General features: G+C 43.0%; 19 protein-coding genes, 1 long non-coding RNA gene, 7 other non-coding genes and 13 pseudogenes across 89 annotated transcripts; 22 read left to right on the forward strand and 18 right to left on the reverse strand.

Moving 5' to 3' along the window:
- Positions 1-4,854: 4,854 nt before the first annotated feature.
- Positions 4,855-5,385, reverse strand: LOC105725262 (large ribosomal subunit protein uL5-like; annotated as a pseudogene).
- Positions 5,386-103,841: 98,456 nt separating this feature from the next.
- Positions 103,842-185,351, forward strand: LARP4 (La ribonucleoprotein 4). 17 transcript variants are annotated; one of them, XM_012441396.2, is made up of 18 exons: positions 106,895-107,029; positions 119,680-119,728; positions 130,196-130,239; positions 132,510-132,657; positions 134,077-134,232; positions 135,833-135,908; positions 142,087-142,223; positions 144,916-145,019; positions 148,043-148,153; positions 149,543-149,596; positions 160,692-160,904; positions 161,555-161,658; positions 169,978-170,190; positions 171,116-171,164; positions 173,176-173,337; positions 178,876-178,997; positions 179,587-179,755; positions 180,848-185,351. In XM_012441396.2, exons 5-18 carry the CDS (start codon positions 134,121-134,123, stop codon positions 181,184-181,186), a joined length of 1,965 nt encoding a protein of 654 aa, XP_012296819.2. In that variant the 5' UTR covers positions 106,895-107,029; positions 119,680-119,728; positions 130,196-130,239; positions 132,510-132,657; positions 134,077-134,120; the 3' UTR covers positions 181,187-185,351. The 17 variants fall into 17 exon arrangements, with proteins under 17 accessions (XP_012296812.2, XP_012296818.2, XP_012296816.2 ...); XM_012441395.2 differs by lacking the exons at positions 106,895-107,029; positions 130,196-130,239 and adding an exon at positions 104,137-104,155; XM_012441393.2 differs by lacking the exon at positions 130,196-130,239 and having other exon boundaries at positions 106,886-107,029.
- Positions 140,620-141,012, reverse strand: LOC105709487 (small ribosomal subunit protein uS8-like; annotated as a pseudogene).
- Positions 149,605-160,684, forward strand: LOC135275382 (ATP synthase subunit g, mitochondrial-like). The gene has a single exon (XM_064377070.1). It carries the CDS (start codon positions 152,916-152,918, stop codon positions 153,225-153,227), a length of 312 nt encoding a protein of 103 aa, XP_064233140.1. The 5' UTR covers positions 149,605-152,915; the 3' UTR covers positions 153,228-160,684.
- LOC135275381 (ribosomal protein uL30-like) lies at positions 161,687-169,984 on the forward strand (annotated as a pseudogene). Its single transcript, XR_010342976.1, has one exon. The product of XR_010342976.1 is annotated as a ribosomal protein uL30-like (transcript).
- Positions 185,352-198,637: 13,286 nt separating the features above from the next.
- On the forward strand, positions 198,638-468,632 carry DIP2B (disco interacting protein 2 homolog B). Of its 5 annotated transcripts, none has more exons than XM_064377072.1 (38): positions 198,638-198,737; positions 334,900-334,971; positions 354,198-354,326; positions 375,377-375,502; positions 388,231-388,443; positions 391,502-391,657; positions 392,170-392,292; positions 395,669-395,866; positions 397,797-397,888; positions 399,996-400,106; positions 402,342-402,465; positions 403,082-403,191; positions 407,540-407,642; positions 409,731-409,795; positions 412,570-412,663; positions 413,138-413,257; positions 414,496-414,610; positions 415,785-415,924; positions 416,504-416,640; positions 422,770-422,850; positions 425,595-425,722; positions 427,495-427,609; positions 433,363-433,564; positions 437,310-437,419; positions 437,566-437,646; positions 439,657-439,780; positions 441,358-441,479; positions 442,918-443,029; positions 446,581-446,690; positions 448,012-448,142; positions 451,213-451,381; positions 452,225-452,395; positions 453,941-454,002; positions 455,019-455,076; positions 456,941-457,015; positions 459,205-459,382; positions 461,880-462,003; positions 464,540-468,632. In XM_064377072.1, exons 1-38 carry the CDS (start codon positions 198,638-198,640, stop codon positions 464,790-464,792), a joined length of 4,734 nt encoding a protein of 1,577 aa, XP_064233142.1. In that variant the 3' UTR covers positions 464,793-468,632. The 5 variants fall into 5 exon arrangements, with proteins under 5 accessions (XP_064233142.1, XP_064233143.1, XP_064233144.1 ...); XM_064377073.1 differs by having other exon boundaries at positions 392,170-392,289; XM_064377074.1 differs by having other exon boundaries at positions 392,170-392,289; positions 399,996-400,088.
- Positions 233,101-234,501, reverse strand: LOC105709422 (protein LSM14 homolog A-like; annotated as a pseudogene).
- LOC105709426 (large ribosomal subunit protein eL39-like) lies at positions 239,715-239,879 on the reverse strand (annotated as a pseudogene).
- On the reverse strand, positions 275,024-275,590 carry LOC135275383 (large ribosomal subunit protein uL22-like). Its single transcript, XM_064377071.1, has one exon. It carries the CDS (start codon positions 275,576-275,578, stop codon positions 275,024-275,026), a length of 555 nt encoding a protein of 184 aa, XP_064233141.1. The 5' UTR covers positions 275,579-275,590.
- On the forward strand, positions 372,102-372,213 carry LOC135275495 (U6 spliceosomal RNA). Its single transcript, XR_010343124.1, has one exon. It is a non-coding gene; the product is annotated as a U6 spliceosomal RNA (small nuclear RNA).
- On the reverse strand, positions 434,095-434,235 carry LOC135275574 (U4 spliceosomal RNA). The gene has a single exon (XR_010343187.1). It is a non-coding gene; the product is annotated as a U4 spliceosomal RNA (small nuclear RNA).
- Positions 466,562-674,534, reverse strand: SLC11A2 (solute carrier family 11 member 2). 11 transcript variants are annotated; one of them, XM_064377078.1, is made up of 24 exons: positions 674,479-674,534; positions 657,550-657,621; positions 655,693-655,841; positions 652,222-652,347; positions 651,707-651,826; positions 647,684-647,790; positions 646,708-646,778; positions 646,533-646,600; positions 644,164-644,319; positions 642,990-643,148; positions 641,892-641,978; positions 639,876-639,995; positions 639,268-639,417; positions 638,675-638,748; positions 637,894-638,047; positions 635,397-635,450; positions 628,811-628,974; positions 569,018-569,069; positions 527,008-527,134; positions 522,372-524,245; positions 510,067-510,138; positions 505,763-505,990; positions 479,593-479,745; positions 466,562-467,420 (listed from the first exon to the last, which is right to left on the reverse strand). In XM_064377078.1, the coding sequence occupies exons 1-17, from the start codon at positions 674,525-674,527 to the stop codon at positions 628,897-628,899; spliced, it is 1,794 nt and encodes a 597-aa protein (XP_064233148.1). In that variant the 5' UTR covers positions 674,528-674,534; the 3' UTR covers positions 466,562-467,420; positions 479,593-479,745; positions 505,763-505,990; positions 510,067-510,138; positions 522,372-524,245; positions 527,008-527,134; positions 569,018-569,069; positions 628,811-628,896. The 11 variants fall into 11 exon arrangements, with proteins under 11 accessions (XP_064233148.1, XP_064233149.1, XP_064233151.1 ...); XM_064377081.1 differs by lacking the exons at positions 466,562-467,420; positions 479,593-479,745; positions 505,763-505,990; positions 510,067-510,138; positions 674,479-674,534 and adding exons at positions 669,320-669,378; positions 670,559-670,596; positions 672,424-672,485 and having other exon boundaries at positions 522,688-524,245; XM_064377082.1 differs by lacking the exons at positions 466,562-467,420; positions 479,593-479,745; positions 505,763-505,990; positions 510,067-510,138; positions 674,479-674,534 and adding exons at positions 669,320-669,378; positions 670,559-670,596; positions 672,419-672,476 and having other exon boundaries at positions 522,688-524,245.
- Positions 467,423-537,975, forward strand: ATF1 (activating transcription factor 1). Of its 6 annotated transcripts, XM_012441283.3 has the most exons (8): positions 488,797-489,369; positions 491,914-492,040; positions 496,104-496,202; positions 508,938-509,038; positions 524,064-524,194; positions 530,666-530,848; positions 530,936-531,095; positions 536,272-537,975. In XM_012441283.3, exons 3-8 carry the CDS (start codon positions 496,110-496,112, stop codon positions 536,414-536,416), a joined length of 813 nt encoding a protein of 270 aa, XP_012296706.1. In that variant the 5' UTR covers positions 488,797-489,369; positions 491,914-492,040; positions 496,104-496,109; the 3' UTR covers positions 536,417-537,975. The 6 variants fall into 6 exon arrangements, with proteins under 6 accessions (XP_012296703.1, XP_012296705.1, XP_012296706.1 ...); XM_012441280.3 differs by lacking the exons at positions 488,797-489,369; positions 491,914-492,040 and adding an exon at positions 467,423-467,510; XM_012441282.3 differs by lacking the exons at positions 488,797-489,369; positions 491,914-492,040 and adding an exon at positions 488,232-488,449.
- Positions 470,258-479,856, forward strand: LOC105709424 (MICOS complex subunit MIC10-like; annotated as a pseudogene).
- TMPRSS12 (transmembrane serine protease 12) lies at positions 560,654-595,566 on the forward strand. Its single transcript, XM_064377088.1, is given in 6 exon segments — positions 560,654-560,789; positions 560,792-560,839; positions 561,514-561,709; positions 568,824-569,092; positions 591,826-591,968; positions 595,157-595,566. Coding segments are annotated over 6 exon segments (1,044 nt in total). The 3' UTR covers positions 595,409-595,566.
- On the reverse strand, positions 592,487-595,749 carry LOC135275384 (ER membrane protein complex subunit 2-like; annotated as a pseudogene).
- LOC105709370 (large ribosomal subunit protein eL33-like) lies at positions 608,439-608,779 on the forward strand (annotated as a pseudogene).
- On the forward strand, positions 611,793-622,017 carry HIGD1C (HIG1 hypoxia inducible domain family member 1C). Its single transcript, XM_021665955.2, has 3 exons — positions 611,793-611,886; positions 616,631-616,765; positions 621,953-622,017. Exons 1-3 carry the CDS (start codon positions 611,793-611,795, stop codon positions 622,015-622,017), a joined length of 294 nt encoding a protein of 97 aa, XP_021521630.2.
- On the reverse strand, positions 662,068-662,171 carry LOC135275500 (U6 spliceosomal RNA). Its single transcript, XR_010343128.1, has one exon. It is a non-coding gene; the product is annotated as a U6 spliceosomal RNA (small nuclear RNA).
- Positions 664,751-664,812, forward strand: LOC135275509 (U7 small nuclear RNA). The gene has a single exon (XR_010343134.1). It is a non-coding gene; the product is annotated as a U7 small nuclear RNA (small nuclear RNA).
- Positions 674,535-690,109: 15,575 nt separating the features above from the next.
- On the forward strand, positions 690,110-690,213 carry LOC135275490 (U6 spliceosomal RNA). The gene has a single exon (XR_010343121.1). It is a non-coding gene; the product is annotated as a U6 spliceosomal RNA (small nuclear RNA).
- An 8,663-nt stretch (positions 690,214-698,876) lies between these two features.
- On the forward strand, positions 698,877-715,747 carry LOC135275386 (LETM1 domain-containing protein 1-like). 8 transcript variants are annotated; one of them, XR_010342977.1, is made up of 5 exons: positions 698,877-699,702; positions 705,996-706,390; positions 706,495-706,647; positions 710,175-710,369; positions 712,193-715,747. XR_010342977.1 is itself a non-coding variant. In XM_064377091.1 (5 exons), exons 2-5 carry the CDS (start codon positions 699,631-699,633, stop codon positions 710,223-710,225), a joined length of 378 nt encoding a protein of 125 aa, XP_064233161.1. In that variant the 5' UTR covers positions 698,877-699,034; positions 699,579-699,630; the 3' UTR covers positions 710,226-712,177. The 8 variants fall into 8 exon arrangements, 4 of the variants coding, with proteins under 4 accessions (XP_064233161.1, XP_064233160.1, XP_064233162.1 ...); XR_010342979.1 differs by lacking the exon at positions 712,193-715,747 and having other exon boundaries at positions 705,996-706,167; positions 706,289-706,390; positions 710,175-712,177; XR_010342978.1 differs by lacking the exon at positions 712,193-715,747 and having other exon boundaries at positions 698,877-699,034; positions 699,469-699,702; positions 710,175-712,177.
- Positions 715,748-715,978: 231 nt separating this feature from the next.
- Positions 715,979-743,283, forward strand: LOC135275387 (uncharacterized). The gene is made up of 4 exons (XR_010342982.1): positions 715,979-716,068; positions 717,691-717,783; positions 739,122-739,232; positions 742,459-743,283. It is a non-coding gene; the product is annotated as an uncharacterized LOC135275387 (long non-coding RNA).
- On the reverse strand, positions 741,139-742,283 carry LOC135275385 (ER membrane protein complex subunit 2-like; annotated as a pseudogene).
- Positions 743,284-755,933: 12,650 nt separating the features above from the next.
- On the forward strand, positions 755,934-795,444 carry TMT1A (thiol methyltransferase 1A). 3 transcript variants are annotated; one of them, XM_064377093.1, is made up of 4 exons: positions 755,934-756,010; positions 757,150-757,249; positions 758,105-758,708; positions 793,463-795,444. In XM_064377093.1, the coding sequence occupies exons 3-4, from the start codon at positions 758,211-758,213 to the stop codon at positions 794,816-794,818; spliced, it is 1,854 nt and encodes a 617-aa protein (XP_064233163.1). In that variant the 5' UTR covers positions 755,934-756,010; positions 757,150-757,249; positions 758,105-758,210; the 3' UTR covers positions 794,819-795,444. The 3 variants fall into 3 exon arrangements, with proteins under 3 accessions (XP_064233163.1, XP_064233164.1, XP_064233165.1); XM_064377094.1 differs by lacking the exon at positions 755,934-756,010 and having other exon boundaries at positions 757,145-757,249; XM_064377095.1 differs by lacking the exons at positions 755,934-756,010; positions 757,150-757,249; positions 793,463-795,444 and adding an exon at positions 763,609-766,093 and having other exon boundaries at positions 757,831-758,708.
- LOC110567206 (large ribosomal subunit protein eL33-like) lies at positions 778,924-779,965 on the forward strand (annotated as a pseudogene).
- Positions 795,445-797,941: 2,497 nt separating the features above from the next.
- On the forward strand, positions 797,942-798,047 carry LOC135275468 (U6 spliceosomal RNA). Its single transcript, XR_010343101.1, has one exon. It is a non-coding gene; the product is annotated as a U6 spliceosomal RNA (small nuclear RNA).
- A 5,327-nt stretch (positions 798,048-803,374) lies between these two features.
- On the forward strand, positions 803,375-803,478 carry LOC135275488 (U6 spliceosomal RNA). The gene has a single exon (XR_010343119.1). It is a non-coding gene; the product is annotated as a U6 spliceosomal RNA (small nuclear RNA).
- A 10,237-nt stretch (positions 803,479-813,715) lies between these two features.
- Positions 813,716-816,396, forward strand: LOC105715975 (mitogen-activated protein kinase kinase kinase 2-like; annotated as a pseudogene).
- A 7,761-nt stretch (positions 816,397-824,157) lies between these two features.
- Positions 824,158-835,587, forward strand: LETMD1 (LETM1 domain containing 1). Of its 8 annotated transcripts, none has more exons than XM_064377097.1 (9): positions 824,172-824,321; positions 824,872-825,023; positions 827,603-827,718; positions 828,969-829,051; positions 831,339-831,525; positions 831,647-831,748; positions 831,853-832,005; positions 833,559-833,655; positions 834,624-835,587. In XM_064377097.1, exons 1-9 carry the CDS (start codon positions 824,200-824,202, stop codon positions 834,692-834,694), a joined length of 1,083 nt encoding a protein of 360 aa, XP_064233167.1. In that variant the 5' UTR covers positions 824,172-824,199; the 3' UTR covers positions 834,695-835,587. The 8 variants fall into 8 exon arrangements, with proteins under 8 accessions (XP_064233175.1, XP_064233173.1, XP_064233169.1 ...); XM_064377098.1 differs by having other exon boundaries at positions 824,174-824,279; XM_064377099.1 differs by lacking the exon at positions 827,603-827,718 and having other exon boundaries at positions 824,168-824,321; positions 829,003-829,051.
- An 857-nt stretch (positions 835,588-836,444) lies between these two features.
- CSRNP2 (cysteine and serine rich nuclear protein 2) lies at positions 836,445-857,676 on the reverse strand. Of its 2 annotated transcripts, XM_012450213.3 has the most exons (5): positions 857,617-857,676; positions 851,366-851,602; positions 848,432-848,691; positions 842,903-843,199; positions 836,445-840,223 (listed from the first exon to the last, which is right to left on the reverse strand). In XM_012450213.3, the coding sequence occupies exons 2-5, from the start codon at positions 851,514-851,516 to the stop codon at positions 839,300-839,302; spliced, it is 1,632 nt and encodes a 543-aa protein (XP_012305636.1). In that variant the 5' UTR covers positions 851,517-851,602; positions 857,617-857,676; the 3' UTR covers positions 836,445-839,299. The 2 variants fall into 2 exon arrangements, with proteins under 2 accessions (XP_012305636.1, XP_064233166.1); XM_064377096.1 differs by lacking the exon at positions 857,617-857,676 and having other exon boundaries at positions 851,366-853,650.
- A 12,419-nt stretch (positions 857,677-870,095) lies between these two features.
- TFCP2 (transcription factor CP2) lies at positions 870,096-928,718 on the reverse strand. 3 transcript variants are annotated; one of them, XM_012450217.3, is made up of 15 exons: positions 927,883-928,718; positions 894,135-894,286; positions 893,488-893,564; positions 892,166-892,271; positions 887,466-887,572; positions 885,686-885,838; positions 883,795-883,905; positions 883,002-883,090; positions 880,330-880,378; positions 879,841-879,934; positions 878,372-878,462; positions 875,789-875,913; positions 874,903-875,045; positions 872,733-872,784; positions 870,096-871,591 (listed from the first exon to the last, which is right to left on the reverse strand). In XM_012450217.3, the coding sequence occupies exons 1-15, from the start codon at positions 928,002-928,004 to the stop codon at positions 871,557-871,559; spliced, it is 1,506 nt and encodes a 501-aa protein (XP_012305640.1). In that variant the 5' UTR covers positions 928,005-928,718; the 3' UTR covers positions 870,096-871,556. The 3 variants fall into 3 exon arrangements, with proteins under 3 accessions (XP_012305640.1, XP_012305639.1, XP_012305638.1); XM_012450216.3 differs by having other exon boundaries at positions 870,096-871,594; XM_012450215.3 differs by having other exon boundaries at positions 870,096-871,594; positions 872,727-872,784; positions 927,883-928,692.
- Positions 897,272-900,702, reverse strand: LOC105715974 (prohibitin 1-like; annotated as a pseudogene).
- Positions 914,293-914,454, forward strand: LOC135275570 (U2 spliceosomal RNA; annotated as a pseudogene).
- Positions 928,719-936,649: 7,931 nt separating the features above from the next.
- Positions 936,650-968,354, reverse strand: POU6F1 (POU class 6 homeobox 1). Of its 3 annotated transcripts, XM_012450218.2 has the most exons (12): positions 968,290-968,354; positions 959,815-959,912; positions 957,398-957,492; positions 955,431-955,650; positions 949,830-949,951; positions 948,724-948,949; positions 947,942-948,195; positions 947,171-947,299; positions 946,063-946,266; positions 942,429-942,570; positions 941,373-941,541; positions 936,650-940,411 (listed from the first exon to the last, which is right to left on the reverse strand). In XM_012450218.2, exons 3-12 carry the CDS (start codon positions 957,443-957,445, stop codon positions 940,066-940,068), a joined length of 1,860 nt encoding a protein of 619 aa, XP_012305641.2. In that variant the 5' UTR covers positions 957,446-957,492; positions 959,815-959,912; positions 968,290-968,354; the 3' UTR covers positions 936,650-940,065. The 3 variants fall into 3 exon arrangements, with proteins under 3 accessions (XP_012305641.2, XP_012305644.2, XP_012305643.2); XM_012450221.3 differs by lacking the exon at positions 968,290-968,354 and having other exon boundaries at positions 955,455-955,650; positions 959,815-963,136; XM_012450220.3 differs by lacking the exon at positions 968,290-968,354 and having other exon boundaries at positions 947,942-948,192; positions 959,815-963,136.
- A 19,800-nt stretch (positions 968,355-988,154) lies between these two features.
- On the forward strand, positions 988,155-993,439 carry DAZAP2 (DAZ associated protein 2). Of its 2 annotated transcripts, none has more exons than XM_012450222.2 (4): positions 988,155-988,262; positions 989,416-989,534; positions 990,005-990,250; positions 991,975-993,439. In XM_012450222.2, exons 1-4 carry the CDS (start codon positions 988,250-988,252, stop codon positions 992,101-992,103), a joined length of 507 nt encoding a protein of 168 aa, XP_012305645.1. In that variant the 5' UTR covers positions 988,155-988,249; the 3' UTR covers positions 992,104-993,439. The 2 variants fall into 2 exon arrangements, with proteins under 2 accessions (XP_012305645.1, XP_012305646.1); XM_012450223.2 differs by having other exon boundaries at positions 988,163-988,262; positions 990,005-990,173.
- Positions 992,493-1,022,564, reverse strand: SMAGP (small cell adhesion glycoprotein). Its single transcript, XM_064376785.1, has 4 exons — positions 1,022,081-1,022,564; positions 1,021,263-1,021,334; positions 996,247-996,324; positions 992,493-995,437 (listed from the first exon to the last, which is right to left on the reverse strand). Exons 1-4 carry the CDS (start codon positions 1,022,562-1,022,564, stop codon positions 995,259-995,261), a joined length of 813 nt encoding a protein of 270 aa, XP_064232855.1. The 3' UTR covers positions 992,493-995,258.
- A 7,047-nt stretch (positions 1,022,565-1,029,611) lies between these two features.
- On the reverse strand, positions 1,029,612-1,075,193 carry BIN2 (bridging integrator 2). Of its 2 annotated transcripts, XM_012450226.3 has the most exons (13): positions 1,075,042-1,075,193; positions 1,065,875-1,065,955; positions 1,049,892-1,049,946; positions 1,049,497-1,049,591; positions 1,048,689-1,048,784; positions 1,045,993-1,046,100; positions 1,045,589-1,045,674; positions 1,044,121-1,044,196; positions 1,043,190-1,043,272; positions 1,039,996-1,040,743; positions 1,037,434-1,037,514; positions 1,034,387-1,034,458; positions 1,029,612-1,030,093 (listed from the first exon to the last, which is right to left on the reverse strand). In XM_012450226.3, exons 1-13 carry the CDS (start codon positions 1,075,120-1,075,122, stop codon positions 1,030,064-1,030,066), a joined length of 1,692 nt encoding a protein of 563 aa, XP_012305649.3. In that variant the 5' UTR covers positions 1,075,123-1,075,193; the 3' UTR covers positions 1,029,612-1,030,063. The 2 variants fall into 2 exon arrangements, 1 of the variants encoding a protein (XP_012305649.3); XR_010342984.1 differs by lacking the exons at positions 1,029,612-1,030,093; positions 1,034,387-1,034,458 and adding an exon at positions 1,038,504-1,038,614 and having other exon boundaries at positions 1,037,444-1,037,514; positions 1,075,042-1,075,132.
- A 4,227-nt stretch (positions 1,075,194-1,079,420) lies between these two features.
- CELA1 (chymotrypsin like elastase 1) lies at positions 1,079,421-1,099,077 on the reverse strand. 2 transcript variants are annotated; one of them, XM_012450231.1, is made up of 8 exons: positions 1,099,007-1,099,077; positions 1,098,202-1,098,284; positions 1,096,340-1,096,440; positions 1,094,831-1,094,956; positions 1,093,308-1,093,444; positions 1,091,247-1,091,392; positions 1,080,686-1,080,835; positions 1,079,421-1,079,601 (listed from the first exon to the last, which is right to left on the reverse strand). In XM_012450231.1, exons 1-8 carry the CDS (start codon positions 1,099,044-1,099,046, stop codon positions 1,079,584-1,079,586), a joined length of 801 nt encoding a protein of 266 aa, XP_012305654.1. In that variant the 5' UTR covers positions 1,099,047-1,099,077; the 3' UTR covers positions 1,079,421-1,079,583. The 2 variants fall into 2 exon arrangements, with proteins under 2 accessions (XP_012305654.1, XP_064233177.1); XM_064377107.1 differs by lacking the exon at positions 1,079,421-1,079,601 and having other exon boundaries at positions 1,080,499-1,080,835.
- Positions 1,099,078-1,104,219: 5,142 nt separating this feature from the next.
- On the reverse strand, positions 1,104,220-1,145,255 carry GALNT6 (polypeptide N-acetylgalactosaminyltransferase 6). Of its 3 annotated transcripts, none has more exons than XM_012450230.2 (12): positions 1,145,202-1,145,255; positions 1,136,321-1,136,443; positions 1,131,642-1,132,235; positions 1,129,264-1,129,436; positions 1,119,048-1,119,197; positions 1,117,783-1,118,017; positions 1,113,619-1,113,736; positions 1,112,048-1,112,248; positions 1,111,036-1,111,167; positions 1,110,256-1,110,357; positions 1,108,636-1,108,788; positions 1,104,220-1,107,046 (listed from the first exon to the last, which is right to left on the reverse strand). In XM_012450230.2, the coding sequence occupies exons 3-12, from the start codon at positions 1,132,130-1,132,132 to the stop codon at positions 1,106,933-1,106,935; spliced, it is 1,869 nt and encodes a 622-aa protein (XP_012305653.2). In that variant the 5' UTR covers positions 1,132,133-1,132,235; positions 1,136,321-1,136,443; positions 1,145,202-1,145,255; the 3' UTR covers positions 1,104,220-1,106,932. The 3 variants fall into 3 exon arrangements, with proteins under 3 accessions (XP_012305653.2, XP_012305651.2, XP_012305652.2); XM_012450228.2 differs by lacking the exon at positions 1,104,220-1,107,046 and adding an exon at positions 1,107,067-1,107,949; XM_012450229.2 differs by lacking the exons at positions 1,104,220-1,107,046; positions 1,145,202-1,145,255 and adding exons at positions 1,107,067-1,107,949; positions 1,138,584-1,138,718.
- Between the last annotated feature and the right edge of the window lie 8,178 nt (positions 1,145,256-1,153,433).

A 1,153,433-nucleotide genomic window follows, 5' to 3' on the forward strand; every position in this document is an offset into this window, starting at 1 on the left:
AAAAAGAAAACAAACAAGTTTTGTATATGGTGAGAGGTAGGGGTTAAGTTTCATTCTTCTGCATATTGGATATCCAGTTTTCCCAGCACCATCTATTGAAGAGACTGTCTTTTCAGTTTACTATATATGTACAGATTTGTTTCTGGATTCTCTATTCTGTTCCATTGGTCTATGTGCCTTGTTTTATGCAAGTACCAGCTGTTTTGGTTACTATAGTTCTGTAGTATAATTCAAGGTCAGGTAATGTGATTCTTCCAGTTTTTTTTTTTTTTCTTTTTGCTCAAGATAGCTTTGGCTATTCTGGGTCTTTTGTGGTTCCATATGAATGTCATTGGTATTTTCATAGCATTGGATTGATCTGTAGGTTGCTTTGAGTAGTATGGACATTTAAACAATATTGATTCTTCCAATTCATGAACATGGAATATATTTCCTTTTTTAATATATATTTCCATTCTTTCGTGTTCTCTTCAATTTCTTGCTTCAGTGTTTTATGATTTTCATTATAGAGCTCTTTTAATTCTTTGGTTAAATTAATTCCTGGGTATTTTATATGTAGCTATTGTAAATAGGATTACTTTCTTTTCTTTTCTCTGTTTTTTTTTTTTGTTTTGGAGACAGAGTCTCACTCTGTGGCCCAGACTGGAGTGCAGTGGCGCCATCTTGGCTCACTGCAACCTCTGTCTCCTGGTTGAAGCAATTCTCCTATCTCAGCCTCCCAAGTAGCTGAGATTACAGGCACCCACCACCATGCCCAGCTAACTTTTTTGTATTTTTAGTAGTGACGAGGTTTCACCATGTTGGCCAGGCTAGTCTCGAACTCCTGACCTCAAGTAATCCACCAGCCTCAGCTTCCCAAAGTGCTGGGATTACAGGCGTGAGCCGCCGCCCCTGGCAGGATTACTTTCTTGATATCTTTTTCAGATTGTTTGCTGTTAGCATATAGAAATGCTACTCATTTTTGTATGTCGATTTTGTTTTTGTTTTTATTTTTTTATTTGTCTTAAGGTTATACCTGAATGTATGTTGATTTTGTATCCTATAACTTAGTTTATCACTTTTAAGAGGTTTTTGGTGGAGTCCCTGGGTTTTTCCATATGTAAATTCATATCATTTGCGAATAGTGATAATTTTATTTCTTCCTTTCCAATTTGGATGCCCTTTATTTCTTTCTTTTGTCTGAATGCTCTTACTAGGACTTCTAGTACTATGTTGAATAACAGTGGTGACAGCAGGTATCCTTGTCATGTTCCAGATCTTAAAGGAAAGGCTTTCAGTTTTTCCCCATTCAGTATGATGCTAGCTATAGGCTAGCTATGGCTTTTACTGTGTTAAGGTATGTTCCTTCTATACCCAGTGTTTTTAGGGTTTTTATGATGAAGGGATGTTGAATTTTATTAAATGCTCTTTCAGCATCAATTGAAATAATCATATGGTTTTTGTCCTTCATTCTGTTGATTCTTTAAATGTTTAGTAGAATTCAGTGGTGAATTGGGTCTTGGACTTTTCTTTGATGAGAGACTTGGCTGGCACAGTGGCTCATGCCTGAAATCCCAGCACTTTGGGAGGCCAAGGCGGGGGAATCGCCTGAGGTCAGGAGTTCAAGACCAGCCGGCCAACATGGCGAAATCCCATCTCTATTAAAAATACAAAAATTAGCTGGATGTGGTGGCACGCACCTATAATCCCAGCTACTCAAGAGGCTGAGGCAGGAGAATAGATTGAACCCAGGAGGCAGAGGTTGCAGTGAGCCAAGATCATGCCACTGCACTCCAGCCTAGGTGACAGAGCAACACTGTCCCAAAAAAAAAAAAAAAAAAATTAGCTGTACATGGTGGTGCACGCCTGTAGTCTCAGCTGCTCAGGAGACTGAAGCAGGAGAATCACTTGTACCTGGGAGGCAGAGGCTGCAGTGAGCTGAGATCAAACCACTGCACTCCTGGGCAACAGAGTGACACTCTGTCTCAAATGAATGAATGAATGAATGAATGAGACTTATTACAGCTTCAATCTCGTTTTGGATTTCTTCATGGTTTAATTTTGGAAGGTTGTTTGTGTTGAGGAACTTACCTATTTCATCTAGATTTTCCAACTTATTGGACATGTAGTTGCTCATTGTAGCCACTAAGCATCTTTTGAATTTCTGGGATATCAGTTGTCTCCTTTTTAATCTCTGATTTTATTTGAGTCTTCTCCCTTTGTTTCTTAGTCTGCCTAAAGCTTTGTCAGTTTTGTTTATCATTTCAAAAAACCAACTTTTCATTTTGTTGATATTTTTATTTTCTTTGTTTCCATTTTGTTTATTTCTGCTCTGATCTTTATTATTTCTTTTCTTCTACTAACTTGGAGTTTAATTTGCTCTTGATTTTCTTTTCTTTTCTTTTCTTGCTGGAGTGCAGTGAAGCAATCTCAGTTCACTGCAACCTCTGCCACCCGGGTTCAAGCCAGTCTCCTGCCTCAGCCTTCCAACTAACTGAGATCATAGGCACCTGCCACCATACTTGGCTAATTTTTTGTATTTTTAGTAGAGACAAGGTTTCATTATGTTGGCCAGGCTGGTCTCAAACTCCTGACCTCAGGTGATTAGCCTGCCAGGTTGGATTGCAGTGGCTTGATTCTGGCTTACTGCAACCTCTGCCTCCTGGGCTCAAGCAATCTTCCCACCTCAGGCCCCTGCCCCCTCTGCCCCAAGTAGCTGTGACTACAGGCATATGCCACTATGCCTGGCTAATTTTTTTTGTGTTTTTGGTAGAGACAGAGCACCGTGTTGTCCAGGCTGGTCTCAAACACTTGTGCTCAAGTGATCCACCCACCTCAGCCTCCCAAAGTGCTGGAATTACAGGCGTGAGCCACTGTGCCCTGCCTGTTTTTCTAGTTCTTTAAGATATTTCATGTCCACAGAGGAGAGCTAAAGAAAAAAAAGATGTTTCATTAGGTTATTTATTTGAAGTTTTTCTCCTCTTCCTCCTCCTCTTCTTCCTTCTTCCTTCTTCTTCAATCTTCTTCTTCTTCCTTTGTTCTTCTTCTTTTTTAATTTGAGACAGGGTCTCACTATGTTGTCCAGGCTGGTCTTGAACTCCTACCTCAAGTGATCCTCCCACCTCAGCCTCCCCAAGTGCTACGATTACAGGAGTGAGCCACCATGCCTGGCCTTTTTTTCATATATATATATATATACACATATACATTTTTTTTTAATTATACTTTAAGTTCTGGGGTACATGTGCAGAATGTGCAGGTTAGTTACATAAGTATGCACGTGCCATGGTGGTTTGCTGCATCCATCCCTTGTCATCTACATTAGGTATTTCTCCTAATGTTAGCCCTCCCCAATCCTCCCACCCCCTGCTATCCCTTCCCTAGTCTCCCCACCCCTCAACAGGCCCCAGTGTGTGATGTTCCCCTCCCTGGGTCCATGTGTTCTCATTCTTCAACACTCACTTATGAGTGAGAACATGCAGTGTTTGGTTTTCTGTTCTTGTGTCAGTTTGCTGAGAATGATGGTTTCCAGCTACATCCATGTCCCTTCAGAGGACATGAACTCATCCTTTTTTATGGCTGCATAGTATTCCATGGTGTATATGTGCCACATTTTCTTTATCCAGTCTATCATTGATAGGCATTTGGGTTGGTTCCAAGTCTTTGCTGTTGCAAACAGTGCTGCAATAAACATACATGTGCATGTGTCTTTATAATTGAATGTTTTATAATCCTTTGGGTATATACCCAGTAATGGGATTGCTGGGTCAAAAATGGTATTTCTAGTTCTAGATCCTTGAGGAATTGCGACACTGTCTTCCACAATGGTTGAACTAATTTACACTCCCACCAACAGTGTAAAAGCTTTCCTGTTTCTCCACATCCTCTCCAGCATCTGTTGTCTCCTGATTTTTTAATGATCGCCATTCTAACTGGCATGAGATGGTATCTCAATGTGATTTTGATTTGCATTTCTCTAATGACCAGTGATGATGAGCTTTTTTTCACGTTTGTTGGCTGTATAAATGTCTTCTTTTGAGAAGTGTCTGTTCATATACTTCACCCACTTTTTGATGGGGTTGTTTGTTTTTTCTTGTAAATTTGTTTAAGTTTTTTGCAGATTCTGCTTATTAGCCCTTTGTCAGATGGGTAGATTTCAAAAATTTTTCCCTATTCTGTTGATTGCTGGTTCACTCTAATGATAGTTTCTTCTGCTGTGCAGAAGCTCTTAAGTTTAATTAGATCCCATTTGTTTATTTTGCCTTTTGTTGCCATTGCTTTTGGTACTTTAGTCATGAAGTCCTTGCCTATGCCTGTGTCCTGAATGGTTTTGCCTAGGTTTTCTTCTAGGGTTTTTATGGTGTTGGGTCTTATGTTTAAGTCTTTAATCCATCTGGAGTTAATTATCACTTATTGCTATCAAGTTCTCTCTTAGTATTGCCTTTGCTGTAGCCCATGGATTTTGGTATATTGTGTTTCCATTATCATTTTTTAAAATAAAATTTTCAATTTCCTTCTTAGTTTCTGTGTTGACCCAGTGGTCATTCAGGAACATACTGTTTAATTTCCATGTGTTTGTATAGTTTCCAAAATTCCTGTTATTTGATTTCTAATTTTATTCCATTGTGGTCAGAAAAGATGCTTGATATTCATTTTTTTGGAGTGTTTTAAGATTTGTTTTGTGATCTAGCATATGGTCTCATGTATTGTGGAGAATGTGTATTCTGCAGCTGTTGGATGAAATGTTCTGTAAATATCAGGTCCATTTGGTCTATTATGCAGATTGTTTGTTGTTTCTTTGTTGATTTTCTTTTCTTTTCTTTTTTAACATTTCACTGAACACTTTTTATTGGCCTTTTGGATAGAAATGGAAATTTATTTGCCAGGAAGGATGATCCCATCATACTGCTGCTGGAACCAGCATATGGCCTCCTCTTTGCTGATTCTGTGTTTGGCCCCATGCAGCCTGTCCTGTGCTTATTGTTTGCGATGCTGAAACCTGGCCTACCCAGCACACATAGAAGTCCAGGCCGTAGATACAATGCTTGGGTCATATTTGATACCCAAATTGATGTGTTCCTGGATCCCAAAACCAAAGTTTCCAGTATCGGAGGAGTTTTTTTTTTTTAAACGCATACTCCCATACCTTTAGACCCTTCTCTAAGATTTCCTTTGCCTTGGCCCCTTGAACTGTGCAGTGGACAGCAATCTTTTCATTTCTCCAGATGCCAAAGGATCTGGCAGTGTATCTCGCTTTGGAAAATGTGGGGGTCTGCCCTGTGAGCTGCTCCAACACTTGGCTGCTCGGGTCAGTCTGTCTCCACTCTCCCCAACACAGATGTTGAGACAGAGCTTGCGGATGCAAAGTTCCTGCATGGGGTTCTCCTTTTCACCTTGATCTGCCATGGTAGAGAACATGAAGAGCTCTTTGTTGATCTTCTATCTGGAAAATTTGTTCTATGCTGTAAGTGGGGTGTTGAAGTCTTCAGCTTTTACTGAATTGGGGTCTTTCTCTTTAGCTCTACTAATATTTGCTTTATATATCTGAGTACATATATATTTACAACTGTTACATCCTCTTGCTAAATTGACTTTTTTCTTTTTTTTTTTTTTTGTGGTGGCGGCTGGGAAGAACTAGAGGTATTCCTCGGGCGGCTGGAGGACTGAGTCAAGCCGGGACCCGAGTCCTCCGGTATCCCATTAGCCACCGCAACTTCTTTTTTTGTTGTTGTTGTTGTTGAGATGGAGTCTTGCTCTGTTGCCCAGGCTGGAGTGCAGTGGCACAGTCTCAGCGCACTGCAACCTCTGCCTCCCGGGTTCAAGCGATCCTCCTGCCTCAGTTTCCCTAGTAGCTAGGATTACAGGCACGTGCCACCATGCCCGGCTAATTTTTGTATTTTTGGTAGAGACAGGGTTTCACCACGTTGGCCAGGCTGGCCTCAAACTCCTGACCTCAGAAGATCCACCCGCCTCAGCTTCCCAAAATGCTTGGATTACAGGCGTGAACCATCGCGCTGGGCCGCTGAATTGACTTATCATTATTTAATGACCTTTATCTCCTCTTACAGTTTTATTTTTCTGGAAATCTGTTTTGTCTAATATAAGTATAGCTACTCCTGCTCTTTTTTGGTTTTCATTGACATGGAATATCTTTTTCCTTTTTTTTTCTTTTCAGTCTATTTGTGTCTCTATAGGTGAAGTGTGTTTCATGTGGGAAACAGATCATTGTTTTTTTAATCCATGCAGCCACTCTAGGTCTTTTTATCGGAGAGTTTAGTTCATTTACATTCAATAATATGTAAGGACTTACTCCTGCCATTTTATTATTTGTTTTTTGGCTGTTTGTGGTCTTCTCTCCCTCCCTTCCTTCCTTCCTTCCTATCTTCCTTTTAGTGAAGGTGGTTTTCTCTGGTGGTATGATTTAACTTACTCCTTTTTATTTTTGTGTGCGTGTTTGTTTTTTTTTTGAAACAGGATCTTGCTCTGTTGTCCTGCTGGAGTGTGGTGGTGTGATCATGGCTCACTGAAGCCTTGACCTCCAGGGTTCAAGCCATTCTCTTACCTCAGCCTCCCAAGTAGCTGGGACTACAGGCACACTGTTATCTTTTTCAATTTGAGGTTACTATGAGGCTTGTAAAATACTGTCTTATAACCCGTTATTTTAAACTGAAGACAACACTGATTGCATAAAGAAACAAGCAAAAGGAAAACTAATAAAAACTCTATAGTTTAACTTCATCCACCCCCCCTTTTTAACTTTTTGTTTCTATTTATATCTTATTGTACTGTCGATATGTCTTGAAAAGTCATTGTAGTATTTATTTATTTATTGAGACGGAGTCTCACTCTGATGCCCAGGCTGGAGTGCAGTGGCACAACTTGGCTCACTGCAACTTCTACCTCCCGGGTTCAAGAGATTCTCTTGCCTCAGCCTCCCGAGTAGCTGGAATTACAGATGTGAGCCACCACAGCCAGCCTATATTTGATTGGTTCATCTTTTAGTCTTTCTACTTAAGAGAAGAGTAGTTTATATACCACAGTTACAATGTTATAATATTCTGTGCTTTTCTGAGTACTTACTATTATCATTGAGTTTTATACCTTCAAGTGATTTCTTCTTACTCATTAACACCCTTTGCTTCCTGCCTGAAGAACTCCCTTTAGCATTTCTTTTAGGACAGGTCTAGTGTTGAAAAATTCCTTGGCTTTTGTTTGTCTGGGAAAGTCTTATTTCTCCTTCATGTTTGAAGGATATTTGCTGGACATACTAAGGTAAAAGTTATTTTCCTTCAGTACATTAAATTTTCATGCCACCTCTCCTGGCCTGTAAGGTTTCCACTGAAAAGTCTGCTGCCAGACATACTGGAGCTCCATTGTATGTTACTTGTTTCTTTTCTCTTGTGGCTTTTAGGATCCTTTCTTTATCCTTGACCTTTGGGGGTTTGGTTTTTAAATGCTTTGAGGTAGTCTTATTTGGGTTAAATAAGTGTTCTGTAACCTTCTTGTTGTTCTATAATCTTCTTGTACTTGAGTATCTTTCCCTAGGTTTGGGAAGTTCTCTATTATAATCTCTTTGAATAAACTTTCTTTATCTCTTTCTCTACCTTCTCTTTAAGGCCAATAACTCTTAGATTTACCCTTTTGAAGCTATTTTCTAGATCTTGTAGGCATGCTTTATTTATTAATTTATTTATTTTTGACAGAGTTTTACTCTTGTTGCCCAGGCTGGAGCATAATGGCACGATCTCAGCTTACCGCAACCTCTGCCTGCTGGGTTCAAGCAATTCTCCTGCCTCAGCCTCCTGAGTAACTGGGATTACAGCCTACCACCACCACACTTGGCTAATTTTGTATTTTTAGTAGAGACGGGGTTTCTCCATTATGGTCAGGCTGGTCTCAAACTCCTGACCTCAGGTGATCCACCCGCCTCAGCCTCCCAAAGTGCTGGGATTACAGGCATGAGCCACCACGCCCAGCAGTTTATTCTTTTTTTGTTTTTTATTTTATCTCCTCTGATTGTATATTTTCAAATAGCCCATCTTCAAACTCGCTAATTCTTTCTTCTGCTTGATCAGTTCTGCTATTAAGAGACTCTAATCCTTTCTTCAGTATGTCAGTTGCAGAATTCTCAACTCCAGAATTTCTGCTTGATTCTTTTTAATCATTTCAATCTGTGTTAAGTTTATCTGATAGAATTCTGATTTCTTGTCTGTATTATCTTGGAGTTCTTTGAGCTTCCTTAAAACAGCTATTTTGAATAATGTCTCTGAAAGACTACATATCTCTCTGTGTTTTCAGGATTGGTCCCTGGTACCTTATTTAGTTTGGTGAGGTCATGTTTTCTTGGATGGTCTCGATGCTTGTGGATGTTTGTTGGTGTCTAGGCATTGAAGAGTTATGTATTTATTGTAGTCTTCACAGTCTGGGTTTGTTTGTATTCATCTTTTTTGGCAAGGCTCTCCAGGTATTCAAAGGGACTTGAATGTTATGATCTAAGCTATATCTGCATTAGGGACCACCACAAGCCTAGTAATGTTATGATTCTTGTAGACTCATAGAGGTACCACCTTGGCGATCTTGGATAAGATCCAAAAGAATTATCTGAATTGCCAGACAGGGACTCTTGTTCTGTTCCCTTAATTTCTTCCAAAGAAATCGAGTCTTTCTGTCTTTGCTGAGGCTGCCTGGAGCTGGGAGTGGGTGGCACAAGAATATCTTTTGATGCTTATTCACCATTTGGATTTTCTTTTTTGTAAATCGCTTATTCAAATCCATTGCTCATTGTCTTTCTAGTTTGTTTGCTATGGTGGTTTTTCTGTAGTCCTTCCTGGTACTTGTTCATTGGTATACATATTTTCCATAGCATAAGGACAACTTTTTTTTTTTTTTTCTGTAACAGAGTCACACTCTGTTGCCCAGGCTGGAGTGCAATAGCTCGATCTCAGCTCACTACAACCTCTGCCTCCCAGGTTCAAGCTATTCTCCTGCCTCAGCCTCCAGAGCAGCTGGGATTACAGGCATGCGCTACCATGCCTGGCTAATTTTGGTATTTTTAGTAGAGACAAGGTTCCACCATGTTGGCCAGGCTGGAGTAAGTATAATTTTTAAATTCTGCTTCTCTTACTTCATACTTCTATAAGTAAAAGTCATTAATTTTTAAAATACAATAAATATTTATTGAGTACATACAATATGCCAGGTGCAGTGCTAAGCAGTGAGGATTCGCTGGAGAACAAGATAGTGATTCAGTGGGATGAATAATTAAATAGTGGAATACTTTAGATAAGTGTTATGGTAAGGGAAATACAGGAGGCTAGTAGCCATTAGGAGGGATACTTAAACTGGGGTTGGGAATCAAGGATGTCTTCATAGTAGGGAATTGATGTCTAAATTGAATGGTAAATAGATATTATTAATGCAAGACAGAGGTGTGTATGTGTGCGTGTGTGTGTTTGTGTGTGTGTGTGTTTGGTTGGCTCACTGAAAGGGTTAGATGGGATAGGACCAACAGGGGAGAACAAAGCATTATAGGGCTATGTTTACATGAAAAATGGGAAAATAGGTTGGGCACTGTGGCTCACGCTTGTAATCCCAGGACTTTGGGAGGCTGAGGTGGGCAGATCACAAGGTCAGGAGATCAAGACGATCCCGGCTAACACAGTGAAACCCTATCTCTACTAAAAATACAAACAGGCCGGGCACAGTGGCTCACACCTTTAATCGCAGTACTTTGGGAGGCTGGTGGGTGGATAGCAAAATCAGGAGTTCAAGACCAGCTTGGCCAACATGGTGAAACCCCATCTCTACTAAAAATCCAAAAAAAATTAGCTAGGCGTAGTGGTGTGCACCTGTAATCCCAGCTACTCAGGAGGCTGAGGCAGGAGAATCGCTTGAAGCCAGGAGGTAGAGGTTACAGTGAGCCGAGATCGCATCACTACACTCCAGACTTGGTGACAGAGCAGAACTCCTTCACAAAAAAAAAAAAAATACAAGTTACTCAGGAAGCTGAGGCAGGAGAATCGCTTGAATCTGGGAGGTGGAAGATGCAGTGAGCTGAAATCACGCCAGTGCACTCCAGCCTGGGCGACAGAGTGAGACTCTGCCAAAAAAAAAAGGGGGAAAATACAGTATAGCTTAAGTCTAAGGTGTAGGAGGTGGTACTCATGGATGAGGCTGAAAAGCTAAGCAGAGGCTGGATCTTACAAGGCGTTGAAAGACATGTTAAGGAGTTTGAGCTCTATCCTAGGAGAACTGGGAAGCTCTTAACCCTGTGCCTTAAAGCTAAACACTACCTATATCAGAATCACTTAGAGGTCTTATTAAAAAATGCTCACTTCTGTTTTCTGCCCCACATCTATTAAATCAGCATCACTGGAGTGAAGTCCCCAAATCTATATTTTTTAACAATGCTCCCAAGTAATTTTTTTTTTTGAGATGGAATTTTGCTATTTTCACCCAGGCTGGAGTGCAATGGTGTGATCTTGGCTCACTGAAACCTCTGCCTCCTGGGTTCAAGCGATTCTCCTGACTCAGCCTCTTTAGTAGCTGTGATCATAGGCGTGTGCCACCACACCCAGCTAATTTTTGTATTTTTAGTAGAGATGGGGTTTCGCCATGTAGGCCAGACTGGTCTCAAACTCATGACCTCAGGTGATTCGCCCGCCTCAGCCTCCCAAAGTGCTGGGATTACAGATGCGAGCCACCAAGCCTGGCCCCAGTTAATTTTTTTATTTTTGTAGAGATGGGGTATCAGTATGTTGCCCAGGCCAGTCTTGAATTCCTGGGCTCAAGTGATCCTCCTGCCCTGGCCTCCCAAAGCACTGGGATTATAGGCATGGGCCACGATGCTCAGCCAATTCATCCCTTTTTAATGCTAAGTAATATATTCCGTTGTAGACACATACCACAATTTATTAATTCACCAGTTGATGGACATTAGGATTGTTTCTAGTTTGGTGCTATTTATTAATAAAGCTGCTGTGAACATTTACATAACAGTCTTCATATGGACGTGTTTTTTTGTTGTTGTTGTGTTTTGAGATGGAGTCTCCTCTGTCACCAGGCTGGAGTGCAGTGGCACAATCTCGGCTAACTGCAACCTCTACCTCCCAGGTTCAAGTGATTCTCCTGCCTGTGCCTCCCTAGTAGCTGGGATTACAGTCCTTGCCAGCATGCCCAGCTAAGTTTTGTATTTTGCGCACCCAGCAACAGTGTGTTTCAAAAAGCAGAAGCTTAGGCTGGGTGCAGTGGCTCACCCCTGTAATCCCAGCACTTTGGGAGGCCAAGGCGGGCAGATTGCCTGAGGTCAGGAGTTCCAGACCAACCTGGCCAACATGGTGAAACCGTTTCTACTAAAAATACAAAAAATTGCCGGGCACAGTGGCTCATGCCTGTAATCCCAGCACTTGGGGAGGCCAAGGCAGGCGGATCACGGGGTCAGGAGATTGAGACCATCTGGCTAACACGGTATAACCCTGTCTCTGCTAAAAATAAAAAAAAAAAGCAGGGCCGGGTGGCACGCACCTGTAATCCCAGCTACTCGGGAGGCTGGGGCAGGAGAATCACTTGAATCCAGGGGGCGGAGGTTGCAGTGAGCCGAGATCCTGCCACTGCACTCCAGCCTGGGCGACAGAGCAAAACTCTGTCTCAAAAAAAAAAAAAAAAGTTAGCCGGGCATGGTGGCGCACTTCTGTAATCCCAGCTACCCAGGAGGCTGAGGCAGGACAATCGCTTGAACCCAGGAGGCAAAGATTGCAGTGAGCCGAGCTCATGCCACTGCACTCCAGCCTGAGCAACAGAGTGAGACTCCATCTCAAAAAAAAAAAAAACAGTTTAAAATTTTCAAGTACAACTTACTTTTTTTTATGGCTTATGCTTTTTGCATCCTATCTTATTTTATTTTATTTACTTGATTTTATTTTAAGACATGGTTTCATCCTGTTGCCCAGGCTGGAGTGCAGTGGTATGATATGGGTCACTGCAATCTTAAATACCCAGGCTCAAGCAATCCTTCCACCTGAGCACCTCAAGTAGCTGGGACTCCTGGTGTACACCATCACACCCAGATAATTTTTGTATTTTTTGTACAGCCTCCCAAAGTGCTGGGATTACAGCATCCTACCTAGGAAGTCCCAGATACTCAGGAGGCTGAGACAGGAGAATCGCTTGAACCCAGGAGGCAGAGCTTGCAGTGAGCCAAGATTGAACTACTGCACTCCAGCCTGGATGATGGAGCAAGATTCCATCTCAAAAAAAAAAAAAGAAAAAGTTAAATAAATATATTTGTGTGGGTCCATTTTCAGAAATTCTATTCGATTCCATTTTATTCTATGTCTATGGTAATCATTTTAATAGAGAAAACAATTATTTAACATGCCATTGTTCTTTAGAGAAGAAAAAAGTAAGAAAACAGTTATTTTACTTTGGTGAAAATAACTCTGAAATTATTCTTAGGTATTATGAAAAAAGGCTGAATCTTTTTTTTTTTTTTTTTTTTTTTTGAGATAGGGTCTCACTCTGTCGCCCAGGCTGGAGTGCAATGGCTTGGTCTTGGCTTACTGCAACCTCCGCCTTCCAGGTTCAAGTGATTTTCCTGCCTTAGCCTCCGGGGTAGCGGGGATTACAGGTATGTGCCAACACGCCTGGCTAATTTTTGTATTTTTTAGTAGAGATAGGGTTTCACCATGGTCTTGAACTCCTGACCTCAGGTGATCTGCCTGCCTCTGCTTCCCAAAGTGCTAGGGTTACAGGCTAGAGCCACAGCGCCCAGCCAGGCTGAATGTTATACATGAGAATAATTTGCATTCTTCCCAAATATCTCTTACTCTAACTAGGAATATATGTGTATCTTAAAGGTATTTCCTGTAACTAATTTCTAGGGTGTAAGTTATCATTGTATCGAACATGCATTTTTTGTGCATAGGGAGTAATTAGGCATTCTTTGCTTGTAGTTTCATTGTTCTCCAAATAAAAAAGAGAGTAAAACAAACTCATCATGTGGAAATCTTTAAAATAACCTAAACCAGGTCCTATTAAAGAATAATGAAAAAAAAAAAAGAAAATTTCAAAGGCTAAATCAAAATAAATTCTGTTCTTTGGGAACAACAGCCACTTAAATACCACAAATCAAGGAAGGGGATTTCCTGACTTCTGCTTCCAAGCAATTCCAATAAATGAAGGAGGAAGTGATTTTCCTTTTTAAAAAACTTACTGTTGGCAGGATTAGTGTACTTCCTTTCACTCTTTTAGGATGTTAAACACATGTACACTAATATTCGCATACTTCATAAATCTTTGGGATTTTGTCAGATTCTAAGTAAAATGCAGATTTTTAATTTTTATTTCTATTTATTTTATTTATTCATTTATTTTTGAGACAGTGTTTCACTCTTGTTGCCCAGGCTGGAGTGCAGTGGCGCAATCTTGGCTCACTGCAACCTCAACCTATTGGGTTCAAGTGATTCTCCTGCCTCAACCTCCCAAGTAGTTGGAGGCATGTGCCACCACACCCAACTAATTTTGTATTTTTAGTAGAGACAGGGTTTCACCTTGTTGGTCAGGCTGATCTCGGACTCCTGACCTCAGGTGATCCACCCGCCTCGGCCTCCCAAAGTGCTGGGATTACAGGTGTGAGCCACGGCACCTGGCTTTATTTATTTATTTATTTTTTTTTGAGATGGAGTCTCACTCTGTCACCCAGGCTGGAGTGTAGTGGCATGATCTTGGCTCACTGCAACCTCTGCCTACTGGGTGCAAGCAGTTCTCTGCCTCAACCTCCCAAGTAGCTGGGATTACCGCCACTATGCCCGGCTGATTTTTGTATTTTTAGTAGAGACGGGGTTTCATCATCTTGGCCAGGCTGGTCTTGAACTCCTGACTAAGTGATCGACCCACCTTGGCCTTCCAAAGTGCTGGGATTACAGGCATGAGCCACCACACCCGGTCTTTTATTTTTTTTGAGACGGAGTTTTGCTCTTGTCACCCAGGATGGAGTGCGGTGGTGAGATCTCGGCTCACTGCAACTTCTGTCTCCCAGGTTCAAGTGATTCTCCTGCCTCAGCCTCCCTGCAGCTGGTATTACAGGCACCCACCATCATGCCTGACTAACTTAGATTTTTAGTAGAGACAGGGTTTTGCTATGTTGGCCAGGCTGGTCTCAAACTCCTGACCTCAGGTGACCTATGCACCTCAACCTCCCATTGCTGGGGTTATAGGTGTGAGCAACCACACCCAGCCTATTTTTATTTTTATTTTTATTTTCAGACGAAGTCTCGCTCTGTTGCCCAGGCTAGAGTGCAGTGGCACGATGTGGGCTCACTGCAACCTCCGCCTCCCAGGTTCAAGCAATCCTCCTGCCTCAGCCCCCCAGTAGCTAGGATTACAGGCACACACCATCATGCTTGGCTAATTTTTGTATTTTTAATAGAGACAGGGTTTCACCATGTTGGCTAGGCCGGTCTTGAACTCCTGACCTCAGGTAATTCACTCACCTTGGCCTCCCAAAGTGCTGGGATTATAGGCGTGAGCCACTGGGCCTAGCCTATTTTTATTTTTTATTTATTGAGATGGAGTCTCACTGTCACCCAGGCTGGAGTGCAATGTCTCAGTCTCAGCTCACCGCAACCTCTGCCTCAAGTTCAGGTGATTCTCCTGCCTCAGCCTCTTGGCTAATTTTTGTATATTTAGTAGAGACAGGGTTTCACATGTTGGCCAGGCTAGTCTCGAACTCCAGCCTCAAGTGATCCACTGGCCTTATCCTCTCAAAGTGCTGGGATTATAGGCACGAGCCATGGTTCCAAGCTCAGAATGTTAAATTGTTTCAGTAAAAAGTCATTCTGTTATGGAAATGTTACAGATGCATTACTAAAAGGGAGAGAAACATCAAGGCATCAACACTTACTGTCAGGGATCTCTTATCATGGTGGAATAAACATAAGCTTTGGAGTCAGAATAAATTTGCATTCTCTTTGACTTATTATGAGTCAGGGGGCAAGTTTCTTACCTTCTCTAAGCCTCAGCTTCTTCCTTTGCAATAATAACACTTGACTGACAGTGTTATGAGGGTTAAATTAAAAGACATTTAGTATTCTGCTTGGCCTAGAGTAAACACTCAGTAAATACTTTCTCACTTCTCCCAGACTGAGAAGTTTTCTGGAAGTAAATTGCATAGCCCACAGCAGAAGTTAATCTTTTGGTTCTTCCTCATTCTTTTTTAGTAACAGAATGTTAGAAGTTTGAAAAGTACTGGAGGACAGGAGAACACCTGAGCTCAGGGATCAGACTCTAGGATAAGAAACTAGTTCAGCAGGAAGTGTGCACTGTCAGCCCCTTAAGGATCATATGCTCAAGGTGTCCAATCCCATCGCACATGTTTAATACCTCAAATGTCACTTGATGGTAGAAGACTCTCTGGGGAACTCTTTGAGAACAGTACCCAGCTGTAGTGGAAGGCTCACCTGAGAGCACCTTTTAGTCTTTCTCTATCCGTCTTTGTCCTCAGTGTAATTTAATTATGTCCTTTCTTGCTGCAGCTTTTAAATTCAGACCCTTGTTATTAGTGTCTGTCACCTTAAATTACCAGATTTGGGCTCTCTTCACCTCCTCCCATCTTTATCCTGCGAAAGAGATAGTGGTACTGCCTAATTTGTTTCTGCTTGTTCTTCCCATCTCCCCAACACACCTGATGTTTAACAATTAATTTTATTCCAAAAAGCAGAAAAAAAAATTTCCCAATGCCCTGGCTATTTATTGGGGAACTCTCCACATTCATATTAGCAAAAAACAGATTCTCAATTATGTGTGCAAATATCTTAATGTACTTTAGGGATCATGCAGACTAATTGTCAATTTCTGTTTTCAGAATATTGGCCAAAACATGAAATAGTCTCAATTGGACTGGTCATACTAATTTATTTTTATATCTGTATCACTATTCACATTTTATTGAAGAACAAAATGAAGATCAGACTTTCTATATACTGTTTATGTACTATATACTAAGTATATACTTAGTATATACTATACTAAGCCAGGTGCCGTGGCTCACACCTGTAATCCCAGCACTTTGGGAGGCCGAGGCGGGTGGATCACCTGAGGTCAGGAGTTCGAGATCAGCCTGACCAACAAGGTGAAACCCTGTCTCTACTATATATATACTATATACATTAAGTATAATGCCCTGAGAATGTAAGAAGTACAATATTTGGACTTTATACCTAAGTTTCAAGGAAGGCAAAGTAGTGTTAGAACTTAAAGTTCCTAATTCTGCTTTTTTGCATGTACAAAAATTTTGTCCTATAGTGCATTGGAGCTATCTCAAGCATAAAAATGCGCAGAACTCTTTCTCTGATTCTATGTATATAAAATATATTCATATGTATGTATGTACATCCACCTTACACTGTAACACCTAACAGTATTTCATTGGCCAAGTGTGGTGGCTCAAGCCTGTAATCCCAGCACTTTGGGAGGCCAAGGTGGGTGGATCACTTGAGGTCAGGAATTCGAGACCAGCCTGGCCAACATGGTGAAACCCCATCTCTACTAAAAGTACAAAAATTAGCTGGGCATGGTGGCATGGGCCTGTAATCCCTGCTACTCTGGAGACTGAGGCAGGAGAATCCCTAGAACCCAGGAGGTGGAGGTTGCAGTGAGCTGAGATCACGCCAGTGCACTCCAGCCTAGATGACAGAGTGAGACTCTGTCTCAAAAAAAAATCAACATACAGGATCAGATACATTTCTTCAGCCACAAATGGTGAGAAAACTTAATTTTAAATGTCATTTAAGGTAACATTAAGGCCAGGTGCAGTGTCTCACAATTATAATTCTAGCACTTTGGGAGGCTGAGGTGGGCAGATCACTTGAGGCCAGGAGTTCAAGACCAACCTGGCCAACATGGTGAAACCCAGTCTCTACTAAAAATACAAAAAATTAGCCAGCAGTAGAGGTGGGTGCCTGTAATTCTAGCTACTTGGGAGGCTGAGGCGGAAGGATTGCTTGAACCTGGGAGGCCAAGGTTGCAGTAAGCTGAGATCGTGCCACTGCACTCCAGCCTGGTAACATAGCAAGACTCCATCTCAAAAAAAAAAAAATGGTTGTTGAGAAAATTGGCTATTTGTATGGAAAAATAGGAAATACCATCTCTATCTTACATCAAAATAAATTCCTGATATAGGCCAGGTGTGGTGGCTCACACCTGTAATCCCAGCACTTTGGGAGGCCAAGGCGGGCGGATCACTTGAGGTCAGGAGTTTGAAACTAGCCTGGCTAACATGGTGAAACCTCATCTCTACTGAAAATACAAAAATATAATTAGCCAGGCATGGTGGCTGCTGCCTGTAATCCCAGCTACTTGGAAGGCTGAGGCAGGAGAACTGCTTGAACCCAGGAGATGGAGGTTGTAGTGAGCCAAGATTGCACCACTACACTCCAGCCTGGGTGACGGAGCAAGACTGTTTTTTTTTTTTAAAAAAAAAACCTGATATAGTAAAGTCCTAATAAACACAGCACCACAAAGCAGTGTATAGAAGGATTTGAAGGTTAAAAAAAAGAAAGTTATTTTTAAGAGACAGGGCCTTGCTGTGTTCCCCAGGCTGGAATATAGTGATTGTTCATATTCACAGTTACAGCTCACTGCAACCTCAAATTCCTGGACTCAAGCGATCCTCCTGCCTCAGCCTCCTGAGTAGCTGGGACTACAGGCATGTGCTGCTGTGCTCAGCTTCAAATATTAAAGGAATAATTTCTAATGCAAATTCCTCATTCTTTTTCTTTCTCTTTTAACTGCCCATAAAATAGCTGAATGCACTAGTACAAGGGTCAGCAAATTATTTCTGTAAAGGACCAGTTATTAAGTATTTTAGACTCTTATGGCCACATATAGTGTCCGTACACCCCCTACTCCTTTCTTTTTCTACTCTTATACCTTCTCTTTTCGCTTTATAATCCTTTAAAAATATAAAAACTATTTTAGCTTTTGGGCCACACAAAATAGGTCATGGGCCAGATTCACTCACAAGCTACAGGTTGCCAACCCCTGCACTAGAACATATGCTCTGAGCTCTGTAGATTTTGTTGAAATGAGCTCAGCCAACATTAAATCATTAATTACTTAATGTAACCTGAGAGTGCTGATTAAATATTACCGTTGCCATTTTAGAAATTGGAAAATTGAAACAAAGAGAAGCTAGATGACTTACCTAAGACTATACTCTGTAGTAGACAACAGACTTGTTACTCTTTTATGTATATATATATATATATGGGCCAATTTAAAACACGTGTGTGTGTGTGTGTGTATACACACATATGACATAAAAGAAAAAATACAAGATCAAATACATTTCTTCAGCCACAAATGGCAAGAAAATTTAGTTTTAATTATGAATTAATTATAAATGTTTATATATATAATTTTACTTATAAATGTTTTATATAACTATATATGGGCCAATTTTATATATACATATATATATATATATATATATATATATATTTTTTTTTTTTTTTTTTTAGGTGAGACCTTGCTCTGTCACCCAGGCTGAAGTGCTATGGCACAATCATGCCCCACTGCAGCCTCAACCTGCTGGGCTCAAGCAATCCTCCCCACTCAGACTCCTGAGTAGCTGGGACTAGTCTATCTTGGTAAAGAAACTGGGAAAGGTAGTGTGAAAATAACTAAAAGTTTTAGTTATTGTAGTTGTCAAAAAAATCGTTAACATTTTCCAGATCCTAACATTAAAAGAACACCAGGCCGGGCGCGGTGGCTCAAGCCTGTAATCCCAGCACTTTGGGAGGCCGAGGCGGGTGGATCCCGAGGTCAAGAGATCGAGACCATCCTGGTCACCATGGTGAAACCCCGTCTCTACTAATACAAAAAATTAGCTGGGCACGGTGGCGTGTGCCTGTAATCCCAGCTACTCAGGAGGCTGAGGCAGGAGAATTGCCTGAACCCAGGAGGCGGAGGTTGCGGTGAGCCGAGATCGCGCCATTGCACTCCAACCTGGGTAACAAGAGCGAAACTCCGTCTCAAAAAAAAAAAAAAAAAAAAAAAAGAACACCAAAGAATTAGGTCCACTGGGTAAGAGGATTGTGTGGAACACTGGACCATTTTAAAGAATTTTGACAGTCAGGTGCAGTGGCTCATGCCTGTAATCCCAGCACTTTGGGAGGCCAAGGCAGGCAGATCACCTGAGGTCAGGAGTTCGAGACCAGCCAGGCCAACATGGTGAAACCCCATCTCTACTAAAAATACAAAAATTAGCCAGGCATGGTGGCGGGTGCCTGTAATTCCAGCTGCTCAGGAGGCTAAGGCAGGAGAATCGCCTGAACCCAGGAGGTGGAGGTTGTAGTGAGACAAGATTAAGCCATTGCACTCCAGCCTGGGCAACAAGAGTGAAACTTCATCTGAAAAAAATTTTAAAAAATAAAAAAGAATGTTGGAGTGAATATGTACAATGCCTTCCCAAGGAGTGAGAAAAGGTCAGCAATTTCATCCAGGCCACATCCTTTTAGGAACTGACCTCATCTGGAAAGCAAATTGTTTATTCCAATCATTTAAATGTGATGGAAGTTCATAATAAATGAGCTCTGGCAATTGGTTCTAAAAGAGTCATTCCTAGATTCTTTACTCTGAAAAGAGTCCCAGATGTGTTCAATTTCTCTCCTTTCATTGGGATTTTTTTTGTTAGATTTATTAGGGAAGTATAGTATTGTGTTTTAGGGTTGCTTGATTTGTTTTGTGTTTATAACTACTAGACAATGTCAGCAGCCACTAAACCTGGGGGTTTTTTATAGCCAGTGAATAGAATTAGAACCAAGGCCAGACATGGTGGCTTACACCTGTAATCCCAGCACATTAGGAGGCTGAGGCAGGCAGATTGCTTGAATCCAGGAGTTTGAGACCGACCTGGGCATGTGGCAAAACCCCCAACTCTACAAAACATGCAAAAAGTAGACAGGCATGGTGGTGCATGCCTGTAGTTCCAGCTACTTGGGAAGCTGAGGCAAGAGGATTTTTTGAGACTAGAATATGGAGGTTGCAGTGAGCTGAGATTGCCCCATTGCACCCTGGCCTGGATGACAAAGTGAGACCCTGTCACAAAAAAAGAAAAGGAATTACGAACTCTAATTAGTTCATTTACATAGCAGAATTGGAAGCTAGGGCTTTAGTTTTAGCACTCTTGCAATTATAAGTTACTACTTGAAATAAAGGCTGACCATATTTTTAAAATCTTTATTTCTGTTAGGCAGTTTACTTATTATTATTATTCTTTTTTTAATTTTGAGACAGAGTCTTGCTCTGTTACCCAGGCTGGAGTGAAATGGTACAGTCTCAGCTCACTGCAGCTTCTGTCTCCCACATTCAAGCAATTCTCCTACCTCAGCTTCCTCAGTAGCTGGGATTACAGGCTATAGGCGTGTACCACCACACAGGGTAATTTTTGTATTTTTCATAGAGACAAGGTTTCACAATGTTGACCAGGCTGGTCTCAAACTCCTGACCTCAAGTGGTCCACCTGCCTTGGCCTCCTAAAATGTTGGGATTACCGGTGTGCGTCACTGTGCCTGCCCAAGCAGTTCATTTATGGAGCAGCTAAAGTAAATAAAAGACGAAAAGATAGGGCCAGGTGCGGTGGCTCATGCCTGTAATCCCAGCACTTTGGGAGGCCGAGGTGGGTGGATCACCTGAGGTCAGGCATTTGAGACCAGTCTGACCAATATGGTGAAATCCCGTCTCTATAAAAAAAAAAAAAAAGAAAGAAAGAAAAAAGAAGAAAAGACACCATCTTCTATAAGTAGTTTTCATCCTAGTCAGAGGTAATCACCAGACTCTAGCCTGAGCAACAGAATGAGACCCTGACTTAAAAAAAAAAAATTGACTGGGTGAGGTGGCTCATGCCTGTAATCCCAACACTGCGGGAGGCCAAGGCAATTAGATCACCTGAAGTCAGGAGTTCGAGACCACCCTGGCCAATATGATGAAACACCGTCTCTACTAAAAATATAAAAATTAGTCGGGTGTGATGGTGCATGCCTGTAATCCTAGCTCTGAGATCATGCCACTGCACTCCAGCCTGGGCAACAGAGTGAATGGTGCATGCCTGTAATCCCAGCTCTGAGATCATGCCACTGCACTCCAGCCTGGGCAACAGAGTGAGACTTCATCTTCCAAAAAAAAAAAATTAGTCAGGCATGGTGGCATGAACCTGTGGTCCAGCTTCTTGGGAGGCTGAGGTAGGAGAATCGCTTCAGCCTGGAAAGTTGAGGCGGCAGTGGGCCACGATTGTACCACTGCACTGTAACCTGGGTGACAGAGCGAGACCCTGTCTTAAAAAAAATAAAGGACTTAAGAATAATAATTTTCTAGGATATATCTTAGAGTTGACCAATGTAGGTTTATTTAATTTGGTACATGGTTTGCTCTTCCAGTATGTAGATTCATGTCTTTTCCCACCTCCACCTAAAGTATTAACTGAATTACAGTTTTAAATATTAATTCTATTCCATTACTTTTGTTTTCTTCTTCATGGCATTCAGAAATATGTATGTTGGATCTGGTTTGATTACTTTATCACTTTGTTTTTAATCTTTTTAATCTCTTTAATTTTTCTCGGCCTTTCTTGTTCCCAACCTCTATATCTCAAATTATATATTTGGTCCTTACTGTTCTTTTTTTTTGTTTTAGGTCACATTCCTTGGGACACAGACTCTAAGAGATGTGTATGTATGAATATTGGCAAGTACCCTTGGGATCAGCAGTTGTGACAAAGTGAAAGGATTGGACAGAGGAGCTGCTGAACTATAATCGGTGATGTGCTAATAAATAGTTAACGACTGACTGTTGAGAGGGGAAAGTTTTGATTTGTAACATTTGACAATTTCCAGTGTGTAAATATTTTTTTTTTCTTTTTCTCTTTTTTGAGATGAAGTTTCACTCTTTTGCCTAGGCTACAGTGAAGTGGTGTGATCTCAGCTCACTGCAACCTCTGCCCCCTAGGTTCAAGCAATTCTCCTGCCCCAGCCTCTTGAGTAGCTGGGATTACAAGTGCCCACCACCATGCCCGGCTAATTTTTTTTTGTGACAGGGTCTTGCTCTATCGCCCAGGCTGGAGTGCAATGGCAAGACCTCTGCTCGCTGCAGTCTCCGCCTCCTGGGTTCAAGTGACTCTACTGCCCCAGCCTCCCAAGCAGTTGAGATTACAGGCACCTGCCACCACAACCAGCTAATGTTTGTATTTTTAGTAGAGACAGAGTTTCACCATATTGGCCAGGCTGGTCTCGAACTCCTGACCTCATGATCCACCCAACTCGGCCTCCCAAAGTGCTGGGAATACAGGTGTGAGCCACTGCGCTCGGCCAGTGTGTAAATATTTCTATCATGGTTAACTGAAAGTTAACAACATGATGTTACCGAACATGGAGCTGGAAAGAAATGCTTAGTAGCTAATCCCAGCACTTTGGGAGGCTAAGACAGATGGATCAGCTGTGCTCAGGGGTTTCAGACCAGCCTGAGCAACATGTCGACACCCTGTCTCTACAGAAAATCAAAACATTTGGTCTGGTGTGGTGGCTCACTCCTGTAATCCCAGCACTTGGGGAGGCCGAGGCAGGCAGATCACCTGAGGTCAGGAGTTCAAGACCAGCCTGGCCAACGTGCTGAAACCCCCATCTCTACTAAAAATAAAAAAAATTAGCTGGGTGTGATGGTGCATGCCTGTAATCCCAGCTACTCAGGAGGCTGAGGCAGCTTGAACCTGGGAGGCAGAGGTTGCAGTGAGCCAAGGTCGTGTCACTGCACTCCAGGCTGGGCATCAGAGTGAGATTCCATCTCAAAAAATAAATAAATAAAATTTTAAAAATAAAATAAAATAAAATAATTAGCCAAGCATGGTAGTGCCTGCCTGTAGTCCCAGCTACTTGGGAGCCTTGAGGTGGGAGGATTGCTTGAGCCTGGGAGGAGGGGATTGCAGTGAGCCATGACTGTGCCACTACACTCCATCCTGGGCAACAAAGCAGGAACTCATCTCAAAAAGAAAAAAAATTCATAATAGCACCCGTTCAGATACATAATGGACAATCTCTAAAGAATAGATAATAGTATAGTAAAATTAGAAAGAAATGAGTATTAAGTGTTTATGACTTTGGTTTTGAATATAATTTATTTAGTTTTAAGTATATATACTTTAAGTTTTAATAATGGCTGTGTTTAACAACCTGCTTACAAAATTCCTAAAAATGTAACAGTTGGCTCTCACAGGCCAGTAGGAGCCAGTTCCAGCACACCACTGGCCATGATGCAGTTGCAACAAAGGTCTCAGCCAGTCCCATGGGGAACTTTCAAGTCAGAATGGCCCTTCAGAATTGTCTCACCCCAAGGCAAGTGCCTTGGTATGGACCTGTCACTACAGGAAGGTAGATCTTCAGGAGAAGGTGTTGTCTTGGGTGAAGGGGTTCTCTTTGAGTCCTAGAGAAGGATTCAGCCACTACTTCCAGCAACTTGAAGTATGAGTGCTCCAGTCCTGAAGTGGGTATTTAGGGAACATACCATAGCATCCACTGTACTTATGTATCCTGTAGTTTAGTCTTGGTTCTAAAAAAAATACTATGCTTTGGGATAGTATTTTTTTCCAGTATAGTTTCATCTGTCAAAACTTGTGATTCTTGTTTCTGTGGGGTTTCTTTTGTTATAGTAACTTTGTATGGATACTGAATTTTTGTTTGTTGTTTTGAGACAGAGTCATGCTCTGTCACCCAGGCTGAATGCAGTGGCGTAATCTCGGCTCACTGCAACCTCCGCCTCCCAGGTTCAAGCGACTCTCCTGCCTTAGCCTCCTGAGTAGCTGGAATTTCAGGTGCGCACCACCACATCTGGCTAATTTCTTTTGTACTTTTAGTAGAGATGGGATTTCGCCATGTTGGCCAGGCTGGTCTTGAACTCCTGTCCTCAGGTGAAACCCGCCTCAGCCTCCCAAAGTGCTGGGATTACAGCTGTGTGCCACCATGCCTGGCCAGGATACTGAATTTTGGTTGTGATTGTTATTCAGATTTGAGCTTGTTTGATTATTTATTTATTTATTTATTTTTGAGACAGTGTCTTGCTCTGTTGCCCAGGCTGGGGTGCAGTGGCAGTAATCTCGGCTCACTGCAACCTCCATCTCTCAGGTTCAGGCGATTCTCCTGCCTAAGCCTCCCAAGTAGCTGGGATTACAGGCACCCACAACCACACCTGGCTAATTTTGTATTTTTAGTAGAGACGGGGTTTTACCATGTTGGCCAGGCTGGGCTGGAACTCCTGGCCTCAAGTGATCTTCCTGCCTTGGCCTTCCAAAGTGCTAGGATTACAGGTGTAAACCACCATGGCTGGCCTCATTTTTAATATGTTGGGTTTTTCTGGACCGGCTTTTAACAGATGGCTCTTTTGGAGAGTTTTGAGGGTCTTTCCTGGTTTTTCAGCTCGAGAGCTCCCTCTTCTGTTGTTATAGTTTTCTTAATTATAGGGTGCCTTTCTTGTAGTCAAACTTCCTGATTTTCCTAGTGTTTTTTTTTTTTCAGTGGGATACTTATTACCAGGAACAATTATTTTATTTTCCAAAGTGCCTCTTTATCCCCAAAGACACACTTTCTCAAGACTGCCACCATCATTCCTATGAATTCTCCAAGCCCTTCTGACTTCTGTTGCCAGTGCTGATATGCCAGGTTTCAGACCAGTTCTCGGCTGTTCCCACTAAAGGTTGGGCACCTTCTTTCTGGGAGTGAACACTTGTTGATGTTATCAGGTTCCATTAATGTTTAAGACCCTCCATATTTCCTACTCTTTCAAGCAGCTTCAGTGATGTCTACACTCTTGTGGGGGTTCTGGCAGGTTGTCAGGGTATTTTTTCCAACTTGTATATAAATTGCGTATTGTAGCATTTTTCTGTTGTAGGAAGTTTTATTTGCTGTTCTTTTTGCTCTGTGTAGTTTTTAGAAAGAAATTGGGGAGAGTTACAGGAACCCAGAAGGTATATTTCTTTTCTTTTTTTTTTTTTTTTGAGACTGAGTCTCACTCTGTTGCCTAGCCTGAGTGCAGTGGCCCAATTTTGGTTCACTGCAGCCTCCCCCTCCCAGATTCAAGCGATTCTCCTACCTCATCCCCCTGAGTAGCTGGAATTACAGATGTGCACCACCACACCCGGCTAATTGTGTGTTTTTAGTAGAACGGGTTTTTGTCATGTTGGCCAGGCTGGTCTTGAACTCCTGACCTCAGGTGATCTGCCCGCCTCAGCTTCCCAAAGGGCTGGGATTACAGGTGTAAGTCACCGTGCCTGGCCTTTCTTTTTAATATGTATAAATAATTGAGTCTCACTCTGTCACCCAGACTGGAATGCAGGGCAGTGATCTTGGCTCATTGCAGCCTCCCTGTCCCAGGTTCAAGCAGTTCTCCTGCCTCAGCCTCCTGAGTAGTTGAGACTGCCCTCATGCACCACCACGCCCAGCTAATGTTTGTATTTTTAGTAGAAATAGGGTTTTACCACATTGGCCAGGCTGGTCTCAAACTCCTGACCTCAAGTGATCTGCCTGCCTTGGCCTCCCAAAGTGCTGGGATTACAGACATGAGTCACCATGCCACCATGCCCGGCTTTTTTTTTTTTTTAGACAAAGCCTTGCTTTGTCACCCAAGCTGGAGTGCATTGGCACAATCATAGCTGACTGCAATCCCCTCTTCCCAGTCTCAAGTGATCCTTTCACCTCTGGCTCCTGAGTAGCTGGGATTTCAGGTGAGCGCCACCACATCTGGTTTGTTTTTTGATTTTTTGTAGAGACAGGATCTTGCCATGTTATCCATACTGGTCTTGAACTCTTGGACTCAAGCAGCCTCCCAAAGTACTGGGATTACAGGCGTGAAACACCACACCCAGCCTGTTTTCATTTAACATTTGTGTTTATATCTGTGCTCGATGTATACACCTAGTTTGTTGCTTTTAGTTGTTACGTTTTTTTTTTTCACAGTTTGCATCTACCTATTTTAGGTACCCATTCCTGTGGTTAAAACACTTGGGCTGGGCCAGGCACGGTGATTCACACCTGTAATCCCAGCACTTTGGGAGGCTGAGGTGGGTGGATCACTTGAGCCCAGGAATTTGAGACCAGCCTGGGCAACATGGTGAAATACCATCTCCATCTCCACAAAAAATTTTAAAAAATTAGCCTAGTATGCTGGTGCATGCCTGTAGTCCCAGCTATTTAAGAGGCTGAGGTGGGAGGATTGCCAGGAAGTCAAGGCTGCAGTGAGCCAATATCGTGCTACTGCACTGTAGCCTGGGAGACAGAGGAAGACCCTCTTTCAAAAAACAAACAAACAACCCATGGGTTGCTTCCACCTCCCTGCTATCATTGGGAGAGCTGGATAAACACTTGTATGTGTTACTGTGGTAAACCACATGACAATTTTTCTAGGACGTATATCCAGGAGATGGGATCTTGAGGTGACAGAGCGCGCGTGCACACACACACACACACACACACACAGACAGACACACACAGTCTCTTAACTTTACCAAGCACATCCAGAGTGTTTCCCAGAACAATTAAGACAGTTTACAGTTTCCTCTGCTGTGCACAAGAGGTCAGTCTCCTCCCAAATTCATGCTAAAATTTGATATTAACTACCTCTTAAATTTGCCATGCTGGTGAATAATTCATTAACTTTCAGCATTAAAGTTTGTATTTCGATACCTTGTTTAAGAAACCTTTCCTAGGCCGGGCGCGGTGGCTCAAGCCTGTAATCCCAGCACTTTGGGAGGCCGAGGCGGGTGGATCACGAGGTCAAGAGATCGAGACCATCCTGGTCAACATGGTGAAACCCCGTCTCTACTAATACAAAAAATGAGCTGGGCACGGTGGCGCGTGCCTGTAATCCCAGCTACTCAGGAGGCTGAGGCAGGAGAATTGCCTGAACCCAGGAGGCGGAGATTGCGGTGAGCCGAGATCGCGCCATTGCGCTCCAGCCTGGGTAACAAGAGCGAAACTCCGTCTCAAAAAAAAAAAAAAAAAAAAAAAAAAAAAAAAGAAACCTTTCCTCATGCTAAGTCACAAAGATATTCTACTTTTTTTTTCCTTACCCACTTCCTTACTGGAGTGCAATGGCAAGATCTTGGCTCACTGGAACCTCCACCTCCCAGGTTGAAGCAATTCTCCTGCCTCAGCCTCCTGAGTAGGTGGGATTATAGGCGCCCGCCACCATGGCAAGCTAATTTTTTGTATTTTTAGAAGAGAAGGGGTTTCATCATGTTGGCCAGGCTGGTCTTGAACTCCTGACCTCAGGTGATCCATCTATATTGACCTTCCAGAGTGCTGGGATTATAGGCATGAGCCACCGCTCCTAGCCTCTGTTTTTATTATTATTATTATTTTTTTATTTTTTATTTTTTTTAAAGACGGGGTTTCACTATGTTGGTCAGGCTGGTCTTGAACTCCCGACCTCATATGATCCACCCACCTTGGCCTCCCAGAGTGCTGGGATTACAGGCGTGGGCCACTGCCCCTGGCCCATAGCCTCTGTTTTTTATATCTTAAACCCATCTGAAGTTCACCTTTAGTGTGAGGTAAGGATCTAACTTAATTTTCTTTATATCATGAACCAGTTTTATCAACATAATTTCTTTTCTTTTTTCTTTTCTTTTTTTGCAGTGGAGTCACACTCTATCACTTGGGCTGGAGTAAAGTGGCCCAATCTCGGCTCACTGCAACCTCCACCTCCTGGATTCTCCTGCCTCAGCCTCTGGAGTAGCTGGGATAACAGGCAAGAGCCACCACACCCAGTTAATTTTTGTATTTTTAATGGAAACAGGATTTCACCCTGTTGGCCAGGCTGGTTTTGAACTCTTGACCTCGGTGATCCACCTGCCTTGGCCTCCCAAAGTGCTGGGATTACAGGCCTGAGCCACTGCGCCCAGCCAAGTTTTTTTTGTTTTTGTTTTTTGTATTTTTAGTAGAGATGAGGTTTCACCATGTTGGCCAAACTGGTCTCGAACTCCTGACCTTAGGTGATCAACTGGCCTTGGCCTCTCAAAGTGCTGGAATTACAGGCATGAGCCACCTCACCCAGCCTATTAACATAATTTCTAAATAATGTGTCTTTTCCTTATAAAGATGCTGTTGCCACCTTTATGGTGCCATGTTTTTCATGTCAAGTTCTATGTATCATGGATCTATCCTGAGCTTTCTATCTGTTCCACTGATTTATTTGTCCTTGTGTGTATCTCACTGGGTTTTTAAAAATTTCTATGGTATGTTAGGTCTTAATAATTGTTATTATTACCCCCTCTTTTTATTTTTTTACTTTTTGAGATGGAGTTTCGCTCTTGTTGCCCAGGCTGGAGTGCAGTGGCACAATCTCGGCTCACTGCAACCTCTGCCTCCCGGGTTGAAGTGATTCTCCTGCCTCAGCCTCCGGAGTAGCTGGGATTACAGGTGCGCACTACCACACCCAGCTAATTTTTTGTATTTTTATAGAGACAGGGTTTCACTAAGTTAGCCAGGCTGATCTTGAACTCCTGACCTCAGGCGATCCACCCGACTCAGCCTCCCAAAGTGCTGGGATTATAGGCATGAGCCACTGCGCAAGGCCATTATTACCCCACTTTTAACCTCCTTTTTCAAATTTGACTTAGTCTTTTCATTGACTACTTTTCCATAATCATTTTAGAAAGAGTTTGTTACATTTATAGAAAAAGTTCCAGCTAACATTTTTAACATTTAAAAACATTTTCTGAGGCCGGGTGTGGTGGCTCACGCCTGTAATCTCAGCACGTTGGGAGGCCAAAGCGGGTGGATCACCTGAGGTCAGGAGTTTGAGGCCAGCCTGGCCAACATGGTGAAACCCCATCCCTACTAAAAATATAAAAATTAGCTGGGCATGGTGTAGGGCACCTGGAGGCTGAGGCAGGAGAATCACTTGAACCCGAGAGGCAGAGGTTGCAGTAAGCCGAGATTGAGCCATTGCATTCCAGCCTGGTCAACAAGAGCAAAACTCCATCTCAAAAAAAAAAAAAAGGTGAGATGAAAATAATCAAATTACATAATGAAATAATGAAATTAAGAGAACTACTGCAGATACAACAGAAATAGAAAACAATATGATGGTCGATTATAGACTAATACATTTAATAATAATAGGTGAAGCTGGGCGTGGTGGCTCACTTTGTAATCTCAACACTTTGGTAGGCTGAGGCAGGTGGATCATCTGAGGTCAGGAGTTTGAGACCAGCCTGGCCAACAGGGTGAAACACTGTCTCCACTAAAAATACAAAATTAGCCGGGTGTGGTGGCACATGCTTATAATCCTAGCTACAAAGGAGGCTGAGGCAGGAGAATCGCAGGAGAGTACAGTGTCGCCATCTTGACTCACTGCAACCTCCGACTCTCTGGTTCAAGGGATTCTCCTGCCTCAGTTTCTCAAGTAGCTGGTATTACAGGAATGCACCACCATGCTTGTCTAATTTTTGTATTTTTGGTAGAGATGGGGTTTCACCATGTTACCCAGGGAGCTGTGGCCTGCAGTCCAACTTTGAATATCTTCATTTGTATTGTTCTCATCAGGGGTCTATGCCCCTTAAGGAACCTTTCTATACCTTACTCTAGGCTTTGTTCCTTTCTAAGAATGTATTTATCTAGACCTCTGGCTGAAAAGGAGGCCTAGAAAGGGAAGATAGAATGATACCTTTAGCTGCTTGTTGGTTGAGCGAGGATTTATTTATTATTATTTTTTCATTCTACAACCTAAGAGTTTCTCTATGAGCTTCTTGGTTTTCCTGTGTTTCGGTTTTGCAGTAGGGCTGAGGGAGAAGGCAGTGATCTACAGTGGGCAATGTGGTGGATAGAAGAGTCAAAACTTCTCCCATATCTATCCCTGTGGGGGTTAATACTGAGTGTCAACTTGATTGGATTAAAGGATGCAATATTGATCCTGGGTGTGTCTGTGAGGGTGTTGCCAAAGGAGATTAACATTTGAGTCAGTGGGCTGGGGAAAGCAGACCCACCCTTAATTGGGTGGGCACAATCTAATTAGCTTCCAGTGAATATAAAGCAGGTAGAAAAATGTAAAAAGGAGAGAGATGGCCTAGCCTTCAAGCCTACATTTTTCTCCCGTGCTGGATGCTTCCTGCCCTTGAACATCAGACTCCAAGTTCTTCAGTTTTGTGACTGAGACTGGCTCTCCTTGCTTCTCAGCTTTCAGACAGCCTATTGTGGGAGCTTGTGATCATGTATGTTAATGCTTAACAAACTCCCCTTTATATATCCTATTACTTCTGTCCCTCTAAGGGAGCCCTAATACAAATTTTGGTACCAGGAGTGATTCTAGAGAAATAGAATATTAAGGATGGAGTTCTTTGTTCTTTTTTCTTTTCTTTTTTTTCCTCCAAGACAACGTCTTGCTCTGTCACCCAGTCTGGAGTGTAGTGGCGCGATCTTGGCTCACTGCAACCTCCGCCTCCCAGGTTCAAGCAATTCTCCTGCCTCAGTCTCTTGAGTAGCTGGGATTACAGGCACATGCCACCATGCCTGGCTAATTTTTGTATTCTTAGTAGAGACGGGGTTTCACCACGTTGGCCAGGCTGGTGTTGAACTCTTGACCTCGTGAACCCCTTGGCTCAGCCTCCCAAAGTGCTGGGATTACAGGCATGAGCCACAGCGCCCATCCTGGATGGAGTTCTTTCATTGGTTTTGGGGTTTCTGGAGTTGGCTGTTTAATATGATTAGACCCCAAAATGCTAAAGACTCTATTCCAATAGTATGGAGAACACTGATGGTCCTTGGTGTGAACTGTTTAGAGAATTATTGAAAATAAATATATTTATAACACTCCTGTTTCACTGCTCATGAGAGGCAAGGAGTTTAGTGACTCTATTCATAATACCTTTTATCATATATGGAGAACCAAGGAACATAATGAAGCTGGTTGGTTGCCTAAATTCAGTGGACAAAGTGATGAAAAAAAAAATGATGAACTCAGGGATTCTGTCTCCCAGCTTCAGAAGCAGATACTGAGCCTCAAATCTGCTAAGACTGCCCTTAATGAGAGTCTTGTCTTCTAAAGAGCTAAAATTGTGGCAAAACAGACAGAAGCTCTTATCATGCAAGTGGCTGACCTGCAACAAAAGGTGCATACACAGCCTCGCCAGGTGTCTACTGTTAAAGTGAAGGCATTGATCGGAAAAGAATGGGACCCTGCAACTTGGAATAGGGACATATGGGAGGACCCTGATGAAGCTGGGGACACTGAGTTTGTAAACTCTGATGAACCTTCTTTGGCAGAAGGAACAACTTCTCCATCCACTGTAGTGGCAATATCCCCTCCCTGACCCATGCTGCCATCAGGCTTTCTACCTTTGTCTGAGGAGATAAACCCTATGCTGCCTCAGGCAATAATGATGGCTTCCCCTGAGGCAGTTGCCAGGCAAGATAATGTTGATTCTTCTCAGAAGCCACCCCCAATACCCCTGTTTGCTTCTACACCTATAACTAGACTAAAGCCCTGCCTGGCCCCTGGAGGTGAGGTTGAGGGTGTGACCCATGAGGAGGTGCACTACACTCAGAAAGAACTGTTTGAGTTCTCAAATTGATATAAACAGAAGTCTGGAGAACAGGCATGGGAATGGATATTAAGGGTATGGGATAATGGTGGAAGGAACATAAGAGTTGAATCTGGCTGAATTTATTGATTTGGGCCCACTAAGTGGGGACTCTACTTTTAATGTTGCAGTTCAGGAAGTTTAAAAAGATTCTAATAGTTTGTTTGCTTGGTTAGCTGAAATATGGATTAAAAGACGGCCCACTGTGATTGAGCTGGGAATACCTGATCTCCCTTGGTTTAATGTAGAGGCAGGGATCCAAAGGCTTAGGGAGATTGGGATGGTGGAATTAGTCACTTTGGACCTACTCCTCCCAGTTGGGAGGGTCCAGAAGATATACCCTTGACCAATGCCTAGGGAGATAGATTTGTGAGGGCAGCACCTGCATTTTTGAAGAGACCTGTAATTGCTCTTCTTTGTATGTCAGATCTAATGGTGGGAACCACAGTCACTCAACTACAAAATTTAAATACAATGGGAATAATTGAATCCCAAGGTGACAGGGGCCAAGTGGCAGCACTCAACCATCAAAGGGAAGGTGGGTGTAGCTACTGTAATGGACAGCAGAGGCAAAGTGGCAATTAGAATAGTCTGAATAGTCTTACTCATGTTTAGCTCTGGCATTGGCTGATTAATCAAGGTGTTCCTAGAAGTGAAATTGATAGGAAGCCTACTGCATTCCTGCTTAATTTATACAAACAGAAAACTTCTGATTGAATGGACAGTGGACTAATTTGAATTATAAAAACAGAATCACAGCCTCTCAATCAATTTCCAGACTTGAGCCAGTTTACAGACCCAGAACCCTTTGAATGAAGGGGCGGCCAGGTCCCCTTGAGGAAGGACCCCACTACATTGCCGACAATTTATGCAGTGAATCTTTCTCCCATTCTTCCCCAAGGAGACTACTGACTTTTTACCAGGGTAACTGTGCTTTGGGGAAAGGGAAATGATCAGACATTTTGGGGACTGCTGGACACTGGCTCTGAGCTGACATTGATTCCAGGGGACCCAAAATGTCATTTTGGTCCTCCAATTAAAGTAGGGGCTTATGAAGGTCAGGTAATTAATGGAGTTATAGCTCAGGTCCAACTTACAGTGGGTCCCCAGACTCATCCTGTGGTCATTTTCCCAGTGTCAGAATACATAATTGGCATAAGCATACTTAGCAGATGGCAAAACTCCCACATTGGCTCCTTGACTGGTAAGGTGAGGGCTATATGGTAGAAAAGGCCAAATGGAAGCCGTAAGAGCTGCCTCTACCTAGGAAAATAGTAAATCAAAAACAATATTGCATTTCTGGAGGGATTGTGGAGATTAGTGCCACCATCAAGTACTTGAAAAACACAGGGGTGGTGATTCCCACCACATCCCCATTCAACTCTCCCATTTGGCCTGTGCAGAAAACAGATGGATCATGGAGAATGACAGTTGATTATCATAAGCTTAACCAAGTGGTGACTCCAGTTGCAGCTCCTGTACCAGATGTGGTTTCATTGCTTGAGCAAATTAACACATCTCCTGATACCTGGTATGCAGCCATTGACTTAGCAAATGCCTTTTTCTCCATTCCTGTCCATAAAGCCCAGCAGAAGCAATTTGCGTTCAGCTGGCAAGGCTGATAATATACCTTTACTGTCCAACCTTAGGGGTACATGAACTCTCTGGCTTTGTTTCATAATCTTATTTGGAGAGAACTTGATCAATTTTCACTTCTGCAGGATGGCATGATGGTCCATTACATTGATGACATTATGCTGATTGGATCTAGTGAGCAAGAAGTAGCAAACAAACTGGACTTATTGGTGAGACATTTTCGTGCCAGAGGATAGGAAATAAATCTGACTGAAATTCAGGGACCTTCTACCTCAGTAAAATTTCTGGGGGTCCAGTGGTGTGGGACCTGTCGAGATAGTCCTTTTTTTTTTTTTTTTTTTGAGTGGCTGAAAAGTTTACTTTTGAGTTTTAAACTGCACTTTGAAAACTACTGTGCACTGTGCTGGCATGCAGAAAGGCTGGGCTCCCTGAAAACATCCAGTTCCACCACAGGGCAGGCTCAAGCTGAGCCAACCCCCAGGCGACGCAGGGCAGCATCCCACCTGGTATAATATGGGCAGAGGCAGAACTAGGCCAAATTGAGGGACTGTGCTGGGGCCCTACTGGCCCAGACTTCCTACCTGACACCAGCACAGAAGTGCTCTGTAGGGCTGGCCAAGGACCCTGGTTTGCTGAGGGTACTTCACAGAAAGTCCCTATCTGGCAGGAAGTCAGCTCTGCAGGTTCCACCCCAAGGCCACACACAGCCTTCCCCACCTGCAGATTCTGCCAAGCCTCAGTCTGCAGTAGTGACAGGCAACCCCATCAGGACAGGGTGCTTCCAAAGGCCAATCCGAGTCCACACCAGGCATCCACTAAATCTACCTCTCCCTCTCCAGCAAGCTGGGTGCAGCCCTCAACCCCTGCGGACATGGGGAAAGGGGACAGGGCCTGTAGGCTCGGGACACACCCTGGTCCTGATTTTTACAGTGGTCTTGAGAAGGCAAGCCCAGCAGACAGGCGGCTGGAGAGGCATGTCCCTGGCCCCAACATAGGTCCACTGCACTGACTCCCACAGTGGCCTCACTGAAGCGGCAGAAACACAGAAGTGCCAAATCCATCACTCTTTTCCTGTAGGAAGTCCCCAGAGGTAGCCCTCAGGAGGATGGCCCTGTTGGCTGAAGATAGGACCATAACACCTGTGCTTGCCCAGGGCCACCTTCGACTTGGCTACAGGAACTCTATAGACCAGCATCCTGGACACACAAGGAAAAAAAAGTTCCCTCTAAGGGAGTATCTGGCCCAGCCTCAGCCCCAGCAAGCGGAGGTCAGCAAAGCCCCCGAGTGACTCCGCTACCCCCCACCCACTGTCCCTGCTGGGCAGACAGGCACACCCTGTCCATGGGGGCACCTCCGCCCCACAGTGTCTGGCTGCCCTCGTGTCCCCGTGTGCCCAGTCGCCTGCCCGCCAAACCCAGGTCACGGGGCCAGGAGGGTCTCACTGCCCAGGCACAGAGAGATAGTCCTTCTAAGGTGAAGGATAAGTTGTTGCATTTGGTCTCTCCTACAACCAAGAAAGAACTACAAAACCTAGTTTCAGATTTTGGAGGCAACACATTCCTCATTTGGGTGTGTTACTCTGGCCCATTTATTGAGTGACCCAAAAGGCTACCAGTTTTGAATGGGGTCCAGAACAGGAGAAGGCTCTGCAACAAGTCCAGGCAGCTGTGCAAGCTGCTCTGCCACTTGGGCCATATGACCCAGCAGATCCAATGGTGCCCAAGGTGTCTGTGGCAGATAGGGATGCTGTTTGGAGCCTTTGGCAGGCCCCCATAGGTGAATCACAGAGGAGGCCTTTAGGATTTTGGAGCAAGGCCCTGCCATCTTCTGCAGATAACTACTTTCCTTTTGAGAGACAGCTCTTGGCCTGTTACTGGGCTTTGGTGGAAATTGAATGTTTAACTACAGGCCATTAAGTCACCATGGCACCCGAACTGCCTATCATGAACTGGGTGCTTTCTGACCTATCTAGCCTTAAATTGGGTCATGCACAGCAGCATTCCATTATCAGAGGGAGGAACACTGCCACCAGGAGACACAACAATTCCATTAAACCGGAAGTTAAGATTGTCACCTGGACACTTTAGGCTCCTCCTATCTTTAAGTCAACAGGCTATGAGGCAAGCTGCAGTGTTGGCTAGGGTGACTGACCCAGACTATCAAGATGAAATCAGTTTACTACTCCACAACGGAGGTAAGGAAGAATATACATGGAATACCGGAGATTCATTAGGGCATCTCTTAGTATTACCATGCCCTGTGATTAAGGTCAATGGAAAACTACAACAGTCCAATCCACACAGGACACAAATAGTCTAGAGCCTTCAGGAATGAAGATTTGGGTCCTCTACCAGGAAAGAAACCACGGCCTGCTAATGTGCTTGCTGAAGGCAAAGAGAATACAGAATGGGTAGTAGAAGAAGATAGTCATTAATACCAGCTATGACCACGTGACCAACTGCAGAAGCAAGGACTGTAATTGTCATGAGTATTTCCTTCTTCTTTTATTAAAAACACGTTTGTGCATGTGTACACTTGTACTAAGAAAATATCTTCATTTTATTTACTTTTCCTTTATCATATGACATAAGATTTATTGACTTCATATCAGCATTTAAGTATCCTTAACTTTATATAATAGCATTTGGATTGGGGATTGATGTGTTTCTGGTTGTACAAAGGATAGTTGTATTATATTAGGTATAATTATGACATTATTATTTTTATTTGAAGATTATGTATGATATCAGGAGATGTGTATGGGTTCAAGTTAACAAGGGGTGGACTTGTGATGGTTAATACTGAGTGTCAACTTGATTGGATTAAAGGATGCCAAGTACTAATCCTGCATGTGTCTGTGAGGAGATTAACAGTTGAGTCAGTGGGCTGAGGAAGGCAAACCCACCCTTAACTGCATGGGCAGAATCTAATCAGCTTCCAGTGAATATAAAGCGGGCAGAAAAATGAAAAAAGGAGAGAGATGGGCCTAGCCTCCAAGCCTACATCTTTCTCCTGTGGCGGATGCCTCCTGCCCTTGAACCATCGGACTCCAAGTTCTTCAGTTTTGGGACTGAGATTGGCTCTCCTTGCTCCTCAGCTTGCAGACAGCCTATTGTGGGACCTTGTTATCATGTATGTTAATACTTAATAAACTCCCCTTTATATATCCTATTAGTTCTGTCCCTCTAAGAGAACCCTGACTAATACAATCCCCATGCTGGAAGCCTGGCCCTCTGCAGTACGGAGTTATTGAGGCAGGAGAATAGGATCTGGAGGTAGCAAACATGAGGCTGCATGCCAACCTCCTAGAACTAAATTGAAAGGAAAACCTAACTTTCCATGTCTAAGTAACAGAAGGACCAGAGTCTACTCCCTTTGACCTTTTCTGGAAGGACTAGAGGCTACTCCTTTTGATCTTTTCTGTGCGGCAGATGGGAAATTGGCTGTTCACAAGGAATCAGAGTGATTGCAGGCCAGTCTTTGCATAGAAGTATAATTTTGTAACTTCACCCTAGCCTCTGATTGGTTGCTCTCTGCAATGTTTGCACAGGAGTGTGACCTTTGTATCTTCACTTCAGCCTCTGGTTGGCTGCTTTCTACAACCAATCAGACCAATCGCAAGCTACCATTTTATTTACATGAGGTGAACATGAAATGACCACTGGGAAACTTCTAGGGGTCTTTGGACCGAAGAAGATTTTGTGTCTAGGCTCTTGAGCAGCTGCTCGGGCCACTCCCACACTATGGAGTGTGCTTTCATTTTCAATAAATCCTTGCTTTCGTTCTTTTGTTGCTTCATTCTTTCTTTGCTGGGCATTTTGCCCTACTCTTTGTTCAAAATGCCAAGAACTTGGACAACTTGCATTCACAGCCCTCAACTGGTAACATTATGATTCCCCTTCTTTACCAATCATAACCACCTTCTAATTCTTCAGGGGTTTCTGCTGGTTTTTAGTTTCCTTCATTATACTCATTTATTTCTTCCTTCTGAGGCATCTTCGGGTTTAGACTGGGGGAGGCAGACTGTGGCACTTTGCCATCATGTTAGGGGCCCATAATGATATGCCTTTCATGACTCAGCCTACCCCAGGGGTATTGAAGCTTTGTGTCTCCAGTAATCTAGGGCAGAAGATATTCTTTCTTGATTGGTCATAGTAGTAGTCCAGAAATGAAGATGTTCAAGCTGAAGAACCACAGGCAGAATATAAAAGCAAAGGAAAGACAAAGCAATATATACACGAAAGAGAACAAAATAGCCGTTTCCTGAAAGATACGTACTTTCAACATGCTTGTATTTAATTTTACAGTGATTTGGGAATCTTCTTAACCCTGGAAATGAGACAAGAAAATTAACCTCATTATAAATTGCTTTAAACACATTTGTGGGAATATAGGTGAGTCATAGGGAAAAGCGCCTCCAGAACTCACAAAGATAAACTAGTAAAATCAGTATGTAGGCCAGGCACGGTGGCTCACGCCTGTAATCCTAGCACTTTGGGAGGCCGAGGTGGGTGGATCACCTGAGGTCAGGAGTTCAAGACCAGCCTGGCCATCGTGGTGAAACCCCATACTTAAAAAAAAAAATCAGTATGTAATCTTTTTTTTTTTTTTTTTTTTTGAGGCAGGGTCTCGCACTGTCGCCTAGGCTGGAGTGCAGTGATACCATCTCAGCTCACTGTAACCTCTGCTCCCCAAGCTCAAGCAGTCTTCCCACCTCAGCCTCCCAAGTAGCTGGGATTACAGGTGTGAGCCACTGTGCCTGGCCTATAATCCATATTTACAAAAGTCACATAAAGGTGGCAGAATGTCATGCAGCCCCAAAATCAGGAAGAAAAGGACTTGGCAATAGCTTATTACTTATTAGACAGTATTCTTATACCTAAAGTTAGAACATGGCTTAAATATTGATAATGATTGTTATTTCTGAGGATAGACCTGTGTGTATTTTTAAAATTTTCAGTGAACATGCATTACTTTTGTAATTGGTAAAAACTGAATATTATTTTAATGGAATTTTCATAGAGAAATAATTATATAAACATACAAAGTATTGTAAAGATATTTGGTGTAGCATTGTTTGCAATGTTGAAAAATATCCAAATTTCTATCAGTAGGAGAACAATTGAATACATTATGATATGTCTATACAATGGGTCAGGTTTCCCTGTAATCCCAGCTACTTGGGAGACTGAAGCAGGAGGATCACTCCACCCCAGAAGTTAGAGGTTACAGTGAGTTACAATTGTGCCACTGCACTCTAGCCTGAATGACAGAGTAAGACCCCCATCTCTAAAAACAAACAAAAAATACAGATATGCAATGGATATCATGCAACCAATAAAATGATGTAGCTCTATATTTATTATAATAGAAAAATTTTGAAGCTATACTATTAAATGTAACACAAAATAGGTTTTTATTTTTTTATTTTTTTTGAGACAGAGTCTTGCCTTGTTGCCCAGGCTGGAGTACAGTGGTATAATCTCGGCTCACTGCAACCTCTGCCTCCCAGGCTCAAGCCATTCTCATTCCTCAGCCTCCTGAGTAGCTGGGACTACAGGTGTGTGCCAGCATGCCCAGCTAATTTTTTGTATTTTTAGTAGAGACAGGGTTTCAGCATGTTGGCCAAGCTGGTCTTGAACTCCTGGCCTCAGGTGATCCACCTGCCTCAGCTTCTCAAAGCGCTGGATTATAGGCAAGAGCCACCACTCCTGGCCTCAAAGTAGATTTTAAAACATGTCCAATATGAGCTTGCTTTTGCAACAAAACAAGCTTGTTTTAGAGACTCCGTCTCTTAAAAAATAATAAAAATAAAATAGTAGGGCCGGGCCTAGTGGCTTACACCTATAATCCCAGCACTTTGGGAAACCAAGGCAGGCTGATCACTTGAGGTTAGGAGTTTGAGACCAGCCTGGCCAACATGGTGAAACCCTGTTTCTACTAAAAATACAAAAATTAGCCAGGTGTCATGGTGGATCCCTGTAGTCCCAGCTACTCAGGAAGCTGAGGCAAGAGAATCACTTGAATCCAGGAGATGGAGGTTACAGTGAGCTGAGATCATGCCACTGCACTCCAGCCTTGGTGACAGACGGAGACTCCATCTCAAAAATAAACAAAATTAATTAATTAAAATAAAACAGGTAACTGGAAATAAGAGTCTTCAGGGATTTAGCATAAGTAATAAGAGGTTAGGTCGGAAGGATATCTGACACTTGAAGTCAGTAATGGAATGGAGATAAGGAAAATGAAACTTAAAGAAAAATTTATGTATTTTGTTCCAAGGCCCTATAAATAACTAAATTAGAATATTTTCCCTCAAAATAAACTAAATTCATCAATTTAATTGCTGTAAAGTAAAAGGGAAAATGGGACACCAGAAAAAATGTTGCTTTGTGATTATAACCTATGAGTCATGCTTATTCAACTTAATGGTTATATTTGGTTTAATAACTTTTTTCAAAAACACATGCTTATGATATGTGACTTTGTATACACCAAATAGCAATATTTTTGCTATTATTTTGCTGTATTGTAGAATTTTAAATGTCTTATTTTATGGTGTCTGCCACCTGGACAAATTTGTGAGTTAACCCTACTTTTTTTTTTTTTTTTTTTGAGACCAAGTCTTACTCTATCTCCCAGGCTGCTGCACAGTGGCGCAATCTTGGCTCACTGCAACCTCTGCCTCCTGGGTTCAAGCAATTCTCCTGCCTCAGCCTCCGAGTAGCTGGGATTACAGATGTGCACCACCACACCTGGATAATTTTGTATTTTTAGTAGAGATGGGGTTTCCCCATGTTGGCCAGGCTGGTCTCGAACTCCCCACCTCAGGTGATCCACCTGCCTTGGCCTCCCAAAGTGCCGGGATTACAGGCATAAGCCACTGCGCCCGGCCTAACACTACTTCTTCAGGACTTAGACTTCACCAAAATAAATCCAACTGCTCCCATGAACTCTTTCAGATTAACAAAAGTTCAATTTTCTAAATTCTTGATTTAGAATATTAAATAATTATTTGCCCTGAAAGAGTTAATGCAGACTCCAAAGCCCTTATTTCCACTGGAATAATTTCCAGTGGTTTAAGTAAGAATCTGGTTCAACAGGTTTTGGAAATGTGGAGTCATCTCTTCAGTGTATCCTAGAAAATAAACACCTAATTTACTCAGATTGGGTCAAGATATGACAACTGCACTTAAGGTCATGTCACTGAACCATAATATGAAAAAAGCATTCTACAATGGTTTTTCTGTTACTTTTTTTTTTTTTTTTTGAGATGGAGTCTCACTCTGTCACCCAGGCTGGAGTGTAGTGGTGTAATCTTGGCTTACTGCAACCTCTGCCAGGATCCTGGGTTCAAGCAATTCTCCTGTCTCAGCCTGGGACTACAGGTGCCTGCTACCATACCCAGCTAATTTTTTTGTATTCTCGGTAGAGACAAGGTTTCAACATATTGACCAGGCTGGTCTTGAATTCCTGACCTTGTGATCTACCTGCCTTGGCCTCCCAAAGTGCTAGGATTACAGGTGTGAGCTACTGCACCTGGCCCTTTCTGGTACTTCTATTAACAGATTTCTAAGGACGGAATTAAAAGTAGACCTATCTAGTGTTAGATTAGGTTCATGGTATAACTGGTTTTTTGCTTGTTTTATGTTATTCAATGGTGACATCTACAGGCCTATGATGAGAAACACAGACTAACGCTGAATTTACCTGTACTATTTTATGGCAGGTGCGAGTCCTAACCTCGTACTGAACAATACTTTTGGTAACTCCTTGGTGCTACAGGAGAAAGTCAAGTTAGGGAAACAAAAAGTATATGATCAAAGGCCCAATTACCAGAGTGCTTCCAGTCCATAACTTACTGTGATTGGAGGGATGCAAGAGATTTTCGGAAGGTAGACTGCACATCTAACTGAAGCAGCCTAGGAATATCTGGGTACCAACCCAGCTGGGCCCAGAGTGAATGCATAGATGTCTTCTCTGCTATTGGGTAGCTTGTAGTGGACAGATCAACATTCCAGATGGCCTCTGTCTGGTCCTCTTGTCTACAGAATCAGAGCATAAATTGGAAGCACCAAATTTTTCTGAGCTCCATAGCCCATTAATATATATCTTATTCACCCCTCTTCACCACCACCTAGTCCTATAATGCCCTCCCCTTGCACTGACCAGCATTAGCTCTGCCCACTTTGACAGACAGATGGATGAAAAAGCAGAATTTGCTGAGTTACTAAAGCTGCATTTTCATGACTTCACCTAGTAATCCATTTTAAAACTACCACTTTAGCTTCATGGCTTATAGAGACCACATAACTTTCCTCCTTCCTTCCTAAAGCTCCTTCCTCCTTAAAAAAAAAAAAAAGAAAAGAAAAGAAAAAGAGAAGATAATGCTTCTAAGTTTCTTTATTAAAAGAATTTGTTTTTTTTTAGTAAGAAAGAATCAGCTTTATTTTTAGAGGAACTCAAAATCCAGTGTTAAATATTTAAGTAGAAATATATGTAAATTAACCTCTTGCAAAATTAGGTAAGGGAATTAATACTCCTTTAGACTTTCCATTGCACCATTTGATAATTGTGGGGCAAAGGAAGCTCTTGGGCAGATTAGGTCCCACATATCGTCCAAACGAAGTTTAATATCTGTCTTTCTAGAACATACCTAAATTTCTTGAATATGTCAGAGGTTCTTTCCTCTTCCATTAGTAATTTTAAGAATGGCTTTTGAACAAATATGGTAGAACCAGGTATCTCCTTTTCTTCGATGATTAAGGGGATAGGTTGATTAAGATTTAATTCATATATCTTTTTGAGCTATAAAAAAATTAGATCAGAAAAAGGAAACCATGAAAAGAGAATCTTTAGAAGGGTCTTCAGAGCTGTCCCTAGACTAAACTGTGACTCCTCCTTTTCCATGGGATTTGCAAATCCTCTCCCTACTCCACCCACTTCCAACATTCATAATTTCAGAGGTGGCAGCTCTGCTATGTAAAAACCTTAGTCCTACTTAAGCTCACTGGTCCTCTCATTTTCTTGAGACGTTGGAATAGTTGCTGAATTTATCTGCACTTCTTTCTCCTCATTTCTAAAACAGGGATAATAACACAGGGTTGTTGGGAGAATTGTAAAACAGTATATATGGAAGCACTTTACAAATTGTGAAGCAGTATGCAACTGTAATGATAGCCAGCATTTATTGAATACTTACTGAATGTCAGACACTGAACTAAGCACTTTCCATGTATTAGCTGATTTGGCATTTATAACAACCTTATGAAATACGTATTATTATTACCCTTGTCTTACATATGGAGAATCTGAGGCTCAGAAAATGTAAGCAGCTTGCATAAAGTCACTTAGCTAGTATGTAGCTAGGCTGATTTGAACCCACACAATCTGGTAGCAGAACTAACTCTCTTGACCACCATGCTGATTCAGTGCAAGGTATTTATTCATATCTAACCTCTTAGCCCTTTTGCTTTGTCTCCTTTCTCTAAGACTTGATACCCATACCTCATCCTCTGGATTCTGGCTTCCCTGACCCCAGACCCTTATTCCTCCTCTGAAATGCCCTAGGCATTGTGATTCCTGTTAGATAACCCATGTTGCTGTCAACCCTATCTACATTGGCTATATTTGCCAAATAAGAAAAAGGAGCATATTCATTTTTTTGACAAAGAGCTGTAATATTTAAAATATAACTGTTCTGGGCCAGGTGCAGTGGCTCATACTTGTAATCCCAGCACTTTGGGAGGCCGAGACCAGTGAATCACTTGAGGTCAGGAGTCCAAGACCAGCCTGGCCAATGTGGTGAAACCCTGTCTTTACTAAAAATACAAAAATTACCCGGGCATGGTCGTGGGCACCTATAATCCCAGCTACTCAGGAGGCAGAGTCAGGAGAATCACTTGAACCCATGAGGCGAAGATTGCAGTGAGCTGAGATCACGCACCTGCACTCCAGCCTGGGTGACAGAGTGAGACCCCATCTCAAAAAAATAAATGAATAAATAAAAAATAAAATATGGCCAGCGCAGTGGCTCACGCCTGTAATCCAAACACTTTGGAGGCCAAGGCGGGTGGATCACCTGAGGTCAGGAGTTCAAGACCAGCCTGACCAACATGGTGAAACCCCATCTTTAAAAAATAAATCAATAAATAAAATAATAAAATAAAAATATAATGGTTTTGGAAAATTTACAATATATATTTGACTTGGATTAGGCTCTGTCTGATGAGAAGTCTCTCTCTACCTTCCAAAGTAGCAAGTAAATTAGTCTTACAAATTAATCGATGTCGACTGGGTGTGGTGGCTCACGCCTGTAATCCCAGCACTTTGGGAGGCCGAGGCAGGCGGATCATGAGGTCAGGAGTTTGAGACCAGTCTGGCCAATATGGTGAAACCCTGTCTTTACTAAAAATACAAAAATTAGTCAGGCGTGGTGGCATGCACCTGTAGTCCCAGCTACTTGGGAGGCTCAGGCAGAAGAATCACTTGAATGCAAGAGGTGGAGGTTGCAGTAAGCTGAGATTGCACCACTGCATTCCGGCCTGGGCAACAGAGCAAGACTCTGTCTCAAAATTAAAAAAAACCTGATGTTAATGAGAGAGAAGGCTATATAGTTATAAAATGTCTCTAGAACCCCAGCTTGTAACATTTATCATTAGAACTCAGGCCGGGCTTGGTGGCTCATGGCTGTAATCCCAACACTTTGGGAGTCCGAGGCAGGTGGATCACCTGAGGTCAGGAATTCGAAACCACCTAGCCAACATGGTGAAACCCCATCTCTACTAAAAATATAAAACTTAGCTGGGTGTGGTGGTGAGCACCTGTAATCCCAGGTACTCAGTACCTGAGTCAGGAGAATTGCTTGAACCCGGGAAGTGGAGGTTGCAGTGAGCCGAGATACTGCCACTGCGCTCCAGCCTGGATGACAGAGCAAAACTCAAAAAAGAAGAAGAAGAAGGCCATTTGAAAGACAGAGGCAGAGATTGGAATTATGTGGCTACAAACAGGAATGCTAAGGATTGCCCATAGCCATCACAATCTAGGACAGAAGCGTACAACAGAATGCCCACTCAGAGCTTCTAGAAGGAACCAACCCAGCAGACACCCTGATTTCACTAATTTCTGGCCTCTAGAACTATAAGAGAGTAAATTTCTGTTGTTTCAAGCTATGAAGTTTGTGGTAATTTGTTACAGCAAGGAAAGTAATATAGCATGGTGTCTCCAGGTAAATGTCATTTTCAAAGCTTACCACTTTCGTGTTTTTACAACATGCTGGAGAGAGGGAGTGGAAAGCAGGTTACCTCGTCAAATACATGTATCATTTTCTTCAAGCGTTTCTGCCCTAGAGACTTCTGCTTCTCAGTCCAGACCTGCATCACCTTTTTCTGGTAGTCATCAAGTCTGCTCAGCATCACGTAAAGGTTCCTGGCCTTATAGCCTTTCCCAGTATTCTGGATGGCTTTTAGTCGTTTCATTATGTTGTTTCTTGAAAAGATAAATAAGAATTAGAATGATGGCTGAGTGTGGTGGCTCATGCCTATAATCCCAGCACTTTGGGAGGCCAAGGCAGGTGGATAGCCTGAGGTCAGGAGTTTGAGACCAGCCTGGCCAACATGGTGAAACCCCATGTCTACTAAAAATACGAAAACTAGGCCAGTTGCGGTGGCTCAGGACTGTAATCCCAGCTACTCAGGAGACTGACACAGGAGAATTGCTTGAATCCAGGAGGCAGAGGTTGCAGTGAGCCGAGATTGTGTCACTGCACTGCAGCCTGGGCAACAAGAGAGAAACTTAATCTCAAAAAAAAAAAAAGAAGGCTGGGCGAGGTGGCTCAAGCCTGTAATCCCAGCACTTTAGGAGGCCAAGGCGGGCAGATCACAAGATCATGAGGTCAAGAGATCAAGACCATCCTGACCAACATGGTGAAACCCTGTCTCTACTAAAAATACAAAAAAAATTAGCTGAGCGTGGCGACGTGCACCTGTAGTCCCAGCTACTCGGGAGGCTGAGGCAGGAGAATTGCTTGAACCTGGGAGGCGGAGGTTGCAGTGAGCCGAGATCGCGCCACTGCACTCCAGCCTGGCGCCTGGTGACAGAGCGAGACTCTGTCTAAAAAAAAAAAAAAAAAAAAAAAGAGAATGATAACAGTTTATTACCCTACTTCATCAAACTTGTCCTCAGTTTCTTTCTTTCTTTTTTTTTTTTTTTTTTTTTTGAGACAGAGTCTTGCTCTGTTGCCCAGGCTGGAGTGCAGTGGCATGATCGTGACTCATTGCAATCTCTGCTCCCCAGGTTCAAGCAGTTCTCATACTTCAGCCTCCCAAGTAGCTGGGAATACAGATGCACACCACCATGCCCAGCTAATTTTTGTATTTTTAGTAGAGATGGTGTTTTGCCATGTTGGCCAGGCTGGTCTCAAACTCCTGACCTCAAGTGATCCTCCCGCCACAGCCTCCCAAAATGTTAGGATTACAGAAATGAGCCACTGTGCCCCAACTGTCGTTAGTTTCTTTCAATTCTCCCATCATACCCAGTAAGTAGAGAAGGATGGGAACCTTACTTCATCAGACTTTAATCCAGTTCCTTTATGAACGAACCTTCAAAAATCTATATGATAACCAAAATTTTCATTAAGTCTTCACAAAGTTTTTAGTGTTACAATAGTGTTGCTTATTATCATTTTAATATATTTTAAAAGTTAGGCCAGATAAGGTAGCTCATGTCTGTAATCCCAGCACTTTGGGAGGCTGAGGTGGAAAGATTGCTTGAGGCGAGGAGTCTGAGACCAGCCTGGGCAATATAGTAAGACTCCGTCTCTACAAAAAAATAAAAATAGCTGGGCATGGCCGGGAGAGGTGGCTCACGCCTGTAATCCCAGCACTTTGGGAGGCCAAGTCAGGCAGATCACAAGGTCAGGAGTTCGAGACCAGCCTGACCAACATGGTGAAACCCTGTCGCTACTAAAAATACAAAAATTAGCCGGGTACAGTGGCACATGCCTGTAGTCCCAGCTACTCAGGAGGCTGAGGCAGGAGAATTGCTTGAACCCGGGAGGTGGAGGTTGCAGTGAGCTAAGATCACGCTACTGCACTCCAGCCTGGACAACATAGCGAGACTCCATCTCAGAAACAAAAACTAAAACAAACCACCACCACTACCACCACAAGAAATCTTCAAACTACTTTCCACGGTGTCTCAACTAATTTACATTCCCATTAACAGTAGATAAGCATTCCTTTTCTCTGCAGCCTTGCTAACATCTGTTATTTTTTACTTTTAATTTTTATTGTTATTATTTTGAGACAGAGTCTCGCTCTGTGACCCAGGCTGGAATGCAGTGGAGAAATCTTGGCTCACTGCAACCTCTGCCACCTGGGTTCAAGCAATTCTCCTGCCTCAGCCTCCCAAGTAGCTGGGACTACAAGTGTGTGCAGCCACACCGGCTAATTTTTGTATTTTTAGTAAAGACAGCGTTTTACCATGTTGGTCAGGATAGTCTCGAACTCCTGACCTCAGGTGATGCCTTGGCCTCCCAAAGTACTGGGATTACAGACATGAGCCACCACACCTGGCCTCCTGACTTTTTGATAATAGTCATTCTAACTGTTGTAAAATGGTATCTCATTGTGATGATTAATTTTGTTGACCATTTTTTCATGAGTTTGTCAGCTGCTTATTTGAGATACTTTTGAGAAGTGTATGTGTATGTCCTTGACCCACTTTTTAATGGGTTTTTTATTTGTTTTTTTTTTTTGCTTGTTGAATTGTTTTTAAGTTCCCTTTAGATTCTAGATATCAGACTGTTGGATGCATAGTTTGCGAATATTTTCTCACATTCCGTAGGTTGTCTGTCTACTCTGTTGATAGCATCTTTGGCTGTGCAGAAGCTCTTTAATTAGGTTTCACTTGTCAATTTTTGCTTTTGTTGCAATTACTTTTGAGGACTTAGTCATAAATTCTTTGCCAATGTTGATGTCCAGAATGGTATTTCCAGAAGACACAAAATTTTAAATAAAGAAACAGTGGGAGTTTGAGACCAGCCTGGCCAACATGATGAAACCCTGTCTCTACTTAAAATCCAAAAATTAGCCGGGCTTGGTGGCAGGCGCCTGTTATCCCAGCTACTCAGGAGACTGAGGCAGGAGAATCATTTGAACCTGGGAGGCAGAGGTTGCAGTGAGTGAGATCGCACCACTGCACTGCAGCCTGGGCAACAGAGCAAAAACTTTATCTCTAAATAAATAAATAAATAAAATTTAAAAAGAAACAGAATGGTACTTCCTAGGTTTTCTTCTAGGATTTGTATAGTTTGAGGTCTTACATCTAAATCTTTAGTCCATCTTGAGTTACACTTTTGTATATGATGAAAGGTAGGGATGCAATTTCATTCTTCTGCATATGACCAGCTAGCTGTCCCAGCATCATTTAATGGATAGAGAGTCCTTTCCCCATTGCTTATTTTTGTTGACTTTGTCCACGATCAGATGGTTTGGACATGGGGCTTTATTTCTGGGTTCTCTATTCTTTTCTATTGGTCTATGTGTCTGTTTTTGTACCAGTACAATGTTGTTTTGGTTACTGTAGCCTTATAGTATAGTTTGAAGTTGGATAATGTGATGCCTCCAGCTTTGTTGTTTTTGCATAGGATGGCTTTGGCTATTTGGGCTCTTTTTTGGTTCCATATGAATTTTAGAATAGTTTTTTCTCATGTAGTGAAAAATGGTGTTGTAGTTTAATAGGAATAATATTGAATCTGTAGATTGCTTTGAGCAGTATAATCATTTTAATGATATTGATTCTTCCTATCCACAAGCATGGAATATTTTTTCATTTGTATCATTTATGATTTCTTTCAGCAGTGTTTTGTAATTCTCTTTGTAGTGATCTTTCCTCTCTTTGGTTAGAAGTAGTCCTAAACATATTAAATTTTTGGTGGATATTGTAAATGGGATTATGTTCTTGATTTGTCTCTCAGCTTGAACATTATTGATGTATAGAAATGCTACTGATGGCCAGACACAGTGGCTCAGGCCTGTAATTCCAGCATTTTGGGAGGCCGGGGCAGGTGGGTCTCCTGAGGTCAGGAGTTTGAGACCAGCCTGACCAACATGGAGAAACCCTGTCTCTACTAAAAATACAAAATTAGCCAGGCGTAGTGGCACACACGTGTAATCCCAGCTACTCAGGAGGCTGAGGCAAGAGAATCGCTTGAACCCCAGAGCCGGAGGTTGTGGTGAGCCAGGATTATGCCATTCACTCTGGCCTGGGCAACAAGAGTAAAACTCTGTCTCAAAAAAAAAAAAGAAAGAAAGAAATACTACTAAACTTTTGTACATTAATTTGTATTCTGAAACTTTGCCAGGCAGGCAGGCAGGGCACAGTGGCTCATGCCTGTAATCCTAGCACTTAGGGAGGCTGAGATGGGTAGATCTCCTGAGGTCAGGAGTTTGAGACCAGCCTGGCCAACATGGTGAAACCCCATCTACTAAAAATACAAAAATTAGCTAGAGGTGGTGGTGCGGGCCGTAGTCCCAGCTACTCGGGAGGCTGAGGCAGGGGAATCTCTTGAACCTGGGAGGTAGAGGTTGCAGTGAGCCAAGATCACACCATTGCACTCCAGCCTGGGCAACAAGAGCAAAACTCTGTCAAAGAAAGAGAGAGAGAGAGAGAGAGAGAAACTTTATTGAAGTCATTTATCAGTCCTAGGAGCCTTTTCGTGGATGGAGTCTTTAGGATTTTCTAGGTGTGGAATTCATCAGCAGAGACAGACAATTTGACTTCTTTTCCTGTTTGGATGCCTATTATTTCTTTCTCTTGGGTGACTAATCTGGCTAGGACTTCCAGTAGTATATTAGACAGGAATGGTGACAGTGGACATCCTTGTCTTATTCCTGTTCTGTTTTGTTTTGTTTTTTAAGGTCTTAACTACTTCAGTTTTCTGTGGACTATTCCTGTTCTTTAACAGAATGCTTCCAGCTTTTGCCTGTTTAGTATGATGTTGGCTGTAGATTTGTCATAAATGTCTGTTATTTTGAAGTATGTTCCTCCAATGCCTCATTTGTTGGGGATTTTTATCATGAAGTGATGTTAGATTTTATCGAAAGTTTTTTCCACATCTATTGAGATGATCATGTGGTTTTTATTTATTTGTTTATGTTTATTTCTTTGAGATGGGAGTTTTGCTCTTGTTGCCCAGGCTGGAGTGCAATGATGCGATCTCAGCTCACTGCTCCCTCCGCCTGCTGGGTTCAAGCAATTCTCCTGCCTTAGCCTCCCAAGTAGCTGGGACTATAGGTATGTGCCACCATGCCCATCTAATTTTGTGTTTTCAGTAGTGACAGGGTTTCTCTATGTTGGTCAGGCTTGAACTCCCGACCTCAGGTGATCCACTCGACTTGACCTCCCAAAGTGCTGGGATTACAGGCATTAGCCACTGCGCCTGGCCTATTTTTAATTCATAAACCCTACTTGATTGTGGTGAATTAAGTTTTTGATGTGCTCTTGGATTCAATTTGCTAGCATTTTTTGAGGATTTCTGCATCTTGGACATCCATTCTTTTTTTTTTTTTTTTTTTGAGATAGATTTTCACTCTTGTTGCCAGGTTAGAGTACAATGACGGTCTCGGCTCACTGCAGCCTTCACCTCCCAGGTTCAAGCAATTCTCCCTCAGCCGCCCAAGTAGCTGGGATTACAGGAGTGTGCCACCACACCGGCTAACGTTTTTTGTATTTTTAGTAGAGACGGAGTTTAACATGTTGGCCAGTCTGGTCTCAAACTCCCAGCCTCAGGTGATCTCCCCGCCTTGGCATACCAAAGTGCTGGGATTACAGGCATAAGCCATTGCACTGACCAGACAGCCATTCTTTTTTTAAAAAATTTTTTTATTTTTTTTTAAAGACAGGGTTTCACCATGTTGGTCAGGCTGCTCTTGAACTCCCGACCTCAGGTGATTCACTCGCCTTGGCCTCCAAAGTGCTTGGAATACAGGCGTGAGCCACCACGCCCGGCCAATATCCATTCTTAATTTAAAAAAAAGAACAGGAACAGATGGATACTTCTTTAATATGATCAAATGTATTTCGACTGGCCAGGCTTGGTTGCTCAGGCCTGTAATCCCAGCACTTTTGGGAGGCCAAGGTGAGAGGACTGCTTGAGCCCAGGAGCTTGATACCAACCTGGGCAACATAGGGAGGGATCCTGTCTACAAAACAAATACACAAAAAAACAAACCCAGGAGTAGTGGCTTGTACTTGTAGTCCTAGCTACTCAGGAAGCTGAGGCAGGAGGATGGCTTAAACCCAGGAGTTTAAGGCTGCAGTAAGTCATGATCGTGCCACTGAACTCCAGCCTGGATGACAGAGCAAGACCCTGTCTCAAAAAAAAAACAACAAAAAAAGTATTTCAACCCAAAAGTGAGCATTTTTCTTAATGACAATTACTAGAAAGATATTTGCTATCTCTAATACACACATATGTATATATATACGTATATATGTATGTGTGTGTGTGTGTGTGTGTGTATATATATATATATTTTTTTTTTTTTTTTGAGACCGAGGCTTGTTCTGTCACCCAAGTTGGAGTGCAATGGTGTAATCTTGGCTCACTACAACCTCTGCCTCCCAGGTTCAAGCAGTTCTCCTGCCTCAGCCTCCCTAGTAGCTGAGATTACAGGTGCATACCACCACACCTGGCTAATTTTTGTATTTTTAGTAGAGATGGGGTTTTGCCATGTTGACCAGGCTGGTCTCAAACTCCTGAACTTAAGTGATCCTCCTGCCTTGGCCTCCCAAAGTGCTGGGATTACAGGTGTGAGCCAACGCACCTGGCCGTATCACTACTATCTTAAAACCAATTAATAGTTATATTGTAATAATTAGCAATAAAGAACAACTCACATTTTGGCAATTTGAGTTACATAAGACTGGAGGAAATAACAAAAATATGAAATTGACTAAGACTGAGAATGTTTTGCAGTTTTTCAGAAGTGAGAATATAAATGTAAGTGATACTTTAATATCCCCCCCTTTTTTTGTTAAGGGTCAGGGCCTTGCTCTGTTGCCTAAGTGGGAGTGCAGTAGTCCAGTCATAGCTTTTTGCAGCCTGGAACTCCTGTCTCCAAGTGATCTTTCTGCCTTGGCCTCCCAAAGTGCTGAGATTACAGGTGTGAGCCACTGCACCCAGCCTCTAAATTACTCTTTTTTTTTTTTTTAAGACAGAGTAGCAGGGCACGGTGGCTCACTCCTGTAATCCCAGCACTTTGGGAGGCCGAGGCGGGTGGATCACGAGGTCAAGAGATCGAGACCATCCTGGTCAACATGGTGAAACCCCGTCTCTACTAAAAATACAAAAAAAAATTAGCTGGGCATGGTGGTGCATGCCTGTAATCCCAGCTACTCAGGAGGCTGAGGCAGGAGAATTGCGTCAACCCAGGAGGTGGAGGTTGCAGTGAGCCGAGATCGCACCATTGCACTCCAGCCTGGGTAACAAGAGCGAAACTCCATCTCAAGGAAAAAAAAAAAAAAAGGACAGAGTGAAATATTCTTAAAGATTAAATTGTATTTTTAGTAGAGATAGGGTTTCACCATGTTGACCAGGTTGCTCTTGAATTCCTGACCTCAGGTGATCCACCCACTTCAGCCTCCTAAAGTGCTAGGATTACAGGCATGAGCCACCATGCCTGGACCTATATCTGTTTTATATATTTATTTAAACATATAAAAATTAAAATTTTGTGCTTATGTGGTCACGCATGCACACACACACACACACACACACACGCAAAAAAAAAAACCTGAACAATAAAAAGATGTAGAAGAAAATAACGTGGGGCCATGGAAAGGCATTCCTAGCTCTTCCTCAGAGCAAGTCAAATGAACATAGCCTTATAGTCTTATCTTCGCTATTTTTTGACATTGTTCTGGTGGTAGTTACCAATATATAGGCAAGAAACAGAAATCAGATGTTTAAAAATTGAAAAATCTAGGCCAAGTGTGGTGGTTTATGACTATAATCCCAGGACTTTGGGAGTCCAAGGCAGGTGGATCACTTGAGGTCAGGAGTTTGAGACCAGCCTGGCCAACATGGCAAAACCCCGTCTCTACTAAAAATACAAAAATTAGCCAGGTGGCGCGTGCCTGTAATCCCAGCCTCTGGGAGGATGGGGGCTGAGGCAGGAGAATCACTTGAACCCTGGAGGCGGTGGTTGCAGTGAGCCGAGATCATACCTCTGCACTCCAGCCTGGGCAACAGAGTAAGACTGTCTCAAAAAAAAAAAAAAAAAGTTGGAAAATCTAGATAGAAAAAATCATTTACAAGTAAGATGATTATATATCTGGAAAACTCAAGAAAATCAATTGAGGCTGTACATGGTGTTTCACACCTGTAAACCCAGCACTTTGGGAGGTTGAGGTGGGTAAATCACTTGAGCTCAGGAGTTGGAGATCAGCCTGGGCAACATGGTGAAACTCTGTCTCTATAAAAAATACAAAAGTTAGCCAGGTATGGTGGCATATGCCTATAGGCCTAGCTACTCAAAAGGCTGAGGTGTAAGGATTGCTTGAGCCTGGGAGGCAGAGGTTGCAGTGAGCCAAGATTGCACCACTGCATTCCAGCTTGGGTGACAAAGCCAGACCCTGCAAAAGAAAAAAGAGAGAGAGGGGAGGGGAGGGGAGGGGAAGGGAGGGAAGGGGAGAGAGAGAAAGAAAGAAGAAAGAAAGACAACAAACAGAAGGTTCACATGCTTTAATATAGCAAGATGGCCGCATACAAAATTGAGTCTCCATTTACCATAGCACCAACAACACAAATAAAAGAAACACTTAGAATATGCAAGAGCTAGATGAAAACTTTAAGATGCTCTTTTTTTTTTTTCTTTTTTTGAGACCGAGTCTTGCTCTGTCATAAAGGATGGAGTGCAGTGGTGGCTCGATCTCAGTTCACTGAAACGTCTGCCTCCTGGGTTCAAGTGATTCTCCTGCCTCAGCTACCTGAGTATCTGGGATTACAGGCAGCTGCCACCATGCTCAGCTAATAATTGTATTTTTAGTAGAGATAGGGTTTCACCATGTTGACCAGGTTGCTCTTGAATTCCTGACCTCAGGTGATCCACCCACTTCAGCCTCCTAAAGTACTAGGATTACAGGCATGAGCCACCATGCCTGGACCTATATCTGTTTTATATATTTATTTAAACATATAAAAATTAAAATTTTGTGCATATGTGGTCACGCATGCACACACACACACAAACGTGAACAAAAAAAAGATGTATGCTTGGCCTCGATGACAACATGAAACTCTGTCTCAAAAAAAAAAAAAAAGATATACCATATTCTTGGATAGGAAGACTATATTCGTGAAGATAAGCTAGGTTTTACTCTTTTAGCAAAACTCACAAGCCTTGGTGGCTTAAAACAACAAAAATTTACTTGTTGCTCATACTATGAATCCATCATGGCTTGGCAGGGAGTGAACTTCACTGTATTCTCTCAGGGACATGTCTAAAGGAACAGCCATCACCTTGAACATTGTGGGTTATTATGCCAGAGGAAAAGGAAACTCTGTAGGTCATCAAACCAGTTGACAAGCTCAGCACAGAAATAACATATCAATTCTGCTCACATCTCATTGACAAGTGCTGGCAAACAGTACCAACAATGACCTCAAAGACTCAGCATCATAAAAATAAAACTAACAGAGAATGGAAGTGACTTATCAATACGCAGTTCAACAGAAAATAATAGCGAGGCATGGTGGCTCCCACCTGTAATCCCAGTACTTTGGGAAGCTAAGGCGGGTGGATCACCTGAGGTCAGGAGTTCGAGACCAGCCTGGCCAATGTGGTGATACTCCATCTCTACTAAAAATACACAAATTAGCTGGATGTAGTGGTACACATCTGTAATCCCAGCTACTCAGGAGGCTGAAGCCAGGAGAATCGCTTGAACTTGGGAGGCGAAGGTTGCAGTGAGCTGAGATCACACCACGCACTCTACCCTGGGTGAAAGAGGGAGACTCCATAAAAAAAAAAAAAAAAAAAAGGCCGGGCGCGGTGGCTCACACCTGTAATCCCAGCACTTTGGGAGGCCGAGGCGGGTGGATCACGAGGTCAAGAGATCGAGACCATCCTGGTCAACATGGTGAAACCCCGTCTCTACTAAAAATACAAAAAAATTAGCTGGGCACGGTGGTGCGTGCCTGTAATCCCAGCTATTCAGGAGGTTGAGGCAGGAGATTTGCCTGAACCCAGGAGGCGGAGGTTGCGGTGAGCCGAGATCGTGCCATTGCACTCCAGCCTGGGTAACGAGCGAAACTCCATCTCAAAAAAAAAAAAAAAAAATCCCCAAAATAATAGGTTGATAACCTCAAATGCAGATGTTAAGAATGGCAGGAAAATTGTCACCTGCCCTAACCCATTTCTGATATTTGCAACTTTTAAAAATCAGGACCAGGACCTGCTGCCTCCAGGTCACCCCAACAGCAAATTTGCTATGGCAACACCTCCTACATAATCTGCCATCTCCCTTTGTATTTACTTTTTTTTTTTTTTTTTTGGAAACAAAGGCACAGTCTTGCCTCACTGCAACCTCTGCCTCCTGGGTTCAAGCAATTCTTCTGCCTCAGCCTCCTAAGTAGCTGGGAGTACAGGTGTGCTTCACCATGCCTGGGTAATTTTTTGTATTTTTTTAGTAGAGATGGGGTTTCACCATGTTGGCCAGGGTGGTCTCAAACTTCTGACCTCAAGTGATCCACCCACCTTGGCTTCTCAAAGTGCTGGGATTATAGGCATGAGCCACCACCCACTGCCTGTATTTACTTTCATTTTTTTCTTTTTTTTTTCTTTTTTTCTGAGACAGAGTCTTGCTCTGTCACCCAGGTTGAAGTGTAGTGGCTCCATCTCAGCTCACTGCAGCCTCCGCCTCCTGGGTTCAAGCAATTCTCCTGCCTCAACCTCCTGAGTAGCTGGGATTACAGGTGCCCACCACCAAGCCCGGCTAATTTTTGTATTTTTAGAAAAGACGGGGTTTCACCGTGTTAGCCAGCTGGTCTCAAACTCTTGACCTCGTGATCTGCCTGCCTCAGCCTCTCAAAGTATTGGGATTACAGGCATGAGCCACCTCAACTGACCTATTTTTTTTTTTTTCATTAAAAAAGATTTTGGGGGGGCACATAGGTGTACATATTTTGGGGTTACAGGAGATATTTTGATACAGGCATACAATGTATAATAATCACATCAGGGTAAATGGGGTATCCATTGCCTCAAGCATTTAACCTTTGTGTTACAAAAGATCCAATTATACCTTTTTAGATATTTTCAAATGTACATTATTGACTATAATCACCTTGTTATGCTTTCAAATGCTAGCTCTTATTCATTCTATTTTTTTGTACCCATTAACCATCCCTATTTTTCCCCCACCCCCACTACCCTTTCTAGCCTCTGGTAACCATCCTTCTCTCTTTTTTTTTTTTTTCCTGAGACTGGGTCTCTCTCTGTCACCCAGGCTGGAGTGTAGCAGTGTGATCTTGGCTTACTACAGCCTCGACCTCCTGGGACTTGAGTGATCCATCAAGCTCAGCTTCCTGAATAGCTGGTACTACAGGCCTGCACCATCACGCCCAGCTAATTTTTTTGTATTTTTTGTAGAGACAGGGTCTCACTTTGTTGTCCAGGCTGGTCTCACACTCCTGGGCTCAAGCGATCCTCCTTCCTCAGCTTCCAAAGTGCTGGAAATACAGACGTGAGTCACGGCACCCATCCTGTCCTTCTACTCTCTGTGTTCATGAGTTCAATCATTTTAATTTTTAGCTCCCACAAATAAGTGAGAACACGTGAAGTTTGTCTTTCTGTGCCTGGCTTATTTCACTTAACGTAATGACCTCAGTTTTGTCCATGTTGTTGCAAATGGCAGGTTCTCATTCTTTTTGTTTGTTTGTTTTGAGACAATCTGACTCCCAAACCCAGGCTGGAGGACAGTGGTGCTATTGACTCATTGCAACCTCCACCTCCCGGTTTCAAGAGATTCTCCTGCCCTAGCCTCCCAAGTAATCCTGGGATCATGCCTGGGTAATTTTTGTATTTTTTGCAGAGACAGGGTTTCACCATGTTGGCCAGACTGGTCTTGAACTCCTGGCCTCAAGTGATCCACCTGCCTCAGCCTCCCAAAGTGCTGGAATTATAGGCATGAGCCACCATGCCTGGTCTCATTCTTTGTTATGCCATCTTCCATTTTGAAAATCATATATTTCTGGTGAACCAAAAATGATGAAAGAAATTCACAGCCAGACACGATGGCTCATGCCTGTAATCCCAGCATTTTGGGAGGTCGAGGTGGGTGGATCACGAGGTCAGGAGTTCGAGACCATCCTGATCAACATGGTGAAACCCTGTCTCTACTAAAATTACAAAAATTAGCCAGCCGTGGTGCCCTGTTCCTGTAATCCCAGATACTCGGGAAGCTGAGGCAGGGGAATCGCTTGAACCCGGGAGGCAGAGGTTGCAGTGAGCCAAAATCACGCCATTGCACTCTAGCCTGGGTGACAGAGCAAGACTCTGTCTCAAAAAAAAAAAAAATTTCAAAATAACTGGAAAGCATCTCTAAACTTTTGAAATTGATATTTTGGAGACTAACCATGATCCACAAAATACACTTGGCATATCTGCTGGAGATATATATGAATGAAATGGATTATGTTATATGTCATTTCTTATTTTCTAAAAAATAGATCTTTTGCTATCTTAAACAGGCTTCCATCCCATAGATTTTATATAAGACAGTCTTTTAGAACATATGACAAACATGAGTACACATCTAAGGCAATGACAGAGAATATTTGAAATCAGAACTAAACCAGAAAACTAGACATATAATAATTAGATCTACCTGGCATACTGGATCAGCCTATAGGCAGTGTACTTGCGGAATAGGTATCCCAACTGAACCGTGTCCATATGAAGTATCTCAATTATGAGAGTCCTAGCTGTTGTGTGTAGCTGTGAAGGGAATTCACAAGTTTTTATAGCCTGATTTAATAATACCAGGTTCTTCTTCTGAGCCTCCACATCAACAAAATACCTCTTCTCTTCAAATTCTTTAGGAGAGGAAGGAGGCACCATTATCTTGGGTTTCTTGGTACCTAAAACTGAACTCAGTATCCAGGGCTTGTCTATAGGAGGGAATCGGGATTTCTGGTACCATTCAGGAGGTGAAATCTGTGATGTTTTGAGTAGAGTAGTAAGAGAAGATAGTGATGTTGTAGGCTTCATGAGAGTGGGAAGGGCCCCTTCATCAGTGTAAGGGGTTTGCGATACTGGTGTCCTGTATTTGGTGAGATTGGACTGAAATGTTCTAAATGATTCTATAGCAAAAGGATCTCGAAGTATCTGGGTTTCTTCAGAAGTATCAGAGACCTCTGACATTTGGAACTTCTTAGTGGTGAAAGGAACTTGAGATACCTTGAAATCTGGAGCACTAGGATGGATCAGTGCTGATTTAGATTTCAGAGAAGAAATAATTGCCAGTCTCTTCTTAGCAAAAGAAGGGGACCAAACTCTCTGGGGCTTTCCAGGGGTTGGGGATGGCCAGAGTGTGGGAGTATGTCTAGGGGTGGGAGGGATCCATAATGAAGAAGCTTGCCCAGAAAGGGTCCATGGTGCCAGATGCTGCCCAGGAGTAGAAGGAGCCTGCAGATAGGGAGATTGCTCAGCAGTGGCAGGAGTCTGGAATTCCTGGAGCTGCTCAGAGAAGGTTAAGGATCCAGATTGCAGGCGGTCCCCATGGATGGAAGAGGATCCAGGAACTAAGGGCTGCCCAGGAAAGAGAGGAGCCCAGAGACTGGGAATCTGTCCAGAAGCGGGTGGGACTGCAGCTATAAGTTGCTGCCTGGGGGCAAGAGGGGCTTTTGACATATGAGGTGGTGGAGGAGTCAGAGAGGCCCCAGTTTTGAAAAGCTCCCTAGAGCTAAGGGCCTTCTGTTCAAAGGGCTGCCCTGGAGTGGGAGGGGCCCCAGATGTTGGGAGCTGCCCAGGAGTGGGAAAGGCCTGTGGTGCTGGTAACTGCACAGAAGTGGATTGACCTCCGTATACCAGGGTCTGTCCAGAGGAACGAAGAGTCCCAAGCGTCCTAGCCTCAGGTAGAATCCCCATTTCTAGGGGCTTCCCAGGGGCAAAGGTGCCTTGATTGAGGGGAAGCCTTGACATCTGCAAAGGAGTAGAAGAGACCCCAAATATAGAGGACTTCTCAGCAGTAGGAGCAGATGATGCCAGGGACAGCCTAAGGCTTGGAGATAATCTTGATATGATGGATTGCCCAGTAGGGAGAGAAGCCTTCGATTCCTGAAATGGTCTATGGGTAGGAGTAGCCAATATGGCCTGCTGCTTAGGAATGTGAGGCACTCTTGGTGTGACAGAAGCTCTTGATTTAGGATCATGCTCAGACATGAGAGTAATACGCACAGGCTGGACCTGTCCTGGGGTGAAGGGGAAGCCCAAAGGTTGGACTTGGTTAAGGGTGAGGAGCGATCCCAAGGTATGGGCTTTATCTAAGGTGAGAGGAACCCCTAATTTCAATGACTGTTCTTGAGCCTGTTCTAAGTTGATAGGAGACTCCAAAGCCTGGGTTTGCACAGGGTTAAGAGTGACAGCTGACACCCAGGCATTTGCTGAGTTGACAGAGACTCCCAGTGCCTGGGCCTGCTGAAGGGTGAGAGTGATCCCCTGAGCCTGTGCCTGCTGAGGGGTGAGAGGGATCCCCAGGGCCTGGGCCTGCTGAGGGGTGAGAGGGATCCCCAGGGCCTGGGCCTGCTGAGGGGTGAGAGTGATCCCCTGAGCCTGTGCCTGCTGAGGGGTGAGAGGGATCCCCAGGGCCTGGGCCTGCTGAGGGGTGAGAGGGATCCCCAGGGCCTGGGCCTGCTGAGGGGTGAGAGTGATCCCCTGAGCCTGGGCCTGCTGAGGGGTGAGAGGGATCCCCAGGGCCTGGGCCTGCTGAGGGGTGAGAGTGATCCCCTGAGCCTGGGCCTGCTGAGGGGTGAGAGGGATCCCCTGAGCCTGGGCCTGCTGAGGGGTGAGAGGGATCCCCAGGGCCTGGGCCTGCTGAGGGGTGAGAGGGATCCCCAGTTCCTGGGCCTGCTGAGGGGTGAGAGTGATCCCCTGAGCCTGGGCCTGCTGAGGGGTGAGGGTGATCCCCACTTCCTGGGCCTGCTGAGGTGTGAGATGAATGCATTTACTGAGAGGCTGTCCAGAAATAGGAAGAGCTCCAGGTGGGGAGGATTGTGGGGAGGGACGTGTGACTGGTATGGGCTTCTTTTCATCAGGAAGATTTTCTAATGTCTTCAGATTCCTATGAAACTCTTCTTGATATAACTGCTGTACATCCTTCACTGTGCTCTTCCACCTGGGAGATACTGTCATTGGAGTTTGGATGACCACTTTTTCTAGCTTTTTAGGTTTTGTCTTCTTCATCTGCATCCGATCCTTTGTTTCGGTCTGCCTTTACCTTTCAAGGTCCTCTAGCCCTCTCTCTGGCTTCTGCTTTTTCTTCTCTTTCTCCTGTTTTATGATTGGCCCCAGATGTTTCACTTCCTTCTGAATCTGCCTCATCTGTCCATTCTCCTTTTCCAAGAGCAATCCTTGTGGCTTCATTTCTTGCATCCCTTTTTCCAGCCACCGCAGGCTTGATTCTGGAAGCTCTTCTTCCTCCTGTCCTCTTTGCTTTTGCTTCTCCTCTTGCTCAGTCTGCTTTGGAGTCCTCTGTTTTTGCTCTGTCTTCCATATCTCTTCTTCCTGCCACTGTTTCTGTCTCTGTTGTTCTTGCTTTCCCTCCTTCATCTGGCGATATGCCTTTTTCTCTTCCCAGTTCTCACTTATCTTCTTATAGTCCTCCTTTAAGAGATTTCTTTCTTCCAGCAACTGCTGTTTGAGACTCATGCCAGACATTTGTTCTTGATCCTCTTGCAAATATTGCTCCTGCCTTTGTTCTTCCCTCTCCTTGTGGTCTTTCTGTACTGTTGAGACTGTTGAAACATCACTTTCACTTTCAATTTCAGCCAAGATCATTTGTATTAAATTGTTAATTACTGGATCTGTGCTCTCATGTGAGAGAAAGGTACTGCTTTCAGACTTCTGAAAATGCAATCCTGGAATAAATGAGACTACCTTTTTTTGTTTTTTAGGTTTCCCAACTTGTTCTTCCTTTTCTTTATCTTTGTATTTTCTCAAGATTTTAGTCACAGTTTCAGCCACTTTTTGGAAATATTCCTCCATTTTTGCCTTTATGATTCCTAATTTTTCAACTTCTGCTCTTTTTAATAACTCCTCTTCCTTCAGAACAGTATTTTTGTCAAAAGGCTTTCTGATGTTATCGATTTTCTGTTTTAGGAAAGCCATTACGGCGTTCTGAAATTCTTCGAGGTTACTCTGTTCACTTTTGCCATCTGGACTTTCTAGAACTCTGGTAGATTCTGAAATCTCTTTAGCTACCCTTGAGAGTGATTTAACAAGTTGATGAGATTTGACTTGTTTGGTTAACACTTCCTTCTCTTCAGTTTTTTCTTCTTTGCTTGTAGTAGTTCCTGAAGAGAGATGGTGTTTTTTCCTTTTATTTTTCCTTTCTGTGGCTCAGCGGTATAATCAGATTGGATTGTACTGAGCGGCTCCACTAGGCTTCTGATTTCACCTTTGCTCTCTTTGTGCAATGCCTCAGTGTTTGGTTCCACTTTAATCTCTGGTGCAGTTGGTCTTCTGTCAAATGGGGACTCACGTTTTACCTTCCTAAATTGCTCCAACATAATACTTGTTCTACTTCTGCCACCTTGGCTCTTTGTTTCAGTGAAAAAGAGATGTTGGCCTTTTGCTTCAATGGGTGACTTTGATTTGACTTCAGAAAAGGATTTCTTTTCTTTTCTTTTCTTTTCCAGTAGCTCATAGTATTGACTAGGTTTGGCCTCTGAGACTTTCTGTCCACCTTTATTATCACTCAGATTTGGTTCAGAGGTCTCATCTACATATGTGCCTTTTGTGTGCTTTTTTTTCCATGCTTGATACTCGTCACCTTTCTTTAGTGATACGTAATCTTTAGTGCCATCTTCAGAAATATCTTTGGAAGCCACAGGTTGCTGTTGCTGTTCAGTTAAATCTGGAGTTGTTTCAGCTTGGGCTGTATATGAAATGGTGGAGTCCCATTTTATCCCAGAGCCCTTGGTCCCTTTTCTTTGGACTTCATCTACAATATTTTCAAGTTCCTTGTCTAAAATATTGTCTATATTGTCCTCAATATCACCAGCTTTGATAATGGCCTTGGATGACTGCGGAGAAGATCCAGGTAACGCTTTCACAGTTGATGATGTGGACAATGTTTTATACACCTGTTCTGTAACAATTTTGGATCGAAGAAGTTGTTCATATTTTTCTTCTGCATCATGAAGTTTCCGCTGAAGCATTTCATTTTCGTTACTGAGATCTTGTATTATCTTCAGAGAGAGCTCCTTTCCTGCTTCACTTGTTTCATGTTCATACATAGTGGAATTTTGGAAGTTAATACCTTTTAATTCATCACTTAGTGTACTCAAAGCTTTAGAAAGGTTTACTATTGTTGATGATATATATTTAATAGCATTGTTTTCCAATGTACTGAACATTGTGGTGGCTATGAGTTCCTGTAGTATACCTTGGATTTCTGAAACCTTTGTATTTGTTGCAAATTGATCACTAATCATCTGATCTGGTCTTAAAGCATGGGCTGTTGCAGGTCGTTTCATAACTCTTTCTTTCCAAGATTTCCACAGCGTACCTCTAGACACTGAAGAAAAAAACATAAAACTGTGAAATTGCACTTTCTCTTTTGCATTGTGTTAATCTATGTTTAAACCTAAGGAATTTAGCATAGATTAACTATAACTAATTAACTATAAGATAAAGATTAATCTGAAAACTTTAGCTCTAAAATAAACAGTATTATTTTTAAAAGAATGACTCTTTTCACATAATCACCTAGAACTTTTTCTTTCTTTTTTGTTGAGAGGGATCTCCCTGTTTCCCAGGCTGGAGTGCAGCAGTATGATCACTACAGCCTCAACTTGGGCTCAAACAATCCTCCTGCCTCAGCCTCCCTGCCTCTCTGAGTTGCTGGTGTTATAGGTGCAAGCCACAGGACCTGCCAACCACCTAAAACTTCTGCTTCCAGAGTTTAGGACATGAACTCAGCTGTGACCTCAACTTAATTTTAGTTACAAGTTTGGGGTTAGATATAATGTAAGACAGGGCCAGGCTTGGTGGCTCACGCCTGTAATCCCTGCACTTTCAGAGGCCAAGGCAGGCGGATCACCTAAGGTCAGGAGTTTAAGACCAGCCTAGCCAACATGGTGAAATCCCATCTCTACTAAAAATACAAAATTAGCCGGGCATGGTGGCACATGCCTGTAATCCCAGCTACTCAGGAGGCTGAGGCAGGAGAATTGCTTGAACCTGGGAGGCAGAGGTTGCGGTGAGCCGAGATCGTGCCATTGCACTCCAGCCTGGGCAACAAGAGCAAAACTGTCTCAAAAAAAACAAAAAAATGGGAGAGTATTTGAATAGATATTTCGCTAAAAAATATATAGAAAGGCTTAATAAGCACATGAAACATGCTTAGCATCATTTGCCTAGAAAAATGCAAACAGGGCCAGGTGCGGTGGCTCACGCCTGTAATCCCAACTCTTTGGGAGGCTGAGGCAGGCAGATCACCTGAGGTCAGGAGTTCAAGACCAGCCTAGCCAACATGGAGAAACCCCCTCTCTAGTAAAAATACAAAATTAGCTGGGCGTGGTGGTGCATGCCTGTAATCCCAGCTACGTGGGAGGCTGAGGCAGGAGAATCATTTGATCTTGGGAGGCAGAGGTGGCAGTGAGCGAAGATCGTGCCATTGCACTCCAGCCTGGGCAACAAGAGTGAAACTCTGTCTAAAAAAAAAAAAAGAAAAGGAAATGCATGCAAACCGAAACCACAGCGAGATACCACTTCACATATACTAGGGTGGCGATAATAAAAAAAGACAATAACAAGTGTTGTTGAGGAAATGGAGAAATTGGAATCTGCATACATTGCCGATGAGAATGTAAAATGGTACAGTCATTTTGGAAAACATTTGAGAGTTTCTTTAAAAGTTAAACATAGGCCGGCTGCGGAGGCTTACGACTGTAATCCCAGCACTGTTGGAGGCCAAGGTGGGTGGATCATAAGGTCAGGAGATCGAGACCATCCTGGCCAATATGGTGAAACCCCATCTCTACTAAAAAAAATACAAAAAATTAGCTGGGCATGGTGGCACGTGCTTGTAGTCCCAGCTACTCTGGAGGCTGAGCAGGAGAATCGCTTGAACCTGGGAAGCAGAGGTTGTAGTGAGCCGAGATCCTGCCACTGCACTCTGGCCTGGTGACAGAGCTAGACTCTGTCTCAAAAAATAAAAAAAAAGTTAAACATAAACTTACCATATGTCCTAGCAATTCTACTCCTAGCTATCTACCCAAAATAAATGGGTAAATAATGGCACTCCTGGCTATCTGCCCAAAAAATGGGTAAATAATGGCATTATTCATAAAAGCCCCAAAGTAGAAACAGTTCAAATGTGTATCAACTGGTGAATGGGTAAACAAAACGTGGTATATCTAAACAACTGTGTAAACTAGCAATGAAAAGAAATTACCAAAATGTCCTATAACGTAACTGAATCTCAAAAACATTGTGCTAGTTGAAAGAAAACAGAAAAAATACCACATATAATATGATTCTGTTTGTGTGAAATATCCAGAAAAAGCAAATGTAGTGGGAGAGAAAATACATGAGTGACTGTCTGGCGCTGCTGATGGGTATGAGATTGACTACAAATTAGCATGAAGGATCTTTTTGGGATAATGGAAATGTTCTCAAAGTAGATTGTTGGCCGGGTGCAGTAACTCACACCTGTAATCCTAGCACTTTTTGAGGCCAAGGTTGGTGGATCACTTGTTCGAAACCAGCCTGTCCAACATGATGAAACCCCTGTCTCTACTAAAAATACAAAGAAATTAGCTAGGCATGGTGGCAGGTGCCTGTAATCCCAGCTACTCAAGAGGCTGAGGCAAGAGAATTGCTTGAACCCAAGAGGCAGAGGTGGCAGTGGGCCGAAATTGTGCCACTACACTCCAGCCTGGGTGACAGAGTGAGACTCCATCTCAGAAAAAATAAAAATTTAAAAAATAAATTAAAAATAAAATTAAATTGTGATAATTGCACAACTCTGTAAATATACAGAAAATTACTTAATTGTACACTTCACATGTATGCAAATTATACCTCAATAAAGCTGTTTTTTTTAGCTAGGCATGGTGGCTCACGCCTGTAATCAATGTGGATCACTTGAGGTCAGGAGTTTGAGACCAGCCTGGCCAACACGGTGAAACCCTGTCTCTACTAAAAATACAAAAATTAGCCCGGCATGGTGGTACACATTTGTAGTTCCAGCTACTCTGAAGGCTGAGTGAGGAGAATCACTTGAACCCTGGAGGTGGAGGTTGCTGTGAGCTGAGATCAGGCCACTGCACTCCAGCCTGGGTAATAGAGTGAGACTATCTCAAAATTAAAAAAGAAAAAGAAAAAGAAAAATAAGCTGTTTCTTTAAGAAAAAGTCAAACTCCATCTCCAAAATCATAAAGCACTCTTACATATTTTTTTCTTTTGTTTCTTCTTTTCGTCGAGGAAAAATATACTAAATCTGCTTAGTATCTTGACATTGTTGTCAATAGCTTTTAATGTTTCCGGTAACATCTCCATTTGTGCTATCCAGTGGTGGTTTTCATCAACATCCATTAGAGTCATCTCAGACAAAATGGCATCTTGAAGAGAGAAAAAAACATCATTTTTGTGCAGCAAAATAAATAACTATATATAAGCTTACAATATTGGGTAACTACTCAATATAGTTGTATTGGGGAATATAGGTATCTCACACTTATTGCCATTCTGAAGCTTTTCTCAATGAAGAAATTAAAAAGAGACTGGCCGGGTGCAGTGGCTTACACCTGTAATCCCAGCACTTCAGGAGGCCAAGGCGGGCAGATCATGAGGTCAGGAATTCGAGACCAGCCTGACCAACATGGTGAAACCTCGTCTCTACTAAAAATACAAAAATTAGCCGGGCGTGGTGGCAGGTGCCTGTAGTTCCAGCTACTTGGGAGGCTGAGGCAGGAAAATCGTTTGAACCTGGGAGGTAGAGGTTGCAGTGAGCCAAGATCGAGCCACTGCACTCCAGCCTGGGTGACAGAGCGAGACTCTGTCTCAAAAAAGAAAAAGAAAAAAAAAAAATATATATATATATATATATATGAAATAAATGAAAAGGAAGAGACCTAGAAGGCTAAACAGTAAGTCTTAGACAAGAAGACATGAATCAGGTTAAAAAGTGTCTATTTGGTTTGGTGCCTAAAATGTGTGTGTGTGTTTTAATATTGGAGATCTAAGCCCCAATTAACTCGTTTGGCAAGTTATCCAGTATTTTTCTTTTTTTTAAGACCAAGTCTCGCTCTGTTACCCAGGCTGGAGTGTAGTGGTGCCATCTCAGCTCAATGCAACCTCCACCTCCCAGGTGAAAGCGATTCTCCTGCCTCAGCCTCCCAAGTAGCTGGGACCACAGGTGCATGCCACCACATCTGGCTAATTTTTGTATTTTTAGTAGAGACAGAGTTTCACCATGTGTTGGCCAGGCTGGTCTCGAACTCCTGACCTCGGGTGATCTGCCTGCCTCAGCCTTCCAAAATGGTGGGATTATAGGTATGAGCCACCACGCCCAGCCGTTATCCAGTATTTATAACCCTTGTTGCATGAAATTTCTAGCAACAAAATAAAATTCCATTTTTTGGTATTCTTAGCTTATTCCTTCTTTCATTCCACCAGTGTCTACTCTGACTTGTGCTATTCTAGATGTGTGGATGCAACATTAAGTAAAACAAGTTCCCTGACTTCATACTGCTTACCTTCTGGTGAAAGGAGAGAGAGAAAAAGTTAATTATATAGGAAGTCAGATACTAATGCTATAGACAAAAATAAAGAAAGGTAGTCCTGGTGCAGTGGCTCATGCCTGTAATCCCAGCACTTTGGGAAGCTGAGGCAGGTGGATCATTTGAGGTCAGGAGTTCAAGACCAGCCTGGCCAACATGGTGCAACCCTGTCTCCACTAAAAATACAAAAATTACCTGGGTGGTAGTGGTGCATGCCTGTAGTCCCAACTACTTGGGAGGCTGAGGCAGGAGAATCACTTGATCCTAGGAGGCAGGGGTTGCAGTGAGCCAAGATCGCACCACAGCACTCCTGTCTGGGTGAAGTGAGACCTTGTCTCAAAAAAAAAAAACAACGCCAGGTGTGGTGGCTCACGCCTGTAATGCCAGTACTTTGGGAGGCCAAAGTGGGTGGATCACAAGGTCAGGAGAGTTCAAAACCAGCCTGGCCAACATAGTGAAACTCCATCTCTACTAAAAAATACAAAAAAATTAGCTGGACATGGTGGCCTATGCCTGTAGTCCCAGCTACTTGGCAGGCTGAGGCAGGAGAATCACTTGAACCCAGGAGGTGGAGGTTGCAGTGAGCCAAGATTGTGCCATTGCACTCCAGCTTGGGCAACAGAGTGAGACTTCATCTAAACAAACAACCAAAAAAAAAGGTAAAGTGTAAGAAAAGTGCCAAGTGGTAGGGAATGGGGATGGTCAGAGAACATCTCATTTTAAAGTGGAATTTAAGCAGGGAATGAGCCATGTGTCCATCTGGTGGAAGATGCTCCAGATAAGGGAATAGTATGCATAAAGACACTGCTGGCATGCTTTTAAAAAAGCAAAGAGGCCAGCAGAGCTGGTACTAAGTGAATAAGCCTATATTTTTCCTATTTTATTCCTACTGGAATAGAGGATAACTACTCTCTGAATAACTTCCTTAGTCTTTTCTTCTTTAGTCTAATTAATCCTTCAAATTTTACTTATATATTCTCTTCTCGATCTTTTTCATTAACTTTGTGGTTTTCCTCTGAACCACTTCTGTAAACTTACTCCATTCTTCCAACCAGACCAGAATGTTGACAAGAGTCTTTTCTCTAACTTCAACAGTCTTAGCGTAAGTAGCCATTTTCTCAAGAAAACTGGTTCTTTGTTTTCTCTTATGTTCTGTAAGGGAAACATTCCTTTCAGAGGGCGAGTTAAAAACAAGAGTATAGCGAGTCATTATTTGATGCACCTTGTTCATTATTTCACTCAGCTGCATATCAATGTCCTGTAAGAATAAGAAGGGGGAATGTATTAATCTTCAGTATGAAAAGAAGCTTTGGTCACCTTTCTTCTCAGAATGTCAGTGATAGTTCATTTAAAGCTATCCAATTAAAGTCTTGCTAATTCTAGCTTTATTGTGAGTCTCAAATTTTCCCTATTAAAAAAAATTCTTTTTTCTGCCTTCATCATCCTAACAATGCTATGATATAATGGAAAGAGCATTGGGTTTGAACGCATATCTGGATCTTAACTCTAGGTCTTTCATTATCATAACTTTTTTTTTTTTTTTTTTTGAGACAAAATCTTGCTCTGTTTTGAGGTGCCAGGCTGGAGTGCAGTGGCACAATCTCAGCTCACTGCAGTCTCCGCCTCCTGGGTTCAAGCAATTCTCCTGTCTCAGCCTCCCAAGTAGCTGGGACTACAGGCACACGCCACCACACCCAGCTAATTTTTGTATTTTTTATCAGAGACGGAGTTTCACCATGTTAGCCAGGATGGTCTCGATCTCTTGACCTCGTGATCCGCCCGCCTTGGCCTCCCAAAGTGCTGGGATTACAGGCGTGAGCCACCGCGCCTGGCCTATCATAACTTTTTAACTTTTTTTTGAGACAAAGTCTTGCTCTTGTCCTCCAGGCTGGAGTGCAATCTTGGCTCAACCTCTGCCTCCGGGGTTCAAGCAATTATCCTGCCTCAGCCTCCTGAGTAGCTGAGATTACAGGCGCCTGCCACCACACCTGGCTAATTTTTGTATTTTTAGTAGAGATGGGATTTCACCATGTTGACCAGGCTGATCTGGAACTCCTGACCTCAGGTGATCCACCCACCTCTGCCTCCCAAAGTGCTGGGATTACAGGCATGAGCCACCTCACCCGGCCTAAAATGACTTTTAATAAATCACAGCATTTCTGAGCTCCCTCTGCAGCCTCTGTAAAATGATGGAGATACTAAATTCACAGTTGATGTGTAGTGTATAACATTTGTGAATGTGCTTTATAAGCTGTAGCTGCTAAAAAAACCAAAACAGACAAACCAAAAAACCATGGTGGCTCGCCTTGTAATATCAGCACTTTGGGAGGCCGAGGCAGGCAGATCACAAGGTCAGGAGTTCAAGAACAGCCTGGCCAACATGGTGAAATCCTGTCTCTACTAAAAATACAACAACAAAAAAATTAGCCTGGTGTTGTGTCAGGCACCTGTAATCCCAGCTACTCGGGAGGCTGAGGCAGGAGAATTGCTTGAACCTGGGAGGCAGAGGTTGCAACGAGCCAAGATGGCGCCACTGCACTCCAGCCTGGGTAACAGAGCAAGACTCTGTCTCAAAAAAAAAAAAAAAAAAAGAGAGAAAACTAAAAAATGCAAGTTGCTTCTTTTTTGCTTTTTTACCTGGAAAGCAGTTATCAGAATATTCCTCAAACATACTTTTCTTTTTCTTTTATTTTTAATTTTTATTTTTTAAAGATGGGGTTTCACCATATTGGTCAGGCTGGTCTCGAACTCCTGACCTCAGGTGATCCGCCCACCTCAGCCTCCCAAAGTGCTGGGATTACAGGCGTGAGCCACCGCCCCGGCCAAACATACTTTTCTTTCGTTATCTCCTTTGCTTATCACTTAATCAGCTTAGTACATTGAGTATGTAGGGAAGAAAAAGAATCTTACTAGCAAATCTCTTTTCTTCATCACTCTATCCTAGAAATTTTTTATGGATAATTACTACCTCATATATGGCATTTGGAAATTTGTGAAATCATTTTTGGTTGTCAATAATTGTGCGGGTGGAATACTGCCATTTAGTAAATGGTACTAAGAATGCTAGTCCATCCTACAGTGCAGTGGACAGTATCACACAATGAAGAATTGTCTCAAATCCTGTGTGAATTTGAATGTCTCATAGGACATTGATGTAGATTTTTAAAAAATCTATATATACTTATCCAAGCCTAAAACCAAACTCTTTAAAAATATAAACAGGCCGGATGTGGTGGCTCATGCCTGTAATCCAAGCACTTTGGAGGCCAAGGTGGGCGGATCACCTGAGGTCGGGAGTTCAAGACCAGCCTGACCAACATGGTGAAACCCCGTCTTAAAATAAATATATATATATATATATATATATATATATATATATATATATATATATATATATATGTCAGACCAAAAGTAGTGTCTCACACCTGTAATCCAAGTGCTTTGGGAGGCCAAAATGGGAGGATCTCTTGAGGTCATGCATTCAAGACTAGCCTGGGTGACAGAGTGAGATCCTGTCTCTAAAAAAAAAAATTTTTTTTTGCGGGGCACAGTGGCTCACGCCTGTAATCCCAGCACTCTGGGAGGCCGAGGCAGGTGGATCATTTCAGGTCAGGAGTTCGAGACCAGCCTGGCGAACATGGTGAAACCCTGTCTCTACTAAAAGCACAAAAAAATTTGCTGGGCATGATGGTGGATGCCTGTAATTCCAACTACTCAGGAGGTTGAGGCAGGAGAATCTCTTGAACCCGGGAGGCAGAGGTTGCAGTGAGTCAAGATCACACCATTGCACTCCAGCCTAGGCAACAAGAGTGAAACTCCATTTCAAAAAAAAAATTTTTTTTTAATTCAAAGTGGTTTTTGCCCAATTTAATGATACACTACAATTTCCAGGAATACAAATAATATATAAATCAAGAAAAAATGTTCTTTAAAATTTCTTCAAGAAGTTAGTGTTAGTAGTATTAAGTGCTAGTACAGTAAAGCTGAATTTGTATCAGCCTCCATTTGTATCTTTCTTATTTAATTATTTATTTATTTATTTTGAGATGGAGTCTTGCTGTCATTTAGGCTGGAGAGCAGTGGCATGATCTTGGCTCACCGCAACCTCTGCTTTCCGGGTTCTTGCAATTCTCATGCCTCAGCCTCCCTAGTAGCTGGGATTACAGACTTCTGCCACCAGGTCTGACTAATTTTTGTATTTTTAGTAGAGACAGAATTTCACCATTTTGGACAGGCTGATCTCAAATTCCTGACCCTAAGTGATCCACCCACCTCAGCCTCCCAAAGTGCTGGGACTACAGGCATGAGCCACCATGCCTGGCCCAGATTTAATTTAATTCTACATATAGATGCAAGCCTCTGTCTACTTCTAGGGAAGTTTGACCTATGACTTACACACTGAAATGCATGTTATTATAAATTGCTTTACTTTTACTTATTCTCACATTTATATTTTTGAAGTAAAGGTAGTGTTTTGTCTTGTTTTGTTTTGTTTTTATAGAGACAGGGTTTCACCTTGTTGGTCAGGGTGGTTTTGAACTCCTGACCTCAGGTGATCCATCCATCTCGGCCTCCCAAAATGCTGGGATTATAGGCATGAGCCCCCACACCCGACCAAAGTATAGGTAGTGTATCTATGAATATCATTTTAGAGGAATAAAGGGAATGTTAAAAATATTTTTAGAGGCACAGTAAATCTGACAGTTAAGAACCACTTCCAACTTTTTTATTCTTTCATTTTGTCTTCAGAAAAACCGAACTCTCTCTGCACTCCTTATAATAAGAGTAAGATTTGGATTTTGCCAACCAAATCATCATACAAAATAAGTATTCTGATGTTAGGTGTATTTGCTCTTACAGCAAATAATAATTTAAGTCAGGAACACAGGAGAGTCAAGGCAAAGTTTGCTAAGCCAAGTGATGAAGAATAACATTACAAGCTAACACACAGCACAGTGATCAAGGAAAAAATACTACCAACTCCTCATAAAGTCTCCTAGAAAAGTGAAGAGGAAAAAATACTTCCCAACTCATCCTTTGAGGCCAACATATATCAAAGCCAGACAAAAGCACTACAAAATAAGAAAACTAAATACAAACATGCCTGATGAATATTGATACAGAAAACCTTAGCAAAATACTAGTGAACAGAATTCAACAGCACATTAAAAGGATTATACACCATGATCAAGTGAAATTTATTTCTGGAATCCAAGGATGGTTAAATATATGTAAATCAATCAATGCAATGCACGAAATTAACAGAATGACAGGAAGAAACCACACGTGGTCATCTCAATTGATGCAGAAAAAGCATATGACAAAATGTAACACCCTTTCATAATAAAAATACACAAGAACCTGGGCACAGTAGCTCATGCCTGTAATCCCAGCACTTTGAGAGGCCAAGGCAGAGGGATCACTTGAGTCCAGGAGTTCAAGACCAGCCTGAGCAACATGGTGAAACCCTGTCTCTACAAAAAATAAAAAATATCAGCCAGGTATGGTAGCATGTGCTTATAGTTCCAGCTAGTCAGGAGGCTGAGGTAGGAGGATTGCTTGAACCCAGGAGGTCGAAGCTGCAGTGAGCCATGATTGTGCCACTGCAGTCCAGCCTTGGTGACAGAGTGAGCCCCTGTCTTAACATAAGCAAAAAATACACACAAAAGAAACTACAAATAGAAGAAAACTTCAACATAATAAAGGCCATATATGAAAAGCCCACAGATAGTAATATACTCAATAGTGAAAGACTGAAAGCTTTTCCTCCAAGATTAGGAACAAGTCAAGGATGCCCACTTTCACCATCTGTCTAACCTAGTACTGAAAGTTCTAGACACCACAATTAGGCAAGAGAAAGAAATAAAAGGCACACAATTTGGAAAGGAAAAACTAAAATTATTCCTGTTCACAGATAACATGATCTTAAATTGTAGAAACCCTATATATGTAGAAAACTCTAAGGATTACCCCTGCATACATACACACACACACATACACACACACACACACAATTAGAATAAATTTAGCAAATTTGCAGGGTAAAAAATACAAATCAGTCACATTGCTATGCACTAACTGAGCAATCTGAAAAAGAATGAAAAAGAAATTAAGAAAATATTGCCATTTATAATAGCATCAAAAATAATAATATATTTAAGTATTGCTGGGTGCAGTGGCTTACGCCTATAATCCCAGCACTTTGGGAGGCCGAGGTGGGTGGATCACCTGAGGTCAGAAATTTAAGACCACCTTGGCCGACATGGTGAAACCTCATCTCTACAAAAATACAAAAATTAGCCAGGCATGATGGGTACTGTAATCCCAGCTACTCTGGAGGCTGAGGCAGGAGAATCGCTTGAACCTGGGAGGCGGGAGTTACAGTGAGCTGAGATCGCACCATCGCACTCCAGCCTGGGTGACAGAGACTCTGTCTCAAAAATAATAATAATAATATTGGGAGGCCAAGACAGGCAGATCACTTGAGGTCAGGATCATGATCAGCCTGGCTAACGTGATATCCCATCTCTACTAAAAATACAAAAATTAGCCTGGCGTGGTGGCGGTCACCTGTAATCCCAGCTATTCAGGAGGCTGAGGCAGGATAACTGCTTGAACTCAGGAGGCGGAGGTTGCAGTGAGCCAAGATCACACCACTGCACTCCAGCCTGGGCAACAGAGCAAGACTCTGTCTCAAAAATAAATAATAATTAAAAATAGTAATGTATTTAGGAATAAACTTATCCAAGGAGGCAAAAGACTTGTACGCTTGTCGTTTTCACTACAAAATGTTACTGAGAGAAATTGAAGAAAACACGAGCAACTGGAGAGATATTACACGTTTATAGATTGGAATATTTAATATTGTTAAGATGTTAATACTACTCAAAATGATCTACTAATTAATGCAATCTCTATCAAAATACCAATGGCACTTTTTTTGCAGCAATAGAAAAATTCATCCTAAAATTACGTGGACTCTCAAGGGACCCTGAATGGCTGAAGCAATCTTGAAAAAGAATAAGAAAGTTGGAGATCCCACATTTTCTGATTTCAAACCTATTCCAAGGCTACATTAATTAAAATAACATGGTACAGTTCTAAAGACAGATGTGTAAACTGATGGAACAGAATAGAGAGCCCATAAATAAACACCAAGTTAACGGTATGTATATAGTATAGTATATTCATAGCATAAAGTCAAATTATTTTCTGGAAGGATGCTAAGGCCATCCAATGAAGAAAGAACAAGTCTTTAAAAAAAAAAAAAACTAAAACAAAAACAAAATACAAATGGTGGGAAAACTGAACATCTACACATTAAAGAATAAAGTTGGATTCTTATATGGTTTAACTCAAAATGGATCAAATAGCTAACTCTAAGACCTAACACTGTAAAATACTCAGGAGAAAACATAGGAGAAAGCCTTCAGAAGGGCATTGGACTTGGCAGTGATTTCTTGGACATGGCAAAAATCACATGCAACAAAAGTGAAAATAGATAAATAGACTATATCAAAGTTAAAAACATTTGTTTGTAAAAGGACGAAATCAACAGATTGAAAAATCAACCTAGGAAATGAGAGAAAATATTTGCAAATTGTATATCCAGTAAGGGTTAATATCCACAATATATAAATAACTTGCACAAACTCAACATCAAAAAAAAATTTTTTTTAATAGGCTGGGCACTGGTGGCTCACCCCTGCAATCCCAGGACTTTGGGAGGCTGAGGTGCGCAGATCAGTTGAAGTCAGGAGTTTGAGACTAGCCTGGCCAACATGGTGAAACCCTGTCTCTACTAAAAATACAAAAATTAGCCAGGCATGGTGGCACATGCCTGTAATCCCAGCTACTTGGGAGGCTGAGACACAGGAATCACTTGAGCCTGGGAGGTAGAAGTTGCAATGAGCCAAGATTACACCACTGCACTCCAGCCTAGGTGACAGAACAAGACTCCATACCCCCCCAAAATGAAATAAACCAATAAACCCAAATAAACCAATTTTAAAATGGGCAAAGGATTCAAAAAAGATATACAAATGGCTCAAAAATATATGAAAATATATTCAACATAACTAGTCATTAGGAAAATGTAAATCAAAACCACAATGGTATACTACTTCATACCCATTAAGAAGGTACTATGACAAAAACAGAAACTAACAAGTGTGGGTGAGGCTGTGCAAAATTGGAACCCTGTGCACTGTTGTTAGGAATGTAATATGCAGCTGCTGTGGAAAAAAGGATGACAGTTCCTCCAGAAATTAAAAATAGAATCACCATATGATCCAGCAATTGTCCTCTATGTATATATCCAAAAGAACTATAAGCAGATTCCCTAAGAAATATTTGTACACTCATGCTCATAGTGTTGTTATTCAGGATAACCAAGAGGTAGAAGTAACCAGAGTGTCCATTGACAGATAAATGGATAACAAATGTGGTATATATTGATATATATACACAATGGAGGCAGGCCGAGGCTAGCAGATCACTTGAGATCAAGAGTTTGAGACCACCCTGGCCAACATGGTGAAACCTCATGTTGCACTAAAAAATACAAAAGTTAGCCAGGCATGTTGGCAGGTGCCTATAATCCCAGGTACTTGGGAGGCTGAGGCAGAATAATCGCTTGAACCCGGGAGAAGGAAGTTGCAGTGAGCCAAGATCGCACCACTGCACTCCAGACTGGGTGACGGAGTGAGACTTTGTCTCAAAAAAATAAAATTTAATTTAATTTTTAAATATACAAAATAGAATGTTATTCAGCCTTTAAATTGAAGGATATTTTGACATGCACTACAATATGGATGAACCTTGAAAATATTAGGCTAAGTGAATAAGCCAGTCATAAAAAGACAAATACTTTATGATTCCACTTAAATGAGGTGTCTAGAATAGTTGAATTCATAGAAACAAAGTACAGTACAGTGCCTGTAATCCAGCTACTCGGGAGGCTGAGGCAGGAGAATCACTTGAACTGGTTAGGCAGAGGTTGCAGTGAGCTGAAATCACGCTACTGCACTCCAGCCTGGGTGACAGAGTTAGACTTTGTCGCAAAAAAAAAAAGATGAAATAGTTCTGGACATTGGTTGCAAAATAATGTGTAGCAATGTATATTCATGCTTAAAACTATTGTACTATATACTTAAAAATAATTAAGATGGTAAATTTTATGTGTATTTTACCACAATTTTTTTTTAATTTAAAAAGGAATAATTAAATGTTAAGTGATAGAAATAATGCAATCAGAAAAAGAGGTTATGCAGTTGTAGCAAATCTAACTTAAGTCAAAAACACAAGAGACTGGAGACAAAGTTGGCCAAGCCAGGTGATAAAGAGTAACTCAGAGCCGACACATAGTATGGTGGTTAAGAAAGAAATAATGCTATTGCTCACAAACTTTTCCAAAAAGTTGAAGAGGAAGGAAAAATTCCTCACTCATTCTTTGATGTCAGCATTACCCTGATATCAAAATCAGACAGATGTAAGAGAAGAAAACTGTAAACCAGTATCCCTCACCTCTTGAAAATAGTCACAAAAAATGCTTCGTAAGATTTTCAAAAACTCTAGAACAGATAGGTAACCAATAAAATAAAATAGAAAATAAAATCAAACAATATCTTTTAAAAAATAGGATCATGAACAATTGGGATTTACCCTGGCATGCAGGGCTATTTCAAAATTTGATAATTTCTAAATGTAATTCACTATGTCAATTGATTAAAGGAAAACCATGTATTGCCCCAGTAGATACAGAAAAAGCAATTGATGAAATTCAACATTCATTCATGATTTCTTTTTTTTTAAATTATTTTTTATTTTTTTTAGGCCCTAGGTAAGAGATTCTTTTTTCTTTCTTTCTTTTTTCTAATGAAAAGCGACTTTTTAATTTTTTTGTTTATTTTTTCCAATGAAAAGTGGTGGGGTTTTTTTTGTTTTTTGTTTGAAATGGAGTTTCATGCTTGTTGCCCAGGCTGGAGTGAAATGGCAGGACCTTGGCTTACCACAACCTCCACCTCCAGGTTCAAGCGATTCTCCTGCCTCAGCTTCCCACATAGCTGGGATTACAGGCATGCACCACCATGCCCGGCTAATTTTGTATTTTTAGTAGAGACGGGGTTTCTCCATGTTGGTCAGGCTGATCTCGAACTCTCAACCTCAGGTGATCCCCACCCCTCCACCCTTGGCCTCCCAAAGTGCTGGGATTACAGGTATGAGCCACCACACCTGGCCTCATTCATGATTTCTAAAAGAAGCTCAATAATAAACTAGGAATAGAGGGTAATTTCCTCAACCTGATAAAAAGCATTTACAAAACGTTTATAGCTAGCATCATACTTAATGGTGAAAGTCTAAAGTGCTCTAAAGGTTGTTGTAATCACTTCTACTCAACATTGTACAAATGTCCTAACCAATTCAATAAGGTCAGAAAAAGAAATACAAGAAAATGGATTGGAAAGAGAGAAGTAACATGGTTTCTGTTTACAGACAAAAGTTTGTCCATATAAAAAGTCCCAAAGAATTTACCAAAGAGGCCGGGTGCAGTGTCTCATACCTGTAATCCCAGCACTTTGGGAGGCCAAGGCTGGCAGATGACTTGAGACCAGGAGTTCAGGACCATCCTGGCCAACATGACGAAACTCTGTTTCTACCAAAAATACAAAAATTAGCTAGGCATGGGGTCATGTGCCTGTAATCCCATCTACTTGGGAGGCTGAGGCAAGAGAATCGCTTGAACCGAGGAGGTGGAGGTTGCAGTGAGCCAAGATTGAACCACTGCACTTCAGCTTGGGTGACAGAGCAAGACTCCATCTCAAAAATAAATAAATACATAGGGGGAAGGAATGGAAAAAATAAAAGTAAAAAATAAATACATACATACAAATAAAACAAACCAAAAACCATTTATTTACACTAGCGATATACAATTAGAAGTTGAAATTTGGCTGAGCGCAGTGGCTCATGCCTGTAATCCCAGCATTTTGGGAAGCCGAGGCAGGTGGATCACCTGAGGTCAGGAGTTTGAGACCAGCCTGGCTGACATGGTGAAACCCCATCTCTACTAAAAATATAAAATTAGGCCGGTACGATGGTTAATGCCTGTAATCCCAGCACTTTGGGAGGTACAGGTGGGTAGATCATCTGAGTTCAGAAATTCAAGACCAGCCTGGCCAATGTGGTGAAACCCTGTCTCTACTAAAAATACGAAAAATTAGCTGGGTGTGGTGGTGCACGCCTGTAGTCCCAGCTACCCAGGAGGCTGAGGCAGGAGAATCACTTGAAGCCAGGAGGTGGAGGTTGCAGTGACCCGAGATCACACCATTGCACTCCAGCCTGGGCAACACAGCAAGACTCCGTCTCAAAAAAAAAAGAAAAAGAAATTTAAATTTAATAAAACAGTGTCTAGGATTTTTTGGTTGTCACTTTGCCAACCAGTAACCTCTGTGGCCACTGATGCCTCTGCTTGAGTTTTGCTCCTGCCCACTGGGCTCATTCCACCTACCAGGCGCAGCAGGCTGCCCTCAGATCATGATATTGGCCCAGATCCCATGCCTGCCAAGGATGAGCCAGGCATGGAGCGGCGAGGGGTGTGTAAGCAAGCAAGTCCAGGGTCTGCCCGCTGCAGCACCAAAACAGGCTGCTCCAGGTGCCAGCACAAGCACCAGCTCCGGGAGAGGCTGTGACTGGACCAGACATACCGCAAGCAGCGTCTGCTTCAGGCACCAGTGTCTGGATGAGGGAAACTCAGTGGTACCCAAAAGCTCAGAGGTCTGGACCTTAGAAGGATCACCACTCTTCATTTGCACAGTCCAGGAGCATGTCACAACCCACAGCTCAGTAAGCCAGCTGAGGATGTGTTACAGCTCCTTTAGCTCCCACCGTTCAGTCCTGAGTTCCTGCCCCATGTCCACGAAGAATGAGGTTACATGGACTGAAGGGTGAGCAAGGTGCAGAGGAGCTTTTACTGAGCAACAGAACAGTTCTCAGCGGAGAGGATACCTGAAGTGGGTAGCTCCTATCCACAGGCAAGTCATCCCGACAAGTGTAGAGGAGACTTGAAGTGGGTCCTGCTATCCAAAGGCAGGTAGGCCTGATGAGTGTAGGCCACTCAAAGTGGATAGCTCCTGTCTGCAGGCAGGTAGTCCCTAGGAGTCTCTGAGTCGGGCTCAGTCTGGGGTTTTTATGGGCTCAAAAGGGAGGAAATCCATGCTGATTATGGGCAGCCATGAGTGGGCCTGGAAAAAGTACCATCTGATTGGCCAAAAGGCATCAAGGAAGTTCTCACTCTAGTTCCAGACTCCACCCTAAACTGGCAGCCAGGAAGCAGTGGGCCAGCCCTGCCACTGCTTCCTATTGTATGGGGTGGCCACTTGGTGCTGGCAAAGGGCAGGAGGGCTGTAGAATTACAGCAGCTCTGGCTCAGGGAATCCCAGTCCTCAGGCTTCAGGCCTCCCTGGCTTGAAGGTGGGGTTTCACTGGGGACCTGCCATTTACAGCTTAGGAACAAGTCTGCATCCTGCCGCCATCAACATGCTGTCCACGGCAACCTGGCTGTCCAGCTGAGGGGAGCCTTCAGGCCTCTAAGGAGGGGCATTCAGCCCCCTGGCCTCCCTCCCATGTTCATCGATGACCAAAGTTCAGAGGGACTGAGGCAGCGGGAGACAGGCGTGTCAATGCCACCCCAACCATATGCACACCTGACTGTGACAGTGGCTGGGCTTGACCACAGCTTTGCTCTGCACTGTAGCAGGCACTGGGAGCAGGGAGAGGACAGGGAGCGGGATCAGGCACATCCCTGAGGGCGCAGGGATGCCTCAGTCCAGAGCTGTGGCTGGGTGGCTGCTGCTGCTCCCGGGAGTGTGGGGCTCCTCCTGGACAACTCAGTAGGGTTCAGGGCTCCAACTGGGATCACTTGTCCCCAGACCCTGCTTGGGTCCACAGAGCGAAAAGCCCCAGCTGCACCTCTCTTGCTGAAACTGGTATCCTCACTGCCACCATCAACAGTATTTGCATAACACTAAAAACATGAAATAGTTATAAATCTAGTAAAATAGGTACAAGATCTTTACATTGAAAAATACAAAATACCAAGATCTGAGAGCGATACTCTAGTAATAAAAAAATAAAAATAAAAAAAAAAAAAAACAGAAAAATATGGCCGGGCGCGGTGGCTCAAGCCTGTAATCCCAGCACTTTGGGAGGCCGAGGTGGGCGGATCACGAGGTCAAGAGATCGAGACCATCCTGACCAACATGGTGAAACCCCATCTCTACTGAAAATAGAGCTGGGCGTGGTGGCATGCGCCTGTAGTCCCAACTACTTGGGAGGCTGAGGCAGGAGAATTGCTTGAACCCAGGAGATGGAGTTTGCAGTAAGCCGAGATTGTGCCACTGCACTCCAGCCCGGCACCTGGTGACAGAGTAAGACTCTGTCTCCAAAAAAAAAAAAAAAAAAAACAGAAAAATATAAAATATTAGTTTAAAAAAATCAAAGCACTAAATAAATGGAGAGATATACCTATGGATTGAAAGACCCAGTATTGGCCAGGCGCAGTGGCTCATGCTGTAAGTCCAGCACTTTGAGAGGCCAAGTCAGGAGGATCATTTGAGGTCAGAGGCTCGAGACCAGTTTGAGCAACATGGTGAAACGTTGTCTGTACTAAAATTACAAAAATTAGGTAGGCGTCTGTGATCCCAGCTGCTCAGGAGGCTGAGGCAGGAGAATCACTTGAACCTGGGAGGCAGAGATTACAGTGAATTAAAATCATACCACTGAATGCCAGCCTGGGTGACAGAGTGAGACTCTGTCTCAAAAAAAAAAAAAAAAAAGACCCAATATTGTTAAATGCCAATTGATATGTTAGATCACAAATCTAGTAATTTATCAATATCACATATTACAAATCATATATCTGTTAAAGAGCTAGTATCCAGGCCGAGCTGAGTGGTCATGCCTGTTATCTCAGTACTTTGGGAGGCCATAGTAGGCGGATCACAAGGTCAGGAGTTCAACACCATCCTAGCCAACATGGTGAAACCCCATCTCTACTAAAAATACAAAAAATTAGTCGAGCATGGTGGCACGTGCCTGTAATCCCAGCTACTCAAGAGGCTGAGGCAGGAGAATCTCTCGAACCGGGGAGGCGGAGGTTGCAGAGCCGAGATCGGACCATTGCACTCCAACCTGGGTGACAGAGAAAGATTGTCTCTTTTTTTTTTTTTTTTTAATTTTTTTTTTTTAAAGACAGGGTTTCACCATATTGGTCAGGCTGGTCTTGAACTCCCAACCTCAGGTGATCCACCCGCCTTGGCCTCCAAAGTGCTTGGATTACAGGCGTGAGCCACCACGCCCGGCAGATAACTCTGTCTCAAAAAAAAAAAAAAAAAAAAAAAAAAAAGTGGTTATATCCAGTATTTAGGATATACAAAGAACTCCCAAAATTCAGTAATAAGACAATACCCAATTTTCTTTTTTTTTTTAAGGAAGAAATAAAGAAAAAAAAAAAAGAATGAAGAAGAAGAAGAAAAAGGAAGAGAAAGAGGGAGAGAGACCAGGACTATTGCTTTATCGCCCAGGCTAGAATGCAGTCTAAAAATGGGAATTGAAAACCTCTTTTATGCCAATAATTGTGCTTAACAATGGAGACAGGAAGGAATAAGGGAAGAAAATAACAAACAAGCAGCCAACCAATATTTCATTTAAACCTATGAAATGCTGTGCAATTATTGAGGAGTGATTTACTTCCAATTATGTAGTCACTTTTGGAATAGGTGTGATATGGTACTGATAAGAATGTATGTTTTGTGTATTTGAAATGGAGAGTTCTATAAATGTTTATTAAGTTTACTTGCTCCGGGTCTGAATTCAAGTCCTGGATATCCTTGTTAATTTTGTATCTCGTTGATCAGTCTAATATTGACAATGTGATGTTACAGTCTCCCACTATTATTGTGTGGGAGGCTAAGTCTCTTTATAAGTCATTAAGAACTTGTCTTATGTATCTGGGTGCTCCTGTATTGGGTGTGTGAATATATAGGATCGTTAGCTCTTCTTGTTGCATTGATCCTTTTACCATTATGTAATGTCCTTCTTTGCCTCTTTTGATCTTTGTTGCTTTAAGGTCTATTTTATCAGAGGTGAGAATTGCAACTCCTGCTTTTTATTTATTTATTTATGTTTGCTCTCCATTTGGTTGATAAATCTTCCTCTGTCCCTTTGAGTCTTTGTGTATCGTTGCATGTGAGATGGGTCTGGATACAGCGTACCGATGGGTTTTGGCTTTTTATCCAGTTAATAATATATATGAGTTTAATACTGCCATTTGATGCTAGCTGGATATATTTTTGGAAAGGCTGATACTGGTTGTTCGTTTATATGTGTAGTGCTTCTTTCAGAAGCTTCTGCAAAGCAGGCCTGGTGATGGTAAAATCTCTAAGTACTTGCTTGTTTGCAAAAGATTTTATTTTTCCTTCGCTTTTGAAGCTCAGTTTGGCTGGATATGAAATTCTGGGTTGAAAGTTCTTTTCTTTAAGGATGTTGAATATCGGCCCCCACTCTTTTCTGGCCTGTAGGGTTTCTGCTGAGAGGTCTGCTGTAAGTCTGATAGGCTTCCCTTTGTGGGTAACCTGACCTTTCTCTCTAGCTGCTCTTAGTATTTTTTCCTTCATTTCAACCCTAGTGAATCTGACGATTATGTGCCTTGGGGTTGGTCTTCTTGAGGAATATCTTTGTGGTGTTCTCTGTATTACCTGGAGTTGAATATTGTCCTGTCTTACTAGGTTGGGAAAGTTTTCCTGAATAATCTCCTGAAGAGTATTTTCCAACTTGGATTCATTCTCTTCGTCACATTCAGGTACACCTATCAAACGTAGATTAGGTCTTTTCACATAGTCCTGTATTTCTTGGAGACTTAGCTCATTCTTTTTTATCCTTTTTTCTCTAATCTTGACTTCTCATTTTATTTCGTTAAGTTGGTCTTCGAACTCTGATATCCTTTCTTCTGCTTGATCAATTCAACTGTTAAAACTTGTGCATTCTTCGCGAAGTTCTCGTGTTGTTTTTCAGCTCCATTAATTCACGTATATTCCTCTCCAAATTGTCTATTCTCGTTAGCATTTCATCAAACCTTTTTTCAAAGTTCTTAGTTTCTTTGCATTGGGTTAGAACAAGTTCTTTTAATTCACAGAAGTTTCTTATCATCCACCTTCTAAAGTCTACATCTGTTAATGGAACGCACTCCTTCTCCATCAGGGCTTGATCAGTTGCTGATGAGGAACTGTGATCACCTGTAGAGGGAGAGGCATTCTGATTTTGGGTATTCTCAGCCTTTTTATGCTGGTTTCTTCCCATCATTGTAAATTTATCCACCTGTCGTCTTTGTGATTTCCGACTTTCAAATTAGGTTTCTGAGTGGACGTCGAACTTGTTGATTCCCAGCGCCGAAATCTGAGCAATCCACTGCACTGGCCAAAACAGCGGTGTTAAGATTGATGGTGCTTTTCTGCCTGGGAATCGGCCAAAAGGGGACCCAGTCTCGCTCACTGTACACCAAGAACTGCCGTGCTGAGGTGCCAACAAAACCACTGCGCTGGCCACAAGAGTCGCGCTAGCGACCCATGGGGCTCCTCCACTGGGAATCTCCTGGTCCGTGAGCAACAAAAATTCGCCTGAAAGTGTGGCATCCTCTCGTTCTCTGCACTTTCACTAGGACCTACTATCCCGAGCTGCTAGTGGTCAGCCATCTTGGATCTCTCTCCCCCAATTTTCTTAATGGATAAAATATTTGGACAGTTCACCAAAGAAGACAAACAAATGGCAAACAAGCACACAAAAAGATGTCAACATAATTAGTCATTAGGGAAATGTAGATTACAACCACAGTGAGACACACACACCCATTAGGATGTCTAAAATTAAAAAGCCTGACCATATCAAGCAATGTTGGCCAACAATGTAAGGAAACTGGAATTTTCGTGCACTGCTGATGTCAATGTAAAATAGTACAATCTCTTTCAAAAACAGTTGACAGGCCAGGCACAGTGGCTCCTCCCTGTAATCCCAGCACTTTGGGAGGCCAAGGTGGGTGGATCACTTGAGGTCAGGAGTTCAAGACTGGTCTGGTCAACATGATGAAACCTTGTCTCTACTAAAAATACAAAAATTAACCGAGCATGGTGGTGGGTACCTGTAGTCCCAGCTACTCGGGAGGCTGAGGCAGGAAAATGGCTTGAACTTAGGAGGTGGAGGTTGCAGTGAGCTGAGATCACGCCACTGAACTCCAGCCTGAGCAACAGAGTGAGACTCTGTCTCAAAAAAAAAAGCAGTTGACAGTTTTTTAGAAAGTTGAACATGCACCTACCATATGATCCAGCCATTCTTCATTTAGTATTCACCCAAGTGAAATGAGGGCATATGTCTATACAAAGACTTTATATCAATGTTCATGGCAGCCTTATTTATTACAGACAAAATCTGGAAACAATCCAAATTTCTATCAATGGATACATAATTTGTGAAATATCCATACAATGGAATACTACACTCAGCAAAAAATAAAAGGATCAGGCATGGTGACTCATGCCTGCAACTCTAACACCAACTTGGGAGGCCAAGATGGGAGGATTGCTTGAGCCCAGGACATGATGAACCATGTGTCTACAATTTTTTTTTTTTTTTTTGAGACAGAGTCTCACTCTGTCACCCTAGCTGGAGTTCAGTGGCATGATCTAGGCTCACTCCAAACTCTGCCTCCTGGATTCAAGTGATCCGCCTGCCTCAGCCTTCTGAGTAGCTCGGATTACAGGCACATGCCACTATGCCCAGCTAATTCTTGTATTTTTAGTAGAGATGGGGTTTCACCATGTTGGTAGGCTGGTCTCAAACTCCTGACTTCGTGATCTTCCCTCCTTGGACTCCCAAAGTATTGGGATTACAGGCGTGAGCCACTGCGCCTAGCCGTGTCTACAAAAAATTTAAAAAATAACCGAGTGTGATGGCCCATGCCTGTGGTCCCAGCTCCTAAGGAGGCAAAGACAGGAGAACTGCTTGAGCCTAGGAGGTCAAGGCTGCAGTGAGCTGCATTCTAGATGGGCAACAGAGGAAGACTGTCTAAAAATAAATAATAAGGGGCCAGGTACAGCGGCTCATGCTGTACCTGTGTAATCCCAGCACTTCGGGAGGCTGAGGCAGGCAGATCACAAGGTCAGGAGTTCAAGACCAGCCTGGCCAACATAGTGAAACCCCATCTCAGGCCAGGTGCACCAATTTTCTTTCTTTTTTTTTTTCTTTTGAGACAAGTTTCGCTCTTGTTACCCAGGCTGGAGTGCAATGGTGCGATCTCGGCTCACCGCAACCTCCGCCTCCTGGGTTCAGGCAATTCTCCTGCCTCAGCCTCCTGAGTAGCTGGGATTACAGGCACGCGCCACCATGCCCAGCTAATTTTTTTTTGTATTTTTAGTAGAGACGGGGTTTCACCATGTTGACCAGGATGGTCTCGATCTCTTGACCTCGTGATCCGACCGCCTTGGCCTCCCAAAGTGCTGGGATTACAGCCGTGAGCCACCACGCCTGGCCCGGTGCACCAATTTTCATACAAAAAATATGAAAATTGTCCAGGCGCGGTGGCTCGAGGCAGGCGGATCACGAGGTCAGGAGTTCGAGACCAGACTGGCCAACATGGTGAAACCCCATTTTTTAGTCTCCACTAAAAAGCCATTTATTAGTCTCTACTAAAAAATACAAAAATAGCTGGGCATGGTGGCTCATGCCTGTAATCCCTGCTACTTGGGAGGCTGAGGTAGGAGAATTGCTTGAACCGGGACCCGGGAGGTAGAGGTTGCAGTGAGCTGAGATTGCACCACTGCATTCCAGCCTGGGCTACAGAGCAAGACTCCATCTCAAAAAAAAAAAAAAAAAAAATGAAAACTAGCCGGTCATGGTGGCACGCACCTGTAGTCCCATCTGCTCAGAAGGCTGAGACAGAAGAATTGCTTGAACCCAGGAGGCAGAGGTTGCAGTGAGCTGAGATTGTGCCACTGCACTCCAGCGCAGCCTGGATAACAGAGCAAGACTCCATCTCAAAAAAAAACAAACAATAAAAAGAAACCCTGTCTCTACTAAAAATACCAAAGAAAAAAAATTAGCCAGGCTTGGTGGCAGGCACCTGTAGTCCCGGCTACTTGAGTGGCTGAGGCAGGAGAATCACTTGAACCCAGGAGGTGAAGGTTGCAGTAAGCCGAGATCATACCACTGCACTCCAGCCTGGGAGGCAGAGTGAGACAGTTTTTAAATAAATATAAGTATAAATTAAAAAATAACAAAGCCAATGTGTAAATAGCATAATACCAAGACAAATAGACAATACCAAGTGCAGCCAAAGATGTGAAGCAACAGCAATTCACATATGTTGCCGGTGGGAATGCAAAATAGTAATGCCCTTTCAGATAAGTTTGGCAGTTTCTCATAAATGTATGGCTACCAGATGACCCAGCGATACCATTCATAGGTCTTTACTTGAGAAATGATAGAAACAAAAAGAAAGAAAAAGGGAAAAAACTCAAGAGAAATGAAAACTTATGTTTATACAAAACCCTATATGTGAATGTTTGGAGTGGCTTTATTCAAAATTGCCCCATACTGAAAACTACCCAAATGTTTTTCAATTGGTGAATAAATGCTTTTTGCTAAGTAAAAGGAGACAGACTCAAAAGACTACATAGGGTATGATCCCATTTATATGGCATTCTGGAAAGGAGAAAACTATTACTAATAGAAAACTAATGGCTGGGTGCAGTGGCTCACACCTGTAATACCAGCAGTTTGGAAGGCTGAGGTGGGCAGATCACATGAGCTTAGGAATTTGAGACCAGCCTGGGCAACATGGTGAAACCCAATCTCTACAACGTAATAAAAAAATTAGTCAGATGGTGGTGTGCACCTGTAATCCCAGCTACTCAAGAGGCTGAGACGGGAGGCTGTGATGGTGCCATTCCAGCCTGACTGACAACGAGAAAACCATCCAGGTCAAAGAGCACCAAATTTGAGGCAAACAGAAATCAAGTACCCCCTTTTGAGTAGGGAGTGAGGGAAGAAGTGCTTGGAAAGTTGGTGATTTGGGGTTAGTCCCTCAAAACCATTTTAGGGTTTCTCTGCTCTGCTTACCCTCTGGAGAAGGTGGACACTGGTCAGTTAACAGATGATGTTACTAGCAATCACTTGATCCCCATGGCTTTGGTTTAAAAGACACATACACTTGTCGACACATGCTTAGAGATAAGAGTGGGCTGTCAACTGAAACATGTTACTGACGGAGGGGATATAGGGGTTATTTTCTAGGGAGAATAGTATGTCACTAAAGCATGCCTTTTAATATATTTAAAAAAAAAAAAAAAGCAAAATACAGCCGGGTGTGATGGCTCACACTTGTAATCCCAGCAATTTGGGAGGCTGAGGCAGGAGGATCACTTGAGGCCAGGAGTTTGAGACCAGCCTAGCCAACATGGTGAAACCCCATCTCTACTAAAAATACAAAAATTAGCTTAGCGTGGTGGCACGCGTCTGTAATCCCAGATACTTAGGAGGCTGAGGCAGGAGAATCTCTTGAACCTGGGAGTCGGAGGTTGCAGTGAGCTGAGATTGTACCACTGCACTCCAGCCCGGGCAACAAAGCAAGACTGCATCTCAAAAAAAAAAAAAAAAAAAAATTGCCCAGTGTGGTGGTGTGTGCCTGTGATCCCAACTACTCGGAAGGCTGAGGTGGGAGGATCACTTGAGCCTGGGAAGTGATGGTTGCAGTGACCTGACATTGCAGCCACTGCACTCCAGACTGGGTGACACAGTGAGACTTTGTCTCAAAAAAGAAGGAAGCAAGGAAGGGAGGGAGGGAAGAACCCCACCTTTATCCCTACATTTCCCCTACTGTTCCGTGGTTGTTTTTATGTTTATTCCAACAGGCTGGCTGTGGTTTTTCTCTTGCCATGACTTCTTTTTTTTTTTTGAGATAGAGTTTCGCTGTTGTCTCCCAGGCTAGAGTGCAATGGTGCAGTCTCAGCTCACTGTAACCTCTGCCTCCCAGGTTCCAGTGATTCTCTTGCCTCAGCCTCCCAAGTAGCTGGGATTACAGGCACCTCCCACTATGCATGGCTAATTTTCATATATATATATTTTTAGTAGAGACAGGGTTTCGCCATGTTGGCCCGGCTGTCTCGAACTCCTGACCTTGTGTGATCCACCCGCCTTGGCCTCCCAAAGTGCAGGGATTACAGGTGTGAACCACCATGCCCAGCCAGGACAACTTCTAATTGCCATGTGCAGTATGTTCAAAGCCAGGTAACTCCTCATTGTAGACAAACTATGTAACTGCCCAGAGCAGCACTTATAAACTAGCCTAATGTAAAAAAGAAAGAAAGAAATCCTAAGATATGTATGGAGGCCAGGTGTGGTGGCTCACACCTAGAATCCCAGCACTTTGAGAGACCAAGGCAGAAGGATCACTTGAGACCTATAGTTCAAGACCAGCCCAGACAACATAGGGAGACCCTGTCTCTACAAAGAAATTTTTTTTTTAAATTAGCTGGGTCCAGTAGTCCTAGATGTTTGGGAAGCTGGGGCTTGAGGCTCACTTGAGCCCAGGAGTCCAAGGTTTTATTGAGCTCTTATTGCATCACTGCACTTTAGCCTGGGTGACAGACCCAGACCATGTCTCTAAAGAAAAATAAACTAAAACACTTATGGAGCCACAACAGACCCTGAATATTGAAAGCAATCTTGAGTAAAAAGAACAAAGCAGGAGGCATCACAGTACCTGATTTCAAAATCGAGTACAAAGCCGTAGTAATCAAGACAGCATGGTAGCAGCATAAAAACAGACACGTTCGACCAATGGAACAGAGTAGAGGGCACAGAAATAAATTCACACGTTTCACAGTCGATTGATTTTCAGCAAAGATACCAAAAACAATGTGGAATGGAGAGTCTCTTCAATGAATGGTATTAGAAAAACTGGATATCCACATACAGAAGAATGAAATTAGACTATCAGCTTATACCATATACAAAAATCAACTCAAAATGGACTAGATTTTTTTTTTTGAGACTGAGTCTCACTCTATTGCCCAGGCTGGAGTGCATTGGCAGCATGTCGGCTCACTGCAATCTCCGCCTCCGGGGTTCAAGTAATTCTCCTGCCTCAGCCTCCCAAGTAGCTGGGATTACAGGTGCCCACCACCATGCCCAGTTAATTTTTGTATTTTTAGTGGAGACAGGGTTTCACCATGTTGGCTGGGCTGGTCTTGAACTCCTGACCTCAGGTGATCCACCTCCCAAAGTGCTGGGATTACAGGCATGAGCCACCATGCCTGGGCTGGATTAGGTTTAAACATAAAACCTAAAATTATAAAATTACTAGACGAAAACATAGGGGAAAAGGTCCATGACATTGTTCTAGACAATAATTTTTGTATATGATTCCAAAAGTACAGGCAACAAAAACAAAAATAGACAAATGGTATTACATCAAACTAAAAGGCTTCTTCACGATTTCACTCATACGTGGAATCCAAAGAAGTCAAACTCATAGATGCAGAGTGTAGAATGGTGGTTAGTAGAGGCTGGGGATGGATAGATTGGGGAGATATTGGTCAAAGTGTACAATTTTTCAGTTAGACGGGAGAAATAAGTTCAAGAGCTCTGTTATACATCACGATGACTATAATTAATAACACATTATATACTTGAGGACTGCTGAGAGCAGACTTTAAGTATTCTCACCACACACACAAAAAAAATGATATATGAGGTGACTGGGCACAGCCACTCACGCCTGTAATCCCAGCACTTTGGGAGGCTGTTGGAAATGGGTTTATAACAGCGGGAAAAATGCACACCGAGACAATGGGTCACTCAGCAAGGCTAGCTTACTTCCTACAGGAAGGGTGCAACTTGGCAGCAGTCTTGCCACAAGAACACACCTGAACAAAGGAGTCAGGGACATTTATAACTTTCATAACCTGGTGCAATCGCCCTACTGCTTTGTCCAGTCTCCATTGGCCGGACCAGGACCTCACATTCAAGCTTGACCTGATTGGCTAAAAACTTGGAAGTTTTCTGAAGAGGTAAAGGCAGAGGAGAACAAAGGAAAAGAGGAAGTAACTTGAGGAATGCTTAGAGAAGCAATAACATTTCCAAATACGGAAGGGGAATAAGCTATGACCTAAGTCTTGCCTGGGCTTGTCCAGGAATGTCAGGGCAACTATCTAGGTTAAAGTGTAAGGACTAAGAACACGGGATGCACTTGTTTCTTTATTATGACCAGCAGCTACTTTAAGATTATTAGCAAAAGCGTTAAAGTAAATTAACCTTTGAAGAAACTATTATTTATTCATAATGAACTAAGAGAAAAGCTTTAAAAGGGAAAGTTTTATTTATTTTTATTTCTTACAGAGGCCACAGTGGGTGGATCACCTGAGTTCAGGAGTTCAAGATCAGCCTGGCCAATGTGGCAAAACCCTGTCTCTACTTAAAAATACAATTAGCCAGGCGTTGTGGTGCGCACCTGTAATCCCAGCTACTAAGAGGAACTGAGGCAGGAAAATTGCTTGACACCTGGGAGGTGAGGTTGCAGTGAGCCAAGCTCATGCACTATACTCCAGCCTGAGAGAGTGAGACCATTACAAAAATATATGTGTGTGTGTGTGTGTGTGTGTGTGTGTGTGTGGAAATGCATGCTTTAATTAGTTGGATCTAGCCATCCACAATGTATAAATATATCAAAACATCATTTTGTACACCACACATACACAGTTTTGATCAACTCAATGTTATAAGTAGAATTTTCAATGCTGCAAAAGAAGTAGCACACGAATATAAATTTCTTCAGCAAGGCAATTTACTTCTATAGAAGGCTGCAGCTCACAGATGGAACAATGGCAAGCACACACCTGGACAAGGAGGGGAAGGGGTACTTATGCCTGACGGGGGTCGCCCCTACTGCTGTGTCATTCCCCTATTGGCTAGGGTTAGACAGCACAAGCTAGACTAATCCCGATTGGCTACTTTAAAGAGAGCAGGGGTCAGAGCTGGAGTGGCGTGGTGGGTGGTTTGGCGAGAAGAACGGTTACGGGCAGGTCAGAGCAGGTAGCCAGGGGTGACCTAGGTCAAAGAAGGTGACCAGAGCAGGTGACTAGAGCAGGTGACCAGAGCAGGTGACTCGGATGAGTCAGGACAGAGCTGGGGGCTGGGGGAACAGATGTGAACTACTGATTAGAACCAGAGGAGAAGGTTGTTTACTGGAACTACAAAGAGGTTAAACTTTAAAATAAAAAATTAAAGAATAAGAGAGCTGAACATACTGACATAGTGATTCTTTGAAGATAAACTTAGGGTTCACTATATCTAACATCAATTAAGAAAAAGAGCATTTTGGCCGGCGTGGTGGCTTATGCCTGTAATCCCAGGACTTTGGGGGTCCCAGGTGGGCAGATCACTTGAGGTCAGGAATTTGAGATCAGCCTGGCTAACATGGCAAAACCCCGTCTTTACTAAAATACAAAAATTAGGCCAGGCGTGGCGGCTCATGCCCATAATCCCAGCACTTTGGGACACCGAGGCAGGCGAATCACAAGATCAGGAGTTTGAAACCAGCCTGACCAACATGGTGAAACCTCGTCTCTACTAAAAATACAAAAATTAGCTGGGCGTGGAGGTGCATGCCTGTAATCCCAACTACTCAGGAGGCTAAGGGCAGGAGAATTGCTTGAACCCAGGAGGTGGAGGTTGCAGTGAGCCAAGATCGTGTCACTGCAGTCCAGCCTGGGCAACAGAGTGAGCCTCCTCTCAAAAAAAAGAAAGTCCCAACTGTCTAATCAGGCATTTGTCTTTCTAACGACCAGTTCCATCCTGAAGCACTCTGTCAATCTTCAGCATACGAAAAGATATAACTTTGGAGATTCCAAAGATTTTAAGAGTTGTTATATTTTACAATATCACAATGGAGTAACAGGGTCAAGATTTATCCTCTGGGCCAGATATGGTGGCTCACGACTGTAATCCTACCACTTTGGGAGGCCAAGGAGGGTGGATCACTTGAAGTCAGGAGTTCAAGACCAGCCTGGCCAACATGGTGAAACCCTATCTCTACTAAAAATACAAAAATTAGCCAGGCGCGGTGGCATGTGCTTGTATTCCCAGCTACTTGGGAGGCTGAGGCAAGAGAAACGCTTGAACCCAGGAGGCAAAGGTTGCAGTGAGCCAAGATTGCGTGCCACTGCACTCCAGCCTAGGCAACAGAGTGAGACTCTGTTTCAAAATATATATATATATATATATTTATCCTCTTATCCAAAACAACGACAGCTACCTTTTCCTAAAAGGATTATCGAGAACAATTCACAGAGCTCACCTAGGGAGGGGCAGTAGTTTCTCCCTAGGAAAAATTAATTTCTTAAAATTCAGTGCCTGGGCGAAGTGGCTCATGCCTGTAATTCTAGCACTTCAGGAGGTCAAAAAGGGCAGATCACTTGACATCAGGAGTTTGAGACCAGCCTGGCCAACATGGGGAAAACCCATTTCTACCAAAAATACAAAAATTAGCTGACGCATACCTGTGGTCACAGCTACTTGGAAGTGGGAAGTGGGAGGATCACTTGAGCATGGGAGGCGGAGGCTGCAGTGAGCCTAGATCGAGCCACTGTACTCCAGCCTGGGCAACAGAAAGAGGGAGACTCTGTCTTAAAAAAAAAAAAAAAGAACAGGTGACAGGTGTGATGCCTCATGCCTGTGATCATAGCACTTTCGGAGACTGAGGTGGGAGGAATGCTTGAGTTCAGGAGTTCAAGACCAGCTTGAGCAAAATAACAAGACCTTAGCTCTACTAAAAATTAAAAAAATAGGCCTGGCATGGTGGCTCACGCCTGTAATTCAAGCACTTTGGAGGCCAAGGCGGGCAGATCACCTGAGGTTGGGAGTTCAAGACCAGCCTGACCAACATGGTGAAACCCCGTCATTAAATTAAAAAAAAAATTTTTAAATAAGGCTAAGGTGGGTGGATCACAAGGTCAGGAGTTTGAGACTAGCCTGGCCAACATAGTGAAACCCCATCTCTACTAAAAATAAAAAAATTAGCCAGGCGTGGTGGCATGCACCTATAGTCCCAGCTACTTGGGAGTCTGAGGCAAGAGAATTGAACCTGGGAGGCGGAGGTTGCAATGAGCTGAGACTGTGCCACTGCACTCCAGCCTGGGTGACAGAGTAAGACTCTGTCTCAGTAATAATAACAATAATAAGCTGGATGTGGTGATGCGTGTTTGTAGTTCCAACTACTTGGGATGCTGAGGCAGAAGGATTGCTTAAGGCCGAGAGATCGAGGCTGCAGTGAGCTATGATTGCACCATTGCATTCTAGCCCTGGGTGACAGAATGAGATTCTGACTCAAAAAAAAGAAAGAAAAATCTTAAATCAACAACCTAACTTTGCAACTTGAGGAACTTGAAAAAGGATAAACTATACCCAGCCAGGCGTGGTGGCTCATGTCTGTAATCCAAGCACTTTGGGAGGCCAAGGTGGGCGGATCACCTGAGGTCAGAAGTTCAAGACTAGCCTGACCAACACAGATAAACCCTGTCTCTACTAAAAATACCAAATTAGCCACGCGTGGTGACACACGCCTGTAATCCCAGCTACTCAGGAGGCTGAGGCAGGAGAATCGTTTGAACCTGGGAGGCAGAGGTTTTGGTGAGCCGAGGTCACGCCACTGCACTCCAGCCTCAGCAACGAGAGTGAAACTCCCTCTCAAAAAAAAAAAAGAATAGGCTGGGCACAGTGGCTCACGCCTGTAATCCCAGCATTTTGGGAAGCCAAGGTGGGCAGATCACGAGCTCAGGAGTTCGAGACCAGCCTAACCATCATGGTGAAACCCTATCTCTACTAAAAATACCAAAATTAGGCAGGCATGGTGGTGCTTGCCTGTAATCCCAGCTGCTCGGGAAGGCTGAGACAGGAGAATCACTTGAACCAGGGAGGCAGAGGTTGCAGTGAGCTGAAATCATGCCACTGCACTCAGCGTGGGGGACAGAGTGAGATTCTGTCTTTAAAAAAAAAAAAAAAAAAAGATTAGAGCAGGTTGGGTGCAGTGGCTCATGCCTATAATCCCAGCACTTTGGGAGGTTGAGGAGGGAGGATTGTTTTGAGCCCAGGAGTTCGAGACCAGCCTGGGCAACAAAGTGAGACCCTGTCTCTACAAAAAATAAAAGAATTATCCGAATGTGATGGTGTGCACCTTTAGTCCCAGCTATTCAGGAGGCTGAGGCAGGCGGATCTCTCAAGCTGGGAGGTTGAACTATGATAGTGCCATGACACTCTAGCCTGAGCAACAGAGCAAGACATTCTCTCAAAAAAAAAACAAAAAAAAAAAGGACATAAGTAAAAAATAAGTAGGGGGTGGGGTGGCAGCAAAAAAAAAAACAAGAAAAAAATAAGTAAGTAAAATAGAGCAAATAAATAGAGCAAATCAGCAAAACAAAAAATTGGTTCTTCCAAAAAAATCAAATTAGCAAAACTTTCCCTAGATTGACTAAGAAAAAAAGAGAAGACTCAAATCTCTAACATCAGAAATGAAAGGGAGGGCATTACTGCCAATTCTACAGAAATAAAAAGGAGTATAAGAGGGTATTCTGAATTATATGCCACCAAATTGGATAAGCTAGATGAGATGGAAAAAGTCCTAGAAACACAAAAGCTACTAAGACCAAATCACAAATAAATGGAAAATCTGAATAGACTCTAGCTAGTAAGGAGAATGAATCAATAATAAAAAGAAACTTCCCAGCTGGACGTAGTGGCTCACACCTATAATCCCAGCACTTTGGGAGGCCAAGGTGGGCGGATCACCTACAGTCATGAGTCCAAGACCAGCCTGGCCAACATGTGAAACCCTGTCTCTGCTAAAAATACAAAATTAGCCGAGAATGATGGTGCATACCTGTAATCCCAGCTACTTGGGAGGCTGAGGCAGGAGAATGGCTTGAACCCGGGAAGGCAGAGGTTGCACTGAGCCAAGATGGCACCACTGCACTCCAGCCTGGGCAACAAGAGCGAAACGCCATCTCAAAAAAAGAAACTTTCTTGGGCCAGGTGGTTTTGCAGGTAAATTCTACCAAACTGGAGAGCTGATATACTCTTTTGAGATAGAAGAGTGAAGCTATCTTGCTGGCCTTGCCAGCCAGAAGCAAACTACTTCAGGTGGGTCTTATTGACAGGTTTGAAGAAATAATCATTTGCCAGATCATAGCTGCATTCCGAAAACCAGGCAATGTGTTAATTTGTTCAAGCAACGAAACCACTTCTGGTACAGAAGCTGTGATTGGAGTTAGTACCTAGTTAAGCTTATAATAATCCACTATCATTCTCCAAAATTCGCCTGTATTCTTCACAGGCCAAAGAGGCGAGTTGAATGAGGATATGCTCGAAATCACCACCACGGCATCTTTGAAGTACTTGATGATGGCGTTAATTCCTCCATGAATGGGATATTTGGTTTTTACTATTTTCCTAGGTAGAGGCAGTAGTGGCTCCTATTTGGCCTTCCCATCATAGTATCCTTCACTCCACAGGTCAGGGAGCCAGTATGGGGATTCTTCCAGCTGCCGAGTGTGTATATTCCAATTATACATTTTGGAACTTGTGAAATAACCACAGTAAACACGCTGGGTTCACTGTGAGGTGGGCCTGAGCTAAAGCTTTTTTGATTAATGGGTAGACCAGAATAATGTTTTGGTCTCCTGGAATTAATGTCAGCTCAGAGCCAGTGTCCAGCAGTCCCCTAAAAGGTCTGATTATTTTCTTTTTCCAAGTGCAGTTACTCTAGTACAAGGTCATAGGTCCCTTTGGGGAAGGTCAGGAAAAAAGGTAATAGTATAAATGTAGGCCAGGCACGGTGGCTCACACCTGTAATCCCAGCACTTTGGGAGGCTGAGGTGGGTGGATCACCTGAGATCAGGAGTTCGAGATCAGCCATGGTCAACATGGTGAAACTCTGTCTCTACTACAGATACAAAAAATTAGCTAGACCTGGAGGCAGGTGCCTGTAATCCCAGCTACTCAGGAGGCTGAGGCAGGAGAATCGCTTTAATGAAGGAGCTAAAGGTTGCAGTGAGCCAAAATCACACTACTGCACTCCATCTTGAGTGACAGAGCAAGGCTTGTCTAAAAAAAAAAAAAAAAAAAAGGATCATAGACCTAAATGTAAAGTCTAAAAGTCTAAAACTCCTATAAGAACACATAAGAGAAAAGAAAAAGAAAAAAATGAATAAAAAATAAAAATAATACACAGGAGAAAATGTTTATGACCTAAGGATAGACAGTTTGCTTATACATCACACCAAAATCACGATCCACAAAAGAAAATAGTAAATTGGACTTAGAACTTCTATTCTTTGAAAGACATTATTAGTAGAAGAAAAATACAAGCTATAGAATGGAAGAATATTCTTGCAAATCACTTATTTCATAAAGTTGTATTCAGCATATAGAAGAATACTCACAACTGAATAATGAGAAAATGTAACACTCAATTTCAAACATATAGGCAGGCCAGGAGCAGTGTCTAATGCCTATAATCCTAGCACTTTGGGAGGCTGAGGCAGATGGATCAAGTGAGGTCAGGAGTTCAAGACCAGCCTGGCCAATATGATGAAACCCTATCTCTACTAAAAATACAAAATTAACTGGGCGTAGTGGCGCATGCCTGTAATTCCAGCTACTAGGAGGCTGAGGCAGGAGAATTGCTTGAACCCAGGAGATGGAGGTTGCTGTAAGACAAGATCTCACCACTGCACTCCAGCTTGAGCAACATAGCAAGACTCTGTCTCAAAAAAAAAAGTAAAAATAATAAATGAATATCTACTCCAATAGTGCTTCTAGCTGTACAGAAATAAATAAATAAAATAGAACATATGGGCAAATTATCTGAACCACAATGTCATATCAGTGCAATTATTTTCCCCTTATGCTATCTAGTTGATTTGTTTTTGTTTTTGTTTTTTGAGATGGAGTCTTGCTCTGTCACCTAGATTGGAGTGCAGTGGTGCAATCTTGGCTCACTGCAACCTCTGCCTTCCAGTTCAAGCAGTTCTTCTGCCTCAGCCACCCAAGTAGCTGGGACTACAGGTGAGCACCACCATGCCCAGCTAATTTTTGTATTTTGTATTTTTCACCATATTGGCCAGGCTAGTCTTGAACTCCTGACCTCGTGATCCACCCACCTCAGCCTCCCAAAGTGCTGAGATTACAGGCATGAGCCACGGAGCTTGGCCTTAATTGATTTTTTTTTTTTTTTTTTTTGAGACAGGGTCTCACTCTGCTGCCCAGGCTGGAGTGCAGTGGCAGACTCATGGCTCACTATAGCCTCCACCACCAAGGCTCAAGCCTCACCTCATCCTCCCACCTCACCCTCCCAAGTAGCTAGGATTACAGGCTCATGCCACCATTCCCAGCTAATTAATTTTTTTTTTTTTTTTTTGCGGTGACAGGTTTGGTCATGTTGCCTAGGTTGGTATTGAACTCCTGGGCTCAAGTGATTTGCCATCCTCAGCCTCCAAAGGTGCTGTGATTACAGATGTGAACCACTTTGCCTGGCAGATCAGTGCAAATTAACCCATGAAAAGATGTTCAAAATCATTAGTCATTATGAAAGTGCAAATTAAAACCACAATGAGATTGTTGCATACCTTTTGGAATGGCTAAAATTTAAACGATTGAGTGCATCAAATGTTGATAAAGATTCGGGGTAACTGAAAGTCTCATATCCTGCTTGTGGGAATGTAAGTAGTATACCCACTTCCAAAAACAGTTTGGTATTTTATTTTATTTTATTGAGACCAAGTTTCACTCTTGTTGCCCAGGCTAGAGTACAATGCTGCGATCATGGCTCATAGCAACCTCTCCATCCCAGGTTCAAGCAATTCTCATGCCTCAGCCTCCCAAGTAGCTGGGATTACAGGCATGGGCCACCATGCCTGGCTAATATTGTAGTTTTAGTAGAGACAGGGTTCTCCATGTTGGTCAGGCTGGTCTTGAACTCCCGACCTCAGGTGATCTGCCACCTCAGCCTCCCAAAGTGCTGGGGTTACAGGTGTGAGCCACCGCACCCAGCCTGGTAGTTTATTTTTTAAATTGAACATTTACTACCTTTAGACTTAGCCATTCCAAACTTAGGTATTTATTCCAGAGAAATGAAAGCATATGTCTGTATAATAACTTATACATGAATGTTTATAGCAGCTTTATTTGTAATAACCCAAAACCAGAAACAGTCCATACCATGTCACAGAAAAACACTCAATGATAAAAAAGCATCAACTATTTATATATGCAAAAGTGTGGATGAATCTCAAAACAATCATGCTAAGTGAAAGATGTGAGACAGAAGAAAGTAGATGCTGTTGGCTCCACTTATATAAAATCTAAAATACGCAAACTAATATACAGTGACAGAAGCAGATTGGTGGTTAGTGGAGATTGAGGTAGGGGGTACGGAACAGCATGTGGGAGGGATTATAAAGCTACATGAAGAAACTTTCGGAGGGGGAGGTGGGTAAATTCATTATGTTGAAGTGGTGAAGGTTTCACACGTATTTATGTATATTGATACTTATATACTTTAAAAATGTACATTTTAGGCCGAGCACGGTGGCTCACGCCTGTAATCCCAACATTTTGGGAGGCTGATGCAGACGCATCATGAGGTCAGGAGACTGAGAGCATCCTGGCCAACATGGTGAAGTCCCTTCTCTACTAAAAATTTTTTTAAAATTAGCTGGGTGAGGTGGCATGTGCCTGGAGTTCCAGCTACTTGGGAGGCTGAGGCAGGAGAAGAGCTTGAACCTAGAAGGCGGAGGTTGCAGTGAGCTGAGATTGTGTCACTGCACCCCAGCCTGGTGACAAAGCGAGACTCCCATTTCAAAAAACAAATAAATAAAATAAAATAAAACAAAAAAAATACAATAAAATGTACATTTTAGGACAGGTGTGGTGGCTCCAGCCTGTGATCTTAACACTCTAGGAGGCTGAGGAGTCCAAGACCAGCCAGGGCAACATGGTGAAACCCCATCTCTACGAAAAATGCAAAAATTAGCCGGCCATGGTGGTGTGCGTGCCTGTAGTCTCAGCTACTTGGAAGACTGAGGTGGGAGGATGGCTTGAGCCCGGGAGGCAGAGGTTGCATACATTTTATTGTATGCTAACTATGCCTCAATAAAGCTGTTAAAAGCAAGCACTGTGGGTCCGGTGGCGGTGGCTCACACCTGTAATGCTAGCACTTTGAGAGGCTAAGGTGAGCAGATCACGAGGTCAGGAGTTTGAGACCAATGGTGAAATCCCATCTGTACTGAAAAATACAAGAATAAGGCTGGATGGAGCCTTATATACATATTTTATATATATAATTATTCATATATAAAAACTTTTATGTATAAAATTCTCATTATATATATGAGTATATATGAGTATATATATGTATATACATGTATATGTGTGTGTATATATACATATATAATGAGACTATACATATATACATATATATGTATATGTGTGTATACATATATATGTATACATTTATATATATATGTATATATATATGGAGAGGGAGAGAGAGAGACTGGGGTCTCAATATGTTGTCCGGACTGGTCTTGAACTCCTGGGCTCAAGTGATCTTCCTGTGTTGGCCTCCCAAAGTGCTGGGATTACAGGAGTGAGCCACTGTGTGTGACTAGCACTCTTTTTTTTTTTTTTAGACAGAGTCTCCCTCTGTCACCAGGCTGGAATGCAGTGGCACAATCCATAGCTCACTGTAACCTCGAACTCCTAGTCTCAAGGGACCCTCCCGAGTAGCTGGGACTAAAAGCATGCATCACCACTCCCCAGCTATTTTGTAGAGACAGGGTCTTTCTTTGTTGCCTGGGCTGGTCTCAAACTCTTGGGGTCAAGTGAGCCTCTCTCCTTGGCCTCCCAAATTGCCAGGATTACAGATGTGAGCCATTGTGACCAGTTTAGCTTTCCTTATACATAAGAAAGCTCTCCCTCTTAATCAATTTTGTCTAACATGATTGATTTTTTTTTAAGACCTTGCTCTGTCACCCATGGTGGGTGGGGTGCAGTAGTGCAGGCTCAGTGCTCACTGCAGTCTCCTGGGTTCAAGGGATCCTCTGTAGCTGGGACTACAGGCTTGAGCTCCCATGCCTGGCTAATTTTTTTATTTTTAGTAGACAGGAGATCTCCTTATGTTGGCCAAACTAGTCTGGAACTCCTGAACTCAAGAGATCCTCCTGCCTTGGCCTCCCAAAGCATTGGGATTACAGGCATGAGTCACTGTGCCTAGCCTGATTTTGTACTTTGAGAGAATAAAATGCAGTATAACCATAATTGTTTGGGGTCTATTTGATTCTTACATTATTTATTTATTTGTTTATTTATTTATTTATTTCATTTTCTGAAAATATAGAGATGGGGTCTCACTATGTTCACCAGGCTGGTCTCTAACTCCTGGCCTCAAGAGATCCTCCCATCTCAGCCTCCCAAAGTATGGGGATTACAGACATGAGCCACCACACCGGGCCAATGTTATTTAAACACTCTACTTAATGTCCTTCAATTTCTCTTAGACAATTTCTCCCTTGAAGTGTACAGGGAAAATGAAAGGAACTAGAATTCAAAGCAATCTAAATTCCATCTGGTTAATAGCTGTTTGATAAAACTCCATAGGGAACAAATGAAAACTATTGGCTGAAATTAGATATTGGTAGTAGCTACAAATTTAAAACTGTTTTTCTATCCCAATCATTCGGTAGCACATGATTTCTCTCTTTCTCTCTCTCTCTCTTTCTTTTTTTTTTCTCCAAGTCTCACTCTTGTTGCCCAGGCTGGAGTGCACTGGCACGATCTCAGCTCACAGCAACCTCTGCCTCTGAAGTTCAAGAGATTCTTCTGCCTCAGTCTCCTGATTAACTGGGATTACAGGTGCCCACCACTGGCTAATTTTTGTATTTTTAGTAGAGACAGGGTTTCACCAGGTTGGCCAGGCTGGTCTCAAACTCCTGACCTCAGGTGATCCACCCATCTCGGTCTCCCAAAGTGCTGGGATTACAGGTGTGAGCCACCAGGCATGGCCTTGATTTATTTCTCAAATGGCTTTATTAATCCTGATATAAAGAGATTAATGTCAAATTGGAGCTTGTTATATCCACAGTCAGTGTCAGGTGAAATTGTCATTTGAAGTCAAAGCTACCTTAAATACAGTCAAATATTGTGAAAATGATTTCTAAAACAAACAAAAATGTACTTGGTCACAGAAAGTTTAAAAAGAAAATTGCAGCCTCTAAATTTTGAATTCACTACTTAACTCTCTGGCTCGATGGAGCTGTACTCGCTCAATCCTGGAGATGATATCCTTTACTGAGAATGGGATCTCAAGTTTAGGGAGCACCAAAGGACCAAGAACATTTTGGGGATCTCTTCTCATGATGGTGGAATCCTTGATGTATTTTTCTGATTCATGGTCATGGTCTATTTCATTTTGCATTTTGATAAACATTTTGAAAATGTGGGTGATTTCCTTTTATTTCTTCTTTTTCACAGAATCTAGGAAAATGGGAATAAAGATATTCAGTAGGAATCTAAGAGAGGTCTTTTCTGCTCCCAGAAGTTGTGGCATACTCAGCTACTAATTGATGGCTACCATGGTATTCCAGTCCTGTTGATGTCACAATAGATCCATTGTGACATTATCATTGATCAAACATGTAAAGAGTGCTTACTATGTGCAGAGAACTGGGCATTCTATATGCTGCCATGGTAGAAGGGTGAAGGGGGGAAGGAGGGTAGGAAATAACGAGAACCCTTAAATAAACAGAAGATAAAGCCCTGCTTAAATGAGCTTAAAATCTTGGTGTGTCAAATGCAATTCCTGGTTCTTCTCTCTTCCTGGGCTTTTGCTCAGGCTTTTTTCTTTTTTTTTTGAGATGGAGTTTCACTCTTGTCGCCCAGGCTGGAGTGCAATGGCCTGATCTCAGTTCACTGCAACCTCCCACTCTTGGGTTCAAGCAATTCCCCCGCCTCAGCCTCCCGAGTAACTGGGTTATAGACGTGTACTACCACGCCCGGCTAATTTTTGTATTATTCGTAAAGATGGGGTCTCACCATGTCAGTAAGGCTGGTCTCAAACTCCTGAGCTCAGGTGATCTACCCATCTCGGCCTTCCAAAGTGCTGGGATTACAGGCGTGAGCCACCACACCCAGCTACTTAAGTATTTTTAAACCTGTGGCCGGGCGCGGTGGCTCACGCCTGTAATCCCAGCACTTTGGGAGGCCGAGGCGGGTGGATCACGAGGTCAAGAGATGGAGACCATCCTGGTCAACACGGTGAAACCCCGTCTCTACTAAAAATACGAAAAATTAGCTGGGCATGGTGGCGCGTGCCTGTAATCCCAGCTACTCAGGAGGCTGAGGCAGGAGAATTGCCTGAACCCAGGAGGCGGAGGTTGCGGTGAGCCGAGATTGCGCCATTGCACTCCAGCCTGGGTAACAAGAGCGAAACTCCGTCTCAAAAAAAAAAAAAAAGAAAAAAGAAAAAGAAAAACAAACAAAAAAAAAACTTGTAATGGAATAAGGGTTTACAACTGCTTCCTTAGGTGCCCCTTAACTTTTCCTAGACATATGGTAACTTGGATGATATCATTTGGATGTAGATCATACTCTGTACTGCTTACTCTTTTTCTTTTCTTTTCTTCTTTTTTTTTTTCAAGACAGATTCTCACTCTGTCACCCAGGCTGGAATGCAGTGGCACGATCTCAGCTCACTGCAACCTCCGCCTCCTGGGTTCAAGCGATTCTTCTGCCTCAGCCTCCCAAGTACCTGGGAATACAGGCATGCACCACCACGCCCAGCTAATTTTTTGTATCTTTAGTAGAGGCAGGGTTTCACCGTGTTAGCCAGGATGGTCTCCATCTCCTGACCTTGTGATCCACCTGCCTCAGTCTCCCAAATAATTTTTTTTTTTTTGAGATGGTGTCTTGCTCTGTCATCCAGGCTGGAGTGCAGTGGTACCATCTCAGCTCACTGCAACCTCTGCCTCCTGGGTACAAGCAATTCTACCTCAGCCTCCTGAGTAGCTGGGATTACAGGAGCACACCACCACACCAGGATAATTTTTGTATTTTTAGTAGAGACAGGGTTTCACCATGTTGATCAGGCTGGTCTCAAACTCCTGACCTTATGATCCTCCTGCCTTAGTCTCCCAAAGTGCTGGGATTACAGGTGTGAGCCACCTTGCCCAGCCTAATTTTTGTATTTTTAGTAGAGACAGTGTTTTACCATGTTGGCCAGGCTGGTCTTGAACTCTTGACCTCAGGTGATCCACCCATCTCAGTCTCCCAAAGTGCTGGGATTACAGGTGTGAGCCACGCACATGGCCAGGTGTATGTATTATTAATAATAAGCTATATAGTATAATTTTATAGCTTTTACATTCTATATAGATTATGGATGCAATTTCTTTTTTTTTTTTTCATTTTTATTATTTATTTATTTAAAGATGGGGTTTCACCATGATGGCCAGGCTGGTCTTGAACTCCTGACCTCAGGTGATACACCCACCTCGGCCTCCCAAAGTGCTAGGATTACAGGCGTTAGCCACTGCGCCTGGCCTGCAATTTCTTTATGTCTCTGCAAGAACTTCCTATGTTGAGTCCTTGTAAACTTATTAGTCCTATGTTAAGTCCTTGTTGTAAACTTGTAAAATTAAACAATTTATGTGTTTCAGTCCTACAGAGAAAGGGAGGCTAGGGATCATTAAGTAGCAGTCTTTTTTTTTCTTTTTCCTTTTTCTTTTTTAGATGGTGTCTCGCTCTGTTGCCCAGGTTGGAGTGCAGTGGCAGGATCTCAGCTCACTGAAACCTCCGCCTTCCAGGTTCAAGCAGTTCTCCTGTCTCAGCCTCCCAAGTAGTTGGGATTACAGGCGTCTGCCACCACGCCTGGCTAATTATTTTGTAGTTTTAGTAGAGACAGGGTTTCACTATGTTGGCCAGGCTGGTCTCAAACTCCTAACCTCAAGTGATCCACCTTCCTCGGCCTCCCAAAGTGCTGGGATTACAGGCGTGAGCCACCATGCCCAGCTATAATGTTAGATCGTGACATCCTTAAATAAATTTTATGGCTGAATGGGGTGGCTCATGCCTGTAATCCCAGCACTTTGGGAGGCAGAGGCAGGTGGATTACTTGAGGTCAGGAGTTCAATACCAGCCTGGCCAACATGGTGAAACCCTGTCTCTACTAAAAATACGAAAAACTAGCTGGGCATGGTGGTGGGCACTTGTGGTCCCAGCTACTTAGGAGGCTGAGGCAGGAGAATCGCTTGAACCTGGGAGGTGGAGGGTGCAGTGATCTGAGATCATGCCACTGCACTCCAGCCTGAGTGACAAGAGGAACTCCATCTCAAAAATAAATAAATAAGTAAATAAATAATTTTATTTGTCATGCATTGCTTACCCCAGTAGGCATTCACAAAGCAGCCTAAATGCTTGTCAACTACACTAACTGTGTGTTATTTCTCTCTCTCTCTCACTTGCATCTTTTATGCAGCATGGAATTCATCAATCAGCAAGTGGACATGAAGGCATCTTAAAGTCAGTTTTTAAGTCCCACTTTCCTTTCAATCTGAGAAACATTTGTTGAAACACTATGCAGCTGCCATTATCCTGAACTGAAGAATATAAACAAAAACAAAAACAAAAAACAGAAAAAGAAAAAAATTTAAGATAGAATATAACAATCAAGTGCTAACAAGGGACACGAAGAAATCTGTAGGAAGCAGAGTCTGTGAAAAACCTTACGGAGAGAGAAGGTTGATTGACAAATGGAGGCAATACAGATAGGGAAGATACCTTGAGCCATGGCTTTGGAGGTGAGTGCTAATGAGTTTGTATCTTGGGCAGAAAGTAAGGAGATTGGTTTAATCACTGAAATAACCTAACCGGAGTTTACTGAGGACCAGATTAGGTGGATCTGAGATAGATTTCAGCAGTTTGGTGGTGGAATGAATTTAGTATCTGAGGAGATTCCGTTTGCGGCAAAGCAAGGAAGATTACATGAGATCAGAATGGCAAGTCTTGAAATCAAGTAACAGCTGTTTTGTGAAAATGGAACCTTCACTTTAGGAAGATTTTTTAAATAATAGAATAGAAAAATCTATTGGAAAAATCAAGACATGATTATTTATTTATTCTTATTTATTTATTTTTGAGACAAGAGTTTCGCTCCTGCTACCCAGATTAAGGTGCAATGGCGCAATCTCAGCTCACTGCAAACTCTGCCTCCCAGGTTCAAGTGATTCTTCTGCCTCAGCCTCCCAAGTAGCTGGGATTGTAGTCATGCACCACCATACCCAGCTAATTTTGTTTTTTTAGTAGAGACTGGATTTCTCCATTATGGTCAGGCTGGTCTCGAACTCTTGACCTCAGGTGATCCGCCCGCTTCAGCCTCCCAAAGTGCTAGGATTACAGGCATGAGCCACCGAGAGCAGCCTATTTATTTATTTTTTAGAGACAGAGTCTTTCTCTGTCGCTCAGACTGGAGTGTAGTGGCAGGATCTCGGCTCACTGCAACCTCTGGCTCCCAGGTTCAAGCGAATCTCCTGCCTCAGCTTCCTGTGTAGCTGGGACAAAGGTGCACTCTGCCATGCCCAGATAATTTTTTTGTATTTTAGTAGAGACAGCGTTTCACCATGTTGCTCAGGCTGGTCTCAAACTCCTGAGCTCAGGCAATCCACCCGCCTTGCTCTCCCAAAGTGCTAGGATTACAAGCATGAGCCACAACTCCTGGCCAATTTTTATTTATTATTATTAATTTTTTTTTTTTTTTTGAGACAGAGTCTCTATTGCCTGGGCTGGAATGCAGTGGCATGATGTTGGTTCACTGCAATCTCTGCCTCCTGGGTCAAGCGATTCTCCTGCCTCAGCCTCCCAAGTAGCGGAGATTACAGGTGTGCACCACCACATCCGGCTAATTTTGTATTTTTAGTAGAGAAGGGGTTTTACCATGTTGGCCAGGCTGATCTTGAACTCCTGACCTCAAGTGATTGGCTTGCCTTAGCCTACCAAAGTGCTGAGATTATAGGCGTGAGCCACCCCTCCCTGCCAAGACATGATTATTTCAAAAGATGAGTGTTTGAACTAGTATGTAGAAGTGGGAGTATTAAGGGAGGGATAGATGCTACTCTATATTGCTAAAGATAATAAGGAATTTGGACCATCTCATAAAAAATTATAGCTCACGCCTGTAATCCAAGCACTTTGGAGGCCAAGGCGGGCGGATCACCTGTGATCGGGAGTTCAAGACCAGCCTGACCAACATGGTGAAACCCCGTCGAATTAAAAAAATTATAAAGCTAATTTTAAAAATTAATTTTGTTTTTATTGTATTTCATTTGAATTAATGGCAGAACATTAATGAAGAGACTATTCAGACTAAGTGTTATTACTAGTAGCATATATATATATATATATATATTTTTTTTTTTTTTTTTTTTTGGAGACAGAGTCTTGCTCTGTCACCCAGGCTGGAGTGCAGTGGCTCGATCTCTGCTCACTGCAACCTCCGCCTACTGGGTTCAAGCAATTCTCTGCCTTAGCCTCCCGAAGAGCTGGAATTACAGGCACACGCCACCACGCCCAGCTAATTTTTGTATTTTCAGTAGAGACAGGGGTTTCGTCATCTTGGCCAGGCTGGTTTTGAACTCCTGACCTCGTGATCCACCCTCCTTGGTCTTCCAAAGTACTGGGATTACGGCACCAGCCACAGCGCTGTGTCTATTACGAGTATATCAAGCAGAGATATGGGTAACTAATTCAAGTGAGCCCGGGGCAAAGTTCTTTAAAAGTGTGCTTAAGGGGGCCAGGCGGGGTGGCTCACGCCTATAATCTCAGCACTTTGGGAGGGCTAGGTGGACGGATAACGAGGTCAGAAGATCGAGACCATCCTGGGCAACATGGTGAAACCCGTCTTAAAAAAAAAAAAAAGTTAAAAAAAAAAAGGTGTGCTTAAGGGAAATCCAACCTCCTAGAGGGCTCCTTCAACTGTGAAATGGGAATGATAATGGTAGTATTTATTGCATAAGATTGTTTTAAGATTAATTAACATAAAACGCTTAGTATAGTGCCAAACGCAATGTAAGCATTTAATATACAGCAGTACAGTAGAGGCTATTAATATATTTACTACTCTCACAGTTTTTTTTTTTTTTTGGTCTACTTTTTTTCTGTGAGCCACCACGTTTTCGGCAGGGTTGGACGTTTGTTCAGTGCACTTTGACAAGGTCGTATTTTAAAATCAAATCTTGAACTATGAAAACTGCGGAATTATGAGTGTTGTGTAGCTATCTGGCAAGTGATAAAATGTATCATTAAGATTTTTACACATCCCCGTGCCACAGAATGATGTCTCCTTCTAATCGTCCCCGACCCCGGACAGATGATAGTACTTCCTACACTGCTGCTGGAAAAGATAGGGCAAAAGTTGAGCGCGCCGAGAGATCTGTTCTCCCGGAAACAATTTTTCCCTAGACCCGGAAGCAGTTGTTGTTTTAAGGGAGGTGGAACTGGGCGGGTCAGGCCGCAGCGGCTGACGGCGGGGGAGGAGCCGGGTCCACTGCCGGGTGGAGGGGCAAGGCGAGTGTGTGTCCTTATCCTAGCAATTGGGGCGCAGGCCTGTGAGCCAGTTGGAGTTGCGGCGGCGGGAACGATTGGGCCGAGCGGAGGACGACATGTTGCTTTTCGTGGAGGTGAGTGGGTTTGCTAGTCTCGTCCTGCTCTTAGGAGAGTAGGAGTGTGGAGGCGCCGGCTGGTCCCACCGCCATGTGACTTTCCGGGCCGTACACGCCGCGGAACCGGCAGACAGGCTGACACAGCACCTGGGCCGAGCAGGCCTGCAGCTCCCCTGTGCGCGCTCACCACACTCTAGGAAGCTGTGGGAGGTGAGGCCCGTCGTGGAGGAGAATTGAAGGAGAAGAACGGAGGACTGGTCTAGTGTGGCGTGAGGATCAGAGGAAGGGGAAAGTGTCCCATACGGATCGCCTAAAGGAGGGAGCATGGGGGGTTGGGGGCGGAGTCTGAGGGAGGAGAGGGTAATCAGGTGGGCACGTTCCGGGGGCCGAGTGCGGCCTCGCGGGGCCCTCTGGGAGGGAGGCGAGCAACATGTGGGGACGCGGAGGGAGGAAGGTGAAATGCGGTAAGTGTTTTGAAAATAAAATTGAAAACTTCCTTTGAGCCACCTCCACCAAATTCTGTCCGGGCCAGGTCCCTAGGTCTCCGGAACGTTCTCTGGGTGAAAGCGAGTTACTTTGAATCGAGGAAAAGCCAATAGGGTTTAGAAGCCTTGAAAGGCACCGCTTTGACCTTTTGTAAAAGTTACTCAAGCAGCAGCTGCGTGATGAGGGGTTGGTTCTGCGAGCCGATTAAAAGCCCTTTACAGGGAAAATTGCAAGAATGAGAGAAACTTCTTCCGGGAAAAGCCGTTTTTGTAATGTTGTTTGAACAACGAGATACTTTTATTACTTTAACTAGAACGTCTGCTGTTGGCCTATTTTAATTTTCAAGTTGGATACCTGCCTTACAGAAATACGAAATTTAATTTTCCTTAATTCTGTCCTCTTGTGTGCAGTGAGCGTCAGCTGACTGCCTGGCTAATGTTTGAGTAGATTCCAGATCATATTCTTACATTGTGAAAACGTCAAACCAGCAAAGCTGCAACTTCGCAACTTGGCATTTGTTAACTATGCCCATAAAAATCTTTTCAATGAGGGAAGAAATTTACAGGTTGTATAATGGATCTAGGAGCCGGGGCCAGCTTATGGCAGAATTTTTTTTTTTTTCCCCCCGGGTTGTGGGAAAATCTTACTTCGTAATATTTCAACGTAAAGTAAGTAAATGATTTGACGTTTTTTTTTCTTTAACTTTGTGTCGCCGATAAGTTTGAGATATTTAAATTAGTTTTTAAAAAGACTACTACCTTAGAGTATATCTAACATTTATAACATTCATTGGAACATTCCAGAGAAATCATGAAAAGATTTAAAATTACTGAACTCATTCCGTTTATTGTTTTTTTATCCTCATTGTTGTTTTCCTTAGGCAGAATAAGAAATCAGATAAGATTTTTAGCCATGCCAGCCAGTTTGTTTTAGGACTGTTATGCTATGCAGATACTACAGGTATTTGTGTATGTGTTTTGCTGGGCAGAGGAAAGATTGTGAAGTTTATATAGACAAATTCCACGACAAACTTTTGACTTCCAAATTGATTCCTTTGGCTTTATTAAAATGTAGGTTTTAATAACAGCTCCATTTATTGTTTATGCTAGGTCCTGTCCTGTCTCTAAAACAATACTTACAATGTTTTACAGATGACAAAACTAAGGCCCAGAGGTTAAAGTAACTTTACTTAGTAAAAGTAAAGTAGTGTAACTGGGATTTAGATCCAGGCCATGCTGACGTCAAATCATGGACAGGCTGTTAGCAATTCAGGCCTGTTCAACTCCCCAGTTTAGACAAACTATACCATATGTCTTGCCAAACTATTGTTTAAAGTTGTATCTTTATTAATCATTTTCGTTGTGAATCATTATGTCGTTCTTATATGAGTTTTATTGAAAATTAACTGTCTTTAAATATTTGGGGCTGAATATGTGGTACTAAAATCAGTCAAAAACAACATATTGGTCATTTGGCGTTGTGTTAACTAATATTTGATCTCTATAACCTCATGATAGAGGAATTGTTCTCAGTGAGAGAACCAAAGCTCAGAAGTTAGATGTCTAAGGTCATTCGAGTGTAAATAATGTAGGGACTAAAGTCTGAAGTCTGGCTTCTAGTACATAAATTTCTGGCTCCAAAATTATTTTTGCATTTTCCTGTAAGTCAAAGGTTCTTAATCTAGGTTTTTGGATAGAATTGAGGAAGTAAGTACCTGAGCTTGGTTGAGGAAAATATTTGCCTATTTTCACTAGTTTCTAACTGAAACCTAAATGGAAACAAAGTGAAAATTCTTTAAATGTCAACGGCAGCAACAGTGTCTGTGACATTGTCACCAGGATAAATCACTTTTTTTCATATATTATAGTTTTTGCAGATATCTTGAAATATTCATGCTCATTACTTGCTGTATATAAAAATATTATTTACTATATTGCTATATTAGACATTTAAAAATATTTTGGCAACTGTGTTTCAATATAATTTGGTTACTTAGTGATTCTATATATTTTAGAAATTTAAAAAAACTCTGAGAAGAGATCCATAGATTAATTGGGCTACTAAAGAATTCTGTGTCACAAAAGAGGTTAAGAGCGGTTTTACTAAACCAAGTTGCTTATGGATCATCTTTGCCAGGGTTAATCTGAGATCCGTGGGTCCTCTGCAGTTGTGTTCAATACCTTTTACTTATGTGCATTTTTCTGGAGAGATTCCAGCTTAACTATCCTACCAGAATCAGTAGAATAGATAATAACAATATAACAATAATAGTAGTATATGCTTATATGGTACTTTGTGTCAGGAACTTTAGATGTTTTTGCATATCTAGGTATCTGTACATCCATTTAAGTCTCAATGTCTCTATAAGGTGTTAGTATCCCCATTTTAGTGATAAACTAAGGCAGCCAGGTGTGATGGCTCATGCCTGTAATCCCAGCACTTTGGGAAGCCAAGGCTGGCAGTGGATCACCTGAGGTCAGGAGTTTGAGACCAGCCTGGCCAATATGGCGAAACTCTATCTTTACTAAAAATACAAAAATTAGCCAGATGTGGTGGCACATGCCTATAAACCCAGCTGTTTGGGAGGCTGAGGTAGGAGAATCACTTGAACCTGGGAGGCAGAGGTTGCAGTGAGCTGAGATTGTGCCTCTACGCTGCAGCCTGGACAACCAGAGTGAGACTGTCTCAAAAACAAACAAACTAAGCCATAGATAATTTAAACTTGCTTAAGTTTATACAGTAAGTGAATGTGGAAGCTTGTTTAGAACTCATCAGCCACCTAGTTGTATTGGAGTAGAATATATTGCAGACAAGGAATCCTATGTAAATAATACTTAGATGCAACTTTTAAAACCCAAGGGTCCAGTGTGGTGCCATGCGCCTGTAGTCCCAGCTGCCAGGAAGGCTGAGGCAGGAGTGCCACTTTGAGTATGGAAGGTCAAGGCTGCAATGAGCAGTGATTGTGCCACTGTATTCCAGGAATGGGTGACAAAGCAAGACCCACTATATTGATTTCAGTAGGTTGTTGGTTCTCCCCCTCTCTCCCCCCAGACAGAGTCTCGCTTTGTCACCCAGGCTAGAGAGTGGCTCAGCTCACTGCAACCTCTGCCTCCCAGGTTCAACCAATTCTCCTGCCTCAGCCTCCTGAGTAGCTGGACTTCAGGCATGTGCCACCATGCCTGGCTAGTTTTTTTTTATTTTTTTGAGACGGAGTTTCGCTCTTGTTACCCAGGCTGGAGTGCAATGGCGCAATCTCGGCTGACCGCAACCTCCGCCTCCTGGGTTCAGGCAATTCTCCTGCCTCAGCCTCCTGAATAGCTGGGATTACAGGCACGCGCCACCATGCCCAGCTAATTTTTTGTATTTTTAGTAGAGACGGGGTTTCACCATGTTTACCAGGATAGTCTCGATCTCTTGACCTCGTGATCCACCTGCCTTGGCCTCCCAAAGTGCTGGGATTACAGGCGTAAGCCACCGCGCCTGGCCTCCTTTTTTTTTTTTTTTTTTGGTAATTTTAGTAGACGCGGGTTTCGCCATGTTGGCCAGGCTGGTCTTGAACTCTAGACGTCAAGTGTTCCACCTGCCTCAGCCTCCCAAAGCGCTGGGATTACAGGCGTGAGCCACCGTACCTAGCTGACTATTTTTTTTTTTTTTTAATCACCTCTGTTCTGAAGGAGAAACAAACAGTGTCCCTCTCTGGGAAGAGATAGAAATTTGGATGATTCACAAGTCATCAATCATGACCTGCCTGAAATTCTTTTATGACATGTTTTTTGTAAGTTTGAAAATGCAATGTACTACCTTCATCTGAATGCTGTCAAGTTACTTAAAACTTTTCAACCCTGAGGAGGCAGATTGTAATTTTTTTATTTTTTCATTTCTCTCTCTTATTCAAAATTTTTATTTTTATTTTGAGACAGAGTCTTGCTTGCTGCAGCCTCCACCTCCCAGCTCAAGTGATCCTCCTGCCTCAGCTTCAAAGGAGCTGGGACTGTAGGCACTCACCACCATGCCTGGCTATTTTTTTTAATCTTTTTTTTTTTTTTTTTTTTTTTTAGAGACAGGGTTTCACCATGTTGGCCGGGCTGGTCTCGAACTCCTGACCTCAGGTGATCCACCTGCCTTGGCCTCCCAAAGTGCTGGGATTATGGGCGTGAGCCACCATGCCCTGCCTAATTTTTTTCTTTTTTTTCCTTTTTTTGTAGCGACAGGGTTTTACTCTTTTGCTCAGGCTGAAAATTTTTTTAAATTAAAAAAATTAAAACTAGATGCCAGGAAGGGTGGGTGTGGAGTGACTATTAAAATTGAGTTTCTGTCTTTGAGTTTTTCCCTGAAAATGAAGACAGTTGTCCCGCAGTATCTGTTGAGGGTTTGGTTCCAGGACCCTCTGTAGATACCAGAAACCGTGATTGCTTGTCTTTCTTTCTTTCTTTTTTTTTTTTTTTTTAAAAAAAAGACGGGGTTTCACCATGTTGGTCAGGCTGGTCTTGAAATCCCAACCTCAGGTGATCCTCCTGCCTTGGCCTTCAAAGTGCTTGGATTATAGACCTGAGCTACCACGCCCTGCCAGCTCAAGTCTTATATAAAAAGGCTTAGTATTTGCATATAACCTATGCACATCTTCCTGTATATCTTAAATCATCTCTAGATTATTTATAAAACCTAATACAATGTAAATGCTATATAAATAGTTGCTATACTGTATTATTTTCAGAGTGATAAGAAAAGTATCTGCATGGTCAGTACAGATGCAATGATTCTTTTTTCCTGAATTTTATTTTATTTTCTATTATTTATTTATTTTTGAGACGGAGTCTCACTCTGTCACCCAGGCTGGAGTGCAGTGGCGAGATCTTGGCTCACTGCAACCTCTGCCTCCTGGGTTCAAGAGATTCTCCTGCCTCAGCCTCCCGAGTAGCTGGGACTACAGGTGCACTCTACCACAGCTGGCTAAATTTTTTGTATTTTTAGCAGAGATGGGGTTTCACCATGCTGGTAAGGCTGGTATCAAACTTCTGAACTTGTGATCTGCCCGCTTCAGCCTCCCAAAGTGCTGCGATTACAGGCGTGAGCCACCCCACCCGGCCTATTTTTTATTTTTTTTAGCGATAGGGTTTCTTTTTCTTTCTTTCTTTTTTTTTTTAAATAGAAACCTGGTTTCTCTGTATTGGTCAGGCTGGTCTGAAACTCCTGACCTCAGGTGATCCACTCGCCGCAGCCTCCCAAAGTGCTGGGATTACAGGCATGAGCCACCTTGACTGGCCTTTTTTTTTTTCCCATTTCCCGAGACTCTGTCTCACTCTTTCCGCCAGGCTAGAGTGCAATGGCGCAATCTCAGCTCACTGCAACCCCCACCTCCCAGGTTCAAGCAATGCTCCTGCCTCAGCCTTCTGAGTAGCTGGGATTCCACGTGCCTGCCACCACATTTTGCTAATAGTAGGTGTGAAACCCCATCTCTCTACTAAAGAGTAGACCAGGCTACTCTTATGTTGACCAGGCTGGTCTTGAACTAATAGTAGGTATGAAACCCCATCTCTCTACTAAAGAGTAGACCAGGCTACTCTCATGTTGACCAGGCTGGTCTTGAACTCCTGACCTCAGGTGCTCCGCCCGCCTCAGCCTTCCAAAGTGCTGGGATTACAGACGTGAGCCGCCGCTTCACCTGACCTTTTAATATTTTTAATCTGTGATTGATTGCTCCACTGATATAGAACCTGTAGATATGGAACCCATGGATATGAAGGGCCAACTGTACTTACAGCTACTTACTTAGGTAGCAGTAATTTTCATACACCCTAGGATGCTTTAATAACTCTTAAATAATTAAAACATGTTTTAAGTTGGATAATGTGGCTCATACCTGTAATCTCAACACTGTGGGAGGATAGCTTGGGCCTAGTAGTTCAAGACCAGCCTGGGCAACAACGTGAGACCCGCCCCCCAACTCCCTGCAACCTCTACAAAAAAATTTAAAAAATTAGCCAGGCCTGGTGGCATGTGCTGTGGTCCCAGCTACACTGACAGTTGAGGTGGGAGGATTGCTTGAGCCAGGAGATCGAGGCTGCAGTGAGTCATGTTCATGCCCCAGCCTGGGTGACAGAGCGAGACCCTGTCTCAAAAAAAATTTTTTTTTAATTGTTATTTTTTTAGAGACAGGATCTCGCTGTGTTGTCCAGGCTGGAGTACAGTGACTATGCACAGGTACAATCATGACACACCACAGCCTCAAATTCCTGGGCTCAAGCAATCATGCCTCAGCCTCTTAAGTAGCTAGGACGACAGGCTTATGCCGCCAATTAAAAAAAAAATTTTTTTTTTTTTTTGAGACGAAGTCTTGCACATCACCCAGCCTGGAGTGCCGTGGCCGGATCTGGGCTCACTGCAACCTCTGCCTCCCGGGTTCTAGCAATTCTGCCTCAGCCTCCTGAGTAGTTGGGATTATAGGTGCACACTACCACGCCTAGCTAATTTTTGTATTTTTAATAGAGACAGGGTTTCACTGTGTTGGTGCGGCTGGTCTCGTACTCCTGACCTTGCACCCGACCTTTAAAAACTATTTTTAATTGTGAAATACATATAACATAAAAAGCATCATCTAACAGTTTTTTTATGGTGGTTTTGTTTTGTTTTGTTTTGTTTTTTTGAGACGGAGTTTCGCTCTTGTTACCCAGGCTGGAGTGCAATGGCGCAATCTCGGCTGACCGCAACCTCCGCCTCCTGGGTTCAGGCAATTCTCCTGCCTCAGTCTCCTGAGTAGCTGGGATTACAGGCACGTGCCACCATGCCCAGCTAATTTTTTTTTTTGTATTTTTAGTAGAGACGGGGTTTCACCATGTTGACCAGGATGGTCTCGATCTCTTGACCTCGTGATCCACCCGTCTCAGCCTCCCAAAGTGCTGGGATTACAGGCTTGAGCCACCACGCCCGGCCTGTGTTTTGTTTTGTTTTGAGAAGGAGTCTGCTCTGTTGCCCAGGCTGGAGTACAGTTGCATGATCTCAGCTTACTGCAATCTGTGCCTCCTGAGTTCAAGCTCTTCTTTCACCTCAGCCTTTCTAGTAGCTGGGATTACAGGCCTGTGCCACCATGCCCGGCTAATTTTTGTGTTTTTAATAGAGATGGTGTTTCACCATATTGGCTAGGGTGGTCTTGAGCTCCTGACTCCAGGTGATCTGCCCTCAGCCTCCCAAAGTTCTGGGATTATGGTTGTGAGCTACCGCATGAAGCCTTCCATTAATTTTATAGTCATTATTAGGTAGTGTTGTGCCTTTCACTCCAACTAGAGTACTCAGTTTTTCCTCAGTCTAAAAAATCATTTATATTTATTAGATATCACTGACTGAAAGTGAATTTTTAAAACAGAATGATGTAGAGGCTGGGCACAGTGGCTCACATCTGTAATCCCAACACTTTGGGAGGCAGAGGCAGACGGATCGCCTGATGTCGGGAGTTTGAGACCAGCCTGACCAAGATGGAGAAACCCTGTCTACTAAAAAAAACAAAAAATTAGCCGGGTGTGATGGCACACACCTGTAATCTCAGCTACTTGGGAGAATCACTGGAACCCAGGAGGCAAAGGTTGCAGTGAGCCTAGATCGCGCCATTGCACTCCAGCCTGGTCAACAAGAGCGAAACTCTTGTCTAAACAAAAAAAATGATTCAGAAGAAAAAGGTACATAAATTGTGAAATGATTACCCAGAAAAATTATGAATGAGTGAATAGCTGAGCGGTTTTTGAATGGTTTGATTTTGGAATACTTATTGGTGCTTGATATAGAATTTAAAAATGAATAAAAGCGTTGCCAAATGATAGATACAATGGACTGCAAATGGAGTAGAAAAAGAGGGTGAAAAGTGGAATAAAATGCATATAAGTTAACATAAAGATGTAAAAGCACCCCCACAAGGCTTTAGATTACAGTGTATAAAATCCTAGTAGCTAGAAATACTTACACTGGGCTATTTTGTATTTTGATCAATTTTGGTTTGTTTGGGCTATCTTGCCAGCTCCTTATTACTTCCTAGCTAGTGGAAGTAATTCTTAATATTAGACACGAACATTTCAAATCTATGTTTGGTTTTCTACGCTAAGAGCTTAAAACAAGATTTTGATGCTGTAGTTTGAGTCTGTATCGCAGGGTAGTAAAAAGTTGAGAAACTCATTAATCCATCTATAACTGTGAAGTTACGAAAAAGATTTCTAACCTTCTCTTTGACTATCCTTTTGAAAATGAAAAATGACCCTTTGGCTCTGGTAGTGTTCATTGCATTTTGATTTGTCATTCCTATAGTCTTTGGTTTGCTGAAGCTTTGTTTTCTTTAAGGCTTAATATTTCAGGTAGGTTTCCAATCTTGAAAACATTGTAAATGTTTTGTATTATAAACCATGATTTTCTATAATGGTTTTAGAATCTTGAGTTCAAACGTATGACCTGAGGCAGGCAACATAACTTCTCTGAACCTGAAGTTCTTATTTGTAATTTGAGAATAATGATGTCTTCTGACAGTTAGGTTGTGTTAGGTAATGGCTTGGCATACTATCATTTAATCCTCAAAACCAACTATATTGTGATGTAAAGGTATTGGTGCCTTCCAAAAACCTCCAAAATTTGTACTTTATATAGTAAATATTTCTGGAAAGCTTACTGAACTACGTGATCATAGCACTGATAATTGTAAAAATTACTGTGAGATAGCACTAATTAAGAGATGTATAACTTCTAAGTTTTCATCTCAGCCTTCTTATTAATTTAATCTGATTTAGGGCAAACCAGATTAATTATTTAAAGTTTTTTTTTTATAGTTGGAGAGTATACTTTTGGTTGGGCAAATAAAAGTTTTAAAAGAAGAATGAAGATGGCAGTATGTTAAAATACACGTTTTTATATGTGAGGTTTAAAGGAATACAGCTGGGCATGGTGATTCACATCTGTAATCCCAGAACTTAGGGAGGCCGACGCAAGTGAATCACTTGAGGCATATGCCTGTAGTTCCAGCTACTCGGGATACTGAGGCACACCCTGAAGCAGAGGTTGCAGTGAGCCAAGATCATGTTACTGTACTCCAGCCTGGGTGACAGCAAGACTGTGTCAAAAAAATGAAGATTAATTAAAGGAATACAAATGTTACAATGCAAATAGGCACTTTACTCTTTTGAAAAAAATTCTAATGTAGAAGTGTAAGTAAATGTAAGAAAGAGAAATGTTTAAATGTATACTCATCTTTCCTGTCTTACCTGTGTCCTTGTCCGACCACTTGAACCAATCTTTGGTTCACAGACTGGCTCTAAACCAAAGACAGAAGAGTACTATAGATGAATATTATTAGGGATGGGATGTGGACTGCATTCGTAAAAGTCAAACTCCAGAGGTGAGGATTTTAGTTCTTTTGGGTTTGTACGTTATTGAGAGAAGAGAAGAGGATTTTCTTCTCAGGGTGGAAAAGTCAGCAGTAATTCAGGGTTTGTGTAGCAAATAGCCGGATAGTATTTCATCTGCTAACTAACAGGTAAGATGACCATACCTGCCATTGTGCCCTGGAGGGTCACAGCATACACCTATTTTCTGGGACAGATGTTTTACCCGTTTTCCTTCTCAAAAGTATTTGGGTTTGTATAATAACTTGTAAATTTTCAGAAGAGGTTAGAGGTTTACTGTGTGCTTATTGGCAAGACTTTTTTTTTCCTTCCATATTAATAAAGTAACAGTGCACATAAGTGGGCACTAAAATATATTATATTGGCTGTGGCAGGCCAGGTGGGGTGGCTCATAGCTGTAATTCCAGCACTTTGGGAGGATGACGTGGGAGGATTGCTTGAATCCAGGAGTTCGAGGCCAGTCAGGGCAACATAGTGACATCCTATGTCTTAAAAATTAAAAGAAAAAAATATATATATTAGCTATGGGAAATGTAAGTTTATAGGGCACAGAGTTGCAGTTCAGCAAGATAATGAAAATAGGATTATTTTTGCCTTTTAACTTGGAGGAAGAAAAAAATAGGAGGGCAGTGACTGAATAAAATTAAGATACATTCATATACAAGATTGCATCAAAGATTCTTTTTTTTCTTTGATGATCAGGCAAGAAAATAATATCTAAAAATATGGACTCTTCTGCCACCCTGCCTGCGTCTAAATCTCTCCTGAGACTGAGCCACTTTTTGGTTGTATTGACCTTGGGCAAGTTGTTTAACGTCTTTCTCAGTTTCCTTAGCTATAAATTGAGGACAATAACATAGGAGGGTAGGCCCAGCATGGTGGCTCACCCCTGTAATCCCAGCACTTTGGGAGGCAGAGGCGGGTGGATCACCTGAGGTTGGGAGTTCCAGATGAGCCTAACCGACGTCAAGGAACCCCATCTCTACTAAAAACACAAAATTAGCCAGGCATGGTGGCACATACCTGTAATCCCAGCCTCTCAGGAGTCTGAGGCAAGAGAATCACTTGAACCCAGGAGGCAGAGGTTGTGGTGAGCTGAGATTGCGCCATTGCACTCCAGCTTAGGCAATAAGAGTGAAACTTTGTCCTAAGAAAAAAAAATAATATAGGAGGATGATATTAATATCTATCTCATAGGGGTGTTAAGAGGATTGACAGAATAAAACACTTAAAGAGTTGTAAGCTGGGCGTAGTGGCTCACACCTGTAATCCTAGCACTTTGGGAGGCAGGCAAGAGGATGGCTTGAGGCCAGGAGTTCAAGACCCAACCAGGGCCAGGTACAGTGGCTCCTGCCTGTCATCCCAGCACTTTGGGAGGCCGAGGCAGGTGGATCACTTGAGGTCAGGAGTTTGAGACCAGCCTGGCCAACATAGTAAAACCCCATCTCTACTAAATAAATAAATAAAAATTAGGTAGGTGTGGTGGCACATGCCTGTAATCCCAGCTGCTTAGGAGGCTGAGGCAGGAGAATTGCTGGAACCCAGGAGGTGGAGGTTGCAGTGAGCTGAGATTGCACTGCTGCACTTCAGCCTGGGTGACAGAGCAAGACTCTGTCTCAGGAAAAAAAAAAAAAAAAGACCCAAACAGGTTAACATAGGAAGATCCCTTTGCTATATAAAAAATTAAAATTGAGCCAGGTGTAATGGGTCACACCTGTAATCCCAGAACTTTGGGAGGCCGAGGTGGGAGGATCCTTTGAACCCAGAAGTTCAAGACCAACCTGGGCAACATGGGAAAACCCATTTTTACAAAAAATATAAGAAGTAGCCAGGTTTAGTGGCACGTACCTGTGGTCCCAGCTACTTGGGAGGTTGAGGTGGGAAAATGCAGGCACCTGGGAGGTGGGAGGTGGAGATGGAGGCTACAGTGAGCCAAGATTGCCTCCTGGGCAAAAATAAAATAATTCTTTTCTTCTTTCTTTTCCTTTCCTTTCCTTTTCCTTTCCTTTCCTTTCCTTTCCTTTCCTTTTCCTTTTCCTTTTCCTTCCTTCCTTTCTTTCTTTCTTCTCTTTCTTTGTTTTTTCTTTTCGAGACTGAGTTTCACTCTTGTTGCCTAGGCTGGAGTGCAGTGACACCATCTCAGTTTACTGCTACCTCTGCCTTCTGGGTTCAAGCGATTCTTCTGCCTCAGCTTCCTGAGTAACTGGAATTACAGGTGCCCACCACCACACCTGGCTGGTTTTTGTATTTTTTGTAGAGACGGGGTTTCCATGTTGGCCAGGCTGGTCTTGAACTCCTGACCTCAAGTGATCCACTGGCCTCATCCTCCCAAACTGCTGGGATTACAGGCGTGAGCCACCATGCCCGGCCCCTAGATTCCTTAGATTTAAATCCTGATTTTGTCTTAATAGCTATGTAACTGTGAGCAGGTTACTTTACCTTGAAGTAAAGTAACTTTTTCCTTGTCTGTAAAAAAAAAAGTGGTTGATAATAGGACTTAACTGAGATTGTTAAGAAGATGAATTAAGTGTTCCATAAATGTTATTTCTATTCTCTGAATGAGTGAAGAATTCCCACTTTAATTTTCATTTTTACTTTTTGTAAAATAGCCCTATGCATCTTCTGGTAGGATTCTGAAGTTATATGGGAGGAAATGACAGGTTTTGTTTGTTTGTTTTTTTCCCTAAGTACTTGTAACTTAGTAGTAGCCCTCTCAGTATGGGAGATGTGAAATTGAACCTGGATGATTGATCTGCCATGGGGCAAAATACATTTAATCAATTTATACATTTTATTTCTGTTTTACAGCATTTATGGGGTTAAGTGGCATGGGATTTCTGTTTCTGATAGTAAATAGGTAAGTAAAACAAAAGGTTATGTATGTCCAAAGAGATGGTTGTACCATATTTATGGTTATTTTTTCCCTAACTGTTGGTTCTGTTTCTTTAGATCTATAGCATTTTAGGACAGGAAGATACCATTTTTACAAGAATTTGGTGGTTCTCTTTTTTCCTTTCCTTTTTATCTCTCTGAAAGTAGAATTTAGCATTAAATGGGCCAATAATCCGGACTGCCTTTGGCTTATTTGGGGATGACGTATTGCTTAGAAATAAGGGTGTTGATTAACTGTCAGTTTTACAGATAGTTTGGATATTTTTGTTGTGTATCCATGTGCTTGCATACTATGTATATGTTGGCAGATAGTTTAGCATGCATTTGGACAATTTACATTGTTTAGTAGATACTTTTTGCAACTATGTAAACTCAAGGGCTTTTGTGGAAGTGATCAAGATTGTGATGGCTGTCTTTGTTAAACTGTGGTGAGAAGATGAATAAAACTTGGCTATTGTCTGGGCAGGTGGCTCACGCCTGTAATCTCATCACTTTGGAGGCAGAAGTGGGCGGATCATGAGGTCAGGAGTTCGAGACCAGCCTGACCAACATGATGAAACCCCATCTTTATTAAAAATACAAAAATTAGCCAGGTGTGGTGGTGGGCGCCTGCAATCCCAGTTACTGAGGAGACTGAGGCAGGAGAATCGCTTGAACCCAGGAGGCGGAGGTTGCAGTGAGCTGAGATCATGCCATTGCACTCTAGCCTGGGTGACAGAGTGAGACTCCATCTCAAAAACAAAAAAAACAAACAAAAAAAACCAACTTGGCTCTCTAGAATTGAAATGAAAAGATAGATTTTATTCTAGTTAAACTGACTTAGGGGCTACCAGCCATCAGTTAACTCAGTAGCATGCAAAAACACATTACTTTGGAGATGGTAAGGATTTTAGTTGTATATGGATACTATCATATACAACTAAAATATGCTATAATATGTATATTTTACAGTATTATAGTGAACATTTCCCATGCTTTCTGGATTTTTTCCTGCATTTTTCAAAACTTTTTAAATTCAATTTTGCCTTGGTCAGGGATACATCCTGAGGGATGTGTTGTGGATTTTATTATGTGAACATCAGAAAATATTTATACAAATCTAGATGGTATAGCCTTCTACACACTAGGCTATATGGTATCACCATTATAATCTTATGGGACCACTGTTATATGTGCAGTTTGTCCTTGATCAAAATATCATTAACGCAGCACATTCTGGATTCAAGCGATTCTCCCATCTCAGCCTCACGAGTAGCTGGTATTACAGGCACCTGCCATTATGCCTGGCTAATTTTTGTATTTTAGTAGAAATGGTGTTTCACCATGTTGGCCAGGCTGGTCTTGAATTCCTGACCTCAGGTGATCTGCCCGCCTCGGCCTTCCAAAGTGGTAGGATTGCAGGTGTGAGCCACTGTGCCTGGACTGATTTTTACTTTTTATGCTTATCAAAATAGTCTTGAATCTGGGCTGTTCAATAGGGTAAAAATGATATCTTATCATAAACTATTTCAGTCTGTCCTTTGCACAGTTTTCATGTTCAGCAAACAATCTTAGTAATTTGTAATTCTGTCGTTAACAGTACTGTAACCTTTCAGGTCTTCTCTGGGTTTTTTGTTGTTGTGGTGGTGGGGATTTGTTTTGTTGAGACAGACTCTTGCTCTGTCATCCAGGCTGGAGTGCAGTGGCATTATCTTGGCTTACTGCAATCTCCTCCCATGCTCAAGCCATCCTCTCACCTCAGCTTCCCAAGTACCTGGGACTAGAGGTGCATGCCACCATGCCTGGCTAATTTGTGTGATTTTGTAGAGACAGGGTTGCATTGTGTTGCCCAGGCTGATCTTGAATTCCTGGGGTCAAGCGATCCGCTAGCCTCAGCCTTCAGAAGCTCTGGGATTACAGACATGCACCACCGTGCGTAGCCTATATCTATATATTTATCTGTATGGTGATTCTGTTTGTTTATAGAAATGATGATATAAAGTGCTTATTGTTTTGCAACTTGACTTTTTTCACTGAACAATATGCACTGGAACAATTTCCATATTAGTAAATGGCCCAAGATACACCATATTTAACTATTCACCAATAGGTGGACATTGAGGTAGTTTTCAGTTTTTTACTTGTGGTATCAATACTTCACTATACAACCTTTTATATGTCTTTTTGCATGTATCAATGGCTTTTAAAATGTGTAGTCTTAGCCGGGCGCGATGGCTCATGCCTGTAATCCCAGCATTTGGAAGGCTGAGGTGGGCAGATCATGAGGTCAGGAGTTCAAGACCAGCCTAGCCAACATGGTGAAACCCTATCTCTACTAAAAATACAAAAATTAGCTTGGTGTGGTGGTGTGCGCATGTAATCCTAGCTACTCAGGAGGCTGAGGTAGGAAAATCACTTGAACCTGGGAGGTGGAGGTTGTAGTGAGCCAAGATTGCACCACTGCACTCCAGCCTGAGCAACAGAGTGAGACTCCATCTCAAAAATAAATAAAATAAAATATATATAGGCTGATGAAAAATATTAATATGCCCAGAAGTACTGCTTGTCTATATGCCATAGACCTTACACTTTGAGTATTCCTAGCACCATTAATCATCAGGGACACATCAGATTTTGGGGTAGTATACTGCTGAAGGGAATATATTTATTAATTATTTCAATCAGTTATTAAATATTTAATGAAATAGTATACCCTATCAGGAGAAAACGTTTTTTCTCCTGATCGTAATCCTCCAACTTTGTATGTTAAACATTGGCCTTAGTCCCTTATGGTGACTATTTGTCATATCCGAAGCCTTCCAATTTTTGGTTGAGTGTCTATATTTGCAAAATTGCACATGTTATGGGTCAGGCCTCCTCATTATGTGTGCTAGTGAAAACTCAAATTCCCAGCTTCTCTCTCTCTCTTTTTTTTTTTTTTTGAGACAGACTCACTTTGTCACCCATGCTGGAGTGCAGTGGCACGATCTCAGCTTACTGCAGCCTCCACCTCCCAGGTTCAAGCGGTCTTCTTGTCTCAGCCCTCCAAGTAGCTGGGACTACAGACATGAGTCATCATGCCCAGCTAATTCTTGTTTTTTTTTTTTTCTGTAGTGATGGGGTTTTGCCACGTAGCCCAGGCTGGTCTCAAATGCCTAATCTCAAGTGATCCACTCGTCTTGGACTTCCAAAGTGTTAGGATTATAGGCGTGAGCCACGGCCTCTGTCCTCCATGTTCTCTTGGATGCAGGCATGTGACCTACAGACACACTCAGATGATTTCTCTTTGAAAGTACACAATATAAGGAAGTGAAGGTTCTATTTATAACTTCCATTTTGCAGTTAGGAATGGCAGCAGGGTTGTTCAGTTTTAAGTGGAGGTGATAGTTGCAGATTGAGTTCCCAATAGAGAGATGTGGCTTTGGTGCTGGCAGTAGTAAAGGTTATAATGGATTTGAATCTTGTTATTTAGTGCCTGGTGGTGACAGGGATAGTGGTTTCCTCACCAGACCACTTGTGCAACATTATTTTGGGTGATATTATCTTTGCATCTATTTTTTTAGCCCTCCCAGTGACAATAGGAGTAGTGATACTCTTCTTTAATCATTACCTTTCAGGGCTGGGCACGGTAGCTCACACCTGTAATCCTAGCACTTTGGGAGGCTGAGGTAGGTGGATGATGAGGTCAAGAGATCAAGACCATCCTGGCCAACATGGTGAAACCCTGTCTCTACTAAAAATACAAACAAATGAGCTGGGCATGGTTGTGCGTGCCTGTAGTCCCGGCTACTCAGGAGGCTGAAACTGGAAAACGGAAGTTGCAGTGAGCCAGGATCATGCCTCACTGCACTCCAGCCTGGCGATAGAGTGAGACTCTGTCTCAAAAAAAAAAAAAACAAACCTTTCAGGTGAACCGGCTTCAGTGACTCAGCACCTGTAATACCAGCATTTTGTTTGGGAGGCTAAGGTGGGTGAATCGCTTGAGCTCAAGAGTTTGAGATCAGCCTGGGCCACATGGTGAAACCCTGTCTGTACTGAAGAAAACAGAAAAATTACCTGGGCATGGTGGCACGTGCCTGTGGTCCTAGCTACTCAAGACGCTGAGGTAGGAGGATCCCTTAGAGCCTGGGAGGCAGAGGTTGCAATGGGCCAAGGTCGCACCACTGCAGTCCAGCTTAGGCAATGGAGTGAGACCCCATCTCAAAAAATAATTACCTTTCAGGCTGGGCGTGCTGGCACACTCCTGTAATCCCAGAACTTTGGGAGTCTGAGGTGGGCTGATAGGTTGAAATCAGGAGTTCGAGACCAGCCTGCACAACATGATGAAATCCTGTCTCTACAAAAAAGGACAAAAATTAGCCAGATGTGGTGGCATGTACCTAAAGTCCCAGCTAGTTGGGAGGCTGAGGTGGGAGTATTGCTTGATCCCGGGAGGTTGAAGCTGCAGTGAGCTTAAGTGGTGCTACTGCTACAGCCTGGACAAAAGAGTGAGACCCTGTCTCACAAAAGCAAAACAAAACTCTTCTGCTTAATTTAGCCAGAGTGGATTTGAATAGTGATTGTTTAAAAAATTTTATAAGATACTTTTCGTACAACGAGCACTATTTGCATTTCTATATAGTGGCAAATATGAAAGTGTCTTGCTTTTGAAAATTCCTGCTTATAAGTTCTTAAATAATACCTTATTACCTCTCTTGGTGGGGCTGTTTGAAAACTAGTTGGTTTCCTCCCTGAGCTAATTAAGTTATGAGGAAGTTGTGAATTAACATCTATAATCTAAGATGTTGCTATAGTTATTCATTATGCTTCTGTAAAGATGCTTTAGCTCCCTTTCTAAGGGTTATTTTGTTACTGGTTTTGCTATTATTGTAAAAGCTTCTAGCAGCTTGAAACCAAAAGCCAAGAAGCACTACGTAATAAAAGACATCTATTTTAAATTAATTAATTAATTTTTTGAGACGGAGTCTCACTCTGTTACCCAGGCTGGAGTGCAGTGGCACAGTCTTGGCTCACTGTAGCCTCTGCCTCCCAGGTTTAAGTGATTTTCCTGCCTCAGCCTCCCAAGTGGCTGGGACTACAGCTACATGCCAACACGCCTGGCTAAGTTTTGTATTTTTAGTAGAGATGGTGTTTCACCATATTGGCCAGGCTGGTCTTAAACTCCTGACTTCAAGTGATCCACCAACCTTGTCTTCCCTTTGGGATTACAGGCATGAGCCACTGTGCCTGGCCTAGGTGTTATGTTCTTAAAGATAGAGAAACGAGATGCTTACATAATTATTGGGTGGCAGAATAAAGTTAATTTTTTTTTCTGTTATACCATAATTGTCTCAATTGTTGGAATTACTCTTTAATATAGCTTTAAGAAGAAAATACTGATATTCTTGAAATACTGTGAATTAGCTAGTTTGAGAATACCTCATGGCTCTTTTCAGCCTTGACCTCCTGAACGCAAGTGATCTTCTTGCTTCAGTCTCTCAAGTAGTTGGGACTGTAGGCACGTACCCCTACGCCTGGCTAGGTTTCTTTAAATATTATAAAAATTAATTAAAATATTTAATTTATTTATGTAAATTAATTGAAATATTTAAAAATCCTTGTAGAAACAGGATTTTGCCAAGTTGCCCAGTCAACCCCATTCAGGCATTCTAAAGACATTCCTGTACTTTCTGGTTTACACTATTGCTAAGAAGCAATCAGCCATCAGGTTAGCAACCTTGGCTCTGGGTTGGTGCAAGAGAGGTCTTTGATAATTGTAAACACAAATCCTCTTTGATACCAAAATATGGCTAGAATTTGCACTACCTATTGTTTCAAAAAAAAAACACTCAAATTGAAAATTTAAATCTAGTCCAGATTGATAGTCTTCCTAGGCAGACATCTAGCAAAAGTAAAACAAATTCTCTCCTTAAGTGCCCATTTAGTCCTATTGTGGTGGGTCATGCCTATAATTCCAGCACTTTGGGAGGCCAAGGTGAGATGATCCTTTGAGGCTAGGAGTTCACGACTGGCCAGACAGCATAGCCATACCCCATCTCTACAAAAATGAAAACAACCTATCCATGTGGTGGCTCAAACCTGTAGTCCCAGCCGGTCACCAGGCTGAAGTGGGAGGATCGCTTGATCCTAGGAGTTCAAGACTGCAGTGAGCTGTGATCACGCCCCTGCACTCCAGCCTGGGCAACAGAGTGAGACTCTGTTTAAAAACAAGCTCATTTAAACATAATCTTTAATAAAATTCTTACAAAGTTCTAAGAAAAATGGCCTTACAGTGTGATATTATGAAGCATGTAGGTCATTAGGATCATGATTAGCAGAAAAAACAAGTCTCAAAATTACAAATATTGGAATTATCAAGTGTAAATTATAAAATTAAAATGTTTCATATGCTTAAAAGAAGAAAAAAGATGATCCAGAGACAAAAAAATTGATCACATAGATTTGAGGAAAGAACTAAAAGGAACTTTAAGAAATAAAAAATGTAAAAAGGGAGCTTAGAAACTTACTAGACAAGTTGAACAGCAAGTTGGAAACAGCTTGAGAAAATTGGTAAACTGGAAGAAAGATCATAAGAAATTGTTCAGAATGCAGCTAGAGAAAGACAACAAAATGGAAAATAGGAAAGAACTTAATACGTGGAACATATGATGACAAGGTTGTGTGTGCGTGTGTGTGTGTGTATTTTTTTTTTTTTTTTTTTTGAGATGGAGTTTTGCTCTTGTTGCCCAGGCTGGAGTGCAATGGCGTGATTTTAGCTTGTTGCAACCTCTGCCTCCTGCCTCAGCCTCCTGAGTTAGCTGGGACTACAGGCATGCGCCACCACGCCTGGCTAATTTTGTATTTTTAGTAGAGACAAGATTTCTCCATGTTGGTCAGGCAGTTCTCAAACTCACGACCTCAGGTGATCTATACACCTAGGCCTCCCATAGTGCTGGGATAACAGGCGTGAGCCACCACACTGGCCAGTAGTGTATATTTTATTGGGGTTTCAAAAGGAAATAATAGAGCGGTTGATGAAGAGTGAACATTTTAAGAGAGAATGGCTGAGAATTTTGCAGAACTGATGAAAGATGTCAGGGAGTTCAGTGGATTCCATTTATATCAAATAAAAAACAATTCCACACTTAGACTTTTAATGATTGTAAAACACCATTAACAAAGATTTAAGCAATCAGAGAGTAAAGAGAGATTAACAAAGGCTGCTAACCTGATGGCTGATTGCTTGTTAGCAATAGTGTAAACCAGAAAGTACAGGAATGTCTTTAGAATGCCTGAATGGGGTTGTATGCCTATTGAGAATTCTTTATATGGCAAGGGTGGAGGGAAAATAAGTATCTTCAGAGAAAGCACAACTTGAGATAATTTACTAAGAAGTTCTAAAAGGCCAGACGTGGTGGCTCATGCCTGTAATCCCAGCACTTAGGGAGACTGAGGTGGGCGGATCACCTGAGGTCAGGAGTTCGAGACTAGCCTGACCAATGTGGCAAAACCCCATCTCTACTAAAAATACAAAAAAATTAGCTGGGTGTGGTGGCGTGTGCCTGTAATCCCAGCTAATTGGGAGACTAAGGCAGGAAAATCACTTGAACCTGGGAGGCAGAGGTTGCAGTGACCTGAGATCTCGCCACTGCACTCCAGCCTGGGCGACAGAGTGAGACTCCATCTCAAGAAAATAAATAAATAAATAAAAAGATGCAACTCATATTTCCACATATATTAGCATTAGTTAAGAATGCTAAGAAATGCAAATACCCCTGTTTAAACAGGTGAGGAATACAGGAAATTATGATAGACTCACTACATAAAGTATTACACAGCAATCCAAAATTATAGATACCAATTAACAAATTTTATAAATCTGATGGGATACTGCTATCTCAAAGAAAAAATTACTGTTTATTCAGCTGTGACACACCAAATATTTTAAGATGTTTCCCAATTTTCAAAATTAAAATGTGCAAAAATATGCATCTTTGGGTTGATTAAATATGGAAAAGTATGAAAACTGGAAAATGCAGCTGAGTGCGGTGGCTCACACCTGTAATGCCAACACTTTGGGAGGCCGAGGCAGGTGGATCATGAGGTCAAGAGATTGAGACCATCCTGGCCAACATGGTGAAACCCCATCTCTACTAAAAATACAAAAACCAGCTGGATGTGGTGGTGCATACCTGTAGTCTCAGCTACTCGAGAAGCCAAGGCAGGAAAATCCCTTGAACCTGGGAGACAGAGGTTGCAGTGTGCCAAGGTCGTGGCTACTGTGCTCCAGCCTGGTGACAGAGCAAGACTCGTCTAAAAAAAAAAAAAAGAAAACTGGAAAATGCTTTCACATAATGGAGAGGAAAAGAAAGCTATAATTGCCATAATAAAAGCAAATGTGTTAAACAATTCTGTGGGTTAGACACTGTACAGATGCTTTATATGCATCATCTCACCTACTTCTTAAAACAGTGTAAGTACTAGTATCTCTCTTTTATAGATTATCCCTTCATGAGAGGCACAGAGAAATAACATACCCAATTAAAGACATATAACAATGAAATATGAAGGAAGGATTCAAACAGGCAGCCTGACTCTAGAAACAGGATTAACCACACAATGATTACAACTCACAGATTATTACAATTGCAAGAAGTACCTAAGCATGTGGTTATAGACTGGAAGGAAACATGATCTACTACAGTAGCTAGACCAGGTTACAGGCATGAACCACCGCACCTGGCTGGGAAATTATTCTTAAGCACTTTGCCAAACTCATAAATATAAATAGTACTTTATTTTCCTATTTACATGCATGCACGTGTACTTAAAAAATTTTTTTTCTTAGTCTTTTTTTGTTTTGTTTTTGATATGGAGTCTTGCTCTATTGCCCAAGCTGGAGTGCAGTGGCACCGTCTCGGCTCACTGCAACCTCTGCCTCCCAAGCTCAAGTGATTCTCCTGCCTCAACCTCCAAGTAGCTGGGATTACAGGTACCTGCCACCGTGGTGCCCAGATTATTTTTGTATTTTGTTAGAGACAGGGTCTCACCATGTTGGCCAGGCTGTCTTGAACTCCTGTCCTCAGGTGATCCACCTGTCTCAGCCTCCCAAAGTGCTGGGATTACAGGCGGGAGCCACTGTGCCCGGCCTATTTTCTTAGTCTTTTTAGGTTTTTTAGGTTTCAGTTTTATAGCATCCTATAGTCATCTTTTGTCATTTTATGTTTTTTTTTCAAAGCTAATTTTCTATGACATAATAGTTTACATTTAACTTCACCATGCAGTTATACCATGCAGTTATTTTGATAGAATGCATTGGTGTTTGTGTAGTCTACTCTTGAGGTGAGACAGCAGAATTGCCTTCCATTCAAAACCAACATGCTTTATAAAAGAGGATATGCAGTGGTTTGCTGTTGTTGTTGTTTGGAGGCGGAGCCTCGCTCTCTGGCCTAGGCTGGAGTGCAGTGGCGCAATCTCGACTCACTGCAATCTCCACCTCCCAGGTTCAAGCAATTCTCCTCCCTCAGCCTCCTGAGTACCTGAGTTTACAGGCATGTGCCACCACGCCTGGCTAGTTTTTGTGTTTTCAGTAGAGATGGGGTTTCACCATATTGGTCAAGCTGGTCTTGAACTCCTGACCTTGTGATCCGCCTGCCTCTGCCTCCCAAAGTGCTGGGATTACAGGCGTGAGCCACTGCACCCGGCCGAGGCAGTGTTTATACTGATTATTAATTTCAAGCATTAATGTAATGTAATTTTTAAAATAAGGACTTTGGCACAGTGCAGTGGCTCATGCCTATAATCCCAGTGATTTGGGAGGCTGATGTTGAGAGGTTCTGTTGGGGCCAGGAGTTTGAGACTAGCCTGGGCAACTTAATGAGAACCCAACTCTGCCAAAAAAATTTTTTTACTTAGCAGGGCATGGTGTTCCATGCCTGTAGTCCTAGCTACTCAGGAGGTTAAAGCAAGAGCATCATGTGAACCCTGGAGTTTGAGGCTGCAGTGAGCTGTGAGCATACCACTGCACTCCAGCCTAGGCGACAGAGGAGACCTTGTCTCTGGAAATAATAAAAATAAAAATAAGGATGTTTTACCTCAATTTACAGTGACAAAAATTGAGACTCAGAAGAGTGAAGAAATTTTGCCAAGATCACACAATAATAAAAAGTTTGTATTAGAGCTGTTACTGGATTCAGGAGTGATTCCAGCATCTCAATCATTGTGTGTTTAGACAGTGATTATTAAACTACCTTGTAATGATGATTTTGCGTTACTTAATCCACATACTACTCTGCATAGCAACTCCATGAGTTAGGGGTATTTCTAATAGGTATATGGTTCTTTCACTGTGTCTTTTTCATGTACAGATCTTATTTACTAAATGAATATTGTACTCTTTGTATTTATCGGGATTCAAAAGTTTGATCTCTGTGTCTGAGAGCTGTACCTTTACCATCTGCCATCTTCTTGGTAGGCACATATTTGGTATTCTCAGAATGGAGGAAAGAAGGAGAATAGGTATGTAAATACATGCATTTTTCTCCTATTGAAAAATAATTAATGTCAAATATTGTTGACATGGCAGGAGAGCTGGGCTATCACAAGCTCCTCAGAGTTCTATTTTGCTATCAGTCAAAAATTATGCTGTACCTAAAGAGTTTGAATTTATCACCCTTAGGGGTGGGCTTTGGCATCTTCATCATCTCTCTTATTGTCACCTACGGCATCAGTGCGAAAGCTCACTTGGAGCCAGGAACTGGGTCTTACTGAGGTGGATCCCAGCTTTTCCTGCCAGCTCTGCAATTCACTTCCTAGATTATTTGTCCCCCCTGGGACACAAACTACCAGTTAGTCCCTGGAAACTCTCTGGTCCTGTCTCAGACTGGGATTAACATAAAGGAGTGGAACTTTTCAAAAGAGGCAGGGAGAAATAAGTAAGTTATCTCCTCCTCAGCTTCTCCTTCCCACCTCCCCTTGCCTGTTTACTCCTTCTTCCCCTGCAGGATTCCAAGGTTACAAATAGAGGCTTCTTTCTTCTGTTTAATTCCATAGTTATCCACCCTAGTTTGCCCTTCTCTAGAATCTCTCTACTCGAATATTGCACCCCGTTCTGTACCTCCTCCTCCCTGCCTCCACCCACTATACCCAACCATCTTCCTGACCAGGAAGGAGGACATGAAGGGTTGAATGTCAGGATCAAACTACATTGAACCCCTGAGGGAGGTGGATAGGGTGATCTCTGGACTGAGGCTGCTGTCTCCTTCCTCACTGTCCTTTCTGCAGGTCCTCAGATGGCACATTAGGGTGGGCTTGCTGGGTGGGTATCCCACCTCCAGTCCACAGTGCTTAGTTGTACTTCTTCTTATGCTGTAATGATTATTTTTTAGGGCATACATATGAGTAGCAAATTTCATTAAAATAGATTATCCCCTTCTCAACACACAAATTATTTGGTACCTAAATTCCAACACCACATTCACCAGTCAACTCAGCTTCAAATCAGTGGCTACCAAAGGCAGAGAGGTGGGAGAGTACTGCCCTCCTGTGGGTAGAAAACACATGTATTTTCTATAGGGAATTTTGAGACAATAATAAAAATGATTAAAAGGTCTATACTTAACTATCTTACACTTGGAAATTCTAGGTGACAAAATATTCCTCACTACCACCACCATTTTGAGGCTCTGCCCTTGCTCCCAAGATATGAATGAACCTAGACATGGAACAGGGCATTATATTTGTTTTGTGTGTGTTTTTTTGTTTTGTTTTGTTTTGAGACAGAGTCTCACTCTGTCTCCCAGGCTGGAGTACAGTTATGCAAACTTGGCTCACTGCAACCTCTGTCTCCCAGGCTCAAGCCATCTTTCCACCTCAGCCTCCCTGGGACTACAGGCGCCTACCACCACGTGTGCTAATTTTGTATTTTTTGTAGAGACAGGGTTTCGCCATGTTGCTCAGGCTGGTCTTGAACTCATGCGCTCAAGCGATCCGCCTGCCTTGGCCTCCCAAAGTGCTGGGATTACAGGAATGAGCCATTGCACCCTGCCTCAAGAGATTACTTTAAATGGTACTATTTAAAATAGTTACGCTATGGACATTAAGAACATACACTTTGAGGACAGATGGAAAAAAAATTCCAATATAAAGCACATCACTGCTTTTAACTTGGGATAAAATTTCCAGTGTTAGAATTGTTCAGACTCCGAAGTCTCCGTCACAGCTCAGATGACAATAAAAATTCATAATATTCTGGAAAGTTACTGTTAAAAAAAAAAAACAAAAAATTTGCCATAGATGCACAAATACACAAGTGTCTCAGGAGTTATGTAAATAGTTTAAGTAAATTTTGTGACACTTGTAAGTAGGTTGGGGTAAAGCAGTATTTCTATTTTATATCTTTTTCTGAGACAGGGTCTCCCTCTGTCTCCTGACTGGAGTGTAGTGGTATGTTTATAGCTGACTGTAGCCTTGAACTTTCTGGGCTCATGCTATCCTCCTGGCTCAGCCTCTTAAAGTGGTGGGTTTACAGGCATGAGCCATTGCACCTGGGCAGTATTTCTATTTTAATGTTTTATAGAGATACTTATTTTTTATTATATAGGAAGCTAAATTTTATATAGCTATTTCAAACTTTCAAGTTGATCAAAAACAATATTATTTGCTATTTGTTAAATAGAATTATTGGGTTTCTCCCTCACTTTTAAGTAATGGAAAAGCAATTTTATCTAAATTTGTAATTTTCATGCTCTAATTTTTAAAATTTACAAATAGATCCTTCGATTATTTAGCAGGTAACATCTAAAGGAACTGGTTTAAATCCTAATGCCAAAGTATGGCAAGAAATTGCCCCTGGAAATACTGATGCCACCCCAGTAACTCATGGAGCCGGAAGTTGTTGGCATGAAACAACAGCTACATCAGGTGCTCATCCTGAGGGTAAGTCTTAAATATTTGATCATAAAAATTACAGTTTGGTTAAACATATGGCCAAGTATGGCCAAGCAAGTTTATTGAACTTGAGATACATTCTCCCCACTTTTTTTTTTTTGAGACGGAGTCTTGCTCTATCACTCAGGCTGGAGTACAGTGGAACGATCTTCGCTCACTGCAACTTCTGCCTCGCAGGTTCAGGCAATTCTCCTACCTCAGCCTCCAAATTAGCTGGGATTACAGGTGCCCGCCACCACGCCGGGTAATTTTTGTATTTTTATTAGAGACAGGGTTTCACGATGTTGTCTGGGCTGGTGATCCACCCGCCTTGGCCTCCTAAAATGCTGAGATATAGGCATGAGCCACTGCGCCCAGCTGAACTTTTGTATTTTTAGTAGAGATAGGGTTTTACCACGTTGGCCAGGCTGATCTTGAACTCCTGACCTCAAATGATCCACCAGCCTTGGCCTCCCAAAGTGCTGGGATTACAGATGTGAGCCACTGTACCTGGCCAGGATACATCCTTTGAGTATTTGATGAAGTATATTCATAAAATTTTTTTCCCTTAAACATACAGCATCCAGCATTTATAAATGTTTAACATGTAGTTTGTATAAAATTCTCATTTACATCTAACATGAATAGATTGCCACTAATTTCAAGTAGTAGCTGTGTCTTTGGGTTCACCATGCAGCCCATCTATAAAAGTGATATTTATAAATTAGCTTTTATCTACCATCATTGACTGTGCTATTTACTCACTGTTCGTCCTTGGGCAAATAACTTAATTTCTCTGTGCTTTTTGCCTCCATCTGTAAAACAATAATAATTACAGCATAGGATTTTATGAGAATTAAATGAATAAAGTACATGGAGTAGTCTGATACATGGATAATGCTGTGTACATTTTAGCAATTAATCATTTTAGTTTATCGGTAAATGTTAAAACTTAACTCTCTCGGAATGATAGCTCTTGCTTAAAACCATGTGAACAGCCAGGCATGGTGGCTCATGCCTGTAATCCCAGCACTTTGGGAGGCCAAGGCAGGTGGATCACGAGGTCAGGAGTTCAAGACCACCCTGGCCAACATGGGGAGACCCCATCTCTACTAAAAATACAAAAATTAGCCCGGCATGATGATGGGTGCCTGTAATCCCAGGTACTAAGGAGGCTGATGCAGGAGAATTGCTTGAACTTGGGAGGTGGAATTTTCAGTGAGCTGAGATCATGCCACTGCACTCCAGCATGGGTGACAGAGCAAGACTCTGTCTCGGAAAAACAAACAAACAAACAAAAACCATTCGAACATATTCCCAACTGGTAGAATTCCTTAAAATCTTTTTATAGGTGAGTTACTGCCCAAAGTTCCTGAAAATGGAATTTAAAGAATTCCTATTTACTTTCAGTGTCTGTCTTTAATACAGGTAATGCAGAGCTCTCAGAAGATATATGTAAAGAATACGAAGTAATGTATTCTTCGTCTTGTGAAACCGCAAGAAGTACTACAGGCATTGAAGAGTCAACTGATGGGATGATTTTAGGACCAGAAGATCTGAGTTACCAAATATATGATGTTTCTGGTAAACTTGATGGTTTTATTGTTAAAATGAGAGAGTACAGCACATCCCCCACATGCACAGTCTCTATATCCTTGTTCTGATAAACCTATGGCATTATTTTTTTATTTGAAAAGAAGATTATTTTATTTTTTTTATTTTTTTGAGATGCAGTTTCGCTCTTGTTACCCAGGCTGGAGTGCAATGGCGTGATCTTGGCTCACCGCAACCTCTGCCTACTGGGTTCAGGCAATTCTCCTGCCTCAGCCTCCTGAGTAGCTGGGATTACAGGCACGCACCACCATGCCCCGCTAATTTTTTGTATTTTTAGTAGAGACGGGGTTTCACCATGTTGACCAGGATGGTCTCGATCTCTTGACCTCGTGATTCACCCACCTCGGCCTCCCAAAGTGCTGGGATTACAGGCGTGAGCCACTGCGCCTGGCCCCAGATTATTTTATTTTATTTGTTTTTTGAGACGAAGTCTCACTCAAGTATAGATCACTTGAGGTCAGGAGTTCAAGACCAGCCTGGTCAACATGGTGAAACACTGTATCATACTGGGGAAAAAAAAAAGGCAACGTGGTGGCATGCTCCTATAATCCTGAGATAGCGCCACTGCACTCCAGCCTGGGTAACAGAGTGAAACTGTGCCTGAAAAAAAAAATTATGTGTATATATATGTGTGTGTGTATGTATGCCTAACAACTGCCAACTTTGAACACAGAGTTGAAGTGAGATGGCAAGCAGTTGGTGTTTTAATGAGTTTTCTATAAATGACATTGGAACGTTAAATGAATTTGATTGCTTATTTAGCATTTAGGTGGATGAGTTTTGTTTGTTTGTTTGTTTTGAGACGGAGTCTTGCTCTGTTGCCCAAGCTGGAGTACAGTGGCACGATCTTGGTTCACTGCATCCTCTACCTTTCAGGTCCAAGCGATCCTGCCTTAGCCTCCTGAGTAGCTGGGATTACAAGCAGGAGCCACTCGGCTAATTTTTATATTTTTAGTAGAGACGGGGTTTCACCATGTTGGCCAGGATGGTTTCAATCTCTTAACCTTGTGATCTATCCACCTCAGCCTCTCAAAGTGCTGGGATTACAGGCGTGAGCCACTGCGCCCGGCCAAAAATAACTCTTAAACTATTATGAAATGTGTCTGATGAAAGAATATCTAGCTTGAGAGAAATTAGTTAGTCTTTGAACTGTCCAAATAATAAATACAGTTTGGGCCAGACACAGTGGCTTACACCTATGGTAGGAGGCCAAGGTGGGAGATTTGCTTGAACCCAGGAGTTTACAGTCTGGACAACATAGTGAGATCCTATCTCTACACAAAAATAAAAATTTAGCTGGGTGTGGTGGCACAAGTTTGTGGTCTTAGCTACTCAAGAAGCTGAGGTGAGAGGACCATTTGAACCCAGGAAGTTGAGGCTATATTGAGCCATGATTACACCACTGTACTCCTTAGAGAAAAGGAAGACCCTGTTTCTCTCTCTCTCAAAAAAATATTTTTGTTGTGAATTTTGATTTTAGACTTTGTGGCTTCTGAGCACAACAATATGTCAGATTTATCACTTCAGATAACATGCTATTAACTTTTTTCCTCTTCTTTTCTACCATCAGGAGAAAGCAATTCAGCAATTTCTACAGAAGACCTAAAAGAATGTCTGAAGAAACAATTAGAATTCTGTTTTTCACGGTACTTCGTTTTATATTGCTGTTTCTCCTTTATTGAATTTGATTAGTAGATGTAAAATATGTGTGAAATAGAGTGCAAGGAGAGTGATTATTATTTTCTTTTAATGATGTGTTTTGTATTATTGTTCAGTATATTGAACTAGATTTTTTTTTTTTGAGACACAGTCTTGCACTGTCGCCTGAATTGGAGTACAGTGGTGCAATCTCAGCTCATTGTAACTTCCCCCTCCTAGCTTTAAGAGATTCTCGTGCCTCAGCCTCCCAAGTATCTGGAATTACAGGCGTGCAGCCTTCATGCCTGGCTAATTTTTGTATTTTTAGTAGAGATGGGGTTTCACCATGTTGACCAGGCTGGTTTCATATTCACAACCTCCAGTGACCCACACTCCTCTGCCTTCCAGAATGTTGGGATTACAGGCATGAGCCACCACACTTGGCCTCTTAACTAGATTTAAAAGTGTAGTCTTCAATTTGATATGCAGAGGCTCTATTCTTTATATAAAGATAATGACATTTCCATTGGTTGTTTTTTCTGTGAACATTATCAGTCTTGGAGTTGTCAAAAAAAAAGCAGCTATTTCTTAATTTATGTTTTAATAGTTGATTCTTATAATATTAATCATAGAGTTATTTTTGGCAAAATAGTAAGGAGTTGGACAGAGAATTTATATTGCCAATGTCTTCTATTAAATAAGGAGTCGTTTCAGGCAAACTTTTGGAGAAGTTTTTTTTTTTTTTTTGCGTTAGGCTGGAGTGCAGTGGCTGATTTCGGCTCACGGCAACCTCTGCCTCCTGCGTTCAAGTAATTCTCCTGCCTCAGCCTCCCGAGTAGCTGGGACTACAGGCGTGCACCACCACGCCCAGCTAATTTTTGTATTTTAGTAGAGACAGGGTTTCACTGTGTTGGCCAGGATGGTCTCGATCTCTTAACCTTGTGATCCTCCTGCCTCAGCCTCCCAAAGTGCTGGGATTACAGGCATGAGTCACTGCACCCGGCTTGGAAAAGTCTTATTTATAGATAAGAATTATTGGGAAGGGGGCAAAAAAAAAAAAATTATTGGCTGGGTGCAGTGGCTCATGCCTATAATCCAGCACTTTGGGACTCCGAGGTAGGCGGATAACTGGAGGTCAGTAGTTTGAGACCAACCTGGCCAAGATGGTGAATCTGTCTCTACTAAAAATACAAAAATTGGCCAGGCGCAGTGGCTCACACCTGTAATCCCAGCACTTTGGGAGACCGAGGCGGGTGGATCACGAGGTCAAGAGATCGAGACCATCCTGGTCAACATGGTGAAACCCCGTCTCTACTAAAAATACAAAAAATTAGCTGGGCATGGTGGTGCATGCCTGTAATCCCAGCTACTCAGGAGGCTGAGGCAGGAGAATTGCCTGAACCCAGGAGGCGGAGGTTGTGGTGAGCCAAGATTGCGCCATTGCACTCCAGCCTGGGTAACAAGAGCAAAACTCTGTCTCAAAAAAAAAAAAAAAATACAAAAATTAGCCAGGCATGGTGACAGGCGCCTGTAATTGCAGCTACTGAGCAGGCTGAGGCAGAAGAATCACTTGAACCCGGGAGGCAGAAGTTGCAGTGAGTTGAGATCATGGCTGGCCTCCAGCCTGGGCAACAAGAACGAAACTCCGTCTCAAAAAAAAAAAAGGTAATAGTTACTTTAGCCTATACTTTGGGAGGCCAAGGTGCATGGATCATCTGAGATCAAGAGTCCGAGACCAATCTGGCCAAGATAGCAAAACCCCATCTCTACTAAAAATACAAAAATTAGCTGGGTGTGGTAGTGGGTTCCTCTAATCCCAGCCACTTGGGAGGCTGAGCCAGGAGAATCACTTGAACCCAGGAGGTAGAGGTTGCAGTGACCTGAGATCACGGCTAGTCTCTAGCCTGGGCGATAAGAATGAGGCTCCATCTCAAAAAAAAAAAAAAAAAAAAACACAGTAACAATAAAATATATGTAATAGTTGCTTTAGCCTGTACTTTGGGAGGCCAAGGTGTGTGGATCACCTGAGGTCAGGAGTCCAAGACTAGCCTGGCCAAAACTTCGTCTCTAGTAAAAATACAAAAATTAGCTGGGTATGGTGGCATGCACCTGTAGTCCCAGCTACTGGGAGGCTGAGGTGGGAAAATTGCTTCAACCCAGGAGGTGGAGTTTTCAGTAAGCTGAGATCACACCACTGCACTCCAGCCTGGGTGAATTTTACACCTACGAACTGGATCGTTTATGGGTCTGCTTGTATTGTCAGGGCTTCTTCTCTTGAATTATCTGTCATGATTTACTGCCTTTTTGTATGTCTTGTAAATTTTGATTGTATGCTGTACATTACATACAAAAGAAGCATAGAAGCTGCAGGTGATATAACTAGACAGAGTCTGAGCTTTTTTTCTGTCAGGCAGAGAGTGAAATGTTAATTGCTTCAATCCAATGAGGAATTGAGCTAGGTCAGGGCTGAGCAACCATTTTAATTAGACTCAATTCACCTTTGATTTAGTTCTATTCCTTCTACATGGGCCTTTCTTTCAGGCTTTTGATTTAGAGCTTGGCAGTCACCCTCATCTTAGAAAATAAAAGAGATTTAGATCTCTAATATAGAGGTTTGAGATTTAGATGTTTTAACTTCTTACCCCATACTACTTGAAAATTGGCAATGTCTTAAGGGGGAGACTGCATTTGCAGCATTTTTGCTTGCATCTTTTCAGCCTATCTCCCATCTTTCCCCTTAAAACTCAGGGAACATTGTATTGAGAAAATCAGCTGTATTGGTGGCTCCCATAATTTTAATTCATAATTTTAGTTCTGTGCCCATTACACATACCACATATTTACACACAACTGCCTAGAGATCTGCTGGTTTCTCTATTGTCCAGTAGAGTCTGAGTTAAGATCTGCAAATGCTCTTGGGAAAGAAAGATCTTCTTTTCGGGCATTTTAGTCCTTTTGTGATTGAAGCTTCCGCAGTTCTTCCACATCTCCAAACACATGATTTTTTGTAGTTTATCCAAGCTTTTTTAGTTGTTGCAGTGGGAGTTCCTACTGATCATGATCCAACACATCCTACTCAGGACTGTGATCTGGTCTGAACCAGTTGGGTAATTGACATTTATAGCTCAGCAAAATTGCCTTTAATACATATCAGGTATTAAAAAATAAATAAATAAATAATAAAATAAAATATAATTTAAAAAAGTGGAAAAAACATATCAGGTATTATTCATGAATAGTCAAATCTTAGATGTTATGTCCATTAATTTGATTTATTTCTGACAAGGTACAGTTTCTTTAGCTAAGAGTTTTGAATCACTGTATAAAAATAGATCTGCTAAATTTCAGAGTTCATTTAGGCTATAGCTTTTTAGTTTTGTAAAGATCATGTCTACAGTTGTCTTATTTTCAGATTCTTTTCTTTTTTGGCTCACTGCAACCTCCACCTCTCGGGTTGAAATGATTCTCCTGCCTCGGCTTCCCGAGTAGCTGGGCTTACAGGCACCTGCCATGACACCCAGCTAATTTTTTGTATTTTTAGTAGAGACAGGTTTCACCATGTTGGTCAGGCTGGTCTTGAACTCCTGACCTCAGGTGATCTGCCCGCCTTGGCCTCCCAGAGTGCTGGGATTACAGGCATGAGCCACAGTGTCTGGCCAACACATTATTGATGGAACAACGAAGATCCTCCATAGTACCTATATTCTGACTGGGGGAACACAAAACAAACATCATAAATAAACAACTCAGAAGTATGTTAGGTGATAAGCGCTATGGGAAAAAATTAAATGCAAGTACAGAAATCAGGAGTGCCTGGGTGGTTGCAGTTTTAAATAGGGTGGTCAGTTCAGTACTCTTTGAGAAGGGGGCTTATAAGCAAAAACTTCCAGCTATTTATAGCCAGACTGCTTCAAAGGATATTTGATGTGAATAGCAAGGTGTGAATTTGATTTTACTTAAGTTTATTAAACAAGGTTTTGTGTGTAAGATGCAAGTGTTTGCATCTTTTTTAAAAATGCACCTTAAAGAATCTTTTGTGTTAATATTAAATATGTATTTTTTTATTTTTATTTATTGAGATGGAGTTTCACAATGGCGTGATCTTGGCTCACTGCAACTTCCGACTCCCCGGTTCAAGTGATTCTCCTGCCTTAGCCTCCTGAGTAGCTGTGATTACAGGCCCCTGCCACCAAGCCTGACTAATTTTTTTTGTTGAGGCGGAGTCTTTGTCGCCCAGGCTGGAGTGCAGTGGCTCCATCTTGGCTCACTGCAACCTCTGCCTCCTGGGTTCAGGCAGTTTTCCTGCCTCAGCCTCCAAGTCGCCGGGATTACATGTGTGCACCATCACGCCCAGCTAGTTTTTGTATTTTTAGTAGAGATAGGGTTTTGCCAAGTTGCCCAGGCTGGTCTCAAACTGACCTCTGGTGATCCGCCCACCTCGGCCTCCCAAGGTGCTGGATTACAGGCCTAAGCCACCGCGCTTGGCCAATTTTTTGTATTGTTAGTAGAGGTGGGGGATTTCACCGTGTTGGCCAGATTGGTCTTGAATTCTTGACCTCAAATTATTCACCCGCCTCAGCCTTCCAAAGTGCTGGGATCACAGACCTGAGCCACGTCGCCCAGCCAATGTGTGCATTTTTATAAGCGTGTTTGACTTACGTAATTTTTTTTTTTCAGAGTCCATGAGGCATTTTATTTGTTAATATATGTATTACATCCCTAGAAAAATAATCCCAGGATTTTCCCTCCTTTGTGTTTTCGTCTTGCTTTGTCATGGTCCATGATGCCAGCTGAGGTTGTCAGTACTATGAAACCAAACTAGCGGGATGGAAGCAGATTATTCTGCCATTTTTCTAGGTCTTTGAGTTGCGCATCAAATCTGGGGCTGATCACTCCACACTTGTTTAGCCTGCGTGTGAGGTTCATAACAATTTTCTCAGGTCTGTGATTATCAGTGATTTCAAATTCACCAATGTAACCTTGCTTCATCATCACAGTGAGAAACCGGATGATGACTTTGGAGCATGGCCTAATAAGCATCTGGCGTTTGCTTTTCTTTTCGGCATTGTTGATGTTCTTGAGAGCATCAGCAAGGACATTCATGTGCACCATTGTGGTGGCGCATGAGGACTTAAATAATTTAAAATATATATTTTGGCGAGGTGCAGTGGGTCACACCTGTAATCCCAGAATTTTGGGAGGCTGAGACAGGTGGATCACCTGAGGTCAGGAGTTTTGAGACCAGCCTGGCCAAGATGGGAAACCCTTTCTCTACCAAATACAAAAATTAGCTGGGCTTGGTAGTGCATGCCTAATCCCAGCTACTTGGGAGGCTGAGAGAAGAGAACTGCTTGACCGCAGGAGGCAGAGGTTGCAATGAGCTGAGATAGTGCCATTGCACCTCCAACCTGAGCAACAAAAGAGAAACTCTATTTCAAAAAGAAAAATACATACATTAAGAAATAGAAAATCTGACCGAGCGCAGTGACTCACGCTTGTAATGCCAGCACTTTTGGAGGCTGAGGCCTGCGGATCATGAGGTCAGGAATTTGAGACCAGCCTGACCAACATGGAGAAACTCTGTCTCTACTAAAACTACAAAAGTTAGCTGGGCATGGTGGCACGTGCCTGTAATCCCAGCTACTCAGGAGGTTGAGGCAAGAGAATTGCTTGAACCCAGGAGGTGGAGGTTGCAGTGAGCCGAGATCACGCCATTGCACTCCAGCCTGAGCAACAGCAAGACTCTGTCTCAAAAAAAAAAAAGAAGAAATAGAAAATCCTTCATGATTTAGTTCATAGTTGAGCTACAGTTTTTGTCATGCATATTCTAATATCACTGTTGAAGTATTTATAAGATGGGACTGTGCTATATGTAATGTTTTGTTAAAATGCTACTTGTAATAGTAAGCCTATTCATATATCAATATAATTAATTGTCCACTGTTGTGCTAGATGTGTTTGGGAATTTAGATACTGTAAAAGTTATATTAACTAATGTATATATATTACATTAGTGTCTTTTGAACTTTTAACAACTTTTGTGAGTTCACTGAAAAGTTTAGTGTTATTAATCTTATTTCCATGCGTTTAAAAAGTAAGAAAAGTTAATAAGATACCTCTTCTCATTAGGTGCTTTTTAATAATTGCTTGTTTTATAGGACTATTGCTTTTGTTTATTCTTTTCAGAGAAAATTTGTCAAAGGATCTTTACTTGATATCTCAAATGGATAGTGATCAGTTCATCCCAATTTGGACAGTTGCCAACATGGAAGAAATAAAGAAGTTGACTACGGATCCTGATCTAATTCTTGAAGTGTTAAGATGTACGTAAAAATACCTTTTAGCTTTTTTTTTAAATTTTGCACATTACATGTTATTTTGACTTCTGATCATATAGAGAATTGTTTTTTACTGCCCCCAACCCCTTTATTTTATTGTTTTGTTCCAAATTCTCTTTTTTTTATTTTTGGGTGTGGGACAGGGTCTTGCTCTGTCACTCAGGTGGGAGTATGGTGGTGCAAATCGCAGCTCACAACAGCCTCGAACTCCTGGGCTCAAGCCATCCTTCTATCTTTTTTTGCTTGGAGACAGAGTCTTGCACTGTAGCCTGGGCTGGAGTGCAGTGGTGCAGTCTCAGCTCACTGCAGCCTCTGCCTCCTGGGTTCAAGCAATTCTCCTGCCTCAGCCTCCCAAGGAGCTGGGATTACAGGCGCCCATCACCAAGCCCAGCTAATTTTTTTGTATTTTTAGTAGAGAGGAGGTTTCACTATGTTGTTCAGGCTGGTCTCGAACACCTTGACCTCGTGATCCACCTGCCTCGGCTTCCCAAAGTGCTGGTATTACAGGTATGAGCCACCATGCCCAGCCTTTATACGGCTTCTGTCGCAGTTTTGCACCTTGGTTGTTCAGCATCATGCTTACTTAAGAATTAGCCAGGACCTGTAATCCCAGCTACTTGGGAGGCTGAGGCAGGAGAATCACTTGAACCCAGGAGACAGGTTGCAGTTAGCCGAGATGGCGCCACTGCACTCCAGCCTGGGCAACCGAGTGACTCCATCTCAAAAAAAAAGAAAATTTTTTTCTTTTTTTTTTTTTTTTTTTTTTTTGAGACGGAGTTTCGCTCTTGATACCCAGGCTGGAGCGCAATGGCGCGATCTCGGCTCACTGCAACCTCCGCCTCCTGTGTTCAGGCAATTCTCCTGCCTCAGCCTCCTGAGTAGCTGGGATTACAGGCACGCGCCACCGTGCCCAGCTAATTTTTTGTATTAGTAGAGACGGGGTTTCACCATGGTGACCAGGATGGTCTCGATCTCTTGACCTCGTGATCCACCCGCCTCGGCCTCCCAAAGTGCTGGGATTACAGGCTTGAGCCACCGCGCCCGGCCAGAAAATTTTTTTCAATTAAATTTAATTTAAATTAAATCTCATTTTTCTGGACTGTTAGATATTGTTATCACATAACCTTTAAAAAATGTATTTCAAGCTTTTGAACCCAAATAAGAAGTACATTTTACATCATAGTCCAATACACACCATATACCTACCCCCAAATAAAAATATTTGTAATAGACGTGTTGATTTTACAACCTACTAATGAGTTGCGATGGGCAATTTGACAAATACTGCTCTGAAGTTTGGTTATGAATTTTTATTTCTTGATTGAAGCTTTAAACATTTTTGCTGGATTTTGTGTCTTGTATCAGTATTTCTTGATACTAAGTGGGTTTTGTTAATTATTTGAGGGAATAAAGGCAGATCTTCACCTTTTTTTTTGAGAGGGAGTTTTGCTCTTGTTGCCCAGGTTGGAGATCTCAGTTCACCGCAATCTCTGCCTCCCAGGTTTAAGGAATTGTGCTGCAGTCTCCTGAGTAGCTGGGATTACAGACATGCGCCACCATGTCTGGCTAATTTTTGTATTTTTAGTAGAAACGGGTTTTCTTCATGTTGGTCAGGCTGGTTTTGAACTCCTCACCTCAGGCGGTCCGCCTGCCTTGACCTCCCAAAGTGCTCGAATTACAGGTGGGAGCCAGCACACCCCGCCAGATCTTCACTTTTGTATGAGATGTGTTGAAAACGTTTAAAAGTTAAGTGTAGCAAGTCTGATTATAGACTTACATGGGAATAGATTTCCATTCCCAGAGGATTACAAACATTTATAGAATCTCTCATTGATTTGTAAAGACATCATTTCTTAAAATGGCACAGTCTTGTCTACATAAAAGTTGACAAAGAGAGATAGAATTCCCCACCTGTTCAGGCTGGAACCTGGCTCTTATACCCATGCCATCACACTTACTTCTTTTGTTGTATGTACTTACCTACTCAGGGAGATCTGGTATATTCCCTCTATGAAGGGACTAGAAATAAATGTTTTGGCTATTTGGTACTATATTTAGTATAATATTTCCGTATGATCAGCATTTAAAAGATGGCTTTTGGGTCTGTGTAGTATGCAAGATTAAGCTGAAATCAAGACTAGCTTATAATTTGTGTGTAGTTCTTGGTTTAAGGGCTTCTTGAACTTTAATCTTAGGAAGAATTTCTTCATCTCAGATCTTATTACATTCCTTAGAATAGTGTTTTGCTAATGAAAATACGATAATTTCTGTTAATATCCAGTTATCTATCCAGTTGTTATCTCAACGAAGAATTTGGTTATTGTATAAAAGAAATTTGCCTTATTAGATACATGTTTTATGCTCCCTGAAGGCAGTGTCAAAGTTACAGAGTAAGTACTCTGAATATTTTTACAGTGAATAACATTTGACAGTGTTCTTTTTACATATAAATCTCAAAAAAAATTGTCATACCTATAATCTTTGATTCTACAATTTCGTTTCTTTAGAATATTAACACAACATCTGCAGATTTACTCAGTTGGAAAGTAAATTGAATAATTTTTTAATGGCATTAATAATATCACTATTTGTCGCTTTTTTCTTTCTTTTTTTTTTTCCAGTAATGGCTATAAGCAATACTTGTCATTTGAATGATACGCTTTCTTTTAAATTTCAGCTTCTCCCATGGTACAAGTTGATGAGAAGGGTGAGAAAGTGAGACCAAGTCATAAGCGTTGTATTGTAATTCTTAGAGAGATTCCTGAAACAACACCAATAGAGGTAAATTATTAATCATTGTTAACACTAAAAGTTCTCTGTTTAAATTGGAAGAGGTCTCTCCTGCCTTTCGTGGGAAAGAAAAACAAATTGGAAGAGGTACACAAGCAAAATGTAAGCCAGTGCCTTCATCAATTACTGTGTTAATTTGTTTCATTAATCCTGAAATACTAGAATGGTATAGAGGAATGAAAAGATATTATTCTGTTAGAAGGGTGGACTAAATATTGCAGTGAAACTAATTCTGAATTTGCTAGATTCATTTCATGGCAACTAATATATAAATAGACTATTTTGGGATCTTGAGAATTCATCTGTAAGAATGAACGAAAAACTAGATTTTGATTAAGGTTTAAGGAGGCAGGACTAACCCTGTTGTTCAGCAAAATATTATATAAAGCAAATTTGGCAGTCATAAAGATGGTGTGGTACAGGTACCAGAATAAAATAATATTTGATTGAAACATAATAAATTTGACAATTAGGCTCTACTAGCTATTATGTACTTCACAGTTATTTAAAGCCAAAGGCTTTATTATCTGTTTTACTGAGGAAGTAACTGATTGTTAGGATGGTTAAGTAGCTTGCTCAAGGATACATGGGCTCTTAAATTAGGAATTTGAGTGTGAACATGATTGCTCTGATCTGAATCCCATGTCATAATCACTTGCCGCAGAGCTTCATATTAAGTTCCCGTGATATACATTAAAGAAGATGAGGATTAATTAGTAACTGACATTGTAATTTATTAGCCATTTAGAATAGAATTTTATTTTACTTTTTTGAGACAGGATCTCAGTCTGTCACCTGGGGTAGCAGTGGCACAGTCGTGGCTTACTGTAGCCTTGACCTTATGGGCTCAAGCGATCCTTGCACCTCAACCTCCTGAGTAGTTGGGACTACTGACACATGCCACCATGCCTGGCTAATTTTTGTACTTTTTTGTAGAGATGGGGTTTTGCCATGTTGCCCAGGCTGTTCTCAAGCTCCTGGGCTCAAGTGATCTGTGCACCTCAGCCTCCCAAAGTGCTGGGATTACAGACGCGAGCCACTGTGCCCACTTCATTATCATTTTTATAGTTAGAATAATTCATATTCTGAATACACAAAGAGTTCATACACATAAAAACAGATAAGGCTAGGCATGGTGGCTCACGCCTGTAATCCCAGCACTTTGGGAGACTGAGGCGGGTAGATCACCAGGTCAGTAGATCAAGACCACCTTGGCCAACATGGTGAAACCCCGTCTTTTAAAAAAAAAAAAGTTTTAAAAAAAAGGCATCAAATGTTTTGTTGGGTTTTCAAGGGGTTTTTGTTTTTTGCTTCTTTTAAATTTTTTTTCATGTTAAAAAAGAAATTTTTCCTCAATCAATGGTTTTCTGAGACAGGGCCTTGCTGTGTCTCTGAGGGTGGAATACAGTGGTAGGATCATAGCTCATTGCAGCCTCAAACTCTGTTGCTCAAGCCATTCTCCCACCTCAGCATCCAGAATAGCTGTGACTACAGGTGCCCACCATCATGCCCAGCCAACTTTTAATTTTTTTTGTAAAAACGTGTCTAGCTGTGTTGTCCAGGCTCGTCCTGAGCTCAAGTGATTCTCCTACCTTAGTCTCCCAAAGTTCTGGGCTTTATAGGAGTGAGCCACTGAGCTCCCAAGCTACATTTTACCTTTGCTATTTCGGTAGATATTTTCTTTCCTTCTTTTTTTCTTGAGCCTGAGTCTCACTCTGTCACCCAGGCTGGAGTGCAGTTGTGTGAACTAGGCTCACTGCAACCTCCGCCTCCCAGGTTCAGCCAATTCTCTTGCCTCAGCCTCCCAAGTAGCTGGGATTACAGGTGCCTGCCACCGCATCTGGCTAATTTTTTTTTTTGTATTTTTAGTAGAGACCTGGTTTCACCGTGTTAGCCAGGATGGTCTTGAGCTCCTGACCTCATCATCCTCCTGCCTCAGCCTCCCAAAATGCTGGGATTATAGGTGTGAGCCACTGGCACCCGGCTCCTTCTTTTACTTCTTAAGGATACTTAATGTTCACTGTCTTACCTATCTATCTATATTTATATAGATACAGCTATAAATAATTTTTTTTTTGAGAGGGAGTCTGGCTCTGTTGCCCAGGCTGGAGTGCAGTGGTGCCATCTAGGCTCACTGCAACCCCCGCCTCCTGGGTTCAAGCAGTTCTCCTGCCTCAGCCTCCTGGCTGGGATTGCAGGTGCATGCCACCACGCCTGGCTAATTTTTGTATTTTGGGTAGAGATGAGGTTTTACCATGTTGGTCAGGCTAGTCTTAAACGCCTGACCTCATGATCCACCTGCCTCCCAAAGTGGTGGGATTATAGGCCTGAGCCACTCACCCGGACTTTTTTTTTTTTTTTTAAAGTATCTTTCAATCCATTAACTGTTTTACCATCTTGAGTTTTGGTAGTCATCCTTTTTCTGAGTCCATATAACTGTTGGAATTTCTGTGTTTACATTTATACTAATTATGGAAAAGAGAAGATATATTTGCACAGAATTAATGTGTATGTTGTAAGCAAAGTATCTGGCTTAAATGAGAATGCATGAAAATTTTTATTGCCTAGAAAATATTAATGAAGAATATGTCCTGTGGCAGTCCAGGCAGGAGAAGGACTGGGGAGATTTCACTATGAGGAGTATTTAGCTTGCCACTGGAAGTAAAATACTTACGCTTTGCTGATGGTAAAATAAATCATTTCAAAATCATGTACAAAATGCATCTCCTGGCCAAGTGGGGTGGCTTATGCCTAGAATCTCAGCACTTTGGGATGCTCAGGCAGAAGGATTGCTTGCATCCAGAAGTTTGAGACCAGACTCAAATATATCTCCTGTTAACTCTGTATTTGTTTTGAAACACAGTCTATCCTCAGTAGAAAAATGGGCAAAAGTTAACAAGTGGAGTGATAGGAAAGATCAAAGACATGAAGAGATGCTCAACATTACTAGTAAACAAAAAATGCCAATTATTGATGTATTTTTTAGAGTTAACTGATTTTTTTTTTCTTTTTAGGAAGTGAAAGCTTTGTTCAAAAGTGAAAACTGCCCCAAAGTGATAAGCTGTGAGTTTGCACACAATAGCAACTGGTATATCACTTTCCAGTCAGACATAGATGCACAACAGGTAAGAAGAAAACATTTTTCTGATACAAGTCTGTCCCAGTGGCAAAATAAGTAGTGATATATTTTAATTGAGAATATGTGTCTTTACACTGATGTTTATCAAGACTAGTGAGTACCTTGGTTACCCTTTTGCTTTTGCTCAGTTGGTTTCCTTGTTGATGATCTTCCTAAAGTTTTTCAGTTTTGATTTAGGAAGTTTATTTTCTGTTGATGAGAATATTAACATAACAGTTTTAAAATTAACATAGGGATTGAGAACCGTGAACTTAGTAGTATTTTTAGTACATAGTAGTCTGTAATAAACAAAAAATTCTTGGAATTTTGACTTGATGGTTTTACTCTTAATAGTTAACATGTCTTAAAGAGAAATGGTAATCCTTTGAAACAAAAATATACCAATGATAAGAGTGTTGGCCGGGCAAGGTGGCCCACACCTGTAAATCCAGCACTTTGGGGAGGCTTAGGCAGGCAGATCACGAGGTCAGGAGATCGAAACCATCCTGGCCAACATGGTGAAACCCCATCTCTACTAAAAATACAAAAAAAATTAGCTGGGCGTGGTGGCGTACACCTGTAGTCCCAGCTACTTGGGAGGCTTGAGGCAGGAGAATCGCTTGAAGCCAGGGGCGGAGATTGCAGTGAGCTGAGATCTCGTCACTGCACCAGTGCAAGACTTCTCAAAAAAAAAAAAAGTGTTTAAATCACTCAAATACATTTTTTTCTTTTTCTTTTTCTTTTTTTTTTTTTTTTTTGACCAAGCCTCAATTATAGATAGACCAGAAAGATTTTTATTTTTTAAAAAAATGTATTTCTTTTTCTTTTTTTTTTTTGTGGGGAGACAGAGTCTTGCACTGTTGCTCAGGCTGGAGTGCAGTAGTGTGCTCTCGGTTCACTGCAGCCTCTGCCTCCCAAGTTCAAGCAGTTCTCTGCCTCAGCCTCTGGAGTAGTTGGGATTAGAGGCTCATGCCACCACACCCAGCTAATTTTTGTATTTTTAGGTGAGACAGGGTTTCATCATCTTGGCCAGGCTGATCCTTGAACTCCTGACCTCATGATCCACCTGCCTCGCCCTCCCAAAGTGCTGGGATTACAGGCATGACCCACTGCGCCCATCTGATTGATTATTTTCAAATTGGTTTCTAGGGATATTTTGGGTCTGTTTTCAGTCTTAATGCATTTTGTCTGCAGTAATCCATGGGGGCTTTTCTACAATAAAGATGAACCATAGTTGAGAAGGCCTAAAATTTTTACTTTTTCAATCTCTGTCTACCTGCACAGTGAAATTACCTACATAATTTTTTTTATAGTTTAATACTAAACTCTCTTAATAAAGATGACTTTACTGAAATGTTTGGGTGCTAATGAAAGTTTTTTTCTGCTTTGTTAACAGGCTTTTAAATACTTAAGAGAAGAAGTTAAAACATTTCAGGGCAAGCCAATTATGGTAAGAAATAGAGGAGAGCAGTGTGAAATCAGAACAGGTTTTGATTTGTCTGTATGAGAATTTTAAAACTACAGACAGATAATATTTTATAAAAACCTATAGTGACTTTCAGAAAATTTCTGGCTTGGGCCAGGCACAGTGGCTCACGCCTGTAATCCCAGCTCTTTGGAAGTCCAAGTCAGGTGGATCACTTGACATCAGGAGTTCAAGACCAGCCTTGCCAATATGATGAAACCCTGTCTCTACTAAAAATAGAAAAATTAGCCAGGCGTGGTGGCATATGCCTGTAATTCCAGCTACTCAAGAGACTGAGGCAGGAGAATTGCTTCAACCCAGGAGGCATAGGTTGCAGTGAGCAGAGATTGCACCACTGCTCTCCAACCTGGGCAACAGAGCGAGACCTTGTCTCAAAAACAAAACAAAAACAAATTTTTGATTTGTATTATGTGCTACTTCAGAAAATTCTTTGATAAGGCATGACAATACTTTGCATACAGCATTTCTTTACAAAGGGGTAACTCCAAATAGCATGCTGATTTACAACAGATGAGATAATTCCAGATCTCAAAATGAGCAATAGGAATAATTTTTAGTAACAGACATGAAAAATATTCACAGTACTTTCAACCTCATCTCAATTAATTGCATCACTACATTAACATAACAACCATTTGGGAACCTAGGCATTGTCATTGATGACACTTGCTCCTATCTTTACATGTCTAATCTGTTCTGAGGTCCTGTGAAAATGCTTTCTAAAAATCTCCCACTGTTCAGGCTTGAACACTTGGAATAGCCTCTAACTGCTGTGTTATCAGCCTTTTACCCCCTTAACAGTCTGTTCTTTGCTACCAGAGCTAGTGTTCTTAATTATGATCCAGTAACATACATTTAGTTTGACTTGGTCCTCATTCCCCAAGTGCTATAATTCTTCTTCTTCTTTGTAAATGTAATACATTATTCTTACTAATTCCTCTGTGTTGAACTCTTACTGTGTGTCATTTTGTTTTAAGCACTTTACTTGTATTGACTCATTTAATCCTTACAAGAAAGAACCTAATGAGATAGTACTTTTGTTCTCTTCACTTTACTATCGAGGATAATAAGGCATGAGGGTAATAAAACTAGTAAGTGGAAGAACTAGGGTAAAAGTGGCTACATTTATTAAGAGGTTCTATGAACTTAGCCATATTTAAATCTCATTAATGCTGTGATATAGGTGGGATTATTAGTTTCCATATTACAGATGAGGTTATTTTCTAGCTGTCATTCTACTTCCTCTCTGCCTATGATATTCTTCTCCCTGTTATCTTTACCTGCTTTGAGGCTTTTATATTGTCCTGAGTCTTCTTAATAGCTTTAACGTTTTATTGTATTTCAGATGTAGGTCTTTTGTATATCTGTAATTAATGTGATATATAGTATAAGATAGGGATCTAGTTCTATTTTTTCCCCCATATTTGGAAAGACATTTATCTCAACTCTTAATTTCTTGTCATTTCTATTCTTCTGCAACTTGTGTGTAATGCCACAGCTATGAGATTTGTTTCAGATTCTCTGTTTTCTTTGAGTTCTGCTTCCCTGAACCAATATGGCTGTTTGTTTTGTTTTGTTTTTGAGATTGGGTTTCTTTCTCTCTGTCACCTAGGCTTGAGTGCAGTGGCATGATCACGGCTCACTGCTGCCTCGACCTCTTGGGGTCAAGTGATCCTCCTTCCTCAGCCTCCCAAGTAGCTGGGACCACAGGTGCGCACCATCATGCCTGACTAATTTTTAAATTTTTGGTAGAGTTGGGGTCTCACTAAGTTGCCCAGGCTGGTATCAAACTCCTGAACTCAAACAATCCTTCCGTCTCAGCCTCCCAAAGTGCTGGGATTACAAACGCGAGCCACCACACCATGATTGCATTCCTGGATATCACTGTTTTATTTTATTCTATTTTATTTTATTTTATTTTGTTTTTTGAGATGGAGTCTTGCTGTGTTGGCAGGCTGGAGTGCAGTGGCATGATCTCAGCTCACTGCAACCTCTACCTCCTGGGTTCAAACAAGTCTCCTGCCTCAGCCTCCTGAATAGCTGGGATTACAGGCGCCTGCCACCATACCCAGCTAATTTTTGTATTTTTAGTAGACAGGGTTTCAGGCATATTAGCCAAGCTGCTGTCGAACTCCTGACCTCAGGTGATCCGCCCACCTCAGCCTCCCAAAGTGCTGAGATTACAGGCATGAGCCACCACACCTGGCCAGATTTCACTGTTTTAATTACCATCGTTTTACAGTATCCTTATTTACTTCTGCTAGTTCTTTGTCCTTGATCTTATTTTTCAGAATTGTCTTGGCTATTCTTAGATCATTACATTTTCACACAAATTTTAGAATATTTGTCTAGTTTCAACAAACAACCAAACAAAATCTGTAATGGAATTAATGGAATTGTGTTTAATTTATCGGTTAAATTGGGGACAGCTGACTGTTTTAGCCTACATTATACACTGTTGTGGTAACTATTAGGTATTTCAGTGTTAAGTCATTTTAAATTACTACTTTAAAATAATTTTGGTTGCCTTTTCATCTTCTTTGTATCTTACTGATTTTTTAAAAAAAATGTTGTAGTGTCTGCAGCAACCTTGCTGAACTTGTTTTTGGTGGGTCTTTTGGATTATCAGCCTAAGAGATCATATGATCTACAGATAATCACTATTTTGATTATTCTTTATATCTCCCATTTCTTATTTCTATTGCTTTTGCTGGAAGTCTCAAATATAGTAGTAAAAACATAAATATTTTATTATAAGTAATGTTTTTCTCTGCCATTTTAGTTTTTCTTGATGCTTCTTTTGATTAGCCATCACATAGCAACGTAAGTTTCAAGGAAATTCACTTTAACTTTTATACCATTTATTAAAATCAAATGACTTAACACCTGGAAAGACAGGTACAGAAGCAAGGAATAGCTATACTCCAAACCTGGAGATGCTTTCTGCCACCAGCCATTGTATCTTGAGTGTGTCATGCCAACCTGTAAGGTTCTAGTTTGCTTCTTTGTAGTGTGCATGCTACTCATTTCTAAAGTTCTGTGATTCAGAAGTGATTACATTGGAGGAAAGGGGCATTAAGTGGATAATGTTTATCCGTCTGTTTCCTAATTTACTGATGATTTCATTAAGAGGCAGTGCTTTATTCTGTTTTAATTGTGATGTCTATGCCTGACAATAACTGGTATCAGTTCCCTTCAGCCTAAGGAACTTCCATTAGTGTTTCTTAAGAGTACCTATGAGTGATTCAGCCGGCCGTTTGGGGCGACTTTCCATCCCAGAACCATGGCCCAATTTATCCATAACCTTGTGGAGAAGACCCCGGCACTGGTGAACGCTGCTGTGACTTATTCGAAGCCTCAGTTGGCCACATTTTGGTACTATGCCAAGGTTGAACTGATTCCTCCCACCCCTGTTGAGATCCCTAGAGCTATTCAAAGCCTGAAAGAAATAGTCAATAGTGCTCAGACTGGTAGCTTCAAACAACTCACAGTTAAGGAAGCTGTGCTGAATGGTTTGGTGGCCACTGAGGTGTTGATGTGGTTTTATGTCGGAGAGATCATAGGCAAGCTTGGCATCATTGGCTATGATGTTTGAAGACCAATCTTTAACATCTGGTTATATTTGATTTATTATTTGAGTGTTGTTGGACCACGTGTGATCAGACTGCTATCTGAATAAAATAAGATGTGTTAAAAAAAAAAAAAAATAGAGTACCTATGAGCAATGAATTCTCTTAGGTTTTCCTTAACTAAAAATGTCCGATATTTCACACTCCTTTATTTTATTTATTTATTTGTTTGTTGTTGTTGTTGAGACAGGGTCTTGCTCTGTGACCCAGGCTGGAATGCAATCTCAGTTCACTGCAACCTGGCCTCAAGCAATCCTCCCACCTCGGTGCCCACCCCCTGTCCTAATTAGCTGGAACAACAGGTGCATGCCACCATGCCCAGCTAATTTTTCTATTTTTGGTAGAGGCAGAGTTTTGCTACATCGTCCAGGTTGGTCTCAAACTCCTGAGTGCAAGCGATTCCCCTACTTTGACCTCCCAAAGTGCTGGGACTATAGACAGTGAGCCGCTGCGCCCAGCATTTTTGATGGGTATTTTCCATGGAAACAGAATTCAGGTATGACAGCTAAATTTATTTTCCATCCTTTCAAGATATCATTCTGGGCTGGACGAGGGGTTTCATTCCTATAATCCCAGTACTTTGGGAGGCTGTGGCGGGCAGGTCATCTGAGGTCAGGAGTTCAAGACCAGCCTGGCCAGCGTAGTGAAACCCCATCTCTACTAAAAATACACAAATTAGCCGGGCGTGGTGGCAGGTGCCTGTAATCCCAACTACTTGGGAAGCTGAGGCGGGAGAATTGCTTGAACCTGGGAGGCGGAGGTTGCAGTGAGCTGAGATTGCTGTGCCATTGCACACCAGCCTGGGCAACAGAGAGAGACTCTGTCTCCAAAAAAAAAAAAAGATATCATTCTGGACTCTTGTTTCTGTTGAGATATTCATCATCATTTACCTGGCTATTCCCATGTATATGATGTGTCCTTTTCCTTTGCCTGCTGTCAAGATATTTTATTTTTTGTTTTTAGTGGGTTGGCTATGGTGTATATAGTATGGTTTTACTCATCATACTTGGCAAATACTAAACTTCTTGGCTCTGTAGGTTGATACTCTTCAGTGCATTTGGGAAGTTTCCAAATACTTGCCAAATTTTTTTTCTGCCCTCGCTTCTCCTTTCTTTTTATGGGACTCCAATTTTTTATGTTGGACTGATTGATACCAGTGAGATTCTAATCATTTTTCTTAAACCTATTTTTATTGTTGTTGTTGTTCTCCAGATTGGATAATTTCTGTGGATTTGGGTTCATCTTCAAGTTCACTGCTTTTCTTTTGCTATCCCCAATGTGATAAGACTATCCAGTGAATTTTTTTACATGCTGTATTTTAAGAGTTTCTGTTTTTCAAAGCATTTCTTTTCTCTCTGCTGTGATTTCCCCTTAATTTTAATTAATTAGAAAGATAATTAAATTGTTATCTATGAATATATTTACTTGTGAAAGCTGGATTGAAAGCTTAGTCTGCAGTCTAACATCTGGGTCATCTTGGAGTCCTTTTTTCCTCTCCTTTTTTTTTGATTCTTTTTCATTTGCAGTTCTATGCCCTGAAAAGTTTCTTTCATTGCTGTTTTCTTGACTAGTGGACTTTTTTTTTCCTTTTTTTGAGACGGAGTCTCGATCCATTGTCCATGTTGGAGTGCAGTGGCACTATTTTAGCTCACCACATCCTCCACCTCCTGGGTTCAAGGGATTCTCTTGCCTCAGCCTCTGGAGTAGCTGGGACTACAGGTACGCGCCACCATGACTGGCAAATTTTTGTATTTTTAGTAGAGACAGGGTTTCACTCTGTTGGCCAGACTGGTCTCAAACTTGTGACCTCATGATGTGCCTGCCTCGGCCTCCCAAAGTGTTGGGATTATAGGTGTGAGCCACTGCGCCCAGCCTAGTGGACTATATTTTTTAAATAATGCTGTTTACTTGATTTTAGTTCCTCAGGGAACATTTTAACATTAAAGTATACTATAATGTATGACATTACGTTGGTAAAAGCAATAGCCATAATTATTTTTGAGGTTGTGTTAAAGTCCGTTTGTCAAATTTGGCCATAATTCATTTCCTATTGTTTGGTTGCAGTATTAAGAGTGGAGGAGGGTTCCTGCCCTATCGCTATAAGGATCGTAAAACATAGCTTTCATACATCCATTCAAGTGGTAATTTTATGCTTTCACATGTTTTTTCATTTGATATTCGTAGTAACTTGGTGTGCCTGTGCTTCTAATCTAACCTTCACACATCTTCGTATTATATATCTTGAGCATCCCAAATCCTAAATTTGAATTGCTCCAAAGTTGAAGACTTTTTGAGTGCTAACATGCTGCTCAGTGGATATGCTCATTAGAGCATTTTGGATTTTTGGATTTCGGATGCTCAACTGGAAAATACAATGGGAATATTCCAAAATACTAAAAAACTGGTACCAAGCATTTTGGGTAAGGTATAGTCAACCTTTGATTTTATTAAAAGGGTCAGCAAACTTTTTCTTTAAAGAGCCAAACAGTAAATATTATAGATGTTGCTGGCCATGTGATTCCTGTTGCAGCAACTTGTAGGGCAAAAGCAGCCACAAGCAATGTGTAAAATGGTCGGCTTTATAAATTTACCAAGTGTTAGAGCATTTTTTCCTTTTTTAAACTTAATATAGGAATTTGAAGCATATAAATTGATAAAATGGTATAATTACTATTTACCCATTATCCAATTGTTTCCCCAATTTATTTTACTTTATTTTATTTTTTAAAGAGACAGGGTCTCACTTTGTTGCCCAGGCTGGAGTACAGTGTTGTGTGATCATAGCGCACTACCACTTTGAACTCCTGCTGGGCTCAAGGGATCCTTCTGCCTTCATAGTAGCTGACGCAGCTAATTATTTTGTTTGTTTTTGTGGAGACCGGGTCTTTCTGTCTTGCACAGGCTGGTCTCAAACTCCTGACTCAAGCGATCTACCCCCATTGGCCTCCCAAAGTGGTGATGTGATTACAGGCCTGAGCCACTGTGCCCAGCCTCCCATCCCCCACTTTTTTTGAGAAAGAGTCTTGCTCTGTCTCCCAGTCTAGAGTGTAGTGGCATGATCTCGGCTCACTGCAACCTCCACCTCCCCGCTTCAAGCAATTCTCTGCCTCAGCCTCTCAAGTAGTCTCAAATAGCTGGGATTACAGGCTAATTTTTATATTTTTAGTAGAGACAGGGTTTGACCATATTGGCCAGGCTGGTCTTGAACTCCTGACCTCGTGATCCACCTGCCTCGCCCTCCCAAAGTGCTGGGATTATAGGTGTGAGCCACCACACCTGGCCCCATCCCACAATTTTTAAATTTTGGCAAAATACACACAAAATTTACCATCTTAATTGTTCTTATTTTTGTTTTCTTTCTTTTATCTTTTTCCCCCATCTTAACTCTTTTTAAGTGTACAGTTTAGTGGTATTAAATACATTCATAATGATTTACAGCCATCACTGCCATTTATCTCCAGAACTCTTTATCTTATGAAACTGAAACTCTATACTTGTTACCCAATTTTAACAGTTAGTAGAAAATGACCATTCTTGTTTTTTCTGTATTCCCACTCATTTCTCTACAACCTCTGTCATCTTGAAGCAAATCTCAACCTTAATTTCAAATTTCATTCATAAATAAATTAGAATTTGTATCTCTAACAAGAGGAATTCTTTCCTTTTTTTTTTTTTTTTTCTTGTATTTGTTTAGATGATGTCTTGCTCTTTTGCCCAGACTGGAGTGAAGTGGTGCAGTCTCGGCTCATTGCTACCTCCACCTCCCCGGGTTCAAGTAGTTCTGCCTCAGTCTCTCGAGTAGCTGGGATTACAGACACCCATCACCATGTCTTGCTAAATTTTGTATTTTTTCATAGAGACAGGATTTCACCATGTTGGCCAGGCTGGTCTCAAACTCCTGATCTCAGGTGATCCATCCGCTTTGGCCTCCCAAAATGCTGGGATTAGAGGAGTGAGCCACCGCACCCGGCCGGGATTCTTTCTTAAGACACGGTGACAGTATCATCATCAGACTTTTAAAAAATGAACAATGTCTTGAACATTATCGAATACCTAGTCACTGTTCATATTTTCTTGATTCCCCTTCTTTCTTTCTCTTTAAAAATCTGGGCCGGGCATGGTGGCTTATGCCTGTAATCCCAGTACTTTGGCTGGCCCAAGGCAGTTGGATCACATGAGGCCAAGAGTTCCAGACCGGCTTGCCCAACAATGGTGAAACCCTGTCTCTACTGAAAATACAAAATATTTAGCCAGGAATTGTGGTTTATCCCTGTAATCCCAGTTACTTGGGAGGCTGAGGCTCGAGACACAAGTATTTGTGTCTACTGGTTTCGTCATTGTTTCTAAGCTTTTTTAGACAGAACTGTTTAGTTTTTATGTTTTAGGACAAAATAACAGGTTTGTATTGAGGCTTTCAATTTAAATTCAGGCTGTATGTTTTTCTTTCCTCTGCTTCATGTCTGTTTCTCCTTTTTCCCATGTGAAAATCTTGGGAAAAAATCCGCCTCGCAGGTTCAAGGGATTCTCCTGCCTCAGCTTCCCAAGTAGCTGGGATTACAGGTACGCGACACCACACTCAGCTAATTTTTTTTTTTATAGAAATGGGGTTTCACTCTGTTGGCCAGGCTGGTCTCAAACTCCTGACCTCAGGTGATCCATCCGTCTCGGCCTCCCAAAGTGCTGGGATTACAGGCACGAGTCAGTGCGCCCAGCCGCCTTGTCTCTTGTTAATTTTTTTTTTTCACAGTGTATTCTGAAGTCACTCCATAATAGTATTTAGAGCATTTTTTTCAATTATTTTTTACATTCATGATACTCAGTTGTTTGGATGTACATGTTTTATTCAACGGTTGATGGACTGTTGGGTTGTTTCTGGGCCTCATGGGTTTCCTTGCCTTCTACAACTAGTGTTAGCAAATAGTCATGTACTTATATTTCTTTCTCACAGCTTTATTAAGGTATTATGTAATAGGCAAATAAAATTGTATACGTGGTTCTTGGTGTTGCAAACATTTAAAGTCAGCAAATTTGCATTATATAATACATTATTATTAACTATCATCACACTGCTGTACAACGGCTCCCCAGAATTTATTTCTTCTAACTGAAACTTTATACCCTGTGATCAACATTTCCCCAGTCCGTCCCTCCCACAGTCCCTCCTTCCCCCTGTCCTTAGCTTATGATAACCACCATTATACCCTCTCTTTCTTTGAGTTCAACCTTGTTAGATTTCACATACAAATGAGATCATGCAGTGTTTGTCTTTATGTGCCTGCCCCTATTTCACGTGGCATAATGTCTTCTTGGTTCATTCAGATTTTCATTTGTGAAAATGGGTTTTCTTTTTTAAGACTGAATGTGTCTGGGCACGGTGGCTCATGCCTGTAATCCCAGCACTTTGGGAGGCCAGGGGAGGCTGAGGCGGGTGGATCACCTGAGGTCAGGAATTCAAGACCAGCCTGGCTAACATGGTGAAACCTCATCTCTAGTGAAAATACATAATCAGCTGGGTGTGGTGGCAGGCGCCTGTAGTCCCAGCTACTCAAGAGGCTGAGGCAGGAGAATTGCTTGAACCCAGGAGGCAAACGTTGCAAGCCAAGATTGCACTGCTGCACTTCAGCCTGGACAACAGAGAAAGACTGTCTCAAAAAAAAAAAAGAAAAGAAAAAGAATGGTGTTCCAGTGTGTGTGTACACCACATTTTCTCCATCTATTCATTTGCTGTGGACACTATGTTGTTTCCATATGTTAGCCGATATAAATAATGCTACAACACATATAATAGTGCAGATACCCTTCAGCATACTAATTTCATTTCCTTTGGATATACATAGGATTGCTGAATCATAGGGTAGTTCTATTACATTTTTAACTTTTTTGAGGCAGAGTCTCACTCTGTTCCTCAGGTTGGAGTGCAGTGGCACAGTTTCAGCTCAGTGCAATCTCAGCCTCCCAAGTAGCTGGGATTACAGGCATGCACCACCACGCCCAGCTAATTTTTGTATTTTTAATAGAGACGGGGTTTCACCATGTTGGCCAGGCTGGTCTGGAACTCCTGACCTCAAGTGATCCACACGCCTTGGCTTCCCAAAGTGCTGGGAATACAGGCATGAGCCATTGCATCTGGCCAATTTTTAACTTTTTTGAGGAATCTTCATGCTAGTTTCCATAATGGCTGAACTAATTTACCTTCCCACCAACAGTATACAGAAGTTCCTTTTCTCTATGTCTTCTCTAACACTTACTGTTGTTTTTTTGTTAAACTCATTTAAAATAGATGTGACATGCTGTCTGTGATTTCAGTTTACATTTCTTTGATGATTGGTGATTTTGAGTACTTTTACATACGCCTGCATTTATTTTATGAGTGAGTTTAGCATCTGTTTCATATGTTAAAGAGCCATTTGCCTTTTTTTGTTCTATGAACTCTGTTCATTTCTGTAACCCAGTTATATATAGCACTTTTGGGTCCTTTCATGTCTGTTTTTACAATTTGTGTATTAGAGATACTAGTGCCCCTGTCTGTAATGAGCTGCAGTTACTTGGCTGGGCACGGTGGCTCATGCGTGTAATTGCAGCACTTTGGGAGGTGGGCGAATCACAATGTCAGGAGTTCCTGACCAATCTGGGCAACAATGTCTCTACTAAAAATGCAACAACAAAAAAAAATTAGCTGGGTGTGGTGGTGTACGCCTGTAATCCCAGCTAGCTACTCAGGAGTCTGAGGCAGGAGAATCGTGTGAACCCGGGAGGCAGAAGTTGCAGCTAGCTGAGATCATGCCATTGCACTCTAACCTAGGTGACAGTGTGAGACTCCATCTCAAAAAAAAAAAAAAAAATGAGCTACAGTTACTTTTACTATTTTGACCTCATTTTCTGGGAGGTTTTTATTCTGCTTGTTGTTGTTTAGAGACAGGGTGTTGCTCTGATGCCCGGGCTGGAGTGTGGTAGGGCACATAGCTCACTACAGCTTATAACTTCTGGGCTCAAGCAGTCCTCCCCACTCTGCCTCCCAAGTAGCTAGGACTACAGGTTGCATGCCACCATGCCCAGGTTTTTTTGGTTTTTTTTTGTGTGTGTGTTTTTCGGTAAGAGATAGCTTTCGCTGTGGTATCCAGGCTGGCCTCAAACTCCTGGGCTCATGCGAGTCTGCCCGCTATGCTTCTCAAAGTGTTCGGATCACAGGTGTGAGCCAGCACACCTGGTTGTTTTGACGTGTGTGTGTTTACCTTGTTTACTGTGGTTTTTATACCATGAAAACATTGTTTTTATTGATTAAGTTGTCATTTCCTTTTCTTTTGTTCTACTGATTCTACCTTAGGCAGAAGTAGTATAGTCATGTAAAATATATGTTAAAATGTAAATTAAAATGTATTTTTAAAAATATACACTTAATTCTTTGTTGCTATAATGTGTTCCTCTTCTAGGCAAGGATAAAAGCCATCAATACATTTTTTGCTAAGAATGGTTATCGATTAATGGATTCTAGTATCTATAGTCAGCCCATTCAAACTCAAGTACAGTATGCCTCCCCAGTCTTTATGCAGCCTGTATATAATCCTCACCAACAGTACTCGGTCTATAGTATTGTGCCTCAGTCTTGGTCTCCAAATCCTACACCTTACTTTGAAACACCACTGGTAAGTGAGTTCCTTATAATAAAATATAATAATATTTTTAATTTGAGCTGACATTTTGATTAAATCGGTTGGAGTGGGAGTTCATTTGTGTTTACACTGGTTACTTTTGGGCTTCTATTTTATTTTTTGTATTTTTCGTAGAGATGGAGTTTTGCCATGTTGCCCAGGCTGGTCTCAAACTCCTGTGCTCAGGCAGTCCACCCGCCTCAGCCTCCCAAAGTGCTAGGATTGTAGGCATGAGCCACTATGCCCAGCCACTTTTTGGCTTTTAAACAGTGATGTGGATATCTAATAGTCCATACCAAATATATGTATATGACTAACAGTTGAGCTATAGAGCGCATAATTTTATTCCATAAAATTTGCTGAGTGAATTGAAAGAACAGACTGGATGAGTTTTGCGTGATTGTCAGTGCATCTTAGTGTTATGAAATGTCAGACCAGAACATTCTTTATTAAATTATGAACTATTTATTGTTCATAAATCTAGCAGTACTTCAAGTGAATATTGCAGAATTGAATCAGTAAAATGTTTTAAGATATTTCTGGCTTGTAAAAGATAAATTGCTAAGTTCATTAAGGTTCTTGTGACCCTCACACCAGATTTTGCCTTTACCATTAATATTGTTTAAACATACATTTTCTTCTAGGCTCCCTTTCCCAATGGTAGTTTTGTGAATGGCTTTAATTCGCCAGGATCTTATAAAACAAATGCTGCTGCTATGAATATGGGTCGACCATTCCAAAAAAATCGGTAAGATAAAAACCGTAGCTGGCATGTATTTTAAACAATTCCTAATGGATCTTAAGGCGTTAATAGCAGTGCTTGTTGTCCAGCTCAGTAAAAAGGTTTGGTGGGTTTTTTTGTCTGTCTGTTTCGTTTTTACCAAATGTATGTGAACAGTTTAATCCACAATTCAAAAAAGCACTTTGACCTTAGAGTTGGTAATGCATGTAACAGACTTAGGACTCAGATTTTTTTTTTTTAAACAATAAAGAGAATAGAAAAAAATATTTTATGACAGCATTCTCTGACAAATCTGGTGACTAATTGCTGATTAGTATGTTAAATGGGTAGCATTTTAGAGAATGAATTCTTTGAAGATATAAATGTTGTTAACTGAATTGTGTAATAAATATTGGGGTGTATGTTACTTAGGTTTTTAAAGGGTTTTTGAAATGACTTCCAGGAACTACAGTGCACAACAGAGAGTAGCTAACATTTATTGCACACTTAATATCACAAATTGTGTTCCTAAGGGCTTTACATATATTATCAGTTACTTTTCAGAACCCTGTATAGGAGGTGCACCTGTGTCTACTTTACACATAAGAAAATTGAGACATATCATGTCTGAGAACACACAACTAGTAATTGGTAGAACTAGATTTGAACCTAGGCAGTTTGACTCCAAAGCCTGCACTTAAAGCACTATGTTCAGAATGAATTATTAAGAATCATAGAAACTATATGCTATCATAACGAAGATTCACATATATGCCTCAGGTATTTTTCTTTATGTAGACATCAACAGATAATCTAAATATTAGGTGCATGTTATGGCTTTTTGTTGTTCTTGTCGTTGTTGTTTTGGGGATAGAGACGGGGTCTGCTTATGTTGCCTAGGACTGGTCTTGAACTCCTGGGCTCAAGCAATCCTCCCACCTTGGCCTCCCAAAATGCTAGGATTACATGATACTATGGCTTTTAACAGAGTGTTAAGTAACCAAAGAATAAAGGACTGATATATAGTCATTTCAATTTATTTATTTATTTTTATTCTTTTATTTTTTTTTTTTTGAGATGGAGTCTTGCTCTGTCACCCAGGATAGTGCAGTGGCACGATCTTGGCTCACTGCAACCTCTGCCTCCTGGGTTCAGGCAGTTCTCCTGCCTCAGCCTCTTGTGTAGCTGTGATTACAGGTGCATGCCACCACACCTGGCTAATTTTTGTATTTTTAGTAGAGACAGGGTTTCACTATGTTGACTAGGCTGGTCTCAAAATCCAGCCCTTTTGATTTGCCCGCCTCAGCCTCCCAAAATGCTGGGATTATAGGCATGAGCCACCGCACCCAGCCCATTTTAATTTATTTAATAGTTACCATTTATTATTTCTCGTTTGCTGTTTTTGTGAGACCCTTGGTCTTTGAGGGTTTTTCCTAATGATTTATTTTCAGTGATTTTCAGTCTTTTGCCAGCTCTGATTCTCTCAATTATTTCTTTTTGGAAAGGAGATCATCTGGAGTATGGTTTTCCAAGATAAGTTCTAGGAACTTAGCCCTTTTTGGACAGGTTTTTCTTTTTTTGACTTGTTTTATTCAACAGAATGAAAAAATATTCTTCTCAGTGGAAACATTATGTACTACCCTATCGAGTTTTTGGACTACTCTTGACAGACACAATTGGTTAAAGCAATTGAAGATCATTTTCAAGTATTAGAAAAATTTTACTACTAAGAATAAACACAGGCCGAGGTGGGTGGATTACCAGAGCTCAGGAGTTCAAGAGCAGCCTGGGCAACATGACAAAACCCTGTCTTCTACCAAAAGTACAAAAATTAGCTGGGTGTGGTAGTGTAGTGCAAGCCTGAAGTCCCAGCTATTCAGAATGCTGAGGAATGAGAATCACTTGAGCCTGGGCTTGACCCTGCCCCAAAAAAGGTATTGATATTTGCAGTTGCTTGACTGAAAAGACTTTAGATGGGTCCATGGTTATTTCTTTATTATTACCTTTTATCTGTTGCACCTTTTTGGTGACAGGGATGAAATTACAGTAAGAAAGCCAGAAATAACAGTAAAGTTATCTTTACTTATAAGGAAGTATACCTATGGTTTTGAAAATACAAGGTGTGTTCAGTACATTTTTATATGTTACTTTTTTTTTGAGATGGAGTCTTGCTTTGTCGCCCAGGCTGGACTATAGTGGTGTGATCTCAGCTTACTGCAACCTCCGCCTCCTGTGTTCAAACGATTCTCCTGCCTCAGCCTCCAGAATAGCTGGGTTTACAGGCACCCACCAACATGCTTGGCTGGTTTTTGTAGTTTTAGTAGAGGCGGGATTTCACCATATTGGCCATGCTGGTCTTGAACTCCTGATCTTGTAATCCGCCCACCTGGGTCTCCCAAAGTGCTGGGATTATAGGCGTGAGCCACCTCGCCCGGCCAGGTTGTTAATTTTTAATTACAGAAATAATAAGTGAATACTTTCTTTTTCTAAAAATCCAAATAATGACCTTCTGGACCATCAACCCAAATCCTTGTCTCCTTGCTTTTAAAAAAGTGACTGCTGCCAGGCCTTTATTATTATTAATGTCAACAACCAAGGACAAAGTCAGTTTTTGAGAGCCTTTTGCAATTTTTGTGTTAACCTGTGACAGCCCAGTGATGATCATTATTCCTACTTAGAGAGAATAGGACTAACTTTCAGAAATCCAGGCATTTTTCTACCTTTCATACTTTATCTTTCTTTTCCTTTACTTCTCTTTTCTGTCTTTTATCACTTCTTTCTTTCTTCATTCTTTCTCTTTTTGCCTGGATTGAGATTGTAAGTCCCTCTCAGTGAAGGGTAAGATTATGAGATCTGAGGGCTGTATAAATCTTATAACTTATTCCTTAAGCATATTGAAATGCAGTGTGAAAATTGGATGAATGACATTTTCCAAGCATATGTAAATAGCATATCTATCATATAAGGTCATTTTCAGATGTAATGGATAATACAAAATTATTATTATTATTATTATTATTATTTTTTGAGTTAGAGTCTTGCTCTGTCACCAAGCTAGAGTACAGTGGCGCAATCTCAGCTCACTGCAACATCCGTCTCCAGAGTTCAAGTGATTCTTCTGCCTCAGCCTGCCGAGTAGCTGGTACTGCAGGCACCTGCAACCACAACTGGATAATTTTTTTTTTCTTTTTTTTTTTTAAGTACAAACCAGGTTTCACCATGTTAGCCAGGCTGGTCTCCAACTGCTGACCTCAGGTGATTCACCTGTCTCAGCCTCCCAAAGTGCTGGGATTACAGGCGTGAGCCACCATGCCTGGCCTAAGTATTTTTAAAATTACTTTTTGTAACTAGTGGTGGCTAATGCCTGTATTCCCCACACATTGAGAAGCTAAGACAGGCAGATTGCTTGACCTCATGAGTTCGAGACCAACCTACATAACAGTGTGAAACCTGTCTCTACTGAAAATATAAAAATTAGCCAGTCATAGTGATGTGCACCTGTAGTCCCTGCTATTCAGGAGGCCAAGGTAGGAGGATAGCTTGAGCCCAGGAGGTGGAGCCAGGCCTTTCTCAAAAATAAATAAATAAATACTTTTTGTTAGGGGACATACTATTTTTATTGCTATTTAAGAAATCTAGTTTGTAATATAAAGTAATTCTCTGCAAAAGTGTCACTTTATGTGAAACTCAACCTAACTTTTTTTTAAAAAGACAATGTTTTGCCCTGTCACCCAGGCTGCAGTGCAGTGACATAATCATGGCTCACTGCAGTTTTGACCTTCCAGTTCAATTGATCCTCCACCTCAGCTTTCCTAGCAGCAGCTGGGTCTACAGTTGCATACACCCATGCCCAGCTAAGTTTTTTTGTTTGTTTGTTTGTTTGTTTTGTTTTGAGACAGGGTTTTGCCATGTTACTTAGGTTGGTCTCAAAACTCCTGGGGCTCAAATGATCCTCCCATCTCAGCCTCTTAAAGTGCTGGGGTTACAGGTATGAGCCACTGTACCCAACCTGATGATTTTATCTTTAGGTTTTAATAATAGTAATTTTCTATGGTTCATAAAAAATAAAACAGAACAGCTAGAGATGCTGCAGGAATTCACATTTACTTGGTGGGTTTATAATCAAGAGGTTTTAAATCCCTATTCCTAAAGTCAGGAATTGGTAACATGTAATTAATATTGTTGGTTTATAACTATGAAAATAGATTATAGGCCGGGCGCGGTGGCTCAAGCCTGTAATCCCAGCACTTTGGGAGGCCGAGGCGGGTGGATCACGAGGTCGAGAGATCGAGACCATCCTGGTCAACATTGTGAAACCCCGTCTCTATTAATACAAAAAAATTAGCTGGGCACGGTGGCGCGTGCCTGTAATCCCAGCTACTCAGGAGGCTGAGGCAGGAGAATTGCCTGAACCCAGGAGGCGGAGGTTGCGGTGAGCCGAGATCGCGCCATTGCACTCCAGCCTGGGTAACAAGAGCGAGACTCCGTCTCAAAAAAAAAAAAAAAAAAAAAAAAAGAAAATAGATTATAAAAACTGGGATATAGAAACTGCAAATAATGGGCCAAACATAAATCTCACTCTTAATCTGTAGAGCCAAGATCCTCAGTTGTTTGAGTTTTTAGGTGTTTTTGTCACTGATTAAATTGCATTTTTTCTCTGTTAGTCCACCTTAGCTTCACCTGCTTGTATGTTTTTAGGAAGTTGGGTGCTTATACCGATCATCCAAGATAATAACTGCTTTCATTAGAAGCAGATTGGTTTGTTTAACCACATTGCATTCCTTAATTCCTGAAGTCGTGCTATGCTGTTGGGTGCATTGCTGTATTTTGCTACTTTGCAGTCTTTCATGTGGATCTTTCAACAAATTTTATTTGGTGATGGATGCTCAGTAAGAGACTAGAATTTTTTTTTTTATGAATCTATGCAATGCATTTGTGTGTGTGTGTGTGTGTGTGTGTGTGTGTGTGTGTGTGTGTGATGGAGTTTTGCTCTTGTTGCCCAGGCTGGAGTACAATGACATGATCTTGGCTCACTACCACCTCCGCCTCCCAGGTTCAAGTGATTCTCCTGCCTTAGCCTCCTGAATAGCTGGGATTACAGGCACGTGCCACCACGCCTGGCTAATTTTTGTATTTTTACTAGAGATGGAGTTTCACGATGTGGGCCAGGCTGGTCTCGAACTCCTGGCCTCAGGTGATCTATCTGCCTCGCCCTCCCAAATTGCTGAGATTACAGGTGTGAGCCACCAAGCCAGACTGAAGCTAGGATTTTAGTTATATAGTTATATTCCAGTATTTCTTACTCTCCATTGTTACTCACCCAAACAGCATTTTCAGGCATTTTCCTTCTAATTTCATCCTGTGAAAATTTAATACTACAGATTATTATATATCTGTATATATGTAATATGTGTATATTTGTGCTTTATACATAAAATGATTACTTTTTGCCTCTCCTCCTCCTCCCCCCATTTTTACTCCCATTAGCATGGGGTTTTGCTTCCATTAAGAATGCATGGCATAGGCTGGGCGTGATAGCTCACACCTTAATCCCAGTACTTTGGGAGTCTGAGGTCGGTGGTCAGGAGTTCGAGACCAGCCTGGCCAACATGGCGAAACCATGTCTCTACTGAAAATACAAAAATTAGCCAGGCATGGTGGCCCATGCCTGTAGTCCCAGATACTTGGGAGACTGAGGCAGAAGAATTGCTTGCACCTGGGAGGCGGAGGTTGCAGTGAGCCGAGATTGCATCACTGCACTCCAGCCTGGGTGACAGAGTAAGACTCCATCTCAAAAAAAAAAAAAATGCATTGCATAGACTCATTGATAAGCTTAAAACTTGGCTGATTTAAACATATTGAGGGTACAGCCAATGACAGCTACTTCTGAGACACTAGAAAGATGGTGGCACAAGAGCAAAGGAAAATCCCTTTGTTTCCAGAAAATCTCCTGAAAAAGAGGAAAGCTTATCAAGCCCTCAAAGCCGCGCAGGCAAAGCAGGCACTTTTGGCAAAGAAGGAACAAAGGAAAGGAAAAGGGCCCAGGTTTAAGCAACTGGAATCATTCCTACAGATTCATGGCGGCAGAAATGTGACAAGGTGTGTGTCAGACTAGAAGTGAAACCTCACGCCTTGGAATTGCCAGATAAACATTCCTTGGCCTTTGTTGTATGCATCTAAAGGATTGATGGCGTGAGTTTACTGGTACGGAAAACCATTGCAAGACTTTGCCTAAAGAAAATTTTTAGTGGTGTTTTTGTAAAAGTCACCCCCGAGAACCTAAAAATGCTGGGTATATTGGAACCTTATGTGACCTGAGGATTTCCAAATCTGAAGTCTGTCCAGGAACTCGTTTTGAAATGTAGACAAGCCAAGGTCAAGAATAAGACCATTCCTCTGACAAACAACACGGTGATTGAGGAACACCTGGGGAAGTTTGGTGTCATTTGCTTGGAAGACCTCATTTATGAAATTGCCTTCCCAGGGAGGCATTTCCAGGAGATCTCATGGTTCTTGCGCCCTTTCCACCTCTCAGTGGCCCGTCATGCTACCAAAACTAGAGTGTGCTTCCCAAGGAGATGGGCACACCTGGCTATCAGGGTGAATGCATTAATCAGCTTATCCACCAGCTGAACTAGACCCATGTGCCAAACTGCAGTAAATTTTTATCAATGAAGTGTATGCGTGTGTTTTTTGTTTTGGAGATTTTTTTTGTTTGTTTTTTGGAGACAGGGTTTTCGCTCTTGTCGCCTAAGCTGGAGTGTGGTGGCATGGTCTCCGCTCACTGCAACCTCTGCCTCCTGTGTTCAGGCGATTCTCCTGCCTCGGCCTCCTGAGTGGCTGGGATTGCAAGCACCCACCACTACACCTGGCTAGTTTTTTTGTATTTAGTAGAGACGGGGTTTTGCCACATTGGTCAGGCTGTTCTTGAGTTCCCGACCTTGGGTGATCCACCCACCTCAGCTTCCCAAAGTGTTGGGACTACAGGTGTGAGCTCCTGCGCCCGGAATTTTTATCAAGTATCTTCAGAGAAGATTATTTCCTGCTTTATCTTCAGAAACTGGAAAGGAAGGGTCAAAGAAAAGATAGTAGCTGGTCAGGAGCAGTGGCTCACACCTGTAATCCCACCACTCCGAGAGGCTGCGGTGGGCGGATCACCTGAGGTCCGGAGTTCGAGACCCGCCTGGCCAACGTGGCGAAGCCCCATCTCTACTAAAAATGCAAGAATTAGTGGGTGCGGTGGCGCACGCCTGTGGTCCCAGCTGCTCGAGAGGCTGAGGCAGGAGAATCACCTGAACCCTGGAGGCAGAGGTTGCGGTAAGCTGAGATCACGCCATTATACTCTAGCCTGGGCAACAAGAGTGAACCTCTGTCTCAAAAGAAAAAAACCTAGTTTTTGGCAAGCACCATGTTCATGGCAAGCACCTCTCATCACAGTCCAGTTCCAAGGAAAAATTACGGCATTTTCTACATCGGTTGCTGCCACATCTGAAATCAGCACATTACATGGAGGAAGGAGTCCTGCTTTGTTGCATCTTCTTTCCTAGGGTTTCATGTTAGTAAATGAGTAACTCTGGCATTTATACAAGGCTCCCTAAGACTCCTGCAGCAGTAGACCAAGCCGAGACATAATTGAATCTGGAGATTCCTGGGGCCTTGTTGTGAAAAAGACTTGAAATACACATGGCAAGAAAGGTACAAAAATAAATGTTCACTTGTCTCTGCAAAAAAATAAAATAAAATAAAATCCTAATTCTGAGTATTGAAGTAGAAGTAACTTTCTTTCAAAGAACTTTGGATTTCCCCCCATCTCTCCAAACACAACTTTAAAATATGTATATATTTATTATCTTAGAGATAGGGTTTTTTCTGTTGCCTGTGCGTGAATGCAGTGATACAGTCATAGCTTGTTGCAGCCTCAAACTCCTGGACCTAAGCAGACTTCCACCTCAGACTTCCAAGTTGCTAGGAGTACTATAGGTGCATACCACTGCACTTGACAAATGTTTTTTTTTTTGCAGTGATAGGGTCTTGCTGTGTTGCCCCAGCTGGTGTTGAACCCTTTAGCTCAAACAATCCTCCTACCTCAGCCTCCCAAAGTGCTGAGATTATAGGCATGAGCCACTGTGTCTAGCCTTCAGCAGTTTTTTAATGTAAAATTTACTTCACTTTTTAAAATAATGTCTGGGATGTAAAAGGGGCTACACTTTTAGAACATAATGCTTTTATGTTTAACTTAATTTTTCAAAAACCCCAGTACAGCAGAAGCCAATTTTTTTTACATGAAGAAAGATGCTTTTTGTCTCAATTTACTGCTTTATATGTATTATTTTATATTTCCTATAGCATGAAGCCTCCTTTTAGGTCATCCAGTGGTTCAGAACACTCGACAGAGAGCTCTGTATCATTGGGGGATGGACAATTGAATAGATCTAGTTCAAGAAACTTTCCAACTGAACGGCATAACCCTACAATAACTGGGCATCAGGAGCAAACATATCTTCAAAAGGAGACTTCCACTTTGCAAATGGAACAGAATGGGGACTATGGTAGGGGCAGGTAAGGAAATATGGTGCCTGAAAATCTTTGATAATAATATGATTGTCCTGAATAGTTGACGAACATGATCTGGCAGTTGGTTTTATTTCGTTTTAATTTAATTATTGCTATATGGTTATATTAAATACATTATTTTCAGAACATGAATTGGTTGTTTTTTATAATTAAGAAATAGAGTACTCATATAGGATATAGCTATAAATCAGAGGTTTATAAAGCTATTCTGAAGTTCTTTTTAGTTCATATAGGAAAGAATAGCTCGGAAAAATAACATACCCATCTGTCTTATGGTTTTAATTTCTTCCAATTCTAAAGTATAAAAGTGGCTGGGCACGGTGGCTCACACCTGTAATCCCAGCACTTTGGGAGGCTGAGGTGAGTGGATCATTTGAGGTGTCAGTAGTTTAAAACCAGCCCGGCCAACATGATGAAACACCGTCTCTATGAAAAAATGCAAAAATTAGCCAGGCGTAGTGGCAGGCGCCTGTAATCCCAGCTACTCGAGAGGCTGAGGCAGGAGAATCACTTGAACCTGGGAGGCAGAGGTTGCAGTGAGCCAAGATCGCACCACTGCACTCCAGACTGGGTGACAGCGAGACTCTGTCTCAAAATAAATACATAAACTATAGGGGTGAGGTTATATATAGGTTATATATTGCCAATTAAACCAGAGTATGCTTCTTGTTTGAAGGGAGTGCTACTAACAAATGGGTTCAACTAACTATATGGTGTGATAGTAGGTAAAGTTTTTGGTAAATTGGCTCAAGATCCCTTAGAATAACATATTATCTTTTAGTAATAGAGAAGACTAGCCCTAAATGTAGACATATACTTAAAATAGAAATGTATACAGCTTTGATAGAATGTATATATCTGAAGAAACTTATGAGTTGTCCCCACCCCCCTCCTTTTTTGTTATTAAAAGGAGATCTCTTTTCAGAGGTCGAAGACGACGAGAGGATGACAGGATCTCAGTAAGTTTTTTAAAACTTTGAATTATATTGAGATTTTTTTCTCTTCTGTGATTTACTGGAATTGACTTATGGTCTTTCCTTTTTGGGTTTTTGTTTTATTGATTCTAGCCTTCAGCAAAGGCCTCGGCCTCCCAAAGTGCTGGGATTACAGGTGTGTGCCACTGCGCCCAGCCCAACAAATCTTTTTTAGCATTTAATTGTAGCATTCCACATGACTTCTCAAGTGGCCATCAACAATTTGGAATAAGAGATTAGGCCCCAGCCTAATTAAAACCCAGCGTGGTGGTTCACACCTGTAATCCCAGCATTTTGGGAAGCCAAGGCAGAGGTCAGGAGTTTAAGACCATTATGGCCAACATGGTGAAACCTCATCTCTACTAAAAATACAAAAATTAGCTGGGCATGGTGGCTCACGCCTGTAGTCCCAGCTACTCAGGAGGCTGAGTCAGGAGAATCACTTGAACCTGGGAGGCTGAGGTTACAGTGAGCTGAGATCGTACCACTGCACTCCAGCCTGAGCGACAGAGCAAGACTCTGTCTCAAAAAAACAAAAAACAGACATTAGATTTGGGGTTTATTCAATGTGTTGTAAATGTCATGATTGACAACTAAACATTGGGGTGAAAGAAAAGAAAAAGAAACAGGTATGCCTTCCAGTAGGTAGGTCTAGTAGAGGAGCTCTTATACCGGAGGGAGATTTTATCTGGGAATAAAATTTTGGATTTGTAAGCCTTCACATAGTAATTGGAGTGATAAGCTCATGCAGGGTACTCTCCATAGAGTGATGAAAGTGGTCTAATATGGAACTTTGGGGAATAAAGCAGCAGTGTTGGGTTGAAAATAAGTATTCAGCATGCTGGGGGTTTTGTTGTTGTTGTTTGTTTGTTTTGAGACGAGGTCTTGCTCCGTGGCCCAGGCTGGAGTACAGTGGCGTGATCTGAAACCCTGTCTCTACTCAAAATATAAAATTTAGCTGGGCATGGTGGCACATGCCTGTATTCCCAGCTACTCGGGAGGCTGAGGCAGAAGAATCACTTAAACCCAGGAGGCAGAGGTTGCAGTGAGCTGAGGTCATTCCACTGCACTCCAGTCTGGCAACAGAGCAAGACTCTGTTTCAAAAAAAAAAAAGAAAGAAAAATTAGCTCCCAAGGAAAGAATGATTAACATACCAAATGTTGTAGTGAGGTCAGGAAAAAGAGTCTGTCAGGTTTGCATTGTTGAAAGCATTGGTGACACCTAAAATAATTTTAGTGGAGTGATGACAAAGTGGAGGAAATAGAACAAGTAAGAGTGAATATAGAGTGATAGGAGGGAAGCATGAGATTTTTTAAAACATGTTATATAGAGGAAGGACATTGATCACTCTTAAGATACATAGATGGAGAAAGTTGGTGATGGTTGGATGCAGTGGCTTAATCCTGTAATCCCAGCACTTTGGAAGGCCAAGGGGAGAAGATCACTTAAGCTCAAGAGTTCGAGACCAGCATGGATAACTTAGTGAACCCTTGTCACTACTAAAAAACAAAAATTTAACCAGGTGTGGTGGCGTGCACAGCTACTCCAGATGCATAAAAGGCCAGGAGAATTACTTGAACGCAGGCAGTCAAGGCTGTAGTCAGCTATGGTTGTGTCATGGCATTCCAGCCTGGGAAACAGACCAAGACCCTGTCCCAAAAAAAAAGGACTCATAGCAAATTTAGGTAAAGTGGGTGTTTTTTATTAAGAAGATATAGCAAATTATGAAATGAATAGCGGAGATTGATTAGAAGGTTTAAGGAGTTTGGCAAAGTTTACAAAAGAAGCAGGTGAGAGAACTGACTAAAGAAAAGTAGAACTGATAAAGACTGATGAGAGCTCAAGGGAGATGCAAAACCAAGAATTTATATAGGGATACAGTTCTGCACATTATAGAGGTTTTGTTTGCTTCTTTTCTTGCAGCTTTAAGCTCTGTGGCACAGAATTTGAGAATGAGATAGCTATGTTACCTATTTTATTATTTGTCCATTTTAGAGATCTCATCCTTCAACAGCTGAATCAAAGGCTCCAACACCAAAGTTTGACCTACTAGCCTCAAATTTTCCACCTTTACCTGGAAGTTCATCAAGAATGCCAGGGGAACTCGTTTTGGAAAATAGGATGTCTGATGTTGTTAAAGGTGTCTACAAAGAGAAGGTAAACACCCACAATCTAATATGAGTCTTACCTTATGAGACCATATTTAGGCTTTATTTGCAGTGTTATTATTTAAAATTTTATTGCACTTAGTGTACATTTCTATCATAGTTTTTATTTTTAGAGTTTTCAGCATACTTGAGTGTTTTGGTTGTTTTTAAATATTCATCATAAAGCTACACAAAGGCAATAAAATGTTTCTTGGTTTTTGCATGTCCTTTTTTTTTTTTTTTTTGTTTAAAGATGGGATCTCAGCTCACTGCAGTCTCAGTGTCTACCTCCTAGGTTCAAGTGATTCTCCTGCCTTAGCCGCCCAAGTGGCTGGGACTACAGGGGTACGCCACCATGCCTAGCTAATTTTTGTATTTAGTAGAGAAAGGGTTTTGCCCCATTGTCCGGGCTGGTCTTGAATTCCTGACCCCAAGCAACCCAAGTGACCTGCCTGCCTTGGCTTCCCAAAGTGCTGGGATTACGGGTATGAGCCATCATGCCCAGCCTTGTATGTCTTTATGTCAGTCAACTCAGCCTGGTAGAACTGATAACTGATTCATGCAAGCTAAATGGTATCATTTCCATTTATGCACCTAGAATTCACCAGTGATGTAAATGAATTCTTTCAAATAATGGAAAATAGATGTCAAGAGGTTTAGATACCTCATCCTATGATTATTTGGTGTGTAGACCTCGCCATATTAGAAATCCTCATGTCTCACAAGTTTTTCTCATTTTCTACTTTTTAAATTCTAATTCAGTTTTTTTAAAAAAAAAATTATTGTAATAGCACGTCTATAGTATATTTAGGCTTTTAATGAAAAAACACCCCCCTGCAACTACATGCAACTCCTTAACTATTTCTCCCAACTTTTATTCCTTTCTCTTTTTTCTTTTTCTTTTTCTTTTTTTTTTTTTTGAGACGGAGTCTCGCTCTGTTGCCCAGGCTGGAGTGCAGTGGTACAATCTCAGCTCACTGCAACCTCCGCCTCCCGGGTTTAAGCCATTCTTCTGCCTCAGCCTCTGGATGGCTGGGACTATAGGCATGCACCACCACACCTGGCTAATTTTTTTGTATTTTTGGTAGAGATGGGGTTTTACCATATTGGCCAGGTTGGTCTTGAACTCTTGACCTCGTGATCCACCCATCTTGGCCTCCCAAAGTGCTGGGATTACAGGGGTGAGCCACCGTGCCTGGCCTATTCCTTTATTTCTAATTAACATTCTTTTATTGTAACCTTGGCTTTTCCATTTTCCACAGTGTCTGTAAACTTCACATTCTCAAGCTAAAGATTTAGCTCTCTTAAACCAACATACTCACACTTTTCCCATCCTCCTGATACATTGTACTTCATTATATCTAAGATATCATCAATTATAAATCACCCATTATTTTAGTATCTCTAAGAAAGTAAAAGATGTTGCTAGTTACGCTAGGATACACCATCCTTTGTAAGTCACATATCAGTATTACATATTTTTTTCACGGCTGAGACTCAAACAAAATATACTATGATTGTTTTTTTGTACACTCTCAGTGCCCTACTGCATAGCTGTGTTCCTCGGCCTTGTCTTTACCATCACCCTGTGAATTTTCTTTACTCTTCCTTTATCATATCCCCATTTTTTCCTCACTCTTGTTTGACTCTCTTATGTTAAGGTGGTCATCTTCCACAGTAATGAAGTATAAATTTCTTGCATTCTGAAAATATTTTTTTGCTCTCAAATTGATCAGTAGTTCATTTCTGTATTGGAATCTCCATTAGAAATCATTTTCCCTTGGAATTTTGAAGGTATTATTCCACTGTCTTCTTCCTTTAAAAAAATATTGTAACATGTAGTAGTTACTTCATAAATTCTTGGGAGGCCGAGGGTGGGCAGATCACCGGTGGTCAGGAGTTTGAGACCAGCCTGACTAACATGGCGAAACACCAGCTCTACTAAGAATACAAAAAAAATTAGCCAGGCATGGTTGTGGGCGCCTATAATCCCAGCACTTGGGAGGCTGAGGCAGAAGAATTGCCTGAACCCAGGAGACAGAGGTTGCAGTGAGCTGAGCAGAGATAATAATGATAATTAAAAAATAATAACTTACAAACCATTATTAGCTTGTAAGCGATAACAAACCAAGTTGAAGGCTAGATTTCGCCTTGCATGTCTTAGTTTGCCAACCCCTGCCCTAGGTGATAAAACTGTGTGCCTGTTTTTGAATACATTATAAATGGAATTGTACAGTATGTATTCTGTTACTTCTTTCATTTTGTGTGAAATGAAACGATTCATCACTGTTGATACAGATTATTGTTGTTCATTTTGAACTATTGTGTAATATTCTATTGTCGGAAATAAAACATTTATTCATTGTACTGTTAATGGACATTTTGCCATTATAAATCTTCATGTGAGGAAGAACTTTTCTAGGATATATACATCAGCTTGTGTTCTTTTAAAAAATTTTTTCTCCCTAGACTGCTCAGCAGGATCTTTTAAAATTTTAAAGTCTTTCAAGTATTTTTTGAGATAGAGTCTTGCTTTGTTGCCCAGGCTGGAGTGCAGTGGCATGATCTCCGCTTAATGCTACCTCTGCTGCCCAGGTTCAAGCGATTCTTGTGCCTCAGCCTCCCGAGTGGCTTGGGACTATAGGCGCCACCATGCCCAGCTAATTTTTATATTTTTAGTAGAGGTGAGGTTTCACTGTGTTAGCCAGGCTGGTCTCAAACTCCTGACCTCAGATCATCCGCCCACCTCAGCCTCCCAAAGTGCTAGAATTGCAGGCATGAGCCACTATGCCTGGTCAGTCTTTCAGGTTTTTAAGAAACAGATTCATATATTTTTTACGTATTCTGCATACTAATCCTTTGTCACATATAGTTACATATAGTACAAATACTCTTTCACTTCTGTGGTTTCTTTTCAGTCTTTAGTGCCTGTAGGTAGAAACAACTTCTTAATTTTAATATGGTACTATTAGTCTTTTCTTTATAGTGTGCTGTTTTTATTTCATGCTTAGGAAACGATCTGGCTTCCATAGATTCTTTTGTTTTTTTTTTTGAGATAGAGTCTGCCTCCGTCGCTCAAGCTAGAGTATAATGGCATGATCTTGGCTTACTGCAGCCTCTACCTCCCAGGTTCAAGCAATTCTCTCACCTCAGCCTCCATAGTAGCTGGGATTACAGGCACACACTACCACACTTGGTTAATTTTTTTGTATTTTCAGGAGAGACAGGGTTTTGTTATGTTGGCCAGGCTCGTCTCGAACTCCTGGCCTCCAGTGATCTGCCTGCCTTGGCCTCCCAAAGTGCTGGCGTTACAGCTGTGAGCCCAGCCCCAGCCTGTTTTTCACAAATTAACCTTAGCAGCTTAATGGCTCTTACTCATTTCAGCGAATGCTTGGTAGACCCTTTCAATCAGGAAACGCAAGTCTTTCTCTGCTGGGAAGTTTTTTGGTATAATCTCTTTGATAAATTCTCACCTCTTTTCTCTCTTGAAATCTTAATTTGGTGTTGAACTTTATAGGTTACTTTTGTTTTTTTGTTTTTTCGATTGAAATGAAGTCTCGCTCTATCTCCCAGGCAGGAGTGCAGTGGTGCAATCTTGACTCACTGCCACCTCTGCCTCCCGGGTTTAAACAGTTCTTCCACCCTCAGCCTCCCCAGTACGTGAGACTACAGGTGCGTGCCACCATGCCCAACTAATTTTTGTATTTTTGGTAGGACAGTTTCACCATGTTGGCCAGGCTGGTCTCAAACTCTTGACCTCAGGCGATCCACCCACATTGGCCTCCCAAAGTGCTTGGATTACAGGCGTGAGCCACCACCACCAGACCTTACTTAAGTTTAACTCTTTGAGACGGGGTCTGTGTCACCCAGGGTAGAGAACAGTGGCATGATCTTGGCTTCTTGCCGGCTTGATCTCTAGATTCAAGTAGTCCTTCTGCCCTAGCCCCCCAAGTAGCAGGGGTTACAAGTGCAGGCCACCATGCTGGGCTAATTTTTGTAGAGATAGGGCTTTGCCACGTTGCCCAGGCTGGTCTTGAACTTCTGGGCTCAAGTGGTCTGCCCACCTTGGCCTCTCAAAGTGTTAGGATTACAGGGATGAGCCACTGCACCTGGCCTTTCTTAAAATCTTTTTTTGTTTGTCTTTTAGATGGAGTTTTGCTTTGTTGCCCAGACTGGAGTGCAGTGGTGTGATCTCAGCTCATTGCAATCACTGCCTCCTGGGTTCAAACGATTGTCTTGCCTCAGCCTCCCAAGTAGCTGGGACTACAGACGTGGTGGCACACACCCGGCTACTTTTTTTGTATTTTTAATAGAGACAGGGTTTCACCGTGTTGGCCAAGCTGGTGTCAAACTCCTATTCTCAAGTGATCTGCCTGCCTCAGCCTCCCAAAGTCCTGGTATTAAGGTGTCAGCTACCATGTCTGGCCTAAACATCTGTTTTTATCTTTGTTCTTATTTGTATTTTCTGCAAAGTTTTTCTGAACATTATCTTCTAATCCTATTGAACATCTTATTTCATCCATCAATTTTAATTTCTAGGGCTGTTTTCTAGATTCTATGCCTGCAGTATAAATATACATAACAGTGTTTACCACCTTTTTTTAAATATACCATCTTAACCATTTTAAGTGTGTACAGTTTAGTAGTATTAAGTACATTCACATGGTTGTGCAGCTAACTCTAGAACTCTTTTATCTTGCAAAATTAAAACTCTATACCCATTAAACCATTCTGTCTTCCTCCCTTCTCCTGTCCTTTAGCAACCACCATTCTACTTTGTGTCTCTGAATTGACTACCTTAGTAATCCATATAAGTAGAATCATACAGTATTTGTCTTTCTATGACTGGTTTATTTTACTTAACATCCTCAAGGTTCATTCATGTTGAGCGTTAATCAAGATTTCATTCATTTATTTTTTTAATGCAGCCTACAAACGTTGGTTTTCTTTTCTTTTTTTTTTTTTATGAGACACTCTTACTCTTGTTTACAGTAGGGAGTCAGTGGCGCTATCCTATCATGGCTCACTGCAGCAGCCTCAACCTCCTAGGCTCACTTGATCCTCTCAAGTAGCAGGGACAACATGTGGACACCCCCACACCCTACCTAAATATTTTATTTTATTTTATTTTGTAGGGATAAGATCTTGCTATGTTGCCCAAGGCTGGTCTTGAACTCCTGGGCTCAAGCAGTCCTCCCACTTCAGCCTCCCAATGTGCTGGGATTATAGCCCTGAGCCACCACGCCCAGTCCATATTTAACTTTTTAAGTAGCTGCCACATTGCTTTCTAAAGCAGTGCATCATTTTACATTACCACCCTTTATGTATGTGTTTTAATGTTTTCATATCATCACCAACATTTGTTAATGTCTGTCTTTTTTATTGTAACCATCCTTGTGGGTATGAAGTGATTTTTCATTGTAGTTTTGCTTTGCATTTTTGTAATGACTAGTGATGTTGACCATCTTCTCATGTGCTTATTAGCCATGTGTATATCTTCTTTGGAAAAAGGCCTAAGTGTAATTTTGAAAAATGTTTTTACTTTAAGGATAATGAAGAGTTGAGAGTTAGTTGCCCAGTGCCTGCAGATGAGCAAACAGATTGCACTTCTGTCCAGCCACTCAATATGAGTACCAGTTCTCCATGTACCGCGGAGCTTGCTGCATTAAGGTACAAGTTTTAGTACAGAGAATCTTCAACCTAGGCCGGGCGCGGTGGCTCACGCCTGTAATCCCAGCACTTTGGGAGGCTGAGACGGGCGGATCACCTGAGGTCGGGAGTTCGAGACCAGCCTGACCAATATGGTGAAACCCCATCTTTAAAAATAAAAAAAATAAAAAAATAAAAAAAAGAAAATCTTCAACCTTAAATTACTTTTTCTGGCTGGGCGCGGTGGCTCATGCCTGTAATCCCAGCACTTTGGGAGGCCGAGGCAGGTGGATAACCTGAGGTCAGGAGTTCAAGTCCAGTCTGGCCAACATGGTGAAACACCGTCTCTACTAAAAGTACAAAAATTAGCCGGGCGTCGTAGTGGGCGCCTGTAATCCCAGCTACTGGGGAGGCTGAGGCAGGAGAATTGCTTGAACCCGGGTGGCAGACGTTGCAGTGAGCCAAGAGCATGCCACTGCACTCCAGCCTGGGGGACAGAGTGAGACTCCGTCTCCAAAAAAAAATTTTTTAATTACTTTTTCTTCTGATTAGTTGCTCAACTGTTCCTTAATGCTATTCTGAGTCTAATTGCAAGCTCTTTTTCTCTTAGCACAACTCAGCAAGAAAAGGATCTAATAGAGGATTCCTCTGTTCAGAAGGATGGTCTCAACCAGATGACTGTACCAGTTTCTCCTCCAAGTACTACAAAGCCATCAAGGGCAAGTACTGCTTCACCATGTAATAGTAATCTGAATGCAGCTACAACTGTGGCTCTACAGGTAATTTGAAGGTTTTAGTTTATATTTTAAAAAATAAAATAGATTAGTTTTTTTCACTTTAACACTTTGTTAGAGCAGAGTCATTTGGAAGTAGCCCAAATTGGGGCTCACTGTATCAGAAAGACACTTAAGGAGTTTAAGTTCACTGCAAAGAGATGGAAAGTTTTAATCATGTTGAGGGAGTGAAGAACTTACTGTTGATTCTGTTTCCTTCCATTTTTTTTTCTGTTCATATGGTTAAGTGAAGCTTCTTCCAAACCCACATCAGGATGAATTTATCATTTTAGGGCTAACATAAAAAGGCCTTGTGCCTCTTGATATTCTTTTTGTTGTATATGTGATACTTAGCAAGTCTGTAAGTGGCCATTGAGAGGCCACTCCCACTTATTCAAGTTCCAGAATTGTTTTATAATTGTATAATTGGGAAAATACTGAAAAGGAGAATAAAACACAAGATTTACCTATATAATCCCTAGCATTTTAGTACAGCACCTTTTCAAATACATTGAAAGGGCTATCTTCTCATTTAATAATGATAGTAATACTGAAATAGCAGCTACCATTTGAATGCTTACTATGTATTATTAGGACTAGTGCTTGAAGACTTTACATGGTTTATTCTGTTCTCACAACACCTCTATTCCACCTTTTTTGGTTGAGGTAACTAAGATTTTTTATTAGTGTTCTGTTTATACCATTGGTTTCTAACTGCTCTGCTGGGATTCTTTTGGAATCTTCGGTTCTTCCTAGCAAGGAAACAGGAGCAGAACCATTTTATTTCTTCATATGGCTATAGCGTTATTAATCTAATCTGTCCTTTCCTGTTAGACATTTAGGTCATTTCCAGTTCTATCATCATTATAAACAATGCTGACATGAACATCCTTCAGTTAAATTCCTCAAGTGAAATTATTGTGTAATAAATAAATGTTAAAGATTATACCACAGTACTCTAAGCAATATATATTAGAGTACTTGTTGCCCTTTTCTGGAAGATAACCTGTGGTGTTCTTGTGGTTAACACAGTTATTTTTGTACTTTATTATTTAGAGAATGTGTACCATAAATATTTTTTTTACCATCACTTCAAAGGAACCCCGAAAGTTAAGTTACGCTGAAGTGTGCCAGAAGCCCCCTAAAGAGCCATCTTCAGTTCTTGTGCAGCCACTACGAGAACTTCGCTCCAATGTAGTGTCTCCCACCAAAAACGAAGACAGTGGAGCTCCTGAGAAGTCTGTTGAGAAACCACATGAGAAGCCAGAAGCAAGGGCTAGTAAGGATTATTCTGGCTTCCGAGGCAATACCATTCCCAGGGGAGCAGCTGGAAAAATCAGGGAACAGAGACGCCAGTTTAGCCATAGGGCTATACCTCAGGGAGTGACTCGACGTAATGGCAAAGAGCAGTATGTGTCACCCAGATCACCAAAGTAAAAATCAACACAACTATTCAAAAACCTCTCTCTTCCAGTTAAACTTGAGCTGTGGCTATATTGAACTGTTTTGGAGGGGATGGGGTAGCCAGGAAAGAAACAAGAGAAAGTACGTCCTTAAATCATTATGGATTTTGGAGTTATGAGTGATAGGATCCCAAAATTCATCTCTAATGTGATTTTTAAATGCTGGAGGATTCCAATCAATATAAATATATATATATATATATACACACACACATATATAAAAAGTATAGTTTTTCTATTTTTGGTTTTGGTTTTAATTTGCAGAGATTTGCTGCCAGGAATCAATTTTGAGAGTTCAGATTTAGCTTGGAGGCAAAAAAAAAAAAAAAAAAAAGACATTATACATCCTTCAGTATAGGAGATGAGGGAGTGAGAGAAAATATTTTTTGAAGAAGCATTTCTGTAAAATTATAAATTACTTTTTTAAATCTATTTAAAGTTTGGCTTGAAGAATGCCATCTCTGACTATATGGCCTTGTATTGCAAAGCAGATCAGTGGCTGGGGTGCCTGTTGTGGGTGTGAGTGTGTACAAGAGTGATTGAAGCCAAATCTGTTGTCATGTTAGTAAATGATTTGAAAACTGAATGTAATACTTGAGTAGATTTTTTCTAGTTTGAAATTTAGTCTTTTTGACCTTACTAATATTTCATTCAACAAGTTCTGAAACTCTGATTGTACTCTGAGATGTGACTACCAATCAGTTTGATACTCAAGGAAAGAATAGGGGTTATTCAAAAAACTGAAAATTTCATCTTGGATCTCAGTGCATAGGTCAAATGGATTTCAGAGGTTTAAGCTTCCCTGTGATTCCCCCTTCCCCCAAAATGGGAAACAAAATTTTTTTTTCTTACTCCATTTGTTACTTTCTGTTCTTGGACTGCTCACCCCCAAAAGCAAAATAACCAACTACCTGCTGAATTGTATGTTTGTAATTGCTTTGACCAGTTTAGTCAAATCATATAAATTGTTCTAAATTTCAGAATTGAACATTGAAGTATTTACTCTTCTGTTCACACATTTAGAATTTTAGATCCCAAGATGGTAGGGCAGACTGACCCTACAGTAATTTATTTGTTGTTAGTGTTAAAGATGAAACATTGTAATTGACTCTTAAGTGTTAAATAGTGTAGAAGTAATTTTTTTTTTTTTTTTTTTTTTTACAAAAAAGGGCTTAATTTTAGGGGGGACTTATTTCTGTTTACAATGTATTTATCACCTTTCTTCCCTCCTCTTCTCCCCCACACCCAAAAAACATAGTTTGGAATTCACTGAAACAGAACCAGCAAGTTGTGAGATTAAAGATGAGAAAGATGGTTGAAGAAAATTAATGCATAATTTCTCAGTGAATAAAATTGTAGCTCTCATATACTAAATAGATGAGTTTACATGCTGTTGTTTAGAAAATGGCTAAAATATTAAAACCGTGTTGTGTCTATTTTAAGTCATGCCATATTCAGAGCTCTATGTAAGGTGGGTTTTATTTTTCTTGTAAGGGATAGTTTGTAATAGTAAGAACTGTCCCATATGTTAAGTGAATTACATATGTACAAATTGAAACTGTAAATTGTGAACACTGGAAAGCACCATTGTGACATAGAGTAAACATCTTAGTAATATATTCAAGTGAATGTAAATGGTGGTTAAAATTACATTGCTGTGAAATTCATCTTCCAACTCTAAGTTAAGCTTTGGAGATACGTATTAGTGGTTAACTGTTAAGAGCTTTGAAAAACTGCACATATCTGTACAAGCCAGAATGAATTACTATTTCTTTGACTTATTATTAGCTTGACAGTTGCTTTTGATTTGATTGTTTTATGACATGGTATAATATATTTACTCAGTTTGAAACTATTCATTTCTACACACTATTTTTAAAAATCACCTACTAGGTGAAAAATACAATAAAACTACCTGTGCTGAAATTTGGGGGGAAGTTTAGATCCTTTAAAAAAAAAGTATTAATCGTTGACTACATCTATGATAAAAAAAAGTGCTTATTTTGGTTTACTAAGATAATGCAGTTGGTGGAAATGATAAACATTTTAAGTGTTAACATCCTTTGAATGCATTGGATTTCAGAGAATAAAAATTTCGTAAAAATCACTTGGTAAGGATTATAAACTTAATTACTGCACTTAAAATGAAACATTACTTTTTCTAAACAATGTGTCACAAATGTAGGCCTGTATTACTTGTATGCTTGTGTGACTTAGTCCACCAACTTCTAAAAATTTAAATGTCCTAATAAAACACAAGAGTCTTCTTTTAGAAGAAAGCAAGTATATTTTTGCTTTTTTTTCCCAATGTTATTGAAAGTAGAAATTCAATTTGAAGATACAACCTTTTAAAAAAATTTCTTAAGACAATGTTTTTAATTTAATTTGCCTCATTACATCTAATAGTTCCCATTTGATGGGATATATAGGGAAGAGTGAGAGTGTGTGTATGTGTGTGTAATATATATATTAACAGTATGTATTTAGCATTTATTTTATTACAGCAGATTTAAAGTTTGTATCTAAATAATGCCTGTGAGTTGTGTGAAGCTGTTGGCTTTTTTCCAACATTACTCTGTAACTAATGAGGTTGGATATTCATTGTAGTTTATTTATTTGGTTCTTTAGATGGAGGAATTTAAATATCAAATTTTTCTCTTCACCTTTATGACTTGACATTTTCTTGGTCTGTTGGGGGCTAAAAGTAGGTATAAATGATATTGAATGTTTGATATAGTGATACTCTGCCATAGTTCTTACTGCATGAAAAGAACAAGGGTCACACAAGTTCATCACTTTGCAATTCATAGAGAAGATGCATAGAGACATTGCAAAACCTGTCTCCATTTGCTATCCTGATAATTAAGGTTTTCATAATATCTAGGGCTTGTCTCTGAGTAATTTTAATTTTGCCAGATACACCGATAATTAATTAAAATAGTGATCCATCTAAGTTTTTTTCAACTGGATTTTGAGGAAGATAAGACCTTTCAATGATAAGGTATTGTTGTGGTAATTATCTTACGTGCTGAATTTGCAGATGATCAGATGCCATGCAGAGTTCTGATTTATTTTTGTTTCCTAAAATTAAGATAGCTTAAATATTGTTTCACATTCCTTTTTCTTTTTTAAATAACCAGGTTTGCTTTGGAGAGGCTTAATGATGGAATGTTAGCATCTTCACTAGGGTAAAGGAGAACAAAAAGAATGTTGCTGGAACATAAAAATAGTATGTAAAAGTTAATGAACAGTTCTCTAGTTTTATTGGTTATGACCTTAATGATTAGTCTCTTGGCTTAAATGTCCACTGGTTTTACTATGACACAGTTGAACAACACTGGGGTTAAGCCACGTTAAGTCTCTGATATTTATGCTGGCAATATATATTAACCATATTTAAAAAGTACCAATTTTGTTTTGTTTTTACAGAAAAGAAAACTCAAAAGAACAGTGTATTCCTTTTGAGGGGCTTTTATAAATTCTTAACTAACATATGATGGGTTTTTTTCCCCAATTTTTTATATTTCCTTAAAATTTTGGTGGCCATTAATTTAACTTTAGGCTTTTGGGCATATGCTAGTCTGAGCTTCCAAAAAGATACATACGCGTTTCTCTATTCATGAGCTGAATGAGGATATTTTAAGAAGTTGAAAGATAATTTATTTTCAAGTTGTGAGTAAATTCTCTTTTAAAATTCACCTGATTATTAGATAACTTAAAATTTATTTTTAAAAGCTGACAACTTTTTATGAGTCGTCGAGTAGACAGTTCCTAAAAGTGTAACTCAGATATTAGTGGGCTGTGTATTAAATGGTTTTATTTTCAGTTTTGCAGCACAGAACACTGTTGAAATATCCATATCAACTTGATTTTTTTAACCTAATTCAGGTGTCCTTTGACATCTCTTAAATGTTGGGGGTGGGGGTCAGAGCCAGTTATCGGGCTTCTATTTTGTTGATTGCTTAGATTTGTTCCTGTTGTCAAAATTGTTGCCCCCAAAATTGGTGTGGCACATGCTCATTCATAAAATGTTAAAATGAGTACATCCTTGTATTTGTATTTGTTTCAACATCGCCAAGGTGCTATGGGAAATTAAAGTAACAAAATTAGAAAAAAAATAAAATTATTAAAAAGCAGAACTGGTTTCCTTTTCTCTAGGTGTGGTGTATGTCTAATGACTACTTCTGTTTACCTCTCAGTTTTATATGTTGCCATCACTAATTCTATCATTCTGGCCTAAGCTGTTTTTTGGATGGTGAAGGGAGTGGAAAGTAATGTGTTTTACATAAAACGAGGGCAGAGAGACAAAATTCAGCTTTATGATCCTAGGATTTTCTTGTAATTATTTTAGTGTCAGAAGCAGTTATTAAAGGCAGGGAAAAGGCCGGGCATGGTGGCTCACACCTGTAATCCCTGCACTTTGGGAGGCCAAGGCGGGCTGATCACCTGAGGTCAGGAGTTAAAGACCAGCCTGACCAACATGGTGAGATCCCGTCTCTACTAAAAATACAAAAATTAGCTGGATGCGGTGGTGGGTGCCTGTAATCCCAGCTACTTGAGAGGCTGAGGCAGGAGAATTGTTTGAACCTGGAAGATGGAGGTTGCAGTGAGCTGAGATCACACCATTGCACTCCAACCTGGGTGACGAGTGAAACTCAGTCTCAAAATAAAGGAGGAAAAAGACGAGGTGCAGTGGCTCACACCTGGAATCCCAGCACTTTGGGAGACCAAGGTGCAAGGATCACTTGAGGCTGTGAGTTCAAGACCAGCCTGGGCAATATATCAACCCCATCTCTACAAGTGGTAAACACCTGTAGTCTCAGCTAATAACCTAGAGGATGAAGCAGGAGGATTGCTTGACCCCAGAAGTTCAAGGCTGCAGTGAGCTATGATGGTGTCAGTGCACTGAAGCATGGGCAAAAGAGCAAGACCCCATCTCAAAAAAAGAAAATAGTGATTGGGGAACAGGAATCATGGTAATGTATAGCTTAAAGATTGTACCTTTGCCAAGTGTGGTGTCTCACACCTGTATTCCAAGCACTTTGGGAGTTCGAGGTGGGCAGATCACCTGAGGTTGGGAGTTCCAGACCAGCCTGACCAACGTGGAGAAACCCTGTCTCTACTAAAAATATAAAATTAGCCAGGCGTGGTGACTCATGCTTGTAATCCCAACTACTTGGGAGACTGAGGCAGAAGTGCTTGAACCTGGGAGGCCGGGAGGCAGAGGATGCAGTGAATTGAGATCATGCCATGGCACTCCAGCCTGGGCAACAAAAAGGAAACTCCTTCTCAAGAAAAAAAAAAATACATACCTTCGTGGAACAGATTGTGGCCTCATTGAGTATGTCAGTATCAAGCCTAGCTAGAGGGTATTTGGGACTTCTCGGAGGGAAAATTGACTAGGGAATTTAAATTAGTTTTAATTTTTTTAAAATGCTTTATTTTAAAGCAAAAATGGAAAAGCTAAGTCAGTCTCTGGCTTTTTAACAGGTATCTGTAAATTATTGTGACACATTTTACTGAATATATATTGCTAAAAAATAATGTGGACGGGTGCTGTGGCTCGCGCCTATAATCCCAGCACTTTGGGAGGCCAAGACGGGTGGATCAGCTGAGGTCAGGAGTTCGAGACCAGCCCGACCAACAGGGTGAAATCTCATCTCTACTCAAAATGTAAAAATTAGCCGGGCATGGTGGCTCATGCTACTCTGGAGTCTGAGGCACGAGAATCACCGGGAGGCAAAGGTTGCAGTAAGTGGAAATCCCGCCACTGCACTCCAGCCTGGGTGACAGGGCAAGTCTCTGTCTCCAGGAAAAAAAAAAAAAAAAAAAATGGTGTTTTATGTCTATTATGCCACAGTTTATTCTGAAGTTGTCTTAAATGAATTTTTATTTACTTTTGAGATTGAGTCTTGCTCTGTCTCCAGGCTGGAGTGCAGTGGTGCAAACTTGGCTCCCTGCAACTGCCGCCTCCTGGGTTCAAGTGATTCCCCTGCCTCAGCCTCCCAAGTAGCTGGGACTACAGGCGTGTACGAACATGCCTGGCTAATATTTTTAAATTTTAGTAGAGACAGGGTTTCACCATGTTGGCCAGGATGGTCTCAATCTCCTGACCTCATGATCTGCCTGCCTCGGCCTCCCAAAGTGCTGGGATTACAGGCGTGAGCCACCACACCCAGCTTGAAGTGAATTTTTTAATGGTAGAACTCTTTGTTTTGGGGGTTTTTTTTGAGACAGTCACTGTCACCCAGTCTGGAGTGCAGTGGAGCAATCTCAGCTCACTGCAACCTCTGCCTCCCAGGTTCAAGCAATTCTCCTGCCTCAGCCTCCGGAGTAGCTGGGAATACAGGTACGTGTCACCGTGACTGGCTAATTTTTGTATTTTTACTAGAGATGGGATTTCACCATGTTCGCCAGGCTGGTCTCGAACTCCTGACCTCAAGTGTTCCACCCACCTTGGCCTCCCAAAGTGCGGGATTACAGATGTGACCCACCATGCCCAGGCAGTGGTAGAACTCTTAAGTCTATAAATGTGGCCTAATTTCAAATTATATTCTCAGAACTATTTACTATTTTACCGAGTTACGTAATATAGATACATGTGTAGATACACCTTAAGGTAACAGACTTAATATGAGCATTCACTTTAATAATTACTTAGCTTTTTAACTAGCATTGCCTTTAGCTAAACCTTTAATTTGCAAATGAACAATTATTTATCTTAAGGAAGATGGCTAATGTCAGTGAGCAAAGTCGTGCTGGTAATGACAGGTTTCTGGGGGTTAAGTGCTAACAAAGCCTTAGGGGACTTACGTCAGTGTTTTAGTCTATTTGGCCAAGAAATGAGGGGTGCATAACTTTAATTTTATATAAAGAGCACAGTATTCTTTTTAGTGGACCCAAAACCAAATTGGTAAACTCAAGTAGATTCTCATGTTGTATTTAAAATGAGTGATTTTGCAGTTTCATTCCATACACCTTATATTTAACTACACTTGTTAGAAAATATTAACCTAAATATTATATCTTCTTTAATTACATACCCGGAGGTTTTTTATTTCCTTTTTTGTTGTTGCTCATTCACCATCATACTCTGATATACCTGGAGGTTTTTAAATGAAAAGTTCTAACAGTTACTGGTAAAGAATTGTGAATTTTCTTAAAACCATAAAGAGTGTCTTTAGAAAGGAGAGAGAAGTGTTATCACACAAAAAAAGTGTCGTTAATTTGTAGGAGAATTTTAAGGAATTGGAATGTTTTCACTTTTTAAATACTGTTCCCAAATCAGCACCCCCAGTTTCTTACCTTTTTGTTTAAGACAGGATCTCACTGTCAAGCCAGGCTGGAGTGCAGTGGCACAGTCGTGGCTCACTGTAACCTTGAACTCTTGGGTTCTGGCAATCCCACCTCAACCTCTGCAGTAGCTGGGACTACAGGCACAGGCCACCATGTCTGGCTAGTTTTAGTTTTGTTTTTTATTTATTTTGAGACAGTCTTGCTCTGTTGCACAGGCTGGAGTATAATGACACAGTCATGGCTCACCATGATTCAAATAATTATTGAATTGACCTCCTGGATTCAAGTGATTCTCCCACCTCAGCCTCCCAAGTAGCTGAGACTACAGGTATGCTTCACTACACCAGCTGATTTTTCTTTTTCTTTCTTTCTTTTCTTTTTTTTTTTTTTTTTTTTTTTTTTTTGGTTGGTGTTTGTAGAAATTGTCTCACTGTATTGCCCAGGCTGGTGTCAAACTCTTGGGCTCAAGCAATCCTACTGCCTTGGCCTCTGGAACTGCTGGTATTACAGGTTAAGCCACTGCATCTAGCCCTAGTTTACCTTTTAAAATACATTTTTTAGACAGCCATTCATCAAAACTGAGGGTATTGATGGCATTGGAGCTAATCATAAGGGAGTCTTTATTTAATCAGTATTTATTGTATGCTATGTTCCAGACTCTGCTAGGCAGCAAAAATAGATAGGATTCCTGCCCTTAACGGTCCTTAGCATGAAAAAGTCATAAATAATTGCAAAATTTAGAACAGTAGTAAATATGACAGGTGGATTCTGTCTGACAGTCTATGAGATTGGAGTAGAGGATGGTACAAGAAGGAATGCTCGGAGCAACTGAGAGGACATACATCTGAAAGGGTAGGTAGTCAATTATATGAGCAGGTAGAGGGGGGAACAACCGATATCACTTTATGGAAGAATTGTAAGCTCCTGCAGTTACAGCGTGGGGAATATTGTTCCATCTTCTAAGATAAGGCTGGAGAAGTAGGTAAGAGCCAAACTCCTGGGATCGGAAATGTGCATTGTGGCACTGAGACAGGGTGTCACTCTGTCACCCAGGCTGGAATACAGTGGTGCCACCACGGCACACTGCAGCCTCTACCTCCTGGACTCAGGCAAGCCTCCTGAGTGGCTGGGACCGCAAGTGCACACTGCCACTGTTTTTGTCGAGGCACGCTCTTGTTTTGTTGCCCAAGCTAGTCTAGAACTCTTGGGCTCAAACAATACTCTCACCTCAGCCTCCCAAAGTGTTGGGATTCCAGACATGAGCCACTGTGCCCAGCCTACGAGTAGTTTTTAGATGATTATGATTATATTATAGCTTTTGGAAGATATTTTGTAATCCTAACCATGGCAAAAGGGGAACTTGGCTGGATGGCGTGGCTGATGCCTGTAATTCCAGTACTTTTGGAGGCCGGGTATGGCAGATCACCTGAGGTCAGGAGTTCCAGACCAGCCTAACCAACATAATGACCCTCCATCCCTACTAAAAATACTGTTAGCCAGGCGTGTTGGTGCACCCCTGTAATCCCAGCTATTCAGGAGGCTGAAGCAGGAGAATTCCTTGAACCTGGGAGGTGGAGGTTGCAGTGAGCTGAGATTGCGCCACTGCACTCCAGCCTGGGCTACAGAATGAGACTCCGCCTCAAAAAAATGTTTCCTTTCCAAAATGGGGGGACAAAAAAAATACTGAACCAAAACCAATCCTTCTCTTTTTTGGTCGAGACGTGGTTTGATTACCCAGGCTGGAAGCACAGTGGCACGAAGACAGCTCACTGCAGCCTCAGCCTCCTGGGCTCAGGTGATCCTCCCACCTCAGCCTCCTGAGTAGCTGGGACCACAAGTGCACACTGCCACCAGGCCTGGCTATTTTTAAATTTTTTTGTGGAGACACGTTCTTGGTTTATTGCCCAGGCTGGTCTTGAACTCTAGGGCTCAAGTGATCCACCTGCCTCAGCCTCCCAAAGTGCTGGAATTACAGGCATGCACCACCCTTCTCATTCTTCAAAACCAATCCTTTTAAATCCAGTAGTTAATCTGTAGTATATGGTGGTTTTAATTAAATTATGCTTTCATCGAATTTTAAACATGATGGTTAGGCACAGGGCTAAAAATCATATCTGCCCCTTTTTTTTCTTATCTTGATTCTTGTGTCCTTAATCCAATTCATCATTCTCTTTCCCACCTGGACAATTGCCAAGTCACCACTATTGTGCTAAGCATATGATTTCATTCAAGACTTAATGTTTTCAGTCCTCACCAATCAGGTCTCTCTCCCGCCTACTGTAGAGAAATAAAAGCATTATGCTTGTCATTACTGTTTATTACCTCTTAAAATTTTTTTTTCTTCATTATCAATTTGCCATTTTTCTGTGAATCCAAAAAAGACTGATAATTCATTTCTTCTTAAGCAAACCAGTTGTTTCCAGAAGTAATAACAAACCCATAAATATGTCTTTTTTTTTTTTTTTAATACGGAGTCTTGCTCTGTCACCCAGACTGGAGTGCAGTGGTGTGATCTCGGTTCACTGCAACCTCTGCCTCCTGGGTTCAAGCAATTCTCCTGCCTTAGCCTCCTGAGTAGCTGAGATTACAGGCACCCACTACCACGCCCAGCTAATTTTTGTATTTTTAGTAGAGACAGGGTTTCACCATGTTGGTCAGGCTGGTCTTGAACTCCTGACCTCGTGATCCACTCACCTAGGCCTCCCAAAGTGTTGGGATTACAGGCGTGAGCCACCTCGCCCGGCCACAAATATGTCTTGAAGGTTGTAGAATTTGAATGTCTGTCAAAACTTTTCCCACCCCCAGCCAGTCATGGTGGCTCATGCCTGCAATCCCAACACTTTGGGAGGCGAAGGTGGGTGGATCACTTGGGGTCAGGACCAGCCTGGCCAACATGTCACTAAAAATGCAAAAATTAGCCAGGTGTGGTGGTGGGCACCTGTAATCCCAGGTACTCAGGAGGCCAAGGTAGGAGAATTGCTTAAACCTGGGAGGTGGAGGTTACAGTAAGCTGAGAACATGCTGTTGCACTCCAGCTTGGGCAACAGAGAGAGGCTCCATCTCAAAACACACAAACAAAAAAATGTTGAAAGGGTGAGTTAGATTGTCATGTATAGATTGATACATTTATTTATACTTTTAAAATTGCATATTTTTATGAATTACATATATCTGATAAAATATTAAAATGCACTAATGTGTTTGGGAATGAGACCAACTTCAAGATGTTACATACTTTTTAGGGGAAGGAGGGAGGGAAGTGAATGACAATAGGGGTGCATACGTAGGGCCTTCTATATAATGGCTTTAAAGTTTTCAGACAGAAATGGTGAAAACTTACTTTTTTTTTTTTTAAGTCCGAGTCTCATTCTTTTGCCCAGGCTGGAGTGCAGTGCCGTGATCTCGGCTCACTGCAACCTCCACCTCCCAGGTTCAAGTGATTCTTGTGCCTCAGCCTCCTGAGTAGCTGGGACTGCACGCATGAGCTACCATGCCCAGCTGATTTTTTTTTTTTTTTTTTTTTGAGACAGAGTTTCACTCTGTCACCCAGGCTGGAGTGCAGTGGCACAGTCTCAACTCACTGCAAACTTCGCGTCATGGGTTTAAGCGATTCTCCTGCCTCAGCCTCCCAAGTAGCTGGGATTACAGGCATGGGCCACCATGCCTGGCTAATTTTATATTTTTAGTAGAGATGGGGTTTCTCCATGTTGGTCGATCTGGTCTTGAACTCCCCACCTTAGGTGATTTGTTCACCTCGGCCTCCCAAAGTGCTGGAATTACAGGCATGAGCCACCACACCCGGCCTCTAGTTCTTAAATCTAGATTATGGGATGTGTACACAGGTTAAATTATCTATGTTTGGAAATATTCAAATAAAAAGAATTTTTAAAAGTTTAAAGGGGACTTCTGGTTTCCAGTCTGGCATGTGAGAATCTTGGATGTTGGCACTTTATCCTAACAAGTCAAAAACTGAACAGACTGGGTGAGGCACAGTGGCTCTGTCTGTAATCCAAGCACTTTGGGAGGCCAAGGCAGGAGGATCGCTTGAGCCCAGAAGTTTGAGACCAGCGTGAGTAAAAGGGTGAAACCCCATCTCTACAAAAAATAAAAAAGTTAGCTGGGTATGGTGGTGTGCGCTTGTAGTCTCAACTACTCTGGGGCTGAGGTGGGAGGATCACTTGAGCCTGGTAGATGGAGATTGCAGTGAGCTAAGATCACATCTCTGCACTCCAGCCAGGGGAATACAGTGAGACCGCCTCAAAACAACAAAAAAATCTGCTCTGCAAAAGAGACTGTTGAGAGAAGAAAATACAAGCCACAGACTGGGGGAAAAATTGCAAAAGATGTATCTGATAAGTGACTGTCATCTAATATGCACAAAGAACTTAAAAAAAATTTTTTTTAAATAAGCTGGGTGTGGTAGTGTGTACCTGTAGACCCAGCTACCTGGGAGAGTGAGGTGGGAGGATCGCTTGAGCCTGGGAGTTTGAGGCTATAGTTCACTACAGCCTGGGTGATAGATAGAGCTGGACCCTGTCTCAAAAAAAAGAAAAGAAAAAGTTAACTAAAGACCTTAACAAACACCTTGCCAAAAAATACATATATATGGAAAATAAGTATCTGAAAAAGGTGCTCCATATTACGTCATCAGGAAAATGTGAATTAAAACAACATACCTCTACACCTAATGAGAATAGCCAAAATTCAGAACTCTGACACCATCAAATGTTAGCAGAATGTGGAGCAACATGACTTCCCATTTATTGCTCGTGGGAATGCAAAATGGTACAGTCACTTTGGAAGACCATTTGATAGTTTTCCACAAAACTAAACATATCACCATGCAATCTAGCAATTATGTTTCTTAGTATTTACCCAAAGGAGTTAAAAATATGTTCATATAAAAACTTGTACATGGGGCTGGGCATAGTGGTTCATGCCTGTAGTCCCAGCATTTTGGGAGGCCAAGGTGGGCGGATCATGAGGTCAGATCAAGACCATCCTGGCCAACATGGTGAAACCCTGTCTCTACTAAAAATACAGAAATTAGCCAGGCATGGCAGCGCATGCCTGTAGTCTCAGCTACTTGGGAGACTGAGGCAGGAGAACTGTTTAAACTCAGGAGGCAGAGGTTGCAGCGAACAGAGATTGGGCCACTGCACTCCAGCCTGGGCGATAGAGCAAGACTCCGTCTTAAAAAAAAAAACCTGTACATGGATGTTTATAGCAGCTTTATTCAAAATTATCAGAACTGAGAAGCAACATTCAGTAGGTGACTGGATCAATAAACTGTGGTACATCCAGGTAGTGTTATTCAGCACTAACAAGAAATGAGCTATCAAGCCACAAAAAGACATGGAAAAAATTTAAATGCATATTATGAAGTGAATGAGGCCAATCTAAAAAGGCTGCATGCTGTATGATTCCAACTTATGACATTCTGGAACAAGTAAAACTACGGAGATAGGAAAAAGAGCAGGGATGGATGCATGGGTGGAACATAGAGGATTTCTAGGGCAGTGAAACTATTCTATATGATATATAATGGCAGATACATGTCATTAGACATTGGTCCAAATCTATAGAATGTCCAGCACCAAAGTGAAGGCTAATGTAAACTGTGTAATTTGATAATGATGTGTCAGTGTATGTTCATCAGGCCAGGGGAGGTGGCTCACACCTGCAATCACACCTGACCAGCCTGGGCAACATGGTGAAACTCTGTCTCTACAAAAAATATAGAAAAATTTGCCAGGGCCTGATGCAGTGGCTCACATCTGTAATCCCAGCACTTTGGGAGGCTGAGGCGGGTGGATCACGAGGTCAAGAGATCGAGACCATCCTGGTCAACATGGTGAAACCCCGTCTCTACTAAAAATAATTTTTGTATTTTTATTGGAGACAGGGTTTCACCATCTTGGGATTACAGGTGTCAGCCACAGCGCCCAGTTGTTTATATGTATTTTAATGAACGAATGATGGTATTTTAGTTGATTCTGTTGCATTTTCTGGGTAGACAATATTTCCAATTTTTCAACTATTGTAATCATGAGACTTGGTAGACTGCTCAGAAATTCATGTTCTGAAGTACCCTTTCTCCTATGTATACATCAGTATTAGATAAAATAGAAAAAGGTAAATTTACAAAGCTATGACATGCAGAAACAAGAACTATTGGTTTGTACTTGAAACAGTGTTTAGATGCTGGGCAGGATGGTTCACGTTTGAAATCCCAGCACTTGGTGAGGCCCAGGTGGGAGGATTGCTTGAGCCCAAGCATTTGAGAACATCCTGGGTCACATAGGGAGGCCCTTGTCTCCACCAAAAGTAAAAAAATTAGCCAGGCTTGAGTCCAGGAGGTTGAGGCTGCAGTGAGCTATGATCGTGCCACTGCACTGCAGCCTGGCTGATAGTGAGACTCTGTCTCTAAAGAAAAAAAAATTACTATTTTTATTTATTTTTAAATTTTAAATTTTAATTTTAATTTATTTATTGGTACACTCTATCACCAGACTGGAGTGCAGTGGCAAGTTCTCAGCTCACTGCAACCTCCAACTCCCTGATTGAAGTGATTCTCCTGCCTCAGCCTCAGGAGTAGCTGGGATTACAGGCATGGGCCACCTAATTTTTGTATTTTTAGTAGAGATGGGGTTTCACCATGTTGGCCAGGATGGTCGTGATCTCCTGATGTCATGATCTACCTGCCTTGGCCTCCCAAAGAGCTGGGATTACAGGCGTGAGCCACCTTGCCTGGCCAAAACTGATTATTTTTAGAAATAATACCTGAAAACTTCTCAAATTTGATAAGGAATATTAATGTGCACATTCAAGGTCAATTAAGTCCAAGAAGAATGAACTCAAAGAGATCCACACCTAGGCACAGTATAGTCAAACTGCCAAAAGACAAAAACAGAGAGAGAATATTGAATGCAGAAAAAAAAAAAAGCAACTCTTCTTATATAAGTCATCCTCAACAAAATTAATGGCTGACTTCTCTTCAGAAACCATGGGGCCCAGAAGGCAGTGTGGAACAACATTCAAAGTGCTAAAAAATATTGTCAACCAACAATTCCATATCCACAAAACTATACCTCAAAAATGAAGGAGAGGCCAGGTGTGGTGGCTCATGCCTGTAATCTCAGCACTTTGAGCGGCTGAGGAGAGGATCACTTGGGCCCAAGAGTTTGAGACCAGCCTGGGCAACATAGTGGGATCTCATTTCTACAAAAAAGTAAAACATCAGCCAAGCGTAGAGGCAGCATTTACAATCCCAGCTACCTGGGAGACTGAGGTGGGAGGATTACTTGAGCCCAGTAGGTTGAAGTTGTGGCAAGTCAACATTGTGCCACTGCACTCCAGCCTGAATGACAGAGCAAGACCCTGTATCAAAACAAAACAAAACAAAAAAGTGGAGAAATGCGACATTCGCAGATAAACAATAACTGGATTTGTCACTTGCCTTGCAATTTGAGCCATTCAGGCTGAAATGAAAGATTATTAGACAATAACCTGAGTTCATGTGAAGAAATAAACAACACTGGTAAAGATGCTGGGCACGGTGGTTCACACCTGTAATCCCAGCACTTTGCGAGGCTGAGGCTGGGGATCACTTGAGGTCAGGAGTTCAAGACCAGCCTGGCCAACATGGTGAAACCATGTCTCTACTAAAAATACAAAAATTAGCCAGTTGTGGTGGTGGGTGACTGTAACCACAGCTACTTGGGAGGCCGAGGCAGGAAAATTGTTTGAACCCAGGAGGTAGAGGTTGTAGTGAGCTGAGATCGCACCACTGCACTCCAGCCTGGGTGACAGACTGAGACTCTGTCTCAAAAAAAGAAAAAAGTAACACAGTATAAACATAGTATATTTTTTGAGTCGGAGTTTCACTCTTGTTACCCAGGCTGGAGTGCAATGGTGCGATCTCAGCTCGCCGCAACCTCCACCTCCTGGGTTCAAGCAATTCTCCTGCATCAGCCTCCCGAGTAGCTGGGACTACAGGCGCACGCCCCCATGCCCAGATAATTTTTGTATTTTTGGTAGAGAGGGGGTTTCACCATGTTGACCAGGATGTTCTCGATCTCTTGACCTTGTGATCTACCCGCCTCAGCCTCCCAAGGTGCTGGGATTATAGGCATGAGCCACCACGCCCGGCCTCTTGTCAAGTTTAAAAAATTTTTCTTCCAAAGCATGAGGCACCACACCTGGCCTAGGAAAAAAGTTTAATGTTAAACTTTTAAAATCGCCACAGAAAGAATAGCAGTACAATTTGTACCTTCCAAACCAGAAGAATAAAGAAGTACTATCTAACACTTCACTAATTTGATGATAGAAAAAGAAAGGGAAAAAAGCAAAGACAGAGAATGATAACCAGAAAACATTTAATAAGAATGAAGAAATAAGTCCTAATATATCAATAATCATATTAAATGAACATAAATGGATTTAGTTAATTTGTTACAGAGTTACAGACAAAAGTTGAAAATGAATAAAAAAAGCAAATAGTAATTAAAAAGGCTGGCACAACAATAATAATATCGAGTCAAAAAGAATTTAAGGTGAAGAATAAATCATTAGAAATAAAGACAATTTAATACAAAGAGGGTCCAAGGCTGGGTGCGGTGGCTCAGGCCTGTAATCCCAGCACTTTGGGAGGCTGAGGTGGGAGGATCTCTCAAGTTTGTTCTAAGCTTCTTTAATTTTAAATAAACATTTTACTTTAGAATGGTTTAAAACTTACTGAAAAGCTGCAAAGACAGTACACAGAATCCCTGTGTATGCTTCATCCAGTTTTCACTTATTTATTTTTATTTTTTTTATTTTTTGAGACAGTTTCAACTGTGTTGCCCAGGCTGGAGTGCAGTGGCCAGGATCTCAGCTCACTGCAACCTCCGCCTCCCATCGCCTCCTCGGTTCAAGCATTCTCCTATCTCAACCCCTCCGAGTAGCTGGGACTATAGGCATGTGCCACTCTTCCTGGCTAATTTTTGTGATTCCTGACCTCAGGTGATTTGCCAGCCTTGGCCTCCCAAAGTGCTGGGATCAGAGGTGTGAGCCACTGTACCCAGCCTTGGACCCTCTTTATATTAAATTAAAATTAATGTTTTGGAATACCTATTAGGCCATATAGGGAGGAGGATGAGATAAAGAAAGTAAGTTCCCTCCTTGTAAGTTGTTAGAAGTCTAGACAGGAAGAAATGGAGTCCCTTTCCATTGTCTTTTTCTTTTCTTTTTCTTTTTTTTTTTTTTTTTTGAGACGGAGTTTTTGCTCTGTTACTCAGGCTGGAGTGCAATGGCATGATCTCGGCTCACTGCAACCTCCGCCTCCTGGGTTCAAGTGATTCTTCTGCCTCAGCTTCCCGAGTAGCTGGAATTACAGGTGCCCGCCACCACGCCCGGCTAATTTTTGTAGTTTTAGTAGAGACGGAGTTTCACCATGTTGGCCAGGTTGGCTTCGAACTCTTGACCTCAGGTGATCCATCCTCCTCTGCCTCCCAAAGTGCTAGGACTACAGGCGTGAGCCACCGAGCCCGGCCTGCCTTTGTCTTTTTAAAAGCTAAAACTGAAACAGAAACAGAGAGCTCCTGGCAGTTGGGACCAAGAGCCACCGTGAAGGAGGTGGTCTGTGATTACGTTTTTATAAATGGGCAGGTATTAATTGATCAGGGGAAATGGAGTAAAGGCCACGACAAAGACATACATTGCTGTCTAGTATTGGAAAAAGTAAGGTCCGGGGCTCCTGAACGCTTGTTCGAGAGTGAAAGGTAAATGCTACACACTACTGTGGTAAAGCCGACAGTCCACACCATAAGCCCATTTCGCGCAGGGAAATTCGGGTGGTGGGCTTGGGCCCGTGGTTCTGGCAGCTCTCCGGTAGAGGGCGCAATAAGCATGTGCGTCCTCAGCCTGACTGGGCTGCGGAGGCGGTGCGTCCTCCTGGCCTAGGGGCGGGGCCGCCGCGCTCACGTGACCTTTGCTCATGGCGGCGGCGGCGGCGGCTGTGGCTGCGGCGGCTGTGCTGGTGGCGCTCGGCGGCCGGAGCCGGATCCTGTAGCGGGGTGTGGGCCCGCGTCGGTCCGTCCCTCCTTCGGCCCCCTCTCTTGTCTTCCGGAGTGTGGCTGACGGAGCCGGGATGGCGGAACGAGGCCTGGAGCCGTCTCCGGCCGCGGTGGCGGCGCTGCCGCCTGAAGTGCGGGCGCAGCTGGCAGAGCTGGAGCTGGAGCTCTCGGAGGGTAGGAGCCGGGCGGGGGAGCGGGCGCCCGGGGCCCTGCGGATCGCGGCGACTCGAGAGACAGGTCCCCGCCGCGCGCCCTGGTGGCCGTGCGGCAAGGGAAACGAGGGTGCAGAGAACCTGGCCTGGCACTCCACGACCGTCCTCCCTCGTCTCCCACTCCGCTAAATGGTTTCCCGTGGCTTTCATTGTTTTCCCTTGGAGGGGGCTAAGTAAGGGTGTGTTGGAGAGGTCCTCCCGGGCCCACACTGCTTCTGCGCTTCCTGTCCCCCAAAACCCGAGACAAAGCTGCGCCCTCCAGCTTCTGCCCGGGCGTCTGGGCAAGGTGGGTTGAGGGGGAGGGTTGCGAGGAGGGTGGCTGACAGCTTTTTCCTCTCCTGTCGCCTTTTTGTGAAGGGCTCCACGCCTTGTTCTAGCCCCGCTTCTCCCTTTCAAAAAGAGAAAGACACATGGGAAATCCGCAGCGGCATTTCTCTCTCTTAACAATGCGAGATGCCTCCCCAGTGACAGGAGTGAGGCAGAAGCGGGTAAGCCTTTGAGGGTCCTAGGGAGATGAGAAGCAGTGGCACTAAGCCAGAGAGATACACGGTGCTGCTTTTAGACCACCTTTGTCGTAAGAGGTTTTTTTTTCCTGGTGCCTTGTTATTCGGGCTACATTTTCCGCATCTGGTCACCTTTTGGAGTCTTCGAAGAGGGAAGGAGAGGAGGCTACCGGTTACTTGCAAATCCTGGCCGGCATCCTTTCTTTTGACAATAGATTGGGACAGGGAGGGTTCGCTTTATTTTGAGAATTTTAAAAAATGGAATAAATCAAGCCACTGTTATTAGAGAACTCCCTGTACAACAATGAGAGCAACAGTGCTCTGTTGTGGGCATGTGATCAGGCTTGTAGGGCAGTTGTGATCAGTTCTCTGTAAAGTTCCTGTTTTTATCACTCTGCCCCTGAGACAAAAGCAGCATTTTTTCCAAGCCTAATACCAGTACTTTGATTGTGTCTCCAGAGTTGCATATTCTTATTGAGTTCCTTGTAGAAGGCCCTCTTCACTAGCATTTTTCAAGTGGATCCAAAAACTCTTGATTGGAAAAGAAGAATGTGACCAGCTCCCAGGAACTTATTAAACATTACATATTGTTTGCTTATTAAGGCATTATGGTTCCCTCCCCTCTGAGACTCCTTTACAATGAAAAACCAAAAGTAGACTTGAATGTTATAAATCCTGTTGGGCATTGAAGAAAATAATTATTTTTAAGGGAAAACCAACCCTTTTTGGTTTTCCCAATATGTAGGGAAGTGCTGTTTTTACCTGCACTTAACTACCAACGTATAATTTTTCAGTTAATCAGTTGGGAAGTTCTTTGGCCAGCCCCGGCAATCACTGGTATTAGATTAGTTTGTTTCTGTGAAGTGCTTAAGAAGATAGGAATCCTTTGGGCTTGTCTGCCCAGTTATACCTTTGGTTGAAATATTCACCAGGTGAACCCATTTGCTATGGACTTGAATAGCTGGGCCTTAATTTGTTTAAACGTAAATTTCTTTAAGTCCTCCCCCGCCCCCCCCTTCGAAAATCGACTGGTTTTTTGTATTACCATCAATTCTGTCTCCCAAGATACCTCCTTTTACTCCTAGACTAAAGCATTGACATTAAGTCTGTGTTGATTCGCATTAAAATCTGACTTTTAAAACTGCTATTTGAGAGTAATATATCAGCTAGATTTGGTTAGCCAGAAAAAGAGAGGTTTGCCTGGATGCTTGCGTCAGAGGGAGATTAAAAATAGGAGTTGATTGCTTTCACACGGAGAGGGAAATCCTGGAAGCTCCTTATTCTGGGTATATCTGCTTCCAGCTGATTGTTGTTTATGTCTCTGGGTGTTTCTAGACATCTCTAGATGTCTAGAAACATTCTGAGGAACTATTTCTAGGACCCACAACTGATTAGCTCACCTCTCTCTCCTTCAGAAAGGTGTGAAACTTCTACAAATTATGAATGCCAAGGCTTAAACATTTTAAGGACAAGTGCACGGTTTGCTTTCCAATGCAGGATTGTTTTGGTTGGCATATGACTTAGTTTGAATTTGTTTCTTATGGATTTGTACTACACTATCCCGTATTTCATCTCTTTTAGCAGTGGATGACTCTGGAAAAAATGCAATTGAAAACTTGGTCCTGCAGTGTCAGCATGTTGGTCGTGTTTCTTGCTTAAAATGCAGGGGATGGTTGACCAGAGAAATAGATAGACATTAGGAATTCAAGTGAAGTTAAAATAATTCAATAGTCTCCATATCTATGTAATATGATGTTATTTGTGATGTCTGTAGCATATTTGGAATTAAGTTTTATTTGTTTTGCGTTTTCTTTACAGTTACTGCTCTAGCAAAAATACTTTGCTTTTTTTTTTTTTTTTAAATGCTTTTCTTTTGTTTGTTTTTGAGACAGAGTGTCAAACTGTTGCCCTATTTAAGCTCACTGCAACCTCTGCCTCCCAGGCTCAGGCAGTCCTTCTGTCTCAGCCTCCAGAGCAGCTGGGATTACAGGCAAGCACTACTACTACCCAGCTAATTTTTTTGTATTTCTAGTAGAGACGGGGTTTCACCATGTTGGCCAGGCTGGTCTTAAACTCTTGACCTCAAACCACTTGCCTCAGCCTCCCAAAGTGCTGGGATACAGGGAAGAGTCACCGCTAAAGATGCTTTTAACTATGTATTTATCATGCCTTGCTAACATTGGTGCACTCATTTCTCTATTTTAATTCTTTTTTAGGTTCAGGCTGTCATTGGTCCTAATAATAGCAATAATCTGAGCTGTATAGTGTTAAAGAATTTTCTTTGTGCTTGCATGTGTTTTCAGCTGCAGGCTTTGGTCATAGATCAGCCAACTCTGTGCTGAGATGCAGGTTTGTGCCTGCTTTGGGCTGTTTGCCGCAGAGCGTGTTGCAGAGCCCTGTGATGTGTCTGGTGCTTCGGGCAGGTCACCAGGCATCTTCGTGGTTAAAACCTGGTTCTGTCACAAAAAGAACAGTCTGAAACTGTCTGGAAATCATTCAGAAATTGAATTTACAAATAAGGATTACCTTTTCTATAGATGAGTTGAATAAGTAGAAGGTTTCTGCAAGTATTTATGTGATTGAAATGTTTAATGATCCACATATATGCTTGACAGTAAGCTCTATTGTTTGAACTTATTTATATGGTCTAGTCAAATGTGTGCACATCAAATAGCACTAATGGTGAGAATTAATTTGTTTCAGTCTGTCCAATAATACATTATATTTGTGTAATGGTCTTTCTTTGCATTGTCATATGAGCTTCACTCACCCCGACCCTTTCTTTCTTTTTTTTTTGAGACGGAGTTTCGCTCTTGTTACCCAGGCTGGAGTGCAATGGTGCAATCTCGGCTCACTGCAACCTCCGCCTCCTGGTTTCAGGCAATTCTCCTGCCTCAGCCTCCCGAGTAGCTAGGATTACAGGCATGCGCCACCGTGCCCACCTAATTTTTGTATTTTTAGTAGAGACAGGGTTTCACCTTGTTGACCAGGATGGTCTCGATCTCTTGACCTCGTGATCCACCCGCCTCGGCCTCCCAAAGTGCTGGGATTATAGGCGTGAGCCACCGCACCCGGCCCCCTTTCTTTTTTTTTTTGGCTTAACAGAAGGGAAACTTGTACTCAGAAATACTGTTTTGTCTAAAGTTGCATACCTAATAAGTGTCATTATCCTAAGCTGCCATGTGATGATGACATTGGAATGATTTAAATATCTATACTGTCATTGCACAAGCTGTTAACTACTTTTTACTCTAAGGAAATGCTACAAACAGTTCTATACCACAGTGTTGATTCTCCCTTTGAAATCTCTTTCAAATCCATCATTTATGCATTCAGTTCAGCAGACATTTATTTTGTGCCTACTGTGTGCAAGTGAGCAGGATACCATGGTAGCTTTCAAGAAGCTCTGAGTCTGGCAGGGAAATTTGAAAAATGTCAACAAAACAGTGCATGACCATGGTAGAGTTATGTATAGGGCCCGCCTTCTAAGAAAGGAGGAAGCTATCTGCTTTATCATTGTTGTGAGAAACAGAAGAGAATTATAAATATGAGATTGGATTGTGTGGCAAGTAGAGAGGGCTGTGATTTAGCTTGTGCAGTTCAGTCGTAAGTGCAATGCAAAGAAGAATGTTCCCGTACTTCTGTGGCATGCAGGGAGCTCAAGTCTTTCGGTGTGTGAGAGCAGTCCAAAGATGACAACTGGAAAGATATTTAAGATAAAATAACACTCACAGGAAGGGACTCTCCCTTTTCTTGTTTGAACACTTCTCTGAGCACAAACAACAAACATAGTCCCATCCTCCCTTTCTCCTGCCTGTTTCGTCACGTAGCTCTGTGGTCCTGAAAGCATGGCACAGGGTCTACCATGAAGGTGAAGGGATAAGAGGAGGCTGCTTCCTAGGAATTGCAGTGACTTTTCTTTAGGAGTGGGGCAGAGGTAGGAGAGTTGAAGAGGAAAAGGAAGAGATGCTGGATAAAGATTTTACAGTCTCAGAAGGAGGCAGGTAGACTTAAGCCACCATAAAACTGGTCCGTCCCTCCTGCTTTACCTGTCATGGGAAATGGGGCCACTTCTCCCAAAATACCTAGTTTAGTCATAGATTCATAGGAAACACCTTTATCAGAAAGTTCTGTCCAAGCAGTTGTAACACTTGATGCTAGGAGTATTAAGGAAAACAGGAATGTAGATTTTTAAATAACCAAGAATGTGCGTTATCTAAGCGATCTGCCTCCGGAACTTGCGTGTGTGTTTTTGGTGGGCAGCAGCTCATCATCAGGATTACTGGCAGAGCCTGTGACACATTCCTTTGAAAACCCTCATGGTGACAGATTTCAATTCTTTGAGGGTAGAGTTTCATTTATAGGTCACTTGGAATCAACTAGAGAAAAGCTGGTTGAAATTCTTTTGGAGCCCAAACTAGTTGTGACTGAAAAAACTAGAGTGATTATAAACTGATTTTAGTTGTGATTGTCAAAAAATCAGAATGATTGTAAACTGGTTTTGAGGGCAGTTCCAGAAGAGAAGTTACACATTCACTGGAAGAATGATTCACCTTATTGAAAAGAGTGGCTTGTTTGGATACCCTTGTTCTGGTATGTATTTTGAAAAATTAATCTTGTTGTTTGACAGCCCCATGGCATTGAGCTGGATTTTTGAATAAGATAAATCATTAACCCATCACACTTAGCTCAGCCATTGGTTCTGACCTTCTGTCCTAGCCTCTGTAAGACTTAGCACCTCAGGGTTGAAAGTTCAGATGACTGACTAAAAAGGGCCTTCATACTATATTTGTGTTATAATTACTAGAGTTCTCCATGGTTCTCTCATGTGCCTAATTCAGGGATACTCTTTGAAATGCTCCTGCTTGCTCGTCTGCACAGTTTCTCATAATTTTTTTTTTTTTTTTTAGGCGAGTGTCCCTCTATTGCCCAGGCTGGAGTGCAGTGGCATAATCTAGGCTCACAACCTCTGCCTCCTGGGTTCAAGTGATTCTCCTGCCTCAGCCTCCCTAGTAGCTGGGATTACAGATGCCTGCCACCGTGCCCAGCTAATTTTTATATTTTTAGTAGAGATGGGGTTTCACCATGTTGTCCAGGCTGGGTCTCAAATTCCTGACCTCAGCTGATCCACCTGCTTCGGCCTCCCAAAGTGCTGGGATTACAGGCGTGAGCCACTGCGCCCGGCCTCAATGTAAACTCTTATAGAGGTCCTTCGTATCTGAAAGTTATTTTAAATGACTCCCAACTATTTATTTCTTATGTTGTTTTAGGAGTATGGTAAACTTTTGGTCACTTCAATTTGAATTGAAAAATAGAGTCTCTGTCTTGGGGACTTGATTGTGGCATGAGACAGTTTTGTGTGATCATTTGAGAAGCAATATTTTGACATGATGGGCCTGGGTTGAAGTTCTGGCTGTATCATTTATTAGCTCTGTGATCTTGGACAAACTGTCTGACATCCCAAGTATGAGTTTCTTCAACACTTAAAAAAGGGATGACATCCTCCTTAGAGTTGTAAGGAGGTTTAAAGTAAGATAACAGAAAAGCTGAGTGTAGTATGGCATGCAGTGAGCGCTCAGCACATGTAATCTTTACTGCTGCTGATAGTGAATGGATGCACAGAGACTAGAGACTTGGCAGTTTTTAATATCTTGTGTTACTTAGTAGAGTAAGGTTATATATGAAGTGATGAATGGAATCAATTTGTGATATATTTTTTAAAAGTAAGGCTTCCCTCCATCATCAGTTGTTCCTGTCGGCACCTATACCCTTAGTCCAGCACATGCTGGGTCACTGCCAGTAGTTGACTAAAGCAGAAGACTGGCTGGTCTGTTTCATACACACATCTTGCATATGTACATTTCTGAGCCTGTAGGTTCAGGCAAATGGCTGTGACATGTAAGCTTGGTTTCTGAGACTTAGCATATACAAGCTATGAAAAGGCACATATGGATGTTTAGAACCTTCAGAAACTATGGTTTTTATTCTTTTCTTATCCCCCACTTGTCCTCAGTGAATACATCCTTTTAGTTTCTCTTTCAGAAGTTTTCTGGCTGGTGCGGTGGCTTACACCTGTGATCCCAGCACTTTGGGAGGCTGAGGAGGGTGGATCACTTCAGGTCAGGAGTTTGAGACCAGCCTGGCCAACATGGCAAAATACTACTGAGTATTTTGACTTCCAATTTCAGACTGCAGAGAACCTGCTGGATTTGGAATCCCTCTTTGCAGCATTGTATACTGTGGACCATTCTTTTTTTTTTTTTTTTTTTTTTTGAGGCAGAGTCTTGCTCTGTTGCCCAGGCTGGAGTGTACTGGCATGATCTTGGCTTACCACAACCTCCACCTCCTGGGTTCAAGTGATTCTCCTGCCTCGGCCTCCTAGGTAGCTGGGACTACAGGCACGTGCTACCATGTCCAGCAAATTTTTGTATTTTTAGTAGAGACAGGGTTTCACTATGTTGGCCAGGCTGGTCTCGAACACCTGACCTTGTGATCCACCTGCCTTGGCCTCCCAAACTGCTGGGATTATAGGCGTGAGCCACCGAGCCTGGCCTGGACCATTGTCTTTATGAAACTCTCCCCCTCCTAACCTTTGTGACATAGTTTCCTTCTGGTTTCTTAACTCTTCTTGTCCTGCCTCAGCCTCCCGAGTAGTTGGGACTATAGGCGTGCACCACTACGCCCAGCTATTTTTTTTTGTATTTTTCACCACGTTGTCCAGGATGGTCTCGATTTCCTGACCTCATGATCCACCCACTTTAGCCTCCCAAAGTGCTGGGATTACAGGCGTGAGCCACCGCACCTGGCCTAATTTTTTATTTTTTGTAGAAGACGGGTCTCATTATGTTTCCCACACTGGTCTCAAACCCCTGGCCATGAATGACAGTCCTGCCGTGGCCTCCCAAAGTGCAGGGGTTATGAGTGTGAGCCACTGCGCCTGGACCCCATCTATTAATGCTATCACACTGGGGATTAAGTTCCAATGTAGGAATTTTTGGGGGACACTGACAGACCATAGTAACTTACTGAAGTCAAAAAATTGAGAGTCACCCTTATATTCTAAAAAAAAAATTAAAAAAAATTTTTTTTTTTTTTAATCGAGATGGGGTTTTGCAGTGTTTCCCAGGCTGGTCTCACTCCTGGGCTAAAGTGATCCACCTGCCTTGACCTTCCAAAGTGCTGAGATTACAGATGTGAGCCACCTCGCCCCATAGGCCGTCTTCTAATGGATCACTGAGTCTTGCTTCCACTTCTGCTTCTCCATACCATTCCATTGTTAGTTCGGGCACTTATGTCTTGCTTAGACTAATGAGGTAGTCTCCTAACTCATCTGCCTGTCTCAATCTCTTCTCCCTCCAGCACGTCCTTCTCTACTCTGTCATTGATTAATCATTCTGAAACACAAACCTAATTGTGTTCTTTTCCCTGTTTAAAACTTTTCCTTGGCTTCTCCCATGCACAGGATAAACTCAAAGCATCTTTCTTTGTATACCAAGACCTGCCTGCCTTTTTAACCTCATTTCCTGCTCTGTCTGTATTTTTTCTCTGCTCTCTAGCCATGCCAGATGACTTGCACTTCCCTGAATGCACTGTGCTTTTTTTCACTTCTATACTTTTGTATACATTGCCATTCTCCAAAATATCCACTCTGGCATGTTCTTCCCCTTTTTGGCCTGGTTAACTTCTGTTCCATTCACCTTCCTGTGAGAAGCTAACTTTTTCTAAGCTCTCTTAAGAAGTTAAGTCTCTGTATAAGTAGTCATCAGTTATTGAGAGCTTATTATGTAATAGGTCCTGTGCTTAGCACTTCATATACCTTGCCTGGTCAGTAAGTAGGTGCTGAATACATAGCTCCTATATCATAACGATGATGAGGTAACTGAGGTAGCAAAAAGCACCTGAACATTGCATACAGTGTATCTTCCCACCTGTGGTTACACATTTTCCTGTAAGGTAGCATTCTGGATGAATGGCACTGGGAAGGAGCACTGAATTTGGGCGTCATGCTGGCTGAATTGGGTTCACACCCTGTATGGTCCTGGGCAAGTCTTTTTTTTTTTGAGATGGAGTCTCTTTCTTGTTGCCCAGGCTGGAGTGCAGTGGCACGATCTCAGCTCACTGCAACCTCTGCCTCCTGGGTTCAAACAATTCTCCTGTCTCAGCCTTCCAAGTAGCTGGTGCTGCAGGCGTCTGCTACCATGCCCGGCTAATTTTTGTATTTTAGTAGAGCCCAGGTTTCACCATGTTGCCCAGGCTAGTCTCAACTCCTGACCTGAGATGATCCGCCCACCTTGGCCTCCCAAAGTTCTGGGATTATAGGCATGAGCCACCGCGCCTGGCCCTTGGGCAAGTCTTTGAAATGTGTTTCTAATCTTAACTCCTAGGGATAGGTGTGCAATTTCTGTACAGTGTGCTGGTATTGGAAACCAAGTCTGTTTGGTTCTAAGCTCTATGGTGTTTCCACACTGCCATTTGACCACCATCTCCCTGAATCTTGTTTCAAGTAGTTTTGGCAGAATTATCTTCCATCTTAACTGGTATGTCTCATTTTCCTTAGGATACAACTTCTATTTTTTTGTTTGTTTTTTGAGACAGGGTGTTGCTCTGTCCCCCAAGCTAGAGTGCAGTGGCATGATCTTAGCTCACTGCAACCTCAAACTCCTTTGCACAAGCGATCCTCCAAGTAGCTGGGATAACAGGTCCGTGTCACTATGCTTGGCTGATTTTTTATTTTTTGTAGAGATGGGTCTCGCTTTGTTGCCCAGGCTGGTCTTGAACTCTTGGGCTCAAGCAGTCCTCCTACCTTGGCTGCCTAAAGTGCTGGGATTACAGGCATGAACCACTGCACCCGGCCATAGTGTCTGTCTTTATTTTTTTAGGGGTAGGGCTGCCTGGAGGGAGGAGAATTGGAATGTCCTATCTGATTCTCAGAGAAATAGGTAAAGGGGTGTAATTTGTTATTTCTCACCATGCTTTGCAGGAATCAGAGGAGTTAACACTCTGTAGATTTTATTTGGAGGGTTTCCATCATACCAGCATAACTGCTGGCAAGATGTGACTTTCATTTCTTCTTATTATTTCTTAAAATTTTTGTAGAGATGGGGTCTCATTGTATTGCCCAGGCTCGTCTTGAACTCCAGGGCCCAAGTGATCTTCCTACCTTGGCCTCCCAAAGTGTCGTGATTACAGGCATGAGCCACTATGCTGGGCCTCTTTTATTTCTTAAAAAAAAAAAAGAAAAATGAAAAATATTAAGATCATCTATAAAGTGAGAGGTAATTTTATGTACTTGTCTTTTGCCGTGAAGTTACATTTTCTTCCTTGAATTGAGATGGAGATGATGATAAGCTGAAAGGGGAAACTCGGGATGATAATATTTTGGATGCTACACAGGACGGCCCTAAATGAAAATCCACAGGTCTAGCGTCTTTGAAAGGTGTTTGTTGTGAACAGCCCTTGAGTTTCTGGGCTATTGATATAGGATTATACTTACATTGTGGTGCAGAAAGAGTTTTTAGTCTTTTTTCCCCCAAGAATATTTCATGTTTAATGTAAAAATCAATGTATAAATGAATGTAGATGTTTCCTTGAATTACATGTACTTTAATTGGTTTTTCTTGGAGTTATTAATTTTTTTGGTAAAGGAATAGTGCTCTAGTACTCTTTATTTTTAGAGAACTGTTGCTTTTAGGGATACATTAAAGGATCTGCAGGGTTTTTTTTTTCTTTCTAAGGGTGTAGGATCATATTCTCATAAGTTAATCATAGGCCAGAACTTGTGGCTTTTGATTTAGTTCAGGCATGAATAAATTTTATAGTGCTGACCAGTCTTGTCATTGAATCTCCTTTTAAAGAAATGAGCCTGGCCTGGTGCGGTAGCTCACACCTGTAATCCCAGCACTTTGGGAGGCCAAGGCAGGCATATCACCGAGGCAGTTGGGAGTTTGAGACCAGCCTGACCAACATGGAGAAACCCCGTCTCTACTAAAAATACAAAATTAGCTGGGCATGGTGGCGCATGTCTGTAATTCCAGCTACTCTGCAGGCTGAGGCAGGAGAATCACTTGAACTTGGGGGGCAGAGGTTGCAGTGAGCCGAGATCGTCCCATTGCACTCCAGCCTTGGCAATGGGAATGAAACTCCATCTCAAAAAACAACAACAACAACAACAACAAACCCAGCAGGAATTGTTAGGTAGAAGCTTCTGAGCTTCAGATAGTTCCTTGTTTAGCAAATCTGTGGCAATGGCAAAGGCACTGTCTTAAAATTTTAAAGAGTCATTCTTGATTTATTGGACTTCCTCTCTGGTTTGGAGAAACTTTCATTTTTAAGTTGAAGATGTAGAAAAAGCAGTGGTATGAGTTTTCCTCCCATAGTTCTTTGCTTGTTTTTCTTCAAGGAGACCAAGAGAAGTACTAGAAAATGAACTTCCTGTTAAAAAAACAACTTCTCCATTTGTCGGTTCTCTGAGCTCTGGTTTCTAATGTTACTCCTCTATCATAGCTATTTTTAAAATTATCCGAAAGTTAGGAAATTATCATTTGTATAAATATTCTCATCTCCCCTAAGTAAGCTGCTTGAGGACAGCACACAGTGTCCTTTAGTGTAAATGCTTTTCAGTTCAGCTAGTGAACAAATCTAGATTCTGCCATCAATCTCCCTATTTATCTTTTTTTTACTAGTATCTGAAACTCTTCTGTTACAATCATATGGGTTTCCTCACTCTTTCTTGACAAGCTCATTCCCGTCTCTGCATTTGTAGTGAGTATTTTCCCTGTCAGGACTACTTTTTCTATCAAAATCCAACCCTTGTTTCAAGGCCTGACTGATGTTCCTCTAATCATGAAACCTGCTGACTGCTTTAGTCCATATTAATCTCTTCTATTTTTAGACTATTGTTATATTCAGCAACAGTTTTAACACTTGATTTACCACTATTTGTTTCATTTATGTTATTTTTACCTTCTCAGACTTTAGGCCTTTTTTTTTTTTGAGACGGAGTCTCGCTCTGTTGCCCAGGGTGGAGTGCAGTGGCATGATCTTGGCTCACTGCAACCTCCACCTCCCGGGTTCAAGTGGTTCTCCTGCCTCAGCCTCCTGAGCAGCTGGGATTACAGGTGCCTTTTACCACTATGCCCAGCTAATTTTTGTATTTTTAGTAGAGATGAGGTTTTTCCATGTTAGCAAGGCTAGTCTTGAACTCCTGACTTTAAGTGATCTGCCCCCCTTGGCCTCCCAAAGTGTTGGGATTACAGGTGTGAGCCACTGTGCCTGGCTTAATTTTTGTCTTTTTTTGTAGAGGTGGGGTTTTTGCCATGTTGCCCAGGCTTCTTGAACTGCTGGGCTCAAGAGATTCACCTGCCTTGGCCTCCCAGAGTGTTGAGATTATAGTGTGAGTCACCATGTCCAGTTTCCAAACATTTTTTTTTTCTTTTTTTGAGATGAAGTCTCACTCTGTCACCCAATCTGGAGTGCAGTGGTGTGATCTCCGCTCACTGCAACCTCTGCCTCCTGGGTTCAAGCGATTGTTCTGCCTCAGCCTTCTGTGTAGCTGGGATTACAGGTGCCTGCCACCATGCCCGGCTAATTTTATATATATATAATTTTTAGTAGAGATGGAGTTTCACTGTGTTGGCCATGCTGGTCTTGAACTCTAGACCTAGTGATCCTCTCGCCTTGGCCTCCTGAAGTGTTGGGATTATAGGCGTGAGCCACCATGCCTGGCCACATTTTTTATTTTATTATTATTATTATTATTATTATTTTTTGAGACGGAGTTTCGCTCTTGTTACCCAGGCTGGAGTGCATTGGCGTGATCTCGGCTCACCGCAACCTCTGCCTCCTGGGTTCAGGCAATTCTCCTGCCTCAGCCTCCTGAGTAGCTGGGATTACAGGCACGCGCCACCATGCCCAGCTAATTTTTTGTATTTTTAGTAGAGATGGGGTTTCACCATGTTGACCAGGATGGTCTCGATCTCTTGACCTCGTGATCCACCCTCCTCGGCCTCCCAAAGTGCTGGGATTACAGGCGTGAGCCACCGCGCCCGGCCCTTATTATTTTTTTAAGATGGAATCTTGCTCTGTCACCCAGGCTGGAGTGCAGTGGCACAATCTTGGCTCACTGCAACCTCAACCTCCTGCATCAGCCTCCTGGGCAGCTGGGATTACAGGCATGTGCCACCGCACCTGGCTAATTTTTGTATTTTTAGTAGAGACAGGTTTTTACCATATTGGTCAGGCTGGTCTTGAACTCCTGAGGTCCACTCGTTTCAGCCTCCCAAAGTGCTGCAATTACAGGCATGAGCCACTACGCGCAGCCACTCTTTTTTTTTTTTTTTGGAGACGGAGTTTCGCTCTTGTTACCCAGGCTGGAGTGCAATGGCACAATCTCGGCTCACCGCAACCTCCGCCTCCTGGGTTCAGGCAATTCTCCTGCCTCAGCCTCCTCAGTAGCTGGGATTACAGGCACGCGCCACCATGCCCAGCTAATTTTTTGTATTTTTAGTAGAGACAGGGTTTCACCATGTTGACCAGGATGGTCTCGATCTCTTGACCTTGTGATCCACCTGCCTCGGCCTCCCAAAGTGCTGGGATTACAGGTGTGAGCCACCGCACCCGGCCTCTCAGCCACATTTTTAAAAAAAGTAAAGAAAGATTAATATAAACAAGTAAGATAATAATTTATCTGGTTATTCCAGTTGAGAGTCTCGGAAGGTGGGAACCTATCCAAGCAGCTTGGGGTACAAGGTGGGAACAAGTCCTGGAAAGGACTTCCATTGCAGGGTGCACACGTACATACTCATGCTCACTTGGACTGGGACAATGAAATGTGCCAGTTCACATAACGGACACATCTTTGGGATATAGGGGAAACTAGAGTACCTGGAGAAAACCCACACAGACACGGAGAGAACGTGCAAACTCAACGCAGACAATGGTCCTGGATGGGAATTGATTTTTTTTTTTTTCCTTCTCAACCTCTTTATAACATAACATTGAGTAAAATAATGTTATTTGAGGTCCTACTTGTATATACATGGTATATATTGAGAATGACAAGGATTGTGTAGTATAAATGCTAAGTAAGGATCCTTGAAACATATTGCAAAAGAAAACCTAGTCATCCGAATGAAGGATTCCCAATGATTTCACAGAACTCAGATGTTGGACAGGGTAATGCGGAGGGTAGATGGGAAGTAAAAGCATTCTTTGTTGTCACTGGGATATTGGCAGGGGAAGAATGGAAATTAACTGTATTGGTGGGGACAAAAATATTTTATTTATAAAAGTGTTAAAAATTATAAAATACTTCCTAGAATATATTTGGGAAAAAGAGAAAAATTATAAAATACTGAAATATTGCAAGAAAGACATACGATCAGGCCGGGTACGGTGGCTCATGCCTTTAATCCCAGCACTTTGGGAGGCCGAGGCAGGTGGATCACAAGGTCAAGAGATCGAGACCATCCTGGTCAACATGGTGAAACCCCGTCTCTACTAAAAATACAAAAATTAGCTGGGCATGGTGACGCACGCCTGTAGTCCCAGCTACTCGGGAGGCTGAGGCAGGAGAATTGCTTGAACCCAGGAGGCAGAGGTTGCAGTGAGCCGAGATTGAGCCATTGTACTCCAGCCTGGGTAACAAGAGCAAAACTCTGTCTCAAAAAAAAAAAAAAAAAAAAAAAAAGAAAGAAAGACATACGATCTGTATGAAGAAAATTCTAAAACTTTAAGGATATAAAAGCAGCATCTGAAAAAATGGAAATATATGCAGTTGTTCCTCTGTCCATGGGGGATTGGACTCTCCTTGGTTACCAAAACTTGAGGGTGCTCGAGTCTCTGCTAAACAGTGGCATAGTATTTGCATGAAACTTAAGCACATCCTCCTGTATACTTTTAATCATCTCTAGATTACTTATAGTACCTAGTACAGTGAAAATGCTATGTCAATAGTTGTTATGCTGTATTGTTTAGAGAGTGATGACAGGAAAAAAATTCTGTACATGTTAAGTACAGATGCTTTTTTCCCGACAAATATTTTCAGTCTGAGGTTGGTTGAATCCATGGATGTGGAGCCCAAGGATATGGAAGGGCCAACTGTACCATATGAGAAGACTGATATATAAAAATTTAATGGAAATCCAATTAGAGCTCCAATGGAAGATTCTTCAGGGCATAGAGAGTTAGATAAAGTGATCTTAGTGTTCACATGGAAGAAAGAATAACCAAGAAAATTTAGAAACAGAATAGTGAGGTGATACTTGCCTTACCATATATTAAAACAGATTCTAAAGTCACTGTATTCAAAGCAGTACGGTATTAGCTTTCAAATAGGATGAATGAACAGAATACTGTTCCCAAATTCTTATATATATATGGGAAAAACAATTATGTGGGAAAATATACACATTGTATTAGCTTAGTTCAGTTGTCTTCCCAATTTCCTCAAATTAGAAAAGATTTTAAAATAAGTTGACTAGGACTCCATAGGACATCAGAATACTGAACTTGTTGATACTCTGTTTATCCTGCCAAGAAATGTACACTGGAGCCAGAAAGAAAAGCCCCTTTCTGCAATGTCTTTCCAGTGCCCTCTACAGATAGGCAAAGCTTAGTATCATGGCAGCTGGCAAAGGAAAAATACTTAAAGGGCCCATCTCAGTTTTCACAGAGCAGTGAGGGTATATTTGGAGCTGAAAGGCCGTAAAGTGATAATTAACACATTCTTGATTCCTCTCTTTCCTTCAGTCCACCTCTCCATATCAAGTCCATCAGTGAGTCTTTTGGTACTACCTTGAGAATATATTATAAATCTCCTTCTCTCCTTCCCAAGTCACTGCTAATCATGCCCAAGTCATCACATCTCTTGCTTCTTTAGCTCCTTACCTGGTGGTGTCCCAGCTTTCTTCTCTCTAACCCATTTTCCATATAGCAGGTAGGGAGCTTTTTAAACTGCAAATTAGGTCATATTACTTCCCTGCCTTACATCTCTCTCCCGTGAATTCAGTTTGTCTTTAAAATATAATTTAAATATCTTTCCATAGTCTACAAGACCTACACGGTACTGACTCCTCATCTTTTCCCCTCGCCCATTGTGCTTCAGCTACATTGGCTGACTCTTCTTTCTCTTTTCCTTCCTCCCTTCTCTCCTTCCCTGTTCTTCTCTCTCTTCTCCTTCTGTCTCCCTGCCTCCCTCCATCCTCCCCTTTCTCCCTTCCCTCTTCCTTTTTTTATTTAGCTGGTGTTTATTGAGTGCCCACTATGTGCCACATAGATGCAGGTGATATACAGCAGTGATTAACATGACAAAACTCCTCCCCTTAGGGGGCTTACTCTGTAAGTGTAGACAGAGAATAACAAGTAATATGTATTGCTTGTCAGATGGTAAAAATTTACTATTATTTTTTGAGACAGGGACTTGCTTGTTCTGTCACCCAAGTTGGAGTGTAGTGGCGTGATCATGGCTCACTGCAGCTTCCTCCTCCTGGGCTCAAGCGATCCTCCCCTTCAGCCTCCTGAGTAGCTAGGGCTCCAGGCATGTGCCACCATGCCCATCTAATTTTGATTTTTTGTAGAGACAGGGTCTTGCCATGTTTCTCAGACTGGTCTCAAACTCTTGGGCTTGAGCAGTCCTCCTGCCTTGGTGCCCTGCAAAGTGTTGGGATTAAAGGTGTGAGCCCCTGTGCCTGGCCATATGGTAAAAATTTCAATGGAGAAAAAGCAGCAAGAGGGACAGAGAATACTGGTAGGAGGTTAGTGGGCACAATTTAAAAGAGGGAAGTCATCATGAGATAATACTTTGAACAAAATAGTGAGGCATTCCTTTTCTTCCTTGAACTCCCCGTGCTTGTTGCTGCCTCTAGGTCCCTTTTATTTGAGACAGTGTCTCACTCTCTTGCCCAGGCTGGAGTACAGTGGTGTGCATGGAGCTCACTGCAGCCTTGACCTCCCAGGCTCGAGCGATCCTCCCACCTCAGCCTCCCTAGTAGCTGGGTACAGGCTTCCACTTCGCACCTTGCTAATTTTTTTAATATTTTGTAGCTACGGGGTCTCACTATGTTGCCAGGCTTGTCTTGAACTCCTGGGCTCAAGCCATCCTCCCACCTTGGCCTCTCAAAGTGCTGGGGTTATAGGCATGAACCACCATGACTGACTACCTCTATGTCTTGTTCCTTTTTTTTCTTCAGCCTAGAATGTTCTGCTCCAACTTTGTCTCAGTTCAAAGTTAATCTCCTTAGAGATAACTTCCCTGGTGCGGGGCGCAGTGGCTTATGCCTGTAATCCCAGCACTTTGTGAGGCCAAGGCGGGCGGATCACCAGGTCAGGGGATGAAGACCATCCTGGCCAACATGGTGAAACCCTGTCTTACTAAAATACAAAAAATTAGCTGGACGTGGTGGTGCGTGCCTGTAGTCCCAGCTACTTGGGAGCTGAGTTAGGGGAATCGCTTGAACTGGGAGGCAAAGATTGCAGTGAGATGAGATCACCCCACTGCACTCCAGCCTGGGCAACAGAGTGAGACTCTGTCTCAAAAAAAAAAAAAAACGAGATATCTTCCCTGTCCTCCAAGGTTAAATTAGCAACCCTTCCCATCATTCTTCATCTCAGCACTCTCTTTTACTTTCTTTTTTTCCTGTTTAAAATTTTCTAACTAATACTAACATTTGACATGATCTTGTTCATACGTTTGTTAATATTATTGGATTTTTTCCCCAGTAAAGTGTTTTTTGAGTGCAGAGACTTTACTGTCTTGTTCCCTGCTGTCTCTCTAGTACCTAGAATAGAAGACTCTCAATAGACACTTGTTCAGTGAACAAATGGACTTTGCGGGGAGAAGATTCCAATGGGATTCTTTAGATGGTGGCAGCTTTAAAGAGTAAAGAAGTGTAGGCTCTGTCCCCAGGGTCTCCGCCAGGAAGGAAAGGGGATCCCTGTGGAAGCTGGTGAGAGCTGCAGCTCAGGGGCCTATGTGTTTCCTGGCATTTGGTTAGTTTTTAATGTTTGCTTGTTTGTTTTCCCCTTATTTTCCTCACTATATGCCCTCTGATTTTTACACGTGACTTTTACACTTAGATGATAGGTGACAACTTTCCATTTCTTCAGTCTACCTGACTACTTGGCTTATCCAATTCATTTGGTATTTATTATGCAAATACTTTCAGAATACACAGCTCCAAGCCTGGGACAGTGCTTGCGTGAGAGCTGGAGCTGTGTGCCTGTGCTCCCTGAACAGGAGGCAGACACTTCTCATTTTTTTTGTACATTTTGCACATGCATTGGTTCCCTTTTTCCTCTGTCTTAACCAAATGTAATATCCGTAGGGTCTGCTCTGAAGCATAAGTTGATTAGGTGGGTTTTTCTGTAGACCAGACATTGTAAGAAACCAAAACCAGTTTTGTTTTGGTTTAACTGCTCCTGGTTGGAAAAAAACTGAATATTTCACATGCCTGGTTTTTCAACATCTTTTCTTGGTTACGTTACATCTTTGACAAAATGTTGGAAAGCCATGGAAGTGGAATAATTAGCCATATGGCAAATATTGGTTTTCTTGAACCAAGTCAGACCTTTGGTCAGTTTATTCAAGTTTATGCAAACAGTGTAGCCAACTGCTAAGGACATTCATGGGCTGTGCATAATATGTCCAACTGTACACACAGAATATTTATCTCTTAGGTCCTACCCACATTCTCTCTGGTCGCTTTGACTACCTTTATCTAAGATACGGTTCAAACACTAAATTAATTGTAATTTTGCACATAGGAAAATAACAAAAATCTTATTTACTTATTATAATATTGTGAACTTCAGATTTATCTTTATAGCTGAGAGATAGAACTTGTGAAACATCTTAATAACTAAGGTTATCCTTGGCCGACAGCACTTTAGGAGGCCGAGGCAAGAGGATCACTTGAGGTCAGAAGTTCAAGATCAACCTGGGCACCATAGTGAGACCCTGTCTCTAGCCTGGTATTGTGGTGTGCACTTGTAGTCCCATCTACTTTGGAGTTGAGGCTGCAGTGAGCTATGGTGGTGCCACTACGCTCCAGGCTGGGCAATAGAGGAAGACCACATCTTAAAAAAAAAAAAAGATTATCCTGTTTCAGTAAAGATTAGAAGAAACATGATTAAAATGATTATTAAATGTTAAAACATGATTAAAATCATTAAAATGTTAACAGAAAATCACCATTGTTAGAAGCATATTTGCTCAGAATCCTGAATTTGATTTATCTTCTTTTTCTTACAATTGCATTTGTGGAGAAAAGCGCTTTTCATTAGAGATGGAAATGCCTTCTTTTTTTTTTTTTTTTTTTTGAGACAGTCTTGCTCTGTTGCCCGGGCTAGTATGCGGTGGTGTAATCACAGCTCACTGCAGCCTTGACCTCCCGGGCTCAGGTGATCCATCCACCTCAGCCTCCCAGGTAGCTGAGACTAAAAGCACGCACCACCATGCCCAGCTAATTTTTAATTTTTTTGTAGAGATGGGCTTTCGCCACGTTGTCCAGGCTGGTCTTGAACCCTTGGACTCAAGCGAACTGCCCACCTCAGCCTCCAAAGGTGTTGGGATTATAGGCGTGAGCCACCGTGCTGGACCCTTATTTTTTTTTTTTTTGGATAGTCAGATTTAGTATCTCAGTGTCCTCATCCATAAAATGAGGCTGATAGTAGTATCTACATTGTAGGATTGATAGAAACACTGAACCAGTTATTATATAAAAGTATACTTTGGGAGGATGAGTTGGCAGGATTTCTTGGGTCCAGGTGGACCAGCCTGGCAGCATGAGACCTGCTTTCTTTCTTTCTTTCTTTTTTTTTTTTTTTTGAGATGGAGTCTTGCACTGTCACCCAGGCTGCAGTACAGTGGCACGATCTTGGCTCACTGCAACCTCTGCCTCCCGGGTTCAAGCAATTCTCTGCCTCAGCCTCCTAAGTAGCTGGGATTACAGGCCTTCGCTACCACGCCTGGCTAATTTTTTTTTGTATTTTTAGTAGACACAGGGTTTCACCATCTTGGCCAGGCTAGTCTTGAACTCCTGACCTCATGATTCACCCACCTTGGCCTCCCAAAGTGATGGGATTACAGGTGTGAGCCACAGTGCCTGGCTAAGACCTGCTTTCAAAAAAAAAAAAAAAAAAAAAAAAAAAAAAAAAAGTATAGTGGTTAGTATAGTGCTTGGCATATGGGAAGCACTATAAGTCTATTATGCTGCTGTGTTATTTTATATTTCCAAACATTCATCCATGCAGAAGTTGTGATTAGTGAAAAGAGTATATAACTGGGCATATGGACCCAAATTTGTTTTCCAGCTTTATCTAAAGCAGAATGATAGTTAAAGCCATAAGAATAGATGAGTTCACCCAGAAAAGAGGGCTTAGAGTGAACAGAGAAGAATATTTCAAATAGAATCCTAAGAAATGCTAACATGGACAGAGGAAAAGAAAGCTTGCAGAGATGGCTGCAAAGACATAGCTGTAGGTTTAGCAAGAAACCTAGAGAAGGAAAGTCAGGAGAGTTGGGGGCTGGGAAGACGAGAGAGAATGACCAAATATTGCTGCAAACAAAAGAATGGTTAAGCATTAAGGTGGATTTGTTAGATTTAGCCACAAAATGATTTATGATTATGAACTTGGTGACAGTGGTTTTAAGGCTGTGGTGTTAGGATTAGAAGCCAGAGATTATAACGGGTTAAGAGGTGATTGGGAGGAAATGGGTAAGTTTCAAAAACAAAACAAAACAACTTTTAGTAAGTTTGACTGTGGTTAGGAAGGGCAGGACATTGGCAGTACTTTCTTTCTTTTTTATTTTTTTTTGAAACGGAGTCTCTCTCCGTTGCCAATCTGGAGTGCAGTGGTGCGATCTTGGCTCACTGCAACCTCCGCCTCCTGGGTTCAAGTGATTCTTCTGCCTCAGCCTCTTGAGTAGCTGGGACTACAGGCGTCTGCCACCACACCCAGCTAATTTTTGTATTTTCAGTAGAAACTGGTTTTACCGTTTTGGCCAGGGTGGTCTTGATCTCTTAACCTCATGATCCTTCTGCCTCGGTTCCAAATTGCTGTGATTACAGCTGTGAGCCACTGTGCCCAGCCAACAGCACTTTCCTGTAGTTATTTCAGGGGAATATAGGATACTGTAATAACTAGCCGGATGTGGTGGCATGCGCCTGTAGTTCCAAAATAGTCCCAGTTACTCAGGAGGATGAGGTGGGAGAATACCTGAATCCAGGGAGATTGAGGCTGCAGGGAGCTGTGATTGCACCATTGCAACGCTTGCCTGGGCAACAGAGTGAGACCCTGTCTTAAAAAAAAATACTGTAAACAGTATCTTTATTGCATAATAAATGTCATAAAGTGTGTAGAGGGAGACCCCATAAGTGCTGAGGCAGGAGCCAGAAGACTCAGCCTATTTCCATATGAATAATGAAGAAAGTAACTAGAAATATAACTGTAGTAGTTATTAGTTATTCATAGGTCATCCTAATTCTTTTACTAATGCCTCTCAGACCCGGAAGCGTGAACCTGGGGTGACATTGTGAAAGGAATGACCCTAAGGCAAGATGCTTTAAGCCCTCTGTCAGGCCCGTGTAACGGCTGCTGGAGGGTGCCTTGGCTGTGTGACAGCGCCAGCTCTGGGAAAGCGCCCGCTCTTTAGCCAGCTAAGGAAGGAGACGTCCAAGATGGCCAAGACATCTCCTTCCTCGGGGGAGTGAGGAGAAAACTCCGCGCCTCCGAGCTCTTGTGGCGGCCTGGCGGCTGTCAGGGAGGCCCGCAGACATCCGGGGGCTTAATTGTCTCTCTGTGGTGCTGTGCTTCAGTGATCACGTTCCATGTCAGCTCTCATGTTCTGTTTCTGCACCTGGTTCCTTTTTTCTTAGAAGAGATAATCAGTAAAAATAATATAAATCTTAATGTCTTTGTTCTTTCTTGACAAGTATGGAAAAGTGCTGACGCATTATGCCCCTTACCTCATCTCGGCTGGTAGAAAGCCTTGGGCACCTACCTATATGACATGTGATGTACTTGACCTTATCACTGACCACCAGCGCCACGCCCTACCTACCCTGCCCCCAGCTTTGCACCATGCCCTACCTACCACTGCCCCCAGCTTTGTATTCAATAAAAGTGGACTCCTCACTTTGGTTGGCAGTGGACCTCTGGGCCCAAACTCTCTTTTCTCTATCTCTGTCTTGCGTCTTTTATTTCTACAATTTCTCGTCTTCACACCAGTAGAGAGGGGCTCACAGGACCCTGCAGGGCTGGACCCTACAATAAAGGAGATATGTTCAAATACTTGAAGGTGCTTAGGTGGAGGGCATTAGTGTATGTAGTATTCTGGGAAGAATTGTCATATGCTATCATTTGGGCTCAGATTTAACAGTGGAATAGGAGTTTGGTGAGTTGACAGATGAGGGGAAGAGGGTACTTTAGATTTGGAGAAAGGCATGGATTTGTGAATCATTGAAGCATGTTTGAGGAACTATGATGATTTAGTCACTGCTAGAACACAGAGTATAAGCTCAGCAAGTCCAGTGAGCCAGGACAGTGGTTAGTGCTGAGAGCATGGCAAGGGGTGGGGTGTGCCTTGTGGCTGCACCCATAGAATCTTAAATTTTATCCTGTAGGTCTTTGCTTCCCAATGGGGATTTGTATTGGTATGCCAGGGGTACTCAAAGCTGCAATACAAAAATTAGCCAAGTGTGGTGGCACGCACCTGTAATACCAGCTACTCAGGAGGCCAAGGCAGGAGAATCGCTTAAACCCAGGAGGTGGAGATTGCAGTGAGCCGAGATCACACCACTGCACTCCAGCCTGGGCAACAGAGTAAGACTGGTCTCAAAAAAAAAAAAAAAAAAAAAAAAAGCTACAGGATAAACATTAGCATATCTTCTTGGAATATCAATTAAATTGAATTTCATGGGAAATTATTGCCATAGTAAAGCATGAATTGAATATTAAGGTCAAACATAATCTTAAATTTTAACATTAAAAAATAATTCTATGTTCTCTAGTGGCTGCTTCTTCAGGCTGTGCCTGTTCTAGGCCCTCTGTTCCTCCATCACTTTCTTCAGGAGAAAGAGCATCCATATAGCATCCATAGGAAGAGCATCCATGGGAAACCAGTGAAGAATTGTAAGCAGGAGTGGTTGCCATCTGTTTTGGTGGAGATCACCCTAGAAGAGGATAGTTTCAGGTTCCTGTGTCACACAAGCAAGGGACACATTCACATAGATAAAATGCAAAATAGCCTTAAATAGATAAAAGCAGGGCAAGACGGGACAGGAAGACTTACAGGGAGGCTACTGAAATGAGCTGTCTCTGTAGTGGGATAAGGGAAGAGGGAATGAAAGGAAGTATTGAAAGAGGCAGAATTGACAAGACTAGTATGAAGGAGGAGGCGTGCACATAGATGTGTAGGTGTGATGGGAGAACCTAGGTGGACTCCTAAGTTTCTTCCTTAGGCACCTTGAGAGAAAGATGGCACCATTTCCTAAAACAGGGAATAGAGGCAGAACAGTTTAGGGTGTAGGGGGAGAAAAAATTCCACTTTACTGAATTTGAGAGTTTTTGGGGATGTGCAAATGGAGATCTGTAGCAGCAGTTGGGGATTTGGAGTTCTGTAGAAAGGCCTATCCTGAAGATATACATTCAGTATTCCTCAGCATGTATCACTGATAGTGGAAGCAATGGGCATGATTGAGGTTGTCCAAGCAGAGCATATTGAGTGAGCAGAGGCTAAACACAGAACTGGAAAGCACCACCATTTAAGGGGGAAGCTGAAAGAAGAACAGAGGTCAAAAAGGTATGAGAGGCCAAAGAGGGAGAAGAACAAACCAAGGAATATTAAGAAGTCTCTGTTGCACAGAGTTTGAGACTAGGACTGAGAAAATGCAATTGAGATTACAAGCAGAGGTCATTGGTGGTGACCTTTGCCTAAGCTGTTTTAGTAGGGTTTAGGGACAGGGTTGGCAGGGAGTGGGCACTGCAGCCTTTTGAAAGTGGGCAAGGAATGCAAAGCAGAGAGGAAGCGGAAGTAGAGGCAGGCAGTGTACCTTGCTTTTTCAAGTCTGGCCGTGTGAGGTGGAGAGAAAGGAAGTAGGTAGGATGTTTATACATTCATCTGTTCTTTATCTCTCTCTTCATTAGAAAATAAGCTGCTTGAGGGCATGAACTTAGTTTTATTCACTGCTTATCTCCAGGGTCAAGAAGAACTCCTGGCCCATAGTAGGCACTCAACAAATATTTGATGGCCAAACAAATGAATTATGTTAAGAAGGTAGAGACTTGAATGTGTTATTTGTTGGGTGGAGGGGTAATAGGTCTTGAGGAGGAGGAATTGAAGGTCTAGAGTAGAAAGATATGATGGAATGAGGTCTTCCTGAGTCAGCAAAGTTTGAGATTGGTAAGCGCTGCTGGAGTGATCATTCAGGATGCCAGGAATGACTCTTTTTCTGCTGAAACAGAAGGGAAGAAGGAAAGGATGGGAGCAGAGGCAGATATTCATAGGTGGTAGATGAGGAAGTTGAGGGAGTTCTTGCCTAATGGCCTCATGAGTATTCTCTCAGTTAAAAATAAGAGTGTTGGCTAGACGCAGTGGCTCACTCCTGTAATCCTAGCACTTTGGGAGGCCGAGGTGGGTGGGTCATTTGAGGTCAGGAGTTTGAGACCAGCCTGGCCAACATAGTGAAACCCCGTCTCTACTAAAAATACAAAAATTAGTTGGGCGTTGTAGCGTGCTCCTGTAATCCCAACTACTTGGGAGGCAGAGGCAGGAGAATTGCTTGAACCCGGGAGGTAGAGGTTGCAGTGAGCTGAGATCACACCACTGCACTCGAGCCTGAGCGACAGAGCCAGAGTCTGTCTCAAAAATAAAAAATAAAATAAGAGTGTCATGTATGTGTTCTTGGAAAACACTTTGTGAAGACATACAAAAAAACCCACTGGCGTTTAAGCTATGCTTCTATGGAAAGTCACTGTGGTCAGTGACATGAAAGATAGGTGAGGTGAGGATGTGCCAGAGAAGATGAGTAAGAGTAAGTGAGACAAGAGGTCTCTAGTCTCAGCTGGGAATGTAGGGCGTGGCTTTGACCTGAGAGAAGGGAGTGTGGGTACCTGTGTGAACCCCCTTTCCTTCAGCTCCAGGAGGAGCAGGACACTGTCCATGGGCTTTCAGGGAAGTTAGAGAAGAAAGGCAGTGCATAAGTCTTACTCTTTCCTGCGTGAGAAAAAACGAAGAGAAACTGGAGCCTTGAGTGAAGTAGAGTAACTCTTTGTCAGCGACTCCGCCGGCCCTCACCGGGCTGGTTTTTCAGTGATCTATTTCTGATTCATTTGACAGGAAACTGCTTTCCCAACTTTTACAAGCTGTTATCTAAAATGGTTTGTGTGCTTAGCAGCAAAGGTAGTAGTGAGAAGAGGATGTGACAGAGTCAGTGAGTCATAAAGAGCAAGACATGACCTTATTAGTTTACCTCATCAGGTTTTACATAGAATTAATTTAAAGAATATTACAATGTCCATTTTGTTTTATTAGCAGTTGTTTAATAATAAGTTCTCATGCTTTGGAATTCTCTATTTTCAGTCTCATCAAATTCAAGACTACATATTTCTCATGACCTTTCTGAAAGGGAAGGAAGAGTAGTAAGGATGGGTCTTGTAGACTTCTAGTCTTCAGTTGAAATTAAATAACCCAACCAAGATGGTTGTTTTTCTTTTGCTGTCGGCCTTATCAGCCATTATCGCAGGTCAATCCCTGACAAGCTTTGCAGGGCGAGGGTAGCATTGAACTAGAGTTCTGGCTCTTGCTGTTTCGTATTTTGTGTGTATTAGAATGTGTTCTCTGTGAAGTGAACAGAGGATCCTTCAGAAAGGCAGCAGATTCCAAGGGTAGGAAGGGATTTCACTTATAGAAAGTTGCAGATTCTAACCATTGTTTAACTACCCTATCAAGGAAGAGACTTTTTTCCTTTTTTTTTTTTTTTTTGAGATGGAGTCTTGCTCTGTCGCCCAAGCTGCAGTGCAATGGCGTGGTCTTGGCTCATTGCAACTTCTGCCTCTTGAGCTCAAGTGATTCTCCTGTCTGAGCAGCTGGGATTATAGGCACCCGCCACCATGCCTGGCTAATTTTTGTATTTTTTGTAGAGATGGGGTGTCATCATGTTGGGCAGGCTGGTCTCAAAAACTCCTAACCTCATGATCTGCCCACCTTGGCCTCCCAAAGTGCTGGGACTACAGGCATGAGCCATTGTGCCCGGCCTCCCCTTTTTTTTGAGACAGGATCTTGCTCTGTTGCCCAGGCTGGAGTGTAGTGGTGGGATCACAGCCCACTGCAACCTCTACCTCTTGGGCTCAAGCAGCCCACCTACCTCAGCCTCCCAAGTGGCCACCATGCTGGCTAATTTAAAAAATTTTTTAGACAGATTCTTACTACCTTGCCCAGGCTGGTCTTGAACTCCTGGGCTCAAGCGATCTGCCTGCCTTACAGCCTCCCAAAGTGCTGGAATTATAGGAGTGAGCCATCGAGCCGGACCCAACTTTATATTATAAAAAGTACCTGGCCAGGCGCAGTGGCTTGCGCCTGTAATTCCCAGCATTTTGGGAGGCTGAGGCAGGTGGATCACAAGGTCAGGAGTTTGAGACCAGCCTGGCCAATATGGTGAAACCTCATCTTTACTGAAAATACAAAAATTAGCCAGGCATGGTAGCGTATGCCTGTAGTCCCAGCCACTCGGGAGGCTGAGGCAGGAGAACTGCTTGAACCTAGGAGGTGGAGGTTGCAGTGAGCCAAGATCTCACCACTGCACTCCAGCCTGGGTGACAGAGTGAGACTCTGTCTCAAAAAAATAAATAAATAAGTTAAAAGTACCTGTTACTTTTTGGACATGGGAGTAACTTTTTTTCCCCCTGACAGAATGTGGAATCAGAAATTGAGGTATGATAGTTGGAACTTGGTATCATCATAATTAGAATTCACCAATATTTAGAATTCGCTTTTTTTCTAAGCCATGTCCTTGCCCTAATTCCCCATGATTTTAAGTTTTTTAGCCATTAGTCAACTAGTTAGAACTCTAATTAGGCATGTTTTCTGGGGAAGAAAATATGACTTTATCAGCATTTTGGGGAGAACTCAGGGACAAGAGAGTCATCTGGTCAAGTTGGCATCAACAAGCTGAGGACTCATCTCTCATTTTCACAGAGAACCAAGTTATAGCCAGATCCTTATTTTCCTGGAATTTATATTATGTATGTGTGTTTAAAAAACCACTTTCAAGACTTGAAACCCAATGTCTGGACTCTTTTTACACATTCTCATTTCTGTTGGTTTTTAGAGGAATCAGCTGGACAGCATTCTGAGATTAGGAGCTTGTCCGAGACAGTGAGGTAACATGGAAAAGATTGTGGGTTCGGGTTCCACTTCTGTTTACAAGCTTTGTGACCTTGGGCAAGTCATTTAACCTTTCCTATCCTTTGGGAGATGAAGTGACTAGATGAGAGAATCTAGTTCTTCCTAGCTCTTAGTTCCTGAGATGACCTATGATTGGATACGTTTATGAAAATATATGAAAAGGAGATCCTATTTTTAAAAAAAATTTTTTCAAAGACGGGGTTTCACCATGTTGGTCAGGCTGGTCTTGAACTCCCAACCTCAGGTGATCCGCCCGTCTTGGCCTCCAAAGTGCTTGGATTACAGGCGTGAGCCACTACGTCCAGCCAAGGAGATCCTATTTTAAATTCACTGGAACATGGCCTGGTGTGGTAGCTTATGCTTATAATCTTAGCACTCTGGGAGGTCGAGGCGGGTGGCTCAGTTGAACCCAGGAGTTTGAAACTAGCTTGGACAAGACGGTTAAGCTTCGTCTCTACAAATAGTATTTAAAAAGTTAGCCGGGTGTGATGGTACATGCCTGTAGTCCCAGCTGCCCAGGAGGCTGAGGTGGGAGGCTCACCTGAGCCCAGGAGGTCAAGGCTGCAATGAGCAGTGATTATGTCACTGCACTCCACAGAGTGTGAGCCTGTCTCAAAAGGAAAAAAAATAAATTAATTAATTAACTGGGTAGTTATTTAAAGAAAATCCAGGCCAGGCCTGGTAGCTTACAGCTGTAATCCTAGAACTTTGGGAGACCAAGACCAAGGAAGGATGATCGCTTGAGCCCAGGAATCAGGAATATTTTTTTTTTGAGACGGAGTTTCGCTCTTGTTACCCAGGCTGGAGTGCAATGGCACGATCTCGGCTCACCGCAACCTCCGCCTCCTGGGTTCAGGCAATTCTCCTGCCTCAGCCTCCTGAGTAGCTGGGATTACAGGCACGCGCCACCATGCCCAGCTAATTTTTCATATTTTTAGTAGAGACGGGGTTTCACCATGTTGACTAGGATGGTCTCGATCTCTTGACCTCGTGATCCAGCCGCCTTGGCCTCCCAAAGTGTTGGGATTACAGGCGTGAGCCACTGCGTCCGGCCCAGGAATTTTTTTTTTTTTTTTGAGACGGTGTCTTACTGTTGCCCAGGCTGGAGTGCAGTGGCATGATCTAGGCTCACTGTAACCTCTGCCTCCCAGGTTCAAGTGATTCTCCTGCCTTGGCCTCCCGAGTAGCTGGGATTACAGGCACCCACCACCATGCCCGGCTAATTTTTGTATTTTGTTTTAGTAGAGATGGGGTTTCACTATATGGGCCAGGCTGGTCTTGAACTCCTGACTTCAAGTGATCCACCTGCCTCAGCCTCCCAAAGTGCTGGGATAACGGACGTGAGCCATCGTGCCCGGCTGAGCCTAGGAATTTGAGCATTCCAGGCAACAAAGTGAGACCTTGTTTCTACTAAATACATACATACATAAGCCAGGCATGGTGGCATGAGCCTGCAGTCCCAGCAACTCGGGAGGGTTGCTTGAGTTTAGGAGGAAGGCTGCAGTGATCACAGTGGTGAGCTGTGATCATGCCACAGCCTGGGCAACAGAGTGAGATTTATCCCTTTAAGAAAGAAGAAAAAAATCAATCCATGTATAGTGAGAACCATCATTCCCTAATTTATACTCAGTCACTCAAAAGTTACATGTTGAATTTTCTTCTTAAAATTTTATTGACAAATAATAATTTTTTTGTGAGGTGGGGTCTCATGCTGTTGCTCAGGCTCAAGTGCAGTGGTGTGATCTTGGCTCACTGCAACCTCCGCCTCCCAGGTTCAGGTGATTCTTCCACCTCAGCCTCTTGAGTAGCTGGGACACAGGTGTGCACCACCATGCCTAGCTAATTTTTGTATTTTTTGGTAGAGATGGATTTTCACCATGTTGGCCAGGTTGGTCTTGAACTTCTGACCTCAAGTGATCCACCTGCCTTGGCCTCCCAAAGTGCTGGGATTACAGGCGTGAGCCACAATAATTGTGTTTTCTTAAATGTTGAATTGTCTTGATGCAAGGCATATACTTAGTTATTCAGAGTGTGTGCTGTTGTTTTGGCCTATTGAGGGTTAGGGGACAGGATTTTAGTTCTAACTGACACTTTGCAGCCTGTTGAATCCTTCTCCTAATCTCCTTTCTCCTTTGTCCCCTACCCTCAATCTCATTATCCTGTGCATTTTTTCTTTTGTAACACTTACCAGATTGCTTATTTATTATTATTTTAAAATATATTTTTTTCTATCTTTTTGTAGAGACAGGGTCTCACTTTGTTTCCCAGGCTTGTCTTGAATTCCTGAGCTCAAGCAATCCACCTGCCTTGGCTTCCCAAAGTGCTGGGATTATAGGCTAGAGCCACCGTGCTGACCAGATTGCTTTATAATTGTTTGTTTACACTTCTCTTAATTCTTCCCAGAGGCTAGAAACCATGTCTTACTCATTTTTACTTTCCCTATTGTAAAATATTGAGGGAAGGAAAGACAGTAAGATGTGAGGGAATAGGTAGGAATTGAGTTAAAGATGGCCCAGATTTTGAGTTTTGAGTGACCAAGAGAGTGACAGTGTGTTGTATACAAACACCTGAGATTCTGGTTTGGGGTGAACAGTTTAATTTTGGACATGTTGGAGTCTATGGCAATATCATCCCAGGCAACAAATGGCATTGGCAGGACATTTGAGTGGCTGTTCAATAGGCAGTTAGAAGTGGTGAATTATATCCTGGAGCTGTTGAAGGATTTGGGCATCATCTTCATGTGATTCATCAGATGAATCAGATCTTTGAAAAGGAAAGTAAAAAATGAAGCTAATGAGGAATGCCTCTGTTTAGGAAGCTAGAAAAGAAAGAAGAGTCATCCAAAATGCCAGGGGGTTGATCAGTCACGGAAGTAGGAGGTGGACCGGGGTGGGTAGTATGGTGCTTTTGTGGAGACAGATACTCAATGTTAAACCTCTAGAGAGGTTAGGAGAATTCAGTGAGAGAATACAAAGGATTGGATTTGTCAGTTTCGGTCCTGTGGCTGAATCAGAGGCTAGATTGAAAACGGGAATGAGGACCTAGAAATAATGAGTGTAGGCTTCTCATGTTGAAGTTGGAGAAAAGAGAATGAAAGAACAAGGGTGGATTCAAAAGAGTACTTATTTATTTTACTTTACTATTACTTAATATTAGAGGATACTGAGGAATCTTCATAGGCCTAGGGGAAAGAAACAGAGGAAAGAAAAGCTTATGTTGGCTGGGGAGAGCTGGGCATAGGTTAGATCTCTGGATATTTGGAAGAGGTGAGCTGCTAGAGAGCAGGAAGGCGGGGCTGCTGTTCTCTCCTTTTCTTTTTCTTTTTTTTGTTTTTTTTGAGATGGAGTTTTGCTCTTGTTACCCAGGCTGGAGTGCAATGGCGCGATCTCGGCTCACCGCAACCTCCGCCTCCTGGGTTCAGGCAATTCTCCTGCCTCAGCCTCCTGAGTAGCTGGGATTACAGGCACATGCCACCATGCCCAGCTAATTTTTTGTATTTTTAGTAGAGACGGGGTTTCACCATGTTGACCAGGATGGTCTCGATCTCTTGACCTCGTGATCCACCCGCCTCGGCCTCCCAAAGTGTTGGGATTACAGGCGTGAGCCACCGCGCCCGGCCTGTTCTCTCCTTTTCTAATAGGAAGAAGAGGTTGAGTGAAAAATTCCACTTCAGAGGGAGGTGGTGTGGGGATAAAGGGAAAAGTTTCTTCAGAAATGTGGAAACATAAGGGTTTGAGAAATGTGAAGAGAATGAGAGCATTGGCCATTGGGGAGTATGAGAGGAAGTAATGAAACAATAAAAGCAGTGCCGGCAGTTAGCATGAATTTGAAGTGGACACAGAAGTATGAAATGGAAAATAGCCCTACCCTACCTTTGTGTGCAGTCCCACTTCCCAAAATGTAACCACTTTTTAAAGTCTGTTTTGGGCTGGGCATAGTGGCTCATGCCTGTAATCCCAGCACTTTGGGAGGCTGAGGCAGGTGGATTACCTGAGCTCAGGAGTTCGCGACCAGCTTGGGCAACACAGTGAAACATCGTCTCCACTAAAATACAAAAAAAATTAGCTGGGTGTGGTGGTGTGCACCTGCAGTCCCAGCTTCTTGGGAGGCTGAGGCAGGAAAATTACTTGAACCTGTTGCAGTAAGCTGAGATTGTGCCATTGCACTCCAGCCTGCGTGACAGAACGAGACTGTTTCACCAAAAAAAAAAAAAAAAAAAAAAGTCCATCTTATAGTTCTGGTAGTTAATAGCGTAACTTTCAGTAGTAGTATGTTGCGGTCAGTAGTGTCTCTCGATTCCCTTCTGTGAACCATGAGAAATGTACCCATTTCTTTTACTCTTTTCTTCCTTTTTTGGTAGTAATATTACTGTTTTTCTATTATCAAAGTAAATAATGTTTATATTCTCTTTTGTATAACAAAAATTAGTCTTCATACTATATGTACAAATTAAGCTTTAATATATTCCACAAATACAGTTTTTGCAATATTATTAAGTAACTATTACTTACTTTGCAATCTAGCAGTGCTATTGAATACTGGGAAAAGGAAACATAATATTTTATCACCAAACTGCCTCTTCAGAGAGAATGACTGTTTATAAGTCAAATGCTTGTTCCTTGGTACTGCAAGGAAAAATTAACATTCAGACAAAAAGTTCTCTCAGCAAGGCAATTTTACTTTCTGCAGAAAGAGTACAACTCACCAGCAGTCTTGCCACGAGAATACAATAAACAAAAGCAAAGGCAGGCATATTTATTCCTTATGCATTGAGTTCTTACTGCTGTGTCTGATCTCCATTGGTTGGAGCCGGACCTCATAATCTAAAACTGAACCCGATTGGCTAGTAACTTAAAACTTTTCTAAATACGTAAAGGCAATGGAGAACAAAGAAGAAGAAGTCCAAATAAGGAAGGAGCATAGGCTGCAAGCTGGGACATGCCTGTGAGCATGTCCAGCACAAATATGTTGGTTAAAGTACAAGGACACAGAATGTGCTACATGCCTGTGAGCATGTCTAACAGCTACATAGGATAGGACTTAACAAAGAGTTATTAGCAAAAAGCAAGAAGGTTTTGAAGAAAGTTAGTCTTTAAAACAAACCGTTATTTCTAACATTTATTATTATCATTCTTTAACAAGAAGGGAAATTTTGAAGAGGAACTTTGTACTTTCTACAATGGCCCAAACATCAGAATCTAGTGAATCCTCTTAATTTCTTTTCAGCTTTCTACACTCCTTCTAGGTCTTACTCAACTGCTATTGTTTTTCATACTTTCAAATTGTAATTTTTCTCGTATTTTTTAAAAACTTGGAATAGTTGCTGTTTTTAACATGGGATGCATGAATGTTGAGCTTTAAGTTCTTGCCTTTCAAAAACGTCTTTGTAGCCAGGCATGGTGTCTCACGCCTGTAATCCCAGCACTTTGGGAGCCCAAGGTGGGTGGATCACGAGGTCAAGAGATCGAGACCATCCTGGTCAACATAGTGAAACCCCGTCTCTACTAAAAATACAAAAATTAGCTGGGCATGGTGGCGACACACTCCTGTAGTCCCAGCTACTCAGGAGGCTGAGGCAGGAGAATCGCTTGAACCCAGGAGGCAGATGTTGCGGTGAGCCGAGATTGCGCCACTGCACTCCAGCCTGGGTAACAAGCGTGAAACTCTGTCTCAAATTTTTTATAAAAAATTTTTAGGGCCAGGCGCGGTGGCTCACGCCTGTAATCCCAGCACTTTGGGAGGCCGAGGCGGGTGGATCACGAGGTCAAGAGATCGAGACCATCCTGGTCAACATGGTGAAACTCCGTCTCTACTAAAAATACAAAAAATTAGCTGGGCATGGTGGTGCATGCCTGTAATCCCAGCTACTTAGGAGGCTGAGGCAGGAGAATTGCTTGAACCCAGGAGGCGGAGGTTGCGGTGAGCCGAGATCGCGCCATTGCACTCCAGACTGGGTAACAAGAGCGAGACTCCATCTCAAAAAAAAAAAAAAAAAAAAAAATTTTTTTTAAAGAAAAAAAAATGTCTTTGTCTCTCATTTGATTGTCATTTCAATGTAGCCTATTTTAATACTCTGGAAGCTTTTAAGGTTGCTTTTTGTCTTTAGAGTTCTGAAATTAATTAGGATGTGTCTAGGCATGTGTTTTTTCTCTTTCATCCTGTTTGGCTCTAGGTAGACTCAATCTGTCTTTGTTGACAATTCAGGAGATTTTTATTGTTTCTTCCCTTCCCTGTATTGTGTTTTAATCTCTTTTGTGTTTGTATATGCTCTTTTTAAACCACACTTTATTATGTATTTTTTTGAGACAGGATTTTGCTCTATTGCCCAGGGTGGAATACAGTGGCACAATCACAGCTCACTGCAGCCTTACCCCTATCTTCCAAGCACAAGTGATCTTCACGAGTAGCTGGGACTGCAGGCTCATGCCAAATTTTGTATTTTTAGTAGAGAGAGTGTTTCGCCATATTGCTCAGGCTGGTCCCGAACTCCTGGGCTCAAGCAATTCACCTGCCGTGGCCTCTCAAAGTACTGGAATTACAGGTATGAGCCACCGTGCCCGGCCCACACTTTATTCTTGATTTTGATCAACAAGATATCCTCTTGAATCTGAGTATGCCAAGTAGATTTTTTTAAAAAATTCTCTTCTAATTCCTGAACTATCTCATATTTCCTTAAGGAAAAATTCTAGCAATCCATCTTGGCCTATTTTTTATGTTATATTGGGTTTCCCAATGTCGTATAATTTGTGGTTATTTACAGTTAATGTGAATGACTAGGCTATTGAGTAATTGGTGTGGTATTCTGCTGTTGTTCTATGGGTCTTAATAGGTATTTAAATTTTTCTTACAGAATATCACAAGAGTATATATAAAGTATATGCACAGGCTGGGTGCAGTGTAATCCCAGCACTTTGGGAAACCGAGGCGGGTGGATCACCTGAGATCAGGAGTTTAAGACCAGCCTGGCCAACATAGTGAAACCCCATCTGTACTAAAAACACAAAAATTAGCTGGGCGTGTAATCCCAGCTATTCAGGAGACTGAGGCAGGAGAATCGCCTGAATCCAGGAGGCGGAGGCTGAAGTGAGCCGAGACCATGCCATTGCACTCCAGCCTGGGCGATAAGAAAAAAAAATGTTTGCACAGTTTAAAGAAGAGTAATAGATTGAACACTGGTAGTCCACAATCTAGTTTAACTAAAAGCTTAAAATACCTCTGAAGTCCCTGTTGGCTTCTCCTATTACTCTTCCCTCACCCTTAGATATAACTATCATGCTGAATTTTGTTAATTCTCTAGTTTTGTTTTGTGCCTTGTATAATCCCAAATAATATATTATTTAGTTTTACAAGTTTCTCTAAATCTAAGTAATATGAATTTAGATTTTATTCAGGACCACGAAGAGCTAAAAATTCACCTGTTTTCAGAGACTTGTTTGTAGGCTATGCAGTAACTTATTTGTCCTTTCTGTATTCAACATTTGTACACTCTGCCCCTACAACCACCTCTGAATCCACCGTGAAATCTTTGAGGGGTGGTGAAGGTACCACCTCTGCCACCACCACGCCCTCTGCCACCACAGAAACCAAGACCTCCTCTTTCCCTGTGTCCCCCGTGGCCACGGTTTGGACAAAGTGGGATTCCAAATGTTTCAGAATTCAATCTCCTTCAGCCCAAGTTGATCTCCATTCTCTATTGTCCTCACAAGAAATATTATCAAAGAATGATTTAGTTTTGTCATAATAGCAATTAGGTCCAAAAGGATTTTCTTCATCAGCATTTCCTTCACTGTTTTGGGTGTCAACTCCTGAGTCTCCTTTATCTTCACCATTTATAGGTTTCTCCTGTTTCTCAAGTTTATCTTCTTTTAATTTAAGTTTATTATGAAACTCTTGTCGGTCTCTTCCTTGTTGAATTGTTCATTAAACATTTACACATTTACACATTTACACTTTCAAAGTCTTTCTCAAATTTTGTTGGCCCGTCTTGCTGAATACCAAATCTTCTCCTGCCACCCCGACGACCCCCTGCCCTCTCTTTGGAGCTGAAGGAGCACCTGGAACTGCTTGTCTCTTGCTATCATTTCTGAGTTGCTCATTTTCTGGCCTTGAAACTTTGTGTACTTCAGCTCGCCTGTGCTCTTGATTCTCTATTCTTTTTTGGCTAGTGGATGGCAAAGGCCTGGTTGATAAAAGACTCCTTCTTCCAACAGGTGCTGGAACAGGTAAGTGGGCCAAGGAGGTCTACACTGCTTGTTCCGTAGTTGGGCTTTTTCTCAAAGGGTCTGAGGGCTTGAACAACCTTGAGGTAACTGTGTTTTTAGACATCTTGCATCCTGTGTAGAGGCAGAACCAACCGCACGACTTTAGGGTAAGATACCACTATTTGATATTTCTGGTTCAAAGGATGTCAAAGAGCTTCTGGAAACACCAGCAGCACCAAGCTGCTGCCCGACTAAGGAACTTAGACTGAACTGTTGATGGGCATCCTGCGGAAAGGCCCAAAAGAACCCACGGATTGGGATGAAGAAGTTGATGAGCCTAGTGAGGACTGAACTATAGCTGGGACTTAAGGCAAAAAACACTGGTTTTGGTGGCTCACAAACGGTGAGGTCTTTAATGTCACTCCCACAGAATATAATGTATACAAAAACTTCATCTCGAGGTGATATTGGACATTGTCTGTCTTCTGTACCAAAGGATTGAACTTTGGCAAGGGCTGCGGTGGAGTTCTCAGTGTTCTCAGTGTCGATGATGTAGAGGATGCCCTCATAGTGGGTTTTCGCCTTGGAGACGAGGCCGATGTAAGGGGTGCCCCGGCTCATGGCGCTGCTGCGCAGCTCTGGTCGCAGAGAGGCAGTTCCTGCTGCTGTTGCCTATTCAGCACGCCCACTCGCTTCGTGGGTGCCTACAGCAGCAACCTCAGACCCAACATGGCTGTGACGCTAGGAGTGGGGTCATGCTGGGAGAGCAAGGCCGTGCCCTCGCGAGACTTCAAGTTGGTAGGAATTTTCTGATGATTACCATCAGATCACCATTTTACTTGGCAATTAAATTTGGATAATGGAACTTGCTTAAACATGAGAAACTGTAAGCAGTTTTCCTCAGTTGGGTTTATGAAAGAGGCTACACTTTGGGTTTTGGAGGGATCCCAGATGTCTGTGTCACTTGTCACTTGTATGCTGCAACACGTACTATACAAATGTGAGAAAAATTTGGCCATGATGCCGGTTCTAGTTCAGGAAAGTCAAGTTTCAGGGTTGGGGTGGATGAAGAAAGTTTCATGATAGTAGGTCAGACTTATGTATGGCTCAGGAGATTAGAAAGTAAAAATTGAGGTTGATGCAGCAACCCTCTTAGTGTTCACATTAACTCCTAAAAGATGAGCACTTCATTTCCTGTATCATCTCCTTTTCATATTTCACCAAACAAAATACTCATGATTCTTCTGTATACTATTGGAAAGCCTTTAAGACTTAGGGTATATTTTGGTCCTGGCTGATTTAAAAATATTTGTAAGTATATTGTAGAGGAATATTAGTTTTTCCCATGCAGAATGTAATGCTCTTATTTATTGATTAGCCCCTTTCCTCCCAAAATTTAGAGAGTCTGGAGAAAAAAAAAAATGGAGAAAAATATTTTATTCAGTATTTTTGTTACTATTTTTAAGACAAGTTAGTAGGCGAAACGCATCCATGTATACTTGGTTTGAATAAGAGGCAAAACCCCTTAAAGAAGCTGGGTGTGGTGGTACCCTCTGGTAATCCCAGCTACTGGGGAGGCTAAGGCAATTGAGCCCACGTGTTTGAGTCCAGGCTGGGCCACATAGCAAGACTCCATCTCCCAAAACAAAACAAAACCCTAAAAGTATTTAGAATGTTAGTAGTGGTTGTAATTTGTGTTTGAAATTTGCATCAATGCAGTACGAGCAGAACTGATGTTCTTATGGTTGGAAGGAATGTTTTAAAAAAAAAATTCATGGTCACAACTTCTGTAGGGAGAATAGAGAAAGATAGACTAAGAGAAAGATAGACTAAGATAGAACATATTTAATCCTGCATTGTGGCTTACTGTAGCATTTCTTATTCCCTTGAATTTTAGACTAGATTTTCTCCAAAATTCTGTAAACTTAGGGATATGTATGATTGCCAAATGTCTGACACCATTCTAAATTTGGAACTTTTTGGAATCTAATTTCTTCTGCTAACCCGTAGTATATGAAAGAAAGTAACACACATGCTATTTTTTTTTTTTTTAAGATGGAGTTTCATTCTTGTTGCCCAGGCTGGAGTGCAATGGTGCAGTCCCGGGTCACCGCACCTCCACCTCCCGGGTTTAAGCTATTCTCCTGCCTCAGCCTCACGAGTAGCTGGGATTACAGGCGTATGCCACCATGCCCAGCTAATTTTGTATTTTTAGTGGAGACAGGGTTTCTCCATGTTGGTCAGGCTGGTCTCGAACTCCAAACCTCAGGTGATCTGCCCGCCTTGCCGCCTCCCAAAGTGCTGGGATTATAGGCATGAGCCACCATGCCCTGCCAAACTAACACACACACTATTAATGCCAACTAGAAAATATAAAGAGGTCGGGCGCAGTGGCTCACACCTGTAATCCCAACATTTTGGGAGACTGAGGTGGGTGGATCACTTGAGGCCAGGAATTGGAGACCAGTCTGGCCAACATGGGAAAACCCAGTCTATATAAAAATACAAAAATTAGCCAGGCATGATGGTGCATGCCTGTAATCCCAGCTATTTGGGAGGCTGAGGCACGAGAATTGCTTAAACTTGGGAGGCGGAGGTTGCAGTGAGCTGAGAATGTGCCACTGCACTTCAGTGTTGGTGACAGAGACTGTCTCAAAAAAAAAAAAAAAGAAAAAAGAAAATTTAAAAATCTCATAAAGACAATGGGAAGGACTGCAATTGTCTTGGAATTCATAAATATATTCAAAAATTTTTTCATTTTTGTTGATGCATATTTTTGTAGTAGTTTTTCCTCTCTTCATTTTCTCTCATAGAGTGAAAAGATTTGATATTCTTGAGTCATCTCTCTCCTGAAATCTACTCGGTTTTACTCAGACCTGTGCTGTATAGAGTATTACATTCACGCCCATGTCTGATGTGGAGGGAGAAGCACAGACAGGCGAGTGGGTGACTGACTCAGATATAAATGTTCTTACTATGCTTGAGCTGCAACCACACCTAGAAACCTTGACAACAAGAGGGCCTGTGTTTGATATACCTCACTTGTTAAATCCTGTCTGGATTTTAGTATGTCATATGTGTGTTCATCAGCAAAATTGAACAGGTGCTAGAACAATTGCAAAGCTTTAATCGGACTTATGATTACACTTTTTCTCGTTTTGGCCATACAAAGAATATGACACAATAACTAAAACAAATTTCTAGCTGTTTCTTGTGTTGTTTCTGGTTCAGAGTTTTTTTTTTTTTTTTTTTTTTTTTTTTTTTTTTTTTGAGATGGAGTCTCACTCTGTCGCCCAGGCTGAAGTGGGGTGGCACGATCTCAGCTCACCGCAACCTCCGCCTTCCGGGTTCAAGTGATTCTCTTGCCTCAGCCTCCCAAGTAGCTGGGACTACAGGTGCACACCACCACGCCCAGCTAATTTTTTTTGCATTTTTAATAGAGATGGGGTTTCACCATTTTCGACCGGGATGGTTTTGATCTCTTTACCTCATGATCCGCCCACCTTAGCCTTCCAAATTGCTGGGATTACAGGCATGAGCCACCACTCTCGGCCAGAGGTTTCGTTTCATTTCGTTTCGTTTCGTATCCCTTCTTTCCTTCCTTCGTTCGTTCGTTCGTTCGTTCCTTCCCTCCCTCCCTTCTTTTCTTTCTTTCTTTCTCTGAGTCTCCCACTGTCGCCAAGGCTGGAGTGCAATGGTGCAATCTCCACTCACTGCAACCTCCGACTCCCTGGTTCAAGTGATTCTCCTGCAGCCTCCTGAGCATACCCAGCTAATTTTTGTATTTTTGGTAGAGACAGGGTTTCACCATGTTGGCCAGGGTGGTCTCGATCTCTCGGCTTTATGATCCACCTGCCTTGGCTTCCCAAAGTGCTGGGATTACAGGCGTAAGCCAATGTGCCCAGCCTTCTTTTTTTTCTTTCTTAGACAGGATCTCACTCTATTGCCCAGGCTGGAGTGCAGTGGCACAGTCTTGGTTCACTGCAACCTCTGCCTCCTAACCTCAAGCCATCCTCCCACCTCAGCCTCCTAAGTAGCTGGGATTACAGGTGTGCACTACATGCCTGGCTAATTTTTTTTGGTCTTTTTATTTTTTTATTTGTAAAGATGAAGTTTAACCACATTGCCTAGGCTGGTCTTTAACTCTTGGGCTCAAGCAATTCACCTGCCTCAGCTTCCCAAAGTGATGGGATTATAGGTGTGAGCCACCATGTCTGGCCCAGAGGTGTCAATGCTACATACACGTCCTCCACCAAGATAGAGTCATGGGTAAATTAATTAAAGTTAAGAGACAATTTTAGTGTCTTTTGGCAAGCTGCTAATGTTTTAAAAATAGCTTTTCCCTCATTATACAAATAGCACATGTGGGGCCAGGCATGGTGGCTCGTGCCTGTAATCCCAGCACTTTCGGAGGCCAAGGTGTGAGGATCACTTGAGACCAGAAGTTCGAGACCAACCTGGCCAACATGATGAAACCCTGCCTCTACTAAAAATACAAAAATCATCCGGGTATGATAGCACACACATGTAATCCCAGCTACTCAGGAGGCTGAGGCAGGACAGTCACTTGAGCCAGAGAGGCAGAGATCGCGGTGAGCTGAGATTACACAAACGAGCTCCAGCTTGGGTGACAGAGTGAGACTTAGCCTCAAAAAAAAAAAAAGGAAACTAAAGAAGAAAATGAACATTTCCTTAATCCTAATAGTATTTAAGTAAATTTCCTTGCAGTCACTTTTCTATTTAGATAACTTTCTTAAAAGCTGGAGTATAACTCAAATTATTTTTGAGATGGAAAAAAAAAAACAACAAAAAAGCTGGGTAGTCCCAGGTGTGGTGTCTTAGGACTGTAAATAGCACTTTGGGAAGCCAAGATGGGAGAATCACTTGAGCCAGGAGTTTGAGACCAGCCTGGTCAACATAGTGAGACCCCCATCTCTATTTAAAAAACATTATTATTTTTTAAAAAGCTGGAGTTGGCTGGGTGCAGTGGCTCACGCCTATAATCCCAGCACTTTGGGAGGCCAAGGTGAGTGGATCACCTGAGATCAGGAGTTCGAGACCAGCCTGACCAACATGGCGAAACCTCATCTCTACCAAAAATACAAAAATTAGCCTGTAATCCCAGCTACTCGGGAGGCTGAGGCAGGAGAATCACTTGAACCTGGGAGGTGGAGGTTGCAGTGAGCCGAGATTGCACCATTGCACTCCAGCCTGGGTGACACAGTGAAACTCTGTCTCAAAAAGGAAAAAAAAAAAAAAGCTGCAGTAGGCTAGGCATGGTAGTTCGTGCTTATAATCCCGGCACTTTGGGAGGATTGCTTGGACCCAGGAGTTCAAGACCAGCCTGGGCAACATGGCAAGATGCTGCCTCTACAAAAAAAAAAAAAAAAAAAAAAAATCAACCAGATGTGTTGGCACGTGCCTGTAGTTCCACCCACCTGGGAGGCTGAGGTAGGAAGATCGCTGGAACCTAGGAGGTTGAGGGTGGAGTGAGCTGTGATCTCACCACAGTACTTCAGCCTTGGGGACAGAGTAAGACTTTGTCCCAAAAAGAAAAAAAAAAAGAAAACCTGATTATTACTAAATTCATGTCTATCAAGAAAAAAAGATTATCAGTAAATTCATTTCTATCAACTTAAAAAATCTGTTTTGAACATTTTCTTTTTTTTTTTTAGAAGTGAAAGGTCTCACATATTTATTACTGAACCCAGGCAACCAAAGCCTTCTTTTTTTTTTTTTTTTTAACATGAATAATGAAAGCACTGTGGGTTGTACTAATTAATGCCTTCATAACAGATCCAGAGAGACAGCATAAATATGTGTGCCATCGAATGCGTAATTTCTTATAGACCCAGCTTGGTTCTTCTCCAATGTCTCCTTTTGGAGTTGTACCTGATTTTATTACCAGTTTTCATCCGAATCCACTGGGGAATGGGGCGATTTTGCTTTTGTTTCTTGGCCAGGAATCACTTAATCCTGAAGGTCTTGTGAGAAGACATGGTGAGAAACGGAGTAAAGCACACACCACGATGGCGGAGAAAGGAGGAGAGCGAACATTTTCTATTTCATTATTTAAAAACAGACTAAGTAATGTTCTATTGCATATTCATAATATTTGAATGTTCACCTACGGTTGGACATATAGATAGCTTTCGATTTGTCTATAATAAACATTTTAAAGTATAACTTACAAAAGTCTAAACAGCAAATGTGTAGCTTAGTGAATTTATAGTGAATTTTTACAAAGTGAACACACCTGTGAAACTACCATCTGGCTCAAGAAAGAGAACATTGCCAACATCCAGAAGTCATGCTCATTCCTAATTGTTATCTCCCTCGAAGTAAACTTGTCTTTGTCTTACTTGTCATTGATTGGTTTTGCCTGTTTTTGAATTTCATGTAAATGGAGTCATAGTTATGTTCTCTTTCTTGTCTGGTATCTGTTGTTGGTTCAACGTTGTAGCTGTGAGTTTCATCTGTGCTGTTACTTAAAGCAATAGCTAATTAGTTTTCATTTTGCACAGTATTTAATTGTATGACTATACCATATTTATTCTATTGTTGGTGACCATTTGGTTTGTTTCCAGTTTCGACTTTTGTGAATGTTTTGTATGTGTTTTTTGGTGCCCATATTTTAGATATAACTACGAATAGTAGAATTGTTTGGTCTTAGGGTATGCATATGTTTGGCTTCAGTAGTATTACCAAGCAGTTTTCCGAAGTGTTTATACTAATTTACAGCCCTTTTGGCAATGTATGAGTGGTCCATTTCTTCCTGTACTTACCAATACTTGGTGCTGTCAGTTTTCTCCCCTCCTCTCCCCTCCCCTCCCCCATCTTCCTTTATCATCCAGCCTAGAGTGCAGTGGTGTCATCATAGCTCACTACAGCCTTGACCTCTTGGGCTCAAGTGATGAGCTCACCCCTGCCTCCTGAGTAGCTGGGGCTACAGGCATGTGCTACCACGCCTGGCTAGTTAAAAAAATTTTTTTTTACAGACAGTGTGTTGCCATGTTGCCCAGGCTGCTCTTGAACCCCTGTGCTCAAGATAACACTTTGGGCCAAGCACTGTGACTCACACTTGTAATCCCAGCATTAGCCCGAGGTGGGCTGATCACAAGGTTGGAAGATCGAGACCAGCCTGGCTACACGGTGAAACCTCATCTCTACTAAAAATACAAAAAATTAGCCAGGCGTGGTGGCACGCACCTGTAGTCCCAGCCACTCAGGAGGCTGAAACAGGAGAATCACTTGAACCCGGGAGGTGAAGGTTGCAGTGAGCCGAGATCGAGCCACTGCACTCCAGCCTGGTGACAGAGTGAGACTCCGCCTCATAAACAAACAAAAAACAACATTTTGAGTTCCTGCCTTGGCCTCTCAAAGTGCTGGGATTACAGGCATGAGCCACTGTGCCCAACCAGTTTTCTTACATTTAACCATTCTGGTAGTTACATAGTATTTCCTAGTGGTTTTAACTTGCATTTCCTTGATGCCTGATGATATTGAGCACCTTTCCATATGTTTACTGGCTTTGGGATATCCTTTTTTGTGAAGTACTTGTTCTAATGTTTTGGCAATTTTAAAATTGTGATGTTTGTCTTTTATTGATTCATAGATGTTCTTTATACTAGATATGAGTTCTTTGGTTGTACGCATTGCAGATGTCTTCTTTCTGTGTTTTGAATTTTTACTCTCTCATTTTTTGTTTTAAACGCACAGAACAGGGTAATTTTTTTCTTTTATTTTTATTTTTTATTGATTTTTGACTCTCAGTGGGGTCTCTTGATCACACAGTAAATGTTTAGAAGTTGACAATGTTATTTTGATAAAAATGTGCACACATCATATCTCCATAGGGATTGCTTACTTGGAGGCCAGATAATAAGATTAGAGTTCCATTGCAGTTAGTTTTGCCTCCCCAGCAGTGCCAGCTGTCTTACAAATAAATATGGGCCCTGAATGCATGGGGAACCAGCTGAGTGTGTGGGTGGATCAACATAAATTCATCTCTGACCCTGGAGACTACTAAAAGCACAATCCCTGAAGATATTGACTTACTAGAGTCATGTTTGTATACACAGTATAGAACATACAAGTTAATGCTTAAATTGTGCAGTGGTCTAGGATCTCAGTGTGTTTTAATCTATCCATTTTAAAAGTAGGGATTATTTAAACAAATTAAATTGACTTCCGTTTTCTGCAGAGTTAGAATACAATTTAAGAGACCTGTAAGCCATGAGTTAAAAATATAGATACTAAGGACAAAAGATAGAAAAGTAGTATCAGTTAGTGGCTAAGAACTCGGGCTCTGGAGTAAGTTGAAATTCTAGTTCTTTCATTTACTAGTTTAGCAATTTGGGTATTTTGTTTAGCCTTTTTAAGCTTAAATTTCCTCATCTTTGAAATTTGGATAATAGTGAACCCGACTTACAAGATTTTTATGAGAATTAAATGAGATAATTCATGGTGGCTGCCCCATAATTAGAGCTCGCTAAATGTTTACTATTATTGGGAAGTAAAGGATAAAAAAGTTAGATGAAAAACAGTTACTATTTTTTTTTTGAGATAGAGTCTCTTGCCCAGGCTCAGTACAGTGGCATGATGACAACTCACTGCAGCCTTGACCTTCCAGGCTCAAGCGATCCTCCTGCCTGAGCCTCCCAAGGAGCTGGGATTACAGGCGCGCACCACTATGCCCAGCTAATTTTATAAAAAACATTTATTTATTTGTAAGGACAAGCAGAATGTACACATGCTTTTGAGAAAGTAAATTTTTAATTTTTTTTGGAATGGAGTCTTGCTCTGTTGCCCAGGCCGGAGTGTAGTGGCACAATCTTGGCTCACTGCAACCCCCACCTTCTGGGTTCAAGCAGTTCTCCCTGCCTCAGCCTCCCAAGTAGCTGGGATTACAGGTGCCCTCCACCATACCTGGATAATTTTTATATTTTTAGTAGAGATGGGGTTTCACCATGTTGTCCAGGCTGGTCTCGAACTCCTGACCTCATGATCTGCCTGCCTTGATCTCCCAAAGTGCTGGGATTACAGGCATGAGCCATTGTGCCTGGCCCAGAGTTATTTTCATTGGAGACAGGATACCACTTCTATGTTACCTAGACTGATCTTGAGCTCCTGGGCTCAAGTGATCTTGCCTTTAGTGTCCCAAGTATGTGGGACTACAGGAGTGTACCACCCTGCTTGTCAGAAAATAATTTTTATCTTAGAGACCTAGGATAAAGATGTTAGTCATCTCTAAAGACTAAAAATTGACGTATTCCAAAATTGTTTTGTCTTACTTTTCTTCCTTTTGGGTTCAGAGTCACATCTGAGTTTGAAGTTGCCTTTCCTATTATCCCAGCTTTTGTCATGTGCCACTAGCTCTTCCAGTTAGCACTTGGCAGTGGATAGATACCAGGAGTTCAGTTTATTCGGTACAACCAACCGCTTAAACTTAAAAATAAATAATTTTCAAAGAATACATAAGATTAGCACTATTTTTAAAAGTAGGGATTTGCTAAGAAATTAGTCTCCCTCTGGCCGGGCATAGTGGCTCATGCCTGTAATCCCAGCACTTTGGAGGGCTGAAGCGGGTGGATCACCTGAGATCAGGCATTTGAGACCAGCCTGGACAACATGGTTGTCTACTAAAAAGACAAAATGAGTTAAGCGTGGTGGCACAAATCTGTAGTCCGAGCTACTTGGGAGGCTGAGACAGGAGAATCACTAGAACCCAGGAGGCAGAGACTGCAGTGAACCAAGATTGCTCCAGTATACTCCAGCCTGGGTGAGACAGAGCGAGATTCTGTCTAAAAAAAGAAATGAGTCTCCCTCCAAGAATATAGACATAATTTTCTGTGTTAAACCATCCTTTGATTCCTCTGGAGGACAATGTGAGAGTCCTAGGATTAATTTAAGGGTAGGGAAGTGACACATAGGCATTCTCTTGGAGTTATTTATTTATTTGAGACAGGGTCTTGCTCTGTTGCCCAGGCTGGACTGCAGTGGTGCAATCATAGCTCACTGCAGCCCTGAATTCCTGGGCTAAAGTGATCCTCCTGTCTCCGCCTCCTGGGTAGCTGGGACTACAGGCGTGTACCACTGTGCCCAGCTAATTTTAAAACTTTTTTGTAGAGTCTTGTTATAATGCCCAGTCTGGTCTCAAACTCCAGGGCTCAAGCGATCCTCCTGCCTCAGCCTTCCAAAGTGTTGAGATTATAGGAATGAGCCACCATGTCTGGTTTGTCTCTTGTGTTAAGAATTCATTCTATCCTTTCTGTAATTTGATGTTCCGAAGAGGAAACAAGATGTATCTGAAATATCTTATAAAATCAATGAGAACTGTTGTGTGTAAGATTTGTGACAGTGAAACAGATATAACAAAAAGGAAGGGAACTGGTGATTGTTTAAGTTTTAAAATGTTTCTTCTGCCATAGGTTTCTAAATGAACAAAAGAGGGGAAGAAGGAGAGGAGAATCAGGAGAGCAATAATGCAAACAGGACTTAAAATAAAACACACTGAAATATATCCTGCCTGGCAGAGGGAGCATTTGGTGCCTGCGCCTTCCAAATTCTGTCTTGCTCCTGCCCACAGGGGAGATACGATTCCTGTGCCATTTGACTACCTGGGTTGCCTTCCTCCTCTGTGGAATGTAAGCCAGCTATTTGAACCTAACCTCCTCTCCCCCTCTCCTCCCTCCCCCCTCCCCCCTCTCCCTCTCTCTCTCCCTTCTTTCTTCCTCTCTCTTTTTTTGAGGTTAAAGTTTTCTTAAGGCTGTACTTTTTCATGCCATTTAAGCCAGTGCTCTTTCCATTAATCACCCCTCCTAAGGGACTGATGTGAAATCCCAGGAAACTGCTTTTGCCTCCGGAGTTAGTATTAAAGAATAAACAGGACCAATCAGAGGTTAATTATCAGGAGACTATATGAAAACAGTTTCCATGAAAGAGCAAGGGAGATAGGAAGTATACCAGGAAGTAAATTGGGAGGGTCAAAGCAGGAAAAGCTGCTTAGTTAGACATCAGACTGGAAGGACTGGAGCAGATAGGAGGCAGGAGAGGCAAAGAAAGAGACCAGAGAGGGGACAAGGTACAGCATGTCACAGACTGGTTTGAGTCAGATCTCACAGAGTTCTTCTAGCAGCAGTTTCCCTTGAAGCACAGTTTGATGTGTCTTGCTAGGTTGGGGGTGGTTCCTCAAGTGAAACACCAGACTGAACAGAGCAGAAGCACCCAGAACCAAGAATGCCTACTTAATAGTCTCAGGTCCATGCACAGTGCTTGACACATAGTAAATACTGAAAAAAAAAAAATTTTTTTTTTGAAACAGAGTCTTGCTCTATCGCCCAGGCTGGAGAGCAGTGGTGCCATCTCGGCTCACTGCAACCTCTGCCTCCTGGGTTCAAGCGATTCTCCTGTCTCAGCCTCCTGTGTAGCTGGGATTACAGGTGCCCCCCACCATGTCTGGCTAATATTTTTGGCGTTTTTAGTAGAGACGGGGTTTTACCACATTGGCCAGGCTGGTCTGGAACTCCCGACCTCACATGATCCACCTGCCTTCGCCTTCCAAAGTGCTGGGATTATAGGTGAGAGCCACTGAGCCCGGCCAAAATAATGCTTTTTTGAGTCATTAATGAATTTATTTCTTATCTTTTGGAGTTGTTGACATGGAAGAGATGCTTAGATCACTAACTTTGACAGGTACATTTTATGACGGAGAATGGTTACTTTAAAAATTGTTACATTTTAAATGATTATAGAAATGCCTACATTATATTTTTGATTTTGTCTTTAGGCTAGTAAACCCTGAAATATTTAATATCTGGCCCTTAAAAGAAAAAGTTTGTTGATCCCTGTACTTACCATACAAGTGTACGTAATGTTACATGTCTCTCAGCATGAGCTTTTTATTTATTTGTCTTTAATATTATTATTATATTTTTAGAGACAGTGTCTTGCTCTGTTCCCCAGGCTGGAGTTCAGTGGTGCTGTCATAGCTTATCGTAGCCTTGTACACCTGGGATCAAGCAATCCTCCCGTGTAGCTGGGACTACAGGCACATGCCTTCTTGCCTGGCTAAATTTTTTATATTTGTAGAGATGGGGATCTTGCACTTCTCGACTCAAGTACTGGGATTATAGGCATGAACCACCGTGCCTCGCTCTAGACTGAGCTTTTTATGGACAAGGGCTGAATCTTGCTTATCTGACAATTTCTATTGTCTAGGCTAATACTGAGTATTAGCTATGTGGTAGTAATTTAGTAGATGGGTTGTGCATGAATGATGTGACGCAGTGGTATTTTAAAATTATAATTAAATTACTTTTGTAATACTATATGCATTTTTGCTTTATATGATGAGTTCCATTATATTTATAAATAAGAATTATGTAGAAAGCATAAAACTCCTGACCTCACGTGATCCACATGCCTTGGCCTCCAAAGTGCTGGGATTATAGGCGAGAGCCACTGAGCCTGACCAAAATAATGCTTTTTTTGAGTCACTGATGGATTTGTGTCTAATCTTTTGGAGTTGTTGACGTGGAAGAGATTATGAGAACACTAACTTTGTAACAGAATGTACTTATGGAATGCTTTTTAAACAGAAAAATCAAGAGTGCAGATAAAATCAGGTATCAGGTGTTTTTTTTTTTTCTGGAGGCGGATTTTTTTTTTTTTTTTAGGGTGCTATTTGGGCTCACTGCAACCTGCGCCTCCCAAGTTCAAGTGATTCTCCCGCCTCAGCCTCCTGAGTAGCTGGGATTACAGGCATGTGCTACCACGCCCAGCTATTTTTTTGTATTTTTAGTAGAGATAGGTTTCACCATGTTGGCCAGGCTGGTCTCAAACTCCGGAACTCAGGTGATCCACCGGCCTTGGCCTCCCAAAGTGCTGGGATTATAGGTGTGAGCCATTACCCCTGGCCTAAAAGTCAGATTTATTGAGGACTTGTGTATAGCATGGTAGAAATAAAAGCAGAATTCCTTCTCTTGATTTTACAGTTCCTTCTGTGGAAATGAGTACAACTGATTATAGCAGGTGGCAGTGCCTGTCAACTTGGTTTCCACTTTGCACTGATTCTGTTATCTTATTCTAATCCATGCCAACCAGATGCACTTCCTTCTTCACATAAGATGGAGACAGCTTATTGTATAGCACACATATCCAAATACCTGTAAGTATAGCAAAAGTTGGTCCTGCTTTTCAGAAATATCATTAACTAGTATCAAATGAGAGGCAGCATGGTTTCTTCAGGTACAGCATATAGTTTTAGATGCTTATTCCTCCCTGTTGGTTTGAGTTCAATTCTTTTTTTAAAAAATTTCAACTTTTGCTTGGTGTGGTGGCTCATGCATGCAGTCCCAACACTTTGGGAGGCCAAGGTGGGTAGATCACAAGGTCAGGAGTTCCAGACCAGCCTGGCCAACATGGTGAAACCCTGTCTCTACTGAAAATACAAAAATTAGCTGGGTGTGGTAATGTTCGCCTGTAATCCCAGCTACTCAGGAGGCTGAGGCAGAAGAACCACTCGAGCCCAGGAGGCGGAGGTTGCAGTGAGCCGAGATTGTGCCACTGCACCCCAGCCTGGCGACAGAGCGAGACTATCTCAAAAAAAAAAAAACAACCAAAAAAATTACTTACAATGAACGTATCAAAGCCCCATGTCTCACTTTTCAGGACCAATGTAGGAGGTAATAGGGAAAGAAAAATAAATGAGACATCTCTTACGAAGTTATAACTGGTTTTATGTATAAATAATTTAGAAACACATTACTTGTAATACAAAACAATTAAAAAATATACCACTCTCTATTTGGCTGTATTTATAACTTTTCTGAAACTGATTACTCAGAGGTTTGGTTCACCTAGGCTTATTTTTACTCCCTTCTCCTTGGACCTTCATGGTACTATTAACCACCAACTTTGGTGGAATCCTTTCTTTCCTTGGCTTTAGTGAAAACATCCCTTTCTAAACAATGAATTTCTTTTTATGCTGGGCAGAGGCCCTTTTTATAGAGGCAGCAAACTTTTATGCTTAACTGTGATGATTGATTATTGACTCAGTTAGTAATAGAAATTAAAGTTTGGCTTAAAACAGTGAAGTATTTCTGGGAAGTAATTGAATGATGACTGTACAACACTAGAGTAATTTAAAAGTACTTAGGGGAAATATTCGTTGATACCATCTTTTTTTAAGAAGCTAATTTACCTCAAAGCAGGATTATTTTTGTGTAATCCTGGCACCCAACAGTTGTATGTTTACGAGTCTGTCCCTCAAAACAATAGCATGAGTGGTAAAAACATTTGTAGGGAGATATTAATTGAAGCATTATTTGTAAAAAAAAAAAAAAATGGAAACAGCTTGAACACTTGTCAATTGAAAAATAGTGAAATTGGCTGGGCATGGTGACTCACGCCTGTAATCCTAACACTTTGGGAGGCCAAGATGGGCGGATCATCAGGCCAGGAGATTGAGGCCATCCTAGCCAACATGGTGTAACTCTATCTCTACTAAAAATACAAAAATTAGCCAAGCATGATGGTGCATACCTGTAATCCCAGCTACTCAGGAGGCTGAGTTAAGAGAATTGCTTGAACCAGGAAGTTGGAGGTTGCAGTGAGCTGAGATTGCACCACTGCACTCTAGCCTGGCGACAGAGTGAGGCGCCCTCTAGAAAAAGAAAAGTGAAATAGTGAAAGTATGATTTATTCTTACTATTAATCCATTTAAAAAGTGAACTAGAATGTGTGGGGCAGAGGGTATAAGAGAAATCTCTATACCTTCTGTTCAATTTTGCTGTGAACCTAAAACTGCTAAAAAAAAAAAAAGTCTTCTAAAAGAGTTAGAGCTATAAATGTACTGAGCTAAAAAATATCTGTATAGTAGAAATAGAGATATAGGCTGTGACAATATGTAGAACATGATTTTATTTCTTTTTTAAAAAAGGATGTGAGCTAGGTGTAGTCACTCATGTCTATAATCTCAGCACTTTGGGAGGCCAAGGCAGGAGGATTGCTTGAAGACAGGAGTTTGAGTCCAGACTGGGCAATGTAGTAACACCCCATCTTTACAAAAAATACAAAAATTAGCCAGGCGTGGTTGCACATGCCTGTGGTCCTAGCTACTTGGGAGGCTGCAGTGGGAAGACTGCTTGAGCCCAGTAGCCCAAGGCTACTGTGGGCTAGTACACTACTCCTGCACTCCAGCCTGGGCAACAGAGCAAGACCTTGTCTTTGAAAGAATAAATAAATAAAATGTGTATATATTTTGATGAATAGGAAAAACACGTCAATTTTAGTGGCAATTTAATCTAGAATTGGGTTTAGAGGGGTAGAATAAGGAACTTTTACTTCTTACTAGGTATACTTCCAAAAAAAGTGATAATTAAGTGATATATTTTTTGATGTATGCTTTTCTGAGATTCTTCAAATAAAATGATCTCAAAAAAAACTGAAAATTAATGGAAAGCAGGAAAAAGGAGATAAAGATCCAGCCAGCTACTTTAACTTTTAATTTAATAAGGATGTCCTTTAAAAATGTTTGTATGCATACTCATGTATGTTGTGTGTATGTGTGTATATATATACACACACACAAACACAAAATACAGAGTAACTGCAGTCTGACATTGAATTAAGCTACAGAATGTGTGGTATTGGCATGCATTTTTGTTTGTTTGTTTATATTTATTTTTGAGACTGAGTCTTGCTCTATTGCTCAGGCTGGAGTGCAGTCACGTGATCACGGCTCACTGCAACCTGCGTCTCCTATGTTCAAGCGATTCTCCTGCCTCAGCCTCCCGAGTAGCTGGGACTACAGTCACCCGCCATTATGATCGGTTAATTTTTGTGTTTTTAGTAGAGACGGGGTTTCACCATCTTGGCCAGGCTGGTCTTGAACTCCTGACCTCAGGTGATCTGCCCACCTCTGCCTCCCAAAGTGCTAGAATTACAGATGTGAGCCACTGCGCCTAGCCTTGGCATCCATTTTTAAAGTGTAAGACACTAAAAAGTGTTTTTCTGCACATCACAATGTACAGTTCTTAAGTTGTTTAAGAAGTGACAGGATTTGTTCAGAAAATGTGCAGTTCTCTAGTGTTGCAGTAATGTGTATTCAGGTTTCTTTAACACAGGTTATAGCTTATTCATAACTCTGAGTTAAAGTTTAAATTTTATGTAATTAACCACCTGTGTGACCTTTGAAACTAAATGAAGATAGTATTCCAGAGCAGTGAAACTCTGAGTACAGCTGCTTCGGTTTTGGACTATAAATTGGAATTTTCTTCGACTGAGCAAGAGTCAGAGATGAAAGTGGGGGCTGGTTATATTAAAAAGCCATGTGATTGTTCATGATTTCTGAATTTTATGCTTAATACAACATTGGTGGCCCTTTTAACTTCATTTTATCATGGCCACTTATAAATAGATAGCTTAAATCTGTGTGCACAAAATTATGTTTCATTTTGTTAAATTTTATGACTTTTTTTAGATGTAGAGATTTAAGTTCCTTATATAACTAAGGAAAAGTCCTATTCCAAATTTTAGTAATCAAGGCACCTAGTTGTATGAGATTTGGAAGTTTTCTTAACCCTCTGTCTTCAGCGTCATTGGCACTTTTCAATTTTCTAGGAACTCTGGGGTTTGCAAGTTATCTGAGCCTTGAGCGTTGCTTCTTTAGCCAATGGATGGCAGCCATTTTGCCCTGCATTAGTGCCTTGTCTAGTGAAGGAAAATGAAACACTTAGAAACTGTGAATTTTGCATTTTGGAGCTGATTAGTTTTGTATGTAATAGATAATGTTAAGTTTTTAAAACTTCCATGTGATTTCTTGGGTTTTAAATTCAGGGCTAACTAGCAGTATACTCCTGGGACCAGCTGGAGTTTTGAAAATTGAAGCTTCCTGCGGTTTTGTTGGACAGTTTCTTCACTGATTTTTTTTAAATTCATCTTTTTCATGAGGTCAGGGCATTCACAAGTGAATTGAGAAATTGAACTACTCAGAATCTAACTATGAATGTTTGTTGAGAGATACCCGATGTAAAAGGATGATTAGACTGTAAGATATTCCTAACCATTAATTTATTAATAGCTGATAAAAGTTTTCCATGTTCTAGGGTCCTGAGGGGAATGGTCTGGATAACCTAACCGGCTTTTCCATCCCTCATGATTCATTTTACCCTATTGAAAATTATCTTAAACAGAAGGAAATGAATAGGCCTGGTAGAACCAGATTCTAAACAGTGTTGCTTCAGAGGGAAGGGAGTGGTTTGTCAGTCAGTGCTTGTGGAGTCTGTTACTCCAGAGGCAGCCAGCTTCTCTGCAGTTAGTAAACACTACCATAGGCCAGTGGCAGATCTTGCTGACATACACAGCTCAAAGCTAGTAACATGTTGCTTTCCTCGGAATTTCATTCAGCTACAGATTTAAGGTTTATCAGTAGAATTTCCAGAAAGATGATTTGGCACAGTGGCTCATGCCTATAATCCCAGCACTTTGGGAGGCCAAGGCGGATGAATTGCTTGAGTCCAGGAGTTTGAGACCAGCCTGGCCAAGATGGCAAAACCCTGTCTTTGCTTGTAGTACCCCTAGCTACTTGAGAGGCTGAGGTAGAAGAATCACTTTGAGCCCAGGGAGGTCAGGGCTGCAGTGTGTGGAAATTGTGCCACTGCACTCCAGCCTGGGCAATCAAAGTGAGAACCTGTCTCAAAAAAAAAAAAAAAAAAAAAAAAGAAAGAAAGAAAGAAAAAAAGAACAAAGTATTTTAAAGACCAGATTCTAGGCTGGTGCAGTGGCTCACGCCTGTAATCCCAGCACTTTGGGAGACCAAGGCGGGTCATCACCTGAGGTCAGGAGTTTGAGATCAGCCTGGCAAACATGATGAAACCCCATCTCTACTAAAAATACAAAAATTAGCTGGACGTTGTGGCAGGCACCTATAATTTCAGCTGCTCAGGAGGCTGAGTCAGGAGAATCACTTGAACCCAGGAGGCGGAGGTTGTAGTTAGCCAATAATATGCCAATGTATTCTAGCCTGGGTGACAGAGCGAGACTGTGTCTCGAAAAATAAATATGGCTGGGTGCAGTGGCTCACGCCTGTAATCCCAGCACTTTGAGAGACCAAGGCAGGCAGATCACCTGAGGCCAGGAGTTCAAGACCAGTATGGCCAACATGGTGGAACCCCGTCTCTACTAAAAAATTAAAAAACTTAGCCAGGTGTGGTAGTGCATGTCTGTAATCCCATCTACTTGGGAGGCTGAGGCAGGAAAATTGCTTGAACCCAGGAGGCGGAGGTTACAGTGAGCCGAGATCATGCAACTATGTAACTACACTTTAGCCTGGACAACAGAGTGAGACTCTATCTCAAAAAAAAAAAACAAACAGCAACAACAAAAAAAACAAAACAATCCTGGGGTTCATTATTTTGAGTGTTTATTGTCTTATACTGTATTACTATGGTGTTTTGGGGTATTCGAAGTGTGTAAGACTAGTCACCTCTATACTGAATGGCCTCAGACTGCTGTGCTTTAACAGCTTCCGACTCTTTTGTCTGAGATAATTTCCTTCAGATTTGAGTTTGATTAAACATTTTTCCCATACGCATTGAGCAAGACATATTCATTGTAAAAAGAAAGAGTTGGGGGTGGGCGAGGTGGCTCACACCTGTAATCCCAGCACTTTGGGAGGCCAAGGCAGGTGGATTACCTGAGGTCAGCAGTTTGAGACCAGCCTGGTCAACATGTTGAAACCCTGTCTCTACTAAAAATACAAAAAAAGCTGGGCGTGGTGGCATGCACCTGTAGTCCCAGCAACTTGGGAGGCTGAGACAGGAGAATTGTTTGAACCTGGGAGGTGGAGGTGCAGTGACCTGTGATCACACCACTGTACTCCATCCTGGGTGACAGAGCGGGACTCTGTTAGAAAAAAAAAAAGGTAAAACATCAGAGAAAAGCAAAAACAAGATGAAAAATTAGCCATATGACACAGAGATAACCATTGTTAATATTTTGGTATATGATTTCTATAGTAGTTTTTCTGTGTCTGTGTCTGTCTCTCTGTCTTCCTCCCCCTCCCCCCTCTCCCCCCCAGGGGTTTTATACCTGTATATAAGGACTTAATATAATTCTATATATGTTTTTCATTTTTTTCCCAAAATGTCATATTCTTTTGTAATCTGTTCTTTACATTTCAATATATGTATTTCCTATATATATATCTATATATATTTCCACATTTAAAAAATAAATGAGCTGTGCGAGGGGTTCACACCTGTAACCCTAGCACTTTGGGAGGCAGAGATGGGAGGAATGGTTGAGGCCATGAGCTCAAGACCAACCTGGGCAACATATAAGACCCCTATCTCTATAAAAAGTGAAAAATACTCCCTAGATATGGTGGCGTACACCTGTAGTTCCAGATACTCAGAGGCAGGGGCAATTGCTTGAGCCCACTAGTTTGAATCTGTAGTGAGCTATGATTGTACCACTGCACTCCAGCCTGGGTGACTGAACAAGACTCTATCTCAAGAAACAAAAAATTGAAGTTACGTCAAAGATTTTTTGAAACCTGAAAAGAGAATCCAAACAGCAGATTCATACATAGGCAGTCAGAAATGCTAAAATGAATTTACCAATAGATGCAAAACTGGTCTTTTTTGGTGGGAAGGGGGAGATGGTATCAATTGCATTTCCTCTGGACAAAATTTATTTGCATTATTATCAGTTTTCTACAATTTACAGAGTTGTAAAATAGCTCAGTCAGTGACAGTGCAATGCTCAGACTCCTGTCGAATCACATAGCCCTTGAAGGTGTGTGCCTGTATTATATTGAAAGGGTACTCAATTATCTTTTATTTATTTAGTTAATTATTTAATTTTTTTTTTTTTTAAGAGGTGAGGTTTCACCATGTTGGCCAGGATGGTCTCGATCTCTTGACCTGGTGATCCACCTGCTTCGGCCTCCCAAAATGCTGTGATTACAGGTGTGACTCACTGTGCCCGGCCTATTTTTATTTTTTGAGGCAAGGTCTGGCTCTGCTGCCCAGGCTGGAGTAAGTGGCGTGATCACAGCTTGCCGCAGCCTTGACCTCCCGTGTTCAAGTGATCATGTCACCTCAGTGTTTGAGTAGCTGGGACTACAGGCACACAGCCACCACACTGGCTAACTTTTATTGTTTATGAGGTCTTGCCATGTTGCCCAGGCTGGTCTTAAACTCTTGGGCTCAAGCAGTCCTTCCACTACAGGCATGAGCCACTGTGCCTGACCTCTCACAGTTTTGCATTTGTTACTTGTCTGCTTCTTCCTAAGAGTAGGAATTGTAGACTAGGAGCTCAATGTGGCCATCAGTAGCATCTTCTCTCCAGCATTGAAACAAATGATACATGTTTTCATGGTTTTATACAGGTGTTTTATTCATCCTCACTCTGAAAATAAAAAGTCTACCTTCTCTATTCTTAGTATTATAGTTTTAGTGCCAATCATATCTTCTTCATAGTTGTCACTTCTTAGGGCATGGCTGTATCCCATTCGTCTCTGTAACCCCCAGAGAACCTGGGTTAGGGCCTTGTGTGCAGCCATAAATGTTTACATTGGGTTGATTCATTTGGCCCAGAGGGTCTCAGTTACTCATTAGGCCTCTCTTGCCACTCAGCTGCTTCATAGGCTTTGTGTGCTTGCCTCTTGTCTGTTTTTTTTTTTTAATAAATCTTTTTTTTTTTATTATGGTAAAAAATATGTAACTTAAGATTTACCCATCTTAATTTTTTTGAGACAGAGTCTTGTTCTGTTGCCCAGGCTGGAGTGCAGTGGTACGATCTCAGCTCACTGCAACCTCCACCTCCCCGTTAAGCGATTCTTTTGCCTCAGTCTCTGAGTAGCTGGGACGACAGGCATCTGCCACCACACCCAGCTAATTTTGGTGGTTTTTGTAGAGACTGGGTTTCATCATGTTGGCCAGGCTGATCTGAAACTCCTGACCTCAAGTGATCTGCCACCTCTGCCTCCCAAAATGCTGGAATTACAGGCGTGAGCCACCGTGCTCAGCCCATCTTAACCATTTTCAAGTATATAGTGCAGTAGACTTGAGTATATTTAGTGAAACAGATCTTTAGAACTTTTTCATCATACAAATCTAAAATGCTATACAAAGTATTAACTCCCCTTCCTGCCTCACTCAGCCACTGATGACTCTACTTTCTGTCTCTCTGAATTTGACTGCTGTAGATAACTGCATGTAAGTGGAATCATACTGTATTTGTTTTTCTTTTTTTTTTTTTTCATTTGAACTCGGGAGGCAGAGGTTGCAGTGAGCTGATCATACTGTATTTGTTTTTTTGTGACTGGCTTTTCTCACTTATCATAATTCTTCGAGATTCACCCATGTTGTAGCATGTGACAGGATTTCCTTCCTTTTTTTAAAAAAAGTTGCCAGGCGTGGTGGCTCATGCCTGTAATCCCACACTTTGGGAGGCTGAGGCAGGTGGATCACCTGAGGTCAGGAGTTCGAGACCAACCTGGCCAACATGGCAAAACCCTGTCTCTACTAAAAATACAAAATACTAAAATTAGCCAGGTATGGTGGCACATGCCTGTAATCCCAGCTACTGGGGGTGCTGAGGCAGGAGGATCGCTTGAACCTGGGAGGCGGAGATTGCCCCGTTTTTTCAAGACAGTGTCTAACTTTGTTGCCCAGGCTGACGTGCAGTGGCATGATCTTGGTACTCTGCAACCTGTACCATCTGTAGAGGAATGGACAAACTCTTGACATTTGAGTTGCTTCAGCCTCGTGGTGATTGGAAATAGTACTACTGTAAACATGGGTGTGCATATATTTCCTCAAGACCCTTTTAGTTCTTTTGGATATATACCCAGAAGGGGCATTGTTGGATGACATGGTATCTCTATTCTTGATTTTTTGAGGAAGTTCCCTACTGTTTTTTATAGTGGCCACGCCATTTTACAATCCCACCAACATGCACAAGGGTTCTCTACATTCTCACCGACACTTTCTATTTTTTTTTTAAATAGATATCCTAATGGTGTGAGGTGATGTCTCATTGTGGTTTTGATTTGCATTTCTCCAATGATGAATGATGTTGAGCATCTTTTCATATGCTCATTTTTTGGCCATCTTAGGAGAAAGGTCTGTTCAGATCTATTGCCTGTTTTTAATTGGGTTATTTCTTTTTTTTTGTTGGCGTTGTTGAGTTTAGGAGTTCTTTTTATATTCTAGATATTAACCCTTTATCAGATACATTATTTGCAAATATTTTTCCTCATTCTCTAAGTTAACTTTTCTCTGTTGATTGTGTTTTTGGATGCACAAACGTTCTTAAGTTTGATATAGTCCCATTTGTGTTAACTTGTTTTTGTTTTCTTTCCTTTTGGTGTCATATCCTAGAAATACTTGCAAAATCTAATATTATTAAGCTTTTCTCCCATGTTTTCTTCTGGAAGTTTATAGTTAATGTTCTTATGTTTAGGTCTTTAATCTATTTTGAGTTAGTTTTTTTTTTTTTTTTTCTCCTGGGTTCTCGCTCTGTTGCCCAGGCTGGAGTGCAGTGGTGAAGTCTCAGCTCACAGCTCACTGCAGCCTCTGCCTCCCAGGTTCAAGCGATTCTCCTGCGTTAGCCTCCCAAGTAGCTGGGACTACAGGTGCGCAACACTACACCTGGCTAATTTTTGTATCTTTAGTAGAGACAGGGTTTCGCCATGTTAGCCACGCTGGTCTTGAACTCCTGACCTCAGGTGATCCACCCACCTTGACTTCCCACAGTGTTGGGATTGCAGGCATGAACTTGTGTGCTCGGGCTGTTTTCCTTAAATTTTTACTGAAAATTTATTTAATAGAACTTTATTAAAGTTTTACACACATACACTTGAAAGAGTCAAGTGATTTTATAAACTGTCACCACAGAGAGCAGCCCTCTGCTAACCTCTTCTACCCAATTTCCTCTTTCCCTCTTTCACTTCCTTAACTGATTTTTTTTCGGGTTTTCCTTTATACCTTTAAGCAACATGCATACATTTCTTCTGGATTTTCAGTACTTTTATATCATATACTGGCTTCTACCTTAGTTATCCACCCATACTTCCATACCACTTTCCACTCCATATAGTTAGAGCATAATTTTGATTGTGCTCTAACATCAATCTATTAGATTGATGTTTGATATTTATGTTATGACTATGTAAATGCTGTTGATAGGTAAATTATGTGGTATACTTTTTTTTTCTTTACTGCTTAAATTTTGTTTTCTCTGGAATTGCAAGACTTTTTATTTGCTTATTTTCTATGTATTTGTCATTGATATATCTCCATACTCTTGGTTGCATTAATCTCCCTCTATATGACTGCTCACATCAGGTATTCTGTTAGTTTCACCTTGAATAGGTCCTTCCTGGACTCTTCTGAAGTGCCTTGGTTTAGATGGATTGGTCACTGGGTGAGTGGCATGTTGGTAGAATGGACTAGCTCTCTCTAGCTTCTTAGCGATTTCCTTTGCTTTGTGTATTGCATCCTATGTATTCTGGGCCTCATGTCTTCACCTTTTTGAGCTTACTTCCTCACTTTGGTTGAGTGTATCTCTGAAAGACATCCCCTGCCCCTTTGTTTTTTGGAGATGGAGCCTTGCTGTGTTGCCAGGCTGGAGTGCAATGGCACAATCTCGGCTCACTGCAGCCTCTGCCTTTCAAGTTCAAGTGATTCTCCTGCCTCAGCCTCCTGAGTACCTGGGAGTACAGGTGTGTGCCACCCTGCCTGGCTAATTTTTTTGTATTTTAGTAGAGACAGGGTTTTACCATGTTGGCCATGGTGGTCTCAATCTTCCAACCTCAATGATCGGTGCGCCTCGGGTTCCCAAAGTGCTGGGATTACAGGCGTGAGCTACTGTGCCTGACTGACATCTCCCATTTTTTATCTTATTTTTTGAATATACTATTCTTGCCCTCAATTCTGCCTGGTGTCCCCCATTCTAGAGATCCTCTGTTTTGCCCTTCTAGAAAATAACTCTGCAGTTTTTGTATGGTGAGGAAATGACATTTTCTTGGCTACCAGGAAGAGGAGAGAGGATCTAGGAGAGAGGATCTTTTCAGTTAATCTTCCTGTTTATGACGTTTTACCCCTATTTCCAGAGAGAATTGGTTCTTCCCTTCCTATGTATTTTCATAATGTAAGTCTCCTCCCCACCTTCCCACCCCTACCCTGTGTTTGGCATTTAGGATTCAGCTTTCTTGGCTCTGCTGAGACATTTATTGCTTATCTACTTGCTTTCCAAATTTCAAAATTTTGTTGCTGCTGTCTCTTCGGTTCTTTTTTGTCCTTATGGTTAATGCTTATGTTTTCCTCCCTACTCATTCAGTGAGGTGTGAGAAGGAACAGAGGCTGTGCACTCATTCTGCTATCTCTGACTGGAAGTTACCCGAGCTGCCCTTTATCTCCTCTATTCTCCCATGCTGTCTTCTAGTCACTTTTTATCTACCTTTTATCTGTCGCCTCTGACTTCTGACTTTTACCCTCATCTTGTTCCAAGCCCAGTCATCTTTAAGACTTACTTTTTCCATCTTATTGGGCCTCTCACCTCTTGTTTCCTTTCACCCCACACTCATTTTTCATCTCATGTCCTCCTCTTACTTCTAGGGGTCTCCCTAAGCAGAGCAGCCCTTCTTTTCCTTTGCTTCTTATCAGTTTCCCTTCTCTCCTATGCTTCTCTGCTCAGTGGATATACAAAACACGCATATCAAAGGATAGCCTGGCCATCTTTGTGTAGCAGCTCAAGAAACTATTCTGAACAGCAGCAAAAACCACATACCACTTCAGAAATTAAATTGTTGGCCGGGCGCGGTGGCTCACGCCTGTAATCCCAGCACTTTGGGAGGCCGAGGCGGGTGGATCACGAGGTCAAGAGATTGAGACCATCCTCGTCAACATGGTGAAACCCCGTCTCTACTAAAAATACAAAAAATTAGCTGGGCATGGTGGCGCGTGCCTGTAATCCCAGCTACTCAGGAGGCTGAGGCAGGAGAATTGCCTGAACCTAGGAGGCGGAGCTTGCGGTGAGCAGAGATCACGCCATTGCACTCCAGTCTGGGTAACAACAGCGAAACTCCGCCTCAAAAAAAAAAAAAAAAAAAAGAAATTAAATTGTTGTTGATTTAGCAGGTCCTGACTTTGCTTCTCTTCTTCTTGCTACCCCATTATCCTGTGTCACATCTCTGACTCCTCATCTTAGTTTTCTCCATGAGACAGAGTTTCGCTCTGTTGCCCAGGCCGGAGTGCAGTGGCGTGATCTTGGCTCACTGCAACCTCCACCTCCTGAGTTCAAGCGATTCTCCTGCTTCAGCCTCCTGAGTAGCTGGAATCACAGGTGCTTGCCATCACACCTGGCTAATTTTTGTATTTTTAGTAGAGTCGGGGATTTCACCATGTTGGCCAGGTTGGTCTCGAACTCCTGACCTTGCGATCTGCCTACCTCAGCCTCCCAAAGTGCTGGGATTACAGGCATGAGCCACTGTGCCCGGCTGACTGCTTATCTTTTTACTATTCGTTCATTGATACATTATATTCCTTGTAGTGTTTTGCTACTGTGAAGACAGGTATTTAGTTTTTAAGTAAAATAAAAATTACTAATAGTAAAACAGCCATTTTACTGGGCATTAGAAGGGCTGAGTTTATTAGCTTAAATGATATTATGTATTGTGAGACTTTCTGTGTGTGTGTGTGTTTTTTTTTTTTTAAATGGAGTCTTGTCCTGTCTCCTAGGCTAGAGTGCAGTGGCTCACTGCAACCTCTGCCTCCTGGTTCAAGTGATTCTCCTGCCTCAGCCTCTCCAATAGCTGGGACTGCAGGTACACCACCACGCCTGGCTAATTTTTTGTATATATATATTTTGAGACGGAGTTTCACTCTTGTTGTCCAGGCTGGAGTGCAGTGGTGCGATCTTGGCTCCCTGCAACCTCCGCCTCCTGGGTTCAAGCAGTTCTCCTGCTTCAGCCTCCCAAGTAGCTGGGATTACATGAATGTGCAACTCATTTTTGTATTTTTAGTAGAGATGGGGTTTCTCCATGTTGGTCAGGCTGGTCTTGAACTCCCGACCTCAGGTGATCTGCCCGCCTTGGCCTCCCAAAGTGCTGGGATTATAGGCATGAGCCACTGCTCCTGGCCCAATTTTTTGTATTTTTAATAGAGACAGCATTTCACCATGTTGACAAGGCTGGTCTTGAACTCCTGACCTCAAGTGATCTGCCTGCCTCTGATTCCCAAAGTGCTGGGATTACAGGCTTGAGCCACCAGGTCTGTATTGTGAGACTTTCTGAATCACCGAGCCTTGATTCTTTATCTATAAAATGGAGATAATAAGCTCTTCCTACTTTATAGAACTTGAAGAAGCAAATGGGAGAGGGCGAATGAAAGTGGGAAACTCTGAAATGATTTGTAATTTGTGTCCCCTACCCACCTTCCATAGATAGTCCAGACTGGGGTCTGGGAGCTGCTTTCCTGTGTGTGGTGCATGGACACCAGCAGGAGTGAGTAGATGCCTGGAGGATCTACTATGACTTGGATGATCTTTCCACTTTGGGGTGGGCACCTTCTCCTCCCTGTCTTCTTAGCTTGGCAGATACAAAGCATTAGCTGTACATTCTTAGTTTACACACTAATGTTCTCGCAACATTGGCAGGGCCTTCCTAGGCAGTAGACATCTGCATGGAGTGGGTGATGGTGGCTGCCACCCACTGAACTGTGGCTAATGGGCTGCTGGGTGGGGGGATATTTTCTGAGGCATCTGCTGGAGCCCGTGGCAGGCAAAAGCCAGCAAAAATTTATTACTGTTATTGTGACTACATTTGTATGCTTGGACCACTTAGACCTAGAGGAATTTTGGTTATGTAAATTTATTGGTAGTTTAGTAAATGGATTCTCCAGTTCTTGTTCTTTCTCTCAGGTTGAACTTGCCTTTCTGCCACATGATTGGCACTACTGATTGTTTAATCCTTTCTCCCAGAACAAGGAAAGATGCCAGGCGTGGTGGCTACTGCCTGTAATCTCAGCACTTTGAGAGGCTGAGGTGAGAAGATTTCTTGAGCCCAGCAGTTTGAGATCAGCTTAGGTAACAGAGAGACCCCATCTCTATAAGAAACAAAAACAAAAAACAGAACAAGGAAAATAGATACATAAATGTTAGCATTAGAGATAGTAAAAAGTGAATGTCAACACAATGCAATATAAATTATCACAAATTTCGGCTGAGTGCAGTGGTAATCCCAGCACTTTGGGAGGCCCAGGTAGGAGGATCACTTGAGCCCAGGAATTTGAGACCACCCTGGGCAACATAGTGAGACCCTGTTTCTACAAAAAAAGAAAAAAATTCACAAATTTTAAGAATATGGAGTTTTATTATATAAATCAGTCTAGTTCAGAAACTTTTTAGATATTACATTGTTTTGATCAGTTTCCCTTACCCTTAGGAATAGCACAAGTAATAGCAAAAACAAAATAGGTCTAGATGTAGCAGTGCTGCTTGAAGATGTCTGGGTGATTTAAGTTTCTTTGCTCCTGCCAGGGGTAATAATTGAGAATCATATATTCCTAGAACTGAAGGAACCTTAGGAACCTCTGTTCTAACACTTTTTATAGATGAGGAAATGGAGGTGCTGAGAAGTGACTTAGTTTGCTTGAGGTCACACCTGTGGCAGCACTGTATTTCTGAACTTGTATTCCACCAACATCTCAAGGAGCAAAGAGTGGAAATGAAGAACAATTGAGGGAGCTGTCATTCAGATACAGTGGAAGGAATATCTAATAGCCTCTGTTTTTTCTCATACTTCATTAAATGACAGACAAAGAAAAGCATTAATTCAGAAGAACAAAACAGAGTTGCTGAATAGAGGACAGCCACACAATTTTGGAAACTGGAAAGATGAACGATCACTGACTTAGTGGCAGTGCGAGGAGCAAGGCAGTTTACACTTTGAAAACCGAAAAGTCTCAGGAGTGGATGTATCAGTTCCCTCTAGAAATGGGGGCAAATATAGGTTGCAAAGAGAGGGATTCATTGAAAGTTTAAGAAAAGACTCCAGATTCTCCCTCTTTCTGTGAAGCCAAAAGAATGTCCTTTCTTTACCTTAGTAGAAGACTGGAGATTTATTTTCTGGAAGGGCAAAATAGTCTCTAGAATGGTGAACACCAGATACAGTTGAGGGCAAGGAGAGCATACCATCAAGCTCTTCCAATTTGTATATAATTATTTCCATACCCAGTAGCATATATCAAGGTGGATTTAGTTCTAAACTCACAACATGGGTGATGAGGTGATCACCCCCATACTTTGCCAAGGGACAGACTTCTTAACCCTTCTCCACTGAGTATATCATTAAGGCCTTTGGGTAACATTTTATTTTTGCTTTTTTTTCTTTTCTTCTTCTGTAATTTAGTAGTTAATCTTCACAGAACAGGGGAATATGGCGTAATGATTTGTCTTTTTTTTTGTTAATCAGGCTGGCATAACAAAATAATGATGTTTAAAAGATTTGAGGGTAGATATTTTCTTAGGTGTTATACCAATGTTATCTCAACAGTTTGACTAACCAACAATTAGTCCTTAAAAAAATGTATATATATATATATAATTAGGCTGGGCATAGTGTCTCATGCCTGTAATCCCAACACTTTGGGAGGCTAAGGTGGAAGGATTGCTTGAGCCTAGGAGTTTAAGACCAGCTGGGGCAACATAGCAAGATCTCCTCTCTACAAAAAATTAGCTGGGTGTGGTGGTGCGTCCTTGTAGTGTGGTGGTGTAGTCCCAGCTACTTGGGAGGCCGAGGTGGGAGGATCTCTTGAGCCCAGGAAATTGAGGCTGTAGTAAGCTATGATTGCTCCACTGCACTCTAGCCTCAGTGACAGAATGAGACCCTGTCTCAAAAACAAAACAAAACAAAACAACAAAAAAAATCACACACACACACACACACACACACACACGCACGCATGCTTACGCTTTCTAGTACCATAGGTCTTTGGCATTTACAAAATATCTTTGATATTTTGGCCTTGGGAGTGGGGATGGTATACAAAGATATTTAAAATGTAGTCTTTGCCCTTGTAGAGGGGGTGAAATGTAGCACACCATGTTTAATACAACCATTGTTCTTTGTGTGCCTGTGTACAAATATAAGCTGTATAAAGACTTTTTTAAAATATATTGTTTCCTACCCTCATAGAGTTTATAATTGAGAATGATCTCAGCCAGGCGTGGTGGCTCATGCCTGTCATCACAGCACTTCGGGAGGCTGAAGTGAGTTTATCACTTGAGGCCAGGAGTTCGAGACCAGCCTGGCTGACATGGTGAAACCCCATGTCTACTAAAAATACCAATGTAGCCAGGTGTGGTGGCATGTGCCTGTAATCTCAGCTACTCAGGAGGCGGAGGCAGGAGAATCCCTTGAACGCAGGACATGGAGGTTACAGTGAGCCAAGATCACTCTAGCCTGGGCGACAAGAGTGAAACTCTGTCTAAAAATAAATAAATAAATAAACATAAAAAAATACAAAAATTAGCCAGGCGTGGTGGCACATGCCTATAATCTCAGCTACTTGGGAGGACGAGGCACGAGAATTGCTTGAACCTGGAAGGTGGAGGTTGCAGTAAGCTGTTTCCACCACTGCACTCCAGCCTGGACAACAGAGTGAGACCCTGTCTCAAAAAAAATAAAAAATGATCTTTCTCCAATTATATTCTGATGATCACAGAGAATGATCTTTCTTGAATTATATTCTGATGATCACTAATCTCTGAGATATTTCATTTATAAAATTTAATGGTTTAATTTCTTTGATAGTCATCTTAAACAGTAGCATGTTAAAGGCTTAGGCAAGTGTCTGGCAAGTAAACTGTTTTAACATTTTTATGACTTAATATTTCTTAAATTTATTCCATAGAACAAAACTTTAATACAGCCTGTATAAGAGTACATTCCTCTAACCCCCATGCACCTTAGATTCGCAGTAAATTATATTTGAATCATAAACCTTTTCTGTTTACTCAACATTGATTGTTTAAGGAAAGCTAGATACTCCCCTATTCTTTCCCTTCCTCCACTCAGCCAGGGGTGAATATTTGAGGTTTTATTTCTGTGGATCATCCTTCATTAACTGTGCTAGAGGCCATCATTTAGAATGGGAGACATTTCCAGGTTCTTCAAGCTGAGTCTATTTATATACTATATATTCTATAGTTGTCATAACATTTCCAGAGTTCGTAAAAGGTACAAGAATCTTTTGTAAATGTTTTCTAATGCTTCTGAACGCAGACCTTTATTCTTAGGTGTTTGCTTTCACATAGTTAATTTTTTTTTTTTTTTTTGAGACGGAGTTTCGCTCTTGATACCCAGGCTGGAGTGCAATGGCGCGATCTCGGCTCACCGCAACCTCCGCCTCCTGGGTTCAGGCAATTCTCCTGCCTCAGCCTCCTGAGTAGCTGGGATTACAGGCACACGCCACCATGCCCAGCTAATTTTTTGTATTAGTAGAGACAGGGTTTCACCATGTTGACCAGGATGGTCTCGATCTCTTGACCTCGTGATCCACCCGCCTCGGCCTCCCAAAGTGCTGGGATTACAGGCTTAAGCCACCGCGCCCGGCAATTTTTTTTTTTTTTAAGTGAGAACTACAAATCTGTCTTAGGGCTTCTGTGAAACTATTCAGAGTACTACTGTAAGTTAAAGTAGCACATCTATAAACATTGCATCTCAGATAAGAGAATACCTTAATTTATGGAAATAATACTCTTGAAGAGGCTGAAATTATTTTTTGCTTATATAAATTTGTTTCCTCATTGATTGAGGTAGAGTTGCTCTGTTGCCTAGGCTGGAGTGTAGTGGTGTGATCTCTGCTCACTGGAACCTCTGCCTTCTGGGTTCAGGTGATTCTTGTTCCTCAGCCTCCTGAGTAGCTGGGATTACAGGCGTATGCAACCATGTTTGGCTAAGTTTTGTGTTTTTAGTAGAGATGGGGTTTCACTATGTTGGGATTACAAAGTGCTGGGATAATAGGGGTGAGCCACCGTGCTCTACCTGTTCCACCATTTAAATGGGGAAATCAATTGGCTCTAACATAATACTTTCCAATCTCTTTTGTAAAAATATTGGTTTGCCTCTCTTTGAAGGGTTCTTACTCTTTTTTTTTTTTTTTTTTAAATTGAGATGGAGTCTCACTGTCACCCAGGCTGGAGTGCAGTGGTGCGATCATAGGTTCCTGCAACCTCTGCCTCCTGGTTTCAAGTGATTCTTCTGCATCAGCCTCTTGAGTAGCTGGGACTACAGGCGCACACCACCACTCCTGGCTAATCTTTGTATTTTTAGTAGAGACAGGATTTCACCATGTTGGCCAGGCTGGTCTCAAACTCCTGACCTCATGATTCACCCGTCTTGGCCTCTTTGTTTTTTTTTTTTTTGAGACGGAGTCTCAATGTGTCACCCAGGCTGGAGTGCAATGGCACGATCTCGGCTCACTGCAACCTCCGCCTCCCAGGTTCAAGCGATTCTCCTGCCTCAGCCTCCTGAGTAGCTGGGATTACAGGTGCATGCCACCGCGTCCAACTAATTTTTGTATTTTTAGTAGAGACGAGGTTTCAACATCTTTGCCAGGCTGGTCTCGACCTCCTGACCTTGTGATCCACCCGCCTCAGGCTCCCAAAGTGCTGGGATTACAGGCGTGAGCCACTGCGCCCGGCGTCTTGACCTCTTAAAGTGCTGGGATTACAGGCATGAACCTCCGTGCAGGGCCTGAAGGGTTCTTATTCTAGTAGTAGGAAATCATGTTTTTTATCTCTGTATTGCCAGGCTTATAAGTGCCTTTTGGTTGAATTTAAAGAGAATAAATAAAGTACCATAATTCAGATATTTGAAATCAGTTTCTACAGTGACACGTGAATTGTTTTAGTTATCTCCCTGACCTTGACTGCCAGGAGCAGGCTTTAGAATACAAAGAGGTGGAGGAGAGGGGTAGTAGAGAAAGGGTCACAAGCTGTTCTTCCAGATTTCCTAGAGTCTTAGATGATGGTATTACCTGATTCTAGAATATAGAAGGTTATAAAGCATAGTAAGGGAGTGTGTATGGTAATAAGAATAAGAAGGTAAGTTATTTAGGTCTCTTCTATATATATAGTTGGAGCAAATGCTTAAAAGCATAGAACAGGGCTTTCCTCTTATTTCACCAATGCCATTTATATATTTGAAAGTTACAGAGTTAATTTTCTTTTTTTTTTTTTTTTTTTTGAGACGGAGTCTTGCTCTTGTTACCCAGGCTGGAGTGCAATGGCGCGATCTCGGCTCACCACAACCTCCGCCTCCTGGGTTCAGGCAATTCTCCTGCCTCAGCCTCCTGAGTAGCTGGGATTACAGGCACGCGCCACCGTGCCCAGCTAATTTTTTTTTGTATTAATAGAGACGGGGTTTCACAATGTTGACCAGGATGGTCTCGATCTCTCGACCTCGTGATCCACCTGCCTCGGCCTCCCAAAGTGCTGGGATTACAGGCTTGAGCCACCGCGCCCGGCCTAATTTTCTTAAAAAAAATATTCTGACTGGGCATAGTGGCTCATGCCTGCAATCCTAGCACTTTGTGGGGTGGGGCCAGTGGATTACTTAAGCCCAGGAGTTCGAGACCAGCCTGGGCAACATGCAAAACCTCTCTCTACAAAAAATACAAAAATTAGCGAGGCATGGTGTTGTGTTCCTGTGGTCTCAGCTATTTGAGAGGCTGAGATGGGAGGATCATCTGAGCTTGGGGAGGTTGTTGAGGCTGCAGTAAGCCAAGATCGTGCCACTGCACTCCAGACTGGATGACAGAGTGAGACCCTGACTCAGAACAAGAAAAACCCCACAATTCTCAGGCTTTTTTTTTTATGGTCAGACCAAATTGTCATCTAAATACAGTACATTATGACTTTGTGGCTCTGGGGTGTGTGTGTGTGTGTGTGTGTGTGTGTGTGTGTGTGACTGATTGATTGTAATATATACTATAATGTAAGCCAAGTAATTTAACTGTGTCAGTGTCAAAGGAGTAATTTTAACTCTTACAGATCCCTAAATATATTTTAGCTGCCTTGTAAAACCAGTATCTCATTTGGCTTAGCTGCTACAAAAAACCTATAATACTCTAATAAAATTAGCTGTAGAATGATTGCTAAAAGTTTCAGGATTATTAACCACAGCTTGACTTACTCTTGGAACCAACAGAAAACCTGCTCATCAATTTTCATTTATTTAAGTCATTTGGGAGCTGCTAGTTATCTATTCCCAATGGATGGTTAAGTTTTATTGAGATGTATTTTCTTCCACTTTGTTTTCTTTCTTTTCTTCTTCTGAGACAAGGTCTCTCTCTGTTGCCCAGGCTGGAGTGCAGTGAGGTGATCTTGGCTCACTGCAACCTGCCCCTCCTGGGCTCAGGTGATTCTTGTGCCTCAGCCTCCTGAGTGGCTGGATCTATATAGGCATGCCACCACTCCTGGCTAATTTTTTTACTTTTTGTAGAGGCAGGATTTTGCCATGTTGCCCAGCTGTTCTTGAACTCATGGACTGAAGCAATCCACCCGCCTTGGCCTCCCAAAGTACTGGGATTACAGGTGTGAGCCACCGTGCCTGGCCTTTTTTTTTTTTTTTTTTTTTTTTTTTTTTTTTAAAGATAATGTCTTGCCCTGTTGCCCAGGCTGAGTGAAGCAGTGTGATTATAGCTCGCTCCAGCCTCCAGCTCCTGGCTCAAGTGATCCTCTCCTTATGCCTCAGCCTCCCAAGTAGCTGGGACTACAGGTGTGAACCACCATACCCAACTAATTTTTAAACTTTTTGTGTCGATGGAGGTCTCACTATGCTGTCCAGGCTGGTCTCAAACTCCCAGGCTCAAGCAGTCCTCCCACCTTGCCCTCCCAAAGTGTTGGATTTACAGGCATGAGACACCTTGCCCAGCCTAATTTTTTTAAAAAAGCTCATTCTGTGCACCTTAACTTCTTTGATCCTTCCTTCTTGAAATTTTAATAAGATATGTGCTAAATTTATTTTTTAGTCCTCAGGTGGTGAGGATTGAGTGAATGACATTGCATTTCACAACATAGCATCAGCATTGGTCTGTGTAAGTCCTCTCTCTTAGCTCTTAAGGTTAATTAATTTCTTTTTTACCTCCACTTTCCAATTCTGTTCCCTTTCCCCCATAGTTAAACTGTTTTAATGTATTTGATAAGTATCCTTATATTTGTGTGTAGTTTTGTAAATATGTAGTGCTGTGTGTGTGTGTGTGTGTGTGTGTGTGTTGTTAAACTTACCTAAATGGTACTGAACTCTCTTGGTACTATTTAAAGACTGCGTTGCTGTATTTACCTAGTTCTTTGTTTCTGACCACCATGTGCCTTTCCTTAAATGATTTGCTCTCTCGGTGATGGACACCAGATTATTTTCAACGTCCCACTGCTACAGACAATGGGATGAACATCCTTGTGCTTGTTCTCTTATGGTGGGAGAATTTCTTTTGATGTATGCGTAAGAGTAGATTGCTGTACTTAATTTGATTAAGTACTGACAAATTTGGACTCCTTTTCAGATTGTGCAACGTTTCCTATTTCTTCAGAAATATGAAACAAAGCTGTTTATCCAGCTTTCTAATTGTTGTCTATCTGATAGGGGAAAGTGGTATCTTAATGTTATTTTAACTTTAATTCTCCAATTACTGAGCGACAATATCTCTTTATATACCCTTAAGACTGTATAGAATGCCCCTGCTGTGGATTTCCTGTTCATATCCCTGGCCCATTTCTTTAATTAGAGTTTCTGTCTTTTCCTGTTTGGTTTACAGAAGTGTTTTATAGAGTTGAGAATATTAGCCTGGTATTTGCCTTTTCCTCATCTGTCATAGTATATTAATTTTGTCATTGGTACCTTTTGCTGAGTAGGACTTAACTTTGATATAGTAAGTCCATAGTCTTTTACTTTATGGTCTTCTAGAAATATAATGAAGGTATTTTAGAGATAGAGTCTCACTCTGTTGCCCAGGGTGGAGTGCAATGGCGAGGTCTCGGCTCACTGCAACCTCCACCTCCTGGGTTCAAGTGATTCTCCTGCCTCAGCCACCTGAGTAGCTGGGATTACAGGCATGTGCCACCATGCCCGGCTAATTTTGTATTTTTTTTTTAGTAGAGATGAGGTTTCTCCAAGTTTGTCAGGCTGGCCTCGAACTTCCAACCTCAGGTGATCCACCCACCTCAGCCTCCCAAAGTGCTGGGATTACAGGCGTGAGCCACCATGCCTGGCCTCCGTCTTTAATCCACCTGAGTCCATCATTATATATGACATAGAATAGCAATCCAGTTTTATTTTTCTCCATGTATTAAGGCTCTTTTCCTAACCACATGAACGAGTTTGTGGTGCCACTATTTTTTTTGGAGACAGAGCTTATTCTTTTGCCTAGGCTGAAGTGCAGTGGTACATTCACAGTCACAGCTCACTATACCCTTGACCTCCTGGACTCAAGGGATCCTCCCACCTCAGCCTCCTGAGTAGCTGGGACTAAAGGCATGTACCACCACACCTGGCTAACTTTTTTATTTTTATTTTTTGTGGATATGAGATCTCATCATGTTGATCAGGCTTGTCTTGAACTCCTGGGCTCAAGCGATCTGCCTGCCTCAGCTTCCCAAAGTGCTGGGATTACAGGTATGCGCCACCGTGCCCAGCTGGTGCCACTACTCTTATATATCGTGATCCCATACTTCCATGTCAGTCTCTGTAAGAGCTCTGGTCTGTTTTATTGGATATAAATAACTGTAGTTATTGTTTCTTACATCAGCGCCAACTGTTCTTATTACTCTGCCTTGTGCTGTGTCTTCACATCTAGTAGAGTACGTCGATTAAAAAGGTGTCATTTCACCCTCAAATTAGTCTAAAAAGTCAATGTAGTCTCAGTTAAATTTCATCTTTTTTCTCAAGGAATTTGGCAAACATTCTAAAATTTGAATGGAAAAATCAAAGTCATTTTCAAAATTGATTTACTCCTTTGTGGTCCTGTTACTGCCTAATCAAAGTTCACAGTTTTTGTGTATGTACCTATTTGGGCATTTTATATGTTTCAAGAAATTTATCCTTTTCATCTCTTTTTTTAAACAATGAAATTTTTATTTTAGAAAAATTTTAGGTTTGCAGAAAAATCTTCACTCAATTTAGAATTCTGGATTGACAATACTTTCTCTTTTCTTTTTTCCGAGACAGGGTCTCACTCTGTCACCCAGACTGGAGTGCAGTGGGATGATTATGGCTCATTGCAGCTTCAGCCTCCTGGACTCCAGTGATCCTCCCACCTCAGCTTCCCAAGTAGCTGAGACTACAGGTGCATGCCACCATGCCCAGCTAATTTTTTATTTTTATATTTATTTCTTGATAGAGTTGGGATTTTGCCATGTTGCTCAGGCTAGTCTCAAACTCCTGAGCTCAAGCAATCCACCTGCCTTGCCCTCCAAAACTGCTGAAATTACAGGTTTGAGCCACCATGCCCAGCCGACAGTATGTTTCTCTTGGCATTTAAAAAATATTGTTGCACTGCCTTTTGACTTCTGTGATTTCTGAGAAGAAAGCCCATTTATTTTAATTCTTGTTTCATTACATGTAATGTATCTTTTTTTGTGGCTGCTTTTAAGATTTTTTTCACATAATTTTTAGTTTTCAGCAGATTGATTATGATGTGTCAGGGTGGTAGTTTTCTTTAGGTTTATCTTATTTGAGATCCTTCTTCAATCTGTGAATTTATGTTTTCCAATACATTTGGGAAGTTTGCAGCCATTATTTTTTCAGTTACTCTTTCTACACCAATAATTTCCTTTCTTTCCTTCTGTGGTTCCAATGACATGAATGTTAGGCCTTTTGATAGTGTTTCACACGTCTGTTAAGTTTTTTTGATTTCTTTTTCTGTTCTTGAAATTGAATCATATTGATCTGTATGTTCACTGACCTTTTTTCTTTTTTGCCATTATCACAGTTACTCTATTTAGCTCGTATTGTGATCTTTTTGACATATTTTTCTGTTGTAGAATTTCCATTTGGTTCTTTTAAAACACTTTTTATGTTGAAATAATTACAAATTTATAGGAAGTTGCAAAGATAGGTACAGAAAGATCCCATGAACCCTTTTCCCAGCCTCTCCCAATGTTAACAACTTGTATAACTATAATACATTATTAATACAAAGAAATTGACATTGGTGCATTCCACAGATTTTATTGAGATTTTTCCATTTATACCTGCACGTGGGTGTTTGTAGTTTTCTGTTTTAGCAAATGTGTAGCTTCATGTAACTACTACCACAAACTACAGAACTGTGCCATCATTCATTTATGCCTTTTTCATAGTTTCTATTTCTTTGCTGAAAACATCTATTTTTCAGAGCATTTATATTTACTTTATGGAGCATGGCTGTAATAACCACTTTTTTTTTGGAAACAGAGTCTTGCTCTGTCGTCCAGGCTGGAGTGCAGTGGTGCCATCTCAGCTCACTGCAACCTTCACCTCCTGGGTTCAAGCAATTCTCCTGCCTCAGCTTCCTGAGTGGCTGGGATTACAGGTGTCTGCCACCATGCTTGGCTAATTTTTATAGTTTTAGCAGAGATAAGGTTTCTCCATGTTGGTCAGGCTGGTCTCGTCGAACTCTTGACCTCAGGTAATCTGCTGCCTCGGCATCCCAAAGTTCTGGGACTACAGGTGTGAGCTACCATGCCAAATTCTTTGATAATTCTATTATCTGTTTAATTTCAATTTTGGTATCTGTTGATCTTTTATTTGTCTTTCTCCCAAGAATTGGTCATATTTTCTTGGTTCTTTGTATGTTGAGTAATTTTGGATTATGTCTGGTTCATATTGAATATTATGTTATGGGACTTGGAGTACTGTTACAATCCTCTGGAGAATGTTGAGGTTTTTTTTTTTTTTTTTTTTTTTTTTTTGAGACGTGCTATGTCGCCCAGCCTGGAGTGCAGTGGTGCGTTCTCACCTCACTGCAACCTCCGCCTCCTGGATTCAAGCGATTCTCCTCCCTCAGCCTCCTGAGTAGCTGGGACTACAGGCATGTGCCACCATGCCTGGCTAATTTTTGTATTTTTAGTAGAGACAGGGTTTCACCATGTTGGCCAGGATGGTCTCAATCTCTTAACTTTTTCATCTCTTCACCTCAGCCTCCAAAAGTGCTGGGATTACACCCGGCCTGAGTTGTTGTTTTTTTAAGCAGGGGAGTCAACTTTGGTGAAGTTCAGATCTCAAGTTTGTTCTCAGCTTCTGTAGATTTCAGTGTCAGTTCAGTTCTGTGTTTGCCGGTGCTGTTCGACTTACCCTGCCTAAGCACTAATCAGGTCTGGGACTTGGGAAGTGTCTTATAGCTCAGGTCTCAAAGCTTTTGCTGTCCTTCTTTGGAACGGTTGTATGTATGCAAGCTTGGAGGTCAGCTTGAGATGCATGTTTATTCGTTACGTAGAATTGGGGATCCCCTTTTCCAGCTTTCTCGTGTTTGGTGTATTTCCTCATTCTTGGGCTTCTAGGGGCTCCTTTTCCCAGCATAGTCCTGTGACTAGTCTAGACCTCAAGATGGGGCCAGCAGAGGAAGACAAAGGTTAAAAAAGAAGGAAAAAAGAGTATTTAACTTGTACCTTTTGGCTTGCCTGGCTCTTTCAGTCCTCTGAGCAGGATATGGGAGGAGTTTCTCTCAGCATTTTTAGTGTGTGTGTGTTCCCTGTGCTGTTTTGTAAATTGGGCCACCAGGACCAGGCCATCATTGGGTCAAAGCCAAGAGGTGAAGGAGTGAAAAAAAAAAAAAAGGAAACTCACTGGAATTGTCAGCTTTCAATTTTGACTTCCCTTTTCTATTTGCCTGTTATTTATTTACTCTTCTTAATCTTCAGCAAGTGACTTACTTAGTTGAAAGTGTTTAGTTGTAATCTGGAAAGGAGAGAGGCTTACTCCTTGGCTCACACTAGAAGTCTTTGTATCATTTTTTTAAAACCATAAAATTTTGGTAAATTATTCCACAAAAGTTGCAGGAATCAAGTTTTATATAAATGATGTCAGAGGACATTTCCTGCTTCTTCCAAATTAGAATAAAGTACTGATAAGCTTTGCTTTGAAGTGCTTTACTGGTCAGTTGTGGTTTTTTTTTGTCCATAAGAATTCTCTTCCCCAGTCATGCTTCCCTCCCCTTTCAACTAATTTGAAATAGTTCCTGATTTGCCTGGTGTTCTTTTTTTTCTAATCACAGTCTCTGCTTTTCCAGTGGAATTTGTTTTTTCTTTTTTTTTTTTTTTTCCACCACAGCTCTTTTTAATGTATCAGAAATTTGTTTTGATAGAGTATAATTTGTTAATTTCAGGGCATATAAAGTGTCAAATAATAGAGAAACTAATTAATGGCATGGATTTGTGGAAGAAAAGAACTATCTGGTCCTCAGTATGTGTTTTCCATGGAATTGCCTCTCAGTCTGGGGAGAGCACTGAGCTGTTATCCATCTATGTGTTCAATCTTGTGGGGAGATTTGAGAGCATGCACCTTTCTCTAGACCAAACATATTAGGTTGTTTCACTGTGACATAGTCAATGATTTTTTGTTACTGAAAACCCAAGGGCATGTTATGTAGCTGGTAATATTCTTTTTAGCCTACCAAACATTTGCAGGTGGAAGGGAATGTGCTTGTTAATTCAACCATCCTGAATTGTTTGTTGGGCTCCTTCCTTTGGCCTGCTACCTTGTCACATTTATTTCAAGTGAGTTGGTGGGGAGGCTCTAAGGAATGGCTGGCACCCTTAACTCCTTCCTAGGTGCAGTTAGAGATTGTTTAGCCTTACTGATGGCCACCAGACTGTTTTCTTTTGACTTCTCAGTTTTACCTTTTACCACTTGTGACTTGAGATTCAGCTGTGTTTTACTAAATTATACTCCACCTTTAAATAAACTATAATGATTATCTTAAGAGTTATTATATAAATATCAGGTAAATATTGAGCTCTTTAAAGATTTTGCTTTTGCACTTACTTTTATAGTTACTATTTTAAGAGATATATATAGATCAGATACATATTGGTCTTTTAAAATATTTTAGTTTTACACATTTTTATATTTATTGTAAAACTAGTAAGTTTAAAAGCCATCTAACTTCTAAGAAGTAACAACTGAACTTCTGTGTTGACATCTGTTGCAAGTTGTTAAACTCAGAAATCTTCTACGGTTTGGTTGTAGAAACTTGTCTCTTCAGTGAATGAAGTTCTCTGATTTGTTTATGAGACATTCACTTGTTTGAATGGGTTTTGCTGCGTCATGATTCCTTTATCGCTTCTGAAAATCAGCTCTAGAACATTTTTCCATGCCCTGATTTAAAATGAAGAAGATCTATGATTTTTCCTTCAGATGTAATTTAAAATCTTGATATCTTGATATCTAGATCTCTAGGGGATTTTTCTTTTACTTTCTGTAGTGTGTAGTATATATATTCTATATATGTAGGTGTGTCTATATGTATATTTGAGTAACCACAGTGTTCTAGTGATATTAATTGGATCAGTAAATACCTGAGCACCTACTAAATTAGAACGTTATTCTGCTTGAGCTATTCTGGTGTATAAAGATATAGGCAGTAAATGGGCCAGGTGCAGTGGCTCACGCCTGTAGTCTTAGCACTTTGGGAGGCCGAGGTAGGTAGACTACTTAAAGTCAGGAGTTCAAGATTAGCTTGAATACTTGATGTCAGGAGTTCAAGACCAGCCTGACTAACATGGTGAAACCCTGTCTCCACTAAAAATACAAAATTAGCCAGATATGGTGGCACGTGCCTGTAATCCCAGCTACTTGAAAGGCTGAGGCAAGAGAATCGCTTGAACCAGGAGGCAAAAGTTGCAATGAGCTGAGATCACGCCACTGCGTTCTAGCCTGGGCAACAAGAGCGAAACCCCGTCTCAAAAAAATAAAATAAAACAAGATATAGGCAGTAGATATATGGATGTATGATGTTAAACAAATAATTTTTTACAATACTTCAGGTTACTTGAAGCCTTCTTTTGAGTGAGTAGATTTAAGTTTGTGAAACAAGGTTCTCAAAGTTTTAGTTTAATTTTCTTTTTTTCCTTTTAGTTGCATTTAAGGCTGAATTTACTCCCGTGTCATAAGTTTTTGTTTCTTCAGTTTCTTCTGGAATATCTTCTTCTTCTGGGCAACCTCCTCTTCTGGTTTAGGAACAATTTGTTCCTTTTCAGTAAGGATCATCTCAATGTGGCAGGGAGAGCTCCTGTATGGGTTAATCCAACCATGAGCTCTGTAGGTCCGGCGGCACATCTTGGGTGCTTTGTTCACTTGGATATGCTCAATGACCAGAGAATCTACATCTAAACCCTTAAGTTCAGCATTACTCTCTGCATTTTTAGGCATGTGCAGCAAAAATTCAGCACTCTTTTTGGGCCACCGACCTTGTGTCCAGCCCCACTGCTTGGCCTGGGCACACCTGCCAACTCCACCATTGTAACGTCGGAATGGTACACACTGTTTCTGTAAAGTGACATCTTTCAGATACTTCATGGCTTTTCGTATATGCACACCCTTGATGGCCTGGGCAGTTTCACGTGTGTTCTTAAAGTGAACACGAAGATTGGAACCTCTTGATTTGCATGACTTTATGGGGTTCTCCAGATCAAGTGAATAGTGAACCATTTTCACAGATTACCTCAGACCACTTAGGGAAAGAGGAAGAGTCTAGTTTCATTTTCTTAGAAATTTTGGCTTCATTTTCTCAACAAAACTTTTATTGACTTTACTTAGCAGATGCTAGATGTAGCAAAATGACTATAACCCAGTTCCTGTCCACAGGAGCTTATAGTCTAATCAAGAATCAATTTGTAATAACAATGAAATTAAAATGTGATTGTATGTTGAGGCAAGTGATAATGGAGGTATGAAAAGAATATGCCATGGTAGCGTAGGGGAGCTGTTGGGGACGAATGGGGTGGCAGGGAAGGTCTCAAAGAGAATACGTAATTATTGGCAGCCTCTTTTTTTTTTTTTTTTTTTTAGATGGAGTCTTACTCTGTCACCCAGGCTGGAGTGCTGTGGCGTGATCTTGGCTCACTGCAACCTCCACCTCCTGGGTTCAAAAGATTCTCCTGCCTCAGCCTCCTGAGTAGCTAGGACTACAGGCGCACACCACCACACCCAGCTAACTTTTGTATTTTTAGTAGAGAGGGGGTTTCACTATGTTAGCTAGACTGGTCTCAAACTCCTGACCTCAGGTGATCCACCTGCTTCGGCTTCCCAGAGTGCTGGGATTACAGGCGTGAGCCACCACACCTGGCCTGTTAGCAGCCTCTTGAATGGCTTTGGGTATAGGTAGATAGGAGTCAAATTATCTGTGACTCTTGAAAGCTAGGCATTTTAATTATTTGTGTAACTTTAAGATACATGCAGGCCTGGAAGTTTATCTGAACAATGCATCTGTCTTTCGAGATCAACTTTTAGTTTAACTATCCCTTTAGGAAAAGACATTTATGGATGCAGCTGTGTGACAGCATTGCAGAAGCCTTTTCTTTAGAGTTTATTACAACACAACTCCAGTTATATTGCTATGCTTAGGTAATTCTTTCCTTTTTAACATAAAATTTTTATATTTGTCTTCATTTTGTAAAAATAAAGCACAACTTTTAAAAAATTACAAACTTGGGGGTTTTACTTTATCCTCATGTGTGTTCTATTTCTCTTCAAAGCTAAAATGTCTATTATGTGTTGATATAAAAATATTATCCCCAGACTAAGACCCATACCTCAACCTTTGTTGAGTATATGCCCTCCCTCCTTTAAAAATTACATCTTGTAAGAGATTCTGGTATTTCTCATTTATATATTGTGAAGTTAAAATATATTTCCTAGAAGAAAAATAATTTCACAATAAGGGGAACTGAAAGCCTTTGCTAAGGAGAGAGTTAAGGGTTGCTAAACCTGTGGCTTGCTGGATTGGTGGTGTGCTGAGAATGCTTTTGCAGCAACTTGATTCAGCAAACATTTACTGAATGCCTTTGGCAAAAGGCTCCTGCTAGATGCTTTGACGGATAAGAAAATGAACAAAACACAGACTCTGTTTTGTTGAAGGGCCTTCCAGTTTATTGCACTGTTTCTGAATCTCCTCTCTTCCATTCTCCACCTTTGCCATATTCCAGATAGTGAAAATTAGAGCTCTAATTTATCAATTCTGTAAGCTGAAAAGTCTATAAAATTAGTTTCCTTAAAATGTTGGTTACAGGTTCTCCTTTGTGCTGACAGAATTTAGAATAACAGAAAACATTTTGGTGCCTCAGTGCCTCCTTCCATAAATTAACATTTAAGTAGATGCTTTTCATGGAGCATTATGATCCAGCCCCTCTCAAGCTGTGACTCGCCATGGACAGTATTAAATCAGATCTGAGCAGCTCTAGGAGACAGTTGAAAGTTGGAGAATATGCCCAGTGTCAGCATCTTGGCTAGGGTGTGCTGTTTAAAACAAAGAACACTCTTGGCACTCAAAAACTGATTAGGCATGTGCCATTCTGCATGTGAGCTCTAATAAATAAAGCTGCAGAGGGTGTTTTGTGTTTCCATTCCAGCTGAACTAAATGGTTAAGTATCCCTTTTAGGCTTCCCCCTAAATCTACCACAGACTATCAGGACATAATCCAGAAGAGGTAAATACCATAAAATCCCCAAATACAGCCATGTATTCAGAAGCCAGAATTCTGGCTTCGTCAGCCATAACACTAGGTTCCATTAAACAACTGCTTGAACACCTACTGTGTAAAGCTCTGTGCTGGTGCTCCAGGGTGTAAAGAGACAAGTTGCTTACAGTTTAGTAGAGCACCGATCTAATTGCTTAGAGTTTAGTAAAGCACCCTGCTCTCCTTGTTCCACCTGCCTTCCCATTCTAAATTCTGTTTCTTTCTGGCCTACCCTGGTCTGTAGCCACCTACAACTCTGTGTAGATACAGACCCATTCAGTGTGTTTATTACAACCCAGTCCTATAACCTTATGTTTAATGTACAATAGATGTTGGAAACAGTAGAGGAGATGTGCCTTGAGCCCTAAACAGTGTCTGCAATGATTGGTAAAAAAGCCCATTGTAGCACTAATCACTTGAGGTACTGTTTCAGGGCAATTTTATTTTTCTAATGGAATCCCATGATTGGCATAGTTTAAACAGACAGAACCCAGACAGGAGGCAGTCTTTAAAAATGGTTAGTCCAATTTTGTTTACATTTCTTCTCGTTGCAGAATGTGTATTTTCCTTCCTTGGACTAAAAATGGCACAGTATAATGTGTGGTACTGTGGAGATATTTTGCATGAAATCACTCAATTCATTTATTCAAATAATTTGTCTTAGGCTTTTAAAAAGTGACCAGAGATAAATGTTTATGAATCATTTTTAAGTATTTGGAGGGCATTTCAAGATACGTTATACTTAAGATAATTTCCTTGACTGTTTGATGATATTAAGAGTTCTTAGAAATCTTTTCCAAAATCTTGCACTCTGAAAGTGAATGGAAGATTCAAAATTAACTCTAGTCACAATTGTGCCTTTATTGTTGGTTGGTCTTGCCTGTTTTATTTTATAAACAAATGTGAAGGCAGTACTTTCACCATCAAAATACATAAGAAACTTTCACATAAAAGTAAGATAGGAAACTAATGTGACCTTTAAAAAAATCTTGTCTGGGTGCCGTGGTTCGCGTCTGTAATCCCAGCACTTTGGGAGGCCGAGGTGGGTGGATCAGGAGGTCAAGAGATCGAGACCATCCTGGTCAACATGGTGAAACCTTGTCTCTACCAAAAATACAAGACTTAGCTGGGCGTGTTGGCATGCGCCTGTAATTCTAGCTACTAGGGAGGCTGAGGCAGCAGAATTGCTGGAACCTGGGGGGCAGAGGTTGCAGTGAGCCAATATCACACCACTGCCCTCCAGCCTGGTGACAGAGATCCGTCTCAAAAACAAAACAAAACGAAATAAAAACTTGAATTATCTTAATTAAGATTACAATAGATTAATTAGATTAATCTAAAATTAGATTGTTGTTTAGTTAACCCTGATTTTAGGATTTAGAAAGGCCAATAAATAGCATCTCTCTTCTCCACAAGGGTTCTGGATAAATGGCAAAAAACCAAAGTATTAGCAGATGAAGGCTATAATATTGCTTTTATTACTGATAAAGATGATGGTAAAGGAAGCAGCTTAAGGTTACAGCCAAATTGGCTTGCTAAGTGAATTCCATCGTTGCTCAGACCTACCCCATGGGCACAGTGGTGCTGGATTGGAGAGGGCATATTCAGTGTAAGGTTTAAACGAAGCAAGTGAGGTTCGAATGAGGCAACTGAGGCCAGTTATTGAGATAAAGAAATTTAATCGGCTCCTAGGCAAGGTTCTGTGGTCTGACAGGAGGGGCCGGAGTAGTGCTTGACTCCTCTTGGTCGTGGGGTTTTATAGGGAGTGGAGGCGTTCTGATTGGTTATGGGGAAGCAGGACGTGGGCGGGGGCAAGCTGCCATTGGCAGGTAGGCGGGATTTCCGGTGAGCAGGCCGCCCAGGGGGAGTGGGACCTGGACGGGGCAAAAGGCTATTGGGCAGGTTCTGGCGGGGCTTCTTTTAAATTTTGGCGGGGTTCTTCAGTGGTCGGCTAGGTGCTGAGTGCAGAGGCCAGTGCGGAGTGCAGATTTGCCTGCTGAGTGCAGAAGTGGGCGTGGAGTGGTGATGTGGTTTCTAGGCGGGGAGGAGGTGGGCGTGTCCAAGCTCCCGGAGAGGCTGGAGGGGCGGTGGGCGTGTCCGAGCTCCTGGCAAGGCGACCGGCCTTAACATGCAGACCCTCCACCCAACCCAGTTTCAGCAGGTAGCTTATGCATGTGAGGAAGAAGAGCATGACCAGACTGTTTTTCCCAAATTTACCAGTCAGTTGCTTCCCTCTCCAAGACAGAATCATCTAAGTGGCAAAGAAATGCTAAAGATGTTACAACTGGTAGACCTCGATTCATGCAAGGAGCCCTCAGAAGTGAGGGATGAATGTTCTTATCTGGCACTTGGTTCCTTCTTCCATGCATGGCTTTTATGAAGATGAGTTGGTGCCAGGGTAGGAAATGTAGCCTGACTAGGCCAATGAGCAAACCTTTGTTTTAGGGAAGAGACCTTGTAACAATTGGCCTCTTGGATATTGCAGCCAAGGTTTATTTTATCGGAATGATGGGAATTTGTCCTTAGGCAGTTCTCTCTGCCTTTCTGAAACATCTGTGATTTAGTATTATTTCTGGGCAATAAGTCAAGGTCCACAACTTAGTTTTCTGCTGTCCTTTAAAGTTTTAAAATATGCCTACATCTCTGTCTCATTTTTAGTTTTCTTCACAGACTCCTTTTGTTTACCTCCCTCTCTGGTGTTTTGCATGATTATAGCTAAGTTTCTTTTCTTTTGACAATCTCTCCTTGGACACAGTTTTAACTGTTACGTATCTTGATGGTTATTACCAGATCTCTATCTCCAACCCAGACCTCTGTTCTGAGCTCCGTATTTATATCCAGCTGTCTATTTAGCAGTTCCACCAAACTGTCTTTTAGCCACCTCCACAACAACTCAGAAACCCTTGCCTTTTATTTTGTCTTCACAATCTGAGTGATACCACAGGCTCTTCATTAGTTTAAGCTGGAAACCTGGGGAGTCACCACAGGCATTTTTTTTTTTTTTTTTTTTTTTTTTTGAGACAGGGTTTGGCTCTGTCACCCAGGCTGGAGTACGGTGGTGCTATCGTGGCTCACTGAAGCCTCAACTTTCCAGGCTCAGGCCATCCTCCCACCTCACCTCCCAAATTTCCGTCCCCAGTAGCTAAGACTACAGGTATGCACCACCAGGCCTGGGTAATTTTTTATAGAGATGGAGTTTTGCTGTTTTGCCCAGGCTGGTCTTGAACTCCTGGGCTCAAGTGCCACCTGTCCACCTGCCTCAGCCTCCCAAAATGCTGGGATTACAGGCACCCAACCAGGCCCTCCTTTATTGTTTATCTCCTAGGTCAAGGGTCAGCAAACTGTGTCTACTGGATCAGTTCCAACCAAGTACCTGGAAACCAAAATTTTTTTTAACCTTTTTTTTTTTTTTTTTAAAAAGACGGGTTTTCACCATGTTGGTCAGACTGGTCTTGAACTCCCGACCTCAGGTGATCTGCCCGCCTTGGCCTCCAAAGTGCTTGGATTACAGGCGTGAGCCACTACACCCGGCCCTTTTTTAACCTTTTTTTATGAGACAGAGTTTCACTCTTGTTACCCAGGCTGGAATTCGGTGATGCAATCTTGGCTCACTGCAACCTCTGTCTCACGGGTTCAAGCTATTTTCCTTCCTCAGCCTCCTGAGTAGCTGGGACTACGGGCATGTGCCATCATGCCTGGCCAATTTTGTATTTTTAGTAGAGGTGGGGTTTCTCTATGTCGGTCAGGGTGGTCTCGAACTCCAGATCTCAGGTGATCTGCCCTCAATGGCCTCCCAAAGTGCTGGGATTACAGGCAAGAGCTACTGTGGCCGGCATTTTTTTTTTTTTTTTTTTAACATTTTTAAATGCTGCTTTAAAACAACTATATGTATTTGTGAAAGAGGCCACATGGGGTCTGCAAAGCCTAAGGACATATTTACTGTCTGACTCTTTATAGAAAAAGTTAGGCTGCATCTTTTCTAGGTCGAGTCCTATTAATTCTCCCTGGAAACATCACTTTTTTTTTTTTTTTTTTTTTTTGAGTTGAAGACTCACTCTGTTGCCCAGGCTGGAGTGCAGTTGCACGATCTTGGCTCACCACAACTTCTGCCTCTGGGTTCAAGTGAATCTCCTGCCTCAGCCTCCCGAGTAGCTGGAACTACAGGTGTGCGCCACCATGCCTGGCTAATTTTTGTATTTTTAGTAGAGGCGGGGTTTCACTCTGTTGGCCATGCTGGTCTCAAACTCCTGACCTTGTAATCCACCCACCTTAGCCTCCCAAAGTGCTGGGATTACAGATGTGAGCCACTGTGCCTGGCCACTTTTGTTTGTTTGTTTGATATGGAGTTTTCATCTTGGTTCAAGTGATTCTCCTGCCTCAGCCTCCTGGGATTATAGGCACCTGCCATCATGCCCGGCTAATTTTTGTATTTTTAGTGGAGAGAGGGTTTCACCATGCTGGCCAGGCTGGTCTCGAACTCCTGAATTCAGGTGATCCACCCACCTCAGCCTCCCAAAGTGCTAGGATTACAGTCCTGAGCCACCATGCCTGGCCCCTGCAAACATCACTTTTTTTTTTTCCAAGGTCACTGTAGACTATATACATACACACACACACACACACACACACACACACACACACACATTTTTATGTATAAGTTCTGGGGTACATGTGCGGATCATGCAGGATTGTTGCATAGGTACATATATGGCAATGTGGTTTGCTGCCTCCATTCCCCCTGTCACATATATCTGGCATTTCTCCCCGTGTTATCCTTTTGCAACCTCCCCACCCCCCACTGTCCCTCCCCAGCACTCCCCCAACAGACTCAAGTGTGTGATGCTCCCCTTCCTGCGTCCAAAACATCACTTTAAATTGTTTCCTTCTCTCCATCTCCACTGCCCCCATCTTGCCTGCTGTTTTTTCCTTGAACTAACAGGGTAGCCTCCTAACTTGTTTCTTCCTTCACAGTGTTGTCAGATTTCTTTTCTTTTCTTCTTTCTCTCTTTCTCTCTCTCTCTTTCTTTCTTTCTTTCTTTCTTTCTTTCTTTCTTTCTTTCTTTCTTTCTTTCTTTCTTTCTTTCTTTCTTTCCTCTCTCTCTTTCTCTCTCTTCTCTCTCTCTCTTTCTCGTGGCAGAGGAGGGGCAGGGAGGGGAAGGTCTGTCAGATTTCTTTATAAAACACAAATAGAATTATGGATTCCCTTGTTTAAAACATTGTAGTATACTTCATCCTTTTCTTGATTTTCTGCCTGAAGCCACCTCTTCTCTCTTCTACCTTTAGGACTCTGCTCAGTTATCACCTTTTCCATTAAGCTCACTTGTCTCTTCTGGAGTCATGCCCCTACTCACCTTATGTGTACTTCCACCATTGCATATGCCACACTGCATTCTGAGAACTCATTTGCCATGCAGTCTTCCCCTCTACACTGTGTACACCTTGAGGAGAGGTTTATTTTTATACCCCCTTTACCTAGCATGGTGCCTGGCATGATGTAGCAATCTAGTGAATTAATATTTATAATGGGTGCTTTAAGGAACAGTTTTTATTTCTGAGGCATGAAAAATATTAGAAGTCTAAAGACATTAATCAGTTTGAGTTGGTAGACAGGATTTATAGTCTAGATTTTTGATACAGTCATGCTTTATTGTCTTGATTTCTGTTTCATAACTTTTAAAAAATAAACCTTTTTATTTTGAGATGATAGATTCACATGGACTTAAAAGAAATGGCCGGGCGTGGTGGCTCACGCCTGTAATCCCAGCACTTTGGGAGGCTGAGGCGGGTGGATCACGAGGTCAAGAGATCGAGACCATCCTGGTCAACATGGTGAAACCCCGTCTCTACTAAAAATACAAAAATTAGCTGGGCATGGTGGCGCGTGCCTGTAATCCCAGCTACTCAGGAGGCTGAGGCAGGAGAATTGCCTGAACCCAGGAGGCGGAGGTTGCGGTGAGCCGAGATCACGCCATTGCAGTCCAGCGTGGGTAACAAGAGCGAAACTCCGTCTCAAAAAAAAAAAAGAAAAGAAATGAGGGAGATCCTAGTTTTCTTTTACCCAGTTCTCTCATTGGCAACATATTGCAAAACTCGAGTACAGTAGCACAACCAAGATACTGACATTGAGACAGTCAGTATACAGAACATGTCCATCACCACAAGGATCCCTCCTGTTGCCCTTTATAGCCATACCACCTCCACTCCCTCCCTAGTGCCTGGCAACCACTAATCTGTTCACCATCACTGACCTGTTCTTCATTTCTGTGATTTTGTCACTTTGAGAATATTATGTAAATAGAATCACAAAGTATGTAACCTTCTGGGGTTGGATTTTTTTACTCAGCAAAGTTCTCTAAAGATTTATACAAGTGATTCTGTGTATCAATAGTTCTTTTTGTTGTTGAATTTTCTTTTTTTTTTTTTTCTCGTCTCCAAGATAGAGTCTCACTCTGTTCCCAGGCTGCAGTGCAGTAGCACGATCTTGGCTCACTGCAGCCTCTGCCTTCTGGATTCAAGTGATTTTCCTGCCTCAGCTTCCCGAGTGGCTGGGATTACAGCTGTGTGCCACTATGCCCAGCTAATTTTTGTATTTTTAATAGAGGAGGGGTTTTGCCATGTTGGCCAGACTGGTCTTGAACTCCTGGCCTCAAGTGATCTGGCCTCTCAAAGTGCTGGGATTACAGGCATAAGCCAGCATGCCCAGCCACTATTGTTGAATTTTCATGGCTTTTAAAAGATGAAGCAGTCCCCTGTTTATATATCACTGCAGTTTCTTTAAAGACTTTAAATTTATTTTTTTTGGAGACAGAGTTATTTTACTCTTGTTGTCCAGGCTGGAGTGCAGTGGTGCAATCTCAGCTCACTGCCATCTCTGCCTCCCAGATTCGAGTGATTTTCCTGCCTCAGCCTCCTGAGTAGCTGGGGTTACAGGTGTCCACCACCATGCCCAGTTAATTTTGTATTTTTAGTAGAGACGAGGTTTTGCCATGTTGGCCAGGCTGGTCTTGAACTCCCTGACCTGAGGTGATCCACCTGTCTCGGCCTCCCAAAGCGCTGGAATTACAGGCATGAGCCACCATGCCTGGTCAAGACTTTAAATTTTTTAAAAACTTCTTGTTCTTTATCTGAATAGCGGTTTTCCAGCTTTACACTTGTAAATTATTGAGGCTCAAGGAGCTTTTGTTTAGGTAAGTTATATGTGTCCCTCTTTATTGCATGTTAGAAAGTAAAGCCGAAATCTTAAAATATTTAATTCATCCTAAATAACAGTAATAAATTTGTTATATTTATATATAATATACTTTTATATGAGAAGTAACTGTATTTTCCAAAACAAAAAATAATAGGTAGAAAAGCAGTTTTACCTTTCTGTGAGTCTCTTTAATGTCTGAATTCTTATAAATGTCTTTTCATTGATCTGTTATGATAAAGAAAATCTGGCCTCACATGTATCCCAGAATTTAAAGTAAAATAAATAAATAAATAAATAAATAAATAAATAAATAAATAAATAAATAAGAAAATCTGGCCTCATGCAGCTATGTAGTTGGAACTAGAGTCAGGAGTATAGCATTTTAATAGTCTTATCAGATAACTGTGGATATTCTTCTGTGACACTGCATGGAAAGTTCACAAATAGTAACTTCTTAAAGGTTAGTTACAATGTAGATTATGAAACTGTATCAGTTAACTTTTCATACTGTGTTACATTTAGGTTCATTGACCTGTTTTTTTTTTTTTTTTTTTTTTTTTTGAGACAGTCTGACTGTGCCAGGCTGGAGTGGCAGGATCTTGGCTCACTGTAACCTCCACCTTCCAGGTTTAAGCAATTCTCATGCCTCAGCTTCCCAAGTAGCTGGGATCACAGGCACACACTACCACAGCCGGCTAATTTTTGTATTTTTAGTAGAGATGGGGTTTTACTATGTTGGCCAGGCTGGTCTCAAACTCCTGACCTCAAGGGATCATCAGCCTTGGCCTCCCAAAGTGCTGGGATTATAGGCATGAACCACTTCGGCCCACTCTGTTTTATGCTTTGAATGGATGTGTTACCCATTTTTTTTTTAAAGATTATATGTTGGTTATTTGGAAAGGAGATTTATGCATATTTTCCAAATTTTGACACATTTTATTATATAGAATCAAAAAACCACACCTGGCCCTAAAAAATTTTTCAATAATGGTATTAAGATGTTATTTGCTCTTTTATATTGTGTTAAAGGCTATTTGAAAATTTTACTTTGGCCATGCACAGAAAATTTTATTTCTTGTTCTTTATCTGCAACAATGGATCTCAAACTTTACACTCTTAAATTATTTATACTAATGGTACAAAAGCAATGGTGAATAAAATTGCTGGAAACAGCACAAATCAAGGCAGCGGCAACCTAGTCCATCCACTCACAGTAAAAGATACTGATTTTATTACAGCTTGATGCCTGAGTCCACATTTTTGTAAAATTCTGTGTTGTGTCAAGGAAATACATTTATACAATTGTTTGAGAGTTGTGAGCTGCCTTTTTTTTTCTTTTCTTTTTTTTTTTTATTGCATTTTAGGTTTTGGGGTACATATGAAGAACATGCAAGATTGTTGCATAGGTACACACATGGCAGCGTGATTTGCTACCTTCCTCCCTTTCACGTGTATCTGGCATTTCTTCCCATGCTATCTCTCCCCAACTCCCCACCCGCCGCTGTCCCTCTCCTATTTCCCCCCAACAGACCGCAGTGTGTGATGCTCCCCTCCCTGAGTCCATGTGTTCTCATTGTTCAACACCCGCCTATGAGTGAGAACATGTGGTGTTTGATTTTCTGTTCTTGTGTCAGTTTGCTGAGAATGATGGTTTCCAGGTTCATCCATGTCCCTATAAAGAACACGAACTCATAGTTTTTGATGGCTGCAAAATATTCCATGGTGTATATGTGCCACATTTTCCCTGTCCGGTCTATCATCGATGGGCATTTGGGTTGGTTCCAGGTCTTTGCTATTGTAAACAGTGCTGCAATGAACATTCGTGTGCATGTGTCCTTATAGTAGAACAATTTATAATCCTTTGGATATATACCCAGTAATGGGATTGCTGGGTCAAATGGAATTTCTATTTCTAGGTCTTTGAGGAATCACCACAGTGTCTTCCACAGTAGTTGAACTAATTTACACTCCCACCAAGAGTGTAAAAGTGTTCCTATTTCTCCACATCCTCTCCAGCATCTGTTGTCTCCAGATTTCTTAATGATCCCCATTCTAACTGGCGTGAGATGGTATCTCAATGTGGTTTTGATTTGCATTTCTCTAATGACCAGTGATGATGAGCATTTTTTCATATGTTTGTTGGCCTCATGTATGTCTTCTTTTGTAAAGTGTCTGTTCATATCCTTCTCCCACTTTTGAATGGGCTTGTTTGTTTTTTTCTTGTAAATCTGTTTTAGTTCTTTGTAAATTCTGGATATCGCCCTTTGTCAGATGGGTAGACTGCAAAAATTTTTTCCCATTCTGTTGGTTGCCGATTCACTCTAATGACTGTTTCTTTTGCCGTGCAGAAGCTGTGGAGTTTGATTAGGTCCCATTTGTCTATTTTGGCTTTTGTTGCCAATGCTTTTGGTGTTTTGGTCATGAAGTCCTTGCCTATGCCTATGTCCTGAATGGTTTTGCCTAGATTTTCTTCTGGGGTTTTTATGGTGTTAGGTCTTATGTTTAAGTCTTTAATCCATCTGGAGTTAATTTTAGTGTAAGGTGTCAGGAAGGGGTCCAGTTTCTGCTTTCTGCACATGACTAGCCAGTTTTCCCAACATCATTTATTAAACAGGGACTCCTTTCCCCATTGCTTATTTTTGTCAGGTTTGTCAAAGATCGGATGGTTGTAGATATGTTGTGTTGCCTCCGAGGCCTCTGTTCTGTTCCATTGGTTTATATCTCTGTTGTGGTACCAGTACCATGCTGTTTTGATTACTGTAGCCTTGTAGTATAGTTTGAAGTCCAGTAGTGTGATGCCTCCCGTTTTGATCTTTTTGCTTAGAATTGACTTGGCTATGCGGGCTCTCTTTTGATTCCATATGAAGTTTAAGGTGTTTTTTTCCAGTTCTGTGAAGAAGGTCATTGGTAGCTTGATGGGGATAGCATTGAATCTGTAAATATACTTTGGGCAGTATGGCCATTTTCACGATATTGATTCTTCCTAACCATGAATATGGAATGTTTCTCCATCTGTTTGTGTCCTCTCTTATTTTGTTGAGCAATGGCTTGTAGTTTTCCTTGAAGAGGTCCTTTACATTCCTTGTTAGTTGTATTCCTAGGTATTTTATTCTCTTTGAAGCAATTGTGAATGGCAGTTCATTCTTGATTTGGCTCTCTTTAAGTCTGTTATTGGTGTATAGGAATGCTTGTGATTTTTGCACATTGCTTTTGTATCCTCAGACTTTGCTGAAGTTGCTTATCAGTTTCAGGAGATTTTGGGCTGAGATGATGGCGTCTTCTAGATATACAATCATGTCGTCTGCAAATAGAGACAATTTGACTTCCTCCTTTCCTATTTGAATACCCTTTATTTCTTTTTCTTGCCTGATTGCTCTGGCTCTTTTTTTTTTTAAAAAAAAAAACATCATTTCTACTTGAAAAAATACATAAGAGATAAACTATGGTTATATACTTAGACTTGGATATCAGCCAGCTATTTTCTCAAAAATGAATGAACTGAGGCTGTTGCTGGCAGCATTTGCTGACAATAATAAGTTTCAGTGAACTGATAGTGATTTTAAGCAAAAACAAGCATTTTAGAAAACCTGAATCTAGGCCAGGCAAAATGGCTCATACCTGTAATCCCAACACTCTGGGAGGCCAAGGAGGGCAGATCGCTTAGGCCTGGGAGTTTGACACCAGCCTGGGCAACATGGTGAAACCCTATCTCTACAAAAATTACAAAAATTAGCCAGGTGTGGTGGCAGGCTCCTATAACCCCAGCTAGTCAGGAGGCTGAGGCAGGAGAGTCACTTGAACCTGGGAGATGGAGCTTTCAGTGAGCTGAGATCACACCATTGTACTCTAGCCTGGGTGATAGAGTGAGACTCCGTCTCAAGAAAAAATAATAATAATTTTTGCTTCACAGACCCCTATAATTTTGAGGAGATGCCCAGAAACTGTGGACCACAGTTTGGAGAACTGCAGATTGACAGTAAAGTCATTTTTGACTCAACTGTATTTCCTTCTCACTCCTCTCATTTCTTCTCTTTGCCTTTAGTTTTGCTGAGATTGGCCTGGTAGGTGTGCTCACTGGGTTGAATACCATTCCTGGTCAGATCTCCACTTCTGACTGGCAGTCTTGGCACAGGCACTGGACAAATGCTGGGAATAACTGTGGGCACAAAGGAGAAGACCAGTTCATAGCTTCACCTAGACCTTGCGGGGCAAAAACAACAGGGAAGGGCCAACCTTGCCAACCTTGTTGGCTTGCTTGTGTGTACATTCAGAAATTGGTCACATCACATGGGCCTGAGTCCACAGTGAGACACTAACTGTGAGTCAGGTATTTTGCTTCTGAAGAAGTCTTACGGGCTCCAGGATGGGAGAGACTCTTAGGGCCCTCCAGAGGTCTCAGCACTACACACTGTTGCCCCAAACCTTCTGAGTCATATCATAGTCATTTCATTCTAATTCATTCCAATTATCTCCAGGAAAAGGTCTCCAGTTTCCTGGCATTAATAAACCTTTGGAGTTAAGAGATTTTTCCTTATGAGTACTCTAGATGTCCTCTTTTATAAGTTAAGCCCATTTTCTTTAATTTTATTTATATTTATTTATTTATTTTTGAGACAGAGTCTTGCTCTGTCACCCAGGCTGGAGTGCAATGGCACGATCTTGGCTCACTGCAGCCTCCACCTCCCAGATTCAAGCAATTCTCCTGCTTCAGCCTCCCAAGTAGCTGGGAATACAGGAGCACACCACCATGCCTGGCTAATTTTTTTGTATTTTTTTAGTTGAGATGGGGTTTCACTGTGTTGCCCAGGCTGGTCTCAAACTCCTGAGCTCAGGCAGTCTGCCCCCCTCGGCCTTCCAAAGTGCTGGGATTATGGGATTACAGGTGTGAGCCACTGTACCCAGCCTAATTTTATTTTTTTTAATAAAAATAGCCAACAATGGTGCTCCTTATGCTTTTTCTTTATATTTTGCAGAAAATTTTATTTTCTGTATCTTTACTGCAGTTTACTTTATATCCTCTCTCTCTGTCTCTCTTTCTTTGTTTGTCTCTTTTTTTTTTTGAAACAGAGTCTCACTCTTTTGCCCAGGCTAGAGTGCAGTGGCACAATCTTGGCTCACTGCAACTTTCTTCTATTTTTAACCCAGTTCCTTCGGTTCAGTCATTCTAAACTGGGGCAGTTTTGCACTTCTCACCCGCCAGGGTACATTTGGCAAGGTCTAGACACATTTTTGGTTGTCAGAGCTCTGGGTTGGGGGATGGAATTGCTACTGGTATCTAATGGGTAGTGGTCAGCAAAATTACTAATTATGTTGTTACAGTAACACTTTCACACACATTATGCTCCAATGATGGAAATACCCTGCAGTGCACAAGACAGCTTTCATTGACAAATAATTATGTAGCCCAAAATGTCAATGATGTCAGCCTTGAAGGAGCCTGCTTTAGTCCTTTCTTGTAATTTGTTAGCTCTTTCTTAATGGTTTTTGCTGCATTATGAATTCAGTTTTACTTTGTATATTAACTAGAATTGTGGTTCTATTTTGGAGAAACTGTTTTTTGTTCAGAATAACTACATTTTAGAGGTCACTCACTCTTTGAAATTATGACTTACGTTTGTGCCATAGGTATGCCACATCATTATTTTCTAAACCTGAATGAGCACAACTACTCAATGACTTTCAAAAACACAGATTTCTGGGCCTAATTGAGACCTTAAAGTAACTCTTCTGGAAATGCCTATAATTAGCCAGATTTGGGAATCATTGAAACAGGAGTTTATTCATAAGCTAAAAAATGGGCTGGCTTTTAAGACTGCTACTGTGTAAAGAAAAGGTCCTTTGTGGTCTCAGAAATGATATCCACCCTCCTGGGCAACCAGTTGTGTCAGTAAAACCAGTCAGGTAACCCTCTGGTTGGTAAGGCTGGGGGCGCCCAGTAGGAGTTTGATTCTTTCCAGCTGTATGCTGTACAGTTCACCTTGCTTGCCACAAATTAGGTTTTCAAAGAGGAGAGTGAAAAGAAATGTGGGAGGGGATAGAGGAGATTGCTAATAGAATAAAATACTATTTACCTTATATCCTAGGATGGGAATTACTCAGTGCTGATTTTTCCTCCATAGTCCCTGTTAGCTATGCACATTCACCACAGCGGCAGGTGACCTTAAATACTACTTGTGGTGTACATTATCCTGCTCAAGACAGTGGTATCACCAGGCAGCCCAAGGGATATCCAGTCGACTCCTGTTGACTCAGGCATACTTTACTTGCCCCTCCATGCTTTACTTACTGTTGCCCAAAGGGAAAGTTAATGAAGATGAGCTCGTTTGTTGCAGCAGTTTCATGAGCTATACAATTAGAAATTTGTTGAGGAAGGGAAGAAAATATAATCTTTTCTTTTACTTTTTTTCTTTTTTGCGGCCAGAATGTAGCCTTTAATACTGATTGAGGCAGAGCTCAGTGTGAGAGCCATGCGATCCTGCACTGAATCCTTGAGTTAGGCCCCCTTGTCTCAGGCAGCTGTGGAGCTGGGCAGGCCTCCCACAGAGTAGGACACAGGGCATGGTGGAGCATGCTTGATCTCTAAAAAAGAAGGGCAGTGACTTTTTAGATGAAGTGAATTTTGTTTGGAAGGATAATAGCTTCTTTTTTTCTTTTTTGAGGAATAGAGTTCTGTTCTTTTCGTCCAGGTTGGAGTGCAATGGCGTGATCTCAGCTCGCTGCAACCTCAGCCTCCCGGGTTCAAGTGAGTCTTCTGCCTCAGCCTCCCGAATAGCTGGGATTACAGGCACACACTGCCACACCTGGCTAATTTTGTATTTTTAGTAGGGATGGGGTTTCACCACATTGGCTGTGCTGGTCTCAAACTCCTGACCTGAGGTGATCCGCCCACCTCAGCCTCCCAAAGTGCTGGAATTACAGGCGTGAGCTACCACGCCTGGCCTAATAGCTTTTCTGATTAGTTATTAAGGAAGCAGACTAGAATTCTATGAGATATTGTAATATTAGTTTATATTAGAAGCATTAAATAAATGTTGGTTCCATCTTAGCCCTCTGGATTTCTTTTATTATTGTCTTACCCTTTTTAATGGAGATTTTCAAATATATACCAGAATAGAGAGAACTGTATAGTGAATCTCCATGTACCCATCACCCAACATCAACAGTGAAAACACGTGACCCATCTACTTTCATCTATGTCCCGTTCACTTTTCTTCTCCTGCACCTCTCCTGCCTCCAGTTATTTTAAAACATATTTCAAGCATTAACATATAATTTCACTTACAAGTACATAAGTTAGTCAGTGGTCTCATTTCCACTGATAGGATGCACATTTTTTTTTTTAGTTGGTTGTCTGGTTTCTTTTTAAAAGATGGCTGATAGCTGGGTGAGGTGGCTTACACCTATAATCCCAGCACTTTGAGAAGCTGACATGGGCGGATCACCTGAGGTCAGGAGTTTGAGACCAGCCTGACCAACATGGAGAAAATCTATCTCTACTAAAAATAGAAAATTAGCCAGGCATGGTGGTGCATGCTTGTAATCCCAGCTACTCAGGAGGCTGAGGCAGGAGAATCACTTGAGCCTGGGAGGCGGAGGTTGCAGTGAGCTGAGATTGCACCATTGCACTCCAGCCCAGGCAACAAGAGTGAAACTCCATCTCAAAAAAATAGGTTAATTAATTAAAGATGGCTGATAATCAGATGACTGGATCAAATTCTGGGAATGTATAGAGTCCGTAACATTCTATTTTTGTGTTGGTGAGGGTGGAAACATTTACCTAGATTGGATTACAATTACCAAGATGATGTTAGGAATCTAATTCTTGGTATAAATTTTGATGATAAAATTGATTGAAGGAAATGTTTACCATATACACAAAGTGCTAGTAGAATTCCATGTAGGCATAACCACAAGCCACAAATGGGCTTCATCGTTGTCTGGAAGCCCTACTGATAAATTTGTTTTATCATGTTCTGAGAGGACTATTACATATGTTTTCCTCAAACCCGCACACATGTCCTTTATTGTCTTAGCCAATGGCTTTGTTTCATTCTTCTCTGATGAAATAGAAATCTCTCCAGAGGGACACCCTCATCTTCCCTCCACCACATCTACACTTTTTTTTTTTTTTTGGCAGCCAGACCCCTCTTCTCTTGTGTCCCTCCAGTTGGTTATAGTGGTGGTGAGTACTTGTTTCATCTGAACCCCGACCCATGCTTCAGTCCCTCCATGGGTGCTGGGCACCCCCCACCTTCACAAGGTCCTTGCTGCTTCTGTGGTCTGCTTTCCTCCTCCATCTGCAGGTGCTGCTTGTCTGCCGGAGCATCCCTACTGATCATAGACAGATGTCCCAATTTAGGATTTTTTGACTTTATGAAGGTGCAAAAGTGATACAAATTCAGTACAGTCCTTTACTTACAATGGGATAATGTACTGATAAACCCATCCTAAGTTGAAAATACTGTAAATTGAAAACACACTTAAAGTTCATGATATTTTTTATTTACGATGGGTTATCTGTGCAGATAACACTCTGGTGTACCCCCATCTTGAGAAATAAACCTTTATTAAATCAACCTCTCCCTGTAGTCAGTGACTCACTCTTTTTTCCCCATCACAGCAAAACTCTTTGAAGAGCTGTCTACTCTTTCTTTTACTGTTTCTTGTCTTCCAGTTCTTTAGACCACTCAGTCCTGGCTGCTATTCTCACTACTTCACTGAAACCATCCTTGTTGGAAGCACCAAAGTCCTCAGCGTGGGCATCCCATCATTTTCTGTCTGCCTCACAGACCTATTCTAATTCTCTTTACTTCCATTGCCTGACCTCTGAATACTGGAATGCCCTGGAGCTCAGTCTTGGACTTCACTTCTCTTTATTTACACTCTTTCTTATTTGATTTCACCCACTCCCATGGCTTTAAATGCCGTTTTTACGTGGATGACTTCTAAATCTAAATCCACAGCCAAGGCTCATCCTCTGACTTCCACCTTGATATTAGTAACCTGTGACCCAGACCTCACAGATGGAGAGGAAAGTTTTGACTCTTTCCCCCAGTCCTTTTTTCATTTTAGCTTGTGGACCCTTAATACACTCAGTTGCTCATGTCTGAAACATGGGAGCCGTCTTAAATCCTTTCCTGCCCCTGTGCAGCCCTTCAGCAGTTTTGTCAGTTTCACCTTAGTATATATCTTAAATGCATTCACTTCTCTCTGTCTGCACTTCCACCACTAGTCACCATTTTTCAACTAGAAAACTACTTGAGTTTCGTAATTGGTTTCTGTGCTTCCATTTTTGTCTCCTGTATACTGTTTTCTTCACAGCAGGCAGAGAGTTCTAATAAAATTTTTTATTTTTTGGAGACAGAGTCTTACTCTGTGGCTCAGGCTGGAGTGCGGTGGCACAATCTCGCCTCACTACAACCTCCACCTCCCAGGTTCAAGTGATTCTCCTGCCTCAGCCTCCTGAGTGGCTAGAATTACAGGTGTGTGCCACCACACCCATCTGATTTTTTCTTTTCTTTTAATTTTTTATTGAGGCCCTGGGTAAACCATTCGATTTTTGTATTTTTAATAGAGACAGGGTTTCACTATGTTGGTCAGGCTAGTCTCAAACTCCCAACCTCATGAGATCTGCCCACCTCAACCTCCCATAGTGCTGGGATTACAGGTGTGAGCCACTGTGCCTGACCAAAAATGTTTAACTATATCATCTAACACTTTGCTTAGTCCTTAATGGCTGCATTACATGTAGAATCAATTATGACTCGTTCAGGATCCTACCTGCTTCTCTTGCCTCATCTCTACCACTTTTTCTGTCCCTCGTTGTGCTGTGACTATACTTGTCCTCTTTCACAGCAGGATCTTTCATGCCCCAGGGCCTTGATACTTGCTGTTCCTTCTCCATGGACTCTTCTGTTTCTGGCTCTCGTCCATATTCTTCAAGATGTAGCTTAAATGTTGCTTCTTCGGAGAGCCCATTTCTGATCACCCTTCCCAAAACAGTCACTTACCCACCACAATCTGTACTTTGTCACATTTTCTATTTTTTCCAGCAAATATTGATTACCTATTCAACAGTGCCCAGCACTGTTCCAGGCATTGAAGATATAGCAGTGGGCAAGGTAGACACACCCAGGAAGCTTATGTATAGTGGGGAGACAAACCACAGATAAATTGTGTGCTGACTGTGACCTGTGCCGTGTAGACAGATGAAGCAGGCTAAGGGGTTGGAGGGAATTGAGGGATAGCTGCTCTTCTGGGCAGAGTGGTCAGAGGAGGAGACATTTTGGCAAGGACTCCAATAAACAGAGAGCATCATGTGAATATTGGGAGGAAGAGTGTTCTGGCAAAGGGATCAGCAGGTGAGGCCCCAAGGAAGAACAAGCTAGGTGCCTTGGAAGACTAGTTCAACAGGTATGTGGCCAGAGTGGTGTGAGGAAGAAGAGAGAGAACTGGCTGAGAAGTAGACCAAAGTCAGTTCACTTAAGGCTTCACAGGCCATGGTAAGGAGTTTAGTTTTTATTCAGAGTGTGGGAAGTTTTGAGCAAGGTATAGACATCATCTAATTTCCATTGAAAAGGATTACCCTGTTATGTACTATTAATGCAAAGGTCAAGAAAAGACACAGAGAGACTCCCCAGAAGGTGACTGCAATAACTAAGAGAATAACACTTTTGTAATTATCTTGGGTATTTACTTCTTTTCTAAAAATATATCTATCAGTATAAGCTCTATAAAATCAACGATCTTGTCTGTTCACTAAAGTTCTTGATACCCAGCACAGTGCCACTTTCAGTGAATACATTCGATTGAGTGAATGACCTAGAGGTTCCTACATAAGCATGGCTTTCTGAGAAGCATCCTAGGTGTGGCCCATTTACTTTGTTTCAGAGGGAGTTAGTCTTTTCGTGTGTTCTATTAATACAAGAGGATTGGACTCAGGAGGGGATCTGAAGGCTCTGCCAGCCTCACTGTGGACAACAATATAGCTATTCCTGGTTTTACCAAAATGGTAAAAAGAAAATTATAGAGGAGGTAAGCATTCAAATAAAAATAAGATTTGCATTTAAAAATTATTTCAGCTGCAGTCCTTTGGAGAACGACTTGGAGGAGACCAGAGGCTGGGTTATTTGGAGGATGTGGAGAGGGCAAGTCCAGGCAGATGACATATGGCCTGGACTCAAGTGACAGTCAAGAAGATAAAGGAGAATGCCAAAGAAGTGATGGGACTACCCCAAACTTGTACACAGTTGAGGCTAAAACCTGTACTCCCAGTTCCTAGTTCAGCACTTTTACTCTGATACTTTAAAAAAATGTCTTGAAGATGTGAGTTTCCTAGAAAAGTTGTTGTAATGTATGCATATGCATAATGACAGTGATTTTATGTAAAACAAAGAAAAAAAATTTTTTTTGAGACTGAATCTTGTTCCATCGCCTGGGCTGGAGTATGGTAGCTCAATCTTGGCTCACTGCAACCTCTGCCTCCTGGGTTCAAGAGATTCTCCTGCCTCAGCCTCCCAAGTAGCTGGGACTACAGGTGTATGCCACTACACGTGGCTAATTTTTGTATTTTTAGTAGAGATGGGGTTTTGCCATGTTGGCCAGGCTGGTCTCGAACTCCTGACCTCAGGTGATCCACCCGCCTTTGCCTTCCAGAGTGCTGGGATTACAGGTGTAAGCCACTGTACCTGACAAAAAAAATTTTTTTTAAATAAAAAGCTATTATAAACATTTTGATCAAAATTTGCCCATGTTGAAAACATATTTTTGCTTGCATATGCTTCTTTGGGTGGGTTCTCAGGACAGCACTTGACTGTTAAACAGAAGAGGTAGTGATATTTTCACTGTATGTTTCTCTTTTGTACCTTTGGATTTTGAACCATGGGTGAATGTATTATAAAAATAAGTACTCTGTAGCAATTAAAACTTAAGTTGGTCTGCTCTTAGGTTCCTCTCACTTCCAGATGCAGTCACTTTGTTGTTATACCTCCACACTTTAGGTAGAGGGGCAGGATCTTTCTTCACTGCAGTTTGAAGTGTATAGGAAGCTTCTAGATGAAATCAGAGCTTGCCACAAAGTCCAGGTCCCCTTGTCTCTTCTGTGAACCTTTCCCTGGCCCTTTTAGATTCTGTGGCTAGTCTGTTATTGACTCCGCTCAGCCTTTAGACCACCCTCTTATTTTGCCCTTCACTTGCTATATTAAGATACTTACTTTACTTGCTATATTGAGATATTATGACTAATTAATGGAAAGCTACCTTTTTGCCATTCCTTGATTTTGGACACCTGCCCTTACTAGAGGTTACATGAGGGGAGGGATCATTTTTCATGAGGCAGCTTGTTAAATTCTGTCCAAAATAAAACTAACTTGATATTTTAATTCATAGAGGTATATAGAAATGCCTAAGGCCAGCCAGGCGCGGTGGCTCACACCTGTAATCCCAGCAGTTTGGGAGGCTGAGGCAGGTGGATCACTTGAGGTCAGGAGTTTGAGACCAGCCTGGCCAACATGGTGAAACCCCATCTCTACTAAAAAAATACAAAAAATTAGCTGGGTGTGGTAGCACGTGCCTGTAATCCCAGCTACTTGGGAGGCTGAGGCAGGAGAATTGCTTGAACCTGGGAGGCAGAGGTTACAGTAAGCTGATATCACGCCATTGCACTCCAGCCTGGGCGAAGAAGCAAGACTTTGTCTCAAAAAAAAAAAAAAAAAGAAATACCTAAAGCTAGATTGTGATAGTCCAGGAATTTGTCAATATTCTCTCACTATTTCAATCCTACTTTCTCCATTTTCCATTTTTTCTTCCTCACTTTAGTGTCTCCTATGACAACCCTAAAGCCACTCAGGCTTCTCTCTTCCACTCTTCCCACTGCTTCTTTTGAGTTTATCACTTATCAGGTATTTATTGCAGGGGTTCTGTATACATTTCTGTTTTGGGGTCTATCCCAGAGAATAAAAGGACAAAATTTGTTTAAACTCTGACCTAGTTGTGTTTGAAAACTAGATAAAGCAAGGAAATTTCAAAGAAAATTATCTTGAGGTCATTTGCTTTTATAAAAGTATATAGGTTTAGGATTTGTTTTGTTATCTGTAGAATACCAACGAGTGAAAGCAAAGGTAGACTTAAATGCTGTTACTTCTTTCCCTGAAATCCAACCTTGAAATAACACTTTGGTGAAACAATGTTAGAAATTGATTTGTTGGTACTTTCTTTTTTTTCCTTTTCCTTTTTCTTTTTTCAGACAGTCTCACTCTGTTGCCCAGGCTGGAGTATCATGGCGCAATCTCGGCTCACTGCAACTTCACCTCCCAGGTTCAAGTGATTCTTGTGCCTCAGCCTCCTGAGTAGCTGAGATTACAGGCGTGTGCCACCAGGCCCAGCTAGTTCTTTGTACTTTTAGTAGAGATGGAGTTGCACTATATTGGCCAGGCTAGTCTTGAACTCCTGACCACTGGTGATCAGGCCGCCTCAGCCTCTCAAAGTGTTGGGATTATAGTATGAACCACCACGCCAGGCCTGATTCATCAATACTTCTACCATACTGTACTGAACATGAGACTGGGGGTTCCCCAGTACATTTAAAAAATTGATATGTAGTAGTTATTTCCTTAATAGTCACTTCACTCAAGATCAGGAAGACCTTTTTTAGGAAATGCTATCTGAATGAGATATCTTTCTCTCCCCTTGGTTTGGGTCACTCTGCTGGGTGGAGAACAGATGCCCATAATAAGACCATGTTAGCTAGAATTCCGTCTTAACCCACCTGCTGGATTCTATATTTACAGCCCCTACTTTTAGCTGGATTTGTACCTGTTTCTGTAGAACATTATAAATTTGGAGGATAGAGGTGGGGTTTGATGAAGTGACATGTAAGAGAAAAATCTCTTAATTTCCAGAATTTTTATTTGCTCACCTTTAAAATCAGTTGATTGAATGAGATGATTGCTGTCTCATTAAATTAAAATTTGTTTGCCTGTGTTTGTTTTTTGAGATGGAGTCTCACTGTTGCCCAAGCTGGCGTGCAGTGGCATGATTCTCCTGCCTCAGCCTCTCAAGTAACTGGGATTACCGATGCGCGCCACCACGCCCAGCTGATTTTTTCTATTTTTAGTAGAGATGGGGTCTCACCATGTTGGCCAGGCTGGTCTCGAACTCCTAACCTCAAGTGATCCACCCACCTCAGCCTCCCAAAGTGCTGGGATTACAGGTGTGAGACACCATGCCCAGCCATTAATTTAAAATTTGTGGTTGTTGTAAATGGGTGTATAATGTCAGGAAAAATGCACACCGAGACAGCGGATCACTCAACAAGGCTAGTTTACTTCCTGCAGAAAGGGTGCAACTCACTGGCAGTCTTGCCACGAGAACACACCTGAACAAAGGAGACAGGGACATTTATAACTTTTACAACATGACGCAATCACCCTACTGCTGTGTCCAGTTTCCGTTGGCCAGAACAGGACCTCACATTCATGCTTGACTCAACTGGCTAAAAACTTGGAAATTTCCTTAATAGATAAGGGAAAAGAAGACAAGGAAAAAGAGGAAGCTAGTCAGGAGAAGGTCAGGAGGGTTTCCAAATAAGGCATGACGTGCACCAAGGTTTGGAGCTTGCCCAGTCCTATTCAGACATGCTGGAGTGAATCAAGGTAGCTGATTTAAGATGTGGCTGATTTAGAGAATATATGGAGGGTATATGTTTATGCTAATAATGGGTAATGGCCATAGAGCAAGAGATTGTAACTGCTTATAATGTAGTCTAAGATACAAACTTTGAAGAAGAACTTTCCCATCTTTCACAATTCCCTCCTCTTTTCATTTCATAATTCTTCTTCAAACTTCTCTAATACGTCCTTGCTTCATTGTTTGCCTTGGTCATCCAACAGAAGTAATTTCTCTGGATAGGGTGGAGGAGGAGTTAGAGATAGGTTAGCGAGGGGTAGTATTTATGAGCCTTTGCACAAGTCCTCAAACACAGGGTATAACACAACATCCTGTAAGAAGAAGTATACCTAATACTGGTACCAGGGAATTGAGGACTGATGCCAAAGTGTCCTTTCATTTGCTGAACCAGTTCTCTAGCCAGTTTGAAATGGGGTTATTGACTCCCGCATTTTTGGCTAGTTCATTAGATAGGGCCATAAGTCGCCGTAAGGCTGTCGTGATACTTCCATCTGGAGCTGTGTCATTTGGAATGAAAGTGTACAGCATTGAGTCTTAATCATTACACAAACACCACCCTTTTCAGCTAACATCGTGTCAAGAGCAATCCTGTTTCCCTATGTCATTTGGCTGGTAGACCTTAACTGTTCTGTGATTCCCTTAAGAGCATCCTTGGTACAGTTAACAAATCATTGTTGATTATAATAAATATAATTTATCCAGTCTACATTTTTATTTATTGTCAGCCACCAGAATAGTGTTGATTCAAATTCGGCAGCTATCTGGTCTCTGGCTTTAAATTCGTTTGGAACTCCTCTTAGGACCCCAATTGCATCTAAGTACATATGAGACTCAAAGGACCCATATGGGGCTCCTCTTGTATGTCGTGGTGGGTTTCCTCTATCTTTGGTTGATGAAATGCCAGGGTGAAAGGGATAGCCAATTGGACTAGAGTGAAAGTACTACTCCAGTTATTTGGCAGAGTGTCCAGTAAGGGTCCCTGACAATACCATCATACGTCCACTCAGGGATGGCTGATGGAAGACAGGTGGGTTAGCTCTCCAAAGTGCCTTACTTCACTGCATCCCATGAAATGTCTAAGGAATATTGAGTTCTTCTCCTGCCATGAGAGGCACAAGGCAAACCCTCCCTCAGAAAATGGGGTTGAATGGCCCTCGAGGACTGACCCGCCGGGTGTTGGACCTTAGGATATAGCAGAGAGAGAGCCTGGCACAGTCCGTTGTTCCAGGCAGTAGAATGTTGAAAAAGAGCTATCTCATAGTGTCTCTGTCTCCTAGGCTGGAGTGCAGTAGCATTATCTCAACTCACTGTATCCTCTGCCTCCTGGGCTCAGGTGATCCTCCCACCTCAGCCTCCTGAGTAGCCAGGACTACAAGCACTTGCCAGCTAATTTTCCTTTGTTTTCTTTTTTTTTTGTGGAAACATGGTTTTCCAGCTGGCCACAGTGGCTCACGCCTGTAATCCCAGCACTTTGTGAGGCTGAGGCAGACAGATCACGAGGTCAGGAGTTCGAGACCAGCCTGACCAACATGGTGAAATCCTGTCTCTATCAAAAATACAAAAATTAGCCAGGCATGGTGGTGCATGCCTGTAATCCCAGTTACTCAGGAGGGTGAGGCAGGAGAATTGCTTGAACCTGGGAGGCAGATGTTGCAGTAAGCCGAGATTACACCAGTGTACTCCAGCCTGGGTGACAGAGCAAGACTCCGTCTCAAAAAAAGAAAAAAAAAAGAAACATGGTTTTGCCATGTTGCCCAGGCTGGTCTCGAACTCCCAAACTAAAGCAGTTCTCACACCTGGGCCTCCCAAATTGCTGAAATTTCTGGCGTGAGCCACCGTCCCCAGCCACATGATAAAATTCTTACACTACATTGTATAAATGAGAGTTTTTGCATTCTGGCTGCTATTTTACATATCAGGGGACTAAAATGATAATTATTTCTTAACTTTATTTTTATTAAAAAAAAATTTTTTTTTTAGACAGTCTCTTTGTTTTGTCCAGGCTGGAGTGCAGTGGTGTGATCTAGGCTCACTGCAACCTCTTCCTGCCGGTTTCAAGTGATTATCTTGCCTCAGCCTCCTGAGTAGCTGGGATTACAGGCTTATGCCACTATGCCCAGCTAATTTTTATGTTTTTGGTAGAGACAGGGTTACACCATGTTGGCCAGGCTGGTCCCAAACTCCTGACCTCAAGTGATCTACCTGCCTTGGCCTCCCAAAGTGCTGAGATTACAGGCATGAGCCACTGGCCCAGCCAATCTTTATCCTTTTGTAGAGACAGCCTGTGGTCCAGGCTGGAGTGTAGTAGCACAATCATAGCTCACTGCAGCCTCAAACTCCTGGGCTCATACAATCCTCTTGCCTCAGCCTCCTGAGTAGCTGAAACTACAGACGAGTGCCACCATGCCTGGCTAGATTTTTTTTTTTTTTTTTTTTTTGTAGTGATGACATTTCACTTTGTTGCCTAGGTTTCTTGTGAACTCCTAGACTTAAGCAGTCCTCCTCCTGCCTTGGCCTCCTAAAGTGCTGGCATTACAGTTATCAGCCACTGCACCTGGCCTTAACTTTTAGATTATTTATTTTCGTTAGTAGTTCATAGCTAATAGTATTGATACTTTTACATAAGATAATGCACCTGGAAGCCTCTCGCCTGTCAACAATAGGTGCTTCTTAAATATTGGTTTTCTTCCTTTCTTTGAACTCCAAAGCAGTTGGGCATTGTCATGTTCTCTAGGCACTGATGTCTGACCTGTTCACTGGAGAATTTAAATATGACAAGTTGTCAGTGTTAATACTTGCCGTTAGTGCTATTCTCCATACTTTCTGAGTCTGCACGCAAGGCAACTAAATTTCAGTTTGAGCTAAACTTGACTTTTTACTTCTATAGCCTTTCTCATTGTTTTATATACTGCTGGAATTAAAACCCATACGCTAAGTAGAACTTGTGTATAGCCCTAGACTTAATGTCCTGGTGTAGGATCACAGTGGAGTTCAGTTTTTTAAAAATGTAGAACTTGTTGACTTTATGGTAAACACAAAGCAGTTTATTAAGGACATGTCCCAACCTAACAAATTATTCCACCCATTTTGCAGATGAGAATGAGCCCGTCAGAGATTACTAAATCACCTAAGGCCACAAGTGGAGATGAGGCGTGGGCATTATTGGGTAGTTAATCAGTAGTTCCTACTCAGATTATACCCTTTGTTTCTTTTTAAATGTGAGGTATCAAAGCCCAACCAACCCTTCTCCACTGCCTCAATAATTAGAGCACAGAAACAGATATCCTGAGTTTGAATATGAACCATGACATCTTTAGCTATTTTCTCTTTGATCTGAATTCCCATACCTATAAGAATAGTGTTTACCTCAGGGATTTTATGAGTATTAATTTAAGTTTGATTTTATTGATGAGGAGTTTACAAGAAAAGAAACTCTTCTCTCTTGTATTTGGCTGACGTTTAGGTTCAGTTTAGAATTCAGCAGAATTTTCTTTAATTTTATAAAGTCAATACATATTATTGTTAAGCTTGGTACTTGTATTACCTCATTATATGATGTAGTTTAGGACTTAACATACTTAACAGTATGCTGCATTTATGTAAGTGTGAAGCAGCTTAAATGATCAAATTATTAATTGAGAGCTCAACATTGTCAAATAGGAAAAGGTCACCAAAAATATCCAAATAATGTATTTAAAAAGTTTAACCCAACTCAAACATAACATATTAAAAGATGTTTATGGTAGGCTGAGGCGAGTGGATCACCTGAGATCAGGAGTTTGAGACCAGCCTGGCCAACGTGGTGAAACCCTGTCTCTACTAAAAATACAATAATTAGCTGGGCATGGTGGTGGGCGTCTATAATCACAACTACTTGGAAGGCTGAGGCAGGAGAATCTCTTAAACCCGGGAGGTGGAGGTTGCAGTTAGCTGAAATCTCACCATTGCACTCCAGCCTGGGCAACAAGAACAAAACTCCGTCAAATGAATGAATGAATGAAGTTTATGGTTTGGTGTATAGTAAAATGTGTTTTGCTAGTCCTTCTTGGTATTATATCAGTTTATATGTTTTACTGTTTTTATTTCACATGACTAGTTTTTAGGTAACATTATCTGGCTTATTTTAACAATGTAAAATAATTGTCGGGTTTGAATGACAAGTCTTTTTTTTTTTTTTTTTTTTTTTTTTTTTTGAGACAGAGTCTTGTTCTGTCGCCCATGCTGGAGTGCAGTGGCGCAGTCTTGGCTCACTGCAACCTCTGCCTCTTGAGTTCAAGCGATTCTCCTGCCTCAGCCTCCTAAGTAGCTGGGACTACAGGCACCCACCACCACACCTGGCTTATTTTTGTATTTTTAGTAGAGACGGGGTTTCACCATATTGGCCAGGCTGATCTTGAACTCCTGACCTTGTGATCTGCCCACCTCAGCCTCCCAAAGGGCTGGAATTACAGGCGTGAGCCACTGCGCCCAGCCGAATGACTAATCTTAATGGGTTTGTCCTGTGGATTCCAAGATTCACCTTTTCACATTTAACTCTAATATAGTTCTTTCTGTTGGCTTTGACATTTTCTTTTTATTGGAAGGGAGGAGCTCTACTTTGAATAACATGATACGTTTTGAAAATGATTTTTATACTACTTTCAAGTTAAATCGGCCATATGAATTAAGCTCAAGCTTGCTTTTTTTTTTTAAGACAGAGTCTCACTCTGTCGCCCAGGCTGAAATGCAATGGCGCAGTCTCGGCTCACTGCAACCTCCTGGGTTCAAGCGATTCTCCTGCCTCAGCCTCCCAAGTAGCTGGGACTAAAGGCACCCACCACCATGCCTGGCTAATTTTTGTATTTTTAGTAGAGACGGGCTTTCACCATGTTGACCAGGCTATCTTGAACTCCTGACCTCATAATTCATCCGCTTTGGCCTCTCAAAGTGCTGGGATTACAGGCATGAGCCACCGTGCTCGGCCAAGCTTTCATTTTAAAAGGAGTAACACATTGGCAGCTGTTGGCTCTAATGAGAGTGAAACCATGCTGACTCTGGTGATGCATGTTTGCAAGCTAGTGGTGCACACAGTTGTAAGTTCTCTGACCGTTTTTGTGGTGGTGAATCTGTTTAAGAACTGGAGAGTAAACTGGTAAGGTTCTTAATTTTTTAAATTATTTATTTATTTATTTATTTTGAGACAGGGTCTCACTTCGTCACCAGGGCTAGAGAGCAGTGGCTCCTGATCACAGCTTGGCTCAACTGCATTCTTGACTTCTTGGGCTCAGGTGATCCTCCCACTTCAGCCTCCCTAGGTAGCTGGGACTACAAGCATGCACCATCACACCTAGCTAACTTTTTATATTTTTTGTAGAGATGGGGGTTTCACCATGTTGTTCAGGCTGGTCTTGAACTCCTGGGCTCAAGGAGTCTGTTTGCCTTGGCCTCCCAAAATGCTAGGATTACAGGTGTGAGCCACTGAGCCCAGCCAGTTTTTTATGAACAGAAAACATCAAGTACATCCAGATTATTTTTAATGTGGCTGTTGAGGAGAATACTACATACATGTTGCTCTAGTACAGTTGTCTTACTTTGTGACAGTTGAACGTATTCAGCAACAACTCTGTGTGTTGATTTACATTATAAAATAAGCCATTTATTCATAGAAGAAAAATCTTCTGTGGACTCAGTAAAAATATGTAAGAAAATAATTAAATAGGCTCTGGCACATGACCTCCTGGGGTTATATTGAAGGGCTCCTATCTTCTCATCCTCCACTTTTGATCTTGCCTCATCACCCTTAAGGAGTAGGATTTCTTTGTACCTTTGTGATCTCCAGAAGTTCCTGGAACATATCTTTCTGCTGTATTTAAGGAATTTATAATGTTGAGTAAAGCAGAATAATTTGATCACACTTTGCCAATAGGTGCTCCCATCTCCATGTAGTATTCTAGTCTGAGAAGTCCATGGCCGTAAGACTTTGGTTCATAAAATAAGAATTCAAGGTCATTTATGAGTGCTTTGTATTTGAAGTCCCATGTATCTGAATTTACTTGTAAGTCAACTTAGTATATTAAAAGGAGTCTGACGTAAATAGAATTGTTTTAGAAGTATAAAAGTAAGAATTATAAGTAGAAACAAAAATTAAAAAAAATTGGGAGAGGGTCTTATGACTTTTGACCGTATGAGTTTGGTTGTATCTCTTTTGCATGGTGGTAAAAACAGATTAACAAAAGAATGGGTATGGATGGTTGGAGGCAAGGAGGTTAATAGCCATAGGCAGTGTGGGGCTGTGGAATCTTAGAGCTTTTCTGCTCATCTCTTTCTAATGGCTGTATAAGTAAGTACTAGACCAGCCTGGGCTTCACTTTTGACATGTCTCCAGGACTGGGAGCCTCTCAGAAGGTTGGCCTGGTTTGGATGATCCTAAAAGAGAGGTTTTTGTTTTTTTTTTTTTGAGACGGAGTCTCGCTCTGTCGCTAGGCTGGAGTGCAGTGGCGCGATCTTGGCTCACTGCAACTTCCGCCTTCCAGGTTCAAGCAATTCTCCTGCCTCAGCCTCCCATGTAGCCACCACGCCCAGCTAATTTTTGTATTTTTTTAGTAGAGACAGGGTTTCACCATGTTGGCCAGGATGGTCTCGATCTCTTGACCTCCTGATCCACCCACCTCAGTGTTGGGATTACAGGCCGGAGAGTTTTCAAGTAGAATTAAAATAGACTGCGAATTCATGGCCAGGTGCCATCACTCATGCTTGTAATCCCAGCACTTTTGGGAGGGTGAGGCAGGGGTCGCTTGAGCTGAGGAGTTTGAGACCAGCCTGGGCAACATGGCGAAACACCATCTCTACCAAAAATTAAAAAATTAGCCAGTCTCATAAGCTGGTCTCTGATGAATGAATGAATGAATGAAAAAAATAGGTAATTCAGTAATTAAGGAGTTGGATAATCCAAGATATTTGGATAAATCTGATTCACATGTTTTTAAAAATAGCTGTCTTGGTTAGTTATATTTCCTTAAAACTTGGTTATTATTACTTTTTATGAAAGAAACATTAGTATTTGCTTTAAATGTAGTGAGATATTTATACAAGATCAGTAAATATTTCCATTAATTTCTTTTAGAAATTTAAGTTAATTTTTTTATGTAGGTAGGGAAATTTACCCATTTCCCCAGTCTTTTGTGAATTCTCCTATTGCCTTTTAGGCAAAACAAAAATATATGCACAGAGATACACCATTTATACCAAGGTACTCCACTACACACTCTTCTGCACCTTGTTTTTCACATAATGTATCTTAGAGAACTTTCCATGTCAACATATGTAGATTTACTTAATTCTTTTTAAGGGCTCAATAGCGCATGTTGGAATGGGGAAACTATCAATTATTTGAAAACATAACTACTTAAATCATTTTTAAAAAATATTTAAAAAAATAAAAAAAATTTAAAAAAATTATTTTAAGAGGCATTTGAAAATCTGGCATCTTATGTTGAAATCTTTGGATCTTTGTCAGTATCATAGTACTTCATCTAAATAATTTTCTTAGTTTATCCATTGTGCAAATAACTGGGGTATGCAGACAGCAGCTATCTCACTTTTTTGATTTTTTTAAACAGGGAAAAGGTTAAAAATAAGAAAGTTACCTTAATATAGCACCATTAGGTGGTGCTGAGCCCCACTATGCATGAAGGAGTGTTAATACAAGTGAGCATCACATCTTTGAATCAGAGGGTGAGATGCGTGTTGTCTGATGGATCTCAGGGAGTTTGAGAGGAGGGGTGAGAAAGCAACACGGAGTCAGTGACGGTGGCTCATGCACATTTCCTGTTCAGTCCTTGACTGAGTCACAGGTTGATACAGACTGGCAAGTATGTGATGAATGCTGACTCAAGAGTGCTTTAATACTATTTTAGAGCTGCTTTTTTGTAATTGTATTTTCAGTCTTTGTGAACATAAAGTATGCATTAAAGTGAATTCTCACAAGAAGAAGAAGGTTGAAAGCTGAACAGTCAAATTCTCTTGATAGTTTTACTCATTGGCTGAGCTGCTTTCAGTCTTTCATATGTCCTTTTCCTTATCTAACTGACAAGTTTGTGTAAAGTGAGCACTCTTACTGAATGGGTCACACTTAATTCCTCTAGGTTGGGGCCAGAGCAGCCATGTGACTGACTGATGTAAGATTCAGAAATAATAATTTCTAAATATGAGTTTGATTTATTTTCTTTAATGTCGTCAAGTCATTTGCACCTACCTGTCACTTTCGCATTACTGAGCAAAGGACTTTTTCCTTTAAAGGAAGTTGAGACCAGGAATCCTGATCATTTATAAAAACTGGGTAAGCCACCTAATTAAGGTAATAAGGATGATATTGTCTTGGGAACATAGGATTCAACCCGTATCACAAGATGTAGTCTTCTTGAATGTAATTTTGTTAAGTAATTTTAATCCTAGACTTATATCCTTGGGGAGAATCTTAACGCAAGTCCTTTTGTTGGCCTGCCTTCTGTTCCTCACACTACCCACTTTTTCCCTCCCTCAACTTGCCCCCCCAATCCCATCCTCTTCTTAGAGATGTCTGGAACATATTATTTTACCTGGCTTTTCCACTACTTATCACATTACTCTAAAATGTATCCTTTTGCGATACAACATTCCTCATGACTGCCACTGCTTCATCTCTCTGGTCTTCTATAAACGAGTGCTTTTATAAAGCAGCCTGCTCTCCTTCCTCTAATGAGAATATAAAACATCTCCTTTCCCTTTTTTATTTTTTCTTTCAGATGCAGCTTTGATGATAATCCTTTACCAACATCTTCCAAGATGTCTTCAGAGCCCTCCTCTCCCCACTTTTCTTTTCTTTTCTTTTCTTTTCTTTTCTTTTCTTTTCTTTTCTTGACAGAATCCCGCTCTATCGCCCACACTGGAGTGCAGTGGTGCAATCTTGGCTCATTACAACCTCTGCCTCCTGGGTTCTAGCGATTCTCCTGCCCCAGTCTCCTGAGTAACTGAGACTATAGGCGCATCACCACACCTAGCTAGTTTTTGTATTTTTAGTAGAGATGGGGTTTCACCATACTGGCCAGGCTGGTCTTGAACTCTTGACCTCAAGTGATCCTCTGCCTCGGCTTCCCAAAGTGCTGGGATTACATACAGCCACTGCGCCTGGCTCAGATTTATTACTTTCCTTTTGTTCTCACACAGTAGGAAATACTGAGGTAGCTGAGTGGATATTCATATTCCCATTTGACAGATTCACACAGCTAGTTAGGAGTGGAACCAGATCACCAACCAGCTCATTTATTCCAACACCAATGATTTTTACACAGTACTATGTTGTCTATTAAAAAGGTCTCTTCCTAAACAGAGATAGTTATGTCTACTTGAGGAATTCTTAGTCAATATCTTCTTCGCTGGCTACACAATATTCCATGATATATATGTGTGTGTGTGTGGTATCTTCCTCTGTCACCCACGCTGGAGTGTAGTGGCATGATCATGGGTCCCTGGAGCCTCAATATCCTGGCCCCAAGCCATCCTTTCGAGTAGCTGGGAACACAGGTGTGTGCTACCATGCCCAGTTAATTTTAAAATTTTTTGTAGAGATAGGATCTCACTACGTTGCTCAGGTTGGTCTCAAACTCCTGGGCTCCAGTGATCCTACCACTTTGTCCCAAAATGCCAGGGATACAGGCGTCAGCCACTGTGCTCAGCCCCAAGATAATTTTAAAAGCTGTTTTTGGTTGCTAAACATTTAGATTTTTCATGGTTTTTACTATAAAAATCACATTGAGTGGACACGTTGTCTTTCTCTTGAACAGATTATTAGAAGTATTGGGTCAACACATATAAACAGTAAAAAAAAAAACTCTTGGCTAGGCAGAGTGGCTCATGCTTGTAATCCAAGCACTTTGGGAGTCTGAGGTGGGTGGATTGCTTGAGTTCAGGAGTTCAAGATCAACATGGTGAAACCCTATCTCTACCCAAAAAATAGAAAAATTAGCAGGGCATGGTGGCGTGCACCTGTAGTCCCAGCTACTCAGGAGGCTGAGGCGGGAGGATTGCCTAACCCCCGGAAGTCAAGGTTGCAGTGAACCGAGTTGGCACTACTGCACTTCAGCCTGGGTCACAGAGTGAGACCCTGTCTCTAAATAAATAAATAAATAAATAATAAAATTTAAAAACTCTTGAACAGGTTGAGCGCCTTGGCTCATGCCTGTAATCCTTACACTTTGGGAGGCTGAGGCGGGTGGATCACCTGAGCTCAGGAGTGCGAGACCAGCCTGACCAATGTGGTGAAACCCTGTCTCTACTGAATATAAAAAAAATTGGCTGAGTGTGGTGGTGCATGCTGTAATCTCATCTACTTGGGAGGCTGAGGCAGGAGAATCATTTGAACCTGGCAGGTAGAAGTTACATTGAGCTGAGATTGTGCCATTGTACTCCAGCCTGGGCGACAGAGCGAGACTCAGTCTCAAACAAACAAACAAAAAACCAAACTCTTGAATATTGCAGCACTGCACAATTGTTTCCCCTCAAGGGATGGTCTGATTTCATTGTTTCTTAATTTTAACCAGATATTCATATAATATAACATAGAAAGCTTGACAGGGTGTAATCAGAGCCTTTGTCCAGGGAACTTGTAGTCACTGTTATTTATTGATGTAACGGCTATCATCAACACCATTTCTATAAAAATTACCTGTTTTCTGTGATGGCAGTAGGAGATTTTGAGATTATGATCTTTTGTATTGTTTTGCTCTTTTCCTGATCATGTAATTTATGACAGCAGTTCTCTAAGGACATCCGTATTTATATTCACTTTCAACTGCTTCCATTTCCTGCAGCTTAACTGAGCAGGAAAAAAAAAATTGAAATATTGAGAACCTTTGTTTTTAATGAGTAAGCTACCTCAAATGTCAGAGATGGTATCAACTTTATAGAATCAGAAAGCTATTTTCACGAGGGTTAGTAATTAACTTTTACTCATTCAAAGTAGGAGACAAGTAAATTCAGGAATCATGTATGTTTGAATTATATCTCTGCCCCCTCAGTTTTTATAGATAGAATCAGGACAGTTGACTCTGACATCTTTTGACATCTCAAGTGATTTCCAAAACCAGCCCTGGCCCCTTCCTACCAGCTAGTGTTGGATGAGGACAAAATATTTTCTGCGAATTTACTTTTTAAATTATTTAACTGTATTGATACTAGAATAAATTGATTTCCTGTTCTTTACAGAAATGCCCTTGTTGTTGTGTGCATTAATGGGGATATCATAATATTTTGCAAATGAGAAAGACAAATCTCCCTATTATCATTCATAAACTAGAGGTACTTCAGGTGTTGGGAGTGAAGGTCTGTTAGCTGGAGGCTGGGTGTGGTGCACCTGGCCTGGGATTACTGCCTGCAAGATCATCTTTCCCCCTGTTGGACAGCTCAGCAGGACATTCTCTTACCTACCTCTTTAGATAACCATTTTAATAGATAAGTTTTTAAATCAGTGGCTTGTTTTTAGAATGGTTTCTGTAAAATCCAGGCGTTGCCACCTATTTTTTTCCCCCCGTCCAAAAATTACCTTTTAAAAATGAATGAGTGAGTGGGAAAAGCCTGATATTTGCTTGAGTGTTAAAGCCTAGAACATGTTTACGTTTCTCAATTCATTGATTTGCATAGCTATTTTCTCTTCCTGAAGGGCTCCCCCTGGAACAAGCTCTTCCCAAGATATCTGTAGGGCTGAGGACGTCGACAACAACAACTTCTCCTCCTCCTGTTCCTCCAACTCCTCCTCCCTCTCCTTTTTCTAACTTTTCCTTAGTGCTTTCTACTTTCTAACATTCCATGGAATCTCTTTATTATGGTATAATTTGTATTGTTCCTCCAGTCTAAGCTCCACAAGGGGACCTTTGTCTGCTTTGGCACATCCCAAGTGCCTACGCCAGTGCCTGACTTTCCAAGCAGGCACTCGGTATTGGCCTAATGAGGGATTAGTGGTAATGTGTGTTTATGTGTATAGTACAAAGTGTGTAGAACAGGATGACCAGAGAATCTTTTCATTTAAAGGGTGTTTGCTTCTTATATTTTATGTAAAATATTTTCTTTTTTTTTTTATTTGTTTTTTATATTTTAGCCAGTTCAGTGAACACTTCTCTTCCTTCTTTAGACTGTTTTTGTGGGCCTTCATAATGTTTCTGTACATTCTTACTATATCTAACTTTATATTTAACCTGTTATTTTTATTTTAGCTGATAAATCTTACCCTATCTCATGTCCAGCTTCCAACGACCCCAGTCAGTTTGCATGGGAGTTTGGTGCTAGGCACCATCTTCACCCCTGTGTTCTGTGCTCCATCCAGACCTGGTGTGCATAGTTACAGCTCCTGTTATATAATTCAGCATTCTCATTTTGTTATCAGAGAGTAAAAATTCTGTCTCATGTTATTAGCCACTCAAGGTTGAATTACAAAGGAGCTCTTGGGATTCTGGAAGTCCCCCTTGTCAGCCTTGGTCAGGATCATATAGTTCAAACCTCAAGCTTGTTTATTAATGTACTGAAGTAGTTCCCAGCTCTTCCCTCTTATGAATCTACTAATAAAATGAGATGGAGCAGGGCCTTGCACACTCACAAATGGTATAGTTATACCAGATACTTGTGTATAACTTCATACATACATATCCTTTCTTGGCAATCAATATCTAAATTAAGTAATTTTTTTTTTTGAGACAAGGTCTGGCTCTATTGCCCAGGCTGAGTACAGTGGTGCGATCTCAGCTCACTGCAACCTCTGCCTCTGGGGCTTAAACCATCCTCCCACCTCAGCCTCCTGAGTAGCTGGGATTACAGGCACACACCACCATGCCCAGCTAATTTTTGTATTTTTTGTAAAGGTGTGTTGCCCAGGTTGGTCTCCAACTCCTTAACTCAAGTGATCCACCCACGTTGACCTCCCAAAGTGCTGAGATTACAGATGTGACCCACTGATTCCAGTCTAAATTAAAATTTAATATTTAGTTTAATATTCGCACATAATTTTTTTCTCAAGCAAATGAGTAGTGACAGTTAAAGAGAAAACTAGGCAAGATCATGCCTTTTTTACAAATAAGCAAAGAATATAGTGTTGCCTGTACTATGTCCAGGTCTGAAAAGAGGACTAGACAGGGTGGGAGGAACTGGGAAGAAAAAATATCACAGTGTAAGAAATGGACACTTAGTTTAGTCTTAATCTTACTGCCTAGGCTATGCAAATAAGGTATTTGAGTACTGAGTCTTTTTAAAAAGTCTTGTCCGGGTATGGTGGCTTATGCATATAATCCCAGTGCTCTGGGAGGCTGAGGCAGGCAGATTGCTTGAGCCCAGGAGTTTGAGACCAGCCTGGGTGACATGGCGAAATCCTGTCTCTCCAAAAAATACAAAAAACTAGTTGAGTGTGGTAGCATGTGCCACCTACTTGGGAGGCTGAGGTGGGAGGATAATTTGAGCCCAGGAGGTTAAGGTTGCAGTGAGCCATGATCATACCAGTGCAGTCCAGCCTGGGCAACAGAACGAGACCTTGCCTTTAATTAAAAAAAAAAAAAAAAAAAAAAAAAGTTAAGTCATTTTGTGATATTTAGTGCAGAGAAGAGAAGGAAGAGGTATGACTTGGCCCACCATTTTAGTAGTTGGAAGATTATTGGTTGTCTTTCAGGTTTTTAAGCTACTTATTTGCCTTAGGTGATTAATGCTCATTTTTCTGCCGAAGTTCTTTTTCAGGAACTGCTCAAGGATAAATTTACAATGATGAGAAAGCTGTGGACTGGTTCCAGGCCTTGGCTTGCTGAATTAGAACACTTTGGGGAAATGCTGACCTTGGCACTGACCAGAGTACCAAATTCCTTTCTTGCATTGTTTTGCATCATGCAAGCTTCTGATGGATTATACTCTCCTAGATAGTGATAGTGCATTGAACACTGTGCTAAATACAGAATAAGCTTTTGAAAGAACTGAGAGCAGACAAGTTAAGCAATAATTGTAGTACAAAAAGATTTACTCTGAATCCTTTAAATAGCAAACTCTTTAATGTTCTTAAATATGATTGATTATATACAGTTTCTGAGAAACTAATGTATTAAATTTAATAAGGAAATTTGTTGGCAGTATGCAAGCATATATCCAACCTCATTTCATTTTCTTGTCAACTAACATTATCAAGCCACTGTGTATAACTATGCATTACATACACGTGTACATTAGAAATAAACAGCACAGTAATAGACTTTTTTATGGCTGACCTTTACAAAAGTTATCTTTTATTGATTTATAACTTGATTGCATTTTTTTTTGAAACAAGATCTTTGACACCTAGGCTTTAGTGCAGTGGCATTGTTCATGGCTTACTGCAGCCTTGACCTCCAAGGCTCAAGCGGTCCTCCTGTCTTAGCCTCCTGAGTGGTTTAGACTGTAGGCGCATGCTGGCATGTCTGGCTAATGTTAAAATTTTTTGTAGAGTCAGGTTCTCGCTTTGTTGCCCAGGGTGGGCTCTAGCCATCCTTCTGCTTCAGCCTCCCAGAGTGCTGGGATTACAGGCATGAGCCACTACACCTGCTTGATTGTATTGTTGACAGATGAAGTGATATGTGTGATACCAGTTCTTTGAATTTTTATAACTTGCTTTATGAGCTGGTATGTAGTCAATTTCTATAAATATTCTATTTGTTTTAAAAGAATATATATCAGTGAGAGTTCCACAAGATAAACTCTACAGAAAATTGAGTGACTCTCTTCAATTCTCCTAAGGAGATAGTACATAGCTGGTATCATCACTTCAGATGCATAGGATATAAGATACTCATTTTATGTAATGAGTAAAAAGATAGAAACATGATAAATTGCTTAAAGATTCTTACAAATGACTTCGAAGTTTATATACACATACCCACTAATGTCGCCTGTTTTCTAGATGACAGTATTTTTTGAACAGTCCTAATTTGATCTGCTAAGCTTTGATGCAATAAGGTTAAAAAAAAAAACCCAACTTTATTAAGTTATAATTCACATATCATACAATGTACCAATATTTATTTAGAGACGGAGTCTTGCTCTGTTGCCCAGGCTGGAGTGCAATGGTGTCGTCTTGGCTCATTGCAACCTCTGCCTCCTGGGTTCAAGCAATTCTCCTGCCTCAGCCTACCAGGTAGCTGGGATTACAGGCGCCCACCAGCATACCTTGCTAATATTTATATTTTTAGTAGAGACAGGGTTTCACCATGTCGTCCAGGCTGGTCTTGAATTCCTGACCTGGTGATCCACCCGCCTCAACCTCCCAAAGTGCTGGGATTATAGGTGTGAGCCACTGCGCCTGGCCAAATGAAGGGCTCCTGATGTGAGTTGTATGCCTTTTTGCAATGGGTAAAATTTATGAAGATTAGCTAAAAGGCATACAACCCACATCAGGAGCCTTTCATTTGTAATTTTCTTTCTTAGATTCTAATTTCATTTAATGTTTATGGTCTCACTGTGTTGCCCAGGCTGGTCTCCAACTCCTGCATTCAAGCCGTCCTTCCACTTCAGCCTCTTGAGTATCTGGGACTACAAGCTCATGCCACAATGCCTGGCTTTTCTTTTTTTCTTCTTATTATTTTTTTCTTCCCTTGAGACAAGGTCTGAAGTTGAGGGGCACGATCTTGGCTCACTGCAGCTTTGACCTCCTGGGCTCAAATGATTCTCTCACCTCAGACTCCCAAGTAGCTGGGACAAGTGTGCGTCACCATGCCCTGCTAACTTTTGTATTTTTCGTAGTGATGGGGTCTCAATATGTTGCCCAGGGCGGTGATTGGTAGTCTAGAGCTCCTAGGCCCAAGCAGTCTGCTTGCCTCTGCGTCCCAAAGTGTTGGGACTACAGGCATGAGCCATCATGCCTGGGCTTTTTTTTTCTTGAGATTTTGATGGTGGTTGGTGGAGTGGGTGGAGAGGGGAACTGACATTTACTTATTGAGTGTCTCCTTTGGACCAAGTACTCTGTTGGGAGCTTTGCATACATTATCTTTCTTAATCCTGTTAACAGTCCCATGAGACAAGTGCAGATTTTCCCATTTTACAGATAGAAAAAAACAAGGACCCAGGAAACTTAAATGCATATCCAAAGAATATGCTATTTAATTTAATAATTAGCCAGGTAAATCTTAAGCCAGGTTTAGAACTTACTGTACTAATAGCTGTAGTACAGTAAGCTCTTAGTGTGAAAACAGAGGAAATACATCATTTCTCACACAATTTGCTTATTTTCTATATTTTTCCCCCGAGACAGAGTTTTGCTGTTGTCGCCCAGGCTAGAGTGCAATGGCACACTCTTGGCTCACTGCAACCTCTGCCTCCTGGGTTCAAGTGATTCTTCTACCTCCGCCTTCAGAGTAGCGGGGACTACAGGCGTGCGCCAGTATGCTGGGCCAATTTTTTTGTTTTTGAGATGGAGTCTTGCTCTGTTGCCCAGGCTGGAGTGCGGTGGCATGATCTCAGCTCACTGCAGCCTCCATCTCCCGGGTTTGAGCAATTCTGCCTCAGCCTCCCGAGTAGCTGGAACTACAGGCACACACTGCCACGCCCAGCTAATTTTTTGTATTTGAGTAGAGACAGGGTGTTACTGTGTTGCCCAGGCTGGTCGTGAACTCCTAAGCTCAGGCAATCCACCTGCCTTGGCCTCCCAAAGTGCTGGGATTACAGGTGTGAGCCACTGTGCCCAGCCTTAATTTTGTATTTCTACTAGAGATGGCGTTGTACCATGTTGGCCAGGCTAGTCGTGAATTCCTAACCTTGGGTGATCCGCCTGCCTCAGCCTCCCAAAGTGCTAGGATTACAGGCGTGAGCCACCGCACTGGGCCGCAATTTGCTTATTTTCAAATAAACTGTAGTCTTTGAACAATTAACAAATTAGTATTTGGAATTTGTGTTTACCAATTCTTTTTAACTGATAGTTTATTTAGATGATATCTTGATGGGGAAATCTTAGCATGTCAAATTGTTGCTGTTTTAACTAAAAGAATAAAAAGAAACACAATTACAATTTAGAAAAGCCATTTTGATTATGCTGAAACCTTTTATGGAAACACCTTCTATCAGAAATAGTAACACTAGTGGCCAGGTGCAGTAGGTTACGCTTATAATCCCAGCACTTTGGGAGGCTGAGGTGAATGGATCACTTGAGACCAGCCTGGCCAACATGGCAAAACCCCGTTTCTACCAAAAATACAAAACTTAGCCAGGTGTGGTGGTGCGTGCCTGTAGTCCCAGTTACTTGGGAGGCTGAGGCAGGAGAATCTCTTGAACTTGGGAGGCAGAGGTTACAGTGAGCCAAGTTTGCACCACTGCACTCCACCCTGGGCAACATAACAAGACTCAGTCTCAAAAAAAAAAAAGAAAACAAAACAAATAGTAACACTAGCACAGTCTATTGATCAACTAGTTCACCACTCTTAATGTGTGTTCCTAGATAATTTTACATTAGTTTAAAAGTTTCTTTGCTATACTATGATTTCAAAGAAGTAAACCATATTTACTTTTGTAAGAATCCAGCCTAGATCAAAATTTCATTTATGTAAGCAGAAACAGTACAAAAAATATTTATCAGCCTGGCACAGTGGCTCATGCTTATAATCCCAGCCCTTTGGGAGGCTGAGATGGGTGGATCACCTGAGTTCAGGAGTTTGAGACCAGCCTGGCCAACATGGTGAAACCCCATCTCTACTAAAAATACAAAAATTGACTGGGTGCAGTGGCTCATGCCTATAATCCCAGCACTTTGGGAGGCCGAGGCAGGCGGATCACAAGGTCAGAAGATCAAGACCATCCTGGCTAACACAGTGAAACATCGTCTCTACTACAAATACAAAAAACAAATTAGCCGGGCATGATGGCATGGTAGTCTCTACTAAAAATACAAAAAAAAAAAAACCCAAAACAACAAATTAGCTGATAGTAATAGTCCTAGCTACTTGGGAGGCTGAGGCAGGAGAATCACTTGAACCCGGGAGGCGGAGGTTGCGGTGAGCCGAGATTGCATCACTGCACTCCAGCCTGGGCAACAGAGCGAGACTCCATCTCAAAAAAGAAAAAAAATTAGCTGGATGTGGTGTTAGGCACCTGTAATCCCAGCTACCCAGAAGGCTGAGGCAGGAGAATTACTTGAACCTGGGAGGCGGAGGTTGCAGTGAGTTGAGATTGTGCCATTGCACTCCAGTCTGAGCCACAGAGCAAGACTCTGTTTCTATATATATATATCTCAAGAGGATTAACAGTGAAAAGTTTATAAGGAATTTGTCTCATCTACATAAGAGTTAAATTAACTTTTAGAAGTTTTAGTACCATGGTTTATGGTTCTGGGTGGAGACACCAAGTAGCAGCAATTATTTGTTGCCACTCAACTGAAAATTGTCTCATTTACTAGGTATTTGTTGGACAATGAGTTTGAGTACATGTAGCAGAGACCCCACATAACAGGTACTTAAACAAGATAGAAGTTGATTTCTAGGTCATGCCATGGTCTGAACTAGTACAGCAACTCTGCTTCATGAGGGCATTGGGCAGCAGGCTCTTCTATCCTGTTCCTTCATCATCTGCTGGTCTGACTCTTCACCCTTACTCCAAAATAGCTGATTACCACATCCCTTTTCACCCATCAGGAAAGGAGGAAGAGAAGGGAGGATACACCCATTCCATTTAAGTGCAAGACCTGGAAGTTGCACACTTTTCTTTTGCTGATATCACATTGGCTAGAACTTAGTTATTTGACCGTACCTAGCTATGAGGGGACTGGGAAATGTGGTCTTTTTTCTGAGTGGTTGATTGCCCAGCTAACCATCCTGTTGTGGAAGACAAAAGAAGAGACAGGATGGACCACTTATCGCTCCTCAAATCCCTTGGCACACAGAGTGCTTGTGGTTGTCTTTTTTTCTTTTATGCTTGTCTTTTATAATGATGTGTTCTCCTGTTTCATGTTCTGTTAAAACACCATGTTCGTTCTTGAACAAAAGCTTCATTCTGAAAAAACTGCATTATAAGAACATTTGTCATAAATAATAAAGGAAATAAGTAAATCGTATTCCAAATTCACAATGCCAAAGTATTTTTTTTTTTTTTTTTTGAGACAGAGTCTCACTTTGTCACCCTGGCTGGAGTGCAATGGCTAGATCTTGGCTCACTGCAACCTCCACCTCCTGAGTTCAAGCAATTCTCCTGCCTCAGCCTCCGGAGTAGCTGGGACTACAGGTGTGTGCCACCACGCCCACCTAATTTTTTTTTTTTTTTTTTTAGTAGAGATGGGGTTTCACTGTGTTAGCCAGGATGGTCTCGATCTCCTGACCTCGTGATCTGCCTGCCTCAGCCTCCCAAAGTGCTGAGATTACAGGCATAAGCCACCATGCCCGGCACCAAGATATTTTTAATGCAGGGATTTTAATAAAGTTTTTAAGAATTCTGCAGATATAGCTATAACACCTAAATGTAAATTACCAAACCTAACATTTGATTATTTCTAGCTTTTATTCTAGAATAATCATTTTTTAAATTACTGCTATCACTGTCACCATAAGGAATGGTAGACTGCCTAATATCACATTTCCATATATTGATAGCCTTGGAAGTATGTTTTTTTAAATAATACTATATTCAGATGTATGGTGGTCTTTGTTTGGGGAGTGACGACAGAGAAGGAATGGTGGGTAGGGTTTTTTTGTTATTAGGAGTAGTTTTTTTTTCTTTTAATTGCCAGTTTTGATTGTGATTTGTACATTGAGTGAAATACAGGAAATATCTGCTAGAACTCTGAATTATTATTCCTTGCATTGTTGTCTTTGCTATTTTAGGATAAGGAATGTGTTGTTTCACCCGCCTCCTCCAAGTGAAACTGCAGGAAAGTAAAATTTTCTGTAGTGATATTAGAGATGTAAATATCTTTAGGGGGACAATAGACACACAAATTAAAGAGAGAAAGGATTCTATATCAGCCAAGCCAAAAGTTTTATCTCCTAAACATTGGTGAATAGGTGTTTATAAGATGGCAAGTCATTTATAAGAATCCTTAAGCAAAAAAAAGAATCCTTAAGCAGTTCATCATAGTTCTTTGTTTCACTCTATTTTAAGTGCTTTCTTGCCTGCGAAAGGATATCAGCTCTTGAACTACTGAAATGCCCTGTTATGCTTTCTGTTACAAATTTATAGCTACAAGATCATTTTTATTCTTTTTGGTTGCTTTTCTACCCTTCCTCGAGCCTCTATTCCTGAGTGTTATTAACGTTTAACATTTATTCTTTTGCTGAGGCTGCATTGAGGGGTGTGGGTTGTTTTTATTTAATCTTTAAAAATAGTGACCACCAGCTAGTTATTGCCACGAAAAGAGGAACCAGAAGCAGCAGCTGGCTGTCTTTGTTGACTGTAAGATCCAGAGTGGATCCAGTGGGTTTAGGAGCTCCTTTTCCCTCCCCACCACTGCCTCCCGTGGTTTTATTCTCTTCTTTTCACCTACACCCAGTGCTGGAGCCCTTCATTCGCTCTTTCACCCCTGAACATCCACCACCACCATGTCCCCCAAAGCCATTCCCTGGACCAGCAATAATTTATTTAGTCTCTGTCCCTCCCTTGGGCTTTTAGGAAGAAATGCCCAAGAAAACTTGAATTTTAGCATTTTCTTTACACTCTTCTATATTCTTGATCACTTGTCATGGCTTTTGTCTTTATGTCTAGGTGCAAAGTAAGAAAAGAAAAGCAGATATAGGCCAGGCATGGTGGCTCTTGCCTATAATCACAGCACTTTGGGAAGCCAAAGCAGGAAGATTGCTTGAACCCAGGAATTTGAGACCAGCCTAGGCAAGATGGCACTATCCTGGCTCTAAAAAAGGAAAAAAGAAAAGAAAGCCAGATATATTGGCCAGGGGAGGTGGCTCACACGTGTAATCTCAGCACATTGAGAGGCTGAGGCGGGGGGCACCCTGTCTCTACAAAAAATACAAAAAATTAGCAGGTCATTGTGGTACACACCTGTAGTTCCAGCTATTCAGGAGGCTGAGATGGGAATGGATCAAGGCTGCAGTGAGCTGTGATTGCACAACTGCACTCCAGTCTGGGCAACAGAGTGAGACCCTGTCTTGAAAAGAAAAGCAGATAGGGAAATAGAGAAGAATTCCCCTAGGAGGAACCTTTACACCCTTCTGAGGGCCCTTCCCTGATTTCTTTCAGCATTCTTTCGTTTTGGAATCCTGTTATTTCTTCTTGAGGGTGGTATGTTCGGCTCACTCTGTCACCCAGGCTGGAGTGCAGTGGTGTCATCTCGGCTCACTGCAACCTCTGCCTCCTGGGCTCAAGTGATTCTCCTGCCTCAGCCCTCAGCCTCCCGAGTAGCTGAGATTACAGGTGTGCACCACCATGCTGGGCTAATTTTTGTATTTTTAGTAGAAATCGGGTTTCATCATCTCTACTTGACCAAGCTTGTCTTGAGCTCCTGGCCTCAAATGATCTGCCTGCCTTGGCCTCCCAAAGTGCTGGGATTATAGGCATCAGCCACCGTGCCCGGCCTTTCCCATAATACTTTTGAAAAGTTACAGAAATTAGGTTGATAGTATTGCAGATCATTTATTCAACAGTATTTATTGCTGATTGGTTGATTACTGATCAGTAGGATACTTGCTAGCCTGGATCATTGCTTCCTTCCATCTTCTTTTCCTGTTACACCCCAGCTCTATGTTATTTGAACCATCAGCCTTCTCTCTCAGACACTACTGTAGAAAATTACTAAACTGTGGAGCATAACTAAAAACAATTCTGTTCTCCTGTCTCCCTTGACTCTCAGCGCTGTCAGCAAAAAGCTTAAGAGAGGCAGCACTGAGAGATAGTTAGAGTTTGGATGCTGGAGCCAGACCATCTGCTTTGAAGCTGACTCTTACAGTGTTGCATCCTTGTGCAGGTCAGTTAATTTCCCTCTGTCTCACATTCTCACCTGGAAATTGAGATTCATAATACCTTCCATGGGATCGTTTTGAGGACTACATGCGTTAATGTATGTGAATGCTTAGATGAATGGTACTTGGAACAAAATAAGCAGTGAATGAATGTAGAGGGGAAAATAGACAAGAAAACCTTCACTCTGACTCCTGTGCAGAAAGAAATTTAGAGGTCATTAAGCCAGAGTCCTGTCATCTTCTGTCCTCACTCCCAGAGCTCCAACACCTATACCTGCCTACCTATTTTCTTAGAGAAAAGATATCTCTAAAGTCCTACAATGCTTTAAACCTTTGATACATCCTGACAAACACAGAAAATGATAATATTTGTTCAATACAGTGGGGTAAAAAGACTGTTTGCCTATTTGCCTATTCGAGGTGACTGGCTCAAGACTTTCATTTCCCTGAAGCGCTGCCAAACTGCCCCAAGGGACTGAGTATTAACATTTCCACACCCATAAAGCTCTCACAGATCAGGGCAGGTTGGGAAGCCCTGGCCCCAACCGCTGACAACATTAACCCTAATCAAACTTGTAATTAAATAATTAATTATAGAATTCTTTTCAGATATCTTTCTATGCTGGAAGAAACTATAAACTTTATCACTATGCCTATAAATGTTGGGGCTTATGTCCCACTGAAGTAGTGCTTTGTACATAGGAAGTTCTTAGTATTTGTTGGTTGAATCAATGTCTAATAGTTTTTTTTATAACTTACATGTTTGTCCGTCTTTAAGAAAAAGAAAAAAAAAAACCTCGCCTGCTTTGACTCTAGCCTTCTGTAATACTACCCCATATCTCATTCCCTTTATAAGAAAACATCGAAAGAAGGAAATCTATTGCTCTCACTTTACCTCTTACTCATTCATTCTTCAGTGTCCTAAACTGTTTTCTTCCTTCACTGTTCCCTTAAAACCGTTCTTAACCGGGCCACTGGTGATCTACTTGCCAAATCCAGTAGTTATTTTTGATCCTTATTTTATATTTGTGACAGTGCACTCATCTTCTTGTCTCTTCCTCCATTCTCCTCATTCCCTCCTGTCTCCCCACTGTGGGTCAGCATCTCTCCATTTCCTCTGCCTGTTCTTTAAATGTTAGTTTACCCCAGGATTCCTTTTCTGGCTGCCTTCTTCTCTCATGCTGCATTCCTTCTGGGTGATATCATTCACACCCAAGGCTTTCAGCTACCACCTCCTACGCTTGATGGTTCTAAAATCTATATATCCATGCTAGAGTTTATCTTTTCTGTTGCCTGCTGGATATCCTCCCTTGTTTTTGACTTACCATATGTAACAGTGCCAGACAAATGGCATTCATCAAAAATTGAGCTAACGCAGTCTTAGAGCCCATGAGATCCTTATTCCTACAGATGAAGAGACTGAGGCCCAGAGACATATAGTGGCTTGTCCAGTATCAGATAAATAGTTTGCAGCAAAATGGGGAGGAAAACCTAAGTCTCTGGACACTTGAAACACAGGTTTATAAACCTTTGCCAAACACAGAATGGTGATGGTTGCTGCCTCATTGGAAAAACCTTTTTCCACTCTGGCCTAAGCGACCTGCTTTTGCGATCCCCATGCCGTGGCAGTGGCAGTATTCTCCTTACTTGTGTTTTTCCCTGTGCATCTTTGGTTTCCAGAGCAGTATGAATTGGCTACCAACAAGATTCTTCCCTTCTTTAAAAGTTTTCACTTTTTTTGTGCTTGCCAAAGGACATACTTAGATTTTGATCACTGTTACTTTTATCTAGACTGTTGATAAAGAATGCCTGGCACATGCACCGTTTAATTCAGATCCACTGATTGGTATAGATGCTATTACTTATTGCCTGGTTTTAAAAAATTGCTCCAGTTGATGCAAGAATAAAAACAGAGGATACCTAGCTTTTAACACTAGAAACAGTTTTCTTAATCTTCAGAGAAAAAGATAAAGGGGGGAAAGAAGAAGCCATGATGAAAATTACCATTTTCCCCCCTGCCATTTTTTTTTCTTTTTTTGGGAAGTTTGGCAACATTCGTAATTAGATGTATGTAACACTGTTTTGTGCATAATGGCACGGTTTATTTACATACATTTACATATATGTATTTTAGCTGATCTCTGCTCATTTCTGGTTTAGGTATTTGTATACTCCTTTTGAGACAGCAGTTTTCCTTCTTTTAGGCTCTTAGCATCCAAAGGCACTAACTTTGTTGGCTCTTAGTGCTGAGTCTAGTACCACGAGGCGAGTCTAGCACGGTGGAGAGACTTTAGTGATACTCGATGCATTCTCTTTTTTTATTTTTATTTTTATTTTTTTTGAGATGGAGTTTCACTCTTGTTACCCAGGCTGGAGTGCAATGGCGCAATCTCAGCTCACCACAACCTCCGCCTCCTGGGTTCAGGCAATTCTCCTGCCTCAGCCTCCTGAATAGCTGGGATTACAGGCACGTGCCACCATGCCCAGCTAATTTTTTGTATTTTTAGTAGGGACGGGGTTTCACCACGTTGACCAGTATGGTCTCGATCTCTTGACCTTGTGATCCACCCACCTCAGCCTCTCAAAGTGCTGGGATTACAGGCATGAGCCACCGCGCCCAGCCTGCATTCTCTTTTTTCAAAAGAGAATTTACTAACCCAGAATTTTCTAGATAATCCTTTTAAAGGTAGTTATTCTTAGGATTTAAGGGTGGGGTTGGGGCTGGGGAGTTGTCAACTAAAACAAGTTGAGTATGTGCTGTGTGCCAGGGACTTTTGCATTTATGCTCTCATTGAAGACTCATCATAAACACTCAAGGTAGGAGTTTTTCCAGTTTTACCTATTAGGAAACTAAGGCACAGAGTTGTTAAGTAACTTGTCAAGAAGCAAGTAAACAGCAGACTCAGCATTCAAACCCAGATCTGCTTCATGCTAGAACCCGTGCTTCTTCTATTTACTGAACCATCCCCTGGATCCTTCCTGTCCCTTTGAAACCTTCAGGTCATTTATATAGCAAACTTCTTATTTGCAGGCATGGGTTTTTCTGAGTGGACAAATGAACATACCTTTTACATTAGATGATTAATTTAACCAGTGCCTGATGATGAGACTTACAGATCAGTTTCTCAGTGTTTTAAGTGTTTTACTTCGTTGCTTTTTGTTTGAACTTGCTTGGTGCCTTAGGTGAAATACCATTTGTAAGAAGTCATATATGTTTGACCTAGAAAACAAGGCTCTGCAGCCAAAGCAATTCTATGGTTTGTGTTTGAGGAGAAAGCAGTATGTGCTTATTCTCTAGTTCTTGACATGGAAAATGTCTAGTCGTCCTAAATGAGGTGAGAGGATATCTACTGAGAATGGAAATCTGAATGTCCTGAAGTTAATTTCCTTGAAAAATTGTTTGTAAGATTAGCAAGGTTGAGTTAAAAGAAAACTGTAGCTTTTATAGGCTGCCAGTTGAAGACTTTAAGAACCACGGATTTTATTCAAAAAAAAAAAAAAACTAGATAAAATATAAATTCTGATCTTCTTTCCACAGATTGAAGTAGTTTTTTTTTTTTTTTTTTTGAGAAATCAGATTGAAGTAGTTTAACACAGCTTTATTTCTGGCAAAACTATGAAAATGTTCTATCTTTTTACTCTCTTTTCATTATAAGATTAATTCTACCTCTGTGTAGAAAGAAACTACAGAGAGTTTTTAAAATAATTCAAGATTAATTCTCTGGAGTCCTATTGGACACTTTCAGTAAGATACAGCAAGAAAAACAGGGGAACACAGAGGCCTGGAGCTGTTTTAAGGGTTAAGGTCCTTGTTTTGTATGACTATGAGCTTCATTTTGTATGTTTGTGAACCTTTCTAGATCACTCTGGAGGGAGGATATTTGAAGATGAGTGGCTGCTATATATAATGCATTGTATGGAATTATCATTGTGAGGAGAACATGATAAAATATAATAATGAAATTTTCGTCTTCTAGCCAGCATCTCCTAGATAGTATTCACATCCTCTGCCTTTTTCAGCTTTGCTTTAAGATTGACCTCATTCACATTCTCAGCTATATTTTTATCTCTCTCTCTTTATCAGTCTACTTATCTCCCTCATGTATGAGTAGTAATAACCCTAGTCCTACTCCCCATCTCTAGCCATAGCCAACACGAACCACCTTCTTGGTCTAAAATTTACATGTAAAGGATAGAATAGGATGATTAGTTACAGGTATAGATTTGAAGATGTTGACTCTTTAGAAGTCTTACTTTAGTCTCTCGTTTCTTCCCCTCCTAATTACTCCTTAACAAAACAGAAAGGCCATATTCTATATAGATGAATATTTAGTAATGATGTATACTTTTTTTTTTTTTTACTATTTTTGAAACAGCAGTTGGGCACAGTTTCCACAGTTGGCTGTCTCATTTAAAAGATGAAAGGGGTCGGGCACAGTGGCTCATGCCTGTAATCCCAGCACTTTAGGAGGCCAAGGCAGGTGGATCACTTGAGGTCAGGAGTTTGAGACCAGCCTGGCCAACATGGTGAAACCCTGTCTTTACTAAAAACACAAAAATTAGCCGGGAGTGGTGGCATTTGCCTGTAGTCCCAGCTACTCGGGAGGCTGAGGCAGGAGAAGCACTTGAACCCGGGAGGTGGAGGTTGCAGTGAGCAGAGATCATACCACTGCACTCCAGCCTGGGCAACAGAGAGAGACTCCTTCTCAAAAAATAAAATAAAATAAAAGATGAAAGAGATTAAAAGAGACAGTTCAGCCAGGGTCCTGTTGAGGAGTAGAATAATTGTTTATACATTTTGGAAAGTCAACTGTATTTTTAAGTGATTGATGATAATTGCTTATGTTATTCATTTATGAACAATAGGTTTTATGTTTTTAAATTGCATCTGATTTAGGGGGCACCTACAAATAACAATGGACAAAGAGCAGTAAGAAAAGGCCAGAGATTCTAGTCTAGCTTAGGCAAGACATTTATCTTTTCACATCTCAGTTTCTTGTTTTCATGAGGGTAATGCCTTTTCTGTTTGTTGAAGAAGGTTTTTAGCCAAATTAAATGAATTGATGTCAGAATGCTTAGAAAAGTTAAAGAATAAAAAATTTAAAAATTAAAAAGAATGTTTTGAAAAGTTAGATTGGTGGTAGTATTATATAGTGTCATTTTTGAAGAGTGAAGTAAATTGACGGGCCCATGAGGTGACTGTCAACCCTCAACGTCAAGTGTCTGAAGATTTTGTGGTGAGGCACAAACAGCCAACTCCTCCCTCTGGCTAGGCTGCAGGAGCAGCAATAAGGCCATCTCTGTTCATCAGTGATTGAAATTACAGTTTCTATGTCTGCTGTTACAAGCATGCTACTCTCTTCCAAACTCTGGGTTTTATAAACTATGCCTTCACCCTCAGTGTCTATCTCTTCTGACAGTCATCCTTCAAGACCTAACTCAAGAGCAACTTTTGTGATGTCTTCTCAGTCTTTCTGAAGTAGAATTTAGAGATTTTCTCTAAAAATGAATATACAATAGTGTTTAAGAGCAGGGGCTCTGGAGCCATTTCTGCCTGGATTCAAATCCTGATCACAGTACTTACTAGGTGTGACTGTAGGCAAATTGCTTAAACTTCTGTGCCTTACTGTCTTCACCTATAAAATGAGAATAATGATGATAATATCACCTGATAGGGCTGTTATGAGGCTCTTGGAACAGAGACTGATACATAGTAGGCCCTTGATAAGTGTCATTTTACTTGTATGTTCTTATCAAGTATTATAATTTTCATTATCATTGTCTCCTTGTTCCCAAGGGACTTTGCAAATAATCTCAAGTGTAGCACTTACACTTTTATTGTAATATTTGTTTAGACTGGGAACTCCTTGAAAGCAAAGATGCTATTTTATTTGTCTTTGCTTAAAGATCTGCATATCATCCAATCAGTCCTCAAAAATGCCTTTCCTGCACTCTCAAAGTCCAACCCACCCACCTCCACCACCCCCCCGCCATCATCACCTCTGACTACACAGCTGTGACTTTAAGGCAGGTTTACTTGGCACATGCTCTTTTATTTCCACTGGGGCAGGAAGTTCATGGCTGCAGCTGTAATCCTTGCTCTCTGTCTGTTAAGATTGTTCCCCACAGAACAAGTTATACATAAGACTTGATGACCCTCCAGAATTTTCCAGATGTTGTGTTTATTTAGCCCCAATTGCTCAATGTACTGTACAAGGTCATAAGTACTGTACAAGGTTACTTAGCATTGCCCCATTTCTCTGGGAGATAGGAATCCTGAACAACTACCAAATATGGCCATGCCTGTACAGAGCCAGTCAGCAGCAGAGTAAAACTAGCTAACCACTGAGTGACTGTATCATTAGGAATTTATATCACCTTTCTGATAAGAGAATGAAAAGCCAGACCCAAACCAAATGTCATCTACTCTGTAAAGCATTTCTTTCCCTACTTAGGCCAAGATCGAGATGCTTCCTTTTAGGTTCTGTGCTGCATTTGTGTGCATGTCTTCCATGGCACTTAATTATGGAGTGTTAGTCATGTTTGTTTGCCTCTGACTCTCCTCTGTGACATAATCGTCTACCCCTACCACCCTTGAGCAGTAGGGTAGGCTTTTAGTCATTGTTTGTTGATGTTATTTTCTATAGCCCAGACCCTATTTTAAATCACAATGAAAACTTTGCAAGGGAGATATTGTTCCCCATTTCACAGATGTAGAAACTGAGGCTCTGCTGGGCACATTGGCTTGCAACTGTAATCCCAACACTTTGGGAGGCCAAGGCAGGAGGATTGCTTGAGCCCAGGAGTTTGAGACTGGCTTGGGCAATAGTGAGACCCTTATCTCTACAAAAAACTTTTTAAAAAATTAGCTGGGCATGATGGCACGCCCATCTAGTTCCAGCTACTCAGGAGGCTAAGGCAGGAGTGTCGCTTGAGCCCACATGGGGTTGAGGCTGCAGTGAGCCGTGATCGTGTTGTTGCACTACAGCCTGGGTGACACATTGAGACCCTGTCTCAGAAAAAGAAACAGATTTATCAAGAAGTAAAACTTGGCTAGTGTCCTTTTGCCTCAGATGTGGTTCTGTCTAGCTCATACTCTTGACCTCTTCACCACAGCACGGTGTCACTCACCTCACTGGTATAAATCACACCTAACTGCTCACGACTTATGTGACTGTTCTCCCTACCACCTTGTGGCTTTTAGGAGTCTTGGGTGGCTAGTAGGCTCACACACACCTCCTCACAGTCCTCTTTCAACCAGCTTGAAGATGATTGGTGGGCCACTTGTGCCAAGCTGTTTTCATTGATCCCAGGTGGTGAGGAGTGAAGCTGGGAAAATATGGTCTTTATACTCAGCGTCACACCTGTGTCTTTCTGTATGTCTGCTGCTGGCTGTTGAAGACTTTGGTCATTCTGATGCGGTCATTCTGATTCTGATTGGACCATCTCGCAGCTTGTGGGTCCCAGACTCGCCACAACCAGTCTTTTGTTGGTTTAGTTCTGTGTCTTCATACAACACTCTGTGCCTCCACTTCTGCCAAGCACTGCAGGCACCTAGATGAAAGACGTTACTCTAATGGGAGCGGAAGGCTAATCTTTCCTGTATTTGTTTATTTTCTCAAAAAAAAAACTTGAATGCTGGGCACAGTGGCTCACGCCCATAATCCCAACACTTTGGGAGGCTGACACAGGCACATCACGAGGCCAAGAGATTAAGACCATCCTGGCCAACATGGTGAAACCCCATCTCTACTAGAAATACAAAAATTAGCTTGGCGTGGTGGCGGACGCCTGTAGTCTCAGCTACTTGGGAGGCTGAGGCAGGAGAATCACTTGAACCCGGGAGGCGGAGGTTGCAGTGAGCTGAGATCATGCCACTGCACTGCAGCCTGCCGACAAAGCGAGACTCTGTCTCAAAAAAAAAAAAAAACTTGAAGAACAGGTTTACCTTAGACATATGCCATTTTAATGCAAATTTTATATAGGTATTATGATTCTCCTTCTTGTTCTATATGCCAGATGGCAAAAAGTCTGTTCTGAGTAAGAAAACCTGTGGTGTGACCCAGTGTCTGAGCCCCAGAGGTTCCATGCTCTCCCTTGAGGCTGGATAGCCCAGCCAACATTCTTCCCCCTTCTCCCAATCAGTTCCCTCCTCACCTTCAGTCCACAGAACCATCCAGCATACCCCAGATAGGATTCCTCACTGTAGCAATTTCCAGACTTGCCTGGCTTTAGGACTCATTGGAAAATGCTTGTTAGAAGTAGAGATTTCTGGATCTTAATCCAGACTTAGTATTTTTGCAAGTTCCTTGGGAGACTCTTAAAAATTGGACAGGGTTGAAAAGCATTGCTTTAGTGCAGCAAAATCTGTGTAAGTACAGGTGGTGAGGATGATTTAAGAGCACATACTATAGGTGGCAACCACAGAAATGTGAAATAACAGATTCTCACTGAATTCTTTCTGTCTGGTCTTGCCCTCTAGCTAAGGAATGTATCTATATCTGGCTTGGAGTTTTCTAGCTTTTAGTGCCTTGTGATTTATATACTATTCCTCTCTTCAGGCAGTCCAAGCATTGCTTTTGCGTTCACCTTTAAGGCCTAGCTGTCAAGTCTCAGTAAACTTCCTGTCCACTAAATTCCTCTCCCTGGCCTTTTCACTTCTTGCTGAAGAACTCTTTTTCTTCCATTTCTAGTTTTCCACCCAAGTACACATGTCTCTTTGATTTATTGTTCTCTCACTGCCTCCATTTTATTAATTCATTCAGTCACTCATTCAACAAGCGTCTATTGTGCCAGGCTGTGGGCGGGCTACAGTGATGAACAAGACACAATCCCTGCCCTCAAGTGCACAGTCTAGTAGGGAGACATGGGATGTAAACACATAATTAAAATACCAGTGGTGTCCTAAGTGCTGTCACATACATGTATGCAGATTTGTAGGAGCACTAGGAGGAAGTAGTGGAAGCCCTGACAGAGGGGTGACTTTTGAGCAGGGTCTTGTAGTCAGAAAAGGGGGAGGGCATTTTAAAGTTGCTGTAGGCCTAGCATTGTAGTCCTCACATTCTCACTGCAGCTCAGCTTCTTCCAGGTCTCCTTAATTTCTTTGCTCATTTGTGGATCTGATGGAGCTAATTGGCATGGCTGAACTAGACTCTCTTGATTGACCTCTTTCAAAACCTGAGGAGGTTAGTAGTTGATTAATGTCCAGGATGCCAAATCTAACAGATTGTCCCACGATCATTTACTGACAGTGCCTGACTAAGACTTAAGCACTGAAGAAAGCTTTTTAAAGGCCTTTCACTTTGTCACTTTGCCAGATGTGTTCTGAGCCATCAGAAGTGTCCTTTATGCCAGGTTGGGGATGAAGGTAGAGGATTTTGTGAGTGGGGAATGGGACAGGAGAATGCTCTGGTATTTCTTTTACAATAGAAGACATGGTTTCCTGTTACTAATGATGGTTTCCTTGGTACGCTCCTGTACCCCTGTTAGCTGTGTGTATTGTTTGAAATTCCCTAAAGTCTTGAGTTGGCTAATTTGAAAAGGTTTAATTAATTTTTTTAACAAAAATTCACAGAAAGTTTCTGTATTTCACTAGGGAAACAGATGAAGGACCATTGTGCTTAAATTTATATAGTGTAGTAAGTAGTCATGATTGAAGTTTTAAAATATTTATTGTTTCTTGAAATAATGTTTATTGTAGAAAAATCAGAGCAAAAAGGAAAGAAGGAAAAGAAACTAATACCACTTCATAATCTTGCAAGCCATAGCTAACCACTGTTAATATTTTGGTGTGTAAACATCCACATTTTTCCAGTGCATATATAGAAAAAAAATTTTACATGTATGCAAGCACATTATTATTATTTTTTTACCCCATCCAATGGCCTATCAAAAATTTTATCCTTAAAATTGAATATACTGTGTAAACCATCTTATTAGCAAATATACACCTATGTACCATTCATTATTAGAGAGAAAAATGTGTACTTTAAAAAAAATTTTTTTTCTTTCTTTTTTTTTTTTTTTAACTTTATGTGCATTCAGGTCTTGATGGCCAGAAAAAATGTGTTCTTTTGAGTTTATGTGAATCAGGCTTATTTTTTAACAATCAAACTCTGCTAAAGTATATAAAACAGTCCAGGTGTGGTTCACACCTGTAATTCTAGCACTTTGGGAGGCTAGGGGATTGCTTGAGCCCAAGGCCAGCCTGGGCAACAAAGTGAGATTCTGTCTTGAGGAAAAATTTAAAAACTAGCCAGGCATGATGGCATGTTCCTATAGTCCTAGCCTCTTGGGAGGTTGAGGTGGGAAGATCACTTGAGCCCAGGAGTTTGAGGTTGCAGTGGGCTATGATCATACCACTGTACTCCCTCTGGCCTAGGTGGTAGAGGGAGACCCTGCCTCCATAATATATATGTATACACCCCTGCCCCTGCCGACACACACCCAGTGAAAATCACCCAAGGATAAACAATTTAGTATATTGGCCTTCCAGATTATTTTCTGAATATATGCAAACATATCTATTACTTTTTTTATTTTTAGTTTTTACAGAATCAAATCATGTATACCTTCTGTTCTGCAGCTTGCCTTTTACACATAATGTATTACAGACATCTCCTGTGGAAATATATTTGGATTACTTGCACATTATTGTATAGATCAGGGTTTTCCATCCTCAGCACTACTGGCATTTTGGGCTGGATAAATCTTTGTTGTGGGACATTGCAGGATGTTAGCAGCATCCCTGACCTCTATCCCCTAGATGCCAGTAGTACCTCTTCTTCCATGGTGACAAAAATGTTTCCCAACATTGTCACATGTCTCCTGGGGGACAAAACTCTCCTAGTTGAAAGCTACTAATACAGACAATCTATAATATAAGCATTTAGATTGCTGCCAGGTTTTGTTTTGTTTTTTTACTGTAAACAATAGAGCACAGGATATTCTGATTGATTTTTGTATACCTGTGTGAATATTATCATTGGAAAAATTCTTAGGTACAGCTGCTAAATCAATTTTGATAGAAATCTGCAAATTACGGCTGGGTGTGGTGGCTCACACCTGTAATCCCAGCACTTCGGGAGGCCGAGGCGGGTGGATCACCTGAAGTTGGGAGTTCGAGACCAGCCTGTCCAACATGAAGAAACCCTGTCTCTACTAAAAATACAAAATTAGCTGGGCGTGGTGGTGCATGCCTGTAGTCCCAGCTACTTGGGAGGCTGAGGCAGGAGAATCCTTTGAACGTGGGAGGCGGAGGTTGTAGTGAGCTGAGATATCGCCATTGCACTCCAGCTGGGCAACCAGATTGAAACTCCATCTTAAAAAAGAAAAAAAAAAGTTGCAGATTAAGAAGATTATATCATTTTACTTTTCAACTATATCCCAATGATTCCAAATCTCTCTTTCCTTAGTTCTGGATCCATAAAGCCAACTGTTGATTAGCCATCTCTTCTTGTGTGTCCCACAGGCCTGTCCTAAGCTTAACTCTCTTCTTCAAGCTCACTCAACACACACCTCAAGTGAGAAACCACTTCCACCTTACTTTCTCTCCCTGCCCCTCTGACGAAGTCTTCCTCTGTCACCCAGGATGTAGCACGAGCTTGGCTCACTGTAACCTCTCCGCCTCCTGGGTTCAAGCGATTCTCCTGCCTTAGCCTACTGATTACAGGCGTGCGCCACCACGCTCAGCTAATTTTTTGTATTTTTAGTAGAGACGGTGTTTCACTGTGTTGGCCAGGTTGATCTTGAACTCCCAACCTCATGATCTGCCCGCCTTGACCTATCATAGTGCTGGGATTACAGGCATGAGCCACAGTACCCGGCCCCTATTTTAAACCAGTCAGCAAATCCTATGGTCTTCCTCTTAATTCATTCACTTCATTCATCTCTTCTACTACTATCTTTAATTCAGGCTACTACTTACTGTTGCCCTGATGTCTGTAGTAGCAGTGGAGCAACATCTACTCCTTCTGGCTTTTCGTCTTGGTTCCTGACAGCTCATTCTCCCAGCAAGTGTGAACTTGCTGCAGTGCAAAGTGTTAGTCCTCTGCTCTAGCCCTTTTCAGTTATCCCTGCTTCCTCTCCACCATCCACTGCAGCATGGAGGCTGAGGCCAACAGCACCTGACATTTATCACCCTTGATTGCAAATTTGTATTCATTAAATATGCTTTCCCCCCATCAACTGACTATATAATAAGTGAATATTAAAAATTTGAATGTTTAAAGTACTTTTTATACTATAATTTGACCTTTCTCCTGTTTTATAGATTAGGTTCTATGTAAGGCTTCATGGTAAATAAGTTACCTCTTATTTTAAAAGGTTTTTTTTTTCTTCAGAAAACAGTGCTGTCATGTCACCTCACTGCATATCTTTCATCTCTTAGCTTTAAATCACTCATTCTCCCTTGAATGTCCTCTTGTTCCTCTGCATTTCCTGTTCTTTTTTTCTTTTTCTTTTTTTTTTGAGATGGAGTCTCATTCTGTCACCCAGGCTGGAGTGCAGTGGCGTGATCTCGGCTCACTGCAGCCTCCGCCTCCTGAGTTCAAGTGATTCTCCTGCCTCAGCCTCCCAAGTAGCTGGGACTACATGCGCTTGCCACCAGGCCTGGCTAATTTTTTTTTTTTTTTTTTTTTTTTTTTTAAGTAGAGATGGGGTTTCACTGTGTTAGCCAGGATGGTCTCGATCTCCTGACCTCATGATCTGCCCACCTCAGCCTCCCAAAGTGGTGGGATTACAGGCGTGAGCCTCCACGCCTGGCATTTCTTGTTCCTTTTAACCCTACTCTCTACCTATCCATCTGTTCCCCTTTCCTTAGTAGCTAGTATATTTCTTGCCACTTCAACTACAGATTTTCTCCTGTATTTATCAGTTTATCCTTACTGCATTTGTTGTATATATACTACTTTGCGTATGCATCATAGATACCTTTAAATTTAACCTTGTGGAAAAGTGAGCTACATGAATAACACAAAGCAGTAAACCAAGGGGAGGGGATGTGGGAATTCCAGTTTCAGGTTCTAGCACAGGTGTTAGAGTACAGAAAGACCTTTTAATTATCCCATCCAGAGTCTGAACTTTGTTTTCTCTTAACTTTATGTGGTTCTGTATAGCAGTGTAAGTGAATACCTCAAAAACCAGTTGTACTCATTTGGTAAACTGAAACTCCAGAGAGAAATCCTTATCAGCCTTGCAGCATTCCATTTTGGGATATCTTAAATACCAAGGAAGCTAGGGAGGCCTAGGAACTTGGAGGTCTCTGTCATGGTATACAACAAACTGCTATGCAAGATTGGTTTGGGGACAAGCTCTGCAATATTCTACAGGAAGTCAACTCCAAGCCTGTGGGAAATCATACATAGCAAAATCCTTGGCAAAGAGCCATACATCTCCCCACCCTAACCCCCTGCCTCTATATGCGGTAGTTCTATAACGCTATAATTAATTTTATTTTTACAGTGGTAAACGACAGAGTAAGAATAATGCATAACCTGTTTCTGTTTCTTGCTATTTTAGGGGACATCACCCAGAAGGGCTATGAAAAGAAAAGATCCAAACTCCTGTCTCCGTACAGCCCGCAGACACAAGGTAGGCAATAAAAAATGGTTTCAACTTTCTCAGTATTTTTACACCAAAGAGATGCTGTCTTACAAGAGCTCTATCTTTTGTTTGTTCCTGTTTTTCCCTCCCTTCCTCACCAAAGGAGAGAAAAAAAACAGAAGGAAAGAAAGGAGGAAATGAATCTTAATTGAGCATCTGCTTTGTGCTAGGCACTTAAAAAAATACCTAAGGTCATCGATTAATTTACACAGAACTTGGGTGGTAGTGTGTGAAAGACTGTGCATAACTGAGATAATTGGCAGAAAATAAAAAACCATGGAAAAACCACATCATATTTATGATGGTGCACAAACCTTGATTAAGAAGAGCAAGAGGGAGGAAGGAAGGACAGATCTAGTATTGAATGGCAATACTTGAGGACTGGGGGGCAAAACCCTAAATGAACTTGTAGATTAATTCTAAGCCAGACTTACTGCTTCTATAGAGAGACTAGCATGTTGTTTATAGATCAGAAAGTCCTGAGTTAATTTCATGCTTAATTCCAAAGGGATTGCCATAACCTTTGCCTCTAAGCAAGGCTGTCTCTAAATAATTGTCATATTTTTAAAGTTACTCAGATTGCAGGATTTCCTTTGTTAGCTTATTTCTGCTTTAATCACTTTTACTATAGGGTGTTTTGTCTTTATTTCTGATTTTCTCCCCCCTTAAACCAAAGTGTATTTCTGCAAGTCTGTTATTTGTGGAACTGATGGCTTTTTTTTTTTTTTACTAGATTATAAATATCATGAGGACTCTGTATCTCCCACAGTTCTCATAGTAAGCTTTGCACAGAGTTTATGATCTGTAAATATTTGTTGAATGAACAATAGAATAAATAATAATAATGATATACCAATATATTTCACTGATATGCTTGTTTTCGTTCCTGTATTGTTCTTGGAAATACCTTCATAGATGAACTAGTAGATCAACACAGTGAATGCTGATTTAAGATATCTCAGTGAATAGGTGCATAAATAAATGAATTGAGAGAGAAGAGGTGGAAATTGGGCCAGCGACAGCTAATGAAAAGCCAGCTTTTGCTGAGGAAGGCATGACCTAGGGGTTTGGGAGGTTACCCTGATTTGTTGCTTATTGTGGATCTGACCCATGCCTCTGAAGGCCCAGAGAGAGTCAGGCTACACAGAAACCAATTCAGATTAAAAAAATCAATTTACGAATTTACTATGAGAATTTTTTTTTTCTTTTTAGATAAAGTCTTGCTCTGTCACTCAGGCTGGAGTGCAGTAGTGTGATCATGGCTCACTACAGCCTCAGTCTCCTGGGTTCAAGTGATCCTCCTGCCTCAGCTTCCTGAGTAGCTGGGACTAAAGATGTGTGCCACTACGCCAAGCTAATTATTTTTTTGTGGAGATGGGGTCTCATTTTATTGCCCAGGCTGGTCTTGAACTCCTGAGTTTAAGCAGTACTCCCACCTCAGCCTCCCAAAGCATTGGGGTTATAGACGTGAGCCACCGTGCCTAGCTAGTATGAGAAATGCTTATGGTCAGCACATTCTTGCCCCATGGGCAAGCCTTATAAGGGGAACCAAATCATTTGCTTAGTGAGTATGGATTTGGTGAATCAGCTGTTTAATTGCAGTAGGCCAAGAGACTGTGGCATATCCCTCCCCAAGTAGGGATGGCCTTGCAGGTGACCTCACAGGGGAAATAGAAGGCATGCGATGACAACCCCCTCAACTTCCTGATGCCACACTTCCCACATCTGTGCCCTTCCATGATTACTTACTTCCTTCTAGTTAAAAAGATTATCTGTCCCTCCTGCCAAAAGACAGTTCCTTTTACCTATGTTTTGGATCCCAATCCCTCTTCCTTTTCCCCCAAACCTTATACTATCCTATGGCACCAAGGATAGGGCAGCGGGAACAGTTCATCTGGGTGCAGTCATAAGGTACACAGTGTCTGTAGAGAACTTAAAAAGCAATGATGGGCCGGGCACAGAGGTTTACGCCTATAATCCCGGCACTTTGGGAGGCTGAGGAGAGTGGATCACCTGAGGTCAGGAGTTCAAGACCAGCCTGGCCAACATGGCAAAACCGCATCTCTACTAAAAATACAGCTGAGTGTGGTGGTGCACATCTGTAATCCCAGCTACTCAGGAGGCTGAGGCAGGAGAATCACTTGAACCCAGGAGGCAGAGGTTGCAGTGAGGCAAGATCATGCCACTGTACTCCAGCCTGGGCCACAGAGTGAGACTCTGTCTCAAAAGATAAATAAATAAAAATATAAAAAGCAATGATGAAAATGACAAGAAATTGGTGTGCTTTTTACTACAAAGTATCGCTGTGTGCAGCAATTCACTGTAATAAAGACCTCACTTGCTGAGGCAGATAGCTGCATTGACCCCTTGGTATGCCATTGCTGTCGGGTCCTCAACTCTCTGATATAGTCACTGTCTCTTTCAGCCATATTCGTCCCTCAGCTGTTGATCATGCTCATTACTGCCCTTTAAAAAAAAATCCTCCATTTACTTGTCAACCACTTCGATTTTCAACCCTCTCTGTTGCCCCGTTCTAATCAAACTGCTCAGAACTGTCTTCATCCTTAACACTATTTTCTCAACTGCTCACTTCTCAGCCCATTTTAATTTCTTCTGGAGCTGTTTCCATAAAATCTCAGTAGTATTCAGCACCTGTCTCTCGAAACACTTGTTTTGAAGCGCTCTTCTTATCTTCTTTTCTTTCTTGCTTGCTTTTGTTTTGAGACAGGGTCTGGCTCTGTTGCCCAGGCTGGAGTTCAGTGGTGTGATCTGGGCCGGCTGCAACCTCTGCCTCCTAGGCTCAAGCGATCCTCCTGCCTCAACCTCCCAAGTAGCTGGGACTACAGGCGTGTGCTGTCACATCCAGCTAATTTTTGTATTTTTTTGTAGAGACAGGGTTTTGCTATGTTACCCAGGCTGGTATTGAACTCCTGGGCTTTAGGAATCCACCTGTCTTGGCCTCCCAAAGTGTTGGGATTACAGGCTTGAGCCACCATGCCCTACCCACTCTTCTTATTTTCTTACCCTTCCGTTCCTGCTACTCTTAAGGTCTTTCTTACAGGCTCATTTTGGTCTGTTAAATGTTAGATCTCTCAAGTTAAGGACCAAGACCTCTTGCCTTCTCACTCCTTGTCAGCAGTTCTCAAATTGTAGCAAGCCCTCAGAATCACTGGAGGGCTTGTTAATACATAGACTGCAGGGCCGCATTTTCAGGGTTTCTGATTCATTTGGTCCAGGGTAAGACCTGAGAATTTACATTTTTGTTAATTGCCCAGGTAATGTTGAGGTTGGTGGTCCAAGGGCCACACTTTGAGAACAAGATTATTTCAGCCACCCCTGTGACTTTAATTATGGTTTGAATTCAGATAACTCACAAATATGTATCTTCAACCCAGATCTCTTCTGACCTCCTGATCCATAGATCCAACTGCATACTTAATATCTCCACTTACATACACCAAAGGCACCACCATTTCAACATATCCAAAATTTAAATTTATGACTTCTGCACCCCACCCCTACCACCATTACTAACCCCTCCCTGCATACATTCCCCAGAAGACCAACTACAACATCCAACCTGCTCCTGTGCTTCTAGTTTTCTCTTTTGAGTGAATACAACTCACATTCATAAGCCCAGCAAGTTTCAGGCTTAAAAGTGATCCTCGATATCCCTGTTTTCCTTTCCCTCTTTTGTTACCAGGACCTATCAGTTTTCTGTATCTTCTTGAGCCAGTTTTGGTAAACTTAATTTTTCTAGGAAATTGTTCTAAGTTTTCAAAGTTATTGATAGTAATTCCCTTTATTTCTAAAGCCTCTGCTTTATGTTGCTTGTCCCTCCCCTCCCCTCCCCTCCTCTCCTCTCCCCTGCCTGTTCTCTTTCTTCTCTCTCTGACAAATCTATGGATTTGTCAGTTTTAGATGTAATTCTGTCAAGTTTTGCTTTATATATAGTTTTAAAGCTGTGTTACTAGGTATGTTCCAATTAAGAATTCTTGTCTTCCGGGCCGGGCGCGGTGGCTCACGCCTGTAATCCCAGCACTTTGGGAGGCCGAGGCGGGTGGATCACGAGGTCAAGAGATCGAGACCATCCTGGTCAACATGGTGAAACCCCGTCTCTACTAAAAATACAAAAAATTAGCTGGGCATGGTGGCGCGTACCTATAATCCCAGCTACTCAGGAGACTGAGGCAGGAGAATTGCCTGAACCCAGGAGGCAGAGGTTGCGGTGAGCCGAGATCGCGCCATTGCACTCCAGCCTGGGTAACAAGAGCAAAACTCCGTCTAAAAAAAAAAAAAAAAAAAAAAGAATTCTTGTCTTCCTTGTAAATTGTTTCCTCTTTCGTGAGTAACTGTTTGTCTCTATGGTGTTTTTTATCCTAAGGCTTTAAAAAACAAATCTAAACATAGTCAGTTATTAGGCATCTTAATTCTCCTAAAGGACACAAGGACTTTAGAACGTTTTGATGTTGATCACCACAACTTTTTTTTATTTATTTATTTTATTTTTTTAATTTTTTTTGAGATGGAGTCTTGCTCTATTGCCGAGGCTGGAGTTCACTGGTACAATCTCAGCTCATTGCAAACTCTACCTCCTGGATTGAAGGGATTCTCCTGCCTTAGCCTCCCAAGAAGCTGGGATTACAGGCACATGCCACCACACCCAGCTAATTTTTGTATTTTTAGTAGAGGCGGGATTTCTGTATGCTGGTCAGGCTGGTCTCGAACTCCCAACCTCAGGTGACCTGCCTGCCTTGGCATCCCAAAGTGCTAGGATTACAGACCTGAGCCACCACGGCCTCAGTTACTGTTTTAGTTAGCAATAGTTACTATACCACTTCTTATCTTACATTTTAGTATCACCTTTATTTTACATACACCTTTAACTGTCAGTTACTGTTTTTGGTTTTTTTTGTTGTTGTTGTTGTTTGTTTTTTTGAGACAGAGCCTTGCTCTGTCGCCCAGGCTGGAGTGCCATGGCGCGATTTCGGCTCACTGCAACCTCTGCCTTCCAGGTTCAAGCAATTCTCTGCCTCAGCCTCCCAAGTAGCTGGGATTACAGGCACATGCCACCATGCCCAGCTAATGTTTGTATTTTTAGTAGAGGTGGAGTTTCACCATCTAGGCAAAGCTGGTCTTGAACTCCTGAGATCATGATCCACCTGCCCCAGCCTTCCAAAATGCTGGGATTATAGGTGTGAGCCACTGCGCCTGGCCTCAGTTACTGTTTTATGTAGTTAACAATAGTTATTATCGATTTCTTTACTATTCCTTCTTTTTTTTTTTCTTTTTTTTTTTGAGACGGAGTTTCGCTCTTGTTACCCAGGCTGGAGTGCAATGGCTCGATCTCGGCTCACCGCAACCTCTGCCTACTGGGTTCAGGCAATTCTCCTGCCTCGGCCTCCCGAGTAGCTGGGACTACAGGCACGCGCCACCATGCCCAGCTAATTTTTCATATTTTTAGTAGAGACGGGGTTTCACCATGTTGACCAGGATGGTCTCGATCTCTTGACCTCGTGATCCACCCGCCTCTGCCTCCCAAAGTGCTGGGATTACAGGCGTGAGCCACCGCGCCCGGCCTACTATTCCTTCTTAAATCTCAGTTCTTCTCAGTTTAGTTTCCTCCTCCTCCTCCTTTTCTTTCTTTTTTTTGGGACAGGGTCTTGCTCTGTCGCCCAGGCTGGAGTGCGGTGCCATGATCTCCTCTCACTGCAACCTCTGCCTACTAGGTTCAAGTGATTCTTGTGCCTCAGCCTCCTGAGTAGCTCGGATTACAGACATGTGCCACCACACCCAGCTAATTTTTGTATTTTTAGTAGAGACAGGGTTTCACCATGTTGGCCAGGCCTCATGTGATCTGCCCACCTCAGGCTTCAAACTCCTGGTGTCATGTGATCTGCCCACCTCAGCCTCCCAAAGTTCTGGGATTACAAGCATAAGCCACCATGCCTGGCTCAATTTTCTTCTTCTTAAAGCATGTTTTTTAGTAGCCAAATAATTTAGCGAGGATATCTCAATGGTAAATTCTTTCATTTTGTGTTTTTCACTTTCTTTAACCATTTTATTCTTTAACAGTGTCTTTCCCAAAAAGGGCTGGGTTGTAGGGTTGGGTAATTTATGTTATATAGATTACATATCAAAAGAAGAGATTACACTTTGGCATATTTACCCCATATATCTTTGTAGATTTTGAAGGAAGCCATTTAATTTGACTTTTTTAATTTTTCTAAATAGAGAGAAGGTCTCACTATGTCACCCAGGCTGGTCTCGAACTCCTGAGCTCAAGTGATCCTCCTGCCTCCACCTTCCAAAAGTGCTAGGATTACAGGTGTGAGCTACCACACCCTGCCTGGTTTGACTTTTTAAATTACATTAGAATGCAAATTTAAACTTTATTAAAGTTCAGTACAGTCAAATGGAATGAAAATCATTTTAATGCTTTCGGTAGGAGCTTTCTACCTCTTTGGAGGGGTTCAACTTCTTCTAAACTCTATTGTCTTCTTAGATTCCATTCATTACAACTGTGAGATGCTTCATTTTGAACATGGCTGCTTTGGTATAGTGTATAAAAGTAACATCCCTGGTAGGATGCAGTGGCTCATGCTTTTAATCCCAGTACTTTGAGAGGCTTCCAAGGTAGGCAGATTACCTGAGGCCAGGAGTTCGAGAACAGTGTGGCCAACATGGGGAAACCCCATCTCTACTAAAAATACAAAAAATTAGGCAGCTTGGTGGTGCACACCTGTAATCCCAGCTACTTTAGAGGTTGAAGCATGAGAATCCCTTGAACCTGGGAGGCACAGGTTGCAGTAAGCCAGGATCACGCCACTGCACTCCAGCTTGGTGACAGAGAGAGACTCTGTCTCAAAAATAAATAAATAAATAACATTCTCACTAATATCTGTGTGTGTGTGTGTGTGTGTGTATGTATGTGTCTATCTATCTATTAGTTTTGAGACAGAGTCTTGCTCTGTTGCCCAGGCTGGAATGCAGTGTCATGATGTTGATCACTGCAAACTCTGCCTCCCAGGTTCATGTGATTCTCCTGCCTCTCAGACTCTTGAGTAGCTAGGATTACACATGTGCCACCACGGCTGGCTAATTTTTGTATTTGCGTTAGAGATGGAGTTTTACCATGTTGGCCAGGCTGGTGTCAAACTCCTGACCTCAAATAATCCACCTCCCTCAGCCTCCCAAAATGTTGAGAGTCATGATTGTGCCACTGCACTCCAGCCTGGTTGACAGAGTGAGACCCTGTCTCCAAAAATAAGAAAAGGTGACTTAATTCAGTAGCATCGTAGGGATTAGGTTATAAAGTTACTGTATGGCAAAATCTCCTTCAAAATTACCCTAAAAAATCACTTAAACTTCCCAGCATTGGAACTGATAGTTATTTCTTTAGTTAAACATGAGCCAAACCTTATCTGGTATTTAAGGGCCATGCTGTCTTTTAACAATAGATTAAAATTTATAAGATTAAAGATTAAAAACTGAGGGCCTCAAAACGCTCCCATTTTGAGAGGCATGGGAGAAATGAAGATATGGCAGATTCACACCTCCCATCTCCTGCTCATTCTGAGCTGTCTGCTCTTTGAAAAGAATGGCCCACAGAACATCTTTCAGTAGTTGGAGGCTACTATGGCCAAATATAAAGCTTCCCACACACCTCAATTAGTCGACTTCCAGGGAGAAGCGGCCAGGAAATTAACTCTCTCTTTTGGCATGGCCCAAAGAATTAAATTTTCAAACCACACACATTCTAACTCCCCTGTAAGTTAGTCACTCTTGACCACTCTTGGAGTTGCAGGAAAATGGAAGATTTTGTGTAGGAAGGCAATTTTCCTGTGCTGATCCTTTGATCTAATCTTTCAGATACTTTGGATACAAATAACTTATAATTCCAGCTAGCTTTGATAGAAAAATAGTTCATGCTAAAGATACAGGGGTTATGGACAAAATCTAAGCACTGTACATGTTTAATAAGTGCCTCCTGTGTTCCAAATACTGTTTAGACAGCAAGGAGACAGCATGGGACAAGACATTGCCCAGAAGCCACCTGGATTGCTTTGTCACTCTACTTAGGGGTTTGTTCAATTAGGGAAGTCCTGGAGAGGCCTTCCTTGACCAGCCCTATAAATAGTCCCCACTCCCATTATCTGAGTTGTGTTTTGAAAGAGCTGTCTTTGGCCATCCCATAGATTATGGTCTGTTTGTGTGTCTTATTCACCTACTGGAGAACATTCTTTTATTGTTTTTGTTCTTCATGTCCCCAGTTTCTAGCATTAGTGCCTTATATATAGTCGATGTTCTATAATTGTTTACAGAACTAAAAAGAAAGAGCATTTAGAATTTCTGGTATTTTCTTGAGTAAACGTCTATGAAGATAAAAGTGGTAGGTAATACAAGAAGCGGCAATCTACAGATTGGAGAGTGGTCTCTTGTAGATTGATCCTGGCAACTTGTCTCCACCCTCAATAGATCTTTTAATTTAGACCTACTAAAACCTCAAGAAGCTGAGTAGAGTATATCAGTTCTCATCTGATACTCTAGCATTTCTTTAATTTTTAAATGATGTTGATACATCTATTTTAAATAGTACTACAAGATTTATAACAAATGAGCAGAAAGAAAAGGAGAGGCAGGGCGCTGCTCATTCTGTTTTGTCTTATTAATGTATTTGAGATTATTTGTGACCTTTGTATATTTGCTTTTCTTCCTTCATCCTTTGACTTGCTTCTGTCTTTCACTTCATTTTTGAAGTGAATCGTGTTTATCTCCTGCTTCAGAATAAGATCTTACCTTTCATGTTTTCTTTCTTGGCCTGTATGTTTCTGCATTGTTTTTCTCCCCAGACTCCCACCTACTTATTTTTTTTAAGGGATAAAACATAAGTTTATGAAGATAGTTTTTAATATTTGTTGATGTTCTTTAGCTTGTCTTGATAAGAAGTTCTGGTGACCCAAAGGGTTTTCCCAAATGTGGATTCCTTTTGTGATTGCTGCTTACTGTGCTGAGTGGCAGTCCCTGGTGTTCCAGTTCCTATAAGTACACTACACTTGGCAGCTGCTTCATGCCCCTTTCATCACAGTTCTTCTAGGTTCAGTCCTGCCTTTGAGGTTGTTCAAGGGTGCGAGTGTGACCAAGTTAAAATGAAACAAAGAAAAACCCTTGTATTTTATTTTCTCTCTCAAGCCTCTAATAATGCCTCTTAAGAATAGTCTGTAACCCTGTTTTCCTTAATGTCCTTGTGTAAGTATATGAAAATAGTGAGAGGCACACATTTTTGCATACAACTTATAGGAATTGGAGATACACAGATAAGCAGGACTTTTAGGTAAACTTTAAATGGATGTCTCTACATTTTTGTGTTTATTTTTCCCAGCCAGCTGCTATCATGGGTAGAGGAGGTGAGGAGACAGACGAGATGTTAATTATTTATTTTAATTAAAATACTAAATGCCTGCAATATAAAAGACTAAGGACCAATTACTGTAGGATCTGCAAGATGATTAAGACCAGCCTCCGACCTCAAGTTATTTACACTATAACAGAGAGATGACAGTTACACAACTGAGGATCATAAAAGAGAGTAAAATAAGTACTGTAAGAGAGCTCTAAACAAAGTACTATGGAAATTCAGAGGGACGTGAACTTAAAACCAGTTTTCGAAATCAGGAACAGCATTTTGTAATGCCACAGAACATTTCCAACTATGAATATTTAGTAGGCAATGTGCCTCTGTGTATGTATGTATGCATAGGGCTTGAGGAGTGAAATCTATTTTGTTTTATCTATCTCATTTTGATTTAAAAGTTCCTTCCCAATAAGGCTCATAGCATAATGGAAAGAACATAGAATCTTTTTTCCAGTCCCCATTTTGCTTTCATTTGTTAGGTTTGGATGGCATTAGAATCACTATGAATTGGAACAGATTGCAATTATATCTGCCCCCATATATTTCATTAGAAGGAAGTCCAGTATTTTCCTGTTGTGGCTTCCTTTTCCTCCTAAATTGTCTAAGAACCCTCAGATATAGGCAGTGCAAAAGGAGAGGCGATAGATCCAGCTTTCACACCCAAAAGGGGAAAGATCCCCACAGTCTGCTGTTTGCTTTCCATCATCTCACAGGGTGCTGCTGAAAACTGGTTCTTACTGTGTGGCCAGCCAGTAATGCTGAGCCTGTTCCCTGCAGGGGAACATCCCTACTCTGATGCTTTATGGAGGAAGAGCCAGGTACTATACTCGGGACTCCCAGAGCAGAGTTTTTCATATTGGCTCTTTTAGCCTCATGCACTGCCATTTTCCTGATGTCAGGTGGCCAAGGAAGCTCTGCATCAGGATCTGTTCAGACACCTGCTACTTTACAAACCCGGAGTTCCCAACCCTCTTTCTTTAGTCTACCCTGGAAAAAAGGCAGGTGGCCCCTTTTCCATATGCCAAACACCAGCACTCTCATTCCTCTCTTGCCTTCCCTAGGTGGAGAGGTTAATCACCTGTACCCTTGTAAGGAAGTCTGTCCTCAATTACTCGCAATTGCTTTAGCCTCTCGATCAAGGTACATTTATCCATCCTTCTTGGATGGGGTGGGAGTGAGGGCCCTATAGTGATTCAAGGTAATTATCGGCTCACTCTCACTGTGGAAAAATCTGTGATGGGCATCCTGCTTCGTTAATAGTATCTATCACATGGTGCTGTTGTGAAGATATAATGAGATGATGATAGGCAAGTTTGAAGAGCCAAAGAAATATTATTATCATTGATATTCTGTTGTTTCCTGTAAATCCTTTCAAAGGCCGCCCACTCGGCTTAGGGCAAGTGACCTGACACCACTTTTCTAGTCCAGTCTCATTTTGTAACACTCTACCCTTTTGCTGTATCTTTAGCCCCACTGGTCTTAGACTTGCCAAGGCTTTGCTCCCTCACTGGGCTTCTAGAAACACCATGCTTTTGAATAAAGTGGCTTTTCCTTCTCTTTGCCTAGTTAGGTCTTGCATCACTGTCTCCTTTTAACAGACATTCACCTTCTCTGAAACTCTAATGAAAGTTAAATTTCCCAATATATGAACTGAGAGACCCTTGTTCTTTTCCTTCTCAGCACGTATCACAGTGTAAAAGATACACACATGGTGACCACTTGCTTAATGTTTCTTCTCTGAACTCTAGTACCAAGAACAGTAGGCATGTCTGCTCTGTTCATCCACCAGAAGTTGAATTATTAGGTTCCTTGCTTCTCAGAGCCCTTCCTGTTTCACATTGTTAGTCTTGGAGGTGAGAATATCTGTTAAATCGTAAGCAGAATTAAAAGATAACATGTGGAGGCTGGTGGCTTCCTTCCATCTTCCTGAGTGGAAATGTGTGTAGTTTTGTGCTACTAAATAGCATTTTTTTCAAGTTATCATCCTTACCATGTTCAAACAGTAGAAACATATTAAACTTTGAGGTCTTTTTCTGCCAAAGAGCAATAAATTATGTACATGCTGATCATTGAGAAGGAAGGCTTTGTGTTATTGAACCTAAAATGTGCACTTTTTATTGTTACTAAACCTTTTAACATCATCACTATTTAAACATAATGGTGACCCCTAGTGGATATTCTGCATAACAGCCTGAAAGATCAGAAACCCCCTAACTGAGGCTCTTGCTATGTAATGATAATCAGCAAGTTGTCTTTTTTCTTCAGATCTCTATTTTATTTTATGCTAGAATTTAGAAGTCGTAAAGAAGACTTAATTTGTGAGTCTAGCAGCTTCCATTCCAGCACTTATTTGTATTTAGTGTCTTTTAGAATTACTTTTATTTTATATATAATTCATTCTATAAGCAGAACAATGAATTGTAAAGAAATAGGGAGTACCTCAATCTAAATACCTTTGGGATTTTTGTGTCACACCTGACACTTATAATTATATATATTTTTTACATACACATAATTATATTGTGTACATAATATTTTGTGTTCTTTTATCACTTGGCCTTACTTTATTTGGACTGAAGTGTCTGCATAGTCTACATATTTTTCATTTTTCTTTCTTTCTTTTTTTAAGATGAAGTCTTGCTCTGTCGCATAGGCTGGAGTGGCATGATGCAAGGCTCACTGTAACCTTCGCCTCACGGGTTCAAGCGAGTTGCCTGCCCCAGCCTCCAGAGTAGCTGGGATTACAGGCACATGCCACCACACCCGGCTAATTTTTGTATTTTTAGTAGAGACAGAGTTTCACCATGTTGGCCAGGCTGGTCTCAAACTCCTGACCTCGGGTGATCTGCCCACCTTGGCCTCCCTATATTTTTCATTTTTCATGGCATATAGTATCTCATTATGTTAATACATGTTGTTAAGTTTCATTTTTGCTTTTAGCTTTTCCTTATCATGTCAGTGAAACTGTACCTCTTACTCAAAACACAGGAATCTGTATTTTAGCACCCCTGGTAATTTCTGAGCTCTAGTTGGAGTGACACTATGGCCAGGGAATGATTCACCTTGAGGCAGCATCTTGCTTGCCCAGCTGACATTACATATGCTGTTAAATAATGCCCTGCTGGCCTTCCATACCTTCATACTCCTTCCCACCTCTTCTTGATGAGGCCTTAGGTACAGTTTGAGTAGCCCTTACCTGAAATTCTTGGGACTGGGAAGTATTTCTGATTTTTTTTAATTTTTGGAATATTTGCATTATATGTCAGTTGAACGTCTGAAATCCGAAAATTGGAAATTAGAAATGTTTCAAGGAACATTTCCTGTGAGCATTAGACAGGAGCTCAAAAAGTTTTGGATTTGGGTTTGGGGTCCTCAACTATATTGTTTTCTGTCCCCATTCATGATAAATCATTGCCCTTGCAAGTAAGCCAAGGTGGGAATGAGTCTCCACAATGTTTTAAATCTAACCAGGACCTACTTTTCTCTCTCTTACTCCCAAATACGCATTGATTTGTCAGTTGCTTTTAGGGAAAGGAAAAGGAAGTCATTGATTTTTTTTTTGATAGACAGAGTCTTGCTCTGATGACCAGGTTGGAGTACAGTGGCATGATCTTGGCTCACTGCAACCTTCCCCTCCTGGGATCAAGCAATCCTCCTGTCTTAGTCTCCCAAGTAACTGGGACCACAGACATGCACCACCATGCTCAGCTAATTTTTTTTTTTTTTTTAAGAGACACAGTCTTGCTATGTTGCCCAGACTGGCCTCGAACTCCTGGGCTCAAGCAGTCCTCCTGCCTCAGCCTCCCAAAGTGTTGGGATTATAGGAGTGAGCCCCACTATGCCTGGCCTTGCTTCTAGTATGTTCAATGCATGCTTAAGTATATTTGTAAATCTTATATTTAAAAAAATAAACTATAGTGCATGGAAATAAAAATTTATGAAATGCATATAAATTAGAGACTGTTCAATTTAAAAAAGATTACAGGGTTTTGTTATTAAGATCTCCTGTTGTATGAGAGAGATCCAAGATGGCTGATCACTAGCAGCTCGGGCTCGTAGCTCCCAGTGAAAGCACAGAGAATGAGAGGACGCCACACTTTCAGACGAATTTTTGTTGCTCACGGACCAAGAAATTCCCAGCGGAGGAGCCCCACGGGTTGCCAGAGCGACTCTTGTGGCCGGCGCAGCGGTTTTGCTGGCGCCTCAACGTGGCAGTTCTTGGTGCAGAGTCTGGAGATTCCCGGGCAGAAAAGCACCATCAATCTTAACACCGCTGTTTTGGCTGGTGCAGTGGATTGCTCAGATTTCGGCGCTGAGAATCAACAAGTTGGACGTCCGCTTAGAGACCTAGTTAGAAAGTCGGTAATTACAAAGACGACAGAGGGATAAATATATAATGAAGGGAAGAAATCAGCGTAAAAAGGCAGAGAATACTCAAAATCAGAATGCCTCTCCCTCTACAGGGGATCGCAGTTCCTCATCAACAACGGAACAAGGCTTAATGGAGAACGAGTGTGTTCCATTAACAGAAGCAGGTTTCAAAAGGTGGGTGATAAGAAACTTCTGTGAATTAAAAGAACTTGTTCGAACCCAATGCAAAGAAACTAAGACCCTTGAAAAAAGGTTTGACGAAATGCTAACGAGAATGGACAATTTAGAGAGAGGAATATAAGTGAATTGATGGAGCTGAAAAACACAACACGAGAACTTCGCGAAGTATGCACAAGTTTAAACAGTTGAATTGATCAAGCAGAAGAAAGGATATCAGATGTCGAGGACCAGCTTAGTGAAATGAAACAAGAAGACAAGACTGGAGAAAAAAGGATAAAAAGGAATGAGCAAAGTCTCCAGGAAATATGGGACTATGTGAAAAGACCTAATTTACGTTTGATAGGCGTACCTGAATGTGACAAAGAGAATGAATCCAAGTTGGAAAATACTCTTCAGGATATCATTCAGGAAAACTTTCCCAACCTAGCAAGGCAGGGTAATATTCAACTCCAGGTAATACAGAGAACACCACAAAGATATTCTTCAAGAAGACCAACCCCAAGACACATAATTGCCAGATTTATTAGGGTTGAAATGAAGGAGAAAATACTAAGGGCAGCCAGAGAGAAAGGTCAAGTTACCCAGAAAGGGAAACCTATCAGACTTACAGCAGATCTCTCAGCAGAAACCCTGAAAAGAGTGGGGACCAATATTTAACATCCTTAAAGAAAAGAACTTTCAACCCAAAATTTCATATCCAGCCAAACTAAGCTTTACAAGCGAAGGAAAAATTAAATCTTTTGCGAACAAGCAAGTACTTAGAGACTTCGCCACCACCAGGCCTGCCTGCTTTACAAGAGCTTCTGAAAGAAGCACTATACATATAAAGAAATAACCAATATCAGCCTTTCCAAAAATATATCAAAAAGCAAAGAGCATCAACACAATGAAAAATTTACACCAACTAATGGGCAAAACAGCTAGCTAGCATCAAATGGCAGTATTAAACTCATATATATTCAAATTGGATAAAAAGCCAAAACCCATTGGTATGCTGCATCCAGACCCATTTCACATGCAACGATACACAAAGACTCAAAACAAAGAGAAGGAGGAAGATTTACCAACCAGAGAGTAAAAATAAACAAATAAATAAAAAGCAGGACATGCAATTCTCGCCTCTGATAAAATAGACTTTAAAGCAACAAATATCAAAAGAGGCAAAGAAGGACATTACATAATGGCAAAAGGATCAATGTAACAAGAAGAGCTAACGATTCTATAGATCAACGAGACAGAAAATTAACAAGGACATCCAGGACTTGAACTCAGACCCGGAACAAGTAAACTTAATAAACATTTATAGAACTCTCCACTTCAAATACACAAAACATACGTTACCACCTCACACCTATTCCAATAGTGACTACATAATTGGAAGTAAATCACTCCTCAGTAATCGCATAGCATTTCATAGGTTTAAATGAAATATTGGTTGGCTGCTTGTTTGTTATTTTCTTCCCTTATTCCTTCCTGTCTGCATCATTAAGTATAATTATTGATATAAAAGAAGTTTTCAATACCCATTTCTAAACTGCATTCTAGCCTGGGCAAGAAAGCAATACTGCCATTCTCTCTCTCTCTCTCTCTCTTTCTCTTCCTTTTTCTTCCTCTTCATTCTTTTTCTTTCTTTCTTTCTTCCTTCCTTTAAAAAAAAAAAAAATCTCCTGTTATATTTTAAGCGATTCAATTCCTAAGAATATATCTTGTAATTTTATATATATATATATATATATATATATATATAATATATTTACAACTTTTTAACTTAACCTCTCATGAACTTGAAGCAAGTTTGTTGCACATTTGAACCAAGGTTGTTCTATCAGAAATCCATGTTTTTGTTGCATTGTGCTTTGGGCCCCTGAGGAATACTCACTGAATAAACCTGTCAGTCCATTATTGAAACTGCAAATCAACTTTTTGGCTTCATTTCTAGCGAACTGTAACAAAATAGTTGTCATGATTTTAGACCCAAAAGAGACCTAGTCTGTTTGGATGACCGAAGTCCTGAGGGAACTGAGATAACCATTGCAGAGAATCATGTTAATGTTGCTTGGTGAAGAGTGGGTTGTGAGGCTTTTTTTTTGTACCAGTGCAGTAAGTCTCTTGGCTAAGTATCATCTGACTTTGAATTCTCATCAAATGTCTTTGTGTTATATTTCCTTGTGGTTTGATCTGTGATAACCTCTAGATAATCCTGAATGGAAATGTTCATTTTCTCTAGTTCTTTCCTGGATAGATCAGTCAACTCCCAGATCCCCCATCACCTCTGTATCATTTCATTGTAATAATTTTTCTTTAGCCCATATTTCTTCTTTCTCTTATTCTAATTAATTACATAGAAAAAATATAAAAGCATAACTGAAAGAGGAATGATAAAAAGGAATACATAAACCTTTATGTCATCCTTTGTGAAGTGAGAATCTATATAATTATTTTCACTCTTCGTATTATTAGCTATCTAATTTGGAAGCACCATGTTTCTTAGCAGGATGGTTTGGTCTGTCCTTGCAAACCTGCTTATTTAATTAATAAAATCAGTTATAGGTAATTCAGTAGCATATTCTTTATGACCAAAGTAATAATAAAAAGCAAGTGTTTCAAAACTTAGTGCTGTTTAAATCAAACCATTTTTGTGCACGTATTTACAAGCAAAGTAGCTTGTGTGTGCTATCTGATTTCCTTCCAGTATATCATCTGATCTTCCAAATAAAAATAGCCCCTTTCTGTTTTTTGTTTTCTATTTAAAGTTAATTGGAATATATTTTAAGTAATGTCTCTAACAAGTGGCCAAAAACTTTATTTGGAGGGGCCTTTTGCCAAATCCTTTGCATGATGGTAGGTGTTTGGTTTTGTATTTTGAGTTTTACTGTTATCTATTGTAACTCCTGAAGCATTTCATGCTCCCACACTAAATTATTAATTTTGATTACTTTCCTTTTAAAAGTCTTGGGAGGCCAGGCGCGGTGACTCATGCCTGTGATCCCAGCACTTGGGGAGGCTGAGGTAGGCAGATTATGAGATCAGGAGTTTGAGACTGACCTGGCCAATGTAGTAAACTGCCGTCTCTACTAAAAATACAGCAACAAAAATTAGCCAGGTGTGGTGGTGGGCGCCTGTAATCCTAGCCACTCTGGAGACTGAGGCAGGAGAATTGCTTGAACCTGGGAGGCAGAGGTTGCAGTGAGCTGAGATCATGCTACTGCACACCAGCCCGGGCAACGGTGCGAGACTCTGTCTCCAAAAAAAAAAAAAAAGCCTTGGGAGAATTTTCATGACCTTTTCTGGTTGAGAACCAGTGGAATTAGACCTGGGTTTGAAATTCTGTCTCTGCATTCCTTGTCTCTGTGATTTTTGAGCCATGTCTCTGTTCTCCTTTATGTCAAAAGGGATAATGAAAGTGCTGACTTCATAGGGTTGTTGTAAGGAATAAATACGATAAAATGTGAAAACTTCTCTACGTATAGTGTGTGGCACAAAGCAAACACTTAAATGTTAGCTTTCATTACAATAGATTAGGAATTAGACTTTTTCTATAAACGATCAGATAATAAATACTTAAAATATTTTTTTTCAAATTTTTATGTAGATAGAGATGGAGTCTTGCTATGTTGCCTAGGCTGGTCTCAAACTCCGGGGCTCAAAGGATCCTTGCCTTCTTAAATACTGTGTTTGTGTGTGTGTGTGTGTCTGTGTGTGTGTGTACACACACCTAGCCATTTAAAGAAACGTGGTTTTGTAGGCCATCAATTTGGGCAGGGATAATTTCAGTGATTATTTTGCTCTATATTGTTGCCAACTGGGTTCATTCAGTGTTTTTTTTCCCCCTTACCTAGTAGATGGGTTGCTCTGGATGGTCTAAGATGGCTTGTTCACATGTTTGCTGCCTTGACAGGGCAGGTGGAGGGTGGGCTCAGCCAGGACTATTGATTGGAGCCTCAACACATGGCCTCTCCAGCATGCTACCTGCTTTTTTTTTTTTTTTTTTTTTAATGATAAAACATTGCCATTATGAATCTCAGTTTCTGTAACACTTTGATGCCATCAGTCTTTACTGGGGTGTGTGGCACTGTTGCTTGTACTCCCCAGACCACTGCTTTGAGTATTTTAATTTTTTGGCTTTATAGGCTGATTCTTGGCTGGGATCTGGGGCAGTACATTTGCTGTGTAGGTGACATCTTAATATATTGGGCACTTAATTTGCTATGTGTAAGCTGCCTTACTGGGCATACCCAGGAGCTATTTCAGAAACTTAAAATGCACCTTAAAAAAGGAAATCCTTAAATATGTGTCAACATGGATGAACTTGGAGGACATTATGCTGAGGGAAATAAAGCAGTCACAGAAGGACAAATACTATATGATTCCACTTATATGTGATATCTAAGAGAATCAAGCTCATAAGTAGAGAGTAGAATGGTGGTTGCTAGGGGATATAGGGAGCGGGAAATGAGACATTGTTGTTGTATGAAGTTTCAGTTATCCAAGACTAGTAAGTTCTGCTTTATAACATCATGCCTATAGATGATATTAATACTATTGTACTTTACACACAAAATTTTGTTAAAAAGGTATATCTCATGTTAAATTTTCTTATTGTAATTTTTTTTAAAGAAACAACTTTGGAGTTAGTCATTTGAGATAAAAAGGCAATAAAACATCAGAACTTAGTGTTTTTCTGTTTATTTACCCCATCCCCATATTCTTGATAAAACAGTAAATTTTGGGAGGGCAGAGTCTGGGGACAGGCCAGGTACTAGAAAGGGCAGTGTCAGTGATGGCGCCAGTTGCAAGAGGGGCTAATAGACTTGACTTGAAGTTGTTCTTGCATAATCACTCTGTTTTTGCTTGAATTCTGTTTATCTGGAGTGATTTATGGTATGGTAGCTAAGGCTCCCCAAACTATTCTTTGTCTCATTGTTTAGGATTTAGAGGGTCATATGCAGTCAACTCCCCATCACTACTGCCTCTCCTTGGAGTCTCTGGAATGGCCTTTTAGTTTACATTTGTCTTCTTCTTATTTCTCTCCTATCGGCCGATTGACAGTTAACACTCTAAGATGATATTTTTTAGTTTGGATGTGTTTACATCATATTTATGTATATATATTAAAATTTTCAAACCCTTTACTGTAGGTGGGGTAATAGTACCTAGCTCAGAGTGTTCTGAGAATTGCTTAAAGTGCTTCAGAAAATGTTAACTATTACTGTTATTGGATAACCATCTTCTAAACTTCCTTTTTTAGAAACTGATTCAGCAGTACAGAAAGAACTTAGAAACCAGACACCTGCTCCATCTGCAGCTCAAACTTCTGCTCCCTCTAAGTACCACCGAACTCGATCCGGGGGAGCCAGGGATGAACGATATCGATCAGGTGAGGAGAAGCCACAGAATGGCCAGCTGAATAGTTTTCCTAACTGTAGTATGAACTGTGTATCCTGAGAGCTTCTAATACTTGTTTTTTTTGTTTTGTTTTTTTTCCCTTGAGGCATCAACAGGTCTATATTAACTCATTCACCAATGATTTATTTTGTACCCTACTATGTGTCAGACATAGTAGGTACTCAGTAATTTCCTGGAAATGCTGTAGCACATAAGACTGTTTCTGGCTGGGAGCAGTGGCTCACGCCTGTAATCCCAGCACTTTGGGAGGCCAAGGTGGGCAGATCACTTGAGGTCAAGAGTTTGAGACCAGCCTGGCCAACATGGTGAAACCCCGTCTCTACTTAAAATACAAAAATTAGCCAGGCATGGTGGTGGGTACCTGTTATCCCAGCTACTCAGGAGGCTGAGGCAGGAGAAGCACTTGAACCCAGGAGGTGGAGGTTGTAGTGAGCCGAGGTCCCATCACTGCCCTTCAGTCTGGGCGACAGAGCGAGACTCTGTCTCAAATTAAAAAAAGGAAAAAAAAAAAGACAGTTTCTGCCCTCAAGGAACTTAATAGTTTAAAAAGAGAGCCAGACAAGGATGCAAGCACAAAGGCCATATGAATAAATAATAAGAAAATGGAAGGTTGAGTCTCATGGATGGTACTGGGAGAGCTCAGTGGATTCTATTGGAAGAGGCAGGTCCTTCTGTGTTTGCCAGAGCTGTTGTGTAACTAGTCTCTTTTAACTGATGGAGCTGAAAGAAAACTCACAATGAAATTTCAAATTAATTATTTCTTCTAACCCAGAAAGTACCCATGGGAAAGGAAAGGGCAAGGTGTGCCTGCCTGGCAGCGGGAGCATGTACCAGGTGGCCAGTACCAGATGTGCGGCTTTGATAAGCAGGGGAGTGGCTTGTAGATCCCCAGAGCACGTGTGGTGCAGCAGGCCCTTCCAATGCCCACTTCCCGTCCATTGCACTGAGAGTAGTCCCTGCAGCACAGTTCTTGTTTTAAGAAGTGGCAGAATTAAGCCAGAAGAATAATGGGGATATTATTTATTTTCTTCAGATTTTTGTCTTCTTTGTACTGACCAAGGTTGCCTTAACGTTTTCTTGAATTGAAAAGCACAGTCGATACCACATTCTCTCAAAAACTGCTTTAGAGAAAATGAGGAGGCCGGGCGCGATGGCTCACACCTTTAATCCTAGCACTTTGGGAGGCCGAGGTGGGTGGATCACCTGAGGTCAGGAGTTCAAGACCAGCCTGGCCATCATGGTGAAACCCTATCTTAAAAAAAAAAAAAAGAGAGAGAGAGAGAAAATGAGGAGAGGACACAGTTCCAGAGCTATATCAGCCATTTTGTCAGCTGATTTTACTAGACAGATACTTTCACACACAGAAGGAGAAAAGGATGAGAAGTCTTCAGTTAAGGAAAAAAAATCAGAGATTGCAATTTTATACCAAAACTGTCTTGAGTGATCAGGAGAGGCCTTCTCAGAGAACAAGACATCTTAAGCTGAGTCATGGTAGATAGACAAGAGTTAGCCAGGGAAATAGTGTTCAGAACTTAGAATGCAAGGGCCAGAAAAAGGTGGGAGATGAGGCTAGAAGGATTACCAGAGACCAGATCTTGGGGGATCTTGAATGTCACTGAAGGATTTTCAGCAGAGCAGTAACATCATCAGATTTGTATTTGTTCTAATAGCTCACTCCAGCTGTAGACTGGAGTGCCTGGCACAGAGCCTACCATATATAAGAGCTAAACAGATATTTTGCAGAAAGAAGGGAATTGAAGTATTTACTAGTAGGCTGGGTGCTGTGGCTCACATCTGTAATCCCAGCACTTTGGGAGGCTGAAATGGGTGGATCACTTGAGACTAGGAGTTCGAGACCAGCCTGGTCAACATGGTGAAATCTCATCTTTACTAAAAATGGAAAAAAAAATTATCCGGGCATGGTGAGGCACACCTGTAATCCTAGCTACTCGGAGGCTGAGGTGGGAGGTTTGCTTGAACTTGGGAGGCAGAGGTTGCAGTGAGCCAAGATTGCACCATTGCACACTCCAGCCTGGGTGACAGAACGAGACTCCGTCTAAAAAAAAAGTAGTAGTTACTAGTTAAGGAATGGATTAGAGAGAGGGAGGGCTGGAAGTAGCACAGCATTCAGGTGCTTCCCTTTGTTGCCAATCACCTAAGCCTGATTTTCCAGCCACCTAATGTTGCCTTTTGAGGCTGGAGCCCAAGTTCAGCAGCAGCATGTTCCAACCTGTCCAGAAGGGTTTTTAGCCTTCACAGCTTTCATCCCTGGCCTTCTGGGAGTTTTTGTGTTGTTTTACCTTTGTTTTTCCAGCATGTAATAAAGGATTATTAAGGAACCAAAAGGGTGATTTCAACATTCTATATCCAAGCCAATCACATGTAAAAAAGTTTTCTGTGAGCTTATTTAGTACTATAAAATTTTGTGCTTCACCTTAATGAAGCCAACTAATGCCTGAGATGGAAAGTGATGTTACTGTAAGTCATTCTAACTCCCTTGATGTTAAAACCCAGCTGTGCTCTGTAGTCCCCACTCTTTTGCACCATTGCTTTCAGATTACCCCAAGTATTATAAAGTGTATGCTGTGGATCAGATACTAGTCAGCTTACTGTGGAGACAGTTGGCTAGGTGCAGGTGTACTGGAGAGTCTTTAACAATTTTATGTATCTCACTGTTTTTCTCTCTCTGTGTGTGTGTCTGTGTGTGTGTGTGTGTGTGTGTGTGTGTGTGTGTGTGTGTGTCTTTTAAAGGATAGTAACAAGAAGTGGGCCAGAACGAGGTGAAGTAGGGGGGAAAAAGTGATTTAAAAACCCTGAAGATATTGAAAGCTATGAGAATCCTGCAGTACTATCAGGAGGGGAACATGAAAGGGAATGCAAGTATAGACTTTGGGTGAAAATCAAATTTTTCAATATATTAGGAATTGCTCAACTAAATAGTGAAAGAAAGCTCAGCATGTGAAAGAAATAGAGTCTCTGAGAATTCTGGCTTCGAAGAAGAAGAAGAAGAAACCAGCAGGGTGTGGTGGCTCATGCCTGTAATCCCAGCACTAAGGGAGGCCAAGGCAGGAGGATCACTTGTGACAAAACCAGCAGCAGCTGCAGAAGTGGGGCAGATAAGTAGCAGAGTTTGATGGTAGCTGAACTTGTTTCTGTTTGCTACTCCAGTCATAATTTACATGTCATGTGCAAAAATAGCTGAAGAATGTAGGGTATGTTTAATAAAAGTTGCAGGAATTCAGAATAAAGTGATGGCTACATAAGAAGGATTTTATATTAATGCTGATGAGTGTAATTATAAAATCCTTTCTTATTTGTTGGAGGCTTATTAACACCTATAACATTTCAACCAATCATAATTAAATCTAAGTAGACTTAGTGTTCACATTTCAGACGCAGTATAAATAACTTACCTTTATTCAGAGTTTAGATTATCTGACCTGATTCTGTTCTTTGTGCTTTAGCCAAGAGGGAGCTTACATTTCAAGTATACTACCTTATTAGTATATTTCTTTTTCCTGCACATCCAGGCATGATGTGCCTCCCTGCACACACATAGTATGGTCTCAAATGTAGAAAACACAAATTAATGCCTGAGATGGAAAGTGATCATACTGTAAGTCATTCTAACTCCCTTGATGTTAATCTCTTGAGAAGGTAGGTACCTCAAACAAACAACAAAAATAACACAGGACGTTAAGGGAGTATTCATATCACCTTATTCAGCTCAAACATGAGTACTGGTAAATGATACCCAGCTTCCACATGCTTCTGGGAGAGATGTCCAAAGTCAACTGTGTCTGGGGACTGACCTCTGGAAGTGACTTCTTTATCAAAGATCAAGATGAATTGTGTGCTGGTGAATGAGTCAAATTCAGTAAAGAGAGCTGCCTGTTCTTACCAGCAAGAGTCTTTGCTAATAGAGAGCTGAACATCTCCTTTTGACACTGGTGTATGGGTCAAGGTTTATCATGTTAGAAAATAGTTGGGTGGCTTGTTTTGTGATCTGATGCTATGAATCGTTGTGACAGGGAAAAATAGGCTCTTTAATTACTAATTATCCAAATGTTACAGGCCTTCTAAAGCTTACTTAATGTGAGTAGTTCCCTAGCTTTGTCCAGTTTGCCATTACATGTTTCATATCACATATAAAAAACACTTTTGAAAATGTACTGTTTTAATAAGTGTGAAAATTTGATTTGCTGTTTGTTGCTGACAAAGTACTTTCTCAGGAGAAATGATTAATCTTTTTTTTTTTTTTAATGAGATGGAGTCTTGCTCTTGTTGACCAGGCTGGAGTGTAATGGCGTGATCTTAGTTCACTGCAACCTCTCTTCCCAGGTTCAAGTGCTTCTCCTGCCCCAGCCTCCTGAGTAGCTGGGATTACAGGCACCCACCACCACACCTGGCTAATTTTTTGTTTTTTTTTTAGTTGAAACAGGCTTTCACCATGTTGGCCAGGCTGGTCTTGAACTCCTGACCTCAGGTGATCCACCTGAGTCAGCCTCCCAAAGTGCTGGGATTACAGGTGTGAGCCACTGCGCCCAGCCTAATCATTTATTTTCTAATACAGCTAAGAATCACTTTTCCTTCTAATATAAGGACATTTTTCTCATTTTAACATACCTAAAATCAGAATGTTTTATATAAGATGGCATCATAGATTCAGTTAAATATGCAATCGTGACTCAACTAAGTAAATCCCAAGGATACTACAATTGTGTAACCAGTATAAATGCAGTATAAAATTATTTTATTTCAGAGCCAAAAATAAGTTGGTAATGTCTTAAAAATAATAGCCTAACAGTTTGGCAATATCTTTTTTTTTTTTTTTTTTTTTTTTGAGATGGAGTTTCGCTCTTGTTACCCAGGCTGGAGTGCAATGGTGCGATCTCGGCTCACTGCAACCTCCGCCTCCTGGGTTCAGGCAATTCTCCTGCCTCAGCCTCCAGAGTAGCTGGGATTACAGGCACGCACCACCATGCCTAGCTAGTTTTTTGTATTTTTAGTAGAGACAGGGTTTCACCATGTTGACCAGGATGGTCTCGATCTCTTGACCTCGTGATCCACCCGCCTCGGCCTCCCAAAGTGCTGGGATTACAGGCGTGAGCCACCGCTCCCGGCCCGGCAATATCTTTAAAATTTTAAATAGTCATGTTCTTTATGTAGAAATTATACTTTAAGGAATTTATTTTATATAAGCAATCATGTGCACAAAGATGTATACATACATATACAAAGATGTTTGTAGTATTGTATATAGTACAATGGTTAAATAAGTCATGGAATGTTCACACAATAGAATTTTATGAAAGTTAAGAGAAAAATGGGGTAGGTGTATTTGTGCAAATATGGAAGGATGTACAAAATATTTTTTTTTTTTTTTGAGACAGGGTCTCACTCTGTTGCTCAGGCTGGAATGCAGTGACACAATCATAGCTCACCGCAGCTTCCAACTCCTGAGTTCAATCCTCCTGCCTCAGCCTCTCGAGTAGTTGGAACTACAGGCACACGCTACTGTGCCAGGTTAACTTATTTTATTTTTTGTAGAGATGGGATCTCACTTTGTTGCCCATGCTGGTCTCAAACTCCTGGTTTTAAGCAATCCTCCCACCTTGGCCTCCCCAAGTGCTAGGATTACAGGTCTAATATTTATAACATTATTATAATAATATAAACATATGTTAGTGTGTTTACAGACATGGAGACCTGAAAAAATATATACCAAACTATTGAGGCAGGATTATTTTTGGGAAGTGGTGGGTCAAGGGAAAATTTTCACTTTAGCATTATGTATATTCACATCTTTTTGCAATGTGTATTTTTCTTTCAGTTTTTTATTATGGTAAACACATAAATTTATGTGTATTATAAATTTTAAAGATAGGTTTTAAGATTTTAAGGCCTTAATTACTATTATTATTATTATTGACAGAGTTTCATTCTGTTGCCCAGGCTGGAATGCAGTGGCACTATCTTGGCTCATTGCAACCTCCACCTCCTGGGTTAAATTGATTATTGTGCCTCAGTTTCCTGAGTAGCAGGATTACAGGCACATGCCACTACACCCAGCTAATTTTTGTATTTTTAATAAAGATGGGGTTTCCCTACGTTGGCTAGGCTAGTCTCAAACTCCTGGCCTCAAGCGATCCACCCACCTTGGCCTCTCAGTGTGCTGGGATTACAGGTGTGAGCCAGTGCGCCTGGCTCAGTTATTGTTCTTAATGACTTTTACTCTAAGTATGGATTCTTGTGATTCAATGCTGGAGCTAAATGCAGTATAACTCCCTTTGCCACCCTAATTGTGAACTTTTCCATCCCTGTCCATATCTAATCTCTGATCTGGTGATGGCTGGCAGTGGCACACCAAAATCATTTTATTTGTGATACACTCCTCATACCATAGAAGGTAAGTTGAATTCTGTTCAGTAAACATTTATTGTAGACCTCCTATGATTTGAGCTAAATGTTAGATTGTTAGAGAAACATAGATGAAAACGTGGGAGTTTTTCTTGTTTGTGTGTATGTGGTTTTTTTTTTTTTTGAAACAGGGTCCCACTCTGTTGTCCAGACTGAACTGGAGTGGCACAATCTTGGCTCACTCCAACCTCCACCTCCTGGGCTCAAACTATCCTTTTTCTCCTTAGCCTGAGTAGCTGGGACTATAGACACACCCTGCCATGCCTGGATAGTTTTTGTATTTTTTATGGAGACAGGGTTTCACCATGTTGCCCACGCTGGAGTTGTTTTTTTCTCCAATACAAGGTACAGAGGTGACACAGAAGAGGGAGACGGGAAGGCATGCAGTGTCAAGAATGGGCTTCAGAGTGGAGGTGGTGATGTCTAAGCCATTTTGAAGGATGGATAGCTGTTTGCTATGTGAATATTCCAGGCAGAAGAAACATAATTTATCAAGGCATGGCAATGTGAAATAGAAAATTAAAATATCCCCTCTTCTTCCTTTCTACTCTGCCCACAGAGTAGTGCCCTAATTAATGCTGTGATACCCTGTTGTTTCAGAAGGTAGTTGTAGCTGCCTCTGCAAGAGGTCATTACCTTAGAAATTCGGGGAAAATGGCATGACTGCTTGTTGGCTTGCAAGGAATTCCTTGGACTATACCTCTCTGCTTTATGACTCAGCCCACCCACACATCTGCCTTTCACTCTATCCTTATCTGTCTATAAAAAAATCCTAACAGGTGGCTGGGTGCGTTGGCTCACACCTTAATCCCAGCACTTTGAGAGGACAAGGTGGGCAGATCATGAGGTTAAGAGTTCAAGATTAGTGTGGCCAATGTGGTGAAACCCTGTCTCTACTCAAAATACAAAAAAATTAGCCAGGCGCACCTGTAATCTCAGCTACTCAGGAGGCTGAGGCAGGAGAATCGCTTGAACCTGGGAGGCAGAGGTTGTAGTGAGCTGAGATCACACCATTGCACTCCAGCGTGGGTGATAGAGCGAGACTTCATCTCAAAAAAAAAAAAAAAGAAAAGAAAAGAAAGGAAAAATCCTAACAGGTAAGGAAGAGCACTCAGTTTAAAGCCTGACTGTGCCACTCATTGACCATATGCTAACTACTTGGTAAAAACAAGCCAAGAGGGCTGGCCACGGTGGCTCACGCCTGTAATCCCAGCACTTTGGGAGGTCGAGGCGGATGGAGCACCTGAGGTCAGGAGTTCGAGACCAGCCTGACCAATACGGTGAAACCCCATCTCTACTAAAAATGCAAAAATCAGCCAGGCATGGTGGTGTGTGCCTGTAGTCCCAGTTACTTGAGAGACTGAGGCAGGAGAATTGCTTGAACCTGGGAGGCGGAGGTTGCAGTGAGTGGAGATCGAGCCACTGTACTCTAGCCTGGACGACAGAGCAACACTCTGTCTCAAAAAAAAAAAAAAAGGAAAAGAAAGAAAGAAAGAAAAAAGAATAGGAGCAGATAAGTGAAATTTTCACTTATCTTTTTGGGAAAGATGGGAAAAGAAATGTTCCAGTGTTATCCATGGTGTGGGGGGAACTGGACACTCTTTTATCTTGGTGGTAAAAGTATTAATTATTAACATTACTAATGAGATTGGACATTTAGAGATGTGTTTACTGGCCATTTGTGCTTCTTCTCTGAACTACCTTTTCCTTGCCTAAGCCTATTTTTTTAAATTGGGTTTGTTTTGTTTTGTTTTTTTTCTTCTTACTTGCAAGGGCTTTTTTTATCCTAAAGATACTAACATTTAAATTGTACCATAGGTATTTACCAATGCAGATAGACAAGAAAAATCAATGTAAGAATTAGAAAAGAAGTAAAACTGGGCCGGGCGCGGTGGCTCACGCCTGTAATCCCAGCACTTTGGGAGGCTGAGGCGGGTGGATCATGAGATCAAGAGATTGAGACCATCCTGGTCAACATGGTGAAACCCCGTCTCTACTAAAAATACAAAAAATTAGCTGGGCATGGTGGCGCGTGCCTGTAATCCCAACTACTCAGGAGGCTGAGGCAGGAGAATTGCCTGAACCCAGGAGGCGGAGGTTGCGGTGAGCCGAGATCGCGCCATTGCACTCCAGCCTGGGTAACAAGAGTGAAACTCCGTCTCCAAAAAAAAAAAAAGAAGTAAAACTGTATTTTCAGCTTATGTGATCATTTATTTAGAAAACACAAGAGAATCAACGACAGAATTAACTTAAGCCAATTCAGTCAGCAGAATATAAAATTAGTACAGAAATCAGCAGCCTTCACATATGCAAATAAACAGTTAAAGATACAAATCACAAGGTCAGGAGATAGAGACCATCCTGGCTAACACGGTGACACCTCATCTCTACTAAAAATGGAAAAAATTGGCGGGGCGTGGTGGCACACTTCTGTAGTCCCAGCTACTTGGAAGGCTGAGGCAGAAGAATCACTTGAACCTAGAAGGCAGAGGTTGCAGCAAGCTGAGATTGTGCCACTGCACTCCAGCCTGTGCAACAAGAGTGAAACAAGTGAAACTCCATCCAAAAAAAAAAGATACAGTAGTAGAGCAAACATCGTTTACAAAAGCAATAAAGATAAAATATATTTAGGAATAAACCTAATAAATGTCTAAAACCTTTATTTAAAAAACTTTAAGACCCTGAAAGACAAAACAGTAGACCTGATAAATGGAAAGACATCCCTTGTTCCTAGGACAGTTTAACATCATGAAGATGCCAGGTCTGTCTAAATTACTTTATATATCTAATCTAATCCCAATCAAAATAGTATCAAATTTATTTATAGAGCTAGACAACTCAGTTTTGAAGTTCATTTGGGAAAATAAACAGATAAGAATAACTAAGAGAACACTGAGAAAAGCTATAAGGAGTGACTGCACCTACTAGATACTAGAACATCCCGTAGAGACTATAATTAAAACAATTTGGTCTAGCACACAAATTAGCAGGCCGACCATTGGAATAACAAGTTGAGAGGTAGGCATATATCTGGGAATTTAATATACAATAAAGATGACATTACAAATCACCAGGACAAAAAATGTACGTTTAAATAAATGACACTAGGACAGCTAGAAAAAGATTAATTAGATTCATACCTCACACCATGTATAAGCATAAACTTCAGGTGAGTGCAGTGGCTCACACCTGTAATCCCAGGGATTTGGGAGGCTAAAGTGGGTGAATCACTTGAGGTCAGGAGTTCGAGGCCAGGCTGCTCAATATGGTGAAACCCTGTCTCAACTAAAAATACAAAAAAATTAGCTGGGTGTGATGGTGAGTGCTTGCAGTCCCAGCTACTCAGGAGGCTGAAGCATGAGAATCACTTGAACCCAGGAGGTAGAGGCTGCCGCGAGCCAAGATTATGCCGCTGCACTCCGGCCTGGGTGACAAAGCAAGACTTCGTTTCAAAAAACAAAAGCGTAAACTTAAAAATTCAGAGATCTATATGTAAAAAAGAAACCATATTAAGTGCCAAACAAGGCCAGGTACCATGGCTCATGCCTGTAATCCCAGCACTTTGGGAGGCTGAGGCGGATGGATCACCTGAGATTAGAATAGCCTGGCCAACATGATGAAACCCTGTCTCTACTTAAAATACAAAAATTAGCTGGGGGTGATGGCAGCGAGCCCTGTAATCCCAGCTATTCAGGAGCCTGAAGCAGGAGGATCGCTTGAACCCAGGAGGCAGAGGTTGCAGTGAGCCAAAATTGCACCACTGCAATCCAGCCTGGGTAACAAGAGCAAAACTGTCTCCAAAAAAAACAAAAGTGCCAAACAGAAACATCACCGAATTTTCCTATAATCCAGCCTTACAGAAAGCCTTATGGGAAGGCTCAGAATGCAGATGTAATTTTAAAAACTACATGAAAATATTTTGGTTGTGGTTAAAAAACACATACATTTATCCTTTTGACAGTTTTTAAGTATACATTACAGTGTTGGCAACTGTATGCACGCTGTTGTACAGCAGATCTCTAGAACTTGTTCATCTGTGTGACTGAAACTCCATACCTGTTGAACAACAGCTCATTTCCCCTCCTCTCAGCCTCCCCCAACCACCATTCTACTTCCTGCTTCTGTGAATTTGTGTACATCATATAACTGGAATCATGCAGTATTTGTTTTTTTGTAATTGGCTTATTTTACTCTGCACAGTGTCGTCAGGGTTCATCCATGTTGTAGCATATGATGGGATTTCCTTCTTTTTTTAAGGTTGTATAATATTTCTTTGTATGGCCGGGCGCGTTGGCTCACGCCTGTAATCCCAGCACTTTGGGAGGCCGAGGCGGGTGGATCACGAGGTCAAGAGATCGAGACCATCCTGGTCAACATGGTGAAACCCTGTCTCTACTAAAAATACAAAAAAAATTAGCTGGGCATGGTGGTGCCTGCCTGTAATCCCAGCTATTCAGGAGGCTGAGGCAGGAGAATTGCCTGAACCCAGGAGGCGGAGGTTGTGGTGAGCTGAGATCGCACCATTGCACTCCAGCCTGGGTAACAAGAGCGAAACTCCGTCTCAAAAAAAAAAAAAAAAAAAAAAAAAAAAATTTCTTTGTATGTATATCCGTGTTTTGTTTATTCCACCACAATGGAGATTTGGTTGCTTCCACATCTTAGTTGTTATGAACAGTGCTGCAGTGAACATGGGTGTACAAATATCTCTTTGAGATCCTGTTTTCAGTTCATTTGGACATATATCCAGAAGTGGAATTGCTAGGCCATATGGTAAATCTATTCTTATTTTTATTTATTTTTTATTTTATTTTATTTATTATTATTATTTTTTTTTAAGACAGAGTCTTGCTCTGTTGCTAGGCGCCAGGCTGGAGTGCAGTGGCGGGATCTCGGCTCACTGCAACCTCCGCCTCCCGGGTTCAAGCAATTCTCCTGCCTTAGCCTCCCGAGTAGCTAGGATTACAGGCGCACGCCACCACGCCCAGCTAATTTTTGTATTTTTAGTAAAGACAGGGTTTCACCATGTTGGCCAGGATGTTCTTGATCTCTTGACCTCATGATCCACCTGCCTCAGCCTCCCAAAGTGCTGGGATTACAGTAAATCTATTTTTAATCTTTCATGAAGCTCCATACTGTTTTTCATAGAAGCTATATCATTTTACAGTCTCACTAATGGTGCACAAGCATTCCAGTTTCTCTGAATCCTCTTCAACACGTGTTTTCTGGTTTTTTGATACAGAAGAAAATTCTAATAGGTATAAGGTAGGACCGTTCTAGTGGCTGTGAAGTAATACCTCATTGTGGTTTTGATTTTCATTTCCTTGAAGAAAGTGAAGTTAAGCATCTTTTCATATGATTGTTGATTATTTATCTTCTTTGGAGAAATGTATATTCAAGTCCTTTGCCCATTTAAAAAATTGGGTTAATTATGTTTTTTGTTACTGGGTTATAGGAGGTCTTTATTTTAGATATTAACACCCTACCCAATATATGGTTTGTAAATATTTCCTCCCAATTTTGCAGGTTATCTTTTTATTCTGTTGATTGTTTCCTCTGATGTGCAGAAGTTTTTAAGTTTAACGTAGTCTTATTTGCCTATTCTTGCTCTTATTGCCTGTGTTTTTGGTGTCATATTCAATAAATTATTGTCAAATCCAATGTCATGAAGCTTTTTCCCTCTTGTTTTTTCCTAGGAGTTTTAGTTTTTGGCCTTACTGTTTAGGTCTTTAATCTATTTTGAGTCAATTTCTGTATATCATGTTAAATAAGAGCCGATTTTCATTCTTTTGCATGTGGATATTTGGTTTTCTTACACATTTGTTGAAGAGACTATCCTTTCCCCATTGTGTAGTTTCGGCACCCTTGTTGAAGATCATGTGACCTTATATGAGAGAGTGTATTTCTGGGCTTTCTATTGTTCCATTGGTTTTCATGTTGGTCTTTATGCCAGTACCAAACTATTTTGAATATAGGAGCTTCGTAATAACTTTTTTTTTTTAAAATAGGACAGAATATCACTGTGTTTCCCAGGCTGGTCTCAAACTCTTGGGCTCAAGTGATCCTCCCCCCTCAGCCTCCAAAAGTGTTGGGATTACTAGTGTGAACCACCATGCCCATTCTGTAATAGTTTCAAAATCATGCCTGTAATCCTAGCACTTTGGGAGGCCGAGGTGGGCAGATCACTTGAGGTCAGGAGTTTGAGATCAGCCTGACCAACATGGTGAAACCCCGCCTCTACTAAAAATACAAAAAGTAGCTGGGCATGGTGACACACGCCTGTAGTCCCAGCTACTTGGAAGGCTTAGGCAAGAGTATCACTTTAACCTGGGAGGCAGAGATTGCAGTGAGCCAACCAGGATCACACCATTGCACTCCAGCCTGGACCACAGACCAAGACTCCATTTCAGAAAAATAAAGGAAAAGGAAATATGATGACTCCATCTTTGTGCTTCTTTATAAATATTGTTTTGGCTATTTGGAATCTTTCGAGGTTATGTGTAAAGAGTTTAGAGTTGTTCTATTTCTGGAAAAAAAAATGCCATTGGATTTTTGATAGGGGTTGCATTGAATCTGTAAAATGCTTTGGACAGTAACAACATTTTTTTTTTTTTTCAGTAACGACATTTTAACAATATAAAGTCTTCCAGTCCTTGAACACAGGATCTCTTTCCTGCTTCTAATTTCTTTCAGAGATGTTTTGTATTTTTAATGTCACCTCCTCAGTTAAGTCTATTCCTAAGTATTTTGTTCTTTTTGATGCTATTATAAATGGAAATATTTTCTTAATATTCTTTCCAGGTAGTTCATTGTTAGTGTACCGAAAAACAACCGATATTTTTTTTTTTTTTTAAAGAGGAAACAGGGTCTCCCTCCATTGTGCCCAGGCTGGAGTGCAGCAGTGTGATCATAGCTCACTGCAGCCTCCACCTCCTGGGCTCAAGTGATCTTCCTCTTCAGGTTTTCTGAAAGAATTTGAGAAAGATTGACATTAATTCTTATTTAAATGTTTGATAGAATTCTCCAGTAAAGCTGTCAGGTCCTGGGCTTTTCTTTGTTGGGGAGTTTTTAGTTACTGATTCAGTCTCCTTGCTAGTTATAGGTCTGTTGAGATTTTCTATTTTTTCGTTATTCAGTCTTGGTAGGTTTATCTTTCTAGGAGTTAATCCAATTTCTTGTATATTATCCAATTTGTTGGTAAGCAATTATTCATAGTAGTCTTTCTTTTCTTTTTTTTGAGAAAGGTCTCTCTCTGTCATCCAGGCTAAAGTGCAGTGGCACAATTATGGCTCACTACAGCCTCAGTTCTCCTGCCACAACCGTTGGTAGCTGGTACTACACAAGCAGACTCACCCATGCCAACTACTTTTTGTGTTTTTTGTAGACACAGGTGTTGCCATGTTGTGCAGGCTGGTTTCCACCTCCTGGGCTCATGTGATTTGCCCACCTTGGCCTCCCAAACTGCTGAGATTGCAGGCATGAGCCACTGTACCTAGCCCATAGTCTCTTATAATTCCTTTTATTTCTGCGGCATCCAGTTGTAATGTCTCCTCTTTTATTTCTTATTTTAGTTATTTCAGTCTTCTTTATTTTTTTCTTAAGAAAGCTAAGGGTTTGTCAATTTGTTGATCTTTTCAAAAAACCAACTGGCTTGTTGATTTTTGCCCCCTATTTCTCTATTCTCTGTTTCATTTAATTCTACTGTAATCTTTATTATTTCTTTCCTTCTTTTTTTTTGTTTTTTTGTTTTTGTTTTTTTTTGAGATGGAGCCTTACTCTGTTGCCCAGGCTGGAGTGTAGTGGTATGCTCTCAGCTCACTGCAACCTCCATCTTCTGAGTTCAAGTGATTCTCCTGCCTCAGCCTCCCGAGTAGCTAGGACTACAGGCGCCTGCCACCACACCTGACTAATTCTTTGAATTTTTAGTAGAGATAGGGTTTTACCCTGTTGGGCAGGCTGGTCTCAAACTCCTGACCTCAGGTGATCTACTCACCTTGGCCTCCCAAAGTGCTGAGATTACAGGCGTGAGCCACCACGCCCAGCACCTTCTCCTAATTTTGGATTTAGTTCTTTTTTTAGTTCCTTATGTTATAGTTTGGTTTTTGATTTGAGAACTTAATTCTGTAATAATTTTTAAAAAAACATCTTTTGCATGGTTAAAAAAAAGCCATAAACAATGTCGAAAAAACAAATGCCTGCTATCCAAATGTCCATAAAGGGAAAAACAAAAACAAATGCCATACCAAAAGAAAATATTTCCTTCCTTCCCTCCCCTCTTCCCTTCTCTCTTTCCTTCCCTTCCCTTCCCCTTTTCCTTCCCTTCCCCCTTTCCTTCCCTTCCCCCTTTCCTTCCCTTCCCCCTTTCCTTCCCTTTCCTCTTTCCTTCTGTCCGTCCATCCATCCGTCTTGTCTTTCTGTCTTTCTTCTGTCTTTCTTGACAGAGTGTCACTCTGTTGCCCAGGCTGGAGTGCAAGTAGTGCAATCATGGCTCAGGCCGCCTCAGCCTCCTGGGCTCAAGTGATCCTCCTGTCTCAGCCTCCTTAGTAGCTAGGCCTACAGGCACATGCCACCACATGGGCAGTTTTTTATTTTTTGTAGAGGTAGGGTTTTATTATGTTGCCCAGGCTGGTTTTGTACTCCTCCCATGTTGGCCTCCCAAAATGCTTGGATTATAGGTATGAGCCCCTGCACCTGGCCAGAAAAGATTTCTAATATAAGGAAAAATAAACAGAGAAGGCTGGTAGAAAAAAATGGCTAAGTGACATGAACATTCACTTCACTTAAAAACAGACAACATCAAATGGCCCTTAAGTCCTCTGCAAAAAGGTTTAATCTCACTAATGATCAAGGAAACACAAATTAAAACTGTACTAGGATACCAGTTCTCAGCTATCAAGTTGGCAGCAATCAAGAAATTAGACAACACACTCCAAAGGTGAGGCTGTGGGGAAGCAGTATACCTGTACATTGCTAGTAGTAATGCAGTGTGGTAAAAACCCTTTTTGGGGAAGAATTTTCCAAGATGTGACAAAATTGATAATTATTTGCTTTTTCATTTAGAATTCTCTCATCAGAATTTACTCTGAAAGATATGCCCTAATTAGTATAAAAATATATTTGCAGAAGGCTATTTGTTGCAGCATTATTTTTAATTGTAAAATATTAGAAACACCTACATGTCTAGACATAGGATAATAGTTGAATAAACTGTGTACAGAGTACTACACAACTATAAAAAAGAATGAAGAATGCTGATAGAGAATGATTTCCAGGGTGTATTGTTAAGTGGAAAAAGCAAAGTGCAAAAAATATAATATACTTCCTTTTGTTCATGAAAGGGAAATGAAAAGACATATATGTCTGCTTATTTTTATAAAAAATTGTAAATATATATATGTATCTACTACCTATAGAGAGGAGGATGGGTGGGATTGGGGTACAAGTGATTGTTGGGGTAGTAATACTTCTTTAAGCTAACTTTTTGGTATAGTTTTGGCTTTTGGAACCATGTTAATTTTTAATCAGCAAGATTGGGAAAGACTTATGGAATATAAACAAAAAATGAACCTAACTCTGTTAACTATATAACCACACCAAAACAGGAAAAAATGAGAACTAACTCAAATAGCTTTTTACCATGATACTTTAATTATATGTCCTAAGTCTAAAGACCAAAAGGACTACAAGTAAATACTGAACACTAGTTAGAAGATTTATCTTTCATATTGCCATAAGATAGCAATTTTTGGCTGGTCGCAGTGACTCACGCCCGTAATCGCAGCTCTTTGGGAGTCCAAGGCGGCCAGATTGCTTGAGCCCAGTAATTTGAGAGCAGCCTGGGTAACATGGTAAAACTCCGTCTCTACCAAAAATGCAAAAAATTAGCTGGGCGTGCACCTTTGGTCCCAGCTACTCGTGAGTCTGAGTTGAGAGGATTGCTTGAGCCTGGGAGGTGGAGTTTGCAGTGAGCTGAGATCATGCCACTGCACTCCAGCCTGGGTGACAGAGTGAGACCCTGTCTCAAAAAAATAATTTTTAAAATGTACTTCCTGTGTATGGTCGGATTGAGAAATGAGTAAAATATATTGAGACTATTGTGAACCAGGTTTTGTCCTATTAGAGAAGGGAATTATACATGGAAAGAAGGAAAATTAGAATGATGTTGAATTGGAAATGGAAGTATTAATATGAACTTATCATTTTAAATATAGTTAGAAACACATGTTATACATGTATTAATTTCTTGATCCACCAAAAGGGCTTAGAAAAGATAACCAATAGCACTGAGTACCCCTGCTTCTAAGATCTTGGGGGTTTTTTTGTTTTGTTTTTGTGTGTTTTTTTGATACAGAGTCTTGCTCTGTCGCCTAGGCTGGAGTGCAGTGGCGTGATTTCCACTCACTGCAACCTCTGCGGGTTCAGGGGATTCTTCTGCCTCAGCCTCTCAAGTAGCTGAGACTAAGGAGTGCGCCACCATACTCAGCTAATTTTTGTATTTTTAGTAGAGATGGGGTTTCATTGTGTTAGCCAGGATGGTCTTGATCTCCTGACCTTATTATCTGCCCGCCTTGGCCTCCCAAAGTGCTGGGATTACAAGTGTGAGCCACCACGCCTGGCCAAGATCTTGGTTTTTAAATACCATTCATTTTTCCCTAAAAGGAGCCACATTTTCCTTGAAGAAAGGTATAATTCTAGGGCTGGAGCAGGAAAAGTACCTCGTGAGCATGAAATATCTTATGTCATAAAACAACTGCTCAAAATAATGGAACTGTGTCCAAAGGACATAAGAATCAGTATGAAGGGGACTCCTATTGGCCAAATTTGCAAAAATAAGAGCATCAAAATAATGATAGTAACAGAATAGTCATGGAATAAAATGAGAATCAGTGGGCTCATGTTGATATAAATAACTAGGGGAGAAAGGAAAGCTTTTTCTTTTTTTCTTTGGAAATGGAATCTTGCTCTTTTGCCCAGGCTGGAGGGCAATGGCACAATCCTGGCTCACTATAACCTCCCCCTCCCAGGTTCAAGCAGTTCTTGTGCCTTACCCTCCCAAGTAGCTGGGACTACAGGCATGCGCCACCATGCCCAGCTAATTTCTGTATTTTTAGTGGAACAGGGTTTCACCATGTTGGTCAGGCTGGTCTCGAACTCCTGACCTTGCGTGATCTACCCTCCTTGGCCTCCTAAAGTGCTGACATTACAAGTGTGAGTCACCGTGCTGGCCAGGAAAGCTTTTTCTTATAATAAATACCAGCAAATAAATGTAGAAGAAATGGTGGAGCTATAAAATTATCATATTGTAGTTGTTATTATAATAATTGATTCCGTCACTTCAGCAGCACATATACTAAAATTGGAACAATGCAGGGAAGATTAACATGGCCTCTGAGTAAGGATGACACAAAACTTGTGAAACATTCCATTAAAAATAATTTTTTTTATATGCCAGCTGCAGTGGCTCACACCTGTAATCCAGTCACTTTGGGAGGTCAAGGCAGGAGAATCCCTTGAGCCCATGAGTTTGAGACCAGCCTGGGCAACATAGAGAAACCCCATCTCTATTTAAAAAAAAAAAAAAGAAGTTGATTTCACCAAGAATTATCAACGGATGCTAAAACTAGTGAGTTGAAAGGATGACAATGTATATAACATTTATAGTCTCAAAAGTATCCTCCTACTGTAAATTACTTGTTAATTACAAGGGGAAGAATGGTAACTACAGTGAATTTATTTAGCAGATACCATGTTCACCAAAGTAACCAACTTTGCAATTAAAGTTATATTACCATAATGGAGCAGTTGCATCCTGACATCATGTTTTGAGAAAAACATTACTTCTGGCTGGGCATGGTGGCTCATGCCTGTAATCCCAGTGCTGCATTTTGGGGGCTGAATTAGGATTCCTTGAGACCAGTAGTTTGAGACCAGTCTGGGCAATATAGTGAGACCCCATCTTTACCCCCGCCCCCGAAAAAAAAAGAAGACAACAAATTATTTCTATGGAATTTCTGCCAAAATGTATAACCTTAAACTAATTATAAGAAAATATGAAACAATCCAAAATTGAAGAACATTTTACAAAATAATTAGTCTGTACAAAAATATTAAGACAATAAAAGAAAAAGTAAGGCTGAGAAACAGTTCTGGATTATAGGAGAATCAAGAGACAGGACAACTAAACATGTGGGATTTCCTCCAGTAGATCCCAGATCAGGAAGAAGGGTGAGGGGAAGACCTACAGAGGACATTATTGAGACAACTGGCTATGTTGGAATATGGCTTGTGGGTTAGATAATAGTTTGTATCAATGTTGAATTTCTGGATTTTGGCTGGGCTCAGTGGCTCACACCTGTAATCCCAGCATTTCAGGATGCTGAGGTGAGTGGATCGCTGGACCCCAGTTCAGGTCCTGCCCTGGGCAGTATATATAGCAAGACCTCATCTCAAAAAAAAAAAAAAATGAAACAAAAAAGAAGAATTTCTAGATTTTGTTGTTTTGTTTTTTTGAGACGAAGTCTTGCTCTGTCACCCAGGCTGGAGTGCAATGGTGTGATCTTGCCTTAATGCATCCTTCACCTCCTGGGTTCAGGTGATTCTCCTGCCTCAGCCTCCTGAGTAGCTGGAATTACAGGCAGGTGCCACCATGCCTGGCTAATTTCTGTATTTTTAGTAGAGACAGTTTCACCATGTTGGTCAGGCTAGTCTCGAACTCCTGACCTCTATTGATCCACCAGCCTAGGCCTCCCAAGTGTTAGAATTACAGGTGTGAACCATTGCACCTGGCCAATTTCTGGATTTTGAATAATATCCTGGGGTTATATAAGACAGAATTCCTTATTTTTAGGAAATATGTTTGAAATATTTCTGGAAAAAGAAGTACATGTACTTTGATCTCAGCAGTTATTAAAATTAATTCTAAGAAAATAATTAGACATGTGCTAAGGTGAAAATACTGAATTATTCTGTAAATAGTTACAAAAATTTGGAAATATCAGATGATAGTCTATAGGGGATAAAAAAATTAATTAAAAAAATAAAAATTTAGAAGTAACTTAGTATCTGATAATAAGGAATTGTGTAAGTAAATCATGGCACATTCATGCAGAGATATACTATCCAGCCCTTAAAAGTTATGTTACACAGTGAGATGTTTCCAGTTGTATTAGTGGAGGTTTTCTGGTTGCAAGAAACAGAGGCCACCTTACATAGGCTACCTTAAATACCTGAAGTAGGTCACAGAAACACAACGTTTGAGAAACCCCTAGAAAGGAGAGATAACTCTGGGAATCTCAACCTTGAAGTTTAAAACCTTCCTTCTTTCTAGGGCATTGCCGCATGGTCATAAAGTTTCACCATTTTAGGACCTGCAGTTTCTTGATTCAGTATTTAAATTCTAAAAAGAAAAAGAAAAAAAAGGATCTCATTGGTCTAGCTCTTATAAGAGCTATATTTACTTTATAGAGAGGTATGGAAGGATAGTTTGGGTGTGGATTAGGCCCATTCTTATACAAAAGGAAACTGCTTTTTGTGCATTAGGAAGCTACTTCAGCTGTTATATACCTCAGTAAGATTTTGTAAAGTTTTTTTGTTTCGTTTTTTTTTAAAGGAGAATACAAAATACAGTGTACAGTATGATTCCATTTTGTGGAACTATAGAGTGAGCTTTGGGGTTGGGGTAAAAAATCAAGACTTTGGTTTGGATGTGTTAATTTTGAGATTCCTATTAGACGTTCAAGTAGAGAGCTGAAATTTTTTTGTGCCCACAGTGGCAAACAAGTAACCTCTGCCCTTATGTTTTTCTAGATCAAATTCAATCCTTCTGTTCCTGTGGCATAGAACTGAGGGGTCTCATCCAAGTTTTCTTTCAGACAGTTAAGCAAATCCTAAGCTTCTTTTCTTGAAAAATAATGAGTGTTCTCCAGGCACCTGCACAGCACTCATTCCATTTGAGGCAGGATTTCCTGCCTGGCACAGATGCATGTTAGACTCAGTATTCCGTTCCCACCCACCTCCCCACATCTCTGTCAACTCTTTGTCTGGTATGTTGAGCAGTCACATATCATTCTGGGCTTCATTTTCCTCCTCCATAAAAATTATCCTTGGCTTCTTTTATTTATGTTTTTGATTTTTATTTCTAATTGGTCTAAATCAAATTATAAATAAAAATCACCTAAACATTCTCTTTCCCTTTTTTTTTTTTTTCCCCGTGGAGATGGAGTCTTGCTCTGTCACCCAGGCTCGAGTGCAGTGGCATGATCTTGGCTTACTGCAGCTTCGCCTCCCTGGTTCAAGCAATTCTCCTGCCTCAGCCTTCCAAGTAGCTGGGACTACAGATACGTGCCACCACGCCCGGGTAATTTTTGTATTTTTAGTAGAGACAGGGTTTCACCATATTGGTCAGGCTGGTCTTGAACTCTTGACCTCGTGATCTACCCTCCTCGGCCTTCCAAAGTGCTAGGATTACAGGCGTGAGCCACTGTGCCTGGCCCCCCTTTACCTTTTGTTTCTTTTTCAAACAAATGAGGCAGTGATAGTTCAGCTCACAGTGGTAAACACTTTTAAGAGCTGGAAGCTAATAAATGCAAATGTTTAATTTTTCAGATATCCACACAGAAGCAGTTCAGGCTGCGCTGGCAAAGCATAAAGAACAGAAGATGGCTTTGCCCATGCCAACCAAAAGACGATCCACATTTGTTCAGTCTCCTGCAGATGCCTGCACGCCTCCTGGTAGGTTTATCAGAGCTTTTTCTCTGTGACAGTTACTACCTTGATGTTCCTGAAATAAGTTCTGCTATTTCTTTTCTGAGGTAAGAACCAGAATCTTCTCCCCACCATTAGTGCAATGTAAGAAAACTGTGAAGGTGACTTTTGCGTTTCACCTCATAAATAGCACACAAAAGATGCCTTAAGAGTAAAACTATTCAAAACAAAACAAAACAAAAACTTTCCTTCTAAATTCCAGCCTTTTTTCCTCCCCCATAACCCCCAAACTTATATAGTTATAAATATAGGCCAAAGCTTAGGCCAAAATCCTGCTGTGGTTAAATAGCCACTTTCATTGTCACCGAAAATACCACTTGTAGTCATATATTTATTTCATTTATACTCGTAGACCAAATGCTTCATCTCTGCAGCAGGCATAAGAATAGTTGGACTTGGGACAAAAGTTTGTGTGTCATTGACGATTACGGAAGAGCAATCATGCAAAGTTGTAATAGACCTGCAAAACGTATATAAGTGTGTTTATGTGTGTGTGTGTTAATGTATTTTGTACACATTTATGTATTTTTAAGAATCTACTTTTTATAATGGGGTCATGAGATCAATGGGAACTAGGTATCTTTATCCCATCCCTGTTCACCATACTTGGAATCCTTATACCCCCTAAAGTAAATTTAAGAGTTATAACTTCATATTTGAGGAATAACTGGAAATAATCTAAGTTGTCTTATCTGTTCAGAATCTTTCCCAAAGTTTTTTAAAACCTTTAAAAAATTTTTTTTTATACTTCTCTAGTGGAAGCTTGAAAAAAATTTTTTTAGATCAAATTCCAGACAAGATCTTGATATAGGCCTTTGAGACTAAACATAGTAAATCTATTTCAGAGCCTCAATATAGTGTCTCTCTTTCTACCTTCATGTTACTGGTAATGAAATCTTTGGAAACAAATTTCCCCATACTTTTTTGGTCTAAACTACTTACTGTGTATTTGGGGAGATTCCTAGGTTGCCTTGTGGTTGACTTTTATTTACAGCTGTCAAGTGTTTAAGCTGTTTATACTGATCCTATTCCCTGATTAATATTAATAGTTTTCTCCTTGGTTTTGGCTAACTTCTCAGAGCATTTGGGTATGCCATGGGCTCATTAACTGTGTGTGCTTTTTTTCTTCACATCTGTGGTGTCAATATGTTTGAAAGAGAAATAGCTCTGTGGCTTCAAGTGTTTCTCAAAATGTAGTACAGGATACCTCTAGCCGGCTATCACAGTAAGACAGTTTGTGCATACTTCAAACCTACTCATTGAAAATCTTGGATGGTTTCCCTTCTACATTAATACAGCACAAGTTGGGTCCTCGTGGACAAAGGGGGCTCTCAGTTTAGTAGCTATTCCCTTCTGGCAGATTACACTGCAGTGTGGCTGAGGGTTCAGTTGCAGTAAATGGCAAAGGGTAGGGAGCAGCATGACATATAGTTCTTAGAAACAATCCCCTCTAAAGCTGTATCAAAGACATGCAGTTTCAGAGTAAATAGGCTGCTCTCGAGGCTTTGGGTGAAATGTGAGAGTGCAGCAAAGGACCTTGAGAATGCTCAAAAGGATTGGAAACCTTTTTTGTCCCCTTTTACAAAAGTCACTGCCTGAGAGGAATTTACCAGCTCTAGAAACAAATCGCAGCTGTTCACTGAATGAGACTGTAGTCCTTTGGAATTCGCTATAAGCCTCTGTATTTCTAAACACTAATGTTCTCCTCTGTCTGCAGCCTTGGAGATGTGGCCTAATGTTCTCCATCACCTTATGTGTTTCAATAATTTCATGATTGCAAAGATATGGTCCTCTCTCCTAAGACTTGTATCCAGCAGAACAGTAACAAAAAGGTTCTGTACCCATTTATCTCCTGTTTTGGAGATCTCTGAATAGTATCTGAGAAGCCTTCATGTGCTGTGAGGGACATCTGTGTTGTCAGATAGAAGAGGAATTCTCTCACAACAAGGGGAAACATTGAGCGCACCCTGCATAGTGATTTCTCACACAGCCCCCACATGGGATGTCTTGATGCTGTCATGCGACAATTACACACATGCCTAAGACAAATACTTTGCTCTAGTGAGGAAATGTGGGAAGAACTCTATTATAAGGCTTCCATTAGCACCTTTCATTTTAGGGCATAGAATTTGCTGTTCCCATATTAGGAATCAGATGCCATTCTCTAAGAGCTACCAATTGGCTGTTTCCAATGCCTGTTGTAGTTTAACCCTACATCAGTATCTCCCAGAACTTGTTACAGCCTAATCCAAGCATGTGGAATAGGTTTTATCTTGCATATCTACTCTGATAGCCACAGAAACACTGAAACTTAAAAGAATGCCAAGTCTGCATTCAAGGAAAGGGAAGCTCAAGAGAAGGGAAGGAGAAAGAAAATTTACATTAATCGTTGCTGTTATAGGCTGTTTTTTTTTTTAATCAGCTTCTGGCCAGGGATAAAAGTGACCTAAAAACAGTCGTGGGCTGAGTGTGTTGGCTCATACCTGTAATCTCCATACTTTGGGAGGCCAAGGTGGGAGGATTGCTTGAGCCTAGGACAGGAGTAGCCTGTGCAATATAGTGAGACCGCATCTCTACAAAAAATAAAACAATTAGCCGAGTGTGGTGGTGCATGTCTGTGGTTCCAGCTACTTGAGAGACTAAGGTGGGAGGATCACTTGATCCAGAGGTCAAGGCTGCCGTGAGCCGAGATCAATCCACCGTACTCCAGCCTAGGAAATAGAGTGAGACTCCATCTCTTTAAAAAACAAACAAAAAGTTGTGCCACTCTGGCAGGGAAAAATTAGCCTAAGATTTTACAGGATTTAGTTGCCTCTTTATTTATTTGTACGCTGCCTGAGATGTCACAGCGTACATCGTAAAGCGCATCTTGGGTCAAGGCATCACTCTGCACTTGCTGTCCTGTATGCATCTGGTTTCTGGGATGACTTACAGAATGCACTAGCCAGTCAGCTTCTTTGGGAGGCACTCAACAAATAACTGTTTGAATTACTGAATTGATGAAAATTTAGAGCTGTTCTTTTTGGGGGATTTAATAAAAAAGGATTAAGGAGTAAAATATGTCAGATATTTTGGCTTTATTTATAGTATCATATAGTCTGGAAAATATGGTAAATAGTTGGCATGGGAAATAATTTGTCTTTTGTTCACAGATCACTCTTAAATGATAAGATGTCAGTCACCCTAAAATTTGTTTATTGATAAACACTAATTTCTATCTTGTAGATTAGAAAATTTAAATTCTCTAAATTGGTAGCAATCTATGGTTCTTTTAGTGCCTATGGCCTTTTTCAGAGTCTTTTAGACTGCTTGAATTACTGCCATCCAGTTCCCTTTATGTGCTGAAATCATTTACTAATGTCATGAGGCAATTACCTCAGCTCTTTCTTTGTAGGGGTTCTTTGTGTAACGCTATTACTCATTCATACAGCAAAGCACAATGCAAAAACTACAGCATATATTTTTTCCCTCTAAGCTTTTTCTGTACCCTTGTGGACTTACCCTTTGCTGCATTCTGAGAGTGCACAGATGACCAAATAGACCACTTAATAACCCTAAAGCACAGTAAGCTGTTTCAACTGGCTTAAATTTAGAAGTCTGTCTCACACAGGGCTCTGCTTGAGAGTAGCTAGAGTAAGAAAACAAGGAGAATTTCCCTTTTTTTTTTTTTTTGAAACAGCCTCTGTTGCCCAGGCTGGAGTACAATGGCTCAATCAGAATTCATTCCAGTCTCAACCTCCCAGGCTCAAGCAGTTCTCACACCTCAGCCTCTCTAGTAGCTGGGACAGCAGCTATGTATTGCCACACCCAGCTAATATTTTAATTTTTTTTGTAGAGATGGGGTCTCACTATGTTGCTTAGGCTGGTCTCAAACTCCTGGGCTCAAGAGATTCTCCCACATCGGCCTCCCAAAGTGTTGGGATTATAGGCATGAGCCAGCACACCCTGCTCTGTATTTCTATATATGGAAATGATACCCAGGAACAGACTGGGATATTATCCTTTTAACCTACTTTAAGAATGCTTCATGGAATTATACATTACGGTATGCAAAGGACTTTCAGGTACTAATGACTGCCCTGCATCATTTGTTTCTCATAAATACGCTGAAAAGTAGGAAGAGCAGATTTAGAGATGAGGAAATAAGCAGGTCCATAGTGGCTAAGTAATTTGCCCCAGGTCAAAAAGTAACTAAGTGTCAGACTCAAAATCTTCTTGGTTATGTTCATTATTCTATTAAACTGTCGTCTTTATTTAGAAAATTCTCTATACTTTATAGCCACAGCTCATGCCTATAATTCCAGCACTTTGGGAGGCTGAGGCTGGAGGATCCTTTCAGCCCAGGAGTTTGAGACCAGCCTGGGTAATATAGCAAGAGATCTCATCTCTACAAATAATATTTTTTAATTCATTCATAATGCTAAATAAAATAAAATTTTTAAAAATGAACTGGGCATGGTAGTGCATGCCTGTGGTTCTAGCTACTCAGGAGGCTGAAGTGGGATAATCAGTTGAGTCAAGGCTGCAGTGAACCATGATCACAGCACTGTACCCCAGCTTGGATAACAGAGTGAGACCCTCATCTTAAAAAAAAACACAAAAACCTCTTTTCCTAATAGATACTCATGTATATGCATGGTACTGGAATGAGTATTTTTACAAACAAATTAAATAACTGTTGTCTTCTGAATGCTTATAGTCCAAAATATTTATCAGTCTGTTAATTTGAAGTTAAAAGAGAATACCTGCTGATTTACCAGTTTGGAGAGTCTTTCCTAAATATTCTAATTTTAACCTAAACCACAAAGTAAACAGAGTTGGCAAATCAGACCTCCATAATAAATGTGCCGTAATTAACAGAGTCAGATCATTTTAATAGTGTATTTCATGATTGGTATGGGTTACGACCAGTGGTCCCCAGCTACTTGGGAGACTAGTGAATATCCAGTGTTCTTTAAGCCAAGGCACAATAAAAACCCACGATATCCAGTTGAATTTGTTTGTTTCAATACCTGATTGTAAAATTTAAGGTTTGATGATAAGAGTAATTTTATGGTTACAATTTGTTGCATGCCCTCCATGTACCAGTCAAAGGGCCAAGTGCTTAACATATATTTTTTTCATTTTTAGTTCTCTCAGCAGTCTTCTTCCCCATTTTACAGATGAAAAAACAGGTTTAGAGAGGCTCAATAACTTGCCCAGACTTCTGTTTTTAGACACATAACCAATTAGATCACCTGAAAATTCTCTCCTAGAAAGACAGGGGAAAGAAAATGTTCTTTTAGAAATGCTGAGTAAAGTGTAACCAGCTTTTTTTTTGAATGCATACAGGAGCAAGGGAGAATGATGAACAAATCCACTGGCCTGTGGCGAGGAATATCCGTAAATGGGGGACCTTAATTTTAACTACAGTAATAAAACCTTGGGCCTGTTTAAGGTTGAGGTAGCAAGCTGGAATTAAGATCCCTGGAGGGAGTTACATCTTTAGCAGTTGAGTGAATTAGAAGAAGGTAACTTGTCAGCAAAAGAAGATGTCAGAAAAGCTTGCCTGGTGCCTGGCCTTGAAATAACAGGGACAGGCCCCTTCCCTGAGAATTTGTGGTCAGTGGGTACAAGGTTTGAACGGCACTACCTGCCTGGTAAGAACTAACATTAAAAAGTGGCTATAGGCTGATGATAACCCTGGGCACAAATGATCTCTGAAAGGACACGAACTCCATGGGGGACTCAGGGTTTCCACAGAGAAAGATCTACAGAATGTGAGCTAATAAATAAAAACACTGTAGAAATAATCTACCGTGAGTGAGAGTGGAAAGAAAACACCAGACACCACGATTAAGACCCTGAGCTCTGATTTGCTCGACACCTATCAGTGGCAAAGCTGAGATTACAGTCTAGAGCAGCCTGACTTCGAAAGCCCATTTCCTAGGCCACTTGACATATTGCCTCCTATTCTGTTCTGTCCTTGAGTAAGATTTTCTGGTTAATTGTGGAGCTCTAACAATTGCTGCTTATTTGATCTAGCTTTCATATAGGCAGTCAATGAAAAAAATGTCCTTTTACTTCCATATTTTTAATAATAAAAGTTTTGTAAACTTTTTTATAGATATGGGAAAATACCTAAAAAAGAAAAAAACATTGTTTGGAGGTTCATTGTGGTTAGAGTGCCCTGGAGTAGTTACTCATGAGTGTCCCCTCTCTCAAAAGTATCTCAGCTAGTCAGGCAGCTCATGGACCTCCTGCCACTTAGCTTTCAGACCAATTTTTCAGTACCCAGCCAACTCTCTGTACACACAGACAGATTGTTGTGGGATGCTAAAAATCTCTGGGGTAGTTCTGAAAGTCTCCCTAACCCTTGTCTGCTGAATCAGTTACTCCCTGCAGGTTAGGTATAGTGTTTGATTAAGCTGCTTAGAATTTGTAGCTCAGGGTAGATTCCGGTTGGCCTTGCTTCCAGAACTAACTTTTTGATCTTCTTTTCTGTATATTCTTTTTGTTTGTTTGTTTTATTTTGGTAAGTGTTCTACAATCTATATATGCTTTTATTCCTGGCCTGCTCACTCAGGTCTCTAAAGATTTTCCTTCTCTAGCTTCAAATTTTTCCCTTGCCTGCATAGAAACTTCCTTTGCCTTTCTTTACGGTATTTCTGGAAGTCTTAAACTCCCCTAATCCACCAAAGCAAAAGAAAATAACACTCTTCTGACTGACAGTACCTCATCCCACCCAAACACACATGCACACTTCTTTCCCTGAGTTCTAGATCATGTATTATTGGCCTGGTGGTGGTTTTATTTATTTGTTCTTTCAAGTTCCTACTTGGGAGTCACCTCCCATTTCCTGGCCTAGTTCAGGTGACAGATTTTGTAGTGGTTATTAGGATGAGTTCTTCATTTTAGTGAGTCTTGACTTACCTGCCATTCTAAGCTACAGTGTGGGCCTATAATCTTGATATATGAACCCAGTCGTAGGAACCTATTAGCAGGTACTCTCTTTCTGGAAGCTTGTCTAATTTATACAGTATCCCTCAAGTGGACTGGCTCCTAGATGTTACTGTCCTGTCACCAAGGCATATTTTCATCCCCATGAATCTTTTTGTTTTTGAGATAGGATCTCGCTCTGTCGCCTAGAGTGGAGTGGAGTGACACGATTATAGCTCACTGCAGCCTAGATTTCCTGGGCTCAGAAGATCCTCCTGCCTCAGCCTCCCGAGTACCTAGGCCTACAGATGGTGTATGCCTGTAGTCCCAGCTATTCAGGAGGCTGAGGCGGGAGAATCGCCTGAGCCCAGGATGTCAAGACTGCAGTGAACCATAATCGCACCACCGCAGTTCAGCCTGAGCAACAGAATAAGACCCTGTCTTCCAAAAAAGACATATCCATCATTCCTCTCCCCTAATACCCCCCTCCCCCTAGATTTCCTCATAATCTCTCCTTCTCACCTTTTTCCATCCCCAGGTAAACATTGATCTGTTTCCTGCCACTGTACATTAGTTGTTATATATTATATATTAGTTGCATATTCTAGAACTTTATACAAATAGAACCATACAATCTTACTCTGCAGGGATGTGGATGCCTGACTTCTTTCACTCTGTGTAATTATTTTGAGATTCATTCCTGTTGTTATATAGATCACAACAGTGAAGCATTCCTTTTTATTGCTGTAGGGTATACTACAATTTGTTTATATAATCCTTTGTTGATGGGCATTTGAGTTGTTTCTCATTTGTGGCTACTACAAATGAAGTTCCTATGAACATTCATGTACAAGTCTTTGTATAGATATATGCTTTCATTTCTCTTGAGTAAATACACAGGAGTGGAATGGATAAACAGTATAGTGTTTAAATTTTTTAAACATTTTTAGATAATACATTTTCTAAAAGAACAGTCATTTCCACACATGGCTGAGGAAGAAGAGTGCTACAGCAGTTAAGAAGTTAGTAGTCTGGGCATGGTGGCTCACGCCTATAATCACAGCACTTTGGGAAACTGAGGTGAGAGAATCGCTTGAGCCTGGGAGTACAAGACCAGCCTGGGCAACATGGCAGAATGCTGTCTCTACAAAAAAATACAAAACATTAGCTGGGCATGGTGATGCTTGCCTGTAGTCCCAGCTACTCAGGAGGCTGGGGTAGGAAGATCACTTGAGCTTGGGAGGGCAGGGCTGCAGTGAGCTGTGATTGCACCACTGCACTCCAGCCTGGGCTGGATTAGCAAATTTAGCACTTTTCTTCCCAAATCAACAAGGTATATGTTTGATTGATTGATTGATTGATTGGTTGGTTGGTTGGTTGATTGAGACCAGGTCTGGTCCTGTCACCCAGGCTGGAATGCAGTGGCACAATCCTGGCTCAGTGCAGCCTCCACTTCCTGGGCTCAAGCCATCCTCTCAAGTAGCTGAGACTACAGGCACATGCCACCACACTTGGCTAGTTTTTGTATTTTTTGTAGAGACAGGGTTTTGTCATGTTGCCCAGGCTGGTCTCAAACTCCTGAGCTCAAGCAATCCATCCGCCTCAACATCCTAAAGTGCTTGAGATGACAGGCGTGGGCCAATGTGCCTGGCCAACACACTAATTGTTTATGTTTTCTAATTGGTTATAAATGGATTATAGACTACTGGTGACCAGTATTCAATAGTGCTTTGTTAAAATCACAGCAGATTATAAACTGAAAGACAAACTGTTTTCAAAATTGTTTTCTGTTGTATAGACATATTCATTATATATAAGAGCTTAGGGATGATATTTATAAGTGATAACAGTCATGAGTTTATGTTTAATCAGAGCAGAATCAGTGGGAAAACAATAAATTTCTATTAATTTAATTTTGCCCAAATTTCTACAAATTAATAGCAATTTCCTGGGTGACATATTGCTTTAAAAAGTAATAATATTTAAAGGTCCTTGTTTTGATTTTTTAAAAGATACAATCCCAGAGCAGTGCTATATTTTGTATCGACTTTACCACATAATCATCTTTTAACTTCACCCAGCTAGTTTCTTATCTGTGACCATAGAGTGAATTAGTCATAGTAAGCACCTAATTTCTTAGGTGGCATGATTTGGCATAGTATTATTTTCTTCTATTTTTTCACCAACCTTTAGTCAATTTCTGTCATCTTTCCCTTCATGTTTATAGGCTGGAACTAGCCATTTAAATTATTCTTAGGGAAAATTTCAGATTGTTCCAAATCAAAAAGAAATACATAGGCCGGGCGTGGTGGCCCACCTTGTAATCCAAACACTGGAGGCCAAGGCAGGCGGATCACCTGAGGTCGGGAGTTCAAGACTAGCCTGACCAACACGGTGAAACTCTGTCTTTATTTAAAAAAAAAAAAAAAAAAGAAAAGAAATACATACTCCTTTTAACCATTCTCCTGGGGATGAGAGGGGGAATTAATGTTTATTGGCCAGCTGCTGTGGGCTGGCACTGCTGTGGGTGCTTCCTGTACATTCTTTGTTCATGGTCTCCCAGCTATGATTAGGATAAAGGGAAGTTTCCTTAGCTTGTCTTACAAGGCCATTGATAGCCCAGTGTTAACCTACTTGTCCAGCCTCATCTCCATGACTGTCAGTCTTGCATCCTGCACTCTGGCTAGTCTCTGTTTCTTTAACGTCTTCAGAAAGTTTTCTGTCTCCTCCAGGCTTTCTTGAGTGCTGCCCCTTCTACCTGACACTGCACTCTCCCCACCTGTGGGCCCTTCATAACTAATTCCTACTTACCCATCAGGCCTTGGGTTGGGTCTTCCTTGGGCGCCTGTCTTGAACTCCTCGAACTCCTCTCAGTCCCTTAAGAGTAAAGACGATGTTTTGTTGCCCAACTTTTCATTCCTACCAACTAATGTAGTATTTAGTGTGTTTGTCAGATGGACAAATAAGCAAACAGTCTTCTCAGATGGGTAATTTTGTCCTCAAGTCACATAGCTAGTAAGAGGTGGATCCCAGAGTTTGAATGGAAGGTTGACACCAAAGCCATGTTTTTTCCGCTACACTAAGTTGCCCCATGGTTATAAGTCATTAAACACTGAGACTGGCAGGCAAACAAGGTAATTGAATTGAAACAATACTCCTAATTGCATAATTGATCCAATATAGAAACATAATGAAACCAATTTTCTGTAAACCTAATCATGAAAATACTGGTTTTACTGTCTTTTGCAAATTGGATTATTCTGATTTTAAACTTAAACAAATTAAAATATATGATACAATAAAAGCAGCCTGCAAATCCATTGGAGATTGTGGAATCTCGAGATAAGTTACCTTGCAAATACTTTATTCTTAAGGTCAAATTCGCCTGTCCCATGGGCCCTATCTCAATTTCCTCCCCTTTTTTAACATGTTTGCTAAGACAGGAATATTTGCTTCCTGGGGTACAGTTGAAATGTTAGAATATTTTCTGAAAATTACACAAAATGCTTTCTTTAAAGGGGTACAGATGTGATTACTTCTTTTTTTCTTTAAATTTTCCTTTAATCACCCCCTTTTGCATGATAGATCTCATTCTTCTTTATGGACCTCATCACTTTATCTCCTTGGGATCTGGTCACTATCTCTCCATCCTCATTTTTTTTACCCCTTATCCCCCTTCGAAGTCTTTGCTCTACTTACATAGAAGTATTTGAAATCCCTGACTAGGGGGTTGGTCCCCATCCTGTGAAACCCTTTGATTACTCCCATTTCTTAGCATCTATTTTATTCTTTTGAAATTATCTGTGGGCTTTTGTGTCTCCTGTAAGCCTTTTTAGGGCACCTACTGTGTCATAAACACTCATACACTTCAGAACCCCCAGGACTTGACATAGTTCCTGGCACATATTGTGATTAGTACTTTTTAAAAAGCAGAAACAATCAGTCTCAGGCCTCAGACCTCCCTCAGTATGAAATAATAAGTTGGAGGTAGTACAGAACAAGAAGCAAGGATATATAGTCATTATATAACTTCCTGGGGTTGTTTTTGTTTTTAAGATGGAACCTCACTGTGTCTCACAGGCTGGAGGGCAGTGGCACGATCTCTGCTCTCTGCAGCCACCACCTCCTGGGCTCAAGCGATTCTTGTGTGCCTCAGCCTCCCGAGTAGCTGGGATTACAGGTGTGCATGCCTCGCTAGTTTTTTTACTTTTAGTAAAGATCGGGTTTCTCCATGTTGGCCAGGCTAGTCTTGAACTCCTGACCTCAAGTGATCCACCCAGCTCAGCCTCCCAAAGTACTAAGAGTACAGACTTGAGCCCCAGTGCCCAGCCCAGATTTATTTAACTTTCTCTCTTGCTCTGGGCCTGCAGAATTTAACTTCTGGATTAGATCAGTAATTTGTGGTTCAGGTTCTCATTGTGAGGTGCCAGCAGTTTTCCAGCCCCATTAGTTACGTATTTGGCTCTTTGAACCAAAACAGAACATGAACCTACAGTTTCACCTGAGTTAGAGGAAAGGGTTCTGCAGCACTAACCACGGAATGCTTAATTTTTAAAAACTGAATGAAATTCAATTCACAAATCATAAATCGTAGCACTCAGAAATCATTTAGAAAGGTTAATCTCACATCAGACCAAATACTCTCTTTAACTGTATGCTTCATAAGCTTAGAACCTTGGAATGAATTCCTGACTTCTGTTTCCCTCAGCTTTTGCTTCCCTCTATTTGGTTGAGTTTTGTTTTTTTTTTCCCCCAGCATGCCTTTCTGATTTAGGCCTATTTTCCTGAAGTCAGAGCCAAGCTGAATGCAGACATCAGTGAATTTCTCACAGTTCTCCAACCGAAAATTAAGGAAAGAAATCCTGATGCTGTGCCTTCTCCTGCCATGCTTGGAAAGCTTACCTGTACCCCCTGACTGGCTGCCTTTCCTACTAAAGCCATGAGTGCCTCCAGGCTAAGGACTGTTTACGCCACTTCATTCCCCAGCACCTAGCTCATTGTTTGGCGTATATTTTTGTTTGTTTGTTTTTTGAGATGGAGTCTGGGTCTGTTGCCCAGGCTAGAGTGCAGTGGTATGATCGTGGCTCACTGAAACCTCCACCTCCCAGGTTCAAACGATTCTCCTGCTTCAGCCTCCCAGGTAGCTGGGATTACAGGCACCCACCACCATGCCTGGCTAAGTTTTTGTATTTTTAGTAGAGATGGGATTTTGCCATGTTGGCCAGGCTGGTCTCGATCTCCTGACCTCAGGTGATCTGCCTGCCTCGGCCTCCCAAAGTGCTGGGATTACAGGCATGAGCCACCACGCCCGGCCTGGCAGATATGTTTTTAACAAGAATTAAGTTTTTGTGTCTCCCTGTTAAGATCATTTCCTTAGAGACTAATAAGTACCTTCTCAAAATCAATGGAGCAACCTATCACAAGTAGAGATTGAGGAAGACATATAAGTACTTCAGTATTATTTGAACATAAGTAGATGGACTAAAAAAATTTAGATTAAGCTTACAACAGAAAAGCAGTGAATGAAGTTTAAATATTCCGAAAGAGTTTAAAAGAAAACAATTAAAAATTACCTATGGAGTTAGGCTATTTTATATTTGTAGGCTTTAGTCCATAGACTTTTCCTTGAGATTCTTGAGAAACTTTACATATTAATCTACATTAAGAATGCGAATGTTTTGCTGGTGTCGAAACTGAATGTGTGATCAATGAGCAAGAACTGAAAAGTCTCTGTTCTAGGTAGGATCGAGAATTTCTTGTTTTCTAATTCCACACAGACACATCTTCGGCCTCTGAGGATGAGGGCTCTCTGAGACGCCAAGCTGCGCTCTCTGCTGCCTTGCAACAGAGCTTACAGAATGCTGAGTCCTGGATCAACCGTTCTATTCAGGGATCGTCCACTTCTTCATCCGCATCTTCTACGCTGTCCCACGGAGAGGTCAAAGGAACCAGTGGGTCTCTAGCTGATGTATTTGCCAATACTCGAATAGGTAGGAGCTGGATCTACCCAAGAAGCCCAAATTGCCTTCCATTTGGCTCCCAGTATCCAGGAAATAGTTTATGGTTTGTGTTAGGTTTTTCGGTATGGCCCAAAAAATACAATTAGAGAAAACATGACAGTTAATGAGGCAAAGAAGGAAACACCAGCAATACATTTATCACAGGAATAATAGGTATCACCTGCATTATTGGTGAGTAGTATTGCCCACCTGAAGCCATAGCTATTTCCATAAGCAATACTCAAGCTGCAAGATATAACACCAGTCTTAGTGTGGGGTTATCCCAGCTGAAGAATATTCAGTCTATTAAAAGGTTGAAAAATGTAACATCTTAGATTTTCCCAGGATTGTTATCTGTATTTTATTAAACCAAAAACACTAAACCTGAGCAAAATCTATACTGAGCCAATATAAGTGAGGCCTTTTGTCTTTAGTGTAAAGACTGGATTTGTTGTCCTTGCTGCTGTGATATTGCTACACTGGAGTGTGCAGGCTGAGGATGTTGGTACTCTGTGAGCTGCTATCAATATACTGCAGATGCTACTATATGGAGCGTAGCTTTTGCTTGGCCCTGCTTTATGTTATGTGTGTGGTTTTTTTTAAAGAGTTGTGACATCTGCAGATAAAGATACAGCTCAGATCTCTGCTTTTGCTTAATTGGTTGTTACAAATTACACTAAGTAATGTGTGTTAACATTATGTGTCTGTGATACCTTTCCCTTTCTTTCTTGACAATCTACATTTTGGCGTCTTAATTTTCATCTCAGTGACCTGTCTATATCGCCTCATAGATCTTTATTCTGTTAACTGATTTCTAAAAAGAGAAAAACTTGGAAAAATTTCAATTCAAGACTGTAATTTTTAAAGAAATAGCTACCTTGAGGGTATGACTGCCCTCCTGAGAAAGCCACATGCCAACAACTGATGACTTGTCCTCCACGCTTTACTCTGCCCTGCTGTGCCATTTCCTGAGCCTGCTGAAGCAGCTACAAAGATGTGCACATTGACCACCTCTCCAGCCATGGAGGGTGAGCAACAGAGCCATGATTGCTGAGGTTTTATTTCCACATCTGTCTAAAAGATACCGATAGTACTTGTTAAATATATTATCCTAATACCCAGTTAACTTTTACCTGGATTTTTGTGAACAAGATATTTCATCCAGCCTCATATTTTTCATTGCTTCTACTACCCTGTGAAAAGTTATTGGTTCAGTGACTCATAGAAACCATTTTATCCACATTATTGCTTTTGGGATGTTTGTTATAACAGGAGTAATTCATGTTCTTAATAGAAAAATTCAAAAATATAGGTAAAAGAAAAGTAAAATAACATATAATCTTACCTCCCATGGATGATACTTTAGTATTATTACTGTAGTGTATATTCTTCTAGATTTTACTTACGTATATAAGATTTTGGTTTTGATTTTACAAAAAATGAACTGTCTTAAACATGATGTTAATAACCTGCTTTTCTTAGCAGTATGTGATGAACATCTTTTATATCATTACAATTACACTACTATTTATATAGTTTCAATATACACCACTGTATGACTCTGCCCTGGTTTATTTGGCCATTCCCCTATTAAGTAGTATCCAGTTTTTTGCTATTAATAAAAACTGCTGGAATGAATGTGCTTGAACACACAACTTTGTGCATTTGTCTGATTATTTCCTTAGGGTATATTCCTGTAAGTTTGAATTGCTGGGCCAAATAAAAATGTCTCTTTTAGTGCTTTTCATTACCACATTATCCTGTAGAACGATATACTGAAATATAGTATATTTAAAACTTTAAAAACTCTTCAACTAGTAATTATAGACTTAAGAGCATAGAGACCTTACCCCTAAATCGATTCTAGAAATTATTTATTTTATGCTTTTTCCTTTTTTAAGTTTTACAAAAAACTTAGAAGAAAACATCTGGAGAAGTTAGAGGGAGGAAAATACACGATTTGCAAGAATCACAAAAAGCCACTAAAAACTATGTAGTGGTTTTTTGTTGTTGTTGTTACATGTCCCTGTTCAACAGGGATTTTTTCCAATTTACTCGCTAAGTTTCTCCATGTTAAGAATCTTGAGGCCTGATGTGGTGGCACACGCCTGTAATCCCAGCACTTTGGGAGGCATTGGTGGGAGGATCGCTTGAGCCCAGGAGTTTGAGGCCAGCCTGGGCAGCATGGTGAGACTCCTTCGCTACTAAAAATACAAATATTAGCTGGGCACTGTGGTATGCACCTGTGGTCCCCAACTTGGGAGGCTGAGGTGGGAGGATCACTTGAGCCCAGGAGGTTGAGGCTAAGGATGCAAGGTTGCACAAAGGATCTGGTGAGCTGTGATTGCACCACTGCACTCCTGGCTGGGCGACAGAGCGAGACCCTGTCTCAAAGATAAAAAGAATCCCTATATGTGGTAGAGTAGAATAACACTATTTAGGGAAGCAATAGCGCTATTTAGGGAGCAAGGGAAGAACCTTACCTGTCAAGGAGATTCAAATTACCTATGGATTATTGTATAAAAGATAAAAGTGGACTTTTATCTAGTTTTTTCATCTGGAAACTTGTGCAGTCTGACGCACATTCAAGATATGAGTTTGCTCTTTGGTAGAAGGGAAAACATTCTAGATAACTATAATCATCAAGAAATGTTCGAGAGACTACAATATTAGTAGCCAGTTATGATCTTAGTTGATTTCATTTCGAAGTCACTGCAACTTTTATTATGATTATTTTATAACATTGGATTTCTACCAGCCTTTCTGTATAGAAAATAATGTTTTGAGAAACATTGAATGTGTGATTTGATCTTACTAAGGCTACTCAGGTCTTACAAAATAATAATTTTGAAAAGCTGATAATACCCTGACTTAACTTATTGTTCTCCCATTGTGTCTTACTAGTAGAATCTGATTTTTAAAGGTTGTTTTACAAGAGCCAATGCCCCATTTATATTCTTTCCTTCAACGTTTAAAAAAAAAATCCAATGATTTGAAGATTTTTGTTTTTGCTGCTAATATAATTCTAAATTTTGTTTTCTCCTCTCAGAGAATTTCTCTGCTCCTCCTGATGTCACCACAACTACCTCTTCCTCCTCATCATCTTCCTCCATACGCCCAGCAAACATTGACCTGCCCCCCTCGGGAATAGTTAAAGGCATGCACAAAGGATCCAACAGGTCCAGCCTTATGGATACAGCTGACGGTAAGGAGTTGTTTTTGGTAGCTACAGTGTAAATTAAACTAGAAAAATTCAAATTATGAACATTAGCTCCTACCTAGCCCAGCAGAACTACATTGTAGTTGGCCCACTAATAACTAATCCTGAGTACCTTTTTTTCATTGTCTGCAGAGTGGCAGTGTTGCCACTTAATTGAACTTAGTGGATACTTCCAAAAGATACTTTGAACAAAAACCTGATGTGGAAAAAGAAAAGAATAACAGATTTTTGCTCAAAATCATAGGAAGAGATTAAAAAAGAAAAAAAAATAACAGAAGAGAGAGATTAGGTGAAATCCTTAAGTCTAATTAATAATAGCACCATATTTGTTCTCTCTTGTCATAAAACTTGTTGTGTACATATTTGGTCCACTTGAAAGAGAAGGAGACTATGGACAAAGGCCAAACATTCTTAGAAATAAAAGCTCCTGAGGGAACTGAGGAACTAAAATATCCTTACAGTCAACAAATTTTAACTTACCATTTTTTCCCTTATAGGTGTTCCTGTCAGTAGTAGAGTATCCACAAAAATCCAGCAGCTTCTCAACACTCTGAAACGACCCAAAAGGCCTCCCTTAAAGGAATTTTTTGTGGATGACTCTGAAGAAATTGTGGAAGGTAGCAGTAAAAATACCAAAAACATAAATTCATTAAATAAATATGCCTTAAGCAGTTACTACTTGTCAGGTAATGTAGGGTTAAAGAATGAAAAAGACACAGTTCTTGGTTCAAAGAGTTCATAGTTCTCTGCTCTTTTGTCCCAATGGTCATCTGTATTTTAGCTCTTAGATGAAAATTAAGGAGGGAGGGAGGAAGGGGGAAGAAAGGCAAAGAGGTAACCATGGAGCATAGAACTGTCTTTGGAAATACACTCTTTGAAATTAGGAACTATCCCAAATACATGATTTTATGAGTTATTTATAATTGGCATTTTCTGGGATGTGGATATCAAATTCAGTACTCTTTTTTTCGTATAATATAGTCCTTTTATAAATCAACCAATCAATACGTATATTTCTGCTTTCTACAAAACAGCATGTTAGATGGTAACAAGGTTCAAAGATGTATAAAAATACAGTTATTTCCTTCATGTTGTTTATAATTTAGACAGGTACTAAAATATATCCATGTGAATACTTAGTTTCTAAGTATTTAGTATCTATCAGCCAATATAGGCACTTCTGAGAAGAGAAGCAATCAGTTCCATCTGGGTTAGGAAAGACTTCACAGAGGAAGTGTAACAGTGATTTATTCATTCAATAATTTTTAAACTGGATGAAATCATATATCTAGGATTTAATAGGAAAGGGGAATGGGTGTGAGTATGGATAAAATGAGAATGGCCATTTGATAATTATAGAAGCTAGATGAAAAATAGATCTACCTAAGAAAAACGTTTGTTGAAATTGAGCTAAGCCTTGGTAGCTTGTAGTCTGTTTTTATGTCCTGAGACTACTGTAGTAGGTTTTGATCACATCAGCTTGTTAATAGAATTAGGCACATTGGTAGATTAGATCTGGTCTTAGCCCAATTTATGCCACAGAAAGCAACCTGACGTGAGGTTAAAATGAGTATCTCTTTCTTTAAGAATCACTAAACTCATTGAATGGTGGACATCTTTCATGATGCACTGATGTTCAAGATGCCCATAGCAGCAATAGCCTCTCCAGTGTTTCTAGCATTGAGTATTGACCAGGTACATGAAGGTCAGGGTTTAATAGGAATCTTACTTGAAAAAATTGCATTTGCAGACTAGAACTAATAACTTGCTATTAATTATTGATATAATAGGCAACAGTTGCTTATTTGAATAATTGTTACCTTTGGAAAAGAAAAATACCGGTATGTCTTTGGAAATCTGAAAGAGCATGCCCCAGAATCTTCACTGAAGCCTAATGGCCAATGGCAATAATGTCAGCTTTCATGGCCAGAAACAATGCCTACCATATACATAGTCTGTCCAGACAAATAAAATACTTATTTAGAAACACCCATGTTTATTTTTTTAGTTAATCTAGTGGTTTAGGGTCTGGAAATATACAAAGCAGAAGGGCAGTTGAAATATCTATTATTTACCCTAAGGCAGCAAATTAGGGAGTGAAACTATTTCATGAATTTTATTTTAGTAGAAAAATGAATCAAGGCATTTTAAGTACAATCCCCAGATTTGTCATTGAGCTATAAAACGTCACTTATTTCATATTCCTTTTGCCCATCTAAGATTTGTTGCTTATTCTGTCTCTTCTCCCTTCTGTGCCTCTTTTCTCATCTGTTGTTCACCTGGCTAATTCCTGCTTATCCTTTAAGACTCAGCTCAGACATTTCCTCTTCCAGGTGGAGACGTATCTCCCTTCTGCCCTCCTTTTCCATGCATCTGTCACGCACTGCTCATGTTATCCTAGCCTTAACGTTGAGTCTGTATGTGTTTATGTCCTCTGGTGGACTCTAGATGCTCCACAGGAGCTCAGACTCTGTATTCCTTGCACTAAGCACTTATTAGGTATAATGTTTGTTCAAAGAATGATGTGTGCAGCATTTATTTTCTCATTGTTTATCACATCCTGTGAAGATAATTGGAACTCAGTAAATACTTGACTTTTTGTTCCATGTGTAAATTATCTTTCCTGCTATGAAAGTGTAGCATTCGGTTAGGTGCAGTGGCTCACACCTGTAATCCCAGCACTTTGAGAGGCCGAGGCGGGTGGATCACCTGAGGTCATGAGTTCAAGACCAGCCTGGCCAACACGGTGAAACCCTGTCTCTATTAAAAATACAAAAATTAGCCGGGCGTGGTGGCAGGTGCCTGTAATCCCAGTTACTTGGGAGGCTGAGGCAGGAGAAGTGCTTGAACCCAGGAGGTGGAGGTTGCAGTGAGCTGAGATCACTCTACTGTACTTTGGCCTTGGCAACAAAGCAAGACTGTCTTGGAAAAAAAAAGAAAGAAAGAAAATGTAGGATTCTACTTGTGCATTTTAGAAAAATTAGGAGGACTTTTGTTTTATCTGTGAAAGGATATGAAATATTCACCCCCAATTTCTGGAATGAACACGTTAATAATTAGCTCCCCCCACCACACACACACCCAAATTCAGTCCAATTCAGCTGACATTGTTGAACAACCTTGAAGTATTAGGCACTATAGGCAGTAAGGGGAGTAAGAGCTACTACCCCTTTCCTCAGGAAGCCATCAGACTTTAGGGGGGAAAACTTGTACCGTGAAAAGTGTCCTTGAGGATCCTCAGTACTTTCCTAAGGGCAACGTGGGAGCACTAAGGAAGCAATAGTCTCCTCAGCGGGTAGTTGGGGCTGGTTCCCAGAGAATGTGCTCCTTTAGCCAAGTCCTGAAAGGGATGAGTAAGAGTTCACCAGGAGGCAAAGGGATAGGCCATACGAGATGAGTGCAGAGGTCTGGAGACATGGGATATTGTGGTTTATGCCCGTTATCTATTTGAGTGAAGTAATGACCCTGAGGTATGACTGTTGCTATCCCCATTTTACAGTTGAGAAAAGCAAAGCTCAGATAAATCAATTTGCCTAAGGTAATACCAGTAAAAAGTGAATGTAAATGTGGGCTTTCTCATTAAACATAATCTGGTGTAGAAGAACCCGGTTCTCTTGCACTGGACACGAACTGTAAAGATTTAAAAACCAATTTACTAAAAATCGTGGAATTGCTACAAAAAAATGTATATTTTGTGCTATTCTGTATATGCAGTGATTTGCTTTGTTAGGGTCAGGATTTGTTTCTTGCATAAAACATATTGAATATAAAAAAACTACATAAATAAAAAAAATATTGGATACGATTTCATATTTAAGTGGAAAATTGAATTAAGGCCCAGTTTGCAGACCATGATTTCTAACCGTGTCCTTTCTCAAAGTGAGTTTAAACCAGGTAAATATGAAGTGAAAAGGAAAATGTAGCTGGGATTAGAGACTTAAGTTGTGTTCATTGGTATTTGTACTCATTTCACCCATTGGGATTTTCTCGGTACAGTACCTCAGCCAGACCCCAACCAGCCCAAGCCTGAGGGACGGCAGATGACCCCTGTGAAAGGAGAGCCTTTAGGAGTCATCTGTAACTGGCCTCCTGCTCTTGAATCTGCCCTGCAGCGCTGGGGTACCACTCAAGCAAAATGCTCCTGTCTGACTGCACTGGACATGACAGGGAAACCAGTTTACACTCTTACATATGGTGAGTCTGCAAGATTCCAGATTCTTCCTTTTCTCCTGAGAGTTCTTCAGAATATCATGTGTAGTGTATTTATCTAGATATTTCAGTTGCTGGTCATTATGTTTCAGTAGATTTTTTTTCAATCATTTAATAGGATCCTAAGTTCTAAGTAAAGCTCTTGCCAAATATTTTCATTTGCTAAAGTGACATTTGCAAACCAGCTAATGTTTAAAAGACAGCAAAAAGAAGAGAGACTTTGTACATCCGTAGATGTTTTAACATTACAAAAGGATTTTAGAAAAACATTTGGTCATTATTAATGATGTATGGTGAAAATCAGATGGTTTTATCTAACAATTGAAACTGATTACTTGTTAAATCTTTATTCCATCCTGCTTCTTGATTGTAATAGGCACAAAATTCTGTAATGAACAAAAAAATTAGTACTTTTCCGTTTAATTTCGCATACCAACTAAAGTTTTTCTTTTTCTTTTTAAAATAACTTCAAGGAAAAATGGGGTCAACCCTGGGCTATGAGATTTTGTACTAGTTTATTCAAACAGATTCCTTTTCTCCTTTGCAAGTGGAGCACAATGTCCATAGACCTAGATAGAAAATAATCTTTGAAGAAAAACAAGGTTTTATTTGAAGAATTACGCAGGTTGACATAGTTTAAACTTTGGATACTCCTCTGAATAAATTGTATATAAAATAACATAGCTATTTAAAATAACCTGATTTCCCTTTTGCTTTTCTCATAATCTAAAATAAGATTTCTAAGGGTGGTTGAGGGGAGGGATTAGGAAAAGAAAAGCATTTTTTGTTTGTTTTTGCCAAAATTGTTTTAACATTCACCTCAGAAGCTATATATAAATTTCATTCATATAACCCTTAAAGAAAGCATTTAGCTGGCCAAATCTTTGCATGTTTATTTAACATCTATAAATACATCCACATGTTCATACAGATAATTTCCATTTTAGTGTTTGTTTTCACTAAATTACAGTGGTATGGAATGTTTAATCATTTGAGTCATGATTTTCCTTTGCAGTTTCCTCAAGTATCTGATATAAGTGATTTTCAGAAAAAGCTTAGAACATTTCTGAAGATATTTGTAAAAAAAAAATTTTTTTTTTTTTTTGAGACAAAGTCTTTCTCTGTCACCAGGCGCCAGGCTGGAGTCCAGTGGTGCAATCTCGGCTCACTGCAATCTCCGCCTCCTGGATTCAAGCAATTCTCCTGCCTCAGCCTCCCATATTTGTAAATTTTTTAAAAAGCTGGCTGGGCACAGTGGCTCATGTCTGTAATCCTGGCACTTTGGGAGGCTGAGACAGGTGGATTATCTGAGGCCAGGAATTCGAGACCAGCCTGAACAACATGGTGAAACTCCATCTCTACTGAAAATACAAAAATTAGCTGGATGTGGTGGCATGCACTGGTAGTCCCAGCTACTTGGGAGGCTGAGGTGAGAATCACCTGAGCCCGAGAGGCAGAGGTTGCAGTGAGCTGAGATCACACCACTGCACTCCAGCCTGGGCAACAGAGCAAGAATCTTTTTTTTTTAAAGGCTTGGAACAGAAGTATTCTTCTGATTTTCAGGCTTGTGATTAAAAATATTGTTTTCCTCCATTTCAGTGTGATCAGTTTACATCAAATTATTTCTAAGGATATGCAGGTTATTTCAGAAAAGAATTTGGAACATTATGTAAACCAAGATGAGCATCTGATGATGTTTTATTTCTGTTTAAAGGCAGGACTGGCTTTTGTAAACTAGAATGAATATAAAGCTTTTGTGGGGAGGCTTACTGTGTGTTGGGGGGTGAATAATACTCATCTAACCCATCATTTGGAAGTGGCCATTGTCTCATTAACTGCACTGCTGATCTGAATGTTCTTTCATTGAGGTAGACCTGTTTTTTTTCTCTGTGACTGTTGTTTTTTCTTTTTCCAGGAAAGTTGTGGAGCAGAAGTTTAAAGTTGGCCTACACACTTCTTAATAAACTGGGGACCAAAAATGAACCTGTGTTAAAACCTGGAGACAGGGTAATTGGCATTTTGGTTTTAGGGAGATGTTGTTTATTGTTTTCTAATATGCTAATATTCTGAAGTTTTAATACACAACAGGAAAATGTATATAACTCTTTTTTTTCATACAAACTGTAAGAAACGGCATTAAACGCTTACTTTTTTCCCCCCTATCTGTGACAATATAACACTTACTTTTGGAAAAATAAAAATGGTTTGGTTCCAACCTAGGTTAGCCCAATGCCAGGTAATAATTCTCACATTTATAGGTTGAAGGAAATTCACGTCCTTTCCTGTAGCTGCCAATCAGTTAAGCTCTTTAGATGCTAATAAAAAGAAGGAGAAAGCTGAGTCTTTTCAGAAATAAATATTTGAATCTTTAGACAACAGGAAAACAGCAACAAAAGTTACTCTTTGATTTTTTTTTTTCTCTCCTCTTTACAAAATTCCTCAAACAGAGCTGGGTGCAGTGGTTCACAGCTGTAATCCCAGCACTTTGGGACACCAAGCTGGAAAGATCACTCGAAGCCAGGAGTTTTAGACCAGCCTGGGCAACATAGTGAGACCCCATCTCTTAAAAAAAAGAAAAAAAAAATTTTTTTAAATTAGCTGGGTATGGTGGCACATACCTGTAGGCCCAGCTACTTGAGAGGTTAAGGCGGGAGGATTGCTTCAGCCCAGGAGTTCAAGGCAGCAGTGAGCCATGCTCTTGCCACTGCATTTGTGTGGGCAACAGAGTGAGACCCTGTCTAACAACAACAACAACAAAGCGTCATACATCTTTTAAAACAATTTTCTGTGGTTTTACGTGAAAAGAGAGGAAGATTCATGTTACTTTTAAGAAAAAACTAATTGACATAGTTTTATTTCTCCTTTAATTTGAGGTGACATTAAACTATTTTTTTTGTAGTTTGAAGATATTTTTCCTATTAATGACTTTCTAAATATGATTACTTTTTACCATTACTTTTCATTTGGAATTCATAGAATGAACACCAACTACACAATAGACTTCTTTTTATTAGGCTTATGATTATGGAATCTCCTAAACTAGTCCTGTTAAAAATACTTTTGCATTGTGACAAAGGACACATAAAGGATGGCTTTTACTTATAAATGTGACACGAGTATTTCCTGGTCCTCCTGAACGCAAAGAGGGTGATTTTGTGTCTCCCTAGCAACATGGACAATGTGTGCAGGAAGGAAATGGATTGTTTAAATGTCTTGTGGAATTAATTTTCCAGAACTCTAGGAAAATTTAAAAGTTCAAAAGTGAACTTCTCTTGGGAGTGAGTTAAGAGAATTTGAAAGCAAAAGAAGGGGAAACAAGTCTCATGACATGATTAAGTTTCAAATGTTAATCTGGGAGTATCCAAGCCAAGTAACAAACCACAGTGGTAATGACTTTTGTGTTTTTGCATTCCTTGAGTAAACTGGGAAAAGTCACTTATCTCTGTGATGTGTTACAGGTGAGATCACAGGTTTGAACTTATTATAGAGGTTTCACTGTTTATGTTCTGTTAATCAATTAACTGCATATCTATATGGTTTCTGCCAGTATTGCTTATACCTATTACCAAATGCCCTCCTGCTAGAACGTTTGCATTGTTGGGTAAGGGAATAAGGATTAATACAATGAATTAAAGAGTAAGAAAACTTCTGTTGGCCCGAACATGGTGATCAAGTCAGTCCACAGTTATAGGCTGTCTCTGAGAGATGTAAAGCTTATTCCTTAATATGCTGTTCTATCTGGAGAGGTCCATTACATTTATTTTATTGCCTTAGCCCTACACGAAAGTAAATTGCCTTGGGTTTCCTAACTAATTAACTTAATGCTTAAGGTGGTTTGTTTGCTGCTAAATCACCAAAAGGATTAACTGAAAAACTATGATGAGGATGAGGATAAATGCATTATAGTTCCCAAAATGTGTAGTATAATCATGGGCATGTTGGAGATCATTTTAGATTTGTATCTCTATCTCAGTAACTTAATTTCCTTTAGAGCAGATGGCTGTTAAATAGTTTGATTTATTGTGTTCATGATAAATATAATATAGAGAGTGACATTGAAAGCTTTAGTATGGTTTTACTCCTCTGTTAAATTTAATGTCATTATGAATTTTAGGTAGCCCTGGTTTACCCCAACAATGATCCAGTCATGTTTATGGTGGCTTTTTATGGATGCCTCCTGGCAGAAGTGATTCCAGTGCCTATAGAGGTACCTCTTACCAGAAAGGTAACATTGCTAAATTTAAGAGGAATGTAGCCTGGTGTGACATGGCAGGCATTGGGTTCTTGGATAGATGCAGTCACAACTTTTAAAACTGTCGGACCATTTTTAGTACTCAGCTTCACTTTCGAAAAACATGAAATTTGTAGAAAAACTATTTATTAAATATTTACAAATGTCATGCAGATAACATATTTTCAACTTAAGATAGAATTTGTATAATATTGTGTATTATTTAAAATATTACAGGGGCAACTGGACATGGTGGCTCACGCCTGTAATCCTAGCACTTTGGGAGGTTGAGGTGGCAGGACCCAGGAGTTTGAGACCAGCCTGGGAAACATAGGAAGACCCCATCTCTACAAATAGTAAAAAAACTAGCCAGGCATGGTGGCATGCACCTGTAGTTCCCGATATTTGAGAAGCCAAGGTGGGAGGATTGATTGAGCCCAGGAGGTTGAGGCTGTAGTGTGACCTGTGATCATGCCCCATTGCACTCCAGCCTGGGCAACAGAGCAAGCAAGACTCTGTTTCAGAATATAAAATAAAATATCATAGGGGCATACTTGACTTTCAACAATGATCATTTATAAATAATACCACTCTTGCTTCAGAGACTATAGATAATTCACATTTACAATAGTTGAGACCTTTTTATAAATGGATTTCCTCTAACTGTATCATATGACCTAGGATTTCCATTAGGTGGAAGGTGTTGGAGTGATGGTATATTACTTCTCTGGATTATAAGATTTTACTTTGACAATACATCAGCCCAACTAAAATGAAGCATATGTAACAGATTTCCATGTTTGACCGAGTGATTTCTCCATGAGCCATTTGATGCTAATTTGTCATGCAGTTTATTATTTGACTTTGGCTGATGTCAAAGATGAGGATGTGGATTTATAAGAAATCTGCCAGGCGCAGTGGCTCACGCCTGTAATCCCAGCACTTTGGGAGGCCGAGGTGGGTGGATCACCTGAGGTCAGGAGTTCAAGACCAGCCTGACCAACATGGTGAAACCCCATCTCTACTAAAAATACAAAAATTAGCCAGGTGTGGTGGCCCAAGCCTGTGATCCCAGCTACTCGGGAGGCTGAGGCAGGAGAATCGCTTGAACCCGGGAGGCAGAAGTTGCAGTGAGCCGAGATGACGGCACTGCACTCCAGCCTGGGAGACAAAGCGAGATGTCTCAAAAAAAAAAGAAGAAGAAGAAATTGGCTGGGCGCATGGTGGCTTTTGCTTGTAATCCTAGCACTTTGGGAGGCCCCGAGGCAGGTGGATCACTTGAGGTCAGAAATTCAAGACCAGCCTGGCCAACATGATGAAACCCCTTCTCTACTAAAAATACAAAAATTAGCTGGGCATGGTGGTGCACTCCTGTAGTCCCAACTACTTGGGAGGCTGAAGCAGGAGAATAGCTTGAACCCAGGAGGTGGAAGTTACAGTGATCCGAGATTGTGCCACTACACTCCAGCTTAGGCAACAGAGACTCCATCTCGAAAAGAAAAGAAAGAAAAGAAAAAGCATTTCTGAAAGGAATAAAAAACAAAATGATAACATCCCCGAAACTCTAGTTGTTGGGATGTAATATTCTTCATTTGATCAGGAAATTATATGGTTGTTCTTAAATTATTATGTTGGCAGAAGTTGTGTGGTTTCATAATGATACTTGTAAGATGACATTTTAAAGGAAATGTTTTAGACTGTGTCTTTTGTTGTTTTTGCTGCTGTTGTTGTAAGGCTTAAATCTAGCCCCTTTAAAACAGAAAAATAAAAGGAGTGTACAGATTTGGTATATTCATCTATTGACTTTCATTTTCATCTTAGACATTTAGTATCCATTTACATTATTTTGTTCAGACCTGACTTGCTTTTCTCTTGAATTTTGGGGGTGAGGTAGGGGAAGATAACCATGTTAGCATTTATTTAATTTGCTTGAAACTAATCTAAAAGAGGATCATTACTGACTCTTGCAAAAATGGTTACATTTAGCTGGTAGGATTTATCATTAGTAATGTCTGGTCAATAAAATACTTGATTTGTGCTCAGGAAATGTTCGTATTGTAGAAATTATTTGGAAGAACACATTGCTATTGGATTTTGACAATTGCCAGATATTGGTGGGGCTCCATGAATGTTATCACACAAAGTGCCAGAGCATTACTAAGTGTCAGATATGGGCATGGGTGTGCTCACATTCTCTCCCCTACCATGTTCATTATCATTTCTCCACAGGATGCTGGAGGTCAGCAGATTGGCTTCTTGCTGGGAAGCTGTGGTATTGCCTTAGCTCTTACCAGTGAAGTTTGTCTAAAAGGACTGCCAAAAACCCAGAATGGAGAAATTGTACAGTTTAAAGGTTAGTAATATTGTACCTGAATTATCAGTTAAAAGTTTAAACTGAATGCTTTAATTAGCTTTTTAATCTAGTAATAGCTAGGTACTTTACATATATGTTCTATTTAATTCTCATATTCTTATGAAGTAGGTACCATTATGATTCCCATTTTACTGGTGAGGAAACTGAGAAATAGACAGGTTAAGTAATTTGCCCAAAGTCACAGCTAATAAATGGCATAGCAGCAATTTGAACCCAAATTTGTCTGATTCCACAGCCCACACCCTTAACCTTTATGCTGATGGTTGGAAAAAGCTACCACTCTGTACATTAAAGCTAAATACTACATGTAGAGACAGAGGATAGACCACTAACCTCAGTAGACTTCCACTGCCAAATGGACCTCCCAGTTGTTGAGGTAACGTCAAGGCCTTGAATTAGCATGTGGAACAATTGTACTTTTGAAAGAAGGTATAATTGTCTGGTGATTTATTGCTAAAAACTAATAAAAACTAAGTATCTTATTGATTATAAAATGATCTTAATTTTGTCTCTTGATATTTAAAATGACCAGTTCAATGTGAATTCCTTTCCTGATGGCTTAGGCAATTCAATTTTCACTTTGGGTTTGATTTAGGTTGGCCCCGGCTCAAGTGGGTTGTAACAGATTCCAAGTACCTTTCAAAGCCACCAAAAGACTGGCAACCACACATCTCACCTGCTGGGACAGAACCGGCTTACATTGAGGTAAGTCTTAATTTGTGAAATGTGCTTTCAGGCTTTTCCTTTGGCTTCGCTTGCCACCTTTCAAAATATAAACTAAATTTTTGCAAGGTTAATATTAGAAGATCCTCGTGCTCTGTGAGAGTTCCATCTTTTGGCTTGTAAAATACCTTGTAGTAGATCTTCTATTCTAATTATTCTGATCATAATTATACACTCAAGAGAATGGCAGCAAAAAAATTGATGCTTCATGCAAGGAAGTTACAAAAGACTTTAGGGGAATACAGACATTTAAGAAATAATGTGCTGGCCTGGGTGCAGTGGCCCTGTAATCCCAGCACTTTGGGAGGCTGAGGTGGGTGGATCATGAGGTCAGGAGTTTTAGATCAACATGGTGAAACCCCATTTCTACTAAAAATACAAAAATTATCTGGGCATGGTGGCGCGCACCTGTAATCTCAGCTACTCAGGAGGCTGTGACAGGAGAATCGCTTGAACCCGGGAGGCAGAAGTTGCACTAAGCCGAAATTGCTCTACTGCCCTCCAGGGAAATGTCTCTGCTGCTTATTTAGAGAGGTTGGGGGCAAGAGAATGGAAAAATGAGGAGGGAAAATAACTCTGCTTAAAAGAACAAATTGGTAGATGAAAGATAAAGAGTAAGAAGAAACAAATGGCTGGAAGGTTTGATACTGAGGTTGGCGTAGGAATGCGATTGGCAGCATGATCTCATTGAGGGATTAAGCAAATCCAAGTCCATACCAGGCACCAGGCTGAATGCTTTAAGGTGCATTTTCTCATTTAGTCCTCACAAGTACCCTGTGAGGTCTGGATTATTATTAAACTTGCTTTATAGATGAGGAGACTAAGACTTAAAAGAACTTCAGTAGATAACCAGAGGCCCCATGACTCAAAAATGGCAGTGCTAGACTCAATCAGGTCTAACTCTAAAAGTTGTAGCCTTCACCACTCTGTATCCTGCGTGAAACATATGCTCACCTGTTGTTTGTTAAATTAATGAACAGGCACATCAATAAAAATTTTTTTAGTCGGGCGCGGTGGCTTATGCCTGTAATCCCAGCACTTTGGGAGGCCGAGGCGGGTGGATCACGAGGTCAAGAGATCGAGACCATCCTGGTCAACATGGTGAAACCCCGTCTCTACTAAAAATACAAAAAATTAGCTGGGCATGGTGGTGCGTGCCTATAATCCCAGCTACTCAGGAGGCTGAGGCAGGAGAATTGCCTGAACCCAGGAGGCAGAGGTTGCGGTGAGCCGAGATCGCACCATTGCACTCCAGCCTGGGTGACAAGAGCGAAACTCCATCTCAAAAAAAAAAAATTTTTTTTTAAGATTTTGGGGAAAATCGTTGAATCTTGAACACTGATAATAAAGAGTAGAGAGAACTTCAAATAATTGGCTGTAGAAAAGAGAGGCTGGGAGAATGAGTTCATGTCCTTTGCAGGGACATGAATGAAGCTCGAAGCCACCATTATCAGCAAATTAACACAGGAACAGAAAACCAGACACCACATGTTCTCACTCATAAGTGAAAGTTGAACAGTGAGAACACATGGATACAGGGAGGGGAACATCACACACTGGAGCCTCTTGGGGGTTGGGGGGCAAAGGGAAGGGAGAGCATTAGGACAAATACCTAATGCATGTGGGGCTCAAAACCTAGATGACAAGTTAATAGATGCAGCAAACCACCATGGCACAGGTATACCTGTGTAACAAACCTGCATGTCCTGCACATGTACCCCAGAACTTAAAGTAATAATTTTTTAAAAATTAAATTAAAAAAGAGAGATTGGGGTGGGGCACAGTGGTTCACGCCTGTAATCCTGGCACTTAACGGATGCTGAGATCAGGAGTATGAGACCAGCCTGGCCAACATAGTGAAACCCTGTCTCTTCTAAAAATACAAGAAATTAGCCGAGGTCGATGGTGCACATCTGTAGTCCCAGCTACTTCTGAGGCTGAGGCAGGAGGATCACTTGAACCCAGGATGCAGAGGTTACAGTGAGCCAAGATCACGCCACCACACTAGAGAGGCTGGATACAATGGCTCACATCTGTCTGCAATCCTAGGACTATAAGAGGCCAAGACAGGAGGACTGCAAAAAAAGGAAGAGAGTGAGCAATAGCTCTCATAGGTGATGGGTTATTATTGGATGCAAGGATGATTGTTTTTAAAGATGGAAGAGATCTGAGTATGTTTAAAAGACAAACAGATAAGCCAGCAAGATGGCTCATGCCTTTAATCCCAGTACTTCTTGGTTACAACCCATATTAGGAAAAATAAAATAAAATAAAATAAAAAAAGAAGTAAAAGAAAATCCCAGTACTTCGGGAGGCTGAGGTGGGTGGATTCCTTGAACTCAGGAGTTCAAGACTAACCTGGGCAACGTAGTAAGACCCTTTCTCTATAAAACGTAAAAAATTAGCTGGGCCTGGTGGTATGCACCTGTAATGCCAGCTACTCAGGAGTCTAAGATGGGAGGATCACTTGAGCCCAGGAAGTTGAGGCAACAGTGAGCTGTGTTGATGCCAGTGCACCCCATCCTGGATGACAGAGCATGATTCTGTCTCAAAAAAGAAAAAAGACAAGCAATTAAAAATACCAAATTTAGTCATCAACTCGCAATCCATATCATGTCTCAGTGATGACATCATTCATTACTCAGTCCTCCTCAAAACTCCAGTCACTGGCTTCTTGGACTCCTCTCTCAATTCCTCTACCTCATTGGCCATATCTTTCAGTCGTCTTTGTTGGTTCTTCCTAAAGGTGGAGAGTCCTTCATTGTGCGACCCTTGCTTAGCTCTCTGGCCTTATTAGAACTACTACCCTCTGTCTTTCTAGATGCCTGTTATTTTGAATTAACTTGCAGTTCTTAGTTGTGATTCTCCTATTACCCACAGGACTCTACTAGTAAGTTTAAAGTATCTCTAGGTAATAGGGAGTTATTAAAGGAGACCAACTTTACAGTTATTTAGGTGAGTCCAAGCTTATGGTAGAGAGGAGAGAACAAAGTAGATGCAGCTTCAGACAGCAAGGAAGTAGAGCAGGCAGGGCTTAGGTACTGATGCTGGAGAGGGAGAAGGCAAGACAGACTCAGGTTTCTCACTTGGGCAACTGGGATTGATGGCAACATCCTTCACTAAGATAGAAAATACAACAGGAGTAGTTTCCAGGGCAGAGGCTGGGGTAAAGAAGACAGTGATGGATATATTGGGTTTCACAGGATTACTGGACATTCAGGGGAATAGTTGACTCTGTCAGTCTGGATTTCTGTGGAGCAGAGTCCTGGGTTGAAGATAGAGAACTAGGAGTTATTAAGAATGCAGTAACCTAATGGAATAAAGTGAAAAGGGATGAGGAAGGAGAGTAGAACTCTTAGGGAGTGGCACATTGAAGAGATGGGTGGAGAAAGTAAAGGAGCAATGGGAGAGAGACAGAGACAAACACACAAAGATAGAGACTAGAAGAGAGGAGTATCCGAAGTATCAGAAAAGCCAAGGAAGGAGAAAATGTCAAGAAAGAGAGGAGTAGTCAAATTTTGCAGAAAGGTATGCAAAATGTCCTTTTGCTTTAACCATCAAAAAATTTGGGCTAGTCCCATGGTAGTGAATTATCTCAGTTGATTGTTCACAGTCAGTTACAGATAAAACTCCTATTCTGCCCTTTTCACTATTGCCCTTAGCAAGACTTAAAATTTTTTTAAAGTTGAGCTGGGCACAGTGGCATATGCCTGCAGTTCCAGCTACTCAGAGGCTGAGCTGGGGGGATTGCTTGAGCCCAGGAGTTCCAGTCCAGCCTGGGCAACATGGTGAGACTCCATCTCTTAAAAGAAAGAAAGAAAGGAAAGTTGATAGTCCTGGTAAATAGCAACCTGAATGGAACATTCAGGATAAAAGCAAAATTATAGTTGAATGATTTGGAGGAGCAAATAGGCCATTCTTTTCTAGTTCTTCCTTACAAAATTGGGTGCTTCTAATGCACAGAGACCATGTCTTACATACCCTTTACTCTGCAGTGCTGTGCTTGACTTATATTTATTTGGTAGTGTGCTTCTATTAATATAGCTCCAATCACTTGTTTTAGCTTTTTGATCAGCCACTTCACATCAATGACTAATTAAACTTTTAAGTCTTTTTCATACATACTTTTGTGAGCTTTGACATCCTCCAATCCTATCTTTGTGTGATTTGCATTTAGGACTCAAGTACATTTGCCTTAAATATTCATATTAAACATGTTAAATTCAACCCATTATGACAGTTTTTCTGGGTTTCTTTTTTGGATTCTAGTTTTGTCATTTGAAATAATCCATTTTATTGTGTTTCTGATGTTTCTGTTTTTGTTTTCTAGTATAAAACAAGCAAAGAAGGGAGTGTAATGGGAGTTACAGTGTCCCGGCTTGCAATGTTGTCTCACTGCCAAGCTCTGTCGCAGGCCTGCAATTATTCTGAAGGTCAGACCTCATCCCATGACTGCCCTCATTGTTACCTTCAGAGATGTGTGACTGTGAGAACAATGCTCAGTGATTGGACCTCATTTAATGACTAAATTCAGAGTGAAATGTCCCAAGACACATTCTTGGCTTGCTTCTGTTTTCCTCTTTCTCAAAAATATGCTGTAGTTTAAAGGAACTAAAATTCTGGGCAAACCAAAATGTAAAGCATAATTTCTAGAATACAGCAATAGAAAACCCTAATTAAAATCATGTTTTTATTAGCTGTGAAATGTCAGGTATCTCCATCTTCCCCTGCCTATATAGTGGGCTCCCAGCTATACATTTGGAGTCAAAGAAATTCAGCTACCAAAAGAATAAATTAAAACACAAAAACGTATTCTGTATTTTTCAACTTTAGGTAGGTTGATACATATTGCATAAACCACTATTTGCCTTATAATGTTCTTTGCAATGTTAATTTTTTTAGTGTTTTATCTTCCTTTTGTAAAATGAAACAAGTTAATAAATGCTCATGATAGAACAATATTGTCTGGTTAATATATATATATATATATAATGGGCACAATCAAAATGCCCTCAAATAAGGATTGATTAGGTTATAATACATTCAGGCCAGGCACCGTGGCTCACGCCTGTAATCCCAGCACTTTGGGAGGCTGAGGCATACAGATCACCTGAGGTCAGAAGTTAGACCAGCCTGGCCAACATGGTGAAACCCCATCTCTACAAAAAATAACAAAAATGAGCCAGGCGTGATGACGTGTGCCTGTAGTCCCAGCTGCTTGGGAGGCTGAGGTAGGAGAATCATTTGCACCCCGGAGACAGAGATTGCAGTGAGCTGAGATCATGCCACTGCACTCTAGTCTGGGTGACAGAGTGAGATGCTGTCTCAAAAAAAAAAAAAAATTATAATACATTTATATAATGACTGGGGCATTGAAATTTTTATTTTTGAATTTATTATTATTATTTTTTTGAGACGGAGTTTCGCTCTTGTTACCCAGGCTGGAGTGCAATGGCACGATCTCGGCTCACGGCAACCTCCACCTCCTGGGTTCAAGCAATTCTGCCTCAGCCTCCCAAGTAGCTGGGACTACAGGCGTGGGCCACCACACACAGCTAATTTTTTTGTATTTTTAGTAGAGACGGGGTTTCACCATGTTGACCAGGATGGTCTCGATCTCTTGACCTCGTGATCCACCCACCTGGGCCTCCCAAAGTGCTGGGATTATAGGTGTGAGCCACCGCGCCCGGCCTATTTTTGAATATTAAAGATATGGAGAAATTTTTTCAATATATCATTAAGTAGGAACAAGTTAGAAACCAAGCTTTGAATACCAATTTGTTATGTTAGATATCTATCTGTATGTAAATATGCGTAGAAGTATATGTGTGTGTATAGATAGAATGTTCAGATATACATACACTCACCAACTTTTTTTTTTTTTTGGAAATATCTTTTAGGAAATTTAAAATATATTTGTCAAACTTCTCAAGTTTCTAAAATAAGCATGTGTTCTCTATATAATTAGGAAAAAAAAATACCTCTTGGAATAAGTGCCTAAGTCACAAGAAGTTTCTAACTCCTTCTCTCTGCTGTAACCACATTACTGTATGAGCAGTCCTCTACCCATTTTGAGGAGACCCTCAAAAGCTCCTGAGAACTTTTAGCTTTTTCTCTAAAAACATCAAATCAGGCTGGGCACTGTGGCTCACGCCTTTAATCCCAGCACATTGGGAGGCTGAGGCAGGAGGATCACTTGAGGTCAGGTGTTCAAGACCAGCCTGGCCAGCATGGTGAAACTCTATCTCTACTAAAAATACGAAATTAGCTGGACATGGTGGCATATGCCTGTAATCCCAACTACTCGGGAGGCTGAAGCAGGAGAATTGCTTGAACCTGGGAGACGGAGGTTGCAGAGGGTTAGGATTGTGTCACTGCACTCTAGCCTGGGCGACAGAAGCAAGATTCCATCTAAAAAAATAATAATAAATAAATCAATTGTTTATTAGAGGCAAGTGACATGATTTTGCTACTTAACACTAAAGATGATTTCTTTGTCTTCCTATTTTTTTCTATTTTAGGGGAAACAATAGTAAATGTCTTAGACTTTAAGAAGGATGCTGGGCTGTGGCACGGCATGTTTGCGGTAAGCTACTTAGATTTAAGGCCCTTAGTATAAATTGTGCTTGAGATAAGGCCAGCGTGCTGTGTAACTGGAGCATCTCTCAGTGCTTGTGTGAAATTTAAGCCCCTAAAAGATCAGTAATATTTTCCAGAGGATGTATAACCTTTCCATTGGACAGAACGTTTTGAATGACTGCCATGGATAAGCTGCATGCCACAACTAAAGAAGAGTAATGAGGTAGATGGGGATTATTCCTATCAGAGAGGAACAGGTAACATACTATGGGTCTTAGAGAAAGGTGACTTCCTTCCAGTCTGGGCTTCAAGGCAGTTTTTATGGAAGAAGTCACAGCTGAGTTGGACTTAAAAAAATAGGTAAGCTTTAGACATACAGAGATTTTTGTAGGGCGATATAGAGGTAGAGAGAGGGGACATTTCAAGTGGCGAAACTACCATATGTAACATGCCATATAGGTGGAGAGAGAGAAAAAAAAAACCCCGGCATCCCAGAATTGAAAAGGTCCTCAGGGAGCATCTAGTCCCACTTCCTTAGATATTGCAGGAGCTGGGAAAGCATTAGAAATGAATCGTGAGGGAAGAGGAGGTGGATCCCTTTTCACCCAGAACCCTTGGAATCTTCAGTGTACTAACTTTCTAATGCTTTTCTGAAACCTTTCCCATTTTCTTTTTTATCAGAAGTTAAAAATCATTTTGAGGAGTTAAGTAGAATCTCTTCCTCGTGATACCAAGTGAAAGATAGGGACATGTGTGAAGAATGAGTTATTAACACCAGCCTTTTCCTGAAACCAAAAGTTTGTCACCAGAGCTAGAAACCTGGAGGAAGAAAATAGTATCTTGCAGTGGTATCTTGGTTTCTTTGGGCAAATTAGAGAGTGAGCAAAATGGCTAATCTAAATAACAAGACTTGGTTATTCTGCCAGGCTGGGTCTCTTTGGGGACAGGGTATCTTGGGTATGCTTGATTAGAGTGGCAGGAGAGACACTGAATTGCATGACCCCTCAACACCTTCAGCTTTATCTAACCAAACAAATAACAGATGTAGGCAGGAACTCCATAAAAAATAGGGACACTGATTTCTTGCTTTGTGATGCTCACCTACTGTGGCATGTGGCAAATATGAACACGATAAAAGCATTAAATGGGTTGGAGGGCAGTTTGGCAGTGTCTGTTAACATTTTAAAACCATATACCATGGCCGGGCACTGTGACTCACCCTTGTAATCCCAGCACTTTGGGAGGCTAAGGCAGGCAGATTACCTGAAGTCAGGAGTTCAAGACCAGCCTGGCCAACATGGTGAAAACCCGACTCTACTAAAAATACAAAAATTAGCTGGGCATGGTGGCACATGCCTGTAATCCCAGCTACTTGGGAGGCTAAGGAAGGAGAATTGCTTGAACCCAGGAGGCAGAGGTTGCAGTGGGCTGTGATCACACCACTGCACTTCAATAAATGAATGAATGAATGCATCATGCGTATACCAGTCCCAGCTGCCCTGGAGGCTGAGGCAAGAGGATCACTTGAGTTCACGAATTGGAGGCCAGCCTGGGCAACATAGTGAAACCCCTGTCTCTTTTTTAAAAAAAGCAAAGGCTGGGCACAGTGGCTCATGCCTGTAATCTTAGCATTTTGGGAGGCCAAAGCAGGTGGATCACCCAAAGTCAGGAGTTCGAGACCAACCTGGCCAACTTGATGAAACCCCATCTCTACTAAAAATACAAAAAATTAGTTGGGTGTGGTAGTAGGTGCCTATAATCCCAGCTACTTGGGACTGAGGCAGGAGAATCGCTTGAACCTGGGAGGTGGAGATTGCAGTGAGCTGAGATCATGCTACTGCACGCCAGCCTGGGCGACAGAGAGACTCTCAAAAAAAAAAAACATATCACATACAACAGCAGTACTACATATCCGTATAGGGAAATACTTGTACAAGCCCAGGGAAATGAGTAGTAATGTGCACCTTGAAATATTTTTTATAATAGCAAAAAACTGTCATTAATAGGGAAAGGCCTAAATAATTGTGATATAGCCAAACAATGGAATACTATGCCACAGTTCAAATAGAATTATGTAGCTCTCTTGTACTGGTATGTGTAGATTTAACGCTGAAACAATTTAAATCAAAAAAGCAAGTTTACAGATATATGTATAATATGATGCCTTTTATGTTAAAAATATGTATATATTTCTATGGGAACAAATATGTATGAAAATGCATTGAAAAAACACTGGAGTCCGGGCACAGTAGCTCATGCCTGTAATCCCAGCACTTTGGGAGGCCGAGGTGGGTGGATCATCTGAGGTCAGGAGTTTGAGACCAGCCTGGCCAACATGCTGAAATCCCGTCTCTACAAAAAACACAAAAATTAGCCAGGCGTGGTAGCATGTGCCTGTAATCCCAGCTGTTTGGGAGGCTGAGGCAGGAGGATCATTTGAGCCTGGGAGGCAGAGGTTGCAATGAGCCAAGATCTCGCCACTGTACTCCAGGCTGCAAGACACAGTGAGACTCCATCTCAAAAAAAAAAAAAAAAGAAAAAGGATTGGAAGGATATGTATCAAATTTGTAACTAATTATCTCTGGTGAGGTGGGGAGGGAACGAGGTTGGAGGGTAGGTATTAAAGGAACTTCAATCTTATATTTAATATTTAAGATTGTTTTCAAAGAGCATGTATTTGAGTATTACTTGTATAATTAAAATTGCTAACAAAATATCAGCTCAGTTTGAAAATACTAAGTACGTATTTTGTATTAATTACTTTTCTCCTTTGTTTTTTAGAATGTAATGAATAAGATGCACACCATTAGCGTACCCTACTCTGTCATGAAAACCTGTCCTCTCTCTTGGGTCCAAAGAGTACATGCTCACAAAGGTAGTCACCAGCAGCATCTAAGCTTTAATTATATGACTGAATTAAGATTTCAGGGATTTTAGAGATTTTCAAATTGCCCTTGTTAGAAACATTTCTGTGCCCCTTTTCCTTAACAAATTGAGTTTAGTTACTACAGAATTAGGTACCTTGCCTGTTTCATCTTAAGAGACGAATTTTTTCCAAATGCAAGCCTTGAATTAGATTTAAGTGTCTTGGTGTTCACAGTTTCCTTGGCTGGGATACCGTGGCCTGCCTAGAGGGTCTCAGTGAACCAACAATTGCAGGTCCCATCAGTTGTCTAAATGTGATACTTTCTGCCTCTCAGATATTGGCACAATCTCTTTGAAACCTTTTTAAATTTTCTCCTAGCAAAAATCATGATTCCCCAAATAAATAAAAATGTCTTTATTATAGTATATTACATATGTACCAAATTTTTCATGTATGTTAACTTTGTCCCTTTTGAATTTTTAGCCAAGGTAGCTTTAGTAAAATGTCGGGACTTGCACTGGGCTATGATGGCACATCGGGACCAAAGAGATGTGAGCTTGAGTTCCCTCCGAATGTTAATTGTAACTGATGGAGCTAATCCCTGTGAGTATTTCTGCATTGTGGGTCTGGGAATATCCTGTGTTTTTGATAGATTAGGTTTTTTTGCCCTCTTTTGATAGCTTTTGTTTTTTTAACATCTGTACTAAGATGTAATTCACATACTGAAAAACTCACTCATTTAAAGTGTGCAATTCAGTGGTTTTGGTATATTCACGAGTTGTACAACCACTATTAAAATCTAAGTTTAGAACATTTTCATCACCCAAAAATAAACTACGTACCCATTATCAGTCACTCCCCATTTTCCCCCCTGCCCCCAGCCCTAGACAACTGCTAATCTGCCGCCTGTCTCTGTAGATTTGCCTGTTCTGGACATTTCTTATGAATGCAGTCATATAGTATGTGGTCTTTGTGACAGGCTTCTTTCACTTAGCATGTTTTCAAGGTTCATCCATGTTGTAGTATCTGTCAGTACTTTTGCATTCCTTGTTACTACCAGGAAATAGTCCATTGTATAGTTATACCACATTGTATTTATTTATTCATCTTTTGATGAATCTATAAGCTTTTAAGCCATTCATTCTTGCTCACTCATCTATGGCCTCTTTCTATCATGGAACTAGGTGTTCCTTGACTGAAAGGAACAATATGAAGGTGACTTCATGTAACCAAGTCTGGACTTTATGTAAATTCCCCTTAGCAGCAAATCAAAGGAGTTTGGAAAAACTTTTAGAGATCTTACTGTGTTACCTGCTTTTCCCTACAATCCCCCAAATCCTGATCCTTCACACAGTAGAATCAGGTAGAGTACTGTGCTGTTTGTCATAAATGGACTTTTGTCAGTAGTTACATTGATCATCATAGTTTAAAACACAGACATGGGATTGACCTTAATAACACAGAGAAGGTGGAGCTAAGCCAATATTAAATTGCACTGGCTGTGATAGTACCTCAGGAAGAGTTGCTGAATTATAAACTGACTGCATATTGCTGGCAGTGTTATCTCTGATACTGATTTGTCAGTTTGGTAGGAGCAGCCTTATACCAAGTTGTAACTTTAAATAGTGTCAGTGACCTTTTATGGGCTGGATGAGCGTTAATTTGCCCTTGAAATGTATCAAACCATCTCACAGGGACAGTAAAATATTTGTGTGGAATTAACAATATACAATGTGAGTTCTCATGAGAAATAAGTATGTCATCTTTCTGCTCTTTACCATTATCCTGCAGTAATGAAAATGACAATTTCAGCTTCAGGTTGATCTGTTCCAACTCCTTAGGGTCTGTGTCATCCTGTGATGCCTTCCTGAGCCTATTCCAAAGCCATGGACTGAAGCCTGAGGCCATCTGTCCATGTGCCACGTCTGCTGAAGCCATGACTGTAGCAATCCGCAGGTACTGTTCCGGATGTCAGATGCTCTTGATGTATGTTACAACTTGGATGAAATGTACAGTATTTACCGGGTGATGACAAAGGGTGTTAACTAATTTTCTAAGTAGTTTCAAGCATTTCATTTTTCCCACTCTTGATCAAAGTATATGCAGTAAACTGAAAATTTTAATTGATATCATTTCATATTTGTGAATTAGCTATTTTTCCCTGCCATTTTGTTCTTCGGAATCCATAGCACCCTAGACTACAAATAGTCTGTTCCTGATTGTAGCTTAAGTATGGATAATATATCTATAGTATACTCAGGACCATTATATATATAAGTGTGTGTGTGTGTGTGTATGTGTGTGTGTGTATATATATAATATACATACACACATATACTTTTTTTTTTTTTAAAGATAGGGTCTCTCTCACCCAGGGTGGCCTGATCGTGGCTCACTGCAGCCTCAACCTCCTGGGCTCAAGCAGTCCTCCTGCCTCAACTTCCTGAGTAGCTAAGACTACAGGTGTGCACCACCACACCTGGCTAATTTTTAAATTATTTTGTAGAGATAGGTTCTTGCTATGTTGCCCAGGCTGGTCTCAAATTACTGGCTTTGAGCAGTCCTCCTTCTTTGGCCTCCCAAAGTGCTGGGATTGCAGGCATGAGCCATCAAGCCTGGCCCAGTACGTAATACTTGACGATGATAATAAATGACCATGTTGCTGGTTTATGTGTTTACTATACTACACTTTGTTTTAATTTAATTTTTTAGAGATGGAGTCTTGGTCTGTTACCCAGGCTGGAACACAATGGTGTGATCATAGCTCATTGTAGCCTTAACCTCCCAGGCTCAAATGGCTCTCCCACTCAACCTCCCAAGTAGCTGGGACTACTAGCGTGCACCATCATACCTGGCTAATTTTTGTATTTTTTGTAGAGATGGGGTCCCACTGTGTTGCCCATGCCCAGGCTGGTCTTGAACTCCTGGCCTCAAGTGATCCTCCTGCCTCAGCAGTTGCTGGGATCGCAGGTGTGAGTGACCACACCCAGCTCTAATCTGGCATATTTTTGGTAGAGAAAATGGAGAATTTTTTTGGTATTGTAGCCAGAGGAAATTTATGATCTTACATATTTGTATTTTTCTTTTGATGTTATTTCATTCACCAGATTTGATGGGTTTTTCTTTTCAGACCTGGAGTTCCAGGGGCCCCTTTGCCAGGAAGAGCCATTCTCTCAATGAATGGATTGAGCTATGGAGTAATACGGGTCAATACTGAAGATAAAAATTCAGCACTGACGGTCCAGGATGTGGGGCATGTAATGCCTGGTGGTGAGTCACGAGGAGCACCATGGTTTTTCATAAAGATTTGACATCAGAGATAATAGAGCCTGATAAAATACAGAATCCCAAACCAGGAATCCTTAATTCAGTACTTAACTCATTTAATTTCTTAGAGCCTCTCTAATAGTTAAGTCATTATAATTATGCCGACCTTCCAGTGGTATTGTAAGACTTCAGGTCCATTTCTTTACCTGGAAGGCCAAATACTGAGAGATGTTAAAGTTTTCTGGTTTTCACTGTAATTGCCAAGCCATTGGGACTAGTAGAAAATTAGAGCATATTGCCTCCATGAGGGTTTGAGTTTGATCTGCTTAAAGGTAACACCTCATTCATCTAACCTGTTAATTTGGGCTTTGCATTCATCTTTAATATGTCACTGTCTATACAAGTTTTACATTTTAAATATACCTATGTAGTTTCAGGTTTATGTTTAGCATTCCTGTTTGATATTTTTACTTAATGCCACTCAGTAAAGGCAAGACTTTCTTGGGTTCATAGGATGGAGTTGTTATTTTACAAAGGTTTTCTAGAATCTTTATCCCTTAACCTGTATTTTCTGTATATTAGGGATGATGTGTATTGTGAAACCAGATGGACCTCCCCAGCTCTGCAAAACAGATGAAATTGGAGAAATCTGTGTTAGCTCCAGGACTGGAGGCATGATGTACTTCGGGCTTGCTGGTGTGACAAAAAATACATTTGAGGTACATGATATTAACATTTTCTGGGGAAAATGTTTGGTGAGATGAGGATATTACGAGGGCACATGCCCTGGTTGATGAGACAATGTAACACGTGGTTGAGAGTGTGTACTCTGGAGCTAGACTTGCCTAAGTTCAAATTCTGACTCTGCCACTCACTGGCTGACCTTGGGTGAGTTGGTTAACCTCTCTGTGCCCCAATTTCCTTATCTTTAAATGTGAGTAACAGGCCAGGCGTGGTGGCTCATGCCTGTAATCCCAGCACTTGGGGACGCTGAGGCAGACAATCAAGAGGTCAGGAGATAGAGACCATCCTGGCCAACATGTGCCTCTACTAAAAATACAAAAAAATTAGCTAGGTGTGGTGTCATGTGCCTGTAATCCCAGTTGCTCGGGAGGCTGAGACAGAAGAATAGTCTGAACCAGGGAGTGGGAGATTGCAGTGAACCGAGATCATGCCACTGCACTCCAGCCTGGCGACAGAGCAAGACTCCATCTCAAAAAAAAAAAAAAAAAAAAAAAAGTGAGTAGTAATAGTACCTATGTCATAGGATTGTTGTGAGCATTTATAAAGTACTTAGAAACAGCATCTGGCACATAGGAGGTGCTGTTGTATATCTGTTAGATTTTTTAAAAGGGTAAGATGGACTGGGCATGGTAGCTCACGCCTGTAATCCTGACACCTTTGGAGGTTGAGGCAGAAGGATTGCTTGAGGCCAGGAGTTCGAGACCAGCCTGGACAACATAGCAAGATCCTACAAAAAATGTTTAAAAATTAGCCAGACATGGTGGTGCATACCTGTGGTCCCAGCTACTGAGGCAGGAGGATCCTTTGAGCCCAGGAGTTCAAGGCTGCAGTGAGCTATGATCATCCCACTGCATACCAGCCTAGGAGACAGAGCAAGACCCTGTCTCAAAAACAAAAACAAAAAAAGAGTAAGAGGCCTCACAAAAATTCACTCTAGTGAACTTGCCATGGTTTGAGCTTTGTAAATTCAAATTTAATTTCAAGAGTAAACTCAAATTATGCTAAGTTACTAATTAAAAATGAAGACTGTCCTTTCACAGGAGTAAGGTTGCTCATATTATTCAATCTTTCAGTCAGACAAATATTTTTTCAGCTCTTTTTATGTGTCTGACACTGTTCCAGATGCTTGGGGTATATCAAGAAACAAAACAAAGCTCCGTGTGGAGCTCATGTTCTTGTAGAGCCAGCACATTCTAGCTAGACTAGTGCATGTTTTTCCTGCAGGCACTTCTGCATGTGAAGCCAGGTTGTAATGGAAAGTTTGCCTAGTGAACCTGGAAGTCAGAACAGGGGCAGTTAATTGTCTACACTTCATAATTGGAATTAACCTGTCTCAGGATACATTTTACGGAGCAGAGAAATTCAACTGGCTGCGACATCCATCTTCAGACAAGAAAGAACTTATATGAGCCCTCCAAATTTCCAATTCTTTGAGCTGCTTTTTTTTTTTTTTTTTTTTTTTTTTGAGATAGCGTCTCACTCTATCACCAGGCTGGAGTGCAGTAGTGCGATCCCAGCTCACTGCAACTTCCATTTTCTGGTTTCAAGCAATTCTCCTGCCTCAGCCTCCCAAGTAGCTGGGAATACAGGTGCACACCACCACACCTGGCTAATTTTTTGTATTTTTAGTAGTCACAGGGCATCTCCATGTTGGTCAGACTGGTCTCGAACTCCCAACCTCAGGTTGTCCACACACCTCAGCCTCCCAAAGTGCTGGGATTACAGGCATGAGTCACTGCACCCAACCTGAGCTTCTTTTTCTATAATCTAGACTAGTGATTCCCAGGATGGAAGGTCACAGATATCTACTGTCCCATTTGAAAAATAGTGCATGTGATTGTGTACTAAGAGATGTAGCTTTAGAGAAAGTATCACCTCTATGATACTGTATCTGTGCTTTCCGTGATGTAGTGCCTGAAAAGGACTAAGAGCTCCTGGGCTGAGACTTATCTTTGTGTTTACCCAACCTAAAATGGTTTATATCATTTACTAAATGTCTTTCTCATTACTATTACTACTGTACTCTTGGCCAGCCTTCAAAAGCTGCTTGCAATTCACCTTGCCAGGAGTGGGCATTCATAAGCTCTTCAAGCATATGTTTACTGCCAGTCTTCTGGTTTACTTTCCTAGATGATTGATACACCTCCCTCAAGTGCATATACATTTAACTAATTTAAATCTCACCCTGTTTCTCCTGTTTTTAAGTACTTGGGTTATATGTGTTCCAGTACCTGTAATTTTTCTTTTTCTTTCTTTTTTTTTTTTCCTTTCCTCTTGAGACAATATCTCACTCTCTGTCACCCAGGCTGGAATAGAGTGGCTCAATCACAGCTCATTGCAGCCTTCAAGTCCTGGCCTCAGGTGATGCTTTCACTTTGGCCTCCCAAAGTGCAAGGATTACAGGCATGAGCTGTTGCACCTGTAATTTTTCTTTTTGACTTTTCCTTACTAAAAACAAGAACCTCAAGCAGTGTTTGAAGATACTGATAATATTTTATTCCATTACCTTTCCTAGGAGGCAGTTGCCTAGCCAGAATTCTCAGACTTAATACAAAACTGCTAGGTCCATAGTGATGAAGAAAATTTGAAATCTGCAGTATAAATTTAGTGATAGTGAAGTAGAATAAAAATCCTACCAGAAAAGGACAAAACTAGTTATTTGGGTTTTCCAAATTAAAACCCCCAGTATTTTTCTTACTGGATTCTTTTTTTTTTTTGAGACGGAGTTTCACTCTTGTTACCCAGGCTGGAGTGCAATGGCGCGATCTCAGCTCACCACAACCTCCGCCTCCTGGGTTCAGGCAATTCTCCTGCCTCAGCCTCCTGAGTAGCTGGGATTACAGGCACGCGCCACCATGCCCAGCTAATTTTTTGTATTTTTAGTAGAGACAGGGTTTCACCGTGTTGACCAGGATGGTCTCGATCTCTTGACCTCGTGATCCACCAGCCTCGGCCTCCCAAAGTGCTGGGATTACAGGCGTGAGCCACCGAGTTTACCAGTGTGGTTGACATTTCCCTAGGACAAAAGATCTAGTTTTTTAAATTTCTTGTGTGTGTGTGTTTTGTTGTTGTTTGTTGTTTTGTTGTTGTTGTTTTTTGAGGTGGAGTCTCGCTCTGTTACCCAGGCTGGAGTGCAGTGGTGTGTGATCTCGGCTCACTGCAACCTCTGATTCCTGGGTTCAAGCTATTCTCCTGCCTCAGCCTCCTGAGTAGCTGGGATTACAGGTGCCTGCCACCATGCCTGGCTAATTTTTTTGTATTTTTAATAGGGACAGGGTTTCACCATGTTAGCCAGCCTGGTCTTGAACTCCTGACCTCAGGTGATCCACCCACTTCAGCTTCCCAGAGTGCTGGGATTACAGGCATGAGCCACTGTGCCCGGCCAAGATCTAACATATACTAGTCAGAAAATAAAATGTTTTAAAAATAAGTTCCCAGGGAGAAAAACTTTTGTAACACGTATGACAACAGAGAGTTGATTTTCTATCACTCCCATGTGCTAGCTATTTGAAGCAAGTGAAACTCACTTCTTCATCTGTAAAATGGAAATACTAACGCTGTTTCTATACAATTAATTTGAGTATTAAATGTAAAGCAAGTAAACCTGTGCCTGGTACTGATAAGCATTTAGTAAATGTTAGCTCTTGTTATAATTATTATTTTATATAAAAAAGAAATCTTAAAAATTATCCAGATTAGGTCTGGGCGCGGTGGCTCACGCCTGTAATCCCAGCACTTTGGGAGGCCAAGGCGGGTGGATCACAAGGTCAAGAGATCGAGACCTTCCTGGTCAACATGGTGAAACCCCGTCTCTACTAAAAATACAAAAAATTACAGGCACGGTGGCGCGTGCCTGTAATCCCAGCTACTCAGGAGACTGAGGCAGGAGAATTGCCTGAACCCAGGAGGCGGAGGTTGTGGTGAGCCGAGATTGCGCCATTGCACTCCAGCCTGGGTAACGAGCAAAACTCCGTCTCAAAAAAAAAAAAAAATTATCCATATGAGGCCAGGAGTGGTTGCTTATGCCTGTCTTCCTAGCACTTTGAGAGGCTGAGGTGGGTGGATTACCTGAGGTCAAAAGTTTGAGACCAGCCTGGCCAACATGGTGAAACCTCGTCTCTACTAAAAATACAAAACTTAGTCGCACATGGTGGCAGGTGCCTGTAATCCCAGCTACTCAGGAGGCTGAGGCAGGAGAATCGCTTGAACCTGGGAGGTGGAGGTTGCATTGAGTCGAGATCATGCAATTGTACTCCAGCCTGGGCAACAGAGCCAAAAACTCTGTCTCAAAAAAATATATATTTTATATATATATATATATATATAGATATAGATATATATATATATATATATATATATATGTGCATGCTGTGGTTCACACCTGTAGTCCCAGCAGTTTCACAGTGTGAGACAGGAGGATCACATGAGCCCAGGAGTTCAAGGCTGTAGTGCACCATTATCATGCCTGTAACTAGCCACTGCACTCCAGCCTGGGCAACATAGTGAGACCTCATCTCTTAAAAAAGACATGAATAGGCTACTCAAAAAAGAAATACAAATGGCCAGAAAACAAAGGAAAAGAAATGCAAATGTATTACTTATGAAATGCAATTAAAGCAATAAGAGATTAATGTCTGCTGTCTTGAATTTAAAAAAATTTTAAAGTCTGAGTGTGGTGGCTCACTCCTGTAATCCCAACACTTTGGGAAGCCAAGGCAGGAGGATTGCTCGAGGTTAGGAGTTTAATACCAGCCTGGGCAACATAGTGAGACCCATCTCTACAAAAGAATTAAAAATTAGCCAGGCGTCGTAATGCACATCTATAGTCCCAGCTACTTGGGAGGCTGAGGTGGGAGGATTATTTGAGCCTAGGAGTTTAAGGCTACAGTGAGCTATGATTGCATCTTTGCACTCCAGCCTGGGCAAGAGAGTGAGACTATATCTCATTTAAAACAAAAAACAAAAAAAAACTTCTGTTGCTAGGCTGGAGTGCAGTGGCACAATCTCAGCTCACTGCAACCTCCGCCTCCTGGGTTCAAGCAATTCTCCTGCCTCAGCCTCCCGAGTATCTGGGACTACAGGCGCGTGCCGCTATGCCCAGCTAATTTTTGTATTTTTAGTAGAGACGGGGTTTCACCATGTTGGCCATGATGGTCTGGATCTCTTGACCTCGTGATCTGCCCGCCTCAGCGTCCCAAAGCTCTGGGATTACAGGCATTAGCCACCGTGCCCAGCCAAAAAGATATATATTTTTTTAATGAATTAACAATGGGATATATTTTTTGGTACCAGATTGGCAAAGTTTGGAAAAATGGGCAACACATAATATTAGCTAGGACATGGGAAAAACCAGACATTCTAATATGGTATTAACAAGTGTAAATGAATACTACAGTTTTATAGGGCAGCCAATTAAAATTGAAAAGACTCATGCCGTTTGTAGAAATACATAAATGAACACAGCAGTATTCATTAAAGCACCTTTACAATAGTGAAAAATTAGAATGGCCTATCCAGCTATAATGAAAGACTGGTTCCGTTTTAATAGCTACAATTTCCTGAATACTGACTCTGGGTCAGATACGATACTTGTTTCTGCAAATCTGTTTACATTCTTTAATTTTCACTCCAAGCCTGTGAGAGGCACAGAGTACTCCATTAAATAGCTGTGAAACAGGGGCTTTGAAAAGTCCAGGCACTTGCCCAAAGTGTGTTACTAGTCAGTGGCAGAGCCAGAAATTGAAATGACACCAAGGACTATACTGTCCTGTCCCCATTACAGAGCTATTTTACAAAGTGGGCTAAATCAACAAGGGTATCCGAGATATATTTCATGGAAAAGCAAGTTCCAAAAAGTATAATAAGATCCATTAAAAAAAAAACAACTCTTAGTACATTTATATATATATGTATGTGTATATCTTCTTAAAAGTTCAGAGAGATAAACAATAAATTGTAATTATTTGTTATTGCTTAAAGAGATAGAATTACTGGATTCACTATTACATTATTTTTCACTGAGCATGTATTTTAGTAAGACTTCTTAAAAATCACGTATACTTTCTAAGAAAAAGCAAAGTTTTTCACTTCCTTTTGTCTCTTAGGTAATTCCAGTGAATTCTGCAGGCTCTCCTGTTGGGGATGTTCCATTCATCCGATCAGGATTGCTGGGATTTGTAGGACCGGTAAGTGATGCCTTCATGTTGATTTTGTTACATTTGATCCAAATATTTGGACTTTAATTCACAGAACAGAACAAATTCGGGTTAGTCCAAGAGTGTTTCAGAACCACTTAACTTATATTTAAAGCAGTTGTAAGGATGTCATAAAATGAGTTAGTGTTTATCATTTCTGCTACCCAAGTTCATTTGACTCCTTCAAACTAAGACTTTTTTTTTTTTTTTTTTTAATGGAGACAGGGTTTCACTATCTTAGCCAGGCTGGTCTTGAACTCCTGACATCGTGATCTACCCGCCTCGGCCTCCCAGAATGCTGGGTTTACAGGCATGAGCCTCCTCGCCTGGCCAAACTAAGACATTTTTTATTTTCTTTCCCCTCACCCTGAGGTCAGAAGACATGATGAGACTTTTTTTTCTTTTCAGAACTCTTTTCACTTATTCTCTCTCTCTCTGATTTGATTAACATGTTGCAATAAGTTAGAAGAGTGCTGGAAAAAGTTACCTTCAATAGCAAAGAGAAACCATAATACCTAGTGTATAGAGCATTTTCATGTAAATGATTGGCACTATGTGATGTGTAATAGTAAACCTTTTGAGTGAAAAAACAGTTTGGGCCAGGCATGGTGGCTCATGCCTGTAATGTCAGCACTTTGGGAGGCCAAGGTGGGCAGATCACCTGAGGTCAGGAGTTCGAGACCAGCCTGGCCAACATGGTGAAACCCCACCTCTACCAAAAATACAAAAATTAGCTGGATGTGGTGGCATGTGCCTTTTATTCCAGCTACTCAGGAGGCTGAGGCACGAGAATCGCTTGAACCTGGGAGGTAGAGATCCCGCCACTATGCTCCAGCCTGGGCAACAGAGTGAGACTTTATTTCAAAAAACAAACAAACAAAAAAAACCAGTTTGCTATTCAGAACATGGTATTTATAGGTACAGGGTCAGAGATAATCAGGACGTGAAAAGCCAGTTCTCAAAGAGCTCACAGTGAACTTGATGAGCCCGAGGACAGCAGAGATCTAAGTCATGGAGAGGCTTTGCATGACATCATGGGAAGTGGGATTTTGTTTTGTAAGTAACAGACAGTCATTATTCCTAGCTAAGCCCATATCCCTCCATTCATCTCTAATTACCTCCTATCCTCTCTTTTCCACTTAACATCTTCAGTCCTATAAGAGATCTACTTTTTTTTTTATTTTTTCCTTGCCATTAATGGAGGGACAGGGTGGTTGAGGACATAGGTCTAGGAGAATCACTCTCTACACCTGTTGTCTTGACTTTTCACTCAGCACCAGGAAATTCTCAGAGACCAGCTCCTTTTAGCTTAGAGCTCCATGATTGAGGTCCAAGATGGAGGTCCAAGCTTCGCATCTGCATTATAAGAAACAGGGAAAGGTGCAGTCCTCTTCCTTAAAGGAAGATTCCCTGAAGCTGCTGTGCAACACTTCCACTTATTGGTCTGAACTAGTCCCACAGCCACATCTAGCTGCAAGGAAGGCTGGAATGCAGTCTTTATTTTAGTCAGCCATGCCAAGCTAAAAATTATCCTACTATGAACGAAATGGAGAAATGGACATTGAAGGAGTGACAGTGACTGTCTTATTCCTTTACCAACACCATAGCTTTTCAGGCTGTGTTGGAAATGGCTGCTTTTTTCCTGACATATGGGATGGACCAGTAGCTTGTTGAGGATATGGGCTGTGTCTTGCATGGCCCAGTCAGTGTGTAGGGCACTACATTGTGCTCAGTAAATCAGTGAGTGACATTCACATGAGGATAACCACTAGGTAGGTGAATATATGTAAATGGACTAAGAAATTTAGGAATTCTGTAATGAAAAATAAAAGTTAATTTGCTGCAAATGAGCCTGGGAAGATTACTTATACATTGATGCTTTTGGGGATTCAATAGTAATTCCTTGCTGCTTTGCTTTCTTATTGGAAAGAAAGGCACCTGCAGTGTTCCTTAGACCTTTCTTTATTAGCCTATTTCTAATCTTGCCAGATGGGAACAGTATTAACCTTACCAGCCTGAAGCAGTCATTTTCCTATTTAAACTGTTTTAATCTCCTAATTCTAATAGTAAATGAATTAATATTTTTCTTCCTCTGTATCCTCTGAATAGATACATAAGTAATTCATAAATCATGGCTGGGAAAATAAATTATGCTTATGTGGAATCCTAGTTGCTTTCTTATAAAGTTCCTCCCTAAAATAAATATGAGTAAATTCCCTTCTTAGGTATCCTGTGAGACCTCATTGGGTATAAGATGCCACTCTTGGGCCAGGTGCAATGGTTCACGCCTGTAATCCCAGCACTTTGGGAGGCCAAGGCGGGTGGATCACAAGGTCAGGAGTTCAAGACTAGCCTGGCCAACGTGGTGAAACCCTGTCTCTGCTAAAAATACAAAAATTAGCCAAGCATGGTGGCGTGCACCTGTAGTCCCAGCTACTCAGGAGGCTGGGGCAAGAGAATTGCTTGAACCTGGAAGGCAGAGGTTGCAGTGAGCCGAGATCCACTGCACTACAACCTGGGCAACAGAGCAAGACTCTGTCTCAAAAAAAAGAGATATCACTCTTTTCCCAACTGATTTCAGAGATGTCAAGGTGTGAAATGCTTTCTCTAGAATCCATAAAATATGGCAGTTGTCTTTTTAATACTTCTTAAATGAGACTTATTTCAAGGCAGGAAGTTAAAATATGTCTGTTTTACTAAAATCATGGAAATCAAGGTAAATCATTACCTTTCAGGGTAGTTTGGTGTTCGTGGTTGGGAAAATGGATGGCTTACTGATGGTTAGTGGTCGAAGACATAATGCTGATGACATTGTTGCTACTGGATTGGCTGTAGAGTCAATAAAGACTGTCTATAGAGGAAGGTGAGTAATACAAAATTCAAATGTCAGCACCTTTTAATGGAATCTAAATAGATCTTCACAGGGTGATTTCAGTTGTATTTTGTAGGTTCTCTTTCCAAGTGATCAGAGTGTTTTTGGTTAAGCATTGCATAAGCCTGGCTTTTTTTTTTCCTTAGCCTGACTTTTAATATATATTTCACAACATCTGGTTCTTCAGCTGTAACTAAGAGGATTAAGATGCAACTATGTGCTCTACTTCAGATTTTAAGTATTACCATTTGTTGAATCCTGAAGGCTGAGGAGAATTCTAAAACATTAACTTCTTACATTTCTTCAATGCAAAAGTAGTGCTATTCAGACTAATTGAGATAGATGCTACTCTGTAGGCATTTACATCTAATAATTATTTATCTTATTTCTAATTAAATTATACCATTTTAATGTGGGGATTGACATAGTGCATAATGTCAAATTCCATGGACAAAGTCAATTAGATATCTTTTTTCTTTGCTTATTAATGTAAGAAAAGATATTTGCTACATATTTGAGTAGTTGATATTCTATTCAGCAATTTGCAATCATGGATATATCTTTATTAAACTTGGTATCCCTTTAGTTTAAGAAGTAAGAAAAATTAATGAAACAGTTTCTGAAATGTATAGTTTTTTTTGTAGTGGTGTGGCTTCCTATGAGATCTAAAGTCTATGGGGCACTAGACCTGTTTTTGGTCACGGTCATATCCCAGCAATCAGTAGTGCCAGACACCTGGTAGGTGTTGGGTGAATGTGTGTGGAAGGAAGGAAAGAAGGAGGGTGTCAGGCAGGCATGCCAGCAGACTCTGCTCTCCAGTGCCTTCCCATTCTTTCATGCATTCATTCAACAAATATTCATTGGGTGCCAACTCTGTGACACTGTTCTAGATGCTCCGGCTGTGGCAGTGAACAAAACAGGCCATGTCTCTGCCATTGTGAAGCTCACATTCTTATTGCAGGAAGTCGGAACCATATAAACAGAGCAATAGATAATGTGTGAGATGGTGATAAATGCTGTGGAGAAAAACACATTGTGGGTGGGGGTGGCCTACTAGTTTCTATGAGGTGGCCTGGGAGTGCCTCGCTAGTAAGGGGACATTTGAGCGGAGACCTCACTCAGAACCAACTTCATCCTCCCTCCCATGGCCTCTCAGGTCCACTGCGATCTGCCCTGGCCTGGGTCTGACCTCTCTCCCTCCCGCTCTCTGCTTCACCACTTTGCTCCAGGCACACTGGCCTTCTTGCTGTTCCTCAAACCTGCCAAGCTCGTCCCTACCTCAGAACCTTTTCGCTTTCCGTTCCTTCTGCCCGGAAACCTCTTCCTCCAGATCTTCGCGTGGCTCGCGTCCTCACCTCATTCAGGTCTCTGCTCCAATGTCCGCTCCTCAGGGAGGCGCCCCCCCCCCCAGCCACCCTGCCCTCAGTAATATGCCACCCTACACACCACTCCACCCCTTGTTTATTGCAACATATTATTCTGTATTTATTTGTTTGTTCTGTCTCTAACACATAATTGCCACAAAGACAAGAACTTTGTCTTTTTTACCACTATGTCCCCAACATTCATGACAGTTGTACTTGAACACATTATCTTAATGAATGAATCCTCATTTTGAGAATAATGATTATGACATTTTCTTTTCTAAGCTACTCATTTTGGGTGGCGTGGTGGGGTTGTCTCCTCTCTGTAATTCCAGTTAAACAAAGCAAATAGAACTGGTTGTGAAGGGAGTCCTGATGTGTTTGATCTGTCTCTCTTAGAATTGCTGTGTTTTCTGTGTCTGTATTTTATGATGAGCGCATTGTGGTGGTTGCGGAACAAAGACCGGATGCTTCCGAGGAAGATAGTTTCCAGTGGATGAGCCGAGTGCTGCAGGTGAGCACCCCTTGGGGTCTGTGTCAGGTCAGCGGTGGCAGCAACCACTGCCTAAGCATTTTATTTTATTCAATCACCAGTATTGCCACCTTACTTTTTCTCGCCAGTCATCGCTCACGTATTCGGGGTACTATTAGCAAAATCAGATAATTAATATCATTTCTCCTTGTGGACCACTTAGTATTTTTCTGCTCAGGTTGCCAAAAACAATGGAATTGACTTGCCTCAGCAAATTATTTCATGCCTGAGTGTTTACTACTTGTGAAAGTTTTAACTGTCATATGTGGAACACATCTCTGGCAGTAATCAATCCACTTGTCAACAGTCAGTTACAGTTTTACTGTGCACCATAAGTGGTGCCAACAGTGTGAGGGATCCAAGAAAATACAAGCTGTTAGCCTTACTCTGAAGGAGCTTTCCTGTGGGGCTAGAGATGCGAGGTGAGATAAACCATGGGGGAAGGAGAATCCTTTGGGCTTAGTCTAAGCAATATGTCTCTGATGGGAAGCAGGCTAGAGTGACGACAAGAGCCTAGTTTTCACTTAGAAGCATAGACTTGACATTCTAGCCAACATGGTGAAACCCCGTCTCTACTAAAAATACAAAAAATTAGCATGGTGGCGGGTGCCTGTAATCCCAGCTACTCGGGAGGCTGAGTCAGGAGAATCGCTTGAACCAGAGAGTTGGAGGTTGCAATAAGCCAAGGTCATGCCACTGCACTCCAACCTGTTGACAGAGGAAGACTCCATCTCTTTTTTTTTTTTCTCTTGGTCTGTCCTAGGGAGACAGACTCCATCTCAAAAAATAGAAAATAAATTGTCAACAAGAATCATAGACCTGGAATCCCAGCTCTACTTCTTACCAGGCATGTGCCCTTCAGCAAGTCATTTAACCTCAGAGTCTGGAAAAAACCTGTAAAGTAGGATAAAATTATCTGTTTTATAGAGCTATTGGAAGGATTAAATGAGGTAATTAAAGTATACAGTACCTGCACTCAGTAAATAATGATGGTGATTGTTACTCTCCATCTCTACCAAAAAAAATTTTTAAATCATCCAGGTGTAGTTGCATGCACCTGTGATCCCCGCTTCTTGGAAAGCTGAGGTGAGAGGATCGCTTGAGCCCAGTAGGTCGACACTGCAGTGAGCTATGATCATGCCACTGCAGTTCACCCTGGGTGACAGAGGAAGACCCTGGCTCAAAATAATAATAATAATAATAATGGTAATAATGAGCTAGGTGCTATGATAGTCACCTGTAGTCCCAGCTACTCAGAAAGCTGAGGTGGGAGGATCGCTTGAGCCCAGGAGGTTGAGGCTGTAGCACAATGGTTGCACCTGTGAATAGCACTCCAACCTGGGGAACATAGCAAAAAATCTCTCAGAAAATAAAAATAATAAGTATAGTCTCCAATTAGAGAAGGACCACTTTCTCTCAACTAATGTTCCCTTTCATTCTCCATCCCTTCGCTCTTCTTTATTTTTCTACGTCATACTTATCATCTTGTATGTTTACATTTATTGTTTTCTACATCCACTGTAATATAAGCCAAGGCCAAGACATTTTTGTCTCTTTTGTTCAGGGCTCAATCCCCAGAGCCCAGTAGCTATGCTAGCAAATGTCATAGTAGGCTCAGTAAATGTTTGTTGGCTAGTGGATGGTCCAAAGAAAGTGCGGCCTGTCCTTGCCATACTTAGGTATCAGTGGAAGTGTTCCCAAGGTCTGTAACTTCTCTACTTGGGGAATTTGAATTTATTAGCTGCTAGTTAATAGCAATGTTGTAGAAACAATGCAAACATGAGATAGTGGTAGTGCTAGATGACTTTTTTTTTTTTTTGAGACGGAGTTTCACTCTTGTTGCCCAGGCTGGAGTACAGTGGTGCAATCTTGGCTCACTGCAACCTCCACCTCCTAGGTTCAAGCTATTCTGCTGTCTCAGCCTCCCAAGTAGCTGGAATTACAGGCACCTACCACCATACGCAGCTAATTTTTTGTATTTTTAGTAGAGATGGGGTTTTACCATGTTGGCCAGGCTAGTCTCGAACTCCTGACCTCAAGTGATCCACCTGTCTCAGCCTCTCAGAGTGTTGGGATTACAGGTGTTAGCCACCTTGCCTGGCCACCAGATGACTTTTAGCATTTCTTTCAGCCGGGCATGGTGGCTCACGCCTGTAATCCAAGCACTTTGGAGGCCAAGGCAGGCGGATCACCTGAGGTCGGGAGTTCAAGACCAGCCTGACCAATATGGTGAAACCCCATCTAAAAAAAAAAAAATTTCTTTCTATCCTCAGGGTCCGTAATTCTGAATTATCAGCTGGTATAGCATAGGCTATTTGTAGTAGAAAATCAGAAAAGAGCCGGGTACGGTGGCTCACGCTTATAATCCCAGCAATTTGGGAGGCCAAGGCGGGTAGATCACAAGGTCAAGAGATCGAGACCATCCTGGTCAACAAGGTGAAACCCCGTCTCTACTAAAAAATACAAAAATTAGCTGGGCATGGTGGCGCAGGCCTGTAGTCCCAGCTACTCGGGAGGCTGAGGCAGGAGAATTGCTTGAACCCAGGAGGCGGAGGTTGCGGTGAGCCGAGATCGCGCCATTGCACTCCAGCCTGGGTAACAAGAGCGAAACTCTGTCTCAAAAAAAAAAAAAAAAGAAAATCAGAAAAGAAAATATACTGAAGATAGACTAGTCAGGAAAGACTATGAAGAAGGTATAATGGGGCAGATTTCTGAAAGATGGCTAAGGGGCAGACGTGCAAAGAGAATATTTTTCATACCAATCATATTTTCAAACAGAAACCTTAATTTATTCAGAATGAACTTTGGGGTATATAATGGTAGAACCTTTGATAAATTACACATTTTCTTTTATTATAGAAAAGTGAGTATAGCTGACATTTCCCAAGACATCTGTTACTTTTCCCTGGAAAGCAACTATAGGAATTAAATACAGTGCCAATTTACAATCCAAATTGTTGTGAAAGTCATTTGGGTTCTGATTTGGGCGTTAGATAACAGGCTATTATTTTTCCAGTGTTCATAACTTACCAGCTTGGAGCATTCAAGTCCGTAGTAGAACAGTAAGGACACCATGTATTCCAATAGGTTAAAGGTCAGAAGTGGTTGAATTCCAGGTCTGTGTATAACATAAACTAAATACCTAACTTAGCACCTTTTAAGGAAAGGCAATTAGTAGATGACTTAACAGATGCATTTTTTTTTTTTTTTTTTTTTTTTGGAAACGGAGTTTCGCTCTTGTTACCCAGGCTGGAGTGCAGTGGCGTGATCTCGGCTCACTGCAACCTCCGCCTCCAGATTCCAGCAATTCTCCTGCCTCAGCCTCCCAAGTAGCTGGGATTACAGGCAACCGCTACCACACCCAGCTAATTTTTGTATTTTTCATAGAGATGGGGTTTCACCATGTTGGTCAGAGTGGTCTTCAACGCCTGACCTCAGGAGATCCACCTGCCTCAGCCTCCCAAAGTGCTGGGATTACAGGCATGAGTCATGCGCCTGGCCCCTTAAATTGTTTTAATAAAAGACCTTAACCATACACAGTGGCTCATGCTTGTAGTCTCAACACTTTGGGAAGCTGAAGCTGAGGGTCAGTTAACTTCAAGACCAGCCTGGGGCAACAGAGCAAGACCCTGTATCTACAAAGAATAAAGAAATGAATAAATAAATTAACTGGATGCCACTGCCTGTAGTCCCAGTTACTTAAGAGTCTGGTGTGGGAGGATCACTTGAGCCCAGTAATTGAGGTTACAGTGAGCTATAGTCATACCATTGCACTCCAGCCTGGGTGACAGAGCAGGACCCTGTCATTCATTCATTCATTCATTCAGCCTTGTCCTTTTTTAATCTGTGACCTTTATAACTGTGAGTTTATTCTACTTCTAAGATTATATTCCTTGTTCAGTAAGACCTATGGGTAATACAGTAGAAACCTCCTAACTAGTATTAACAGTTGGTCAGTTGTGGCCAGGCATGGTGGCTCACACCTGTAATCCCAGCACTTTAGGAGGCTGAGGTGGGGGGATCACTTGAGGTCAGGAGTTGAAGACCAGCCTGGCCAATGTGGTAAAACCCTGTCTCTACTAAAAATACAAAAATTAGCCAGATGTGGTGGCATGCATCTGTTATCCCAGCTACTCAGGAAGCTGAGGCAAGAAAATTGCTTGAACCCAGGAGGTGGAGGTTGTAGTGACTCTAGATTGTGCCACTGTACTCCAGCCTGGGAGAAAAAGTGAGACTCCATCTCAAAAAGAAAAAAAACACCCACAATTCGTCAGTTTCATTAAAATGAGAAATTCTTCTAGTATTAAATTTTAATACAAAACATCTAAGTGTGTATTCCTTTGATGCAGAGAAGTGTGATTATGAATACACCAACTTGAGGTCCAGGTCAACTTACTTCCATAAACGATATCAAAATGCATTGTCTTCAGTTTCTGGTTTTCTTTTCTTTTTAAATTTTTTTAAAATAAAAATATAGAGATGGGGTTTTGCCATGTTGCCCAGCCTCTCTTAAACTCCTGGACTCAAACTATCTTCTCACCTCGGCCTCCCAAGGTGCTGGGATTATAGGCGTGAGCCACCATACCCGACTTAGTTTTATTTTAAGTTAGCACCACAATGTGGATATTTGAAAAATGACTTGAATAGTTAATCCTCACTTTTATTATTAATTTGTCTGACCTATGGACATAGATTTTTAGGAGCTCACTTTTAGTGTGTCTTTCCAAAGCATAACTCCTTCTGTGTTTTTGTATTTGCATTTGGTCAGTTAACATAATATTTAATTGTATTATGTGAAAACAAGAAGAACAGCTGTCATAAGCAGTATAGGAACACAGCTGACTTTCAGCAACCATGCAGTTACATGACTGGGAGCACAGGTAAGCTCAGGGTAGCTTGTGGCCTCCAGTGTTCAGTGTGCTGTGGGCCTCACCCCAGATGTTTTTCAGAGGAGATGCATGGTAACATGGTGAATCACTTAAATGGGGGCTTCTTTAGAGAGCTGCTATTGTGTTCATAATCAAAATACTTTACCTCTGTTAATTAGACTTCGTTGGATGGATAGCTAAAAGATTAAAAGAACTAAAATTTCTAGGTTTCTGTCATTGTCATTTAAGAGAGAACATGTTGGCTGGGCATGGTGACTCATGACAGTAATCTCAGCACTTTGCAGGGCCAAGGCGGGAGCATCACTTGAGGCCAGGAGTTCAGGACCAGCCTAGGCAGCACAGTGAGACCCCCATCTCTACAAAAAAACTTAAAAATTTCAAAAAGGAAAAAAATCATTTCAAATTAGCCACGTGCAGTGGTGCATCCCTGTAGTCTCAGCTGCTTGGGAGGCTTAGGCAGGAGGATCACTTGAACTTAGGAGTTTGAGGCTGTCATGGCTTATGCTATTGCATTCCAACCTAGGTGGCAGAGTGAGACCCCATCTCTAAAAAGAATAAAAATTAAAAATAGAACATACTGAGAGTTACAAGTCAGTATCCACCTTTGTCCATTTAAGTTGTATCTTACCTCTTTTCTTTTAATCTCTGCCACAGCTGAAAGATGTATATTATCTTAATGATTATCTTTAAATCTTTAGATATATAGGATCTTAACGATATGCTAGATTCTAGATCTAGAATGCATAGAGAAAGAAAAATCCTAGAGTAAAATAATGGATTATATCACGAATATGTCAAATGTAATAGAAATAATCTCATTGAGTGTTTTCATTTGTATTTTTCTAGGCAATCGATAGCATTCATCAAGTGGGGGTTTATTGTCTTGCTCTGGTGCCGGCCAATACATTGCCAAAAACTCCACTAGGAGGAATCCATATATCTCAGACAAAACAACTCTTTCTGGAGGGATCGCTGCATCCTTGCAATATCCTCATGTGCCCACATACATGCGTGACAAATTTGCCAAAGCCCCGGCAAAAGCAACCAGGTAACATGCTGGCTTCCAAGACCTAGCACTAAAATTCCAACTTCAAGAAGCTGGGTTCTCTCAGTATGATTCTTTCTCTAGAATTAGTTTATGAACACTTTGGGAGGCCAAGGTGGGAGGATTGCTTGAGCCCAGGAATTTGAGACCAGCCTGGGTAACATGGTAAAATCCTGTCTGTACAAACAAATGCAAAAAATTAAGCCAGGCCTGGTGGTGCACACCTGTAGTCCCAGCTACTCCAGAGCTGACAGAGGATGGCTTGAGCCTGGGAGGTTGCGGTGAACCAAGATTGTGCTATCGCACTCCAGTCTGGTGACAGAATCAGATCCTGTCTCAACAAAAAAAAAATGAATGGAAAGGGAAGATGGAAAAGGTTTGTTAAGGCAGCCAGAGGCGAAGATATCCTTGAGATGCCTTTGGAGCTATTGTGGAAAGAAAGAATGTGTTTGTTAGGACTAGTCTTGGCTGCAAGTTGCAAAAAAACATAGTAGCAGCTCAGGCAAGAAGCAAACTTATTTTTTTTTATTCAGTCTCCGTAGAGACTATCAAAAATTGCCAATGCCGACTATATTTCAAGTCATCATGGCAGGGTATTCGGAAAAGTTTTCAATTAGCAATAATTGTGCCTCGGATAAACCTCATTGGCTGCGATACTGCCACTGCGCAAAGCTGCAAGCTTATTTTTTTGTCAGGTAAAAGGAGTTCAGAGCTAGGTAATCCAAAGGCTAGGATAGTCACTCCTCAGTCATGTTCTTCAGCTTCCCATCTTTTTGCTCTGGTGTTTTGTCAGTCAACTATTGTGGATATGCTACAGAACAAACAACCCTAAAACTCAGTGCCTTGAAGTAACAAGCATTTGCTTTTTTCTCATGGAATGTGGATCTGTTTGGCTTGGCTGGGATCCTCTGGACTGGACTTGGCTCCAGGCTTATGTTAGGTTCAGAGCTGTTCCATGTGTCTCCTCATCATGGGACCAGCAGCTACCTGGGCCATATTTTTTTCAAGGCAGATGGCAGAGCAAGAAAGCAAGCCAAACCATATGAGCATATTTAAAGCTTTTATTTGTGTCACATGTCCTAACATTTCACTGTCCAAAACAAGGCAGACCTTGAAGTATACTTCTCCCATCCAGCCATAACTAGGACAAGAAGGAAAGAAAGGATGTGGGAAAATAAAATAATCTGCCACAGCCATCCTTAGCAACTGCCCTGGGGCTCATTAGGCTCCCCAGCCTCTACATCCGAGCCAGCAGGTCGGAGGAAAACATAAAGAAAGAATACTCTTTCCTTCAACATATTTTCTAGAAATGGCATATATTACTTCCTCTTATATGTTATTCTCCCGCAGTAAAGAATATAGTCTTTATTCTAGGCATGTGTCCAGCTAAAAACTGGGGTTTCTGTTATTAAGGAAGAATAGAATAGATACTAGAATTAATAACTAGCAGTTTTTGCCATAAGACGTTTACAGAATTCTGTGGGAAAATCAGAAGGCATATTTACTGGTACAGCAGTGTCTGCAATTAGCTTCCTGGAGTTACTGCTTTTGGTATCTTTCATTCTCTGTGACCCATAGACTCAAAACGCATGCAGAAGAACCTGAAGGAACTGCTGCTGAATTAGTTTTATTGTTTTAAACTACTGCAAAATTCACTTTTTAAAATACCATGTCTTTATTTTATAATGTGAATCTCAGATTGCACAGTTTACGTAATCAAACACACTCTGAGTCCCTGCCTGTATAAAAGGCTGTCTCCAACATGATATAGCTATAATTTATCATGAAGTTTCTTAGGGTGGAATAGTGCATATTTACTTGAAGTTGCAGTAGATACTTTGTAGACTCAAACTTTACCTTTTTTGAGTTTTTTTGTTTTATTTTTAAATTTTTCTTTTTTAGATGGAATCTTGCTCTGTCACCCAGGCTGTAGTACAGTAGCATGATCTTGGCTCATGGCATCCTCTGCTGCCCGGTTCAAGCGATTCCCCTGCCTCAGCCTCCTGAGTAGCTGGGACTACAGGCACGTGCCACCACGCCTGGCTAATTTTTTGTATTTTAGTAGAGACAGGGTTTCACCATGTTGGCCAGGACGGTCTTGATCTCCTGACCTCGTGATCCGCCCACCTTGGCCTCCCAAAGTGCTGGGATTACAGGTGTGAGCCACCACGCCCAGCCTATTTTTAAATTTTTTAAACTTTCCATTTTGAAATAATTTCACACAAAATAGTTGCCACATGGTACAAATATTTTTCTTATATCGTTTACCCAGCTTCCCCAAATATTTACCCTTTGAAAATTGATTATATAAGTGATTTTGTTTCATCTGTTTCAGTATATTCGGGATCTACAGATTTTGATGTAATAAAATATTTTTAATATTAATTCAGTATAGCGTCAGCATTATTTAAAACCTAGCTGGCAGTAAGCTTTGTTTTATCATCTTTTTGCCATCTTCTTAGTCCATAAGGCAGATGACCATCAAGAGAGGGACACAGCGCCCTAGCACGTTTTTCTAGAGAGGGAGTGGGCTCCCTGTTTATTTTGAAGTGTTGAACCTATGAAAAGTTAGAAGAATAGTACAGTGAGGAGCACCCATGTAGCCTACTCTAGATTTACCAATTGCTGCTTTTTTTTTTTTTTTTTGAGATAGTCTTGCTCTCTTGCCCAAGCTGTAGTGCTGTGGCATGATATGGCTCACTGCAACCTCTGCCACCCAGGATCCAGCCACCGAGTACCTGGGATTACAGGCTTGAGCTACCATGCTGAGCTAATTTTTGTATTTTGAGTAGAGTTGGGGTTTTGCCATACTGGCCAGGCTGGTCTCAAACTCCTGGCTTCAAATGATCTCCCCATCTCTGCCTCCCAAATTGGTAGGATTATAGGAGCAAGGCACCATGCTTGGCCTTGCTGACATTTTTGCCCTGAGCTTTTTTTGTTTGTTTGTTTGTTTGTTGTTTGGAGATAGGATCTTAACACTGTTGCCCAGGGTGGAGTGCAGTGGCACGATGTCATCTCACTGCAGCTTTGAACTCTGAACTCTGGCACAAGTGGTCCTCCTACCGCAGCCTCCTGAGTAGCCTGGACTAAAGGTGTGTGCCACCACACCAGGCTAATTTTTTGTATGTATTTGTAGAGACAGGGTTTTGTCATGTTGCCCAGGCTGGTCTTGAACTCCTGGGCTCAAGTGATCTGCCTACCTCAGCCTCCCAAAGTGCTGTGATTACAGGCATGAGCCACCATGCCTGGCCATTATTCACTTTTAATTGAACAAATTTAACATTTCGGATAAACTCCCTCAGGCCTTGTAGATGACGTATTTCTTTCCAGGCCAGATATTCTTTATTGACCCTCTTTCAGGGTTCTATTATGATTGGAGAAGATTAAATTATTGGTAGGAACCTGTGCAACCAGCTGTCACCTCCTCAGAGTGAAAACTTCTTGTATACCCCAAACTACAATAGCTGCCTGCTCCTCTCCACCCCAGTCCCTATCCCTCCTGTGTTCCTGTTTTTTTCCAGTACTTCACACTACTTGTGTTTATTATTTGTGTATGTATTTTTTGGTTACCCTTCTCCAAAATGCAAGCTCCTTGCCCTATTTGCTTTTGGGTTCCCAGTGCCTAGAAGAGTGCTCAGTCAGTATTGTTGAATGAACATTTGATCCAGTTTTGGTCAGTCTGGAAATGCTCTGGATACTTAGTTGGAATTGCCATCTCCAGGGAGTTGGGTTTTGCATTTATTTACAGGTGTAGGCCCTGCTTCCGTGATGGTTGGGAATCTGGTTGCTGGAAAACGCATAGCACAAGCTGCTGGAAGGGATCTGGGACAAATAGAAGAAAATGATTTGGTGAGGAAGGTAAGTGTTCCTGAAGTGTTGCGAAGGACAGAATTTGCACTGAATTCTAGACAGAATTTTCATTGCAGGTAGCAGCTGGGGGGATGCATTATATGACTTGTTATAAGTTGCTGACCCTGAGTCCTTTTTCTGCTTTATGAATTCAGCACCAGTTTCTGGCAGAGATCTTACAGTGGCGAGCCCAGGCGACTCCTGACCATGTACTCTTCATGCTGTTAAATGCCAAGGTATTAAAAATGCAATGGTATATCTAATCAGCTGACTACCATAGGAGTATCTTAGGCGCTCTTGATCTCTTTCATCAGAAAATTTCTGTTGCCACCTCTGAGGAAGGAGTTATAGCTTTCCCCTTGCTTTGACATATGAGGATAAACTGTGCAATCACTTTAAGGTTGGAATGAGACCCCCTGGAGTGCTATATAATACTTTCTTTTCTTATGGTACAGTCACATCTTTATTCAATTCTGATAGGAAAAATGGAGCCAACAATGCAATTACATAGATACACAGATGTTCAGAATGCATTATGTCATACAGTTTTTTTTACCCAATTGGACTTTTAATTCTTGGATTTCTGCTAGGAAGAAAATGACCTTAGACCAGCATTTTAAAAACCTAAGTTATTTCTGGTACTTAATTCATAATTAAATGATTTATTGCTAACGGATAAAAAGAGTACATTTAACTACTGGTTTCCCATGGATGGTTCATTATAATATTGTATTTTAGGACTGGGCATGGTGGCTCACACCTGTAATGGCGGTGGATCACTTGAGGTTAAAAGTTCAAGACCAGCCTGGTCAACATGGCGAAGCCCTGTTTCTGCTAAAAATACAAAAATCAGCCAGACGTGGTGGCAGGCACCTGTAATTTCAGCTACTCAGGAAGCTGAGGCAGGAGAATCACTTCAACCCTGGAGGCAGAGGTTGTAGTGAGCCAAAATTGCACCATTGCACTCCAGCCTGGGCAACAGAGTGAGACTCTGTCTCAAAAAAAAAAAAAATCAGCCAGGCGTGGTGGTGGGCACCTGTAATCCCAGCTATTTGGGAGGCTGAGGCACAATAATAACTTGAACCCTGGAGGCAGAGGTTGCAGTGAGCCAAGATCATGCCATTGCACTCCAGCGTGGGCAACAGAGCAAGGCCCTGCTCAAGAAAAAGAAAAAAAAAAAAAAATATATATATATATATATATATATATATATATGGTATTTTAAAGTTATGCAAGTTATGCATTCTATGGGAGTCAGCTGAATTTTGTTTGTGTTAATGACTGAGTCATAGGCTCGAAGTCTGTGACCTTATGGATAGTACTATTTCTCACCAGCAGGGGGAAGACTGGAAGCGCCTATTGGATCTCTTAGGGGACCTATCCATAGTATACCCATCTCTCCCATCCTCCTGGAATCTGATTCTTTTTAATGCAATAATAGAACTCAATGAGAGGAATATGCTGTGCATCTTATTGAAAATAAATTAAAAATATTAAGAACCGTTACTTTTATGACAGAAAATTGGGAGACTTCCTTGCCTCACCTCTACGTGAAGTGGGCTTTTCTTCATGCCCACAGATTCATTAAGGTTCTCATATCTCATTTTAAAATGTCAGCCAGGCACTGTGACTCATGCCTGTAGTCCTAGCTTCTTGGAAGGATGAGACAGGAGGATGGCTTGAACCCAGGAGTTTGAGGCTGCAAGCTGCAGTGAGCTGTGATTGCATCATTGCACTGCAGCTTAGGCAACAGCAAGACCATGTCAGAATAAAAAAAAAGAAAAAGAAAAGAAAAAGGATCTATTACATGTCTTTTTTTATTTTTTATTATTATTTGTTTTGAGACAGGGTCTCACTCTGTCACTCAGGCTGGAGTGCATTGGCTCAAGTGATTCTCCCACTTCTGCCTCTTGAGTTGCAGGGACTACAGGCACATGCCACCACCACACATGACTGATTTTTTTGTAATTTTAGTAGAGAGGAGATCCTGCTATGTTGCTCAGGCTTGTCTTAAACTCCTGGGCTCAAACAGTGTTTCCACCTGATCCTTCCAAGGTTATAGGTGTGAGCCACCCTGTCCAGCCCCACACATGTCTTTGATGCCAGGGAAATTTTCACTGGAATTGATAACTTGCTAAGGATCATCTACAAAGGCACAAGCCTTTCAGGTATAATGTTGAATTGGCTGTGCTTATTACTGTTTATTTTCTGAGTTTTGACCCATTTATCCTTTCTTTTGTTTAAAGGGAACTACTGTATGCACAGCCAGCTGCCTTCAACTTCATAAGCGAGCAGAGAGGATTGCATCCGTTCTTGGTGATAAGGGACATCTAAATGCAGGCGATAATGTGGTGTTGCTCTATCCACCTGGTAAGCATTAGATTGGTAGACTAGACTTTAAGCTCCAGTACTAGACTGACTACAAATTATAAGAGGATAGGGACTCAGGGCCACTATCTATGACTTGCATGCTGTGTACTTCCCAACACTTAGAAGACCATGCACACAGGCTGAGGTGAGAACTAAGCCTCCCCACCCAACTTGTGCAGTACAGTGGCTCTCCTGGGACCATGTCTGCTCTTATATTTCTGTTAGTGCCTGGCACATAAAAGGCACTCAGTAAATAATGAATGAATGAAGACTTCCGCTGCTTGGCTTTTGGAAACCCTGAAAACAGATGCTTTCTTTCTGTGAATGTTTAGGAATGGGACAATTTCACCCAGTCTCCAAAGAAATGTTGTGTATGAATTCTGTTGACTTAACATTTTTCATATTATGATTGATGTTTGGTCTTCTTCTATTACTGCTATTTTCATGTTCTGATTTAATTCAACAACCTTGTCTTCATAGTAAGAGGGGTTTAGAATTATTTGGTGACAATTTGGTGTAAAGATTCAAAATTCTGGATGAAATATTTAAGTTTTCCCATCCTTTGTTATTTCTGTCACCTAATCCACTCATACATCTAGCTTTCTTTGGCCATCCTGTTATCCCCCGACACTTCATTTCATTCTGTCATTCTTTTTTTTTTTTCTGAGATGGAGTCTCACTCTGTCGCCCAGGCTCAAGTGCAGTGCCGCAATCCCAGCTCAGTGCAACCTCTGCCTACCCAGTTCCAGTGATTCTCCTACCTCAGTCTCCCGAGTAACTGGAATTACAGGCATACGCCACCACGCCTAGCTAATTTTTGTATTTTTAATAGAGACAGGGTTTCACCATGTTGGCCAGGTTTGTCTCAAACTCTGACCTCAGGTGATCCACTCGCCTCCCAAAGTGCTGGGTTTACAGGTGTGCGCCATCATACTGGGCTCATTCTGTGACTCTTATATGCTGCCTTATTTACCTGGATATTGAGATATCATAGAAGATCACATGATAGAGCAGTCCCTCCCATCGCATGCCCAGGAGATGGCATGCACCTGTCAGTGAGAGGCCACGGGGAAGGACCTGAGCTCTTCCTCAGGAGGCCTTGGTCTAGAGTCTTCCTCAGACTGAGTCACACTTTGCTCCCTAAAACTCACACCCTTTCAACAACATCTGAGAAGTCTGATTGCTCTTTATAGAGCAGGCTTCTAAATATTTTCAAAAAGCTCAGGGCTTCCTCACCTCTCTGTTCTCCAATCTTGTTTTTTCCTAGTTAGCCATTCCTGGTTTCTGCAGTTATTGTCTCCTGAGTATCATCAAGTAATAATATCAATATACCTTCTTCAGAAATATTTCCAAGAATATTTGATTTCCTTTTTTGTTTATTGTTTTCTGTATATTTTCTAAAGTTTTATATGCTTCCTTCTTTCACTTTCAATATCTTCTTCTAGAGTCTCTGTTAAATTATGGTCTACAGAACCCATCTGGCACATGATTTAATAGTTCTGGATGATTTGCCTTTTAGGTCTTCGGTGCTCTCAGGCAGTTCAGTGACTCTCCTGATAGGGTTTTTTGTCTTGCAGGCATTGAGTTAATTGCTGCCTTCTATGGCTGCTTGTATGCGGGCTGTATACCTGTGACTGTCAGACCTCCACATGCTCAGAACCTCACGGCCACGCTGCCCACTGTCCGAATGATTGTTGATGTAAGTACCAGCTGTATCTTGCCTTTTCCTCATCTCCTAAAATCCAGATTCAGGCAACTAAGGATCCTTACTAATTTTCCAGTTTTGTTAAGTCAGAAATTGAAATTTATCTCCCGGAAACTACCTCCTTTTTGTTAATCCGGCCAAAGCAACCATCATTATGCAGTGAAGGAACTGGGGGAAAGTGGGTATTGGTGAGATACAGAATTGTGGGCAGTTATCAGGAACATTAAGGAGGTGAAGCAGCCATTAGTATTCCTCCAACAAAAATACAAAAGTAGCAGGCATTGTGTCACTTGCCTGTAGTCTCAGCTAATCAGGAGGCTGAGGCAGGAGGATCACTTGAGTCTGAGAGATGGAGGTTAGAAGGGAGCCGAGATCACGCCACTGCACTTCAGCCTGAGCAGACTCTGCCAAAAAAAAAAAAAGTGTTTCTCTCTCCCCTTCTGTCTAAAACATGCTGTCTGGTATTTCCTGCAAAATAATCAAGCAATTTTAAATGCCAAACTGAATTATCCCCGGTGTCAGGTCACTTGTATTTTAGTTACTTTTGATAATTTACTTGGTGTAGCATTAAAAGGTGTTCAGACCTTGCTCTGGAGATGATAGAAGTTTTTATAGGATATGAGAATTGAAGAAAATAAGCTAAGTGTGTATTGCATCAGATCCTAGTGTTTATAGCAAGGGGAAGCCTTGGCCAGTGCTGATAGATTACAAAATTCCAGTTCATGTAGCATTTGCTTCTCTGAGAACTGCTGCTCTGTCAGCAAAACTGGAGCCCACAGTATAAAAGCCATGATCACCATAGATGATTTTATTACAAAGTGTAATTCAGCAAAATGCCCTTGTTATATTCTACAAAGTGGGCCAGAAAAGCAGGGAGGGGAGTTGCTGTTAATGCAGTTTGTGGGCAAAGTAGGTCACTTTGCATTCCTGTGTATAGCTGTGCAAGAGAACTTAGTTTCTGTGAGAGCTTGTATCAGCATCAGGGTTCCTCAGGTTCAGTGTATGGTCTAGGTGTAGTAAGTCTCACCATTCACTAGAGACTGAAGCAGTCTCTTTTCAAGCATGGTTATCTGATTCTTCTCATATCCTGAGCACTACAAAATCCATGTTTTTATTTAATTGTGGTCTTCATGAAATCATGGGATTGTGGGCTCCATACTGAGGTTATTATAACTATGAAATATTTTGAGAATCACTATTATAAACAACACAGTGTATTGTGAACAGGTCCATCATTCTGAGAGAATTAAGTGAAACATTTCCAGAAGGAAACATGCAAGGGAGAAACATTGACCTCGTCTGTCCCACATGTGTTCTTTGAAACTGCCCTGTCCAGTGTGGTATATGAGTGGCTTTTAGCAGCAGCCAGGGCGTGTGACACCATGTTGGGGCTGAGCCTCCTGGTGCTTACTTCTGTCCATTTGTTTCCCAGGTCAGCAAAGCAGCCTGTATTCTCACCAGTCAGACCCTAATGAGACTACTGAGGTCACGAGAGGCAGCAGCAGCTGTGGATGTGAAAACCTGGCCAACTATCATTGACACAGGTGAAAGGGTGGAGGGAGTGAGAACTCACAATACCTGAGATGTCCTCCATTTTCATGCCAGACGTGTTTACCCTGCCTTTATGTCTTCTGCTTACTAAGACAGACGCAAAACCTAGCATCAGTAAGCTTGTGCAGGACTAGACGCTGACAGCCAGATGCAAAGAGCCAGATCACAGTCTGCTAAGAGCTCTCCAAACAAAAGTGTTTTCCTGTTACTCTTGGCATCATTGAAAGGTGGTTAGGTTTTTATGCTACATGTGACTATGTACATGTAGGGCCAAGTAAAATATTGAGACAATCCGATCTTTTCGTTGGAGATGTGATATTGAAACAATACTGGACTGGGAGTCAGAAGATTCGGGTTCTGGCTCAAGCTTCATTACCTACTGCCTGTGTAGTGTTGACTGAAATTACCCTTTTGTAAGCTACTGCCTACCCCTGCCTAGCTCATATAGTTATTGAGAAGATAAAGTGCAGTATATATGAAAATACTATACTTTGAAAGCCATAAAGTGCATGAATTTTTAGATAGTATTTATATTAAAGAAGGAGTAAGGCTGGGTGCAGTGGCTCAAGCCTGTAATCCCAGCACTTTGGGAGGCTGAGGCTGGTGGATCACCTGAGGTCATGAGTTTGAGACCAGCCTGACCAACATGGAGAAACCCCAAATATACTAAAAATACAAAACTAGCCAGGTGTGGTGGCGCATACTTGTAATCCCAGCCGCTTGGGAGGCTGAAGAAGGAGAATCACTTTAACCCGGCAGGCAGAGGTTGCAGTGAGCCAAGATTGTGCCATTGCACTCCAGCCTGGGAGATGAGAGAGACTCCGTCTCAAAAAAAAGAAGGGAGTAAGATAAGGGAATAGTTGGAAAATCTGTGGTATAGGAAGAGTGTGGGTTTTGGAGTCAGGCAGGTGGTGTTTAAGTCCTGCTATATCTACTACTCTATGAGTATCCTTACTAACCTGTCTATAAAGTGGGAGTTGTAAAGATTAAATGATGTAATACAAAGCTCCTAGTGTGTAATTATAATGGCAACATCTAACCTTCATTGAGCCCTTATGATATGTCAGTCATTTAATGTGTTATATAATTTTATCCCTATAACCCTGTAAGTTGCTATTTTTATCCTCATTTTGCAGATTAGAAAACTGAGGGAAGTTAAACAAGCAGCAGAACTGAAATTCAAATCCAGCTAGTTTGACTCCATTCCCAGCCTCTTAAGCATTAATGTCCTCCCTACCCTTTTTTTTTTCTCCACTCTGGATTCAAATGCAGGAATGACATGTATTTGTGGTTATTGTGTGCCAGATGCTGAACTGGGTTGTTTTTTTTTTAATATTTGTTACTGAAGGATAGAAGCGCAATTATATATATAGTATGTTTATCACAAATGGATTTGGTGTTAATGATGCCAGTAGATCTACTGTGGTTAATGGGCTCAATTGTAACAGCAAGGTTTCTCTAGGCACTTGAGTGGTCATATGAGTGACGCTTCCCTGCACAAAGGGAGGTCAAAGGTGATAGTCTTTCCTTTGACCAGAAATGGGTACCCTATGATATGGTGATTGAAAACTCAGAGTTAGAAGTGCTTCTTGATCCAGAAAGCCAGAGGAGCCATTGAAGAGGTATGGCTGGGGCCGGAGGACATCCTTAGCATCCCTGGTTTGGCATACTTATAAAGCACATGGGGAGAAACAGAGGAAGTATCATAAATGAGTGAAAGCAGCCAGGCACAGTGGCTCACGCTTGTAATCCCAGCACTTTGGGAGGCCAAGGCAGGCGGATCACCTGAGGTAAGGAGTTTCAGACCAGCCTGATCAACATGGAGAAATCCCATCTCTACTAAAAATACAAAATTAGCCAAAACTCCATGTCAAAAAGAAAAAATAAAAAAGAAGGATGGTAACCAAGAACTGGGAATTCTCTGCTTTAATTTTTTTTTTTTAATTGAAATGGAGTTTTGCTCTTGTTGCCCAGGCTGGAGTGCAACGGCGCAATCTCAGCTCACCGTAACCTCTGCCTCCCGGGTTCAAGCGATTCTCCTGCCTCAGCCTCCCAAGTAGCTGGGACTACAGGCATGCACTATCACACCCAGCTAATTTTTATATTTTTAGTAGAGACAGGGTTTTTGCCGTGTTGGCCAGGCTGGTCTCAAACCCCTGTCCTTAAGTGATCCACCTGCCTCAGCCTCCCAAAGTGCTAGTATTACAAGCATGAGCCACCATGCCTGGCCACCATTCTTTTTTTTTTTTTTGAGACGGAGTTTCCCTCTGTCACCAGGCTGGAGTGCAGTAGCACAATCTTGGCTTACTGCATCCTCTGCCCCCAGGTTCAAGTGATTCTCCTGCCTCAGCCTCCCGAGTAGATGGGACTACAGTTGCATGCCACCATGCCCAGCTAAGTTTTGTATTTTAGTAGAAACAGCATTTTACCATGTTGGCCCAGATGGTCTCTATTTCTTGACCTTGTGATCTACCCACCTCTGCCTCCCAAAGTGCTGGGATTACAGGCATGAGCCACCTCGCGTGCTCTTTTTTTGTTAAGAGACATGATCTTGATATGTTGCCCAGGCTGGCCTTAAATTCCTGGGTTCACACAATCCTCTTGTCCCAGCCTTCCAAGTAGCTGGGACTACACACCTGAGTCACTGCACCCAGATAGATTACTATTCTTAAAATTCTGCAGGGTTAGCCAGTCGCAGCAGCATATGCTTGTGATCCCAGCACTTTGGGAGACTGAGGCAGGAGGATCACTTGAGTGGAGGCTAGCCTAGGCAATATAATGAGACCTCACCTCTACAAAAAAAAATTTTTTTTTAATTAGCTGGTAATAGTGGCATGTACCTATAGTCCCAGCTACTCAGGAAGCTGAGGTGGGAGAATCATATGAGCCTAGGAGGTGGAGGTTGCAGTGAGCTGAGATCGAGCCACTGCACTCCAGCCTGGGCAACAGAGCAAGATCCTGTCTTAAAAAAATATCTTCTAAGTTAACTTAGAGAAAATTCCAACTTTTAAATCCATACATGAGTTATATAATGCATACTAAACTGTAAATGATGAACTTTAACTTGAAACCAGTATAACAGCTAATGCTTTTTGATCATTTCTTCAGTCAGTTGCTTTAAAAGTGCTTTATGTGAATTAACTTCCCAATAGTTCTATGAGGGTAGGTATTATTTTAGAGATTCATTTTAGAGAAAAAGAAAACAGACACAAAGAGGAAAAATAACTCCAAGGTCATGTAGCTGATGGTAGAGCTGGCATTTGAACAGCAGTCTGCTTCCTACTGTGTTCTACTTCCCCTTACTAAGCTGCTAGCAGATACATTTACCTGATGTAGATTTGCTTGCCTGTGTTGTCTAGTGGTGTCCTCAGCCCCAGCCCACCTCTAAGAATGACATATGTGAGCTACTTGGTTAAATATGAGAAGCCTAAGCTTTAGCAAATCCCCGAAGCTAAATTTGGCCATAGCAAAGCCACAGAAAACCAGTTGAAGAGCTCATGTTCCAGCGGTTGGATTGACATCAGGTTTTTTCTTTTCATTGCAGATGATTTACCCAGGAAAAGGTTACCTCAGCTGTATAAACCACCCACTCCTGAGATGTTAGCATATCTTGATTTTAGTGTCTCCACAACTGGCATGCTTACAGGAGTGAAGGTAAGATGAATGCTGGAAAAAAAGCCATGTCTGCAAAAAAACGGAGATGACCACTGCCCCAGAAACTTTAGATGCAGAGGCCAAGTGGTTGTACCAAAGACCAGTAGGCAGAGGGAGAATCAAGAGTCACTGCTCTATTTAAATAAAAGCATTGGCTCCTCCGGGATGAGTTATTTGTATTATGAAGTGTCTGAACCTAGCATAGAAGCTGAAAGATAGAGTTTTAGTTAAAATATGTATGAATTCTGAGATTCAGATACCATAAAATTCAGTATTGGCTGGGCAGGCTCACACGTTGGGAGGCCAAGACGGGTGGATCACCTAAGGTCAGGAGTTCAAGACCAGCCTGAACAACATGGAAAAACCCTGTCTCTACTAACAGTACCAAATTAGGCAGGGCACGGTGGCTTATGCCTGTAATCCCAGCACTTTGGGAGGCTGAGGTGGGCAGATCATGAGGTCAGGAGTTCAAGATCAGCCAGACCAACATGGTGAAACCCCGTCTCTACTAAAAATACAAAAATTAGCCAGGTGTGGTGGCATGTGCCTGTAATCCCAGCTACTTGGGAGGCTGAGGCGGGAGAATCGCTTGAACCTGGAAGGCGGAGGTTGCGGTTAGCCAAGATCGCACCATTACACTCCAGCTTGGGCAATGAGCGAAACTCCATCTCAAAAAAAAAAAAAAAAAATTTAGCTGGGCATGGTGGCGCATACGTATAATCCCAGCTACTCGGGAGGCTGAGGTTGCAGTGAGCCTAGATCGCGCCATTGCACTCCAGCCTAGGCAACAAGAGCGAAACTCCATCTAAAAAAAAAATCCGTATTGGCCGGGCGCGGTGGCTCAAGCCTGTAATCCCAGCACTTTGGGAGGCCGAGGCAGGTGGATCACGAGGTCAAGAGATCAAGACCATCCTGGTCAACATGGTGAAACCCTGTCTCTACTAATACAAAAAATTAGCTGGGCATGGTGGCGCGTGCCTGTAATCGCAGCTACTCAGGAGGCTGAGGCAGGAGAATTGCCTGAACCCAGGAGGCGGAGGTTGCGGTGAGCCGAGATCGCACCATTGCACTCCAGCCTGGGTAACGAGCAAAACTCCGTCTCAAAAAAAAAAAAAAAAAAATCCGTATTAACTAATGAACAGAAATATGTTATCTTAATGGAGACTTAGATTAAGCTTTGAAGCCTAATCTAAGTATAATGTATAAAAATTATACATCATTTTGAGTTTAGGGAATTGAAACTTCTAAAAGCTGTCGTCAGAGCTGTTTCTCTGCCTGTGGGATGATGGTTCCAGCCTGTTCCATTTTTCATACTTTCCAGATGTCCCACTCTGCAGTGAATGCTCTGTGTCGAGCCATCAAGCTTCAGTGCGAATTGTACTCTTCTCGGCAGATCGCCATCTGCCTTGACCCTTACTGTGGACTTGGCTTCGCGCTCTGGTGTCTCTGCAGGTAGGGATGGAAAAGCCAAGGGGACAGAATGTGTGTGCGGGGGGTACACTTTGTGGCCATGACCATCTCATCCTTCCCTTTGCTCCCTTAATTTGGTAAAGTTTCAGTAAAAGGCTAATGTTTCCAGAATTTATGTATCCACTGTGTCTTCTAAGTTTGTTTAGTTTTGTCTGTATTTCCTTTGTTATTTTCTGTCGATTTTATTCCTCATACAAAATGGCAGTGATCCTGTTACTTGGTCTTTGCTCTACCATGTAATCCTTGCTTTAGAAGCAGAGCCAAGTAGAAGGATGATTCTCGGGTGAAATATGTCATGCTTTGACAGCCAGCATGTATCCCCTAGGCTTGGCAGGAAGGAGCACAATGGGATGGGAGGACAGCATGTGGATGGAAAGTAGCACATTTGCCCTGGCCAGGTTACTCCTTGTGGAATACAGATCCCAGCTCCTCTCACCATCCCCCACAGGAAACCTCATCTCAGACCTGCATTTTCACCTCCTTGGTATACATCATGAATGCTTCACGAATGCCTGTGTTCCCATCTTTGTTAGGGTAGGATCATCCATTTAGGCGCCCAAACTAGGAACTTGGGTGTTGTCTTCAAATTCTGTATCTTCATGTCTTGTATCTAATCAAATGTATGTCCTTTGGCTCAGTTGCTCTATACCTATCTGTACATAAGAATCACCTGGGGATCTTTTAACAAAAATTAATAGGACTCCCCAAGACTTCGCTTAACATCTCCACGGGTGGAGACCAAGCCACCAGTATTTTTCAGTACAGAATTTCTGAGCTCCTAGAGATTTCTCATCTGTACTCAGGTTTAGGCATAAAATCACTGCCATTTTGTATAAGCCAACAGTTTAAGCTTTGTGGCTATAGATGAGACATGATAAGAACTCTTTTTGTTGTTTAAAAAAAAGATCATTGTGTTGATAGTGCGTCCTGTTGATGGACTGAATATGGATATGAGGATCCATATTTCCTTTCTGTCCTTTTTTCTTTTCTTTTCTTTTTTTGAGTCAGTATCTTGCTCTGTTGCACAGACTGGAGTGCAGTGATGTAATCTCAAGCTCACTGCAACCTCCACCTCCCAGGCTCAGGCGATCCTCCCACCTCAGCCTCCCGAGTAACTGGGACTACAGGTGCTCACCACCACACCTGACTAATTTTTTTGTACAGAGCGTTTTGTCATGTTGCCCAGGCTAGGCTCAAACTCCTAGGCCCAGGCAATCAACCTGCCTCAACCTCCCAAAGTTCTGGGATTACAGGCGTGAGCCACCACACCAGCCCCATTCCTTCCTTTTTATTCTAGCCTACATTGTTGGATTTAAGGCTTTATCATCTCTCACCTGAACTATTGCAGCCTCTCCTAACTGTCTCTCTGCCTTCAGTGGCTCATATCACCAATCCCTACTCCATATCTCCATATTGTCAGTGTTACCCCAACTTAAAGCTGCAATGACTGCCTGCTGGGTGAAGGCTAAACTCCCTCATATGATGGTTAAGCCTTTTCACAGTTTGGCCTCAGCCTTTCTGGCTTTACTCCTCCGTGTACCCTGTGTGCTAGGATTTCAGTTAAATACTCTCTCTCCCTCTCCTTCCCTCTCCCTCCCTCCCTCCCTCCCTCCTCCCTTCCCTTCCTCCAGCCTTACTTCCTTCCATCCTTCTGTTCTTCATTCTTTTCTCTTTCCCTCTCTCTCTCTTTTTTTTTTTTTTTTTTTTTTTTTAGGAGACAGGGTCTCAATTTGTCACCCAGGCTGAAGTGCAAAGGCACAATCACGGCTCACTACGGCCTCCACCTCTCGGGCTCAAGTGATTCTCCCACCTCAGCCTCCCAAGTAGCTGGGACTGCAGGTGTGTGCCACCACACCTGGCTAATTTTTCTTTTTATTTTTTTTGTAGAGGCAGGAGTTTGGCTCTATTACCCAGGCTGGTCTTTAACTTCTGGACTCAAGCGATTCTCCCATCATGCCCTCCCAAAGTGCTAGGATTACAGGCGTGAGCATCCGTGCCCAGCCACTTGAATACTATTAATATTTCTGATGGCTTCAAACCTGCTGTACTTATTGGCCTTTGTATATGTTGTTTCTCTGGCTAGAACACCCTCACTACCGTCCCCACTTCTTCCGGCCACTGTCAAATTCATACTCATTCGAGCTCCAGCTCAAGTGTCGCTAACTCGGTGAAGCACACCACCACTCCCCTGCCCTGGCTTCTCCAGTGTGAATGAATTGCTCTTTAGTCTGTGATCTCAATGCTCTTGATTCATATCTCATATTCAGAGCATCAATAAAATGTCTATAAACATCTTTAAAATAAACTATAGAAATAAAATTCAGTCCACACTTAAGGTTTCTGAAGAGAAAGGAAAAAATGCTATTCCTTCAGGGTTTTAAAGATTAGTTATAGCCGGGCGCGGTGGCTCACGCCTATAATCCCAGCTCTTTGGGAGGCTGAGGTGGGTGGATCACGAGGTCAAGAGATCGAGACCATCCTGGTCAACAAGGTGAAACCCCGTCTCTACTAAAAATACAAAAAATTAGCTGGGCATGGTGGCACGCGCCTATAATCCCAGCTACTCAGGAGACTGAGGCAGGAGAATTGCTTGAACCCAGGAGGCAGAGGTTGCAGTGAGCCGAGATCGCGCCATTGCACTCCATCCTGGGCAACAAGAGCGAAATTCCATCTCAAAAAAAAAAAAAAAAAAAAAGATTAGTTATTAGGTCTGCAGCGGGTGATTCTGGAAAAGGAATAGAAAATGAAAAAAAAAAAAGATTAGTTATTAGGAATTACCTTTCCAGAATGTTTAGTATCATCTTAACCATATTAGCTTGAGGGCAGCTGTAAGAATGTTATGTAGATGAAAGTGACCTGTCACAGTCTGCTTTATTTCATAGTTGTTCCTCTTCAAGTTGCATAGGAACAAGACTGATTCGTATACCTTTATATCTCATATGGCCCTACACGGTCCTCACACTCAGTAAATGTCTGTTGAATTGGTGAGGTTCTGAAGCTTCCGGTGTCAAGGATGAATTGATGATTCCAGCTCTTGCCTTTTTCACTGCAGTGTGTATTCAGGCCACCAGTCTGTCTTAATTCCTCCTATGGAGTTAGAGAACAACCTTTTCCTCTGGCTCGCCACGGTCAACCAGTACAAAATAAGGGACACTTTCTGCTCCTATTCAGTGATGGAGCTCTGCACCAAAGGACTTGGCAACCAAGTGGAAGTGCTAAAGGTAAGAAGCAGCTCCAGCAGCTGGCCAGTCCCAAAAGGTATTGAAGAAATGGGGCAGGACATAATAGGGCCAGAGTAGGGGCTAGCAGACACGTTTGCTTGCCTTTTTCAAGCCACTCAGTTAAAGGGTGTATTGTAAACATTGGCACGTTTATCTCTTTCACCTTCCTAATTTAGTGTACTCTTCCATCTTCCACAGTTTAACATGATTCTTACTTTGTGAACAAGAAGGAGAAACTGGCTGGGAGGCTAACTGGAAAGACTATGTAAAGATAAAAGGGAACTGTGGCTTCCAGTACTTTTTTTTTTCCTGATAGACTTTGAAACCTCAGAATATTAGGAACTTGGAGTATTCCCAAAGATAAAAGTAGCTCATTCATGTGTGTGTCAAATGATGATCTGTCTGACTGGCATATGAGAAAGTCAGAAAATACTGAATTTTCTTTGCTAGAAAAATATGACCTTTGGAATGCAAAAGAAGAGATCGCCAAAGTTCTGGATTAATTTTTCTCAGTCCCATCAAATAGGGGGACATCTAAGGTACAGAAATGAGGGATAAAACTATATTGCTGAAGAGCCTTAGATTTTTAGAAGAAAAAGGAAAGAACTAGAGAATGAGCAAATTTACCAGCAGATAGTGATTTTAATGGGATGCCTTGGCCATTTCTTCTTTTCTGAAAGCTGCTTTCTCTGTGTGCCTGAGGTGAGAATACAAAATTGCTTGACTTTTCCTGACCGAGGAGCTAGAACAGCGGCCCTACCTGTTCAGTGCTTTTATGATCCTACTGACTTCGCTCCCATTGGTGTCTTATGCAACGGTGTCTTATGCAACGGTGTCTTGCAGACCAGAGGGATCAACCTCTCTTGTGTCCGGACCTGTGTGGTGGTGGCAGAGGAGCGGCCCCGCGTTGCACTCCAGCAGTCCTTCTCCAAGCTCTTCAAAGACATCGGGCTGTCCCCGCGGGCTGTCAGCACCACTTTTGGATCAAGAGTCAATGTAGCAATATGTTTACAGGTGACCCTCATGAAATCTTGTCTGCTCACAAACAGGAGAGGACTGTGGAGTGTCCCAGAGCATGGGCTTTGAAGCCAGGCTGTCTGGGCTTGGGCCCCAGCCACACTTACTTGCTTTGGGACTTTGGGCTTTTTATCTTGATTTCTTTGTGTCTCATTTTGCTGGTCTGTAAGGTGAAGGTAGCAGTACTGTGCTTCCCTAGGCAGCTCTGTACTCTCAGAGCATTGCTGGCAGTGAGCACAGTGTTAGTGTTTACTCGAGTCATCATCATGTGGTCATGATGATGAGTCACAAAATTTGAGTCCTATTTGGATTTTACTTGTATCTGACCTTCTTCTGTTTTTCTTTTTTGTTTTTTTTTTTTAAACAGAGTCTCACTGTCACTCCAGCTGCAGTGTAGTGGTGCAGTCTCAGCTTACTGCAACCTCCACCTCCTGGGTTCAAGCAGTTCTCTCACCTCAGTCTATACAGAGTAGCTGGGATTACAGGCACATGCCACCACACCTGGCTATTTTTTTGTATTTTTAGTAGAGACAGGGTTTCACCCTGTTGGCCAGGCTGGTCTCAAACTTCTGACCTCAGGTGATCCACCCATCTCAGCCTCCCAAAGTGCTGGGATTATAGACATGAGCCACCTCGCCCAGCCCTGACCTTTTGTTTTTCTGTCTCTATATTCTATACCTTTTTTTTTCTTTCAAACAATAAGCTTGAATTCTCTTCTCCACCCAGATGGCGACTTTGTCATGTTATTCTTGATGGGTAGATAACAGAAGAGGGATTAGAACTGAGACTAATTTTATGTATTAATTTAGCTAATAAGGCAAATATAGGGCCAGGTATGGTGGTTCATGCCTATAATCACAACACTTTGGGAGGCCAAGGTGGGAGGATTGCTTGAGCACTGAAGTTTGAGACCAGCCTGGGCAACATAGTGAGACCTCATCTCTACCCCCATCCCCCACAAAAAAATAGCTGGGTGTAGTGCATGCCTCTAGTCCCAGCTACCTGGAAGTCTGAGGCAGGGGGATTGCTTGAGCCTAGGAGGTTGAGGCTGCAGTGAGATATGATTGCACTGCTGCACTCCAGCAGCCTGAGCAACAGATTGAGACCCTGTCTCTTAAAAAAATAAGGCAAATAATAGACATGGACAACAATGAGTTAAAAAAGATAGCACACATGGGTGGATTATTTCAGGTCTTCCGTGACCTTCTTCTTTCAGAAGGGTCTTGATGGTTTAACCTTGAGCCTCATCATAGGCCTCTTGCTGTCACTGTGGCCAGTGTTGGTTTTGAAAGGCCCTGAGTTGCCAACTTGTCTCACTTCTGCTTTGAATCCAGGGATGAAACCCCTCCTCAGCATGGAAACGTTTCAGTGCTGCCATAGTCCCCGTGATAAGAGGGAGAGCAGGGGGCCTACTCTCCAAAGGGAGGAGAGGTGAAAAGAGTGTGGATTGTTCATGTATATGGCTAAATTATTTCTTGGTTTGAAAATGTGAAATACAGTTTATCGAAATTCTAAACAATGCATTGATTTGTCTTTCTTTAGGGAACCTCAGGGCCTGATCCGACTACTGTGTATGTGGATCTGAAATCACTAAGACATGACAGGTACAGCAGATTTATTATGCCCCTTCCCTACTAATTCCTAAGCATAAAAAATTCTGAACCTTGGGCCAGGCATGGTGGCTCACGCCTGTAATCCAAGCACTTTGGAGGCCAAGGCAGGCGGATCACCTGAGGTCGGGAGTTCAAGACCAGCCTGACCAACATGGTGAAACCCCGTCTTAAAAAAAAAAAAATTCTGAACGTCAGAGCCAGCATTTTTCCTCATTCCTTTTGTTCGTATCTTCTAGAAGGGGAATGGGAAGAGAGAAGGAATTTGTTTTTATCATTAATGCATATGATTTACATTTGTAAGAAAGCTTTAATTTTCTCCATTGCTATACTGTTCTTTAATATTAAACTATAATACTTAGTTCTTACCCATATAAAAGTATTTTGTGACATTTGATATAAATTAAACTAAAATGGACAGTCTCTTTCCTCTAAGAGTTTAAAAATAAAAGATAAGACAGATAAGATAAATGAGCAGCATAGAGTTTTTGAAACAATACTTTATCTGATCCCCTTGGGTAAAAAAGCTTGCCTCTTCAGCCCAAAAGGGAATTTTAGCTGGGTCCCAAGCTGAGCACTGGCCCAGGGCTCTGAGACCTCTTCAAGTCCCACTGCCCTAGATATGTTATCTGGAGTGCCCCACTGCACTGACCTGCCCTGCATAGGTAGAGCATTTCTCTCATGCAGCAGTTTGAAACCTAGGAAGAATTTGCTGCCCCTGTAGGACATTTGACAATGTCTGGCATTTTGGGTTGTCATAAAAGGGGCTTGCTACTGACATCTAGTGGGCAGAGGCCAGAGGTGTTGCTAAACATTCTACAATGCACAGGATACCCCTTTCAACAAAAAAATTATCTGGCCAAAATAGTAGTGCTGAATTTGAGAAACCCTGCTGTAGTGTGAAGCAGATAGACAAGTTAGAGGTCGTGGGAAGGCAGCACTGAGCATCAGGAACGTGGCGACTTCTCTTCTTAAAAGCCCTATATACAGTAAATACTGTTCTTCTGCAGGGTTCGTCTTGTGGAACGTGGCGCCCCCCAGAGTTTGCTCCTCTCAGAGTCTGGAAAGGTAAATTGTTCTGTTGACCATGGGAAGGTAGGCTGTGTGGAGAAGTGGTTCATTTTAAGGAAACCGGAAGCCGTATTAGTGTCCAGGGCAAGCCTTAATTGAAATTTGGAGATAATTTCAGCTTGGCTAATACTTTCAAATTCATATAGGTACATAGATAAGAATAATAAATTTGAACTCTCTTAATTTCCATAGATTTTTTTAAAAATCCAACTGACATGTTATTCTTATTGACTGACTAGCAAAATGCAGTGCTCATTGTATGAAAGGTGGATAGAAGAGCTGGTTCTTTTTTTTTTTCCTAGGCTGCTCAGCAGGACTGTCTTTTTTTTTTTTTTTTTTTAAACAGAGTCTCACTCTGCCACCCAGGCTAGAGCACAGTGGCGCAGTCTCAGCTCCCTGCAACCTCTGCCTCCCAGGTTCAAGTGATTCTCCTGTCTTAGCCTCCCGAGTAGCCAGAGTTACAGGCACCTGCCACCATGCCCGGCTAATTTTTGTATTTTTGGTAAAGATGTGGTTTCACACCATGTTGATTAGGCTGGTCTTGAACTCCTGACCTCAGGTGATCTGCCTGCCTCAGCCTCCCAAAGTGCTGGGATTATAGGCATGAGCCACTGTGCCCAGCCTGGTTCTATTTTATAAAGATCACAAGGAGAAAGCTAGGAGAGGCCGAGATGGGAGTGTGGCTTAAGGTCAGGGAAGATACACACGCATTTAAAGTTGAAAGGAAAATCAGAATGGGGATGAGATTAAAGATATTTGAGAGAATTTGTGGGAGTAACATTTCTTAGATTAGAATGAGCCTCTAAATCATCAAAAGACAGATTTAGTGAGAAACAATTTGCTAAAGATAAGACACCCACATGCATTGTCAAGACAGGTGGGAGTTTCTCTGCCCTTTGATGAGATAGTGATGATGCCTCAGAATCCCTTCTAGTAATTCTGAAGGGCAGAGAAAAAACTGTGAAGGAAAAAAAAAGAATCCCTGCGAAACCTATCCAGTGGTGTATCACCCCATGGGGCACTTACTCCATTCTCACTCGCCGCTTGCATGTGCCGGGGTGTTTGGCTGATTTTGTCACTGCCTCGTCACATCTTCACTTGCCTCGGCAGCCAAGCACAACTCACGAGCATTAGCCTGTGCCCAGCCTCATCTTTTCCTTGAGGTTTTAGATGTTTGCGCCCAGATTATTATTGAGGGCTTCTAGAGTAACCTCATACTTTAGAAACCCAAGATAAAAAGGGAGTTCAAAGGGGGAAGAATATGGGTAACCAGAGAGGCCATTTTTTGGCTAGAATGGCTGAGGCATTACCTCAGCCAGCATTTGTGTCTTCCTTTTCCTTCCTGAGGAAGATCCTGGAGTCGTGGATATCCTTCTGTCCTGCAAAGCTGCCATTGTCCTCTCTCACTCTTCATGTTGCTTCAACTCTAGCACTAACTGAAGTCTGGAGTGGAGTCACTCAGGCTTTCCCTGCCTGCTGCCCTTTCTGTTTTAAGGGGTTTTACTGCCATCATTCCAGTGAATGAGAAAGAGCATGAAAAGGGGAAGGTTATTCTACAAATTCTACTGTTAAGCTCCGATCTGCAGTTTCTCATCCCTTTGAAGAGATGGCAGACTGGCTCCCTGTTTTATTTTGAGGCTGAGTTTTATTAGATCTTTGATCTTCAATGAACTGAGGAAGATTCAATAAGAGCAAGACAGAAAGTGTCTGCCATTTGTCCCCTCAGTAGCTGCTGTGATGCTGTTACAGCTGGCTTCTGCCCTGTGTGCCTCTCCCACCTCTCCAGCAGGTAACTGTGCATTTCCTGGAGGTCACTGGATTTCACTGAACCCAATCTTTGTATTTTCCCTTTGATGCTTAGATTTTACCTGGAGTGAAAGTGGTCATTGTTAATCCTGAGACCAAAGGGCCGGTTGGAGACTCTCACCTTGGAGAGGTTTGTAATAATTTTCATTTTTACTCTGAAAAGTTGGCAGTAAAAAACTCTAGGGTTCACATTTTAGAAATCGGTAAAACTGTGGATTTAGCTTTCCCCCGTTGTGAATAGAGTTATTTTTTTTCCTGTAAAGCATGAGACTGAGATAGAAGAGGGAGATTGAAACTGGGATCAAGGGAAGATTTACGCACTCAAACTGGAAGTCATGTCACATTTGTCCACTGACATGCCCTTAGCTAGAAAGGAAAGTGAGCAATCCTACATGTTCCCACCTATTAAGCTATGAAACTGAAAGGGGTCACATATTAAAAAATTTTTAAGGTCATTCAAATGTTATATTGTATTTTAAAATGTATTTATATTTGCATTAACAAAAATATCCAGGCCCAGCCCTTCAACCAAAAAAAAAATTATATATAATTATATGTTATTTATATATAAGGATATAAAAATTAACTATGTAAAATAGTTGATTAATCAAAGTTGATTAATCAAAGTTGATTAGTCAAAGAGATGTGCCTGATGGCGAGTGAGTGTCCCTGCCCATACAAAAACTTAACTATATAAAATAGTTAATTTTTCTTCCCCTAAATCTTTGTTTTTGCTTATTTTTTTTGAGACAGAGTCTTATCCTTATTTATATATAAGGATATAAAAATTAACTATGTAAAATAGTTAATTTTTCTTCCCCTAAATCTTTGTTTTTGTTTATTTTTTTGAGACAGAGTCTTACTCTGTCGCCCAGACTGGGCTTACTGCAACCTCCGCCTCCCGAGTTCAAGTGATTCTTGTGCCTAAGCCTCCCAAGTACCTGAGACTACAGGCACGTGCCACCATTCCCAGCTAACTTTCTGTATTTTTAGTAGAGACAGGATTTCACTATGTTGCCCAGGCTGGTCTCAAACTCTTGAACTCATGTGATCCATTTGCCTCAGCCTTCCAAAATGCTAGGATTACAGGCGTGAGTTGCCACACCCAGCCCCCCAAAATCTTTGAAGGATGCTGATATTTCATCAAATAGCTGAATGGGAGGAATACTGTAAGTACAGGAGCCAGATGACCTGGGCTCTGCCACATATGAGCTTCTCAATATTAGACAGGTTAATCTCCTGGGGCCTCAGTTTCCTCATTCATAAATATAATAGCACTGGCCAGGTGCAGTGGCTCATGTCTGTAATCCCAGCACTTTGGGTGGCTGAAGGAGGAGTGTGAAGCCACTCCACTTTGAGACCAGAAGTTTGAAGCCAGCTGGGCAACACAGCAAAGACCCCATCTCTACTTTAAAAAAAATTTTTTTTTTTCTGAGGCAGAGCCTTGCTCTGAGCCCATCTTGGCTCCCTTTAACCTCCATCCCCCTAGTTCAAGTGATTCTCCTGCCTCAGCCTTCTGAGTAGCTAGAATCACAGGCGTGCACCACCACACCTGGCTAATTTTGTATTTTTAGCAGAAATGGGGTTTCACCATGTTGGCTAGGCTGGTGTTGAACTCCTGGCTTTAAGTGATCCACCCACCTCAGGCTCCTAAAGTGCTGGGATTACAAGCATAAGCCACCACACCCAGCCTATTTAAAAAAATTTTAAAGTTAAAATAATAATAGTAGCACCTACCTCACCTCCTGAGGTAAAATCATTATAACAATTAAATGTATTAATACCTGCATCTGTAATGTACATGGAACAGTGTCTGTCACATAATGATTCCCAGTAATATTGTTAATTATTGCTCTGTTTATATTATAAACTCAAACACCCCATGGTGTTTCCCTGTGGGCTTCCATAGTTATCCTGGAAGCACAAAAATGATCCCTGATGTGTTCATGGGACTCTGGAGGAGGGTGAGAAATGAGCCAGGGAGGCAGGGTAGCCTGTGGGTGGGAGCACGGCTACCAGAGCCACACAGGCATGGGTATGAGTCTCCTCATTTCTGCGTCTTAAGTGAAGTAGTTAACTCCTTGTTTTTTCATCTGTAAAATGGGAACAACATTATATGATCTGTGTTGTCATATGTATAGGGTTGGATGGAGATGAGGTACACGGTGAGCACCTGGTAAATGTTAGCTGCTTTTATTAATGCAGTTGTGTTGTTTTTCATATAAAAATGAGATTTAAAAAATCAAAATAACCTGATGCAAGAGAATTAATACAGTTGTGTGTTCCCAGTGAGTTGTGACCAAAGCCCTTTTCTTGTAGATTTGGGTGAACAGTCCCCATACAGCCAGCGGCTACTACACCATCTATGATAGTGAGACTCTTCAAGCTGATCATTTCAACACTCGCCTCAGCTTTGGAGATGCTGCTCAGACCCTCTGGGCTCGGACAGGATACCTTGGTTTCGTCCGCCGGACCGAGCTCACAGCGGCCACTGGAGGTACTTCTACAACAGCTCCTCCCTGTTGGGCCTGCTTTGTGTTTCTATAGCACTAGCTGACCTCCTTCAGCTTTTCTTGGATAGTGGAGTGTGTGTATTTACTTCCTTCTGTGACTCTTGAACCCATAAGTGACTCTCTATTCATTTGGAGTCATGCTTTGCCCTGTGAAGAGTGTCTGGGAGGTAAGCACTTGGTGCTAGTCCAGGAGCATCCTGAGCTGTGAGTCAAAGAGATGTGCCTGATGGCGAGTGAGTGTCCCTGCCCAAACAAAAACTTTCAGTCCCTGTGGGGCTGTTTCCACACCCCGAACAAGCATTACATCTTTTACCTCTTCTACCCTGCATACCACTCGGGGAGCAGGAGGAACAGCCCTATTCCCTGAGAGGGGCGTCAGTTCTGAGGAGCCACCTTGCTGAGGCATGGCAGCCTCCTGGTGTCTCGCATTGGACACAGCCTGCTTTCTGGTGAGGCCTCTGATGTGAGGATTCCCTCCTGTCATCCTCTGCCCAGTTGATTGTCACAGTTTCACTGCTGCCTATCACCCTTTCTTCCTGAACTGGCACTGATAGCCATTTAAAAATACACAACACTGACTGTATCCTGTGCTTGAAGAAGTGATATATTATAACTCGCTGGATTTTAAAGGCCTAAATTCTCCATAGTTTCATACCGACCAGTGTCCATAGTTCCCCAGATTTCATGGAGAGGCAGGGACAACCCATTGGAGCAGAGGGTGGCATCCCTGCTTGGTACCCTGGTATTGCAGCTCACCTCTGCCATTTGCTGGGTGACCTTAAGCAATCACTTAGCCTCTGTTTCCTACCTAGAAAATGGGGATGACTGTTTCTTGCCTCATGGAAATAACGTGAGGTTAAAGGACGTGATGCATTTAGATGCCTAGAACGGTGCCTGGCACACAGGAAGTGCCCATTAGTCATTCACAGCTATGTTTCTGTTGTTTTTGTCATCAATCTTCATGAACTCACCAGGTGATGGGAGCCTCTGCTGGACCTCCTGATCTTTTTCACTCCAACAGCTTCAGTCACTTTGTTTTGCTCAATTTTTCAGAAGTCTGCATTTTTCCAGAAATTATTGCAAATCATCTTCCTTCTGTGTCCTAGCTAGATGACAAGCCTGTTAGAAACCAGGACTACTCTCCCCCGTTCTACAACCCTTCTCCTAATATCTGTATTCCATGAAGCTACCTAGAAAGAATGACACTTGCTCATCTCCTCTCCCTCTCAACTCCTCTCTTTCCTCTTCCCCTCCCCTCTGGCTGAGCCTGTTTGTCCTCAAGGGCTCAGCTCTGCCCTCAGCTTTTCCAGGAGCCTTCTCTGAACCTTCCAGGAGCTGGACTCAGTGGATGTCCTCTGCCCCTCCGAACCTCATACACACTCCTGTTGGTGGGCTTGCTACATTAGAATGGAATGTCTCTTGGTGTATCTTTTCCCCTGCCTCAACTGTAAGGATCTTCAGAGCAGGAATTGGGTTTTGTCAGCTTTGTCTCCCCAGCATGTAACACAGTTCCTAACATGTAATAATAATAATAATAATAATAATAATAATAATAATAATAATAATGGCAGCTAGCTGGGTGTGGTGGCTCACACCTGTAATCCCAGCAGTTTGGGAGGCCAAGGCAGGCAGATGACCTGAGGTCAGGAGTTCAAGACCAGCTTGGCCAACATGGTGAAACTCTCTCTCTACTAAAAATATAAAAATTAGCTGGGCATGGTGGCAGGCACCTGTAAATCCCATCTACTCGGGAGACTGAGGCAGGAGAATCACTTGAACCTGGGAGGCGGAGGTTGCAGTGAGCCGAGATTGCACCATTGCACTCCAGCCTGGGTGACAAGAGCGAGACTTTGTCTCAAAAATAAATAAATAAATAAAAATAATAATAGCTAGGCCGGGCGCGGTGGCTCAAGCCTGTAATCCCAGCACTTTGGGAGGCCGAGGCGGGTGGATCACGAGTTCAAGAGATCGAGACCATCCTGGTCAACATGGTGAAACCCCGTCTCTACTAATACAAAAAATTAGCTGGGCATGGTGGTGCGTGCCTGTAATCCCAGCTACTCAGGAGGCTGAGGCAAAATTGCCTGAACCCAGGAGGCGGAGGTTGCGGTGAGCTGAGATCGCGCCATTGCACTCCAGCCTGGGTATCAAGAGCGAAACTCCGTCTCAAAAAAAAAAAAAAAAAAAAAATAATAATAATAATAATAATAATAATAATAGCTAATTTCTGGTATCATTTATAGTGTACCACATACCATATTAACTACCATGAATGGATTAACCTAATGAATCCTCACAGCAGCCAGTGATAATGATCCCACAGAGGGGCAGCAGGATTCACAGCCTTAAGGAATTTGCCCAGAGTTACACTGGTAAGGGCGGAGCCAGGTGACAGGCAGTCTGACCCCTCTGCTCTGGACTCCAGTGTTACGTTGCACTCAGTATATGTGTGAGCCACACTTTTCTCTTTCTTTTTGTCAGAGCGTCATGATGCATTATATGTGGTGGGAGCACTGGATGAAACGCTGGAGCTGAGAGGATTACGATACCACCCGATCGATATTGAGACCTCAGTGTCCCGGATCCACAGAAGCATTGCTGAATGGTAACTTCCCCAGCACACACTGTGCTTCCCACTTCAGCTTTAGTCGTAATCTCACCTGAGCTATTTATTTGGTCATTGGTATCACATACCCACCTTGAGACATAGAGCTCCATGGGAGGAGTAAGGAAATAGACTGATTCTTGTCTTGGGTATACAATCTGCTGTGGCCAGCAAGGCCTATCCACAGGAGCCAGATGAGGCCATGAGGCCCTTGGGGAATACTCTAGCACCTTCTGTGGAACACTGGAACTGAGTCCTTTTTTAGTGATAGATTCTCATAATGGGAAGGGACTAACAGATCATTGACTTCTTAGAAGTCAGTGTAATATGGCAGAAAGAACCAGCTTAAAGGCTGTGCTTTCCCACACTGCTTTCCTCATCTGTAAAACACTCTCTGCTACTTCCTAATTATCAGAAGCATCAAATGAGAATGTACTTTGTAAACAATTAAGTGGTAAGCAGATGAAAGGGTAATTGATATTATCTCATCCAGCTTCCTGCTCTTTGCAGGAATTCCTCCTACATTTTTCCTGATAAAAAGGATCATCCAACCTTGTATGGACTTAATATCTGTAAAACTGTGGTTTGGCCAAAGTGGCTCACATCTGTAATCCAAGAACTTTGGGAGGTCAAGGTGGGCAGATTGCTTAAGCCCAGGAATTCAAGACCAGCCTGGGCAACATGGCAAAACCCCATCTCTACCAAAATACAAAAATTTGCCAGGTGTGGTAGTATGCTTGTAGTCCCAGCTGCTCGGGAGACTGAGGTGGGAGGATCACTTGAGCCTGGAAGATTGAGGCTACTGTGAGCCGAGATCATGCTACCACACTCCAGCCCTGGTGACAGACTGAGACTGTCTCAAAAAAAAACAACCAAAAAAAAAAAAAAAACACCTCTGTCGTGTTTACCTACTGGCTTTCATTCTGGGTTCTTTACTAATGCAGATCTGTTTGGTTTGTTTTCTACATATTTTAGTGAATGTGTCCTTCCTCACCACTTTCCCCTATGCTAAACAGCCACAGTTTTTCGATGGTTGCTCATGCTTTCCAGATACTTCTTTGTCTAACAGTGCTTTTGTCTTTGTCGGAGTCTCTCTCCAGACCTGAACAAGACTCTGACCAAGGCGAGAACAGCTTTAGACATCTGGAAAGTATCCAGAGAGGCTGGGTGCCATCATTACTTTCTCATTTTAGACATTTAACTCTTAATGGAACCAGATAATGTCTACATCTTTCTTTAATGATTGGAATCTGTTTTTAATGCAGTTTAGCCCTGCATATCAAGTCAGGCCCTACCTTCTAACCCAGTAACCTCACTCAGTGGAAAGTGGCTTCTGTCCCCTTTACACAATAAGAGACATTTGCGTAGGACATTAATAACTCATGTGAGTCAGACTCTCTTCCTGTTGGGTTTAAAAATACTGTCTTATTGACACCTTTTGAGAAAAGGGAAAAGGTAAAAAAATTTAAAAAATACTGTCTTAGGCTGGTCTGACGATAGTGAGTTAATTCAATTGATTGTTCACAGTCAGTTACAAATCAATCTAACTCTTTGTTCTACTCTCTCCCCCCTTTCTTACTACTGCACTTGCCTAGTCTAAAAAATAAACCCAAAAATAAAAGAATATTATCTTAGTCAAAACTCTTATGGGGCAAATAACAGACTCCCTTCAAAAAAGCTTAAGTGAAAGAATTAATGGAAAGAATACCTGGCTATCTGAGAAGATCCAAAAAAACTAACTCTGGGTCTCAGGAAAGGAAGAAATAAGGGAATGGGAAGGCCATCAGGAACCCCTGTCCCCTTACTTTCTAGAGCCATATGGGCATTCCCTTCTTTCTTTTTCTCCTCCCTGAAGAGGGATTCTCTCTGCTTCTCTGTGCCCCTGGCTATTCCAGAATATTCAAATCGATGTCATTGGTTCAAATGACCAGTTAACAACTTTTTTTTTTTTTTTGAGACCAAGTCTTCTCCGTCGCCCAGGCTGGAGTGCAGTGGTGCAAACTTGGTTCACTGCAACCTCCGCCTCCCAGGTTCAAATGATTCTCCTGCCTCAGCCTCCGAAGTAGCTGGGACTACAGGTGCCTGCCACCACACCTGGCTAATTTTTGTATTTTTAGTAGAGATGGCATTTCGCCATGGTGGCCAGGCTGGTCTCGAACTCCTGACTTCAAGTGATCCACCCGTCTCAGCCTCCCAAAGTGCCGAGATTATAAGCCTGAGCCACCATGCCCAGCCCGATGACTTTCAATTCCACTTTCAGACTCCCAGGAGATTCTAGATGACTCCTCAGCTGTGTTCACAGGGGCAAGGTGTCTCATATATACATATATATATATTTTTTTTTTTCATTATATAATTTTTCCCTCGGTCTTGTCAGGTAAAGTTAAAAGGTGTCATATATCGTTGACATGACTGCTGACCTTCTGGTTGGGATCCAGGGAGAAGGCAGGGAAATGGGTGTAAGTCTGGGACAGATGGTATAAAAGATCACTGAAAAATGTAGCGACAAGTTAACGAACTGTCATTGAAATTGCAGTGCCGTGTTCACATGGACCAACTTGCTTGTGGTGGTTGTGGAACTGTGCGGCTCTGAACAGGAAGCCCTAGATCTGGTCCCATTAGTGACCAACGTGGTCCTGGAAGAGCATTACCTCATCGTTGGCGTCGTGGTTGTGGTGGACCCAGGCGTCATCCCGATCAACTCCAGAGGAGAGAAGCAGAGGATGCACCTCCGTGATAGCTTCCTAGCTGACCAGTTAGACCCCATCTATGTAGCTTATAACATGTAACCAGCCTTGTGGGGACTGCAGGGGGCCATTCTCAAGAATTGCAAAGACAGAAGACCTGTGGCTAGGAGCAGGCTTTGAAACGATGTGAAATAAGCTGAGATGGCTACATGATATTCTTCATCTCATCCTGTGGGATTCTGCAATCATAAAACACACAGGAAAGGGGAATTCTGTGATGGCAAATGAAAAAAATGTTAACAGTTTGGTAGACATGTGCTTTGACATAGCGTGAGCAGCACGTTACTAAAGCAATTACATGCATGTTGCATTTTTTTCATCTGTTGTACATACTTGTATTTTTATCTAATACCGTTTTAGAATTTTGTAAGAGAATTAATGAATTCACATGAAAGGGGTAGTCTGAGTGACACAGTTCCCCACTCTGTACTGTATTTTGCCATTTTGCTGTAGCTAGATGTTCTGTGGGGTTTGTTAACATGGAACTACTCAGCTTTCTTTCAGTCACCCATAAGCAAATTAGATAACCCACTGAATATAAGAATTACTTTATATGTATAATTCTTGACTGTAAAACATTTTGACCAGTGTTTTAAAACATGTAAATAAGAATACACATAATTCAGCTAGAAATTTGAAGAATTGGCTTGTATAGTTACAACAACCACAGTAGAAACATTTCAACTTTGAGAGAATTTCAGTATTCTCTTTATGTTGGGTAATTGATTAGGTAACTAAAAAGCGCAAATTGTTTGCAGGTTTTGCTGCACATTGTTCTTTGTCTTTGTTGGCTGGTGTATTTTATAAACTAAAGCTGCCTGTGTTTGTTTTTAAAGCTCGCATTCCCGGAATCAGCTTAAGCTTCTATGAATTCAGCCTGTTTCTAAAAGCTGAAAATCTATTTAAAAATCAAAATGCTAACACAAAGCTAAGATTCATCAGAGCCCACCCTATTGTAAGGAACCACAATAACTTACTCTGGCCCCAGTGTTAAAATGATCTTTCAAAATTAGAGTGACTGTGTAAGAATTTAGGATTTCCTCTTTTCCAGGCCCATTGTAAACTGTGTCTACAGTTTATCCATATAACTTCTTTTCTGAAAACTGAAGAGTGTCCTCTGTTCTTCCAGTTCATGAGGGCAGGGGGTTTAAAAACAAGAATGATAGGCCAGGAAGGCAGTGGGGATCCACTGTCACATGGAACTGTAAGGCCATGTAACTACACAAAACTGACCGATCTGGGTTGCCAAAGCAGCCAGGCTTATGCTGAAACCGGGGAAGTCTGACGTATGCAGGAAACTCTTTTGAAATAACTGTGGTGCCCAGGCCAAGCAGACTGAGACAGGACTGAGTTTGGCATCTGGCTCGGTTTCCTTTCTTTGGTCTGATACTTCATATATTTGAATATAGTTGAATCTTCTTATTTTTTTCTTAACAGAAATATTTTTAAAAATTAAAAAGTACTCAAAAGTGAAAAGAGTTAACTTGTTAAAGCAGAATGGTTCTCTTTGACCCACTCTGGTCTATTATGTAAATATTAATTTAGACTATTTTAATACTACATATTATTTACCCCACTGTAACATCATGTAAACTAAATATGTTTTTAAACAATTTTTAAGACTTGTAATTACCCTGAAAATAAGGTTTATAATGCAAAGACCAGCTCCTTTGCAGTGGCAGTGCTCTGGGCTGCCTTTACATGGTCTTGTGACTAAAAGCCACTTTGTAACTCCCTTCACATAATCCTCTTTTCTTCCCCACTCCTCCTCCACAGAGGGCAGAGCTCAGGACATTTGCCAGTTCCAGATCTCTTTTTCAGCATTTCGATGGAATTAATTTACACGTGATGAGGGAAGTCCTAGGATGGACAGAAAAAAAGCACTTACATTGGGGCACACAGGAAATCCCAGTGTCTATCGATGGTTTGGTTTGCAGAGAACACAGCCTGATAGTTGGACAGTAATTTTCTGAAAACTATTTTTAATGATTCACTAAACAAAGCAGGGGATCTTGAAGCTGATATAAATAAGTCCAGCTCTGTAATCCCCAAGTTCTAAAAGTTATGGTTAGATGCTATTCTGTGGGTTGCTTTGATAATTCTTACTAACACAGATTAGGGTGTAAGCATCTAGAGATGCACTGTCCACTATAAATACTGTAATGAGAGCCACATCTGTAAATTAAATTTTTCTGGTAACCACATTTTTAAAAAGTAAAAAGAAACCCATGGTATTAATTTTAATATCTTTTATTTAACCCAATAGCTCAACACTATCATTTCAACATGGGCTTAATATAAAAATTATTAATGAGGTATTTTTTTTCATATTAGGCCTTTGAAATTCAGTGTGTATTAAACACATCTCAGTTCAAACCACTGCCATATTTCAAGTCTTTAGTCAAATATGACTAGTGACTACCATATTGGACAGTGCAGATCTATACTCATTCCTTCAAATACGTTACTCTGTTAATCTCAAAGTGTGGCCAACTCCCAGTTACTTAGAGGCTGATTATCTAGTTTTGTAGTTCCTCAGGCCTTGATTTATTTTTTGCTTTCTGCTTTATTGATCTTTTGCATGTCCCCCAAAGCCAGCATCTGCTCATGGAGGAAGGAAGGCTAAGAACTGTCCTTGAGGAACTCCATCAGTAACTCTGGTAAAGCATCCTGTGGAGAGAGAGGAGAGCCCAGTCATTTGCTTAGATGGTGTTTGTGGGATCATCTGCAGATTTACAGTCTACTCTGTCACAGAATCGAGTAAGAAAATGTTTTCTTGATGACACAGTGCTCTTGCTCTATCCACATTAAGTAACACCTTTGTGGTAGAACTGATTCTTAGGTAGGCCTGAAATGCCATTAACTAATAGAAACACAGCCTTTCCAATCCTCTGGAACATATTCTGTCTGGGTTTTTGTGTCTGTGGGAAAAACTAAGTAACAAGCCCCTGTCTCGGTTAAGAGAAATCTATTGGTCTGAAGGTTTCTGAACCTCTTTCTGGTTCTGAGCAGAAGTAACTGAAGTAGATCAGGAAGGGGCTGCCTCAGGAAAATTCCTAGACCCTAGGAATTCTTAGAGCTGTACAAATGCCATCTTCTGCATCAGTGAGACCCTGGGAAGGAGCAGCATGCTAATTGGCATCAGTGAATCCAGTCTTTACTTCCTGCCTCATAAAGGGCTAGGTCTCCCCAGTACCAAGTCCTTTCCTCATGAAGTTGTGTTGCCTCAGGCTGTTTAGGGACCATTGCCTGTCTTGGTCATATGAGTGTGTCTCCTTTAGTCCCTGGGCAATGCTTGCATAATGCTTTTGTTGACTCAACCAGGGCCCGAGGCCTTAGGCTTTCTATTAAGGTCTCTGCCCCAGGCATGGTGCTCTATATCTTGGCCAAATAAATTATTTTCCTTGAATATCCAGGAATCTTTTAGACTAAAGCAATGAGGAGTTATCACCTCATCCTCAAACTCCAACAAGATCTATGCCTTAGTGTTGTTTTTTGTTGTTTGCTTTGATGTAAAAGCACGAGTATTTGGAGCAAAAAGCTGCAATACTCCAAATACACAATAGGCCTTTTCTTTATCATTCATATGACATTTCTGGTTTAGGTGTGTGTAGATGGGCCATGTTATTTGTCCAGAGGAAGAGACTGTAAAGATATAAGAATAATTTTTTAGTCCTAAATGCTGTTTTGTTTACTTTCTGTCAAGATATTTACCCGTGTCAAAATCAAACTACAGTACTGTGTAATTATGTATAAAGTTTTTTTATTTATTTGAAGTTAGACTAGATATACATTTTTAAATTTAACATCTGGCTGGACGGTGTTCTATTAACTCATTGAATGTGTTTCCTTTGTCTTGTGTTAATAAATATTGATGCCTGGTACTGTTTAATCCTTCACACATTGGGTGGAGGCTAGGGAATTCATAGATTTTAAATTTAACTTCAGATAGTAAAACCCAGTGATAGCTGGGGTGGTCTAAGGAAAGTGAACACAGAGATCCCGCGTCAGTGCTATTAAAGGATACTAAGTCAGGGAATCATGGTATCACTTTGAAAATGAAGGAGCCTGTTGTCAGGCCTTTTCAAGGTAATAAATATAGTTTAGTTTTCTCCCACCCATATGGCATTTGGTAGTTTTATTTTTTAATTTTTTTGAGACAGAGTCTCGCTCTGTCATCCAGGCTGGAGTGCGGTGGCACAATCTCGGCTCACTGCAGCCTCCGTGCTTCCTGGGTTCAAGTGATTCTTGTGCCTCAGCTTCCTGAGTAGGTGAGATTACAAGGCATGGACCAACATGCCCAGTTAATTTTTGTATCTTTAGTAGAGACAGGGTTTTGTCATGTTGGCCAGGCTGGTCCCAAACTCCTGACCTCAAGTGATCCACCCGCCTCGACCTCCCAAAGTGCTGAGATTACAGGCGTGAGCCACCTCACCAGCTGTCATTTGATGGTTTTAAACTATTGATCATAAACTTGAATTTTTTTTTTTTTTTTTTTTTTGAGACAGGGTCTCAGTCACCTAGGCTGGAGTGCAGTGGTACGATCTCTGCTCACTGCAATCTCTGCCACCCACATTCAAGTGTTTCTCCCACCCTCAGCCTCCCTAGTAGGTGAGATTACAGGCTTGTGCCACCATGTCCAGCTAATTTTTGTATTTTTGGTTAAGACAGGGTTTCACCGTGTTGGCCAGGCTGGTCTTGAACTCATGACCTCAAGTGATCTGCCTGCCTCAGCCTACCAAAGTGCAGGGATTACAGGCGTGAGCCACCACACCTGGCCTAAACTTGAATTTTTTCTAATCTGTAATTAGGCTGGATTTTAGTTTTTCCTAAAATGATACTTCATTTGCTCTTCCAATTCCTAGTTTCAAGAAACCTGGTGGGAGCCCATCAAGTTGTGCCTGCTCTCAGACACTAAAACTGGTCCTTGAACTGCTCCAGGCTTTTCTAGCAGCTGAGAACATTTTTTCATGTCACAGACATTTATGCCTACCTAGTAAGCACTATGATAAGAATTGAAGCCAGAGAGAGAAAAATACCAAGTCACTGCCCTCAAGGAGATAGATATAGGATAACAATCACAATACAATACAAGGGTTAAGAGCAGACATGGATTGTAAGAGCATTTAGGCAATGGTGAGGGATAGTGAGGAGTAACTGTGCATGAGAAGGGAACCTCTGACCTGGATTTCAGAGGATGAGATAGCCAGATAAGATAGTGAGCAGGAAGGGGAGTTGCATATTCTGGGAATTAGAATTCATTATTGAGATTGCTGTGGTTTGAATTTATGTGTCTACCCAAAATTCATATGTTGGATCTTAAGACCTAGTGTGATAGCATTAAGAAGGTGGGGCCTTTTGGGAATTAAGTTAAAGGAGTTGTGCCCTGGTGAATGGATTACCGCCCTTATAAAAGTACCAGAGAGAACTGGCTAGGCCCTTTTGCCTTTATGCCCCTCCACCATGTGAGGCCATGGTGTTCGTCCCCTCTAGAAGCAGCAGCATTTAAGATACCATCTTGGAAGCAGAGACCAGGGCCTCACCAGACACTGAAACTGTTGACACCTTGATCTTGGACTTCCCAGCCTCCATAATCGTGAGTAGTAAATTTAAGCTGTTTATAATTATCCAGGCTCAGGTATTTTGTTATAGCAGCACAAAAGGACTAAGATAAGGATGGAAGGTTTGAGGGGAGAAAAGTAAATGATAATTATGGAGGCTTGACACAGAGACAGATCACTGAGGATCTTATATCATATCATGCTAAGACTCTTTGACTTTTATCAAAGGGGCAAAGGAGAGTTAAGGAGGGATTTAAAGCAGGAGAATAACATGCTCAGATTTGCAAGGTAGATTATTCTGGCAGTCATATAGTAAATAGATTCGGGCTGAGCATGGTGGCTTATGCCTGTAATCCCAGTGCTTTGGGAAGGCAAGGCAGAAGATCTCTTGAGCCCAGGAGATCAGGGCTGCAATGAGTTATTATTGCGCCACTGCATTCCAGCCTGGGTAACAGCAAGACCCTGTCTCTCAAGAAAAAAGGAAAAAAAAATAGGAATGGATAGGGAAAGGGAAATAAAACCAGAGATTGTAATGGATAGGGAAAAGGAGATAAAACTGGAAAGACCAGTTGGGAGACCTTTGCAGTAACCACAGTGATAGAGTGCTATGATTTGAATGTGTTCCCTCCAGATTCTTAATGTTGAAACTTTTTTTTTTAAAGACGGAGTCTTGCTCTGTCACCCAGGCGTGCAGTGGTGCAATCTCATCTCACTGCTACCTCCACCTCCCAGGTTGAAGCGATTCTCCTACCTCAGCCTCTTGAGTAGCTGGGATTACAGGCACGTGCCACCATGCCAGGCTAATTTTTTTGTAGTTTTAGTAGAGATGGGGTTTCACCGTGTTGGTCAGGCTGGTCTCAAACTCCTGCTCGTGAGCCACCTCGCCTGGCTGTCTTCTGTTGAAACTTAATGGCCAATGTGATGGTTTTAAGAGGTGATTAGGTCATGATGGCTCCTCCCTCACTAATGGAGTTAGAGCTCTTATGAAAGGCTTCATTCAGTAGTACGTGGCTCTCTTGCCCTCTGCCCTTCACCAGTGTTCTTCCCCTCTAGAGGACAGAGCAACACAGCACTGTCTTGAAAAGAGAGCAGCCCTTAACCAGACAAGCCAACCTGTCAGTGCCTTGATGTTGAAGTTCCCGGCCTCCAGAACTGTGAGAAACACATTTCTGTTCTTTATAAACTACCCAAGTTCAGGTATCTTGTTATAGCAGCACAAAACAGACTAAGACATAGAGCAAGGATACTTCAAGCAAGGCAGTAAGAATGGAGAAGAGAGGCCATGCATAAAAACATCGGAGGCATTAGTACTCCAATCACTGAATATTCAGGGAAGGGAAGAAGGAATCCAAAATAACTCCTAGGTTTCTGGCTTGGGGGTTAGGTGGATGTGGAGCCATTTACCAAGGCAGGGAAGAAAACAGGAGGAATAGATTTGGGCCGGGTGCGATGGCTCACGCCTGTAATCCCAGCACTTTGAGAGGCCAAGGCAGGCAGATCATGAGGTCAGGAGTTGGAGACCAGTCTGGCTAACATGGGGAAACCCCCTCTCTACTAAAAATACAAAAATTAGCTGAGCATGTTGGTGGGCACCTGTAATCCCAGCCACTCGAGAGGCTAAGGCAGGAGAATTGCTTGAACCCAGGAAGCAAAGATTGCAGTGAGCCAAGATCATGCCACTGCATTCCAGCCTGGATGACAGAGTGAGACTCTATCTCCCAAAAAAAAAAAAAAGACACTGTGCTCCATATTGGTCATGTTCTTTCGAGGTGCTGTGGAACATGCAGGTGAAAAGGTTCAACAGACAGCTAAATACTGAGGTCTTTGCCTCAGGAGAGCTCTGGCCTAGAACTGTAGATTTGGGAGACAGCATTTCAAAGTGGATGATATTGCCACGGAAGAACATGTAGAGTCAGAAAAGGATAAGAGTCATGGCAAACAACAGCATTTAGAGGTTGCTGAAGGCTGGGTGCAGTGGCTCATGCCTGTAATTCCAGCACTTTGGGAGGCTAAGGCAGGCAGATCGCCTGAGGTCAGGAGTTCAAGACCAGCCTGGCTAACATGGTGAAACCTCGTCTCTACCAAAAATACAAATGAGCCAGTCATGGTGGGTGCTACTCCCAGCTACTCGAGAGGCTAAGGCATGAGAATCGCTTGGACACGGGAGGTAGAGGTAGCAGTGAGCTGAGATCGTACCACTGCACTCCAGCCTGGGCGACAGAGTGAGACTGTGTCTCAAAAACAAGAGCAAAAGCAAAGAGGATGGAGTGCTCAACAAACCAAAGCCACAACAAACCTGAGTAGAACAGGGATTGGATGGCATCTGCTGGACTTGGCAATGAGGGAGTCCCTGGTGGCCTTGATGAGAGAGTGTGAGCGCAAGTGTGTGGGCAGAAGCCTGAAAACTGGTTCAGGAGAGAATTGCTGGGAGGTGAGACTGAATGGAGGCTTCATCTGCAATTGCAAGTACGAAGGAGAAAGAGGGAACTGTAGTTAGAATGGGGGTGTAAAATCAGGTGGGGGTGTTTTAAAGATGGAAGAAATAAACCTGTGTCAGGAGAGAGCCAGAATAGAGGGAAGGTTCCTAAATATAGCAGTAAGGGACAAATGACAAAGTGAGGTCACCGTCACTGAGGAAGCTGGAGCAGATGGACTCCAGTGAACAGGTGGAAGGATTGGCAGCAAGGGATGAAGCACACTTTTTCAAATAACACTGAGTACAAGCAAGATCCTAATAGTTATAAGTTGCTATTAATAAAAGTCTACCTGATAACCTCATTCACTTCTCTGAATCTCCATTCTCAGTCTCCAAAGATGTACACTCATTTCTGAGATCATTTCTATAAATAACTCCCATGATCAGACAGACCTGACAAAGCAGGACATACACTCTGGAAATTATGGGGGTTCCAAAAGAAGCAGGTAAGAGGGAGTTCACGGTGCATGCATTAAAGAGCAAACAGAGGGCCGGGCGCGGTGGCTCACGCCTGTAATCCCAGCACTTTGGGAGGCCGAGGCGGGTGGATCACGAGGTCAAGAAATCGAGACCATCCCGATCAACATGGTGAAACCCCGTCTCTACTAAAAATACAAAAAATTAGCTGGGCATGGTGGCGTGTGCCTGTAATCCCAGCTACTCAGGAGGCTGAGGCAGGAGAATTGCCTGAACCCAGGAGGCGGAGGTTGCAGTGAGCCGAGATCGCGCCATTGCACTCCAGCCTGGGTAACAAGAGTGAAACTCCGTCTCATAAAAAAAAAAAAAAAGAGCAAACAGAAAATCAATTAGTCGTATTCACTTTCAGAATCTAGGAGAAGAATAAAAAGAACCCCAAAGAAAGGAGGCCAGGCATGGTGGCTCACGCCTGTAATAGCAGCACTTTGGGAGGCCAAGGTGGGTAGATCACGAGGTCAGGAGTTGGGAAGTAGCCTGGCCAACATGGTGAAACCCTGTCTCTACTAAAAATAAAACATTAGCCTGGCATGGTGGCGCGCACCTGTAGTCCCAGCTATTCGGGATGCTTGGGCAGGAGAATCACTTGAACCCAGTAGGTTGCAGTGAGCCGAGATCACGCCACTGCACTCTAGCCTGGGCAACAGAGTGAGACCCCATCTCAAAAAAAAAAAAAGGAAATAAAAACAAAAGCAGACATTAATAAAAAATAAGAAAACAGAAAAGTGTTTAAAAAAAAAACAACTTTTTTTTTTTTTTTTAAGAAAAAGCGCAGACTTGAAAAGAAACTGATATCTTACAGATATTCTAATCACAGTAAAACCCATTTAGCAAAAGGCATGCACACACAGACATAAAAAGTAGGAAACACAAAAGGGAACACAACTACAAATACAGCAGTTGTTCTTCTATTTCAAGGGATTATTTTAATTTTTCAGTAAATTTCAGTTTTAAATGGATAATTTTCTAAAACTTATGTAACTTTGAAAATTCACTCAAGAAATAGAAAATTTGAATTTTACCACACTCACAAAGCAAAAAATAATACTCTTTTCATATATAAGAGAAAAAGCCACCCAACTAATCTTACCAACTTAGTATAAGTCAGATACCAAAGTCAGACTAAGGCAGTTTTTGAACATTATAAATCAATCTCACTTGAGAAAAGATAGAAAATGATAAAATCTAGGCCAGGCATGGTGGCTCACACCTGTAATCTTCAGGAGGCCAAGGTAGGAGGATGCGTTGATGCCAGGAGTTGGAGACAAGGCTGGGCAACTCAACAGGACCCCATCTCTTAAGAAAAAAATATATATATTTCTTTTTTTTCTTTCTCCTGATACAGATTTATTTCTTCCATCTTTATATATATATTTATAAACTGGGCATGATAGCACATGCCTGCGGTCCCAGCAACTCAGGAGACTAAGGCAGAGGATCACTTGAGCCCAGGAGTTTGAGACTGCAGTGAGCCATGATTGTGCAACTGTACTCCAGCCTGGGCAGCACAGTGAGATCCTGTCTCATAAAAATAAAAATCTCAGTGTTTCAGTTATTTATTGCTGTGTAACAAACCACCCCAACTTGGTGGCATAAACCACAGCTGAGTAGAAAGTGAAAGAAAGCGAGCCTCTTCCTCATAGTCCTGACTTTTCTAGTAGTGCTTCTGAAGTATCACCATTGTGTATCCTTTTTACTGAATGTCATTGATAGATGTGCATTGTCAGTTAAGGAAGTCTAGCTGGGCACGGTGGCACGTGCCTGCAGTCCCAGCTACTCAGGAGGCTGAGGTGGGAGGATCACTTGAGCCCAGGAGTTCTGGGCTGTAGTGCGCTATATCGATCGGGTGTCCGCACTAAGTTCGGCATCAATATGGTGACCTCCTGAGAGCAGGGGACCACCAGGTTGCCTAAGGAGGGGTGAACCGGCCCAGGTTGGAAACGGAGCAGGTCAAAACTCCCATGCTGATCAGTAGTGGGATCGCGCCTGTGAATAACCACTGCACTCCAGCCTGGGCAACATAGCGAGACCCCGTCTCTAAAAAAAAAATAAAAACAAAAAATAAATAAAAAACAACAACAAAAAGAAGTCTAGACTGGGCGCAGTGGCTCACACCTTAATCCCAGCACTATGGGAGGCCAAGGTGGGCAGATCACCTGAGGTCAGGAGTTTGAGACCAGCCTGGCCAACATAGTGGTGAAACTCCCATCTCTACTAAAAATACAAAAAAAAAAAAAAAAAAATTAGCTGGGCATGGTGGTGGGTGTCTGTAATTCCAGCTACTTGGGAGGCTAAGGCAGGAGAGTCACTTGAACCGGGGAGGTGGAAGTTGCAGTGAACCAAGATCATGCCACTGCATTCCAGCCTGGGTGACAAGAATAAGACTCATCTTTAAAAAGAAAAAAAAAGTCTATTCTGACTAGGCATGGTGGCTCATGCCTATAATCCCAACACTTTGGGAGGCTGAGGTGGGTGGATCACTTGAGGCCAGGAGTTTGAGACCAGCTTTGCTAATGTGGTGAAACCCCGTCTCTACTAAAAATTATAAAAATTAGCCAGGTGTGATGGCAGGTGCCTGTAATCCCAGCTACTCAGGAGGCTGAGACAGGAGAATTGCTTGAACCTGCAGTGAGCCGAGATTGTACCACTGCACTCCAGCCTGGGAGAAAAAGGGAGACTCCGTCTCAAAAAAAAAAAAAAAAAAAAAAGTGTATTCTATGCTTGCTGGATTTTTTTCATTAGTCAGTGTTGAAGTTTATCTTTTTCTCTCCCCCCAGGATCTGAGATGATCACATAGTTTTTTTCCTGTAAGCTGTTAAGATGTTTTATATAAATAAATTTTACTAATTTTTTTACACATCTGTAACAGCCAGAGATTTTTCTAATATTGAACCATCCTTGATTTGACCCATTTTGATCATCATCTATTATTTTTTATACACCACTGGGTTTGCTTTGCTAATGCGGAAACTGTATTTTCCAATCTATCTTCACATATTATCTTAAATCCCATGTGCTCTTTGCAGTGTTACCCTGACATTCCCACATCAAGAGGTACAGTCCTCTCCCCTCAAATATGGTCTGATCAATAGAATGTGGCAGAAGTGATGTGCATGACTTTTGGCCTGAATGAGCAGCAGCTTGAAGCTTAAAATGCTGACTTTCCTGATGCTCCCTTTTAGAACCCAGCTGTCCTGATGTAAAAGGCCCAAGCTCTGAAGAGGAGCTATGTTTAGGTGCTTTGGTCAACAGTCCCGGCTGAGCCTAGTCTTTGAATTATCCTAGTCTGGGTCTCAGACGAGGTTATAGCCAGCACAGTTGGGGAAAATAAATGAGCTATATGAATTAGATACAAAAGAACAAAAACAATATTTAGAGACAATATGATAATCTATGGAGAAAATACAGGATAATCTACAGACATATTTTGACAAGATCATCGAAGACAAGATAAACAGAAAATAGCAGGAGTCGCTGGCTTACGATAATCATGAAGTAATTTGGTCAGATTAACCCTCCTAGAGATATAAATTATAAAATTTGGACAGACTCATTTTATTTATTTATTTATTTATTTATTTATTTATTTATTTGAGACGGAGTCTCGCACTGTTGTTTGGGCTATAGTGCAGTGGCACAATCTCAGCTCACTGCAACTTCCACCTCCCAGGTTCAAGCGATTCTCCCGCCTCAGCCTCCCAAGTAGCTGGGATTACAGGAGTCTGCCACCACGCCTGGCTAATTTTTTGTATTTTTAGTAGAGACGGGGTTTCACCATGTTGGCCAGGCTGGTCCGAACGCCTAACCTCGAGATCCACCCCCTCAGCCTCCCGAAGTGCTGGGATTACAGGTGTGAGCCACTGTGCCAGCCTTCTTTATTTATTATTTTTTTGAAATGGAGTCTCACTCTGTTGCACAGACTGGAGTGCAGTGGTGTGATTTCAGCTCACTGCAACCTCTGCCTCCTGGGTTCAAGGAATTCTTCCTGACTCAGCCTCCTGAGTACCTGAGATTCCAGGTGCCCGCCACCACACCCAGCTAGTTTTTATATTTTTAGTAGAGATGGGTTTTGTTGACCAGAATGGTCTCAAACTCCTGACCTCAGGTGAAAAAGAATAAGTGAACTTTACTTGGTATATTCTCAGGAGTTAAAGGTTAAAAAAAAAAGAGAGAGCTTTAAGATAGATCAATAGATTATCTAATCTGAAGAACAAAGGGATTTGAGAAAAAAAAAATAGTGCCTCAGAGATCTGTGGGAAAATATTAAGTGGTCTAAAATATTGTAATTAGAGTTCCAGACGGAGGAGAGAGAGAATGGGACATAAAAATATGTGAAGAGGCCGGGTGCAGTTGATGGCTCACGCCTGTAATCCCAACACTTTGGGAAGCCGAGACAGGTGGATCACCTGAGTTCAGGAGTTCAAGACCAGCCTGACTAACTGGAGAAACCCCGTGTCTACTAAAAATACAAAAGTAACTGGGCATGGTGGTGCATGCCTGTAATCCCAGCTTCTCAGGAGGCTGAGACAGGATAATCACTTGAATCCTGGAGGCAGAGGTTGCGATGAGCCAAGATCGTGCCATTGCACTCCAGCCTGGGCAACAAGAGCGAAACTCCATCTCAAAAAATATATATATATATATTGAATTAATTACTTTAATAAAAAAAAGTTAAAAAAAAAAGTGAAGAAATAATGGCAAAACAAAAATTTAGTGACTGAAGAAGCTCAAGAAACAGCAAGCAGTATAAATATGAAGAAAACCACTTAGGCAGAGTCATGGGCAAACTGCTAAACTTCAATAAAGCAAAATTCTTCAAAGAAGCCGGGGAAAATGACATATTACATACCAGATAACAATGATACAAATGATAGCCAACTTCTCATTAAACACTATGGAAGCTAGAAGAACATAGGTTATGTTTAAGGTGCTAGGAGTTTAAAACTATAAATTCAGAATTCTATAGCCAGTCAAACTAGTCTTCAAAAATGAAGGCGGGCCTGGCACAGTGGCTCACACCTGTAATCCCAGCACTTTGGGAGGCCAAAGCAGGAGGACTGCTTGAGCCCAGAAGTTTGAGACCAGCCTGGGCAACATAGTGAGACCACAACTCTTAAAAAAAAAAAAAAAAAAAAAAAAGATGAAAGTGTATTCTAAATCTAATAAAGACCATGTACGGAAAACTCACTAACACCCCACTTAATAGTGGAAAACTGAATGCTCTTTCTCCCTAACACTGGAAACAAGGGAAGAAACAGTCTATTCTCACCTCTTCTAAAAACTGTTGTACTAAAGATCTATCCAGAGCAATTAGGCAAGAAAAAGAAATAAAAGGCATCCACAGGAAAGGAGGGATTAAAGCTATCTCTATTCCTAGATAAAATGACTTGTACATAGAAAATCCTAAAGAGGCCGGGTGCAGTGGCTCACGCCTGTAATCTCAGGACTTAGGGAGGCCCAGGCAGGTGGGTGACCTTAGGTCAGGAGTTTGAGATCAGCCTGCCTAACATGGTGAAACCCCATCTCTACTAAAAATACAAAAAAAATTAGCCAGGTGCAGTGGCGGGCTACTCGGGAGGCTGAGACGGGAGAATCGCTTGAACCCGGGAGGCAGAGGTTGCAGTGAGCCAAGATTGCGCCCCTGCACTCTAGCCAGGCGACAGTGCCAGACTCCGTTTAAAAAAAAAAAAAAAAAATCCTAAAGAATACACAATTAGAATAAATGAATAGGGTGACTACAGTCAATAATAAATTGTATGTTTTAAAATAATGTAATTGGATTATTTGTAGCTTAAAAGATAAATGTTTGAGGGATGGATACCCGATTCTCCATGATGTGCTTACTTCATATTGCATGCCTGTATCAAAACATCTCAAGTACCCTACTGTGTGCCTACAATAATTTTTAAAAAATGTTTTGAACTAAAAAAAATAATAACTGACTTTTGCAAGGTTGAAGAATGTAAGAACAACATAAATCAATTTTATTTCTAATCACTAGCAATGAACTTTCCAAAAATAAAATCCACAAAACAAGTCCATTTAAAATAGCATCAAAAGGAATAAATATAGTCCTTGACTTATGATGGTTCAACTTACAATTTTTCAACTTTACAATGGTGCAAAAGTGATGCTGTCAGTAGAAACCATACTTTGAGTACTCATACAACCATTCTGTTTTTCACTTTCATTACAGTATTCAATAAATGAGACAGGGAGCCATCTGTGGGGAAGATGTTGGAGTCGGAGCTTGGCAGGAAGTGGGATCGGTGCCTGGCACATGTGGCTGTGATCATAAGTACTGGTTTTGAATTAGGAATTGTTTTCTTACCTCCTTTAAAAGAAGAGTGTGGCCATTAGCATGGGGTTCTGGCATGGGGTTAGGAATGGCTTACTCCAACTGTCAGCATGATTTCCAGGTTCATATCTTCTACATGGAAAATATGTCAAAGAGCAGGAACAGTGACTTCACCTGAGGACATCCCTATGGAAGGAAAAGAGAAATTGTGTTTATTTCTCAGGAATACTGAAGTGCCCTGGAGTAAGCTGACACTCTTCTGTAACAGTGTTATTCAAAATAAAAATTTAAAAAATAGGCCAGGTGCAGTGGCTCATAACTGTAATCTCAGCACTTTGGGAGGCTGAGATGGGCGGATCGGTTGAGGCCAGGAGTTCAAGATCAGCCTGGCCAACATGGTGAAACCCCATCTCTACTAAAAATATAAAAATCAGGGCCAGGCATGATGGCTCCCGCCTGTAATCCCAACACTTTTGGAGGCTGTGGTGGGTGGGTCATCTGCGGTCAGGAGTTTGAGACTAGCCTGGTCAACATGGTGAAACCCCATCTCTACTAAAAATACAAAAATTAGTTGGGCGTGGTGGCACGCACCTGTAATCCCAGCTACTCAGGAGGCTGAGGCAGGAGAATCACTTGAACCCAGGAGGTGGAGGTTGCAGTAAGCTGAGATTGCAACACTGCACTTCAGCTTGGGCAACAGAGTGAGACTGCATCTCAAAAATGTGTGTGTGTAAATATATATTATATATTATCTATATTATATATAGTAAAAATAGGCTAGGTGTAGTGGCTCATACCTGTAATCTCAGCTTTTATATACATATATATAATATATATGGATAGATAATGTATATAGAGTGAGACTGTGTCTCAAAAATATATATTTTATATATGTGTATATATATTTATATATACATATCAGCTGCTACTCAGGAGGCTGAGGCATGAGAATTGCTTCAACCTCAGAGGTGGAGGTTGCAGTGAGCCAAGATGTCGCCACTGCACTCCAGACTGGGTGTCAGACTAAGACCCTGCCTCAAAATAAATAAATAAATAAATAATCAAAGTGCAAATTTGTACACTGAAAACTACAAAATGCTGCGAAAATAAATGAGATCCAAATCAAAGGAAAGTCATCTCATGTTCATGGATTGGAAGCTTTAACATTGTTAAGACAGCAGTACTCTTCAAATTGATCCACAGATTCAATGCAGTCCCTATCAAAATTCCAGTTGTTGCTGACTAGTCATGTAATAGAAAACACAAAAAACACAAAATTCCAGTTGCCTATTCTGCAGAAATGGATAGGGTGATCCCAAAATTCATATGGAAATACAGGAGACTCAGAATAGTCAAAACTACCTTGAAGAATAAAGTCTAGTACTCACACTCCCATATTTCAAAACCTACTACAAAGCTATAACAAGCAAGACAGTGTGGTATTGGCATAGAGATAGACCTATCAATCAGTGGAACAGAATTGAGAGTTCACAAATAAACCTATACATCTATGGTTAATTGACTCTTAACAAGAGTGCCAAGATCATTCAAAGGGATAAGAATATTTCCAACAATTTGTGCTGGAACAGGAAATTCTAAAGCAAAATAATTAGTTTGGACCCCAGCCTCATACTATATACAAAATTAATTCAAAATGGATCACATACCTAAATGTAAGAGCAAAAACTATAAAACTCTTAGAAGAAAAAAAAGGAGGAAATCTTGGTGACCTTGGATTAGGCAACAGTTTCTTAACACCTAAACACAAGCATACAAAGAAAAAAATACATAAACTAGACTTCATCAAAATTAGAAATTTTGGCTGGGCACAGTGACTCATGCCTGTAATCCCAGCAATTTGGGAGGCCGAGGCAGGTGGATTGCCTGAGCTCAGGTATTCAAGACCAGCCTGGCAACACGGGGAAATTCTGTTTCTACTAAAATACGAAAAAACTAGCTGGGCGTGGTGGTGTGCACCTGCAATCCCAGCTACTCGGGAGGCTGAATCAGGAGAATCCCTTGAACCTGGGAGGCGGAGGTTGCAGTCAGCTGAGATCACACGACTGCACTCCAGTCTCGGTGACAGAGTGAGACTCTTATCTCAAAAAAAAAAAAAAAAAATTAGGTTTTGTGCATCAAATGATGCATCAGGAAAGTTAACACTATGTTAGCTCTCCTTTTTGTCCTTGGCAGTGATTTAGACGATGAGCTGGTCAGGTGCAGTGGCTCATGCCTGTAATCCCAGCACTTTGGGAGGCCAAGGCAGGCAGATCACCTGAGGTCAGGAGTTCGAGACTAGCCTGGCCAAGGTGGTGAATCCCAGTCTCTACCAAAAATACAAAAATTAGCCAGGCTTGGTGGCATGTGCCTGTAATCCCAGCTACTCAGGAGACTGAGGCAGGAGAATCACTGGAACCTGGGAGGCAGAGGTTGCAGTAAGCCGAGATCGCGTCACTGCACTCCAGCCTGAGCATCAGAGCAAGACTCCATCTCAAAAAAAAAAAAAATTTAGACGATGAGCCCCTAAAATAATAGAGGTCAGGTGGCAGTTCTTAACTACTAGATGCCTGGAGGGAGAAGGAAGGGTCAGAATTACGGTAATTTTTGACAAGATTGGAGTGGCAGCCAAAGGAACTTGACATCCAGAGTAGTGAAGGTGGTTATTAGAGCACAGCATTCCTAAGAGCAAAACAGGCAGCCAATAAAGATAATGCCTAATCAGTAATAATACCTTAATAATTTCTTTACAATAAAATTGCTAATAATAAAAGAAGGCAAGAATTTTCTTTTTTGAGATGGAGTCTCATTCTGTTGCTCAGGCTGAAGTGCAGTGGTGCGATCTCAGCTCACTGCAACCTCTGCCTCCCGGGTTCAAGCAATTCTCCTGCTTCAGCCTCCTGAGTAGCTGGAATTACAGGCACACACCACCATGCCTGGCTAATTTTTGTATTTTTAGTAGAGTTGGGTTTTGTCATGTTGGCCAGGCTCGTCTTGAACTCCTGACCTCAAATGAACCGCCTACCTCAGCTTCCCAACGTGTCAGAATTAAAGGCGTGAGCCACTGTGCCCGGCCAGACAGCAAGAATTGATAACCAGGAGGTTGAGGGCAGTTGTCCCCCCAAAATATCATGTTTCTTGCCCAGGTCCTGAACCGGAGCAAGTTTTCAGACTTGGAGCCAGCTGACTGAAGAGGCCATTTCTTCAGGCTGAAGAACCCCAGAGAAACACATCAATTATATACCATAATGATTTCCCCAGTCCTTTCCTAAAGTGAAGACTATATACTGGAGGAAAGAGAATGCCCGGACAATTCAAGGACCACTGGACACAGGTCCGGTTGACATCCCAGAGACCTTAAGTGTCCTCATGGCTCTCCTGTCAGAAATATTTCACATGAACGTAGAAGAGACAAGAATATACATTTACAGTTTTGCCCCAGAGTTATGTTACATGAGATTGATCTGATCAGGCAGAATGCACAGGACATAGTTAACACACTGAAGGCCTTGATAAGTCACATGCAGATCTGGCAGGTGGAAAATAAACTCTAAGAAGATTCAGAGGTCCAGTGATCGGGGCATGCTGGCATATCCCCTACAACATCAAAACCAATTACTGCATCTTGCATCCCCTTCCTCAAAGAAGGAAGCATAGTCCCTGGTAAACCTCTTCAGGCTCTGGAGATAACACATCCCATGCCTAGTAATACTGCTCTAACCAATATTCTAGGGACAGCTTTTTGTTTTTGTTTTCGTTTTTGAGATGGAGTCTCACTTGTTGCCCAGGCTGGAGTGCAGTGGCGCAATCTCACCTCAATGCAACCTCCACGTACCAGGTTCAAGTGATTCTCCCGCCTCAGCCTCCCAAGTAGCTAGGATTATAGGCACGCAGCACCACGCCTGGCTAATGTTTGTATTTTTAGTAGAGACACAGTTTCACCATGTTGGCCAGGTTGGTCTTGAACTCCTGACCTCAAGTGATCCACCTGCCTTGGCCTCCCAAAGTGCTGGGACTACAGGCGTGAGCCACCACGCTTGGCCTTGCTTTTTAATAATAGAACTTTATTGTCTCACAGTTTTGGAGACTAGAATTTTGAAATCATGGTCCAATGCAATTGGTTTCTTCTGAAAACTCTGAGGGAGAATCTATTGCTATTCCCTCCTCACTCTGGGTGGTTTGCTGGCATAGGGTCAGCTTTCTTTCTTTTTTCTTTCTTTTTTTTTTAAATTTTTTTTTTTTTAAAGACGGGGTTTCACCATGTTGGTCAGGCTGGTCTTGAACTCCCGACCTCAGGTGATCCACCCGCCTTGGCCTCCAAAGTGCTTGGATTACAGGCGTGAGCCACCGTGCCCGGCCAGAGTCAGCTTTAAATAAGGTTTGAAGTCTTATGATCTGGTAGAGTCCATGGTGGTGGAAAGAAGAAACTGAAGTTTATGGCAAAACCTAACAGGACAATCACTGTAGGCTATTGGGAGTCTACAGGAAGAACATGCTGTCTGTAGCAGAGAATTATGTCCCTTCTGAAAGACAGCTCTGGTGTGCCACTGGGCCATGGAAGCAATGGGAAACTTAACTAGGGACATCAAATGACTATATGTCTAGAGTTTTCTGTCATTAGCTGGATTCTGTCAGACGCACCACATCATAAAGTGAGATGGGCCGGTACCAATTCGTGGTAACATGGAAATGTTTCACCTGGGATCAAGCCCAAGCAGGATCCGAGGATGCAAGTAAGCGGCCTGAGCAGGCAACCTCAAACCCTGTGCTACCCACCCAATACCAACAGTGTCGTTCACTCAGCTCATACCTATGGCCATGCTGGTGCACGAGGGTAGGTCCAGCTAAAGTAGGCAGAAAAAAACCCAAGTTTAGTTTATAGCTTTGTTGCCTCAGTATGTGAGATCAAGCCAAAAATGGATGGGAACTGAATTGTAGTTATTCGCAGGGGTGAACTTGAGAGTCAGTGGCAAGGGAGATCTTCCCAATGAGCAGCTACTAAAGTGATCACCAATTTTGTGTGGAAGAAGTGGCTCAAAGTGAGAGTCCATATGAACTCATGGGCAGAGGCAAATGGCCAGCTGGTCAGTGTCTTGGAAGAAGACTCGAAGATTGGATACAACAAGGTCTGAAGTAGAGTTATATGGGGCTAAAGCACAAGGCGTGAAGATGTTTTCCTCACGTCAATGCCAACTAAATAGTATCTGCCATGGATGAGACACTGAATATGCAAGTAGACAAAATGACTTGGCTGGTTGATGTCAGCCATCTATTGACTTCTTGGAACTGGCACAATGAGCATATATGGACTCCTACTTAATAAAACTGATTTAACAACTGCTATCTCTGAAACTTCAGCTAAACACTGACAGAGGCCAACAGTGAGCTCCCAATGTTGCACTGTTTCTCCAGAAGACTACTAGGTCACTTCATAGCAAGTTGACAACATCGAGCTTCTTTCATCACAGAAGGGCCAGTGATTTGTTCTCAGGTGAACAGATTTACTTTTTCTGGGTGAGAGTTTGACTCCTCCGCCCTCATAGCTTCAGTCACCATCACTACCTAGGAGCTTACAAAGGTGCGTGAAACCTGCAGGCTGCTCTGACCAACATCAAGATTTCGGCCAGGCTCTGTGGCTCACACATGCAATCTCAGCACTTTAGGAGGCTAAGGTGGGTAACTCGAGCCCAGGACCTCGAGACCAGCCTGGGCAGCACAGAGGGATCCCATCTCTACAGAAAACTTTAAAACATAGCTGGGTATGGTGGTGCGCATCTATAGACCCAGCTACTTGGGAGGATAAGGTGGGAGGATGGCTTGAGCCTGGGAGGTCAAGGTTGCAGTAAGCTGAGATTGTGGCCACCGCACTCCAGCCTGGGCAACACAGCGAGACTGTCTTAAAAAAAAAAAAAATCCGCCGGGCGCGGTGGCTCACGCCTGTAATCCCAGCACTTTGGGAGGCTGAGGCGGGCGGATCACGAGGTCAAGAGATCGAGACCAGCCTGGCCAACATGGTGAAACCCCGTCTCTACTAAAAATACAAAAAAATTAGCTGGGCATGGTGGCGAGTGCCTGTAATCCCAGCTACTCAGGAGGCTGAGCCAGAAGAATTGCTTGAACCCAGGAGCGGAGGTTGCAGTGAGCCGAGGTTGTGCCACTGCACTCCAGCCTGGCGCCTGGTGACAAAGTGAGACTCTGTCTCAAAAAAAAAAAAAAAAAATCCAACATTTATTTAGTGCTTAGTATGTATTAGGCACAGCTCTAACTTTACATGTATCAAAGGAATTCAGTCTACAAAACCCTATGTGATAGGCAGAGTTATTAAATCCATTTCTTTCTTTTTTTTTTTTTCTTTTTGAGACGGAGTCTCGCACTGTCGCCCAGGCTGTATAGTGCAGTGGCGCGATCTCGGCTCACTGCACTCTCCGCCTCCTGGGTTCAAGCAATTCTCCTGCCTCAGCCTCACGAGTAGCTGGGACTATAGGCTCAGGCCACCACGTCCGGCTAATTTTTCTATTTTTAGTAGAGACGGGATTTCGCCATGTTAGGTTGGTCTCGAATTCCTGACCTCAGGTGATCCATCCACCTCGCCTCCCCAAGTGCTGGGATTACAGGCGTGAGCCACCGCGCCCTGCCCCCTCCCCAGCCCTTTTATTTTTGAGACGGAGTGTTGCTCTTGTTGCCCAGGCTGGAGTACAATGGTGCGATCTTGGCTCACTGCAACCTCCGCCTCCCGGGTTCAAGCGATTCTCCTGCTTCAGCCTCCTGAGTAGCTGGGACTGCAGGCATGCACCACCACACCCGGCTAATTTTGTATTTTTAGTAGTCGAGACAGGGTTTCTCCATGTTAGTCAGGCTGGTCTCGAACTCCCGACCTCAGGTGATCTGCCCGCCTCAGCCTCGGCGTCCCTCCTCCCCTGCTTTTTACTGATCAACTTTTGTTAAGCATTCTGTGGTCCACGGAAGAAAAAAAGCAAACATCAAAGAACAAGAAACTCATACAACCAGACTTCCAGCCATCAATATTCTGGATTCCAGAATGGCTGAGGCTGGACTTTGTTAACCATGGAAGACTTGATGTCTGAGAACATCTGAGAAAATAGGCCACTTTTCTTTCAGTAATGCTGAAACACTGACTTAGTAATAACAGCTGTCCCCTGTACTAGCATTTAATAGGTAATCAATGTTTACTGAAAGTCAGCAGCTAGACGTTTGCGACGTCTTAAGGGTAAATCTTCGGCTTTAAATCACAGACTGATTTAAAATGACTTACTTTGGCAGAGTAAATCTTCGGCTTTAAACCACATTTTCCGATCCAAAGGCCAAAAATAGCAAGTTTCCTAAATTGAGGATCTCAACCTAGTAAAATTTCAGAAAACTTTGAGAACTTTTTGTCAAGAGCATACTAACAAAGTTTATCTTTTGTCGTTTACTATCATTAAAGCCATATAACATTTTGCAAGGAAATTTTTTTTTTTTTTTTTTTTGAGACGGAGTTTCGCTCTTGTTACCCAGGCTGGAGTGCAATGGCGCGATCTCGGCTCACCGCAACCTCCGCCTCCTGGGTTCAGGCAATTCTCCTGCCTCAGCCTCCTGAGTAGCTGGGATTACAGGCACGCGCCACCATGCCCAGCTAATTTTTTTTATTAGTAGAGACGGGGTTTCACCATGTTGATCAGGATGGTCTCGATCTCTTGAACTCGTGATCCACCCGCCTCGGCCTCCCAAAGTGCTGGGATTACAGGCTTGAGCCACCGCGCCCGGCCTGGAAATTTTTAGAAATAGAATAAAGCATAACTCATTTTCCAGAGAGGTAGACACAAAGAATATTCTGGAAAGTTTTTCTAATGCATTAAAAAGATGGCATAACATTTTATTAACACCTTGTTACATTTCATTGTAAATCCATTTCTGTAAAAATCCTTCCACGTGTTAAAGAACACAACTCAATGCTACTTTAGGGGATTAAGAAAAATCTGGGTAAGGCCGGGCGCGGTGGTGCACGCCCATAATCCCAGGACTTTGGGAGGCCCAGGCGCATGTACTTGAGCCCAGGAGATCAAGACCAGCCTGGGCAACATAGTGAGTCCTCATCTCTACAAGCAAGGCATGGTGGTGCGCGCCTGTGGTCGTAGCTGCCCCGGAGGCTAAGGGTGGAGAATAGCTTGAACCCAGGGATTGGAGGCTGCAGTGAGTCGAGACCGAGCCACAGCACTCCAGCCTGGGCCACAGAGCGAGACCTCGTCTCAATCTCGGAAAATATAAAAGGCAAAGCCTTCAAGCTTCAAGTCATTTCTCTTTCCAAGAAGAGGACAGGGCCGGAGTCGGTCAAGGTCAAGGGGCAGAAGGTGAGTTGACAACACCGCCACTCATCGATGAAAACGGGCTCCCGGCTGACCTCCGGAAGCAGACGTGAGGCAGGACGGGGTAGAGTTCCAGAGGAGAAACTCAACCTTGGGCAGAATTCCTCTCCCACTGCAGCCTGAGGAACGCGTTCCGGGGTACCCCTAACCGCAAGTCAGGAACGCGTACAAGATGGCGGCGCATCACGTGGGCAGCGCGGTGACGCACGACGGCGGCCCGCGCGGAGGCAGCGCCGTAGCTCCCCGCAACGCACACTTGCACTCAGTTTTGCCCCCCTCCCCGCCCCCGCCCCCGCCCCCTGTCTAGTGTAGATCATGCCGCCAGTGGCGGCCCTGACTGCCGAGGAAACGGTAGCTTAGGGCAGTTGGCTGTTAAGTGACACTGATTCTCCCCGCCCCGCCTGACTCCCGAGAAGGAGGCTCGTCCCCCGCTGCGTGAGGGGGTGGGGAAGTGGGTAGTGAATTCGGATCTACCTGGGAGGGGGGAGTGGAAATTCCCGCCCCGGAGAGCGGCGAGGCGGCAGCCACAGGTAAGTCGGGGGCGGGGGAGGGACGTGACCCGTGGCCCGGGCGGAGAAGGGCGCGGGAACGTGGCGCCGGCGGGGACGCAGAGCGGGTCGCGCGCCGGGTGGGGGTCGCGCGCGGTTGGCGCCGGTGGGGGAGGGGGTGCAGCGGAAGGGGGAGGGGCCGCCCGCGCTTCCGGTCCCCGCGTCTAGGTGCTGCGGGGCGCATTTCCAGTCGTGCGTCTTCTCCTTCCCCTTGCCCCCAAATAAAAATAAAGCCCGAAACCTGCCGCCGCGGGGTGGCTTTTGCCCTCAGAAGCCGCCCTTCGTGGTCGCAGGCACGAGCTCTCGGTGGGAGGTTTCGGGGTTGGGCCCGGAGCCGGTCGAAGGGCGGTGCAGCTATGGCCTCGGCGTGGTGTCCGCTGAGCAGAGCCCGGGTCCGATTAACTCTGCGACTGGGTCTTCGGATCGCGCTGGTCGCCACGGCCTCGGCGACCCTGGGGTAGAGGAGGCCCTTACCCTCCTGGAGCTTGCAGTCTAGCGGGCAAGCAGACTCACGGGCTTCGCGCACGCCCCAGACAGTCCTGGAGAGATGCGCCTGGCAGCGGGGACAGAGTGCGAACGGCAGGCGGCTTTCTCCGCTGCTAGGAAAGACACAGGGGCGTCTGTTCCCCTCTGGATGGGCAATCCAGCCGAGGAGACTTTCTCTTTGATCTTGTGTGTCATAAAACGAAGCTCGGTATTTCTCACTTTCGTCGACTCCGTGCAGCGGGCGGCTGAATCGCTTTAAAATGATTTTTATGTGAAATAATCTCTGGTGGCGTTAGCGTTTTGAAGAGCATTTATTGGGCTGGTGGTAGTCTTTGAGAACCTTTACGCTTCAGAAGCTCGGCGTGGACCTGGCGGGCATCTTTGTCAAACTGACCTCACCTGTGATGAGTTTGTTGGTATTTATGTCGGAAAATGTATTTTAATCTGAGGTTTTTGTTAACAGAAGAAATGCGTTCTTCTAAAGTGCTCTTTTTTCTTTGGAGTTTATAATGTGTAGTTACCTCCGTGTCTTTCTTAGAGTCAGTATTGTTGTCGTAAAGTCGAATGTGTTTGCTCTTTAATACTTGCCGTTATCTTTTAGGGTTAGGTTTGGTCTGTGAGATATGTCCATTTCTACCGGATCACCAACAGGTGGCAGTCCCTTCTGATTCTAATATAGACTGTACTATCTTTGCCAGTTTTTTTGTTTGTTTGTTTTTGAGACGGAGTGTCGCTCTCCATCGCCCAGGCTGGAGTACAGTGGAGCGATCTCGGCTCACTGCAACCTCCGCCTCCCTGTTCAATCGATTCTCCTGCTTCAGCCTCCTGAGTAGCTGGGATTACAGGTGCGCACCACCACGCCCGGCTAATTTTTGTATTTTTAGTAGAGACAGGATCTCACCATGTTGGCCAGGCTGATCTCGAACGCCTGACCTTGTGATCCGCCTGCCTCGGCCTCCCAAAGTGCTGGGATTACAGGCATGAGCCACCGCACCTGGCCTTTTTTTTTGTTGTTAATAATAATAGAGATGGTGTCAGAGGCGTGTGAACCAGAGCAACTTCATCGTAAACAGGAGCTGGGTAAAATGAGGCTAAAACCTAGTAGGCTGCATTCCCAGACAGTTAAGACATTCTAAGTCACAGGATGAGATAGGTCAGCACAAAGTACAGGTCATAAAGACCTTGCTGATAAAACAGGTTGCAGTAAAGAAGCCCGACAAACCAAAATGGTTGTCACAAGGGTGACCTCTGGTCATCCTCACTGCTACACTCCCATCAGCGCCATTTACAAATGCCATGGCAATATCAGGAAGTTATCCTATATGGTCTGAAGAGGGGAGGTGTGAATAATCTACCCCTCATTTAGCATATCATCAAGAAATAACCATAAAAATGGGTAACCAGCAGCTCTAGGGGCTGGTCAGTCTATGGAGTAGCCATTCTTTTATTCCTTTACTTTCTTTTTTTTTTTTTTTTTTTTTTTTTTTTTGAGACGGAGTCTCGCTCTTGTTACCCAGGCTGGAGTGCAATGGCGCGATCTCGGCTCACCGCAACCTCCGCCTCCTGGGTTCAGGCAATTCTCCTGCCTCAGCCTCCTGAGTAGCTGGGATTACAGGCACGCGCCACCGTGCCCAGCTAATTTTTTTTTGTATTAATAGAGACGGGGTTTCACAATGTTGACCAGGATGGTCTCGATCTCTCGACCTCGTGATCCACCCGCCTCGGCCTCCCAAAGTGCTGGGATTACAGGCTTGAGCCACCGCGCCCGGCCTTATTCCTTTACTTTCTTCATAAACTTGCTTTTACATCCCATGGCGGGCTCGCCCTGAATTCTTTCTTGTGCGAGATCCAAGAACCCTCAGTTGGGGGTCTGGATCGGGATGTCTGTCCTGTAACATATTTCTGGTGACCATGAAGGGGGACTATAGTGCAGAAACCCTGACCCAACGGCTACCTTTGGGTAAGTGTTGGGGTCCTGTAACATTTCTGGTGGCCACAGAAGCGGAAACTCCAGTATATATGTCTGGGAGTCTCTTCTAAGACAGAGTGGGTTAGAGGTCCCTCTAAATAAAAGGCAAGGACACTTGACTGAACTTGGGTTAGAGGCCCTTCTCAGATTTAGGGGATTAGAGTCCCCTCTCAGTAGTCTGTCTCAGCTCAGCTAAGAACAGGTTCAGTATTATAGGATGGATGTTAGCTGCTGTTCTCTTTGGATTAATTGGCCTTACACTCTTTGCTGATGGCTGTGGATGACAGGGTTAGGCATGTACAGGATTGTGGGACATGGGGAGCTTTTTCCTCCCTAAAAGGGGAAACTTGAGAGCTGATGGGACTGCTGGAAAAGATAGATCCCTTTGCTGCCAACAAGCAGCCACCTGAACTTTTCATTGTCTGCTGCAATTAGTGGGTGTTTTCTCTGACTTCCCTACCTTCCCCACCCTGCCACAGGCAATACTTTCCTCCTTGACTTTGCTTTTCTTATCTTTTTTTTTTTTTTTTTTTGAGACGGAGTTTCGCTCTTGTTACCCAGGCTGGAGTGCAATGGCGCGATCTCGGCTCACTGCAACTTCCGCCTCCTGGGTTCAGGCAATTTTCCTGCCTCAGCCTCCTGAGTAGCTGGGATTACAGGCACGCGCCACCATGCCCAGCTAATTTTTTGTATTTTCAGTAGACGGGGTTTCACCATGTTGACCAGGATGGTCTCGATCTCTTGACCTTGTGATCCACCCGCCTCGGCCTCCCAAAGTGCTGGGATTACAGGCTTGAGCCACCGCGCCCAGCCCTGCTTTTCTTTTACTAAGGGCAACCATATTGCCAACAGACCATGTGTCGAAACTCAAGTCCGAGGTTGGATTAAAGATGACAGGCCCATTGGGTCAAATTTAAGCCTTGCCAGTTGGTTATTGGGTGCTAAGTGGAGTGGCTAATGTCTTTGTTTAATCACACGAATGTTGCTCCAGCCAGAACGAAGAAAAGATACTTTTCCTTTATGATACGGCTTGGCCCCCAGGGCGATGATGCCACAAGCCGAAATACTAGGACCTCTAAGGGAAAGGGAACCCAGAAGCCTGGCATGCCTGCAAAAGGGTAAGAATTTCTTACCAGTCAGATTTCTGGCTTCTCTCTCACTGTACAAATGGTTAAGTGAATGGTAATTTAAAAAAAAAAAAAAAATGGCCAGGCATGAGACACCTTGCCTGGCCAGCTTTTGCACTTTCACAGCATCAGTCCAGGTTTGATTCCCCACCTAGGAAGTAAGTCGTTTCTGGTTTAATATCTTCATGACCTTGCCTATTCTCTTTTCCGCAGGACTGTCTTAAATTTTCCTTCCTCTAAGCGGGGGGGGGTTACCTTTGGTAAAGTTCAAAAGCCAGAAATATCAGCCATTTGGCATAAAAAATTCTTTCTTTCTTTCCTTTTTTTTTTAAAGATAGGGTTTCACCATGATGGCCAGGCTGGTCTTGAACTCCTGACCTCAGGTGATCCACCCACCTCAGCCTTCCAAAGTGCTAGGATTACAGGAGTGAGCCACCGCGCCCGGCCTCGGCATAAAAAATTCTAAAAGGATTTTATTAAAGAGTGCTCTGGTTAAAATCAGTTTAATTAAAAGTGGATACTCAGGCTCTAAAAGCCTGGACTACTTGGGAAAAACAGGAGGCACCAGAGACCCCTTACCTGGCCCTGTTCTTCCAAGGGGTCCATCCCAAAGGCAGTAATCCAATTAAGAAACTTAAGAACTGGCAAATGAAAAATCTTGCAACCCCTGTATTCATTTTCTTTCTGTGTAGCTATGTAGGTGTTGTGTGTAATGTTTATATAAAAGAGCTCTAATTAATTGGCCTAAACAAAAATAAGCATTTATTTATTCTTTTTTTGTTTAAAAATAAGCATTTAAATCAAATATTTTGAAAGCAAAATAAAGACTAATGCCTTTTAGTTCATGTAACTTTAGTAATCTTTGGGAAATAAAAACAGCTTTCAAATTGATAAAAACAGTCTAAATTATGCAGGTGAGATATTTTGTTAAATGATTTAAGGTCATAAACTGTTTCTTTGACTTTTAAAAATCGTTCAGTTTACCCTACCTTAAAGCCATTAGATTCTAGATAAGGCCTGGGGACCTGTGGAGTTAGCCACGCCACTAGCTGTGCTGGAGAGTCAGCTCTTATCTGCGCTTCTGCCTGGTGTGTCCTAGGCTAGTCGCCACATTTAGTACATAATTAAAATTGCTTACTAACCAGGATTTTCACCAAAAATAAAAGTTGCTAAAAGTTAACATTGTAACATGTAATTGAGACTATTGAAGAAACACTTTTACCTGTAAGGTATGTAAGGAAAGTAGAATGTACTTTTGGTAAAAGATTATAAGAAGGCGTGGGAATGTGTTTTTTTGTTTGTTTGTTTGTTTTTGCCTAAAGGGTAAATAATTGTTTTAAGTTGGCCTGGCGCAGCAGCTCACACCTGTAATCCCAGCACTTTGGGAGGCTGAGGTGGGCAGATCACCTGAGGTCAGGAGTTTGAGACCAGCCTGGCCAACATTCTGAAACCCCATCTCTTCCAAAAACAAAAGTTAGTCAGGCATGGTGGTGCACACCTGTAGTGCCAGCTATTCGGGAGGCTGAGGCAGGAGAAGCACTTGAACCTGGGAAGCAGAGGTTGCAGTAAGCCAAGGGCGCCACTGCTCTCCAGCCTGAGTGGCAGAACGAGACTCCATCTCAAAAAAAAAAAAAACATACAGGAAGCCTTATCAAATGTGAAACGGTATTTTGTTTTCTTTGGACTATATGTTCCAAAGTTACTGGGAAATTCCTGTAATTCTAATATGACTTAGTGTATGTTAATAATAATTATAATTGTCATGCAAAATATTATGTGCCACAGAAGTAACCAAATTTCCTTATTTGTGGCTTTAATAGTGACTCTCCTAAAACTTTTTATCCACAGACAATTGTTCTTGTTTTAATCCTCTTTAGAAGATAGTTTATAATTAGCTATAGAACTCTAGCAGGTTTTCTTAAATGCATGTTTCTAATAACTTTGGTAATTGTAAGAATAGAGGAAACAACTTTCAAAACTCATGAAGAGCTAGAATGTTCATGAATATCCAATAAAATGAGTTACTTGAATTAACTGAACCAATAGAAAACTGAAGTAATCTTTTTAACTTTGATTAAAATGCTGCTGATTTCTTTGTTTTTTTCAGAGTCAAGGAAAATTTTCATGTGAACTATTTACAGCTGGTTGCAATTGAATAAAGTATACTGCTGTGAATGAAATTTGGAACATACTTGTTTCTCTGATTTCTCTAGAATTTGGAAACTAGTTGACTCCTGGGCTGAAGCAATCCTCTTGCCTCAGCCTCCTGAGTAGTTGAGACTACAGGAGCATACTACTGCACCCAGCTAATTTTTTATTTTTTGTAGAGATGGGGTCTCACTGTGTTGCCAGGTCTGGTGTCAAATTCCTGGGTTCACGTGATTGTTGTGCCTCAGCCTCCCAATGTGCTGGAATTACAGGTGTAAGCCATCACACTTGGTCATATTAACCATTTTGAAACAGTTCTATAGTGTTAAGTACATTCACACTGTGTACAACCAATGTCCAGAACTTTTTTTTTTTGAGACAGAGTCTCTGTTACTCAGGCTGGAGTGCAATGGCGCAGTCCCACTCACTGCAACCTCTGCCTCCTGGGTTCATGCAATTCTTGTGCCTCAACCTCCCAAGTAGCTGGTATTATAGGCATTCACCCTCCCTCCCCACAGCCCCCCCGACCCCGGCTAATTGTTTTTGTATTTTAGTAGAAATGGGGCTTCATCATATTGCCCAGGCTGGTCTCAAACTCCTCAGCTCAGGCAGTCCACCTGTCTTGACCTCCCAAAGTGCTAGGATTACAGCTGTGAGCCACCAGCCCTGGCCCAGAACTTTTTTATGCCCATCAAACAGCAACTCTCCATTTCCTCCTTCCCCTAGTTCCTGACAGCTACCATTCAACTTCCTGTTTCTATGGAATTTTGCTTCTCTAGATACATCAAATTAGTGGAATCATAAAGCTTTTCATTTTTGTGATGGGGTTATTTCACTTAGCACAGCATGTTCAAGGTTCATCCATGTTGTAGCACGTGACAGGAGTTTCTTCCTAAGACTGAACAATATTCCGTTGTATGTACAGTCACTATTTTATTTATCCATTCATCCACTGATAAATATTTGGATTGCTTCCACCTTTTGGCTATTGTGAATAATAATGCTGCTCATGAATATGGGCGTACAAATATTCTTCTCTTTGAGACCCTGCTTTCAATTTTTTGGATATATATACCAACAAGTGAAATTGCTCTGTTTTTGATTGTTTGAGGAACTGCCATAGCATTTTCCATAATAGCTGCATCATTTGCATTCCAGTAGCACAGTACTATACAAGGGTTCCAATTTCTCCACATCCTTGCCAACACTTGCTATTTTCTGTATCTTGATACTACCCATACTAATGGATATGAGGTGATATTTCATTGTACTTTTCAGTATATTTCCTTAGTAGTTAGTGATACTGAGCATCTTTTCATATGCTTGCTGACTAGCCTTCTTTTTTTGTCTTTCCAGGTAATCTTTAAAAACATTAAACTCTGTCCAAATCTTTTACCAGCCTCTTTGTTAGTGATTCTCTCCCTCTTTGCCGTATTTGATCTCTTATAGCTCATTTATTCTCATTCTTACCCAGCCTACATATCCTGAAGTTGATTATCTAAGTTTCCTAGATCTTTAGAACTTCCTTAGGTATAGTTTTATTTGTTCAGCTTTTATTCAATAAATTCTGTATATAAAACTATATATGTACTTTGAAACTTCTCTAAACTGGAGACAGATATGTTTGTGTCCATAAACAGGAAGACTGTCATCATTCTTCAATGAGATAACATTTGAAAATTTAGTCATAATATTTTATGTTCATATTTGCCTTTTATTAAGTTTATGTTTTTGTGGGCCAAAATTCAAAAAATTTAAAGAATATGAAAAGTCCCCTTTCTCTCTCTATGCCATTGCTACCAGTTCTTTTCCATTGAGGCAAATGATCAATTTTTATATGACTGTATAGTATACTTTAAATATTCTGTATCATATTTAATTTTAACTGACTTTTTTCCCCTTATAGTTGATTATGGAAGATTCCCACAAGAGTACCACGTCAGAGACAGCGCCTCAACCTGGTTCAGCAGTTCAGGGAGCTCACATTTCTCATATTGTTCAACAGGTAAGGGAGGGACAAAAATACTGAGCTAGTTAGGAATGTTTTATATGCAGATTAATCTCTTGTTTCAGATCTATTTTTAATGCTTTGTTGTTTTGTTTTTTTTTTGAGACTGAGTTTTGCTCTAGTTGCCTAGGCTGGAGTGCAGTGGTGCGATGTTGGCTCACTGCAACCTCCGCCTCCTGGGTTCAAGCGATTCTCCCAGCATTTTGGGAGGCCAAGGTGGACGGATCACCTGAGCCCAGGAGTTCGACACCAGCCTGGACAGTACGGTGAAACCCCGTCTCTAGTAAAAATACAAAAAATTAGCCAGGCGTGGCGCCGTGTGTCTATAGTTCTAGCTACTTGGGAAGCTGAGACAGGAGAATTGCTTGAACGTGGGAGGCAGAGGTTGCAGTGAGCCGAGATTTCGCCATGGCACTCCAGCCTGGACAACAGAGTGACTCTGTTTCAAAAAAAAATTAGAATTTTGGAAAACTTATGTTCACCATGATGAACCTGACAGTTTCTCAATATTTGCAGACATTTTGGTTACAAAATTGTCTTACAAAATCATGCATGGAGGCTGGGCATGGTGGCTCAAGCCTGTAATCCTACCACTTTGGGAAGCCAAGGTGGGTGGATTGCTCAAAGCTGGAAGTTTGAGACCCGCCTGAGCAACATAGGGAGACCCTGTCTCTTAAAAAGTTTTAAAAATTAGCTGGGTATGGTGGCACACACCTGTAGTAACAGCTACTTGGCTGAAGCAGGGGGATTGTGAGCCCAGGGGTTCAAGGCAGCAGTAAGCTATTGTCATGCCACTACACTCCAGCCTGGGTGACAGAGTAAGACCCTGTCTCAAAAAAAAAAAATCATGCATGGGTGTAAGAGCCATTTAAAGTGCAGGATTAAATTAATGAATTTTAATGTTAACAGAATACACAAGTTCAGACTGTACGTAGTAAATAACCTTTAAGAAACTACAACTTGCTGAGTTTTGCTGTTGTATCAAAGAATACAATTAAAAGGCTGTTAAAACACTACACATCTTTTCTAATTGCATATCTATGTCAGGGCAGATTTTCTTCATATAATTCAACCAATATCAACATACGATAACATAATGTAGAATCAGATAAGAGATTTCAGCTGTTTTTCTTTTTTTATTTTTGAGATGGAGTCTTGCTCTGTTACCCAGGCTAGAGTGCAGTGGCAAAATCTCCACTCACTGCAGCCTCTCCCTCCTGGGTTCAAGTGATTCTCCTGCGTCACCCTCCCAAGTAGCTGGGATTACAGGCACCTGCCACGGCTAATTTTTGTATTTTTAGTAGAGGCAAGTCTTCACCATGTTGGCCAGGCTGGTCTTGAACTCCTGATCTCAAGTGATCCACCCGCCTCAGCCTCCCAAAGTGCTGGGATTACAGGTGTGAGCCACTGTGCCTGGCTGATTACAGCTGTTTTCTATTAAGCCAGACATTAAGGAAATTTGCAGAAATGTAAAACAATGCCATTTCTCTCAGTAATTTTCTTTTGAAAATATATTAATGGAAATAAGAATGGTAAAATGTAATGGATTTGTAACTGTATTTTGAAATGAACTGTTACAATTTTTTTTTTGAGACAGAGTCTTGTTCTGTTGGCAGGCGCCAGGCTGGAGTGCAGTGGGGCGATCTCGGCTCACTGCAGCTTCCACCTCCTGGGTTCAAGCAATTCTCCTGCCTCAGCCTCCCGAGTAGCTGGGACTACAGGTGCGCACCACCATGCTCAGCTAATATTTGTAGTGTTTTTGTTTTTATTTTTTTTTTTGAGACGGAGTTTTGCTCTTGTTACTCAGGCTGGAGTGCAATGGCGCGATCTCGGCTCACCGCAACCTCCGCCTCCTGGGTTCAGGCAATTCTCCTGCCTCAGCCTCCCGAGTAGCTGAGATTACAGGCACGCGCCACTATGCCCAGCTAATTTTTTGTATTTTTAGTAGAGACCGGGTTTCACCATGTTGACCAGGAAGGTCTCAATCTCTTGACCTCGTGATCCACCCGCCTCGGCCTCCCAAAGCGCTGGGATTACAGGCGTGAGCCAACGCGCCCGGCCATATTTGTAGTTTTTAGTAGAGACGGCGTTTCACCATGTTGGCCAGGATGGTCTCAATCTCTTGACTTCGTGATCCGCCTGCCTTGGCCTCCCAAAATGAACTGTTAACATTTTTTAAAATATTGTAAATATTGCCAGGCACGGTAGTGCCTGCCTGTAGTCCCAGCTGCTCCACAGGCTGAGGCTGGAGGATCACTTGAGTCCAAGAGTTCTGGACTATAGTGCGCTATGCCGATCGGGTGTCCGCACTAAGTTCGGCATCAATACGGTGACCTGGGAGCGGGGGACCACCAGGTTGCCTAAGGAGGGGTGAACCGGCCCAGATCGGAAATGGAACAGGTCAAAACTCTCATGCTGATCAGTAGTGGGATCGCGCCTGTGAATAGCCGCTGCACTCTAGTCTGAGCAACATAGTGAGACCGTCTCTTTTTTTTTTCTGCATTTATTTTCTGACCCCATCTCTTTAAAATATAAGTAAATAAATAAGTATTAATAAATATAACTCAACTAATTTTGGGGGGTCCTCAATAAGTTTTAAGAATGTAAAAAGGATTTGTGACCAAAAGGTTTGAAAACCAGTGGCCGAAAGGGTTAATCTTTCAAGCTTGGTGTATCCTTCTCCATCATTTGGCTAAATCATGTGAAGTATAACAGTGTCTTCTCTAGATGGTGCTGGGAAAATAAGGTGGAGTCTATTTTTCTGTTAATAGAGCTCTTTACAGAAATGTTCTAATTCAGTTGGCTTACTTACATATATATTTCAGTTATTTTGGTTAGATGTGACTGTTATCAAAATTTCCTCAGAACCATATTTATGGTGAGGTAGAATAAGTACACTTCTAGGTAGTAAATCATTTTATAGCGATTTTTAAAAATAATACGGTTGGGGCCGGGCGCGGTGGCTCAAGCCTGTAATCCCAGCACTTTGGGAGGCCGAGGCGGGTGGATCACGAGTTCAAGAGATCGAGACCATCCTGGTCAACATGGTGAAACCCCGTCTCTACTAATACAAAAAAAAATTAGCACGGTGGCGCGTGCCTGTAATCCCAGCTACTCAGGAGGCTGAGGCAGGAGAATTGCCTGAACCCAGGAGGCGGAGGTTGTGGTGAGCCGAGATCGCGCCATTGCACTCCAGCCTGGGTAACAAGAGCGAAACTCCGTCTCAAAAAAAATAAATAAATAAATAATATGGTTGGGCACGGTGGCTCACATCTATAATCCCAGCACTTTGGGATGCTGAGGATTGCTTGAGCCCCCAGGAGTTTAAGACCAGCCGGGACAACATAGTGAGACTCTGTCTCTACTAAAAAATACAAAAAGTTGGCCAGGCACAGTGGCTCACGCCTGTAATCCCAGCACTTTGGGAGGCTGGAGGTGGGTGGATCATGAGGTCAAGAGATCGAGACCATCCTGGCCAACATGGTGAAACCCTGTCTTTACCAAAAATACAAAACTTAGCTGGGCGTGGCAGCGCTTACTTGTAGTCCCAACTACTCCGGAGCCTGAGGCAAGAGAATTGCTTGAACTCGGGAGGCGGAGGTTGCAGTGAGCCAAGATTGCACCACTGCAGTCCAGCCTGGTGATAGAGTGAGACTCCGTCTCTAAAATGAATAAATAAATAAATAAAATAAAAAAGTTGGCCGGGTGCAATGGCTCACGCCTGTAATCCCAGCACTTTGCACTTTGGGAGGCCGAGGCAGGCAGATTACGAGGTCAAGAGATCGAGACCATCCTGGCCAACATGGTGAAACCCCGTCTCTACTAAAAATACAAAAATTAACTGGGTGTGGTGGTGTGCACCTGTAGTCCCAGCTACTCTGGAGGCTGAGGCAGGAGAATTGCTTGAATCAGGGAGGTGGAGGTTGCAGTGAGCCGAGATCATGCCATTGCACTCCAGCCTGGCGACAGAGCACGACTCCATCTAAAAAAATAAAAATAAATTAAAAAGTTAGTCATGTATGGTGGTGTGTGTCTGTAGTCCCAACTACTCAGGAGGCAGAAGTGGGAGGATCACTTGAGCCCCAGATCCAGGCTTCAGTGAGCCATGATTGCACCACTGCACCCCAGGCTGGGTAACAGAGTGTTATCCTGTCTCAAAAAGAAAAAAATTATGTAAAGGAAATAGTATTTTACAATAATTCAGTGTAAACTGGGGATAAAGTCTCAGCTCTCCTGGAACTTACATTCTAATTTTGGAGAGACAGGCATCAAAACATATCAGTTGGTAATATGTGCCATGGAGACAAATAAAGCAGGGTAGGAGAGAGTGGGAGTTGGTGGTGGGGACGGGGACTTGTCCTTTTTATGCAAGGTAGTCAGAGACATCTGTCTGAGGAAGTACCACTTCAATTATATGGATCAACTCTTGTAAAACTGTGAAACTAATATGTGCTTGATACAGTCAGGGAACACTGAGGTGGCCAGTGTGTTGGGAGAGGGACTGATAGAGGATGAGGCAGAGAGGGTTGGGGTGCGAAGAGGGGAGGGTGCCAGATAATGTTGGCCGTATGCCACTGTAAGATTTTTGTGTTTTAATCTGGGTTGCATGGGGAACCTTTTGAGTGTGTTAAGTAGAAACTTCTGGCATATCTTAAAACAATTACTCACAATCACTGCTCTGTGGAATAGAAACAGGAAAACCAGCCAGGAGGCATTATAGGAGTGTACATGGATGATGACAATGGCTTGGACCAATGTGGTAGCTGTGGTAGTGATGAGACAAAGTTAGATTCTGGGTATATATCGGTTGTAAAGCCAATAGTATTTGCTTTTGGATTGGATGTGGAATTTTAAAGAAAGGAAGTTGCTCAGAGCAAAACTGTGAAGTCAAAACCCAGTGAAGAAACCCTTTTCTGGGTTTTGATTTCACAGTTTTGGTTTGAGCAACTGTAAGAATGTAATTGCTTGAGCTAGGTGTGGTAGTGCATACCTGTAATCACATCTCTTTGGGAGACTCAGGTGGGAGGATTGCTTGAGCCCAGGAGTTCCAGACCAGCCTGGGCAACATAATGTAGACCCACCCTTTCTCAAAAAAAAAAAAAAAAAAAAAACTAAAATTAAATATATATGTATATGTAGAATTGCCATTTATTGAGATGTACAACACTGGAAGATGTTTTCCTTTTCTTTTTGGGGGAATGTTGGCGATCAGGAATTTGGTTTTTAGGCATATGTTGTGTTTGTAATACTATCTGTTGGTTTTCTGTGTTGCAGAACAAATCACCACAAAGCTAATAGCTTAAAACAACACACATTTCTTATCTCACAGTTTCTGTGGAGTGAGGCATATCTTCGCTGGGTTCTTTGCTTTGGGGTCTCACACCAAGCTGTAGTTGAGGTATTGGCTAGGGCTGAATTCTTACCAGGAGGCTAGACTAGAGAAGAATCTAATTCCAAGCTCACTTAGTTTGTTGACAGAATTCATTTCATTGTGGCTGTAGGACTCAGTGCTTCAGTTTTTTGGTTGGTTGTTGGGTGGAGGCTGCCCATAGCTTCTAAAAGCCACTGGTAACTCCCTGTCATGTGATCCTCTCCATATGCAGTTCAAAGTGTGGCAGCCTGCTTCAAGTCCAGCAGGAGAATGAGAGCAAGTCTGCTAGCAAGACAGAGTCTTGTATATAATATAATTAAAGGAATGACATCCCATTTCCTTGTGATAAAACATAACATCCCATTTATTTGTGATAAAACATGACATCCCATCATCTTTGTCTAATAAGGTTAGTTAGAAGCAAGTTACAAGTCCCTCCCACTCAAGGGAAGAGGGTTAAAGTCCCAAACACCAGGAGCTGCAGATCATGGGGGCCACCCTAAAATCTGTTGGGCAGACCATCCAAGTAGATTTGTCCAGTAGACAGATAGATATACATGAGTCTAGGGTCTCGGAGAGGGGTCCAGACTAGAAATCTAAATTTAGGAGTTGTGGCTATATAGATGGTATTTATAATCGTGGAATGATTTCCAAACTCCCCGTAGGATGTAGAAAACTGGAAAGAATGTTACTTTTATGCTAAAACAAGAATAAGTCATATATTCTATAAAATAGTAACTTAAACTCACAGAAGTGGGTTGTGGGCATGGCTCACCTGTGGCAGAGCACAGAAAGAAAGCAGAGCTGTCATACAAGCAGGAAAATTAATGAATTGCTAAAGTCCAAGTGTAGGCAAGAATAAGCAAATAGAATTCTTGGGAGCCACAGACACAAAGACAGTTCATACCCTCCTGTAGGTTTTTCCGCAAGGACTGCTAACAGTTGCTTAGGAGAAAAATAGGGGCGGGGAAGCAAGGGAGACCAGAGAAAGCTTTGGTGGGTGGTACAGGCCTATTTGGACCTTTAAGCCAATGAGAAAGGAAATAAACCCTGTTTTCCATTGTATCTGGGAAACGTAAAAAGAAAAAGAAAACCTACAAACCCCAAGGGAACGGCAGGAAACTATTAAGGGCTTAGATTATTAGTATTAGAGTTTTTCTGCCTCTGAGAGAAAGCCCCAACCCCTGTAACTGAAGGACCTAGGACCTACCTGAGACTGAGACTGGGCCAGGACAACAGAGAACCTCCTTGTTGCTGCTGTCAGGTCAGGCAACAGCAGTCTACCCCTGGGGGAGGGACAGAAGTATGGAGAGAGCCTCTTTGGGGCAGATGCACAGATAAAGCCTAAGGCTGAGTGTGCAGCAAGAACACTGAGAAAAACCCTCTGATAGAGCAGCCCCAGCTTAAGCAGAAAGTCACGCTAGAGAAATTTGAAGTTGCCGGTACACTTCAGGTAATCCAAACAACAAAATCCAAACCCAGCTCAATTCCTGAATGACTCAACCCCTTCCCAACACGTGCACACACACCCTAATGAAGAGGTGTACCCTCTTGTTTTCCCATTTCTGAGCATAAATACTATTTACTTTAGTCTACTCTCTTACCCATGGTGTCTATAATTCAGGCAAAAATTACAAAACACATTCAAAAACACACACCCAAAAAAGCCTCACTGTCAAAAACCAAAACGATAAACAGAACCAGACTCAGAATTACCCAGCTGTTGGAACGATCAGAGAGTGAATTTCTTTTCTTTTTTTTTTAAATTACTGTCTTGAGCGAGTTATACAGAGAGTGAATTTCAAATAACAATGAATAGTATGTTAAAGGCTCCAGCAGGAAAAGTAGGAAACGTGTGGATAGCTAAATTTCAGCAGAGGGTTGGAAACTATATGAAAAGTCAAGTGGAAATGTTAGAAATAAAAATGGTGGCCAGGTGTGGTGGCTCACGCCTATAATCCAAGCACTTTGGGAGTCCAAGGCAGGCAGATAGCTTGAGCCCAGGAGTTCAAGACCAACCTGGGCAACATGGCAAGCCCTGATTTCTACTAAAATTAAACACACAAAAAAAATAGCCAGGCATGGTGGTGTACACCCTGCAGCCCCAGCTACTTGCAAGGCTGAGGTGGTAGGATTGCTTGAGCCCAGTGGGCAGAGGTTGCAGTGAGCCAACTTTACACCACTGCACTCCAGCCTGGGTGTCAGAGTGAGGCCTTGTCTCAAAAAAAAAAAAAAAAAATGGTGACACAGGTGAAGTATGTGTTTGTGTTTATTAGTAGACTTGACACAGCTAAGAAAAGAATCAGTGAACTTGAAGATAGGTCAGTAGACATTACCAACAATGAAAACAAAGAAAAAAGGAAAGGGTGGGGAGAAAAATAGAGCATCCAAGAACTGTGGAACAATATCTCTTTAACATAGGTATAGCATGATTAAAGTCGTGTGACTAGATGGGACTACTGAGGGTCAGCTGTGTAAAATGTGGCTGAAAGGTGAAATAAGATGAGTAAGCCGGGTGCGGTGGCTCATGCCTGTAATCCCAGCACTTTGGGAGGCCGAGGCGGGTGGATCACGAGGTCAAGAGATCGAGACCATCCTGGTCAACATGGTGAAACCCCGTCTCTACTGAAAATACAAAAAATTAGCTGGGCATGGTGGCGCGTGCCTGTAATCCCAGCTACTCAGGAGGCTGAGGCAGGAGAATTGCCTGAACCCAGGAGGCGGAGGTTGCGGTGAGCCGAGATCGCGCCATTGCACTCCAGACTGGGTAACAAGAGCGAAACTCCGTCTCAAAAAAAAAAAAAAGGATGAGTAAATATATTTATTTCATAGCCAGTCTTTCTCTTTTTTTAAAGATAGGATCTCACTCTCATGTCTTGGAAATTCTTGGTTGTCTGGGTTTTGCTTTTTAATAAAGGAAGTTTTTTGTTTTTTGTTTTTTTTTTAATTTTTTTGAGACGGAGACTCGCTCTGTCACCAGGCTGGAGTGCAGTGGCATGATCTGGGCTCATTGCAACCTCCAACTCCCTAGTTCAAGCAGTTCTCCTGCCTCAGCCTCCTGAGTAGCTGGGATTACAGGTATGTGCCATCATGCCCAGCTAATTTTTGTGTTTTTAGTAGAGATGAGTTTTGTGATTTTGGTCAGGCTGGTCTTGAACTCCTGACCTCAGGTAATCCACCTGCCTTGGCCTCCCAAAGTGCTGAGATTACAGGCATGAGCCATCACACCCTGCTATTTCTGTTTTTGCCCATGCTGTGCAATTGCTACGGTACCATTTGTTGAAAGGAGGATCCCTTCCCTGTTGAACTGCCTTTGTACCGTTCTTAAAAATCATTTGGGTATATTTGTCTACTTTTCTCTCTCTTTTTTTTTTTTTTTTGAGATGTGGTCTCCCTTTGCCACCCAGGCTGCTGTGCAGTGGTGTGATCACAGCTTACTGCAGCCTTAAACTCTTGGGGCTCAAGTGGTCCTCCTGCCTTAATTTCCTGAGTAGCGTGCACCACCAGACCTGGCTGATTTTTTTTTTTTTTGCTTTTTGTAGAGACAGTCTCACTGTGTTGCCAAGGCTGGTCTTGAACTCCTGGGCTCAAATATTCCTTCCCTGTTAGCCTCCCAAAGTGCTGGGATTACAGATGTGAGCTGCCACTCCTGGCCTGTTGGTCTATTTCTACAGGGTTGTGTTCCATTGATTTAGGTGTCTGTCCCTCTATCAATCAGTACCACACTGTCTTGAATACTGTAGCTATGTATAATAAAATTTAAAATCAAGAGGGGCGATTCCTCCCATTTTATTCTTCTTTCCTTCTTTTTAAAAATGTTTTTAGAGATGGGTGTCTCCCTGTCTCACGGAGGCTGAAGTGCAGTGGTGCGATCATAGCTTGTTGTTAGCGTCTACCTCCTGGACTCAATTGAACTTCCCACCTCAGCCTCCTGAGTAGCTGGGACTACTGGTGTGTACCACCACACTTGGCTAATTTTTAGATTTTTTTTTTTATAGAGGTGGGGTTTTGTTATGTTGCTCACCCCGTAGAATCATTTGAAGGCAGGATCCTAAAGTGCTGGGATTATAGGTGTAACCCACCTCACCCACCCCCGACTTCATTCTTAAAGGGTATTTTCACTAGGTATGAAATTCTAGGGCTTTTTTTGGTTTTGCAGCTTCCACATGGGAGTCTAGTAACTTACTTATTCAATCCATAGATTGGTGTGTATCATTACATCTATGTCAGTCTTATGTCTTCACATTTTGCCTCCAACATCATCTTTGTCCCTCTCAGTCTGTCCCCCACATCTTTTAATCTCTCTCATCTATTTTCCATCTGTTTGTCTCTCTGTGCTGCAGTTCCAGTAATTTCTTGCCTGTGTTTCAGTTCATTAATTCTTCCTCTAGCTTTGTCTAATCTTCTGGTATATCTGAAAAATAATTTAAAAAATTTTAGGTACTATGTCTTTATTTCTTGGAAGTCTATTTGGTTCTTTTTCAAATCCACAGTTTTCTCTTTCCTGAAGATATTTTCAAGCTTGTCTTGAAATGTAATCTACTCTGTTCCTTTAAACACAGATTCAGGCCAGGCATGGTGGCTCATGCCTCACTTTGGCAGGCCAAGGTGGGCAGATCAATAAACAAAAAACAGAAAAAATCATAGTAATCATAATTGGTTTATAATCTGTCTGATAATGTCAGTATCTAAAATTATTTGGGTCTGATTCTTCTGTCTGTTGTTTTTGCTTCTTGTTCATGGTACCTTATGTGACTGGCTATATTTTATTCTTTACTGCTGACTAATCTTGAAAAAGATACTTGGGGTTTTTTTGTTTTGCTTTGTTTTGGATTTTTTTTTTTTTTTTTTTTTGAGACAGTCTCGCTGTTTTGCCCAGGCTGGAGTGCAATGGTGCAATCTCAGCCCATTGCAACCTCTGCCTCCCAGGTTCAAGTGATTCTCGTGCCTCAGCCTCCCAAGTACCTGGGACTACAGGTGCATGCCACCACATGCACTTGAGGGAGACAGGGTTTTGCCATATTGACCAGGCTGGTCTTCATCCTGACCTCAAGTGATCAGCCTGCCTCAGCCTCTCAAAGTGCTGAGATTACAGACGTGAGCCATGATGCCTGGCCTATTTATGGGAATTCACTGTCGCCCAGGATGACAATACCTTCTTCCAGAAGAAGTCACTACTGCCAGTAAATAGTGCCTGGGAGACCACTTTCAGGGTTTGAAGTTCTTTTGGACCATCTAGGTGATGTCATTTTGGGCTCTAAGTCTGCTGGAGAGCTTTTAAGAACTTCTTCAGCCCTGACTCTCCCTCCCCAACCTCAAGGCAACTTTCCCTCTGTTACTGAGGGTGTGGCCCTGTAGAAGTCCCATTTTATTAGGGGGCTCCTCTCTTTACCTAGAGAAAATCCAAGGCCTTTTATGTCCTATGCTTTGAAGGACATTCAAGTTTGTCCTAATAGGCGACTCTGTTTACTCTTTCTTTCTTTTTTTTTTTTGGAAATGGAGTCTCGATCTGTTTTCCAGGCTGGAGTACAGTGGAGCGATCCCACCTCACTGTAACCTCTGCCTCTCGGGTTCAAGTGATTCTTCTACCTCAGCCTCTTGAGTAGCTGGGATTACAGGTGCCCACCACCACACCCAGCTAATTTTTGTATTTTTAGTAAAGACAGGGTTTTGTCATGCTGGCCAGGCTGGTCTTGAACTTCTGACCTCAGGTGATCTGCCCACCTCAGCTTCCCAGAGTGCTGGGATTACAGTTGTGAGCCACTACACCTGGTCTGTTTACTATTTATTTGTTCTTTCTCTATTTTAGATTTTGGACTGGTAATTTAGAATCTAGAATCTTTAGAATATAAATGAAGCAGTGGACAGAGAAGCATTAAGAAGTATGAAGTTCTGGCCGGACATGGTGGCTTACGCCTGTAATCCCAGCACTTTGGGGAGGCTGAGGTGGGTGGATCACATGAGGCCTGGAATTTGAGACCAGCCTGGCCAACATGGTGAAAACCTGTCTCTCCTAAAAATACAAAAATTAGCCGGGCTTGGTGGTGGGCGCTTGTAATCCTAGCTACTCCGGAGGCTGAGGCAGGAGTATTGCTTGAACCCAGGAGGCAGAGGTTGCAGTGAGCTGAGATTGTACCACTGCACTTCAGCCTGGTTCACAGAGTGAGACCCTGCTTCTCCCCACCAAAAAAGACCGGAGGACCAGCTCCTCCCTTTCCTCCTTTGAAAGGTCTCTCTCTCAATATTTAGATTATCAGGTTTGAGAGTGGGGTTGGGAAGAGAATCAGGGCTTTGAGACCCTGAGTAATGAGCATTTTGTGGGGTTAGACGAACCGTAGTAATAAGGGGTGGGGACTACTACTAGCTACATCAAAATCTGTTGGCTCTTTTCCTTTTCAACCTGCCAGACCCACAGTCTGCATTAAATCACATGGATTGCCAGAAACCTTTGAGGAATGATGGCTCTTAGCCTTTTAGAAATGTAAATTAATCCTATCATACGCTCTCCATTGCTGAAAGATAGGGGGATCTTTTGTTAATTTTCTCCAAGTGTATTGATAACTCTAGAGCTGGACTCTTAAGACTTGTGGGTTTGTTTGTTTTGGTTTGTTTTTTGTTTTGAGACAGGCTCTCACTCTGTCACCCACACTGGAGTTGGAGTGCAGTGGCACAGTCGCAGCTTACCACAGCCTCCACCTCCTGGGCTCAAGTAATCCTCCCACCTTAGCCTCCCACATAGCTGTGACTATAGGGGTGCACTGCCAAACCTGGCTAATTTTTGTATTTTTTGTAGAGACAGCATTTACCATGTTGCCCAGGTTGGTCTTGAACTCCTGGGCACAAGGGATCTGCCTGCCTTGTCCTCCTAAAGTGCTGGGATTATAGGTATGAACCCCTGCACCCAGCTCTCTTTTTATTCTTATTCTTCAATTTCTCTATGCCCATATTGGGGTACTGTCAAAGAGGAACAGAGCTGGCCATTTGTTAAAGGCACCAAGACAGATTTTATCAGATTACTGCAGTGTAGGAGAGAAACTCCAACATAAACTGAGCTCAGCTCCACTGAATTCATCCTAAGAAGGATTAACACAAAAGATGGAAAGTTTTTTAAATTTAGGGTGTTCTCATGGACACACAGGGAGGGGAACATCACACACTGGGGCCTGTTGCGGGGTGGGGGGACTAGGGGAGGGATAGCAGGCGGTCGGGGGATTAGGGAGGGATAACATTAGGAGAAATACCTAATATAGGTGACAGGGGGATGGATGCAGCAAACCACCATGGCATGTGTATACCTATGTAACAATCTTTTTCTTTTCCCAGCCGCATTGTTCATCATGTTAATGCAAGTTCTTTTTTAGGTATCATCTTTATCAGAAAGTGAAGAGTCCCAGGACTCATCTGACAGCATAGGCTCCTCACAGAAAGCCCACGGGATCTTAGCACGGCGCCCTTCTTACAGGTGAGTACTCTCTTGTATCCAATCCTGCATGTTTTAATAGTACCAAATGAGTTCAAGTGGTGCTGTGCAAAGCACACTGAAGAAGGCAGCACATATAAGTGTTAAGAATGAAATTAGGTGGCCCTCGCCTATAATCCCAGCTCTTTGGGAGGCGAGGTAGGCTTGCTTGAGCCCAGGAGTTCAAGACCAGCCTGGGGAACACGGTGAGACCCCCATCTCTTCAAAAAATACAGAAATTAGCTGGGCAGAGTGGTGCACCCCTGTAGTCCCACCTACTTAGAGGCTAAGGTGGGAAGATGGCTTGAGTCCAGGAGCTTAAAGTTACGATAAGCTATGATCATGTCACTGTGCTCCAGCCTAGGTGATTGAGCAAGATCCTATCTCCAAGAAAAAGAATGAAACTGGACCTTTGGCCGGGAGCAGTGGCTCACGCCTATAATCTTAACATTTTGGGAGGCCAAGGCAGGTAGATCACCTGAGGTTAGGAGTTTGAGACCAGCCTGGCCAACATGGTGAAACCCTGTCTCTATTAAAAAGACAAAAATTAACTGGGTGTGATGGTGTGCACCTGTAGTCCCAGCCACTTGGGAGGCTGAGGCAGGAGAATAGCTTGAATCCAGGAGGTGTAGGTCACGCCACCGCACTCCAGCCTGGGCAACAGAGGAAGACTCTGTCTCACACAACAAAAAAAAAAAAAAAGAAAAGAAAAGAAGTAAATTGGACCTTTATTTTATACCATTACATAAATCAATGCCAAATGGATAAAAGACCAAAATGTTAAGACCTGAAACCGTAAAAGTCCTAGAAGAGAACATAGGGATAAGCTCTTTGACACTGACCTTGGCAATGATTTTTTGGATATCACACCAAAAACTCAGGCTGGAAAAGCTAAAATAAGTAAATGGGACTACATCCAACCAAAAAAACATTTCTGTTTAAAACCAAAAACCAAAAAAAAAAAAAAAGCTTCTGTTTAGCAAAGGAAACAAGCAACAAAATGAAAAGGCAATTATTTGCAAACCACTTACCTGATAAGAGGTTAATATCCATAATTGAAGATAAAGTTAGAGAACTGGAGGATACAGCTCTGAGTAGATTACCTAGAATGGAACACAGCAAGACAAATAGAAGTTAAGAGAGACAGAAGACAGAATGAGAAAGTCCAATACACAACATACATACATAAAAGGAAGGAAGGGCACTTTCAGCTTCTGGTCTCCCCAGGAGAGAAAATAATAATGACTGTAATTTCCAGGATATGAATTTCTCAGCATAAGAAAGCAAAGTCCCAAACAAGATAAATTAATAGAAACCTACATCTAGATGTATGTTATGAAGTAAAACTGGAGAACACCAGGGATAAACATGAGATCTTGAAAGCTAAAAGCTTCCAAGAGAAAAGACCAGTTACCTAGAAAGGAATGACCAATAGGCTGAAAACAGATTTTTGAAGTGCAGCATAAGACAGTGAACTAAAATCTTTATTTTTGTTTTTAAATTATAACATAATTTTTTGGAGACGGAGTCTCATCCTTTTGCCCAGGCTGGAGGCAGTGGTATGATCACAGCTCGCTGCAGCCTCAACCTCCTCGGTTCAGCTCCTCAACTTCCTGAGTACCTAGAACTATAGGCATATGCCACGATGCCCACCTAATTTTTTTAAAGTTTTGATAGAGATGGAATCTCACTATGTTGACCAGTCTGGTCTCAAACTCTTGGGCTCAAGTGATCCGCCCATCTCAGCCTCCTAAAGTGTTAGGATTATAGGCATGAGCCACTGTACTCAGGCTCCAATATTTAAGTGAAAGAGAAAGTAACTTTTGACCTGAAATTCTGTGCCCACCTGAACAGTCTTTCAAAAATGATGGTGAAATAGTAATCATTTTCAAACTGATTTAAGAAACTATGTAAGAGGGCTGGGCGCAGTTACGCCTGTAATCCCAGCACTTTGGGAGGCTGAGGCGGGTGGATCACTTGAGGTCAGGAGTTTGAAACCAGTCTGGCCAACATGGTGAAACCCCATCTCTACTAAAAATACAAAAATTAGCTGGGCATGGTGGCATATTCCTGTAGTCCCAGCTACCTGGGAGGCTGAGGCACGAAAATCACTTGAACCTGGGGGGCGGAGGCTGCAGTGAGCCAGATGGTGCTGCTGCACTCCAGCCTGGGTGATAGAATGAGACTCCATCTCGAAAAATAAAAGAAACTACTTAAGTGTATACTTGAGGAAGAAGAAAATGGAAGGAGTATGAATGTAAGAAACAATGGTGAAAAAGGCAATTCATTTCAGTTAGCATTGGCTTTTTAGAACAATAGTAATAATGATTAATTCGGGCAGTTTTGTGGAGTTTTTCTGAGACAGGGTCTTACTCCATCACCCAGGTTGGAGTGCAGTGATGTAGTCATGGCTCATTGCAGCTTCAGCCTCCTGGGCTCAAGTGGTCCTCCTGCCTCAAACTCCCAAGTAGCTGGGAATACAGATGCACACCACTGTGCCTGGCTAATTTTTAATTTTTATAGAGACAGGGTCTCACTTTATTGCCTAGGCTGGTGTCAAACTCCTGGGTTCAAGCAATCCTCCAGCCTAAACCTCTCAAACAACTGCTGGGATTATAGGCAACACACCTGGCCAATTTGGGTGATTTTTCGACAATGGAAGGAACTATACCAGACAGGAATTGTCTATTGGAGTCTTATGTTGCTTACCTTTAGACTTAACCATAGACTTTTAGGGGCAGTCACCAAAAAAATACAAAAAAAAAAAAGTTTAATTCTTAGTGGGGCTCTCCCAGTACAGAACAGTGAGCTCCTGGATGGAATATTTATTTATTTATTTATTTATTGAGACGGAGTTTCGCTCTTGTTACCCAGGCTGGAGTGCATTGGCGCCATCTCGGCTCACCACAACCTCTGCCTCCTGGGTTCAGGCAATTCTCCTGCCTCAGCCTCCTGAGTAGCTGGGATTACAGGCATGCACCACCGTGCCCAGCTAATTTTTTGTATTTTTAGTAGAGACGGGGTTTCACCATGTTGACCAGGATGGTCTCGATCTCTTGACCTCATGATCCACCCGCCTCGGCCTCCCAAAGTGCTGGGATTGCAGGCGTGAGCCACTGCGCCCGGCCTAGAATATTTATTAATGCATTGTGCACTTACAGGAAATAATGATAATCTCTTATCTCATTCCCTCAATAGTTATAAAAACCATATACATGCATTAAAACCAAAATGGGGAACAGAAGCAAGTTTGATAACAGGGTCCACTCATTATTTTCAGTCAGCTGCAGGAAGGAACTCTGAACCTGAGATTTCTTTATTAAGTAGGGGTCTCTCATAGAGGCTAGAACATCTGAAAATAAACTTCTCAAAGATTAGTATAAATCAAATACGAATTCACTCAAAAATCATCAAACGTGCAAGGACATAAACCACCATAAGTGAGAATTGGCAGAAACAATACCGTCAACTCAATAAATGCTAGGGAAAAAAGTATTTGATTAAATCCAGCACCTACTAATAAATACATTTATACCAAAAATGAATAAAAATGGGCTTCCCTAGCATATATAGACTTTTAGAACTTAACTATGTAGAAGATAGATCACCACTGCCCAGATTCTAGACTGGTCACTACCTGGTGCACATGTGTAATTGATATGAATAGCATTGCAAAGACTTTGGAAACTGAACTGACATTGGAACCACAACCTACAGAAGGATGGTCAGAACTTGTGGCCTGGACACAACCAGATTGATAACTTCTAAAACAAGAATGTAGGCTAGGTGTGTGGTATGGTTCATGCCTCTAGTCCTAGCACTTCAGGAGGCCGAGGTGGGAGGACTGCTTGAGCCCAGGAATTGGAAGCCAATCTGTATAACATAAGGAGATCCCATCTCTCTCTACAAAAAAAATACAAAAATTAGCTAGGCATGGTAATGTGCACCTATAGTCCCAGTTACTCAGGAGGCTGAGCGGGGAGGATCACTTGAGCCCAACAAGTTGAGGCTTCAGTGAACCATGATCATGCCATGCATTCCAACGAGTGAGAGTCCCTGACTCAAATATACACATGCTCATGCAACAAGAATATAAAACATTTTTTGCAGTATTTAAACAAGACCCAGAGTCTGATAGCATAATATTGAAAGTGTCCAAAATTACTTTTGGTATCAAAGAATAAGGAAAAATCTCAACTTGCATGGGAAAAGAGTGTCAACAAAAGCCAACTCCTAGATGACACAGATGTTGGAATTATGTGACAGGGACTTTAAAGAAGCCATTATTAAACTGTTCCAACAAGTAAGAGTGAATTTCATTGAAATGAAAGGTATAAACTGTCAGCCAACAATAGATGACATAAAGAGAATGAAATAGAGATTTCAGAGCTGAAGAATACAGTAACAGCTAAAACCTCACTGGATGGGTTCAACAGTAGAATGGAAATGAGAGAAGAAACAGTTGGTCAACTTTGAAGTTTATTCAATGGATATTATCCAATCTGAACACAGAAAAGAGATTGGAAAATTATCTAATTCTCAGGGACCTGTGAGACAATATCTAAAGATCTAACAACATTTAATGTCACTGAAGTCACAGAAAGAGAGGAAAAAAGTATAGTGAAGAAAAAATATTGAATAGCTGCAAAATTACCAAATTTGGTGAAATATGTAAACCTAGAGATTCAAAAACCCCAGCAAGCTCTAAACAGGATAAACACAAATAAGTAATTGCCCAGACTTACCAAAGACAAAGAAAAAATCTTGTGAGTAGCCAGAGAATAATGGAACATTACTTACAAGACAACAGTGTCAATGACTACAGAGTGCTCATCAGAAATTGTGGAGGTGAGAAGAGAATGGAATAGCATTTGTAAAGTATTGAAAGAAAAAAGAATTATCTCCCAGGGTTTGGCACCCAAAATGAAATGAAATGAAAAGAAAAGAATGATCAAAATTCTGTATCTACTGAAAACATCCTTCAGAATTGGAGGTCAAATAAATATTTTCATAAAGGAAAACTAAGGGAAATCATTGCCAGCAGACCTCCTATAAAACAACCAAGAAAATTCTTAGAAAGAAACTTAAGGAATGAAGAAACAGCAACAGAAACATCTGCAAATATAATAGATGGTTCCTCTCCTATTGAATTCTTTAAAACAGGGGTCCCTAAGCCCCAGGCCATGGACTGGTACCTTGTTAGGAACTGGGCTGTGCAGCAGGAGGTGAGTAGCAGGTGAGCAAGCATTGCCACATAGGAATGTGAAACCTGTTGTGAACTGCACGTGCAAGGGATCTAGTTTGGGTGTTCCTCATGAGAATCTAATGTCTGATGATCTGAGGTGGAACAGTTTCGTCCTGAAACCATCCCCTGACTTCCCTATCCATGGAAAAATTGTCTTCCATGAAACTGGTCCCTGGTGCCAAAATGGTTAGGAACCACTGCTTTAAAATATATTTGATGGCTGGGCACAGTGGCTCATGTTTGTTTGTAATCCCAACACTCTGGGAGGCCAAGGCACGTGGTTCACCTGAGGTCAGGAGTTCGAGACCAGCCTGGCCAACATGGCGAAAGCCTGTCTCTATTAAAAAATTAGCTGGGTGTGGTGGCACGTGCCTGTAATCCCAGCTACTTGGGAGGCTGAGGCAGGAGAACTTGAACCCAGGAGGCGGAGGTTGCAGTGAGCCGAGATTACACCATTGCACTCCAGCCTGGGCAACAGAGCGAGACTCTGTCTCAATAAATAAATAAGCGAGACTGTCCAAATAAATAAAATAAAAATATATTTGATGGCTGAAAACAGAAATTACGACATTCTGATGGGGTTTTCAACATATGCAGAGGTAATAGATAAGACATTTACAACATAAAGAAGGAAAGATAAACAAATCTAATATGGTGGTAAGGTTTCTACATTCCACCTGAAGTGGTGGTAAAATACTAATTCTATGCAGACTGTAAAAAGCTATGTATCTATCTATATACCCCTAGAGCAACTACTAAAACTTTGTAAAAAAATTTAGTCAGATATATCAGTAGATAAATTAAAATGAAATTTTGCAAAGTCTTCAAGTAATCTAGAATAATGCAGGTGTAGGAACACAGAGAATTTTAAAAATAGAATAAATAGAAAGCAAATAATAAACTGGAAGATCAGCCAAGATTACAGATGGCCAAAACTCACCAATTAAAAGCCAATTGTGAAAGTATAGATCAATATTCTTCATGAGTATAGACAAAAAATCCTCCACAAAATATTAAACTAAATCCAACAACATATAAAAGGTGTTATATTCCATGACCAAGTAGGATTTATCTCTGAAATGCAAAATTGGTCATATTATATGAACAGAATCAAAACAAAAAACATCATCTCAAGACACAGAGAAAACATTTGACAAAAATCCAGTACCTTTTTTTTTTTTTTTTTTTTTTTGAGACGGAGTTTCGCTCTTGTTATCCAGGCTGGAGTGCAATGGTGCGATCTCGGCTCACCGCAACCTCCGCCTCCTGGGTTCAGGCAATTCTTGTGCCTCAGCCTCCTGAGTAGCTGGGATTAAAGGCACGCGCCACCATGCCCAGCTAATTTTTTGTATTTTTTTAGTAGAGACGGGGTTTCACCATGTTGACCAGGATGTTCTCGATCTCTTGACCTCATGATCCACCCGCCTCGGCCTCCCAAAGTGTTGGGATTACAGGCGTGAGCCACCGCACCCGGCTTTTTTTTTTTTTTTCAAAGACGGGGTTTCACCATGTTGGTCAGGCTGGTCTTGAACTCCTGACCTCAGGTGATCCGCCCATGTTGGCCTCCAAAGTGCTTGGATTACAGGTGTGAGCCACCATGCCCGGCCAAATCTGGTACCCTTTCATGTTAAAACTGTTCAGCAAACAAATAGAAGGCTGCTGCTTCAACCTGATAAAGAGAATCTACAAAAACCTACAACTAACATTCTAAGAAAGTAACGTGGATGTCCGCTCTCACCACTTCTAAAGATTGTACTCAGAGAATTAGTCAAGAAATGAAGTAAAAGACATCCTGATTTGAAAGGACTAAGTAAAATACTTTGTACATGACATTATCTTATATATACAAAATCATAAAGAATCTAATCAACAAGTTCCAGCAAGGTTGTAGGATATAAGATCAATATAACAAAAATCAACTGTATTTCAATATATAAGGAATGAATAATCCAAAAGTGAAACTTAAAAACAATTCTGTTTACAATAACAAAGTATAAAAGGTTTAAAATTAAATTTATAAATTTAAATTATACTTAGATATCAATTAACAAAAGAAGCAGAACACATATACTGGAGACCAGGCACAGTGGCTCACGCCTGTAATCCCAGCACTTTGGGAGGCCGAGGTGGGTGGATCAGGAGTTTGAGACCAGCCTGGCCAACATGGCAAAACCCCATCTCTACGAAAAATACAAAAATTAGCCAAGTGTAGTGGTGCTCGCCTGTAGTCCCAGCTGCTCGGGAGGCTGAGGCAGAAGAATCGCTTGAACCAGGAAGGTGGAGGTTGCAATGAGGTGAGATTGTGCCACTGCACTCCAGCCTAGGTGACAGAGCTCTGAGACTCCGTCTCAAAAAAGGAAAGAAAAGAGATCTAAATAAGTGAAAAGACATCTCATGTTAATTGATCAAAAGCCTAAATATTAAGACAACCCAATTAAAAAATGAACAAGGGGGCCAGGCACAGTGGCTCACACCTGTAATCCCATCACATTGGAGGCCAAGGTAGGTGGATCATCTGAGGTCAAGAGTTCAAGACCAGCATGGCCGACATGGTGAAACCCTGTCTTTACTTAATCCAAGATGGCTGATCATTAGCAGCTCGGGATTGTAGCTCCCAGAGAAAGCGCACAGAACGAGAGGACGCTACACTTTCAGACGAATTTTTGTTACCCATGGACCAGAAGATTCCCAGCGGAGGAGCCCCACGGGTCACCAGGGCAACTCTTGTGGCCAGCGTGGCGGTTTTGCCAGCGCCCCGGCGCGGCGGTTCTTGCTGCAGAGTAAACGGGACTGGGTCCCCTTTTGATCTATGTTTGGAGCTCCTGGAATGCAGAGTTGCCCATTTATCTGATTGAAGAAGGGACTCAAGAGGGAAGCCAGACCAGAGATTCCTGGGCACAAAAGCACCATGAATCTTAATGCTGCTGTTTTGGCGGGTGCAGTGAGTTGCTCAAATTTCGGGGCTGGGAATCAACAAGTTGGACTTCCACTCAGAGACGTAATTTGAAAGTAGGTGATTACAGAGACAACAGGTGGATGAACTTACAATGATGGGAAGAAACCAGTGTAAAAAGGCTGAGAATACCCAAGATCAGAATGCCTCTCCTTCTACACAGTTCCTAATCAACAAGAGAACAAGGCCTGATGGAGAAGGAGTGCGTTCCATTAACAGATTTAGGCTTCAGAAAGTGGATAATAAGGAACTTTAGTGAGCTAAAAGAACATGTTCTAGTTCAATGTAAAGAAACTAAGAACTTTGAAAAAAGGTTTGATGAAATGCTAATGAGAATTAATCAAGCAGAAGAAAGGATATCAGAGGTTGAAGACCAACTTAATGAAATGAAATGAGAAGACAAGATTAGAGAAGAAAGAGTAAAAAGGAATGAGCAAAGTCTACAACTTAGAGAGGAATATAAGTGAATTAATGGAACTGAAGCCAAGAAATATGGGACTACGTGAAAAGAAGGCAGGACAATACTCAACTCCAGCTAATCCAGAGAACATCACAAAGATACTCCTCAAGTGGAGCAACTCCAAGACACATAATCGCTAGATTCACTAGGGTTGAAATAAAAGAAAATTCTAAGGGCAGCTAGAGAGAAAGGTCATGTTAACCGCGGTTAACATGATAAAGGGAAGCCTATCAGACTCACAGCAGACCTCTCACCAGAAACCATACAAACTAGAAGATAGTGGGGGTCAATATTCAATATCCTCAAAGAAAAGAATTTTCAACCCAGAATCTCATATCCCGCCAAACTAAGCTTCATAAGCGAAGGAAAAAGAAAATTTTTGCGAACAAGCAAGCACTCAGAGATTTCATCACTACCAGGCCTGCTTTACAAGAGCTTCTGAAAGAAGCACTACAAACAGAAAGGAACAACCAGTATCAGTCATCCCAAAAACTTACCAAAACGTAAAGAGTATCTCTATAATGAAGAATCTACATCAACTAATGGGCAAAATAGCCAGCTAGCATTAAATGACAATATTGAACTCACAATATCAATATTAATTCTAAATTTAAATGGATTAAATGCCCCAATCAAAGACACAGGTAAATTGAATAAAAAGTCAAAACCCATCAGTACGCTGTATCCAGATCTATTTCACAAGCAACGACATACAAAGACTCAAAACAAAGGGATGGAGGAAGATTCACCAATTAAATGGAGAGCAAAAAAACCCAAAAAACAAAAAAACAGGAGCTGTAACTTTTGTCTCTCACCAAACAGACTTTAATAGTAACAAAGACTAAAAGAAACAAAGAAGGACATTACATAATGGTAAAAGGATCAATGCAACAACAGGAGTTAATGATTACTTATAAAGAGACCTGGACTCCCACACAATAATAGTGGGAGATTTTGACACCACATTGTTAATATTCGACGGATCAACGACATAGAAAATCAGTAGGGACATCTATAATTTGAACTTAGACCTGGAATAAGTAAACTTAGTGAATATTTAGAGAATTCTCCACCCAGGTCCACAGAACATACATTTTTCTCAGTATCACATTACACCTATTTTGAAAGTGACCACATAATTGGAAGTAAATCACTCTTCAGCATTTGCATAGCATTTCACAGACTTAAATGAAATATTAGTTGGCTGTCTGTTTGTTACTTTCTTCCCTTATTCCTTCCTGTCTCCGTTGTTAAGCACAATTATCAGCATAAAAGAGGTTTTTAATACCTATTTTTAGATTGCATTCCAGCCCGAGCAATAGAGCAAGAATCCTGTTCTCTCTCCCCCTTTTTCTTTCTCTTTCTTTCTTTCTCTCATAAAAAACAAAAAAAACCCAAAAAAATAAAAATAATAATGATCAGTACAGGAATAAAACAAAATTGAGACTAAAAATAAAAAAATAAAAAAAAATTAGCTGGGCATGGTGGCGGGCGCTTGTAATTCCAGTTACTAGGGAGGCTGAGGCAGGAGAATCGCTTGAACTGGGAGGTGGAAGCTGTAGTGATCTGAGATTCCACCATTACACTCCAGCCTGGGCAATAAGAATGAAACTCTCTCAAAAAAAAAAAAAAAAGTTGAACAAGGGATTTGAATAAAAATTACTCCAAAGAAGATAAATAAATGACTAGTAAACCTATGAAAAAATGTTCATCATTTATCTTTTTTTTTTTTTTGAGACGGAGTTTCGCTCTTGTTACCCAGGCTGGAGTGCAATGGCGCGATCTCGGCTCACCGCAACCTCCGCCTCCTGGGTTCAGGCAATTCTCGTGCCTCAGCCTCCTGAGTAGCTGTGATTACAGACACGCGCCACCATGCCCAGCTAATTTTTTGTATTTTTAGTAGAGACGGGGTTTCACCATGTTGACCAGGATGGTCTTGATCTCTTGACCTCGTGATCCACCCGCCTCGGCCTCCCAAAGTGCTGGGATTACAGGCGTGAGCCACCGCGCCCGGCCATGATTTATCATTAAGGGAATTGAAAATCAAAATTGTGAAATACCACTTCAGACGCACTAGGATAACTAAAATAGAAAAAATGGCTAATAATAAATGTTGGTGATGATATGGAGAAATTAAAAGTCTCATACACTGCTGGTAAGAATGTAAAAATAGGACAGTTGCTATAGAAAACAGTCTGGCAGTTCTTCAGAATACTAAGTTACCATATGACCCACTACTTCCTATGCTAGTTACATGCCCAAGAGAAATAAAAATATACATTTATATGAAAACTTGTACCTGAATGTTCATAGCAGCATTGTTTATAATAGCCAAAGCATGGAAACAACCCAAATGTCTATTAACTGATGAATGGATAAACAAAATGTGGTATATTCATAAAATGGAATATTTTTACTTAGCAATAAAAAAGCAATGAAGTGGCAGGGGTGGGGGAAAAAAGCAATGAAGTATTGATACATGCTACAACATGGATAAACCGTGAAAATATTAAACTAAGCCATTTACAAAAGATTGCATATTATATGATTCCATTTATATGAAATGTCCAAAATAGACAAATTTATAGAAACAAAGTAGGCAAGTGGCTGCTTAGAGCTTGGGAGAGGGAAAAGAAGAATGGGATTGACTGCTAATAGGTGCCAAGTTTCTTTTAGAGGCACAAAAATGTTCTAAAATTAGATTATCATGGTGGTTGCACAACCCTGTTAATATACTAAAAAACACTGAATTGGATGCTTAAAAGAGTTAGTTGTATGGTATGTGAATTATATTTCAAAGCCATTTTTCTTTAAAAAGACAAAATTATTAGAATGGATTTTTAAAATGACTCACTTCAAAAATAATATAGCTAGTCTAAAGTAGAAGGATGGTTAAAGACATACCATGAAAACATTAATTAAAAAAAAGAATGGGGCTATATTAATGTCACATAAAATAGACTTCAGAATAAAGAAAATCTGCAGAGATAAAGAGGGGACATTACATAATGATAAGAATTCACCAAGAATACATTATTCAAATGTGCATGCATCTAACAAAAGAGCTTTAAAATATATGTATCAAAAACTAATAGGGCAGGGCCCAGTGGCTCACACCTGTAATCTCAGCCCTTCCAGAGGCCAAGGAGGGAGGATTGCTTGAGCCCAGAAGTTCAAGACCAGCCAGGGCAATAGTAAGATGGTGTCTCGTCACAAAATTAGTTAGCCAGGTGTGGTGGTGTGTGCCCCTTGGTCCCAGCTGCCCAGGAGTTGGAGGCTGCAGTGAGCTATGATTGAGCCACATCATTCCAGCAAGTGACAGAGCAAAACCCTATCTCCAAAAAGAAAGTAACAGAACTGAAAAGAAATAAACAGGTCCGCAGTTACAGTTGATGACTTCAGTAAACCTATCTCAGGATTCTTTTTTTTTTTTTTTTTTGAGACAGAGTCTCACTCTGTCACCCAGGCTGGAGTGCAGTGATGCTATCTTACCTCAGTGCAACCTCCACCTCTTAACTATTCTCCCGCCTCAGCCTCCTAAGTAACTGGGACTACAGGTGCCCACCATCATGCCTGCTAATTTTTTTTGTATTTTTAGTAGAGACTGGGTTTCACTATGTTGGCCAGGCTGGTCTCGAACTCCTGACCTTGTGATCCACCTGCCTTGGCCTCCCAAAGTGCTAAGGTCACAGGCATGAGCCACCACACCTGGTCAACAAGATCTAATTTTTTTTTGTTTTTGAAATGGAGTCTCTCTGTGTTGCCCAGGCTGGAGTGCAGTGGCACCTGGGTTCAAGCAATTCTTCTGCCTCAGCCTCCTGAGTAGCTGGGAATATAGGCATCCACCACCATGCCTGGCTAATTTTTGTGTTTTTAGTAGAAACAGGGTTTCACCATGTTAGCTAGGCTGGTCTCGAACTCCTGACCTTAGGTGATCTGCCCACCCTGGTTTCCCAAAGTGCTGGGATTACAGGTGTGAGCTCAGCCTAATTAATATTTTTATAACACTTGACCAAGCAGTTATAGAATGAAGAAAGTCTGCCAAAAAATACCACATTCTGGGTCATAACTAATCTTAACACATTTAAAAGAACTGAAATCATGCACAGTATGTTCTCTGATGATGCTGGAATTAGAGTTGAATAATAGGTATAGGAAGGCCAGGCATGGTGGTTCATGCCTGTAATCCCAGCACTGTGGGAGGCCGAGGTGGGCAGATTGCTTGAGCCCAGGAGTTTGAGACCAGCCTGGGCAACATAGGGAGACCTTGTCTCTACAAAAAAATACAAAAAATGAGCCAGGTGTGGTAATGCACACCTGTAGTCCCAGCCACTCGGGAGGCTGAGGTGGGAGTCACTTGAGCCTGGGAGATTAAGGCTGCAGTGAGCCATGATTGTGCCACTGTACTCCAGCCTGGGTGACAGAGTGAGACCCTGTCTCCTTTTGTGATTCTTAACTTACTGTGAACAAATGGTTCTTAAGTAGGGAATGTCTGTATAGTAAATCTTCTTAATACTTTCAAGCATGAATAATTAGTTCTTTCCAGTGTGGTTCTTACAGACATTTGCAGGGTTACCATGTTTTCCTTTCTTATGAACACTCCCATTTTTACACTGAATTTGGAGCTTTCAGGTCTTGCCCTTAACAAGCACAGTCAGATATAAATAATCCCAGTTACCTGGGAGGCTGAGGCGGGAGGATCACTTGAGCCCAAGAAGTCAGGGTGGCAGCGAGCCATGATCATGCCACTGTACTCCAGCCTGGGTGACTTTGTCTCAAAGAAAAGAAAAGAAAAAATAATAAATTTCTTTAGTTTCACCAGATTGAACCAGTTTTGGACCCAAATAAGAAAGGCTCTAACTATTGAATAATAGGATGATTTACTTTTTGGAAATAGTGGGTGCCTTTTTCCTGGAAATAGAGATTGTTAGGAATTTTAGAAAGGAAATTCCTCCATGACTTAGGAGGTTGGCGAAGATAACATAAAGGAGCCCTTTTAATTCTAAGGATTTTCTTTCTCCATTGTGATTCTTTTTTGTTTTCACACAAGTATTTCAGTTTTCTCATTTTTCTATAGTGAACATAGAATTCTCGAGTAAGCATTTCTTTTTTTTCAGAAGCAAACAATGTGTATTGCCTACTTTTTCCTCCACCCCCAATTTTTTTTTTTTTTTTTTGAGAGAGTCTCACTCTGTCGCCCAGACTGGAGTACAGTGGCACGATTTCCTCTCATTGTAGCCTCCGCCTCCTGAGTTCAAGTGATTCTCCTTCCTCAGCCTCCCAAGTAGCTGGGATTACAGGTGTGAACCACCATGCCCGGCTAATTTTTGCGTTTTTAGTAGAAACGGGGTTTTGCCGTGTTGGCCAGGCTGGTCTCAAACTCCAGATCTCAGGTGATCTGCCTGCCTCGGCCTCCCATGGTGCTGGGATTACAGGCATGAGCCACCGTGCTCATCCCCAGTCGTTTTGAAAGACCTTTCTTTTCAGCAAGGAATACTTTTTCCATCCCTTATTCCTGTCATTAGGAATAATAACTTGTTTCACCAAGTCTGAGGGATACCCATGGGATCATATTTACCTCTTTTTGTTAAAATAAGCAATTTTATTCATCACTGATACTCTATGCGTTTTATAGTAGTATTTCTTATGTCTTTCATTTGGAGAACTGATTTTATGGGGTTTTGTGGGGTTTGTTTTTTGTTTCTTTTGAGACAGTCTTATTCTGTTGCCCAGGCTAGAGTGCAGTGACATGATCTCCACTTAATGCAACCTCCGCCTCCCAGGCTCAAGCAGTTCTCCTACCCTAGCCTCCGAGTAGCTAGAATTACAGATACGGATCACCATGCCCAGCTAATCTTTGTATTTTTTAGTAGAGATGGGGTATCACTGTGTTGGCCAGACTGGTCTCAAACTCCTGACCTCAAGTGATCTGGCAGCCTCAGCCTCCCAGAGTGCTGGGATTACAGGTGTGAGCCACCGTGCCCAGCCCTCTTCACTCTTTAAACTAATATGTAACTAGCCTAGAGCACATCATAATAGTATGTGCTAAATAAAAGGATTCTTTGGAATAATAGTTTAAGTGGCTGGTAGATTACTGTAGCTTTTACCTGAGACTGAAAAGGTTTTAGAAATTTATTTTTGTGGCCGGGCATGGTGGCACATGCCTGAAATCCCAGCACTTTGGGAGGACGAGACGAGATTACTTGAGGCCATAAGTTCAAGACCAGCCTGGCCAACATGGTGAAATGCCATCTCTATTAAAAATACAAAAATTAGCTGGATGTGGTGGCTCATGCTTGTGGTCCCAGCTACTTGGGAGAAGTGTCTTTTTGTAAAGTCATTCACATTACCAGTGTTTGTTTTTTTACAGAAAAATTTTGAAAGACTTATCTTCTGAAGATACACGGGGCAGAAAAGGAGACGGAGAAAATCCTGGAGTTTCTGCTGTCACTTCTATGTCTGTTCCAGCTCCCATCTATCAGACTAGCAGCGGACAGTACAGTATGTACAGGAATCAATTTCCACATTATAAACATACAAAACCTGACTTTTCTGTAGAAAGAAGTGGTGTTAGAAAAATTGTCATACTTTATAATAGTGATGATTTATTAAAGGACGTTTTCAGCCAGGAATAATGAGAAGTACTTTTTCAGCATTATTTCATTTATTCCTACAACAACTTTGTGACATATGCACTTACATAGGCAGTTATAAATGTATGAGGGAACTGAGACCCACAGCATTAGATACTGGATTTTTTTTTTTTTGGAGACAGAGTCTTGCTCTGTCACCCAGGCTGGAGTGCAGTGGCACTATCTCGGCTGACTGCAACCTCCACCTTTCAGAAGTGATTCTCCTGCTTCAGCCTCCTAAGTAGCTGTGGTTACAGGTTCCTGCCATTACACTTGGCTAATTTTTGTATTTTTAATAGAGTTGGGTTATTGGCCAGGCTGGTTTAGAACTTCTGACCTCAGATGATTCCTCCTGCCGCGGCCTCCCAAAATGCTGGGATTACAGGTGCCACCATGCCTGGCCTAGATACTGTTCTTGAAGTCACATAGCTTGTATATGATGGAGCTAGGATTCAAAATTAGATTTGTCTGAGTCTACACATATAATTTTACCTCAAACTGTACTGCATCTTACAAATTTTTCTTTTGGACACCAGCCAGTTATGTCTATTATCTTAATTCCAGCAGAAATTACTGTATGAAAGATTAAACATAAATGTTGACTTTTCAGTGTGAGCTTAAGGAAATTTGGATCAGAAAGAGGATAGAGATTGTTTTGCAGTGTGATTTACAGAGTTCCCACCATAAACAATAAGGAACTGATCAACTAATAGAACACTAAATTTGCATATCTAAAAGTGTTGCTATGAATATTAGTCAGTACACAGAACGAAGTGAGCACCTATTGGTTTATAGCATCCCACCTGGGGGCTAGGTAAAGTTATAAAGGAAGCAAATGTGGTCCTAGCCTTCGAGAGGAAAGCTTAGAGTCAGGAGTCAGAGTGATAGAACAGAAATACCTACACAAACAAATATATATATCCTCACTGATGATCGACAGCAGTCTATGGAGTAGTAACTTGTATTTAGGTTAACACGTAGGTCTTTTCCCCAGTAATTTAGTGAATGAGGTCTACTGGTTTATTAAAATGACATTTGGCAAAATTAACAAGGTAATAAATTAACCATCTATTTTTAAGTTTAATTTCTAGTTTTGCTTCCAATATTTTTTTAATGAAAAATTTCAACTACACAACAAAGTTGAACAAATTACACACACATACATATCTTTTTTCAAACTTTTTTTTGGCTTTTGTATCTTTAGCTCACTGATACAGAAATAGGATGAAAGTGGTATTTAATGTAATATACATTTAGATCTGTTTTGTTCATTCTTTTGTTTTTTTGAGATGGAGTCTCGTCACCCAGGCTGGAATGCAGTGGCACAATCTTGGCTCACTGCAACCTCCACCTCCCAGGTTTAAGTGATTGTCCTGCCTCAGCCTCCAGAGTAGCTGGGATTACAGGTGTGTGCCACAACACCCAGCTAATTTTTGTATTTTTAGTAGAGACAGGGTTTCACCATGTTGGCCAGGCTGGTCTCAAACTCCTGACCTAAAGTGATTCACCTGCCTCAGCCTCCCAAAGTGCTGGGATTACAGGCGTGAGGCACCCATGCCCCTGCCTATTCATTAAAAATATTTATTGTTTTCAGGAGGCTGAGGCAGGAGAATTGCCTGAACCCAGGAGGCAGAGGTTGCGGTGAGCCGAGATCGCGCCATTGCACGTCAGCCTGGGTAACAAGAGCGAAACTCCGTCTCAAAAAAAAAAAAAAAAAAAATTATTGTTTGATTTATTTACAGTAAAATTCACTCTTTGGGGAGTTTAAATCTATGATTTTTGACAAATGTGTAGAATAGTTTAATACCATCAATCGAAATGTAGTTCTATCACCCTAAGGAATTTACTTGTGCTGCCCATTTGTTATTACCGCCTCCACTCCTAACATTAATCTTTAAGTCTCATTCAGTTTTGCCACAATGTGTATGTCCAATCTGACCACCTCTGGCCATCTCTAACCACCACCACCTTGGTTTAGACTCTGATCTGAATTACTGGAGTAGGCATCCAGTTGGTCATCTTGCTTCCATTCTTGCTCCAATCATCAGTTTTTCATACTGTGGCCAAAGTGATTTATTTAAGATGTCAACTAGATCACATCACTCCTGCTTAGAATCCTCTATTGACATCTTATCACACTTAGAATAAAATCTCAGTCTTACAAGGCATTATATTTAGGATCTGCCTACCACTCTGACCTCGTCTCCTGCGACTTGATGGCATTCTGACCACCCAGCTTCCTATACTGTACCTCAGACACACGAAGCTTGTTTCTGCCTCAGAATCTCTGGAGTTGTCACTGCTCATGCCTGGCATGTTCTCCCAGATCCTTACATGGCTTGCATCCTATGCCCCTGCTCTGCTTAAGTGTCACCTCCACAAAGAGATCACTCTTTTTCAAACATGTGTCTCCTCCCTTTAGTTTTCATTAACCACCTGTATTTTTCTTTATAAATTTACATATAATTAAAAGACAGTATATCTTAATTATAGATTGTATGTATGTAATAATTATAGATTAGCTTATTATCTGTTTTCCCCACTAGAATATAAGGTCCTTAAGGGAAAGAACCTTATTTGTTTCATTCACAACTACATCTTCGACATATAGGACCTGGCAAGTAGTAGGCTTTCAGTTACGTTTGTTATGAATAAATGAATTAAAGAATATATATAGAATACCTCTTGAGAAACTGGGAGCCAGCCACGCTGGCTCACGCCTGTAATCTCAGTACGTTGAGAGGCTGAGACTGGAGGATTGCTTGAAGCCAGGTTCAGGACCAGCCTTGGTAACATAGCAAGACTGTGTCTACAAAACAGTAAATAAATAAATGAAGAATTAGCTGGGCATTGTGGCATGTGACTAATCCCATCTACTCAGGAGGCTGAGGTGGGATCTCTTGAGTCCAGGAATTTGAAGTTACCGTGAGCCGTGATTATACCACTGCACTCCAGCCTGGACAACAGAGCAAGACCAGTCTCAGGAAAAGAAGAAAGAGAGAAAGAGAGAGGAAGGAAGGGAAGGAGGGAAGAAAAGAGTGAGGGAGGGAAGAAAGAAAGAGAGAAAGGAACGGAAGGAAGGCAGGAAGGTAAGCACTGGTTGCAAGGAAAGAAACTTGGAAGCAGAGATCGGAGGTAGTGGGGACGTTCACAGGTATCATTGAAATAAGTGTAGTACAAATTAGTATTCAGGGCAACATGGGCCCTTAGAACTTTGTATGATAATGGGAATGTTTCATATCTGCATTGTCCCAGAATAGTAGCCACTAAACCATGTATGACTATTGATTGCTTGAAATGTGGCTGGTGGGAAACTGATATTTTAATTTTGTTTAATTTTAGTTAATTTAAATAGCCACATGGGGCTAATGGCTACCCTATCGGACAGCTCAGTTTTAGAATAAATACAGCACATTAACAGGTAAATACATATGTTAAGAACAGGAAGTTGCAAAAATGAAAATATGTATAAACATATTTAATATCAAAACATTGGCATCTACAGGTATGTATTTTGATGTAAAAGTATTGCGGTTTTTGCCACTCAACGTAATGGCCAAGTCTGATACTGATAAAGTCTTTTGTAAGCACAGGAAAATAATGGGAAGGATGTGCACCAAAAATAATTACCTCAGGATGGGGCTAAAGGGGGCCAATGAAATACAGATAGATAATGGGACCTTTAATTTTATTTATGTTTATACTTGTATAAATAAAAGTGTGTGTATATATAAAATCATGTGTTGCAGGGAAGAAGATTGAAACTAATTGCTAATATAACTTCAGAGCAAATCTCGGCCTGGTGTGGTGTGTCACGCCTAATCCCTGCACTTTGGGAGGCCAAAGTGGGAGGATCACTTGATTTCAAGACCAGTCTGGGCAATCAATATAGGGAGACCATATCTCTATAAAAAATTTAAAAATTAGCTGAGCGTGGTTGTGTGCATCTATAGTTCCAGCTACTTGGGAGGCTGAGGTGGGAGGATTGCTTGAGCCCAGGAGGTAGAGTGCAGTGGTGAACCAGGAGCACACCACTGCACTCCAGCCTGGGTGACAAGTGAGACCCTGTCTCAAAAAAAAAAAAAAAAAAAGCCAGCATATCTCTGTATCTAACATTTTTAAATAAATATTTTGAAAAACTCATAAATTAAATTTGGGGCAATTGGGGAGGGATAATTATGAACTCATGAAAAAAATTATTTTTCCATCAAAATACACACACATGTATTTTGGCTTCCTGGTAGCCAAAGCATAAAAGAAAAAAAAAGTTTCATAATTTTTTTTTTTTTTTGGAGACGGAGTTTCGCTCTTGTTACCCAGGCTGGAGTGCAATGGCGCGATCTCGGCTCACCGCAACCTCCACCTCCTGGGTTCAGGCAATTCTCCTGCCTCAGCTTCCTGAGTAGCTGGGATTACAGGCACGTGCCACCACACCCAGCTAATTTTTTTGTGTGTTTTTTAGTAGAGACGGGGTTTCACCATGTTGACCAGAATGGTCTCGATCTCTTGACCTCGTGATCCACCCACCTCGGCCTCCCAAAGTGCTGGGATTACAGGCGTCAGCCACCGCGCCTGGCCAAACTTTCATAATTTTAATCTGAAAAGAGGGTATAGAGATGAGGCATTAGATTCTGAAGATTAAATGTTTTCTATTTGGTCATGCCTTATGAACATTTCATTTAAGGGCTGAGGGGAAAGCATGAACACAGGTATAATCAGTGAAAAAATGTTTGTGGGAGCTAAGTACTGTTTTCTACACAGTGGCTTTCTGGTATCTTTATTAGTGATCTTCACTAGGAAGTGAATGAATAGATTATATTTCTTTTTTTTTTTTTTTTTGAGATGGAGTCTCGCTCTTGTTACCCAGGCTGGAGTGCAATGGCGCGATCTCGGCTCACCGCAACCTCCGCCTCCTGGGTTCAGGCAATTCTCCTGCCTCAGCCTCCTGAGTAGCTGGGATTACAAGCACGCGCCACCGTGCCCAGCTAATTTTTTTGTATTAATAGAGACGGGGTTTCACAATGTTGACCAGGATGGTCTCGATCTCTCGACCTCGTGATCCACCCGCCTCGGCCTCCCAAAGTGCTGGGATTACAGGCTTGAGCCACCGCGCCCGGCCATAGATTATATTTCTTAACTATCACTTAAATAAATATCTTAATACCATGTAATACATTTAACAGTGGTACCACTAGAAAATGGAGCCAAGAAACAGTATAAAGAATACTTCTCATTATATAACCTTTTATTCTATTGAATTTTTTCCCATAAGCATGTTATCTAAGCATGTTATCTATTAAAAAATATTTTAAAGTAATAACCTTTTTAATGCTTTTGACTCAAAATTACAAACTGTGTTTGTATTTCCTTTTTCTTTTTTCTTTTTTTTTTTTTTGAGACGGAGTTTCGCTCTTGTTACCCAGGCTGGAGTGCAATGGCACAATCTCGGCTCACCGCAACCTCTGCCTCCTGGGATCAAGCAATTCTCCTGCCTCAGCCTCCTGAGTAGCTGGGACTACAGGCTACGCCACCATGCCCAGCTAATTTTTGTATTTTTAGTAGAGACGGGGTTTCACCATGTTGACCAGGATGGTCTCGATCTCTTAACCTAGTGATCCACCCGCCTCGGCCTCCCAAAGTGCTGGGATTATAGGCGTGAGCCACCGCGCCCGGCCTTCCTTTTTATTTTTTCTTAAAAATTAGCTACCATGGGGTCAAGAGCTGTGGCTCATGCCTGTAACCCCAGCACTTTGGGAGGCTGAGGCAGGTGGATCACCTGAGGTCAGGAGTTCGAGACTAGCCTGGCCAGCTTGGAGAAACCCCATCTCTACTAAAAATACAAAAATCAGCCAGGCATGGTGGCACATGCCTGTAATCCCAGCTACTTGGGAGGCTGAGGCCTGAGAATGGCTTGAACCTGGGAGGCAGAGGTTGCAGTGAACTGAGATTGTGCCACTGCACTCCAGCCTGGGTAACAGAGTGAGACTCCATCTCAAAAAAAAAAAAAATTAGCTATCAGTGCCCTCTTTTAATGCCTCAGAATTGCTACGACAACATTAGCAATTAGCAACTATGGAGTTCAAGTATTTGTGCTGTTTTTAACTACTCAGTTATATAACTTGAGATTAAATTTAAGGTGGTGCATCTGAAGTATAAAATTTTTATAAAGAAATGCTGTTTCATTCCTTTTACATGTAGTTCACCTAAAGTAGTTAGCACTTACCAAGCAGAACTGCATTCATATCTGTTTTAGTAAACAGTGTTTGTGGGTTTTTTGCCACTCATTTGAATTAGTGTATTGTATAACCTTACAATGGCTATTTTCTCTTTTTGATTAAAGTTGCCATTGCCCCAAATGGAGCCTTACAGTTGGCGAGTCCAGGCACAGATGGAGTACAGGGACTTCAGACATTAACCATGACAAATTCAGGCAGTACTCAGCAAGGTACAACTATTCTTCAGTATGCACAGACCTCTGATGGACAGCAGATACTTGTTCCCAGCAATCAGGTGGTTGTACAGAGTAAGTATGCTTAACTGTCTGCAGAAGGTGTCCTAACACTCAAGAGACACTTACCAACTAACTCATTCACTTTTTTTTACCATCTAGCTGCATCAGGAGATATGCAGACATACCAGATCCGAACTACACCTTCAGCTACTTCTCTGCCACAAACTGTGGTGATGACGTCTCCTGTGTCTCTTACTTCTCAGACAACCAAGACAGATGATCCCCAATTGAAAAGAGAAATAAGGTTAATGAAAAACAGGTAGGTCGTAAAATCACACTGCCAGAGTGGGTAATGTTTTTACAAATCTCAAAACATAACCAGATGTTAACTGGAATTGTATGCAGTCATGAGCTGCATAACAATGTTTAAGTAAATGGGAATGACAGTGATCCCATAAAATTATAATGGAGCTGAAAAAGTCCTGTGGTAATGTCATAGATATTTGTGGCAGTGCTGTGTAAATAAACCTATTGTGCTGCTAGTCATATAAAAGTGTAACACATGCAGTTATGTGTAGAACATAATACTTGATACTGATAATAAATAACTATGTTACTGGTTTATAAATTTACTATGCTTTTTATCATTAAAGTGTATGCCTCCTACTTATTAAAAAAAAGTTAACTGTAAAACAGCCTCAAGGCAGCCCCTACAGGAGGTATTCCAGAAGGCGGCCTTATTATCATTGGGCAACAGAGCAAGACCCTATCTCACAAAGAAAGAGAGAATGACAGCTCCCTGTGTGTTATAGCACCTGAAGACCTTCCAGTGGGATAAGGTGTAGAGGTGGAAGACAGTGAGATTGATGATCCTGACCCTAGGCTAATTAGCCTAGGCTAATGTGTATGTTGATGTCTTAGTTGTTAACAAAAAAATTCAAAAAGTAGAAAAGTTAAATTTGGTTTTTGTGTGTTTTTTTGAGACAAGGTCTCACTCTGTCACCCCACACTGGCGTGCAGTGGCACAACATTGGCTTACTGCAACCTCTGCCTCCTGGGCTCAGGTGATCCAGCTTAGCCTCCAAAGTAGCTGAGACTACAATTGCACACCACCACACCCAGCTAATTTTTGTATTTTTTTTTTTTTTTGTAGAGATGGAGTTTTGCCATGTTACTTAGGCTGTTATCAAACCTGGGCTCAAGTGATCCATCCACCTCCCTCAGCCTTCCAAAATGCTGGGATTATAGGTGTGAGCCATGTGCCCAGCCTAAAAATAAAATTTAAATTAGCTAGTACAACCACTATGAAAACCAGTATAGAGATTTCTTAAAAAACTAAAAATAGAAATCCACCCAAAGGAAAAGAAATCAATATATGAAAGGGTTACCTGTACTCATAAGTTTATTGCAGCACTATTCATGCACAATAACTAATAGAAAGAATCACCCGATGTGTCCATCAGTGGATAAATGGGAAGAAAAATCATGTTGTTTGCAGCAACATGGTTGGAACTGAGGGTCATTATCTTAAGTGAAATAAGCCAGGCACAAAAAGAAAAATATCATGTTCTCACTTATATGTGGGAGCTAAAATATTTGAACACATGGAGGTACAGAGTGGAAAAATAGGGCTGGGCACAGTGGCTCATACCTGTAATTACAGCACTTTGGGAGGCCAAGGCGGGAGGATCGCTTGAGGCGAGGAGTTCAGCAGCAGCCTGAGCAACATACCCATTGCTACAAAAAATAAAAAATTAGCCAGGTATGGTGGTGCGTGCCTGAAATCTCAGCTACTTGGGAGGCTGAGGTGGGAGGATTGCTTGAGCCCAGCTGGTTGAGGCAACATGATATTTAGCTTGGGCAACAGAGCAAAACCCTATCTCAAGAAAAAAGAGAGAATGGAAAAATAGATAACAGACTGGGAAGGGTGAGGGGCAAGGAGGAAGATGAAAAGGTTAAAGGATGTAAACCTATATATAGTAAGTTAAAAGGAACAAATTCAGTGTTTCATAGCAGAGTAGGATGACCATACTTAACAAAAACCTATTATGCTCAGGTGATGGACACCCTGAATACTCTGACTTGATCACTACACATTTTTGTCATGTAGCCCATAAATATGCAGAAAAAAATTTACTAGGAAAAAAACATACAGGCCTGGTGGGCTGGATCACTTGAGCCCAGGAGTTTGAGACCAGCCTGGGCAACATAGGGAGACCCCATCTTTACAAAAAATAGAAAAAATTAGCCAGATGTGGTGGAGGCAAGAGAATCACTTGAACCCAGGAGTCAGAGGTTGCAGTGAGCCAAGATCATGCCACTGTACTCCAGCCCAGGCAACAGTAAGACTCTGTCTCAAAAAAAAAAAAAAAACAAACACTAAACCCCACAAAACACTGTAAAAGACTACTCAATCTTACTAGTAATCAAAGAAATGCACATTAATGCTACACACTTACATACCCTTTACACCCACCCGATTGGCAAAAATTTTAAAGTCCAACCAAGAGTTGGCAAGGATTTGGAGCAATGGTCAGGAATTCATAGATACTGCTATAGGAGCGTAAATTGGTGCAGCCACTTTGGAAATTAATTAGGCCTTATCTTGTACAGTTGACATGGATGTACTCTGTGACCCAGCTGTTTTAGACTATGTGACTGAGAGAAACTTGCAGGAAGTATGTATAAGAATTTTTATAACAGCAAAAAATCAAGAAACAACCTTAAGATTCATTGATAACAGAATAGGTACATGTTGAGCCTAAACATAAAAATGGGGGAAAAAGAATAGGTACATAAATTGTGACTGTATTTATACAATGGAATGTTTATTTGTAATGATTGAATAATCATTTCAACGTGAGTAAATCTTAGAAAAATTAAGTTGAGTGAAAAAAAGTTGCAACAATACACAAAGAATTATATAATTTTAGAAAATAAACTAAATGATATGTAGTTTTAGGGTCATATACATATATACTACAACTATAACAATAAGCAATGAAGGCTGGGCATGGTGGCTCACACCTGTAATCCCAGCCCTTTGGGAGGCAGAGGTGGGCTGATCAGCTGAGGTCAGGAGTTTGAGACCAGCAGCCTGGCCAACATGGAGAAACCCCGTCTACTAAAAATACAAAATTAGCCAGGCTTTGGTGGTGCATGCCTGTAATCCAAGCTACTCGAGAGGCTGAGGCAGAATTGCTTGAACCTGGGAGGTGGAGGTTGTGGTGAGCTGAGATCACACCGTTGCACTCCAGCCTGGGCAACAAGAGCGAAGCTTTGTCTCAAAGGAAAAAAAAATTTTTAAATAAGCAGTGAGATGTCACATGGCAAAAATTACAAAGTGGTAATACTGACTGTCTTTGGGCATATAAGGAAACGGGTACCTCACATATATTACTGAGGGAAATACAGAGTTTTATGGTATCTACTTGCCCCAACATTTCTACTTGTATGTAACAAAAGATACCGTAAACAGACTTAAAAATAAGTCTCTTAACTGGGAAAAATATTTGCAACTTTTATATGAAGAGAAAGAATTACAAGATGTATAGATATATAAAGATTGATTTCTGTAAATAAGAGACTTAACAGAAGGAAGCAGGTCTGTGAAAGATGGCCTTGTAAACATGAAATGATACCAAACTTTGTGCATAATCAGGGAAATGGTAAAGCAGTGAGATTTCACTTTTTGTCAGCCACTAGACCAGCAATTTTAAAATGTTCATAACATAACAGGTACTCTCATGTACTGCCCATGGGAATGTAAATGACACAAATACTCTGGAGGACAATTTGGTAAATCTTTTTCCCCCCAGCTCTGGGATTTTTTTTTTTTTTTTCATTTTTTCACCCTTATTTCTCTGTACTTCAATGGATATAAATTGGCACTGTCTCTGGACTTTAAGTGAATATAGCTTGTGATCCTGCAAGAAATACATGTGACAAGGGGCATGTAAAGAATGGAGGCTGAGCAGGTGGCTTACTCCCGTAATCCCAACACCGTGACCAGGAGTGAGACTAGCATAGGCAACAGAATGAGACCTCATCTCTACAAAAATAAAATAAAATTAGCTGGTGTGGTGGTATGTGCCTGTAGTCACTGCACTCAGCCTGGGTGACAGAGTAAGACCCTGTCTCAAAACAAAAGAAGAAAAAAGAAAAGGAATGTTTACTGGAAGCCGCTTAAAAACCTGTTTGTTAACTCCAACAGAGCTTAAATGTAAAATAAATAAGTAAAAGTCTTTTTGTGAGGGGACAGTTAAACTGTGTTATATTCATATTACAGATTTTGCACAGTGCTTTTAAAAGTATAGATTTGTACTAACAAAGCAAGTTGCAAATAATATCTGCATATATAGCATAAAAATCTTAATACTGTGTTTTCTTTTCTTTTTCTTTTTTTTTTTTTTTGAGACAGAGTCTTGCTCTGTCGCCAGGCTGGAGTACAGTGGTGCAGTCTCGGCTCATTGCAACCTCTGCCTCGTGGGTTCAAGTGATTCTCCTGCTTCAGCCTCCAGAGTAGCTGGGATTACAGATACGTGCCACCAGGGCTAATTTATTCTTTCTGGTTTGACTCTGGGAGATTTTTTTTTTTTTTTTTTTTGACTCTTGGATCTTTTTTTTCCCTTTTTTTGATTTTTATTTTTGTATTTTTAGTGGAGATAGGGTTTCACCATGTTGGCCAGGCTGGTCTCAAACTCCTGACCTCAGGTGATCCGCCCGCCTCACCGTCTCAAAGTGCTGAGATTATAGTCATGAGCCACCACACTCAGCTAATACTTCCTATTTCTATATGTATATATAACTTACATGTGACTTCACAGAAATGTTCTACGACATGCACAGAAATATTTGCTCAAGCATTGTTTGTAATTTGAACATAAATAACAGAAATTATGTGTCACAAGTTAACCAGAGGACCTATAATTTCACTCTTTGGTATTTATTCAAGAGAAATGAAGCCTGTCTACATAAAAAAGTGCCTATGCAGCTAACCCTAGAAACAGCCCAAGAGACTGGATAAACAAATGGTGGTTACATTCGTACAGTGGAATATGCCCAGCAACGTAAAGGAACAAACCACCATGCAGCAACGTGGATGAACCTCAGTGATGTGCTGAGTGAAGGGACACAAGAGTACATAGTGTGTGACACTTACATGAGGTTCTAGAATAGGAAAAAACTAATCTCTGGTGATAAAAATCAAAACAATAGTTGCTTGGAAGGGGACTGACCAGGAAGGGGCAGCAGGGAGTTTTCTGCCTGGAACTACGTTCTGTTATCTTGACAGAGGTTTGGGTTATACAGGGGTACACAATTGCCAAAACTGACTGAATTCTACACTTAAGATCTATATATTCGCTATGTGTAGATGATACTTTTTAAGTTTTTAAATGATGAAGGAAGTGACCAGGGAGAATTACTGAAGAACATTTACCATTTAAAGAAGGTGAAGTTTTTTCTAACATTGTTTTTTAAATGCTCATATTTAGAGAAGCTGCTCGAGAATGTCGCAGAAAGAAGAAAGAATATGTGAAATGCCTGGAAAACCGAGTTGCAGTCCTGGAAAATCAAAATAAAACTCTAATAGAAGAGTTAAAAACTTTGAAGGATCTTTATTCCAATAAAAGTGTTTGATTCTTAAGAAAGAAAATATTTTTGTGGACTTCCATAAAAATTAAATGGATTTCTTAGTGGAGTTTTATAAATTAAAGGTCAAAAATGAAGCTTTTTATTTAGGCTTTTCCAACTCAAGGATAACTATCTTATGCACGATATCTAGTAACAGAGGAGAAAGTGGAAAATGACCTCAAGGAAGCTATGGGCACAACTGGAAACTTTGTAGAAATTAAACATATTCAAGAAGCAAGAAATGAACTTTCAGCAGTCTAAATTTTCTAAGTAACCAATAGTTGCCAATCCAAAATGGCAGAGAAGATGAAATTTGATAAACTAAATTTTTAAAAATAAATTAATTTACCCTATAGGTTTGCATTTCTGTTTGCTGAAATTTACCTTTTTTAGTTTTATATATATATATATATATATGTGTGTGTGTGTGTGTGTGTGTGTGTGCGCGCGCGCACGCACACGTGCATGCTTGTGTATTTTATTTCTGCCAATACTAATTTACAAAAATAAGAGAAAACTTAGTACATTACTAAATATATAAAATATGTGTTCTGATTATGTATACTTGTTCTCATGTCAGGTCTTTTAAGTGGGTTTTTTGAAATTTGTTTATTGGACTTGAATGGATTTTTGAGACTGAGTTAATTATTTTTGAGGTTTTATCCTAAAAGGCATCTAAGGTACATGAATGGAGTGTGGTGATTTTATAACTTTTTTTTATCAGAATGGAAAGAGAACTGTTTAAAAGTGATACTTTTAAGTAGTTGGTCTTTTTGCTCACTCTGGTAATGGTGATTTTCTACAAATATATAATAAATTGTTTTTTTGATTCTATATTCTGTATGCAGTTGAATAGCCATTACTTATTCTGCTGTGCTTTAATAGAATGGAATGTTTACAGGCCCTTAAAATATTATTTTTTAAAAACCTTCTAAAGATGCATACCAAAGTTTTTCCAAGACAATTTTATAATCAATTTAATGTAGGGTTTATCAGATTCTATAATAGTATGGTTATTAGGGCAGTTTTATGTTAGAGACTATTTTGTAATGTAGTGAATGGTACCTTTATAAGAAAAATGACTGCCAATATATTTTTATAGCTAATCTTTATAAATTCTAATGTTGTTTTTAATGATTATTTTAAATGTTTATATAGTTTAGTAAAATTTGCATCTCAAAGTATCATTTTTATATTATGGGAAGTTTTCAGATTAGCTAAGATTTGCACTGTAAATTTTGTATGCAGTTTATCTAAAATTCAAAAATATTGTTGGTACACCAGTGTTTAACATCTGTATTCCGATTTGTATACAGTTTGAAGTTGTACTGCAAAACTATTGTGTGCTTCTTACACAGTATGTATCATATTGTCATCTGTGAAATTAAAGAACATTTGATAGTCTGCTGAATGTAAAATATAATGCTTGGTATATGAATGATAATCTTGCTGGCAGCCATGCTGTTAATTATCCTAATGCTATGTAGAAATCTTCACTTAACTGATACATTTGTGTTTGACCCTCCTGATGAAATTTCTCATTAAAAGGGTCTTTTAAAATGGGACTCTGTTGACTTGGCAGCACTTTATGAAAAGAAAAAAAGTTTAATCACCAGGGGGATTACTTTATCACTTACGACCTTATGTAAAGCCAGAATCTCAAACTGGTGGCTCATTAGACCTAAGAATATGAGGAGATGTGAGGTCACTGGGTTGTCAAGAGTGTTTCAACAGTTAATATATTATTGGGTAAACACCATGCTTGACTACAACAGAGATAGCCGAGCTCTTAGTGCCGTAACAGCGGGACATCTGCAAATACTTACAAACTCCTCTTCCTTCAGACTTCTGGGGTGTTGCTCACTAGACCCAGTTACTTACTCTAGCTGTATGAAACAGGCTAGGGCAAATCATTAATGGTTCCATAAATGCATAACAAATTATTTTCCTGGATGTTTTTCTAATTGGAATCCACTGTGGGGATTATCACATTTTAAGATTATTATAGTCCAAACATGAAATTAGACTTCAAAAATGCAAAAGATCAGTCAAATTATTTCCTTAGTTCAACTTACTATTTTACATAAGTATTTACTTATGAGTAAAAAGATTTACTCATTTGTATGTTACATTGATGGAAATAGATTATTGTCCACAAATACATCTAGGGCATATAAGATATTTCTTTAATATTGAACAGAGCAGGAAGAATGGGCATTTTTTAGCTCTTTGAAATTCTTACTATATTTGTTTATTCATTCAGCAATTATTATTATTTTTTGAGATGGAGTCCCACTCTGTCACCCAGGCTGGAGTGCAATGGTGCAATCTCGGCTCACTGCAACCTCTGCCTCCTGGGCTCAAACGATTCTCCTGCCTCAGCCTCTCACGTAGCTGGGATTACAGGCACGAACCACCACGACCAGCTAATTTTTGTATTTTTAGTAGAGATGGGTTTCACCATGTTAGCTAGGCTGGTCTCAAACTCCTAACCTCATGATCCGCCCACCTCGGCCCCCCAAAGTGCTGGGATACAGATGTGAGGCACTGTGCCTGCCCGCCCCCCTTTTTTTTGAGACGGGAGTTTCACTTTTGTTGCCCAGGCTGAAAGTGCAGTGGTGTGATCTTGGCTTACTGCAACCTCCACCTCCCGAGTTCAAGCAATTCTCCTGCCTCAGCTTCCCTAGTAGCTGGGATTACAGGTGCTTGCCACCACGCCTGGCTAATTTTTTTGTATTTTTAGTAGAGATGGGGTTTTACTATGTTGGCCAGGCTAGTCTTGAACTCCTGACCTCAGGTGATCCACCACCTCAGCCTCCCAAAGTGCTGGGATTACAGGCAGGAGCCACTGCACCGGGCTTCATTCAGCAATTATTGTATTGCAATTACTAGGTTAAATCTGCATTCTTCTCCAGTTAAAATATGGGGGCACAGGAGGGATATAAAAATGTGTATTAGGCCAGGCAGGTGGCTCACACCTGTAGTCCTAGCACTTTGGAAGGCTGAGGCATTGGGATTGCTTGGGGCCAGAAGTTCGAGACCAGCCTGGGCAACATGGTGAAACCCTGCCTCTACAAAAAATGCAAAAATTAGCTGGGCAGTGTGGCATGAACCTGTAGTCCCAGCTACTCAGGAAGCTGAGGTAGGAGGATAGCTTAAGCCCAGGAGGTCGAGGCTACCATGAGCTGTGACTGCACAACTACACACCAGTCTAGGTGACAGCAGGACCATGTCTCAAAAAAAAAAAGTATATTATGGCTTGGAATCATATAATCAGTTGTCATGATGGCAGTTCAGATTCCCAGAAAGGATGCTGTAAAATTGATAGAGTGAGTGAAATTTGACTAAGGGCTTGACAGCTAATTTAAAGGAAAAATCACAGGTTATAGTAAAACAAAAAAATGTCATAGCTTTACAAAGTACATCAGAACCTAATCATATAATAATCATTACATGATTTACTCTGTTGTACAAAGTAGGGTGTTTTGTTGTTACTGTTTTGAGACAGTCTCGCTCTGTCGCCCAGGCTGGAGTGCAATGGCACAATCTTGGGTCACTGCAACCTCTGCTTCCTGGGTTCAAGCAATTCTGCCTCAGCCTCCCAAGTAGTTGGGATTACAGGTATGCTTCACCATGCCCAGCTACTTGTTGTATTTTTAGTAGAGACAGGGTTTCACCATATTGGCCAGGTTGATCTCAAACTCCTGACCTCAAGGGGTCTGCCTACCTCAGCATCCCAAAGTGCTGGGATTACAGGTGTGAGTCACCTCACCTGGCCTGTTTTTAATAAATACTGTTTGTTTTACTATAAAACAAAGTGAAGGAACACATACCTCAAGGTAGTAGAATTCAGAAGGCTATTCTAGGGAGAGTTTGGCAGGAATTTTTGAGGGATATTCATTTGAAGGAGATTTAAGGCTATTTAATGCCCCCTCCTCCCACTTTTTTTTTTTTTTTTTTTTTTTTTTTGGAGGCAGAGTCTCTCTGTTGCCCAGACTGGAATGCAGTGGCATAATCTTGGCTCACTACAACCTCTACCTCCCAGGCTTAAGTGATTGCTGAGTAGCTGGGGTTACAGGTGTGCACCACTGAACCCAGCTAATTTTTGTAGTTTTTAGTAGAGATGAGGTTTCTCCATGTTGGCCAAGCTAGTCTTAAATTCCTGGCCTCAAATGATCTGGCCACCCCCTTCTACTTTTGAGAGATAGATTCTGATAATTGTCTTCCTTTATTGGAGTAAGTTTCTTTGTAGCAGACATATGTAGGCATTAGAGACCATATCTTTCTGCCATTGCATAGTTGAGATCCTTTTCCTCAATATATATATATTTTTTGAGACCAGAGTCTCACTCTGTCACCCAGGCTGGAGTACAGTGGCATGATCTTGGCTCACTGCAACCTCTGCCTCCTAGGTTCAAGCGATTCTTCTGCCTCAGTCTCCCAAGTAGCTGGGATTACAGACGTGCACAACCATGCCTGGCTGATTTTTGTATTTTTAGTAGAGACTGGGTTTCTCCATGTTGGCCAGGCTGGTCTTGAACTTCTGACCTCAAGTGATCCACCCATCTCGGCCTCCGATTACAGGCGTGGGATTACGGAAGATCCTCGGCTAGGATTACAGGTGTGAGCCACCACGCCTGGCCTTCCCTCAGTACTGATAGGGTTACATGCATCAGTTTGCTCCCTTTAGTTATAGACACTATAACAATTTTTAACTGATAAATTATGTATCAATCTAAATCAAATTGTTTCAAGTCCAAGGTTCCCTATGTACATAATATACATAGTCATCTAATTTCCTTAATATCTAGACTTTATTGAGTGCTTATTATGCACCAGGAAATGTGTTCAGGTAATGCTAAGGTAATGTCATTCATTCATTCAGCACATATTTATTGAAGTTCTTTTATATGCCAAGTATTACTAGGAAAAGGGTGATGAACAAAGCAGTGTTACAGATCTTGTTGAACTTAGGTCTTAATGTCATCCTTGAGACTGGTATTTGCCTAAGGTTATATGAGGATTAATAAGGGATCTAAGATTTAAACCCAATTTCTAACTGCCTCTAAAATATTCATAGTAGTCCCTCCCCAGTGCCCCCAACACATACCCTTTATTAAACTCTAGGAGGAGACTGTCTAATTTTGTGCTCTCCTATCTCCCATAGTCTGGGAAACTATCCCCACAGTCTAGTCTAGTTCACTGGAGTGCTTCATAATGCAGATGCTCCTCTACTTTTTTTTTTGAAATGGAGTTTCACTTTTATTGCCCAGGCTGGAGTGCAATGGCATGATCTCAGCTCACCGCAACCTCCGCCTCCCGGGTTCAAGCGATTCTCCTGCCTCAGCCTCCAGAGTAGCTGGGATTACAGGCACGTGCCACCACACCCAGCTAATTTTTGTATTTTTGATAGAGACGGGGTTTCACCTTGTTAGTCTGGCTGTTTTTGAACTCCTGACCTCAGGTGATCCACCCTCCTTGGCCTCCCAAAGTGCTGGAATTACAGGTGGGAGCCACCATGCCCAGCCTCCTCTATATTAATGATGGGGTTATATCCCCATAAACCCATGGTAAGTTGAAAGTATTTAAGTTGAAAATCCATTTAGTACACCTAACCTAGCAAACATCATAGCTTAGCCTGAATGCTTAGATTAACCTGCAGGTAAATCATCTGGCAACACAGTACACCACAGAGTAACAGTCGTTAACCCTCATGATCACATGGCTGCTGGGAGCTGTGGCGGGCTTCCACGCCCAGCATTGCCAGAATATTAGAGTGAATGTCACTAGCCCAGGAAAAGATCAATATTTGAAGCATGGTTTCTAATGAATGAGTATCGTTTTTATACCATCATGAAGTCAAAAAATTGTAAGTTGAACCATTGTGAGTTGGGAACTGTCTGTGTTAAATCAATGAAGGTCTGAGTTCAAACTCACTAAGGTACAGACAGGTTTGAAATGTGTAGGGAGCCAGAGTAGCCCACTCCCTCTGTGGGGGCAGGAGCAAGGCTGCTGTGAACTTTGGGTGAGCTTTAGGGAAGTGAAACCATAATAGGAGGATGTGTATGTCTCGGAGAGAACAAATGGGCCTAGAAAGAGATAACCAGCTTTCACTGACCTTGCTCAAACAAGGTAGTTTTTAGCTGAAGTATGTTAACTGAAGTATGAGAATAATAACTACAGGTTGTTCTAAGTAACTGTATCCTCCCTCTGCTATGTGCTTTGTGAACATATAAAAGTACACTGAGACGGGTCAAGGCCAAAGAGACTGACATCCTTACCTCTCAGACCGCCTGGCCCAGCTTTTTATATCTCTCTGTCTGTGTCTGTGTCTTTCCTTATCTCCCACCTTTCCCTCTTAGGTCATTAAACCCCTCTGCAGTGCGGGATGCAGCATAACGTTGCCTAAGGTTACACGGTAAATAAGAAAACTAGGGTTCATACCTAGGTCTCATAAACTCCAAAGTTGTTAACTATCAGAGTATACCTTCTTTCTTTACATGTTGTGTGAAAGAGTCTGAAAAGCTTTATTTCATTGTCATAAATTATTATTATGAGAGTTTAAAGGTTGTATTTAAGTGTGACCACTAGATGGCAGCCCTCCACTTTAAAATCACAGAAATTTTACACTGATTTACACAGCTCTAACAACAAAATAACTTTTTCATTTTTTGTTGTTTTTGAGACAGAGTCTAGCCACGTTGCCAGGCTGGCCTTGAACTAATGAGCTCAAGCAATCCGCCTACACTGGATTCCCAAAGTGCTGGGATTAGAGGCATGAGCCACCACACCCAGCCCAGTCCATGTTTTCATATTTACATGGATCCATAAGTAATGCATGCTGGATTGTAGTTTTTTTTAGAGACAAGGTCTGGCTATGTTGCCCAGGCTGGAGTGAGATGCAGTGGCTCTTCACAGGCGTGATCCCACTACTGATCAGCACAGGAGTTTTGACCTGCTCCTTTTCCGACCTGGGCCAGTTCACCCCTCCTTAGGCAAACTGATGGTCCCCCGCTCCCGGGAGGTCACCATATTGATGCCGAACTTAGTGCAGACACCCAGTTGGCATAGCGCACTATTGTCCAGAACTCCTGGGCTCAAGCGATCCCCCCACCTCAGCCTCCCAAGTAGGTGGGATTACAGGCATGCGCCACCGCCCCTGGCGAATTGTAGTATTTTTTAGAAGTTTATAAGTGGTACCTTAATATTGTACCATTCCATAAGTGAAAGATCAAGTAGACCAGAGGAAATTTAGTGAGGAATGTAGGTATGGTGGTTTAATAATTCATTTTGGAAAACTGAGCGTCAAAGCATTTTTGCCCAACTGACAGCTCTTAGAATTTAATTCCACATCTGGGGAAAAGGCTTGCCAATTCTTTTTCGTAATTCAGAAAACCTGCAAATAACATAGGCTAAGTTTAAAACAAAACATTTAAAAACTGCTGCCTTAGACTTCCTACCAATAAATTTATTTATTTAAAAAAATATATATTTTTTGAGATGGAGTTTTGCTCTGTCAGCCAGGCTGGAATGCAGTGGCATGATATCTCAGCTCACTACAACCTCTGCCTCCTGGGTTCAAAAAATTCTCCTGCCTCAGCCTCCCAAGGAGCTGGGACTACACAGGTGCATGCCACCAAGCCCGGCTAATTTTTTTGTATTTTTAGTACAGGTGGGGTTTCACAGTGTTAGCCAAGATGGTCTTGATCCCCTGGCCTCATGATCCGCCTACCTCGTCCTCCCAAAATACTGGGATTACAGGCTTGAGCCACCACACCCGGCCCCTACCAATAAATTTTTTTAAAGGAAAAATGAAAAGGCCACATCTTTCCAGTTGCAGTCAAAGATATGTAAAAAATAAATGGAATTTCTATGAATTAACTATGTAGTGAGCATTGTACTAGGTGAAGGATCCCAAATAAATATGAACCATGGTTTTTCACAAGCTCGAGCTCTGCTTCTGGAGGTGACAAATACAAGAGAACAAAAGGGCCCTCTACTTTTCACTTTATCATTGTGCACAGTGAAGCACCTAGAATTCTATATGCAGTAAAACACGAGTCAGTCCAAAAGAAGACAAGAAAGGAGAAGAAACGTGGGACAAACAGCCCAAAGTAAGATGGTAGAAATCAATCTATATGGATCAGTAATCATCATAAATGTAAACAAACTGGGCATTTTAGTTAAATGGCAAAGACAGGTTGAATTAGGAAATAAAATCGATGTGTTGCTTATAAGAGGTAAATCTAAAATATAAGGAAACAGCAAGGCTGAAGGCTTGGACTTTAAATAAAAGCATGGAAAAAGCTATACCAAAAACTAGCCAAAAGAAAGCTGGCATAACTGTATTGAACAAGGTAGACTAAGGCAAAAATAGTTACTTGGGACAAAAGTCAGTCACTAAAAAAATGATGAAAGATTCAGTTAACCTACAAGATAAGACACATCTAAACTTCAGTGCACCTAACACAGAATCTGGATGTTAAACAAAATGAAGTATTACGAGAAATGCTTTAAAAAAACATGATCTTAGTAGATTTTTAATATAGTTCTCTGATAATTGATACAAAAGGCAGGAAAATATCAGTAAAGATACAGAGTTGAACAATGAACAAACTTAACCTAATAGAAATACTGAATTTTATCAATTGTAAGCCACCACTTATTGTAAGGCACACTATTATTTTAAATACCACTAAGAAAGAAAAACCATGGCCAAGTAAACTATGCCATTGTCATTGTGGTAAGATGCATTCTGATTCCAGAGATGTTTCAGCGTGATCTCTGTGCATCTATAATCAATGAAATTCAAGGCAGAACACACTACACAACTTCAGATAGTTATTTTCAAACACAAGAGTGTTTATGAAAACATACCACACATTGGACAATAAGTCTCAACAAAGAATTTTCAAAGGAATGGTTGGTTTCACAGAGACCATGTCCCACTGATTTGTATGTGTTTATCCTTTCAACAAAACCCTACTGTCTTGATTACTGGAGCTTCATAAAAAGTCTTGAAATCCAGTAGTGTAAGTTCTTTAAGTTTTGTTGTTTTTTAAAAAATTATCTTGGCTATTCTAATTCCTTTGTCTTTTAATATAAATTTTAAAATCAGCTTGTCTGTATTCACACACACACACAAAAAGCCTACTGGGATTTTGATTAGGATTGCTTTAAACCTATGTACAATTTGGGAAGAACTGGTATCTTAACAACGTTGAGTTTTTCAATCCATGAACACAATTTCTCTCTTCATTTATTTAGTTTATTTGGTGAGGTCATGTGTTCCTGGATGGTGCTGATGCCTGTATATGTTCTTTGATATCTGGGCATTGAAGAGTTAGGTATTTATTGTAGACTTCACAGTCTGGGCTTTTTTGTGCCTGTCCTTCTTGGGAAGGCTTTCTAGATATTTGAAGGGACTTGGACTCCAAGCACAATAATGCTGTGGTTTTTGTAGACTCACAGAGGTACCGCCTTAGGAGTCTTGGATAAGATCCGGAAGAATTCTCTGGATTACCAGGCAGTCTCTTGTTCTCCTCCCTTACTTTCTCCCAAACACAAGGAGTCTCTCCCTGTGCTGAGGCACCTGGAACTGGGAGTGTGGTGATCCAGCCACCTCTGTGACCACCACCACTGGGACTGCGCTGGGTCAAGACCTGATGCCAGCACAGCACTGGGCTTTGCCCCAAGGCCCTTCCCTTAAGCCTGGGCGTGTCCAGAGATGCTGTCTGGGAGCCAGGGATTGATGTCCTATTCTACTATGGCTAAGCTGGTACTCAAACCACAATACAAAGTCCTTCCCGCTCTTCCTTCCATTTTCCATAGGCAAAAGAGCCTCTCCCTGTGGCCACCACCATCACTGGGCCACAGGTGGTCCTGCCAGGCCACCGCTGACTTTTGCTTCAAGCCCAAGGCCTCTTAAGTCAGCTTGTGATCAGTGCTGCCAGGTCTGGGACACCCTTCAGGACAGTGGGTCCCCCTCTGGCCCAGGACAGGTCCAGAAATGCCATCCAAGAGCCTAGCCCTGGATTTGGGGACCCCCAAGAGCCTGCTTGTTGCTCTACCCCACTGTGGCTGAGCTGGTACCTAGGGTGTAAGAAAAAGTCCCCTTTAATTTCCCCTCTGCTTTTCTCAAACACAAGGAGTCTTTCACCGTAGGCACCACAGCTGGGAATGCGCTGGGTCTCCCTTGAAGCCTTTAGTCAGCAGGTGATAAATCCTGCCAAGACTGGATCCTTCTTTTCAAGGCAGCAGGTTCCCTTTGGGCCCAGGGTGTGTCTAGAAATGTCGTCTGGGAGCTGGGGCCTGGAATGGAGGCCTCATGACTCTGCCCAGTGCCCTATCCTCCTGTGACTGAGCTGGTATCCAAGATGCCAGAGTCCTCTTTACTGTCCACTCTCCTCTCCTAAGCAAAGGAAGGACTCACTTTCCTTGCTATGAGCTATACTGCCTGGGGTTGGGGGAGGGATGGTGCTAGCCCTCCCTTAGCTGTACCAGCTGGGGTCACCCGACGTCACATGCCACCCTAGAGTTCACTGGCTCTAAGCCCAGCCTAGCACTAGCGGTTGCCCAGGAATTGCAGTCCTTGTATCCCAGACTGCCTTTCAAGTATACCTGGGCCCCCAAAGCACTACAGCCCGCAGTGGTGAGGCTTGCTGTGAAACTCAAGTTCAGACCTCTGGGATGGGCAATTCTCCCCCTGGCTAGGGCTGGTCCAAATGCCCCCTCTGTGCATGGACACTGGTTCCCCTCTGACAGGGCAGCACTGAGTTCAGTGTAGAGTCGCTCTCCCTCCCCAAAGCACACAGATGCTCTCTGTGCTCTGCAAGGTGAATGCCAGGGGACTGTGGAAGGGGGGTGTTAGATTCAAGACTGTCTCTCCTGTCCTCCTCAATGCCTGTTTTTGGCAATGGGAAATTAAAACCAGGTACTGTGACTGCTCACCTGATTTTTATTTCTTGTGACAGTGCTTTTCTGTGTGCAGTTAGTTGTTAAATGTGGTGCTCCAGTGGACAGGAGATGAACAGTTTAGGCTTTTATTCTGCCACCTTGCTCTGTGCCTCTCTCCATTTATTTAGATCTTTCAGACAGGGTTTCACTCTGTCACCCAGGCTGGAGTGCAGTGGCGGGCAACATGGCCCACTACAGCCTCAACCTCCCTGGCCTCAAGCGTTCCTCCTATCTCAGCCTCCCAAGAAGCTGAGACTTCAGGCATGTGCCACCACACCCAGGTAATGTTTTTGTATTTGTAGAGATGGGGTTTCAGTATATTCCTCAGGCTGGTCTCGAACTTCTGGGCTCAAGTGATCCGCCTGCCTCGGCCACCCCAAGTGTTGGGATTACAGGCGGAGCCCCCACACCCGGCCCATCTGTTGTTTCTATTTGCTCTAAACCCCTTTCCCTTGGGGATCAGGCCCACTACTCATTCAATGTGATTCTGACAGGAGTTATCACTGTGTATGGCCCAGGCGTCACCAAGATCACAGGCCCCATCCCTTTTTCCACAGGGACTGGCCCAATGCCAGAGCAGCAGATCCCGGGAAGACCAGAGTCCTTTTATAGGATTTGATTTGTGGACCCTGGAAAAGGATGTTCTCTTTCTCCCTTTTGAACCATGGATTATAAGGATGTAGACTTGTAGCTGACGCTGGCCCATTATGTGGAGAGGGCCAGCCTGAAAATGAAACCAAGAAACAAAAACAGTCAGGAGATGATGGTAAAGAGCTGGGCAACAGCACCTGAGGCTTGGCGTCAGCCTCACCTATGGATGCTATTAAAGTGACGAGGCTGTTACTTCAGTGAACTAGAGCACAAATGAAGTATTTCTTCTCTACAGAATCAAACACAAAATATTTTAGAACTAGACAGGGCAGACTGAACTAAAGAAAAAATTTTGTTTTTTTGGTTTTTTTTGAGATGGAGTCTTACTCTGTCATCTAAGCTAGAGCACAGTGGTGTGATTTCAGCTCACTGCAACCTCCACCTCCTGGGTTCAAGCAATTCTCCTGCCTCAGCCTCCTGTGTAGCTGGGACTACATGCACGGCCACCACACCTGGCTGATTTTTCTATTTTTAGTAGAGATGTGGTTTCACCATGTTGGTCAGGCTGGTCTCAAACTCCTGGCCTCAAGTGATCTACCCACCTTGGCCTCCCAAAGTGGTAGGATTACAGGCATGAGCCACTGCTCCCAGATTGGTTCTTAGAATTTACTTCCAAATTTGGAAGTTGGGGAAAGTAGATGGAGATAAAATGTAGTAAGATTGGCCATGAAATGTTAATTGTCAAAGCTGGGTGATGGGTAGATGTGGTTTATTATTCCATTTTTGTATATATTTGACATTTTCCATACAAAAAAAGTTTAAAAACTAAATGGTGTTGGAACTATTAGCTATTCATATAGGAAAATAAGAAAATTAGATTTCTACCTCACACCATACACAAAAATCAATTCCAGGTAGATGGAAGACATAAACATGAAGGAGAAAAACTATAAAACCTTTATAAGATAATGTAAGGATAGCTTCATGACCTCAACTTAGGGAAGGATTTCTTAAGTCACAAAAGTACAAAACGAAAAGACTGTTAGATTCAATTATGTTAAAATTAAGAATTTCCTCCTAGCCAGAGCAATCAGACATGAGACAGAAATAAAGAGCATCCAAATTGGTAAAGAGGAAGTCAAACTGTTGTTCATTGATTCCTAGAAAACCCCCAAGACTCATCCGCAAAGCTCCTAGATCTGATAAATGAGATCAGTAAAGTTTCAGGATACAAAATCAATGTATACAAACTAGTAGCACTGCTATATACCAACCGCCAAGCTGAGAATCAAATCTAGAACTCAACCCCTTTTACAACAGCTGCAAAAAAATAAAATAAAATACTTAGTAATATACCTAACCAAGGAGGTGAAAGATCTCTACAAAGAGAACAAAACACTGCTAAAAGAAATCATAGACAACACAAAAGGAAACACATCTCATGCTCATGGATGGGTAGAATCAATACTGTGAAAATGACCATACTGCCAAAAGCAATCCACAAATTCAATGCAATTCCCACCAAAATACCATCATTATTGTCAACAGAACTAAAAAAAAAAAAATCCTGAAATTCATATGGAACCAGAAAAGACCTGGCATAGCCAAGGCAAGACTAAGCAAAAAGAACAAATCTGGAGGCATCACATTACCTGACTTCAAACTATACTTCAAAGCTATAGTCACCAAAACAGCATGATTCTGGTATAAAAATAGGCAAATAGACCAATGGAACAGAATAGAAAACCCAGAAATAAAGCCAGATATTTATAGCCAACTACTTGGACAAAGCAAACAAAACAAAGTGGGGAAAGGACACCCTGTTTAGCAAATGGTGCTGGGATAACTGACAAAGCACATGTAGAAGAATCAAGCTTGGTATGGTTAGTCTTTGTGTTCCCACCCAAATCTCATCTTGAATTGTGGTCCCCACTATCACCATTATCCCCACATGTCAAGGGAGAGACCAGGTGGAGGTAACTGAGTCATAAGGGCGGTTCGCCCCATGATGTTCTCAAGATCTTGTGAGTTCTCACAAGATCTGATGATTTTATAAGGGGCTCTTCCCCCTTCACTTGATACTTCTCCTGCTGCTGCCTTGTAAAGAAGGCCTTCCGCTAAAAGTTTCCTGAGGTCTCCCCAGCTATGCTGAACTATGAATCAATTCAGCCTCTTTCCTTTATAGATAACCCAGCCTCAGGCAGTTCTTTATAACAGTATGATAATGGCCTAACACAGTAAGTTGGTACTGAGATAGTGGGGCACTGCTATCAAGATACCCAAAGATGTGAAGCAACTTTACAAGTGGGTAAAGGCAGAGACTGGAAGTTTGGAGGGCTCAGACGAAGATAAGAAGATGTAGGAAAGTTAGAACTTCCTAGAGATTTGTTGAATGCTCTGACCAAAATGCTGATAATGATATGGACAATGAAGTCCAGGCAAGGTGGTCTCAGATAGAGATGAGGAACTTGTTGTGAACTGGAATAAAGGTGACTCTTGCTATGCTTTAGTAAAGAGACTGGCAGTGTTTTGCCCCTGCCCTAGAGAAATTTGGAACTTTGAACTTGATCAAGATGATTTAGGGTATCTGGCAGAAGAAATTCCTAAGCAGCAAAGTGTTCAAGCGGTCACTTGGGTACTCTTAAAAACATTCAGTTTTATGCATTCACAAAGAGATGTTTTGAAATTGGAACTTATGTTTAAAAGGGAAGCAGAGCATACAAGTTTGGAAAATTTGCAGCCTGACAACGCAACAGAAAAGAAAAACCCATTTTCTGAGGAGAAATTCAAGTGAGTTGAAGAAATTTGCATGAGTAATGAGGAGCCAAATGTTAATTGTCAAAACAATGGGGAAATGTCTCCAGGGCACCTCAGAGTTCTTCACAGCAGCCCCTCCCATCACAGACCCAGAGGCCTAGGAGGAAAAAATGGTTTTGTGGGCTAGACCCAGAGCTTTGCTGCTTTGTGCAGTCTTAGGACTTGGTGCTCTGTGTGGCTGTGGCTTCAGAGGGTGCAAGCCTCAAGCCTTGGTGGCTTCCATGTGGTGTTAGGCCTGCAAGTGCAAAGAAGTCAATAATTGAGGTTTGGGAACCTCTGCCTAGATTTCAGAAGATGTACGGAAACGCCTGGATGCCCAGGCAGAAGTTTGCTGCAGGGGTAAAGCCCTCATGCAGAACTTATGCTAGGGCAGTATGGAAGGGAAATGTGGGGTTACAGCCCCCATCCACAAACTCCCCACAGGCACTGCCTAATGGAGTTGTGAGAAGAGGGCCACTATCCTCTAGACCCCAGAATTGTAGATCCACTGACAGCTTGCACCATGCCTCTGGAAAAGCTGCAGACACTCAGTGACAACCTGTGAAAGCAGCTGAGAGGTGGGGTGGGGGGGCTGTACCCTGCAAAGCCACAGAGGCAGAATTGCTCAAGGCTGTGGGACCCCAGCTCTTACATCAGTATGACCTGGATGTGAAACATGGAGTCAAAGGAGATCATTTTGGAGCTTTAAGATTTGACTGCCCTGCTGGATTTTGGACTTGCATGGAGCCTGTAGCCCCTTTGTTTTGGCCAATTTCTCCTATTTGGAATAGGTGTATTTACCCAATACCTGTAACCACATTGTATCCTAGGAAGTAACTAACTTGCTTTTGATTTTACCTGCTCATAGGCAGAAGGAACTTGCCTTTTCTCAGATGAGACTTTGAACTTGGACTTTTGGGTTAATGCTGGAATGAATTAGGACTTTGGGGGACCATTGGGAAGGCGTGATTGGTTTTGAAATGTGAAAGGGACATGAGATTTGGGAGGGGCCAGTGGTGGAATGATAGATACAGATAGGCTTTGTGTCCCACCCAAATATTTCATCTTGAATTATAATCCCCATAATCCCCATGTGTCAAGGGAGAGACCAGGTGGAGGTAACTGGATCACAGGGTTGGTTTCCCCATGCTGTTCTTGTGATACTGAGTGAGTTCTCATGAGATCTGATGGTTTGGGGGATTCCTCCCCTTTCACTCAACACTTCTCCTTCCTGCTGCCTTGTGAAGAAGGCACTTTGCTTCCCCTTCCCCTTCCCACATGATTGTAAGTTTCCTGAGGCTTCCCTAGCCATGCTGAACTGTGAGTCAATTAAACTTCTTTCCTTTATAAATTACCTAGTCTCAGGCAGTTTTTTTATAGCACTGTTTTCATCCCTTTATGGAAATGGACTAATAAAGAACTTTATAGTCCACATATGAAAAATGGACTAATACAGAGCTGGATCCTCATCTCTTACCTTATACAAAAATCAACTCAAGATGGATCAATGACTTAAACCTAAGACCTGAAATCATAAAAATTCTGGAAGATAACTTCAGAAAAACTCTTGTAGACATTGGCTTAGGCAAAGAGTTCATGATGAAGAATTCAAAAGCAAATACAACAAAAACAAAGATAAATAGATAGGACCTGATTAAACTAAAAAGCTTCTGCACAGCAAAAGAAATAATCAGCAGAGTAAACAGACAACCTACAGAGTGGGAGAAAAATCTACAAACTATGCATCTGACAAAGGACTAATATCCAGAATCTACAATAAACTCAAATCAGCAAGAAAAAAGCAAATTCCATCAAAAAGTTGGCAAAGGATATGAATAGACAATTCTCAAAAGAAGATTTACAAATGGTCAACAAACATATGAAAAAGTGCTAAACATCACAAATTATCAGGGAAATGCAAATTAAAACTACAGTGAAATACCACCTTACTCCTGTAAGAATGGCCATGATTAAAAAAAAAATAGATGTTGGCATGGATGCGGTGAAAAGGGAACACTTTTACACTGCTGGTGAGAATGTAAACTAATATAACCACTATGGAAAACAGTATGGAGATTCCTTAAAGAACTAAAAGTAGAACTATCATTTCATCTAGCAATCCCAGAGGTATTTACCCAGAGGAAAATAAGTCATTATAAGAAAAAAAAAAAAACTTGCCCATGCATGTTTATAGCAGCACAATTTGCAATTGCAAAAATATGAAACCAGCCTAAATGCCCACCGACCAAGTGGATAAAGAAAAGGTGGTACATATATATATAAAATACACACACACACACACACACATACACACCATGGAATACTACTCAGCCATAAAAAGGAACAAAATAATGGCATTTGCTGCAATCTGGATGAAGTTGGAGACCATTATTCTAAGTGAAGTGACTCAGGAATGGAAGACCAAACATCATGATATTCTCACAAGCAGGAGCTAAGCTATGAGGACAGAAATATGTAAGAATTATACAGCAGAGTTTGGGGACTCAAGGGGAAGGGTGAGAGAGGGGTGAGGAATAAAAAGACTACACATTGGGTACAGTGTACACTGCTTGCGTGATGGCTGCACCAAAATCTCAGAAATAACCACTAAAGAACTTTTCCATGCAACCAAACACCACCTCTTCCCCCCAAACTGTTGAAATAAAAATAAATTAAAAATTTTAAATAATTTCTTAATTTAAGAATGTGAAAGGTAAGCTACAGAGTAGGAGATGTTTATTCTTTTTTTTTTTTTTTTGAGACAATGTCTCGCTCTTTCACCTAGGTTGGAGTGGAGTGGTGTGAATATGGCTCACTGCTGCCTCAATCTCCTGGGCTCAAGTGATCCTCCTGCCTCAGCCTCCCATGGTGCTGGGACCACAAGTGTATGTCACCATATCCGGCTAATTTTCTTTTCTCTTTCTTTTTCTTTCTTTCTTTTTTCTTTTTTTTTTTTTTTTTGGCAGAGATGGGGTCTCACTTTGTTGCCCAAGCTGATCTTGAACTCCTGACCTCAAGTGAACCTCCCATCTCAGCCTCCCAAAATGCTGGGATTACAGGCATCAGCCACCAGACCCAGCCAGGAAATATTTATAACAAAAAATTGACAAAGTATTTGTAGGAAAACAGCCTGTTGAATGGCGAGAGTAATGTCATCTTGAAGCAAAACCACCATAATGACTGATGGTCATTAACCATCAGTCATTAACCACCATAACACCTGCGTGCCAAGGTGTTCTGCAGCAGTGTCTTTAAGCAATACCCTTAGTAGAGGTAACTCCTCATAAAGATGTTTATCTAACCTACCCAGTTGTCATGAGTTCCAAAAGAAAGTCAGATGTGACCAGCTGCACATCTTAACCCTAGAGTTTGCTATCTAAAGGATACTTTCTGGAGGGTGGGTGCCCTTTCTCAGCTACCAGAGACATTACTTCTAAGTCCCTGTTAAATGTTTCTTTCTGAGAAACAGGATTTATCAGCCTTTTTCCTCAGTCTTTGGCTCTCTCAAGCCTTTGGGGGTAGGTCTGCATAGACCTGCTCATCATGGAACAGGAACAGGATTATTATTTTTTTAGACGGAGTCTTGCTCTGTCACCAGGCTGGAATGCAGTGGCGCAATCTTGGGTCACTGCAACCTCCGCCTCCTGGGTTCAAGCATTTCTTCTGCCTCGGCCTTCTAAGTAGCTGGGACCACAGGCATGTGCCACCGTGCCTGGCTAATTTTTTTATATTTTTAGTAGAGACGGGGTTTCACCATGTTGGCCAGGATGGTCTTGATCTCTTGACCTCATGATCTGCCTGCCTCAGCCTCCAAAGTGCTGGGACTACGGGCATGAGCCACCGTGCCCAGCCAGGAACAGGATTATTATCCAGACCTATAAAAATCTCTTACAATTCAACATGTGACTCTCGTGATGGCAAGGACTTTTGTTTTGTGTTCTGTTATAGCCTAAGCTCTTATAACAATGTGTGGCGTGGAGAAGGCAGTCAATGAAATCAACACGCAAAGACAAAGATGAGCAAATAAATGGCATAAATTGGTACCCAACATGAAATAATCAATGTTCCCTAGATATATGAAAAGAAATTCAGCCGGGCGCAGTGGCTCACGCCTGTAATCCCAGCACTTTGGGAGGCCGAGGCGGGTGGATCACTAGGTCAAGAGATCGAGACCATCCTGGTCAACATGGTGAAACCCCGTCTCTACTAAAAATACAAAAAATTAGCTGGGCATGGTGGTGCGTGCCTGTAATCCCAGCTACTCAGGATGCTGAGGCAGGAGAATTGCCTGAACCGAGGAGGCCGAGGTTGTGGTGAGCCGAGATCGCGCCATTGCACTCCAGCCTGGGTAACAAGAGCGAAACTCCGTCTCAAAAAAAAAAAGAAATTCAAATACTCAAAATCATTCAAAATCAGTAAAATGCCAACTAAAACCACAAGTTCCCAACTCACACCCACAAGATATGTAAAAAATTAAAAAGCATTTGTTACAACTTGGCAGATCCTATAGAAAAAGCAAAAGAGAAAGATACCTAAAGGCCTGGTACAGTGGCTCACCTCTGTAATCCCAGCACTTTGGGAGGCTGAGGCAGGTGGATCATTTGAGGTCAGGAGTTCGAGACCAGCCTAGCCAACATGGTGAAACCCCATCTCTACTCAAAACACAAAAATTAGCTGGGCATGGTGGTGGGGGCCTGTGGTCCCATCTACTTGGGAGGCTGAGGCAGGAGAATTGCTTGAACCTGGGAGACAAAGGCTGCAGTGAGCCGAGACTGCGCCACTGTACTCCAGCCGGGTGACAGAGTGAGACTCCATCACACACACAAAAAGAAAAAGCATTGGTGAAGACATGAGCAATGGGAACATTATGTGTTGCTAGTTGAAGAGTATGCATGTGTATATATGTGTATGTATATGTATCTGAGTGTGTGTGTATATATATGCATATATATAATAATTATTTTTAGAGACAGGGTCTTACTCTTGTCACCTAGGCTGGAGTACAGTGGCATGATCAGGGTTCACTGCAGCCTTGAGCTCCTGCTGGGGTCAAGCGATCCTTCCACCCAAGCAGCTGTGATTACAGGCATGTGTCACCATGCCCAGCTAATTTTTAAAAATTTTTTGTAGAGATGAGGTCTTGCTCTGTTGCCCAGGCTGGTCTTAAACTCATGGCTTTATGCAATCCTCCCACCTCAGCCTCCCAAAGTGCTGGGATTACAGGTGTGACCCATCATGCCTGGCTTGAAGAGAATATTGGTAAAACATTCTGGAAAACAATTTGGCATTATTTAGAGAAGGTGATGGTATTCTTTATGACTCAGTAATCCTACCACTAGTATGTAGTACAGAGACTCATACTCATATGCATAATAGTATTAGTTGTAATAGCAAAAACCTGGAAACAGTGCAAATGTCCATTGATAATAGATTCTAAAGTAGATAAGTACATTGTGGCATATGCACATGATGGGTGTGGGTGAAAGTGAATGAACTGCAGTTAGATAACCACAGAATTGAATGTAAAGAACCTAATGCTGAATAAAAACCAAGAACTAGCTGCGAGAGAGAATTCATCATATGATTCCATTTATATGAAGCTCATGTAATGAGTAATCTTATGTGTCAACCTGATTGGACTAAGGGATATCCAGATGACTGGTAATCACAACTGCTGGGAGTATCTGTGAGGGTGTTTCTATAAGAGATGTACCTTGGAATCAGGAGAATGAGGAAAAAAGATCATTCTCACCACTGTAAGTGGGCATCATCTAATCTGTTGAGGTCCCATTAGAACAGAAAGGTAGAAGGAGGACAAATTTTCTGTCTTCTTTTTCTTAAATGGGTATTCTTATACTGGTATTCTTTAAATGAACATATATTTTATAAATATCCTTTATATGTATTAGATATTTGGTAGGACAAACATAATGAATGGGGTGGTGTATACATGGATGTTTGAATTGTTATTACTTAAATTCTGTGTAATAAAATAGTTTTATTTTAAAAATGGCTAGCACTCAGCTATGCCCCAAGTGGGAAGATAAAACCTCCCCAAAGCCCAGGCCCTGGGCCCTGGTTACTAATGCCCTCATCCTCAATCACCATGGCTCTCAAGCTTTCACTTGGAAAGCAGAGGTAGGATATTTTGTTTTGAGGCTCACTTAATTTTATCTAAAAATTTTTAATAAGGTCAGGTGCAGTGACTCATGCCTATAATCCCTGTACTTTGGGAGGCTGAGGCAGGCTGATCGCTTGACTCAGTTCGAGACCAGCCTGGGCAACACAGTGAATATATATAAAAAAAAAATACACAAATATACCAAAAAAAGAAAAGAAAAAAAATTAGCCAGGTAAAGTAGCAACACCTGTAGTCCCAGCTACTTGGGAGGCTGAGGCAGGAGAATCACTTGAGCCTTGCAGGCAGAGGTTACAGTGAGCTGAGATCATGCCACTGCACTACTCCAGCCTCAGTGACAGAGTGAGACCCTGCCTGGAAAAAAAAAAATTAATGGGATGAAGTAGGTTAAGCTAAGAGAGCTTCTGTGTACAAGGTCTCTTTTTCTGAGAGGAGAAATAAAGTCCAGCTTCTATTCTTAAAAATTAACAAAAACCAACAAAATTTTTAAAAAAAACAAAGAAGGGAATAAAAGGTGAGGAAGTGGGCCGGGTGCAGTGGCTCACACTTGTAATCCCAGCACTTTGGGAGGCCAAGATATATGGATTCCTTCAGGCCAGGAGTTCAAGACCAGCCTGTGCAATGTAGACTTTGTCTCTATGAAAACAAGCAAAAAAAGTTGGGCACCACGCCCATAATCTAAGCACTTTGGAGGCCAAGGCAGGTGGATCACCTGAGGTCGGGAGTTCAAGACCAGCCTGACCAACATGGTGAAACCCCATCTTGAAAAAAAATAAAAATAAATAAATAATAAAAATAAAAATAAAAACGTTGAGGAAGAGGAAAGTAGAAACTGTAATTGTAAACAACTTTTTGTTGGGAGGCCGAGGCGGGTGGATCACGAGGTCAAGAGATCGAGACCATCCTGGTCAACATGGTGAAACCCCGTCTCTACTAATACAAAAAATTAGCTGGGCACGGTGGCGCGTGCCTGTAATCCCAGCTACTCAGGAGGCTGAGGCAGGAGAATTGCCTGAACCCAGGAGGCAGAGGTTGCGGTGAGCCGAGATCGCGCCATTGCACTTCAGCCTGGGTATCAAGAGCGAAACTCGGTCTCAAAAAAAAAAAAAAAAAAAAAAAAAACCAACTTTTTGGGTGAAATTTTGCTATAGAGGGAAGCAGGGGATATAGAGGCAATTGAAGACTTTTCAAAGGTGGGAGAAACCAGATGTATTATCTGTTGCTGCATAACAAATTATCCCAAAATGCAGTGGCTTAAAGCAACAAAAATTTATCTCACATTTTCTGTGGGTCAGAACTTTTGAGTGTAGTTTCACTGGGTATCTCTGACTTAAGGTCTCTCATGAGGTTGCAGTAGGGTGTCAGCCAGAACTGTGGTCTCATCTGAAGGTGTGATCAGGGAAGATCTGCCTCTAAGCAGATCTTCAGTCATGCGGTGTTGCATGACTCAGCTCTTAGTGGCTGTTCAACTGAGGACTTCAGTTCCTCAATAGCTCTTGCTGGCAGCCTTTCCACAGGGCCACAGGGCAGCTTACAACATGGCAACAGCTTTATCTCAGAGGAACAGGGCTGGAGAGAGTGCTTAGGACAGACATCACTACCTTTTTATAACCCAATCTTAAGCGTGGTAGCCCATTACCTCTGTAACTTTCTATTTACTAGAAGTGAGTCACGAAATCCAGCTGACACTAAAGGAGAGGGAACTGACTAAGGATGTGAATACAGGAGACAGGGTTCATTGGCAGGTATTTTGGAGGCTGCCTGCCACACCAGAGGTATTTGTCTATGGATAGAAGTGATCCCACCATAGAGCAGAAATGACAATGTAGGAGAGGAGAAAAGGCAGAGGAAATCCAGGAAGAAGACCTCTGCAGTTATTGATCCACCACCTTTTTCATTTTATGTAGAGATGGGGTCTTGGTGTGTTGCCCAGGCTAGAGTGCTGTGGCTCTTCACAGGCACGGTCTCACTACTGATCAGCATAGGAATTCTGATCAACTCCATTTCCAGTCTGGGACAGTCACCCCTCCTTAGGCAACCTGGTGGTTCCCCACTACCTGAAGGTCACCATATTGATGCCAGAGTTAGTGCATTAACCAGTCAACATAGCACACAAGCGATCCTCTTGCCTTAGCCTCCTGAGTAGCTAGGACTACAGGTATGTGCCACTGTGCCCAGCCCACTGCCTGTGTCACTGCTATTTAATGACTTGGCTGCATATACTTGCTTTATAAGTCAGTTGAACTACTATTATCTGTCATAGCAAGACCCATCATCCCTATGATGTTGGCTGTGGGTTTAAAAAAAGAAAATAAAAAGTCATCTTGCCCTCTTTACAAAGGCATACACAATCTGATTGCATTTCTCACACACAGAAACACACACACCCCAACTATGTTTACTCCACTTTCTAATATCACCTTCCACTAAAATATCTGGGGAACGAGGACTTTGTTTCTTGTTAGCCCATAGAGATCAGCTTATGCTGCAACTTGTTTCTCCAATATCACCTCCTCCACCCTCCCGATTTTGGCACAGCTCTGAGCCTCTGCTCCCTTTCCCACATGTTACCATGTGTAAGTCCCAAACTAATGTGCTCCTTTTATCTAATGCTGCCAACCGCACCAGCCTCAGAAGATGGTATGAGCAAGGCAGCTATCCTTTTATTGACCTCTACTTTAATTCACCACCACCTCACCAACTTCCCACAGCCCACATGGTCTTCTTATTACTGAAGGTGTTGGGTTAACAAAGGCAAAGTTCAGTATAGGTCAAGATAGGAATGATAGAACAATTTAAAGCTGAACATTAGACATCGCTTTTAAAACCCTTGGGTTATGTTAGAGAAAACTTACCCAGTGTTACTCATTACAGCAAGGCAGACTTTATTCAGGACCATCTGGATAGGGATAGGGACCATGGCAATGGGATTTTGTAGTGGGTAGAGGGACTGGGCTAAAATCCAAACACAGCAAGGGCAAGAGAGAATTTGCAGCCAAGGAGCAGGGTAGGGGTGTCAGTGGACAGAAAATTACTAGGAGGTAGCATCAGGAGTAATGGGATTCTGGCTAACCGACCTAACAGGATTCTTGCTGGACAGGCCAGGGTGATCAGACATCACCTGGGGTATAGTGGTGGATGAGGAACCCGATCAGACCTTGAGAGTGAGGGGATTCTTTTCTCACTCTCTCTCTCTCACTGTCTCTCTCACTCTCTCTCTTCCCCTCCTTTCTCTCTCTCTCTCCCTTCTTTTTTTCCTTATTTTTTTTCTTTTCTTTCTTTCTTTCTTTCCTTTCTTTCTTTTCTTTCTTCTTGAGACAGAGTTTCGCTCTTGTTGCCCAAGCTGGAGTGCAATGATGTGATCTCGGCTCACTGCAACCTCTGCCTCCCCGGTTCAAGCGATTCTCCTGCCTCAGCCTCCCAAGTAGCTGGGATTACAGGCATGCACCACCACACCCGGCTAATTTTGTATTTTTAGTAGAGACGGGATTTCTCCATATGGGTCAGGCTGGTCTCGGTATCCTGACCTCAGGTGATGCGCCTGCCTCGGCCTCCCAAAGTGCTGTGACTACAGGCGTGAGCCGCTGCGCCTGGCCCAGAGGGGTTCATTCTAAACTGACCTACTCCCCGCACTTTACCCGCGCGCCCCTGCCCCGCCCTGCCTGCACTCGTGCTTCCCCACCTCGCCCCCAGACCGTGCGCCCCACGTGCCCAGGGCGGGTGGGAAGTACCTGCCGCCATCTTGCTCACCAGCCTCCAAAATGTGGCTGGGGCTCCTGAGTGCAGCGCTATTGTTTGTGGGGAGCTCTCACTTATACTCAGACCCCCACTCGCTCTCCGGAAAGCCCAGGCTCGGCCCCTCGCTGGAACCGGCCGCTGGTTCCCAGCAGGCTGAAGCCTCCGCAAGAGGCCCGGGCGGCGGAGGGAAGGAGGGGCGCACACAAAGGGCAGTACCTGTTTGCGCCTGTCTCTGGGCGGCCTCTCTCGCCTTTTCCGCACCGCTACAGTCTGTGAATTTGGGTTCCTCCTTTTCTGTTGTCCCAACCGCCTTTAACTAAAATTTTACATACCTAACCAGTTTCTAGGCCCGTTATAATAACAGTAGTCCTAACAGTAAAATGACACATTTGTATTGTGAATCTGTATTTTCTCCTCAAAACATTCTGGGGTTTATCATCCCTATTTTATAGATTAATAAGTCAGGGGATAAAGAGTTGAAAGGGAGGGCGACTAGGTGACCATTTCATGCTATAGTAGAGAAAAATTAGCCCAGGTGAAATGGTGAGCATTAGAATGTGCAGCTCTCAACTCATCGTTCCCAGGCTCTTTAACTGCTGTTTCACACAAGGAAGAATGTGATACGTGGCCAGAAAAACTTATATTTTTGGGGACTAGAGTTTTAAAATTAATGGATTGTGTTGACTTCATGTCTGTTTGTAAGTATGGCATAATTGTCTTAACCCTCCAAGTTTCTTTCAAAATATGGGCATGTCTCTGGTATGTTAGCTTGTTTAATGTTTTTTTAGATAGGAACTTAAAGGATCACGTTAATATGTTCAGCTTAGGAAGTAACATATAATATAGAGGCTCAGTCCAAATAACGTATCATTTTTATTTTTAGATTGTGGAACGGCACCACTTAAGGATGCACTGCAAGGGTCTCGGATTATAGGGGGCACAGAAGCTCAAGCTGGCACATGGCCTTGGGTGGTGAGCCTGCAGGTTAAACATGGCCACATTCTTTCTCATGTATGTGGGGGAACCCTAGTGAGAGAGAGGTGGGTCCTCACAGCTGCCCACTGCACTAAAGACGCTAGGTATGTATTCAGAACACAACCATTTTATCCTCTTATGGGATAGTTTGAAGTGATAGAGGACCGTTTAACTTCAGCCATTCTCAGTTAAGCTATGTTTGCAAATAGCCATAATGCCTTCCTTATACATAGTACATTGTATTTGCTGAAAGAAATCCTTTATTTTTTATTTATTTTTATTTATTTTTTTTTGAGATGGAGTGTCGCTCTGTTGCCCGGGCTGGAGGGCAGTGGTGCAATCTCAGCTCACTGCAATCTCTGCCTCCTGGGCTCATGTGATTCTCCTGCCTCAGCCTCCTGAGTAGCTGGGATTACAGGTGCCTGCCACCATGCCCGGCTAATTTTTATATTTTTAGTAGAGACAAGGTTTTGCCACGTTGGCCAGGCCGGTCTCGAACTCTTGACCTCAGGTAATCCACCAGCCTCTGCCTTCCAAAGTGCTTGGATTGCAGGCATGAGCTACAACCAGCCTGCCCTCTATCATGCTGTACTCTTTCCTAGAGATGTCTAATCTACCTCTGTTTCAGCAATCACCATGTGCTGTCAACTCCTAGGTCTCTCCTGATGAGTCATATTTCCAGCTCCCTCCAATGCAGATATATTGGAGTCACATTCTAAATAAGTCCAAAACGGAGTTTACTTTCCTCTGATACTGTTTCTTCTCTATTTTCTCAGTTAATACCATCATCAACAGTTCCATCACCCAGAGAGTTACCTGATTTCTCCCACTTCACCTATCCAGGTGGTCCCCAAGGCCTGTGAAGGCTCTCTGTACAGTATCTTAAGTTTGCTTCTTCTGTTCCTTAACCCGCCCTACTGATTAAAGTAGATGCAGAATATCAGTCTCCCTATCCCTAGCTTATGACTTATCATACTTATATTTACTACTATGATAATAACTGTCCTAATGAATGTGAAATGGTAGCTCATTGTGGCTTTTCTATCAGTTTCCCAAATTACTAGTGATGTTAAGCATTTTCTATGCGTTTATTGGCCATTTGTGTATCTCCTTTGGAGAAATGTCTATTCAAGTCCTTTGTCCATTTTAGAACTGGGCTCTTTGCTATTTTGTTGAGTTGTAGGAGTTCTTTATGTATTCTGGATATTAATCTGTTGTCAGACACATGATTTGCAAATATTTCCTCCCATTCTGTGGGTCATCTTTTCACTCTCTTGATAGTGTCCTTTGATACACAAAAGCTTTTAATTTCGATGAAGTCAAATGTATCTGTTTTTTTCTTTTGTTGCCTGTGTTTCTGGTGTAATATGTAAGAAATCATTATATCAAATCCAGTATCATGAAGCTTTTCCCCTATGTTTTCTTCTAAGAGTTTATACCTTTTAGCTCTTAGATTTAGATCTGTGATCCATTTTGAGTCAATTTTTGCATAAAGTATCAGGTAAGGGTATAACGTCATTGTTTTACATGTGGCTATCCAGGTTTTCCCAGCTCTGTCTGTTGAAAAGTTTGTCCTTTCCCCATTGGATGGTATTGGTACCCTCATTGAAAATCAGTTGATCATATATGAGAGGGTGTGTTTCTGGGCTCTCAGTTCTTCACCATTGATGTATAGATCTGTCCTTATGCTAGTATCACACACTGTTTGGATTAGTATGGCTCTGTAGTAAGTAGTTTTTATTGGTGGTTTGTTTTTTTGTGTTTTTTTTTTAGACACAGTCTCGTTTTGTCTACCAGGCTGGCAGGCAGTGGCACGATCTCAGCTCACTGCAACCTCCACCTCCCAGGCTCAGGTGATCCTCCCACCTCAGCCTACTGAATAGCTGGGACTACAGCTGTGCACCACCATGTCTGACTAATTTTTGTATTTTTTTTGTAGAGACAGGGTTTCACTATGTTGCCTAGGCTGCTCTGGAACTCCTGGGCTCAAGTGATCTGCCCGTTTGGCCTCCCAAAGTGGTGGGATTGCAGGTGTGAGCCACTGGGAATGGAAATTAGTTCAGCCCCTGTGGAAACCAGTTTGGAGATTTCTCAGAGAACTTAAAAACAGAACTATCGTTTGACACAGCAATCCCATTACTGAATATATACCTGAAGAAATAGAAATAATTTTACCGTAAAGACACATGCATGCATATGTTCATCACTGCACTATTCACAATAGCAAAGACATGGAATCAACCTAGATGCTCGTCAATGATGGACTGGATAAAGAAAATGTGTACATACACCATGGAATACTATGCAGTTATGAAAAAGAATGAAATCATATCCTTTGTAGCAACATAGCTGGAGCTAGAGGTCATTATCCAAAGCAAATTAATACAGGAACAGAAAACCAAATATTGCATGCTATCTCCTATAAGCGGGAGCCAAACACTGAGTACACATGGACATGAAGTAGGGAATAACAGACACTGGGGCCTCCCTGAGGGTGGAGACGGGGACTGAAAAACTAGCTATTGGGTACTATGCTCATTACATGGGTGGTGAAATCATCTGCACACCAAACCCCTGCCACACAGTTTACCCATGTGACAAACCAGCACATGTACCTCCGAACGTAACATGAAAGTTAGGGAAAAAATATAAATAAAAGTGTTTGGCACCTCCCCACTTGCCATCTTGCTCCTTCTCATCATGCGATGCTCCTGTTCTCCTTTCTCCTTCCATCGTGATTGTAAGCTCCCTGAAGCCCTCACCACAAGCAATGCCAGCACCATGGTTTCTGTGCAGCCTGCAGAACCGTCAGCCAATCAAACCTCTTTTCTTTTTTTTTTTTTTTTTTTTTTTTTTTTTTTTTGAGACGGAGTTTCGCTCTTGTTACCCAGGCTGGAGTGCAATGGCGCGATCTCGGCTCACCGCAACCTCCGCCTCCTGGGTTCAGGCAATTCTCCTGCCTCAGCCTCCTGAGTAGCTGGGATTACAGGCACGCGCCACCGTGCCCAGCTAATTTTTGTATTTTTAGTAGAGACGGGGTTTCACCATGTTGACCAGGATGGTCTTGATCTCTTGACCTCGTGATCCACCCGCCTCGGCCTCCCAAAGTGCTGGGATTACAGGCTTGAGCCACCGCGCCCGGCCACCTCTTTTCTTTATAAATTACCCAGTTTTACCATGTTGGTCAGGCTGGTCTTGAATTCCTGACCTCGTGATCCACCCACCTCAGCCTCCCAAGTGCTGGGATTACAGGCGTGAGCCTCCACACCCAGCCCAAATATTTATTTATTACAAAGCAAGAATGGCCAAATACATATGAATGTACCACTGTTTGTTAATCCATCTACTACTTGAAGGATATTTAAGTTGTTTCCAATTTGGTCAATTATGAGTAAAGCCACTATAAACACTTGTGTGAACTAGGTTTTCTTTTCACTTGTGTAAATACCCAAGAGTGAGACTACCTTGTCAAATGGTAAGTGTATGTGCAATCTTATATTTAAAAAAATAAAGAAGTAGACCTTTTTTTTTTTTTTGAGATGGAGTTTCGCTTTTGCCCAGGCTGGAGTACAGTGGTGCAATCTCGGCTCACTGCAACCTCCGCCTCCCGGGTTCAAGCAATTCTCCTTCCTCAGCCTTCCGGGTAGCTGGGATTACAGGCGCACGCCACCATGCCCAGCTAATTTTCTTATATTTTTAGTAGAGACAGGGTTTCACCATGTTGGCCAGGATGGTCTTGATCTCTTGACCTCATGATCTGCCTGCCTCGGCCTCCCAAAGTGCTGGGATTACAGGCTTGAGCCACTGTGCCTGGCACCTTTTTTATTAAGTTATATAACATGAGCATTTTTCCATGTCAATATATGTTGCTTCTGTTTTCCACTTTGTAGAATTGCCAAAATTTCTGTGGTAAATATTTTTTTAGCTAAATTTTTGTGTTCATCTTTTATTTCCTTGGGATAAATTCTAGGAAGTAGAACTGCAGAGTCAAATGCAATGCAGCTTTTTTAGCCTATTGATACATGTTGTCAAATTGCCTATCTCTTTACACTTTCTGCCATGAATAAGAGTGCCCTTTTTCCTCTAACTGTCTACACTGAGTGTTATCATCACACACACACACACACACTCACGCTCACTTAATGTTGCCGGTTTGAAGGATGAAGAGTTATCTCCGTATTTGTAAGCAACAGTGTATAAAGTGAAAGTTCCTGCTTTGTAATTCAATTCCTGATGTTAAGTACTGTTAACCTCTTGTGGTTTTAATTGTTGACTGTTTCGCTTGTTTGGGTTTGGTTTTTTGCTTGCTTGCTTTTTTAAGACAGCCAAGATCTATTAGTTGCTTCTTGTTTTTACCTTTAGTGTCATGCTTTATCAAATCCTTTCTTGTGTCAGTGTTACATATTCATCTATGTTATTTTCTGGTTTCGTTTTTTAATTCACGTGCTAAGTTAATATCCAAATGTTTCATTCCAGTAAGTTTCAAAAACATTATAAAAGCAGAGGGAATATTTTAGTGAACTCCCATGTACCCATCATCCAGCTTCCTGTTATCAACTGACACCTGATCTCGTCTCACCTACACCCTCACCATGCCCCCTCCAATTATTTTGAAGCAAATCTCAGACATATCACTTTGGGTATCTCTAAAAGATAGGAACTCTTTATTTATTTTATTTATTTATTTTTTTATTTGAGATGGAGTTTCGCTTTTGTTACCCAGGCTGGAGTGCAATGGCGCGATCTCGGCTCACCGCAACCTCCGCCTCCTGGGTTCAGGCAATTCTCCTGCCTCAGCCTCCTGAGTAGCTGGGATTACAGGCACGCGCCACCGTGCCCAGCTAATTTTTGTATTTTTAGTAGAGACGGGGTTTCACCATGTTGACCAGGATGGTCTTGATCTCTTGACCTCGTGATCCACCCGCCTCGGCCTCCCAAAGTGCTGGGATTACAGGCTTGAGCCACCGCGCCCGGCCACCTCTTTTCTTTATAAATTACCCAGTTTTACCATGTTGGTCAGGCTGGTCTTGAATTCCTGACCTCGTGATCCACCCACCTCAGCCTCCCAAGTGCTGGGATTACAGGCGTGAGCCTCCACACCCAGCCCAAATATTTATTTATTACAAAGCAAGAATGGCCAAATACATATGAATGTACCACTGTTTGTTAATCCATCTACTACTTGAAGGATATTTAAGTTGTTTCCAATTTGGTCAATTATGAGTAAAGCCACTATAAACACTTGTGTGAACTAGGTTTTCTTTTCACTTGTGTAAATACCCAAGAGTGAGACTACCTTGTCAAATGGTAAGTGTATGTGCAATCTTATATTTAAAAAAATAAAGAAGTAGACCTTTTTTTTTTTTTTGAGATGGAGTTTCGCTTTTGCCCAGGCTGGAGTACAGTGGTGCAATCTCGGCTCACTGCAACCTCCGCCTCCCGGGTTCAAGCAATTCTCCTTCCTCAGCCTTCCGGGTAGCTGGGATTACAGGCGCACGCCACCATGCCCAGCTAATTTTCTTATATTTTTAGTAGAGACAGGGTTTCACCATGTTGGCCAGGATGGTCTTGATCTCTTGACCTCATGATCTGCCTGCCTCGGCCTCCCAAAGTGCTGGGATTACAGGCTTGAGCCACTGTGCCTGGCACCTTTTTTATTAAGTTATATAACATGAGCATTTTTCCATGTCAATATATGTTGCTTCTGTTTTCCACTTTGTAGAATTGCCAAAATTTCTGTGGTAAATATTTTTTTAGCTAAATTTTTGTGTTCATCTTTTATTTCCTTGGGATAAATTCTAGGAAGTAGAACTGCAGAGTCAAATGCAATGCAGCTTTTTTAGCCTATTGATACATGTTGTCAAATTGCCTATCTCTTTACACTTTCTGCCATGAATAAGAGTGCCCTTTTTCCTCTAACTGTCTACACTGAGTGTTATCATCACACACACACACACACGCTCACGCTCACTTAATGTTGCCGGTTTGAAGGATGAAGAGTTATCTCCGTATTTGTAAGCAACAGTGTATAAAGTGAAAGTTCCTGCTTTGTAATTCAATTCCTGATGTTAAGTACTGTTAACCTCTTGTGGTTTTAATTGTTGACTGTTTCGCTTGTTTGGGTTTGGTTTTTTGCTTGCTTGCTTTTTTAAGACAGCCAAGATCTATTAGTTGCTTCTTGTTTTTACCTTTAGTGTCATGCTTTATCAAATCCTTTCTTGTGTCAGTGTTACATATTCATCTATGTTATTTTCTGGTTTCGTTTTTTAATTCACGTGCTAAGTTAATATCCAAATGTTTCATTCCAGTAAGTTTCAAAAACATTATAAAAGCAGAGGGAATATTTTAGTGAACTCCCATGTACCCATCATCCAGCTTCCTGTTATCAACTGACACCTGATCTCGTCTCACCTACACCCTCACCATGCCCCCTCCAATTATTTTGAAGCAAATCTCAGACATATCACTTTGGGTATCTCTAAAAGATAGGAACTCTTTATTTATTTTATTTATTTATTTTTTTATTTGAGATGGAGTTTCGCTTTTGTTACCCAGGCTGGAGTGCAATGGCGCGATCTCGGCTCACCACAACCTCCGCCTCCTGGGTTCAGGCAATTCTCCTGCCCCAGCCTCCTGAGTAGCTGGGATTACAGGCACGCGCCACCATGCCCAGCTAATTTTTTGTATTTTTAGTAGAGACGGGGTTTCACCATGTTGACCAGGATGGTCTCGATCTGTTGACCTCATGATCCACCCGCCTCGGCCTCCCAAAGTGCTGGGATTACAGGCGTGAGCCACCGCGCCCAGCAGGAACTCTTTATTTAAAAGATCTGTACATTTAAATATTTAATCTGTTTGGAGTTTATTTTGGTGTTTAGTGTTATTTCAGGGATCTAATTTTATTTCTCTTTTTAAATAACTAGTTGCCCCAATACCACATGCTGAATAATTCATTCTTTGGTCCATTGATAAAATATGTTGCCTTAGTAACATTAAATTCTCATGTACTTGAACCTGTTTCTGGATTTCCTGTCCCATCGGTCTTTTTATCCTTTCCTAGATCATGATACTCATGTTAGTTGATATTTTATGTCACATGAAACTAGAATTAAAGTTTTTTATTATTAATCTTCCATGAGAACAAAACTAGTGGGAGATTAAGAATATGTACTTAGTGAAATAAAGATGTTTATAATAAGAATGTTTACTTTCTTTCAGCAATCCTTTAATGTGGAGAGCTGTGATTGGAACTAATAATATACATGGGCACCATCCTCATACCAAGAAGATAAAAATTAAAGCAATCATTATTCATCCAAACTTCATTTTGGAATCTTACGTAAATGACATTGCACTTTTTCACTTAAAAAAAGCAGTGAGATATAATGACTATATTCAGCCTATTTGCCTACCTTTTGATGTTTTCCAAATCCTGGATGGAAACACAAAGTGTTTTGTAAGTGGCTGGGGAAGAACAAAAGAAGAAGGTAATTATAGTCTGAATTTTACTGATACACATTTTCCTGATTATAAGCAGAGGAAGGTCAGACCTTTTATACACAGTCACGTACCACATAATGACATTTAGGTCAATGACAGACTGCATACACGATGGTGGTCTATAAGATTATTTTTCCATATGTTTACTGAACCTTTTTTTTTTTTTTTAATCTACTGTATCACAGCTGTCTACAATACTTAGGACAGCTGAACAGGTTGTAGCCTAGGCGTACCAGGCTATACCATAGACCCTAGGGGTGCAGCAGACTGTACCATCTAGGTTTATGGAAGTGCACTCTATCATGGTTGCACAACAGAATTGCCTAATGATGTATTTCTCAGAATATTCTCCATCACTAAGTGATGCCTGACTGTGTTTCTTTCTTTCTATGTATTATCTTTTTATCACTTTATCCCACGAGATTGAAAAGTATTATAGGTCCTTATAAAACACAAAAAAAACTTTTGGAGGGGGTGGGTCTGTTTTTTTTTTAACTCCTGGGAAGGAGAGAGAAAATTCTCTTCAAAGCAGAAACAGAGACTTTCTCTGGTTGTACATGCCAAGATATGTGAACCTTAAGATAGAATGATAGTTCCAAGTGTTTCTGTAGTTTAAACTCAGATTACGAAGCCAGCTCTGTGGCAGAATTGTCTCTCTTAAGTAAGACATTTCTGGCTATGAGGAATCATATTTAGTTTCCTTTTAATTTATTTAATGCCTTATTTAGTATCAGGCAAGCTGATTGCGATATGTATTTTTAGTGTGCATGGGGCACTAAATGTTAACTGACTGAACTAATGGGAGGAATGAAAAATAGATGACACAGTCTCTTTGTCTTTGTCTTTCCCAGCTATGATTTGGGAGAGTTTACCATGTTTCAGGCCCTGTTTTTGTTATTTAAAACACTTTTTTTTTTTTTAGAGATGGAGGTCTCACTCTGTCACCCAGGCTGCAGCACAGGGGTATAACTGTAGCTCACTGCAGCCTCGAGCTCCTAGGCTTGAGCAATTCTCCTGCCTCAGCCTCTCCAATAGCTGGGACTACAGGCACATAACACCACACCCAGCTTTTTAAAACATTTTATGTATGTAGATACGTATGTTTATTTATTTATTTATTTATTTAAAGACAGGGTCTTGCTCTGTCACCCAGGCTGGAGTGCAGTGGGAGGATCAAAGCTCACTGTAACCTTGACCTGGTCTCAAGTAATCCTCCTGCCTCAGCCTCCCAGGTAACTGGGACTACAGGCATGTGCCACCATGCCCAGCCAATTTTTTCATTTTTTTGTAGAGACAGGGTCTTGCCATGTTTCCTAGGCTGATATTGAACTCCTGTCCTCAAGAAATCCTCCTGCCTCAGCCTCCCGAAGTGCTGACATTACAGGTATGAGCCATTGTCCCCAACTTTTGTTTGTTTTTAAGAGACCGTCTTGCTGTGTTGCCCAGGCTGGTCTCGAACTCCTGGCCTCAAGCAATCCAGCTGCTTCGGTCTCCTGAGTAGCTGGGTTCATAGGCATGAGCACCATGCCTGTCCTGGGTCCTGTTTTAAATATACTACTTTATCTTATGCCCCAATATTCCTAAAAGGGAGTTAATGTTATTTTTACCCCATTTAACAGACCAGGAATTGAGAATCTCAGAGGTTAAGAAACTGGGACTGAAATCTAAGTCTCTTTTGTTCTAAAACCTGAATATTTAACAACTGCATTAAACTGCTCTTGAGGGAATCATAGTCCAGTTAGGAATATACGAGGTTAAGTACTAAGACTCTTTTTTCTTCCTATTCCCCACAGGCCCTAGCCATTTAAATGTTTGTGGATTATTTAGCTAGGATGTAGATAAATGTATGAAAGATCTGTGAATTATTATTTTTCTTTTTTTCCATCTCTGGATACTTTTTAAGGAAGATAAGGAAAGCAACATGCTGTACGGAAAGGAACATGGGCTTTAGAATGACAGACCTGTCTCAATCCCAGCCTGCTACCACGGGCTCGCTGAATGACCATGGGCATGTTTTTGACTCTTTAATAACAATTAGAACAACAATAATAGAAACCATTTGTTTAGAGTCAGGTACTTAATAAAATGCTAAGCATTGTAATGAATTATCTCATTTAATACCCCAGCAACACTATAGAAAATACTATAAAATGAATGAGTAAAATAAAGCTTAAAGAGGTTAAATAAGTTGCTCAAACTAATAAAATAACTAAGTGATAAAGTCAGAATTCAAGCCCAGTTCTGCCTCTCGCAAAATGCATGTATTTCCACCATATATATATATACGTGTGTGTACATATTTATATATATATATGTGTATATATATGTGTCTATACATACATATATATGTGTGTGTGTGTGTGTGTGTGTGTGTGTATATATATATGTCTCAAATATATATATATATTTGAGACAGAGTCTCACCCTGTTGCCCAGCCTGGAGTGCAATGACACGATCTTAGCTCACTGCAACCTCTGTCTCCCGGGTTCAAGCGATTCTTCTGCCTCAGCCTCCCAAGTAGCTAGGATTACAAGCACATGCCACCACACCCTGCTAATTTTTTGTATCTTTAGTAGAGACGGGGTTTCACCATGTTGGCCAGGTTGGTCTCAAACTCCTGACCTCATGATTCGCCCGCCTCGACCTCTCAAAGTGCTGGGATTATAGCCATGAGCCACCACGCCTGGCCTCTACTATATTATTAACATATCATCTTTCACAATGTCATCCAGTTTCATGATCTGTTAAAGTACGAGCAATAATACCCCTAGGAGAGTTGTTTTGAGAATTAAATTAGTTCTCCAGCAACATGGTAGATTACATGTACATACCAAGCTCCCCATTGAAAACTATTAAAGAGGGAGATTACATAGGCTAAGGACTTGATGTGAGAATGGAACTTAGAGACTGAACTGGAACACAGAAATTGACTTTCATCTTGAGAGTATTTGCCAAAATGTTAACTTTTAATATTGATTTCAGTGGTTTCATGGGCCTTGGAAAGAGATGGTTAAAGAACAAAAGTTGTCCAAGTTGGGGAGTAGGGAAGACACTCCCATAAAGCTGGAGCCATGGCTATACTTTAAAAATGAGTCAGACTCATGACCTGGCATATAATTCTTTTTTTTTTTTTTAAAGACAGAGTCTTGCTCTGTCAGCCAGGCTGGAGGACAGTGATGCAATCTCAGTTCACTGCAACCTCTGCCTCCTGGATTCAAACAATTCTTGTGCCTCAGCCTCCCGAGTAGCTTGGATTACAGGGGTGCACCACCACACCCAGTTAATTTTTGTATTTTTAGTAGAGATGGAGTTTCACCATGTTGGCCAGGCTGGTCTCAAACACCTGGCCTCAAATGATCTGCCCACCTTGGCCTCCCAAAGTGTTGGGACTACAGGCATGAGCCACTGTGCCCTCTTTGTTCTTATATAGACACTATACTTCAAATGTGATCTAGGTAGGTTAAAAAAAGGAAGGGGAAAAATACACATGGCTACATTAATCAAAAGAAAGCTGGATAACACCTGTAATCCTAGCACTTTGAGAGGCTAAGGTGAGAGGATTGCTTGAGGCCAGGAGTTTGAGATCAGCCTGAGCAACATAGGGAGACCTCGTCTCTACAAAAATAAAAACAAAAAATTAGCCAGGTATGGTAGTGCACATCTGCAGTCCCAGCTATGTGGGAGGATCACTTGAGCCCATTAAATATAGTTCATGATATTTAATGAACTATTTAATGATAGCACCACTGCACTCCAGCCTGGGTGACAGAGAAAGACCCTGTCTCCAAACAAAGAAAAGAAGCTGGAATGGAAAAAAGAAAAAGTAGGAATGCCTATTTAAATATCAGATAAAGTAGACTTTAGAGCAAAGATGATTACAAGGATGGTGAGAGACATTACATAATAATAAAAGGGTCAGTCCACCAAGAAGGCATAGCAATGCTAAACATGTATACACCAAACAGACATACGGTTTTTTGTTTGTTTTTTGAGTCAGAGTCTCCTTCTTCCACCCAGACTGGAGTGCAGTGGCACGATCTCAGCTCACTGCAACCTCTGCCTCCCAGCTTCAAACGATTCTCCTGCCTCAGCCTCCCGGGTAGCTGGGACTAGCTGGGCATGGTGGCAGGTGCCTGTAGCCAAAGATCAAACAATTGCACTCCAGCCTGGGCAATAAGTGTGAGACTCTGTCTCAAAAAAACAACAACAAAAAACAAAAAACAAAACTCATTGAATAAACTAGGTATCATATTAAACACAGCTAAAGAGAGGATTTGTGAACTAGAAGATATATCTGAAGGATATCTATCTTAGCAGAGAGCAAAAAAGAAAACATGAAATAGGTATAAGGATAGAATGAGAAAATCCAACATATATCTAATGAGAGTGTCAGAGAGGAAAGAATAAAGAAGATAGAAGAGAGGCAATATTCAATGGATTTGGGTTGAAATTTCTTAAAAACTGATGAAAGATGTGAATCCAGATTAAATATATATATATATATATATATATATTTTTTTTTGAGATGGAGTTTCACTCTTGTTGCCCAGGCTGGAGTGCAATGGCACGATCTTGGCTCTGCCTCCCAGGTTCAAGTGATTCTCCTGCCTCAGCCTCCCGAGTAGCTGGGACTACAAAATTAGCTACCATACCTGGCTAATTTTTTATTTTTAGTAGAGATGGGGTTTCTCCATGTTAGTCAGGCTGGTTTCAAACTCCTGACCTGAGATGATCTGCCCACCTCGGCCTCCCAAAGTGCTGGGATTACAGGCATGAACCACCATGCCCCACCTAATCTAGATAAAATATTCATAAGCACAATACTAGCCAAAAACAAAAAAACCATAATCCCCTTTCATACATTATACTGAAGTTGAACAACAACAAAAAAACACAGAATATCTGAAATGTAGCCAGAGATAAAAGTAAAATCCTTATAAAAGAATACAGATTAGTTTTCAGAAAACTTCTCAATAGCAATAATGAAAGCCAAAAGACACTTTCCCATTGCCATGTGAAGATGTGCTTGCCTCCCTCTTTGCCTTTTGCCAAAGGCTTCTTGAGGCCTACCCTCAAGAAACATGTCTTGAGTACAGACTGCAGAACTGATTATTGAGATCATCACGGTGGATGGGAGGCAGAACTAGATTGCATCTCCATTTCGGAGCTCTGTCCAGCCTGCAGAGCTGATTATTCTTATCATTCTGGCAGACTGGAGGCAGAACTAGATTGCAGCTCTAACTTGGATGGACAGAGCAGTGTGTGGAGGTTTGCATCATGAATTTTAGCCCAGAGCAACTGCAGGAATAAACCAGGAATCCCAAGACAACCCATAGACCCTCTGAAGGAAGCAGACTCCTCCTGCAGGACCTGAGAGATACCCCAAATACTGTGGGAAGTGGGTAGCCTGGGGCAAGTTCTCACCCGTTTGCCCACTGTCTGGAAACAGACTTGATACTGTTGTGGGGCACAGTGAGAGTGAGACTGGCCCTTCGGATTGTCTGTGAGCTGAATGAGGCCTGTGATTGCTGGCTTTCCCCTACTCCCCTCACAACCTGCATGACTCAGCAGAGGCAGCCATAATCCCCTTCAGTATACAACTCCATTGACCTGGGAACCTCACCCCCATTCCCCACAGCAGCTGCAGCAAGACCCACCCAAGGAGATTCTGAGCTCAGACATGCCTAGCCCTGCCCCCACCTGCTGGTTCTTCCCTACCCACCCTGGTAGCTGAAGATAAAGGGCATATATTCTTGAGAGTTCCAGGGCCCTGACCACCCTCAGTTCCTGATACTTTCTGGAAAGCACCACCTCCTGGCAGGAGGACAACCAGCACAAAAATAGGACATTAAACTACCAAAGCGAAGAACCTTCACAGAGTCCATTTCAACCCCCTGCCATCTCCACTGGAACAGATGCTGGTATCCACAGCTGAGAGACGCATAGATGGTTCACATCACAGGACTCTGCAGACAACTCCCAGTAACAGTCCAGAGCCTGGTAGACTTGCTAGGTGGCTAGACCCAGAAGAAAGATAACAATCACTGCAGCTCAGCTCTCAGGAAGCCACATCCACAGGAAAAGGCAGAGTACTACATTAAAGGAACACCCCATGGGACAAAAGAATCTAAACGGCCTTCAGCCCTATACCGTCCCTCTGACATGGCCTACCCAAATGAGAAGGAACCGGAAAACCAACTCTGGTCATGTGACAAAACAAGGCTCTTTAACACCCCCCAAAAAATCACACAAGCTCACCATCAGTGGAGCCAAACCAAGAATAAATCCCAGATTTACCTGAAAAAGTATTCAGGAGGTTAGTTATTAAGCTAATCAGGGAGGCACCAGAGAAAGGCAAAGTCCAATGCAAGGAAATCCAAAAAAAACGATACAAGAAATGAAGGGAGAAATATTCAAGGAAATAGATAACAATCAAAACTTCAGGAAACATGAACACACTTATAGGAATGGAAAATGCTCTGGAAAGTCTCAGCAACAGAATTGAAAAAGTAGAAGAAAGAAATTAGAGCTCAAAGACAAAAAGTCTTTGAATTAACCCAATCCAACGAAGACAAAGAAAAATAATAAGAAAATATGAACAAAGCCTCCAGGAAGGTCTGGGATTATGTTAAACAACCAAACCTAAGAAGAATTGGTGTTCCTGAGGAAGAAGAGAAATCTAAAAGTTGGAAAACATATTTGGGGGAATAATCAAGGAAAACTTCCCTGGCCTTGCTAGAGGCCTAGACATCCAAATACAAGAAGCATGAGGAACACCTGGAAAATTCAATGCAAAAAGATTATCGTCTAGGCACATTGTCATCAGGTCATCAGCAGGGAGCCAACATCATGCCACTATCTAAACTTGAGGTGAAGGAAAGAATCTTAAGAGCTGTGAGACAAAAGCACTAGGTAACGTATAAAGGAAAACCTACCATATTGACAGCAAATTTCTCAGCAGAAACCCTGCAAGCTAGAGGGAATTGGGGCCCTATTTTCAGCCTCCTCAAACAAAACAATTGTCAACCAAGAATTTTGTATTCAGTGAAACTAACCATCAAATATGAAAGAAACGTAGTCTTTTTCAGGCAAACAAATGCTGAGAGAATTTTCCACTACCAAGCCACGCCTGCAAGAACTTCCCGAAGGAGCTCTAAATCTTGAAACAAATCCTGGAAACACATCAAAACAAAACCTCTTTAAAGCATAAATCTCACAGGACCTGTAAAACAAAAATATAACTTAAAAAGCACAAACCAAAAACCAAGGTACAAGACAAAAAATAGCATGATGAATGGAATGGTTCCTCACATCTCAGTACTAACGTTGAATGTAAATGGCCTAAATGCTCCACTTAAAAGATACAGAACTGCAGAAGGGGTAAGAACTCACCAACCATCTGCTGCCTTCAAGAGACTCACCTAACAAATAAGGACTCACATAAACTTTAAAGTCAAGGGGTGAAAAAAGGCATTTCATGCAAATAGACACCAAAAGAAAGCAGAGGTAGCTATTCTTACGTCAGACAAAACAAACTTTAAAGCGTTAGCAGTTAAAAAAGACAAAGAGGGACATTATATAATGGTAAAAGGCCTTGTCCAACAGGAAAATATCACAGTTCTAAACATATATGCACCTAACACTGGAGCTCCCACATTTATAAAACAATTACTAATAGACCTAAGAAATGAGATAGACAGCAACACAATAATAGTGGTGAACTTCAGTACTTCACTGACAGCACTAGGTGGGTCATCAAGACAGAAAGTCAACAAATGGATTTAAACTATACCTTGGAACAAATGAACTTAACAGATATATACAGAACATTGCAACAATTATTCAAACTGAATGACAATAATGACAAAACCTCTGGGATGCAGCAAAGGTGGTGCTAAGAGGAAAGTTCATAACCCTAAATGCCTATATCAAAAAGATTGAAAGAGCACAAACTGACATTCTAAGGTCATACCTCAAGGAACTAGAGAAACAAGAAGAAACCAAACCCAAACCCAGCAGAAGAAAGGAAATAACCAAGATCAGAGCAGAACTAAATGAAATTGAAACAAACAAAAATACAAAAGATAAATGAAACAAAAAGTTGGTTCTTCAAAAAGATAAATAACATTAGCAAGATTAACCAAGAAAAGAAGAGAGAAAATCCAAATAAGCTCAATAAGAAACGAAACGAGAGATATTACAACTGACACCACAGAAATACAAAAAATGATTCAACGCTACTATGAACACTTTCACGCACATAAACTAGAAAACCTGGAAGAGATGGATGAGTTTCTGGAAAAATACAACCCTCCTAGCTTAAATCAGAAAGAATTAGGATACCCTGAACAGAGCAATGACAAGCAGCAAGATTTAAATGGTAATTTTAAAATTACCAACAAAAAAAATCCAGGACCAGAGGGATTCATGGCAGAATTCTACCAGACATTCAAAGAAAAATTGATACCAATCCTTTTGACACTATTCCAGAAGACAGAGAAAGAGAGAGCCCTTCCTAATTCATTCTATGAAGCCAGCATCCCTTAATACCAAAACCAGGAAAGGACATAATTAAAAAAGAAAACTACAAACCAATATCCCTGATGAACATAACACTTTAACAAAACACTAGGTAACTAAATCCAACAACATATCAAAAAGATAATCCACTGGCCGGGCGTGGTGGCTCACACATGTAATCCCAGCACTTTGGGAGGCTGAGGCAGGTAGATTGCCTGAAGTCAGGAGTTCGAGACCAGCCTGGCCAACTTGGTAAAACCCTGTCTCTATTAAAAATAGAAAAATTAGCTGGGCATGGTGGTGGGCGCAGGAGAATTGCTTGAACCCAGGAGGTAGAGGTAGCAGTGAGCCAACATCATGCCACTGCGCTCCAGCCTGAACAACAGAGGGAGACTCCCTCTCAAAGAAAAAAAAGGTAATCCACTATGATCAAGTGGGTTTCTTACCAGGGATGGTTTAACATACGCAAGTCAGTAAATGTGATACACTACATACACAGAATTAAAAACAAAAATCACATGATCATCTGAATAGATGCAGAAAAGGCATTTGACAAAATCCAGCATCCCTTTATGATTAAAACTCTCAGCAAAATCAGCATAAAGGGATACACCTCAATATAATGAAAGTCATCTATGACAAACCCACAGCCAACATAATACTGAATAGGGAAAAGTGGAAAGCATTCCCTCTGAAAACTGGAACGAGACAAGGATGCCCACTCTCACCACTCCTCTTCAACATAGAACTGGAAGTCCTAGCCAGAGAAATCAGACAAGATAAAAAAAAAAAAAGGGCATCCAGATCGGTTGAGATGAAGTCAAACTGTCACTGTTTGCTAACAATATGAACATTTACCTTGAAAACCCTAAAGACTCCTCCAGAAAGCTCCTAGAACTGATAAAAGAATTCAGCAAAGTTTCCAGATACAAGATTAACGTACACAAATCAGCGGCTTTCCTATATACTAACAGCGACCAAGTGGAGAATCAAATCAAGAACTCAACGCTTTTTACAATAGCTGCAAAAAATAAAATAAAATAAAATACTTAAAAAGATATCTAACAAAGGAGGAAAAAGACCTCTACAGGGAAAACTACAAAACACTGCTGAAAGAAATCATAGATGACATAAACAAATGAAAACACATCCCATGCTCATGGATGGGTAGAATCAATATTATGAAAATGGCCATACTGCCAAAAGCAATCTACAAATTAAATGCAATCCCTATCAAAATACCACCATAATTCTTCACAGAATTAGAAAAAACAATTCTAAAATTCATATGGGGCCGGGCGCGGTGGCTCATGCCTGTAATCCAAGCACTTTGGAGGCCAAGGCAGGTGGATCACCTGAGGTCGGGAGTTCAAGACCAGCCTGATCAACATGGTGAAACCCCGTCTTAAAAAAAAAAAAAAAAGAAAGAAATTGGGGCTGTACAGAAATGGGCTGGGCGCAGTGGCTCACGCCTATAATCCCAGCACTTTGGGAGGCCAAGGCGGGTGGATCACGAGGTCAAGAGATCGAGACCATCCTGGTCAACATGGTGAAACCCCGTCTCTACTAAAAAATACAAAAATTAGCTGGGCATGGTGGTGCACGCCTGTAGTCCCAGCTACTAAGGAGGCTGAGGCAGGAGAATTGCTTGAACCCAGGAGGCGGAGGTTGCAGTGAGCCGAGATCGTGCCATTGCACTCCAGCCTGGGTAACAAAAGCGAAACTCTGTCTCAAAAAAAAAAAAAAAAAAAAATCATATGGAACCAAAAAAAAAGCCCACATAGTCAAAGCAAGATCAAGCAAAAAGAACAAATCGGAAAAAAAAAATCTGAAAAAAATAAAATAATAAATAAAAAAGAACAAATCTGGAGGCATCACACTACCTGATTTCAAACTATAAGGCCATTATCACCAAAACAGCATGGTACTGCTATAAAAATGGGCACACAGACCAATGGAACAGAATAGAGAACCCAGAAATAAACCCAACTGATCTTCAACAAAGCAAACAGAAACATAAAATGGGGAAAGGACACCCTTTTCAACAAATGGTGCTGGGATAATTGGCTACCCACATGTAGGAGAATGAAACTGGATTCTCTTTGCTCACCTTATACAAAAATCAACTCAAAATGGATTGAAGACTTAAATCTAAGACCTGAAAGTATAAAAATTCTAGAAGATAACATTGGAAAAACCCTTCTAGACATTGCCTTAGGCAAAAATTTCATGACCAAGAAACCAAAATAAAATGCAATAAAAATAAAGACAAGTAGCTGGGACTTAATTAAAGAGCTTTTGCGTGGCAAAAGGAACAGTCAGCAGAGTAAACAGACAACCCACAGAGTGGGACAAAATCTTCACAATCTATTCATCTGACAAAGGACTAGTATCCAGAATCTGCAACAAACTCAAACAGATCAGCAAGAAAAAAACCAATCCCATCAAAAAGTGGGCTAAGGACATGAATAGATAGACAATTCTCAAAAGAAGATATACAAATGGCCAACAAACATATGAAAAAATGCTCACCATCACTAACAATCAGGGAAATGCAAATCAAAAGCACAATGTGATACCACCTTACTCCTGCAAGAAGGGCCATATGAAAAAATCAAAAAAACAGTAGATGTTGACATGGATGTAGTGATGAGGGAACGCTTCTACACTGCTGGTGGGAATGTAAACTAGTACAGCCACCATGGAAACAGTGTGGAGATTCCTTGAACTCAAAGTAGGCTAGCACGGTGGCTCACGCCTGTAATCCCAGCACTTTGGGAGGCCAAGGTGGGTGGATCACAGGTTCAGAAGTTTGAGACCAGCCTGGCCAACATAGTGAAACCCTGTCTCTACTAAAAATACAAAAAATTAGTTGGGTGTGGTGGCAGGCACATGTAATCCCAGCTACTCGGGAGGTTGGGGCAGGAGAATTGCTTGAACTCGGGAGGTGGAGGTTGCAGTGAGCTGAGATTGTGCAACTGCATTCCAGCCTGGGTGACAGTGCAAAAAAAAAAAAAAAAAAAAGAAAGAAAGAAAGAAAAAGAGAGAGAGGAAAGGAAAGGAAAAGAAAAAAAAAAGAAAGAAATTAATGGTATTCGCAGCGACCTGGATGAGACTGGAGACTATTATTCTAAATGAAGTAACTCAGGAATGGAAAACCAATCATCATGTATTCTTACTGATATATGCGAGCTAAGCTACGAGGATGCAAAGGCATAAGAATGATACAATGAACTTTGGGGACTTAGGGGGAAGGGTGAGAGAGGGACAAGGGATAAAAATCTATGAACAGGGTGCAGTGTATACTGCTCAGGTGATGGTTGCACCAAAATCTCACATATCACCACTAAAAAACTTACTCATGTAATAAGACACCACCTATATCCCAATAACCTATGGAAAAATAAATAAAATAATAAAAATGAAAGCCAAAAGACAATGAAACATCATCTTCAAAATGCTGAGAGAAAATAACTATGAACCTACAATTGTGTATCCAGCAAAACTATCATTGAAGAATATCTGTGAACAAAAAGTGAATTTACTACCAACAGCCCTCCACCAAGGCAGTAAAAGAAATATCAGAAAGAAAGTAAATGATGCTAAAAGGGAGGTATAATATGGAGAAGGAACAGAAAAAGACATGGGTAGTACATAGGTAAATGTAAATAAACATTTACACAACAGTGGTTCTCACTTGGGCGTAATTTTGCCCCTAGGGAATGTTTGGTAACATATCTGGAGAAAATTTTGGTTGTTAAAACTGGGCAAAAGGATAAGTTTACTACTGGCATCTGCTCAGCATCCTTCAGTGCACGGCATAGTTTTCCCACCTCCCACACAAAGAACTGTTTGGCCTAAAATGTCAATAGTGGCAAGACAGAAACCTTAGAATCAAAAATAATGTCTAAGTTGTGGGAGGAAAGCAGGTATTTCAGGAGGGGTGACCAGAGTTAAAGTGGTTTCAGGTCCCTGTATTATTCAGGAGAAGTATTTAATTGATCAACATTATATTTGTTACACATAAATGGTCAAATTTTAGTAACAGCAATAAATTCCTAAAAGGAAAAAAATTACAATAACTGGTTCAAGAAGAAAAGAATATCTGAATAGACCTGTAACAAGTATATAAATATAATCAGTAATTTTATATCTGTCCATTAAAGCATCCAAGCCCAGATGAATTCACAGGTGAAGTATATCAAATATTTAAGGAAGAGACAGTTCTAATATTATGCACTCAGAAAACAGAGGAGAAGGGAGTATTTCCCAGATAATTATGTAAGACTAGTATTATTATCCTGACACCAAACCAAAGACATTACAAGAAAACGATAGAGAAACAGCTTTCGTCAATAAAGACTCAAAAATCATCAACAACATGTTAGCAAACTGAATACAGCAACATATAAAAGGATTATATACACTACCTAGTGGAATTTCTTCCAAAAATGCAAGGTTGGTTTTACATCTGAAAATCAATGAAATAATATAAAACCTATATTAATAAAAGATAAAAATGACAAGATCGCTGCAAATGATGTGGAAAATATATTTGATAAAATCCAACACCATTCAAAGTTTAAAAATTCTCAAAAGAAATAGCAGCAGGAAGTCCTAGCCACAGCAATCAGGCAAGAGAAAGAAATAAAAGATACTCAAATAGGAAAAAAACCCAAACTATCTCTCTTCACTGATGGTATGATTCTATGCCTAGAAAACCCTGAAGACTCCACCAAAAGGCTCCTGGAACTGATAAATGACTTCAGTAAAGTTCCAGGATACTAAATCAATGTAAAAAAAATCAGTAGCATTTCTATACATCAACAATATTCAAGTTGAGAGCCAAATCAAGAATGCGATTTTATTTACAATAGCCACACACACACACACACACACACGCAACCTCCATAGGAATACATCTAACCAAGGAAGTTAAAGATTTCTGTAAGGAGAACTACAAAACATTGCTGAAAAAAATCATAAATGATACAAACAAATGATGGGAAAACATTCCGTGTTCATAGACAGGAAAAATCAATATCATTAAAATGTCCATACTGCCCAAATCAATCTATAGATTCAATGATATTCCTATCAAGCTACAATGTCATTTTTCACAGGACTAGAAAAAAAGTGTTCTAAAATTTCTATGGAACCCAAAAAGAGCCCAAATAGCCAAGGCAATCTTAAGCACAAAGAACAAAGCTGGAAGCATCACATTACCAAACTTCAAACTATAAGACTACAGTAACACCAGGCATGGTGGCTCTTGCTATAATCCCAGCACTTTGGGAGGCCAAGGTGGGCAGATCACTTGTGATCAGGAGTTCAAGATCAGCCTGGCCAATATGGTCCCAACCGCATCTCTACTAAAAATACAAAAATTAGCAGGACGTGGTGGCACACACCTGTAATCCTAGCTATTTGGGAGGCAGGCAGGAGAATCACTTGAATCTGACGGGGGAGGTTGCAGTGAGCTGAGATCATGCGACTGTACTCCAGCCTGGGCAACAGAGCAAGACTCCATCTCAAAACAAACAAAAAACAAAACAAAACAAAACAAAACAAAAAAAAAAAACCTACAGTAACTAAAACAGCATGGTATTGTTACAAAAACAGACACATAGTCCTATTGGTTTGACCCAGCAATCCTATTACTCTGTGTGTATCCAAAGGAATATAAATCATTCTACCAAAAAGTCCTATTGGTCTATTTGTCTGTTTTTGTAACAGTACCAGAAATAAAGCCACACACCATCTGATCTTTGACAAAATCAATGGGGAAAGAACTCCCTATTCAATAAATAGTGCTGGGATAGCTGGCTAGCCATATGCAGAAGAATGAAACCGGAACCCTGTCCTATCACCATATGCAAAAACTAACTCTAGATGGGTTAAAGATTTAAATGTAAGACCTCAAACTGTAAAAATCATAGAAGAAAACCCAAAAAACAATTCTGGACATTGGCCTTGGGAAATAATTTATTACTAAGTCCTCAAAAGCAATTGCAACAAAAACAAAAATTGACAAGTAGAAACTAATTAAACTGAAAAACTTCTGCAAACTATCAACAGAAGAAACAGATAACCTACAGAAAGAGAAAACACTTGCAAGCTATGTATCTTACAAAGGTCTAATGTCCACAATCTATAAGGCATTAAACAATTGAACAAGCCAAAAACCAATTAACCCCATTAAAACATGGGCAAAAGACATGAACAGATATTTCTCAAAAGACATACAAGCGGCCAACAACATATGAAAATATGCTCAACATCACTAATCATCAGAGAAATGCAAATCAAAACCACAATGAGATACTATCTCACACCTATCAGAATGGCTATTGTTAAAAAAGCCAAAAATCACATACTGCCAAGGCTGCAGAGAAAAAGGAATGCTTATACACTGCTGATAGGAATAAAATTAGTTCAGCTCTGTGGAAAGCAGTTTGGAAATTTCTCAAAGAACTTAAAACAAAACCACCATTGGACCCAGCAATCCTATCACTGGGTATGTATCCAAAGGAATATAAGTCATTCTACCAAAAAGACGCATGCACTCCTATGTTCATCGCAGCATTATTGGCGATAGCAAAGACATAGTCAACCGAGGTGCCCATCAACAGCGGACTGGATAGAGAAACTGTGGTACGTATACACCATGGAATACTGTATAGCCATAAGAAAAAGCAGAATCATGTCCTCTGCAGCAGCATGGATGGAGCTAGAGGCCATTATCCTGAGTGAATTAACACAGGAACAGAAAACCAAATACTGCATGTTCTCACTTAAAAGTGGGAGCTGGCCAGGCGCTGTGGCTCACGCCTGTAATCCCAGCACTTTGGGAGGCTGAGGCGGGTGGATCACGAGGTCAAGAGATCGAGACCATCCTGGTCAACATGGTGAAACCCCGTCTCTACTAAAAATACAAAAAATTAGCTGGGCATGGTGGCACATGCCTGTAATCCCAGCTACTCAGGAGGGTGAGGCAGGAGAATTGCCTGAACCCAGGAGGCGGAGGTTGCGGTGAGCCGAGATCGCGCCATTGCACTCCAGCCTGGGTAACAAGAGTGAAACTCCGTTTCAAAAAAAAAAGTGGGGGCTAAATAGTGGGTACTCATGAACATAAAGGTGGTAACAATAGGCACCAGGGACTACTAGAAAAGGATGGAGGCCAGGCGTGGTGGCTCACACCTATAATCCCAGCACTTTGGGAGTCCAAGGTGGGTGAATCACTTGAGCTTGGGAGTACGAGACCAGCCTGACCAACATAGAGAAACCTATTAAATAGAAACTCTACTAAAATAACAAAATTAGCCAGGCATGGTGGCACATGCCTGTAATCCCAGCTATTTGGGAGGCTGAGGCAGAATGGCTTGATCCCAGGAGGCAGAGGTTGCAGTGATCGGAGATTACGCCATCGCACTCCAGCCTGGGCAACAAGAGCAAAACTCTGTCTCAAAAAAAAAAAAAAAAAAAAAAGGATGGGAGGGAGAGGGCCAAGTGCTAAAAAACTAATTTGGGGGTACTATCCTCAGTATATGGGCACTGAATGAGTTACACTATCTGATTTCAAAATATATTATAAAACTACAGCAATCAACACATTGGTATAAAGACAGACCTATAGGAGATGGGAGTGGTGGCTCATGCCTGTATTCCCAACATTTTGGGAGACCAAATCAGGAGAATTGCTGGAGGCCAGGAATTTAAAGACCAGTCTATGCAATACAGTGAGCCCCCATCTCTGCAAAAATAAAAATAAACCAGGTGTGGTGATGTGCAGCTACTCGGAAGGTTGAGGCAGGAAGATTACTTAAGCCCAAGAGTTTGAGGCTGTAGAGAGCCATGATTATGCCACTGCACTCCAGCCTTGGGTGACACAATGAGTCTATCTCTAAAAAAAAATTTAGGCCGGGCATGGTGGCTCACACCTGTAATCCTAGCACTTTGGGAGGTCGAGGTGGGTGGATCACCTGAGGTCAGGAGTTCAAGACCAGCCTGGCCATCATGGTGAAACCCCATCTTTAAAAAATAATAATAATAATAATTTTTAAAAGATAGATCTGTAGATTAATAGAGCACAACATGGAGGGAAAAAAAAACCCCTATATTTATGGCCAATTGATTTTCACAATAGTGCCAAGGCAATACAATGAAAAACAAATAGTCTTTTCAACAAATGATGCTGGGACAACTGGATATCCATATGCCACGAACAAAACCCTCAGAGCTTTGCTCCATACTGTATTCAGTAGTGGTACAATCTGAATGTTTGTGTCCATCTGAAATTCATATGTTGAAATCCTAACCCCCAAAGTGATGATATTAGGAGGTAGGGCCTTTCAGGAGGGCAGAGCTCTCATCAGCGAGATTAGTGCCCCTATAAATGAGGCCCCGAAGAGCTGCCTTGTCCTCCCACCATGTAAGGATACAGCTAGAAGTCATAATTTTTGAACCAGAAATGGCCCTAATCAAACACTGAATCTGCCAGTGCCTTGATCTTCAACTTCAGCATCCAGAACGGTGAGAAATGTATTTCTATTGTTCATTAAGCAACTATTTATAATATATTATAAATATAATTTATATATTTATAAAATGTGTGTGATATATTTTAGCAGCATAAAGAGACTTAAAGAAATAATTAACTTGAAATGAATCATAGAACTAAGTATAAAAGCTAAAATGGTAAGACTTCTACAAAAAAGCAAAGAGAAAGTCTTTGAGTCATTGGGTTAGGCAATGATTTCTTAGGACACCAAAAGCACAACCATTAATAAAAATAAAAATAAATTGGACTTTACCAAAATGTAAACATGTATGCTCTTCAAAAGCCACCCTTAAGAAAATCAATGGAAGAAGAAGAAGAAAAAAAAAAACCTAAAGAGCTGCGAATATCTCCAGCAGTGTATAAAAAATGATAATACATCATAACCAATGGGAATGTAAATGCTAATTTGACATAGTATCATTCTGAAAACACTTTCCTTACTTAGCTTTTGTTGCATGCATTTCCATTTCAATATGAAATTAATATTTTTACTGGACTCCTTGAACCAAAATGATGTCAAGTAAAATACATAAAAGGGTCTGACTGAAAAATAAGGTTGAAAGTAGGTCATGTGTAAATTGTTATCATTAATGAGAATTTTTAGGCCGGGCACGGTGGCTCATGCCTGTAATCCCAGCACTTTGGGAGGCCAAGGCGGGCGAATCATGAGGTCGAGAGATCGAGACCATCCTGGCCAACATGGTGAAACCCCGTCTCTACCAAAAAAAATACGAAAAAAAATTAGCTGGGCATGGTGGCGCGCGCCTGTAGTCCCAGCTACTCGGGAGGCTGAGGCAGGAAAATTGCTTGAACCCGGGAGGCAGAGGTTGCAGTGAGCCGAGGTCGCGCCACTGCACTCCAGCCTGACGCCTGGTGACGGAGTAAGACTTCGTCTAAAAAAAAAAAAAAAAATGAGAATTTTTAAAGAAAAATTTATTTTAAGGCTGGTCAAAGTGGCTCACACCTGTAAGCCCAAACTTTGGGAGTCCAAGGAAGGTGGATGGCTTGAGCTCAGGAGTTTGAAATCAGCCTGGGCAACATGGCAAAACCCTGTCTCTACAAAAAATACCCCAAAATTAGCAGGGCATGGTGGTATATGCCTGTCGTCCCAGCTACTCGGGAGGCCGAAGTGGGAGGATCACATGAGGGCCACAAGATTGAGACTAGTAAACTGTGATTGTGTCACTGGACTCCAGCCTGAGCAACAAAGCAAGAGCCTGTCTCAAAATAAAATAAAATCGAATAAAAATTTGAAAAGATCAGTCACCATAGTATTTGCAGAAACAAAAAAAGATTTGAAAACACACCTAGGTAGGTATACAAATGGCTAATAGTACATGAAAAGCTGTTAACACTGGCTGGGTACAGTGGCTCACACCTGTAATCTCAGCACTTTGGGAGGCCAAGGTGAAAGGATCATTTGCAGCCAGGAATTTGAGACTAGCCTGAGCAACAAAGCAAGATCTCATTGCCACAAAAATTAGCCAGGCACGGTGGTACATGCCTGTAGTCCCAGCTACTAGAGAGGCTAAGACAGGAGGGTTACTTGAGCCTAGGAGCTCAAGGCTGCAGTGAGCTATGATCACTCTAGTACACTCCAACATGGGTGACACAGCAAGACCTCATTTCAGAAAAATATATTTGTTAACATCCTTGAAATCTCAGTGAGATGCCACTATGCAACGACTAGATGACTTTAACCCAAAAGACCAACTAAGTGTTAGCAAGGATGTGGAGAAAAAACTGGAACCCTTATACATTGCTGGGGAGAACGTAAAATGGTAAAGCCACTTAGGAAAACAGTTTGGCAGTTTCTCAAAACGTTAAATATGTGCTCACCGCGTTAAGCATAGTTACCCTATGACCTAGCAAATCCATTCCTGAATATCTACCAAAGAAAAATGAAAACATGTCCACACAAAAACTTACGAATGCTCATCGTGGCATTATTAATAATACCCCACACCGGAAACGATCTAAAGTCCACCACTAGTGAATGGGTATGTAAAACATGATCTATCCATTCAACAGAACACTATCCAACAATAAAAAGGAGGAAAACTAGCCTGCAATTTAGATGAACCTTTAAAACAAATGAAGGAAGCGAAATACAAAAAACTACAAATGTGTGATCCCATTTATACAAAGTTTCAAGAAAAGGCAAACCTATAGAGACAAGAATCGGTCATTTATTTTTTATTTTTATTTTTTTTGAGACGGAGTTTCACTCTTGTTGCCCAGGCTGGAGTGCCATGGTGTGATCCTGGCTCAGGGCAACCTCAGCCTCCCGAATTCAAATGATTCTCCTGCCTCAGCTTCCTTAATAGCTGAGATTACAGGTATGTGCCACCATGCCCGGCTAATTTTTTGTAGTTTTAGTAGAGACGGGTTTTCTCCATATTGGTCAGGCTGGTCTTGAACTCCCGACCTCAGATGATCTGCCCATCTCAGCCTCCCAAAGTGCTGGGATTACAAGGCATGAGTCACCATGTCCGGCCAGTCATTTTTCAAGTGTGAAGCTGCAGCTGGGAATTGATTACAAGTGGGCATAGGAGGACTCTGTGAGGCGAAGAAAATACTCTAAAACTGGATTGATTGTGGTGCTGGTGTAAACTTACCAGGATTCATTCAACTGCATTCCTACAATGTGTGATATTTATGCTATGTAAATTAAACCCTAATAATGCTGTAAAAAATGACAAAAGGGTAAATTTTTTAACATCTCACATTTGGAGAATTAGCACATACTACTAAATAACTCATATGTCAAAGAGGAAATCATAATAATTTTAAATACTTAGAATTGAACAATAATGTATATGCCACGTAGCAAAACTTGAGACCTGAAATTGAGGTAAAACATAAAATTTAAAGTTTTAGAAATATATATATTTAGCTTGAATCATATGGAAGAGCAAATATTTGACCAAATATTGAAGAATAAAGTCTGAACATAGTATGAATTCAAAGTCTAACTTTTTAAAAGTCTAAATAAACATTGCAGTGGCCAAGCACAGTGGCTCACATCCTAAATTTTGGGAGACCAGTGTGGGAGAATTGCTTGGGCCCAGGAGATTAAGACCAGCCTGGGCAGCAGAGCAAGACTCCATCTCTCAATAAAAAAAAAAAAAAAAAAAAAGAGGCCAGGCGAGGTGGTTCACACCTGTAATCCCAGCACTTTGGGAAGACAAGGTGGGCGGATCATGAGGTCAGGAGTTTGAGACCAGCCTGACCAACATGGTGAAACCCCATCTCTACTAAAAATATAAAAATTAGCTGGGCATGGTGGCAGGCGCCTGTAATCCCAGCTACTCTGGAGGCTAAGGCAGGAGAATTTCTTGAACCTGGGAGGCGGAGTTTGCAGTGAGCTGAGATCACCCCACTGCACTCCAGCCTGGGTGAAAGAGCATGATTCCATCTCAAAAAACAAAACAAAACAAAAGACTATTATAGCCACTTACATGTCTGTAGTTTCAGCTACTATGGAGGGAGACTGAAAAAAGAAAGAACATTACAGTAAACCCATAGAAAGCAGAAAAAAAGAAATGAAGGTAAGCACAGCAATTAATGAATAGAAAATAAAGATAGAAAAAAGAAAACCAACAAGCCAAAATCAAGTTTTTTGAAAAAACAACAAACCACTGGTTAAGATTGGTGACAAAAGGAAAGAAGGCACAAATACGAATTAATTTTATCAACTAACATATAGCGCAATACTTTTAAAAATGTTATGCTGTAGGCCAGGTGCAGTGGCTCATGCCTGTAATCTCAGCACTTTGGGAGGCCAAGGTGGTTGGATCATGAGTTCAGGAGTTTGAGACCAGCATGATTAATATGGTGAAACCCCATCTACTAAAAACACATAGATTAGCTGAGTGTGGTGGTGTGTGCCTGTAGTCCCAGCTACTCCAAAGGCTGAGACAGTAGAATCTCTTGAATTTGGGAGGTGGAGGCTGTAGTAAGCCGAGATCGTGCCACTGCACTCCAGCTTAGGTGACAGAGTGAGACTCCATTTCAAAAAAAAAGTTATGCTGTAAGTTTTAGTACTTAGACAAAATTAATAAATTGCTTTGTAAATAACCAAAACTGAAATAAATAAATTGACTAAATATGAAAATAGTAACTAACCAAAACTGACCAAACAAGAAATGGAAATCCTCTGTAGTCCTATAGAGTGTAAAGGAATTGAATCAGTAAGTAGATCTTTCAAAAATTAAAAACCAAAACCACAACTCAGAACAAGTGAGTTCTACTATAATATCAGAGGCAGATTATTTAAATCCTATATATATGCTTCCAAAGAATCCAAAAAGAAAGAATGCACTCCAATTCAGTGTATGAGAATAATAATATTATTGATGCCAAATTCCAATCATAGTTTGAGAAAGCCCAATGTCATAAATGCAGGCATTCCAAACAAATTATTAACAACACACTAAATCTATAAAGTATATTATAGAACCAATGGTCAGGTACAGTGGCTTACATCTGTCATCTCAGCACTTTGGGAGGCCAAATTGAGGCCAGGAGTTCAAGACCAGCCTGAACAACATACTGAGACACTGTTTCTACAAAAAAAAAAAAAAAACTAAAAAATTATCTGGGCATAGTGGTGCACACCTGTAGTCCTAGCGACTCAAGAGGCTGAGGCAGAAGGATCACATAAGCCCAAGAGGTTGAGCCTACAGCAGCCTATGATTGTGCCACTGCACTAAGCACCAGCCTAGGCAACAGAGCACGAACGTGACTCAAAAAAAAAAATAGAATTAATCATAACCAAATTAGATTGATCTCAAGAATTCAAGGGTGGCTTAAAATTAGAAGTCGACCCAAAAAAATAATAGAATTAATCATAACCAAATTAGATTGATCTCAGGAATTCAAGAGTGGCTTAAAATTAGAAGTCGGCCAAGTGTGGTGGTTCACACCTGTAATCCCAACACTTTGAGAGGCCAAGGCAGGAGAATTGCTTGGGCCCAGGAGTTCAAGAATGGCTGGACTGGGTGTGGTGGCTCATGCCTGTAATCCAGCACTTTGGGAGGCCAAGGTGGGTGGATCACTTGAAGTCAGTAATTTGAGAACAGCCTGGTCAACATGGTGAAACCCCATCTCTACTAAAAATACAAAAATTTGTTGGTCATGGTGGTGAGTGCCTGTAATCCAGCTACTCAGGAGGCTGAGCAGGAGGATCGCTCGATCCGGAGAGGCAGAGGTTGCAGGGAGCTGAGATCAGGCCACTGCACTCCAGCCTGGGCAACACAGTGAGACGCCAAATAAAAAAAAAAAAAAAATTAGCCAGGCATGTTGGTGTGCACCTGTAATCCCAGTTACTCAGGAAGCTGAGGCACAAGAATTGCTTGAACCCAGGAGGCAGAGGTTGCAGTGAGCGAAGATCATATTACTGCACTCCAGCCTGGGCAATAGAGTGAGACCCTATCTCAAAAACAAACATGTAGGTAAACATTCTTCTACAATCTTCCTAGGCATACATACATATTCATACACATATATATGAATATAATTTTACATAATTATTGAATCAGTCACCTTGGGAAAAAAACTTATAAAACACCAACATTTTAAATCACTGTAAAAATGTGTGTGCTCCAAAATAACTTACTGGTATTTTTTGTCCACAGGTAATGCTACAGATATTTTACAAGATGCACAAGTGCATTATATTTCTCGAGAGACATGTAATTCTGAGAGGAGTTATGGGGGAATAATTCCCAACACTTCATTTTGCGCAGGTGATGAAGATGGGGCTTTTGACACTTGCAGGGTAAGACCAAATAGTTTTCCATTAAAATATTTTCTGAAGCCAGAAGGGAACTTGCAAAACAAGGCCTTTGATAACTTTCTGGTAGTCTTAATTATCAGGCCTAAAAATACTAAATTATTTTTTCTACTTTTTAAATATTTCAATAATCCAAATCTTCTTGGTTCCTGATTCCTTGGTTTCTACTATCATCAGGTTAACCTTAGGCAGAATTTACCTTGACTTCTTTTTTTTAATCATTAACTTTGAGATAAAATTCACCTAGTTAAAAGTGTACAGCTCAATTTTTTTTTTTTTTTTTGAGATAGTCTCACTTTGTCACCCAGGCTAAAGTGCAGTGATGCAATCTCTGTTCACTGCAACCTCTGCCTCCCAGGTTCAAACCATTCTCATGCCTCAGCCTCCTAGGTAGCTGGAATTACCGGTACACGTCACCACGCCTAGCTAATTTTTTTGTATTTTTAGTAGAGACAGGGTTTCGCCACGTTGACCAGGCTGGTCTTGAACTCCTGACCTCAAGTGATCTGCCCACCTTGGCCTCCCAAAGTTCTGGGATTACAGGCGTGAGCCACTGCGCCCAGCCTGTTACTTTTTTATTATAGCCATCCTTGTGGGTGTGACGTGGTATCTCATGGTGGTTTTAATTTGTATTTCCTTAATGACTAATGATGTTGAGCATTTTTGCAAATATTTATTAGCCATTTACATGCCTTCTTTACAGAATGTCTATTTGGATCCCTTGCTCGTTTTTAAATTGAGTTGTCTTTTTATCACCGAGTTGTAAATGTTTTTCATATATTCTGGTACAAATGCCTTACTAGATACATAAGGCACAAAGTTTTTCTCCCATTCTATAGACTGTTTTTTCACTTTTCTGCGGTTATCATTTGCAGCACAAACGTTAATTCTTTTATGAAGTACAATTGATGCATTTTTTGTTTTGTCTCAAGTTTTTTCACTCTTCCTTTAGTCCTCTTTTCTTCGTTATTTCCAAATCTACTAGTCCTTCACTCCTGAGTACCCCATGCTCTCACCTTTTACTACTCAGTCTCATTTCTGCTATCTAAACTTCATCTTTCCTGTGTCCTTTTCCTTAAAAATCTTGCTGAGTAAAATAGTAAACAATCCAATCTAACTGAATTGCATTCCTCGGCCAATCTTCATCATCAAAGAAATAATTATTCCATGCCTGCCTTATATAGAGAATTGGAAACCATTATCTCAGTGTCCTTGTTGTTCTGAGTGCATTGACATGCTTTAGTAACAGTGTTTGGTGCATTCATAATTTTGTGTAGACTATGAAAGTGAACTGTCATTTATAATACTATTGAGAGGTGTCGCCATTTATGCTTCTTTTGCTGCACTAGCCAATGTCAACACTTAGAAACATGTCATCTCTTGCAAGATGCCAGTTTACTCCTCTCTCTGGCAAGCAAACCACACACATGCCTAAAAGAATTCTTCACACATCTTAAATTTACACTTCCCACACACAATATTAAGCAATAGTCTAATAATAGACAACTTTTACAATATTTTACACATTTCCAAAATTATATTTCTCCTGAGTAATTGTATTTAAAAATCTAAACATTTTAATGTATAGTATTCTGGCTCAAAACTAGGCAAATGGGAAATGTATCTCCCAGCTGTATGGTTCCTCCAAATACCTAAGCAAAACTGAATTCGCCTGTTTGAGTTGGAAGATTAAACTCAAAATCTTTTTTTTTAATAAACCATCATGGTTTATTTAACAAGGTTATTCTACATTAGAGTTTATATGTGTGTGTGTATGTGAGTGATATGAAGAGACTGATGTACAATCAATAAGTCTTAAATCTCTCTTCCATGGATTTCCCCTATCTTCCCACTTAGCAGTAAAAGGCATTTTTAGGTTTATATAAACACATTCTTTACAACTGCCTTCTTAACAGAGCATTACTGTAGTATATAAATAGCACTGGGCATTTAGCAAGTAAGTTACAGGCCAATAAGTTCAATTGTGCAGTTGTGAAATCTAATGTCAAAGAGTCTTTGAAATCTTAAGACTGGGTGATCTGTAATGTTTCCAACACGTCTTCGACTGCATTAAGAAAATACGTGGTTTCCTTCTTACTTCGATCTGCAAACTGATAGGCTCTGTTTATTTGACCAGCTGCCCAACTAGCATATTTCATGTTGTCCTTTTTCGTTTTTGCACTTGCTTTGGATTGGAAGCAACATGACTTGCCGACATATAAAGCCCAAACAAAGCTCTCACATTTCTTAGTTTCAATGCCTGTGCACAACACTTTCTTGAAAGTTCGAGGTTTTCAAGTCCACCTTGGGTATATTTAACTTCAGCATACTGCTGACAGTGTAAGTGGTTGTGTGGATTAGTCATCATTAGTTCCTCTAAACAAAAGGCTGCTTTTGCTTAGTCATGTTCATTGATACAAAGTTCTGCAAGTTCATGCCACGCTTCTTGGTCTCCAACAAATTGTTCCAGATACTCATCCAGTTCCCGAATGGCCTCCACATTTTCCCCCGGGCTTTTTGAATGGCAGTCTTACGCTTTCTTGCTGCAGTGTTAGTTGGATCTTCTTGTAAAATCCTATCATATAGCTGGATAGCATCATCATACCTTCCATGGCTTCAGATCTCATGCCCGTTAATCGGTTGACTCTGTGACTGCCAGGGAACTGTCTTCTTAGCTCTTGAAGACAAAACAGTGCCAAGTCATCCCAACCATAGTCTAATGCAGCAATCATCACCTGTTCATATATCATCCAACAGCATCTCCATGCTTAGAAGCATATTCGTTAATTAATTCTTCTCCAATTTCCACAATTTGCTCACTATTTCATGAGTTTTCTTCTCTCCATTTTCTCATTTTATCTCGCATTTCAGTTCTTCATAGGCACTGGTAGGCCACTGTCTTTCACTCAAAGTCATGTATTTTCCTCATCTGCTTGGCCCTTGGGTTTAGGACTCCAAATACTTCCCAAGTGACATCGTAAATCTCTGAGACCTTCACCATCTTCTCAGAACCTCAGATTAAGCTCCGAATCTACTGATCTTTGTAAGTTGGGAGTACATTGAAAATGTGTATCTATATAAATATATGTTTGATGTAAATAATTTATTCCAGCATTACTGTTGCTTGAAGAATACTAGAAGTAACAAACACTATTTTGGGACTTTTTTGACAGGGTGATAGTGGTGGACCATTAATGTGCTACTTACCAGAATATAAAAGATTTTTTGTAATGGGAATTACCAGTTACGGACATGGCTGTGGTCGAAGAGGTTTTCCTGGTATCTATCTTGGGCCATCCTTCTACCAAAAGTGGCTGACAGAGCACTTCTCCCACGCAAGCACTCAAGGCATACTGACTATCAACATTTTACGTGGCCAGATCCTCATAGCTTTATGTTTTGTCATCTTACTAGCAACAACATAAAGAAATTCTGAAGACTTTAACATCTTTATTTTGCATTGTGTCCCTTTCTATGTTCTATGTAATGAAAACCATTTATTCTTCTAGCAATTAATTGCCTACGTTAGAGTTCTCGTGAACATTTTATGGGCTGTAAGTATTGTGACAGATATACAATTGTAACTTTGACACTGAATCACATGCTTCCTTGAAAGAGCTTGATTGTTTTATAATGATAATTCTGTATCTGGAATACTCCTAGAGTTTGTATAGAATATTCAGTTAAACATATATTTTATGTGTATAAATGCCAAATACTAATTTATCATTAAAATGGAAGCTGTTATTTGGTTAAATTAATCAAAACTCTTTTCTTCTTAGATTTTATTTTATTCTAAAACATTTGTTTGTATGATTTTTTAAATTGTAATCTTGTTTCCAATATTCAAAGTATATTTAGAGAAACAAGTATTTACCTGTTATTTAAATTCTAATAAAAACAGTTTATTTAATATCAGTACTTCATTTCCTATACCAAGAGGGAACTATGGTATACACACCCCCAAATAATTTACTTTTTATTTAGAGATTTATGACTTTTTTCCAGCATTATAACCTACTTTCTAAACTTGATTTTCTTGAAGCCCATGCTAAAATTTTGTATTCCATGGGGCCTCTGAATTAACTGAGAGGCGACTGGAAAGCATGCCAGGTAAAAGAGGGATGCCAACCTTGGATAAATTTTATAACTAATGTATAAAATGAATTAAAATAAACAAAAGAAAATGAGGGCCAGGCATGGTGGCTCTCACCTGTAATCCCAGCACTTTGGGAGGTCAAGGTGGGCAGATGACTTGAGGTCAGGAGTTCAAGACCAGCCTGGCCAACATGGTGAAACCCTGTCTCTACTAAAAATACAAAAATTAGCAAGGCATGGTGCGTGCCTGTAATCCCAGCTACCCAGGAGGCTGAGGCACAAGAATCACTTGAACCCAGGAGGTGGAGGTTGCAGTGAGCCAAGATCACACCACTGCAGCTTAGGCAACACAGCTAGATTCAGTTTCATACACACAAAACGAAATAAAAGAAAAGGTTGATTGAATTGTATCTACTATTAGTCAACTCTCATTTCCCTTGAACTTAGATGAATCCATTTAGCAAAGGAGAAACAGTCATTTTCTTCTCCTTCTTTTTACATTCAACCAGCTAAAACCAAGTGTTTTTTGTTGTTGTTTTGTGTCAACCTAATTTCAGGATTTAACCGAAATTAAGCATGAATTGCCCATGTATTAATTTCCTTCATTATTGGTTTAACACTGAGATCATTATTTATTGGTTTAATATTGGGTTAATATTGTTTAATATTAATAGCATTTATTATTGGGTTAATATTGTTAATATTGGGATATTGTTTATTGGTTTAATATTGGGGTCATTATTGGTTTAACGTGCAAGGGCTAGATGACTACGCTTTTCATAGACTAAGCAACACCGATGGAATGTTGGTTGTTCCTTCTTGAAAGAGCTCCCAGTTTATCCATCGACAAGGTCTCATAGATGGCAATGCTTAAACAGCAATTAACACAACATTAGTCTTTTCCTATTTATACTACCTGAATATCACTCAGATTCACCTGATAGCTCCGAATGTTAATAAAAAGACATTCTTCTAAAATGTATTGACTATTAGGGGAGAAACCTGTGCTTTTCACTTTAAAGACATCTTCTAATTACTCGTAAGGTTTACATTTCTTATTTATTTATTTTGGAGGTGGAGTCTGTCGCCCAGGCTAGAGTGCAATGGCACAATCACTGCTCTCTGCAGCTTTGATCTCCTGGGCTCAAGGAACCCACCCCCACCTCCTGCATAGCTGAGACTACAGGTGCACACCACCACATTTAGCTGTTTTTGTGTTTTTTTGTAGAGACAGGGGTTTACCATGTTGCCTAGGCTGGTCGTGAACTCCTGAGCCCAAGTGATCTGCCCACTTCAGCCTCCCAAAGTGCTGGGATTACAGGGGTGAGCCACCACTCCCAGCCTAGGTTTACAATTCTATTCTTTTTTTTTTTTTAATTCTAATCTCATGACAGATTAGGTTACATTTCTGAGCTATTATCTGCTATTATGTTTCTGCCCAGCTTAGTTTACTATGTCAGCCAGCTGGAATCCAATTCTAAAATTTCTTTCTACCGCTAGAAACTATAAGAGTATAAACTTCAGAAATCTAAGCTAGATTTTGTTTTAACTTTTGTCTTGTTTTAACATTGTGTTTTTTTTTTTTTTTAAAGAGGCTCTGTCACTCAGGCTGCCTAGAGTGCTATAGCATGATCATAGCTTACTGCAGCCTTGAACTCCTGGGCTCAAGCAATCCGCTGGCCTCAGCCTCCCAAATACCTAAGACAATAGGCCCACACCACCATAGTCATCTAATTTAAATTTTTCCAAGAGACAAGGTCTCACTATATTGGCCAGGCTGGTCTTAAACTCCTGGTCTCCAGCCATCCTCCCACCTCAGCCTCCCAAGGTACTGGAATAACACACATGCACCAACTTGCCTGGCCTTTGTTTTCATTTTTACTGTTATTTAGTGTCTATAAAAGTTTAAGTGATTATTAATACCTATTTACAACATTGTGATGATTACTAAAGTTGAATATATGAATCAGTAACTGGTTTCTAATATATTAATATCCCACCCATGATTTACACACTCTGATTACATAGATCATTATCCTATTGGATATCTCATATATCATCCCCAAAATATAACTGAAACAAAGGATCCTTTTCTGCTTATAAATTCAAATTTTTAAAATACACAATTTTTTAAAATAAATTTATTTTTATAATTCTCCAAATATCATATCCTCATTATTTAAACTGAGAAAGGGCCAAGCATGGTGGCTCATGCCTATAATCCCAGCACTTTGGAAGGCTGAGGCAGGTAGATGGCTTGAGTCAAGGAGTTTGAGACTCCTGTGTGAAACCTCATCTCTACAAAAAATGCAAAACTTAGCCAGGCATGCTAGCATGTGCCTGTAGTCCCATCTACCTGGGAGGCTGAAGTAGGAGGATCACTTGAGCCCATGAGGTCAAGGCTGCAGTGAGCCATGATCATGCCACTATACTCCAGCCTGGGCAATGGAGACGCTGTCTCAAAAATAAATAAATACATAAATAAAATTGGGAAAGCACAGACAAGTAGAAAGAAAATCAGCTGGGCATGGTGGCTCACACCTGTAATTCTAGCGGGGCTGAGGTGGGGGCCGATTGCTTGAGCCCCGGAGTTCAAGACCAGCCTGGAAAACACGGCAAACTCCACCTCTACAAAAAGAATTTAAAAGTTAGCCAGGTGTGGTGGCATGCCTGTAGTCCCAGCTACTCAGGAGGCTGAGGTGGGAGGATGGCTTGAGGCCAGGAGGTAGAAGTTGCAGTAAGCCGAGATCATGCCACTGCACTCCATCCTGGGTGACAGAGCCAGACCTTGCCTCAGAAAAGAAATGAAAAGAAAATCATCCATAACCCTATTATGCAAAGACAGCTGCCATGAAATCCTACCTTTTTCAGTTACTATAATGGGTATTTTTACAAACTTTTATGAAACATCATTTTACCCCAATTATTTTGAAAATTTTCAAGCTATTGAAAGTTGAAAAATAGTACTATGATTACCCATATATACTTTACCTTTTCCCCCAAATACTAACATTTTGCCCTGTTTACACTCACAGTGTCTCTCTCCAAACACAAACACACACAGACTTACACAGACATATTATACACACACAATCTCTCTTTTGTTTTCTGGTTGAACAACCTGAAAGAAAACTGCTGGCATCATGTGACTTCATCCCTAGTACTTCAGCATGTATCTCCTAAAAATAACATAATCACAGTACCATCATCACACCAAAGAAATTCAACACGGATCTGTTTGTTCTGTTCTATAAATTGTGCACCCATTTCTTTGGTTTATTAATCTATTGCATAGAGATTCCATTATTTTATATTGCTTCATTCTGATTATAAAAGTATAGTATATATTCACTGTAAAAAAAAGCACAACTATGACAAAGTATTTAGGCTGCTGTAACAAAATATAATAAACTGGTGGCTTATAAACAACAGAAATTTATTTCTCACAATTCTGGAGGCTGGACAAGGCACTAGCTGATTCGGGTGTCAGTCCCACTTCTACCTTCACAGAAGGAATCTTCACACTGTGTCCTCACATGGCAAAAGGGGCCAGGCCACTCTCTGGGTCCACTTTATAAAGGAACATTAATCCCATTCACGTGGGTGCCACTCTCATAAGCAAATCACCTCCCAAAGGCCCACCTCCTAATAGTGTCACATTGGTGATTAGCTTTCCAACATAATTTTAGGGGGCCACAGACATTCAAATCATAGTACTTTTTAAGTAAACTTTGAGGCATTAAGTCAAAACCACAGATTGAACACAGTTCTACCCACCTTCCTGTTCCACATTCTAAGATGAGAGTAATTATATTTATTTTAAAATTAATAGTATTTCCTCAATCTGTCTACTGGAAAGGCCTAGCTGCAGCGAACAAGCAACAATACCGTGTACCCTAGCACCCAGATTTTAGTGTCTCGACGTCAGTCCCCTATCAAAGGATCCAAGGCTGCTTGGAGATATGAATGATTTCAGGTCTGGGCAGGAAATATATGAGATCAATCTCAGATAAATCTTTGACAACATGGATGTTATCAAAGACTAGATGGTAAAACTGCCTTAAAAATATTAAAAACAGTCACTGGAAGGGAGGGGAAACAAATTATATATTATGATATAATTATTATTTTTTCTTTTTTTAAAAAAAATTATTATTATTTTTTTAAAGATGGGGTTTCACCATATTGGTCAGGCTGGTCTCGAACTCCTGACCTCAGGTGATCCACCCACCTCAGTCTCCCAAAGTGCTGGGATTACCGGCGTGAGACACTGCGCCCGGCTTATAATGATATTATTGATTGACTTCTTAGATACAGTGGCAGCTAGCAAAAATCTGAGTGACATATTCAAAGTGCTAAAAGAGAAAAAACAACTGTTAACACAAAATTCCATATCCAGAAAAATTACTCTCCAAAAAATCAAGGTGAACAAAGACATTTTCAGATAAATGAAAACTGAGAGAATTAATTTTCAGCAGACTTGCATTATAAAAAAAATACTGCCTGGACACAGTGGCTGTAATCCCAGCACTTTGGGAGGCCACGGCGGGTGGATCACCTGAGGTCATGGCCATCATGGCAAAATGCCATCTCTACTAAAAATACAAAAATTAGCCAGGTGCAGTGGTACACATCTGTAATCCCAGCTACTCGGGAGGCTGAGGCACAAGAATCCGGGAGGCGGAGGATGCAGTGAGCTGAGATTGTGCCACTGCATTGCAGTCTGGACAACAGAGTGAAACTCCATCTCAAAACCAAACAAACAAAAACCAATCACACATGCTGTCTACAAAACACATTTGAAACATAAAGACACAAATGGGTTGAATTTTAAAAGTTGGAAAGAGTAAGCATAAGAAAGCATAAAGAATGGCTAAGTTTATGTCAGACATAATAGACTTCAGGACAGAGAAGGTTACTAAAGGCAAATGGGGACACTTCACAATAATAAAAAGATGAATATATCAGGCAGCTATGACCATATAAATATACTCATGCCTACTCACAGAACCTCAAGATACGTGAAGCAAAAATGGAAATAAAGGAAAAATAAATTCATACTCTATAAATAAATATAGATGTATTACCTCTCTCAATAACTGATAAATAATAGAGATACAGAAGATCTGAATGACACTATCAACTACCTTAACCTAATTCACATTTAATTCATACTGCACACACAAAGAAAGATATACAACTGGCCAAAAAGCACACAAAAAGATGCTCAACACCATTCACTCTAGAGGAATCAACATGTAAAAATTACATCCAGGTGAAATTCATGTTACAAATATAACATAAGCATAAAATAACAATATACTTCTGGCTTAACAACTAATTCACATTTAACAACCTCTTCTTAAAAATCTTACTCTAATCAATATTGTGAAAATGGCCATACTGCCCAATGTAATTTATATATTCAATGCTATCCCCATCAAACTACCTATGACCCTCTTCACAGAACTGGAAAAAAACACCTTACACTTCATACGGAACCAAAAGAGAGCCCGCATAGCCAAGTCAATTCTAAGCAAAAAGAACAAAGCTGGAGGCATCATGCTACCTGACTTCAAACTACACTACAAGGCTACAGTAATCAAAAGGGCATGGTACTGGTACAAAAACAGAGATCAATGGTACAGATCAGAGGCCTTGGAGGCAACGCTACACATCTACAACCATCTGATCTTTGATGAACCTGACAAAAACAGCAATGGGGAAAGGATTCCCTGTTTAATAAATGGTGATGGGATAACTGGCTAGCCATGTGCAGAAAGCAGAAACTGGACCCCTTCCTGATACCTTACACTAAAATTAACTCCAGTTGGATTAAAGACTTAAACGTAAGACCTAACACCATAAAAACCTTAGAAGAAAACCTAGGCAAAACCATTCAGGACATGGGCATAGGCAAGGACTTCATGACTAAAACACCAAAAGCATTGGCAACAAAAGCCAAAATAGACAAATGGGATCTAATTAAACTCCAGAGCTTCTGTACAGCAAAAGAAACAATCATTAGAGTCAACCGGCAACCAACAGAATGGGAAAAAATTTTTGCAATCGACCCATCTGACAAAGGATTTATATCCAAAATCTACAAAGAACTAAAACAGATTTACAAGAAAAAAAAACCCATTCAAAAGTGGGCAAAGGATATGAACAGACACTTTTCAAAAGAAAACATTTATGAGGCCAATAAACGTGAAAAAATGCTCATCATTACTGGTCATTAGAGAAATGCAAATCAAAACCACATTGAGATACCATCTCACGCCAGTTAGAATGGCGATCATTAAAAAATCTGGAGACAACAGATGCTGGAGAGGATGTGGAGAAATAGGAACACTTTTACACTGTTGGTGGGAGTGTAAATTAGTTCAACCATTGTGGAAGACAGTGTGGGGATTCCTCAAGGACCTAGAAATAGAAATTCCATTTGACCCAGCAATCCCATTACTGGGTATATATCCAAAGGATTATAAATCATTCTATTAGAAGGAAACATGCACACGTATGTTCATTGCAGCACTGTTTACAATAGCAAAGACCTGGAACCAACCCAAAATGCCCATCAATGATAGACTGGACAGGGAAAATGTGGCACATAAGCACGATGGAATACTATGCAGCCATAAAAAACGATGAGTTCGTGTCCTTTGTAGGGACATGGATGAATCTGGAAACCATCATTCTCAGCAAACTGACACAAGAACAGAAAATCAAACACCGCATGTTCTCACTCATAGGTGGGTGTTGAACAATGAGAACACATGGACACAGGGAGAGGAGAATCATACACTGGGGTCTGTTGGGGGGACTAGGAGAGGGATAGCGGGGGGGTAGGAAGTTGGGCAGGGATAACACGGGGAGAAATGCCAGATATAGGTGATTGGGATGGAGGCAGCAAATCACATTGCCATATATGTACCTATGCAACAATCCTGCATGTTCTTCACATGTACCCTAGAACCTAAAGTGCAATTATATATATATGTGTGTGTATATATATATATACACACACACACACACACACACTCATGTGAATTAATCCATTTCCGTGATAATTAATCCAGTTTCTTGGGAGCAAACATTCATTCACTACCATGAAAAAAAAAAAAGTTCGTGCTGCTCAAAGTGATCTACAGATTCATGCAGTCCCTACCAAAATCCCAATGGCATTATTCACAGAAATAGAAAAATATTCTAAAATTTACAAAAGATCGTGAATAGCCAAAGCAATCTTGAGAAAGAACAAAGCAGGAGGCTTCACATGTCCTGATTTCAATATATATAGCAAAGGTATAGTAATCCAAACAGTATGGAACTGACAAAGACATATGATTAATGAAACAGAATACAGAGCCCTAGTATAAATCTACACATATATAATCAAATTATCTTCAACAAAAATGCCAATAATACACATTGTGGAAAGGACAGTGCCTTTAACAAATGATGCTGAGAACACTGGATATCTACATGCAAAAGAATTAAATTGGTTGCTTCTTTATACCATATATAAAAATAAACTCAAGGTTGGGTGCAGTGGTTCACGCCTGTAATTCAGCACTTTGGGAGGCCAAGGCCAGCACTTTGCGGATCACAAGTTCAGGAGTTCAAGACCAGACTGCCTAATATGTTGAAACCTTGTCTCTACTAAAAATGCAAACATTAGCCGGTGTGGTGATAGGCGCCTGTAATCCCAGCTACTGGGGAGGCTGAGGCAGGAGAACTGCTTGAACCCGGGAGGTGGAGGTTGCAATGAGCTGAGATTGCACGACTGCACTCCAGTCTGGACGACAGAGCAAGACACCATCTCAAAAAAATAAATAAATAAACTCAAAATGGGTTAAAGACAAACACAATACCAAAAAAAACTGTAAAACGTTTTGAAACATTGGGCTAAAACTCAGTGACACTGGTCTGAGCAAGGACTTTTGGGATACGATCCCAAAAGGACAGGCAACAAAAGCAAACATAGACATATGGAATTACATCAAACTAAAAAGCTTCTGACAGGAAACAATCACAGAGTGAAAAGGCAACCTATGGAATGGGAGAAAACATTTGCAAACCATGTATCTGATAAACGGTTAATATCCAAAATATATAAGAAACTCATAGGCTGGGCACAGTGGCTCACACCTGTAATCCCAGCACTTTGGGAGGCCAAGGTGGGTGGATCTCTTGAGGTCAGGAGTTCAAGACCAGCCTGGCCAACCTGGTGAAACCCCATCTCTAAAAAAAATAAAAATAAAGAAAAATAAATAAATACATAAAACTCAATAAAAAACAAAAAAACTAATATCCCAACTAACAAATAGGCTAACAGGGCCAGGCATGAGCTTATGCCTGTATTCCCAGAACTTTAGGAGGCTGAGGCGGGCGGATCACCTGAGGTCAAGAGTTCAAGACCAACCTGGCTAACATGGTGAAACGCTGTCTCTACTAAAAATACAAAAATTAGCCAGGCATAGTGGTGCACGCCCATAATCCCAGCTACTCAGGAGGCTGAGGCAAGGAGAATTGCTTGAATCCAGGAGGCGGAGGTTGCAGTGAGCCGAGATCTCGCCGTCGCACTCCAGCTTGGGTGACAGAGCGAGACTCCGTCTCAAAAAAAAAACAACACACACACACACACAAATGGGCTAAAGGAGCCAGGTGCAGTGGCTCACACCTATTATCTTAGCACTTTGGGAGGCCAAGACAGGAAGATTGCTTCAGGCCAGCAGTTCAAGAGCAGCTTGGTCAACATACAGAGACCTCATCTCTACAAAATTAAACTAAAGCTGGGTGTGGTGGCTCATGCCTGTAATCCCATCACTTTGGGAGGCTGAGGCAGGCAGATTACTTTAGGTCAGGAGTTTGAGACCAGCCTGGCCATCATGGTGACACCTCATCTCTACTAAAATACAAAAAATTAGCTGGGTGTGGTGACGTGTGCCTGTAGTCCCAGCTACTCAGGAGGCTGAGGCAGGGGAATAGCTTGAATCCGGGAGATGGAGGTTGCGGTCAACCGAGATCGTGCCACTGCACTCCATCCTCGGGGACAGAGTGAGACTCCATCTGAAAAAAAAAAAATAGGTCAGGCCTGGTGGCTCACACCTTCAGTTCCAGCACTTTGGGAGGCCAAGGTTGGTGGATCGTTTGACCTTGGGAGTTTGAGACCAGCCTGGGCAACATGGTGAAACCCCATCAACAAAAAAATACAAAAATTAGCTGGACATGGTAGCACACACCTGTGGTCCCAGCTACTTTGGAGGCTGAGGTGGGAGAATCACTTGAGACCAGCAGGAGGACAAGGCCGCAGTGAGCTATGATCATGCCACTGCACTTCAGCCTGAGCAACAGAGTGAGAGACTGTCTCTAAATAAATAAATAAAAGTGGGCTAGGGATTTGAACAAACATTTCACCAAACAAAACATACACATGGTCAATAAGCACATTAAAAGGTATTCAAATCAAAACTCCAATGAGGCCAGGTGCAGTGGCTCACACCTGTAGTCCCAGCACTTTGGGAGGCTGAGGCAGGCAGATTACTTTAGGTTAGGAGTTTGAGACCAGCCTGGCCATCATGGTGAAACCCCATCTCTACTAAACATATAAAATACAAAAATTAGCTGGGCGTGGTGGCAGGTGTCTGTAATCCCAGCTACTCAGGAGGTGGAGACACAGAATTGCTTTAACCCAGGAGGCAGAGGTTGCAATGAGCCAAGACAGTGCCACTGCACTCCAGCCTGGGCAACAGAGCAAGACATTGTCTCAAAAACAAACAAACAAAAAACAAAAAAACCGCAATGAAATACCACCTCACATCTATCAAGCTGTTGATTGTCAAAAAAACAAGCCAACCTACTATTTAGTCTTAAAAAATGAAATTATGAGTTGGGTGCAGCAACTCATGCCTGTAATTCCAGCACTATGGGAGGCCAAGGTGGGCAGATCACAAGGTCAGGAGTTCAAGACCAGCCTGGCCAATATTGTGAAACCTTGTCTCTACTAAAAATACAAAAATTAGCTGGGCGTGGTGGCAGACAGCTGTAATCCCAGCTACTCGGGAGGCTGAGGCAGGGAGAATTGCTTGAACCTGGGAGGCAGAGGTTGCAGTGAGTTGAGATCACACCAGTGCACTCCAGCCTAGGTGACAGAGCAAGACACTGCCTCAAAATAAGTAAGGGCTTCATCCTATGTCTGATCTGTGTAATATCTGATTCTCGGGTTCCTTAAGATGTTTTCCATTCTTGTGGCTTCTGGACACCATTCTCTCACGGGTCTTTTCAACCCTCTACAGCTGCTCCACTTCTACTTCACCAGTATCGCTTCCTTACAGTCCTTGTTATTCTACAGACTTCTTTTTGTGGGAGTTCAATGGATCTGTGACACGTCCACCCTTTCCTACCCTGTGGAGCACACTGGCCATACAGAAAAGTGTTGGGCACCTGTCACCTGTATTAGTTTCCTATTGCTGCTCTAATGCACAACCTAAGTGGCTTAAAACAACACAAACTTATCATGTCACAGTTCTGGAAGATGGACATCTAAAACGGGTCTCACTAGGCTAAAATCAAGGTGTCGGCAGGTCTCTGTTTCTTCTGGAGGCCCTCGGGGAGACTTTCTTTTCCAGTTTGTCGAGGCCACCTTCACTCCTTGGCACATGGTTCCTGTTCCATTTTCAAAGTCAGCAATCTAACATCTTCAAATCTCTCAACCTGACTTCATTCTCCTACCTTCCACCTTCTTGTAAAAACTGCTGTAATTACATTTTCCCCCACCCAGATAATCCAGGACAAGCTCTCAACTCAAGGTCAGCTGATTATTAGCAACCTTAATTCCATCTGCAATCTTAATTTCCTTTTTTCATGTACTATAACATATTCCCAGGTTCTGGAAATTAGGATGTGGGCATTTCTGGGAGTGGTGAAGAGGCGACATTATTCTGCCTGCCACATCGGCTAAACTGGCAAATACACAAAAGATAATGAAACCTTCAGTGAGGCATCAAACTGGTCTAAAACAGACAAGATGAACTGAGCATGGTGGTGGGCACCTGTAATCTCAGCTACTTGGGAGGCTGAGGCAGGAGAATCATGTGAACCCAAGAGGCGGAGGTTGCAGTGAGCAGAGACGATGCCACTGCACTCCAGCCTGGGCAACAGAGTGAGACTCCATCTCAAATAAATAAATAAGAAAGACAAGATGAGAACAGTGTGAAATGGCAGAATAGTTGCAGGAAGACCTGAATGAGGAATACAAGGGAACAGAATACAGTCTGTGCACTCAAGTTTCAAAAAGAAAATCAGGCTGCATTTGTAGAAGAGCTCACATTTTTCTCTGACACATCTCCCCATGCTAAAATTATCATTTCTATTTCTGGAGCCTTCCCTACATGATCACTTGACTCAGAAGCCTTTGATGACTCCAGGCATGTCTTCTAATCCTCCCCCAATCTCTTCACAACTTTAAAATTATGAAACCTAACAAATAAGTTTTTGAATAAGCAAAATGACCATTAAACATATGAAAATATGTTCAATTTCACTCACAATACAAGAAATGCTCATCAAAACTGCCATAAGGTACCATTGATTGGTGAAGACTTCAAAAGTCTGACCACACATTCCTCTGGGCAGGCAGTGGAGAGTCACTTCTGTATATTGCTGGTGGGAATGCCAATACATTCAACTCTCGTAGGGAAATTTGGCAATATCTAACAAAACTAAACTTTAATTTTCCTTTGACCCAGCAATTCCATTTCTGGGAATTTACCCTGAAAATATACGTTCAATAGTATGAAAATATGTATGCACAGGGTGGTTCACTGCAACATTGTTTGCTGTAATGTCTCCAGCCTACATGCTCACTCACAGCTAGGAGAGCACTCCAACCATGTGACACTCACACAGTGGAGGCCTATGCAGCTATAACACAGAAGGAGGAAAAGATCCCTAGGACTCTTGCATCTTTCTTTTTTTTTTCTCGAGACAGAATCTTGCTCTGTCATCAGGCTGGAGGGCAGTGGCACGATCTCGGCTCACTGCAGCCTCCGCCTCCCGGGTTCATTCAATTCTCCTGCCTCAGCCTTCCAAGTGGCTGGAACTACAGGCATGCACCACCACACCCTGCTAACTTTTGTATTTTTAGTAGAGGCAGGGTTTCACTGTGTTAGCCAGGACAGTCTCGATCTCCTGATCTTGTGATCTTCCCACCTCGGCCTCCCAAAGTGCTGGGATTAAAGGTGTGGGCCACCAGCCCAGCAATAAATGTTTTTTTAAAGTGATGTATTTAGCTCTTCCCGCCATCTTGGCTCCTGTGGAGGCCTACTAGGAACAGGAATTCTGAAAGGAACTATGTCTGGAAGGCTGTGGTCCAAGGCTATTTTTGCCGGCTATAAGCAGGGTCTTCAGAACCTAAGGAAGCACACAGCTCTTCTTAAAATTGAAGGTGTTTATGTCCAAGATGAAACAGAATTCTATTTGGGCAAGAGATGTGCTTATGTATACAAAGCAAAGAACAACACAGTGACTCCTGGCAGCAAACCAAACAAAACCGGAGTAATCTGGGGAAAGGCATAGGAAACAGTGGCATGGTTCATGCCAAATTCCGAAGCAACCTCCCTGCTAAGGCTATTGGACACAGAATCTGAGTGATGCTTACCCCTCAAGGATTTAAACTAATGAAAAGTCAATAAATAAATGTGGATTTGTACCCTTGTATTTTTAAGTGGATTAAAAAATTTACCTTAAAAAGTGATATATTTAGAAAAACCACCATTTAGCAAACTAAAATTAATGGAGTCAAGCAAGGATCACCGACGGACACTGAAATTAATGGATAAAAGTCTGACAAATAACAGGATATTTGTATAATATTAAAGTACCTATTCAGAAACTACTTATTAATTAAGAGTGGGAAAAAAAAACAGTAACTACAGTGGAGAACCAGGCAGACACCACCCTAATCCACATGATCAAAGCAGTGGTGTGCTACAGCTCACTCCTACCAACCCAGGAAAGGGACATTTTCCAACCTTGCGCTCCGTGATGACAGACTCTATTTAGAAATTGGCCGTGATGGGAGTATTTACGACACAGAATGGGGCAACAGCAAATGCCACAGATCAGGGCGACATCTCCCCTTCCAGAACCAGTCGTTAAATATTTATCAGCATCACACTGGATCAAGGTTTACAGCAGGCAATTCCACTTTCTGTGCCTCCTGGTATTTCACACTAAGAAGAGCACAGTATCACTTTTGCTGTATTCTGCCCAAAATGTGTGACTTCAATCTAGTGAGAAAACATCAGTGAGGGGGGTAAAAACTAGACTGAGAGGCATCCTACACAATAACTGGCCTGCACTGGCAAAACATCAAGGTTGGTTGGGCGCGGTGGCTCATGCCTGTAATCCCAGCACTTTGGGAGGCCAAGGTGGGTGGACCACCTGAGGTCAGGAGTTTGAGACCAGCCTGGCCAACATGGTGAAACCCCATCTCTACTAAAAATACAAAAAATTAGCTGGGCATGGTGGCGCGTGCCTGTAATCCCAGCTACTCAGGAGACTGAGGCAAGAGAATTGCCTGAACCCAGGAGGTGGAGGTTGTGGTGAGCCAAGATCGCGCCATTGCCCTCCAGCCTGGGTAACAAGACTGAAACTGTCTCAAAAAAAAAAAAAAAAAAAAAAATCAAGGTCATGAAAGACAAAGATGATTGAGGAGATGTTGGAGACTAAAGAGGCAGAACAACTAAATGCAACGTATGATCCTAAGTGGATGCTAGACCAGAAACCTTTTTTTTAAATTAAGGACGTTATTGGGACAACTGGTGAATATGAATAAAATCTTTATCTTGGAAAACAAACTAATGTCAATGTTAAATTTCTGATTTTGAACACCGTACTATGGTTATATAATAATGTCCCAAATGCATACAAAAGTATACGGAGGAAAAGGCATAGTCTGCAGCTTACTGTCAGCTGGTTCGCCAAAACTATTTTTTTAAAGAAAGAAACACGTTAATAAAGGAAAATGTAGGTACCAGACACGCAGTTCTTTGTACTATTCTGGGGACTTTTCTGTAAGTCTGAAATCATTTAAACATTAAGTTACAAGGGAAAAACCATGAACGCTACCTGGTTCTCTGCCCTCATCTCGGGGTCCACATGGCTGCAGTTGGAGGGAGGCGGTGAGCAACGCGTTCTCCAAGGTCTCAAGGGGCCCCAATGCCACGAGATCAGAACAGAAGTGAAGGCCACATCCAGCACCCACCCGCCTCAAGAGCCACAGCCTCTCTCGGGTCTCCACAGCCCCGCTCAGGTCTTACGCGCAGGCGCAGGGATTGGCCGCAGGTGCATAACATCGCGTCTTTCCCCGGGTGCGTGTGCAGCTCAAGACTTTGCAGGAGGCGCACCTGCAGTGGCCCCACCGCCAGGTGAGTGGTGATGAGCTCTCACTGCCTCAGCCGGAGATTCCAACCGCAGTGCATGCACCCCTCCTCTGGGTAGCCCGCGTTTCTGAAGGATAGCAAGAATCCTGGCCTCTGATGGCTATCCTCTCCCCTTCCCCTCCAAAGCCAGTGTTGTGACCCTGTGTACTCTTTCCCTTCAATTTTGGGCTCGAGAGTCAGGTACTAAGACTCACAGTCTCAGAGGGAAGTCAGGAGCTCCCTTGTGAAGGCAGACTTAAGTAAATGCATCTTCTTCAAAGCCTTCATGTTTTTCTTAATGTTGGCTTTGAGAGCCTAGTTTGTGGCCCAGGTGTTTCTGGCAGGATGCTGGCAGTCTTGGCCAATACCAGCTGATCACTCCCCCAGCCCCCTGGGGCGTGTTTCTGAGTTTTCCCATTATCAATTAGTTGGAAATTGCACATCACCGCGTCCTGGCCTTACAACAGACACCTGTTCTGATCTACAGTCTCTTGCTGAAGGAACACCAGGAGACAGCGGGTACCCACAGGTATTTTTACACTTATGTTTTCTGATGAAGGCTCATTCATAGGATGAAGTCTTATTCATAGGATGAAGCTGCTGTTTTTGAATTCTGGGGTGAACACAATAGGTTGCACAGGGAACAGACTCAGGTGCTGCTAAGTCTGTTGTGATTATGGTTGCTTTTGCAAGTTTCTTCATTCATCCTATGTAGATAAGCCAGGCTGGACAAGGAATCCATTGTTTAGCATAGTAACTGGCACACAGGAGTTGCTTGGTAAATATCTGAATGACTTTATAATGCCCTGCACATTCTGCAGAGTTGGAGTGATCACTCTCCGGATACCTGTAATTCTGGAAGTATTTTTCCCTATGTTGGCATTGCCACACTTCTTGAAAATGACACTTTAAAAAGAAACTGTGTTCTTCAAATACAGTGCTTGTGGAAGAAGTCCTGAGGTTCCCAAAGATCTCAAATTCTGAGCAGTGAAAGGAGACTGAATAACAGAACTATGACCTGTGTTTTTACTCTGTATTCACAAAATCTAATTATCATTTTTTCTGTGTATTTTTTTCTTATTCCCTTCCCCTGCAAAATGAAAAAATTCTGTAGTGAAAATGTGAAGGAAAGACAATTGCTTATTTCAGTTGAGCAGACAGGCTTATCAAACAAATGAAGACAAAGAGCACATAATCAAGAGTGTGATGGGAGAGGGAAGACAAATTATTTTTAATGATTCACGGCAACCACATTTATACCCTATTGTTACTAGAGAAAAAAATGTCTTCAGCTAACCAGTGGTCAGCAGATGAGGATGAAAGCCAATTATCCCGACTAATCAGGAAATCTAGAGACTCCCCCTTTGTTCCTATAGGTAAGTACAAGCGTTGACAGGATGCTGGAAAACTGTAATAACATAAAGATGCCTTACCCAGTGCCTCTGAGGACTGAAATGTCTCATATAATTGAATTTTTCCAGATAATTGAAGCTAACCTCCTCTAAACATGTGTTGAACTTTCAGAATACTTTCCAGTATATGGTAAGCCCCCAGTAAATGTTAGCTGTTATTTGAGGCATCAAATTTTACTCTACTTTATCCATTCTGTTAGAAGTCTACCTAAAATTATCAAATCCTACTCAGTCAGATGGAATAGACTGAATGAACATTAATGTTCCAGTCATAACTCAGGATTGTCAACAACAGCATCAGTTTATTATATTTAAAGTCTGTTAGGGACCACTGAGATGTGTATGTCTCCTTGTCTTGTAAGTAATCTAAACTTTAAGTTCTTATTCTTCTGTTTATAGATTTTTCTGTTTCTTTCTTACTATTGGGCACATTAAAAACTTCTGCTTCTAGGCCAGGCATGGTGGCTCATGCCTGTAATCCCAGCACTTTGGGAGGCCAAGGTGGGAGGATTGCTTGAGCTCAGGAGTGCAGGTTGCAGTGAACCAAGATCACAACTTCTGCGTCTAATGTTTTTAATGTTCTGTGGCACCAGAAGCTATATACCCAAGCTTGAAAGAACTGTGAGTCAATTCAGAGGAAAGCTCTGAGTAAAAGCCTGGACCTATCTGAACACTTGTGAGCATGAACTTCGTAGTGGTCATTTTGGCTGCTCGGTGGCTCTCTATGCTGGCTTCCTGGTGTGCTCCAGATGTTGAGTTTGATGGCAAAATAAATTCTGGACTAAAAAAGTGATACTATAATTAGGCTGGGCAAGGTGGCTCATGCCTGTATCTCAGCACTTTGGGAGGCTGAGGTGGGCGGATAGCTTGAGGTCAGAAGTTTGAGACTAGCCTGGCCAACATGGTAAAACCCCATCTCTACTAAAAATACAAAAAATTAGCCAGGCATAGTGACATGTGCCCATAATCCCAGCTACTCAGGAGGCTGAGGCACCAGAATCACTTGAACCCAGGAGGAGGAGGTCGCAGTGAGCCGAGATTGCACTACTGCACTCTAGCCTGGGTGGGGAGCAAGACTCTGTCTCAAAATAAAAAAGAGAGAGAGTATAATTCGATCACTTAATGATCTATGCCTTAGCTTCTTTATGCTTTCCCCACACATATTTAGTATGTTTATGTTTTCAACAAGTACTATGTGTATGTGGACTTAAAAAAAATAACGCCACAAAACCTAAGCACCAATATTATGTTTTAAAGTCTGAGCTCTCGCTTTCTTCTCCATGGATGTATACTTCAGCCATGCCTGTTTCCTTGTGTTCATTTTGTCTGGAAACTATTAAAATAATTTACTTAAATCAGACTGACATAAGTTTGCAAAAATATTAATTCCATAAAAACTTCTAAATAGGTATGCCAGATGTTCCCATTGTGTTACTGTGACTCTAGCTACTTTCTAAGTGTCATTATTCATATATCAAAAAAGAATCAAATTTTACTTTACAGTAATATTGTTTAGTAATATTGTTTAGATTACAAGTCATTTAAGACTTGTAATAGCACCCATAAGAAATGGAAGCAAATAATTTAATAGTGATTTATCTTCCTTAGCATTTTTAACTAGAAAAACAATTCAAAAACACAATGCTACGTGAACAGATCACTGTAATGAACAGAGATTAATCACTGTGCCTGTTGTACATTAAATTATTTTTCCAGAGACATTTAGGGTGATTAAAGTGGAAAGATAAGAGTGTTTCCAGCAAAATTCAATTATAAACAAACTAGAGACACTATATGGAAAACAGGAAAGGTTCTGACTTTAATCTCGAAAAGAAACAAAATCAATTTAAATAAAAACAGAACTCTGATTTGATTAAGGGAAGAGAGCCGAGCTTTTGCTAATAAATAAATAATAATAAAATTTGGTAGGCTGGGCAAGGTGGTTCATGCCTGTAATCCCAGCACTTTGGGAGGCGAAGGCAGGTGGATCACTTGAAATCAGGAGTTTGAGACCAGCCTGGCCAAGATGGTGACACCCCGTCTCTACTAAAAATGCAAACATTAGCCAGGCGTGGTGGTGCACACCTGTAATCCCAACTACTCAGGAGACTGAGGCATGAGAATCACTTGAACTCAAGAGGTGGAGGTTGCAGTGAGCTAAGATCACACCACTGCACTCCACCCTGGACAACAGAGCGAGATTCTGTCTCAAAAAAAAAAAAAAAAAAAAAAATGGAGAGACTACTATGGTCATGAATTTGAGGGGTGTGTGTGTGTGTGTTTAGTAAAGGCAGGATTTCACCATTTTAGCCAGGCTGGTCCCGAACTCCTGACTTCAAGTGATACACCTGCCTCAGCCTCCCAAAGTGCCTGCATTACAGTCGTGAGTTACCATGCCTGACCTTGTGTTCATGAATTGGAAGGCACAGTCTATTAGTAAAGGTGTCAATTATCCCCAAATTGATCTATAGGCTTAATGTCATTCCTGTCAAAACCCCAGCAAGGGTTTTTGTAGACATAGACAAACTTATTCTAAAACTTATATGGAAAGGCACAAGTCCTAGAAAAGCTAAAATAATCTTTTTTAAAAAACATAAAATGGAAAGAATCACTCTGGCTGATATTAAGGCTTACTATATTGCTACAGTAATCAACATGGTGTAGTACTGATGGAAGGTCAGATGCATAGATCAATAGGATAGAATAGAGAATCCAAAAGGCTGGGCACAGTGGCTCACGCTTATAATCCCAGCATTTCAGGAGGCTGTGGCGGGTGGGTCACTTGGGGCCAGGAGTTCAAGGCCAGCCTGGCCAGCATAGCGAGATCCATTTCTACTAAAAATACAAAAGTTAGCCAGGTGTGGTGGTGCATGTCTGTAATCCCAGCTACTAGGGAGGGTGAGGCATGAGAATCACTTGAACCTGGGAGGTGGAGGTTGCAGTGAGCTGAGATTGCGCCACTGCATTCCAGCCTGAGCAAGAGAGTGAGACTCTGTCTCAAAAGAAAGACAAACAAACAAAAATAGACTCATATCTTTACTATGCAAATGTTTTCTCATTGTCATATTCTATTACGTCCACCATATGCTCTCACAGATGTTATAAATATGCTGTTCTATTTTCTTCAGTTTTTGTTGCTGTTATATTTTTGTTTTGTTTTGCATTTAACTCTTACTTATCCAAAAAAGTTTTTTGCAGGGTCTGATGTGAAATACAAATCCAAGTTAGTTCTTCTCTATACCAACAAGTTGTACTTATGGGATTTATTAAATTATTCCACTATCTGGTGGGTTTTTCTGTTGGTTTGTTTATTTGTTGTTTTGAGATGAAGTCTTGCTCTGTCACCCAGGCTAGAGTGCGACGCCATGATCTCAGCTCACTGCAACCTCCACCTCCCAGGTTCAAGTGATTCTCCCGCCTCAGCCTCCCGAGTAGCTGGGATTACATGCATGTACTACCACACCTGACTAATTTTTTTGTATTTTTAGTGGAGACGGGGTTTCACCATGTTGGCCAGGCTGGTCTCGAACTCCTGACCTCAAGTGACCTACCCACCTAGGCCTCCCAAAGTGCTGGGATTATAGACATGAGCCACCACACCTGGCCCAGTATCTGTTATTTGGCTATTTTTATTTTGTCATGGATTCAGTTCTCAGTGTTTTAAATCTTTTTCTAGAATCTTTCCTATTTAGTTGATGAGTAGTTTTAGAGCCGGTGACATAGAATACTGGTTGTCACAGCAGTATATTCACCCCCTGACATTTGTAGGAAATACAGAAATATTTGTATAGGCTTCCGAACTTTTCTAGAATCACAGTTCTTGCCAGAGTTATGCTTCTTGTGCATATATTCATACCTTTTCGACTCTCACTAAAGTTTATTGTTTCACTTTATACAGAAGAACAATTTTTTTTATCACTCTATGGATTTACTCCTTATTTGGTAACAGGAAAAGAAGAGTAAAAGCCAAACACTCAAAAGCTGTGAGTACTGAGATGTTGGGTTAGTTCCCTTGCTGGCTAAGTGACTTGCCACAGATAATAACCTTGTAGCATGCACAATTTGAAATCATTCCTCAGGAAATTACATATGGCTAGACAAGTTACTATACTATATGGTTCTAATTTTTCTGGGAAGAGTCAAAACTGCAAATATTGGACCCAAGAATATTAAGGGCTCATTTTAAAATCTGGTAGACCAAATCCAGCTTGGTTCTTTGAAAAACTTTTTTTTTTTTTTTAATTGCACCTTAAATTCTGGGGTACATGTGCAGAACATGCAGGTTTGTTACATAGGTTTACACTGAAAAATGTTCTTTTTTGAAGTCTTTCCTGCTTATCTTCCAGGTTCTTATCCTTTAGACATTCTTTCATTTAACTCTCTAAGCACTTGAAAATTCTTGCCTGCTGTGTATTTAACCCATACATTTTTTTTTCTAGAGACAGGATCTCACTCCGTCACCCAGGCTGGAGTGCAGTGGTGCAATCATAGCTCCCTGAAGCCTTGAATTCCTGGGCTCACGGGATCCTCCTGCCTCAACCTCCTGAGTAGCTGGGACTATAGGCGTGCATCACTGTGCCTGGCTAAGTTTTTATTTATTGTAGGGATGAGGGTCTTTCTATGTTGCTCAGGCTGTTCTCAAACTCCTGGTCTCAAGCGATGCTCCTGCCTCAGCCTTCCAAATAACCTATAGTTTTACAATTCACAGGTATAGCAGGCTTTGTGACTGTGGTGTCCTATGGTCTTTACAAATTAAAGTATAGAAGAGATCAGAAAATGTCACTTCATCTTATTCACATGAGAGTTGCTGCCCAAGGATTTGTTGTCGGAGCTGTGACTCTAGGTAACCTGCTTTATTTGTACCTTATGTTCAGCTGTCCTTGAGAGTATATTTACTTATTTTATTCATTCATAGTAGAAGATGATTACTGGGTCACAATGATACAATGAGAGAGGGGTGGGAAAGACTGATCTTCCCTTAGTTGACGTTGGGGCCCATTTGTGCCCTTAATTGTTTAGGCCTGCGGCTGACAAAAACTGACAAAACCCATGGTAGAGAACCAGGGCAATGGGCTGTTGGTCTCTTTCGTGAAGGGAGTGGTGAATAGTTCCTATCCTATAACTCAAGAGCAGCAGTTATGGATAGATCACAGCCTGTATTGTGGCTGTGATCCACCTCATGGCTAAGAGCAGCGATCATATTTCCCAGCCTATTTGGACAGCAAATGTTGTTATTAGTTAAACTAGGAAGAAGCCATTTTTAGGGTCCACAAATCTCAACTGCCTTCTTTCATTCCAAGTTTGAGCAATAGGCAAATCTTTTTTTTATTAGTCCATAAATTAAGCAAGACCTACCAGTCAAATCCAAAGAAAAGGTATAAAATTATCTTCATTAATTCAGGTTATACCCACAGCTAAATCAGATAGTTCAAAGAAGTCCATTTTAGAACCTGAATTAATCTAAATTTGTTTGGTCTACATTAATGAGAACAGGTCACAATATCCTTAGGTCCCCTTCATGCTGTGCAGAGTAGAGTCATCCTAAGAGTAGGATGGAGATTATAGAATGCTGGGTGTGGGGCCTGCAAGGAAAGTTATATGGTAATGATCTTATAACCATGAGCTGTAATGTGCTCCAAGTACGGGAAAACTCACTACAAAGTTACAGTCCTCATTTTCATCATTCAGCAAACATTTATTGAACACCTGCTATGTGCCAGACACTGTCTAGAAATATGACTCAGTCCTTACGCTTAAATAGTTTAGTCTCTTTAGGGAGACAGACCAAGAAAGGAAGAAGACAATATAAAGTTATAGATGCTGTGACAGAAATAGCACAGGCTGGCCGGGCACGGTGGCTCACACGTGTGATCCCACAACTTTGGGAGGCTGAGGTGGGCAGATCACCTAAGGTCAGGAGTTCAAGACCAGCCTGGCCAGCATGGTGAAACCCCATCTCTACTAAAAAAAAAAAAATACAAAACAATAAAAAAAAGCTGGGTGGTGACACATGCCTGTAATCCCAGCTACTAGGGAGGCTAAGGCAGGACAATCACTTGAACCTGAGAGGCGGAGGTTGCAGTGTGCTGAGATCGTACCATTGCATTCCAGCCTGGGCAACAAGAGTGAAACTCCATCTGAAAAAAAAAAAAAAAAGGTGGGTGTGGTGGCTCTCACCTGTAATCCCAACACTTTGGGAGGCTGAGGGGGGCAGATCACTTGAGGTCAGGAGTTCAAGACCAGCCTGGCCAACACCCACCTCTACTAAAAATACAAAAATTAGCCAGGTGTGGTGGCATGCACTTGTAGTCCCAACTACTCGGGAGGCTGAGGCAGAAGAATCGCTTGAACCTGGGAGGTGGAGGTTGCAGTGAGCTGAGATCACGCCACTGCACTCCAGCCTGAGCATCAGAGCAAGACTCCGTCTCAAAAAAAAAAAAAAAGAAATAGCACAGGTTGCTATGGTAGCACAAACATAAGGGCTGGGAGGCCAGGGGAGGCTTCTCTAAGGATGTAAATCATGTGCTGAACTAAGAATAAGGAGGAATTAACTAAGCAGAGAAGGAACTCAGGATTCTAGGCAGAGGAAAAAACAAAGGCACAGACGCACGGCATGTAAGTGGAAAACTACATAGCTTGGTAGGTGAATCAGTGTTTGGTGAGAAAAGCAAAACTACTAGTAGTAATATTTAGTGAAGGATTTATTACAGGTATTTAGACTTATGTGACTATGAGGCCCTTGCATATGATTCTGGAGCCTGGGCCTGAAGTGAGCAGGGAAAGGAATTGGAAATCAGGCCAGGCGTGGTGGGTCACCCCTGTGATCCCAGCACTTTGGGAGGCTGAGGCGGGGGGATCACTTGAGGTCAGGAGTTCGACCTCAAATGGTCCACCTGCCTCAGCCTCTCAAAGTGCTGGGATTGTGGGCACGAGCCACTGGACCCAGCCTTTATTTTTTGTAGAAATGAGGTTCTCACGTCATTGCCTAAGCTGGTCTTGAACTCCTGACCTCAAGTGATCCTCCCGCCTCGGCCTCCCAAAGTGCTTGGATGACAGGCATAAGCCACCACGCCTGGCCTAATGGGTGATAATTTAAGAAACTATATTACTACTATATCGCATGGACTGTTAGTATCCTCTTTATCACTGAAAACATGGCCATTAATGCCTTTAAATCTAAACGGATCAGAGAACCAATTCTGGATAACCCAAAACCACTTCAGAGAATCTATCATCATGGTTCTGTTCCTCTGGAAGCACTTCTAATTCCAAACTATATCAGTCAGGATTCAGACAAGCAAAACTACTAGCAGTGATATATAAAAAGAGGTTGAGGCTGGGTGTGGTGGCTCACGCCTGTAACCTCAGCACTTTGGGAGTCCGAGGCAGGAGGATCACTTGAGCCCGTAAGTTTGAGACCAGTCTGGGCAATATGGCGAATACCCTGCCTCTACAAAAAGTTAAGAAGTTAGCCAGGCAGGTCGCATCCACCTGTGGTCCCAGCTACTCAGGAGGCTGAGATGAGAGGATGGCTTGAACCCAGAAGGTCGAGGCTGCAGTGAGCCTTGCTCGCACCACTGCACTCCAGCCTTGGCCACAGAGCGAGACATTGTCTCAAATAATAATAATAATAAAAGAAGAAGGAAGAGGAGAAGGAGGAGGATGAAGAGGAGGAGGAGCAGGAGAATGAAAAGGAAGAGACAGGAGGAGAAGGGAGTTATACAGAGATATGACCTTAAAACATTTTTGGAGTTGGCTAAACAGTCCATGCGAGGCTGTTGCTTATGTTTCTGATACTGGGGCCTGAAGTCAGCAAATCAACAGTTGAGAAGGAAAGAAAGATAAACTGGAATTTGCAAGGATGAGCTAGAACTCACAAAAGGATGAGGCAGACTCACTGCCTCCCAACTTACAGTAATCTCTACTCCAGCTCCACCGATTTTTTTCTTGGGGAGACAGGGTCTTGCTCTGTCATCCAGGCTGGAGTGCAGTGGTGCAATCATGGTTCACTGTAGCCTCAAATTCCTGGGCTCAAGTGATCCTCCCACCTCAGCTTCCCTAGTAGCTAGGATTTTATAGGCGTGCACCACCATGCCCAGCTAATTTTTTTGTTCTGCTTTTTTTTTTCTTTTTCTTTTTACACATCAATAGAAGATTCCTTGTGAATGTTCCGTTTTTTTTGAGACGGAGTCTCACTCTGTCGCCCAGGCTGGAGTGCAATGGCACAAACTCGGCTCACTGCAACCTCTGCTTCCCAGATTCAAGCAATTCCCATGCCTCAGCCTCCCGAGTAGCTGGGAGTACAGGCACCTGCCACCATGCCTGGCTAATTTTTGTATTCTTAGTAGAGACGTGGTTTTGCCATGTTGGCCAGGCTGATTTGAACTCCTGACCTCAGGTAATCCACCCGCCTCAGCCTCCCAAAGTGCTGGGATTACAGGCATAAGCCACGATGCCCGGCCCTAATTTTTTAATTTTTTTGTAGAGATGAGTCTTGCTATTTAACTAGGCTAGTCTCTAACTCCTACCCTTAAGTGATCCTCCTCCCTTGGCCTTCCAAAGTGCTGGGATTACAGGCATAAACCCCCACCACCCACCTGCATTTATATTGTTTATGAATAAATGCACATTTTGGCCTGGCACAGTGACTCACACCTATAATCCTAGCACTTTGGGAGGTCGAGGCAGGTGGATCACCTGAGGTCAGGAGTTTGAGACCAGCCTGGCAACATGGTAAAACCCGGTCTCTACCAAAAATACAAAATTACTCGGGTGTGGTGACACACACCTATAGTTCCAGCTACTCAGAAGGCTGAGACAGGAGAACTGCTTGAATCTGGGAGGTGGAGGTTGCAGTCAGCCAAGATTGTGCCACTGCAAACCAGCCTGGGCGAGACAGAGAGAGACTGTCTCAAAAATAAATAAATGAATGCACATTTTGAGAGGCATGCTCAACATATTTACTTAAGTAAATTTGGAAAGTTTCGAGACCGTCTACCTATATGAAGTGGAAATGTCATATTTAAGGCCAGGCACTGTGCTCACACCTGTAACCCCAGCACTTTGGGAAACCAAAGCGAGTGGATCACCTGAGGTCAGGAGTTCAAGACCAGCCTGGCCAACATGGCAAAATCCCATCTCTACTAAAAATACAAAAATTAGTTGGGCATGGTGGTGGGTGCCTTTCATCCCAGTTACTCGGGAGCCTGAGGCAGGAGAATTGCTTGAACCTGGGAGGCGGAGGTTGCAGTGAACTGAGATCATGCCACTGCACCACTCCAGCCTGGATGACAAGAGCGAGACTCTATCTCAAAAAAAAAAAAAGTCATAAGTACAATAATGAATATATGGGTTTCACACTCAGAAGAGAGATCTAATTTTGAAATCTGATACCTTGATAACTGAGACGGGTGTGGGCTGGTGGTGGTGGTATGTGAGTTGTAGTTTAAATCTGTGACTCCCTAACTTGCTTTTGGGTGTCAACATTTGCTGACATTCTTGGAACTCACTAAAGCAGCTCCTCTCTTCCTCATCTTATTTCCCCTAGCTACTTCCCCCTTTCTGCATGCCTAGGACTCTGTGGAAGCCATACATATCATCCATCTAAACTCACAGGCAATTCACCCACTAGATCATAAATCCCTAGAAGCAGGAATTAGATCCATTCACCATTTGTTTTCCTCAAGATACCGAGTACAAGCAAAGACTGAATACATGTTTGCTAACTGAGAAGACTGCTATTTTTATCTTAACATCTGGTCAAATTTGCCCACTTTCCTAAAATTTCACCAACATTTTGCTGGCATAATAACATCATGAATTTATTAGTATTCATTTTAAAGGGCTCCTTAGAGGTTTGTTTTTTTCTAGACTCACTTGTATGATCCAAACCAAAAACTAATAAAAAGGAGGGCCTCTGTTTGTTTCTGTTTAAATTGTGGGCTAGTTTCATAAAAATACAACAAATGAAAGAAATTCAGTGTTTTTTTCCCCATGGATACTCAACTGATATATATCTTTCTGTTTCTAGGTGTTCTCTACTCTATGTATAAGGATCACATTAGACCTAGATTCTTCAATGAGGCCAAAAAATGAAGCTACACGCTGGAAGCAAGAAAGACAAAAACCTTCTGCAAACGATTTATTATGAAGAGTAAATTTTCAATATGTAGCAAATTTTACTACAGAAGTATCACAGAATGCTCACGTACTTCAAGTGTCAATGTTTGAAGTTGATGTCCAGATCAACAATCATAAACAGTCAACTCAGAAATATCTCTTGTTGATGTCTTTCAGAACCTAGAACCTAGGGCATGATTTTTCTGACTTAATTTTTAAAAATTTTTTAGTTAGTGGCAGAAAATAATCTGCCACTAATCTGTCAAACTAATGATAGTCTGCCAAACCAATCTGAAAATTAATAGTTATATAGTAGTTACAGAAGACTTCACTTTTCTTTTTTTTTTTTTTTTTGTTTTTTTTTTTTTTTTTGAGATGGAGTCTCGTTCTGTGGCCCAGGCTGGAGTGCAGTGGTATGATCTCAGCTCACTGCAGCCTCCCCCTCCCAGGTTCAAGCGATTCTCCTGCCTCAGGCTCCCGAGTAACTGGGATTACAGGCACCCACCACCACGCGTAGCTAAATTTTGTATTTTTAGTAGAGACAGGGTTTCACCATGTTGGCCAGACTGGTCTCAAACTTCTGACCTCATGTGATCCACCCACCTCGGCCTCCCAAAGTGCTGGGATTAGAGGTGTAAGCCACTGCACCTGGCCACAGAAGACTTTTCTTTTTTTTTTTTTTTGAGATGGAGTTTCGCTCTTGTTACCCAGGCTGGAGTGCAATGGCATGATCTCGGCTCACCGCAACCTCCGCCTCCTGGGTTCAAGCAATTCTCCTGCCTCAGCCTCCTGAGTAGCTGGGACTACAGGCATGCACCACCATGCCCAGCTAATTTTTGTATTTTTAGTAGAGATGGAGTTTCACCTTGTTGACCAGGATGGTCTCGATCTCTTGACCTTGTGATCCACCTGCCTTGGCCTCCCAAAGTGCTGGGATTATAGGCATGAGCCACCGCGCCCGGCCAGACTTTTCTATATCTATGTTAAATGTAACACCCTATTCATGACTTAATTCTCCCCAAATAGGGCAAAGTAATTAAGGTTTCATAAACTCCTTTTTAGAATGGGTAATTATTACACCAGAGGAGAATGGTCATGTTGCCATATAAAGTTGGTTCACCACTTTACATCTCATTCTTATATAGAAAATTGACTATTTTACCCCAAACACATGTTTAACATTTAATTATTTATTCATTTTTAGATTTCTTCAAAGTATTCCTAGGAATACAAAAGTGAACTACAAACAAATTTCTTTTCCCTGAGATGTCAAAAAGGATTTAGTTCAGGCCGGGCACGGTGGCTCACACCTGTAATCCAAGCACTTTGGAGGCCAAGGTGGGCGGGTCACCTGAGGTCGGGAGTTCAAGACCAGCCTGACCAACATGGTGAAACCCCATCTTTAAAAAAAAAAAAAAAAAAGGATTTAGTCCAGAAGTGCTATTGCGAATGTGGTACGACACTGTAGAAAACACAGGAAATCAAAGCAGATGTTAAAGGTTAAGTATGCCTGCGGCCTTGAACTCCTGTCTAACTGCCCTCAAGGTCTAAAAAATTATCTAGGGTTTTTTGAAGACATAACTGCTTTAAGCTTAATCCCAAAGAATCCAAGCCTAGGAGAGAAAAAAAAAGTCACTGAAATAAAATCAAGAATATATGCAATATAAGATGATTTCTGGTGGTGATTTCCTTTTCCTCAGTGTTTCCTATAACGGAGGGTGACACTGACAAGAAGGTGAAGTCCAGTATTTGTGGACAAGAAAAACATGAAAATGTCTGCATTCTGGGTATTAACTCACTGTTCTGTGTATTATATAAATTTTTCTCCACTGGTACAGATAATTATTTTAAAAATTGTCAACGGCTGGGCACAGTGGCTCACGCCTGTAATCCCAGCACTTTGGGAGGCTGAGGTGGGTGGAACACCTGAGGTCAAAAGTTCAAGACCAGCCTGACCAACATGGAGAAACCCTGTCTCTACTTGAAATACAAAATTAGCCAGGCGTGGTGGTGCATGCCTGTAAACCCAGCTACTCGGGAGGCTAAGGCAGGAGAATCGCTTGAACCCAGGAGGTGCAGGCTGTAGTGAGCTGAGATCACACCATCACACTCCAGCCTGGATGACAGAGCAAGACTCTGTCTTAAAAATAAATAAATAAAAGCTGTCAATTTTACCTATCATGAAGTTCTTCTAGTGCTACCAACAAGTACACATATTTTGATTAACACTGTCCTTTTCGGAAAATAGGCAAGGAAATAATCCAACTGCTTTATTCCATTAGAGTAAATATTCCAGCAGCTGAATCTAATATGTTCCATTAAGGTCAGGAAAATTGAGGACAGCTGGCATAGAAATAAATCATCCTTTCATGTTGGTTGTGCAATGAAACGTATTTCTAACCAGGCTACTGGAAAGATTCTACCTTCTTAATATATACTCAGCATTAAAAATAATTAAGTGTTTAATTAGAAATTAGCTTTTCTTCAAAACCCAATAGGTTTCACAATTTTGTAATTTTACTGTGAGAGAGCTAAAGTAATATATTTGTTGCTTGAAAAAAAGCAATGCAAAGTATTCATTTGTTAAGAATAGCTATGCATGAGAACCTACAAACTGTGTTTAAATTAAAATGTAAAATCACATTTGGAGAAAAGTTAGGAAGCATGCAGGATGTGAATTTACCCACTTCAGCTTGGGTAAAGTGGGAGGGTCACTGCATGAAGACCCTATAAACAGATAACACAATAATACATGACTTTGCAAAAGACTTCCTGGGCAAAGCTTTACTGGCCTCATGTTGTAATGTCTGAAACTGAGAAGTCTGTTTGTTTCAGCTACTACAATCCCGCCTCTCTTATTAATGAAACTACTTCATATGCATATACGCTCTGCCTGCCTTTTATATTAGGCTGGCACACAGTTATGTAGCAGCAACTGCTCAGTAACAATTACTTAATTGCACTTTTTTGACATTCTGTGTATACATTATCAGAGCATCCTTTTATAGACTGACTCCATAGTGTTGAACTCCAGAAATTAAGTAAGTGCACTCAGGTTGTTCTTAAGATTGACTATATTCATATTTGTATAACTACACATATAGTAATCTAGATTTGTATACCACAAATTGGAGAGTGATTAAATATTCTTAACTTAGAAAAAACCTTACTCAGTTGAGTGTAGTGGCTCATGCCTATAATCCCAGCACTTTGGGAGGCTGAGGTGGATGGATCACCTAAGGTTGGGAGTTCACGACCAGCCTGACCAACATGGAGAAACCCCGTCTCTACTAAACATACAAAATTAGCCGGGCGTGGTGGCGCATGCCTGTAAAACAAGCTACTCAGGAGGCTGAGGCAGGAGAATCACTTGAACACAGGAAGCGGAGGTTGCAGTAAACCGAGATTGCGCCACTGCACTCCAGCCTGAGCAACAAGAGTAAGACTCCATCTTAAAAAAAAAAAAAAGAAAGAAAAAGAAAAAAAGCTTACCCAAGACTCACTTTTTTTTTTTGAGATGGAGTCTCATTCTGTTGCCAGGCTGGAGTGCAGTGGCGCAATCTCGGCTTATTGCAACCTCCACTTCCTGTGTTCAAGTGATTCCCCTGCCTCAGCCTCCTGAGTAGCTTGTTTTACAGGTGTGCGCCATCATGCCCAGCTAATTTTGTATGTTTAGTAGAGACGGGGTTTCTCCATGTTGGTCAGGCTGGTCGTGAACTCCCAACCTTAGGTGATCCATCCACCTCAGCCTCCCAAGGTGCTGGGATTATAGGCATGAGCCACAGCGCCCGGCCTCAGTGTGCTTTATTAAGAAATTTTCTGATTACAGGAATTGTGTGGCCTGAAGGGTACACTTGTAACCCTGTATTCTCTGTTCCTAGTAACATGCAGTTAAGGAATGGAAAAGAGCTATAGAAATTCCATAAGTACTTAACCAACCAGCTCACCTTTTTATGAGTTTCATAACAGGATGTTTTCATTTTTTACCTTCCTTTCCCCCAACACTCTCTGGTAAGGAAACTACTGAGAAATAAAACTTCCCAGGAAGGTGGGGGAAATCCAACAAACTGGTTCATCTGGAGTTGTTTTCTTTTATCAAGAAACCAGCCGGGCGCGGTGGCTCAAGCCTGTAATCCCAGCACTTTGGGAGGCTGAGGCGGGTGGATCACGAGGTCAAGAGATCGAGACCATCCTGGTCAACATGGTGAAACCCCGTCTCTACTAAAAATACAAAAAATCAAAAAATTAGCTGGGCATGCTGGTGCGTGCCTGTAATCCCAGCTACTCAGGAGGCTGAGGCAGGATAATTGCCTGAACCCAGGAGGCGGAAGTTGCAGTGAGCCGAGATCGCACCATTGCACTCCAGCCTGGGTAACAAGAGCGAAACTCCGTCTCACAAAAAAGAAAAAAAAAAAAAAAAAAAAAAAAAAAAGAAACCAAAACACTGAAACTTATTCTAAGAGTCTCTTTTTCAAGTAAAAGCATAAACTGATGTTAATTCAGTCTCAATTTTAAGATCAGGATTATAACCTAAGTTGCAGGGTTGGCTGCTCTTTTTATCTGAACTTTCAAGAGGCCCTGAAGCAGAAATGAGAAAATTTTAAAGTGTCATTTTAGAAAAATTCCTGCCATTTTAAGGGCCAAACAATTCTAAATGAAGATAGGCAATGTCTGGATTTTTAAAAAAGTTTTATTGAAATGTAGTAAGTTCTGATATAAGGCAGAGAGATCATATATTTAAGGCTGAAAAGGGAAAGTGATGCTCAAAGTCACACAAAGGCTGCAGGATTTGCAGACTCAATGCCTTTGGGGCTAGAAAGAAATGAGGAGTGGGCTGGATGTGGTGGCTCATGCCTATGATCCCAGCACTTTGGGAGGCCAAGGCTGGCAGATCACTTGAGCTCACGAGTTCAAAACTGGCCTGGGCAACATGGTGAAACCCCGTCTCTACAAAAAATACAAAAACTAGCTGGGCATGGTGGTGTGTGCCTGCTCTCCCAGCTACCTGGTAGGCTGAAGTGGGTGGATGGCTTGAGCCCAGGAGGCAGAAGTTGCAGTGAGCTGAGATCACACCACTCCACTCTGGCCTGGGCAACAGAGCAAGACCCTGTCTTAACAACAAAAAAAATGCTGGGCACCGTGGCTCACACCTATAATCTCAGCACTTTGGGAAGTTGAATCAGGCCAATCACTTGAGGTCAGGAGTGTGAGACCAGCTGGCCAACATGGTAAAACCCCATCTCTACTAAAAATACAAAAATCAGCTGGTGTGGTGGGGTGTGCCTGTAATCCCAGCTATTTAGGAGGCTGAAGGAGGAGAATCATTTAAACCCTGGAGGTGGAGGTTGCAGTGAACTGAGATCACATCACTGCACTCCCGCCTGGGCAACGGGGCAAGACTCTGTCTCAAAAAAACAACAAACAACAACAACAAAATTAAGGAAACAAATTTGTGGTTAGGAAGGTGTGTGAAAAAAACAATCTATACATGTAGGTAAGCAGTTTGTCATATGTGGACTAATCTTCCAAATCTCACTCTAGTACTAATCTCATGCTACTTGGTATAGATTTTTTTTTCTGTTGCCCAGGCTGGAGTGCAATGGCGCAGTCTCAGCTCACTGCAATCTCCGCCTCCAGGGTTCAAATGATTCTCCTGCCTCAGCCTCCTGAGTAGCTGGGATTACAGGCACCCTCCCCCATGCCCGGCTAAGTTTTGTATTTTTAGTAGAGATGGTGTTTCACCACGTTGGCCAGGCTGCCCTCAAACTCCTGATCTCGTGATCGTGATCCGCCCACCTCAAGTCCCCAAAGTGCTGAATATTTTAAAGTGAAATGTTTGGCATTCCCTAGGAGTTTCAACAATACAAATATTAGCCACTCCTACAAACAGACTTTGGACCTAGAAATGATGTTTGGCGTGTCGATGGGAATAGTGAGAAGAAACTAAACTGAGGACTATGCGAATATTAGAAAGAAGATTAATATCTTCACTATCTTATGTCAGGCCTTACAAGTTAAATATTAGGAGTTTCTTCTTTTTCTGCCTAAAACTTGAATGCCAGAATGAGCTGAGTTACAATGTAGCATGGAAAACTGATCACTGGTTAAAGTATGGTCTCTAGATCTTGTTACTGGGTATTAGAGCTCTTTGGCAAATGCCTTCATATTTAATGACTAGAAAACAATTCAATAAAAGTGACAACAGAGACAATAATTACAAAACAGGCTGATAACCTGGGTTAATTATCATCGCCAAATAGAGAAAAATTTTTTTTTAAGAAATGATGTGTTAATATCAATAGATACCAAGGATATAATCGGGTCCATTAAGATCAAAGTGAAATTTAACTTACATAGTAAAATATCACTTTACAAGATAGTCAATTTGACCAGTTCACTGTGAAAAAGAGCGTTATTCTCTTTCCTTTCTCACTTGTGATCCAGGCAAAACAAATATCTGATTTATCTAAACAAAATTTAAAAAAAAATACAAAAGCTCTATCAGTTTCATATAACCTTAAAACTCTACCCAAACTGAGATGCTCAGGTTTACATAAATATATATACATATATATTTTTTAAATCCCAGAGTCCAAGACACAAGCCCATAGGGGTGTGTGGCCACCAGAGGCTGATCATTTAACTCTGGGAGTGTGTGACTGTTGTGAGGTGTGTGGGTCTCTGACCTACATTTATAGCCGTCAGCTTTGAACACCCTTCCCATGAGGAAATCTTGGCCTTTTGTTCAAAACGTCTGAACAAAACTCACCTCTGAACTAACAGAGATGTTAACAGGACACCTGGCACAAAAGGGCTTAGAGAAACTTGTTCTCATATAGTCTCTCAGGCTGTCAGTCATCTAGGCACGAGTGAGTCAGCATCCATGGTGTTCAGAAGATAGAGTTCAGGCTGAGCTGTCAATCCCAGATGGTACTAAGGAAAAAAAAGATGGAAGAGGATTAGACTGATTTTCATGTTACTTATTGAAATCAGCATTTAAGTACCTGTAATTAGCACATCAATTTAGGCCTTTTTTCCATACTGCTATATTGATTTTTATTTCAGAAAGGAAATGGCTTGCACATACATACATGAATGGTTTCTGATATGCAGAAGCTGTTATGTAGGAGCTGAAATAGTTAAGGACTGAGATGGTGTCAAATGTCCTCAGCAAAATTAGCACTCTGATGATTCTTGTGACACACTCTACCTCAGGGTGGGTGCTTCAAATCAGGATAAGAGCAAACATGCAGAATGCTTTTGCATTCTACTACTGTGTGAGTTAGAAATCAAATTTCCAACCGTCTCAGTAATTCTGGCCCTATTATCCTTTGGCACTGGAGCAGAGAAAAGCCTTTTATTTACAAAACAAAAACATGAAATAGCAGTTACTAAGAGAGAGAAAGATGACCTATGGGTCCCAAATGTTTGTCACGCTGAATCAGCATCACCGAAGCTGCTTCTAAAACACAACTCCAGGCTGGGTGCGGCAGCTCACGCCTGTAATCCCAGCACTTTGGGAGGTCAAGGTGAGTAGATCACGAGGTCAGGAGATGGAAACCATCTTGGCCAATATGGTGAAGCCCTGTCTCTACTTAAAATACAAAAAAATTAGCTGAGTGTGGCAGCTCGCGCCTGTAATCCCAGCTACTCAGGAGGCTGAGGCAGAAGAATCACTTGAACCCAGGAGGTGGAGACTGCAGTGAGCCAAGGTCGTGTCACTGCATTCCAGCCTGGCAAAAGAGACTCCGTTTCAAAAAACAAAAAATAAAAATAAAAAATGAAACACAATGCCAGCTGGGCATGATGGCTCATGCCTGTAATCCCAGCACTGTGGGAGGCCGAGGCGAGTGGATCACCTGAGGTCAGAAGTTCAAGACCAGTCTGGCCAACATGGTGAAACCCCTCCTCTACTAAAAATACAGAAATTATTGGGGCATGGTGGCACATGCCTGTAATCCCAGCTACTCTGGAGTCTGAGGCAGGAGAATCACTTGAACTCAGGAGGCAGAGGTTGCAGTGAGAGATTGTGCCACTGCACTCCAGCCTGGGCGACAGAGCAAGACTCCATCTCAAAAAAAAAAAAAACCCCAAAAAACAAAAACACACACACAATTCCAGACTCCACTCCTAAAGAACTGAGTCTAGATGGTTTGTGTTGGGACCTGTGAAGTTATTATTTTTGTAAAGAGTGGGTCTCACTATGTCGCCCACACTGGAGTGCTAATGACAAAATCTTGGCTCACTGCACGGAACCTCTGCCTCCTGGGCTTCAGCCATCCTCCCATCTCGGCCGCCCAAGCAGCTGGGACTACAGGTGTGTGCCACCACAAACTAAGCTAATTTTTTTGTAGACAGGGTTTTGCCACGTTTCCCAGGCTGGCTGTGAAGTTATTTTTACTTTTTCTCTGCCTCAAATATACCTTGGGGCAACTTTGAGTCTCATTTTAGCCCTACTATTATTACTTATTTTATTTATTATCCCATGGCACCAACAGCCTGTAAGTTAATGCAGAATGCAGACTATAAATTTAATGGCAGCAACAATCCTATTTTAGTATAATGGAAAGGCACTGGAGTTGAGTTTAAGCCCTTAACTCTACCACTTGCTATGGCCTTCAGCATGTCACATACTTTTGGAGGCTTATTCTACTTACTTGTAAAATGTGAAGAAATGCTACATTTGAAAATGCCAAGTACAGCCAGGCACAGTGGCTCACACCTGTAATCCCAGGACTTTGGGAGGGCAGATCACGAGGTCATGAGTTCGAGACCAGCCTGACCAACATGGTGAAACTCCATCTCTAAAAATACAAAACTTAGCTGGGCACAGTGGTGTGCGCCTATAGTCCCAGCTACTCGTGAGGCTGAGGTAGGAGACTCACTTGAACCCAGAAAGTGGAGGTTGCAGTGAGCCGAGATCACACCACTGCACTCCAGCCTGGGCAACAGAGTGAAACTCCGTCTCAAAAAAAAAATCAGCTAGGTGTGGTGGTGGGCACCTGTAATCCCAACTACTCAGGAGGCTGAGGCAGAATTACTTGAACCTGGGAGGTGGAGGTGGCAGTGAACTGAGATTGCACCACTGCAATCCAGCCTGGGCGACAAAGCTAGACTTCATTTCAAAAAAAAAAAAAGGAAATGCCAAGTACACTAATATACTATCTCATGTTAGTTTTCAACAGATATATTTAACACATTACAAACTGCCTTGTATAACCGCACAGGCTTGTTGTGATGACTGTGTGAAGATTAGACCAAATGGTGCCCAAGATAAAACTATTCCCAACTAGTGGGCTAGGAAAACACTATATGACACTGACTTTAGGGCATGGAAACAGCTCTTCAGACTTAATTCAGGCTTAAGTAAATAACAGCAATTAAATATACTGACAATTCATTGATGTCAGCCTTTTCCCAAGTGAGCAGCTGTGGTAGACTTCTTCAACACGTAGTAAACAAGGGTTGCGGTATTAGTCCTGCGAGGCCCACAGAGTGTCACTTAGATCACTTAGTTGATAGACCTCCTTCAATGGAGATGTTTGTTGTTGTTCCGAGACACTGAGAAATGAGACTAAATGGCATGAGAATGGGCCAAAATACTTCCAGGGGCAGAGAGCTAATGCAAAGGAGTGAACTTATTAACTAGTAATTCTTGGCTATTGCTAGGATAGGACCATAGAGGGCCCTGTCCACTCTCTCTACACTTTCCAAAAGCATTCAATCTTACTTTTAAAACTTCTGCACAGGGGCCAAAATCTGTCAGTTAGCAACTTCTGGCTAAGGCATATTCTAGCACTAATCAGCGTATGAAACAAAAGCTTCAATGTGTTATGTTCCTTGTGTTGCCAAACAACACAACGTGAAGGGTATACTCTATATTATACAGGATAGTTTGGGAATGAAAACATGGGTTCTGGAGTTAAGCTATGCAAGTTCAAATGTCAATTGCACATTTCTTTAATAATGTAAATGTGGGCAAGCTACTTTTGGTCTTCTACTTGACTCATCTACATAGAGGCTGATCCTTTTGTTACAAAGATTAAATGAGATAATACAAGTGTTCAGGCCAGGACTAGAACACAGTAATGAGTTAGCCATTTTTACATTCATAAGCTAAGGGGCTGAGAGCAGCTGACACGTTTAGATTCGTTGGTCCTACCAATGAAGGAGCAGAAGTTATTCCAGAGGGCAGAGCTAAAAGAAATGTTTCAAAACAGGATCTTCACATTGTTTTACATCCTATTTTAGTTCTGAAATTAAATCCAAAGTAAGGAAAGAGCACTAAATGAGGAAGGACAATGTGGAGAACAAAATTTTCCCTAGATGACTTCCACTGTGTTACTTACAGGGAAGGCTTGCAACAGAGAAAGGAAAAATGAAGTTCTGGTGACACTCCTGGGACAAATCAAGTGCTGACTCAGGTTTTCCTGTCATGTGTCTAGTAATAGGGCTAGTAGTTCACTGTGCCTGAGCTCTGCCTTTGTTTTTAAATGGTGCCAGTATTTCCATTTACATCAGGTCTGCCAAAATGCTCATTGGTCTTTTAGCTAAACGAGTTTGGTTTCTCTTCAAATATTAATTTTCACTGGCAGCATATAAAGAATGTAAAAGTGAAATAGTGAAGTAAACTACACATAGAAAATATTCAGCTTAGAGAAAAGCAGAATAAAATTTTCTTCCCCAAGTTTAAACATGGTAATGATGTGACCCTTTAGGTATGGTAAAACCATCTGACTAAGTGGGAAAATGGAAATTAATGTCCTGGTAACTGCAATTAATCCAAGCCTTCTGAGGACTAAATCCATTTATTGCTCTATCCTTTCTAAGATGAAAATCCTAAGTGTGGTCTTAGTGTGTCAATCCCGGTGGTAGCTACTGTTGCAGTATTTTTGTATCAAAGTTATTGAAACCCTATTAATAAATTATTTCAAGGTAAAAAAAATACCCAGGAAACCAAATTGGAAAAAGAAAAAAAAATTTTAATTAGAAACTGAGTTTACATATGTTTAAATGGTTACTAAAAGCTCAGTTGTAACCACTCCTAATACCACTAGCAGGACCTCAAGGGAGCCAAGAGCTCTTCCCTTTTCCCCTGTTAATTTCCAATGTAATGTAGCCGCACAATTATTTCATGTCACATTTAAGGAGAACAAGGACCAATTTATATAAAGTACAATTGTATATCCTTAAACATTCCACATAAACACACTGCCCAAACTCACTGCATATGCTGGCATTGGAGGACTTAAATTTCTACATTGTTTATTGCACCCAGAGTGCTGGTTAAAATGCACTTTCTCTCTGTGAGGATCAAATGCAATTAAGATATGAGAGTATTTTTAACACAGTGAAGTACACACATATTACAAAATGCTATTTAATTGGGAAGGATTTTTCCATCATTGCAAGTCATAAATATAACTTTTAAAAGAATACTAGCAGCTTTTACCTAGGCTCCTAAATGCTTGTGAATCTGAGACTGACTGGACCACCCAGACCCAGGGCAAAGGTAAATATTACCATATCATCTTTATAAATAATCTTTTTTGTCAATTTGGCCTTTCCTACTGCAGCCAGGTGACAGCTTAAGATGTCAGTCCCCAATATCTTCACAGAGTGCCTTTATGAGCAGTTTGGGGAATGATGATGGTATGGGGAAGAGGCAGATATGAGGAGGAATGGTTAGGGGAATTGTCATTCATGATTCTGTGCTTGAGGGACTAAGCACACTCATGACTCTATACTTTAGGGACTAAGAAAAAGGTATGGTCAGTGAAACACAGTAGTGTACCCTTAAATGCCTTATAAAAGACCATCCATCCAGTATGTGCTTTAGACTGTGTGCAGTAATAATGCTTCTGGGGGCTCAGATGAACAGAAAACACCAATCAACAAGGACTCTGAAAGGAAAGCTCCAAAAATGAGAAGTCCTTCAATGCCATTCCCATTACTGTTCTCACCAAGTCAATGGCTACAAAACACTTTTGATTATTTATCTCCATCAAAGTGATTTGATTTGAGATAATCACACAATCTCAGGCTCCACATGTAAAAATGTCAGAAGTGGCTGAAGAAAGAGCAGCAGCTTCATGCGAAGACACCCATTTCCTCTGACTCCAGAGCTCCACCATCTGGTCTCAAGATTTTCCCCTCTGAGGAAATAGCTGTAGAGGTAGCCCAGTTCAACCTTGCTGAGACAGTGAACTTTGCAATCATACTGACACCTACTGACTTGCTGAGAATGCTGAGGAAGTGTGCTTTGCATTGGTTAAGTCCACAGCTCCTGAGATTGCCTTGCAAGTCATCTTGGGCGTGAAGTAGAGTGGTGCATCAGAAAAACATGACGATTCTGGTTAAGAGGTGGCTTTTAGGAACAAAACAGATGGCTCTCCTTCCTCCTTAAAGTCTTTTCTCCCCACCCTCAACATTTCATGAGAACATCAGTTCATAAATATTACCATCTTTTAATATTACCACCCTCCTGGAGAAGGAAAATGAAGGTTTTACAACTACATGTACTCAAGAGTAAATATCATCAGGAAAGCTCTGTACTAACAGGCAGGTTATTAAGACTCCCAAGAAATCCTCATAAGCTTTTCAATTTCTGAAGAAAATCCTGAGAAGATCATTAATAAGCACCACCTACAGATGAGTTTTGCTAGTTGCCAGTTTTTCACCTCCTTTGTTTTCTCACTCCTCTTAAATTCCATTGAGAAATTAAAGTGGAAATAAGTTCAAAGAATCCTAAGCCTTACAGAGCTAGGTGTCTCTTAATTTTATATTTCATATAGATGAAGCTATTCTAGTCAAGGATTTTGCATAATTAAAATAATTGAAAAGATATGTATAAGGAAAAATTCTCAGCCTTTAAAAATCCATTACATCTTGATAAACAAAACCTGCATACTCATTCTGTAGTTTGTATAATAAAAAATGTTTTGTGTTTTCCAAATTTTGTTAACATCTAGCCTGGTTAAGAATCATGCATATTCTTGTCTCTCAGAAGGATAAACTGAGTTGGCCCTTGGGCAACTACTTCAGAGTTTAGTGTTGGAATGAGAGCAGCAAATGTCAGTGTTTCAAAGATCCCGCCCTAATCCAGTTCCCAGGTTAGGTCAGGAAGAAAAAACTAATTCCATCTTTCAAACATATATGAAACAAAGTCTTTTCCAACCAACAGTTGAGTCGTAAATGCAGTCTGTGCAACAGCACATACTTTTGGCTATGTTCACACAGTAAACCATAGAAACACACTGGCTCTGATGGCTACCTGCAGAAGACAGACTTATCCAGTGTTACTTAGTGTAGCCACCGGTGGCTTCTTCTGTCAGCAGGCTTTTAGAGATGCTTACCGTATGCCCGCAGTCCAGGAAGGACATGCCCAGTGCAATCAAACATTGCCAACCCTGAAAGACAAAATATGGTCATCATTCACCAGGCTCTCTGAAGAGCCAGGACTGCTCACATAGCACTTCTCAAATGCAAACCTGCTCCCTTCCTTGAACATCCAGCTGTGCCCATCTTCTACCACCAAGGGTTGCACAAGTCATTCTCTCAACCCCACTCCCCCTTCAAAAAGTCATCTGCCTCCCTCAACAAAATTTGTCCATACATTTTCAATACTGAATTTCTCTGTTCTTACTGCTTTGTGTCTGTGGTTTTTCTTTCTTTTTTTTTTTTAAATAATCTTTGTTGGATTTTTTTTACTTTTTAGGGACAAGGTCTCCCTGATCTCTCAGGCTGGAGTATACTGGTGCAACCATAGCTCACTGAAGCCTTGAATTCCTGGGCTCAAGCAATCCTCCCTCCTCAGCCTCCTGAATTGCCAAGATTATAAGTGCACACCACCATGCCCAGCTAATTTAATTTTTTTTGTAGAGACCAGGTCTTGCTATATTGCCCAGGTTGGTCTCACACTCCTAACCTCAAGTAATCCTCCTGGCTCGGTCTCCCAAAGCACTGAGATTACAAGCATAAGCCACCTCGTCCAGCCTGTAGTTTGTTTCTTTTATCCAACTGTGAATTTCCTGAAGTGCACTTTTCCTCAGTCCTCCCCATGATGAGAATGACTAACAAACTAATACAATTGGTGTAGTCTCCTAAGCTGCTCTATGAAGTTCCTGTTAAACAGCAGTAACCCACTATAGAATGAGCCCTCACCTCTAAAAATGGGTCTTCAGGCCAGGTGCAGTGGCTCACTCCTGTAATCCCAGCACTATGGGAGGCTGAGGTGGGTGGATCATCTGAGGTCAGGAGTTTGAGACCAGCCTGCCCAACATGGTGAAACCCCACCTCTACTAAAAATACAAAAATTGGCTGGGCATGGTAGCACGTGCCTGTAGTCCCAGCTACTCAGGAGGCTGAGGTAGGAGAATTGCTTGAACCCAGGAGGCAGAGGTTGCAGTGAGCTAAGATTGTGCCACTGCACTCCAGCCTGGGCAACAGAGCAAAACTCTGTCTCAAAAATAATAGTAATAATAATAATGGGTCTTCAACAAGCTCACTGGCCTTAGGCTGAAGAAGGATAAATTGGCACCTTCATATCCAATTTGCATTATAAAAGGATCCCCCTAATCTATGTGAATTTTTAAAAACAACTTCTGTCAAGGACATATTCAGTTACTTGGTTTTCCTTGAAGTTAAGTTCCTAAATCATAGGGTCAGTACAGTCTTTGTGTGCCCAAAGTTTATTGGGAAGAAAAAAAGAGATACATCAATCTAGGAAATAATTTTTCAACATCTACTAAAGTGATTTTCTCAATAAAGTATCTAACGTGTGGCACTCTGGCATGGGGAAGTGTACTAGAGATCAACAGCAGGTTTCCAGCCTCCATCTTCAGCCATTCTCTGCAGCAAAAATGGCATAAATTCTGCTATTCATTATCCCCAACCCCTGTGTTTTTTTCAGAGAAACCTGTATAAACAGGGAAATGGATCTGATGTTATTTTGGTTGTTTTTCATTAATATAAGCAATGTTAAAGAAGATTTGGAAAATAGAGAATAATATATCTATAATCCCACCTTCCTAAAACAATTATATTGTTAAAACGGTGACAGAAGGTATGCAAGGATTTTTATGTTGTTGTTTTTCTGTTAAAACAGTGCCTAAAAACAATTATATTACAATTTTTATATAATTTATTCTAGACTAGAAATAAATTTTTTATAATTGGAATATAAATTGTGCATACCTTTTTCATGTGGCTATGGTTTTGTAACCATGATTTTTTAAAATGACTTTAGAATAAGAGTCAAGGGGAGACTATCACTGTTTACTTATTTCCTTGGACAGCCAGTAAGTGATGGAGCTGAGTGGGCTGTGCACTTGTATGTGTCCCACCCAGATCTCTGTATCATACTGTGTGCCCCATTCTCCAACTCTGTCTTGTACCATTCTCCACTGTCTGTACTGCTACCCTTCTTTTAGCTCCTCAAACATACTATACTCTCTTGTTAGGAATTGTTAAGAATGGAAACTACAGAAGTGACAGAAAAATGACAAATCTAAGTAACCAAAGTGAATTTTATGGTTAGAAATATTATTTTGTAAACAGCTGATCTGACAATTCCATATAAATTGTCTCGATAACCTGGAGGTAGATTGTTATGTGCTCTTTTGGGTCTGTTCACTTTTTTTTTTTTTTGTAGAGATGGGGTCCTACTATGTTGCCCAGATTGGTCTCGAACTCCTGGACTCAAGCAATCCTCCCGCCTTAGCTTCCCAAAGAACTGGGATTACAGGCATGAGCCACTGTGCCTGGACAGGGTCTGTTCATTTCTGAATGCCAGTGAACCCCACCTCTACCATCCCCGATACCTATGCCCCTGCTTTTCCAGACGGGACTTACCAAGTAGAACACAAAGCCCAGATAAGCCACGCAGACCACACCAGCCACCACATATAACACCACATGCCCTAGTTCCTGGACATAAACCAATACAAAGTACATATTGATAGAGCAGATGATAAGGACCAAGATTCCTCCTGCAATCCGCCAGCCTCTGTAAAAGAAATCAGCACAGTCACTGGTGGAATAACCCAATTTGGCCACAGACAGAAATGCAAACTGCATCCTGTGAGGTAAACAGGACAACAATTAAAGGCAGTTCAAAGTGAACGGAAAAATTGTTCTTAATTTGAAAAAATGATTCTTCATAAGTCTAACTTAAATCAGCCAAAATTAGATACTGATAGAGAGAAAGGGGGGGGGAAGACACCATTAAATAATCCCTAATATTTAAGTCCCTAGAGATCCAACAAGGCCTAGAAATGCAACAAGTCACTTCAGATACCTCATATCCTTTAAAGGTATATATAAAAGGTACTAACTTATGCCTTTCTTGTTAAGATCATTTAACAAAGAACTAAGGTGCCTCAAACTTCAGTGGCTGAAGCTGAAGAGTTATGCCATAAAAACTGAGCTTTTTCCCCCCTCCAAATGAAAGATGTGCTTTCTCTTCCTTTACTATATTCACAGTTTCCATTCTCTAAGCCAAAGAAGAAGCGACTAGCAATCACCTCTCAAAACATATCGTTTCCCTCTGTCTCATGTCTGACTGGCCTACTGCATGAAGGGACCCTTTCCCCATATCAGCTTCCCCTGTGGGAACTAAGAGGAGTACACTCACAGTCCATTGGCAAAGTCACTCATTACTGGCCGCAAGCTTGTAAACGTGAGGATGGGTATGAGAGCAAAGGGGAGCTGGAAAAGAAAGAAGATCAGATGGGATTACTATAGGTCCTTGTATCACCCCAGAGAACAGCACAATGAATGAAAGGGAAACATAAATGCTGCCTCAACTTCTACTTGAGAAATCATGATTCCTCTCACCCCAACACACTCAGGCATTCTACTGAATTCTGTAGAGCTATCATTAACCTAAAATGCAAACCTTTCTAAGGGACTTGTCTCCTTAACCTCCACAGGACCTGGTACAGTGTCCTATATGTTCATTTAATGTTTACTTGCATTAATGAACTATAATTTTGTGTTCTATATATAAGTAAAGCTCATAGTTCCCATTCAACAGGTTTAAAAACCAAACCATTTCTAAAATCCTTTTAGATGCCAAGGATTTCATATACATTAACTGCAGACCACAATCATGCCTCTGTCTTCCTCTCAATATTCCCCCAGCACCCAGCCAGGCTTCGTACCCAAGGGCAGTACATAATGCTGCCTGAATAACTAGGATATGAGTTTCCCCAGCTTCCTCCTCACCTGTAAGCTCTGTAGAACATTCAGGAAGTCATTCATCCCTGTTAGACTCTCTACATCTTGGAAGACAGAAACAAGCAGAGTGGGGATAATGGCAATAGAGCGAGTCAGAACCACTCGCGCAAAGCGTGACCACTTTAGGTTCAGAAATCCCTGGAAGAAAACATAGGAGCAGGATGACTGACTGCAACAGGAAACAAAAACATCTAAGGGAGGTTCAGGACAGAACTCAAAAGAACGAGATTAAGAAGTGACAAAAGGGGCCAGATGCAGTGGCTCACACCTGTAATCCCAGCAGTTTGAGAGGCCGAGGCGGGCACATCACCTGAGGTTAGCAGTTCGAGACCAGCCTGGCCAACATGGTGAAACCCTATCTCTACTGAAAATACAAAAATTAGCCAGGCGTGGTAGCGGGAGCCTGTAATCACAGCTACTCAGGAGGCTGAGGCAGGAGAATCGCTTGAACCTGGGAGGTGAACGTTGCAGAGCCAATATCGCACCATTGCACTTCAGTGTGGGCAACAACAGTGAGACTCCATCTCAAAAAAGAAACAAAAAACGAAGTAACAAAAGGGTTGTGTCATCTCCCTGTATTCTATACTAGCACATACCTCCATGACAAACTGGCCAGAATAGGTTCCTGTCATGGTGGAGCTCTGTCCTGCAGCCAGGATCCCCACTGCCCAAATGTAGAGTGCAGCAGGCCCAAAGTAACATCCCAGCACAACACCCTGTAAGAGGCGAAAAATAAGGATATGATTGTATCAATAATCTGCTCAGACAACATTCAAAATAGCAGTTCCCTGTGGTATTTCTCCCTTCTTCTTTGCTATGCACCACCCATGCCAAGTGCTATGCTGGGCACTGTCCCAGAAGCTAGGCTCAAGTTCTGACCTCATTCTAGAAGCTTTCAATCTAAACTTTACTGAATGCTCCTTCATTTCTCTGCCTAGTCCTTTCTCTTCTCCAGGCTCCTAAACCTCCATCTTAAATATTTTTTTTTCAAAAAAAGGCTGGACATAGTGGCTCATGCCTCTAATTCCAGCACTTTGGGAGGCCGAGGCGGGCAGATCACGAGGTCAGGAGTTCAAGACCAGCCTGACCGATATGGCGAAACCCCATCTCTACTAAAAATGCAAAAATTAGCCTGGTGTGGTGGCGCATGCCTGTAGTCCCACCTACTAGGGAGGCTGAGGCAGGAGAATCGCTTGAACTCGGGAGGCGGAGTTGGAGTTGAGATCACACCACTGCACTCCAGCCTGGGAGACAGAGCAAGACTCCATCTCAAAAAAAAAAAAAAAAGACGTCTACACCAAATTCCCCAAATTATATTCCTTTACACACTATTCTGGAAAATGGCAACAGGAGTACAGGGAAATATCAAAGAAATTTGGGAAATGATACACATTATACATTCTACTTTTAGAGGATCACAGTGTAACCAGCAAAAAAGGACTGACAGACTCCAGTAAAAACACTTTACTAAGAACACTTTCTTGGGGCTAGGTGGGGTGGTTCATACTTGTAATCCTGGCACTTTGGGAGGCCAAGGCCGGAGAATCAATTGAGCCCGCGAGTTCGAGACCAGCCTGGGCAGCATGGCAAAAACCCTGATTCTACAAAACAAAAATACAAGGCCGGGCACGGTGACTCATACACTTTGGTAGGCAGAGGTGGGTAGATCACCTGAGGTCGGCAGTTTAAGACCAGGCTGAACAACCCAGAGAAATCCCATCTCTGCTAAAAATACAAAATTAGCTGGGCATGGTGGCACATGCCTATAATCCCAGCTACTTGGGAGGATGAGGCAGGAGAATTGTTTGAACCCAGGAGGAGGAGGTTGTGGTGAGCCGAGATCATGCCACTGTATTCCAACCTGGGCAACAAGAGCGAAACTCCATCTCAGATTAAAAAAAAGAAAACACAAAAAATTAGCTGGGTGTGGTGGTGCTTGCCTGTAGTCCTACGACCTAGAAGGCTGAGATGGGAAAATCACTAGGGCCAGGAACGTGGAGGCTGCAGTGAGCCACGATCAAGCCACTGCACCCCAGCCTGGGCAACAGAGCAAGATTCCATCTCCAAAGGAAAAAAACCAAGCGCTAGTGTGTATACTGAATCTTTTTTTTTTTTTTAAGACAGAGTCTCACTCTGTCACCCAGGCTGGAGTGGTGGTCCGATCTCCGCTCACTGCAACCTCTGCCTCCCTAGTTCAAGCGATTCTCCTGCCTCAGCCTCCTGAGTAGCTGAGATTACAGGTGCCCACCACCACACCCAGCTAATTTTTGTATATATATTTTTTTAGTAGAGATGAGGTTTCACCATGTTGGCCAGGCTGGTCCTGAACTCATAAGCTCCAGTATGTGCTGGCGAGCTCCGCCAGCCTCGGCCTCCAAAGTGCTAGGATTACAGGCGTGAGCCACCATTCCTGGCCCGTATAATGCATCTTTTCAACTGATCCTCTATTCCTTCCTATTTAATCCAAAATGCTTGTCTGGTGCCTAGAGCTCTGAAATAAATGACACTCAGAGGAGATATGCTCAGATCTGAAGTGAACTCACAAAAAAGACCAGATACTATGCTAAATATATTGATTCAGGAACAAAGATCATAAATCCGAACATGCTTACCCCTTTGTAGATGTCCACAGCCAGTGTCGAGTTATCGTTAGGAAAGAGGCCAGCATGAGGACTGCTGCTATTTGTACATACTTCAACCTAGAACCCAAAGCAGTTCAAGAGCAACTTTTGTTCCAGAAGCAAGGATCAAATAAGAGCTCTCCTACATATCATACACAGTCATCTATGAGAGGTAGGCTGGAGAGAAAACACTGGATATATGCTGTGATGTGGGAAGAGACTGGCAGCAATGTCATCTAGGATCTTCCTCTATAATCCTTCTACACACACAGGTCATCACAGGTCATCAAAAATCTTTACTGAGTTACAGTGTGCATGGTAATAATGTACAAACACCGGGGTACTTTAAATGATGACAGGAGCAGAGGCTCTGAAGAAGGCTTCAGACACGAGAGAACACCCAGCACAGAATCTTTGGTCAAAGCAGACAGGAGTCAGAGGTTCCATAGTTGGGAAACAAACAGTAATCAAAACTACATAGGCAGGCCAGGCATGGTGGCTCATGCCTGTAATGCCGGTACTTTGGGAGGCTGAGGAAGGAGGATCACTTGAGGTTAGGAGTTTGAGACCAGCCTGGCCAACGTGGTGAAACCCCATCTCTACTAAAAATACAAAAATTAGCTGGGCGTGGTGGCAGGCGCCTGTAATCCCAGCTATTCGGGAGGCTGAGGCAGGAGAATTGCTTGAACCCAGGAGGCGGAGGTTGCAGTGAGCCGAGATCATGCCACTGAGCTCCAGCCCGGACAACAGTGCAAGACTCCATCTCAAAAAAAAACCACACTACATAGGTAATCAGACATCAAGATGACATACAATTCAAAATGAAAAGACAAAGTCTGTCCTCATCACAGTTCCTGTTTCATGTTTGTTGACTACTCCCAATCAAAATCTGAGAAAGATGGTCCAGGCTTGGTCAGCCCCGTACTGTAGACTCTGACTGGTGCACGGTGATTTTCAGGGGCAGAGATGAGACTACAGATTATTTATCCTGAACATTAACACTAGAATGGGGTATTTTCCTTCCCCATCCCATTGCAGTCTTCACTTTACCCTCATATTCACTACCACCCATAACCCTGGCTTACTCACCACCTGCTCGTTGGTTTTCCCAAAAAATGCTTCAGCAAAGACTGAGACAACAAAGACGTTGATGATGAAGGAAACAAAGAGAGCAATGCAGGATTCAATGAAAAAGTACTTATTGGCTTCTCGTATTTCCTGCTTATTGCTCCGGTTTATCTGTCTAGACTAAAAAGATAACAACAGCAGTCATTTTTTTGACCAGTTAGAACAAGTTTCCTTACGACAATTCAGGAGTTCAGAGTCAGCTGAGAGATTTAGAGGACAAACAGCTGACTAGACGAAATGTGAGTGATCCAACACTTGCCTACATCCTAGCTCACTAAGCAATTAAGAAATTCATACGGGGGAAAAAAAGCACTTCATGCCCTTTTGTGGAATTGCACATCCCTCAAATAGGAAACAGAGACTAAATAACTACTGAGCTCTCAGTTACTGTGGCTGGAAGGACCACTGACCTACAAAAACAATCCGATTTCAGTCCTAAGGTGTGTATATCCCTAATATGAAGCTTTCTGAAATCTCCCAGCAAACTATTACATAATACTGACTAGTAAAAGCCTGCTTGGGCTCCTTTACTCTTGACCTCCACAAGGCCACTCAGGCTTTTGAAATTTAAACACAAGGGACTTGATGCACTTCGGACCTTTCATGAAGAACTTTAGTCCCGGCTGGGCGCAGTAGCTCACACCTGCAATTCCAGCACTTTGGGAGGCCAAGGTGGGTGGATCACTTGAGCTCAGGGTTTGAGACCAGCCTGGCCAACATGGTGAAACCGCATCTCTACTAAAAATAGAAAAATCAGCCAGGTGTGTTGGCACACACCTATAATCTCAAGTACTCGGGAGGCTGAGGCATGAGAATCGCTTGAACCCAGGAGGTAGAGGTTTGCAGTGAGCCAAGATCACGCCACTACACTCCAACTTGGGCGACAGAGCGAGACTCCATCTCAATTAAAAAAAAAAGAACTTTAATCCCTCCTTCTCTATGCAGTTAGTAATATCTGGTCAATTTGGTCCTAAAAACAGAGTCTAAGCATGTGTAGTTTATTAATGTCCAGCCTTGGAAAGTTCCTTGCTCCTCATGATCCTAACAACTGTAAACTAACTTTGCGTCCCTTGCAATTGAAGGAAAAGATCCCATGAACTGTCTAGGAGGTGAAGGAGATAAGGGCCTTGCTCACCTTGACTAAGGCAGAATGCAGGTACATGTTGTGTGGCATGATGACAGCTCCCACGATGCCCACAGCCTGTTCAATCTGTGGAGTGCGACAGCCTGAACAGGATGGTACGAACATGCCCTTGAGTACCTGGCTCTGGCTGGGTTTCACTGTAACATACTACATAGCAACATAACAATGATTAGCCTTTATGAGAACATGAAACGGGGGGTAATGTAGTACTAGGGAACACTTAGCATCCTTTACCCCTTACAACCCCTTCTTCTTTATTTATTTTTAAAGTTTTTGAGATACAATCTTGCTCTGTCACCCAGGCTGGATTGCAGTGGCGTGATCACAGCTCACTGAAACCTTGATCTCCCAAGCTCAAGCAATCCTCTCACCTCAGCCAGTCAAAGTGCTGGGACAGGCCACCACACCTGGCCACAACCTTTTCTTCTGCAACTACCTAGGGTAACGAGGAATACAGAATTGTCACAAGACCAAGCAACATAAGGGGCTTACTGCCAGGGGCCAGAGAATTCAGGACTGAGTATCCAGATAGTTTACATCGTATTTTTAGATATACGAAACAGATGTGTATAATACGTACTTAAAATTCTAAAGAAAGGGCTGGGAGTGGCGGCTCACGCCTATAATCCTGGCACTTTGGGAGACCAAGGCAGGCAGATTGCTTGAGCCCAGGAGTTCAAGAGCAGCCTGGGCAACATGATGAAACCCTCTCTCTAAAAAAATACAAAAATTAGCTCAGTATGGTGGTGTGTACTTATATCCCAGCTACTAGGGATGCTGAGGTGGAAGGATTGCTTGAGCCCAGGAGGTGGAGGCTGCAGTGAACTGAGATCATGCCAACCCAGCCTAGGCATGATCTCCAAAAAAAAAAGGCCATGCCTGTAATCCTCATTTTTCTGTCTCCAAAAAAAAAAAAAAAAAAAAGGCCAGGTATGGTGGCTCATGCCTATAATCCTAGCACTTTGGGAAGCCAAGGCGAGTGGATCACCTGAAGTCAGGAGTTCAAGATCAGCCTTACAAACATGGTGAAACCCCATCTCTAGGAAAAATACAAAAATTAGCCCGGCATGGCAGCGGGCACCTGTAAACCCAGTCTGAGGAAGGAGAATTGCTTGAACCCGGGGGACAGAGGTTACAGTGAGCCGAGATTACACCACTGCACTCCAGCCTGGGCAAAAGAGGGAGACTCCCTCTCAAAAAAAAAAGCTGCTAAAGGACTTGTGGTTATTAGCTTCACAGTAATTCCTGTGAGATAGGCTCAAAAACGTAGAATAAGGGCCTGCAATCCCAGTACTTCGGGAGGACGAGACAGGCAGATTGCTTGAGGTCAGCAGTTCAGGACCAGTCCGGTCAACATAGTGAAACCCCATCTCAACTAAAAATAGAAAAAGTTAGCCAGGCATGGTGGTGCACGCCTATAATCGCAAATACTTGGGAGGCTGAGGCACAAAAACCACATGAACCCAGGAGGCAGAGGGTGCAGTGAGCCAAGATCATACCATTGCACCCCAGCCTGGAAGACAGAAATGCTGTCTCAGAAAAAAATTAAAATCTAAAAATTAAGAAAAAAAAAATATAGAATCAACTTTTTATCCATACTCAGCATGCTTCTATTCACCCACGTTCATTTAAAAATTACTTGATGTTTGCCACTAGAACGTAGGGACTGAGAGACTCATTCTTAAATACTCTGATACATCCTTTTCCCTGATTCAGTATCTCTCTTGGAAGCCTTAGGCCAAGAGGCATAATCGACCCATAGATTAGATATATTTTTTAAAGTTCAGCCAGACCAGTAAGCAGAAATCAGTTTATAAGAACTGTACAAAGAAAGGGGCTAGTATTGCAAATAATGTTAGTGACTCTGAGGAGTTTCTGGGTTGGGGCACAAACCAGGAAATATCCAGCATATCTCACATAATTCATTAACTGTTTCAATATTGGGAAAGTTCAAGCTGAAATTAATATAAACCAGAATAAGCAAAATCAGAACTCCTCTAAGTTAACAGCCAAGAATAACCCCGCAACCCCCTCCTTAATTAACCCTCTCCATGGCTGTTCTGCTGTCAGATGGTCAACTTGGGATCAAGGAATCTAGTTTGGAAAGCCCTAAAATATCTAGTCATTTTAAACCTGGGAGTCTCTGCAGGCCTTTCTACACACTAATCTTTGCTATGGATCACAATCCTTCAAAATTGGCCCAGGGATAAATCGGCTTTTTGTTGATATACCCAATATAACTGAACCATACTAGCATTATTACTGTCTTCTATAATAAAAAGCTAAACACACAGACACATACACACAGACACACATACAAACTTGTTTTAAAAAACTAATGAATACCCTGTACCACTTGCCTCATATCCAAATGTGAGTGCCATAATAGTGATGAGAAATCCAAAAAATGCTTCTAGCTTCCGCAAGCCTAAAGGAAAAAAGACAGCAGTGAGCTCAGAGAAGGCAGACTTCCCCATCTGCCACATGATAGAGGGCAGCTCCTTTGACTGACCCTACCGTTCCCACTCTCCTTACCATATTTGTCCAAGAAGAGAAATACAAAAGTATCTGCAATAGTGATGAGAACGCCACCCCACAGAGGAATCCTAAGTCAGAGACAAGAAATGGAGGTCAGAGAGATGGAAAGAAAGGAAACATTGAAAAACACTGTCTTCCCAACAGCTCCCCAGATAAGGAACACTTGGAGAAGCTAGGACTTGAGGGAGAGACAATGGCAGAAAATCAGGCCTTGGGTAATGTCGGGTAACAGCACCAACTTAATTACATTCATTTAAACTTTGATTGAGAGACTACTATGTCATACTTAGGATACAAAGCTGAAAAGTATGGGTCTTACCATCATGGAATTAGATCGATAGACAGAATTTGATAGGATTAAATGGATAGTATCTAGTGGGGGCCAGGCACAGTAACTCACACCTGTAATATCAGCACTTGGGGAGGCTGAGGTGGGTGTTCCTAGAACTGAGGTCAGGAGTTAGAGACCAGCCTAGCCAACATGATGAAACCCCATCTCTACTAAAAATACAAAAATTAGCTGGACAGGGTAACAGGTGCCTGTAATCCCAGCTACTTGGGAGGCTGAGGCACAAGAAAGGCTTGAATGGAGGAAGTGGAGCCAAGATCATACCACTGCACTCCAGCCTGGGTGATGGAGAAAGATTCTGTCTCAAAAAATAAAAATAAAAGATAGTACCTAGTGGGATAAAATGACATACAAATAAATAATTGTGATACAAAACGCCACACATTTTAATACAGGCAAGCACAACCCACCATGGGAAATGGAAGATGTAGAGTCTACATCTACCAGGGGAGAAGAAATTGTTTCCAGAAAGGTTCCACAGAAGAAATAACAATTGAGTTGAATCTTCAAAATTAAAAATGAAAAAATAAAAATAAATTAAAAACAAATTGGGTTTTTGTTTTTATGTTTTTGCTTTGAAATCTAGCAAAACATTGATTACTTTCTAAAGGAAAACCCCCTCACCTTCCTACAGACAGAAGATTGATGGCAATGGCTGAGCCAATGACTTCTTGCATATCTGAGCCAATGATAGCCAACTCCACCATCAGCCACAGGATGATTCGTGGGACCTAAACACCAAACAGTAGAAAGATACGGTTCTGGTTAATCATTTCTAAAAATTTCCTCCACAGTTTGGAATTCATATTTTGGCACTAAACCATAAACAGTCCTTTATAAGCATTCAGACCAGAGACTAAATTCGAGAATGTGCCTCCACTGCACTATGGCTCTCAGCTGGAGAAGGAAAAGTGTGCTACCATGTGGCAAAGTCTATGAACCAAGGTCAAGGCAGTAACTGATCTTACTTTTTACTTGAGAAGAATGTAATTTCCATTTACTAATTTCCACTTAATTTCCTGCCTAAAAACAATCCTAAAACTGTTAGAGAATAAGGATGCTAAAACGGTCAAAATATGGGTCAAGAAAGAATATTAAATGATTGCAGAACAACACATCTATTGTGATCATAGCCAAGAAGACAAAACAAACATGAAAAAGTTGGGGTTGACCAAGCAGTGGCTCACACCTATAATCTCAGCACTTTGGGATGCCAAGGTGGGCAGATCCCTTGACCCCAGGAGTTTGAGACCAGCCTGGGCAACACGGCAAAACCCCATCTCTACAAAAAGTACAAAAATTGGGAGCTAAATAAGAACTTTTATTTTTTGAGACGGAGTTTCTGTCACCCAGGCTGGAGTGCAGTGGCACAATCTCGGCTCACTGCAACCTCCACTTCCCAGGTTCAAGCAATTCTCTGCCTCAGCCTCCAAAGTAGCTGGGATTACAGACGTCTGCCACCACATCCGGCTAATTTTTTTGTATTTTTAGTAGAGATGGGGTTTCACCATCTTAGCCAGGCTGGTCTTGAACTCCTGACCTTGTGATCCACCCGCCTCAGCTTCTCAAAGTGCTGGGATTACAGGCATGAGCCACCACGACTGGCCAATGATAAGAACTTATGAACACGCAGAGGGAAACAACAGACACTGGGGTCTACTTGATGGGGAGGGTGGAAGCAGAGAGAGGAGCAGAAAAGATAACCATTAGATACTGCACTTGAAATATGGGTGATGTAATAATATGTACAACAAACCCACATGACGTGTTTATCTATGTAACAAACCTTCACATGTGGCTGCTCTGCCTATGGAATAGCCATTCTTTATTCCTTTACTTTCTTAATAAACTTGCTTTCACTTAAAAAGAAAAAAAACCTTCACATGAATACATCCCAAAATCTAAAATAAAAATTGAAGAAAGAAAAAAAGTACAAAAATTATCCAGGCATGGTGGCATACGCCTGTAGTTCCAGCTACTCGGGGGACTGAGGCAGGAGGACAGCTTAGCCCCAGTGGTCAAGGCTGCAGTGAGCTGTGATCATGCCACTGCACTCCAGACTGGACAACAGACAGAATGAGACTCTGTCTCAAACCACCATCACAACAACAGAAAAGGCTGGGGTCACCTTTAATGTAATAATAATAACCAAGCAAGTGAAAAAGAACAGATATGCAAAAGGACTCAAGGAAGATGGTTGGAATTGGGTGGCATAAAACAAAGTCAGAAACTAATCTGACCAAACAATACAGCTGAAAATCAAATTTAGTTATGCTGACTCACTGAAGCTAGAAAAAACACCTCCAGATAGTATCCAAAAAATTTGTCAGGTCATCCATGGTAGCTCATGCCTATAATCCCTGAACTTTGGGAGGCAGGGGTGGGAGATCACTTGAGCCCAGGAGTTCAAGCCCAGCCTGGGCAACATGGTGAAGCCCTGTCTCTATAAAAAATTTTTTAAATACCTGGGTATCGTGGTGCATGCCTGTGGTCCCAGCTACTCAAGAGACTGAGGTAGGAAAAACTGCTTGAGCCTGGGAGGTCGAGGATATCAGTGAGCCATGATTGTGCCACTGCACGCTAGTCTAAGAAATAGAGCAAGACCCTATCTCAAAAACTAAAACAAAAACAAAAACAGGCCAGGCACAGTGTCTCACATCTGTAATCCAAGCACTCTGGGAGGCTGAGGCAGGTGGATGCCTTGAGGTCTGGAGTTCAAGCTCAGCCTGGCTAACATGGCAAAACCCTGTCTCTACTAAAAATACAAAAATTAGCCAGGTGTAGTGACATGCACCTGTAGTCCCCAGATACTCAAGAAGCTGAGGCAGGAGAATCACTTGAACCCGGGAGGCAGAAGTTGTGGTGAGCTGAGATCAAGCCATTGCACTCCAGCCTGGGCAACAGAGCAAGGCTCCGTCTCAAAAAAACAAAACAAGACAAAAAAAAAAAATCAGGCCGGGCACGGTGGCTCATGGCTGTAATCCCAGCACTTTGGGAGGCCAAGGCTGGCAGATCACCTAAGGCCGGGAGTTCGAGACCAGCCTGACCAACATGGTGAAACCTCATGTCTACTAAAAATACAAAAATTAGCCGGGCGTAGTGGCACGTGCCTATAATCCCAGCGAGTCGGGAGGCTGAGGCAAGAGAATCACTGGACCTGCCTCACTGCAAGAGGCAGAGGCTGCAGTGAGCTGAGATCACACCACTCAACTCCAGCCTGGGCGACAGAGCGAGACTCTGTCTTAAAAAAAAAAAAATTATTACAAAATAAGCAACTATTAACATGTATGAACAAAGAGAAGCAGTGGCTCATGCCTGTTGTCCCAGCACTTTGAGAAACTATGGCAGGAGGACTGCCTGAGCCCAGGAGCTTGAGACCAGCCTGGGCAACATAGCAATACCTCATCTATACAAAAAAAATTTTTTTTTTTTTAATTAGCCAGGTGTGGTGGTGCTCGCCTGTGGTCCCAGCTACTTGGGAGGCTGAGGTGGGAGAACTGCTTGAGCCCAGGGGGTCAAGATCACATCACTGCACTCCACCATGGGTGACAGAGTAAGACTCCATCTCAAAAAAAAAAAAGAAAGGAAAAGAAGCTGGAAGGATTATAAATTACCAAGTTTTTGTTTGTTTTTTAAAATGTTTGTGGGTACATAGTAGGTGTATATATTTACGAGGCATATGAACATTTTGATACCGGCATAAAATGTGTAATAATCACATCAGAGGCTGGGCACGGTAGCCGGGTATAGTAGTGTGTGTCTGTAATCCCAGCTACTCAGGAGGCTGAGGCAGGAGAACTGCTTGAACCCAGGAGGTGGAGGTTGCAGTGAGCCTGAGTTCGAGCCACTGCACTCCAGGCTGGCTGACACAGCAAGACTCCATCTCAAAAAATAAAATTTTAAAATAAATAAAAATGAAAATAAAAATAAAAATAAAAAATCACATCAGAGTAAATGGGGATATTACCAAGATTTTTTAATTTTTTTGAAAAGCAGATAAGGATACTTTTTGCTCACACCCAGGAAAAGAAACAAAACAAAAGACAAAGCTAAGTAAAAAATATCTTCTAGACATAGTGTTCATTCTTGCCTTAGGCAGCAGTAAGAAAGCCCCAAAATGTCCAGAAGGAAGCTGCAGAGGACAGTGTAGCCCCCAGGGGTAGGGAAAACTGAAAAATAATTATTAGCAAATCCAAAGATCCTGCCGCATATAGTTCCTAGTAAAAGGAAAAAAATTTACCTTTTTCAAAGTGATGGAAAAGTCAAACAAAAAAGAAGATACATAAAATGCAAACTTACGGAGTAAAATGAGGTGTGAATAAAAGTGCTTAGAATATCCCCCTCCCCATGGGCTGGGCATTGCTAAATACTGGAAGGTAGAGTGAATGGTAAATGTTTATCTCAACCACAGTTTTTCTAAGAAAACCTTCTAGGAAAGGGGAGTCTCAAGTTAGATTTTGAAGGAGGGGAAAAACATGGCCTGGCACCAGGAGGAACTACAGCATTTCCCTTGGTACCATCTGTCTTCAGGGCCACTGACCCCCAAGTCCTTGACTGTCTCACTACAGAATGCAGCCAGCACATACTGCCAGACACACAGATTCCTACAGTATGGGTGAGAGACAAACAAGACAGTACATTGCTCACCTTGGGATACTGATGGTGACATACTTCAGCAAGATGCAGCCCAGTGACCACTCCCAGTCTAGCTGCAAGCCGCTGGAGCAACAGCCCCACAAGGGTGGCCAACAGAAGGATCCAGAGCAACTAAGAAGAACAAAATCTCCTGTAACACTCATTGGACGACTGAGATTTTTTTGTTTAATTGTTTGGCAACATGAGTGGCAAATACTGCATTCAGAAAAGAGCCCAGGTCAAGAATCAAATGACTTGAGTTCTATATCAGGTTTTACACATGACCTGCTAGATTACCTTGTACCTTTCTGAGCCTCAGTTTCTCCTATATGCAGTTTCTCCTTTGTTCAAGAAAACTATGTGGATAACATAAAAGACCAAGTGGAAAGTACTTCACACGTAAGAGCCACTGCCAATGAAGTATTTGTATGTAGCCTCTGAGGCTACTATCCAACATGCAGGGTGGAGAAAAGGATGTGAGGGTGTATTCTGTGTTTAAAAGGACAGGGGTAGGACTAGATGTTCACCTTAAATCCAGCCACTGCTCCAGACTGCAAATCAGATTCGATATTTCCTGGATCCAGGTAGGCAATGCTCATAAGAAAGCCCGGTCCAGTGAAAGCCCAGAGTTTCCGAAAGCTAAAACAAGAGTACTATACAAGAGAGGAAAAGAGATTAAACTGATTATCATCATCAAACTACTGTTCTAATTGAACTGTTATCACATATGAAGCAACAATACCAGCTTCACTAGAAAAAAGGATTTACAATGTCAGATATTGCATGTGTCCAAGTTTCACTTCCATCTTACCTACTTTTTGTTAAGAAGCTGGCCACTTTTCTGTCCAAGTCAGAGCCCTACCCTTACCTGCTTGTTCCATCAGCCTCTTATTCTAAAACCAGAACAGCCAGCCGGGTGAGGTGGCTCATGCCTGTAATCCTAGCACTTTGGGAGGCCAAGGTGGGCAGATCATGAAGTCAGGAGACCAAGATCATCCTGGCCAACATGGTGAAGCCCTGTCTCTACTAAAAATACAAAAATTAGCTGGGCGTGGTGGCGCCCACCTGTAATCCTAGCTACTCAGGAGGCTGAGGCAGCAGAATCACTTGAACCCAGGAGGAGGATGCTGCAGTGAGCTGAGACTGCATCATTGCACTCCAGCCTGGTGAGAGTGAAACTCTGTCTCAAGAAAAAGAAAAAAAAAAAAAAACAGAACAGTATCCGTTGCCTGTGTGCCCAAACACTTTCCAAAAAGGACAAGAGCCACCATTTAAAAAAGGAAACAAACCAGATGTGGTGGTGTGTGATGTGTGCCTATAGTCCAGCTACTCAGGACACTGAGGAGAGTAAACAAAAATAAAATTCTAAGCTCCTCCAACCAACTGAATGGATCCTCTTCATGGTCAAGGGTATTCCAAAGGAAACTGGAAAAACTAGTTTAGGCCATGATGGGAGGGAGAGGTCAGACAAACCTCATTATACCCTCTTCCCTTTGGAATTCAGGCACAAATGACCAGCATTAAAACAGAGATCTTAAAACTGACAAAACAAAGTCCTTGTAGCAATAACATGCCAAATTCCAACCTGACTCTAATATATAGCATCACATGACAGATAACACGCCCTAAAAGAAACCCAAGTATTTTACTCCAAAATATATTTCTTTGTATATTTTGAAATGACCCTGCAAAGCTGTCTCTTACAAGCAAAACCTAGAATCTGTAGAGAATCTCCTTCCCTTTCCAGGTCTTTTCCTGATCCAGGAGAGAATTAACTAAAAGTCTGGTACCTTTTAAGTCTGATAAAGGACATTTACATCTATTTTCTCTGAAGCTACCTGGAGGCTTCACCCACATAATAAAAACCTTGGTCTCTACGACCCCTCATTTTAGACCAGACACTCCTTTCTATTGACTTCAGGCCTTTAGAAAATAACTCTTTCAACCAATTTCCTTTATTTATTTATTTATTTATTTATTCATTTATTTATTTATTCATTTATTTATATTTTTGTAGAGATGGGGTTTTGCCATGTTCCCCAGGCTGGTCTCAAACTTCTGGGCTTAAGCAATCCTTCCCCTTCAGCCTCCAAAGTAGCTGGGACCACAGGTGTGCACAACTACACCCAACTAATTTTTTTTTTTTTTAGATGGAGTTGTGCTCTTATTGCCCAGGCTGGAGTGCAATGGTGCGGTCTCGGCTCACTGCAACCTCTGTCTCCTGGGTTCAAGCATTTCTCCTGCCTCAGCCTCCCAAGTAGCTGGGATTACAGGCATGTGCCACCATGCCTGGCTAATTTTGTATTTTTGGTAGAGACAGTTTCTCCATGTTGGTCAGGGTGGTCTCAAACTCCCGATTTCAGATGATCCTCCCACCTTGGTCTCCCAAAGTGCTGGGATTACAGGCGTGAGACACTGTGCCCAGCTAATTGTTATTTTTTTTAAGGTAGAGACGAGGTCTCATCATGTTGCCCAGGCCAGTTGGTCTCAAACTCATGGGCTCAAGTGATTCACCTGCCTCAGCCTCCCAAAGTGCTGGGATTACAGGCATGAGCCACTGCACCCAGCCTCAATCAATTTCCAATCAGAAAATCTTTAAATCTACCTTTGACCTGAAAGGCTCCCCCTTCCCACTTCAAGTTGTCCCATGTTTCCTGATAGAAACAATGTACATCTTACATATATTGACTGATGTCTGCCTGTAACTTCTGACCCCTAAAATGTATAAAATCAAGCTGTAACTCCACCACCTTGGGCACATGTTCTTAGGATTTCCTGGGGCTGTATCTGGGCCTTGGTCACTCATATTTGACCCAGAATAAACCTCTTTAAATATTTTACAGAGTTTGACTCTTCTTTGTTTGTTTTGAGATGGAGTCTCACTGTCGCTCAGGCTGGAGTGCAGTGGTGCAATCTTGGCTCACTGCAGCCTCTGCCTCCCAGGTTCAAGTGATTCTCCTGCCTCAGTCTCCCTAGTAGATGGGATTACAGGCACCAACCACTATGCCTGGCTAACTTTTCTATCTTTAGTAAAGACAGGGTTTTGCCATGTTGACCAGGCTGGTCTTGAACTCCTAACCTCAGGTGATCCACCCGCCTTGGCCTTCCAAAGTGCTGAGATTAGAGGCGTGAGCCAACATGCCCAGCTTGTTTGTTTTTTGTTTTGTTTTGGTTTTTGTTTTTGAGAGGAGGTCTCACTCTGTCACCCAGAGTGGAGTGCCATGGCATGATTTTGGCTCACTGCACCTTCTGCCTCCTGGGCTCAAGTGATGATCCTCTCACCTCAGCCTCCTGAGTAGCTGGGACTACAGGTGCACACCACCTGCTCAGCTAATTTTTGTAGAGACAGGGCTTCACCATGTTCACCAGGCTGGTCTTGAACTCCTGGGCTCAAGTGATCCTCCTGCCTCAGCCTCCCAAAGTACTGGGATTACAGGTGTGAGCCACTGGGCCCAGCCAGAGTTTGACTCTTTTTCATCAACAAACAAGAAGGAAGATCACTTGAGGCCAGGAGTTCAAGACTAGCCTGGGCAACATTGTGAGACCCTGTCTCTAAAAATAAAAACAAAAATAATGAGCCTGGCATGGTGGCATGCCATCTATAGTCCCAGTTACTGGTGAGGCTGAGGTGGGAGGATCACCTGACCCCAGTAGTTTAAGGCTACAGAAAGATAAGATTATGCCACTGCACTGCCACCTAGATGACAGAGCAAGCAGGACCCTGTCTGTAAAAATATATATAGATATAGATAGGGTGTACGGGTGTCTGTGTGTATATATATGTCTATGTGTGTATATGTGTGTGTGTGTGTATATATGCACACACCCCTATCTATATGTATATCTATATTTATATAGATATAGATATATTTACACACAGTCTTCAAAGATTGCCAGCCAAAATGAGACCTGAGGCTGCTGAGCTTGAGCCATCCAGCAGATCTTTCACTCACAGGTTTTCCCCAGACAACACTGTTCTCCAAGGACCTGACACTAACCTCCTCCTCAGGAATGGAGATCTTCTCATTAAAGTAAGTGGTGAACTCATCCTCTGAGTTCCCAGAGGGCTGTGGAAGAGAGGGATTACTATAGGCAGGGTTGAAGGTACCAAGACTGGCCGACTCCCCATGTTCTCCAGAAACACTGTCTGAATTAACAGATTTGAAAATAAATTAGTAAAAAATGAACAAAACATGAACAACTCATTCTTAGTATACTGAAATTAAATATTTTAATACCTAAATGCACAAGAGACCAACCTGCCTCTAGCTCAATTCATTTTTTGAATAGTTTATTTTTAATCTAGATTTTAGAATAGGTAATACATTCACATGGTTAAAAATTCAGGAAGTAAAACATTTAGCCTACACTAAAAAAATTACCTCCCTCCCCTCCCCCAGTCACTTAGCTCTCTAGATCAGTTTTAACTCGCAATGGTTTTCCTACTTCCACACATCTACTCCTACTTGGGAATTTTTACAGTCATTTCATTTTCCTCTAAAAACACTGACATACGGGCTCAAAAAATTACTTTCCCAGATCAGCCCCTGGTAACCTAAAATCCTAACTTTTAAAAGAAAAGAACTAGGTCCATCTAGTGAAATGTTCTCCCCATCTCCTATATTTGGTAAGACTTACTCAAAGAATTGTTCTTGGACATAATACCTCCGTCAGACTTCTCAAAAAATGTGCAAGTTACAAAATCCTGCCACAGTTCAGGCTACACTCTGAAGCTGCAGCAAAACCACCAAGCAGGAACCCTTTGTACCCTGACTAAGGCCTGCAATAAAGTGCCGCAGGTCACGGGGTACTGGCACCCTCGTGATAGCACGACTCATCTCAGACTGATCAGTGTTTCCCTGAGTTCTGCAATTTACAGTCATTCTTAAATACTGGGAAGCAGGTCTGGGAGAAAAGGGGTAACCTGCCAGAAATACACAGAGCCTAGTTTGCTTCAGCCATCAAATGGCTATTTTGAATCACAAAGCTCTAATCTCTGTGTTTCTAATAAATCCTTATAATCTCTAACTTTAAAAAGTAAGAGCTTTCTTTCCATAGGGAGCTGACTCACATCATCTTAATTAAGTGGCTTTGAATTAATAAAGAAATTTACAAAAAAGGAACAGAAATTCCAAAGAAGAAGCTCAGATTTAGGAAGGAATAGTCAAAGCACTCAGGAAGCTCCAAGCAAATACAGAGCATAAGGTACTCGCCCTGTATTTTACTGCTCCATACACATCTGAAACACCAGGAAGCGTCACAAGCAGCCAAAGCACTCCAGAGGTTTTTATGCTGGCTCAAGGAATAATAGTGCCCTTGCAAGAATTACTGCCAGAAACCAAATTTCAGTTAATCTTGGCTCAACTCAGAATTGTAAAAAAGAAATGAAGCAGGTCTCTGGTTAAAAAATCTGTTTTCAGGCTGGGTGCGGGAGCACACACTTGTAATCCCAGTATTTTGGGAGGCTGAGGCAGGCAGATCACTTGAGGTCAGGCGTTTGAGAACAGGCTGGCCAACATGGCGAAACCCTGTCTCTGCTAAAAATACAAAAATTGGCCAGGTATTGTGGCATGTGTCTTTAGTCCCACCTACTCGGGAGGCTGAGGCAGGAGAATCACTTGAACCCAAGAGGTGGAGCTGAGACTGCACCACCGCACTCCAACCTGGGCGACAGAGCGAGACTCCACCTAAAAAAAAAAAAAAAATTTCATTTACAGCCTAAGTCACCAGATGGTGGCTTTTGAATGGAGTTTTTACAACATGCGTATAGAGCAGGAAAAATATGATAAATTTCTGTTACCAACATAAGCCTAATTACAAATAAAATTAGACAATAACACAAAGCTGTAAATTACCATCTGACATCTTCTGTTCAGGACCCAACACCATGGTGGATAGCTGAGTGCCTGAGTTCTTAGAATAGGATGCTGGAAAGGAGAAAAGGGAGGGAGAGGAATTAGCAAAAACAAACTAACAGGTTCAGAACCAGCATTTTGTTACTCTGTATGACTGAATCCTTAATATGAAAAGAGTTAATTCTTCTACTGAATTAGATAATCTTGAAAATAGTTACAGTTTTCAGAATATGACTAACAGATATTTAACAAAAATAGAAAAGTCTTAGTCAAGATTTTGCTGGCAAGACTTCAAAACTAAATTGAAGTGTTACAGCTCTTTTAGAAAGCATCTAGCAGGCATACTGGTTTTCACTGTAAAACCCTTCACGGACAGGGTGGTGGGGGGTGGTGGACAAACTGAACAAGAGGTATTTTAGTGAGTCAGCAAATACTTTTTTAACAAGCATCTACAGAGAGGCTGCTAGGCAAGTATCCAGTCTCTTTGACTCCAGATTATTTCAAGTGTCTGAAGCCAGACACATATGTCCCAGTTTTATGAGTTTTGGTTTTTTTTTGTCTGTTTTGAGATGGGGTATCACTCTGTTGCCCAGGCTGGACTGCAGTGGCACGATCTCAGCTCACTGCAACCTCCACCTCTCGGGTTCAAGCAATTCTCCTGCCTCAGCCTCCTGAGTAGCTGGGACTACAGGCGTATGCCATGATGCCCAGGTAATTTTTATATTTTTAGTAGGACAGGGTTTACCATGTTGGCCATCTTGGTCTTGAAGTCCTGACCTCATGATCCACCCACCTAGGCCTCCCAAAGTGCTGGGATTACAGGCGTGAGCCACCACCCCCAGCCTATTTTATAAGTTTTTAAGAACAGAGATCTAGAATTCTCTTTGGTCTAAAATATGCAATTTAAGCTCATGGTTCAATCTTCTAGAAAGAATGAGGAAAAGCACCATACAAGCATACTGGTGGTGAAGGGCCACTATTTGGCAGCCTCAAATTTTCCTGAGAAATTAAAGTCTACAGCTATAATGTTCCAGACCTCATTCCTCAACCCTCTGACACCTAGAAGAAACTAGTCACCTGTGGCTGAGCCCCTCCTGAGCTCTCCAAGAGGGCTGAAGCACCAGCAGGATTAAGCACAGTGTGCAGGACACCAGCATTTGTCTGTAGGTCCAGTACTAAGCAACCTGCAGTCGGGTGGGTGAGGTTGGGTGATTTGGGGGAGGTGCCAGATGTCCATTAGCCTGTTAAGTTTAATTGGGAGGGGGGATGTTAGCAAGCTCATTTGGGCACAGATCTATGGCATACTCTCCAGTCAGCCTCACCAATAAGGTTATTTTTTAAAAACACTTCAGGACCAGGCACAGTGGCTCATGCCTGTAATCCCAGCACTTTGGGAGGCAGAAGCAAGTGGACCATCTGAGGTTGGGAGTTCGAGACCAGCCTGGCCAGCATGGTGAAACCCCATCTCTACTATAAAAATAAAAAAATCGCCGGGCGCGGTGGCTCAAGCCTGTAATCCCAGCACTTTGAGAGGCCAAGGCGGGTGGATCATGAGGTCAAGAGAGCGAGACCATCCTGGTCAACATGGTGAAACCCCGTCTCTACTAAAAATACAAAAAACTAGCTGGGCATGGTGGCGCATGCCTGTAATCCCAGCTACTCAGGAGGCTGAGGCAGGAGAATTGCCTGAACCCAGGAGGCGGAGGTTGCAGTGAGCCGAGATCGCGCCATTGCACTCCAGCCTGGGTAACAAGAGCGAAACTCCGTCTCAAAAAAAAAAAAAAAAGAAAAAATTAGCTGGGTGCGGTGGCAGGTGCCTATAATCCCAGCTACTCGGGAAGTTGAGTCAGGAGAACTGCTTGAACCCAGGAGGTGGAAGTTGTAGTGAGCCAAGATCCCGTCACTGCACTCCGGCCTGGGCAACAGAGTGAGACTCTGTCTCAAAAAAAAAAAAAAATATTCAATCTACTTATTATCTACTTCTCAGTTTATTTCAAATTTAGAAGAGGGAGGACAACATAGTATTTATTGATAAGCCCCTCCTTAAATCCCAGTAATAACTGTCCTACTGAAGAAGTGATGAAGCCTCGCTTAATGATCTTTCGGTGCTTAAATCTAGTCTTTTTTCCACCCTTGTCCCTTACATGTCGTTCCTATCTGAACAATCTTCTACTTTCTTCATCGGGTTTTGAGTAATCTTTATATCTACCAACATATTCTGTACTTATAAAATTATGGAATTCAGGCTAAGCACAATGACTCACGCCTATAATCCCAACACGTTGGGAGGCTGAGTCGGGCAGATCATGAGGTCAGGAGTTTGAGACTAGCCAGGCCAATATGGTGAAACCCCGTCCCTAATTTTAAAAAATACAAAAATTAGCCTGGGCGTGGTGGCACGTGCCTGTAGTCCCAGGTACTAGGGAGGCTGAGGCAGAAGAATCACTTGAACCTGGGAGGCAGAGGTTGCAGCGAACCGAGATTGCGCTACTGCACTCCAGCCTGAGCGACAGAGCAAGACTGTCTTAAAAAAAAAAAAAGAAGAAAGAAATACAGAATTCAGACCAGAAAGGAGCTTTTCTTTTCTTTTTAGGTTTCATCTGTCTTCTGGAGCATATATACCACCACTTGCTAATTTGTAAAACATAATCTTTTCTCTCTATAGTCACCAATGCCAAGTATTATATTACAACGAACAACTAGCTATGTCTCTCCTGTCAGATTTTAAGCCACCAGATGACTAAACATCAGCCAACAGATCCCAATAATACTGACTAAATTCAACCTCTCTCTCAGTCAATTACAATAGCACCTCACCTAAATGGGATTTAAATATTTGACCACTCAGAATAGCAGTACTCACTTGGATTTCAATCACATCACAGCCCCTTAGTTCTCAACAAAGCCTTTTTACTTTTGTTTTACATATAATTCTAATAAGCTAATGTTATCAGGTTATCTTAACCCACAGTAAATTGGAAACCACAAGTCAGATCTGGAACTATACATGGCTCTTCCAGGAAAAGAGGAACTTGGCACACTGAGGAATCAAAAAATTCAAGAAGTACATCAGTTAGTCTTGAGCTATTTGGTATGAGGCAAAGAGTCCTTTCTTATATGTCAATCAGTTCTGAGAATATTATTACAAGCAGAATTACTCAAGTTTCGGCCAGGCACGTGGTGGCTCACGCCTGTAATCCCAACACTTTGGGAGGCCGAGGCGGGCAGATCACCTGAAGTCAGGAGTTCAAGATCAGCCTGACCAATATGGAGAAACCTTGTCTCTTCTTTTTTTTTTTTGAGACAGAGTTTTGCTCTTGTTACCCAGGCTGGAGTGCAAGGCGCGATCTCGGCTCACCGCAACCTCCGCCTCCTGGGTTCAGGCAATTTTCCTGCCTCAGCCTCCTGAGTAGCTGGGATTACAGGCACGTGCCACCATGCCCAGCTAATTTTTTGTATTTTTAGTAGAGACGGGTTTCACCATGTTGACCAGGATGGTCTCGATCTCTTGATCTGGTGATCCACCCGCCTCGGCCTCTCAAAGTGCTGGGATTACAGGCGTGAGCCACCGTGTCCGGCCAGAAACCTTGTCTCTTCTAAAAATAAATTCAAAATTAGCCAGGAATGATGGCACAAAAAAAAAAAAAAAAGAAAAAGAACTCAAGTTTCCAATTGTGGCCCTGATCACAATGAGGTGGACAAATTAAATTGCTTTTTTTTTTTTTTTGAGACAGAGTTTCATTCTTGTCACCTAGGCTGGAGGGCAAGGGTGCAATTTCGGCTCACCACAAACTCCACTTCCTGGGTTCGAGTGATTCTCCTCCTTCAGCCTCCCAAGTAGCTGGGATTACAGGCACCTACCACCAACCCCAGCTAATTTTTGTATTTTTTTAAGTAGAGACGGGGATTCACTATGTTGGCCAGGCTGTAAATCATTTTTATAATGATGATTAATATCCTATTTAAGGTACTAGAAAATTAACTGGGTATGGTAGTGCATGTCTGTGGTGCCAGCTACTTGGGAGACTGAACTAGGAGGACTGCTTCAGCCCAGGGGTCAAAGCTGCAGTGACCTGTGATTATACCACTGCACTCCAGCCTGGGTGATACAGTGAGGCCTTGTCTTAAAAAAAAAGACGACGACACAGAAATGTCTCGTCTACATCTGAGGACAATTTTTATCCAAAATAGGCAAAACAGGCCTTAACAAAAAAAATTTTTTTTTAGTTGGAGTCTCACTCTGTCACCCAGGCTGGAGTGCAGTGGCAAGATCTCGGCTCACCAAAACCTCCACCTCCCAGGTTCAACCGATTCTCCTACCTCAGCCTCCTGAGTAGCTGGGATTACAGGCACATGCTACCACACCCTGCTAATTTTTGTATTTTTAGTAGAGATAGGGTTTTGCCATGTTGTCCAGGCTGGTCTTGAGCTCCTGACCTCAGGTGATCCATCCACCTTGGCCCCCAAAAGTGCTGGGATTACAGGTATGAGCCACCGCACAGGGCCAAACATTTTTTTTTAAGTATGGAACACTTCACAAATTTGTATGTCCTCCTTGTGCAGACAGGCCATGCTAATCTTCTATTGTTCCAATTTAGTATATGTGCTGCCAAAACAAGCACCAAAATGGGCTTTTAAAAGTTATATATTAAAAGCAAACCATTAAGGTAATAGTGTGTTCTTCCCAAGATTGTACTCTGTGAATATTTTTAGACAGAAATATTTCATGATAAAACTTTAAATAATTATTAGTGGTGTTCTAAGTCCATTCCTATATCAACTACACACAGAGCCGATCAAATACAAAAAGTTTAGTCTTCTCTCTGAAATCTCAAGAATGAATTATTTCAAGAAAGAAAACAAATTCTAAATTCCAGCCTTCTCATCAAAGCTTTTAGTCAACAAACTTCATGTTCCATTACAGTGCCTACAGAATAAAACGTGGGGTCAGGCGCAGTGGCTCATGTCTGCAATCCCATCACTTTGGGAGGCCAAGGCAGGTGATCATCTGAGGTCAGGAGCTCAAGACTAGCCTGGCCAACATGGGTGAAACCCCGTCTCTACTAAAAATACAAACATTAGCCGGGCATGGTGGTGGGTACCTGTAATTCTAGCTACTTGGGAGGCTGAGACAGGAGAATCACTTGAACCCGGGAGGTGAAGGTACCAGTGAGCCAAGATCGCATCACTGCACTCCAGCCTGGGCAACACAGTAAGACTCCATCTCAAAAAAAAAAAAAAAAAAAAAAAAACCACTAGAGAGGGAATAGAAAGGGCCAGGCCAGTTATGCATAGCATTTAAGTCTCCATAAAAATTTACAACCCATGGCCTGGCACTGTGGCTCATGCCTGTAATCCTAGCATTTTGGGACGGAGGCAGGCAGATCACAAGGTCAGGAGCTCAAGACCAGCCTGGCCAATATGGTGAAACCTTATCTCTACTAAAAATACAAATATTATCTGGGCGTGGTGGCATACACCTGTAGTCCCAGCTACTCAGGAGGCTGAGGCAGAAGAATTGCTTGAACCTGGGAGGCGGCAGTTGCAGCAAGCAGAGACCGTGCCACTGCACTCCAGCCTGGGTGACAGAGCGAGACTCCGTCTCAAAAAAAAAAAAAAAAAAAAAAAAAGAGAGAAAATTTATGACCCATATGGAAGCAGTAAGTTAATGTTAAGACAGTTTTGCTCTCCAGGGCTGTAGCACCAGGTTGTTTCAGTTACTTCATCACATTAAGGAAACGATCCAGAGTTAGGACACAACCAACCAGAATCAACTCAGCAATACTTTGATAAGTAACCATCACAATTACGATTAAAATTGCTTTGATATTCTAGCTCACCCCCAACCATAAAGTGTCACCTTCTCGTAAATCCATTAAGTTTCTTCCTATCAAACAGCAATTGACAGGAAAAAGAATGGCACTCATGGTTAAATGTAATCTTACTATTTTATCCCATTCTCTAACAAAAGTTGTAAGACTGGCTGGGTGGGGTGGCTCATGCCTTGTAATCCTAGCACTTTGGGAAGCCAAGGTGGGCAGATCGCTTGAGCCCAGGAGTTGGAGACCAGCCTGGGCAACATGGTGAAACCCAGTCTCTATAAAAAATACAAAATTTAGCTGGGTGTAGGCTGGACACGGTGGCTCACACCTGTAATCCCAGCACTTTGGGAGGCCGAGGCGGGTGGATTACCTAAGGTCAGGAGTTCAGGACCAGCCTGGTCAACATGGTGAAACCCTATCTATACTAATAATACAAAAATTAAGGCCAGGCGTGGCGGCTGACACCTGTAATCCCACCACTTTGGGAGGCCGAGGCAGGCAGATCACAAGGTCAGGAGTTGGAGACCAGCCTGGCCAACATGGTAAAACTGCGTCTCTACTAAAGATACAAAAAATTAGCTGAGCATGGCGGCGAGCACCTGTAATCCCAGCTACTCGGGAGCCTGAAGAAGGAGAATTTCTTGAACCCAGGAAGCAAAGGTTTCAGTGAGCCAAGATCGTGCCACTGCACTCCAGCCTGGGTGACAACAGCAGAAAAAAAAAAATTAGCTGGGTGCGGTGGTGGGCATCTATAGTACTGGGAGGCCAAGATGGAAGGATCATCTGAGCCGGGGTAGTGAAGGCTGAAGTGAGTGGTGATTGGGCCACTGCATTCCAGCCTGGGTGACAAAGCAAGACCCTGTCTCAAAAAAAAAAAAAAAATTTAAGACTGTCTTACAAGATAAAAATGCTAACAAAATTTTATTTTCTGTCTAAAATTTCAAAAGTCTAACATATTCTTTGATCCGGCAATTTTACTCCTAAAAACCTATTATTTTTTTTTTTAAAAAAAGCAAAAAATAGGCCAGGCGCGGTGGCTCACGCCTGTAATCCAAACACTTTGGAGGCCAAGGTGGGCGGATCACCTGAGGTCGGGAGTTCAAGACCAGCCTGACCAACATGGTGAAACCCCGTCTTTAAAAAAAATAAAAAATAAATAAATAAATAAAAAAGCAAAAAATACTCAGACAAGGAAACATGTACAATGATATTTCCCACAGCACTGTTTGTAGTATCAAAAGACTATAAACAACCTGGATATTAGAAGAGGACTGGTTGAATAAACTGTGCACATTCATTGGACAGAATACCATGCAGCCACTATAAATAAGACGACCTATCATGTACTGATAGGAAACAATCTTGAAAATATTATATGTTAGTGTTACAGCTCTTTTAGAATTTGTCTAGCAGGATTTCCAGTTTTTGCCGGAAAGCCCCTCTCACAATAAATTTAAAAAAATTAAAAAAAAGAAAAAAGAAAAAGAAAATAGTATATGTTGTCAAGTCAAAAAAAAAAAACCAAAACAATTTGTTGAGCAGCATGCTATCATTTTTGTAGCAAAAAGAAAAAAGAGAAAACACACACATAAACATACAATCTCCAAAGGACACGCCAAAAACTGGTAATAAAGGCCATCCCTGTGAGAAGGAAGCAGTAGGAGAGCCCAAATGAGGTCATGTGAAAGGAAAACCTCACTGAATACACAAGGTATACCTTTTACACTTAAAAAAAAGTTTCACCAGGTACATGTATTATTTGCCTTTCAAAAAACATCAAGGTCATATAGATTCATTCAGCTTCTCAACAAACACTTGAGGTATGTTCAGTTGAACTCTCTGATAAAGCTTCTGCAATAGATAATCAGAAGCCTACAGCTGTCTAGTTGGCAGGTATTCACTGCCTTAAGCCTAACTTACTACTAGATTGTCTTAGTGCTACCTAAATACAAAATATGAGAAACCCCCTCTCAGAAAAACACTCCTGACTCCCTATTTTGGCTTAAGTGGCTCCTCCATGTTCCCTCGATTTTGAAATTATATAAAAATTAAGTTACCCCCAAAAACACATACTAGCTATAATAAATTCTAACATCTAATTAACAGTAATTCTGCATATTCTCTTAGCATTTGTACGAACTGTGAAAGAACAATTTGATATAGCCCAAATCTGTTATAAAAACTGCCCTTGGCTGGTCCAAGTGCAGTGGTGTTTACAACTAATTGATCACAACCAGTTACAAATTTCTTTGTTCCTTCTCCATTCCCACTGCTTCACTTGACTAGCCTTTAAAAAAAAAAACAAAAAAAAAAAAACTGCCCTTGGCCAGGCACGGTGGTTCATGTCTGTATCCCTTTGGGAGGCGAGGCAGGCGGATCACTCAGTCAGGAGTTCGAGACCAGCCTAGCCAACATGGCAAAAGCCTGTCTCTATGAAAAAAACTGCCCCTAAGAAAGTATGAAATATTGAATATTAAAACATATACAACTTCAACACTTTTTTTCTCTATACTTAAAACAAAAGTTTGAGTGCAGTGGCTCAAGCCTGTAATCCTAGCATTTTAGAAGGCCAAGGCGAGGAAAGGAGTTCAAGACCAGCCTGGGCACTGTGGCAAAACCTTGTCTCTACAAAAAAATACAAAAAGTAGCAGGGCGTCGTGGTGCGTGCTACTTGGGAGACTGAGGTGGGCAGACCGCTTAAGCCTAGGAGGTTGTGGCTGCAGTAAGCCGTGATCGGGGCACCCCAGCCTGGGCTACAGAGCAAGACCCTGTCTGTCATAAATAAATGGTTTGGGTTTGAAATCATTAGTTTTTGCATAAAATTCCCCTATAGCCAATAAAGGTACTCAAAACCATTTCACTAGTTTTATACTGGAAAAAGTTGCCCTAAAATTAATTCTAAGGTTTAGAGAGGAATGTTTTTGAACACAGTCCCTTAATTCTTTCCCCCTTTTTTCCCTCACCTTCCTCATCTCAATAAAATCAAAGACAACATTAAATAAGAAAAGAACTTTCACAGAAGTGGCCAGAAAGGTGTCTGCATGGAAGTAACTGATGAAATAAATGCTAGCAAGAATGTGTTCAAGCTACATAGCAAAGCCATCTCTTCCTCTTCATCCTGTTCAGTTCATTCTTCCTCAGGCACTGTTCAGTGCCAGAGTCATGATAGTGACAAAAGAGAAACGGTCAGGTGCACTGATCAAGGCTTAGCAACACCCAAAATGTTTAGTTGGAGAATAACAAGGAATTCTGATTTTTAAATATATATATATTTGCCCCGAAAAAAATGAAAAGATTTCTAGATTCTTCTAAAATTTTCCCTACTGGTCTACTTCAAGGCTATAAGTACTTGACACTCCTACAAAACCATTACTGTATTACTAATACAACACCTTGTTGTACCAGGCGCTCTTCAGAAGGTGGGCTCCTGCATTTTGATGACTGAGAGTCAACAAAACTTTTTCAAATATTCTAGCAGTTCAAACAGAGCTAATTATTTTCTGAACCCTATGTATTTTAATGAGGAAAGTTATTAGTCATTTTTAAAAATAAGAGATTATTACTTCCTCTATTCTTCTATTTTAGATGATAAAGAAGCAGGATTTTCTAAGCCTTCTATCAAAAATATTTATCCAATTAGGTTTTCTTTTTTTTTTTAGAGATAGGGTCTTGCTCTGTCATCCAGGCTGGAGTGCATGGAGTACAGTGGCATGATCTCAGCTCACTGTAGCCTCAACCTCCCCGCCTCCCTAGTAGCTGGGACTATAGGCATGTGCCATGCACCACCAATTTTTGTATTTGTTGTAGAGACACGGTTTCACCATGTTGCTTAGGCTGGTCTTGAACTCTTGGGCTCAAGGGATCCATCCACCTCAGCCTTCCAAAGTGCTAGGATTACATGTATGAGCAACTGTGCCCAGCCCAATTAGTTCTAAAACTCAATCTGCTAACATTGGGGGTGTGGGGAAAGAAACAGCTTAGAACAGACAGGTGAATTTCCAAATTGTTCTTGAAGATGTAATGTCTGGTACTGGTTTTTATTTTATTTATTTATTTTTTGAGATGGAGTATTGTTCTGTGGCCCAGGCTGCAATGCAGTGGCAACATCTCGGCTCACCACAACCTCTGCCTCCCAGGTTCAAGTGAGTCTCCTGCCTCAGGCTCCCAAGTAGCTGGGACTACAGGTGTGCACCACCATGCCTGGCTAATTTTTTTGTATTTTTACTAGAGACGGGGGTTTTACTATGTTGGCCAGGCTAGTCTCGAACTTCTGACCTTGTAATACACCCACCTTGGCCTCCCAAAGTGCTGGGATTACAGGTGTGAGCCACTGTGCCCAGCCTTTTAATTTATTTTTTGAGACAGGGTCTTGCTGTCTCTCAGGCTGGAGTGCACTTGTGCAATCCCGGGCTCAAGGGATCCTCCCACCTCAGCCTCCCAAGTAGCTGGGACACAGGCATATACCTCCACAGCTGGCTTTTTATTTTTTTGTAAAGGTGGGTTCTTGCTGTGTTACCTAGGCTGATCTCAAACTCCTGGGCTCAAGTGAGGTATTATTTTTTGCATTCAATAAGTTTATCTTGTTTTTGTCTTATTAAAATGAATTTGATATAAAATGATAAATAGAAAAAAAAAGTCAGGTTGAAGACTGATTATGTGTACTTCATGGTAAACAGTGAGAAGCCCCTATGGTAAGTGTTCATTTTAGAAAAAGGCCTCAAAACTCTAATCCTCTCTACTTAAGTGGGTAATATGAGAATGTCTTCAACCAAAAGCCACATAAACACACCCAGTTCATAAAGTACAAACAGTGCTGCTATTATACAATGTGCTTAAAATGAACCAGTCTCTCTCTCTCTCTCTGCCATAATGGCCACTGAGAGTAACAGTTAGCCCTCTGTAACCCTGGGTTCCACATCTGTGGTTTCCGACAATTCAGTTCAAAAAGATTTGGGGGAAAAAAATGGTTGGTTGTGCCTGTACTGAACATATACACACCATTTTGTTCTCGTTATTATTCCCTAAACAATACAGAATAACAATTATTTACATAGCAATTACATTGTATTAAGTATTATCCACCCAGCACTTTGGGAGGCTGAGGAAGCCCAGAAATTTGAGATCAGCCTGGGCTACATAGTGAGACAATGTCTCTACAAAAAATGTAAAAATTAGCCATGTGTGGTGGCTGCATGCCTGTAGTCCCAGCTACTTGGGAGGCTAAGGTTGGAGGATCCTTGAGCCCAGGAAGTCAAAGCTGCAGTGAACCATGACCACACCACTACACTCCACCCTGGATTATAAAGCTAGATCCTGACTTAAAAAAAAAAAAAAAAAAGGTGGGGGGGATTATTATTGATATAACTAATCTAGAGGCAATTTTAAGTATGTGGGAGGATGTACATAGGTTAAATGCAAATACTACGCTATTTTATGGGGACTTGGGAGCATCATCCCTGGGATGATGTGCCTGAGAGTGAGGTCCTGGAACAAATCACCTACAGATACCAAGGACAACCATACTTTGCATGCCCTAGTAATAATCTCAAAGTTGGAGACATCCTTTTTAACTTAGAAAACCACAGTTTCGGGCTGGGTGCGGTAGCCCACGTCTGTAATCCCAGCACTTTGGGAGGCCAAAGCAGGTGCATCATTTGAGGTTAGGAGTTCAAGACCAGCCTGGCCAACATGGTGAAATCCCATCTCTACTAAAAATACAACAGTTAGCCAGCCAGTAGTGGCACACACCTGTAATCCCAGCTGATTACCTGGGAGGCTGAGGCAGGAGAATCGCTTGAGCCTGGGTGGCAAAGGTTGTGGTGAGCTGAGATCATGCCACTGCACTCCAGTCTGAGTGACATAGTGAGACCCTATCTCAAAAAAAAAAAGGAAAAGAAAAAAAAAGAAAACCACAACTTCAACTCAACACCAAGTTCACTGTTTCTCACCTGAGCTGGACTTTCAAGTCTGTTTTGTAGTTGAATGAAAAACCTGACATTGAGACCATCTATAAGGAAAGAAGAAAAAGAGAAAATGGAGAAAATGTTAGGAAGAAAGAAGGGGGTGGGGAGGAAGATGTAGAGAGGAAGAGTACAGTTGATAATGAAACCAGCTGTCTGGGTGTCAAAAATGATAACAGTTGGGAGAAATGTGGCCAGGCTGTCAAGAAGTGCTTATCTTTTAAACAAAAATATTCATCAACCAGAGACATCAGAATTAGAAGAGGCTGGTACCATTAAATACAACTCTTCACTTTCTCCCATCAGCACTCTTGAGGATTAACCAGCTTCCAAACCTCCTTGAATGCTCACAAGTCAGAGTCACTAAAGTCTTACTTCCAGTGACTATAGCTTCGCCTTTGTTCTTCCCAACTCTCACAAGGTGAGCTTCCTCTGAACTTCCTCCTAACCAGAAGTTTACCACAGTGTTTCCTTTTGGGGGACAAATCTGGCCTCCTCATCTGACACCTCTATCCTGGAACACAATGCCAAGCTCTGTGAACAATTTCAAGACCCTTCTCTACTGAAATAAGAAAATTCCCGCCGGGTGCAGTGGCTCATACCTGTAATCCCAGCACTTTGGGAGGCTGAGGCAGGCAGATCACCTGAGGTCAGGAGTTCGAGACCAGCCTGACCAACACGGAGAAACCCCATCTCTACTAGAAATACAAAATTAGCTGGGCGTGGTGGCACATGCCTGTAGTCCCAGCTACTCTGGAGGCTGAGGCAGAAGAATCACTTGAACCCAGGAGGCAGAGGTTGCGGGGATCTGAGATCCTTTCATTGCATTCCAGCCTGGCAACAGAGCAAGACTCTGTCTCCCCCCCAAAAAAAAGAAAGAAAGAAAATTTCCTATTAGACTGGCCATGGTGGCTCACACCTGTAATCCCCTAGCACTTTGGGAGGCTGAGACGAGAGGACTGCTTGAGCTCAGAAGTTCAAGACCAGCCTGGGCAACATAGTGAGACCCGGTCTTTTAAAAAAATTTAAAAAGTAATTTTTTCAAAAAAGAAAGAAAATTCCCTATTAAACCAGCCTATACCTACTGCTTCCCTCAGAAAATGTGTTTTGCCTTCACATTTAAGTAGCTTTTTATCTGACAATTTTTCTAATGAAAAATTATCATTAGATTACATTCAACCCATTTTCCTAATGATGGATAGTGGCCCCCAAGTGATGTAGATTTACCTTAACAACTGTAAGTATTTTCCTCAAAGTTTCTTTTCCTAAAAGCAAAGAAAAATTAAGACAAATTACACATACTACAAGACTCTCCAGCCTTGAACAAGCCTCCTTCTGCTCTTTGAAACCTCGTAAAGTTTTAATAATTAACTTGTAGCTTTCTCCTTTCATTTCCTAGGAGTTTTAGCAGATATCAGCTTACTAGAGATGAGACCAAAACAAAAACTTCATACAAAATGTCTTACTGGCAATAAGCACCAGAACAAGACTAAAAACCCTTTCACTGAGTCATAACTGAACCAAAGCTGCCTACTAGCTTTGTAGAGTAATCCAAGGGGCCACTGCTGATTTCCTAACAGTAGAGTAAGATTAGATTCATAAGAAGCTTCCCCATTCTTTAACAAGAAGTGCTGCCAGACTACCCAGAAATTCCCCTCCCGAGTCCCACTCACATTCCAGAAACATGAGAAACCAAGTATGCTGCAATCAAGGACTTTTTGGTACTGGCTCCAAAATAAACTGCGTAGGCCAAGCAAGACTGTCAATGAAATAATGTCCAATGAAAAAATAAACAGCCGAAGGTCTCAGGTTTCATTTACCCAACACAGGTATCACAATAAATGGCCTAGTATAATGATAGTTTCCAACCGTATTTAATAAAACAAACACGCAGCAGAAATCCTCTAGTCACATACAGTTACACTATACCCTCAGATCAACGGTAATGATGTGAATGGAAAGCACAGACAGATGGGTTCACCGGTGATAGGTCATGAGATTCTGAGCAAAGAATAAGTAATAAGGTTAGAATTCTATAGAAATATTAGGGGAGAAAGAAGGTAACAATAATAAAAACTCCTCCACGTCAGGAACTGTTCTAAGTACTTTGTTGTTTATTAACTAATTTCATACCAACAACCCTGTAAGACTGATAGATTATCAATCTCCACTTTAAGTACGTGAAACAAAAAGAACAAAGAGGCAAACAACTTGCACAAAGATTTACAAAACCAAGAAATTATGCGAACTGGTGGGGTGTCGGGTGCCAGAAGGCAAGCTTCTCCTGTTTTCACCAACCGTCACTAAAGCAAGTTTCTGGTAGCCTATCTCCCCTTGCAAACTGTCTTTCCATATAATTTTTGTTTTTGCAAGAGATATCACATTTAAGCCGTAGCTTTAATAGTAGGGACATACGAAACAAACAGCTGGGAAAGCCATCCAGCCCACTTACATATGTGCAATATCCCCGTGCAGAAAAACCCTGGTCATTGGAACCTGAAATCCAGAGGGTCCCTGAGAGCTGCACAAACAGCCCTAAAACCAATTTACGCACAACTAGTGCTGCCTATCCAGGTTATTCACACAGAAGACGCTCCCTGGAAGTCGGTTAGGCTATAATGAGACTTTTGTTAAAGCCAGGCGGCGGGAGGCCCCGGAGAGCAGCCTGGCCTCGGGCGGCGCCAACAAGGAGGCCGCGGGAGACCTTGAACTGTGCCCGTCCGCCTCTTTCGCGGCGTCGAGGTGGGTCAGCGCACCCCGACCACGGGCCCGGCGCGCCATCGGATGCAGCTGGGAGTTGCGCCATGTGTCTTAGGCCGCGGCGGGGAAGGGGCGAGACCCCCGCGACCTCCGGCGTTCCCTCCTTGCCCATCTTTGGGTCTTCTTCCGAATAACGCAGCTCCATCAGTCTCCTGACTCCGGGCCTGAAGCCCTCCCAGCCCACACCTCCCCTCACAGCCCCGCTCCGCGCGCCGGTGTCGCGTCCTGGCCCCGGAGCCTGACCCCCACGCCTGCCCTCGAGCGGCCCCGCGCCCCTCCCTGCCCGCGAGCGGAGTGCCGGGACCCCTGACCCGGCCTTCCCCTCACCTTACCAGCTCGGCAACCACCTGACACGCAGTCCCCACGCCGTAGGCTCCATGTTCCCGGAGCCAGCGCCAGCTGGCCAACGCCCTCCCCTCCCCGCGATTGGCCGACAGGACAGCAGCCGCACATCCCTATTGGCTGGAGTCCCCGCAGCGGCCGGGACGCGTGGCCAGCCGACCGAAGACCGAGGCTCCGCCCATGCGGACTCTGGCGGCTGCTGCGGCGCTTGAGCGCCCTCGGCCGGAGCCGCACGCTGCAGAGCCGCTGTTTGCGCTGGCCAGACCCGCACAGCCCTGGGACTGGGGAGCTCCCGCCTGCGGGCAGCCTGGGGACAGATAGGTTTCCTGCCCTAGTTCGCCGTGGCGCCACATTAGGTACTGACAATGAAGCTACGAAGTATAGCTCTATCCTGTAAAGGGTAGCCAGGGGCCGACACGGGCCGACATCAGAGCCATGCAAACTAAGGACTTGGTGCCTGATGGAAAAGAAAAAGAAAGAGAAAAAATCCTGAGACTACAAGAGAGAGTCCAGGGCAAGCCTAGAATTTCTCACATCTAGGAGGAAGGTAGCTGAACGAATGGGGAAAATTTGCGCGGAGGCTCACACTTGTAATGCCCAGCACTTTGGGAGACCGAGACAGGAGGATCACTTGAGTCCAGGAGTTTGAGACCAGCCTGGGCAACATAGAGAGAGCCGGTCTCTACAGAAAAAATTAAAAATTAGCCAGGCATCGTGGCACCCGCCTGTGGTCCCAGCCACTCAAGAGGCTGAGGTGGGAGGATCACTTAGGCCTGGGAGATGGAGGCTGCGGTGAGCCAAGATCGTGCCACTGCACTCCAGCCTGGGTGACAGAGCAAAACCCTGTCTTTTTTTTTTTTTTTTTTTTTTTTTTTAAAGTAAAGCCAGGCGCGGTGGCTCACGCCTGTGATGCCAGCACTTTGGGAGGCCGAGGCGGGCAGATCACGAGGTCAGGAAATCAAGACCATCCTGGCTAACACGGCGAAACCCCGTCTCTACTAAAAAATACAAAAATTACCTCGGCGTGGTGGGGCGCGCCTGTAGTCCCAGCTGCTAGGGAGGCTGAGGCAGGAAAATCGCTTGAACCTGGGAGGCGGAGGTTGCAGTGAGCCGAGATTGCGCCACAGCACTCCACTCCAGCCTGGACGACAAAAAAGTATAGCCACCTGGCAGGACCATTTCCTCGTCCCTCCAGAGCCACATCTTAGTTATCTTCTGCCCCACCAAGAGCACCCGACACGTGGGAGGAACCGCGAAACATTAGCTAGTGCAGCCAGTTCGACAGCCTTAGGTGTCCTCCCAAGCCTCCGTAGTGAATTGTTTACCTCCTTCTCGCCCTGCTGCCTCGATTCTCCGCAGACTTTATCCTACCTACCCGAAAGTAATCCCACTCTATCCCCAGCCTAACCCTCACGCCCTATCTTTTGCTCTGAAGATGACTGCCAGACTGGTGGAGAGGGGAGAATAAATGGTCTGACAAATCACCGTAATTTTCTACAATGTCCTTTACAAACACCAAAAACATTAGATCCCCCCGCCACCCTCACTCCCTGATCCCCCGCACTGCTTGCAGCATTAAAGGTAACCGACCTTCTTTCTTCAGGTATAAACAGCTAGGAGAAAATTTCATTAGTAAGAGAGTCCAAGAAATGAGGAAAGGAGCGTGAACTGCAAAGAGAAAAATCCAAATAAAGTACCAAGTAAAAACAAACTCGGGGACCAAAAATAAGAAATAAAAAAAGGCAGGGGACTTGGCTTCCTGGAGCAAGTTGGTTTTCATACAGAATTTCTCCTGGAGAAAAAAGAAAATGCACAAATTAGTTCTGAGATTCTCTCTACAACACATCTGTGGAGTTTCAGAAAGGTTTGATGAAGTCCCTCCAGACCAGAACCTTTCCTTTGGGAACTTATATTATAATATAAAAATAAAACTTGTATAAAACATACAAATAAAATTCTATTAAAACATAAAAATAAAATTCCTGGTGCTGCACTTGTCACCCTTTCAGGTCTGCTCAGCTGGGCAGCTTCCCTGGGCTACTTACTTAGCTCACAGTGTGGAGCAGCCTCCATCTTAAGCTGTTTCCTCCTCATGGTGCAGAACCAGTTTGATTTTCCCAAGGCCAGCTCCTGCCTCTATATATGAAGGAAGACAAGTGCGCCTCCCTCTGTTAGATAAGGGCACTTTTGGGTGCTCTAAGCCACGCAGCTTTCTAAAGACTGGCGAGGAATTTCAAGAGGCAAACCACGCCCTCCAAAGCATAATCAAATTTCATCTTTGACCTGTCGTGAAAAGAGAAGCATTATATATCTGCCACTCCTAGATATTAATTAACAATTTATTGAGTTCAAAAACTTTTATTCTAAGATTTTATCTCAAGAAGCATTATGTCTGCCACTCCTAGATATTAATTAACAATTTATTGAGTTCAAACACTTTTTATTCTAAGATTTCATATCTGTCCCATTTGGCAAGAGCAAGAGCAGGTAGCAAGCCTGTGAGTGGCAGTGGATTAAAGGGGCGGAGTAAGAGAAATTCCTTCCCTTCTCTGCTCCTCTTGGAGTGAAGCTGGTTCAGGCTCCACAGGTGCATGTGCACTAGGACTCTGCTCCTGAGACATGAGGTGAAACCATTAACCCCAAGCCTGACAATCCACTTGTATTTTCCACGTAGGTACGTGCAGCACTGATGCAATTATGAGGAGTCTCAGTGTGGGTGGAAATGCTCCCTGCTCTATTATCCCTCGGGATCTGAAGGACCCGCTGGTTTCAGCCTGGTCAATCAGTGATCCATGGGCTGACATCAGAGCCACGCAAATTACAGACTTGGTGCCTGATGGAAAAGAAAAAGAAAGAGAAAAAAGCCTGAAACTACAAGAGAGAGTCCAGGGCAAGCCTAGAATTTCTCAGTCTGGGAGGAGGGGAGCTAAAAGAATGGGGAAATTTTGCCTCAGGGAAATAACTTAGATGACAAAGCCAGAAAGAAGCAGCATTGGGGTGGGGTAAAAAAAAAATACAGGAGAGAAGAAAACAGTTGCAGCTTTCAGGTAGCAGGCAGTTTTCTAGTAGTTTTTAAGAAAATCTGCTTAGAACCATAAAAACATAATAGCTTAGAATGGAAAAGAAAGAAAAGCAGTAATCGATTCAAGTATGTCAAGGTAGGCTTCCAGCAAGTAGTTCTGGTTCCTACCTAGAACAACCATTGAGTCAGGAGAAGGAAGTATGGATCTCTGGATCTTCTGCTCAGGGACCCAGACAAAAGGTCTCTGCTTCAGGGCTCTCTTAATCATGAAAGTAAAATCATTTCAACTTAATATGTCTCTTGACCTTGTTCTACATCAGATAAGTTCCCCAAGGCATAGCTGCCTCTGCAGATTGGGCTTGGGGCCAATTTGTTCCACTTGAGGGGAAAATAGAAGCACCTGTAAAATCGCCCAGGAACTAAAGTCTTGGAAGGAAAAGGCCTATTTGAGTTTAGGAATTCTTACCCTGGGCAACATGGGGAGACCCCATCTCTACATAAAATTTAACAATTATCTGGATGTAGTAGAACGTACCTGTGATCCCAGCTACGTGAGAGGCTGAAGTGGGAGGATTATTTGAACCCAGGAGGCTACAGTGAGCTGTGATCATGCCAGAGCACTCCGGTCTCTGTGACAGAAGAAGACCCTATCTCAAAAAAGTGGGAGTGAAGGGACAAAGAAATCTGTAACTGTTATGAGTGTCAGATTTAGACTATGTCCAAGGTCATGTTGAGGTCTGGAAGCAGTGGGTGGATGAGCAGAAAGAACACTTGGGGGGCCGTAGGCTGGTGAAAGATGATTTTTTTTCAGCAGCAGCTCTCATCAACAGCTTTCTCACATTGTCTGCCCTGTCTCGACTGTCTAGTCCGGCTCCCACACACAGCTTTGTGGCCCCTGCCTTCAGGGTCAGCCACTTAACTCTTTCTCTCTGAGCATGAACAAGCTGAGCTGTGTCCTGGCTCCCCCTGTCCATCTGCAAGAAACACACTCTATTTTGCCTTCCTGGTCCCCAATTTACACTTAAGAGTAACTAACAACATTAACTGAATTTTTTTTTTTTTTTTTTTTGAGACATAGTTTCGCTCTATTGCTCAGGTTGGAGTGCAGTGGTGTGATCTCAGCTCACTGCAACCTCTGCCTCCTGAGTTCAAGCGATTCTCCTGCCTCAGCCTCCTCAGTAGCTGGAATTAGCTGGAATTACAGGCAAATGCCACCATGCCCAGCTACTTTGTGTATTTTTAGTAGAAACGGGGTTTCCCCACATTGGTCAGGCTGGTCTTGAACTTCTGACCTCGTGATCCACCTGCCCTGGCCTCCCAAAGTGCTGGGATTACAGGCATGAGCCACTGTGTGCGGCCTAATTGAATTCTTTTTTTTTTTTTGAGACGGAGTTTCACTCTTGTTACCCAGGCTGGAGTGCAATGGCGCGATCTCGGCTCACCGCAACCTCCGCCTCCTGGGTTCAGGCAATTCTCCAGCCTCAGCCTCCTGAGTAGCTGGGATTACAGGCACACGCCACCATGCCCAGCTGATTTTTTGTATTTTTAATAGAGACGGGGTTTCACCATGTTGACCAGGATGGTCTCGATCTCTTGACCTCGTGATCCACCCCTCTCGGCCTCCCAAAGTGCTGGGATTACAGGCATGAGCCACCGCGCCCGGCCCCTAATTGAATTCTTATTGTGTACCAAACACTATTATTTAACACTTCACAAGCATTAATCCTCATAGTAGGCTGGCACAGAGATTCATGCCTGCAATCCCAGCACTTTGGGAGGCCAAGGCAGGCAGATCATTTGAGGGCAAGAGTTTGAGACCAGCCTGGGCAACATAGGGAGACCATGTCTCTACCAAAAAAACAATCCTCGTAATAAACTAATGAGGCAGGAACTATTATTTATTATTATCTTCATTTTGCAAATTAGGAATCTGAGACTTAGAGAGTTTAATTTGCCTAAAAACACAGCTAGTTAGTGGCAAAGCCAGGCTTTGAACACAAATCTGTGAGACCCAGGAGCCAAGACTCAACCACCACACCATATCGCCTCCTTAAACAATTGTACACCTTAAACAATTCCCTTCCATTCAAAAATTGAGACCGGAATGATACAAGGTAGTCACAGGAGGACAGAAAACTCCAGGGAGCAGTTTCACTTGACTGGCAAAAGGAAAATGTAAATAGCTGTCTAAGAGGGATTGAAAACCAGATGTGGGCCACACTAGCTAAGACCAACTGGATCCAACATGGTACTGGATTTGACCCCGGTTCCTCCTAGGACCTCATTATACACTTATTAACATATTAAATCATACACCCCCAGCACCACGACAGTTCCTGGAACAACAGAATTTGGTGTAAAAATGGCTGGAACCACCCGACCGACATGACGAAACGCCATCTCTACTAAAAATACAAAAATTAGCCAGCGTGGTGGTGGGTGCCTGTAATCTCAACTACTCAGAGCTTGAGGCCGGATAATCGCTTGAACCCAGGAGACGGAGGTTGTGGTGAGCCAGGATCGTGCTATTGCACTCCAGCCTAGGTGATAGAGCGAGACTAAGTCTCAAAAAAAAAAAAAAAAAAAACTGGCACCACAGTCAGGCTGGTCTCGAACTCCTGACCTCAGGTGATCCGCCAACCTTGGCCTCCCAAAGTACTGGGATTACAGGCCTGAGCCATCTCACCCAGCAAAATATTCCCTTTTTTCCAGGAATCTTCATAAACACTCTATCCCTCAGTTAAAGTAACGCATAAAAACAGAAACCCCAGGCTGGGCATGGTGGCTCACACCTGTAATCCCAGCACTTTGGGAGGCTGAGGTGGGTCAGGTCAGGAGTTCAAGACTAGCCTGGCCAACAAGGTGAAGCCCCGTCTCTACTAAAAATAGAAAAATTAGCTGGGCGTGATGTCCGGAGCTTGTAATCACAGCTACTTGGGAGGCTGAAGCAGGAGAATCGCTTGAACCCGGGAGGCAGAGGTTGCAGTAAGCCGAGATTGCACCGCTGCACTCCAGCCTGGATAACAAGAGTGAGCAAAACTTCGTCGAAAGAAAGAAAGAGAGAAAAAGAAACCCCAAACCCTGTTGCATGTCTGTCCCTTTTTTTTCTTTTTTTAGCTGCACCAAATGTGTATCCTAGCTTTATTGAAAGACCCCCAGTCAATATAAAAAGTTCCATCAGTTTAGTAACGATTTTTAAAAAACCCAAAAGTGGCCGGGCACAGTGGCTCACGCCTGTAATCCCAGCACTTTGGGAGGCCGAGGCGGGCGGATCACGAGGTCAAGAGATCCAGACCATCCTGACCAACATGGTGAAACCCCGTCTCTACTAAAATACAAAAATTAGCTGGGTGTGGTGGTGCGTGCCTGTAGTCCCAGCTACTCCGGAGGCTGAGGCAGGAGAATTGCTTTAACCTGGGAGGCGGAGGTTGTAATGAGCCGAGATTGCGCCACTGCAGTCCAACCTGGCGCCTGGCGACAGAGCAAGGCTCTGTCTCAAAAAAACAAACAAACAAAACCCAAAAGTAGAAAACTGAGGGGGCAGGGGAAGAGACACCGAGGCCAGGGGCAAGAGGAGCGCTGCTCATGGCACCAGGCCTGGCCACGGGGTCCCCCGGTATTGCTGTTGCTACTGTTGCTACGGCGGGGGAGGGGAGCAACAATTGTCCTGTGGGAGCCACCATTCGCCTGGGTCGGGGACCCTCACTTCTTCTGGGGTGCGCTTAGCTTCTGCATTCCCCGGATCTTGTCCAGCAGGCCAGAGATGAAGGCCTCTGTGGGTTTGTAACAGTCACCCAGCAGCTCCTTGACCCTGGCAGCCCAGGCATCGTCACTCTCCATGTAGAGGAGCTCATCCACGTCAATCTCCAGTTCTAGGATCTTTTCTTCCTGGCAGTCATAGAGGCGCGTGAGCTGGTACAGGATCCACTCCTTTATGAGGCTCTTCCATAGCTCCTTGCAGTCAAACTTGACGGTGACCTTCCCTTGATGCCTCACTGGGCCCTCATCATCTGCGCGGCTCTGCGGTGAGAGCGGCGGCACCGGCATGGGCGCCAGCGAGCGGCTGCAGCATGTGGGCGCGGGCAGGGGCCTCCCCGGGTCTGGCCTGGCAGCGCCCCTCCCCCTTCCCGCCCTTTGTCCCCCGCCTGTCTTTCTTGAGTAGGCCTGCACTCCCCTTTGTTTTTGTTTTTTTGCTTTGTAATAAATCCTACTTTCATTATTTTCTGATTTGTCCTTGAATTCCTTCTGCAACGGTGTCAGAGGCCCCTCTGGTGTTTGGTGACCTCTTCTATCCCACTGGTATCAAAATCTTGCTCAAAGACTATCTTTTTCATAAAATCCTGTTAATGTAGATTCACTAAACATTCCACATTAGGGCAAGAGCCAACTCATTTCTTTTCTTTTCTTTTTTTTGAGACAGGGTCTTGCTCTGTCACCCAGGCTGGAGTACAGTGGTGCAATCATGGCTCACGGCAGCCTCAACCTCCCCAGGCTCAGGTGATCTTCCCACTTCAGCCTCCCAAGTGGCTGGGACTACAGGTGCACGCCGCCATGCCTAATTTTGGTATTTGTTTTAGAAATGAGGTTTCACCATGTTGCCCAGGCTGGGCTCAAGCAGTCTGTCCACCTTGGCTTCCCAAAGTGCTAAAATTACAGGCATGAACCACTGTGCCCAGCTAACTCATTTGTGTATAGATGTTTATACATATCTGTATCATGTTTGCTTTTTATTTAAATAGGAGGCTTTTCTTCCATGCCTACCTTCTACCCATTCTCCAAGTATATTTTTCATGTTTCTGTTCTCTCCAAAGCTACATAAAATTAATTCCTCCTATCCTTCCTCTTCTTTACCCAGAAAACTCCTATTATTCTTGAAGGTCCCCTTAAAATACTGGCCTTTGTGATGCATTCCCAGTTTCCTCTAGGCAGCATTCCAGTCCTACAGTCTATCTGCTACCCTTCAAACACTTCTTACTCCACTCAAGCACTTTAACACATTCTGAATATATAGTCATTGAGCAATGTGTTGTTAGGTAATTCATCCTTGCGAAAACCTCAAGGAGTGTACTTAAATAAGTCTGGATAGTATAGCCTACTATACACCTAGGTTCTTTGGCTATTACTCCTAGGCTATGAACCTATACAACACGTTACCCTACTGAAGACTATAGACAACGCAATGAGAAGTATTTATGTGGCTAAATATATCTAAACAGAAAAGGTACAATAGGCCAGGCACAGTGGCTCACGCCTGTAATCCCAGCATTTTGGGAGGCCACAGAAGGAGGACCACTTGAGCCCAGGAGTTCAAGACCGGCTTGGGTAACAAGGAAAGACACTTTACAAAAAATTTAAAAATTTGGCCGGGTGCGGTGGCTCAGGCCTGTAATCCCTGCACTTTGGGAGGCGGAGGCAGGCGGATCACCTGAGCTCAGGAGTTTGAGACTAGCTTAGCCAACATGATGAAACCCTGTCTCTCCTAAAAATACAAAAATTAGCTGGGCATGGTGGTAGGTGCCTGTAATCCTGGCTACTCAGGGAGGCTGAGGCAGAAAAATCAGTTAAACCCAGGAGGTTGCAGTGAACCGAGATCACACCACTGCATTCCATCCTGGACAACAGAGTGAGACTCTGTCTAAAAATAAAATTAAAAATACGCCAGGCATGGTGGCTCACACCTGTAATCCCAGCACTCTGGGAGACCAAGGCAGGCAGATCATGAGGTCAGGAGTTCAAGACCAGCCTGGTCAACATGGTGAAACCCCATCTCTACTAAAAACACAAAAGTTAGCTGGGCATGGTGATGGGTGCCTGCAATCCCAGCTACTCAGGAGACTGAGGCGGGAGAATTACTTGAACCCGAGAAGCAGAGGTTGCAGTTAGCCAAGATTGCACCACTGCACTCCAGCCTGGGTGAAAGAGCAAGACTCCGTCTCAAAATAAAAATAAAAATATCTAAAATAATAATAAGGCCGGGCACGGTGGCTCACGCCTATAATCCCAGCACTTTGGGAGGCCGAGGTGGGTGGATCATGAGGTCAAGAGATCGAGACCATCGTGGTCAACATGGTGAAACCCCGTCTCTACTAAAAATACAAAAATTAGCTGGGCATAGTGGTGCATACCTGTAGTCCCAGCTACTCGGGAGGCTGAGGCAGGAGAATTGCCTGTATCCAGGAGGCAGAGGTTGCGGTGAGCCGAGATCGCACCATTGCAATCCAGCCTGGGTAACAAGAGCGAAACTCCGTCTCAAAATAATAATAATAATAAAAAGAAAATTAGCCAGGCATGATGGCACCCTGCCTGTGGTCCCAGCACTTTGGGAGGCCAAGCACTTTTAGGCCAGGAATTCAAGACTGCAGTGAACTGTGATAATGCTAATGCACTCTAACCTGGGAAACAGAGCAACATCCTGTCTCTAAAAAAAAAAATAAATAAATAACAACAACAACTGTGGGTTGCAGCCAGGCACAGTGGCTCACGCCTGCAACCTTGGCACTTTGGGAGGCCAAGGCAGGCAGATCACTTGAGGTCAGGAGTTTGGGACCAGCCTGGCCAACATAGTGAAATACTGTTTCTACTAAGAATACAAAAATTAGCCAGGCGTGGTGGTGGCTGCCTGTAGTCCCAGCTACTCAGGAGGCTGAGACAGGAGAATCGCTTAAACCCAGGAGGCCCAGGTTGCAGTGAGCTGATATTCCACTATTCCAGCCTAGGTGACAAAGCAAGACTCTATCTCAAAAAAAAGAAAACTGTGTGTTGCAACCAGAATATATATATATATATATATATTTTTTTTTTTCTTGAGTTGGACACAGCAAAATACTTTTTATTTGTATTTTTTGTAGAGACAGGGTCTCCCTATCTTGCCCAGGCTAGTCTCAAACTTCAGGGCTCAAGGAATCCACCTGCCTTGGCCTTCCAAAGTGCTGGAATAAAACAGAATTTTTATTTTTCAAGACGGAGTTTTGCTCTGTCACCCAGGTTGGAGTGCAGTGGTACAATCTCGGCTCACTGCAACCTTTGCCTCCCAGATCCAAGCAATTCTCCTTCCTCAGCCTCCAGAGTAGCTGGAATTACAGGTGCCACCCCCCACCCCACCATACCCGGCTGATTTTTGTATTTTCGGTAGAGACGGGTTTTCACCATGTTGGCCAGGCTAGTCTCAAACTCCTGACCTCAGATGATCCACCTGCCTCGGCCTCCCAAAGTGCTGGGATTATAGGCATGTGAGCCCCATGCCCAGCTAGAATTTTTAAAAAACAGAATAGAAAATATCAGAGAATGTCACAGGCACTAAGATAGGTATTGTGCAACTTTAAGAGGGTGCATGTGTGTGTGTGTGTGTACGTGTGTACTGGGTTGCTGTAAAATACATTTCTTGGCTGGACACGATGGCTCTCACCTATAATCTCAGCACTTTGGGAGGCCAAGGCAGAAGGATCACTTGAGCCCAGGAGTTTAAAACTAGCCAAGGCAACGTAGTGAGATCCCATCTCCACAAAAAATAAAAAATTAGGCCAGGACTAATCAGCACTTTGGGAGGCTGAGGTGGGCTGATCACTTGAGCTCAGGAGTTTGACACCAACTGGGCAACATGGCAAGAGCTCATCTCTAAAAAATAATACAATTAGCTGGGCACAGTGGTACATACCTATAGCCCCAGCTACTGGGAGGCTGAGGCAGGATAATCACTTGAGCCTGGGAAGCAGAGGCTGCAATTAGCTGAGATCACACCAGTGCACTCCAGGCTGGGCAACAGGAGTGAAATCCTGTCTCAAAAAATAGATAGCTTTCGGCGTTCGGCTTGGAGGACGCCAAGGTGCAATTTTCTTCAGTCGTCCCAAATCCAGGTTCATCTGACACCAGCCGCCTCCACCGTGCCACCGAAGGTTGACCCCAACGAGATCAAAGTCATATACCTGAGGTGCACCAGGGATGAAGTAGGTGCCACTTCTGCGCTGGCCCCCTGGGTCTGTCTCCAGAAAAGTTTGGTGATGACATTGCCAAAGCAATGAGTGACTGAAAGGGCCTGAGGATTACAGTGAAACTTACTATTCAGAACAGACAGGCCCAGATTGAGTGGTGTCTTCTGCCTCTGCCCTGATCCTCAAAGCCCTCAAGGGACCACCAAGAAACAGAAAGAAACAGAAAAACACCAAGAAACTGAAAGAAACAGAAAAACATTAAACACAGTGGGAATATCACTTTTTTTTTTTTTTTTGAGACGGAGTTTCGCTCTTGTTACCCAGGCTGGATTGCAATGGTGTGATCTCGGCTCACCGCAACCACTGCCTCCTGGGTTCAGGCAATTCTCCTGCCTCGGCCTCCTGAGTAGCTGGGATTACAGGCACGCACCACCATGCCCAGCTAATTTTTTATATTTTTAGCAGAGACGGGGTTTCACCATGTTGACCAGGATGGTCTCGATCTCTTGACCTCGTGATCCACCCGCCTCGGCCTCCCAAAGTGCTGAGATTACAGGCGTGAGCCACCACGCCCGGCCGGGAATATCACTTTTGATGATATTGTCAACATTGCTCAACAGATGCGGCACTGATCTTTACCCACAGAACTTCTCTGGTACCATTAAAGAGATCCTGGGGACTGCCCAGTCTGTGGACTGTAATGCTGATGGCCACTACCCTCATGACATCATAGATGACATCAACAGTGGTGCCATGGAATGCCCAGCTAGTTAAGAAGCACAAAGGGAGATATTTCAATAAAGAATCATTTAACAACTGGTAAAAAATAAAATAAATAAAAAAATTAGGCACGGTGGTTCAAGACTGTAATCCCAGCTACTCAGGAGGCTGAGGCAGAAGAATTCCTTGAATCCAGGAGGCAGAGGTTGCAGTGAGCCGAGATCATGCCACTGTACTCCAGCCTGGGTGACAGAGCAAGACATCATCTTAAAAAAAAAAAGTGAGCCAGGAATGGTAGCGTGCTCCTGTACTCACAGCTAATCTGGAGGTTGAGGCAGGAGGACCCCTTGAGCTCAGGAGTTTGACACTGCAGTGAACTATGACTGCATACTTCACTCCAGCCTGGGTGACAGGGTGAGACCCCATCTCTTTAAAAAAAACAAAAATTAGCCAGGCTCCGTGGCTCATACCTGTAATCCCAGCACTTTGGGAAGCTGAGGCAGGAGGATCCCTTGAGCCCAGGAGTTCAAGGTTGCAGTGAGCTATGATCACACCACTGCACTCCAGCCTGGGTGACAGAGTGAGACTGTGTCTCAAAAGAAAAAAAGAATTACCGTAATAATATATGCCCTGTCTCACATAATTGTGTTATTATTAAGTGATATGTAAATGCAAGATTATTTTATAAACTATAAAAATGTTCATAAACTATAAAAATGTTCACCTGTATATAATATTAAGTAAACAAGGCCAGGCGCAGTGGCTCATGCCTGTAATCCCAGCACTTTGGGAGACTGAGGCGGGAGGATCACAAGGTCAAGAGATGGAGACCATCGTGGCCAATATGGTGAAACCCTGTCTCTATTAAAATATAAAAATTAGCTGGGCATGGTGGTGCATGCCTGTAGTCCCAGCTACTTGGGAGGCTGAGGAAGGAGAATTGCTTGAACCCAGGAGGTGGAGGTTGCAGTGAGCCGAGATCACCCCACTGCACTCTAGCCTGGTGCAACAGAGCGAGACTCTGTCTCAAAAAAAAAAAAAAAAAAAAAAAAAATTAAGTAAACAAGTGAAATTTGGTGTAGTCAAAATTATACAGCTAAATGTGCATTAGGTATGATTTTGTTATGTTGTGTTTTGTGATTGTCAATAACAGAAACCCAATTCTAACTGGTTGTGCTCAAAAGGAGCTGAATAACTCATATAAACTGGGAAACCCAACAATACAGCTCACTGTAGGCCGGACTAAAGCTGGGGACCCAGATATCACCAAACCACTGTCCACCTGTCCCTTTCCCTCCGTCACTCCCTCCCTCACTTCATCCCTCCCTCCCTCACTCAGTCACTTCATCCCTCCCTCCCTCACTCAGTCACTTCATCCCTCCCTCCCTCCCTCCCTTCCTTCTTTCTTCTTTTTTTGTAATAGGGACAGGGTCTCATTTTGTTGCCCAGGGTGGTCTCAGATTCCTGGCTTCAAGCAATCCTCCCACCTCAACCTCCCAAAATGCTGGGATTACAGGCTAGGGCCACTGTACCAAGCCCTGTCTCTTTCTGTTTCTCACTCTCTAGTCTCTGCTTTAGAATCAGTGTGGTTTTGTTCTCAGGCAGGTTTCCCTGCATGACTGAACAATGACCACCATCTGCACTGGGCTGACTTGATCCTTTTTCCTATAGTTCCAGCAAAAGTCCCAGGGAAACTTACTGGGGAGGCTGAGGTGGGAGGAACACATGAGCCCAGGAGGCAGAGGTTGAGTAACATTGTGCCACTGCACTCCAGCCTGGGCAACAGAGCAAAACTCTGTCTCAAAAAAAAAAAAAAGGTTAATTGGTGTCCTAGTTTAGACTCCAGGAAGTCTTTCCAGACTAACAGGGAAAGCTCTGCCTGCTACCTAGCTTGGATCATGAGCCAGTCCTAAACCAAAAACAGTGGCCATGGGATGCCTGGGCACAAGATGATCCTTGGAGGCAGAGGGTGGGGTCAGCCCTGCTTGAGTCACCTGGACTGAAAAAGAGGTTGGTGGGGGAGTTTTTTCAAGGAGTAGAATGAGAGATTCAGAATGACTGTGGTTTTTTTTTTTTTTTTTTTTTTTGAGACAGTCTCGCTCTGTCACCCAGGCTGGAATGCAGTGGCACAACCGAGGCTCTCTGCAACCTCCACCTCCCAGGTTCAAGCGATTCTTCTGCCTCAGTCTCGCAAGTAGCTGGGATTACAGGTGCCCACCATCATGCCTGGCTAATTTTTGTATGTTTTTAGTAGAGACAAGGTTTCGACATGTTGGCCAGGCTGGTCTAGAACTCCTGACATCAGGTGATCTGAAGCTGGGATTACAGGCATGAGCCACTCTGCCAGGCCTATGACTGCACCTCTAATGCTGAATAGGGTTAGTCTGGAAAGACTTCTTGGAGTCTAGGACACTACTTATCTTGCTGTTAGTCTCTTCTGTTTAATTTTCTCATATACCAACCAATGTGGTAAGGATACACAACACGTATGTTCATTTAATCTAGTTTCATTCATTTAACAAATGCACTATTTGTAAAGGATCTACTATGTTCCAGGCACTGATTCTGGGCAGTGGGATATAGCAATTATAAAGACATAAAAACTTTCTGTTCTCTGAAAACCTATATTCTGTGGGGCAGACAGATAATAACCAGTCAATAAGTATACATCAATAAGTACACATCATTAAATTTTATTCAAAAATAGGCCAGGCGCGGTGGTTCACACCTGTAATCCCAGCACTTTGGGAGGCCGAGGCTGGCGGATCCCGAGGTCAAGAGATCGGGACCATCTGGCCAACATAGTGAAACTCCATCTCTACTAAAATATAAAAATTAGCTGGGCGTGGTGGCGCACGTCTCTAGTCCCAGCTACGTGGGAGGCTGAGGCAAGAGAATTGCTTGAACCTGGGAGGCAGAGGTTGCAGTGAGCCGAGATCGCACCACTGCACTCCAGCCTGGAGACAAAGCGAGACTCTGTCTCAAAAAAAAAAAATTTATTCATAAATAAATTTTAAAAGCAGGAAATGGAGCAGCAAGAGCTATAGATGGGAGATAGGACTATTTCAGAAGGGATGGTTAAAGACCTCGCTCAGTGACTTTGCTTTTTGTTTTTTTAAGACAGTTTCGCTCTTGTTGCCCTGGCTGGAATGCAATGGCCCAATCTTGGCTCACCGCAACCTCCGCCTTCCAGATTCAAGTAATTCCCCTGCCTCAGCATCCTGAGTAGCTGGGATTACAGGTATGTGCCAACAAGCCTGGCTAATTTTGTATTTTTAGTAGAGACGGGGTTTCTCCATGTTGGTCAGGCTGGTATCGAACACCTGACCTCAGGTGATCTGCCCACACTGGCCTCCCAAAGTGCTGGGATTACAGGCATGAGCCACCGCGCCCAGCCCGACTTTTGCTTTTTTGTTGTTTTTTTTTTTGAGACGGAGTCTCACTCTGTCACCCAGCCTGGCGTGCAGTGGCACCATCTCGGCTCACTGCAACCTCTGCCTACTGGGTTCAAGCAATTCTCCTGCCTCAGCCCCCTGAGCAGCTGGGATTACAGGTATACACCACCATGCCCGGCTTTTATATTTTTGATAGAGATGGGGTTTCACCATGTTGGTCCAGCTAGTCTCAAACTCCATACCTCAAGTGATCTGCCCACCTTGGCCTCCCAAAGTGCTGAGATTATAGGCATGAGCTACTGCACCCAGTCCATGTACAATTCTTAAGGCATATGTATGAAACATGTTAAACTTTTTTTCTACATTGAAACAATGTTTATGACAGTAATATCAAACTGCAAAATCCTTGAGGTCTTTCTAATATTGATTCAGCTAGGTACAACACTTATGAGTCTTGCTGAATGTGCAAATATATTTAAATTGAGAACAGTCTGAGGCAAGGGCTTCCTTTCTTCTATAGGAATTGAACACAGAGGAAGCTCAGTAAAAGGTGCTAGTGGAACAATGAGCCATGTACCACAGTGAATACCAGTACTGATGAGAGGGCTCCCAGGTGACCCTGCCAAACCTGGGTGGGGAAAATTTTCCTCAAAGAGCTTCCTTAACTCTGTCCTTTTGCTCTAATTGCTGTGGACGTGCCAGGCAGCACAAAGTGGCTCCTGAGGGTGGTTCTTGCTGATGCTGGGTAAAGGTCCACTTATTGAGAGCTAAGTACTAACACAAAGTAAAAACTCCTCTGATTTCAAGCCTTAGCAAGGCTTATGTTGCTTGGAGGAGAAAAAGCTTGTAGTGGGGCACATGTGTGAAGGATGGAAGAGGGTGAGAGAAGTCAGAAGAGGCCCACCCTCCCTGATTAATGACAGTTTTCCCGAACTTGGAACCCCTACACCCAATAATACTAGGCACTGCTTGTCACCCACTGATGTCTTTATCCTTGAATTGCACTGACTTTGATGTGTTTGATGTCAATTCTTTACTATCTACAGTAGTTCTAGATTGCTCTACCTTTTTTATTATTATATGGTTTGTCCTTTACTTATCTGTATTATTAGTTTACATTGAGTATAAATTCTTTGACTGTATTTTTCTATAGACAAATATAATACATTCTAAATTTAGTTCAGGTTCTACCTTAATTCCCATCGTAAGCAATCACTGATAAAACTTTTTTGATTTTTTTTTATGAAACAGGTTCTCACTCTGTCACCCAGGACACAGTGCAATGGCATGATCTTGGCTCACTGCAACCTCCACCTCCCGGGTTCAAACGATTCTCCTGCCTCAGCCTCCTGAGTAGCTGGGATTACAGGTGCATGCCACCATGCCCAGCTGATTTTTATATTTTTAGTAGAGTTGGGGGTTTCACCATGTTGTCCAGGCTGGTCTTGAACTCCTGACCTCAGGTGATCTGCTCACCTTGGCCTCCCAAAGGGCTGGGATTACAGGCGAGGGCCACTGCACTCAGTCTGAAAAAAAGCTTTATGATGATGTTTTTTGATGACTGCAATTACAAAAATCAAAGGCTACTTCTTGGCTGTGTACGGTGGCTCACACCTGTAATCCTAACACTTTGGAGGCTGAGGAAGATGGATTCCTTGAGTCCCGGAGTTTGAGACCAGCCTGGACAACATGGCAAAACCCCATCTCTACTAAAAATACAAAAATTAGCTGGGCATGGTGGTGCACGCCAATACTCTGTCTCTCAAAAAAAAAAAAAAAAAAAAAGCTACTTCTTGTAAGTTTAAAATACAGCTCCTCCTCTGGAGATACTAATCTCTTCAAGTCATCTCTCACAAATTGGTTTCAGGTGGACTCTTGTGAAACCTTTCAGTTTGATGGTCAGGAAACCCGGGTTCTAACCTTAGATTCACAAACAACTTACGTGTAACTCTGCTTCAGTTTCACACTCTTCTGGAAAAAGGAGGGGGGAAAAGCACATAGCACTCTCTTTACCTCTTCTTTCCCACTTGCTGCTGCTACTTTTTTTTTTTTTTTTAAATATCCCACTTGCTTCTTTAAAGGCCTTCAAAGAGCTTCTCTTCTAAGCCTGGAGCCTTCTATATTACCATTCTCTCATTTTCAAGAAAAAGACTGAGGGAGGAGATGAGAAACATAGAGTCCCAAAGATGGTGAAGAATCACATAGTGAGGCCCTGCAGTCTCAGCGGACAGAAAAGGAATAGGCAAAAAATAAACTCCAGGGCAATTAAAGACCTAAAGTTGTAAAAACAAAACACCAGGCCGGGCGCAGTGGCTCAAGCCTGTAATCCCAGCACTTTGGGAGGCCGAGGCAGGTGGATCACAAGGTCAAGAGATCGAGACCATCCTGGTCAACATGGTGAAACCCCGTCTCTACTAATACAAAAAATTAGCTGGGCATGGTGGCACGTGCCTGTAATCCCAGCTACTCAGGAGGCTGAGGCATGAGAATTGCCTGAACCCAGGAGGCAGAGGTTGCGGTGAGCCGAGATCGCACCATTGCACTCCAGCCTGGGTAACAAGAGCGAAACTCCGTCTCAAAAAAAAACACCAACCAAGTTCAAAATTATCTAGTGCTCACTTCGGTAGCACATAAACTACAACTGGAATGATACAGAGATTAGCATGGCCACTGTGCAAGGTTGACATGCAAATTCATGAAGCATTTCCATAATTAAAAAAAAATTTTTTTTTTTGAGACAGAGTCTCGCTCTGTTGTCCAGGCTGGAGTGCAGTGGCATGATCTTAGTTCACTGCAACCTCTGCCTCCCAAGTTCAAGCGATTCTGTTGCTTCAACCTGAGTAGCTGGGGAAACAGGTGAGTGCCACCATGCCTGGCTAATTTTTTGTATTTTTGGTAGAGATAGTTTTACCATGTCAGCAAGGATGGTCTCGGTCTTCTGACCTCATGATCCACCCACCTCGGCCTCCCAAAGTGCTGGGCCACTGAGCCCGGCCAAAAAAATTATTTTTAAAGGCCAAGGACAGTGGTTCATGCTTATAATCCCAGCACTTTGGGAGGCTGAGGTAGGTGGATCACTTGAGTCCAGGAGTTTGAGACCAGCCTGGGCAACATGGCGAAACTCTGCTCTACAGAAAACACAAAAACTAGCCAGGGATGCTGGCACATGCATGTAGTCCCAGCTATTTGGGAGGCTGAGGCAGGAGGATTGTTTGAGCCTGGGATGTGGAGGTTTCAGTGAGCCAAAATCACAAAGTTAAAGGAAATAAAACAAGATGCAGGAAAATAAGTGCCACATGGAAATAAGTGCACCACAAGGTGCAGTGGCTCATGTCTATAATCACAGCACTTTGGGAGGCCGAGGCGGGCAGATCACGAGGTCAGGAGTTCGAGAACAGCCTGGCCAATATGGTGAAACCCCATCTCTACTAAAAATACAAAAAATTAGCCCGGCATGGTGGCAGGTGCCTGTAATCCCAGCTACTCAGGAGGCTGAGGCAGGAGAATGACTTGGACCCGGGAGGCGGAGGTTGCAGTGAGTCAACACCCCACCATTGCACTCCAGCCTGGTGGACACAGCAAGACTCGGTCTCAAAAAAAAAGAAAAAAAGAAAAGAAGTGCACCATTGCAGTCCAGCTTGGGTGACAGAGTGAGACCTTGTTTCAACAACAACAACAACAACAAAATTATCTGAAAAAAAAATAGTGTTTTTATACTAATGATAAAATTTTAGCAATAAAATTATGAAAAAGCAGAAGTCAAAATGGACAATTCTGATTAAATTGACTATTAAAATGTTTAAAACTCCCATCTAAAAAACTTTTTTTTGAGACAAAGTCTCACTCTGTCACCCAGGTCGGGGTGCAGTGGCCTAATCACAGCTCACTGCAGCCTTGATCTCCTGGGCTCAGGTGATCCTCTCATCTCAGCCTCTGAAGTAGCTGGGACTACAGGCACATGCCACCACACCTGGCTCAGTTTTTCCATTTTTTTGTAGAGACAGGGTTTCACCATGTTGCCTAGGCTGGTGAAAAGCATTTTAAACAGGGTTAAAATACAAGTGACAGAAAGGGGGATAAAAAGATTACTGCAACATGTATATCTAAAAACGATGGGTCTCTAGTATCTGAAAAGGACTCCTACAAACCAATAAGAAGAAGCAGAAGATTAACAACCCAACAGAAAAATGGATTAGACTAGGAATGAATAGATATTCCCAAAAGAAATTCAAATGATCTATAATAGATAATAATATCTACTCCACTGCTCTAGTAATCTGGAAAATGCAAATTAAACTGACAATGAGATTTGTTTCACATCTACAGGACTACCAATAATCTAAAATTCTGACCATTTTAAGTGTTGGTGAGGATGTGGAAAAACTAGGGCTCTGATATCCCGTAAAACTGATAGAGCCACTTTGGAGAGCAACTTGATGTTGTCTACTCAAGTTGAAAATGCACTTATTCTTTGATCTAGAAAGCCTACTATCAGATAAATGCCTTAAAGCACTGTTTTTCAATCCATTAGTGACTCATAAAATCAATGTAGTGAGTCGTGTCCAGCATTTTACAAAAATGAAATAGGACAGAGTGCAACAGAGTAGGAAATACAGTGCATATAGCAAGGGGAGGTATTATTTTATTAAACTTTTATTTAATGTATGAACTGGGCCTTAATAGAAAACATATTTCCGTAGTGGTTTCAAAACAAACCTCTGAAAACATTGCTTAATAGAAACTCTCATGCATTAGCACTAGGAGACCTGTTGGATGATATTCCCTGAAATGCAGTGTTTGGAATAATGAAACACTAAAATCAATGTAAAGGTTGATCGGTAGCAAACGGGTAAGTAAACTGGGTTGTATTCATGTGATGGAACACCATTCCGCAAGCTAAATCAATGAACTTGCCGGGCATGGTGGCTCACGCCTGTAATCCCAGCACTTTGGAAGGCCAAGGCGGGCAGATCACCTGAGGTCAGGAGTTCGAGACCAGCCTGGCCAACATGGTAAAACCCTGTCTCTGGGCCGGGCGCGGTGGCTCATGCCTATAATCCCAGCACTTTGGGAGGCCGAGGCGGGTGGATCACGAGGTCTAGAGATCGAGACCATCCTGGTCAACATGGTGAAACCCCGTCTCTACTAAAAATACAAAAAATTAGCTGGGCACGGTGGTGCGTGCCTGTAATCCCAGCTACTCAGGAGGCTGAGGCGGGAGAATTGCTTGGACCCAGGAGGCGGAGGTTGCAGTGAGCCAAGATCACACCATTGCACTCCAGCCTGGGTAGCAAGAGCGAAACTTCGTCTCAAAAAAAAAAAAAAAAAAAAAAAAAGCCCTGTCTCTACTAAAATATTTTAAAAATTAGCCAGGCGTTGTGTTGACCAACTGTAATCCCAGCTGCTTGGGAGGCTGAGGCAGGAGAATCATTTGAACCCGGGAGTCGGAGGTTATAGTGAGCCGAGATTGTGCCATTCTACTCCAGACTGGGTGACAGAATGGGACTCTGTCTCATAAAAAAATAATAATAAAAAAAAAGTAAAAAATTAAAATTAAAAAAAAATGAAAGCAAACTAATATAAAAGTGATGCCTAAAGGGAAGGAGAAAGGGAGGAGAATGGGACTTGGAAGGTGAAAATAGTTATGATACTATTTATTCATTTTGGGTAGTGGATACATAAATGAATGTTATAGTACTTTTTGCTATTATCTTTTTAAAACATTTTTAACACATAAAAACAAAATGAGAGGCTGGGCGCGGTTGGCTCATGCCTGTAATCCTAGCACTTTGGGAGGCCGAGGTGGGTGGACTACCTGAGGTCAGGAGTTCAAGACCAGCCTGGCCAACATGTTGAAACCCTGTCTCTATTAAAAAAAATACAAAAATTGGCCGGGTGTGGTAGCTCACACCTGTAATCCCAGCACTTTGGGAGGCCGAGGGGGGCAGATCATGAGGTCAGGAGTTTGAGACTAGCCTGACCAATATGGTGAAATCCCGTCTCTATTTAAAAACAAAAAACAAAAAATAAATTAGCTGAGCATGGTGACACATGCCTGTAATCCCAGCTACTCAGGAGGGTGAGGCAGGAGCATTGCTTGAACCCAGGAGGCAGAGGTTGCAGTGAGTTGAGATCAAGCCATTGTGCTCCAGCCTGGGTAACATGAGCGAAACCCTGTCTTAATAACAACAAAAAAGGGCTGGGCGAGGTGGCTCATGCCTGTAATCCCAGCACCTTGGGACACTGAGGTGGGAGGATCACGAGGTCAGGAGATTGAGAGCATCTTGTCCAACATGGTGAAATCTTGTCCCTACTAAAATACAAAAAAATTAGCCAGGCGTGGTGGCATGCGCCTGTAGTCCCAGCTACTCGGGAGGCTGAGGCAGGGGGAATCTCTTGAACCCAGGAGGCAGAGGTGGCAATGAGCTCAGATTGCGCCACTGCATTCCAAACTGGTGAAAGAGCGAGACTACGTCTCAAGAAAAAAAAAAAGGTAACAGCATTTACTTCAAGAAGTTATAGTGGGGAATAAATGAGTTAATATACATAAAGCACTAAAACCAATGATGGCACAGAGTACCTGTTCAATAAATGTTATTATTCTCATTTCAGCTGGAACATGAAAAACAAGTAGGAGTAATCTAGGGGGAAGGGAAAGGGGGAAAAATTCTATGCAGAGAGGGCAGCAGGTGCACAAGCCTAGAGGAAGAACTGCCTGGCCTACAGAACTGAAAGATTAGTCTCTCTTTTTTTGTTTTTTAAGAGATGGGGTTTCACCATCTTGGCAAGGCTGGTCTTGAACTCCTGACCTCGTGATCCACCCATCTTGGCCTCCCAAAGTGCTGGGATTACAGGCATGAGCCACCAAGCCCGGCCTAGATTAGTTTCTTAGTATAGAAAACTCAGTGGAAAGAGATACCATACAATGAGGTTGGCGAGGCAGGTTGAGGTCAGTACTGAAAGGCCTTGTAGACTGTGTTAAGGAGACTGAATTTGATCCTAGGAGTCTGAGGAAACCTGAAAGGTTTTTTTGTTTGGTTGGTTTGAGACAGAGTTTTGCTCTTGTTGTCCAGGCTGGAGTGCAGTGGCACTACCATGGCTTACTGTAATCTCTGCCTCCCTGGCACAAGCGACTCTCCTGTCTCAGCCTCCCAAGCAGCCAGGATTACAGGCATGTGCCACCATGCCCGGCTAATTGTTTTGTATTTTTAGTAGAGACGGGGTTTCATCATGTTGGCCAGGCTGGTCTTGAACTCCTGACCTCCTACAGGTGATCCACCTGCTTCGGCCTCCCAAAGTGCAGGGGTTATAGGCATGAACCACCGTGACTGGCCAAAAGGTTTTATAAAGAGATGTGACAAGCTTAGATTTGCAATTTTAAAAGCTCTCTCTGGCTACATACAACATGGAGAACTGGTTGGAGGGAAGACAAAACACATGGCAGGGAAACCAGTAAGGGGGCTGCTGTAGAAGTCAGGACCAGAGGCTTGCAGCTTAGCGTAGGGTAGTGGCAGAGAAGACAGAAGGAAGCTGGCTGATTGAAGAACAGCTAGAAGGTAGAACCAATAAGATGAGCACGTGTGTGTGTGTGTGTGTGTGAGAGAGAGAAGGGGTGCAATGGAGACAGAGGGGTGTCTTGTGTGAAGGGGTACAGTGGAGACAGAGGGGTGTGTGTGTGTATGTGTGAAGGGGTGCAATGGAGACAGAGGTATGTGTGTGTGTGTGAAGGGGTGCAATGGAGAGAGGTGTGTGTGCGCGCGTGTGAAGGGGTGCAATGGAGAAAGAAGTATGTGTATGTGTGTGTGCCTGTGAAGGGGTGCAATGGAGAAAGAGGTGTGTGTGTGTGTGAAGAGGTACAATGGAGACAGAGGGGTGTGTGTGTGTGTATGTGTGAAGGGGTGCAATGGAGACAGGGGTGTGTGTGTATGTGTGAAGGGGTGCAATGGAGACAGAGGTGTGTGTGTGTGTGAAGGGGTGCAATGGAGAGAGGTGTGTGTGTGCGCGCGCACGTGTGAAGGGGTGCAATGGAGAATGTGTGTGTGTGTGTGTGTGCCTGTGAAGGGGTGCAATGGAGAAAGAGGTGCGTGTGTGTGTGCGCGTGTGAAGGGGTGCAATGGAGAAAGAGGTGTGTGTATGTGTGTGTGCCTGTGAAGGGGTGCAATGGAGAAAGAGGTGTGTGTGTGTGCGCGCGCGTGTGAAGGGGTGCAATGGAGAAAGAGGTGTGTGTGTGTGTGTGTGTGAGAGAGAGAGAAGTGGTGCAATGCAGAAAGAAGTATGTGTATGTGTGTGTGCCTGTGAAGGGGTGCAATGGAGAAAGAGGTGTGTGTGTGTGTGAAGGGGTACAATGGAGACAGAGGTGCGTGTGTGTGTGCACGTGTGAAGGGGTGCAATGGAGAAAGAGGTGTGTGTATGTGTGTGTGCCTGTGAAGGGGTGCAATGGAGAAAGAGGTGTGTGTGTGTGTGCGCGCGCGTGTGAAGGGGTGCAATGGAGAAAGAGGTGTGTGTGTGTGTGTGTGTGAGAGAGAGAGAAGTGGTGCAATGGAGAAAGAGGCCTAAACACTAAATAAATATCTGAGGAAAGGGCTGAGTGCAGTGGCTCACGTCTGTAATCTCAGCACTTTGGGAGATCAAGGCAGGTGGATTGCTTGAGTCCAGAAGTTCAAGACCAGCCTGGCTAACAGGGAAAACCCTATCTCTACTAAAAATACAAAAATCAGCTGGGCGTGGTGGTGCGTGTCTGTAATCCTAGCTACTCAGGAGGCTGAGGTGAGAGGATCACTTGAGCCCTGGAGGTCAAGGCTGCAGTGGGCCATGATGGCACTACTGTACTCTAGCCTGGGCGACACAGCAAGATCCTGTTTCAAAAAGAAAATAAATAAATAAAAAAGTCTGAGGAATGACATGTGTTCCTGCCACATTCTTTCATTGCATGAAATGCCTTCCCCTCTACTTCATCCTTCCAGACATAGTTAGTTCCTTCCTATTTTCTCCACAAAACTCTGATTTTGTCTCCTTCTTTCCAAGAGAGTTCTGGAATTTGAGTTGAACATTCTTGAGTAGTTGACATGACTCAGAAACTACCTGAATATGGCCAGGCACAGTGGCTCATCTCTGTAATCCCAGAACTTTGGGAGGTTGAGCTGGGCAGATCACCTGAGTTCAGGAGTTCAAAACCAGCCTGCCCCACATGGTGTAACCCCATATCTACTAAAAATACAAAAATTAGCCGGGTGTGGTGGCAGGCACCTGTAATCCCAGCTACTTGGGAGGCTGAGGCAGGAGAATTACTTGAATCTGGGAGGTGGAGGTTGCAGTGAGCTGAGATTGTGCCACTGCACTCCAGCCTGCGGGACAGAGTGAGACTCTGTCTCAAAACAAAACAAAACAACCTGAATAAGGAGACCATGTCTTAGTCAACTTTCTTTTCTTTTTCTTTCTTTCGTTTCTTTTTTTTTTTTTTTTTTGAGACGGAATCTCATTCTGTTGCCCAGGCTGGAGTGCAGTGGCGTGATCTCAGCTCACCACAACCTCTGCCTCCCAGGTTAAAGCGATTCTCCTGCCTCAGCCTCCCGATTAGATGAGATTACAGGCACCTGCCACCATGCCCACCTAATTTTTGTATTTTTAGTAGAGACGAGGTTTCACCATGTTGTCCAGGCTGGTCTCGAACTCCTAACCTCAGGTGATCCACCCACTCATCCTCCCAAAGTGCTAGGATTACAGGTGTGAGTCACCTCGGTCAGCTGTCTTAGTCAACTTTTTATCCCATCCACCCCATCTACCCAACATTTGTGAAGATCCAGAACCATGTTTTAAAACTTCTCCTCTGACTGCACGAGTGGTATAGTCATTAATAACCTGTGCTAATATAAAGCTCTGTGACCCATAAGGCATTATACAGATGTGGGAGCTTTCACAGCTGTATTCTCTTTGGATCCTCACAGAATTCTTATAAAATAGGTACTACTATAAGGGAAATAAACTCAGAACTAAAGTGACATATCCAAGGTAACATTCACGAAAAGAAATGGCAGTGCCAAGATTGAACCTACATCCAGGGAACCCACCTGGGATGCTCTACCACCCTCCATGAAGATTGAATATTCATATATAGCCAGGAGGACTGCTAACTCTTGGAGGCAGCTGAGTACCACTTCTGGGAATCCTTCTTGGTTTCAAGTATTTATTCAAAAATGTTTATGGAGCACCCTCTATGTGCTAACTACGGCAGTGTTGGAGGTGCAGCAATGAAGAAGGCAGAGAAGATGCTTACCCTCATTCTAGTTCAGGGAGCCATCAAACAAGGACACAAATATATAAACACTATAAGTGATAGATGCTATAAACAAAATACAAGGCCAGGTGCTGTGGCTCACGCCTGGAATCCCAGCACTTTGGGAGGCCAAGGCGGATGGATCACAAAGTCAGGATATTAAGACAATCCTGGCCAACATGGTGAAACCCCGTCTCTACTAAAATACAAAAAATTAGCCGCGTGTGGAGGCACACACCTGTAGTCCCAGCTACTGGGGAGGCTGAGGCAGGAGAATCGCTTGAACCTGGGAGGCGGAGGTTGCAGTGAACCGAGATCCCGCCACTGCACTCGAGCCTGGGCGACAGAGCGAGATCCTGTCCCAAAAAAGAAAAAAAAAAAAAGAGAGAGAGAGAGTAACTTTAGAATAAATGTGAAGTGTGTCCTTTTTTGCTGGCACTACTTCAGATAGGGTGGTCAGAGAAATCCTCTCAGAAAAGTAACATTTGAGACAGAGCTTGGTCTTCGGTAGGCGCTTAACGAAAACCATTTTCCCACAAACTTAGCTCTGGAAACGACAAAGAAGAAAAAGTGTACTTAGTCTGCACAAGGGCCGCTCCCAGGCCTCCAACCTGCGTTGCCAGACTGTGACTGGAAAGTGGACAGTTCCCGGCCTATCCACGCCGCCACCATTAGAGGGCGCCGCGGGTCCTCCCAGCCCCCAGGAGGCGCCATGGCCCCAGGCACTGCCAAATTGACATCTGGTACCTAACAGTCGAGGCCCCCACGCCCCGCGTCCAGGAAGAGGGCAAGGGAGGCCCTGGGAAGCCATGAGGCCCTAGGGAATCGCGGAGGGTCACTGGGCCCCGCAAAGAGAGGGCGTCCTCGGCATTGCAAACCCACACCAGTAGCATAAGAACTCGCTCCCTCGGGGACAGCCTGTTTCCGGCGCCTTTAAACCAGGAAGTACTACTGTGTCCAATCCTGGCCCTCCTTTCGCACTTAGTGTTTGAGTCCTTCCTCTCCTGGCTTGTGCTGGAGCCAAGGAGGCTAAGGCTACCAATCAGAGCTCAGAAAAGGCGCTTGCGTCTTCGAACGAACGCGATATACGGTTAACTGACCCAAAAGCAACCTCACCTCTCCCTCTTTCCTCGCTGTCAAGATGGCGCTCTCCAGGGTGTGCTGGGCTCGGGCTGCTGTGTGGGTTTCAGCAGTCACCCCTGGACATTTTGTCACCCGGAGGCTGCAACTTGGTCGCTCTGGCCTGGCTTGGGGGGGCCCTCGGTGAGGGAGCTGTAGCGAGAAAAGCATTTTTGACGTATAGGCTCTCCGTGTCTGAACCTTGCTTGCATTCTGTCTCTTAATTTTCAGAGCCACGCCTTGGCCCTGGAATTTTTATTCTTCTGCTCAGGATTCAAACTCCGATCCCCACTAGTGATCTGGCTTCCTGGCCCTCTCTACTCTCAGTGCCCCATATTGTCTGGTCTCCCCGCGTGTCCTGAGCTCATCTTTCAGCCTCACTTTTTCGGCTCAGGTTTTGCCGCTATCACGATTCCACCTCTCTCCGACTTAGCCTGCAATTCAAATTGTCCCACAGGCATTGCGCTCTCTCCAGAGTCATACCCTGAGTTCCTTTCCTGCCTGGCCTTTGCTTGATCTTTGTTTCTCAGTCTGATTGCCTATCTCTTCTTGACCCTAAGATCTTCCTTGGATTTCAGAAGTGTCAAGCCTTGGCATACATTCTCCGAGACTCCTGCTTTACATTAGGGGCTCAAGGCGTGAGGGAGCTTCTAGGACTGGTTCTTCAAAGCTTCACCTTTCTCCAAAGGCAGATGTGAAGAACTTGATGTCTTACGTGGTGACCAAGACAAAAGCGATTAATGGGAAATACCATCGTTTCTTGGGTCGTCATTTCCCCCGCTTCTATGTCCTGTACACAATCTTCACGAAAGGTAAAAACGAAACTCTCATAGAAATTCCTGAATCAGCTCTTGGGCAGGATCAGAGAGTTCGCATAAATAAGATCATTTGCAGGTTCTGCTATAGGGATGTGAGCCGAGATATCTTATATTTTCATAAATGCTTGTGCCTTAAACTAATTCTTATAAATTAGCACTTCTTGAGAATGTTTCTAGAAAGATGTTACGAGAAACAACTTATAACAGCAGCATGATGGGGGAGGGAGAATATAGGTATGTTCTTTTTTTTTTTTTTTTTTGAGACGGAGTTTCGCTCTTGTTACCCAGGCTGGAGTGCAATGGCGCGATCTCGGCTCACCGCAACCTCCGCCTCCTGGGTTCAGGCAATTCTCCTGCCTCAGCTTCCTGAGTAGCTGGGATTACAGGCATGCACCACCATGCCCAGCTAATTTTTTGTATTTTTAGTAGAGACGGGGTTTCACCATGTTGACCAGGATGGTCTCGATCTCTTGACCTCGTGATCCACCCGCCTCGGCCTCCCAAAGTGCTGGGATTACAGGCGTGAGCCACCGCACCCGGCCTAGGTATGTTCTTGTACTTTTCTTAACCACACACCTGGCTATAGTAGAATTATTTTTTGTCCAGCACAGGGCAGGGATCTATGGCTGTACAGACCTGCTCTGTGATTGATTTCCTGTGACCCATAGGAAAATGAGGTCTAACCCTTGTTACGAATCTATATTAGGTAGCATGTTGTAGTGGAAATAGCACTGCATAATACTTGGTTTCTAAATGTTTTGTTTCAAATCAGAGATCCTTAGTTACTAGGAGATGATATGTGTGGTGCCAGGTGTCTACTCTGGAGCCAGATTGCCTGAATCAAATCCCAGCTCATCACTGTGTGATTGGACTAATTAATTAACCTCTCTGTTCCTTGTTTTTTTTTTTTTAATCTGTCAAATGGGAGTTATAGAACCTACCTATTTATCACATGGTTGTGAAGATAAAAAACTCAATACATGTAAAGTACATAGAACAGGTCCTGATCCCTAGTAAGTGCCAAATAAATATTAGTTATTGTTATCTAAATGTTAGATAACAATATTGTAGGTTGGTACAAAAGTAATTGGGGCTTTTGTCTTTCATTGGCAAAAACCGAAATTGCTTTTGCACCAACCTATAATATGCTCTATTTTTTTTTGTTTTTTTTTTTTAAAAGATGGGGTTTCACCATGATGGCCAGGCTCGTCTTGACCTCCTGACCTCAGGTGATCCACCCACCTCGGCGTCCCAAAGTGCTAGGATTACAGGCGTGAGCCACCGCGCCCGGCCAGTATGCTCTATGTTTTAATCATAACACTGTACTAAACTTCACTGTCAACTCTGAACATTATCTTAATTATTACTAGCTTCATGGACTTGAAAAATTACTTATCCTTATTCTGTAAAGTGGAGATAAAATTGGCTGCTTTTTCCGTTCTCATGTAGATAAATAGGATCAAATGAGAGAAAGAGATGAAAGCATTTGTGTTTCTAAACCTTTTATTATGGAAATTTTTAAACATACGCAAAGGTAGAGAGAATAGTGTAACAAAGTTCTATGTATTCATCTCACTTCATGATCATAACTCATGGCTGCCAATCTTCATTTATATACTTGCCTTATGTATTATTTTGAAGACAATTGAGACATCATATAATGACATTTAAATCATTGATAAATATGAAAGCCTTAAAAATAGATGCAAGAATTTTCATAGAATGAAGATTTAAAATATAGAAATTATTCAATTAGATTACTTTATTTATTTATTTATTTATTTATTTTTTAAAGACGAGGTTTCACCATATCGGTCAGGCTGGTCTTGAACTCCCGAACTCAGGTGATCCGCCTGCCTAGGCCTCCAAAGTGCTGGGATTACAGGCGTGAGCCACCGCACCCAGCCGCAATTAGATTAGTTTAAAAAGTGTTCCTTGCCGAGCACGGTGGCTCACGCCTGTAATCCCAGCACTTTGGGAGGCTGAGATGGGTGGATCATGAGGTCAGGAATTTGAGATCAGCCTGGCCATCACGGTGAAACCCCATCTCTACTAAAAATATAAAAATTAGCTGGTGTGATGGCAGGCACCTGTACTCCCAGCTACTTAGGAGGCTGAGGCAGGAGAATCACTTGAATCTGGGAGGCAGAGGTTGCAGTGAGCCAAGATAGCATCACTGCAGTCCAGCCTGAGTGACAGAGCAAGACTCGTCTCAAAAAAATGTGTTCCAGGTTGGGCGCAGGGGCTCACGCCTGTAATTCTAGCACTTTGGGAGGCTGAGGTGGGTGGATTGCTTGAGGTAAGGAGTTTGAGACCAGCCTGACCACATGGTGAAACCCGCCTCTACTAAAAATAAAAAATTAGCCATGCTTGGTGGCACATGCCTGTAATCCCAGCTTCTTAGGAGGCTGAGGCAAAAGAATTGCATAAACCTGGGAGGTGGAGGTTGCAGTGAGGCAAAATCACACCACTACACTCCAGCCTGGGTGACACTGAGACTTCATCTCAAAAAAAAGAAAAAAAAGTTCCAGAAAGGAGATAAACTAATATCTGGCCAGGGAATACAAAGGGTTAATTTAGCAAGACTCTGAGGTTAGGGAGCTTGGTTTTTAAAAAGGACTGAGCAATGAAATGGAAGAGGGAGACCATTCTATAGCAGATTACAGAAGCCCAACTTAGCTAGAAGAGAGGCGATGTGCTAGGGGAAAAAGATTTTGAAAAGAGATTTGGGTTAATCTCAGAGTTTCAAGTTACCTAGTTTCTATTGTTGGGGAGGGGCAGGAGTGTTTGCATGTGATTGAACATGGAGTAGGAAGCTGTGGTTAAGATTCAAACTGGGATAACATCGCACTCTGTCCTCTACTTTAATGAGGCAGGATTTCAGATGTTATGGGCTGATGCCAAAAAGGCTAGAAGAATAAAGACAAATATGTGGAATCACAATATAGAGTTTCATCAACTTCCATACCGGGAGATGGAGCATTTGAGACAGGTATGGGCCAGGGGCAGATATCCAGAAGTTCATGGTGAGGTAATTACATTTAATCAAGATCTCAAGGTTTTTTCTTTCCTTTGTTCATGATTGATCAAACTTTTGCCCTTTGCCATAAGAACCAAATATTGAACTGAATGAGGCATCAGATTTGTAAGAATTGGGTTCATCCAGAGTTGTAGCCTTCCATAGCAAGAGCTCCACAGAATTTCTGGCACACTTGATGAACGAAAGTTGTAAACACTAAAATCCAATTAGATCTGAATAAAGACTGGCTGGGCATGGTGGCTCACGCCTGTAATCCCAGCACTTTGGAAGGCCGAGGTGGGCGGATCACCTGAGGTCAGGAATTTGAGACCAGCCTGGCCAACATGTTGAAACCCCGTCTCTACTAAAAATACAAAAATTAGCTGAGCATGGTGGCAGGTGCCTGTAATCCCAGCTGCTCGGGAAGATGAGGCAGGAGAATTGCTTGAACCCAGGAGGTGGAGGTTGCAGTGAACAAAGATCGTGCCATTGCACTCCAGCCTGGGCAACAAGAGCAAAACTCCGTCTCAAAAAAAAAAAAAGTCTGCAAGGATTCAAAGGGCATCACAAAATTGTATTTGGTGGTAACTTGATGGGTAGTTTTGAAGCTGAGAGTAAGAATCTAGGACCCATTCTGCAGATCAGGAAGAGTTCACTGAAAGACTTGATATAATGATATAATGTCAGGCTCTGTACTGGCCATTATTTGGGATACAGAAGTAACCAAATCAGAGGTTTTGTTCTTAAGGAACTAACTATTCAGAAGTAGTTAGAAATAATCTTGGGGACCATGTGCGGTGGCTCATGATTATAATCCCAGCACTTTGAGAGGCTGAGGTGGGGAGATCACTTGAGGTCAGGAGATTGATACCAGCTTGTTCAACGTGGCAAAACCCCATCTTTACTAAAAATACAAAAATTAGCCTGGTGTGTTGGTGCATGCCTGTAATCCCAGCTTACCTGGGTGGCTGAGGCAGGAGGATCACTTGAACCCAGGAGGCGGAGGTTGCAGTGAGCCAGGATCACACCACTGCACTCCAGCCTAGTGACAGAATAAGACTCTGTCTCAAAAAATAAAAAAGAAATAAATTTGGTTCTTGTTCTGAGCTGTAATGGAAGCTTACTGTATAGCGGGGTGGAGGGATTGTCTCTTGTATTAATAACTTATTTGGGTTAAACTGCGTCTGTGTTTATTTCTGCTTAGTTCCGCCAAGACGTCACCAAGCGTCTTTTCCTAGGTATTATTTCCATTCCACCCTTTGCCAACTACCTGGTCTTCTTACTAATGTGAGTACAGACTTCCGTCTCCCCAGCATCTTGAAGATGTATCAATTTTTTAAAATTAAGAATTATTTTAAGCAGAACTTTTCATTTCAGAAGCTAGTCAGAGGTTATCAAACTTCTCCTCCAGTCTTCTCATTATCCCAAGGTTCATAAAAGCCACTCAGGAAGACCTTGGTTACTGGGACACATCACAGCTAGAGGTGCAGGTGGCCTAGACGCTCCTATCTCTTAGCTGCCCTGAGTGATGTGAAATAAGATAATGACCTTCTCCATCATCCATAGAGGCAGCAACTCACTCCCCGAGAGAGAGCAATTTTGGACTAATTTCTACAGAAAAAAGTGTACTTCATATTCTGATAACATGTTCTTATTACTTCATAAGCAAAAATGACATTTCTAAACTGTGGTCTTGCATGTCATTAATTATCTATTGCTGTATAACAAATAACCTCAAAGCTTAATAGCATAAAACAGTAGTATAAATCATTTTCATGATTTTGTAGGTCAAGAATTAGGGCAATACTAAGGTGGGCGGTTGATTTCTCTCTTCCATGTAGTGTTAACAGAGGTTCCTTAGTGATATTTAGCTGCTGAATGGACTAGTCTGGAAGGTCCAAAGTCACTCTTAGGTCTGGTGCCCTGGCAGGGATGGCTACACGGCTAGAACTGTGAACCAGAGTGCCCACATGTGGCTTCTTCAGTATGGCAGCCTCAGGATAGTGGGACTTCTTACATGGCAGCTCAGGGCTCCAAGAGTGAGGGTTCTAGTGTGTAAGAATCTACGTGACTCTATAACCTTGTCTTGGAGGTCACATAGACTCACTGCTGCTCTGTTCTGTTGACTGAATCAGTCACCTAGATTGAAGAAAGGGAGGATGTAGACCTCACCCCTCCATAAGAGGAGTGCCAGACAATTTGTGGTCATGTTTTAAAACCACCAAACATGTAAATAAATGAATTAAAAAACAAATTGCGGCTGGACGTGGTGGCTTACGCCTGTAATCCCAGCACTTTGAGAGGCCAAGGCAAGTGGATCACAAGGTCAGGAGATCAAGACCAGCCTGGCTAACACGGTGAAACCTTATCTCTACCAAAAATACAAACAATAGCCAGGTGTGGTGGCACCCACCTGTAATTCCAGCTACTCTGGAGGCTGAGGCAGTAGAATTCCTTCAACCCAAGAGGCGGAGGTTGCAGTGAACTGAGATCATGCCACTGCACTCCAGCCTGGGTGACAGAGCGAGACTCCGTCTCAAAAACAAACAAATTGATTGCCTTTTATATACTGTGTATACATAAGGACTGTGCTATAGTTAGATTGTCAGCATCACATATAGTGTCCAGGTCAGTCTGCAACTCTGTCCAAAGCATGTTCTTCATATGCTTTAGTTCAAAAGGAGTCATTATATCTGATTGCTGCATGCCAGGCTATTCTACTCGTCCTTTCTTTCACATCACATTTCAGTAATGTTGCTTGAAATTGTGCTTCAACGTGTCTTATAAACTTTCGTCTGAGAGTCACTTAAGAGAAAGGGCTGACTGTGGTGGCTCTCACTAGTAATCCCAGAACTTTGGGATACTGAGGCAGGAAGATTGCTTGAGGCCAGAACTTTGAGACCACCCTGGGCAATATAGCCAGACCTCGTCTCTGCAAAAAAAATTTAAAACCTAGCCCCGTATGGTGGCCTGTGCCTGTAGTCCCAGCTACTCAGTAGGCTGTGGTGGGAGGATTGCTTGAGCCTAGGAGGTTGAAGCTGCAGTGAGCTGTGATCATGCCACTGCACTCCAGTCTGGGTGACACAGGAGACCCTGTCTCTTGAAAAAAAATTAAAAAAGAAAAAGAACACTGAGGTAGGAAATAGTGTCTTATCTCTTCTTCCTAGTATTCGTGTCTACCAAATGCTTTCTTTGGCTTCTTCTGAAAGAAGCCAGTTTCAGCAAGTGAGTGTGTAAATCTTTCTCCTTTCTGGTACCTGCTTCCCAGGCAACTACTGATCAGGCATTTCTGGACCCCAAAACAACAAACTGATTTCTTAGATATCTATCATGCTTTCCGGAAGCAGTCCCACCCAGAAATCATTAGTTATTTAGAAAAGGTCATCCCTCTCATTTCTGATGCAGGACTCCGGTGGCATCTGACAGATCTGTGCACCAAGGTATTCCTGCAGTTCACCCTTCCTACAAACGTGGATCTTGTTAGATCAGTGTACACTAAAACTAGGTAAGAGGGGTAGTCAGAACTTTCCTAACATCTACTGATCTCTTACCTCTTCCAAGATACAGCGTGGTACCCACCCAGCAATACGTGATATCTTGGCTCTGAGAGAGTGTTTCTCTAACCATCCTCTGGGCATGAACCAACTCCGGGCTTTTCACGTGGTGAGCACTTTGAGGCCTTGTCTTTTCCATAGCCTCACTGTGTTTCAGATCTTTGCTTGAGCTCATTCTATTTGCCTTTCCCCTCCTATGTGGTTGTGTTACAGAAAGCCTTGAGCCGAGCCATGCTTCTCACACCTTACCTGCCTCCTCCCTTGTTAAGACATCGTTTGAAGACTTATACAACTGTGATTCACCAACCGGACCAGGCTTTGGCAAAGCTGGGGATTGGCCAGCTGACTGCTAAGGAAGTAAAATCGGTAAGAGCTTGACATCAACCCTCAACTGTAATTGTAAACAACTTTTTGGGTGAAATTTTGCTATAGAGGGAAGCAGGGGATATAGAGGCAATTGAAGACTTTTCAAAGGTGGGAGAAACCAGATGTATTATCTGTTGCTGCATAACAAATTATCCCAAAATGCAGTGGCTTAAAGCAACAAAAATTTATCTCACATTTTCTATGGGTCAGAACTTTTGAGTGTAGTTTCACTGGGTATCTCTGACTTAAGGTCTCTCATGAGGTTGCAGTAGGGTGTTAGCCAGAACTGTGGTCTCATCTGAAGGTGTGATCAGGGAAGATCTGCCTCTAAGCAGATCATGCGGTGTTGCATGACTCAGCTCTTAGTGGCTGTTCAACTGAGGACTTCAGTTCCTCAATAGCTCTTGCTGGCAGCCTTTCCACAGGGCCACAGGGCAGCTTACAACATGGCAACAGCTTTATCTCAGAGGAACAGGGCTGGAGAGAGTGCTTAGGACAGACATCACTACCTTTTTATAACCCAATCTTAAGTGTGGTAGCCCATTATCTCTGTAACTTTCTATTTACTAGAAGTGAGTCACGAAATCCAGCCAACACTAAAGGAGAGGGAACTGACTAAGGATGTGAATACAGGAGACAGGGTTCATTGGCAGGTATTTTGGAGGCTGCCTGCCACACCAGAGGTATTTGTCTATGGATAGAAGTGATCCCACCATAGAGCAGAAATGACAATGTAGGAGAGGAGAAAAGGCAGAGGAAATCCAGGGAGAAGACCTCTGCAGTTATTGATCCACCACCTTTTTCATTTTATGTAGAGATGGGGTCTTGGTGTGTTGCCCAGGCTAGAGTGCTGTGGCTCTTCACAGGCACGGTCTCACTACTGATCAGCATAGGAATTCTGATCGACTCCATTTCCAGTCTGGGACAGTCACCCCTCCTTAGGCAACCTGGTGGTTCCCCACTACCTGAAGGTCACCATATTGATGCCAGAGTTAGTGCATTAACCAGTCAACATAGCACACAAGCGATCCTCTTGCCTTAGCCTCCTGAGTAGCTAGGACTACAGGTATGTGCCACTGTGCCCAGCCCACTGCCTGTGTCACTGCTATTTAATGACTTGGCTGCATATACTTGCTTTATAAGTCAGTTGAACCACTATTATCTGTCATAGCAAGACCCATCATCCCTATGATGTTGGCTGTGGGTTTAAAAAAAGAAAAAAAAAGTCATCTTGCCCTCTTTACAAAGGCATACACAATCTGATTGCATTTCTCACACACAGAAACACACACACCCCAACTATGTTTCCTCCACTTTCTAATATCACCTTCCACTAAAATATCTGGGGAACGGGAACTTTGTTTCTTGTTAGCCCATAGAGATCAGCTCATGCTGCAACTTGTTTCTCCAATATCACCTCCTCCACCCTCCCGATTTTGGCACAGCTCTGAGCCTCTGCTCCCTTTCCCACATGTTACCATGTGTAAGTCCCAAACTAATGTGCTCCTTTTATCTAATGCTGCCAACCGCACCAGCCTCAGAAGATGGTATGAGCAAGGCAGCTATCCTTTTATTGACCTCTACTTTAATTCACCACCACCTCACCAACTTCCCACAGCCCACATGGTCTTCTTATTACTGAAGGTGTTGGGTTAACAAAGGCAAAGTTCAGTATAGGTCAAGATAGGAATGACAGAACAATTTAAAGCTGAACATTAGACATTGCTCTTAAAACCCTTGGGTTATGTTACAGAAAACTTAGTGATACTCATTACAGCAAGGCAGACTTTATTCAGGACCATCCGGATAGGGATAGGGACCATGGCAATGGGATTTTGTAGTGGGTAGAGGGACTGGGCTAAAATCCAAACACAGCAAGGGCAAGAGAATTTGCAGCCAAGGAGCAGGGTAGGGGTGTCAGTGGACAGAAAATTACTAGGAGGTAGCATCAGGAGTAATGGGATTCTGGCTAACCGACCTAACAGGATTCTTGCTGGACAGGCCAGGGTGATCAGACATCACCTGGGGTATAGTGGTGGATGAGGAACCCGATCAGACCTTGAGAGTGAGGGGATTCTTTTCTCTCTCTCTCTCTCTCTCTCTCACTGTCTCTCTCACTCTCTCTTCCCCTCCTTTCTCTCTCTCTCTCCCTTCTTTTTTTCCTTATTTTTTTCTTTTCTTTCTTTCTTTCCTTTCTTTCTTTTCTTTCTTCTTGAGACAAGAGTTTCGCTCTTGTTGCCCAAGCTGGAGTGCAATGATGTGATCTCGGCTCACTGCAACCTCTGCCTCCCCGGTTCAAGCAATTCTCCTGCCTCAGCCTCCCGGGTAGCTGGGATTACAGGCATGCACCACCACACCCGGCTAATTTTGTATTTTTAGTAGAGACGGGATTTCTCCATATGGGTCAGGCTGGTCTCGATATCCCGACCTCAGGTGATCCGCCTGCCTCGACCTCCCCAAGTGCTGTGACTACAGGCGTGAGCCGCTGCGCCTGGCCCGGAGGGGTTCTTTCTAAACTGACCTACTCCCCTCACTTTACCCGCGCCCCCGCCCCGCCCCGCCTCGCCCTGCCTGCACTCGTGCTTCCCCACCTCGCCCCCAGACCGTGCGCCCCACGTGCCCAGGGCGGGTGGAAAGTACCTGCCGCCATCTTGCTCACCAGCCTCCAAAATGTGGCTGGGGCTCCTGAGTGCAGCGCTATTGTTTGTGGGGAGCTCTCACTTATACTCAGACCCCCACTCGCTCTCCGGAAAGCCCAGGCTCGGCCCCTCGGCGGAACCGGCCGCTGGTTCCCAGCAGGCTGAAGCCTCCGCAAGAGGCCCGGGCGGAGGGAAGGAGGGGCGCACACAAAGGGCAGTACCTGTTTGCGCCTGTCTCTGGGCGGCCTCTCTCGCCTTTTCCGCACCGCTACAGTCTGTGAATTTGGGTTCCTCGTTTTCTGTTGTCCCAACCGCCTTTAACCAAAATTTTACATACCTAACCAGTTTCTAGGCCCGTTATAATAACAGTAGTCCTAACAGTAAAATGACACATTTGTATTGTGAATCTGTATTTTCTCCTCAAAACATTCTGGGGTTTATCATCCCTATTTTATAGATTAATAAGTCAGGGGATAAAGAGTTGAAAGGGAGGGCGACTAGGTGACCATTTCATGCTATAGTAGAGAAAAATTAGCCCAGGTGAAATGGTGAGCATTAGAATTTGCAGCTCTCAACTCATCGTTCCCAGGCTCTTTAACTGCTGTTTCACACAAGGAAGAATGTGATACGTGGCCAGAAAAACTTACATTTTTGGGGACTAGAGTTTTAAAATTAATGGATTGTGTTGACTTCATGTCTGTTTGTAAGTATGGCATATTTGTCTTAACCCTCCAAGTTTCTTTCAAAATATGGGCATGCCTCTGGTATATTAGCTTACTTAATGTTTTTTTAGATAGGAATTTAAAGGATCACGTTAATATGTTCAGCTTAGGAAGTAACATATAATATAGAGGCTCAGTCCAAATAATGTATCATTTTTATTTTTAGATTGTGGAACGGCACCACTTAAGGATGCACTGCAAGGGTCTCGGATTATAGGGGCACAGAAGCTCAAGCTGGCACATGGCCTTGGGTGGTGAGCCTGCAGGTTAAACATGGCCACATTCTTTCTCACGTATGTGGGGGAACCCTAGTGAGAGAGAGGTGGGTCCTCACAGCTGCCCACTGCACTAAAGACGCTAGGTATGTATTCAGAACACAACCATTTTATCCTCTTATGGGATAGTTTGAAGTGATAGAGGACCGTTTAACTTCAGCCATTCTCAGTTAAGCTGTGTTTGCAAATAGCCATAATGCCTTCCTTATACATAGTACATTGTATTTGCTGAAAGAAATCCTTTATTTTTTACTTTTTTTTTTTTTGAGATGGAGTGTCGCTCTGTTGCCCGGGCTGGAGTGCAGTGGTGCAATCTCAGCTCACTGCAATCTCTGCCTCCTGGGCTCATGTGATTCTCCTGCCTCAGCCTCCTGGGTAGCTGGGATTACAGGTGCCTGCCACCATGCCCAGCTAGTTTTTGTATTTTTAGTAGAGACAAGGTTTTGCCACGTTGGCCAGGCCGGTCTTGAACTCCTGACCTCAGGTAATCCACCAGCCTCTGCCTTCCAAAGTGCTTGGATTGCAGGCATGAGCTACAACCGGCCTGCCCTCTATCATGCTGTACTCTTTCCTAGAGATGTCTAATCTACCTCTGTTTCAGCAATCACCATGTGCTGTCAACTCCTAGGTCTCTCCTGATGAGTCATATTTCCAGCTCCCTCCAATGCAGATATATTGGAGTCACATTCTAAATAAGTCCAAAACGGAGTTTACTTTCCTCTGATACTGTTTCTTCTCTATTTTCTCAGTTAATACCATCATCAACAGTTCCATCACCCAGAGAGTTACCTGATTTCCCCCACTTCACCTATCCAGGTGGTCCCCAAGGCCTGTGAAGGCTCTCTGTACAGTATCTTAAGTTTGCTTCTTCTGTTCCTTAACCCTCCCTACTGATTAAAGTAGATGCAGAATATCAGTCTCCCTATCCCTAGCTTATGACTTATCATACTTATATTTACTACTATGATAATAACTGTCCTAATGAATGTGAAATGGTAGCTCATTGTGGCTTTTCTATCAGTTTCCCAAATTACTAGTGATGTTAAGCATTTTCTATGCGTTTATTGGCCATTTGTATATCTCCTTTGGAGAAATGTCTATTCAAGTCCTTTGTCCATTTTAGAACTGGGCTCTTTGCTATTTTGTTGAGTTGTAGGAGTTCTTTATGTATTCTGGATATTAATCTGTTGTCAGACACATGATTTGCAAATATTTTCTCCCATTCTGTGGGTCATCTTTTCACTCTCTTAATAGTGTCCTTTGATACACAAAAGCTTTTAATTTCGATGAAGTCAAATGTATCTGTTTTTTTCTTTTGTTGCCTGTGTTTCTGGTGTAATATGTAAGAAATCATTATATCAAATCCAGTATCATGAAGCTTTTCCCCTATGTTTTCTTCTAAGAGTTTATACCTTTTAGCTCTTAGATTTAGATCTGTGATCCATTTTGAGTCAATTTTTGCATAAAGTATCAGGTAAGGGTACAATGTCATTGTTTTACATGTGGCTATCCAGGTTTTCCCAGCTCTGTCTGTTGAAAAGTTTGTCCTTTCCCCATTGGATGGTATTGGTACCCTCATTGAAAATCAGTTGATCATATATGAGAGGATGTATTTCTGGGCGCTCAGTTCTTCACCATTGATGTATAGATCTGTCCTTATGCTAGTATCACACACTGTTTGGATTAGTATGGCTCTATAGTAAGTAGTTTTTATTGGTAGTTTGTTTTTTGTGTTTTTTTTAGACACAGTCTTGTTTTGTCTCCCGGGCTGGCAGGCAGTGGCACAATCTCAGCTCACTGCAACCTCTACCTCCCAGGCTCAGGTGATCCTCCCACCTCAGCCTACTGAATAGCTGGGACTACAGGTGTGCACCACCATGTCTGACTAATTTTTGTATTTTTTTTGTAGAGACAGGGTTTCACTTTGTTTCTTAGTTTGCTCTGAAACTCCTGGGCTCAAGTGATCTGCCTGTTTGGCCTCCCAAAGTGGTGGGATTGCAGGTGTGAGCCACTGGGAATGGAAATTAGTTCAGCCCCTGTGGAAACCAGTTTGGAGATTTCTCAGAGAACTTAAAAACAGAACTATCGTTTGACAACAGCAATCCCATTACTGAATATATACCTGAAGAAATAGAAATAATTTTACCGTAAAGACGCATGCATATGTTCATCACTGCACTATTCACAATAGCAAAGACATGGAATCAACCTAGATGCTCGTCAATGATGGACTGGATAAAGAAAATTTGTACATACACCATGGAATACTATGCAGTCATGAAAAAGAATGAAATCATATCCTTTGTAGCAACATAGCTGGAGCTAGAGGTCATTATCCAAAGCAAATTAATACAGGAACAGAAAACCAAATACTGCATGCTATCTCCTATAAGCGGGAGCCAAACACTGAGTACACATGGACATGAAGTAGAGAATAACAGACACTGGGGCCTCCCTGAGGGTGGAGACGGGGACTGAAAAACTAGCTATTGGGTACTATGCTCATTACATGGGTGGTGAAATCATCTGCACACCAAACCCCTGCCACACAGTTTACCCATGTGACAAACCAGCACATGTACCTCCGAACGTAACATGAAAGTTAGGGAAAAAATATAAATAAAAGTGTTTGGCACCTCCCCACTTGCCATCTTGCTCCTTCTCATCATGCGATGCTCCTGTTCTCCTTTCTCCTTCCATGGTGATTGTAAGCTCCCTGAAGCCCTCACCACAAGCAATGCCAGCACCATGGTTTCTGTGCGGCCTGCAGAACCGTCAGCCAATCAAACCTCTTTTCTTTATAAATTACCCAGTTTCACCATGTTGGTCAGGCTGGTCTTGAATTCCTGACCTCGTGATCCACCCACCTCAGCCTCCCAAGTGCTGGGATTACAGGTGTGAGCCACCACACCTGTCCCAAATATTTATTTATAGCAAAGCAAGAATGGCCAAATACATATGAATGTACCACTGTTCGTTAATCCATCTACTATTTGAAGGATATTTAAGTTGTTTCCAATTTGGCCAATTATGAGTAAAGCCACTATAAACATTTGTGTGAATCTAGGTTTTCTTTTCACTTGTGTAAACACCCAAGAGTGAGACTATCTTGTCAAATGGTAAGTGTATGTGCAATCTTATATTTAAAAAAATAAAGAAATAGAACTTTTCTTTTTTTTTTTGAGACGGAGTTTTGCTCTTTTGCCCAGGCTGGAATGCAGTGGCGCAATCTCGGCTGTCTGCAACCTCTGCCTCCTGGGTTCAAGCGATTCTTCTGTCTCAGCCTCCCCAGTAGCTGGGATTACAGGTGCCTGCCACCATGCTCAGCTAATTTTTGTATATTTAGTAGAGACAGAGTTTGACCATGTTGGCCAGGCTGGTCTCAAACTCCTGACTTCGTGATATGCCTGCTTTGGCCTCCCACAGTGCTGAGATTACAGGCATGAGCCACCGCTCCCTGCCTTTGTTTTTTTTGTTTTTTTTTTGTTTTGAGACAGGGTCTCACTCTGTTCCTCAGGCTTGAGTTCAGTGGTACAATCATGGCTCACTGCAGCATCAACCTCCTGAGCTCAAGCTATCCTCCCACCTCAGCCTCCAGTAGGTGGTACTACAGGCACGTGCCACCACACCCAGCTAATTTTTGTATTTTTTTATAGGGACAGAGTTTCGCCATGTTGCCCAGGGTGGTCTTGAACTCCTGGGCTCAAGCAATCTGCCTGCCTTGGCCTACCAAAGTGTTGGGATTACAGGTGTGAGCCACCATGCCCAGCCTAGAACATATTTAATGTAAGAAAATAAGAAAACAGAAATGATTTTTCTTATCTTATTATTATACTTCCTAGAAATAATAGCTGTTAATTTTTTGTTATAGCCTTCTAGATTTTTCTAGCCAAATTATTTTACATAACAGGCTCATATATCTAAACTGTGAAGTAGCCTTTTTTATTAAATTATATAACATGAGCATTTTTCCATGTCAATATATGTTGCTTCTGTTTTCCCCTTTGTAGATGTGCCAAAATTTCTGTGGTAAATATTTTTTTAGCTAAATTTTTGTGTTCATCTTTTATTTCCTTGGGATAAATTCTAGGAAGTAGAACTGCAGAGTCAAATGCAATGCAGCTTTTTTAGCCTATTGATACATGTTGTCAAATTGCCTATCTCTTTACACTTTCTGCCATGAATAAGAGTGCCCTTTTTCCTCTAACTCTTGTCTACACTGAGTGTTATCATCACACACACACACACACGCTCACGCTCACTTAATGTTGCCGGTTTGAAGGATGAAGAGTTATCTCCGTATTTGTAAGCAACAGTGTATAAAGTGAAAGTTCCTGCTTTGTAATTCAATTCCTGATGTTAAGTACTGTTAACCTCTTGTGGTTTTAATTGTTGACTGTTTCGCTTGTTTGGGTTTGGTTTTTTGCTTGCTTGCTTTTTTAAGACAGCCAAGATCTATTAGTTGCTTCTTGTTTTTACCTTTAGTGTCATGCTTTATCAAATCCTTTCTTGTGTCAGTGTTATATATTCACCTATGTTATTTTCTGGTTTCGTTTTTTAATTCACGTGCTAAGTTAATATCCAAATGTTTCATTCCAGTAAGTTTCAAAAACATTATAAAAGCAGAGGGAATATTTTAGTGAACTCCCATGTACCTATCATCCAGCTTCCTGTTATCAACTGACACCTGATCTTGTCTCACCTACACCCTCACCATGCCCCCTCCAATTATTTTGAAGCAAATCTCAGACATATCACTTTGGGTATCTCTAAAAGATAGGAACTCTTTATTTATTTATTTATTTATTTATTTATTTATTTATTTTTATTTGAGATGGAGTTTTGCTCTTGTTACCCAGGCTGGAGTGCAATGGTGCGATCTCGGCGCAACCTCCGCCTCCTGAGTTCAGGCAATTCTCCTGCCTCAGCCTCCTGAGTAGCTGGGATTACAGGCACGCGCCACCATGCCCAGCTAATTATTGTATTTTCAGTAGAGATAGTTTCACCATGTTGACCAGGATGGTCTCGATCTCTTGACCTCATGATCCACCTGCCTTGGCCTCCGAAAGTGCTGGGATTACAGGCGTGAGCCACTGCGCCCGGTAGAAACTCTTTATTTAAAAGATCTGTACATTTAAATATTTAATCTGTTTGGAGTTTATTTTGGTGTTTAGTGTTATTTCAGGAATCTAATTTTATTTCTCTTTTTAAATAATTAGTTGCCCCAATACCACATGCTGAATAATTCATTCTTTTGTCCATTGATAAAATATGTTGCCTTAATAACATATTAAATTCTCATGTACTTGAACCTGTTTCTGGATTTCCTGTCCTATCGGTCTTTTTATCCTTTCCTAGATCATGATACTCGTGTTAGTTGATATTTTATGTCACATGAAACTAGAATTAAAGTTTTTTATTATTAATCTTCCATGAGAACAAAACTAGTGGGAGATTAAGAATATGTACTTAGTGAAATAAAGATGTTTATAATAAGAATGTTTACTTTCTTTCAGCAATCCTTTAATGTGGAGAGCTGTGATTGGAACTAATAATATACATGGGCACCATCCTCATACCAAGAAGATAAAAATTAAAGCAATCATTATTCATCCAAACTTCATTTTGGAATCTTATGTAAATGACATTGCACTTTTTCACTTAAAAAAAGCAGTGAGATATAATGACTATATTCAGCCTATTTGCCTACCTTTTGATGTTTTCCAAATCCTGGATGGAAACACGAAGTGTTTTGTAAGTGGCTGGGGAAGAACAAAAGAAGAAGGTAATTATAGTCTGAATTTTACTGATACACATTTTCCTGATTATGAGCAGAGGAAGGTCAGACCTTTTATACACAGTCACGTACCACATAATGACATTTAGGTCAATGACAGACTGCATACACGATGGTGGTCTATAAGATTATTTTTCCATATTTTTACTGAACCTTTTTTTTTTAATCTAGACAGAGTCTCACTCTGTTGCCCAGGCTGGAGTGCAGTGGTGTGATCTCAGCTCACTGCAGCCTCCACCTCCCAGGTTCAAGTGATTCTCTTGCCTCAGCCTACCAGTTAGCTGGGATTACAGGCATGCACCACCACACTTGGCTAATTTTTATATTTTTAGTAGAGATAAGGTTTCGCCATGCTGGCCAGGCTGGTCTCAAACTCGTGGCCTCCTGTGATCCGCCTGCCTTGGCCTCCCAAAGTGCTGGGATTACAGGTGTGAGCCACTGAGCCTGGCCTTTCTGTGTTTAGATATACAAATACTTACTACTGTATCACAGCTGTCTACAATATTTAGGACAGCTGAACAGATTGTAGCCTAGGCATACCAGGCTATACCATAGACCCTAGGGGTGCAGCAGACTGTACCATCTAGGTTTATGGAAGTGCACTCTATTATGGTTGCACAACAACAGAATTGCCTAATGATGTATTTCTCAGAATGTTCTCCATCACTAAGTGATGCCTGACTGTGTTTCTTTCTATGTATTATCTTTTTATCACTTTATCCCACAAGATTGAAAAGTATTATAGGTCCTTATAAAACACTGAAAAAAAACTTTTGGAGGGGGTGGGTCTGTTTTTTTTTCTTAACTCCTGGGAGGGAGAGAGAAAATTCTCTTCAAAGCCGAAACAGAGACTTTCTCTGGTTGTACATGCCAAGATATGTGAACCTTAAGATAGAATGATAGTTCCAAGTGTTTCTGTAGTTTAAACTCAGATTACGAAGCCAGCTCTGTGGCAGAATTGTCTCTCTTAAGTAAGACATTTCTGGCTATGAGGAATCATATTTAGTTTCCTTTTAATTTATTTAATGCCTTATTTAGTATCAGGCAAGCTGATTGCGATATGTATTTTTAATGTGCATAGGGGCACTAAATGTTAACTGACTGAACTAATGGGAGGAATGAAAAATAGATGACACAGTCTCTTTGTCTTTGTCTTTCCCAGCTACGATTTGGGAGAGTTTACCATGTTTCAGGCCCCGTTTTTGTTCTTGTTGTTGTTATTTAAAACACTTTTTTTTTTTTTAGAGATGGGGGTCTCACTCTGTCACCCAGGCTGCAGCACAGGGGTATAACTGTAGCTCACTGCAGCCTCGAACTCCTAGGCTTGAGCAATTCTCCTGCCTCAGCCTCTCCAATAGCTGGGACTACAGGCACATAACACCACACCCAGCTTTTTAAAACATTTTATGTATGTAGATATGTATGTTTATTTATTTATTTATTTAAAGACAGGGTCTTGCTCTGTCACCCAGGCTGGAGTGCAGTGGGAGGATCAAAGCTCACTGTAACCTTGACCTGGTTTCAAGTAATCCTCCTGCCTCAGCCTCCCAGGTAACTGGGACTACAGGCATGTGCCACCATGCCCAGCCAATTTTTTCATTTTTTTGTAGAGACACGGTCTTGCCATGTTTCCTAGGCTGATGTTGAACTCCTGGCCTCAAGAAATCCTCCTGCCTCAGCCTCCCGAAGTGCTGACATTACAGGTATGAGCCATTGTCCCCAACTTTTGTTTGTTTTTAAGAGACCGTCTTGCTGTGTTGCCCAGGCTGGTCTCGAACTCCTGGCCTCAAGCAATCCAGCTGCTTCGGTCTCCTGAGTAGCTGGGTTCATAGGCATGAGCACCATGCCTGTCCTGGGTCCTGTTTTAAATATACTACTTTATCTTATGCCCCAATATTCCTAAAAGGGAGTTAATGTTATTTTTACCCCATTTAACAGACCAGGAATTGAGAATCTTAAAGGTTAAGAAACTGAGACTCAAATCTAAGTCTCTTTTATTCTAAAAGCTGAATATCTAAAACCAACTGCATTAAACTGCTCTTGAGGGAATCATAGTCCAGTTAGGAATATATGAGGTTAAGTACTAAGACTCTTTTTTCTTCCTATTCCCCACAGGCTCTAGCCATTTAAATGTTTGTGGATTATTTAGCTAGGATGTAGATAAATGTATGAAAGATCTGTGAATTATTATTTTTCTTTTTTTCCATCTATGGATACTTTTTAAGGACAATAAGGAAAGCAACATGCTGTAGGGAAAGGAACATGGGCTTTAGAATGACAGACCTAATTCTCAATCCCAGCCTGCTACCACAGGCTCACTGAATGACCATGGGCATGTTTTTGACTCTTTAATAACAATTAGAACAACAATAATAGAAACCACTACCATTTGTTTAGGGCCAGGTACTTAATAAAATGCTAAGCATTGTAATGCATTATCTCATTTAATACCCCAGCAACACTATAGAAAATACTATAAAATGAATGCGTAAAATAAAGCTTAAAGAGGTTAAATAAGTTGCTCGAACTAATAAAATAACTAAGTGATAAAGTCAGAATTCAAGCCCAGTTCTGCCTCTCACAAAACGCATGTATTTCCACCATATGTGTGTGTGTGTGTGTATTATATATATAATGTATATAATATATATATACTTTATATATGTATACATATATACACATATATATACGTATATATATAATATATATATATATATTTGAGACAGAGTCTCACCCTGTTGCCCAGCCTGGAGTGCAATGGCACAATCTCAGCTCACTGCAACCTCTGTCTCCCAGGTTCAAGCGATTCTTCTGCCTCAGTCTCCCAAGTAGCTAGGATTACAGGCACATGCCACCACACCTGGCTAATTTTTTATTTTTAGTAGAGATGGGGTTTCACCATGTTGGCCAGGCTGGTCTCAAACTCCTGACCTCATGATGCGTCCATCTTGGCCTCCCAAAGTGCTGGGATTACAGCTGTGAGCCACCATGCCTGGCCTCTACTATATTATTAACATATCATCTTTCACAATGTCATCCAGTTTCATGATCTGTTAAAGTACGAGCAATAATACCCCTAGGAGAGTTGTTTTGAGAATTAAATTAGTTCTCCAGCAACATGGTAGATTACATGTACATACCAAGCTCCCCATTGAAAACTATTAAAGAGGGAGATTACATAGGCTAAGGACTTAATGTGAGAATGGAACTTAGAGACGGAACTGGAACACAGAAATTGACTTTCATCTTGAGAGAATTTGCCAAAAAGTTACCTTTTAATATTGATTTCAGTGGTTTCATGGGCCTTGGAAAGAGATGTTTAAAGAACAAAACTTGTCCAAGTTGGGGAGTAGGGAAGACACTCCCATAAAGCTGGAGCCATGGCTATACTTTAAAAATGAGTCAGACTCATGACCTGGCATATAATTCTTTTTTTTTTAAAGACAGAGTCTTGCTCTGTCAGCCAGGCTGGAGGACAGTGGGCACTCTCAGTTCACTGCAATCTCCGCCTCCTGGATTCAAACAATTCTTGTGCCTGAGCCTCCCGAGTAGCCGGGATTACAGGGGTGCACCACCACACCCAGTTAATTTTTGTACTGTACTTAGTAGAGATGGAGTTTCATCATGTTGGCCAGGCTGGTCTCAAACACCTGGCCTCAAGTGATCTGCCCACCTTGGCCTCCCAAAGTGCTGGGACTACAGGCGTGAGCCACTGTGCCCGCCTTGTTCTTATATATACAGTATACTTCAAATGTGATCTAGGTAGATTGAAAAAAAAGGAGGGGAAAAATACACATGGCTACATTAATCAAAAGAAAGCTGGATTAGCCTGGGCGCAGTGGCTCACGCCTATAATCCCGGCACTTTGGGAGGCCAAGGCGGGTGGATCACGAGGTCAAGAGATCGAGACCATCCTGGTCAACAAGGTGAAACCCCTCTCTACTAAAAATACAAAAATTAGCTGGGCATGGTGGCACGTGCCTGTAATCTCAGCTACTCGGGAGGCTGAGGCAGGAGAATTGCTTGAACCCAGGACGCAGGGTTGCAGTGAGCCGAGATCACGCCATTGCACTCCAGCCTGGGTAACAAGAGCAAAACTCTGTCTCAAAAAAAAGAAAGAAAGAAAGCTGGATAACACCTGTAATCCTAGAACTTTGAGAGGCTAAGGTGAGAGGATTACTTGAGGCCAGGAGTTTGAGACCAGCCTGAGCAACATAGGGAAACCTCGTCTCTACAAAAATAAAAACAAAAAATTAGCCAGGTATGGTAGTGCACATCTGCAGTCCCAGCTATGTGGGAGGATCACTTGAGCCCATTAAATATAGTTCATGATATTTAATGAACTATTTAATGATAGCACCACTGCACTCCAGCCTGGGTGACAGAGAAAGACCCTGTTTCCAAACAAAGAAAAGAAGCTGGAATGGAAAAAAGAAAAAGTAGGAATGCCTATTTAAATATCAGATAAAGTAGACTTTAGAGCAAAGACGATTACAAGGATGGTGAGAGACATTACATAATAATAAAAGGGTCAGTCCACCAAGAAGGCATAGCAATGCTAAACATGTATACACCAAACAACAGACATACAGTTTTTTGTTTGTTTTTTGAGACAGAGTCTCCCTCTCTCACCCAGGCTGGAGTGCAGTGGCACAATCTCAGCTCACTGCAACCCCTGCCTCCCAGCTTCAAACGATTCTCCTGCCTCAGCCTTCTGGGTACCTGGGACTAGCTGGGCATGGTGGCGGGTGCCTGTAGCCCAAGATCAAACAATTGCACTCCAGCCTGGGCAATAAGTGTGACATTCTGTCTCAAAAAACCAAAACAAAACAAAACAAAAAATGAAACTCATTGAATAAACTAGGTATCATATTAAACACAGCTAAAGAGAGGATTTGTGAACTAGAAGATATATCTGAAGGATATCTATCTTAGCACAGAGAGCAAAAAAAAAACATGAAATAGGTATAAGGATAGAATGAGAAAATCCAACATATATCTAATGAGAGTGTCAGAGAGGAAAGAATAAAGAAAATAGAGGAGAGGCAATATTCAATGAATTTGTGTTGAAATTTCTTAAAAACTGATGAAAGATGTGAATCCAGATTTAAAAAAAAAAAAAAAAAAAAATATATATATATATATATATATATATATATATTTTTTTTTTTTTTTTTTTCTTTGAGATGGAGTTTCACTCTTGTTGCCCAGGCTGGAGTGCAATGGATCAATCTCAACTCTGCCTCCCAGGTTCAAGTGATTCTCCTGCCTCAGCCTCCCGAGTAGCTGGGACTACAAAATTAGCTACCATGCCTGGCTAATTTTTTATTTTTAGTAGAGATGGGGTTTCTCCATGTTAGTCAGGCTGGTCTCAAACTCCTGACCTGAGATGATCTGCCCACCTCAGCCTCCCAAAGTGCTAGGATTACAGGCATGAACTGCCATGCCCTACCTAATCCAGATAAACTATTCATAAGCACAGTAATAGCCAAAAACAAAAAAACCATAATCCCCTTTCATACATTATACTGAAGTTGAACAACAACAACAAAACCCAGAATATCTGAAATGTAGCCAGAGTTAAAGGAAAAATCCTTATAATAGAATACAGATTAGTTATCAGAAAACGTCTCAATAGCAGTAATAAAAGCCAAAAGACACTCTCTCCTGTTGCCATGTGAAGATGTGCTTGCCTCCCTTTTTGCCTTTTGCCAAAGGCTTCTTGAGGCCTACCCTCAAGAAACATGTCTTGAGTACAGACTGCAGAACTGATTATTGAGATCATCATGGTGGATGGGAGGCAGAACTAGATTGCATCTCCAGCTCGGAGCTCTGTCGAGCCTGCAGAGCTGATTATTCTTATCATCCTGGCAGACTGGAGGCAGAACTAGATTGCAGCTCTAACTTGGATGGACAGAGCAGTGTCGTGGAGGTTTGCATCATGAATTTTAGCCAGGAGCAACCGCAGGAATAAACCAGGAATCCCAAGACAACCCATAGACCCTCTGAAGGAAGCAGACTCCTCCTGCAGGACCTGAGAGATACCCCAAATACTGTGGGAAGTGGGTAGCCTGGGGCAGGTTCTCACCCGTTTGCCCACTGTCTGGAAACCGACTTGGTACTGTTGTGGGGCACAGTGGGAGTGAGACTGGCCCTTTGGATTGTATGTGAGCTGGATGAAGCCTGTGATTGCTGACTTTCCCCTACTCCCCTGACAACCTGCATGACTCAGCAGAAGCAGCCATAATCCCCCTCAATATACAACTCCATTGACCTAGGAACCTCATTCCCATCCCCCACAGCAGCCACAGCAAGACCCACCCAAGGAGATTCTGAGCTTAGACATGCCTAGCCCTGCCCCTACCTGCTGGTTCTTCCCTACCCACCCTGGTAGCTGAAGACAAAGGGCATATATTCTTGAGAGTTCTAGGACCCTGACCACCCTCAGTTCCTGATACTTTCTGGAAAGCACCACCTCCTGGCAGGAGGCCAACCAGCACAAAAATAGGACATTAAACTACCAAAGCGAAGAACCTTCACAGAGTCCATTTCAACCCCCTGCCATCTCCACTGGAACAGATGCTGGTATCCACAGCTGAGAGATGCATAGATGGTTCACATCACAGGACTCTGCAGACAACTCCCAGTAACAGTCCAAAGCCTGGTAGACTTGCTAGGTGGCTAGACCCAGAAGAAAGATAACAATCACTGCAGCTCAGCTCTCAGGAAGCCACATCCATAGGAAAAGGCAGAGAGTACTACATTAAAGAAACACCCCATGGGACAAAAGAATCTAAACGGCCTTCAGCCCTATACCGTCCCTCTGACATGGCCTACCCAAATGAGAAGGAACCGGAAAACCAACTCTGGTCATATGACAAAACAAGGCTCTTTAACACCCCCCAAAAAAATCACACTAGCTCACCATCAGTGGAGCCAAACCAAGAATAAATCCCAGATTTACCTGAAAAAGTATTCAGGAGGTTAGTTATTAAGCTAAGCAGGGAGGCACCAGAGAAAGGCGAAGCCCCATGCAAGGAAATCCAAAAAAATGATACAAGAAATGAAGGGAGAAATATTCAAGGAAATAGATAACAATCAAAACTTCAGGAAACATGAACACACTTATAGGAATGGAAAATGCTCTGGAAAGTCTCAGCAACAGAATTGAAAAAGTAGAAGAAAGAAATTTAGAGCTCAAAGACAAAAAGTCTTTGAATTAACCCAATCCAACAAAGACAAAGAAAAATAATAAGAAAATATGAACAAAGCCTCCAGGAAGTCTGGGATTATGTTAAACAACCAAACCTAAGAAGAATTGGTGTTCCTGAGGAAGAAGAGAAATCTAAAAGTTGGAAAACATATTTGGGGGAATAATCAAGGAAAACTTCCCTGGCCTTGCTAGAGGCCTAGACATCCAAATACAAGAAGCATGAAGAACACCTGGAAAATTCAATGCAAAAAGATTATCGTCTAGGCACATTGTCATCAGGTCATCAGCAGGGAGCCAACATCATGCCACTATCTAAACTTGAGGTGAAGGAAAGAATCTTAAGAGCTGTGAGACAAAAGCACTAGGTAACGTATAAAGGAAAACCTACCATATTGACAGCAAATTTCTCAGCAGAAACCCTGCAAGCTAGAGGGAATTGGGGCCCTATTTTCAGCCTCCTCAAACAAAACAATTGTCAACCAAGAATTTTGTATTCAGTGAAACTAACCATCAAATATGAAAGAAACAGTCTTTTTAGGCAAACAAATGCTGAGGGAATTTTCCACTACCAAGCCACCCCTGCAAGAACTTCCAGAAGGAGCTCTAAATCTTGAAACAAATCCTGGAAACACATTAAAACAGAACCTCTTTAAAGCATAAATCTCACAAGACCTGTAAAACAAAAATATAACTTAAAAAGGACAAACCAAAAACCAAGGTACAAGACAAAAAATAGCATGATGAATGGAATGGTTCCTCACATCTCAGTACTAACATTGAATGTAAATGGCCTAAATGCTCCACTTAAAAGATACAGAACTGCAGAAGGGGTAAGAACTCACCAACCATCTGCTGCCTTCAGGAGACTCACCTAACAAATAAGGACTCACATAAACTTTAAAGTCAAGGGGTGGAAAAAGGCATTTCATGCAAATAGACACTGAAAGAAAGCAGAGGTACTATTCTTACCTCAGACAAAACAAACTTTAAAGTGTTAGCAGTTAAAAAAGATAAAGAGGGACATTTTTAATGGTAAAAAACGTTGTCAAACAGGAAAATGTCACAGTTCTAAACATATATGCACCTAACACTGGAGCTCCCACATTTATAAAACAATTACTAATAGACCTAAGAAATGAGATAGACAGCAACACAATAATAGTGGTGAACTTCAGTACTTCACTGACAGCACTAGATGGGTCATCAAGACAGAAAGTCAACAAATGGATTTAAACTATACCTTGGAACAAATGAACTTCAGATGTATACAGAACATTGCATCCAGCAACTGCAGAATACACTTTCTGAAAGTGCATGGAACTTTCTCCAAGACAGACCATCTGATAGGCCACAAAATGAGCCTCAATAAATTTAAGAAAATTGAAATTATATCAAGCACTCTCTTGAACAACCGTGGAATAAAACTGGAAATCACTCCAAAAGGAACTTTCAAAACCATGCAAATACATGGAAATTAAATAACCTGCTCCTGAATAATCATTGAGTCAAAAACAAAATCAAGATGGAAATTAAAAAATTATTCAAACTGAATGACAATAATGATAAAACCTCTGGGATGCAGCAAAGGTGGTGCTAAGAGGAAAGTTCATAACCCTAAATGCCTATATCAAAAAGATTGAAAGTGCACAAACTGACATTCTAAGGTCATACCTCAAGGAAGTAGAGAAACAAGAAGAAACCAAATCCAAACCCAGCAGAAGAAAGGAAATAACCAAGATCAGAGCAGAACTAAATGAAATTGAAACAAGCAAAAATACAAAAGATAAATGAAACAAAAAGCTAGTTCTTCAAAAAGATAAATAACATTAGCAAGATTAACCAAGAAAAGAAGAGAGAAAATCCAAATAAGCTCAGTAAGAAATGAAACGAGAGATATTACAACTGACACCACAGAAATACAAAAAATGATTCAACGCTACTATGAACACTTTCACGCACATAAACTAGAAAACCTGGAAGAGATGGATGAGTTTCTGGAAAAATACAACCCTCCTAGCTTAAATCAGAAAGAATTAGGATACCCTGAACAGAGCAATAATAAGCAGCAAGATTTAAATGGTAATTTAAAAATTACCAACAAAAAAAATCCAGGACCAGAGGGATTCATGGCAGAATTCTACCAGACATTCAAAGAAAAATTGATACCAATCCTTTTGACACTATTCCAGAAGACAGAGAAAGAGAGAGCCCTTCCTAATTCATTCTATGAAGCCAGCATCCCTTAATACCAAAACCAGGAAAGGACATAATTAAAAAAGAAAACTACAAACCAATATCCCTGATGAACATAACACTTTAACAAAACACTAGGTAACTAAATCCAACAACATATCAAAAAGATAATCCACTGGCCGGGCGTGGTGGCTCACACATGTAATCCCATCACTTTGGAAGGCTGAGGCGGGCAGATCACCTGAAGTCAGGAGTTCAAGACCAGCCTGGCCAACTTGGTGAAACCCTGTTTCTATTAAAAATAGAAAAATTAGCTGGGCATGGTGGTGGGCGCAGGAGAATTGCTTGAACCCAGGAGGTAGAGGTAGCAGTGAGCCAACATCATGCCACTGCGCTCCAGCCTGAACAACAGAGGGAGACTCCCTCTCAAAGAAAAAAAAAGGTAATCCACTATGATCAAGTGGGTTTCTTACCAGGGATGCAGGGATGGTTTAACATACGCAAGTCAGTAAATGTGATACAGCACATACACAGAATTAAAAACAAAAATCACATGATCATCTCAATAAATGCAGAAAAGGCATTTGACAAAATCCAGCATCCCTTTATGATTGAAACTCTCAGCAAAATCAGCATAAAGGGATACACCTCAATATAATGAAAGTCATCTATGACAAACCCACAGCCAACATAATACTGAATAGGGAAAAGTGGAAAGCATTCCCTCTGAAAACTGGAACGAGACAAGGATGCCCACTCTCACCACTCCTCTTCAACATAGAACTGGAAGTCCTAGCCAGAGAAATCAGACAAAATAAAAAAAAAAAAAAAGGGCATCCAGATCGGTTGAGAGGAAGTCAAACTGTCACTGCTGACAATATGAACATTTACCTTGAAAACCCTAAAGACTCCTCCAGAAAGCTCCTAGAACTGATAAAAGAATTCAGCAAAGTTTCCAGATACAAGATTAACGTACACAAATCAGCAGCTTTCCTATATACTAACAGCAACCAAGTGGAGAATCAAATCAAGAACTCAATGCTTTTTACAACAGCTGCAAAATAAAATACAATAAAATAAAATACTTAAAAAGATATCTAACAAAGGAGGAAAAAGACCTCTACAGGGAAAACTACAAAACACTGCTGAAAGAAATCATAGATGACATGAACAAATGAAAACACATCCCATGCTCATGGATGGGTAGAATCAATATTATGAAAATGGCCATACTGCCAAAGGCAATCTACAAATTAAATGCAATCCCTATCAAAATACCACCATAATTCTTCACAGAATTAGAAAAAACAATTCTAAAATTCATATGGGGCCGGGCGCGGTGGCTCATGCCTGTAATCCAAGCACTTTGGAGGCCAAGGCAGGTGGATCACCTGAGGTCGGGAGTTCAAGACCAGCCTGATCAACATGGTGAAACCCCGTCTTAAAAAAAAAAAAAGAAAGAAAAGAAAGAAATTGGGGCTGTACAGAAATGGGCCGGGCGCAGTGGCTCACGCCTATAATCCCAGCACTTTGGGAGGCCAAGGCAGGTGGATCATGAGGTCAAGAGATCGAGACCATCCTGGTCAACAAGGTGAAACCCCGTCTCTACTAAAAAATACAAAAATTAGCTGGGCATGGTGGCACACGCCTGTAGTCCCAGCTACTAAGGAGGCTGAGGCAGGAGAATTGCTTGAACCCAGGAGGCGGAGGTTGCAGTGAGCTGAGATCGTGCCATTGCACTCCAGCCTGGGTAACAAGAGCGAAACTCCGTCTCAAAAAAAAAAAAAAAAAAAAAAAATCATATGGAACCAAAAAAAAGCCCACATAGTCAAAGCAAGATCAAGCAAAAGGAACAAATCTGAAAAAAGAAATCTGAAAAAAAAAAAAAAAAAAAAAAAAAAAAAGAACAAATCTGGAGGCATCACACTACCTGATTTCAAACTATAAGGCCATTATCACCAAAACAGCATGGTACTGCTATAAAAATGGGCACACAGACCAATGGAACAGAATAGAGAACCCAGAAATAAACCCAACTGATCTTCAACAAAGCAAACAGAAACATAAAATGGGGAAAGGACACCCTTTTCAACAAATGGTGCTGGGATAATTGGCTACCCACATGTAGGAGAATGAAACTGGATTCTCTTTGCTCACCTTATACAAAAATCAACTCAAAATGGATTAAAGACTTAAATCTAAGACCTGAAAGTATAAAAATTCTAGAAGATAACATTGGAAAAACCCTTCTAGACATTGCCTTAGGCAAAAATTTCATGACCAAGAAACCAAAATAAAATGCAATAAAAATAAAGATAAGTAGCTGGGACTTAATTAAAGAGCTTTTGCGTAGCAAAAGGAACAGTCAGCAGAGTAAACAGACAACCCACAGAGTGGGAGAAAATCTTCACAATCTATTCATCTGACAAAGGACTAGTATCCAGAATCTGCAACAAACTCAAACAGATCAGCAAGAAAAAAACCAATCCCATCAAAAAGTGGGCTAAGGACATGAATAGATAGACAATTCTCAAAAGAAGATATACAAATGGCCAACAAACATATGAAAAAATGCTCACCATCACTAATGATCAGGGAAATGCAAATCAAAAGCACAATGTGATACCACCTTACTCCTGCAAGAATGGCCATATGAAAAAATCAAAAAAACAGTAGATGTTGACATGGATGTAGTGATGAGGGAACGCTTCTACACTGCTGGTGGGAATGTAAACTAGTACAGCCACCATGGAAACTGTGGAGATTCCTTGAACTCAAAGTAGGCTAGCACGGTGGCTCATGCCTGTAATCCCAGCACTTTGGGAGGCCAAGGTGGGTGGATCACAGGGTCAGAAGTTTGAGACCAGCCTGGCCAACATAATGAAACCCTGTCTCTACTAAAAATACAAAAAATTAGTTGGGTGTGGTGGCAGGCACGTGTAATCCCAGCTACTCGGGAGGTTGGGACAGGAAAATTGCTTGAAACTGGGAGGTGGAGGTTGCAGTGAGCTGAGATTGTGCAACTGCATTTCATCCTGGGTGACAGTGCAAAAAAAAAAAAAAAAAAAAAAAAAAAAAGAAAGAAGGAGAAAGAGAGAGGAAAGGAAAGGAAAAGAAAAAATAAAAGAAAGTAATTAATGGCATTTGCAGTGACCTGGATGAGATTGGCGACTATTATTCTAAATGAAGTAACTCAGGAATGGAAAACCAATCATCGTGTATTCTCACTGATATATGCAAGCTAAGCTATGAGGATGCAAAGGCATAAGAATGATACAATGAACTTTGGAGACTTAGCGGGAAGGGTGAGAGAGGGACAAGGGATAAAAGTCTATGAACAGGGTGCAGTGTATACTGCTCAGGTGATGGTTGCACCAAAATCTCACATATCACCACTAAAAAACTTACTCATGTAACCAGACACCACCAATATCCCAATAACCTATGGAAAAATAAATAAAATAATAAAAATGAAAGCCAAAAGACGATGAAATATCATCTTCAAAATGCTGAGAGAAAATAAGTGTGAACCTACAATTGTGTATCCAGCAAAACTATCATTGAAGAATATCTGTGAACAAAAAGTGAATTTACTACCAACAGGCCTCCACCAAGGAAGTAAAAGAAATATCAGAAAGAAAGTAAATGATGCTAAAAGGGAGGTATAATATGGAGAAGGAACAGAAAAAGACATGGGTAGTACATAGGTAAATGTAAATAAACATTTACACAACAGTGGTTCTCACTTGGGCGTAATTTTGCCCCTAGGGAATGTTTGGTAACATATCTGGAGAAAATTTTGGTTGTTAAAACTGGGCAAAAGGATAAGTTTACTACTGGCATCTGCTCAGCATCCTTCAGTGCACGGCATACTTTTCCCACCTCCCACACAAAGAACTGTTTGGCCTAAAATGTCAATAGTGGCAAGACAGAAACCTTAGAATCAAAAATAATGTCTAAGTTGTGGGAGGAAAGCAGGTATTTCAGGAGGGGTGACCAGAGTTAAAGTGGTTTCAGGTCCCTGTATTATTCAGGAGAAGTATTTAACTGATCAACATTATATTTGTTACACATAAATGGTGAAATTTTAGTCATAGCAATAAATTCCTAAAAGGAAAAAAATTACAATAACTGGTTCAAGAAGAAAAGAATATCTGAATAGACCTGTAACAAGTATATAAATATAATTAGTAATTTTAAATCTGTCCATTAAAGCAGCCAAGCCCGTATGACTTCACAGGTGAAGTATATCATATATTTAAGGAAGAGACAGTTCTAATATTATGCACTCAGAAAACAGAGGAGAAGGGAGTATTTCCCAGATAATTATGTAAGACTAGTATTATTATCCTGACACCAAACCAAAGACATTACAAGAAAATGATAGAGAAACAGCTTTCGTCAATAAAGACTCAAAAATCATCAACAACATGTTAGCAAACTGAATACAGCAACATATAAAAGGATTATATACACTACCTAGTGGAATTTCTTCCAAAAATGCAAGGTTGGTTTTACATCTGAAAATCAATGAAATAATATAAAACCTATATTAATAAAAGATAAAAATGACAAGATTGCTGCAAATGATGTGGAAAATGTATTTGGTAAAATCCAACACCATTCAAAGTTTAAAAATTCTCAAAAGAAATAGCAGCAGGAAGTCCTAGCCACAGCAATCAGGCAAGAGAAATAAAAGATACCCAAATAGGAAAAAAACCCAAACTATCTCTCTTCACTGATGGTATGATTCTATGCCTAGAAAACCCTGAAGACTCCACCAAAAGGCTCCTGGAACTGATAAATGACTTCAGTAAAGTTCCAGGATACTAAATCAATGTACAAAAATCCGTAGCATTTCTATACATCAATAATATTCAAGTTGAGAGCCAAATCAAGAATGCGATTTTATTTACAATAGACACACACACACACACACACACACGCAACCTCCGTAGGAATACATCTAACCAAGGAAGTGAAAGATTTCTATAAGCAGAACTACAAAACAGTGCTAAAAAAAATCATAAATGATACAAACAAATGATGGGAAAACATTCCATGTTCATAGACAGGAAAAATCAATATCATTAAAATGTCCATACTGCCCAAATCAATCTATAGATTCAATGATATTCCTATCAAGCTACAATGTCATTTTTCACAGGACTAGAAAAAAAGTGTTCTAAAATTTATATGGAACCCAAAAAGAGCCCAAATAGCCAAGGCAATCTTAAGCACAAAGAACAAAGCTGGAAGCATCACATTATCAAACTTCAAACAATAAGACTACAGTAACACCAGGCATGGTGGCTCTTGCTATAATCCCAGCACTTTGGGAGGCCAAGGTGGGCAGATCACTTGTGGTCAGGAGTTCAAGCCAATATGGTCCCAACCGTGTCTCTACTAAAAATACAAAAATTAGCAGGGTGTGGTGGCACACACCTGTAATCCCAGCTATTTGGGAGCCTGAGGCAGGAGAATCACTTGAACCTGAGAGGAGGAGGTTGCAGTGAGCCGAGATCACGCCACTGTACTCCAGCCTGGGCAATAGAGCAAGACTCCATCTCCAAACAAAAAACAGAAACAAAAAAACCTACAGTAACCAAAACAGCATGATATTGTTACTAAAACAGACACATAGTCCTATTGGTTTGACCCAGCAATCCTATTACTCTGTGTGTATCCAAAGGAATATAAATCATTCTACCAAAAAGTCCTATTGGTCTATGTGTCTGTTTTTGTTAACAGTACCAGAAATAAAGCCACACACCATCTGATCTTTGACAAAATCAATGGGGAAAGAACTCCCTATTCAATAAATGGTGCTGGGATAGCTGGCTAGCCATATGCAGAAGAATGAAACCGGAACCCTATCCTATCACCATATGCAAAAACTAACTCTAGATGGGTTAAAGATTTAAATGTAAGACCTCAAACTGTAAAAATCATAGAAGAAAACCCAAAAAACAATTCTGGACATTGGCCTTGGGAAAGAAGTTATTACTAAGTCCTCAAAAGCAATTGCAACAAAAACAAAAATTGACAAATGGAAACTAATTAAACTGAAAAACTTCTGCAAACTATCAACAGAAGAAACAGATAACCTACAGAAAGAGAAAACACTTGCAAGCTACGTATCTTACAAAGGTCTAATGTCCACAATCTATAAGGAATTAAACAATTGAACAAGCCAAAAACCAATTAACCCCATTAAAACATGGGCAAAAGACATGAACAGATATTTCTCAAAAGACATACAAGCGGCCAACAACAAACATATGAAAATATGCTCAACATCACTAATCATCAGAGAAATGCAAATCAAAACCACAATGAGATACTATCTCACACCTATCAGAATGGCTATTGTTAAAAAAGCCAAAAATCACATACTGCCAAGGCTGCAGAGAAAAAGGAATGGTATACACTGCTGATAGGAATAAAATTAGTTCAGCTCTGTGGAAAGCAGTTTGGAAATTTCTCAAAGAACTTAAAACAAAACCACCATTGGACCCAGCAATCCTATCACTGGGTATGTATCCAAAGGAATATAAGTCATTCTACCAAAAAGACGCATGCACTCCTATGTTCATCGCAGCACTATTGGCGATAGCAAAGACATACTCAACCGAGGTGCCCATCAACAGCGGACTGGATAGAGAAACTGTGGTACGTATACACCATGGAATACTGTATAGCCATAAGAAAAAGCAGAATCATGTCCTCTGCAGCAGCATGGATGGAGCTAGAGGCCATTATCCTGAGTGAATTAACACAGGAACAGAAAACCAAATACTGCATGTTCTCACTTAAAAGTAGGAGCTAATTAGTGGGTACTCGTGAACATAAAGGTGGTAACAATAGGCACCAGGGACTACTAGAAAAGGATGGGGGCCAGGTGCGGTGGCTCACACCTATAATCCCAGCACTTTGGGAGTCCAAGGTGGGCGAATCACTTGACCTTGGGGGTTCAAGACCAGCCTGACCAATATGGAGAAACCTATTAAATTAGAAACTCTACTAAAATAACAAAATTAGCCAGGCGTGGTGGCACATGCCTGTAATCCCAGCTATTTGGGAGGCTGAGGCAGGAGAATGGCTTGAACCCAGGAGGCAGAGGTTGCAGTGATCTGAGATTGCGGCATTGCACTCCAGCCTGGGCAACAAGAGCAAAACTCTGTCTCAAAAAAAAAAAAGGATGGGAGGGAGAGGGCCAAGTGCTACAAAATTAATTTGGGGGTACTATCCTCAGTATATAGGCTCAATTATGCCCTGGGTGATGGGCTCAATTGTACCCAAAACCTCAGCGTTATGCATATACCTAGGTAACACATATCCCCTGAATTTAAAACAAAAGTTTAAATATTTTTTTAAAAAGAAATAGCAATAGAAGGAAGCTTAAACTGATAAAGAACATCTATAAAGAATAAAGCTAACCATCCTACTTAATGGTAAAAGAATGAATACTTTCCCTATAAAATCAGGAACAAAGCAAGGATTTTAGCCAGTGCAATAGGCAAGAAGAAGACATTAAAGGCACACAAATTGGAAATAAAAAAGGGAAACTGTATTCACAGATGACATGATTCTGTAAATGTAGAAATGCTTAAGGAATCTACGAAAAAGTCTAGAACAAATAAGTTCACTGAGGTTAGAGGAAATAAGACAAAAATCAATCCTATGTGTATACTGGCAATAAACTATCTGAAAACAAAGTTTAAGAACACAGTTCCATTCATAATAGCATTTATTTATTTATTTATTTATTTTATTTTATTTTTTGAGACAGAGTCTCACTCTGTCCCCAGGCTGGAGTGCAATGGTGCCATCTCAGCTTACTGCAATCTCTGCCTCCCGGGTTCAAGTGATTCTTATGCCTCAGCCTCCTGAGTAGCTGGGATTACAGGCATGTGCCACCACACTCGACTAATTTGTGTATTTTTAGTAGAGATGGGGTTTCACTATGTTGGCCAGGATGTCTCAAACTCCTGGCCTCAAGTGATCCACCTGCCTCTGCCTCCCAAAGTCCTGGGATTACAGACATTAGCCACCACACCTGGTCCATAATAGCATTTAAAATAATGAATAATTAGGAACAGATTTAACAAGAGATGTGTAAGCCTTGTACACTGAAAACTACAAAAACATTACTTAGAGAAATTAAAGAAGACCTAAATAAATGGAGACTCATACTACGTTCATGGGTTATAAGATTCAATGTTGTGGCCAGGCACAGTGGCTCATGCCTGTAATCCCAGCACTTTTGGAGGCTGAGGCGGGCAGATCACAAGGTCAGGAGATTGAGACCATCCTGGCCAACATGATGAAATTCCGTCGCTACTAAAAATACAAAAGTTAGCTGGGTGTGGTGGCACACGCCTGTAGTCCCAGCTACTCAGGAGGCTGAGGCAGGAGAATTGCTTGAACCCAGGGGGTGGAGGTTGCAGTGAGCTGTGATCATGCCACTACACTCTGGCCTGGGCGACAGAGTGAGACTCTGTCTCAAAAAAAAAAAAGACTCAATGTTGTTAATACGGCAATTATTCACAGATTGGCCTATCAAAATGCCAGTAGGATTTTTCATGCAAATTAACAAGCCAATCCTAAAATGTATATGAAAAGGCAAGGGATCTAGAATAGCCAAAATTATTTTGGAAAAAAATAACTGAATGAGTTACACTATCTGATTTCAAAACATATTACAAAACTACAGCAATCAACACATTGGTACAAAGACAGACCTGTAGGGGCTGGGAGTGGTGGCTCATGCCTGTATTCCCAACATTTTGGGAGACCACATCAGGAGAATTGCTGGAGGCCAGGAATTTAAAGACCAGCCTATGCAATACAGTGAGCCCCCATCTCTGCAAAAATAAAAATAAACCAGGTGTGGTGACGTGCAGCTACTTGGAAAGTTGAGGCATGAAAATCACTTAAGTCCAAGAGTTTGAGGTTGTAGTGAGCCATGATCATGCCACTGCACTCCAGCCTTGGGTGATACAATGAGTCTATCTCTAAAAAAAAATTTAATTTTTAAAAGATAGACCTATAGATTAATGGAACACAACATGGAGGGGAAAAAAAAAACCCTTATATTTATGGCCAATTGATTTTCACAACAGTGCCAAGGCAATACAATGAAAAACAAATAGTCTTTTCAACAAATGATGCTGGGACAACTGGATATCCATATGCCACGAACAAAACCCTCAGAGCTTTGCTCCATACTGTATTCAGTAGTGGTACGATCTGAATGTTTGTGTCCATCTGAAATTCATATGTTGAAATCCTAACCCCCAAAGTGATGATATTAGGAGGTAGGGCCTTTCAGGAGGGCAGAGCTCTCATCAGCGAGATTAGTGCCCCTATAAATGAGGCCCCGAAGAGCTGCCTTGTCCTCCCACCATGTAAGGATACAGCTAGAAGTCATAATTTTTGAACCAGAAATGGCCCTAATCAAACACTGAATCTGCCAGTGCCTTGATCTTCAACTTCAGCATCCAGAACTGTGAGAAATGTATTTCTATTGTTCATTAAGCAACTATTTATAATATATTATAAATATAATTTATATATTTATAAAATGTGTGTGATATATTTTAGCAGCATAAAGAGACTTAAAGAAATAATTAACTTGAAATGAATCATAGAACTAAGTATAAAAGCTAAAATTGTAAGACTTCTACAAAAAAGCAAAGAGAAAGTCTTTGAGTCATTGGGTTAGGCAATGATTTCTTAGGACACCAAAAGCACAACCATTAATAAAAATAAAAATAAATTGGACTTTACCAAAATGTAAACATGTATGCTCTTCAAAAGCCACCCTTAAGAAAATCAATGGAAGAAGAAAAAAAAAAAACCTGAAGAGCTGCGAATATCTCCAGCAGTGTATAAAAAATGATAATACATCATAACCAATGGGAATGTAAATGCTAATTTGACATAGTATCATTCTGAAAACACTTTCCTTACTTAGCTTTTGTTGCATGCATTTCCATTTCAATATGAAATTAATATTTTTACTGGACTCCTTGAACCAAAATGATGTCAAGTAAAATACATAGTTTATTAAGAAGGGCCTGACTGGAAAATAAGGTTGAAGGTAGGTCATGTGTAAATTGTTATCATTAATGAGAATTTTTAAAGAAAAATTTGTTTTAAAGCTGGGCAAAGTGGCTCACACCTGTAAGCTCCAAACTTTGGGAGTCCAAGGCAGGTGGATGGCTTGAGCTCAGGAGTTTGAGATCAGCCTGGGCAACATGGCAAAACCGTGTCTCTACAAAAAATACCCCAAAATTAGCAGGGCATGGTGGTATACGCCTGTCGTCCCAGCTACTCAGGAGGCCGAAGTGGGAGGATTACATGAGGGCCACAAGATTGAGACTAGTAAGCTGTGATTGTGTCACTGGACTCCAGCCTGAGCAACAAAGCAAGAGCCTGTCTCAAAAAAAATAAAATCGAATAAAAATTTGAAAAGATCAGTCACCATAGTATTTGCAGAAACAAAAAAAGATTTGAAAACACACCTAGGTAGGTATACAAATGGCTAATAGTACATGAAAAGCTGTTAACACTGGCTGGGTACAGTGGCTCACACCTGTAATCTCAGCACTTTGGGAGGCCAAGGTGAAAGGATCATTTGCAGCCAGGAGTTTGCGACTAGCCTGAGCAACAAAGCAAGATCTCATTGCCACAAAAATTAGCCAGGCACGGTGGTACATGCCTGTAGTCCCAGCTACTAGAGAGGCTAAGACAGGAGGGTTACTTGAGCCTAGGAGCTCAAGGCTGCAGTGAGCTATGATCGCTCTAGTACACTCCAACATGGGTGACACAGCAAGACCTCATTTCAGAAAAATATATTTGTTAACATCCTTGAAATCTCAGTGAGATGCCACTATGCAACGACTAGATGACTTTAACCCAAAAGACTAACTAAGTTTTAGCAAGGATGTGGAGAAAAAACCGGAACCCTTATACATTGCTGGGGAGAACCTAAACTGGTAAAGCCACTTAGGAAAACAGTTTGGCAGTTTCTCAAAACGTTAAATATGTGCTCACCGCGTTAAGCATAGTTACCCTATGACCTAGCAAATCCATTCCTGAATATCTACCAAAGAAAAATGAAAACATGTCCACACAAAAACTTATGAATGCTCATCGTGGCATTATTAATAATACCCCACACCGGAAACGATCTAAAGTCCACCACTAGTGAATGGGTATGTAAAACATGATCTATCCATTCAACAGAACACTATCCAACAATAAAAAGGAGGAAAACTAGCCTGCAATTTAGATGAACCTTTAAAACAAATGAAGGAAGCGAAATACAAAAAACTACAAATGTGTGATCCCATTTATACAAAGTTTCAAGAAAAGGCAAACCTATAGAGACAAGAATCGGTCATTTATTTTTTTATTTATTTTATTTTATTTTTGAGACGGAGTTTTGCTCTTGTTACCCAGGCTGGAGTGCAATGGCGCGATCTCGGCTCACCACAACCTCCGCCTCCCGGGTTCAGGCAATTCTCCTGCCTCAGCCTCCTGAGTAGCTGGGATTACAGGCACGCGCCACCATGCCCAGCTAATTTTTGTATTTTTAGTAGAGATGAGGTTTCACCATGTTGACCAGGATGGTCTCGATCTCTTGACCTCGTGATCCACCCGCCTCGGCCTCTCAAAGTGTTGGGATTACAGGCATGAGCCACCGCGCCCGGCCCGGTCATTTATTTTTTATTATTATTATTTTTTGAGACGGAGTTTCACTCTTGTTGCGCAGGCTGGAGTGCCATGGTGTGATCCTGGCTCAGGGCAACCTCAGCCTCCCGAATTCAAGTGATTCTCCTGCCTCAGCTTCCTTAATAGCTGAGATTACAGGTATGCGCCACCATGCCCGGCTAATTTTTTGTATTTTTAGTAGAGACGGGTTTTCTCCATATTGGTCAGGCTGGTCTTGAACTCCCGACCTCAAATGATCTGCCCATCTCAGCCTCCCAAAGTGCTGGGATTACAAGGCATGAGCCACCATGCCTGGCCAGTCATTTTTTTTTTTTTTTGGGGTTGAGACGGAGTTTTGCTCTTGTTACTCAGGCTGGAGTGCAATGGCACGATCTCGGCTCACCGCAACCTCTGCCTCCCGGGTTCAGGCAATTATCCTGCCTCAGCCTCCCGAGTAGCTGGGATTACAGGCACGCGCCACCATGCCCAGCTAATTTTTTGTATTTTTTTAGTAGAGACAGGGGTTCACCATGTTGACCAGGATGGTCTCGATCTCGTGACCTCGTGATCCACCCGCCTCGGCCTCCCAGAGTGCTGGGATTACAGGCGTGAGCCACCGCGCCCGGCCCGGCCAGTCATTTTTTAAGTGTGAAGCTGCAGCTGGGAATTGATTACAAGTGGGCATAGGAGGACTCTGTGAGGCGAAGAAAATACTCTAAAACTGGATTGATTGTGGTGCTGGTGTAAACTTACCAGGATTCATTCAACTGCATTCTTACAATGTGTGATATTTATGTTATGTAAACTAAACACTAATAATGCTGTAAAAAATGATAAGAGGGTAAATTTTTTAACATCACGCATTTGGAGAATTAACACACTACTAAATAACTCATATGTCAAAGAGGAAATCATAATAATTTTAAATACTTAGAATTGAACAATACTGTATATGCCACATAGCAAAACTTGAGACCCAAAATAGAGGTAAAACATAAAATTTAAAGTTTTAGAAATATATATATTTAGCTTGAATCATATGGAAGAGCAAATATTTGACCAAATATTGAAGAATAAAGTCTGAACACTATGAATTCAAAGTCTAACTTTTTTAAAGTCTGAATAAACATTGCAGTGGCTAAGCACAGTGGCTCACATCCTAAATTTTGGGAGACCAGTGTGGGAGAATTGCTTGGGCCCAGGAGATTAAGACCAGCCTGGGCAACAGAGCAAGACTCTGTCTCTCCAAAAAAAAAAAACAAAAAAAAAAAAGGCCAGGTGCAGTGGCTCACACCTGTAATCCTAGCACTTTGGGAAGACGAGGTGGGCAGATCATGAGGCAGGAGTTTGAGACCAGCCTGACCAACATGGTGAAACCCCATCTCTACTAAAAATACAAAAATTTGTTGGTCATGGTGGTGAGTGCCTGTAATTCAGCTACTCAGGAGGCTGAGCAGGAGGATCGCTTGATCCGGAGAGGCAGAGGTTGCAGGGAGCTGAGATCAGGCCACTGCACTCCAGCCTGGGCAACACAGTGAGACGCCATCTCAAAAAAAAAAAAAAAAAAAATTAGCCAGGCATGTTGGTGCACACCTTTAATCCCAGTTACTCGGGAAGCTAAGGAACAAGAATTGCTTGAACCCAGAACAGAGGTTGCAGTGAGCCAAGATCACATTACTGCACTCTAGCCTGGGCAATAGAGTGAGACCCTATCTCAAAAACAAACATGTAGGTAAACATTCTTCTACAATCTTCCTAGGCATACATACATATTCATACACATATATATGAATATAATTTTACATAATTATTGAATCAGTCACCTTGGGAAAAAACTTATAAAGCACCAACATTTTAAATCACTGTAAAAATGTGCATGCTCCAGAATAACTTACTGGTATTTTTTGTCCACAGGTAATGCTACAGATATTTTACAAGATGCACAAGTGCATTATATTTCTCGAGAGACATGTAATTCTGAGAGGAGTTATGGGGGAATAATTCCCAACACTTCATTTTGTGCAGGTGATGAAGATAGGGCTTTTGACACTTGCAGGATAAGACCAAATAGTTTTCCTTTAAAATATTTTCTGAAGCCGGAAGGGAACTTGTCAAACAAGGCCTTTGATAACTTTCTGTTAGTCTTAATTATCAGGCCTAAAAATACTAAATTATTTTTTCTTCTTTTTAAATATTTCAATAATCCAAATCTTCTTGGTTCCTGATTTCTTGGTTTCTACTATCATTAGGTTAACCTTAGGCAGAATTTACCTTGACTTCTTTTTTTTAATCATTAACTTTGAGATAAAATTCACCTAGTTAAAAGTGTACAGCTCAAATTTTTTTTTTTTTTTTTTTTGAGATAGTTGCACTTTGTCACCCAGGCTAAAGTGCAGTGATGCAATCTCTGTTCACTGCAACCTCTGCCTCCCAGGTTCAAGCCATTCTCATGCCTCAGCCTCCTAGGCACACATCACCACGCCTAGCTAATTTTTTTGTATTTTTAGTAGAGACAGGGTTTCGCCACGTTGACCAGGCTGGTCTTGAACTCCTGACCTCAAGTGATCTGCCCACCTTGGCCTCCCAAAGTTCTGGGATTACAGGCGTGAGCCACTGCGCCCAGCCTGTTACTTTTTTATTATAGCCATCCTTGTGGGTGTGACGTGGTATCTCATGGTGGTTTTAATTTGTATTTCCTTAATGACTAATGATGTTGAGCATTTTTGCAAATATTTATTAGCCATTTACATGCCTTCTTTACAGAATGTCTATTTGGATCCCTTGCTCATTTTTAAATTGAGTTGTCTTTTTATCACCGAGTTGTAAATGTTTTTCATATATTCTGGTACAAATGCCTTACTAGATACATAAGGCACAAAGTTTTTCTCCCATTCTATAGACTGTTTTTTCACTTTTCTGTGGTTATCATTTGCAGCACAAATGTTAATTTTTTATGAAGTACAATTGATCTATTTTTTGTTTTGTCTCATGTTTTTTCACTCTTCCTTTAGTCCTCTTTTCTTCGTTATTTCCAAATCTACTAGTCCTTCACTCCTGAGCACCCCATGCTCTCACCTTTTACTACTCAGTCTCATTTCTGCTATCTAAACTTCATCTTTCCTGTGTCCTTTTCCTTAAAAATCTTGCTGAGTAAAGTAGTAAAGAATCCAATCTAACTGAATTGCATTCCTAGGCCAAACCTTTTCATCATCAAAAAAAAATTATTCCATGCCTGCCTTATATAGAGAATTGGAAACCATTATCTCAGTGTCCTTGTTGTTCTGAGTGCATTGACATGCTTTAGTAACAGTGTTTGGTGCATTCATAATTTTGTGTAGACTATGAAAGTGACCTGTCATTTATAATACTACTGAGAGGTGTCGCCATTTATGCTCCTTTTGCTGCACTAGCCAATGTCAACACTTAGAAACATGTCATCTCTTGCAAGATGCCAGTTTACTCCTCTCTCTGGCAAGCAAACCACACACATGCCTAAAAGACATCTTAAATTTACACTTACCCACATCTTAAATTTACACTTCCCACACACAGTATTAAGCAAGAGAATAGTCTAATAATAGAAAACTTTTACAATATTTTACACATTTCCAAAATTATACTTCTCCTAATTGTATTTAAAAATCTAAACATTTTAATATATAGTATTCTGGCTCAAAACTAGGCAGATAGGAAATTTATCTCCCAGCTGTATGGTTCCTCCATACACCTGGGCAAAACTGAATTCTTCCTGTTTGAGTTGGAAGATTAAACTCAAAATATTTTTTTTTTCAATAAATCTTCATGGTTTATTTTAACAAGGTTATTCTACATTAGAGTTTGTGTGTGCGTGTGTGTGTGTGTGTGTTATGAAGAGACTGATATACAATCAATAAATCTTAAACCTCTCTTCCATGGATTTTCCCCACTTCCCACTTAGCAGTAAAAGGCATTTTTAGGTTTATATAAACACATTCTATACAACTGCCTTCTTAACAGAGCATTACTGTAGTATATAAATAGCACTGGGCATTTAGCAAGTAAGTTACAGGCCAATAAGTTCAATTGTGCAGTTGTGAAATCTAATGTCAAAGAGTCTTTGAAACCTTAAGACTGGGTGATCTGTAATGTTTCCAACACGTCTTCGACTGCATTAAGAAAATACGTGGTTTCCTTCTTACTTCGACCTGCAAACTGATAGGCTCTGTTTATTTGACCAGCTGCCCAACTAGCATATTTCATGTTGTCCTTTTTCGTTTTTGCACTTGCTTTGGATTGGAAGCAATATGACTTGCCGACATATAAAGCCCAAACAAAGCTCTCACATTTCTTAGTTTCAATGCCTGTGCACAACACTTTCTTGAAAGTTCGAGGTTTTCAAGTCCATCTTGGGTATATTTAACTTCAGCACTGCTGACAGTGTAAGTGGTTGTGTGGATTAGTCATCATTAGTTCCTCTAAACAAAAGGCTGCTTTTGCTTAGTCATGTTCATTGATATAAAGTTCTGCAAGTTCATGCCACGCTTCTTGGTCTCCAACAAATTGTTCCAGATACTCATCCAGTTCCCGAATGGCCTCCACATTTCCCCCCGGGCTTTTTGAATGGCAGTCTTACGCTTTCTTGCTGCAGTGTTAGTTGGATCTTCTTGTAAAATCCTATCATATAGCTGGATAGCATCATCATACCTTCCATGGCTTCAGATCTCATGCCCGTTAATCGGTTGACTCTGTGACTGCCAGGGAACTGTCTTCTTAGCTCTTGAAGACAAAACAGTGCCAAGTCATCCCAACCATAGTCTAATGCAGCAATCATCACCTGTTCATATATCATCCAACAGCATCTCCACGCTTAGAAGCATATTCGTTAATTAATTCTTCTCCAATTTCCACAATTTGCTCACTATTTCATGAGTTTTCTTCTCTCCATTTTCTCATTTTATCTCGCATTTCAGTTCTTCATAGGCACTGGTAGGCCACTGTCTTTCACTCAAAGTCATGTATTTTCCTCATCTGCTTGGCCCTTGGGTTTAGGACTCCAAATACTTCCCAAGTGACATCGTAAATCTCTGAGACCTTCACCATCTTCCCAGAACCTCAGATTAAGCTCCGAATCTACTGATCTTTGTAAGTTGGGAGTACATTGAAAATGTGTATCTATATAAATATATGTTTGATGTAAATAATTTATTCCAGCATTACTGTTGCTTGAAGAATACTAGAAGTAACAAACACTATTTTGGGACTTTTTTGACAGGGTGATAGTGGTGGACCATTAATGTGCTACTTACCAGAATATAAAAGATTTTTTGTAATGGGAATTACCAGTTACGGACATGGCTGTGGTCGAAGAGGTTTTCCTGGTATCTATCTTGGGCCATCCTTCTACCAAAAGTGGCTGACAGAGCACTTCTCCCACGCAAGCACTCAAGGCATACTGACTATCAACATTTTACGTGGCCAGATCCTCATAGCTTTATGTTTTGTCATCTTACTAGCAACAACATAAAGAAATTCTGAAGACTTTAACATCTTTATTTTGCATTGTGTCCCTTTCTATGTTCTATGTAATGAAAACCATTTATTCTTCTAGCAATTAATTGCCTACGTTAGAGTTCTCGTGAACATTTTATGGGCTGTAAGTATTGTGACAGATATACAATTGTAACTTTGGCACTGAATCACATGCTTCCTTGAAAGAGCTTGATTGTTTTATAATGATAATTCTGTATCTGGAATACTCCTAGAGTTTGTATAGAATATTCAGTTAAACATATATTTTATGTGTATAAGTGCCAAATACTAATTTATCATTAAAATGGAAGCTGTTATTTGGTTAAATTAATCAAAACTCTTTTCTTCTTAGATTTTATTTTATTCTAAAACATTTGTTTGTATGATTTTTTAAATTGTAATCTTGTTTCCAATATTAAAAGTATATTTAGAGAAACAAGTATTTACCTGTTATTTAAATTCTAATAAAAACAGTTTATTTAATATCAGTACTTCATTTCCTATACCAAGAGGGAACTATGGTATACCCACCCCCAAATAATTTACTTTTTATTTAGAGATTTATGACTTTTTTCCAGCATTATAACCTACTTTCTAAACTTGATTTTCTTGAAGCCCATGCTAAAATTTTGTAATCCATGGGGCCTCTGAATTAACTGTGAGAGGCGACTGGAAAGCCTGCCAGGTAAAAGAGGGATGCCAACCTTGGATAAATTTTATAACTAACGTTCTTTCTTGAAAGAGCTCCCAGTTTATCCATCGACAAGGTCTCATAGATGGCAATGCTTAAACAGCAATTAACACAACATTAGTCTTTTCCTATTTACACTACCTGAATATCACTCAGATTCACTTGATAGCTCCGAATGTTAATAAAAAGACATTCTTCTAAAATGTATTGACTATTAGGGGAGAAACCTGTGCTTTTCACTTTAAAGACATCTTCTAATTACTCATAAGGTTTACATTTCTTATTTATTTATTTATTTTGGAGGTGGAGTCTGTCGCCCAGGCTAGAGTGCAATGGCACAATCACTGCTCTCTGCAGCTTTGATCTCCTGGGCTCAAGCAATCCTCTCACCCCCACCTCCTGCATAGCTGAGACTACAGGTGCACGCCACCACATTCAGCTGTTTTTGTATTTTTTTTGTAGAGATGGGGTTTACCATGTTGCCTAGGCTGGTCTTGAACTCCTGGGCTCAAGTGATCTGCCCACTTCAGCCTCCCAAAGTGCTGGGATTACAGGGGTGAGCCACCACTCCCAGCCTAGGTTTACAATTCTATTCTTTTTTTTTTTTTTTAATTCTAATCTCATGACAGATTAGGTTACATTTCTGAGCTATTATCTGCTATTATGTTTTTGCCCAGCTTAGTTTACTATGTCAGCCAGCTGGAATCCAATTCTAAAATTTCTTTCTACCACAAGAAACTATCATAGTGTAAACTTCAGAAATCTAAGCTAGACTTTAACTTTTGTCTTGTTTTAACATTGTGTTTTTTTTTTTTTTTAAAGAGGCTCTGTCACTCAGAGTGCCTAGAGTGCTATAGCATGATCATAGCTTACTGCAGCCTTGAACTCCTGGGCTCAAGCAATCCACTGGCCTCAGCCTCCCAATTAGCTAGGACAATAGGCCCACACCACGATAGTCATCTAATTTAAATTTTTCCAAGAGACAGGGTCTCACTGTATTGGCCAGGCTGGTCTTAAACTCCTGGTCTCCAGCCATCCTCCCACCTCAGCCTCCCAAGGTACTGGAATAACACACATGCACCAACTTGCCTGGCCTTTGTTTTCATTTTTACTGTTATTTAGTGTCTATAAAAGTTTAGGTGATTATTAATACCTATTTACAACATTGTGATGATTACTAAAGTTGAATATATGAATCAGTAACTGGTTTCTAATATATTAATATCCCACCCATGATTTACACACTCTTTCTGATTACATAGATCATTATCCTATTGGATATCTCATATATCATCCCCAAAGTATTACTGAAACAAAGGATCCTTTTCTGCTTATAAATTCAAATTTTTAAAATACACAATTTTTAAAAATAAATTTATTTTTATAATTCCCCAAATATCATATCCTCATTATTTAAACTGAGAAAGGGCCAAGCATGGTGGCTTATGCCTATAATCCCAGCACTTTGGAAGGCTGAGGCAGGTAGATGGTTTGAGTCAAGGAGTTTGAGACTCCTGTGTGAAACCTCATCTCTACAAAAAATGCAAAACTTAGCCAGGCATGCTAGCATGTGCCTGTAGTCCCATCTACCTGGGAGGCTGAAGTAGGAGGATCACTTGAGCCCATGAGGTCAAGGCTGCAGTGAGCCATGATCATGCCACTATACTCCAGCCTGGGCAACGGAGACGCTGTCTCAAAAATAAATAAATACATAAATAAAATTGAGAAAGCACAGACAAGTAGAAAGAAAATCAGCTGGGCATGGTGGCTCACACCTGTAATTCTAGGGGGGCTGAGGTGGGGGCAGATTGCTTGAACCCCGGAGTTCAAGACCAGCCTGGAAAACATGGCAAACCCCATCTCTACAAAAAGAATTTAAAAGTTAGCCAGGTGTGGTGGCATGCCTGTAGTCCCAGCTACTCAGGAGGCTGAGGTGGGAGGATGGCTTGAGGCCAGGAGGTAGAAGTTGCAGTGAGCTGAGATCATGCCACTGCACTCCAGCCTGGGTGACAGAGCCAGACCTTGCCTCAGAAAAGAAATGAAAAGAAAATCATCCATAACCCTATTATGCAAAGACAGCTGCCATGAAATCCTACCTTTTTCGGTTACTATAATGGGTATTTTTACAAACTTTTATGAAACATTATTTTACCCCAATTATTTTGAAAATTTTCAAGCTATTGAAAGTTGAAAAATAGTACTATGATTACCCATATATACTTTACCTTTTCCCCCAAATGTTAACATTTTGCCCTGTTTACACTCACAGTGTCTCTCTCCAAACACAAACACACACAGACTGACACAGACATATTATACACACACGATCTCTCTTTTGTTTTCTGGTTGAACAACCTGAAAGAAAACTGCTGGCATCATGTGACTTCATCCCTAGTACTTCAGCATGTATCTCCTAAGAATAACATAATCACAGTACCATCATCACACCAAAGAAATTCAACACGGATCTGTTTGTTCTGTTCTATAAATTGTGCACCCATTTCTTTGGTTTATTAATCTATTGCATAGAGATTCCATTATTTTATATTGCTTCATTCTGATTATAAAAGTATAGTATATATTCACTGTAAAAAAAAAAAAGCACAACTATGACAAAGTATTTAGGCTGCTGTAACAAAATATAATAAACTGGTGGCTTATAAACAACAGAAATTTATTTCTCACAATTCTGGAGGCTGGACAAGGCACTAGCTGATTCGGGTGTCAGTCCCACTTCTACCTTCACAGAAGGAATCTTCACACTGTGTCCTCACATGGCAAAAGGGGCCAGGCCACTCTCTGGGTCCACTTTATAAAGGAACATTAATCCCATTCACGTGGGTGCCACTCTCATAAGCAAATCACCTCCCAAAGGCCCACCTCCTAATAGTGTCACATTGGTGATTAGCTTTCCAACATAATTTTAGGTGGCCACAGACATTCAAATCATAGTGCTTTTTAAGTAAACTTTGAGGCATTAAGTCAAAACCACAGATTGAACACAGTTCTAGCCACCTTCCTGTTCCACATTCTAAGATGAGAGTACTTATATTTATTTTAAAATAAGTAATAGTATTTCCTCAATCTGTCTACTGGAAAGGCCTAGCTGCAGCGAACAAGCAATAATACCATGTACCCTAGCACCCAGATTTTAGTGTCTCGACATCACTCCCCTATCAAAGGATCCAAGGCTGCTTGGAGATATGAATGATTTCAGGTCTGGGCAGGAAATATATGAGATCAATCTCAGATAAATCTTTGACAACATGGACGTTATCAAAGACTAGATGGTAAAACTGCCTTAAAAATATTAAAAACAGTCACTAGAAGGGAGAGGAAACAAATTACATATTATGATATAACGATATATTTTTTCTTTTTTATTATTTTTTTTTTAAGGATGGGGTTTCACCATATTGGTCAGGCTGGTCTCGAACTCCTGACCTCAGGTGATCTGCCCACCTCAGTCTCCCAAAGTGCTGGGATTACAGGCGTGAGACACCGCACCCGGCTTATAATGATATTATTGATTGACTTCTTAGATACAGTGGCAGCTAGCAAAAATCTGAGTGACATATTCAAAGTGCTAAAAGAGAAAAAACAACTGTTAACACAAAATTCCATATCCAGAAAAATTACTCTCCAAAAAATCAAGGTGAACAAAGACATTTTCAGATAAATGAAAACTGAGAGAATTAATTTTCAGCAGACTTGCATCATAAAAAAAATACTGCCTGGACACAGTGGCTGTAATCCCAGCACCTTGGGAGGCCACGGCGGGTGGATCACCTGAGGTCATGGCCATCATGGCAAAACACCATCTCTACTAAAAATACAAAAATTAGCCAGGTGCAGTGGTACACACCTGTATTCCCAGCTACTCGGGAGGCTGAGGCACAAGAATCCGGGAGGCGGAGGATGCAGTGAGCTGAGATTGTGCCACTGCATTGCAGTCTGGACAACAGAGTGAAACTCCATCTCAAAAACAAACAAAAACCAATCATACATGCTGTCTACAAAACACATTTGAAACATAAAGACACAAATGGGTTGAATTTTGAAAGTTGGAAAGAGTAAGCATAAGAAAGCATAAAGAATGGCTAAGTTTATGTCAAGCATAATAGACTTCAGGACAGAGAAGGTTACTAAAGGCAAATGGGGATACTTCACAATAATAAAAAGATGAATATATCAGGCAGCTATGACCATATAAATATACTCATGCCTACTCACAGAACCTCAAGATACGTGAAGCAAAAATGGAAATAAAGGAGAAACAAATTCATACTCTATAAATAAATATAGATGTATTACCTCTCTCAATAACTGATAAATAGTAGAGATACAGAAGATCTGAATGACACTATCAACTACCTTAACCTAATTCACATTTAATTCATACTGCACACACACAGGAAGATATACAACTGGCCAAAAAGCACACAAAAAGATGCTCAACACCATTCACTCTAGAGGAATCAACATGTAAAAATTACATCCAGGTGAAATTCATGTTACAAATATAACATAAACATAAAATAACAATATACTTCTGGCTTAACAACTAATTCACATTTAACAACCTCTTCTTAAAAATCTTACTCAAATCAATATTGTGAAAATGGCCATACTGCCCAAAGTAATTTATGGATTCAACGCTATCCCCATCAACCTATGACCCTCTTCACAGAACTGGAAAAATCACCTTAAACTTCATACGGAACCAAAAGAGAGCCCGCATAGCCAAGTCAATTCTAAGCAAAAAGAACAAAGCTGGAGGCATCATGCTACCTGACTTCAAACTACACTACAAGGCTACAGTAATCAAAAGGGCATGGTACTGGTACAAAAACAGAGACCAATGGAACAAACAGAGGCCTTGGAGGCAACGCTACACATCTACAACCATCTGATCTTTGATGAACCTGACAAAAACAAGCAATGGGGAAAGGATTCCCTGTTTAATAAATGGTGATGGGAAAACTGGCTAGCCATGTGCAGAAAGCAGAAACTGGACCCCTTCCTGACACCTTACACTAAAATTAACTCCAGTTGGATTAAAGACTTAAACATAAGACCTAACACCATAAAAACCTTAGAAGAAAACCTAGGCAAAACATTCAGGACATGGGCATAGGCAAGGACTTCATGACTAAAACACCAAAAGCATTGGCAACAAAAGCCAAAATAGACAAATGGGATCTAATTAAACTCCAGAGCTTCTGTACAGCAAAAGAAACAGTCATTAGAGTGAACTGGCAACCAACAGAATGAGAAAATTTTTTTACAATCTACCCAACTGACAAAGGACTTACATCCAAAATCTACAAAGAACTAAAACAGATTTACAAGAAAAAAAAAAAGTGGGCAAAGGATATGAACAGACACTTTTCAAAAGAAGACATTTATGAGGCCAACAAACATGTAAAAATGCTCATCATCACTGGTCATTAGAGAAATGCAAATCAAAACCACATTGAGATACCGTCTCACACCAGTTAGAATGGCGATCATTAAAAAATCTGGAGACAACAGATGCTGGAGAGGATGTGGAGAAATAGGAACACTTTTACACTGTTGGTGGGAGTGTAAATTAGTTCAACCATTGTGGAAGACAGTGTGGGGATTTCTCAAGGACCTAGAAATAGAAATTCCATTTGACCCAGCAATCCCATTACTGGTATATATCCAAAGGATTATAAATCGTTCTATGATAAGGACACGTGCACATGTATATTCATTGCAGCACTGTTTACAATAGCAAAGACCTGGGACCAACCCAAAATGCCCACTGATGATAGACTGGACAGGGAAAATGTGGCACATATACACCATGGAATACTATGCAGCCATCAAAAATGGTGAGTACGTGTCCTTTTTAGGGACATGGTTGAACCTGGAAACCATCATTCTCAGCAAACTGACACAAGAACAGAAAATCAAACATCGAATGTTCTCACTCATAGGTGAGTGTTGAACAATGAGAACACATGGACACAGGGGGAGGAGCATCACACACTGGGGTCTGTTGGGGGGACTAGGGGAGGGATAGCGGGGGTGTAGGAAGTTGGGGAGGGATAACATGGGGAGAAATGCCAGATATAGGTGATGGGGATGGAGGCAGCAAATCACATTGCCATGTATGTACCTATGCAACAATCCTGTATGTTCTTCACATGTACCCTAGAACCTAAAGTGCAATTATATATATGTGTGTGTGTATATATATATATATATATATACACACACACACACTCTCACGGGAATTAATCCATTCCCGTGATAATTAATCCAGTTTCTTGGGAGCAAACATTCATTCACTACCATGAAAAAAAAAAAACTTCGTGCTGCTCAAAGTGATCTACAGATTCAATGCAGTCCCTATCAAAATCCCAATGGCATTATTCACAGAAATAGAAAAACATTCTAAAATTTACAAAAGATCGTGAATAGCCAAAGCAATCTTGAGAAAGAACAAAGCAGGAGGCTTCACATGTCCTGATTTCAATATATATAGCAAAGGTATAGTAATCCAAACAGTATGGAACTGACAAAGACATATGATTAATGAAACAGAATACAGAGCCCTAGTATAAATCTACACATATATAATCAAATTATCTTCAACAAAAATGCCAATAATATACATTGTGGAAAGGACAGTGCCTTTAACAAATGATGCTGAGAACACTGGATATCTACATGCAAAAGAATTAAATTGGTTGCTTCTTTATACCATATATAAAAATAAACTCAAGGCTGGGTGCAGTGGTTCACGCCTGTAATTCAGCACTTTGGGAGGCCAAGGCGAGCAGATCACAAGTTCAGGAGTTCAAGATCAGCCTGCCCAATATGTTGAAACCCTGTCTCACTAAAGATACAAACATTAGCCGGGTGTGGTGATAGGCGCCTGTAATCCCAGCTACTGGGGAGGCTGAGGCAGGAGAACTGCTTGAACCCGGAAGGTGGAGGTTGCAGTGAGCTGAGATTGCATGACTGCACTCCAGCCTGTGTGACAGAGCAGACACCATCTCAAAAAAATAAATAAATAAACTTAAAATGGGTTAAAGACAAACATAATACCAAAAAAACTGTAAAATGTTTTGAAGAAAACATTGGGCTAAAACTCAGTGACACTGGTCTGAGCAAGGACTTTTTGGATATGATCCCAAAAGGACAGGCAATAAAAGTAAACATAGACATATGGAATTACATCAAACTAAAAAGCTTCTGACAGGAAACAATCACAGAGTGAAAATGCAACCTATGGAATGGGAGAAAACATTTGCAAACCATGTATCTGATAAAGGGTTAATATCCAAAATATATAAGAAACTCAGAGGCTGGACACAGTGGCTCACACCTGTAATCCCAGCACTTTGGGAGGCCAAGGTGGGTGGATCACCTGAGGTCAGGAGTTCGAGACCAGCCTGGCCAACCTGGTGAAACCCTGTCTCTAAAAAAAATAAAAATAAATAAAGAAACGCATAAAACTCAATTAAAAAAAAAAAAACAAACTAATAACTCAACTAACAAATGGCTAATGGGGCCAGGCATGAGCTTATGCCTGTAATCCCAGCACTTTGGGAGGCTGAGGGGGGTGAATTACCTGAGGTCAGGAGTTCAAGACCAACCTGGCTAACATGGCAAAACCCTGTCTCTACTAAAAATACAAAAATTAGTCAGGCATAGTGGTGTACACCTATAATCCCAGCTACTCAGGAGGCTGAGGCAAGGGGAATTGCTTGAACCCAGGAGGCGGAGGTTGCAGTGAGCCGAGATCGCACCGTTGCACTCCAGCTTGGGTGACAGAGTGAGACTCCATCTCAAAAAAAAAAAAAAAAAATACAAATGGGCTAAAGGAGCCAGGTGCAGTGGCTCACACGTATTATCTTAGCACTTTGGGAGGCCAAGACAGGAGGATTGCTTGAGGTCAGCAGTTCAAGAGCAGCTTGGTCAACATACAGAGACCTCATCTCTACAAAATTAAACTAAAGCTGGGCGCGGTGGCTCACGCCTGTAATCCCAGCAGTTTGGGAGGCTGAGGTGGGCGGATCACGAGGTCAGGAGATGGAGACCATCCTGGCTATGGTGAAACCCCGTCTCTACTAAAATACAAAAAATTAGCCGGATGTGGTGGCATGTGCCTGTAGTCCCAGCTACTCAGGAGGCTGAGGCAGGGGAATCGCTTGAATACAGGAGACGGAGGTTGCAGTGAGCCGAGATCGTGCCACTGCACTCCACCCTCGGGGACAGAGTGAGACTCCATCTCAAAAAAAAAAAAACTAAAAAAAGGCCGGGCGCGGTGGCTCACGCCTATAATCCCAGCACTTTGGGAGGCCGAGGCGGGTGGATCACGAGGTCAAGAGATCGAGACCATTCTAGTCAACATGGTGAAACCCCATCTCAATTAAAAAATACCAAAATTACATGGTAGCAAACACACTTGTGGTCCCAACTACTTCGGAGACTGAGGTGGGAGAATCATTTGAGACCAGCAGGAGGACAAGGCCGCAGTGAGCTATGATCATGCCACTGCACTTCAGCCTGAGCAACAGAGTGAGACTCTGTCTCTAAATAAATAAATAAATAAATAAATAAATAAAAGTGGGCTAGGGATTTGAACAGACATTTCACCAAACAAAACATACATATGGTCAATAAGCACATTAAAAGGTATTCAAATCAAAACTCCAATGAGGCCAGGTGCAGTGGCTCACACCTGTAGTCCCAGCACTTTGGGAGGCTGAGGCAGGCAGATTACTTTAGGTTAGGAGTTTGAGACCAGCCTGGCCATCATGGTGAAACCCCATCTCTACTAAAAATATAAAATACAAAAATTAGCTGGGTGTGGTGGCAGGTGTCTGTAATCCCAGCTACTCAGGAGGTGGAGACACAGAATTGCTTTAACCCAGGAGGCAGAGGTTGCAATAAGCCAAGACAGTGCCACTGCACTCCAGCCTGGGCAACAGAGCAAGACGTTGTCTCAAAAACAAACAAACAAAAAAACCGCAATGAAATACCACCTCACACCTATCAAGCTGTCTATTGTCAAAAAAAAAACAGGCTGACCTACTATTCAGCCTTAAAAAACGAAATTATGAGTTGGGTGCAGCGGTTCATGCCTATAATCCCAGCACTATAGGAGGCTGAGGTGGGCACATCGCAAGGTCAGGAGTTCAAGACCAGCCTGGCCAACATTGTGAAACCCTATCTCTACTAAAAATATGAAAATTAGCCGGGCGTGGTGGCAGACAGCTGTAATCCCAGCTACTCGGGAGGCTGAGGCAGGAGAATCACTTGAACCCGAGTAGGGGAGGTTGCGGTGAGCCAAGATGGTGCCACTGCACTCCAGCCTGGTGACAGAAAGAGACTCTGTCTCAAAAAAAAAAAAAAAAATGAAATTATGGCTGGATGGGGTGGCTCATTCCTGTAATCTCAGCACTTTGGAAGACCAAGGCAAGAGAATCTAATCACTTGAGCCCAGGAGTCCAAGGCCAGGCCTGGCAACATAGCGAAACCCCATCTCTACAAAATGAAATAAAAATGAGAAAGGAAATTCTGCAATATGCAACAATATATATAAACCTTGAGGACATTACGCAAAGTGAAATAAGTCAGTCACAGCAAGGAAAATACCAAACAAGTTCATCTATATGAGGTATCTAAAACAGTCAAAAGAATCAAAGTGGAATATAGTAGTTTCCAGGGGCAGGGAGAAGAAATGGGGAATTATCAAATGGGTATAGAGTTGCAGTTGCACAAGATTTAAAAAGTTCTGGAAATTTGTTGCACAACAATGTAAATGTACTTATAACATTACTAAACTGTAAACTTAAAATTAATTTGGCTGGGCGCGGCAGCTCACACCTGTAATCCTAGCACTGTAGGGGTCTGAGAGAGGCAAATCGCGTGAGGTCAGGAGTGCATTGGGCGTGGTGGTGGGTGCCTGTAATCCCAGCCACTTGGGAGGCTGTGGGAGGAGAATCACTTGAACCCAGTAGGCGGAGGTTGCAGTGAGCCGAGATCATGCCACTGCACTCACTCCAGCCTAGATGACAAGAGTGAGACTCTGTCCCAAAAAATAAAAAAGATTTTGAATGGTATATGTTCTGTTATGTGTATTTTATTATAAATAAAATTTTACAAAAAACATAGGCCTCAGTGACCGGGAAAATGATAGTGCTATTAATTGACCAAACAAAATTAGGGGAGAAATGAAGAAAATGGGTCTGATTTAAGAGAGTTTGAACCTGTGAGCCGTGTAAGTGGAAATGTTTGGAAGACAGTACCCCTATGAGGCTGGTACTCAGGTGAGGAGACAGGCCATCAGCAGGTAGAATTCAACATGAATACTGAATTTTATAAACTATTTTTCCTTCTCTATTGAAAGTCATACCAGCTTTCCTTTTATAATCTGTAAATGTGACACATTAAATTGACAGATTATGAATGTAGAAGCATCTTGGCATTCTTAGGATAAAATATATTTTATGGCCAGGTGCGGTGGCTCACGCCTGTAATCCCAGCACTTTGGGAGGCCAAGGCGGGTGGATCACGAGGTCAAGAGATCGAGACCATCCTGGCCAACATGGTGAAACCCCGTCTCTACTAAAAATACAAAAAAAAAAAATCTGGGCATGGTGGCGCACGCCTGTAGTCCCAGCTATTCAGGAGGCTGAGGCAGGAGAATTGCTTGAACCCGGGAGGCGGAGGTTGCAGTGAGCTGAGGTCGCGCCACTGCACTCCAGCCTGGCGCCTGGTGATGGAGTGAGACTCTGTCACAAAAAATAAATAAATAAATAAAATAAATATATATATTTTAAAATATACTTCTGAGTTTTATTTGATGTCATTTTATTTATGATTTTTTCATCTTTGTTCGTAAGTGAGCTTAGGCTGTAATTTTTTTTTGTATTGTTTTTATCTACACAATATTAACCTTAATATTATTAAGGTTATACTAGCTTTATACAATGAATTGATTTCCTTAATTTTCTATTTTCTAGAACTGTTTACATAAGAGTGATTGAGGCCAGGCATGGTGGATCCCACCTGTAATCCCAGCACTTTGGGAGGCCAAAGCGTGAAGATCACCTGAGGTCAGGAGTTCAAGACCAGCCTGGCCAACATGGTGAAACCCTGTCTCTACTAAAAATACAAAAATTAGCCAGGCATGGTGGCAAATAATTATATTTCCAGCTACTTGGGAGGCTGAGACAGGAGACTCGTTTGAACCCAGGAGGCAGAGGCTATAGTGAGTCGAGATCGTGCAATTGCACTCCAGCCTGGGAGACAAGAGTGAAACTCTGTCTCAAAAACAAACAAACATAAGAGTGACTGAAAGTTTGGTATAAACCTCTTCATAAAGTCATACAGCCTTGGTGCTTTTGTATTTAAATATTATTTTTTTGAGATGAAGCCTTGCTGTGTTGCCCAGGCTGGACTTGAACTCCTGGGGTCAAGCAGCTGAGATTATAGGTGCTCACCACTGTATGAGGCCAGGCCTGGTAGTTTTGAAGGAGAGAATCTTTACCACCAGTTTAGATTCTTTAATGGTTAGAAGTCTAATCAGATATTCTGTCTTCTTTAATCAATTTTGGTATTCTCAATTTTGCAGAAAATTATCCAATTCATCCAAGTCTTCAAACATATTAGCATAAAGTTTTACATAATATTCTTATAGTTTAAAATTTTTCTATTGTATATGTACATATGCTCCTTTTATATTCCTATGTCCTTTTTTTCTTAAACAGTCTTATTACTTTTTCATTGAGATAAATTTACATACAAATAAAGTGCACAAACTTTAAGTGTACAGCTTGATAATTTTTACATACGTGTGTGTGTGTATATATGTTTAACTTGCAACAAAATAAAAATATAGAACATTTCCAATATCCCTAGAAGGCTCCTTTGTGGCCTCTAAGTCAATAACCCCAAAATGTCTATAACATTATAAGTCAGTTCACTTGTTTTGGAACTCATGTAAATAAAATGCTACAGTATGGACTTTTTTCCTTTAATCTGTAAGATTAATTTTTGTTGTTATATGTATCAGCAGTACATTTGTTTTGTAGGGGTTTTTGAAAATTAAATATTCTATTATTTGATTTGACCATTTAATTTGTTTTTATTTTTAATTTTTATTTTTTTGAGACAGTCTCACTCTGTTGCCCAGGCTGGAGTACACTGGCACAATCATGGCTCACTGAAACCTCTACCTCTCAGGTTCAAGCAATTCTCACGCCTCAGCCAGGCTGGCCTCAAACTCCTGGCCTCAAGTGATCTGCCAGCCTTGGCCTCCCAAAAGGTATGAGTCAAGGCGCCTAGCCTGAAAATTCAATTTCATCTGTCTCAGCTGGGCTTTGTGACCCAGGGATTGTTTTTTGCTCAGAATTCCAGAATGCTGTTTTGTTTTCACAATTCTGAAAAACAGTTTCAGGAACAACATTCAGGCTGTTTTCCTAAACAAAAACAAAAACAAAAGATAAGTGCAAAAGAAAAAAAGAAAAGAGTGTGTCACCAGAAGGATCATGAGGTTATCTGATTTGCAAAAGGAAATACCTATAGCTGGAGATAAGTGGCAAAGTCGTCCAGCCAGGTAGGTTCCCAAAGGCATTTTAATTTTGTTAATGGTAACATCTGGGGGTTACTTTGGTGCTTCTCTTACAAGCAAACTTTGTGGCCATAGGCCTCTCCCTTTTAAAAAGAAGAATTAAATTCTCTACGAAATTACTTTCATTCTCCTTTGCTGCGGGCTTTAGAATCTCCAGACCTGTGGAGTTGCTCAGTTTCTTCCCTGGTCCCTGGATCCTGTTTTCAAAAACAGACAGAAAACAGGCCACTGACTGCCTTGGGATTAGGAGTGGAGAAGGGAGGATCACAATGGAGCAAGAGGAAGCTTATAGGGGTGATGGATATGTTCATCGATCTTGGCTGAAGTGATGGGTTCACAGGTATAGAGATATGTCACAACTTACCAAACTGTACACATCAGCTATGTAAAGTTTATTATATATCAATTCCACCTCAAAAAAGCTGTTAAAAGTGGAATAGATATAATATTTATAAATGCAGCGTATAACAAATCACGAAACAACAGAACACTTCCTGTATCTATCACTCAGTTTTTAAAAGTAAATGTTACTATTAAAAAAATTTTTTTTCTGTGTTCCCTAACCACCCAAGAGCTCAGGCTTTCTTCTCCTTCGTAGTCTTTTTTTTTTTTAAGAGATAGGCTCTCACTATGTTGCCCAGGCAGGATTTGAATTCCTGGGCTGAAGGTATGCTTCTGCATTAGCTCCTCAGTAGCTGAGACCACGGGCACCCGCCACTGTGCTTAGATTCAGCCTTTCTTGTAAAAAGCAGATGGATGCTTGAAACTATTTTCTGAATCCCTTTGGCTCCCAAATATGAATATTCTGGGGAATATTTTTATCTAAATTATCTGAGTAATCATGTAGGTAGGCACAATTTGAAGACTGAGGCTTGTCCTTTAAAAGAAGGGCAGCCCATAAACTGACTTCCTTGAGCCAAAAATTTTTCAAAAAGGGGGAGTACAGCCCAAGACAGTGATTTTAAAATATTGACCAAAAAAAAAAAGTCAAACTCTGTAAGATATTTAAAGAGATTTATTCTGAGCCAAGTATGAGTGACCATGTCCTATGACACAGCCCTCAGGAAATCCTGAGAACATGTGCCCAAGGTGGTCAGGATGCAGCTTGGTTTTATATATCTTAGGTAGACATGAGACTTCAATCAAATACATTTAAGAAATACATTGGTTCGGTCCAGAAAGGCGGGACCACTCAAGGCGAGGTGAGGAGCTTCCACATTACAGGTAGGTTTTAAAATTTTCTGATTGACAATTGGTTGAGTTCATCTAAAGACCTAGGATCAACAGAAAGGAGATATCTGGGTTGCAGTAAGAGTTATGGAGACAGAAGTTTTATGATGCAGATGAAGCCTCCAAGTAGCAAGCTTCAGAGAGAATAGATTGTAAATGTACTTAAGGTCTGTGTTGATGTTAATGCCGGAAAAGTGTAAGTTGGCGTCTGACCCCCACTTCCCATCATGGCCTGAACTAGTCTCTCGGGTTACATTTTAAGAACCCCCTGGCCGAGGAGAAAATCCATTCAAATGGTTGGAGGACATTACAACTTTATTTTTGGTTTACAAAAATAATCCTGTTGTTGAGTTAGGAACACTGAGAGCCTCTGCCCAGAATGTAAAAGGGAGAATTCTTGCTGACTGTGGCCGGCCATGCATGTCCTTTCACTTCCTTTTAAAAAGAAAAAGAAAAAACCAAAACAAAACAGGGTCGGGCAGGGGGAAGTAAGGGGGGGCGTGTTGTGATAAAGGGGCCTTGGCAGCCTCCACTGGTGTGGCTTCACCAGGCTCCGCCCACGAATTCTTTTAGAGGTCACTGACGAGCCCAGTGGGGCATAATTGTGCTTGTAAAACTCTAGCAGGAAGCTAGCAGTCGTCTCTAAACCCAGAGAAGGGGAAACAGGAATCGATTAGGAATGAAGGATTATAATCAACTTTCCTTCTAAGGAAAAGCTGGGAACCTTCTCATTTTGACTCATGAAAATTAAGCTAAGCTGACTTCTGCCAAATATCTATTAATTAGGCAAAATGGGCCTCTTGCCCACGATTTGACTGCAGCACAGCCAGTTCTTTTTTCCCTCTGCAGCTGATTGGCTCTGGAGTGTGGCCAGAAACCTCTCTTTCGCAATTAAAGGAGTCGGGTCTGTAACTGTTGATCTGTTGGGTTTTTTTTTTTCCTCCGCTTCTGAGCAATGGAGCTTACCATCTTTATCCTGCGACTGGCCGTCTACATCCTGGCATTTCCCATGTACCTGCTGAACTTTCTGGGTCTGTGGAGCTGGATATGCAAAAAATGGTTCCCCTATTTCTTGGTAAGGTTCTCTGTGATGTACAACGAACAGATGGCAAGCAAGAAGCGGGAGCTCTTCAGCAACCTGCAGGAGTTTGCGGGCCCCTCTGGGAAGCTCTCCCTGCTGGAGGTGGGCTGTGGCACCGGGACCAACTTCAAATTCTACCCACCTGGGTGCAGGGTGACCTGTATTGACCCCAACCCCAACTTTGAGAAGTTTTTGATCAAGAGCATTGCTGAGAACCGTCACCTGCAGTTTGAGCGCTTTGTGGTAGCTGCCGGGGAGAACATGCACCAGGTGGCCGATGGCTCTGTGGACGTGGTGGTCTGCACCCTGGTGCTGTGCTCTGTGGAGAACCAGGAGCAGATTCTCCGCGAGGTGTGCAGAGTGCTGAGACCGGTGAGTGAAAGGGTGTGAGGAGGACTGATTAGTAGCAGCCATTATCACAGCGGGCAGTCCTGTCAATTTCAGGTGGCTGAAACTTTTTGAGATGGAGTCTCACTGTGTTGCCCAGGCTGGAGTGCAGTGGCGCGATCTCGGCTCACTGCGCCAGGAGCGGTGGATCATGCCTGTAACCCAGCACTTTGAGAAGCCAAGGCGGGCGAATCACCTTCTGACGAAGGTCAGGAGGTCAAGACCAGCCTGTGCAACATAATGAAACCCTGTCTCTACTAAAAATACAAAAGTTAGCCGGGTGTGGTGGCACACCCCTGTAGTCCCAGCTACTCAGGAGGCTGAGGCAGGAGAATTGCTTGAACCTGGGAGGTAGAGGTTGCAATGAGCAGAGACTACACCATTGCACTCCAGCCTCGGTGACAAAGTGAGACTCCGTCTCACACACACACAAAAGTAAACTCCTAGAAAAGACTGTTGAAAATTTTTTTTAGAGTGGGAGAGAAGCTATAAAGAGAACAACTGATAAATCTGAATATAAAAACTTAAAACTACTATAAAGAAAAAAATTCCTGGCAGGGCACAGAGGCTCACATCTGTAATCCCAGCATTTTGGGAGGCCAAGGCAGCCAGATTGCTTGAGGTCAGGAATTTGAAACCAGCCTGGCCAACATGGTGAATCCCTATCTCTACTAAAAATACAAAACTTAGCCAGGCATGGTGGCAGGCACCTGTAATCCCACAACTTGGGAGGCTGAGGCAGGAGAATCTCTTGAACCTGGGAGGCTGAGGTCACAGTGAGCCAAGATTACGCCACTGCACTCCAGCCTGGGCCAGAGAGTGAGAAGAAAAAAAAAGAAGAAGAAAAACTCCTAAAAACAAAGTTAAAGTACAAAACAAGCTTAGAAAAAGTATTTTCCAGGGATGACAGACAAAGAGTTAACTTCCCTCATGTTAAAAGACATTACGTGTCAACATGATCAGTACGGGCAAATAACAGGAACAGAAATATAAACCAATTATATTACAAAAAATGCTCAAACTTACAATTAAAGAGCTAATTAAAGATACTAATTTTACCTATTATACAGTTAGGGACTTCTTTGAAGGTCAGGATAGTGTTGGGGTGGGTTTGGGGGACTGGATACCATCCTCTTTGGATGATATCTGATAACATCAAAATTTAAAGCACACATACTCTTTTATCCAGCAGGAATTTATCCTACATGCAAAAACTTGTCCATACACAAGAATATTTATTAAGTAGTGTTTGTAATAGCACAAACTGGAAATAACCTAAATATCAGTAGGATGCTGTGTAAGTGAGTTGTCATGTTGTATAAAGGAACACTGTGCAGCTGTTAGAAAGAACAAGAAGAGTTATCTGTGCTGATATTTAAAAATCCTCAAGCGGCCGGGCGCGGTGGCTCAAGCCTATAATCTCAGCACTTTGGGAGGCCAAGACAGGTGGATCACGAGGTCAAGAGATCGAGACCATCCTGGTAAACATGGTGAAACCCCGTCTCTACTAATACAAAAAATTAGCTGGGCATGGTGGCGCGTGCCTGTAATCGCAGCTACTCAGGAGGCTGAGGCAGGAGAATTGCCTGAACCCAGGAGGTGGAGGTTGCGGTGAGCCGAGATCGCGCCATTGCACTCCAGCCTGGGTAACAAGAGCAAAACTCCGTCTCAAAAAAAAAAAAAAAAAAAAAAATCCTCAAGCGATAATGTTTAATGAGAACAAAAAGCAATCAAGGCACAGAATGTTAGGTAGAGCGTAGGCCCACTGTGTGCCCATTGTGTAAGGGGGAGAGAGGACATACATCTATGTGTGTATGTTAATGGGAATGATAGACAAGTAACTTTTTTTGAGACAGTTTCCTTCTTGTAGCCCAGGCTGAAGTGCAATGGCATGACCTCAGCTCACTGCAACCTCCCCCTCCCAGGTTCAAGCAATTCTCCTGCCTCAGCCTCCCAAGTAGCTGGGATTACAGGCACGTGCCACCATGCCTGGCTAATTTTGTATATATATATATTTTTTAGTAGAGACAGAGTTTCTCCATGTTGGTCAGGCTGGTCTTGAACTCCTGACCCCAGGTGATCCGCTCACCTCAGCCTCCCAAAGTGCTGGGATTACAGGTGTGAGCCACTGTGCCCAGCCTAGACAAGTAACTATTAACAGTGGTTATCACTTGGAAATGGGATTGGATTCAGGGAAAGAATTACTTTTCATTTTAAACCTTTCTGTAAAGTCTATAATTCTTTATACCTGCATGTAGTTTTCACAAATTACCCTTATTATTTTTAGCTAGTTTAAATTCATTTTCTATTCTGAACAAAGTTAAATAAATGGATATGTTAACATTTGAATTTACTATGCTCGGAGAAAGGCATGTTCTGTAATCCCCGGTTTTGTCTGTTTTTTATTGAGACAGGGTATCCCTCTGTCGCCCAGGCTGGAGTGCAGTGGATCACGGCTCACTGAAGCCTTCACCTCCTGGGCTCAAGCTCTCAGCCTCCCCACCCTCCCAGTAGCTGGGACTACAGGTGTGCACCACCACACCCAGCTAGTTTTTGTATTTTTGTAAAGACAAAGTTTTGCCATGTTGCCCAGGCTGGTCTCAAACTCCTGGGCTCAAGTGGTCTTTCTGGTTTGGCCTCCCAAAGTGTTGGGATTACAGGTGTGAGCTACCACACCTGACCCTCAGTTTTATTTTCTAATAGAGGAAGTTCCTCAGGAAGAAAAGAACTTGGAGATAGAGTTTAGAGACAATCATACAATCCTGTCTTTGGCTCAATATCAGAGCAGTAAATAAAAAAGGACTGATTCTTATACCCAAATGCTGGGTTCTTGTGTCCTAAGACTGGGCACGAACTGGTACATTAGTAGATGTTTTGCTTACAGCATTACTAATCTCACAACACCCCTGCAAGGCAGGTAATTATTATCTCAGTTTACAGTGCCAAAAATCAATTCAACTCTTAAAGGTATCACTTTCTTGATAGTCTTCCTTAGCTTCTGCTAAGTGCACACTCTCTGCTGGATATAATAAGGGAACTATTACATTTTCTTTCTTTTTTTTTTTTTGAGACAGGGTCTTGCTCTGTTGCCCAGGCTGGAGTGCAGTGGTGAGATCTCGGCTCACTGCAATCTCCACCTCCCTGGTTCAAGCAATTCCCCTGCATCAGTCTCTCCAGTAGCTGAGATTACAGGTGCATGCTACCATGCCTGGCTATTGTTTTGTATTTTTAGTAGAGATGGAGTTTCACTATGTTGGCCAGGTTGGTCTTGAACTCTTGACCTCAGGCGATCCACCTACCTCAGCCTCCCAAAGTGCTAGGATTACAGGCATGAGCCATTGGCCCTGCCGGGAACTTTATTACATTTTCATTTAACCCTCTCTCAACAGTCCTCTAAAGTAGAAATGTTAGGACATGTTAGACTCAGAGAGATTAAGGAGTTTGCCCAAAGTCACACAGGTAGTAGATTTGGCTCTCTTTAATGTAAATGCAAAAATATTCCTTTTTTTTTTTTTTTTGAGACAGAGTCTTGCTCTGTCACCTAGGCTGGGATCAAGTGATTCTCCCTGCCTCAGCCTCCTGAGTAGCTGGGATTACAGGCACATGCCACCACACCTGGCTAACTTTTGTATTTTTAGTATAGATGGGGTTTCGTCATGTTGGCCAGGCTGGTCTCCAACTTCTGGCCTCAAGTGGTCCATCCACTTTGGCCTCCCAAAGTATTGGGATTACAGGCATGAGCCACCGTGTCTTGACCTGATTTTTTTTTAAAAAAGAAGTAATAAATCAGGAAATTCCAATTTTTCTATTCCTAACCTGGGTCTTGCACTTACCCATATAATTTGGGGGAACTCCATCTCTAAACTGAACTCTGTCTCTAAAATCTGCCTAAGGGGCCAAGACTAGGATAGTTAGAGGAGGCCAAGAAGAGTGGGGCAGTTACCACGACTTTTTGAGGTGACTGTCTGGTCCCTCTCTCCCTACTCCCCTCAGAGGTAGTTGGTAGAAAACTTCTGAAGACGCCCCCCTACCCACAACATGTAATAACATCTATTGTGCCAATACTTAACCAATCCTTTTTTCTTTTAGAGACAGGGTTTCTCCATGTTGGTCAGGCTAGTCTCAAACCCCAACTTCAGTAATCCACCCACCTCAGCCTCCCAAAGGGCTGGGATTACAGGCGGGAGCCACTGCGCCTGGCCTTACTTGACCAATCTTTATAAGACTCCTTGATGAAAGCAGCAGTTGCTAATTCCTACAAGCAGTAATTTACATTTAGCATCACTGACTGATTACCTAATGAGAAAATGTTACCTTGAATTCAGTAATGATTTTAGATGTGTCTGTATTTTCATTAATCATATCATGTACTTATTTGTGAAAATGATACAAAAGTTAAAAACATGGTTATTTAAGGCTGGGTGTGGTGGCTCATGCCTGTAATCCCAGCACTTTGGGAGGTCGAGGCGGGCGGATCACCTGAGGTCAGGAGTTCAAGACCAGCCTGACCAACATGGAGAAACCCTGTCTCTACTAAAAATACAAAATTAGCCAGGCGTGGTGGCGTATGCCTGTAATCCCAGCTACTCGGGAGGCTGAGGCAAGAGAATCTCTTGAACCCGGGAGGCAGAGGTTGTGGTGAGCCGAGATCATGCCATTGCATTCAGCCTGGGCAGCAACAGCAAAATTCTGTCTCAAAACAACAAACAAACAGACATGGTTATTTAGTCTCAAGGATGTGCTTAGTGTGAAGTGACTCTCCTGCTCAGAATTCTATGGTTCTCTCAAAGGTTTGCAAGGCAGTGCCAGGGAACAATTAAAAAAAAAAAAGCAGAAATGAAAAAAATCTTTGAAATGTGTGGGTTTTTTTTTCCTTCTTTCTCAGGGAGGGGCTTTTTATTTCATGGAGCATGTGGCAGCTGAGCATTCAACTTGGAATTCTTTCTGGCAACAAGTCCTGGATCCTGCCTGGTACCTTCTGTTTGATGGGTGCAATCTGACGAGAGAGAGCTGGAAGGCCCTGGAGCGGGCCAACTTCTCTAAGCTGAAGCTGCAGCACATCCAGGCCCCCCTGTCCTGGGAGTTGGTGCGCCCTCATATCTATGGATATGCTGTGAAATAGTGTGAGCTGGCAGTAAAGAGCTGAATGGCTCAAAGAATTTAAAGCCTCAGTTTTACATTTAAAATGCTAAATGGGAGAAGAGAAACGTTTTTTTGTTTTTTGTTTTTTTTATTTTTGAGATGGTTTTTGCTCGTTGCCCAGGCTGGAGTGCAGTGGCGCGATCTTGGCTCACCACAACCTCTGCTCCCAGGTTCAAGCAATTCCCCTGCCTCAGCCTCCCAAGTAGCTGGGATTGCAGGCATGTGCCACCACACCTGGCTAATTTTGTATTTTTAGTAGAGACAGGGTTTCTTCATGTTGGTCACGCTGGTCGTGAACTCCCAACCTCAGGTAATCTGCCTGCCTGGGCCTCCCACCATGAGCCACCGTTCCTGGCCTGAAATCTTTTTTAGGTAAAGTTGAATTCCATCCTTAAAAGTTTCTGTTATATCCTATTTAGCCATTTTCTATTGTCTCCCAAAGAATTCACGTCAAAAAAACAGCTTTGAACTCCCTCTTCAAAGGAAACACTGAACTTTCATAATTAACATCTACCATCACCCCCAAATCTTATTGTATTCATTGACTTCAAATTTTTTTCCAATTGCCTTTTTTTTTTTAAAGGCTAGAGCAGAAGTTTACTAGGCAAAAGAAAGAGAATAGCTCTCTGCTGCAGAGAAGAGTCCTGGAGAAATGGGCCACCCCAGTTGTCTTATTTAAATGGTCACCCATCAGATTTTAGTTTCATCTTCTCTTTGAGAGCTTGGTGGTAAGAAGCAGTTAAATCACTCAAAAGAAGACTTTATTTTTATTTTTATTTTTTTTTTTTTGAGATGGAGTTTCGCTCTTGTTACCCAGGCTGAAGTGCAATGGCGTGATCTCGGCTCACCGCAACCTCCGCCTCCTGGGTTCAAGCAATTCTCCTGCCTCAGCCTCCCGAGTAGCTGGGATTACAGGTGCGCACCACCATGCCCAGCTAATTTTTTTTTTGTATTTTTAGTAGAGACGGGGTTTCACCATGTTGACCAGGATGGTCTCTATCTCTTGATCTCGTGATCCACCTTCCTCAGCCTCCCAAAGTGCTGGGATTAGAGGCATGAGCCACTGCGCCCGGCCAAAAGAAGACTTTAAAAAGGGAGCAGTGAAAAGATCTTAATAATTCATTGATTGAATTAAGAAATACTAGCTAATTAAAAATCTAAGCCTAAACAGCACAGATTTTCTTTTCTTTTTGCTTTTAAATTGTGTTTTAAAAATAGAGACAGGGTACCAGCTGCAGCGGCTCACCCCTGTAATCCCAGCACTCTGGGAGGCTGAGGTGGGAAGATCATGAGGTCAGGAGACCAGCCTGGCCAACATGGTGAAACTCCATCTTTATTAAAAATACAAAAGAAAAAAAAAATTAGCCAGGCATGGTGACAGGCGCCTGTAATCCCAGCTACTGGGGAGGCTGAGGTGGAGAATCTCTTGAACCCGGGAGGCAGAGGTTGCAATGAGCTGAGATCGTGCCATTGCACTCCAGCCTGGGCGACAAGGGCAAGACTTCGTCTCAAAAACAAAAAAAACAAACAACATATAGAGACAGGGTCTCACTATGTTGCCTAGGCTGGTCTTGAACTCCTGGGCTCAAGTGATTCTCCCACCATGACCTCTCAAATTGCTGGGATTACAGGCGTGAGACTGAGCCTGGCCAAAATAGCGCAAGTTTCTGAAAAAGAAATCTGAACCTATTTGTTGTTCTTAATTCTGGCTTTCAGAATTAACATACAAGGCTGTCACACCTGGTTCTGCCCAGCTTTATGTCTTTTATTCCAGTACTCCACCAAAGTTTGTTTTCTTGCATTTCAGTTCTCAAGCCTTAAGATAAAGATCGTACTTGACACTTTAGTATATCCATAAAACTATTCGAGGTGGTTAAGGTTCTTGGGTTCATTTTCCTTATTATCTAGCACATACTTTGCTGAATACAGTAGATTGTAGGCAATGAAAAAGCCCAGTATTAGAAAAACCTTTAAAAATTAGGTGTACTGTGTAGGAGCCCCTAATCATCAAGCAATCTGTGAGTCTGTAAAGAAGTAAACAAATATTTTTTGGATTATTCTCATCAAATTCCACCCCTGTTCCAAGATGATTTCTTTCTTCTTTGCAACTATGGAAGCTGTGAAAATCATCATAAGTGCCTCTGAAAGCAAGTGTTAGGTTGGTTAGAGGGTTTAATATTTTCTGCAATGCTTTGTATGAGTTTTAATAAACATAGTATATTTTCTGAGATGATTTTGCAAAAGTACTATTTTAAGTATCAAATCAACCAATAAATACACATTCATGTTAGGAACAAAAACATGGTTTCTATCTTTGCTGGCTTGGTTTCCTTTTTCTTAATGTCTCTGGGAGGATTTTCCTTCATTGTGAAAATTTTAGCTTTTTAAACATACAGATTTTTCTTTCGACGGCCAGGCAACTATAAACACAGCTAATGGATTTTAGACAAAGCAATCTTGGAAGTATCAGAATGGGTTTTGAAAAGTTCAAGTCCATCATGTGATCATGTTTGGCTACTTCAAAAAAGCAAAAAAGTTCAAGTTTAAAGATCCCATTTGTGAAATCCACAGAGCAGAAAGAAAGGAAACTTACTATTTTAACTATCTCTTGGACATGAAAAGCTATTGATGCAGTGAGATTCAATGCACATCTAATGCTTCCTAAGCTCTGGAACATGAATCTCCTTCCTCTGTCATCTCCCCTGAATAGGAACCTCCTTAATCTACCCATCTCACTATTGGTTAGGTCAGTCTAGTGATTGAGAAATACGAAAAGCCACAGGTTGAAATGGTAAAATGTCATGACATTGAAAGATAATACCAAAGTACAAAGTCCTAGGCACAGCCTTATCAATTCCCTCTTGTCTAAGTAGTGTGGCAAATATTATCCTCACTTTTCACAGACAAAACTGAGGTGTAGAAAAGTAAATAAATAAAGTTTCTTACAGTCATTCCACAAGTAACTGAGCAAGTCTTAGAAGCCCTGACTCCACAAACCACAAAATCTCCTTTGATAATCACTGCTGCCATAACACCTTCTTACCGCTTTCCTCCTTGGGTCCAGAGAACGCACATTTATAATCATTTTCAGAGCCTGAGGAAATGACATCAGCCTGTGAAAAAGGGAGAAGAAAAAAAGGCAAAACATGTCCAATGTCTTTTAGGTCCTATATAGGTTAAGAATCCTTTGATCCTAAGTGACAGAATCTCAATTCAAACAGGCTTAAGCAGAAAAAGGACTCTATCAACTCAAATCAGTGAAAATCATACAGGCAGAAAGCCTCAGGCATAGCCTGAGCAGAGCTCAAATAATGTTGCCAGGGGCCAGACAATCCCTAGGGTCCTGTCTGCCCTCCCCTCTGCTCTATTAGGTAGCAACTATTACATAATGTTTGCTTCACTTTCTATTCAAGTTTGAACTATGTAGGAATTCAGATGAAACAAATATTAGAACACTTAGGAATCAAATGTTTCAGAATATAAATATAAGACATTTTAATGTATTATTATTATTATTATTTTGGTCAGCCATTAAAATAAGTGTTTGGCTCATTGTCTCAGGGTCTTAACGAGATTTAGGAAGAAATCTGGATTTCGCTGGATTTTTATCAGACCCTCCTGTTTTCCTGCCAGAGATCATATAGTACAATGCTTAAAACACTGGATTTTCAGTGGAATCACTGCTTGCAACAAAGAAAGTAAAAGACAAAATGAAACACTGGCTTTGGCATCAAAGTGACCTGGCCAAGTCCTGGTCGTGTCATTGGTTGACTCTGTCACCTTGAGCAACTTATCTGTTTTTTCATCTGCAAATGGGGGTATCTACCTAAAAGGTTATGGTGAGGAGTAAATGAAGCAATGCACTTGGCACTTAATATGTGTTGACTTTATTCAACAGATATTTATTGAGTGTCTACTGTGTGCTCTGCTCTTGGTGCCTGGCTTACAGCCCTGAGTAAACTAGACATATACCTCCTGCATGGAGCACATAATTATGATGAAAATGTTTTCTATCGATGAGGAAGCAGCTCAGGTTGCCCAGAGAATGTAATCCGACCTACCCAGGGGGAGAAGCTCTGAGGCTTTCTTGAGGAAATAAGATCTGAGCTGAATTCCAAAGAATGAAAAAAAATTTTTCAGCCAACTAGACTAGCTCATGCCACAGCCAAGTGAAGAGGAAACTCGCTATATTCAAGGAACTGAAAGAAAGCAGGCAGGGCTGGCACCAGAGCCTTGAGGGCAGATTCTAGGATGGTTACTGTTTCCATCGGTTTCTTCCTAAATCTTGTTAAGACCCTGAGACAATGAGCCAAATGCTTATTTTAATGGCTGACCAAAAAAAAAAAAAAAAAAAGATACATTAAAATGTCTTATGTTTATATTCTGAAACATTTTGTTCCTAAGTGTTCTAATATTTATTTCATCTGAATTCCTACGTATTTCAAACTTGAATAGAAAGTGAAGCAAACATTACATAATAGTTCCTTTCGCTCTCTTGATCCTCCCATAAGCCTTCCCCTTTGGTCTTGCTTTAGAAAACACAGAACTTGGCCGGGCGTGGTGGCTCAAGCCTGTAATCCCAGCACTTTGGGAGGCCGAGGCAGGTGGATCATGAGGTCAAGAGATCGAGACCATCCTGGCCAAGATGGTGAAACCCCGTCTCTACTAAAAAATACAAAACTTAGCTGGGTGTGGTGGCATGTGCCTGTAGTCCCAGATACTAGGGAGGCTGAGGCAGGAGAACTGCTTGAACCCAGGAGGCAGAGATTGCAGTGAGCCGAGATTACACCACTGTACTCCAGCCTGGCACCTGGCGACAGAGCAAGACTCTGTCTCAAAAACAAAAAAAGAAAACACAGAACTTAACATAACTGAAATTCTTGTTTATCTGTTAAAGTAATAAGAGTCTGATGAATCACAGCAAACAAGTATCAATGAAAGCAAAAAAGCAAACTGTTCAGTATCACTTTAACCATCTCAGTATTTAAAACCAGAAGCATTAGGCTACATTAAACAGTAAGAAGAATTTCATGTTGAACCATGGACCCACTGGTTAATCCTGGCACCAGAGAAACGGAGTAGAGGTCACGTGAACCAAGGGCAAAGGAAATAATGGACCAGGCAATGTGGCATGATTGGCTCACTGCAACCTCCGCCTCCCAGGTTCAAGCAATTCCCTTGCCTCAGCCTTTCGAGTAGCTGGGACTACAGGCACATGCCGCCACGCTTGGCTAATTTTTTCTAATTTAGTAGAGACGGGGCTTCATTATGTTGTCCAGGCTGGTCTTGAACTCCTGAGCTCAGGCAATCCGCCCGCCTCAGCCTCCCAAAATGTTGGGATTACAGGCGTGAGCCACTGTGCCCGGCCATAATTTCCATTTCTTAAGTATCTTCTTTATGCAAGGCACTGTTTATTTATTTATAGAGACAGGATATTGCTACATTGCCCAAGCTGGTCTTGAACTCCTGGGCTCAAGCAATTCTCCTGCCCCAGCCTCCGAAAGTGCTGTGATTACAAGTGTGGGCTATCACACCCAGCTCGCTCTTTTTTTTATTTGAGACAGAGTTTCACTCTTATTGCCCAGGCTGGTGTGCAGTGGTGCGATCTTGGCTCACCACACCTCCACCTCCCGGGTTCTCCTGCCTCAGCTTCCCAAGTAGCTGGGATTACAGGCATGCACCACCACACCTGGCTAATTTTTGTATTTTTAGTAGTCAGGGTTTCTCCATGTTGGTCAGGCTGGTTTTGAACTTCTGACCTCAGGTGATCCACCTGCCTCAGCCTCCCAAAGTGCTGGGATTACAGGCATGAGCCACCATGCCTGGCTGACACTGACTTTTTAAACAATTATTTCACATAGTACTCATAACTCTACAAGGTAGGGACAATTATTTCCATCTGACAAATGAGAAAACAGATTTGCAGAGGTTGTATCTCTTGTCCAAGGCCATGCAGTGAGTGGCCACACCAGTGTTCCCATGTAGTTTGCCTGACTCAGAAGTGCAGGCCTCCCCACTACACTGTACTGCTTCCCAAGGTCGTCTTCTGAGTCCAAGGCCTCTGTATTTCTGTCTTTTCCCTCCTCCGCTATTTCACTGTGAAGGTCTAAGACTCATCTGTTTTGTACTATTCTATGTTCAATCCCTTGACCCTTTCTTCCACTCTTAGGTTATGAACAACCATCAATGTGAAGAAGATTCCTAAACCTCATACTTTTGCCAATCCTTTGATATTTAGAATTTAACACAGGAAAACCAGAATACACTGTCTCCTTCACTAAATAAACAATATTTTCTAACCTCTCTGCTACCTATATTATCTCTGTATTATTTAAGGATTATATAAAGTAATGTCCCTTCTACAAAGCATTCTCTGACTATTTCAAGAAACTTCCTCTTCAAGAAATCTTTGCTCACTCACTAACACCCAGGGGTGAGATTTCACATCACCAGTGTCTTCTTCCTTTCTTCTACATGTCAGACACAGTGCTTATTACATAGCAGGTGCTCAGAAAGTATTTACTGATTAATTCATCATAAGTACTACCTGTTCTTCTGACACAAGATTTCCTTTTTTTTTTTTTCCTGAGACGGAGTCTTACACTGTCGCTAGGGCTGCAGTGCAATGGTGCGATCTCAGCTCATTGCAACCTCCGCCTCCCAGGTTCAAGCGATTCTCCTGCCTCAGCCTCCCGAGTAGCTGGGATTACAGGCATACACCACCACACCTGGCTAATTTTGTGTATTTTTTAGTAGAGATAGGGTTTCATCTCTACTATATTGGCCAGACTGGTCTCAAACTTCTGACCTCATGATCCACCTGCCTTGGCCTCCCAAACTGCTGGGATTATAGGCGTGAGCCACCACACCTAGCCCCTGACACAGGATTTTTTTGGTGCTGCTTTGCCAGTTGGAGACCTCCATGGCTAGTGACACCCCTGTCCAGGGCATCACTCCACCCTAGGCTTACCACGGGAGATACCTGACCACGTATACCTGACCAGGGCTGCTCTTGGCTTGTGCTCTGGCCCAGATCCCACACTTTCCATGGGATCTGCACTCTGCTCATAGCTAAGCCAGCCATGCCATGACCTGCCTCTGGCTTGGGCGCCGGCATCTGCATGAGGGGAATGCAGTGGCATCTGAAAAACCTGGAGGCACCAGTGATCCCGAAGCCTCAAAGTGGTGTTATAGCATGTCACAGCCCTGGCTTGGGGAGGCCTTAGGTCTGGACTCTCAGAAGGGCCGCAGCTCTTCTCTTTGCCTGTAATGTGGCAAGCAGGAAGAGTGGCAGAGGGGTGGTGAGTGCTTCAGTCCATTTGTGTTGCAGCTCTTTCAGTCCTACCATTTGGCAGGTCCCTAGTTCTTGTCCCATGTCCAGGAAGAATGAGGTATGTGGCCAGTTGGAGGGTGAACAAGGCAGAAGGGAGCTTCATTGAGCCACACAACAGCTCTCAGGAGCCCCCAAGTGAGTAGCTCCTTTCTGCAGGCAGGATGTCCCATCAAGCGTGCAGCCCTCAGTGGAGAGGAGACCCAGAGTGGGTAGCTGCTAACCACAGGCAGGTTGTCTCATTGAGTGTTTGAGTCTGGCTGAGTCTGGGGTTTTTATGTGCTCATAATGGAGGAAATGTGTGCTGATGGATCCATGGGCAGCTACATATGGGCCTGGAAAAACCATTATCTGATTGGCCAAACGTTCATCAATGAAATTCTCACTCTGAGTTGTGGACTCTACCTGGAACTGGCAGCCCAGCCCCAGCCTTCAGGCTGTCCCTGGCTTGAAGGTGGGATTTCACTGGGTACTTGCCCCTCCCAGCCTAGGAACCTGATCTGCCTCCCTCCACCATCAATATGCTCTCCACAGCACCCAGGCTGTCCGTGCTGAGGGGTGCCTGCAGGCCCCTTCCAAGCTGCCCTCAGCCTACCCCAACCCCTCCCACACTCCTTGGTGCCCAAAGTCCGGAAGGGGCCCAGGCGGCAGGGGGCTGGCAGGAGACTGGCATGTCAGCATTGCCCTGAGTGCATGTACTCCCGCTGGGTTGCAACAGCACTGGGGCTCAGCTACAACTCTGTTCCACACCAGAGCGAGTACTGGGAGTGGGGAGAGGCCAGGGAGAAGGCACTTCCACGTCTGTAGGAACAGGAGGCTTCCCAGACCTCTAAGAGTGCAGGACTGCCCAGGTCCAGAGCTGTGGCTGGCTGGCTGCAGCTGCTCAGGAGCACAGGGCTCCCACGCTGCCAGCTCAGTAGAGCAAGGGGCCTGGCCCCTGTGGGCTCTGCAACCCTGGCCATGCCTCCACCACTGTAGCTGGTATCCTCACAGAGGCTGCTCCAGATGGCCCACTGCAACCATCACTTCTACATACCTCTCCTCTGGGCTCCTGAGTAAAATTCTATAAACATTGGCCTTAGGTTCGCACAACATTTGGATGACAGGTATGCCTAAAAATGTGAAAATTAGGTGAAAATGGTGCCATCTAATGCCTATTCTTAACTTTTATAGGGGGAGGGGCAGTATGGTCATAGACAACCTTGAGAATCTGATGAAAGGTATAGGGCCTCTCCCTAGAAAAGTGCTCCTACAAATAAACAGACCCTTTCAGGAGGAAACAGATAAAACAAATGCTTGTGGAAGCATTTTGTCATCATTTCCAAAGCACCACATATGAAATGTTAAACTCAGAAGTCCCAGTCTCTAAACCTGGCCTCCCAGCCTTTTACATCTCCCACTAAACCAGATCCTCAACTTAGAGACTTGCAATGCCTCCACTCTACCTGGTCTGTCTCTGGCTATCAACCTGCACTGATTCCCTTCTCCCACCAGGATGAACTAGAAAAAATCAGTTCATTATCATTATCACTCTCCTATTCATGCTCCCTTGTTCTTTTCTTTCTTTTCTTTTTTTTTTTGAGACATCGTCTCACTCTGTTACCCAGGCCGGAGTGCAGTGATGCAATCTCGGTTAACTGCAACTACCACCCTCCAGGCTCTGAGCCACCACACCAGGCTAATTTTTTGTATTTTTGGTAGAGATGGAGTTTTACCACATTGCCCAAGCTGGTCTTGAACTCCTGAGCTCAAACAATCCACCCACCTCGGCCTCCCAAAGTGCTGAGATTACAGGCATGAGCCACCGTGCCCGGCCCGTGCTCCCTTGTTCTATTGCCAAACAAATCAGCCAATTTCTGAGCAAGGGGGACCTTTTACCCCAAATCTGCTTCCTTTTCTATATTTTTTAACTTAGTGAATTGCAAAGCCATTTTTGTTACGGGAACTCAAACTGGAAACCAGGACATCATCCTAGCGCCCTCCCTCTCACCTGCTGCCCACAACCAGTCAGAATGTGGCCTCTTCCTTTCTTCCTCCATTCCTTCTGCACACATCACTCTTTACTTGGCTCAACTGGCCTACAGCATGACCCCTTCCAATCTATGTTTTATGCTGCTACCGGAACCTAAATAAAAAATCACTTCCTGGTTGAAATCCTTTGATGGCTTCTCAGACCTTTCAGATTAATTTTCAATATCCTTAGTTTAAAATGCAAGGCCCCAGCTGGGTGTAGCAGCTCATGCCTCTAATCTCAGCAGTTTGGGAGACCAAGGCAAGAGGATTACTTGAGTTTGGGAGTTAGAGACCAGCCTGAGCAACATGGCAAGACTTCATCTCTACAAATAAAAAAATTAGCTGGGCATAGTGGCATGCACCTGTGGTCCCAGCTACTAAGGAGGCTGAGGTGGGTGGATCAATTGAGCCAGGAAGTCGAGGCTGCAGTGAGCCCTGATTGTGCTACTGCACTCCATCCAGCCTGGACAGAGCCAGATGCAGTCCCTTTCTTTCTTTCTTTTTTTTTTGAGATGGAATTTCACTCTTGTTACCCAGGCTGGAGTACACTAGCACGATAGCTTACTCAACCTTCGCCTCCTGGGTTCAAGTGATTCTCCTGCCTCAGCCTCCCAAGTAGCTGGGATTACAGGTGCCCACCACCACGCCCAGTTAATTTTTGTATTTCTAGTAGAGATGGGGTTTTACCATGTTGGCTAGGTTGGTCTTGAACTCCTGACCTCAAGTGATCCGCCCACCTCAGCCTCCCAAAGTGCTGGGATGACAGGTATGAGCCACCATGGCTGGCCAAGATGCAGTTCCAAATACAAAATCAAATAAAATGCAAGTCTCTTGTGATCTGGCCCTGTTGGTCCTCAAGCTCTGTCCTCCACTCCACCTGCCTCCTTCATACCGGGTTCTATACATTATGCCATTTGTGCTGTTTGCCTCTGTGCATTTCCACAACAGCTATGCCCTCTGCCTGAGTAACCGTATTTTCTCTTCATCTGAAGTTTACTAGTTCTCAAAAACATCCATAGTCTTCTCTAAAAATGCCTTTCGTAATTCTGCAGTTTATTAAGTGAACCTTTCCAGTAGGCTCTAATGTTGGTTTACTCATTTCTCTCTCCTTAACTCTAAGTGTCTTGATGGCAACACACTTGTTTTATATCCTTGTATCATATCCGCAGCACTTCAATTAATCTTTGTTAAATGTACAAATAATCCCAGGCATCTCTGTTCCTACCCCCAGGAGAAAGTTAAATACCCTAGATTTTCAATGACACTTATAAATCTTGTAATTTACCGGGCCCGGGAGCTCATGCCTGTAATCCCAGCACTTTGGGAGGCCGAGGTGGGCAGATTTGAGACCAACCTGGCTAATATAGTGAAACCCCGTCTCTACTAAAAACACAAAAATTAGCTGGGCATGGTAGCACGCCTGTAGTCCCAGCTAATCAGGAGGCTGAGGCAGAATTACTTGAACCTAGGAGGTGGAGGTTGTGGTAAGCTGAGATCGCGCCACTGCGCTCCAGCCTGGGCAACAGAGCAAGACTTTGTCTCAAAAAACAAAACAAAACAAATCTTGTAATTTACCTTCAGCTGCCACAAAAGCCAAACCTTGACACTCTCAAGTCACCCTACTCATGTCTATACTCCTCCCTCTCAGCAGATGACTTCACTTCTCATTTCACAAAAGAAAACAATGAGCCAGTGAGTGAGACTGGACGTGTAAGAACCTCACAGATCCCTCTCCTGACCTAAGGCTGAGGTCTCCTCCCAGGCTCTGCAATAATACCCCTGAGCTCTTGATTCCTCTCTCCCAGGTCTGTCTGCTGAGTCACATTCATTTTGTATCTTCACTGTTCCCCTCTCCAGGAATTTCTTGCCCTGTGCTCAAATATCCTAAAATCCACACCTTCCTCCAGTAAAATCAAAACAAAATAACACACCAGGCCAGGCGCGGTGGTTCGTTTACATCTGTAATTAATCCCAGCACTTTGGGAGGCCAAGGAGGGCAAATCACTTGAGGTCAGGAGTTCAAAACCAGCCTCGGCAACATGGCAAAATCACGTCTCTATAAAAAATATAAAAATTAGCGGGGCGTGGTAGTGTGTGGCTGCAATCCCAGTTACTTGGGAGGCTGAGGTGGGAGGACTGCTTGAGCCTGGGAGGTTGAGGCTGCAACGAGCCATGATCGTACCACTGAACTCTAGCCTGGAAGACAGTGATACCCTGTCTCAAAAAGGTGGGGGGAACCACCCAAAAAACTTAGTTTTACCTTTCACTCAAGTTACTGCCTTTTCATCCTCTATTCGCTGTCAAATCTTTAAAAATGTTAAATCTGGCTGGGTGAGGTGGCTTATCCTAGTAATCCCAGCACTGTGGGAGTCTGAAGCAGGTAGATCACCTGAGGTCAGGAGTTTGAGACCAGCCTGGCCAACATGGTTAAATCCTGTCTCTAGTAAAAATACAAAAATTAATCAGACATGTTGGCAGGTGCCTGCAGTCCCAGCTACTCAGGAGGCTGAGGCAGGGAGAATTGCTTCAACCCAGAAGGTGGAGGTTGCAGTGAGTTGAGATCACACCAGTGCACTCCAGCCTAGGTGACAGAGCAAGACACTGCCTCAAAATAAATAAGTAAGGGCTTCATCCTATGTCTGATCTGTGTAATATCTGATTCTCGGGTTCCTTAAGATGTTTTCCATTCTTGTGGCTTCTGGACACCATTCTCTCACGGGTCTTTTCAACCCTCTACAGCTGCTCCACTTCTACTTCACCAGTATCGCTTCCTTACAGTCCTTGTTATTCTACAGACTTCTTTTTGTGGGAGTTCAGTGGATCTGTGACACGTCCACCCTTTCCTACCCTGTGGAGCACACTGGCCATACAGAAAAGTGTTGGGCACCTGTCACCTGTATTAGTTTCCTATTGCTGCTCTAATGCACAACCTAAGTGGCTTAAAACAACACAAACTTATCATGTCACAGTTCTGGAAGATGGACATCTAAAACGGGTCTCACTAGGCTAAAATCAAGGTGTCGGCAGGTCTCTGTTTCTTCTGGAGGCCCTCGGGGAGACTTTCTTTTCCACTTTGTCGAGGCCACCTTCACTCCTTGGCACATGGTTCCTGTTCCATTTTCAAAGTCAGCAATCTAACATCTTCAAATCTCTCAACCTGACTTCATTCTCCTACCTTCCACCTTCTTGTAAAAACTGCTGTAATTACATTTTCCCCCACCCAGATGATCCAGGACAAGCTCTCAACTCAAGGTCAGCTGATTATTAGCAACCTTAATTCCATCTGCAATCTTAATTTCCTTTTTTCATGTACTATAACATATTCCCAGGTTCTGGAAATTAGGATGTGGGCATTTCTGGGAGTGGTGAAGAGGCGACATTATTCTGCCTGCCACATCGGCTAAACTGGCAAATACACAAAAGATAATGAAACCTTCAGTGAGGCATCAAACTGGTCTAAAACAGACAAGATGAACTGAGCATGGTGGTGGGCACCTGTAATCTCAGCTACTTGGGAGGCTGAGGCAGGAGAATCACGTGAACCCCAGAGGCAGAGGTTGCAGTGAGCCGAGACCATGCCACTGCACTCCAGCCTGGGCAACAGAGTGAGACTCCATCTCAAATAAATAAATAAGAAAGACAAGATGAGAACAGTGTGAAATGGCAGAATAGTTGCAGGAAGACCTGAATGAGGAATACAAGGGAACAGAATACAGTCTGTACACTCAAGTTTCAAAAAGAAAATCAGGCTGCATTTGTAGAAGAGCTCACATTTTTCTCTGACACATCTCCCCATGCTAAAATTATCATTTCTATTTCTGGAGCCTTCCCTACATGATCGCTTGACTCAGAAGCCTTTGATGACTCCAGGCATGTCTTCTAATCCTCCCCCAATCTCTTCACAACTTTAAAATTATGAAACCTAACAAATAAGTTTTTGAATAAGCAAAATGACCATTAAACATATGAAAATATGTTCGATTTCACTCACAATACAAGAAATGCTCATCAAAACTGCTGTAAGGTACCATTGATTGGTGAAGACTTCAAAAATCTGACCACACATTCCTCTGGGCAGGCAGTGGAGAGTCACTTCTGTATATTGCTGGTGGGAATGCCAATACATTCAACCCTCGTAGGGAAATTTGGCAATATCTAACAAAACTAAACTTTAATTTTCCTTTGACCCAGCAATTCCATTTCTGGGAATTTACCCTGAAAATATACGTTCAATAGTATGAAAATATGTAGCACAGGGTGATTCACTGCAACATTGTTTGCTGTAATGTCTCCAGCCTACATGCTCACTCACAGCTAGGAGAGCACTTCAACCACGTGACACTCACACAGTGGAGGCCTATGCAGCTATAACACAGAAGGAGGAAAAGATCCCTAGGACTCTTGCATCTTTCTTTTTTTTTTCTTGAGACAGAATCTTGCTCTGTCATCAGGCTGGAGGGCAGTGGCACGGTCTCGGCTCACTGCAACCTCTGCCTCCCGGGTTCATTCAATTCTCCTGCCTCAGCCTTCCAAGTGGCTGGAACTACAGGCATGCACCACCACACCCAGCTAACTTTTCTATTTTTAGTAGAGGCGGGGTTTCACTGTATTAGCCAGGACAGTCTCGATCTCCTGATCTTGTGATCTTCCCACCTTGGCCTCCCAAAGTGCTGGGATTACAGGTGTGGGCCACTGCGCCCAGCCTCTCTTGCATCTTTCTAAGGCCATTTGGGCTGGGCCCCACTTGTCCAGGCTGTGCTGCTTCTCCCCCTTGTTTTATTTGCTCATTGCCATGGCTTTCAGGAATTTTGCCTTGTCTTTGTCCTTCTTTTTCTTCCTCTGCTTGGTCACATTGAGCTCTGCGATGCCTTTCAACTAAAGGGGTCCCCTCTGGACCTGCTTATAGGCTGACATGGCACCCGCCTGTAGTTTAGTAGGTAGACTGCCCTGATTATTTATGTTAATGATCAAATTGTCCCAGATTTCACTATTGGAAGCCCCTTTAAGCTGGCTCCCTTGTCTATTGACATGTCCCATTATTCTTTGAATGCCTTTTTTTTTTTTTGAGATGGAGTCTCACTCTGTCACCAAGGCTGGAGTGTAGTGGTGCCATCTCAGCTCACTGCAACCTCCACCTCCCAGGTTCAAGCGATTCTCTTGCCTCAACCTCCTGAGTAGCTGGGATTACAGGCATGTGACGCCTCACCCAGCTAATTTTTGTATTTTTAGTAGAGATGGGGTTTCACCATATTGGTCAGGCTGGTCTCGAACTCCTGGCCTCAAGTGATCGGCCTGCCTCAGCCTCCCAAAGTGCTGGGATTAAGGCGTGGGCAGTGAGACAACACAGCCTGGGTAGCTGAACCAAGCCACCACCCAAGGCAGGAATAGAACATAAATCTTGTCCCTTTCTGAGCCCATTCCTCTAAAATCCCACTTCCAGACACTTCTAACGCGCATTGCCAGGCCAGGTATGGCTAATCGATCACCGTCTTCTTTGTAATGGAACCCAGACACAATCTGCCTCAGAACCCTCATCTCTGGGCTCCAAGCAGCTTCTTGTATTTACTCAGAGTTAGCACATCACCTGGAGCCTACTTGGCATTCCCGCCTTAAGGACACCTCATAGGTGACAGGACCATGGCAGAGCCCCATCATAAACAGACATGGGAGCAGTCAAATTGGAGGTTCCAGGTAGCAGTGCTGGTGGGCCAGGGTCTTCGAGGGCCTATGCATCCTAGATGAGGATCAAACTACATGAGCTATTGGGAGAAACGGTCTCTGCTGATACAGATATTAAAATAACAAAGGCAGAAGAGAAAAAACAAGTATGGAGTTTGAATTTGGCCTATGTAAACTACAGAATAAAGCAAAAAAACAGTTATTTCAAAATAAAATATAAATAATCATAGTGATGAATAAGCCACTGAATAAATAGGAATGCAAAAGTCCAAACTGACATAAATAAATGATTAAATAGATTCCTCATTAGAATGCCTACTAATAAATTCTGGTTTGGTTTTGTTTCTGAGATGGAGTCTCTCTCTGTCGCCCAGGATGGAGTGCAGTGGCATGATCTTGGCTCACTGCAAACTCTACCTCATGGGTTCAGGCGATTTCCTCCCTCAGCCTCCCCAGGTAGGTGGGACTACAGACGTGTGCCACACTGCCCAGGTAATTTTTTTTTTTTTCTTTTTGTATTTTTAGTAGAGACGAGGTTTCACCATGTTGGCCAGGCTGATCTCAAACTCTTGACCTCAGGTGATTCCCCCCACACACCTTGGCCTCCCAAAGTGCTGGGATTACATATGTGAGCCACTAGCCCAGCCATAAAGGTTTTTTTAAAGTGATGTATTTAGCTCTTCCCGCCATCTTGGCTCCTGTGGAGGCCTGCTGGGAACAGGACTTCTAAAAGGAACTATGTCTGGAAGGCTGTGGTCCAAGGCTATTTTTGCCGGCTATAAGCAGGGTCTTCAGAACCAAAGGGAGCACACAGTTCTTCTTAAAATTGAAGGTGTTTATGCCCGAGATGGAACAGAATTCTATTTGGGCAAGAGATGTGCTTATGTATACAAAGCAAAGAACAACACAGTGACACTGGCAGCAAACCAAACAAAACCAGAGTAATCTGGGGAAAGGCATAGGAAACAGTGGCATGGTTCATGCCAAATTCCGAAGCAACCTCCCTGCTAAGGCTATTGGACACAGAATCTGAGTGATGCTTACCCCTCAAGGATTTAAACTAATGAAAAGTCAATAAATAAATGTGGATTTGTACCCTTGTATTTTTAAGTGGATTAAAACATTTACCTTAAAAAGTGATATATTTAGAAAAACCACCATTTAGCAAACTAAAATTAATGGAGTCAAGCAAGGATCACCGACGGACACTGAAATTAATGGATAAAAGTCTGACAAATAACAGGATATTTGTATAATATTAAAGTACCTATTCAGAAACTACTTATTAATTAAGAGTGGGAAAAAAAAACAGTAACTACAGTGGAGAACCAGGCAGACACCACCCTAATCCACATGATCAAAGCAGTGGTGTGCTACAGCTCACTCCTACCAACCCAGGAAAGGGACATTTTCCAACCTTGCGCTCCGTGATGACAGACTCTATTTAGAAATTGGCCGTGATGGGAGTATTTACGACACAGAATGGGGCAACAGCAAATGCCACAGATCAGGGCGACATCTCCCCTTCCAGAACCAGTCGTTAAATATTTATCAGCATCACACTGGATCAAGGTTTACAGCAGGCAATTCCACTTTCTGTGCCTCCTGGTATTTCACACTAAGAAGAGCACAGTATCACTTTTGCTGTATTCTACCCAAAATGTGTGACCTCAATCTAGTGAGAAAACATCAGTGAGGGGGGTAAAAACTAGACTGAGAGGCATCCTACACAATAACTGGCCTGCACTGGCAAAACATCAAGGTTGGTTGGGCGTGGTGGCTCATGCCTGTAATCCCAGCACTTTGGGAGGCCAAGGTGGGTGGACCACCTGAGGTCAGGAGTTTGAGACCAGCCTGGCCAACATGGTGAAACCCCATCTCTACTAAAAATACAAAAAATTAGCAGGGTGTGGTGGCAGATCCCTGTAGTCCCGGCTACTTGGGAGGCTGAGGCAGGAGAATTGCTTGAACTGGGGAGATGGAGGTTACAGCAAGCCTAGACTCCACCATTGCCCTCCAGCCTGGGTAACAAGAGCGAAACTCCGTCTCAAAAAAAAAAAAAAAAAAAAAATCAAGGTCATGCAAGACAAAGATGATTGAGGAGATGTTGGAGACTAAAGAGGCAGAACAACTAAATGCAACGTATGATCCTAAGTGGATGCTAGACCAGAAACCTTTTTTTTGATTAAGGACATTATTGGGACAACTGGTGAATATGAATAAAATCTTTATATTGGAAAACAAACTAATATCAGTGCTAAATTTCTGATTTTGAACACCGTACTATGGTTATATAATAATGTCCCAAATGCATACAAAAGCATACGGAGGAAAAGGCATAGTCTGCAGCTTACTGTCAGCTGGTTCGCCAATACTATTTTTTAAAGAAAGAAACACGTTAATAAAGGAAAATGTAGGTACCAAACACGCAGTTCTTTGTACTATTCTGGGGACTTTTCTGTAAGTCTGAAATCATTTAAACATTAAGTTACAAGGGAAAAACCATGAACGCTACCTGGTTCTCTGCCCTCATCTCGGGGTCCACATGGCTGCAGTTGGAGGGAGGCGGTGAGCAACGCGTTCTCCAAGGTCTCAAGGGGCCCCAATGCCACGAGATCAGAACAGAAGTGAAGGCCACATCCAGCACCCACCCGCCTCAAGAGCCACAGCCTCTCTCGGGTCTCCACAGCCCCGCTCAGGTCTTACGCGCAGGCGCAGGGATTGGCCGCAGGTGCATAACATCGCGTCTTTCCCCGGGTGCGTGTGCAGCTCAAGGCTTTGCAGGAGGCGCACCTGCAGTGGCCCCACCGCCAGGTGAGCGGTGATGAGCTCTCACTGCCTCAGCCGGAGATTCCAACCGCAGTGCGTGCACCTCTTCTCTGGCTAGCGCGCGTTTCTGAAGGATAGCAAGAATCCTGGCCTCTGATGGCTCTCCTCTCCCCTTCCCCTCCAAGCCCAGTGTTGTGACCCTGTGTACTCTTTCCCTTCAATTTTGGGCTCGAGAGTCAGGTACTAAGACTCACAGTCTCAGAGGGAAGTCAGGAGCTCCCTTGTGAAGGCAGACTTAAGCCTTCATGTTTTTCTTAATGTTGGCTTTGAGAGCCTAGTTTGTGGCCCAGGTGAGTTTCTGGCAGGATGCTGGCAGTCTTGGCCAATACCAGCTGACCACTCCCCCAGCCCCCTGGGGCATGTTTCTGGGCTTTCCCATTATCAATTAGTTGGAAATTGCACATCACTGTGTCCCGACCTTATAACAAACACCTGTTCTGATCTACAGCCTCTTGCTGAAGGAACACCAGGAGACAGCGGGTACCCACAGGTATTTTTACACTTATGTTTTCTGATGAAGGCTCATTCACAGGATGAAGCTGCTGTATTTGAATTCTGGGGTGAACACAATAGGTTGCACAGGGAACAGACTCAGGTGCTGCTAAGTCTGTTGTGATTATGGTTGCTTTTGCAAGTTTCTTCATTCATCCTATGTAGATAAGCCAGGCTGGACAACGAATCCATTGTTTAGCATAGTAACTGGCACACAGGAGTTGCTTGGTAAATATCTGAATGACTTTATAATGCCCTGCACATTCTGCAGAGTTGGAGTGATCACTCTCTGGATACCTGTAAATCTGGAAGTATTTTTCCCTATGTTGGCACTGCCACACTTCTTGAAAATGATACTTTAAAAAGAAACTGTGTTCTTCAAATATAGTGCTTGTGGAAGAAGTCCTGAGGTTCCCAAAGATCTCAAATTCTGAGCAGTGAAAGGAGACTGAATAACAGAACTATGACATGTGTTTTTACTCTGTATTCACAAAATCTAATTATCATTTTTTCTGTGTATTTTTTTCTTATTCCCTTCCCCTGCAAAATGAAAAAATTCTGTAGTGAAAATGTGAAGGAAAGACAATTGCTTATTTCAGTTGAGCAGATAGGCTTATCAAACAAATGAAGACAAAGAGCACATAATCAAGAGTGTGATGGGAGAGGGAAGACAAATTATTTTTAATGATTCATGGCAACCACATTTATACCCTATTGTTACTAGAGAAAAAAATGTCTTCAGATAACCAGTGGTCAGCAGATGAGGATGAAAGCCAATTATCCCGACTAATCAGGAAATCTAGAGACTCCCCCTTTGTCCCTATAGGTAAGTACAAGCTTTGACAGGATGCTGGAAAACTGTAATAACATAATGATGCCTTACCCAGTGCCTCTGAGGACTGAAATGTCTCATACAATTGAATTTTTCCAGATAATTGAAGCTAACCTCCTCTAAACATGTGTTGAACTTTCAGAATAATTTCTAGTATGTGGTAAGCCCCCAGTAAATGTTAGCTGTTATCTGAGGCATCAAATTTTATTCTACTTTATCCATTTTTTTAGAAGTCTATCTAAAGTTATCAATTCCTAGTTAGTCAGATGGAATAGACTGAACGAACATTAATATTTCAGTCATAACTCAGGATTGTCAACAGCAGCATCAGTTTAATTATATTTAAAGTCTGTTAGGAACCATTGAGATTTGTATGTCTCCTTGTCTTATAAGTAATCTAAACTTTAAGTTTTTATGTCTTCTGTTTGTAGATTTTTCTGTCTCTTTCTTACTATTGGGCACATTAAAAACGTCTCCTTCTAGGCCAGGCATGGTGGCTCATGCCTGTAATCCCAGCACTTTGGGAGGTCAAGGTGGGAGGATTGCTTGAGCTCGGGAGAGCAGGTTGCAGTGAACCAAGATCACACCACTGCAGTTCAGCATGGGTGGCATAGTGAGACCCTGTCTCACAAACAAACAAACAAAAAACCAAAACTTCTGCGTCTAATGTTTTTAATGTTCTGTGGCACCAGAAGCTATATACCCAAGCTTGAAAGAACTGTGAGTCAATTCAGAGGAAAGCTCTGAGTAAAAGCCTGGACCTATCTGAACACTTGTGAGCATGAACTTCGTAGTGGTCATTTTGGCTGCTCGGTGGCTCTCTATGCTGGCTTCCTGGTGTGCTCCAGATGTTGAGTTTGATGGTAAGATATTTTCTGGACTAAAAAAGTGATACTATAATTAGGCTGGGCAAGGTGGCTCATGCCTGTATCTCAGCACTTTGGGAGGCTGAGGTGGGTGGATAGCTTGAGGTCAAAAGTTTGAGACCAGCCTGGCCGACATAGTAAAACCCCATCTCTACTAAAAATACAAAAAATTAGCCAGGTATGGTGGCCTATGCGCATAATCCCAGCTACTCAGGAGGCTGAGGCACCAGAATCACTTGAACCCAGGAGGAGGAGGTTGCAGTGAGCCGAGATTGCACTACTGCACTCTAGCCTGGGTGGGGAGCAAGTCTCTGTCTCAAAATAAAAAAGAGAGATACTGTAATTTGATCACTTAATGATCTAAGCCTTAGCTTCTTTATGCTTTCCCCACACATATTTAGTATGTTTATGTTTTCAACAACTACTATGTGTATGTGGACTTAAAAAACGCCACGGGCTGGGCGCGGTGGCTCACGCCTGTAATCCCAGCACTTTGGGAGGCCGAGGCGGGTGGATCATGAGGTCAAGAGATCGAGACCATCCTGGTCAACATGGTGAAACCCCGTCTCTACTAAAAATACAAAAAACTAGCTGGGCATGGTGGCGCATGCCTATAATCCCAGCTACTCAGGAGGCTGAGGCAGGAGAATTGCCTGAACACAGGAGGCCGAGGTTGCAGTGACCCGAGATCGCGCCATTGCACTCCAGACTGGGTAACAAGAGCGAAACTCCGTCTCAAAAAAAAAAAAAAAAAAACGCCACAAAACCTAAGCACCAATATTATGTTTTAAAGTCTGAGCTCTCGCTTTCTTCTCCATGGATGTATACTTCAGCCATGCCTGTTTCCTTGTGTTCATTTTGTCTGGAAACCATTAAAATAATTTACTTAAATCAGACTGACATAAGTTTGCAAAAACATTAATTCCATAAAAACTTCTAAATAGGTATGCCAGATGTTCCCATTAAGTGCTACTGTGACTCTAGCAACTTTCTAAGTGTCATTATTCATATATCAAAAAAGAATCAAATTTTACTTTACAGTAATATTGTTTAGAAGTTTCATTTAAGACTTGTAATAGCACCCATAAGAAATGGAAGCAAATAATTTAATAGTGATTTATCTTCCTTAGCATTTTTAACTAGAGAAACCATTCAAAAACACAATGCTACGTGAACAGATCACTGTAATGAACAGAGATTAATCGCTGTGCCTGTTATACATTAAATTATTTTTCCAGAGACATTTAGGGTGATTAAAGTAGAAAGATAAGAGTGTTTCCAGCTAAATTCAATTATAAACAAACTAGAGACACTATATGGAAAACAGGAAAGGTTCTGACTTTAATCTCGAAAAGAAACGAAATCAATTTAAATAAAAACAACTCTGATTTGATTAAGGGAAGAGAGCCGAGCTTTTGCTAATAAATAAATAATAATAAAATTTGGTAGGCTGGGCAAGGTGGTTCATGCCTGTAATCCCAGCACTTTGGGAGGCGAAGGCAGGTGGATCACTTGAAATCAGGAGTTTGAGAGCAGCCTGGCCAACATGGTGACATCCCATCTCTACTAAAAATACAAACATTAGCCAGGTGTGGTGGCACACACCTGTAATCCCAACTACTCAGGAGACTGAAGCATGAGAATCACTTGAACTCAAGAGGTGGAGGTTGCAGTGGGCTGAGATCACACCACTGCACTCCACCCTGGACAACAGAGCAAGATTCTGTCTCAAAAAAAAAACAATGGAGAGACTACTATGATCATGAATTTGAGGGGGTGTGTGTGTGTGTGTGTGTGTGTTTAGTAGAAACAGGGATTCACCATTTCAGCCTGGCTGGTCCCAAACTCCTGACCTCAAGTGATACACCTGCCTCAGCCTGCCAAAGTGCCTGCATTACAGGCATAAGTTACCATGCTTGACCCTGTGTTCATGAATTGGAAGGCACAGTCTATTAGAAAGATGTTGATTCTCCCCAAATTGATCTATAGGCTTAATGTCATTCCTGTCAAAACCCCAGCAAGGGTTTTTGTAGACATAGACAAACTTATTCTAAAACTTATATGGAAAGGCACAAGTCCTAGAAAAGCTAAAATAATCTTTTTTAAAAAACATAAAATGGAAAGAATCACTCTGGCTGATATTAAGGCTTACTATATTGCTACAGTAATCAACATGGTGTAGTACTGATGGAAGGTCAGATGCATAGATCAATGGGATAGAATAGAGAATCCAAAAGGCTGGGCACAGTGGCTCACGCTTATAATCCCAGCATTTCAGGAGGCTGTGGCGGGTGGGTCACTTGGGGCCAGGAGTTCAAGGCCAGCCTGGCCAGCATAGCGAGATCCATTTCTACTAAAAATACAAAAGTTAGCCAGGTGTGGTGGTGCATGTCTGTGATCCCAGCTACTAGGGAGGGTGAGGCATGAGAATCACTTGAACCTGGGAGGTGGAGGTTGCAGTGAGCTGAGATTGCGCCACTGCATTCCAGCCTGAGCAAGAGAGTGAGACTCTGTCTCAAAAGAAAGACAAACAAACAAAAATAGACTCATATCTTTACTATGCAAATGTTTTCTCATGTCATATTCTATTACGTCCACCATATGCTCTCACAGATGTTATAAATATGCTGTTCTATTTTCTTTAGTTTTTGTTGCTGTTATATTTTTGTTTTGTTTTGCATTTAACTCTTACTTATCCAAAAAAATGTTTTTTGCAGGGTCTGATGTGAAATACAAATCCAAGTTAGTTCTTCTCTATACCAACAAGTTGTACTTATGGGATTTATTAAATTATTCCACTATCTGGTGAGTTTTTCTGTTGGTTGGTTCATTTGTTGTTTGAAGATGAAGTCTTGCTCTGTCGCCCAGGCTAGAGTGCAACGCCACAATCTCAGCTCACTGCAACCTCCACCTCCCAGGTTCAAGTGATTCTCCTGCCTCAGCCTCCCAAGTAGCTGGGATTACAGGTGTGTACCACCATGCCCAGCTAATTTTGTTGTATTTTTAGTGGAGATGGGGTTTCACCATGTTGGCCAGGCTGGTCTCGAACTCCTGACCTCAAGTGACCTACCCACCTAGGCCTCCCAAAGTGCTGGGATTATAGACATGAGCCACCACACCTGGCCCAGTATCTGTTATTTGGCTATTTTTATTTTGTCATGGATTCAGTTCTCAGTGTTTTAAATCTTTTTCTAGAATCTTTCCTATTTAGTTGATGAGTAGTTTTAGAGCCGGTGACATAGAATACTGGTTGTCACAGCAGTATATTCACCCCCTGACATTTGTAGGAAATACAGAAATATTTGTATAGGCTTCCGAACTTTTCTAGAATCACAGTTCTTGCCAGAGTTATGCTTCTTGTGCATATATTCATACCTTTTTGACTCTCACTAAAGTTTATTGTTTCACTTTATACAGAAGAACAATTTTTTTTTATCACTCTATGGATTTACTCCTTATTTGGTAACAGGAAAAGAAGAGTAAAAGCCAAACACACAAAAGCTGTGGGTACTGAGATGCTGGGTTAGTTCCCTTGCTGGCTAAGTGACTTGCCACAGATAATAACCTTGTAGCATGCACAATTTGAAATCATTCCTCAGGAAATTACATATGGCTAGACAAGTTACTATATTATATGGTTCTAATTTTTCTGGGAAGAGTCAAAACTGCAAATATTGGACCCAAGAATATTAAGGGCTCATTTTAAAATCTGGTAGACCAAATCCAGCTTGGTTCTTTGAAAAACTTTTTTTTTTTTTTAATTGCACCTTAAATTCTGGGGTACATGTGCAGAACATGCAGGTTTGTTACATAGGTTTACACTGAAAAATGTTCTTTTTTGAAGTCTTTCCTGCTTATCTTCCAGGTTCTTATCCTTTAGACATTCTTTCATTTAACTCTCTAAGCACTTGAAAATTCTTGCCTGCTGTGTATTTAACCCATACATTTTTTTTTCTAGAGACAGGATCTCACTCCGTCACCCAGGCTGGAGTGCAGTGGTGCAATCATAGCTCCCTGAAGCCTTGAATTCCTGGGCTCACGGGATCCTCCTGCCTCAACCTCCTGAGTAGCTGGGACTATAGGCGTGCATCACTGTGCCTGGCTAAGTTTTTATTTATTGTAGGGATGAGGGTCTTTCTATGTTGCTCAGGCTGTTCTCAAACTCCTGGTCTCAAGCGATGCTCCTGCCTCAGCCTTCCAAATAACCTATAGTTTTACAATTCACAGGTATAGCAGGCTTTGTGACTGTGGTGTCCTATGGTCTTTACAAATTAAAGTATAGAAGAGATCAGAAAATGTCACTTCATCTTATTCACATGAGAGTTGCTGCCCAAGGATTTGTTGTCGGAGCTGTGACTCTAGGTAACCTGCTTTATTTGTACCTTATGTTCAGCTGTCCTTGAGAGTATATTTACTTATTTTATTCATTCATAGTAGAAGATGATTACTGGGTCACAATGATACAATGAGAGAGGGGTGGGAAAGACTGATCTTCCCTTAGTTGACGTTGGGGCCCATTTGTGCCCTTAATTGTTTAGGCCTGCGGCTGACAAAAACTGACAAAACCCATGGTAGAGAACCAGGGCAATGGGCTGTTGGTCTCTTTCGTGAAGGGAGTGGTGAATAGTTCCTATCCTATAACTCAAGAGCAGCAGTTATGGATAGATCACAGCCTGTATTGTGGCTGTGATCCACCTCATGGCTAAGAGCAGCGATCATATTTCCCAGCCTATTTGGACAGCAAATGTTGTTATTAGTTAAACTAGGAAGAAGCCATTTTTAGGGTCCACAAATCTCAACTGCCTTCTTTCATTCCAAGTTTGAGCAATAGGCAAATCTTTTTTTTATTAGTCCATAAATTAAGCAAGACCTACCAGTCAAATCCAAAGAAAAGGTATAAAATTATCTTCATTAATTCAGGTTATACCCACAGCTAAATCAGATAGTTCAAAGAAGTCCATTTTAGAACCTGAATTAATCTAAATTTGTTTGGTCTACATTAATGAGAACAGGTCACAATATCCTTAGGTCCCCTTCATGCTGTGCAGAGTAGAGTCATCCTAAGAGTAGGATGGAGATTATAGAATGCTGGGTGTGGGGCCTGCAAGGAAAGTTATATGGTAATGATCTTATAACCATGAGCTGTAATGTGCTCCAAGTACGGGAAACCTCACTACAAAGTTACAGTCCTCATTTTCATCATTCAGCAAACATTTATTGAACACCTGCTATGTGCCAGACACTGTCTAGAAATATGACTCAGTCCTTACGCTTAAATAGTTTAGTCTCTTTAGGGAGACAGACCAAGAAAGGAAGAAGACAATATAAAGTTATAGATGCTGTGACAGAAATAGCACAGGCTGGCCGGGCACGGTGGCTCACACGTGTGATCCCACAACTTTGGGAGGCTGAGGCAGGCAAATCACCTAAGGTCAGGAGTTTAAGACCAGCCTGGCCAGCATGGTGAAACCCCGTCTCTACTAAAAAAAATACAAAACAAAACAAAACAAAAGCTGGGTGGTGGCACATACCTGTAATCCCAGCTACTAGGGAGGCTAAGGCAGGACAATCACTTGAACCTGAGAGGTGGAGGTTGCAGTGAGCTGAGATCGCACCATTGCATTCCAGCCTGGGCAACAAGAGTGAAACTCCATCTGAAAAAAAAAGCTGGGTGTGGTGGCTCCCACTTGTAATCTCAACACTTTGGGAGGCTGAGGTGGGCAGATCACTTGAGGTCAGGAGTTCAAGACCAGCCTGGCCAACACCCACCTCTACTAAAAATACAAAAATTAGCCAGGTGTGGTGGCGTGCACTTGTAGTCCCAACTACTCGGGAGGCTGAGGCAGAAGAATCGCTTGAACCTGGGAGGTGGAGGTTGCAGTGAGCTGAGATCACGCCACTGCACTCCAGCCTGAGCATCAGAGCAAGACTCCATCTCAAAAAAAAAAAAAGAAATAGCACAGGTTGCTATGGTAGCACAAACATAAGGGCTGGGAGGCCAGGGGAGGCTTCTCTAAGGATGTAAATCATGTGCTGAACTAAGAATAAGGAGGAATTAACTAAGCAGAGAAGGAACTCAGGATTCTAGGCAGAGGAAAAAACAAAGGCACAGACGCACGGCATGTAAGTGGAAAACTACATAGCTTGGTAGGTGAATCAGTGTTTGGTGAGAAAAGCAAAACTACTAGTAGTAATATTTAGTGAAGGATTTATTACAGGTATTTAGACTTATGTGACTATGAGGCCCTTGCATATGATTCTGGAGCCTGGGCCTGAAGTGAGCAGGGAAAGGAATTAGAAAAGGAAACCAGGCCAGGCGTGGTGGGTCACCCCTGTGATCCCAGCACTTTGGGAGGCTGAGGCGGGGGGATCACTTGAGGTCAGGAGTTCGACCTCAAATGGTCCACCTGCCTCAGCCTCTCAAAGTGCTGGGATTGTGGGCACGAGCCACTGGACCCAGCCTTTATTTTTTGTAGAAACAAGGTTCTCACATCATTGCCTAAGCTGGTCTTGAACTCCTCACCTCAAGTGATCCTCCTGCCTCAGCCTCCCAAAGTGCTTGGATGACAGGCATAAGCCACCACGCCTGGCCTAATGGGTGATAATTTAAGAAACTATATTACTACTATATCGCATGGACTGTTAGTATCCTCTTTATCACTGAAAACATGGCCATTAATGCCTTTAAATCTAAACGGATCAGAGAACCAATTCTGGATAACCCAAAACCACTTCAGAGAATCTATCATCATGGTTCTGTTCCTCTGGAAGCACTTCTAATTCCAAACTATATCAGTCAGGATTCAGACAAGCAAAACTACTAGCAGTGATATATAAAAAGCGGTTTAGGCTGGGTGTGGTGGCTCACGCCTGTAACCTCAGCACTTTGGGAGTCCGAGGCAGGAGGATCACTTGAGCCCATAAGTTTGAGACCAGTCTGGGCAATACAGCGAATACCCTGTCTCTACAAAAAGTTAAGAAGTTAGCCAGGCAGGTCGCATCCACCTGTGGTCCCAGCTACTCAGGAGGCTGAGATGAGAGGACGGCTTGAACCCAGAAGGTCAAGGCTGCAGTGAGCCTTGCTCGCACCACTGCACTCCAGCCTTGGCCACAGAGCGAGACATTGTCTCAAATAATAATAATAATAAAAGAAGAAGGAAGAGGAGGAGAAGGAGGAGGATGAAGAGGAGGAGGAGCAGGAGAATGAAAAGGAAGAGACAGGAGGAGAAGGGAGTTATACAGAGATATGACCTTAAAACATTTTTGGGAGTTGGCTAAACAGTCCATGCGAGGCTGTTGCTTATGTTTCTGATACTGGGGCCTGAAGTCAGCAAATCAACAGTTGAGAAGGAAAGAAAGATAAACTGGAATTTGCAAGGATGAGCTAGAACTCACAAAAGGATGAGGCTGACTCACTGCCTCCCAACTTACAGTAATCTCTACTCCAGTTCCACCGATTTTTTTCTTTGGGGAGACAGGGTCTTGCCCTGTCATCCAGGCTGGAGTGCAGTGGTGCAATCATGGTTCACTGTAGCCTCAAATTCCTGGGCTCAAGTGATCCTCCCACCTCAGCTTCCCTAGTAGCTAGGATTTTATAGGCGTGCACCACCATGCCCAGCTAATTTTTTTGTTCTGCTTTTTTTTTTTCTTTTTCTTTTTACACATCAATAGAAGATTCCTTGTGAATGTTCCGTTTTTTTTGAGACGGAGTCTCACTCTGTCGCCCAGGCTGGAGTGCAATGGCACAAACTCGGCTCACTGCAACCTCTGCTTTCCAGATTCAAGCAATTCCCATGCCTCAGCCTCCCGAGTAGCTGGGATTACAGTCAGTCACCTGCCACCACGCCTGGCTAATTTTTGTATTTTTAGTAGAGACGGGGTTTTGCCATGTTGGCCAGGCTGGTCTTGAACTCCTGACCTCAGGTAATCCGCCTGCCTCAGCCTCCCAAAGTGCTGGGATTACAGGCATGAGCCACCATGCCCGGCCCTAATTTTTTTAATTTTTTGTACAGATGAGTCTTGCTATTTAACTAGGCTAGTCTCTAACTCCTACCCTTAAGTGATCCTCCTCTCTTGGCCTTCCGAAGGGCTGGGATTACAGGCATAAACCCCCACCACCCACCTGCATTTATATTGTTTATAAATAAATGCACATTTTGGCCTGGCACAGTGGCTCACACCTATAATCCTAGCACTTTAGGAGGTTGAGGCGGGTGGATCACCTGAGGTCAGGAGTTCAAGACCAGCCTGGCCAACATGGTAAAACCCCATCTCTACCAAAATTACAAAATTACTCGGGTGTGGTGGCGTGCACCTATAGTTCCAGCTACTCAGAAGGCTGAGACAGGAGAACTGCTTGAATCTGGGAGGTGGAGGCTGCAGTCAGCCAAGATTGTGCCACTGCAAACTAGCCTGGGCGAGACAGAGAGAGACTGTCTCAAAAATAAATAAATGAATGCACATTTTGAGAGGCATGCTCAACATATTTACTTAAGTAAATTTGGAAAGTTTCGAGACCGTCTACCTATATGAAGTGGAAATGTCATATTTAAGGCCAGGCACTGTGCTCACACCTGTAACCCCAGCACTTTGGGAAACCAAAGCGAGTGGATCACCTGAGGTCAGGAGTTCAAGACCAGCCTGGCCAACATGGCAAAATCCCATCTCTACTAAAAATACAAAAATTAGCTGGGCATGGTGGTGGGTGCCTTTCATCCCAGTTACTCGGGAGCCTGAGGCAGGAGAATTGCTTGAACCTGGGAGGCGGAGGTTGCAGTGAACTGAGATCATGCCACTGCACCACTCCAGCCTGGATGACAAGAGCGAGACTCCATCTCAAAAAAAAAATAAGTCATAAGTACAATAATGAATATATGGGTTTCACACTCAGAAGAGAGATCTAATTTTGAAATCTGATACCTTGATAACTGAGACGGGTGTGGGCTGGTGGTGGTGGTATGTGAGTTGTAGTTTAAATCTGTGACTCCCTAACTTGCTTTTGGGTGTCAACATTTGCTGACATTCTTGGAACTCACTAAAGCAGCTCCTCTCTTCCTCATCTTATTTCCCCTAGCTACTTCCCCCTTTCTGCATGCCTAGGACTCTATGGAAGCCATACATATCATCCATCTAAACTCACAGGCAATTCACCCACTAGATCATAAATCCCTAGAAGCAGGAATTAGATCCATTCACCATTTGTTTTCCTCAAGATACCGAGTACAAGCAAAGACTGAATACCTGTTTGCTAACTGAGAAGACTGCTATTTTTATCTTAACATCTGGTCAAATTTGCCCACTTTCCTAAAATTTCACCAACATTTTGCTGGCATAATAACATCATGAATTTATTAGTATTCATTTTAAAGGGCTCCTTAGAGGTTTGTTTTTTTCTAGACTCACTTGTATGATCCAAACCAAAAACTAATAAAAAGGAGGGCCTCTGTTTGTTTCTGTTTAAATTGTGGGCTAGTTTCATAAAAATACAACAAATGAAAGAAATTCAGTGTTTTTTTCCCCATGGATACTCAACTGATATATATCTTTCTGTTTCTAGGTGTTCTCTACTCTATGTATGAGGATCACATTAGACCTAGATTCTTCAATGAGGCCAAAAAATGAAGCTACACGCTGGAAGCAAGAAAGACAAAAACCTTCTGAAAACGATTTATTATACACCAATAACAGACTTAAAGAGAGCCAAATCAAGAACGAACTGCCATTCACAATTGCTACAAAGAGAATAAAATACCTAGGAATACAATTAACAAGGAACGTAAAGGACCTCTTCAAGGAGAACTACAAGCCATTGCTCAACAAAATAAGAGAGGACACAAACAGATGGAGAAACATTCCATGTTCACGGTTAGGAAGAATCAATATCGTGAAAATGGCCATACTGCCCAATGTAATTTATATATTCAATGCTATCCCCATCAAGCTACCAATGACCTTCTTCACAGAACTGGAAAAAACCACCTTAAACTTCATATGGAACCAAAAGAGAGCCCGCATAGCCAAGTCAATTCTAAGGAAAAAGAACAAAGCGGGAGGCATCACACTACCGGACATCAAACTATACTACAAGGCTACAGTAATCAAAACAGCATGGTACTGGTACCAAAACAGAGATATAGACCAATGGAACAGAACAGAGGCAACACAACATATCTACAACCATCCGATCTTTGACAAACCTGACAAAAACAAGCAATGGGGAAAGGATTCCCTGTTTAATAAGTGGTGTTGGGAAAACCGGCTAGCCATGTGCAGAAAGCAGAAACTGGACCCCTTCCTGACACCTTACACTAAAATTGACTCCAGATGGATTAAAGACTTAAACATAAGACCGAACACCATAAAAACCCTAGAAGAAAACCTAGGCAAAACCATTCACGACATAGGCGTAGGCAAGGACTTCATGACCAAAACACCAAAAGCATTGGCAACAAAAGCCAAAATAGAGAAATGGGACCTAATCAAACTCCACAGCTTCTGCACGGCAAAAGAAACAGTCATTAGAGTGAATCGGCAACCAACAGAATGGGAAAAAATTTTTGCAGCCTACCCATCTGACAAAGGGCTGATATCCAGAATTTACAACAAACTAAAACAGATTTACAAGAAAAAAACAAACAAGCCCATTCAAAAGTGGGCGAAGGATATGAACAGATACTTTACAAAAGAAGACATACGTGAGGCCAACAAGCATATGAAAAAATGCTCATCATCACTGGTCATTAGAGAAATGCAAATCAAAACTACATTGAGATACCATCTCCCGCCAGTTAGAATGGCGATCATTAAAAAATCTGGAGACAACAGATGCTGGAGAGGATGTGGAGAAATAGGAACACTTTTACACTGTTGGTGGGAGTGTAAATTAGTTCAACCATTGTGGAAGACAGTGTAGCGATTCCTCAAGGACCTAGAAATAGAAATTCCATTTGACCCAGCAATCCCATTACTGGGTATATATCCAAAGGATTATAAATCATTCTACTATAAGGACACATGCACACAAATGTTCATTGCAGCAGAGTTTACAATAGCAAAGACCTGGAACCAACCCAAAATGCCCATCAATGATAGACCAGACAGGGAAAATGTGGCACATATATACCATGGAATACTATGCAGCCATCAAAAACGATGAGTTTGTGTCCTTTGTAGGGACATGGATGAACCTGGAAACCATCATTCTCAGCAAACTGACACAAGAACAGAAAATCAAACACCGCATGTTCTCACTCATAGGTGGGTGTTGAACAAGGAGAACACATGGACACAGGGAGAGGAGCATCACACACTGGGGTCTGTTGGGGGGAAATAAGGGAGGGATAGAGGGGGGTGGGGAGTTGGGGAGAGATAGCATAGGGACAAATGCCAGATATAAGTGAAGGGGAGGAAGGCAGCAAATCACACTGCCATGTGTGTACCTATGCAACAATCTTGTGTGTTCTTCACATGTACCCCAAAACCTAAAATGCAATTAAAAAAAAAAAAAGACTGGCAAGGAATTTCAAGAGGCAAACCAAAGCGTAATCAAATTTCATCTTTAACCTGTCATGAAAAGAGAAGCATTGTGGTGGCTCACACCTGTAATCCCGGCACTTTGGGAGGCCAAGGTGGGCAGATCACAAGGTCAGGAGTTTGAGACCAACCTGGCCAAATGGTGAAACCCAGTCTCTAGCAAAAATACAAAAATTTGCTGGGCGTGGTGGTGCACACCTGTAATCCCAGCTACTGGGAAAATTGAGCCAGGAAAATCACTTGAACCGGGAGGCAGAGGTTGCAGTGAGCTGAGATCATGCTACTGCACTCCAGCCTGGGACAGAGTGAGACTCCATCTCAAAAAAAAGAAAGAAAGAAAAGAGAAGCATTATATATCTACCACTCCTAGATATTAATTAACAATATATTGAGTTCAAAAACTTTTATTCTAAGATTTTATCTCAAGAAGCATTATGTATCTGCCACTCCTAGATATTAATTAACAATTTATTGAGTTCAAACACTTTTTATTCTAAGATTTCATCTCTGTCCCATTTGGCAAGAGCAAGAGCAGGTAGCAAGCCTGTGAGTGGCAGTGGATTAAAGGGGCGGAGTAACAGAAATTCCTTCCCTTCTCTGCTCCTCTTGGAGTGAAGCTGGTTCAGGCTCCACAGGTGCATGTGCACTAGGACTCTGCTCCTGAGACATGAGGTGAAACCATTAACCCCAAGCCTGACGGTCCACTTGTATTTTCCACGTAGGTACGTGCAGCACTGATGCAATTATGAGGAGTCTCAGTGTGGGTGGAAATGCTCCCTGCTCTATTATCCCTCGGGATCTGAAGGACCCGCTGGCTTCAGCCTGGTCAATCAGTGATCCATGGGCTGACATCAGAGCCACGCAAATTACAGACTTGGTGCCTGATGGAAAAGAAAAAGAAAGAGAAAAAAGCCTGAAACTACAAGAGAGAGTTTAGGGCAAGCCTAGAATTTCTCAGTCTGGGAGGAGGGGAGCTGAAAGAATGGGGAAAATTTGTCTCAGGGAAATAACTTAGATGACAAAGCCAGAAAGAAGCAGCATTGGGGTGGGGTAAAAAAAAAATACAGGAGAGAAGAAAACAGTTACAGCTTTCAGGTAGCAGGCAGTTTTCTAGTAGTTTTTAAGAAAATCTGCTTAGAACCATAAAAACATAATAGCTTAGAATGGAAAAGAAAGAAAAGCAGTAATCGATTCAAATATGTCAAGGTAGGCTTCCAGCAAGTGGTTCTGGTTCCCACCTAGAACAACCATTGAGTCAGGAGAAGGAAGTATGAATCTCTGGATCTTCTGCTCAGGGACCCAGACAAAAGGTCTCTGCTTTAGGGCTCTCTTAATCATGAAAGTCAAATCATTTCAACTTAATATGTCTCTTGACCTTGTTCTACATCAGATAAGTTCCCTAAGGCATAGCTGCCTCTGCAGATTGGGCTTGGGGCCAATTTGTTCCACTTGAGGGGAAAATAGAAGCACCTGTAAAATTGCCCAGGAACTAAAGTCTTGGAAGGAAAAGGCCTATTTGAGTTTAGGAATCCAAGCACTTTGGAGGCCAAGGCGGGCGGATCAACTGAGGTCGGGAGTTCAAGACCAGCCTGACCAACATGGTGAAACCCCGTCTTAAAAAAAAAAAAGGGCCAGGCGCAGAGGCTCACACCTGTAATCCCACCCCTTTGGGAGGCCAAGGCAGGTGGATCACGAGGTCAAGAGATCGAGACCATCCTGGTCAACATGGTGAAACCCTGTCTCTACTAAAAATACAAAAAATTAGCTGGGCATGATGGCGCGTGCCTGTAATCCCAGCTACTCAGGAGGCTGAGGCAGGAGAATTGCCTGAACCCAGGAGGCGGAGGTTGCGGTGAGCCGAGATCGCGCCATTGCACTCCAGCCTGGGTAACAAGAGCGAAACTCCGACTCAAAAAAAAAAAAAAAAAAAAGGAATTCTTACCCTGGGCAACATAGGGAGACCCCCATCTCTACATAAAATTTCTGGGTGTAGTGGAACGTGCCTGTGGTCCCAGCTACGTGAGAGGCTGAAGTGGGAGGATTATTTGAACCCAGGAGGCTACAGTGAGCTGTGATCACGCCACAGCACTCCAGTCTCTGTGACAGAACAAGACCCTATCTCAAAAAAGTGAGAGTGAAAGGACAAAGAAATCTGTAACTGTTATGAGTGTCAGATTTAGACTATGTCCAAGGTCATGTTGAGGTCTGGAAGCAGTGGGTGGATGAGCAGAAAGAACACTTGGGGGGCCGTAGGCTGGTGAAAGATGATTTTATTCAGCAGCAGCTCTCATCAACAGCTTTCTCACACTGTCTGCCCTGCCTCGACTGTCTAGTCCGGCTCCCACACACAGCTTTGTGGCCCCTGCCTTCAGGGTCAGCCACTTAACTCGTTCTCTCTGAGCACGAGCAAGCTGAGCTATGTCCTGGCTCCCCGCTGTCCATCTGCAAGAAACACACTCCATTTTGCCTTCCTGGTTCCCAATTTACACTTAAGAGTAACTGAGTGCTCGCTTCGGCAGCACATATACTAAAATCGGAACGATACAGAGAAGATTAGCATGGCTCCTGCTCAAGATGACACGCAAATTCATGAAGCGTTCCGTATTTTTAAAAAATAAAAATAAAAAAAAGAGTAACTGACAACATTAATTGAATTCTTTTTTTTTTTTTTTGAGACATAGTTTCGCTCTATTGCTCAGGTTGGAGTGCAGTGGTGTGATCTCAGCTCACTGCAACCTCTGCCTCCTGGGTTCAAGCGATTCTCCTGCCTCAGCCTCCTCAGTAGCTGGAATTAGCTGGAATTACAGGCGAATGCCACCATGCCCAGCTACTTTGTGTATTTTTAGTAGAAACAGGGTTTCCCCACATTGGTCAGGCTGGTCTTGAACTTCTGACCTCGTGATCCACCTGCCTTGGCCTCCCAAAGTGCTGGGATTACAGGCATGAGCCACTGTGCCCGGCCTAACTGAATTCTTATTGTGTACCAAACACCATTATTTAACACTTCACGAACATTAATCCTCATAGTAGGCTGGCACAGAGATTCATGCCTGCAATCCCAACACTTTGGGAGGCCAAGGCAGGCAGATCATTTGAGGGCAAGAGTTTGAGACCAGCCTGGGCAACATAGGGAGACCATGTCTCTACCAAAAAAAACAATCCTCATAATAAACTGAGGCAGGAACTATTATTTATTATTATCTTCATTTTGCAAATTAGGAATCTGAGACTTAGAGAGTTTAATTTGCCTAAAAACACAGCTAGTTAGTGGCAAAGCCAGGCTTTGAACACAAATCTGTGAGACCCAGGAGCCAAGACTCAACCACCACACCATATCGCCTCCTTAAACAATTGTACACCTTAAACAATTCCCTTCCATTCAAAAATTGAGACCGGAATGATACAAGGTAGTCACAGGAGGACAGAAAACTCCAGGAAGCAGTTTCACTTGACTGGCAAAAGGAAAATGTAAATAGCTGTCTAAGAGGGATTGAAAACCAGGATGTGGGCCACACTAGCTAAGACCAACTGGATCCAACATGACACTGGATTTGACCCCGGTTCCTCCTAGGACCTCATTATACACTTATTAACATATTAAATCATACACCCCCCAGCACCACGACAGTTCCTGGAACAACAGAATTTGGTGTAAAAATGGCTGCAACCACCTGACCAACATGGCGAAACGCCATCTCTACTAAAAACACAAAAATTAGCCCGGTGTGGTGGTGGGTGCCTGTAATCTCAACTACTCGAAGCCTGAGTTGGAGAATCGCTTGAACCCAGGAGGCAGAGGTTGTGGTGAGCCAGGATCATGCCATTGCACTCCAGCCTAGGTGACTCAGTCTCACAAAAAAAAAAAAAAAAAAAAAAAAAAGCCAGCACCACAGTTCCAAGAAATCTTCCCCGTTTTTATTTTTTTTTTAGAGACAGGATTTCTCCATGTTGGTCAGGCTGGTCTCGAACTCCCAACCTCAGGTGATCCGCCCACCTCGGCCTCCCAAAGTACTGGGATTACAGGCGTCAGCCACCGCACCCAGCAAAATCTTCTCTTTTTTCCAGGAATCTTCATAAATACTCCATCCCTCAGTTAAAGAAACGCATAAAGACAGAAACCCCATGGTGGCTCACACCTGTAATCCCAGCACTTTGGAAGGCTGAGGTGGGTGGTTCACCCGAGGTCAGGAGTTCAAGACTAGCCTGGCCAACAAGATGAAACCCCGTCTCTACTAAAAATACAAAAATTAGCTGGGTGTGATGTCTGGAGCTTGTAATCACAGCTACTTGGGAGGCTGAAGCAGGAGAATCGCATGAACCCGGGAGCCAGAGGTTGCAGTGAGCCAAAATTGCACCACTGCACTCCAGCCTGGATGACAAGAGTCAGCAAAACTCCGTCGAAAGAAAGAGAGAAAAAGAAACCCCAAACCCTGTTGCATGTCTGTCTTTTTTTTTTTTTTTTTTTTAGCTGTACCAAATGTGTATCCTAGCATTATTAAAAGGCCCACAGTCAATATAAAAAGTCCCATCAGTTTAATAACGATTAAAAAAAAAACCCCAAAAGTGGCCGGGCACAGTGGCTCACGCCTGTAATCCCAGCACTTTGGGAGGCCAAGGCGGGCGGATCACGAGGTTAAGAAATCCAGACCATCCTGACCAACATGCTGAAACCCCGTCTCTACTAAAATACAAAAATTAGCTGGGTGTGGTGGTGCATGCCTGTAGTCCCAGCTACTTGGGAGGCTGAGGCAGGAGAATTGCTTGAACCCGGGAGGTGGAGATTGTAGTGACCCGAGATTGTGCAACTGCAGTCCAGTCTGGCGCCTGGCGACAGAGCAAGGCTCTGTCTCAAACAAACAAACAAACAAAAACCCAAAATTGGAAAACTGAGGGGCAGGGGAAGAGACACCTGGGCCGGGGCAAGAGGAGCGCTGCTCATGGCACCAGGCCTGGCCACGGGCCCCCCGGTATTGCTGATGCTACTGTTCCTACGCGGGGGGGCGGGGGGGGCGGCAGTAGTCTTGTGGGAGCCACCGTTCGCCTGGGTGGGGGACCCTCACTTCTTCTGGGGTGCGCTTAGCTTTTACATGCCCCGGATCTTGTCCAGCAGGCCAGAGATGAAGGTCTCTGTGGGTTTGTAACAGTCACCCAGCAGCTCCTTGACCCTGGCAGCCCAGGCATAGTCACTCTCCATGTAGAGGAGCTCATCCACGTCAATCTCCAGTTCTAGGATCTTTTCTTCCTGGCAGTCATAGAGGCGCGTGAGCTGGTACAGGATCCACTCCTTTATGACGCTCTTCCATAGCTCCTTGCAGTCAAACTTGACGGTGACCTTCCCTTGGTGCCTCGCTGGGCCCTCATCATCTGCGCGGCTCTGCGGTGAGAGCGGCGGCACCGGCACCGGCGCCTGCGAGCGGCTGCAGCATTGGGGCGGGGAGAAGGGGGCGGGCGGGGGCCTCCCCGGGTCTGGCCTGGCAGCGCACCCCCGCTTTCCCGCCCTTTGTCCCCCGTCTGTCTTTCTTGAGTAGGCCTGCACTCCCCTTCGTTTTTTTTTTTTTTTTGTTTTTTTTTTTTGCTTTGTAATAAATCCTACTTTCATTATTTTCTGATTTGTCCTTGAATTCCTTCTGCAACGGTGTCAGAGGCCCCTCTGGTGTTTGGTGACCTCTTCTATCCCACTGGTATCAAAATCTTGCTCAAAGACTATCTTTTTCATAAAATCCTGTTAATGTAGATTCACTAAACATTCCACATTAGGGCAAGAGCCAACTCATTTCATTTCTTTTTTTTTGAGACAGGGTCTTGCTCTGTCACCCAGGCTGGAGTACAGTGGTGCGATCATGGCTCACGGCAGCCTCAACCTCCCCAGGCTCAGGTGATCTTCCCACTTCAGCCTCCCAAGTGGCTGGGACTACAGGTGCACGCCACCATGCCTGATTAATTTTGGTATTTTTTTTAGAGATGAGGTTTCATCATGTTGCCCAGGCTGGGCTCAAGCAGTCTGTCCACCTTGGCTTCCCAAAGTGTTAAAATTACAGGCATGAACCACTGTGCCCAGCTAACTCATTTCTGTATAGATGTTAATACATATCTGTATCATGTTTGCTTTTTATTTAAATAGGAGGCTTTTCTTCCATGCCTACCTTCCACCCACTCTCCAAGTATATTTTTCATGTTTCTGTTCTCTCCAAAACTACATAAAATTAATTCCTCCTATGCTTCCTCTTCTTTTCCCAGAAAACTCCTATTATTCTTTTTTTTTTTTTTTTTTTTTTTTTTTGAGACGGAGTTTCGCTCTTGTTACCCAGGCTGGAGTGCAATGGCACGATCTCGGCTCACCGCAACCTCCGCCTCCTGGGTTCAGGCAATTCTCCTGCCTCAGCCTCCTGCGTAGCTGGGATTACAGGCACGCACCACCATGCCCAGCTAATTTTTTGTATTTTTAGTGAGACAGGGTTTCACCATGTTGACCAGGATGGTCTCGATCTCTTGACCTTGTGATCCACCCGCCTGGGCCTCCCAAAGTGCTGGGATTACAGGCTTGAGCCACCGAGCCCGGCCAAAACTCCTATTATTCTTGAAGGTCCCCTTAAAATACTGGCCTTTGTGATGCATTCCCAGTTTCCTCTAGGCAGCATTCCAGTACTACAGTCTATCTGCTACCCTTCAAACACTTCTTACTCCACTCAAGCACTTTAACACATTCTGAATATATAGTCATTGAGCAATGTGTTGTTAGGTAATTCATCCTTGTGAAAACCTCAAGGAGTGTACTTAAATAAGTCTGGATAGTATAGCCTACTATACACCTAGGCTTTTTGGCTATTACTCCTAGGCTATGAACCTATACAACACGTTACCCTACTGAAGACTATAGACAACGCAATGGGAAGTATTTATGTGGCTAAATATATCTAAACAGAAAAGGTGCAATAGGCCAGGCACAGTGGCTCACGCCTGTAATCCCAGCATTTTTGGAGGCCACAGAAGGAGGACCACTTGAGCCCAGGAGTTCAAGACCGGCTTGGGTAACAAGGAAAGACACTTTACAAAAAATTTAAAAATTTGGCCGGGTGCGGTGGCCCACGCCTGTAATCCCTGCACTTTGGGAGGCGGAGGCAGGTGGATCACCTGAGCTCAGGAGTTTGAGACTAGCTTAGCCAACATGATGAAACCCTGTCTCTACTAAAAATATAAAAATTAGCTGGGCACAGTGGTAGGTGCCTGTAATCCTGGCTACTCGGGAGGCTGAGGCAGGAGAATTGCCTGAACCCAGGAGGCGGAGGTTGCGGTGAGCCGAGATCGTGCCATTGCACTCCAGCCTGGGTAACAAGAGCAAAACTCCGTCTCAAAAAACCACCACCACCACCACCAACAAAAACAAACAAACAAAAAAAAAACCAGCGACTTCTTGTAAGTTTAGAATACAGCTCCTCCTCTGTATATACTAATCTCTTCAAGTCATCTCTCACAAATTGGTTTCAGATGGACTCTTGTGAAACCTTTCAGTTTGATGGTCAGGAGACTGGGTTCTAACCTTAGATTCACAAACAACCTACGTGTAACTCTGCTTCAGTTTCACACTCTTCTGGAAAAAGGAGGGGGGAAAAGCACATAGCACTCTCTTTACCTCTTCTTTCCCACTTGCTGCTGCTTTTTTTTTTTTTTTTTTTTTAATATCCCACTTGCTTCTTTAAAGGCCTTCAAAGAGCTTCTCTTCTAAGCCTGGAGCCTTCTATATTACCATTCTCTCATTTTCAAGAAAAAGACTGAGGGAGGAGATGAGAAACATAGAGTCCCAAAGATGGTGAAGAATCACATAGTGAGGCCCTGCAGTCTCAGCGGACAGAAAAGGAATAGGCAAAAAATAAACTCCAGGGCAATTAAAGACCTAAAGTTGTAAAAACAAAACACCAACCAAGTTCAAAATTATCTAGTGCTCACTTCTGCAGCACATACACTACAACTGGAATGATACAGAGATTAGCATGGCCACTGTGCAAGGTTGACATGCAAATTCATGAAGCATTTCCATAATTTAAAAAAAAATTTTTTTTTTTGAGACAGAGTCTCGCTCTGTTGTCCAGGCTGGAGTGCAGTGGCATGATCTTAGTTCACTGCAACCTCCGCCTCCCAAGTTCAAGCAATTCTGCTGCCTCAACCTCCCGAGTAGCTGGGGTAACAGGTGAGTGCCACCACGCCTGGCTAATTTTTTGTATTTTTGGTAGAGACGGTTTCACCGTGTCAGCAAGGATGGTCTCGATCTTCTGACCTCATGATCCACCCACCTCGGCCTCCCAAAGTGCTGGGCCACTGAGCCTGGCCAAAAAAAAAACTTTTTAAAGGCCAAGGACAGTGGTTCATGCTTATAATCCCAGCACTTTGGGAGGCTGAGGTAGATGGATCACTTGAGTCCAGGAGTTCGAGACCAGCCTAGGCAACATGGTGAAACTCTGCTCTACAGAAAACACAAAAACTAGCCAGGGATGCTGGCACATGCATGTAGTCCCAGCTATTTGGGAGGCTGAGGCAGGAGGATTGTTTGAGCCTGGGATGTGGAGGTTTCAGTGAGCCAAAATCACAAAGTTAAAGGAAATAAAACAAGATGCAGGAAAATAAGTGCCACATGGAAATAAGTGCACCACAAGGTGCGGTGGCTCGTGTCTATAATCACAGCACTTTGGGAGGCCAAGGCGGGCAGATCACGAGGTCAAGAGTTAGAGAACAGCCTGGCCAATATGGTGAAACCCCATCTCTACTAAAAATACAAAAAATTAGCCCGGCATGGTGGCAGGTGCCTGTAATCCCAGCTACTCGGGAGGCTGAGGCAGGAGAATGACTTGGACCCGGGAGGCGGAGGTTGCAGTGAGCCAACAGCACACCATTGCACTCCAGCCTGGGAGACAGAGTGAGACTCTGTCTAAAAAAAAAAAAGAAAAGAAGTGCACCATTGCAGTCCAGCTTGGGTGACAGAGTGAGACCTTGTTTCAAAAACAACAACAACAACAACAACAACAAAATTATCTGAAAAAAATAGTGTTTTTATACTAATGATAAAATTTTAGCAATAAAATTATGAAAAAGCAGAAGTCAAAATGGACAATTCTGATTAAATTGACTATTAAAATGTTTAAAACTCCCATCTAAAAAACTTTTTTTTTTGAGACAAAGTCTCACTCTGTCACCCAGGTCGGGGTGCAGTGGCCTAATCACAGCTCACTGCAGCCTTGATCTCCTGGGCTCAGGTGATCCTCTCATCTCAGCCTCTGAAGTAGCTGGGACTACAGGCACATGCCACCACACCTGGCTCAGTTTTTCCATTTTTTTGTAGAGACAGGGTTTCACCATGTTGCCTAGGCTGGTGAAAAGCATTTTAAACAGGGTTAAAATATAAGTGACAGAAAAGGGGATAAAAAGATTACTGCAACATGTATATCTAAAAACGATGGGTCTCTAGTATCTGAAAAGGACTCCTACAAACCAATAAGAAGAAGCAGAAGATTAACAACCCAACAGAAAAATGGATTAGACTAGGAATGAATAGATATTCCCAAAAGAAATTCAAATGATCTATAATAGATAATAATATCTACTCCACTGCTCTAGTAATCTGGAAAATGCAAATTAAACTGACAATGAGATTTGTTTCACATCTACAGGACTACCAATAATCTAAAATTCTGACCATTTTAAGTGTTGGTGAGGATGTGGAAAAACTAGGGCTCTGATATCCTGTAAAACTGATAGAGCCACTTTGGAGAGCAACTTGATGTTGTCTACTCAAGTTGAAAATGCACTTATTCTTTGATCTAGAAAGTCTACTATCAGATAAATGCCTTAAAGCACTGTTTTTCAATCCATTAGTGACTCATAAAATCAATGTAGTGAGTCGTGTCCAGCATTTTACAAAAATGAAATAGGACAGAGTGCAACAGAGTAGGAAATAGAGTGCATATAGCAAGGGGAGGTATTATTTTATTAAACTTTTATTTAATGTATGAACTGGGCCTTAATAGAAAAGATATTTCCATAGTGGTTTCAAAACAAACTTCTGAAAATATTGCTTAATAGAAACTCTCATGCATTGGCACTAGGAGACCTGTTGGAGGATATTCCCTGAAATGCAGTGTTTGGAATAATGAAACACTAAAATCAATGTAAAGGTTGATCGGTAGCAAACGGGTAAGTAAACTGGGTTGTATTCATGTGATGGAACACCATTCCGCAAGCTAAATCAATGAACTTGCCGGGCATGGTGGCTCACGCCTGTAATCCCAGCACTTTGGGAGGCCAAGGCGGGCAGATCACCTGAGGTCAGGAGTTCGAGACCAGCCTGGCCAACATGGTAAAACCCTGTCTCTACTAAAAGTATTTAAAAAATTAGCCAGGCGTCATGGCGACCAAGTGTAATCCCAGCTGCTTGGGAGGCTGAGGCAGGAGAATCACTTGAACCCGGGAGGTGGAGTTATAGTGAGCAGAGATCGTGCCATTGCACTCCAGCCTGGGCGACAGAATGGGATTCTGTCTCATAAAATAATAATAATAATAATCAATTAAAATTTAAAAAATGAAAGCAGACTAATATAAAAGTGATGCCTAAAGGGAAGGAGAAAGGGAGGAGAATGGGACTTGGAAGGTGAAAATAGTTATGATACTATTTATTCATTTTGGGTAGTGAATACATAAACGAATGTTATAGTATTTTTTTGCTATTATCCTTTTAAAATATTTTTAACACATAAAAAAGAAATGAGAGGCCAGGCGCGGTGGCTCACACCTGTAATCCTAGCACTTTGGGAGGCCGAGGTGGGTGGATTACCTGAGGTCAGGAGTTCAAGACCTGCCTGGCCATCATGGTGAAACCCCATCTTTATTAAAAAAAAAAGAAAAGAAAGAAATGACATTAAGTGGGTTTTTGGGAATTAAGTTTTACTTTTGCTCAGAGATCTGAAGGAGTATCATAAGACTGTATTAACCATTAGTTATTAAAATCCTTGGCTGGGGCCAGGCACAGTGGCTCATGCCTGTAATCCCTGCTTTTTGCGAGGCCAAGATGGGTGGATCACCTGAGGTCAGGAGTTCGAAACCAGCTTGGCCAACATAATGAAACACCATCTCTACTAAAAATACAAAAAATTAGCGGAGTGTGGTGGCAGTCGCCTGTAATCCCAGCTACTCAGGACGCTGAAGCAGCCAAATTGCTTGAACCCAGAGGGCAGAGTTGCAGTGAACCGAGATCGCCCCACTGCACCCAGCCTCAGCAATGAGTGAAATTCTGTCTCAAACAAAACAAAACAACAAAAACCCTTGGCAGGGCCTGAGGAAGTGGCTCACGCCTGTAATCCCAGCACTTTGGGAGGCCGAGGGTGGATCACTTGAGGCCAGGAGTTAAAGACTGCCTATGCAACATGGCAAAACCCTGTCTCTACTAAAACAAAAATTAGCCAGTCATGAGTGGCGGTACACGACCTGTATTAGCCTGTCATCTTGTAGCAGGAGCGGCCGCGGGAAACAGATCTCTTGAACACCGAATAAAGGAGGGAGGAGTTTATTTGGCAGGGAGACCAGGCAGTAATTTGTCAAAAACCCAGCTCCTCTAACAAAGGAAGGTTCTGCCTTTATATAGGCTTATACTTTAGATGTTACACGTGGAAGAATCTTAGGTTCATACTTTTAGGACTCACATGTGAAAAGGTGTTGGTTTCCAGTTTCAGGAATCACATATGAAAGGGTTCCGGTTTACAGTTTTAGGACTCACATGTGAAAAGGTTTCTGGTTTGATCTTGTTTTAAGTAAAAACGTGCCTTCAGGAGAGTTTCCCCAAGGCCTAGCCTGTCACCTATAGGAAGGTAAAACCAGAGGCGCCAGTCGGTCAACCTTTTCTTCTATTGAAATGCAGCATGATAGTCAAAGGGGAAGTTGATCTGAGAAGCCTGGGTCTCCCTCTTCACCCCTGCCTTTGAGACCCTCACCACTCTATAATTAGTGAGAAGTCTCACCTTCGTTCTCACTTTCCAGATTTTCTGAAGAAACTGATATGTTTCATATAATATACTTGTGATGTCATCTTTTGGCTAACTACAGCAGTGATGAATCCCCTAATCATCTGAAGGAACGGGGGAGTAGACAAGGGAGCAGCAAACAAACACCTAATAGTATTATAACACTTATGATGAGGGATTTGAATCCTCCCAAGGATGAGAACCAACCTCGGAATAAGGACTCAGGGTTAAATCCGTGCCACACCTGTACAGGCACGTGTGCCAGTTTGGTCATGTCTCGCACAATATCCTCCACTGTTTGCCCCTGGTCATCTATGTGCAGACAGCAGTTGGTTAGATTGAATTTTCCATAGACTCCTCCTTTGGCTGCTAGCAAATAATCTAGGGCCAGCCGGTTCTGATAAATCACGTTTCTCATTTGAGTTTTTTTGTTGTGCTAAAAGGGACAGAGCTTTGCCTGTTTCATTAGTGAATATTTTCTTTTTTTTTTTTTTTTTTTTTTTTTTTTTTTTGAGACGGAGTCTCGCTCTTGTTACCCAGGCTGGAGTGCAATGGCGCGATCTCGGCTCACTGCAACCTCCGCCTCCTGGGTTCAGGCAATTCTCCTGCCTCAGCCTCCTAAGTAGCTGGGATTACAGGCACGCGCCACCGTGCCCAGCTAATTTTTTTTGTATTAGTAGAGACGGGGTTTCACAATGTTGACCAGGATGGTCTCGATCTCTTGACCTCGTGATCCACCCGCCTCGGCCTCCCAAAGTGCTGGGATTACAGGCTTGAGCCACCGCGCCCGGCCTCATTAGTGAATATTTTCAAAACAGCCTGCAACTGGATAATCCGGTTGAGCATGTAAAAAGGGGTCTGGTATCCCCATGAGCCATCCTCCGCCCATGTGGCCGGCCCATAATACTCAATAATTCTCTCCAGTGGCCACTTAGCATCTGTCCATTCTCCTATCTTTAGGTTTCTTCCACCTGTCTCAACAGATGATAGGAAGGAAGAGGGCTTAATGATGCCTATGACACAGCTACCTGTCCATCTCATGGATTACACACCTTATACTGAGTACCATTATATAAACAGGTTCCCTTCTATGCCCCTGTACATTTATAAGAACTGTAGGACAAAAGAATGGCAGTAACTTTTACGCCCTATCTGGTGCACATACTGAGGGCATTCTTTAAAATCAGTTAAGGTTCCCAACTGTACAAGTCCAAATATTAAGAACAACAAGTCCCATGATGAATTTCCTCATACTTCAGCCATGCATGGACCAGCCAGCTTCTGGGATATGGCTGGAGCAAGGCTTTTTTTTTTTTTTTTTTTTTTTTTTTTTTTAAGGTGACTCTGCAGTCCTTGCCTTGGTCTAAGTCTCAGCTGTTGCTGGTTTTTTACACAGCTGTGGTGGATTCAGGCTGGGAGTCCCTCTACCTTCACAGCTGTGTGATTGATAAGGATCAGGTCTGAGGTCCTTTCCATTGTGGCTTTAGAGGGACTGTACTCCGGTCCTTTATCCACACATGATTACCTAGTGAGAAAGGGTGAACTGGGGAGAAAAAGGCTTACAGAACATCTGTTATTTACTCAGGTTGAAGTATCCTAAGGATTCTCCCTAGGGTTAGTAACTAGCATCCTAACTCAATCTCTCCCCACTCCTGAGGAGTTCTTAGGAGTGCCCAGAGTAGGGGAGGGGGCCTATGGTATAAGACTTCATAGGGGAATATCCTGTTTTTCCTAAAGGGGGTGCCTCTAATTTTGAATAACACAAAGGGAAGTGCCTGCACCCACTTTAATCTTGTTTCCTGACACACTTTCCCTAAGCTGTTTTTGATGGTCCAATTCACTTTTCCACTTTTCTGGAACTCTGAGGTCAGTAGGCAGTGTGCAGTTTCCAGGTGATACCTAAGACCATTGCTGTTTTCCAGACTAAATCCGCCACAAATGCTGGTCTGTTGTCTGATCCGATGCGCAGTAGCAGTCCAAACCTAGGGATAAGATCTTGAAGCAGCACATGGGTTACTTCATGGGCCCTTCCAGTCCCACCCAGAGTATGTGCACACCAGGATCCACAAATACTTATGTCCCCCACACTTGGACGTTTCAGTAAAGTCTACCTGGAGATCTTTAAATGGAGCTGCTCCATAAGCTTGAATGTCAGGGAGAGTAGTTGGGACCCTGCCTCACGTTGTGTTGCCGACATGTAATGAATACATCTTGGTGCCACAGTTTTAGTCAAGGCTGATAAGTTTAAGATGTAAAAGTACTGGCCCAGCATCTTTTCAAGTGACTCTTGACCTAAATGAGTGGTCTCATGTACGGCTTGTACAACCGCTGCACATAGAAGGCCCTGGTATTTGGCAGGCTTACCAATGAGGTCTTTCGGTATTCATTAGAGACACCGCTGTGTGGGGTGCTTTGATATTTAAATTCTTCCCAGAGTTGAGGCTAGAATCTTTGATTGCCATTTTTCTTCTTCCTTTATTTTCTTTCTGACAGCATGAAAAGACTGTGTTAAATTGGCTAGCTCCAAAGCCAGAGCTGACAGAAGTTTTGCTTTTAGCTTCTGCCCCATTTAAAGGGTGTCTTGTCTTCTCCCCTCCCACCTTTGTCACTTTGTGTAAGGGTTTGGCCAGTACAGCGAAGTTTGGAAATCCACAATTTACAAAACCCACCACTCCCAGGAGCTCTCTTACCTGCTTCTAGTCTCAGGTTCTGTCACTTTGCAAATGGCTTGCTTCCTCTCTGCTTCTAGGCTGCATTCCCCCTTCTAGATAGTGAGTCTCAGATATTGCATTTGCTTTTTGACAAATCTGGGCTTTCCTTTTAGACACTTTATACCCACAGTCCTCCAGGTGCCGAAGTAAGGCATTTGTTTGCGCACCCAACTGCCATGGGGTGTCCCAATAGCAGGTTATCAGCATACCGGGGCATCATGCAAGCAAGAAGCTTCTAGGGGGCGGTCACAGGCTGATGCCTCCCCAGTGATGATGAGTTTCTGAGCCCCTGGGAAGCTGGGTCCAGGTGTATTGAGTGGTTACACCTCCTTCTGGGTTTCTTCCACTGAAATGCAAATAGTTTTTGACCCTCCAAGGCCAGTCCAATGCTAAGGAGGTATTCTTTAAGTCCAATTAAGTGAACCAACTATCCACTGCTGGCAATAATCCCAACTGCGTGAATAAATTGGGTGCAAAGCCACACAAGCCCTGCATGGGCCTGGGCGATAATATCAGTCCTCTGCTTCTGGCTAGGAAGTCTCCACGTTCCTTCCCAAGGAACAATGAGAGCCTGGATAACACCCCAACGGAGGCGGTTTTAGCTACAGGGAGTCTTTTTTATTGAATGGGATAGTGGCCCTTGATTTGCGCAAGAGGTTTTGCCGGAGAAGAGGCGCAGGGGCAATTCATTAAGTACAAGAAAGTCCATGTTAAAAAGACGCATAAGCAGCTGATGGCAATCAGCCCAAATGGGGTTATGAGTCTGAATAATAGTTTGCAGTAGATCAATGAGAGCTTGGGGTTTCTCGGTATAAGACGGGTTGTTATTTTTCCAATTGATAAGATCAGCCGAGGTGAACAGCAGGTACGTGAAAACACGCCTTTCTACCATGTGCATCCTCATCCACTCCCGTGTACCTCTGCTCTCTTAAAGGCATCTGCACCCTGGCCTTGGGTGCCAGAGAGGGAGTTCCCTCCAGGAAGTGGGCAGCAATGGGCAGAGTTTTTCCACACTCTCTTTTGTCTGCTCTGGAGGATTTAGGGGTGTGCAGCCCTGGTGGGGATGCTGAGGCTTCTGGCCCAGGGGCAGGGAGTCCTTGAGGAGGAGGAGGAGGAGGCATTATTGGCAAAAACTCTTCTGCCGCTCGGTCGACCAAAACCTTGGGAGTCCGCTTTTCTTGGTGGTGAGGGGGATGGTGGTTTCTAGCAGTCTGTCCCTTGGCTACTAAAACAGTCGCTGCCTGCTCTCTTAGCCACTTCGGAGGGTTTAACACTAACTGCAACCACGAGTCTATGTATGGAAATTGATCAAGGTGTTCTAGCTTGCCGTATATAACCTCATGCCTTACTTTGGAGACAAGGGGCCTGTCAAGGGTCCCCTTTGGGGGCCAACCTACACTAAATGCTGGCCAATCTTCCCTACATAAAACCCTTAATTTCTCTGGTGTCATAGTTGCTTTATAATTTCCCACTAAGTCCCTTCTTCAAATTTTTCAGCATGGTTTCTAAAGCGGTGAAATGGCTATGGGAGTGACCCATATTAACACTTCAAAGAAACAATTCCCACAGTTAGGAGAGTGTTAGTTCACTCACAGCAGTTCCCGTTCTGCCTAGCAAGACACAGCATGGAGCACTCTCCGATTTAAATTCACTTCAATCCTTTTACAACACCCAGAGTTCTTCACTCAAGCCTCCTGTGGCTGTCTCTAATTCTTACAAATTGCTCGATGCATGAGGCCCTTCCTAATGGGCCTGAAACCTTTTACGACTGATGAGTCCAGTTGGACCCATCTACACACACAGATATACATCCAATAGCTCTCCTTCCAATTCAAAACGATAAGCAAAATCTTCCAAGGTTAGTTACAGAGAGAGCTACCTCGAAAAGTGCCAATCTGGCATCCGTGGGTGATCAGGCCACGCTTCCATCCAAAATGGGGTGGGCTACTTTCCCGGGTTCAATCTTACCAAATTCAGTTGTCCAGACTTCCCCAAATACTCGTTCTTCCTCTGTGTTCACCCACTGGGTGGATCCACACTGCAGGGCCTCCCTGCTCCGCTCTGGCGAGGCTTTTCCACCGGGCACACACCTGCCCAGGAGGGCTCTCAGGATACGTCACCCCAGCGAGCAGGAGTCCCCCTGCAGGGATGCTCCACAGGGCTAGGCAAACCACCTAAGAGACTTTTTCCCCTGCCATCTGCTATCCAAGACTCACTTCCTGGCCAATGCACCAAAAATGTAGCAGGAGCGGCTGCGGGGAAACGGATCCAGCCGGGAGACCAGGCAGTAATTTGTCAAAAACCCAGCTCCTCTAACAAAGGAAGGTTCTGCCTTTATATAGGCTTATATTTTAGATGTTACATGTGGAAGAATCTTAGGTTCATACTTTTAGGACTCACATGTGAAAAGGTGTTGGTTTCCAGTTTCAGGAATCACATATGAAAGGGTTCCAGTTTACAGTTTTAGGACTCACATGTGAAAAGGTTTCTGGTTTGATCTTGTTTTAAGTAAAAATGTGCCTTCTGGAGAGTTTCCCCAAGGCCTAGCCTGTCACCTATAGGAAGGTAAAACCAGAGGCGCCAGTCGGTCAACCTTTTCTTCTATTGAAATGCAGCATGATAGTCATGGGGGAAGTTGATGTGAGAAGCCTGGGTCTCCCTCTTCAGTCTTAGCTACTTGGGAGGCTGAGGCACCAGAATCACTTGAACTTCGGCGGCACAGGTTGCAGTGAGCTGATACTGGGACACTGCACTCCAGCCTGAACAACAGAGTGAGAAACTGTCTCAACAAATAAGAAATTAAATTAAATTAAGCCCTTGGCCAGGTTCAGTATGTTTCATCCCTGTAATCCTGGCAATTTGGGAGACTGAGGTAGGAGGACTGCTTGAGGCCAGGAGTTTGAGACTGACTTGGGCAACATAGTGAGGTCCTGTCTCTACAAAAAAAGTAAAACTAACAAAAAACAAAACAAAACCCGGGGCTGCCTGCCCTCAGCGGCGGCGCCTGATGAGGGTGCTATGGCCGCTGGGCGCAGCGTTTAAGAGTGGTGCACGACCCGCGGCGGCGATGAGGACGACGACCAGTATGCTTGGTGCCCCTGTCTGCAGAGTCGCCACTCCCGCCTCTTCTACGGTCTCTGCAATGCGGGCCCACGGCTTCCTCCTTTCCTGCCCAGCTCCCCGCGGGCCTCGGGGTTGCAGCAGCGAGAAGCACTGAGGAGCACCAGGAGGACCTGGCTGGCCGTAAGGATTCATGCGCTCGCCACCCCGTTCGGCCCGGGCTTCATGTGAAAGAGGGACGGGCCTGGCCCCCCCGGCCCGTGCCAGACTCCTCGAGCGCCCCTCCGGCCCCCAGGGTCCCAGCAGCCACCCCCAACTGGGCCGCGGTGACAGGCCACGCAGGGGTGGAGCGGCGGGTTCGGCCCCTCCTGAGGCTGTCTATGTCCCTGTGGAGCAGCCGCAATCTTGAGATGCTATTGTGCCATGAATCTCCATGATACAAGGAAATCAAGGCAAAGAAAGATTAAATCATTTGCCTGAGGTCACACACCTGGTCATAAAGAATGCTGATGGGAGAACCATTTTCCTAATTTTCAAATTGTAGAGCTGTTTGCCATGATGGATGATCAGCAAGCTTTGAACTCAATCATGCAAGATTTGGCTGCCCTTCGTAAGGCCAGTCAACCAGCATTATCCTTGCAGGAAACCAGAAAAGCAAAATCTTCATCACCAAAAAAACAGAATGCTGTCCGAGCCAAATTTGAACATAGAGGAGAAAAAAGAATCCTTCAGTTCCCCAGACCAGTTAAACTGGAAGATCTGAGATCTAAAGCTAAAATTGCCTTTGGACAGCCTATGGATCTACATTATACCAATAACGAGTTGGTAATTCCATTAACTACTCAAGATGACTTGGACAAAGCTGTGGAACTGCTGGATCATAGTATTCATATGAAGAGCCTCAAGATATTACTTATAATAAATGGAAGTACACAGGCTACTAATTTAGAACCACTGCCATTACTAGAAGGTTTGGACAATACAGTATCGGTAGCAGAGAGGAAAAAAGGGCTTTCTATAATAGTAGAGATAGAAGTTCTCCTCCCCCAGGATACATTCCAGATGAATTACACCAGGTTGCCCGGAATGGGTCATTCACTAGTATCAACAGTGAAGGAGAGTTCATTCCAGAGAGCATGGAACAAATGCTGGATCCATTATCTTTAAGCAGTCCTGAAAATTCTGGCTCAGGAAGTTGTCCATCACTTGATAGTCCTTTGGATGGAGAGAGTTATCCAAAATCACGAATGCCTAGGGCCCAGAGCTACCCAGATAATCATCAGGAATTTTCAGACTATGATAACCCTATCTTTGAGAAATTTGGAGAAGGAGAAACATATCCAAGAAGGCATCATGTTTCATATCATCATCAAGAGTATAACTTTTCCAAGAGCTAGAAGGACCCAGGGGACCAGCTTCTGGTCTCCTGTTTCAGTCCTACTGATCACTCCTTAAGCACTAGTAGTGGAAGCAGTATCTTTACCCCAGAGCATGATGATAGTCAAATAAGAAGGAGGGGAAGTGACACAGACAATCCTACTCTGACTGTAATGGACATCAGCCCACCTAGCCGTTCACCTCACGCTCCAACCAACTGGAGACTGGGCAAACTGCTTGGCCAAGGAGCCTTTGGAAGGGTCTACCTCTGTTATGATGTTGATACAGGAAGAGAATTGGCTGTTAAGCAAGTTCAATTTGATCCTGATAGTCCTGAGACCAGCAAGGAAGTAAACGCACTTGAGTGTGAAATTCAGTTGCTGAAAAACTTGCTACATGAGGGAACTGTTCAGTATTATGGCTGTTTGAGGGATCCCCAGGAAAAAACACTTTCCATATTTATGGAATATATGCCAGGGGGTTCAATTAAGGACCAATTAAAAGCATATGGTGCTCTTACTGAGAATGTGACTAGGAAATACACCCATCAGATTCTGGAGGGTGTCCATTATTTGCACAGTAATATGATTGTCCCTAGAGATATCAAAGGCACAAATATCCTGCGAGATTCAACAGGCAACATCAAACTAGGAGATTCTGGGGCCAGCAAACGGCTTCAGACCATCTGTCTCTCAGGGACAGAAATGAAGTCTGTCACGGGCACACCATACTGGATGAGCCCTCAAGTAAACAGTGGAGAAGGCTATGGAAGAAAAGCAGACATCTGGAGTGTTGCATGCACTGTGGTAGAAATGCTAACTGAAAAGCCTCCTTGGGCTGAATTTGAAGCAATGGCTGCCATCTTTAAAACCGCCACTCAGCCAACAAACCCAAAGCTGCCACCTCATGTCTCAGACTATACTCGAGATTTCCTCAAACAGATTTTTGTAGAGGCCAAACTGAGACCTTCAGATGATGGAACTCTTTTTTTTTTTTTGAGACGGAGTTTCGCTCTTGTTACCCAGGCTGGAGTGCAATGGCGCGATCTCGGCTCACCGCAACCTCCGCCTCCTGGGTTCAGGCAATTCTCCTGCTTCATCCTCCTGAGTAGCTGGGATTACAGGCACGCGCCACCATGCCCAGCTAATTTTTTGTATTTTTAGTAGAGACGGGGTTTCACCATTGTGAGGTTTGTTCTTGGGTTCTTGCTGAGTTTAAAAGGAAGAAACTGAGGCCAACACAAGAAGATCCAATATGAAGGAATTTATTCAGCCTCCCGGGCGAGGTTCTGCGGAGGGACCAGAGAAATCGCACAGACTCCTCTCAGACGTGGGGTTTTATAGGGAGTGGGAGAGCTCGACTGGTTGTGGGAGAGCAGCACTACTATTGGGTAAGGTTACAAGCCTTTGTTTGCATACAGGACTTAGCTGCTATTGGTTAGAATTACTTGCCTGCTATTGGCTAGAAAGACTTGGCTGCTATTGGCTAGAAAGACTCGGCTGCTATTGGCTAAAATCACAAGATCCTGCTTGCATACTGGGTTCTTTAAGGGAAAGCCAGGCTGTGCGAGAAGGGGAAAAAGGAACAACCCAAGCATATCCGAGCTTTCGGAAAAAAGGCAGAGGGGTGTGTGCGTCCGAGCTCTCGGTGAGGCAATCGGCCTTACAACCATGTTGACCAGGATGGTCTCAATCTCTTGACCTCGCGATCCACCCGCCTCAGCCTCCCAAAGTGCTGGGATTACAGGCGTGAGCCACCGCGCCTGGCTGATGGAACTCTTAAGGCACATGTTTGTGCATTATCACTAGCAGCCAGTTACCTCTCCTGTGCCTCTACCTAGCCCCCATCTATTCATTCACCTTCTCTCTGACTGCACTTTTCTTTTTTATAAAAAAAGAGAGATGGGGGAGAAAAAAAGACGAGGGAAAGTATTTCTCTTGATTCTTTGTTAAATTTGTTTAATAATAATAACCTAAATTTTTTATATTTAATCTTTTTTCCTTTACAAGAACTTGAAACTTTTTTTAAAATTTTTATAATGTTCTGATGTGGATCAGAGAGATAAAGTACTTTAGTACATAGGCACTCTTTCTAGTACACAAACAAATCATTTGGAATACCTAAAGACTGTAGAGTCTTTTCCTCTATCACTGACATATCAGTGGTGATGGGAAGACATGGAAAACAAGGAGAAGAACATGATGTATAATTTGTAGTTTTTAGTGATAGTATTTAAAATATATCCTCATTTATGGGGTTGAGCCCTAAACTTTAGGGTAGGTACTCAACTTAAAGAGTATAGGTTTCTTCTTATATCGGCATTCTTTAGATCCTAACCTCTGTCTACCAAGCTTTTTGCTCAGTAGGAGTCTTGATAGAAGATACAAATCTCTAAGAGCTATGTTTATTTGTAATCCTAACCAGTATAATAAGCAAATACACTATAATAGATCCATCTTACTGGAATCTGTAAACCTTGAGGGATAGCTTTCTGCTTAAAACAAAACACACACACACACACACACACACACACACACACAGCTTTTTTATTTTAAAGTCAAGTCATGAGCATATCCAAATAAAAGACAAAAGGAGACTGTTCTTATTAAATGTGTGAGCAACCTGTCTCTGTGGCGCAATTGGTTAGCGTGTTCGGCAGTTAAATGTGTGAGCAGTATGAGACCACATTTGCCAGTCAATAGAAAAAAAAAAAAGAACTAGGTGTTTAGTATATTTTAAACTGTGTTTTGATTGTTTTACTTGAGGGAGAAGTCTCAAAATTAAAGGAATGGAGAAATTAAAAAAAAAAAACAAAACCCTCTTTAAGCCTGGGCACAGTGGTTCACACCTGTAATCCTAGTCCTTTGGTAGGCCAAGGTGGAAGAATGCCTTGAGGCCGGGAGTTTAAAACCAGCCTGGGCAACATGGCAAGACCTCATCCCGATAAACAGATTGAAATACAAACAAAAACTCTTTCATTCTGGATTTTCCCCCCAGTCAGCTTGTCAAACTTAGTAAATTAGTATCTTAAAATGGCAAATCACTGCAGTTATTACCTCTACTACAAAAAGACTTTATCTAGAGACTTTACCTTTCCCTAAAGTTTCATTTTTCCATATCTTTTTTTTTTTTTTTTTTTTGAGACAGAGTCTGGTTCTGTCACCAGGCTGGAGTGCAGTGGCTCGACTCCGCTCACTGCAACCTCTGCCTCCTGGGTTCAAGCAATTCTCCTGCCTCAGCCTCCTGAGCAGCTGGGATTACGGGCACATGCCACCACACCCGGCTGTTTTGTATTTTTAGTAGAGACAGGGTTTTACCATGTTGGTCAAGTTGGTCTTGAACTCCTGACCTCATGATATGCCTGCCTTAGCCTCCCAAAATGGTGGAATTACAGGCGTGAGCCACTGTGCCCAGCCCACAGCTTGGTTTTATACATTGTAGGGAGACATGAGACATCAACATGTGTAAGATGTACATTGGTTCAGTCTGGAAAGGTGGGACAACTCAAGACTGGGGAGAAGTCTTCTGTGTCATAGTTAAAGAGACAAACAGTTGCATTCTTTGAAGTCTCTGATTAGCCTTTCACTGAATACACATGTGAGAGGAGGGTGGAGGAAAGAATCACTTATGCTTAGGCTGGGCGGTGGCTCAAGCCTCTAAACCCAGCACTTTGGGAGGCCGAGGCGGGTGGATCACAAGGTCAAGAGATCGAGACCATCCTCGTCAACATGGTGAAACCCCGTCTCTAATAAAAATACAAAAAATTAGCTGGGCATGGTGGCGCGTGCCTGTAGTCCCAGCTACTCAGGAGGCTGAGGCAGGAGAATTGCCTGAACCCAGGAGGCGGAGGTTGCGGTGAGCCGAGATCGCGCCATTGCACTCCAGCCTGGGTAACAAGAGCGAAACTCCATCTCAAAAAAAAAAAAAATACAAAAATACAAAAACTGGCCGGGCATGGGGGCTCACGCCTGTAATCCCAGCACTCTGGGAGGCCAAGGCAGGCAGATCCTGAGGTCAGGAGTTCGAGACCAGCCTGACCAACATGGTGAAACCCCGTCTCTACTAAAAATACAAAAAAAAATTAGCTGGGCATGGTGGTGCACATCTGTTATCCCAGCTACTCAGGAGACTGAGGCAGGAGAATGGAAATCGGAAGGCAGAAGTTGCAGTGAGATGAGATTGCACCACTGCACTCCAGCCTGGGTGACAGAGTGAGACTCTGTCTCAAAAAAAAAAAAAACCCAAAAATTAGGTTGGCATGTGGCAGCACACACCTGTAGTCCTAGCTACTCAGGAGGCTGAGGCACGAGGATCACTTAGCCCAGGAGTTTGAGACTGTAGTGAGACACTGCACTCTAGCCTGGGAGACAGACCAAGACCCTGTCTCTTAAAGGAAAAAAAAAAAAAAGGCCGGATGCAGTGGCTCACACTTGTAATCCCTGTACTTTGGGAGGCCAAGGCAGGTGGATCACTTGAGGTCAGGAGTTCAAGACCAGCCTGGCCAACATGGTGAAACCTTGTCTCTACTAAAAAAATACAAAAATTGGCCGGGTGTGGTGGCTCACACCTGTAATCCCAGCACTTTGGGAGGCCGAGGGGGGCAGATTATGAGGTCAGGAGTTTGAGACTAGCCTGACCAATATGGTGAAACCCCGTCTCTATTTAAAAACAAAAAACAAAAAATAAATTAGCTGAGCATGGTGACACATGCCTGTAATCCCAGCTACTCAGGAGGGTGAGGCAGGAGCATTGCTTGAACCCAGGAGGCAGAGGTTGCAGTGAGTCGAGATCAAGCCATTGTGCTCCAGCCTGGGCAACAAGAGCGAAACCCTGTCTTAACAACAACAAAAAAGGGCCAGGCGAGGTGGCTCATGCCTGTAATCCCAGCACCTTGGGACGCTGAGGTGGGAGGATCACGAGGTCAGGAGATTGAGAGCATCTTGTCCAACATGGTGAAATCTTGTCCCTACTAAAATACAAAAAAATTAGCCAGGTGTGGTGGCATGCGCCTGTAGTCCCAGCTACTCGGGAGGCTGAGGCAGGGGGAATCTCTTGAACCCAGGAGGCAGAGGTGGCAATGAGCTCAGATTGCGCCACTGCATTCCAAACTGGTGAAAGAGCGAGACTACGTCTCAAGAAAAAAAAAAAGGTAACAGCATTTACTTCAAGAAGTTATAGTGGGGAATAAATGAGTTAATATACATAAAGCACTAAAACCAATGATGGCACAGAGTACCTGTTCAATAAATGTTATTATTCTCATTTCAATTGGAACATGAAAAACAAGTAGGAGTAATCTAGGGGGAAGGGAAAGGGGGAAAAATTCTACGCAGAGAGGGCAGCAGGTGCACAAGCCTAGAGGAAGAACTGCCTGGCCTACAGAACTGAAAGATTAGTCTCTCTTTTTTTTGTTTTTTAAGAGATGGGGTTTCACCATCTTGGCCAGGCTGGTCTTGAACTCCTGACCTCGTGATCCACCCATCTTGGCCTCCCAAAGTGCTGGGATTACAGGCATGAGCCACCAAGCCCGGCCTAGATTAGTTTCTTAGTATAGAAAACTCAGTGGAAAGAGATACCATACAATGAGGTTGGCGAGGCAGGCTGAGGTCAGTACTGAAAGGCCTTGTAGACTGTGTTAAGGAGACTGAATTTGATCCTAGGAGTCTGAGGAAACCTGAAAGGTTTTTTTGTTTGTTTGGTTTGAGACAGAGTTTTGCTCTTGTTGTCCAGGCTGGAGTGCAGTGGCACTACCATGGCTTACTGTAATCTCTGCCTCCCTGGCACAAGCGACTCTCCTGTCTCAGCCTCCCAAGCAGCCAGGATTACAGGCATGCGCCACCACACCTGGCTAATTGTTTTGTATTTTTAGTAGAGACGGGGTTTCATCATGTTGGCCAGGCTGGTCTTGAACTCCTGACCTCCTGACCTCCTACAGGTGATCCACCTGCTTCGGCCGCCCAAAGTGCAGGGGTTATAGGCATGAGCCACCGTGCCTGACCAAAAGGTTTTATAAGGAGAGGTGACAAGCATAGATTTGCAATTTTAAAAGCTCTCTCTGGCTACATACAACGTGGAGAAGTGGTTGGAGGGAAGACAAAACACATGGCAGGGAAACCAGTAAGGGGGCTGCTGTAGAAGTCAGGACCAGAGGCTTGCAGCTTAGCGTAGGGTAGTGGCAGAGAAGACAGAAGGAAGCTGGCTGATTGAAGAACAGCTAGAAGGTAGAAGCAACAAGATGCGCACGTGTGTGTGTGTGTGTGTGTGTGTGTGTGTGAAGGGGTGCAATGGAGACAGAGGAGTGTGTGTGTGTGTGTGTGTGTGTGAAGGGGTGCAATGGAGACAGAGGTGTGTGTGTGCACGCATGTGAAGGGGTGCAATGGAGAAAGAAGTGTATGTGTGTGCCTGTGAAGGGGTGCAATGGAGAATGAGGTGTGTGTGTGTGTGTGTGTGAAGGGGTACAATGGAGACAGGGGGTGCGTGTGTGTGCGCGCATGTGAAGGGGTGCAATGGAGAAAGAGGTTGTGTGTGTGTGTGTGTGTGTGCCTGTGAAGGGGTGCAATGGAGAAATAGGTGTGTGTGTGTGTGCGCGTGTGAAGGGGTACAATGTAGAAAGAGGTGTGTGTGTGTGTGCCTGTGAAGGGGTGCAATGGAGAAATAGGTGTGTGTGTGCGCGTGCGTGTGTGAAGGGGTGCAATGGAGAAAGAGGTGTGGGTGTGTGTGTGTGTGTGAGAGAGAAGTGGTGCAATGGAGAAAGAGGCCTAAACACTAAATAAATATCTGAGGAAAGGGCTGAGTGCAGTGGCTCACGTCTGTAATCCCAGCACTTTGGGAGATCAAGGCAGGTGGATTGCTTGAGTCCAGAAGTTCAAGACCAGCCTGGCTAACAGGGAAAACCCTATCTCTACTAAAAATACAAAAATCAGCTGGGCGTGGTGGTGCGTGTCTGTAATTCTAGCTACTCAGGAGGCTGAGGTGAGAGGATCACTTGAGCCCTGGAGGTCAAGGCTGCAGTGGGCCATGATAGCACTACTGTACTCTAGCCTGGGCGACACAGCAAGACCCTGTTTCAAAAAGAAAATGAATAAATAAAAAAGTCTGAGGAATGACGTGTTCCTGCCACATTCTTTCATTGCATGAAATGCCTTCCCCTCTACTTCATCCTTCCAGACATAGTTAGTTCCTTCCTATTTTCTCCACAAAACTCTGATTTTGTCTCCTTCTTTCCAAGAGAGTTCTGGAATTTGAGTTGAACATTCTTGAGTAGTTGACATGACTCAGAAACTACCTGAATATGGCCAGGCACAGTGGCTCATCTCTGTAATCCCAGAACTTTGGGAGGTTGAGCTGGGCAGATCACCTGAGTTCAGGAGTCCAAGACCAGCCTGCCCCACATGGTGTAACCCTGTATCTACTAAAAATACAAAAATTAGCTGGGTGTGGTGGCAGGTGCCTGTAATCCCAGCTACTTGGGAGGCTGAGGCAGGAGAATTACTTGAATCTGGGAGGTGGAGGTTGCAGTGAGCTGAGATCATGCCACTGCACTCCAGCCTGCGGGACAGAGTGAGACTCTGTCTCAAAACAAAACAAAACAAAACAACCTGAATAAGGAGACCACGTCTTAGTCAACTTTCTTTTCTTTTTCTTTCTTTCTTTCTTTTTTTTTTTTTTGAGACAGAATCTCATTCTGTTGCCCAGGCTGGAGTGCAGTGGCGCGATCTCGGCTCACCACAACCTCCGCCTCCCATGTTAAAGCGATTCTCCTGCCTCAGCCTCCTGATTAGATGAGATTACAGGCATCTGCCACCATGCCCACCTAATTTTTTTATTTTTAGTAGAGACGAGGTTTCACCATGTTGTCCAGGCTGGTCTCGAACTCTTGACCTCAGGTGATCCACCCACTCATCCTCCCAAAGTGCTAGGATTACAGGTGTGAGTCGCCTCGGTCAGCCGTCTTAGTCAACTTTTTATCCCATCCACCCCATCTACCCAACACTTGTGAAGATCCAGAACCATGTTTTAAAACTTCTCCTCTGACTGCACGAGTGGTACAGTCATTAATAACCTGTGCTAATATAAAGCTCTGTGACCCCATTATACAGATGTGGGAGCTTTCACAGCTGTACTCTCTTTGGATCCTCACAGAATTCTTATAAAATAGGTACTACTATAAGGGAAATAAACTCAGAACTAAAGTGACATATCCAAGGTAACATTCACGAAAAGAAATGGCAGTGCCAAGATTGAACCTACATCCAGGGAACCCACCTGGGATGCTCTACCACCCTCCATGAAGATTGAATATTCATATATATCCAGGAGGACTGCTAACTCTTGGAGGCAGCTGAGTACCACTTCTGGGAATCCTTCTTGGTTTCAAGTATTTATTCGAAAATGTTTATGGAGCACCCTCTATGTGCTAACTACGGCAGTGTTGGAGGTGCAGCAATGAAGAAGGCAGAGAAGATGCTTACCCTCATTCTAGTTCAGGGAGCCATCAAAAAAGGACACAAATATATAAACACTATAAGTGATAGATGCTATAAACAAAATACAAGGCCGGGCGCGGTGGCTCACGCCTGTAATCCCAGCACTTTGGGAGGCCGAGGCGGATGAATCACAAAGGCAGGATATTAAGACAATCCTGGCCAACATGGTGAAGCCCCGTCTCTACAAAAATACAAAAAATTAGCCGCGTGTGGAGGCACACACCTGTAGTCCCAGCTACTGGGGAGGCTGAGGCAGGAGAATCGCTTGAAACTGGGAGGCGGAGGTTGCAGTGAACCGAAATCCCGCCACTGCACTCGAGCCTGGGCGACAGAGCGAGATCCTGTCCCAAAAGAGAAAAAAAAAAAGAGAGAGAGAGAGTAACATTAGAATAAATGTGAAGTGTGTCCTTTTTTGCTGGCACTACTTCAGATAGGGTGGTCAGAGAAATCCTCTCAGAAAAGTAACATTTGAGACAGCTTGGTCTTCGGTAGGCGCTTAACGAAAACCATTTTCCCACAAACTTAGCTCTGGAAACGACAAAGAAAGGAAAAAGTGTACTTAGTCTGCACAAGGGCCGCTCCCAGGCCTCCAACCTGCGTTGCCAGACTGTGACTGGAAAGTGGACAGTTCCCGGCCTATCCACGCCGCCACCATTAGAGGGCGCCGCGGGTCCTCCCAGCCCCCAGGAGGCGCCATGGCCCCAGGCACTGCCAAACTGACATCTGGTACCTAACAGTCGAGGCCCCGACGCCCCGCGTCCAAGAAGAGGGCAAGGGCGGCGCTGGGAAGCCATGAGGCCCTAGGGAATCGCGGAGGGTCACTGGGCCCCTCAAGGAGAGGGCGTCCTCAGCATTGCAAACCCACACCAGTGGCATAAGAACTCGCTCCCTCGGGGACAGCCTGTTTCCGGCGCCTTTAAACCAGGAAGTACTACTGTGTCCAATCCTGGCCCTCCTTTCGCACTTAGTGTTTGAGTCCTTCCTCTCCTGGCTTGTGCTGGAGCCAAGGAGGCTAAGGCTACCAATCAGCGCTCAGAAAAGGCGCATGCGTCTTCGAACGAACGCGACTACGGTTAACTTTGACCCAAAAGCAACCTCCCCTCTCTCGCTTCCTTCGCTGTCAAGATGGCGCTCTCCAGGGTGTGCTGGGCTCGGGCTGCTGTGTGGGGTTCAGCAGTCACCCCTGGACATTTTGTCACCCGGAGGTTGCAACTTGGTCGCTCTGGCCTGGCTTGGGGGGGCCCTCGGTGAGGGACCTGTAGCGAGAAAAGCATTTTTGACGTCCAGGTTCTCAGTGTCTGAACCTTGCTTGCATTCTGTCTCTTAATTCTCAGAGTTCCACGCCTTGGCCCTGGAATTTTTATTCTTCTGCTCCGGATTCAAACTCCGATCCCCACTAGTGATTTGGCTTCCTGGCCCTCTCTACTCTCAGTGCCCCATATTGTCTGGTCTCCCCGCGTGTCCTGAGCTCATCTTTCAGCCTCACTTTTTCGGCTCAGGTTTTGCCGCTATCTCGATTCCACCTCTCTCCGACTTAGCCTGCAGTTCAAATTGTCCCACAGGCATTGCGCTCTCTCCAGAGTCATACCCTGAGTTCCTTTCCTGCCTGGCCTTTGCTTGATCTTTGTTTCTCAGTCTGATTGCCTATCTCTTCTTGACCCTAAGATCTTCCTTGGATTTCAGAAGTGTCAAGCCTTGGCATACATTCTCCGAGACTCCTGCTTTACGTTAGGGACTCAAGGCGTGAGGGAACTTCTAGGACTGGTTCCCAGCTAGTCTCTTTGATCTTCCTTGTAGGTCTTCAAAGCTTCACCTTTCTCCAAAGGCAGATGTGAAGAACTTGATGTCTTATGTGGTGACCAAGACAAAAGCGATTAATGGGAAATACCATCGTTTCTTGGGTCGTCATTTCCCCCGCTTCTATGTCCTGTACACAATCTTCACGAAAGGTAAAAACGAAACTCTCATAGAAATTCCTGAATCAGCTCTTGGGCAGGATCAGAGAGTTCGCATAAATAAGATCATTTGCAGGTTCTGCTATGGGGATGTGAGCCGAGGTATCTTATATTTCATAAATGCTTGTGCCTTAAACTAATTCTTATAAATTAGCACTTCTTGAGAATATTTCTGGAAAGATGTTACAAGAAACAACTTATGACAGCAGCATGATGGGGGAGGGAGAATATAGGTATGTTCTTGTACTTTTCTTAACCACACACCTGGCTAGAGTAGAAATTTTTTTGTCCAGCACAGGGCAGGGATCTCTGGCTGTACAGACCTGCCCTGTGATTGATTTCCTGTGACCCATAGGAAAATGAGGTCTAACCCTTGTTACGAATCTATATTAGGTAGCATGTTGTAGTGGAAATAGCACTGCATAATACTTGGTTTCTAAATGTTTTGTTTCAAATCAGAGATCCTTAGTTACTAGATGATATGTGTAGTGCCAGGTGTCTACTCTGGAGCCAGATTGCCTGAATCAAATCCCAGCTCATCACTGTGTGGTTGGACTAATTAATTAACCTCTCTGTTCATTGGTTTTTTAATCTGTCAAATGGGAGTTATAGAACCTACCTATTTATCACATGGTTGTGAAGATAAAAAACTCAATACATGTAAAGTACATAGAACAGGTCCTGATCCCTAGTAAGTGCCAAATAAATATTAGTTATTGTCATCTAAATGTTAGATAACAATATTGTAGGTTGGTACAAAAGTAATTGGGGCTTTTGTCTTTCAATGGCAAAAACCAAAATTGCTTTTGCACCAACCTATAATATGCTCTATGTTGTTTTTTTTTCTTTTTCTTTTTTTTTTTTTTAAAGATGGGGTTTCACCATGATAGCCAGGCTGGTCTTGAACTCCTGACCTCAGGTGATCCACCCACCTCGGCCTCCCAAAGTGCTAGGATTACAGGCGTGAGCCACCACGCTCCACCAATATGCTCTACGTTTTTATCATAACACTGTACTAAACGTCACTGTCAACTCTGAACATTATCTTAATTATTACTAGCTTCATGGACTTGAAAAATTACCCTTAATCTGTAAAGTGGAGACAAAATTGGCTGCTTTCTCTGTTCTCATGTAGATAAATAGGATCAAATGAGAGAAAGAGATGAAAGCATTTGTTGTTTTATTGTTTTTTTTTTGAGATGGAGTTTTGCTCTTGTTACCCAGGCTGGAGTGCAATGGCACGATCTCGGCTCACCGCAACCTCCACCTCCTGAGTTCAGGCAATTCTCCTGCCTCAGCCTCCTGAGTAGCTGGGATTACAGGCACACGCCCCTGTGCCCAGTTAATTTTTTGTATTTTTAGTAGAGACAGGGTTTCATCATGTTGACCAGGATGGTCTCGATCTCTTGACCTCGTGATCCACCCGCCTCGGCCTCCCAAAGTGCTGGGATTACCGGCGTGAGCCACCACGCCTGGCCCTATTTTTTTAAAGACGGGGTTTCACCATGTTGGTCAGGCTGGTCTTGAACTCCCGACCTCAGGTGATCCGCCCGCCTTGGCCTCCAAAGTGCTTGGATTACAGGCGTGAGCCTCTGTGCCCGGCCGCAATTAGATTACTTTAAAAAGTGTTCCTGGCTGAGCACGGTGGCTCACGCCTGTAATCCCAGCACTTTGGGAGGCTGAGGTGGGTGGATCATGAGGTCAAGAATTTGAGATCAGCCTGGCCATCACGGTGAAACCCCATCTCTACTAAAAATATAAAAATTAGCCAGGTGTGATGGCGGGCGCCTGTAGTCCCAGCTACTCAGGAGGCTGAGGCAGGAGAATCGCTTGAACCTGGGAGGCAGAGGTTGCAGTGAGCCAAGATAACATCACTGCACTCCAGCCTGAGTGACAGAGCAAGACTCCGTCTCAAAAAAAAAAGTGTTTCAGGTTGGGCGCAGGGGCTCACGCCTGTAATTCTAGCACTTTGGGAGGCTGAGGTGTGTGGATTGCTTGAGGTAAGGAGTTTGAGACCAGCCTGACCACATGGTGAAACCCGCCTCTACTAAAAATAAAAAATTAGCCACGCTTGGTGGCACATGCCTGTAATCCCAGCTTCTTAGGAGGCTGAGGCAAAAGAATTGCATAAACCTGGGAGGTGGAGGTTGCAGTGAGGCAAAATCACACCACTGCACTCCAGCCTGGGTGACACTGAGACTTCATCTCAAAAAAAAAGAAAAGTTCCAGAAAGGAGATAAACTAATATCTGGCCAGGGAATACAAAGGGTTAATTTAGCAAGACTCTGAGGTTAGGGAGCTTGGTTTTTAAAAAGGACTGAGCAATGAAATGGAAGAGGGAGACCATTCTATAGCAGATTACAGAAGCCCAACTTAGCTAGAAGAGAGGCGATGTGCTAGGGGAAAAAGATTTTGAAAAGAGATTTGGGTTAATCTCAGAGTTTCAAGTTACCTAGTTTCTATTATTGCGGGGGGCAGGAGTGTTTGCATGTGATTGAACGTGGAGTAGGAAGCTGTGGTTAAGATTCAAACTGGGATAACATCGCACTCTGTCCTCTACTTTAATGAGGCAGGATTTCGGATGTTATGGGCTGATGCCAAAAAGGCTAGAAGAATAAAGACAAATATGTGGAATCACAATATAGAGTTTCATCAACTTCCATACCGGGAGATGGAGCATTTGAGACAGGTATGGGCCAGGGGCAGATATCCAGAAGTTCATGGTGAGGTAATTACATTTAATCAAGATCTCAAGGTTTTTTTCTTTCCTTTGTTCATGATTGATCAAACTTTTGCCCTTTGCCATAAGAACCAAATATTGAACTGAATGAAGCATCAGATTATTTGTAAGAATTGGGTTCATCCAGAGTTGTAGCCTTCCATAGCAAGAGCTCCATAGAATTTCTGGCACACTTGATGAACAAAAGTTGTAAACACTAAAATCCAATTAGATTCTGAATATATGAAAGTCTGCAAGAGCGGCTGGGCATGGTGGCTCACGCCTGTAATCCCAGCACTTTGGAAGGCCGAGGTGGGTGGATCACCTGAGGTCAGCAATTTGAGACCAGCCTGGCCAACATGTTGAAACCCCGTCACTACTAAAAATACAAAAATTAGCTGAGTGCGGTGGCAGGTGCCTGTAATCCCAGCTACTCAAGAAGATGAGGCAGGAGAATTGCTTGAACCCAGGAGGTGGAGGTTGCAGTGAGCAAAGATCGTGCCATTGCACTCCAGCCTGGGCAACAAGAGCAAAACTCCGTCTCAAAAAAAAAAAAAGACAGCAGGGATTCAAAGGGCATCACAAAAATAGTATTTGGTGGTAACTTGATGGGTAGTTTTGAAGCTGAGAGTAAGAATCTAGGACCCATTCTGCAGATCAGGAAGAGTTCACTGAAAGACTTGATATAATGATATAATGTCAGGCTCTGTACTGGCCATTATTTGGGATACAGAAGTAACCAAATCAGAGGTTTTGTCCTTAAGGAACTAACCATTCAGAAGTAGTTAGAAATAATCTTGGGGACCATGTGCGGTGGCTCATGATTATAATCCCAGCACTTTGAGAGGCTGAGGTGGGCAGATCACTTGAGGTCAGGAGATTGATACCAGCTTGTTCAACGTGGCAAAACCCCATCTCTATGAAAAATACAAAAATTAGCCTGGTGTGTTGGTGCATGCCTGTAATCCCAGCTTACCTGGGTGGCTGAGGCAGGAGGATCACTTGAACCCAGGAGGCGGAGGTTGCAGTGAGCCAGGATCACACCACTGCACTCCAGCCTAGTGACAGAACAAGACTCTGTCTCAAAAAATAAAGAAGAAATAAATTTGGTTCTTGTTCTGGGATGTAATGGAAGTTTACTGTATAGTGGGGTGGAGGGATTGTCTCTTGTATTAATAACTTATTTGGGTTAAACTGCGTCTGTGTTTATTTCTGCTTAGTTCCGCCAAGACGTCACCAAGTGTCTTTTCCTAGGTATTATTTCCATTCCACCTTTTGCCAACTACCTGGTCTTCTTACTAATGTGAGTACAGACTTCCGTCTCCCCAGCATCTTGAAGATGTATCAATTTTTTAAAATTAAGAATTATTTTAAGCAGAACTTTTCATTTCAGAAGCTAGTCAGAGGTTATCAAACTTCTCCTCCAGTCTTCTCATTATCCCAAGGTTCATAAAAGCCACTCAGGAAGACCTTGGTTACTGGGACACATCACAGCTAGAGGTGCAGGTGGCCTAGACGCTCCTATCTCTTAGCTGCCCTGAGTGATGTGAAATAAGATAATGACCTTCTCCATCATCCATAGAGGCAGCAACTCACTCCCCGAGAGAGAGCAATTTTGGACTAATTTCTACAGAAAAAAGTGTACTTCGTATTCTGATAACATGTTCTTATTACTTCATAAACAAAAATGACATTTCTAAACTGTGGTCTTGCATGTCATTAATTATCTATTGCTGTATAACAAATAACCTCAAAGCTTAATAGCATAAAACAGTAGTATAAATCATTTTCATGATTTTGTAGGTCAAGAATTAGGGCAATGCTAAGGTGGGCGGTTGATTTCTCTCTTCCATGTAGTGTTAACAGAGGTTCCTTAGTGATATTTAGCTGCTGAATGGACTAGTCTGGAAGGTCCAAAGTCACTCTTAGGTCTGGTGCCCTGGCAGGGATGGCTACACGGCTAGAACTGTGAACCAGAGTGCCCACATGTGGCTTCTTCAGTATGGCAGCCTCAGGATAGTGGGACTTCTTACATGGCAGCTCAGGGCTCCAAGAGTGAGGGTTCTAGTGCGTAAGAATCTACGTGACTCTATAACCTTGTCTTGGAGGTCACATAGACTCACTGCTGCTCTGTTCTGTTGACTGAATCAGTCACCTAGATTGAAAAAAGGGAGGATGTAGACCTCACCCCTCCATAAGAGGAGTGCCAGAGAATTTGTGGTCATGTTTTAAAACCACCAAACATGTAAATAAATGAATTAAAAAACAAATTGCGGCTGGACGTGGTGGCTTACGCCTGTAATCCCAGCACTTTGGGAGGCCAAGGCAAGTGGATCACAAGGTCAGGAGATCAAGACCAGCCTGGCTAACATGGTGAAACCTTATTTCTACCAAAAATACAAACAATAGCCAGGTGTGGTGGCACCCACCTGTAATTCCAGCTACTCTGGAGGCTGAGGCAGTAGAATTCCTTCAACCCAAGAGGCGGAGGTTGCAGTGAACTGAGATCACGCCACTGCACTCCAGCCTGGGTGACAGAGCGAGACTCCGTCTCAAAAACAAACAAATTGATTGCCTTTTATATACTGCATATACATAAGGACTGTGCTATAGATTGTCAGCATCACATATAGTGTCCAGGTCAGTCTGCAACTCTGTCCAAAGCATGTTCTTCATATGCTTCAGTTCAAAAGGAGTCATTATATCTGATTGCTGCATGCCAGGCTATTCTACTTGTCCTTTCTTTTTCTTTTTCTTTCTTTTTTTTTTTTGAAACGGAGTTTCGCTCTTTTTACCCAGGCTGGAGTGCAATGGCACGATCTCGGCTCACCGCAACCTCTGCCTCCTGGATTCAAGCAATTCTCCTGCCTCAGCCTCCCGAGTAGCTGGGACTACAGGCACGCACCACCATGCCCAGCTAATTTTTGTATTTTTAGTGGAGACGGGGTTTCACCTTATTGACCAGGATGGTCTCGATTTCTTGACCTCGTGATCCACCCGCCTCGGCCTCCCAAAGTGCTCGGATTATAGGCGTGAGCCACTGCGCCCGGCCTTACTCGTCCTTTCTTTCACATCACATTTCAGTAATGTTGCTTGAAATTGTGCTTCAGTGTGTCTTATAAACTTTCGTCTGAGAGTCACTTAAGAAAAAGGGCTGACTGTGGTGGCTCTCACTAGTAATCCCAGAACTTTGGGAGACTGAGGCAGGAAGATTGCTTGAGGCCAGAACTTTGAGACCACCCTGGGCAATATAGCCAGACCTCGTCTCTGCAAAAAAAAATTTTAAATCTAGCCAGGTATGGTGGCCTGTGCCTATAGTCCCAGCTACTCAGTAGGCTGTGGTGGGAGGATTGCTTGAGCCTAGGAGGTTGAAGCTGCAGTGAGCTGTGATCATGCCACTGCACTCCAGTCTGGGTGACACAGGGACCCTGTCTCTTGAAAAAAAAATTAAAAAAAGAAAAGGAACACTGAGGTAGGAAATAGTGTCTTATCTCTTCTTCCTAGTATTCATGTCTACCAAATGCTTTCTTTGGCTTCCTCTGAAAGAAGCCAGTTTCAGCAAGTGAGTGTGTGATTCTTTCTCCTTTCAGGTACCTGTTTCCCAGGCAACTACTGATCAGGCATTTCTGGACCCCAAAACAACAAACTGATTTCTTAGATATCTATCATGCTTTCCGGAAGCAGTCCCACCCAGAAATTATTAGTTATTTAGAAAAGGTCATCCCTCTCATTTCTGATGCAGGACTCCGGTGGCATCTGACAGATCTGTGCACCAAGGTATTCCTGCAGTTCACCCTTCCTACAAACGTGGATCTTGTTAGATCAGTGTACACTAAAACTAGGTAAGAGGGGTAGTCAGAACTTTCCTAACATCTACTGATCTCTTACCTCTTCCAAGATACAGCGTGGTACCCACCCAGCAATACGTGATATCTTGGCTCTGAGAGAGTGTTTCTCTAACCATCCTCTGGGCATGAACCAACTCCAGGCTTTTCATGTGGTGAGCACTTTGAGGCCTTGTCTTTTCCATAGCCTCACTGTGTTTCAGATCTTTGCTTGAGCTCATTCTATTTGCCTTTCCCCTCCTATGTGGTTGTGTTACAGAAAGCCTTGAGCCGAGCCATGCTTCTCACACCTTACCTGCCTCCTCCCTTGTTAAGACATCGTTTGAAGACTCATACAACTGTGATTCACCAACTAGACCAGGCTTTGGCAAAGCTGGGGATTGGCCAGCTGACTGCTGAGGAAGTAAAATCGGTAAGAACTTGACATCAACCCTCAACCCTTGGTGTGCTTTTGAGCCTACAGCAGGCTGGAGATTTACAGGGGCTCCTTGTCTTGCTTGTTTGTTGTTTTTTGTTTTTTTTTTGAGTTTGAGTTTGAGATGGAGTTTCACTCTTACCTTTGCCCTGGCTGGAGTGCAGTGGCACAATCTCAGCTCACTGCAACCTCCACCTCCCTGGTTCAAGCGATTCTCCTGCCTTAGCCTCCCGAGTAGCTGGGACTACAGGCACATGCCACCATGCCCAGCTAATTTTGGTATTTTTAGTAGAGATGGGCTTTCACCATATTGGCCAGGCTGGTCTCAAACTCCTGACTTCGTGATCCACCTGCCTCGGCCTCCCAGAGTGTTGAGATTACAGGCGTGAGCTACTGCACCCGGCCTATCTTCCTTGCTGTATAGAACCCAGCCTCCTTTTTCTGTCACTTCATTTCTTTTATTTATGATTTATTTATTTTGAGATAGGGCCTCATTCTGTGGCCCAGGCTGGAGAACAGTAGTGCAATCTGGGCTCACTGCAACCTCTGCCTCCCAGTTCAAGTGATCCTTCCACCTCAGCCTCCCAAGTACCCGGGATTACAGGTGTGTGCCACCACGCCTAGCTAATTTTTTGTATTTTTAGTAGAGACGGTTTCACCATGTTTGCCAGGCTGGTCTCAAACTCCTGGCCTCAAGTGATCCACCCACCTTGGCCTCCCAAAGTGCTGAGACTACAGGTGTGAGCTGCTGCACCCAGCCTATTTATTTTTTAGTAGAGATAGGGTCTCACTATATTGACCAAGCTGGTCTCAAACTCTTGGCCTCAAGTGACCCTCCCATCTCAGCCTCCCAAAGTGCTGGGATTACAGGTGTGAACCACCGCTCCTGGCCTTTTTAAAAATTATTTTTTAATTAGCCAGGAGTGGTGGCAGATGCCTGTAATCCTAGCTACTTGGGAGGCTGAGACACTAGAATTGCTTGAACCCAGGCTGTGGATTGCGGTGAGCCAAGGTTGTGCTACTGCACTCCAACCTGGGTGACAGAGTGAGACTCTGTCTAAAAAAAAAAAAAAAAAATTAAATAAATAAAAAAATAAAATTTATTTTTGTAGAGACAGGGTCTGCATGTTGCCCAGGCTGGTCTTGCACCCCTGGGCTCAAGCGATCCTCCCACCTTAGCCTTTCAAAGTGTTGGGATTGCAGGCATGAGCCACTGCGCCCAGTTTCTTGCCTCATTTCTATGTCTTTTTTCTCGATGAACTTAACTAGGGGGAAGGAATTGCCCACAGTAATTTTGGTTTGCATTTCTTTTCTTCGGGCACTTCAGAAAGCAGGGATACTGCAGTTTAGACCTACCGTTTTAGATTAGATAGAACTCTTTGCTTGTCATCTTGTCCATCACTGATTTTCAAATTGCCATGAGGAAAGGCTTCATGTGGGGATGAGATTGTAATTTATTTAAAGGAGATTTAGGATTGTTTGTGGATTTCCATTTCCTTGGCAACTCACTCAATGATTATTAAGGACCATTTCTCTTCTGAGTGGTATAGGCTTGTTATCTCCGTGGTCTGAATTCTACCCATATTGGTGAAGACAGGTGTCGAACTTGGCTGGGAGAATGGCTGCAGATTTCCTGCAACCTTAAAGGTAAAACACTTTTCTTTTCTGTGGTTATACCACTAAAATCCAAGTCACTTTTATATTTTATTCTGAGGTCATTTTGGAGTTAATTATTGAGTACTATGAGACCCTTATCTATCTATCTATCTATCTATCTATCTATCTATCTATCTATCTATCTATCTATCTATCTGTATATGTCTAATTGAAAGGGCACAAACTCACATGCCTATCATGCCTGGGCAGGTAATGAAGTAGGCTGTAGGACAAGAGGGAGTAGTGGGGACTTTGGGGACATAAGAGCGAGTGCATGCTAGTGTGAATCAATTTTCCAACCTTGGCACTTTCTTGTGGGGGGCTGTCCTGTGCTTTATAGGTACTTATAGCAGTTTCCCTAGCCTCTGCCCACTAGATGCCAATAGCACCCCTTCACCTGCAGCTGTCACGACCAAAATATCTCCAGACATTGCCAAATGTCCTGGGGGTGGGGAGGAGAGAGGCAGGATTGTCTCTGTTGAGAAGTATTGGTGTAAAGGCATTCAAACTCAAACCAAAAACAGTCTGGTGACCAAACAAAAAGTATCTGAGGGTATTAGGCTTGTTGGTTCCTGTTTAGGCTACATCTTGATGTTTTCTGGGTCTTTGGATGTTAGGGTAGGCCTACTAATCTTGAAGCTAAGAAGTATCCCCAGAACACCAACTTCTACCAGAAGACTCCCAAGGCGACTGGTGCTTAGTACCATTACCATCTCTGAATTTTCTACTGCAGTCACATGAGAAATAGAGGATGAGTCAATAGGAATATATAGTAGAAGGAAAAGAAGGCATGCTTACAGGGGCTGAAACAAAGAAGGGGAACTTCCAAGAATAACAGCTTCTTAATACCACCCCTCCCTGCACTTGGCTTCCTGCCTCCAGGCTAAAGCCATATATAACAAGGCAGTTATATGGCAGAGTGTTCCCAAGCCAAATCACTAACACTGTGGTGTTTTCAGAAGCTGAGCTGTCTCTCTTGCTGCACAATGTGGTCCTGCTCTCCACCAACTACCTTGGGACAAGGCGCTGAGTGAACCACGGAGCGGATGGCGTTGTCCTGCAGTCACATAGTGTAGCAGTGCGGGACCAAACAGCACTTGCTAGTGAAGTCTGTGTGCACTGTTAAGTGTGTGGGAGGCAGAGAGGAGCAGGTGCCCTGGGCTTCACAGCATGGCTCATATGTGGGAACTGCAGACATTCCCCTCATGGCGAGAACTGAAACAGACCCTCCTGCCAAGCATGGCCCATGTGAGGTGTCATCCCGTCCCCCTCATAATTACTAATAGCTGGAACTGGCAGCAGCCTCTGCTGGGCTTTTACTGTGATGTGTTCAGTTCACATCCTAGGAAGTCAGCTTTTGCCCCAGGTGGGAATCCTTATTTGGCTTAGGACTGATCCACTTCCATGCTACTTCCATCTGTGGGTTTTTGTTGTTGCTGTTAAAGAATCTGTGGCTGACCAGAGCACTCCTTTGGCTGGAGCACTCGTGTCCATGCTTGTACTTCAGTGTTTCCCTCCATCCTTTCTGATATGACCAAAAATCAAGCTGTTTTCTTTGTCCCCCTCATTGGCATGGGCTAATCGCTTCCTTTCCTTTTCAAACCCTTTGAACACCTTGACTTTTTTTTTTTGAGACAGTCTCGCTCTATCGCCTAGGCTAAAGTGCAATGGCACAATGTCAATTCACTGCAGCCTCTGACTCCTGGGTTTTAAGCAATTCTCTCTGCCTCAGCCTCCTGAGTATCTGGGATTACAGGCACCCACCACCACGCCTGGCCAATTTTTGTAATTTTAGTAGAGATGGGTTTTCGCCGTGTTGGCCAGGGTGATCTTGAACTCCTGACCTCAGGTGATCCACCTGCCTTGGCCTCCCAAAGTGCTGGGATTACAGGCATGAGGCACTGTGCCTGGCTTTTTTTTTTTTTTTTTGATGAGTAACCTGTAGGAGTGTTCTATTGGAAAAGATAACAGGAAGTACAAGTGCTTCCTGACCCCTTAATGTTTCCAGCCTTCACTCTTCATTGTCTTTTCTGGGCTTTATTACAGCCCCTGTGATCTTCAACAATTTGCTACCTCCACTCTGCAGCAATCCAACTGTAACACAGTGGCTGCCTTCTTTGGGCCATGAATCAAACCTGTAATGTACTAATTACTGCCCAGCCTGAGGAAATCAGGAGAGGTGTGCATCAAGTTAGTAAGTTAGGTTTAGCTTTTGTGTGTGCATCAGTGGCTTATAGTTCTGTAATAACTTATTGTAAATACATGAAGCACTGTTTTTAAACCCAAGTAAAGACTGCTTGAAACCTGTCGATGGAAATGACATATGCATACTCTAATCACTTTGCTGAGTCTCCTTTTACAAGACTGACATAACCTAACAAATGGGGATTTAATTGGTGAGAATATAACCTTCTGATGGAAATTTTGCAGGAACTGATTTGAAGTTGATCTTCTTGCCAGACACTTTAAGGTGATAACAAGGAAAAAAGAATTTCCTAAAATTAATGGAATGAGAAAACTGGAGCCCACAGTAGGGACAGGGCAAAGTTCCAACAGAGCAGGAGCAAGACCTGCTTCAGCTGAACAGGTACACAAGGGCAGATGAAGCGAGTCCAGCTCTTGGTGCTCCAAAGAGAATATTCTATTTTTCCATCGCAAAATGTTTCTATTGTTAACATTAATTCCTAACTGACCTAATTAGTTTTATAACGAAGCTGGAGAAGCATCCTTTTTCTAACAAGTAACTGAATTGTGGCCTGCCAAGACAGAGTAGCACACCATTCTTTTGAATATTTCTTTAATATTACATTTAAATATTCTCTTTAAATACAGCATTATCACAATGTAAAGAACCTAAAGGGGAAAAAAATTGTTTTCAGAGAACCAGACAAGCTTTGGATTCACACTGAAACTACTACCTGTGTACAGTATGTGAGAAAGGAAATTGGAAAATAATAAACGTTGTGTTAAGAGTCATTTCTTTTATCTAGGCCTAGACTGGCACTGAAGCTATCTGCTTCTATGACCAGAGGCCTAGCTTTCCTAGCAACCATGAGCAAGAATTCTGTCCAACTCAGGTAGCACCAGAAGTGAGATGGACTAGGTTGTAGAAGCCTTTTGCTTGACAAGACAGTTAATGCTCAATGTTAATATTTAGCATTGGAAAGTTTGGGATCAGTGTGAGTCACAATTGTAGAGTTAATGAAGGGGATGGACTTAGATGAAGAAACTACAGGTTTTCAGAAACATCAAATATCTTGTGGGTTGGCAATGAGCTTAATAATTACAGATTCATACTCCTGGTCTGATCTGAAAAGCTAATGTGTTCCTCATTGTGCAGCTGGAATCTACTTCCTAGATTAAACTGGAGCCTTCCTGCAGAGGCAGTGTGCAGACCTTACCCTCCCTTTCCAGCACAAACTTTGAAAAACATTATTATTATTATTTTTTTGAGATGGAGTTTTGCTCTCGTTACCCAGGCTGGAGTGCAATGGCACGATCTCGGCTCACCGCAACCTCCGCCTCCTGGGTTCAGGCAATTCTCCTGCCTCAGCCTCCTGAGTAGCTGGGATTACAGGCACGCACCACTGTGCCCAGCTAATTTTTTGTATCTTTAGTAGAGACGGGGTTTCACCATGTTGACCAGGATGGTCTCGATCTCTTGACCTCGTGATCCACCCACCTCAGCCTCCCAAAGTGCTGGGATTACAGGCGTGAGCCACCGCGCCCGGCCCTGAAAAAGATTATTTTCTCCATAAAGCCAAATTCCCAATTAAGCTTTGTTTGAGGGTACCAGTCTAATGTCGGGGAGTATAGATCAGTTCTGGAGAGTTTCTAGATCTAAGGTACTTAAGACTCTCAACTCTGTTTCACGAGGCTAGGGGATGGGGAGAGATAAGGACCTATGTACTTACGTCCCCTCCAAACATAAAACCAAGCAAAAACTGGAATGAATAGGAAAGGCAGAATGAACTAAAAGATCTATGTGTATTAAATACAAATCCTTTCAGGCTCAGAGTTTAGAGACTTTGGGGGTGAAATGCTGCTGCGACATACATGATGGTTTCTGTAGGACTCCAGGGCCTTAATAAATCCCACCAGAAAAGGCTTTATGAGCAAGGTAAGTAGAAGTAGCGTCTCTCCCCCGCCCCCTACAACACACAGTTTTTCACTTCTTTTGTGGTGAAAAAATAAACCATACCAGCAGAAGTGAAGTATGGGATAAAGGATGCTTGAGAGGAACAGTTTTGCTCCCTACTCCCTCCGTTTTAGAGCAGAGACAAAGATCACTATGCTAATAAAAGGAATCAGTGGTGTTCAGTGGGGGAGATCTTAGAACATAGGATGAATAGGAACTGTATTCCCAACAGAGGTAAGAACTGAATCAAACTGAATGAGTTCCATTCTATACACTTCAAAGGTTATAATTAGAACTTGAAGCCTTTGGAATCTAGGAGTTTCATGTGGCATTTAAGAACTGGTTTGGTTTCAAATTTTTACATAACATCAAGATGGAGGGGTCCAATAAATATTTGCAATTCTTGGAATTGAACTGGAACAGTGTAAGAACTCTCCAACCGGGTATGTCGAAGGACCATGAAGGTAGATATGGGAAAAAAGAACAAAAACTGGTTGGTGACTTTTAACATGGCCACATCCTACATTCCATTAAAGCTCAGATCTCACAAAGAGGGAAAAACCTGGGTGAAAAAACAAGCACAGCACAAATAAGTCATCTTTCCAGGTAGCAAGCAGCCTGTTCCCACTGCCTCCTTTGGCCACAGTTAATGTTCCACACAGGCCTCCTGTGGGATGGGTGAGCTCCAGCCTAAAGCTGCCTGACAGTGCTAGTGTCAGACACGTACAGAAGGCTCAGGCTCTTTGTACCACATCTCCAGCCAATCCAGCTTTTTTTCTCCAAAGGAAAAAGGATGGAGGGAAAAAAAGACACATAGACAAGTTGAACTCTAGTACTTAAGAACGTGGAAGAAGCAATTCAAGTTACAGACCCGGAATCCCCAGTGTGGGGAACAGGTCAGAGAACACCAAACATGTCAAATATTAACTTATTCACCAAATAGGGGATTGAAGGACGCCAGGTTAAATTTTTGTAAATCCTGGAGATTTTGTACAGAAGCAGAGACCCTTCCACTCCCTCCTCCCTAGACTTAACCAGGTGACTTTCCAGTTGAAGTATTACGACACACCAAAATGGGATATCAGAATAACCACTGAGAAAAACGAGCTTGTACTCTGCTGGGGCTTGGGAAAGAAGGGGCTTTGCCATGCTCTTCAAATCTCGTGTTCTGGTCCCTACAGAAAGAATAGCTGCTTGAGTCACCCAGCTTCTCCTGTGAGATCCTAGTTCTTTGTTCCAGCGGCCCAGAAAGCTCAGTGTTCAGCACTATGCAGCCTTCTCTGCCTCAAGACTATCCCCAGGTCAAGCTGGGGCTGGTCTCCTTGGTACTGTTTCCCTTTTAAAAAATACTCAAACAATCCTTTCCCACCCATTCCCCAAAAACCCCAATAATAACATGGGAGCAGCAGCTGCTTCTACAGTTTTGTTTTGAAATGGCGTTAGATAAAATAAGGGAATAAATAGAGAATGGGTAAGAGGCAGGACCTCCAGGACCTGTCACACTGCCAGAGGGAGTTCTAACGAAGACTCTTCAGGGGGCCGATCCTCATTCTGCTGAGACGTCTTCACCACCCCACAGCCCTCTTCATTGTCTGTGCGGAAGGGGAGGTTTGAGGGAGACCAGGCAGGGCGGAAGTCTTCATTTTCAGGCTCCTCAGTGTTACAATCTTCGGGCAATAGCGCTTCTAGGGTGGGTGTTTTCCCCACCTCTGATTTACAGAGGGCAGCTGGGTCTGTGGAGCTACAAGCCACCAGTGAGGTAACAGGGAGAGAGAAGACATTCAGATCCTTCTCCTTTGGGAAAGAGGCTGAGCCTTCTTCTGTACCAGGCTCTCCTTTCACTCCCAAGACTGGCCTCTGCTCCACTTGATAATAGACCAGGGGCCCACTGTTCAAGTAGGATGGGCTGTTCACCGTTGAGGCAGTTGGGTGGTCTGAGTTCTCAGTAAAACATAGGACAGAGGAGCCCGGGGGTAGCTGAGCCTGGATGAGAATGGGGGCTGTAAGGCCTGGGCACAGCTCTTCGGGGACAGCCAGGGGCTCCTCCAAGATGCACACGCCCAGGCTCTCAATGCTCGAGTCCAGGCTGGCACTAGAGCCGCTGGAATCTTCTTCTGCCTTGAGCCGCTCCAGTTCCTCTGCACTCTGCAGGTGCATCACTGCTGTCTCATTCTCAGCAATGAACTCCTGGAAGTCCTGGGTCTCAGAGCCCCGTGCTCCAGCCAGGCTGCAACTGGCAGTGGGGGAAGGCTCCTCATCTGGGGCTGCTGGGCGGCTCACCTGTCGCTTGTTCTCCAGCTCCAGCTTCATAATGGTGTGGAGGTAATGAGTCCGGACCCGGATTGGATTAAATTCAATGCGCCCAGCCATGTTCCCACAGCCATCCCGGGAGCAGCCACATGGAAAGGACATGCGATCCACCTGACGGGGGGACAAGGAGGTGGGGGTAAGATGAGATCAACAGTCCTAACAGTGGAGATAGGAGACATTAGCGGGCAAACAGGCAGTTGGGATTTGAGGTCTCCTTATAAGAAGAAAAGCAACCAATTCAAAGCATAACATGCAGTGTGAGCTAACAGAACACTAGATGGTAGTTATCAGACCACTTGCATTTCAATTCCAGCTCAGCCATTAATTAGTGGTGTGACCTCAAGAGAATCATTTATCTCTCTAGGGCTTTGTTTCCTTTTCTAAATAAAAAGTAGATAAAAATCACATCACAGGGTCCTTCCAGTTAGAGTCCAGAGATACTTCTCTGAATGCTGACTGTTCTCACAGAGGAAATTTATGTACCTCAGAGATTTTCAGAACTTACCTGGTTCACTGAGACAAAAGGCTGGACCCAAGCCTACGGCCTTCTGCAATGACAGGCATGGGAGAGTGAGTGGAAGATCTTGCTACTTCAAAAAAATACACTCTGGGGAAACTAAGCAAATGTGCCTTAGTTTGCTAAGGTGCTAGAATGCAGGTTCAAACACTGGCCAGTTTTTTAACTACCTGCTTTATTTTCCCTGAGGGTTGACTAGTTTAGTTCTGAAGCAGTTGCCAAGATAATTAACTTACAGACCAGGGAAATCTGGAAAGAAGATGCTTTCTACCTCCTTATCACTTTCGTATTCCAAACAGGAAAAACACATAAACCAAAAATAAAAGGAAAAATTAAAACCACAAGTAAGCAGATAAGCACGTACAAATCACAATTTTTTTTTTTTTTTTTTTTTAAGAAATCTCCACTCCAGTTATACCACTTTTTTCCCCTTTGGAGATAGGGTCTTGCTCTGTTGCCCAGGCTGGAGTGCAGTGGCACCATCATGGCTCACTGCAGCCTGGAGCAATCCTAGGCTCAAGTGACCTTCCCACCTCAGCCTCTTGAGTAGCTAGAACTACAGGCATGCTGCATCTAGCTAACTCTAACATTTTTTGTAGAGACAGGGTCTCACTATGTTGCCCAGGCTAGCATCAAACTCCTGGGCTCAAGCAATCCTTCCAGCCCAGCCTCCCAAACTGCTGGTTACAGGTGTGAGCCACCATGCCAGGCCCAGTTGCATCAATTCTTAGGACTGTTCTCAGGTGTGTATGTAACAGAAGAACTCAGTATGGGACTTTAGTCTGAAAAGCAGTGTTTGGCCAGATCTACTACAGCTATCTGTTACCAATCTAAAAACAAAGAAAGGATGGGTTAGGAGAAAACCAACCACAAGGACTCAGCATTACACCCTCAGTAATCAAGTTCCAGATAAATTTCATTCTTTGGGATGGTATTACTATTTTCAGCTGAAAATTTTAGCTGAAATGTGTCTTAAACTGTCCCCCATCAGAAGGCCAACAAGGGGCCAGGCATGGTGGCTCACCCCTGTAATCCCAGCACTTCAGGAGGCCGAGGCAGGCCGATCACCTGAGGTCAGGAGTTCCAGACCATCCTGGCCAAGACAATGAAACCTTGTCTCTACTAAAAATGCAAAAATTAGCCAGGCATGGTGGTGTGCACCTGCAGTCCCATCTGCTTGGGAGGCTAAGGTGGGAGAATTCCTTGAACTCGGGAGGCGGAGGTTGTAGTGAGCCAAGATCTTGCTACTGCACTCCAGCCGATGCAACAGAATGAGACTCCATCTCAAAAAAAAAAGTAGGGGGGGCGAACAAGAGAGATACGTTCTCTTTCAGAAAACTGTGGTTTTAAGCTCTGCTAGGCCAGGTGTGATTCTGAATTATATAGCTCTGAAAACTATTTTGATTCTTCAAAATTGGAGTAAAGGTACTAAGTGTTCACAGATACAATCTGTAGGCCTACCTCATTTCTCTGCTTCTTTTTTGAGACGGTGTCTTGCTCTGTTGCCCCGGCTGGAGTGTAGTGCCATGATCACAGCTCACTGCAACCTATGCCTCCAGGCTCAAGTGATCCTCCTCCCATCTCAGCCTCCTAAGTAGCTGGGACTACAGGCCACCACGCCTAGCTAATTTTTGTATTTTTTGTAGAGATGGGGTTTAGCCATGTTGCCTGGACTGGTCTTGAACTCCTGGGAAGCAATCTGCCTGCCCGCCTCGGCTTCCCAAAGTGCTGGGATTATAGGTGTGAGCCATAGCACCCAGCCCTGCTTCCTTTTATCTCAAGGGATCAGTCAGTATTTAGGGAACAGTTACTAAATGTTAAATGTACTAACTTCTCTTCATCCCTTTGCTAACAGCTGCTTATTATCACCTCTGAGAAATGAAACAAAGATAAGAGATACCTCCCACAGCCTAAGAATCCTGTCATGCTTGTTTTCTTTTAAAAAAAAGAAAATTTTGTTTTCAAGAGACAGGGTCTCTGTCACCCAGGCTGGAGTGCACTGTTGTAAACTCAGCTCACTGCACCCTTAACCTCCTGGACTCAAGAGATCCTCCTACCTCAGCCTCCCGAGTAGCCAGGATTAGAGGCGTGAGCCACTGTCCCTGGCCATGTTCTCTTCGCTTACTCTGTTGATGGAGGAGGGTTGTGGAACTGGGAGTGTTCACAGCCATAGGAAATCCATCCCTGAATGGGCCTGCCATGTTCAGTGGCACCCACACCTCACCCTGCTGACCCAGGTGTAGATATACTATCTCAGGCCAACTTGGACTGACCTGGCATTTAATCCCAGCCTGGCTGCAGGCACACGCTTCTGGGTCACAATATAGTCGGCAGTCACAACCACATTCTTCCCGAGACAAGCGGATGGCTCGAAGTTCTTGCTTCTCTTCAGCATCAATGCGGTGGACCCCAGAAGCCCTCAGCAGGGCCCGTCGCCGTTTGGTGGGCAAAGGCTGCAGGAAGAAGTAATCATCCACCTCCACATTTTCCACATCAATATCTTCATCTGATACATCATCCAGTGTCAGGCCATCAGCCTCCACCGACTCCACCGTCCCATTCTTGGTCAGCTGCCAAGAGACAGGAAAGGTTAGCCTCATAGGCATGAGTGGCATGCACCTCCTCAGAGTGACCATCCCAGAGCCTTGAACTTTCTGCAGTCTTGGGCATATCTGCTGTCCAAAACAATGGCAGCTACTAGCACATGTGGCTACTGAGCACTAGAAATGCGGCAACTGGAAAACTGTCATTTTTTTTGAGAAAAGAGTCTGACAGTCATCCAGGCGGAAGTACAGTGCTGCAATCTTGGCTCGCTGCAACCTCTGCCTCCTGGGTTTAAGCGATTCTCCTGCCTCCCAAGTAGCTGGGATTACAGGCCTGACCCACCACACCTGGTTAATTTTTTCTATTTTTAGTAGAGATGGGGTTTCACTGTGTTGGCCAGGCTAGTCTTGAACTCCTGGCCTCAAGTGATCCACACACCTTGGCCTCCCAAAGTGCTGGGGTCCTCTGTGCCAGCCCAATTTACATAATTTTAATTGAATGGCCATATGTGACTTCTGGCTACTATATTCACTAGCACAGGTCAAAAGAATTAATCCAGAATGGGAAGACAGGAAATCTCATATAGCATCACCTTTCTGGGTCCAAGCTTCTCAAAAACCTGTCTCATCTTCCCTCCTACACAAAAATCTATTTCCACAAACATATCCTCCATTTCCAGACATGTGTCCCCTAATTTATGCTCACTTGCCTTCTTTTTTATTTTTTTAGGATAGGGTTTCACCATGATGGCCAGCCTGGTCTTGAACTCCTGACCTCAGGTGATCCACCCACCTTGGCCTCCGAAAGTGCTAGGATTACAGGCGTGAGCCACCGTGCCCGGCCTCACTTGCCTTCTAACACAGAGAGGAAAAGGTGTATGAATGACTGGATGATCCTTGGATATACAGAAAAATGCGAAACACTCTTCAACTTGCACCCATTGAATGCAAAACTACCTTCTTGAAAAAAAGCGTACATTAAAGTGTAGTAAAAGGCTACCAGATCTTAATCAATGAACTCGAATCCTCACAGTGTGAACAATTACCTGTGCATGTACTAAAGAGCTTCACTTTACTGTAAGGAGAAAAAGCAAATATATTAACAGGTATTAAAGAAAGCCCTTAGCCGAGAAGAAATGTATTCCTTCTCCTTTCTAATCCTTTTTATTTTTTTTTTGAGACAGGGTCTCACTATGTTGCTCAGGATGGAGTACAGTGCATGATCTCCGCTCACTGCAACCTCCGGCTCCTGGGTTCCAGTGATTCTCCTGCCTCAGCCCCCTGAGTAGCTGGATAACAGGTGCCCACCACCACGCCCGGCTGATTTTTGTATTTTTAGTAGAGACAGGGTTTCACCATGTTGGCCAGGCTGGTCTCGAACTCCCGACCCCAAGTAATCTACCCGCCTTGGCCTCCCAAAGTGCTACAATTACAGGTATGACCCACTGCACCAGGCCTAATCCTTTTTTATTTAACTTCAAAGAAAAGCTGTATGTGAGGAAAGGTGGTATAAATAATACTGCACGTACTATCTATAGGCAGAAATCTGGGTTTTCTGGGCTGGGATCGATGGAGAGCCAAGAAAGGGAGTCTCGGTGGAAGGACAGATTGAAGACAAGCCGTGGCTGAAAGAGTTCTGAAAACTCACTAGAGAATTCAAGTAAAGAAAATGAGGCCTCATAATCTCTGGGGCTCTGGAAGCTGCTAGCAGGATGAAAGCCATGTGACTGGAGTCTTTGGTTGATTTCATCAGACAACCACAGACTAGAGCTGGTAAAGGAACAACTCCTGGGAGAGATGTGATGCAATGGACTTGGGTAATCAGCTACACACCTGGTTTGTTTGTTTGTTTGTGGGGGAGGTGGTAGAGAAATGAAGAGCAGTAAAGTGGGGCTTTTGGAGGTTCCCTGGTCAGTTATTTCAGTACTCGGCAGGCCAACTACAAGGGCCTTTCTGTTGACCTCAGGATTGCTCCTGTCTAGTCTCCAGGGTTGATCTCCCCCTAAATATCCCTCCTCCTACTATCCTCTCGTAGGCAAGGGATTAAAGATGTAACAGAAGGAAACTCATGTAGATATAAGAATTTAAATATCAGGATAGAAGTGGCATTTCAAATCAGTGAGAAAAGAGTTTTCTAGTCTTTAAATGGTATTAGAACAACTGGATATTTTCTGGGGGAAAAAAAACTCTCAATTTACACTATTCATGATAATGAATTCCATATGGGTAATAGGCCAAAATACAAAAAATGAAATTAAAATATTAGAAAAATTATAGTTAAATCACGCCTGTAATCCCAGCACTTTGGGAGGCCAAGGTGGGTGGATCACGAGGCCAGGAGATCAAGACCATCCTGGCTAACACAGTGAAACCCTGTCTCTACTAAAAAATACAAGAAATTAACCAGGCATGGTGGTGGGTGCCTGTAATCCCAGCTACTCAGGAGGCTGAGGCAGGAGAATCACTTGAATCCAGGAGGTCGAGGTTGCAGGAAGTCAAGATAGTGCCATCACACTCCAGCATGGGTGACAGAGCAAGACTCCATCTAAAAAAAAAAAAAAAATTATAGCTAACTAAAGTTGCAGAACACCAAGCAGCTGCTGAAACAACCCTAAAGGAAAACAAACATTAGATGGTACATGAGACATGAGAGATGCAGAATGTACATTTTTGAAACCAACTGCCTCCCTTATAGAGGGCTAAAAAATAGGCCTGGTGCAGTGGCACATGACTGTTATTCCAGCACCTTTGAGAGACTAAGGTGGAATAATCACTTGAGGCCAGGAGTTCAAGACCAGTGTGGGCAACAGAACAAAGACCCTGTCTCTACAAAAATGACAAAAATTGGCCGGACGCGGTGGCTCACTCCTGTAATCCTAGCGCTTTGGGAGGCCGAGGCAGGTGGATCACTTGAGGCCAGGAGTTTGAGACCAGCCTGGCCAACATGGCAAAACCTCGTCTCTACTAAAAATAAAAACTTAGCCAGAGTACATGCCTGTAATCTCAGCTGAGGAAGACTGAGGAACAAGAATCACTTGAACCTAGGAGGTGGAGGTTGCAGTTAACTGAGATCATGCCACTGCACTCCAGCCTGGGCAACAGAGTAAGACCTTGTCTCAAAAAAAACCCAAAAACCCTACAAAAATTAAGCGGGTGTGGTGGTGGTGCAGCCGTAGTCATAGCTATTTGGGAGGCTGAGGCAGGAGGACTGCTTGAAGCCAGAAGTTTGAAGGTATAATGAGCTATAATCAGGCCTCTGCACTCCAGCCTGGGTGACAGAGTGAGACCCTGTCTCAAGAAAAAAAATTCTAAGAAAAGAATAAACTAGGTCAGGTAAAAAAGCCTGATGCAGTGGCCCACACTGGTTGTCCCAACTACTTGGGAGGCTTAAGTGGGAGGATCACTTGAGCCCAGGAGTTTGAGACTAGCCTGGACAACAAGACCCCATCTTTAAAAAAACAAAATAATGTATCAGATGTTACCACTGCTGGTACTCACTAAACATCCTGCTAACAAGTAGAGATCCTGTATCTGACTTGGGTTTGCCTGGCTTTGTCCCTAGAATTCCTGTAAGTGGAGAACACAGAACAGGATGGTATACTGTTTTGACAGATCATTCCTCTGCCAAAGAGTTTTCTTCTAGGGAAAGGAAGGAATGTCTTCATTGCAACTGATGAGAACAGTGTTTGTTTGCCCAGCTGTTGCTACAGCAGCTGGAAGGTTAGAGGGTCAGTGATGAAATTCCTCAGGCAGAGGAAAGAGAAGCCTGAATGTCATCCTATAGTGAGAAAAACAGGTGTAGGGCTTTAGGAATAGTCTGAGGGAAGTTGACATACAGCTCTCAGAGAAAGAAAGGAATGAGGTGCTCTGGTTAGCCTACATCCTCTGCCACCAGATCTCTAACTCTACCACATTCTAATATGTCTCTCTCATGACTCTGCAAATAATGGAGCTGCCTGTTTTAATATGGGTCAGCATGCTTTGAGCTCCAAAGAAACCTGGCCAGGCTTAAACCAGTGTTCTTCAAATTTGGAATCAGGAACTCTGGGGGAAATTTTTGAGAACTAGTAAAGCTATGGCTGTGGGAATACCCAACACTGCTAAGATAAAAATGGGTGGCTACGAAGAGCCATTGAAGAGCTGGTGCTGTATCAGGTGGCAGACACAGTATTATACGAGTCTAAATAACTATTTGATAATGCTGTTTGCACCTACAAGATTATCACTTAAGGGTGACAGGAGTTATAGAAACAGCAGGATCCTTTCAGAAATATCCAAAACCTGTTCTATGCATCCAGACAAGGGACAATCATTTGACCAGAAACTGAAAATCGTGCTTCCTTGGGTTCCAGTGTGACAGACCTGAATGCCTTCAGGTATTCACATTTTAAACTTAAAAAAACTATTTTTGGGGTTGGGCATGGTGGCTCATGCCTGTAAGCCCAGCACTTTGGGAGGCCGAGGGGGAAGACCACTTGAGCCCAGGAGTTGAGACCAACCTGGGCAACATTGCAAGACCCCATTACTATTAAAAAAAAATACTAGCCAGGTGTGGTGTGGTCCCCAGGTATGTGGAGGCTGAAATGGCAGATGGCTTAAGGCCAGGAGTTCAAGGCTGCAGTGAGCTATGATTGCACCACTGCACTCCAGCCTGGGTGACAGAGACCCTGTCTCAAAAAAAATAATAATAATAAATAATAATAATTTAAAAATTGAGGGAGGCAGTGGTGATTTGGGAGGGGGAAATTCTAGGGAAGCCATTTTGCTATACCTCATAGACTCCCCTGCCAGATAAAAAGAATGGAGTCTTGGACTGAGATTTGATTCCAAATCTGAGATTTTTCATTAGAAAGGGTAGAATCTCTATGTCCCAAGGACAACAGTCAAATTAAAAAATAATAATAATAAGTTGGGTGCAGTGGCTCATGCCTGGAATCTCAGCACTTTGGGTGGCTGAGACAGGTGGATCACTTGAGACCAGGAGTTCAAGACCAGCCTGGCCAACATGGCAAAACCCTGTCTGTACTAAAAATACAAAACTAGAAGGGTGCACACCTGTAATCCCATCTACTCAGGAGAAATTGCTTGAACCTGAGAGGCAGAGGTTGCAGTGAGCTGAGATCATGCCAGTGCACTCCAGCCTGGGCAAGACAGCAAGACTCTGTCTCAAAAAAAAAAAAAAAAAATACAACTCAATCAACCAATGAACCTAAATGGTTTCCCACATGGGCAGCAGCACATCCCAGACCCCTTAGGCACCTTCATTTTCTTGGCATGGAGTTTCTCTTCCTTCAGGTGCTCACGCAGAATCTCTCGATGGTTTACCTCCTGTTCTTGGGCAAACTCACAGAGTGTGTAGCTCCGTACAGAGTTATGGCGCTGAGCCATGCCCAAAGAGCTACCACCCTGGCTGGGCACGCTGGTGAAACCCTGGCGCCGGGCAAAGTAGTATACAGTCACCTGGTCAAAGCGTACATTCTTCCTCCGCAGCTGCTTCTGCCGCTTCAGGATGGATGTGGCTGAGAAGGGAGCACAGAGAGACGTTTATTTTTATTATTATTATTTTATTTATTTATTTATTTTTTTGAGACAGAGTTTCGCTCTGTTGCCCAGGCTGGAGTGCAGTGGCGCCATCTTGGCTCACTGCAGCCTCTGCCTCCCAAGTAGCTGGGATTACAGGTGTGTGCCACCACACCCAGCTAATTTTTGTATTTTATTAGAGACAGGGTTTCACAATGTTGGCCAGGCTAGTCTCAAACTCCCAACCTCAGGTGATCTGCCTGCTTCAGCCTTCCAAAGTGCTGCGATTACAGGCATGAGCCACCGCACCCAGCCAAGAGATGTTTTATTAACTCAGGGATGACCTGTTTGGGGAGCTTCTTCTTTCTCATCCATCTAGGCTCTCGACTCTTCTCTAAATATGCTCCCTATGCCTAGAGAACTGTCTAATATCTTCAAATCCTAAATGCTCTGTTGGACGGGACCTTGAACCTCAGCTGGTTCATACCACTGCCTCCAGACTGACTATACCTAAACAAATGACCACAAAATCCATTTTTAGACGTCACCTGGGAAGAGGATCTCCAGGTAATCTTTTGTGGATGTGACAATCTATAGCTTTACTCTCTAATACCGCAGCTACTAGCCACATGTGGCAATTTGAGCTAATTAAAATTAAATAAAATTTAAAATTCAGCTCCTCAATTATACTAACCACATTTCTTTATTTTCTTTTTTCCTCTGAGACAGGGTCTTACTCTGTCACTCAGGCTAGAGTCCAGTAGCATAATCATGGCTCACTGCAGCCTCAACCTCCTGGGCTCAAGTGATCCACCTGTCTCAGCCCCATCAAGTCATGCTCCCACCTTAGCCCTCAGAGTAGCTGGGACTATAGGTGTGTGCCACCACACTCAGCTAATTTTTGTATTTTTTGTAGAGACAGGGTTTCGCCATGTTGCCCAGACTGGTCTCGTACTCCTGAGTTCAAGTGACCTACCGACCTCAACTTCCCAAAGTGCTGAGATTACAGGCGCGAGCCACTGCGCCCAGCCACTAACCACATTTCAAGTGCTCAATAGCCACATATAGCAACTGGCTACAGTTGGACAATGGAGATACAGAACTTTTTCTTTTTTTTGAGACAGTCTCACTCTGTCACCCAGGCTGGAGTGCAATAGCGTGATCCTGGCTCACTGCAACCTCTGCCTCCTGGGTTCAAGTGATACTCTTGTCTCAGAGTAGCTGGGATTACAGGTGACCGCCACCACACCTGGCTAATTTTTTTTTGTATTTTTAATAGAGATGGGGTTTCACCATGTTGGCCAGGCTGGTTTTGAACTCCTGACCTCAGGTGATCTGCCTGCCTCGGCCTCCCAAAGTGCTGGGATAACAGGCGTGAGCCACTGCACCTGACCAGAACATTTCTATTATAATAGAAAATTCCACTGGACAGCACCCATCTATAGCAGGGGACAATAAACTGTCAAGTGCCAGACAGTAACTATTTTAGGCTCTACAGGCCATGAGGTCTCTGTTGCAATAAATTAAACTCTGCCGCTGTAGCATGAAAGCCATCAGAGACAATGGGTATGACTGCGTTCCAATAAAACTTTATTTTATTTATTTATTTATGTTTGAGATGGAGTTTTGCTCTTGTTGCCCAGGCTAGAGTGCAATGACACGATCTTGGCTCACCACAACCTCTTCCTACCAGGTTCAAGCAATTCTCCTGCTTCAGCCTCCCAAAGTAGCTAGGATTATAAGCATGCACCACCACGCCCGGCTAATTTTGTATTTTTAGTAGAGATGGGGTTTCACCATGTTGGTCAGGCTTGTCTCAAACTCCCAACTTCAGGTGATCCACCTGCCTCAGCCTCCCAAAGTGCTGGATTACAGGCATGAGCCACTGAGCCCAGCGGTTCCAAAAAACTTTATTTACAAAACATGCATTGGGCTAGATTTAGCCCATGGGCATATATAGTATCAGAAGTTCTTTCCAAGAACTACTTAAGCTGTAAGAATTAAGAAATCTTGGCAGGGCATGGTGGCTTATGCCTGTGATCCCTGCACTTTGGGAGGCCGAGGCAGGTGGATCACCTGAGGTCAGGAGTTGGAGACCAACCTACCACATGATGAAACCCTGTATCTACTAAAAATACAAAAAATCAGCCGGGCATGGTGGCAGGTGCCTGTAATCCAAGCTACTCGAAAGGCCTGAGTCAGGAGAATCACTTGAACCTGGCAGGTGGAGGTTGCAGTGAGCTGAGATCGCATCACACACTTCAGCCTGGGCAATAAGAGCGAAACTCCGTCTCAAAAAAAAAAAAAAAAAAAAAAAAGAATTAAGAAATCTGGATTTGCCCCAGTTGTCCAAGCAGCAAGCATTTATATTCTGCTACAACTACAATTTCCTGGAACTCTCTGGGACTCTAGCGGGGGCAGGGTAGAGTCCTGGACTCCTTCTTCAATCTAATTTAACCCATTCTGGGAACCAGCAAACCACAACAGAAGTAAAATCAGCTAGAATAAATCAGACTTTAACCTACGGTATTAAAGAAATTAGGTCCTCCAAAGAGCAAGGAAAGATGATGATTAAAGGCAAATTCCCAAGCTACATAGAAGCTGTCTCAAGCTGCCATGGGTTCTGATGCTTAGGGAATGTGGGTATAGGCAGGGAGGGAGCAGCTTACTCACGTGTGAAGCTGGCAGTGGTAGGAGGATTGAGGCTGTCGCAGCTGTCAGCACTATCACTGCTAGAGATCTCATCATCTGAGTTGGAAAGTGATGAGCCCACATCCACATCATCAAACTTCCTCTTGAGACCCGAGCCCGTGAATGCATCCATTGGTTTCAAAGGGGTTTCCTTGGGGAGCCCACCAAGCTGGCCCCAAAGCCCCTGTTCACCACCAGCTAGCCAGGTACATTAGGATTCTGCCCAGGGGAAAAAAGGAATCAACATTTCTGTCCACAGACAGACCCCTCCCAAGTCTATACACACAGGTCACTGAAGGAAGAAAGCACCTGACTTAGCGCTGATGTCTGATTTCTCAAGATTACGTCATTTCTCTACTAACTCTGACCAACATTCTCCTACTTCTGTTTCCCTTCAGCCCCTCCAGTCTCAATCACTCTTAGAATAATGAGCTGGGTGGCAGCAGCACCTTTCCCAGTGGAGGGAAAGCCTCTGCTTCCAATTCAGCTGAGGTCTAGGCTTCATTAGCCCAGGAATCACAGTAGCTGCTCTTCTGATCACAGGAAAGCTCTCCAAGGGACCAGTGAGAAGAACTTGAGATCAAAAGCACAATTATCACTGCTGCTTGTTTGATTAGCAAAAAAAAGGAAAGAAAGAAAAGCAGAATTAGGCTTTGCCTAAACCAAGACTAGACCCAATTATTTATTTGTTTTAGAGACAGGGTCTCACTATGTTGCCCAGGCTGGTCTTGAACACTCGGGCTCAAGCAATCCTCCTGCCTCAGCCTCCAGAGTAGCTGGGACTACAAGCATGCAACACTGCACCCGGCTAGACCCATTTATTTTTCCTAGTGATAATAAGGCCTGGCATTTCCCAAAGTGCATATCTTATGGATATTAATAGCTTTTACATGGAAATAGGACTGCTGTGTCAAAAGGGTTTAGAAAATTGCCTACAGTGGAACTTCTTAGAGGCTTTACATATACTAATAAAGATGGTGAAGCCTGAGAACACAGAATGCAGTGTTTCTACAAACCTGATTGTGGAACCCACTGTTTCCAAGTTACTTTAGGGTGTAGATAATGCTTAGAGTACACTGTGGGAAATACTGCTCTATGCTCTCAATTTTGAAGGACATTAGCAATCAGGGAAACCCTTTACCCAGACCTTCACAAGTGTAAAGTGTCTCACCAGGCTTCTATAAAGGTCAAATTTAGTACCAAGGAATGGACCCAAGATTAGAATCTGCATGGCTCCAAAACCCAGAATCTTTCCCAGCCTCATACTGCTCCATAAAATAGGGCTCATCTGGTCTGTTACCATCCTCTGTGCAAGGACATCGTAGCTTTACAATCTTTGCCCTCTATAAAGAAATCAGCAAGGGGAAAACAAATAGCAAGAGAAGTAACCATTTATTCTGGTTCTATCAATATGGCAAGCAGTGTTGTTTTCAACACGTCTTCATACCAAGGAGTCTGAGATAGTCCATTTCTTAGGTACAGATCTTTTTATTTCGTCTTTGGATTTAAGTTCCAGAAGGACACAAATCTGCTCAGCACAAATGCTGTCAGAGCTGGAGCCATGTGTGATGAGATACGAACCCTCCCCTGCCTCAGTAATGCCAGAACCTCCCCAGACTATGATCTCACTAGTTGCTAATTATGCAGCAGGAATAACAACACTGCCCAGAGCGACAGGGCTGCATTACTGCAGAGCAGCTACCCAGAATATACTGTGGTGTCAAGAGATGCTTGCTACAGAGCTGTTTTTCTGGACTGTGTCTGTTGGAAGCAATTTGCCTGCTCTTGGATCAGCTCTACAAAGTCAAGCAGACCTAATAAGTACTTTAGAGAAGATATTTCCTAATCTATCCAGATTGCATCAAATTCTGCATTCAAGTCACAAGATGTACCTAAGAAACCTCAGCCATCAGAAGTCTCAGACAAGCACATTCCTGAAATAAATTTGGCCAGGAAAGAAAAAAAAGAATAAAGTATTTGATAAAAATTGTAATTAAATTTAAAAATGAGCCCAAAGTATCAGTTCAGTTCTTCAGGTTACTGATCTTACCATCAGAGGTCACATTCTTAGGGCATGGTAACAAAGGAGGGAGTCAAGGGCTTTTTATGGGTTAAGATTTTAGCTGGGTTTAAAGCTACCTATCAACAAACACATTTCTCATTCCATTCTATTGTAGGGGGAGGAGGAACCCCTTGTGATCGAATACTTATGTGGGTGGGATTTTTTAAAGAGATAGAATAACGTTGCCCACTGAATTTAATTTTGCCTCCCCACTTAATCAGCTACACGATAAATCAGCCTGAGCTAAAAATCTGCTTTTTCAGAGGGTTTTAGGCACTGAGTTTTAACTGAGCTTCAGTTAGTGCTGCTACTAGAAAAGTGGCTTTTGGCCAGGCACAATGGCTCACACCTATAATCCCAGTACTTTGGGAGGCTGAGGGAGATAGACCGCTTGAGTCCAGGAGCTAGAGACCAGCCTGGGCAGCATTGCAAAACCCCATCTCTGTAAAAAATACAAAAATTAGTGGGGCATGGTGGTGTGCGCCTGTAGTCCCTGCTACTTGGGAGGCTGAGGTGGGAGGATCGCTTGAGCCCAAGAAGTCGAGGCTTGCAGTGAGCTGTGATTGTGCCACTGCCCTCTAGCCTGGGCAACAGGGCGAGACCTTATCAAAAAAAAAAAAAAAAAAAGGAGCTAGCTAGCTTTTTCCTTGACCTGGAAACACTCAAGGATGTATGACTAGAAATAAATGTACACTCCTGTTCTTTCCTCAGGTGTCCCTGGGCTTCTAGTAGTGTTTCCTTTGAATATTTCTCTTTAAGCCCCATATGAACTTGGGTCTGCTCTGAAATCATCTTTATTACTAGAACTCTCCATGGTCAGCAGGGCATGGTGGCTCACACCTGTAATCCCAGCACTTTGGGAGGCTGAGGCGGGCGGATCACCTAAGGTCAGGAGTTCAAGACCAGCCTGGCCAACATGGTGAAACCCCCATCTCTACTAAAAATAAAAAATTAGACGGGTGTGGTGGTGGGTGCCTGTAATCCCAGCTACTCGGGAGGCTGAGGCAGGAGAATCACTTGAACCTGGGAGGCAGAGGTTGCAGTGAGCCAGGATCACACCACTGCACTCCAGCTTGGGCGACAGAGAGAGACTCATCTAAAAAAAAATGGAATTCTCCATGGTCTTAACCCTCAGGAGTATCAGTTCTCTTCAGGTTACTTTTTGTGAACTTGGATGCAGCAAGGATTGCTCGCTGCTTGTTCTATTCTCCTCCTCTCTTTTTCTACTTCTGGAATAGTGGTTTCTGGGCAATGATAGGAGGTAGGTAAGAAAGAAGAAAAAAGATGTGACACCTAGGAGAAAAGTTATTTTCCTTAAGCTGTCTGAAAACTGGAACCTATGGCTATTTGTGTAAATAACATGTATATAATGACTATGATCAAACTCTTCCATTCACGTGGATGGAACTCAGTAAAATCCTCAAGGAGACTCCGTTGCTCTCTTCACCCTACCCAGGCTCTGTTAGCAGCACTTCCTCTGACATTGGCTCCATTACTTTTTACTTTCTTTTTTTTTTTCCGCTGCTCCTTCTGTATCTTTTTCACTTTCTTTTTTCTTTTCTTTTTTTTTTTTTACGTTGCTGCTCCATTATTTTTTAAAAAAGAAAAAAGGTCTATTATGTCCTGACAACCAACAGAAGATTAAATTTCAACCTGGCTCCCCTTGTCCAACTCTCTGATGTGAACTTGACTTTTAGATAAAAGATGTTCATTGGGCACCAAGAACAAACCTCCTGTTCACTTCCATAGTGCCCCGAAGAAATCCTTCTTTGGGAGGCTGAGGCAGGAGGATTGCTTGTGGCCAGGAGTGCAAAACCAACTTGGCCAACATAGAGAGACCCTGTCTCTGTATTTTAAAAAAATTGGCCCAGTGCGGTGGGGCACATGCCTGTAGGCCCAGCACTTTGGGAGGCCAAGGTGGGCAGATCACTTGAGGCCAGGAGTTCAAGACCAATCTGGCCAACATGGCAAAACCCCCCCTCTACTAAAAATACAAAAATTAGCTGGGCATGGTGGTGTGTGCCTGCCATCCCAGCTACTCGGGAGGCTAAGGTGGGGGTATTGCTTGAACCCAGGAAGCAGAGGTTGCAGTGAGCTGAGATCGTGCCACTGCACTCCAGCCTAGGTGACAGGCCAGACCCTGTCTCAAAAATAAAAAACAAATAATAATAATTTTAAATAATTTTTTTAAAAAAGAAATCTTTCTTTGCAATAGTAACAATTAAAATAGTTTCCATACTTTCCAATTCATCAAATCAATCTTTCAAACTACAACTAGAAATCAGTCATTCCTACCTCTCTAACCTAATCATTGGTAGAGGATCAATGCCTGTGTTTAAGAGAGAAACTTGTAAGTTTTAGAGCCTGGGAATGCAGGTAAAAACTGACAGTTAACTGTCAAAATGACCAACTCAACAAATGCTTTTGGAGAAAACAACGCAACCCTCTATAAAAGCTTTTAAATCGCAGTGAAATTAAAGGTCAGCTGACACTTTCTGGCTACATGTCTTGTGGTCTTTTCTCAAAGGTTTCTGGCTGAACATTTCCCAATGGTATATGAAACAGTTAAGATCCACAGCATAGAAGACATTAGGTTAGCATCGTATAAACAGGTCTACCAGCATATGTGTATTTTAGTACTAGATCTAATTTTTTTTCAGCCCTACAAGGACTCCTATAATCACTAAAACAAACAAAATTTTTTAAAATCTAGTATATGTGAGACCAGCAAGAGGGACTGGCCCAAGCAAAATTTTCTAGAAAAATGTATTTGCAAAGTTTAGGTAATACAAGTTTCTTTCTCAAATGAGTCCAAAATAATAAGCTACATCTCACACGGAGTAAGCCTCTCCACTCTACTGGAACCCAACCTTTTGCTAAAGGTCAAGAAACCAAAATCTCTAGTAAGATGGTCAGGGCTGCCATCTGTAGCTGGGTTGGAGGAAGGAAGGGTTGTTGCTGTGTTATGATAAACCTGAATAAAATGTCCTGTCCTGTTTCTCCTTTTACAAGATAGTGTGGTTGATTCTCAAATACTATAAATTTGATGGATCCATGTGTCTTTGTGATCACCAGGATCATGAACTTATAGAGCACTCAAATGAAAACCCTCCATTTAAGCTAGGTATTTAAAGAAAGCCGTCCCCACTCCCCATTCACTAACCCAAGGTTAGAATTTGGCTTTCCATGCCTAAACTACCATCGTGTGGAAGAGAGGAGATCTTTGTGGGAACTGGAACATGATGCTGCATTAACTCTCAAGGATATGCAGTCATTTATCACACCGGCACAACCAACATCCTGGCTTTGGAGATTTACAAAACAGAAAGCCAGGAAAGAAAAAATCGGAACTATGGATTTACCTTGAACTGAAAACTGCAGGACAAGGGGACAGTATTGTCTTTTGGGGATAACTTCTAGCATTTGATACTGAAGAACAGTTAGTGTGTCACACTGCCACTCTCAACCCCTTTAAAAGGATGAATCAAGACCGCAGCACTAAAAGGGACGGGTAGCAGTTGGCTGCGTGTTGGGCCTATGAAAAAAGATCAAGCTAGCAACCAGGGGAAGCGATGCTTTCCTTTTCCTACACGACGCCAGAAATATGGGAAACATCAGGAACCGGAGCGAAGGAACATGTCAAGTCACCAGTTCCCTTTAATGAACACGCCTGCGGAACCCTTCAGCTCTCGGCCCACTTTCCTCTGATTCCTTCCCGCTCATTCCAATCCTCTGCAGCCCCTACCCAGCCTTCCTCATCCCTTCCTGCCTGCTACTCACAAATTCCCAACCACTCCTCCCACATTTTCCTCTGTTCCCCCTCCCCTTCCTTCACTTTCCTCCATCCTACATCATTCTCCACTCCATTCCGAACTCAATCCTCATCCGCAATCCTGCAGGCTTCCAAGCCTCCCATCGGTCTCCCTAGAGCTGCCCCCGCAGTCCGGGCCCGCGTCCTGAGTGCCCCTCGCTCCCACGCCTCTTCCCGACGCCGTTCCTTCCCAACGGCACCTGATCTCCCTGCCCCCCGACCGCTCCCGTCCGAGCCTCTCATTTCTGACCCCTCCATCCGCACGGCTCTGGGCTTGACCACTCCTCCACGGCCGCCCGAGGGCCGATCCCGAGAAAGGACGAGGCGGCACCCTCCGCCCCGCACCCCCAGGCCCATTACCGGCCCCGCCGCAGCTGCCTCCTCCCTTGATGGTCTCTGCCGCCCCCGCTGCCGCCGTCGCCCTACCCCGGGTGGGAAGAAGGGAGGAGCGAGCGAGTCCCGGGCCCCGCGGCGATGGCCCGGGAGCTCCCGGGGAGGCAGGGCGGGGAGGGAAGGCGGTGGGTAGCCCGGCCGGCAAGAGGGCCGGGCGGCTCCGGCAACTCGGGCGCCCCCAACAGCAGACGCCCAGAACCGCCCGGGCTCCGGCTAACAATAGGCTCCGGCCGCAGCGCTCTGTCTCTTATAGGCGCCGGCACGTCCTGCCCTAGCCCCGGGGCGGGCTGGGAAATGGAGTCTATGTGCCGGCCCCACGCCCAGCGGCATGCCGGGAATTGTAGGCGGTGACTGCTGCAAAGCCGAAGCCGGCGGGCAAACCTGCCCCGGAGGCGGTAGCTCTGCTGCAACCTTTCAATGAGGGAAGAGAGGAGCTTCTCAACTACAGATCTTAGACAACTAAACGAATTCTCCTCCAAAGCTCCTCCAATTTTCCTTTCGCCGGGACCACACGCTCCTTGCTCATGGGGTCTTAGTCTTCAGCAATATGACTTATTGCAGCCTGCCCAAGTTATAAAGAACACAAGCAATATCTTGAGTTATATACTTGTATGAGGGACTGCTTTGAGTGTTTTCTTTAAAAAAAAAAATTTGCCATGATCTTCTCAACTTTGCAAACTATTCTATTTATTTATTTATTTAAATAGAAAGGGGGTTTTCATCGGGTTGCCCAGGCTGATCTTGCACTCCTGGGCTCAAGCTATCCGCCTGCCTGGGACTCCCAAAGTGCTAGTATTATACGCATGAGTCACTGCGCCCGTCCACAACCCAAGATGGAGTCTCGCTCTTTCGCCCAGGCTGGAGTGCAGTGGGGCAATCTTGGCTCACTGCAACCTCCGCCTCCCGGGTTCAAGCAATTCTGCCTCAGCCTCCCAAATAGCTGGGATTACAGGCGCCTGCCACCATGCCTGGCTAATTTTTGTATTTTTAGTGGAGACAGGGTTTCACCCTGTTGGTCAGGCTGGTCTCGAACTCCTGACCTCGTGATCCACTTGCCTCGGCCTCCCACAGGCATTACAGGCATGAGCCACCGCGCCCGGCAGGAACCCATTTTTAAGAAAGATCACTTCAATGATCTCCTGATCCAGGGCTGAGACCTCAGGAACTTAATTGTCTCTCCTTTCTCTCTCCTCCTCCTGCAGCTTGATGGAGATACCTCTTACTGGGCCTCTCTGAATCCGCTTCATCAGATGTGTGACATGACCTGCTCTCTTGTTGCGGAGCTTCTTGCTAGGGATAATGGCGACCTCCTTGCACACGCGCTTTTTCGTGTGGAAGCCGTTGCCCATGCGCGTGTAGTACTTTTCTGTGATGACCCGGGCAGTCTTCTTCAAGGTTTTGGTGCAAACGCGGCCCATGTTGGCGGGTCCTTGGTCTGCCTGGAACACTCTTCCACCAGCTAGCCACGTATTTACTCCCTCACATAATAACTGCTCAAATGCCCCCATATCCGAGATCTTCCCTAACCATACTTCTCTTTTTGTTTTTTCTTTTTTTTGAGACAGGGTCCTGCGATGTTGCTTAGGCTGGAGTGCAGTGGCTATTCACAGGCGCGATCCCACTACTGATCAGCACGGGAGTTTGACCTGTTCCGTTTTCGACCTGGGCCGGTTCACCCCTCCTTAGGCAACCTGGTGGTCCCCCACTCCCAGGAGGTCACCATATTGATGCCGACCTTAGTGCGGACACCCGATCAGCATGGTGCACTACAGCCCAGAACTCCTGGACTCAAGCGATCCTCCCACCTCAGCCTCCCGAGTAGCTGAGACTACAGGCACGTGCCACTGCGCCCGGCAACCATACTTTTTCCCTACATTAAGAGACAGGATCAGCCTGATGCGGTGGCTCATGCCTGTAATCCCAGCACTTTAGGAGGGCAAGGCGGGCGGATCACGAGGTCAGGAGGTTGAGATCAGCCTGACCAACATGTTGAAGCCTCGTCTCTACTGAAAATACAAAAATTAGCCGGGTGTGGTGTGCGCGCCTGTAGTCCCAGCTACTCAGGAGGCCGAGGCAGGAGAATCACTTGAAACCAGGAGGAGGAGGTTGTAGTGAGCCGAGATCACACCACTGCACTCCAGCCTGGAGATAGTGACAGAGCAAGACTCTGCCTCAAAAGGAAAAAGAGAGAGAGAGAGAGAGAGAGGATCTCACTCTGTCACCCAGGCTGGAGTGCAGTGGCACAATCATGGCTCACAGCAGCCTCAAACTCCCAGCACAAATGCCTAACCATATTTTTAAAATGGTGCTTCTCCTTAGTTTCTATCCCCGTGCCTTTTATTTCTTCTTAGCATCCACCTAACATATTTTTTTGTCTTGTCTTACTTGACTAAATTCGGTGAGAGCAAGGAATTTTTTGTTTACTGTATCCTCAGCACACAGTAGAAAGCCTAGTAGTTGACATTTAAGAGAATGATAGATATTTATTAGATAGATGGATGGATGGCAAGATTTAAATTCAAGTTAGTCTGATTCCAAAACCTGGTTTATTATTCACTGCAACCAAGAAACTATGAAGCCAGATCTACTAGCTACCAAGCCATGTCAACTTTAGAATTGAGAGGTAGGATGGCTTGGGGAAAAGAAAAATGCTCAGAATTTCAGTTCTGTCTGCTAGGTGACGTCAGAGACTCCAAGAAGCTAGGAAACTATACTGCAAAATCAAAAAGCAGCAGATCAGAAAAAAAGCAATCTTTTGGTAACATGCACTTATCATCTCCCTGTTTGCTGAAATTTAGAGGCAATATAACAAGTGATCAAGAGCATGGATCCTGGAGCCAGACTGCCTGAATATAAACCCCAATTCCTTAGCTTACTAGGGGCATGACCCTGGGCAAGGGACATAAGTTTTCTGCCTTGGCTTCCTCATTTGCAAGATGGGGATAACAATATGTATTTCATAGGGTTTTGTGACGATTAAACAGCTGATATATTGGAAAATGTTTACATCAGTCAGTGCCATGTAAATGTTAGCTATTTTTAATCATAAGCTTTCTATTCAGTTGTATAGAAGGTTTAGTTCATGATCCTATTCTTCCTGAACATATAGAAGACAAAAGGGAAAAGAAGGTTATCCTAGACCACTATACAATCAGTAGGCTGAGTAACAAAAAAACAGCCTAATGGCCATATTGAGGAGGCTAAAAAGATGTCTCATATGCCTAAACATCCAGAGTTCCAACAGTCATGGAAATTCATCAGGGTACCATCAGCCCCAGTGCCCAATGCATTAAACTTAATTGGTTAATGCCATCAAACTAGAAGATAGCCAAACCAAGGTCAGCACATCCTTTGAGAAGACAGCAGAATTCAATTTGGCAGTAAGCTCTTGATCAGTTGGAAGATCATCTGGGCCAGTCATGGTGGCTCATACCTGTAATCCCAGCAGTTTAGGAGGCTGAGGAGGGAAGATTGCTCAAGCCCAGGAGTTTGAAACCAGCCTGGGCAACATGGAGTGAGACTCTGCTTCACAAGAAATTTTAAAAAATTAGCCAGCTGCAGCAGCATGCACCTGTGATCCCAGTTACTTGGGAGGCTGAAGTGGGAGAATCACTTGAGCTCAGGAGGTCAAGGCTGCAGTGACAGCTGTGTTCAGGCCACTGCACTCCAGCCTCAGTGACAGAACGAGACCCTCTCTCTCTCTCTTTTAAAAAAAAATAAAATAGAGATGGGGGTTCTCCCTATGCTGTCCAGGCTAGTCTCAAACTCCTGGCCTCAAGCAATCTGCCAGCCTTGGCATCCTCAAGTGCTGGGATTACAAGCCTGAGCCACTGTACCCAGCAGAGACTCTGTCTCTAAAAATAAAAATAATAGGCTGGGTGTGTTGGCTCAGACCAGTACTTGGGGAGGCTCTCCCCAGACCTCCCAGTACTTGGGGAGGCCAAGGTGGGTGGATCACTTGACGCCAGGAGTTCAAGACCAGCATGGCCAACATGATGAAACCCCATCTCTACTAAAAATAGCTGGGCATAGTGGTGTGCACCTGTAATCCCAGCTACTCGGGCAGTTGAGGCATGAAAATTGTTTGAACCCAGAAGGTGGAGGTTGCAGTGAGCCAAGATCACACCACTGCACTCCAGCCTGGAAGACAGAGCAAGCCTGTCTCAAAAAAAAAAAAAAATTCATGTCCTGGGCAGTGTTTTCTTTACTTTACTTTTTTTTTTTTTTTTTGAGATGGCGTCTCACTCTGTTGCCCAGGCTGGAGTGCAGCGGTATGATCTCAGATCACTGCAACCTCCGCCTCCCAAGTAACTGGGACCACAGGTGCGTGCCACCATGCCAGGCTAATTTTTTGTATTTTTAATAGAGGCAAGTTTTTCTCAGTCAGTCTCCTGCCTCAGCCTCCCAAAGTGCTGGGATTACAGGTGTGAGCCACCACGCCCAGTTGCCTTATTGTTATTACTTTTTAATAGAGTCAGGGGTCTCATGTTGCCCAGGCTTCTTGGATTCCTGGGTTTCAAACAATCCTCCTACCTTGGGCTCCCAAAGTGCTAGGATTACAGGCATGAGCCACCCCGCCCAGCCCTGGGAAGTGTTTTATACATTGGTCTTGCAGCTATGTCTGTGTGATGGTGATCTCACAGTCAGTAGTATCCTTAGATTATTGAGCTAATGAACAGGTGTATAGTATTCAGTATAAACTGTTTTACACTCAAAATCCCTTTAAAACTCTCTCATAACTCTATGAATTAAGTACTACTTCATTTTTAATACTTAATTCATAGGGTTAAGATGATAAAATTGAGGCTTGAAAGATTACGCTGTCCAAAGTCATATCCAGAAAGAGAAGGAGCTGGGATTTGAATGTAGGCCTATCTGACACCAAAATACAGGCTGTATCGACTACCTTTTACCATCAAAAGATAAACAAGAACACACTACCCAGAGAGGTGAAAATAAATAGTACAGAAGATATAATGTGTTGAAATTCTTAGAGAAAAAGAGTTAAACTAAAAATCCAAGGCATTGTATTTGTTTTTCTGAAAAGGAATCTGTAGGCTTAGCTCTGAAGTTGTATGTTACTTCACTAATTTACACTTACTTGTATTCCAGATCTAAAGAAACAGGCAACTCTTTGTGACTAATTCCACACTAACAAAAAGAGAACAGTACATGTAAATCTGAGAAAATGAGTTCCACAGCAAACTGAAAGCACAAACATCAAAGAAGTCATATGAGTGGCATCAAGGAAGGTTTCAAATCAGACATAGTTATTTACACATGTGCATAATACACACATACACACACACACCATTTATAAAAAACAAAATAGTTGGGGCTTGGTGGCTCACACCTATAATCCCAGCACTTCGGGAGGCTGAGGTGGGTGGATCACCTGAGGTCAGGAGTTCAAGACTAGCCTGGCCAATATGTCAAAACCCCATCTCTACTAAAAGTACAAAAATTAGCCGGGTATGGTGGTGCACGCCTGTAATCTCAGCTACTCGGGAGGCTGAGGCAAATCACTTGAATCTGGGAGGCAGAGGTTGCAGTGAGTCGAGATCACGCCACTGCACTCCAGCCTGGGTGGCAAGTGAGAAACTCCGTCTCAAAAAAAAAAAAGCAAAATAACAGCAAAGTTTGAGGGGTATGCAGAGATGAATTTAGAGAGGACAAGTTTAATAAGCTCAAGGAGGTAAATGAAAGTCTGAAGCAAGGGTATAAAGATGTGTAGAGAAAGATATTAACTAAACTCTTAAATGAAAAATCAGATACTAAAACTCAGGAAGATTAGCCAGCTGTGGTGGCAGGACCCTGTAATCCTAGTTACTCAGAAGACCGAGGCAAGAGGATCAGATGAGCCCAGGAGTTTGAGGCTATCGTGAGCCATTATATGATCACACCACTGCACTTCAGCCTGGGCAACAGAGCAAGACCCTGTCTCAATAAATAAATAAATAAAACTCCAGAAGAAAACAAGAATTGGGCCAGGTGCGGTGGCTCACACCTGTAATCCCAGCACTTTGGGAGGCTGAGGCAGGTGGATCACTTCAGGCCAGGAGTTCAAGACTAGCCTGGCCAACACAGTGAAAACCCGTCTCTACTAAAAAAATATAAAAATTAGCTAGGCATGGTGGTGGGCACCTATAATCTCAGCTACTTGGAAGTCTGAGGCAGGAGAATTGCTTGAACCTGGAGGCGGAGGTTGCAGTGAGCCAAGATTGTGCCATTGCACTCCAGCCTGGGCAACAAGAGCGAAACTCTGTCCCAAAAAAGAAAAAAAGAAAACAAGAATCTGCATTAATTAAAATGTGGACCTCATCTTAAGCAAATCTAATATATGAAAACACAGATTCATGTCCCCAAATATCATATACAGTCAAAAAAAAGTACAATAAGACAAATAATACAATATTATTATTTTAAATAGTAAGTTCCCTTATAATTGATATTAATCCAATTGAAAACTAATTCATATATAACTTTTCAGTGTCCGAATTTGAAAATGCAAATGCTAGACTTACTTGAAATTTTCAAGCAAGATAGAGTTTGGCTTAGGCCTATGTTCATAAGGAACATTACAAGGGAAATGCTGTAGAGAACGTGTAAAGAAAGACGTGAAAAGAAAAAGGAAGAAGTGGAAAGAGATAGAAGTTCAAGGTTGAAGATAAAATACAAGGTCGGCTGGTGCGGTGGCTCATACCTGTAATCCCAGCACTTTGGGAGGCCGAGGCGGGCAGATCACGAGGTCAGAAGATTGATACCATCTTGGCTAACATGGTGAAAACCCGTCTCTACTAAAAATACAAAAAATTAGCTGGGAGTGGTGGTGAGTACCTGTAATCCCAGCTACTCAGGAGGCTGAGGCAGGAGAATCACTTGAACCCGGGAGGCAGAGGTTGCGGTGAGCCAAGATCATGCCACTACACTCCAGCCTGGGCAACAAAAGTAAAACTCTGTCTCAAAAATAAAAAAGTAAAAAAACACAAGGTCACTAAAAGAAGCAGGAAGGAGAACAAAATATGTAGAAAAAATAGGTGCTGGTGACATTCCTCCCCATGTCACAAAGGGCAGGCTTGCACAACTCACTCCATTTTGCAGTGGTAGGATATTCTTTCTTATTGAAGTCTTGGAGTTGGTATAATGAAACAAAAACTAATCACAAACTAAAAGTAAGCACTCTAGCAAGGAAAGCCTTAATTCACAACGAAGAAAATAGAGCATTTACAGGAATGCAGAATGATGTAGGATTACTCTTTATGAAATAGTATAGAGGCTGGGTGTGGTGGCTCATGTCTATAATCCCAGCACTTTGGAAGGCCAAGGTGGAAGGCTCACTTGAAGGCAGTAGTTCAAATCAGCATGGGCCACTGACAAGATCCTTTCTCTACAAAAAATAAAAATAAGGGCTGGGCACAGTGGCACATGCCTGTAATCCCAGCACTTTGGAAGGCTGAGGTGGGAGGATCGCTTGAGCCCAGGAGGTTAAGGCTACAATGAGCTATAATGGTGCCACTGCCCTCCAGCCTGGGAACAAAGTGAGATCCTGCCTCAAACAAACAAAACAAAACAAATTATCTGGGTGTGATGGCATGTACCTGTGGTCCTACGTACTCAGGAGACAGAGGTGAGAGGATCACTGGGGCCCAGGAGTTCAAGGCAGCAGGGCTATGATCACACCACAGCCTGGGCAACAGAGCAGGACCCTGCCTCTAAAATAAAACAAAATAAATTAAAAAAAAATAAAAAAGCTAAGAAACAAAGAAATAGGCAAGTGTGGTGGCTCATGCCTGTAATCCCAAGACTTTGGGAGGTCAAGGTTGGTGGATCACTTGAGGTCAGGAGTTTGAGACCAGGCTGGCCAACACAGCAAACCCTGTCTCTACTAAAAATATAAAATTAGGCTAGGCACGATGGCTCACACCTGTAATCCCAGCACTTTGGGAGGCCAAGACAGGCAGATCATGAGGTCAAGAGATTGAGACCATCCTTGCCAACATGGTGAAACCCCATCTCTACTAAAAATACAAAAATTTGCTGGGCGTGGTGGCGCACACCTGGAGTCCCAGCTACTCAAGAGGCTGAGGCATAAGAATCACTTGAACCCGGGAGGCGGAGGTTGCAGTGAGCCAAGGTTGTGCCACTGCACTCCAGCCTGGGTGACAGAGTGAGACTCCATCTAAAAAATAAAATAAATAAAAATTAGCTGGGCATGGTAGCACATACCTGTAATCCCAGCTACTCAGGAGGCTAAGCCAGGAGGATCGCTTGAACCCAGGAGATGGAGGTTACAGTGAGCTGAGTTTGCGCCACTGGACTCCAGCCTGGGTGACAGAGGATTTGTCTCAAAAAGAAAGAAGAAAGAAAGAAATGTATATAAATGATACATAAATGAGGCAGCTAGGTGGGACAATTGTGCCATTCCTACTAAGACTGGAGTTCTCATAAGACCCATAGGGGCCGTAACAGATCAAATTCCTATAGAGGAACCATCCGTGACCAAGGAAGCAGACCAATGATTCAGTGAAATGATAAAATGGTTCTTCAATTTCAGTTCTTCAGTCCCCAAAAATCTGACTGTTAGGTTTGGCCAGAGAAAAAAGCTACAAGAGGGAGAAGCTCAATCTTGATTTCAAATATTTGGACTCTAAATTTGTGTTGCTTTCAAGACTGAATACTGAAGCTCTGTTCAGCCCTTCATGATGATTTGCAAGACGGTCCAAATCTCTGCAGCAACCCTACACAAAATACTTTCTCAGAATATCTGGGGATCCACAGGGTTTTGAGAACACTCCTCCATTATGCATACATTAGAAATGTGTTGGTGCCATTATCCCACACCCTCTTTACTCGCCAAGCTTCCCTGGCAACCAGCTCAGGGATCATACTCTGCTCTCACAACATGCCCAGTACCTGACTTCCAGGAATCAGAACTTCTTCCCCTTCATGTGAACCTCACTTTCTCAGGTCTTGGGCTTTTTTTTTTGAGACATAGTCTCTCTCTGTCAAACAGGCTGGAACACAACCTCGGGTCACTGTGACCTCTGCCTCCCGGGTTCAAGCAATTCTTGTGCTTTAGCCTCCTGAGTAGCTGGGATTACAGGCATGAGCCACCACGCCTGGCTAATTTTTTTTTTTTTTTTGTATTTTTAGCAGAGACGGAGTTTCACCATGTTGGCCAGGCTGATCTCAAACTCCTGACCTCCAACGCCCGGCCGTGTTCCCTTCCTTTATATGGCTTTTTTTTTTTTTTTTTTTTTTTTGGAGACAGAGTCTCGCTGTCGCCCAGGCTGGAGTGCAGTGGCGTGATCTTGGCTCACTGCAATCTCTGCCTCCCGAGTTCAAGTAATTCTTCTGCCTCAGCCTCCCGAGTAGCTGGGACTACAGGCATGCACCACCATGCCTGGCTAATTTTTGTATTTTTAGTACAGACAGGGTTTCACCATGCTGGCCAGGCTGGTCTTGAACTCGTGACCTCATGATCTGCCTGCCTCGGCCTCCAAAAGTGCTGGGATTACAGGCATGAGCTACCATGCCCAGTCTATATGACATCTTAAATAAATCATTTATGTGGGCAAACATTTTCATTGGGCCATAATATTGGACAATCAATCTTATTACTCAGTAGCCACATTTCAAAGTGATTACTCAATCCTTAGAGTCCTGCAACGACCCTCCTCCCCTTTTATTAATATTTCCCAATAACTCCCTTTTATTTATCAAGTCTTTACACAGCAGATTTTTCTACATAGAACCTATTATACTTCAAGGGAGTACAAGCAATGGTAAGTCAAATAGGATGCTATGCCTCTTCTCTAAAGGGCCTAGGCTGGTGCGGTGGGTGGCTCACACTTGTAATCCTAGCACTTTGGGAGGCTGAGGCAGGAGGATGCTTGAGCTCAGGAGGTAGAGACCAGTATGGGTAATACAGGGAGACCCTGTCTCTACAAAAAAATACAAAATTAGCCCCAGCTACTTGGGAGGCAGAGGTGGGAGGATCGCTTGAACCTGGGAGACAGAAGCTGCTGTGAGCTGAGATTGTGCCATTGCACTCCAGCCTGTCACACACACACACACACACACTCAAATATATAAATATTTACAAATATATACTTGCAATATATATTATAAATATAAATTGCACTCCAGCCTGGGTGACACACACACACACATGCATGTTCAAATATATACAATGTAAATGGCATCCATACAGAATGACCAGTTTTTAAAAAGAATGATGTAGAACTAGAAATTCTAATATAGTAAGATATTCAAGATATGCTAAATATAAAAATCAAATTTCAGGTCATTAGTATAACATGAGCCCATCTGAGTGTGTGCGTTTGTGTGTGCACATGTGTGATGGGGGAAATTCTTTGCAATGATTACCTCTACAGAGGGGACTAAGAGGTAAGGGGGAAAGGTATACAATACCATTCTTTATTGTTTTAATTTATCATTTTGTGTATTACTTTCATAATAAAAAAGCTACTATAAAATTTTCACTTAATTGAAAGGATTAATAGTGAACATATGCAATGTTTTAAAGCAAACCGAATAATTACAATGTTCTATGACTATGCCAATTTTTACGAATTATATATCACTGGCACAATAAAATTATTTTGTAGCTAAAGAAAGCCTAAGAGATTTTCTGGTAAATTTAGGTATCTATAATTACAAAGTTGTATAAATTCATTTCCGTAAATTTGAAGACTACTCTAAAAAACCTTGACTTCAGGTAAAAATAGTTAAGTGTAATTTATAGTCAATATATGAATAAAGGTCTGGCATGGTGGCTCATGCCTGTAATCTCAACACTTTGAGAGGCTGACACAGGAGGACTGCTTGAGCCCAGGAGTTCAAGACCAGCTTGGGCAACATAGTAAGACCCCATCTCTACAAAAAACATTAGCAAGGCTTTGTGGTTTGTGCCTGTAGTCCCAGCTACTTGGGAGGCTCTGAGGCAGGGAGATCACTTGAGCCTGGGAGTTTGAGGCTGCAGTGACTATAACTGCGGCACTGCACTCCAGCCTGGGTGACAGAAGGAGATATAATTGTTTTTTTGAGATGGGGGTCTCACTCTGTCACCTAGGCTACAGTGCAGTGGCATGATCACAGCTCACTGTGGCCTCCAGCCCTGGGCTCAAGCAATCACTGCCATGTCTGGCTAATTTTTTAACTTTTTGTAGAGACGGGGGTCTTAGCCCAGGCTGGTCTTGAACTCCTGACCTGGCCTAAAGTGATCCTCCCATTTTGGCCTCCCAAAGTGCTAGGCTTACAAGCATGAGCCACTGTGCCTCATCTATATATATAATTCTAAGCATCATTTGCAGGAAGAGGCACTAATGCACAGATTTGGAAGAAATCTCAAAAGTCACCTAGTCTTGGGGCCGGGCGTCGTGGCTCACGCCTGTAATCCCAGCACTTTGGGAGGCTGAGGCGGGTGGATCACAAGGCCAGGAGTTCAAGACCAGCCTGGCCAACATAGTGAAACCCCATCTCTACCAAAAATACAAAAATTAGCCGGGCTTGGTGGTGCATGCCTATAGTCCCAGCTACTCGAGAGGCTGAGGCAGGAGAATCACTTGAAACCAGAAGGCAGAGGTTGCAGTGAGCCACGATCACGCCATTGCATTCCAGCCTGGGCAACAGAGCAAGACTCTGTCTCCAAAAATAATAAAAAAAAGAAGCCACCTAGTGTTGGCCAGGCACAGTGGCTCACACCTATAGTCCCAGTACTTTGGGAAGATGAGACAGGAGAATCACTTGAACCTAGGAGTTCAAGACCAGACTGGGCAACATAGTGAGACTTCATTTCTATATTTTATTTTATTAAAAAGAAATTTTTTTTGAGACAGAGTCTTTCTCTGTCACCCAGGCTGGAGTGCAGCAGCCTGATCTCAGCTCACTGCAACCCCCATCTCCCAGGTTTAAGCAATTCTCATGTCTCAGACTCCCAAGTAGTAGGGATTACAGGTGTGCACCGCCATGCCCAGCTAATTTTTGTACTTTTAGTAGAGATGGGGTTTCACCATGTTGGCCAGGCTGGTCTGAAACTCCCGGCCTCAAGTGATCTGCCTGCCTTGGCCTCCTAAAGTGCTGGGATTACAGGCGTGAGCCACTGCACCCAGCCTCAGTTCTATATTTAAAAAAAAAGAAAAAAAAAAAAAGGCAGGTATCTTGTCCAACTCTCCCACCCAAACACCTAGGCATATAAAAAAAAAAAAAAAAATCAAAGCCAATAGCAGCCTGCTAAGGAGAGAACCAGTACTAGGAATACAAGACAACCAGAAATGTCTCCTCCTCAAAATGGTGACATCTGGTAATCATTCACTAAAAAGTATTTTGGTGTAATATAACAAGTTGCTCAGGTCAGTTTTAAACAAGTCATTGACTTAATTTTCTGGCTTCAAAGTTTTCAATTTGTTTCAAACCAAGAGAAATTAGACCATGATGCAGATTAATTTTAATGAACAAAAATCTCTGTATAAAAAACATTTAAACCTTATCAAACGCTTTAAACACACACACACACACACACACACACATCCAAATCAATACACAATCTTAGAACATTATCTTTGTTTACCAACATAACCTGTAAAAGTATTTCTCGATAAAACTTACAAATTAAAGAAAATCCATGATGCTACACTTAAACACACACACACACACACAAACACACACACACTCAAGGAAGAACGAAAACATAGTAAGAGTGTGAACAGGAAGGGAATGCATCTTTTTTTGTAAAGCTTATATTAAAAAACACTGCATGAGTAAATAACTTCCTATACCAAGAGAAGATGCAGAGAGGGGAAACAGAAATCAGGGATGAGACTAACTCATTAATAAATAGTTTGAGAATGTCATTCAAGAACAGTGAATGTGGGGAGTTACAGATAATCCTGAGTTGTCACCACCTCAAGTTCTTCGATTCTGATAACTGATGACACTTGAAAAGCATCTATGTGTTCATATTTTGTAGGTCTTGATTCGTTCATCATTATTTAGGTGTGCTTTGTCTCTTCAAGTGGTTAATTCCTCAGTTCATACTCAGTGTTATGTCCTAGTCACCAGAAGGGCCACAGTAATAACTGAGCACAGGCTATAAAGGGTGGCATATAGAGGGTGAATAAGATAGGCCAGGTTGCCTGGTTTGGATTTCAGCATCACTACCTGTCAGCTCCTGGTACCTGGCAAGCTACTTAGCCACTGTGTCTCCACTTCCTCATCTTCGGTTGTGGGTCACTATAGCACCTACTTCAGATAGTGTGATTAGGGAGATTAAACAAGACGATCATTCAAAACATTTATCACACTGCCTGATCAATAACTGTTAGCTGAAAACACTATTAGTTGTAGTATTACAGGGGAACCAAAAGAAAAATTCTATCTCTATTTTTCCTCACTGATAAAATTTTCAGGGACAAACTGTGGCAAAAAGCAGAGATACCAGTACATTTGAGACCAGTACAAAGAGATTGAAGACCTCGTCTTATGAATATAGATACCCATTTTTATATAAGAAAAAAATTACATGGCTCCATATCACAAAATTTAAGATCTTTCTGTTAAACATCACACAATTCCCATCATCATTATGCCCTACATACAATCTAAATGATGTAGAGTTTCTATTGATATTCAGTAATAACAAGGTCCAGAAATTTTAACTAAGAAATAGCTGCAGAACTGCATATTGGGCAGTAATCGTGTGTGCCACAAGAGCTTGGGCCAACACAGAGGGCCAGGATTCTGCCTCCATGGCCTAGACTCCTCCACACACAGTCAGATGAGTCAGGTTCCTGCAGACCTTCAAATCTCCATTCATATCCCCCTTGGAGAGGGCCGTTTTCAGAGGTGAAGGAAGCAGCAGCCACTGAGCATGAAATGCCGCCCTCCTACTTGAGTATAATATGATAGCTATCATTGGTTTCTGCTGTTAAAAAGAGAGAGAGAATCATCTTTAGTCACCTCTAAAGCACAGTAGGAGAAACAAAATATGGTAAGATTCTTGTGAGAAGGGGAAAAAAAAAGAGCAGGACAAACAGCAGCATACTTATTAATAAGCACAGAATCCTTATAATAAATATGCATTATAAAAACAACATGCCAGGCAGGTGGATCATGAGGTCAAGAGGTCAAGACCATCCGGGCCAACAGGGAGAAACCCCATCTCTACTAAAAAAAAAAATAGAAAAATTAGCGGGGTGTGGTGGCGTGAGCCTGTAGTCCCAGCTACTCCAGAGGCTAAGGCAGAAGAATCACTTGAACCCGAGAGGCGGAGTTTGCAGTGAGCTGAGATTGCGCCACTGCACTCCAGCCTAGTGACAGAGCAAGACTCCGACTCAAAAAAAAAAAAGAAAAAAAAACATGCCTCGATATCCTCAACTGTAATGGAAGATGGAGAGAATGGCAAAAAGCTGGGCTGGGCGCAGGGGCTCACACCTGTAATCTCAGCACTTTGGGAGGCCGAGGTGGGTGGACAGTTTGAGGTCAGGAGTTCGAGACAAGACTGGCCAACATGGGGAAACCCCATCTCTACCAAAAATACAAAAATTAGCCAGACATGGTTGTGCATGCCTATAATCCCAGCTACTCAGGAGGCTGAGGCAGGAGAATCACTTGAACTCAGGAGGCAGAGGTTGCAGTGAGCTGAGATCGTGCCACTGCACCCTAGCCTGGACAACAGATCGAGATTCTGTCTCAAAAAAAAGCTGACTTACACAAAGGAACAATCTCTAATAATGTCACTTTCTTTATTAAAATAAAGAAAAAAAACACCTCAATTTCCTCAACTGTAATGGAAGATGGAAGAGAATGGCAAAAAGCTGGGCTGGGCGCAGGGACTCACACCTGTAATCCCAGCACTTTGGGAGGCCGAGGTGGGTGGATCGCTTGAGGTCAGGAGTTCGAGATGAGCCTGGCCAACGTGGTGAAACCCCATCTCTACCAAAAATACAAAAATTATGGTTGATACTTTCCCCATCTCTCCTCAAAGAAGTAAAGAATGTACTTTACCTAGTAGTAGTAAAGCTGTTAAACTGCTTAGAGAAAGGTGTTTATCTTACCATTACCTTTCATTGTGTCCAGAATAAAACATGCTTCTTCCTGAAAGTTCTGTATCATCTGAAAAAATCAAGAAAACTTGTGATTATTTAAATGGAAAAGAACCCCTTTATATTCCTGTGTCTCTAAGGACTACCCCACATCCAGAGGGATTTAGATGGGAGGCTTTACAGGCCACAAATAGTGTATTTCTTGAATAGCTATAGAGTCATTAAAGTTTCTTCCTCCCAATTTTCAAAAGCCTGCTTCGCAAACTTTTTCCCCCCTCCCATTTGGTTTTTAAATATTAAAAAGCTAAGCAGATTAGAACAGTTATCTTAAAGCTAGGTATGCATTTCCCTGGGTTAACCCCAAGACTCTCCAAGGAGCACACAGACACTAATGCGTGCATACAGGAGAACTAACTTCTGTGACTTCAACAACCATATGTGCTCTTTCCTAAAACTTCTTTAATTTTCCTTCCCCACTTTCCCTTCTCAAACTCCCTTCTCCCATTTTATAAGATAAAGGCATAAGTTTCACGCTCCCAGAATCCTAACAAGGTGCTCTGGCCCACGATGTAAAAGCTTCAGGTGCCAAAGTGGAGTGACAAAGGTGAACTCTAATAACTGGGCAACAAATTCTTTTATGAGCCACATGGTTTCTAACTCTTTCCTTTCACCAGAATTATGGAGTAGCCGAATCACAAATTGTCATATGATAGAGGATTCAAAATGATTTTTTGATATCACTATGTAATTTTTGGTATATAACTGTGAAGTTTAAAATAATCTACTGACATTGTCATTACAAAACTCTATCCATTCCTATCAATTTATGTGAGTCAAGTCCCACAGCATTTATATCTAGAGGAAAAAAACAGAATAAAATCGATGCTAAAATCCTATGTCATTGTAGCAATCAATAGGCAGTATTCATCTACAAAGGAAATAATTACGTGCAAGGGTACAGGTAGGGAATGAAACAATTTCATCCAACTCATTCTTAGATATACCTGTAATAATTTTTTTCTTTTCTTTTCTCAGCTCACCACAACCTCTGCCTCTGCCTCCACCTCCACCTCCTGGGTTCAAGCGACTCTCCTGCCTCAGCCTCCCAAGTAGCTGGGATTACAGGTATGTGCCACTATGCCTGGCTGATTTTGTATTTTTAGTAGAGATGAGGTTTCTCCATGTTGGTCAGGCTGGTCTGGAACTCCCAACCTCAGGTGATCTGCCTGCCTCAACCTCCCAAAGTGCTGGGATTACAGGCATGAGCCACCACGCCTGGGCTTCTTAATGTTTAATAATTACTTATTAAAACATGTAGCATATTTACATTATTTTAATCAAATGTAAATTATGATAATTCCATTCATAATAATTTTTAAATTTTTATTTAAAAACTTTGTTTCAAACAAAGATAGTAGGACAATAAAAGATGTTTGTGCATGAAAATATGTTACAGTAGGCTGGCGCAATCCTGTAATCCCAGCACTTTGGGAGGCTGAGGTGGGTGGCTCACGAAGTCAAGAGATAGAGACCATTCTCGGTTAAACCACATCTCTACTAAAAATACAAAAATTAGCTGGGAGTGAAGGTGTGTACCTATAGTCCCAGTTACTCAGGAGGCTGAGGCAGGAGAATCAATTGAACCCTGGAGGTGGAGGTTGCTATGAGCTGAGATCGTGCCACTGCACTTCAGCCTGGAGACAGAGTGAGAGCTCCATCTCAAAAAAATAAAAATAAAAGTTACAGTAAGATGGCCAGCCACAGTGGCTCACACCTGTAATCCCAGCACTTTGGGAGGCCAAGGCAGGCGGATCACCTGAGGCCAGGGGTTCAAGACCAGCTTGGCCAACATGGCAAAACCCTATATCTACTAAAAATATGAAAATTAGCCGTATGTGGTGGCACACGCCTGTAATTCTGCTATTCGGGAGGCTGAGGCAGAAGAATCACTTGAACCCAGGAGGTAGAGGCTGCAGTGAGCTGAGACTGGGCCACTGCATTCTGGCCTAGGCAACAGAGAAAGACTCTGTTCCAAAAAAACAATTTTTTTTTAGGAGGAAAGCAAGCAAAAAAGTATGAAACCCTCTGATCTAGAAAACGGAACACTCTGCCCCAGGAGAACTGCTCTTGCTCCGTGTGCTGACAAATTAATCATCATCTGGTAATTCAACTGTACTGAAAAATCTACCTCATCACTGATGAGCACATGAATTCCTGTTGGCCCCTGCTTGTAAATCTGGCTGATCTGGCAAGGGGAAATGCTGAAAAGCTGAGCGATTTTTTCTGTCAATTCAACAGCTGTCAGTTCTTCTAGATAGATAGCATGGTAAACTGCAAAAGGGAGAGAGCGACAGCAGTCAGTACAAAGTTTGTCTGCTCTTACAGGTAACTTGATCACTAGGAATGCCCACTTCTCTGAAGGACTCAGAAATCAGACTGCCTAAGTTCAAATTCTGGCTCAACCACTTGCAGCTGTGTGACCTAGGGCAAGTTATTTACCCCTAGGCCTCATTTTTCTCACATAAATACTGGTGATAACAATAAAATCCTCTGCAAAGAGGAGATATTAGTTGTAAATATTAAAGCATGTAAAAAGTGTTAGAAATAGCGCCTGGCTGGGCATGGTGGTTCACATCTATAATCCCAGCAATTTGGGAGGCTGAGGCAGGGAGATCGCTTGAGCCCAGGAGTTCAAAACCAGCCTGGGCAACATAGGGAGATCCCATCTCTACAATAAATAAAACAACTAGGCAGACATGGGACGCGCACCTGTAGTTCTAGCTACTTAGGAGGCTGAGGGGAGAGAATCATTGGAGCCCCGGTGGTCAGACGGCTGCAATGAATCATGATTGCACCACTGTACTTCAGCCTGGGTAACTGAGTGAGACTCTGTCCCAAAAAAAAAAAAAAAGAATAGCACCTGCCATATAGTAGGAGCGCAAATAAATGCTAGTGATTACTGTTACTTCTTGCAGACAGCGAACCTACTGTCTGATAGTTTCCCATCACAGATGCCCATAAGTTATCTCTTCACCTTTGTTCATATCTGTCCTGGTCTGTCCAGAACAACCTACCGAAGAAAGTACCATTTGAGTCTCCATCCTCATGCTTCTGTTGCTGTTGCTGCTGCTGTTGCTGCTGCTCCCTCACCTGCAGTGATTCCTGACAAACATAAATGGTTAACCTTGGACGCACCATCCTAAGGGGAGGAAAAAGGCTAATTAGTCTTACATTCTTTATGGTAAGCACAATAAAAAGAAGGGAGAAACTGTTTCTACATTAATAGTACAGAGCAGATGAAAAGTAGAAGCTCATTGGCCAAATGCAATTAATTCACTATGTTTTATTAGTTCCCCAGTGGTAGGGCTTTTTTCCTTAAGTGGAGTTAGTTCCAATACGAGGCATCATATAAACCTCTGAACTTGTGGCTTTTCCTGAAGACTCAGATCTAGCAATCTTAAGCCCACATTCTCACATGAAAACAATCAGCTGTTCTCCTTACATGACGCATATACTCTTCACTATACCCCAGTTTTGACTGCCATTCATTTACATTACCTGTACGTCCTCTGCAGTCATTTGAGTTTGTGACTTATGGTGTAAAAGTTAGAAATAGTCATGATATATAAGCCACTGTCTTATGGGTCAGGTTCAAGATATATTTTTTACTCAAAAATGCCAAAACAGTAAACTAGATCATCTTATTTTTCTCATTACCTTCTCCTAACTAGCCTAAGTGCTTTTTCTGTTCTTAGAGAAAGGTATTCAACTACCTCTTGATCTGATCATCTTACTCTTTCTTATTTCTAAACACCCTTTAGATAATATGCTTAAAAGAATGAAAGATCAATTATTTTTCCCCAAGTCATCAACCCCTACTTTCACTTCTTTCCTTAAAATTTTCCAAGATTCACCAGGTGCGGTGGCTCACGCCTGTAATCCCAGCACTTTGGGAGGCTGAGGTGGGTGGATCACCTGAGGTTGGGAGTTCAAGATCAGCCTGACCAACATGGTGAAACCCCATCTCTACTAAAAATACAAAACTAGCCGGGCATGGTGGCGCATGCCTGTAATCCCAGCTACTTGGGAGGCTGAGGCAGGGGAATCGCTTGAACCCAGGAAGCGGAGGTTGCGGTGAGCCGAGATCGCACCATTGCACTCCAGCCCAGGCAACGAGAGCAAAACTCTATCTCAAAAAAAAAAAAAAATTTTCCAAGATTCAACACCCCTTATCATGTAGACAAAAACAAATATGACTGGGTACAGTGGCTCACACCTGTAATCCCAGCACTTTAGAAGGCCAAGTTGGAAGGATTGCTTGACTTCAGGAGTTTGAGACCAGCCAGGGCAACATGGCAAAACCCCACATCTACAAAAAGTACAAAATTAGGTGGGCATGGTGGTGCACACCTGTAGTCCCAGCTGCTCAGGGAGCTAAGGCAGGAGGATTGCTTGCGCCCAGGAAATCGAGGCTGCAGTGAGCCATGATCACACTACAGCACTCCAGCCTGGGTGACAGAGCAAGACTCTGTCTCAAGAAAAAAACCCCAAAACCAAACCAAACCAAAAATAAATACTGCGCAATCTGTTTTTCTGTTTAGTCATTGATTTGGTTCTGCTGCCATTGACCTAAATGCCTTCTTCATCAATGTTACTACTACCTATTTAAAATGGTAACTCCCAGAAAAGTTCACAAACTGCTGTGTATTTTAACAATTGCAGGCAGACACTCGATTCCTACCCACACTTAAGAATGAGCACTTCTCCAGTTAAAACCAACTTGGGACCTTTGCACCTGTTGTTCCTTCTGCCTAGAACAATCTCCCTTCCTATGACTCCAGAGCTACATCCTTCTCAGAACTCAGCTTAAATATCCCTCCTTGGAGAGGTGCTTCCTGACCACATTCTGGGCACTCTATAGCCCACAACCTTGTTTTTTGCTCATTTGTTTTGTTTTCCTTCAAAGCTCTTATCACTATCCATAATACTTACTTATCTCACTCCCCATTAGAAAGTAAACTCCCTAACAACTGGCACCCTGTTTTGCTCACCAATAAATTAATATTCCCAGAGCCTACAATAGTACCTGGCTCATGAAAAGGATGATGAATTTTCTTTCTTTTTTTTTTTTTTTTGAGACGGAGTTTCGCTCTTGTTACCCAGGCTGGAGTGCAATGGCGCGATCTCGGCTCACCGCAACCTCCGCCTCCTGGGTTCAAGCAATTCTCCTGCCTCAGCCTCCCGAGTAGCTGGGACTACAGGTGTGCACCACCATGCCCGGCTAATTTTTATATTTTTAGTAGAGACAGGGTTTCACCATGTTGACCAGGATGGTCTCGATCTCTTGACCTCGTGATCCACCCGTCTCGGCCTCCCAAAGTGCTGGGATTATAGGCGTGAGCCACCGCGCCCGGCCAGGATGATGAATTTTCATTGCAAAATTCATTCACCTGGAAATGAAAAATGGAATATCATGGGAAATTCCCTGGACAAAGTGTAAGAAAATATTTTTTAAAATCTTTATTTGGTACATAACTGACATTTAAAAAAAATGTTTTGAGAAGGTGTATTTAGCTGTGTAGAGTATTGTGAAGAATTCCTGAATCGAAATCCATTTGGAATCCAACCTCATTGATATTTTAACACTAATTACATACCGGCCTTTTAATGCATTAAAAAGTCTGATTCCATCTGCAGGGCCACAGATTTGGATCACATCATCTCTAGTTAATTTCAGTAAATCTGCCCCTGGAAAAAATATAAGAAAATGGATGATAAAGGCAAATATTCTCTTTGTTAATGACTATTAAAATGGGCTCTATTATAAGGACACCTCATTACCAGAATGTTACAATCCACAATTTTCTTCACGGCATATAAGGCCCTTCATGACCTGACCTCTACCTCCTCTCCCATCTCAATTCCCCTCAATTAACTTCCCCACTTAACCCTATGCTTTCATCATACTGATGATGTCTAATGAGCAAGTTGTTCTTTCTGCCTGAAATATCCTTCCATTATCCAGGCTGGGTGCAACATGCCTGTAGTCTCAGCTGCTCGAGAAGCTGAGGTAGGAGGATTGTTAGAGGCCAATCAATTGGCAGGAGTTCAAGACTGGCCTGGGCAACATAGCAAGACCCCATCTCTTAAAAAAAAAAAAAAGAGAAATCCTGTGCTGGGCATGGTGGCTCACGCCTGTAATCCCAGCACTGTGGGATGCCAAGGCAGGCACATCACTTGAGGTCAGGAGTTCAAGACCAGCCTGGCCAACATGGTGAAACTCTATCTCTAATAAAAATACATAAATTAGCTGGAGTTGGTGGCAGGCATCTATAACCTCAGCTACTTGGGAGGCTAAGGCAGGAGAATCACTTGAACGTGGGAGGCGGAGGTTACAGTGAGCTGAGATTGTGCAACTGCACCCCAGCGTGGGTGACAGAGAGAGACTCCATCTTTAAAAAAAAAAAGTGCTAAATAAAAGTGGATTGTGTAAATGAAATAAATTATAGTGATATCAAGGGGAAGATTTCAGACTACTTGCTAAAATACTCTATGAAATATACATTTTAAAAAGTGTTGTAGGCTGGTGCAGTGGCTCACACCTGTAATTCCAGCACTTTGGGAGGCGAAGGTGGGCAGATCACCTGAGGTCAGGAGTTCAAGAACAGCCTAGCCAGCATGATGAAACCCTGCCTCTATCAACAAAGTACAATAATCAGCCAGGTATGGTGGCACATGCCTGTAGTCCCAGCTACTGGGGAGGCTGAGGTGGGAGAATCACTTGAACCCAGGAGGTGGAGGTTGCAGTGAGCCGAGATGGCACTACTGCACTCCAGCCTTAGCAACAAAGGGATACCCTGCCTCAGAAAAAAAAAAAAAAAAGTGTTGTATGAAATAAATTAAATTGAATTTAAACTAAGGGATATTTGTTTTTAAGTATTTCACAGCACAGCTGCAGCTACTGAGAAAGTCTTAAGGGTTCTATGAAATTCATTTCATCAGAGAAATGCAGTGAGATCTCTCATACACATATATACACACACAACTCTCCCATGGACATCAGGAGGCCCTAGAATGCAAAGGAAAATTTCATGCTGGGGAAAACAAAAGAAAAAGAAAATTTAACCTGAGAAGTTTGTGAAAAGTCTTGTGAATGTAGAAAAACGATTTCGATGCAACCACTGCTGAGCTTCCTGAGGTGTGGTTGTTGGTAAGAGGTTCTGAAAGGGAGAGACCATTTTTTAGGTAATCAAATAGATCTGTCTGTTACCCCATTAGGTAACACATAGCCAAACACACCCACATACCCCCATTCTCAGACCTAGTTTGTGCAAGTTGTTTTCTCTTTCTCTAACCATGCAAGATGCTCAAGGAGTTCTAGACTCCTTTTCTTCCCCACTAGACTGTAAGCTCCTCAGATGGAAGGGTCCTGTATTACTTGTTTCATATCTTTAGTCCCTAGCACAGTATCTGGTTCATAGTCAAAATTCAATAAATGTTTGTTTAATGAATGAATGAATAATATTCCCTAAAAGTTGGGCATTTCTACCGAATTGGACAGTCTTCAAAGTATTACTAGACAGTGCAAGTAACTAACATTCAACTTTAGACTTACATCTGTGACTGGAGGGGGTGGCTCTGGCTGGTGGTTTGGTGAACCATTTCTAAAGAAACATTTAAAATGAAAGGATGAGTCCATGACACATGCTGGGGCTCATTATTTCATTCCTTATCTTTACAATAAATCTTAAGCTAGAGATTAAAAAAAAGTCTGTGCTCTCTCATAAAACATTCTTATTCTTTGACCCAATACTTTAATTTTCTATTAGTTTAACCTAAAGATTTTATGGGGAGGGGGATAAATTATGTCATTAGCAACATTTTTTATTATTGAGGAAATTGAAGAAAATATCAAAGTTTCAATAAGTTGGGACTGATGAGATAAATTATGGCATAAAAAATATTTAACTGGTGGGCACAGTGGCTCACGCCTGTAATCCCAGCACTTTGGGAGGCCGAGGCGGGCGGATCATGAGGTCAGGAGAGTGAGACAATCCTGGCCAACATGGTAAAACCCCATCTCTACTAAAAATACAAAAATTAGCCGGTGTGGTGGCACACACCTGTAGTCCCAACTATTAGGGAGGCTGAGGCAGGAGAATCACTTGAACCCGGGAGGTGGAGGTTGCAGTGAGCTGAGATAACGCTACAGCACTCCAGCCTGGTGACAGAGCAAGACTCAAAAAAAAAAAAAAAAAAAAAAAAAAAGAAATTTAACCATAAATTTACTAAGGTGAAAAACTGTGAAAGAATGATTGTTAAGAAAAAAATTTTTAAATAAAATGAAAAATATCAGGATAAAGAAGTTTATCAGTACAATACTACTGTAGGAAATACATAAATATGCACACATACACAAGAAAAATATTGGAAGAAAATTTATGTAATGCAACATGATCACACGTTTAGAATAAAAAATAATTATTTTTAAAGCAGCTTCAAAAATTAGTGCTGTCTAATTTGTGATCCAAGAATTATCTCCACACTCTCAGTCAGTTTTTCTCTCTTTCTTTCTTTTTGAGGTGGAGTTTCGCTCTTGTCGCTCAGGCTGGAGTGCGGTGGCACGATCTCGGCTCACTGCAACCTCTGCCTTCTGGTTTCAAGCGATTCTCTTGCCTCAGCCTCCCGAGTAGCTGGGATTAGAGCTGCCCACCACCATGCCTGGCTAATTTTTGTATCTTTAGTACAAACAGGGTTTCACCATGTTGGCCAGGCTGGTCTCAAACTCCTGACATTGTGATCCTCTTGCCTCAGCCTCCCAAAGTGTTGGGATTACAGGCATGAGCCACTGTGCCCAGCCTCAGTTTTTCTTTATACGTTCGTTGTCTATGAATTGTCCCTCTTCCCTAATGCCTACTTTTTTTTTTTGAGACGGAATCTTGCCCTGTCACCAGGCTGGAATGCAATGGAGTGATCTTGGCTCAATGCAAGCTCCGCTTCCGGGTGTTCAAGTGATTCCCCTGCCTCAGCCTTCCAAGTAACTGGGACTACAGGTGCGAAACACCATGCCCGGCTAATTTTTTTTTAATTTTAGTAGAGACAAGGTTTCACCATGTTGGCCAAGATGGTCTCTATCTCTTGACCTCGTGATCCACCCGCCTTGGCCTCCCAAAGTGCTGGGATTACAAGCGTGAGCCACTGTGCCCGGCCACGCCTACTTTTATGGAATAAAAAGTTTAATCTAGTATGAAGTACATAACAAAGAGAAGAGAAAAAGTTTTAAACACAACTCTTAAACCCTATCTAATATTCAGAATTACCTATAAGTAGCATGTATCATCCATGTGGATGTTAAAATATTTTTTTCTTTCAAAAAAAGATCTTTTTCCTTTTTTAGCCTTAGCTGCAAAATTCAAATTTGGTATTCAAACTTAGTAATTAACTTATCTTAGGGCCCTAGTTATATGTATTCCTTCTACAACTAATACCTACTTTTATTCTTGTTACGTTTTGAATATTTAAGCTACCTTAATTAAATCCTTTAAAAAGTAGGTCAGACATAAAGCCTGAATAAATCCTAAAACACAGCATTGCAACCAAACAATATGTTCACACATTTGGTAGCCTAACTAGTTCAAGTTTCAATATGGTTATGTGGAATATATGTTAAATGCTAGGACTATAATACAGCTACTTTTTAAAATTGGAGTAGGCGTCTGTACCAACTTTCAATTATCTCTTATGGTAAAAGATAATAAGGCAAGATTAAATGTATCCCATAGATAATTCCAAAACTTCATTTTAGCCATCATCTTCAAACTTATTTCCCCAATTATCAAAGATTCATAATAATTCGGTGTTAGAAGTATTTCTAACAAGTAACAAAACAAATTTTAGTATTTGTACAATTGTTTCCAGTTCCCAAAGACCACTCTCTGATGCAAGTATGTTCAGGAAGTGAAATAACCACAGATGTACAGTAATAGGGAGAAGCAAAAAACCCAGATCGTCAGTTCCTGAACCACTAAAAATTGACCATAAATGCTACTTTCTGGTGGGGGAAAAAAGAAAAGGAGGAGGGAGAGGGGAGAACACAAGGAGAAGAAAGGACTATATAAAACTCTTTCCGTCTCTTTTGAAGTTAATCCAAATCTCAATGAATAAAGAAATCCATCAAAGACAGACCAAATAGACGTGCTTATTGATTTAAAAAGATCTTGTTTATGAACAGGTAATGAAAGAATATATATTTTGGACAAATAAGCCAATTTTATTTCCCAGACTTACCCTTCCCCAAGAGAAAAACTGCTATGGGAACTGTTGAAACCAGGTGATGGGGAATTATTGACATACGTGATCTCAGGCCATGGAGAACACTAAAAACAAAGGATAAGTTAGATAATGAATAAGCACATTTGACCCTATTGCTCCTTGAATAGCACATCTTGATTAGTAAAGCTTAATTCCTCAGAGACCCTCATAAGCAATAGAGAACATTGCTTCTCTTTCCGCTATCTTGGAGCCTGTGGAGGCCTTCTGGGAACAGGACTTCTAAAAGGAAATACGTCTAGAAAGCTGTGGTCCTGGGCCATTTTTGCTGGATATAAGCGGGTTTTCCAGAACCAAAGGCAGCACACAGCTCTTCTTAAAATTGAAAGTGGTTTATTTCCAAGATGAAACTGAATTATATTTGGGCAAGAGATGTGCTTATGTAGACAAAGCAAAGAACACCACAGTGACTCCTGGCGGCAAACCAAACAAAAACAGAGTAATCTGGGAAAAGATAACTTGGACACTCAGAAACAGTTGGCATTGTTCATGCCAAATTCTAAACAAATCTTCCTGCTAAAGCTACTGGACACAGAATCCATGTGATACTGTGTCCATAAGGATTTAAACTAATGAAAAGTAAATAAAAGTAGATTTGTGCTCTTGTTTTTTTAAAAACAAAAACAATACCAAAACAGAGTGTGAGAGAATATTGCTTAGAAGTAAATTTTGACCAGTTTGGAAGTAATGAATTTTTCCTTTTAGATTAAAAATTATGAACTGAAACTGTCATCAAGAGAAATCTTGTTACCTCTGTGAGTATGGTTGTCTCATAGGAAGGTTGATATTTCTCCTTTTCATGAGGTGTTCGTTTCTCCATTTTCTCTCTGTCCGTTTTTTGCTTTCTGTCTGCTCCTTTGGGCTGAAATGAGAAATATTTTGTTTTAAACTCAGGTAATCACCTTTTAAGCCAACAATATTACTTTTAAAAACTTAAATATTCACATATGAAACAAAATTGTATGTGCAGGGATGTAAAGGTAAGAAATATCACTTTAAGTTTGAAAATAGGAAATTTACATGTTTGATAGAGTTGAAAAGAATCAGATCTATAGCTACTGACATGGAAAGATGTCTAAAGCACACAGTTCACTAAAAAAAACCAAGTCTCAAAACAATTCAAATAGTATAATCCCACTTATGTGTCAAAGAAAATATATATGTAGCTATGTATGCGTGTGTATAAAAGCACAGAAGGGAACTAGAAGAGCTGGGTGTGGTGGCTCACTCCTGTAACTATTGCACTTTGGGAGTCCAAGGCAGGTGGATTGCCTGAGGTCAGGAGTTCAAGACTAGCCTGGCCAACGTGGCAAAACCCTGTCTCTACTAAAAATACAAAAAATTAGCTGAGCATGGTGGCACATGCCTATAGTCCCAGCTACTGGGGAGGCTATGGCACGAGAATTGCTTGAATTTACGAGGCAAAGGTTGCAGTGAGCTGAGATTGTGCCACTGCACCCAACATGGGCAACAGAGTGAAATTCTTTCTCAAAAAAAAAAAGAAGAGGAACTAGAAGAACACATACAAAATTATGACAGTGGTTTCCCTCTGGGAAGAGGTTGTAAGGGGGTTTGGCGTAAGAGTAGTAAAGAGAGAATTTCAGCGTTGTTCTGAATACTTCTGTATTATTCAATTTCTTACAATGAGAACAAATTAAAATTTTTTTTTAGATAGAGTCTTGCTCTGTCACCCAGGCTAGACTGCAGTGGTGCAATCTCGGCTCACTGCAACCTCCACCTCCCAGGTTCAAGTGATTATCCTGCCTCAGCCTCCCAAGTATCTGGGATTACAGGTGTGTGTCACCATGCCCAGTTAATTTTTTGTATTTTTAGTAGAGAGGGGGTTTCACCGTGTTAGCCAGGATGGTCCTGATCGCCTGACCTCATGATCTGCCCACCTCAGCCTCCCAAAGTGCTGGGATTACAGGTGTGAGCCACCGCGCCAGGCCCAAGAACATACTTATCCCTGTGATAAAAATAAATAGGACCCTGGTTGGGGTACAGTGGCTAATATCTATGATCCCAGCACTTTGGGAGGCTGAGGCAGGCAGATCACTTAAGCCTGGGAGTTCAAGACCAGCTTGGGCAACATGGCAAGACCCTCCTCTCTACAAAAAAATAGAAAAATTAGCCCAGTGTGGTGGCACATGCCTGTAGTCCCACTGACTAGGGAAGCTGAGGCAGGAGAATCGATTGAACCCAGAAGGTTGAGGCTGCAGTGAGTTGTGATTGCGCCACTGCACTACAGCCTGGGTGACAGACTGAGACCCAGTCTCAAAAATAAATAAATAAATAAGACCAAATAAGAAAAGATCAAGTATGAATGTAACCAAAAATAGTCAATTTTTGTAAGCTTTACAAGAGCTTGTAACTTCAACAGGCTTTAAGAGCTTTCAATGAGAACCCATGTTCTTGTCTCTAGCCTTCTTTTCCAAGTTCCTATTATCCCATGACCATCTCCATGTAAATTTCTTTACCAGGCATCTTGGTTATTATTTCAATGACTCTAGCTTAGACATTTTTTCATTTTTTGTTTCCAAAAAAAAAAAAAAGACAATTTGCCTTTCTGACATTGTAGCTAATATTAACATAGAATGATACGGGTAAAAGAATCCAAGGGCTAGCACATTGCTCAGGAATACCTTGAAAACTTTGATCTGGCAGCTGGCCGAGTGTAAGTGCTCAGTATATTCCCCATTTTCATTCTCCTTGAAGGTATCAATTTGCACTCGGAATGGCACCCCCTTTTCTCCACCATGTTTCCTCATAGTGAACTCTGTGCTAATACAGTGCACCTGAAAAGAATACAACATCGAGGTTTCAGTATGGCTAGCTAGCCAAACCAGATGGTGGTATTTTTCTTTTTTAAGCAACTATTAACAGCAAAACCTTTACTAGGCATTACGAACATCTAAAAAAACCACTTTTCCTCCTTTTGATCTTGAAAAACTTACAATCTCATAGAGGAAATACAAAAACTTGAAGGATTTACAAATGCAAACGAAATAAATGTACAGATCTAATACTAACAAAAGCTACTGTGAGGAACTAAATTCATTAACTGCTTCAAAGAACACAGAGTTAGCAAAAGAGAAATGATTTCTGTGAGTTAAAGTTTCCTCAATTTTAAGGAAGATCTTAGAAAGAGGAGTCACTACCCAGTCTGGGAACATAGTAAATATGAATGTTCACAGCAATAGTGGAGAAAGAGGTTTGCTTGGCTACTACATAAAGTCTAAGATTGATGAATTTTTTTTTTTTTTTTTGAGACAAAGTTTTGTTGTTGGCGCCCAAGCTGGAGTGCAATGGTGCAATCTCGGCTCACTGCAACCTCTGCTTCCCAGGTTCAAACGATTCTCCTGCCTCAGCCTCTCAAGTAGCTGGGATTACAGGTACACACCACCATACCCGGCTAAGTTTGGCATTTTTAGTAGAGACGGGGTTTCGCCATGTTGGCCAGGCTGGTCTTGAACTCCTGACCTCAGGTGATCTGTCCCCCTTAGCCTCCCAAAGTGCTGGGATTACTGGTGTTAGCCACCAGGCTCCGCCTGATGAATCTTAATAGTAGAATCTTGTCTGATTGACTACTCCACAATATTATAGTTGAAAGTCTTAAAATCATATATATAAAGTGTTTCCTTAACACAGTGACTATCTCTTGTGAAGTACTCAATAAACTACTGGTTATTATCATTATTACAAATAAGGATTTTCAAAGACTCTACCCAAAGAATATATTCAGATATGCAAATCAAATTTTAAGCATAAAGATGTTCAAAATAACATTACAGATAATAGTAAAAAATCAGGCCAATCAAGGCCAGGTGTGGTGGCTCACACCTATAATCCCAGCACTTTGGGAGGTTAAGGTGGGTGGATCACCTGAGGTCAGGAGTTTAAGACCAGCCTGGCCAGCATGGCAAAACCCTACCTCTAACAAAAATACAAAAATTAGTTGGGCATGGTGGCATGTGCCTGTAGTCTCAGCTACTGGTGAGGCTGAGGCAAGAGAATCACCCGAACCTGGGAGGTGGAGGTTGCAGTGAGCCAAGATTGTGCCACTGAACTCCAGACTGGGCAACAGGGCAAGACCCTGTCTCAAAAAAAAAAAAAAAAAAAAAAAAAAAAAAATAGGCCAATCTAAATGCCAAATAATTGTTAGGTAAATTATGGTACAACCAAGGAATGAAGTATTATGCAGCCTTTACCAAGCAATTTTGGGAGACATAAATAAATAAATTGGGGTATTAGAAGAGCAATTCAGAAACTCTTCAATGTTCTCAGGCACAGGTTAAGGAGCCTGGGCTTGATAGTCAGTCTAGAACCCTGTAAAGATTTCAAAGTTAACGTTTTATCCTTTAAGAAATAAACTGGTAGTAAGAGATGCTCTTCAAAACTGGAACCCTATCTGCAATACCTTACCTGAATAAACACAGATGTCCTCTTTGCAGGGTCCCACAGGAACTCCACTGTATTTAGTTGAGTTGGATTAGCCCGAGGATCGATTATACCCACAGACATTGGGATATCTGAGAAACAAAACGGTAATAATTGAACAATTCTGAGGGCTATTCAGTTTTAAATAAGAAAGCACTGATTCTTATATTACTCATCCCTAGCTACTAAGATTTTTGTATATCACATCCTACATTTCTTTGCTTTTCTTCTTAGATGAAGTCTCGCTCTGTTGCCCAGGCTGGAGTGCAGTGGCACCAGCTCGGCTCACTGCAACCGCCTCTGGGTTCAAGCGATTCTCCTGCTTCTGCCTCCTGAGTAGCTGGGATTATAGGCATGTGCCACCAAGCCAGGATAAATTTTTTGTATTTTTAGTAAAGATGAGGTTCGCCATGTTGGCCAGGCTGCTCTCGAACTCCTGACCTCAGGTTATCCGCCCAGCTTGGTGTCCCAAAGTGCTGGGATTATAGGCATGAGCCACCACACCCAGCCCACACCTTAAATTTCTTTTTTGCCAGTGAAAAAGATTTGATTAGAGTAAAACTGACTTAATTACTTTCCTTCTGAGTGCTTTTCTTCCTCTTCAAAAAGTTTTTAACATATGTCAATTAAAGAAATTATTTGGCCGGGCGTGGTGGCTCACGCCTGTAATCAGAGGCCAAGGCAGGTGAATCACGAGGCCAGGAGTTCAAGACCAGCCTGGCCAGCATGGTGAAACCCTGTCTCTAATAAAAATACAAAAATTAACGTGTGGTGGCGCATGCCTGTAATCCCAGCTACCCCCAGGAGGCTGAGGCAGGAGAATTGCTTCAGCTTAGAAGGCAGAGGTTGCAGTGAGCTGAGATCGCAACACCACACGCCACCCTGGACAACAAAAGCAAGGTTCCATCTCAAATAAATAAATAAATATATAAATAAATAAATAATTTATTTATTTATTTTTTGGCCTGACATGATGGCTCACACTGAGGTGGGTGGATCACATGAGATCAGGAGTTTAAGACCAGCCTGGCCAACATGGCAAAACCCCATCTCTACTAAAAAATACAAAAATTAGCCGGGCATGATAGCAGTCGCCTGTAATTCCAGCTACTCAGGAGGCTGAGGCAGGGAGAACTGCTTGAACCTGAAAGGCAGAGGTTGCAGTGAGCCGAGACTGTGCCACTGCACTCCAGCCTGGGTGACAGAGCAAGACTCTGTCTCAAAAAAAATTATTGTTAAATTGACAAATAGTAACTGTACATATTTATGGGCTATACAGTCATGTTTCAATACATATAATGCATAGTGATCAGATCAGGGTAATCAGCATATTCACTGTCTCAAATATCTATCATTTCTTTGTGTTGGGAATGTTCAGTATCCTCCTTCTAGTTTAAAATACGGCAAGTTAGGGCCGGGCGTGGTGGCTCAAGCCTGTAATCCCAGCACTTTGGGAGGCCGAGGCGGGTGGATCACGAGGTCAAGAGATCGAGACCATCCCGGTCAACGTGGTGAAACCCCGTCTCTACTAAAAATACAAAAAATTAGCTGGGCATGGTGGCGCGTGCCTGTAATCCCAGCTACTCAGGAAGCTGAGGCAGGAGAATTGCCTGAACCCAGAAAGCGGAGGTTGCGGTGAGCCGAGATCGCGCCATTGCACTCCAGCCTGGGTAACAAGAGCGAAACTCCCGTCTCAAAAAAAAAAAAAAAAAAAAACGGCAAGTTAAAGGCAGTTTCCTTTTAATTTGCCAAAATCCTATTTAAGATGGATTAAGTCTACACTATCATGAAAACTGTAATTTATAATCTGTTTCAACTATAGTTTTAAAATTAGTGTTACTGCCAAAAGCACATTAAGAGCATTGCTATTGAAGGGGTGCTGCAGAGTGTCTTTATAAAGGTAGAAAGGATTATATCACGGATGAAAGTGGAAAAATTTTAACACAAAGATTGATGCAGGCCAGGCATGGTGACTCACACCTGTAATCCCAGCACTTTGAGGCTGAGGGGTGTGGATCATTTGAGGTCAGATGTTCAAGACCAACCTGGCCAACACGGTGAAATCCCATCTCTACTAAAAATATAAAAATTAGCCAGGCATAATGCTGGGCGCCTATAATCCCAGCTACTCGGGAAGCTGAGACACAAGAATCACTTGAACCCAAAAGACAGAGGATGCAGTGAGCCGAGATCACGCCATTGCACTGCAGCCTGGGTGACAGAGCGAGACTCTGTCTCAAAAAAGAAAAAAAATAATTGATGCTGACTTATCAAGTCATCAAGTAATCCTGTAACAGAGTGACAAATCTTTACTTAAAACGGAAGCAAGATTTAACAGGCTTGGGTAGAACTTTGCTTTCTATTCCACACAGCAGATATTCAAATAGCATTCTGTGACTTCTATTAATGATCAAACTGGGGAGCTAAGGCCAGGTGATATGCATTATTGTAACTGTGATATAACAATACTACTGTTTTGGTATCAATGATTCAAACAATAAAGCATCAAGTGGGTCCCACTCCACAATATTAGTTGTGTTAAATGCATCTTAAGGTCAATTCGTCATACAGATATCAAGATCATTGCATGAGAACCAATGGTTTCTCAGGTAAAAGTAGTAGCAGTTAATTTTTTTTTAACAACTATGTTTACCAATAGGAAATTTTAACCAATTAGAAATCAGAGATGCAGATACCAAGAAAAGTGACTGCATGTGTGTTTGTGAAGATCTTTCCTTTATACCCTATGACTTAGGAAAAACAAATTCTACTCTGTGTGGCAACATGGGAAGACAAAATTTAACTGTAAACCAAGAGACTAGTTTCTTCTAATACCAGAACTCTCACTTTAGGTAAAACATACTACGAATCTGGTTCTCAGGCACTAGTAAAAAAATGAAGGAACTCTCAGCATGTTGGGGAAAAAAAATCTGCCCCTTTTTACAAATGCAAAACAAAGTATCAGATCCTGAATAGCCAAAACAATCTCGAAAAAGAACAAAGTTGGAGGTCTCATGCTTCACAACTTCAAAACTTACTATAAAGCTACACTTAGCAAAATAGTGAGGTATAGGCATAAAGACACGTTAACAAATGGAACAGAATAGAGTATCTAGAAATAAGTCTTCAAATATATGGTCAAATGAATTTTGACAAGGGTGCCAAGACCATTCAATGGGGGAAAGAATGGTCTTTTCAACAAATGGTATTGAGAAAACTGGGTATCCCCATGCAAAAGAATGAAGTTGGGCCCTTACCTTGTACCACATACAAACATGAACTCAAAATAGATCTGTGACCTGAATATAAGACCTAAAACTATAAAACTCTTAGAAGAAAACATGAGAAAAGTTTCCTAACACTGAATTTGACAATGATTTCTTGGATGTGGCACCAAAAGCACAGGCAATTTAAAAATTGGATAAATCGGACCACCTCAAAATGTCAAACTTTAATGCATCAAAGGATAGTATTAACATAGTGAAAAAGCAACCCACAGAATAAGAGAACATATTTGCATGTGATATATCTGCTATGGGGTTAATATCCAGAATATGTGAAGAATTCCTTCAACTCAATAACTAAAAAACAAACAATCAATTCAAAAATGGGAAAAAGATTTGAATAGACATTTTTCAAATATATATATATACATAAATGGCCAATAAGCACATGCAAAGATGCTCAACATCACTAATCATCAGAGAAATGCAAATTAAAACCACAATGAGATACTTCACAACCATTAGGATAGATATTATCAAAAAATAGAAAGCAACAAGTGTTGGCAAGCCTGAAGAAACTGGAATTTCAGTACTGCTGGTAGAAATGTAAAATGTGTAGTCACTGTGGAAAACAATATAGTGGTTTCTAAAAAAAATTGAAGATAGAATTACCATATGATCCAGCAATTCCATTTCTGGATATGTATCCAGCAGAATTAAAAGCAGAGACTCAAACACGTATTTGTACATCCATGTTGATAGCAGCGTTATTCACAATAGACAAAAAGTGGAATCAAATTAAGTGTGTATCATGGGATGAATGGATAAACAAAATGTGGTATATACACACAATGGAATATTATTCAGCCTTACATGGGAAGGAAATTCTAATGTATGTTACTCCATGAACCTTGAAAACATTATGCTAAGTGAAAAGTGCCAGTCAAAAGGACAAATACTGTATGATTTCATTTATGCAGTACTTAGTAGTCCAATTCATAGAGACAGAAAGAAGAATAGTGGTTACCAGGGGCTGTGAAGAAGGGAGGATGAGGAGTTACTGTTTAACAGGTACAGTCTTCTAGTTTTACAATGAAAAAAGTTCTGAAGATGGATGGTAGTAATGGTTACATAATAATGTGAATGTACTCAATGTTACAGAACTATCCACTTAAAAATGGTTAAAATGATAACTTTTATGCAATGTATATTTTACCACAACTTAAAAAACAAAACAAAATCAACCTACAGTTCCTATGGCACTGAAGTGTTTACACTTCCAACTTCAATTTTGATATCATTTTAACTTGTATTACTTAATTTTTTATGCTTAGTAAATAATTTCAAGGTTTATACTAATTGAGCCTCTTAAGCATATGAATCAAGGTAAATGTCAAGAAAACCAACTCTCAGCACATAGTGAAAGGCACTTCCTAGGCAATAGATTCTCTTTTAACTCACCTATGTCAAGAATTCTGTCTCCAGGTCGGTTCCACCTCCAGCCCTCTAGCTGCTGATGCTCAGTGTACTGTAGCCTTCTGTCATGGAACACCACTCGGAATATACTCTAAAAGGATACAACAAAATCAGATAACAGGACCTCTTGAAAATCAGTGCTGACAAAGGAAAACTAGCAGGACTCACTGCTAGCTGGTTTCTAAACACAATCTAAAATGATTTTTCTTAAGATCTGTTTCACTCTAAAACCTATACCATACCAAGTACTATTTCAGGATAAATTTTATAATTTCTCAGATATAATCTTTTCTTTTTTTTGACATGGAGTTTTGCTCTTGTTGCCCAGGCTGGAGTGCAATGGCACAATCCTGGCTCACCGCAACCTCCGCCTACCAGATTCAAGCGATTCTCCTGCCTCAGCCTCCCGAGTGGCTGGGATTACAGACATGCACCATAGCACCCAGCTAATTTTGTATTTTTAGTAGAGATGGGGTTTCTCCATACCTCAGGTGATCCGCTGTCTCGGCCTCCCAAAGTGCTGGGATTACAGGTGTGAGCCACCACGCCTGGCCAATTTCTCAGGCATCTTTGTAGTTAACTGGTACCATATTTAAAACTTGGCTTAAATTTCAGTCCTATGGTAACTAGGCACAAAGGACTCCTGTCTGAAGCATTTCTGCATGTCTCTTCTGTCACACCATGGCCTATCTGGCTTAGCTTTTCAGATGTGTATGAAAAACTCACCAAGTTCCCTGCTTGCTAACCCACCATACAACCTATAAATACTGAGGGTAGGTAAGGCCTGTTTCCATCAACTTTCCTTTTGTTACTCCTACTCTGTAGAAGTGCCTGTTAATTCCTCCCACCACCTTTTGACAAAACTCCTCTGTCTCAGTTGTGCTGTGAATTATCAAAATCCTGTCAGTCTAGACTAAGAGAACTGCTCTTCATCAACAGTAGCTTCTGTTTTCCTTGCTATAAGACCAAGTATCCAAAAAAAACACTGAGGCTTCTCTAAAGACCTCAAGGAAGTTACTTTACTCCACCCAGAAGAACTTCACTGAGCCAGTGGATTACCCTGGACAGGGCATGGTGAGCGTTCTATTTCTGCAACTCTAGAAAATTCATGTGAATAGGGGAGCTTACTTACTCTGACCCCAAAGAAATAACACATCTGTTTACCATTATACCAACAAATGATTGTAGGCAAGGGATATCATCAAGCCCTTTATGGAAGCAAAAGAACATTAACAAAAAAATAAAATTTAAAATCCCAAAAGGATTAGTAAAAAATATTGTACAGAAGAATGATTTATTCATTTTACCTTCACCAATTTGCCATTAATTTCTGGAAGTTCTCCAAGTTTCCTATTGTCTAACATTCGAATTTCGTAAGACTGTCCTAGAAGAAAAAGTAATTATATATTATATTCATCACAAATTAACTTTGCTAGATTCAGAAAGAATAGAATTCAGTTAGTTGAATATACAAGAGTATAATAATATTATTAGTATTAGTAACAACAACCAGAAACCTTTACTAGATGCTCAGCACTGTGCTAAGTATTTTCACACATTATTTCATTTAACTAATATACCTTTCTAAGGTATTATCAATCCCATTTTACAGACAAAGAAATTGAAACTTAAAAGAGTTTTAGCAACTTGTCCAAGGCCACACAATTGGTAAATAATAGAGCCAGGTAGAGTAATACTTTTCAGACAGTAACCAATGGGAGTATCTAGGGAACACAATTAGGAAGGGGAAGCTGGGAACTAAAGATGGGCGGCTAAGCAAAAGGAGCTAGTAACAGATATCAAATATGACATGAGAACTCAAATCTCTGAAATAAGACTTCTAGTTTGATAGCCATACTAGAAAGATCTAAATTTTTACATATAAGCATACCTAATAAAACATCATAAATCCAGTAGGCCTGTAATAGCACTAACGAATGAGGAAGCGTCTAACCTTGATTGAGATATGTTAGAGTTTCATCATGGAGTTTCACTGCTGGAGAGGTGGCAGCACAAAGCACATATTGAAAAGGTAGGATTTTATTCTCATTATCAGGAGGCAAACTTGACTCTTCTTGCTTAAAAATGGGCAATGCGAGGACATCACTAAAACAGAACAAATGTCTCACATTAATACCTGACAATGGTGCAAAGGCAGATTTATTGTTGAATAATTTAACTGCAATATGCTTTGGAAAGCAATAAACATCACTCACCTTAGTGGAGTTTCATCCCAACCATTCCATTTAGATTACCTGCTGTGATATCCCCCTGACCACAATAGTGTGGGTGAGGACAGATATTCACTGCTAAAACCACTAAGTGTTAAAGAGAGTGTTTCTAGGAATCACAGGCAGGGGTTCCTAAAGGGACCCTGGAAATTATAAACAGAGTTCCAAAATGTATAAATCTAGGACACTCAGTAATGTATTTGTTCTCAGAAAGGCAACAACTATGCTATCTATATAACCACATCAGCTGATTTACTATAAGGACTAAAATAATTTCTACAACTCCTTAGAAGCCACATAAAAACAACAAACTAATGACGAGTATATATTTCAAGGTCATCTTACATTCTGCGGAATAACAACTAATATTGAGATGTTCCTATAAGCCATTTCCTATAAGAAAAAGCTTCTTGTATCTATCAGTTTATCTAAACTTACAAACCACAGACACATATCCATCCTTTGTCAGTGGCAATGTACAATGACATAAACACTTTAGGAAAAGGTTTGGCAGTTTTTTATAAAAATTAAACATGCACTGGGTGTGGTGGCTCATGCCTGTAATTCCAGCACTTTGGGAGGCGGGCAGATCACCTGAGGTCAGGAGTTCGAGACCAGCCTGACCAACATGGAGAAACCCATCTCTACTAAAAATGCAAAATTAGCCGGGAATGGTGGCGCACACCTGTAATCCCAGGTACTTGGGGGCTGAGGCAGGAGAACTGCTTGAACCCGGTAAGCAGAAGTTGTGGTGAGCCAAGATGCGCCATTGTACTCCAGCCTGGGCAGCAAAAGCAAAACTGTCTCAAAAAAATAAAGAAATAGGCTGGGCATGGTGGCTCACACCTGTAATCCCAGCATTTTAGGAGGCCAAGGCAGACAGATCACCTGAGCTTGGGAGTTCGAGATCAGCCTAACATGGAGAAACCCTGGCTCTACTAAAAATACAAAATTAGCCAGGTGTGGTGGCACAAGCCTGTGATCCCAGATACTTGGGAGGCTGAGGCAGGAGAATCACTTGAACCTGGGAGGCAGAGGTTGCGGTGAGCCGAGATTGAGCCATTGCGCTCCAGCCTAGGTAACAAGAGTGAAACTTCATCTCAAAATATTAATACAATAAATAACTAAATACATACATAAAGTTAAATACACATCTATTGATCCAGCAATTCCACCTATTGGTACTTAACCAAGAAAAATGAAAACATAAATCCACCCAAAGACTTGTTGTAAATGTTCATAGCATAAAAGCAAAAACTAGGCTGGGCACAGTGGCTCATGCCTGTAATCCCAGCACTTTGGGAGGCTGAGGTGGGTGGGACACCTCAGGTCTGGAGTTCGAGATCAGCCTGGCCAACATGGTGAAACCTCGTCTCTACCAAAAATACAAAAATTAGCTTGGCATGGTGGTGCATGCCTGTGGTCCCAGATACTTGGGAGGCTGAGGTAGGAGAATCACTTGACCTCAGAAGGCAGAGGTGCAGTGAGCCAAGATCGTGCCACTGTGCTCCAGCCTGGGCAACAGAGCAAGACTCCATCTCAAAAAAAAAAAAAAAAGAGAGAACTGGAAAGAACCCAAATGTTCATGAGTAAGAGAATGAATGTACAAATCGTGGTATACCCATAAATGGACTACTCAGCAAAACAAAGGAAGGCAACGTGTATGAATCTCACAGATATAACGGTTGACAAAAAAAGCCAGACACAAAAAATGCATAATGCATGGTTCTGTTTATATGACATTGGAAAACAGGCAAAGCCAAAGAGAACAATGGTTTCCTGGTGGGGCAGGGGATGATTTGGAAGGTATATAAGGGGACTTTCTGGGGAGATAAAAATGTTTTATACTCTGATAGGTGTGCTACATGGTTGTAACTGTAACAGCTTATTTTTGCATCTCAGTGTATAAGAATTTTACCTAAAAAAAAATATTGAGTAGAGGATGGGGAATGTGTAGAAGTATAAATGATAAAAGAGGGCCAGGTGTGGTGGCTCATGCCTGTAATTCCAGCACTTTGGGAGGCCAAGGCAGGCAGATCATTTGAGGCCAGGTGTTCGAGACCAGCCTGGCCAACACGGTGAAACCCCATCTCTACTATTAATAAAAAACAAAAATTTATGGATTTATGTTTTCATTTTTCTTGGATAAATACCAATGGGTGGAATTAGCTGCGTGTGGTGGCACATGCCTGTAATCCCAGCCATGTGGGAGGCCGAGGCATGAGAATAGCTTGAGCCAAGATTGTGCAACTGCACTCCAGCCTGGGCGACATTAGTGAGACTGGGGCTCAAAAAAAAAAAAAGCTAAAAGAGTAGTAGCATCTTGATGACTTCTAAAGCAAGATGATGAATACAAGAGGGTTCCTCATATTATTCTGTTTACTTTGTATATTTTTGAAATTTTCCACAGTAAAGTTTTTTTAAAAAAGAAAAAATATGTATAGGCCACAGAGTACTTCTGGGTACAAAAGAAGAAGGGACAGTGTACATGAAATAAAATAAATAATTAAGATTCCCCCAAAAGGTTAGAAGTCAAGAATCCAGTGACTTTTTTTTTTTTTTTTGAGATGGAGTCTTGCTCTGCCTCCCAGGCTTGAGTGCAGTGGTGTGATCTCTGCTCACTGCATCCTCTGCCTCCTGGGTTCAAGCAATTCTCCTACCTCAGCCTCCTGAGTAGTTGGGACTACAGGCATGTGCCACCATGCCTGGTTAATTTTTGTGTTTTTGGTAGAGACAGGGTTTCATCATGTTGGCCAGGCTGGTCTCAAACTCCTGACTTCAGGTGATCCACCTGCCTCAGCCTCCCAAAGTGCTAGGATTACAAGAGTGAGCCACCACACCCGGCCCAGTGATTCTTGTTAACATTTCCCATGTTCAAAACGGAATACATTGAAACCTTTACCTATAATTTAAATATTACGCTTATAAAGAGACCAAAATGCCTTTTTCTACCATCCACAGATGAAAAAGCAATTCTTTATGTATACCTATATCCCTCAGCAGTATATACATTTTCACTAATACATCAGATTAAAGGGTCACTACCTTCAGGCAAAGACGCTATTGACAGAAAGTTGACTGCCCTCATGTGAATTTTACAGACAATATTATAAATTCTTACTGTAAAATAAAACAAGTAGTAAATGTTCTGATTATTGACTTCACATGCAGGTAAAATACAAATTTACTGGCATGAAAACTAAAAAAAAGGAGTGGTAGAAGAGAAGAAAATTTTTCTTTCTGCTGATGTCTGAATAACAATATGTTATTATTTGAATCCAGTAAGACTACATGCAGACCAGTTTTCATGAAACAGTTCTTTTGTTTTTTTTGAGACAGAGTCTCTCTGTCGCCCAGGTGAGAGTGCAGTGGCGCAATCTCAGCTCATTGCCACCTCTGCCTCCCGGGTTCAAGTGATTCTCCTGCCTCAGCCTCCTGAGTAGCTGGGATTACAGGCACCTGCTATCATCCTTGGCTAATTTCTATATTTTTGGTAGAGGCAGGGTTTCACCATGTTGGCCGTGCTGGTCTCAAATGCCTGACCTCAGGTAATCTGCCCACCTTGACCTCCCAAAATGCTGGGATTACAGGTGTGAGCCACCATGCCCAGTCTATGAAACAGTTTTCTAATCATTAAAAAATATTTCAAAGGCCAGAAACATAGAAGTCACTTCCTTTTCCTTCAACTTTACTCATATAGGTTACGAGTGGAGAATGTTGAGGGAATCCTTTTTCCTGTCCATATTAATTTGTCACATGAAACATACTATTGTTCCCTTGAGACTATTTAAAACTGTAGAAAAAAAAAACTGTAGAAACAAAGTTTTCTAAAAAATTACTCTGTTCTGGTTCTTTTATTTCTCAAGATCAGGAATTTACCAGTGCTCCCATAACAAAAAGTATAGAAAATAAAGCAAAACACCACAAAACTTAAGAAACAAATTGTTAGCCTTTGGAAGCCTTTACTGCCTTATCATTCTCAAATACATCATTCTGATGATTCCTTAAAAGATTAGTGAAGATTACCAGGTATCAAGGCAAATAGGATTTTGAAACATAGCAACAGTTCAACCTTTATGAATGTATGGTGGTTATTTTTTCTTCTCAAGTATCGCTGCCAACCAAGGTTAATAAATAGCAACCGTTCCTAGTCTTCTCAGGATCATGTGGCATTATACCTAACCCATGACTAAGCAAAAGACTATCATCTGGGGCTGGAATTTTAAAACTGATTCTCAAAGTTACCCCTAAAGTTAACGCAAAACAGCACAGCCAAACCAAATACACAAGACTATATTTCCTCATCAGAGTTTAAGATCTATAAACTTCAAACATATTTCAATTATTCATATTCTTGCTACACTGAATTTCCTTTAGTCTGCTGTGGGAACAAAAGAGTACCTACTCAGTTCCACTTTCCTAGAGGCTAAAGGTCACTGTAAATATAATTCTAGGTCCCTATATATACCAAAACAAAAACAAGCGTATCCAGAAACAAACAATTTTGGAAATACAAAAGTCTGCTTTTTCCTCAGAGGTGAGTTTAGATAAGGAAAACCCAAACCCATTCTGGTAGATTCTAAGTACTTGCTGCCAATGTATAATTTAACAATTTATTGTATTTTCTGATTGCTTTACATATCTATTTCTTTTTTTTATTTTTAACATTTTTAGTTTTTGTAGAAATGGGGGTCTTGCTATGTTGCCCAGGGTGGTCTCAAACACCAAGCCTCAAGCAATCCTCCCACCTCTTCTCCCAAACTGTTGGGATCAAAGGCATAAGCCACCATGCCTGTATTAATTCATTTCAATGAAACATAGCTATTTAAAAGGAAGACTTCTCTTTCATGTTCTTAGCAAATATTCATTCACATGATGTATACTTTTAAGTAAAAAATTATAGGAGGCCACTAAACTCCTATACTAGGCCACAACAGACTAGACTACAAATAAAAATGGAGTCATTCATGTTAAGTTCTACATCCTCAAACCTAAACTAAGCTATCTGATCTTCTAAGAAATCAGGAGAGAGAGAACACCCAATTTCCCAAAGAGGACAGTTTAAATCTTCAAACAGCATAATAACGAAGTTCCTTCTGCTTTAATCCTCACACAAAAATGGTTGCCTGAAGTAATCTATGTTAACCAACCAGCTACTTTTCTTTTTCTTTTTTTTTTTTTTACATGGGGTCTCACTCTGTCACCCAGGCAGGGGTACAGTAGCACGATCAAAGCTCACTGCTGCCTTCAATTCTTGGGTTCAAGGGATCCTCCAGCTTCAGCCTCCCAAGTAGCTGGGACTACAGTGTGCACCACCATGTCCAGCTAATTTTTAAATTTTTTGTAAAGACAGGGTCTCATCATGTTGCTCAGGCTGGTCTTGAACTCTTGAGCTCAAGCTCTCCTCTCTTAGTGTCCCAAACTGCTAGGATTATAGGCATAAGCCACCTTGCCCAACTAATCAGTCATTTTTCCTTTTCTTCTTCTTCTTTTTTTTTCTTTAAAGAGATCTGAAGTGATTTTACTTTTATTGCCTTCACTTTAAGTCAAGCATGAAATTTCACAATGATTTCTGGGGTGGGGGCAGAAGGAAGGCTGTGTTAAGAATCATCGGGGCTGTGGCCCAGTCACCCGGTGGAGCTGCAGGCAGGGTGGGCTTTCACTGGGGCAGCTGGAGGAGCATGGACTGCCCTGCCGGCAGGTAGGTGATGTTCTGGGAGTGTGAGAGCTGGTACATGATATCCTCCGTGGCTTCCAGCTTGCGCAGCTCGATCAGGCCATCCCCCACGGTGGCCAGTGAGTTGGCAATCAGCTCAGCTGCCTTGGAGTTGCCCTTAGCAGATATGATGGTGGTCTTTTTCTGCTCAGCCTTTTCCACCACAAATCTGGCCCTCTCTGCTTCCTGCTGAGCCACCTGTTTGGCTTCTACCACTTCTGTGAACTCCTTCCCAAAGGTCAGATGCATCAAAGACACATCATCCAGGATGAGCTCAAAGGTGGCTGCTTGCTCCCTCGCTCACCTGCCTGAAGACCAGCCATCTCTGGGTGATTAGCTCTCTAGCACCAAAGCGAGCCACCACTGACCTGAGGATCTCTGTAGTGATGGACGGCAGCACACACTCATCATAGTCCTCTTCAATGCTGATGAAGAAGCAAGGAAGTTGGCTAGTGATGGGCTGGAAAAGGATGCACAGTGTGATGTTGACATTCTGTAAATCTTTGCCACCAGCGATGACTAGCACAGTATGTGGTTGAGAATGGCAGTCAAAGAGAATTAGTTTCTTTACCCATGGGATGACAAAGTGAGTCCCTTCCCCTACCACAATGTCCTGTTATTTCTGTCCTGGAACCAGTCGAAGATGACAGTTTTGTGCCCAGCATCCACATTATATAAGGCAGAGTTCACCACGCCTCCTACAACAGCTAAGGCCCGGGCAAACTTATGACGGACTCAAACATTTTAGCAGCCGTGGTTTCTTCGGCTGGACCCTCTCACACCTGCTTCCATTCTGACCTCTAGATGAATCAATCAGTTATTTTTCTATTGTTCTGTCTTCCTCTCCCAGCCTTACAAGAAAAAATAACTCTGAAAAGTAACCAATACGCTCTGTTCTTTGCTTCTGCTTTCTTTGGCCCTTCTGTCTAACCTCTTCTGCTCAGCTTACTGGAACAATTACTCTATTTTATGGAATGATGTCTTGCTCAATTCTAGAATCACAAATAAAGCCACTTGAGATCTTTAAATTTGCCATAGTTCTCTCCTTTGACAGGTTGTTTGCATTCACCATAATACTCAACACTATACAATACTCAGTGATCATTTTGGAATTTTTTTATCTTACCCTATCTCTGATCAAAATATAAAGATATAGAAATCACACCTGTTAAAAGGGTAAGCTGAGTATACGTTAAAAATGTATACCCTAAATGGAAATCCACACCTGAGCATGGAGACACAGCAGAAAGCAACTGAGTGAAAGTAAGAGGAACAGAAGCAATATAAGGAGTGATCTAGGATTCCACAAAGAGCTGTTTCATGGTCCCCTGAGGTATAAATCACCCTCTTGAGAAGAGGCAGCCCCTGAACGGTCTCTACTAATTCATAACTGTGGTTTAGCTTTCTTCCTTCAGGCCTACCGGCTGTTTGAGATGCTCTGTTCTAGAAAGAGCCTAGAAAAGGGAGAGACAGAGGGTTGAAGAGGTTACCTTGAATAAGAAAGGCAGTAGATAGCATCTAAGGAACTTAGAAACTAACTTGAGACAATAAGATGTCATGAACTTCAATGTTCCTAGCTGTAACCCCCATTTAGCCTCCACTAAATGATGAGAATAAAGCATTTGAAAGAAAAGCATGCTAACATCCCTAAGTTAGCTACAGGCTGAAAGGGCAACAGCTGAAGAGACTACACCTTACTCTGAGACCAGCTTCAAAAGAAAACAATATCCGGCAAACAATTGGTCATAACAACTTTAAGAAAATAGATTGATTTTCTGGGATTTGTGGGAAGGACGTAAGGTCAGATCAGGAAGGAGACCTGACAAGGAGAGATGGCCCTGTGGTTTTACCATAAAGACAGTGAGATGTCCTAACTACCTAGTAAAGGCGAAAATGGCTTACCTTCTGTCACAAATAATGATAAAAGATTTCTGCTACTGAAAAATCTCATTCAACTAACAAGCAGCATATATGATTTTTAAAATTTGCCTTGCTAATTATTCTATCATCCAGAAGGTAGAAGAAATGGGTAGAATTTTAATTTGGAACCTAATTTGAATTTAAAAAATTGATCAGAAAAGAAGTGGTGGAAGCCTCAGAAGAAAACAACCAAGGCAGACAGGCAGGCAGACGGGCAAGGAGCACCGCTAGATGTAGCAACTAGACACTGAGAACAGGCTTCAACCAGTCAAGGAGACAGGACCTAAGGCCATGGTCTGAGGAGCTAAAAGGGAAGACAACAGGATTGAGGTTCTCAAAAATGAAATTCTGGCAATCTCACATTATCTGAGATAGAGGCGGAAAAAAGAAGGGGCTTATCTAAAGAGACTAGCTGGAAAGCTCACCAATCAACTCAGACAGACATGCACGATATATATAAAAAGAAAGAAACTATTTTTAAAAATTGCACTGATGTGTCATCAAGAAGGAAGCTGAAGCTGAAGCCCAGGATGTGCTGAGACTTGCAAAAAAGGTAAGGAAGGCACAGGCCCACTCTTTGATGTAAATGGCATATTATTAATTAATATAAAGCAGAGACAGAACATCTCAATTCCTGTTTTTCTTCTATCTTTTCCATCAAGAAAAATCATCTTGAAAGTAGAAAAAAAAGAAAAAATATTAGGAAAAGTAGATTAGTGACCAAGATAAATAAGGAGACTATTAAAGGGTGCCTAACTGCTTAAATGAATGAGAACCTCCTGGATGAATCTACACCAGAGAATTTGAAGAATCTGCAGATGAGATCCACAAGTGACACTCTGGAAACTCAGATAAACCTTATGATTCTAATAAACCCCAAATATCACATTAGCTTTGTGTGTCGGCAGAAGCAATTTTTTTTTTTTTTGAGATGGAGTTTCACTCTGCCATCCAAGCTGGAGTGCAGTGATGCAATCTTGGCTTACCGCAACCTCTGCCTCCCAGGTTCAAGCGATTCTCCAGCCTCAGCCTCCTGAGTAGCTGGGATTACATTATACACCACCACTTCCAGCTAATTTTTGTATTTTAGTAGAGATGAGTTTTCGCCATGTTGGCCAGACTGGTCTTGAACTCCTGACATCAAGTGATCCACTCACCTCGGCCTCCCAAAGTGTTGGGATTACAGGCGTGAGCCACTGTGCCCAGCCTGCAGAAGCAATTTTCTTTTCTTTCTTTCTTTTTTTTTTTAAATTCATCTGGGTGCAGGTGGGCTGACTCTGAAAAGAGAGTCAGCTGCAATTTTCAAAAAGAAGGGAGATCACATTCTCCATATCTTACACCAGAGTGATATGACATGCAGGACAAGCAAGACTGCAGAATAGGTTACTAAAAGAATAGTTATTAATAAAAACTAGTATTGGGAACATCTAGAAGCCATAACCAAACTCCATTTTCCTTTTTTTATATGGTTAGGCCAGCAAATGCTATAGGCATAAATATAGTATCTGCATTTTAGCAATGGATAAAATAAAGTCTCTCTTGATATCACTGTGCAAGGTGAAAAAAATATAATTTTTTTAACTTAAAAGTTAAGTGGCTTCACAGATGACTATACAACTGTACCTAAAGAGTGCAGATAGGCCGGGTGCAGTGGCTCATGCCTGTAATCCCAGCACTTTGGGAAGGTGGGCGCATAACGAGTTCAAGAGATGGAGACCATCTGGCCAACATGGTGAAACCCCGTCTCTACTAAAAATACAAAAATTAGCTGGGTGTGGTGGCACATGCCTGTAGTCCCAGCTACTCGGGAAGCTGAGGCAGGAGAATCATTTGAACCTGGGAGGTGGAGGTTGCAGTGAGCCGAGGTTGCACCACGCACTCTAGCCTGGCAACTGAGTGAGACTGCCTCCAAAAAAAAAAAAAAAAAAAAAGAGTGCAGATAAATCTGGAAGAAGGCTCAGTAGACTCCCACAGGGCCCCAGAGCAACCTGTCCTCTCTAACTTTTTTTATAAATGACTTGGATGAGAAGGAAATGAAAAGGACGATGATCAAATGTGCACATGACAGGAATCTGGGATGGGAAAGTAAATACCCTGTATGACATAATCAACTTTTAAGTAATTCTAAGCGGCTGGAAGAGGAGGCTAAATTTAAGGGATCACTTTTAATAAGGACAAATATAAAGTCATGAGCTTTGAACAAATCAACAATAACAACAAAATGGCACAGGACAGTGAGAAGTGACTGGGCTTTTAAAAAAGCCTATTTCAAAGAGACAAACTGTGGCACAGCTGCCAAAATCACTGATACCAGGTTTCATTAAAAACAAAGTCTGAATGAAGAAAATGTCATTCTCTATGCAAATCAGACCACACTTGAATATACTTAGTTATGAGTGTACAAATTTGAGAGAACTTAAAAAATCTAAGGAGAGAGAAGAATAAGTGAGGTGACCTAAAGTCATGTCATATGTAGAGTAACTGAAGCGAATGAGGATCTCGGTTGTGAGCAAATAAGTCTTTTTAGTTCTATTCTGTAAAGAGATTTCAATAGCTCAGGGTTGGATGAGTTGACCTCTTTAAAAGGGTCTCCAAATCAGTTCTATGATTTTATTATTCTAAAAAGACTAAATGTTTTGAAACTGTTCAGGTATTAGAAGTTACGTTGGAAAGAAAATGGGCACAGGGAATCTTTCTGGCATGATAAAAATGTTCTAAAATTGGAAGAAAAAAAAAAAAAGAAGCTGCATTGGGGCCAGGCACAGTGGCTCACACTTGTAATCCCAGCATTTTGGGAGACAGAAGCAGGACTGCTTGAGATGAGTAGTTTGAGACAAGCCTGGGTAAAAAATAAGACATCATCTCTACAAAAAAATTTTTTTAATTAGCTGGGCATGGTTCTGTGCATCTGCAATCCCAGCTAATGGGAGGCTGAGGTAGGAGGATTGCTTGAGCCTAGGAGGTGAAGGCTGCAGTGAGCCATGATTGTGCCACTGTACTCCAGCCTAGGCAACAGATTGAGATCCCATCACAAAAAAATCTACAAACACAAAAACAACATAAAAAAAGAAGCTGTTGGCCGGGCGCAGTGGCTCATACCTGTAATCCCAGCACTTTGGGAGAATGAGGCAGGCAGATCACGTGAGGTCAGGAGTTTGAGTCCAGCCTAGCCAACATGGTGAAACCCTGTCTCTACTAAAAATACAAAAATTAGCCAGACGTTGTGGCACATGCCTGTAATCTCAGCTACTCAGGAGGCTGAGGCAGGAAAATCACTTGAACCTGGGAGGCAGAGGCTACAGTGAGCCGAGACTGGTGCTACTATATATACTCCAGCCTGGGTGACAGAGCAAGATTCCATCAGAAAAGAAAGAAAGAAAGAAGAAAAGGAAAGAAAAGAAAGAAAAAGAAAGAGAGAGAGAGAAAGAAAGAAAGAAAAAAAAAAAGAAAAAAAAAAGCTGCATTGGGCTGTGTTTAGGGATCCTATTTATTATCAGAAAATACTAACTGACATGTAGTGTCCTCTTGATATTTTCCATCTGCTATAGAGGGCAGAGCCAAATGATAACTATAAAAGCCTATATATTGGCTAAGCCAACTGGTTTATAAACCTGTCTATACTTTCAAAAAACTGGCGGGGCACAGTGGCTTATGCCTGTAATCCTAGCAATTTGGGAGCCCGAAGCGGGTGGATCACCTGAGGTCAGGAGTTCGAGACCCAGCCTGGCCACCATAGCGAAACCCTGTCTCTACTAAAAATATGAAAATTAGCTGGAAGTGGTAATGGGGGCCTGTAATCCCAGCTACTCTGGAGGTTGAGGCAGGAGAATCATTGGAACCCGGGAGGCAGAGGTTGCAGTGAGCCAAGACTGTGCTGCTGCACTCCAGCCTGGGTAACAGAGTAAGACTCTGTCTCAAAAAAAAAAAATGAAAAAAACAATAATTCTCGACAAATTATAATAAAGGTATAGAAAACATCTAGGCATACTAAATCTTCTGTATACCAAATACAACGGACCCAACAGTGTAGTTTTTTTCTATCACAAACAATTCCCAAAAATAGTATTCTTGGTTAAAGTTAAGATATAAAAGGTTTTCCGTTCTTAGAGAATGTCTACATCTTGGCCAAAGGTGAACTATGCTCAAAGTATAATGAATGACACTCTCAGATCTTCTAAACTGTCTATAAACTAGCTGAGTAAAATACATATTTTCTGAAATACCAGTAACTCCCTTTAGAAATAATTAATTGTTTTTACTCGAGGGTGGCCATGAATGATAACTCCCCTTCTGAAAAGAAAACTTCAGTCATTCAAAGATTTATTACCTACTAAGTATCAGGTACTATTGTAAGTATGAAAAACCACATATCGATTTTAAAAAATAAAATTACTGGCCGGGCGCGGTGGCTCAAGCCTGTAATCCCAGCACTTTGGGAGGCCGAGGCGGGTGGATCACGAGGTCGAGAGATCAAGACCATCCTGGTCAACATGGTGAAACCCCGTCTCTACTAAAAATACAAAAAAATTAGCTGGGCATGGTGGCGCGTGCCTGTAATCCCAGCTACTCAGGAGGCTGAGGCAGGAGAATTGCCTGAACCCAGGAGGCGGAGGTTGCGGTGAGCCGAGATCGCGCCATTGTACTCCAGCCTGGGTAACAAGAGCGAAACTCCGTCTCAAAAAAAAAAAAAAAAAAAAAAAAAAAAAAAAATAAAATTACTTTATTTTCCTTCTTCTTCTTTTTCTGTTCTTTTGGTCTTTAGTGTTTCAGCAACAGTAAATAAATGGTACATCTTTTAAAGCTCTTACTACTTTTTTAAACACAAAGTTTATGACATCATCTATTCTATTTTGTACTCACTTATTCCTAACTAATTTACTTACGTTCTTTTTCAGTCATGCCTAACTTACAGCTAAACAGTTGCTAGCTAGTTCCTATCTAATTGTAATAGAATAAATGCTAAAATAGAGGAACTGGTTGTGGGGGGGCGGAAATGAATATAAATAAAGTCTAAATAATCCAAATGTACTCTTAAGTTTTAAACATCATAAAAACTGCCCAAGATTTCATCATTAGGCTGCTAAACGTCCCTTTGGTGGCTAATCTCTAAAGATGGTCTTGGATGATCCACAGTTCTTTGTATTCATACACTTTCATAGCACTCCCTCCACACTGGATCTGAGCTGGTAACTTGCTTTAACAACAAGAATGAGGAAGAAGCAGCAGTGTGCAAGTTCTGGTTTAGGAATTAGTCTTTTTCTTGTTTTTAAGACAGAGTCTCAAGTGATTCTCCTGTCTCAGCCTCCTGAGTAGCTGGGATTACATGCAAGCACCACCATGCCTGGCTAATTTTTTGTATTTTTAGTAGAGACGGGGTTTCACCATGCTGTCCAGGCTGGTCTTGAACTCCTGACCTCGTGATCCTCCTTCCTCGGATTCCCAAAGTGCTGGGATTATAGGCATGAGCCACCGTGCCTGGCTGGGACTAGTTTTTAAGGATTGCTAGCTTTTACTTTTGCACTTTTTGGGAACTGCTAGTAAGTCTAGCTACTCTGCTGAAGCAACCACATGGAGTGGCTACGTGGAGAGGGAGAGACGCTGAGGCTACATGGAGAGAGAGCGAGGTCCAGCCAACCCAGTGTCTCAGCAGAGCCCAGCACCAAACGTGAGTGAGCTATCTTGAACGTCCCAGCCTAGGTCTCAAAATGACTGCAGCCTGAGCCTGCTGATATCACATGAAGGAGAACTGCACAGTCAACCCACAGATTCATGAGAAGTCATTGTTGTTTTGAGCCACTAAGTTTCTGTGGGTGGTTTGTTATGCAATAAAATAGCGGAATAGTCTAATTCCAAAGCTTCTAAAGAATTATTTGTTCTGCAACAAAACTTAATAGTAATGGTGAATATGCAGAGGAAAATATTAAGTCAACCTTACTTAGAACGGTTCAACTAAAAAAAAAAAAAAAGGTACATTCCAAAAGCCACTGTATGACATTTAAGAAAAAATAAACAACAAAGCACAAAACCATCTCACATTACAATATGACATCTCACCTGAACTTAAATTACCTTTTAAAGCAAGCTAATGCTATAAAGCCTTGAACTACACTGCCAATAAAATATACCTATTTTAACTCTCTTTTTTTTTGGAGATAGTCTTGCTGTTGCCCAGGCTGGGGTACAGTGGTGTAATCACCACTCACAATAGCCTCAGCCTCTTGGCTCAAGCGATCCTCCCACCTCAGCCTCCCAAAAAGACGGAACTACAGGTGTGTGCCACTATGCTCAGCTAATATTTGTATTTTTTGTAGAGACAAGGCTTTGCAATGTTGCCCAGACTGAGACTGGTCTCAAATTCCTGGACTCAAGTAATCTGCTGCCTTGGCCCCACAAAGTGCTGGGATTACAGGCCTGAGTCATCATGCCCAGCCCTTGTTTTCACTCTTTAAGTAAAGAAGCAGTGTTGGCCAGGCATGGTGGCTTACGCCTGTAATCCCAGCACTTTGGGAGGCCGAGGCAGGTAGATCAGTTGAGGTCACGAGTTTGAGACCAGCCTGGCTAACATGGTGAAATCTTGTTTCTATTAAAAATACAAAAATTAGCCTGGCGTGGTGGTGCACACCTGTAATCTCAACTACTTGGGAGGCTAAGGCAGGATAATCATTTGAACCCAGGAGGTGGAGTTTGCATGAGCCAAGATTGCGCCACTGCACTCCAGCCTGGGTGACAGAGCAAGACCCTGCCTCAAAAAAACAAAAAAAGGCCGGGCGCGGTGGCTCAAGCCTGTAATCCCAGCACTTTGGGAGGCTGAGGCAGGTGGATCACGAGGTCAAGAGATCGAGACCATCCTGGTCAACATGGTGAAACCCCGTCTCTACTAATACAAAAAATTAGCTGGGCATGGTGGCGCGTGCCTGTAATCCCAGCTACTCAGGAGGCTGAGGCAGGAGAATTGCCTGAACCCAGGAGGCGGAGGTTGCGGTGAGCTGTGATCGCGCCATTGCACTCCAGCCTGGGTAACGCGCGAAACTCTGCCTCAAAAAAAAAAAAAAAAAAAAAAAAAAAAAAAAAAGAAAAAGAAACAGTGTTAAAGAATGTGAACAATATGGCCAGATCCAAAAATTAAGCAATTGAATAAGAAAACAAACAAAAAAGGTACAAGAGACAGAGAAAAAGGAGAATATAAATGTGTGTAACAATCAGTCCAGCCCTAATTAAAGGAATGATGAAACAATCATCTCCTTTCCTCCATCTTATCACATGCTCTTTAGTTTTGTGGCTTAAATATCTTAGAAGAGCATTCATATTAAGTAAGCCATTTTATATTCAGACCAGTACACACATACATGTTTGTGCACTGAAACAGTTTCACAAAACAATACATATTAATTTCAGTATTTTTCTTTCTTTCTTTCTTTTTTTCTTTTTGAGACAAGGTCTGGCTCTATTGCTCAGGCTGGAGTGCAGTGGCATGACCTTGGTTGACTGCAGTCTCTGCCTCCTGGGCTCAAGCCACTCTCCCACCTCAGCCTCCCCAGTAGCTGGGACTACAGGTATGCACCACCACGCGCAGCTATTTTTTTGTATTTTTAGTAGAAGTGGGGTCTTGCCATCTTGCCCAGGCTGTCTTGAACTTGTGGGCTCAAGCGATCCACCAGCCTCAGTCTCCCAAAGTCCTGGAATTACAGGCGTCAGCCACAGTGCCTGGCCTTGGTATTTTCTATCTGACTTCATTTTAAATGTTTTCTACAATCTGAAGTTTGGAAAAAACACTGCTCCAGTCTTTTGTGCCCCTTAGAACTTTGCACTCAATTAAATCAAGTTTATTTACTGTTCCTTTAACAGTATTTTTTAAATGAACATAATAAAAGACAAGTCTAAAAGATCATACTGTAATTCAGCTACTTAAGAACAGGAATAATAGTATCTATTTAAATGGATAATCAAACAATACAGGTCGGGCACTGTGCCTGATGCCTGTAATCCCAGCACTTGGGAAGCAGGAGGATCACTTGAACCCAGGGGTTCAAAATCAGCCTGGGCAATGTAGTAGGATCCTGTCTCTATAAAAAAATAGAAAAATTAGCCAGGCATAGTGGTGTGTACCTGTAGTCCCAGCTACTCAGGGGGCTGAGGTGGGAGGATTGCTTGAGCCCAGAAGGTTGAGAAGTTGAGGCTGCAGTGAGCTGTGACTGTGCTACTGTACTCCAGCCTGGGCAACAAAGCAAGACTCCTTCAAAAAAAAAAAGACTCAGTCTCAAAAAAAAAAAAAAAAAAAATCTACAATTCAAGGCAGGGTGCAGTAGCTCACATCTGTAATCCTATGTCAACTAAATCCAAATGGGAGGAGGGATTGGTAAGCTTAATTACTCAGTGCCATGTATTGATAAACTAACATAATGAATGGGTTTGATTTCTATGCCATCTAGGGTGACCATCTTTTTATAGCAAGACTTGACTTTACAGATGTCCTAAGTGAGCTATCTTGAAGCGTTACCACAAAGGGTGGGGGAATTTGTTCCGGTCTACACATACCCATTGCCACTACTGGGGAGAAAGCAGTCTGACATTGTATCAGTAAATCCCTCCAAAGCCTTTTTTTCTTTTTTGAATTCATCAAATAGTCTTTGAGCATTTGCTATGTTCTAGGCCCTGTTTTAAGTAGCAGAAATATAGCAATAAACAAGTTAAAGAAGGTTCCCTGGGCTGGGCGAGGTGGTTCATACCTGTAATCCCAGCACTTTGGGAGGCCAAGGCAGGTGGAACATGAGGTCAGGAGTTCAAGAGCAGCCTGGCCAACATAGTGAAACTACATCTCTACTAAAAAAAAAAAAAATTAGCCAGGTGTGGTGGCAGGTGCCTGTAATCCCAGCTACTCAGGAGGCTGAGGTAGGAGAATCACTTGAATCCAGGAGGCAGAGGTCATTGCACTACAGCCTGGAGGAGTCAAAAAAAAAAAAAAAAAAAAAAAAAAAAGAAGCTTCTCTGACAGATAACATCATTGTCATCTAACTTTAAATTTCTATCTCTTCACAGCAATACCACACTAAATTTTTCTGCAACCCCTATTGTTTTTTTCTTCTCCAGCTCACTGTCTTTACAGTATTATTAATACTCAAGGAAGCACAAAGAAATTATTTAAAAATATATAGTAAAAATGATGTAACTTGAAAGGGCCTAGGAGGTTTATAGCAGGTGTTTTATGCAACTGCCCTGAGTAGCTTACCTCTATTCCCCTCCAGTTCCAAAGCAGGAACATGGAAACACAAGTGAGTAGATAAAAGCTAAACCACAGGCTGGGCACAGTGGCTCATGCCTATAATCCCATCACTCTGGGAGGCCAAGGCAGGTGCATCACTTGAGGTCAGGAGTTCGAAACTAGCCTGGCCAACATGTTGAAACCCTGTCTCTACTAAAAATACAAAAAAAAAAAAAAAAAAAAAAAATAGGCATGGTGGCACATGCCTGTAGCCCATAGTCCCAGCCAGCTGAGAGGCGGAGGCAGGAGAACTGCTTGAACCCGGGAGAGGAGGTTGCAATGAGCCGAGACTGTGCCACTGCACTTCAGCCTGGACAACAGAAACTCTATGTCTGTTTTTGAGACTCTGTCTCAAAAACAAATGAACAACAACAAAAAACTACACCATATCTGGATTTTATGCTGTCCCTTATAGAGATAGCTGTTATTTGATAGTCTTTCTCTGGGGATATTGGTTCTGGAACTTTTTCCCAGATGTCAAAACTGGGCTTAATGTTCTTTAAGCACTTTAAGAAGTGCTTCTGGAGTACAAATCTTTCTATTTCTTCAGCACAACTATGAGATCAGTTTAGATCACTTGCAATATGCCAGATGTACATTTCATTATATACATCTCAAAGTTTACCAAGAAATGAAGCTGATTTCTCTTTTTTCTCAAGTCTTTGAGTCTCTTACATTTCTACTCTGCTGAATTATTTGCCAACTACCAATTAATGACATCTACCAGAAATGTGCTTTTATTTTCCTTTAGCTTATAAAGTCACTAAATACATCTAATTTCTGCTAACCTTACTTTATTTGGAAGCTGAAAAGCATCTAAGTCAGATACAAATTTACTTCCAGGGAGCTTGTAAGATACTAAAAATTTAATCAAAGAAATCTGAATCAGCAAAGCCCTACCTCAGGAGATTTACCAGATATAGGCCTACCTTCTCAGTTTTTTTCCATACATTATAGGATTAGCTCTTACCAGCCTACAAACCTCATTAAAACACTGCTAATTGAAAACATCACCTGTGGCATCATTAGTACTAGGCTCTTTTATTACATTTCTAAAATCACTGGCCAGGATGGTCTCGATCTCTTGACCTCGTGATCTGCCTGCCTTGGCCTCCCAAAGTGCTGGGATTACACGCGTGAGCCCTGCACCCGGCCCTTCTCATATATTTTTAAGCATCTTCTTCCCCTATTAAACCTACAAACCTACCTCTCCTTGAAACCATCTTTTCTTTTGCTCTTGATGCAATGAGGGCAAAGTTCCTCCTCCTAGGAAAGACTAATCCTACTAAAAATACAAAAACATTAGCTGGGCATGGTGGTAGGCGCCTGTAATCCCAGCTACTTGGGAGGCTGAGGCATGAGAATCGCTTGAACCTGGGAGGCAGAGGCTGTAGTGAGCCAAGATTGAGCCACTGCACTTCCAGCCTGGGCAACACAGTGAGACTCCGTCTCAAAAAAAAAAAAAAAAAGAAATGGATAACCTTTGTAGCAAAGCAGGGCAAATCTCATCTAAATACAATGTCCATCATAAGAAACTTAGAATGAAAGGGAAAGTAAAGAACAGTAACAACTGACCAACTCTGAGACAAAGAGAGAAGATCTGGAAGATGGACAGGTGATAATTGAAGGGGGGAGAAATGAAGGGAAAAAAGTCCTGAAAAAGCACAGCAAACAACAACAACAAAAGGGCAAAAATTGGTCTCAATAAAGAGACTCATGTCTCAATGAAGAGAGATCGTTGCCTCAGGAACTGCTAAGCTACTTGCCTTTTTTTTAACAACATGGAGAGATAGTGAGTTCATTCATTCAACAAATCAGTGCAAACTACTTATTAGGCACTATTCTAACAGTAGGCAGAGAACAGAGAACAAAAGAAAATCCCTTTTTTTATGAAGCATGAAGTTGGGGAGAGAAGCCAACAAATAAATTACAAATCAGATGTTAGGGAAAAATAAAGCAGAGAGAGTAAAGAAAGCAAGGAATGCTGGTGAGGGGAAGGAGGCTCTTGCTATTTTACATGAAGGAGGTTAGAAGACCTCCTAAAGTGACATGTGAACACAAACATAGAGGGAGGAAGGAGCATAGAGGAATGTTTCGGGAAAAGTAACTGCAAATGCAGAGACACTAAGGTGGGAATGGAACCCCAACACCAGGTGCGGCTGCAGCAGAGCAAGCCAGGGAAAGAGTATATAAAATGGTTGGAGGAGCAGACCCTATGGATCCTTGCCAGACCCATGGCTTCTATTCAAAGTGAGATGTGAAACTACTGGACACTTTTCAGGAGAAAACTAGCATAATCTGATGAACATTGTAAAGAACGTGATCATATAATTTATCACTAAGACAGGTACACTTAGTGAGTGAAGAAGGGTGATATTAATAGTTACCTTAGGACAGTATTAACAAGACCTAGTTTTAAAAGGCTTCTCTGTGTGCAAGTCATTTTGAAGGGGTTCCTCCTGGCCAAATCTGGAACACTGTCATCAAAATATGTAGTGATAGTAGAAGATGACAATGTATTCAATAAACTAAGAATCTATGAGTCTATATTGTTTTAAAAAAACAGCTCTTTCTTACAGTAGAAAACCAATTATTAAATATAGAGGGAAGGGCAAAAAGAGAAAATCACTTGGCAAGGATCATAAAGATAACTGATTAGGGCAAGAATCATCTGAATGCTAAAATTAACAGGTGAAAGTTTAAGAACAGGATATGTGCAGTCTCAAAACATCTCCCAATACATTACTACAAAAGGCAAACTAATAACTTCATGATGGAGAAAACTGGACCCTACCACTCAAGTAACATTGCCAGTAACAGGAGCAATAAATAGCATGTGCATCCTAATATGATACACAGAGAACTCAGCATCGCTCCTTAGGTATTCATGCCCAATGTGCATAACCTGAATCTAACCACGAGGAAACAACAGACAAAAACAAATTGAAGGATGCTTTCCTCCCCCAGTAATCACTATTCAACATTCATCGCTTCTCGGCCTTTTGGCTAAGATCAAGTGTAGTATCACTATTCAACATTCTATCATTATGAATTTGACTACTTGAGGTATTTAATGGCAGTGGAATCATGTATTTGTCCTTTTGTGTCTGACATTTCACACAGCCTAATGTTCCAAGGTTTATCTATATTAATCACATATCAAAATCTCCTTCCTTTTTATGGTTGAATCATAATCCAGTATGTATATATTATATACATTTTGTTTATCTAGGTTGCTCCCTCCTTTTTCCTATTGTGAATAATGTTGCTAAACATGGGTGTACAAATAGCTGTTCAAGTCACTGCTTTCAATTGTCTTGAATATATACTCAGAAGTAGAACTGATGTATCATAATTCTATGTTTAATTTTTTTGAGGAGCCACCATAGTGTTTTCCACAATGGATGCACCATTTTGCACTGCCACCAGCAATGCATAAAGGCTCCAGTTTCTCTACATTCTTGCCAACACTTGTTACTTTGCTTTTTTACTAGCAGCCATCCTAAAGGCTGAATAATAATATTCTGTCGTATGTACTTACAACATTTTGCTTATCCATTCATCCCTTCATCAATGGGCTATATCCATATTTTAGCCATTTTAAGTAATGCTATGAACATTAGGTGCACAAAGATCTCTTCGAGACCCTGCTTTAAATTATTTTGAGTATACATTAGGTCATCCTGATCTGATGGAGGGATCCAAGACTCCCATGGATGTGTGAAACCACAGAGAGTATCAAACCCCACATATACTGTGTTTTTTCCTGTACATATATACCCACGGCAAAGTTAATTTATAAATCAGGCAGAGTAAGAGATTAACAACAACTAATAATAAAACAACTCAAAAGTGGGCGAAGGATATGAATAGACGCTTTACAAAATAAGACATATATGAGGCCAACAAACATATGAAAAAATGCTCATCATCACTGGTCATTAGAGAAATGCAAATCAAAACCATGTTGAGATACCATCTCATGCCAGTTAGAATGGCGATCATCAAAAAATCTGGAGACAACAGATGCTGGAAAGGATGTGGAGAAATAGGAACACTTTTACACTATTGGTGGGAGTGTAAATTAGTTCAACTATTGTGGAAGACAGTGTGGCGATTGCTCAAGGACCTAGAAATAGAAATTCCATTTGACCCAGCAATCCCATTACTGGGTATATATCCAAAGGATTATAAATTGTTCTGTTATAAGGACACATGCACAAGAATGTTCACTGCAGCACTGTTTACAATAGCAAAGACTTGGAACCAACCCAAATGCCCATCAATGACAGACTGGACAAAGAAAATGTGGCACATATACACCATGGAATATTATGCAGCCATCAAAAACAATGAGTTCGTGTCCTTTGTAGGGACATGGATGAACCTGGAAACCATCATTCTCAGCAAACTGACACAAGAACAGAAAGTCAAACACCGCATGTTCTCATTCATAGGCGGGAGTTGAACAATGAGAACACATGGACACAGGGAGGGGAGCATCACACACTCTGAGGTCTGTGGGGGGGAAATAGGGGAGGGACAGCGGGGAGTGGGGAGTTGGGAAGGGATAACATGGGGAGAAATGCCAGATATAAGTGATGGGGAGGAAGGCAGCAAACCACACTGCCATGTGTGTACCTATGCAACAATCTTACATGTCCTTCACATGTACCCCAAAACCTAAAATGCAATAAATAAATAAAGAAATAACAATACATGGTAATAAAATATATAAATGTGGCCAGGAACAGTGGCTCACACTGGTAATCCCAGCATTTTGGGAGGCTGAGGCAGGCAGATCACTTGAGGTCAGGAGTTCGAGACCAGCCTGGCCAACATGGTGAAACCCCATCTCTACTAAAAGTACAAAAATTAGCCAGGTGTGGTGGCAGACGCATGTAATCTCAGCTACTTGGGAGGCTGAGATACGAGAATTGCTTGAACCTGGAAGGCAGAGGTTGCAGTGAGCCAAGATGGTGCCACTGCACTACAGCTTGGGAGACACAATGAGATTCTGTCTCTGAATAAATAAAGTGGTCTCTCTCTCTCAAAATATCTTATTGCACTATACTCATCTATTTTTATAGGCCACAATTGACCTTGGGTAACTGAAATCTCAGAAAGTGAAACCTCAGATAAGGGGAACTACAGAGCCTCAAGAAGTAAAATTACTGGATCATATGGCATGAGGATTTTTAGGTGTCAACTTGACTAGAAAGCTGGTAAAGTATTATTTCTGACTGTATCTGGGAGGGTGTTTCCAGAGGAGCCTGGTGTGTCAGTAGACTGACTGAGGGAGTAAGATCCACCCTCAATGTGGGAGGGCAACATCCAACGGGCTGCATGCCCAGATAGAACAAAAAGGCAGAGTAAAGGTAAATTCATTTTCTCTCTTGAAGCTGAACACCCTTCTCCTGCCCTTTGAAATCAGAACTCCAGTTCTCCAGCCTTTGGATCCCAGGACACATCATTAACCTCCCAGGTTTTCAGGCCTTCAGCCTTGGTCTGAGTTATGCCATTGGTTTCCCTGGTTCTGAGGCTTTGAGACTTGGATTGAGCCATGCTACTGGCATCCCTGGTTCTCCAGTTTGCAGATGGCCTATCACGGCTCTTCTGAGTTTCCATAATTGAGTAAGCCAATCCCCCTAATAAATCCCCTCTCATTCACCCATCCATCCATCTATACCCTATTGGTTATGTCTCTCTGGAAAATCCTGATACATATGGTAATTCTATTTTTAATTTTTCGAACAACCACAATTTTTCACATAGGCTATGCCATTTGACACAACTACCAACAGTGTGCAATGGTTCCAATTTTTCCACCTTTCCCAACAATTATTTTCTGCAGCTCTTGATAGCAGCCATCCTGATGGGTGTGAGGTAGTATCTTGTAGTTTTGACTTACATTTACCTAATTAGCAGTGTTGAACATCTTTTCATGTGCTTATTGGTCATGCTGTAGAATCCTTTTAATATACTGCCAAATTTGGTTTGCAAGTATTTTGTTGATGATTTTTACATCAATGTTCCTAAGAAATATTAGTCTATAGGTCAGGCGCAGTGGCTCACGCCTGTAAAGCTAGCACTTTGGGAGGCCAAGGCGGGTGGATCACTTGAGGCCAGGAGCTTGAGACCAGCCTAGCCAACATGGTAAAACCCCATCTCTACTAAAAATTAAAAACTTAGCTGGGCTGGGTGCGGTGGCTCACGCCTGTAATCCCAGCGCTTTGGGAGGCCGAGGCGGGTGGATCACGAGGTCAAGAGATCGAGACCATCCTGGTCAACATGGTGAAACCCCGTCTCTACTAAAAATACAAAAAATTAGCTGGGCACAGTGGCGCATGCCTGTAATCCCAGCTACTTAGGAGGCTGAGGCAAGAGAATTGCTTGAACCCAGGAGGCGGAGGTTGCAGTGAGCTGAGATCGCGCCATTGCACTCCAGCCTGGGTAACAAGAGCGAAACTCCATCTCAAAAAAAAAAAAAAAAAAAAAAAAAAAAAAAAAAAAAAACTTAGCTGGGTGTGGTGGCTCATGCCTGCAATTCCAGCTACTTGGGAGGCTCTGGCATGAGATTCCTGCCACCCAGGAGGCAGAGGTTCCAATGAGTCAAGACTGCATGACTGCATTCCAGCCTCAGGGATAGAGTGAGACTCTGTCTCTAAATAAATAAATAAACAACTATTAGTGTATAGATTGTTTATAGCATCTTTGTAGGGCGCTGGTATCAAGACTGTATTCATCCATTTTGCATTGCCATAAAGGAATACCTGAGGCTGGGTAATTTACAAAGGAAAGAGTTTATTTGGCTTATGGTTCTGCAGGCTGTACAAGAAGCATGGTTCGAACATCTGCTTCTGATAAGGATCTCAGGAAACTTTCAATCATGGCAGAAGGTGAAGGAAAAGCAGGTATGTAGGTATGTCACATGGCAAGAGAAGAAGCATAGAGACGATGGAGGTGTCACTTAAACAACCAGCTCTTGAGTAAACTAATAGAGCAAAATGCACTCATTACCATAGGGACTGTACCAAGCCATTCCTGAGGGATACACCCCCATGACCCAAACACTTCCCACTAGGTCCCACCCACCTCCAACACTGCAGATCACATTTCAACTTGAGATTTAGAGGGGACAAATATCCAAACTATGTCAAAGATAACGCTAACATCACAGAATGAATTAGTGAATGTTATCTCCTCTTGAATGTTGGATGCAGCAAACCACCATGGCATGTGTATACCTCTGTAACAAATCCTGCATGAATTGCACATGTACACCAGAACTTAAATTTAAAAAAAAAAAACAATGTCTGAGAAGGACTGTGTTAGCTTTTCTTGAAATGTTGATAGAATTCACCAGTGATGTCATCAGGTCCAGAGATTTCTTTGTTGGGACATTTTTGATTACAAATGCAATCTCCTTATAAGACTATTTACATTTTCTATTTCTTAGTAGTTTATCTAGTTTGGTAGGTTTTGTGTTTCTAGGATATGACAATTTCATCTAGGTTACCCAATTTGTTGGCATACAATTGGTTTATTGTTTTTTTTCCCCCAAAATCTAGTCAAATACAGTAGTAAGGATGGGGAAAGAGTAGAACAAGTTCTATCTGTAACTGACTGTGAACAATCAATTCAGATAATTCACTACTTCAGACCAGCCAACAATTGCTTATAGTACTCTATTATAATCTCTCTCTCTTTTTTTTTTTTCTTTTTTTTTGAGACAGAGTTTCAGTACAGGCTGGAGTGCAAAGGCACAGTTTAGGGCATTACAACCTCCACTTCCCTAGTTCAAGCAGTTCTCCTGCCTCAGCCTCTTGAGTAGCTGGAATTACAGGCACATGCCACTACAGCAGGCTAATTTTTTGTGTGTATTTTTAGTAGAGATAGGGTTTCACCATATTGGCCAGGCTGGTCTCGAACTCCTGACCTCAAGTGATCCGCCCACCTCAGCCACCCAAAGTCCTGAGATTACAGGTATAAGCCACCGCGCCTGGCCTATGAGTGCTCTTTTTAAGAGACAGGCTTGGCTGGGTTCGGTGGTTCACGCCTGTAGTCCCAGCACATTGGGAGGCCGAGGCAGGCGGATCACGAAGTCAAGAGATCAAGACCATCCTGGCCAACATGGTGAAACCCCATCTCTACTAAAAATACAAAAATTAGCTGGGCATGGTGGTGTGAGCCTGTAGTCCCACTACAGGCTCAAAGAGAATCATTTGAACCCCAGAGGCAGAGGTAGCAGTGAGCCAAGATTGCGCCACTGCACTCCAGCCTGGAGACAGAGCGAGACTCTGTCTCAAAAAAAAAAAAAGGGACAGGCTCTGTCACCCTAGCTAGAATGCTGTGACACAGTCATAGTTAACTGCAGTCTTGAATTCCTGGGCTAAATCAATCCTTCTGCCTCCGCCTTTGGAGTAGCTAGGACTATAGCATGTGTTATATTTTTGTATAGACAGGGTCTCAGTATGTTGTCCAGGCTGGTTTGAGCTCCTGGGCTCCAGTGACACTCCCATTTCAGCTTTCAAAAGCACAGGGATTACACATGTGAGCTGCCATGCCCAGCCTATCCTTTTTATTTCTGTGGAGTTGAGGGCAATAGTCTTGCTTTCATTTTCATCTTAGTATTTCAGTAATCTGAGTCTTTTTTCTTTTTTTTGAGATGGATCTCACTCTGTTGCCCAGGCTGGAGTACAGTGGTGTGATCTTGGCTCACTGCAACCTCCACCTCCCGGGTTGAAGCGATTCTTCTGCCTCAGCCTCCTGAGTACCTGGGATTACAGGCGCCCACCACCACGCCTGCCTAATTTTTGTATTTTTAATAGAGACAGGGGTTTCCCCATGTTGGCCAGGCTGGTCAAACTCCTGACCTCAGTTGATCCGCCCACCTCGGCCTCCCAAAGTGCTACGATTACAGGCATGAGCCACCACGCCCAGCCGAACAATCTTATTTTTTTTTTTTTAGAGACAGAGTCTTGCTCTGTCACCAAGGCTGGAGTGATGTGGCATGATCATAGCTCACTGCAGCCTCAAACTCCTAGGCTCAAGCAATCCTCTCACCTCAGCCTCCTGAGTAGCTAGGACTACAGGCTTATGCCACCATGCCCAGCTAATTTTTATTTTTTTTTTGTAGAGAGGAGATCTTGCTATGTTGCCCAGGCTCATCTTCTCTTGGCCTTAAGAGAGCCCACCGTTCCTAAAGCACTGGTGTTACAGGCATAAGCCACCATGCCTGGCCTCCATTATAATCTCATAGGACCACTGTCATCTACGAGGTCTATCTCTGACCAAAACATCATTATGCAATAGATGACTGTACTGAGCCATCCGCGTTCCCCTGGGTGTGTACAATGACTTCTTAATTTCTCCCAACTATTTGGTTGCTTTTGGTCATCCTAGTCATCAATATCTGTTTTCTTTGTTTTGTTTTTTTTTGTTTTTTGAGATGGAGTCTTACTTTGTCACCCAAGCTGGAGTGCAGTGGCACAACCTCGGCTCACTGCAAACCCTGCCTTCCAGGTTCATGTGATTCTCCTGCCTTGGCCTCCGAAGTAGCTGGGACTACAGGCGTGTGCCACCACACCCGGCTAATTTTTGTAATTTTAGTAGAGACGGGGTCTCACCATGTTAGCCAGGCTGGTCTCACACTCCTGACCTCTAGTGATCCACCCGCCTTGGCCTCCCAAAGTGCTAAGATTAAAGGTGTGAGTCACCACACCTGGCCCCTGGTCATCAATATCTGGCTTTCAAAAGGGGGGATAAAAGGAGAAGGGGAGTATGGTGCCAGCCCTTCAATTCTCTTGGGCATCACTTCAGTGGTGGTAGTAGGACGACTTGCAACAAAATTAGGAGGTGCAACAACAATAACCATTGCCTCTTTGCAACTCTGTGATCAGAACCGGCAATTCTTTCTTTTATTTATTTTATTTTTTGAGACAAAGTCTCACTCTGTCACCCAGGCTGTAGTGCAATGGCATGATCATGGCTCACTGCAACCTCCACCTCCACCAGTTCAAGTGATTCTCTTACCTCAGCCTCCCAAGAAGCTGGGATTACAAGCACCCACCACCATGCCCAGCTAATTTTCTGTTGTTGTTTGTTTGTTTTCTTTGTTTTAGTAGAGCCAAGGTTTCACCGTGTTGGCCAGGCTGGTCTCAAACTCTTGACCTCAGGTGATCTACCTGCCTTGGCCTCCCAAACTGCTGGGATGACAGGCATGAGCCACCATGCCCAGCCTCTTTTTTCTTTAGACAAGAGTCTCACTCTATCACCCAGGCTGCAGTGCAGTGATACAGGCTCTGTTGCCCAGGCTGGAGTGCAGTGGTGCAATATCGGCTCACTGCAACCTCTGCCTCCCAGGTTCAAGCAATTCTCCTCCCTCAGTCTCCTGAGTAGCTGGGATTACAGGCGCCCACCACTACGCCTGGTTAATTTTTTATATCTTTAGTAGAGATGGGGTTTTACCATGTTAGCCAGGGTGGTCTCAAACTCCTGACCTCAAGTGATACACCCACCTTGGCCTCCCAAAGTGCTAGGATTACAGGCATGAGCCACTGCACCCCACCGTGAACTTTTTTTTTTTATTCTGCTTTTACCATGTTGAGAATGAAATTATCTTTTAAGTGAAAAAAACATAGGCACTTACAAAGGGTTATTTCTGTGTAGAGAACAGACTGGATGAGAGTGTGTGTATGTGTGTGTGTGTGTGTGTGTCTGTGTGTGTGTATGCACTGAGTCAGAAGGAGAGTTGGATCAATTAAAAGGCTGCTGAAAATTAGGAACATAGGTCATGGAAGATGACAGAGTAGGAACTCCGGGAGTTAGTACCTTCACCAAAACAACTATTGAGATGACAAGAACTGCTTGAGGTGATTATTTTAGGACTCTGGGGTCTTATCAAACACTGGCAGTGTCCAGAGTAGTGCTTGATGAAGAAAAAAGTTGGTAAATTTTAGTGTATTATGGCATTTGGAACAGCATCTATCATTCTCTAGCTCCCAGACCTGTAGTATGCAACTGTTGGGATGGCAGTTCCTGTTGCAGCTTGCTGGTGCTAGGGTGGGAAATAGGGGCTTCGTCCTCCAAAAATTGAGGTTATGTGCTTTGTTCACTACTTTTGATTGCTGAGGAGCTGCCAGAGAGGCTGGCCACTGTTTCATACATGCACACCTCCTGACTGAAGTGGCTTCTCTAGTGGCACTAGACAAGTGGATTTAAAGAGACAGAACACTCTTTTTTTTGTTTTGTTTTCTTATTGGATCTAAGCATTTAAGGAAATCTCTGTCAAGTCACTGAAAGACCACAGAGATAAAAGAACACAGACTTCAGTGACCATATGCTCTTTTCAAAGACAGTTTGGGAAAAGGCACTAAACAAATGACAAATGCAGCTTTCATAAGTAACAACAGTAATCCCTAGGGAGGCAGTGGAATCTGACTTTCAGAGTTACCATTTTACAACATACAAAATGTCCACTTCCCAACAAGAATTTGCAAAGCAAACAAAGAAACAGGACTATATGGCCCATTTACAGGGAAAAAAAAAAGAAGTTGACAGAAACAACCCCATAGCAAGCCCAGACAATGGACTTACTAGACAAAGACTTTAAATTAACAGTCTTAAATATGCTCATAAGTTGAAGGAAACAATGAAAAAAAAAACAAAATAAAAACTAAAGGAAATCAGGAGAACAATATATAAACAAGTAAGAAATATCAATAAAAATATTTTTAAAATATAAAAAGGAATGAAATAGAAATTCTGGACATAAAGATACACTAGCTGAAATAAAGATTTCACTAAAGATTCAAGATACAGGCAGAACAAAGAATCAATGAACATGAAGATAGAACTGAAATTACATAAGCTGAGGAGCAGGAAAAAAAATGAACAAAGAAAAAGGAACAGAGGCTGGGCGCGGTGGCTCACACCTGTAATCCCAGCACTTTGGGAGGCCAAGGCAGGTGGATCACCTGAGGTCAGGAGTTTGAGACCAGCCTGGCCAACATGGCGAAAACTGGTCTATACTAAAAATACAAAAATTAGCAGGGCATGGTAGCCCATGGCTGTAGTCCCAGCTACTCAGGAGGCTGAGGCAGGAGAACTGCTCGAACCCAGGAGGCGAAGATTGCAGTGAGCCGAGATCACACCACTGCACTCCAGCCTGGGTGACAGAGCAAGACTCCATCACAAAAAAAATAAATTAAAAAAAAAATTTTTTTTTAACCAGCCAGACATGATATCTCATGACTGTACATACCCCTAGCTACTAGGGAGGACTGATTTAGCTCAGGAATTCAAGACAGCAGTGAGCTGTGACTGCACCACTATACTCCAGCCTTGGCAACAAAGCCAGACCCCATCTCTAATAAATAAATAAAGAAATAAATCAGATTTCTAGTCTGTGTCCCAGTCACTGGAGATGGACCCCTAAATTGGATTTTTAAAAAAATTTTTTTGAGACAGGGTCTCGCTCAGTCACCCAAGCTGAAGTGCAGTGGCACGATCATAGTTCACTGCAGCCTTGACCTCCTAGGCTCAAATGATCCTCTCTAGAGTAGCTGGGACTAGGAGCAGGCACCACCACACTCAGCTGATTTTTTTATTTTTAGTAGAGAGAGGGTCTCCTTATGTTGCCCAGGCTGATGAAAACTCCTGAGCTCAAGCAGTCCTCCCACTTTGGCCTCCCAAAGTGCTAGGATTCCAGGTGTGAGCCACCAATATAGGCCCCAACTACATTTTTATTTTTATTGTACTTTTTGAGACAGAGTCTAGCTCTGTTGCCCAGGCTGGAGTGCAGTGGCACAATCTCAGCTCACTGCAACCTCCTCCTCCTGGATTCATGCAATTCTTCTGCCTCAGCCTCCCAGATAGCTGGGATTACAGGCGTGTGCCACCATGCCCAACTAATTTTTGTATTGTTAGTGGAGACAGGGTTTTACTATGTTGGCCAGGCTGGTCTCAAACTCCTGACCTCAGGTGCTTCACCCACCTCAGCCTCCTAAAGTGCTAGGATTACAGGCATGAGCCACCATGCCCAGCCCCCAGGTGTATTTTTTTTTATGAGACAGAGTCTAGCTCTGTCGCCCAGGCTGGAGTACAGTGGCACTATCTTGGTTTACTGCAACCTCCACTTCCCGGGTTCAAGTGATTCTCCTGCCTCAGCCTCCTATGAGTAGCTGGGACTACAGGCACGTGCCACCACACCTGGCTAATTTTTTGTATTTTTAGTAGAGACGGGGTTTCACCGTGTTAGCCAGGATGGTCTCCATCTCCTAATCTCATGATCTGCCCACCTCAGCCTCCCAAAGTGCTGGGATTACAGGTGTGAGCCACCGTGCCCGGCCCCAAGTGTATTTTTAATAAGCACTCCAGGTGACTCTTATGAATACTAAAATTTGAAGACCAATATCTAATTAACACAAATTAATAGAAAAGATTAAATGTGCATAAGCGTCAAGAGAATAATGACAAGTACCTAACACATGAAAAAAAAAGATGAAAAAAACAAAAAGGCTGGGCGTAGTGGTGTGTGCCTGCAGTCTCAGCTACTCGGGAGGCTGAGGTGTGAGGGTCGCTTGAGTTCAGGAGATGGAGGCTGCAGTGAGTCGAGATGGTGCCACTGCACCCCAGCCTGGGTGACAGAATGGAGCCGTCTCCAAAAAAAAAAAAAGAAAGAAAGAAAATAAAAAAGTACTTAAAATGTTGGCACACTGCTCTCAAGAACTCAAAGTGATGTTTGAAAACCTGTGTATTTGATTTTGATGTTGAAAAAAACTAAATGCATAAATATGCAAGCCACTCTAATATCTGTGATAACCACACAGGATATGATTTGTAAAGCACTCTTAATTAAATGTAAGATAGCATAGTATCAAGAGCATATGGTAGTGCCCATAGTAGATGAACAAATGTTTGCTGATAATTATTTTTAATAACAAGTACAGTTACAGTTAATTATTTCCATCCTAACCTCTCGTAACCTAAACAAAATCAAACTTTTTGCTGTGGATATCTTTACACAAGCGATGGCATAAAAAATCGTCAAATATTATGTCAGATGCTCATGTGTAAGTTCCAGGTCAGGGCATTTACTTTCAGACCAAATTAACCTCTATTTTTGGTCAGGCACGGTGGCTCATGCCTGTAATCCTAGCACTTTGGGAGGCCAAGGCAGGCAGATCACAAGGTCAGGAGTTCAAGACCAGTCTGACCAACATGGTGAAACCCTGTCTCTACTAAAAATACAAAAATTAGCTAGGCGTGGTGGTGCATGCCTGTAATCCCAGCTACTCGGGAGGCTGAGGCAGGAGAATCACTTGAACCCGGGAGGCGGAGGTTGCAGTGAGCTGAGATTGTGCCATTGCACTCCAGCCTGGGCGACAGAGTGAGACTCCATCTCAAAAAATAAAATAAAATAAAATAAAACCTTTATTTTTATGCTCAGACTTATATAAACAAGGACAGGTAAAACCAAAGTTAAACTTCTCAAGACTACGATCATTGCATGATAGAACACACAGAACTCAAGTTTCCCTGAAAATCACTAAAATATTTATACAAGGATAGTCTTTTTTTCCCAATGTTTCTTAATTTTTAAATACTTTTTTTTTTTTTTTTTTTTTAAAAAGAGATGAGGTCTCATTCTCTTACCAGGCTGGAGTACAGTGGTACAATCACAACTCACTGCGGACTCAAACTCCTGGGCTCAAGCAATCCTCCCACCTCAGTCTCCTGAGTAGCTGGGGCTATAGGACAATGCCACCAGGCCTGGGTAATTTGTTTATTTGTTGATCTATTTGTGAAGAGTGGGTCTGGAATTCCTGGTTTCAAGGGATCCTCCAATCTCCGCCTCCAAAAGTGCTAGCATTACAGGCATGATTATTATTTCGAATAATAGTCTTTATTATTCTAAGTAAAGATTCAAAGATTCCTGAAGATGCTGAAGTATTAAATTCTAACTCATAATTTTACTTCAGTGAGGAAAGTCCATTTTGAATTAGCACAAATAAAGGAACTTTATATAACTCTTAAAAGATCTCACTATCAGAATGAAAAATGCATCTACTTTCCCCATAAAAAGCATTTTTCCCCTACAAACTCACAAACCCAGTGAAAATGCTAAGTTCTGGCGGAGCGTGGTGGCTCACACCTGTAATCCCAGCACTTTGGGAGGCCTTAGCAGGTGGATCACCTGAGGTCAGGAGTTTGAGACCAGCCTGGCCAACCTGGTAAAACCCCATCTCTACTAAAAATACCAAAAAAAAAAAAAAAAAATTAGCTGGGCGTGGTGGCAGGTGCCTGTAATCCCAGCTACTTGAGAGGCTGAGGCAGAAGAATCACTTGAACCCAGGAGGCGGAGGTTGCAGTGAGCCAAGATCGCGCCATTGCACTCCAGCCTGGGCGACAAGAGCAAAATTCTGTCTCAAAAAAAAAAAAAAAAAGTTAAGTTCTAGTCTCTTGACTCACTTATCTAGGTTAAGTCTTATAATGCAATAATGCATTAGGAAACCCAATTATAGTCCATCTAACCCCAAGATGCAGCTGTTTCAACATTTCCAAACAGGATTCTTGCACATCTAAAATTAAATAAACTATAGAGAGAAATGATGAAGTAGCCAATACATGCAAAAAGTTATATAGGCAGTAATGCTGCTTTCAAATGAGTTTGTTTTGTTTTGTTTCTGAAACGGAGCCTCACTCTGTCCCCAAGCCTGGAGTGCAGTGGCACCACCTCTGATCACTGCAACCTCTGCCATTCAAGTGATTCTCCTGCCTCAGCCTTCCAAGTATCTGGGATTACAGGCCCACGCCACCACACCTGGCTAATTTTTTTTTATTTTTAGTAGAGACAGGGTTTCACCTTGTTGGACAGGCTAATCTCAAACTCCGGACCTCAAGTGATCCGCCCGCCTCAGCCTCCCAAAGTGTTGGGATTATAGGCGTGGGCCACCGCACCCTGCCGAAAGGAGATTTTTAATCTGTTACCAACAATTGATTTGATACATAAAGATTTAGAAGCATCTTAGAGTTTTCTTCATCACTTTTTCATTTCACAGCTTATGTTTTAAAAGTCAGAAATCCCAGAATTAAGAAAAGCCTCAAAGCAAGCTAGTGATAAGATACAGCTGTATGGACTTCTTCATCAAGGACTTCCATCTCTTTCCAACAAGCAACAAACCAATATTCACCATTAAGCACCAGCTCCCAATTCCCCAACATCCTAGACATCCTTCCTATGCTATATGTAACCCCTTCTTCACATAACGTCAGACTTACCCACACATACATCAGTCCCCAAGTCTCCCACATTGGCACAAAAGCCTCTCAACATTCATCTAGTTGCTGATCAAGGACCATTCTTCCTTCCTCCACTGATCCTGCACAGACTTCATATTGCCTACAATCGCTTTTTCCATTTCTTCCACAACACTGACTACTAAGTCCCTTTTCCCCAGTCACAGGCAGCTTTTTAAACTCTATATATCTCCTTCTCACTCAACCCCTTTTCTTAGTCTCTATCCTGCCTTTGTTATTAAGAAGGTGTAGGGTCTGGGAAAATCTCACTCACCTCATGCTATAGGCACCAGCACCCAGTTCCTGGCCGATCCCGGACAGGCTAGCATCAAAGTCCTGCACCAACCCGGATTCAATCACTTCGTCGGCCAGAGGCAGCTTCAGAGCCCAGGCCATCCTGGCTTCTTCCTTGCCCCAGGAGACACCGTGTCTTGTACAAAGGCGCGGAGGGTAATTCTACCCAACAGGGGCAAGACAGTAGAAAACTACAAACCAAGGTTTCCCACGCAGTACCCACCAGCCACCCCCAAACCCTACCAGCACTGCTCGTACAATTATCTCCCGTATCTTTGGCTGATCGCTCTTGGCTGCCCCAGGTTCCAAAATCTCCCCTGCCCAGCTCTCGGAACGTGAGGCTCCCTTTGCTCAACTACTGCAGACTTCCCAGAGGCAGTTCTGGACTCCCGCACTCCCACTTCTTAGGATATCCCCTTGAGCTCGTAGGGGTGGCTTGCTGCTTCCCAGACAGACCAGCAGCAGCCGCAGGAAGACAGCCCGGCGCTCTCACGCTGCTTTTGGACCTTTTCCCCCGCCCCCTTCTGCTGGAGGCCCCCTCCCTCCCAGGGATCGCGCTCTCTTTCCCCTCCAGGCCTCGCTTCCGGTCAGTCCCACGATCACTTCCGGTCACCCCTTCTCAACTCCGCTGCTTAGAACCAAATCCAGCTTTCCGCTGAGTCGACTCCTCGCCCTCTGCAGCCCCCCACGGCCTGGAAACATGGAAGGAGAAAGTCCAGCACAGGCGTGAAACCCAGAACCGCCAGGCCCTTCCACCGCCCGCCGCCCCAGCGCCAGCCAATCATGGCGTCCTCTTCCTTCACCAGCCCGGCGAACATGACGTCACGCTGTTGTTCGCCAATGATGAAGAGATCTCGTCGGTCTCGGCAGCGATGATAGGCTGGCTATGCCACGGCTCCGCCCCGCTTGATGGGCTACACGATCACAGAGAGGACTTGGCGTGCAAGTGTCCGGGTTTAAATGTCTATCCGTGTGGTTACCGGAGTTCTGGTATCCGCTACCCATCAAGTCGTCACCCTGAGCCATGGGAGGAGCCCTCCTTCTAGCTTTGTGAACCCACTCCATCCCTGCGAACTCTTGACGGCTTCCCAAACGCTCCTTACGTGCGCGCGCTTGCCCCTGCTCATCCTCCTGTTTCCTTAAATTCGCCTCTCCAGAGGTCAAGACCCTACTTAAGTCCCACTTCCTTCCATATTCATTTTATCTTGGGCATCCTCCCTAATGGGTTTGGACAGAAAAACATGAAATCAGTAAAAAGGTGGTTTTTAAAAGGTTGTGCTGGTATGGGGTGTTGGAATTTAAAAGATCTGAAAATCGGCTGCGCACGGTGGCTCACGCCTGTAATCCCAGCACTTTGGGAGGCCAAGGCAGGTGGATCACTTGAGGCCAGGAGTTCGAGACTAACCTAGCCAACATGGTGAAACCCTGTCTCTAAAAAAAAAAAAAAGTCTGAAAATCAGAGTTTGGGCTGACGTCTTCACTTACTACTTTGGTGTCTTCAGAATAATGGCTTAATCTCACTGAGATTTACCTTCCTCATTTGTAAATAGTAACTATATCTGCTCCACCTTCCTCCTTTGAGGATTGAGTAATAATGGCCATTGTTTATTAATTAGCAACTATTTTTAGGAACTTTATTTCACTGAGTAGTCCTCAAAGCAATCTTGGAATTAGAATTATAAAAGTAAGTGTAATAACTCTCATTGTTTATTTATTTACTTTTGAGACAGAGTCTCGCTCTGTTGCCAGGCTAGAGTTCAGTGACGTGATCTCAGCTCACTGCAACTTCTGACTCCCTGGTTCAAGCGATTCTCCTGCCTCAGCCTCCCGAGTAGCTGGGATTACAGGCATGCGCCACCACGCCCAGCTAATTTTTTGTATTTTTAGTAGAGACGGGTTTTCACCTTGTTGGCCAGGATGGTCTCGATCTCCTGACCTTGTGATCTGCCCGCCTCGGTCTCCCAAAGTGCTAAGAATACAGGCGTGAGCCGCCACACCAAGCCATGACTCTCATAAGCGCTTAAATTGGCCAGAGCTAAATTAACATGCCAGCTTCAGAGCTGATTCCAAAGCCTGGCATTTTTCACTACAAGACATTGCATTTATGTGAAAGTATTCGTTCATTGTTGTATTCCATTGCTGAATTTGTAAAAATCTGCCTTGAATTATACTTTTGTATATATCTGCCTCTGTCACTAGATTCATCTAGTGTAAGGAATAGGTCTTTTTCAGGCTTGTGTTCTAATATCTACTACTATAGTTCCTGCATTCAATAGGACTTTTAAACATGTTTATTGAATTAAAAAAGGAATAAGAAGCCGGGCACGGTGGCTCATGCCTGTAATCCCAGCACTTTGGACGGTTGAGGCAGGCAGATCACCCAAGTTGAGGAGTTCAAGACCAGCCTGGCCAACATGGCAAAACCCCATCTTTACTAAAAATACAAAAATTTGGGGGGAGTTGGGAGCAAAAAATAAAATTAGCCGGGCATGGTGGCTGATGCCTATAGTCCCAACTACTTGGGAGGCTGAGGCAGGAAAACCACTTGAACCTGGGAGGCGGAGGCTGCAGTGAGCCAAGATTGCACTATTGCACTCCAGCCTGGGCAATAAAGTGAGATTCTGTCTGAAATATATATATATATATTCATATATATTTTTTAATATATATTCATATATTTTTTTATATTCAAATATATATATATATAAACTTAAAAAAGATCTGCTTCTTACCTATTCTTCCTTTCAGAGATGAGTTTTGAAACTTGTGGAGGTGAGATTATTGAATTTTCAGAAAATTGTGCCCATGAAGGAATACTGGATGACGCATGTTTTCTCATTCACAGAATAGCTCAAAGGGAATGGACGTTAAAAAAACAAGGAGTAACTACTAATTAAGAAAAGCAACAATAAAAAAAAGGAGTAATCATATTAGATGTTTGGAAGAAATGACTGTGTCACATCCAGGAGTATCAGGGAGCCCTGTGACCTGGAAAATATTTAGAAAAAGACACACATGTACTTCTTGGAAATGTTTGAGACTAAGTTTAAATTCCGAACCAAAATAAACACTTCATAGAGGTCCTCCTTGTGATTTATTAATTCTACAATACACTGAGGTGAAATGAGAGACTTCTAAGCCTCAGCCCCTCCCAAGTGAAGTGAAGGTCAGCCTGGAGAATTATGCCATTGAGCCCAATGTCCCCCTCGGGAAAGAAGACTTTACGCATTGTTTACTGCTGGAATTCTGTGACTAGGAAAGTGGACTTTTCCCATCCTCTCCCCTCCCCAAAGTAACTAAGAGTGAAATTGGAGTGCCAGGATGGGAAACAGAGATTCCAGGAGCAGCCCTGAAGGGTCTGCCTCCAAGAAAAGACCACTAGATGTTCACTTAGAAATCCAGCAACACCGGGCCTGGCACAGTGGCTCATGCCTGTAATCCCAGCACTTTGGGACCACCTGAGGTCAGGAGTTTGAGACCAGTTGGGCCAATATGGTGAAACCCCATCTCTACTAAAAATACAAAAATTAGCCAGGCCTGGTGGCATGCACCTGTAATCCCAGCTACTTGGGAGGCTGAGGCAGGGGAATTGCTTGAACTCGGGAGGTGGAGGTTACAGTGAGCTGAGATTGTGCCATCGCACTCCAGCCTCAGCAACCAGAATGAAATTCCAGGGCCAGGTGCGGTGGTTCATGCCTGTAATCCCAGCACTTTGGAAGGCTGAGACAGGCGGATCGCCTGAGATCAGGAGTTCGAGACCAGCCTGACCAACATGGAGAAACCTTGTCTCTACTAAAAATAAAAAATTAGCCAGGCATGGTGGCTCATGCCTGTAATCCCAGCTACTCGGGAGGTTGAGGCAGGAGAATCACTTGAACCCAGGAGGCAGAGGTTGCAGTGAGCCAAGATTGCTCCACTGCACTCCAGTCTGGGCAACAAGAGTGAGACTCCATCTCAAAAAAAAAAGAAAAAAAGAAAGAGACAGAGCGAAAGAGAGTGGAAAGCAGGAAGGATGGAAGGAAGGAAGGAAGGAATAAAGCAACACCTATCAATATATCAAATTTTTATACCCATAAATTCATCCCACAATAAAAATCCTGGCTTCTATTACACATAATAAACCAGAGTACCTGTGGCACAGAGCTCCAAATTCAATGTTCTGGACTGTTGAAGTTAAGGCTCATCATGGAGCATCCATTTCCCTAGATTGGATCCTAAAACTGGACACCATCTAGATGGGACATAGCAGGGTTTACCCTGGTAGGTGGAGATCAGAACACACAGCCACCCCAAGGTTCCACCCACCTCCCAGAGCATATATAGGGTAAAGTTAAGCTCAAAAGCTTTACAGACAGCCTACCTGGGTTCAAATCCTGGTTCTCCTGTTCACAAAGCAGCCCTGAGTAGATTCCTCATGATATGTCTACCTCAATTCCCTATCTGCAAAGTGGATATAATAATATTTCTTACTTTATAGAATTATTGTGAGAATTAGATGGTGCATGTTAAGCGCTTACAAGAGTGCCTAGCACTAGTGATCAGTAAAGGTTAACTAATGTTATTATGAACAAGGATGGTACCCTAGCCGCTGTCTTGCCTGTCTCTTAAGAGACAAATCAATTCTCTCAGAGGCTTGAGGGCTTGCGTGCCTTGGGTCAGTACCCATTCATCCCCTAGCCTTCACTTTTCACTCAAGTACTCAAGTCAGTCAGTCATTGGTTTCCCTAGTGAATCAGTGGACATTTAGAAGTAGGCATTTTTAGAGACTGTCCATCTCACGTTAACTCTTCACATCTTCCTGCTTTCCACCTGTAAGGCCTAGTGTGGCTTCTCTGAAGAACATTGCAGTTGAAAGGAAAGGAAATCAGAAATTTCACAGCCACACAGTTCCATCTCAGGTTCTTCTCCTCTCTCCCCTCTAGTCCGGAAACCAGCCCACAACCATAAAACAGCAGCTCCTGCTTCAGAGTCATCCACAACACAACAGACTACCCCGGCTTGGGAATAAAGACTGTAGTCCCTTCATCCTCTAAAGCCTTCCTGGGCCAACTGCCAAGAGCCACCTTCAACTGGTCTGAGCCAGAGCTAGCAGCTCCAACTGACTCTCCTGGTGGGAGCTGCTTGGAGCTGTCTCTCTCAGGTCACAGCCAGCTGCTGCCCAGATTCTATTCACTCACATTTCACACACCAAACCTGGCATAGCTAAGCTGAATCTCATATTTCCTGGTTTCTCCCAGGTACCTGAAGTCAGGGACTCAGCTGTCATTATTTCCATGAAGGAGAGGGTATGAAATGCATTCAGTCAATCATCTGCCATTTATCAAGCACCTACTCTATGCCCCTAGCCTGTGTATGAGGAGTTACAGCCCAGTGTGGATAGCTAATACCAGGGTTGTAAGATCTATGCAAAAGGTAATTGCTGGTGTCTGTTTGAATTTTTGCCCTATTATTTCAGAGTACTGTAAAACTCCTCTGATCCCTAAGCTTTGCATCAGAGTCTTAGACATTCATTATCTCCCTGGGTGGGGGTGGAGAGGTGGGGCATGGTCCAGAATCCAGCATAGCGCCTGGCTCAGGAATGTTGGTTGGGTAGAATCAAAGGTAATGTCTTGCTCTCACCAGTTTATTTTATTTTTACTTATTTGTTTGTTTATTTTTTTTGAGACAGGGTCTCACTCTGTCATCCAGGCTTGAGTGCAGTGGCTTGATCTCAGCTCACTGCAGCCTCTGCCTCCCAGGCTCAAGTGATTCTCATGTCTCAGCCTCCTGAGTAGCTGAGATTACAGGCATGTGCCCCCAACACCTGACCAATTTTTGTAATTTTAGTAGAGACAGGGTTTTGCCATGTTGGCCAGGCTGGTCTCAAACACCTGACCTCAGGTGATCCACCCTCCTTAGCCTCTTTAAGTGCTGGGATTACAGGCTTGAGCCACAGTGCCTGGCTGCTCTCACCAGTTTATATTAGGTAGCCCAGACCTCATCGATACCAGCTGGGTGTCAGGGGAGGGGGACCTGAGAGGGAGATGTCATGAACCCTGCTCTTAGGAGGTAGACAAGCCAAGAGAGACCCTTATGACAAGTGTGCTCTCAGCTCTCAGCTTGGGTGACAGCCCTGGGGAATAATACAAAAAGTCTTGCTTACTGTATAGTCACTTTTTTTTTAAGACAGAGTTTTGCTCTTGTTGCCCAGGCTGGAGTGCAGTGGCGCAATCTCGGCTCACCACAACCTCCGCCTCCCAGGTTCAAACAATTTTCCTGCCTCAGCCTCCCAAGTAGCTGGAATTACAGGCATGCACCACCATGCCCAGCTTTTTTTTTTTTTTTTTTTTTTTTGTATTTTTAGTAAAGACATTGTTTCTCCATGTTGGTCAGGCTGGTCTCTAACTCCTGACCTCTTGATCCACCCTCCTCAGCCTCCCAAAGTGCTGGGATTACAGGCATGAGCCACCACACCCAGCCTAGTCACCTAGCTATAAAGTATAGATCAAACTATTAATGTTCTGGCATCCTGTCCTGATAAGTATATATATACCTTCATAGTGACATCAGAGGCCAGGTTTGGATTTAGAACTCCTTGAAGTCCCAAGCTACAATGTGCCCCAGTCCTGGCCCTCAGCCCATCGGCTGCCTTCTCTTCCCTCTCCCCATCTCACACGGCAAAGGGCCTCACGTACATGTGTAGACACCCCAGTCTACATATCCAAGCTCTGTCACCCAACTGTCTGACAAGCAGCTGTCCTTTGCCACTATGGACTGAATGTTTGTTTCCCAAAAATTCCTATAATGAAACTTAATTCCCAATGTGATAGTATAGTTGTCCTTTTGTATCTGTTAGGGATTAGTTTCAGGATGCCTGAGGATACCAAAATCCACAGGTGCTCAAGTCTCTCATATAAAATGGTGTACTCCAGCCTTGGCAACATAGTGGGACAACCATCTCTAAAAATACAAATAAAAAAACTAGCCAGGTATGGTGGCACATGCTTGTATTTCCAGGCATTCAGGAGATTGATGTGGGAGGATCACTTGAGCCAGGGAAATTGAGTGAGCTGTGATCACAGCACTGCACTCCAGCCTGGGCCAACAAGTGAGACTCTGTCTCAAAAACACAGAACAAGGCCAGGCACGGTCAGGAGTTTGAGACCAGCCTGGCCAATATGGTGAAACCCGGTCTCTACTAAAAAGAAAAAAGAAAAAAAAAATTGGCTGGGCATGGTGGCAGGTGCCTGTAATCCCAGCTACTCGGGAGGCTGAGGCAGGAGAATCACTTGAACCTGGAAGGCAGAGGTTGCAGTGAGCCCAGACTGCACCACCGCACTCCATCCTGGTGACAGAGTGAGACCTCGTCTCAAAAAACAAAACAAAACAAAAATAAAAAGCAAAACAAAAACCACCAAAAACAGTGTAGTATTTACACATAACCTCCTATGCACATCCTCTTGCATAAATTTATCTCTACATTACTTATATCTAATACAATGTAAATGCTATGTAAATAGTTATACTATATTGACCTTTTTGTTTGTATTGTTTTTTATTGTTGTATTGGGGGTTGTGTTGTTTTTGTTTTTGTTTTGTTATTTGTTTGTTTGGAGACAGCATTTCACTCTGTTCCCTAAACTGGAGTGTAGTAGTGTGATCTTGGCTCACTGCAACCTCCATTTCCAGGGTTAAAGCAATTCTTGTGCCTCAGCCTCCCAGATAGCTGGGATTACAGGAATGTACCAACACACCTAGTTAATTTTTGTATTTTTAGTAGAGACGAGGTTTCACCATGTTGCCCAAGCTGGTCTCAAACTCCAGAGCTCAGGCAATCTGGCTGCCTTGGCCTCCAAAAGTTCTGGAATTACAGGCATGAGCCACCATGCCCGGCCTGTTGCTATTTTTGAATACTGTGTTTTCCATCTGAGGACGCAGACCCCAGGGATATGGAGGGCCGACTGTATTAAGGTGGGGCCTTTTGGAAGGCGATTAGTCGAGTAGGATTAGTGGGATTAGCTTCCTTATAAAAGAGGCCAAGGGAGTTTGCTTGCCCTTCCACCATGTGAGTTTACAGTGAAAAGACACCTGTCTATGAGGAAGAGGGCTTTCATCAGACATCGACCTTGATCTTGACCTTGATTTTGGACTTCCCAGTCTTCAAAACTGTGAACAAGAAATTTCTGTTGTCTGTAAGCCACTGAGTCTAAGGTACTTTGTTGTAGCAACCAGAGCAGACTAAGATAACCACGTCTTAGACCTACAAGTTTGTACACCAACAGCACAGCTCTTGGAACCCAGAAAGCAGGGATCCAGGAAGTGGGCTTGGCAGAGAATTCTGGGGTCCTAGGTATAAGAAAGGTGATCTAAAGCCGGGCATGGTGGCTCATGCCTGTAATCCCAGCACTTTGGGAGGCTGAGGTGGGCGGATTACTTGAGGTTAGGAGTTCGAGACCAGCCTGGCCAACATTGTGAAACTCCATCTTAAAAAAAAAAAAAAAAAGAAAAGAAAGAAAGGTGATCTAAAAGGAGAAAGGAGAGACCCCATTGGTCCTGTAGACTGTGTGCCCTGTAGGGAAGGTCATGGTGGCAGAAGGGCTCAAGCAGGGACTTCTGAAGTGGGAATCCAGAGCACTGACCCCTGCTTTCTTGCAATGGGATTTTCCAGGCTGCAAGCTGACAGCAAAGGCTGTCACTTCCCTGGCCTCTGACACTGGTTCCCTTCTATCTCTACCCTGAGGAGTGAACAGGAAACAAGCAGACTGGACTAAAGAAAAAATACTGTTTATTCCACACAACTACATCAAGTGCTTCTTCCCCGTTCTCCTCTCCCCTTGCTACCCCTCCAGCCCTCAGGAGGCTTTGCCTGTGCTGGGAACAGTGAGAACCTCAGTGTCAGAGCCTGGTCCATGAAGCAGGAAGGAAATCTGGGCATGGGAAGGTAACTGGATTTCCAAGAACATGAAAACATCAGGGTCTCGCATTCCAAACTCATGTGTTCCTTAGTCCATTTGGCTGAATTCTTTCCCTGGACTTCACCTGGATAAAATGCCATGGTTAGTGCAGGGTCAAAGGCCCCAGCTGATTCACCAGGAAAGTTTTGGTCTTTCTTCCATTTAAAACAAAACAAACAAAACCCCACACAGTTAAACCATTTCTGTCCATTCTCCTCTCTTTCCATAGTAAGGGAGACACTAAGTTCTGGCTTAAGTCCAGAAGATGCTTCCAAAAGAAAATGTTTACCAACTCCCTTCAGAACCTGATGCTAACAAAAAAATAAATAAATCCACTTCCTAGGTGAGAGGTTCAGGCCCGAGCTGCCTCCTGGGGAGTCTTACACTGGGGGAGCAAGGGCAGAGGTCATAGGCCAGCGAGCTCTGCTTTGGGTACACATCAGGGAAACCCTGAACCCCCATGCCTGGAGAATTCAGCCGCAAACCTCCCAGCCCTGCTATTGTTCCTCTGAATGACCAACCCATCATTCCTGCAGAGGAGAAATGGTTTCATTCTAGCTCAGCCTTGGGAAGACAGATTTAAATAAGGGAGGGGCTGAGAAAGCATGGCCAGCCCTAATTTAGACCAGTGGTTCATGATTGTTTTCCCATCATGACACAGGCGTCCTCCTGCATGTACACCACCACAGACACACCCCGGATTATGTGCTATTCCCAGGGTACCAGCTGTGACCCATTTGTCGCTCTCAAAAAAGAAAGCATACATGAATGCAAGCATCTGAGCATGAAAACCTGCATCTCTCTATGAGTTTTTTTTTTTTTTTTCAAGATAGTCTTGCTTCGTCACCCAGGCTGGAGTGCAGTAGTGCAGTCTCAGCTCATTGTAACCTCCACCTCCCAGGTTCAAGCAATTCTCCTGCCTCAACCTCCCAAGTACCTGGGATTACAGGCATGTGCCACCACACCTGGCTAATTTTTGTATTTTTAGTAGAGACAGGGTTTCACCATGTTGGTCAGGCTGGTCTTGAACTCCTGACCTCAAATGATCTGCCCGGCTCAGTCTCCCAAAGTGTTGGAATTACAGGCTTAAGCCACCGCACCTGGCCTAATTTTTTGAAGTGTAAGTCACTGAATCCTTTATAAGCTCTGGAACTTAACTATTCTCACTGAAAACTAGTTTACAACACCCCTCCCAAATGACTTGTTATCTCATTGAGGCAGGTCGATAACCCTGAACTAGAGTGTGGAGCCTCCCTGTTGAGACATGCTCTCCTGGGAAGCTGGGTCAGGCAAGCTGCCCACTTGCTTCCTCACCTCTGCTACAATCTGGCAAGCACAGTTTGTCCAAATGCAGCAGGGCATGTGTGTGTGTGTGCGTGCGTGTGTGTGTATGTGCTAATTCAGCACAATAAGAGTGTGGCCACGCTGGCATTGCAGGGGCTGGGAGGGACCAATGGTAAGTAGGAAAGGAAACAGCACACCAGAGGAAGCTAGGCTAGGAGGTGGCTGAGCACCAGTGACTGACAGAGGTGGTGATGCGCCCCCGCCTGTCGGTGGCTTCCTCAGGGTCTATGATGGGAGGTGCAGTGGAAGCAGCTGTTAGAAACCAGCCTCTGTGCTGGGTGTGGTGGCTCATGCCTGTACTCCTAGCACTTTGGGAGGCCAAGGTGGGTGGATCACCTGAGGTCGAGAGTTCAAGACTAGCCTGGCCATCATGGTAAAACCCCATCTTTAAAAAACAAAAACAAAAACAAAAAAACAGCCTCTGTAAGGATAAGAGTACTGAAGAGAGGGATGGTTGACCCCCATGACTTGGGGCCCTTTATAGATGGTCTATAAAGCCAGCCTGTGCTCATCTAAGCAAATCTTAGTTCTCTCCTGACTTCCTGGAGTTACATACTGAATTTTAGGAGCTGTCCAACCAGAGTGAGGCTGGAAGCTCACTTCGCAGCTTGGATGAGAGCCAGCCCCCAAGGTACCACAGCTATCCTGTCTAGAGGCATAACCCAACCTGATCTAGGGGTGTTCTTGGCTCAGAGGACACTCAGGGGATTACTTACACATAGACATGGTCTGAGACTTGACAAAATGAGATTTCTCCTCCAGTATCCAAGGCTTAAAGTTACAAAGAAAATTAGAGTTAAGTCAACTTCCATAAGAGACCTTCCCGGACTCCTTTTTATTCAGGGATGCTGTTCTTTCCCCCAGGGCCTTGCTGTCTGGTTTACTGTTTAATTTGCTCCTTTTGAGAAGGCCCCAGCATTGGGTTGGGAATGCGTGTGGGGACAAGAGAAAGTCAGCATTCCTTTCCTTATTTTTCTCCAGAGTTGCCTGTTTGCTTGGGCAGTGGGATTTTCCAGGCTGCAAGTTTTCTTAACCCAAGATCTTTTTTGTGTGAGGGATGGCCATCAACAGAGACTAGATTAAAATCTGAAAGAATGGCCTTATTTTCTAAATTCCCAACCTGCTGCAGACCCAGGACAACTCCAGGACAGGTACAGTTCACTGTTGCTTCCTTCCAACATGGATTGCAAAAGAAAATGTTCTGTTTTAGTGCAAATTTCTCTGCAAAGGAACAGGGAGAGGTGGGAGAGAAGAGCCCATGTTCTGGCCCCAGGGGTTTGGGAACCTTCTGACCTTGAGGTCAAGGCAGACCTTGAGTCTGACCTTCTGAGCAGCACATCACACTTTTCTGAATTTTATCTCCTGGGTCCTTTCCATGCACCTGCAGGCAAAATGTGTGGGGAAGGGCAGTGTGAGGCTGTGGTTCCACTGGATGAGTCATCATACCTGCCACACTAACACAAAAGAGCAAAGGAGAAGAGAAGGTGGAAAGAGAATGCCATCAAAAGCCAGAGCTAATGGCCAGTGGTCCTTAGGAGCTGCTATAGCCCTGCCCCAAAGACAGTGAGTTTCTGGTTCCCCACCAGAATTCACCGTTCAGAAACCATGCTAGCAAAGTGCTTCTCTAAGCGACATCACAAATCCTCCTCTTTGGAGCAACCAGTCCAGGGCCTGGAGCTCTCATGTGGCCCCGTCTGGCCTCCCCATGATGTGAGATATGTGGGAGAGAAGAGGGACATTGACGCACATGCACATGATGGAGTCTCATGACCTGGGGCGAGCACAGCTGCATGTGGCAAAATGACAGATGCTGTCATGGCAGTGACGGCAGCCGGATGCCAAGGAAAACAGACAAAGTGCTAGAACACAGGGCCGGGGGCTGAGCCCTAAGGGATCTGAAAGACGTTCAGCTTGCTGGTGTTCTTCAGTGTCTGGCGCCGATTGCAGAACCAGACGCGCACGACCTCACGGTCATAGTTGAGCTCCTTAGCAATTTCAGTGATCTCCTGGCCTGTGGGCAGTGGGTTCTTCTCAAAATAGGCATTGAGAGCCTCTATGGCCTGGGGGGTGAAGGAGGTGCGGCGTTTGCGTTTCTTGGAGGGCTCGCCTCCTACAAACTCCATCAGGTTCTGCTGGCCTTCCTGGTTCCGCAGTTCAGCTTCATTTAGCCACTTTTCCAGCACTGGCTTCAGCTTCTGGGCACTCTTGGGTGTGATGTCCAGCTTCTCAAACCTGTGGGCAACCCACACCCAGGAAGAGGCAGGCAGTGAGAGCATCTCAGTCTCTCTGGCACATCCCACACCTAGGTGTAGGCTCCATCCTCAAGGCGCCACTCCGCTTGGGGCTGGTGAGACCATACCCAGTGCTCCCCTCACCACCTCGGCCAGGACCCCTCTAGCTTGGCCAAGCCCAGAAACCTCAGACCCTGTGATGCCCCCGGTCCTAACAGGGAGACCATTCCCATGACCTCGGCTCAGTCAGCAGTGCAATAATAATAGTCCAAATGCTTTATGAACAACCATTCTAGAATGTTCACCTAAATGAATGAAGTCCTTTGAAGAGTCGCCTTGGGAGGCCTCCAGTCACACTCCTATAGCAGCATCACTAACAAGTCAGGCCACTCTTTCTGGCTGAGCCTGGATGTGGCAACAGGATTCTCCACAGAATTCTAATGCTCACTCTAGTCTGACCTATGGAGCTGGCAGGCAGATGAAACCTTTCGGCCTCTACCCCTCCTGGTGCCAAAACCAGTTTATAAGTGGCTTACAGAAAACTCAGCTGTGTTACTTTATAGTCAAGGCTTATAAGAAGGGGGATGGGAGCATGATGAGGTATGGTGCGTTACAGTTAAGGGCCAGGATAGAATTGAAGTTCCCACTTCTGTGACTAATTTTACAGGCTGTACTCCTTTCCAACTAGAATTCCTCAGTGGATTAGGGTCTTGGGTTCCCAAAAGAAGACCATTTTAATGCCCAGGATTGGAGGATAAACTTCAGAGAGCCTCAGAAGGACAGGGTCAGTCTTTAACTACCCCAGGTGTTCATATCTACCCTGAAGGCGGTCTTCCTTATCTGGAAGAAGACTGGATCAAGGGGTCATATGGAAAAGGGGCAGGTGCCCAGGTTCTCATGAGTGTCCAGTGGCACCAGGCAGCTGAGCAGGTCCTAATCCTGTCTAGGGCCGTCTTACTCACCGGCAGATGGCTGACTGGCTGTAGGCTGGACCTTCCGTTGCAGTCAGAGCCTGACCCACCTGGGTCTGTGTAAGGCCCAGGGAAAGCCGCCGTATCTTAAAGTTCTTAGCAAACTCCCGGATCTCTTCTAAGTTGATCCCATCCTCATCCAGACTTGGAGTATGTGGCTCTAGGCCAGAGGGAGGGAGCAAGGATGAGTGTGTAAGATGGGAACTATCCCTGCTTATCTAGCTCATTGGTCAGGACTGACGCAGTAGTGAGAGATGAGGACATCTGGCAAAAGGCTCATGCACCCTCAAGACCCTTGTCACCTTTGTCCCCAAGACAAGCAAGACTTGAAGAAAAGGGGCCTAAACCCACCTCTCCAGGGATAAGGAGCTATTTTGAAGTTCTTCCAGCTCTAACTGCTGACCTGCCCCCATTCTCCTTAGGCCTGGCCTCAAACATGCCTGTTGGTCACCCACATTCCTCAAATACTGGGTGAGAGACCGCAGTGGAGACAGCCCATGGCTCAGCCTCTCCAAGAAGCAGCCATCCATCTAGCTAAACAGCCTTCACTGTCATTGTGCCCAAAGTCCTCCTCAATAGGAATAGAAATTAAAAAGCCAGTCCCTGCCAAGCATGGTGGCTCATGCCTGTAATCCCAGCACTTTGGAGGCTGAGGCAGGTGGATCACCTGATGTCAAGAGTTAGAGACCAGCTTGGCCAATGTGGTGAAACCCTATCTCTACTAAAAATACAAAAAATTAGCTGAGTGTAATGGTGGGTGCCTGTAATCCCAGCTACTCAGGAGGCTGAGACAGGAGAATCACTTGAACCCAGGAGGTGGAGGTTGCAGTGAGCGGAGCTCGAACCACTGCACTCCAGCTTGGGCAACAAGAGTGAAACTCCATCTCAAAAAAAAAAAAAAAAAAAAGCCGGCCCCTCACCTTAGGCCTCTGCCCTTCCCCTTTGGACCCCAGGATGTTTATCAAGGAAAGCAGCATCTGAAGGGGTTGGGGTGCCCAAATAAATGCCTCCCCGCTTGTCCATACTCCTCCTCTAGGAGCCACTTACTAGATACCAACTGGCTGACAGTGGGGGTCTCTGAGCAGGTAATTGGGATAGGAGCAGAGGCAGATGGCTTGGCTGCTGGAGCTGGGCTGGCGATGACCACAGCAGGCTGGGGCACTGTTGGTGTGGGCTGGATGGGCTGCATCTGTGAAAGGAGAGACGACAAGGCTTTGCTGCCCTCTGCCAGGCTCAGGGAGCTGGACCCTGGGTGGACCACAGGCAGGGCAAAAACAGGCATGAAATCCTCACGAATGCAGGACATTCCCACCTGGGCCCTATCATAAAGCAAGACTAGGCTGGGCACAGTGGCTGACGCCTGTAATCCCAACACTTTGAGAAGCCAAGGTGGGAAGATCACTTGAGGTTGGAAGTTTGAGATCAGCCTGGGCAACATGGCAAAATCCTGGCTCCACTAAAAATACAAAAATCAGCTAGGCATGGTGGTGGGCGCTTGTAATCCCAGCTACTCAGGAGGCTGAGGCAGGAGAATCACTTGAACCTGGGAGGCAGAGGTTGCAATAAGCCGAGATCATGCCACTGCACTCCAGCCTGGGTGACAGAGTGAGACTTCACCTCAAAAAAAAAAAACAAAAAAAACCCCACAAGACTAGAAGCTTCTTATTAACACCCACCCAATAATACTCAGTTATACTAAATAAGCACAGCAACCTGCCCTACCAGTGCAGAGCTTCACACCCACCTGTGACACAGGTAGGTGAGAGGCTCAGAAAAGGTTCAGTACACTTGGCCAAAGCGCCAACAAGTGCCCACGCTTGGGATAACTGCTTCCAAATCTCTGCCCTCAAAGAAGCAACTCGACCTGCTTAGAGCCTCTCAGGCCCCAAATGCGCATGAATGGGGAAACTGATAGATGGCTTTTAGTATCTCTCCACCATGAGAGACTGTGTAGCCACTGAAAAGGAGAAGGTATACCTCTTAACTACTCTGACGTCTGAGTCACAACCCTAAGTGAAAAAAGTAAGGTGAAAATCAGTTTTGACCAGGTACGGTGGCTCATGCCTGTAATCTCAGCACTTTGGGAGGCCAAGATGGTTGGATCAGGAGTTCGGGACCGGCCTGGCCAACATAGTGAAACCCCATCTCTTACTAAAAATACAAAAATTACCCAGGCATGGTGGCACGCACCTGTAATCCCAGCTTCTTGGGAGGCTAAGGCAGGATAATTGCTTGAACCCAGAAGGCGGAGGTCACAGTAAGCCGAGATTGTGCCACTGCACTCCAGCCTGGGCAACAGAGTAAGACTCCGTCTCAAAAAATAAAAAATAAAAAATTTTTCAAAATAAAATCAGTTTTTATGGAATAATGCCTTTACGAAATACATATGAATTTCCAGAAAAACAAAATCTTGAGGCATATTAAGTGAGCTATCAAAAGAAATTGTCTCTGGAGATGGAATTAAAAGAGCTTTTTACTTTTTACATTACACAAAATATTGGAATTTTTGTAAAAACCACCTATCATGTTTGCAATCAGGGGAAACTATAAATATATGAAAGTATTTGGTACGATTTAAGAAACAAAAAGCTTTCTAGGAAGTACAGATTTCTCCAGGATGGTTCTGTTTCCTGGATTCTACCCCGGTACGTCTCAAATCCATTGCTTCTTCATCCCCAGGGCCTTTGCCTTAGTTCAGAGCTCCTTGCCTCTCCCTGGAGCTGTTTAAACTGCCTCACCACAGTCCAGTCCCTGAAACCATGTGAATAACAGGGATTTTTTGTTTTGAGATGGAGTCTCACTCTGTCGTCCAAGCTGGAGTGCAGGGGTGCAAACTCAGCTCACCACAACCTCTGCCTCCTGGGTTCAAGTGATTCTCCTGCCTCAGCCTCCCGAGTAGCTAGGATTATAGGCACCCACCACCACACCCAACCAATTTTGTATATTTAGTAGAGATGGGGTTTCACCGTATTGGTAAGGCTGGTCTCGAACTCCTGACCTCAGGTCATCCGCCTGCCTCAGCCTCCCGAAGTGCTAGGATTACAGGTGTGAGCCACTGCACCCAGACTGTAACAGTGATTTTTTAAAAAATTTATTATCTCAGCTGGGCATGGTGTTGCATGCCTGTAATCCCAGTACTTTAGGAGGCTGAGGTGGGCCAATCACTTGAGTCCAGGAGCTAAAGATCAGCCTGGGCAACGTGGCAAAACCCTGTCTCTACAAAAAATACACAAAATAGCCAGGCATGGTGGTGCGCACCTGTAGTACCAGCTAATGGGGAGGCTGAGGTGGGAGGATTGATTGAGCCTAGGAGCAAAGGTTGCAATGAGCCAAGGTCACATCACTGCACTCCATCAGTTTTGGCATGGGCAACAGAGCAAGACCCTGGTCTCAAAAAAAAAAAGCACATCTGGTCAGCCATTTCCTTGCTAAAGCCCTTCTACCTGATGATGGTAATAACAAGAAGAACTACTGTTTGTTTTTCAAGTGCTTTCTGTGCGCTAGTGTTCATTGCCTATGTATAACGTATCCTTAAGTGTTCACAACCTTCTGAAGTTGGTACCCTTATGATCCCTATTCACAGAGGAAGCTAAGAGGTCCTGCACAAAGCTTGGATGTGCATACTGCATTTGCAAAACACTGGCCTTATTATCACCGGAGAACTTAGAAATGCAAACTCTTGGACCCCACTTCAGATCTACTAAATAAGAAACTCTGAGGTGGGACCCTGGAATCTTCATTCCGGCAAGCCCTTCGGGGATTCTGCTGTACAGGCGTGAGAACTACTGCTCTAGCCTGCCATACTTGCTGCAGTTCCTGAAGGTGGAACACTCTTACATCCAGCTCCTCCCTTTGTATCTTTAGAGATGGGGTCTTGCTGTGTTGTCCAGGCTGGAGTGCAGTGGCTGTTCACGGCCATGATCATCGTACACGGCAGCCTTGAACACTTTGCCTCAAGTGATCCTCTGTGTCAGCCTCCTGAGTAGCTGGGACTACAGGTGAGCACCACCACGCCTGGCTTCAACTCTGTATGATGGTCCAACGTCCCTTATCTATGAAGCCTTGCTAACCCCCAAGTTTGTAGAGAGCTTTTTTCTCTGGGGCCCCAAACCACCTTATTTGTATGTCCCTGTGAGTTTTTCCCACTGACTTGTAACTGTCTCTAATGTCAAGCTACCTAAGGCTAGGAGGGCATCATATTCATCTTTGTGTTTTCAGCACTTGGGAAAAAGTAGGCACTCAAAAAATACTCCTAGAATGAGCAATGAGTAAATCAGAGTCACAGTGCAGAGTGGAGGGGTGGAGGGATGGAGGGGTAGAGGAGGGGTACAAAACTGACTTCCCAGGGCTTTTCAGAGGTTATTCACCCTAAAGCTGATCCTGGCCCAGTCTACTTTGACCACCACCTAGCTCCCTGACCTTCTTAGAACAGCACTGGCCTCTGAGGGCACATACACATATTTTGATTGCATGTGAGTAGGGGGTCTTGTGGTGCTGTTTCCCTGGGCAGAACCTGTGTGGACACAAGTGGGCTTTCTACTCTGGGACCTCCCCGACTTTAGGAGGTACCCGGCTTTCCTAGGAGTTTCAGAAGACACTGTCCTGCCTGGCAGTCTGGAGGGACGCAGCCGTGCCAAATAGCAGATCCTGCCCAACCCCCCACCACCCCCAGCCCTTGTACCTCACTCTTAGCAGGGGACTCAGGTGTGCTTGGCTTCCGGACAGCCACAGGTGGAGGCAGGGGGCTGCTGGCCAGGGTTGCAATCACCTGGCCCTGGGCGTTCAACAACAGTTGGGGGGTCACGGCCTGGACCTGGAGGCTTTGGGCTGGTGCTGGAGCCGCCACACTAGCTGAGTTCACTACCCATGGAAGGGTTCCAATAACCTGGGAGGAAATAAGGCAGGGACCCCAGGAGTGAGGACAGCGTCCAGCTCCACCCCAAACCCAAATCCCCACACCACCAGGGAAGAGACTAATGGACAAATCACTCAACCCACTCTGGCCTGTTTCTGCATTAGTAAAACGCAGGATTCACACTCTAGAGGCTACTTCCTTTATTCCAGCCTCAGAGCTATGGTGGAGCAGGAATATGTCTGGATATGGATTCAGAGAGACCTGCCTTGTTCTGCCACATTTTAGCTGTGTGGCTTAATTGCTCTGAACCTCAGCCTTTTGTCCTGTAAGATGGGAATAAAAATTCCATCTAGCCAGGTGAGGGGGCTCACGCCTGTAATCCCAGCACTTTGAGAGGCTGAGGCAGGTGGATCATGAGGTCAGGAGTTCAAGACCAACCTGGCCAAGATGATGAAACCCAGTCTCTACTAAAAATACAAAAATTAGCCAGGCCTGGTGGTGGCTACTGGGGAAGCTGAGGCAGGGAATTGCTTGAACCCAGGAGGTGGAGGTTGCAGTGAGCTGAGATCGCGCCACTGCGCTCCAGCCTGGGCAACAGAGTGAGACTCCGTCTAAAAAAAATAATCTGTATCTAATAGATTTGTACTCCAAACAAAGTGAGATGATGTCTGAAAAAGCACCTAGCACAAAGCCTGACCACAAGATGGGTGCTCCATAAATGAAAACCACCACCTAAAGTGAGTACCTCCAGGACAGGAAGGTGGCTACATCCCTGCCCAGCTTTAGCACTGGCAGAAAGCCGCCATACAGGAGATAAGAACAACAGCTTGACATCTATTCAAGTTTCTATAACCCACAGCCCACATCCTGGCTGCCTTCCCCTGGCCAGCCTCTCCACAGTCCCCACCCTCCAGCCCTGTCTTTGGCCACTTGCCTGTCCCTGAGCATTGGTGAGGATCTGACTGCTGATCCCTGGCATGCTGGGAATGGCGCTGGTAATGACCGGAGCTGTAGTGAGAGAGCCCAGGATCTGGGTCTGTCCTCCAAGGGAAGCAGCACTGATCTGTGGGTGGAGGAAGAGCCTTGCTCAGAAGCCAAGGGGTGAAAAGAGCCCTGGGCAGAGGGGAGAGGGCACTGGGGTGGGTAGATGTGAATGTGGGCTTCAGGCCCATGTCTACCGGCTGGATGGTTTCCAGGGCTAGGGGCTGCAGGGGTCAGCAGGGAAGGGTGGGGCTGCAGTCACGGAAAAATAACTCTGGTTAATCTTTCAGGCCAGGCCTGGGAAGGTAGAAGGGCCACACTGGAGAGGCTGATGTGATCCTAGTCACATCTGACAGCTCCCACTGCCAAGCCAAGAGCCATACTGGACAGACACCAGCATAGAGCTATAAGCTCTGGCTGCACCTTAGTGATAGCCCACAAGTTTTCAATCCCCAGACATCATCCCACCCTCCAAGCCTGGTCCAGTGGTCGAGGTTCTGAAGAATGTGCCCAGCCCTCTTGGCAGAGGTTGTCTGCTTTTATCTGGGATGGAAGGGCTGGCAGCTGCGAGGAGAAGGCCTCAGAGGGAGCCCATCTCTGCTGATGTGTTGGAAAAGGGCTGTTTTCGGGGGGGCTCGTCCTTCACTGTGGGAAGGGTCAGTTCCACCCTTGGCCCGTGATTCCGTCCATCCCTGGTCAGACCTGGGTGAGGGCAGCAGCTTACGATTCCTGGGCTAAATGCGAAGCCGGCAGGCTGGATGGTGATCTGTGGGGGGGTATCCACTGGCTTGGGGGTAGGGGCAGCAGCGGTGGCAGCAGTGGGCTGTGGGAGGATGGCAGGTGTGGTCTGCAGCAGTGGCTGGGTCTGGAACAGCGTCTGGGGCTGGGCTGGTGGCCGGGGTTGGGCTGTCGAGGAGGCCTGCACTGGTGGGGCAGCTTGTACGGGTGCCGGAAGAGCGGTGTTCAGCACAGCAGCTGCTATGGAGCAAGGCAGAGACAGAGGTGCTCAAACACCTAGCCACCGCCCACAGTGGCTCCAATCCCGGGGGATCTGGCACAAGAAGGAGAGGGGGTGGGGGCAGTGGGCACAGTGGGGCAGGCAGCCATGATTCCCTTGATCCTCGAAGGGCTGGTGTGTGCCAGCATCTCTCATCCCCCCTCCCTGGGGCCAGGAGATGTGTAGGTTCAAGAACCAGACGTTGACTCTTCTTGCATTCCTTCCCAGGAGGCTGGTCATGGGGTGAGTTCTGCGCTGGGGGAGAGGGGCAGTCTCAGACAGCTGGCTGAAGTAAAACAGGCCTGCAGGGCCAGTGTGGTGTCACAGCCTACAGTCCCGAGGTGGTGCAGCAGCTCTGCGGCCAGGTGCCCAAGACACCGGATCCGGACTCCAGGGCGGTTGCCCTGGGTGGGCCGTGGGTTCTGAGTCCAACATGGCAAGCACGCTTGCAGGGGTGCAGTGGAGGGTGGTGGGGGGCCTGGTGCAGTCCTGGGAAGAGTTGCCGTTACCTTGAAGACCGGCTAAAGGTGGCTTGAAAATTCCCCCCGTAGGAGAAGCAGCGGTCAGTCCTGGGAGGGCAGCCACGGTTGCTGTAGGAATTGTCCACACGGCCAGCCCCTGCTGACCAGCCACTTGACCTGCAATACTGATGGGGATAAGAAGAGGTTGAGTAACTGCCCCTGCTGGAACCATAACTCCTGTCAGAACTGTGGCTAAGTTTTCCTGAGTCAAGACCTGCAAAAGCAAACAAGATTTCAAAAAGAAAAGAAAAAATAAAAAATCAACATTGACAGCGCAAACACTGGGTCTCTGAGACCCAGCTGAGCACAAACAAAGCATTCTGAGGGTGATGGGGCAAAGGCCACATGAGGATGGGGAAGAGCCAAACCCTAGCTGGAGGCCCAAACGTTTGAGGGGGTGCCTGTATCTACTATCCCGCCTCCAGAGAAGTCGCCCAAATCTAGGGCAAGGCGGCCCTGCTCATAGGAAGGGAAGGGGGCACAGGTCTCCCACACCAGAGTCTGCTGCCTGCCAGGCCTTCCTCGGGCCCTTGCTGACTGGCCAGAGGGCAGAGGCTGATGGAACCAAGTGGTCAAGGGCCCACAGAGGCCTCCGAGAAGTTTCTGATGGACCATGCCCTTGGCTGGATGCCTCGGAGTCAGGGCATGTAGGGAAAGGCACAGAGAACGCTGCCTGCCTGCAAGATCCTGAAGGCAGCCTCTCATGGTGCTGGGGCCACTCCCTGGCTCTAAATGAGGACTCTGAACAATCCATTAACTCTTTCCAGGCACCCACTGGAGGGCCGGCAAGGGTATTCACTCAGTCATTAAATAAACAAAAACTCTGGCTGCATGAAAGAGTTAATGTTATTTCTACAATCCTGGCTGGACCCAAGGAGTTGATCCTGCAAATGCAGATCCCCTTTTCCAAATGGGCCTGATCTAGGCAGGGGTGAGGCTGGAGGTGCCTAGTAGGAGAGTCCCTCCCTCAAGCCACAGACCCGTCACTGTCCTGCCCAATGAAGTTCCCAGACCCCATAGCTTCCCCATGCTGGCTGTCCCATGCCCCACTCCTGCCCTCGACCCTCTGTCCAGCTCCCGGGGGCAGCCCTTACCTGGGGGGCAGCTTGTACAGCCAGCGGTGTCAGGGTCTGCGATGCCTGAGGCTGGCTCGGGGCTTGGCTGAAGGTGGCAATGGCAGGGGCAGGGCTCGGAGGGATCCCCGGGGGTGACTTCACTTCAAGGCATTGAGAGAAAGAAGGACAAGCATTGAACCTGACGTGAGTGGAAGGGTCACCACAGCAGTACATGACATCCCATCTGCAGCCTGTAGCAGTGACCCTCAGTCCCATGCTGCATTGCTTCAGAGCCCCAGATCAATCGTCGGACTTCCCTGGCCCATCAGACAGCTTCCTGAATGCTACAGTAGTGAGCCTAGGAGGCTGGGGAGCCCTGTGCTAGTTCTGGAAGGTTAACCACCCCTTCCCACATCTAGCTGAAGGAGATATGTGGGTGAGTGTTAGCCCTCATTTTCTGACCCTGTAAGAACTGTCATATTGTCAACAGAGGGGCCTGAAGCACACACATGTCAGGGAGGGTTGGAGCTAGAATTGATGGGAGCAGCTGTCTTTGGTTCATCCAGCCACTGAATCACTGTTTGCCGCACCTCCAGGCTACTTTTTGATGCAGCTGCTGGCTTGGGGAAGGGGCAGGAGTTCCTGAAGGGTAAAGTCCTGCAAGCAACAGTCCCTGAAAATTGGACAGGGTCTGTGCTGCACTACAGAATCACAGGGGGCTCTCCAGGACAGCCAGCTTTTATCTGCCATTCCCTGAGGTCTAAAGTCAAGTGAGCAGCTTCGATGAGCTTCTAAAGGAACTTCCTGTGACCTGCAACTTTTTGCCTGTTCTTGGTACCTTGGCCTATGCAGGTACTGGTGTACCCCCACCAGGAAACTTCTTCACAGCCACACAACAATGAGGAGAAGGGTTATTATTTAATATATGGTGAGTTAAAAGGAGCCTAGGAGTTGAGTGATGGATATTGGACCAGATCAGTGGTTTCTTTTTAATTTTTTTTTTTTTTGAGACGGAGTTTTGCTTTTATTACCCAGGCTGGAGTGCAATGGCGCGATCTCGGCTCACTGTAACCTCCACCTCCCGGGATCAAGGGATTCTCCTGGTTCAGCCTCCCAAGTAGTTGAGATTACAGGTGCATACCACCATGCCCAGCTAATTTTTTTCTTGTATTTTTAGTCAGACAGGGTTTCTTTTCTTTTTTTTTTTGGAGATGGAGTTTCGCTCTTGTTACCCAGACTGGAGTGCAATGGCGCGATCTCGGCTCACTGCAACCTCCGCCTCCTGGGTTCAGGCAATTCTCCTGCCTCAGCCTCCTGAGTAGCTGGGATTACAGGCACGCGCCACCATGCCCAGCTAATTTTTTATATTTTTAGTAGAGATGGGGTTTCACCATGTTGACCAGGACGGTCTCAATCTCTTGACCTCGTGATCCACTCGCCTCGGCCTCCCAAAGCGCTGGGATTACAGGCGTGAGCCACCGCGCCCAGCAAGACAGGGTTTCACCGTGTTGGCCAGGCTAGTCTGAAACTCCTGACCTTAAGTGATCTCCCCACCTCAGCCTCCCAAAGTGCTGGGATTATAGGCATGAGCCACCATGACTGGCCAGATTCGTGGCTTCTTAATACTGCTGGGCATATATTTCCAGGCTTTAATCTGGGCCTACTGAATCAGAATGTCCAGGAGTGGAGGCTAGTTACCTCGCCTCTCTTCTTTCCTTTAAAGCTTCCCCTGCGATATGGCCAAGAGTGGGAACCACTAAATCACATAACTGCAAGGGTTTGTCCAATGCTGCAGTCCTGGCCCATGTTTCAATTTGGGAAGGTGTCAACCTAACTCAGGACTATACTGTTCACAGCATATAACAATAAAACCCAGGTAGTTTAAGGAATTAAAGAGACAAGCATACACCAACAAAGGCCTTATAAAATAGTAAAAGAAAACAAAATAACAGGTTTATCTCCTCTGTGGAGGGAAGATACATTTCTAACTACTGAAAAAATAAAAAATCAGGCTGGGTGCAGTAGCTTACGCCTGTAATCCCAGCACTTTGGGAGGCTGAGGAGTTGCCAGACCAGCCTGAGCAACAAAACAAGATGCTATCTCTAAGAAAAAAATAAAAATGAATTAAAAAAATAAAACAGAAAAAAAATCAGCAAACATAAAGAGAGACTGAATATATGAAAAATTTTAAAACATTTTGTTGGACAAAATGCAAGAAAACATAGCAAGTAAGTGAGAAAATGGGAAAGTGACAAACATAAATGATGAAAGCTTACCCTCTAAAGAAGCAAAATATTCGTTTTATTAGGGCATATTTAGCAGGACCATGGAGTCCAAGGTTTTACATACATTAGGGCTTCTACTGCTTCCCGCTAGACTGTACGGAAAGACTAAATGAACTCACAGAACCATCACCAATGTACCTGCTTCTCCACAGCACCACTCAATAGTTTTGATTGGTTTTGTTTTTTTGAGATAGGGTCTTACTCTGTCATCCAGTCTGGAGTGCAGTGGTGCGATCTCAGCTTCCCAGGCTCAAGTGGTCCTCCCACCTCAACCTCCCGAGTAGCTGTAACTATAGGCATGTGCCACCACTCCTGGCTAATTTTTAATTTTTTTGTAGAGAGGGGGTTTTGCCATGTTCCCCAGGCTGGTCTGGAACTCCTGAGCTCAAGCAGTCTGCCTGCCTCAGCTTCCCAAAGTGCTGGGACTACAGGCATGAGCCACCATGCCCACCCACCGATATAGATTTTATCACCACTTACTTATTTCCTGGCTTAACAGGATGTCACACTTTATAGTCAATTACTTTTCTTCTCATTGATAGCAAGATTTTATATTTTCCATGAAATGACTTACTCCTATGTTAACAATTAATTTCCCTTCAAAGGGAATTTTATTTATTTTATTGTTATTATTTTTTGAGATGGAGTCTTGCTCTGTTGCCCAGGCTGTAGTGCAATGGTGTAATCTCAGCTCACTGCAACCTCTGCCTCCTGCCGGGTTAAAGTGATTTTCCTGCTTCAGCCTCCAGAGCAGCTGAGACTACAGGAGTGCACCACCACGCCTGGCTAATTTTGATATTTTTAGCAGAGGTGGAGTTTTACCATGTTGGTCAGGCTGGTTTCAAACTCCTGACCTCAGGAGGTCTGCCTGTCTAGGCCTCCCAAAATGCTGGGATTACAGGTGTGAGCCACTGTGCCTAGCCTCAAAGGAAATTTTAGTAGACTATATCACACACAAAAATTTTTAAAGGACCAATACAAAAACATTCAAAGCAGCACTGTTTATGAAAATGAAAACCCAGACAATTTGACAATGGCCAAAACCAGAAGCAGGTGTGTGACTCTATGTCAATAAAAGACAAACATACATGAAATTATGTTGTGGTGTCACACTACTTAGTCTACCTTTAGTGGCCACACCAATAAAAATATGTATGTGTGACAAAGACTGGATAGTAATTTAGAGTGACACAAACCAATAGATTCTGTTTTCATCCTGAAAAAGTTTCCTGTTACTTAGTTTTGTTTTGTTTTATTTTTTATTTTATTTTTTTATTTTTGAGATGGGAGTCTTGCTCTGTCACCCAGGCTGGAGTGCAGTGGCATGATCTCAGCTCACTGCAACCTCTGTCTCCTGGGTTCAAGTGATTCTCCTGCCTTAGCCTCCCAAGTAGCTGGGACTACAGGTATGTGCCACCAAACCTGGCTAATTTTTTGTATTTTTAGGAGAGTCAGGGTTTCACTGTGTTAACCAGGATGGTCTCAATCTCCTGACCTCGTGATTCACCCACCTCAGCCTCCCAAAGTGCTGGGATTACAGGCATGAGCTACCTCGCCCGGCCTGTTTTGTTTTAATAACAGGAAACCCTTCTTCTTCTTCTTTTGTTTTTCTTTTTTTTTGAGACAGAGTCTCACTCTGTCACCCAGACTGGAGAGCAATGGTGTGGTCTAGGCTCACTGCAACCTCTACCTCCCAGGTTCAAGTGATTCTCCCGCCTCAGCCTCCCAAGTAGGTGTGACTACAGATGGGTGCCACCACACCCAGCTAATTTTTGTATTTTTAGTTGAGACGGGGTTTCACTATGTTGGCCAGGCTGGTCTCAAACTCCTGACCTCATGATCCACCCACCTTGGCCTCCCAAAGTGTTGGGATTACAGGCGTGAGCCACTGCACCCAGCGGGAAACCCTTCTTAACACTGCACACCTAGAAAGTTTCCATCTCTCTAAGCTTGCAGCTTAGGTGGTGCCATCAAAATACCTCCCTTAGCTGCTTGATGATGACTAAAATTCCTTTATAGAGGAGGAGCCTTTTGTAAAAGGCTTAGACACACAAACCCCTGGAAGAAGACGCACACTACGCAAACACTCATGAAAATCATTGATTTAGGATCCATTTCGGAGAGTGGATTTGGATAAGGAGCAGAATTAAGGCACCAGAGGAAATGAGCTATGAAGATGGATAAATGGGTGAAAGGGAAGTGAGGGCACAGGGCACAGTGAATACACCTGAGAAACCTCCCCTGTTTTCTGAAAAGGGGTTCCACTTCACAATGACTATGCTGAATGGAAGGAGTGGCAGACGCAGGGTCCTTGTCTTCCCTGCCTGTTCTCCAGGGCACTGCCCCTTGGGAACAGGTGATGACCCATCCTGGCCTCAAAATGGAAGCAGAGCATTTCCAGGCTAGGGAAAAATGGTCATGTCTCTTGTCATTTCTTTATCCAAAAAGTAAAGAAAATGACTAAGGTTACTAGGGTTCCAAGGAATTCATATACTGATGTGAAGGTAGGGCAAGTAATGTGTGCTCATGCGGTTTTCTTGTTAAGGAGCTGTTGCTCTCTGAAGTTTGCATGTTCTCATTTGCTTTCTTCTTGCCTTTTCTTCTTGGCCCACCCCCACCAGTCCAGATCTCCAGTCAAGGGGAGGGGGAATGTACAGCAGAAGTCAAGGGGAAATGAATTGGGATGTTCTGGGGAAACTGAAAAAGGAGGCCCAAAGCTTCCTGCAAAAGGAGATGACTACTCTGCAAGTGTTAATGAGGAAGACTGATGAGAGGGTGCCCCAAGGCCAGGGAGCAGTGCCTGATCCCCCACAGCTCAGCCTCTTCAACAGCCCAGGCTGTCCCACTGCAATACTGCAAGAGAATCACACTCACACCTTAAGGTCATCTTTGGAGTTCTACAAGATCCTACCTAATCTGTATCTTTAATCTGAGGCAGGTAAGATGCCCTCCCATCCTCCTCAGCTCCTGGGACTTCCCAGCTCTGCTACAAAAAAGACTGAGTTGGAGAGGCTGGCAGGATCCTGAAGGTCCAGTCCTCTCTGCACTGGGCCTGAGAATGTGATTTAGATCTAGGGCCCCCTGAGGTTGATTCAATCCCCTGAGCTGAGTGCTACCAGTCTCCTCCCACCTCACCCTGATCCATCCCAGTTTAGGCCTGGAAGTGACTCAAACTAGATCTAAAGCTCCAGAAACAAAGAGTGTAGAGGAGCCCTGGCAGCTGACCAGAGGCACAGGCTGTGGCCAGAGGCTGTCCAGTGGGCAGGCAGACCAGACCCTAAAACCACCTGGGCCCCAGGGACTCATGCTGGCTCCCCAGGGACCACGGGACTCAGGACTCAGGTGGAGCAGTACCAGGTGGGGGCGATGGCCTCGTACCAGTTGCCTCTGCAGAGGAGCCCAGGTTGTCTGGCCCAGCTTCACCAGCAGCTTGACTGGCTTCAGCAGGGTCTCCACTCTGGGAGCCCTCGGCAGCCACGCCCTCCAGTCCTTTGCTCTCTTCCTCAGCAGGGAGCTGGGCATCCACTCCGACTTCCAGCACTCGGATGGTCTCATGACCTGACATCACGATGACCTGCAAGCAGAGGATGGAGACACTGCTGGGGGACGGGCTGGTAGAGCCACAGGATCCAAAGCTCTGGGTATGGCTGGGGGGGGCGGGGGGGCGGCACTTCGGGATGTAGACCTTCTGTCCAGAGGGCTGTGTGCTCTGTGAGAATTCCAGAGCCTGGAGCAGGCTGCAGCTCCCTGATTCCAGGGAAGGAGCTGCTGGAGGAAAGCAGGCCCTGGTGACAGGGAGAAGGGCCTGACACAAGCTAGAAAATGTCCCTCAGAGCCAGATCATTTGGGAGCTAATTTCTCTTTGTTCCATCTCTTGGACTCAGTGCAGGGAGTGGTGGATGGCCTATCCTACAACTTGGAAGGATGTCCTCTTGGCAGCTAGGATATTGGCACATGGCTCCGAGGGCTCCTAACATGGTACCCACAGCTTAAGACGAGCCAGGAAGCAAATCCCTCTTCACTTCCCTTGAAACTATCTGAAAGTTCCCCAAAGATAAAGGGATGGAAAACGAATGCTCTAAAATGCCGAGTAAATTTTATGGTCCATGATTCCTTTATTTCCAAAACTCTGGAATAAAGGCTCAATTTCCCTGCAAGCTAAATTCCTAAAACAAAGGTCAAGAATCCCTAAGAAGCAGGCTCTCCTTCTCTGCCTGGCGCCGCTCCTGGACTGCAGCTTTTTATCCTGTGGGCCTGTGGCTCCTGTCCTGCCACCTGCTGTGGGCATGCTCAGACCTCAAGGGCAATCTCCATGCATGAGCAATGCAGGCGGACCTTGAGTCTCCTCAGAACACGGTCTCCCTCCCATGCCCAGACGCCCCACACTGGCTCTTCATCACCAGCACAGTAGCCCTGCCAACTGGGCCATTCAAGAATCAGAGACAAAGTCTGTAAATTAAACAGCTTTGTGTCAGGCCTCTCTGCATCTGGCCTGTGCCTGAAATCACTCTCATAACACACTCTTTAAGCCTGAAAGTGGATCCAGCCAAACTGGGCTGGAAAAACTGACAATGTGACCCATCAGGAGAATATGAGATGAATGAATACATCCCAAAAGCAGCTCTTGTGCTGCCTCCAGCTTGCCCTATGAGGGACTTCACTCCAATTTCAGAGAAGTTCATACTTTTTTTTTTGGAGATAGAGTCTTGCTCTGTCACCCAGGCTGGAGTGCGGTGGCACGATCTCGGCTCACTGCAACCTCCACCTTCTGGGTTCAAGTGATTCTCCTGCCTCAGCCTCCCAAGTAGCTGGGATTACAGGTGCCCACCACCACCCCCGGCTAATTTTTGTATTTTGAGTAGAGACAGAGTTTCACCATGTTGGCCTGGCTGGTCTTGAACTCCTGACCTCAGGTGACCCACCACCTTGGCCTCCCAAAGTGCTGGGATTATAGGTGTGAGCCACCATGCCCGGCCTTTTTTTTGTCCTTTTAAGAAATGACATAGTCATTTGCAAAAAACAAAGAAGAAAATGTGTGTAAGCAAGAAGAAAAACTAAAGAGTAAATTACCTGATGTCAAAACTTTCCCCATGTAAACTTAAACATGTGATGTACATTTTGATTTCACACCTTAAAGTCACAGCTTAACTCCCCAAACTCAGGCCCTGAGAAATCCTAAGTGGCAAGCACCTCTGGACAGGTGAAGTGGCCGTGAACTCTGGTAAGAAACAGATAATAAGGGGCCCTGTGGAGTCTTCCTCCTTTGCCCACACCCCTCGCTCCATCACCCTTACCCCCTACTCTTCCACCCCAGAAGATACCTGCTCATTGACAGTCAGAGATGACTCTGACCCAGCTCCAGGATCCATGGTCACTTCTCAGGGTTGGGTGGGGGCCGGCCCACCCCTAGCACATCCTGGGTAAGATGGGATTGGAAAGGCAAAGGCTGATGTAACACAGTAATACAATTTCTATACCATTTAGAAAAGTCAGAATAGAATCGTAGGAAGACAGAGAAGCTAGGTTCTCCCAAGTATCTGTAGAAGTAAAAAAACCCCCAAAAAACAGGATTCATTTTTTTTTTTTTTTTTTTTTGCGACAGCGTCTCACTCCGTTGCCCAGGCTGGAATGCAGTGGTGCGATCTGTGCTCACTGCAGCCTGCGCCTTCCGGGTTCAACCGATTCTCCTGCCTCAGCCTCCTGAGTAGCTGGGATTACAGCCATGTGCCACCATGCCAGGCTAATTTTTGTATTTTTAGTAGAGATAGAGTTTCACCATGTTGGCCAGGCTGGTCTTGAATTCCTGACCTCAAGTGATCCACCCACCTCGGCCTCCCTAAGTAACAGGAATGAGCCACTGCACCAGCCAAAAAACAGAATTCTAAGAACTTTAAAGTGCTCCATTTCCTACTGCATCCTAGGAGAATTAACATTCAGAAGAACCAGGAACATCTGGGCTTAAGGTGAGAGTAAAGAAAGGGCCAAATAGCTTCCCTGGGGCTCCCCCAGTCCGATGGGAGAGAGCACACCCAGTAGAACCCAAGGTGAATCTGACCCTGACACTCAGAACCTTAGACTCTCAGGTAAGGAGCAAGAGAGAAATCTGGGCAGATTTCCTAGAAGAGATGGTAAAAACATAAATTAGGCCAGGCGAGGTGGCTCACGCCTTTAATCCCAACACTTTGGGAGGACAAGGCAGGTGGGTCACAAGGTCGGGAGTTCAAGACCAGCTTGGCCAACATGGTGAAACCTTGTCTCCACTAAAAATACAAAAAATTAGTCAGGCGTGGTGGCGGGCACTTGTAATCCCAGCTACTTGGGAGGCTGAGGCAGGAGAATTGCTTGAACCTGGGAGGTCGAGGTTGCAGTGAGCCAAGATCACACCACTGCACGCCAGCCTGGAGACAGGCAAGACTCCATCTCAAAACAAACAAATTAATTAATTAAATTAAATAAAAATAAATAAATTAAAGTGGTTTCCTGGAGCATTTAGTAAAAATTTTAGTATTTGTATCAAAGTACAGAGTAGAGCGAGACTCAGTCTCAAAAAACAAATAAATGTTCAAAATAGGTAGAGATGGAAAAAAAAGAAAAAATACATAAAATAAATAAAGTACAGAGTAATAATTTAAAAATAAAAATATAAATGCAGATCCCTAGACCTTTTCCCCCAACTACTCCAAGAGAGTCTGATTCAGTGGAGGAACATCACAGAATCACCCCTCGGGCGACTCTGTGACAGCGGCCCAAAGACCACAGTGGCCTGTAACAGAGGAGGTGAGACATCCCAGATGGTGAACAGCCTGCCCTGTGCAGTGAGGAGTGGGCAAAGCCCTCATGTGAGGACAGGTTGTCTGGCTGGAGCCACAAACCACAGTCATAAGAAATAAAGAAAATAGGTTGGGCACAGTGGCTTATGCCTGTAATCCTAACACTTTGGGAGGCTGAGGCAGGAGGATTGCTTGGGTCCAGGAGTTCGAGACCAGCCTGGGCAACATAGTGAGACCCTGTCTCTACTAAAAACAAAAATAAAAAATAAAAACATTAGCCGGGCATTGTGGTGCATGCCTATAGTCTCAGCTACTCAGGAGGCTGAGGTGGGAAGATTGCTTGAAACTGGGAGGCAGAGGCTGCAGTGAGCAGTAATTGGTACACTCCAGCCTGGGTGACAGAAGCAGACCTTGTCTCAAAAAAGAAAGAGACAGATAGAGAGAGAGAGAGAGAGAAAAAAAAAGAGGCAAATAGGTTTAGACACTTTTATAGGAAAAAAGCAATTAACATTTATTTTGAGTGCATCTTGTATGCTAGTCATTTTATGTAACACAAATTGCTTGCTGTATTACTCATGCCAACTCTGGGGGCGTGGGGAATGGGGGACATTATTATCTGCATGTGACAGATGGGGAAACAAAGCCCAGAGGGGTGTTCTGGATTCACCTTTCCCTTCTGCTATGGTCTGAATGTGTCGTTCCCCCCAAATTCATGTGTTGAAATTCTAATCCCCAAGGTGATAGCATTAAGAGGTAGGGCCTCTGCAAGGTAATTAGGAATGGGATTAGTGACCATATAAAAGAGGCCTGAGGCTGGGTACAGTGGCTCATCCCTGTAATCCCAGCATTTAGGGAGGCCAAGGCAGGTGAATTGCTTGAGCCCAGGAGTTCCAGGCGAGCCTGGGCAACATGGCGAAACCCCATCTCTACAAAAAGTACAAAAATTAGCTGAGAGTGGTGGTGCGTACCTGTAGTCTCAGCTACTCAGGAGGTTGAGGCGGAAGGATCACTTGAGCCCAGGAGGTTGAAGCTGTGGTAAACTGTGATTACGCCACTGCACTCCAGCCTGTGCAACAGAGCAAGACCCTAGTGTGAGAGAGATATTTTCACCCCTTTGACTATGTGAGGACACAGCAAGAAGGCTTTGTTAATGAGGAAGTGGGCCATCACCAGACAACACCCTGAGCTTGGACTTCCCACCTTCAGTACTATGATAAATTTCTGTGCTTTTTAAGCTACCTAGTTCATGGTAGTTTGTTAAAGCAGCCCAAACAGACTAAGATAAATTCACATCCCATATAATTAACCATTTTAGCCACTTTACAGTGCACCATACAGTGGAATCTGGTACATTCACACCTGTGCCACCATCACCACTGTCTAGTCCCAGAACATTTTCATCAACCTAAAAGGAGATTCCATATCCACGAATAGTCTTTCACCTTCCACTGCCACCACCCAAGCCCTGGAAACTAGTGATGTGCTTTCTCTATGGAGTTCCCTATTCTGGATATTTCATGTAAATGGGATTAAAGAATATGTGGCTTTCTGTGTCTAGTTTCTTTTACTTAGCATGTTTCCAAGGTTCATCCACGTTGTAGCATGTGTCAGAATTTCATTCCTTTTCATGGCAGAATAATCTTTTTTTTTGAGATGGAGTCTTGCTCTGTTGCCAGGCTGGAGGGCAGTGGTGCAATCTTGGCTCACTGCAACCTCCACCTCCCAAGTTCAAGCAGTTTTCCTGCCTCAGCCTACTGAGTAGCTGGGACTACAAGCGCACGCCACCATGCTCAGCTAATTTTTGTATTTTTAGTAGAGATGGGATTTCACCCTGTTGACCAGGATGGTCTTGATCTTTTGACCTCGTAATCCACCCGCCTTGGCCTCCCAAAGTGCTAGGATTACAGGTGTGAGCCACCATGCCTGGCCAGCTGAATAAAATTCTATTGTATGGATATACTACATTTTGTTTGTTCATTCATTAGTTGATGGATATTTGGGTTGTTCTAACTTTTGGCTATTGTGAATAGTGTATTATGACTATTGGGTATAATTTTTTTTGAACACCTGTTTCCAATTCTTTGAGTATATACCTAGGAATGGAATTGCTAGATTATCCCTTGGGGTTTAAGCATCTTCATTGCTTGGCAGAATGTTCCCTGATCAACCAGGTAAGGAGAACCATGAGGTTCCTTCCCTCCTCTTCCCTCCCTAACCTCTCTAGAATGGGGGTCAAGGAGAGGGCAAGCAATTCCAGATACCTAACAATTAAGAAAAAAAGAGGAATTGAGCCTTCCCCTTTCAGGTAGGAAGAGGGGGTGCAGGAGGGGCTGAGGAATTTTCTGGAAGAACTGGTGAGCATCCATCTACCTCACTGGGGCTCTAAGCCTCTTTCTTGGGTGATGTCTCCCCTCAGATTTTTTTCTTGAGAGAGGGTCTTGCTCTGTTGCCCAGGCTAGAATGTAGTGGCATGACCATGGCTCACTGCAGCCTCAAACTCCCAGTCCCAAGTGATCCTTCCACCTTAACCACCAGAGTAGCTGTGACTACCCATGGACAGCTATTTTTTTTTTTGGTAGATATGAGGTCTCACTATGTTGCCAGGGCTAGTCTTAAACTCCTATCTCCCTAGATTTTGTACATGGTAGTCTTCCATGAGGTTTTCCAGAGAACTTGGCAATTTACCATCACTTCTGGGTAGGAATTGGGATGAGCTATGAAAGTTGTTAAATATAGAAGTCATATGCAAAGAAAATAAGAGGAAGAGACAAAATTGAAATGAAAGCTACGCAAGGTTAATCTGGGTGCATTACAGCTTGATACATACGTTTCATGGGGAGAAGAATTTTCCAATTCCAAAGAAGGTCATTAGGCGTAAGGCAGCAGTAGCTAATCATCATAGAGCAGCAAGCCATCTGCTCGAGAGGAGAGTAAAGCCTGCTTATAGTCTCACTGTGGCCTCTGGCTCTTTGCCGCCAATTACGGCCACTCACCGGGAGTGGTTGAGCAGGGGCAAGTGTCCACTTTGTGACTGTGTTAGTGGGATTCAAGTAGTGATAAGGCTTGGGTGATTCTGATATCCCTTCCACCCTTAAGAATGTATGAGCTATGAGGACCTGGGTCCTCGGTGTCTGGTCCTTTAAGCCAAGGGCAAAGTCTGTCCTGAGACAGAGCCTCTAGCCACACCTAAGCCCACTCCAACCCACTAGCCAGATTTCAGCCCACCAGAAATCCAGGCAGAGCAGAGTCCAAGACCTCCCTTGTTCCAGATCTGACTCCATCTCTCTCTGTCTTACCTTTAGATGGCTCCTATTACACATGTATGTGATATCAACACCTCTCTGACAAGTAGACACTTAGCATTTTGACTCTGAGCTGTGCCCTGTGTGTTCCCTTTGCTTGGTATCTGTGCAGACTTTCCTCTGGAACTGCTCCCATCTCCTTGTCAGGAACTTTCCAGATTTTTTTCAAGCCTCGGCTGTGGCTGGGTTCCAGTGACTAGAAAGCCATCTTTGGTTTGCTTTTTGACCATTTCCCCAATGACTGCATAAATAGCACACCTGGATGGACTCCTCTGAGCCCATGATGCTATGTAGTGCCCACAGCCTGAAGGCCAAGAGGGAGAGACAATCAGCTGTCTGTTTCAAGAGAAGGAGCTCCTGTCCCCGTCCCAGCAGTAGAATCCCAATACATACACAGATCATAGCAGAGCTGCTCTGGTTAAAGCTGGGGTGGGAAGCAGAGCACACCAAGGGCCCTCTCCATTACCTTCTTTCTCCAGTGAGTTGGGTTTGAAAAACCCCTGGATGGGGCCTGGCAAGGCACTCTGGTTGGCTAGCAAATGGCTCACTTACCCCTTGTTTTCCTTGCTAACATCTAAAAACCCAGGCAGAGCTGAGCACAATGGCTCACGCCTATAATCTCAGTGCTTTGAGAGGATCATGTGAGTTTAGGAGTTTGACACCTTCCCCATCTCTACAAAAGATTAAAAAACAAAACAAAACAAAACCAGGCCGGGCGCGGTGGTTCATGCCAGTAATCCCAGCACTTTGGGAGGCTGAGGCTGGAGGATCATAAAGTCAGGAGATTGAGACCTTCCTGGCTAACACGGTGAAACTCCATCTCCACTAAAAATACAAAAAATTATCTGGGCGTTGTGGCACACACCTGTAGTCCCAGCTACTTGGGAGGCCGAGGCAGGAGAATCGCTTGACCCCCCGAGGTGGAGGTTGTGGTGAGCCAAGATTGTACCACTGCACTCCAGCCTGGGCTACAGAGCGAGACTCCAACTCAAAAAAAAAAAACAAAAAAACTAGCCGGGTGTAGTGGTGCACACCTGTGGGAGGACTGCTTGAGCCCCAGAGGTCAAGGCTGCAGTGAGTTGTGATCATGCCACTGCACTCCAGCCTGGGTGACAGAGCAAGACTTTGTTCCAAATAAATAAATATAAAAACAAAACCCCAAGCAGTCTCAGGGGTAAAAGGAACTGCGAGTGCTAAGGCATTTGCATGCCCTGAGAATCCAAAGAGGTCCAGGGTCATGCAGGATTTTCAGTGGGGAAGAATGAGCCAGACAGCCTTGTTCTACCTGTTATTCTCCTCTGGACCTGCTTTGAGTTTAGAGCAGTATTCCAAGATACAAAGGAGAAGGACTGGGAAATCCCAAACAAATCAGAACTCCCTAAAATAGCCTGAGATCCTAGTAAAGAAATCCTTAAATGCCTTGCCTAATTTGAGTAGGCGGTGTGGTGGCTCACACCTTTAATCCTAACACTTTGGGAGCCCAAGGCAGGAGGATCACCTGAGATCAGGAGTTCAAGACTAGATTGGCCAACATGGGGAAACCCTGTCTCTACTAAAAGTAGAAAACTTAGCTGGGCATGGTGGTGGGCACCTGTAGTCCCAGCTACTCGGGAAGCTGGGGCAGGAGAATTGCTTGAACCCGGGAGGTGGAGGTTGCAGTGAGCTGAGATTGCGCCACTACACTCCAGTCTGGGCGACAGAGCGAGACTCCGTCTTAAAAAATAAAAATAATAAATAATTAAATAAATAAAATGGTGATTAAATAGGCAAACCCTATGGATTATTATAATGATATAAGATCATGTAAATGAAATGCTTAGCATGATGCTTTTACCACAATCATCTTCATTTTTTTTCTTTTCTTTTTTTTTTTTTTTTTAAAGACGGAGTTTCACCATATTGGTCAGGCTGGTCTTGACCTCCTGACCTCAGGTGATCCACCCGCCTCAGCCTCCCAAAGTGCTAGGATTTCAGGCGTGAGCCACCGCGCCCGGCTAATCATCTTCATTTTTATCTATATGTACATAGAGGTAGAGAGAGGTCAGGTGACTTGACCAAGGACACTGGAGAGTCAGTGGCAGATTCAAACTTCAAGGCTCTGTCCACCTCCCCAAACCCCATCCTCCTGACACCACACAGAGCCTCCTCTCAGGAAACAGGAGAAGGCTGATAGGGATTGCTCTGGACCCCAAGACTCAGGAGACACTAAAAAACAGAGGATCTCAATTCTGCTCCAGACCGGCCCCCACCCCTATGCCCTAAACCATCAGCAGAGCTAACAGTCTTGCCAAGCTGTTGTCAGACCAGCTAGGCACACACACAGAAGAAAGAAAAAAGAGTAATGAGGTGACCAAAAAATAGGAGAGTAGAGCCAAGCGTAGTGGCTCTTACCTGTAATCCCAGCACTTTGGGAGGTGAGGCGGGCGGATCACCTGAGGTCGGGCATTTGAGACCAGCCTGACCAACATGGAGAAACCTCATCTCTACTAAAAAGACAAAATTAGCCAGGCATGGTGGTGCATGCCTGTATTCCCAGCTACTCGGGGGGCTGAGGCAGGAGAATCACTTGAACCTGGGAGGCGGAGGTTGCGGCAAGCCGAGATCACACCATTGCACTCCAGCCTGGGCAACAAGAGTGAAACTCTGTCTTAAAAAAAGAAAAGAAAGAAAAGAAAAGAAAAGAAGGAAGGAAGGAAGGAGAAAGAAAGCAAGAGAAAGAAAAAAGAGAAAAGAGAGAAAGAGAGAGAGAGAAAGAAGAAAGAAAGAAGGAAGGAAAGAAGGAAGGAAGGAAGGAAGGAATTTTTAAATGAAAAGTTGGTATGTTCCTAGTAGACTGTAAGCTCCAGGAAGGCAGGGCTCATGTGCTTATCATCATATCACTGGTGCCTAGCATAATATCTGGCACATAACCAGGTTCATGAGTATGGGCTGAAAACATTTAAGATACGAGGTCATGTCATAGCCACATCACTTAGCCTCTTCATATTTCCTACCTTTTCCCTCAAAACACACACCCTATTTCAAATGTTTTGGCTCCATTTCTCATACTGGGGCTACTTAAAAATGATTTCAAAGACGTAGTATAGGCTGGGTGTGGTGGTTCACGCCGGTAATCCCAGCACTTTGGGAGGCTGAGGCAGGTGGATTACTTAAGGTCAGGAGTTCGAGATCAGCCTGGCCAACATGGTGAAACTCCATCTCTGCTAAAAATACAAAAATTACCCGGGGAATGGTGGTGTGCGCCTATAGTCTCAGCTACTTGGGAGGCCGAGGTGGGAGAGTTGCTTGAACTCAGAAAGTGGAAGTTGCAGTGAGCCAAGATCATGCCACTGCATTCTAGACTGAGTGACAGAGTGAAACTCTGTCTCAAAAAAAAAAAAAAAAAAAGCGCCAGGCGCGGTGGCTCAAGCCTGTAATCCCAGCACTTTGGGAGGCCAAGGCGGGTGGATCACGAGGTCAACAGATCGAGACCATCCTGGTCAACATGGTGAAACCCCATCTCTACTAAAAATACAAAAATTTAGCTGGGCATGGTGGCGCATGCCTGTAATCCCAGCTACTCAGGAGGCTGAGGCAGGAGAATTGCCTGAACCCAGGAGGCGGAGGTTGTGGTGAGCCGAGATCGCGCCATTGCACTCCAGCCTGGGTAACAAGCAAAACTCCGTCTAAAAAAAAAAAAAAAAAAAAATTTCAAAGATGTAGAATTGAGTTCTGGAGAACCCAGACCACATTGACCCCTTCCTAAAGTGCCCATCCAGTTTCTCATTCCATCTTCCTCCCTTGGCCAGTTTCTCCTGGATCCCACTCTCTCTTCTGCCTCATGAACCCTCATTTTGACACAGAGCATGGGATTTAAAGGCAGAAGACCCAGCTTGAATACTGCTTCTACTACAGGTAGTCCCTCTAAGCCTCAGTTTCCTTATCCAAAATGGAATCAAATTATAGTAACCATCTCATGGGTTATTATGAGGATTAAATTAATATTCACAGAAGGCACTTAAAACAGGGCCTAGAATGAAGCAAACACTATATATGTGTTATTATCATTGCTATTATTTTGAACTGAAGTAAAGCATGCACATAAAAACGTTTTAAATTATAAAGCATTTTTAAAATGTAAAAGATGGCTGGGCGTGGTGGCTAACGCCTGTAATCCCAACACTTTGGGAGGCCCAGGCGTTCGAGACCAGCCTAAGCAACACAGTAAAACCCCGTCTCTACTAAAATACAAAAAAATTAGCCGAGAGTGGCAACATTTGCCTGTAATCCCAGCTACTTGGGAGGTCGAGACAGGAGAATCACTTGAACCCGGAGGTTGCAGTGAGCCAAGACTGTGCCACTGCACTCCAGCCTGGGTGACACAGCGAGACTCCGTCTCAAAAGAGAAAAAGGGAAAGATTACTCCGATAATTTTACGTTGAGTATATCTTGGGGACGAGAATATAAGCTTATCTCAAAATTCCTTCAAAATGCAGATAAACAAACATTACAAGAGCAAATTTCTTCTGACTCACTTTTCTTTTCTTTTTTTGTTTTTGAGACAGAGTCTCACTCTGTCGGCCAGGCTGGAGTCAAGTGGCATGATCTTGGCTCACTGCCACCTCTGCCTCCTAGGTTCAAGCAATTCTTCTGCCTCAGCCTCCCGAGTAGCTGGGACTACAAGCGAGTGCCACCACGCCTGGCTAATTTTTGTATTTTTAGTAGAGATGGGGTTTCAACACCTTGGCCAGGCCGGTCTTGAACTCCTTACTTCGTAATCCACCTGTCTTGGCCTCCCAAAGTGCTGGGATTACAGGCATGAGCCATGGCACCTGGCCCCTGACTCACTTTTCTTAACTGCCAGGAAGTATTTCCAGGTACAAAACAGAAGAAATGGCTACATACACACACACACTCGCGCACAATCACTTCATGGTATTACCTTGTTTGTTTTCATGTTTAGCATCTACTTGTCCACCCCCAGAATAAAAACTCCATGACAGAAGTTTTGTCTGAATTGTTCAGAGCATGGCACTGAGAGGGTATTTTTGTTGAACCAACGAAGAAATGAAGTTCTACAGCGGATAAGCGAAGTACCAGGTAACAGAAGTATCGCTTTGAACACCCGGACTTGAATCAAAATGGAATATATGGAATTATTCCTCAGAAGGCCTCAGCCAGTCAATGTTGGCTACCTTAGATTGCCAAATAAGGGGCATGGGATACATGTATATGAACAATTGGAGACCAGCCCTCTACTTTTGGAACAAGGAATTGGGGAAGGGCAGATGACGTTAAAAATCTCCGCAAAGAGCCTCTTTTCTTTGGCCCAGGAAGGCTTCCTGAACTCTTCTGATTTCCCCCTGCCCAGCGGCAGACGCTATTCTGTGACGGTTTTAGGCTTCCATTCGGGCTAAGCGGGGCATTCTGCAGCGAAACTGGAGGTTACAGGGTATGCTGGGAGCTCCTTTGGCCTTGCCAGGTGAGCCTGCCCAGGGAGCCTACATCGGGCCCATTATTATGACTATTTATTAATAATAATATCGTTATTAAATATTTATGAAGTGCTCATGCTCTGCCCGATGGTGACTCTCCCATCACTGCCCCACCCTTCCAGCAACGCCCGGGTCCCTAACCCCGAGTCCCACCGGTCATCCCAGAGTTTGTTCATTCAGGAGAATTGTGACAGGTCACCCTGGCCGCCCCAGCTGGCCCTAACCGCCAGGAACTCAGGAGTCCGTGTTCTCCAGCGGGGCAGGGATCCGCTCCTGATCGCCACCGGGTCTGTGTGCAGAGCGTCCCCTGTGGTCCGAACACCACCAGGGTTCCAGGGACAGAAACGGGGAGGGGCCAGGTCCGGGTTCCCCACCGGGTCCACCTGGCGGCCGCTCCGGGTCCAGGGCGGCCCGCGGGCAGTCGAGGGCGCGGCCCCCGGGTGTCCGGCCCCAGGCGGGCAACCGCGCGCCGTCCGGCTCCCACAGCTCCCCGCTGCCCCGGCCCCGCATCCCGCCGCCCCGGCCCCACGGCTTTTTTTCTCTTTATCATAAATATATAAATTATGCTAATTACGGGCATTGCATATTAACCAAACCCGAAACCTCCCCTGCCCGGCCCCCTCCCCCTCCGTGCAAACCCCTCCCCGCCCAGGACCCCGCTACTTACCAGAGCCCGAGCCCGAGCCGCCTTCGCCCCGGGTCCCCGGCGGCCACCGATTAGAGATTCATCTCACAGCCCGGGCCAGGGGGCCGGGGCCGGGGCCGGGGCCACGGCGGCCGCCGCCCGCAGACAAAGAAGCCAGTGCGGCTTGGCTGGGCTCGGCTCGGCCCGGGAGCTGGTCGGGACCCGCCGCCGCCCCCGGGCCCCTAGCCTGGGCTGGGCAGAGCCGAAGGGGGTTCCGCGGGCTGCGCCGGGCGGAAGGGGGACGGCCGGGAAGCGGGAAGGGGAAGCCGGGTGGGGGTCGGTCAGGTATATATTTTTCCTCGTTCCCCCCTTCCACGACCCCCCCTTATTCCTCCCCCCCCTTTTTCCCTCCTTCTGCTACTTGGATTTTTTTAGCTGCTGCGTCATGAGCATAATTTATGCAAAGAGCTTTGCCGCATGCTGCACCGCCCGCGCCAGCCGCCGGGGGCGGCGGGCTGGGCGGGCGGTCAGGGAAGGGAGGGGAGCACGGGAGCCGGGAGCGAGGGGTGGGGGTTGGGAGGGGACCCTCGGGCCCTGGCCTAGCGGGAGGCCCGGGAGGCTCTCTCCCGGGACAGGGATGGACGGTCAGTGGGGTGGTCACTCAGCCCCTTCGAGATGTCGCGGAGGTGGTTTCATTTTGTAAGGTGCCAGAGTGGGAGCTGGAGTCCGGACTGGGGACCCCCCCATGCCACAAGGCCTTCAGCCGAGGATTGGGGCGGTGACTCCCTGCCACCACCTTTCCTCTAGGTAGTCAACTCCTCAATGTTGAAAGTCAAGTTTATATCTCTCTCTCCCTCCCTAGAAAGGGTGGGAGGAGCGGGCCAGGCGTGGTGGCTCCGACCTGTAATTCCAGCACTTTGGGAGGCCGAGGCAGGCGGATCAACTGAGATCGAGAGCAAGACCAGCCCGAGCAGCATGGAGAAACCCCGTCTCTACTAAAAATACAAAATTAGCCGGGCATGGTGGCACATGACTGAAATCCCAGCTACTCGGGAGGCTGAGGCAGGAGAATCGCTTGAACCCGGGAGGCAGAGGTTGCGGTGAGCCGAGATCGTGCCATTGCACTCCAGTCTGGGCAACAAGAGCGAAACTTTGTGCCACTGCACTCCAGCCTGGGCAACAAGAGCGAAACTGCATCTCAAAAAAAAAAAGAAAGAAAGAAAAGGAAAGAAAGAAAGGCAGGGGAACTCAGACATCCCTCAGCTAACGTGGAGAACCTCTGAACAGCTGTGGCCCGGCACCAAAGCAGCGAAGGGTCCCAGGTCCCTCACCCAGTGGCAGCCCTGGGCTGTGTTGTCTAAAAGCAGCTTTCCGGCCTTCTTGTCCAAGTAGACAAGGAAATGTGAACAGAATGACAAAGTTCGGTGGAATGGTGAAAAACCTCTGTTAGCTTCTGAAGGTAGAGAGGGGACCAGAAAAGGGATGGATGTTGGGGGCTGAAGGAAAGCAGATTGGAGTAGCGGACAAATGAGAGAGGAAAAAGTTGCCAGACCAAAGTGGAAGAGTGGGAATGAGGGGAGAAGAACTGGGAAGGAAGGAGGCTCTGTAAATCCAATGAATGTGGATCCCAACACAGAGGCACCTGCTGTCTCTCTAGGCTGTTTCCCCTCCCACCCTCCCGGGATATTTGGTGGTCTGATGATAGCTAGAGGTAGATGGGTTAGAGGCAGTGTGACAATGTAAATGGAGGACTCAGTCCTCCCCAGGACTGCTCTGTAAAGCCTTCTGGTGGAAGGGCATTCAATGGCCTGGCCTCCTGGTTAACCTGGCCAGTGGAGCTCAGGCTGTGTCAGCTTGCTGTTTCCATCTGGGAGTGAGCAGGTATTGCTGGCAGCAGACTTATGAGTAACCAATGTATTACGTGCATTTATATATGTATATACTTAGGTTTTAGTCCCAACTCTTCCACTAGCAGTCCAGGCAAGTAATTTAACTTCTTCATTAGTTATAAAACAAGTTTGTGAGCCTGTATGTGAAAAAAAAATGAAAGCTGCAAGCTCTATACAATTGTAAGGTGTCATTCCCTGTCCAGTAGTTTGAACTCATTTTCATGGCCCTGTGAAACTCTACTACGCGGCATGGTATTACAGTTCTTGGGGTTTTTGTTTGGTCTGTAGTTCCTGTGGTCTTCCTGGACTGAATTCTTTGAGGGCACTGGTTGTGACTCATTTTTGTACACTACTTTTTTTTTTTTTTTTAACTGGGGGTGGGCCCCCAAGTGGGTAGAGAGACGGGGCCCCCCATGTACAGTACTCTTTATGTGAAGAAGGGGCTCAGTATTGCTGCTGAACTTTGTCACATGAAGGTTGAAACTTTTAATCTATGTCACTTGGTTTGGTGCTACACAAAGATAGAGCAAAGGCTTTGGATGGCACGGATATTAGCAACAGTTTGAAGAAGGAAATATGGATGTGATCAGAGTAGTTCAGGGAGACATACATAAAAATGTTAATCGGCCAGGGGCTGTCTCTACTAAAAATACAAAATTAGTTGGGCATGGTGGCACGTGCCTGTAGTCCCAATTACTAGGGAGGCTAGGCAGGAGAATCATTTGAACCTGGGAGGTGGAGGTTGTGGTGAGCTGAGATTGTGCCATTGCACTCCAGCTGGACGACAGAGCAAGACTCTGTCTAAAAAAAAAAAAGTTAATCATGATTTTCTTTACATTGTATACACTTCTGCAATGCTTAATTATTTGATGAGCATATTTTACTTCTTGTTCTTTAATTTTGTATTGGGGCATAACATGTACACAGTAAAATATACAAATTTTGTGTATACCATGACAAATTTTTACATGTATTTACATATTACATGTGTATATATGTGCGTGTATACGTATATACACATATACATACATATATACATGTATATATATACACGTATACACAAACACACACACACACATATCCATGTAATCCCCACTCAAAACAAGATATAGAGCCTTTCCAAGACCTGAGAGGATTCCCTTATGTTCCTTCACTGTCCACAAATTCCCAAAGTAACCATTATTCTGATTTCTATCAGCATAGATTACTTTAGCTGATCCTTGAACTTCTCATAAGTGGAATCAGATAGTATGCACTCTTTTGTGTTTGACTCCTGTCACTCAACAATTTTTTTTTTTTTTTTTTTTTTTTAGACAGAGTCTTGCTCTGTCGCCCAGGCTGGAATGCAGTGGCATGATCTCGGCTCACTGCAGCCTCCCCTCCCAGGTTCAAGCAATTCTCCTGCCTCAGCCTCCTGAGTAGCTGGAACTGCAGGTGTATGCCACCACGCCTGGCTAATTTTTTATACTTTTGATAGAGACAGGGTTTCACCATGTTGGCCAGGCTGGTCTCGAACTATTGACCTCAAGTGCTCTGCCTGCCTCGGCCTCCCAAAGTCCTGGGATTACAGGCATCAGCCACCATCCCCGGCCTCAACACATGTTTTTGAGATTCATCCATGTTGTTGAATGTAGCAGTATTTTTTTGATTGCTGTGTAGTGTTCTATTGCATAATTATACCACCATTTATCTATTCTATTGATGGGCATTTGGTTGTTTCCTGTTTGGGGCTCTTAGGAGTAAAACTGCTATGAGCATTCCTGTACAAGTGTTTTGGTGAATATGTGCATTTATTTCTTCTGGGTAAATACTGAGGAGTAGGATAGGTTTGGGGTATATATTTAGCTTTTGTCCATACTGCTAAATAGTTCTCTATAGTGTTTGAACCAATTTCTATCTATCAGCAATGTATGAGAGAGTTCTGGTTGTTCTACATCCTCACCAGTATGTGGTATTGGTAGTCTTCTTGCAATAAAAGTATATTACTTTTTTAAAAAGATATACTTTTTTTGGCCAGGCACAGTGGTTCACAGCTGTAATCCCAGCACTTTGGAAGCTCAAGGCAGGTGGATCACCTGAGGTTAGGAGTTCGAAACCAGCCTGGTCAACATGGTGAAACCTCGTCTCTACCAAAAACACAAAATTAGCTGGGTGTGGTGGCGCATGCCTGTAATCCCAGCTACTTGGGAGGCTGAGGCAGAAGAATGGCTTGAACCCAGGAGGGGTTGCAGTGAGTGGAGACTGCACCACTGCACTCCAGCCTAACTCCATCTGAAAAAAAAAAAAAGCCTGGACCCAGTGGCTCACAGCTGTAATCCCAGCATTTTGGGAGGGCTGAGGCAGGTGGATCATGAGGTCAGGAGTTCAAGACCAGTCTGGCCAATATAGTCAAAGCCCATCTCTACTAAAAATACAAAAATTATCCTGCTGAACACTCTAGAAAAAAAAAATACAAAAATTAGCTGGGTGTGGTGGCACGCGCCTGTAGTCCCAGCTACTCAGGACACTGAGGCAGGAGAATCGCTTGAACCTGAGAGGTAGAGGTGGCAGTGAGCTGAGATCACACCATTGTATTCCAGTCTGGGTGACTGAGTAAGACTCCGTCTCAAAAAACAAAATTTTTTTTTTAGGCTAGGTGGCTTATAAACAACATAGATTTATTTTTCACAGTTCTAGAGGCTGGAAAGTTCAGTATCAAGATCAGTCCTTGTGGACTGATCAAGATCAAGGATCAGCTAAAGTAATCTACGCTGATAGAAATCAGAATAATGGTTACTTTGGGAATTTGTGGACAGTGAAGTATTCAGTATCAAAAAAAATTATAGACTAGGTGGCTTATAAACAACATAGATATATTTCCTACAGTTCTAGAGGCTGGAAAGTTCAGTATCAACATGCTGGCTGATTTGATTTCTTGTGAGGGCCTGCTTCCTGGTTCATAGACAGCCATCCTCACATGGCAGAAGCAGGCTAGGAAGCTCTCTGGGGTTCCTTTTATAAGGGCATTGATCCCATTTATGAAAGCTCTGCTCTCATGACCTAATCACCTCTCAAAGAGCCCACCTAATACCATCACATTGGGGGCTAGTTTCAACCTATGAATTTTGAGGGGGACACAAACATTTGGTCTCTTGTAGGGTGGGACACAGCAAGAGGTGGGGGAGAATTGTACAAAATGAGGTTGGAAAGGGAGGCAGATACCAAATCAGGTAGGCTTGGCCATATATACCTCTAATCTTTCTAATTGGGTCCCTTTTAACTTTGCAAGCTTTGCAAATTCAAGATTTACCTCCTCCGAGAAGCCTTCCTGTATAATACATACCACATTGTTCTAATTAATATTATCTATTGATTTTATTTTTTGAGATAGGGTCTCACTCTTTCACCCAGTCTGGATGTAGTAGTAGCCTCATCTTGTCTCACTGCAGCCTCAACCTTCTGGGCTCAAGCGATCCTTCTGCCTCAGCCTCCCAAGTAGCTGTGACTACAGGTATGTGCCACCATGCCCAGCTAATTTTTGTATTTTTCGTAGAGATGAGGTTTCACCATATGCTGCCCAAGCTGGTCTTGAACTCCTGGGCTCAAGTGATCTGCCAGCCTCAGCCTGCCTAAGTGCTGGGATTACAGGCTCGAGCCACTGTGCCCAGCCAATATTACTTTTTTAATTACATTATTGTTCTAATAACTTCACTATGTAATTTATAGGCCATTCCCTCCCTCCCTTTCTTTCTCTTGCCTTTCCTTTTCTTTCTCTCTTTCTTTCTTTTCCAGACAGGGTCTTGCACTGTTGCACAGGCTGGAGTGCAAGGGTGTGATCATGGCTTACTACAGCCTCAGCTTCCCGGGCTCAAGTGATCCTCCCACCTCAACCTTGAATAGCTGAGACCACAGGCACAGGTGACCATGCCCAGCTAACTTTTTTTTTGTAGAGACAGGGTCTCCGTATGTTGCCCAGGCTGGACTTGAATGCCAGAACTCAAGTGAGCCCCCCGCCTTGGCATCCCAAATTTCTGGGGTTACAGGTGTGAGCTACCACACCTGGTCCTCACTCTGTTTCTTGAGCATATACATTATTTACCTACCAGATGAATGACAGGGCCATATGTTTTCTCTTTCACTTGATCTCCTCAAGCACTTAGCATATGAGGGATGCTCTGTTGACAGTAAGAGTCCTCCTGGGCACTGTACCTAGAAAACTTCTGAAATCAAAGCAGATAATCCCTGGGGTCCCATCTTCCTTGGCATGAGAACTGAGCCAGATCCAGGTCTTCATAAACTTGTCATGGGGCAACGAAGTGTTAACCAGAATCCATGGATACTGTCCCAAACACCTTCCTTATCTCCATAGTCAATCTTGTGCCTCCCTGTCTCTAACCAACAGCTAAAGGGCACCCACTGCTGTTGCTAAGGCAATAAAGCTAGAGCATTCAGCAGGGGACTCAGGTTGGTCAGCACAAAAAACCTCTCAGCTGTGAGGAGAGGAAAGGCAGCAATGCATTTCTAAGGGTCAGTGGGCCAGTGGGCCAGTTTTCATAAAACAACAAAGCAGTTGTCAGTCTTGGCTGCTCATATTGAAGGCATGTGAAGAGACTGGGCCACAGAGGAGAAGATTCCTGATGCTGTTAACAATGCAAGGATATCTTAAGGTGAGAAGCCAGAGTTTTTGACAACTTATATGTGACAAGGAATATGCTTGTGCATGCTCCATTTTTTATAGACCTCCACCTCTCGCCCTGAAATGCATAATTTTAATCTACTTACTTTAATTTTAGCAATGATGTAAAACTGTATTGCTGGGCTGCTGTCATTGTCTCTGACAGATCACCCTACCACCTCAAAGGGTAAATACGGCTTTTTTTTTTCATAATTTTTATACAGTAACAAGGTGAGGAACGTTTTAGCTCATAAATTATTTACCAAACCTCACAGGCATAATAGGCTGTGTGCATATTCATCAGGCTACATCCATTATTCATAAGAAGTTCACTTCAACTGTTAGAAGAAAATGAGGTTGTTGATTGAAATGCTGAAGAAATGTGGGCTTTTGTACTCCCCCCTTCTCTCTCTCATCTGAGTAAGTCTGGAAGTTTCCATCAAAAAATGATATTACAGGAAAAAAAATGTTATTCCTGACAAGTGAATATGTAGATAGAGGGAAAGCAAGCGTGAAGTAGGAAATAAATGGGCAGAATCAACCACTATTCATTGAACTCAAATAATGTCCCCTGACTCCAGCTTCCACATAAACTGTGCCCAGGGGAACCCCTTTCTTGCAACAAAAGATCAGCTTTAGCAAATCTGGTAGAGTTATTACATATACATAAAGTAATTATTATTTTTGAGATAGAGTTTCGCTCTTTTCATATAGCTTGGAGTGCAGTGGCGCAATCTCAGCTCGCAGCAACCTCCACCTCCTAGGTTTAAGTGATTCTCCTGCCCTCAGCCTCCTTGAGTAGCTGGAATTACAGGCGCTTTCCTCCATGCCTGGCTAATTTTTGTATTTTTAGTTGAGACAGGGTTTCACCATGTTGGCCAGGCTGGTCTCAAACTGCTGACCTCAGGTGATTCGCCAGCTTCAGCCTTCCCAAGTGCTGGGATTACAGGTGAGCCATCACACTGGCCAGTTATTGCTTGTATTAACTAAGATACAGGTTGCATTCTATGGCTTAGGAAGTATTTATTATCTTCTTATTTGACCCTCATGCCAAGTCTGTGAGGTAGGAATAATTTTCTTTTCCCTTTTTTTTTTGCCAGGGTCTTACTCTGTCACCCAGGCTGGAATGCAGTGTGCAATTACAGCTCACTGCATCCTCTGCCTCTCAAGTTCAAGCGATCCTCCCACCTCAGCCTCCTGAGCAGCTGGAACTTCAACCACACACCACACCTGGCTAATTTTAATTTTTTTTGTAGAGACAGGGTCTCCCTAAGTTACCCGGGCTGGTCTCAAACTCCTGGGCTCAAGCTATCTGCCCACCTTGACCTCCCAAAGTGTTGAGATTCCACTGTGTCTGTGGAACAATTTTCAAGATGTAAAAACAGCCTTAGAAAACTGAGAAAGATGAGAAAACTGTGACTCACAAGTTAAGCGATTTGTCCAATGCTGATCAGATTATGAGGAACAGAACTAGGACTGGAACCTAAACTTCCTTCCACATCCCATGTTTTGTTTATTTATTTGTTTTTGTAGAGACAGAGTCTTGCGATATTGTCTGGTCTCAGTGTAGGCTGGTCTCACACTCCAGGCCTCAAGTAATCCTCCCTGCCTCAGCCTCCCAAAGAGTTGAGATTACAGGTGTGTGTCACCATGCCTGGTCCATATCCCATACTTTTTTTTGAGACAGAGTCTCACTCTGTCACCCAGGCTGGAGTGCAGTGGCGCAATCTTGGATCACTGCAACCTCTGCCTCCTGGGCTCAAGTGATTCTCCTGCCTCAGCCTCTCAAGTAGCTGGGATTCTCCTGCCTCAGCCTCCCAAGTAGCTGGGATTACAGGCATGAGCCACTATACCTGGCTAACTTTGTATTTTTAGTAGAGACGGGGTTTCTCCATTTTGGCCAGGCTGGTCTCAAACTCCTGACCTCAGGTGATCCGCCCGCCTCAGCCTCCCAAAGTGCTGGGATTACAGGTGTGAGCCACCACGCCCGGCCTACATCTTGTATTCTTTTTATTCTGTCTTACTAAGTCCTCTGGATGGTAAAACCCACCATTCCCAAGATACAGGTATTTTACAGTGTTCTCTATGAACCACGGATTTTATTTTCCTTTTTTAGTATCTTTATTATTTCTGTGGAATACAAAAGCAATATAGGCTTGAAAGCACTAAACAGTACAAAGTTCTGTACAATAGAGAATAACAAACGTCCTAGCTATGGACAGGCAGCATATGGACTGCCGTGACTGCCAACCTCTACAGCCACCTCCATTTCCACAGGAAAATCTGGGAGATGTTGTGATCAGGTCAGACCCACGGATATAGGTTCAGATCTGGGCATGGTCACTTACTGATAAATAAAAAGCCATGGTTTTCTTACTTGTAAATGGGGCTAAGGCCTACTTGAGGTTTTTGTGTTAAGTGAACTAATGCTTATAAAATCCAGATGTCAGCATTTTCCTCCATTTTAAGGGTCATTTTCCTCAAGTATATTTGAAAAAGTGGAATGGAAGGCAAGGTTTGTCTCATGCCTTTCCCTCAAGTCTTCTCCCTGACCTTCTCTTCCATTCTGCCTTGGGCCACTTACTTGCCTGCTGGTCACAGCCTAGAACTCCTAGTGTGGTTCTCTAAATGAAAGGCACCTATATTCACAGTGGGATGCAGGTGTGAATTCTTTCCTAAAGTGTTGGGGGGACAACTAAAGAGAATTATAATAGTGGAAAGTATTAAAACTTTGTGGGTTTTTTTTTTTTTTTTTTTTTTTTTTTGAGACAGAGTCTCACTCTGTTGCCCAGGCTGCAGTGCAGTGATGAGATCTTGGTTCATTGTAACCTCCAACTCCCAGGTTCAAGCAGTTCTTGTGCTTCAGGCTCCCGAGTAGCTGGGATTATGGGCATGTGCCACCATACACAGCTAATTGTTTCTATTTTTAGTAGAGATAGGGTTTTGCCATGTTTTGTTTTGAGACAGGGTCTTGTTCTGTCACCCAAGCTGGAGTGCAGTGGCATGATTGCAGCTCACTGCAGCCATGACCTCCCAGGCTCAAGCGATCCTCCTGCCTCAGCCTCCTGAATAGCTGGCACCATAGGCGCCTGCCACTATGCCCAGCTAAACTTTTGTTTTAACTTTCCCAATAACTGAAGTGAAAAGGACCCCCAAGTTCAACCTTTATTAGGGAGTATCAGGCCTAACCTGGCTCTCTGTCCTCAGGTCTGCTTCCCTCACTAGGAACTTCTTCAACCCTCCATTCCTTCCTGGGAAGCCCCAGGCCCTGGCTTCCTCTGGTTCCTCAGCTATCCCCAGAAACACATTTCCCCAAATCTGACATATTCGGTCTAGATTCTGGATTTAAGGCTAGAGGGGTGAGAGTGTGTGTGTCCTGGTGCAACAGGGAAAAGGTGCCACAGCAGCCTTGTGGGAATGAGCTTTGGCATATAGTCCCTCCAAGTAGGACTGTCTCAGGGAGGCTGGTACCCCAAGTGCTGATCCCCTCCAGACAAAGACACAGATGAAGCTCTGCTCTTCTAAGTGACCTGGGTAAGCTTTGGTATCGAAGTACTGGCCTCAAGCAATCCACCTGCCCAGACCTCCTAAAATGTTGAGATTACAGATATGAGCCACTGTGCCTGATCTTTCTTTTTTTTTAACTTTTTTTAAAAAATTATTTTTTTAGAGTCAGGGTCTCACTCATCACCCAGGCTGGAGTGCAGTCATGCGATTATAGCTCACTGCACCTTTGCACTCCTGAATTCATTTAATCCTCTTACCTCAGCCTCCCTAGTAACTGGGACTACAGGCCTGTGCCACCATGCACGGCTAACTGCTTTAAATTTATTATGCAGAGCAGTGTTAGTGCCTCTCCTACAATGCTTGCCAGGAATAAGAAATGAGGGTCCTTTTTTGTGTGTGTGATGGAGTTTCACTCCGTTGCCCAGTTTGGAGTGCAGTGGCATGATCTCTGCTCGCTGCAACCTCTGCCTCCTGGCTTCAAGCGATTCTCACGCCTCAGCCTCCCAAATAGCTGGGATTACAGGTACATGCCACCACACCCAGCTAATTTTTCTATTTTTGGTAGAGATGGGGTTTCACCATAATGGCCAGGCTGGTCTTGAACTCCTGACCTCAAGTGATCCACCCGCCTCAGCCTCCCAAAGTGCTGTGATTACAGGTTTGAGCCACTGCGCCTGGGCCTAAGCCATATATCATATAATAGCTGTTCCTTCAGTTACACAAAGACTAGATAAAGCTTTGAAAAAGTTGCTTCAAAGAAGCTGGGTATGGTGGTTCACATCTGTAATCCCAGCACTTTGGGAGGCCGAAGCGGGTGGATCACTCGAGGCCACGAGTTCGAAACCAGCCTGGCCAACGTGGTGAAACCCCGTCTTTACTAAAAATACAAAAATTAGCTGGGTATGGTGGCATACACCTGTAATCCCAGCTATTCAGGAGGCTAAGGCAGGATAATCGCTTGAACCCAGGACGTGGAGATTGCAGTGAGCCAAGATAGTGCCACTGCACTCCAGCCTGAGTGACAGAGCAAGATTCTGTCTCAAAAACAAAAAAAAGTTGCTTCAAGGAGTGACTAGATTCTTTCACAAAGCTCCACCTCCTTCTCTGGGCTGGGAAATAGGTTGTTTTGTTCTTCTGGTTACATAAGTGAAAAGCACAAAACATAGTAGGTGTTGAATAAAGGTACATAAACAACTGTAGTCAACCTAATTAACTGGGACTAGGGTAAGCTTGTCCAACCCAAGGCCTGCAGGTCACATGTGCCCAGGACGGCTTTGAATGCAGCCCAACACAAATTTGTAAACTTTCTTAAAACATTATGAGATTTTTTTGGTGATTTTTTTGGTTTTGTTTTTAGCTCATTGACTATTGTGTTAGTTTATTTTATGTGTGGCCCAAGACAATTTTTCCAATGTGGCTCAGGGAAGCCAAAAGATTGGATACCCCTGGACTAGGGGGCCCAGCAGGAAGAGTCAATATCATTCTCTGAGTCCTCCTATCACAGCTTACCCATCTCCAGTGTGGCACTTTCCAAGTGCTGCTGTAATTTTCCTTTCAGCATCTGTCTTGCCCAAGGCACATTAAAATTCATTCGCTGTCAGCTGGGTGCAGTGGCTCATGCCTGTAATTGCAGCACTTTGGGAGGCTGAGGCTGGCTACTCCCTTAGCCCAAGAGTATGAGGCCAGCCTGGGCAACATGGCGAAACCCCATCTCTACAAAAAATACAAAAATTAGCTGGACATGATGGCACACACCTGTAATCCCAGCTACTCAGGAGGCTGAGGCAGGAGGATGGCCTGAGCTTCTGAGAGCAAGGCTGCAATGAGCCATGATTGTGTTACCGGATTCTAGCCTGGGTGACAGAGCGAGACCCAGTCTCAAAAAAACAAACAAAAAAAAGGCTGAGCACAGTGGCTCACGCCTGTAATCCCAGAAATTTGGGAAGCTGAGGTGGGCGCATCACTTGAGGTCAGGAGTTGAGAACCAGCCTGACCAACATGAAGAAATTCCATCTCTACTAAGAACACAAAAATTAGCCAGGTGTCGTGGCAGGACCTGTAGTCCCAGCTACTCGGGAGGCTGAGGCAGGAGAATCACTTGAAACCAGGAGGCGGAGGTTGCAGTGAGCCAAGATCTTGCCACTGTACTCTAGCCTGGGCAACAGAGCAAGACTATGTCTCAAAAAAAAAGAAAGAAAAAAATTCATTAACCATCATCTTTGGCTTTTCCCTTTTCCTCATCCCAACATTTGTCTTTTTTTTTTTTTAAACAGCCTTACTGAGGTATAGTTAGTTGACAAAAAATAAACTGCTCATGTTTAAAATGTATACCTAGCAGGGCGCGGTGGCTCACACCTGTAATTCCAGCACTTTGGGAGGCCGAGGTGAGTGGATCACCTGAGGTTAGGAGTTTGAGACCAGCCTGGTCAACATGGTGAAACCCTAGCTCTACCAAAAATATGAAAATTAGCCAGGTGTGGTGTCAGGCATCTGTAATCCCAGCTACTCAGGAGGCTGAGGCAGGCAGAAGAATCACTTGAATTTGGGAGGCAGAGGTTGCAGTGAGCTGAGATCACGCCACTGCACTCCAGCCTGGGTGACAAAGCGAAATTCTGTCTCAAAAAAAAAAAAAGGTACCCCCATGAAACCATCACCACAGTCAAGGCAATGAGCATATATTATCAGTCCCAGAACTTTCCTACATTCCATTTGTAATCTCCCTCCTGCCCCTCCCGCTTCCCATCACAGCAACTGCTTTTTATCACTATAGTTTGTATTCCTAGAATTTTATATAAATGGAATCCAAAGGGGACAGTGACACATGCCTATAGACCTAGCTACTTGAGAGGCTGAGGTGGGATGATTGCTTCAGCCCAGTTCAAGGCTGCAATGAGCTATGATCACACCTATGCACTCCAGCCTGGGTAATATAGCAAGATCCCATATGTTAAAAAAAAAAAAATCCTATAGTATGTGTTCTTATTTTAAAAATCTGCTTCTTTTACTGAGCATATATTATCCATGTTGTTCTGTGGATCCATAGTTTATTCCCTTCTACCATATAGCATTAAATTTGTTTATCCATTCACCTATTGGTAGAAATTTTCATTGCTTCTGGTTTTCAGATATGACAAATAAAGCTGTTATAAATATCCATGTATAAGTCTTTGTGTGCTTATGTGCTTTCATTTCTCTTGGGTAAATACCTAGGAGTGGAATGGCTAGATCATTTGGTATATGTATGCCAAACTGTTTTCCAAAGTGGTTGCACCATTTTATTCTTTTTAAAAATTTTTTTTGAGATGGAGTTTCACTCTTGTTGCCCAGCCTGGAGTACAATAACACAATCTCAGCTCACTGCAACCTCCACCTCCTGGGTTCAAGTGATTCTCCTGCCTCAGCCTCCCAAGTAGCTGGGATTAAAAGTGTGTGCCACCATGCCCAGCTAATTTTTGTATTTTTAGTAGAGATGGGTTTTCACCATGTTGGTAAGGCTGGTCTCAAACTCAGGTGATCTGCCTGCCTTGGCCTCCCAAAGTGCTGGGATTACAGGCATGGGCTACTGCGCCTGGCTCTGTCTTTTTTTCTTAGGACCAGCAGTTTGCCCTGACAGAGGTTGTACCATTTTAGATTTTAAACAGAAGTGTGTGAGAATTTCACTTGCACCACATCCTCTCCAACACTTGATGTGGTCAGTCTTCTTTTATGGTTTTTAATTTTTAAAAATGTAAACCAAGATGGGGTCTCACCATGTTTCCCAGGCTGCTCTTGAACTCCTGAGCTCAAGTGATCCTCCCAAAGTGCTAGGATTATGGCTGTGAGCCACTGTACCCTGCCCAGTCTTTTTAATATTAGCCATTGTAATAGGGAAGCCAACATTGCTTTAATCTTTTGACAAGGTAAGTATTCACATGGTTCATTTTTTTTTTTTTTTTTTTTAGATGGAGTCTCACTGTCTCCCAGGCTAGAGTGCAGTGGCACAATATTGGCTCACTGCAACCTCTGCCTCCTGGGTTCCAGCAATTCTCCTGCCTTAGCCTCCTGAGCAGCTGGAATTACAGGTGTGCGCCACCACACCCAGCTTATTTTTGTATTTTCAGTAGAGACAGAGTTTCATCATTTTCGCTACGTAGGTCTCTCAAACTCCTGGCCTCAGGTGATTCACCCACCTCAGCCTCCCAAAGGGTTGGGATTACAGATGTGAGTTACCACACACCCAGCCTCAATTTTTTTTTTTTTTTTTTTTTTTTTTTGAGACAGGATCTTGCTATGTTATCCAGGCAGGAGTACAATGGTGCCATTATCCTCACTGTAGCCTTGAACTCTTGGACTCAAGTGATCCTCCCACCTCAGCCTCCCAAGTAGTTGGGACTATAGGTATGAGCCACCATGCCAGGCTAATTGATGTGGTTTTTTTTTGAGACAGAGTCTTGCTCTGTTGCTCAGGCTGGAGTGCAATGGTGTGATCAGCTCACTGCAACCTCCACCTCCCGGGACCAAGTGATTCCTGCCTCAGCCTCCTGAGTAGCTGGGATTACAGGCACCCGCCACCACGCCCAGCTAATTTTTTGTAGTTTTAGTAGAGACGGGGTTTCACCAGGTTGGCCAGGCTGGTCTCAAACTCCTGACCTCAGGTGATCCACCCACCTTGGCCTCCCAAAGTGCTGGGATTACAGGCGTGCGCCACAGTGCCCGGCAATTGATGTATTTTTGTGTGCGTGGAGATGGGGTGTTGTTATGTTGCCCAGGCTGATCTCAAACGCCAGACCTCAAGTGATCCTCCTGCTTTGGCCTCCCAAAGTGCTGGGATTATAGGCTCAAATATTTTTATTTTCTCCTCCTCCTCCACCCTCAAATATTTAAAAAAATCTAAAAAGCATATAGTGAAAAATCTCACTTCCACCTTTATCTCACATTCTCTACTCTCTCTCCCTCTTCTGTAATCACTTTTATAGGTATTTTGTGTATCCTTCCAGAATTTCTTTACTCAAATTCTAATGAATATTCTTGGTTTTCCTGTTCTTTGACATAAAAAGTATTATATTGCCCAGGTGTGGTGGCTCACACCTATAATCCCAGCACTTTGGGAGGCGGAGGCGGGTGGATCTCTTGAGGCCAGAAGTTGGAAACCAGCCTGGACAACATGGTGAAACCTCATCTATACTGAAAATACAAAAATTAGCCAGGTGTGGTGGTGCACACCTGTAATCCCAGTTACTTGGGAGGCTGAGGCACAAGAATCATTTGAACCTGGGAGGTGGAGGCTGCAGTGAGCCGAGATCATGCCACTGCACTCCAGCCTGGGTGACAGAGTGAGACTCTGTACTAAAATAAAATAAAATATAAAATAAATAAATAAATAAAATGTGTCATCCTAAGCATATGATTTTGAATCTCCCGTTTTCATTTAAAAAACACCTTGGAGTACTTTCTCATTCTCTGTCGCAGCCACATAGTATTTTATTGTATGGATGTACCAAGATTTATTTTATTTATTTTACCTGTTTCCTATTGATAGAAATATGGGTTATTTCTAATATTTTGCTATTACAAAAATACTGAAATGAATAGCTTTATATATATATACAATGTTTCTCATGAGTGCAAATATATCTGTAGAATCACTCTCATTATTGGGAATGGTGTATTTACAAGTTTCATGGATATTGCCAAATTAACCTTATAGGATTTGTATCAATTTTCACCCACATCACCATTAAATTAGAATGTCTGCTTATCCAAAGCCCTGCAAATACAGTAATGTTAGCAAACGTTTGGACTTTCGCCAGTCTGATAATGGTAACTGTGGGGTTTAATTTGCCTTCTGATTATGACCCAGGCTGAACATCATATCATGTGTTAGGGAGCCATTTGTCTTTCCTTTTCTGTGAACTGTCTGTCTGTGCCATTTGCTATTTTTTTCTAATGGTTGGTCATATTCTTACCGATTTCTACAAGTTCTTTACAAAAAGCAGGAAGATTAGCTCTTTGTGATGCAAATTACAAATATCTTTTTCCAACTTGTCATTTGACTATATGGAATTTTGACTTTGTAGAGTTTTTGTCCCTGACATTAGTCCTGGAACTAGTCCAGTTGTTTCTGCTTCCTGAATGTTTCTGGAATCCCCCTACTTCTCTCTACTGTACTGCCACTTCCCTAGGCCAGTTGCCATCATCACACTTAAATGACTAAATTGAACATACCTCCACTCTTGCCACTTCTCTGACCTTTTTTTTTTTTTTGGAGACAGAGTCTTGCTCTTGTCACCCAGGCTGGAGTGCATGGTGCCATCTCAGCTCATGGCAACCTCCGCCTCCCAGGTTCAAGCCATTCTCCTGCTTCAGCCTCCCAAGTAGCTGTGATTACAGGCATGTGCCACCACACCCAGCCAATTTTGTATTTTTAGTAGAGATGGAGTTTCTCCATGTTGGCCAGGCTGGTCTCAAACTCCCGACCTTGGGTGATCCACATGCCTCAGCCTCCCAAAGTGCTGGGATTAGAATTGTAAGCCACCACACCTGGTCCTTCTCTAACCTATTCTATATTCTGTGGCCACCAAAGGGACTTTTCCTTTTCTTTTTTTTTTTTTTTTTCTGAGATAGCCTCTGTCACCCAGGCTGGTGGAGTGCAGTAGTGTGACCACAGCTCACTGCAGCCTTAATCTCCCAGGCTCAAGTAATCCTCCTGTCTCAACCTCTCGAGTAGTTGGGACCACAGGTGTGTGCCTCTATGCCTGGTTAATTTTTTAGAAACTTCTTGCGGAGATGGGGTTTCACCACATTGCACAGGCTGGTCTTCAACTCTTGGGCTCAAGCAATCCTCTTGCCTTGGCCTCCCAAATTGTCAGGATTACAGGCGTGAGCCACTGTGCCTGGCCCAGAGGCATTGTTCTAAAATAAAAACACAGCCAGGAGCAATGGATCATGCCTGTAGTCCCAATAGTTTGGGAGGCTGAGGCAGGAGGATTGCTTGAGGCCAGGAGTTCTAGACTACTCTAGGCAACAAAGTGAGACTCTGTCTCTACAAAAAACTTAAAATTAGCCAGACATGGTGGCAAGCAACTGCTGTCCCAGCTACTCAGGAGTCTGAGGTGAGAGGATGAACTGAGACCAGGAGTTCAAGGTTGCAGTGAGCTGTGACTGCATCACTGCACTCCAGCTTGGGTGACAGAGCAAGACCCTATCCCAATCAATCAGTCAAACAAAAACAAGATCATATCACTTTCCAGCTTGACATTCTTCAGTGGCTAACTACTGCCCTTAGCATAGAATCCAGTGTCTTCACGTGGGATCTTACATGGGCTCTAAGGCGTCCCTGCAAGGTCTGGCTCACAATTCTTCTGTGTCATCTCTTACCAGTCCCCTTACCAGTATGCTCTGGCTACACCAAACTGTTTCATGCCCTCCCCCCATAAGCCCTCCTACCTCTAGGCCTTTGCATAAGCAGTTCCCTCTTCCAGGAACCCTCTTCATTTGCTTAACTTTCTTTTTTTTTAAAAAAAACGGGGTTTCACCATATTGGTCAGGCTGGTCCTGAACTCCCAACCTCAGGTGATCCGCCCGCCTTGGCCTCCAAAGTGCTTGGATTACGGGCATGAGCCACCACGCCCGGCCCATTTGCTTAACTTTCACTCACTCTTCAGATTTCATCTCAAACATCACTTGCACCAGGAAACCTTCCCTGACAACATCAGAATAGAATAGGTGCCTCACCTATGTGTTCTTCTAACACCCCATGCTGTCCTTATGTCAGCACTAATTATATTATGTTATCATTATATGTTCACTTTTCTGTCTCTTCCATTAGGTAGACCATAAATTCCATGAGAGTAGGGACTATACCTGTCTCTTCATTATTATTTCCCTAGTGCCTGTCACAGGGCCCAGCACATAAGAGGTGCTCAAAAAATATTTGTTAAATTAATGCAAGAAAGAACATTTGATAAACGACCAAATAAACATCTTCGTCTCATTGGGGGACCCATGAGAATGAAGAAAATGTCAAAGTTTGATTCCTGTCCAAGAAAGTAGCTAGTTACTACTACTTTTTTTTTTTTTTATAGAGACCAAGTCTTATGTTGCCTAGGCTGGTTGTGAACTCCTGGCTCGAGCGATCCTCCTGCCTAGGCCTCCCAAAGTGTTGGGATTATAGGTGTGAGCGGCTGCACCCAGCCACCATTTACTTCTTAATTCTACCTGCCAGAGAAAAGAGCAGCCTGGAACTCTTTCATTTTTGTTGGTAATCTCATTTGGTTCTGCTGGACCTGGTTTTTCCAATGCCCAGGTCCCATTGTGACAAGCAAAATACCCAACACCCAGTAAAGTAGGTTCTAACCAATCTAAGGGCAGCTTACATGAGACAGAGCTAGCCCTAGGAGAGTTCCTGGGTTCTAAGAGTTAACCTTTTAATTATTGGACAATGGAGGTAGAAGTCTCGCTTGAGGCCAGGAATTCAAGACCAGCCCGGCCAAACACAGTAACACCCTGTCTCTGTATTAAAATATGAGGCCGGGGCCGGGCGCAGTGGCTCACGCCTGTAATCCCAGCACTTTGGGAGGCCGAGGCGGGTGGATCATGAGGTCAAGAGATCGAGACCATCCTGGTCAACATGGTGAAACCCCGTCTCTACTAAAAATACAAAAAATTAGCTGGGCACGGTGGCGCGTGCCTGTAATCCCAGCTACTCAGGAGGCTGAGGCAGGAGAATTGCCTGAACCCAGGAGGCGGAAGTTGCGGTGAGCCGAGATCGCGCCATTGCACTCCAGCCTGGGTAACAAGAGCGAAACTTCGTCTCAAAAAAAAAGAAGCCGGGCCTGGTGGCTCACGCCTATAATCCCAGCGCTTTGGAAGGCTGAGGCAGGCGGATCACCTGAGGTCAGGAGTTTGAGACCAGCCTGGCCAACATGGTGAAACCTTGTCTCTACTGAAAGGACAAAATTAGCCAAGCATGGGGACAGGCACCTGTAATCCCAGCTACTCGGGAAGCTGAGGCAGGAGAGTTGCTTGAACCTGGGAGGCGGAGGTTGCAGTGAACCGAGATCATGCCACTGCACTCTAGCCTGGGCGACAGAGAGAGACTCCATCTCAAAAAAAGAAAAAAAAAATTTTTTTTTAAGAAAAACACTTAATCGCTGCCTAAAGGATGCCATCTTTGCCCTTAAGGATAGTTAAGATAGAAAGCAAAGCCATACACTGAGAAAATATTCACAAGGTATTATACAGGTCACCAGGGCCACAAGCACTCCATGGGTACTGCGAGTATGTCAGTTTCAGTGCAGCTGTTGCGGACAGTACTGAAAACAAAACCCCTTCCTATAAGTGAGAAAGGCAGCGACAGACGGGAGGACCGGCCGACAGCCTGTCCTGGAGCAGACAGGGCGGCGAAGATTCCAGTGCGGGTCTCATTCAGGAAAGGATACATGTGAGCTGGACTGGCAAAATAAACCTTAACGGAGCTGAAGCTTAAGTTGGGCTTGGAGAGGAGGGACGCATGATAAACTAAAGTTTGGGGAGCCAATTTCAGGCAGTGCGAGAAATTTGGAGAAATCTAAGCCACTAGTGGAAGGCTGCCAATGTGAGGTGACCTTGAGTGAATGCGTGTAGGTGGAAAAAGGTTCCGGGGAATGCTAGCACCGTTCTTCCGCCGAGCGTCCAACAGAGCTGGAGACAATACCTGCGTTTGGTTTTTCTCCAGCTGAGGGACACCGGTAGCGGGTGAAGGACAGGAACCAGCAGGGGGTAGGGCCAAGACCAGTGGGTGGGACCGCGCGGACCCTCCCGCAGCCGACTGGAAGCCCGGCGCAGGGGCGGAGTTTCCGGCGGCAGCACCACTTGGACGTCGGGTGACGCTAGGCGGACGGAGCATCACGTGACACGGAAGTGGCTTCGAACAGGAAGAGGACGAAAAAAATAACCGTCCGCGACGCCGAGACGAACCGGACCCGCAGCCACCATGAACAGCAAAGGCAAGGACAGAGGGCGGTAGAGGCCGTTGGGGGAAGTACTGCTGGCCCAGAGTGAGCGGGTCCGGGGCCCAGGGTCACCAAACGCCGGGCTTGGGGTGGGCTGCGCCGCGCTCCTCCGCCGGCTGCAGTCCAGCGGGCTGCGCCTGACGCCTTCGTCATCCCAAAATTACAGCTGCTCGCTGCCTCCGGGCCCTTTCTCCATAAAGTCTGTGGCGCAGTTTGGAACTGCGGGCTCGGGTGGTGGGGGGGCTTGACATGATGGGCATCCACAGGAGCAAATAGAGCGTTAGCGCAGGCATTCGCATAGGCCAATGGAGAGCCGGCGGAGGCGGGGCGCCGCGCTCCCGAACCCCCCGGCAGGGCCCGAACTTAACTAGTGAGTTGCTGGAGTTGGTGCGGGGGCCGGGGCCTACGATGTCTCTTTTCTCCTTTCCTTCGCACCCCCTCACCCTTCGCTGGCGGGATCAGAATTTCTCCCGTTTTCTGTGATGGTACCAGTGTTTCTGTCAGAACATGATTCCCATAACCCAGGAACAGGCTGGGGCGGGGGGGGGGAAAAGAAATAGAAAAAAAAAAAAAAAAAAAAAACACCCCAAACATGATCCCCCGCATTTCCAGTGAGGACATTCCTCCTCACCCTTCAGCCCTGCACTTTTTTCCCAGTCTCACGGTTCACTTCCATCATTCACACCCTTTGTTTGGGAGTCGACCTTGAATAGTAATCTATAAGGAAAATCAGAACTACTGTTACCCACGAAGACTGGTGTGGTTGTAGACAGGCTGTAGAGACTACCTAGAGCAGAGGCACCCTTGATACGCCAGAACAGCAGCAGGCCAGAACTTCAGGAACAGGTGCCCAGACCTATCCTGCATTCCGGAGGGAACTTGGGCCCAGCTAGACTTTCCCCTTACATCGGTTTGTTAGTAAAGGCAGTGAGCAGTGCCTTTCCTGTGGGGTCAGAATCCAGCACCTTCCATTATAAGGGTGCAGAGACAACGCATATTTTCTTAGTTCGAGGAATCAGGCCCTCTGGGGCAGACTATTTGCAAATCCCCTTCCACTTGCTCCTACTAAGTTAGCTACCCAATATGACCTGCCTCATTTTGGTAGCTCTGTGTAGCAGGCAACCTACATTTGTTTCTTGTCTTCCAGGTCAATATCCAACACAGCCAACCTACCCTGTGCAGCCTCCTGGGAATCCAGTATACCCTCAGACCTTGCATCTTCCTCAGGCTCCACCCTATACTGATGCTCCACCTGCCTACTCAGAGGTGCGTCCAGTTTGCCATACTTGGAACTAGCTGAGAATTCTCTTAGAGTGGTCCTTTAGTCCTTGATTAAGTCTCACTTCACATATTTACTCTTCACAAACAGAAGAAAATGGTCACACGAATAATCTGAAACACTGTATCATTTGGCAATTTTTGTCGGAGTTGAAAGTGCATTATTTGATGTTTTTGTGTTATTTGGCACCAGCTGAGGTGCGGGAGATGAATTTGCATTCTGTGATCCCAACCTTAGCTTTAGCAGGAAGTGATCCAGGAGAATATTGAAGGCCAGTGGAAAGGCAACTTGTATAATCTCACAAAAAGTATAACCTGCACAAGGAGAACTAAGAATTGGCTTATTTTAAAACAATTCTTGAAGTGCGAGGAAAAAAAAAAAAGAATTGGCTTATTAAAGAGATCTCAAATAGGAATGTCATAAAGTAACGTTTTGCCTTCTCTTCTGCCTCTTCTAGCTCTATCGTCCGAGCTTTGTGCACCCAGGGGCTGCCACGGTCCCCACCATGTCGGCCGCATTTCCTGGAGCCTCTCTGTATCTTCCCATGGCCCAGTCTGTGGCTGTTGGGCCTTTAGGTTCCACAATCCCCATGGCTTATTATCCAGTTGGTCCCATCTATCCACCTGGCTCTACAGTGCTGGTGGAAGGAGGGTACGATGCAGGTGCCAGATTTGGAGCTGGGGCTACTGCTGGCAACATTCCTGTGAGTATGACCTCATCAGAAAAAACTCAGCCCTTGTGTGTATTTTAACTTTCTGAAATAACTTCATATTCATTCTGTCACCATTCTTGGATGGTAGTTACCAGTGTTGGTGCAACTACCAACATCCAGTACTCAGAAAGTGTTTGAGGGGGCAGGAGAACTGTGGCAAGTGAGTAACGTCTCACTGGGGACTGAGTGAACCTGATTCTTTTGTTTTCATGTCTATCAAGTCCTCCTTGCTTTTTTTCCAGTTTATTTTGGTACACTGAACTAGTCTAGTAATGCTCCTTATTCATTCCATAAGCATTATTCCATATTTGCCATCAGCTTGGTGTTGTCCTAGGAACCCTGATGATGAAAAAGTAGAATGTATAATCTCTAGTAGGGAGCTTTTAGAAAGGTAGTACCAATTTTAGTTATCATTTTCTCCTACTTAATTCCCCAGTGCATGGGATTTACAGCCCAAATGATCCTTGCTAAGACCATCTACTCAGTAACTACATGCTAGAGATGAGGTGAATATGTATCATTAGAGAGCCTTTAGTTATCCAGTAGTTTTTTTTTTTTTTTGAGACAGAGTTTCGCTCTTGTTACCCGGGCTGGAATGCAATGGTGCGATCTCGGCTCACTGCAACCTCTGCCTCCTGTGTTCAGGCAATTCTCCTGCCTCAGCCTCCTGAGTAGGTGGGATTACAGGCACGCGCCACCATGCCCAGCTAATTTTTTGTATTTTTAGTAGAGACGGGGTTTCACCATGTTGACCAGGATGGTCTTGATCTCTTGACCTCATGATCCACCCGCCTCGGCCTCCCAAAGTGCTGGGATTACAGGCGTGAGCCACCGCGCCCGGCCTTATCCAGTAGTTTATTCAAAAACTATGTAGGGGCTGGGCTCAGTAGCTCACACCTGTAATCCCAGCATTTTGGGAGGCCGAGGTAGGTGGATCACCTGAGGTCAGGAGTTTGAGACCAGGCTGGCCAACATGGTGAAATCCGGACTCTACTAAAAATAAAAAAATAGCTGGCATGGTGGAGGGCACCTATGATTCCAGCTACTCGGGAGGCTGAGGCAGGAGAATGGCTTGAACCCAGGAGGCGGAGGTTGCAGTGAGCTGTGATCACGCCAGTGCACTCTAGCCTGGATAACAAAGTCAGACTCTGTCTCAAAAAAAAAAAAAGATTAGCTGGGCATGGTGGCAGATGCCTGTAATTCCAGCTACTTGGGAAGCTGGGGCAGGAGAATTGCTTGAACCTGGGAGGCAGAGGTTGCAGTGAGCCAAGATCCCGCCATTGCACCCCAGCCTGGATGACAAGAGTGAGACTCTATCTCAAAAAAATAAAAACTAAAAAATTAAAAACTATGTAGGGACGCTGTGGGATTCTAACATGGACCTGGCACCTTGTCCCTGTTTTGGAAATGTGAGTAGGGCAGTGGTTCCCTACCCTCGAAATGACTGTTGGTCTGGCCTGTTCATATTCACAAGGAGTCCTAGGCTTCATCTTAGAGCTGGAACCCTTTGAATGAGTGGTAGGCTCCCTTTCCTGTTCTTATCTTTGGGTTCACAGAAAATACAGACCTACTTTAGAACTCAAATTGATAGCAGAACTAGCTCCTGAAAATGCAGTTAGCACATTGCCTTATCCTAACAGGCCTTTGCTTCCCCTGTGTCCCCTTCCCTTATATTAGCCTCCCTGTGCCCATTCTATTATGTCCTTTCTTTTCAGCCTCCACCTCCTGGATGCCCTCCCAATGCTGCTCAGCTTGCAGTCATGCAGGGAGCCAACGTCCTCGTAACTCAGAGGAAGGGGAACTACTTCATGGGTGGTTCAGATGGTGGCTACACCATCTGGTGAGGAACCAAGGCCACCTTTGTGCCGGGAAAGACATCATATACCTTCAGCACTTCTCACAATGTAACTGCTTTAGTCATATTAACCTCAAGTTGCAGTTTAGACACATGTTGTTGGGGTGTCTTTCTGGTGCCCAAACTTTCAGGCACTTTTCAAATTTAATAAGGAACCATATAATGGTAGCAGTACCTCCCTAAAGCATTTTGAGGTAGGGGAGGTATCCATTCATAAAATGAATGTGGGTAAAGCCGCCCTAAGGATCTTCCTTTAATTTCTCTGGAGTAATACTATACCATACTGGTCTTTGCTTTTAGTAATAAAACATCAAATTAGGTTTGGAGGGAACTTTGATCTTGCTAAGAATTAAAGTTGCCAAATTATTCTGATTGGTCTTTAATCTCCTTTAAGTCTTTGATTTATATTACTTGTTATTAAATGGAACACATTAGTTGTCTGCCTTTTCCTTTCCATCCCTTGCCCCACCCATCCCATCTCCAACCTTAGTCTTCCATTTCCTCCCGCCAGTCTCCATTGAATCAATGGTGCAGGACAGAAAGCCAGTCAGACTAATTTCCTTCCTTCCTTGCACTTCTCCCCACTTGTCATCTTTTAACTAGTCTTTCACAAGGATCCTCTGAAACCCCCTCTGTGCCCCAAGCACAGATCCCATTACTTCTGCTTTCATATCTCCTCAGGCAAAAGTGGAGGGTGCCTTTTGGGCCCTCCTCATAGGTTGTCTCTGCATACACGCACCTAACCCAAATTTGTTTTGGTGCCAGAAAAACTGAGCTATATTTGAACAAAGTTATCGTGCAAACTGTACTGTGAACAACAGTTGGTTTAATATGCGAGGGGCAAGGAGGAGGATGGATTTCAAAAGCCTGATTGATGTGTTTAGAGCCAAATTAAGAGGAGTTTTCAGATCAAAAATTGGTTACCATTTTTTGTCAGAGTGTCTGATGCAGCCACACTTTCGGCTCCCCAAAATTTACCTAGACTGGGTTAATAGGGTCATTATTGTGAATGCCTCACTACAAAATGACTTGAGTCCAGTGAAATCTCATTAGGGTTAAGAATATTTCAGGGATCCTTTAATGTTTTGATTTTTGTTTTCTGAAATTGGATTTTATTTTATTTTATCTTATAATTTCAGTTCATCTAAATTGTGTGTTCTGTACATGTGATGTTTGACTGTACCATTGACTGTTATGGAAGTTCAGCGTTGTATGTCTCTCTCTACACTGTGGTGCACTTAACTTGTGGAATTTTTATACTAAAAATGTAGAATAAAGACTATTTTGAAGATTTGAATAAAGTGATGAAGTTGCATTACACCTCACTGCAAGGATTCTTTACTTAGCTTGTTTTTAGATTTCTTCTATGTCTTTATATCCCATCTAGAATTCAGCTAGGTGCTGCTGCTGCTGTTTCCTTTGATAAAGCTTTGAAATAAAGGCAGGAGTACAAGCCTAAGACTTGACCATTTTCATGAATTCCATTCCAGATGTTCAACTTTTCATCATTTTACTTCCTAACCTCTTTCAAATTCTGGAATTTAGGACCTAAACTTAGAAATGAGGGAACCATCGATTCTCCTAACTTCCTCTAAAGTTCAGCTTGAAAACCTTCTGGTATAGCAATTTGTATACGTTCAGGATGACCTTCAGTTTCTCCAGTGTTCTATGTGGAGAAATACTGAAAACTCATGGAATCTAGGCTGCCAAGATGGATTCCTCAGCTTATTTATTTATTTATTTATTTTTGAGACAGGGTCTCGCTCTGTTGCCTAGGCTGGAGTGCAGTGGCACAATCTTGGCTCACTGCAACCTCTACATCCCAAATTCAAGTGTTTCTCCTGTCAGCCTCCTGAGTAGCTGGGATTACTGGCGTCTGCTACAACACCTGGCTAATTTTTGTATTTTTAGTAGAGAAGGGGCTTCACCATGTTGGCCAGGCTGGTCTCAAACTCTGATCTCAAGTGATCCGCCCGCCTCAGCCTCCCAAAGTGTTGGGATTACAGGCATGAGCCACCGCACCCGGCCAGATTCTTCAGCTCTTGGTCTTACCTTGGTTGGGTTTGGGCTTGGACAACGGAGGCAATTCATTAAAACTTCAAAGGAGATCTAGCTTAATTCCAAAGTGAACAATATCTGACGAGCTAATAATTTATACCAAAATGTGCCTTTTAAACATAACTCATTTTGAGACTAAGCAAAATCTAAGAAGCCTCTTGGCTTGATTCTGAGAATACATAGTGAAAGGTCGTAGGTTGATTTTTCCTGGTTCCCTCTGTATATACATAGATGGGATTCTGGGAAATTCTGGCCCTTGCCAATATGGAGGCTTAAACCAACTCATTTCCCAGGGTACATTTCTAATGATGTTCCTCTGGGACAAGGTTCCCTGTACCATCTTTGTCTCAAACCCCTGAGATAGTTCTGAAAACTTCTGGAACTTCCCTAGGGTTCTTATTGCTTGGGAGAGAACATATGCAAAGGAGTTAAATAGGGAAAAGAAAATGTCAAAAATGTTTAAGATAAGTCAAAATGTAAAGGTATTCTTGCACATGAGAATCTCATTTCCGTAGCAATGAAAATTTTAATTTGGATAAAAATCATGTAAGCATGAGGTTGCTGGGGAACATGGAAAGGAGGGGCTCAGATGAGGGGATGTAGCACATTTATCAGGAGGTAAGATCTCCATAGCTTCCTACCCCTCCTGGCCTGGCGTTTTGCTGTGGTATCCAGCCTCTGGGAAGAATCTTGTATGGAGAGCATCTCTACTGGGGTTATCACGAGGTGACCAGGTAGGGGACAGAGTGGAGCAGCTGATCATCCTAACTCTCTCTTCTCTCCAACCTGTGAAAAAACATGACTGCGCACATATTCAGATGTCCCCTGGTATAGCCCCACCTTGTTGGCCAGCTGCAAACCACCAGCTCTAATAAGAGGGCCAGGTTAAAGGCACCATAAGCAGCTTTCTCCACATCCCTGGTCCCTGGAGTCAGTGATGTCAGCATTTGGGACTGCGACCTGGCTGGAGCTTGGATTTGCCCACATCAATCAATGCTTCTCCCTGGCTTCAGAGAAAACTTTCCCGTAATAAGCAGTCAATGAGTTAGTGCTGGAGCCAGGAATAAGCTCCTTGGGGCCTGGGAGTCAGATGAAATATTCCTCCTTCTCTCTGCTCTTAACCAAGTCACTCTCCATCTGGACAACGGCACTGGGCTCGCCTTCTGTAGGTTCATAGGTGACGTAGCTGCCTTTGTTCTTGTACAGGTAAAAGAAGATCAAGATCACGACCGAGAGCAGGATGAGGAAGACCACGGTGATAACAACTTGGAAAGGAGAGGGAAAATGTAGAGATGTTTCAGGATTGAGGATGTCTCAGTAATTCCTGGAGCCATCTGTTTAGATGATTTCCTCACCATTTTCATAAAGATCATCTTGTTTTCGTTAACTAGTGTCCACTTCCATCCGAACCCATGTTCCCCCTGATTTCCATGGCACATAACAGCTGGAGTCTCTTGGTGCTTAAGCTAAGGACATTTGCTTTTGATTTCTGACAAAACTGAACTCCCTCCCAAACCAGTTCCCGATTCTTATGATAGAAACGGGAAGCAGCAAAACAGGAAATAGCTTATCCTAAACAGGAAGTGGTTTCTCTGATCCTCCCCCTCTTCCTCACCCACTCAACCAACGACATATATCCTCGTCCCTACCCACGTACTCGAGTGTAACGTCCGTATGCATATCTATTTGTGGCCACCTCCCAACCTATCATTTACTGGTAATGCCTCTGACAGAACCCTCTGAGTCTTTTCTTTTCTTTTTATTTTATTTTATTTATTTATTTATTTTAAGACGGGGTTTCACCATGTTGGTCAGGCTGGTCTTGAACTCCCGACCTCAGATGATCCACCCACCTCGGCCTCCCAGAGTGCTAGGATTACAGGCGTGAGCCACTGCGCCCGGCCGTTACCCTCTGAGTCTTTTATAGCTCTCTGTGTGTGTGTGTGTGTGTGTGTGTGTGTTCGTTTTAGATAACTTGCCTGAGTGAGCCCATTAATGGATTTGGTCAGGCTCTCTCTGGTGAGAGATGCCCTTGATCCACAAGGTCCCTTGGAGTTGGCTCAGAGTCTATTACCTGCAATAAGTGCTGTGCTGGCTCCATCTTCTGGGGACAGGGCTTCAGTGGGCCGTAAAATTGGGGTGGTCACCAGTTCTGGAAAATTTAGAAAAGCGGAAAAGGAAATGGAGAGAATTCTTTTGTTTGAAAGCATTATGTTTGGCCTTCAAATTTCACCACCCCACCTTCTTCCCTATCTATCATTTAACTCCTATAGTAAATCCAAATAGAAAATCCTAGAGCATGGAGGAGAAAATAAACCACCACCCAAAGACAACATGTGGATGGATTTCTCCCTGCATTATACAGTGGTTAAGAGCAGGGGCTATAGAGCCTGCCTGACTGGGTTTCACATATGAACTCTGACCTTTACTAGCTGTGTGACCTTGGGAAAATTACCTAACCTCTATCTGCAAAATGGAGGTAACGACCTACTTTAAAGAGTTGTGACATTGAATAAGCTATTATTAGGAATGCATATTTCTACATAAGTGAGATCAAATGAAATGTACATGTACATAAAGATTATATAGCATGTACATATATTTAGATTATATAGCATGTGCATTTTCTTGGAGCATTCTTACAAGCTCTTTGTAAACATTATTTTAACATAATGAAATCATGCTCCTCTCCTATTAAAAACCTTTTTCTACACTTCCAGGATAGGCCCTGCAATTTGAAAGGTTCTGAAACAGGCCTCTCCCCTACCCTAAAATAGATCCTGTATCCTCTCCTGCTATGGGTTTATTTTTCCTTCAGAACGTGAAAGTCATACCCAGGGACAGAACTGGACAAAATGAGTGGTCTCCAGAAGTCCCTTTTAAGTGTTTACACAGGAAGTCTGGAAGCCCTTCCGTTCTTTCCTATTAGCATTTTAATGTAGCGGTTACTGCAGGGTAGAGGTCTCCTGGGGAAAAGCGGCTGGCTGACCCTGGCATCACCCACAGGAGGCACCTGGACCTGACTGGCATCCCATAAATAGCAACACTCACCCACTGCCTCCTCTTTGCTAGGCCCTGTGCTAGATGGAAGGTCAAGCAAAACAGACACGGGCCAGCTTCCCGGGCTCACCCTCCACTGTACCCCACAGCTTGCACGGTGAGCAGCTGCTGTCAGTGCACTTAGGAAAGCGTGCAGCTGAGGGGCCTTATCTAGTCTTCCAGCCAGAAGCGACCTCCCCAGGGAGGAATATCTAAGCTGGGAGCTAAAGCAGGGATAGGAGTTTACTGGGTAACAGGGATGGGGCAGATTCTAGGCAGAGAAGAGCCTGGGTCGAAGCTGTGAGACGGGGGACTGAAAGGCCAGCATGGCTGGAGCAGAGTGAGCATGACTCCCGTCCAGTACCTGACACATTCGGGTTTCCACCCCAAGCAAGTGAAATGAGGGCATCCGCAGTGGTCTGGTGGGCCGTGCTAAGAGGGGCCAAGAGTGTTGAGGGGTCTCTCCACATGGGCCCAGGGGAGGCTGATGAACCATCCTGGTCCCACAATAGAGAAAGCAGAGGCAGGCTGTCCAGGGTGCTTCCCCCTCCCAGGGTCAGGCCAAACCTTTCTCCGCTGGTCCCCACTCTTTGTCTAGGAATGGTGGTACCCTCAGCCACTCTGTGGCCTTGGGCAAATGGTTATTGTGGTGTTTTATATAAACACACACACACACACACACACACACACACTCACTCTCACTCTCTCTCTCTCTCTCTTTCCAGGTTTTCATCCAGTTCCTGGCTCTTAATTCCCACAGACCCTGTCAGTCTTGTGTTATGATGTGGGTGTATCAGACCGCAGGAGTGGGCCTCAGGAAACAGAATCTCTCCAGCCTTCTCCTGCCCTCCCTTCACCTGCCCCAAGGCAGGACTCTAATCTTCCCCTGCCTTTCCAATGGTGGCTCATAAGATCCTCATTCCAGAGGGAGAAATTGGGAAAGGAATGCTGACATCATGAAGCTTCCATTAAAAACTTAAGAGGACGGCTGGGCATGGTGGCTCATGCCTGTAATCCCAGCACTTTGGGAGGCTGAGGTGGGTGTATTTCCTGAGCCCAGGAATTTGAGACCGGCCTGAGAAACATGGCGAAATCCTGTCTCTACCAAAAACACCAAAAAAAGAAAAAAAATTAGCCAAGTGTGGTGGTGTGCACCTGTAATCCCAGCTACTTGGGAGGCTGAGGAATGAGAATCACTTGAGCCCAGGAGCGGGAGGTTGTCATGAGCCAAGATTGTGCCACTGAATCCCAACCTGGGTGACAGAATGAGATCCCATCTAAAAACAAAAACAAACCTCAAAAAACAACTAGCTGAACATGCAGAGGTTCCTGGAGGATAGTGCACCCAGGGAGGGCATGGAAGCTCCGCCTCCTTCCCCATACTCACCCTACACATGTCCTCATTTGTATCCAATGCAATATCCTTTATAAAAAACCAGTAAACACATTGTTTCCCTGAGTTCTGTGAGCCACTCCAGCAAATTAATTGAACCCCAAAGCCGGCATTAGCAAGGCTGGGAACTCCAACTTGAAACTGGTTGGTCACAAAATTTGGAGGCCGGGACTTGTGACTAGTGTCTGAAGGGAGATGTAGCCTTGGGGACCCAGCCCTCAGCCCTCAGTGTTTGTCACTATCTCCAGGTAGATAGTGTCGGAATTGAATTGGAAGACACCCATTTGGTGTCTGCTGCGGAACTGATTGCTTGCTGGTGCAGAGAAATTCTCAAATATTTAGGGGTCACAGAAGTCTTCTATGTTGACTGTTGTGTTGTGAGAACCGAGGAAAAATGATTTTAGAGCTTGTCTGAAACAGTTATACATATTTTTTTTTTAGACAGAGTCTCTCGCTCCATTGCCCAGGCTGAAGTGCCGTGGTGTGATCTTGGCTCACTACAACCACTGCCTCCTGGGCTCAAGCAATTCTCCTGCCTCAGCCTCCTAAGTAGCTGGGATTACAAGTATGTGCCACCATGCCCAGTTAATTTTTGTATTTTTAGTAGAGATGGGGTTTGACCATGTTTGCCAGGCTGGTCTTGAACTCTTGGCCTCAAATGATCCACCAGCCTCAGCCTCCCAAACTGCTGGGATTACAGGTGTGAGCCACTGTACCTGGCCTATACATTTTGATTCATTCATCCATTCTCATCTGTTACCCATAGGAACTACATTAACCAACACTGAATGAAGTTCTACTGTGAAGATTAAATGAGAGAACATGTAAACAACATATAGTAGCTACTACTTAAATATTATTTAAGGTGACTTTGTTCATATGCTTAGCAATTAAAAGGAAAAGCTGGCCAGGCACAGTGGCTCATGCCTGTAATCCTAGCACTTTGGGAGACCAAGGTGGGAGGATTGCTTGAGGCCAGGAGTTTGAGACCAGCCTGGGCAACACAGCAAGCATCTGTCTACAAAATATATATTTATATGCATTAGCCAGGTGTGGTAGTATGTGCCTGTAGTCCCAGATACTCATGAGGCTGAGGTGGGAAGATTGCATGAGCCCAGGGGGTTGAGACTGCAATGAGCTAGCACTGCGCTACTGCATTCCCGACAGTGAGACCCTGTCTCAAAAAAACAAATAAAAGGGAGAGTTGCTCCGGGTTTGAATCCTGCCTAAGCATATGACTAGGTGACCTTGAGGAAGTTACTAAACCTCTCTGAACCTGTTCCTTTTTTTTTTTTTTTTGTTTGAAACAAGGATCTCACTATGTTGCCCAGACTGGAGTTCAATGGTACAATCTTGGCTCACTGCAGCCTTGACCTCTTGGCCTCAAGCAATCTTCCTGCCTTGGCCTCCCAAAATGCTGGGATTACAGGCGTGTGCCACCACGCCTGGTGGTAACCTCAGTTTTTTCATCTGTGAAATGGAAGTGTGGTATACAGCTTCTAAGATGGCTCACAGTGATTTCTGCCTCCTGGTATCGACACTCTTGTGCATGCCTCTCCTCTTGTATACAGGTTGAACCCAGTGACTTGCCTTTTTTGAGATGGAGTCTTGCTCTGTCACCCAGGCTGGAGTGCAGTGGCACGATCTTGGCTCACTGCAACCTTAGCCTTCTGGGTTCAAGTGATTCTCCTGCCTTGGCCTCCTGAGTAGCTGGGACTACAGGCACATGCCACCATGCCCGGCTAATTTTTGTATTTTTAGTAGAGACAGGGTTTCACCATGTTGGCCAGGATGGTCTCGATCTCTTGACGTCATGATCTGCCCGCCTCAGCCTCCCAAAGTTTTGGGATTACAGGTGTGAGCCACCATGCCTGGTCATCCAGTGACTTGAATTTAACAGACTATGGCAAAAATGATGGCATGTAACTTCTGAGATTAGGTTATACAACACTGTGACTCCCATCAAAGAGAAGCCCTGAAGTTTATCTACCCGGTCATGACTTCACACCTCTCACCATGCACTTTCCTCCCCAAAATCTCCCAGGGCTGCACTCCATCTTCCTACCCTTGATCCAGAGTTCTATACAGTTGTTCCTAGTTTTGTTTTCTTTAAACATTTGAGAATTTAGAATGTACGAAGCATTGAGAAGATTAATGTATGTCAGAAGCTTGAAGTAATTTCTGTTCAATTATCAACAATAATTTACTTTGTACATTAGGCTGAGTGTGGTGGCTCATGCCTGTAATCCCAACACTTTGGGAGGCAGAGGCAGGAGGACTGCATGAGGCCAGGAGTTTGAGACTAACCTGTACAATATAGTGAGACACCATCACTATTTATTTTTTTTAAAAGAATATATGAAGGAGGCCAGGTACAGTGGTTCACTCCTATAATCCCAGCACCTTGGAAGGCCAAGGCAGGTGGATCGCTTGAGCCCAGGAGTTGGAGACCAGCCTGGGCAACATAGCCAGACTCCCATCTCTAAAAAAAAAAGTTAGCCAGGCATGGAGCCACACACCTATAGCCCCAGCTACTTGGGAGACTGAGGTGAGAGAATCATTTGAGCCCAGGAGGTCCAGACTGCAGTGAGCTGTGATTGTGCCACTGCACTCCAGCCTGGGTAACAGAGTAAGATCCTATCTCAAAAAAAAAAAAAAAAAAAAAGGATAAAGGTGGGAAGAAACCAGATGATCACAATTAAATACAGACAGTTATGCTACAAAGTGCTCTTTTAACATGAACTAGCTCAACAGTGACAGATAACTTAGGGGAATGATGTCAGTGTAATGCAGAAGTCATGTTGGTTTATATGCAACTTCTTTATTTTTAGTTTATTTTCAGTTATTTATTCTTTAATTTTAAAAAATTGAGCAGCCCCTAAAACCAAAAGTGGTTCAGAGGACTCCCCACCCTCTTTTGCTTTAGTGTTTAACATGATCAGAAGCAAGCTTTCTCACAGCTAGAGAACATTTTAGCAATATAGGAAGACCTTAAGAAAAAAATTCAATAGAATGCCTTGCTGGGATGCAGCTACTGGTTGGTTTCCATTAATATGAAGCCATCTGGTGAAGCAGAAAGTGCAGATGAAGAAAAGTGCAAATAAATTTACCTCAATATTTAAAAAATGGCAAGAAGGCAGATCTTACATCAGATTTTTTTTTTTTGATCTAGAGTCTCTCTCTCTCTCTCACCCAGGCTGGAGTGCAGTGGTATGATCTCAGCTCACTTCAACCTCCGCCTCCAAGGTTCTAGCTATTCTCGTGCCTCAGCCTCCCAAGTAGCTGGGATTATAGGCGTATGCCACCTCGCCCAGCTAATTCTGTACTTTTTAGTAGAGACAGTTTTGCCATGTTGGCCAGGCTGGTCTCGGACTCCTGACCTCAGGTGATCCACCTGCCTCAGCCTCCCAAAGAGCCGGGATTACAGGCATGACCCACCATGTTTCCTTTTTTTAGATGTAGATTCCAGAGAGCTTTCTTTACTAATGGATACCATTTCATCAAAAATAAAAATCTGGGCTGGGTGCAGTGGCTCACACTTGTAATCCTGGCACTTTGGGAGGCTAAGGGGGGAAAATCATCTGAGGTTAGGAGTCTGAGACCAGTCTGGCCAACATGGTGAAACCCCGTCTGTACTAAAAAATACAAATATTAGTTCCACGTGGTGGTGGGTGCCTGTAATTCCAGCTGCTTGGGAGGCTGAGGGAGGAGAATCACTTGAACTCAGGAGGGAGAGATTGCAGTAAGCCAAGACCATGCCATTGCACTCCAGCCTGGGTGACAGGAAAAAAAAAAAAAGAAAACACACACCCCAGGGTATAGGCTGCAAAGGAATGACTAGGACTTAAGGTTCATTTAAGGTTAATGCTAGTGGAGATTTAATCTGCCAACATTTTTATTGGGGCTGCTACTGTATTTGTGAGGGCTCTGGTTACAAAGTTTCATAAGTTTTGAGTGGTCTGCCCTAAACCCTGTTTTTTTTTTTTCTTTTTCTTGTAAGCCCTCTTATTTTCAGTAATGCGATTTCAGAATGTGAGTCTTTTAAAAAATGCACATAAAGCCGGGCACAGTGGCTCACGCCTGTAATCCCAGCACTTTGGGAGGCCAAGGTGGGCGGATCACGAGGTCAAGAGATCAAGACCATCCTGGCCAACATAGTAAAACCCCGTCTCTACTAAAATATAAAAATTAGCTGGGCGTGGTGGCGCATGTCTGTAGTCCCAGCTACTCGGGAAGTTGAGGCGGAAGAATTGCTTGAACCCGGGAGGTGGAGGTTGCAGTGAGCCGAGATCGTGCCACTCCACTCCAGCCTGGTGCCTGGTGACAGAGGGAGACTCTGTCTCAAAAAAAAAAAAAAAACGCACATAAAATTTTAGAGCAGAAAGGCATATATTAGAGGCTATCAGAGACAAGAATAATGTCAGGAAGCTCTATGTAACTCAAGAGGCAAACACATTTGAAGGACAATTTAAAAAGCATTTGGAACAAGAACAAAGAAAAAGCTAGGCTTGTTGTTTGGGCCTGAAAGGGTCAGGTTGGAGGTAACAGAGAAAGCAGAATTCCCTCAGGCCTTTTCACCTCTGTCTCCTATCAAAGAGAACCATTTTTTTTTGCACTAAGGAGCAGTAGAGCCTTAGGGGACACAGAGTGAGTGAGCTCAAGTGAAGCAATGAAACCCAGCAAGTACCAGGCTAATCTAAAAGGGACTGGATGACAGCCAAGGGCACCGCAAGAACTTGTAAATAGGATTTCTGTTGGTGACACAGGAGCTTCTGAGAAAGAGAAAGGGGCTGGGAACTTGAAGGGACACGGAAGGAAGGCGGATTGTGTAAAGAAATGGTGAGCTGCTGGTGGCTCACACCTGTAATCCCAGCACTTTGGGAGGCTGAGGCAGGCGGATCATGAAGTCAGGGGTTCGAGACCAGCCTGACCAACATGGTAAAAACATTGTCTCTACTAAAAATTCAAAAATTAGCCGGGCGTGGTGGCACACACCTGTAATCCCAGCTACTTGGGAGGCTGAGGCAGGAGAATTGTTTGAACCTGTGAGGTGGAGGTTGCAGTGAGCTGAGATTACGCCACTGTACTCCAGCCTGGGTGACAGAGAAAGACTCCGTCCCCCTCAAAAAAGAAAAAAAATGGTGAGCTGGATGTGATTCCCCAGCAAAGTTCTAAGACACATTATTATAGCCTGTTTGGGGGGCTTTGAACTTGAAATAGCAAGCATTAGAAATCAGAATGGGAATACTGAGAGGAAGCTGGATCAGACAAGCTGCACAGCCTTCTTAGACTGAGATTCCAGGTTCCTAGACAGGGAAATTAAACAGATAGTTCAACAAGAATTTACCGAGTGTGTACTGTGTGCCAGGCTCTGGGCTTCTATTAGTGAACGACAGAGGCAAAAACCCTTACCTTCAGACTTCCTGCAAAGATTAAACAGAATTACCCAGCAGTCTCACTGCTGGGATGCTAGGTATGATCCCACAATCCCACTTCTAGGTGTATTCCCAAAAGAAACAAATGGACTTCAACTGATACTTGTGTATCATGTTTATAGCAGCATTATGCAATAGCTAAATAAAAGGTGTAACAACCCAAATGTTCATCAAGAGATAAATGGATAAACAAAATGTGATATATACATATCTTTAAAAAGAAAGGAAATTCTAAAAAAAAAAAAAAAAAAAAAAGGAAGGAATTCAGACATATACTACCACATGGATGAACACTGAGAACATGACACTAAGTGAAATAAGCCAGGCACAAAAGGACAAACATCTCAGCCTGGCCAAATGGCGAAACCCCATCTCTACTAAAAATACAAAAATTAGCTGGGCCTGGTGACAGGTGCCTGTAATCCCAGCTCCTTGGGAGGCTGAAGCAGGAGAATCACTTGAACCTGGGAGGTGGAGGTTGCAGTGAGCCAAGATCATGCCACTACACTCCAGCCTGGGTGACAGAGTGAGACTCCGTCCTCCCCCCCCAAAAAAAGAAAAAAAAAATGGTGAGCTTGATGTGATTCCCCAGCAAAGTTCTAGAACACATTATTACAGCCTGTTTGGGGGGCTCTGAACTTGAAACAGCAAGCATTAGTAACAGAATGGGACTACTGAGAGCAAGCCCAGGCAACAAAGTGAGACTGTCTCAAAAATAAAAATAAAAAAAATGACAAACATTATATGATTCTACTTATATGAGGTGCTTAGAGCAATCAAATTCATAGAGACAGAAAGGACTATGGAGGTTTTAAGGGGCTGGAGAAGGGGAAAATGGGGAGTTAATGTTTAATGGGTACAGAGTTTTAGTTTGGGAGGATGAAAAAGTTCTGGAGATGCATAGTGGTGTTGGTGAAGGTATAACAACGTGAATGTACTTAATACTGCTGGACTGTACACTTGAAAATGGTTAAAATGGTCAATTTTATGCTATGTGTAATTTTACCACAATTAAAAAACCCTCTCTTTATACAATTAAAGACAGATAATAAATAAAATAAATAAGTAAAAGATATGCTATATTAGATGTTAACTAGCACTATGTAGAAAAATAAGCAGAAAAGGAGATGGAAAGCTGGGAAATGGGTGAGAGTTGCAGTTTTTGTTTTGTTTTGTTTTTTAAGATGGAGTTTTTCTCTTGTTGCCCAGGCTGGAGTACAGTGATGCAATCTCAGCATGACGCAATCTTGGCTCACTGCAACCTCTGCCTCCTGGGTTCAAGCAATTCTCCTCCCTCAGCCTCTGGAATAGCCGGGACTACAAGCGTGCACTAACATGCCTGGCTAATTTTGTTATTTTTTGTAGAGATGGGGTCTTCCTATGTTGCCCAGGTTGGTCTCAAAACACCTGGGCTCAAATGATCCTCCTGCCTTGGCCTCCCAAAGTGTTGGGATTACAGGTGTGTACCACCCTGCCTGGCCCAGGTTTGTATTTTAAAGCAATGTTTCAGGCCAGGCGTGGTAGCTCACACCTGTAATCCCAGCAGTTTGGGAGGCCAAGGCAGGTGGATCACCTGAGGTCAGGAGTTTGAGACCAGCCTGGCCAACATAGTGAAACCCCATCTCTACTAAAAATACAGAAAAATTAGCCAGGCGTGGTAGCACATGCCTGTAATCCCAGCTATTTGGGAGGCTGAGGCAGAAGAATCACTTGAACCTGGGAGACAGAGGTTGCAGTGAGCTGAGATCACATCATTGCACTCCAGCCTGGGTAACAGGAGTGAAACTCCGTCTCAAAAAAAAAAAAAAAAGCAATGTTTCTCAAATTTTGTTGTGCATAACAATCTCCTACAGATCTCGTTAAAATGCAGGTTCTGATTCAGGAGATCTAGGGTTGGGCCTGATTTCCAAAGACCACGCTTGTGAAACCCTAAGACCACCATGTGGACAGGAAGCCCAAAGTTGCCTGCTGGAGGATGAGAGGCCTTATGGAGGAAAAGCAAGCACCCCAAGCTCAGCTGACAGCCAGCACCAACTGCCAGACATGTGAGGGAGGCCATTTTGGCCCTTCTAGCCTAGCAGACCTTCCAACAGCAATGCATGATTGAAACAGGGATTGATTTGAAAGGATCCCTCTGACTGCAGTGTGGACAATAGGCTGTGGGAAGGTGGGACACATGTAGAAGCAGGGGGTACCCTACACAAGTGCACAGTTGTATCTACCAAAGGGGGCCTTTTTCTTTTTCTTTTCTTTTTTTTTGAGACAGGGTCTCGCTCTGTTGTCCAGGCTGGAATATAGTGGTGTGATCTCAGCTTATTGCAGCCTCTGCCTCCGAGGTTCAAGTGATATTCCTGCCTCAGCTTCCTGAGTAGCTGAGATTACAGGCACGCACCACCATACTTGGCTAATTTTGTATTTTCAGTAGAGATGGGGTTTACCATGTTGGCCAGGCTGGTCTTGTGAACTCCTGACCTCATGATCTGTCCCGCCTCAGCCTCCCAAAGTGCTGGGATTACAGGCATCATCCACTGCACCTGGCCCCCTTTTCTAATTTGCATGACAGCATTGATTGCCTTTGCAGCAGCTCAGTGACAAAGTGGTGGGATTCTGAATACAATCTGAAGCAAAGACTGACAAGATTGGACATGGGGTGGAGTCAAGGATGAAGGCATTGAGTTATGTGAGAGGGAAGCCTGCAGGAGGAACACATTTGGAAGAAACACAATTGTTTACTAGATATCAAAGTTCAAATGTCAAGACTAGAATTTTGGGGCCGGGTGATGTGGTTCACACCTGTAATCTTAGCACTTTGGGAGGCCGAGGTCGGAGGATCACTTGACCTCAGGAGTTCAAGAGTAGCCTGGGCAACATAGTGAGACTTCAACTCTATTTAAAAAAAAATTATATATATATGTATATTATATATATGTGTGTGTGTATATATATATATATATATATATGAGGTTAAAAAGTCATTAGATACTTAAGACCATGGACTGAGTGAGATCACCCAGGAGTAAGTGCAGATAAAGAGGACCCAAGACTGAGCCGAAGGAGACTGGGGAGTAGCAGCCAAACAGCTTTCCCCATGCAGAGATCACAAATGACCTTTACAAGAGAAGTTCTGGTGAAGTGCTGAACACAAACCTGTAATTTAGGGTGAGTTCAAGAAAGAAATGGAAGGAGAGGAGCTGGAGGCAGAATATAAATAAACGCTTACACAAAATTGCTCTGTAAAGGTGAGCAGAGAAATGAGGCTGTGACAGGAAAGGAAAGGGAGTTCAAATTCGTTTTTCTGATGGGAGACACACCAGCATGTTTGCATACAGGTAAGAATGACTCAAGTGAGAGAAACAACTGATGAGGCACAAAAGTCCTTGAAGGAAAAAGATCTAGAGCACAGAGGGGCTGGCTGCAGACAGCAGCAGAGATGGTGCCATTAGCAGGAAAAGCCAGAGTATACGGGCACAAATGCAGGCAGCAGGTTCGTGGTGGGGGGTGGGAGGCTTTGGCAGTTCTCTTCTGAGAACTTTAATTTGCTCAAGAAAATAGGATCTTAACTGGGCCCGGTGGCTTGTGCCTATAATCCCAGCACTTTGAGAGGCTGAGGTGGGAGGATCACTTGAGGCCAGGAGTTCAAGACCAGCCTGGGCAACAAAGTGAGACCTTGTCTCTAAAATTAAGATTTTTTAATTTGAAATGGAGTCTTGCTCTGTCACCCAGGCTGGAATACAGTGGTACCATCTCCGGTCACTGTAACATCCCCCTCCTGGGTTCAAATGATTATCTTGCCTTAGCCTCCCAAGTAGCTGGGATAACAGGTGCCCGCCACCATACCTGGCTAATTTTTGTATTTTCAGTACAAACGGGGTTTCACCATGTTGGCCAGGCTGGTCTCGAACTCCTGACCTCAGGTGATCTGCCCTTCTTGGCCTCCCAAAGTGCTGGGATTACAGGTGTGAGCCACCATGCCCAGCCTACCCAGCCTAAAATAAGATCTTAACTGGGCCCAGTGGTTTGTACCTATAATCCCAGCACTTTGGGAGGCTGATGAGGGAGGATCTCTTGAGGTCAGGAGTTTGAGATCAGCCTGAGAACAACATAGTGAGACCTCCATCTCTACAAAAAAACCCAAAAATTTTAAAAAAACAACCAATAGCTGGGCATGGTGGCGCACACCTGTAGTTCCAGCAGTTTGGGAGGCTGAGGTGGAAGGATTGCTTGAGCCAGGAGTTCAAGACTGCAGTGAACTATGATTGTGCCACAGCACTCCAACCTAGGTGACAGACCCTGTGTCTCAAAAAATAAATTAATTAATAATTATAAAATATGATGTAAGATAATCAGTTGAGAGTGAGGATGGGGAGGGGGCTTAAGGAGAACTGAAGGTGCTACATGAGTACAGAAAACATAAGATAAGATTATTTATAGGCCGGGCACAGTGGTTCACTGTAATCCCAGCACTTTGGGATGCTGAGTTGGGTGGATCACCTGAGGTCGAGAGTTCAAGACCAGCCTGGCCAACATGGTGAAACCTGTCTCTACTAAAAATACAAAAATTAGCTGGGCATGGTGGTGGGCACCTGCAATCCCAGCTACTCGGGAGGCTGAGGCAGGAGAATCGCTTGAACCTGGGAGGCACAGGTTGCAGTGAGCCAAGATCGCGCCATTGCACTCCAGCCTAGGCGACAAGAGTGAAACTCTGTGTCAAAACAAAACAAAAGATTATTTATAATATTCTTGTGGACAAGGTAGGGAAATACAGCCTGGCTATAAGGCCTAAGTGAGGCAGTAATTGGTTGTCAAGGAATGAAGTGATGCCAGTCTAGACAGAGATTCTTTCACTGGGGTTTAACCTTAGTCGTTTTTGAACTGATATTGTTATGTCAAATAATGCAAGGGCCAAAATAAGGCCTTTACATAATTCAAAATAAAAATTATTAAATCATAAAACAAGCATAAGAAAGTCCAAGGCTGGGTGCAGTCATGCCTGTAATCCCAACACTTTGGGAGGTCAAGGCTGGAGGATTACGTGAGCCCAGGAGTTCACGGCCAGCCTAGGCAACATGGGAAGACCCTGTCTCTACCAAAAAAAAAAAAAAAAAAAAAAGGAAAAAAACGCTGATAGTTGAACCGTGAGGAGGGTTCAAAAGAATTGCACCACTGCATGCCAGCCTGGCTGACAGAGTAAGACCATATCTCAAAAAACATATATTGAACTTAAAATTCTTGGCAAGATTTTTTTTTGGTGTTATGCTTTTTTTTTTTTTTTTTTTAATGAGAGAAAGAAAGAAAGAGAAAGAAAAAGGGGGAGAGAGAACAGGATTCTAGCTCTATTGCCCGGGCTGGAATGCAATCTAAAAATAGGTATTAAAAACCTCTTTTATGCCGATAATTGTGCTTAACAACGGAGACAGGAAGGAATAAGGGAAGAAAGTAACAGACAGCCAACTAATATTTCATTTAAGTCTGTGAAATGCTATGCAAATGCTGAAGAGTGATTTACTTCCAATTTTCCAATTATGTGGTCACTTTCAAAATAGGTGTAATGTGATACTGAGAAAAATGTATGTTCTGTGGATCTGGGGTGGAGAATTCTCTAAATATTCACTAAGTTTACTTATTCCAGGTCTAAGTTCAAATCATAGATGTCCCTATTAATTTTCTATGTCGTTGATCCATCGAATATTAACAATGTGGTGTCAAAATCTCCCGCTATTATTGTGCGGGAGTCCAGGTCTCTTTATAAGTCATTGAGAACTTATCTTATGTATCTGGGTGCTCCTGTATTGGGTGTATATATATTTATAATCATTAACTCCTGTTGTTGCATTGATCCTTAATGTCCTTCTTTGTTTCTTTTAGTCTTTGTTACTATTAAAATCTATTTTGTGAGAGACGAAAGTTACTACTCCTGTTTTTTTTTTCCTTTTTTTTTTTTTGCTTTCCATTTAATTGGTGAATCTTCCTCCATCCCTTTGAGTCTTTGTATGTCGTTGCTTGTGAAATAGATCTGGATACAGCGTACCAATGGATTTTGACTTTTTATTCAATTTACCTGTCTGTGTCTTTGATTGGGGCATTTAATCCATTTAAATTTAGAATTAATATTAATATCTGTGAGTTCAATATTGTCATTTGATGCTAGCTGGCTATTTTGCCCATTAGTTGATGTAGATTCTTCATTATAGAGATACTCTTTACGTTTTGGTAAGTTTTTGGGATGACTGATACTGGCTGTTCCTTTCTGTTTGTAGTGCTTCTTTCAGAAACTCTTGTAAAGCAGGCCTGGTAGTGATGAAATCTCTGAGTGCTTGCTTGTTCACGAAAAATTTTCTTTTTCCTTCGCTTATAAAGCTTAGTTTGGCGGGATATGAGATTCTGGGTTGAAAATTCTTTTCTTTGAGGATATTGAATATTGACCCCCATTCTCTTCTAGTTTGTAGGGTTTCTGGTGAGAAGTCTGCTGTGAGTCTGATAGGCTTCCCTTTATGGGTAACGTGACCTTTCTCTCTAGCTGCCCTTAGAATTTTCTCCTTTATTTCAACCCTAGTGAACCTAGCGATTATGTGTCTTGGAGTTGCTCTACTGGAGGAATATCTTTGTGGTGTTCTCTGGATTAGCTGGAGTTGAGTATTGTCCTGCCTTACTAGATTAGGAAAGTTTTCCTGAATAATATCCTGAAGAATATTTTCCAACTTGGATTCATTCTCTTCATGACATTCAGGTACACCTATCAATCGTAAATTAGGTCTTTTCACATAGTCCCATATTTCTTGGAGACTTTGCTTATTCCTTTTTACTCTTTATTCTCTAATCTTGTCTTCTCGTTTCATTTCATTAAGTTGGTCTTCGACCTTTGATATCCTTTCTTCTGCTTGATCAATTCGACTGTTAAAACCTGTGCATACTTCACGGAGTTCTCGTATTGTATTCTTCAGGTCCATTAATTCACTTATATTCCTCTCTAAATTGTCTATTCTTGTTAGGATTTCGTCAAACCTTTTTTCAAGGTTCTTAGTTTCTTTACATTGAGCTAGAACATGTTCTTTTAGTTCACTAAAGTTCCTTATTATCCACTTTCTGAAGCCTAAATCTGTTAATGGAACGCACTCGTTCTCCATCAGGCCTTGTTCTCTTGTTGATGAGGAACTGTGATCACCTGTAGAAGGAGAGGCATTCTGATCTTGGGTATTCTCAGCCTTTTTACGCTGGTTTCTTCCCATCATTGTAAGTTCATCCACCTGTTGTCTCTGTAATCACCTACTTTCAAATTACGTCTCTGAGTGGAAGTCCAACTTGTTGATTCCCAGCCCCGAAATCTGAGCAACTCACTGTGCCCGCCAAAACAGCGGCATTAAGATTCGTGGTGCTTTTCTGCCCGGGAATCTCTGGTCTGGCTTCCCTCTTGAGTCCCTTCTTCAATCAGGTAAATAGGCAACTCTGCCTTCCTGGAGCTCCAAACATCGATCAGTCCCGTTTACTCTGCACCAAGAACTGCTGTGGTGGGGGGTAGGGGGGAGCCGGCAAAACCGTGACACCGGCCACAAGAGTTGCCCTGGCGACCCGTGGGGCTCCTCCGCTGGGAATCTTCCAGTCCATGGGTAACAAAAATTCGTCTGAAAGTGTGGCGTCCTCTCGTTCTGTGCATTTTCTCTGGGAGCTACAATCCCGAGCTGCTAGTGATCAGCCATCTTGGATCTCTCTCCAGTGTTATGCTTTATTGGTGCCTTCTACACAGGCTGAATTGGGTGCCCTTTGGGTAAATGCAGATCCTACAGATCCAGGGAAGATTCAACAATTTTTAAATTTTTTGTACAGATGGGGTCTCACTGTGTTGCCCAGGCTGGTTTTGAACTCCTGGGCTGAAGTGATCCTCCTGCCTCAACAACACAAAGTGCCAGGAGTATAGGTATGAGCCACTGTGCCCGGCCCTGACAAATTTGTTAAAGGCTTCAAAGCTAGAGGGGCAACCAGTAAACTGATAAACAGAGACAGATTTCAAATGACTGAAGAAATGCACCAAATTGAACAAGATGAGAATTTAACAAATTCCTCACTCTTGGGTTCAGGAAGCCAACTACTCACAGAGAATGGGGAAGCTATGGCTTAGCAGCATCATATGTAAAATACTTAAAGGGGGTCCCTAAAAAACCACTGACACCAGAGGATATACTCCAAAACAGCAGCAGGAGCTATTGTGTAATTCTTAATGATTTTAATTTTCTTCTTTTTTTCTTAGAGGCAGGGTCTCATTCTGTCATCCAGGCTGGAATGTAGAGATGCAATCATAGATCACTGTAACCTCAAACTCCTGGGCTCAGCCATCCTCCCACCTCAGCCTCCTGAGTAGCTGGTACTACAGGTGTGTGCCACCATGCCTGGCTAAATTTTTTTGTTTGTTTAGATGGAGTCTCGCTCTGTCATCAGGCTGGAGTACAGTAGCCCGATCTCGGCTCACTGCAACCTCTGCCTCCCAGGTTCAAGCAATTCTCCTGCCTCAGCCTCCCAAGTAGCTGGGACTACAGGTGCCCAACACAACTCCCAGCTAATTTTGCCTGGCTAAATTTTAAAGTTTTTTTTTTAGAGATAGAGTCTTGCTATGTTGCGCAGGCTGGTCTTGAACTCCTGGCCTTAAGGGATCCTGCCACCTTGGCCTTCCAAAGTGCTTGGATTACAGGTGTGTGCCTGATTTTTATTTTCTTTTATATGCTTTCCTTTATATTCCAAATTGCTTACAATGATAATTACTTTTATAATCATAAAAAGTTAAAAATTGCTGTTATTTTAGGCACCAGCAATATAAACATGGTCTGATAACGGAGGGCATAGTACTGCTCTACTTTGCACCACTCCTAGAATGCTCAGTTCATCTGGGTGTAACGATTGTTTTTTTTTTTTTTTTTGAGACAAGGTCTCTGCTAACTGTAACCTCCACCTCTTGGGTTCAAGCTATTCTCCTGCCTCAGCCTCTCAAGTAGCTAGGAGTACAGGCGGGCACCACCACGCCCTGTTAATTTTGTATTTTTAATGGAAACACAGTTTCACCATGCTGGCCAGGCTGGTCTCAAACTCTTAGCCTCAAGTGCTGGGATTGCAGGCATGAGCCACCGCATCCAACCTGGGTGTCACCGTTTTGAGATGAGCAGGCAAACCATGTCAGATAAGGAAAGCTTGCAAGAGAAAGCCCAGAGAGAAAAAAAGGGAGCCTAGAACTAAAATTCTATCTTCTAACATGCCAAGGCATGACCTGTACAAAAGAATGAACAGCGGAAACTGGAAGAAGACAGATGACTCCCCAACAGAAGGAAGAGCAAAACTGGATAAAAGCTAGGTGGCATCTTGGAGAGAGAATTCTTAGTACAGAATGGCTAATTGAACTAGCTGAGCATCAGAGCCCCTCTCAGCCTTAACTTTTGAATTTTTATAAATGGAAAGTGTTCTATTAGAATTCTCATTAAAACAAATTTTAAAATAAAAAATCTAGACATACTTAGAATGTCTATATGAAGAGGAATGATGAAATAAATTACAGGCCATCCATTCTGGAAACAGTTGCTAAAAGAATATGCTACAATATTACTGGGACAGGATATATCGTTAGATGAAAAAAGCAAACTGCCAGGTGGTATATGTAGTATGACTCCATCTTTGCTAAAAAAAAAAAAAAGAAAAAGAAAAGTATCTTGATCTAAAAGTCTTAACAACAACAACAAAACAAGTAAATTGGCAGGGTGCAGTGGCTCACGCTCATAATCCCAGCACTTTGGGAGGATTGCTTGAGGCCAGGAGTTTTGAATCCAGCCTGGGGAACATAGCGAGACCCTTGTTCTCTATATATTTTTAAGTAACCTTAAAAAAAACCCTATGCATATAGTTTGTACATAGAAAATGTCTAGAAAGCTATTTTCTGAGGGGCATGTATTACCTTTTAAATAAAAGAATATGTTTGGCAAGGTGGCTCACATCTACAATCCCAGCAATTTGGGAGGCTGAGGCCAGAGAATCGCTTGATACCAGGAGTTCAAGACCAGCCTGGGCAACATGGCAAAACCCTGTCTCTACAAAAAATACAAAATTAACGGGGAATGGTGGCATGCACCTGTGGTCCCAGCTACTTGGGAGGTGAGGTGGGAGGATCACCTGAGCCTGGGAAGGTTGAGGCTACAATTAGCTGTGATTGAGCCACTGTACTACAGTCTGGGTGAAATTGAGGCCCTGTCTTAGAGAGAGAGAGAGAAAGAAAGAGAGAAAGAGAGAAAGAGGAAAGAAAGAAAGAGAGAGAGAGAAATAAGAAAGAAAGAAAAGAGAAAGAAAGAGAAAGAAGGAAAGAAAAGAAAAGAAAGAAGAAAGAAAGAGAACAACCAACAACAAAATAAACTAAGTTCAGGAAAGCTGCTGGCATAAAAGGGGGAAATGCTGTATAGCTTTTCTTCCCTTCTCTCCTGTTTCTACCCCGTTTCTTTGTCCAAACAAAGGAATAATTATTAAATGGTGCTACGGTCTTTCCAAACCTTCCCTGCTCAGGTTTGAAAAGATTGTAGCACAATTGTAAGTGGAATATCAAAACAGAGGGACCATAAGATTGAAGGCCCCACCCAAATTCTAACCAACAGCAAATGACCTTCAAGATCTATTCTGTTCACTTACTCATTTTTTTTGTTAACCCAGATACTGGTTGGCTTTTTTGTGGCCCTTGTTCCCAGGCTGAGCTAAATCTCCTATCACTGAGGCATCAGATCTTTTGCCACCTGAGTCTGCCAGCCTACTTATTTGCTCTAGACCTGCCCAACAAAGGGCGGCTCCCCCAGTTCTTTCTGTGGGAAGCCACCCTGGAACTTGGCCCCCTTCCTTCTGCTTTCTCTTTCATGTGCACCAGCCAGTGGGGTGGAGTGAGACCTTAGGAGCAGTACACCGTGACAGAAAGAACACAGGCTCTGCAGTAAATCAGACTTGGTGCAAAATCCTGCCTCTACCATTACTAGCTGCATGGTCTTGGGAAATTATTTTAATTTTTGAAAATTTCATGGTGGCTCATGCCTGTAATCCCAGTACTTTGGGAGGTCAGGGCGGATGGATCACTTGAGGTCAGGAGTTTAAGACCAGTCTAGCCAAATATTGAAACCTGGTCTCTACTAAAAATACAAAAAATTAGCTGGGCATAGTAGCGCATGCCTGTGGTCCCAGCTACTTGGGAGGCTGAGACAGGATAATCGCTTGAACCCGGGAGGTGGAGGTTGCAGTGAACCAAGATCGCACCATTGCACTCCAGCCTGGGCGACAAGAGCAAAACTCCGTCTCAAAAAAAAAAAAAAAAAAAAAGAAAGAAAGAAAAGAAAATTCCTTAACTTCTCTGAACTTCAGTTTTTCCTTCTGTAAAATGAGAATAAAACCTGTTTCACAGGATTGTGGTGAGGAAGAAGTGCAATGAAAAATGCTGCTTTGGAAGGCTGAGATGGGAGGATCACTTGAGGCCAGGAGTTTGAGACCAGCCTGGGCAACATAGTAAGACCTAATCTCTACAAAAAATTATTAAAAACAAAAAAAAAAGAAAGAAAGAAAAATGCTAAGAGTCTAATACAGGGTTAGGACAACCTAGGCGGTAGCTGGTGCAACTACCTGGTGGTAAGAGATGAGCTTTACCTGGCAGGGTGGGCAGAGCCCATAAGGCACTGTTGCACTCTGCTGACTTACACACTGGGCACAACAGGCACAGTGCCCAGGGAGCACAATGCTTCTAAAGGCCCTTGAAAATGTTTTAAATGATTTTCTTTTTTTTTTCTTTGAGATGGAGTCTCGCTCTATCACCCAGGTTGGAGTGCAGTGGTCTTGGCTCACTGCAGCCTGTGCCTCCTGAGTTCAAGCGATTCTCCTGCCTCAGCCTCCTGACCAGCTGGGACTACAGGCGCACACCACCATGCCCAGCTAATTTATATATATATATATATATATATATATATATATATTTTTTTTTTTTTTTTTTTTTTTTTCAAGACAGAGTCTTGCACTGTTGCCAGAGCTGGAGTGCAATGGAGTGATCTTGGCTCACTGCAACCTCCGCCTCCCAGGTTCACATGATTCTCCTGCCTCAGCCTCCTAAGTAGCTGGGATTACAGGTGCCCGCCACTGAGCCTGACTAATTTTTTGTATCTTTAGTAGAGATGGGGTTTCACTATGTTGGTCAGACAGGTCTCGAACTCCTGACCTTGTGATCTGCCTGCCTCGGCCTCCCAAAGTGCTGGGATTACAGGTGTGAGCCACCTCACTTGGCTGATTTTCTTTTATAATCAGAAGGAAAAGAACCAAACTTTTAGGTCAAAGAAATATTAAGATTCTTATATCACTCAATTACTAATTATAAATACTAATTATATATTATATTAGTATTATCATATTCTTCCTTACACTGATGTGGTTGTAAAATCCAATTTTTAATATTTGGTTTAAATGAAGGAGAAGCCCACAAAGACAAAAGTGCCCAGGGCCCAGGAAAGTTATAATGTGGCCCTTACTTTCAAGGCTCCTGGAGGATATCTCCACTAGGAAGTCTTTATAGACTGGGGAAAGGGGATGTGAGGGAGGAATAGGTGGGAAGGTGAGAGAAGAGAGACGTCAAGATAGGGGTGGAAGGAAAGAGCTGACCCTTAGTGATCCCATCATTTAAGGTATAAGCTTTCTTCCTGTCTCTGATTTATCTTCTTTTGTCTGTTCCTGTCTCTGAACTTACATTTGCTTGGACCCAGTGGGTAGGAAACTCTCCTAAAACATCACTTTACTCACGTCACTCACTGGATCAAGAATGCAGCCAGGTGAGGCGGCTTATGCCTATAATCTCAACAACTCAGGGGCAGAGGCAGGAGCATGGCTTCAGGCCAGGAGAGTGGTCTGAGCAACATAGGGAGACCCTATCTCTACAAAAAATTTGAAAAGTAGCCAGGCGTGATGGTGCATGCCTATAGTCCCAGCTGCTCAGGAGTCTGAGGTGGAAGGATCCTGCAAGCCCAGATGTTAGAGTCTGTAGTGAGCTAAGATTGAGCCACTGCATTCCAGCCTGGGCAACAGAGCAAGATCCTATCTCTTTATATATAGATATATATAATTTTTTTTTTTTTTTAAAGACAGTGTTTCACCATGTTGGCCAGGCCGATCTTGAACTCCTGACCTCAGGTGATCTGCCCGCCTCGGCCTCCCAAAGTGCTGAGATTACAGGCATGAGCCACCATGCCCGGCCAATCCCATCTTTTAAATTAAAAAAAAAAAAAAAAAAAAAAAAAAGAGGGCTGCCTCAATAATCAATTAAAAAAATTTTTTAAAGGATATAAATAAACAACTGAACAACAACAAAACAACTCAACTAAAAATGTGACAGGACTTGAACAGTCATTTCTCCAAAGATATGCAAGTGGTCAATCAGCACATGAAAAGACACGCCACATCACTATCACTAGGGAAATGCAAATCCAAACCACAATGAGATACCACTTCACACACATTATAATGACTACTATCAAACAGAAAGTAACAAGTGTTGGCAGGGTTGTAGAGAAACTGGAACCTTCATGCATTACTGGTAGGAATATAAAATGGTGCAGCCACTGTGGAACACTGGATGGTGAAGTCACAAAACAAATTAAACACACAATTACCACATGATATAGCACTTCCACTTCTGAGTCTACATCAAAACAACTGAACGCAGAGTCTCAAAAGATATTTGTACACCCATGTTTATAACAGCATCAATAGTCAAAAGGTTGAAGCAACCCAACTGTTCATCATAGATGAATGGATAAACAAAATGTAATACATACATACAACAATATTATTCAGCCTTGAAAAGGAAGAAAATTGTGACGTGCTACAATACAGATGAACCTTGAAAATATTATGCTAAGTGAAGTCAGCCAGACACAAAAGGACTATGGTATCATTCTACTTACGTGAAGTACCTAGAGTTAGTCAAATTCATACAGACAGCAAATAGAATGGTGGTTGCCAGGGGGATGGGGAGTCAGTGTTTAATGGGTGTAAGGTTTCAGGGTGGGAAGGTAAAGTTCTGGAGATGGATGGTGGTGATGAACGTGAATTACTTAATACAGTAGTTCCCCCTTATCTGCGGTTTTGCTTTCACAGGTTTCAGTTACCCGTGGCCAACAGCAGTCCAAAAACATTAAACAGATATTTAATAGAAAAAGAAAATTCCAGAAATGAACAATTCATACTTCTAAATTATGTGCCATTCTGAGTAGCAAGATGAAATCTCATGCCCTGCTCATCCTGCCTGGAAAGTGAATCATCCTTTTGTATCCATGCTATAAATGCTTAGTAACTGGCTGTCATGATATCACAGCCCTTGTGTCCAAGTAACCCTTATTTCACATGATAAGGGCCCCAAACCACAAGATAGTGATGTAGTTTGGACCTGCCAACAAATGCTTCCTTTAAGTGAAAAGGTGAAAGTTCTTGACTTTATAAAGAAAAAGAATTGTATACTGAGGTTTCCAAGATCTACAGTAAATAAGATATTTTAAGCGAGAGAGACCACTTTCACATAACTCTTATTACAATAGTTATACCTGTTCTATTTTATTATTATTGTTAAACTCTTACTATGCCTAATTTATAAGTTAAGCTTTATCATAAATACGTATTTATAGGAAAAAACATAGCATAGATGGGGTTCAGTACGATCTGAGATTTCAGGCCCCTACGGGGGCTTCTGGAATGACTCTCCTGTGGGTAAGCAAGGACTACTCCACCACTGAACTGTCTGCCCAAAAATGGCTAAAATGGTAACACTTGTGCTATGTTTATTTTACCATAAATTTTAAAAAAGAATAAAAGCCTGGGCACGGTGGCTCACACCTGTAATCCCAACACTTTGGGAGGCAGAAGGTGAGTGGATCACTTGAGGCCAGGAGTTCAGGACCAGCCTGGCTAACATGGCAAAACCCCATCTCTACTAAAAGTATAAAAATTAGCCAGGTGTGGTAGCGCACGCCTGTAGTTCCAGCTACTAGGAAGGCTGAGGCAGGAGAATTGCTTGAACCCAGTGGGCAGAGGTTGCAGTGGGCCAAGACCGAGCCATTGCACTCCAGCCCGGGTGACAGAGCAAGACTCTGTCTCAAAAAATAAATAAATAAAATAAAATAAAAAAGAAAAAAAAAGTAAACAGCTCCCCTTTGCCGAGGTTCTAATCCTCAGCTAGCTGCCAAGGTATCACCTCTTTTTCCTTGTGAGCAAGCTTATTCTGGAGGTCCTCTGCCCTCCCGCTTCCTGAACATCCTCCAGGGTAAATCGTCTTGGTGGCTTCTCACATGGTATGAGGTATTCTACCTTTACCTAGAGCAGATACACGTGAAAACGTATTCTATCCTTCTCTAAGATACCTGCTGCGCTCCTTTATAAGAACTTTGTCCATCTTTCAAGGGCAAGGCTCAGATCCCCTCCCTCACCCACTCATGAAGCCTTTGCTGACCCATTTCTCCCTTCTGCTTCCCCCACCCCTTTTTTCTGAGACAGGGTCTTGCTCTGTCAACCAGGCCAGAGTGCAGAGGCATGATCTTAGCTCACTGCAACCTCCATCTCCTGGGCTCAAGGGATCCTCCCACCTCAGCCTTCTGAGTAGCTGGGACCACAGGTGTATACCACCATGCCTGGCTGATTTTTTGATTTTTTTGTAGAGACAGGGTTTTGCAAAGTTGCCCAGGCCTGTCTCGAACTCTTGGGGTCAAACAATCTGCCTGCCTTGACATCCCAAAGTGCTAGGATTACAGGCATGAGCCACCGCACCTGGCCATTTCTCTCTTTTATCTCTTCTCACCAGACAACTAAAAGTCTGAAAAGTGTGCATTACCAGTCACAGAGGACACTGTCTTAGACTTCCATTGCTGTCACTCACCTGTTTCCACATCAGTAAAAGCAGGGAATGTCTGTTCTAATGACAAGTGTGACTGTGTATAGGAAGACAAAGGTGTATAGACCAACCAAGGGTTTGTTCCTCCCTCTTCCTAACTAGCACATGCTGAAAACAGTCAGTAAATAACTGATAGTTTGTCCCGCCCAGCCTCATAATGAACCAAAAGGTGGGCATCCATTCTCAGAGTGCTGAGCAGTAGAGCCCAGCCTCAGCACACCTTCAGGGAACAATGGGGTTTTGATGCTGGGTCTGAATGGAATTAGAAAGTCAGTAGAATCCCTTTCAAGAAAAGAGGGGTTTCTAACAAACACCCAGTACTAATAACCCATATGACTGAGTGCTTACCAGATACTACACACTCTTCTAGATGTTTTACATGGGTTGTCTCATTTAACCTTCATAAATCATAAGTTAGGTACTATTTTCCCTATTTTGTGAATGATAAAACTGGAGCTTAGAGGTTAGAAATACTATCTTTAGCAGGTTTTTAAAAAAGGATTTCACTGTTACCTTTGAAGATTCCTTTTCCACATTTAACTATAAGGGTTTCTGCTACATTCTTTGCCATAGCTATAAATTATTAAAGGAATGAATGTAAGCCCTTCCTTTAGACTTATAAAATAAACCTTCCTTCCTTCCTTCCTTCCTTATCCTCCTTCCCTCCCTCCCTCCTTCCCTTCCTTCCTTCCTGCCTTCCATTTATTTTATTTTTTTGATGGGCTCCCGCTCTGTCGCCCAGGCTGGAGTGCAGTGGCACAATCTTGGCTCACCTCTGCCTCCCAGGTTCAAGCAATTCCTGTGCCTCAGTCTCCTGAGTAGCTGGGATTACAGGTGTGCATCACCACACCCGGCTAATTTTTTTGTGTGTGTTTTTAGTATAAATGGGATTTCACCATGTTGGCCAGGCTGGTCTTGAACTCCTGACCTCAGGTGATCCACCTACCTTCGCCTCCCAAACTGCTGAGATTACAGGCGTGAGCCACTATGCCCGGTCTCTTTCTTTCTCTCTTTTAAATTAGAGATGGGTCTCGCTATGTTGCCCAGGCTGGTCTCAAACTTCTGGCCTTAAGGGATCCTCCTAAGTGGTAGTGCCAGAACTGACCCACATTCATGAGACTTCAAATTAAAACCGAACTAAGGGGCACACTCTAGTTGCCTCCTGCTTCCTCCCAGGCCTTTCCCGTGTGAGGCAGGCAGGGAGAGGTGGGAGTCTTCCCACCTGGGCTGAGGCTTCCAGGACTGGTCTGCGGAAGGCGATGTTGAACAATTCTCTTTCACTGGGATTAGGAAAGGTCTTCACCTACCTCTTGGAGAAGGAGTGGTCAGGAGGCTGGTCATTGTCACTAGTGGTTGAGTTCCTTGGAGAAGAGGCAGATCTGTAGGAAGAGGGGCAAAGACAGGAATGTGGCGGGTGGGCCCCTGGGGCTTTGAGTCCTGGAAATCCCAGGAAAGCCTCTGGCGCCAGGTTTTCCTAGGTCCCTTCCCTCTTTCCTCTTGTCTTCTTCTGGTTTCCCTGAGTACCCCCTCAGGCTCCAGGTACCACGCTCTCCCCTGGAGCAGGTCTGAGGCCGCAAGCACTTGCGGAGGTGGGTGTTACCTTCGTATGCTCTCTCCCGATCCTTTCACTGGGCCACGAAATTTACCTAAGACGTCTCTCAAGGCCTGAGAAAGTCAGGCAAAGGTTCGCAAATCAGCGGCGGACCCAGTTTCACCAAAGCGCGGTAACAGGTACCCTGGGATTCCACAGCCCGGCGTTCTGGTGACGCCGTCCACCAGGTGTCAGGAGAGAGCCGGGAAGCTCAGGACCCGCGCCCAGGTTCCGGAGCGGAGGGGCGCAGCGCGGTATTTCGGCCGGGACCGGGAGGCGAGGCCCGTGGGCCGCCTTCTGGCCCGCCTGGGACGCCGGGCTGCCGGGCTGGGCCGCCCGCTCCGGGCCTGCTTTCGCCGTTCAGGGCGCCGTCCGTGCACAGCCTGCTGACCCTCACTTGGCCCCAGCCCGGGCCTCGAGCCCGGGAGACCCTCGACGCCCCTGCGGACGTGGGGTGGACGCGGAGGGCTGGGTCGGTCCTCGCCCCGCGGCCCCGCCCCCGGCCCCACCCCGACCCCCCCGCGTTACCAGCACCTGGCGGGGTGCCCTGCGCTGGGGGCTGCCGGTGTGTCCCGTAGCCGCGTTCCTGCCGCCGCGACCCTGGGCTCCAGCCGAGCGCAGAGCTTCGGCCGCTCCAGGTTTCGGTTCCTGCCGCGGCCGAGGTGGCTGCGGCGAGTGTGGACGACCCGGCTCTGCGGCGCCCCCGCCCTCCCCTCGTGCTCACCTTTCCAGTCCGACGGGCTGCCGGGGAAGGGACGGCGCCGCTCCGCGCGTCCTTTTGAACTCGACGGGGGCGGGCACCGCGGAGCCGCGGAGGCCGGTGGAGGCCGACCGTGGACCCCGAGCGGAGGGAGCCGCGGTGGCGCGCGGGGTTGGCGTAGAGGCCGGAGGGGGTTGGGGGGGCAGGCCGACGGGGTGGGACAGGAAAAGCGGAGAGAATCCGCCCTCTGCAGGTCCCCTCGTTTCCCCTGGGAGGAAAGGCTGCCTGCCCTTCTCCGATTGTCACTTTACCCTCCATCCGGAGCCGCTTCCTCTCTCGCCCCGAGGCTCTCGTGTGGGACGAGATCGGAGCCGCGGGCTAACTGGGATCCGTCCCATTTCCCTGGGCTTGACGTTCTCTGAATTTTCAGCTAATGTGGAAAGTTACATTTATTTGCATTTGTTTATCACTTGCTCACATAGGTCTGTGTCCCAAAGCTCGGCAGATGAGCGAATTTAGCTAGCACACCCCAGGCCGTGAAGCAGGGAGGTGAAGCGGGGAAAGCCACAAGCCTCACCCAGGTCTTCCCAGCTGGACGTTCTCGTGGGGCAGCATTGAGCAGCGGTCAGGAGTGTCATGGACTTTGGATTCAAACAGCCCCAGCTCCTCTGCTTGCTAGCTGGGTGACTTTGGGCAAATTACTTAATATCTCGAAAATCTGTTTCCTCATTCCTAAAATGCGAGGCTGAAAGTGATCATGCCTATAAAGCCATCTCATATCCATGGTTCTAGAGCCTGGTGAGCACTTCAATTTGAATAATGAGTACCGTGCTTTAGCTACCTCTTGACTCACTCGTTTGCGGCAGGAAATGTTCCCAAATTAATCAGAATAATTCAGTGACTAAGAGGATGTAATACTATAGAACACAGGCACTGGAATCAGCTCTGCTGTGTGGTCTTGAACAAGTTGCTTTGGTTTCATTTCTCTTACCTGATAGAGTGACTGTCGGGACGAAATGAGTTAGTAAATATGTACTGTAAAGCATTAGAACCTTGCCTGGCGCATAGTAAGTGCTCAGTAAAGGCTATCTATTGTTACCTTGGCTTCCAGTTTAGGGTTGGAACCCTGTGATTATTCCTTCCCTCCCAGTGATACAAACTTCTGTGCTTACTTCGCACTCCTGTGCGTTTGTGAACCAGTATTTATACAGAAATACTTTCTATAGAAAGGCATCATCAGATTGTGCATGTTAATCCAGGGAACAGACTGAAAGAGAAGGTCTCAGAGGAGAGAGACATAAAGGGAGAAAACAAAACAAAGCCATAAATAAAGCAAGAGTAGTTGCTTTTATTCCTAAAGAGTTCATGATAAAAGAAACCAGAGGGCCGGGCGCTGCGACTCATGCCTGTAATCCCAGCGCTTTGGGAGGCTGAGGCAGGTGGACCACCTGAGGTCAGTAGTTCAAGATCAGCCTGACCAACATGGTGAAACCCCTTCTCTACTAAAAATACAAAAATTAGCTGGGCGTGGTGGCACACACGTGTAATCCCAGCTACTCGGTAGGCTAAAGCATGAGAATCGCTTGAACCTGGGAGGCAGAGGTTGCAGTGAGCCGAGATCATGCCATTGCTATCCAGCCTGGGCAACAAGAGCAAAACTCAATCTCAAAAAAACCCAAACAGACACAAAAAACAAAAACAGAGGAGGAAAACAACAAAAAAGTGATGAAACTCATTTTATGTAAATATATTGTGAGAAATATATGTAAATATATGCATGGGAAAATGCCAATCCAACCAAGAAAGGCAAAGAAAGTGACATGCTGGCTACACATACGTAACTTAATAAAAGAAAGGTCAACCTGGCTTGTCCTCAGATAAGAGAATATCCAAGAGAAAAGGAAATTCAAATCCTGCAGGGCTAAATCCAAAGGACAATTGCTGGGACTGACATACTCTAGTTGACCACCCTGATCAGGAATTCCAGGAGAGGCTGAGATCATTCTTGTACCTGGGTTTGTCTCTTTCTCATTTTCTATTATGTGTTGAAGATTGTTTAGAACTACAGACTCAGAAGCTATCTGGCTCAACTGACTACTGATTTGCTGTCACTTTCACAATTTTGACAGTTGTTAATAATGTTCCCTCAATAAGCACCTTTTTATTTCTCTTTAAAATGTAACCGGCGGGGTGGGGTGGCTCATGCCTGTAATCTCAGTACTTTGGGAGGCCAAGGCAGGCGGATCACCTGAGGTCAGAGTTCAAGACCAGCCTGGCCAACATGGTGAAACCCCGTCTCTTCTAAAAATACAAAAATTAGGCAGGCATGGTGGCGTATGCCTATAGTCCTAACTATTCAGGAGGCTGAGGCAGGAGAAGCGCTTGAACCCAAGAGGTAGAAGTTGCGGTGAACTGAGATCGTACCACTGCACTCCAGCCTGGGCAACAGAGCGAGACTCTGTCTCAAAAAAAAACAAAAAATCCTAAATAACTAAAATAGTATAATTGGATTGTTTGTAACACAAAGGATAAATGCTTGAGGGGATGGATCCCCATTCTCCATGATATGATTTTATTATGCGTTGCATGCTTGTATCAAAATATCTCATGTACCCCATAAATGTATATATCTACTATGTACCCACAAAAATTAAACATTAAAAAAATAAAAATGTAATCTTAAAAAGTTTGCTGATACATGATACATTTTTGTTTTGTTTTGTTTTTTGTTTTTTTTGACAGGGTCTTGCTCTGTCACCCAGACTGAAGTGCAATAGCGTGATCTTGGCTCACTACAACCTCTGCCTCCCAGGTTCAAGTGATTCTCCTGCCTCAGCCTCCCAAGTAGTTGGGATTACAGGTGGATAATTTTTTGTATTTTTAGTAGAGATGGGGTTTTGCCATGTTGGCCAGGCTGGTGTCGAACTCCTCACCTCAGGCAATCCACCTGCCTCCGCCTCCCAAAGTGCTGGGATTACAGGGGTGAGCCACCATGCTCAGCCTGATACGTGATTTTTTAAAATGTAGTCACATACTTCATTTTATTTTATTTTTTGAGATGGAGTCTCACTCTGTCGTCCAGGCTGGAGTGCAGTGGTGTGATCTCGGCTCACTGCCACCTCCACCTCCTGGGTTCAAGCGATTCTCCTGCCTTAGACTCCAGAGTAGCTGTGATTACAGGTGTGCACCACCACGCCTGACTAGTTTTTGTATTTTCAGTAGAGACAAGATTTATCTTGTTGGCCAGGCTGGTTCAAACTCCTGACCTCAAGTGATTGCCCACCGCAGCCTCCCAAAGTGCTGGGATTGCAGGTGTGAGTCACTGAGCCTGGCCAACATACCTCATTTAAGAAGTGTAAACATACAGAAAAACAGGATCCAATATGCACATGCTCAGCACCCAGTCTGTTGTAAAATAAAGACTATTGAAAGCAGTGTGCGTATTGTGCTCTTTGGTGTATGCTCTCTATCTGGATGTCATGTCTCAAGTTCTCTGCATGTCTTACCTAGTCTGTCAGTATGTCCTTCAAACTGCTGGAGGGCAGGGACTGGAGGATGCTCTTGCAATTAATTCTGTATAGAGAGGCATACAGATAGATGATTAACAAAGCCTTGTGGTGGTGAACTACCAGTGTTCTCCAGGGATTAAAATGCTAAACCTCAGAAACTGCAACAGCCATCCTTTTGTCAACAGACCTCAAGGGGCCTCAGGGGAGGGGACAGGAGACATTCACCTCCACCCAGTTTTATTGGCCTTCAGCCCCATGTTGTGCTGCTGCCAGGATGGCAGTTTTTCCCCTGGACAACATTACCATTTTGTCAGTCAGGGTAAACAAGCTGTTCCCCAAATGGCCCTATCCATCCTAGGTAAGCATGCTGGCCTTTTCCCCTGCCTCCTTGGAGCCTTCAGTAGGGCCATATGCAAACAAAGTGCCAATCTCAAAACTGAGCAAAATTTTTCACTTCAGGTGTGCCTCTATTGCAGCAGTTACTGCTTGTCTGCCCCACCAGACTGTAAGTCCCTAGAAGTCTCTGGCACATGCCAAAGAGGACCAGTCTCCTGAGGAGAGGAGGGAAAGCCCTGGAGAGAAAAGGGTTGAGGGCCTTGTGCAGCTAGGGGCCTCTGTTGCCAGCACTTTCCCTGTATCACTCCCAGCAGTGATTCTGAATGCCAAGGGAGTAGAACACCTTTTAGGAGAGCTATGAAAAGGGACAGGCACTAGGGCTTTTATCATTTGAAGAACAACTCTCCTCTCGGGAAATGCAAGCTTCTCTCCATTACTGCTGTACACAGTAGAGATCCTTTGAAGATAATCCTTTTTTTTTTTGAGACTGGGTCTTATTCTGTTGCCCAGGCTGGAGTGCAATGGTGTGATGAAAGACCACTGCAGCCTTGATTTGGACTCAAGATATCCTCCTGCCTCAGCCTATGGAGTGGCTGGGGCTACAGGCATGTGCTACTATGCCCAGATAATTTTTTATTTTTTGTGGAGATGGGGTCTTGCTTTGTCACCCAGGCTGACCTTGAACTCGGGCTGAAGCAATCCTCGAGTCTTGGCCTCCCAAAGCAAAGATGATGCTTTTTAAAGAGTAACATCAGTCTGGCCATCATGGCGAAACCCCATCTCTACAAAAAATACTAAAATTAGCCAGGCATGGTGGCAGGTGCCTGTAATCCAGCTACTCGGGAAGATGAGGCAGGAGAATTGCTTGAACCTGGAAGGCAGAGGTTGCAGTGAGCTGAGATAGTGCCACTGCACTCCAGCCTGGGCAACAGAGCAAGACTGTCTCAAAAAGAAAACAATAATTCACCCTCCTCATTATGATCCCCTCCTATCACTGGTCTTCTTCCCCTCATAGGCACTAACATGTCTGGTAATAGTGCCAGTCACAGTTCGCCATTTCCCTGGCCATAGGATGGACACATCATGCAAATTGGGCCAGTTAGATTCTTTCTCTAGGGAATGTGGATCTAGAGACCACACAGTGGCAGAAGGTGGCAGCTGCTGGAGGGGCTGTCCACACATTCCTGACATTCCTGCTGCAGATATCCTGGGGCTGGTTCTTGTTCTTCCTGCAGCCTGGTTCTTTTGCTTCTATGAGCTGCCTGATATCCTTCCAACATATTCTTTTTTTTTTTTGAGACAGGGTCTCACTCTGTTGCCCAGGCTGGAGTGCACTGGTACAATCTCAGCTCACTGCAACCTCTGCCTCTGGGGTTCAAGCAATTCTCATTGCCTCAACCTCCAGACTAGCTGTGACTACAGGCACACAATGCCATGCCCAGCTACTTTTTGTGTTTTTTGGTAGAGATGGGGTTTCATTGTGTTGCCCAGGCTGGTCTCAAACTCCTGAGCTCTGCCAGGAAATCTGAAGCGATCTGCCCACCTCAGCCTCTCAAAGTACTGGGATTATAGGCATGAGCCACTGCAACCGGCCCCAACATATCCTTTTTTTTCCAGACAGAGTCTCACTCTGTTGCCCAGGCTGGAGTGCAGCAGTGCAATCATGGCTCACTGCAACCCCTGCCTTCCAGGCTCAAGCGATCCTCCCACCTCAGCCTCCCAACTAGCTGATACCACAGGTACATGCCACCAGGCCTGGCTAATTTTTTATAGAGACAGGATCTCACTATGTTACCCAGGCTGGACTTGAACTCCTGAACTCAAGCGATCCTCCGGCCTCTGCTTCCCAGTGCTGGGGTTACAAGTGTGAACTACCATGCCCAACCCCAACGTATCCTTTATTGCTTAATTTTGTCAGTTTGTTACTTGCAAACAGAGAACCCAAATGAATGTACTTCCTTCTGTAGTCACTATTACAGGGAATGATGACATCACCAAGTTCTAGTCTCTCAAGCCTAATTTAGAGTAATTCTTGGCTGAGTGCTGTGGCTCACGCCAGTAATACCTGCACTTTGGGAGGCCATGGCAGGTGGATCAATTGAAGTCAGGAGTTTGAGACCAGCCTGGGCAACATGGTGAAACCCTGTCTCTACTAAAAATACAAAAATTAGCCGGGCGTGGTGGTGTGCGCCTGTAATCCCAGCTACTCGGGAGGCTTAGGCAGAATAACCACTTGAACCTGGGAAGCGGAGGTTGCAGTGAGCCAAGATTGCACCATTGCACTCCAGCGTGAGCAACAAGAGTGAAACCCCATCTCAAACAAAAAAAAAAAAGGAAAAAAAAATTCTTAAAACCTCAGTTTTCATCATGTGTCTCCTTCTAGCCCATCACTAAATCTTGCCCATTCTGCTCCCTGCTCAATATTCTGTCTTGTTAAAGATCTTATATTTACCCCCCCATCACTGTTTCCCTCATACCTAGTACTAGTACTCAGTGCTTGGTAGACAGCTGATGCTCAGCAAATGCTTGCTGAATGGCTGAACGAATGGTGAGACAATCTCCTCTAAAAACAAGAGCAAAGGTAGAAGGGTTTTGGCATTTATGTGTGCTTATCAAGGTGGCAGGACTTCAGAGCTATTTTTAAAAAATGTTTTCACAAATATTTCCATAGAAAGTAATGATAGGACTTGAATCCAAGACTTCCTTTTAAATTTTTTTTTTTTTTAGACAGGGTCTCCCTCTGTCAGGTTGGTGTGCAGTGGTATAATTGTGGCTCCTTGCAGATTCAACCTCCCAGGCTCCAGTGACCCTCCCTCCTCACCTTCCTAAGTGGCTGGGAGTACAGGTGCGCTCTACCATGCCTGGCCTAGTTTTTAAATTTTTCGTAGAGATGGGGGTCTCTCTATGTTGCCCAGGCTGGTGTCAAACTCCCGTGTTCAAGTTATCCTCCTGCCTCAGCCTCCCAAAGTGCTGAGATTAAAGGTGTAAGCCACCGCACCCAACCCTTTAAACATTTTTTTAAAAAATAAGAGATGGAGATCTCACCATCTTGCCCAGCCTGGTCTCGAACTTCTGGGCTCAAGCAATCTTCCCCCCTTGGCCTCCCAAAGGAATCCAGGACTTCTGACTCCAAATATCTTGCAATTTCCAGGATATGATGATGATTATTATACTTTGTATCCTATCCCTTCACTTGCGGTTTCATATCTTCCTCTCTTGTGCTCAGACCCTTACTTATACCAGGTACTAGATTGTAAACACTAGATACAGCTCTAAAATGTTATTACCCCTTTGCAAGTGTATCTGCTTATCAACCAAAGTGGGGAGGACATGCAGGATTATGAAGAAGAGTCTGTGGCCCTTGGTATCATAAAAGAATTACAGTCAGGAATTAGGGTGAGCTGGGGTCAGGGATGTGACTAAAGCTTTCTGAACCCGGGGCAGAATCAATAACCGTACCTAAGTGGAAAACAGTGTGCTGAGTTGAAACAATGCCCTGTGTCAAATAATCCACAGAGAGTCAGAATCAGACTTTATTTAACAATCTGAAAATGTGTTCTTCTGGCTTTAAGTCTTACAAAATGAGTCATAAGTCAAAGACAGATTTGTTCACTATCCTCTGAGTATGTGTGGTGATGTCTCTGTATAGACAAGTGTCTGTGTCTATAGATACTTTTACTTTTTATTGTGATTATAGCTTCACTTTAATGTATAAAGTCTTATTCTAATAATGCTAAAACCTTAATTAAATATTCCCTGAGTCTAAATTCTCTTCTCCCCAGCCTGCCTCTCTCCATTCCTCCCATAAGGCTGCTCCCCGACCTCCATTAATGCCAGGTCTTTAGAGAGCACCAGCATTCCTACTGAGAACCCAGGGATGAATGCTGGTTCTTATATCCCTCTGACCTATACCCTCTGGTTGAAGAGCTTCTCTGGGGAGGTGTGGGTAGGGGGAGTCTTGGCAGTTTCTCTTCAGAGCTGTGCATTTTCACTTGTAGAAACCTGGAAAGTAAACATGATTGTGTTAGGTGTTGACCTGCCTTCCCACCAATGACTTATGGAAGGGTTAAACTCAATTTGCTTCTACTGAATTATACTTCATGTAATGCCACTGGCCTTTTTTGAGGGAGGCAATGTGAAACTGGTTGTTGGGATTATTGCAAAGACTTGTTGCAGATATTGTTCATTACATCATCTCTTTATGATGATTCACAGGAGAATTTTCTTTTTTTTTCTTTTCGATACATAGTCTTGCTCTGTCTCCCAGGCTAGGGTATAGTGGCACAATCATAGCTAACTGTAGCCTTGAACTCCTGGGCTCAGGTGATCTCACTTCAGCCTCCAAGTAGCTAGGACTACAGGAACACACAACCATGCCTGGCTAATTTATTAAAAAAATTTTTGAAGTTGGGTGTGGTGGCTCACACCTACTTTGGGAGGCTGAGGTGGGTGGATCATTTGAGGTCAAGAGATCGAGACCAGCCTGGCCAACATAGTGAAACCCTGTCTCTACTGAAAATACAAAAATTACCTGGGCGTGGTGGTATGTGCCTGTAATCCCAGGTGCTTGGGAGGCTGAGGTAGGAGAATTGCCTGAACCTGGGAGGTGGAGGTTGCAGTGAGCTAAGATCATGCTATTGCACTCCAGCCTGGGCAACAGAATGAGATTCCATTTCAAAAAAAATATATTGTTGCCTAGAATGGTCTTGAACTCCTGGGCTTAAGTGATCCTTCTACCTCGGCCTCCCAAAGTGTTGGGACTACAGGTGTGAGCCACTTTACCCAGCCTCTTTTTCATCTTAGTAGGAGTTGTTGTTCTCTTAAGGAATGAGCATCATTTCTGGTGAGTTAGATCGTTAATATTAAAAAAAAAAAGAATGAATGAGCATCATGAATTGGGTTAACTGACAGAATTTTCTCTTCTTGGATTTTAGAAAGTCTGGAACCAATTTCACGGTCATCCTTAGTAAGCTTATTTTATAGAATGCATTTTTTGTACTTGCCTAATTCAATGGCTCCATTTTCTATCACTGTCCTGTCTGATATAATTTTCTGCTATATGTTGTGTGTGTATATTAATAAATATAAATACATACAGCTCATGTGGTGCATAAGGACGTTTTGGTCAACAATGGACTCTATATACAAAGGTAGTCCCATAACATTATAATGGAGCTGAAAAATTTCTACTGCCTAGTGACGTGGCAGCTATTATCAAAATTGCAGCCTTCATAACATCACAGCCCAATACATTATTCACATATTTGTGACGATGCTGGTATAAACAAGCCTACAGCGCTGCTAGTTGTAAAAAGTATAGCAAATGCATTATGTACAGTATATGACATTGATAACAATAACAACTATATTACTTGATGCATCTAATATACTATACTTCAAAAAATATTTTTCTATATATATTATTTTTGAGACAGAGTCTCACTCCATCGCCCAGGCTGGAGTGCAGTGGCACAATCCCGGCTCACTGCAGCCTCCATATCCCGGGTTCAAGGGATTCTCATGTTCTTGTGCTTCAGCCTTCCAAGTAGCTGGGACTACAGGTGTGCGCCACCATGCCCAGCTAATTTTTGTATTTTTAGTAGAGATGGGGTTTCACCATGTTGGCCAGGCTGGTCTTGAACTCTGGGCCTCAAGTGATAAGCCTGCCTCAGCCTCTCAAAGTGCTGGGATTACTGGCATGAGCCACCACGCCCAGCCTACAATACATTTTATTATTATTTTAGTGTGTATTCCTACTTATTAAAAAAAATTCTGCTTATTGGCTGGGCATGGTGGTTGACGCCTGTAATCCCAGCACTTTGGGAGGCTGAGATAGGCAGATCATGAGGTCAGGAGTTCAAGATTAGCCTGACCAACATGGTGAAACTCCATCTCTACTAAAAATACAAAAATTAGCCAGGCGGGTGGCACACACCTGTAATTCCAGCTACTCAGGAGGCTGAGGTAGGAGAACTGCTTGTACCCAGGAGGCGGAGTTTGCAGTGAACCAAGATCATGCCATTGCATTCCACCCTGGGCGACAGAGCAAGACTCTGTCTCAAAAAAAACGTTCTGCTTATTAAAAAAAACATTAACTGTAAAACAGCCTCAAGTAGGTCCTTCAGGAGGAGGCATTGTTATTACAGGAGATGACAGCTTCATTTGTGGTAATGCTCTCAAGATCTTCTAGTGGGATAAGATGTAAAGGTAGAAGACAGTGATATGGATGATCCTGACCCTAGGCCAATGTATGTTTGTGTGTTTTTATTTATTTGTTTATAGACGGTGTCTAGCTATGTTGCCCAGGTTATATTTGGACTTGTGGGCTCAAGTGATCCTCCTGCCTCAGCCTCTTGCATAGCTGTAACTACTACAGGTATATGCCACCACATCCAGCTCTGTGTCTTAGTTTTTGACAAAGTTTCAAAAAAACAGCAAAAAATGTAGAAAAAAGCTTACAGAATAAGGATATAAAGAAAATATGTTTTGGCCAGGTGCAGTGGCTCACACTTGTAATCCCAGCACTTTGGGAGGCCAAGGCAGGCAGATCACCTGAGGTCAGGAGTTCGAGACCAGCCTGACCAACATGGAGAAACCCTGTCTCTACTAAAAATACAAAATTAGCCAGGTGTGGTGGCACATGCCTATAATCCCAGTCTCTACTAAAAATACAAAATTAGCTAAGTGTGGTGGTGCATGCCTGTAATCCCAGCTTCTTGGGAGGCTGAGGTAGGAGAATCACTTGAACCTGGGTGGCAGAGGTTGCTATGAGCCGAGATGGCACCACTGCACTCCAGCCTGGGTAAGAAAATGAAACTCCATGAGCTGGGCACAGTGGCTCACGCCTGTAATCCCAGCACTTCGGGAGGCCGAGGTGGGTGGATCACGAGGTCAAGGTATCAAGACCATCCTGGCCAATATGGTGAAACCCCGTCTCTACTAAAAATACAAAAATCACCTGGGTGTGGTGGCACACGCCTGTAGTCCCAGCTACTTGGGAGGCTGAGGCAGGAGAATCGCTTGAACCTAGGAGGTAGAGGTTACAGTGAGCGGGGATTGTGCCACTGCATTCCAGCCTGGCAACAGAGCAAGAGCAAGACTAAGTCACAGGGAAAAAAAAAAACACAAAAATAGAATGAAACTCCATCTCAAAAAAAGAAAGAAAAATATATTTTAATAGTGTAGCCTAAGTGTATAGTATTTATAGAGTCTACAGTGGTGTACAGTAATGCCTTCGGCCTTCACATTCACTCACCATTTACTCACTCACTCACCCAGAGCAGCTTCCAGTCCTGCAAGCTCCATTCATGATAGTGCCTTATACAAGTGTATCACTTTTTATCTTCTATACGATATTTTTACTGTACTTTCCTATGTTTAGATACACAAATATTTACCATATTTACCATGGTGTCACAACTGCCTACAGCATTCAGTACAGTAACATGCTGTATAGGTTTGCAGCCTAGGAGCAATAGGCTATACCATACAGACGCAAACAATTACAAAATCGCCTAATAATGCATTTCTCTGAGCATATCCCTGTTGTTAAGCAACACATTACTGTATAATATACATATTACTTTTTTTTTTTTTTGAGATGGAGTCTCAGGTGGATCAACTTGAGCTCAGGACTTTGAGGATACAGTGAGCTATGATCATGCCACTGCACTCCAGCTTAGGTGACAGGGTGAGATACTGTCTCTAAATTTTTTTTTTATTTTTTGAGACGGAGTCTGGCTCTGTTGCCCAGGCTGGAGTGTACTGGTGCAATCTCACCTTGTTGCAGCCTCTGTCTCCTGGATTCAAGCAATTCTTCTGCCTCAGCCTCCTGAGTAGCTGGGACTACAGGTGAGTACTACCAAGCCAGGCTAATTTTTGTATTTTTAATAGAGACAGAGTTTCACTATATTGGCCAGGCTGGTCTCAAACTGACCTCGTCATCTGCCTGCCTCAGCCTCCCAAAGTGCTGGGATTACAGGCGTGAGCCACTGTGCCCGGCCCTGTATTTTTTTTTTTTTTTTAATATCTTAACCCCTTTAACTCCTGAAATAATTCAAAGTTTAATTAAATACATGCCTAGGAGATAGGGCTAGGTCAGGCATAGGGAAATGGGCACAGAGACACCCTGAAGTCCCAGTTCATTCTTGCTTCCTCTGGTTCCCACCTGCTTGACTGCCCTGAGGGTATGGTTCACTGCTGGATTCATCTTGTAACCTGTGGTGAGGATTCCATCCTATTGCCAAACCCCTGTCAATCTAATGCCCAATCTGTTCTCTGTATATCTGGTCTTACGTCTTCTTGAGGTTCAGGTGCTGTGAGGTTGCTCTTGTCTGGTACCATGGAGACTTCAAGCTGGTCTTGGCCCTACAAAGAGAAGAATTCTGTCAGTAAGAGGTGGCTCAACCTTTCCAGACTCTCAGTATAGAAGTGTCTTCTGTGCCTTATACTTTACAAGGGTCTCATTATTTGTACTATTACAAAGGGCAAACATACAGTGTTGTTTCACCAGAGCCTAAGGGCATTGGGAAAGGCTTTCATCCATCCTCTTTTACAGATGAATAAACTAAGATTGAAAGGGTAAAAAGACTTGCTGTGACAGGAAACCAGTTATTTGGATTCCAGAGTTGTTTCCATGATCAAACACCATGTGATCTGTGTGACATGGTGTAGATGTGTATCTATATGGGAGTGTGAGGTCTTATAACTACTACCTGCCACTTTTAGATGAACCCTCCTCAAGAACGTACTGCAACTCTCACACTCAAGTGATCCTAATCCGTGATAAGCAGTTAGGAGAAGCAAGTAGTAAAATGATTTCTTTGGGAAAAATTTTAGGTTCTGAGATGGGAACCCAAGGTGTAGGAAGCCCAGTCTAGGCCATGCATAGGGTGCATGCCTGTAGTCCCACCTCCTCAAGAGGCTGAGGCAGGAGAATCACTTGAGGCCAGGAGTATCAAGGTTGTAGTGCACTTGTGAATACCCACTGCACTCTAGTCTGGGCAACATAGTGAGATCATCTCTAAAAAACATAATTTTTTTAAAGAAGAAAGCCCTGCTTAGAAACTTATATGCTAGGGAAAGACCCTGTGAGGTTTAAAACAAGTTTTTAAAAAAATGAAATTTAGGCCGGGCGTGGTGGCTCACGCCTGATCCCAGCACCTTGGGAGGCCAAAGTGGGTGAATCACGAGGTCAGAAGATCGAGACCATCCTGGCTAACATAGTGAAACCCTGTCTCTACTAAAAATACAAAAAATTAGTCAGGCATGGTGGCACGTGCCTGCAGTCTCAGCTACTTGGGAGACTGAGGTAGGAGAATCACTTGAACTCAGGATGTGGAGGTTGCTGTGAACTGAGGTCACACCACTGCATTCCAGCCTGGGCGACAGGGTGAGACTAAACAAGAAATGTAATTCACAAACTATAAAATCCATACTTTAAAAGCAGAACCAATCTTTTTTTTTGTTGTTTTTGGTTTTTTTCTTTTTTTTTTTTTTTGAGAAGGAATCTGGTTCTGTCATCCAGGCTGGAATGCAGTGGCATGATCTTGGTTCACTGCAACCTCTGCTTCCTGGGTTCAAGCGATTCTCCTGCCTCAGCCTCCCAAGTAGCTGGGATTACAGGCACCTCCCTGCCAACACACTCGACTAATTTTTGTATTTTTAGTATAGATGAGGCTTCACTATGTTGACCAGGCTGGTCTCAAACTCCTGACCTCAAGTGATCCACTCGCCTCAGCCTCCTAAAGTGCTGAGATTACAGGCGTGAGCCACGGCACCCAGCCAACAAAACCAATTTCGAACAGTGTGAGAACCACTTGAAAGTCTGTGATTTCTTTTTCAAGGACATTTCCTTTCTTCTTACTCCCTCCCTTTCCAGGTCATGAATTAGCTCAAAGGTGATGTTACATCACCTCCCAGAAAGTTATCAAAACCTTCCATCTCTCTGAGATGATTCAAATGGTAAGTAAGAACAGATTTTTTCCCAGTAATTTTTTTTCAAAAATGGCTGTTTTTCCCCAGTTATATTCATACATGTGACATGTCCATAATTCTGCCTGAGAGAAAATATGATTTATAATGCATCTGCAAGGGAAGTGAGCATATCTTGTAGGACACAGGCTTCAGAGGATTAATTACCAAATAGGGTAGGACCTAAGATGCTCTAGTTGCTTAATTCTACAGGAAAAATATTTCTCCTTAGCCAATGACCAAAGCAATCCCACCAGAGAGGCTAAGAGTAAGGAAATATTATAAATCTCAAATATAAGGAGACAGATTCAGGGAAAAGGAGAGTGTATCCTGTACCTCTTTTCCAGGGAGGACAGTGTTACTAGCCTGTTCCTTAAAATGGTCAGAAAGAGTCTTGGCTCCCATTAAACTCTTCCTTTCCAAAAGATTACTCCAAGAATGCAAGCTTGTTTTATTTTTCCCCAGAGGCAAACAAAAGGTCACTCTATTACTGTCTTCATCTAAAATGATATAATACATTGCAAAGTCAAACTGAAATCAATTCAACCATTGAGTTGCTCTTTTCAGTGCAGAAAAATGAGAAGTGGCTATACTTCACCTACTCAAAATCCTGCATTTATCTTGTGCTTATTCACTATCCACGTGTCCTGCCTATCTCTCTACATCAGCACAGCTGCCTCAGACTAGAAACTGACCGAGGAAAAGTTCTTTTTATTATTAATTTTAAAAAGTCTTTTTTCGAGATGGGGTCTCACTCTGTTGCCCAGGCTGGAGGGCAGTGGCGCAATCATGGCTCACTGTAGTCTCAGTCTCCCTGGGCTCAGGTGATTCTATCTCAGCTTCCCAAGTAGCTGGGGCCATAGGCACATGACACTATGCCTGGCTAATTTTTGTACTTTTTGTAGAAATGAGTTTTTGCCATGTTGCTCTGGCTGGTCTTGAACTCCTGGGCTCAAGTGATCCACTCGCCTCGGCCTCCCAAAGTGCTAGGATTACGGCCACTTTGGGAGGCTGAGGCACTGCACCCAGTTCTTTTTATTAATTTTTTTTTTTTAAGAGATGGGATCTCACTATGTTCCCCAGGCTGGAGCGCAGGGGCTATTCACAGGTGCGATCATAGCATACTATGGCCTTGAACACCTGGGCTCAAGTGATGTACCTCAGCTTCCCAAGTAGCTGGGATTACAGGCTTGCACCACTGAGCCTGACTTGAGGAAAAGTTTTACATCTTGCTCTGTTAGGGCCATCAGTGCTTCAAGTGAATCAAGACTGAGGGCATCTGAAAGATATACTTCTGGAACAGGAAAAATAAATTTTAATGTGTAAAAAAAATAGGGCATAATCATGTAGATGACTTAGACTTTTAGTACCTCGGAGGAGTCAGCTGAGACAAGCTTATTATCCTCTTCTTTGTCTTCCATCGTCTTTGCCTCTCCAGGCTCTGAAGCAATCTGTGAATCAAAATGAACAATGGAGGAGAGAGCCCCACACCTTCCCACCCTGGTAGCCATCCCTGTACCCTTGGTCCATGTTAGCTCCTCTCAGATAGCGGGAGACTCTTGAGGTAGCCTCTGTCAGACACAGGCAGTAGGAGGATGGTGTGATCTGGCAAGTGCCAGAAATGACACACACTTCTCCCAGATATCCACATGGCTCACGTGCTAGCCTTCTTCATTGTTCATGTGTCACTGCTGACCACTCTATAAACTTGCAACTCAGTTCCCACTCCCTGTGCCCTTCCCTAGTTGATTTTTCTTCATTTCACTTATTATTACTAGATTGTAATTGTATTTATTCTTTTTTTTTGGTCTGTCTTCCTGCCCTAAAATGTTAAGTCCCAGGAAGGCAGGGAATTTTGTTTCGTTCAGTATCATACCCCACTCCTAGAAAAGTGCCAGGCACATAGTAGGGACTCAGTAAGTAATTGCAGAATGAATGAGTAAATCTTGGTGTCATCTAGTCAGACATCTCACCATAATCCTCTCTACAATGTACCTGACTGGAGATCATATATGCTTAGCTCTTAACATCAAAGAAAGAGAACTAATTCTCAAAGTGGCCCATCCTGTATTTTTTTTTTGACAGCCCCTTGTATCTCCTTTGCCTGCCACAATATTTTTTTCCTATCCCATTTTAAAATGGAGCTAATTGTTGAAAGTTCTTCTTGTATTGATCTAAAATGTATCTTAAAAAATGACTGCCTCTGCCCTCTGGAGTGTCACAGAACAAGTCAAATCCCTATATGATAGTCTTTCTATGTAATGTGACTAGAATATGACTTGAGGCTGGGCATGGTGGCTCACACCTATAAGCCCAGCACTTTGGGAGGTGGAGGTGGGAGGACCACTGGAGCCCAGGAGTTTTAAGCCAGCCTGGGCAACGTGGAGAAACCCCATCTCTACCAAAAATACAAAAATGAAGCAAGTGTGGTGGCATGCACCTGTAGTACCAGCTAGTTGGGAGGCTAAGGTGGGAAGATCACTGGGGCCCAGAGAGGTCAAGTCTGCAGTGAGTTGTGATCGCATTCCAGCCTGGGTGACAGAGTGAGACCCTGTTTCAAAAGAAAGAAAGAAAGAAAAGAATATACTTGATTTACAGATCCTTTACAGAACTAGTTGCTTTCCAATGGGTTGGCATCTCTCAATTTTTTTTTTTTTTTTTCAAAAGCCATTTTTCAAAAGGGTCTCACTCTAGTGCCCAGGCTGGGGTGTAGTGATACTCATTGCAGCCTCGACCTCATAAGCTCCAGCAATCCTCCTGCCTCAGCCTCCTTAAGTAGGAAGCAGCCTTTTCAAAAGGCTGTCCTTTTTGCTTTACTTCCCTCTGTGAGTTTTTTTTTTGTTGTGGGGTGGTGGGCTAAGTAGCTATCCTCTGTGAGTTCTTGCTTCTAGGTCTTCTCATTAGAGAAGATACACCCTAGAAATTTGCTGCCATTTCTTTCAGGGTCTATTTACCATAGTCACAGGTATGATGAATTGAAGTGAGACCCACCCTCCTGCTTCCATTAAAGAAGGTAAAGCTCAGGATTCCAACTACTGGTTCTTTATTTTTTAAATGTTATTTATTTATTGATTGTTGTTTTTTCTTTCTTTTGTATTAGTTTTTTTTCTTTTTCTTTTTCTTTTCTTTTCTTTGAGATACAGTCTCACTCTGTTGCCTAGGCTGGAGTGCAGTGACATGATCTCGGCTTACTGCAAACTCTGCCTCCTGGGTTCAAGCGTTTCTTGTGTTCTTGTGCTTTCTAAGTAGCTAGGACTACAGATGCCACCATGCCTGGCTAATTTTTGTATTTTTAGTAGAGATGGGGTTTTATCGTGTTGGCCAGGCTGATCTTGAAAGCCTGACCTCAAGTGATCTGCCTGCCTCAGCCTCCCAAATTGCTGGAATTATAGACATGAGCTACCACGCCTGGCTTCAACTATAGGTTCTTTATACTAGGAACTCCCAGAACTTGGAGGAAAAGAAAGAAATTAGTAAGAATCTGCTCATAACACTACTAGAGATAAGCCCCTTAGAGAAGTCAATTACCCTAAAACTAGATTACTAAATTAATTGTTATGAAGACATGAAACAATCCCCAGAACCAAAAAAGGTGTCCAAGAGTATTCAGACTATAGTAAAGATGACCTACATGGAGGTCATAAAAGGGTATAAAGACCCTACTGGAGCCAGGTGCAGTGGCTCATGTCTGTCATCCCAGCACCTTGGGAGGCCAAGGTAGGAGGATCACTTGAGGCCAGGAATTCAAGACCAGCCTGGGCGACATAGGGAGACCCTAACTCTATGCGGCGAGGATCACTTGAGCTTGGAAGGTCGAGGCTGCAATGAGCTGTGATCGCACCATTACACTCTAGCCTGGGTGCCAGAGTGAGACCCTAGCATGAAGGCATGCATAAATAAATAATAAAAGACCCAACTAAAACTACTCTTACCTGAGATGTCATTAAGGTGGGGGAAGTGCAAAGTTCTTCAGGGTTCTGGATGTTTTCATTTTCTTTGGCCTCAGGAGTTCTTACTGGCTTCTCTGGTGGTTCTGGATTAGGAGAGACCTCTAGGGAGGTCCTAGGACTTGGAGTCCCACTCTCCAAGGAGGCCCTAGGGCTGGTGGGTGAACCCTCTCCAGAGGCTGGAGGGCTGGAGGGTATGTTCCCTGAGGAGGGCCTGGGGCTTGGAGTGGCTCTGGGTGGAGGAGGCCTACAAGGGGGTGCTGAGGTCCTCTGGATAGAGGCTCTCTTATTTGGTTGTTCAGATCCTTCACTTGCAGTGCGGGTTCGGAGGATGACTTCTGCGGCAGATGATGAAGGCTGCCCTGAAGGGCTCAGGGCTCTGCCTGGTGATGGAGTTGGGGAGTTGGGGAGAACTTCCTCCTGGGACTTGGCACTTTCAATGGCAAGAGAGGGCTGGGCCTGGGCGGAGCCATTGCAGGCTGGTAGAGGCTCTTCTTCCTCAGAGGAGCTTGCTTCAGATCCTTCCTTCTCTATTTCCTCATCTTCTAAGAGCTCCTTGATCTCAGAATTGCCTTCCCCCTGGGCTGCATCAGGTGCCAGATCTTCAGTTGCTGAGACAAATTCATTCTCACTCTTCAAGGAAGGTGTAGAGGAACAAGTAGGTGAGTTAAGTGGACTGGAGACCGTAGATGTTCGAACTGGGGGAGAAATGACTAAAGAGCGCCTGCTGCCACTAAAAAAGGAAGGGTGTTCAGATTCAGAACAGCTAAAAACCAGAAGCAATGTAAATATGCAAAAATAAATTATGATGCGTGTAATAAAAAACCAGAATAAAGCAATTTAAAATGTTAGAAAGTTTGCATAGTTTACAATAACACTTATAGAGTGAAGCAAAAAAAGGCCAAACTTTTATCTATATCATGAACTCAATTATGTAAAAATATAAAAATATGTACAGAGAAAGACTGGAAAGAAACACTGCAAAATGTCAGCAAATGTTTTCTCTCGGGCGAAGATGAATGGGTGATATACAGTTGATCTACACAGATTTCATATTTGTGAATTAACCTACTTATTTATTTGGAACCCCCAAATCAATGCTTGTGGTGCTTTCCCAGTCTCTACTGGACACGTGCAAGTGGTGAAGAATGAGTTGTCTGTCATACACTTTCCAGATGAAGTCTAACAAGGCAAACATGTACCTTCTTGTTTCTGTTCTCAAACTGTAAACAAGTGTCCTGTTCACCAGGTTTTCCTAACTTGGAGCTTTTTGTTGGTGATTTTGCTACTTAAAATGGCCCCCAAGCTGTAGTGCTAAGTGCAAGAAGACTCTGATGTGCCTTCCAGAGAAAATACATGTATTAGGTAAGCTTCATTCAGGTATGAGTTACAATGCTGCTGGTCGTGAGTTCAATATTAATGAATTAATAATATGTATTAAATAAAGTGTCTTTAAACAGAAACTCACATAAAACAAGTTATGTGTTGGGTGGTTGATGAAACTGTTGTGACCAGGGCCTCACAGAAACCTGTGTTTCCCCTATGAGCAGTGGTTCAATGTTCAGTGTGTGGCAACTTTATAAAACAAAACCACCACGAACAAAAGAATCAACTATAACATTTATCAAGTACTGACTATGTGTTGGATGCCATGCTTGTCCTTGAGCATTCAGAATTAGAATCCTGAATATATCAGCAAACAAAAACTAATATAGATCAATTTTTTAAAAAAGGTCAACAACCTAATTGAAAAATGGGAAAATGATATATAGGAATGTCACAGAACAGGAACCTTATATGGACAATAACATGAAAAGATGCTCAAGGTAACTAGCAATCATGAAGCTGTGACTTAAACCTGCAAAAATATTCCATTTCATACCCATGAGCTTGTAAGAATGAAGAAGTCTAACAATTTCACATGTAGTGAGAATGTGGACTCATGAGGGCTCTCACTCTCGGCTGATGGGTGGTAAACTGGAACAACCACCTTGCAGAGCAATGTGGCAATATCTCATAAGGGTCGAGAAGCCCCCATGACAGATCTTATGACTCAACAATCCCGCTCCAAGTATAGACCCTAAAGAAACTCTTGATAATATTCACAGGGAGAAATGTAACACATGTTCATCACAACATTATTTATAATAGCAAAAACCTAGAAAACAACTCAAATGTCCCAAATTAGCAGGAGGATAAAGAAATAAATCATGAACTAGGCACACAATAATAGCTATATAAAGGAAACAGCAGAGCTATTATAGCAACATGTAGCAGTATGAAAAATCTTGCAAACAATACTAAGAGAACAAAAGAAGTTGCAGAAGAATACATATAGTATGTGTCCATTTATATAAAGCTTAAAAACATGGAAAACAATATTTTATGTATGCATGTATGTGTGGAACAATACAATGTGTGCATGTTACATTTAGTATTTATTACTACATTTAGTATTTATTTCCATGCATGTTGTTTTATTTTTTTTGCATGTTGTTTTATTTTATGGGTGAAACATGCATGCACACATAAATAACACACATGACCCTTTAGTGGGGTCAGAAACAGAAAGTGAGTAGGGAAGGAACATTGGGAACTTCAGCTATATTTACAACAGTTGATTTCTTAAATTTGGTGGTGAGTACATGGCTATTTGTTGTGTTATTCTTTATACATTTAGTTATGTCTGAAATATTTATTTTTTTTTTTTAGAGACAGGGTCTTGCTCTGCCACCCAGGCTAGAGTGCAGTGGCATGATCATAGCTCACTGCAGCCTAGAACTCCTGTGCTCAAGCGATTCTCCTGCCTCAGCCTCCTGAATTGCTAGGAATACAGGTGCACGTCACTGTGCCTGGCTAATTTTTTTTTCTTTTAATCTTTTTTTGTAGAGATGAGATTTCACTACATTGCCCAGACTGGTCTCAAACTCCTGGTCTCAAGTGATTCTCCTGCCTCAGCCTCCCAAAGTACCAGGATTATAGGCCTGAGCCACCATGTCTGGCCTTGAAATATTTAGAAAAAAGCAAAATAATTTTTATAGGAGCATACTACAAACAACAAACATCATCATGTACATCCACATAAAGCATGGGTCAGGATTCTAGAATGGAGATGAGGATGTTGAATACATTCACACACGAGACAAGCAAAGCAGAAAAGAGTCTTGAATGGTGCTCACCTTGATAGTCCCTTCACCACAAAGACTTTATTGGAATGTTGCTTCTCCAGTTTGCTCATCACCTCGTACAGATTGTGGTTCAGCTAGAGCCAGTGAGAAAGAAGGGGATGCTAGCCAACTGGGAACCCGAGAGTACGTATCCCTTCTCCCCGCCCCTTCAGACGGTTTCCCAAAATAAAACTCCTCCCTTTCAACTCCAATCTGAATTCCTCTCCATCTGTCTAGCACTAGAATCCAGGTCCTGTCCTACTACCCCCTCTTCCTTGTCTCTCTGTGTTCTAAGTTCTGCCTCTTCCAACAGACTGGCAGCTGTCTCAATGCAGGGTCCATAACTGATGTCTGATTTGAGGTTCTAGCTTCTCACAGGTGATCCAGGGAATGAAAACTCATTTTTAATATTAATTAGGCAAATCATACTTTAGCCAAATAAACTATGGAGAGTAATATGTGTAGCTGTGTGTAAATATAACTAACATTGTAGTAGCAAAGAATCTTGGAATCTCAGGCCTAGAAAAGACCTCATAAGTTATGTTATATGGCTGGCTGTCACTGACAGGATTAGTCTTATTTGAGACCAACCACCTGAGAAACTGACTTGTCCTTAAATAGTCCCTAGAAACAATAGAGATTTTGCAATGGGGTTCCCCATTTCAATTCTTCCTTCCATAGACCTAACCTCCTTTATTCATGCTAAAGCTCGAATTTGGATGTACTTATTCAGTTGTTAGGGGAGGTGAAAGGGCCCTCTGATTGTGTATATATGTGCTTTAATATAGTTAAGTACACAATCAAGTGCTCTTATTCATCATGAGATAAAAGTCAAAATCTGTGGTGTCAATATGGATATTTAAAGAAATTATGTAAGTCGAGGCTACCTTCATATTTACTAGAAAACACACCTAGGAGTCTCAATTGGCCAGATGCTTCTCACCTTGCTCATTTCTCTGTAGAAGACATCCCTCAAGTTGGAAATGTTTTGGAAGATGGTCACGTAGCAGCCAATGCGACTATTAGGAAGCAAAACAACAAACACATATGGGTAAAGCGTAGGAAAGGAGTTCTTTGTTTGAAATACAAGATAGAACCTTGAGCCGAAACCAGCCACCACCAAGGCTCCTAAAAGAAAACCATCCCATATCCCACACTCAGGCTGTTCTGGGATCTGGATTCATCAGAGCTGGGCCAGGAACACACCTGATTCTTCGGAACAGGAAGGCCAGGGGAGACAATATCAGCTCAGGTTGACACCAAAGTTTAACAGTTTCATGGAGTTACTTGATTTGGGCTCTTGAAGGACTGAATAGACATGAAAGGGCTTTGAATAATTTTTTAAAGAGCTGTATTAATATAAGGCCATCTAATTATAATTATTACAGCAAGAATTATTCTTTCCCTTTATGAATACAGGACTTCTACCCCTGTATGTACATTTATGGAATTCTCCTGTAAGTGAATCAAGGAAGTATACTTTTAAACTATTAAATTTCATTTCTAGGCCAGGCACGGTGGTTCACACCTGTAATCCCAGCACTTTGGGAGGCTGAGGCAGATGGATCACTTGAGGTCAGGACTTTGAGACCAGCCTGGCCAACAGGGTGAAACCTGTCTCTACCAAGAAATACAAAAATTAGTCAGGTGTGGTGGCACGTGCCTATAGTCCCCGCTACTCAGGAAGCTGAAGAGGGAGAACTGATTGAACCTGGAGGCATAGGTTGCAGTGAGCCACACTCCAGCCTGAGTAACAGAGTGAGACCCTGTCTCAAAATAAATCAATAAAATAAAATTTCAATTTTATTTTAATTAGGAGTCACATAATGTTTTAGAATACATGTATTCATTAAAAGGCTCCATCCTATGTACACTAATAAGTGACAATATAAAATACTCTGACTATAATTGTATTAATGCATATCTTGTACAATAAAAAGAAAAAAGGATACAAATGGAGTTTCTGCTCAGATTTCTCTTTAAATGTGGAAAAGTTGGCTGCACTTGATGGCTCACACCTATAATCCCAGAACTTTGCGAGGCCAAGGTAGGCGGATCACTGAGGCCAGGAGTTCAAGACCAGCCTGGGCAACATGGTGAAACCCCATCTCTACTAAAAATACAAAAAAAAAAAAAATTAGCCAAGTGTGGTGGCACATGCCTGTAATCCCAGGTACTCGGGTGGCTGAGGCACAAGAATCCCTTGAACTAGGGAGGTGGAGGTTGCAGCGAGCTGATATTGAGTACCACTGCACTCCAACCTGGGTGACAGAGTGAGACCCTGTCTCAAAAAAAAAAAAAAGTGGGGGGTGAGGGAATTTAAATCTAAAACACTTTTATCTGCCTACCGTCAAGGCACACAAAGTGCCTTGTGTGAAGCAAAGGTACCTTTTCTGAATTTCAGTCATTACCTATTATAAAGAATGGGCAGCTCCTCCAGTAGTTCTTGGTTCAGATCTTCAAACACAGTCTGGGCTTTGTTGAACTCTTCCTCTGCCTAAGTGGTAAAAGAGGCAAGACAATTGCCCTCAATTCTGAACCCAGGACTACAGCTTACCTGCTTCATCCCCTGCATTTTTTTAGGCACTAGGCTTACTAGGAGCCATCCCTCTTCTTCCCCTGACCATGCCCTCCTCAGCCTCAAGACTCTGACTATCCTTACAGCATCAATGTCAGAAGAAACAGATTTCCTACAGGATACTTGATGCTGAATTGATAATTTCCCATAACCACCTTGGCCCAGCCACCTGCTACCACCATGGGGAGAGAGAGAACAGGAAGAATTTACTAGTTTTTGTTGCTGTTTTCATTTTACCTTGGCAGTCTTGGCCTCATCTTTCTTCTTGGCATTCTGTACTGCTTCAAGGTGATGTCGGGCACTATCATAGTCCACGAGCTTCCGACCCCGCTTGGCAATTCTCTCCTGATCAGAGTACCAAGAAAGAGTGTGGATACTCACTTTTTAGTGGCCAGGATATAGGTAACAGAGTACCAAGCAGAGAGTAAGATTCGTGGGTCCTATTATCAAATTTCACTTTTGTTTCCCCCCACCCCCAGACTGGGGCTATGATGGTTTTGTTTTGTTTTGTTTTGTTTTTGAGACAGAGTCTCGCTGTGTCACCCAGGCTGGAGTACAGTGGCACTATCTCGACTTGCTGCAACCTCCACCTCTCGGGTTCAAATGATCTTCCTGGCTCAGCCTCCCAAGTAGCTGGGACTACAGGCACCTGACACCATGCCTGGCTAATTTTTTATTCTTTGTAATTTTAGTAGAGATGGGGTTTCACTATGTTGGCCAGGCTGGTCTTGAACTCCTGACCTCATGATTCGCCTGCCTCGGCCTCCCAAAGTGCTGGGATTACAGGTGCGAGCCACTGCGCCTGGCCTTTGTTTTTGTTTTTTTGAGACAGGGTCTTGCTCTGTTGCCCAGGTTGGAGTGCAGTGTTGAGATTTCAGCTCACTGCAACCTCTGCCTCCCAGATTCAAGCAATTTTTGTGCTTCAGCCTCCCAAGTAGCTGTAATTATAGGCGTGTGCACCAAGTTCAGCCAATTTTTGTATTTTTAGTAGAGATGGGGTTTTGCCATGTTGGCCAGGCTCGTGACGAACTCCTGGGCTCATGTGATATGCCTGCCTCAGCCTCCCAAAGTGCTGGGATTACAGGCATGAGCCACCACGCCCGGCCCAAATTTCACTTTCTAGTAGGGTTGTGTGCCCATGGGATCTCCCTCAGTATCTAGGAAGAATGGGGGATTCTCAGAGGGTGATAGAGTAAGGGGCAATCCTACAGAGAGCATGTGGAAATCTGTAATATATATATATGTTTATATTTTTCGCCTCCACCTCCCCCTGTATTAAATTTTAGTATTTCCTATGAACCCATTATAAACTAGTTCAGCCTCCAGGAGAAATGACCTTGAGAATCACATAGAAGTGAAAGTCTGGATTTTTGGGCCTTAGTCCCAAATCTGCCATTCATTAGCCTGTGGCCAGTGGCAAGGCACATTTCTTTTGGAGCCTCAATAGCCCCATCTGCCCTTATACAACTGTTATTTGAAAGATTGAATGCTGAATACAAAGTGCTTTGAAAGCTCTAAAACACAATAAAAGCCATAAATTACTATGAGCACTGAGAGAAAGTCTACTCAATCTTATCCAAACGATAAATTATACCAGGGAGAAGCAAACTGTTACTGAATCGTCTCATTCTCTCAGTCACAGAATTTGAAAAGATTTTAGCAATTATGTGGTCCAACTTCCCATACAATACATGAGGCTTCTCCACAATATCCAAGATAAGAAGTAGTTTGACTTCTGTTTGTCCAAACAACAGACAACTCACTATCTTTGAGTCTATTTCATTTTGTTTTTGGAAAGCTTTAACTATTAGGAACTTAAGTCAGTCTCCCTCTAACTTCTTCCTTTGAATCAGCACAGTGCCTGACAGAGTAGGTGTTTAATAAAAACTAGTGCTGGGCGTGGTGACTCATGCCTGTAATTCCAGCACTTTGGGAGGCTGTGGTGGGCAGATCACCTGAGGTCAGGAGTTCGAGACCAGCCTGACCAACATGGTGAAACCCTGTCTCTACTAAAAATACAAAAATCAGCCAAGCATTGTGGTGCATGCCTGGAATCCCAGCTACTCCGGTGGCTGAGGCAGAAGAATTGCTTGAACCCGGGAAGCGGAGGTTGCAGTGAGCCGAGACTGTACCATTGCACTCTAGCCTGGGTAACAGAGCAAGACTCCGTCTCAAAAAGAAATACTAGCTTAATGAATAGATGGACTCTAATTCTGCTTTCTGGAAGAGTTTAAAATAGGCAGACTTCTTCTTTTACCCAACAGACTTCCAAGCATTTGAAGATAACTATTTGATTGCTCCATGTTTCCTCTTCTATACAATAAATATCTTTAGTGCCATCAACAGTTTGTCACAGCTAAAAGGGATGCCTCTAACTTGGATCTAATTCAAAATCAGTGCAAATATAGCTCACTGAAATCTAAGTTTATTTTATGTATTTACTTATTTTGAGACACCAGCATCTGTCACCCAGGCTGGACCTCAGTGGCATGATCTCGGCTCACTGCAACCTCTCCCTCCCCAGCTCCAGTGATCCTTTGCCCAGCTTCCTAGGGTAGCTGGGACTACAGGAATGCACCACCACACTGACTAGTAGTTTTTTGTAGAGATGGGGTTTTGCCACGTTGCCCAGGCTGGTCTTGAACTCCTAGGCTCAAGTGGTCCTCCTGCCTTGGCTTCCCAAAGTACTGGGATTACAGGTGTAAGCCACTGCGCCCAGCCTTGAAATCTAAGTTTAAACATAAACTTCACACTACTTCCAACCTTCTATCCTAACCTCTTATCTAACCCTCAACCTTAATCTTTCTCCTAACTTACCCAAACTTCATTTCTAATCATGAAGCTCTAATTCTACTTACAATGCCTAACCCAGTATGTTCTCTAACCTGGATTGGGCCATCCACAACCCAGCCTTGATTCCGTACATTGAGTACCTTAATCTCGCTGAACTGGGCGACGTAGTTTTCCATGGTCCTCACAGCCTGGTCGGCCAATTTTTCCTCGTAGTCCTCCCAAAGGAGATCATTATTCTGTGGGATAGAGACAGAGGTTGGTGAAGGCTCCACTTCTAACCACAACTGTCTACCAGGGAAATATCCAAATTCTTCCTGCAAAAAACTTCTTTTTTGTAGCACTGTATTTAGAATATGTTGGATTCTGGGGAATAGTCAGAGGAAGAAAAGAAACAGCCCCTACCCCAAGGAACTGCTCTATGGGGGTCTGAACATACATTCAGGGATTAAGAACAGAGGACAAGGTCAAAGCCTTGGACTCCAGAGCTTAGATGGGAAAGTTTAAGAGTATATAACTGCATGAACTTTGTTTTAAAAAAACAGCCAATCTTTAGGAGCTGAAACTTCCCATAATGTTTTTTTTTTTTCTTTTTGAGAATGGGGTCTCGCTATATTGCCCAGGCAGGTCTCGAACTCCTGGGCTCAAGCTATCCTCCCGCCTCTGCCTCCCTAAGAGCTGGGATTACAGGCATGAGCCACAGCGCCCGGCCTCCCATAATGTTTTAAAAAGGGGAAGAGGGTCAAAATTAAAGGAATCCACAGATTAGGGAAAACTTGTTTTTACCTTCATAGTTGCAGCTTCTTCCTACCCCCCAGTGACTGAGCCTATACAAATGCACAGTGTGAACTGGCTCCTTTGTTTTCCTATTTTCTTGGATAGAGAAGCTAAGCTGAGGTTGAGATGCAAACAGGAGTAAGTGCCAAGTTGTGAAACCCAAGCCACTCTTACCCCTACGATGGCCTTCAGTTCCTCGTGACCATCCCACTCGCTGCTGTAGATCTCCTGCAGGGTTTCTGACACTCTTTTTGAACTTTCATGCATCACTGAAAGGAGAGAATTCAGTCCCACCATCAAGTTCCCCAACAGTAGTTGGTGTAATCACATGGGTGACAAATCAGTGGATTCAATTCAGAAGAACGAACTCAGAAGCTTTGGGTTATGTAAGTGAGGGAAGCTGGATGGGCTGAAAGGAAAAGTCACTCTTCCTCAGCCCACAAAGTTCCAGGAGTCTAAATAAATGATAAAATGACAAAAATCTGGGGGTATGGTTGTTGTTTTCCACCCCTAAACCTCTTAGTAGGTATACAAATGCCCTCTGGATTATCCCATGCTGCAATACCCACCTTTGACTGCACTAAGGAAGTTCTTCAGGTCCTTGTATAGCTTGTGGCCTTCTGCCTGCAAGAGAAAAGTACGTTTGGTGACTAAAGAGATTGATATTTCGAAAGATGGTCCTGAGGTCAAAGTCAAAAAGTAGGTTAAAAGCAGAAATCGCCGGGCGCGGTGGCTCACGCCTGTAATCCCAGCACTTTGGGAGGCCGAGGCGGGTGGATCACGAGGTCAAGAGATTGAGACCATCCTGGTCAACATGGTGAAACCCTGTCTCTACTAAAAATACAAAAAATTAGCTGGGCATGGTGGTGCACGCCTGTAGTCCCAGCTACTCGGGAGGCTGAGGCAGGAGAATTGCCTGAACCCAGGAGGCGGAGGTTGCGGTGAGCCGAGGTTGCGGTGAGCCGAGATCGCACCATTGCACTCTAGCCTGGGTAACATGAGTGAAACTCCGTCTCAAAAAAAAAAAAAAAAAAAAAAAAAGCAGAAATCACACTTGGAATTTCTTCAGATATTCACAATTTTTGTAAGTTAGCCTTTACTTTCTTTATCAACATGTTGTAGGTTGTCTCTTTTGTATTAGTTTTTTTTTTTAGACAGTTTGGCTCTTGTTGCCCAGGCTGGAGTGCAATGGCACAATCTCAGCTCACTGAAACCTCCACCTCCCAGGTTCAAGTGATTGTCCTGACTCAACCTCTCGAGTAGCTGGGATTACAGGCATGCGCCACCACACTTGGCTAATTTTGTATTTGTAGTAGAGACAGGTTTCTCCATGTTGGTCAGGCTGGTCTCGAACTCCCGACCTCAGGTGAACCACCCACCTCAGCCTCCCAAAGTGCTGGGATTACAGGAGTGAGCCACTGCAACAGGCCTTGTGTTAGTGTTTAAGATGGGGGCTTGCTACAGCTCCCATTATACTGGCATGTCTTCCTTCCGGTGAACAAGAGCCTATATCCAAGTTCCTCTGTTGAAATGTAAGTGTTCTCTGTGTAACACTATCTATGCCATCCTCCGGCTTGCACCCTCCTCTCTGGGTAGATAAAGTGCTACCATTTTCTACAGACACCAGGCCTTCTTCTTTCTCTGAACCCTCACACAGACATTCCTCCCCTCCTCTGATATCCTTCTCTGCCTTGCCTCACTGTACCCTTCCCTTCCATCAGTCACCTGCCTTATGCTACTCCAAGGAGCCCCGTCATTGCCTCTCCTCCTGTTCCTACCCAAATGTCTTCATCTATCTATCTATCTATCCCTGCTTCCATCTTTGCTCCTGTGTCTGAAATCTCATTTTTTAGGCTAGGAACCCAAAGTTCAGATAAGGGCTCCTCCTCCCTCTAAAAAAGAAGGAGAGGAAGGTGTCATTTATTTTATTTATTTATTTATTTTTTGAGACAGAGTCTCACTCTGTCACCAGGCGCCAGGCTGGAGTGCAGTGGCATAATCTCGGCTCACTGCAACCTCTGCCTCCTAGGTTCAAGCAATTCTTCTGCCTCAGCCTCCCAAGTAGCTGGTACTACAGGCGCGCGCCACCACGCCCAGCTAGTTTTTCTATTTTTAGTAGAGACAGGTTTTCACCATGTTGACCAGGATGGTCTCGATCTCTTGACCTCGTGATCCACCTGCCTCAGCCTCCCAAAGTGCTGGGATTACAGGCTTGAGCCACCACGCTCGGCGGAAGGTGTCATTTAGAGTTAGAAGTTTAAATCTCAATCTGATAAATGAACTGCTTTTGTTATAACTCTGAAAAATGGTCATTTAGCCTCTGCTTCTCAAATACTTCCAGGAACTGGAAACCAACATCTTGCCTGAGACGGTATCACTTCATTTTAAACTAGCTCTGTTAAAACTTTTTCTGGGCCAGGCACAGTGGCTCACCCCTATAATCCCAGCATTTTGAGAGGCCAAGGTGGGCAGATCACCTGAGGTCAGGAGTTTGAGACGAGCCTGACCAACATGGCGAAACCCCATCTCTACTAAAAATACAAAAATTAGCTGGGTGTGGTGATGGGTGCCTGTAATCCCAACTACTTGGGAGGCTGAGGTAGGAGGATTGCTTGAACTTGGAATGTGAAAGTTACAGTGAGCTGAGATAGGATTGTGCCACTGCATTCCAGCCTGGGCAACAAAGCAAGACTCCATTTCAAAACAAACAAACAAATGACCAAACAAACAAACTTTTTCCTATTAGTCTTCAGTTGGTCTTCTGTACCTATAGAGTAGATCTAATTTCTCTTCCATACATGTTTGAAGACACCTTTCACGTGCCCTTGACCAAGTCTTTTTCATAGGTTTCCTCAACTGTTCCTTATGGTGTTTAGAGCCCCTTCCCATTTTGGTGTCCTTCCTCTGTGTAAACTCATTTTGAAGAGTTGTGTGGGAATATAAGGCCTGACAGCCGACATTCTGGAACCTGACTTCAGGAGTGTAGGGATGGACTGAGAGGTGCAGCCCACTTTAAGGGTACTCTACGGGGTCAGCCTACAGGTCAGAACAGACCAGTTCTGGGGATGGTATACCTAAAAACCAAGCTGCATTATTCAGTACACCATAAAATACTTGTGAATTTGTTCATTTGTTATTTGCTGTATTCATTACTTGATAGGCTATTGATGATACCAAAAATATAAAAAATTATGGAGCCGGGCACAGTGGCTCACGCCTGTAATCCCAGCACGTTGGGAGGCTGAGGCCGGTGGATCACCTGAGGTCAGGAGTTTGAGACCAGCCTGATCAACATGGTGAGATCCCATCTCTACTAAATACAAAAAATTAGCAGGGCGTGATGGCACATGCCTGTAATCCCAGCTACTCGGGAGGCCGAGGCAGGAGAATCACTCGAACCTGGGAGGTGAAGGCTGCAGTGAGCCGAGATTGTGCCACTGCACTACAGTCTGGGCAACAAGAGCGAAACTGTCTCCAAAAAGATAAATAAATAAATAAATACAAATACAAATAAAAAATTATGGGGAAAAAAAGGAAAATTCAGAAAATTCTATCTAGTGACAAAATTTTTTCCTGTGGAAATCTTTGGGGAAAGGTCACTATTACTTAATTTTAGCAGCAGAAAATTTAGGTCTACTTGGTCAAATCAACAAAGAAAACTGGACTAGTTATTTCATCCATTTTCTTGCTTCCAGAGCTCACTTCTAAGCTAGTCTAAACTTCTGACCAAATATTAGATCAAAAGTCCCTCTCAAGGGCTGAATGTCAGTTTGAAGGGACATGAGGACACAGAGAGTCCTAAAGGAGTGAAAGGCACTGTCAGAGAGGTACGGAACTGGGATTGTGTGCTGTGTTATCATAGGAGGATTAAGAGAACATCATAGAAACAATCAAGGAAGTAGGCCAGGCACGGTGGCTCACACCTGTAATCCCAGCACTTTGGGAGGCCAAGGTGGGTGGATCACTTGAGGTCAGGAGTTCGAGACCAGCCTGGCCAACATGGTGAAACTCTGTCTCTACTAAAGATACAAAAATTAGGCCGGATGTGGTGGCGGACACCTGTAATCCCTACTTGGGAGGCTGAGGCTGGAGAATTGCGTGAACCTGGAAGGCGGAGGCTGTAGTGAGCCACAATCACACCACTGCACTCCAGCCTGGGAGAAAAAGCAGACTCTGTCTAAAAAACAAACTATATCAAGGAAGTGTCAGATGCTACAGAGAGGTGAGAATGCAGGAAGAATTGGTAAAATTCACTGGATTTGGTAATATGTCTCTGGTGACCTTGAGAAAGCACTTTCAATAGCATAATGGAGACAGATTCAGTCAGTTAACAAAATTCAACATTCAGAAACACTCAGCATTTACCAGGAAGGATATCTCACTTCCTCCTTGCTTTTTATTCACAGAAAAAAAGCTTAGATAGCCTAATATGTTAAATGTACACAACATTTTTTTTTTTTTTTTTTTTTTTTTTTGAGACAGAGTTTCGCCCCTGTTGTCCAGGCTGGAGTGGAATGGCAGGATCTTGGCTCACTGCAAGCTCGCCTCCTGGGTTCAAGTGATTCTCCTGCCTCAGCCTCCAGAGTAGCTGGGATTACAGGTGCTTTCCACCACGGCTAGCTAATTTTTTTGTATTTTTAATAGAGACAGGGTTTCACCATGTTGGCCAGCCTGGTCTTGACTCTCAACCTCATGTGATCCACCCACCTTGGCCTCCCAAAGTGCTGGGATTATAGGCATGAGCTACCGTGCTCGGCCACCACAACATCTTTTTTTTTTTTTTTTAAATGGGGTTTCACCATGATGGCCAGGCTGGTCTTGAACTCCTGACCTCAGGTGATCCACCCACCTCGGCCTCCCAAAGTGCTAGGATTATAGGCGTGAGCCATCGTGTCCGGCCCACAACGTCTTTTAAACATGGATAAGATATGTAGGTAGAAGTCTGAGAATTTTGAAAAGGTGATAATCAAGGTTTTAAAGAGCCTTGAAAGAGTTTTGGAGATTATAAAAATTAACAAGGCTTTAAAATTACTTATTGAAGGAAAAAAAAAGGACTCAATTTTTTACTTCACTATAAAAATTTTATTTCAAAAATAAATATAATAAAGTAATAAAAACTGTTAAATTACCTTGCACAGTCTGGGTGCAGTGGCTTACGCCTATAATCCCACCACTTTGGGAGGCCGAGGCGGGTGGATCACCTGAGGTCAGAACCTCAAGACCAGCCTGGCTAACATGGCGAAAGCCCGTCTCTACTAAAAATACAAAAATTAGCCGGGTGTGGTGGCACATGCCTGTAATCCCAGCTACTCGGGAGGCTGAGGCAGAAGAATCACTTGAACCCAAGGAGCGCAGAGGTTGCAGTGAGCTGGGATTATGCCACTGCACTCCAGCCTGGGCAACGAGAGCGAAACTCCATCTCAAAAAAATTACCTTGCACAATTTCTACAAATAAAATTCTTATTTTTTTCCCATTAGTTCTCATATGACCCGAAAAATCAGATCAGTAATCAAGGCGACCATGCACAAATGCACACTGTTCAAAACTAGGGGTACTCTTTCTCTCACAGCCCAGAAAATGGAATGCCTTCTGCTCTCTGCTGTAGCTCACAAAAGCACAGCTCCATTTCTGTGTTTTGGAATCAAGCTATTTAGTCAGAAAATTCTCCTTTATGCTTTTGCTCTTTGTTTTGAGAAGATGAAGTATGAGTGTGAGTGTGTGTGTGCGGGGGGCGTAGTGGTGTGGAGTGGGGGAGGAAGGGGAAGACAGGACAGCACCAGGTTTCATTTTCTTTCTCTGACCTATCTGTCCTCCCCTGGAATATCTCCAGGCTGAATAATCCCAACATCTTTCTCCTTTCCTGACAGATGTGACTCGCATAGTCTTGGCTTCTCACTTGTCTGGGAGTCAAGAAACTTGGCTCTACCACCAACTAGCAAGTTATTCCACTTCTCTGCTTTCCATTTCTTCATCTATAAATGCAGGGCAAGACCAGTTCTAGGTCTAAATCTTATGATTTTATCACTTCTGCTCTCTGAATCCTTGCCAAGTTATTGGCATTGCCATAAAGAGTGTGAGTCAGTCCTTCCCACCCATTATACAAACAATCCCAACCCTCAGTTAATGAACCACTCACACCAGAAGCTTGTCCTGAGCAGTCAGGTGGACAGAGCTAGGTCTAAGAGACTGGGGTACTGGCCGGGTGTGGTGGTTCATGCCTGTAATCCCAGCACTCTGGGAGGCTGAGGTGGCTGAATCACCTGAGGTCAGGAGTTCAAGATCAGACTGGCCAACATGGCGAAATCCTGTCTCTACTAAAAATACAAAAATTAGCCAGGCATGGTGGTACACACCTGTAATCCCCAGCTACTTGGGAGGTTGAGGCAGGAGAATTGCTCCAACACAGGAGGCAGAGGTTGCAGTGAGCCAAGATCGCACCACTGCACTCTAGCCTGGGTGACAAAGAGTGAGACTCCATCCCCCCCCCAAAAAAAAAAAAGAGAGAGAGAGAGACTGGGGTACTGAGGATGGAGAGGGTTGTTGTCCTGGGGTTCCCTAGCGGAAAATGGACACAAACACTTAGCAAAACAAGTGTAAATAGGATGCCCAAACTTTGACCAAGTGTTGAAAAGTGCTTGGTTTAATGTAGATCCAGGAGGGAAAGATGAAGCTAGATTATTAGATTTGATTTTAAAGGTAATGAATTGGAAGCAGCTATCACTACCAGAAATAACAGGTTAAAGTGCTGCTTGAGGAAAAGGATCCTTCCTATGTAATACACTCTGAAGAGAAGGAATGGGGGAAGCAAGTAGAGCCTCAAAGAAAAATTACCTATAGAAATGTGATCAGGAATGTGGGCAAGTGGCAAGACATTGAAATTAGGCCGGGAAGGAGAGAGATCCAAGATGGCTGATCACTAGCAGCTCGGGATTGTAGCTTCCAGTGAAAGTGCAGAGAACGAGAGGACACCACACTTTCAATCAAATTTTTGTTCCTCACGGACCAGGAGATTCCCAGCAGAGGAGCCCCACGGGTCATCAGCGCAACTCTTGTGGCCGGCGCAGTGGTTTTGCTGGCGCCTTGGCGAGGCAGTTCTTGGTGTAGAGTGAGCGGGACTAGGTCCCCTTTTGGCTGATGTTGTTTGGAGCTCCGGGAAGACAGAGTCACCTATTCAGCTGATTGAAGGACGGACTCAAGAAGGGAGCTAGACTGGAGATTCCCGGGCAGAAGAGCACCATCAATCTTAACACCGCTGTTTTGGCCGGTGCAGTGGATTGCTCAGATTTCCACGCTGGGGATCAACAAGGTGGACATCCACTCAGAGACCTAATTTGAAAGTTGGTAATCACAAAGACGACAGGTGGATAAATTTACAATGATGGGAAGAAACCAGCGTAAAAAGGCTGAGAATACCCAAAATCAGAATGCCTCTCCCTCTACAGGGGATCACAGTTCCTCATCAGCAACGGAACAAGGCCTGATGGAGAACGAGTGTGTTCCATTAACAGAAGTAGGCTTCAGAAGGTGGATGATAAGAAACTTCTGTGAATTAAAAGAACTTGTTCTAACCCAATGCAAAGAAACTAAGAACTATGAAAAAAGGTTTGATGAAATGCTAACGAGAATAGACAATTTAGAGCGGAATATAAGTGAATTAATGGAGCTGAAAAACACAACACGAGAACTTCGCGAAGTATGCACAAGTTTTAACAGTCGAATTGACCAAGCAGAAGAAAGGATATCAGAGGTCGAAGACCAACTTAATGAAATAAAACGAGAAGTCAAGATTAGAGAAAAAAGGATAAAAAGGAATGAGCAAAGTCTCCAAGAAATATAGGACTATGTGAAAAGACCTAATCTACGTTTGATAGGTGTACCTGAATGTGACGAAGAGAATGAATCCCAAGTTGGAAAATACTCTTCAGGATATTATTCAGGAAAACTTTCCTAACCTAGTAAGGCAGGACAATACCCAACTCCAGCTAATCCAGAGAACACCACAAAGATATTTCTCAAGAAGACCAACCCCAAAGCACATAATCGTCAGATTCATCAGGGTTGAAATGAAGGAGAAAATACTAAGAGCAGCCAGAGAGAAAGGTCAGGTTACCCACAAAGGGAAGCCTATCAGACTTACAGCAGATCTCTCAGCAGAAATCCTACAAGCCAGAAAAGAGTGGGGCCCAATATTCAACATCCTTAAAGAAAAGAACTTTCAACCCAGAATTTCATATCCAGCCAAACTAAGCTTCACAAGCGAAGGAAAAATAAAATCTTTTGCGAACAAGCAAGTACTTAGAGATTTCACCATCACCAGGCCTGCTTTACAACAGCTTCTGAAAGAAGCACTATACATATAAAGGAACAACCAGTATCAGCCTTTCCAAAAATATATTAAAAAATAAAGAGCATTAGCATAATGAAGAACTTCTATCAACTAATGGGCAAAGCAGCCAGCTAGCATCAAATGGCAGTATTAAACTCATATATATTATTAATTGGATAAAAAGCCAAAACCCATTGGTATGCTGTATCCAGATCCATCTCACATGCAACGATACACAAAGACTCAAAACAAAGGGACGGAGGAAGATTTACCAACCAAACGGAGAGCAAAAATGAATAAATAAATAAAAAGCAGGAGCTGCAATTCTCACTTCTGATAAAATAGACTTTAAAGCAACAAAGATCAAAAGAGGCAAAGAAGGACATTACATAATGGTAAAAGGATCAATGCAACAAGAGGAGCTAACGATCCTAAATATACACACACCCAATACTGGAGCACCCAGATACATAAGACAAGTTCTTAATGACTTATAAAGAGACTTAGCCTCCCACACAATAATAGTGGGAGACTGTAACATCACATTGTCAATATTAGACTGATCAATGAGATAGAAAGTTAACAAGAATATCCAGGACTTGAACTCAGACCCGGAACAAATAAACTTAATAAATATTTATAGAACTCTCCACTTCAAATACACAAAACATACATTCTTAGCAGTACCATATCACACCTATTCCAAAAGCGACTACATAATTGGAAGTAAATCACTCCTCAATAATTGCATAGCATTTCATAGGTTTAAATGAAATATTGGTTGGCTGCTTGTTAGTTATTTTCTTCCCTTATTCCTTCCTGTCTCCATTATTAAGCACAATTATTGGCATAAAACAGGTTTTCAATTCCCATTTTTAGACTGCATTCTAGCCTGGACAATAAAGCAATACTCCCGTTCTCTCTCCCTCTTTCTCTTCCTTTTTCTTCTTCTTCATTCTTTTTTTCTTTCTCTTTTTCTTTCTTCCTTTTTTTTTTTTTTTAAAGTCACTTAAAATAGTCCTTTGTGTGATTCTCTTTCCAATTCAGTATACAGTAAGTTTGCTTTATGCTTTAGGGATTGTAAAAAAAAAAAAAAAAAGAAATTAGGCCGGGAAGTTTGGGACTGATAAGACAAGCTATTAATAAAAAGTTTACCTGCAAGCTGACTGTGGGTGAGAGATAGGGCACATGACCAACTGGTTCAGCTTCTGGAACACTTCACTCACACCTGTAATCCCAGACCTCAAGGAGTCAGAGGCAGGAGGACTGCTTGAGCCTAAGAGTTTGAGACCAGCTTGGGCAACATAGCGAGACCCCCATCTTCACAAAAAGAAAATAAAATCCTTGACCTTGTCCTTTTTCCTCCTGTGTGTCTTTGCCACCCCAGGTCAGATGTGTCTGTATTGTTACTGTCTTCCTCCTTAAACTGAGAGCCTTGTGGGGAGGCATGTTGGCTCATTCATGTTGAAGTCCCAGCACCTGTGTTAACAGTGCCTGGCACTAAGCAGGTGCTCACAAAATGTTTGTTAGATGGGCTGGATGTGGTGGCTCATGCCTGTAATCCAAGCACTTTGGAGGCCAAGGTGGGCGGATCACCTGAGGTCGGGAGTTCAAGACCAGCCTGACCAACATGGTGAAACCCCAGTCTTAAAAAAAGTAATTTAAAAAAAATGTTTGTTAAATGAATTTACCAAGAGGAGAATTTCAAAAGTATGTTCAATCAGCACTTATAGATGTATCATTCTCTTAGTCAAGAAGTTTTTCCTTATTTTATTTTTAAAATAGAGACAAGGTCTCACTATGTTCCCTAGGCTGGTCTTGAACCTCTGGCCCTTCTGCCTCAGCCTCCCAAAGTGTTGGGATGACAGGCATGAGCCACTGCACCCAGCTAGAAGTTTTCCTTCTTCCCCACCTAACTCCATTTCATTTATCAAACATACTTTCCCTCCTTAGGTGATGTTTAAATGGTGGGTTTCCACAGGGAATTCTGAGGGGATTGTCCCATCGGTTCTTGTTCTTCCTGATGGCCCTACTTCATTTCTTACCTCTTCTACCTACACATCTGCTCTTAGAGAGAGGACAGAGGGACAGAATGGGCCAAGAATCAGAAACCTTCCAAAGTGGGTGTCAACTTACTGATTCTTCTTCTTTTATCCTGGAGTTGGAAATAGAACAGTAATAAGAGTTGAGAAGAGGCCCAGGGAGGCCTCCTAGTGAAGCATAGTGAAAAAAGCTGAGTTTAAGTCTAAATCCTGGCCCTGCAACTTATATGCTGTTACTTTACTATTAACATCACACAAAAAAGGAGACAACCAGACATTATGTGCCTCCTGATGGAAGAATACAATAACACCTATTAAGTATTCTTGCTGTCAAAATAAAAATTTGAATCTCATCAAGTCTCTAAGTCTATCAATTTACAGAAAGTATGGAAGGCATAGGAGCATATTAGACAATACCATGGGAATTCAATCAGCAAAATATAGACCGTAGGAAATTTCAGGACAAACAACCTAGTATCATCAACAAATAAGCTATAAGAAGGGAGGGATTAGAACACAGATTAAGAGATATAACCTTAAATCTAAGAGACTTAAACATGTCAGTGAGTTGCTGATTTAAACAAACCATAAAAAAACATGAAGGCACAAGCAGGCGAATTTGAAAACTGACAAGATATTTTGTCATATTAAGAAATGATTCTGGCCGGGCGCGGTGGCTCACGCCTGTAATCTCAGCACTTTGGGAGGCCGAGGCGGGCGGATCACCTGAGGTCAGGAGTTCAAGACCAGCCTGGCCAACATGGTGAAACCCTGTCTTTGAAAAAATAAAAAAATTAAAAAAAAAAGAAATGATTCTAGGCTGGGTGTAGTGGCTCACGCCTGTAATCCCAGCACTTTGGGAGGCTGAGGCGGGCAGATCACCTGAGGTCGGGAGTTCGAGACCAGCCTGACCAACATGGAGGAACCCTGTCTCTGCTAAAAAGACAAAAAATTAGCCAGGCATGGTGACACATGCCTGTAATCCCAGCTACTCAGGAGGCTGAGGTAGGAGAATCGCTTGAACCCGGGAGGCGGAGCTTGCGGTGAGCTGAGACCGCGCCATTGCACTCCAGCATGGGCAACAAGAGCAAAACTCCATCTAAAAAAAACAAAAAACAAGAAATGATTCTAGTTTTTTTGTTAAAAGATAGCACTAAAACTTACATTTTCTTGGACTGTTTAATCAGAAATATCTGAAAAGATATTTGTATGACATTTATAAGTGAAAAAGGCAAGTAGCAAAACCATATGCATGGAATAATCTCACTTCAGTAAATCTCACATTTATTTATTGTGGATATACTTAGATATCATACACATACATAGCAAAGTAATTGTAAAGATATAAAATTACATAGTTGTAGTTTAGGAAGATGTAAAATCATAATTGTTTTGTTAACATTGTTTTCTTTTCCCTTTTTTGTTGAGACAGGGTCTCACTTTGTCACCCAGGCTAGAGTGCAGTGGCACAAAGCTCACTGCAGCCTCGACCTTCCGAACTCAGGCAATCTTCTTGCCTCAGCCTCCCAAGTAGCTGAGACTATAGGAGCATGCTACCATGCCCAGCTAATTTTTGTATTTTTTGTAGAGATGGGGATTTGCCATGTTGCCCAGGCTGGTCTCAAACTCCGAGCTCGGCACTTTGGCCTCTCGGTGTGCTGGGATTATAGGCATGAGGCACCATACTGGGTCTATTATTGATTTTTAAATTCATTTTTTTCTTTTTCTTGATGTTCTTAGGGGGCTTTTTTTTTTTTTTTTTTGAGACCGGGTCTTGCTCTGTCGCTTAGGATGGAGTACAGTGGCACAATCGCAGCTCACTGCTCAGTAGTTGGGACCACAGGCGTGCACCACCATGGCCAGCTAATATTTTTTATTTTTTGTAGAGATAAGGTATCCTGTGTTGCTGGATTTGTCTCAAACTCCTAACTTCAGCAATACTCTCGCCTCGGCTTTCTACTGGGAGGTGTGAGCCACTGCACCCAACCATTTACTTTCTGATTTGTTGTAATGAGTACATATTTTATTTATACTGATTTATTTATTCATTTTTGAGACCAGGTCTTGCTCTGCTGCCTAGGCTGGCATGCAGTGGTATGATCATAGCTCATTGCAGCTTGGAATTCCCGGGCTCAAGCAATTCTCCTACCTCAGTCTCCCAAGTAGCTGGGACTACAAGCATGTGCCACCACATCTGGCTACTTTTTGTATTTTTTTTGTAGAGACAGGGTCTTGCTATGTTGCCCAGGCTCGTCTTGAATTCCTAGGCTCAGCTAATCCTCCTGCTTTGGCCTCCCGAAGTGCTGGGATTACAGGCATGAGCCACCATGCCCGGCCAAGTAAATGTTTTGTAGAAAAACATTTTGAGGTGTGATAATGGTATTGTGGCTGCATTTTTTTTTTTTTTTTTTTTTTTTGCCAAATTGCAGGGCCTTTATTGCCGGCGACCACGGAGGACTCACGTCTCTCTAATCCGCAGCCTGTGGTTGCATTTTAAAAGAGTTCTATCTTTAGAGACTGATCATGAATTTTTTGTTTTTTTGAGACAGAGTTTCACTCTGTCGTCCAGGCTGGAGTGCAGTGGTATGATCTCAGCTCACTGAAACCTCCACCTCCCAGTTCAAGCGATACTCCTGCTTCAGCCTCCCAAGTAGGTGAGATTACAGGTATGTGCCACCATGCCCAGCTAATTTTTGTATTTTTAGTAGAGATGGGGTTTCACCATGTTAGCCAGGCTGGTCTCAAACTCCTGATCCCAGGTAATCTGCCCTCCTTGACCTCCCAAAGTGCTGGGATTACAGGTGTGAGCCACTGTGCCCGACCTAATAATGACATTTTTATGGATATGTAAATGTTGTTGGAATAAAAATGGAGTCACTAGTGTTTAAAAAAAAATCCCTGATAATAAAGCCAGGGAAAGTTATGAAGAGGAGGTTCTCATGCTTATATGCCTGATAAGAATTATCACAAAGACCCTACGAAAACCACAACCTTGTACAAAGACCATCACAACCTTATACAAAAAATATTTCTGCAAGGACTTCTGCCCTGCAACTGCCTGTTCATCCTTGGACTGGCATCACTCTTGTTATTGATCTTGGTAGCCAAGAATAATTATTTTCAAACAATCATGTAATTCTTCTCATTTTTTCCTTTGAAAACATTTATCTTCCTTTACTTCCCTGAATACCTCATAGTTTACTATGGTACACATAATCCCATTGCAACACTCTATTCCCACATAAATATCTTTTTCTCTTAGACAGCCTCCCTCTGTTGCTTAGGCTGGATGAAATGATATATCTGGAATTTGCTTCACAATAATCAAGGATAGGAGAAAGTAAGTGGAGACACAGAGGAAACATGATTGCTCAGGAGTGGATAAATTATGGAAGCTGAGCGATGAGTATGTGTGAATTCATTATACAAGTTTATCTGCCTTTGTACATATTTAAAATATTCCCTTAAAAAAAAAATTTATTGGCCAGGTGTGGTAGCTCATGCCTGTAATCCCAGCACTTTGGGAGGCCAAGGCAGGCGGATCACGAGGTCAGGAGTTCGAGACCAGCCTGACCAATGTGGTGAAATCTCTACTAAAAATACAAAAATTAGCCAGGCATGGTGGTGCACACCTGTAATCCAGCTACTCAGGAGGCTGAGGAGGCAGAAGAATCACTTGAACCTGGAAGGTGGAGGTTGCAGTGAGCCAAGATCACGCCACTGCACTCCAGCCTGGGCGACAGAGGGAGACTCCGTCTCCAAAAAAAAAAAAAAAAAGATTTTGTGTTGTCTGTGTCCCTGGTTTCTGGAATTAACTTCTAAATCTTGTGTCTCTGTTATTCACGGTGATCCCCTCAGACTATACCTAAGTTTATGCTAAAAAAAAAATGACTCAGGATGGTGGCTGGCTAGGCTGGAAAAATCAACCCTGTAACTACAGAGTTGAGGCTCTGAGACAGGTGATGTCAGCCTGACCTCTGCAGGAGGAAGGGGAGCTAGAGATAGATTTAATCATGTAGCCAATGATTCAATGTATAAAGAAACTGCAATAAGAACTCCAAGCACCTGAAGCTTACTACATCAATGTGCTGTGAGGGTGACACAGGAGCTTCATGTTTGTGACCCTCCTGGACCTCACCTTATGTGTCTCCTCATTTGGCTTGTCCTGATTTGTATCTTTGTAATAGAACTTGAGTAGGTAGAAGGAATTCCCAAATGTATAGTCAACTGGTCAGAAGTGCAGGTATTCTGGGAACCCTGGAGCTTACAGCTGGTGTCTGAAAGGAAGGCAGTCTTATGAGGACTGTGCCCTTAACCTGTTAACTGTGACGTAACTCTGGATAGTGTTAAAATTGTATTGTGACTGGATATTCTCAAGTTAATAACTCCTTTCCAGTATAAAGAGGGGATAGCAATCTCTAAGGCTAATGTAAAAATTAAATGACACAATGCATGTGAAGCACTGGGCCCAATCCCTTGTTCATGGTAGATGGAAAGGCAAACATCCACGGAGGTTAAACCTCTGGCATGCCCTTCTTCATGTAAATTTTCTACATGAAATTATCCAGGCCAGGCACAGTGGCTCATGCCTGTAATCCCAGCACTTTGAGGGGCTGAGACAGAAGGACTGCTTGAGCCCAGGAGTTTGAGACCAGCCTGGGCAACATGATGAAACCCTGTCTCTATTTTAAACAAAAAAGATTGAAAAAGAAATCCCAATTGAAATAAACAATGAGAATTGGAGGTTTGTTGGTGGAAATGCTAGGTCGAAGATGGAGGTATTCTTTTAGATACAGGGCTCAGGTGTGGTAGATGTAGTGAACAAAGAGGCAATGAGAAAAACGTGGGGCTACTGATAGGAGAGGAGCCCTAGGGTGGGAAAGAGGCACTCTGGGGAGGTGAATAAGCCAAAAACTAAAGTAGCAGGGGCTCACTTTGATGCTGTGTAAGGACCTGATGATGCCACTGTACCTGGGCAGTCCTGAGGGGAACAATTAAGAGAAAAGAACATTTCTGGCTGGGCATGGTGGCTCACACCTGTAATCCCAGCACTTTGGGAGGCTGAGGCAGGGGAATCACGAGTTCAGGAGTTCAAGACCAGCCTGAGCAACATGGTAGCAACATCTCTACTGAAAATACAAAAATTAGCCAGGCGTGGTGGCTCGTGCCTGAAATCCCAGCTACTCAGGAGGTAGAGGCAGGAGAATTGCTTGAACCCAGGAGGCGGAGGTTGCAGTGAGCTGAGATTGCGCCATTGCACTCCAGCCTGGGCGACACAGCAAGACTCCATCTGCGAAAAAAAAAAAAAAGAACATTCCTCTGTTCCCCAAAATGACAGTCAGCAGCAAGAAAAAAGGTAAAGTCCTTTTATTATTTTTTTATTTATTATATTATTTTTTTGAGACAGTTTTCGCTCTAGTTGTCCAGGCTGGAGTGAGGTGGCTCGATCTTGACTCACCACTTGACTCGATCTTGAACCTCTGCATCCTGGGTTCAAGCGATTCTCCTGCCTCAGCCTCCTGAGTAGCTGGGATTACAGGCGCACGCCACCACGCCTGGCTAATTTTGTATTTTTAGTAGAAATGGGGTTTCTCTATGTTGGTCAGGCTGGTCTCAAACTCCTGACCTCTGATGATCCATTTGCCTCAGCCTCCCAGAGTGCTGGGATTCCAGGTGTGAGCCACCACGCCCAGCCTGTATTTTTATTTATTTATTTTTTGAGATAAAGTTTCACTCTTGTCACCCAGGCTGGAGTGCAATGGCGCAATCTCTGCTCACTGAACCTCTGCCTCCCAGGTACAAGTGATTCTCCTGCCTCAGCCTGCTGAGTAGCTGAGATTACAGATACCTGCCACATGCCCGGCTAATTTTTTATATTTTTAGTAGAGACAGGGTTTCACCATGTTGGCCAGGTTAGTCTCAAACTCCTGACCTCAGGTGATTCTCCCGCTTCAGCCTCCCAAAGTGCTGTTATTACAGGCATGAGCCACCGCGCCTGGCCGGTAAATTCCTTTAGTTTACCGAGGAAGGATAAACAGCAGGTCACTCTGTAGCCCTTAACCCTAGGGGGAAGGTGGCTTGGTAGGGATGTTTTCCAGTTTGTAGAACTTCTTGTTCTTCTGCCACTCAGCCCTCGTGTCTCCTTTTCTCTTCCAAGCTTCTCTCCCCCACCCTCCAGATTACCTGTTGTTGGTAGAAGTTGTTAGCGCTTTGTTCAAATCGTTCATCTTTGGTTTCTACAGTTTTCCCCAATTTCTGCAGCACCTGGGGATATAAGTCAGAAAGGCCCATGAGGTTATAGTCAAGTCTCTCTTACCTGTTGGCTTCATATGACCCTGGCTTCAGTCAATAATCTCACTTATAACTGAAGGACTGTACTCTTACTAGACCAACAGAATTAGGAATGCAACAAACTGCTGAAAAAATAATCCTGTTTTATGGTTCTTTTCAAATTAGGGATAGCTCTAGAGGGTATGTAGTAGTGAGCTAGAGAGTATATATTAATATAAAGCCCAGAAGAAATAAGGTATATCTGGCCAGGTGCAGTGGCTCACGCTGTAATCTCAGCACTTTGGGAGACCAACGAGGGTAGATCACCTGAGGTTGGGAGTTCAAGACCAGCCTGACCAACATGGAGAAACCCTGTCTCTACTAAAAATACAAAATTAGCTGGGCGTGATGGTGCATGCCTGTAATCCCAGTTACTCAGGAGGCTGAGGCAGGAGAATCGCTTGGACCCAGGAAGTGGAGGTTGAGGTGAACAGAGATCGCACCATTGCACTCCAGCCTGGGTGACAAGAGTGAAACTCTGTTGAAAGAAAGAAAGAAAGAAAGAGAGAAAGAAGGAAGGAAGGTATATCTTTCTGAATGAATGTCATTGTTATTATTATTATTTTCTTTGAAAAACGGTCTTGCTCTGTTGCTCTGGCTGCAGTATGGTAGCGCAATCACAGCTTACTACAGCCTCAACCTCCCTGGGCTCAAGCAATCCTCCCACCTTGGCCTCCCCAGTAGCTGGGACCACATGCTCACACCACCACACCTAGCTAATTTAAAAATATTTTCTGTAGAGACAGGGTCTCACTATGTTGTTCAGGCTGGCTGAACTCCTGGGCTCAAGTAATCCTGCTGCCTCAGCCTCCCAGAGTGCTGCAATTACAGGCATGAGCTGCCAGGCTGGCTGTCATCATTATTAATATTTAAATTGTTTTTTTTTTTTTGAGAAGGAAGGAGGAGAGCATTATATTCAAACAAGTATTAATGAGAAAAATGTAAAATGTGCATGGCTTTTAAAGGTAAAACATGAGCCCTGAATACATTTTTTACTTGAGAGACTGTTTTCAGCTATAGCCATAGATTGCTCTAGATAGATGAGGTGAGTGAGAGGTTAGGCCAGGGACAATTCCCTCCTGAGGGCTTTTGTGGAAAGCTTTGCGAGGCCCTGATATAGTGCATCTGAAACTTGGCTGGACATGAATGCTATCCATGTCTCCTACCTCTCAACTAGAAAACCTGAGAGTCAAACCATCATACTGATGTCAGTGCTACTGCAAAAGACATGTGGATTAATAAGACCCAGTCTCTGTTCTCACAGGACACTCACTTATAAACAGGCAATTACATGTAGTAAGAAATCCCTGAGTCTTCTGCCTATAACCCCCATCTTGGAAAGAGATACCATCACCCTGCCATGCCCAAGTTAGAATCCCAGAAGTTGCCTTCAACTACTTCTCCTTCATCCTCTTCATGGAATCCCTCCCCATGTCCATCTCTAGAAACCATCCTATTCCCCTAGTCTCACTGCCACAGCCTTAGTCTAGGCCCTCATTGTTTATTACCTGGCCTGCTGCAGTAGATCTACCATGCTGCTGCTTACAACCTTCTAATGGTTCCCCATTCATCTGTTCAACACGTTTTTATTAAATGGCCAATATGGGCTGGGCCCAGTGGCTCACACCTTTAATACCAGCACTTTGGGAGGCCAAAGCAAGAGGATCACTTGAGGTCAGGAGTTTGAGACCAACTTAGCTAACAGGGTGAAACCCTGTTTGTACTAAAAAAAAAAAAAAAAAAAAAAAAATTAGCTGGGCATGGTGGGAGGCTGAGGCAGGACAATCACTTGAGCCTGGGAGGCAGAGGTTGCAGTGACCCAAGATCATACCACTGCACTCCAGCCTGGGCGACAGAAACTGTTTACCAAAAAAAAAAAAAAAAAAAAAGCCCATATGTATCTTTAAGTAACAGTCAAATTCTAGCTGTATGCAGGTCCTAAGGATCTGACCCTGCATTAAGCCTCACTTCTCATTCATACTCCTCCTCTCTGCAGGTTTCCTTTCTTAACACTTTTTTCTCTTTTTTTCCTGTCTTTTTTTTTGAGACAGAGTCTTCCTCTGTCACCGAGGCTAGAGTGCAACGGCACTATCTCAGCTCACTGCAACCTCTGCCTCCCGAGTTCAAGCGATTCTCCTGCCTCAGCCTCCAAAGTAGCTGGGATTACAGGAGCCTGCCATCACACCCAGCTAATTTTTCTATATTTAGTATAGACAGGGTTTCACTGTGTTAGCCAGGCTGGTCTCGAACTCCTGACCTCATAATCCGCACACCTTGGCCTCCCAAAGTGCTGGGATTACAAGTGTGAGCCATCGCACCTGGCCCCCTAACACTTCTTTAGTTTCCTGAATAAGCCAAACTGTTGTTTGTCATAGATGCTGGTTCCTTTTTCTAGAATACCTTTTCCCACCTTGTCTGCCAGGTAAATATCTCACAAAACCCAGTTCACACCCCGTGTCTTTTGTGACACTTAACCACATCCACTTCATCCCACTGATTGTTCTCTCCCTCCCAAATGCTTGCAACTTCTCTCTCTTGTATACAGTTCTATTATTGTTTTATTATTTCTATGTATTTGTTTATTCTCCTAAACTATAGGGTCCTTAAGAATTAGGTACTTGCTTGCCTCATTTAGATTTCTCAGTATCCAGCAACTAGATAATTAATAATTGTAACAGGAAGGAGAGAAAGATATAGGAGGGGATGAATGAGTGAAGCCTTGGAGTAGGTTTTGCTAGACTAAAATAGAGTATAGGGGCCAGGCACAGTGGCTCACACCTGTAACCCCAGCACTTTGGGAGGCCGAGGCAGATGGGTCACCTGATGTCAGGAGTTCGAGACCAGCCTGATCAACATGGTGAAACCCTGTCTCTACTAAACACAAAAAAAATTAGCCGAGTATGGTGATGCATGCCTGCAATCCCAGCTACTTGGGAGGCTGAGGCAGGAGAATTGCTTGAACCTGGGAAGCAGAGGTTGCAGTGAGCTGAGATTGAGCCATTGTTGAACTCTAGCCTGGGCAACAGAGTGAAATGCTGATTTAAAAAATAATAAGAAAAATAAATAAATAAAGGGTGAGGGTAGAAAGAGGATTCCAGTTAGAGACGATAGCATCAGCAAAATCATAGGAGTACACAGCTTCACGAGCTGGTTCAGCATGGCTGTTATGGGGAGTGGTGGGGAATAAAGCTAGAAAGAGAGACTGGAGTTTCATTATGAAGGGCTTTGAATGCCATGCAAGAGTACCCAGATCTGGGGAGTGTGGCAGGCTCTGTGGAAAGACTCTGATTCATATCTCCATTCTTTTTTTTTTAAGAGAAGTCTTGCTCTGTTGCCCAGGCTGGAGTGCAGTGGTGCGATCTTGGTTCACTGCAACCTCTGCCTCCTGGGTTCAAACGATTCTCCTGCCTCAGCCTCCCAAGTAGCTGAGATTACAGGCGTCCACCACTATGCCCGGCGAATTTTGTATTTTTAGTCAGGTTTCGCCATGTTGGCCAGGTTGGTCTTGAATTCCTGACCTCAGGTGTTCTGCCCACCTCAGCCTCCCAAAGTGCTGGGATTACAGACATGAGCCACCTCGCCTGGCCAGTATCTCCATTCGTAACCCAGGGTGTGTCTCATTCCTGGAGCTCTTGCTGTAGTGGTTAAGATCAAGCACTCCGGAGTTAGACGGATATGAACTCCTACCTTGGCCTTTCTACTTACTGACTCTAAGTCTCCAGGCAAGTCACTTAAACTTTTGAGCCTCAGTTTACAGAACCCCCTTTCCCCCATTAAGATAATATTTATCTCCTGGAGTTGTTAGGAGATTAAATGCTATTGGGCATGTAAATTGCGTTCTCAGTGCTGCCCCACAGAGAGCCCTCAATATATACTCACTATCATTATGTTTAGTTTTGCTCCCTTGCCTGTAAATGGTTGTATTTCCTTTTTGATTTGGCCACATCTGTTTGTGTCTGTCTCTAACTCCGCCTCACTTGCCGCCCAGCCCTGGATGTGCACAGTCTGCCATCCTCCCTGGCTCCACCCTTCCCCGCTAACAAAACACTGTCTTCTACCAGAAAGTTGCAAAACCACCTTGTTTAGTGGTAAGTGCAGCTCTTAACTTCCTTTCTGCTACCCCTCCCTTCCTTTGCCCCTATTTGGTTCTTCATAGGTAGAGAAGATAGAAACAATAGAAAAGAGAAAACTTAGTCTAGAGTCAGTGTAGGGGATGACTGGGGCAGACCAGTCTCCCCAATCCCCAAAAGACTCAAGGCCAAAAGGCCTGGAGGGTGTGGGGTCGGGGGGTACTGTGAGAAACTTCCCCACCTTCCAACTTGGAAAGTGAAAATGTGCTACCCCCCTGAAACATACCCCAGTGCTCTGCAGCTGAAGTAATTTGTTGCCATAAGCAACAGGTACATGTAAGTGCACTGACACTATGTCATAGGTGTTCTTCCTCAATGAAAGACCCTTGACGGAACAGGGTGCACAGATGTTAAACAGATGTTTGTTGAAAGAATGAATGAATCCCACTTTTGGATCACTTCCTAATGAAAGCCCATATAATGCTAATCCCTAAAATTCTGCTTTGAGAATTCTGCCCCAATGTGCCTGGCCTGGCAGCTAAGTTAGAATACAGATATTTAAGGAGAAACAGCCAGAGCAAGGCAAGAAGCAAATGTGGCAAAATGTTAACACTTGGTGAATCTGTGTGAAAAATATTCCAGTGTTCATTGATTGATTTTAACTTTTCTGTAGTAGATCAGGTTTAGGGGTGGAAATAGAGCTTTAAAAAAAAAATTATGTCTGGGTACGGTGGCTCACGCCTGTAATCCCAGCACCTTGGGATCTCCCACGAGGTGGGAGATCAAGACCTATCGTGTTTTAGTTAATTCCCTCAATTGGGGTAGTTTGCATAGGGCCTGGATAGTTGATGATATTATAGAATTTTGCTAAAAATTTTCTTAGGTGCAGTAATTTTATTGTGGTTATGTAGGAAATATTTATTTATTTTGTGACAGAGTCTATCTAGCTCTATTTCTCAGGCTGGAGTGTAGTGGCACAATCTCAGCTTACTGCAACCTCCACCTCCCGGGTTCAAGTGATTCTCCTGCCTTAGCCTCCAAGCAGCTGGGACTACAGGCATACACCACCACACTCAGCTAATTTTTATACTTTTTGGTAGAGACGGGATTTCGCCACATTGGCCAGGCTGGTCTCAAACTCCTGACCTCAGGTGATCTACCCACCTCGGCCTCCGAAAGTGCTGAGATTACAGGTGTGAGCCACTGCGCCCGGCTGGAAATCTTTATTTTTAGGATATATGATAAAGTAAGCTTTCCTTAAAAGGTCCTAATATATTTTTCCAGCCTTTTCTCTGACCACTCCCTGTGCTCCAGCTCAGCTGTTATTTCTCACTCCAGGCTCCATGCGTCGCTTATGCTGGCATTTCTCAGCTAGAATGCTCTCTGACCACTTGCCTGAAAAACTACTAATCGTCCATAATTCCTATTTCAAATTCAGCCTCTACTATAAAACCTCTCGATTCTCCCCAATCTTTTTGTCCTCTGAATTCCCTTAAACCTGCATCCCTCAGGTCACTTATTTTATTATTATTATTATTATTATTATTATTTTAACTAGATTGTAAGCTTCTGGCAAGCAAGAATGTCTCTTACCTCTAAATTCCCTGCTGGGTCCAGCCCAGTACCCTGAACAAAGGAGTTTTTCTGTAAATATTTGTTGAATTAAACCCTCTGGGATTTAAGTTGAGTAGATGTCAACAGAGTTTGAAGACCAACAAAGGAGTGGTAAACAACGCCCCTTCCAGGGGGATCTGAGAGGTTTGCCATGAGAAATCACAAACAGATGGTGAAAGCAGCACTATAGTTTGAAATGTGAAGATGTATCATACTAAAAACACACACACACACAATAAAGCCAGCTTAAATTCAGTCTCATGTTGAGTTTGGCCAGGAAATGGAAAACTGACCAAGAATGGGTCATCCCCATTGTGTTTAATGGTCACCAGACCTCCACTCTCAGCTTTTCAGAGGATGGCTGAACAAAATGTGCTTCTACCCCTGAGCTCTGCTCCTGAGAGAGGATCAGCAGGAAGTGGGGGAGGCACAGATGTTGAGAGTGGCTTATCAGGAACGTTGTAAAGCAGCAGCCTGAGGTTAGGATTCAGAGGCAGGACACCTGGGTTTCAGTCATATTTCTGCTACTTACCAATCTCTTTTGAGCCTTGTTTCCTTATTTCTAAAACAGAGATGCTAATAGCCTGCTTAAAGGGTAGAATAGATGAAAGGAGATCATACTGCTAGAATGTTGGCTCCATAAAGGGAGAGATAATCACTTTCTTACATCCCTGTCTCTAATCCATAACAGGTGCTTGATATTTGACACATTTCACTATTTGACACATCAGCTATTACTTATTACTCAGAAGATTAAATCCAACTGCTTGCAGAAAAATCAAAAAGTGTTGCAAGGAATGCTTTCATTTTAGTGCAAATGTCTCCCTCTTCATCTTGCTCGCAACAACTTCTCAAGACTCAATCAAGGACTGGCTTCCAGCTGACAGCTGAGCTCCTGGCATCCCAGGCCATTTCCAACTTACCCAAGTTCAACCTCTGCCTACCCTTGTGTCTAGTCTGGGTTCAGAATATCTTGTTTTCTGCATCAACTGGGAATTCCCCATGGCAGATTTGAGTTTGCTCCTCTTCTTCTGCCTCCTCAGGGTTCAGGCCAGAAGAACCTGAGTGACTGGTTCTCTTTGGGAAGTATTTGACTCTGAGTCAAATGTGACTCCTTTTCAATATAGTTTTCTTACTATATTGGGTTTCATCAAGAATATCAACCCTCTCATTTTACAGGCCCGAGATCTGAAGCCCAGAGCAGGATATCATTTAGCCAAGGTTTGGAGTCCATGCTTACAAAGGAGTGAAAGCCCAAAGCAAGGTCATAGTGTTGACGAGAGGCTAGATGAAGACAGAAGATGCAAGAGTGAAATACAATCAACTGGTATGTCTTTTATTTTTATAAATTTTTATTTTTATTTATTTTTATAAATTTTTGTTCTTATTTTTTGAGACAGGGTCTCCCTCTATTGCCCCGTCTTGAGTGAGGTGGTATGATCACCGCTCACTGTAGCCTTGACCTCCTGGACTCAAGCAGTCCTCCCACCTTGGCTTCCCAACATGCTGGGATTACAGGAGTGAACCACTGTGCCTGGCCTGTATGTCTTTTTAAAATTACTATTATTCATGAGTGTTTTGTCTTTCAGGGCTTTTGTTTTGTTTTGTTTCAACCACAGTATGGCCTTCTCATCTCCAGTACTTCCTGCTCGCCCCCACTGTTTCTAGCTAGATCTTCCCATAGGCACTGCTCTTGGGTCTACCAGATTTGTAAGCCTTCAGAGAGGCTCAAATTAGGATCAAGGTGAAGTTGGGGTAAGTGAAGTAACAAAGTCTGGCTACACAAACTCTTCCCCTTTTCCTCCTCTCTTTCGCATGACCTCAAATGATAGAAAAAGTATACACATTCCCTCCCTTCCATTCTGGGCTCTTAAAGTCAGGAGCTACATCTACATTCCATCTGTTCTTTGCTGATAAATCAACTTGGGAGAGCTCATTGCCCTTAAGCCTTCCCAGGACTCAAACCAGTCTTCCACATTTAGAAGATAATAGAGAAATTTAATTCTTTTCTTTTCTTTTTTTTTTTGAGACAGAGTTTTGCTCTTGTTGCATAGGCTGGAGTGCAATGGCATGATCTCGGTTCACCGCAACCTCCGCCTCCCAGGTTCAAATGATTCTCCTGCCTCAGCCTCCAGGGTAGCTGGAATTACAGGCATGTGCCACCACGTCTGGCTAGTTTTGTATTTTTAGTAGAGACCGGGTTTCTCCATGTTGGTCAGGCTGACCTCAGGTGATCTGCCAGCCTTGGCCTCCCAAAGTGCTGGGATTACAGGTGTGAGCCACCATGCCCAGCCAGAAGATAATAGGGATATTTCAGTTGTTAAGCAGAGCTGTTCATCCAAATGCTTCTAAGTCCATCAGCTCTTAGAAAACCAAAACTTCTCCGTTGTAGAAGGCAGGCTAGGCTTAATAAAGAGAGAGAGAAAAAAAGAAAAACGGAAACTCTATCTCAGGTCCTTCTTGTCTCTCCCTGGTTGACACATCTTCCCAAACCGCCTTGTCTACTAGGGTGTTGGTAGGTGGAGAGCAGAAGTTCAGATTAGAAGCAAGATAATATTCTGGACAGGTAGAAACAAAAATGCCATCAAAATGTGTAGAGAGTGTCCCCAGGATCTAGATTGGCAGGCAAGTAATACATGGGCAGCCTACCTAAATGCCAGTGCTGGGGCAGGGCTACCTGGCACTAACCAAGGATGCACTCTGAACACAGATGTGGTTCACCATCCTGGGAGGTGTACTCCCCCATGCCAAAGGGAGGGTGCAGGAAGCAAATATGGGCTCCTGCTTACATCAGCTGAAACACCACCCAGAGGCCAGGCAGGGTGAGGGAGGGGGAGAACTACGCAGGATTATTCTAGCCTTCGGTGGACTCCCCGTCTAAGCTAAGCGAGGGTGCACCCTGGCACCCGCTGCATCGCTATCTTTGACTGGAGAAATTACCCTCTGAGGAAAATTACCCTCCAGTTCATCATCTGTAAAATACCAATTTTGGATTGCTAGGACAAAACTTGAATCAAAGGTGGCCACCGTCATCAACTTCATTCTTTCACGTTTTCTGGGTCAAACTGAGGGTTGTCGAAGGTTCTGCCAGAGACTGTTGTCTCCCCACCACCCTCATTCTTGCCTAAGATCGGGTGGCCGTCTCTGATCTCTCTCCAATCTGCAAATTTTCATGGAAGCCCACTCCCCACTCCTGTTTCCCCGGAAGAGCAGGAGACCCTCCTCGTCAGCCCAGGCCTTTCGGGGCCACTGAGCGCCCTGCTCGCCCCTCCTGCCCACCAGGCCTCTGCCTTGGCTCACTGAGGGCCGGACAGACGGCGAGGCCCGGCTGCCTACCTTCTCCTGGGCCCTGCTGAACTTCTTCTGCACCTGCTTGGCGAAGAGGCCGGCCGCGCCGCCCGCCTTGCCCTCTGCCATCCTGCCGGCTCCCCGGGGGCCGCCGCCTGGCCCCGCGCCCTGTGGTTTTCTGAGGCCCCCGAAGAGGAAGTGCGGGCTCCCGGCATGCCTCGCATCCGGCCCCAGCCCTGCGCCACCCCAGGCCCTGCGCCACCCCTGACCGCCCCCTGCCAGCCCCGAGGCCCGCCCTGCGGCCTAACACGGTCTGCCCGAGGGCGGCCGGGGCAGCCCGGCTCGGAGGGGCGGAACGAGGCCTGCCCTCAGGCGGCGCTCTCTGGAGGCCAGCATCGGATCTCCAGCCCTGGCCCGGAACCTCGGCCCCACTGAACCGGGTCCTCCGCAGTGGGCCGAGACTCTTTCGCTCCGGGAAGCCAGTTCCCATCACAGTGAGCACTGGAAAGTAACCGCAACCGCAGTGTAGAAAATGGTGTGCGTTCCACTCAGTGATAGGACTACAGTATCGAAAACGCGTTTAAGTTCTGTGGATATGCATGCGAGGCCGCCATTAAACTGCGTATCTTGCTCCAGGTTGCAGCGTAGGCTCTAAGCCTGGAACTGATAGGGATAGAGTGCAGAAAACGGGCAGGACGGTCCATGCAGCTTTGAAAGGGAGGAACAGGCCGGGCATGGTGTAATCTCAGCACTTTGGGAGGCCCAGGTGGGTGGATCGCCTGAGGTCAGGAGTTCAAGACCAGCCTGACCAATAGTGCGAAACCATGTCTCTACTGAAAATACAAAAATTAGCCGGGCGTGGTGGTGGGCACCTGTAGTCCCGGCTACTCAGGGGGCTGAGGCAAGAGAATTGCTTGAACCCTGAGGCTGAGGTTGCAGTGAGCCGAGATCAAGCCAGTGCACTCCAGCCTGGGTGACAGAGTGACACTCCATCTCAAAAAAACAAACAAAACAAAAACAAACAAACAAAAAAAACTGAGCTGGAGATAGAAACGGGGTGGGGGCTGGTTCTTAGGCCAGGGAATGATCGCATTGAAAAAAGGCTGAGGAGGAGAGTATGGACGACCATGCTGGGGATAGGGAACAGGTTTTTCTAGTTGGAGTACAGTGTACTGGATGGAGGCAGAATGTGAACGCAGACACAGATTGTGCAAAGTGGGGTGGGGCTGTTGAGATGACAACTATTGTTTCTCTAGGGAAAAGTTCTCCAAAAAATTCCTCCCTGACCTGTTTGAGGGGATAGCTGGAGATTAGGATGCCAGGCTTGGAGGAACCACGTATTCAGATTTTGCAGGGCAGGTAAAATTTCCTCAAGGAAGGGAAGAAGGTCAAAATAACACTTCTTAAGGAGTAGAGGGGGAAGACAGGAGCCTGACACAAAATCAGAGGCCCTTGTATGCTATTGTGTTCCTGTTCTTTCCCCAAAACAGTCATTACTGCACTCAAGGTCAACTGTGTGGCAGGCATTGCTGGGTGCTCTGAAACTACAGATGAATAAAATGCAGTCCCTGACCTTAAGACGCTTAAAGTCAGGTCGGGGCAGTGGTTTACACTTATAATCATAGCACTTTGGGAGGCCAAGGCAGGTGGATTGCCTGAGCTCAGGAGTTCGAGACCAACCTGGGTAACACAGTGAAACTCCGTCTCTACTAAAATACAAAACATTAGCCAGACATGGCCATGTGTACATGTAGTCCCAGCTACTTGGGAGGCTGAGGCAGAAGAATCGCTTGAACCCAGGAGGCGGAGGTTGCAGTGAGCCAAGATTGCACCACTGTACTCCAACCTGGGCACAGAGTGAGACTCCTTCTCCAAAAAAAAAAAAAAATGCTTAAAGTCTGGCCAGGTGCCATGGCTCATGCCTGTAATCCCAACACTTTAGGAGGCCAAGGAAGGTGGATTGCTTGAGCCCAGGAGTTTGAGACTACCCTGGGCAACATAGCAAGACCTTGTCTCTGTTAAAAATACAAAAATTATTTGGGCATGGTGGCACACACCTGTAGTCCCAGCTACAAGGGAGGCCAAGGTGGGAGGATCACCTGAGTCAGGGGAGATAGAGGCTGCAGTGAACCCTGATGGTGCCGCTGCATTCCAACCTGGGTAAAGAGCGAGACCCTCTCTCAATAAATAAAGAATAAATATTAATAAATAAGTATATAAATAAAGATGCTTAAAGTCTGGAGGTGGAGATAGATGGTAATCGGGTGATTATAATATATTGTGATTAATTCATTTGTAGAGATGGATACATTTTCTGGCAATAGGTGATTAGGGTTTGTTTGTTTGTTTGTAGGCAGGGTCTTGCTTTGTTGCCCAGGCAGGAGTGCAGCAGTGCCATCAGGGCTCACTGCAGCCTCTACCTCCCAGGCCCAAGTGATCCTCTCACCTGAGCCTTCCAAGTAGCTGGGACTAAGGTGTGTGCATGCCACCACTCCTGGCTACCCAGACTAATCTGGAAGTCTTGAGCTCAGGCAATCCACCTGCCTCAGCCTCCCAAAGTGCTGGGATTATAGGTATGAACCATTGTGCCCAGCCAGGTGATTAGGGTTTATTCTGGATTTAGCTTTGGTGATGTCCTAGAAGAGACAGGGTGACAAAAATGGAAGGACTTGATATTGGATGGGGAGGACTGGGGAGAAGCATGGATAATAGCAATACTGCAGGAACACTGAGGGTAGATGGCAATGCTAACAGGTATGTCACTAGCAGAAGGAGGCCAATACCTATGTCCCTCCCAGGACTACATGGCATCCACAGCAATGCAACCCAGCCACTGGCTCCTAAGAAACTCTGTTTAGTGCCAATATCTTGCAAACTGAAATTGATGGTCACTAAATCATGTAGTGTTAGAGAAGAAACACCCTTAGAAGTTAATTAGATAGCGAAGTTGAGTCACAGAAAGGGCTGACGACTTGCCTAAAGTCACCCAGCTCCTCGGTGGTGGAACTGGGATGGGAACAGACTCAACCTCTTACAGCACATGCAGTGTTCTAGAGGCCTCTGCTGAACCTGCCAATTCCAGGGTCTGTCTCAGCCAGTTTCTCCTTCTGTAATGTTTAATACCCTAGTCCCTCCTGTCTGGTCTTTAGTGATTGACATGAAAAGCTGATTCTCATCCTTTTTAGCCTTCCCCTTTCAGTTCCCCCTTTGCCTTCTCATAGGCCACGCTAACAGACTGAGCCTTGGCCAGGATACAGCAGGATTATCAGTTTCCCAGTTCTCTGTAGTTTATAGAACCCTGGATCCGGTTGCCTATTTTAGTCCCAGCCTTGAAGTGCTGATTCACACTTAGCTTGAGGCCCTATGTTGCTGTCACCTCTTCCTTTCTGTTCTGTCTCTTCCCCTCAACCCTTTCCTTTCTTTGTTTAGTACCTTATCTTCTCTCCTTTTTTCTATTCTTAGTTCTCCAGTCTCTTTTATTTAAGACAGGGTCTCACTCTGTTGCCCAGACTGGAATGCAGTGGCACAGTCTTGGCTCACTGCAGCCTTGACCTCCCAGGCCCAAACAAACAATTCTCTCCAGTTTCCTTTCTAATTTGTCACTTTCTTGTTTTCTTTTCCTTTCTTTCTCCTTCTTTTTTTTTTTTTGAGGCAGAGTCTTACTCTGTTGCCAGGCTGGAGTGCAGTGGCACAATCTCAGCTCACTGCAACCTCCCCCTCCCCAGTTCAAGTGATTCTCCTGCCTCAGCCTCCTGAGTAGCTGGGACTACAGGTGCATGCCACCACACCCAGCTAATTTCTGTATTTTTAGTAGAGACAGGGTTTCACCATGTTGGCAAGATGGTCTCGATCTCTTGACCTCATGATCCACACGCCTCGGCCTCCCAAAGTGCTGGGATTACAGGCATAAGCCACCACGTCTGGCCCACTCAGGAACTTTTTAAAGTACTCTGTGCCTTTGAATATAGAAAATATGCACAAGAATAGGGCAGATGGGCAGATTAGCAGATAGGTAGATCCTAAAGTAACCCAAAATGGGTAATGTAAAGCTACTCCCACTGGGCTTGGGTTGTGGACTGGTAAAGGTAGCAGTGAAGGGAAGAACCAGCACACAGATGTGGTGAAATCCAATATGGATCCTATAACTGCATTTCTTCTAATTCAGTGGTCCCCAATATTTTTGGCACCAGGGACCAGTTTTGTGGAAGATAATTTTCCACAAACTAGGGTGGGAGATGGTTTCGAGATGATTCAAGTGCATTACATTTATTATGTACTTTATTTCTATTACTATTACATTGTAATATATAGTGAAATAATTATACAACTCACCATAATGTAGAATTAGTGGGAGCCCTGAGCTGGTTTTCCTACAACTAGATGGTCCTAAATGGGGGTGATGGGAGACAGTGACAGATCATCGGGCATGGGGACCCCTGCTCTAGAGGGCTTAATTATAAATAGAAAGACACAGTATAGGAACGTGTATCTTGTTTTATTTGCTTTTAGAATGTTTTTTACTTGTTGATCACAAGTCCTGTTGCAGATCTAAGAACCATTTTGGGAAGGTCATTGGATTCAGGAAATTGTTCAGTTGGAGGCAATGACCTGAAGGAAACACAGTTAATGTCCACAGTCAGTAACTCCTGCCTACATCCTTTCTTGTTTCCTCAGGGCTCCCAGTTAAGTATGGTTTTGTACTGGGTTTATGGGAAGTTGAGATGTTGGAGACAGGGAGGCAGGAAGTCAGCTTCAACTGTGATAGGACAGCTCAGTGTTACAGGTACATACCCAGAACACAGTGGCAAGGACAGACCTTGAAATGGTCATGAGCCATGATTAATGCACAAGGCTCCAGAATGTGTTTGAAGGGTGGAGGACACAGTGCAATGTATTGTGTAGTCTTTCCACCAGGTCAGTGTAGGCAGAGTCTCACCTAACTCTCAAGCATTATTTAAGGTGGTAAAATCACTTTCAAAAATTAGAGCAGGCCAGGGACAGTGGCTCATGCCTGTAATCCCAGCACTTTGGGTGGTGGGTGAATCACTTGGGGTCAGGACTTTGAGACCAGCCTGACCAACATGGTGAAACCCCATCTTTACTAAAAAATACAAAAAAAAAATTAGCTGGGTATGGTGTTGCATGCCTACAATCCCAGCTACTTGGGAGGCTGAGGCAGGAGAATCACTTAAACCCAGGAGGCAGAGGCTGCAGTGAACCGAGATCACTCCACTGTACTCCAGCCTGGGTGACAGAGTGAGACTCTGTCTCAAAAAAAAAAAAAAAAAAAAAAAAAGTTAGAGCAAATTTTCAGTGTCCTTAGAAAGACCTTGTGGGAGAGGAGGTTGGTGCATCCTTCCCTTGCCCAGGAGCACTCAGGCCTTTCTGAACCTGATTTCCCTGGGCTTTGACTTAGGAAGGCACTGAGAAGTCCCTGGTTCAGATCTGATGTTGCCACTGTCTTACCTTAAGCAGTAAACAATACAGTGACATCTGCTCTGTGGGTATGTGGAAGGGAGGGAATTCAGATGGCAGCGTTATTGAGGGAAGGTAAACTATGGAAGGAGGGGAAGGGAGTAAACACACGAATATGATAAGGAAGATGACGGCTTGCCCAGTCACTTGTGTTCCCCAACCCAGCCAATGTGTGGGTCTCCAGGTGACCCCATTTCAACCCATTGAGAGGACTCACATTATTTATCCAGGAGATGTAAGCAGAGACCCGGGTGAAGACTGTAGGCTTCCTGGAGACATTACAGCCCTGGCTAGACACAAAGCTGGTCACTCCATGGACAGAATACTTGCCATTCACCAAGCAATGGAGAGGGCCTCCAGAATCACCCTGCAGGGAGGAGAAACAGAGTCCTAAAACTCCAGATCTTCGGGCTTTTGCTCACACTCCACCCACCCCCCATCTCTGCTTGTGAAATTCTGTACAGTTTTAAAGCTCCCATGCAAATCTCCACTTCCTTCATGTCCCCACAATCAAAATGAATCTCTTCTTCTCTTTTGCTGCTTTATTTCATGTTCTGCCTTGTATTTTGGTTTCATAATTTGTTTCTACCTCCTACGCATGTCTATGAGCTTCCGGAGACAGAAACTCCTACCAAGATCTTTCCTCCCCACACTAGCATAGAACTTTAAACATCTAAAGTTCAATTGCTTTTATTGGCTTACATTGAACATAGGCTGGCAAAAATAGGGCATTCTAATAATTTCTTTATCCCCAGCATTTAGACCATCTAATAATTTCTTTATCCCCAGCATTTAGACCAATGGGTATAATTAGACCAAGTATTTAGACTTGGTAGTCAACACATGCTAAACTAAACTGGAATGAAGAAGAAAGTGATGTACTAGGTTACGTGCTCAATCAGGGCAACCTGGATTTATGGAATATGATCTTGCCTCCCTTCTTACTCAGCTTCCAGAATGCCAGGTCCATAATACCACACATAAAATGGGAAGATACTTCTCTGGAAAATCCAAACAGCCAAGAGGAAAGACCTAAAGACACTGACATTGGAGGTCCTCCACTAAAATGGCCTAGCCAGATCACCTGACAGAGAATCCACTATTGATGAACCCCACCGAAGGCTCAGAGCTACCAACCAGCCCACCCACTCTGGGCAAAAATACCACCCCCACTGTGAAATAAAAGCAGATGGTTAAGGATCACCAAACATCTAAAGAATGCCTCTAATATAAAAATAAAGATTGAAACAAAGAGATAAGGAGCTCAACAAAAAATGAAGGCAACTGGCCGGGCGTGGTGGCTCACATCTGTAATCCCGAGCACTTTGGGAGGCCAAAGCGGGCTGATCACGAGGTCAAGAGATCGAGACCATCCTGGCCAACATGGTGAAACCCTGTCTCTACTAAAAATACAAAAATTAGCCGGGTGTGGTAGTGCACACCTGTAGTCCTAGCTACTTGGGAGGCTGAGGCAGGAGAATTGCTTGAACCCGGGAGGCAGAGGTTGCAGTGAGCCAAGATTGCGCCACTGCACTCCAGCTTGGTGACAGAGTGAGACTCCATCTCACAAAAAAAAAAAAAAAAAAAAAAAAGACAATCAAGACTATGCAGGCAGAAGAAAACAAGCAATAGAACCAGGACTAATAGGCCAGGCGTGGTGGTTTACGTCTGTAATCCCAGCACTTTGGGAGGCCAAGGTGGGCAGATCACCTGAGGTCAGGAGTTCAAGACTAGCCTGGCCAACATGGTGAAACCCCATCTCTACTAAAAATACAAAAATTAGCTGGGCTTGGTGGCACATGCCTGTAATCCCAGCTACTTGGGAGGTTGAGGCAGAATCACTTGAACCCAGGAACTGGAGGTTGCAACGAGCTGAGATCGCACCACTGTACTCTAGCCTGGACAACAAAGCGATACTCCATCTCAAAAACAAACAAAAAAACCATGACTAATATGCATCCATGATACAAAAACAACATGCTACTAAATAGATCATTCAGAAAGCAAAAAGAGCCTTTGGAAATTATAAATCTGATAGACTTAGAAATGAGAGACTGGAAGAGTTGGAACATAACAAAATATAGAGAAAAGAAGAGGACCAGATCAGGAGGTAAACATGTGAATAACAGAAATTCTAGAAAGAGAAAAGTAAAATGGAGTGGGATGAGATCACAAATAAACAACATTTTCTGAATCAAACGTCTGGAGTTTCCAGGAAAACACACCTATTAAGTGTCCCTCACAATCAATGCAAATAGATCCATATAGACTACTAGGTGAAGAGAAGATGATACAGGTCACTTAACAAATTATGGAGAGTGTGTAAGGTTGAATTAATGAAAAATTGACTATATGAAGCAAATGAAAAAGACAATTATTAACACGGAAAATTTAAAAAGTAGTGCAGCAAGGGCTGATCATGGTGGTTTATGACTGTAATCCCAGCAATTTGGGAGGATGAAGGAGAAGGATTGCTTAAGTTAAAGCCAGGAGTTTTGAGACCAGCCTGGGCTACAAAGCGAGACCCCCATCTCTATAAAAAAAAAATTTTAAATCAGCTGAGTGTGGTGGCATGTGCCTGTAGTCTTGGCTACTCAGGAGACTGAGGTGGGAGGATTGTTTGAGCCCAGGAATTGAAGGCTGAAGTGAGCTGTGATTGTGCTAATGCATTCCAGACTGGGTGACAGGGTAAGAACATATCTCTTAAAAAAAACAAAAACAAAAACAAACAATTATGCAGCAAATGAAAAGTAAACCTAGAATATATCACATGATTCAGTTGTAAATGGCATTTTATATAATCATAGTGAATACCGAATGTTGATCTAACCAAAATATTTTGAGAGACTGAAATGGTGACCAGAAAATGTCATGCTTGGAAGGCAGGTATGTGTATATAAAAAAGAAAGAGATTCACATCTGCCATAATGTCTGAACTGAAAAATAGCAGTGTAAGTATGTAATTTTAAAGATATAGAGGTAGACACCAAAAGAATCAGCTGAAGAGTTGAAAGTGGCCTCCTGTGGGGTGGGAGAACTAGAGTAGCTATTCTTTTCCATTATTGAGACTCATAATCTTATTTGCCAATTTAAGCTTCAATAAAAAGTAAAACTTGGGGCCAGGTATGGTGGCTTACACCTGTAATCCCAGCACTTTGGGAAGCTGAGGTGGGCAGATCACCTGAGGCCAGAAGTTTGAGACTAGCCTGGCCAACATAGGGAAACCCTGACTCTACTAAAAATATAAAATTAGCCAGGTATGGTGGCACATGCTTGTCATCCCAGCTACTCAGGAGGCTGAGGCACAAGAATTGTTTGAACCCAGGAGGAGGAGGTTGCAGTGAGCTGAGATTGCGCCACTACACTCCAGCCTAGGTGACAGAGCAAGACTGTCTCAAAAACAAGCAAGCAAGCAAACAAACAAAAACAAACAAACGTAAAACTTAAAAAAGAATTAGGGAAAGAGGCCAAAATTTCAAATTGGGATAATTGTGTGTGTGTGTGTGTGTGTGTGTGTGTGTGTGTGTTTTGTTTTGAGACGGAATCTTGCTCGGTCACTCAGGCTGGAGTGCAGTAGTGCCATCTTGGCTCACTGCAACCTCCGCCTCCCAGGTTCAAGTAATTCTCCTGCCTCAGCCTCCTGAGTAGCTGAGACTACAGATGTGTGCCCCCACACTTCGCTAATTTTTTTTTTTTTTTGAGACGGAATTTTGCTCTTATTGCCCAGGCTGGAGTGTAATGGCATGATCTCGGCTCAGTGCAACCTCTGCCTCCCAGGTTCAAGCAATTCTTCTGCCTCAGTCTCCCAAGTAGCTGGGATTACAGGTGTGTGCTACCACGCCTGGCTAATTTTGTATTTTTAGTAGAGATGGGGTTTCTCCATGTCAGTCAGGCTGGTCTTGAATTCCTGACCTCAGGTGATCCACCCACCTCAGCCTCCCAAAGTGCTGGGATTATAGGCATGAGCCACCGAGGCCAGCTGTTTTTTTTTTTGTTGTTGTTGGTTTTGTTTTGTTTTGTTTTGTTTTTTTTGAGACAGAGTCTTGCTCTTATTGCCCAGGCTGGAGAGCAATGACCCGATCTTGGCTCACCACAACCTCTGCCTCCCGGGTTCAAGCAATTGTCCTGTCTCAGCCTCCCAAGTAGCTGGGATGACAGGCATGCGCCACCTTGCCTGGCAGCTAATTTTGTATTTTTAGTAGAGACAAGATTTCTCCATGTTAGTCAGGCTGGTCTTGAACTCCCAACCTCAGGTGATCTGCCCACCTTGGCCTCTCAAAGTACTGGAATTGCAGGCGTGAGCCACTGCCTTGTTTGTTTTTTTAAAGACAGAGACTCTGCCCAGGCTGGAGTGCAGTGGTATGGCCATAGCTCACTTCAGTCTCAATCTCCTGTGCTCAAGCAATCCTCCCACTTCAGTATCCCAAGTAGCTGGGACCACAGTGTGCACCACCTCGCCTGGCTAATTTTTAAAATTTTTGCAGAGACAGGGTCTCCCTATGTTACTGAGGCTAATCTCTAACTCCTGAGCTTCAGTGATCCTCCCACCTCAGTCTCCCAATGAGCTGGGATCACAGGCATGAGCCACTGTGCCCAGCCAGGGGTAATTATTTTAAAGTGGAACTACCTGTACTCCACCCCAACTGCTGTTTAGGAAAGGATGTTTTCTTTAGATTATTGTATTCAAAACAATCTAAATCTCTTCCACCTAAATTCTATTAGGGATTTGAGAGTATTTCAGGGGCTAGAGGAATGACAGAGAAATGAATTATATATAATACTATCATCTGTGCTAATTGACCTGAAAAGAGACCAAGCTTCTGGAGAGATGGAGGGAGTGGCTGAGGATTTTAGAGCTGAAGGAAGAGTTGCAAAAGAACTCAGTGAGAATGAGCTGATTGAAATGGGAGGTTCTAAGTGAATCCACTCTGAAGAGAAGGGTTGGAGACCCAGAACTCTGAAAGCCCAGAAGACACACTATTTGGGAAACTCCAGTGGGGATGGACCTGGGGACACAACTGCCTCTGAGAACTGTCAATTTGGAATGGCAGCCAGAAGAAAAGTACTCATTTTGTAGAGCTCAAGACTTAAGGGAGAGCACAGGCATGTATATTCATGCAGAAAGCCTATACCTTAGGAGGTTATAGGTGAAGCTGGCTGATGAGGCCCTAGAAGAGGTTGCATTATGCATTAGTCTCTCTATTTTCCCCCTTATTCCCATGTAGAGTCCCTGGGATACAGGAGTTTTGTTTTGTTTCGTTTGAGATGGAGTCTCACTCTGTCACCCAGGCTGGAGTGCAGTGGCCCGATTTCGGCTCACTGTAACCTTTGCCTCCCAAGTTCAAGCGATTCTCCTGCCTCAGCCTACCAAGTAGCTGGGACTACAGGCACCCACCACCACGCCCGCCCAGCTAATTTTTATATTTTTAGTAGAGACAGGGTTTCACCATATTGGCCAGGCTGGTCTCGAACTCCTGACCTTGTGATCCACCCACCTCGGCCTACCAAAGTGCTGGGATTACAGGTGTGAGCCACCGTGCCCAGCCAGATACAGGAGTTTTAAATGTTAATATCAGGAAAGTCTAGGGCAGACTAGGATGAATTGGTCACTTTATGTCCATGGTTCTTTGCATTCACACACACAAAAAGCCTTTTAATCCTTTCATTTTATAATTTCAGCCAGGCTGCCAGCCTCCTGCCAGCTTCTCTCTCTCCTCCATCTAGTCTGGACCTTGCAGTTGATCTGCAATCCTGTCCTTTTACCCCAATCATGCAGGAAAACTAAGTCTTTGAGTAAAACAGAGTGAATCATATACCCATGTGCTCACTGTGTAGTCTCCATGCTCAGCCAATTAGCAACATCTTGGAGGACAACCCTCCCATTCACATTAACTATTCCAGATGCATACAACCCTTGCCCCTTCATTTTCAGCAGTCAAGTTGACTCCTCCTAGTTCATGAGTAACTAGAAGCAATAATGTAGAACACCTGCTAACGCCCAGCCACCAAATCCTGCAGACTTTTCCATGTTTATGTGCACATCTGATATCCCTCTTCCTGTTCAGAGCCAGCTCCATCTGTGCTCTTGGTTCCATCTCTTTCTTCTCCTCTCTGACTCTACAGGATTCTTTCCTCTCTGCGTATTTATGCACCCAAATTTTTTCTCTTTTTTTGAGACCGAGTCTCTCTCTCCAGGCTGGAGTGCAGCGGCATGATCTCGGCTCACTGTAACCTCCACCTCCCAGGTTCAAGCAATTCTCCTGCCTCAGCCTCCTGAGTAGCTGGGATTACAGGTGCCCACCACTGTGCCCGGCTAATTTTTTGTATTTTTAATAGAGACGGGGCTTCACCATGCTGGCCAGGCTGGTCTTGAACTCCTGACCTTGTAATCCGCCCACCTTGGCCTCCCAAAGTGTTGGAATTACAGGTGTGAGCCACCGTGCCTGACCAATTTTCTTCCCTTAAAAGATGCACCCCTTCCATGACTTGCTGTCCTTAAAGCTACCAGACTTCTTTTGTTCTATTTTTTTCCTCTTTTGAGACAGGGTTTCACTCTGTTGCCCAGGCTGGAGTGCAGTGGTGGGATCATAGCTCACTGGAGCCTCAAACTCCTTGGCTCAAGTGATCTTCCCACCTCAGCCTCCCAAGTAGCTGAGGCTACAGGTGCACACCACCACATCCAGCTAATTTTTAAAATTCTTGTAGAGATGTTGTCTCCCTATGTTTGCCAGGCTGGTCTCTAACTCCTGGGCTCAAACCATCCTCCTGCCTCAATCCGTCAAAATGTTGGGATTACAGGCATGAGCCACTACACTCAGCCGGTTATATTTCTTGTTGTCTCTTTACTCCTTACCCTTGAAACAAGCCTCTGCCCTCACCACGCCACTGAAACTGCTCTTGCCAAGGATACAATTGCCAAAGTGGCCACTTTCAGCTCTTATCTACTGTGGCTTCTGGCTGAATTGTGTATTATGTGATATCTGTCATTACTTCCTGAGATTTTGTCACACCCTTATTACCCAGTGTTTATCTCACATCTACTTCTCCTTTCTTAGATCCTAGTAGTTTCTCTGTCATCCACCTATCCCCGAAACACTCAACTATTTATGTTCTGATGGTTCTTTCCCAGCCCACTGCTCTTTTCTCATTGTACAGTTCTTCCCTGAGATGGGCTCTGATTTGTTCTCGGTGGGTATCTCTAGCCCAGCTCTTCCCTTAGGCTCCACTTTTTCTATCTAACTTCGTGGCTGGACACGGTGGCTCATGCCTGTAATCCCAGCACTTAGGGAGGCTGAGGTCAGGAGTTTGAGACTAGCCTGGCCAACATGGGGAAACCCCATCGCTACTAAAAATACAAAAATTAGCCAGGTTTGGTGGCACATGCCTGTAATCCAGCTACTCAGGAGGTTGAGGCAATAGAATTGCTTGAACCCAGGAGGTGGAGGTGGCAGTGAGCTGAGATTGCACCACTACACTCCAGCCTGGGCGACAGAGGAAGACGGAGTTTCACTCTTGTTGTCTTGGTTGGAATGCAGTGGCACCATCTCAGGCTCTGCCTCTGCCTCTGCCTCTGGGGTTCAGGTGATTATCCTGCCTCAGCCTAGCTGGGATTAGGTACATGTGCCACCATGCCCAGCTACTTTTTTGTATTTTTAGTAGAGACGGGGTTTCTCCGTGTTGGTCAGGCTGGTCTTGAACTCCTGACCTCAGGTGAACTGCCCGCCTCGGCCTCCCAAAGTGCTGGGATTACAGGTGTAAGCCACTGTGCTTTGCAAAAAAAAAAAAAAAAAAAAAAATTCTTACCAGTTGCTATACCTGAATGTCCCACTGGGATCTCCGACAAATCTTGTCCAGAACCAAACTCATTCATCATCTTCTCTCTCAAATCCTGTAAATCTTGCCTCATTTAAGGCAGCAACGCTCTCCCACAAATGACTTACACCAGTTGCTTGGCTGTTGTTCCAGATCCTCCTCCTTCTCTCCTCTGGTTCCTATCACCACTGCCTTAATTCAGGCAAATTTCTTCCAAATTCCTTGCCTAGGTCATTGCAATAGCCCCCTAGGCAGTCTCCCTTCCTCTCTTGCCCTCTTCAAAAGCATGCCTAGAGAACACTTCTAAAAGGTGAATCTGGTTGTGCTAGTCTCCTGTTTAGAGGTCTTCAATGGCTTCCCGATGCCCAAGAGATACAGTATATGTCCCCAAGCATGGCATTTGAAGCCCTGAGTTGTGCGGCTCTTGCTTGGCTCTCTAGTCTTATCTCCTGACATTTCCTAATATGGTGGTAGCTTCTGTTTTAGCCCAGGGGTCAGCAAACCTCTTGTTAAGGGCCAAATAGTACATATTTCAGGCCTTGCAGGCCATACAGTCTTGGTTGCAACTACTTTGTGTTGTAGTACAAAAGCAGTCATAGGCTGGACATGGTGCCTCACACTGATGATCCCAGCACTCTAGGGGGCCAAGGCAGAAGGATCGCTTGAGGCCAGGAGTTCAAGACCAGCCTGGGCAACACAGTGAGACCTTGTCACTACCAAAAACAAACAAAACAAAATTAGCTGGATGTGATGGCATGTGCCTGTGGTCCTAGCTACTTGGGAGGCTGAGGTAGGAGGATAATTTGAGCCTAGGAAGTTGAGGCTGCAGTGAACCAAGATGGCCCCACTGCCTTCTGACCTCAGTGATGGAGCCAGACCTTGTCTTTAAAAAAAAAAAAAAAAAAAGCAGCCATAAACAATTTGTAAACGAGCAACTGTGACTGTATTCCAATGAAATGTCATTTATGGGCACAGAAATTTTAAATAGTTTTCATGTGTCATGACATATTATTCTTCTGATTTTTTTCCCTTACCATTAATAAATGTAATAATCCCAGCCTGGGCAACATGGTGAAACCCTGTCTCTACCAAAAATACAAAAAATAGCTGGGCGTGGTGGTGTGTGCCTGTACTCCCAACTACTAGGGAGGCTGAGGTGGGAGACTTACTTGAGCCCAGGAGGTGGGGGTTGCAGTGATGGCACAATTGTACTCTAGTCTGGGAAACAGAGAGAGAACCTGTCTCAAAAAAAAAAAAAAAAAAATGGCCAGGCGTGGTGGCACACACCTGTAATCCCAGCACTTTGGGAGGCTGAGGCGGGCAGATCACAAGGTCAGGAGTTCGAGACCAGCCAGTTAGAGAGCAGCCTGGCCAACATGGTGAAACATATATATGTATATGTATGTATATATGTATATTTCAACATGGTGAAATATATATATTCTATATACAGAGAGAAATGTAATAACCATTCTAAGCTCATGGGCCATACAAAAACAAGCAGTGGGCTAGATTTGGCTCATGGGCCTCCAGCCTCTGCTCTACTCTAGCCTTAGGGAATGACCCATAATTCTCCATGTACTCTGGGTTGCTTCTTGGCCCCATGCCTTTATTCATGCTGTTCCCTCCCTCTGAATGTCTTTTCTCCTTTTGGCCTAGCCTATTCCTATCTACCCATCAAGACCCACTACAGATTTTACTTTCTTGGGGAAGGCAGGTCTTTTCTGGCTCCAGTAGGTAGAGGTGAGTACCTACCCTTGGGCGGTGTACATCTTACTATGAACACTTAACCACATGGTATTACAATATTCTATTGTATGTCTGCTCCTCTAGTTCCTTTACTTGATGCTGTTTGATCCATCTTTGTATCCTTAGCACTCAGCACAATGCCTGGCATATGGTAGATATATAATGAACAGTTGTTAAACTGCATTAAGAAATCTGGGGTGGGGCATGGTGGCTCACGCCTGTATTCCCAGCACTTTGGGAGGCTGAAGCAGGAGGATCACTTGAGCTCTAGAGTCTGAGACCAGCCTGGGCCACAAAGCAAGACCCCATCTCTATATTAAAAAATAATAATAATAAAAGAAATCTGTAAGATGGTTTATTGCTGATTGATCTCATCAAAATAGGGGAAAGTTATATTTGTTACAAATAAGCTATTATAAAATTATTTTGTGGCTGGGCACGGTGGCTCACACCTGTAATCCCAGCACTTTGGGAGGCTGAGGGGGGAAGATCACGAGGTTAGGAGATCAAGACCATCCTGGTCAACATGGTGAAACCCTGTCTCTACTAAAAATACAAAAATTAGCTGGGTGTGGTGCTGTACACATGTAGTCCCAGCTATTCAGGAGGCTGAGGCAGCAGAATTGCTTGAACCCTGGAGCCAGAGGTTGCAGTGAGCTGAGATTGCATCACTGCACTCCAGCCTGGCAACAGAGCAAGACTCTTGTCTCAAAAAAAAAATTATTTTGTGCACTTTCCCCTATCAAACTCACCTGTACATAATGTCAGAAATACCACTGGGGTAAAGGGATAGTGGTAGAGGAACTGCAAGAGAAGTTGGACTGATAGGTGGGTGGGGGGCAGGGTGCTGCCTTATACACCATCACAACCACCCCTCCAGGCCCAGCTCCATCGCTGTTGTTAAAAAAAATCTAGGTAACAAATTCTAAGAACACACACATATACCAACAACAACATACAAATGTTGGGCCATGTACAAGCTTTGAAGTGAGGTCATAGAGTGAGATCAATTTTAAGGTTTCTTTCAACTTTAAGGTTCTCTGAGTATAGGGTTACTAGCACAGAATCATTCTCACTTACACATCAGAGTAGAAAATTGAGTCTGTGCAGGACCAAGAGTAAGTGTGGAATAGGGAGGTGAGGAAAAGGGGTGGAGGGATAGGCAGAGAGTGGCAGGACCTGGGGTGGGACATATGACACCCTCTGCATGTGTTCACCTGGCATCCAGAGCGAATTCCGTCTCCACCAGCACACACCATGGTGTTCTTCACAGTGGAGCCCCAGTAGGAGGAGCTGGAGCAGGTGGCGTAGTCCACAGAGGGCAGGTAAGCCTGCTGCAGGGTCTGGGCCAGCTGCCCATTGGCTGAACAGGACACACAGCACTGGCGGTCAGCTCCAGATGTTGTCCAGTGGACAAACCTTCCACTACTGCCACACCTTCCCAAACTCTGGTGAAAGCTGAACTCAGGCCACACTCCTCTCCACCTGTTGCTTGTGGTGGATCCTTCCGTCTTCTCTCTTTATATGGCCACACAGGACCCTTCCTTTCCCTCAGGGAGGCAGCCTTGCTTACTGTACCTAGGCTCCAAGCCACCAGCCCTACCCCTGCTTCTCCTCACCCATGGATAACTTAGTTGGGTCATGGAATGGTCTTATTTGTGGATGATTTATCTGTCTGTTCTGCTTCCTCCTTACACGACAAGCTCCATGGAGCAGAACTGGGATTGTGCATGCTTGTTTCCATTTCTTAAGAGCTTGGTGCATCTTTCCCTTATCTTGCTCTTTTGACTTTTCAAAGCCTCTGCACTTTTCATTTGGACTGTTACAAAACTCTCATGTTATTGGTTGAGAAAATGGACCAGGGCTGGATTACCAGCTCATGCCTGTAATCCCAGCTACTTGGGAGGCTGAGGCAGGTGGATCACTTGAGGTCAGGAGTTCAAGACCAGCCTGGCCAACAGGGTGAAACCCCATCTCTACTAAAAATACAAAAATTAGCTGGGTATGGTGGTGGGTGCCTGTAATCCCAGCTACTTGGGAGGCTGAGGCAGGAGAATCACTTGAACCCGGGAAGCAAAGGTTGCAGTGAGCCAAGATCGTGCCACTGCATTCCAGCCTGGGCTACAGAGGGAGACTCTGTTTCAAAAAAAAAAAAAAAAAAAGAGGAAGAAGAAAAAAAGAAAGAATGTTGGATACAATGAGTTCTAAATTTCTCTTCAAAGAATCAGTATGTCAGTATGTTCAGTTCTTTGTCCTCTATTTTAAGCTTAACTTTCTCATAGTTTTAGTAAACAACCTTTTCCACCAGTTCTAATCAGTAGTTCACATCTATTCCCCTGGTCATCTACTTCATCCTGACTCGCCCTGATCACCTGCTTTCACCTGATTCACCTTTAGTTACCTGTTCTGTACTGTCCTTCCCGCCAAACTGCTCACCCCGCTACTCTGGCTCATACTTCTGCTCCTTTTAAAACAGCCAATTGGAATTTGCTTAGATTGTGCAGTCCAACCCTAGCCAATAGGGGAACAGCACAGCAGTAGGAACTACCTGCATCAGGGATTAGAATCCCCTTCCCCTCCCCTGTTTGGGTGTGTGCTCGCCATTGCACCATCTGTGAGATGCACCCTTTTATAGAAGTAAATTGCCCTGCTGAGAAAATTTATATTTGAGTGCTACTTCTTTTGCAGCACCAAAAATTTACATATAATAGAAAGAAAAACAAAAAAGAAAAACTGGACCACAATAACATTAAATGAACTGAGATCAGAAGCTGGATTTGAACCATGTGTCTCTCCTAGCTCCAGCTTTTCCCAATGGACTCACAGCCCAGCTACTTGGGAAGCTGAGGCAGGAGAATCATTTGAACCTGGGAAGTGGAGGTTGCAGTGATCTGAGATTGCACCACTGCACTCCAGCCTGGTGACAGAGAGAGAGACTCTATTTCAACAGAGTGTGGTGGTGCATACCTATAGTTCCAGCTACTTAGGAGGCTGAGATGGGAGGATCACTTGAGCCTAGGAAGTGGAAGTTGCAGTCTGGGCAACAGAGTAAGACCCTATCTCAAAATAAATAAATAATTTTTTAAAATGAGGGACTGGTAAAAAAAATTCTCTGTGGTAAAGTCTTTTTTAGTTCTGAGTCTATGAATCTCTCAACTATTTCACAGCCCATTCTTAGCTCGATTTAATGCATCAGTTAATGTATATATGGTTCCTTTAAAAGCTTAGCTACCTAATCAAGATCCTTGTGGTGGATGGTGCCAATGTAGGCTACTTACTCTTGGTCCTGCCCCAGCCTGTGATGTAGCAGGGACTGTTGTTAGCCAGGATGGTTCCCTCCTGGGGCAGAACACCCAGCTGGACGTAGCTATTGAGGGTAACGCTCTGGGCCAGGCGCAGCAAGGCGATGTCATAGCTGCAGGAGAAAAGGAGACTATTCACTCACGGGATCAGCCCTCCCCTGAGGTCAGCATATGCACTAGCCCTCTCTAAGCATTTGTGTCCCCGTGGAATTGGAAACTGATGACTTTGAAGAAGAAGGAAGGGGCTCACTTGCTAAGCCTCAAACTAGAGCAATTACAATTTAACATGTAAACATTCTATGTGTAACAGCAGCATCTGCTGGTGAGACGTTGGTATTGCAGCCTAGCTCCAACCTTTGCAACCCAGGGAAGTAGAGAATGGGGGAATCTGAAAGGAGCAGAGTGGCATGATCTTGGTGGCAGAGTTCTCAAAGAAGAAAACTGTAAAAGGCTGAGTGGCTCTACAAGCTCAGTAGAATATCCAATTCCTTGAACCCATCCCCACCTCCACCTGCTATAGGATCGACCACCATTTTAACGATTTCTTTTCTAGAAGTTTACAACTCAACTTGCAATTTTCCTGTATAAGATTCACTTTAGGGCAAGGTGCCATGGCTCACGCCTGTAATCCCAGCACTGTGGGAGGCCGAGGCAGGAGGATGGCTTGATCCCAGGGGTTCGAGACCGGCCTGGGCAACATGGCAAGACCCTGTCTCTATAAAAAATAATAATAATAATAATAAAAAGATTCACTTTAGGAAATTTACTTTTGCTGATGGAGTCTATTCTATAATATGAATAATAAATAACAATTAAAAACCCCCATGAAAACAGAACATTAAAATTTGCGGAGAAGGGGCTTTAGGTAATACAACTGTGTAAACTAGCCTGGACCCAACAAATCCTAAAGATCTTCAAAGATTCTCAAACCCTCCAGAACCTCAATTCTCTTTTTCTTTTGAGACAGAATCTCACGCTGTCACCCAGGCTGGAGTGCAGTGGCATGATCTTGGCTCACTGCAACCTCTGCTTCCTGGGTTCAAGTGATTCTCCTGCCTCAGCCTCCTGAGTAGTTGGGATTACAGGCGCATGCCATCATGTCTGGCTAATTTGTGTGTGTGTGTGTGTGTGTGTGTTTTTAGTAGAGACAGAGTTTCACCATATTGGTCAGGCTGGTCTCAAACTCCTGACCTCAGGTGATCTGCCCGCCTTGGCCTTCCTGTGTTGGGATTACAGGCATGAGCCACCATGCCCAGCCTAGAACCTAAATTCTCGAAGTCCTCCTGGATGAACAAGCCAGCTGATTGCTTCCTCCAGGACCTGGTGCCCTCTCTCAGGCTCAGCTGGGCTCCTAAACTAAAGGCCAGGCCAGGAGCTGAGGACTAGGTTTCAGGCCGTGCAATCCCTCCAGCCCTCTGAAAGACCAGGCAAAGGCAGCCAATTATTGGCCAGTCAGCCCTGCACTACCCAGCCCAGGGCCAGCTTGGACTTGCTCCTACCCGGCAGCCACGTTATTGCTGTTCCAGTATGGATGCACCACGATCTTCTGCACACTCACGTACTGCTCAGTGCCATCGTTCTGGCTCAGGTTATGGTCTCCAACCACCACACGGAAAGTCAACGAGCTGGAGTGAGAGAAGGAAGCACTGAATCATCCAGGGGACTCAAACCTTCTCTTTCCCCCACTTAGAGAAAAGTTGGAAAACCATCTTTCATTTTTTTTTTTATTTAAGAAAATGTCTTCTTTTTTTTTTTAGAGATGGGGTCTTGCTCTGTTGCCCAGGCTGGCTCCAAACTCCCAGGCTCAAGTGATCCTCCCACTGCAGCTTCCCTAGTACCTGGGACTACAGGTGTGAGCCACCGTGCCCAAGTTTTGTTTATCACCTTTAGGACAGGAACCCATCTTATCTGGTCCAGGGAGAGGAGGGATGTAAGACTCTCCAAATGAGAAAGTAACAAACTCTTTCATTCCCTAGTTGACTAAGTTGTGGAAGTGAAAGATACTACCATCACTTCCATTTTCTGTTTAGCATCGTAGGCTGAATATCTTGTAACCTGGGAGAAGTATAGTGCGCTTAAATGAAATAATGGCTCTCAGCCACCAAGATTTTGAGGGAAGCATAGACTTCTAGGCTAGTAGTTCTTTTTTTTTTTGAGAGGGAGTCTCACTCTGTTGCCCAGGCTGGAGTGCAGTGGCACAATCTCAGCTCCCTGCAACCTCCACCTCCTGAGTTTTAAGCAATTCTCTCTGCCTAAGCCTCCCAAGTAGCTGGGATTACAGGCACTCGCCATCACACCCGGCTAATATTTTTATTTTTAGTAGAGATGGTTTTTCGTCATGTTGGCCACGCTGGTCTTGAACTCCTGGCCTCAGGTATCCACCCGCCTTGGCCTCCCAAAGTGCTGGGATTACAGACATGAGCCACCGCGCTTGACTGACTTCTAGGCTAGTAGTTCTTAAAGCATGGTTCCTGGGCCAGCAGTGTGAGTATCACCTGGAAACTTGTTAGAAATGCAAATTATCAAGCCTCACCCCAGACCTACCAAATCAGAAACCCTGCTGGGTGGGGCCCAGCAATCTGTGCCTTCCAGGTAATTCTGACACATGCTCAAATGTGAAAACCAGTGCCCAAGACAAATAGGAAAAAATAGTCACTATTCAGACGTTGACTAGACACTTACATACTTACTCAATCCTCACAACATTTCTACAAAGTAAATGTTATTAGCCCTTTTTAGAGATAAGAGAATGAGGGCATAGTTGCCCAAGGCTACACAGCTAGAATTTGGTGGAGCAACATTTGAATTTGAGCCTGCCTAACTCCAAAATTTGTACTTTTTACCATACCACCCCCAAGCAGGCCCCTGAACAGGAAGGGGGCTACTGCCCAGCCCCGGAAGTACTGTCCTGAGAAGTCAAAGTTATGTCATCCTTCAGAAGGGTAAGCCCCTTCCCCTTCCCCCTCCCCTTCCAGGGGCCCAGGAAAGCTGGTGTTTGTTTTTCTTACGAGTCCACGCAGTGAGCAGCTGTCATCACCCAGTTCTGTTTGATGAGGGTCCCTCCACAGGTATGATACCAGGAACCTCCAGACTGGTACTGGAGGGAAATCTAGATGGGGAGGAAAGAAAGAAGGGATAGGTTGGTATTTCTCAAAAGGTTTTGTCCTGGGTCAGACACAGTGGCTCATGTGGAAGGCTGAGGTGGGAGAATCAACTGAGCCTAGGAGCTGGAGACCAGCCTGGGCAACATGTAGTTTTACCTCAAACTACATGTCACCTCCTTAAAGTCCTGCTGTCCTTCAAAACATTCTCTTTCTGGGCCAGGAATGGCAAATAGGTTTCTTCTGACCTGCCAACTGCTACTGATTGGTTGATAGGGGCCACCTGGACTGTGGCATTGATAAAGGGGTGTGTAGATGTATCTGGGGTCAGCAGGAATGGATGCTCCATCGTTTGGTAATATTAGTTGTGCACATGGATGAGGAGTAAAGGCACATGGTGTATTTGGCATTATTTCTCTAGGTTGTTGCAATGGACCTAGAACCCAGGTCCTTCTATTTCTGTTCTCTCTTAAAGAAGAACTGTAGCCAAAGGTTTGGTCTGTCATCCAAGCCCCACAGGCTGAGGTCTCCAGAGCTCTGCCTTCAGTGTTTTCAAGACATCTCCTGTCTCCCCACTTCAGATACTACTTAGAAATACCAATGGGAGGCCAGGAGCAGTGGCTCACACCTGTAATCCCAGCACTTTGGGAGGCCGAGGCGGGCAGCTCACCTGAGGTCAGGAGTTCCAAACCAGCCTAGCCAACATGGTGAAACCCATCTCTACTAAAAATACAAAATTAGCTGGGCGTGGTGGCAGGCACCTGTAATCCCAGCTACTTGGGAGGCTCAGGCAGGAGAATCACTTGAACCCAGGAGGCAGAGGTTGCAGTGAGCTGAGATTGCACTCCAGCCTGGGCAACAAGAACGAAACTCCATCTCACTGCAACCTCTGTCTCCTGAGTTCAAGTTATTCTCCTGCCTCAGCCTCCTGAGTAGCTGGGATTACAGGTGCCCACCACCACGCTCAGCTAATTTTTGTATTTTTATTAGAGATGGGGTTTCACCATGTTGGCCAGGCTGGTCTTGAACTTCTGACTGCAGGTGATCCACCCGCCTTGGCCTCCGAAACTGCTGGGATTACAGGCGTGAGCCACCACGCCCAGCTGGGATGTTCATTTTTATCAGTTCATGTCTCTTCCTCTAGCACCTCATATTATGTAATAGCTCTATTGCTGAAAACTGGGGCTCAGACTTTTGTAAACTAAATCTAACTCTGATTGCAGTGATTCCTCTCAAAGTGTGGATCTTCACCAGTTAATTTGCCAGGATTACACATTTAGATTGCCTAAATCAGGGCCGAGCTGCCCTGTTAGGAAAGTGGAAACTCTTTAAATAGCCAACTAAGCAGCATGCTCTGTGTATGTGTGTGTGTGTGTTTGTGTGTGTGGTGTGCACATGCGTGCAAGCATGTGTGATACACACAGTGTGGAGTGGTGTGCGTGTGAGTTTCAAGGTATGTGGAGTCCAAGGTGCATGTCTGGCACCCAGTCTTTCTTGTGTGGCACAAGTGCTGTCACTGGGAATATAAATGTATTTTGTGTTTGGGTGTGTGCCTTGAAGAGGAAGTGTGGTTGGTATATAAATCCCCTCCTCCAAGCCTTTGCATTTAGAAAACCACCTAAGCCTGATCCCATCCATCTTTAAATCTAGAACCTGGACAGTTGGAGAGCTGCTTGTTGATAGGGACATGCACAGACACACACGATACTCCATGTCGTGCACCGCACTCTTATTTGGGTGGAAGTCTGGGACTGAGAAGGAACACCCACCTGAGAGGGCCAGGAATTCTTCCCAGCCTCAGTCCCTCCGACTACCCGGGCGTTGGTTTCCGGAAAGTCCTGGGTGCTGTGTCCTTTGTGGGGCAGAAGAAAAGTGAGTGATGACTAAGCATGGGGTCAGCCAGGGGTAGGGGTGGGGGGGGTGGCGGTTGTGCTTTGAGGAATGTTAGCCTTGTCTGCAAATTCACAGCTCCTCTCTCACGAACGAGGGGCCCAGCTGTGAGTTCTCTGAGCCCCTTTTGAAAGCAGTGGTGCCTGGGTGCCTTCTATTTCCCCCAGGTATTCCCAGAACTCTGGCATGCTATGAGGGACCTCTCTCAAACCACCAGGCTAGGCCTCAGAGGCTCCTTGTGGTCTCCTCCTTGCTCAAGATCACCCCTTGGCCTGAAGCGTCCCCCTCTCCTTGACGCCCCAGCCCACTAATGCTTTGGCAGGATTCTCCAGGGGGCAGGGCCTGCAGTGCACACCCCAGCCAAGTACCTGCTGAGGAAGTCTTCCTGTCAATGGGGGGAAGGGGGGCTGTGGGGAAGCCAAGGAACCCACCCCACTACCAGAAGGGGCTTCTCTCTGCTTTGTGGCCCGGGGACCTGCCACCCAGAGGGGCCTGAGTAACCAGTGGCCCTGACCCACTCTATCTTGGCCTCCAGGAGAGTAAAGATTTTGCTAGACCTGAGTAAAGTTTTTGCTAGTACCATCCGCCCTGGATTAGAGTGCTGGCCTGGGCTTAGGAAACGCTTGCTGACCCTCCCGCCCAAGTCCCCCTCCCTGTAGACCTCAGGCCACATGATCCACTTACCATAAAGGACCAGGGTTGCGAACACCAGGAAGCGCAGCATGTTGCCAATGGAGTAGCCCACTGGCCTCTTGCATGGACTAAGCCCTCTTTATACTCCTCTTATCAGCAGCTTTGCCGACCTTCTTCTTGCCAACTGGCAGAGCTGAGGGTGGAAGGCAGGGAAAGTCACAGGTGACATGGAAATACAAATGAAAATATTTCTTTTCAAGTAAACTAATTTATCCATTGTTCAAAGACAGAACAAGGCCAGAGCTGAATTAATCATCTGCTTTTAATTGAAAAGTATCCAACAAACTCTTTTTCAGGGCTGGTTCTTCCCTAAGGGGGCACCCCTCATCCCCCGTCACTGCCTCATTGTCCTCAGTGGCACTGTAAATGCAGAGACTTGCCCTGTGCACTAGCAGCTGGAGGCCAGGGGGACGGTGGAGGAGCGGGGAGTGGTTAGCAAGGGCAAGGAAGACATAGCAACTCTTTCTGCCCAAAGAGGGAGAAGGCACATGCCCCCAGCATGCAGATACACGTGTAAACGCAGACACAAAAGCCAAGCAGATGCGGTGGAGAGAATCTGGAGGAGGAAAATACTGAGAAACAGGTTTGGGCCCTCTTGATGGAGAGCCAAGAAGGGGCTCCCAGAGGAGAATGTGGGGCAGGGTAGAGGAGGGGGTCCTCGGGATATGAAGACTGTCTGAGGGCTATGAGGTTAGATGGAGGGTGGAGGGCAGAGGGAGCAGGAGGTGAGGAGCCAAGATTCCTGAAAGAGATGAAGGCTCTGTCCCTCATAGCCCGTAGAGGAAAGAGAAAGGAGTCTCAGTGTGCCTTGAGGTGGGCAGAGGACCCTTGGGTTGGCCACAAAGTGATCAGAACCACTGCAGGCTCCAGAGCAGAGGACTGTGGGTGCAGCTGTGATGGTAGCAAAGCACAGGGTTTGGAATTAGGCAGGGAGAAGCCGGGAACCTAGACAGAAGCAGGACAATCACCTGCTCACCCGGGGCTTTGTTGCCTAAACACTCCCGAATCCAAGCTTCATGGCTACATGGGCGGGAGAGGCCTGGAAAAGGCTGTTTGAAGGAATCTACACAGTCACTTTTCAGGGTCTTGAGCTGTTCAGGGGAGTTGCACTTTGATGCTCAGATAACCTGAAGGGCTTGCTCTCTGGCCCACCCTCCAGCATTCTGGCACAAAGTGGACCTCAGGGAAGAGGGCTGAACCGTGCCAGGGAGCCCAAGGTCTCTTTTCTTATTCTCCTCCCACTTCCCTGCTTCCTCTGGCCTCTAGCCCCAGGATAAGGAGTCCAAGAGGAGGCTTGAGAGCCTCCTGAAGGTTACATCTTGACATCACATACTCCAAAGTGGTGAACCTTTAACAGCAGGGCTGCCAGGAGCGGTGGCTCTCATGCCTGTAATCCCAGCAGTTTGAGAGGCTGAGGCAGGCGGATCATCTGAGGTCGGGAGTTTGAGACCAGCCTGACCAACATGGTGAAATCCCGTCTCCACTAAAAATACAAAATTAGCCAGGTGTGGTGGTACATGCCTGTAATCCCAGCTACTTGAGAGCTGAGGCAGGACAATCACTAGACCCCGGGAGGGGGAGGTCGTGGTAAGCCAAGATTGGACCATTGCACTCCAGTTTGGGCAACAAGAGTGAGACTCTGTCTCAAAACAAAAACAAAAACAAACAAAAAAAAACCCAGCAGGGCCAATTTCAGATCCAGTTCTATACCCTTGGCCTAGCCCAGAGAAGCTCAATCTGTATTTTCTTAAAAACCAAACTCTAGGACTGAAGTTAAGGGCCTCATAACTGGGGCCTAATCTCCCATCTAGTCAGACTCTTTAAATTCTTACTCTTAGGGCCGGGTGCGGTGACTCACGCCTGTAATCCCAGCACTTTGGGAGGCAGAGGTGGGTGGATCACCTGTCAGGAGTTCCAGACTAGCCTGACCAACATGGTGAAATCCTGTCTCTACTAAAAATACAAAAATTAGCCAGGGATGGTGGTGCGTGCCTGTAAACCCAGCTACTTGGGAGGCTGAGGCAGTAGAATCGCTTGAACACAGAAGGTGGAGGTTGCAGTGAGCCCAGATTGTGCCACTGCACTCCAGCCTGGGCAACAGAGCAAGACTCCATCTAAAAAAAAAAAAATTCTTAGTCTTAGAGTTAGGCATAGACAATGCCTTAAATTTTTTTTTCCTTTTTTTTTTTGAGACAGGGTCTCATTCTGTTGCCTATGCTGGGATGCAGTGGCATTATCTCAGCTTACTGCAGTCTCTGCCTCCTGGGCTCAAGCAATCCTCCTGCCTCAGCCCCTCAAGTAGCGGGGACTACTGGTGCCAGCCACCATGCCCAGCTAATTTTTTAATTTTTTGTAGAGATGAGGTTTCATCATGTTGCCCAGGCTAGTTTCGAACTCCTGCACTCAAGTGATCGATCCACTTTGGCCTCCCAAAGTGCTGGGATTACAGGTGTGAGCCACTGCACCCAGCCAGACAATGGCTTAAATTTTGAGGCACTGCATTTTTTCTGGCACTGCTCTGATTCTAGGAATAAATTCTTTTGAAGTAAACACTGGTCAGGTATGGTGGCTCTCGTCTGTAATCCCAGCACTTTGGGAGGCCAAGGCAGGAGGACTGCTTGAGGCCAGAAGTTTGATACCAGCCTGGGCAACATAATGAGACCTGTCCCTAAAAAACATGAAAAAATTAGCCAGGCATGGTGGCACATGCCTGTAGTCCCATTACTTGGGAGGCTGAGGTGGGAGGATCCCTTGAGCATGGGAGGTCAAGGTTGCAGTGAGCCATGATTGTGTCACTGCACTCCAGCCTAGGTGACAGAACAAGATCCAGCCTGAAAAAAAAAAAAAAAAAAAAAAAAAAACAGGCACAAAAATAAATGTTCAAGGTGGTGGGTTATAGTATAGTTTTGTCACAAAGCTTGTTGCAAAATTGGAAAAAACCTAAGTATTCATTAACAGAGGAAGGCTGAATAAATTGGGTTTAACCCTGCTATAGAATACTATGCAGATTTATTATTTTTTTTAGACACAGTCTCTCTCTGTCGCCCAGGTTGGTATGCAGTGGCATGATCACAACTTACTGCAGCCTCAACCTTCTGGGCTCCAGCGATCCTCCTACCTCAGCCTCCTGAGTAGCAAATTTCATTTTTTTTTTCTTTTTAACTGCAATAGAGAAAGACAAATTTCACTTTTTTAAACCTCACTTTTCTATATCATTTGACTTTTCTCCATGGCATTACTTTAAAAAAAAATGGAGTCTTACTCTGTCACCCAGGCAGGAGTGCAGTGGCATGATCTGGACTCACTGCAACCTCTGCCTCCTGGGTTCAAATGATTCTCCTGCCTCAGCCTCCTGAGTAGCTGGGATTACAGGCACATGCCACCACACCCAGCTAATTTTTGTATTTTTAGTAGAGACGGGATTTTGACATGTTGGCCAGGCTGGCACAGTATTACTTTTGTAATTAAAAATAAGAATAAATTCTGGAACATACAGCTATTTTTGGAAATGGCCCCAATACTCTTCCCATGGGAAACAGATCCCCAGAGGGGCCCAGCCCTTTAATCCTAGAGTGAGAGGCTCCTGGAACCAGGAGATAGCAGCACAGGGCTGGCGGCAGGGTTTTAAAAGGTAGGGGCCTCAGGTCAGCTGAGAGTGGTCAGAGGGGTGGGTGGTAAGGAAGAATACAGGTATTGTTAGGGCCAGGCTAGGCTTGACTAAGGGGAAGGCCATGAAGCTAGTTTCTTGTTTGTTTTTTGAGACAGAGTCTTGCTCTGGCTCTGTCGCCCAGGCTGGAACACAATCTCAGCTCACTGCAACCTCCGCCTCCCAGGCTCAAACGATTCCTGTGCCTCAGTCTCTTCAGTATCTGGGATTACAGGCGCCTGCCACCATTCCTGGCTAATTTTTGTATTTTTAGTAGAGACTGGGTTTACCATGTTGGCCAGGCTGGTCTCAAACTCCTGACCTCAAGTGATCTGCCTGCCTTGGCCACTTCAAAGTGCTGGGATTACAGGGATGAGCCACTGGTTCCCGGTCGAGCCTTCCCACCACCACCCACCACTCCCGTCAGTGCCCTCTCCCTCTTCTCTACCACCTCCCTTCCCTAGTCCCAGACCTACTCTCTAGGCACAGCCTGTGTCTCCCTCCTGCTGCATCTCCCACTCCCTGGGAGTAACTCCTGGCTGACTGCACCTGGGAAGTGCTATGCTATTTGGGGGTAGGTGGAACCTTCTTGGCACAGCTGGGCACCTTGGTTGGGCTACATCATATGACTGGGCTGGGGAGCTGTTGGGTGATACCACAGACAATGAGGGATACTGGGATCCATGCTGGATGTTTAATGCAACCAAGAATAAGGCTGGGGTTAGGGTCCATGACTCCCTGTGGGTTACCAGACCTACCAGAGCCTTTCTCAATTAGGCCCCAACCAACTCTTCTACGGGGCTGAGTTACCCAGAAGGCATAGTAGCTGCAGTGCCCAGGACCCACAGAAATGTCTTAGCTTATTTTAAAACCAGAAGATATAAAGTAAATATAATCAGCCTGGATTACATTCATCTTTATACCAACATAGTTATAAAATTAATTTTTTTCTTTTTTTGAGACCAAGTCTTGCCCTGTTGCCCAGGCTGGAGTGCAATGGTGCAATCTTGGCTCACTGCAACCTCCGCCTCCCGGGTTCAAGCAATTCTCCTGCATCAGCCTCCCAAGTAGCTGGGACTACAGGTGTCCATCACCATGCCCAGCTAATTTTTGTATTTTTAGTAGAGACAGGGTTTCACCATGTTGGCCAGGCTGGCCTCAAACTCCTGACCTCATGATCTGCCTTCCTCGGCCTCCCAAAGTGCTGGGATTACAGGCATGAGCCACCACACCCAGCCCAAAATTAATTTTTTTTCTAATGGATCAAGAGCTGTGAAGGCCAGAGTGCCTAGGGCTCCTGAAATTCATGATGTAGCCCTGATCTTCCAGCTTCTGCACCCATTGCTCCCTCACTCAGACCCACTGTGGCTACATGTCCTCTGTGGCTTTGCTCCTGCTGGGCTGCTGCCTGTGTGACATCTCTGCTTATTGAGCCCTTCCCATCTGAAGACTCATCCTCTGAGGTCTTAGGTCAAACACAGCCATCTTTATGAGGACTTACCTGCTTCCCTCAGTGGAAGGAATTGCTCCTTCTAACTCATCCAGCACCTCTTGGAGCATCTCTACGCTTGCCGTGATTTTCCTGCGTTTAGCGTGAGTTCCACGGGGAGAGGACCTAGTCTCATGCCTCACGTCTCCACGTGCTCGACACAATACACAGGCTAGATTTAGGGCCAGAGAATGTTTGGGGACACGGGACAATGGCTGTAATCGAACTTTTCAGATGTGTGTGGTTCTTCATAGCCCAAATCAACAGATTCAGCTAAGGGACAACACAGGCAAGAGGAACACAACACCAGTTTCCTTTAGCAATGCCAGAAAACCTTTATTTCCTCCGATACTGCTCGTCCAACTCTCTTCTCTTTCCGGGAACTTTTCCCCTTCCCTACTCCAGGTCGTACCCTGGCCACTCTCTCCTTTCCTTTTGGCTGGCCTACCCAAGAATGTCTCCTGTATAGGGTCCAGAAGGCTCTCAGGGACTTGGGAGGGCTCCTGCAGGATTGAGTTGTGTGGGAACAAGAGGCAGCTGTGGTCCCATAGCACCCTCATGTGGCGACAGCCTGCTATTGAAAGTCAAAAGAAGCCTTCCCGGATGGAATTTTCATCCTCTGCGCAGACAGACTCTTCTTGCAGCAAAAGAGCCATATGCAGTGGGGTCTGCTCCCCATCGGGGCTTCACGTGGGCCCAGCAGTGGATCAGCCTTCCAGGCACACTGAACTCTGCACACTCTTCCTGCCGCCTCAGGCTTTCTAAGACCCTCCTGAGCCTTATCGGAGTCCTTACTCTCAGGGCTGCTGACACCTTGCTGGGTGACCTTGGACAGATTCACTTATCTGGACTCAGTTTCAGAATATGAAAATGATAGGGTTGGGCTACACGATTTTCACGTTGTGCTTCCAGACCTTTAGAAGTTAGGGGTGGGAGGCACTGCCTGTCCCTCTCCCAATTTCACTCACACTACTTTGCTTTTTATCTACCTTTTACGTAGGGCTTTGAAAAAAAGGGTCTGGATAAACTTGAGAATCACCGGCTCCAGGAGCTTTCTTTTAACATTAACATCCCAGGAGTCCTAAGTGTGCTCTCTCCACAATGGCTACCTGGCTCTGTTTTTCTTTTTCTTTTTGGAGACAGGGTTTCGCTCTTGTTGCCCAGGCTGGAGTGCAGTGGTGCCATTTTGGCTCACTGCAACCTCTGCCTCTTGGGTTCAAGCAATTCTCCTGCCTCAGCCTCCCGAGTAGCTGGGATTACGGGCATGCGCCAACACACCAGGCTAATTTTTATATTTTTAGTAGATATGGGGTTTCACCATGTTGGCCAGGCTGGTCTTGCCCAACCTCAGGTGATCTGCCTGCCTCCGCTTCCCAAAGTGCTGGGATTACAGGTGTGAGCCACCGTGCCCAGCCCTGGCTCTGTTTTTCTAGGCTCTATGGAGGCCACCCAGCTAGAAATGATCAGAATGGAGGAAGAGGGAACGGAAAGGCTGGTGGTAAGTGGTCTAGTGTTCTTGTGGTACAGTGGAAGGAGCCCTGGCTCAGTGCTGAAGAGCGAGCCTGTCTTGGCTCCAGCCATCTGCTAGCTATGAGACTACAGACAAGCCCCTTTACCTCTCTGTGTCTCAGTTTTCTTATCTGTAAAATGGGCACACTGGTTTCTGTCCTGTCTTTCTCACAGATTATTGTACAGATAAAGTAAGATAAAGGACACCTGTCAGAGAGCTATCTGTAAACAGTTCTATAAACATCAGGTAATATTAGCAAGGGAGGCTCACTTAGACTTCTAATCTGTCTGTTAGAATATACTTTTTTTTTTTTGAGATGGAGTTTTGCTCTTGTTGCCCAGACTGGAGTGCAATGGCGTGGTCTTGGCTCACTGGAACCTCTGCTCCCGAGTTCAAGCAATTCTTCTGCCTCAGCCTCCCAAGTAGCTGGGATTACAGGTACCTGCCACCACACCCAGCTACTTTTTGTATTTTTAGTAGACACAGAGCTTCACCATGTAGTCCACGCTGGTCTCAAACTCCTGACCTCAGGTGATCCGCCCACCTGGGCCTCCCAAAGAACTAGGATTACAGGTATGAGCCACCGTGCCTGGCCAGAATATACCACTTCACTGGACTCTGCAGGTACTCTGGATGATCAAGGAATTGGGACATGGCTGCAGAAGTATTTTTCCATTTTTTTTTTTTTTTTTTTTGAGACAGAGTCTCACCTGTTGCCCAGGCCGGAGTGCAGTGACATGATCAAGACTCACTGCAGCTTCAACCTCCCGGGTTCAAGCAATCCTCCCACCTCAGCCTCCTGAGTAGCAGGGACAACAGGCATAAGCCACCATGCCCAGCTGTTTTTTTGGGGGGTGGGTAGCGATGGGGTCCTCACTATGTTGCTCAAGCCATTCTCTCACCTTGTCTTCACAAAGTGCTAGGATTTCTGGTGTGAGCCACCGTGCCCAGCCTGAAGTACGTTTCTTGAGCTCAGCATTGCTGCCCTGGACCCTCCTCCAGTTGCCTTCCCTGCTTTGGAAGCCTCTGTTTCTAGGACAGAAGGAAAACCCTGGGCTAAATATATGTCCTAATGGTCTCTTCTGTCGGTGTGAAGGAAAGAAAATGGGCCCAGTGTTGTTGCAAGGAGTAGGAAGGTCCTGCCTCGCCACTCAGTGGGCTTAGAAGTCCATCTTTAAGGCCTCCAGAGAAGCTGGTGATCAGGTTCCCAGACATCAGCAATCCTGTTTCCTGAGGGGCTTGTGGGGGCTCTTTCTGGGGATGATCTGGGTCCTAGACAAAGAGCCACAACTGATGGGGGTCCCTGGGATTGCAGGGGGCCATGGCTGGCTTTTTGTCCTGGGATGTCAGGCAGGTACCAGATCCTGAGTTCCTGATGAGCTGATCCTAAAAGATGACAGAGCAAAGGGTCAATCTGGGCCACAGACTCTAACAATGCTACCGGGGACAATGTAAGGGGGTGCAATTGATGAAAGGCCAAGGGAACCCCACAAAGCAAAAAGAGGACACTTCCCTATTTCTTTCTTGCCATCTCATGAGATGAATTCCTGAATTCCCACCTCTATCTGGTGCCAAATCCCCATCCCCAGCTTCAGCCTCAGTGGAGAAAATGGTGAAAGACAAGACCATGGGCTGAGAAAACAATGCTTTCAGGCACCCCCCTGCTGAGAGATGGCCAAGCTCAAAGACCCAGGGCCACTGCTCCACCTCCAGTGTTCTGCCTTGGATTATGTTTAGACTGCTCCCTTCCCTGCAGCCTCAAGGTTAGGGTTCTCTTTCCTTTTTTTTTTTGAGACGGAGTCTCGCTCTGTCACCAGGCTGGTGTGCAGTGGTGATCTTGGCTCACTGCAACCCCCACCTCTCGAGTTCAAGTGATTCTCCTGCCTCAGCCTCCCAAGTAGCTGGGATTACAGGCGCACGCCACCATGCCCAGCTAATTTTTGTATTTTTAGTAGAGATGGGGTTTCACCATGTTTGCCAGGACAGTCTTGATCTCTTGACCTTGTGATTCACCCACCTCGGCCTCCCAAAGTGCTGGGATTAAAGTGTGAGCCACTACGCCCGGCCAGGTTCCTCTTTCCTAGACTGGGGTGGAGTAGGGAGGCTCACTAGGGTTGAGCTCAGCATGGTGGCGATTGCATGGCATATCCCAGAGCAGTGCGGTTTAACGGAAAGAGCCCGTGCTTTCAAGTCAGATCCATCTGGGGCTGAATCCCAGGTCTGCCATTTATTAGTGATGGGTCTTGGCCCGGACACAGACATGCTAGGCTTCCTCCGGCTCCAGCTTATCTGCAGAAATGGGGACACTTCCTGTTTGGAAAGAGCCTCTGAAACATCAATCAGACCCAGGTATGTAAGTGCCTAGCTTTGAGTCTGGGACACAGAGGACAAACAGGAACCATGAATGACTCTTCACCTTCATCTAATTGGGTTCAGCCTAAAAATGCTTGAGCCATGGCAGAGCTAACCACGAACCATAACCTCTGACCCCATCTTTACATTAGTCATCACCACATACCCTTTAAGCCCCAAGAACCCTGCCTGTGGCCATGCCCACACTCACCTACCTTATACATTGCTCTACTCTACCCCATCGCGTCTCAGGAAGAAAATACAGAGGGGCCAATATGGCCTCAAGTTCTTTTTTTCTTTTTTTTTTTTAACCCCTGTCTTGCTGTCACTCAAGCTGGAGTGCAGTGGCGGGACTGGCTCACTGCAACCTCCGCCTCCCAGGTTCAGGCAATTCTCCTACCTCAGCCTCCCGAATAGCTGGGAATACAGGTGCACAACCCCATACCCAACTAATTTTTGTATTATTAGTAGAGACAGGGTTTCACCATGTTGGCTAGGCTGTTCTCAAACTCCTGACCTCGTGATCCGCCTGCCTCGGCCTCCCAAAGTGCTGGGATTATAGGCGTGACCCACCACGCCCGGCCTCAAGTTCTTGATTCTGAGCTTTATGGACACCGACTCACCTGGGTCAATTCCCATTCCTCGTCCTTGGGAACCTGGCTATTCTTGCCAGTGAAGTGACAGTTCCTCAGGCCCAGAGCACCCTTGCTGGCATGTAGACACAGCTGCTTTGCGATGTTGTGACGAAGGTCCCTCTGAGTCGTGTACTCAAAGTACTGGAAATCAAGACAAGAGAAGCAAGTGGAGAGTTTGGCCCCAACCTTGCAACACCACCTGCCCTGAGCTGTCAACCATGCATGGTCTCCTGGGGAGGAGAGTAAATGTGAGGCCATGCTAAGACTTGACTCATTTATGTGCTGCCTTCAGGATTGTTACCATATCAGGGTTATACTGGAATAATAGCTTTTATATATATATATATATATATATATTTCTTTTTTATGAGATGGGGTCTTGCAATGTTGCCCAGGCTGGTCTCGAACTCCTGCACTCAAGTGATCTTCCCACCTTGGCCTCCCAAAGTGCTAGGATTACAGGTGTGAGCCACTGTACCTGACTAATATATTTTCTTTCTTTCTTTCTTTTTTTTTTTTTTTTGAGAGAGGGTCTTGCTCTGTTGCTTAGGCTAGAGTGCAGCGGCATGATCATAGCTCACTGCAACCTCGAATTCCTTTGTTCAAGCAATCCTCCCACATCAGCTTCCTGAGTAGCTGAGACTGCAGGTGTGTGGCACCACACCCAGCTAATCTAAAAAAAAATTTTTTTATAGAGATGGAGTGTCTTGTGTTACCCAGGCAGGTCTCAAACTCCTAGGCTCAAGTGATCCACCCTCCTCAACCTCCCAAAGTGTTGGGATTACAAGTGTGAGCCACCGTGCCTGATCACATTTCCTTTAAATTAGATTAAAATTAAATTTAACTTAGACTCATTTTAAGTAACATCTGTGAAATCATGTGATATGCTTGTACTATTTTTGCTACGAAATTACTATTAAAATAAAAAATGTTCTCCAACGCACCACCAGAAATCATCTTGCAGGCCAGTGGTACAGGAAACTGCTCTAGAATGACTGTCTTCACCTGCATACACCAGCGGGCTTGTTCAGCATCCCACACCACTCCTTTCCCTGCTCCGGCGGTTTTTAGTGCCTCTCACTTACTAGATGCTGGCATTCTGTGTAGATTGAGGGGTAGGGGATGAGGAAGTTGCTAGTTATGCCTCAGGGAAGTGCTGGGGCATGGGGTAAGTTTCCAGGGTGCCAGGTAACTGAGATGTCACTAGGTGGTTGTTTTGGGGGCACTGCGATGTGGTAGGATCAGAGTGGTAGCTTCTGGGCAGAGGATGCATTGAAGATAGAAGTTGAGCATAGGTGATGGGGTGTGCTCAAACATTTTCGATCCTCACCCCTAAATGTACCCCGGCGGCTGGCCTCCTCCAGCAAGCCTCCTCTGATGAGCAACCCTCCCTCCCATCCCCTTCTCACACCCAGCACCGATGCCTCATTCTCTCTGGACGTCCCTTCTTCAGACCTTGTGTGTGTTATGCCTTCTCCTCTGACTGGAAGCTTCCTGAGGGCAGGGATGGTACCTCTTTCCCACAAGTCCTCAGGAAAGGACTCTTGAGGGTAGAGAAAGGGAGCCAGTGAAGAGAGGAGATGCTCTGGAGATGGGTGGGCTGCATACCTGGTTGCCACCAAGGCCGTGGCAGGAGTACATGATAAGGGGCTTCCCCCCGCGGTTGTTCTCACCCACATCTAGGCATTGGTTGGTACCGAGGTTCTTGATCTGCAGAAGGGTGAGCAGAGAGGGGAAGCAGGATGGCACAGTCAGAGGGTTCCTCATTTGTGGTATGGGGCCCCACTGGAACTAATTCCAGTCAACTGTAACAAATTTGCATGGGTGGATTTCCCCTCTGTCATTTCTCTCCTCTGCATTAATCCACATGCCTGGAGCTAACAGCAAAGTGAGCTGCAGAGCCCGAGGCTGGAAAGGGCAGGACTGGACACCTCTGTGGGGCAAGCGGGGAATCTCCCAGGATGCCAGGTTCCTGGAAGAAGCCCTTAGCATGCGGGAGTTTCCTTATAAGCAGTGGTTCTCAAAGTGTGGGCCCTGGACCAGCAGCCTCACCTGGAGACTTGTGAGAAATGCAGGTTTTCAGATCTCCCCCAAGTCCTTCTGAATCAGGAACTTTGGGGATGGGCCCTAGGGTTTTACTGCACCTCCCTGGTAATTCTAACGCATGCTAATGTTTCATGACCACTGCTTGTGGGTGTTTTTCCCCTTTATAAGGTTTTTTGCTATCTCTAGAAGCCCCAACATGGCCTCTCAGTCCTCCTCCTGGATAAAGGAGGGTGCAGGGTAAAAGTCAGTTCTTGTTTGTCATCCGTTCATGGGGTCAGTGGTCGTGAACTTCTCCAAGGGGTGCTGTGGTGATGGGCAGACAGGTTGGTTCTCAGGACTTACGGCACCATAGAAGGTGGGCGTCAGGTCAGGAACAAACATCTCTGGGTAGACATTGTGCAGGTACCAGGAAAAGTTGTGACAGTGCAGTTGTTCCCTCAGCTGCAGTCGTTCCGAAATGTCACCGAAGGATTTCTGTCAACCAAGCCAGCCCCCTAAGGATCAGTTCCACTAGTCTTTCTGTATTTTTTTTTGAGACAGAGTCTCACCTTGTTACCCAGGCTGGAGTGCAGTGGCGTGATCTCGGCTCACTGCAACCTTCCCCTCCTGGGTTCAAGCGATTCTCCTGCCTCAGCCTCCCTAGTAGCTGGGATTACAGGCACCCACCGCCACACTTGGCTAATTTTTGTATTTTTAGTAGAGACAGGGTTTCACCACGTTGGTCAGGCTGATCTCGCACTCCTGACCCCAGGTGACTCACCTGTCTTTGCCTCCCAAAGTGCTGGGATTACAGGCTCGAGTCACCGCGCCCGGCCAGTTCCACCAGTCTTTGATTTTCCTGTCTGGGCTGAAGTAGCGCAGACAGCATGGAGCACCTGGGGCTACTGTCTCTCATGCTCATTCGCCCTCAGGACCTATAGAAGTTACTGGCCCAGCCTCACATCCAATCCCAACCCTACCTTAGCTTTGGGGTCCCCTGCTTATCAGTCCATCTCCTGTGACTCCGCAGACAATTATGTCCCATTCCCCAGTGCCCAAGCTCTCAGAGCCATTTATCCTGTAAGAGGAATGGCTCCCTCAAATCTCTTTTCCCTCCCTTCCCCTAAAGGATGCAGAGACTCTATATGTAGGGACAACATTCTCTAGCTTTTGAAACCTTTGTGCCCTGTGGCCTTCTCCTGGGCTCTAGCTCACATGGCCCTGAGGATGAAGGGAGGCGCCTTATAGCAGATGGTAGAGATGGCGTGGGCCTCAGCCATTAGACCCATGAACAGGGTTTGGGCCTAATGACCCAGACCTCTGAGATGACCTCAGAGAGGTCATCTAAACCTGTCCAAGAACCATTTCCTCTCACCTCTTGGGCCATCTTTGCTGCCTGCAGATTTCTCCTATAGAAAATCTTCTTGTAGCTGTCCATCCAGACCTCTGCCAGGCGCACTTGATTTCGAGCAATGACATTGGTGCCCTTGGGGAAGGTGTGGGGGCTCTTGGTCCGGAACACATGGCCTACAACAGAGCAGGGGATGATCTCCAGCTGGCCCCCACACTGCCACACCTGATGAAAGGAGACAGGATGAGGCCTTCAGCGGGCTGGGTGGGACAGTCTCCCTCCAAGCAGCTTGATTCTATTTCCAGGACACTGGACCCCACGTTCAAGGACTTGCTCTCTCTCCCTGGAAAAAAGGACACTGACCAGGCTTCTTCCTAGGCCATGACTACACAATCCCAGGCTTTCTGATGACTCACTCTGACTTGAGCAAAGGGAGACTGCTGGGTCCTATGTTTATCAGAGCCCACTTTAGGGAAAAGCCTGCTGGTTAATTTTTGTCACCTGTGCCTGTATACCTACTCTGCGCTCTGATCACTTGGCTCTTTGACCCAGAAATGTGAGTCTATCAGCCTGCTCAGGTGTTACTGGAAACTCAAGCTCTCTCAAACCAGAGCATCAGAGTGTTAATAGCAAGGATAATCGGCTGCTAGATGGCCAGTGGTGGCCACCTGGGCCCTAAGCACACTGGCTGCCTAGCAGAGTGAACGGAGGTCACAGGCTCACTGAGGACCCTAGGATTGCGCTACTGGGAGTTGGGGTGACTGGCAGGTGACCCCTCTCTATGCTGGTGGGTTGGCTGAAGACATCTCTCCCACTGATTTCTTCTCTTGGGTTTAGATGGGAAGCTATGTTGTTAGCAACAGAAATACATCATCGTTTCAGTAACAGTAGGCATCAATTATGTGCTTTAATACACCTCAGGCACTGTGAGAAGTGACTTCATAAATGAGCTCATCTGCTTACTACTTTTCCACAGCGTGGGGATTGGCGTAGGTTTCATGGAGAGGCAATCCTTTCTTCCTGACCTAATCCTGATTTGCATAATTCCTGTAATATCTCAGACTTCTGGGGTCCACCAGAGTTGGGGCCACCATCTTCTCTGACCGTTATGAAGGGCTTGTTGAGCATAGGTAGGGAAACTTCAAAAGTTACCAGGGCATGTGTCCTTTGAACTGGGAAAGGGAGCCTGATTTTTCCAGAAAAAGGATGATGACTGATAACTGAGAAGTTTCTTTTTTTCTTGCCCTAGTTGTGAACATACTGACCTGTTTCCATCTTCACCCTAACCCTTTTCCCACAGACATTGTGAAAGAATCCCTAGTCCCCAGATGTCCCGTCCTCATTACCCCTATTATTCCTTCCCTCTGAGAAGTTGTGTCCAGTAATTTGTTTTGAGCTGTCCAAGCTGATTGCCCAAGCCCTACTGCCATAGACAGGGAGGGGAGCAGAAAAGAGGTAGAGCCACGTCGGGAAGTAGCCCCCTTTCCAGTTCAGTTCCAGATGGGATAGCTCTGATGCCACCGCTGCCTGAGAGACGCTTCTCAAGCTGTCCCCTGGGATGTTGTGGTTTTCCCCGAAGCCCTCTTCACTCTCACCCGGAAGGACATTTCCACGTTCTCCCCTCCCCAGATCTCCATCTGATTATCATAGGTACCGATGTGCTCAAAGTAGGACTTGGAGATGGAGAAGAGGCCACCAGCAAACGTCGGGGATCTGGAGAGACAGAGGGAGAAGCGTGTGCGTCTTATGGGAGAGGAGGAGCAGTGCCTGATAGAGAAAGCTGTTTGTGGACTCCCCTCCTCACCCACCTCCTCCTCCTTTCCTCTTTCTCAGGACGTGCAGCCCCTTGTCCACTAACTCACTCATCATTTAGATTTTACTGTGTCCTCTTCCCCTTTTAGGACCAGGCCAAGGAAATATGTAATTATCCTCTAAAAGGTACTCATTCATTCATTCAACCAAGGATGCACGAAACCCTGGCCACTGCATCCTGTGCTACATGGTGGACACACAGAATAGAGAAAGACCCCAGTCCCCCAGAGCTCAGTCTAGTTGCCGAGGTTAAAGGTACCATTAATTACTTTTTGGCAGCAAAGTGCCTGGAGTCCAGGAGATACTCAACTTTCAAAGGCTGTGTGGAATTGTTTTTGAAAATAGGCAGGATTCAAACCATGAATGAATGAATATTATCAGCTGGGCTGACTTCATTCTGTTTCAGGGTCCTGGCCTTTCAGGGACTATAAAGCCACAGTTTTAGTAGGCACCTAGCCACGGTGATTTATACTGCATGAGAAACTTTAGATTTGGGGAGAAGTTGCCAGTTGCTCCTGGCAACAGTGGGAAGTCAGGTGAGATCAAGCTCCATTTGGGCTATAGGGAACATTTAGAAGATTATAAAAAGTCCTGGCTTTCAGACAAAGGCAGGGAAGTGTGGACTCAAGAAAAATTGACAAAAACATCTAATTCCTAGAATTTCAATACCAGGTTGCTCCTAAGAAGGACTGGGCTAAGCGTTAGGTAAGTATAAGCGAGATGGAATGCCGGGGTGGGGCCGGGGAGACAGGGCCAGGAGCATAGTCATCAGCTGTTGGCGTCTGTGTCTGGGCCAGGCTGGCATGGCTAGGGCTTTGCTGCCCTCAGTGGGCGGCTTCATGTGGTACAACCACGCAGAGAGGTACGGAAACCTCTGTAACCCCAGAACCTATCCAGGCGCCTTACACACAGCTGGGGCTCCATCACTGTTCATTCGGCTGATCCATTGAGGTGACTACCCAGGAGCCTGACCCTGGTGTTACCCTGTGGTTGCTCTTGTCTCCCCAAAGTTGGCTCCTGCAGTCACTTTCTGGAAGGAATTTCAGCTGGGGAACCCTCGTGCTCAGGCTGGCTTCCTGTCACTGGTTCTGGCCTCTCCCAGTGGTCCTAAACCAGCCCAAATAGCACCCTGAGAGGCTCAGGGAGTGCTGGAACTGCAGAGGAGCACTTGGAAGCCAACCTGCTTCCTCCTCCACAGGCCCTGAGTCCTGTTCTTTGAGAGGGTCTCCCAGACCGAGAAGCCACTGATGGATTAGCTGTGAGGACAAACCCTGCATGGGAAGCTTCACTGTAAATTCACAACCACAGGCAACCCTAGTAAACACCCTGTCTGTCCTGGCCTACCCGAGGGTCCCCTGGGTCCTCTGCAGCTCCTCTTAGGCTCTGGTTGGATTGAGATGGGAGGCCGGGAGGGGACTGTCAGCAGTCCTCCTGGGGGGACGCTACGTGAAGAGCCTCGGCAAGCCATGCGCACTACTGGGACATGTGGGTCAGGGAGCAGATTCATTCCTCAAACACTGGAGCTTTGTCTTCCAGTCGTGTGGGCCTTGGACATCGAAGCCTGTGACGTCAGTGAGGGTGGGGGCCAGGTGCCCTCTCTCTGACTGTGCTGCTGTGTGCTTGGTCACTGGCTTGGTGGTGGGGGTGGGGATCTGCTGCTGTGCACACCAAACAAAAGGCATCTATGAAACAAGCGTGGGGTCAGTGAGAAGTTCCAATTTCTTTTTTCTCTTTTGCCTTTTCCTTTCCTTCTCTCCTTCTCATGGAGACAGAGCGGCTGGCTGTTCTGGATCCGGGGGATTTCTCCCTGTGGCATTCATCTGAGTTCCTTTCTACTAGGACTCTGAGCAGGTGTCTTTTTCTTTTCTTTTTCTTTTTTAAGAGGTAGGGTCTTGCTATGCTGCCCAGGGCTCAAGAAATCCACCGAATCTACCTCAGCCTCTCATCCAGCTAGGATTACAGGTGTGGGCCACTGTGTCTGGCATGGGCAGCATTTTTTAGGATTCTGGGCACGTGGAGAGGAAGAAGCACTAATCCTTTCCACCTTTCAAACCTTCCCTCTTATCTCTGGCTACTGTATCTCCAACCTCTGCTTCCCTCCATCCCTGATGTATATTCAGTTGACCCTTAAGCACCCTGGCCAGTCTAGGATAACAACGGCACGAATAATCCCAAACCACAGGCTATGCTAAAAGTCACTCCTCAACTTGGTTTGTCTGAGACAACTGTTAATAAACTTACAGGCCAGGCATGGTGGCTCACACCTGTAATCCCAGCACTTTGAGAGGTCGAGGTGGGTGGATCACCTGAGGTCAGGAGTTCAAGACCAGCCTGGCCAACATAGCAAAACCCCGTCTCTACTAAAAATACAAAAATTAGGCAGGCGTGGTGGCATGCACCTGTAGTCTCAGCTACTCAGAAGGCTGAGACAGGAGAATCGATTGAACCTGGGAGGCGGAGGTTGGAGTGAGCTGAGATCACGCCATTGTACTCTAGTCTGGGTGACAGAGTAAGACTCCATCTAAAAAAAAAACCAAAACAAAAAACCCTAAAACTTATGGTCTCCAATAACATCAACAGGCAGCGTGGAGAGGGGAGGACAGGGTGGGTATAAAAGGGGAAGGTGAGTCCAGTGGGCATTAAACAGTGGGCTGGCTTCCAACTGTCTACACTACAGCCCAAGGGCTGGCATACCAGAGCCTGAGGGCAAAATCTGGCCTTGCTGCCTGTTTTTAGAAGCCTCTGGGGCAAAAAATTATTTTTATATTTTTTAATGTTTGTAAAAAAATAAAAAATAAATAAAACAAAGAAAAATATGCAGCAAACAATACGTGGCTGGCAAAGCCCAAAATATTTCTCATCTGGCCCTTCACCAAAGTTCAGGGCATCTGTGACAAACTTCACGCTACAGAAAACGTGTCTATTTTCTTTCTTTCTTTTTTTTTTTTGAGATGGAATTTTGCTCTTGTCTAGAGTGCAATGGTGCCATCTCAGCTTACTGCAACCTCTGCTTCCCACATTCAAGCAATTCTCCTGCCTCAGCCTCCTGAGTAGTTGGGATTACAGGCGCCCGCCACCACGCTCGGCTAATTTTTTGTATATTTAGTAGAGACGGGGTTTTTTTTTTTTTTTTTTGAGACAGAATCTCACTCCGTCACCAAGCGCCAGGCTGGAGTGCAATAGTGCCATCTCATCTCATTGCAACTTCCACCTCCCAGGTTCAAGCAATTCTCCTGCCTCAGCCTCCTGAGTAGCTGGGATTACAGGCGCCCACCAACACGCTCAGCAAATTTTGTGTATATTTAGTAGAGATGGGGTTTTAACATGTTGGCCAGGCTGGTTTCGAACTCCTGACCTCAGGTGATCCACCCGCCTTGGCCTCCCAAAGCGTTGGGAGTACAGGCGTGAGCCATCCTGCCCAGCCTCTATTTTCTTATAGTATATTCTCAGTCTTTACAAAGACAGTGACCTGGGGGCACACACGACCCCCTCTTATTACAGAGACTATTCCACAATGGCCTCCATCACAGCTCCTGCCCCATTTGCAAGCACCGGCCATGTCCTTTTCTGTGTAGGGAGGAATAAACTAGATAAAGAATGTAAAGCCCAGTTCAGTGCCTGGCACACGGTAAGTGGTGAATAAGAGCAAACTGTCATGGGTGAGGCCGTGCAGTGCCACAGTTAGGGCTAGACAGGCCGGGAAGGGTGTCCTTGCTCACTGTTGCTAGCTGCATGATCTTAGGTCAGTGTTTATCACTATGAGCCTTAGAGTTCTCACTTGTAAACCAGGTTCATCACTGTACCTACTTCATAGGGAGTGAGGATGAAATACAGTATGTCAAGTACTTGACAGAGCACCTAACAAATGTTGATATGAGATGGCACAGGTTCCTGGAATGGGGTAGGACTGGGGCCAGGCTGGGGGCTCACCAGGCTGCGGTCCTTACTTGATGGGGTAGGTCTCATCCTTGCGCCTCTGCTTCTCATGTGGAGGAAGCGTTTCCCAGCCAAAGGTCAGGCTCCAGTCAAAGTTGCCTCGGCTATGGACTCTGCCCCTCTGGACGGGCTTGGCGAACTCGAAAGTATTAAGGTCAATGGTGACGATGTCTGGGCTCACCACCACCGTCTTGTCCTCAGCGATTCGAGCCAGGAGGGGCTCCAGCCAGCCGTGGAAGCACTCACCTGCAGGTCCCAACCAGGAGGCAGCAGTCAGCGTCCTACCTACAGCTGAGCCCAATCCACATCCTGGGAGGGAACGCCTATGAGGGTAAGAGACCTTCCACCTACTCCTGGGTTACAGGCAGAGAAGGACAGCAAGCCTCACAGTGCAGGGAGCACACAGATTTCCTAAAACCTTCCTACCACCCCGCTACCACCAAAGGCGGAGGCAGCTTTGGCAGGGAGAATGGAGGTCTCGGGAGTAGCGTGGTCCACTCAGATGACTCAAAAGCATAGGGAAGCCCTGGATTGTATCTTCAGAGTTCCAGCCTGCCCATTGGATCAGCCCTCCTGTGGATTTCAGAAGAGAGTGCTCCCTCTCCCAGGGGCATCTGCATGTCAAGCTTCAGCCCCAATTGTAGAATAATTATCTCTTTCTTTTGTCTAGCTCTTTGAGATTTTCAGCCAGCTTCTGCATATGTTACTTCATGTGGTGCTGAGAGTAATAGTTCTGTTGGGTAAGGTTAGTATCCTCATTCCTATTTTACCAATGAGGAAACTGAGGCTGATGGTGGCAGGGTCAGAATGTAAACTGAGAATTCCGACTCCAAGTCTAGAGCTTTCCCTGATATATATCACCACTCTTAGGGAAAAGACTTCACTCCCCATAGCAGTGGGGCAGTGTTTTGGTTTTGGGCAACAGGGAGGCCTTCCTGGCTCCATGTGGCCCTATAAGAAAGCCCTAAACAAGCCAGTTCTCAGTCCTAACAGGAGGCCTCTCCAAGGGGCCGAGCTCAGAACAAGGTGCAGATGGGGAGGGCAGGGGAGGGATGAGTGTCTCAGGCCCCAGAGCACACTTCCAGTGATTTTGGGGTCACCAGTTGTTTTAGGGCTGTTTGTGCCTCTTGATGAAACATCCTTGGGATTGGGGTGAGAAAGGGGTAGATGAAGCTGGAGTGAGTCCCAAGCCTCCTTTGCTCCTGCCGCAGCCCCAGCTCATTCTGGCAGGGAGGGAGCCTCCAGGTTACACCCAGGCTGGCACCTTGGTACTCACAGTGGGCATCCAGGAACGTGAGCACCTCCGCCTGTGCCACGCTGGCTCCCAGCAGCCGGGCGGTGATCAGCCCCTTCCGCTCCTCCTGCCGCACCACCCTCACCACCTGCAGCTGCTTAATGTACTGCTCCAGCTTCTCCTTTAAGTGCTCTGGAAGGGACAGCGTCATTGTGGCCAGTCCATCACTTTGTTGGATACCCAATCCCCTGTGGGCACCAACCCAGGGACTCTCAGGCCTCCAGCAGGCCTGAATTTTAACCCTCCCACACCTGTTGCACTGAGCCATTCCACAGAAGCCGGAGCTGGGGAAGGAAGTGAACAGGGAACATGGGGAAGGGAAGAAAGGAGTGTGGCCTGTGGTCAAACCCGCCTCACCAGAGCACTGGCTCTGCAGTGCTGGATCCCATGCCTGGGCACCTCGGCACCCTCTCTAATGTCAGGGACAGCACCTTAGAGTTATGTTTGTGTGGTCACACATCAAGTACAAACTTTTTTTTTTCTTTTCTTTTTTTTGGAGACAGGGTCTTGCTTTGTCGCCCAGGCTAGAGTTCAGTGGCGTGATCTCGGCTCACTGCAACCTCCACCTTCTGGGCTCAAGCAATTCTCCTGCCTCAGCCTCCCGAGTAGCTGGGATTACAGGCGCACGCAGCCACTCACGGCTAACTTTTATATTTTTAGTAGAGACGGCATTTCACCATGTTGGCCGGGCTGGTCTTAAACTCCTGGCCTCAAGTGATTCACCTGCCTTAGCCTCCCAAAGTTCTGGGATTACAGGCATGAGCCACTGCACCTGGCCCAAGTACAAACTTCTGACGGAGACTCTCAGATGCCTCCCTCAGTCTCTCCACCCTCAGCCACCATCTTCCACAGCTGTGATTCCGCAGCTCCATTGCACTGTTTTCCAATGTCTAGGATTCCCTGTCTCCCAGGCTCTTCACAGTAACCATACACAAATGGTGACTCACTCCTTGCTTGCTGGATCAGCAGCAGGATGTCTGACTCTAATTCCCTCTGTAACCTCCTCTGCAGATAGAATTCTTTAAGGTGAAAACATGCCCAGCAGCTTTTTAATTACATTAAGAAAACACTTGCACCCAGCGCCTACCATGGGCCAGGTACAGTGGAAAGCCCAGCCAGCTTGATTATCTGTCCTAAGGAACAAGCCACCCAAAAGAAAGGTTGACTAGGAAAAGGGCAATTCCAGGGTGGGTGATCTGTGATCTAACAGAGGAAGTGGCGGGCTGTAGGTCCCACACAAGGGCCAACTCTCCTGGATTTGAGGAGCGGGAAAGTTTTTTGAAGGGAAAATGTCTCTACTGAGACCTCCAGCTCCTTTCAAAGAGGGATTTACTTTATGGCCTTGTAATTTAGTCTGAAATCCTCAGAGCATTAACAATAGCTCTATTCTGGCTGGGCGCAGTGGCTCACTCCTGTAATCCCAGCACTTTGGGAGGCTGAGGCAGGCGGATCACTTGAGCCCAGGAATTTGAGACCAGCCTGGCCAACATGGTGAGACCCTGACTCTATTAAAAATACAAAAATTAGGCTGGGCGTGGTGGCTCAAGCCTGTAATCCCAGCACTTTGGGAGGCTGAGGTGGGCAGATCACCTGAGGTCTGTAGTTCAAGACCAGCCTGACCAACATGGAGAAACCCATCTCCACTAAAAATACAAAATTAGCCAGGCGTGGTGGCACATGCCTGTAATCCCAGCTACTCAGGAGGCTGAGGCAGGAGAATCACTTAAACCCGAGAGGCAGAGGTTGTGGTGAGCTGAGATCACGCCATTGCACTCTAGCCTGGGCAACAAAAGCCAAACTCCATCTCAAAAAAAAAAAATTAGCCACGTGTGGTGGTGCACACCTGTAAACCCAGCTACTTGGGAGGCTGAGGCAGGAGAACTACTTGAACCCAGGAGGCAGAGGCTACAGTGAGCTGAGATCGTGCCACTGCACTCCAGCCTGAGTGACAAAGCGAGACTCATCTCAAAACAAAAAAACAAAAACCAAACCAACAATAGCTCTATTCTGAAACAGTCCATCTCGAAACAGACCGTATTCCAAATGTTGCTATGTTTTACTAACTGCCATCTTGGTTTATCTCTGCCATGGTTCTGTTCTCTGCAGAATGACGTTGCCTGCAGTTTCAGATGTGGGGGACAGATGTGACAATTGTGAGTGTGTCCTTTCCCTTTTGGACCGTGGGATCAGCCCAGAGCTTGGGCCTTGCTCTGAATGCTGCATTCTACAAACTGCAGGTCCTGAAATCAAGCAGCTTAGGGGTTGCATACAATTGATCTCTTGCAAATGCATGCACACATGCACACGATAACCCGGCACTGAGCTGGAGTGTGCACCCGTGTGGGTGAGGCAGGTGTCTTCATGGTGACTTCCTCATTTAATCTTCCTTATTTAATCTTTTTTCTTTTTTTGGAGACAGAGTCTTACTCCATCACCCAGGCTGGAGTGCAGTGGCACAATCTCGACTCACCGCAACTTCTGCCTCCTGTGTTCAAGCGATTCTCCTGCCTCAGCCTCCAGAGTAGCTGGGATTACAGGTGTCCGCCACCATGCCTGGCTAATTTTTTGTGGAGATGGGGTTTCACCATGTTGGCCAGGCTGGTCTCAAACTCCTGACCTCAAGTGATCTGCCCACCTCAGCCTCCCAAAGTGCTGGGATTACAGGTGTGAGCCACCGTACCTGGCCAGCTTTTTGCTTCTTCGATCCTACTGCATAGACAGGGGATCCCAACAAGGTGTTCTTTTATAAATGGATTCTTCAGGGGGTCATCCGAGGAGGGGGCTGTATCTCACTCCAGGAATGGAGTGAGAGATAAGGAATGGCCTCCTTATCTCTGGAGGCCAGAACCTCAGGATTAAAAATTAGCCTCATGAGGCAGCCTCAGCCCAGCACTCACTCTGCAAACGTCTGCCAATATGCTGCCAGGTGCCAGATGCTGTTCTGGGCAGGGAGGGGCCCGGTCTGGGTCCTGCCCTCTGAGACTCCTAGGGCACCTGCGGCCCCCAGTGCTGGGCCTGACAGGAAGGAGGGAGGCAGCCCAGGCTCCTCAGCGCGGCTGCTGTTTCCCTGAGAGCTAGCTCTGCTCTGCTCACAGGAAGTTCACGGTAGTGGAGATAACCCAGGGACAAAACGTCATAGGAAGTGGGTTTTGTGGTGAGAGACAGTGAAGCACTGAGCTGTGAACCTCAGGGGGCCCCCGAGCACTACAAAGCCTTTCTCCCACGCCTTCCTTCCAGTCTGGCACAGCCAGACCCAGGGATTCTCAGCCCAAGAGGCTCCCAGTCTCTGGCCTCAAGCTCTTCTGGGGAGACAACTCCCCTCAGAAATGCCTCTTGTGACAGTCCTCCACCTGTGCCACCCCAGGATCTACTGGGCAGACCCAGAACCGAGGACACCAGAGCTGAGCATGCCTGCATCAGTGAGCCCAGACACACTCTCATGTACCCCCCACCGGTGACAGCCTTCCAACTTAAGTTCAATACCTCACTACCCCAACCCAGCTTCACTCCTCACAACTCAAGTCCACAGGACCCCAGGACCCCAGCACAGACACCACACTCAGTCCCATGATCTGAAATATCAACTACATGCAGATGGCCCCCGGGGCTTCCTTCCTGACCTTGCCATCTTCACTTGGATATGGAACAAAACAGAAAATTCAACATATGCCCAAAACGAGCTCTGGATTTCCCCCACAAATCTGCCCCCCAGCCTCCCTCATGTCAGTGCCCGGTGCCAGCATCCCTCCCGCTGCTCTAACCTGGGAGTCGTGCTAGATTCCCCTCTTCTCCCCTTCTACAATCAGCACATCTGCAGGTACTGTCAGCTCTCTCTCTCCATCCCCACGGTCACTGCAGCAACCATGTCTGCTGCTCTCCTGCTTTCTATACCACTGTCCTCAATCTATTCTTGACATGGCAGCTACTATGAGAAGCAGAATTCTCTCAAAATCATATATCTACTCTGTGAGCCCAGGCGTGGTGGCTCACACCTGTTAATCCTAGCACTTTGGGAGGCCGAGGTGGGCAGATCAAGAGGTCAGGAGATCGAGACCATCCTGGCTACCACGGTGAAACCCAATCTCTACTAAAAATACGAAAAATTAGCCGGGTGTGGTGGTGGGCACCTGTAGTCCCAGCTACTCGGAAGGCTGAGACAGGAGAATTGCTTGAACCTGGGAGGCGGAGGTTGTGGTGAGCCGAGATTGTGCCACTGCACTCCAGCCTGGTCAACAGAGCAAGACTCTTTCTCAAAAAAAATAATAAATAATAAATAAATAAATAAAAATGGCTCATGCCTGTAATCCCAGCACTTTGGGAGGCTGAGCTGGGTGGATCATGAGGTCAGGAGTTCAAGACCAGACTGGCCCACATGGTGAAACCCCACCTCTAGTAAAAAATACAAAAATTAGCTGGGCATGGTGGCTCGTGCCTGTAATCCCAGCTACTTGGGAGGCTGAGATAGGAGAATTGTTTGAAGCAGGACCAGGGAGGCGGAGGTGGCAGTGAGCCGAGATTGCGCCACTGCACTTCAGCCTGGGCTACAGAGCAAGACTTCATCTAAATAAATAAATTAAATTAAAATTAAAAGAAAAACAAAAAATAAAAACAATAATTCTGGAGCTGGGTAGTGGTGATGGCTGCACAATAACATGAATGCATTTAAAATCAATAAACTGTGCACTTAAATGGTGAAGATGATACATTTTATATCATGTGCCTTTTACTACATACACACGTGAAAAATCCAAACACTGCCCATGGCTTACAGAGGTCTCACAATTAAGTCCCGCCGACCTTTTAAAAATTTTTTTATTTTGCTGGCATGGCGGCTCAGGCCTGTAATCACAGTACTTCAGGAGGCCGAGGTGGGTGTATCACCTGAGGTCAGGAGTTTGAGACCAGCCTGGCCAACATGGTAAAACCCCCTCTCTACTAAAAATACAAAAAATTAGCCGGGTGTGGTGATGGGCACCTGTAATCCCAGCTACTTGGGAGGCTGAGGCAGGATAATCCCTTGAATCAGGAGGCAGAGCTTGCAGTGAGCCAAGATCGCGCTATTGCACTTTAACCTGGGTGACAAGAGTGAAACTCCGTCTCATAAATAAATAAATAAATTTTTATTTTATTTGTTTAATTAGTTAATTAATTTATTTATTGAGACAGCGTGGAGAATTTGTGTTTCGCCCGCCGCAGCCTCCCAAAGTGCTGGGATTACAGGCCTGAGCCACCGTGCCTGGCCTGCTGGCCTCCTTACATCCATTCCACCAGCACTCTTTCAGCTCAGTCGCTCACTGTGTTTAAGCCACACTGCCTTTTTCTGCCTCATTAACAAGTCAAGCGTCAGGCCTCTTTGTCGGCTGCTCCCTTTGTGGAGAGCACTAAGAATAGCCTTTCCTGGCTACTCCGACAAGAGCTCCCTAATTACTCACTCACTAGCCCATTCGCCTACATTCTTTTCTTTTTTTCCCTCTAATTTAGTTAAGCTACTGGAGTGTGCCAGACGGGGAGGGACCCTGGATGCAGACTTAGCTGCTCAGGAATGAGGTCTGTGCCCTGCTTCTGACTCAGAGGTGGGGAAGAAAAAGCCACCCAGCTCAGCATGGGGCCTCCTCCCCCAACAGTATCAAACACCTTGAGACTCACTATCATGGGGCTGCTGCTGGGTGCCTGGAGAGGAGGACAGAGAGCAGGGACATTGTATTTCAGCAGAGACACAGACCTGTTTGTGTGTGTGTGTAATGAGAGCTGGTTAATCTGCTCAAACAGTCAAACGCGTAGGAAATTTTATCCCGCTGTGGACAGCACAGATTTCTGACCATGAACCTGAGGGTTTTTTCATTTCCTCACTGAACTGAATGTTGCTTAAAGTATCTCTAGAGTCTGAAAGCCTTCTGGGTAGGGTTGTTTATCCTAGGGTCCACAAATTCCCTGGAATTACATGCAAAAATGTGGATGTTGCATACTGTTGTGGGCAGTGGTGTATACTATTCTAGGGATTTTAACAGATTCTCAAAGAAGGCCAGGACCCCCCCACCCCCCGCCACCAACACACACCAAACAAACAAACAAAACCAACTAGCTTAGGTTTTTCAGGCAGGCGATTGTTTTGTTTTTGTTTTTGAGACAGGGTGTCACTCTGTCACCCATGCTGAGTACAGTGGCGTGATCAGGGCTCACTGCAGTCTTGACCTCCTGAGCTCAGGTGAGCCTCCTACCTCAGCCTCTCAAGTAGCTGGGACCACAGGTGCATGCCACCATGCCCAGATAATTTTTTATTTTTTGTAGAGACAGGGTCTTCTCTCTCCTAACACCTCAGGAAGGACATGTTTGCTTCTGCTTCTGCCACGATTATAAGTTTCCTGAGGTCTCCCCAGCCCTGCAGAACTGTGAGTCAATTAAACCTCTTTCCTTTATAAATGACCTTAGGTATGTCCTTATAGCAGCATGAGAATGGACTAATACACTCCAGTATAAGGGATTCAGGTGAAAGAGCTTCCAAAGGATGGGGAGCATAGGACTGGGAGGAGAAAGATAACGAAAGAACCCAGTTTGAGAGGAAAGACTGCTGATATGCTTGCTCCCATTCCACACACCCATTCCATTGCTACAAAGATTCCCTAGAGACCACTGCCAAGCTCCTCCCATCTCTGCCAAACTCTTCACCCTTCCCTTTCCAGAGCCTAATCTATACATTCCTTGTCCACTAGATCCTGTCATCGCATCCCTGATACTTGCTTGCCTTGATTTATTTATTTATTTTTTTAGAGACTGGGTCTCACTCAGTTGCCTAGGCTGGAGTGCAGTGGTGCAGTCAAGGCTCACTGCAGTCTCAACCTCCTGGGCTCAAGCCTCTCACCTCAGCCTTCCAAGTAGCTGGGACCACAGGCACATGCCAATGTGCCCAGCTAACTCTTCTATTTTTTGTAGAGACGCTACATTGCCCAGGCTGGTCTCAAACTCCTGGCCTCAAGCAATCCTCCTGCTGGGGCCTCCCAAAGTTCTGGGATTACAGGCATGAGCTACTGTGCTTAGCCTATTTTACTTTATTTTGTATCTTTTTTTAGAGACAGGGTCTCACTCTGTCATCCATGCTGGAGTGCGGTGGTGTAATCACAGCTCACCACAGCCTCGACCTCCTGGGCTCAAGTGATCCTTCCACCTCAGCCTCCCAAGTAGCTGGGACTACAGACACATACCACCATGCCTGCTAATTTTTTACCTTTTCTAGAGATGGGATTTTGTTATGTTGCCCAGGCTGGTCTTGCCTTGCTTTGTAATTGCTGCCAAGTATCTGTCTTCCCTGGGAAGATGTGAGCTTCCTGAAGAAATGAACTCAACAGAGCTCACACTCAGCCCTTTCTTCCACTCCCTTCCATAGCCCTAGTCCTCTTTTCAGCCTAACCTAGAGGCAGGAGGGAGGCTAGGGGAAGGCAAGGACAGGCAGCAGCTCTACTGGAGTGGGTGCCCTCACTATTGGGAGTTTGAGCACAGGAGGTCAACCTGGGAGAGCCCCAGACACCACATGCCTCCTGTGAGGAGGGCTCAGCTTAGGAAGACTCCCAACCTAAAGGTGCCTCAGTCCCACAGCCTTTCCTAGTTCTAGCCCCATCATCTCCTACTCTCAAGTGAGTATAAGAGCTTCCTCTCCAGACTGTGAGTCTTCTGCCTCTCTTCCTGCTGATTATCCTCCTCCAAAGCTGCCATCCTTCTCAAATGAGGTCACAATTTCAATGACTCCTCCTTACTTTTTTTTTTGAGACGGAGTCTCACTCTGTCGCCCAGGCTGGAGTATAGTGGCACAATCTTGGCTCACTGCAACCTCCACCTCCTGGATTCAAGCGATTCTCCTGCCTTGGCCTCCTGAGTAGCTGGGATTACAGGTATGTACCACCACACCCAGCTAATTTTTGTAGTTTTAGTAGAAGTGGGGTTTTACCATGTTGGTCAGGCTGGTCTCGAACTCCTGACCTCGTGATCCGCCTGCCTTGGCCTCCCAAAGTGCTGAGATTACAGGTGTGAGCCACCGCGCCCGGCTTCTTTTTAAATAAAAGCTTTTAGCATGGCATGAATGTCAATTCAATAATTTTTTTTGAGACAGGGTCGCACTCTGTCTCAGCGTCCCAAGTAACTGGGACTATAGGCACATGCCACCATGCTGGGTTAATTTTTGTAATTTTTATAGAGACAAGGTCTTGCCATGTTGCCCAGGCCGTCTCCAACTTCTGGGCTCAAGTGATCCACCCACCTTGGCCTCCCAAAGTGCTGGGATTATAGGCGTGAGCCACTGTTCCCAGCCAATTTAACATCTTTTAAGTCTCATTTCCTATAACAAACCTAAGCTTCAGCCACACCAGATCTCTTTAGCAAACGGATTCATGTCTTTAGGACTGTGCTTATGCTGTTCTCTTGTGGGAATGCCCTTCATCCACTCTTCTCTCCTAGACACTCATCCTTTAAGGCCCAGCTCCAATCTGGCCTCTGCTGAGGACCAGCCCTAGCCACACCAGGCAGAAATAGCACCTCTTGGCTACTCCAAGGTGCATTGTTCCCATACTATGAATAAAATGGAATACATGCTTGTAGTCCTCTCACTTGATGCCAGCCACTCTGTGGCACATGAATCTCATTTATGACCTATATCAGATCCCTCACCCACCATGTAAGGGAGTCAACTGTTCTTTTTTTTTTTTTTTTTTTGAGATGGAATCTTTCTCTGTAGCCCAGGCTGGAGTGCAGTGGTGCGATCTCAGCTCACTACAACCTCCACCTCTCAGTTTAAGTGATTCTCCTGCCTCAGCCTCCTGAGTACCTGGGACTACAGGCACATGCTGCCATGCCTGGCTAATTTTTGTATTTTTAATAGAGATGGGGTTTCACCATGTTGGCCAGGCCGGTCTTGAACTCCTGGGCTCAAGTGATCTGTCCAGCTCAGCCTCCCATAGTGCTGGAATTACAGGCATGAACCACCACGCCTGGCCTTTTTTTTTTTTTTTTTGAGATGGAGTTTCACTCTGTTGCCCAGGCTGGAATGCAGTGGTGCAATCTCGGCTCACTGCAGCCTACACCTCCTGGGTTCAGGAGATTCTCGTGCCTCAGCCTCTCAAGTAGCTGGGTCTACAGGTGCACACCATCATACACAGCTAATTATTGTTTGTATTTTGGGTAGAAATGGGGTTTCACCATGTTGGCTAGGAGTCTCAAACTCCTGACCTCAAGTGATTTGCCTGCTTCAGACTCCCAAACTGCTGAGATTATAGGCTTGAGCCACCGTGCCCAGCCTGCCCTCATTTTTTTAAGAGGAAACAGGTTTAGGGAGGGCAAATGCTTGTCCAAGGTCACAGAGCTAGGAAGGGTCAGAGCTGGGATCTGAATTCCTGGGTGTTGGACTCTGCAGTCCATGCCCTCACACCTGTTACAGGTGCATCATAGCCACAGCAGTGTGGCTGGTGTTGTAAGAGGTCTTCTGACCTATGGGGGTTGTTAGTATTTTTAGGGCAGGATCTGTCTCATTTGTCATGTCACATTCAGCTCGCTCTTCCACTCCCTTCCACAGCCCTAGTCCTCTTTTCAGCCTAACCTAGAGGGAGGAGGGAGGCTGGGGGAAGGCAAGGACAGGCAGCAGCTCTGCTGGAGTGGGTGCCCTCACTATTGGGAGTTTGAGCACAGGAGGTCAACCTGGGAGAGCCCCAGACACCACATGCCCCTCTGCCTGGGGCAGATGAAACATGAGACAGATCCCCTCTGCCTGGGTCAGAGCCAGGCACATAGTACTCAGTAGATGTTTGTGGAATTGAAGGCTGGAAGTTTGGTGAGCAATCCCACTTAGGCAAAAATGGCTGATGGGGGAGTCTTCAAGAGCAGCAGAGTGGACGGCAGGTAGGAAACAGAGGTGAAGGCCTGTTCCTACCTTCTGCCCCAGCTCTCCCAGCATTTCTGAGTTAGGGTGGGCCTTGGCAGCATTCAGGGAGTCTTGAAGCCAAAGCTGAAAAGCCCTTGGAGCTCTTTGGCTGAGGCGCAAAGGAAGCATGGGCTATCTGTCCCCGACCTGATTTCTTCCTGCTCCTGGCCTTTATGATGAGCTGTGATGCCAGGCAGTGGGCTCGGAGGTGGTGCCTGCTCCCTTGAAAGACCTGCCCTCCTCCTTTGAGTGCCCGGGGAGACCCCAGCCCCCTCCTTTGGGCCCCTCCAGCCTCACCCTCAGTGCTGGCATCATCCACTAGTATGATCTCCTTGAGCAAGATGGCAGGGGTGGTGTGTAGGACGCTGTACACTGTCCGCAGCAGTGTGGACCAGGCCTCGTTGTGGAACACAATGATGACGCTGGTGGTGGCCAGTGGGGGGCAGCGCCGGAACTTCTGGTCCACACACCTGAAAGTGTGAAAGTATGGACAAAATTCTCCTGAGCCCTGGGAGTGCCAGGTGTGGGAGGGCCCCATCCAGAGATTCCCCTAAACCATCCTCCACTCCTCTGAACTGCAGCCTACATTCTCTGTAGCAGGTGGGAACAGCTGCTCCCCATTCCTGTCTCCCTCGATATCTGCCACCCACCCTTAGCTTCTGCACAGGTTCGAGCCAAACCACTTCAAAATCCATCCCTGCAGAGCTGGCTCGGTGCCCCAGCTGTGATGCTGAGGCTCCTCCACCTGCTTCCCTCCTCTGCTGTCTGCTCTCAGACCAGGAGTTCCCAGGGCTGGCTCTCTTCCTCCGTAATATGTGAACTGCATAAAATGTAATCCAATCCAGAGGGGTAGGTAATAGAGGCCAAATTTGACATCTGAGAAAAGTGACTATGATTTCCATACTCAATGAAAAGAAAAGGCTCTTCGCTTTACAATGTACAGTTCCTCTTTAATCCATTTCTCATTAACTCCCTGTGATTTGACACTGCTCTCACAGTCAACTTCCTGCGACCTTTCTTCAATCCTCATCCACTCCAGCCACTCTGTGGCACATGGCCACGCTGCTACCTTCTTGACACTCCATCTCAGGAGAATATGTGAATATGAGAATAGGTGGGAATATGTGAATCCTGGATCTCAAGGAATCATGTGACCTAACACCCTTTTCTGACCTCTGCTGGTCAGAGGATTTCTTGAGGACCCTCCAGAGAGATTCCCTGGCTTCCTCTACTGGCTGCTGTCACAACCCAGTGCTCTTCTCTCTCTTTTTTTTTGAGATGGAGTCTTGCTCTGTTGCCAGGCTGGAGTGCAGTGGCACAATCTCAGCTCCCTGCAACCTCTGCCTCCCAGGTTCAAGCGATTCTCATGCTTCAGCCTCCCTAGTAGCTGGGATTACAGGCATGCTCTACCATGCCAGGCTAATTGTTTTTGTATTTTTAGTAGAGACAGGGTTACACCATGTTGGCCAGGCTGGTCTTGAACTCCTGGGCTCAAGTGATTTGCCCACCTCAGCCTCACATAGTGCTAGAATTACAGGCATGAGCCACTACACCTGGCCCCACTGCACTTCTCTGTTGAGGAACTCCTGATAGCTCCAAGTGGCCCCCTGTTCTAGGGCTATAATACTTGGCTCAAGTCTCAAGAACCGCAGGTTCACAGCTCTAAAGACTCATGAATCTGGGGATGAGGGCTGCCATTTGAGAAAAGGCCAAATAGGGTATAACTCTTAAGCTGGAAAAGACAAAGGCTAAGTGAGGAAGACATACTGTCTTTAACTTGAGGATCATGGGAATGTAGCCATGGAGGCATGAGAGGGAGAGACTGCCGCTCAAAGATCCCAGTGCTATCTCATTGTGCAAGATTAAGGCTATAAACTTTAAATAAAGGTTGGAATCAATTCGCGGCCTTGCGGGCCTTCATGGAGGAAACGAGGAGGTGTGAGGATATTTCTGAACACCAGGGCTGCTGTCAAGAAAAGTCCCCTCTCCAAACAGCTCAGCATTAGAGTCCCACAGTCTCTGGGGCAGGCCTTAGTAGAGGGGAAAGCTATGGAAACCACAGCCTGATATCAGCTCTCCCCAGTCGCCCCATGCCAGGTCCTGGTGCCAGGCTGAGTCCCTTCTGCATTATCTCACTTTCATAATTGTGCTTCACTCTAACAGGTCTCCCCGGGCCTCTGGCCTGACCCTTGCACCACAACCCCTGGGATCAGCATAGTTGTTCTGGGAAAAAAGTGAGGCACAGAGATGATCCTTGCCCATATTATAAAATCCCCTTCTTCTTTTTTATTGTTTGAGACGGAGTTTCACTCCTGTTGCCCAGGCTGGAGTACATTGGTGCGATCTCAGCTCACCACAACCTTCGCCTCCCGGGTTCAAGCGATTCTCCTGCCTCAGTCTCCTGAGTAGCTGGGATTACAGGCATGCGCCACCAAGCCCAGCTAATTTTGTATTTTTAGCAGAGATGGCGTTTCTCCATGTTGGTCAGGCTGGTCTCAAACTCCTGACCTCAGGTAATCCACCCACCTCGGCCTCCCAAAGTGCTGGGATTACAGGTGTGCCTGGCATAAAATCCCTTTCAAGTCTTTCTCTAGCCCTTTACCCGTGGCCCTGGACATACCAGCCATGCCTTTAGCAAAGCCCTGGTCTCCCCTCAAGGACTGAGTGCTACTTACTCAGGGGGTCGTGTGTCTGGCCCCAGGGACCTCTGCAGGGAGATCCGGTCGCTGGCAAAGGCATTGAAGCAGTGCTTCTTATAGCCTTCTTCCTTTTCCTGGGTCTCCAGAGGGGTCCACTTGCTCTTCTGAAATGCTTTCCCATCTGCCCCAGGGGCATTGGGGTCCTGTGGTGGCCGTTCCCAGAAGGGCTTCAGTTCGGCTGGGGTGTAGAACCCAGGAAGGCAGGACTGGTTTGTGGAGAACAGAGTCTGCTGGGGCTCTGGAGCCCTGATTTGGAGCTTGGGCATTGAATCTCTAAGGTTGTTCACGGCCTCCAGCATGAGGTCCAGGACGTGATCCTTCTGGCTCACCAGGGACTTCAGCCATGGCTTCTCTGTGGCCTGCTCCCTGCTGCTCACATCCCTCTGCAGGAGGAAGAGGAAGAGCACAAAGGTGCAGCCCACCATGACCAGGCGCAGGGGCATGTGGCGTCTGCGGAGGAGCCTCATCCTCCAGAGCCAAGGGGGACCGCAGCCACGTCAGCTCCGAGTCCTGAGCCCAACGCTGGAAATAGCTTGATATGTCGTGGTGGCCACAAGCTGGGGCCTCAGCCTGAGAAAGGAGGGGACGAGAGAGAAGTGAGCCAAGACAGGGTAAGGAGGGAGTCAGGTGCTTGGGGTTCGAGGCCAGGCTCTGTTGCTGAGTGGTGGCATCACCTTAATGACCACAACTTTCCCGCATCTAAATTTCCTTCATTCATAAAATGAGGAGACTGGAGGCAGTGTTTCTTTCCTGCCCTAAGATTCTAACATTCGTGGATCTGGAGTCACTGGAACACTGAAACACTACCTGAGATTTAATCCTTAAATTCATGAGATTTAATTGTTAAACTCATGAGATTGAATTCATTATAACCGCTTTGGGAAACAACTAGGTATTATCAAGCAAAATTTAAAATGAGCACAGCCTGAGCCAGCAATTCCACTCCTCGTTTTATATCCCAGACAAACTCTGGTCCATGCAAACCAAGAGGCATGTGCAAGAACATTTATAGCAACACTGACTAAAATGGCAACAAACTGGTAAAACCTCTAAGTCCACCAGCAGAATGGATAAATAAAGTGGAAAATAACCAGACCATGCAGTTCTCTACAGTGATGACAAAGAATGAACCAGTTCTCCATGCAACAATGTGAATGTGATGTTGGGTGAAAAAAGCAAGTGACGAAAGGATACATACAGTATGGTTCCACTTATAGAAGATGTACGAACATGCTAAAACTAAACAATATCTTGTTCATGAATACAAATGTGATAAAGCTATAGAGAAAGCTAAAGAAGACCAGCCTGGCCAACATGGTGAAACCCTGTCTCTACTAAAAATATAGGCTGGGATCACGCCACTGTGCTCCAGCTTGGGCGACAGAGCAAGACTCCGCCCACAACATCCCCCCAAAAAAGAAAGCTAAGGAAATGATATAATCGGTTTCTGAAGGTGAAGAAAAAGGAACAGGATTAGAGATGGGTAACAGGGGACTTCAAAGTGTTTTTTTCTCGAAGTGGATGATGGCTGCTGGTGAACTGTAATTCTTTATACCCTACACATATTTTATAACTATTTCTTGGCCAGGCATGGTGTAATCCCAGCACTTTGGGATACTGAGATTCGAGGATCACTTGAGCCCAGGAGTTCGAGACCAGCCTGCACAACGTATTGAGGGCCCTTCTCAACAAAACTTTTTAAAAATTAACAAGGCATAGTGGTGCACACCTGTAGTCCTAGCTGCTTGGAAGGCTGAGGCAGGAGGATTGCTGGAGCCCAGCAGGTTAAGGCTGCAGTGAGCTATAATCAAGCCAATGCTCTTCAGCATGGTTGATAGAGAGATTCTATCTCTAAAAAAAGAAAAAAGTTGGCCAGGTACGGTGGCTCACACCTGTAATCCCAGCACTTTGGGAGTGCTGAAGGAGAAGTACTGAGTGTGGGTGGATCACGAGGTCAAGAGATTGAAACCGACCTAGTCAACATGGTGAAAGCCCGACTCTACTAAAAATACAAAAATTAGCTGGGCGTAGTGATGCATGCCTGTAGTCCCAGCTACTTGGGAGGCTGAGGCAGGAGAATCGCTTGAACCTGGGAGGCAGAGGTTGCACTCCGTCGAGATCACGCCACTGCACTTTAGTCTGGTTGACAGAGTGAGACTCTGTCTCAAAAAAAAGAAAAAAAAAGTTATCTGTATCTACTCATATTTAAGAAAAAAGAATTTAACAGAAACCTAAGATTTCATGACAATACATTCTTGGCAGGGCTGGGCATGGGCGTTCACCAGCCTCCACCCCCCAGGCATGTGGATCTAGCCCCGGAAGGATGAATGCTTGCAGAACTTTCTGTGTGGAGTTCTGGACACATAAGCTCACTGGTTAAGCACTAGACATTGGTGGCAAAGGACCTGGCCACAGATTCCAGTTCTTCCTCTTCTAGTAATAGCACCTACTTCCTAGGGTTGTTAAAAGGATTATGTTCCTTCCCCAAAAAATTCATGGACAAAGCTTAGCAGTCTCTGCACATGGAAAGTTCCCACAAAGTGTTAGTTTTGATCATTAGCAGCTGTGTGACCCTTGGGTGATTTACTTAATCCCTCTAAGCCTCAATTTCCTCATCTATCAAGTGGGGGCAACTAATACCTAACTCACAGGGTTGTGGGGAGAGGATTAAATCAGATAATATAGGTAAAACAGTTGGCAGAGGGCACCTGTCATATACTAAGCCCTCAATAAATGGTATCAATTATTTCGATCCCTACTTCACTTCCCAGCAATTATCCTCAAGCACCTGGCCCTTAGCCAAAGCCACGTTCATTACTCCCTGAATGTTTTGCTTAAAAATAAACCTGGTTGAACTATTTAATGCTATTGTTTAAATGCATGAGCTCCTGCCTGTGGAGAGGCCTGGTGTCTGAGATCTTGGGAATATGTGGCCATCACAATCTCAAGTGAGGAGCTGGATTCACTCTGGACTGAGGTACAAATGTGGCTTTTTTTCTTTTTGAAATGGAGTTTTGCTCTTGCTGCCCAGGCTGGAGTGCAGTGGCATGATCTCGGCTCACTGCAACCTCTGCCTCCTGGGTTCAAGCGATTCTCCTGCCTCAGCCTCCCCAATAGCTGGGATTACAGGCATGTACCACCATGCCCAGCTAAATTTGTATTTTAGTAGAGACGGGGTTTCTCCATGTTGGTCAGGCTGGTCTCGAACTCCTGACCTCAGGTGATCCACCTGCCTCGGCCTCCCAAAGTGCTGGGATGACAGGCGTGAGCCACGGTGCTTGGCCAAATGTGGCTTCTTTTATAACATCAGATTCAGCAGGACCATCAAAAATCAAACAAAAGAAATCTCTTTCAGCATCTACTTTGCATTAACTAATGTCTAGGAGATAGGAGAGATTTGTTTATTCCACCAGTATTTACTGAATACCTGCCGTCTGCCAGATACTCTGCAAGAGGAGGGGGACACATAGGACATGCAAGGCCAGCCCTCAAGGATCCTACAGTCAATTGGAGGTGTCGGATTTTAAATAGAGATTACCCCATGAGAAGCAGAATCATGTGCTGAAGGAGAAGGCATGAGGAAATGCAGCAAATCGGGGAGGGCAACGTCTGTGAAGAAATCTCATGGGGGAAGAAACTTGCGGGGAGCACTGACTGGTGAGTAGGAGTCAGTTAGGTGAGGTGAGCACATTTCAGGCAGAAGGCACAGTACCTGCAAAAGCCTAGAGATGGGAGGCAGCAGAGCTAGTCTCAGAACTGCAAGCAGTCTGGCATGGTGGGAGTAGCAGACATTGGGCCTGCAGAGGTGGCTGAAACCAAGTTATGAGGGCCTTGTTCATCATGCTGAGGAGCGTTTGCCCTTGACCCAAGGCATGGGGAGTAATAAAGGGTTAAGCTGGGAGCCCTGCATTACAGGAAGAGCAATATGACAGCGGTGGATGGTATCTGCAAAGGGACCTGCTTGGCAGCTGGATGACCCATTTGGGGTCTGACCCAGGATAGTTAGTAGCAGCATGGATGGAAGAGGGAGGATGTGGTGTCAGGAAGACTCCCTTGGGTGATGCGGTGGGACAGTTTACCTCATCTGGTACACAGAGGGACACAAAGGCTCAATTCCTTTCCCCAAGCAATTTGAAAATCTTGTTGGAGAACAAGAACTGGTAGCACCGAGCAGGTCAAGGAAGCACCTGTCCAGGGGCAACTCAGGAGCAGGAAAAGGGCCTTTCACTGAATACCATTTTGTACTCTGAACCCTGACTATACTACTTATTCAAAAATTACTAAAATCAAAGCAGAATAGGACAGAGAGTAAGTGCTAAGTTGAGAAAGGTCGAGTTCCCTGTGTGCTTGAGGAAGCCTTCAGGGAGTAAATGGGGATTCAGTGAGCAGGAGTTTCTTGTCACTGGGGTTGAGCTACGCCAGGTCTAGCACAGGGGGATTCGCTAGAGCTAGACACCTCGTCAGTTCTGGAACTGTCCTGGCTAAGCCCACACAGAGGCCTGCAGAATGGGGGAGCACATGCCATGACAACTTTGAACGGTCCCACAGGCTGCATCTTCCCTGCTACCTTCCCACTCCAGCAAGAGGGAGCACAGTTAGAAACGAAGATATGGTAACGCTGTAGTTATTAGCTGTTGCCAGTGCTCAAGACTCACCCCCTCCAGGAAGGCCTCCCTGACTGATTCACTCAGAATCACCCAGGTTACTCCAACTCCCTCATCCTGGCAGTGCCTCGTGGTCCTGTGCAGCAGGGTTTGTCTTTGCTCCTTTTATTTTCCCTGGAGAAAGAAATCTAGGGTTAAATTAAGCTCTTCCTAGGCATCTGCTCTCTAGATCCTGTCTGGCTGCCTGAAGCTTTCTCTCTGAAACCTGCAGTTCCTCAAGGTACTAACCACATCCTGAACCGAAACGAGACACCCGGGATTAGCCTTGGTGGTGAGGGACTTGCTCTCTAGTTTGTTTGCTCAGCATGAGGGCAACAGGAAAGAGTCCCTTAGAAGAGACTCAGAATCCAGTGGAAGCCACAGGACTTTGGGGTTAAGGATTTGCTCCCTGTGTAGGAGATGATTCCCAGAAGTGTGGTTAGCAAGGTCTTGGAGGTCACCCCTCCGCCAGCCTTGGAGAAAGAATAGCTACTATGATAGTACCATGCCAAGTGCAGAGCTTCATGAGATCTGCCCCTGGTGTCGTGCATAGCTCCCTCACCTTTGGGCTCCCACACCTGGCCTCCTGCTTTCCTGGCAGGTGTGCCCTCAGCCCCCATCCATTCATTTCCCTCTCGCTGTTGTTCAGCATTTCTTCCCAAGTCTTCTTCCTCCAGCTACCCCTGGGCCTGCAACTCCTCAGACCATCTTGGCTTCAATCCCAAGATGACACTAGGAATCCTCCTGAGAAGCCTGCCTACATTGAACAAATGGGACTTGCTTCCCTGGCCCAACCAGCCAGAACACAAACTTACCTTCTCTCACTGGTGTAAGGAACGGAGGCTTTACCCAGCCCAGCTTGTATCAAACTGCTGATTACAATCCACTGCGACATTATAAAATAAATTTAGGGTGTTGCAAATCAGCATTCAAAAAATTCTTTAAAAGACCAGTTAGGGCTGGGCACGGTGGCTCACGCCTGAAATCCTAGCACTTTGGGAGGCTGAGGTGGGTGAATCATTTTAGGCCAGGAGTTCAAGACCAACCTGGCCAACATGGTGAAACCCCATCTCTACTAAAAACACAAAAATTAGCCAGGCATGGTGGCAGGTGCCTGTAATCCCAGCTATTCGGGAGGCTGTGGCAGGAGAATAGTTTGAACCTAGGAGGTGGAGGTGGCAGTGAGCAGAGATCATGCCACTGCACCCTAGCCTGGGCAACAGAGCAAGACTCCATCTTAAAAAAAAAAAAAAGACCAGAAGACCAGTTAGCTGGGTGTAGTGGTACATGCCTGTAATTGCAGCTACTTGGGAGGCCACGTCTGGAGGAATGTTTGAGCCCAGGAGGTTGAGGCTACAGTGAGTTTTATGTTATGATTGTGCCACTGCACTCCAGCCTAATAGAGCAAGACCCTGTCTCAAAAAAAAAAAAAAAAAAAAAAAAAAAATTGAAATTAAAAAAAAAAAACAGAATAGAATGAAAAAAAATATCAAAGTGCATCACATATCACATGTAACATAGGTAAGTATTCCTTTTTTCTTTCTTTTTTTTTTTTTGGAGACAGGGTCTCACTTGATTGCTCAGGCTGGAATGCAGTGGCACAATCTCAGCTCACTGCAGCCTTGACCTCCTGGGCTCAAAGGATCCTCCTACCTCAGCCTCTGGAGTAGCTGGGACCACAGATGTGTGTCACCACAACTGGCTAATTTTAACGTTTTTGTAGAGATGGGGTCTCACTACACTGCCCACAGTGGTCTTCAACTCCTAGACTGAAGCAATCCTCCTGCCTTGACCTCCCAATGTGCTAGGATTATAGGTGTGAGCCACCAAGTCCAGCCTGAAAAATAAATTTTTATTTTAATGTTTGTTTCAGTCTATTAAAGATACACACTCCCTGATACAAAATTAAAATGATAAATTCGTTATTCAAAATTCATACAACTAAAGACAAGTTTAAATGATTAAATTTTCAAATGATAGTTTTTTATTGTTTGTAGCATTTATGCTTGTAATATGATTAAAGTATAAACTGCCCTAAGATTTTGGGGATGCCGTGTCACATATATACAGAGACTAGGTCTGGCTGTAAAGTATATTTCTCACTTTGCTCCAGTCATAGAAGTTTGAAAGCCAGTAACACAGTCCAAAACCCCCAGTTTATATTCTAGCTCCCCTCCAAAAAGCCTTCTCAGATCTCCCAGCAGAATTCATCTCTTCCTGCTTTGCCCCGTTAGCACCCAAGTTTTATCTGTACTCCAGTCTCATCACAGCCCACCTTGTGTCAAAGGAGTCTCTTCTAGACCTCACGTGTTTGTGAATTCCTGGACCAAAGAGGCCATGCTGTTTTCAGCTTTTTATCACCTGCAAAGTTTAGCACAAGTTTTACACATAGCAGGTGTTCCATAAACTTTTTTTTTTTTTTTTTTAGAGACAGGGTCTTACTCTGTCACCCAGGCTGAACTACAGTGGCATAAACACAGCTCTCTGCAGCCTCGACCTCCCAGGCTCAAGCAGTTCTCCTGTCTCAGCCTCCTGAGTAGCTCGGACTACAGAGGTGGATGCCACCAGGTCTGGCTAGTTCTAATAACTCTTGTCAAATGAGATGAGGCCGGAGGGGTTAAATGTGGAGCACTGGCTTCACTAAATGATGTTCTCAATGCACTTACTGCAAGAAGTACTTGAATTACAGGATATTCTGCCGTTACACATTAGCTGGCTGTTTTGACCAGGTCTGTCTGTGAGTCTAACACCCTCATTTTATCATCAGTGAGGCCAGAGTGGTTAGGTGACTTCTCTAGCAACACACAGCTAGCTAGTGGCTCCCAGGAATAGAACCTGATCTCTCAACTCCTAGGCCACTACTCTGTTTACCACACTCATATCCTTGGAAGTTGAGTGGGAATTTGGGGACCAGGCTTGTCCTCCCTGAGCCTCCCCCACTCCACCCTTTGATCCCCTTCCTGGCATTTGCCCTTCGCCCACTCAAGGATACAAATGCTTTAAAGATGCAGAAACTGGAAGTCCCAGGCAAAGTCTTGGCTTTTGTGAATGCCGGAGTCAGCCACCCAGAACACGCCCTAGCTGGCCAGGTGGCCTCTTTGTAACAATGTTTCTTTCAGTTTATCAGCTGAGTTGGTCACCTCCTCAGACGTGGCAGCAGGAAGCAAGCAGTCCTCACCACAGGGATATTTGCTCAAGTTACTCAGAGGAGGGCTCAATTACAAGTTTCTTTGCAAAGTGATGACTGTCACCACTCTCACCACGGGCACAGGTGTGTGGAGCTAGACATCATACTAGGGAGGGGGCAGGTCAATTTCAAGCTACTGGTGGGGGAAATGGGGCTGAGAGGCTGTTTGGCCAAATGACTGTCCTTTCTTTCTCATAAGCACTTTCTCTCCATCAAACACAGCACTCATCTCCCGTCCTCCATATTCATACTGTGAGCAGAAGAGCAAATTATCTCCTCCAAAGCCCTCCTCCCACCTCTGACCCTTTTGATCACAGAATGTGGGAGGTTTTTACTTTTCCCCATAATTACACCTTCAAGACACTTCAGCTCTTTCCCAAGACTCAACCTGCAATACTGTGGCTCATTTTCCCAGGAAGATACACCGAAAATTATTTCTATAGCTAGTCTATCAAGTTCCCCCCATATATGAAGATTCATTTTATGTTTGCATAATTTTTTTTTTTTTTTGAGACGAAGTCTCACTCTGTTGCCCAGGCTGGAGTGTAGTGGTGCAATCTCTGCTCACTGCAACCTCTGACTCCTGGGTTCAAGCGATTCTCATCCCTCAGCCTCCCAAATAGCTGGGATTACAGGCACCCACCACCACATCTGGCTAATTTTTTTATCTTTTTTAGTAGAGACAGGATTTCACCATGTTGGCCAGGCTGGTCTTGAACTCCTGACCTCAAGTGATCCATCCACCTCAGCCTCCCAAAGTGCTAGGATTACAGGCATGAGCCGCTGCGTCCAGCCTGTTTGCACAATATTTTAAGCTTAAATTACCCAAACATGGATTTTTGATTGAAAAACCCAACCCAACTTTGGTCATCACTGTATACTTAGAGCAGTGCTTGGTATGTGGTAGGCACTCAGTTAATATTTGTTAACTTATTCCAAGAACAGGTCACCAAAATCAAAATACTATGCCACCAAACAGGAGGTTTGACAGTTCACAGGTTTTTCACTGGAGGCCCTGCAGGCCCTGCCAGGTGGGGCAGAGGTGTGCAGCGGTTCATTCCTAGGAGTCCAGAGGTGAAGGAGGGAGGGTTCCAGGTGAGGACGATGTGGGATTCTCTAATCACCTAGCAGCCTTGGTGACAACCAGACTGGGTTTGAGGGGGGCAGTTGGGGGAAAGGGCAGATAAGGGATCGTGAAGTAATGAGAAGGGCAGAAGACAGGAAGGGTATTCCTGAAGGCTTCTTGGGCCAGTCTTCAGATTGTGAAGTGGGGGTTCATGGGAGAGAATAGAACTGAAGTTTTGACTGGGCAAGGTGGCTCACGCCTGTAATCCCAGCACTTTGTGGGCCGAGGTGGACGGACCACGAGGTCAAGAAATCGAGACCATCCTGGCCAACATAGTGAAACCCTGTCTCTTCTAAAAATACAAAAATTAGCTGGGCATGGTGGCATATGCTTTTAGTCCCAGCTACTTGGGAGGCCTGAGGCAGGAGAACCACTACCCGGGAGGCGGAAGTTGCAGTGAGCCAAGATGGCGCCACTGCACTCCAGAGTGGTGACAGAGAAAGACTCTGCCTCAAAAAAAAAAAAAAAAGAAAAAAGAAGGAACTGAATTTTTCCTTCTCTCCTCACCCCCCAGTCCACTCTTGGCTGCAGAACTTTTACCTGGGGCCACTGGCTACTCAATATACCATCCCCTGAGCTCAGGGTCTGTGCCCAGCCTCCTGTGCTAGCCAGCCTTCCCAATTTCCCCATTGCTGCCAGGAGCATCGAAGTCTGAAACAAGCCAGCCCCTGTCCCACTCCCAGACATGTCATTTTTAATCCCTTCTCAAGTTCAGGTTCACCCCACACCCTGCTCCCAAGTCCTGCTGATTCATTCCCTTCCTCCTGGTTCCTCCCCATCCTCTCTGCTTTCAAAACCTTCATTTGAAATTGCGCCTTTATCAACCAGCATCTGGAGGATCAGCAGGAGCTGCCTGCCAGCCTCCTTTGCCTCAGGCCCCTCTCTCTTTCACAATCGGGACAGCTGTATTCATATTCCTTGAGCGCTGTTTGACTGGCAGAAACACAGAGGGCCTGGCCGGGTTGCTTCCTGTTTGCTGCTCACCCTCAAGCCCGACCAGATGCTTGGCACTCACTCATGGGCTATCTTTTCCTCCTCAAAGCCTTTCCCTTAGATTCTTGATAAGCAAGCCATATTTCTTTTCTTTCAGATTCTTGCTAGAGACTCCCCTCTTCCAAGAAGACTTCCTAGATTGAGGTATGTCTCGCTGCCTTAATTTCTAGGTGTTATTTGTTCCCAAGTTTCTCTGCTACCCATGCTTTCCCCATGTAGGACTTCCCACTAAATATCACGGAGAAGGGAGAACCAGCAGGCCCAGATGCTAGACCACCCAGATCCTGTTTTCCTTCTCCTTCCCAGTCCTCGAGTCTCAGTCCCCAAACTTCAGTCTCCAGAATGCTCTTCCTGACCAATCTACCTGGCCTTCTAATCCCTGTGGCACCTCTCTGCCCTGAGATGTATGGCAATGCTATTTTGCTAGTTGTCTGTCCTTCATTCTCTATTATATGCAGAGCTGAGGACTGCATTGCTTTCTTCTTTCAAATCTCTACCTAGGCCTTAGGACCAGGTTGCTCAGAGTACAAGAGAATAACAAGAATAACAAGACCCCACAGGGCTCTCAGGTGCCACAAAAGTCTTCTAACAGTCTTTCTCCTCCCTGGAGTGAGCTCATCCTTGTTCACCACACAGGCCTTCTACACAGCACAATTACAGCATTGAGCTCGACACAGAGACAGGCACTGCCCTGCACTTAACCTCCTGCTTATTCACTCTTGTCCTCTCGTCCCTAGCAAATGAGAATGAACATTTGGGCTTTTCCAGAAAGGGGCAGAGGGCTGCGTAAAAAGTTGAGTTCGGCCAGGCGCAGTGGCTCATGCCTGTAATCCCAGCACTTTGGGAGGCTGAGGCAGGTGGGTTACCTGAGGTTGGGAGTTCAAGACCAGCCAGACCAACATGGAGTAACCCCATATCTACTAAAAATACAAAATTAGCCGGGCGTGATGGCGCATGCCTGTAATCCCAGCTACTCCAGAGGCTGAGGCAGGAGAATGCTTGAACCTGGGAGGCAGAGGTTGTGGTGAGCCAAGATAGCGCCATCGCACTCCAGCCTGGGCAACAAGAGCAAAATTCCATCTCAGAAACATAAATTAATAAATAAAAAATGAGAGTTGAGTTCACCCAAGCTGTGGCATGGACATACCCAACCTGGTCTTCAGCATCACTTCCAGGCTAGAGATGTGGGAGCCAGAAGATGTTAAGGACAATACCATCATCATTTTAAATATTACTGCCAATATATTAAATCAAGTTACAGCTATCTTCTCTGTTTTACACAGAAGGAAACTGAAGCCCAGGAAGGTCAAGTGACTTGACCAAGGTCACACAGCTAGAAACATAGCAGAGGCAGAATTTGCATTCAGGCCTACGTATCTCCAAAGCTCACTCTCTTAACTATGACATCACATTGTCTTGCATTTGACTGGTGCTTGGAGCTTTGCCAAAACACTTCACATACACCTTCTCATTTGCTCCCCACCCAGGGAGTGTGTATGTGATTTGGCTAAGGTCATACAGTGAAGTTAGTGATAGGGGTGAGTCAGCTGCCTGCCTTGTGATACTCACTGCCTCCCTGCACTGAGAAGCCCTTAGCCCTAGGGTTAGCTGCCCCTCCTGGTCCTGAGGTCTGCTCGAGGCAATGGTTGCATGGACTAAGTTCATGCTCATATTTCCTGTCTCCATTTCTTCTAGCTGAACTTGGGCTAATATGTCTCTGACCTCAGAGGGCACCTGACACGCATCAGGGCCTCCCCTTCTCTGGTCTAAGGTCTTCCATGCTGCTACGTGTAGGAGTAAGCTGTTTCAACTGTGGGACTGTGGGCAGCATTATGGAGATGAGGACATCTTGAGCAGCCCAGTCTCCTGCAGACTTCTCTCTTTCCTTTGAGAGTCCTGTCCTGTTCTCTGCCCTGGTCCCCCTGTAAGCAGCTTTCTCTGGTTACCTCTGGGTTCCTAAAGTACATGGCATCATTAAGGAACTGGAGCTAGGGAAATGCCTGCAATGCTAGTGGCTTCTGCTAGGCAACTGGAACTAAAACATATTTTCTTTTCTTTTTTTCTGAGACAGTTTCACTCTTGTTGCCAGGCTGGAGTGCAATGGTGCGATCTCGGCTTACTGTAGCCTCCGCCTCTCAGGTTCAAGCAATTCTCCTGCCTCAGCCTCCCAAGTAGCTGGGATTATAGGCACCTGCCATCATGCCCATCTAATGTTTTGTATTTTTGGTGGAGATGGAGTTTTGCCATGTTGGCCAGGCTGGTCTTGAACTATTGACCTCAGGTGATCCACTGGCCTCAGCCTCCCAAAGTGCTGGGATTACGGGCATGAGCCACCACACGCCGCCAGGACCAAAGCATATTTCAAACCTCTCACCTGACCACTTGACCTGGTTTTCATCATTACATGAATTTGCCTGTCTCATTCATCTTACCTTTCCTCTGGGTAGGGAGACAGCTCATCTGTCTGGAGCAGAGAAAAGGAGGAAAAATCCTCGAGGCTCTTTGGTGTGTCCAAACTATGAACCTCACCCAGTGCCTGCAAACTGTGTGTGTGGGCCTGGAGGTGAGCTCAGAGCATAGAGTTAACACCCTTTCTAAGTGTGCTGCAATGCGTTACCCGCTGCTAGAAGGGGTCTGTTGTAAGCTTTGCTGGCAAACTGACCACCACCCACCTCTATACACGGAAGAGCCCCATCCAACCCTCTGCAGAGGTCTGGGTCTGGGATGATTGGCCATGGGTGCAAGTAAAAACTGTTTCTCTGGCCGGGCGTGGTGGCTCACACCTGTAATCCAAGCACTTTGGAGGCCAAGGCAGGCGGATCACCTGAGGTCAGGAGTTCAAGACCAGCCTGACCAACATGGTGAAACCCTGTCTTTAAAAATAAAAATAAAAACAAACAAACAAAAAAAACCTGTTTCTCCTTTTTGTCAGCCTGGGAATCTGAACAACTGAGGAAATAGGGAAGTCGGTGACAGTCACAGTCATGAACACCCAACAGATTCCATTTCCCCACAGCACGAGGCCGATCCTCCCCACACCCAAAACCTCGGGAGGGAGTCAACCGAGCAGGGCTCAGACCGACCTCCACCAGCGAGGCTTTCCCTCGCTGTCCCCTTCTGCTCAGGCGCAACGTGGCAGGGCAGGAGGAAACCTCTCTGGAAGAGTTTCCGTACCAGAGCACATGGGGTGCTCCCGATCTGGGGAGACGGGGCAGAGAGGGAATGCGGGGCATGGATGGGTGAGGGGAAAAGGGTATAGAGCCCTGGCTATGGCTTGTCCCCCTCTCACCCCTCCAAGTTCCAGAAGTCTGGGCTCCTCATTCATCTCATAAGCGCCAAGGTGGAGGGGGGTCCTGCCAAGGGAGGAGCTAGAGGCCACCGCGACCAGCAGAGAGCGAAGGCAGGAGGGACCAGCCTGGCCCAGCCCCTTCGTTTTACTGTCGGGGGTGGTGAGGAGGAAGAGGAAGAGGTGAAGGCTGGCGGTGGGGGAGGTGGGAAGCGAGCTCCGCCGGAGGGAAGTCCGAGCAGTCGGGGAACTCTGGGGAACCCTCCCGGGGAGAGGGTCGCGGGCTCCTTCTGCCGCTTACCTGTCGCGCAGAGGCAGAGCCGCAGCCGCAGCCGCGCCGCGGTGCCGCTCCCGGGTTTCCCCACCGGACGGCGGGGAGGGTGGGGCCGGGGCGGGACCTCCCTCGGCTGCCCGGACGCGCCCGCCCCGCCCCTCCAGGGCCAGGTGCAGCAGGTCCCGCCGAGTCCCCAGCGCTACTGCGGGCCCGGGAACGCCCGGCTTCCCCGCGTCTCAGCACGCCCCGGGGGTGCGGTCTCTGCGGCCAGGCTCTCAGCAGGGAAAAAGATTGGAGGGTGCCCGGCACCCCAAAGACGACAGGCTAAATTAGTAGAGCCTCGGGCGGCGCGTGCATGGAACCAGAATGTGCTGCGCGCCCTCTGGGAGCGCTCAGAGGCAGGAGTGAAAACGCGGCGGGGCGGCCAGGGGCCCAGGGCTCCGGCCCCAGGTTTTCTTCTCATTTGCGCTCCATCCAACAGGAGCGCCCATTCCGTGTTCCATGAGCTGTGCTACGGACTCCCAGCGCCAGGTATCAGGTGAATCCCAGCCCCAACACTCATGAATACCTACTACGATTATTCCGAATGTACCGGGCAGGCAGCGGCTCACACCGCAGAGGGTGATTCTCAAAGTGGGACCCCCACCAGCAGCGCCAGTTAGCATCATCCGAGGACTTCTTAGACATGGGACCCACCGCAGACCTAAATAATCCCTCGGGGTGATTCGGGTGCATACTCGACTTTGAGGACCCTTGGACTGGAATGAGAATCCTGGTAAACCCGCTAACCCGGTGTTCCGAATTATGCCGCCAGGGCCTGCGCTGCCCACTGGTTCTCTCAGCGCTGCCTCGTGTGCTGCAATCTTTTGGTACCTTATCTTAGCAACAGAGAAGGAGAGCGCATGACTCCAAATATCCAGTAATTTGAAAACTTTCTATGGTAGAAACTTCGACCACTAGTTAAGTTTCTCATTTGTTTTGACATTTAAATAAATTTGCTTTTCTTTCTCTTTTCTTTATTTTCTTCCTCTGGGTCTCGCTCTGCTGCCCAGCCTCCCTCCCTCTTTTTCTTTCTTTCTTTCTTTTTTTTTTTTTTGAGATGGAGTTTCGCTCTTGTTGCCCAGGCTGGAGTGCAGTCGTGCAGTTAATTTTATATTTTCAGTAGAGATGGGTTTCTCCATGCTGGTCTCGAACTCCTGACCTCAGGTGATCTGCCTCCCGCCACCCCCCCCCCCCCCCCCCGCTCCCAAAGTGCTGGGATTACAGGCATGAGCCACCGTATCGGCCTCTTTCTTTCTTTCCTCCCCTCCCCTCTCCTCCCCTCCCCCCTCCCCCTCTCTCTTTCCCTTTCTCTTTCTCTTTTTTCTCTCTCTCTTTTTTTTTTTTTTTGAGACGGGGTTTCACCATGTTGGCCAGGATGGTCTCGATCTCTTGACCTCGTGATCCTCCTGCCTCGGCCTCCCAAAGTGCTGGGATTACAGGCGTGAGCCACCGCACCCGGCCTCTCTTTCTCTCTCTCTTTTTCTTCCTCCTCCCCTCCTCTCCGCTCCTCTCTCCTTTCCTTTCCTTTTTTTCCCAGAGTTTCACTCTTGTTGCCCAGGCTAGAGTGTAATGGCACTATCTCAGCTCACCACAACCTCCATCTCCCGAGTTCAAGCGATTCTTCTTCGTCAGCCTCACAAGTAGCTGGGATTGAAGACATGTGCCACCACGCCTGGCTAATTTTGTATTTTTAGTAAAAATGATGTTTCTCCATGTTGGTCAGGCTGGTCTCAAACTCCCGACCTCAGGTGATCGGCCCATCTCAGCCTCCCAAAGTGCTGGGATTACAGGTGTGAGCCACCGTGCCCGGTGTCATTTCTTTTTTCTTGGGGCTGGACATTCCCTGTACAGGTCCAGCCTACCTTCTTTGCTCTATCCTTCCTCCACCTCTGCCCTGTGATCCTCAGGGGTTGTGTGATCCTGACCTGACTCTTGGTATGACCTTAGTCAGGACCCAAACTGACCTGAGTTGAATGGCCCCTATTCCTTCCCAGGACAGGGTCATGACCATTACCCCCAGCCTGGAGCTCCTGATAGTGCGGGGCCCAGCTTCCCAAGAAGTAACAGCAGTCTTCGTTTTGTGCTTTGCATTCTGCAAGCAAATTGCTCATCTGATTTTACTTCAGCTGACTCTGATTTTAAACATGACTTTGAATTCTCAGAATAATTAGCTGCCTAATTTGGAGGTGCATGTAGTCTGCAGGATGTGTGACCCACCTCTAATGTGTCATGCACTGAGCTGTTCTCCCCTAACAGGAAGGACGGTGCAGGCTTCTTCGCCACCACTCCAAGGAGGTTTGCAGATGAGCCCACACGGAATAATGACTGCAACCTCTGCCTCCGCTGGTGCAGGCAACTTTCAAAAACTGGTGTTTTAGGCTGGGGGTGGTGGCTCATGCGTATAATCCCAGCACTTTGGGAAGCTGAGGTGGGAGACCCCTTGAAGCCAGGAGTTTGAGTTCAGACTGACACAGCAAGACCCTGTCTCTACAAAAAATCAAAATACAACAGACACAGGGGCCTATTTGAGGGTGGGGGGTGGGAGGAGGGAGAGGATCATAAAACTACCTGTTGGGTACTATGCTTATTACCCGGATGATAATCTGTACACCAAACCCTTGCAACATGCAATTTACCTATGTCATAAGCCTGCACATGCACTCCTGAACCTAAAAGTTTAAAAAAACATATATAATAGTGAAAAACTGAAAATAAAAAATCTAACTGGGTGTGTTGGCATGTGCCTGTGGTTCCAGTTACTTTGGAGGCTGAGGTGGGAAGATTGCTTGAGCCTAGGAGTTAGAGGCTGTGATTGCACCACTCCACTCCAGTCGGGGCAACAGAGCAAGACCCTGTTTCTGAAAAACAAAAAACCCAAAAACAAAACAGACCAGGTGTGCTGGCTCATGCCATAATCCCAGCACTTTGGAAGGCAAGCAGATCACAAGGTCAGGAGTTGGAAACCATCTTGGTCAACATGGTAAAACCCCATCTCTACTAAAAATACAAAAATTAGCTGGGCGTGGTGGTGTGGGCCTGTAGTCCCAGCTACTCAGGAGGCTGAGGCATGAGAATTGCTTGAACCTGGGAGGCAGAGGTTGCAGAGAGCCGAGATCACCACTGCACTCCAGCCTGGCAACAGAGCAAGACTCTGTCTCCAAAAAAAAAAAAAAAAAAAAAAAAAGCATTTCTGTAAATGAAGAAATTATATGTAAATAAAATAAAAAATGAAAGTGAAAAAGTTGTATGTGCATATGGTAAGAAGCCAGGCACTATGAAAATGTATCTGGTAAAAAGTCCATTTCCCACCTCTCTCTAGACATCATCTCTCTATCTCCAGGCACCATGTATGCATATTCATGACTGAAAGTTCCCATCGTGCTTCTGCAGGACATGTCTGATTCCCTTGGCTGCAAAAACCCGGAATGACCCGTTCTCAGGAAGTCCTATGAGTTTCATTTTTTCCTCACAATCTTATTTTTATTTTTTGGCTGTTTAGGTTCGGGTTTTGGGTGTTCTGAGTTTCACTTTTCACAGGAGTGTGTGTTCATGTGAAAAGGGAAGGCAGGAAACCTAGAGAGGAACAGAACAGTAGAAGTGGGACAAGGGCAGTTCTGCGAGGCTGTGACAACAGCCTTGCCCCTTATCTAGTCTCTTCCTTCCACAAGGTCCCTGGTGAGGGGATCCCCACCTCTGGGTGGGGCAGAGTGAGGGAGACCTGCCCTTGCGGGGAGATCTGTCTCCACTTAGCTAGGGGAGTGTGCAGGGGAAGTGAACGTGCCAGGAAGGTTAGGAGGAGGCTCTCGGGTCAACCTCACCTTCTGTCATCCCTACCTCTCATCTCATTCACTCTCCCCTACCCTGAGGGAAACAAGGAGAGTCTCCCACTCCCTCCCTCCATCTTGTTTCTTATCTATAAAGTGTAGTTAATTATACCCAAGGTTGTTAATGCAGCTCAAATGAGATAACATGTGAAAGTGTGAGAGTTTGGTCTTTTAAATTATATCTGCCTGCTCTACTTCTTTCCTCCTTATTTTCACTTCCTCCTCATCTCATTCCCATGCTCGGGAGAAAAACAGTCAAAGCAGGAAACGTTTTGGGGAACCCCAAACAGAACTGCTCCTAGCTGATCAGAGTTGTAATTATAGCACAGTCACTCATGGGCTACAATTCACCCATCTCTGTGTGCCTCAACTTTCTCACCTGTAAAATGGATATGTTATTTTTATGATTGGGTTGTTATATTAAATAAGCAAAGTGTTTAACGCGGCATCTGGTACACAATAAGCCAGTTGAAATTAGATATTAGCCATTATCATTAGCTGTTTTCCTTCTTTCTTTCCTCCATTCCTTCCTTCAGTAAAATGCTTTTAAAGTGCTCCATGTGTTAGCCTCTATGCTAGGTCAGGTGTGGAGATACAAGGATAATAAGCCACATCTCTCTCATCCAGACACCTGTAGTTTGTCAGGGGAGCCTGATACATATAAAAAGGGCTATGAAGGGGCAGGGCTAGGACTAGGGTAAGGCAAGGGAGGCACTTCTCTTGAGTGCAAAATTTGAGGGAACATCAAAAAACTCAGTAACCAAGATAAATAATACTTTAATGTGGCCGGGCGTGGTGGCTCACGCCTATAATCCCAGCACTTTGGGAGGCTGAGGCAGGTGGATCACGAGGTCAAGAGATCGAGACCATCCTGGTCAACAAGGTGAAACCCTGTCTTTACTAAAAATACAAAAATTAGCTGGGCATGGTGGCACGCGCCTGTAGTCCCAGCTACTCAGGAAGCTGAGGCAGGAGAATTGCTTGAACCTCGGAGGCGGAGGTTGTGGTGAGCCGAGATTGCGCCATTGCACTCCAGCCTGGGTAACAAGAGTGAAACTCCGTCTCAAAAAACAAACAAACAAACAAACAATAAAAAACTTTAATGCAATATTTTAAAAACATCAAAATTAAGGGAAATAATCAGTGATGCACAAAGTTTCAAAAATTTAAAGAATCTGCCAGGTGTGGTGACTCATGTCTGTAATCCCAGCATTTTGGGAGGCTGAGGCAAGAGGATCACTTGAGTGCAGGAACTTGAGACTTGCAGGATTTTGAGACTAGCCTGGGCAACATAGTGAGACCCCATCTTTATTTTAAAAAGAAAAAGTTTCCTCCTAAGCCATATTGAAGCCTGAGGAAAAAAGAAAAATATGTACCCTCATACATGTTTTTCTGTTTTTTGTTTTTTGTTTTTTTTTTTTTGAGACAGAGTTTCGCTCTTGTTACCCAGGCTGGAGTGTAATGGCATGATGTCGGCTCACCGCAACCTCCGCCTCCTGGGTTCAGGCAGTTCTCCTGCCTCAGCCTCCTGAGTAGCTGGGATTACAGACACGCGCCACTATGCCCAGCTAATTTTTTGTATTTTTAGTAGAGACGGGGTTTCACCATGTTGACCAGGATGGTCTCAATCTCTTGACCTCATGATCTGCCCGCCTTGGCCTCCCAAAGTGCTGGGATTACAGGCTTGAGTCACCGTGCCTGGTCTTTCTGTATTTTTTCAATGGTTATTTTTTCCTAGAGCATTAAAGTAGTTGAAAAAAACATCGAAAACTTGAAATATAGGTGTATTAAAACTCACAGCATTACTTTAAATATTTATTCCAAAATGGAATTTATTATGATTTTACTTCAGCCTTAGTTAATTATAATTTATTTAAGATCATTACTTAGTCATGAGAAATTGTCAAACATGGCAATCTCACAATTGAAAATGAAATAAGTGGCCAGGCACGGTGGATTGGCTCACTCCTGTAATCCCAGCACTTTGGGAGGCCGAGGTGGGTGGATCACCTGAGGTCAGGAGTTTGAGACCAGCCTGGCCAACTGGGCGAAATCCCGTCTCTATTAAAAAATAAATAAATAAATAAGGAAATGAAATAAGCAAAACAGTTAGTTTTGAAAATATGACTAATATGTTTGCTTGCATTAAACCCAGGAGCTTATATTTTTCCTTTTGCTTCAAGCTCCAATTTGGCTCAGCATGGCATTGGATTGGGACCTGGGCAAAGAACCCAAAGAGAATAGAGAGGAGAGTAAGAGTCAGAGAGAAGGTTTGAAAGAGTCCAGGAGATGGGGAATATTTTGTTTTTTCTAATTATCCAAATATCACATTTTCAATGTGCAAAATTTCAGATGCACAGAAAAAACACAAAAAGAAGACAAGTTACCCATAGTTATGTTACCTAGAGATAACCACTGTTGCTATTTTGGTATGATATAGTTTTCTCTTTTTCTGTGCATATATGATTCATACGTACACATCAATTTCATCGACTCTAAGATGTTTTTTAAAAACGTTTAACGTTTCTGAAATTGGTATGTATCTTAGATCGATGGTGTCAGAACTTAGCGGTGTTGGATCATGCCTGTAATCCTAGCACTGTGGGAGGTCAAGACGGGAGGATTGCTTGTTTCCAGGAGTTTGAGACCAACCTGGGCAACGTAGTGAGACCCTGTCTCTATAAAAAAATACAAAAATTAGCCAGGCGTGGTGGTGCATGCCTATAGTCTTAGCTACTTGGAAGGAGGCTGAGGTGGGAGGATCTATCGAGCCCAGGAGATCAAGGCTGCAGTGAACTGTGATTGCACCACTGCACTCATCCTGGACAACAGAGTGATAGCAGTGTTCTTTCATTTAGTGGTATATAAGATAATGATTTGTCTTATAACCTTATTTTAGATGACTATATATGATGGATTGTATATTGATGAAATTATAGATGTATGTAATTACTAAATATATATTATAAAACTGGGATCATATTGAACATACTGTTTTGTGAACTGATTTTTTTTCACTTTATTATGGCTATTTTTCAAAGTGATGAAATAATCTTTGAAAGATCAATAATGGCTGTAGTAGTCTTTTGTATTGATGAGTCATAATTTTTTTTTTTTTTTTTTTTTTTGAGATAGTGTTGTGCTCTGTCTCCCAGGCTGGAGTGCAGTAACTTTATCATGGCTCACTGCAGTCTCAACCTCTCAGGCCCAAGTGATCCTCCCATCTCAGCCTCTTGAGTAACTGGGACCACAGGCATGTACCACCATGCCTAGCTAATTTTGTGTGTATGTGTGTGTGTGTGTGTGTGTGTGTGTGTGTATGTATATATATACATTTTTTTTTTTTTTTTGAGACAGAGTCTCACTCTGTTGCCCAGGCTGGAGTGCAATGGCGTGGTCTTGCCTCACTACAGCCTCCATCTCCTGGGTTCAAGTGATTCTCCTGCCTCAGCCTCCCAAGTAGCTGAGATTACAGGTGCCCGCCACCATGCCTGGCTAATTTTTGTATTTTTAGTAGAGATGGGGTTTCACTATGTTGGCCAGGCTGCTCTTGAACTCCTGACCTTATGATCCACCCGCCTCGACCTCCCAAAGTGCTGGGATTACCGGCATGAGCCACCACGCCTGGCCAATTTTGTATAATTTTGTATATTTTTTGTAGAGTATATTTTTTGTAGAGATGAGGTCTCACTACCTTGCCTAGACTCAAACTTCTAGGCTCAAGTGATCCTCCTACCTTGGCCTTCCAAAGTGCTGGGATTACAGGTGTGATCTCCTATGCCTAGCCCCATATATATATATATGTATAACCAATCACCTATTGCAGAACATGTAGGTTGTTTGCCTTTTTTGTTTTTCTACTATATGTGACTGACTACTCCACTAGAGGTTAAGCCTATGTACATGTTTTCTTTCCCTTTCTGTCCCTTCTCAAGTGAAAGAGGAGTCAGAATGTCACTGTGGTTAGCCTTTGGAGGATAAATCACCTCTGTGTTCACTTCTCTCCAAGTGGGGATGTGTGTGAGTGTGACAATTACCCTGGAAGGCACTGAGGAGACCACTGTAAATACGGATGTAGCCTACAGGAAAGTGAGGGGTTATCACCCCTTTTGTGTTTGGAGTGTCTGAAAGGAGAAATACTAAACCCCTAGAGGGAATAGGGGAAAGAAAGATCGTCTAGGTGGTGGGTCCAGGAGGCCCCTTATAACTGGGAGGTGGCTGTGATGGTTAATTTTCTGCGTCAACTTGGCTAAGCTATGATGCCCAGTTATTTGGACAAACACTAGTCTAGGTGTTGCTATGAAGGTACTTGTAGACGTGATTAACATTTACAATCAATTGGCTTTAAGTAAATTAGTTTACCCTCTATAATACGGAAGGTCCTCATCCAATC

The sequence above is a fragment of the Aotus nancymaae genome, unplaced genomic scaffold (genome assembly GCF_030222135.1).
Source record: "Aotus nancymaae isolate 86718 unplaced genomic scaffold, 86718_ANA_hifiasm-v0.15.2.pri h1tg000016l, whole genome shotgun sequence".
Lineage (NCBI taxonomy): Eukaryota > Metazoa > Chordata > Mammalia > Primates > Aotidae > Aotus > Aotus nancymaae.

Bases quoted from the DNA above. Each gene is read 5' to 3' on its own strand.
- LARP4 (XM_012441387.2), top strand. The intron at 149,597-160,691 runs GTAAGAAATAGA...TTCCTCTTCTAG, and splicing joins TTCAGGGCAAGCCAATTATG to GCAAGGATAAAAGCCATCAA. The intron at 178,998-179,586 runs GTACAAGTTTTA...TTTTTCTCTTAG, and splicing joins GCGGAGCTTGCTGCATTAAG to CACAACTCAGCAAGAAAAGG.
- LOC135275382 (XM_064377070.1), top strand. From the start codon at position 152,916: ATGGCCCAATTTATCCATAACCTTGTGGAGAAGACCCCGGCACTGGTG.
- DIP2B (XM_064377072.1), top strand. From the start codon at position 198,638: ATGGCGGAACGAGGCCTGGAGCCGTCTCCGGCCGCGGTGGCGGCGCTG. The intron at 334,972-354,197 runs GTAGGCAATAAA...TTCCTTTTTTAG, and splicing joins GTACAGCCCGCAGACACAAG to AAACTGATTCAGCAGTACAG. The intron at 437,420-437,565 runs GTAAGTGTTCCT...TTATGAATTCAG, and splicing joins AAAATGATTTGGTGAGGAAG to CACCAGTTTCTGGCAGAGAT.
- LOC135275383 (XM_064377071.1), bottom strand. From the start codon at position 275,578: ATGGTTCACTATTCACTTGATCTGGAGAACCCCATAAAGTCATGCAAA.
- ATF1 (XM_012441280.3), top strand. From the start codon at position 467,457: ATGGTGTTTGTGGGATCATCTGCAGATTTACAGTCTACTCTGTCACAG. The intron at 467,511-496,103 runs GTAAGAAAATGT...TTCCCCTTATAG, and splicing joins CTACTCTGTCACAGAATCGA to TTGATTATGGAAGATTCCCA. The intron at 496,203-508,937 runs GTAAGGGAGGGA...GTTCTTTTTTAG, and splicing joins TTTCTCATATTGTTCAACAG to GTATCATCTTTATCAGAAAG.
- HIGD1C (XM_021665955.2), top strand. From the start codon at position 611,793: ATGTCTTCAGCTAACCAGTGGTCAGCAGATGAGGATGAAAGCCAATTA. The intron at 611,887-616,630 runs GTAAGTACAAGC...TACAATTCACAG, and splicing joins CTCCCCCTTTGTTCCTATAG to GTATAGCAGGCTTTGTGACT. The intron at 616,766-621,952 runs GTAACCTGCTTT...TTCTGTTTCTAG, and splicing joins TGTCGGAGCTGTGACTCTAG to GTGTTCTCTACTCTATGTAT.
- SLC11A2 (XM_064377079.1), bottom strand. From the start codon at position 674,527: ATGAGGAGGAAACAGCTTAAGATGGAGGCTGCTCCACACTGTGAGCTA. The intron at 657,622-674,478 runs GTAAGTAGCCCA...TCTCCTTTCCAG, and splicing joins TGCTCCACACTGTGAGCTAA to CATCCTATTCTAAGAACTCA. The intron at 635,451-637,893 runs GTAAGTCCCGTC...TTTGTCTTTCAG, and splicing joins TGGGCTTTGTGTTCTACTTG to GGTTGGCAATGTTTGATTGC.
- LOC135275386 (XM_064377089.1), top strand. From the start codon at position 702,593: ATGTTATGGGCTGATGCCAAAAAGGCTAGAAGAATAAAGACAAATATG. The intron at 706,391-706,494 runs GTGAGCACTTTG...GTTGTGTTACAG, and splicing joins AACTCCGGGCTTTTCACGTG to AAAGCCTTGAGCCGAGCCAT. The intron at 706,648-710,174 runs GTAAGAGCTTGA...TTTTATTTTTAG, and splicing joins CTGCTAAGGAAGTAAAATCG to ATTGTGGAACGGCACCACTT.
- TMT1A (XM_064377093.1), top strand. From the start codon at position 758,211: ATGGAGCTTACCATCTTTATCCTGCGACTGGCCGTCTACATCCTGGCA. The intron at 758,709-793,462 runs GTGAGTGAAAGG...TTCTGTTTCTAG, and splicing joins TGTGCAGAGTGCTGAGACCG to GTGTTCTCTACTCTATGTAT.
- LETMD1 (XM_064377097.1), top strand. From the start codon at position 824,200: ATGGCGCTCTCCAGGGTGTGCTGGGCTCGGGCTGCTGTGTGGGGTTCA. The intron at 827,719-828,968 runs GTATGGGCCAGG...ATTTCTGCTTAG, and splicing joins AGATGGAGCATTTGAGACAG to TTCCGCCAAGACGTCACCAA. The intron at 829,052-831,338 runs GTGAGTACAGAC...TTCTCCTTTCAG, and splicing joins TACCTGGTCTTCTTACTAAT to GTACCTGTTTCCCAGGCAAC.
- CSRNP2 (XM_012450213.3), bottom strand. From the start codon at position 851,516: ATGGATGCATTCACGGGCTCGGGTCTCAAGAGGAAGTTTGATGATGTG. The intron at 848,692-851,365 runs GTGAGTAAGCTG...CTCCCTTCTCAG, and splicing joins TACCACTGCCAGCTTCACAC to CCACATCCATCCTGAAGCGG. The intron at 843,200-848,431 runs GTGCCTAAGGGG...GTCTCTTGGCAG, and splicing joins TCCATGCCAAGAAAATGAAG to CTGACCAAGAATGGGACGGT.
- TFCP2 (XM_012450215.3), bottom strand. From the start codon at position 928,004: ATGGCCTGGGCTCTGAAGCTGCCTCTGGCCGACGAAGTGATTGAATCC. The intron at 883,091-883,794 runs GTAACAAGATTT...CTTTGTTTTTAG, and splicing joins AGACAACCATACTCACAGAG to TGTTCTCCATGGCCTGAGAT. The intron at 875,046-875,788 runs GTAGGTTGTTCT...TCCCTTTTGCAG, and splicing joins CTCAAATGGTACTTTCTTCG to TTTACCATGCTATCTATCTA.
- POU6F1 (XM_012450218.2), bottom strand. From the start codon at position 957,445: ATGGATCCTGGAGCTGGGTCAGAGTCATCTCTGACTGTCAATGAGCAG. The intron at 948,950-949,829 runs GTAAGGGCTGCC...TTGCTTTTGCAG, and splicing joins CTGTACAAGCTGCCCCCCAG to GTCTTGACTCAGGAAAACTT. The intron at 946,267-947,170 runs GCAAGTGGCCAA...ATTTCCTCCCAG, and splicing joins TCACCAATGCTCAGGGACAG to GTTATTGGAACCCTTCCATG.
- DAZAP2 (XM_012450223.2), top strand. The intron at 989,535-990,004 runs GTGCGTCCAGTT...TGCCTCTTCTAG, and splicing joins CTCCACCTGCCTACTCAGAG to CTCTATCGTCCGAGCTTTGT. The intron at 990,174-991,974 runs GCTCTACAGTGC...CTTTCTTTTCAG, and splicing joins TGGTCCCATCTATCCACCTG to CCTCCACCTCCTGGATGCCC.
- SMAGP (XM_064376785.1), bottom strand. From the start codon at position 1,022,564: ATGGAGGGTAAAGTGACAATCGGAGAAGGGCAGGCAGCCTTTCCTCCC. The intron at 1,021,335-1,022,080 runs GTGCTGGTAACG...CTCTTCCTACAG, and splicing joins AGCGCAGGGCACCCCGCCAG to ATCTGCCTCTTCTCCAAGGA. The intron at 995,438-996,246 runs GTAATAGACTCT...CTCCTTTCCAAG, and splicing joins CAGCACAGCACTTATTGCAG to TTGTTATCACCGTGGTCTTC.
- BIN2 (XM_012450226.3), bottom strand. From the start codon at position 1,075,122: ATGGCAGAGGGCAAGGCGGGCGGCGCGGCCGGCCTCTTCGCCAAGCAG. The intron at 1,046,101-1,048,688 runs GTACTCAATGTA...TACTCTGATCAG, and splicing joins CCCAGTTCAGCGAGATTAAG to GAGAGAATTGCCAAGCGGGG. The intron at 1,037,515-1,039,995 runs GTAAGAGTAGTT...TTTGATTCACAG, and splicing joins CCACCTTAATGACATCTCAG to ATTGCTTCAGAGCCTGGAGA.
- CELA1 (XM_064377107.1), bottom strand. From the start codon at position 1,099,046: ATGCTGCGCTTCCTGGTGTTCGCAACCCTGGTCCTTTATG. The intron at 1,098,285-1,099,006 runs GTAAGTGGATCA...TGCCCCACAAAG, and splicing joins CGCAACCCTGGTCCTTTATG to GACACAGCACCCAGGACTTT. The intron at 1,094,957-1,096,339 runs GTAAGAAAAACA...CTCTCACTCCAG, and splicing joins GCTGCTCACTGCGTGGACTC to CTCGTTGACTTTCCGTGTGG.
- GALNT6 (XM_012450228.2), bottom strand. From the start codon at position 1,132,132: ATGAGGCTCCTCCGCAGACGCCACATGCCCCTGCGCCTGGTCATGGTG. The intron at 1,129,437-1,131,641 runs GTAAGTAGCACT...TCACACTTTCAG, and splicing joins CCAGACACACGACCCCCTGA to GTGTGTGGACCAGAAGTTCC. The intron at 1,112,249-1,113,618 runs GTGAGAGTGAAG...TCCTTTCATCAG, and splicing joins ACGTGGAAATGTCCTTCCGG to GTGTGGCAGTGTGGGGGCCA.